Source organism: Aedes albopictus, chromosome 2 (genome assembly GCF_035046485.1).
Source record: "Aedes albopictus strain Foshan chromosome 2, AalbF5, whole genome shotgun sequence".
NCBI lineage: Eukaryota > Metazoa > Arthropoda > Insecta > Diptera > Culicidae > Aedes > Aedes albopictus.
The window spans coordinates 121,037,267-121,937,946 of record NC_085137.1 but is presented as its reverse complement, the minus strand read 5'-3'; the positions used below and the strand labels follow the sequence as shown (position 1 = coordinate 121,937,946).

Genomic DNA, 900,680 nt, shown 5'->3' with positions numbered 1-900,680 from the left:
TTTTTTTCTGCTTGTACAAAAACGGCCCTTTTCAGGGCCACCGAACGTATTCACCAAAGAGTTGAAGGGTCAATTTTCTGCCACACAAACCAGCAGCGAGAGTGCGTGCACGTCTGCGTTGGCGCTGTTTGATTTTATGTATGCAACACGCCAGACAATGTTCACTATAGTCATCTCCATTTGTAATGCCACGCTGCCATCAATCGAGCGCTGGAACGTTCCAGGCTGAACACAATAACGAAACAGATCAACGTAATCCAGTTTAGATTACGACTGAACACCATAACGAAACAAATCCAACGTAATCCAGGCTAGGTTATGATTGGTTTTACAAATTTACAAGCCAAATGTCCAGTAAAGCCGGCAAACTTTTCCAAACGAATGAAACCGTTTCAATCATGTGCATGCTTCCCTACCCGGGACTTCAATGGCGTACGAGCATCGTTCGTGGCTGTACCGCATTGGAGGCAACGTGCATCTCGATCACGGATTTCAAAGCAGCATATCAATCCGCCTCGGTGCAGCATGTATGAATCGGTCCGTACATATGGTTAAATTGGACCGCAACAAAAAAAAAAAAAAAAAAAAAGAAAAAAAAAAAAGATCAACGTACTGCCGGTGGACGCATAAATGTCCCGTGTGCAAAAACAGACAATCGGGAAAATCGCGTCCAAAGTTCGACAGCATAAATTGCCTCAACTATGAAGTATAAGTGCCGAATCGTGTCCAAACATCAACCAAATTCGACATGTTTGATTTAGAGTTTGATTGAAGTGTGACGCTCAATATTCAATAAGTTGCAAAATATCAACATTGCCAAAAATGCACATGGGACATAGTGGTTTCTGCTTGTAGTGGTGTTGCGTGTACGTACACGCTGCATTACACGAACACCACTTGAGTTACTGGTTGAAAATAGTAAACAAAGATCAGCTGTTCCCAGCAAAATCAAATGGGCATATTTTCAACCAGTAGATTTGCATTAGTGTTCGTGACACCGCGCTGCGAAACCACTATGGGACTGCTATGCTTCTACCGGCGTAGCGTAGGGTTACGTTTCTAGTTCGGTCCGGTAAGTTTTGACGTAGGACTACGGCTGTATTTTATGCCTTGCCATCCGGTAGAATTGTATTGCGACTAGCACCATGGCGTGAAATCGAATGATTGTCTACGTTGGCGACGAAAGCGACGACTCGAATTTTTGATCCGCGCTTACGCGTCTCTTTCCCGGCTTGGCATCTGCGGGAATTATTTTGCGAAAAAGTAATCAGACCGAGATAGTTGGCCATGAATTCAAATGTGCAAGTTTTGACGTAGGACTACGCCTACTTGACGAGGACGAGGACAAAGGCAGTTGTATCTGTCATCCGTTAGGATATTCCGTGCAACTCTTCAGTAAAATCAAAGCTGGTAGTCCTGAAAAGGACTGATTTGATGGTGGGATACTGTTTGGCAGTATGGCGACTGGCGATACAGCGCTGTCGCTTACTTCTTGGCGGCGGTCTTCTTTGCGGCAGCTTTCTTGGCTGGGGCGGCCTTCTTCGGCTTCGGGGTCTTCGGCTTCTTGGCGGCAGTCTTGGAAGGTTTGGTGGCCTTTTGCTTCGGGGCAGCAGCCTTCTTCACACCTCCGGCCTTCTTGGCGGCCTTTGCACCAGCAGCTTTGGCTTTCTTCGCCGCAGCTGGCTTCTTGGCTTTCTTCTCGCCAGCTGGTTTCTTGGCTTTCTTTTCGCCAGCTGGTTTCTTGGCTGCCTTCTTCTTCTCTCCGGTAGCCTTCTTGGCTTTCTTCTCACCGGCCTTCTTGGGCTTTTTCTCGCCGGCGGCTTTCTTGGCCTCAGCCTTCAGCTTGAACGATCCGGATGCGCCAGTTCCTTTGGTTTGGACAAACTTGCCCTTCTCGACGCCGTTCTTCAGGGCCTTCTTGAGGAATGGGGCCAGCTTGGCGACATCGCACTTGTAGTTGGCAGCGATGTACTTCTTGATGGCCTGCAGGGACGACCCGTTGCGCTCCTTCAGGGTTTTGATAGCAGCAACAACCATATCGTTCACTGGGGGATGAGTCGACGGCTTCTTCGGCTTGCCCTGTCCCTTGGGGGCCCTTGGCTTCTTGGCCTTGGCAGGCGAAGCAGCAGGAGCTGCGGCAGCGGCTTCAGCGGCAACTTCAGACATCTCGGTAGGTAGATTGGAGTAACACTCACTAGATAGGGTAAACGAATGAATGAAGGTAAATCTGGCAACTGCGCGGTGTTTGATAATGATGTCTGTGTTAGGGATGCAGACATGGTCGTCCACTAACCGAGTGTTCGCAAAATATTGTAAAATTTTTTGGTAACATGTTTCCAAAACGCCATTTTCCATCTACTGCGAAAAACAATCTAATCTAGCGTTTGTCCACTTGGCGAGTAAAGGAGTCTCGCCAGCGGTCTGTCATTGCTAAACCGGGTTAGCACTCGGAATACCATGGCAAAAACGTGTCTTCGCAGCACCCATCGCTCATATGGTGTGGGTTCGCTTGACAAAACAATCAATAGTCGCTATTGAAACAATGCAATCGCCCTTGTCGGTAGTGAATTACAAAAGGCCAACGATTTCTCTATTCAGCGGCATCTAAATCTAGCGCAGATTCGGTTAGGAACTGCTGCAGAATGGACCACAAAGAAAGTCCTTCCAAGTGCTAACAGGCGATGTTGAGCGCTTGGTTTAGGAGAACTTTGGACAGTACAATATAATGCAATTTCTTCCGGAAAAAAAGATACTTCAAACTACACCCGTAGGACAGTTCCGTGTAATAATGCATACTAAGTTCATGTCGGGTCATACGGCTACCAAGCATACGAACCGAAACCATCCAACGTAGCCCCCAGATAGTAGTTGGCCAGAGCCGAGCAATGCCTTTGCCCAAGTCACTAACGCCACAGTAATCCAAAATGAAAATAATGTAATTTGGTAACTGTAAGTTTGATTTGTGAACAAATGTGAACTGCCAGAGCCCAATCACCCGCCAGTATCGTGTGCACACAATCACCACGAGGATATTCACCGTGGTGCGGAACTGTCCAGTCCAGTCCAGAATAAACTATCATAACTGGGCAGAATTGCTGTCTTGTTTGCAGTACGTGCAAAGGTTTATAATAATAGCACAGCAACAATCTGGACTTCTTTCTCTTCTCCGGAACCAGGAGGATTGTCCGACCGGGACATCAACGTCACGATGATCCTGACGATGCTTTGTTAGACCCTGACCGTGGACGCTACGCATTTCCGGTGGATTTCACCTCAAACGCTTGATAGTGGCAATGGCATGCCCCAGTTGTGCTGACATTGGACCGTTGGTCGGCGATTCTATGGCCTACGTCACACGAGTCTGATAGCAACCTAAGCAACCCTCCGCGGCGTGAGAAGTATTGGAAATGCGGAAAATGCACATTTAGTTAAGGTGATACGGGACACCGTGTTAATTTTGCTATCTTCCGTCTCTTGCACCACCATTACCCCCGAAAGTTTGACGATGCAAACCTCCAGTTCCAGTGGACTGATCCAACTGAAAACTTAGTCGATTGTTCATCCCATGTAAGCATGACGCCCCGTAAAGCCTTAAGAGGAAACAGACCATCATCCTTTACCAGAAAATCAAAAGCAGGAAATCACAACCAATGGTAATGAAAATTTATCACTGAACTCTACCCAGCATCCGGATAGCAGTGAAATAATTTTCATTGACGCTTTTTGGATTTCGAGCAGGAAAACTGGTTTCCAACAATTGACGATTGCTGATGACTGAATGATGGTTGTTTGAGCGTTAAGTTATGCGACGAGCCTTATTATTATTATTATTTCAACTAGCTGCAAGCATGTCACAGTGGCAGCAGTAAATCGTCGCCATCCCTGCTTGGCACAGGGAGAGGGATGAGTCGTAGTAGTGTTACAGTCGGTTCGAGGAAATTTTCAGTATGCTTCGTAAAATGTTCAATGTTTCCCATGATTCCTATGGAAACCCCACTCCCAAGGCCGTCTGGTTGGAAAATCGATCATCTTTGCTAGAGGTGAGCACCCGAGAAACAGAACTAGCTGAACAGCAGTTTGCTAAGCCAAAGCTTGCTCAGGATTGGTTTGTTCCACTCTTGTGCAGCAAAAAATGTGTGTAGGGTACGTCCCTGAATGGGTCGTAAGTGTCGCAAGTCGGTTCGTAGGGTCATTATTTCAAAGTTAACTCTTTTTCTGGAATGGTATAGTGGCCCTGAAAAGGGCCTTTTGGTTTTGATGCGATTATTCGGTACTGGGCGTCATTTACTTGGAGCTGGTGTACTTGGTGACGGCCTTGGTGCCTTCGGAAACGGCGTGCTTGGCCAACTCTCCTGGGAGCAGAAGACGGACGGCGGTCTGAATTTCGCGAGAGGTGATAGTCGAGCGCTTGTTGTAGTGAGCCAGACGGGAGGCTTCGGCGGCAATGCGTTCGAAGATGTCGTTGACGAAGCTGTTCATGATGCTCATAGCCTTCGACGAGACGCCAGTGTCCGGGTGGACTTGCTTCAACACCTTGTAGATGTAGATAGCGTAGCTCTCCTTCCTGCGCTGCTTCTTCTTCTTCTTGTCACCCTTGACAATGTTCTTCTGGGCCTTGCCGGATTTCTTGGCGGCCTTTCCGCTGGTTTTCGGTGCCATCGTGCTACGTTGAGGTTGTTATCGATCCAAAAGGAAACTGAAACTGATGCCTACCGAGTGGAGTGGTTCTCTTTTATACCCCTAGAATAGCGAGCACTGTCCTGCCCCTTTAGTTTGTTTGTCATTTTATTCGTTTCGCTTTCCCCTCCCTGGTATGGGTACGGCGCTGTGCTACGCAGGTATAAAATAACCTCCGTTCCGTGGATTCGCCATCAGTACAGCTTACGTACGCTTTGTGAACGTATCTCCGTTAGTAAAACTCAACACTACCAACTCACAATGTCTGGCCGCGGCAAAGGAGGCAAAGTTAAGGGAAAGGCAAAGTCCCGTTCCAACCGTGCTGGATTGCAGTTCCCGGTCGGTCGTATCCACCGTCTGCTGAGGAAGGGCAACTATGCCGAGCGTGTCGGTGCCGGTGCCCCCGTCTACTTGGCTGCCGTGATGGAGTATCTGGCTGCTGAAGTCCTCGAGTTGGCAGGAAACGCTGCTCGTGACAACAAGAAAACCAGAATCATCCCCCGTCATCTGCAGTTGGCCATCCGCAACGACGAAGAATTGAACAAACTGCTGTCTGGCGTCACCATTGCCCAGGGTGGTGTCCTGCCAAACATCCAGGCTGTTCTGCTGCCCAAGAAGACCGAAAAGAAGGCCTAAATTACTTTCCGCTCGTTCGACGACCACGTGCATCAAACCAAAACCGTCCTTTTCAGGACGACAATATTCATTTCCCGTAAAGAGAGTTGTTTTGAATTTGATTACATCGGTGTAAAACACTCGTTTCTTACTCTGACTGTTAGTATGCCTCGGTCCCCGTGTACTGGGCGGTTAAACAGGAAGTACAGGAACAGAGCGAATGAGTGAGAAATGTGTGCCCATAAAGTAGAATGTTGTATACTGTGTAGACACGTGGTAACTTTCGCGTACTGCGATACAGTTTGCCACTAAAATTTATCGAAATCGACTCAGTTTGTACTGTAAGCGATGCCCATACGAATGGAGGTAAATCGTAAATCTACAGCAGCAATCGTATTGCTATCGTACCTGCAAAGGAAAAGGCTTGCCTTAACGATAGCGGGGTTTTCTTTACCTATCCGTCCGGCTGTGTTAGTTTTGAACGGACCGAAAATGTCGTTACCTGCTCGTCAGCTTCGTCTAGCTCTGGCTGCGATGGGATACAATATGGAAAAGCATAACGGGCAGACGGAAAACGGTGGCTAGGAGGGCCATGTTTGTCGTAATCGCAGCACAGTGCAGCCCTCCTACGGTACCGAATCATGCTATCGTGCCGAGATTGCGTGTCACAGGAGAAAGTTATTTACAAACAGTGCCTAGTACGGACTATAACAATAACGGACAATAACAAACGTACATATTCATCAGCATAAATGCGTCGTCGCTCTTCTTGTCCATCACACATCACAACTAACTTGACCCGTTCGTTATCATCACATCGTACAGGGGATTGTCACTGCTCATTTATTTCATATACTACCAGGGGGCTGCCACTACTCCAGCACTCCAACTCCACCAGTGGAAGGAAATTCCCGTCAACTCTTTTGGGAAAGTTGTGTAGTGGCCCTGAAAAGGGCCGTTTTTTTTAGAGCAATAAATAACGCAGAACAAATTTAAGCGCGTTCTCCACGGATGCGACGAGCCAGCTGGATGTCCTTGGGCATGATCGTGACACGCTTAGCGTGGATGGCGCACAGGTTGGTATCTTCGAACAGACCGACCAGGTAGGCCTCGCTAGCTTCCTGCAGGGCCATGACGGCCGAGCTCTGGAAGCGCAGGTCAGTCTTGAAGTCCTGAGCGATTTCACGAACCAGACGCTGGAATGGGAGCTTGCGGATCAGCAGCTCAGTGGATTTCTGGTAACGACGAATTTCACGCAGAGCGACAGTTCCTGGCCGATAACGGTGGGGCTTCTTGACTCCTCCGGTGGCTGGGGCACTCTTGCGAGCAGCCTTGGTGGCCAGCTGCTTGCGAGGAGCCTTTCCTCCGGTGGACTTACGGGCAGTTTGCTTGGTACGAGCCATCGTAGATTAGAAATCCAAACGAATACGTTGAAACGATGCGAAAGAATGAGGGTCAACTTTTGGTTGTCCTCTTTTATATGCTCGCTTCATCGCAGCGAACCAATCACAAGCCCCGAAAGAATAGGAAGAGCACGAATGGCAGGAAGAAGTAACCCCTCGCGTAGGTATAAAAGCGGCAAACATTGCGGTCGAATGGCATCAGTTTCGTTGCAACCGTAGTCGAGCACAAAAGCAAACATCCAAAATGACTGGCCGTGGCAAGGGAGGTAAAGGACTCGGAAAAGGAGGCGCCAAGCGTCATCGCAAGGTCTTGCGTGATAACATCCAGGGTATCACCAAGCCTGCCATCCGTCGTCTGGCTCGTCGTGGCGGAGTCAAGCGTATCTCCGGCCTCATCTACGAGGAAACTCGTGGTGTGCTGAAGGTGTTCCTGGAAAACGTCATCCGTGATGCCGTCACCTACACTGAACACGCCAAGCGCAAAACCGTTACCGCTATGGATGTTGTCTACGCTCTGAAGCGACAGGGACGCACTCTGTACGGTTTCGGAGGTTAAATCACATTCGTTTTTTTCTGCTTGTACAAAAACGGCCCTTTTCAGGGCCACCGAACGTATTCACCAAAGAGTTGAAGGGTCAATTTTCTGCCACACAAACCAACAGCGAGAGTGCGTACACATCTGCGTTGGCGATGTTTGATTTTATGTATGCAACACGCCAGACAATGTGCACTAGTCATCGCCATTTGTAATGCCACGCTGCCATCAATCGAGCGCTGGAACGTTCCAGGCTGAACACAATAACGAAACAGATCAACGTAATCCAGTTTAGATTACGACTGAACACCATAACGAAACAAATCCAACGTAATCCAGGTTAGGTTATGATTGGTTTTACAAATTTACAAGCTAAATGTCCAGTAAAGCCGGCAAACTTTTCCAAACGAGGGAAACCGTTTCAATCATGTGCATGCTTCCCTACCCGAGCATCGTTCGTGGCTGTACCGCATAGGAGGCAACGTGCATCTCGATCACGGATTTCAAAGCAGCATATCAATCCGCCTCGGTGCAGCATGTATGAATCGGTCCGTTCATATGGTTAAATTGGACCGCAAAAAAAAAAAGATCATATTTGAATTTTAGATGACATGAATTCAAATGTTGAAAGATCAACGCCCGGTGCCCGGTGGGCTCATAAATGTCCCATGTGCAAAAACAGACAATCGGGAAAATCGCGTCCAACGTTCGACAGCGTAAATTGCCTCAACTATGAAGTATAAGTGCCGAATCGTGTTCAAACATCAACCAAACTCGACATGTTTGATTGATTTCGAGTTTGATTGAAGTGTGACGCTCAATATTCAATAAGTTGCAAAATATCAACATTGCCAAAAATGCACATGGGACTGCTATGCTTCTACCGGCGTAGCGTAGGGCTACGTTTCTAGTTCGGTCCGGTAAGTTTTGACGTGGGACTACGGCTGTATTTTATACCTTGGCATCCGGTAGAATTGTATTGCGACTAGCACCATGGCGTGAAATCGAATGATTGTCCACGTTGGCGACGAATGCGACGAATCTAAATGTTTGATCCGCGCTTACGCGTCTCTATCCCGGCTTGGCATCTGCGGGATTTGTTTTGCGAAAAAGTAATCAGACCGAGATAGATGGCCATGAATTCAAATGTGCAAGTTTTGACGTAGGACTACGCCAACTTGACGAGGACGAACAAAGGCAGTTGTATCTGTCATCCGTTAGGATATTCCGTGCAACTCTTCAGTAAAATCAAAGCTGGTAGTCCTGAAAAGGACTGATTTGATAGTGGGATACTGTTTGGCAGTATGGCGACTGGCGATACAGCGCTGTCGCTTACTTCTTGGCGGCGGTCTTCTTTGCGGCAGCTTTCTTGGCTGGGACGGCCTTCTTCGGCTTCGGGGTCTTCGGCTTCTTGGCAGCAGTCTTGGAAGGTTTGGTGGCCTTTTGCTTCGGGGCAGCAGCCTTCTTCACACCGTACTGAAAGGTTTTTTTTTTGAAATTGTGAATTGTGGTGAGTGCTTGGGCTTAAATTATGTGCGTTGAACAGATGGCTAAACCCATTCAACGTGGGTGCTTGCCTGGAGCCCAAAGAACGTGGCTGTCCAACGCTCGGTCGTCGCTAACTGGCAAGCAGCTGTCCACCACCCACGATTCCGGGACAATTTTCCCGGCTTCTTAGAATACGGCGATTCCAGAACCGCTCCGAGGAACTGAAGCGCGTTGACGCCACGTGAAGCCATCCTTCGTTGAAAACCCGTTTGTATTAATGCACTCAAAAACGAAGAAAGAGCTCTGAAAAAGTTGGGGGATTTGGTAAAAATTTGTAAATACACGTGATAGTAGATTACCTGAGTTCCTAGTTTTTGCTCCTACACTCTTTCATAGATTAATTAATTGAACTGGAATTTTCTTTAGTTTTTCTCTATTTGCTTTGGGAAGCGTTTTAGAATTAAGGTTTTCTTTTATTTTCTCTTAATTACCTGAATTTATTCCCTTTTTTTAGTATAATAATTTCAATCATCTTCAGTAACCATCCATCTCCATCAGTGCTCGAATTTTCAGATATGAAGTGTGGTGATTTTAAATTTTTTAGATCGTATTTTCCAGCTTCGGTTTTCTGATTGGTCTTAAATTGGTTGGGTTTTGGGGAGAGTGTTAAGTGAATTTACAGTGATTAAGAACAACTGCCTGCCCTCGGAAAAGAGTCTTTGGCCGGACATAAACCAAACGGTGCTAGTGGCCCTTCTGTTGAAGGTGGCGCTTAAGTCACTAGTTATTGGTAACCAGACTCGTGGATCGCGGTGTTCGACCCGAATCTAAGCAATTAGGTTACAAGAGTTTCAACCTATTTTCAGAGTTGTTTTTAAATGTTTTTTTCCCTTCCCACACGCTGAAAAAGCGGAAAAAGATTTCTAAACTCGACGGTGCATCTTGCTCCAATGTTTTGGCACGCCTTGCTTATTTATTTGAGTGCATCCTGCCCCATTGTTGTAGTGCATTTTACCCCGAGCTATGGTGCATACTGCCTCGCCGTAATATTATTAGTCTTTACAAAAAATGTTGTTTTCAAGAGCTGAACTAGGTATATGGACTGAAATTTTGTTTTATGTAGCTTAGAACGAAAGTATTAATGAGCAAGCAATGAATGCTTGCATTAAAACAATGAAATATTGCCTTTTTATATGCATTTTTACACATCTTCCTTAACTGGTGCGTATTATCCCAGAATCCCCTACACTGCGATAGGGATAGTGGAAAACAGACGAATATAGAAGCCACCGCCCAAGAAAAAAAAAAAAACTTTTCCCTTTGATCTGCAAACAGCCCTGATAGGGATGAGTTTTAAGTATTACAGTATCTTTATTCATCCTCTTCAGTTTCATATTCACAGTTGATTTCTCTCATTTGACTGCTTATTTGTTGCATATTCTTTTGATTTTCCAAATGCTGATTCAAATGTCTCATATAGACATCCAGATCGTCTTCTTCTTCGCTGATTTCATCTTGCTGCATCGACCCATTTTGCTCCTCAAAACCGCTCTCCAGCTCACCATCCGCATCTTCTGTATCGAAATACCGCTCCTGTTCGTCCTGTTCTAAAATATCCAAATTGTCGTACTCCACGCTTTCGTCGATTTTGGAGTAATCAAATTCGCCATCTTCCCCGGATATGAACCTAGAATACATCGTACCGAGGAACTCGTCCCGAAGCAAATCCCGTTCGCCGGCTGTTAACAAGTTTACTGGGGTGGAAAATTTCTTGTTTCGGCGCTTGGCTTCCTGCTCCCGCTGGATGTTCTGCTGTCGTTCCTCTTCCTCCAAATCGAAGTTTCCCCACTGGGCTGTGGAGAATCCCGGCGAGTCCGGTGGTTTCTCTTTGAAACTGTCCTCATCGTCATCCACAGCCAAATCCTGCTGTCGTTCCTCGCTCTCCTGTTCCTTTTTCAACGATTCAGCGTTCTCTTTGTCAATTCCGCTGAACAATATCGCCACCAGGCTGTCATTTTTGCTCATGGCGGCGTCCCGCACTTTCTTCTCCTGTTCGGTCAAATACTGTCCCACCAGTTGGTCATACAACAGCGGTTCCCGTTGCATCATCTCCGTTTCGCTGAAATAGTTTCCCTCCTGGACCATTTGCTTCAAAGCGGCATATCGCCTGTTTCGAACTTCCTGTTCTCTGCCGCCGTGATGCGACTTCCTAATCTTGTCCAAATAGTACCCCACCTCGTACCGCTCGTCCGGGCTGTAACAGCTGGTTTGAGTTTCCTGTTCGAAGAAGCGCAGGTGATCCTCCTTGATGAAGCTACCGAAGCGGGCAAGGAACGTGGTGTGACTTTTATCTAGAACCTGCTTGAGGATTTGCTTCTTTTCGTCGTACGTCAGTTCGGGGTCGTTGATTTGCTGACTCTTGAAGAAGACCGTCTGATCGCGACAAATGTGGTCCATCAGATCGAATTCCGACACTATCGATTCTGGGATGGGTTGGACAGGTGGTGGATTTGGTATAAGATCTGGCGGCACTTGAGTTTGCTCCTGCATGGTTGTAATCTGGAATAAAACGTTTTCGTTAATATTATTCGATGTAATTTACAAATGCACGAACATTGTTACTTTTTTTAACAAATTTATGAAAAACACTTTTTTATCAATAAAATGTTGAATATTGATTGCAAATGCAGCTGTTTTCTAATCACACGGCTTCGTGTTTGTTTGTAAATAAAGCCTAATGCGCCGTGTTAGCCCCGTCGCCGCCACCCGTAAAAAGTGGGTTCAGCAATTAGGCCGAAAAACGCAGTAGGTCAAACCGAAACTTCAAACCAGGGAGGGTGCAGGCACGTCAAACTCGAACAAACTACGCCCTGAGACACTACGCCTACCTAACATGCATCAAGCGGGCCTTCCCAAACAACACAATGCGATTTCGCGGGCCACCCCCATCGACAAAACAAACCGATTTCCAAGCAGGATTCGACTAGGTTTCTGGTCGCGTTGCCAGTCACACTAACACACTCGCAAAAGATGAGCAGTAGGCCTACCTTGCCGCATGCGGGTCCCCTGCTTCAAACGATTAAAAATATTGCGTTCTTTAGGGGTATCCGGATTATTTCATAATCGGATTCTCTGCCCAAAAATTAATCGAAATCCAAAATTAAATGAAATTTTCCGAATTTTTGGTGTTTGGAAACTATTTTTAAAATGCATTTAAAGTTTGTTTGGCGATTTTTTTTGTTCGGACTTAACTGCCATTTTATTGATTGAACTGCCCGAACAAAACGATATCATACACCAATTTAACAGTGTATCATTTTCTGATCATACGTGTTATCGTAAACTGGATGATACGTAGATGATACGACATATCGTATTCATGATAGCAGTTATCATTTTCGGTGTTTCGATGATAGACCGAATGGGTTGTTAAGTATCGTTACCATTCAAAAATGCCATTTTTCCCGAACAATTTTTTTGTGGAATCATACATGTTATGATCGCTTTACCATCAACATTATGATACAGCGAATAATAAAAACAAAACGGAAATATTTCACCAAATCTGTTTTGCCGACTGAGAAAAAAGCTAGCACACCCCTGCGGGCATTTGCCGGGCACTGTCAAATTTGTCTACGATTACGTGAATGATTGTTTACTTTTGCGGGTTTTTTTTGTACAGTAGACGTTCGATAACTGCAACATGTTTACGTTTCAGTTAGCGAACAAAATTCGATAACTGCAACGTCAGATAGGCGTCAACAACTCATCAATTGACGTTAAATGACCGAAAAATTCATTCGAATGTTCATTTGGACCAACTTGGCGCACCATTTTGACAGATAGCGGTGCGATAACTGCAAATTTGTTGCACTTACCGGACTTGCAGTTAAAAAGCATTGCAGTTAAACCGTTTGCACCGACCGAACGTCTACTGTAATTATTCCACGAACAAATATCTTATAATATGAACGATTCCATTGATCGTATTTTTCTATGCGGGTGGCATTCTATCCACGGAAATCAAAACTGTTTTGTTAATTTAACCATCAAAACAAAGGTATTGGAATCCAATAAAATCACGTTATACTCAGTAAAATGAGCTCTTTCGATTAGGCTATAGAAAGTAGCAATACAGTAGACGCTCGATAACTGCAACATGTTTACTTTTCACTTAGCGAACGAAAATCCGATAACTGCAACGTCTGACAGTGTCAACAAACCATCAACTGACGTTAAATGAACGTGGATGAAGACTGTTCATTTAGCCCAAATGAACAGTCTTCATCCACGTTCATGGCGCACCATTTTGACATTTGGCGGTGCGATAACTGCAAATTTGTTGCACTTGCCGGACTTGCAGTTAAAAAGCATTACAGTTAAACCGTTTGCACCGACCGAACGTCTACTGTATTTTATTCATTAAACAACCCATTTGAGTTGTTAAATAAATATTGCTATAACAGACGTAACACTTGCAAGATTGTCACCGACCATGCTTTTAACGATCATTTCAAATTTTCTAGGTTGTGACTCAACAGACGCGCACATCGCGTTTGATGTTTCACACTAGCGTCTTCTGTTGAAGTTTTTGCACAATGCAGTGTATCGTGAAATATGTACCAGGCAAGGGGCGGGACAGCTGTAACCTGAGTAAATATTTTCATCAATGTTACTCAAAATTCATCAAAGTTGCTCAATTGCTCGATATTTCCATTTCTATAAAAATCTTGCTAGGCAATCCCAAGATAAAAGAAGGTCGGAATAGAAAAATTGAATTTCTCAAAAGTCATCAAAATTACTCACGTTTGCTCAGAATGCATCTGTATGCGTGCGGCATCATCAATTTACATCTGTGCTGACACACGATCACTAGTAATGGAAAGCCGTGTCAATCGTAAACAAAACAACAGGAATATCTCTTACCTCGTCTTGTCCTGATTAAAATCACCATCCGGCGGTTCATCTTCAACTCATTGCATAAAAAGGAACATTTCACGTCCCCCGCGACCTGAAAAATGTAAAATCATATCCAACTTTCAGCTCAATGAGCTGCACCGTCAAAGGCTACTTCGAATCTATCCAGCTGGTTCGCAAATCACCGTTCACTCACTTCCAATGTGGTAAGTTAACTCAATAATATCCAGTATTGTGCTCCTCTGGCAGCGCCTGATCGCTTTCTTCCTCTATGCAATATCTTCCGAACCGCAGGTGGATACCTACCGGACCTACGTCGCCTCGAAACTGTGATCCTCCGAAAAGACCCATGACGACACTGGGCGGCAGCACGAACACTTTTCCACGTACGACCGCTGTTAGTACGAAAAGGTTTACACTCTCCTCATCCAATTGTTTAATCAAACGACCGCTATTAGGAAATTATACAACATCCCCGAAGGTAGTCCACTGTTTTCAACGGTAAGTATTGCATAAATCAATATCAATCGCCTATAGTAATTTGTTTTGGTTCTTCCAGGACAGATCTGTACGCCACCTTACACATCGAAGAGGGAACTATTCCATTTGAGGAAACCGCTGGTGTCGGTAATGCATTCGTGGAATTACACATAGCGGCCGAAACCAATGTGATGAACAAATAAAGTTTCAGTTTCTCGCACGCGGAATGTTTGTGCATTCTGAAACTACTCAGGAATTGAATTTACTTCGAGAACAGCGACGATAAGGACTTCACTGATTATATCCCAGATACGGCACCGAGAACGATTCTCAATTTCGACAGACCATACGGACTTGGTCTTCCGATGAAGGTGGAATCGCTAGACACATTCCTGGAAGCGGAATGCGAATTTTCCGAGCACACAGAAGCGGAGAACGCAAAACTACAGCAGCGGAACGGCTGCAGCGACAAGTACATCCATTTCAAGGTTGGCGACAGTTTGACAAGTGGTACTATTAGCGATCTAGACGATGATGATTACACTGGTTTGGAACAGATACCACTACCAGCCGGAAGTGTTCACGTATGCAGCAGATACAATCATCAGCAGCTCCATGACGACATATCTGGAATATTCTGGCAGATCACTTTCGCCGAACGATACGCGTGTGAACGGAGAAGCTGAATCGCCATAGGTTCTGTTGTACATCTACAAGGTAGAAAACGTGGTCAGTCAGCCGGAATAATCAGATCAGGCGAAATCAGTACGGTGATCCTCGAATGGCTTATAGTGGAAGAAGTTTTAGCGATGATGTAGAAGAGGAAAAAGAAGACGTAGAAAAGGCAAAGGGTGCTGCAGCAGAGGTTCGAAAGTGATCTGTTATATTTTTCTTTTTTAAATAAACATATATTTAATGCTATCAAACTTTGAATTGCTTTGAATAACTCACACCTACACAGCATTGTGCGTCACCTAGTAACAGAGAAGACTTGGTGAACTATTTGTAATGGCAATTTCTGATTACTTTGAAGAGAATATCACAAACTATTAAATAATTCAGTTCTGCACGATCATCTGTGCAAAGCAGACGTGTTTCACATATCGCTCGGTATTGTATATCGTTTCATCTATCTCGTCGCAATGGCGGTGATCGGTCCGCGTGCCAATACCTTTAAAGTAGATTTCGCTAATTTCAAAACACGACCTTCATTCGCGGAAATCCATTCTTTTCTTTCTGAAGTGCTTGGTTTGCGCTCGGCACAGTTAGAGAGACTCCAAATGCATCATGTGCATAATTGTGCCTATGTGAAGTGCGTGGATAAAACAACTGCCGAAACTGTTGTAGAACAAAACAATGGTAAACACCACATTCAGGTTGGTGGTGTACAGTATAAAGTGCGCCTGGCTATGGACGACGAATGCATGGAAATCAAAATCCATGACTTATCTGAAAATGTTATTATGGATTCGATTGGAAATCGAAAAACTTTTTTTGAGAAAAATATTTTTGTTAATTTTGGGTTGTTTACAACTTACATCGGAAGTGACGTATATGATAGTGCATCATTGAACGCACACAGCGCACTACACCCGGTACTGAAAAAAAGTGTCGCTAGTCGAAAAGTGTCGCTAGTCAAAACGTCGCTATTCGGTTTGGTGCTGGCGCCATAATACCAACGACGAGATTGCTGCTAATCTGAAGCAGTACGGAGAAGTGCACTACGTGAAGGAGCAAGTGTGGGGTCCTGCCTTTGCTTATAAAGGCCTCTCCTCTGGCGTCCGCGTAGCTAAAATGACGTTGAAACGTCACATCAAGTCCGTGATCACTGGGCCTGATTACGAGTGTCACTTCACGGTGAAAACCAAAAAGTGACACCGGTAATAAGGACGGTGAAAGTGATTCCCCTTTGATTCACCCACAACTTTTTCACCGTGGATTCGCAATGTGTCACCGTGATCGATTTTCACCGTGAAGTGACACTCATAATAAGGGCCACTATTAATAGTTGAAACGTCACATCAAGTCCGTGATCACTGGGCCTGATTACGAGTGTCACTTCACGGTGAAAACCAAAAAGTGACACCGGTAATAAGGACGGTGAAAGTGATTCCCCTTTGATTCACCCACAACTTTTTCACCGTGGATTCGCAATGTGTCACCGTGATCGATTTTCACCGTGAAGTGACACTCATAATAAGGGCCACTATTAATAGTGAAAAGACACTGGTTACCTACAAAAACCAGCCGAAAAGTTGCATCCACTGTTTGCAGCCTCTACACTCTGGCAAATCCTGCACAGAAAATAAAAGGGCTGCAAAAAATACTTCCCAGGCGAACGGTAACAACGATCTAAACACAATAGCAGAAGCGATCGCGCCGTCTGCACCAGTTAGGCAGAACTCAATGGATCAGGATGGTACGTCACAGCAGAAAAAAGCAAACGAGAACAAGCTACAATACAAAAGGAATGTTCGTCAGTTGAGCCCAGGGGAGACAAAACCTCCGCCGGCAAAGAGAGCTGATAGGAAAACGACTGCAGAAACAACCACCGCACATGGACGTGCGTGCGATGAGGAGGAGAATGAAATGGATACAGCTAGCAGTGTGGATCTTTCTGAACCCGAACCAGCCCAAGATGATTTGGATAAATGGATTTCGTTTTTAGCAAGTGGACGAGAAAAGTGGAAAAACAAACAAAAAAGATTTGAATTAAATAAATGAATTGTAGATACACAGTTGATAAAATCAGACCTGAATGACCGTTAGGTTAAAAGGTCTTTAATAAATAATAATTAAAATTATTAAATAATTGAAAGCAAAAGTTGGTATTTTTACAGCAGAAGCGTTGTGCATCACCTAGCAATATGAGAAGACTTGATGAACCAATCTTATCGACAAAATGTGATTACTTCGAAGAGCGTATCACATACGTACATAATATACGTACATACATAAATAGTCCAAAGCAAAAGTGGTCTATATCACAAACTGCTAAATAATTGAAAGCAAAAGTGGCCTATTCTAAAATAGAAGCATTGTGCATCACCTAACAATATGAGAGGACTTGGTGAACCATTTGTAATGGCAATTTCTGATTACTTTGAGAGTATATCACAAACTACTAAAATTTATTTGAAAATTTAAAGCAAAAGTGACCTGTTTTACAGCAGAAGCATTTTGCATCACCTTGCAATATGAGAAGACTTGGTGAACCAATCTTATCGACAAAATGTGATTACTTCGAAGAGCGTATCACATACTTTTAAATAGTCCAAAGCAAAAGTGGTCTATTTCACAAACTGCTAAATAATTGAAAGCAAAAGTGGCCTATTCTAAAATAGAAGCATTGTGCATCACCTAACAATATGAGAGGACTTGGTGAACCATTTGTAATGGCAATTTCTGATTACTTTGAGAGTATATCACAAACTACTAAAATTTGTTTGAAAATTTAAAGCAAAAGTGACCTGTTTTACAGCAGAAGCATTTTGCATCACCTTGCAATATGAGAAGACTTGGTGAACCAATCTTATCGACAAAATGTGATTACTTCGAAGAGCGTATCACATACTTTTAAATAGTTCAAAGCAAAAGTGGCCTATATCACAAACTGCTAAATAATTGAAAGCAAAAGTGGCCTATTCTAAAATAGAAGCATTGTGCGTCACCTAACAATATGAGAGGACTTGGTGAACCATTTGTAATGGCAACTTCTGATTACTTTGAAGAGTATATCACAAACTACTAAATAATTGAAAGCAAAAGCGGCCTATTCTAAAATAGAAGCATTGTGCGTCACCTAACAATATGAGAGGACTTGGTGAACCATTTGTAATGGCAACTTCTGATTACTTTGAAGAGTATATCACAAACTACTAAATAATTGAAAGCAAAAGCGGCCTATTCTAAAATAGAAGCATTGTGCGTCACCTAACAATATGAGAGGACTTGGTGAACCTTGTAATGGCAATTTTTGATTACTTTGAGAGTATATCAAAAACTACTAAAATTTATTTGAAAATTTAAAGCAAAAGTGACCTGTTGTACAGAAGAAGCATTTTGCATCACCTAGCAATATGAGAAGACTTGGTGAACCAATCTTATCGACAAAATGTGATTACTTTGAAGAGCGTATCATATGCTATTGAATAATTCAAAGCAAAAGTGACCTTTTCTAAAGTAGAAGCATTGTGCGTTACTTTGAAGAGTATATCACAAAGTGTTAGATAATTGAAAGCAAAAGTGGCCTGTTTTACGGAAGAAGCATTGTGCGTTACCTAGCAATATAAAAAGGCTTGGTGAATCAATCTTATCGACTATTCCTGATTACTTTGAAGAGTGTATCACAAACTACTAAATAATTGAAAGCAAAAGTTGGCCTTTTTTACAGCAGACGCATTGTGCATCACCTAGCAATATGAGAAGACTTGGTGAACCAATCTTATCGACAAAATGTGATTACTTTGAAGAGCGTATCACATGCTATTAAATAGTTCAAAGCAAAAATGACCATTTCTAAAGTAGAAGCATCGTGCGTCACCTAGCGATATAAGAAGACTTGGTGAACCATTCGTAACGACAATTTGAAAAGTATATCACAAACTACTAAATAATTGAAAGCAAAAGTGACCTATATTAAAGCAGAAGCGTTGTTCGTCACCTAGCAATATGAGAAGACTTGGTGAGCCATACGTAACGCCAATTTCTGATTACTTTGAAAAGTATATCAAAAACTACTAAATAATTGAAAGCAACACTGGCCTGTTCTTAAATAGAAGCATTGTGACAAAGTATGAAGCAAGTGACATTTTTATGAAATTGAAATATTGTGCATCACCTAGCAATTTGAGAAGACTCGGTGAACCTTCTTGAAGACAGATTTTGAATTCTTTGTAGAATATTTCATAAACCGCAAATTTATTTAACTTTTCCTATGGATCATGCTGGGAATAGCTCGCTGACGTACTGCGTACGGTTTGGGTCAAAAATGACCCTAATGCATAAGGAGAGTTGAAGCAAAAGTGACCTATTGTGAAATAGACGTATTGTGCATCTATATAAAATTTGAGATGACTTTATGAACCATCCATAACGACAAATTCTGATTTCCTGAAAAAATATCTCAGAAATGACTACAATCATTGAAAGTAAAAGTGATTTATTTAGAAGTAGAAATATTGTGCGTTACAGGATATCACATCGCACATTTGAACCTACTTACCTTTGACTAGTTCTGTTTATATATATGTACATAATCATGAAGTGTTGGAAACGTTCGGAAACGAAGTAGGGTCTGGGACCATTTGAGAACTATTATGGACATGTTTAGCCATAACTCGGTCAAATTCATAACTATTGACTCCATTTTTTTACATATTGAGCGGTGTTCAGTATCCATTTGTGTACACAAACTATAGCCAATTGGTATAAATTTTACGAAGTTGTAGCGAAAAGTGCCCAACAAAGACCCCAAGAAATAGTCCAAGACCCTAGCTAATCTCACTTAGGATATTTTCGGATACCTTAGAACACCAAGAATCCCAAAAACACACCCCACCGCAATGTTTTTTTAATTATCAATTCACAACATTATTAATACGTATAACAATGAAAGGTACTGCATTTCTCTCCTCATATTTCCGCCAAAACGCTTTTGGATTCAAGCGTATATGATGCAGCAGATAAGGACCTGATGAGGGTTGTCTAGAATGATTCATCACAAATTGCATTAAATTGTCGGAGTGGTGAAATAATCGTAATGAAATGGTGTTCAGCCTGAATAAGATTTGGTTGGTAATAGGGTGACGTTGGGCAATTTCGGCAGCTTTGATTTCCTTGTCATGAAAGTATTTTTGTCGACCAAATTGTCCGAAACTTGACCGTATGATTCAGTTTTGTAGGGAAAATTTTGAGGAAAACTTTGAGTTCAACAGATTTTGAAAAACATCTCATAGCGAAGAGGACAAAGCTAACGAGAATAGCACAACTTTCCAAATGGGCGGACAGGCGGGGCATAATGAGGACCCTGCATTTTCACTGTTAGTTTTCAAATTTTCGAAACAAATTTTTTAATTGTAGTTTCATTAACTCAAAAATCCAACGGCATATTAATCAGAAAGATGTTTGCCTTGAGAAATTACGCAAATTTTTGAGGTGGTCATGTACTTGTTAAATTGTTGTAAGAAACAGCAAACCTAAAATAAGATTTTGGGAATTGAAATAACAACGTATATGTGTACAAAATAACAACGTAACTATAGTGGGTATCTATTTAATTTCTTGATATTTCCTGAACCAATTAAATGTATTTATAACTTTTCAAATAATTGTACAATACATACTTAAAAAATGAAATAGGTTCCAATAGGGATCAAAAATTTCGATTTTAGCGTTACTTAATAAATGGATGATGCCTTATTATTTTTTTTTAAATTTACCTAATAGCTTGAAAAATAAATATCTGGGGTAGCACAGGGCAAGATGGCCACCCGGGGCACGATGAGCATCCCTCCGTATTCTCGAGGTTTTACTATTTTTATGATGAATTTTGTCCAAACAACTTCATAATCCGTTAGAATAAAGTTCATCACATCATGTTTGTTAAACTGATAAAAGGTATTTCATAATGAACGAATTGAAAAATATTGCCAAATTAGTCAATAGCATGAAACTTTAGCATTTTCTTATAAGAAATCATCAGAATAAAATAAGGGTTTTATGTCGGAATGTTTACCTTTATTCTGGTTATCAGCCAACATTACTAGCTTACTGCAAAGCATTTTCACTTACATTAGAAAATATTTTCTGAAAACAAACATTAAAATTTATTCAAATTTAGTTATTTCACTATCGCCCAAGGGGTTGGTCATTCAGCACACTTCATTTGTGCCGTGATTTTTGAGCGTGTGCCAATATGTGCCTAAACTGTGCCGGTTGTTTTTCAGTGTGTGCCGAAGTGTGCCGAACGTGCCGGAGGTGTGCCGAATGTGCCCAGTGGAATATTTTCTTAGAATGTTTTTGCGCTAATTATAATCCTGTCAATTTTTGGCGAATGTTATTGGTCTAGTCGGTGTTTACCGACAAAATTCCACCCAGAACACTTGTCTAGAATCTGTATGAAGGGATTTTTTGCAATCGTAAGTATAATGACAGTTTGATTCCATACCGCAAAGTTGGATTTCTATGTTGTGCCCATGTGTGCCGGATTGTGCCGGCATGTGTGCCGAGATGTGCCGGCATGTGTGCCGGGCACAATGTGCCGAGTGACCAACCCCTTGCTATCGCCTGAATCTCGTGATTTTTTACCAAAATAAATTATTTTGGAGGAAGTCAGGCCCCCCTGGCCACCCCCTATTTACGTCAATGATGAGCACCCCTGATAGAAATATAGAAAATATTTTGAAATTATTGTAATTCACTCAATAGTGCCGAACATAGGTTTCCGTATCCTCTACAACTATTAGGTTGCGTAAATTTCTAAAAATATTTTTTTAAAAAATCGCATGCTTTTTTAAATAATTGTAAAAGAGAATAATTTTAGAACGTGATACCATAGCTATAAACAAGGTTAACTGTATCAATCACTGTATGGCCAATTTATTGTTTAAATATTGGGATTTAAATGAAGTGCTCGTCTTGCCCAAAGGCTGCGTTTGCTATGGGATGCGTCTGTATGAAAAAAACAACGAGATTAGTCGACGCACCAAAATCATAATTTTCAACTCGAACGTGAAATCTGTGCTGTTGTTATACACCAGTGAAACCTGGTGTGTATCAGTGAAGAACACTCAACGTCTGCAGGTCTTCATCAATAGATGCCTGCGGTATATAGTGTATTGGTTCCCTTATTAAGCATGTGGCTTCCATTTTCATCCTACGAAAAACAAGAGATTGGAGCGCTGTTTGTTTTGTTTCGTATTTTTGTATTTTTTGTTAGAAGTGAGCACCCATGTAAACACAAAGAACGGAATCAATCGGTGCCGTAATCGCTTGTTTTCGAATAGGATGAATATGGGAGCGTGAGATTACTGATGGTACACATACCCTATGTAATTCGTGCATGGTGGCCTCACAATTGCATCTCCAACGTGGAGCTCCATCGTCGATGCCATCAAAAGCCGATAGCGACAAAAATTCGGGAGCGAAAGTGGAGGTGGGTCGGCCACCTAGTCGTCCACACTCTACGCAGGGGCGGAAATGAAATCTGCAAGCAAGCGTTAGATTGGAACCCAGCAGGACATCGCAGCAGAGGCAGACCCAGAGGTTCATGGCGGCGCAGCCCAAGCGCAGCCTCAATAACGAAATCAAGCAAATCGACAGAAATTTGTCCTGGCCACAGGTTAAGGCGATGGCTGGCAATCGCCCAGGATGAAAATTTTTCAATTCGGCCCTCTGCACCACCGTGGGTGCCCAGGACTGAAAGTAAGTAGTAGCTCGTCTTGCCCCGCAGCATGAAACATAAAACATCTGTTTTGCTTAGTCAAATAAATCATTCTTATTGTGAATTTTGAACCCTGCCATGTTTATGGGTGGTAGAAAAAAAAATGTACAGGAAAAAAAACTACTGAGAGGTACTTTGGAAAATTGTGTTCACTCTCAACAAACTCAACGTGATCCTAAGGGTGCTCATCTTGCTCCGCCCTACCCTATATTATCTTAGAAATTCCTCAACTTTAGACTCCTTAGAACCCCACAGTTGGCTTTTTGTAGGTATGCTTTATCATTGACAAGAATAGTCAATTAGCATTTGATTATGTACAAAACACGGTTTGATCATTATGCCCAGGGGGCATCCATTTAGTACGTCACGCAAAATTTGGGAATTTTAGACATTGGGAATTTTCGTATAACTAATACATTGCTTGTCACACTTTCGGAACGTGACGTATTTTATGGATGTCCCCCCAAAACATGCAATATTATCAAACGTCCATCATAAACTTACCGCGTAGCTAATACTTTCCAGCGCGCTATCGAGCTGAACCTGGGCGCAGTCTCACTTACTCGACCCTTTCCAACATCGCACCAGCCTCACAGCCAACGCCGAAATGTATCGACAAAGCAATCTCAGCGCAGTCAGAAATCTCCGTTGCACTGTTGCTTCCGAACGAATCCTGATGTTGAGTAAGCTCCTTGTCCACCGGTTACTTCGGCTTGAATGTCGCCATATCGATGCCGACATAATGTGCACATAAGCCTTGACTGGCTTTTGAGGGAATGGCACCTGTGATAGCTTGGCACTTTCATCCATCGGGAAAACATCATTGAAATTGTTATTGTAAAACTCGATGTTTCTTGACGCCGGTCGCATCGAACTGTTAGCTGAATACGGCGTCATCTCCATACGTTTAACAGATCGGCCACTCTAATGGAATCCGGATTGCTTCTCGATAGCCCTGGAATAAATCAGTAAATACCTAACATTACAATACGATCAAGAATTAGAAACAATCCAAGGATCCCGCTCAACCAATGGAACTGCCGCTGAAGGCGGAGGCATCATCTCACTAGCACACTACGCAGTCGTTGTATTATTTTCAACAATTGTCGCGACAAATCCTACTGGAAAAGGACAGCCGCGCTTGCGGAATCATCGCAATTTCGTGTTTCATGAGAATATGTAAACGGGAGCAAATGCTGTTTTCCTCATGGAAATGCGTAATATTTATTTTTGTAGTTATGCTCGTTATGTTCAAGAGCTACGTCTGCGACGGAGCATCCTTCAGGATTTTATCAGTGTTTTTCATTGAATCTCCATTCTACAAATAGAATAACGCAACAAAATACTTACGGGTCGATCGTTGGGTTTGATACCCAACCTGTTTTCTGCCGACGGGATATTAATTCACACTTATTCGCCACATTCACAAAAAAATATCACGAGCGCAAGACCTGCGCCGCAGCGCGTATCGAAAACGTTTCGAGGTTTTGTTTTGACGGATGGTTGACAGACAGCCAAAATCAAGGTTATTATAAAGTAGGAAGTTAAGGTCACAAAAAATGCTCACACTTGCTCAGAGCTGCTCAGTGTTACTCTGAATTGCTCAAGATTGACGGACTTTAGCAGAGTTCCGATGCAGTGGAATTCGCGTGCGTGGGGAAATTCGGTTACGCGGAAATCACACGCGAGACACAAAGGTTTTACAATGCGAAGAAGTACAAAAGGAAACTTTATTCAACGGTTTTTGTTACAAAGGTTGCGAACACGTCTTGACGCGGTAAAAGTTCGGTTGGATTGAATAGTCTATTTTACGAGCCGATTTTATGAATGAATTTTGACAGGAGGTAGTGTCCAATAACCCGTGAAAACCAATATCATCATCAACATTGTTGTCACTTCGTAAAATGGCTCATTTCTATTCTACACCCACCGCATGGGTCGGGTTGACAGCTGTGGAGAGAATTCGAGGGGTGCGCTGATGCGGAGCTAGGTGCATTGCATCTCCACACTCCTCCTCAATGCACAGTAGCTTCGGGGTTACTGCTGCAGGCCAAGTGCTTCACTGAATTGCTTGTGCTTGGTTGGTCCCAGCGGCTTGGTCATCACGTCTGCTGTCATATTCTCAGTTGGGCAATACTCTAATTCGATGACCTTCTTGCTGACTAACTGCTGGACGAACTTCTGTCTCGTGTCGATATGCTTCGACTTCCGGCTTGCCCTCTCACATTTGACGAAGGACAAACAGCCTTGATTGTCCTCGCGGATCACTGTTGGCTGCGCTTGAGGTTGACCGAGATCGCTGAGTAGCTTCCTTAGCCAGACGGCCTCCTGGCAGGCCTCGCTCAAGGCCACATACTCGGCCTCCATGGACGAGAGCGTAACGCTGGCCTGCTTCCTACTTGCCCACGAAATTGCCGAACCGCCGAAGAAGAACACCATCCCGGACGTTGATTGCCGATCCTCCGGGTCGCCGGCCCAGTCGGCATCCGAATAGCCGTTTAACTGCTGACTTGGATCACCGCCGACCACCAGATAGTAGTCACTGGTCTGCTTCAGGTAACGTAACGTGCGCTTCGCGGCCGTCCAGTCCCGTTGAGTTGGAGCACAAAACTTTCTGCCAAGAATGGCTGCGGTGTTGGCGATATCTGGGCGAGCTACGACTGCCAGATACAGAAGACATCCGACTAGACTTCGATATTGGGTAGCATCCTCCAGAACTTCGCTCTTCTCTTCGGACTTCAGGTAGGCTTGATCCATCGGCGACCTTGTTCCTTTTGCATCCTTCATTCCGTGACTATCGACGAGCTTCTCGATGTAAGGCTGCAAACGGATCTTGAACCTTCCTTGCTCCCGCTGAACCTCCAATCCAAGGAAGTGGCATACGGGTCCCAACGATGTCAAATCGAATTCCACCTTCAAGCTCTCGAACACCTTCGCAATTTCGTTCTCCGACGCCGAAGCAAGCAACAAGTCATCGACGTAGACTAACAGGTACGCTTCACAGTCTCCTCCTCGAACGTATAGGCAGGGATCTGCCGCTGACGCCTCAAACCCAAGCTTCTCAAGGACTTCGTTCAGCCGCCGGTTCCAGCACCTTGCTGATTGCCGGAGGCCATAGATGCTTCGTCGCAATCTACACACCAACTGCTTCTGGTCTTTCTTCTCGAATCCTGGGGGTTGTCTCATAAAGATTTCCTCATCGAGCGAACCGTGAAGGTAGGCAGCCTTTACATCGAAATGGTGTACGTGGAAATTTCTGTTGGCTGCAACAGCGAGGAACGCACGCAGTGATACATGGCTAGACACTGGCGCACAGTGGGATCATTCTGAAAAAAGACGATCAAAACCTCTAAGAGCCGTTAGATGACATTTTAGCATATAGGTGTCTTTGGAAGATATGTTCAGAAAAATCTTATCTATTTTTATTCATATTCACTGTATGGTAAAACTGTAGGGTGAACCCGAGCAAAAAAAATTTTTTTCAAAATATTTTTTTAGAGGGTAGATGTCTTCAGCAAAGTTGTAGAACAAGTAATTTCAAGTATCTTTGCTGAAGACACCATATAGTTTGGACTACATTTTTTGGGAGGAAATATGAAAGTTAGAAAAACAACCTCAAAATCAGTTTTTTGGACTTTTCCATGATTATATCGTAAAATTTCAACGTGATATGCTCTACAAGTTTGTAGGTACTACTGGAATACACTATCTTGCCGAAGACACTAACTCTGTAAAATTGAAAATTGTTCCAGTAAACCAATTTTTTTGAAAATTTTTCACTATTTTCACTATTGAATATTTTTTGAATAGGCACTTTTTGGCAGCCGTGCTATCAAAACTTCAATGCTTTATCATGTCCAGAATAGACCAAAAGTGACTTAACAATCGGGTCTGATAAGGCACTTTGATTTCTGATGCTATTTTAATAGTCATTTTTTCAAAGAAAATATTCACAAATTTCATACAAATCATTTAATACAAACTGAAAACTCACGGAAACTCTTCGACATTAATATTTGTTAATAAAAATAGTATTCTTGTTGAAATAGTCTACATTTCTAACACTGTGGTTGACTTTACATTGAATACCCGGAAAAAAATATCGCTTTTTAAATTTTTTGATGAGTTTTTTATACCAATTAAAAACTGTGTTTTTTATCTTTTTTTTTATTGTAATTCCCAATGCATTTGTTTATGTTAAAATTCATACATTAATCAATCAACTAAAACAATGATAACATTTTTTTTCATTTGCTATGTTAACATTATAACTTCGGTTATAAAACTAAAAAGGCGAAAATATAATCAATGCCTCTACAAGTTTTGTTTTTCCTTATCTACGAAATCTTTCTCAAAAAGGCACAAAACCTTTTTATCTTTTCAAAAAATCGCTATAATATAAACTTAAAACTAAAGGCTCCTCCGGAAAAGTATCCATAATCGAGCCGTGATCTTGATGCGGATTTGTCAAGGAATGAACCAAGGTAATATGTCTACGTCAAAGGAATTTTGAAAATCATGAACAGGAATCGACCTAACGGATGCCCCGGATAAAAACTAACCATAGGGTGTTTGGTGAAAACCATTCCTGCACCATACAGTGTATCAGCTACAATAATGTATATTGTAATGAAATGGTTCACTGAAAGCTTCGCACATTGTAGCTACTATACATTTACATTCGATTTTTATGTAACAATATATTATACTGTTTTCCTTACGTTTAAACCATTCACTTTTCCGAAACATTATTTTTCCGTGCATTATTAATTATTTATTCAGTTTTAGATTTTTTCCGTGCTTTGTTTTGTTGATGTTTGTGACTTTTTTGATGCAAAGGAAAGGAAAGAAAAAAAAGTGAATAAGTTAAAACATCAATTTAAAAGTAAAAAGGAAATCGCGTTAAGTACTGTTCCTTTGAATTCCACTAAGAATCAAAGGAACAGTACTTAACGCGATTTTTTTTACTTACGGATATTTCCCTAACAAGCCCAGGTTAATCATCATCATTAATTTAAAGTCAATAAAATGTTTAAATAAGTAGTAAACCAGATCTCTTAAGAACTGCAGATCCAAGAGATATGGTGGACTAGGTATGTAGAGTGCGATGAGAGGAATACGATTGACGTACTTTATCGTAGAGCCATCTTTAACATATGGACTGGACTGAATACTGAAAGAAATTCTAATATAGGTTCGTCTGTGGGTTCGCTTTTTAACCTAACTTATACTTGAATCGAACTTGACAGTTTTCTCATGAGTTGTTATGTATTTCCCCGTGTATTTCAAACTTTAGTCAAACTGGAGCCTCAATATTGCAATAACGGTTGAGCACGCTGTAATGATACTTATGTACCTCGTCACCCACTTCATGCAACTACATTAGTGGTCTAATAATACTTAGCGCGCTCGGCATAGTTCCATCATGCCGCTCAAAGTGTTGCCACAAATAATGCTTAGTTTGCGAAACCCAGTTATCTGGCTGGTGGGGCATGGGAGCCTAAGCTTCAACTGTTAATGCAATCAGAGACTACTCAGACCTCGACTCAGACTTAGACGAGGGCGATCCAATATGAAGGGTTATCCAAAACGCTCTGGAGAATTTCCAAAGCGCATTCTCATAATGCTAGTATGCCTAAAATGCCATTAACAGGAGGAAAATGACAAGATAATTATAACATAACAAAAGAGAACCATTCCAAAACCATTTAATTAAATGTATAACCAGTAGTGAAACTACAATTAAAAACAATATATTTACGGTACATTTTATTTTTTGAAACCATATGTGTACCATACAATGTACGGTTTATTAAAACCCACGTATCAGTATTTATAACAATTCATTTACAATATAATGTATGGTTTTGCAAAAAAATATATATGGAGAAAAATATTTTTTTATATTGTTACGATACTTAACCACCTGTATAGTATATTGTAAAAATCTTATTTACAATTTACTGTATTGGGTTCCACATTACATTTTATTGTTTTTGTATTTTTATTTTTACAGTGGTGTCTATTGTAAAAATATGGTTTCAAATAGTACTGTTACAATACAACGTTCGGTTTTTCTACTGTATTTTTTATTCGGGGCAGTTCTTGAAAACTGGAAAAAATAAATTTTAAAGAGTATCAAACAGCATAACCAATTTCAATAAAATATCTGTGAAGAATTTCCATCATGACGTAAGATTTACAACCTAGAATATCTCTAACAGATACTGGCTATTTCAATGTGATGTAACAATGCTTCATTCGTTTTATTTTATTTTATTATATTATTTTCAACACAAAACTTGTAGAGGCATTGATTATATTTTCGCCTTTTTAGTTTTATAACCGAAGTTATAATGTTAACATAGCAAATGAAAAAAAAATGTTATCATTGTTTTAGTTGATTGATTAATGTATGAATTTTAACATAAACAAATGCATTGGGAATTACAATAAAAAAATAGATAAAAAACACAGTTTTTAATTGGTATAAAAAACTCATCAAAAAATTAAAAAAGCGATATTTTTTGTCGTATATTCAATGTAAAGTCAACCACAGTGTTAGAAATGTAGACTATTTCAACAAGAATACTATTTGGATTAACAAATATTAATGTCGAAAAGTTTTCGTGAGTTTTCAGTTTGTATTAATTGATTTGTATGAAATTTGTGAATATTTTCTTTGAAAAATGACTATTAAAATAGCATCAGAAATCAAAGTGCCTTATCAGACCCGATTGTTAAGTCACTTTTGGTCTATTCTGGACATGATGAAGCATTGAAATTTTGATAGCACGGCTGCCAAAAAGTGCCTATTCAGAAAATATTCAATAGTGAAAATAGTGAAAAAATTTCAAAAAAATTGGTTTACTGGAACAGTTTTCAATTTTACAGAGTTGGTGTCTTCGGCAAGATAGTGTATTCCAGTAGTACCTACAAACTTGTAGAACATATCACGTTGAAATTTTACGATATAATCATGGAAAAGTTCAAAAAACTGATTTTGAGGTTGTTTTTTAAACTTTCATATTTTCTCCCAAAAAATGAAGTCCAAACTATATGGTGTCTTCAGCAAAGATACTTGAAATTACTTGTTCTACAACTTTGCTGAAGACATCTACCCTCTAAAAAAATATTTTGAAAAAATATTTTTTTGCTCGGGTTCACCCTACAGTTTTACCATACAGTGAATGTGCATAAAAATAGAGAAGATTTTTCTGAACATATCTTCCAAAGACACCTATATGCTAAAATGTCATCTAACGGCTCTTATAGGTTTTGATCGTCTTTTTTCAGAATAATCCCACTGTGTGGCGCGTAGACGTCGCTGAAGTCGACTCCTTCACGCTGAGTATAGCCCTGAGCTACTACTCTGGCCTTATGCTTCACCGGTTCTCCTTTCTCGTTGCACTTCAGCCTGAAGACCCACTTGGATCCGACAACCTTCTTTCCTTTCGGCAGGGTCACCAGCTCCCAAGTTCCGTTACGCTCGTGGGCACTGAGCTCTTCCTTCATGGCGCTGCGCCACTGCGGATTCTTCATGGCTTCCCTGTAGTTGCTGGGTTCCTCGAAAGCACAGGACGCCTTTTCAACTACGCTTTCCAGAACATAATCTCCGAGTCGCAGCGGTTGCACACCGCGGGTTGAGCGAGTCGACCGCCGAACAGCTTCCTGCTCATCGCCTACAGATTCCGCATCCTCGTAGAGGTCCTCGCAATCGGACCCGTCCTTCAGCGGATCTTGATCCTCCGACGGCTCGTCCTTCTTCACGCATTCACGCTCGTTCTGCTTCGAAACCCTTCGCTGAGATCTGCAACCGTCCTTTACATTCACTGGAATCTCGACGCACGATGATCCGTTGCCCAATTCCAAGAACCGAGCGTCTCGGCTGACAGTTATCAGGTCTGTTGCGGGATCTAGGAACCGATACCCCTTGTGCTCCATGGAGTACCCGACGAACACAAGTTTTCGCGCTTTGCTGTCCAGTTTGATACGCTTTGCTGCTGGAACGTGTACCCACGCCTCACTGCCAAACACGCGCAGGTGTGACAGCTCTGGTTTCCGCCCCCACCACATTTCGTAAGGCGTCTTCCCAATCGATCTTGACAGCAGCCGATTCTGTAGATAAGTGGCTGTCAGCACTGCTTCTCCCCAGTAGCGCTTCTCTAATCCGGCGTCGATCAGCATACAGGTGGCCATCTCAGTGATCGTTCTGTTCTTGCGCTCGGCCACCCCGTTCTGTTGAGGAGAGTAGGGTGTGGTGAACTGCGCCTTAATTCCTTCTTCACGGTAAAACTTTCGCAGCTCCTTGTTATCAAATTCTCCTCCTCCATCCGAGCGAACCACGGCGGGTTTTCGGCCGAACGTATTCTCCACCCAACGCACATAGTCCTTTATGTTTGCTGCAGCCTCGGATTTGTGCTTGAGCAGGTACGTCACGGTAAAGCGACTGTAGTCGTCGATAACGTGCATAACGTAGCGGTTGCCACTCGGAGTCTCGTTCTTCATAGGACCGCAGAGATCCGTGTGCACGATGCCCAATACGCGGTTGGATTTCCGCTCGACGATCTCCGGAAACGGCGCCCTTGCCGACTTCCCCTCCAAACTGTTCAGTTCTTCTATCACTTCTGTATAATTAGTTTTTCTTCCGGAGGAACCAGGCCGACCAAAACTTCCGCGAATAAGACGTCCGGACTCCGGAACAACTCAACTTGGGGTAACAATCGTAAGGGGGGTTTTTCTTTGCAGTTGCGGAGCGATCTCGAGACACGTCTACTACGTTCGTTTGCACAGATTGAAAGAGGCCTCTGAAGGCTTGTTTATTTAAAAGTGCATTAAGCAGCAGTGCTGCCAGTTCATTTGCGGGTTACAATTGTAGTTGCTATAAAACTGAATACACGTTCACGTGTAATTAATCAAAATGTGTATGCAATATACATTAGTTCTTCCTCCTTTAAAAAAAGATTAGATTGAACAGCTATTCAACAAATAAACAAATCATTTAATAATAATCAAATTCATTATCAACTTTAGATTTCCTAATCCGTTTCGATCGCCGGGGTAGGCCAGTAGGCACTACCGATTCCGACGGAAACTTTCTTTTCCTATTCCTATGAACTCCGAATGCATCACTTGCTATTTCTCTATTACTTCTATCTGCTAATCCATCACTTTGTCCTCTATCTTCTGTATCAATGTTCCGATCTGGTAGCAGCCAGACATCGACTTCTTCCACAGGCGCTCTCCCGGGTTCGACGGTAGCCGGCATTGACCGACCAGTCTCGACCACCCGTACCGATCGTCTTGGCTGACCCGATCCATGGCCGTCCTTAACGAGCCGGATTTGTGTTGGATGCGCCGTAGTAGCCACCTCGTTTCCAACCATGATCTGTAATAAGTTTTTAGAGAACCGTTTTAAGAATGATGCTTTTATCCATTTTTCGCGTACATGTGGAATGTTATGCTTGTACCACACTATATCCCCTGGTATCAGTGCTTCTAACTGATCAGTTTGATCGGTATTTTCATTTTGACTAGCTTTTGCTTCATCATTGGGGTTATGTGGTACAAGCATTTGCTTATAGTGTTTCTTTGGGTTAACCAAATCGATCAACATTTTTGGTGTATAAGCAAACACCTTTTCAGAAGGGAAACTACCTTCCAACGTCAAGTTATTGTTTCTATAATTAAATAAAAATAAGTTTATCTGATCTTCCAACTTCAACTCTAACATTCCTGGCTCTAAAAGAAATTTCTTGAGCACATCTTTCACCGTCCTAACAAGTCGCTCCGCCTGGCCATTACTAGCAGGATTGTATGGAGGACTGTTCAATACCTTTATGCCTTGCTTTTGAAGAAAACTTTTGAATGTATGAGAGTTGAAAGGAGGACCATTGTCCGACACTATGACGTCCGGCAATCCAAAGCGAGCAAAAAACTCAATAAGTTTCGTCAAAACCTCTGAAGTGTTTGTACCTTTCCTCATCCATTCTACCTCCAACCATTTAGAGAAACTATCTACCATCAGCAAGAAAGTACGATGCTCAAAATGGAAAAAGTCGATGTGAACTCTGCTAAAAGGTCGCAAGGTAGGTATCCATTTTGAAGTTATGTTTTGCTTTGGAACGATTGCCATACTTGCACAGATGTCACAAGCAGCAACAAACTTTTCAATATTTGTGTTGATTCCAAACCAGTACACCGTTTGCCTTGCTAATCTTTTCATTTTGACGATACCAGCATGGTTGCCATGTAAAAGCTTTAGAATGTCGCCTTGTAATACCTGTGGTATTACAACCCTTTCTTGAAATAACAAGCATTCCTCAACGGCTTCCAAATCATTCCGATTCGTAAAAATATCAACAAATTGCTTGTCTATCCTTTTAGGCCAACCATTTAGCATAAAACCCATAATTTTCTGTAAACTGGTATCCTTTTTTGTTTCTTCAGCAATAGCTGAGAAATCTATAGGCAAGTTCTCCCCAAAATTGATGCTTCTTACAAATTCTTGATCATATGCACTGGGAACTGCCACCTCCAATGGGAATCGCGAACAGAAATCCGCATTGCCCATTTTTGCGGAAGGACGGTACTGTATGTCAAAGTCATATACTGATAGTTCTAAAATGTAGCGTTGTATTCTTGTCACAAATATTGAATGCTTGCCTTCTTTACCAAAAATCCCCACTAATGGTTTGTGGTCGGTAAAAACTGTAAATTTTTGACCATACAAATATTTATGGAATTTCTTAATTGTGCATACAAGTGCAAGTGCTTCTAAATGTAATATGGGGTATTTCTTCTGTGCTGCATTTAACGAAAAAGACGTGAAACAAATGGGTTTCTCAACGTCGTCCACAATATGAGCAATTACTCCACCCAAACCATAGCCAGATGCATCTGTGACTGCAACAATTGGTTTCTCAGGGTCATAGAATTCAAGAAAGTTAGTTTCAAGCAACAATTTTTTAGAATTTTCAAAGGCTTCATTGCAATTACTGTCCCATACAAATTTCACGTCGTTCTTCAATAAATTGTACAAGTAATACAACTTTGAAGACAAATTGGGAATAAATTTGTTATAATAATTGATAAGTCCTAAAAAGGACTTCAATTCAGTCACATTTGTTGGAACTTTTGCTTCCCGTATTGTTGCAATTTTGCTTGAACATGGCGTTAAACCTTTATCACTTATCATATGACCCAAATACTCCAATTCAGTTACAAAAAACTTGCATTTATCCCAGTTAATCTTGATATTTACTTTAGACAATCTGTCTAAAACTTTATAAAGTTTAGCTTTGCAATCCTTTAAGTCTTTTCCTGCAATAAGCACATCATCCAAATAGACGCAAACGTTGTCAATACCTTGCAATACTTGATCCATAACTTGCTGGAAAATAGATGCACTAGAGGAAGCCCCTTGCGGCAATCTATTGTAGGTAAAAAGTCCCTTGATTGTATTAATTACCATAAATTTCCTTGATCGCTTAGATAAAGACAGTTGTGTATATGCGCCCTCCAAATCAAGAGAACAAAAAACCTTGCATCCAGCCAAACTAGCGAAAATATCCTGAGAAACAGGTAAAGGATAAGTATTTGGAATGATGAGCTTATTAATAGAAACCTTGCAATCAATTACAAGTCGTATGTCATTATTTTTCTTCATGACAACAACTACAGGTGATGCCCACTCACTGGTTTGAATAGGAGTAATCACTTTCTCTGCTTCAAGTTTGTCCAAATATTTTAAAACTTTCTCCCTTAAACGATAAGGAACGTCGTAAGCCTTTTTAAAAATAGGAATGTCAGTTTTTAAAACCAAATCAGCTTCAAAATGTTTGATTGGCTTAGAAAAGTCCTTGACAAAAACGTCAGAAAAGTTTAGTTTGATTTCAGCTATTAGTGCTTCACTTTGGTTTACTGAAATGTTGTTCAATGGCATCAAATTACCAAAAAAGTTTCGCCAGTTGGGAAAGAATTCGTCCAACCATGGTCGACCCAGCAAAGGAATGAACTGGTAGTCACAGTCAAGCACTAAAAGCGTCAAATTAGCTGATTTACCATTATATTTAACTCTAACACCAACTTCACCAGAAACTTTTAACCTGGAACCATTTATCACAATCAATTGCTTTGAACTTTTGACTAGAGGAAGGTCAAATTTAGAAGTGAACAAACTTTTGCCCATCACTGTAACAGAAGAGCCACTGTCAACCTCCATTTGTACAGTGTTATTTTCAATAGAAACATTCAATAAACAGGGATCACTTATCTTATTAATAGAAGTAACATGCATACATTGTAAATCACCTGAATCATTGTCATCCGAATCCCAGTTACCGGATCTCAATCGGTCCAGTCGCTCGGCCAGCTGGCTCAAGCTTCCGGTGCTGCTCTCTACCTCCTGGGTTTCGACGTGGTTGACCTCGCTGTTTCTCTCGTTCTTCATCTTGTAGCACTTCCTGCGCACATGACCCCTACGCTTGCAGTAGCTACAATAGCGCTGATCTACCGGCCACTGCTCGTCACCTCGCTGTACTCTGCGATTAGATGGGCCAGCAGATGAATCTCGGTGCCTGTGCTGCTGCGTTTGGGAACCTCGCTGGAATCGAACTCGGGAATCCTGTCGACGGGAATCCTCGGCCGGCCGGATTTCTGGCCGCGCACCGAGTCGGCTTTTCACCGGGCCACGGTAACTCTGGCCTAAGTCCCTCACTCGCTGAAGAACAGCTCCTCTTCCTCCAGTCACAGGATATTGTGTATTCAGTTCAAAGTTTGATTATCCCGACTGTTTGTGAAACTGTTCAGAACAGTCGTCGAATATCGAGGGGATGCTCGATGTATTCTACAGAAACCAATTAATCAACAAATTTGTTCAACCACATCATTATTTCAAACGTATATACAGTAGACGTTCGATAAGTGCAACATGTTTACGTTCCAGCTACCGAATGAAATTCACTAACTGCAACGACTGGCAGCCGTCAAACAGTTGTCAATTGCTGTTGGACGCAGCCAAAATGCACTCAAAAACATCGCAATGCAATTGTAGTGCATCTGAAAAACATCGCAACTCTGTTGACGTTTCGTTTTTGACAGAAAGCGGTGCGATAACTGCAAAATTGTTGCACTTAACGGACTTGCAGTTAAAAAGCATTGCAGTTAAACCGTTTGCACCGAGCGAACGTCTACTGTATATAGGTCTTCAGAATAACAAACATTAGCAATTATCCTGAAAATAATATAAATTGCATTTATTAAACCTCACTTTAAAACATTTGAAACATTTATTGCGAAAAAAAATGTTTTCATAAATTTGTTGAGTGATTAACATTGCATCTGAACACCCCCCGACTTCCACGCCAAAAAGCTGGCGGCTCGGCTGCCGCCCGGATAAAAACTAACCATAGGGTGTATGGTGAAAACAATTTCTGCACCATACAGTGTACCAGCTACAATAAAGTGTATTGTGATGAAATGGTTCGCTATACTATACATTTACATTGAATTTTTTGTAACAATATATTATACTGTTTTTCTTACGTTTGAACCATTCACTTTTCCGAAACATTATTTTTCCGTGAATTTTGAAATAATTTCTGGTGTTCGATTTGAATAGGTCGTATGTTTGCTGTGATTCATATTTATTCAGTTTAACATTTTTTCCGTGCTTTGTTTTGTTGATGTTTGTGACGTTTTTGATACAAAGGAAAGATTTCATAGGAAAGAGAAAAAAGTGAATAAGTTGAAACATCAATTGAAAATCAATAACATGTTTAAATCAGTGGTAAACCAAATGTCCTATATTCTAAGAACTGCAGGTCCAAGCAGGGATCCAAGAGCTATGGCGGGCTAGGTGTGTAGAGTGCGATGAGAGAAATACGAATGTAGGCCAACCCGGAATGATGCAGGTCAGATTACCGTAAATCAGTGGATGAGTTCAACACTATTATTTCTGTATTTGCATTTAGGGGAATTTTCTCCTCTTCTCTCATGTGAACTTGCCTTCGACCACAATCGAATCAAATGCGATTGACAAACTTTATCTTTGACGTAGAGCCATCTTTAACACATGGACTGGACTGAACACTGAAATGACTTTTAATATAGGTTCGTCTGCGGGTTCGCTTTTTAACCTAACTTATACTTGAATCGAACTTGACAGTTTTCTCATGAGTTGTTATGTATTTCCGTGTATTTCAAACTTTAGTCAAACTGGAGCCTCAATATTGCAATAACGGTTAAGCACGCTGTAATGATACTTATGTACCTCGTCACCCACTTCATGCAACTACATTAGTGGTCTAATAATACTTAGCGCGCTCGGCATAGTTCCATCATGCCGCTCAAAGTGTTGCCACAAATAATGCTTAGTTTGCGAAACCCGGTTATCTGGCTGGTGGGGCATGGGAGCCTATGCTTCAACTGTTAATGCAATCAGAGACTACTCAGACCTCGACTCAGACTTTGACGTGGGCGATCCAATATATGAAGGGTTATCCAAAACGCTCTGGAGAATTCCCAAAGCGTATCTCATAATGCTAGTAAGCCTGAGATGCCATTAATAGGAGGAAAATGACAAGATAATATAACATTATATGGTTTATGTAATGTAAACCAACACAACATAACAAAAGAGAACCATTCCAAAACCATTTAATTAAATGTATAACCAATACTGAAACTACAATTAGAAACAATATATTTACGGTACATTTTATTGTTTGAAACCATATGTGTACCATACAATGTACGGTTTATTGAAACCCATGTATCAGTATTTATAACAATTCATTTACAATATAATGTATGGTTTTGCAAAAAAATATATATGGAGAAAAATATTTTTTTATATTGTTACGATACTTAACCACCCGTATAGTATATTGTAAAAATCTTATTTACAATTTACTGTATGGTGTTTACATTACATTTTATTGTTTTTGTATTTTTATTTCTACAGTAGTGTCTATTGTAAAAATATGGTTTTAAATAGTACTGTTACAATACAACGTTCGTTTTTTTCACTGTATTTTTTATTCGGGCGGCAACAGCTGACCTCAGCTGACCAGAGCGACCGGTTAGCTGTCCTTGTTCCACCAATTGAATGTTTTTGAAAACGCGTTTGCGCGCGAAATCTTTCTCGCTCATTTCTGCTGTCAAATCCGTCACCGACTGTTTCACCGACCGTTTGAAACGCCGACTGTTTCGAACGGTCGTGAACAGTTTGGAACTGGACGGTCAATATCTATCGTTCACAAAACCTACCAAGCCGACACCATCGTTGTTCGCCAAAGCTCTAGTATGAGTCGCCGCCATTTCCCAGGTAGCGATAATCTTTTCTGCTTGAGCAAGGGTCAATTTGGCACTGTCCTCAGTGAGGAGGCGATGCTTAAGATTGTTATCCGTCAAGCCAACCAGAAGACGATCCAAAATGAGTCGGTTCTTCTGGTCGCCGAACTCGCAATGCTCAGCTTGGAGCTTCAAAGTAAAAACAAAATCGCTTGCCGTTTCACCAGGTTGTTGCAGCTTTGAGCCAAAATGATAACGCTGTAGCAGAACAGAATCGGTTCTATCAAGACGTTCCTTGAGCTTTTGAACCAGCTCATCGTAAGCCACTTCATCCAAAAGTGCCTCGGTTGGATACAGCTTTTCGGCTATGCTGAACAAGTAATCCCCGCCCAGCATGAACATCTGATCTTTCTTATCATTCTCCTGTACTTTATTTACTCGGAAATGGAACGTTAAACGACGCATCCATCCCGCAAAAGATTGGCCTTTTCGGTAGGGTTCAATATTTGGAGCCACTACATACGCCATTTTGCAAAAATCTAAGCAAAAACAATAAAAAACACTAATTTTAAAAAAAATTTCAAACTTTTCACAAAAAAATATGCAAACAAATTGAACCAGTCTAATGTTCAAAACCAGATATAAAAAATTTGTTACTCACCGATCGGCTTCAATCTCACCACGATGCCACCGCCCAAAGCACCAACACGCCACCCAGCGGGATAGAAGCTGCCGCCACTCAGCGAGAAGATGGATCAAGAAGAAAAAGCGCACCAAAAATCCTTCTGGTGAAAACGAAACAGCCACTTCACGGCCACAGCAAATGGCGCCGCACGATCTTTGCAGCTGTTTAAGGATGCCTTGCCTTTTTCCGCCGCACTTGCTTCTCCGCTCAAACGGCTAACCTCTTTCGGAGACTGCTTGCTGGCACTTCGGTGGTGAAAACGTGCAGAAAATTGGCGTTCCTCCTTCTCCACTTTTGCGCCGAAAACACTTTCAGGAACCGTTTTCCTCGTCGCCACTGTTCAGTTCTTCTATCACTTCTGTATAATTAGTTTTTCTTCCGGAGGAACCAGGCCGACCAAAACTTCCGCGAATAAGACGTCCGGAACAACTCAACTTGGGGTAACAATCGTAAGGGGGGTTTTTCTTTGCAGTTGCGGAGCGATCTCGAGACACGTCTACTACGTTCGTTTGCACAGATTGAAAGAGGCCTCTGAAGGCTTGTTTATTTAAAAGTGCATTAAGCAGCAGTGCTGCCAGTTCATTTGCGGGTTACAATTGTAGTTGCTATAAAACTGAATACACGTTCACGTGTAATTAATCAAAATGTGTATGCAATATACATTACAAACATGTTTCGCAAATAAGTTTCAACCCACAGTCGCTTACCTTGATTCCGTCGACCATACCTTCCTTCAGCATCCGCTCGGTGGCAGCCCAATCGCGATGACCGAGCCGCCGATGCCACTGGTGTTGGCAGTTCTCTCGGTGCTGGCTGTCGGTTGCCTTCATTGCTGCACCAGCTACTCGGAGGTGGTACAGCCCTGCGCTGCGAAATCCGGTGACGACCGTGTCGCCGGTCGAGTCGACGATCTTGCAGTCTTCTTTGCCGAAACACACACTCATGTTCTTCTGCGCTAGTTTACTGACCGACACGAGGCTAGTCGCGAGACCCGGCACGAATTTGACGTCGCTCATATCGATCCGGACCACGTTCTCGCAGTCGTCGTACCCGTAAAGCACTCCGCGACCTTCACCGAGTATTTGCGTCTTCTGTCCGTCGGCCATCGTTATCCAGCCGCCCGCGCACTCGTTCAGTTCCGAGAAGAACGCTCTGTCACTCGTCATATGGGCACTTGCCCCACTATCAATCAGCCACGAGCCGGAATCGCCATCGACCGTAAACGCGACGTGTTTCACTTCACTGTTAGCCGTTCGCTTTTCCGGCTTCTTCTTTTCGGCCTTTTGGCCCACTCTCTTCTTTCTTCAGCTGCTCCTTGTACTTCCGGCAGTTCCGCCGGAGATGTCCGGGCATGTTGCAGAAGTGGCACTTGCGCGTTTCTTTCTTCGCTTCCGATCGCATCGCTTTTTCGTGCTTAGCACCACTCGCGCCCGAATCGTGTTCCAAACGGCGACCGTACTCATCACCCAGTTTCGCTTTCACCATTTCCAGCGTGATTTCGTCATCCGGACGACTATCCAGAGCGGACACCAAACTGTCAAACGATCGCGGGAGGCTCCGCAGGAGCATGCACACTTTTGTGTCTTTGTCGAGGGTCATCCCCGCGGCCTCCAACCCGTCGAACAAATTGTCCACTTCGAGCAAATGCTGCTCTAGATTTCCGCCCTCACTCAAGTTAATCGCGCACAGTTTCTTGAGAAGTGAAACGCGTACCGATCGCGACGTTTTCTCGTGGTAGTTCCGGAGCGCGACAAAAGCATCCCTAGCGTGCACACACTTCTTCACTAAAGGCAACTGGCTGTCCTCCAGGAGCAGCACAATTGTCGCCTTCGCTTTGCGATCGTCGTTCGCCCAATCTTCATCGCGGTCGTCTTCGTCCGGCAAATTCTCGGACACAACCCCCCACAGATTCTCACGGCACAACAACGATTCAAGTCGAATTTTCCATGTCTGCCAGTTTGTTCCGGAAAGCTTCGGAACGACAAACCGGGAATCAGACATTTCGACTAAGTACACTCGCGAGTCACTGTTCCGATGAAAATGTAAACAATCTCTTCTTTGAGGTTAGTTTTCTCGGGGCACCACTCTTCACTTTTTCATCGAGCACCGTGTGCTCGGCTATGCACTAGGGAACACCGAAAAACGGAACGCTGCTTTTCCCCTCTTCGAGCGGTGCTCGCCCGGAATCACTTCCCTTTCTTTTTCGCTTCACTTTCTTTCCTCCTCCTGGAGGAGTAATCACTCGCACTTTTCTCGTTCTGTTTCTTCTTCCTTTTCTTCGCCCTCGCTGGGGGGCAGAATCCCTTCCGATTCGATTCCGATCGGCACTTTCCGGACGGGAAGAATCAACACTCGCGGACCGACTTTTTCGCCACTGCCACTGGGGTCATAACCTGACGGACTTTAGCAGAGTTCCGATGCAGTGGAATTCGCGTGCGTGGGGAAATTCGGTTACGCGGAAATCACACGCGAGACACAAAGGTTTTACAATGCGAAAAAGTACAAAAGGAAACTTTATTCAACGGTTTTTGTTACAAAGGTTGCGAACACGTCTTGACGCGGTAAAAGTTCGGTTGGATTGAATTTCTATTCTACACCCACCGCATGGGTCGGGTTGACAGCTGTGGAGAGAATTCGAGGGGTGCGCTGATGCGGAGCTAGGTGCATTGCATCTCCACAAAGATTTGCACAAAGTTGCTCAGTGTCCCGCCCCTTGGTACCAGGTGTTGATGGTGTGAACGGTGTTTTAGGGAAAATTGTTTTAATAGTTTTACGTCTGTTTGTCGGTGTTTTTTTTTTTGTTTTTATTAATGTGTATTTTAACTTATAGCTAATTCTACACTCTTTGTCGGTGTTGCTATTTTCCACTATTATTAATAGAGCTATTTTAATTGTTTTGTTGTGGCGGCGATTCAATCGTAGCACAGATTTTCACAGCAGATCAAAACACACAGTGTATATGGGGATCAGCTTAAACTATAAATAGGTTTATTCATTATTATTTCAAATTATTTTATAATATAATATGTTCTCACAATTCACAGTGCTTCTTTCCACTCACTATTTGCTATTAATACCTTCTAGATTAACTCAATTCAATTAAAATAATACTAAATTTCAGCGAGCAATTCAATTGCTTGACCGCTTATTCAATCCACCTATTGTTTACAAGTTCTGTCACTTCGCTTAGGGTAACCATCCGTAGTTACCGCGCCAACATGTTTCTTTCAATTTTTTTAATGCGTTTCAATATCTTTGCTCTGAAGAACAAATGAATATTTTTTTTTTTCCGTGGACAAAATGACAGCTCAATCGATATTTATAATGGCAGCTCGCCCCAAAGAAGAAAAAACTAAAAATCCTCTACATAGAGATGAGCGGAAGTTACATATGTCGATTCGGCAACGCTGTTTGTTTTGTTTACAACAGCTTCCAACACTTGCCATAAAGCCAGATGTTCAAACTTTTTGTGTGACTTTATTGTGATGCAAGTTGTTTTGTTTACGTTTGCTAATTATATTCGAACTTTTTTTCCCAAATTTTGAAAAAAATAACAGCGCAATCGAAGAAATCTGAAATGCATTGCAAAGAATAGCGCGAATCAAATCGGCAGAAGTGAATCAAATAGCAGCAATGAAAGTTTTTTCGAGAAGAGCAGCGACAAAATTTACATATGCCATCAATTTCTCGATAGTAAAAATAAATACTTGTAATACGTTTATTGTCGATTGCAATACCTTTCAAACAACGCCTTCCTACAAACGATAAACATGTTCATTTGGCTCACACTTTGACAGTTCTCTTTGCTCGATTGGCTCACAATAACCGCCTCCGCACGTCTCTATAATGTAGGATTAAGTGTAGGATTACTAGAAAAAACATTCCCAAAGAAATTTCAAAAGAGTTTTAAAACTAACAAAAAAAAACATTTCCGGGGCATCAAAATCGAGATGAAAATGATGATATACAATATACGTTCGTTCGGTGCAAACGGTTCAACTCTTGGTTTAACTGCAATGCTTTTTAACTTTCCAGGACGCGCGCCATCAAGCAACCTAAACTGCACCGCGCTCTCGCTGTATACGACGAGCGAGGTTTTTTAGTAGTGTTGTAAATACTTTTTACAACAGCGCGCGTGCTGAAGGGTTAACTGCAAGTTCGACAAGTGCAACGAATTTGCAGTTATCGCACCACCAAATGTCAAAATGGTGTGCCATGTTAGCCCAAATGAACAGTCGGATGAAGTTCACGTTCATTTAACGTCAGTTGATGGTTTGTTGACACTGTCAAGCATTGCAGTTATCGAATTTTCATTCCCTAAGTGAAACGTAAACATGTTGCAGTTATCGAACGTCTACTGTATTATACTTCAATTTATTATCGGATGGAGATTCCTATTATAAAATAATCTGGGTACCCTTAAAGGACTCAATTATGTTATACTCAAGGGCTAGACACTTATTAGCATAATGAGTATATTAGAAGTATATTAGTATATTTGCGGTATATTAATGCATTAATGTAAAGTAATCGTACTGGCTGAAATCAAGGCTGTGACAGATGAATAAAAAAACAAACATTGTTTACCGAAAAAATCGGCCGCAGAGTTTGCTACGAGGCACTATTCTACTTCAGTATATTATAATATACTAAGGCAAGAATTATACGTGTCTGGTCCCTTGGTTATACTACTGTTGTACTATAGGTAAGTGCAGGCTCCATCGTGGATGCGTGAGTGTGCTGTATAACATGTATTTTTTTATTTATTGCTTTTTTGACCATTTTTTTATTCTTTCCCAGACAGTGATGGAGCAACGAATGGATGCATAATATGAACTGGTGCGCTCACGCCTTCGACATGCTTATATCAATAACATTGAGTGACAGTAGAGACATTAAGGGCCCATTTTCGTTTGATCAACACATTTTGGGGCCATTATAACAAAAGAGATGTTGACAACAATGCCTGCCACTGGGCTGGGTGCGCTCATGGATTGAAGAAAATCACATCAAGCGATAAATGATACAGAATACAAACAATCCAAGATAGCCGTTATTTTTGCAAAAGCATGATGCCTAATATTGCTGTGTTCGTTAAAGATGCAAACGGTGTCCAAATGCGCTTCAAACGCGGTAACAGGCAACTTAGCAATCATAGTCAAAACCACCGCCAATCTTGGATTCAAAAGCTCCCGCTGACATCGAGTTAAAATCTTACCGCATTTGGAGCTCCTGCATTCGTTATTTGCATTCTAAATGCATACACTGAAAGACGACTTGCGGTTGAAATTACTATTCTGAGGGTCAGTTTAAATACACAACGCCCCTAAATTTGTGTAGACTGATTTTCGTTTCAATTCAACAGAATTATGTTTACCGTCTACCCTCGTTGGTTTGACCGCATCTAATCTGAACACTTTTTAATTTGACCCCCTCTAATCTGCACATCGTTCAAACTAAAAATTATTCTAACGTCATTCTGCTCATGGAACGGGGTGAAACGGAACGCAGAATCAAAACAAAACAGCAAAAACGGTTACCATCAGTGTGTTTTTCGATGTCCACAGGGTTACTAGAAGTTCAAATTAAAAATGAACCCCGTTGGTTTGCATGAGGTGTCGTTCAAACCAACGGGGGTAGACGGTACAATTTTACCATGGACTCGATTTACAATTTAAAAAGTTTCTGTTGGCAGCCGGATTCGAACTAAGAACCTTGAGATCAGCAGGCTCGCACGCGCTCGCACGCTACCACTAGGCTATCGAACCGGTTGATGTGAGGAGAAACCGGAGAAACAAAACGCACACAAGAAGCGTTGGTGGGTCGATGATCACGTTTTGCCATGGTAAATTTGAAAACATTTTTATGCTGATCATTACCGCAAGCCGTCGTTCAGTGTACAGCAATACTAAATAGTAATAATTTTCTTAAAAAGTAAACGATTTTTCCCCTCCCCTGTTGGGGAAATTAAGCCACTGCGTCCAATAAGTTGAACTTGTGTGGCATGAAGTACGATCAACGATCAACGATCAAATCTGACTACACTGAAATAAATTTTGTTGTGGAAACTACCGATTCCATAGTAAAATTACTAACCGTACCTATGATTTTCAACCGACAACAATTTCCAGTTAATTCCACTAAAATACTGTCAACTTAACTAGCAGTGCAGTTAACATTACCAAAAATAATCTTAATTTAACAAATGAGCATTGTATTTTAACCATACTGTGTTGTAAAATGCATGTCCAGGAAAAATTAACAATGTTTTGTTGTTGAGACGACTACGCTTTTAGTTGAATTTACTACAATGCATTCCCGCATAGAGAAATACAGTATGTATTACAGTCCACACAGTATGTCTCCTTTATCTGTTACTGTTACTGTACCACAGACAGTTGCTTTTCTGTTGAAACTATGAAACTCGAAGCATTCGATCATAAAGAACGGTTTATGTAACCCATTTCAAGTTGTAACAGCATATCATATTGTGCAAAAATGGTCAAATAATATACGAGTGAAAACTAGAAAGGCATGGTGGCAATATACAATGACCTTTTCTCAAACGGTTTGTGATTACTTTTGCGCAACACACATGTGTATTTCACTGTATGTCACTTAAATTCGACAGTTTGCCAAATAGTAGCTTTCATTGGTATCTGTGCCGATTGAACTTTGCAGCTTTCAATTTTGTAGAAAAGAAAAACAAATTCTTTCGCCCGCGAGCTGAGTAACGACAATCTGAAAATTGCCTCAGTAAATGGTTTCAAGCTTGGTTTCAAGCGCATGGAGTGGTGTGGAGTTTTCTGGATGAAACAAAGGTAAGTTTTCCGTAACTCCTAAATTTGTTTTTTGTGCCATATTTCATCGAATGTTAATTATTTTGCAGAGTTCCTGAACTTGTGTGTCCCTCTTCGAATGGTTCTCCAAAAGGTAGGAGAGAAGAATGCGTCCTGCTGCGAGCGAGAATTATGTGTCCCGTGAGACTTAAAATCTGCTTCTACCGGAGGAATGCCCACAATAAGTTTTAATCACCGTTTCCAGGATGGAACACTGCGCAAGTCGGAGAATTCCAGCAGACATCGACACCACAACCCATCTCATCCGATCGGAATGACCCGATATCAAGCCCGATTTGCAGGTTGCGCTGCTCGGTAGGACGCGTGAAAGCTTAAACATCTTGCAGATGCATTCGAGGAGAAATATTTAGTGAATAAAAAAATATTTGATTAACGCATAACCATCTTTTTATTTTGAAACAGTTTAAATATAGCTCAACTGTATGCGATAAGCTTAAAATACCTTGGAAGACCATAAACCAATAATAACACATACATTGTCCGTTTATCTTCCAGATGTATTATTAAACTGATCTCTAACCATTTGCTATGCAGTGGATTGTCTCAAAAACTGGATAGTATATTGACCGTATCCTCTACTGTATTGCGAAAAATTTGTTCGAGAAAACGGGCGATTTTTTATGGTAACCTATCTTAACCGCCTATTCCACATACTGTAATTTGGCGGCTCACCATTTGTCAAACTGGCAAATATGTACATGGAATGGTTATCTTACTGTTATGTCGGATAGTCTGGGAAATAGTTAAATGTCAATTACTAATAGTTATCTACAGTACCAGAAACATTGCATTTACTGTTAGCGATTATGCGGGTTGTAATTTCAAGCATATTTCAGTTACCTTAACAGATTTTATTGTCGGTTGAGAATCATAGGTACGGTTAGTAATTTTACTATGGAATCGGTAGTTTCCACAACAAAATTTATTTCAGTGTATACATGTCAATGGTTGCTACTCCGTTATTGATCTGAGCTGGTTCCAATTGCACTGAGATCCAGATGAATAAGGGCTGGGACACTCTACTTATTCTCAAAGTGTAATTTAAGCAGCTCATACATTTAGGATCAATAACGGCGCCGGCCACGTCCTTATAGTCAGTTGGGAAGGGAAAGGAATGTTAGAGTGTGCTGGTTGTTGCTACTAAAAACCGAGATCACCTCTGCATCCCCACAATCAGCACGGACTGGGGTATTTGTTAGATGGAAAGGATGGGAGATCTGGGAGTCACCGTTGGGTCGGTGATGCGATCCATGGATTGGGGGTTATTTATAGTGTTCGTAAGGTGATACATTGTGTGGTGAATAAGGTGAATAAGGTCAAGCGGCACAGCACGCTTTGGTTGCATAACTTGTAGGCGTTATATACTCTGTACTGTGAGTGGAAGATGGAAGGGAGGGAAACGACTTTTTTCCAATTCGTTTCTGGTTCTAGCGATGGCAATGAACATATGAATATACATGAGTTGAATATGTAGAGAAGAGAGAGAGAGAAAGTGGACAGAAAGATACAAAGTAGGATGAAAGGGACGGGCCAGAGATTGAACCCATGACCTTCTGCATATGAATCAGAAGCGGTAGCCACTAGACCACCAAGCCCGTCAAGTTGAACTTTTGTGGTATGAAGTAAACGATTAATAGCAGCTGTAAGTGAAACAAACCTCTGCTAGGTGAGTAAAGTGGAAATAAATAATTAAATGAAAAAAATGATGCCGATACCTTCAATTTTCCCAGAATAGAATAACTATAATATGCATGCAACAACACGAAAAGAAGAATCCATTCTTGATAAAGAAGACAGAAATTTTGACCCAAATTTAGGAATGTGTTGGTCTTGTTATCTTCTTGAAAGAAATAAAAAATCGCTGTTAGGTGGTCAATACTTTGGCAGTAGCGCACATTCATCAAAATTTCTGCATTAACATGTCTAAAGGGTCTAACTCGTTTTGTAAACAAACATTGTTTCTGTCGCTGTAGGGTCTATCTCGATCCACCCACGCATCTGGGGGCCGTTATCAGAAAGAGCGAAGTTAGATCTTTCTGATAACGGGCCCCAGATGCGTGGGTGGATCGAGATAGACCCTACAGCGACAGAAACAATGTATGTTTACAAAACGAGTTAGACCCTTTAGACATGTTGATGCAGATTTGATCACAAATTAATTTCGTCCTATATCAGTAGGTCGAGTGAACCGAACCCCCGGCTGACAGTTTGTGCGGCGAATCTGTCAGCTTGACAGCGAGAAAAGTCACAACAAACACCCCCGCACAGCTCTTTCGCAAAACACCTTGTTCCATCGTTGTGCTGGTGTGCGTGTGTTACCATTCGTTTGTATGACCAATCCCGCAAGCAAAACTACTTGGTGAGCGTTTCCATACACAAACTCAATACTCCGCCGCGTTCGCTTTCGAGGGCCTATTTATCGCGTTATTTTTTTCTTGAATGAAAAACCTCACGCTGGTGGCAGCAAATCGACGACGCGATTACGTATATGCTGTTGGCTTGCAGCAAGTGCGGAAAAAAGTCCATCATCGATCGCGACTGGAACGAAAAGAGGCACTTCAACGACTGCTGCTGCTCCTAGCGGCGGGCGGCGCCAAAGCGATGCAGAACCAAACAACATATCCGTTTCCCGCGGTCCCGAATCCGGCGGTTAACGAAAGATACCGTCGCAAGTATCGGCGGCTCAAGCGAATGATGAAAAATCTAGTCTTCGTAAGTAGCGTGGGTTTTCTGTGATGTTTGGTTATTTAGTTTGAAGACCGGATCGATTGGAGAGTTTTATGTTTTTGAATTTCTAGGAAAACGCTGCCCTTTGTGATCACGTTGCCCAGATCCAGGAGAACATCCTGTTGGTGAAGGAGGAACGACGGTATCTGCTGAAGAAGTTGCTGGAGCATGAGAACGATATGGAAACGCAGATGGGAAGGCCGTGTAGCAAACTAAACGAATTGATAGCCAATAGTTTACCTCCAAAACGACAGTACAAAAAGCGAGCGGTTCCGGATGGCAGTGGAGCCGATTCGACGACGACTAAAACCAAGGGCCAGTCGAAAAAAGGGCGGGCCAGTGCGGATAAGAATAATACAAAGAAAAACGTTCAGCTGAACCAATCAGGCCATCCTACTTATCCGATGACGGTGGCCGGTTTCACTATCTACAACCTGGGTGAAATTGTCCCTGATCGACCGGGATACAACACGGAATATACAATTTACCCAGTGGGATACACTGTTACTCGACCGTTCGGCCACTTGAAAGACCCGCTAAAGAAATGCATTTACACCTGTCGTGTTCTGGACAACGGTGACGCTCCGCGGTTCGAAATCATCCCGGAAAATGACCTCGAGCTAACGATATCGGGCAGTTCCACTGATGCCTGCCATGCCACCCTGCTTCAATGCATAAACGCTTCCCTGGACTGTCGCAGTATTGACGGTGGGACGGGCCCCTCCGGCGATTGGTTCTTCGGATTGGCCCATCCAACGATCGGCAGTCTACTGCAGAGTTTCCCTAGCTCGAAACGGTGCCCTAACTACAAGGGAATCAAGAAGGAGCACTTTGCACACATGGTGGACAAGGCGAACGATCCGACGCTCAACTACGAGGCCCTGCAGCGGCACATAACGATCGCGGCGTATCACACGATGCCGGAGATCAAGGAGGAACCCCCGGACGAACTGTTGGACCACTCGGATGGGAATTCGTTTAGTTTGCCCTAATCGGACCGCGTGCGAATCGTGGAGCTAACTTGAAATCTCTAGATGGATGTGTGTTTCGAGTGTGAGTGAGTATATTGTAATAAAGTAAAGGGACAAATTTTATGAAAATTAAAACGATAAAAACGGAATCAATGTTTTCAACATTTTGCAAACGAATTTAGTTTGGGTTTTTTTTTCAGTCGCTCGAAAGAACTTCTCTGTCCAACTAATAGAACACTGCAACGAGTTTTATCGAATATTTGTGATAATTTTAGTATTTTGATGTGAATTGATCGTATCTGCATTAGTATGGGACACGCTTGTATGGAAAAAATAAATCCTCGCTCCAGTCGACTTTTTAGATCCCATTTAGGTCCCATATGAACTGTACAAAATTTCAGTGCAATCGGTGAAACTATAATTTAGCGCAAGCGGTTCAAAGTTTACATAGAATTTACTATGCGAAAAGTTACACTTTCAAACAAAAAATCCTAGAGGTCGCCCCTTATCTCCTTAATTCAAATCGATCGACGCTTCTTGTAGCAAAATCGTTTATGAAACTTTCCTTCGAAGACCGCAAAACAATTGGATGCTTTTGGAAGAAGTTATTGATTTATTACCGATTAGTGATTCGACGAACGGCTTTTTGTTTTGTTTTATCAGCAGCACTGTAGCTGCTGCCTTGGCTGCTGTTGTTTCTGGGGGTGGTGATGCCACCCGCCACCCCATGCAGCAACGGTAGCAGCAGTGCTGCTGATAAAACAAAACAAAAAGCCGTTCGTTGGATCACTATTCGGTAAGAAATCAATAACTTTTTCCACAAGCATCCAATTGTTTTGCGGTCTTCGAAGGAAACTTTCATAAATGATTTTGCTACAAGAAGCGTCGATCGATTTGAATTAAGGAGACAAGGGGCGACCTCTGGGAATTTTTATCTGAAAGTGTAACTTTTCCCATAGTAAATCCTACGAAAACTTTGAACCGCTTGCGCTAAATTATAGTTTCACCGATTGCGCTGAAATTTTGCACAGTTCATATGAGACCTAAATGGAATCGAAAAAGTCACCTGGAGCGAGAATTTGATGCTTGTCCCATACTAATCTGCATCCCTGGGCTTGGTTTATATCTTCCAGGAGTGCTTCTTGTTATCGAAGTTGATGAGGTGTTCTAGGTGAGATAAGATGAGAGTCACCACCCTTACATGAGCGGAAAGCGTGCTAACGTGGGTCTAGTTTGCTGTTGGTTTCGAGCTCTGCGATGAAACGCCGATTGATCTGTCCCAGAGACGATTGAACAACTCCAGTAAGGCAATTTTCGAGGATATGGGTAAACGCTGTAACACAGACAAATGTAACATTAGGTTGCTAGCGTTGCCTTCACCGGTTGAAAAGTCTCCTTTGCGTCCACAGCAGTTGTTCTAGCAGTTGTTGAGAAGTCCACATTGTACTGCCTATGAAGATGTGGTCGTTGACATTGTACATAGCTATTGGAGTCTGCTTTGTGTTGCCTTCGAAACTTGTCAGGGTAGTTGGAGTCAGATGATTTACTCTCGTGGGTCAGACATACTCGATCGTGAGGTTGAGCAATCCACTTCCAGTTTCTTGCCTTGAAGTCTGTTATATTTGTTCCATACTTAACTTGCTAAACTTGTGGGATTGATGCTTTTGTCACGAAATCTTACCAACTTTTCAGCTTTGCGTCGTTGATGATCTTACGAGATCATGCATGAGCTTTCTGGAGCTGTTTCAGTGCATGGTTTATTTTTGGATCTGCACAGCTTAACCGCTTAACAGCACGTAACCGTTTACGTCGTTGCTCAACCGCTAATATGACTTCTTCATTCCACCATGCAACTGATTTGAGTCCGCATTTGCCCGACCTTTTTGCAAGGAGATTTCTGGGAGAATCGAGTTGTTTGTAAGGTCTTCGAAAAGTTCCTAATTGGCCTTTGCGTAGACTCTTTTTGATCGGTAGCCCGGATCCCTTGAGGCATTCAGTAGATTGATTAACATCGGACAATGGCTCAGTCCGTCAGGATGTTCTTGTTGAACTTTGCTGCTACCTGCTACCGACCAAGAGCAATATTATCGAAACTATTCCTATTCCGGTTCCTCTAACGGTGCTGCCATAGTGCCGCTTCAAAGTGAGAGTGAGAGTGCGCGTCCAAAGGATTTTCGTGGATTTGCTGTTGTTGATATTCTTTTTTGCGGCTTCGCACACGCGCACTCCCACTCTCACGCGTAACTATAACGGCACCCTAATACAGCGAAAAAAATTGTTCAATTAGTGTACTCGAAAACGCAGTTGGCCAAAGACTGGACAGTTGACATCCCTAGAGATGGCTCTGTAAAATACAATTTTGTTTGACGACATGACTCCAAACTATTTCGGTATTGTTTGTACTGAGAAGCAGCGCAGGTGTCAATCTGAAGCTTTACCCAACACTCCGATACCGGAATAGCTGGTTCAGGACCAATGAAGTCATGTAATGCTTCAGTGTGAGCTTACTCATCGGCCAATACATTTTTAACAATGGAAGAATGACCAGTGAACAGCGTTTGCTGAAATCAGCTATTCAATTTGAGTTCGACAAGTGATAACTAACTTCAATCTAGAGTTGGCTGAAGCAAGTTTTTGTTTAGGTAGGGTATCGGGATGCTTCGTTGGCACAGCCCCCTCGTTCGGCCTATCTCAATGTAAACCAAAAACTCAAACAAACACACATAACTGGATATCGGAAAAGCTATGCGCCAAACAACTGTAACATTTCGTTTCAATTTTAGCACTTTGGAGCATTAAAATTGAATGAAAATGTCACTTTGTTTAACTTTTGTAGACGCCATGATTCTTCGGCTTAGTGTGTAGTCTATACACATGATCATAAATGGCATGATTCTAGAACATTTCGAATTGATTTTTCAATAACTGAGCATTTGATGCGACGGTTAAAGACGCTATTTTGAACTTGTGTATTTGTTTTCAACAAATAATAACTATTTTACAAATTGAATGTGGGCCGAATATTGAGGACATTTTTTTCACTATGTACCCAAATCTTGGCCCATCAGTAAAGTGACGTCAAAAACAACGATAAAAAGGCTTCAGACTCTAGTTTAATTTAAAAACACTTCACTAATACTTTACTTTTGCAAAAGAAAATAAAAAATGAATAACTCTTTTAAAGAAAAACTAGAAAGGACGAGCAAATTCCTTTTAATTCTACTACTGTGCTTATCTTCGGACAGATAGGCCTATTTCGTCTGTGACTTACAGACTTCTTCAGTGTCAAGTGCTCGACTGACACTGACACTGAAGAAGTCTGTAAGTCACAGACGAAATAGGCCTATCTGTCCGAAGATAAGCACAGTAGTAGAATTAAAAGGAATTTGCTCGTCCTTTCTAGTTTTTCTTTAAAAGAGTTATTCATTTTTTATTTTCTTTTGCAAAAGTAAAGTATTAGTGAAGTGTTTTTAAATTAAACTAGAGTCTGAAGTAACAAGTTCTACTAAAAGCTCTAAAGTAATAGTAAAGGATAAAAAGGCGTCAACAACATTTCTTGCGTAAGAACCAGAAAGAACGAACAGGAAGAAAGCTTTTGTGTACGGTGACTGTAAAAACATAACACAATAATAGGTTTGCGTTGTTTTCGTTACTACATTAAGAAAGAACTTTAGTTAAAGTGATTTATTTGTAGTTTTTTTAAAATTTGGCTCCGAAAATGTAATTTAAAAGTAAGATTGGTGAACAAACAGAGATAATACTTCAGCAGAAATATTGGAAAAATAAGATAATAAGTGGTTCTAGTGCATGGAAAGCAATAGGCCAACGTTGTATCCACTAATAGGCCAATTTTTGTACCATAGACCAACGTTGCATACCATCGCATCGAATCTTTTCAGCTTAATTAAGTAAATTCTTGAAAATTTACGTAAGTTTACTTCCAATTGAAGAAAGATGCATTGCCTAGAGTGTGTAATAGAGTCAACATATTATTTCTAGTGCTATTAATTCATGAGTTATGGTCAAAATCGTAAAGGCGGCTTGCAAATTAGGCCAAGGAATGGTACACATACCCTATTTCTTTTTATTTGTGAATTTTATCTTAAGGAGAAACTAGAAGCGTTTCCTCATTTTTTCGGGTTTTGATTTTTTTATTAAATAACGAAGCAATATTTTCAAAATCGGTTTTCGTACACATGAGTATGGATCGAGTTATCTTCCGAATTGTTTTCGTGGTGGAAAATGTTTTCCATTTTTGCAGAAATATTTTTTTTTGTTCAATTTTGTTCCAAAACGGTCTCGCAAAAACGAAAAACATTTTCTACCAGGAAAAAAAAAATCAGGAGATACCTTGATCCATACTCTACATGTTTACGAAAACCGATTTCGAAAATACAGGTAATCTTCGATATATCGAAGCACAAAAAAAACGAAATAACTCATGCTTTTTATTATTAATTTAGTGAATGATCACCGAAATCATCAATTGGGGTTAATTTCACGTCGAACTCATCAACACTAGCATGAAAAATATTAGATTTCTTTCTGCTTCGATATAACGTACAAAGAGAAAAAATATTTGTACGTTATATCGAAGATTACACCTGTATTGCTTCATTATTTTATAAAAAAAACCTAGTTAATCCACCTAGCGGTGCTGGCGCCTTTCTCGTTCCTTCAAAAACCCATTTCAACAATACTCTAGTGACATGTTAATGAATACAGTTTCTTATCGATTTTGGCAACACGAGGTGAATTTTATGTTGCCAAAATGGGGTGTTGCCAAGATCACGTAAAAAATGTGATTTTACAACTTTTGCGTTATTTTGACTTATATTATCAATATGGACTATTCACAAGCTACAAAACGCTCCCCTTAGGTGACGTTCATAAATCACTTCATGATTTAAAAAATTGTCGTTTTCCAAAACTTAATGAATTTATATATATTTTGTTTATTAGAGGTTAAGCTAAAACATGTATTTAAGATGATTTTGCGATAAAAATGTTTGTCAAAAATTTGTAGGGTAGGGCGGGGCAAGATGAGCACCCTAAGGATCACGTTGAGTTTATTGAAAGTTAACGCAATTTTTCAAACTACCTCTCAATAGTTCTTTTCTATATCATGTTTTCTATCACCCATAAACATGGAAGGGTTCAAAATTCACAATAAGGATGATTTATTTGACTAAACAAAAAAGATGTTTTATGGTCAGTTCGAACATGCTACGGGGCAAGACGAGCACCCCTACGGGGCAAGAAGAGCACTTCATTGAAATCCCAATATTTTAACTATAAATTGGCCATACAGTGATTGATATAGTGAACCTTGTTTATAGCTATAGTATCACGTACTAAAATTATTATTTTTTTTTGATTATTGAAAAAAAATGCGGTTTTATAATACTTTATACAAAATGACCCGAAAAACAATAAACGATTATTAAGTTGCTTATTTTTAGAAATTTACGCAACCAAATAGTTGCAGAGGTTACGGAAACCTATGTTCGGCACTATTGAGTGGATTCCAATAATTTCAAAATATTTTCTATATTCCCCTCAGGGGTGCTCATCTTGCCCCACTATAGGTAAATAACTAAAATTGAATAAATTTTAATGTTAGTTTTTAGAAAATATTTTCTAATATAAATTAAAATGCTTTGCAGTAAGCTAGTTATGTTGGCTGATAACAAAAATTATGATAAAAATTTGATTCTGACATAAAAACCTTATTATATACTGATGATTTCTTATAAGAAAATGCTAAAAATCCATGCTATTGACTAATTTGACGATATTTTTCAATTCGTTCATTATGAAGTACCTTATATTAGGTTTACAAACAGGATAAACATTATTCTAACGGATTATGAACTTGTTTGGGCAAAATTCATCATAAAAGTAGTAAAACAGAGGGGTGCTCATCTTGCCCCGGGTGGCCATCTTGCCCCGTCCTACCCTATTGCCAAAATCGGGTGTTGCCCAAATCGGTAAAAAAAAATGTTGCCAAAATCGGACAGAAATTGTTGTCAAAATCGGGAAGAAAATGTTGCCAAAAACGGGTTTTGCCAAAATCGGGAGTAGACAAAAACGTGTGTTGCCAAAATGGGTAAGAAACTGTATCGCAGGTTTAACAAAAATCCATTTTATAGCACCAGAAATCATATCGTTTATATGACTTTTGATGTTTGAGCCTCCAAATCTTAAGAAAAAACCCGCTTGAATTTTGAGCCGAAATCTTGGATTTTAGACCGCCATCATGGAAATTCCGGTCGCCATTTTTGGGCTCCGAACATCTTCCCCATACCAAATATACCCATGCTGCATGGGTTTAGGGTCTTAAACTCCATTATACAACCGCCATCTTGAATGTTGAGCCGCCATCTTGGATTTTAGACTGCCATCTTGGATATTCTGACTGCCATTTTTGGACTCCGGACATCTTCCCCATACCAAATATACCCATTTTGCATGGTTTTTGGGTCATAAACTACAGCCGCCATCTTGGATTTAAGACCGCCGTCTTGGATATTCTGACCGCTATTTTTGGACTCCGGAAATCTTCCCCATACCAAATATACCCACATTGCATGGTTTAGGGCCTAAAACTCCTTTAAACGCCGCCATATTGAATTTTGAGCCGCCATCTTGGATTTTAGACCGCCATCTTGGATATTCTGGTCGCCACGTTTGGACTCCGGACATCTTCTCCATACCAAGTACAGTATTGTTCCGATTTTACCACGCCCTTTTTTAAAAATAGTTACAAAATCTTAACGTATTTCAACGTTGCAAAACGCGCCTTCAACATTCATCTTGAAGACGAGGGGAAACATTTACTTTCAAATGTAACAGCAAATGAATGAAAAATGCCGTGATAAAATCGGAACATTACTGTATACCCATATTGCACATCTTCTCCATACCAAATATACTCATATTGCATGGTTTGGGGCCTAAAACTCCATTAAAGAGCCGCCATCTTGAATTTGGAGCTGCCATCTTGCATATTTGACCACCATCTTGGATATTCTGGTGACCATTTTTTAGTTCCAGGCATCTTCCATATATACTCCATATATACCATATATACTCATATTGCCTGGTTTTAGGACCAACATTTTCAATTCGTTTGGATTTTAGACCGCCATCTTGGATATTCTGGTCGCCATCTTAAATATTGGGCCGATATTGGGGTTTTTCTGGTCTCCAGTATTAATTTCCGCACAAAATTCGTCAACCATGCTAAAGGTTACAAAAATCGGCGCAGCTTGATGTGTCGCATGATGGGGCTTGGTTCAGTTTTATATATGACCAGTTCCACCGGTGCTGGTCCGTATCACTAAAATGGCCATAACTCCGGAACGCCTTGACCGATCCTAACCATTTTCAATAGCAAACAATGCGTAAAAATTCCGGTTCGATTCGTGCTAAAATCCGTAAAATCGGTCAATGGGAAGTGCCTTTAAAGTGAGTGACCTTTTTTGTTTACACAGCCATACATACACACATACAGACATCATCTCAATTCGTCGAGCTGAATTGATTGGTGACTTGATCCTCCGAGCCTTCTATCGAAAATTCGTTTTTTGAGTGAACATATAGCCTTTCAGTACACTTTGGTGTACGAGAAAGGCAAAAAATCAAAAACCAAATAATGAGGAAATGGATCCAGTTTCGCCTTAATGCTGAATTCTTCACACAACTGAAGTATACTCATGTAACCTTATCTCACCAGACAGCAGCTGCTTAACCTTCTAGAATGGAGCAACTAGTGTAACGATATGATGTCGTCTGAAATACTTCTCTCTACATGACCTGATGTATATGTACTCTTCCCGGGAAATGGATTTCGTGGAAAATGTCCTATATGTGGAGATTGGTAGGAATGTTAGTTTACAGAAAGCGGCATATTAGCGAGATGAATAATACGGTATCCACGAGATATGGCTGCATCTGTTCCAGCAGATGGTACATCAATTGTGGAAGCACATAGATCTCTAGTAGTCAGCTCAGAGATAAACGTAAGAGCGATTGCCTTTTTGGCAAGCGCACATGTTCGAGGCATGACATGCGAGTTTGCTATTTTGTTCTGCATTATCCAAGGCCTAGTTTAGAGGTTTCCACGCAACTTAGTTTCTGGCTAGTTACATTCCAGCAGGTTTATTTTATAATAACTGTTGTGGCTATATTAGCCCATCTCTTTCTCAGCGCCTACAACTATAAATGCAATGATGTCCTACGAAAAGTTTTCGAAATATCAATCTACCATTAATACTAGGCCGCTAACAGCCGGCATTCTTTCAATTCTATTGCCCAAAACCACTCCCACTAATCTCAAAGAAATCTTCTTGTATTTCCTTTCTAGAGAGGAAAAAGCAGTCTGATCGTTTCCGTTATCATTTTTTTTTATATAAAACACATAATTCTTAAAAATCGCCTTAAGTTTGTCTTGTTTAGCTGGTCTGGTTACGCTGCTTGCTCGCTAACACATCTACTTACCACCTAATGTTACAAGCGTCAAACGGAAAAAAATATTTATTTTATATCCTATGTGTACCCTAAAGAACTCGAAAAACATTCCTAATGCGGAACCACAACAGAGAAATAAAGAGAAAAAAAAAACGCCTCACAACTGAAACCGAAACTGAGCACCATTATTGATTTGATTATTTTCTTCGACGACCGCACAATTCTACTGTAAGTTACAAACTTCTTGATTTTTGTTCAATATATGGGAGCGGAGAGTGTCGTCGAGGTTGTGTATAACCTATTAAGGTCCGCTTCGAAGTGTGCCTCCACTATCTGACTGATACCATGCTAGTAGCTTTTATAATGTTCGTTTGATCAGTTCCGTTCTACTAATATGTAGTGACGGGGGGCTGTGCAGTTCCGATTGTATCGCCAAAACAAAGGCGGTTCTATCATATTTTTTATTCTGTTACTTTCGACGAAATTGTTATCATTAGATTTGAGTTGGTTGCATGTCGTGTTCTGGAAAACTTTTTACCAAGTATGCAAAAGGTTTTGTATAGTCGGATCAGAGAAAATGCAAAGGCATAACAAATACAATATCGTTTAATACCTCGACTCGAGTTGAGACAATTACGAGACACTGAAGACGACCTTACAGTTGAGGTCGAAATACGTATCTGCCAAAGGAAGCAAATTCTGAGTGGAATTTAAAAGAACAGTACTTAACGCGATTTTCACAGAAAGAAGTTGATAGTAGGTAATTACTGAGGCACAAAACAGTATGAAACAAAATGATATGCGGAAATTTTACGAAACTATCAATGGCGAGCTGAGAAAAACAGTGCCATCTACCGTCATGATCCCGTCAATGATTGTGAAGGAAATAAAAAAATAGAATTTGATTTACTATAATAAACAACGCGTTTAACGTGGAGTGGCTGGAGAGGAGCATGGGGTGATGTTCATATTTTGACTGCTCCTTTGAAACCGGAATTTGTATGGATTTGTCCAGGGCGGAAACTAGTTTTATTAAGCCGAAATATAAAAAAAAACTAAAAAACTTTTGCGGGTTTTACCGGGTTTTTTCGTCCTTTTTCGGCTTGTTAAAACTAGTGTCGTTTTGACATTGACACCACTTTAAATCAAAGGCACTCTCGTTTAACGTTATCAAGTTTGACAAATTTAGATATATTCAATTTGAAATATAAGAACACTGGAAAATTGCTAAATATCATACTGTGATATTCGCATAAAGGGCCATATGAATCCGACTAAACTTCGTAAAACGTTGTCCAGAAAAAAAAAACATCACACAACCTATGTAGAACTCCCATCCGTAACCCTATAGTCGTGTAAGTAAATATGTAACAGTGGTCCTAACTTACCTTCGATAGCTACGATTCAGCAGCGACTGCTGCTGTTGAGGGCCACCGCTCATGACCGAACCCACGGTCGAACCCCCACCAACGGAACCCATGCCGGACGACGGCGCCGGTGACGCGTGCCGGTGCTGTCGATGGTGGTGGTGATGGTGCTGCTGCTGTTGCTGTTGGCGCATTTTCTGATGTTGGTTCAGCTGGAAATTTAGCGATGGCGTGCCACTGCCAGATAGCGGTGGGGTCATACCGCGCATCACGCCGAGACCTCCCGGGCTACCACTGATCGGAGTAGACAGGGCCGCCTTGCCCAGCTTTGTCCGGCTGCTGAACATGGCATTGGTGATGGCCACCACTAGGGAGAACAGCTTCAACGGCGTCTCGCTGGAATGAATTGATTGGGATGGTTATCATTTTTGCCTTATCAAATTTTACGGTACTCCATTGAGCAACCATATCTTTTCAAAAGTAGTTTACTCATTGGTTGGATAATGAGCGATAAAACTGCTTTTGAGTTTCAGAAAAACGATGATGGTTTCTTGTTCCGACTTTTCGAACCCTCGAACCCTCTAAGCAGAATACCTACCCTCTTCGAATGAGTGTAATCAGTTTCGTAGTCGAAATACGCGTATCTGTCAAAGGATAAGCAACATAGGGTGGAATTAAAAGGTACGAAACTGATTACACTCATTCGAAGATGATGGTTTGTTTTTAGGAGAATACTTACCACACGGACACTTTTGGAGTGGCCTCGTTTGCGCTGAGTATGAACAGAGGAAACAGAACCGAAAACACACAACCGCTGATGACGAGTGAGTTGGGCAGTTCGGAGAGGATGGCCAACGGGAGCCCAAACCCGATGAAGAACGGCCAGTTCGTTTCGATGTAGGTTAGGCGTTTGTGCAGCTCCCAGCCCATGTTGAACCACTTGTACTCGAAGGCGTACAGCGAGCAGAGCAGGCTCATGTGCACAATGTAGAGCACACTGCACGCGAACGGCACCGGTATGGGCAGATACTTGACGACGGTGCTCTGCACCAGGAACAGGATCTGAATCAGCAGACTGATGAGCGTGTCGGCGATCAGTTTGCTGATGCTGGGGATCAGTTGGGGGCGGCCCTTGCGAAACTTGTACGCCGAGTCGGCAATGTCCTGGAACCAGAGGCTGTTGACGATCTTGCTGAGCAGGAACAGCGGCGCGACCCAGAAGCTGTGGAACATCAACGAAAGGGACGGTTTCATCCAGCCCCAGATGGTGGCCACGGTTCCCGAGTTGGAGAAGAGATAGGACAGGCAGAAGTTCAGCCCGGGCAGGATGCCGTACTCGAACAGCAAGATGCTCAGCATGAAGACTCCTCCGTTCAGCAGGCAGCACTGCAGAACGCGATGCAGGACTTTGGATTCCCTGAAAATAAGAAAGAAGAAAGTTGTTAAGTCATGATTTATACTAATTTAAGGAAAATTATGTGAAGCACGCTATTGAAGGAATGTTCACTGTTTTGATCAAATTGTTGTGCAAAATTTTCAGAATTCGCCACAATTCTAAAAAAAATATTTGAGCTTATCTGAATATTGATCTTTAAATCTCACTAGGACATTTAGCATAGACCTTCTAAAAATTCTTCCAAGGTCATTATATATATTTTTTATAGATAGGACCATACTGATATTATTAGTAAACTTCTTCTTCTCTGTGGCTCTACGTTCCCACTGGAATCACTCTTACCTATTCTGTGGCGCAGTTGGTTAACGCGCCCTATCTAGCGAATTTATGGAGACGCGGGTTCAAACCCCACCAGAACTGGAAGTGGATTTTTTTACGCAATTTTTCCACCATTTTGTCCATTTTCCAACACAAAGTTGTACCTATGAACTACAGTCATTACGTATGTATGTCTAAAGATAAATAGTTCAGCATGTCCAGTGCTTGAAAAGGCGAGGCGTTTATGCAGAAGGAAGCCCAAGAGGTATTCCAGAAGGAAGTCCAGGAGGAATCTCCGAAGATAGTCCAGGAAGAACCACCGGAGAAATTCTAGGAGGAAACATTACAGGATATCCAGGCGAAATCCCCGAAGGATTTTCAAGAGGAATCTTTGATAGAATTTTCAGAAGAAAAATTCCAGGGAGATTTCCAGGGAGAATCTCTCTAGGAAGGGGGAAAAATCTTCAGGAGTCTTCAGGAGTCCCCGTGAGAAGTTCCTAGAGAAATTCCAGAATAACATTGTTACATAATAAACTTGAGTTTCACTATCTTGAAATCTTGTAATAAATCTGGCAGCACGGATATGGAATAAAAGCAAGTGCGAACGTGTTCGGATGCGATCCGAAACTATAACGATAATTCCTGAAGGAACTTTCGTAGAAATTCCTGAAGAATCTTCTGGAGAAATGTCTGATGTAACTGCTGGAGACATTCGTGAATCATCCTGGAAAAATCTCCGAAAAGGCTCCAGGAGCGATCCCTGGAAGAATCCCTGACAAAATCCCTGATCCCTTTTTCGAGTAATCCCCCCAATGAACTCCTGGGGAAATCTTATTTAGACCTGAACTAATCCTAGAATGAAGTACTGTAGGGAATACCTGAAGAAACTTCCGGGGAATCCTTGAATTTTACTGCAGGTATCCTTGAATTCTCATGTAAAAATCTCTGCAGGAAATCTTGGAGAGATCCTTGAATGAACTACTGAAGAGATTTCTGAAGAAACTGCTCGAGGAATCCCTGTGTTAATTCAGGAGGAGTCCCTGAAAAAACATCTGCCCAAATCCCTAAAACTCCTGAAGGAATCTCTGAAGGAACTTCTCGAGGAATCCCCTAAGGAACTCCTGGAGAAATCTTAGAAGGAACTTCTGGACTATCAATGAATGAACTTCTGTAAGAAATTCTGAAGAAATTTCTGGGTGAATTCTCCCTGATGAAACTTCTGGTTCCCTGAATTCTGCTGGAGGTATCCTTGGATTCTCCTGTAAGAATCTCTGCAAGAAATCCTTGAGAGATCCCCAAATTGACTGCTGGAAAGATCTCTGGTTGAACTTCTGAATGAATACCTGAAGGAATTCAGGAGTAATTCCTGAAGAAACACCTACCTGAATTCACCTGGAGGAATCTGTGAAGGAACTCCTGGACAAATTTATAAAGGACCTTCTGTAGGAGTTCTTGAAGGATCTTCCAGAGGAATTCCTGATGGATCTCCAGGAGGCATCCCTGAAGTCTCTTGAAAGAATCTCAACGACTTTCTGGGAGAATATCTAGGGGAACCTGTGTTGGAATCCTTGAAGCCTAGCTGGAGGCATCCCTGAGTTCTCCTGGAACTACTGGGGAGATCCTTGACGGAACTCCTGCAGAGTTTTCTGAAGGAACTTCTGGAGCAATCCCTAAAAACTACTATACTGCAGGAATCCTCGAAGAACCTCCTGGATCAATCCCTGGACGAATTTCTGTAGGAAGACTTGAAGAAACTCCTAGCGAAATGACTAAACGAACTTATGGAAGAATAACTGAAAAATGTCCATGAGGCATTCCGAAAGAATTCTAAGAAGTATTCCCGATGGAATTTTAAGTGGGATCCTTGAAGATATTCCAGGAGGGAAACTTCTGCAGGAATTACTGAAGGAATTTCTGTGGTAATCCCAGAAGGAACTCCTGGGGTAATTCCTGAACGAACTCCTCTAGGAACCCTTGAGGGAACTCCTGGGGTGATTCTAGAAGGAACTCCTAGAAAGATCAGTAAAGGAACGCCAGGACAAATCCCTGATTGCAATTCTAGAGGAATTCTTCAAAGAAATCCTAGAGAAATCTCTGAAAGAACTCCTTGACTAATTCATAAAAGAACTCCTGCCTGAACTTCAGAAAGAATCCCTGAGGAACTCCTAGACTAATCTCTGAAGGACCTTATATGGGAATCTTCGGGGTGAATCACTGATGGAAGCATCTCTGAATCCTTCTGAAAGAACCTCTGAAGAAACTGCTGGAGTAATCCCCGAAGGAACTCCCGTCGGAATTCCTGAGAGATCTTCTGAAAAACACTCTGATATAGGAGTTTTCCATGGAGAGATCCATGAAGAAACGCCAGGAGGAATCCCTGATTGGAATTCTAGAGGAATTCCTGAAGGAAATCCTGCAGGTATCTCTGAAATAACTCCTTTTCTAATTCGTAAAAGAACTCCTGCCGGAATTCCCGAAGCAGCTTCAGAAGGAATCTCTGAGAAGCTACAAAAGGAATCCCCGAGGAACTCTCAGACTAATCTCTGAAGGACTTCGTATGTGGATCCCATTAGGATCTTCCGGATGAATCACTGATGGATCACCAAAAGGCATCCTTGAATCCTCCTGAAAGAACCTCTGAAGAAACTGCTGGAGTAATTCCCGAATGAACTCCTGTCGGAATTCCTGGAAGATCTTCTGAAAAACACTAATAAAACTTCTAGAGAGATCCATAAAGAAACGCCAGGAGAAATCCCTCATTGGAATTCGAGAGGAATTTTTAATAGAAATCCTGTAGGAATCTCTGGAAGAACTCCTTGACTAATTTGTAGAAGAACTCCTACCGAAATCCCTGAAGTAATTTCAGAAGAGAGAAACTTAAAAAGGGATCTCTGAGCAACTCCTTGACTAATCTCTGAACTCTGAAGGACCTCGTATGGGAATCCCTGAAGGATCTTCCGGATGAATCCGGATGGATCTCCAGGAGGTATCCCTGAATCCTCCTGAAAGAACCTCTGTAGGAACTCCTGAAGTAATCCCCGATCTTCTAAGGTCCGTAACGCTCGGCCAAACTCCCCCCCCCTCTCTCTCTTTGGCGTTACGTAATTTGTAAACGGCGCCTAACATAACATTCTAAAAGCAACAGTCACGCTGTTGAATTTTGTACAATACGTTGAAATAGTCTTTGGATAGAACTCATAAAATCCACATGAGTTATCTTAAATACTGATTAATGATTCATAACTCGTGACCCCAATATTCTGCTAGGACCTGGGGTCGGACTGGTCTACTATGATTATGTAGAATGGTTTTTCAACCATGTTAGGCCTACTGAGCATACATCGCAAGGTTATTAATAACGTCAATAAATTTCAGCATTCCCACACATAAACACTAAACATCCCAGAATGCCAAATGGCTTGTATCCAACAGTAGAACTAAAATCTCAAATTTTGCCAAAAGCACGTCCTGTGTGATTCAGAGGCGACGCAAAAAGCAGAAGTCTCATTCATAAATAAAAATGATACGCACTCTTTCCTCTTGACGTTGTCTTTGTTGTTTACACCCATCAGCTTCGTTGTGGTCGCAGCCTGCTGCTGTTGGTGCTGCTGATGGGCAACTGCTGCTGCTGCGGGCGTCGGAGTGGACAGACTTTCCTTGGTCGCTCGGCCCGGTTTCGACTGCTGCTGCTGGGCCTTCCGGTTGGCTTCCCTATCTAGGTAGAAAACTACGGCTATTCCCTTAATGCTATCTAATATACCGAGTAATATTGCAGTCCCTATGTTCTGAAATGAAGAATGACGACGAAAGGTTTCGGGGATTATGGGAACCAGATCCGCAAAATTATCACCTTTCCAATACTCACATATAAGCTGTCCATTGTGGGAACGAAATTTGCATGTAAATAATTAACTAGGAAGGTAAGGAGAACATAAAATTTTGCAATTTTGTTACGACGAAAGAAAGGGTGTTGATTTTCTCTTATGTGGTTGTTTCTCTACTGCTTTTGCTTCGGCAAGTTACACACAAAAACACGTCTCATCCTCCGAAAATATCTATGAAACCGTGAACGCAGCTATCTCTTGGACCAAACGTAAACTGCGGTCAGTATTGTGTTGAATGGGTTGAATGGGTCTCGAAGAGATATTTGGAGCAGACCACGCAAAGCTTGAACACTCCAAATCATCTGTTTTTATAAACTTGCTCCAATTTCGGCGGTGTGGACTACACTCCAGTACCGTAAACAAAGAACTGCTCGACAAATTGAGCAACTCAATGTCAGCTGGCTGGCATCATCATCGTCATCGCGTCCTCCTCCCATCATCATCGCAGTGTGACAGTCTGACAAACGTCAGCTTTTGTTATTGATCTCCGCGAAGCATCAGCGAGCTGTTTTGGTTTTTCTTTGCAAGTGATGTTTTCGTGAAAAAAGTGCAGATTTATCCGTACATTTCGAACCAATTCCCCGTAAAAATGGTAATTTACGGCGTCTATATTGTGAGCAAATCGGGCGGATTGATATTCAACCTGGATCACAACGTGCCCAAGATTGAAGCGGAGCGGACGTTCAGCTACCCGTTGGAAATCAACTTGGAGTACGAACCGAAGAAAGTTTCGGTCGTTTTTGGGCAAAAGGACGGCATAAATGGTAAGAATGGTTCAGGGAGGTAGATTCATACTTCATAGCTACAGGTACTTGTAATTCATATAATTCTAAAAAAAGCAATGGAAAACTGCACCAATCAAACCATGGTTGAGATCGTCGCTTTAAATTTCAAACGATGACCCATCTTCGGTTACCAACCCGAGTACAAAACACCAAAAGAGTACTGATGAATTATATGATACTCGTTATGGTTGATCAATATATTTTCGATTAAAATGCAAGTATTTATCTCAAAAATTGAATGTATTCACAAGAGTATTAGGGAGTAGTTAACGTGATATGGTAAATTCAAACTTGATTACATCAACACGAAACAAATTATTAGATTCTTTTTAGGTTTGCAAGCCCGTAGCACCGAAAACTATATGCTGAAATATTGTCAATCGTACAGTAAATGGCAAATGATGTTTTCGCGTCATTTCCCTAGAAACCATTTCTCGAAATGAATAATTTCTTTTTTTCTTGAGTAGCATTCAAGGGGCACATACGCCTAATGACCTGTATTTAATCTTCCCATCCTCGTTTCTTTCCAGTTGGTCATGTGCTGGTAAGCGTGAACGGCATCGTTGCCAACGGTTCCGTGCTGGAAGATGGACGCGACGTCAAGGAGATAATCGAGAGCAAAGAAAACTATCCGCTGACACTGAAATTTAGCCGCCCAAAGATGACCACCAACGAGAAGATCTTCCTGGCCAGTATGTTCTATCCGTTGTTTGCCATCGCCAGTCAGCTGAGTCCAGAGCCCAAAAGCAGCGGTATCGAGGTGCTGGAAGCAGATACATTCCGGCTGCATTGCTTCCAAACCTTGACGGGCGTAAAGTTTATGGTAGTTGCTGAATGCCTTCAGATGGGTATGGATGTTCTGTTGAAGAGAATCTATGAACTGTACGCGGATTTTGTTCTGAAAAATCCTTTTTACTCTCTGGAAATGCCCATACGGTGTGAGTTGTTCGATACAAACTTGCAAGCTCTGCTAGAACAGGTAGAAAAAGGTGGTATTGCTAGTATTTAAAGCCAATAAACTTATAATTTATCTGGAAATTCGCGTAGTACAAGCGTTAATGGGAAAGAAAATCATTCAATATTAAGATTTAAGGCTGCAAGATTTTCAGTTCAGAAAAATTTCAGTAAATTTGAACTTTGTTTAACACATCTCGCGTTCTGGGTCCTAAGAGCATAATTGCATAGATCATTTTCTCTTCAAGTTTTTTACGTTAACTTATATTCATTCGCACTGCATTTCATTTAATATACGTGGTTGCCGTTCCATAACCTTCTATTTTTCAGACCAGGGGAAATGGCACTTCATTGGTAAATGGAAAAACTCACATCTATCCGTTGATATTCGTCTCCAATCGCTGCTAACCCAGAAGCGATTAGACGCGGTTAACGACGTATAACAGCGAATAAATGCGGACTTTTCCGGTAAGTTAAATAATTTCATTTGTCCTGGTTCAAATTTTTGATATATTTAATGCATGCTATCATAAATATGCTTCTGCTTCACAGTATCGTTTATTTTTGATACATTTTATTTACAATACCGCAAATAATCGGACTAACAATAAAACTGGTAAAAATCGATAAACTGTACGATAATTGTTAGCGTGGTTCAAAAAATCGTTTTTGCTCCACACCGCTTATTCGATTAGTAATCAGATTCTATGCCTTCTCCCAAAATTTGAGCTCATTTGGTTGAAAATTGAGACTGCACAAGCCCTTCAAAGTTTGTATGGGAATTGTTATGAGAAAACGATGTTTTTCATTCAATCGACCGTAGTATTTCGCCAAGTGTCCTAGAGCGTTTGTTGACCCTTGCTACGACTAGGCTACCCTATCAGCTACAACATTGCTGAAGACTGCATTCAAATCGCATGCCTCATCAATTAGTTACCGATTTTTATCCAGAATCTAAATCTTTACTCATGATGGTTAAACTAGGTACTCGGTGGGCATCACTGCATTTTGCAGTGAAACATAGTGTCGTGACCGCTGCGACTATTCTTACAGCCACAACACCGACCGCAGAGAGGAGACTCTTTAAAACCTCTCTGTGGTGGACTGCTGTGTACTGCAAATGTCATTGCTGCTGCCTTTTGGTGCGTCCGTTCGTATCCACTATCGTCTATCAACAGAATTGAATCTACGATGCGCAGCTCTTTTTGTATGTTCGCTTTTGTTGTCCATTCTAGCTTTCCACTGAGTCGGCCAATCAGAAGGCGATATTTTTCGCTTCAATCATTCTCTTCTCTGTCTCTATTACTGGGGTCGCTTGTGGCGTTGAAGTTGAAAATACTGGTAGCATGATGGTACCGTCGTATGTGGTTCAGCCGTAACTTTGCCGATGAGTCCAATCAACTGGAATATTGTAATTACGATTAGAAGAAAGATTTTCAACGAGTTTTCAACAGCTTACCAGAAACTATTCCTGCAAATCCTTGGGAAAAAGCCGCCTGCCCGCACAGCGTGGTAGCTTCTGTCTGTGTTCCTCAAGGTGTTCCTAAATAATTCCTTCAAAATTATCACTGAGATGCTCGCTGCTTAACGTCCGGTCCTTCCACTCACTCTGAAATGAAAACATATTATGTAATATAATAATATTCAGGAAAATATCAATTATTTAATATTTACCCGCACAATTTTCGGCAACTCAGCTAGCCGTCCATCTTGAAAAAAGGAAGAATAACAACAAAATTCACTGGCGGCGTGTGTTCATGAACGACTATTTGAAATTATGTGTGAAACTTTATGGATTTTTACTATAAGGAATGACACATGAAACTGTATCAATCCCACCAACAAAATTTATGTGTGGCGGTTATAAACGTCGGAATGAACTCAGTCCATCAGATATGTGTTTTCACACATAAATAAAATCATTGGATTTTTTATAGTGTACATTCCCTCTCATCCCTACTCTCTAGTTTTCAATTTCGCATGTTTTTACGAGCATAACAACTCGCCAGTTTGCTTTAATTTCCAGCAAGTCTGTGTTTCCGCCAGACTGCTTCTTTTCCACAGAAGCAAAACTGTCCTTTTACTCGCCAGTTTACTTCAATTTCCAGCAAGTCTGCTATTTTTCTACTAGCGCAAAACTGTCCTTTTACTCGCCAGTTTGCTTTAATTTTCAGCAAGTCTGTCCTTCCGCCAGACTGCTATTTTTCTACTAGCGCAAAACTGTCCTTTTACTCGCCAGTTTGCTTTAATTTCCAGCAAGTCTGTCCTTCCGCCAGACTGCTTCTTTTCAACAGAAGCAAAACTGTCCTTTCTGTCGCCAGTTTGCTTTACTTTCCAGCAAGTCTGTCCTTCCGCCAGACTGCTTCTTTTCAACAGAAGCAAAACTGTCCTTTTACTCGCCAGTTTGCTTTAATTTCCAGCAAGTCTGTCCTTCCGCCAGACTGCTTCTTTTCAACAGAAGAAAAACTGTCCTTTCACTCGCCAGTTTGCTTTAATTTCCAGCAAGTCTGTCCTTCCGCCAGACTGCTTCTTTTCAACAGAAGCAAAACTGTCCTTTCAGTCGCCAGTTTGCTTTAATTTCCAGCAAGTCTGTCCTTCCGCCAGACTGCTATTTTTCTAGTAGCGCAAAACTGTTCTTTTACTCGCCAGTTTGCTTTAATTTCCAGCAAGTCTGTCCTTCCGCCAGACTGCTTCTTTTCAACAGAAGCAAAACTGTCCTTTCACTCGCCAGTTTGCTTTAATTTCCAGCAAGTCTGTCCTTCTGCCAGACTGCTTCTTTTCAACAGAAGCAAAACTGTCCTTTTACTCGCCAGTTTGTTTTAATTTCCAGCAAGTCTGTCCTTCCGCCAGACTGCTTCTTTTCAACAGAAGCAAAACTGTCCTTTTACTCGCCAGTTTGCTTTAATTTCCAGCAAGTCTGTCCTTCCGCCAGACTGCTTCTTTTCAACAGAAGCAAAACTGTCCTTTCACTCGCCAGTTTGCTTTAATTTCCAGCAAGTCTGTCCTTCCGCCAGACTGCTTCTTTTCAACAGAAGCAAAACTGTCCTTTCACTCGCCAGTTTGCTTTAATTTCCAGCAAGTCTGTCCTTCTGCCAGACTGCTTCTTTTCAACAGAAGCAAAACTGTCCTTTTACTCGCCAGTTTGCTTTAATTTCCAGCAAGTCTGTCCTTCCGCCAGACTGCTTCTTTTCAACAGAAGCAAAACTGTCCTTTTACTCGCCAGTTTGCTTTAATTTCCAACAAGTCTGTCCTTCCACCAGACTGCTATTTTTCTACTAGCGCAAAACTGTTCTTTTACTCGCCAGTTTGCTTTAATTTCCAGCAAGTCTGTCCTTCCACCAGACTGCTTCTTTTCAACAGAAGCAAAACTGTCCTTTTATTCGCCAGTTTGTTTTAATTTTCAGCAAGTCTGTCCTTCCGCCAGACTGCTTCTTTTCAACAGAAGCAAAACTGTCCTTTCACTCGCCAGTTTGCTTTAATTTCCAGCAAGTCTGTCCTTCCGCCAGACTGCTATTTTTCTACACTCAGAATAAATAACACATTAAATTTAAAAGTTCTGCACTTAGATCGTGACCAATTGCTTTTGCACTTGAAAAATGTGTGCAGCACTATCAAATTTTTGTCGATTCAATCATGATAGAATTTAAGTGCGGCACTTTTGGTTTTTAATCGTTCAGCGCATACTTTACATTGGAAAGAATAATAAAGCTATTTACACGTGGGATTGACTTTAAAATAGAAATAAATGCCAAATTTGAATAATCAGTAATCGCGCTGCACAGAAAAAAATGTTGTGTAATATTACATCTGAACTGCTGCAACCCGATTAATACGTCGGTTGCATGAATATTACACAGGAGGATGTACACATAAGAACAAAAGATTTTACATCAAAACAATGTAATCGTACATAGGAATCGTGATTACATCGATTATTTAGTACATCGGAATGAATTACATCGGGCGGGTTGCATTTATTTTTTGCTGTGTGGTTTTATTTGTTAAACAAATCAATGCTAAAGCTATTATTGGGGAAGAACATAAAGTGCCTCGTCGTGCGCTCCGCCAGTTCCTTCAGCGGTTGGGATAATCGTCTCGTGATTCACTATGGGGCCGTCTCGGTGGCCGGATGGTTGTGTTGGCATGACGGAACTTGCGTTGGCGATCACCAGGGATGAACTCACAGACTGTAATCCGGTCATGCAATCCGTTCCAGTCTTAACTCCAGATGGATGTTCAAGAAAACCTCTGTTCTTTCGCGTTCTTCTTTCATTGTGGTTCTGAAGCGATGGATTCCAATTCTGAAAAATAAATTAACCACTGTTTTAATCACTTAACATTATAATGAACGCAATATGTTATAATTACCTCTGAAAACTTCCGATTTTCCGATTATTGAATCAACAACACGTTTTCGAGCAAAACATTCACGCGCCATTGTGTTGTTTCTTATGGTCATTCTATCTTTTAAATTTTATGTACGCAAGATTGTGTGCCCAAGTAACACAGAAAACATCTTCAGAAATAAAAATTGCACAAGATGTATTATAATTGTACTATTGGTTGATCAGATAACTTCTTATGTTATTCAAAAGTTGTAAATTAGTCAGTCAAAAACAAACAGAATGAAATTTTAATTTGTCCTAATTACGTATGGAATGTGTTGAATCTCCATTTAAATATCATCGTTTTAACATGAAATAAAATTGGATTTGCTCACGATATCAATCTTAATTTAAGCGGTAAGCGGTTCAAGTTGACTTGCCTGACCGACCTCTACTAAGATCAAGCACCAGCTGAGTTTTTGAGAAGAACTAACTAGAACTAGAACACTTTCTTCTAAATTTCTAGGTTCACACGACGTTTATCGTAAGCCCTCTTTTGATAGATGACGATCTCTTCCCAAACACAACATTCACAGACTGACGTCAAAACAGCAGCATCTTTGGTGCACCAACACTAAACTTATGAACATAAAATCATAAAGTGTAGCACTGTGTTTGCTATCCTGGTCCTATTTTTTGGAGCAATACTGCAGTGCAAAGCCTGCATTCTGGCCGCCGTGGAAATGTGAGCTTCTTCCACACGGTTCTGTCTAGGCGCCACCGTGAATACCGGCACTGCTTATGATTGCTGACGGATGATGCAACTCCCTGCAGGTGGATATCTTACCTGGATCCTGTCTCACAGATTCGGCATGCTGCGTCGGATATATTTTCAGCCTCCCGGAATCTCGAGAAAACTACAATCCGCGCGGTCAAGAACGTGAGCAACACGATTATTAGTGAAAATATTTTGACATTTGACAGCTACCTTTGTCAAAAGATTAGCTGTAAATAAGTTATTTCGGTGTCGTAATTACCTTTATAATAACAAAAATATGAATGAAGTTTCAGTATGTTGAAAATACGCTATCCAGATGTATTTTTACCGTTTACTACAAATGGATCCACAAATTTATGTCGAGTTGTTCGTGGGATGTAATTTTTGCGTAAATTCAACTTATTTACAACCTGTGCATAAGATGTGAAGAAATTTTCTGCGCCGCGTTAATGTTCCACCAAAAACATTAGTCAGATGACAGAGCTGGCCAAAAGTATGAAGACAAATCAAAATTTGATATAAATAGACAATCTTATTTCTCTTCTTTTATTTATAATTCTAAAACAATATTTTCCTTAGTTTTAAAATACATCAATCTTACTTGTGGCATAACCAGAACAGTGCTTTTGATCAAATTATAATCATCGTTCAAAATTGAATATTAGTAAGTAATATTTTTGAACGATACTGTAATTCTCCTGAAAAGCTGCCATACAAGCTGCCATATTGCTTTTCGAGTGGTTTTGAAAACAAATTCTCGAAATTTCAATATTTATAGTGACATTTTTTAGTTCGGCTGTGAGGCGGTTCAATTTTTATGAAGTAAAACCAAAAGTTTCACCACAGACAAACAGACGTAACACCTTGAATGATTTTCATGGAAATCCATCGCCCAGTTCACACTACCATCACCTGGTGGAAAAGTTGCACGAATCACTGTGTTGTGCAATATCGTCAACAGAAAGCGCTAGTGTGAAACGTCAAACGCATTGAAAAACGATGCGCGCGCCTCTGGTTGTGAAAGCCACAACTATGATAATTTAAAATGATCGTTAAAAGCGTGGTCGATGGAAATTTCGCAAGTGTTACGTCTGTTTGTCTGTGGTTTCACCATAAATCTAGCAGCGCAGGCGAAACAAAACTAGTGCCCCTGAGTATAACCCATTTCATATTTTTTTTTCCAAATAGTTTATTAGCTATTATACCCGAACATAATCATCTTGACATTGAAATCATTTTTCAGCTTGACAAGTCATGTAATGTTTTTTTTGTTGCTAGTTCTTACATACAGTACCTTTTCATGTAGTCCGTTTGGCACTGTGTATGATTGGTGGGAATCTAAAGTTATAATACCGTCATATAGCTTAGTTCAAACTAATGCCCATGACATGTAGTATAACAGTATTCTGCCAGCTGTATTACTTGAAAATTGCCATATTACAACAAGTTAAAGAGGATGTATTATATAAGTATTTGCAGCTTGTCATTTACTACAATCAACTTTATTACAACTAATTATCATTCAAGAGATAACTATGTTAGCACTATAAGTGTATTAGGATACATCTTCTATAACTTATAAGATGTTGTATAAGCCGCCATTTTTTGCGCTGTTTTGATTATATAAGTGTTCTATATTAAGTAAATAATGCAAGAAAAATACAGCAGAACTAGTATGAAATGTGAAATTTTAACACTTATACAGGGTGTTAGGTTCCTGAGTGCAAACTTTTTAAAGGGTGATAGAGGACCAGAAATGGTGAAAAAAATTGTTCTACACATATGGTCCCCATGTTTTTGACTCTTATTGCCTTAACTGGCTATAACTTGAAAATGGTCAAACTTATCGTAGTTTTTCTACCCTTATTCGAAAGATTATTGAATTTTCTATCAAATGGCATCTTTGAATCGATTGGTTTAGTTAAATAACTAAGTTTTCAAGAGCAAATTGCTCAAAAGCAGTGTGTTTTAATTTGTTTTTGTCAATTATCTTTGAAAAATGCGTAACAATTCAAAATTCTTTCCTTGGTAAAGTTGTGGCCCCTGTTCCACTCTACAATTCGTTCTTTGACATCAAACTTCTATCTCTTATCGTTTTCATGCAATTTTGATTTAAACGTCGTATTTCAGACCATAAATTTGCAATCGTCATGGTAAGCACTTTTTTGCGCACTGTGCCGCACATTTAAATCAAAATTGCAAGAAAACAATTAGAGTTAGAAGTTTGGCGTCAAAGAACGAATTGTAGAGTGGAACAGGGGCCACAACTTTGCCAAGGAAAGAATTTTAATTTATTACGCATGTTTCAAAGATAATTGACATAAACAAATTAAAACACACTATTTTTAGCTATTTTGCTCTAGAAAACTTAGTTATTTAACTAAACCAATCGATTCAAAGATGCCATTTGATAGAAAATTCAATAATCTTTCGAATAAGGGTAAAAAAACTGCGATAAGTTTGACCATTTTAAAGTTATAGCCAGTTAAGGCAATAAGCGTCAAAAACATGGGGAGTTCAATAACTACGTAACGGTTGAGATTTGACCATATGCGTAGAACAATTTTCTTCACCATTTATGGTCCTCTATCACCCTTTAAAAAGTTTGCACTCAGGAACCTAACACCCTGTATAACAAGTTGTGTTACTTGGGTGTTATGCTGCTACACTTGAAATGTATTTCAGTGATATTGACGATCTTGCGCCAAATACGACGCACAGGCAAACAAAATTGTCCCACCACAAAATACACTGAAAGGAGCCTTGCAGTAATGACAAGCACAAAAATGTTTTTAAATTTACCATGGCAAAACATCGGCCCACCATCGCTTCTTGTGTGCGTTTTGTTTCTTCTCACATCAACCGGTTCGATAGCTGAGTGGTAGCGTGCGAGCCTGGTGATGTCAAGATTCTTGGTTCGAATCCGGTTGCCAACAGAAACTTTTTTTAATTGAAAATCGAGTCCATGGTAAAATTGAAAACATAATTCTGTTGAGTTAAAACGAAACTCAGTCTGCACAAATTTAGTGGCGTTGTGCATTTAAATTGACCCTCAGAATAGTAATTTTCACCACAAGCCGCCGTTCAGTGTATGCACACCGGTTTCAGCTTACATTGGTTGATGTCGCCGCTACAGTTTTCCAGTAACGGAGCGTTATTTTGGGGTGGTGTTTCGACTAATCGGTTTGTTTATGCACTATTTCCTTTGTTGTTGGATATGTGAACATTGTGCTGTCAAAGATTGAACATTTGCACGATCGTCGCAAAATCCTTGCAAAGCTCAATAATAAAAATTATTTATCTTACTTATAGTTTTTATTACTTGCACATAAACGGGCGATTCTCTCTCTCGCCGGCAATCTATGTGGTTAGTCAATTAATTTGAGTGTACTGACCTCGCAGTAATTGGGTTTTTAAATTAAGAAATATGTAATGATTTATTGATTTTATACGAAAGAGCACCTTTTTCTGAACTACCATGATTTTTTTCAGATTTTTAAAACTTCATTTTGGTACCTAAAATCGCTTTCGAAGAGAATTTTCGAAATCACCTTTTGACAGCTGGCCAACTGCTTGACAGCTCCGCCCAGTACAAAATGCGACGAGGGGTGATTCGACAAATCGCTCCCATACAAACTTCAAACTGATTTTTAAATAGGTTCCCGGGCACCAAAATTCATGAAAATTTGGATTTCGGCTCAGTTTTGCATGCAGATTCTGAATATGGAATTATCTCAACACCACTAAAGAAGCCAATATTCAAACATAGAGGTTGCTGATGATTGAAACCTGTCTCTTTCTAGCTCACATATGTTTTCATCAGAAAACAGTTTTTTGATGAAAACATGTGAGCTAGAAAGAGACAGATTTCAATCATCAGTAACCTAACTGTTTCCTGATGAAAACATATGTGAGCTAGAAAGAGACAAATTTCAATCATCAGCAACCTCTATAGTGGTTTCGCAGCACGGTGTCACGAACACTAATGCAAATCTACTGGTTGAAAATATACCCATTTGATTTTGCTGGGAACAGCTGATCTTTGTTTACTATTTTCAACCAGTAACTCAAGTGGTGTTCGTGTAATGCAGCGTGTACGTACACGCAACACTACTAAAAGCAGAAACCACTATGATGCGAGTCGTAACTTCTCACCCCAGAGTTCCCTATAAGTACTCGAAAAATCATCGTCTACGAAAATCATCTTTCGTCATTTCTGCATCGGACTAGCAGTCATCACTGATTACGTCAAAATCCCATCAACATCAACAAAGAGCTGCCGGAAAGTTGAGCTACGAACGAGCAGAAGAGGAAGAAAAAACATGGTAGTCGCCATTACGGGAAAACGTCGAAAGTGCAGAAGCACAGTCCAGTTCGGTTCGGGTAATTCGTTTGGATTTTTCACGTTGTAACCGTGCGGAAAATGCGTCTTTTCGGGTGAAATTCGTCGGACCGTGTCACGGTGATTCGTTTGCGGATTGGTACGGTTGGGAATCGGTCCATTTCGGGGCCCAAATCGGTCAGTGAAAATCGGGTGCTCGGGGTTTTTTTTATTTTCTCGGATTGCCGTCTCTCTGTGTGTTGGCCTCCTCGGCCTCGGTTGCGTGTGGAGTGGTGGATTGGTCGCGGATGGTGAGGGAGAGTGTTCTTTTTTTTTGCTTTGCCTGTGTTCGTGTCTACCTTTTGGTGTTCAAATCCTGATCATTATCATCGTCATCGGAAAGGAGAAAAGGCCTCCTGCGCTGCATCAGGAACAATGAACCGGTGTGGATCGAGACTTGACCGCAACAGGATCAGAAGACCATATTGGTGCCACTTGGATTAGGGATCTAAATCGGTTTGGTCTAGGCATTGTACACTAGCCTATACTTTGCTAGTCATCGTCATCGGCATAAAGTTTGCTGAAACCTTGTATGTGTCGTTTGTGGTATACCTCTTGCACTTCCCCACTTTCGTGTGCTGCTTCTTTTTCGGGCTCCCAGACGGGGTCAGACGGCGACTCTCAATCGTTGGAATCGCCTTGAACATCGACGTTTTCTTTCGAGGCAGGGCTGGTAGCGATCAGGCGACAAAATAATACTGATTTTAGTGACTTAAATTATCACAGTTGCTAAATAGTGACCTCAAAATTCAGCACCAAATTGAATTTATGTGCTACACCATTTGGTGAAGGATTCCCTCATAAATCAATGCATAGGGTAACCAATATAATTTTGACCCTCTATATTTTGGACCGCCTAGGTTGTATTGACAAGATTTGCACAGATTTCATAAAAAGATGACAAAAACTTTTAGATTGATTCGCAAGCTAAGATTAATCTGTACGGGCACCAAACAGGTCCTCATAGAATAATTGGTTGAATATTCCCGTTTTTCGTATGGCGTATTTAAATGATAATATGCCCTTAACGAACTTTTACGCATAGTATACTGCCGTGAATCGCATATCTGTCCCATTTGCATAGGAAATCCAGCAAAGATGGGACTGATATGCGATTCACGGCAGTATAAGAACTTGTAAAACAATTTTTTGTATGAAACTTTTCATAAATATAAAAAATCCTATTTCTTGTTTCTCAACTGGTAGAACCTTAAGAGTAATCTCAGGAGAAAATCTTGAAGGATTTTCCGGAGAAACCTCAGTAGACATTCCTAGACACTAGAAAGATCCCAAGATAAATTGCTAGACATATTTTGAGAAATACTCTTGGTATTCCTGCAGAAATGCTGCAAATTTCTGCTGGGATTCCTCCATGGATTTCTCCAAAGATTTCTCCAGCTATTGCTTCGATGTTTCCTATAGGGATTTCTTCATCTATTTCTCTAGGCCTAGGATTACCTATTAAGTAGGTCCTACTTATCTAGATTACCGGGAGAATTGTTTCAGAAGAACCTACCGGGAATTCTTCAAAAAAATCTCACTAGGATTTTTCAAGCTTTTCCAGATGGTATTTCTGCAGTTATTGCTCTTAGGCGTTCTCCAGGAATTTCTAGAGGATTCCCACCACGAATTCCTGCAGAAATCTCAGCACCATTCCAGGAGCAATTAAAACATAAAATCTCAAATTTGAAAAGAATTTCCAATAAGAATAAGACGAGAAATTCCAGGAAGAATCCTTGGAGGAATTCTGACGGATTCCCTGGTTAAAAAAAAACTTTAGGTGAATTTCTGGAGGAATCTATATATAAGTTACAACATAAATTGCTGAACGATTCCCATCATCTTAACCAGAATAATTGAAGGGATCCCAGCATGATTTTCTAGAGATAATCTTAATTCCTGGACGGATTCCTGAAGGAACTGAAGGATAAATCCACGGAGAAATGCCAGAAGGAACTCTTGGAGCAATCCTCTTAGAATTTCTGCACAAATGTCTGATGGGGTTATGCTAGAAACTCTTGCTCTGAGATTGTTTTAAGGGTTCCTCCATCCATGAGATTGTTTATATATTTCTATGATTCCTCCATCGGTTCCAATGGAAATTCTTCTTGTGATTTCTCCATGGATTTCTCTTGGAACATCAGCATAAATGTCTGCTAGGATTCGTTCAGATATTTGTACTTAAATTTATCCAGGAACTCGTGCCAGAATTTCTCAAACAATTTCAGCTGGAATTTCTTCTGTAATTTCTTCTGGGATTCCTCCAAGTATTCCTGAAGGATTCCCAGCATTAATTACCTGGAAAAACTTAAAAAGACTTCCAAGTGAATTCTAGTATAAATACTTAGCTATACTGGAGCAATCTAAGTAAGAATTCCTTAAGTGGACTTCCAGCAGGTATTACTGGATTAATTCCAAGAAAACAAATCTACAATTACTGATTCTTACTTTTCAGGGATAGTACAAGGCCACGCGGACAATGCGAATAATGGCTTAATTGGGAATAATGTATTTTCCGGAATTGAAGGGACATTTTCTTCGGGGTGGCTGACGAGTCGGAGTGGATTGGAGTTTCCGTTTAATATAACTGTCAGAATAAAAAAATCGGACGCTCTTTTTTTCTCTGACTCGCTTGTCATTTTGTGAAACATTGTATTTTTTTTGGTTTTGGAGGGTACCGTGCCATGCCCTAATACCGTGACCTTAAGAATGCTCTTCACTTCAAAGAGCCCTGTAAAAATCAATTATTCGTGATTCTTGATTTTTCAAACGCTATATTATTGGTTATTCTGTATATTACGTATAATAAATATAATTAATAATATTCCAAATGTTTAAACCATTGTTAAAAACAAAATGGTAAAACATAGCATTGTGCCTAATACCGTGTATGTGTCCCGCGTACATTGGTGGTCCTTTGAATCATCACTATATCAAACATACTAAGTTCATACTTAAAAGAATCTGTGCGTTAAACGTTGCCTAGAGGTTTGTACAATTGATTCATAAAGTAAAAAAGTATCAATAATATTTTCAGCTTGCAGTTTTAGCCGAAACACGGTATTTGGAACACAAAAGGAACCATGCCCTAATACCGTGTATTGGTACTTCGCACTCACATTTTGTGAATATTTTTAATAGCTTGTTTTTGTAAATATGTGCCAAATTTATTACGCCTAACTTAAGAAGGTTTAATATGCTAATGATTGAATTAGTTACTTAGTTAAAAAAATAATACACTTAGTAAAATATTTGAGTTTTTTGTCAAATACACGGTATTAGGAGGCACACGGTATTAGGGCATGGCACGGTACGCGTTTCACTATTACGCCTTAAAATTATTTTGCATCCCAATAGTACCAACACCCATGGCGTTTGTTTGCTCAGCAAAGACTATTCAGCCATTATCCCTCCTTATCATAGGCTTTGTGGACTGACTTGCGCTCTCATTGTCTTACCAAATGCTGCAAAATGAAAATGATATAACCTACCAAATAACGTACCGTTTCTCAATTGGCGCTAATTCTGGGTTACGAGGCAAGTGCTGTAACAAAACAGCAGTGAGTGATTTCGTAGTTTATTTTGGAGTTATTATTGAAAAAAATGAAATTTTTCAACGTTGTACGTTATATCGAAGCAAAATGTACGTTATACGAAATTCACTATATCGAGGGAACGTTATATTAGGTTATGATTAGGTACCTGTAGTACCATCATGTTACCTGGGAATTTATCTTCAGAAATTCCTCTACTAAAGGGCTGTTTGCAGTTCAAAAGGAAAAAGAATTTTTCGGCCTATCTTGATGCATGGGAAATTCCTTGCCTGAATCGCCCAAGAAACTGTTTTTCTTCGATCGTAGTACGCAGCTACAAAGAAATGACAATTCAAATGGCAGCCTCTGTAGAAAGTTTCTTCCAGGAATCAGTCAAGAAATTTCTTGAGCGGTTCCTTTTGAACTCGAAACTGCGCTTAAATAGAAATTTGGAAATTAGGCTTTCAGGAAGTTATCTAGGAATTTATTTTAAAAAATTGACAAAGGATTCCTCAGAATATTTCTCCGAGGATTTTATTAGATAAAGGCTGTTTGCAGATCAGAAGGAATTTCTCAGCCTACCTTGATGCATGGGAAATTCCTTGCCGGAATCGCTCAAGAACCGGAGTTTTCTTCGATCGCAGTACGCAATTGCGAAGAAATGACAGTTCAAACCTGGGCAGTCACTGACGAAAGTTTCTGCCAGGAATCGGTCAAGAAGTTTCTTGAACGATTCCTTTCGAACATGAAACTAGGCTTTAAACGCAAATAGTTTCCTTATGAAATTGCTGCAGATATTCTTTCAAATAATCATTCAGGATTAAATTTGGGAATTTTCTCCTAGGATTTCATACTTCTATTTCTCAATACAGGTATTCTTCGATATAACGTACCCTCGATATAGCGAATTCGATATAACGTACATTTTGCTTCGATATAACGTACAACATTGAAAAGAAAATATTTTTCCCACGAATAACCCTTAGATAAACAACGAAATCACTCAAATCAATGTTTTGTTGTAGCATTAGCCTTGTTACCCAGAATTAGCAAAATTAGGGGGAAAATTGTGTGTACGTTATATCGAAGCAATATATACGTTACAGTAGACGTTCGATAACTGCAATATGTTTACGTTTCACTTAGCGAACGAAATTCGGTAACTGCAACGACTGACAGATGTCAACAAGTTGTCAAACGACAAAAAATAACCGTGAACGTGATCCGACTGTTCATTTGGGCTAACATGGCGCACCATTTTGACGTTTGGCGGTGCGATAACTGCAAATTTGTTGCACTTACCGGACTTGCAGTTAAAAAGCATTGCAGTTAAACCGTTTGCACCGACCGAACGTCTACTGTATATCGAAGCATAAAAATCGAAATGACTTTTTCGTCAAAACTCAAGTTTTTCATTATTGGTTTTGTGAATTTCACCGAAATCATTATTTGAGATTAATTTCACGTCGGATACATCAAAACTAGCATAAAAAATATTACATTTTCTCTGCTTCGATATAACGCACACTTCGATATAACGTACAAAGAGAAAACTTGTTTGTACGTTATATCGAAGAGTACCTGTACTTATTAGCGTGGGACACCAAAAGACATTTTACTCCTGTACACTTTTTGAGTTCCATTTTTTTCCCATAACAACTGTGCAAAATTTCAGATCGATCGGAGAATCTATATTTTAGCGCCAGCCATTTTAAGTTTTCATACGATTTAGTATGGGGAAAATCACTTTTTCAAAGAAAAATCGCCACAGGTTGCCCCTTGACCCCTAAAATTAAATCGATGGTTGATTTCTGTTGAAAATTTTACGAGGAACCAACCCTCCGAAGATCGCAAAGCGTTCTGAGCCATGTGGAAAAAGTTATTGACTGAAAACCGAATGGCATGCAAACGCTGTTTAACATGTAAGGAATAACAATAAATAATAAAATCTCGTTATTTTATCGATCGGGTGAGGCCTAATAACTTTTTCCACGAACGTCGCATCGATTTGCTGTCTTCGGAGGTCAGATTCCTAGTAAAGTGTTCTACAGAAATCATTCGTCGACTTATTTTTAGGGATCTATGGGTGACTCCTAGCGATTTTTCTTTGCAGGAGTAAAATTTCCCCACAGTAAATCGTATGAAAAACTAAGAATGGCGGGCGCTAAAATATAGTTTTTCCGATCGATCTGAAATTTTACACAGTTGATATGGGACCAAAGTGGAACTCAAAAAGTATACAGGAACTTGGGTTTTTCCATTTTTTGTATTTTCCCATATAAACCGTGTACCAGGCTAATACTTATATTTAACATTTTTTTCCAGGGTTTCTCTTGAAAAATCTTCAATGATTTTCTTAAGGAATTTTCCAGAGTTTTCTTCAGAAATTCGGATAGAAACTTCTGCAAAAATACATTTAATGAATTACGTAGAAACCTTTCGATTAATTTCCTTAGTAATTCCTCCATGAATTCCTAAAGGAAATCCTGGAGAGATTCCGTTTGAAATCCCTCCAGGGATTCCTTCACAAATACCTTCGAGAATTCCTCAGAAATTCTTCCAGGGATATTTTTAATAAATAATATTTTTTCAGAAAGGAATCTATAGCCTTTAGAAAAAACTCTAACATCGCTTATAAAATCTTCCATTGATTCCTTTCGAAATTATTCCGTGCTCACGAGAGGTTGTTCCGTAGATGTCTGCTGGAATCCCTCTAGGAAAACTTTCATGATGTTTCTCGTGAATTCCTCTAGAAAATCATATACATACTTGGAATTCCGTCAAAAATTTCTCCAGATATTCCGTTATAAAATCAGCCATTGATTTCATCCAAAATTTCTCCAAATGTTTCTTATCAGAGCTTTTCATGAGAATTCTTTCAGAAATTGCTCCAGGGATGTCTTGATAAAAAGTTCTAGGGATTTTGTTTATAATTATACTAACCGTGACTTGATAAATAGTGTTGTTTTCGCAGCGGCTGGCGGAAGATTAACTAGGGTGATGGGAGGATTCCAGAGTGTGAACGAACCATGGCTGGATATTGGGGGATTCCGGAAGAACTGCGCTATGAATTCCATTGGAAATTCTATCTGAAATGTCTGCCGGATTGTCATCAGGTATTTTTCCGGATATTCCTGCATGAATCACTCCAGAGATTCGTGAATCAGTGATTTCAGCATGATTTTCCATAGATTCCAAAAATCTCATATTGGCTAATGATCACTGATTGTTTTTACAGATCTCCTGGAAAATAGTTTGATTAAACTTCAGAAAAATCCTTTGGTAAAGTTATAGGAAAATTCTGGTAAAACCAATTGAAGTAATCACCGAAAATTGGTAAAATAGATCGTTTGAGGATTCCTGAAATTCTCTGAAATTCAATTGAGGGTTTTTGAAAATAAAAACCAAGAAAAGAAAAAAAAAAATACTATAGGATTGTAATCTGTAAAAAATCATTTCTAATTATTGTGCGGGTCTAAGTGATATTTTTAAATACAAAATGTGTTCGTACGTAAATTCTTATAATAGAAATAGATAAAATAATCTGAGAGCATGATTTTAGTTCCCAATGCAACTTACTAGAGTTACATAATGCCTATGAAGCTACTCAAATGGGTTGCTTTATGAACATTACGTAACATTTTCATAAATACAACTAATCCCAGAACCGGTGAGAAATACTGAGTTATTCTGATACCGAATTGAATTGTACAAAACAGAAATGCATCAATTTTATTTTCTCACATAAACCCTCATATCTGCTCAGATTTGCAAAAATAACGATTTTTTGAAAATAGTGACCTTAGTGACTTTTTCGAAAGTCACTAAAAATCGATTCGCTACCAGGCCTGTGTCCAGGTTACACGTCTTCTGCGACTGCTGCGAGTGCGGAGCGCTTGCTGGCCAGATTGCTTCGATTGTTCAAATTTTCAAACACAGGTAATCATCATCATCATCATCAGTTGAAGCGCAGTGTAGGAAGCAGGGTGGAAGTCTCTGCCTACTACACTGAACGAAACTCCCCGCCCAAGACCGACTGAGAGGCGATACGATCACGCCCCTTAACGACACTCGGTCGGAAACCGTATGGTCCACCGACCGAATGATGTCATCTTAAAATCGGATGACAACGATATGGAAATAGAATGTCGACCATATGGTCGAGCAACTTTGTTTTTTAGCGATTGATAACAATAATGTCACCGCTATCTTTTTCAAAAAATATGTGCTTAGTGGCCAGGGTACCCTTGCGGGCACCCTCTTCAAAAATTATGACATGTCCAGAATAGGACATGCGAAGCAAAATCGTCAATGTCCCAGGTGTCACGATCAAGGAACTTGTTACGCTATCGATGAATAAATTCGATGCATCTGTGTGGCCTTCGCTCTGCAACTAATATTCATTCACATAGCGTGCGTCGACTCATACGCGAATAGGATGATCGTCATCCGCTTTTTGGGATGATTGCCGTATGACTGATTCGTCATTCGAAAACACGATTTTGGTAATTTGGACTGGATGGTCGGACAAATCAGTCGATTTCGGGATGGGGTTTTCGTTCAGTGTACGCGTGTGTGTGGTGCACTCTGCGCTACAGAGAGTTTGAACTCTATGCCCGTCGGGTGTTGATATTGTTTTCATTCACGGACGGTGACGACGACAACGAAGGCGAGCGAAATCGTAATAATCCACTTAATTGGCATGCTAAAATAAACTAAATTCGACCCGGTTTGTGAGTTCTAATAATGCCAGCCAATCGGGTCAATCGAAATCGGGGCCGGGAAAGTATACGAGCTATTGCTACGAGCTGGATGGATCGGTTCGGTTCTGTGTCGTACAAGAGCGGAAGTGCCGTTCTAATTTATGGGACTAATCATTTAATGACGTTGCGTTTGTGGGAGTTAGTTGAAGATTTTTTCTATCTAATCTTTCTATATTTTCTTGTTCTTCTTTTTTTTACCTTAATAGGGTGGGGCGGGGCAAGATGGGTCACCTAAGGATGCATCACCATAACTTTGTAAATACAAATCGTATTGGTTTGTATTCGTCCGCTACTCTTCAATACACTAGTTAGCTATGCTAAAAGTCGATAAAAAGATCATTAAACACAAAATATGATGTTAAACAAGCAGTTTTAAAAAGTGATCGATTTTGCGCCGTGAAAAAAGGGCGGGGCAAGATGGGTCACTTTAGGTAATTCACATTTTCTCAACGAAAAACGTCAAAATATAAGAGTTGTTCCGCATTCATATATGCTCCATATCCATACTGAGTAAACAAGAGCTACTAGTAAACATTTTATAAATTTATTTGGAATATAAAAAACTTTACGATTCGAGTGGTCCTCAGGCGACTTGAAAATCGATGTTTTCACTAAAAAATTATCATAATTTTATATTATAATTTTAAGCGTTCATTCCGCTTGATTGAAGTCAGTTATAAGATAGTCTTGTAATAAAAAATAAATAACTTTTGAATGCTCAAAAAATACGTTCAAAATTGAAGGTGACCCATCTTGCCCCGCGGCCGTTTATATGGAGATTATATGGGATGCATCGCATAAGAAAAATGGCTTAAAACCATTTTAATTTTCATTTCCAATGAGAGTGAATAATTTTTCAATCAATGGCCCAAACTTTTGTATATTAATGCTGGTCATCTAACAAAATTATTAACATAATCAAAACATGAGTAATGCGCCCGAAAATGGCACTGACCCATCTTGCCCCGCCCCACCCTACATTTTTTTGTGAAAATTCATATGTTTAAACTGTCCTAAAAGACATAGGCATAAGCAAAATAAAACAAAGGAAACGTAATGAAAACAAAAGCTCAACCGTTGAACTTGTTGATGTTTTTAGCTCGAAAATCTATACGCAATTTTCATTGTTTTCACTTAAAAGTTTTCCTCGAATTATATAAACGATATTTTAAGTTAGAAAAAAGTACATTTAATTGATTTTTGTTAGGAAACAACATCCTTGATCTAGGGTTGTTCTAAGTGTTCACAACTGTCCTGAAATTCAGTCCTTCAAATCTATAGGAGTCTGTGCTGAAATATTCATTTCGTCATATCTAAATTCAATCACCTACAGCTCATTTTAGAAGCTGAACCTGAGAAAATGGTATATGAAAAACTTGTGTGGCTAGACCAGTTCTGCAAGGAAGTCACGGAAAAAACGACATTTTTCGAATATTTAAGGTAAATGTCACGGACTACCTTCGAAAAATGCAAATGATAGGGTAACCAATATAATTTGGACCCCCATATATTTTGGACCCCCTGAGTCGTATTATCACAACTTACACAGGTTTAATGATGAGATGACGGAAATTTTTTGAATCATTCGCTAAATAAGATTGCTCTGCACGGGCAGCAATCATTTCCTCACTGGAAATATCCTTATTTGCTTTGAAATGCATTTTCGCTAATCTCGTCATCCGTGCGAGTGTCGCATCATGTTTACAAAAAGAGAATGCGGTGCTGAGAAAACTTGCAGATGTAAACAAAAACGTTTACCATTCTAGCGCATTAAATTCGCAAAGTTAGTCTAATCAGCCTTTGTCAATCAAGTAATTAGGATGTGATCCAGCATATTCAAGCGGGAAATTCTTCTAAAATAGTTTCAAACGAGTTTAAACACCGGGTGCAAATATATACTGAAGAGGGTCCAAAATATATTGGGGTGTCCAAAACAGTGAAAACTGATGCTTCAAAAATCAGTTATTTTCATCATTTTTTCAGCCAGAAATGACCTTGTGGGTTTTTTTAACGAATAGTGGAGGCTTTTACGAACATACTAACATCATCATTATGTGTAAATACCCTCTGAATCTGTTTGATTTTGTCTTAAATTCAAACTAATGTCCTCTAGGGGTTCAAAATTCTACCGTTACCCTATTCACGGTGAATATCATTTGGCATTTTTCAAAGGTAGTCCGTGACATTTACCTTAAGGCGAAACTGGAAGCATTTTCTCATTTTTTTGGTTTTTGATTTTTTATTATATAACGAAGCAATATTTTCAAAATCGGTTTTCGTGCACATGTAGAGTATGGACCAGGGTATCTTTGAATTTTTTACGCGGTAGAAATTATTTTTCGTTTTTGCAGAAACCATTTTTTAGTGAAATTTTGTTCAAAAATGGTTTCTGCAAAAACGAAAAACATTTTATGCCGCGTAAAAATTTCAGAAGATACCCTGATCCATACTCTACATGTGCACGAAAACCGATTTTGAAAATATTGCTTCGTTATTTAATAAAAAATCAAAAACCAAAATACAGGTCGGACTCGATTATCCGGAGTATTGATTTTTATTTCACTCCGGATAATCGAATTCTCCGGATAATCGAATCACGAAAAAAAATTAATTTTAATTTAAAAAGTATATGTTTTTGCTATTTCATGTGCATGAAGCTGTGACGTTGCCAGAAATTTAAATTAGGGGACGTCCATAAATTACGTAACACATTTTTTCTTTCCTCCTAGTTATACTGCTTTAATGAGACCTCTGAAGTTTTCGTATTGGTCATCACACAATGTTGAATTCCTCTTCTCCTCGTAAAGCATGATGTAAGTTATAGGCGTTCCTTTAGAATACTGTATACAGTGGGATCTTGATTGTATTTTAGGCTGACAAAATTGACATAGTTTTTTTTGTGAATTTTGAACTCCATAAAAAGGTTCTTATTCTATCAAAGGAAACAATACAGTTTAAGGGGAATATGGAAGGGATGTGGTTTATGTTAATTTTTGTCAGTTCTGATGAACGAGAAAAAAATGTAATGAATAGGGCTGTAGTATTAGAAATGTACTTTTGCTATTTATAGCGGAACAATTTTTCTTATCATTTTTGTTGGCATGATATGCCTCCTGCAACACAGTTTTTTCGAAGCTCATAATAATTGGCTTCTTCAACGATGTTGAGATAATCCGATATTCTGAATCTGCACGTCAAACAGAGCCAAAAATCAAAATCAATACATTTTTATAGGTGAAGTGGAACAGGTGTAGACAGCTTGAATCATAAACATCACAAAAACATTTCCCATTTCAGATCAACGAGTGGATCAGTTTTCGTTGCCTTTCCGGGTTATATTACAAAGTATTCTAACCCAGAGCTTCTGCACTAAGTCTATGATACACACGTAGCACTAAGAGCGGTGATGTCAATTCCGCAAAAACACGCTTAATACGAAAACGATCACAATCTTTAAAAGGAATACTTGTAGAAATCTCTAAAAGAATTTCTTGATTTGCCCCTGGAAAAACCACTGGAGAAATCTTTAGAGAAGTTTGAAAGAAGTTTCTGAATTACTACGAGAATTACTGTAATTCATAGAAGGTTTCTGTAAAAAATTCTTGAAAAATCCCCAGAGGAATCCATGGACAACATCCTGAAGGTCTATTCCTGAGCAGGAACGAATTAGATATCATACTAAGACAAGGTATTGAGTCATCGACAAAAATACTTCAACGAGTTATTAGTTTGGTATTGAGGACTGCTTGAGGTTTTATTGAATTATAGAACACGCACCATTTATTGATTTAGGTTTTGCATATCTCAGTTAATATTCTACATCTATTCTTTCCTGCTCGGGTATATAGCAGTTCCTGGAGAAATCCCTAAAAATATCCTGAGGAATATATGTCAGAAACTCTGCAGAAATCCAAGGAAAAGGAGCTCCTGGAATAATTCGTGGAGAAACTCCAGCATTACTTTTGGGACTTTCTCCCTAAAGGACTTCTTATGCTCCACGAACAGAACATTCTGAAGGAACTCAAAAAAAAAATCCTTGGAGAATTCTTTCCAAGAACCGCAAGAATAATTCTTAGGAAATTTAAAGAGAAAACCCTGGTGGTATTGTAGGTAAAGAAAGGTAGAAAGGAAGAATCTGCAGTAGTAATTCCTAAAGAAATCCCAGGCGGACTGAAGGATTCCATACGGAATTCTTGGAGGAATACCAATTGATACCAAGAGGAATTCATCATCTTATTTGATTGCTTCCAACTGCTGGATGTTTGTATCGGGAATTCATCATTGAAAAAATCTCTGGAGGTTTTTTCCATTAAAATTCTAGAGGAATCCCAGCAGTAATATCCGAAGGAATCTCTACAGGCATTATTTGGGAAATTCCTGGATTGACGTCTGTTACCGTAAACTATATTTTGAAAACAGTCGCATAGTCAGCATTTTTTTAGCTGAAACGTAATTTTAAATGGTTTGGCCATTTTCAAATATAGCTTGAGATTTGTTTGTTACGTAATTTGTATATGATTCCAAAATATATCAACTGATATTAAGATTGATTGTAAAACGGTATACCGAATGTAAAACACTTTTTCTTGTTGAAAAAAAATGCAACACAATCGAATCAGAAAATCGATAATATCTGTAGAAAACGCAATCGAGGCCTCCCAAAATCGGGTCAGCACAGTATTATAATATTGAACGATTTTGAATTTCTGCATTAAAGATCAAAAAAAAAAAATCTCAATAAAAAATACTCCGGATAATCGAGTCTAAAACTCCGGATAATCGAACCCCGGATAATCGAGTCTCCGGATAATCGAGTCTCCGGATAATCGAGTCCGACCTGTATGAGGAAATGCTTCCAGTTTCGCCTTAAATATAAATTAAATCTAAACACGTAACAGTAATCATATCCGATGTATAGATTAACGTTGTTTATTCAGTTGCGGTTGCTAGACCTACTTATAGTCAGATGCGTATTGCCATATTCTTTTGGGGCAGTCGCCCAAACTGTCCTAAAGTTTAGTCCTTGGACTGTGAGGTTTTCCCTAGAAATCCTCTACATAGAGATGAGCGGAAGTTACATATGTCGATTCGGCAACGCTGTTCGTTTTGTTTACAACAGCTTCCAACACTTGCCACAAAGCTAGATGTTCAAACTTTTTTGCGTGACTTTGTTGTAGTGTAAGTTGTTTTGTTTACGTTTGCTAATTATATTCAAACTTTTTACCCAAATTTTGAAAAAGATAACAGCGCAATCGAAGAAATCTGCAATGCATTGCAAAGAATAGCGCGAATTAAATCGGCAGAAGTGAATCAAGCAGCTGAAATGAAAGTTTTTTCGAGAAGAGCACTGACAAATGTTTCTTCATGAGCATAAGCTTTTGATAGCAGAATTAATCAAATATTATCTTCTTACTAAATTTACATATGCCATCAAATTCTCGATAATAAAAATAAATATTTGTAATATGTTTATTGTCGATTGCAAGACCGTTCAAACAACGCCTTCCTACAAACGATAAACATGTTCATTTGGCTTACACTTTGACAGTTCTCTCTGCTCGATGGGGCCGGATCACAACGTCCGAGGCCATACAGTCCTGGACATTAGGTCGCGTTTTTTGCGCAATAGCGTCCAAAAGTTTGGATGCGTCATAATATCCTATGTGCCTTCTTTCCTTGGACTTCGTGTCGTATCTGCAAGTTCGGACGTTATGCCCCGAAAAAAAAGCGCCATAAAGTCCTGGGACTTTATGGCCTCGGACGTTATGATACTGCGCCCTGCTCGATTGGCTCACAATGGCCGCCTCCGCATATCTCTATAATGTAGGATTACTAGTTTTCCCCTAATTTCAAAAATAAGTTAATGCCATATGATCCTACATGGGCTTCAAAGTTCGTTATCGATAATATGATCAAACTCTCTATATATTGAAAATACAAAGTTGTTACCTCTGATCTATGTTGTGTTTGGTGTCAGGGGAATCCGTCGAAGCTCATTGGGTTAAATTAAGTTAGGTCAAGTTCAAGTTGGGTCCAGATAAGGGAAATTTACACATCAAACAATACCTAACTATTTGTAAATACAAATGTATAGAGCTATTTTTATCATTGTTGGCACACTGCAGTTTTCTTGAAGTTCGATTAAGTTTTTTTTTATGAACCCAGAATTGAACCATTTGAGCAGACTCGTGATTCGTGGATCAAAGGATCCCAACGCATTGCCCTAATAAAAATGTATTCTACACTGTTGATTGGATGAATGATTGTATCATTCCATGTATCATGTTATGATCAAGGTGATAGCCGTTTGGGTATTTTGTTTACAGCATTTCCTCGAATACTCTCCCTAACCATCTACTCTAGCTGAATCAATTCAGCAAATAGTGTCAGAGAATACTGTTGCCAATCCACCAACTAAGCACAACCCGGAAACATTCTAATGCTCTTGTTGATGTTCCTTTTGAAAATAGTAGTTGCGGAAAAGACCGTCAATTGAAACGGATTCAAGACTATGCATAGTGGAATAATGAATGTTATCAATATCACAGAATTCAACTTCAGCAACGCATCGGGATTGCTTTCTTCGTTATCAACAACATATGAACTGGAGTGATATGTTAACGTAAGTTACCCACAAAACTGCAAAAGTGAAGTGTTTTTATCCTCCCAAGAGTGGAATAATCATCTGAAGCAACAACTTGTCAGTGAAATACAGAAATCTACAACGTAGTGAAAGCAAATAATTGACGAATCGTCGTCACCCTCGTCCTAACAAAGAGAAGACACGCGGCGCGGGTGGTGAAAAATTCGAGCAGATTTCCCCATTCTACACCATCGTCGCCGCCACGACACAACACCAGTAGTCTTGCTGCACCGATTTGGTTGCTGGTTGGGGTGGAGAGGACAGGAGGTTCAGCTATAGTTGAATCTCCCTGCGGGCCGCCGAACCAGGCGTCGTCGTCGTCGTTGTCGTTTGTGGAAAATTTGCTGCCAAAATGAGCCGAATGGCGCAGAAAAAGGAAGGCAAAATGCGGATTCGGGCTTTCCCGGTAAGTGTTTGTGATCTCATATGATGATTAGAGTTTAGTTTTTGCTTGTGTAAGGTTGATGGCTTTACGTTTCATGGGATGAGGGATCTGAGCGACCAACGGGATAAGAAATGATAGCTAAAACAATGGGTTCACATATTGGCCAGAGCATAACATTGATAATCCTGACAATCCGAGAACGCTGCCTAAAATGGGAACGATTACCCTAGGTACACAAAGAGCGCTGTAATTGATGATGAAGCGGAAGAGCATTGAACCGATTACGGTTCTCAAGGTCGTGCTGTTGTATGATGTGGGTGGAGGTGGATTCATTCATGTGAACCTTAACCAAGGTTGCATGGATAAAAGTGGCAAGGAAGGAAATAATGTGGACCTTTGCACGTGTTCACTGGTTTGACTGGTTTGAGCCGTATTATCCATTAAACTGGACTAGGTCAACAAGGTCAAATTTTCGATTCCTCTTAGCGGCCAAAACAAATGTCCAAAATTTGGATGCGATTGATCGTGTTCCCGTATTCTGCATATACACTCCCGTTCAAAAGTTTGGGGTCACCCCCTCAAAAACATGTCATTTTTTTAGGCCCATATCTCCGCCAATTTGCGTCCGATTTCAAAACCCTAGGTTTCATTCAAAAGATAATAAGTCAAAGAAACTTTAAACATGATTTAAAAGAAACTTTTTCAAAAAGTTTTGTATGTAAACTTAACCCAAAGTTGCCAAATTTTCTAAAAAATCAATATAAACTTACGGCAGTGTCGCTGGAAGTTGGGTCGACCAAATTTTAAGATGAGAGTGGTAATATAACCCATTTTCTATTAGCTTTCAAATGCTTTTTACAGAACTTAGCTAAAAAATCTAGAAAAAAAGTTATTAAGTAAATTAATCCTTGATGTCATCGACCAAAAGTTTGGGGTCACCCCTCAATATGATGTATCGGCCAAAAGTTTGGGGTCACTTTCGTAAAACATGGAAAAGTGATTTGGTGATATCTTCGTCATCTATAGTTCAATTTTAATTATTTTTGGCTCATTTCAAAGATAATTAAATAAATTTACATTTGATGTCTTCAACTTAACGTATTTAACGATTTTTGTATATAAAAATGTTATGTAAAGTTAGCACATTTTACCACGCTTCAAAAAATGAGGCAACTTTACGTTAAGTTTTAGTATGTAAATTTCAACAAATATGTGTGGTTCAATGTCTATGCAGTAAGTATCATTCATTTTGTTTCAAATAAGCCAAGAAGAATTAAAATTGAATGAAAGATGACAAAGATATCAACAAATCACTTTTCCATGTTTTACGATAGTGACCCCAAATACATCATATTGAGGGGTGACCCCAAACTTTTGGTCGATGACACCAAGGATTAATTCACTTAATAACTTTTTTTCTAGATTTTTTAGCTAAGTTCTGTAAAAAGCAGTTGAAAGCTAATAGAAAATGGGTCATATTACCGCTTTAATCTTAAAATTTGGTCGACCCAACTTCCAGCGACACTGCCGTAAGTTTATATTGATTTTTTAGAAAATTTGGCAACTTTGGGTTAAGTTTACATACAAAATTTTTTGAAAAAGTTTCTTTTAAATCATGTTCAAAGTTTCTTTGACTTATTATCTTTTGAATGAAACCTAGGGTTTTGAAATCGGACGCAAATTGGCGGAGATATGGGCCTAAAAAAATGACATGTTTTTGAGGGGCTGACCCCAAACTTTTGAACGGGAGTGTACATACATTTTTATGCTCAACATCACATAAGACATAATCAACAATAGTACGACATAATACTCGGCTGCCGCTCAACATCCTCGGTCACGCCCAATGCTCGCCAAGTCGCGCTCCATCTGGTCCGCCCATCGTGCTCTTTGCGCTCCACGCCTTCTTGTAGTCTTGTACCAACCAGATCAGTAGCGTACACCAGCTTCGCAGGGTTGTTATTTGACATTCTTGCAACATGCCTTGCCCACCGTATCCTTCCGGCTCATTGAAGTGCTGCGTCAATCTTCCGATCACCTACCTATTGGAACTTGATCAGCAGGATTGTATTCTGCAGAAAGGAAAAATAGGTTCAATGATATAACAGTTCTTAGTTCATTCGATGTTGCTTCTATAAGAGCATGATAACGAGTGAACTCACTACTTTTTTTTTTTTTTTTTTTTGACTTAAATTCATTTTTATTTAACCATTTCTTGTTTGTTACATAGAGTTTTACATTGTAAGTGCTTCAACGATCCTTGTTTTTCATTCTTTGTTTTGTTTGTATAGCGAGTTGCTGTTTTATGTGTGCCTAAGAGCAGTTTTACAATAGGTACGTTCGGTACATTTTTGTGTTTTCTTTTTCCTATATCTATAACCTAATCCTAACTTAAAAACTACTTACATTGGGGGTGGGTATATGTTCCTAATGGACTCAAATTCGGATACAATCGCCTTTTGCCTGTGTCGTTCATTGATTGTGGACAATCTTTGGTCGATAATAGCATGGTTCGCCAGTCGATGGACTACTACGGAGCTACTGCTTTTATACCTGTCATCCATAGATCGCTGCGTACTATGATTGAATTTTCAATTCATGGCATTCTGCGTTGTCGATGACTCCAACACTCCTCCTCAACTTGAGCTTGCCACGGAGAGTCTTGCTGTTCCTCCTCAACGTACTAAACCGCACAATTGGGTTCTTTAGGGGTATCCAGATTATTGCATAATCGGAATCTCCGCCCAAAAATTAGTCGAAATCCAAAATTTCAACTTTCAACGGCAACTATTTTTAAAATGCATTTAAAGTTTGTATGGGGATTTTTTTTGTTCGGTGCGAACTGTCACTTTATCGATTGAACTGTCATTCTATCCACGGAAATTAAAACTGTTTTGTTTATTTAACCATCAAAATAAAGAAATCAAAACGCAATAAAATCACGTTATACTCAGAAAAATGAGCTCTTTCGATTAGGCTAAAGAAAAAAGGCAATATTTAATTCACTAAACAACCTAATTGTCTTAAAGCGTCAATCCGAGCTATTGGAACTAGTTTGGTCAGCAAGTCCGCTAGCATCTTCATTTTCTCAGTAGGATAGTGAATGAACTTCACAATACCAGTCTGCTGTAGAACCTTCGTAAACTGGTATCTTGTATCAATGTGCTTGGAGCAATCGCCCACCGTATTGTTTTTTTTTTTTTTCATATGTTCGAATCCAACATATGCAAGCAACTTTGGTTATCCTCAAATATAAAGATTTCTGTTTGATCTTCTCCCAGGCAGAGATGATAAATGATGAAGATTGCAGCTGAGCAGACACAAACCAAAACAAACATACTCGTGAACAACAGGGGTCCGAGAATACTCGCACTTCTTTATTCGTGAGTTAACGAAGCTGGCAAGCACTCGCTGGATTTGCTATTATAACCACAATAAAATGCACTTCCCGCACCTCCACTATTTCGAATAAAAACTCATGAGTGTTTCTGTTTTTGTTTTGCTTCTTACTCACGAAGCAGGCGGGTGCGAAGGAACTCACACACTGTTTACTCTCGGAATCGTGAGTAATACCCCAGTACGCATCGGTCCACAAATATCCGTTTCAGCTCAATTACGTTCGCCAGACTTCGTAACTTTGAATCATTTCTGTATCAAACGCTACACCGACAATAACTTGGATTTCATGTCCGGCACAAACAAAAAATCGTCCAAATTAATAACTCGGCGGTTTCCGTTGTCATCCAGCACAACCAACGGCCTAATCCACGGCCTTTGGATCTTGTCTTCATCCCGTTGGTCACCCAAACGTCTTCTTGTGAGTTTCAGTCCAACTTCTCTAAGAACCCACGTCGGTTAGCGATGTGACACGTTGCTCCGGAATCGAGTATCCATTGACTGTCTGGCTTCGTCGAACTTCCGGATAAAAACGGCCAATTCTCCAGCACTCCACTCCACGATGTTCATTCGAAACAGCATTGGTTTTCTTCCGTTTTGAAACCTTCGGCTTTAATTTCTTCGGCTTTCCATCGATCCGGTTCTTTCGCTTCTGCCATTCATTTATCAAATTACCTTTCACTAAGTTCAGGATGAGGTTTTCGTACTCTTCTGGTAAGCTGCTAAACAGTAACGTTGTTGGGAGAGCGACATCTGTCTCTTTATCTATGGGCGGCAAGAGGAACGAGGAGAGAGAAACAACAGAGCACATCCTCTGCTATTGCAGTGCACTCACCCAACGTAGGTTCAAAGTTCCCAGCAAGCCCTTTTTAGGGCCTGCTGACATATGGATCTTATCTCCCAAGGACGTGGTTGGCTTTATAAAGCTAGTCTCGCCAGAATAGGAGAGTCACATACTGTAACTCAGGATCAGATGGTCTTGAGTTCAGTCGATACCAAGGTATCTCAGTGACAAACATGTTACTGAGATAACTTGCGTATCTCACAGCAATTGTTCTAAAATTTGGACGCAGTGATCTTCACCCGACAAACGAGAGAAATAAGAAAAATGGGCGGCAATGTAAGAGAGACACTTGACCATATGTTTGCATTATACAGTTCACTGTAGAAGTTCGTGATTACGCGAATACCGAAAGTACCCGGATCGATTCTCAGGTTAAGTCGGCGGTAGTGAATCCACTGCATAATCAGTCCGTCGTGGTTTACCTCGTTCTACAATCGCAACAAGCCACTGGTCGTCCAATACTTTCTCCGACGCCAAATCGTTCATTTTCTCAAAAAGTTCGGAAAGCTTTGCGATGTGGACATCCATGTCACCATGCTTCTCCAGACGCAACTGACAAATCTTCCGCATCATCAATCCGCATCCTTTATCATCAACGGCCAATCCGATCGTTACAAACGCAAGTTCGTCAATGTTCTTCCATCGATATCAGCACAAAGAAACTGATGTCACTATCCGCACGCTTCCTATCGAACACCTTTTCAACGGTTGATTCGTTGAGTTATCAATTCAATGCACAGAGTCTGCGTTGTCCATCATTCTGACACTCATGTCCATCCCTCAGAAGGCTCCTGTCCTAATTCCTGTATATTTTGGTTCACTGCACGAAGCCGTTGCGTGATGCTCTGAGCTTCTGATAGAACGTGTTTCTTGAGAATGATACAAAAGGCCCAGTTCCTCTCACTCCGCTTCTTCCACGCGGCCTTTTTTCTCCCAAGAGACAGGTTTGCTTGTCGAATGAGACAGGTTGGTTCAGTTTCTGTTTGTATCGTTCCACATTCCACCGGGTTCAATGCTGTAGCATAACCGCCCGCACTGCATTCTTCTCCTTAAAATTTGCTCTGCACTCCTTGTCGAACCATTCGTTCCGTCGCTCCCATTCCACGTACCCGACTACCCGGACTACATCGAGCTCACCCTTATCTGGCATAGCTGGCTCGTGATTCTGCGCATATACTGAGGCACCATCCGGTTGCTTCAGTCGCTCAAGGTTGTATCAAGGCAGTCGCCGGACCCAGACATTGTTGATGAGGGAAAGTTCTGGGCGCAGTTTGACCATGACCAGGCAGTGGTCGGAGTCGGTGTTAGCGCCACGTCCGTCAAGCAGAACGTGATTAATTTGCGAATCTGTTTGCTGTGGTGATCTCCAGATGTAACGACAAGGGTAAGGGAGGCTGTATTAAAAGGTTCCGTAGCACCATGTTCTTGGAGCCGGTCAAATCGATGAGTCGTTGATGTTTTTATTCATCAGCTGGTGGGTGCTTTGATATCGTCAGTCTGAATCCCTCCTCCTGGATTACCTGAGTGAGGTCCAAAGTCTTTTATGATGATCTTGACGTTGTGACTTGGGCTGCGGTCATCTTAGAGAACAGACACTCAGCTTTGCAAAAGCATCCCTCCCTCCCCTGTCAACCTACGATAAAAGTTTCCAACGGGGTCGGATACCCGATTTTCCCTAAGGGTTGCTCGCAGCCCGGCAGGTGGCACGCGGAGGTAGGTATAGGAGTTGCTGGGCAGAGACTAATGATCGCAATGGGATCAGTATTACGCGAATTACAGATAATGTTTTGAGATCTAAACGCTGTGGTCGTTAGTAGTCTTCCTGAGCGTATCTGTGTTGCCGGCAATCCGTCGATCGACTTCTTGCGACGGCAATCTATACTTTGTCAACAATCTCAAAGATCCGCTAGTTGCAAGTTTACTTTGATCTAGCTCAGTTTTGACGTTTATTCTTGTCAAAACTGCCAAACGAAGCCCCCATTTGCTCTTACAGATTCGATAAATTAGACTAGTTTTAAGCAAAGTTAAAAGTGAGCAGGACCTGGACCACAACAGAGGTTCTCATAATTGTGTATGGTCACTGAAAAACATTAAACGTGGCAGTAGCAGTAGTAGGAGGTGGGAGTGAAAAAGCGTCCAAAGGCAAACTAATCTGGAATGTCTCAGAAACGCTTGGTCGCTAAGGTCCCTTTGCATGAATCGCACCCAATTTGGAATTCAATTTTCAGCAAGTTTCCATCAATCTATGTAACAGAAAACCAGTCTCAGTTTATAATGCAACCATTAATTTTTTGCATTTTCCAGATGACAATGGACGAAAAATACGTCGAGTCCATCTGGTCGCTGCTGAAGAATGCCATCCAGGAGATTCAGAAGAAGAACAACTCGGGCCTGTCGTTCGAGGAGCTGTACCGCAATGCGTACACCATGGTGCTGCACAAGCATGGCGAGCGGCTGTACACCGGCCTCAAAGATGTCGTCACGCAGCATCTGGAGACGAAGGTCCGGGACGAGGTGCTCCGCAGCTTCAATTGTAACTTTCTGCAGACGCTGAACCAATCGTGGAACGATCACCAGACGTCGATGGTGATGATCCGGGATATTCTGATGTACATGGACCGGGTGTACGTGCAACAAAACGACGTGGACAACGTGTACAATCTGGGACTGATTATCTTCCGTGATCAGGTAAGAATTGCGGGGATGTTGCAACTGTTGTAGCAAAATTTGTCGCGAATTTATCTGCCGAGACGCGGATTTTGCGGGTCCTTTAAATTTGGTCATCAGTACTTAATACAGAATTTCACCATTTTCGCAGGTTGTCCGATATGGTCGGATTCGCGATCACATGCGAGAGACCCTGTTGAACATGGTAATGTGCGAGCGAAAGGGCGAAGCGATTGATCACATTGCGATCAAGAATGCCTGCCAAATGTTGATGGTACTTGGCATTAACAGCCGGTGGGTGTATGAGGAAGATTTCGAGCGGCCCTTCCTGACGCAGTCGGCAGCGTTCTACAAGCTGGAATCTCAGAAATTCCTCTCGGAAAACAGTGCCAGCGTGTACATCCGGAGGGTTGAGGCACGCATCACTGAGGAAGCCGAACGGGCCAAGCTGTATTTGGACGAGAGCACCGAATGTCGGATTGTGGAGGTCGTAGAGGACGAGTTGATTAAGAAACACATGCGCACGATCGTCGAAATGGAAAACTCCGGCGTGGTGTATATGCTGAAGAATACCAAAACGGAAGATTTGGCCTGCATGTACAAGCTGTTCTCCCGGGTGAACGGTGGACTGAAAACGATTGCCGATTGCGTGTCGCAGCACCTGCGTTCGATGGGCAAGAATTTGGTGAAAGAGGAAGACAGCGGAACCAACCCGATTACGTTTGTTCAAAACCTGCTGGATTTGAAGGATCGCTTCGACCATTTCCTGCACCACTCGTTCAACAATGACAAAATCTTCAAGAACATGATTTCGTCCGATTTTGAACACTTCCTCAATCTGAACAACAAATCGCCGGAGTATTTGTCGCTGTTCATTGACGATAAGCTGAAAAAGGGATGCAAAGGAGTAAGAAGTGTTCCAATACTGGCACTGTTTAGTTTTGGTGATTCAACGTTATCTTTTTTGTATTTCAGATGTCAGAACAAGAAATCGAAACGATATTGGATAAAACAATGGTACTCTTCAGATATTTACTAGAGAAGGACGTGTTCGAACGTTACTACAAGGCACATCTAGCGAAACGGCTGCTACTGAACAAGTCGGTCAGCGATGATTCGGAAAAGAACATGATATCTAAATTAAAGGTAAGGAATTCTTTGATCGATGTTTAATACCTAGTTTTTTCATCACCACTCTTTGCAGACTGAATGCGGTTGTCAATTTACCTCAAAATTGGAAGGCATGTTCAAGGATATGTCGGTATCTAACACGGTGATGGAAGAGTTCAAGAACCACATTAGCAATGATCCCTCCGCGCTGGATGGAGTCGAGCTGTCGGTTCGAATTCTCACCACTGGCTTTTGGCCAACGCAGGTCAGTTGGTGTGATGTTGTTAAAAAAAATATTCTCTCTAATTTTCATTTACTTGGAATTCCAGTCTGCAACGCCAAATTGTAACATACCGCTGGCGCCCCGGCGAGCTTTCGAAACGTTCAAACGTTTCTATCTGGCAAAGCATTCGGGACGGCAGTTGACGCTACAACCACAACTTGGTAAGTGTTTCAATTGGGCAGCATTTGGGCGTTGATTTTTTTTTATCTGTATTAACGAGATTTTTAGCCATAGGCTGGGCGTTCAATTTTTTTTCAATCATTTGACTAGAAATCAAGAAAAGATCAACTTAATTCGCTTTAACATGACAGCAGTGATGTTATGTCAAACACACAAGGCTACGGTGGCGGTATCTGTTCATTTGATAGAGGCCGTTTTAGTGATCTTAGTATGATTCATTCAAACATATTCCCATCGTCATGAGCAATCCAGTGGCGCTTCGTAACCTCAGTTTTCACCAGTTCAATGACCCAATCACGTACAATTCCAAAGAATACAGTCTAAATCTCAACAAAAACATTTGAAAAGGGCGTAAGAACTATTGTCTCTCGTAAGTTTATTTCCAATTATTCATGAAATCTTTTGCTAGTATCAGCTAGATTTGGAATTTCTTCAAAAATACCTCATTAAATGCCTCCCAGGATTTCTCACAGGAGGTTGGCTTTCTACTTTTTAGAATTGTTACTTGTTTTGTGGCGGAGTTGGTTAACGCGCCCTGTCTAGCGAACTTGGGGAGACGTGGGTTCAAACCCCACCAGAACTACGTGGATTTTTTCGCAATTTTTCCACTCAATTTGTCCATTTTTCAACACATGTTGTGTTTATTATTGTGTTTTTTAACTTTCATCCTTAGTTCAACACAATTCTACAGGAGTTTCAGCCGGAATATATCCTAAATCAAATGTTCTCGCGGAATTTCTTCAAGTTTCTCCTGAGATTTCTCTCGGATTTCTCTCAGATGATTCTTTCCGTTGTTGGCCCTGAGATGTTTTTTCCCAGAGTGTCTTTTGAGATTTCTGCATTTCTCCATAAAATTCTTACCGTGTTTTTTTTACAGATTTTTTCAGGTTTTTCCTCGTAGTTGTTTAATGTTTAGTGATCCACCTGGTATTTTTTTCTACTTATTTTTTCGGCATTATTCTCAAAGGAATAATTCGATTTTTTTTTTGAAATCCCAACCGGGAAATTATGGATGCTCTTTTATGTTGCTTCAAAAGTTGCTCCCAGAGTTCTTGCAGGAGTTTTTTTCTCGCAATGTCTCTTGGCATAACTTGCAAAATTCCTTGTAAAAACTCCCGGAGAAACATCGGAAGGAATCCAGGAGAAATCATGCGAGAAACTTGGCCAAAGATCGAGAAATCTTTAGACGAATTTTGAAAGAAATTCTGAGTGAAAGTGGGACATCAGTAAAAAGTTTTGGGAGGAAATAGATACCTCTAAGAGAAATCCTTGGAGGAATTCCTGCGAGGATAACTAACTGCTGTTTAAACTGGACTGCTCTTTAACAGGGCGCTCGATAACTGGGCCAAAGTCAAGTTAAAAAGCAGATGCCTGTCAAAAATGAACGAAATATAACCTCACATTTTGCAAATTGATAAACAAAACACAATATAACAACAGCTTCCGCCTCCGGAAGATCAGTCATAGCCCAGTTATCGAGTGAAGAACTTCTGCAATCACCATGCAACATCCCGAGAGAAACATGGAAAATTATCCCGGACAAACACTAAGAGAAATTCCTGAAAGAACTTTGGATGAGTTTTGGAAGGATCTCCGAGAGGCAGCGAGCAACGCTGGAAGCACATCGGGAAAAGCTCTTAAAAATAACGTAAGAATACTGGAATAAACTCGAAAGGAACTTTTTATGAGAGAAAATAGGTAAAAAAATCCTAGATGGGAACTTCGAAAAACTGGAGAAAGCCAGAAGAAAAAAAAAAACTCAGGATAACCACCAAGAAAAAAAAATCTTCAATAGTAGGGAGAACTCGTGGGAAGAGTTCTGTAGAGGAATTGCAAAATAATTTGAAGAAGGAATTGCGATTGAAATTCAAAGGAAGAATCTTGAAAATGAATTAGTTGAAGAATCATGGTTAGAATTTCGAGAGAAATCCACAAAGGAATTTCGGGATGAATTCTGGATAGATTTCCAATCGACAAAACAAATTTTTGGAGGAACTCCCTATTTTCAAGAGTTTTTTGAAGGCATTCATCGGTATTGCCAAGTTGTTGGTATTCAAAATAGTTGATTTGCTATCGTAATTTTCAGATTTACATTTCGAAATCGCAACATTACTACACTACTAGCATAGAGAACACACATCCAAGGCCAGTTTCAAATGCATTTTTTGAATTGCAGTGTTTAAGGACAAACGTCTAAAAATCCCGCTCCAACAGTGCATTAAAACTTCAGAACTTCTAGACATATTCATTAACCGATCTTTGTTTTATTTTCAAAGCAGTTTATAAAAAAAATGTTCTTGGAAAAATTTAGCTATTAGGTAGGTGGATTTTTTTGGTGAAATTTTGCGCATAGTTTTAACAAAAAATGTGGGTTTATTTTTTAATTTAATAACTGTGGAAATGGTCATAGAACACTAAGCTGAGAAAAGAGGCTTTGTCCCAGAGGGTGTCTTGCTCTAAGAAAAAGAAGAAGATGGGCAGAAAATTACTACCTATGATCGCATATCAGTCCCATATTTGCTGGGTTTCCTATTCATATGGGACAGTTATGCGATCATAGGCAGATTAGGGCGATTCTATAACATTCCCCAGAAAACCATTCCCCAGAAAACCAATCCCCAGAATTCCATTCCCCAGAATGTACCATTCCCCAGAAAACCATTTCCCAGAAACCCATTCCCCAGAATGTACCATTTCCCAGAAATCCATTCCCCAGAATGTACCATTCCCCAGAATTCCATTCCCCAGAATGTACCATTCCCCAGAAAAAAATAAAACTATTGCTTTAATTCTGAATGGTTTATATTAATAGCTAAAAATCAAATATTTATTCGTAAATAATTACCGGAAGAAACATCCTGCCAAAAATTCTTATTTGACAAGAAAGACTTCGGAAATAAGCATGATTTGCCTTTACAATTTAGGCTATTGGTATAATTATTGGCATCGCAACTACATACTTACTTTTTCAACATACATTTTTCCTTCTTTTCTGCATAGGCTGTTCTTTCGAATTGTACTTTTCAGTAAATTATCGGCATCAGAACTTTTTACATTTTCTACGTAGTTTTTTCCTTCTTTTCTGCATAGGCTATTCTTTCAAGTTACACTATTCAGGTCATTATCGGCACCACAAGCACAGGTGTTTAGAAATTTAGAAAAAATATGAAATAAATATAACAGCAATTTTAACACCGGTGAAGGCTGTAATGCCCATAATTTCCCGAAAAGTGCAATTCGAAAGAACAGCCTATGCAAAAAAGAAGAGAGAATCAATGTTAAAAAAGTAAGCAGTTGCAATGCCGATAATTTCTTGAAAAGTGCTACTGGAAAGAACAGCCTATGCAAAAGAAGGGAAAATTTTTGATAAACATATAAGCAGTTGTAATGCCAACAATTCTTATAACGACTCAAACATTTTTTTTAACGAAGAAGGAAACGTAACACTCTGATAATTTCCATCGTACATCGATTTAACGGTTTATTTGAAAATTTGAGAGTTGACCAACTGCCAATTCGCGGCGCTCGCATAGTTTTTGTTTGAGTTTGACGTTTGCTCACTACTGCCACCTAGTTGATGATTGGCCAAATTCAGTCCTTTTAGAATTAAGCGAACCTATTTCCGAGACTAAAATTTAAATCGAAAAATGTTCGAAGTGTTACGTCTGTTTGTCTGTGGTGACATTGTTTTCCTTGCGGCATTCAAAAACCCAACACTGTTCCTTTTTTTTAAACAAGCTTTTTTTTTAGAATTAAGGCAATTGGTACAATTATTGGAATTATAACTGCTTTCATTTTCAACATAGACTTTTCCTTCTTTGCTGCATAGGCTGTTCTTTCGAATTGCACTTTTCAGGAAATTATCGGCATCACAACTGCTTACTTTTTCAACATAGATTTTCCCTTCTTTTCTACATAGGCTGTTCTTTCGAGTTACAATGTTTAGGCTAGTTACAATCGGCACAAGCACAGGTGTTTAGAAATTTGAAAAAAAAAATAATAATAAATATAACAGCAATTTAACACCGGTGGTTGTAATAATGCCCATAATTTCCTGAAAAGTGCAATTCGAAAGAACAGCCTATGTAGAAAAGAAGGGAGAATCTATGTTGAAAATGTAAGCAGTTATAATTAAAAATTTTTTACTAATTGCCTTAATTTTAAGAAGAATATTGTTTAAAAAGAAGGAACATTGTTGGGTTTTTGAATGCCAAAAGGAAAACAATGATACTTTTTCCCTTCTGTTGGCATTCAAACTGCTTATATGTTCACTTTTTCTATTCCATTCCATAGTATTGGAATAATGATGAAAGCCCTTCTCATACCGCATGAATGAAAAGCCTTTGAAGCGAATAATTAGGAACAGCCATTGGGATGGATCCCTCCAACCGTTTGCAAAGAAAAACGTGGTCAGTTGAGTCTTAAGTATCTTGTACACTGAACAACATCAGAAGAATATGCGTTTTCTCTGTAAATTTTGCACATCACTTTTAAAACGTTATTCATCGTAAAACAAGTGCTGCACAATTTTCACAAATCTGTCAAAAACAAAACATTTTATAGCAACGCAACTAACAGTTTGTGAACTTTCAAGATAGGTTTAAAGATCAACATGCAACTGTGTACAATGGTAATTCAAACGTTTACTATTGTAGAATATTTTTATGGATATGTATGTATGTATACATTTTTACCTTAATTTGTTTCATATACCGTACAAGAAATAGATATTTGCTCGTAATAACACTATAATGTTAAAATCCTTGCCTTTAATACTTATGACACACATGTGATACAAGAATCACTGTACAATTGCGCTTGAAATGAGTTAGAATTTTCTTGACACTGCGTACCGTTGTACAGGAATAATACTCGTATCACATGTCTGTCCGGGGTATAACATATCATTTTGATCAACATTTTACTGTTTGTGTATCGAATTAAACTTTTTAGCAGAGTATATTAAGCTTTTCTGGGGAATGATACATTCTTGGGAATGGATTTCTGGGGAACGGATTTCTGGGAAATGGTACATTCTGGGGAATGGTACATTCTGGGAAATGGTTTTCTGGGGAATGGAATTCTGGGGATTGGTATTCTGGGGAATAGTTTTCTGGGGAATGTTATAGAATCGATTAGGGCCCATATAGCCGAGGCGGTAAACGCACGGGTATTCAGCATGACCATGCTGAGGGTGACGGGTTCGATTCCCGGTCGGTCCAGGATCTTTTCGTAAAGGAAATTTCCTTGACTTCCTTGGGCATAGAGTATCTTCGTGCCTGCCACACGATATACGCATGCAAAATGGTCATTGGCAGAGGAAGCTCTCAGTTAATAACTGTGGAAGTGCTCATAGCTGAGAAGCAGGCTTGGTCCCAGGAGGACGTTACGCCAAGAAGAGGAGAGAGAGAGAGAGAGGAGGGCAGAAAATTCAAGCATTCACACTAGTTGAATAGGTAGACTTGAGGTTCGAGAATCGCCACAGAGCAATACCACAACTAGGTCTGCCCCTGCCTCTACCTGTAATCATGTACTTCATCTTGATCGAGTTCATTGTCAACGTCGAGCCTATCTTCGTACAGCCTATCTCCACTACTCTACGATTAACGCATATCCGAACACTTGATTTTGATCCATCCGCTGTTGCACGTATCAGCCTAATTAGTTTTACCGGAAAACTTTATTCTGACATTATCTCCCACCTTCTCTATCAACTATAGGTACCGTTTACATGAACGCAGAATTCTACGGAGTCAAAGCCGACAAGGAACCCGTGGAAGGCGGATGCAGTAGTACTGCTACCGTAGCCGGTTCGTCCGCTCCATCCATGTCCCTCGGTGCTCCTAGAAAGCACGTGCTACAGCTCTCCACCTACCAGGTAATTTCGGAAGAAACATTCTCCCCTTTCGCTAGTCATTAAAAAACGTTCCCATTGCGCCCGCAGATGTGCGTTCTGATGTTGTTCAATAACCGCGAACGCCTGACGTACGACGAGATCCAGCAGGAAACGGACATCCCAGGAAAGGACCTGATCCGGGCGTTGCAGTCACTGTCGATGGGTAAACAACAGCAGCGGTTGCTCGTGCGGACGCCCAAGTCCAAGGACATCGAACCGACGAATGTGTTCTACGTGAACGATGCCTTCGTGTCGAAATTCCACAAGTAAGGGATCGCCGATGAAATGTTTTTTATTGGAAAAATTCTAAACTTCTGAACCATTCTATTGCAGGGTGAAAATTCAAACCGTGGCCGCCAAGGGCGAATCGGAACCAGAGCGAAAGGAAACCCGCAGCAAGGTAGATGAAGACCGAAAGCACGAGATCGAAGCGGCGATTGTGAGAATAATGAAAGCGCGAAAGAAGATGGCTGTAAGTATACATTTTTAACATGCATAACCTGCATATTTGAATGAAATTCATGCCAGCACAGCCTCATGCAACTAATAACTATGTGCTATCAAGTGATGAGTGCAGTGTTTGTTTAAGAATCTCCAAGAGCTCCCTTGAGTATAGGCCATCGGATCTTCAAGCGTAATTAGTCTGAAACGTCTTGAATTCCTTCGGAAACCGCCTGAAATGTTTATGAAACACTTTTAAACGCCTCTGAAATTTCCTCTTCCACTTCATCTGAAGCAGTGATCCAAATTGTATTTTTAAAACCTTAGCACCCCTTGAGCCCCCTTCAAAACCTCCTGTAACGTCCGTGAGAACTTTGGCAATCCCGCAATGTACCTCTGTTTCCCGTTGTAAATCCTCTGGAACTTGCTGAAACCCCATCGGACCCCCTGTAATTGTAGCCCCCTGAGACCCTGCTAAACCTCCGTAAACGCCCCTGTAATACCTCTAAAACTAGCTGAAAATCATCTGAAACTACCTTAAAAACAAACGAACCCATAACCCCCGGACCTCCTGTAATTCACCTGAACGAGACCCTCCGAAACCCCCAAAAATGCTCCGGTTACGCCTTTGAAACTAGATGAAAATCTTCTGAAACTTCCTGAAATAACGCCGAAACCCTCTCAGACCTCCTGTAACGCATCTGAACGAAACACTGTTACGAGACACTCCGAAACCCCTGAGTGAGCTTCTGTAATGCCTGCGTAACCCTCTAAAATCCTCCGCATCTGACTCTCTTAAACCCCCATAAACGCCCTTGTAACGCCTCTGAAACTTCTTGAAATATCGCCAAAATCCCCTTGGACCTCATGTATCGCAATTGAATAAGACCCTCCGAAACCCTCAAGAACGCTCCTGTAACGCCTGTGGAATCCCATGAAAATCATCTAAAACTTCCTGAAATGCCAGTGAGAATCCTCTAAGAAGCCCTCGTACCCCCTATAACGCACCTGAGTCCCTCCTCAACCCCCGAGAACGCTCCTGTTCTACAACTGCATCTTTATCCTGATATATCCTGTAATTCATACCGGAATTTATTCAGGGGCTGTTCCCAAGATTCTTCCTAGGATTCTTCAGGCATTTCAGTGATTTTACCTGGAATTCTTCCAGGATTTCTTCCATGATGGATCCCTTGGAAATGGGACTCCTCCACGGCTTTATTCTGGGATTTTCCATGCCATCGTGCTGAGATTATTTTAGATATCTTTCCCGGAATCCATCCTAAATTCTTCCAGAGATTCGTCCAAGAATTCCTCCTGGAATAACTACCGGATTTCCATCGGGAGTCCCGGGTTTTCTGCAGAGATTCTTTCCAAGATTTTTCTAGTTATCTCTTGAGACATTTTTCCAATGATTTCTTCGCAGATTCCTCTCGGGATTGTTCCTGCGAAACCTACCGCTATTCCTCGACATTCCTCCTGCTATTCCTTCCGAGATTCCTTCAGACATTCTTCCTGGTATTTCTTCAGAATTCCAGGGATGCCTTCTGAGATTTCTCCAGAAATTCCGCCCATAAACCATTTCAGTATTCCTGCGGAATTCTTTCAAGGATTGTTTATTCAGATTTCCTTCAGGGATTTTCCCAGAGATTCCTAACGAGATACTACCTGAGATTGTGCGCGTAATCCCTACAGAGATTCGTCCCGGAATTCCACCACGGATATCTCACAAGAATCCTCCCAGGAGATTGTGCGCGTAATTCCTACAGAAATTCATTCAGGCGCTCCTTCGAAGTTTCTACATGAATTCCTTCAGGGTTTTCACCTGGGGCCCTTCCCGAGATTTTTTATCCTGGGATTCATCTACTGATTCTGTTAGAATTTCTCGCAGGGCTCTGAAAAGATTCTACAGCAACTTCTTCAGTGATTCTTCAAGGGATTTCTACTGCTATTCTTTTGGGATACTTCCCGGTGTTACTCCAGGGATTTTTTTTCCTGGATTTTTTGTGTGATTTCTCCAAGGATTTATTCCGGAATTTTCCCAAAAATTTCTCCCAAAATATCTACGAGGATTCCCCCAGAGATTCCTCTCGGGATCCATCCCAAGATCTCCGAGATTCCTTCAGGGATTTCCCTCTGATTACTCCAGAGATTCCTTTCTGGATTCCTCCACAGTATCATCTGAGTATTCGGCCCAGGATTCCTCTAGGGATTACTCATAGGATTCCTTACTTCAATTTCATGATTGGGTTCTGGGGTTCCAAGGATTCTTCACAAAATTTCTCGCGATTATTTCTCGGAATTTCTTCTGGGATTTCTACAGGGATTTATTCTCCAGGGATGCCTCCTGAGATTTCTCCAGAGATTATGCCTAAAATCCATTGTAGAATTCATGCAAGAATTCTTCAAGGATTATTTTTGCAGAATTTCTTCAGGGATTCCTTCAGAGATTTCTTCCGTACTTTCTTGGGATTGTTCATGGGATTCCTTCAGGGATTCATTCAGGCATTCATTTAGGGGTTCCTACAGAGATTTCTGTAGGGATTCCTCGAAGGGATTTTTTGTGGCATCGTTCCGCGGCATGCCCAAGGATTTATCCAGTGATTCCTCCCGGAATCCCTCTAGGAATTCCTACATGAATTTTTTGTCCAGGAATTTCTCCAAAGATTCTTCCACCGGGATTTTTTTTTCCGTGATTGCTCCTTGGATTCTATCTGAATTTCTTCCAGGGATTCTTTCCAGGATTTTTTATGATTTTTTTTAAAGGTTTATTCCGGATTTTTTTTTCAGGGATTCTCTTTAAAATTTCTTCATGTTTTTTTTTCCGGAGATTCTTACCGAAATCCATCCCAGCAATTCTCTGAGATTCCTTCAGGAATTATTTTTCTGATTTTTTCTACGGATTGCTTCAGAGAATCTACCCAAAATTCCTCCTAACATTCCATCTGAGATTCGTCCCGGAATTCCTCCACGGTTTTCTCACAAGAATCCTCCCAGGATTCTTCCTGAGATTTCTTCCTGGATTCCTCTCTTTTACTTTTTACTTAGTATTCCTTCTTCCTATTACTTTTTTATTTGGTATTCCTTAGGGGATTCTTCCAAGGATTCTTTGAAAGATTCCTCCCGGTTTCCGGGATTTCTTGGAGTTTGATGCAACAAATAGAGTGAAGAATCGGAGAAGCTAACATTATAAAATAAAGAGTTGAATCCATATTGCCTCAAAATTCATCTTGTGCGCAATGATTTCCCGATTTCATACATTTCTTTCTCTTTCACAGCACAATCTACTGGTGTCGGATGTGACCACACAATTGAAGAGCCGGTTCATGCCCTCGCCGGTGATCATCAAGAAGAGAATAGAGGGACTGATCGAGCGCGAGTATCTGGCACGGACGCCAGAGGACAGAAAGGTTTATGTGTATTTAGCTTAAAATTTCAAGCCCAAAAAAACAGAATGGTGGATTGCAATTAGCGACATTTACCGGAACGCGTTGCGAGACACACGTACACGTACACGTACACACACACACACACACCCCACACACTCATGCAACGGTCACTCATTCATCTACGACTCAAAAACGCCACATCCCAAAACTCCGGTAGTCAAGCTGTTCGTTTTTCGTATCCACTCAACACTCATCACTACTTAGGAAGTGCGTCAATGTGAATAAATGCGGATGCCAAGATCGCAGTGAGAACATCAAGTTCCAGTTTTCCTCCAATATGTCTCGCTCATTTACGCCGTTTCGTGTAATTTTTCCCTCTAGTAATTTTCAATTGGTTTCTCTAATTACTAGCCGAGATTTTTTTTTGTTTTTGACGTAGGACTACGCGTCTTTGTTTTTTTTTATTCATTTTCTGTACAGTATGAAAACGCTTGTCGTGTGATCGATTTTGTATTAGCATTTACTCTTTCCCCATTACATAACTGCAATTCTTTAGAATTTGCTTGCCTGCTATTGTTGGAAACAAGCCAGATGGCGAGGAAGAATTGGGAAAATTACAACGTAACGCGCCAAACTATTAATGACGAATCTTCAAGCAGTAAACTAAATACCACTTACTCTAGAGCAAGACCCTACTAGAGTTGAAAATCCCCGGAAGTGGCTAAACACTTTTAATAATAAATGAAATAAAGGAAACATTTTTGGAATAAGACATCTAAGAACAGCAGATGCGAGACGAAGAGTGCATATTATATAGTAATTAAAGTAATTTAATAATTAAATTTGAAAAAAAAATATTAATAAATATAGAGATTAGAGAGAGCAAAATCGATGCGGAAAATGAGGCTGCTATTGTTAGTAATTGAGGAATCCGAAATGTCCTGCCTTATTTATGTTATAGTTTATTGCATTGCTAACTGGACTGCGACAAAGTGAGTGTGAATATAGATTCGGATCACTACTTAGTCGCTGTATGCGTGCGCTCAAAACTTTCGACAGTTATCACCACGCGTCGAATTCGAACGCCGCGACTCAACATTGAGCAGCTGCGTAACGTAGAAGTGGCTCAAGACTACGCGCAGCAGTTAGCAGTGGCCCTACCAACGGAAGAGCAGCTTGGCGCAGCTACACTTGAAGATGGCTGGAGGGACATCCGATCCGCCATAGGTAGTACCTCGGCTACAGCACTAGGCTTCGCGACTCCGAATCACAGAAACGACTGGTACGACGGCGAATGTGAACAGTTGAAAAACGAGAAGAAAAGAAAAGAAATGGAGCATGGGCGAGAATGCTGCAACACCGTACGAGAGCGAATGAGGCACGTTACAAACAGGAACAGGCAGAACTCAGTCTTCCGGATGAAGAAGCGCCAGCAGAAAGAACGAGATCGAGAAGCGATGGAAGAGCTGTACCGCGCTAAGGACACACGAAAGTTCTACGAGAAGCTGAACCGCTCGCGCAGAGGCTTTGTGCCACAAGCCGACATGTGCCGAGATAATCACGGGAATATTCTCACGAGCGAGCGTGAGGTGGTCGAGAGGTGGCGGCAGCATTACGATGAGCACCTCAATGGCGACGTTGCAAGTACCGAAGGTGGCGTGGTAACAGATCTAGGAGTATGTGCACAGGACGAAAGACTTCCGGCCCCTGAGAGATCGTAGCAAGCCATGCTCGCGGGCGGACGTCAAAAATTTGCTTCCGTCGTGTTTTTTTTTTTTTTTTTCGTATAGTTTGAAAATTGTGACTATAAGAAAAAGTGAATATTGAAGATTTTTATATAGTGAAAATAAAAAGAGCGCTACTAAAGCATGAAGGTGATCCATTGGAAAGAAAATTAATGAAGAAAGTGTGGGTCTGATTTGTGCCGTGAAGGATTAACCTCCGCGGAATTTCCCTGCAAAACCAATTGCGGCAGTTTGACGGGTGATCGATTGCGTGTAATTACGATGAAACTTTTCCAGAATGCGAAATGATTGAAATTGGTTAGAAAAATTAAAAATATAGTAAGATAAAGTGGGGATGTTGTACCGAAGTAGAAGGTGACGTTTTTGAACCAACAAAGCTTTGCGGTGACGTTGGTGTGCAGTCAAGACTGTGAAGCTTGCATGCCGAGAGAGCGCATCATGGAAAAATCGAGGCGTGGATACGATCGTCCGACGAAATAGAACTTGGTGAGATCCTTCTGATTTACTTTCTGTATATTATATTGTTAAATGATCATATATGTTTGGAATGCGTATTCGCTATTTTTACCATCTTATCATCTATCGGAAGCCGTTTCAGTTCTGGACGCTTTCTAAGTTGATGATAGGAATTAGGGCCGTTTTCCTCATCTCCGCTTAACTCGTGAACTTGGTTCATCCATATAGTTAAACCAAGTTCAATGTCCAAGTATAGGTGAAGAAATTGCCCCTTAAATATAAAAATGCTTGCAAGGACTTGGCCAGGTGTGTGGAGATAAGCGGGTCTATGCTATTGTAGACAGTGGCGAAATCTGCAATGGTAATTGATATGCTTATCTTTGCAACTCCATCCACGATTTGTGCAAGTGTTCATGCTATGCTATGCTATGCTATGCTAACTGGACTGCGACAAAGTGCGGAATCTCAAATAAAAGTGCGATATTGCATCAAATCGTTCCGGTGTCTTCACCGCACTTATTCATCACGAGCTAATGAATAAGTGCGGTGAAGACACCGGAACGATCTGGCGCAAAATCGCACTTGAGATTCCGCACTTCATCGTCGCACTTATAACCGCGCAATGCGCAATATAAAATATTGTGCCAACATGGCTCGTAAGAAGTTCATAACAGTTTATTTTAATTGGCGAGTTTATTTGATGACATTTGAGAAGTGTATTTTAAGGGCATCAGAACTTCAAATGCACAAATCTCAAGGAGTACTCTTCAAAAAATAGTAGGGGGATTCACTTAACAGCGTAAACTGATTAAACTGATTAAACGTCGCGATCACCAAGGCAATCTTCGATTATTTCATTCGCAAAATCATGAAACATTTCAAATAAGCCGAAAATCATGGCTTACGCAGCAATTTAAACTGTTAAGTGAGTACCCCTAGTGTTTTGTTTTTCTTTTATTCTTGCTCACTTGTAATTTGCTTAAAATGAAAAGATCCCGGGGCCTGATTCATTTGTTTGTGGGGTTTGTGCGCTCAAAATCGTACAGGTGCAAAAGTCGGCCATTGTGGCGGCCATCAAGGGATTCTAACAAGTTTGTCCATAATACCTAACAACACTTTTGCAGTAAGGTATGTGCAAATACTAGATGTAAGTTGCATGGTTGATCTACTTTTCACCGAACGTCATTTCCCCGAATTTTAAACGAGCTTGGTGGTCTAGAGGCTATCGCTTCTGATCCATATGCAAAAGGTCCTTGGTTCAATCCCTGGATCGTCCCTTTCCTCCTACTTTGTATCTCTCTATCTACTTTCTCTATTCTCTCCTATGTACACTACCCGCCATAAATATGGAATCGCATATTGCAACACTCATACTGAATATTGCAGCACCCAAAAAAGTTTGGCATCACCCTAAAATGTGATTATTTCAGGTCTTTGAGGCACAAATCATTTATGACCCCCCTAATTCTCTTTCAAAATGCAACTCGTACCCACAACCTAATTGGTTCTAGGTTTATTCTATTTTTCCTCCTTATTTTGGGTGATGCCAAACTTTTTGGGTGCTGCAATACTGAGTATTGCAACGATTCCATATTATTGGCGGGTAGTGTACATAAAAAAACTCATACCTGCATATAGCCATCGCTAGAACCAGAAACAGATTGAAGAAAAAGGCGTTTCCCTTCCTTCCAACTTTTAAGCACAGTGTAAATCTATCATATAACGCCTATAAGTTGCTCAAACGAATCTGCGATATGGAGTACCACGACGGCGACAACATCGAAGAACACTTGATGGAGTTCGAGGATTTGTTCGAGAAGCTGGCCAATGCCGGTACAAAGCTGGACGAAGACCTCCAAGTGGTTCTAGTGTTTCGAAGTTTGCCAAGTTCGTTCGATGCACTGACGACGACTCTAGAAAACGAGCCGATGATGAGCTGACCCTGCAGCTAGTGAAGGGGAAGATCATTAACGAAGTGCTTAAGCGGCGGGAACCATCGGCAGTGGATTCGGTTGTTCTGAAAGCGGACGATAAGAAGAAAAGTGTGGTGTGTTTTTTCTGTGAGAAGCCCGGCCATAAGAAGAAGAACTGCATCTTGTGGCAGCGGCAGAAGAAAGAAGAAGGTGCCAGTAGCTCAGAAGCGAGTGGGCATCGTGAACAGACGAAAGTGTCGAAAAAGCAAGCGAAGGCAAAACTTGCCAAGTCGGAATAGGAAGTTTTTACGTTTCTTGCCAGTGAGTGCGCGACGAAAGAGTGGATTGTCGATTCCGGCGCGAGTTCGCATATGTGCGCGAATCGGAAGTATTTCGTGTCGTTGAGTGAACCGCGGCAGGACACTCCGAAATCCGTAACAGTTGCCGACGGTAAACGGGCGGTAGTGAAAGGCGTCGGATCGTGTAAATTTTCTTGCGTCGGAGGCGGTGGTGACGAAAAGCAGATTTCGCTCAGTGAAGTACTATTCGTTCCGGAGCTCGACATGAATCTCGTGTCGGTAGGCAGGCTCGTTCAGAAGGGAGCGAGAGTCATCTTCGACAAGAACGGCTGCACGATCGCGAACGGCGACAGGATTGCTGCTGTTGCACCGTCGAGCAAGGGCCTCTACTATCTCCAAATGGTGGAACGAGCGAATGCGGTTTCGGGGCAGTGCCATGCAAAGGACTGCATACACGAGTGGCATCGGAAGCTGGGACACCGTGAACCTCAAGCTATTCTGGATCTGGATCGTAAAGGTTTGGCAACCGGAATCAAGGTACGTAACTGCTCAGTTAAAATTACTTGTGAACCCTGCTTGGAAGGGAAGATGGCAAGGCTGCCATTCCCCAAGAAGTCAAAGCGGAAGTCGAAGGCAGTGTTGGATTTGATCCACACTGACTTGTGCGGGCCGATGAATACGGCTACACCTGGTAGTCGTCGATTGCTTCCTATCGCTAATCGATGACTACAGCCGCTATACCACTCTGTACATTCTGAAGAGGAAGTCGGACACGGTGGATGCTATCCGGGACTTCGTGCGTCTGGTGAAAACGCAGTTCGGAAGGCCTCCGAAGATCATTAGATCGGATCAAGGAGGAGAGTATCGCAGCGCAGAGTTGGTTAAATTTCTCAAGCAGGAGGGTATTCAGCAGCAGTTCACGACAGCATACACGCCGCAGCAAAACGGAGTCGCGGAGCGGAAGAACCGTTCGCTCGTGGAAATGGCTCGGTACATGATCATTGAGTCACGATCGCACTATCGGTACTAGGCCGAGGCGGTTAACACGGCAAACTGTCTGCAGAATATGCTGCCAACGAAGCCGGTACAGCAGACGCCCTACGAGATTTGGTACGGGACGAAGCCGGACATGAGCATGCTTCAGGTGTTCGGTTCAGAGGCGTACGTGTTCATCCCGAAGGAGAAGCGGACGAAGCTGCAGTCGAAGGCGCGGAAAATGACTTTCGTTGGGTATTCCCAGCAACATAAAGCGTGGCGTTTCATTGACTTGAAGACAAACGAAGTCGTTTTCAGTCGTGATGCTCGTTTCTTGCAGTCGGGTGAGAAGGTTGAAGATGCGGTCGCTGAGGATTTCTTCGAGCTGCCGGCAAGGCCAACTGGCAATGTGGAGCAGGAAGAGTCGGACGGGTCCGATGAAGAAACCAAGGTTGCAACCATTCATTTGCAAAAATTTACATTCATTTGCTATTATCTCAGTTTAGAAGCATGCTATCGAAAAACAATGTATGGATGAATTGAACCTTGTAGTTTTATCTGAAAGTTCGCCGAATAGCATTAGGGTCGCACACGCATACCAAAGTCGTGAGTGAGCTGTGAAGGCAACTTTCCACAGCGTGAATGGACTTTGGAATGCGTGTGCGACCCAATGTTATTCGGAAAACTTTCGGATAATACTACAAGGTTAAATTCATCCATACATTGTTTTTCGATAGCATGCTTCTGAACTGAGATAATAGCAAATGAATGTAAATTTTTGCAAATGAATGGTTGCAACCTTGGAAGAAACCGATGAATCAGATTGTGGTCCGGACGAAGATAGCGATGAAGAAGAATTTCGTGGTTTCGATGAAGAGTCTTGCGAGAATTTGGTTCGTGACTTCGACGATCCAGCAGACCAAAGTGTGTATGAAGATGCCAGTGGAAGTGAAGAATCTTGCCGAGATGAGAATATCATTCCTATCCAGGAGGAGTCGAACCATTTTCAGGAGGAGCAACTCGCAGGTACACCTCGTCGGTCAGCAAGGTCGTAGTTATCATGAGGCGGTGAGTGGTCCTGAGAGTGATCACTGGAAGGCAGCCATGAACGACGAGCTGAAGTCGCTGCGGGATTGCAAGGCTTGGGAGTGCCGCCAGGTGCCAGGTGCCGCCAGGAAGCAAGACGATCGGATGCCGCTGGATCTAGAAGAAGAAACAGTATGAGCAAGGTAAAATAATACGGTATATACAATAAAAACTCTGTACATTTCTTATGTGAGGTCAATTCTGGAATATTGCAGCGTTGTCTGGTCCCCTTTCAGAATAACGCATATCGACAGGATAGAATCAGTACAAAAACAATTCCTATTATATGCTCTTCGGAAACTAGGTTGGACAGTATTTCCTCTTCCATCATATGAAGCACGCTGCATGCTTATAAACATTCAGACATTAAAAGAGCGTCGTGAGATCGCCATGATCTCATTTGTAAATGATATTATTTCGCAACGAATTAACTCATCTGAAATTTTATCTAAATTCAATTTCTATGCGCCTACACGGCGTCTTCGTAGTCGAACACCTTTTAAAACTTGTTATAATCGGACGGATTACGCTAAATTTGGACCAATTAATCAAATGATGTCAATCTATAATGAACATTGCGAAATGATTGACTTTACAATGTCTCGGCATAATCTGAAATAATATTTCAATAATAACAGAAATAGACACGCATAGTTTGACCGAACTACTTTTTAGACCCCTATAAAAAAAATAAAATGCATTAATAAGAAATAGAAAACAAAATTTATGTATATGTTTATGTCTATGTACTAGTCTACGTTGGATTGACGAAATAAAGAAATAATAATATAAAGCTAGATTAGTCCCTGGCCAAGTTCGCAGGGGTTGACGGTATTAAAGTGAAGGAGTTTCATGTTGATTATTGTAATGTAGTGTTCTTTAGTGAAACATATCACCTTTTTTACACTTTAATGCGCCTCCAACGGTTCATCACGAACCGGCTGCTGCAGATGGAGTATGGCTGCTGATCATATGCATCAGACATGCTCGATAAACAGGAGGAACCGCCAGGGCTCAGTAGAGTCTATTCCCAAGCAATAGTTCCAAATCGGTTGGATTTGAGAAGGTTTTGATGATTGTTACAAATCCTAATAAAAGTTTTATAGGATGTGTGACTGGCTTTGGAACCTGTTACAGCCAGCTGACTTCAAAATGTTGTTTGGGCTCTATTTCCTACGTTTCTCGGTTGATTTTGATAAGTAATTTAGTAGTATCATAGTCGCTTTTTTGGATTTTTACAATGTTAGGTACTTGATTATATTTTCTTTAAATTGAAATCAACCGAAAAATTAATAGTGGGAAGGAGATTTGCAGCACTTAATTGTGCTGATAGATTCGATGCTAACGTGCGAACACTTAAACGCATTGCGTTTGACGTGACAGTTTGGACAAAAAACTGACTGCTTTTTATTACCTGAACAACGTTACTTTTGTATGACTAGGTTGACATTTCTAGGCCACGCATGAAAAAATGACATGGTTTATCTTGGTAGGACCGATAGGACAGAACGAATTTGAATATTTTTCATAGTATTTGTAGGGGGATGAATACATAATAGTTGACAAGCAATTTTTGTTTTATTACAATCAACTGACCAACTTGGCGTATTTTTGTTTATCTCTTAGATGGTGTTATGACACCAACAGAAAAAAATATCAGAAGTTCAGTTACATGTTTATGTGGGTTTTGGACCGATGACAATTTAAGGACACAAGAGATGAACACAGAGGAGTAGAAATCATGAAAACAATTTGACACAGAATCGACTATATTTTAACATACGGGTTCGACTGATTCGATGAATCTATCTAGAAGTATCTAGAAGACAATTGACGCTAAGATTGGAAAAAAGCTTGCAGTTGGGACTAGACTACAATAGTGGCCGATAGGAAACAATAATAGAGTTAATAAACTATAGAGGAAGAATGTCGCTGGCGTCGCTGCCGAAACATCTCTTGCTGGCGGAGATAGGCCGGGCTATAAGTGTCAAAGCGAAAAAGTACACGGAGAAATCAAACTACCTAATTTTTGGGTCGATTTTACTCAAAGCTGAGTATATCGAATAAACTAGTTACCCAAAATTAGGTTGTTTTCCCTCTTTCCCTCACCGATGTTGTCAAAAACAAACAGAGATGCATCTACCCAACGGGGGTCCTTGAGCCCAATAAGCCAATTTTGGGTAAATGCAGGTTTACTAAAATTTGGGTTGAATGAGGGGGGGTCTTGGGTTGAATTTACCTACTCTTGAGTAAATGTTTTTGCTGGAGGTGAAGGCAATTTACCTAGTGTGAGTTTAATCGATTTACTCAAATTTGGCTTATTGGGCCGAACTATGGGATTGCGTCAAAAGAACTTTATTTTGGGTAGTTTGGCGGTTCCGTGTATGCAGTTTGACAGATAGATACCCGACATGTTTGCGAGCGAGAACAAAGGGAACATCAGCGACATTCGTCCTCTATAGTTTATTAACTCTATTGAAACAATGCACTTAGACAGCATTATTATTCATTTTTTTTTAATTTACCCGTAGGCTTTTCGCTGGTTGACAGTACAGTATTTAGCTGTGTACGAAGATACGGATTAGTTGGTGTACAGATGACAGGGTTCTCACGGGCAGTGCTTCAAGCGAGGCTTACATAACAACTGACAATAAAGAAACCTATTTTCCTTGACTTTCAACGACATTCAGCATATTTCCAATAAAACTACACTTCAATGTAGCAAAGACTAAAGCTGCTATGATAGAACAGATCAGAATGACTTAATTGACTATTACCTTGGAGGTTGAATAACTGACAAATTGACAAGAACCTAACTAATTACATGGACCATGCTACAAAAAAACAATTGACAAAAAGAAAAAAAAAGGGGAAACTTTTATTAAAACTTTTTTTGTTCAACGCAGGCCAAAACAGTGTCGACTTGGGCCACACATGCCTACGTACTTCTGTGTGTTGAAACAAAAATAGAGGCTCCTAGAAGCAAATGTAGGGAAAGGGTGCGGTGTAGAACATAAGCACAGTGTTGCTACCGCCGTAATCACTTTGAAAAAAAAAAAAATAATAATATAAAGCTAGATTAGTGGCGCAAGGTTTCACACAACGGTACGGCCTGGATTACGACGAGGTGTTCGCCCCCGTCGCGAAGCAAGTGACGCTTCGTACTCTGTTGACCGTCGCCGGGCGAGACGGAATGAAGGTAAGGCACGTTGATGTGAAGACGGCATATTTGAATGGCGATTTGAAGGAGACCATCTACATGCGGGCACCACCTGGACTAGGAGTTGGAAGTGACAAGGTTTGTCGGTTGCGCAAAAGCGTCTACGGGTTGAAGCAATCAGCCAGGATTTGGAACGAGAAGCTGAAAAATGTTCTGACGCGACTCGGATTCAAGCAGGCGGAAGCTGATCCGTACCTGTTTGTGCGGAAGAAGAGCGATAGCACAGTGTATATCCTCGTCTATGTGGATGATATGCTGGTCGTCACCTCCAATGACAAGGAATACGACGGGATTGTGAAGGCTTTGGTTACGGAGTTCCAAATAACAACACTTGGCGAGGTGAAGCATTTTTTGGGGATAAGAGTGACGAAAGAAGGTGACGCCTACTGCTTGGACCAAAAGGCATACATCGACAAGCTGGTTGAACAGTTTGGACTTGCGGATGCAAAGGTATCAAGAATTCCTATGGACGTCGGATATCTACAGCAAAAGGAGGAGTTGAAGAGTCTACCAAACAATGACAAGTTCCAGAGCCTCGTCGGTGGTTTGCTGTATCTATCAGTGGATACCCGGCCAGACATCGCTATAAGTACGTCGGTTCTTGGGAGGCAGGTGAGCAAACTAACGAATGCGGATTGGACGGAAGCGAAAAGGGTTCTGCGCTACCTGAAGGCGCCAAGCGAGCTGAAGCTGGTATTAGGAGCCGGTAAAGAAGAACTTCAGGGATACGCGGACGCAGACTGGGCCGGAAATGTTAAGGACCGGAAATCGAATTCGGGCTACCTGTTTCGCTTGGGTGGTGGCTTGATTTCGTGGTATGCCAGAAAGCAAGCGTGCGTGGCACTTTCATCGACCGAAGCGGAGTACATTTCGTTAGCTGAAGGTTGCCGGGAGCTGCTCTGGATCAAAAAGTTAATGAAGGACTTCGGGGAGCCTGTACAGAAACCAGTGCAGATCTTCGAAGACAACCAAAGTTGCATCAAGATGTTGGACGAGAACGCAGGACTGAAGCGATCCAAGCACGTGGACACCAAATATCACTTCGTGAAGGATTTGGCAGAATCACGCAACATAAATGTGACATATTGCCCATCGGCGGACATGTTGGCGGACATACTAACAAAACCGCTGAACAGGGTGAAGCTGGAGAACATACGCGGGAGGATTGGTCTACGATTTCAGCGCGATGAGGAGGAGTGATGGCAGCACTGTGCCATTGAGCATCATTGTGCCATTGAGCATCATGCATGCATCGAATACGCAATCGACAGTGTGAATCGACCATTAGTGTAACGCAATGGGGCATGAATGAAGAGGGAAAAGGAGATGAATAAAGATCACACCAGTTTATTACCTCGACCTGTAAAAACGTGTTTTACTGCTTTCTCTGCTATTTTCCATCCAATATAAATGTACGACTCGTACTGAAAAAAATAACTTTTTTGCCATTACGTTGTGAAAAATAGGACATTTCAATTGTCTGAAGTATGTTGAAATGGCCTACTTTTCACCACTGATGCAACTGTGCCGAAAAGTACTACTTTTCGGCACTCTTAAGAGTGCTGAAAAGTAGCACTTTTCGGCACCTTTGGCCTAACGTACTTTTCACTTGCTGCCGCGCCTCCCGTAGGTTCAGCTACTACCTCTACATCCACTGATCTGCTGGAATCTGGATCTAGACGATTTCAATCTCGATTCAAATTGCAAACCAGGTGTAGAGGCTCTTGCTGAATCGACTATTTCTTACCCCTCCACAAAACTGTTTGACGCTGCCCGGGAGCTTGAACATTGCATTGTTGACAACTACTACATCACAGCCTACCTGATCGAACAAAAACCTACGCTGGCAAGCATGGATGCTCGCACATGGTTCCTTCTGATACATGTTTGTGCAGCTAGAAAAGGTCATATTCACCCTTATTCGGCGCGGCGTGTGAGGTGATGCGACAATTCTCACCTCGTCGTCGCATGACTCTTGTCACCCGATTCCGGTTGTCGACGCGAGTGAGGTGAGAGGTTCACTTTTGCTGCAACTGAGAGAATGAACGTAAACAAACATCTTGTTCATCTGAAGAACTGTCAGACTGGCGTGTTACGAGGTGTTACGTGAAAGCTTTCGGATTATGGCGTATCTGAAGAATGTTATTTTTAATGCTTTTTTAATATTGTCAGATTTCACCATTTTTCGAATAAAATATGTAAGAAATTAACTTGTATATACACGTTTTTTTTATTCTCAATAAAAAAAAGTATTTTATATGGATTTTTGGCGGATTTTATTCGCATTTCTGAAAACACCAATTGATCGAACATTTGGCCCTTATCGCAGTTGCCACCTGTAAATTCGTACTTCCAAACATCAAACAGGCGGATTTGTTTTGGGGAAATATTTTTTTGCTAATATCTTAAAACTAATTAATTAGTTTTGTGGTGTATTTTGTGCAATGAGTTGCTTCGAATTCTGGTTCAGTGATGACGAGATCGAGGAAGAAGAGGAACATTTAGATTTTGTTCGTCTCGAACGTCGAAGATTGCGGGATATGAGTAACCCGTTGGAGATACCGGAAGATTCGTAAGTATTTTTATGGTAACAAATTTGTTCCATACATTAACATGGGAAGCTTTTCCACTTTCAGGTTCATATCATACTTTCGAGTAACAAAGGATTTGTTCAGATATTTGATGGACAACGTGGGAAACAAATTAGGAGGATCTGTAAAATCCTCATCCGTTCCACCGATGCTCAGATTAACAGCAGCGTTGAGGTTCTTTGCGGAAGGAAGTTACCAAAAGGGAGTTGGTAACGACTTGTTCGCAGGGATGGCTCAGCCAACGCTTTCGAAAGCATTGTCATCTGTTATTGAAGCTTTTGAGGTCGAAATTTGTCCGGTGGCAATACAGTTCCCCACATCAGAAGCAGAGAAAGATGAAATTAAACGCAGTTTCTATGAAAAAACCGGTTTCCCTGGTGTAATCGGGTGCGTCGATGGCACACATGTCAAGATCTTCAAACCCATTAGCCACATCCAACACCTGTATTACAACAGGAAAGGGTTCCATAGCTTGAACGTCATGCTGGTAAGTGTTAAATGCATGAATTATACCTAGAAAATGTGTTAATATATCTGCTTATATGTTTTTAGGTTTGTGATCATCGGCAGTTTATTCGATATGTCGATGCCAACAGCCCTGGTGCCAATCACGATTCATTCATATGGAACAACAACGAATTAGATGCTGTTTTGAATCAAAATTATCGAAATGGAGAAACCAACACATGGCTTTTAGGTGAGTTACAAAGGTTTAGCAAAGTGTGAATATGGATGCAAATATAACAGGTTCCTTAGACACATCTCATTTAGCCGGTTCCTGTACAACGATTGAACCGTACGATTTACAGCACTAAGAAGAAATAAGGAAACAAATTCATGAGACCATTTAATCAGACAAGACCTATTTTGGGCACTTTCCACTATAATTCAGCCAAATCCACACCAACTGACGTGCATTTTCGTACACAACTAGATGTATATGTTATGAAATTAACTTAGGATTTTCCATATCCACACATGTCTATGCTATATCATTAATCAATAGCATTTACTATTCTTATCAAGATTCTTATCAATTGCAGGTGATGCAGGATATCCTCTAAAACCGTATTTAATTACACCATTTCGGTCATCTGCAAATCTACCGAACTCCTCGAGGCAAACAAAGTTCAATGAAATTCATTCAAAAACCAGAAATATAATCGAGAGGACTATCGGAGTAATGAAGAATGTGTTCCGATGCATATTGGCAGCACGTCAATTACACTATAAACCTGAAAAAGCAGCAAGAATTGTAAATGTGTGCTGTGCGTTGCATAATTTGAGGAAAAAGTTCAATGTACCCGAAGACAACATACAATGGGAAGAGCCGGACGACAATGAAGTGTTGGATCCTCCATATGAAGGCGAACCAGATGCATCAGCAAATGAAATAAGAGAAGAAATAATGTATTCTATCACGTAAATTTACAATTAACTTGTATGTATTTATAATAAGTGAAAATAAATCTTAAATACATATATGGATACATTGATTTTTTTTTAATTATTTTTTTTATGTTTTTATTAGTGTGTATTTTAACTAAAAGCTAATTCTACACTACTTCCACAGAGAACAGACGTCTCTTCGCTTTCTGCCTTGTGTAAAACTTTGTAACGGTCATATCAGAGTATGTGGCTATGCTCCCGTTGCGCGGCGCTAGCATCCCATCACTTACATTGTTGTGTTGTCAAATTTGTTTCCAGTGCTCGCCGTTTTTGGCCGTTTGGCACTCGTGTCGCTTTGCGGGCTAGTGTATTTTAACGATGAACACTGCCATCGTGGGGTCAAATCGACTTTATATGTGGGGCAGTCTCCGTTGGTGGCGTTGAGGTACACTTAAATCCTTTACACACGATTTCGACGTATTTTTGTTCGAGCTTAAACGTCTGTTCTCTGTGCTACTTCCTTGTTAATTGTGATATTCACTTAATATGTATACGAAAATTTTCAACGGTCTGTCAAACCAACTAAGGGTGAATAAGAATTATGTGGTGCGGGGGCATTTGGGAAGAGGGTCCTGTAACTAAGAATTGCTTCAAAATTTTGTCCAGGGATTTTTCGAGAATTCCTTCAGAGGTTCTTTTTTATTCTTGATTTTCTCCAGCGATTTTTTCGGGGATTTCTCCACGGATACCCTCAGAAAGTTCTCCAGGGATCCCATCAGGAATATTTCTAGTGATACCTTCGCGAATTCCTCAAAGGATTCCTTCAGCGTTCTTGTTAGAGATTTCTTGGAAAATTTCGGTATAGTATAGGAGAACGAGATTCCGAGAAACATTCCAATATTTTTTTCTTAAGCTCCTCTAAGGATTTCGTCGAGAATTCCTCCAAATAAATACATTTTCTATATGAATTCTAGCAGATCTTGTCAAAGAATAATCAGAGAAACTCTAGCGGGAATAGGGTCTCTGCTAGTAGCACGCATGTCCTATAAAGCATTATGTGACTCTTATAAGACTAAATTTGGTCATATAGTTGTATCGATTCATAAACACATGTGTGCTACTAGGAAGAAATTCTTGCGGAATTCTCAGAGGAATTCTAGCAGAATTTCTAGAGGAATTCTAGAAAAATTCCCAGCGGTAATCTAGCAGAATTCTAGCTCAGAGGCATTCTGGGGAAATTCTAACGGAATTCCCAGAGAAATTATAGCGAAATGCCTGGAAAAAAAATTCTTGCAGAATTACCAGGGGAATTCTAGCAGAATTCCGAGGGGAATTCTAGTGGAATTCCCAGTGGAATTCTAGCGAAACTCTAACGGAATCATCAGAGAAATTCAAGTGGAATTGCCAGAGGAATTCTAGCGAATTTCTCAGAGGAATTTTAGCGGGATTCCCAGAAGGATTATAGTGGAATTCCCAGAACAATTCTAGTCGAATTCCAAGAAGAATTCTAACGAAACTCTCAGATGAATTCTAGCAGAATTCTCAGAGGAATTCTAGCGAAATTTCTAGAGCATTTCTTGCATAAAAGTGCTCAGGAGTTTCTCCGGGAATTCCTCCAGGAGTTCCTCTAGGATTCCTGGAATTCCTCAAGTTGTTCCTCCAGGATTCCTGAAATTCACGGAAATTCTTGCAGGAGTTCCTCCGGGAATTTTTTAAAGAGTTCCTGAAATTCCTCCAGAAGTTTCTTATGAATTTCTCCGCAAATTCCTACAGGAGTTTCTCTGGGAATTCCTACAGGAGTTCCTAAGAGGATTCTTCCTGACATTCTTCCAGGAGTTCCACCGGGAATAAGGAGTTCCTTCGGGAATTCTTTCAGGAATTCCTCCGAGAATTCCTTCGGGAATTCCTCCAAAATTTCTCCAAAACTTCTCCGGGAATTCCCAAAGAAAATTCCGTCAGGAGTTCTTCCGGGAACTATTCCAAGAATTTCTCCGAGAATTCTGTCAGGAATTTCATTAAATATTCTTCCAGTAGTTCCACCGGAAATTCTTTCAGGAGTTTCTCCGTGATTCAGTAATTTCTCCAAAAATTCCTGTAGAAAAAAATCCTGAGGAACTCCTGGAAGAGTTGCCGAAAAAAATCCTGGAAGAATTCTTTGAGGAGCTCCTGGAAGAATTTCCGGAGATATTCCTGGTAGAATCCTCGGACAAACTCCTGCAATAATTCCTAGAGAAACTCCTGGAAGAATTCTTGGAGGAATTCTTAGAAGAAATCTCGCAGGAACTTATGGATTATCCCTGCAGGAACTTCTGTAAAAGTTCCCGAAGAAACTTCTGCGGTATTCTTTGAAGTAACTCCTGGAAGGATTCCTAGAGGCATTATTGGAAGAACTCTTGGATTAATTTCCGGAAGAACTCATGAAGAAACCCCCTCCTGAAGGTGCTCCTTAAAGAATTCTCATAGAAACTCCCGCAAGAATCTCCACAGGAATTCCTAAAAAAAACTCCCGGAGGAAGACCTGCAAGAGTTCTTAGAGGAACTCCTGGAAGATTTTTTGGAGCAACTCCTGGAAGAATTATTGGAGGAAGGCCTGAAAGAAATCCCGGAGATATTCCTTCAACAATTCCCGAGAAAACTCCTCAGAAATCACCAAAGGAAATCCTGGAAAAATTACCGGAGCGACTCTCGGAGGAATTACTGGAGGAACTCCTGCAGAATTCCTGGAGGTAATCCTTCAGAAACCTCCGGGAGATCTCCTGGAGAAACCCCTGAAATCATTCTTGGAATTCTTGGAGTAACTACTGGAAGAATTCTTGGAGATATTCTTGGAAGAATTCTCGGGGAAACTTCTGCAGTGTTAATTCCCGGAGGAATTCCTGAAGGAACTCCTAGAACAATTCCCGGAGGAGTTCCCGTAGCAACTCCCGCAAGAATTCCCGGAGGAACTTCTGGAGAAATTCCTGGAAAAACTTCCTGGAGGAATGTTCGGAAAATTTATGAATTTTCCCGGAAGAATTCCTAGAGGAATTCCCCGACAAACTCCTGCAGGAATTTCCGGAGGAACTCCTGCAGTAATTTCCAGGAATCCTGGAGAAATCCTCCAGGATACCTGGAGAATTCTTGTAGGAACTCCTGGATGAATTCCCGGAGAAACTTTTTTAGGAACTCCCGGAGAAACTCGTGGTGGAATTTCCGGAGAAACTCTTGCATTACCGAAGAACTCCTTGAAAATTCCTGGACAAACTCACAGTAATAACAGTGTTAAAAAAAGGATTCTGGAGGTTTTTTTAATTCCCGAAGAAATCCATAAAAGAGTCCCTGTTGGAATTCATAAAAAAGAGGGAGAAAATAAAAGAAAAATGCCTGAAGAAATTTAGGGAGCAATTCTTAAACAAACATCAAAAAGCTATTCTCGTAGGAATTTTCGAGAAATCCGTAAAAAACTTTCGAATAAATCCCTGGATGAATTTCCAATGGAGCTCAAAGCGTCTTTAAAGTATGTTTCGACGAATATCTGGACTAATTCATGATAGAATATGTGGAAGAATTCCCTACAGAATCCTGGGAGTTCAAGAAAGAGTTGGAAATTTCCCCAAAATTCTATGTATTCTTAATAAGCAAGACAGCAATTTTACAACCGTCTCTTCTGTCGGTGAAAGAACCTTCAATGAGTTTGGTCCACCACCAAACTTCTCGTTTGTTGTGGGCCAGCTTGTTTTTTTTTTTTACCTTTAATTTGAAGTCAGTCCAAACCTTGAAATAAAGAATCAGTTTATTATATTTAAATAAATTATCATTTTTTTTTTAATTTGCCTTCTGCCAATCTTTGACTGAGCGAGTCGGAGGTCCCAGGCTATTGAGTTCGACGGACTCAATAATTTGCCAAGAGTACTAAGAGAACCCAAATCGGTTGAGAAACGGCTGAGATTTTTTTTACGATACATTTTGTCAAAAATCTCTCAAAAAGTTACTCCCAAGTACATTTGGATCTCAGTAACCAAATGTCCAATCGAAAAAAAAAATCATGGACGTTCTACTAGAATATTGTAGCTTTGCTTTCCATCGGTTGATAGACGACAAAAAATATTAACATACATTTTCAAAAATCTCTTGAAAAGTTACAAAAAATACAACTTATTACTCCCAAGAACTTCTTCTTCTTTTTCTTCTTTATGGCTTGACGTTCGCGTTGGAACTAGGCCTGCCTCTCTTCAACTTAGTGTTCTTAAAGCACTTCCTCTCTCTCTCTCTCTCTCTTCTTGGCGTAACGTCCTCACTGGGACAAAGCCTGCTTCTCAGCTTAGTGTTCTATGAGCACTTCCACAGTTATTAACTGAGAGCTTCCTCTGCCAATGACCATTTTGCATGTGTATATCGTGTGGCAGGCACGAAGATACTCTATGCCCAAGGAAGTCAAGGAAATTTCCTTTACGAAAAGATCCTGGACCGACCGGGAATCGAACCCGTCACCCTCAGCATGGTCATGCTGAATACCCGTGCGTTTACCGCCTCGGCTATATGGGCCCTAAAGCACTTCCACAGTTTATAATTAAAGGGCTTTCTTTGCCTGATATTGCATGAATTTGTACATTGTGTTGCAAGTACTCTATGTCAAAAATCTCTCAAAAACTTAAATTGTATAGTACTTGTAGGAACTCTTCGAAAGATATCTGTCGGCGTCGGTGGTGTAGTGGTAAGCGTGGTTGCCTCTCACCCCAGTCGGTCGGGGTTCAATTCCCGTCGACGCCGATGGGATTTTCTGAGACATAAAATCCGTAATCACGCCTTCCATCGGATAGGAAGTAAAGTAGTAGGTCCCGGCCCATGTGTTGATGGGTTCGATATGTAGGGTCCTCAGGTGTGGGGGCTGTCTCCCTGGGGGCGTCGAAATTTAAGGCTTAGCTCCTAGACCCAGCCGACGTAAAACACAACTGGCTTCGAACGGTGATAGTTGGCCAGAAAAAAGAAAAGAATATCTCGGTAACCAAATGTCCAATCGAAATAAAACTCAATAGCGCTCTACTAGGATGTAGCTTTCATTTTGTACTAAGACAACCCAAATCGGTTGACAGACGACTTGACTTTTTTTTTTACTCGGATCGAATGTCGGTTCTCCAAGTGGTTTTTACACCCTTCTTAGGGGCGTAAGAAAAGTAAAAGGATTAACACAACCAGGAGAGTTCCACGGAGCGGTTCGGGAACGTAAATTGGAGGAATTATATGAAGGATCTCTGGTGGAGCTGGAGAAGTCCTTCTAAAATTTTCCGTAATCGATTCTAAAAGGGTTTTTTTTATCTAAGATTGTTTTTCTGATATAAGTATTACCTTCGTTCTTGCTATATTTTCATCTTTTTCTCAAGATCTCCATCTCTGTGCGTTTTTTTCATGTAGTATTAAATAATTTTGCCAACAGTATTATTCCTTATATTTCATAAAATTGTGTATTTTTGAAAGAAAAACATAACAAATGCGAGTTCCTTACTTCTTTCGATACTGACGCTCTAGGATGTCAAGTTTCTTCTTCTTATACTGCAGCAGTTCTATTTTGTACTCCAGGTCAGCTTTCCTGTCCTTTTCCTTCTGCAACAAGTATTCCTTCCGATTTTTTACCTCTTCCTCCCGAAGCTTACACATTTTACGTGCGTATCGCGCACAGTCTCCAGTATGCTCGACAATCTTCTGCATGCATTTTGTTTGCTCCATCAATAGCTCGTGTCGAACATCCCGAGTATTTGACTGCTTCCGCCTGTTGCCGAAATTGCCTGTTGCCGCAAGGTACTTGATAGTAGCGGGGATCCGGGCGGTGAAGGATGCAAACTTGGTTGGCTGACAAGCGGAGAAGCCGATGGCGGTGGACGACGAGGTAGACCAAATGCTGATCCTGTAGTATTACTTAAGTAAATTTATTGTTCTAAATAAAGGAAAAAAAAGCTTACCGGAATGGTTTACCGTTTTGTCCAGAGAAAGCATTTCCACAACTGCCTCCTCGCATGGCGACAGCACTTTCATATTGTTGGGTCCACCTCCAGTCGCATTGACCTCCCGTTTGTTGTGGGCCAGTTTATGTTTGACTTTCAGCTTGTAGTCGGTCCAAACCTTTAAATAAGAAATAATCAACTTAAATCACACATACCTTCAGAGACTTTATAACACAAACCTTTTGCCAATCCTTCACCGTTCGGATCGGGGGACCCAGGCTGTTTAATCCGGCAGCTAACTCCTTCCAAACTGAAACGAAAGCATCTTGGCTTACTCCAGATGCTTCACTGAATTTTAGGCCCTTTGCCACCGTCGGATGCGCTTCCATCCTGCTTACCAGATGCTCAAACTGTTTGCGATTGGTCACGCGTACACTAAAATACACGATTTTCATGAAAAATAATCTTACTCAGGCATTAAAGAAATAAAACACTTACCGTTTCACCTCCATTTTTGCGTTGTTTGAACGCTCTCGACTCCTTCTGAGGTAGCGACAATTCTCACGCGAAAACGTCACCCGTGCGCGACATTTGTCGATACAAGTCGACTGTCGGAATGCGGTGAGAGTTCATTGGTGTTCACTCACATCGACTCTTGTCACCGCTTTCGCCTACGGGAATCGCGTGACACATACGACTCGACTTTTGTCACGTCACACGCCGAGCAGAATAAACGTGATTGAATGGGTATTTTTCGTAATGGCAAAAAATTTTGTATGCAACTCGTTGCAAAACTCGATTTTTTCAGCACTCGTCGTATTTATCCAACTCGGCAAGCCTCGTTGGATAAATGTACGACTCGTGCTGAAAAAATCATCATTTTGCAACTTGTTGCATAAATAACTATTTCAACTTGTTACATAAACTATTATGCAATGCTTTTTTCATTATACAATTCATTTGGGTTGCATAATGTTCATAATGCAATTGAAATGAGTTGCATTATGAACATTATGCAACTATTTTTCATTATGCATAACTCATTTCAGAGCTAGAAACTAGAAACAATAATACTGAATTTCATAATGCGTTTTTATGCAATCCTTGCACTTTTGCCTGCGCAGGCTGCAGCCTCTCGAGGTTTGATATAATTTTGCAATTTTATTTGACTCATTGTTTCACGAACCATTTATATTACATCTCCACAGAGCATCTCCTCATTCGGGTTCCGTTCACGGCGATCGTCTCGGATGCTGCGTGCGCCACAAACACCACCACGTGCACGCGGTTTCACACTCGCGCGCGTATCGCGATTCCGCGCGCGGAGATGTGGTGAGGGTGTTCGCACATCGCGCACATCAAACCGTCATCGTCATAAAAGATGTAATTGTGCCTTGAACGTAAACAAAGTAACCAGTGATTTTGTGCTGCTGCAGTCTGCTCCAATTTTGTCGTCCCGAGCGAAAGACCTGTCAAAAGTGTCTTTTTTATTCTGTCTGCGTAGCTCCTCTGGATGTCCCGATGGATTCTGGACTGGGTAGCTCCTCGGTTGAAGATGTGGCCATTGCCGCTCCGGAGCAGCAGCCAGGCGGAGAAGCACCACAGCAGCAGCAGCAGCAAGCCCTAGGCTGCTGCCAGACGGCGGCGGCGGAGGGTGGCGATTGTGCGAAATGCGGCGAAACTCGTTTGCTGGACGTCGGCCTGGTGGAGGAACTGAACTTGGTGTTCGAGCGACGTCTTCGGATCGTGGAGGAACACGGGAACGACAGTCACATCAAGGTGAGTACAGAACCGACTGAAGCGTGGCATGCATAGGTTCCCGCCTGCAGCATCCAAGGTCGCTGGAGCGCGACGAGACGCAACAGGTGGCACGCGTGCCTGATGGGCTGCGTTTATTCGCGTCCGTCGGATAGCGCAAAGGACCTTGAATGGGATGCAATAATAATAACAATTAAAAGGCAAATTCATATAAACAACGCATGGCTGTCGTATGACATTACATACCTATACATCGGAATTCAACAAGGTGCTGTGCATAAATTTGGCTTTTTCTTCATTAATTTGTTATCTGTTTGTTATTTATGTTATCATTGTTTTTCTGTTTTAGTTTATTTTTGTTCAAACATAAACAACGAAAAGCATATTTTTTTCTGTTTCTTTAATCTTTAATGTATGTGCCTTGTTGATTATTCATTTTTTTTTTTTTATGTCTTTATTTATGAGATTTTCAGCCCAAGGCTGGTTCATCTCAGGATTATTCATTTTCTTTTCATTAAACTATTTTAACCTTTCTAAATATGTTTTGATAAACACGGTCCGCGATTTTCAGTTGACAAAATTAATTGTTCGACGTCTTTTAGCACATCTTTTTTTACTGTAGAATACATTCCAAAAGTAAAAATATGGAGTTTGTTATGAAATTTAATTGTTTTTTAATGTCTTTTAGCACATCTTGGTTGCACAGTTCAATTGATTTCTGACTGTGACGCCGTCAAGAGGTTGGTACCACATTTGTGTTCGCATTTTTGGATTTTTTTTTGTTGAACGCAAGAATGACACATATTACAGTTCCAGTACCCGGTGTCGCCGCCAGTAATAGAGTTAAGAAACTATAGAGGACGAATGTCGCTGCTGTTCCCTTTGTTCTCGTTCGGAAACATGTCGGGTATCTATATGTCAAACTGCATACTTTTTCGCTTTGACACTTATAGCCCGGCCTATCTCCGCCAGCAAGAGATGTTTCGGCAGCGACGCCAGCGACATTCGTCCTCTATAGTTTATTAACTCTATTCCGCCAGTAGCTACTTTGGTCTCCGGTTAGGGAGATCTTGTTCGCCTGGGCTTTCGACCTTTGCAACCAGAAGCTACTTTGTTCTCCGGTTAGGGAGACCGTTTCACTACTGATTGTGAAGTTTCTTCAAGCTACTTTTTTCTCCGGTTAGGGAGAGAAGTTTTCACTTGGTGAGAAACTGTTTCAAAAATAACCTTATCCGGTTTCGGATTAGTGAGAACACTTTGGAATGATCTTTGAACTTCAACTTTATTTACAATTCTTACGGTGTGTATCTTAATTCTACGTGCTGCATTATTGATGTTTAATAGTTAGGTTTACAAGTTGTCAAAAACGAAATTTTCATATCCCTTTCAGGACCTGGGATTTACAAAATATGTCATAAATCTAATAGAAAAGGGGCTTGGACTTGTTTGTCGCTGAATAGGTTGATATTTTATTTATTTCCTCTTATGTGCTATGTCCCTCTCGAATCTGGGATTTTCGATATTTTTTATCTGTTTTCGTGTTTCCTAACTTCAGAACCGAAGAGGCTTATTAGTTAAGGCAAGGTTTTAAGTATAGAATTGTGAAACATTTGTACGAATATTAATCTAGTTCCTATCTAGCACACGGGGTGAAAAGAGATGAAATCTTAAGCGATCTGCTATTCCTAAGCCACATGTGGGCGTGTTTTTCCTAGCTCGAGTGCATCTGCATATGCACGCTTAGTCCTATTTCAAGTGGTGCAATAAAGTTATGTAATCGGAGGTCCTTATTTTGCGCTCTACTTTTTATTTCATTTTCTCATTTTGGTATCGACATCGACCATGCTTCGATGGACCGTCGGGAAATTGGTTTCTATGGCTGGTTTTTTTTATTATTGATTACTCGCGGCGATACCCGGATTGACGCTTTAAAATATTCTAAATTTTAAGACATTCTTCCAGGAATGATTGAATTCCTCCAGGAAAGTAATTTCGATATCCTAACAAAAAAGGATATGTTTACTTCCTTCCGGAAGGCATTTCTCCTCGAGTTCATCTTCACAGATTCCTATAAAAGTTTCGTCTAGAATACTTTTAGGAAAATCTACAGGATTTTTTCCAATCAATCACTCGCCAAGAAGTTCCTCTAGAATTCTTCTAGATTACCTTGTACCATGCCGCTTGTTTATCTTTTGGAATTCGATAAGATTTTTATAGAAGTTCTGCCCCTTATGATTTCTTCAGAAATTCTCGGATCAACCTAGAAGTCTCTTTTGAAATTTATCCTGGAGTTTGTTTGGGGATCCCTTCAACTATTCCACCAGGAATTGAAATTTATTACCCTTTCTTATGCATTATGTTGGCAACAGCTCGCTAACGTAGTGTACGGTTTGTGTCTAGCATGGCCCTAATGCACAAGGTGATCAAAGGAAATCATTCTGGGATTAAACCTAGACATCCTGCTGAAATTCATCATAGAGTAGCTTTGGAGATTCACCAAGATTTTACTTTTGAAATATAGGAGTTTCTCCGTTTCTTCAGAATTTCCTGTGGGAATTCTTTTAAGATTACTTTCTGAAATCCCTCCAGAAAATTTTTCTCCAGTGGTTCTTTCTGGGGTTCCTCCAGAATTTCTTTCTGAGATTCCTTCAACATTTTTTTCTAGAAGTTCATCAGAAGTTCTTTCTTGGATTCTTTAAAGAGTTTCTTATGATATTTGTCCCTGAAATGCCCTCCATTCAAAAATTTCTTTGAAGGATTCCTACAGGACTTTGTTTTGGTATTTATGCGCAGTAGAAACACCTACTGGAACTTTTACTATGAATACTTCCAAGAGATTTTCCAAGAAGATTTTATCTTTCATCTTTGTTATTTTCCATGATTGCTAGATGAACCAGCCTTGGGCTGAAAATCTTGTTAATAAAGATAATATAATAATGATGATTCTCCCGGATTTCTTACTGCGTTTCCTGGGAATCTCCCAGAAGTTTAATCTAATAATCTTCCAGGAATTATTCCTCAAACCCTCCAGAAGTTTCTTCAGGAAGTCCTCCTGATATTGTGTATAGAAATCTCCGGAGAGTTAGTCCTGAGAATCCTCCAGAAGTTCCTAGTGGGAAACCTTGAGAAATTCCATCTAGGAATCCTGTATAAGTTCATTCAAGAAATTATCCAACTGTTCCTCGAGATATACCTTCAGAATTGAAGGGGTTTCTTTTGGATTTTTGAGAATCCTTCAAGAGTTGCTGGAGAAATCCCCAGATTGTTTTTCAAGATCCAAGACTCTTAATTTCTTAAAGACTTAACTCCTAATTCACCTAAAGGAACTTCTGAATTATTTCCTGACGATTTCTCAGAAGAAATCCATTAAGGATTCTGAAGGAATACAAGGTAGAATTGCTAGTAGGAATTACTGAAGAAAACCAAGATTGCATTTATGGTGCAATCCAAGGACGAAATCCTGGATAAAATTCTATAGAAATCTCCAGTTAGCCTAGTGAATATAGAAATCTCGGTCGGGAAAATTTGGACAGGGTATCAAGGATGACAAGAGAGAACTCTGGTAGAAATTTGAAGTCCGTCGGAAAGAAATAGCTACCAGGAGAAAAGAATTCAGCACATCGCGTAATTTCAAGAAAATCGCGAAAAAAAACCGCGTGAAATTTATTTCACTTAAGTTTTGTAAAACAGATTGTAGTGTAAAAATGCAGGCAATGACAGGCAAAAAAAGCCCTAAACTGTTTAAGTTCTCGAAGAACACTTGAAGAGGTAGGCCAAGTTCCAGTTGGTTCGAAGAGCCGTAAAGAAGAAGAAGAAGAAGAAGAATGGAGAAGACAGATCTGCAGAAAGAAGTTCTTGGAGAAATACCCAGATGGACATCCTGGAGCAATCCCCGGAAGGCACACCAATTAGGGTGCCCTAATCGAGTCCGTCCTTTGATGGTTTTATGTGCACATCCCATCTATTATTAATCTATCATGATTAGCTATAGCTTAGTATAGTATACTTATGTTACACTTGGAAAATGATCGAGCCATTTTACAAAACGATAAAATTGTTGATGATGATATTGAAATTCACGTGTAACCTCCTGTCATTTCCTGTCAGGTGTTTATTAATTAAATTGGCAAGGTTTAGTTTTTCTAATGGACTATTGGTTTAATTTTTGTCATGTTCAAATAAGAAGTAAAATTATGCGAGAGAGAAAGCATGAATTAAAATGATTTACAGCTGAATTTGAAATGGGTTGAAAGCTACTGTAGCATATCCGTCTTCTTTGTCATCATTGGTGGTTGCTTCAAATTCACTCATGAATGCATTGCCTCAAGATTAATGTTAAACTATGAATAACTCGTGTTCGACGGAACAAATTTGACAAAAACTTTAGTGTTGACAAAAACGGAATGAAATGTTGACGAAATCGGATAGTGACAAAAACGGTTAGTGATAAAAACGAATAGTGACAAAAACGGAACATACCTGTATCTGAATCCTGGAATTTCTTCAGGTGTTCCTTCTTGGTTTACCCCAAATGTGCCTTATTAAATTTCTTTTGGAGTTTCTTCGGGGATTTTTTAAAGAAATTCCAATAGGAACTAAAATTTATTAAGAAAATCATTCGAGATTTTATTCAAGACATCCTCTTGAAATTCATCAAAGAGTTGCTTTTGAGATTTTCCTCCCGAAATTTCTGAAAGATTCTTCAGAATTTCCTACGGGAATTCTTCCAAGATTATTTTCAGAAATCCCTCCAGAAATTATTTCTGGTGTACCTTCTGGTATACAAAAGTGACCCAGTTTCTTCTAAGATTCCTTCAATAGTTTTCTAGGATTTCATTAGGAGCTCTTTCTGCGATTCTTTAACCCGGGAGCGGTCTCGTCGTGTACTGAGTACACGCACCATAAAAAAAAAATGCACGCATGTGGTACACAGTGTGAGCGCGGCGTTGCTGCAGGTAGTCAAAGACGCGACTGCTCGAAGAGTTAAAGAGTTTCGCCTGTTTTTTTTTGGGAAATCCTTCTGTGGCTTCGTGGCCGTGCGGCTAGTGTTACCAAGCATTTATTTGCACCGTGCTGGGGAGTGCGGGTTCGATTCCCGCCGCAGCTGTCAGGAAAAGTTTTCGGCTGTGCCACTGGGCGTTGCATGCTTGTCCGTTGTCTAGTGTCTTGCTTCCTTCAAAGATCAAATAGCTCACTGGAAGTATTGAACGTGTCCGTGTCTTTTGTGGGACTCTAATTTCTTCAAGAGGTTTGCGTAGAGCAGGAGTCCTTTTCTGGCATTTGTGCGCAGCACATCCTTCATTTGTCTTTGGAATTTCTCCAAGATTCTTACTGCGTTCTTTTCAAGAGTTCCTTGTGGCAATCCTTCAGGAGTTTATCCTAGGAATCCTCTAGTAGTTGCTTTTGATAGTCCTTCAAGAATTACTGCTGCAAATCCCCCAGAAGTTCCTTCTGAGAACCCTCCTAGTAATCCTTTTAGAAATGTTCCGGGGTTTATTGCTGGAAATCCTCCAGAAGTTCCTTCTAGAAATCCTGCAGATTTTTTTCAAGAAATAATCTTTTAAGAGTTCCTTGTGAATAACCTTCAGAATTGACGGAATTTCTTTGGCAGCTTCTTCTGAGTATGCTTTAGGTGTTCCTGGTAAAATCCCTAGATCGAGTTCCTTGATCCTAGACTTTCTAAAGAAACTTATTCCTAGCAGATTAAACTCCTAAATCCTCAATCCTAAAGAAATTTCTAAAGTATTTGCTGGAGAAATCCTCAGAAGAAATCCAATAAGAAGGCATACAGGCAGAATCCACAGAAGGCATACAGGGTGGAATCTCTAGCAGAAAGTATTGGAGAAATCAAACATCGCAGTTTTGGACTAATCGGAATCCCGGATAAAAAATTTGTAAAAATTCCAGTGGGTCGGGATTTCTAGACTTCTCGGGTATAGTGTAATATTAATAATATTAATCCGTACTTCCTTTTTCAGGCATTTCCTCGTTATTGTTTCCAAAATTCCTGGCTGTGATCGTCCTTGGATTTTTCTCAGGAATTTTCCCAGAATTCCCTGTGTGTCCCAGGCTTTTTTGGGTGTCCCTTTTGGGATTTCTCCAATAAATACTTCAGGAGTTCTGGCCCTGAGATTCTGAAGCGAACTTTAGCTTAAACAACTGTTGTTCAGCTATAGTATACTTCTGTTTCTTGGGTAGTTGTTCCTATAACAGTTCTCCGAATACCATAACCATGAAAGCCATTACTCCGAATTCCAATACCCCGAATGACGTTACCCAGAATAGCTCTTTTCCCCGAATACCATTACTCCGAATAGCCCATTTCCCTGAATGTGATTTCCCCGAAGATGATATTACCCCGAACAATATTTTCCAATACAGTCATGACTCGCTGGTTGGGGGCTTAAGGTTCAACTCACAATTTATGTGTATTGGTGAAAGCGTCAACTGACTCTACAGAGAGTAAACAAACACTTCTGCAAGCAGATGAGCAGAGGAGGCAGGTTCGTTAGTGCATTTCACTTGTCTCTTTCCCATCTTCAACTTGTTTATCACGCTGTGCATATGACGCAAGAAATATGCCCTTATAGGCAATGGGAGAATAAAAGAAACAGCAAATCAAGATATGCCACACCATGTATGTGCACTACATGGAAGTAAATACCGCGCCAGTTGGAAAGTGAACAACGATTTTGTGCAGTTTTCGCGATTGGGTGGCTATCGTTGCGAACTTTTTCGTGATATAGTGAATATTTTTCCATTTGTGAAGCCGGTGAAACATTTTACACTGCGATTTTGGAAGTAATTACGTTTCGAGAGGCATTTAAAAATTGAGACTGTTCCTGGTAAGATAGTGCTAGTGAAATGGTGCAAGCTGGTGTGCGTTGGGGGCGGAATTTGGAAAGATAGCGCACAATTTATAAAATAGCAGTTTTGCAGTGAAATATTGTGAAAATATTGTGCTTTTTTGTCTCATTGAAAAGGTAAGTGTCCTGAGCCAGCGTTGAAGCAAATTTTAAAATAACTCGATATCACATAGTGGTGAAAATTCGGGTATTTCTTCATCTTCAATTAAAAACTCACACATATGAGAAAATTTTGTAAGCATGTGTCAGAAAATCCAAAGTCATTTCATCCTTAATAGTTGGGTGGCTTTTTAGTTGGGGCTCCGTTAGTTGAGCTGTCAGCCAACTAAAAAGCACCTGGATATGTCATAATTCAATGTCAAACTGAAAATGACAACCAATCTGTAATTCCGAGGGGCGAGCTTATGAGTTTTTGGTTTCTTAAACTTTACTGGTAATCGAGAAGAATTTCTATTTCATAAAACAAACAATATGTACAATTACTGCAAAATGCAAAACGTCGGCAGTCTTTATTTTGTCGATCATTGAAAGCGTTTTGTGCTTGCATTTTGGTCCGGGTGGTTTCATAAACATCTGTATTTTAACTTCACCGACTAAAAATGGATGAAAATAATTATTTCTCGCATTGGTCATATATGTTCTTGCAAAACGTATCAGTTTTGCTCTAAACGTAAAACAAATTGAAAAAATTTACTTTTTACATGATTAAACATGATTAAAAAAAACAATGCGTACGCCCCTTGTGCTGCTGTCACTTCACCCAACTAGCGAATCGAATTCATTGGTTGGGAGGAGGTTGTGGCTCAACGAGCGGGTTCCGACTGTAGTTATTGTCAAAGTAAACTTATGTCTGTGGAAAAATAGTTTCAATTTTCATCAGAGACTAGCTGTCCCGGGAAACGTCGTACTGCCTGCTGACTGTGTTTTTTTATGTTCGGCTTCATAGAAAAGTACCGCTCAAAACGGAATTTCAGAATTTCCCGTTTTACTTGACTTCCCGGACTTTTTTTTCAATTAATTTTTCGTACGAACACGTCGGAGCCCTGCACGAATGCAACAGTGAAAGAATTAAGTATATCTGTTGACTCGTTCCCAAGTCTATTCGTGACATACAAACACCATTCCATGTTTCGGGGTAATAGATTTAGGGGAAGTGTTACAGGACCCTGGATTGATCTCTCATGCTCTCGCCGTTCTGCGTGCTCGCCGATAGCATTCCGTTATGCCTTCGGTCGATGCAAAATCGCAGACATTAGTTCAGAAGTAGAGGGTTAGGGGGCAAGATGGCCACCCTAAGCTTAGGCCTCGAAAGAGCAGTAACTATAATGAAATTATGTCTAATTAGCAATCATCCGCTTCATTTCATATCTTTTCTACCCTGTTAACAGAGGGTGCTGCGGCCCGATGATCCCCCTGACCATGTGACTCCATGAAACACCCCCGAAAACCACCTAAAATCTCCTGAGACTCTCTGTAGTTTTCCTAAAATCCCCTGAAATCTTCCTGAGAACCCACAAAACACCTCTAACACCCTCTTAAACGCCCCCGAAACCACCTGAGACCCCTGAAACAATCCTGAAACTCCCTGAGGCTAACCCTTTGACTCTCTTTACTCCTGGAACCCCCTAGAACCCTTTGAAATGTCCCTGATGCCTCTGAGATTATCTGAAACGTCCCTAAAAATCTTCTGAAACTATTTGAAACCCCTGAAATTAACAATGATAACAATGACTATATGTACACTGAACTATTACAGATTGAACTCTACGAGGACTGGATCAAACAGTTGAGGCTGGTTAATTTGGATCTGGTGGGAGCCATAAAAGAAGTACAGGACACTTGCAGGGCTCGCTTAGAGCTAATGACGGCAAATTATAAGAAAAACTTAGCACGCCTCGGACCGCAGACACTTCAACGGTTGGAAAATGATAGAAACAGTCTGCTGGAGGTGATACGAAGAGCATGCCACACCGGCAAGTGGGACATTAGTGGAATAAAACTTTACGACGTTACTTTGGATCAACTTTTCGGCAAGAAGGCTGACACTGGCGGCCAAGCTCCAATCAGTACGGGGACATCTGAAGTTCCAACAATCTCGGTAAACTTAGAAGTATCATCAAATTGTCAGCTAGAAAACCCACAAGTGGATGATTTACTCCGGCAACTGGAATTAAAAGAAAAGTATGAATATTGTGCGATATGGTTGGAATTGAACTAGACAATAATCATTATCCATTGCAGACAAATAAAGCACCTAGAGCAAATACTCCAAGAACATCTACCAACGATAGGTAGCAGTGCCGATGAATCTAACTCGGATCCTCGCTTCGATGGCTGTGACGTTACTAATCCACCATTACTGGAGAAATTACGGCAAATGATAGAACGTAAGGATCAAGAGCTGCAAAGCCAGTCGAGGCAAATTGTCGATCTATGCGAGGAAATCAAGGGCCTGAAAACCAAAATCGAAGAAATGGATCTGTTTTCACAGGTATGAGACATTGTTGCGCTCTGGTCCATTTAGAGTCCACGTTCGAAGAGACTGAAGACCAGGTCCTTATCAATTTCATCAATTTCTCCTCTTTCGTTTAGTTGGATTCCGAAATGTCGCAATCACTGACCGACATCAAAATGGAAGATACGGATGCATCAAATAGAAAACTGTTGCAGCAACTGCAAAATATTTCACGTGTAAAATCCGAGCAACTGGAAACTGTCGTTGAAGAAAATGAAAAACTTTGGAAGGAAATTGGAGAACTAAAAAGCAAATTCAATCAACAGGTAGGATGTGGGATTATTGAGGAAAGGGATCCTCTATGGGACACTTTCCGCTATAAATCAGTCAAATTCATAACAATTGTCTCGGCTAGATGTTGTACGTATCGCAATTTTGACAGACAAATGAGTTAATTGGCTGAGTTATGACGGGAAGTGCCCAAATGGTACCACACAGCTAAATTAATCCTGATCCTTGAAATTATTTCACTCATACACCTTTCATCTATACATGTGATCCTCAAACGCAGTCGAATCGCGATAATGAGTCACTGATCAATGAAATCAAAGATCATTACGATAAAAATTGTCGGCTGCAGCAAAAGCTCAATGATACTGAATGGTTGCTACGGGATGCCACCTCTGCTGTGGCCCATCGGAAGAAAGTAATCGACACTTTGCGGCGGGATAATGCAGAGTTGAAAAAGGTATCGTGTCGGTTTTTCTCTGTGTTTTAACTTGGTGTTGGATATATGTCATTTCTTGTGTTGTTCGCTAGCTTACTAATACAGGGTTTTTGTATTGTCGACAGCTATTGAAGTATTCGGTGCGGTTCAACAATATGCATGCGAGTGGAGATACTGGAAGCATCTCCGGTGTTTCCAGTAGAAAAGAGAGCGATTCTGTGTCTTGTGATAGTAAAGTGCGAGTCAAGAAAAGGTTGAGCAAGAACGAAGTCATTGGTGATCAGTAGAACTTAAAATTTGTGTCATTGTTTACCTCAGTTGAAATATATTATCAATGTGTTTATTTTGCTACATTCGAGTTGTTTCTACATTTAGAGAAGTTACTGACACGCATTCGTTAACAATGGTTTATAACCAATATTTCTAATCTCTGTCATGATAATACATGCGTTATAACGAGCAACATAACACCTGAATCTGTTGTTTTGGACTCCCAGGAGTCAGTTAAAATTTTAGCAAAAAAGATTAAGTTTAAGACGGCGATCAATGAGCATGATTTTTTTAAGACACTACACCGTTTTCAACCAGAGTTTGTGCAAATTGAACAAGCACTAACATTAGACAACGGACATCACACGAAACACCCAGTGGCCCAGTGGAGAATTTTCCGTTTGACGAAAAGTTTTTCCCGACTGGAGCGGGAATCGAACCCACCCTCCGAGGCTTACGAAACGACTAGATGACTGACGACCCTAGCCGCACGGCCTCGAAGCCCACATATTTATATGGGGAAACTTTGTCAAACGTATGCAGAATCAACAAATTTCCGATTTCCGCTGCTAGGTGGCGTGTAAGCATTCAAACAATGTCATAATCGATATCGATAACTGTATGCCGAATAGTTTTGTTGAAGATCGCAAAGTGATCTGACACCTGTGAAAAAAGTTATACCCAAGACAAAGTTAGACGAATCTTTGCTAATATTTGATTTAATCGTATGGTAGCTCCAGTGAGGATTACCCTGGGCAAAGGCACAAGCTTGTGATCAGCTTGATTGCTGTCAGGTCTCTGGGCTTAAATGTATCTAGAAAGATACACACTCGTGGTGCCAACAAGAACCGATAGTTTTCGTGATCAAACGAAGCGTCACGATATTTTTTTGTTGTTTTTGATTTCTAATTGCAAGAAGGAAGTTGATACACAATTTTCCCTTATATTTCTGAAATTATTAACAACGGTTCACTGAAAATTAAACACCATACCGTCAATCATGTCCATTTTGTGTGAAAAAACGCAAAGATAAATAACGATGACCATTCAATTACCAACACATTTTTTCACAGCTCAATACGCGAAATCAATCTCCCACCTTTTGTAATCCTTAAGGCCACGCAAACTTAAAGGCTAAAGAGGTTGCAATGCGTACTCCCATGTTCCACGATCTATTGTGGACGATGTGAGTTCTTGGACTTGCATTGTAGACTTGGCCCCATGACCCCCTTGTGCACCAATAAAATAAAATAAACTCGTATGGTGGCTCCAGTGAGGATTGTTTTGGACAACAAATCAATCTGATCAAACCAATGTGATAGATTGCATCTCTTGCCCCATTCTACCCTATTTCACAGTACGCATTATATTGAGTCAACGAATGTCACGCAGCTCGCGATATGCGGAATAACCTAGATTTGATTGTTTTCGACCTCTTTAATAAATAAATAATAATAATTGTTTTCGACGTTATCTTCCCCAGGTTAATGAATGGTCCATTTTGTTTTTTTTTCTACGCGTGAATAGCATCATTAAGGTTTGATCTACAACAATAGTCCATTTTACGAGCAGATTTTATGAATGAAAATTTGACAGAAGCTCGCGTCCAAACACGTGAAAACCGATATCATCATCAACACTGTTGTCGTTTCGTAAAATGGCTCATACCGAAAAATGTATTGATTGAATGCTCACAGTGCTACCTAGCAGCAAAAATCGAAAACTTGACGTTTCTGCATACGCTTAGCGAAGTTCAAGCCAATCGACAAAAAAGATATATCCAAGTTCAAGCTCGTTGAGCGCTTGAGATTTAATCGATTTCACTAAAATTTTGACCTTTACTTGAATGTCCGACATTACTACATGTTCAATTCTTTTTTCTCAAACTACCGTATTGTAAACCATTTCCCACTTCCCTTTACAGTCCCTAGCGATGCCGTCGGGCCCCGGACTTCTGCGATCGGTTTCGCACCCCAGCATGGATACCGCTTCAACGTGTTCGTCCGAGTCGGTTACCTCGTTCGGTAGTGCCCACTCGGATTCCTCCTCGGCTACGATAAGGATGCATATGTACGAATCCAACCCGGATCGGTTGCCGGCAGTCGGGATCGAAAAATCACCAGACTCGGAACAGGTTCAGCGACTTCGAACCGAGCTGGCCAACGTTAGCGAACAGTTGCACATGTTTCAGCAGACCAAGCGAGCTCAGGATGATATCGTTGCCGAGCAGTGCGCCCGGTTGGATGCGAGTGAAGCCGAACTGAAAGTTCTGGTACAGTATTGGAGCGGACATTTAGTTTTGGTCAGAGTCTGATCGTTTTTTTTATTGGTGTTTAGTGTTGATGTGTTTAGGAAACAGGTGAGGGTACAATTCCTAAAGCGAACCCTATACGAGTGTCAATACTTTCAATTAAATGACATGAGTGTGAAAAAAAATCCTACAAAAAGTACTAACATCGATGAAGTATTCATGCTTATGTAGGGTCCGCCTAAAGCAAAAATTGAGATAATTTACTGAAACATTCTCTATAGACTTAGGAAATAAGGATCAGAATTCGGCCAACCATGTAACGATCGCAGAGCGCCTATTTTTTATGATTTATGCGGCGATTTCACCAACGTTTTGAATATAGATGAAGTGACACGCATTTCATCCGACGCGCAAAGAAAGTCTTCTTGACCTATCACTGGGATCAAATTCACTATCATTCGATTGCTTGTCCACATGGTAGTGAAAACTTGCCTATTATAACCACCATCAAACATACTAATGAAAGGTCAGATCAGCCGATTCAGGTTCCTTTTGATCTCACTAGGAGTATCGATTGGCAAAAATATGCAGCAACGGTATCCTTTGGAATCGAATAGTTCAATCCCCTCCCACCTTTGGACGAGTATCGATTCCTGTCTGAACTGATTTACAATAGTGCATTAGAATCACAAAAAACAACGCGTTCCAAGTGCAACTTTCAAAAGAAGACCAGCCACACTATTTAGGCTGGGATGATTGCACCCAGTTGTATCATAAAAAATCTGATGCTTTCAAAGCTTTTCGTAGACATAGTACTCCAGATCTTTACACGAGCTCGAAAGACAGTTGAAGAACCAGCTGAAAGCGAAAAAGCGTAGTTATTGGTGACATTTCATTGAAGGTGTCTCAAGAGAAACAGCGCTTCGGAGAGTGGCTCGCAACATGCGAAACCGCCCATATTCTAATGAGAGTGGCGAATACTGCTGCAGTCGCTGGATATTCAACTTCGTAAAAACGTCTGCCCAGACTCCGAGAGGTAGACCGCTCTCTTACTCAAGAGACGACTTTTTGGACAGACCATACAAAAGACCACAAAAAGACGAATACTAGAATTGTTTAACTCATTCATGGAGACGACCTGTTCAACTCATTCATGGAGAACAATATCGTTCCGCAGACATGTCAGAAATAGAGACATGTCAAAGTAATAGATATTCAAATACCTGGTAAACCAGCGTTTGACCATAAGTCATACCGCTCAATTGATATGTTTATCATGTTTAAGGAAATTGTTAGAAAAAAATGATCCTATCGCGAGTCGCGACTCGAACATTGGGTCAACCCGAATAACTTGCTTTCAAATACACAATTCGGGTTTTGCAATGGTAAATCACCAGACGATAATCGTTGTCTAGCGTTGCCTTCATCAAATATTCAGCTGGTCTTTGCGGAAAAGTAGCAATTGGATTCAGTTTTCTTGGACATTAAGGGCGCTTTTGATTCAATGAATAGGAATATTGGAAAACTCCACAATAGTAGACTACCAGGAATTTTAAATAATTTCATGTAAAATTTGTTGTCAGAAAATCATATGAGCTTCAACCTCGTACAACTGACAACTTCCAGAGTTAGCTACATGGGCCCACCCCAAGGTTTATGCTTAAGTCCCTTGCTTTATAATTTATACCGGAAAGACATTGATAGTTGTTTGGAAGGACAATGTACGCTAAGACAATTTGCAGATGATGGTGTGGTTTCTTTAAACGTGATTGAGCCCCAAATAAATGAACTGATAAAAAATGATCAGATTTCCGAAAAAAAAAATCTAACTTATGCGTCTTACGAGACTTTTTGTGAGACTTATATCATTGGGCTAAACGTAATATGTAACTGAAAGTATTACATTACTCTAAGAGAAGCTAAACTACGAGCTAAACCTTATATCGCATTTATAATTACACCTACTGGAAGTTAAGTAGTTGAACATCATTTTCCGCTTCCAGTAGCTAAGGTAAGATAAGGTTGAAATAGGAAATGAACCTAATTAGCCTGTGTATGCTGGCAAAATTCTTTTGTTCTTTGACTTTTACTGTGAGCTCTGTTTTGGTGCTGTCCTACTCACTCTCACAGGAATTTTGAACACAGTGTTCGCAGTTAAAGTCAAAATCTCACAGCATGCAGAGGCTAATAGTGTTCTTGAATGCAACTTAGTTTTTAACCTTGTGGAAGCCCTAGATCCTAGAATTTCTCTTGGATACAGAGATTGACGATGGTTTCTGATATGATGCTGGTGTGTTCGATAGAATTACTCATATGAATGTAAAGCTTCTATCTCTTTCAGGAATTTTCCCCTAAAAATCTCGAAATTCCTGCAGGGCTTTCTCCCAGAGCTCCTCCAGGAGTTCTTTCTGCGATTCCTCCAGAGGTCTCTTCGGGGATCTCTTCCGGGATTCTTGAAAGGATTTTTACAGGAATTCCTCCAGTAATCCCATGATTACTACAAAATCGTCTCCCAGGATTTCTCCCGGGACTTCTATTGAGATCATTGCAGAGCTCCTTCTAGTATTCCTTCCGGGATTCCATCAATGATTCATTCAAGTATCCTGCCGAAACTACTTTAGGGGTTCCAACCAGCAGCATTATTTCAAGAAACCTTTAAGTATCCTACAAGTATTCCCAGGGAACGGGGTTTTCCCTGGGTTCGGGATCCCTCAAAAGACTATTTTTCGGATCAAATCACTAACTCCTCCCAGGATACTTTCAAGGGTATCCCGAAGGGAATCCACAGAAATAAGATCTAAAGATTCCTCCCGGGGTTCTTCCACGAATTATTGCATAAACTTCTCGGAAATTCTTCGAAGTTCCTTCATTGAATTGCCCCAGCGTTTCTTCTTGGGTTTCTTTCGAGATTCCTTCAAAAATAATTTTCGGAATTTTCCCAGGGATTCTTCCGATGTCTTTTCAAGGTTTTATACTGAGTTTCTTCCAGGATTCCTCTAAAGATTCTTCTTAAAATTCCCGGTTTCGTCCAGAGATTTTCGCAGGATGTGCTCTTGTTACGAGATTTCCAGGATTCCCTAGGAACCCATCATAGATTATTTCTAGAATTTTTACACTAGGAGATTCCTTCCAGGAAAGATTCCTCCCCGGATTCCATTATTTTTGAAATTCTTCCCGCGGTTCCAGAGAATATTTTCAGGATTCCTGCAGAGTTTACAATCTAGATTCCTAAAAAGATTCTTCCAGCGATTACTTCGGAAATTCCTGCAGAGTTTTTACCCGGGATTCCTCCAATAATTTCCCATCGGTTTCCCTATATAATTTTTCATCGGTTTCCCTATTCTCAAAATTCCTCTGGGAATTCCTTCCTGAATTTCCTACAGGTTTTTGTTCGGAATTCATTTAGATAGTCTCACGGCATCATCAACAATGTACGATACCGGCGACCGCCACGGTACAACCTAGAGCGACTGAACCAACCTGATGTCGCCTCAGCATACGCGCAGAATCTCGAGGCCGCGTTGCCAGACGAGGGCGAGCTCGTCCTCTAGAGGACTGCTGGGATACAGTGAAAGCAGCCATCAACGACGCAGCCGAGAGCACCGTCGGGTACGTGGAACGGAATCGACGGAACGAATGGTTCGACGAAGAGTGCAGAACGGTTTTGGAGGAGAAGAATGCAGCGAGGGCGGTAATGCTGCAGCAAGGGACTCGACAGAACGTGGACAGGCACGGGAGCCCACGGCAACGGAGGAAACGACGACGCCAGTGCAGCGGAGGACGGAAATGAACCAACTCCCACGCTGAGGGAAGTTAAGGATGCCATTCACCAGCTCAAAACCAACAAAGCAGCTGGTAAGGATGGTATCGCAGCTGAACTCATCAAGATGGGCCCAGAAAAGTTGGCCACCTGTCTGCATCGGCTGATAGTCAGGATCTGGGAAACCGAACAGCTACCGGAGGAGTGGAAGGAAGGGGTAATCTGCCCCATTCACAAGAAAGGCGACCATTTGGAATGTGAGAACTTCAGGGCGATCACTATTTTGAATGCTGCCTACAAAGTGCTATCCCAGATCATCTTCCGTCGTCTGTTATCTAAAATAAATGAGTTCGTGGGAAGTTATCAAGCCGGCTTCATCGACGGCCGGTCGACAACGGACCAGATTCTTTTTCGGATATCAAACTAAAAAAATAGTATGTAACTATAATAGTTATTTATGTGACGAGTTGCAAAACGTTGATTTTTTCAGCACGAGTCGGACATTTATCCAACGAGGCTTGCCGAGTTGGGTAAATACGAAAAGTGCTGAAAATATCGAGTTTTGCAACGAGTTCCATACAAAATTTTATGCAATGATTTTTTCATAATGCAACCTGTGGTGATATGGAAGCTAGAATGTACATCATAGCAACCAGGGAATGGAGGACGTGAGCATTGCAACTGGAGCTGTCAAGAAGAATACTTCAACTAGCATTTAACTGATTTCAAGAATTAAATATCGTTTTAAGAAACTCAACATTTCTAATCAATTAATTAGTTATTTACCACATAATTGGCGACGAGCGGACCCTGAAGCGAACCTGAACGCAGTTTTTGGAAGTTGTGAGGTAATCTATTCAACAAAAAAAAAACACGAAGCCTTCACGGACAACCAACTGGTTGATCCGGTGAGGGCATGACTAATAAAGTCCCTCACGGACAACCAGCTGGTTGGTCCGGTGGGGGCATGACTAATAAAGTCCCTCACGAACAACCAGCTGGTTGGTCCGGTGAGGGCATGACCAATAAAGTCCTTCACGGACAACCAGCTGGTTGGTCCGGTGAGGGCACGATACAATCGGGGACTTGAATAGCCATTCTTCAAATTGACCGAAATGATAAATGATAATGCGGATCCTTATGAAAATGTTATATTTTAGGTATAACCAATGGAAGATCAACTCTTAAAACTGCCACCCTTCGAATGCAAAACCATTCCTCTGTCTGAAATCAGGCAGAAGTGGCACGACTACAAAAAGCAGTTTGAGTATGTGGCCAGCGCTATTGGAAAGAAGAAGAAAAAGAAACTGAAGAGCATTTTCCTGGCGGTTGGCGGCCGACAGCTTCAAAAAGTGTACGAGAGCCTACCCGCAAACGAAAACCAGATCGATGATGACTTCGAATCAACCATCAAAAGGCTGGACGAATATTTCGCACCCAAACAACACGATACCTTCGAGAGGTACTCTTTTTGGTCGCTGATTCCTCTGCAGGACGAAACCCTCGATAAATTTCTCCTTCGCGCCAAGACTCATGCCTCAAAGTGTCGATTCGGCTCAACAGATCAAGAGAGCCAGGATGCCGCAGTAATCGATAAAATCGTAATGCCAGCTCCCCCGATCTACGCAGGAAAATTCTAGAAAAATCAACAATCGATCTGGACAGTCTGACCAAGCTTGTAAATTCACACCTGTGGGTTCAACAGCAAGTACGCGAGTTGGGACAATGTGGTAATCCGTCAAGAAGCGTAACGGTTCCTCATCGTAATAGTGACTCGCCTGTCTACGGAATCATGAACAAGCCAGAGCATCGTTGGCCGAATAAGCCTTCAAACCGACCGGAGTATCGCGAAGCTAACGAAACACATTACTTTCAAGAAAATCGTTTCCAGAGACAGAGGGAGTGTTCCAAATGTGGAGGCAAACAACACCGATTCAACGAAGACTGTCCCGCAAAAACTCTTCAGTGTCGAAATTGCAGAGTTTATGGTCATTTCGCAAGAATGTGCCAAAAACCCTCCTACAAGCGAAAATTTGAGTCAAGTAACACACAACGAGGTTCGATTCCTGCGAAGAAGTTCAAAGTCAATGCAGTGGAAGAAAATCAATCATCAGCAGTTGAGCAGCCAGAAGCAAGAAGCGATTCGTTTATATTCGCGATAAGCGACAACCACGATGAGCTTGTATGGTGCAAGGTCGGAGACGTAATAATCGAAATGATGATTGATTCTGGATCGAAATACAACATTATCGGTGAATCAACATGGACGTATCTGCAGAACAAAGGAGCGAACTGTGAGGACATTAAGCAGTCAGACAAGAGCCTGTCAGCCTACGCCCAGAATAGAGAATTGAAAATCCTGTGTACCTTTTCTGCTCGGATAATGGTTATCGATTCTGGAAGTAGCACGAATATTACCGCTTGTTTCTACGTAGTGAAAGGTGGTGAGCAAAATCTTCTGGGACGCGAAACAGCGAAGCAACTTGGTGTACTTTTGATCGGGCTTCCCAGTGTCATCAACTCAGGTGCAGTTCAACAAGTGTCCGAATGCGCAGAGAAGTTTCCTAAGGAAGATAAAGCTCAACCATACAGCACCATATTGGCCTCAGGCGAACGGAGAAGTTGAGCGCCAAAACAGCTCTCTTTTGAAGCGCCTCAAGATCAGCCATGCTCTCCATCGGAACTGGAAAACAGACCTTCTTGAATACTTGATGATGTACAACACCACACCCCACTCAACGACGGGAAAAACGCCAACCGAATTACTCAGTAGGAAAACAATTCGCTCGAAAATTCCATCCATCAGCGACATCGAGACTGCGCCGCCCAAGGATGGTGAAGCTCAAGACCGGGATACAATCATGAAGTACAAAGGGAAATTAAATGAGGATTCTCGTCGACATGCTCAAGTTTCAGAAATCAATGAAGGAGATTTGGTGTTGCTGCAAAACCTTCTTCCAGGACACAAACTATCAACGACTTTCAGCCCAATAGAATATGTGGTGTTGAGCAAAATAGGTAATCGCGTCAAAGTCAGAGATCCAATTTCGGGCAACACATACGAAAGAAATTCCGCACATGTCAAAAAGATAACCAACTCGACGAAGGAAACCAACGACTTTGCAGCATCTTCTGGAAGTATAATCGATCCGTTGTTAACATCAAATCCATCTACGAGCCCATCAGATCTTCGACCACCTAGGACAGTTCAAAGACCGTTTTGGCAGAAGGATTATGTTGCTCATGTATCATCCGATAAATCACCCTAAAGGAAGGGAGATGTGGTGATATGGAAGCTAGAATGTACATCATAGCAACCAGGGAATGGAGGACGTGAGCATTGCAACTGGAGCTGTCAAGAAGAATACTTCAACTAGCATTTAACTGATTTCAAGAATTAAATATCGTTTTAAGAAACTCAACATTTCTAATCAATTAATTAGTTATTTACCACACAACCCATTTGAGTTGCATAATGTTCATAATGCAACTCAAATGAGTTGCATTATGAACATTATACAACTATTTTTCATTACGCAACTCATATCATTTGCATAATAAACCAGTTCGGAAAAGCTGGCTATTATAATAACAAAGTAAGTTAGGGTATCGCGCCACTTGGGCAGTAGCTTCTATATTCGTCTGTTTTCCACTATAACTCAGTCAATTTTGAACCAATTGACTTGAAATGTTGTACACGGGTAGATACTATGCCTATCTCACCACATTCCAAAAGTTGTGTCAATTGGTTCAAATTTGACTGAGTTATAGTGGAAAACAGACGAATATAGAAGCCACCGCCCAAGTAGTGCGATTCCCTATATAAAATAGAAATTATGATACTGAATTGCATAAAATAATTAAAATCTAGACTATACATTCGAAAAAAAACGAAGAACAATTGAACAGAAATCTGACCAAAACACCTACCAAGTAACATTATTCGTAGATATTTTAATTAAACAAAATGCTTCTAGCGCAAAGATTACGAGAACAACGAACGAAAGTTGTTCCACATTCGAGCGGAGATTAAGAGACTGATTGCCGAAATCAACGATAACTTGAAAGGGCAACTGAAACCACCGAGCAGTATAGAGGAATTCTTTTCCCAACAAGATTTAAATGACCATAGTCCTGATCGAGGCGAGGAAACATTTGTACTTAATTTGCTCAAACAATATCTGACGACTATTGTGAAAAGGTACAACACAATTACGGAGGAACGCCACGATTTGTGTCGGGTAGTTGACGATGCAAAACAACAGATCAATGGTGAGCGATAGGTTTGCAGTCGTCAGAATACTTTTATCATTCAACTTCTGTCTGTGTAATTTCCATTTTAGACCTGCAGCAGGAAAAAGACCACTGCGAGTATCGTATCTCGCAACTAGAGTGTGAACTACGAGTGGCGGCCAGCCAGGCATCGATCGATACCATTGGGAAAGAGACTTCAATCGATTCCGACATCATGTCGGTGGACAACGACATAGTGAGTCATCCCGGGAAGCCAATGGCAGCCTGATTTTTGGGCGCTCAGAGAAGGGTAGTACCTTGAGTTTAATCTGAAAACATGATATAAAAATAATGAAAATCTTTACCCTAGGATGCTTTAACCATGTAGTGCTGTTATCTCTTATCGTTTATATTGAGTTATTGATCGCATTCAGATTAAACAATAGGACTTACACAGCGTAACAAAAATTAACTTTTTGTCTGTCTCAAGAGCAAACTTATGTGTCTCCGAAGGATTTTGGGCCGCTGAATCCGAATCCGGGCTCAGATTTGCTCCAACACGTCACAATTTTGAGCTATACCTCAATTTATAGGGCGAAATATGCTATTTTGGGTTTTTTTTGACTGCAAGCCATTAAGCAAGGAAATATTTTTTTAAGCAATCAAAAGGATAATTGGTCAATTAACATCTAAATTAACGACTTATGCAAAATATTTCGTTTTACCAAATCGAATTTGATAGCTAAGCGATTTATGTTAGGTACGACATTTCCCATACAAGTCACCCTCCAAAAGTTGCATGCAAGTTTTCATACTAACATAAAATGCCTAAAACTATCAAATTTGATTAGGTAAAACGAAATATTTTGCATGAGTCGTTAATTTAGATGTTAATTGACCAATTAACCTTTTGATTGTTTAAAAAAAATATTTCCTTGCTTAATGGCTTGCAGTCAAAAATGCCCAAAATCGCATATTTTGCCCTATAAATTGAGGTATAGCTCAAAATTGTGACGTGTTGGAGCAAATCTGAGCCCGGATTCAAATTCAGCGGCCCAAAATCCTTCGGAGACACATAAGTTTGCTCTTGAGACAAAAAAAAGTTGCGCTGTGTTATCTTTTCTTTTAGTGCCTGGATATATTTCTACTCAAACTACTAATCGACAACGATCATGAAATTTATTTTGTTTTGTTCCCCAGCTACAGGCCAGCGAGACTCTGAGCGCCCAACGGATACGAATGCAAACCGTCCTGCGGGACATTTCAGCGGAAATCGCCTATCTGGTATGGTTGATTGTTTACTCTCACATCTCACTTTTCTTAATCATCGCGTTCCGTTTCGCCGGCCGCTTTATTCTTGGCGGGTTCAAAGTAGTTGCTCTCGAAAACCTGTTTATCCCAAATTTATCGCACGCGTAAACTATCTGTTGGATTCTGATCGATTCGTAAATAAACATTATCTGGTAGTTTTGGTAAAACCACGACAGTGGCGGAAAGTGAGTGCCTCACTTCCATTTCGTTAAAGATAGATATAGAACGTGCCTCCCGTCGAGTTGGGACGACGTGAGCGATCAGTGTTAGACATCCGACTTGAGCTTGTGCACGCGACGCCGACGCAACAGCATGTCTAACCCACTTAAGCGGTTTTTTGGATTTGTATATAGGGACATGCCTACGGTGGATTCTAAAAATAACTTCACAACTTTTCACGAGATGCATATGCCTAGAAAGTGTTGCATTTTCTCCATGCCGGTGCGTCTATAGAGTATACTCTGCGACGGACAGGAGCATCGTAAACGCACCCGAGATTGACTACTATTTTTGTACATGTCTAACTACCTTCACAATATTGCGCGCGTTCGCCTTCAACGCTAGTGTTGAAACATGAAGTAATGGAAGGAATGCATGTACAATTATTGGACATGATGCACTTCCGTTGCAACAAAACGGTCAAGAATCGTTTTGCTTTCTGCTTCTGCTGGTGGACCACTCGTCAGTAATGATCGTTTTCTCATAGCCTAAGAGGCACGGCTCCGAAAGTTATTTTTAAAAGTTCTAGATGCAGGCCTGGGAGCAAGTTACTTTTTAGTTACTTAGTCACTATTTTCGGGCCAGTCACTATAAAGTCCCGAATTAAAGGCTGTCAAACTAAAATAAGTTTTTTCTAGACATACGAAGTGCCTGAAGCTCATAGTCACAATATCATATGTGTTGTATTGTGGGAAAATTGCGAAAAGATCCACGTAGTTCTGGTGGGGGTTTAACTCACGTGTCTCCAAGTTCGTTAGACAGGGCGCCTTAACCAACTCCGCCACAGAACAAAATAACGATTCTGTGAAGTAGAAAGCCAACCTGAATCCAACGCCCACCTCACCTAACGTTATTTCCTCGCAATCACCATCTCATTCGGTCTTTAGATGTCCACTTCTAACACTATCTGAGCGTGCCTACGAACAATAGTGAGAGCATGTTATTTTTATTCATGGTCGAGACTGTTTCGAGGGTTCTCCACTGATACATACCAGGTTTCACTGTCGTACAGCAACACAGATTTCTTAACTGACTATTTTTCGATACACTTCTTAAACTCACAAAGGCAATCCTCGCCTTCTTCATCCGTGCACTTATGTCGATATTGGTGCCACATCGCGCGCCATTTGGCTACCAAGATATTGGAAGCTTTCAACGTTCTCTGCTACTTGCCCAGCTACCGTGATGCTGGAAAACGAGCGCCGTTAAGCTAGGAGAGCAACGTCATTAGCCAGTTCCAAATAATTTAGGTGCTCCATGGTAATGGGCTGCACCAGCAACCAACGATTTGGTTCACGATCGATTGCACCTACCAGGATGTTGTTGATTACGAAGAGGAACAGTAGCGGTGATAGTACATATACATTAGTGTGGGTCATCGGAACCGTTTTCTCAGATCAAAGCTTTTTCGGTTCCGTTTCGGGTCCTGAGTATCCGTGCAAAATTTGAGCACGATCGGTTGCGTCTACACTTTGCGCATTGCAATTGAAATTTGTATGGGATTTTGTATGGGAAAACATATTTTTTTGCATTTTAGCCATAAGATGAAAAAGTTTGTCTGAAACTTTTTAAACGATACTGTAAAATGATAGCCCAGGATGTTCTGAAAAACTTTGCTGAAGACCGCAAAGCGATTTGATGCTTGTGAAAATAGTTATAACCAACGAACCGCATGCATGTGTTTATGTTTTAACATGTAAAGGAATAACAATAGCAACAAAATCATATTGTTTCGCCAAGCAATGCCAACGCTATAACTTTTTTCATAAGCATCACATCACTTCGCGGTCTTCGACAAAGTTTTTTAGGACACACTAGGCTATGTTTTCACTTTATCGGTTACACGGTTTTAGAAAAATTCGAGCTTGTTATGAGAGTAATGCAAAAAAGTGTGTTTTCTCATGTAAAATCCCATACAATCTTCAAACGCGATGCGCAAAACGTAGACGTAACCGATCGTACCCAAATTTTGCACACTTATATGGGTCCAGAAATGGGATCAAAAAAGCTTTGATCTGATGGAATACCATTGATTTTTTCATTTTTCCATATAAACGATGACCCACTCTAATATACATCCTTGCCTCACTCCAGCAACGACCCGGATGGGATCGGACAAGATACCGTTGTGCAGTACTCTGCACGAAAATGGTCCGTTCTGTGCTTGAATGAGGCCGATGATTTTCTCAGGGACACCCTTGCGCCTGAGACTCCCTACATGTTTTCGTGATTGAGACGGTCGAAAGCTTGTTCGTAATCAATGAACACCAGGTAGAGAGACTCTTGGAATTCATTGATTTGCTCCAGAATGATACGCAGCGTGACAATATGGTTGGTCCATACAGGATCGTCCGGTACGTAATCCTGCTTGCTGTAATCGGAGAGTTGCGTCAATCTTCTCCTGTATCCGGTTAAGGATCACTTTGCAGAGAGGACTTTGAGAACGATACACAGTAACATGATACCCCGTCAATTACAGTTAGGTCACCCTTTTTGCATACCTTTGCTAAGGCCTGAAGTACACAGGGCCAAATATTTGCCAAGGAAAGAAATCAAGAAACAACATCAGTTTGACACTAATAAAAATTCGATCGATGTAAACAAGATGGCCAGCTTTGAGCATCTCGGTTGATATGCGATCGACCTCCGGGCCCTGTTCGATTTCATGCTATGGATGGCTGATAGTATCTTCTGTAATGCTTCGGTGTTGACACACACGGTAAAAATTCTGCACGCTAGATGTAAGGGAAAAATCCTTTAACTATTCAATGTCGTAATCAACATGATCAGAAGTGCTTTTCCTTTGAGATCGCAATGCTGTCAGTGTTGATTTGAGGACCAAAACAAACCCATCAGAGAAATCAACAGAAAATCCCTTCGATTTGCACTACTGTAAAAAGCAATACGATCCAAAGTGAAAAGTTGTTGATTTGGTAATGACTGTTTTGGGCATGAAAGTAAATATAGATGACAGGCGGTAGAAAGTGCTTCGCTTCGATTCGCACCTCTATAACAGATGTGAAGCAGTGTAGTGGTAAAATAGTTGATCGTGACTCTAAAGGTCCTGGTATCGAATCTGGGTGCGGCTGTACATATTTTTTTTAATTTTTGTTTTGAAATCAAAACATTGTCAACAACGAATTGATGTGAAGTTACATTAAAATTGAAGAGGCATTGGATGTTCTTTGTCAAATGATATGTAATTGATAACAAACCGATTGAACAGTAGTGCGAATTCAAGAGCCAATCAGTTTATATCACAGTGCAGATTTTTTACCGTGCAGTAATGCGTCGAACTCTTGGCGGTTCGTGCTGATATGTTGGTGACATGGCCGGCACTTGGAAAAAAAATGCCAAAGTGCTCGAACCAGCGTTCCAGCTGGTCAGCCAGGCAGTGTTGCGAATACTCACTTGCGAAAAGTTATACTCACTTGCTTATATCTCAGTCCAGAAGCATGCTATCAAAAAATGATGTTTGAAGGGATTTTAGATTGTAGTTTAATCTAAAAGTTTGCCGAATAAAGTAAAGGTCGCAGACGCATACCAAAATCGTGAGAGAGCTGTGAGCACAATGAGAGTATAAATTACACGAATTTTGCTCACCTCGTACTCACAGCTCACTCACAACTTTGGTATGCGTCTGCGACCTTTACTTTATTCGGCAAACTTTTAGATTAAACTACAATCTAAAAGCCCTTCAAACATCATCTTTTGATAGCATACTTCTGGACTGAGATAGAAGCAAGTGAGTATCACTCTTGCAAGTGAGTATTCGCAACACTGCAGCCAGGTCGGTCAATGGCTGCCCAGACGTGTCTTTCACGGGCATCGCTGCATTCATCTTAGTCCCACTGAGGCGGCGTGAGGAGACGAATGTCGCAGGTATTTACGGCTTTCTCGCCTTCGTCGGCTAGGGAGTCCGCCCACGCTGTTTTGTCCCGTCTACATGAGCGTTTCACTTCCTTCTCGAGAGCCGAATAGCGCTGACGGGTTAAGCCCAGAGAAACAGACGTAACACCTAGAACAAATTATATTAAAAATCATCATCACAAAATCGTAATCGCCCATGCCGTGTTTGGGTAAGCTACCACTAGATGGCGGAAGTGAGCAAACGTCAAATAGGAAGAAAAACAATACCGAATATTGAATCAACCGTTAAAATGTAAGCGATGGGAAGCGAGTAGAGTGTGACGTCTGTTTCTCTGTGGATTAAGGTTTTGGCTCCTCGTGTTTTCGCTCGCTATATCGCGGCTTTAGCGTTCCTTCGCTTCTCTATCTTCTTCCAGGTGGCATCTGTGATCCGCTGCTTTTTCTGAGTGCGTAGTTCACCCAAATTACTCTCGCCGTTGTCAATCAAGACGATCTTGTTGGCGCTCTATTGATTTTCTACGCTTCCACGAAAGCAATGTCTGCGCTACATTTGTTTCCCACATCAAACAGGCACTGTATCCATTTTTGTCTGATGCAGATGTGGTCGATTTGGTTTTCCGTCATGGGATCCCATGTCATGGGATCATGTCATGGGAAACCCGTGTCACTTTGTGCATTGGTCGACGGGGAAAAAGCGTTCTCCCAATCACCGTGTTCTTGTTGCCACAAAACTTTGCAAATTGTTCTCCATTTACGCTCATTTCTACAAGACCATGGCGTCCCATGACATGCTCTGCTCATAGTTCGAGTTGTTGGAAGCAACCTTTGCGTTGAAGTCGCCCATGAGGTTTTTGATATCACCTTTTGGTATGTTATACACGACAGTATTCAGTTGGCTGTAAAAGTTCTCTTTGTTTTGCATTTTGGCAGCATCGGTTGGCGCGTAACATTGGATCATGGTAAGGTTTCAAATCCTTATTCTGAATCTGGCTCAATTGCGTGTTCACCTCGTAGGCCAGAGTTTAGCTGAATTTTACCCGATGCCAATCTGTGTTCCCCAAAATTCGACCAACGGATTGCTAGGATCTCAAATTCATACGGCATGCCTCATTGTCAAGCTGTGCCAGTTTACCCTGCTGGACTAGGGTTCATACATTCCAAGTTTCAATTCTTGTCCGTAGTTTCGCTAGAAGTCGTTGCCGTTAATTCAGTTTCAGCAATCTTACTTTTTCTTTCATTTTCGGTTTCTGTAACGTTTTTTGAGTTTCGAGAACAGTTTGCCCATAACTGCATAACAGTCACATTCGACAAAAGTAGGCATAGGAGAAAATGGAGTTTAAAGTTTGCAACATGTGCTAGTATGGAGACGAAACGAAATTTCAAAAATTTGTTAATAATTTAAAATTGATCCTTTTGCAATGAAATTTTCTACAGCTCTTCTTGTATGCTGAACAAATATTAAAAAAAAAAAATAATCACACCAAAATATGATTGATATCACGCTTTGACACTAGTGTCTATTTCCAGTGTGACTGTTATGCGGTTACATTTATAAATTTTAGCTAATGAGACAAAACGACTTGGTATTTGTTTCACATTTTGCAGAACAAACTTATAAAGTCCATTTGGGTGGATGAAAGTACTGATGAATGGGAGATGATCGCCGGTATTAACTCAATATTGGCAAAAAATGCAAATGTTACAATTATGCAGTTATGGGCAGAGTATTCGAGCAGCATTCCTTACTCAGCCGTTGGATGCCAGAACAGACGCTGTTTGAGCCGCACCTCCTTGGTGAACAGACGCTCGGGTCATACCTCCTCAATCTAGCTCAGTGTTTCCCAAACTTGTTGGAGAAATCGCCCTCTTGGAGCTTGGGAAAAATATTTTCGCTCCCCTATTAATGTTTCTATAGTACAAGGCTGATACTGTGCTAAGCTGAAGCCGGAAGGATTCGTTATTGACATATTCATTATCATTGAAAGCAGTTTTCTTGTTCAAAAATGAAATCTCCGTAGCGAAAATTTATTCACTGAATTGTGGGTACAAACATTTGCTTTCCGAGCGAGAAAACTGCTTTCGTATTTTCGAAGATGATGATTATTTGAATGACGAATCCTTCAACATTAAAAGCCCATTATTTGACGCTATACTGTGGCAAAACCAGTAGTGGCAGTAATGTATTGATCTAAAATAGTATCGCTCTGATTTTCATTGCATGGTTTTGTAAACGCATCGATTTTTTTTTTTGCATTTGAATAAACTATTTTGTACCCTATTGATCGTTCTTACATAAATTTTGAAATGATGTTTGTGCTATATTTTTGAAGGTCTCAGGCCATTCGGTTGAAGGCCATGGGGCCAAATGGTCATTGGGTCTTTTTTTGCCGTTACGTCCCCACTGAGACACAGTATGCTTTTCAGCTTAGTTTCTATAAGCACTTCCACTGTTATTAACTGAGAGCTTCCTTTGCCAATGACCATTTTCCATTTGTATGAACTTTTCCTTCTTTGTAACATAGGCTGTTCTTTCTTGTATTATTGTTAAAATAGTTTTTTACAATAATAGTTGAAGAAGATGATAACAACACATCCGTTTACAGATAACTGCTAAATATCTATTAGTCCTGATGACAATTCAGCCTAATGTCCATTCCGCCTAATGACCTTCGGCCTAATGACCCAGCATCATTCTTGAACAGTTGTTCATTAAGCAAAATAGAACGATCTGTGAACACTTATGATCATTCGATATCTTTAACGAGATGTTCTATCAGTGTTCTAAAAAGAATGGTTTTCAACCCCGATGTCAATTTCAAACATTGTTTCAATTGTTTGACGAAAATATCTTTCATGCAAAAAGCAAAAATTGTAGTCAGTTTTTCTCAGTAAAGAAAAGCTTGTGATCCAAACTGACAAGCTTCGTATGGAATGGAGCACTTCCTATGTTTTAATTATATTATTAAATAAGTAGACATGCAGCAGTCATTTGCAGCAGTTTTGAGGGAATTTAACAATGAATTTCTGGAAAGTTTTCAAACTTACTCTTAGTAATGCAAAGTTTGGAATTCATCCAGTAAGCTTCTCTGAAATATCTTCAAAGTATTATGACGAACTTCATCCGAAAAGTGTTCTGTAATTCGTCTGAAACTTCATGTTTTTGGTTGAAGATTTCATGAAGACATCTACCAATGAATTAAAAATAAAACTTTCTCGTTAAGTCAAGAAACCTATCTCCTTACATAATTTTGATGAAAATCAATCAAGAATGTTTGCCATAAAAGTTTTTTGATGTATGTTTGTTAGATTTCCAGAAACCATAGAATTTGCTTTGGAAATTCATGTAGTAGTCTCACTACTCTCACTTTACTTGTTTTCTAGGAATTTTTGCAAAAAGAGTCCACATGAACACCAAAAATTCTGTAAAATTAAGTCGAATTCTAAGTATGAAGCATTATTTCAATAATCCCAGAAACAAAACATCTAAAAATGTCAGAGGGTTTCATTATTCAGTTAACATTCTGGACCCGTGTAAACTATTTATATTTTCCAATCATTCGAAAAATCGCCCCCCTTGTTAGTATTTTCGCCCCCCAATTTTGGTTTTTCAAATTTTCGCCCCCTTTGGTATGATTTTCGCCCCCTAGGGGGCGATTTGGGAATCACTATTCTAGCTGAAGTCAGTATAGGACAACAGTGCCCATGTTGCACTATCGGCTAAGTACAGAACTTTTAGCTGACGGTCTTTGACATCCATTGACCCATGGAAGCATGGTGCAGTAATAGCAAAAAATCTGTATTAAGTCATCTGTTTTCGCAGTTTTCAAGTAATTTGTCTCCGCTACTAGCCCTGTATATGGTGAGCTTCTTAGTTAGAGGTAAAACGTGAGACTCCCCTTTGAAGCAAATCCAATTTTCCCACTTTCGTTTGCTTTCAAACAAATACATCAGTCAGAAGCATCAACACCAGTCAAGCTGTATTTGATTTGGTGTTTGTATCCCATCATCCACCGTCAATGTTTGGACTTTATTGGGCAACGTTTTTCTTTTTCCCAGAACAGACCTAGGAGAGTCCGCCAAGAACATTTATCACCGTGTCGGCGGCGGCGGCCGGCGATCCACTCAATTCGACGCAGCTGCCCAGCCCATACCTACAGCTCCATACGAGCTGTCTGGCGCGTGTCTCTTTGTTGAATCGCATGGCGAGCAAGCTAGAGGGGATAAGATGTGAACTGCAGTTTTTTTTTTACCAAAAATAAACACAGTTCTCTCGGTTTCGTTTTATTCGTATGGAACGGTGTAATAGAACCAAAACATTTTTCAACTGTACTTTGTTCTTCATAATATTGAGGGCTTCATTGAGATCCTCGGTAGGCGTAGATATTCCAATTATTGAGAGAAATTTAGTATGTTGAGGGTAAACAGGGTGAATTGAAAATTAATATACGAATTGCTATTGGGCAACTAGTAGACTTGTACTTCAAAGATTTTTTCAAACACTCCCGGATCACCCAAAACGCCCTGGAGTATCGAACTTTGCTCACCACAAGAGTTCATTTATTTTGTTCATTAAGTATAACGAGCAGAATTTAATTGATAACACCTTGAAAAACATATTGCTGCAATGTTCTAGACTTCCTACAACGCTCTGAAGTCCTCTGGAATCTCTGAAGTAAGGCCTGTACTAGTAATCGGTTGTAAAAACTTTTCGGCATGTCTGAGCTGATCCCGTGGGATTCACATATACAAGTCTATGCATGAGAGACCAAATCCTAGTCCTCAATCCTAAACATTCTAAAGTTAAGACTTTCGAATCTACTTTATAAACCTCGGTATTATTCTTATCAAAAGTTCAAAATTAATTATCAATAGCATATAATACTTTCATGTACATGTGAACGATGTTCTATCCAAGCTATTCTGAAGTTAAGATGTATGATCGAGATCATCATGAAACTACGGACAAAGACAGGCAGACGTAAAACATGTAGCAAATTATAGTAAAACAACAACTAAGACTGCTACTACGAGTAGGCTGGAGTTAGAAGCGGCCTTTTGACACACACTATTTTACCTAAGAATATTTATAAGTATTTAATTTTGTGTTTAATTTTCACTAACATCTCAGATTTTTATACCGTCTCAGTTGTCCGTTTCTCCACTGTTGTTCGTTTATCCCGGGTACTCATCCCAACACCTAAAGCAATTGTGCAACGCCAGGGAAAACCTCTTCGCTCTATGGTCGGTCGTCTACACACTTCGCGCACGCTACTTATGTATATTTCCCAATTCAACTCTCTGAGATGATGAGTGAGATGCGCGTTTAGTTTCCCCATGTCGGTCGAACCGTGCGCGTCGCGTCGCGATTTCGTATAGTTTAAACTGCGGTACTAACATATTTCGGGAAAAACAGGGAAGAAGCAACTACAAAGTTTTTTTTTTGGGATTTCCCAACTACCCAACTACCAACTACTCACAAATCGCAAACAGTTCAACAATGGGCATTTTCCAGATAGGAAAGAATCTGTCAAGCGATTCCCTAAGCTCGCTGTCGGAGCTCGATGCTGCGCCGTTGTATCTGTTGATAGCCGATCTGAAGAAGGAGATCGAATCCAAGGATCAGGTTCTGTCGGGACGCCAGCGGTACATTGGTCAGTTGGAGCAAGAGGTGATGGTCCACCAGAAGGAGCTGCATCGGCTTAAGCTGCGCGAGGAAAAGGTGGATGCCGATCGACTGAACTACGAGAAAAGGGTAAGTGGGGAAAAGTTTGACGGTCGGTTTGTCGTGTTTGGATATATACTGATGTGAGGCACGAGTCAGTAATGATCGTCGTAAAAAGACGCTGGCAGATGAATTAATGAGTTCGTTTCATATTACTTATATTTGTGATATACATCGATTCCCTTTGTTTTTGTGTCAGTTTGTTCACGATTGTTTCGGATTATGATCCAAATAATCAAACCAAAAAAAAACAAACCTAAATAACTGACAAACATCAACAAGCCGGAAACATTAGGGGTATTCACTGAACAGTGTAAACCGCCGATTAAAGATTATTCTGATTAATCATCGTGATCCCCAAGGCAATCTTTGATTATTTCATTCGCAATTTCATGAAATATTTCAAATAGCAGAAAATCATGGCTTACGCAACAATTTACACTGTTTAGTAAGTCCCCTTATTGAAAATAGTTGGACAATTTTAGCTTGATGAAAAATTCAGCTCATTGTTATTAAGGTTTACATGTGAAAAACTGTTGCTCTTGTCAATTAATTGGATTATAATTTCCAATTTTATTGTTTAATTTGCAAAAAAAAAAAAACGTTTTGGTTACAACCTTGGTTACAACCAAGTTGCCTTGAAATTGGGTCAAACTGGGTTCCAATATAGAAGACCGCTGTGTGCGCTGGAATCGAACCGTGTTTTGGAGACCAAAAGTTCTGCTGGAATTTGGAAGATTCATGTGATTTAGAGTGTGTTTGTGAATATCGGAAAAAGAAAAAAAAAACTAGTGAGTCAGTTTGAATGCATTGCTTGGGGGGCACAATAGTGCGTGTGGTTTTCCAATTCCAGTTTTTGACCAAAACATGAATAATTAAAAAAATAATAGTGTGAGCGTCCCAAAATGTATGAGTTTCCCCGTCTCGATGCGAACTGGTTGATTACGATCGTAACCAGGTGATCCTTCAGGCAAATATTCAGATATTTTTCCAAGAGCCCTAAATGAGATTTCTCCTGGAGTTCCTCAAAAAATTATGGTTGAAACCTTGAAAATTTCTTCAGGAATATTTCCAAGAATTTCTTCAGGAAGGCCTCCGATAATTGCTCCAGTAAATGCTTTGCAGATTCCTACGGTAATTCCTTTAAAAGTTCATTATGGAATCATGCATTTCTACAAAAAATCCTTCAGAAATTTCTCCACTTATTCCCTGGCCAAGTTCGCAGGGGTTGACGGTAATAAAGTGAAGTTTCATTTTAATTATTGTAATGTAGTGTTCTTTAGTGAAACATATCATCTTTTTAACACTTTAATGCGCCTCCAACGGTGCATCAAGAACCGGCTGCTGCAGATGGAGTATCCACTTATCCGCGAGCGGTAATGGCGGCGGCGGGCACAAATAACCGATTCGAATTTTGACATTTCTTGGGGATCGCAATCGGTTGGCGCCACCAAACGGTTGGCGAAGGGGTGAGGAGAAGAATGAAACTGTTTTGACTTTCCCCCAAGAAACGTCAAAATCCAAACCGGTTGGATATGCCCGCCGCCGCCATTACCGCTCGCGGATAAGTGGTATCCTAATCATATGCATCAGATATGCTCGATAAACACGGAGGAACCGCCGGGGCTCATGAGAGTCTATTCCCAAGCAATAGTACCAAGTCGGTTGGATTTGAGAAGATTTTGATGATCGTTACAAATCCTAATAAAATCACTATAGAATTTGTGACAGGTTTTGGAACCTTTTACAGTCAGCTGACTTCAAAATGTTGTTTGAGCTTTCTTTACTATTTTGATTAGTAATTTATTAATGTCATAGTCGCTTTTTCGAATTTTTAAAATGTTACTTTTTCATATTTTCCTTAAATAAAGCAATTAAAATCAACCGAAGAATTAATAGTGGGAAGGAGATTAACAGCACTTAATTGTGCTGATAGATTCGAAGCTAACGTGCGAACACTTAAACGCATTGTTGACGTCAATGCGTTCGACGTGACATTTTGGACAAAAAACTGACTGCTTTTTATCAGCTGAACAAAATTACTTGTGTATGACTAGGTTGACATTTATAGGCCACGCTTGAAAAATGACATGGTTTATCGAGGTAGGACCGATAGGACAATTGAACGAACTTGAATATTTTCATAATAGGGTAATTTTCCAATTGTTGCACGGCTAAAAACTCGCCTATTGTTGCGCACTCATTGATATTATTATGAGGTGTGCAACAATTGGCCATTTTTTAGCTTTGCAACAATTGGAAAATTACCCTACTTGTGCAATCTTTATTATGTTAAAATGTGGCTGACAAACTTGGCGTATTTTTGTTTATCTAAGATGGTATTATGACACCAACAGAAAAAGAGAAAAATATCAGAAGTTCAGTAACATGTTTCTGTGGGTTTTGGACCGATTACAATTTAAGAACACAAGAGATGAACACAGAGAAGTAGAAAACGATTAGCGAAATCAAGAAAACAATTTGACACAGGATCGACTATATTTGAACATACGTTCGACTAGGTATGCGGAGTGCGAGAGTAAGTCTCGGCTTCAAATAAAAATAATACGCTCTCACTTGTAGTTGTTGGGCACAAACGAGGCTGTGTTGTGGATTGACATCTAAGCCGAAAGAGAGATAGATGGTTCTTGAAAAAGTGAATGTTCATGGTGAGGGCTCGGGTTCAGTTTGGCTTTCTATTCCGCAGAATTATCACCTGTTCTGTGGCTTAGTTGGTTAAAGCACCGGTCTAGCGAATACGGGGTCGTGGGTTCGAATCCCACCAGAACGCGATTTTTTTCAAAAATTCATCCCTCAATTTGTCAATTAGCAACATTCTGTGTCTTCTAACTACAAGTTTTTCTGTATGTTTATGACATACCAGCTAACCTGGTAAATGCCAGTAAAGGGCAACATGTAGCAGTGTACCCTACCTTTGCGTCATCGGCGCAGTTGGTCGTGGAGCGTGCGACCGTGCCGAGCTCTCGACGCATACTGAATTAGACACCAGCAAACAGACTGCTTGGTGGCTAGGTATGCGGAGTGCGAGAGTAAGTCTCGGCTTCAAATAAAAATAATACGCTCTCACTTGTAGTTGTTGGGCACAAACGAGGCTGTGTTGTGGATTGACATCTAAGCCGAAAGAGAGATAGATGGTTCTTGAAAAAGTGAATGTTCATGGTGAGGGCTCGGGTTCAGTTTGGCTTTCTATTCCGCAGAATTATCACCTGTTCTGTGGCTTAGTTGGTTAAAGCACCGGTCTAGCGAATACGGGGTCGTGGGTTCGAATCCCACCAGAACGCGATTTTTTTTCAAAAATTCATCCCTCAATTTGTCAATTAGCAACATTCTGTGTCTTCTAACTACAAGTTTTTCTGTACGTTCGACAATATTTTAACATACGAGGTTCGACTGATTCGATAAAAAAAACAAACATACTACAACTGACATAACGAGGAAGAAAACATATTGAACCTTACCACAAAATCAAACAAGAAGACAAATACAAACCGTGTGACCATAACACTACATAGGCAAATCCTGACTGACTGACCAATTGAAAACTTTCCAATCTTCTACCGTAACTTTCTGAGTCAGTTTGCAACAGTGTCTTAATGGATATCATTTTCCGCGTACGGCTGGTAAACTACTTCTGAAAGATTACGTACTCTTTTCTATCTTCGGGTCTAGTGTAGAGGTTTCAACTCTATTCAGAGTGCAGCTAGAAACCTAGCAAAAAAAAAAAGAAATTTCTCCACTTATTCATCTAATGAATCCTTCAGGAATTCCTCCGCGTTTATTTTTCAGGAATTACTCCTTAATATCTTCGAAGAATTTCACCAATAATTCCTTCAGAAATACCACAAGGATTTGTTCAAAAATTATTCTATGCATTCCTATACTAAAGGAATTCAATATGAATTTTCTCCTTCAGAATATCTCCAGAGATTCCATCAAGGACTTCTTTAGGGAATTCTCACAAAATTCCGCCAAGGAATTCCTCCAAGTATTCTCTGAAGAACTACATACTCCCATGATTTTTTCTCGTAAATATTACATCAAACTTTTTAAATATTCTAATGATTCATTCAAAATTGACTTTAACATACCTTCGTGGATCTGTTTAAATATTATTCTCTAAGTATTCAATCAAGAATCCAAGAATTAATTACAAGAATTCCCTCACAAAGTTTCCTCAGAAATGTCTCGAAAGTTTCTACAGAAATACCTCCGTCAACAAATCAATACAAAATACATGTTTTCTCCCAAGAACTCCCCAAAATTTTACTTTAGACAAGGCAACTTCGCTCCGGAAACTTCTTGAAGGATTATTTCAGGAACTCCTTCAAGGAGTTTCTGTGAAATTCCTCCACGGATTCCTTCAGGAACTGCAACAATTATTTATTCAAGAACCTCTCCAAGAATTCCTTCAGAAATTCCTTCAAAAATTACGTCAGGTATTGCTCTATGCATTCTTCGGCATTCCCTGAAAGGATTTCTTTTAGAGTATTTGGTTTACCAATCGGGGGAAGACAAAATCGAGGGCTGACAAAATTGGGTCACCACTGCGTTAAATGATGGTCCTAATTCTGCGCAGACATTTTTACGAAATGTTTTAACATTGTAATTGGTGGACACACATTAGACAAATACCATCATAGTTTCAAACATAATGTTTTGCAGCTGGAAAACGAGGTCTGTGAAAATGGGCATGTCGACTTATGGAGAGAAAATCTAGCAAAGCTAACCGTACACAGTGTAAACAGTTGGTACCCAGCGATTGACCAGAACAATGGAATTTGTACAGAGAACCAACAAATAGTGCCTGAACCATTCTCATTGTGCATTCCAGCAGATACCTAGAAACAGTACCATATTTATCACCCATCACCTATCTATTCGGTTCTAGCGATTGCTAGACCCACTTTCAAGCTGCGGCGGCTCATTTGCTGCGTGAAAAGAATGTAATCTGTACATCACTTTTACGACGCGACTGATGTGCAGCGAAAATGATGTGATATCACAAGATTTTTTTTACTGTGCACCCCATACAATAGTAACCCGAGAGGTGAAAAAATCTAATGGATAGCATGTTCAGTTATTACTGATTGAATTACTGAAGAACAAAAACTGATACTGGTTTGATTGATATTGATAAAAAATCATAAATACATAATATCAAAATCATGTATGGAGAAATGCTCAGTAATAGCTTGTTAAGATTTTACAAGATCAAAACAATTGCAGACAAGATTTGTCGATCTTTTTCTTGAAAAATAAAAGAAAAAATGCCAACATCCAGCATCGAATCTACGACCTTAGGATTCACAGGCGGCGATGCTTACCACTGAACTGCGGCTCACTGTTGTGAATATCATGGCAACAAGAGCATGAGGTTCTTCGTTTCCCCAGCTCAGAAAGGGGCACATGGCATTTCACTAACATTGAGCCATCTCTATGCACAGCAAATAATTTTGTAATATCCATGCGCGTAATTTTTGGCGATGTATCCATTTTTGAACGTAATATCATTCGGTCACATCGTTTTCCAACATTTATCGCACTCACCATGTACATTAGGCCTGTAAACCTTTTCATAAATGTTCACTGATTCTCAAGTCCACCCCCATATTTTGATTGGCATCCTAAAAGAAGTAACTGGTCAAAATTTCAGCCAAATCCATTGAAATTAAGAGGTGCATCAAATCAATTTTGTGTTTTTCGACTATTTTTGAACTTCAAAAAATCAGAACTATACTAAAACTTGTCAAAACTTAATTCTTTCGGCAGAAATTGAAAGCTATACTTGTTTGCTACAACATGTGCCAATAAAATTGAAGGAAACATGTGTAATTATCACATTTGTAATCAGAAAAACTTTAAAAATCGATTTTTTGAAAGATTTTGTTCTGGAACACCCTAATATACGTAATAAGTTTGATATTTTAAAACGGCATCATATTCTCTCATGTTTTTGGTTATTTGCTTCTTTGACACCAATGCTGTAGGAGTTGAGCAAAAAATATTAAAATTCAGGAAAGCCAAATGTGGCCTAAAAACTAGCTTTTTGGAGGCAATCACGCTGTGGCGCGAAATTTGTCAACAAACCACTGGCGCTGGAAAGTGTCAACAAACCTTTTCCAGTAGATGCCTAGAAGCAGTATCATATTTATCATCCACCTTCCAACTCGGTGAAATAGCCGAGAGCAAACGGATGTGCCTCACAATCAACGTATCCATGTTCGAATCCATGCCAATATTTACTGTGACTATACGTATCTCATTGCGTTCCAAAAATTGTGTCAATTGGTTCAGAATTGGCAGAGTTATAGCAGAAAAGTGCTTAAAATTGGACCCCTGCCAAGATGGTTCCACTTCCCTATATAAGACGATTTTTTGGTAAATTTTTTTTGTTGCGAAATCGGTAAAAAAAATGTTGCTAAAATCGGGTGTTGCCAAATTCGGGAGTAGACAAAAACGGATGTTGCCAAAATCGGTAAGAAACTGTATAACTATTTATTTCAGTGCAAGCGGTTCATACTTTCCATAAGATTTGCAATGGGAAACGTTGCACTTACAGAATGGGAGTAGAATTATACATGACTTCCTGCAATTAGAAATCTCCAAGGGGAATGACATATCATTTTCTAACCGGAAAATCCGCATTCATTCGTTTCTAACCGTCGCTAACCGCTGCTAACTGAGCAGCAGTTAGACGTGGTTGACGACGGTTAGCAACGGATAAATGCGGATTTTCCGGTTAGCAAAGGAAGTGCCATTCTCCCTGGAAATCTCTAACTTATCGTCTTTCACCCCATTCCACCCAGTTTCTACAGACCAAATTTCACGATCAAAATAATGTTGGACCTGAAAAGTGGATTTTAGAGGTGTTCGTTACAACGAAGAATCGATCACCGTGCGCCATCTGTTCGTGAGGAGTCGAAGTTATGCCCGAATACATCAACCCGTGAAATCCCTCGTCCGTCAAACCTCGATGGCCGAAGGAAGAGGTATAACGCAAAATCGCATAGAAGTTTCGGGAAGTTTCGGCGACTTCCGACGGTATCGGCTATAAATACTGAATGTGACAGATGGAAAAGGTCTTTTTTATTCGATCTGCCAACGAGACGTCAAAGTTGTTAGTTGTTGTGAAAATTTAGTTACTAGTTAAGAGAAATTGAACTGAAGAAATAAAAGTGAAATTAATTAAGTGAAATATAGTGTAGAAGGAAGAAATAAAGTTAATTTAAGAGAGAAATACAGTGATTTAAGAACTTACCTGCGGTGTTGTGTAGTGCATGCTGAAAAAACCTGAAAGAAGAGAAGTGGAAGGAAACAAGATACTTACCTGCTATAGGGCTAGCCGTGAAACCTGAAAGGAAAAACGTAAGAAAGTTCCGCTGCGAACCGCTACTATCACCATTGGTCCTTCGAACCGGATGTGCGTTGAACTCCGTGCATCCACCCGTACGTTCATCTGGGAGTCGCCATCTTTCCTATTCTGGATTCACGTGTCTGGAGCAGATAGACACCACCCTGCCGAAGCTGCACTCACCTGTTGCCCCGCATCGTTGATGAAATTTGATTCGTTCAAGGCATAAAATTGCCTTCTCAAAGGTAATTAACATTCCAATCTCTATACTCTCTCGCGTTTTGTGCTTCCTGGTCTGTCGCTTCCAGATTCACAATGTCTACGGAACGTCGTCTGAAAGGCTTCAAGACCCGCCAAAAAAGCCTGCTGGCATCGTTCAGCCAAATTAAGGAGTTCATGGACAATTACGAGGAAGAGACCGATGCATGCCAAGTACCGGTCCGACTAGAGCATCTTGTGACGTTGTGGAACGACTTCAACTTGGTGCAAGCGGAGCTAGAGACGCTGGACGAAAGCGACGTCGACGATCAACTCAAAACGCGCATGGAATTTGAGAGCAACTATTTCAAGGTCAAAGGTTTCCTACTGTCGGTGAATAAAAACCCTACGCCGCCGCTGACACCTACGTCTTCTCATTCAACTGCGCATGTCCCTGCTACGTCTTCTCACGTCCGGCTTCCCGACGTGAAACTGCCGGTGTTCAGCGGAAACCTCGATAGTTGGATGAACTTTCACGATTTGTTTGTCTCGTTGGTACATACGTCGCACGAACTGTCTAATATACAGAAGTTCTATTACCTCCGCTCTTCGCTCTCCGGAGACGCATTGAAATTGATTCAAACGATTGCCATAACGGCGAACAACTACATAGTTGCCTGGAGCCTCCTGGAAAACCACTATCAGAACCCAGCGCGATTGAAGAAATCCTACGTGGACTCACTGTTCGAGTTCCCATCGCTAAAGCGGGAATCAGCGACAGAGCTGCGATCTCTCGTCGAAAAGTTTGAAGCAAACGTTAAAGTGCTCAAGCAGCTTGGTGAAAAAACGGAATTCTGGGACGTCATTCTCATCAGAATGCTCAGCATCAGGCTAGATCCAACAACAAGACGAGACTGGGAGGAGTTTTCTTCGACACAGGCTGCGATATCCTTCCAGAATCTTACTTCTTTCATACAACGACGTGTTACTGTTCTCGAAACGATCGGGAAACCTATTGAAAGCCCAGGATTCAGCGTGAAGAAACCCTCACAGCGCCCGGTTGCCAGCCACGGAGCTTTCCAGTCCGGTTCCCGAAAGTGTATCGTCTGCAACGACCATCATCCACTGTACCAGTGCGCAACATTCGCTAAACTCATCCCCGAAGATAAGGAGAAGGAAGTTCGTCAGCACCAATTGTGTCGGAATTGCTTGAGGAGAGGTCATCAGGCACGCGATTGCTCGTCTACGAGCACTTGCCGACACTGCCGAGGTCGTCATCATTCTTTGCTCTGCAGTAACGTACACCCGAACTCAACCAGCCCAAAACCGACAGACAATGCTCAGATGAAGCAACAAACAACTAAGCCTTCCGTTGAACAACCGTCTGTGTCGCTATCAGCGACTCTCGACAGCTCTCCATGTCTTGCAGCGACCAGAAACCATCGTAAGAGCGTCCTCCTTGCGACTGCGATCATCAAACTTATTGACGACAACGGGACGGAACATCTAGCTCGAGCGCTACTCGACTCCGGCAGCGAATGCTGTTTTATGACTCAATCGTTTTCGCAGCTTGTCAAAGGTCATCGTCAGAAAATGTGGTGCCCTGTTGTCGGAATAGGTCAATCAACTACCGAAGCTCGCTACAAACTGCGCTCTACAATCTGCTCCCGTGTGTGTCACTACTCCGCTTCGTTAGACTTCCTAATTCTACCGAGGGTTACCATCGATCTCCCATCAGCCTCTTTAAACGCCTCTTCCTGGGAAATTCCGCCTGGAATTGAACTTGCCGATCCGTCTTTCCATCAATCCAGCAAAATTGATGTAATCTTAGGAGCTGAGGTCTTTTTCGACATATTTAAGTTCGCAGGCAGAATCAATCTGGGTGATGATCAACCAACCCTGATCAATTCTGTTCTTGGATGGGTGGTCTCAGGCAAAGGAGAAACTTCTCCATCAGCGAAACCGGTTGTAGCTAACTTAGCTACCATCAGCGATCTTCATCAACTCATGGAACGATTTTGGTCTCTCGAGAACGACACTACATCCTCTTGCTACTCTGTCGAGGAAGCGGCTTGTGAGAACCACTTTCAACAGAATGTTTCTCGAACTTCGGAAGGCCGGTACTGTGTTCGTCTGCCAGTGAAAGAGGATATTTTCACCAAACTAGCTGATAATCGACGCACTGCAATTCGACGTTTTCACATGCTGGAATCCCGACTCGATCGTGACGTCATCCTGAAACAACAATATAACAGCTTTATGGACGAATATGAATTTCTGGGCCACATGCAACAAGTATTCGACCATGAGACTCCACCAGCACCCTGCTACTACCTACCTCATCACGCTGTAGTGCGTGAGGAAAGCACTACAACAAAATTACGCGTGGTGTTCGATGCATCATGCAAAACACCCGGAGGCCCATCATTGAACGATGCCCTGATGGTTGGCCCCATTGTACAGCAAGACCTCCGCTCGATAGTAATGCGGTCTAGGACGCGGCCGATTATGCTAATAGCCGATATCAAGCAAATGTACAGGCAAATTCTTGTGGACGAAAGAGACACCCCTCTTCAGCGGATAATATGGAGACCCGCACCAGATGCACCACTGCATACATTTGAGCTTAAGACGGTGACGTATGGCACGGCCAGTGCCCCGTACTTGGCAACCAGAGTACTGCAGCAACTAGCCAGCGACGAGAATGACAACTTTCCCGAAGCTGCCGAGGTGCTAATCAACGATTTTTATGTCGACGACCTTTTTTCCGGAGCCAGGACAGTGCAAGAAGCAATCCAGCTAAGAACTCAACTCGATGCACTGCTACGCAAGGGAGGCTTCGAACTTCGTAAATGGGCGTCAAATGTTCCTGCTGTACTCGAAGATGTCTCACCAGAAAATTGTGCTCTCCAGCCTTCCGTGGATTTGAACAGAGATCAGTGCCTCAAAGCTCTTGGCCTTCACTGGGAGCCATCGACAGACTACCTGCGGTACCAAATCAACCTTTCTGATCCTGCAGATCAACCTTTGACGAAACGGCGAGCACTTTCGCAAATCGCACGGCTGTTTGACCCACTTGGATTGGTGGGCCCAGTAGTCACTTCAGCAAAACTGTTTATGCAGAGCCTATGGACATTGAAGGACGACGTTGGAAACCGCTGGGGCTGGGATCAGGAGCTGCCCTTAGCCTCTCGTAAATATTGGCAAACATACCATTCGGAATTGAACCTTCTAAACGATCTTCGAATAGAGCGCTGTATCTTGGTCGAAGACGCAACATCAATTCAACTGCATCTATTCTCCGACGCATCCGAACTAGCTTACGGCGCATGTGCTTACCTGCGTTCTACCAACGCCACCGGAGTGACAAGAGTTGCGCTTTTGACGGCTAAATCGAAGGTTGCCCCATTAAAGCGGCAGAGCATTCCGCGCCTAGAGCTGTGCGGTGCCCTGCTTGCGGCGGAACTCTATGAGAAAGTCATTGCATCGCTTCAGCTTCGACCTGAAACCTTCTTCTGGGTGGATTCTACAACAGTGATTAGCTGGTTAAAATCCGTTCCATCGGCCTGGACAACGTTTGTTGCAAATCGGGTTTCAAAGATACAACTGGCAACGGAGAACTGCAAATGGAATCATGTCCCAGGTCAACAAAATCCTGCTGATCTCATCTCACGGGGTACGTCAGCGGAATCGCTTCTTCAGAGCAAAATATGGTGGACCGGCCCAACCTGGCTTCAGCACGACATGGATTCCTGGCCAACGCAGCCACTCATCGGTAATCGCAACATCGAAGTTCTCCACGAAATGCGAAAATCCGCAGTTACAGCTCTTACCGCAGCAAACAACCCCTCCTTCATCGATGACCTGGTCAGCAGATTCTCCTCGTTCCGGCGCTTAACGCGCGCCATCGCTTACTGTCTGCGGTTTGCTCGGAACTGCAAGCTGAAGGAACCCAATCGCCCCTGCACCGAAACACTGACTTACGAGGAAACGGAAGCGGCAGAATTAATGCTAGTTTCGCTGGTACAGCAACAAGAATTCAACAGCGAGTGGAAGTTACTGCAACAAGGAAAACCTGTCTCAACTAAGTCGCGGCTTCGATGGTTTCACCCCTTCTTGTCCGATGACAAAGTGATCCGGATTGGAGGCCGACTGAATCAGGCGAAACTACCCTATAACACACGGCACCAAATTCTTCTTCCTGGAAAACACCGTTTGTCGATGCTCCTGGCGCAATATTTTCACGAAAAACATCTCCATGCATCACCACAACTCCTACTATGCCTTCTTCGAACTCGGTATTGGCTCATAGGGGCCAGAGATGTCGCCAAAAGGACAGTGCACTCATGCGTTCCCTGCTTCCGAGCGCGACCCAAATCGCTCGAACAATTCATGGGTCAATTACCATCTCCCCGGGTCAACATGGCACGACCGTTTGCAATTACCGGCGTAGATTATTGGGGACCAATATCTATTCAACCATCGCACCGACGAGCCTCACCCAGAAAGGCGTACGTGGCGGTTTTTGTGTGCTTCTGCACTAAAGCCGTCCACTTGGAATTGGTATGCGACCTAACAACAGCGAAGTTTATCCAGGCACTACGTCGATTCGTGTCCCGCCGGGGTCTGTGTTACGAAATATACAGTGACAACGGCAGAAACTTCGTGGGAGCCGCGAATGAGCTGAGAAATTTAATACGCACCAAGGAACACCAACAAGCACTAGCTGAGGAATGCACTGAAAACGGGATACGGTGGCATTTCAATCCTCCTAAAGCGTCACATTTCGGTGGCCTTTGGGAGGCAGCAATATTTTCCGCCCAGAAACACTTCAATCGTATCGTAGGACCGCACAGACTTGCCTATGATGATATGGAGACACTTCTTTCTCAAATAGAGAGTTGCCTTAACTCAAGGCCAATTGCACCACTGAGCGACGATCCATCGGATTGTGATCCGTTAACACCAGGGCACTTTCTGGTTGGCACGGCGCTGAAAGCTGTTCCTCAAGCGGATTTCTCGTCGATTCCATACAACCGGTTGCGGTATTGGCAGCACACTCAGAAACTCCTCCAAGATGTATGGACACGGTGGCAACTGGAATACGTCTCGACACTGCAACAACGAACAAAATGGTACAAATCGCCAGTCATCATCGAAAAGGATCGCCTGGTTCTACTGAAGGATGAGGATGCACCACCGATGAGCTGGAGAACCGGACGAATAATCGAACTACACCCGGGCGCCGATGGGATTACGAGGGTGGTAACTCTGCGAACAGCGAATGGTACTTTCACTCGACCGGTGTCAAAAATTTCGCTGCTGCCCATCGAACCACTTTCGGGCACTATTGCTTCCAGCACTGGGACTGCTTCCTCCGACGAAATCTCCAGCAGCAACTAACGTTCCAAAAGAAAGGCCTGAAATGTAAAATACAAGGCATTTTTTTGGAATGGACGAGGTGAGAACCTGTCCTAAATAACAATTTTTCTCAATTTGGTCTACCGGGTCTTCTGTTTTTGTTTATTTACAAGCTGCTGCAACGATCAACCGAATGACGTTTACGACTTGACAGCTGGAGGCTTTTCATCGATTTTGCTGAAAGGTTGGCGAATGCAAATCGACGACGTATCAGAAATTGACATTCCTGAAGGGGCCAGCATGTTCGTTACAACGAAGAATCGATCACCGTGCGCCATCTGTTCGTGAGGAGTCGAAGTTATGCCCGAATACATCACCCCGTGAAATCCCTCGTCCGTCAAACCTCGATGGCCGAAGGAAGAGGTATAACGCAAAATCGCATAGAAGTTTCGGGAAGTTTCGGCGACTTCCGACGGTATCGGCTATAAATACTGAATGTGACAGATGGAAAAGGTCTTTTTTATTCGATCTGCCAACGAGACGTCAAAGTTGTTAGTTGTTGTGAAAATTTAGTTACTAGTTAAGAGAAATTGAACTGAAGAAATAAAAGTGAAATTAATTAAGTGAAATATAGTGTAGAAGGAAGAAATAAAGTTAATTTAAGAGAGAAATACAGTGATTTAAGAACTTACCTGCGGTGTTGTGTAGTGCATGCTGAAAAAACCTGAAAGAAGAGAAGTGGAAGGAAACAAGATACTTACCTGCTATAGGGCTAGCCGTGAAACCTGAAAGGAAAAACGTAAGAAAGTTCCGCTGCGAACCGCTACTATCACCAAGAGGTTTAGTGTCTTTGAAGAAGTTTTTTGGTATGTTGAGGCCTGTCCATAAACTAAGTAGACTCTTAGGGTCGATTTGTTCATCCTGGCTTAGGCGTTAAGCCAGGATTAACTATATGGGTAAGCCTGGCTTACGAGTTAAGCCGAGGTGAAGAAATCAACCCTTACGGCCGATTTCTTCACCTTGGCTTAACTCGTAAGCCAGGCTTACCCATATAGTTAAACCTGGCTTAATGCCTAAGCCAGGGTGAAGAAATCGCCCCTTAGGGCCAATTTCTTCACCTCGGCTTAACCGGTAAGCCAGGCTTACCTATACAGTTAAACCTGGCTTAACGCTTAAGCCAGGGTGAAGTCGCCCCTTAGGGGGATAAAAGAAAACATTTACGTGCATGTGGGCATGTGGCCGATGTGCTTTGCAGTAATGATTGGAGAGCTAAATGTATTAGCAATGGCAAACAGTTCCGTAAAAATCAGATCTTCAAGTCATCTGATATGGTTACACTGGTCATGCTACTGCCTAGTATATCGAACATTTGTCGAAGTCATTTATGTGTCGGAAAAATATAATTCCAAGTTGGTGAGAATATTATAAACTGAGGGAGGGTGATAGGCCCAGTCAGACCCCTGAATGGGCAATGTGGGTTAGTGTGTGGGAATGCCATTGCAGGTTTGTAATATTCTCCGAGGCTTCCGAAATCCAACAGGGCGCGAAATCCGGGTTGCGGACAGAAGAAAAGGGATATTTTTGTACTGTAATCAGCCAATGTGATATTATCTTCTATGGTGTTGTAGTGCGAACAGGGTATGAAAAACGGATCACGCCGAAAAACAAACGCTTTGTCCTAAGCGGTGCATGTTGGTAACAAAGGCGCTCCGCAACACCCGAGCAGAAGGGAATAGCAACAGCATAATAAAATGTGTTATTTTGGAAAAATAACTGAGTAGCGGAAAGAGTTATTATCATGTTATTTACATAACATATACTGTTATAAACTTGTCTGTCATAAGCGGCAAAATAACAAATATTATAACACAAAAATGTTCCTGGAAGACCTGTTTAATAACATGTTTTGTTAGTTTCAATAACAACTTAATAACAGCGCATTTTGAAAATATTTCAATAACAAATTTTGTTATGAATACGTTATTGATAACAATCTGAAAACAAAATTTGCTTTTGTTGCTCTGTTGCGGATAGGAACTCCTCCAAAGTTCCATATGCATTCAATGGGGTAAGCAACAATAGGATCTATTGTTAAATGTTTCATTCATAATTGGGACGCTATTGTTGTCGCAAGCGATTTCTTATCGAAAACAGAGAGAAACAATAGTTCTCGTTTATTTTCCAAACAACTTACGATGAAAAACTACCGTCGTTTTGAAACCCTTTATTAGGTGGTTCATTGTTTATAAGATTAATTAACATTATTACCTCATTGATTGACACATTTATCCTAGTTAATCTAAGTGGGCTCGATGCAGTGAAATCAATAAAAATAAAATGTCTACAAATAATCAATGGAGTTCTTGATGACTTATTTTTTTACATTTTTGTCGAAAATGTGTTGTTCGTCGTTGAATTCCACCAGTTGATCCAAAATGTTTCATAAAATGGCTAACACAAGGCTAACACTCTATTACACTCTCTACTTTCGTATTCATACCTAACTGAAACTGGGACAGGGATCGTAGCAAGCTACGCGTGCGCGTGGACGTTTTTCGATTTTCCTGTCACGGCTTTTTCTTCTACATCCGTAAAATTTCGATTCAGAAATAAGAGTTTCGCGTTAGAATTGTTTGTAATTAATATGTGTTAAATTTATTTTTCATTGAAACTTAGTGAGTTCCATGCAGATTCTCGGCCGGCACGAGTGCATTAGTTTCCTCCTGGTAAACTGCATCTCCGGTAGTGCCGAAATCGTTCGAGCTAGTTTCGTGAAAACTCTCGGACAGCGCGAGTGTATTACTTCCCGGCAGATTGCATCCCCGGTGGTGCCGAAATCGTTCGCGCTTTTGTACCTCGAGCTAGTTTTGTGAAAACTCTTGGTCGGCGCGAGTGTGTTAGTTTCCTCCCAGCAGATTGCAATCTCGCTGATGCCAAAATCCATTTTTTGATGGTATTTGTCGAATAACTTCAGTTCCTGTAGGAAAAGAAATATTGTGTGCTTTGGACGGTGATGTGCAACCAGATAATTTGGTGAGTTCGTTCCGATGTGGAACAGATTTTTTAGTACCATTACCACTCATAAGTTGTAGAGTATGATTGCCAAAAGTAATGTCACGCTTTCAAGTTCATCGTTTTCGAAAACAAGCGATTACGGCACCGATTTATTCCGCTCTTTTTGTTTTCATGCGTGCTCACTTCTAACAAAAAATACAAAAATAGAAGACGAAACAAGCAGTGTTTTTACTGGGATAAAATTGGCAGCCGCATAAGAGAACCAATGCCCTATATAATTTCAAAGTAACCCTGTCGCATAACTTAACCATAATGAATTACAGCCCATTCCCGTACCAAAATCCCATCTCCTATCTATTTACGAGGGCGTCGGTGAGTCGCTGGCATCTCGATAAATAGGTATCTTCCATTCCCTATCCCTTTCCATCCACAAAACGTATTTCTTATCGTTTCAGAGAGCGAGTAATGGCGCTTAAGCCTAGGCTTGTTAGCCAGGACACATGGTCCAAATGCCTGTGCCCCATCCCGGAAGCAAAAAGGCCCATGGAGTGACAAATTTCTTAGCTATGTCACTCCCAACGTTGGTGTTAAAAAATCACTTACTCTCACATCAACACATCTACATGATCAACTCAAATACACTTACACAATCTGAATCTTGCCGCATCACTCGCTTATAGTGAATCCCCAATCAACCCATTCCAAATATCCAACTCCTTGACACCTATGGGGGCGCCGGTGAGTCGCTGGCCTTTCATAAAGTAGGTGTCATATCATCACATCCTTTCCTTCCCTCGTAACGGAGAAGATGGGCGTGGCCGGCAATGGAAGTTTTCGTGTCTTTTTTACTTCAACCTCTGATTGGATAGCTGTTCCTTCCCAAATAGCATTCCATAAGCAACTAGAATAGGAGTATTAAAGTTTTAACATGACAACTTTCAGTATGCAATCTACGAATTACTCCGTTACCACGCAACGCACGCAACGCAACGCATACCTAACTGAAACTGGGACAAAAAAAAACAGGTATACTTTTAAAAGTGCTTATAAAATAAAAGGCTGATAAGTTGGCACTGTAACGTAATGTCAGTAAGAAGAGGAACTGATGACAAAATAATATTTTCTCTTACAGTTCCTCACGGAATGCTGTGAACAACGAAAATCTCGAATGGTGTAGTTTTGATTGCAAAGCTAGTTATGTTGTAATATTAATGATCAAATATTTGTACTAGTCTCAATGACACAATAATAACTGAACTTGTGCTACAACAAAACATGTTAATGAAATGTAATTTAAAGAAAATATACCAAGAGCATGATCATAACAAAATAAGATTGCCCAACAGAACATGTTATGGAACGGTGATGACTTAATAAGTTAATAATAACATACCGAGATATAAAAACAGGTTTTGTGATTATGTTGTTATTATTTTGATATTTTCCCCTGTCGGGTAGGAGTGTCCGTTTGTTATAATTGGCAAAATAAACAATCGGGCGCTTTTGATTTCTGTGACTTGCTTGGCATGTTGTGGATTATTGTTTTCTTTTGGTTTTGGAAGGTATGCGATTCACTATTGAGCCTTAAAATTATTTTGCATCTGAATAGCATTGATACACTGAAGTTTTTTTTTACGCGGTTTTTTTTTACGCGGTTTTTTTTTACGCGGTTTTTTTTACGCGGTCCGTCCTAAAAAAAAACCGCGTTATTTCAAGACCCGTCGTAAAAAAAAACCGCGTTATTTCAAAAACCGTCGTAAAAAAAATCCGCGTTTTTTCAAAAACACGCGTAAAATAGTCAGCACCACATCTAACGTGACTTGACTTTTTTTACGACGTTTTTTGAAATAACGCGGTTTTTTTTTACGACGGGTCTTGAAATAACGCGGTTTTTTTTTACGACGGGTCTTGAAATAACGCGGTTTTTTTTTACGCGGTTTTTTTTTACGCGGGACCATTACCGTCGTAAAAAAAAACTTCAGTGTATTGTCAAGAGTGTACCAACACCTTAATTCCACACCAAAATACACTTTTCCTATCCCATCGCGTTTATGTAGTCAGCAAAGACTATTCAGCCATTACCCCTCCTTATCATCGGCTTTCGACTGACTTGCGCTCTCATTGCCCCACCAAATGCTGCAAAATGAAAATAAAAAAAAAATGAAAAAAGCAAAAACTTTCATTTTATTTTTCATATTTCTCTATTAGCTATTACAGTACCTTTGGTAAGGGTCTCCAAGGATATTCAAACTTTGACTGTCAATTATTGATTATTAATTTGGGTAAGATTGAGCTACTCTACATGAAGTTGGAGCGATTTTAGTAAAATGCTTTTTCAGATTACTCCCAGTTATCCAAATACGAAGCCGCTACACCTGATAAACTTATCATAGTAAAAATTGGTCAAAAATAAATTTACATTCATTTTACATGCAGATATCAAATTTGCAACGGGCCTTGCACGATCACGATGGCACGATTTCGGCGCTCAAAGAGCACAACCACGAGCTCCAACAGCATCTGGAAGATATGAAAGACACTGTGAGTATATTCTACTTTTGGGAAGGTTGATTGTTAAAAATAGATTTACTCAACAACGATGTGGCTGCACTTTTCCGAAGTTCCGAGGAGGGAGAATTGTAAACGAACAATGTATCGAAATTCTTGCGTATAGTAATCTAAATGAGCCATTTCGTTGAGTGATTGTGATTGTCAGACCCATCGGCGCACTAATAAACCAGAAGATAATCCATTTGCCTTTATTCTCTGTTCTCGGATCAACGACGACGATGCTGTGGTGCGGTGGTGGTGCGCAACAGCTGCAAACCTACAAGGAAAGCATCCGGCGGTTAGGCGAGGAAAAGGCGAGCTTGGAGGAAGAGGTAAGTGAACTGCGTTGGTGTGTTTTCCTGCTTCTTTTTTTTCCCTCGAGCCTCGAGGAGCGAGTGATGCCATGCATTTTCATTTCCACCAAAGCCGGTTGGCGGGTTAGGCGGGAATTTCCTTTCATGTGAAAATTGCGATGTGGCGCACGAGTTTACCGGGCTGGGTTTGACTTGCGCGCGGATGTCGTCAGTGTCAGTCATTATTTGACTGCAGAATTTTTATTACGGCATTCAAACAGATGATGATGGTGGTTTTGAGGTGGGGGTTGACAGTTTATTTTTTTCGGTTTGGTGACCTTTCCACAATAGTAGAACGAAGCTCATTTATTGAATGAAAATAAAAAAGGAAAACATACACAGCAAAAAAATCTTGTGATAGGGTTTTTGACCCCATTCTTGGCAGTACAGGTAAAGAAAATGGTGTATAACCTAAATTCACATTAAAACGACCATTTTCGTTCACTTCTTCCATCTGAATCAGATACCATAACTTTTTTCAACATTAAAAAAGTACCTATGTTTTGATGAATTTTCAAGCATTAATATATTGTTGATAATCGCTCAAAATTTCATTCAATTCGGTTCACTGGTCTCCGAGATTTGAGAGTACAAAAATTGATAGTCTTTAAAATAGTGTTTCACCAGAATGGTTATAACTTTGCGAAAGATTAACCAATCGAGCTCAAATTTGTACCACTGATGCACATATAATAGGTTGACAAACGGTCAAAATTTGAGAATATTTGATGCACTCTATGAAAAGTTACAGCATGTTGAACTTTTGTTAAAGATAAAAAGTTGCCTATCCCAAACATTTTGGCCATCCCCTGTATTTGTGAATAATATTCTAAAAAAAAGTTCATGGAGTATTTTCGAGAATGTTCATGGAAGGTTTTCTAGATGGATGCTTTGAGAAAAATCTGGAGGAATCTCTATTGAAGAAATCTTAGGAAATTCGTAAATGAATTTCTGGAACAACCTATGCAAGATATTTTGAATCCATGCAAAATTTGGAAGCTATTCGTGCAAGACTTTTTAAGGAATTCTCGAAAATTTTTCTAAATGTCATTCTAAAGTCTAAAGGAATCCCTAGATGATTTTGTAAAAAAACATTTTTGACTGAATTTCTTTAAGATTTCCTGGATGATTTTTGAAGCAAATCTACGATCTGTTTCCAAATAATCTCCTTAAGAATCCCTGGAAGATTTTTTTACGGAACTCGTGAAAGATTTTTTAAATGAATCCTGGGATGGATCTCTGCAAGGGTCCATGAAAGAATTATCAAAAAATCCGTGGATTTTTTTTAAAGTAATCCTTGGAGAAATTTGTAAAGAAATCTCTGGAGGAAAATCTGGAGATATTTTTGAAGAATGTATTAGTCGAATTTATAATAAAAGTCATGAGAAATTTTCTGAAAGAATCCCTCGAAAAAATTGTGAAGGAACCTCCAGGGTAGTTTCTATAGGGATCACTGCAGAAAATTCTCGAATGGATCTCACTTTTTTTTAAGAGTCAAGAGGAATTTCTAGATAAATTTCAGGAGGTTTTTCTGATAGAAATTCCGATTAAAAAAAATCTCTGGAGTAAAAGCAAACCCCGCAGAAATTTTTGGAATAAATCTTCCCCGATCCCCTTTGAGAGAATGCTTAAAGGAGTTTCCGAATGATTTATTCGAGAAAATAATCTAAAAAAAGAAATCTCTTAAGGATTTTCTGAAGAAATCTCTGGAAGAATTTACAAAAAAATCAAACACAACTCTTTCTGAAACTTCTGAAAAAATCCCTAATGGAATTTCTGGCGAAATTGGAAGTTGCTGTAGGAACTATTGGTGAAATCATTTTAACCTTCCGTAACTCGCGCGGTTGACTACCTGCGTCAGCACCACGCTAATGCTGAGTACAAAAAGCGAGATTTTTTCAACGTGTTGTACAAAATACAACAGCGCGATCGCTCGTGGGTTAAGAATATCCAAAGTAACCACACTTCAAGTTTTTAAAAGGAAGTTTTGAAACATTTTCTGAAAAATTGTTTCTAAAGGCATCGCTGAAAGTTTTATTAATGGAATTTCTGGAGAAATTTCTGATTAAATGTCTAACGAAACCTCTGAAGGAATCTCTGATCGCATTTTTGTAAGAATTTCTTTAGGAATTTCTGCTCAAATTCATGAATATATTTTGGAAAAAAGTGAAGGAATGTCAGAACTAAATCATGAAAGATGCTTTGAAAGAAATGTTTGTGAAATTTATAGAATGAAAGGAATTGCTGAACAAATCTCTGAAGTAAATTTCCAAATGAATCCATGGAAGATTTTTTAAAAGAATCTGTAAATGATTTTTTGGCCAAATACTCGGACAAGCTGCCGCAAACAAAAATAAAAAGATGTTTTAGAAGAATTTCTGAAGAAATTTCAGGTAGATTTATTTAAGAAACCTTCAAAAGATTCTCCAAACAAATGCCTAGAGAAATTTATAAACAAATAACTAAAGGAGTTTCTGAAGTAATTCCTGGGCGAATTTCTCAAACAATCTCTGAAATGATTTGTGAAAAATCATGGAGGAATCGGTTAAGCAATGCTTGCCAGATTTCGTTAAATAATTCTTTGTGACTCTTCTGAAGGAACACATGCAAGAATTTCTGAAATATTCTATAAAATGATGATTTGATGTGGGAAGTTTTATTCGGAGACCGTCGTTATAAAATTGAAAATTTTGCGTTCACTTAATTTTATTGAACACCTCGGAATTGCAACAAAAGGCGACCGAGCAGATAGCGGTACAAACCAACACTACTCATACAGAAAGATCGTTCGGAAAATACAGCACAACCAGTAACCACGCTCTATCAAGTACTTGTCACGAATCTCTAAATTTCCGAAGGAGCTCCTTACGGAATTTCAGATGGGATCCCTGGAGGAATTTATGCAGCAATACATAAAGAAATTCCAGGGTAAATAAATCCTCGGAGACATTTTCAAAGGAATTCCTGAATGAATTTCTGAACTTTTTCAATTTTTTGGGACATTTATGTAACAAAGATATTGTGTATGTCCATTGCTCAAAATATTGGCTTTTGAATCAACCATACATAGTTTTGGAGACGAAAGATTTCGATGGTAACAAAATAGCTAGATAGTAGTTTATCGTTATTTAGCGAGAATTACTAATATATGCCAAAAATCTCTGCGTTTGCACAAATTCATGCGGATGTCAGAGTGTTGGTGGGATATGGTTGGCAATGGGTTCGCACATTGGTGCGTAGATGCCAGGCGAAAGGTCATAGATTAGTGTATTTATTACTCTGAAGGTATTGCGACACAGTTCGTTTGATTGCATAAACTCGTAGGCGTTACATGATAGATTGACACTGTGATAGGAAAGTTCGAAGAAAGAGAAACGGCTTATTCAACCCATTTCTGTTTCAGCGATGGCTATGAACATGCACTATGAACAATATACATGAGTTGTGTATGAGGGCCCGCTTGGCAAAGTGAGGCAAAATATTGAGATTTCATTATTGATATTATTACTTTACATGTATTGGAAAAACGACAATAAAGTTTATCCTCACTTTACCTAGGGTATAACTTTTTTCACAGACGTTGGATCACTTTGCGGTCTTCAACAAAGTTCTTTGGCATATAGACACCTACAATAATACCAAAGGGTTTGATTATTGAACGCTTACAGCGCCACCTAGCGACAAAATTCGAAAACTTAAAATTTCTGCATACATTTGGCCAAGTTTTCCCATACAAACTTCAAGCATTTTGAGCGCCCCCCTAGGCTCAACCGATTTTGCTCAAATTTTGAACGTAGCTTCTGGGAGTCCAAAACAACTGATTGAGGAGGTAAGACTTGGCATTTTTCGAGATTTTTGTTTTTCATATAAGTGTGGGCCACCTTAATGAGGGGGTTAGAAGCAAAGGGGTGTAAGTGAAAAAAAAAAAAAACTTTCGAGTTAATGAGTTTTAAAGTTTTTTACCAATTTTTCATCCCTCACAAAATGTATAGAATTTCAAAATCGACCCAGTTTTCTACGATTTATTGGAATTTTTCTAATCAATAACCTTAAAAAGTTTCTAAAAGCTTGAAATCTGAAGAATTTTTTATATACTCAGTTCAAAACCGACAAAATGGTCACTTACACCCCTTTATGGTTCTGGGCCGCTGATATGTACAGAAGAGAGAGAGAAAGTATATAGAAAGGAGGAAAGGGACGGACCAGAGATTGAACCCAGGACCTTCTGCATACGAATCAGAAGCGATAGCCACTAGACCCACTAGGGGGTCTCCAGTTAGCCTTGTGGATAAGGCTTTAGATCGCCAATCCGGAGACGGCAGGTTCGATTCCCGTTCTGGTCGGGAACTTTTCTCGACCTCTCTGGGCATAGTATATCATTGTCCTTGCTTCACAATATACAAATTCATGCAATGACTGTCAAAGAAAGCCCTTCAATTAATAACTCTGGAAGTGCTCAAAGAATACTAAGTTGAAGATAAGGGCAGGCCAATTCCAGTGGGAACGTAGAGCCACAAAGAAGAAGAAGAAGAAGAAGAAGCCACTAGACCACCAAGCCCGTTTAAGAAATATATTCTCCTTGCTAGGTAGATTAATCCGTTTTATTTTTCTTTCGTTTATTCTCCGTTCAGTGTAAAAATCAGCTCATCACCATCTCCAATCTGCGCACTGCGTTGGAGGAAACAAAACGCAACGGCAGCTCTTCAGTGAGTTTAGCCCCCGCGCTGGGAGGAGGGGATCTGACCAGCTCCTACCACCATCATTTGGCGGCGGCGGCGGCGTCAGCGGGTCCCAACTCTGGCCAATACTTTCAACCACAGCATCACTACCACACCAGCAATAATCATAACACTATCAGTAGCAATAATACCAGCAGCAATAACAGCAGTGGGACTACGTCCTACTGGAGTGCCTTTTGGCGTGCGATGCATGATTCCTGAGTTTTTTTTTAATTCAAACTTTTGTTGATTGTTTGTACCCAGTTCCTGATAGTTTCGAACCAGATGTTGCCGTTATTATTTATTTAAAAACTATTTTTATTTATACCTAAATTGAACTTTGAATCTCTGACAACGAATAGGCTAATATTTTGCCACTTTTTTTTTAAATAATCATAAGAAAATATAATTTTAATGTGTTTCGCTAACCATGTGCCTCTGTTTCCGACACTGTAAAATAAGTTAAATGCTTAGTTTAAGTTAGTATTCAAAATTACTTACATTAGTAAGATCCTGTTGAAGAGATTTTACTTGTGTAGAATAAAAGTATGTTTATTGAAAACGTCGTTTTTTGTTATGTCAGTGTTAGATTTTGCTTGTCCTACTAACACCATTAATTCTGGTAAGTTTAATCAACAATTGAAAATTATAGGAATAAAATAACTTTCAATCAATCAAATTGCTTTACACTACTTCAAAATTTCCCCTTCTAGGTGACCAACTTGCAGGAAGTTATTGAGTCATTACACTCAGAGGTAGCTCTGCTAGGAGAACAACTGAATCAGTCGTTTCGAGAGGTAAGTTTGTTGATTTCACATCACTACTAAGACATATTCCGTTGATTGCACCAATTTTTGTTTTCGTTTCCAGAACCTCAGCAAAGACAACGAATTGGATCACTATCGTGACTCCAACCTGCAGCTGCGTTGCCAAATAACCGACCTAACGCGCGATATGCACGATCTGAAGGACATTGCCATGCTGGTGGACGTCAGGCGAGAGGTAAGTGTGGCCACCCGGGGTGGGCGGATGTGTGAAATTTGTGTCATCGTGAAATAAATTCTTTCCGACACCGTTTTGATTTGGTTTATATGTACCCCGATGTTGCCGTAGTGGCGAATTTCTGTGCATAATGATGTATTGCTGGTCTGGTAGGGGAAACTGGAAAAACATGGTTCCGCTTCATTCCATTATCTGATGTGATGTGATCATATATAATCTTGACTTTGTTCACTTAAATGCTTTGTTCGTTTAATTCTCAATTTAAATAAAAATCCTCAATCCAGAATTCGAGAAAGTTATACAGAAACTTAAATTCATTACGAACATTTATTTACAATCTATTTTTAATACTTACTTTACGCTACTTTGAAATACTATTACTATGTTGAGATGGTTTGTTTGAAGGCTTACCTTACCTTACCGGTCAGGCTAAGGCCGGGGTGGCCACTGCTGTACATAGTAGCCGCCTCCATTCCACTCGGTCCATGGCTGTTTGTCTCCAGTTCCGCACTCTGCGTAGGGTCCGCAGATCGTCCTCCACTTGGTCGACCCACCTAGCTCGCTGCGCTCCACGTCTTCTTGTACCGGTCGGATGACTCTCGAGAACCATTTTAGTCGGGTTGCTATCCGACATCCTGATGACGTGACCCGCCCACCGTAGCCTCCCGATTTTCGCGGTATGGACGATGGTTGGTTCTCCCAGCAGCTGATGCAGCTCGTGGTTCATTCGCCTTCTCCAGGTCCCGTCTTCCACCTGCACTCCGCCGTAGATGGTACGCAACACCTTCCGTTCGAAAACTCCAAGGGCGCGTTGGTCCTCTGCACGTAGGGTCCATGTTTCGTGCCCATAGAGGACGACCGGTCTAATCAACGTTTTGTAGATGGTTAACTTCGTGTTACGGCGAACTTTATTCGATCGTAGAGTTCTGCGGAGTCCAAAGTAGGCACGATTTCCTGCCACAATGCGCCTCTGAATTTCTCTGCTGGTGTCGTTGTCGTCGGTCACCAGTGAGCCCAAGTACACGAATTCTTCAACCGCCTCGATTTCATCACCGTCGATATGAATTCGGGGTGGCGGGCGCGGTGATTCCTCCCTGGAGCCCTTTGCCATCATGTACTTTGTCTTCGACACATTAATGACTAATCCGATTCGCCTGGCTTCACTCTTTAGTCGGATGTACGTTTCCGCCATCGTCTCAAATTTACGAGCAATAATATCAATATCATCGGCGAAACCAAGCAGCTGAACGGACCTCGTGAAAATCGTCCCACTCGTGTTTATCCCCGCTCTTCTTATTACACCCTCCAAAGCAATGTTGAACAGCAAGCACGAAAGACCATCACCTTGCCGTAACCCTCTGCGAGATTCGAAGGGACTCGAGAGTGTCCCTGATACTCGAACTACGCACATCACTCGATCCATCGTCGCCTTGATCAACCGTATCAGTTTATCCGGGAATCCGTATTCGTGCATAATCTGCCATAGCTGTTCTCGATCGATTGTATCATACGCCGACTTGAAATCGATGAACAAGTGATGTGTGGGCACGTTGTATTGGCGGCATTTCTGCAACACCTGGCGGATGGCGAACATCTGGTCCGTTGTAGCGCGTTCACCCATGAATCCAGCCTGATATTGCCCCACGAACTCTCTTGCAATCGGTGATAGACGGCGGCATAAAATTTGGGAGAGTATCTTGTAGGCAGCGCTCAGTAGTGTGATCGCGCGGTAGTTTCCGCAATCCAACTTGTCGCCCTTTTTGTAGATGGGACACACGATACCTTCCATCCATTCCTCCGGTAATACTTCCTCCTCCCAAATCTTGGTAATGACCCAGTGTAGTGCTCTCACCAGTGCTTCTCCACCGTATTTTAGAAGCTCGCTTGGTAGTTGATCTGCTCCAGCGGCTTTGTTGTTTTTCAACCGGCCAACCTCCTCTTCAATCTCTTGAAGGTCAGGGGCCGGAAGTCTTTCGTCCTGTGCACATACTCCTAGATCTGTTACCACGCCACCTTCGGTACTTGCAACGTCGCTATTGAGGTGCTCATCGTAATGCTGCCGCCACCTCTCGACCACCTCACGCTCGCTCGTGAGAATATTCCCGTGATTATCTCGGCACATGTCGGCTTGTGGCACAAAGCCTCTGCGCGAGCGGTTCAGCTTCTCGTAGAACTTTCGTGTGTCCTTAGCGCGGTACAGCTCTTCCATCGCTTCACGATCTCGTTCTTCCTGCTGGCGCCTCTTCATCCGGAAGACTGAGTTCTGCCTGTTCCGCGCCTGTTTGTAACGTGCCTCATTCGCTCTCGTACGGTGTTGCAGCATTCTCGCCCATGCTGCATTCTTCTCGTTTTTCAACTGTTCACATTCGCCGTCGTACCAGTCGTTTCTGTGATTCGGAGTCGCGAAGCCTAGTGCTGTAGCCGAGGTACTACCTATGGCGGATCGGATGTCCCTCCAGCCATCTTCAAGTGTAGCTGCGCCAAGCTGCTCTTCCGTTGGTAGGGCCACTGCTAACTGCTGAGCGTAGTCTTGAACCACCTCCACGTTACGAAGTTGCTCGATGTTGAGCCGCGGCGTTCGACTTCGACGCGTGGTGATAACTGTCGAAAGTTTTGAGCGCATGCATACAGCGACTAAGTAGTGATCCGAATCTATATTCGCACTGCGGTATGTGCGGACGTTGGTTATATCCGAGAAGAATTTACCGTCGATTAGAACGTGGTCGATTTGGTTTTCTGTTTGGTGGTCGGGTGATCTCCAGGTGGCTTTGTGGATATCTTTGCGGGGGAAGAAGGTGCTTCGGACTACCATACCACGGGAGGCTGCAAAGTTTACGCATCGCTGGCCGTTATCATTCGATACGGCGTGCAGGCTGTTTCGCCCGATTACCGGTCTGTACATTTCCTCCCTTCCTACCTGCGCGTTCATGTCGCCGACAACGATTTTCACGTCACGCGGCGAGCAACCATCGTATGTTTGCTCTAACTGCGCGTAGAACGCTTCTTTCTCGTCATCGGGTCTCCCTTCGTGTGGGCAGTGGACGTTGATGATGCTGTAGTTGAAGAAACGGCCCTTAACTCTCAACATGCACATCCTTGCGTTGATCGGCTGCCACCCGATCACACGTTGTCGCATCTTGCCCAACACTATAAATCCTGTTCCCAGTTCATTAGTGGTGCCACAGCTTTGGTAGAAGGTAGCCGCTCGATGCCCGCTTTTCCACACTTTCTGTCCAGTCCAACAAAGTTCCTGCAACGCCACGATGTCGAAGTTGCGGGGATGTAGTTCGTCGTAGATTATCCTGTCACATCCTGCGAAACCTAGTGACTTGCAATTCCATGTTCCAAGTTTCCAATCGTAGTCCTTATTTCGTCGCGTGGGTCTTTGCCGATTGTATCGAGTCGTATTTTCTCCTATGTTATTCGCAATGGGGATTTTTACGGGTGGCTTATTGGGCCTACGCCAACACTCCTGTCTCGCCGGAGGGCCATCGTGCCAGTTCTGTTTAACGTCCCAACCAACACTGGGACGACCACGCTGATGGGGCTACCACCTTGGATCTAGCTGGGCGTGGTGCAGCGTTTCTTACTCAGCCGCTGGATGCCAGAACAGACGCTGTTTGAGCCGCACCTCCTTGGTGAACAGACACTCGGATCGTACCTCCTCAATCTAGCTGAAGTCAGAAGGACAACAGTGCCCAGGCTGCACTACCAGCTAAGCACACAACTCTTAGCTGGCGGTCTTTCCCAGACAACCAGTAATCGTATAAGATGTTACATAGGATGATAAAGTGGAGGCCATATGCATGCATGCCTCCATTTAGGCGCATGTTAAATATACGCATAACGTCTCCACTTTAACATCTTATGCAACATCTTATACGATCACTGGTTGACTGGGTTGTCATCGCTTGACCCGTGGAAGCATGAGGTAGGAACTTGTGAGGACCAGAGCTATATTGGACGCTCTCCTTATCGACTCACCGTTTTGCAGCCTTTGTTTGAAGGCTAGTTATGAAGGCTAGTTATGTGAATCAATAGAGCGACATCTAGATTTCCGTTCTCTCCATCAACTCTACAGCCAATCGCTACGCTAACAAATACATTCGCGAAAATGCATTGATGCGATGAAAATTTGCACTATGCTCTCACTTACAAATCCGAGCAAAACAACGCACGTTACCAGTCACTCCAACGTAGAAATTATGTCACTCACTGCTAGAGGGCTGCTATCCAGTAGAGCCCGGATGAAGGTCAATTGGTTAAGTAATGTTGCATGGAGCTAGAAGTGAGACGTAGAACAAAAATTCAAGCAGTCAAAACTTCGTGATTCAAAAAGAAGAGACAATCGCTACTGTTGTTGTTGATACTACCTTGCACGAGGGTTAGCTTGAGTTTCTTTAGCGTGTTTCGATTCTGTTTTGATGAACGACGTTTGCTATTCAAAGTGAGGGTCAGAGTGAGTGTCGTGAGATATAAACCAAGTAGTGCAATTCCATACTCTGATCAAGAGTACATATTTACTAATTTTTCTATGTTTTCATTGGTTCTAGTTAAAATTTTTGTTTTTGTTTCTGTCCTGCTTTTAGCTTCAAACTCTAATTTAGAGTTTAGTTTTTACTTTTTCTTCTTCTTCTTCTTCTTTATGGATCGACGTTCGTTTTGCAATTTAGCCTGCCTCTCTTCAACTTAGTGTTCTAAGAGCACTTCCACAGTTATTAATTGAAGGGCTTTTTTTGTCTGCCATTGTATGAATTTGTACATTGTGTGGCAAGTACAATGATACTTTATGCCCAGGGAATCGAGAAAATTTTCCCGACCGGAACGGGAATCGAACCCGGCATCTCCGGATCGGCGATCCATAACCACTAGGCTAACTGGAAATGGTTCAGATGTTGGTTCATTTTCGACCGTCTTGATTAATATTTTGCACAAAATAGGCCATAACTCAGGAACAGAGAAAAACCATATCTTGACAGATTTTACAGATTATAGCTAATGTAATTCCCTTCCAAAAATATTTATTTTTAGAATTTTTCCGGACTTCGAAAATAGTTTTTTTTTCCGATTTTTTCAACCGATTTTCCTGAACAGTGAAAAATTTTGTGGAAAACAATTTTTCATTTTATTTTTTTTAATTGCTGAGAAAATTTGCTTACGATTTCACAAAAAACATTGTAAAGGGTGATACGGTCAAAATTTGGTCACACAATTGGTTTCATAACTTGATACTGCGTACACCAAAACAGCTGATTTTTGGACCAGTAATGGTACATTATATGTAGCTTATACCATAAAATTTTCATCAAAATCGGTTTAGTATGTGCGGAGATATTGTGAATCCTGAAAACTGCAATTTTAAAATGTTGTACAAGGAGGATTAAAAAATAAGAACACATTTTTACTCTTTTATTTATAGAGCCACAAATACTGAACCAATTTCAATGAAAATTTTTCTGTATGTAGAGTATACATATCAAAATGTTGTGTAAAAATTTCATTCAATTTGATCCAGCCATTACAAAGTTATATTTGTTAAGGTGGTCAAATTTTGTCAAATTTTGTCAAGTCAAGCCAAATTTTGGTCACACATTTTTTTTCATAACTTTAGACTGCGTACACCAAAACAGCTGATTTTTGGATCAGTAATGGTCCATTATATGTAGCTTGTACCATAAAATTTTCATCAAAATCGGTCCAGTATTTGCGGAGATATTGTTGAACCCTGAGATCTGCAATTTTATTTTATTTTTTTCACAAATAAGAACACATTTTTACTGTTTTATTTATAGAGCCAGAAATACTTAACCGATTTCAATGAAAATTTTTCTGTATGTGAAGTATGCATATCAAAATGTTGTGTAAAAATTTCATTCAGTTTGATCGAGCCGTTACAAAGTTATATTTGCTTAAGTGGCACCCGGTCAGTTTTTTTCATATTCAAACTGCTACAACTTTGAAAGTATTCATACAAAATAGCTCAAAATTTTACTGCGAACGTATTTTCATAATAGTATTATACTGTAAAATTTTGATAAAAATCGGAGCAGTATTGGTTGTTCTATAATCAAAATTGTGCTTTACTGACCTTGAATTTCCGAAAATTTACTATGGAGCGCCTTTGTACAAAATTTTAAAAAGGTAGGTCGATGGTTTCATCTATATATCAACCAATACTTAATCGATTTTGATGAAAATTTTATGGTATAAGCTACATATAATGTAGCATTACTGGTCCAAAAATTAGCTGTTTTGGTGTACGCAGCCTAAAGTTATGAAAAAAATTGTGTGACCAAATTTTGACCGTATCCCTCTTTATCTACGATGCTTCGTTCTTAACTCATATAGCACATCTGGAAAATTTACACAAAATTGGCCATAACTCAGGAACGGAGAAAAACCACTTCTTGAAAATTTCACAGAATATAGTAATTTGTACGATAATAAAAAAAAACCACACATGTTAAACACGTACAAAAAGTTACTTTGAAATAAAACAACTTGATTTTTCTTTGTTCAGAAGAATATAACGAAGTCTTGGGGATCAAGTAATTTGTCTTTACCCTATTCTGAAAGGAATAGTAAGTGAGAGCTTGGTCTGATGTCGTGTTGTTTATTGAAAGCTCACAGCTCTACCTACCTAATAGTATCTAATAATATTGGAGTGCAGTCGAATGGATTGAAATGTCTTTGTCTGTTGGTTTGGTTTATTAAGTTGGTGTAGGGATGGATGAAGTACTCCTATTCCTTTTTGGCTGATGTGACAAATAATAGAATATTCAGCACTGCATGATTGAAAAAGTTTGAACATATTTATATCGATTACACAGCAGGATTTTTCTCCTTCTCTTATACTCAAAAATGCTGTTGCAGTAAACGGTTTGATCTAAAAACACTTTTCTATAACGTTACACAGCAAAAAAAGCAAGCTATCGAACAAATTTAGCAATGACCTATCGAACTTAGCTGATCCAATATCATCATCTATCACAACAGTTTGCTAGGTTATAGAACATAACTGGGTCAATGTCCCTCTACCTGTAGTGCTCAATGTCAAAAGGATTCTTTCGAAAGACAAAACGCATTTGTTGATGCTATCGCTTAACACCTTTCCACATTTGTCGCTACCAGCAACTAGGAAAAGTTCCGTACATAGGTAGGCACCTTGATTCACACACCTTTCACGCACTATCTAGGCTGTTTTGTTGTTTCACAACTAACGAGGGAAACCATGGACGTATCCTCTCACCTATCATGGTGTCAGCCATCGTCAGCCAAGTGCTAGTTCAAAGTTCCGCTGGCTGACGGTGGCGGCGGCAGCGCCTTTTAGCACCTGTCTGGTGATGATGGTGAGGTCTAGCTGTTGTACACACGGAAAAGTTCAAACTTGTTACACGCGATTCGCGCGCGCCCAGCACATCCTCAACCTCAAGGATAAAGGAAGTGGGCCCCGAGAATACAATTGTAGGCAAACCTGGCAAAGTCGACGGAAGAACACGGTCGAGAGAAAACGGCCACCAGTAACAACAGGAACAGACAGCAGCAAACCACTTTGGAACGGCGGCGACCACGTTTTTCCGTTGAACACGTGGGGAGGGACACCACTTTCGAAAAGAATTCTACGGTCTTTCTTTTAACATTCGCGGAATGAGAAACTTTCGAGTTGGGTCGAATATGTTTATTCGATAAAATCCGAAATACAACTGAACTCGCATTCTAAATGATCTGCTTTATAACTAACAATTGCGCAAACACGATCGGCACGGCACCGATCGGAAGAGAACTCAACCTATCTACTCTCTGAGTTCATTTAGCTCATCATAGTGGGTAACAGAGAGGATTTCTATTGCATGTGACTCAAAAAGAGTGGTCTAATTACAATTCAAATATTAGGTTGTAAACATATTTAACAATTGTGTTTGCCAACATGCCGGGCCCCGTTGAAAGCCCGCTTTCAACAAAACACCAAGCGTCTCCATGCTCAGTGGGTGGTAGGTTGCTGGGGGGAGGGATCCTCGATGGGAAGTGGACACACTTCGGTGATTGCTCGTCGGTAGCTCCCGTGTGCAGTTCGAACCTGAACTACACGAACGTGTCCATCCTTACCGGGGAATACCTCTTCGATCCGACCGAGATTCCAGCGCATCGGAGGTGCGTTATCATCTCTGAGGAGCACCAACGTTCCTACCTCGATGTCCGGATGGACAGTTGGCCACTTCTTGCGGTCCTGTAATTGAGCCACGTAATCTCGCGACCAAGCTTTCCAGAAATGCTGGAGGTTTCGTTGCATTTTCTGGAACGAATTGAGACGATTAATGGGAGTATTGCATAAATCGGGCTCGGGAAGAGAGCAAAGTGGCTCTCCCACGAGCAAGTGCCCTGGCGTCAAGGCAACGACGTCTCCGGGGTCCGACGACATCGGACATAGTGGGCGAGAGTTCATTATTCCCTCGATCTGAATGATCAGGGTGTTGAAGTCGTCCGTGTTGAGTACCGTATCCTTCATGACACGGTAGAGGTGGTACTTGAAGGTCTTGACGGAAGCCTCCCAGAGGCCGCCGCAGTGGGGTGAACGGGCTGGATTAAAGTGGAAGGTAATTCCAGCTTCTGCACAAAACGAGTGAAGTTCACGCGATCGGTGCATCGCGTCGAATTGCTTCCGATTCTCTTCGAGCATACGATTTGCGCCGACGAACGTTCGTGCGTTGTCGCAGTATATATCGGAGACACGACCGCGACGACCGACGAGGCGCTTTAATGCGTTCACGAACGCGTCGGACGTGAGGTTGTACACCATGTCGATGTGTACCGCTTTCGACGACATACATACGAAAATCGCGACATGTATCTTGACCGACGGACCGCGACGATTCGGAATCGAAACCGAAAACGGCCCACAATAATCGACGCCACAGTGGGTGAACGCGCGCGACGGCGTAACTCGCACTGCAGGTAATGGTCCCATGATTTGAGAGACATTTCTTGGACGGCAGCGAAAGCAGGTAATGCACTCCCGAACAGCTTTTTTGGCAAGATCGCGGCCTCGCACTGGCCAGTAGCGCTGGCGCAACGTCGACAAGAGAAGTTGTGGTCCAGCATGTAACATTCGGAGGTGCGTTGCTCTCACGATGAGCGTTGTTAGGTGGGCCTTTTGGGGCAATACCAATGGGTGTTTGGTATCGTAAGGAATATCGAGATGCTGCAGCCGACCAGTTATGCGCAACAACCCATTCGAATCTAAGAACGGGCAGAGGGTTTTTAGAGGAGATTTGAACGAAAATGCTTTACGGATAGTCCCCTTGTACTTCTTGAGGAATTCGATTTCCGCCGAAAAAAAGACCTGCTGCGTTTGCCTGACGAGCTCCATCAGCGCGTGTTCCAGTTCCATATGCGAAAGTGGACCAAATTTGCGCCTTTCAGGTGGTTTAGTGCGGCAGTTATTAGCAAACCGCCGCAGCCATGCGACTATGCGTTGCAGATGGGAGAGCGATGAATGCTGTTCGATGAGATCAATCGTATCATGGTGAGCGACTACGACTGAAACGACCTGTTTGGATTCGGTTTTCCGAGCTTCTTGATGTAGTGGTGATAGTTTGATGCAGTTCTCCGGCCAAGTATCCGAATTTTGCCGAAGGTAGGGGGGACCGTGCCACCAGAGCGAATCTTCCATCAAGAGCGACGGAGAGACTCCCCTCGAGATCTTGTCCGCAGGGTTCAGCTCAGTCGGGACGTGCCGCCACATACTTCCTCCTGTCAGCCGATGAATTTCGGCAATCCGATTCGAAACGAATACCTTCCACGGCGTAGAAGACGAAGCTATCCAATGAAGAACGATCGACGAATCGGTCCAAAATGTAACCGGGAAAGCCAGCTTCGTCGAATCCAAGACGAAATCGGCCAATTGAGCGCCGAGAACTGCCGCACACAATTCGAGACGAGGAATAGACAAATTACGAAGTGGACTGATACGCGACTTCGCTATCATCAGGTTGCATTGCTGTTCCCCAGTAGAGCTTATAGATTTGACGTACATGCAGCAGCCGTACGCATGTTCGGAAGCGTCTGAAAAGACGTGAAATTCTACGGCTCGGTAGTCTTCGATGAGAATGCGACGTGGAATTCGAAGCGAAGATAGCGTTGCAATCTCGTTGCGGAACTGGATCCACCACTCTTGATATTTCTCCGGCAAAACGTCGTCCCAGCTGAAGTTTTCGAACCACGGTGCTTGCAAAAAGATTTTTGCACCTACGATGGATGCCCCGACTAATCCCATCGGGTCGAAAAGGCGTGACATCTCAGAAAGAACCAAACGCTTTGTGATTGGCTCAGAAGACGTGAGATCGGGAACGTTGAAGCTAAATTCATCTGACTGTGGGTGCCAATGAAGTCCTAGAGCTTTCACCGAATCAGATTGGCTGATATCGAGTTCTGTTCGAGCATCCCGAAGCGATTCCGGAATTTGGGAGAGCACAGTGGGACTATTGCTGCTCCATTTTCGCATGTTGAATCCACCTGAACGTAGCAGCTCGATTAGCTGATGGTTCGTTTCTACCAAGCGTTGCTCGTTGTCATCCCCCGAAAAGTAATCATCAACGTAGAAACATTTTCCAACCTTTGGAGCAGCGAGAGGGTATTTGTCGGCTTCGTCCTCGGCGAGCTGATTGAGAACGCGTGTAGCGAGATACGGTGCAGGGGCAGTCCCGTATGTCACCGTTTTCAGCCGATAGGTCTTCAATTCCTCGGCTGGATTCTCCCGAAACAGGATCAGTTGCAGCAAAGAGTCATCCGGATGAACCCACACTTGCCGGTACATTTTCTCGGCATCCGCACTCACCGCAAAACGAGAAATGCGAAAGTTGACGAGTGTAGCGATGAGGGGCGGTTGAACGGTGGGACCAACATAGCAGAGATCGTTCAGCGAAATGTTGTTGCTGCCGCGACACGAAGCGTCGAATACCACGCGTGTCTTCGTGGTGGTGCTGTCGGGCCGCTGAATTGCGTGGTGAGGAAGATAGAAGTGCGGGGTGGACGGAGATAAATCAGGCTTGATTTCCTCCATGTGCCCCAACGATAGGTACTCATCCATGAACTTAGAGTACTCTGCGTGTAGTTGTGGGTCAGACGACAGCTTCCTCTCGATTGCCGAAAACCGCCGCTCGGCGATTCTGAACGACTCTCCCAACGAGTCAAGCATCTCCCCACGAATCGGCAAACGAACCACGTACCGACCGTCAGAAGCTCTATAGTGTGTCTTTCGGAAATGATTCTCGCAGTATAGCTCCTCCAACGAGAGCGCCTTTCCCTTCTCAAAACTCTCCACCTCCCAAAACTTGTGAACCATCGACTCCAGGTTGTCGATCGATGACACGTTGCAGACGACGGAGGGGGCGCATGGTTGTTCAGCTTCACCGGCGACAACATAACCGAAAACTGTTTTGCGAAGCACTGGCAAGCCTTTGCCAACGGAGATTTGATCGTTCTCCAGAATCGAGAAGAAGTTTTTGATACCGATGATGAGGTCGATATCATGCGCAATGTTGAATTTAGGATCAGCAAGGGGAAGGTGGCGAGGAATGACCCACTTCGAAATGTCAACAGTTGCAGTGGGTAGGACTCTAGTCAATGTGGGCAAAATTAGAAATTCCATGCTACTAGTGTACGAACCGTAGCGCGACGATACAGTAATGATCGTTTTGTGCTTCACTTGTTTGACTGTTTTACTGATGCCGTACACATCGATATTGGCTGGTGTGCGTTTCGAGCAAAGCCGTTGAGCGAGAGATTGGGTTACGAAATTGGCTTCGGATGCACAATCCAGCAAGGCGCGAGCGAGAATATGAGTGCCATCCACGTGTTGGACTTTCACGTAGGCAGTAAGCATGAACACTGACGAGATACATGCTTTCGATACGAAAGAGTGATTGGGTGTGACGGTTTGGCAGTTCGTCACTTGCGAGGAGCTATAAGCTAAGCTTGACGGTATAACCGGGGGAACCGGCGACGAAACGGACGATAACGAACGATTGGTTGGCCTATCCGACGGCGACGAGGCCGATCCCGTAACCCGAGGGACCCCGTGACATTGATCGACAATGCACGGCACCGACGACGGCGATTCGACGACCGTGGCCGATTGTGGGGATTGCTGACATTGGCCAACCTGTGCTGCCACAGATTTATCGTGGGTCTCTGTATTGCTGGCAGACTGCGAATTCAAATGCAAAAGTGTGTGGTGACGTTTATTGCAGGTCCTACACGAACCAGCTGAGCAATTTTTCATCATGTGAGACGATTTTAGGCAATTCAGACAAAGTCCTTGCCGTTTAGCCAACTCGAAGCGCTTTTGAGGCGTTAGCTTCCTAAATTCATCGCACTGCGATAGGGTGTGCGATTGCTTACACAAACTGCACTTTTGAGTGCTGTCATTGTTGGCTGAGTGGTACAACGAGGTTTTCGACCGAGTGGGTTTGGACTCATGCTTCGGTTCGGATTTACTCGCAGATGGCGAAGGTTGGGAGAGCGTAATTGACTGCAAAATGCGAGAACGTTTTTGGATGAAGGCAACCAGGTCAGCATACACTGGCCGCACATTCTCCTGGAGCTGATTCTCCCACTCCTTTTGCGTCAACGGGTCAAGTTTGCTGCTGAGCAGTTCAACTAGGAACGAATTCCAATGCTCTCTGGGATCTTCTAATTTATTGAGCACGCTCACGTGCTTGTCGAACTCGTCCGCAAGGTTGCACAGCGCAGACGAAGACTCTTTGCGCAGAGATGGAGTGGACATTAATGCCGAAAAATGTTGCTTGATGAGGAAGTTTTTGTTGTCGAACCGCTTTTTTAGCAAGTCCCACGCAATCGCATAGTTTGCTGCGGAGACTGCGAGAGATTGCACGAGTCGCAAAGCATCACCTTTCAGTACAGTTTTCAAATACTGAAATTTCTGTACCGCCGAAAGTTGGCCATTAGTGTGGATGAGAGTGGTGAAAAGGTCGTGAAAATTCATCCACTCATCGTAATCTCCACTGAACTCCGGAATTTTAAGTTCAGGGAGGCGAACAAAAGGAGCATGTGCAGGCGGAGCACCAGGTGAACCGGGCCGCCTTTCAGCTCTTTCATCAAAGACCGCAAGTTTGGTGGCTAATGAGCCTTTCAATTCAAAGTATTGCGTTTCGAAATCAATGCGTTCTTCAGCAAGTTCCTCCGAAAGCTCGTCCTCAAGTTCAATTTCTGCCTGCACCTCATTGAACTTCTCCCACAGGCTATCTAACGTCTCAAGCCGAAACTTGAGTTGAGGAAAATCACGGTCGAACACAAAATTCTCATCGTATTCCTTGATCAACTTAGCGGAACCGATGATATTGTTCCTTTTCAGGAGGAGCTTCTTAGTTTTCTTACACTGTCGAAGCACCATTTTGGAACAATGAGACCCACAATGGGCGCGATAACAATAAAACGCACGAGAACAATTTATTGATCGAAAATAAAATGGCGGTCCACTCACCTTTTGTCTCCAGTGCGTTACCTGGGCTCACTTGGCTTGACCTGCGTCCTTTGCTCGCTTGGTGATTTTCCGTGCTCTTGCAGACGTCCAGGTCGAGAACAGCTACCGATGCAGCTAGTAATCCGGCTGAAGATCCGTGGGGTGGTACAACAGCGGCGAAAATTTCCAAAATGGAGCCCGCTATTGTTCGAGAACAATCCACGCTATCCTCTTACGCCGGCCGATAACGATGACGGGGACCTGGCAGTCCCGGGTTTCGGCACCAAAAATGTAGGCAAACCTGGCAAAGTCGACGGAAGAACACGGTCGAGAGAAAACGGCCACCAGTAACAACAGGAACAGACAGCAGCAAACCACTTTGGAACGGCGGCGACCACGTTTTTCCGTTGAACACGTGGGGAGGGACACCACTTTCGAAAAGAATTCTACGGTCTTTCTTTTAACATTCGCGGAATGAGAAACTTTCGAGTTGGGTCGAATATGTTTATTCGATAAAATCCGAAATACAACTGAACTCGCATTCTAAATGATCTGCTTTATAACTAACAATTGCGCAAACACGATCGGCACGGCACCGATCGGAAGAGAACTCAACCTATCTACTCTCTGAGTTCATTTAGCTCATCATAGTGGGTAACAGAGAGGATTTCTATTGCATGTGACTCAAAAAGAGTGGTCTAATTACAATTCAAATATTAGGTTGTAAACATATTTAACAATTGTGTTTGCCAACAACAATTATTATTATATGCCTTCTGGGGCGGGTACGTTGGGGAGGGGTGGTGATAGTGAGTGGGTGTGGGAATTAGGTCGGCGACGATGACTCGGGAATTGATTGGTTTCTTTCAACACGTGACTGAACGAAACCCTCGCGGTAGTGCAATAATGGCCCTAATTAGTGTTTGGTGAAAGGCGATCGAATCGAATTAGGTGTAAATTATGCGATTTATGGAGCGGTTTGATCGAATTGCGAAAATGTTCAAAGATTTTTTTTTTAAATTACGCGAAAAAACATCTCTGAGAAGCATCAGTGTATTTAGAACTTTTGTGAGAAATAGCTATTAAGCTAAAAGAAAGTTTAGAAGAAGTTTAAGAAGAGTTAGTGGCTAGGAGATTCAAAGGAGGTTATCCTGAGTTTCAAAAAGGTTTTAAGGGAGCTTCAGGAGGCGTAAGGGGTTCAGAGGAGCTTGGTTACTCAAGTAACGTTTTTGGGGGTTTCGGAAGGTCTCAGGTGCGTTATAAGGGGTCCGAGGGAGTTTCAGGGGGTTTTCGGAGGCATTCAGGAAACTTCAGAGGATTTTTAGCGGACTATTAGGCGTATTAGGGGATTCTGAATGGTCTCATGAGCGTTACAGGAGGTTTTGAAGACTTCAAGGGGCCTACTGTTATGGAAATACATTTCGGATCACTGCTCTCAGGTGAGCTTTAGGGAGACTTCAGAGGCGTTCTTAACCATTTCAAAAACGTTTCATGGCGGATTCAGAAGGGATTCAAGCAAACTACATTCTCAATTTCTTGGGCGACCATAAGTTCTTTTTAATACTTATAACAAGATCTTAATGATTCTTGGGTAATTCCTTCTTTCATCAATCGTGAATTCTTTGAATGATACTATCAATTTGCAAATTCCTATATCCGGAACCTGTACTAGTTAGCTTTGCATGGACCCCCCTTTGTTCGCAGACAGAATTTTTGAAAGTCTCGTGAGGCATTTAGCAAGGATTTGTGGTACACCTGAAAAACCCCTGGTCCAGTTAATCGAAGACAACACTAAACACAGGAAGAATAATTTGAGCAACAAATACATAAATCCATAAATGGGAATATGTGCATGTTTTGACCCAGTACAGAATACACTTTTGAAAAAAAAAAAAACAATTGTAAAAATGGTGTTAGCCCTTCATAGGTCATCATCACGAATAATAAAGAGTTGTTAATTATCACTGAACGATAGAAAGCATGCATGTTCTCTATGAAGAAAGACGTTTCAGGTTGTTTCAGGATGTTTTAGATGGTTTCAGTAGGTTTCAGGGGGCTTCCAGATGTTTTCAGGGGGCGTTCCAGGGAGTTCGAAAAGGTTTCAGGTGCTGTCAGAGAGTTTCATGGGGCTTCAAGAGGTTTTAAATAGCGTTTCAGGAGCATTCCACGGATTTTTGTGGGAATGCAGTCTAAGGGGAATACAGATTCGTTTATGAGGTTCTTAGTGTGGCTCATGGAACTGAAATTGTGAGTGTTTATGACTTTCATAATGAGGTTACTTTTTTTTTTTATTCTTCAATCACTTAACCTAATCTATTCAGCTCTATTGTCCACTAGGGCACTGCGTGAGCGATTCCAATTGGAAGCTGTACATAGGTACACTTTGTACAGCACCTAAATGTATTCTATTTTAATTGTACTATATCGAACTGGTTCCTGTTGCGCTGCTTTCACTTTCTACCCTATCATAGTAGAATGATGAGCACGAGAATGTTGATGTGTGGCTGTTGGATGTTCCTGTTTCCAGTCCGATTGAGGATCCATTTTGGGTTGCCGTTCGCCGACGTCCAAGTATCCGGGTTCATTTGAGCCATGGGCTCAGAAGAGGGTCAGTGTCAGCTGCTCTCAGGGGGAAAGAGCAACTGACGAAAGTGCCGGGGCTGGGATCGAACCCATGACCATCTGCTTATGAAGCAAACGTGTAGCCACTACGCCACGGGCCCCGGCTAGAGGTTACTTTTGACCTAACTTAAAATTGTTAACATTGGAGAAAGTTATAGCGATAAGATTATTTTTCTAATGATGCACAAAATGTGCCTAAACTTCAAGATCCCTTCAAAACAGCCATTAAAGTTCAGTTATTTTGCCTCAAATTGTTACTTGAAAGGAAGTGACAAAATATCCGATAGTAAATTGAAAATAGTTATAGGATGCAGGTTAAAATGAAACCAATTTACTAAGAATCCATATAATAAATTAAATTGCTTCAACTGTTTTGGAAGCTTTATACAATGAGCAGAATGCTCAAAATTTTATTGCATTCGGTTCATTGATTCCGGAGATAGAGTTCAAAGTTGGCTATCGGATAATTCCGTCTTTTACTAAAATATTTTTAATTTCATGTAGAATAGCCCGATCTTTCACTAATTTAAACCATCGCACATTGGGCAAAATCAAGCCCAAAGGTGGAAAAAATTAATAACTTTCTTAATACAAGACACTATGTGACCATCAATGGCTTATTCGAAAGCAAATTTTTTCAAGAATTGGTTGGTGGATGATTCATGTACGGGCAACTTCTCTGAAGCGAGTTATAGAGCCCGTTTTACCCCCTCAAATTTGTGAATTTCTGTTATTTTACGGCACTTGTTATGATTTAATGATTTTTTCGCTGGGATACCATCGCCCCACTCCCATTGAGTAACGTTACATACAAAAAGTTATTAAATTGTTGGAATTTTAGGGTGTTATGGGGTCAATTATGCAATGGTATATTTTCAAGGTAGAAATTCATTTTTTTATTTTTATTTATGATTTTTTACGTGACAATAACAAAATAAATGATCGAACACTCATGGTTTATTCCAAAAGAAACCATTTTTGGCGAGTTTGATCTCAAATTATTGATTATATTTAAGTTTTCCCGCATACAAATATGAGTAGTTCCCATCCTTATGCCACCGATTCCAAACATTTCCAAACGATGAGCCATTGCTTATATACTCCAAAAATATCCTAAATGTTGTTTGCGCTTAGCCCCATAGACGGGAGGTGACGGCAGCATATAGTTATAGAGCTTAGTTTACCCAAACTCCCCTATAAACTTATTTTTTATTGATGATGATTAACCTGGGCTTGTTAGGGGAATATATGTAAATAAAAAGAAAATCGCGTTAAGTACTGTTCCTTTGAATTCCACTAAGAATTTGCATCCTTTGACAGATACGTATTTCGACCTCAACTGTAAGGTCGTCTTCAGTGTCTTGTACTTGACTCGAGTCAAGTCAGTCAAGTACAGACACTGAAGACGACCTTACAGTTGAGGTCGAAATACGTATCTGTCAAAGGATGCAAATTCTTAGTGGAATTCAAAGGAACACTACTTAACGCGATTTTCTTTTTTTATTTATTTTTTATTGTTTTTAAATTAAAACAACTTTAACTTGAAACTTCCAGGCATGATATGAGTTAATATTGATGAAGAGCTAACCAGTAATATCACTGCATCCTATGAAATTTGAAAATTTAGGGTACAATGGGGTTGAATGAAAAAAAAAAACAATCAAAAAGCTTGAATGACCATATAAGTTGACAAATAAGTATAAACTTTGTGCTAAAATAGAGGTAGAAAAATATAAGATGTTGAGGACCCACATTGAATATTTTTTTAGAACTACACCATAGACTTCCATTTTTCGTGAAATCATATTTATTATATTGAAACTTGACTGTCAATTACAATTTTTTTAGAACTATAAAATTGTGAGACGTTAACGGGTTAATGGGGAAGCTGAACTTTTTGGCTACATTGGTAACACAAATAGGTATTCTTCTTCTTCTTCTTCTTCTTCTTCTTCTTCTTCTTCTTCTTATATTTCTTCTTTATGGCTAGACGTTCTGTTACTGGAACTTGGCCTTGGAAGGTAGAAGATAACATATTTTTCAGTTTTCTATCTGACCGAAGCATAGAATATCCAACTTCATTGTTATGGCTTATAAAATCATGACTGGCAAGACACAGGCAAAATTGTACAAATTTAAAACGCTAGTTGTGAAGATATTCTTAGACAAAATATTATATTATATTAGGATGGAAATATGGTTGTACCTGTCTTAAAATGGGCGGATATCCTGGAAAACCTCTGCAAAATAGGAAAACTAGTTTTGACCAAAAGTTGCACTTTTTACATGATTTTCATATTAAATAGAATTTATCCCAATATAGATGTGCCTCCCCCTTCAAGTTTTCGCATTTTTGACCATCCATAGCCTAGTGCACAAGGTTGCTAGTAATTGGAACTGTATTATAGTACACCTTCACTAGTAGTGGTATGGTTACCAGACGCTAGCATGGAAAATCACGTGCAATTTCCCGCCCTTTGTTTCGTGAAGGCATGCACGAATGCGACGACGAGTACAACCTACAGAGAGGGGCTCTAGTATTTTGATGACGACGCGGCGAAGGGTTTATGTTGACGAACACTCGTCGTCGTTCTGAAACGAACGAACTTTCTTCTTTCCGTTTGATGGAATTGCGATACATGAATGACGACGATGAATCAAACACTGCTGGTGCTATGCAGTGTCAGTAATGGGGCGGAAAACAATGTGTGAAAATTCCGACCATTGCAAACGTCGTCGCTAGATGGATTTCGGTTCCTAGTTGGTTGATGAAAAAGAAGGATTTCAGTTCGGTTTGAGCGGTACTGGAAAATAGGTTGTCGGTCGGGAAATTGTTCTAAATCTCGAGAAATCAGTAGTTTGACTTTTTCACGGTAGTTTGACCGAAAATCGCAGAAGAAAGTGTGAACAACTGGATATTTAAATGATGGAACGGTGTGTTACAGTTCAAAAATTAAGAATTATACACTAAGTTCATTAAATCTGCGGGTTTCAGCAAAGTTTGTGGATTAGTATTGATTTTTTCCAATTCTGCATATGCAAAGTGAGCCATCCAATTAGGTTTAGTGTTCAACGGGTGATTTTCATCGACGGATAATGGATAATGAGGAAAAATGCTGGCAAATTGATGGAATGGAAACAGAAATGCAATAAAACAGGACGAGCAAGAAAGGTTCATTGAATTAGTTACTGTGGGTCGTTTATATTTATAGTTTGTGTTGTCTACTCGCAGAAGCGACCTGGCGGACTGTTGATATTGTCTAGTCGATTGTTTTATGTACTGCTTTGGCGATACTATCAGTTCAATACCACGTATTTATGTCTAAATTATGTGCTGACGTTGCTACGATCACTCTGTTTTCCACATTATAGTGAAACGCGTGGGGGTAATTTATTGGAAAAGTTTTACGCTAAATGTGATTATTGTGAGACCTGATTTGGTGGATGATTGGTAATCATTTGTGCAATTTTAAAGACGTATCTTCCGTTTGTTACGCTCCTGTGTTAAAGCTTGTTTGTTGTTAGCTAATAATTGCTCGTAATGGATATGTTTCAAGGTTGAAACATGCTTAATGGATTTTATCGTAATCATTTTCTCGATCGAAGCTAAAATGCTCGCAATTGAATTATATTGAGTTCGATGGAATATTAACAATTCCGAATAAAAACCGGTGGTACATATCTGGCTATTCCAATAGATACTAGTAAGCTCTTGAAAACCCTGTGGTTTCAAGAACTTTTTCATAGATTAAGGTTTTCTTCAAAGATTTGTTGAGAGATCTGATAGGAAATATATCCAGAACTCGATCCAAAATTCCTCTAAGGCTTTCTTCTGAAATTTCATCAAGTGTTGTTCCTTGAATTCCTTCCGGGATTTCTTTTTGGATATTTACCCCAATTGCTTCTTCAAATTCTTACGCAGTTTCTTACAGAATTTGTTCCGCCATTCTCCCAGGAGTTCTTCCTTGAATTTATTTAGAGATGTTTCCTGGCAGTTTGCCGGATTTTCTTTTCGTATTCCTTCAGTAGTGCCTCCCAATATTTCTTTAGATTTTTTCCTGGATTTGCACTCGGAGCTTCTTCTTGGATTTTCCAATTTCTTTCCGGGATTTCTAAGAGTTTTTCTTGCGATTTCTACTAGAATTTCTCCTAGGGTTTCTGCAGTAGTTTTTCACTGGGTTTTGCAAAAGTACCTACATTTCATCCAGAGGTTTTGGAATCCTTTCGGAGATCCAAACAGAAATCTTCCAGGATGCCAAGATTCGTTCAAGCATTTCTCTTAAGTTTTTTAACAGTTTCGCTCGGAATTGTTACGAGACCTCTGTAGAAGTTTAAATAGTTATGGGAATTTTCTTGGTTTATGTAGTCACTGACAGAAACGTACACAATTTTTCTTCAATAGAAAATCTTTTGCAAAACTTCATTCAGGAATTTCTTCCAAAGAATTTTCCTGGATTTCTCTTAGAGTTCCTCGCGGGATTGCTTCTGTTGCTTTTCGAGGAATTTCTATCACAGGTTTCGGCAGGAATTCTCATAATATTTCCACCCGAGGTTACACCCAGAAGTTTTTCTGAGATGTTTCAGTTTTTCTACACATTCCTTCCGAAGTGCTTCTTGTTGTTTCTCCTATAGCTACTCTCGAAGTTTTTCTTTGAATGAAATCACAGGATGCATGAGAATAAACTGAATGAACCCCGGAGGAAACCTTGGAAGAAAGCCCAGAATAAGTCCGGAAAACCTCTGATAAGTTCCGGGAGAAACTCCGAAAGAAATTTCAGATGAAACTTCAAGAGAAATTCCACGAAAAACTTTCATAAATATCTCGAAGGGAACTCTTGTAGAAATTATGGGAGAAACTCTAGATCAGCCCTTATCAAACTTCTTCACTGACGGGTGTATTTCTTATAGGGCTGGTGGGTCGCAACCCATAGTTTGAGAAAGGTGGATCTCAGATTCAGATAGTACAGTAGGCACTCTGCGAGAAATTTTATGAGAAACCCTGGGAGTTTGGAAGAAATCTCGACAAATTGTGCTTTCGTAATTGTAGGAAAAATCATTCTCCTGATTTTTGGAATATTTTTGAGCCCTCATACGTTTCAGTATTTTGTTTTGGCCCTTCTAAATGTATAAAAAAATAAATAAGTTTATAAAAAATACCTACCTATATGTTTTTTTATATTTTTAAAAATCATCCATGTAATATTATAGAAATTTATCCAGAGTGCCATGAGTTTCCTTCAAAAATTACTCCATGGATATTTCAAAAATCTCTCATTAGATTCTTTTTAGATTTTTTTTCCCAGATTTCTTTTATAAAATAAAAAGTTCAGAATTAGTTCAGTAGTTTCTTTTAACATCTTCCAAAATTTCCTTCCAAAATTATTTCAAGGATTTCTCAAGATGATCCTTGAAAAAAATCCTATGATATTTTTCCAGGGATTCATAAAATTATTTCGTCAAACATTCCTTCAGAAATTCTTCCAGCGATTCTTTTAGAAACTTCCTCAGAGATTCTTTTAGAACATCTTTTTGGATTCTTTCCAAAATTGCATTATGGACATCTACGGAAATTACTTCAGTAATTAATTCATGAAATCTTTCACGGGATCTAAAAAAATATATCGGAAGGAAGTCCTGGGGATATTGCTCAAAGCTTTGCTTGAGATATGCTCTTCAATTTTTTTCACAAAGAATTCGTCGAGGAAGTTTTCCATGCATTCCTTCTGAAACTTCTCCTGGAACTACTTCTACTAGAGTGTCCGTTGGAAAATCCTTCTGAAGGTATCCGAAGTTAATCCAGGGATTTCTTCAGAATATTCTCCACACAGGTTTTACACTTCTTTGTTATTGAGATTCAACCTTATGCTGATTCATCTCCGCATTCAGAAGTTCTATCAAAGATTGCTACTCTCGAAGTTTCTCGCGAGATTCCATCAGGATTCCTTCCGATGTTTCTTTGAAAGAAATCACAGGATCCGTGTGGGAAGAAGTCTTGGAAGAACGCCCAGAATAAGTTCGGCAAACCTTTGAGACCCGGTTCAGACATTCTTTTAGCCAGCATTTTTTTTTTCAGATCATATTGCAGTCTTCAGGAATTTGTACAGGTATTTTATCCAAACTGCTCCAGAAATTTCCAAGGGAATTTCTTCAAGGATCCCATTGGAAATATCCGTAGGATTGTCTCCAGGAATTAGTTCAGAGATTCGTTCAGTAAATTCTGCAAGAATCAACCAGAGCTTTTTGCATTATTACTTTTAATGATTTTAGCAAGAATTTCTCCAGAGATTCCTGCAGAAGTTAATGCAAATTTCTTTCCATCATATCCTCCATTATATGTATAGGATTTTTTCCACGAATTCTTAAATTTATTGAAATATTTCCTAGGAATTTCTACAGTAATCCCATTGGAAATTCAAGAGATTTTTCGATTTCCTCCAGGAATTTCCAAGGAAATCTTTCAAAAACTCTATTGAAGGATTTCTCCAGGAACTTTTCTATAGTTTTTCAATAAATTTTAATAATTGAATTCAAGCATTTATTCAGGAATTCGTACTGAGATCCTTCAGGAGTTTGCCTGGGATTCCTTCGAAAACACCTTTAGGGATTTTTACAGGAATTAGACTTTCTTTCTTAGATTCCATCAAGGATTATTTAGAATTAGAATAACTTCTTCCATGGATTCCTTTTGATTTTTTTTTTCAAAGATCAACCAGAGTAGTATCACCAGAGATTCTTCCAGTATTTTAGGGATTTATTCTATAATTTCAGCAAGGGATTTCTTCGAAAGCTTTTCCATGGATTTTTTTTTCATGAAATTCTCCGTTTTAAAGTCCTGCAGGAATTCCTCCCGTACACGAATTCTTTGAGATTCCTTCAAAGTTTCTTCCATAGATTTTTTCAGCAGTTCAAAAAAGACTCGGACACCGTCTTCTGCCAGAGGCTGTACAGACTGAACGAAACTTAACACTATACAGAGCCTGCACCAGTGAAAACGGAGAAGAAACTATTCTCATGAAAAGTTTCATCGCCTGGAGCAGGAATCGAACCCTCACCCCCTCATCATGCGACTACGAGGCTCCCTTGAAATTTGAAGATTCCCCTTCTTTAAAAAAATCTGGAAGGATTCCTGAGCTAAAATCTCTGAAGCAATTTTTGAAGTTATCTCTGGAGGAATTTCTTAAATAATCCTTGGGGGAATACCTGGAGGATTTCCCTGAGATATCCCTCAAAAAATTTAATGAGAAACTTCTTGGAGGAGTTCTAGAAATAATGCCAAGTAAAAACTCCTGAAAGAGTTCCTGAAGAATTTTGTGAAGTAGTTTCCGAGGAAAATTTCTTGAAGAGATTTCTAACGGACACCTTCTAGGAGTTTCTGAAGGAATCTCTGGCGAAATTTCTCAAGCAATCCTTGAAAGAACTCTCGGATATGCCTCAGAAGAAATGTTTGTTGGTTTGTACAACTTTTTTTTTTATCTGTATTAACGAGATTTTTAGCCCTAGGCTAGTTCATCTCGGGACCCACGCTTTACTTCCCTTCCGAAGGAAGAACTCACATTTAGTGAGTTTGTCGGGAGTGGGATTCGATCCCAGGTCCTCGGTGTGATAGTCAAGTGTTCTAACCATCACACCAGGTCCGCTCCACTTTGTACAACTTCTGAGATATGAGTGGAAGTCCTGCTGAAATTTTTGATAACCAAAGTCCTGGGGGAATTCTTTAAGAAAATATAGAAGAAATTTCTGAAAAAAAAGAGTTTTTGAGGCAATCTCCAAAAAATACCTTGAAGAACTGAAGAACATTCTCCAGGTATACCTAGAATAATTTCTTGAAAACATCCCTGAGAAGTGCCAAGGAAAAAATCTCTGGAAAAGCTCCTGAAGATTCACCAATAAAATGTTTGAACGAATTCCTGAAAAAAGGTCTGAATAAATTCTCAAAAGAGTTTATGAAGCAGTGCTTAGAAGACTTCCTAGAGAGAAAAATAAAATCACTCAAAATCACTGAAATCTGGAGAAACTTTTTAAGAAATCTCTGAAAGAACTTTTAGTTCTAGAAGAATCTCTTGAGAATTCTAGGACAAATGCCTGAGGAAATCTCTGGAGTACTTCTTGATGGAGTTATTTCCTGGAGAAAATCCAGCAAGAATTTCTGAAAATAAATCTGAAGGCATTCATGGAGGAATTCATGCAAGAAACTCCTGAAAAAATCTGTAAAGAACACGGAGACAAATTACGTTCGTTTGAAACAAAAATATTCATGTTTAATCGATAAACTGATAAAATATTTAAAACTAAAATTTAAATTTTTAAAACTATCTTACTCACATATTGATTTCTATAATAACCATTGAGGAGCCCCCCGTTCCGCGGTCGAGAACATAAACAAAACTCACAAGTTCCTGCTGCAAAAAAGTCAAGTTTCAACAGAAACTTTCACGAAATCCCGCTGTTTTCGAGAGCGTATGTTATTTACATGATGTTGACATTGGAAAAGCCACGCGGGAGGTGGATTTTACCAGCGAAGGAAATGACTTTATAAATTTAATGGGAAAACAAATATGGGTCGTATGAATAAAAACCTGGTAGTAAAAATTTATACAGAAATTTCGTTATAAGGATTTTTTACAGAAATTCTATCAGGGCTTCTTCCTGAAAGTTCTTTAGAAATACCTCCTGGAATGTCTACCAGGATTTCTTATAAAATTCCTTCCGCATGTTTGACGCTATTTTTTCTTGGTATTCATTTTTCCCTTTTTTTCGGAAAGGTAGTATTTCCGCATTCCTTCCAGGATTCCTGAATTCCAACCGATTTCTCCTGGAGTTTTTCACGGGGATACTATTTCTTCCCGGAGTTCCTCCAGTGTTTTGTTCAAAGAAATCTTCCTGGGATTTCTACCAGAATTTATCCCGAATAGTCTATAAGAATTTTTATCGGGATAAATCGTAGAATTTCTTTCGGCATTCCTCATGGATATATAACACGATTCCTTCCGGTGTTCCTCTTGGGACTTCCCCAGAATTTCTTTCGGAGTTGCTAAAGGAGTTAATCCTGGGGTTTCTACTAAAGTTCCTCCAAGGCAGGGTTTTCATGAATTTATTGCAAGAGTTCCTCAAAAGATTTTTTTCATTTTTTTCCTGTAATATATTCAAACAATTGCTTTGGGCTTTCTTCAAGATGTTTTTTCTGGTCTCCTACAGGAATTTCTTAAAAGTTTTAGCGAGGTTTATTTTGAATTAGGGTCTTGGACCATTTGGGCAGGAGCACCTATTTTGGGCACTTGCTGCTATAACTCAGTCAATTTTTAACCGATGGACTTGATTTTTGAAACACGATCAGCTAGGCACAGTATCTAGCCATGTACAAAAATTCATGTCAATCGGTTTGAAATTGACTGAGTTGTAGCAGCAAGTGCCCAAAATAGGTGCTCCTGCCCAAATGGTCCCAGACCCTATTACCTGAGATTTCTCTCGGAGTATCTCCTGGAACTTCTTTCAGAAGATTTCTTCCGATGTTGGTCATGAGATGTCTCTCAGAGGTTTTTCTTAATTTACCCTGGAGTTTCTCCTAAGATTATTTTCCCGAGTGCCTTCTGGGATTTTCACTGGAATTATTGCTGATATTTCTCATTGAATTCTTTTCTTGCATTCTTTCAGAGCTAGGCTGTTCCTTGCAGTTGTACCGGATTTCTTGCAGTGATCCACCTGAGATTTTTTTTTACAGATATTCTCTGCATTATTCCCAAAATTCTTCTCGGAATCTTTACCAGAAATTGTCCCAAGATGCTGGATACTCCTTTAGAGATTTCTCCCAAAGTTATTGCAGAGATTCTTCTACGGGTTTTTTTTCGGAATGTCTCCTGCGATAACTTGCGAAATAGGGGTGGTGGGGGTAAAGTGGACAGGTGGGGTAAAATGGACAGGGTACAGTTTCATGGCTTTTATTGTTTTTCAAAATGTTTCAACGATTGAAGCTTATGCCTAAGCATGAATCATTATACTTTTGCTGATCTTGAACATTAAAATTAAATAAACCACTTCAAGATGACAAAAACTTAAAAAAAAACCCGAGAAAAATCGGAAATGATGTAAAATCTGCTTATAATTGCTAAGGTTTTCTCGTAAGTTAGTTTCAAATTATAACAAGTTTTACACCCTAACCCAATAAAGTCCACGTAGAAGAATATATTTGACCGAAAAAAAAATAAAGTTTTGTAAAAAAAAGTTTTGGAAATAATTTTAACAAAATCAGACCGTGGGGGTAAAATGGACAATCGGTTCAAATTTCACCAAAATTTCATATTTTTTTTTTGCAAACTTCAGAATCATCAGCCGCTATACCTATCGTGCGATAGTTGAAGTAAAAAGTTATAAAAAAATATTTTATATCAACAAAATATAATTTTCATCCAAAACAGTGCTTGTTTTTTACACTATGTTTACAATAATTATTTAAGTGTGTTTCAAAGTTTGTTTTACAAGTTTGAAAACAACAAAATAAAGGTATCGTATGAAATTTGATAGTTTGTATTTAAAAACATAGAAACAATATGCTGTTATATAATTTTTAAAGACTTGTTCAATTTACCCCATCGATTGTCCATTTTACCCCCACCAATTTTTTTCACGCTATTTAAATGCACGATTTGGTGAAGAAAATAATCAAAGAAAACAATATTTTTTAAAGGCAACCCCTTACAAGATTTTTAGAGTATATCATTACCTTCCATGTTACTCGGAAAAGCGAATGGTTTTTGCCGCATTTCCGCGGGAAACGACCAAAATGCTTAGGTTGTCCACTTTACCCTCACCACCCCTACCTTTTAGGAAATTCTTGGAGAAATATTCGAGGGAATTCAAATAAAATTTTGCGAGAAACACCACAAAGTGTTGTTGAAGAAATCTCGACAGGAGCTTCAGGAAAAACCTGAGAAAAAATTGAGTCATCTCGAAAAAAAGTTCTAAGGGCCGATTTCTTCACCCTGGCTTAGGCGTTAAGCCAGGTTTAACTGTATGGGTAAGCTTGGCTTACGCGTTAAGCCGAGGTGAAGAAATCGGCCCTAAGTAATAGTAATCCCGAGTAGAAATATTAAGGACATCCAAGGAGGAATTCTGAAAGCCTCATGGAATCCTGAAAGCAGCTACGGACGAAGTTCCGCGAGGAAAACATTGGAAATATCGGAAAACTATCGGTAAAAATCCCGACATAAACTATTGGATAGCTATCCCGGGAAACCACCAAAAAGACACGGACACTGGCTTCAACCGGCGGCTGTACCGATTGAACGAAACTTAACACGGATAAAAAGCTATTCTCGTGAAAAATTTCATCGCTCGGAGCGTGAATCGAATTCTCATCCATCCGGATTCTAACCACATGGCTACGAGGCTTAACCAATGAAATTCTTGAAGAAACTTTGAATAGTTTTGGATGGATATTCAGGAGGAATCCAACGAGAATCTCTGGAAGTGTATCGGAAAACCTTTGCAGGTTTTTTGAAACCTGCTGAACTCAGAGTTGGCATCAAATCCTTCCCAACCAAGCTGAATATGATCAAGTTTCAGGCATTTTGGCCGGCATAAATCCCTCATGACGAAGAGAACAAAACCTGCCGATGATACCCTATGTCACCCTTTATAATTTTTAGAAATTAGGGTTATTTTTTTTTTTTTTTGTAAACTTTCAAAAGTTCATCTGGAAAAACCTGGAAAACTCAGGGAATTATTTTGAATTATGAGTAGACACCCTGTTCTAACATAACCTGTCAGAAGATGCATGTTTGTCTCAAACATGGATTGCGTTCGTTTCAAATGTGACGCTCGATTTGCTCCAAACACTTTTATTTGTGTGGCCTGAACAAATTGGCAATTTTTTTGAATTTACCTCAAATATTTTTGAATTTACCATGTTTTTTTTCTGCGTGTTTGAGAAATTTCTCAAGAAATTCCTGAAGAAATCCCAAGCAAAATTGTTGGAGGATTTTTTCAACGAATCCCTGGAGGAACTTTTTGAAAGCATCATATGGACAGTAGGTCAGAAATGCAAATTGCTGCTAGACTTATTCTTTTTAGGATATATAATAATTGTGTTTAACCGATCTATAATATTTCAAAAATGTTTACCAGAAAAGTTGTTCGGAATATATATTTCTTAGAAGTGTAGCATGATATTGGTGAAAATCAATTGTCATAGTCATGTAAAATCCGTGACATTTAACAGCACTGCATAGCAGTACTGGAAAATGCATCGAATGTTTAAGAATGCAATTTACTAACTTGATGTCGCAAGCTCCTCACGAGTGTTAATATTTTTTAAACTTATTCCATTTCGACGAATTCTCACTTGCTTCCTTTCCACCAACCTACAGTTAATTAAATTATATAACTTCCAATCATGCAACACCGGAAGTATGCAGCACTTCCGTGATAAAACTTCCTCCACTCGGAAAACTTTCGACCCTTCTCACCTGCGAGGCGAGGTTGCACCACACGTGTGGTTTTTATGAAAAGAACAACTCATAGCTGAAGTTTTTCCCTGTCAGGATTGCTTTCCAGAAGTCACGAAAGCATAGGAAACATTTTCAAGTGTTATTTTTCCTTCTCTGCTTACAACTCTGCTTGCAGCTGGAAGAGCAGAAACAGCGGCACCTGACGCAGATCAAAAATGAAATGAGCGGCCTGCAGTCGCAGATGGCCGAGCTGAAGAACGAGATCGATTCCCGGCAGCGCGACTGCAGCTACTTGACCTACTTCCGGGACAAGTGTGCCGAATTGGTAAGTTTGGATTTGGAAGGGCTCCGCTTGTTGAAGTGGGTCAGGTGACAATGTAGAGCTTTTATTTGACCATTCAGGAAATGGAACACCAACAGGAGTTGCAACGGATGCGTAGCGATATCGAGGCGTTGAGTGCGCAGTTAGTGGACAGCAAGGAGACGGTGAGAGGTTTAGGAAGGTTGTTTTAGAAATGCAGCTAAAGCGTAGATATTGACCTTTCAGAGCATACAACATGAGCAATTGATGCGGGAATCAAACACCTTGCAGAACACGATACTGGAGTTGAGCAATCAGAATGAAATTCTCCAGAAAGCGATTCAGTCCTATCAAGACGAGGTGGAACAATTGCAGCAGGAACTTAGTACATCAAAATTCCAGGTAAGTTAAAAAGGTGTAATTGTTCGAGTCAGTTATAGGATTTAGTGAGTTTATTTTGTGTCAATGGAACAGTTCACAAATTTGAACCAAGAGTTGGAAACCCAAAAAGCGTTGTGCAGTGAGAAGGATAGCAAAATTATAAGTATAAACTCCGAGCGGGAGAAGTTACAGGGTGATCTCAATCTACACAAACGCATGTGCAAATGTGGATTCAACACCAATTTAAAAGAAAGGGTAAGGATCTTCGATCAATCTAGTCACGAGAGCATCGAGTTTCAATATCACAGTTTCATTTTTAGTCGAAGACACCGGTATCACATTCACTGCAGAAGCAGGTTGTACAAAAGACGTTAGAGGCAACGAAGGCCGCCGATGCGTTGAAACAACGGACAGCGGATTTCAAGAAGCTGGAGAATCAGTACGTCGAAGAGAGGATACGACTTACGGAACAAACGACGGAGCTGTTTACACAGGTGCGTATTGTTGGTGGAATGGTTTGTTCAAGCTTTCCGTATCATTGCAGCGTGTGAAGATATTGTTGAAGGCAAAGTCATTATTGATGTGATCCTCTGTCTTTGCGGACCAAAATCGAATTTTGAAAAGATACTGCGGACAGCAAGTCATTCAAGAGTATATTTTCAACAAATTTCAAGAATCAACACAAAATCCATCAGTTTGATTTTTTGAAAATATTGAAGAGCAAAAATCTAAACAAACTGGAGTTATCAGGAGATTTTATTTCACTGGGAAAAATCATGAAAATTGTAGGGAATTAAAAACAGGGTTTTCAAGACCGTATTAATTTAATTTTGGTTTTGTAGTTCTTGGTCTTAATGTTGAGCAAATTAATACAGATCAGTTACTAGTTGAGTCAATTAATAAGCAATAGCGACGCTGGAATAATATAGCAGGCGTGCTCAACCTTTTGCAGCCGCGGGCCACAGGTGACACTCTATACCAGTCGAACGGCCAAACATTGGAATTCGATGATGAAAACATGTTTTTTAATTTTTCTGAGCTGACCACTGGTTTCAACCCGAAAGAAATTTCATAATTCTAAAGATGAAAATGAAACTTGTGTTACAACACTTTTCAGAATTCTAATATATTCAATAAACACCGAAATTCCATTAGATTTTGGTGCTTATTCCATATATGATTTTTTTTTTTTGTAGAATATTGGAGTTCGTGTTAGTATTAAGAAAGATGCAATGGCGTTCATGAAGCAGAATTCTTCACTAAATCTTAAAAATTTATCTATTTTGTTCCACAGCTTGCTGAAATGCGTCAAAAATAAATCTCCGAATGCTCCTAGAATTATGATTGATTTGGGTTTATTTATTTTAAAAGTTACTCGAAGTTCATGTTTGAATATTTTTATTTATTAATCTTATTTCTCAAAATTTCACAAAAACTATCACATTGACATTATCTAATTCTTTCTTGAAATTTGTAAATTGAAAGAAATGTTTAAATATTTATAAATTTAGAGATTTTCTGAAAAGTATATCGAAAAATTTATTTAAAAATATCTTGGAACTTCTCGTGGATTTTGAGAAATTTCAGAATGATTTATAGGGATTTCAGGGTTCTCGGAAGAAATTCCGAAAAAATCCGGGAGATACTGTTCTGGAAATACTTGGTCATTTTTTAAAGTTTCTCTTGCGTAATTTCTTAGGAAGTCAATGAAGAAAAATCTGAAGACATGATTTTCTGAGCAATGTGTGCAAGTATTTGTAGCCGATTTAGAATATATATTTTGAGAGGAATTTCCAAAAGTATTGCTAGCAGGGGAATGAAGAGTATCTTGCCAAATCCCCGAAGTTTAAGCGAAATTCTGAAAGTTTAGGCAACTTTTTAGAGAAATTGTATGCCATTCTGTTTTTTTTCTGGAATAGCTTCCTGGTAGAAGTGCTTAATATAAAGTATATGGAGTACAAGGATTTTTTTTCGCCGATAAATACAAAATAAATATTTTCAAAAGTTAAGTGACAATTTTGTCGCTCCTCAAAATAAAATATGGTTTTGTTATTTTCATTCTAGATTAAGGAAAATGTCGATCCAATGACCAGCAAGTTTATCATCCTAGGACCTAGCTAGGGGGTTGCTTGAAGATTAATTAAAAAATTAAAAAGAAAACATTTTCTTCAAAATCTTCTTAACAGAAGAATAGAAGTTCCGCTAGCGACTCCTTCACAAATTTCATCGAAGATTCCTCCAGTTATTTTTTCAATGATTCCTCAATAGGTTTTTGCTGGAAATTCTCCGGAGGTTACTTCGAATATTCATTTTGAAATTCCTCTATTCTGTCCTTTATCGGTTTCTTGAAAAATTCAGATTTCTTTTTTGTAGGAATGCTTTCTGTTGGAGACTTCAGAAATTTATCTGTATATTGCTCCAGTGTTCGTTTCAGAAACTTCTCCGGGAATTGTCTCAGGAATTTGTTCAAATTTTTTTCTAGAAAATTCTTAAGATTTTTTTCTTTCAATTCCTTCAGAGTGTTTTTCAGAAGATTCTCAGATATCCCTCCAGGGGGGATATGTGGAGATATTTCTTCTGGGATTCTTTCAGATTTTTTCCGGGGACCCTTCAGAAAACCCTTAAGAGAATCGTTCAGGAGTTCACTTCAGAATTTATTTCGTGGCGTTTTTATATATCCAGAAATACCTCAAGATTTTTTTTCTTGAAATTACTGCAGATTTTTTAGTTTTCCATGCATTCTTTGAAAGATTCCTTCTGAAAATTCAATTCTTCCAGTTTTGTTTTAAATTTCTGCTGCTTAGTTTTCCTCCGAAAACTCCTGAAGAGATTCTTTTTGAAATTTCTCCAAACATTGTGCAAGAATTCCTCCAGAAGTATCTCCATGAGTTCTTCCAAGGTTTGCTTCAAAATATCCTCCCGGAATCCCTTGAGAAATTTATTGAGATATTCACTTCATTCCTGTACCTCCACCTGCAATTTTTGCTTGGATTCCTGCAGAATTTGTTTCAAAAATTCCTAATTGCTCCGAGGTTGAATTAAGAAATTTCTCAAGAGTGTTATTTTTTCTTCATTTTCTCAAAAAAATTTTTTATAAAAATCTCCTAGGATTTTTTTCCAGAGCTATCTCAAGGAGTTCCTCCAGGTATTCCCCAGGAATTCTTCCAGGAGCTTCTCCTTATGAGAATTTTGTTCAAGAATCTATTCAAGATATTTTCTTAAAATTTCTTAAAAAAACCTTTAAGAATTCTTCTCCATTCTCCATTATTTTTATGTGATTTTATAAAGTACTCTGCAAAAATCTGTGGAGGTGGAGGAATATCTGAAAGAGTTCCTGCGGGATTCTCTGAAGAATTTTCAGAAAATATTCTTGAAGGAACCACATGGGAAATTTCAAAAAGAAACCTTCCAGAAATTTCTTCAGTAACCCATTGACAAAATTTTCCATGGGATTCATGAAGGAACCCTTGGTAGAATTTCTGAAAGAATTTCTGATGACATTCATGAAGAAATCCATTAACTGCTAAATAAGCTCTGGAGATGTTTCTTAAGAATTCCCGAAGAAGTTTTAGAATACATCCATAGAGAAATTTCCAAAAGTAAACTTGGAATATTTTCTGAATAAATCTTTTTAGTTTATGCAGACAGGGCTGACAGGGCCCATATAGCCGAGGCGGTAAACGCACGGGTATTCAGCATGACCATGCTGAGGGTGACGGGTTCGATTCCCGGTCGGTCCAGGATCTTTTCGTAAAGGAAATTTCCTTGACTTCCTTGATGAGATATGTATATACACTACCCGTCATAAGTACGGACTCACAAAAAGTATTGCAACAATATTGCATCACCCTGACTCACCTCGATATCTCCAAAACCTTAGGACTTACAAAGATGCTGTCTTCAGGAAAATTATTCAGAAGACCAAGAGCAATAACTTTTCTGAAGACGGCATTTTTGTAGGTGTTCTGGTTTTAGAGATATCGAGGTGAGTCAGGGTGATGCAATATTGTTGCAATACTTTTTGTGAGTCCGTACTTATGACGGGTAGTGTATAAAGTATGTCAGTGTGTGTTGTGTATGTTTTGTTATACATTTGTTTGAAAAACAATCATAATCATGATTAATAAGCATTTATAAAATACTAGCTGTCCCGGCAAACTTTGTCTTGCCAAGCTGTGATGGTTTGACAATTGTTGAGGTCATTGCGGCACAGCACTCTAGATTGGTTTCATTTCGATCATGTTGATTTTCTTCCCAGTTCATCAAAAACCAGTACTTTATTAATGTTTTTACTTTCTTAGTTGATTTTTGTAATTTTTATTCGGGCGCTAGTTTCGAATACACTTTTATTTGATAATAAATATTTTCTTTCATTTTTTGCATTTACACAAAAGAGTGAAAAATGTTACTTCGGGTTCGCCGGTCGAGAAAAAATCCGGGCGCCGACAAGTGAGTCGCGTTCAGTGTATTTCTGTGTGGAATAGACTAAAGGTTTCTGCTCCCTAGTGGAGTGGAGACGCGCGATAGAATTTTCTTTTTGGCTAGTTCTTGCGTCGAAAAGTGGTCGGTTGTTAACGGCGGTTTGTGTATATTGATCCATTGTCAAATCATATCACCAACCATAGGTGACTCCCGGACTGACAATGTACCTTACCCTACTAACAAAAAATTCCTTCCTGAGACAAACGTGGAGATGCAGCGATTCGCGGTCTTTTTAACAACGTTTGTCTTACTAACATTCCCTTCCATCCTCGATGACCGTAAGGACGTGGCCGGCGCCGTTATTGACCTTATTAAAGTTGAGAGCTCTCGTCCTGTGTACATTGAGAATAGTAAGCTAGTCCCAAGCCCTATTCATTGGTTCCTTGTGCAATTTCGATTGCTCTGGTCAATCACGGAGTAGCAACTACGAATTGTGCGGTCATCTATGCTCATGCTCATGCTCATGCTCATTTTTGTAATTTTTATTCCTTATAAACACAGCCACCATGAATACGAATCTAACCCTGCATAAGTCATCCTGATCTGTTCACCCGTTCGTGAGTTTTGTTGCCTCAAAGGAATTTCAAACTCATTTATATATATATAGAAGATGCAAAAATTTACCTGATTACTCCTGAAATAAAATGTGGATTAGCAACAAGACATTAAAAAAACACATCAAATCTCGATCCTGGAATGTCTGCTCACAACTGATCGGCCACTTTAGGCATGAAGGTGATCTACCCACGTTACGGGGCCGAGCCATTTTAGAAGGTCTTCTATAGAAATTCGATGGTAAATTTATGGAAGAATAAGAAGCATCCCTAGAAAAATATTCTGAAGGTATATTTGGAAGATTTTCGAAAGAAATCTCTAGAGAGATTTCGGTAAGAATTCTGAACTCTTGATTTTTGCTTTCTGAAAGAATCTCCGGAAAAAATCTGGAATAATGCATGGACGAGTTCCATAAGAATGGAAGGCTTTCTAGTTGAATTCTTGGTGAAGTTTCTGTTGGTTCCTCTAGAGGAATTTCTGAAATTCTGAAGGAGTACTTGAAGAAATCTATGATCATTTTTTGCAGTATTCCGTTGAAAAACTTTTGAAAGAAATCTGAAGGATTTCTAAAAGAATTCTTGAAAAATAACATTGTATTTTATTAATCCTCTAATACCCATATTTTTCGTCATCTCAAATCGATTTAAACATCTTTTAGAAAGGGATTCTTTTTAATTCGCGATTTTGTCTGTTTTTGTAGTAGAATAACTAGCCACAGAATGTCAATGTCGCGAGCGTTCGTGTGACCAACATCTAGTTTGCCACGCCCTTACAGCGTCAGTACCGGTCCTACAAGTGTCAAACCATTTTTTATAGCCAAAACAAAACATTCACAACAACATGTGCATTTAAAAATAATGGATAAATACATCTGAGGTACGAAATAAAATTAATTAATTTATTGGCTACAGCGCCATTAGCGATCTAATTTCTCATACATCTACTGTTTTTGTCCTTGTTTTTTTTTTAATTTTTTTAATTTTTATTTTTGGACATCCCTACACTTTCATATTTTCCTGGAAGCTCATTTGGGATATCATTTTTTTTAAAAGATGAAAACATTTTGAAATTCTATGATTTATGTTAATATTTTTATACTATTTTTTTCGTGGAAAATTTGTTTTCCGTTTAATTACCCTAAACTTTTTAACTATAATAAAATGTTTGGGAATTTTTTTAATATGTTTATTGTTGCGGTTCAATACAAAAGAAACAATGACATCTGAAAGGTAACCAAACATCAATTTTTCTATGATTTGAAAAAAAAAATGAAACAATAAACCAAAAATATAAAAGTTTCGATTGACCAAGAAAGAAAAAGAAAATACAAGAATACTCAAACTATACCTTATCTTTGGGGATTTCAGGAGTGGTTCAGGAAGTTTCATAGATTTTTTTTATAAGGTAATGTGTATTTTATTTTAATTTGAAGCTAACTCAACACTTGTCTTCAAGATTTCAGGGGGTCTCAGAAGGTTTCAGAAGGTTGCAGATGAATTTTTAGATGCGTTGGAAGTTTCAGAGGCACAGAACTTCAAAGTTTTAGGACTTCAATGGCATTTTAGGGGGCCTAAGAGGGGGCCTTGAGAGACGTGTAAGTAGGCTCCGGGGCTTTTTTTGGGGTTTCAGGGAGCTTCACGAGAGCGTTTGAATTTTTTTTTTTTATTGTTTCAGAGTTTTTCCGGGGTGTTTCAATGACGTTTCAGGGGGTTTAAAGGGGTTATGTATGTAGGTAGAGGCGTTTCAGGAGTTCTAGGGTAGCTTCAGGGTATCTCAGGGGATTTCAGAGGTATCAGAGCTTTTCAGTTGCTTCAAGGAATTCCAGGGGATTTTCAGGTCCGGTCCTAGAGCTCTGAATCTTTTTGAAATGACCTTGGCTTGATGGCTCTAAACCTCTAAATACAAATCCGGAACCCCTCTCACGGGAACTTGGTCTGTCTCTCTCCAACTTAGTGTTCTTAGAGCACGGTGTGTTTATAGAGCAACTTTAAAACAAAAAAATAAGTAAGTCTAAAATTTTGCCTAATGATACTTTGGGCCATTCCCTTCAATTTGCTGGGTCGGAGGAAAACATCCATCGGGGGGTCTAGAACAAAAAATTTTTTTTGAAGGTTTTTTATGCAAAAACTGATAAAAACGCATATTGTAAATTATTGCATCTCCTACAAATAGTCACAACTTTTTTGTCTTTGAAGATAGAACCATAAAAATTTCAGGTGTTTCGAAGTAGTATGCGTAGATGACTGTGTGAAAATTTCTTTGAAATATGTTGAATGGTTTTCAAATAATACCAAAACTATCAAACGCATTCTAAAATACTAAGCTTAGTAGCAAAAGTCCAACAAAATATCTATATATCTATATATATAAAAATGCAGTGGCATACGTGGGACCGCGCATAACTTGCGAACGGGTGGTCCGATTTGGGTCGTCTAGGTTTTGTTCTGTTAGTTTTCACCCAAGGAAGGTTTATGAGGCCTAAAACATGGGAAAATTGAGAGTTTTTGAAAATCGGGTTTTCATACATTTTAAACGGGGACTTGGGCGCTTGGCTAGGGACTTGAAACTTCAAAAAATGCAGTAGGCAAGACAAAGTTTGCCGGGTACAGCTAGTTTTTTATATAATAATACATGAAAAATATTTAATTCTAAGCACCTTGAGTCATTATGATGGCGGTACTGTGAAAACTTGTTTTTCAAATGATGAACAGATACATAGTCAAATACATGAATGGAAAACACACACACTGCCATTATGTAGCTTTTCATTGAAGTATTAATTATTTATTTCAAGAGCGTGGTTTTGCGTATACATGTTTATTGTTTCCATTTTTTAATAATTAAGGTCTTATATAAATATCAAATTGCAAGCGAAAAGCTTTACGGGAGCGTGGCCCAATAATTTGTATTACAAAAAAAAAAACTGTTTGCTATTTTTTCGAAAGATATAGGGTATTGGTTCCCTTATTAAGCATGTGGCTCCCATTTTCATCCCACGAAAAACAAAGGATTGAAGCGCTGTTTGTTTTGTTTCTTATTTTTGTATTTTTTGTTAGAAGTGAGCACCCATGAAAATAAAAAGAACGGAGTCAATCGGTGCCGTAATCGCTTGTTTTCGAATAGGATGAAAATGGGAGCATGAGATTACTGATGGCACACCCTAGTTTTATGTTGAAAATATTCTACTAGTAAACATCGCCATAACAATGATCAATCACTCTTCCTCATGCTTGGAGGTTTTAAATTACACAGAAAATATGTTTTAAACATCATATTCAAATCGATAAGACTACCTAAGTCATTGTTATCGAATTGTTTTTCCTAGGCTTTATGCTGAACAGCCTATTTTCATGCTTAATGTAGAAACATTTTCAATAAGTACTCCGTTCTTTCAACTATTCTTTCAGTACTTATTATCAGTTATTTGTCAATGAATGGTGGCATAAGCAATAAGCATCATATTGCTATTAAATTCAAAGACAAACTTAAGTTTAGGTCTAACAGCTATGTCATATATCGTGGAATAATCCGGAAACTATTTTTAGTACCGTAAAGTTGCCCTTGATCGAATATTGCCCAACTGAATTCAGTTCTCGTTATTGTGTTCTTCAATCCAGACAGGGTTTTAATGTAGACTCATACCCACAACTTCAATGTTATTATGTGGTCTTTAACAAGTTTAACTTGTTTTTATTGTTCGACTAAGGTGAAATTCTATTTAATTTTGAGCTTGTAAACATTAGTTTCAAAATTATTTAGTTTCTGTACTTTTTCCTCAAAACAGAGATGTTTCCCAATCCAAGAGTGCTTTACCTGGCTTACCAATTGACATTTAAATATTTTTTTGAGGAAGGCCGACATGCTCAGCATTCATGATAATTGTGTTTATTATAGGATTCGTAATAGAGGCATACTTGTACTTGTGAACATAAACATACACGCAAAACCACGTCCTTGAAATAAATAATTAATACTTTATTGAAAAGCTACATAATGGCAGTGTGTGTGTTTTCCTTTTATGTATTTGACAACGTATCTGTTCATCATTTGAAAAACAAGTTTTCACAGTACCGCCATCATAATGACTCAAGGTGCTTAGAATTAAATATTTTTCATGTATTATTATATAAAAAATATATAGCTATATTGTTGGACTTTTGCTACTAAGCTTAAATAGTATTTTAAAATGCGTTTGATAGTTTTGGTATTATTTGAAAACCATTCAACATATTTCAAAGAAATTTTCACACAGTCATCTACGCATACTACTTCTAAACGCCCGAAATTTTTATGATTCTATCTTCAGAGACAAAAAAGTTGTGACTATTTGTAGGAGATGCAATAATTTACAATATGCGCTTTTAACAGTTTTTGCATAAAAAAACCTTCAAAAAAAATTTTGTTCTAGACCCCCCGATGGATAATTTCCACCGACCCAGCAAATTGAAGGGAATGGCCCAAAGTATCATTGGGCAAAATTTCAGACTTACTTATTTTTTTATTATAAAGTTGTTCTACACAACACACCGTGAGAGCACTTCCACGTGGCCACAGTTATTAATTGGAGGCCTTTATTTGCCAGCCATTGCATGATTTGGTATATTGTGAGGCAAGCACAATGATACACTATGCCCAGGAAGTCGAACCGATTTTCCTGACCGGAACGGGAATCGAACCCACCGTCTCCGGATTGGCGATCCATAGCCTTTAACCCATGCTTTAACCACTAGGCTAACTGGAGACAAAAAATCACCTACGTAAAACTCTCTTTAAACCCTTTGGAGTTTCTTTAAACAGTCCCTGAAACCCTATAGAACCCCCTCATTTCAGGCTCCCCGTTAACTTCTGGAAATCATCTTGACCAAGGGGGTAGACAGCTTTGCTCAGAGCAAGCTTTTGTTGATCGAGCAACTGTGAGTTGCTCCCTGTTGCTTCCATTTGCTCAAACATTTTGCGCTGATCAAAGTAGTCAGACGTATGCCCAAACATTCAACCCGTCAAACTTGGTTGGATCCGAAGTCTTAGGCCTGAGCCGTAAAGTCTAATATGATGTGACTTGTGAGTGAGAAACGGGAGCTCTGCTATGTCACGACATTCTTCAAACCGCGGTTCAAATTCATAATGACCAAGAGCTACGTGCCAGTAGGTCGGTTCCAGAGGCACGTTCTCCTACGTATCTCAAGGTCAGTTTTCTGGCGCCCGGCATTTCCCGGACTCACAGAAACATGCAAGAAACTCTTGTGAAAATTTGTGGGCTTCGAAGTTAGCGGTTGTCATTGAACCGTTTCGTAAGCTTCGAAGTGTGGGTTCGAATTCCCTGCTCCAGTCAGTGGAAACTTTTAGTCAAATGAAAAATTCTCCACTGGACCACTAGGCGTTTCGTGTGTTGTCCGTTGTTCCACGTCGGTGATCGTTCAGTCTGTGCAACCTGGCTGGTTATTCTAATGTGCAACCTCTGGTTGAAGACGGTGTAGTGTCTTTTTAACTCCTAGCCAGTTACAGGCTGGGTACTGCATATTGCAGACACTCTTTTCTCACACCTGTAGTTGAATTCCGTTGCACGATTTCTTAGAAGAATAAACCACCATAAAGAACATCTTTTTTTCCCTTGTGCCGGATTTGGTCCACAGAATTTCTGAATTCATTATATTTTACAACATTTAAATAAAAAGTAAACACAAAGAAACATCGATGAGGTATCCTGATATCCTGCTAGCGGTACGGATATTTTTCGCTGCATAAACAAACAAATCCGCTGGTTGCTATGTACAGCTAACGCTGTGTGTAACTCTGAGCAAAGCGAGTTGCTCAGAGTTACTCAAAAGCTACTCATGATCAGTCTCGAGAGCAAAAGCTGTCTTCCCCCTTGATCTTGACCCCATCTCAAACCATCAATAAAGAACCCTGTACTTGCGAAATAAGTTCCCTCGTTTGAAGCACTGACTTAATTTATGCACAACATGCCCTCCTTTTATGCGTTGTTTAATTAAATGCCTGGATAAAACCGGGCTCCGATATAGTTCTTTAAAGCCTATTTTAGTATTTGAACTCCTTTATACACTTGATATGAGCATAGCACCGCCCAAATGCTATAAAACTAAGCGGGAAATCTGACCAGAGCATCTTGGCATTATACAGAATGAAGTGGCCTATCAATCTTTTTGGCCTTTGGTTTCCTCATACCAGCTTGAATAACTCGCCTCCAGGGCGTTTTGGGATTCGTTCCCTATATTCATTATGTAGCAGAAATGCATTAGAAAGTAAACTCTCTTAGCCTTCAAATATGAAGCATGATACTGGGTTGCATGGAACATATTTCGAGAAAAATGAACATGCTATATTTTTTTCTGCAGATTGGAAAATTGAAAGGTAAAAACTCAAACCTAGAGCAAAGTCTTTTCCACAAGGAAGAAATGATCGAGCGGTTGCGGCAGAACTTACACGAGGTTAGCGAGCGTCTAGTGGCCAAATCCGAAATTGCCCAATCCATGGAAGCCAAAAACACTAGGTATTTTAAGTCGTTTTTTTAAGTTATAAAATTACTATAAGGCACCTTTTGTTTTTCTTCCAAGTCTATCCCAAGCGTGGGACAAGTACCGAGAAGATTCCACTGCCCGTGAGAAGAAACTGGTCGAAGAACTGAACAGCATCAAACGCAACTCGCAGAACCAGCGCAACCAACTGCAACAGTGCGAACATCAGCTGGCGTGGCACCGAGAAGAGCTGGAAAAACTTCGAGGGAAAACCGAAACGCTGCTGAAAGAGGTACTGAGGCGTAGGTTGACGCAATGAAACTGGACATTACTCGACTTTGTTGTATTTTTAGAGGGATTCGCTGAGACAAGACGCGGAAGATTTAGGTAATAAACTCTCCGGGTTTGCTGGCAAGGAAAGTGCGTATTGCGAGCTTCTGAAGAAGCTTCAGGACGATTTCTCACAGAAGACGGGTCGATTGGCGGTAATGCAATGCAAACTACTCGCATCTATCAAATTTCAGTTATCTATAATTCCATTTCCAGGAAGTGGAAGACAACTATCGCAAGCTCAGCCACGCCTATCAAAATCTGAAAACCTTCAACGAGGATCTTACCAAGCAGTATCAGACTGCGCGGAACCATTTGGAAAACTACAAGGAACTGGTAGAATTTAAGCGTCAAACTATCAACACTGTCAAACTGGCACGAAAATGCGCCGAAGAGTCTCGTCAACGGGAGCGGGACTACGAGCAGAAGGTTGCTGAACAGAAACGAATCATCACCCAGCAGCAGGAGGACTTGGTAAAGTTGATGGATAAGATGCAGGATTATCACAGGGATTCGTTGATTCTGAACCGGCGGTTGCAAGACTACCAACAGACGTACGACGACGGTCGAAGGTGATTACGTTTCGAAATTTACCGTATTTTGCTATAATGGTGGCTCACAATCTCAATAAAGATGATGTTCCAGTTTTGTGTGAGATTTTTTATTCCGTTTCGTTTGTTCTGAATTTTAGAAACTTAAGCACCTCACTTCATCAGACGTTCTATCCATCAGAGGCAAACAAGTTGATTCGCTCTAGTAGTGATCCAAATTGCAAAGAGGTGTGTATTGGCAGGGTGTCGGTTTAAACATTCGGTTATTTTACTGCGTGCTCCACTTTGATTCCTTGTAGAGTGACGACTTACTTCGGAGGTTACAGTACACCAAGGATCGAATACACCGGACGAGAGAGTTTTGGTACCGAGGGATCAAAGAGATCATGCCACCAAGAAGGGATGAATCGTAGGCCATAGAAAGACAGAAAATGGTGGTGTTTGATTTCGGAAAACGCATTTTAGGGACCGTACTTTTTCAAATGCATTTGTAGAAACTAGCTGAAGTCGATTTTTTCGATGAATATCCGTACAATTTGTATTATATTTTGATATATTAGTTATTCCGTATTTTATACTGTATAAACACTGTTTTTCTTATTAAGTTGTTAATTGTTTCACTAGGATCCGAAAGTCAAGAATCACTACTAACGAAGGTCTGAAAAACAAATATGTACTCTTAATCGTCCCTCTGGGATTCCTTCAGGAAATCCTCTTGGAATTTCTGCGACAGTTTCATCTAGTATTCCAACAGGAGTTCATTTAGGGGTTTTTGTTAGAGTTCCTGATGGAAATCAACCATGATTTCATTCTTGGATTCCTCTAAGAGCATCTACAGAGGGTGGTCAAAATGTTTGGGATAGGCAACTTTTTTTCTCTCACAAAAAAGTTCAACATGATGTAACTTTTCATAGAGTGCATCAAAAATTCTCAAATTTTGACTGTTTGTCAACCTATTTTATGTGCATTATTGGTATAAATTTGAGCTCGATTGGTTAAACTTTCGCGAAACTAGAACCGTTTTCGTAGAACACTATTTTTTAGACATCTTATTTTTGAACTGTCATATGACAAAAGTCTTTTGTCATGAGTTAGCAACTCTATGTTGACTACCGAAGGAATTCAGGAATTTTAACTCACCCTGCTACATCAAACCATCAGGTAGATAATTCCCTCCCGGAATGATTCTGCAGTCATAGGTAATCCTTGCGCTGATGGTGGGTACACTATTATCATCATCATCATCATCTTATTTTTGAACTGTCATATTTCGGAAACTAGTGAATTGTTTTGAATGAAAATTTGAACGTTTATCAACAACATGTAAATGCTTTAAAAGTTATTAAAACATAGGTATTGCTGTGTGCATTCGAAATGCAAATATCAAATGCGGGAGCACCAAATGCGGTAAGATTTTCTAAAAAGTAACCCGATGTCAGTGGGAGCTTTTGAATCCTAGGCTGGCGGTGGTTTTGACTATGGTTGCTAAGTTGCCTTTGGTAACACTGTGTTACCACGTTTGGAGCGCATTTGGGCACCGTTTGCATCCTGATCGCACACAGAAATACTTTCTGAACATTGAAAAAAAATTATCATAGATTGACACTTTCGGAATCTTTTTCGAAAATAGTTATTTATGTAACGAGTTGCAAAAAGTTGATTTTTTCAGCACGAGTCGTACATTTATCCAACGAGGCTTGCCGAGTTGGATAAATACGAAGAGTGCTGAAAAATCGAGTTTTTCAACGAGTTCCATACAAAATTTTATGCAATGATTTTTTTCATAATGCAACTCATTTGAGTTGCATAATGTTCATAATGCAACTCAAATCAGTTGCATTATGAACATTATATAACTATTTTTCATTATGTAACTCATTTCAGTTGCATAATGAACCAGTTCGAAAAAATCGGCCATTATGATACCAAAATGAGTTAGATAAAATACAAATTATGATACTGAATTGCATAGAATGTATTTTTTTACATTAATGCCATTAAATTTTAGTTTCGATATCCAAAGATTTTCTTCTTCTGTTCTCAAGATATCTCTAATAAGATATATTAGAGCCTATTTGGATTAAAGGAAGAACACATGTAATAATTTTTGTGTTGTATTGTAAATTTGACTTATTTTCCTCTATATGGGTGAAAATTTCAAACCGATATAACTTTATTCGTCGTGAAAAGTTACAGCATGTTGAACTTTTTTGCTTATTTTTCTTCTTGGCATAACGTCCGAACTATAGTCTAGTCTTGTCTACACATATACAGTCATTTATTGAAAGAATTCTTGAAAATGATAGAATCGACTATTCCTATCATTTTTCTTGTCATTTTTAATGCTTCGGAGATTGGAGATGCATTACAAGCATTAAAGTTGCCAGGCCTAATGTGTTAGAACGCTACATTCTACAAAACAATTACAAGTCGGACACGATTGTCCGGAGTCGGGTTTTGAAGCTTCACAAGCGTACACTCCCGTTCAAAAGTTTGGGGTCACCCCCTCAAAAACATGTCATTTTTTTAGACCCATATCTCCGCCAATTTGCGTCCGATTTCAAAACCCTAGGTTTCATTCAAAAGATAATAAGTCAAAGAAACTTTGAACATGATTTAAAAGAAACTTTTTCAAAAAAATTTGTATGTAAACTTAACCCAAAGTTGCCAAATTTTCTAAAAAATGAATATAAACTAACGGCAGTGTCGCTGGAAGTTGGGTCGACCAAATTTTAAGATGAGAGCGGTAATATGACCCATTTTCTATTAGCTTTCAACTGCTTTTTACAGAACTTAGCTAAAAAATCTAGAAAAAAAGTTATTAAGTAAATTAATCCTTGATGTCATCGGCCAAAAGTTTGGGGTCACTATCGTAAAACATGGAAAAGTGATTTGTTGATATCTTTGTCATCTTTCATTCAATTTTAATTCTTCTTGGCTTATTTGAAACAAAATGAATGATACTTACTGCATAGACGTTGAACCACACATATTTGTTGAAATTTACATACTAAAACTTAACGTAAAGTTGCCTCATTTTTTGAAGCGTGGTAAAATGTGCTAACTTTACATAACATTTTTATATACAAAAATCGTTCAATACGTTAAGTTGAAGACATCAAACGTAAATTTAGTTAATTATCTTTGAAATGAGCCAAAAATAATTAAAATTGAACTATAGTTGACGAAGATATCACCAAATCACTTTTCCATGTTTTACGAAAGTGACCCCAAACTTTTGGCCGATACATCATATTGAGGGGTGACCCCAAACTTTTGGTCGATGACATCAAGGATTAATTTACTTAATAACTTTTTTTCTAGATTTTTTAGCTAAGTTCTGTAAAAAGCAGTTGAAAGCTAATAGAAAATGGGTCATATTACCGCTCTCATCTTAAAATTTGGTCGACCCAACTTCCAGCAACACTGCCGTAAGTTTATATTCATTTTTTAGAAAATTTGGCAACTTTGGGTTGAGTTTACATACAAAATTTTTTGAAAAAGTTTCTTTTAAATCATGTTCAAAGTTTCTTTGACTTATTATCTTTTGAATGAAACCTAGGGTTTTGAAATCGGACGCAAATTGGCGGAGATATGGGCCTAAAAAAATGACATGTTTTTGAGGGGGTGACCCCAAACTTTTGAACGGGAGTGTATATCTCGGGAACGTTATGTCGCATGAAGCTGAAATTTTAATATTTTGTCAAGCTAACTTTGCTCAGCAACCAGCAATAATTTCAGCTTTGTACATCATTCCGTTTGCCAGATACAGTGATAGACATTCGTTTAGCCGAGACCAAAAAAAATTCAGAAAAGTGTCAGGAAGCTCATACAAAAGATTTTATGATAACACTTTTTTATCGTAGTAATAGTATATCTAGTAGGTACTGTTTTATAAAAATGTGATGCATCACACTTACATATATACTGAAACAAAAACGAGGGTAAAAACCCTTCAAATGTATTTTTTTGCCTAGACATTCGTTTAGCCGAGGTAAATGAAAAATTGGTTTTCAATAGATTTTTTTGCAATTTCGTGAGTATATTTCGAGGATTTACCCCAAGGCATTTAGTTTATGACGTGTTAGCAAGATAATTGACCTTGAAAGTTCATTTATTTGTGAAATTCAGAGAAATATTATAAAAAATGTCCCGATAAGGAGAAGCGATGATAAACAAATTTATTTAAGAAAAATGATTTCTGTAAACACTAGACCTCTTCATAAAAAAAACAAATTTCCTGGAATTCAACCAGTCATCCCCACATCTGAATTCTAATGCTAAAACAAACTTCTGGTCGAATTTTCAGCTAAATTGGTGAAGTTTTCGAGGTGCCTCAGGTCAAAAATGTGTTTTTTTGGTTATTTTTTACCTTTAAAAAATTCCCATGAAGGCTAGAAACCATATAAATTATCGCGGCCGCCAGTAAATGAAAGATTTTTCTATTCCTTACATTTTTTGTGAACATTATGTGCTGATCGGAGAATGTTTTGATCATATTTATCCGATTTTTAGTCATGCAAGTACCCTAAAAAGTAACATTTTCCAACAGTTTTTGTTCTACGAAATTCAAACACACAACTTTTATTAAAAGTACCAAATCATTAAATGATTACCCACATTTTTCTGAACAATATTGCCATACATCATTTTCTTATCCGATCTACGAAAAAAAATCACAAAAATCGAAAAGTAGAAGCTTTCCTGAGTTTTTTGATATTTGGGGTTGACGCAACTGTCGGCAAAAAGAATAATCAAACATAGTAGCTTTGCTTTTTCTTGATGATTGCGATGATTGATCATTGATTCAAGTGACAGGTAGGCACAACAAAACATTGCTTTAACAAAAGTGACGTATAATGTGTCACAGTAGAATGTTAGGATTGGCTCAGATGGTAAGGCTATGGACTGGCAAACCAAAGGTTCAGAGTTTGAGTATCGTTATTTTTACTAAACATTCAAACGTAAGCTAGACTAGCAGTTTTGAAAATACGGCACAGATTTTTTTTTGAAATGTTCAAAATATTGCACAAAATGTCATGAAAAAAATAAAGTAAATATTGGGTTTTGGTTGGTTAAACCTTAAAATGATAAAAGCTTAACCTTAAACCTTAAAATTGATAAAAGCTATAATAAGTAGTTCTGCATTGAAATAAAGACGTGCCCTAATGCCTGTGGAGTATACCTGTTTGATACTAGCATTACTAAATAAGTTAGAAGATTGCTAAGTGAAAGAACTGCAAGAAATGTCAGAATTTTTGTACCCTGTTTATTTAAAAGCAGATGTTCATACAAAAATTCAAGATGCGGTCAAACAATTGGCTTATTTCATTCAATCTGAGGAAATACAGGGGATAGACAAAATGATCGGGACAGGCAAAATTTTTCCTCCTCAAAAAATATTCAAATAGCTGTAACTTTTAGAAAAGTGTATCAAATATTCTCAAATTTTTACTGTAAGTGGATCAACTAGTTGTGTATCAGTGGACAAAAATTTGGAAAAGATCGAGCTATTCTGCACGAAGTTATAAAAATTCTAGAAAAAGGTATATTTATCCGATAGCCAACTTTGAGCTGTTATATCTCCGGATTCAATGAACCGAAGGCAATGAAATTTTGTCCATTCATGATTTATATAATGAGCTCTGAAAAACGTTTGACTCAACTTGAAATTATGAACAAGTGAAAAAGTTATAGCGATTTCATTAATTTTATGATTTTTTTTTTAAATTGGTCTATTAATATGCATCCTATTACTTTTTCAATGAATTGCCGCCTATGTTGTTTCTTTCCATCAAAACATAGGGAATCGTGCCACTTGGGTGGTGGCTTCTATTTTCGTCTGTTTTCCGCTATAACTCAGTCAAATTTGAACCAATTGACACAATTTTTGGAATGCAGTAAGATAGGTATAGTATCTACCCGTGTACAACATTTCAAGTCAATTGGTTCAAAATTGACTGAGTTATAGTGGAAAACATACGAATATAGAAGCCACCGCCCAAGTGGCGCGATACCCTATCTGTATTCAAGACAATTGGAGGGAATTTAAATGAACTTTAATTAGCATCTTGAATTTTGGAACGATGTTGAAATTTATGAAAATTTGGTGTTTTATTAGAAAAATAATTTATTCGTTATAATTTTCTTCCATGTTAAGATTTGTAAGTTATATCAAAAGTTTTTCAAAGCACATTATCCCTCCAATACCCAATCCCGCCTTTAGACGGGGTCTAGTTTGGACATTTTTGTAATTTTTGTTTCGTGGAAAATCATTTTTTTATATTTTTGGCTGATATTTAGGACTGTTCTGTATATCTCAAAATAATTTTTGGTGTATTTTAAAGCGTATTTACATTTTTTTTAAATCTCATTGAAAAATTGATATTTTAGTCACCTTTTGGAAGTCATTGTTTATTTTGTATTGAATCGCTACAATTAACATATTTTAAATTTTTCCCAAATCATTCTATCCTTGTTTAATAGTTTAAGGGAATCGAATACACTCTTAAATTATTTTCCTTAAAATTACACGGAAAATAAAATTGTCTGTGAAAAAAATTTAAAATAATAATATTTCAACAATTATCATGAAATATCAAAATGTTTTCATCTCAAAAAATCCGTTCCCCAAATTGGCTTTCAGGAAAAATATAAAAGTGTGGGGATGTTCAAAAATAAAAATTAGAAAAATCAAAAACTGAAATTCACGAAATCGAGAATTAAAAAGAATCATCTTCCCAAACATGTTCAAATCTATTTTAGATGACGAAAAATGATATTTAGATCAAAATCAAAAAATTGTGTATTAGAGGGTTATATAAGTCATAAATGGTCAAAATTTCATTGCATTCGGTTCATTGAATCGGGAAATATAACAGCTCAAAGTTGGCTACCGGATAATTATACGATTATAGCTTTTTCTAGAATCTTTATAACTTCGTGCAGAATAGTCCGACGTTTTCTAAATTTTGTCCACTGATACAAAACTAGTTGATCAACTTACAGTGAAAATTTGATGCACTTTTCGAAAAGTTATAGTTATTTGAATTTTTTTTGAGAATGGAAAATTTTGCCTGTCCCGATCATTTTGTCTATCCCCTGTATCTTGGGATCAAGTGAAACAAATCAAATCAATTTTTGAACTCCTTTTGATTCCCTTTTGGTTCTTAAACAATGTCACCATATTTCATTAACACAATCAAGACAAAAACTCGTTTTAATTGATTTTTACTTTGTTTGTATTTTTGGGAAGTTCTTTTGTAACATTTTAGAAAAAAATATCAAAAAATTCAAATTTCACCAAATAGTAAATCGTAAATAACTCTAATACGGATAGAAAAAACGCCATGCAGTCTTCGAAAAAGTTTTTCTCCATACAATTTCCTATCTTTTTATGGAAATTGTTATAAATTAGCATTAGGTTGAGATACTTTTTATAATGGGTAAAATGCATAGTATATCAAAAAATGACAAATTTTAGTAAATAGAAAAATTAAGTACATATCAAAAAGTTAGCTGCAAAATGTGTCGTTAATTGTTTTTCCAAAGTAGTTTGGATCTATATAAAGCTGTCAAAAATATAAAAATGGTGGGTATTGCCAATTTTTGTACGGTAAAAAATATGTCTATGAATTTTTTTTACGAAAAATTGCCATTTTTTAAAAATTTCGCCGGCGCGAGCTCTAAACGTCATTTCTGAAAGTTGCCGTCATAGAAAAGTTTGTTTCTAATACTTTTAGACAAACCCTTAGCTATCATTTGCAGGGTGAGCCCCATTTGCAATTTTGGGACACCCTATTTTCCAATCTCTCAAGAGTCTACGTAGTTTATGAAAAGGACCTAATGGTACGCAATTTATGAATAATACCTTGGCTCATACAAATGGAAAAGAGCTCATACACAACGAGAAAGAAATTAGTTTGGAATATAGAACTACCTTTGTCCCCTGCAGAAGCCGTGCAAGCCAGAGAAATTTAATCTTTTCCACAGAACTTTTTTTCGAGACGTTACAACGCAAACTTCAACTAGGCGAAACTCAGGCGTCATTGGACCGATTTACTTTCTTTTAGTCTCACTTGAAAGATATTCTGGAGTACAAAGACCTTACAAAAATGCATATTTGAAACTTTTTCCAAATTTGAATAAATTTCATAAAGGTTGATTTTCCGTGACGTTACAACGCTTAAAAAACCTATACTTTGACCAGCCATACCTCAGAGTTGTAAAGTATTTCAATGGGACACGTTCGGTGTAGTACTAGATTTGTAGTAATGAGCTGAATTTTACTATGGTGAGAAGGTCAATTCTCCATTTCTGCAATGAAATGGTGCAAAAAGCGTGGGCATTATGATTCTTTGCCTAATTTGATGCTGTTTGAGCAGAACTTTGGATAACTACCTTGTCTATGTTGCAAGAAATGGAGAAAACAACAACACTGTTGCCTTTGGATCTTTGGATATCAAAAATAAAATTTTTTGACATCGATGTAAAAAAAATACATTTTTTCGAAAAACATTTAAAAAGTGTCTATCCATCATAATTTTTTTCAACGTTTAAAAAGTACCCATGTTTTAAATGATTTTCAAGCAATAATATATTGTGGATAAAAGTTCAAAATTTCATTCAATTCGGTTCACTGGTCTCCGAGATATGACAGCTCAAAAATTAGTAGCCTAAAAAATAGTAGGGGGATTCACTTAACAGCGTAAACTGCTTATTGAAGTTTATTCTGATTAAACGTCGCGATCCCCAAGGCAATCTTTGATTATTTCATTCGCAATTTCATGAAACATTTCAAGTAACAGGAAATCATGGCTTACGCAGTCATTTAAACTGTTTAGTGAATCCCCTTAGTGTTTTACCTGAACGGTTATAACTTCGCGAAAGATTAACCAATCGAGCTCAAATTTGTACCAATATTGTACTGTACAATTTGTACATATAGCACAGCGCAACATTTTTTTGTCTCAAGACCAAACTTATATGTCTCTGAAGGATTTTGGGCCGCTGAATCCGAATCCGGGCTCAGATTTGCTCTAACATGTCACAATTTTGAGCTATACCTCAATTTATAGGGCAAAATATGCGATTTTGGGCTTTTTTGTCTGCAAGCCATTAAGCATGGACATATTTTTTTTAAGCAATCAAAAGGTTAATTGATCAGTTAACATCTAAATTAACGACTCATGCAAAATATTTCGTTTTACCTAATCTAGTTTGATAAATTTAAGCATTTTATGTTAGTATGAAAACTTGCATGCAACTTTTGGAAGGTGACTTGTATGGGAAATATCGTACCTAACATAAATCGCTTAAAACTATCAAATTCAATTTGGTAAAACGAAATTTTTTGCATGAGTCGCTAATTTAGATGTTAATTGACCAATTAACCTTTTGATTGATTAAAAAAAATATTTCCATGCTTAATTACTTGCTGTCAAAAAAGTCCAAAATCGCATATTTTGCCCTATAAATTGAGGTATAGCTTAAAATTGTGACGTGTTGGAGCAAATCTGAGCCCGGATTCGGATTCAGGGGCCCAAAATCTGTCAGAGACACATAAGTTTGCTCTTGAGACAGACCAAGAGTTAATTTTTGTACGCTGTGTAATTGACAAACAGTCAAAATTTGAGAATATTTGATGCACTCTATGAAAAGTTACTGCATGTTGAACTTTTTTGCGAGAGAAAAAAAGTTGCCTATCCCAAACATTTCGCCAATCCCCTGTATCTTGACACACTATACTTACATACTGTTACCAATACTTCCTATTTGGTGGACAATTTAATTCAGAGTTGACTCACCAGGTGGTGCAAAGATAGCTTCAAAGATTACATATGAATAAGACTTTTGAACCACATTACTAAAGTGTAATATACATTGGCTACGTTGAAATATTCGAAGTTGTTGTCTCCGGTAGAATGAATCATATGAGTGTATTTTTGAAATTTATTAATTCCTGATCTGAAATAATATCACTAGGTAGATGGCGCTTCTTAACAATAAATTTATTTCGCCAAAATCACAGTCCAACGAATAGATATAATTTGAGTGTTTTTTACAAATATTTTCGTCTGGCTAAGCGTTGCCAGATAATGTTCCGTTTTTATCAACTTGGTCCGCGATTTTCAGTTGACAAAAACGGATTAGTGATAAAAACGGAATAATTTTCTTTGACAAAATATTTTGCCACATTTTAATATGAATTGGAAGTTTGACTGCAGAACACATTACAAAAGTAAAAATATGCAGTTTACTATAAAATTTAATTGTTTTTTAATGTGTTTTAGCACATTTTGCTTGAACAGTTCAAATATCATTTTTTTTTGACTGTGACACCGACAGAAGGTTTTCATCACATTTGTGACCACATTTTTGGAAATCTATTTTCGTTGAACGCAAGAATGACACATATTACAGTTCCAGTACCCGGATCGACGTTTTAAAATATGACACACTTCCAGGAATGATTAATCTCCAGGAACGTAATTTCGGTATACAAACAGAAAGGATATGTTCACTTCCTTCCGGAAGGCATTTCTCGACGAGTATCATCTTCACAGATTCCTGTAAATGTTTCGTCTAGGATAACTTTAGGACATCTGCAGGAATTTCTCTAAGCAATCACTTGTAACTTCTCCAGAATATTGGATTCCACAAGTTCCTCCATAATTCTTCTAGGTTACCTTGTACCATGCCGATTGTTTATCTTTTGGAATTCGATAAGAATTTTTAAAGAAAAGAGGTTCTGCCCCTTACGATTTCTTCAGAAATTTCTCCTCGGATCAACCTAGTTGTCTTTTTGTAAATTTCTAATGGAGTTTATTTGGGGATCCCTTCAAATATTTTACCAGGAATTAGAATTTATCAACCTTCTTTATGCATTATGTTGGGAACAGCTCGCTGACGTTGTGTACGGTGTGTACGGATCTAGAATGACCCTAATGCACAAGGTGGGCTAAGAAAATCATTCTGGGATTTAACCTGTTGAAATTCATCCAAGAGTTGCTCTGGAGATTCACCAGGATTTTACTTTTGAAATACAGATCGGACTCTATTATCCGGAGTCGGGTTTTGGCGCTTCCCAAAAATATATCTTGCAAAAGCGGTATGCTGAAAGAAGCTGAAATATTGACTGATTACCTATCAATGTTGCCTTGATAAAATGTCCATATTTCAGCTTTTTAGAGCATTCGATTCCCCAGATATGTGTTTGAAAAGCATCAGATCCCGGCTCCGGATAATCGAGTCCGACCTGTATAAGAGTTTCTCCATTTCTTTAGAATTTCCTACGTGAATTCTTTTAGGATTACTTTCTGAAACCCCTCCAGAAAATATTTCTCCTAAGGTTTTTTCTGGGGTTCCACCAGAATTTCTTTTTGTGATTCCTTCAACAGTTTGTCTAGAATTTCATCAGAAGTTTTTTCTTTGATTATTTAAAGAGTTTCTTAAAATATTTTTCCCTGGAATGTTCCACATCCAAAAAATTTTTTAAAGGATTCCCACATAACTTTGTTTTGTTACTTATGTGTAGTAGAAACATCTACACCTATTGGAACTTTTATTAGGAATACTTTCCAGAGATTTTCCAAGAGGATTCCATCTTTCATCTTTGTTATTTCCCCATGACTACTAGATGAGTCAGCCTTGGGCTGCAAATCTCGTAAATAAAGATAAAATAACAATAATTCTCCCCGATTTCTTACTGCGTTTACTGGGAATGTCCCAGAAGTGTCTAGTAATCTTCCAGAAATTCTTTCCTCTATTTCTAAAAAAGTTTCTTCAGGGAGGCCTTTTGATGTTCTGTATAGAAATCTCGGGGGAATTATTCCTGAGAATCCTTAAGAAGTTCCTTGTGGGAATTCCAATTGTTCCTCAACAGATACTTTCAGAACTGACGGGATTTCTTTAGGATGTTTTTGGGAATCGTTAGTTTCTCTGGGAACCCTTCAGGAGTTGCTGGAGAGATCCCCAGGTTGTTTTCCACTATCCTAGGCTCCTCTTTCCTAGAGAAATTTATTTCTAAAAGACTAATTCACCCAAAAGGAACTTCTGAATTATTTCCTGGCCATTTCTCAGAAGAAATCCATAAAGAAACTGGAGGAATAGAGGTAGAATCGATAGTAGGAACTACTAAAGAAAATCAAGGAAAACAAGTGACATCTCCGATAGAAATTTTGACCCCATCGGAAAGAAATAGCGTCCAGGAGAGAAGAATTCTGCACATCGCGTAATTTCAAGAAAATCGTAAAAAATCGCGTGAAATTTATTTCACTTAAAAAGTCTTGTAGAAAAGATTGTAGTGTAAAAATTCAGGCAGCCTTAAACTGCTAAATTTCTCGAATAACACTTGAAGAGGCGGGCCAAGTTCCGGTTGGTACGTAGAGCTGTAAAAATGAAGAAGAAGAAGTAGAAGAAGGATCTTCAGATGGAAGTTCTTGGAGGAATACCCAGATGGCCATCCTGGAGCAATCCCCGGACACCAATTATGATAATGAAAAAAAAAAGAAAAAATGTTCGATTATCCAGGGTGATTTTTTCCTATTGCCGGATAGTTGAGTCCGTCCTTTAATGGTTTTATATGCACATCCCATCTATTATTGACCTATAATGATTAGCTACTTATGTAACACTTGGAAAATGATTGAGCAATTTTACAAAACGAAATAATTGTTGATGATGATATTGTTATTCACGTGTTACCTCCTGCCACCTCCTGTCAGATTTTCATTAATTAAATTGGTCCGGTTTAACTTTTCTTTTTACTATTGGCTTATTTTTTCTCATGTTCAAATAAGAAGTAAAATAATTTTACTTATTATGCGTGAGAGAAGGTATGAATTAACATTAATTACAACTGAATTTGAAATGTGGCGTATACGTCTTCTACATCATCATTGGTGGTTACTTCAAATTCATTCATGGATGCATTTCCATAAGATTAATGTTGAAGTATAAACAACTTGTGTTTGAGGAAACAAATTTGACAAAAACTTTAGTGTTGACAAAAACGGAATAAAATGTTGACGAAATCGGATAGTGACAAAAACGGAACATACCTGTAGTTATAAGTGATAGATTCTCCTACCAGGTTGCGATAATCTTGACCCAATGAAAAGATACAAAGTCGAAAATTATTACGAGCAGCTTATCTAAAAAAAACTTGGTTCGAAATAACCTCACTTGACCCCTTTCACGTTTTCTTCTAGTTTTTTTTTCAACAAATTTCTCCAGGGACTAGGAATTTCTTAAGGATTCCCTCTGGATGCCTTCAAGGATGTTCCAGTAATTGCTTAAAGCGTTCTACAGAATTACAACCAATAATTTCATCGATTATTGCTTCAGAGATTCCCATGCGGATACCTATAGAGATATCTGAAACAACACGGTTACCCAAAGTTTTGCTCAAACAGTATCAAATTAAGCAAGGAATTATAATACCCACGCATTTTGAACCATTTTAATGCAGAAACGGAGAATTAACTTTCTCATCATACAAAAATTCAGCTCATTACTACAAATCTGGTACTTCACCGATCTTGACCTATTCATCCAGGAATTTCATTAAGTATTCCTCCCGAGATTTCTCCAACAATTCTTCTCGGAATTCTTTCAGTAATTCCTTCAGGAAGTCATCCAGAAGTTCACACCCGGAAATGTCTCCCTCGATTCCTTCCCTGGGATTCCTACGGGATTTCTCCACACGTTAAAACCGCTCAGCACCTAAAGTGTGTAAGCCCTACTCCTAAGTGCATTTTTATAATTATTCTGCGTTAATTTTCTTGTTTTTTTTTATTCTTTCAATCATTGAGCTTGATATACCTAGCCCATAGTACCTGCTTCACTACTCGAAAGCACACTAAGCAAGAAAAACTGCATTTGTTGTGTTCTTCCTCTGATTGCTCGAGTTTATAAAAGCTCTCGTCTCTAAAGCGTTAGAGCAGCTCCCCAATTCTCTCTCGCATTTAGCGCTCCAACAACCCAAGCTGGGCGCATGAACGGGACCGCCTGATACCACCCGGCCCGATGGGTGAAAACGAGATCGCACCAAAACAAATCTGCTCGAACCGCACTCGGGTTGCGGGCGGGTGGCGGCTCTCCCGGAAAAGCTTTTCCCACTTTCGGCGCGCGCGAGAGCGCGCACACGAAGAGAGAGCGCGAAGGAAAATGCGTTCCACTCTCTCCGAGTGTGTTTGTGGACTGCGTTCGACCAACTCGATCCGACGACTTGAACGAAACTGCTGGAGCTGGGGCCGATGTTGGGATCCACCGGGCGTTCAGTGTTCGGTGAACGTTCGTGCGGTGCGCGCTTATTGGCTGACGAGATTTTTATAGTTCGTTTGGGGATTGCATACCTATACGTTTCACGCTCGCTTGTGGTGCGTATCGCGCGGGTGTTATTTTGCGAAAATTGGTGACGGTTTTTCCTGGAGTGCTATCGGGGTAGTGTTTGGGAATTTTGCATGCGGCGTTCCTGGATGCACTGTGAAAAATATGTTGGTGCTTTAATTCTTTCTATCGAAATATGTTGATTGAAAGCGTAACAAAGTGAGATTTTTGGCATGATGCGAGTGAAGTTAGATACCTGACCAATATCTAGCCAAAGAAAATGATAGAAGTGAAGTGAAAGCGCGTTATAATAGTAGTTTTTCGTAAAACTTGTTTCCTCAAGTGACAGTGGATTGCAGTGGATAGTGAAAATTTCCGCAATTGCGTGTGTTGAGTTTCCCAGTTGCGGCGAATACAAAAATCGTGAAGAGAAGGGCATGTTACAGTTCTAGTGAAAAGTATTGGATTACGCCCAGCTCAGCAATCATCATTGTCCGAAACAATTATTTTTGTTTATATCACTGACCAAAACCGCGATATCCTGCGATTGTATGTGAGAATTCTCTTGTTGCGGTCCAAGCTCTTCCAAAGCGAAAATTGAAGAGTCGTGTTTGGTGACCTTGCAATCTCCAAATACTATTGTGCAAGGTTTAGCATGTGCCAGATGGGAGAGAAATGTAACCAGCGTGTGAAATAAAGGAAGAATGTTCAGCTGTGTTGGTTTGGGCTCGGAGAATCGATAACCCTATAGTGCTAGTGAAGCAAAGCTTCCACCGTGTTTACCTGATAAATACAAAGCAGTAGTGCACCACGTGAAAAGAGAAGTTTGCGGTTCTTGTAGAGCTAGGCCTGCTTAGTGAATACTGGTGGATGTCAGCGAAGTGTCAAACGAAGAATAGTCGATACGTTAGTTGTGATTGTTGAAAACAGTGACCAAATTAGTGTCGTCGTCGGTACCTGATCTTGAATGCCTCATCTTGTCAACGCATCTCTTGTAGCAGATAGTACAGCTGGAGACGAGTGAAATTTGCTTTCGTTCGTCGCCGTCGTCACGAGATAAGAAGATTGTTCCGGGTGTTTATTTTTGATACGGGGTGGCCGATTTGATACAGTACAAAAGCGAAGTGAAGAAGAGACTATTTTTGTGTGTAGTGTTGTTGTGTGATTCATAGTGTCGTACGAGATTTTCTGCAATCGATTGCCCCATTCCCAATACACGATGAGTGGTTCATCTTCCAACAAAGTGCATTATTCAGTGTACAGCTTAAATCCAGAAGAAGAGCTTTAGAGATAACGTTTCTACGGTGGTGCGACCAAAGTCCTTCCAGGAACGGGATCATGGCCGAAGAATCGAAACGCCAGATTCCGGTGTGTCCACCGTTGCCGAAAGATTTGGTTATGGCTAGTAGCAAGCTGCGACCGCCACCCGCCAAGGTGGTGCCGGAACAGCAAGAAGATTCGAGTGATGGTGGTGACCTTCTGGTGGTTCGATACGAAACCACTGGCGGTTCACTGTCGAGCGGGGGAGACTCCAACACGGCGGTGTCCGTTTCGTTGGAGCACATTCTGAAGACGTTCAATGCGCCGATCTCCGAGGATCAGGCCTGGGCGTTGATCTACCAGGCCACACGCATGTACAAAGCCCGGCTGCTGGAGACCGGCTGTCGGTTGCGCGATCTGCGGCTGCCGGTCAAGACGAAACACCTGAACGTGCACAAGGACGGAAGCTGCTTCGTTACGGTCGGCGATGAAGGTTAGTGAGACTTTTCTTTGATGAATGAGTTTTTTGTCAGTTGGTTTAAACTTTCGTGAATAACTTTAGATGCCATTTAAGATAAAAAAAAAATGCCAAGATGATAAAACAATTACAAAAGAAACACTTTTCCACGATACGGGATGAATGACCCATAAAAGGTTAAAATCCTTGGTAATAAACAAACAAACAAACAAACAACTTTTTCACGATAATGAAAGTATTACTTAAATTTCAAGTACCACTAGATTTTAGAATTATGCTTGAGATTTTTTTTTTCAGAGAGAAGTTATCTATTTTATGTTTGTTTTAGGATTTCACAGAATTCTTAGCTATGAAATCCTAAAACAAACATAAAATAGATAACTTCTCTCTGAAAAAAAAAATCTCGAAAAATTTCAGAATGAAGCCCGAGAACATTCTCTAAGAGTATAATCTCAGTTCTTAATAAAGTTTTGAGCAAATTTTTGCTTCAGTCTTTGTAAAATTCTGATGGGATTCCGATAAAATTTCTGGTTGATTTGTTAATTGAATGGCTTGGGAAAATTCTTGGCGTAACTCCTGAAGGAAGTCATTGTGAAAACTACTTAAATCTGGAGGAGCCCTTTTTTTTAAAATTCCGCTAGAATGCCTGAAAAATCACTAAATTCGTAAAACGCTTATTGCAATGCTCACTGAAGTATTTGTTACAGTTAAAAAGGTCGCTGAATGGTTCTAGAAGGAACATATTCTGATGGTATTCCTCGAAACATGCCTAGACTAAGTGGAGTTTACAAAATTCAGAATCCCTCTACGGCGTCATTGTTTGGACCGAGATTTGGCTCGAGAACGTGTATTCTCAGCCCAGTTGTTTTCGAAACAATCGAAATAGAACCAAACGAAATGATCGTTTGGAGCAATTATTTTCAACATGAAAATGTCGGTCCAAATTCTGTAATTCGGGGACTACAACTCACTTTTAGATGATGGAATGGCTTCAATAGATGCTATGAAATCGAACATGTCTGCAGCCTGCTCTTCCTTGCTGGATGGATTCTGTCTTCATGGTTTAACACAGATCAATCATGTATTGTCAATTTTCCCCCTTATCTAACGCAACGATTTGAATCTGTCGCGGGTCAAACCATTGCCAGAGTCGTCGCCAGCAAATCAGCAGACGCGAACCTGACGTTTCTCCGATCTCACTAACACAAACAGCAGCAGAGGTGGTGCTTGATTCGTCGGGACGATTCTGAAAAGCCGATTGGAAGTTCGCAACGCGTTTTGTTATGAAAGCAACACACAATAGCTTATTGTTACGGTGGACTACTCGATCGCGTGCGCTAGCAAACGAGCCTCGTAAAGTTGTACGAAGTTCGGAGCGATCATCTAACCATTGACTACTCTCCACCAAGCTCACCTAGCGTTGCAAGTCTTTATAAAATTGAGTCAATCTGTTCGGTTCGAAGACATTGCCGATCTTTTGGGGTTGGATTTTCAGCATGCTGCTGACTACTTAGCTTGAAGCGCAGTGATTCAAGCAATTGACTGGAGTTTCTTTGAAACATCGAATTGCATCGACAGTACAGTAGAATTCTTCAACGAAACAGTAAACCGGCTTGGTTCCACTGCCACCTAAGCAATCTAAAAATATTAAGAACAACAGCTCTCGTGTTCGTTCATTGGAGCAACTGACAACTGATCAAAATGCCTACGCTAATGACGAGAAATACGTCTCGAAACACTCACAACTTTCCACCAGGGTGTGATGACTTCACGTTTTCGATTCCCGCATCTTGTGCCAATGTTTAGGGAACCCAAATGTTTTGACAATGGGGGAACCCGATTGATGCTGGCTACAAACAATCCTATTGGGTGGAAATAGGGATATCATATACGTGCAACTTTCACAAACGATCCATATATCGCAGGGGTGTAAGTTGACTGTCAACTGGGAACAAATTTCGCCTACCCTCTATCATGTTTTAGAACAAGTAAAAAGACGTAACGATCAAACAAGAAAAGATCACTTTTCGATTGCAAAACTGAATTTAATACCGTTTTATCATGATAAAAGCAACTCAGTATGTGATTTGAACATAAAGATGGTTATATTCAGCATATTAGATTGAAAAATTTCATTCCGAAAAAATCAGTGTTCTGTTTTCACCATTATGAAATATAAGCCTCTGCAATTGGACAATTGATAATATTCTACTCAACGTGTCCAGATGGCATTCAGTCAGGTCTGATTGTAAAATGTGATGAAGCTTCCATCCATCCTCAGACGCCATGCTCTTCAACGACTCTTTTCAGTAGAGCAAATTTCATACTATGTACTTAGAAAACCAGGTAACAATTTGATGGTGTACAAACGTTTTTGAAAGTATTCAAAAACAGTTTTCATTTGAACAAAAGCTGAGTAGAAGTAGCTCCTAAACATCTAATATTGGTATTTTTTCAACCTTTAGCTGATTTGAGGTTCATTGAAAGGCTGATTTAAGGTTTAAATAATAGGCGTTCAATTAGCAATCAATCAAATTTATTTATTGTGGTTAAAATGAAAAAAAAAAACACTTTCGTAAGTTTTTTTTTACCATTTACAGTTTTCTGTTTCCAGAAGAGATGCTTAGGAATGTATAAACTTATCTATGGAAAAACTGGGAATTGAACTCGGACCTCCAGATTCATAGTCACTCACGTTAGCACCTACACCACACGCAATTGTATACATATCCTCGAAAAGGTGAGCATTACATGTTGTGTCTAAATTACCAAGCTAAAAAGTTGTACTAAGCCTGTATTGAGGCTGAAGAAGCTTTGTGGCCTCTAGAAAAACATTTCAGCTGTCAGCTGTCAAAAACTGGTTGATTAAAAGTTGAACAACAGATAATCTATTCTGCTTGTTGTTGTATGTTGATGAAGCTGAATACGCAGATGCATAATATTCTATCCAACTACTCAACGAACATTTTGGCTGTATAAGAGTTAAAAAATAAATTATTATTAATCATACTTCAGCTTAAGAAACTGTTATTCAGCTACTTCTGTTGCATGGGTAGATGATATTCAGCCATCAGATCTTAAAGCTTTCTTTGACAGAGTATATCACGGCATTCTACTAGCTAGACTGCAGAAAATCGGTATGTAATCGCCCTTTATCTGCTAGTTTAGTTTAAATCTCACCAATCGTGCACTATGTGTTGGAATTAGATTCGCTCAATCTGCAGTTTTCACCAACCACTTCAACGATCCACTTCACTTGTTCACTTATTTATTCAATATCGGAGTAATCTTGCGGACCAATTGCTTTTCATCATTTTTTATAAATGAAGTTGAAATGCTGCTTCCAACTGGAATTGGCTTGTGGAGACGATGTTAAGATCTGTTCACCAAAATAACCCTCGAGAGATCGCGCAGTTGTATTCTGCACAAGACGTTGAAAAAATATCGCTGGTGGTGGCCAATCACGCGACTTACGGAAGGTTGAAGAAGTCGTCATTGATATAATCGTTATCATTCAAATTGTGAAAGAAGGTTTCTTGTTCAGAACTGAAATATTAGCAATGAGAATATATTAATTATGTTTCACTAGATTGTTCTTTTGACCAACTTTGTCAATGACGATGCTCTTCTATCTGCCTCAGATCGCAAGGTAGAGAAGTCTAAAACTTAACTTAACAACAAGCACTCCCATCCAAACAAGATGGAAAATCAGGACATATCATGTATTTTTTTTTTGGAAATCAGCGAAACTCATCGGATTTGTTAAGAAATTTTGGCCAAAATTAATCCAAAATCAAGACATGTCCTGCCAAATCAGGACGGATGGTAACCCTTAGCACAACCTGACGGGAAAATCGTCAACTAATTGGAGAATCACCTTAACGTTCTTGTCTTTCTGAACAACTTTGCCGAAGAAGACATTTTTTTTTATCTGTTTTGAATCCCGATGCAGGAAAATTTTAAAATTTTACTTGACAACCTACGCCACCTGGCGATGAAATAATCAACTAATAAAGAAATCACTTTATTGTTTTTGTTTTTCTGAACAATGTTGTCGTCGAAGACGATGTTTTCCTATCTGCTTTGGATCCCGAGGTTAAATTTTATTGATGACTGATTAAGCGCATATTAAGCCTTAAATCAGCCATCCAATGAACCTCAAATCAAAATTAGACGTTTAGGAGCTGATTAAAGGATTGTACCTCTTGTGCTCAGCTTTTGTTCAAATGAAGGCTGATTTAAAATGGTTGGAGGAACGTTTGTACAGCATCAAATGCGCCCAATTCGGAGAACTCCCATAAGCTCTGGAATTCCTTCAACGTGGATTTCCATGACACCCCGAAATCAACCTAGTAGCAAGAGTCTCTCTACCAATACCAAAATGCTAACAGCTTTTAAAAAGGTTTAGTTTAATTGGATAATGACATGATGGGCAACACTATATCGGAAGAGATCTCGGTATTTCCAAGATGCTTTTCAACGCTGGTTGTGCAAGCACTAGAATAGATTAGAATAGAATAGAATGACGTGATGGGCAACACTTGATACCAATAATGTGACTTCATTGTAATTTCGTAGGGTGCTCAAGCTTCTTTCAATATTAAGCCGTGATTTCCAAAATCTCGAATTTGATTGATTATGCCTCGCTCATCGGAACCCGATTTCAAGGATGTTGAAATAGACACCCTTTTCCTCCTATCGAATCTGTTTCGATTCACTTGGTATCGTGCCATAATATGGGTGTGTAGGTACTTCATTTGCTTCCTCTATGCTTGTAACGCATGGTTAACCCAAAAGGAATCGCCAAAGTACAACACCTAAAAATCGTTCGCTTCCTTTCGATCGTTTGTTTTCTTTGCTTCAATGCCTATTTCTTGCTGATGCTATCGGTTTTGTAGATATTCCCTGTAGCCCTACATGTTGTATTACGTAGCGAACATAGTAGGTACGATTGATCGTCCTCCGTCCGTACCGCATACCTACTCCATTTCCCTACTTATCTGATGTTGTTTTCTGACTTTCGTTGGCCTTTTCGTTCTTGTTCGGAACTCACCCAACGATGGGGTCCAATTATTGGACCTTGAAGATGACCCAACGAACTTAGAACTCGCAGTCGGAATCAAGCTGGATTAGAATTTAACCTGGCTGGAGTTTACTTTCCTCTGGCATGGAGTTGTGTTGAACGGTGCATTTGTGGGGCTTAATCACTTCCTTCAATTATGGGTCTTCCACTGCGGTGTGACTGACAGAGACAGACCCTCTAGTAGACAGACTGGTTTCAAAGGTGCTTGCTCATCTTCAAGAAGCAGCACACGATAGCAATGTGTCTGACATTGCTCTTCGGTACAGTGTTGGTCATTAGAGTTATCGCATTTGCTTTGACTGCTTTTTTCTTGACTCTCTTTTTTTTTGGGAAGGTGGTTTGTATTACGATGCGGGAGAAGATGATTGAAAGTTATGAAAGGGGTTCATCATGGTCGGAGCACTACTCCACGCTGTTATAATAATACCTTTTCCTTCAGATCTATCGGCACCTCCCTACATACAGTAGTGATTTTGTGGAGAAGTAATTAACAGCTGCCTCTGTTGGATTTGCTGTAAAAACTGTACTCTTGTTGCTCTTGTTTTTCATTCTTATTCTTAAAAAGAGAAACAACTACCCAGAACACAGAAGAAACCAGGTCGAATAAACGACAGCAAACAGAATAATGAGAGCCTCGCCCACTCTTCCTCCACTAACAAACAGGAAAACTTCTTCACCGCAAACAAAACCGAACAAAATCGGCCTGTCGTTGACACCCTAATGCAACACTTCCGCTTTCGGTGTCAAATCTTGGGCTACAAATCTCCCACAAAATGCCACCATCATCAGTAGTTAGGTAGGTAGGTAGATTTTACCCGCACCGCCGCCACCGTCCCATTCAAAATACAATCGTAAACAAATGAAGACATAAATCTGGCACTCTGCATCGGGGACCGGCCTTCGTATTCTCCGGCCTCTTCTGTTCGGGTTGGTTAAAAATGTTACCGCTATTAACTTGGTGCACGAATTGCATGATCATATAATGTAGGAAGGTACCGTAATTTCGGGTGATGTTGGCTATTTTTGATGATATCAATTTCTACAAGAGTTAGTTGTTCATGAGATTTTTGGGAATGAATCGTGAGTTTTATTAAAAATTAGTAGAATATGCTTATCATACTATTACTTCATTACATAGTCATAGTAGTATTGCCGGGGTCCGTGGCGCAAGTGGACACACACAGATAAAAATAATAAGATTGACACGTCATGTAAACTTCATTTTAGTCATGTAAACTTAGTGTTATGATGGTTTACATGATATATCATGTAAATTTGTGTTATATGTCATGTAAACTCTCAGAGTCATGCTGAATTACATGACTTATAATGGAAGTTTACATGATATTTCATGAACTTTACATGATATGTCATGTAAACTTCTATGATATCCCACGCTCCTATCATGTGCATCATATACCACAGAATTTTACACTCTTTTTTCGATCTGTGCACGTTTACTTCATAAGCAGATAATCATGGATTCGAACCCAGCCCGGCACTTTAGTCAGTTGCTATTTCCTCCTGAGAGCAGCTGACACTGACTCTCTTCTGGACTCATAGCTCAAACGGACCCGGATACTTGGAGACGAACGGCATCTCATAAATAGATCACCAATCGGACTGGAAAAAGGAACAGCCACACATCAACATCCTTGTGCTCATCATTCTACCATGATAGGGTAGAAAGTTGAAGCAGCGCGAAAAACAACCAGTTCGATATAGTAGAATAATGCAATACATTTAGGCGCTGTACAAAAGTGGGGGTGCAACTGCCATTTGGAATCGCTCACGTAGTGCCCTAGTGGACAAAAGAGCTGTAAATTATGTTAGGTGGTTAAGAATAATAAAATAGTCATTGTAAAATTGGTTTTATCTGTTATAATCAAATTAACATTAAAATTTGGTAGATTTTATTGTATTATTATTGACAAGAGTAGAGAAAATTAGGACAAAACCTTTGAAAATAGAAGACATTACCACTTGGAAAATATTTGTCTTTTGTTTCGGTGTGAAGAATTAGCACACAAAAAATAAAAAAAAATAAAAAAAAAATCTTTTGTTTCTTTCTATTTTCTTTTCTATCTTTTTTCTGGGGTTTTCTGCCATAGGTAGGTTTATCCCGGGTCACAAGATAGCCAGACAAGCCTAAATGGCTCGCCTAAAAAAAACAAACTACAGAACTATTCCTTATTAGCTAACGTACGAAGTATCGGAGTAATTTAACAGAACTGTAAGAAAACAGAGAAATACAAATTAAAAGCGTTGCGGAGTGAACCTGGTGTAATGGTTAGAGCACATGTCGATAACGTCGAGGATCTGGGATCGAATACCATTTCCGGCAAATTCGCTAAGAATGTGGGTTCTTTCTACGGAAGAAAGGTGGAACCGTGGGTCCTCAGATAAAATATGCTATGCTAAAATAGCTTATGGTTAAAAATCTGCAAATTTCACCCAACGTAAAAAAAATCGTATAAATTTTTATTTTATTTCACTAAATTTCATATCAAAGAGTTTCTTGTATGGAATGTTGAATACAAGCAAATAATAAACATATCAAGAATGCCTACTCCGCTTCCGCTCGGGAAGACAATACCGCAGCGCTATCTGCGGATGAAAGTTCAATCTTCATGCGGAATTATGTGTTACTGATTGTATGGGATACAAAAAACATACGCACACCGCCTTCTCGTATGACCATTCACGAATACTAACACAGAGAGCACGATAACAGATGGCACTCTTTCTATTTTTATTCTTTGATACAAACTTCATACTGAGAGCGTGCTGTGAACTTATAAACGTATGGAAAAATGTGTGCGATATTACGTGATCCTTTTGTTACAGGTTAAATGCTGTACCATTTTTTAACTTTGTACACGGAAAATGAAATTACTCAAATTTAGGTATTTTTCACCCAACTCCCGAGTTCCGTGTGGGAAGCCAAATTTGAATGGCATAGTACCTAAATTTGATTATCCGCACCAAACTGCTAAAGTAGGTAAGTTTTACTTAAAAATGGGTTAAACAACTTAAAAATACGTTTATTTAATCCTCCTCCTCAGCGAGCTGCTGCCAACGTGATGCATGAGGAAGGTTAAACAAACGTCGAACATTTTGTTGAATAATTTTTACTCAAATTTAAGCTCTCGTCCAACAACTTAAATGTTAAGTAAAATTCACTTAGTGGTCAGTTCAAAATTTACCTATTTCTTCAGTTCACTGTGTTTACTCGATTTTGAGTTTAAAAATACATATTTTTGGGCTTTTTATTTACACCTGTAGGTTGTACAGGATTTTTAATTTCAGTATTTCTCAAACCATGGGGTTTGCGAGCTGATTTTTTGGTGCGTCGCGAAGGTTAGGGCGTAAATATAGAAATAATTGTCTTCTCTACCATATTCCGAATTCTATTGTTACCCCTTTTCGTAAGTTACAAGTATTTTTTTCTTTTTTAATTCTAAACCACTTAACCTATTTTACAGCTCTTTTGTCCACTAGGGCATTACGTGAGCGATTCCAATTGGCGACTGCACTTACACTTTGTACAGCGCCTAAATGTATTCTATTATATTCTTATTCTACTATATCGAACTGGTTTGCCTTTGTGCTGCTTTCACTTTTCTACCCTGTCCTTGGTAGAATGATGAGCACGATGATGAAATGATGTGTGGCTGTTGTTCATTTTCCAGTCCGATTGGGGGTCGTCCATTATTGGTTGCCGTTCACCGATATCCAACTATCCGGGTCCGTTTGAGCTATGAGAGCTCAGAAGAAGGTGAAGTGCCAGCCGCTCTCGGGGGGAAGAGTAACTGACGAAGTGCCGGGGCTGGGATCGAACCCATGACCATCCGCTTAGGAAGCGAACGTGTAGCCACTGCGCCACGAGCCCCGGCAAGTTACAAGTATTCTCATAGAGAAACGTCAGAATTATTTTTAGATATTTTTTTCCTTAATCTATTCAATTTTTCACATTATAAGTCTTTGTCCGGAGTATTTTAAACCTCCTTGGATGTTAAGTTAGGCACATCACGATGGAGTAGTGCATGTTTAGCGAGCCTGTCTGGGTCATATTGGCCCCAACATATTACTAGAATTAAATATCGAAATTATTGTCTGTGCAATCGATTCTAGAACTTCTAGAAAATAAAATATTAGTTTTCTTGATTGGATATGCATAAAAGTTTTTGCTGTAGATTGCATTTAAGACTGCATTTGCAAAAATATGATTCCAAGATCAGCAGTGAAAACTTTAGAAAAATTCCAAAACACCGAAACTTAGCTAAAAACTAAGAATTACAAAATTGCTAATAAAGAATCTATAGGAATTTCAACTTTATTCTAATCATAACATGTCTTAAAGAACCCCTCAAATCTGTGTACTTTTATAGTATTGAATAGAGCCGAAGTGGGTAAATTTGTATTAGAAACTTACCAATAAGCAGTTCACTCAAACTGTGTTCTTGGATATTTATCCTTGTATTTAACGGATCTTTATCGAACGTAAACAACGCAGTAAATTTCAAACTAAACTCTAAAAATAAGTTTAACGTAACATTGGCTTATCATTATCTTTGATTGGATATTGCCATAAATAATATTATTTTTCAATAAAATCGATGGCATGTTTTTTATTTCAAAATTAATTCAAAATTTCTGAAATGATTTATGTTATGGTGGGTCGCCTAATTGTATAATAATTGAAAGTGAGCCGTAAGTTATAAAAGTTTAAGAATCCCTTGTAGGCATTTGGACATATTTAAGACGTTTGTATATCTTCAAAAAACGTATGCATCTTCTCCAAGATTTTTTTGAAAAATGTTTTCAGGAGTTACTATGAACCAACGATTAGAGATTTCCTTTATTTAAATATTTTAAATTTGTTTTAATTTATATTTATCTAATTAACAGGCTACATTTGAGGCCCCAATAATGATTTTACTTAAATCTAACTGCTGATATTCTTCAATACCTTCATGATACACTATAACGGCGGAATACATTGTGCTGAATTTCAGTAGTAATTTATTACTATTTTGGCAAAGTTTCTACCATGAACTTTTCAAGAACAATGTTGAAAATATCGTACAGAACTGTCTTGCACTTCAAAAATATTGTCACCCTGTTTTCTGGGGTTAATGTTTGAAGAAATTTTATTTTATTTGAAACCTGATTTGATGTAGAAATATCTGAATACCAAAAAGTATTAAAGGAAACATTTTTTGACAAAGAAAACATAATTAAAGTGAATTTGGACATATATGTTCTCTTGAGAAAGTCCTTATGATATTGTATAGAGCTCTTTGGAGAAATTAATTTTAAGATTTTAATGAAATGAAGATGCATTTGAAAATCCAATAATCTTATTTTAGACATATTTGGGAACATTGCATCCTTCAGCAATCGCTTCAAATGTTGCTTCGTTGCGTTTGCGAGTTTTTTAAAATTATTGCATCGGTATCGATACAAGCTGAAATAAATTCTTCCATGCGCTGAATTTTTTTCACGGAATCAATGACCTTCATGTAGTAAAAACTTGAAGCATTTGAAGGCAGAATGCATTTAATTGACATCTAAGAGCCGAAGGAGAGATACAAGGCAAAAAAATCTTGTGATATCACATCATTTTTGTTGCACATCAGTCGCGTCGTAAAAATGATGTACAAATTACATCCGTTCCATGCAGCAAATTAGCCGCCGCAGCTTGAAAGTGGGTCTAGCAATCGATAGAACCGGATCGATAGGGGAATCATATATAAGTAAAATATTGGCATGGATTCGTACACGGATTGTGAGGCATATTCCTTACCTCTCGGCTATTTCACCGAGTTGGAAAGTGAATGATAAACATGGTACTTGTGAGGGAGTGTTCAACCTAGAGGAAGCGAAGGATTTCCTCTTTATTGCCGTCGAGCAGATACAGAATTTCCGTACCTCAAAAACTCTCACGACAATAACCATCAAGGTCAGTGGCCTCCTCCAAAAGGGACTGGCTACCCGAAGAGCTTCACTGATTGTTCCCTGATGGGTTAATCCTCCTCCAAAAGGGACTGGTTACCCGAAGAGGGTTAAGGTTGAACTTCTCTTCCAAAAGGGACTGGTTACCCGAAGAGAATTAGGTGGTTTCGGATATTTCAAAACAAAGAGTCTGACTTGACTCGTACTAGAATCTACCGCGAATCCTTTATTCGTGAAACGGGGTCCCCTTATATACCCTCGTCCAGACATCTCCAGACATTTTCGCACCCTCTTTTTAACATGTTTTTTCCTGATCCTGTGGAAAACTATTCCATTTGTATATGTGCCGTCCAGAAAGTATGCTCATCCTTTTCACATCATTAATTTGCCATGATCGATCGAGATCCTATCTTGCATACATATAATCTTGCTATAAACCTTCCAAGCAAATCTTGCTTACAGTTAATTTAGCCGAGTTGAGAATCTTTTCAGCAATTAAGCCTCTGCAATAGATTAGAGTTTTCCTGGATTAACTCTTGGTGGTGAGCATGGATAGTTGCATACAATTGTAATCCTAGCGGAGCTTGTCTGGTTTAATAGGGTTTCACAATATTGCTTAATCATAGTGCTTATGTATAAGGGGCTGTCCATAAACCACGTGGTCAATTTTTTGGGACTTTCCAACCCCCCCTCCCCGCGTGGTCACCAGTCCATACATTTTTTTTTTATTTGTCCATACAAAATGGTCATTAGCCGAACCCCCCCCCCCCTTCATGACCACGTGGTTTATGGACAGCCCCTAAGTGGCAAGTCTTTATCTGAGTGCGCAATATCAAATCCGATCGCATAATTCATCTCACGCATGCGTATTACCGGAGATGCCTATATACAGTATCGGACAATAAAAATGCACCAAAGCCGTTTTCCCATACAAAATAGTCAACTTTAGACTGCCATATCTCAGTTATTTCTCAACCGATTGTTTTCATTTTTCTGTGACGAACTACAAAACATTTCAATTTTTAAAAACTATTGAAAAAGTTCGGCGATAACAAATGACGCAATAGTTACAGACGGTTATATTTTGACAATAAAAATGCACCAAAACAAAAAATCTTTTAGCAAAAAATGTAGAAGTCAAATCATGTTGGTGTTTCCAGTAAAGTTAATCGTTTTCACTTAAGAAATATATTTGTCGAAGACACCATAATGATATGACGTAACATTTTTTTCTATAAAATTTTATGTCTTGGTGCATATTTATTGTCAAAATTCAACCTATCTGTAACTTTTGTATCAATAGTTATTACCGAACTTTTTCAATAGTTTTCAAAAATTGAAGTGTTTTGTAGTTCGTCACAGAAAATGAAAACAATCGGTTGAGCAATAACTGAGATATGGCAATCTAAAGTTGACTATTTTGTATGGGAAAACGACTTTGGTGCATTTTTATTGTCCGATACTGTACATGAGTCGATCTTATTTCTGTACTACCACACATCTAGAATTCTTGCATCATATGGATCATGAATGAACTTGAATATGAAAACGTTTTCATTCAATACAACTTGATCATTCATTCCCTATAATATTCTGAATGTATGCGTTCTGCGTATCATACGCTTAAGGGCGGACGGGGCGGTCGGGTAAATATCCGCCATTGCTCTGTTGCTACTAAGATGGTGATCTCAGATTCTACTTCATATTTTGCAACAAAAACCTATCATTGTGTATGCTCACTTGTACTGCACATGCTGATTGTTTTTCATCATCTTCAGTGCAATAGAACTCGAGATTACCATCATCAAAATCGCGAGGCAAATTGTTAGAAAGAGAGGCAAGATAGGAAAAATAACACGGCGTCCCGTTTCACCTTAACCTTCCTTAGTCCCTAAAAAAAAGTTACAAATAAGACCCTGGGGTCATTTTTGACCCCAAACTTTGGACAGCTCTCAAAAATCAGTGGCTTCACCGATTTTGGATCTCTTTGGCTCAAATGAAAGGGGCACAAGTCTAGTTTTCAAAACCACCGGAGAAATCCGGATTCGGCCACTGTGGCAACCGGGAACCTGCTTCAACTGAAAAATGCCGCTTTTGAGACCCTAACTTTGGCAAGCTATAACTTTGCAACCAAACAAGTAATCAGGACCGTCCAAGGGTCGTTGGAAAGGTATTCACGTGGACTTTGATTATAGACATTAATATTGGCTAATTATTGACAACCGGTTCCGGGAATCCGGAACATCCGAAATTTTAGTTTTCATCATTGCTATGTGCTTGAAAATCCACAAATGTATTCCCTTTATGCATTCTATTGCATTACTTCTCTGCACGCTTCACTGAAATGAGGCACATATTGTTTAAGACCATTTTTGAAGGGTTCTGGGCAGGTGTGGTCAATGCGGAACGGGTTACAGGGACTGCGGAAGGTGGTCAATTGGGTAACGGCAATGAACTTCGTATAGTTTTCGCTCCAAAACCCGGCGCCACTGCAACCTTCGTGGATTTTCATATCTGTTGTTCTTGTGATACACAAAGAGATTGATAGTCATATTCTTCTTCTTCTTCTTGGCATAACATCCCTACTGGAAAAAAATCCTGCTTCTCAGCATAAACGTTTTATGTGCACTTCTACTAGTATATACTGAAAGTTTTCTCTGCCAATCATTAGTTTGCATATGTATATCTTATGGCAGGCACGAAGATACTATATGCGCATGAGAGTAAGAGTAATTTCCCTTACGAAAAGTTCCTAGGCCAACCGTAAATCGAGCCCGTCACCCTCAGCATGGTCATGCTGAATGCCTTCGGGGCCAGCTATGGTTATAGGGGCCCCAAATGAATAGTCATATTGGTTCCACGTGGTCACCGGAGTGGCCACCGGAGAAACCCATATTGTATTGCTCTCGGATTATTACAACAAATGTAGGCTTTGACAGCTAAATTTAAATCATTTAAATTTATAATTTGTAATGTTCTGGTATAAAAATGAACAAATGGTGATCTCAATCTTGTCTTGCAATTTTCGACTGTGAAGATTACAAATTGGGTTTCAAACGTTGGAGCCAATAAAATAAATTTGTAGGCCAATTTATTATGCAAGCCAGACCAAAGTTCGTTCAAAGATCAAAGATTATCTCGATCTTTCTAGGCCATGGTCACCAGAGAAACCGTTTTACAGCATAAGTAGACATTTAGCAGCTGACCTCATATTGTGTTCACACTTGAGGTGCAAAGTGTGAGAAACCAATCTGTTATTTGGTTCTTTGTGATCAAAAAATTGATTATAAAATGATTCCTAACTTTAGAAAATGAAGTTTTTCGTGCTTTAGGAATAGAAGTTGTACTGAGAATTACTCCAAAAGCTTCACCGGGAATTCCTCCAGAAGATGCACTGAGAATTTTTGTAGGAGTCAAACCGGGTATCTCTCCTTGAGGGATTCACCGATAAATCATCTAATATTTCCCGGACAATCTATTGAAGGAATTGTCGGGTCGATCTCCTTCGGAACTTATGGAAAATTTATGGCAACAATTCCGAAGGAAATCTTGAAGGAATTTTCGGACGACCACCCGAAGAAATATCCTGAGAGACTACTGAACGAAATTCTAGAGATCTACTGAAGAACTTTCTGCTATAAAGAAACCCTAGAAAAATTAGGGTGGAACTCTTGGGACAATTCCTGTGGAAGTCCCTAACTTCTTCTTCTTCTCTTCTTTATGGCTCGACGTCCCCACTAGGACTTGGCCTGCCTCGCTTCAACTTAGTGTTCTTTGCGTACTTCCACAGTTATTAATTGAAGGGCTTTCTTTACCTGCCATTGCATGAATTTGTATATTGTGAGGCAAGTACAATGATACACCATGCCCAGGGAGTCGAGAAAATTTTCCCGACCGGAATGGGAATCGAACCCGCCGTCTCCGGATTGGCGATCCATAGCCTTAACCACTAGGCTAACTGGAGATCCAGTCCCTAACATTTTTGCTGTATAAGAGCTTAAAGAGCATTCGTCCAAAGGCGTTTGTTCTATAAGCTGCTATGCAGCTACTTTTGTTAGTATGGTTAGTAGTGTAACGCCTGTTATTTTTTTTTACAGAATTTCCCGGTAAAGCTCCTTGATGATTTTCGATAGAAAATCTTAGAAGGGTTCCCGATGAAAATCCCAAAAAAAATCGAATAAAAGTCTTTGAAGAATTCCATGTAGAGCATCCATAGAAACTATAAACCAGAAACATTGGGCATTTAGTGGCACTTTTAGAGGATTTCTCGGTGAAACTCCTCTGGATGGACCTACTATAAATTCTAGAGGAATATCCGGTGTAACTATTGTAAATTCAAGAGAAATTTCAGGAGGAGCTAAACAGCAAAACTCTTGGAAGCTAATGGATCTCTCAGAAAAAAAAAATCCGGTTAAACTTCTTAACAAATTTACAGTGAAAATCTAAGAAAAATTAGAGTGGAACTCTAAATTTTCACACAAGAAAATGCGTCACGGAGGGGTGGGGAGGGTACGAAAATTAAGATTTATGTATTACGTAATAAATTGATGCTGCCTAGATGCATTTCCAAAGGAACTCCTAGTAGACTTTCCGCTGAATTTTCTGCGGAAATTTTAAAGCACTATATAGTGAAACAGGAATGTACGGTGAAACTTCTAAAGCAATTACTTAGAGAAATTTTGAGTGGAGTTCCTAGAGGATTTTCAAAAGGTATTTTGAAGAGAAATTTCCACAAGTATTCTCGGCGGTACTCCTGTTAGGCAAGTATCTCATGTGAATTAAACTTTCAAAGGAATTCCTGACAGAATTTCTCTAGGAATTAAAAGTTTATCTCCTAGTTAAAATTTGCGGTGGAACACATAGAGAAGTACCCGTATAAACGATAACCATAAGATTTGCTTAATCACCCATTCGGGATACAGTTCGAACAGTATGCGATATTGTTGAACCGTCTACATTACGGTCCGTGTATTGTGTTGGTTTATCAGGGTATTTTGAGGAATTCTTGGGGAAATTCTCTTTGGAACTTTTAGAACGATTTCTGAAGAGATTTTCGGTGGAATTTCGAGAAAAATTCCCAGAAGAATTCCCGATAAAACTCTTGCCAGATTTCCCGATGGAACTTCAAGAAATAATCGATGCAACTCCTAGAGAAATTCTCTTTGGAACTCCTTGACGAATCCCTAGTGGATTTCCTAGAGGGATTCTTGCTGTATCTCCTAGAAGAATTTCTGGTCGAAATCTTAGAGGAGTTCCAGTGAATATACTTAAGGAATTCACGGTGTATTTGCTGGACGGATTCAAGGTGGATCAACTACTACTAATTCTGGATATTAGCGGAGGGGGTCCCACAAGTATTCACAGAGGATCTTCGAGTGAAACTTCCTCTGTAGCTGGAAGTACTTCCGTTGAAACTTTGAGCAGAATTGCCAGTGAAACTCTGACAGGAGCTTCTAGAGGAATTCCCAGTGGATCTACCAAAGACATAATTGGTGGAAGTAGAAAAAAAATAGTGGAAGTCCTAGAGAAAGTCTATTTGGAACTCCTAAGAGAATTCGTAACGGAACTCCTTGAGGCATTTCGGAAACAGTTCTTAGTTCAAAAAAATACTAATGGCGAGAGAATTTCGGGGCAACCTCTAGACGTTATGGAGAAAACCCTTAGATATATTTTCAATTTTTCGAGATATCCTCGATTGAGTAAAAAATAGCACACATGTTTGCCAAAGTTCCTCAAATTACGAAAAGTTACAAAACTAAGTTTAGTAACCTTGTACTACAAAATAACTTCGATACTAAGCTTCGTTTGAATACACATTTGCTTGTTATCGAAATAGTTTTAGATGAGTACTAAGCAATTTTGTTGAAGAAATGCGTAAAATGCTGAGCACCATTGATCTAGAGGAATTTCTGCAGGAGCCCCTGAGGGCACTTCTAGACGAATAATCGGTGGAGCCTCGTGAGAAATTTTTGTTTTATCTCCGTGAAGGAAATGCTGCCGGAATGCTAAGTGAAACTCCTATAGCAATAATCGTGGGAGCTCCCGAAGGATTTTTTTCACCGGAGATGAAAAAGGCCGCTGAAATAGAGCAATTTTCAACAATCCTTCCTCCAACAGGTATAAAACCTCCTCATTTCTTCATCTTTGTATTTTATAATTTGCAATAAAAATTTTTGAGTTCATTTCCAATGAGAGTGCACTCATTGATAGTTAGATTACTGCATCTACAATAATTGTTGTTGTGAGTGTACTAGCAAAAATTTACAAAACTATACATTTATTAGTAAAGAAACGTGATCATATTTGCAACACCAAAAGTAATTCCTAGTGGAAGTCCTGGTAAAATTCTAGGTGGAACTGCCTCATGAATTTCGGGTATTTTCATTTTGGAATCTCCAGTTTTTATGGAATCTCTCGAATATTATCATACACCCGGAACTGATTATGTTATGCTATGTTGTCGTTATTCTGCAGAATGACGTAAGTGACTATGACAATTTTGGCTCCTTTTTAGTTATTCACCTAACAATCTATCGGTCATTATTTTACTTTTCTTTCGTAGATGCAACCGAATGCGTGATAATGTTAGCACCATCGTAGCTCTAACTCACATCCTCACATCATAGTCAGTGTCAGTCTAAATTCAACCACCTACAGCACATTTTAGAAGATGATCCCGAGAATATCGTATATTCTAACATGTGCGGCTAGACCAGTCCAGTGTGTTTGCAGGTGATACGGGAACCCTATTTGTACGATGGTGCAAACATTATCACGCATCGGTAGATAATGACTAAATCTTGCATCATAATCTGGCATAAATATTATAGTTTTATTATTTTACGAGACATAGGTATACAAGAAAGCCAAAATTTTGAATAGCGCTCACGACTGTATGGTGAGCTTCCGAATGCCTACTTTTGTTGCAGAAAATTGAAGTAACACAATTGGGGTTTTTCCAGAGGTCACTCCAGTGGCCTAAAAAGATCGAGATCATCATTTGTTCATTTCTATGCCTGAAACTTTTGCCAGTCTTGGTAAGGTGGTATGAAAACTACCAACCAAGCCGATCTGTTTAAAAGCACAGGTCACACGGCAGAAGTTTCACGCATTCGATGTATTCGTTCAATACATGGCCTACTTGCCTAATTTCACCTTCTATAAAAATTTTCACACTTGTTCGCTACCTAGCGAATTCTATCATATCTATCATTTCATTATCCACTTTGATCTCTACTCCCTTATACTATGAGTAGAAAGAGACCGATATAGCCACAAAATCATCAAGTTACCAGAACATTACAGTTACGATAAAAAATAAAAGTTGAGCCGTCAAAAGCCTACATTTATTGTAATAATCTGAAAGTAATACAATATGGATTTCTCCGGTGGCCACTCCGGTGACCACGTGGAACCAATATGACTTTTCATTTGGGGCCCCTATAACCATAGCTGGCCCCGAAGGCATTCAGCATGACCATGCTGAGGGTGACGGGCTCGATTTACGGTTGGCCTAGGAACTTTTCGTAAGGGAAATTACTCTTACTCTCATGCGCATATAGTATCTTCGTGCCTGCCATAAGATATACATATGCAAACTAATGATTGGCAGAGAAAACTTTCAGTATATACTAGTAGAAGTGCATATAAAACGTTTATGCTGAGAAGCAGGATTTTTTTTCCAGTAGGGATGTTATGCCAAGAAGAAGAAGAAGAATATGACTATCAATCTCTTTGTGTATCACAAGAACAACAGATATGAAAATCCACGAAGGTTGCACCATGTGGCGCCGGGTTTTGGAGCGAAAACTATACGAAGTTCATTGTCATTACCCAATTGACCACCTTCCGCAGTCCCTGTAACCCGTTCCGCATTGACCACACCTGCCCAGAACCCTTCAAAAATGGTCTTAAACAATATGTGCCTCATTTCAGTGAAGCGTGCAGAGAAGTAATGCAATAGAATGCATAAAGGGAATACATTTGTGGATTTTCAAGCACATAGCAATGATGAAAACTAAAATTTCGGATGTTCCGGATTCCCGGAACCGGTTGTCAATAATTAGTCAACATTAATGTCTATAATCAAAGTCCACGTGAATACCTTTCCAACAACCCTTGGACGGTCCTGATTACTTGTTTGGTTGCAAAGTTATAGCTTGCCAAAGTTAGGGTCTCAAAAGCGGCATTTTTCAGTTGAAGCAGGTTCCCGGTGGCCACAGTGGCCGAATCCGGATTTCTCCGGTGGTTTTGAAAACTAGACTTGTGCCCCTTTCATTTGAGCCAAAGAGATCCAAAATCGGTCAAGCCACTGATTTTTGCGAGCTGTCCAAAGTTTGGGGTCAAAAATGACCCCAGGGTCTTATTTGTAACTTTTTTTATGGGAGCGCCCCTAGGGGTCATTCAATGCTTTTGATTTTTGGGAAAGGTTTATTTCCGCGAAAAAATAATTGTCAGAAAATTTCAGATTGCTAGGATTCGTTAAACAAAAGGTACAGAGAATTGAAATTTGAAAAAGGTCAAAAAAGACCCCAAGACCTTACTAAGGTTAATAATTGACATTGACATTGATCTTGCGCTAGAGCTCCATTGCCAAGCATAACCGTAGTAAGGGAAGTGGAACGCAAATGATTTGTTTATAAATATGCGCTGGACTAATCGTTTACTATGCGCGGTTTGCTCCGCGCAGGATCATGTGTTTATCCAAAACAGTCCCTTCCATAACGCTACGCGATCAAAGCATAATGGTGATAACGTTTGGTGGAACGTTGGCTCGTTTCCAATCGATTCAGATTGATTTTTGCACATTGGAATTTACACCGGTCTACATGAATTTGTGACCAACGCGATTCATCAAACGTTATTTTTACAATTTTTATGTTCCTTATTATTCGAATATATTGTGCTTACAATAGATAAATGAGACTTTGACCAAACTATCGACGTGGCGACAGTACTGCTTCTACGTTTCTGCTGAAACGTGTTTGTTGACACTTTCCGGTGCCAACTAAAGTGTACAAGTAGTGTACAAGTGAGTGAGATTATTGTTGGAAAACGATGAAACCGATTGAAATTACGTTCGAAATTGGTTACATCGCCAGAACTTACGCGCCTGGAAATTACAAAAATATTTGCTTTGTATAGTTGTGAAAAACGGACCTAGTTAAGGTGGCGCTTCGAATCTAGTTTGGCTATCTATTCCGCAGTATCGTTTTGTGGCTTTGTTGCGTAAAGCACCGGACTAGCGATACGGAGTCGTGGGTTTGAAACCCACCGGAACAAGACGTATTTTTCACGAATTTTTCTCTCAATTTGGCAATTAAACGCACTGAGCCTACAAATACTACAAGTTTTTACATCTGTTTCAGTCATATTAGCCGACTGATATTGCCAGAAAAGGGCAATAAATTCATTGTTAGACATCTTTGAGAAGGCCCAGCAAGATCTTCACCTTTAATAATGGCTTCTTCCGATAATGTATTTGATGGACTTGCAAGCATTGCTATTTTTTATAAAAACAATCAGAAATGTGTCTGAAGTATTACAATGATTTATTGGTGTATTACACAGTAAAACCGCTCAGCACTAAAATGTGTAAGCCCTACTCATAAGTGCATAATTTCCAGACCACACAAAAATGTGTTACAGTTACACATTCTCAAAAACAGCTCGTACACTCGTCTAGATGCGAAAGTTTTCCAAGGTCACTAGTAAACCTAGCTAGATTGATGTACAAAATTGTTTGTGAATTTAACGATTTTGCGGACACAGGAGCTGATTTTGTGAATGTGCAAGGGTTACACATTTTTGGTGTAGTCTGGAAATTATCCACTTTAGTGCTGAGCGGCGTTAGCGTGTAAGAAAAAAATCTACAGCTCAAGTGGGGTTTGAACTTATGGCCTTTCTATGCTAGACAGGCTTACCATGACCAACTAAGCTACTGAGCCAATAAATGTCACGATTTTTTAGTTATAATAAGGAAATTTCAAATCTTATCGATCATGCATTATCTTCCCCTGCGTATCAGAAGAAAATATATATATATATATATATATATATATATATATATATATATATATATATATATATATATAGTTATTCTATCAAAAATATCTTTATGGCATCGTTAGACATGGTTAGACATCGTAGATTTTCCATGTATGTCGAAATTGGATAAACAAATAGAAATCAAAGGAGTTTGTGTAGTAGCTTCACCAGAAATTTTTAAAAATTTTAGTGAAACCTTTTTTTTTTCTTTCATACACTGTAGCTAGCAATCGGTCCATGAATTATCCCATGATATATTTTTTATTAACCCTCTAACCCAACACCGTCTTATAGCAGAGTATAGTTTGAGCATTTTTTTTTCCTGTTCAAGAATATCTTTTATACTTTTTATTTCGTGTAAACATATCTATAGATATTTTACGACGATGTCTGCTCATTAACGACAATGGTACTCCCTATTTTTTTCAGTTTTTTCAGAGCAATTTTAAGTAGAATTTAGCACTAAATCTTCAAGCTAAAATTCTAAATTTGACCATATAAGAGAGAAAGCAGTTTTAGGATTCTTGTAGTGCAAATTTCTGGAAAAAAATTGGTGACATTGCTGAATAGTTTCTAACGAGATTATTGAAAGAAAAAAATCTTACATACACGCTAAAACTGCTCAGCACTAAAATGTGTAAGACCTACTCATAAGTGCATAATTTCCAGACCACACAAAAATGTGTAGCAGTTACACATTCTCAAAAAACAGCTCGTACACTCTTCTAGATGCGAAATGTTGATTTTTTTTTGTTTTCCAAGGTCACTAGTAATCCTACCTAGATAGGCGTACAAAATTTTTTGCGATTTTAACAATTTTGCGGACACTGGAGCTGATTTTGTAAATGTGCAAGGGTTACACATTTTTGGTGTAGTCTGGAAATTATGCACTTTAGTGCTGAGCGGCGTTAGCGTGTATATTGGCGACATATAATAGCAAAAAATAGCACAGAAATTTGATTAACCTGCCTGAGACAAAGAGGTTTGCTTAAATTGATTAATGAATTTTATAAAAAATGATGCGAACTGGAGCTGACTTCTGGGCTAATTTCTCAGCAAAATCTTTAAATAATAAAAGTGCAAATAATCGGTGCATAAATTTGCGCATTAAAAATACTACCAGACCCATACGTTTCGCCATGGGGTGAGGGTTCGATTCCCACTGCAACCAGGGGAAACTTCTCCGCTTTAGCTCGGAGTTTGCTGATGTTGCTCGTTACCATATGCTAGTTTTTGTTCAGTCTATGACACATTCCACCGTGACGGTACAACGTTTTAACGCCTTTTTGTTCCGATTTTTCACTATTACTCGTAAATTCGACCGTAAACCCTCAAATATTATTGCATATTCGGATTCCTTGTAAAATTTTCAATAAGTATGATCTGATGAACAGTTAGTTTTCATTGGAAAAGTATGTTAAAAATGGGAATTAGTAGTGTTGGGGCGTGTGGTACGTTCGGAACTAAATACCATATTGAGAGCAGCTTATTTTTCCAGCAGCTTCAATAACTGCAATTTTATTAGAGATTAATTAATTCATTTGTATATCTATATATAAAACAATATTACATTGTAGTATCAGTTCCGGACAAGTCACCCAACAACAGCACACAATTGGTCGGGGTTCTGCTAAACCGAACCAAAGACCATTTTTTGAAAAATTGAGTTTTCTTAACCATAAGATGAAGAATATGATGATCTTCTTTCCGTGTAAAAATCCAGTAATTTTGATAGCTCTTCGTGGAGTAAACTCAAAATTTCTGTTTGGCAGAACATACAAAAAATAAAATTGCATGCAACCAGAGTGAACTATAAACCATTCCATAGAATCAGCGAAGTATTTTAGTTTTGCTCCAAATGATGAACATTTCTATTTTTCCTCATCGCTGTCAGATTTCTAACTTCTAACCGACTCATAGTAACTATCTGTGAGAGAATTTAACACGTAATTAAAAATACGCGTGTTGGAGGATCCAATTATGTTTCGATGGCGTTGATCGCCATTTTTCCAAATCACATTCAGCCAGACCGAACCAAATTCACTGCATTAAAAAATCAATTTATTCTCAACAATACAAAAATGAAATGGTTTTGAATACATGCGTTATGTCGATACACCTCATACTGATTATTTAACCCTGGATCCGTCATTGATCAACAAGGTTAATAAGAATAATAAAGCTTAAAAAAACCAAACACTTAGTTCACTTTGGCTGATTGAAAAATGGCGTTTTCACTGAAACCATCCTTGAGAAGAATGTTTGAAACTTGATTCAGACGTAACGACTGACCTTCAGCTAGTTAAAATTACCTAGAGGTAACGCGCTTGGTTATCACTTAAATGATCCAAGTTCGATTCTCTTTCATATTTTAGAAAACTTTTTTGTACTCAGTTCACTTTGGCAGAACATTTTCATGGTTTTCTTCGACAAGCATAAATTTGAAGCACACAAATTACTCCACTTGCATATCTCAGGATCTCAGAACATGCACGGACATCATTTGGCATAATCACTCTTGCTCTGTGCCTGCACAATACACATGCACCGTCTATGGGAAGATTAAAAAATTACGTCCATCGTTTTTCGAGATTTCTAGACCCCCCTCCCCCCTCTGTCACGCAGTTTCCCTATACCCAATACACGTGCTGTCACACTTTTCTAGACCCCCCCCCCCCTCCCCCAAATGTTGGACTAATTTTTGAACGTTCCCTATAAAATAAAAACATGGGTGGGAAGGGCTGAGCTGGGAGAGCTTCCGCCATTTACATTTCACACTATTTTGAGGCCTCTGTGCTACCATACTACGCGTCCTCTCTGATTCATGTAAAGGATTGTGAGTGATATCGATTTCAACTTCATAGACACTGAAAAATCGAGATATTTTTAGCACATTTCGACTGGCTTTCTCTGAAACAAAGAAACACAGTCAGCCACACTGAACTATAAACCATATTCCAATGTTTTTGTTCAGCCAGAGTGAACTGAGTGCAAAGTACTGAGAAATTAAATGTTATTATATCAATGATTTTAAATAATTTACATGTATTATTCATCTCTGATGGTTAACAAAGGATTGTGTGCGAAAAAGTTTCAAATAATCTTAGCTGTTGTTTATTTCTGAGTGGTTGAACTTTAAGCTCAATTATCTCGGAATAAACTTTTTGGCGCTTAGTTCGGTTTAGCAGAACCCCGGCCAATTCGTAGTTGTTCCACCTATCGCGAACTAAAATGCACTGCTCTACGTTCTCTACATCCAATAGGCAGCTACTGCGTTGTACATCGTTCTTGCTTCAGGGTTGCCAGTTCCACAGAGCCTAACGAATAGGAACTATTCGCAACAAGTAGCGTGACGTTACAACGTTCTAATTCCCATTTTAAACATAGTTTTCGAATGAAAAATGACTGTTCAACAGATTAAACTTATTGAAAATTTTACAAGGAATCCGAATATGCTAAAATATTTGAGGGTTTACGGTCAAATTTACGAGTTATAGTGAAAAATCGGATCAAAAAGGTGACAAAACGTTGTAACGTCACGGCAGAATGTGTCCTATACATCTTATGGTTGAAGACGGTGAGGTGTACTGTTTTTGATTGGAAGAAGTTTTGCTATGTTTTTTTTCATATATTTTACGGAACACGCTTCTTTGCAATCGTTATTTCAAAAATTACAGAAATCTTTGTAACAACATAAAACCACCTGTTATAATTTTGGCGTTAGAATCTAGTAGAAGACATGTACAAATACTGAAGGGAGTAAACTGCTTATTCATTGTTTTTCATACTAAATAATTATCTGTAGAGGTATTTCAGCTTGTAATCTTTTGTTTGATCTCCTCTGTTTTGTAAAAATATTTGTATGAAATTTATTACGAAAAATTGTATTTTTTCAAAAATTTCGCCGGGGCGACCTCTAAACGGCATTTCTGAAAGTTGCCGTCATACAAAAGTTTATTTCTAACACTCTTAGCTATCATTTGCAGGGTGAGCGCCCAAGCTTTTCGATCATGTGCAATTTTGGGAAAACCTACTATTTACTGAATATTTATAATAACTTGAAATTCAGCCAAGGGCTGAAAGTCTCTCTAATAAAGACAAATCAATCAATCAACTTGAAATTCAGTCGGTGAAAATATTGAAAAACTTTTAAGTAAAGCCTTTTAAAATATTGCAGAACTCCCATTTCAAGAAAACCTCAAAAACTTTGAATGTGGGTTTTGGAATTTGATATTTTTTATTAAATACTAGCTGTCCCGGCAAACCTCGTACTGCCGCCTTCTGTGTTTTTTTTTTGGAATGCAGCTCTGTAGAAAATGCCCCGCAAAATGGAATTTCGAACTTTCTCATTTTCGGTGCGTTCCCGGTCGATATTCCCAATTATTTTTTCATACAAACACGTCGGAGTCATGCACGAATGAAACACTGAAAAAATGGTGTGGATACGTTGGCCCGTTTTCGAGCCTATTCGTGACATACAAACACCATTCCATTTTTATTTATGTATATAGATAGATTCGGAATTATTCCAAACTCAAGAAAAACCACAATTTCTCAAAATGATAGTTATGCGGTAATTTACAAAACTATTATAATAGTGCCCTGTTAAAATCTGAAAACAATTGGTGTTCTAGAAGTTGAGATTCAGGGCTACTTGAGCATTTTGTATGAAACTTAGCCAATGCGTTCTTTTTACTGGGCCCTGTACTTTAGATCAATTACACCCCAGTTTACAGTCAGCAAATCAAGTGATTCGGAAACGATCGCACAAGAGCGTTTCGGAGCTCGGATTATAACATCCGAGATTGTTCGGGGTTGGTGTCTAAGCCGGCCACAAGCCGTGGCATTCAATCAAGAGCCTGGGCCGCACGCATAATCACGTCCAGCCAGCGCGGCAGCATCCGAACCGAATCGTGAAACAAACCGCGCGCAACCGGACTGTCTGTGCGATGGGAGAGGGACAGCCAGCCTCGCAAGCGCATCCGATCGCATTTCGTCCGTTGTTTTGATGAGTGAAAAGTGTGTAATTTCGAAAATTTTGAGGTTACCCCATCACACCCAAATGGGTGCTGTACTGCTATTATTTTGTCGAGTACACACGCCTGCTTCTTAATTTTCTCGATCGGCGGCGGCCACACCAGCAACTTCAAGTTTACCTACATCGTGAGAGCTCAGCATCATTTTCCCATTCCGCCCACTACTGCTGCTGGCAGGTACTACACGCTATTGGCGGGTGCGGGCGGATTTAAAGTTGTATTATGTCACTACTTGCTCTAGCTCTAGCTCTAGCTCTAGCGACGAAGAGTTACGTCCACGTCCAGAGATAACGACCTACAAATGGTCATCTCATCAAAGAAGCGAGTGAGACCACTTGTCTGTGTAATGTGGATAACGAGCACCAAACAAGAGGAGGTGCAAAGCCGATGCTTCCGAGTTTCCGCTCGACTTCTCCGAGGGAAGTTATGGCATCTGATTATCGATAGTGCGGCGCTGATGGTGACTGGGAGCCGTTGTGCAGGTTCGATTTGTGTTTTTGTTGTTGAACAAAGGGTACTTCCGTTAAGGGGATTTTTATGCATTATTACCGAATAAGGTTTAAAAGTCACATGATTTGTAGGCCAGCACATAGTTTTTTGATTGCAAAATCCACAACAAAAGGTATCTGAAAAAAGTGAACTGCTTTACCGTGTTTTACACAAAATTTCTACCAGAAGCGCAATACCCAAAATGTTTCGTGCTGCGAGTTGAACTGTGCAAGGGTAAAAGCAGATCACAAGTCTCTTGATTAACGTATGTGAGGTGATTGAAAGGTGGAAGCAGTAATTTGATGAGTACCTGAACGGCATGGAAGGCTTGGTTACGAGGGACCCTCTCATACGCTAAGTATATTGAAGATGCCATCTATCAGCAGCTCAAAAACAAGAAAGCAGTTTAATCAAAACAAAAAGTGTGCAACAAGTGGTCTGGACAAATGAAAGAAATGCTGTTCGACAGTGTATCAGTAGATTAGCTCCGTCAGAGTAAGAGGCAATTAAAACATGTTTAGTTTTCACACAAGAATAATGTATAACTCGAGCTTATAACCTATACAGGATAAATTTTGAGTGAACGATTCACTGGAAACCGCAAAATGCCCTATCGAATAGTTTGCAACACACGTAACCGCTCTTGTATGTAATCAGTAAAACAGTTTACCTGTTCAACTTGTCAATCCTTATCACGCCCGATTTACAACTCTTTATCATTGGGTAAATACAACTGCTGATCTATTCACAGCCAGCTGTTTGTAAGTAGTTTCCTATAGTTGCTGTTTATCAACTACGTGATTCATTTTTTCTACTTCAATGCCACCGATCAATCGTGGTTGTTGATAAATCAAAACTACACATATTCTTAATTTGGAAGCCATAAATCATTGCTTATATTACTAAATTTTCGGTGAGATTATTGAGGACCTGTCGATAAAGTATATGCCACTTGATAGCCAAGCTACGTGTCAGGGTATTCCACCGTTTCGAATGTCCCTTATTTTTTGATTAGGAAATGGTCCAGATTAGATACATCGTTCAACACCCACTCGCCATTTGGCAGCAATGAAGTCATCGCTGCAATTCAACCCCTCTGCACGTTGTAAACGATCTCCATCACTTTTAATGGCCCATATCACCGCATTGCCATTATTAACATTATTAATGCCAAACCACAAGCATGGGCTATTTCAAAACTCGGTGATGAGCAAATAGTCGTCATAATGGCTCGAGAAAGAACTTATCAAATTTCAAGCGTATCAATGTACATACGCATCACATTGCTACAACGTGGTTCCGAGCAAACATTGCTCCCTTTCGGATTGAAGTTCAAATTACAGCCCACATCCTCCATAGTCGGAACGTGTGGCGGTAATTAATGTTTTACACATACAACAGGGGAATCCCACTTGGAGCAGGCAACGGCGAAATGATTTTGCGACCATTGCATCCCATAACAAGTTTATGTTGAAGCAAAATAAAGTTTCATCAAGATTTAAATTGGCAAATTGTTTTTTTTGGGTCACTAGAAATTGTGTAAAAAAAAGTAATATAATAATATGTGACGAGTGTAGACAGTGCTGTCTAGATAGTTCTAAATCAACGCTTTGCGTTTTCATTGGAAGTTGAATATATTAGAAGTTTTGCTTTCACGTAATCCACTTTTGTACAATAGTTCTTTTGTACTGGAATTCAGAAAATAAGATAATTTTAAGATCTTAAAGAAGCCAATTATGGGCATTTTATATCTAAAAAATTTAAACGTTCTGTTCTGGAATTGTGGATGCAATTTGAACTTTTTCACCCTTTTCTTTATCACAACTTTGAACGACATTTTTTTGAGTGAATGTTATGGGCAAAATTTTTCAAAATCAACATACGCTCAGTTTACCAGTTATGGTTATAGTACCTCACATTCGCCAAGTCGATTTTCATCCTTTAATGATGCAAATCAATAAGAAAAAAATATATACAACAGATCACGTTCACAAAAGATGGTTGCAATCATTCAAACTTCACAATTTGCTTAAAATTTAATTATTTAATAATGATAGAATTAAATCATTTTCCTTAAAATGTCGGCTTCATTGCACCCAATTAAGCCATAATGTACCAGTTATGGCTAATCCCATAAGGAATGCATGTTAATAGTGTGAAGTGGAACCGAAATAAGAAATTGTGTCCATAACTGGTACAGGAATCCTATCATTGGCCCACGCCGTAATACATACTAAAAGTAGTTTTGGACCCATTTCTATATTTACCTGTAAAGTTTGGAAACTAATCAATCATTTGACATATCGATGAGATTCGATGATCTTCTTCTTATTTTTCTAGAAATAGTTTTTCTTAGGTAGTGCGATATCTGGTACAGGCATCCTATATCATTTCATATGTTTATCCCTAGCTGCATGTTTTAGTCAAATAGATTAGAAGAGGTTCTTAAAACTATCATATAACTAAATATAATAAAAGGTATTTGGTTTTAGGAAGGTAATTAAAACCTCTACAAAACTACTTGGCCATCCAAATGTTACTGGAGAATCATTAGGTCTCCGATGGTTGGGTTGCCGTAATGTGGTTTCAATCATATTATAAAAACTATTAGGATAGCGAACCACTTGAGCAGCGGCCGGTATTTTGGGCACTCTTCGCTATAACTCAGTCAATTCCAAACCAATTGACTAGAAATTTTGTACACGGTTAGATACTATCTCATCGCGTTCGAAAAATTGTGTCAATTGGTTCAGAATTGGCTGAGTTATAGCAGAAAAGTGCCCAAAATGGGACCCCTTCCGAGATGGTTCCACTCAGTCTTGCGAATAATCGCGACCATCGCGAGACAATCACTTGAACCGCTTTCTGGAGCAGTGATGGAAAAAAGTGAGGAATGCAGCTGAGTAGACACAAACGCAAAGCTATTCTACTCGTGAACAACAGAAGCCAGAATATATTCGCACTTCCTTCACTCGCGAGCTAACGAAGCTGGTCGCACTCGTGATTGATTCGCGAAGCAGCTCTGAACATTTTTCAATTTTGTGAAAAACGATTTTACTCGGCCGACAGATTAACTTTTCAGGAACAATAAAGCACAAAACACTACTATCTGATGAGTAATTACTTGTTTTGCTATTAAAATCGCACTAAAATGCAATTCCCGCATCTCCACTTGTTCTTCGCGAGTAAAAAATCATGAGTGTTTTTGTTTTTGTTCTGCTTCATACTCGTGAAGCAAGCGGGTGCGAATAAACTCACACACGGCTTACTCTCGGCACCGTGAGTGAACCGTTTGTTGCTTTCACACTCGCGAGTTGATTCACGATGAGAGTGTTTCCATCTCTGTTCTGGAGTCACCCTTCCAAAGCAAAGGTTATACGAACCAGCTAGCGTGTCACGCCTGGAATGACAAACATGTTGTGGTTTCCACCCTTCGCAGCTTTGCAGCGATAGCAGTTGCTGAGTATGCTTCAGGCGGGTTGCGAGATCCTAGGTTGCGAGACAATCAATCTCTCTGAGCAACGATGCATAACGGGCGAAGTGAGAGCGTTTGCGGTAACCAGGGCGAACCAATGAGAGTATATTACAGGTGGGGAAGAAGAAGAGATGGCTATGTATTAGTAAGCAAAGAAAAATGTAAACACAAATAGTGACGTCACTATTTGACACGCGTTCTTATGGGAGCACGCTTTGCATGTAGTAGTGACATGTTTTGCACCAGATACGGATCTCACGCACACGAAGTATCTTCTTCCCCACCTGTAATATACTCTCATTGAGGGCGAACTGCGTGGTGCGCTCTATGTGTGCGTTTAAACTGAGCTATGCAAAACGAATAGGATTTATGACGTAGTATCGTGCTTGTGATAATACACATGCATAGTTTTACATGCTGTTGCGCGTGCATCTGCTTGAGGCGACGGAGAGAGTCATGACACTCACATGAGCCGTATCCAAGTCAGGATGGTTGAAGCAAAACAAGGGTGACCGGGTGACTTTGATGGGATTCTGTCTTTTCTGGTGTTAGCGACTGTAGAGAGAGCGAATCAGAAACCGCAGAAACAGGGTGATACAAGTTTGGTGTTTAACAGTTTTTTTGTGACTTGTACGCTGATGCTTCGCGACACTGGTTCCACTTCCCTATTATTCATAATTACAGGTCGGACTCGATTATCCGGAGTGGAATACGGATGCTTCTCAAACATATATCTAGGGAACGGAATAATTCATACACTCTTAAAAAATTAGGAATTTACACGTGACGTAAACCATCAACGTACGTAAACATTCTATGACTGAATGGCAAATTTGACTCAATTTTACATTCATCATGTAAGCTCGAGTTGACTGCACATAATGTCAACAAACCTATCTGATCAGGTAGGTAGAACCAGTTTCACATTTATCATCTAACTTCCAACTCGGTGATACAGCCGAGAGGTATAGTGATTGCCTTTCAATCAGAAGATCCGTGTTCGAATCCAGGTCAACATTTTACGATGTATTTTACTTTCATGTTTTATCTGGCGATTCAGTTCTAGCGATTGCTAGCTCGACTTTATTTGTTCTAGAAGACGTAAATTTGAGTGAAACGGGCCGCTCCTTTTATGTGCATCCAAGTGAACTTAAATTTACATGATTTTTTCTAAGAGTGTAAAGCTGAAATTTTGACATTTTGTCAAGCCAACTTTGATTAGTGATCAGTCAAAATTTCAGCTTCTCACAAAACTCCGTTTGCGAGATACTATTTTGGGAAACGCCAGAACTCGACTCCGGATAATCGAGTCTGACCTGTATTTGTTTTCGCTTGTCTCGAGTTCGTTGAAAACCAGTGGTGCTCTAGAGCAACCTTGGGAAGCAGAAAGATTCTAAAACACTGATGACCAGATTTTTATGATTTTGTACAGCTGTACATATAGAACATTCATGTAGTCAACCTTCTATGACAAAAACCAAAAAAAGTCAGTCCAACGAAAAAAAAAACGATCATTAGTCCCCTTTCCATTCGCCACTCGATTCTTTCTCCTCATTTGGAAGTTTTTATTTTTATTTTTTTGGGAATTTTTGATTCCCCTCCACGCAAATGAGCAACACCAAATGAACGTCGTTGAGGGTCAGTGCATTCTATGAATAAATTTGAGCCTCATCCAGACGAGAGGTACTGCGCTGGCTGACGGTTAGGTGCGTTAACTATACGGCAGAGGAGGTCCGTCCAACAGCCAGGCCAGCAGCAGGTGACAGACAGTTGGAGTGAAAATGGAAAAAAAAGGGGCGAAAGAACGAAAATCCGAAACAGAACGACGACGGTCGTCGATTGGTACTAATAATCACAGACTGTGAAATGTAGAGTGAGACCTCACAGAACAGCGCTAACAGACGGACAGGCAGACAGGAAGAAGGGCGAGGACGTTGACCGCGTTTTTGGATATGACTTAATTTGAATTGAATTTTAAATGTGGGACTTCATTTTGGGACAGGTGCGTCCATGGTCGGAGCGAAAGATCCAGGCGAGATCTAACATAGAATCTGAATTGAATGATTGGATGTTTGCGAATCCTATGTATGTAGCTTAGCCATGACAAAATATACATTTAAGTTTGACAAAGTTTGAAGAAACTTTGAAATTTATCGGAAGATTCAAACTTCTGGAAGTTTATTTCGATAGATTGATGATCTGAAGAAGTCTTAATTGTCGGTTCAGCAAGAAAATCTTCAAGAGATAAGTTTAAATATATCTAAATAATGAATAAGTACCAAAAAAAATAAAATTAGTATTCCATCAGAATTGACTAGTGTGTGAGATCACTACGCTCTACTATGTTACAGTAACTATGACATTTACATCAGATGAAACCTAACTATGCATTAAGGACAAACGTCTTGAAGTTGAAATCCCACTTCAACAGTGCTTTAAACGCATACATCTCAAGAAGCAAGCTTCACACAACAGTGTGTTTCATTCTTCTGTTCTTGCTCACTCGTAATAAGCTCAAAATAAGAAGATCAGGTGTGCTGGTTTTGTTAACGAAAAGATTTGTGTCCTCGAAATCGTGCGTAGGTGCCAAAGTCGGCCATTGTGGTGGACATATTGGGATTCTAACAAGTCTGTCCTTAAGTTACCAAACTTTTCTCGCTTATGTGAGTGTGTACGTATACTTCAACGAGTTTATTTATGAATTTATGCGAGTCTATTTATACACCAATGCGTGATGAACTGACATAATAAAACAAAATACCAAGTTAGTACCTAACATTAGAATATCGTTTGTATGTAAAATATTGGTCGCACTAAGCATCAACATGTATCCGGCTGTGACGTAATTTAGTAAGAATAGGATGAGATTCGTATATTTTTTCAAAATGTTTCGGTGCTATCATGCCCTATGGTAAGTTGGTTTGCATGCTTATACACGCAAAAAAAATGAGGCTTGTTTAAAACAATAATACGCATGATTGATTTTCAAACCGTGAATTTACTTACAAGTTATATTTTTTAGATCCTACTTTGAGTTTATCGGTCAAAACAATCAAATCTCATCATTCCATATAACGTTAAAAACTTCATTTGTTTCAACAAAATGGGGGCCACAAACATGACCCGGAAGCACTCACAGGTCTTTAAAATCCTTACCCGAACATCGCCACAACGAAAAAAGTGTAGCAAATCCATCACTCCAAGTGCAGATTTGGCCGTGATGGATAACGCACAGGTACTCAAGTCAGCATTCGCAAAAAGTTGGTCGGTTTCTTTGTCTTTTTTATTCGTTCTCCTTTTCATCTGCTCACCGAGTGTCTAAAAATAGATTTCCGAGTTGCCGTCACCAACACAATCACATTCCGGCTTTGATAGTGGCAAAAGTGCTGTTGTTTAAAACAATCAGTTATTTCATGTTGAAACTACAAAATCTCTGTTTGTTTTAACTAACTAGAAATCAGTTTGTCGCTATAGCAATGTGCGATGAAAATTGTACATTTATGCGACGAAATAATGTGACTTAAAATAATACTTTTCTACAATGAATTGCATACATCCTTATGCGACTGCTTGCTGTTTGAGTAGTGTAATTAAATTATAGTTGAATGAAGCAAGTTCAGACCTGCTTCAACTACCAGCCGGGCAATTCAGGAATACATTTTGGTCCTACAATTTGAGAATGTTTCTATAAAGGCTGCTTAGAACGCTTATGTGAACTTTCAAGTTCGTATTGCTTCTTGAAAATGAGGAAATGCTACTGTCGATTCAATGAAAAACGTTGTTTTTCTCGTTGTAATAGCTTGTGCAGTCTCAATTTTCCATCAAATGAACTCAAATTTTGAAAGAAGGCATAGAATCTGGTCACGAATTGAATAAGCGGTATGGAGCAAAAACGATTTTTTGAACTACACTAGTTGGTATGGGTAATTCATAACAAAATATTCAAAAAGTGAACAAATTATTATATTAAATATCAGTCCATATATGAAACTGATGTTTTGTGGCTTCTCAGTCTTGACAAAATCAAAACATTGTTATTTTATTTTGTTCGACGTTTCGGTCTGTTTGGGACCTTCTTCAGGGACTCAGTGACAGTGTTCTTGTCCAGTGTAGTTCGGCAGAACCTGTAACTGTCGCATGGATTGAGTTTTCCCGCACAATCGCAGCCAAATCAGACGCCATATCGGCTCCGATTGTGCCGGAAACTCGATCCACGCGACAGTTACAGGTTCTGCCAAACCACATTGCATGAGCATTGAAAAACGACCGCCTTTCTATCCAACAAAACAAAAAAAAAGTAAAAAGATGATTAACCTTCAGAATGTAGTGATCTTTTGCAATCAAGTGAAAATAGTGTACCTATTCTCACATAAATTTCTTCTAATTTCCAGTTGCTCACAAACTATACTTCGTAGAGAAATTGCTTAACAGCCATTCTCAATGGATAATTTTTGGGTTAACCAAACATCATTCAAGCACGCTCGTCGCTCGTCGCTCGTCGTTGTTGTCTTCTTCGTCACCGACGTCATTCCGGACTGTTTGCTCTAGTCTGTGGCTGAACTTACAACACACATTCCAGCAGAGCAACGCAGCGCCAGAAGATTACAATAACACCCAGAGAGCAGCCATCAGAGTTCACCTACTAATCCCCAATCTAGCTCTCGGCCGGCCCGAACGATCCCGTGTCTAATTAAAGACCAGGCACGTCACGTCGCCTTGTAGCTGATCGTGCTTCTATAGCTGCTCCCAAATTAAAAACACCATTCTCCCATGATGCGGTACATCAACAACTTGGGGCTTTTATGTCGGAGTTCCTGTCTCCAATGCGCGCTCGAGTGGCGCTGCTGTTGTGCGCAAATCACTCTACCATGAATTACACCGCCGCGCCGCGGTGACCATGATGACGACGACGACGATGACGACCACGCATACGCATGTCTGATTTTCTTATCAAGCGTCTAATTAAATCACAAATTCAGCTAGTCAGACCATCCAGCCAGCGCAGACAAAAGACGAGTGATTTTTAATGGGGGAATAGAAGCAGTCAACCGAAAAATCCCCACGAGGATGTTGACTGGGTTAGACAGTGTAGTGCGCCGCTAAAATACACATTGAAATTGCGAAATTTTGAATGTAAAATTGTACCGATGGAAATTGCCCTCTTATCACCAACTGGAAGAGGAGACCTTTAGCTTTCATTTGGTTTCTGACTTAGAGATACTGATTTTTTCGATATCATTTTTCGTCACGGACACCGTGGACAGTTTGGTCCTTCAATTGTCCCAACAGCGGGGAATAAAAAACAATCGTTAATATTCTCAGGTTATCATTCTTCCAGCGACTGGGACACTTATTCTGAATAAGTTCTTTCTTCTTTCCAAGAAAGAGTTTTTATTGTTTTATAAACCCTTTTTAATAGTATTGGTTTTTTTCGAACTCTTTTTCTTTTCCTAAAATGTTAGTCCTTTCAACGTTTAGAACATTTACCTTAAGGTTATTGATCGGCTTTATAGAAATTGAATGTCACAAATGTCTTTTCGGCCAAACGTACTATCGACCAAATTTCAATCGACCGAACGTCTTTCAATCAAATAATATTCTACCCTTTAGTACTAGGCCAATGTACATGGCTTTAGTACATTTGGTCGAATGTACGGTTTTGACGAAAGGACATTTGGTCGAAAGTACGTTTGGATGAAAGGACATTCGGTCGAATGGACATTTGCGTTGAAAAGTTATTTAATTACGTTGTACATATTACCACGGAGGTTGTTCATATTGAAAATTGTTTTGTAGATGCAGTGTGCATCGAATATTTTTCCCTCTTTTGAATATAGTCTGTTTTTCCTGTGACATATTTGTGCTGTGAATGGATATAACAGCTAAGCATTTTTGATGACAGATTTTTTTTCTTCTTTTGAACGTAGGTTGTTTTTTATATTTCCCTATTTGTACTATATTTGTATGTTACAGCTGATGTCTTTGTATTGTATTAGGGTAGGTAATTGCGGCTTCTGAAGTGGTGAAAATGTTGACCAATGTTTTCTCCCACATTGAGATAATTTACTTCGGTAAAATCTCATTTTCATGTTAGTCCGGGTATTAACTTGTTGTAAAATGGTAAAAAGTTTATGTTTGCAACAAATTTCAGTGAAAAATCGATGCTCAACAATTATTTTAATCTTAATTTGAACCATCGTAATCATGATTTGAACCAATTTTAATCCAGATTTTAACTACTGGCGGCAGCAGCTCAAATAGCTCACACAACATCCAAATTTATGCTAAACACTCGAAAATCTCATGGATCTGATCATTCTGATAACTATTTTTCATTTGCCTTGTAATCTGAACTCAGAATGTTCGGAATTGTTCAGGAATTTGGAAACTAAATTTGGAATGCTTCATCCCCCAAGAGTAAACAAAGCAACCACTAACGCAGTTTGTTGGCCAACACTGGAAGCTTGTCCGCTTTCACTTGTTCAAGTAAAGACTACAAATGGTTCAAATCGAAACTTCTAAATGGTTCAAATTATGATTACAATTTGACTAGTTCAAATGATGATTTCTTACCCTAGAAATATTTCCTTCTTTGAAACATAAGTACACGGTAAACAATCTGCACGCTGATATAAACTGATTGACACTTGGATTCGCTCTACTGTTCAATCATTCGATATCAATTGAATATCAGTTGAATTCGAACATCTAATGCCTCTTCAATATTAAAGGAACTTCACTCAAATTCGTTGTTAAAAATGTTTTGATTTCAAAACAAGAACTAAAAAAAGTGTGCCCCCGCACCCAGATTCGATACCACGACCTAAGAGTCATGATCATCTGATCTACCACTACACGACTTCACATCTGTTAGAGAGGTGCGAATTGAAGCAAAACAATTTCTAGCACCTGTCATCTACAGTGATAGACATTCGTTTAGCCGAGGCTAAACAAATTTCAAAAAAGTGCCAGGAAACTCATACAAAAGATTTTATGATAAAACTTTTTTATCGTAGTGGTAGTATATCTAGTACTGTTTTATAAAAATGTGATACATCACATATACACTGAAACAAAAACGAGGGTAAAAACCCTTCAAATGTCATTTTTTGCCTAGACATTCGTTTAGCCGAATTGTACAATTTGTAGAATTCCATAATAAAAAACTATCAAATTTTGAAAAATATCCAACAAAGTCATTTTGTATGGTGATCTGCATTATAGACCGAATTGTAAATCATGAATTAGATAGTTTTTGGAAGTGTTGCCATATTAATTTTGCATGCATCTCATATAAATATGTCATAATATTTAAAATGTTTCTCAATTGAGATTTGATGTAGTTATTTGTATCGGAAGTGTTTCAAAAGAATCTAATGAAAGTTTCATGACCAAAGCAGGTTGAAATTTTGCGAAAAACAACGTTTTTAACAGAAAAAATAACACAAACCATCAAAAAATCACGTATTTAGGTATTGTTTTGATGAAATATGATGGTTTCACTTGCATAAATCACAGCGTTTACTACTATTACGTCTTCTAATAGCTCCTAATATCTTCTAGACTGTATTCTGGCTGAAATAATATACATTGGACGGCTCATATTTGGAGAAATGGCACCGAAAGTATTCAAATTTCTAGCATAAACTACTTGTTTCATAATTTAGGCATTCTTTTCAAATAAATCATGTTAATAATGAATGTGACTCACAACTAAGACTAATTTATAATATATTGCTTCAGATTGAATGAAATAAGCCAATTATTTAAATAAATCTTGCATTTTTTATGAGCATCTGCTTTTGAATAAACAGGGTACACAAAATCTGACACTTCTTGCAGTTCCTTCACTTTGCAGTCTTCTAACTCAATTAGTAATGGTAGTATCAAACAGGTATACTCCACAGGTATTAGGGCACGTATTTATTTCAATGCAGAACTATTTATTTTAGCTTTTATCAATCCCTTTTTAAAGCTTAACCAACCAAAAACCAATATACTTATTTTTTTCATGACATTTTATGCAATAATTTTAACATTTCTGACAATAATTCTGTGCCATATTTTCAAAACTGCTAATCTAGCTTACGTTTGAGTGTTTACAGAAATCAGTTTTCTTAAATAATTTTTTTTATCGTCGCTTCTCCTTATCGGGACATTTTTTATAATATTTCTCTGAATTTCACAAATGAATAAACTTTTAAGTCAAATATCTTGCTAACACGTCATAAACTAAATGCCTTGGAGTATATTCTCGAAATATACTCACGAAATTGCAAACAATCTATTGAAAACCAATTTTTCATTTACCTCGGCTAAACGAATGTCTAGGCAAAAAATAAAATTTGAAGGGTTTTTACCCTCGGTTTTGTTTCAGTGCATATGTAAGTTTAATGTATCACATTTTTATAATACTGTACTAGATATACTATTACTACGATAAAAAAGTTTTATCATAAAATCTTGTGTATGAGTTTTCTGACACTTTTTTGTTCTCGGCTAAACGAATGTCTATCACTGTATATCTAATTTCAGGCCCAAAGCAGTCATAATCAAATCAACAGCTTGACAAGTGATTTTCAGTTGATTTCTCCAGTTGGTTTGTTTTGGTTCTCAAGTCAACACCTACAGCATTGCGAATTCAAAATAAAAGCTTTCTGATCATGTTGATTGGGATGTTGAATAGTTGAAGAATTTTTCCCTTGAATTGAGCGTGCAGATATTTTACCGTGTGGGCTCATTTAGATGCTCCTTTTTTTCTAACCACTTAACCTTATTTACAGCCCTTTTGTCCACTAGGGCACTTGATGAGCGATTCTAATTGGCAGCTGCACTTCCACTTTTGTACAGCGCCTAAATGTATTCTATTCTAATTCTACTATATCAAACTTTGCCTTTGCGAAGCCTTTGCGCTGCTGCCACTTTTCTACCCTGTCCATGGTAGAATGACAGACACGAGGTTGTTCATTAGTATGGGACACGCTTGTATGGAAAAAATAAATCCTCGCTCCAGTCGACTTTTTAGATGCCATTTAGGTCCCATATGAACTGTACAAAATTTCAGTGCAATCGGTGAAACTATAATTTAGCGCAAGCGGCTCAAAGTTTGCATAGGATTTACTATGGGAAAAGCTACACTTTCAAACAAAAAATCCCAGAGGTCGCCCTTTGTCCCCTTAATTCAAATCGATCAACGTTTCTTGTAGAAAAACCATTTATGAAACTTTCCTTCGAAGACCGCAAAACGATTGGATGCTTGTGGAAAAAGTTATTGATTTATTACCGATTAGTGATCCAACGAACGGCTTTTTGTTTTGATTTATCAGCAGCACTGCTGAGGCATCACCACCCCCACAAACAGCAGCAACCAAAGCAGCAGCTACAGTGCTGCTAATAAAACAAAACAAAAAGCTGTTCGTTGGATCACTAATCGGTAGTAAATCAATAACTTTTTCCACAAGCTTCCAATCGATTTGCGGTCTTCGAAGGAAAGTTTCATAAATGATTTTACTACAAGAAGCGTTGATCGATTTTAATTAAGGAGACAAGGGGCGACCTCTGGGAATTTTTATCTGAAAGTGTAACTTTTCTCATAGTAAATCCCATGAAAACTTTAAACCACTTGCGCTAAATTATAGTTTCATCGATTGCGCTGAAATTTTGCCCAGTTCATACGGGGCCTAAATGGAATCAAAAAAGTCGACTGGAGCGAGAGTTTGATGTTTGTCCCATACTATTGTTCATGTGTGACTGTTGGTTGTTCTTTTTCCAGTCCTATTATGCGCTGCCGTTCGCCAATGTCCAGGTATCCGGGTTCCGTTAGAGTATGGGCTCAGAAGAGGGTCAGTGTCAGCTGTTCTCAGGGGGAAAGAGCAACTGACGAAAGTGCCGAGGCTAGGATCGAACCCATGACCATCTGCTTATAAAGCAAACGTGTAGCCACTTACGCTGCGGGCCCTGGCACTACAGAAGTTTTTATCCAAGGCGTTTTATTTCAGGATTCCCCCATAAATTTCCCATGGCATCCCTTAAGAAACTCCTCCTGGCCTTCTCTATGAGTTCCAGCCGGATTCATCAAGCATTTCTTACTACGGTTCTTCCAGCAATTCCTCCTAGGTTTCCTCCAGAAGTTTATACTGTAATACGGTCAGAAATTCTTCGGGGGATCCTTCTACGGATTGCTCCTGGGACTCCTACAACAACTCTTGCTGGGATTATTAAAGGCACTATTGCTAGGATTCTTCCAGAAGTTCCTTTGGTGTTTCCTCCAGAAATATTATCCTGGGATCATTGGCGTAGCCAACTTTTCCTATTTTTGCTTACTCTCACGAGAAACAGGGGGAAGAGGAGGCACTGGCTTTTTCTTTCATCCCACTTTTACTCGTCTTTATGAAGGAGAATGAATGAGAAAAAAAAACGGAAAAACTGGCGACGACAATGCTTGGAATTCCTCCCAAAAAATGATCATGGGATTTATCCAGGAACTCCAATTGACCTTCATCCAGGAACTCCAGCTAGGAATCCACAAGCGTTTCCTGCTGTGATCATTTCAGCAATTCCTCCTAGCAATCCTCAATAAATTCTTGTTGTGATACCTTCAGGAACCCTTTTAGGGATTTCTCCTGACATTCTTGCTGGCAATCTTCCGGAAATGTCTGTGGTGATTCATCCAGGGATTATTCTAAACACTCATCCAGGAATTCCTCCAATGGTTTTATCCATGGGTTACTCTAGAACAGTGATCCTCAGCCTAACTGTCTTTGCGGGCCAAAATTGAGTTTTGGAAAGAGGCTGCGGGCCGCAAGTAATTCAAGAGTTTTTTTTTCAACAATTTTCAAAATTCAACACAAAATCTATTTGTTTGTTTTCAAATATTGGACACGTGCAAAGAACTAAACAATCTGAAGTTATCAAGAGATTTTATTTCAAAAATCCTAAAAATCTTAGGGAGTAAAATACAGGGTTTTCAAGACCGTAAAATTTAGGTTTTGCAGTTTTTGGTATTAATAATGTTGAGCAAATGTAGTTTCTTACTGCAGCTTATAGATATCCTGAGAAGTATTGGAACCTTTTATTTAAAAAAAATAATCTTAAAGTTTTTTGTGAATTAATAAAGTTTTTTGTGAATTCTCGTGAATTTTGAGAAATTTTAAAATGATGTGCAGGGATTTCAGGGTTTTTATAGAAGAAATTCCAAAAAACTGCCTGGAGATACTGTTGTTAAAATCCTTGATATTTTTTAAAGTTTTTCTTGCGTAATTTCTTACGAATCAAATGAAGAAAAAATTGCAGACATGATTTACTGAGCATTGTGTACAAGTATTTGTAGCCGATTCAAATAGTTATTTTGAGAGAGATTTCCAAAAGTATTGCGAGAAGAATGAAGAGAATATTGTCCAATCCCTGAAGCTTCAAGCGAAATTCCGAAAGTTCGAGCAACTCTTTCTTTTAAGAGAAATCGTAGGCAAAAATTTTTGGAATGGTTTCATGGTAGAAGAACTGAATGTAAAGTATATCGAAATCAAGGATTTTTTTTTCGCCGATAATAATAAAATGTAAATAATTTAAATTTTAGTTTCGTAAAATTAAACAAATTATTAATGACAAGTTCTGCCTCAAGTCCAAAACTTATGGCAGGGATCCAATTTAGCCTATATTCATTATTTGAGCGATACACACCGTCCGAATATTTTCGGAACAAAATTCAAAAAAGTATTCTTTTACAGTTTGTTAGACTTTAAAAATCTTACTTCTTTCGAAAAACTCTACATGATATTGGCAAAATTCCAGTAGTTAATATTCATGAATGTTTTAAAATAGGGTGAAATTTTTGATTTTGTTTATGGACTCTATGAGTGGGCCATTTTCTAATACATTTCAAAATCAGTTCGCGGGCCGCACAAAACGTGGTCGAGGGCCGCATGCGGCCCGCGGGCCGCAGTTTGGTGACCACTGCTCTAGAAATTCCTCATGCAATTCCTTTTGGAACTCTTCTTGACGTTCGTCCTGGAATCCCAGCCGAAGGAATCCCAATAGACTTGAAAGGAATCTCTAAAAGAATTTATGGAAATTGCATAGTTGGGATTTCTAGAGAAATCCTAGGAAATATTACTAGAGCAATCTCTAGTGAAATCCCATCAAGAGTGTTGGTCATTGAAAAAGATGCTCGGCGGTGACATTTCACACTGGGGAGCGTGGTGTTATCAATATTTAAATGCTAATGTCACTTGAAACTCACGACTTTTAGCAGCACTAGTTACGGAAATATTGATGTTCCAATTCATCTGCGTGGCACGAGAATTGACAACTTTTGTACAAGTAGGGCAAATCCCAAAGGTTCGACACTTTGTAGTGACACCTTTCACTGGGCAGTTGTCCGTAGCCTAAGAAACATCATCACAAAACCTGCATTGCCCATCCATGTGCCAACGTTTAGTTCCATGGTTCCATTCGTGGCACACTCTTAGAAAAAATCATGTAAATTTAAGTTCACTTGGATGCACATAAAAGGAGCGGCCCGTTTGACACACATTTACGTCTTCCATCACAAATAAAGTCGAGCTAGCAATCGCTAAAACCGAATCAACAGATGAAACATATGGAAGTAAAATAATGAACTGGATTCGAACACTGGTCCGCTGATTGACAGGCACGGACTATACCTCTCGGCTATATCACCGAGTTGTAGGGCAAGTGATAAATGTAAAACTGTTTCTACCTACCTGGTCAGATAGGCTTGTTGACATCTTGTGCAATCAACTCGAACTTACATGATGGATGTAAATTTGAGTCAAATGTGCCAGTCAGTCATGAAATGTTTACGTACGTTGATGGTTTACGTCACGTGTAAATTCCTAATTTTTTAAGAGTGCAGTTGCTGCACAAAGCCGAGCTATGCAAATTTCTCTCAAAATTTGCATCGCTTTTCCCAAATATTACGAATTATTTAGCTTTAGCATGAGTAGAGGGAAGTTCCTGGCACAAATTTCGCAAATGGTGGAGATCGTGCCTCTGATGCCGACCGATTATACACTCTTAAAAAATTAGGAATTTACACGTGACGTAAACCATCAACGTACGTAAACATTCTATGACTGAATGGCAAATTTGACTCAATTTTACATTCATCATGTAAGCTCGAGTTGACTGCACATAATGTCAACAAACCTATCTGATCAGGTAGGTAGAACCAGTTTCACATTTATCATCTAACTTCCAACTCGGTGATACAGCCGAGAGGTATAGTGATTGCCTTTCAATCAGAAGATCCGTGTTCGAATCCAGGTCAACATTTTACGATGTATTTTACTTTCATGTTTTATCTGGCGATTCAGTTCTAGCGATTGCTAGCTCGACTTTATTTGTTCTAGAAGACGTAAATTTGAGTGAAACGGGCCGCTCCTTTTATGTGCATCCAAGTGAACTTAAATTTACATGATTTTTTCTAAGAGTGTAGGGCATTGTAGAGTGTGATTCGTAAGATGCGATCTTCCAATTTTGCTCTACATTTCCGCGACTCAAACTGTTACGGTATGGATGACATGTGTTGTGGTGGATGTTCGCTTCACCACAACTCGACCACAAATCGCTTCCGGTCGACGCGATGAAGTTGCATTTGTTTGTTATTTCATATGTATGCCTACTTCGTAAAAATGTTGGATTTATTAAGTTTCGCTGTGCGCGATTAAGTCTCTTTCTCACATCATTAGCAAAACCAAATTACCTTCTCGAGAAGAGCGCTCGGTGTCGGCGCTCAGTGCTCACTCACAAATGCCTTCGGCCACCACACACATGGGTACTCGGTACTGAAAATTGGAAAAGGGGTGCTAGATGATGATGATTGCACCCGCTGCTGCCGGTAGGGAAAAACACTCACCTCTCACCTTTCACGCGAGCAATTTCTACTCGTTGTTGTTGGCACCTTAATCGACATTTGCTAAATAAGTCTTTGTTTGCTAATGCTAAAATTTCCCTTCCTTCCGTTTTTCGATTCCACTAGTCACCGTGCAGAAACACACATATGTGGTGAGGTGACTGAGGGTGATGATGACGTTAGCTACCCGATAGGTGATGATGATGAGGAAGATGACAGCAAAGGGGTGAAAATTTGCCGAAATTGGCTCCATCGCCGCCAACACGCAAAAGAAGAGTTTAATTTTCATCGTCGGTCATCGACGCCGGCTTTTTTTTCTGAAATTGTGGAAATTTGAGGTTTGCGAGATTGATGACATACAGGATGTGGCTAATATGTTGAAATTTTGTGATAGTGCAATTTGCACTTTTTTTTTAGCGATAGTGATGTTACATCTTGATTTCGCAAATCGAGTTGACTGTTTTTACTAAATTTGATAAAAATAACATTACACATTGATTCGGAAACTTTTGTTTCAGACTCGTTGACCCGATTCTAAACAGTGCAAAATATTGCGCAGAAATATCCGGTCACGACACCCAACTGACCTTGACAGTGAAACTCATCCGGTTTTCTATTCAATGAGAGTCGACTTATCCCATCCAGCAACGTGTCACCTCTGCTGTTGCTGTCAATTAGCATGCAAATGTTGCAACAAGTGTCACACTGTCTGGCAAAAACGCAAAGTCAGCATCAGCGACAGACAACTGGATGAAACGATGACACTGACTGTACCACTGCTGCAGTAGCTTGCCATTTTCCCCGAGAATCGACTGTTTTCTAGCTTTCCGGAGTTGTGATTTACTCGAAAACAGTAGGGCGAGCATAGCAAAAATGCAGCACAACAACCTGAAATGTTCAGTCGTGGAACAGCACCGAGCAAAAACAGTGCAAATCTCGTTGAGCTTTGAGCTGACAGAGACTAGAGAACAGGAGAGCGGAGATTCATCAACCGTTTGTCACAGTTTGTGGCCCCGTACGTGGGATGAACGGTCGTCGACGACGACAACGGACGACGGATGCAGACAATTGGAAAGCAGGTGGAAATAATTTCATTTTTATGCTAATGCATAGCTTCCACCACCGCAATAGCATCGCACTGTCACTGACTGGCTCAATGAGTGACTGACGACTTTATGTAAGCCAGTGATTTTCAACCCGTAGATTTCAGAGACATTTGCATCTAAATTTGTAAATGTATTTTTGGTAAAATTCGAATATTAATTTTTGATTAAACTCATGATGCACACCACAAATATAGGTCATTTTCATTGAAAAATGTATTTTTCAAGAGGACTAATGACCTCAAAATAGAACAACGCGAGAAGGAAGATTCACTCAAATATGCATCGCTCATAAGGCTGAAAGGTAGAAACTGCAAAAGGCTGAATGCATCAAAAGGCTGAAATAACATGAGGCTGAAATAGTGATTCGACTAGTTTTCGAACAGCACCAGCCTGAGGGAATAATGCTAAGGACCACCCCAATACACACTATCATCCTCTGGTTCTTGGTTGACCAAACTAAGTCATTTTTTTGTGCTTGGGAAGCATCATTCGTCTCTTCTCTAAGCTCAGTTTCAAAACTAAGATCCATATAGACGATGCGATAAGCGCAAGGGTAATCAGCAAGATTATGCTGAGAATGGCGCGTTTCATTCACGTTTGAGCCAGAAACTTTTCATTGAATTGACTTCTTTGGGCATTATGTATATTGGTGCCTGTTATAAGCTGAGAAGCTGGCTTTATCTCAGTTGGGGCGTGACACCAAGAGAAGTAAGAAGTGTTATAACTTATTTATATTTTCAGCCTTTTGTAATTTCAGCCTCATGTTACAGTTTCTTCATTTCAGCCTTTTATGCATTCAGCCTTTTGATATTCAGCCTTATGTTACCATTCCGTCATAACCTAGTCAACACACGATCGTATATGATGTTGAATAGTATGCAAAAGTGGAGGCGATATACGCATTCGGGTAAATGGAAACATGTACGCATATGGCCTCCCCTTTAGCATCCTATTCAACATCATATAGGACTTCGTGTTAGCTGGGAAGTCTTCACGACTATTCGTCCTTCGTCCAATTGTCTAAAATGTTTGGTATTATATAAGTTATTACATACATTATTGCGGAAATATGAGTAGATACATTTCTAATAGCCTTTTTCATCTTGGCGAACGTCTCATCAGAAAGAATGCCTGCTTCTCAGCTTAGTATCATATTCCTACTTCCACAGGTATACTGAAAGCATGCTCTGCCAATGACCACATTACTTTTGTATACAGTGTGACAGGCCTAAAGATACTCTACGCCAGGAAGTCAAGATAAATTCTATAAAAAAAGTTCCCGGATTGACCGGAAGTCGAACCTGTCACCTTCAGCATGATCGGTGGGTTTATTACTTCGGCTAATTGCAAAGCAAAAATATCCGTACACATCGTAGTTGCTACTCCGTGATTCACCAGAACAATCGAAGTTGCACAGAGATCCAATGAACGGTGCTTGGGACTAGCTACACACTCTCAATGTTCACAATTCGTGAGTTCAATATTTTAAAGTCAAAAACGGCGCCGGCCACGTCCTTACGGTCATCGGGAAAGGGGAAGGACAACCGTTGTTACTAAAAACCGTGGAATCCACAGCATCCCCACAGTTGTCTTGGGAAGGAGTATTTATTAGTAGGGTAGGGCAAGGTGTGGATCTTGGAGCCACCTTTGGTAGGTGATATGATGCACTAGTTATATGGAAATACACGATACGGTCTTCATTCTGATTATAATTTAAGGGTAAGGGTAATGCACATACGTCAACGATCGTTCTACATTAAACGCGTCACCGCATTGATCGTTGATACTACCGTGAAAACCGACTCTCCCACGAAAGTTTTTGCGCGCTTCTGATTCCGCATTCAATATTTGCGTCCCCATTTTCCTACAGAGAAAACCGACCGACTCACGGAAATAGTCGCGCGTTTCCCACAGTATTGAACTTAGAGTATACGGAGAATAAACTTTCAAGCATAGATAGCCATTTTCGAATTATGTATTTTACTAAGAGTAGTCCCATGTGTTACCTGTGATCGACAGCCGTTGAGGTAATTAAGCCAATTATTTTAAATTTGCTCAATGATTGTTGTGAACTGCAATCCCTTTCTTCTAACATTTTTATCGCTTCAATATTAGGCCTGCACCAGAACTACAAAATTAATTTGCAGATATTACATACTCTAGGAGTCCTCATGAAAACGTATTGGTGAAATTACCCCAACTTCTTCTAGTATGTAAAGAAAAAAAAAAAAACTCGGAATGATCTCACCCAGCTCCATGTCGTCGGATGACCGCAACCCAACCTTAACTCTTTCAATTTTCTGCAATACTGTTTGCTACCAAGTGTGCATCCATTTTTATCACTTCACGAGGAAGGACAATGTGCACCTACCCCAAACACGTGTCACTTTTCACTTTTTCCTTGGAGCAATGCAACGCGACCGAGATTTTCATCGCAACTGTCACAAACACGCGTCACTTTTCGTTTTTTCCGCCGAACAATGCAACCCGATCGACATCCCCATCGCAACTGCCCCAAAAACGCGTCATTTTTCACTTTTTCCTTCGAACAATCGGTTGATCATTTCGGAAAAATTTGATCTTATTTTGCTAACATTCGAATATACACAAGAACATGTTTATGTAGAACAAGATTTTCATATATGTTGGGTTGGCTATGAGGTTCAGTTTGTGGAGAAAGGGAGAGGAAGCCAAATTTGAAAGGAATTTGAGCTGGCGGGGATTTATTTTCAAAGGTTCTCTCGGAGAAACAATCATGGCTGCTCAGCTCAGCCAGTTTTGGCATTTGAGACAACCTTACATATATAAAATTCATGTATTCATGTAGAAGAGAGAAAAGTAGATAGAAAGATACAAAGTAGGAATCAGATGCGGTAGCCACCAGATCACCAAGCCAGTTAAACAAACAAGACCAATCTTAAACGCAGTAACTTGTTAAATCCATGCAAATGTACATTAGAACCATTTATGCTCCCTTTTGGTTTCAGACCTTTTCGGAGCTAGCATAAAAACTAAAATAGAAGAAGAGAGAGCCTGATAGAGCTTATTTCGTCTTGGATCATTCTAGAGATGCTTGTGATCAGATTCTTGTCGTCTTTCCAGGGTTTCGCAAAATTAATCTTTTAAAATTTTCACAAGATTCTTATCCAAAATCGCGTTCTCAACCTTCCGAAACATTTATCTGGCAAACGGTGTGCTGTAGTAAGTTGAAGTGTTAACATTTTGTCAAACCATCGCGCCTCCGAATAACCGAGTGCGACCTATACTTGCGTTTTTATTTAAAAAAATCGTGCAAGACCACTAAGATGAAATGCTGGATTAGACGGTATTTGATTGAATAGTTGCTGGCAAATTTGGAAACACAATCATTCAATGAGTTAACGCGGATAAACTGACAAACGCAAATGCAAATTGTAACAAGCACAAGGACGATAGACAATTTTTCCCTTGAAAAAGCCCAAAACCCATGGCCGAAACGTCGGGTAGAATAAAATAAATGGTCATAAGTTAAGACTGAGATAGCTTTTTTATGGTTCGACTAAACAATCGTTCTTTAGTGGATGAAAGCACCTTTACGGACTTGGAAGACGTTTGTAGCGAACTGAATCGCTGAAATTCCAGCTTCAACCGTTGCTTCGTGTTGGCTACACGTCTTCGGGAAAGACCGCAGATATGATATCCCGTGGAGTTTTCGTTGAAGAGCTGATCAGCAGCGAGCTGTGGAAACACGGTCCCCCGTGGTTACGTGAAGATAAATCTTCACAAATCTTCTCAATGTAGTTGGATTCTGCTTTCATTTTTGCCACAATGCCCGTTACAAACAGCGACGAAATTTCAGCAGTATACTCTCCGTTGGCGAACTTCATCATGCCAGGACAGCCCTGGTCCAACTCGTTCAAGCTGAAACGTTTCCCGATCATGGCAGCGCCTGGAGAAGGATTCATAGTGTCCAGCAAATCGTCTCTTCGCCTGCTAAGCCCATTTCTTGACGCTGATGGGCTGATCCGTGTCGGTGGCCGGTTGCGATTAGCTAACACACTCTACGACGTGAAGCACCAAATCGTTCTCCCCGGATTTCATCCGTTTACTCGCCTTCTACTGGAATTCCACCATCGCAAGCTAGATAATGGTGGGATTCGGATGACTCTCGCAGTCGTCCGCAACGAATTTTGGTCACTGAACGGTCGGAATGCTGGTTGGAGTGCTATTCGAAGTTGTTACGAGTACACTACCGCTCTAAGCATATCTGTACCATGTTGTTTTTCTACGCATACTGTCCCACTGCTCTAACTTAAATTCTATCTTAAAATCAATGCCAGAAAGAAGTTTTACGTTATCGTGCAATATTTATTTGTGACGCAAAATGAAAAAAAAAAATATCAAATTAACTTCAAATGGATCTGTACCTGAGAAAAACACGGCAAGAATGCAAAACAACATGGGACAGATATGATTAGAAGGGCAGTACAGTAGAGCGAACCCGCAGCCGATACAACAATCGATCTGCCAGCTTGCCGAATCATCGCAAATGAAGCCTTTGTCTGCACAGGGGTTGATCATTGTGGTTCCGTCTTTCTTAACCCAAGGTAATGGTTGCGCAGTAAGTCACAGTGACTTCTGTGCAACCCTTACATGCGCTGCTGTGACTGTGCGGCTCCAAAAAGCCACATCTGCGTTTTCGTCTGCTTGAGTACAACAAAGGCAGTTCACATCGAGTTCGTCAGCGATCTGAGTACTGCCGCTTTTCTAATGGCTCTCGACCGTTTTGTCTGAAGACGAAACAAGCCTCAGCATTTGTACTCCGTCAACGCTACACATTTCATCGGCGCGAAAAATTCACTGCACAAAGTGTATCAAATTCTTCAACCCGAATCCGATAGCAACAAAATCAGCAAGCATCTCGCCTCGCCGAAGAAAACATCCAGTGACATCTTATTCCCCACGTGCCCCCAACTTTAGCGGTCTATGGGAGGCTGCCGTAAACATGGCCAAAGCCTATCTGGTCGGTTAACTCGGATTATCAGTGCTGTCCTTCGAGGATCTAATGACGGCTCTAATCAGAATCGAAGGAAGTGTGAACTCCCGCCCACTTCTTCCACTTTTCAGGGATCCTAACGATCTGGGAACTCTCACACCCGCACATTTACTCGTGCTGAACATGATCCGCCCGCACCCCGAATTCGATATAAGGATCGTACCGCTGAATCGGCTCGACCAGTATGAGCAGCTCCAGAAGTACTCTCAAAACTTCCGGTACAGGTGACGAAACGAAAACTTGAAGGAGTTAAACCAGCAGTAATGTACCGACCCGAAGCGCTACCAGGGCAACGTTGGTGAAGGGTGAATTCCTTGGTCCTGCTCGCTGGCTGCTAGCCCGTGTTATGGAGACGAACCCTGGCTCAGATGTTGTGACCCGTGTTGTAACCCTCCGAACGTCATCCGGGATTCTGAAGAGAGCTCCCATGTGTGAAGTTGTGCCCGTTGAAGACAGACTGGTCCTGAAAAATGCGCCCTAAGAAGTTTTAATATTCCAATTCTGTGTTCCTGGCTGAGAGCACGTAGCCCAAAGACCCAACAATGATTTTGGAGCTGTTTTCCAATTGGAATATCTGTGATATGCAGAGTATAGATAACCTCGTCCCAATAGTCACCTGGGGAGTTGCAAGTTGCCCATCATAGTATTTTTTCAGGCATTTTCTCTAGAAATCAGTCATCAGTATTCCTGCTAGGCTTGTATTTTGCGTGACATTTACATTCCCTGCTCCCAACAAACCCTCCATATGCCGATCCTCTCAGTTTGTCGAATTGAGCAAATGTCTATATACAGTACAGCGTACAGCGTACATTAGGGCAGTTCAGACTTTAAACATATCAAAAATTCAAAGCTCCCATATGTTCATTACAATCCTTGGTGCAAAACTAGAGTCCTGTCCAATTTTCAGCCATTTTGGTGGTGATTTAATGGTGGCCCAAAAGCAAAATAGGTTTATATGAGAATTACTATGGAAAATTTTCGAAAAAGGTTCTCCGCACTGCAGAGCATTACCACATGGATAAAGTCATAGGGTCAAAGCCGAATTGAATTCATCAGATCTCAATGATGAATGTTGCGGAAGACCGGAACATATTTCGACAATCGGATAAAAAGTTATTAAACAAATTCTCACTCGCATGCGTATCTTTAAACAAGATGTCCAGCAAGGTGTGCAAGAAGCTAACACGCATACTATGATTGCGTGTCAAGCGTGTCGGTCGAGCTGCGGTCTTCTGTTCAAGCATGCATAGATGAATATTGATTAATAACTTCTGTCTCGTGAGTCGAAACGAGTTGCGGTTCACTCATCATTGAGGTCTGAAGAATTCAATTTGACTTTGACCCTATGACTTCATCCATGTGTTAATGCTCTACAGCGCGGAGAACCTTTTTTGAAAATTCTCCATAGTAATTCCCATATAAACCTATTTTGCTTTTGGGCCACCATTAAATCATCACCAAAATGGCTGAAAATTTGACAGGACTCTAGTTTTGCACCAAGGATTGTGATGAACATATGGGAGCTTTGAATTTCTGACATGTTTAAAGTCTGAACTGCCCTAGCGTACATACACTCCCGTTCAAAAGTTTGGGGTCACCCCCTCAAAAACATATCATTTTTTTAGGCCCATATCTCCGCCAATTTGCGTCCGATTTCAAAACCCTAGGTTTCATTCAAAAGATAATAAGTCAAAGAAACTTTGAACATGATTTAAAAGAAACTTTTTCAAAAAAAAAAAAATTGTATGTAAACTTAACCCTAAGTTGCCAAATTTTCTAAAAAATAAATATAAACTTACGGCAGTGTCGCTGGAAGTTGGGTCGACCAAATTTTAAGATGAGAGCGGTAATATGACCCATTTTCTATTAGCTTTCAACTGCTTTTTACAGAACTTAGCTAAAAAATGTAGAAAACAAGTTATTAAGTAAATTAATCCTTGATGTCATCGACCAAAAATTTGGGGTCACCCCTCAATATGATGTATCGGCCAAAAGTTTGGGGTCACTATCGTAAAACATGGAAAAGTGATTTGGTGATATCTTCGTCATCTATAGTTCAATTTTAATTATTTTTGGCTCATTTCAAAGATAATTAACTAAATTTACGTGTGATGTCTTCAACTTAACGTATTTAACGATTTTTGTACATAAAAATGTTATGTAAATTTAGCACATTTTACCACGCTTCAAAAAATGAGGCAACTTTACGTTAAGTTTTAGTATGTAAATTTCAACAAATATGTGTGGTTCAATGTCTATGCAGTAAGTATCATTCATTTTGTTTCAAATGAGCCAAGAAGAATTAAAATTGAATGAAAGATGACGAAGATATCAACAAATCCGTTTTCCATGTTTTACGATACTGACCCCAAACTTTTGGCCGATACAGCATATTGAGGGGTGACCCCAAACTTTTGGTCGATGACATCGCTTGGACTCCAGCGCTGTGTTTGGTTCCCTCCACACCATCTGTCTTCCCAAACCCAAACAGGTTGATTTTCGTCTCATCGCTGAAAAGAACTATGTCCCAGAACTCCTTTGGCTTGGAAACATACTCTTTGGCAAACTCGAGTCGCTTTTTGATATTTGCTTTAGAAAGCAATGGCTTCTTCCGGGTATCTCGTCCTCCCAGATTATGTCGGTGTGCCACGCGCCGAACCGTATCCGTACTAACAGGCCTTCCGATGTTGTCAGCAACCTCAGCAGTCAATTTCGGAATGCTTGTTCTAGAATTATTTCGTATTCTTCGGACGATTACCCGCTCATCACCAGCCGTCAGGATTCGCTTCCATCCTCTACCGCTGCGGGTTTTCAATGTATCCTCATACTTCCACTTGTTAACTAGGGTAATTGTTCCCATCGTTGTGGTAGTACCTAATGTTGCGGTAATGGCAATTGAGCACTTTATCGACTGAAATGTTACCAACAGATATTTTTAATTAATGTATTGTGCTTAAATTATGAGATTGCACCATTTGTTTGCTTAAGATTTGCCCAAAAACCTATTAAAAAAAAATATTTTCCTAAATGTGTTTGCTGCTGTGTTCCTATTGTTGCGGTAGTGTTCCTAATGTTGCGGTATCCCATATGATTTCAATGGGATACCGCAACAATAGGAACAAAATACCGCAACATTAGGAACACATACCGCAACATTAGGAACACAATGTTCTTTCAGATAAAAACGAATAAAATGCTCATAACAAACTCAAAGTGGCAATATTTCGTTATTTTCTCGTAGATAAAGGATAGATTTTATTATTTTCAACTCAATCCATGTAAAAAGTTTGCTTGGGGCGATACAATTGTGGTTTAAGCATGAACCCAGTGCTTAACTCCTCCATGATCGGATCAATTACCCTATTTTCTGTACCGTTGAATGTGTTCTTCCGACTCCGGCTATTTGGGGCTGTCCATAAACCACGTGGCCATTTTTTTTGGGACTTTTCAACCTACCCCCCCCCCCCCCCCGTGGTCATTAGTCCATACATTTTTTTTTATTTGTCTATACAAAATGGTCATTGGCCGTACCCCCCCTAATGACCACGTGGTTTATGGACAGCCCCTTTCCCGCAACGACTTTTCCCGGCAACACAAACTAATTATTTGAGTACGCGTAGTAATGTCCGTTTCTTTTCTTTCATGTGCCATTCTGAAGAAAACCACAACCAGTTTGCGAATTAAACTTGATTTGTTTACATACGCGGCAGCTTGGAACTGGTGACAAGAACACTGTAAACACAAACTACGCAAATTTTATACAGCACTATGCATTAGAGTGAAATATTGCAGACACGCTTAAGGAGGTGTACGCTCAATTTTGCCTATGTAAAAAAAAGAAAAATTTGTATATTTTTTCCAACTATAATTTTGCCCAAAAAGTTTTGTAAATTATAAGTATACACGTTGTTAGATTATTAAAATGCTTGTATAATTCCATACTAAAATCCTGAACATTGATGCAAATTCTATCGAAAACACTGCCTCTATTGAACTTCTCATGGGCGTACGCTCAATTTTGCTATTGACTGTATGTGTGCCTTCTGTTTACCGATTTGAGTTCTCTTGCGCGTTGCGTTGCGTTGCGTTGCGTGGTAACGGAGTAATTCGTAGATTGCATACTGAAAGTTGTCATGTTAAAACTTAAATACTCCTATTCTAATTGCTTATGGAATGCTATTTGGGAAGGAACAGCTATCCAATCAGAGATTGAAGTAAAAAAGACATGAGAACTTCCATTGCCGGCCACGCCCATCTTCTCCGTTACGAGGATAGGAAAGGATGTGATGATATGACACCTACTTTATGAAAGGCCAGCGACTCACCGGCGCCCCCATAGGTGTCAAGGAGTTGGATATTCGGGATGGGTTGATTTGGGATTCACTATAAGCGAGTGATACGACAAGATTTTGTGAGTGTATTTGAGTAGTATATGTAGATGTGTTGGAGTGATTGAAAGTGTTTTAGTATATTTAAACAACAACGTTGGGAGTGACATAGCTAAGAAATGTTGTCACTCCATGGGCCTTTCTGATTCCGGGATGGGGCACAGGCATTTACACTGTGTCCTGGCTAACAAGCCTAGGCTTAAGCGCCATTGCTCGCTCTCTGAAACGATAAAAAATACGTTTTGCAGATGGGAAGGGATAGTAGAGAAGGGATGATATCTATTTATCGAGATGCCAGCGACTCACCGACGCCCTCGTAAATAGAAAGGAGATGGGATTTTGGAACGGGATTTTTACATATACAATAATCAGAACAATCTTACCAAGTATCTGCTTTAAAGGATCAACCTGTGGATATAGCATATTTTTTTCGAAATATGTAACTGCAACACGATTGGCAATTCAGGTGGGCACACTGTATACTTTCGACGGTCATACGACAAGGCAACACACTCAACGTCATTTCACGTCCACTTCTCGATGCTTGCTACACCACGCCACTGTCCAGTCCATGCGTTCGCACACCCACACGATCAAGGATTACATTTAATCGATATGCCTCACACATTTTTCTTTGTTGTACACCGTATCATCGCAAGACCTCAAATCAAAGTTCCAATCAAATGCTCTGCTGATTTTCTCTAGCATTCTCGGCCTTTCCGCAATAACCAAAACTCACTTTTTCTTCGTTGATCTCATTTCCGAACACAGACAAGTTTCTATCTATTTTTTCTTATTTTGCGAAATTGCTGGCACTGTTGATACTCTTCACACTAGTTAATTTCTACGGCAAACTCTCAATGAGCTCGTCCCAAGGCACTTTCCACCTGTAGAATTCCGTCCGGACGTGTAAAAGAGGCGTCGTCCCGGCAATCCTCTTAGAATCATCAGCCAATGGAGTAATGAAGTGTATCGGCAATTTGTTAGCTTAGAGAAATTCTCTTCTCAGTGGAAACCACTATAATCACTACATTTCAATAATAATTCACTAAAATAGCAGCGAAATCGAAACTTTTTTTCGAATCTCAAATTTACGGATAAGAGAAAAACCGTGACAGAAAAAAAAAACACGTCCTCGCGCACGCGTAGCTTGCTGCGATCGATTTGAGTTCTCTTATCACAAAGTCAAAACTACAGCTTGCTAGTATTATAAGAATATGTTTGAATTTTAAAGTTATGAAATGAGTGTGACAAAATATACCAATACTTCATGTTAGGATCATTTGAAGAAACACTAAAAAAAATCAAAACTCGGTAAGCAAAACGTTGCGAACCGCTATCGTAGACACACAGGTGGTACACGAATCGCGTGCGTCGCTGCGGTTTCTCTGGAAAAGAGATGATGGGACAATTTGTGAATACATAGGGTGCGGGCACCGGTTTTGGCCAGTCTAAAGGAAATCATTTTTATAAAAATAACCAATAATCCTATGAAAACAACCAATGCGTCAAATGAAAGGTTTCAATCTATATTTTGAAGGAAAAATGCAGAAATCAAGCCAATACTAGATTTTTGTGTTAAAAGTGGCACTGGCCAAAATAGAAGCTCTGCCGCAGTTTTGGCCATATTATTAAGTTTGGTTTCTATTTTGGCCAATCCCGTGTATTTCTTATGATAGTGGCCAAATTAGAAGCACCCTGGCCAAAATAGATATATATGAGCAGATTTTTTAAGGAAATATATTTTTTTCTTCCAGTTTTTAATCAAAATGTGTGGTTTTTACAGCTGTAATCATCATATTGTATTAGAATCTACTAGTAAAAATTAAATTTACGCCGATTTAGATCGCAACAGGCTCAATACCGCACTATGGCCAAAACTCCGGACTGGCCAAAACTGAAGTTTCTACCCTATACATACTTAATTGCGCTCTGCTCCGGGAGGATGATCCACAGTGGCTGCTGCTAATGCCACCGCACCACCACCGGTTGATGCCCAGTCTGTCAGACAGCCACTATACTGTCGCTGTCAAAGCACGCTGATCATCACGGTGAGTGGTTTCTGCAGCCATCATGAGTCATGTAGGTACCTCTGTACCTACTGTAGTACATCACAGTCAGTGGCTGTGAATTGTGCAGCACCACCGATGGCATTATGGGTTATGCCTATGCGCGTCGCTCAACAAGTACCAACTACCTGGTAGGTAATGGTTCGATTCAAATGAGTGGTTTCATAATTGAACAAAACATGTGATCATCGTCTTCATTTTTACGTTTCTTTAAGCGGGGTAAAAGTGCGCGTAATGGGTGGTATATTGCAAGCCACATTGTTTTCGGAGAAATGTCGTACACACACGTGCTGCTATTGGACCGGAGATGTACTATTATGCCTGAAAGGTGCACTTTGTGCGTCGTCGGAAATCGCCAACGATGCGTACCTGTAACAATAGTGGAAAATTTGAGAACCATCCGGTGAATGCTTTGAACTACTTTTTACGTGTAATGTCAATCTCTAAAAACAAAACTGTTTCATACAAATTTTCTTCTAACAAAAAGTCAATCTCAATTGTCACCCATTTTCCATCATCAGTACCGTTTTGTCATACAGCAACTTGAACGCAACCCAGCAAACAGTTTCGTAGAACCCGGCGTTCACAGTTAGACGACGATCATTCACCCCGAAAAAAAAAACATATCTAAGAACCCGTTTGAATGTCGGCCGGCACCCCATCCATGCACGCTATGACTAATTCGCATATCTGCGACACATATGATTTTAATAGCTACCTCTCTCTAGCGGCGGATCCCTTCGTTCCTCACGCTATCCAACCATCCGCGAAATGAATGAAGGCTGTATATGACACCCAAAGCGAATAAGGTGATTTTTTTCTTCTCTGATTTTCGTAGCAAAAAAAAAAAACGGCGATGAGATCCCGCTATAAAGCTGATGATGTCGATGATCGAATTTTGGAGGGGGGCCCAAGTCTTCTGGTGGCTGTCGCCACTTTATCACAGACAGAACTGCGGGAAAGATCTTAGGGGTCTTTGGGGTGATTTGAATATCCATTGGAAAACTGAAGGATATTGCTTAAACTTTCGTTCATATAGCGATCGTAGATTGTTTCAACTTTATCAAACGATTTTACTGAACGCCGAGCGGACTCAGATGTCTAGTAAATGTGGGATAGAGAGAAAATGGTAAAGTAAGAGTGATGTGGGATTCAGTTTGGATGTTTATTCTGCAGAATATTTACCTGTTCTGTGGCTTAGCTGTTTAAAGAACCGGTCTACCTTACACGGAGTCGTGAGTTCAAATCCCTCTTGGGTGTTTTTTTTATAACAAATTTTCATATCAATTTTACAATCAACCAAGTTTTCTATTATTAGTTTTCGTATTTTTGAGCATACAGTTTATGTTTCAAAAGAGATATTCAGAAAACAATTCCTCGAACTTGTCTTTCAGGATTATGATGTTTTTATTGTTTCAAATGTTACATCATTATTTGGAAACACACTAGTCCACATTCAGACAATGAAAGCTTCATGGACCACATCACCCTTCTTCTTCTTCTTTTATGGCTCTACGTCCGCACTGGGCTGGGACTTGGCCTGCCCTGTTTCAACTTAGTGTTCTTAGAGCACTTCCACAGTTATCAATTGAAGGGCTTTATTTGCCTTCCATTGCATGAATCTGTATATTGTAAGGCAAGTACAATGATACACTATGCCCGCCCAGGGAGTCGAGAAAATTTTCCCGACCGGAACGGGAATCGAACCCGCCGTCTCCGGATATGCGATCCATAGCCTTAACCACTAGGCTAACTAGAGACCCACATCACCCTACAGTCCCCCAATCTGAGCGGTACCTGCAACATGTTCGTTCATCAGCGATCGCTCAGTCGTCGTAAAAATGTCATCAACAATCATAAATGTAGCGTGAATCCGCGCGGAATTCGACAAGATCAGATGCGAGAGCAGAGCGATCGTGCCGGATAACACGCGGGTTTTTCATTCGATCATCGCTGGACAACTGCGTTATGTTGCGAGGTTATTATCTAGTTCTATTTTAGGGAGATCACCAAGATAATTTCGTGAGCAGTCCGTTCGTTCGTTCGTCGAACTGCGATGACTGATGCTTATCTGTATGTGAACAGTTTGCATAAAAAAGAGATAAGAAGCCAAGGAGAGGGCGAGATAGTGTAGCAAATATTTTGCCATTTTACAGCGTTTCGGGATATTAACAGCAACATGGATTAGCAAACATGGTCGTTAAATATTTTTTGGAAACTCTAACACTCCAGGGCGCTGCGTAGTGCTGCGTTAACCGATAAATACCCAGGACGAGCTTCTTTAGGTAGGAATGCAATGTCTTCTTTGTTTTCAAATATTCTACTCTGTTTTCACTGATCTAAACAATGTAATGTAATGTAAGCAATGTGTTTCTACTCATTGTAACCTGTTAAAGTTTTCATTCCAGAACTATTCTAGCGACTCCAAAGTACTACGAAGTTTGTGTCAGAAATTCAGTGTACTTAACCTAAAGTGACCAGACATATTTTGCACTGATGCGGGACAGTTTTACATAACTGAAATTGTAAGTTTTTCAGTGGTTCAGAGATCTTATTTAAAAAAAAACCTAATAATATCAAAATACAGGCTGCAAGCGTAACTAATAGTTAAAAGTTAAAATAATTGTTAAATTTTTGAAAAAATGCTGCAATTTTTAAACTTGATTGGCATGTTCATCCAAAATAGACAATCCAAAACAAAGTCCCGAGATAAAAGAAATCACAATGCAAGACAACGAATATACATTTTAAACAATAAGTTTCAAATTCAAAGCGTAAAAAAACAATAAAGATATTAAAACATATTATGCCTCTGCATAGTTTTTAAGGATGTTTTAAGAACTAGCTTGTTATATTCCCAACATGGCCGTCACAATGGCTGACTCTCGTACCTATTCACGATTTCAGGCACCCCAATCTTGTGAAAAACAAAGCCAGCTCTTCTTATTTAAAGCGTTTTTCAAGTCAACAAGGGTAAAACAAAACTTATACAGTCGTCAGACGTTTACTTTTTGAGATTTGTGCATGTTGAACTGGGATTCCAAGTCGTTTGTCCTAAAAATGTTAGTTAGAAAGTTTATGGTTAACATTCCTCTAAAGATATTTTTTGATATTATTTTAGAGGTCCTTGTGAAAAAAAATTAAAACTTTTTTGGTTTTCTTGAAATATATCTCTAAACATTTCAAGAGAATTCTTTCGGCATGCCTAAATATCGTTTCTTAAAAAAATACTGAAGAAAAGTTAGGAAAGTGTTTTTGGTAAAATTGTAAATTCTATAGAAATCCCTTGATCATTTCTTAGAACCCCCTGGACCATCTGTTGACGAGAATACTGGAAACCTTAAAAATGCGTAAAAATCCCTAAAATCCGTAAAAAGAATAGCTAGTGAAAACTTTGAAAAAAAATCTTGAAGATTCTTTTCAGGCATTCCTATACAATAACTGAGGGAGTTCTCGAAAAAAAAAACTATAGAAAACAAGCAAAATCCTATTTTGCTTAAGAAAATCTTCAAAGAACTGTAGCAAATACATTTTAAAAATTTCAACAATGTCCCTCGAAAATTTTTCTTAAACTTTACTATTTTTTTCAGTATTTCACTGGAAGATTCGTATCTAATGCAATTCCACTTTGTTCATTGGTATTTTTCAGGCATTACTCAAAAATTTCTCAAAATAATCTTTCAAGAATTTATTTAGATTATCCAACTAAAATTCATGCTCGCTTTAAAATATCTACTATTTTTTCACGAATCTAGCGGCCTTTGGCATGCTTCTCTTGTGATTTTATCAGAAGGGATCTGTATTACTCAAAGAACGCCCTGTGGCTTGCTACAGTGTGGGTGTAGGTATGTATCGATTCTCTGGGAATACTTTAAGAAATATATTAAAAAAAAGGAACGAAAGTTTTGGAAAAAAAGTTTTTTAATTCACTTGCAGAGAGCTTACAAGAATCAAGCAATATACGTGAAGAATGAGCTTAAAGTTTAAAATCTACGAACTAAACAAAAAAAAAATCAAGAAAAGGAACCACGTCGTTTAATAAATAATAAGTTGATTTTTTTTACAATATTCGTATTAAGATTTTTCTGAAGTTTGCGTTGAAGAAAAACAGAAGCATATTAGTCAGAAACATCTGTCACGTAAAAAAGTAATTTAGCGATCATTGAAATCCGGGACATTTCCGGGACACTTTACAATGCGGGACTACTAGCTTGAATCCGGGACTGTCCCGCACAATCCGGTACGTCTGGTCACTTTAACTTAACCAAATTTTACCGATTAAAGGTCGCGAACATAATCTACAATACTCTATAAACTTTAAAGCACCATTGAAAAAGCTTGGTACATGAATTGGGTGATATATCAGGTATCAGTAGGTCGGCTCCAGAGGCACGTTCTCCTCCATTTGGAAAATTTGAGCCATCGCCATGAACACGAGCTTATTCATCATTTACCTGACGGAGAAGGGAAGGAAAAAGGATATGACAGGAGAAAGGACAGGTAAGGGAATAGGATCGTCATACACGCAAAAGCGTACTACAGTGGGTTCACATAGCGTCCTGAAAAGGACACTGTAATAACGCATAAGCGCGTACCACAATGGGTTCAAACAGCGCCCTGAGAAGGGCACTGTGATAACGCATAAAGCGTAAAGAGAGCCTACAGCTTTTTACCACAGCGAGTTAAGAACAACAGATCGTCCTGAAGATTTAGATTTCTGAAGCCAGTTTCACTTAACCCTCTAATACCCATCCCGCCTTTAGACGGGATATAGTTTGAGCATTTTTGCAATTTTTGTTTAGTGGAAAATAATTTTTTTTTATATTTTTGGCTGATAGCACTGTTCTGTATATCTCAAGATGGTTTTAGTGTATTTTAAAGCGTATTTACATTTTTTAAAAATCATTGAAAAATTGATGTTTTGGTCACCTTTTAGAAGTCATTGATTATTTTGTATTGAATCGCTACAATTAACAAATTTTAAATTCTTCCAAAATCTTTCTATCCTTGTTTATTAGTTTAAGGGAATCGAATACACTCTTAAATTATTTTCCTTAAAATTACACGGAAAATAAAATTCTCTGTGAAAAAATTTAAAATAATAATATTTCAACAATAATCATAAAATCTCAAAATGTTTTCATCTCAAAAAATTCGTTCCCCAACTTGGCTTCCAGGAAAAATATAAAAGTGTGGGGATGTTCAAAAATAAAAATTAGAAAAATCAAAAACTGAAATTCACGAAATCGAGAATTGAAAAGAATCATCTTCCAAAACATGTTACAATCGATTTTAGATGACGAAAAATGATAATAGATCATAATTAAAAAAATGGGTATTAGAGGGTTAATTGTACCGAATATTTCTGGAATATAGTCTATGCTACGCATACACTTTTGATCAGACACCTCCCCCACACCCCTAAATGTCAACGTGGCTTATGAACAGTCCAAAACCATTTTCATATAGTTTGAGATTTCCCAAAAATACTATAAATTACAAATTATAAAAAAATACAAAAAATATTGACACTTTTGGGGCATCTCATGTCTAGTGTACAGGTCCATCATCCGAAATACTTTGGATTTAACAGTTTTCACTGTTAAACCCAACAAAAATAGTTTAGTTGAAATCCCCGGAGGAACCATTATTGTTACCATCTCTTGTCAGTAGAAACAACAACACACCTAGTCCGACTCTCACCATTATCGAGCAGACGAAGATGCTCAGGTGTCGCTAATGCTACTTTATTTTGCGCTCACACATTGAGATAGTAAAATAACAAGAAGGTGCCAACTTTTTTCTTGTACGAAATACAGGTTATATGGAAGCTCTGATCTCGATTTTCAATGTAACCAGGGATGACAGAAGATTTTTGGAAAAAAAAATCTGTTCTTCTTCAGGTGACACCTGAAGCAAAATTTCTTCATTTTCAATAAGACGTTATACAAGGTTTAACTGCCTGTGCCTGTGGAAGCATATCTGTCCCATGTAATTTTTTGGTAACATTGAGATTTGGTAGCATATGAAATTGTTGCAAACATGCAACGCCGATTTGTCACAGCTGAGCAGCCATTCCAAGAATAGACTTGAAAATAATATATCCGATATTGCTCCGATATTGCCCAAATTCGGTAGGAATGATCTTTACCAAAAATAATTTGACTTGTCCTTTTTGGTTTCGACATTAGGGTGGCCACTTTGGAAAACGACATTTTTCATTTTGTTAAATTTCCAAACCGCCATAACTTTTGAACGAATATACCGATTTTTCACGAATTGAAAGATTATAAGTGGTAGATTTTGGGAAAAATATCGTTAGTTAAAGTTAGTTTGTTAGTAAGTTAAAGTTAGTAAACTTAATAATGCAAAAACTATCAAAATATCAAAGTATCAGATTTTATGATTTATGACTATATTATTTATTTTTTTAACTTAAGTTTAACTAATTTTACATAACATATAAAAAAATTGAAAATGTTTTTTAAGAATTTTTTATTTATTTTTATTAGTATATAGCAATGGGCTACTGAGTGAACTTTAGTTAGTTAAAAAATACCAGCAAATTTGCCTAGTGCAAAGTGATAATCTTCCATGAATTCTTTCAGATATTCCTTCAGAAGTTTCTTCTGATTTCCTCAATAAATTCCTTCTGATTTTCCCATGGAAGTTTCTCTTCAAATTCTTCCTAGAGTTCCTTATGAGATTCATTCGGAAGATCCTTCTAGAAATCCTCTAGGAGTGCCTTCAGAGATTGATCTGAGAGTTCTTTCTAAGATTTTTCCAGAGGTTCCTTCGGGAGCCTAGGAGTTTCTACTGAAATTGTTCGCCAGTTTCGCCTGGTGTTCCTCCAGAAATTATTTCTAAGAAGTTTGTTCTTGGATTTGTCAAGAAGTTCATTTTAGGATTTCCTTTCCAGTAGTTGGGAATTCTTCAAAAGTTTCTTCTGTAATTTTTCAAGGAGTTTTTTCTGAGATTCATCTAGGAGTTTATTAGTCTTTCTTGGGTTCCTCCAGATGCTTCTTCTAGGATTCCCTCAAGAGTTACTTCACGGAGACCTCTAAAGATCCTTCTGGGTTTTTCCAAGATTTTACTCCCGGAACTATTCCTCCTGATGTTCCCTCTGGAGTTCTTCTTTTTAGGATTTCTTCAAGTCTTTTGGGATTTTTCAAGGACTTTCTTCTGAGATTTCTCATCTGGAAAACTCCGAGATTTCTCCAGGAGTTCCTTCCGGAATTCTTTTAGGATTTCCTTCCTAGATCTCTCGAGGAGTTTTTTTTTTCTGTGATTCCTCAAGAAGTTCCTTCTGAGATGTCTTCAAGAGTTCTTTTTTAGATTGATCCAGGAGATGTTTTCTGGATTTCGCCAAGAATTTCTTGTGGGATTTTTTCATTGACTCTTACCGGGATTCCTCAAGGAACTTCTTCTAGAATTCCTTCGTGAATTTCTCCCATACTTTCTTCTAGGGTTTCTTCTGGATTTTCTTCGGCGATTACACCAGTTTCTTGTATGATCCCTTCAGAAATTTCACCCTGGATTTTCCCCAGATTTCTTCCAGAAGTTTTTTTTCGGAAATGCTTAGGATGTTCCTTCTTGGCATTCTTAAGAAATTCCAGAAATTCTTTCTTGGTTTCATCCAGGAAAAACGTCTTGGGAGATTCTTGAGAAAAAAATATTCCGGAATTCTTTTGGAAACTCCTTCCGGGATTACATTCAACAACATTTTTTTTTATGGAATTCTTCCAGCAGTTTTGTATTCCTCTAGATGATCATTCTGGATTTCCTTCTAAACTCCTTCTGGGATTACATTTCTCCAGGAATTCCTTCATGAGTGTTACAAAGAAGAGGTATTGTTAGCTTGATGATAAAATATGGGAATGTATTTTAACTCAATTTGGCTGATGTCACCACGACTATAGTAGAGCTGAGCGTTATGGCCCTTACACATAATTTAGGACTTACATACATAATTTAAAGCATTATGGAGGAAGGAGAGGGTTTAAAAATGACGATTTGGGCGTTACGTAAAAATGGATGCTGCTTTATATGACCACGTTTGCTGAGACTGAATTTCACTCCCCGCTTTTATTTAAACAAACACTCGTACGAATAATTCCACGTCCACGAAACAGCTCTTCTCGCGTCGTTATGTATGCTTCCGAAAATCGACTTGCAGGCAGTGCATGTGTATTAGGGAGGCTCACCCTAATAGTAAAATGTGATACAACGTGCTTAACAACCATTTTTGTCCGTGTAGCTGCCGGCTTAGAATAGCACTACGGACCCCCTGTTCCGGGGGTAAAAGTCCACCAAACAGGTAACCCCAATCCAAGGTGTCAGGCGACTCTGAGGGATGAATGGTTGAGGGGGTTTAAAACATGCTCGATTATTAACGGAGCCCGTAGCGTGGGTAGATTACCTTTTTGTGTTGCGTTGCGGCGAAAGATCTACCAAACCGAACCCAAGTCCTAACTGCATCCAACTTTGGAACAGCCTATTTTACTAATAAGGAAAAACTTTGGTCCTTGGTAGGGACTAGGGTTCCGATGCATGGTCAATATCGGTATCATTTCTTGACTTTTTCGTTAAGGGATCCGATTTTGACTGAAAAAGGAGCGTGTTAAAAGCGGAACCTATCGATCAGAATCCTTCCTTGCGATTAAGTCGAAAATGACTACTGTAACAAAACCGAATACTTTATAACTTATCAATGGTGATAAAGTAATACGACTTGCGCTATACAAAGGACACGGGGTATGCTACAATAGATCAACTATTGGTCGCAGTGGTTATGTCCCGAACAGAGAGAAAAAAATAACAACCCTTTTGGGCTATCATCATGATCAAACAGGGAATGATAACACCATTGACCCTACCAGCAGTGTATCATACATTTTTATTAGAACACACTTATATGAAAAAGGTTTTATAAATTGAACACTCACTGCGCCACCTAGCGGCTAAAACCGAAAACATAAGATTTCTGTATTCATTTCGTCTAGTTTTTCCATACAAGATGCAAGCTCGTTGAGCGCTCCTTAAGGCTTAACCGATTTCGCTCAAATATTAAATGAAGCTTCGAATAGCCTAAAACGACTGATTCAGGAGGTGAGACTTGACATTTTTTAAATTTTATGATTTTCATATAAGCCTGAGCCATCCTTATGTAGATATGCCAGTACACAATGTAAAGCGAACTGGGTATGATGGCAAGAGCATATGCCTTTCACGACTAAATAGAACTTGGGATAAAATTGTCACGTCCGAAAAAGCAATTAATGCAGATTATGTAAAAAAAAAACAATGGCTCTACAAAAACTTGTCACAGTGCACTGTAGCCACTAGATGACTCCCCAAGGAACATCAGAGGAATAATTGCTGAGTCAGGTATACACAATAGATCATTCTATTGAGAAACTGCTTGCACGATGCAAAGAGACCAACAAACAAGAAAGTTATAGCGTTATCTTGCCAATGCAATGTCTTCATATTTGTTAAGACAGCTGCAGTATAAACAGCGGAATATTCCAATCACTCGAAGAATCGTCAATAACCCAAGCTACTTATCGAACACTCTAAGCCGGCATCCTCTTTCTCAAGATGTGTCATAAGGTTTTCTCAAGCTCCCCTCAGATGCCAACCATTTTCCCCAAATATGCAATCTATTTTTAAGCGCTGCGCCACCGTACGAATGCACTTCTCTTCCACACCGTTGTTTGGTTTGCATTGCATCCCACGACCGGCGATAGCCAAAACAAATTTATGTTCTGTCGATCGGTCCATCATGGTTCGGTCTATTCCCCACCGACCGACAAATCCGAAACAAAACCATACGCACTGGATCTGGATCACGGCATGCACGGACGGTGGTGGTGCGTGCGGTTGGCTTTGTTTTCGGAGTTTTGTTGTTTAACAGTCAGCACTCAACAGCCGGTGCCATCAATCTTGTCACTCAAATTCCTGAAGCGCCAATATTAGGATTTTGGACTGCAATGCAATCAACGAACACTGCATATATGCAGCGTGCAGCGGCTGGCGCAGAGATGGGACCCGTGACGTGACGGATAGAAGCTCTAATTTTAGCGGAAAGAAGAGATCGCGAAGATCTGGGCCAACGACATCTCCAAATTGAGGCGAGTGGAGCTCCAATCCAAATCCAAGTGTGGGCAATGCTTTTCTTTGAGGGGAAAATGCATAACACAGTCGTGAGGACCTATTACGACACCACCTTCTGTTGTCGTCGTTGTCGCGTAGTGCTCTACGCTGTGGGGTATCTTCGCGGTTGATAGCGTTTTGAGTGCGGTACGGGTTTTGGTCAGGGTTGAAGCTGTTCAAGCAGAGCCATCAGTTGTATGGTGGCTCAGGGTAGTCCTTGGCGGACGCACTATTTGGCCACTATCTTTGTCCTGTTTTATAACAGTGACAAAACCAGCGTTTATTATACCAAACTGATCGAGCATTGACTTTTGTAGACGTATCAAAACGTACCTACGTAGGGAAGTGGAACCATCTCGGCAGGGGTCCTATTTTGGGCACTTTTCTGCTAAAATTCAGCCAATTCTGAACCAAATGACACAATTTTTGGAACGCGATGAGATACGTATAGTTTTTAGCCGTGTACAAAATTTCAAGTCAATTGGTTTGGAAGAGTTGCCAAAATACCGGCCACTGCTCAAGTGGTTCGAAACCCTACCTAGGTCATCGATGGTTCAATGTCTCATATCGACCTCGTCTCCAGCCAAATTGATTCAACCCTGGCCCAACTTGTAGTGGATCACATTACAAAAGCATCTCATGTAAACAGATTTCAACGATGATCGTTTTCGTCTCCACACCCACCGTAAGTAAAATTACCCTATTAATTATCGATCGGGGTGGTGGTGGAATATATGCTGCTGTCATTACCACCACGTTGACGGGCAGGCGGTAATGATGAGTGAGCCCACCGCTTGTTGATAGACATTGCATTGCTCTCTCGAAGAAGCCGAAATTTTTCTTTTGAACGCTGATGGAAAGCACAAAAAATTGGGCATACCTAGTGGCCCAGAGCGGAACGCCGCCGCTGCGCCGCCTCGTAACGATTCCATAACCGATCCGACGAACTGCCAGGCCAGCAGCAGTTGGTTCGGTAGCGTAACCAGTTCATCAGATGGTTTAGTTTTGATCAATTTGCAAACCTGCAAACCGCCAAAGCTAACGAATGCAATGGAAGATGAAGGTAGTGCTCGATCAAATCGAATCGGATCGGATGAAATGCGCACAAGATATCGCGGGAAAATCCCGTATTTCGTAACGGAAACTATTCGTGCCGCCGCCGCCACTGACTGCCACTAAAACAATGTTTTAGCGCCGTCCCGTCATCGGCGTTGTCGGTACAGGTAGTTGATCTGATGAGCGAATCGCATCAAGTATCTCCCCATTATCTACCTTGATAATGAAACGTGCAAGGTTCGAATTGGAGTGCGCTACTTTCCTGAGTGGAAGCCTTTCTGTCGAGTTCTTGGGAAATGGGGTACAGGAGTGCGTTGAGGTCATACTTCGGTAGGACGAACAGCATGACTGAGATTAATTTGGCGCATCGAGTTAAGTGGACTAGACTGTTGACCTTTCAGATGATTAATAAAATATATTTCACCGTATTTGCTATATCTGATCGCTTTTTGATATACGTGGACGTTAACTCGTACTTAACCCATATCCACCCAGTATCCTATTTATAGGACAGAATCGCGAACGCCCAACGTCCTATTTATAGCATAGTGCTTTTGAAGCCAATATCTTGAGAATTACACAATATTTCAGCATACTGTTATTCAAAATATCAATACTTTTACATGCTGAAAAAGAAACTTGTGGATTGGCTCACTAGATGACGCAATCGTTGCTGCAAAAGCTACATTTGGCCTCAATTTACGCATCCAATTTCATATGTTAAGTAAATTTGTTTTCCTGTTTTCTTAACCATGGATTAACATTTGATGTTGGTGTCTTCGGTTATTCATACGGATGTGAATCTTTCTTTCAAATGTGTAATCTTTTTTTAACAAACCCTCTCACTACACTGCGAAATATTTTTGCTGGTAATCAGCAAACTTTGTTGATTTTTTTTGTTTGCTGATTTCAATCAGCAAATCCTTTGCTGATTTTTTGCGCGCTGGAAGCATTTCAAAAAATTTGGTATACGTTGTTGTAGTGAAAAACTTCCTCGAATCCACCATACTGCTAAACGGCAAGGTTAACCCTTCAGCGCGCGCGCTGTTGTAAAAAGTACAACACTACCAAAAAACCTCGCTTTTCGTATACAGCGCGAGCGCGGTGCAGTTTCGGTTGTTTGATGGCGCGCGCGCTGGAAGGTTAAATCAGCAATTGTGCCATATAGCAGTTGGATTCTTTGCGTGCAATATAAGAAATCTTTTAAACATCATTTCGTAAAAACACTGCTTCTCGAGAATGGCTTGGCGGATCTTCGTGAAATTTTGTTGGTAGTTACACAACCCCTAAAGCTCCGTGGTCAACCTTTTCCTTTTTTGATATCGTGCATTTAGCGAAATAACGATCGAAAAACCTCGAAATTTTTCGATTTTTCAAAATTTTAAATCAATCCCCCTCCTCTCTCCTAGGCGGGGGAGGGTCAAAACTTCAGATTTTTGAGTTTCTAGTCGGGAGCAATCGGAAAAGGTGAAATTTAGAGCTGGGCAGAACAAAAGTTGATTTTTTGTCGGACCGTGTAACCATTACCCGGGTAGAGGCAAAGAACAAACCAAAAACAAAATAATAACAAGTTTGCCATCATATCTCATTTTACCATTTACATGTTATTTATGAATAACACTAAATAACTCTCTAAGAACAAAAAAAGATATCATTGCACAATTTGTTATTTCTAAGATATAATTGAATAAAAATAAATAACTGAATAAGGGCAAAATATGCAATCATGACAAAATAAGTTCTTCTAAATATCCCAAGTAAAATAACGTCTCAATGGCATACTTTGCAATCATAACTTATTTTATTTTTGTATTTTGTCAGAGAGAATAACATGAGAAGATCAAATATTCTTATTAAAAATAAATAGCTAAATGGCAAAACTTGTTATTGGTTTGTTGGGAATAAGAGCTAAAAGAACAAAAACAATAACTGACTGTGTACCGGAAAATAACTCAATAATTACTAATTTTGTTATTATAAGATCAAACCAAGGACAAAACATTTGTGAACTTAAAACACAGTTTTTGTTCCCAATCAGAGGAACAAAATTTACAATTATGATGATCTTTTTTGAAATAACTTTTTTGTACTTACTTTGTTCTCAATAACTCCATAATAACTGATTTAATTATTTTACATTTCAAAATATTTTGTCCTTGGTTTGTTCTTATAATGATAAAATTAGTTATTATTGAGTTATTTTCCGGTGCAATTTCAGTTATTACTTTTGTTCTTTTCAGAAGAGATATAAATATGGCGTCTTCAACAAAACCGTTCTAGTTTTAAAAGCCTTGCTTTCTCCAAGGATTCGACCAATCTCCAAGGAATCCTGAACGGATTCATTACAGGATCCTGGATTGTCTGGAATTTCTCTCAGTATTTCATCTCAAGATTCTTCCAGGGATCCGTTCAAGTATGCTTCTAATGATTCCGTCAGGTCTTCCTTCTGAAAATTTTTGAGGATTTTTCCTTTATATTTTTTTTATTGATTTCTTCTGAGCTTCCTTTATGATTTCTCCCTATTATCCTCCCAGGATTTCATCATTCATTTGTACCGGGTTTCCTTTAGGAATTCCTCCTTAAATTTATATATGGACTCTTTTAAGATTTTTTTTCTGGAATTTCTTTAGAGCTTTATCCCGGGAATCCTTCCAGCTTTGCATCATTGATTTGTTCTGGGATTCCTCTAGGGATTCACTTCTTTAAAAAGACAAGACAAAAGACAATACACCGTCTTCAGCCACAGGCTGCACAGACTGAACACATTACTTACACTAGACAACGGACAACACACAGAACACCCAGTGGCCCAGTGATGATTCGTTTGACGATAAGTTTCTACCGACTGGAACGGGAATCGAACCCACACTCCGAGGCTAACGATACGCCTAGACGACTGCCGCCGCTAACCGCACGGCCTCGAAGCCCACTTAGGATGTTAGGCTTACCGCATCACGATGGTGTATTGCATGTTCAGCGTGTCTATGTGAGTCATAGAGTTAAGGTATTCCTACCGAGAATCATTCAGGAATTCTTCCAGGATATTTTCAGGGATTCAAAGAATTCTTCCGGGATTTCTTCATTGATTCATTTAATTCCTTTGGATATTTTTCTTAAGATCTCGTCGAAGATTTCTCCTGAGTTTCCGTCAAGCGTTCTTCCAGGAATTCCATCAGGGATTCCTAGCTGGATTTCTTCAGAGACTCTTCCAAGGATTTCCAAGGATCCATTAATTTTTCCTAAAATTCTTTCATGGATAGAGTTTCAGCCTTTCTTCCTGGGTTTTCTTCAAAAATATCCCCTAGCATTATTTGCTGGATTTAAACATTGATCCTTCTACGGGTTTCTTTAGGGATTGCTTCTAAAATTCCTTCAGGGATTATTTCAAAATTATGTCAATAATTCCTCCAAGAATTATTTCTGGAATTCAGTTAGCAATTCTTTCCGGGATTCCTTCATTGATTCCTTTCAGAATTCTTTTTAGGGATTTCTCTCGGGCTTCCTTCGGGGATTCCTTTCAGAATTCCTTCATTGGTTTCTGCCAGGTTTCCTTTAAAGATTCCTCCCGAGTTTAGTTCAGAGATTCTTTCGAGTATTCTTCCCGGGATTTATTAAGGGTTTTTGTTTCGGAATTCCTTCTGAGATGTTTTCATTGATTTTTTTCAGGATAGCTTCTGTCATTATTTCAAGTATTCCTCCAAAATAATATTTATAGGAATATTTTGGATTCATATGGGATCACTTAATTGATTTTGCGAGGGTTTTTTTTCGGAATTCAGGCTAGTATTTTTTGGGGTTCCTCATCAGACTCTTTTGATTAATCACTCAGGGATTCTTTCAGGAGTTCCTCAGGGATTTCTCCAGGGATTTCTACCTTATTTTTTTATTCTTTTAGGGGTGCCTCCAGGATGCTTCCAGAGATCTTTCCTGGGATTCCTCCAGGATATTCAGATGGAGTCCTTTTAATATGCTTCTTAGGATTACTCCCATTTTTTTTTGTTTTTTTTTTCAGAGAATTTAGTCGGGGTTCTTTCCTTGAGTCCTTCTGAATCTTGTATAAATAATTTATGGGATTCCTTTACAGATTCTCAATCTCGAGATTGTTTCAGATATTATTTCAAGGATTCCTTAAGATAATCGTTCATTGATTTCTCCGGGGATTTCTCATGTGATTTCTTCCGGCATTCTTTCAGGCTTTCCTCCAGAAATCCATCTAGGGATTCTTTCAGAGATTTCTTCCGCGATTTCTTCATTGCTTTTTCACGGGATTCCGCGACTTTGGCCAGGATTCTTTCAGGGATTTTTTCCGAAATGATTTGAGGGAATTTATTTGAGATTTTTTTAATGATTTCAAGACCTACAATTGAAAAAGCTGCATCAACATTTCGTAAATAAACATGTTTTTGTCGACTTAGGGATTTCTGGGTTCCACCCACGCACATCAATATCATTACCAGAGACTTGTTCAACTTCACTATCTGTTTATGATATTGAGATGTGTGTGTTTGTGGATCCCAAAAGGCGACAGAAACATGTTTGTTTACAAAATATTGATGCAGATGCGGCCTTTTCAATTGTTGGTATTGGTTTCTTCTGAAATTCTACTGGGATTTCATCATGAATTCCTCTTGGTATTCTTTCCTAGCTTACTCCTGGGATTCCTTCCGGGATTTTTTAGATAGTTATCCAGGAATCACTCAGAGACTACTCTTGGGATTCTTTCAGGAATTAATCCTGGAATCTTTCATGGACTGCTCCCGGAATTCCTCTAGGGATTTTCCCCCTTTATTTTTTCAGGGATTTCAACATAGATTCCTTCCACGAATCGTTCTGTAATTCCTTCCAAGGTTCATTGCGAGAGTCTAGCTGGAATTTTGCCTGAGAATTTCTCCCAGAAATTTCTCCCAGGATTTCTTTTCTGAATTCTGCGGCTAATATTCTCAGAATTTCTGCGAGAATTACTCCATATAAAAATACTAAATGTGTGTGGGAAAGGAGTGGGAAGCGACTCTAGTGTATGCTACAGGGGAAGGAAAAAGTAAAAACAATCGACGAAAAAATACATCGTCATTCATAGATTCTACCTTCTGAAAAGATCCTTAACACACCGGGAATCGAACCCAGACCTGAGCGTCTTACTGAATAAAAGGAGGGTGGAAGCCTAAGAGAAACATATGATACATTTTGAAGATATTAAGGCGCATTGTTCATTTTATATTATTTTTTTAATAAGTTCATCATCTCACTTACTCGCTTAGAATGTAACGGTAGTTTAAAAGTTGTGCTAAAATAGAGCTTGGGAAACTCCAGATGGTCGGCGTTAAGATGCTTGATCAAGAATTACACTAGCTACATGGCTCTTCTATCCGATTAGCAAAATGTTACAATTACTGAGAATTATAGCAAAATTTCATTTTGATTGATCTGCGAAAATCGATAATAGTGTGCAGTCAGACTGGACTAGATGCTTGGTATCAGGAGAATTAAAAAAAAACACATGGTTTAGATGAAATCCAATAACCAAAATAATTCTTCAACAAAATGTGTTTCAGAATAGGATGACTCCTAAACGTATTTTCTAATGATTATGGATCAATTTAACACGTGAAAGTTAACTTTATTCTGTTAACTATCGTTTTTTTACAGATCATCGTATTGAAGCACTTGGCATGCAGACAGAGCGGACCACTAGTCTTTGAGAAAAACTTGTTGAAATTACCTATTCTCCGTAATTCTATCTACCCTCTACCCTCGTTGGTTTGACCGCATCTAATCTGAAGACTTTTTGATTTGACCCCCGCTTATTTGCACATCGTTCTAGCTAGAAATGGTCCAAACGTCATTCTGCTCATGGAACACAGTTAGAAAAAAGCACCGACTTCGGTAATGTTTTACCGAAATCTCAACCGTTAAGTTTATTTTACAGGAAAAAATCGGTAAAGGTAGCAACTTTTACCGAACTTCCTTAGAGTTTGACAGATAAACGATAACATTTTACCGAAATTTGGTAAATTTTCTGCAGAATTTCTTTAAAAAACCATTACCGAACGCTCAGCGGTTGAGATTTCGGTAAAACTTACCGAACGCGATTAGCTGTGAACGGGGTGAAATGGAATGCATAATCAAACCAAAACAGCAAAAAGGGTTACCATCAGTGTGTTTTTCGATGCACACAGGGTTATCATTATTAAAAATGAACCACGATGGTTTGCATGAGATGTCGTTCAAACTAACGGGGGTAGACGGTATATCAACATATGTTTTTATATAAGCTGTTGAGTATCTTCTTGAAATGCACCATTACCCGTTTGATGGAGAATTTCATTTGACTAGTAATTTTGGAATTGGTTCACTCTATCTGAACGAATATTTGAAAAACGCTAGTCCACTGAAAAAAAAAAATGTGAACTGTGTAACTACAATATTCCAAAATCTTACCAAACCATAAAAATACGTTCATAATTTGTTAGCCGTTACATGTTCCAGCCAAGAGTTCTTCAAAAGGTTATTTGTTGACCACAATTTTTGTGACATTGAACTGTTGTACTTGGTCCACTCTGACTGAACATAGAAATTGAAATTATCTTCAGTGTAATAATGAACATTTCAAATTTCTAACTTTCTGTTCACTTATACAACAGTTCTGTTAATGTTATCCTTTTTGTGCATTAATATTTCATCTAATATGTAAGAACTTGGCTGCGTAGTCTAGCTGGTTGCATGTCTTTCAAAAATCGTTCAGTCAGAGTGGACTAAGTACAATCAACTACTTAGCAATCGTTCGGATTTAAGCTTTATTTTTATGTTTTTCGCGATCAATACAGACTGATGCTTTAATGCAGGGGTGCTCAAACTTTTTCAGCTTGCGACCCACTAAATCTTCTACTGAATCATTTCTGCATCTTCACACTAGTTGCAGCAAGTAATCATGAATGATCACCAGACAGTTTGCTTCACAAGCCAACCGACCGATGAGGAACAGCATTCGCAGTTGGTTCGGGTGTTCTTCGCTCCCTTTGCGTGTTCCTTCGTAGTGATTGCTGGCGCTGATAACTGGTCGTGTTTGTCATATTTACTCAGATTCAAGCACTGAAGCAGAGTCAGCAAATCTGACGGCCGAACACACATTCTGGGTCGACTGTGGATGAATTCGTTTGGAAGATTCATTACTGCGAATCGATTCAATGAATCTCTTCGGATTCAATCAGCTGAACGCGGAGGATACAATTCAAGATTGATGATTGATATCTCGACCAACATAATTCCTTGCGAAATTTCTCGATTAATTTTTCACTGATTTTCTCTTTCGGAACCTAGTAGGCACTCTTCTAATAACTCATATCGGGATCTCCACTTGGATGCATCTTGAGTTTCCTCCAGTTTCCTTCAGGGATTCAAGGTTTGATGAGCCCAGAATTCCTCCGGGATACAGCTAGGATATGTGGGGGTGTTTTCAAGGATATTTCAGGAGCCCGCTGAGATTTCTCTTGGTGTTTTCGTCAGCGATGCCTCGGAAATTTTATCCAAGAAAATCCCTCCAGGAGCATGCTGGAAAAACATGTAATTAAAGGCATGAAATGTTGCTAGTTGAAAAATGGAGAGATGAAATTTGTGAAAAAAATGGCATTCTGGTGGGATTCGAACCCACGACTCCGTATTCGCTAGGCCGGTGCTCTAACCAAATAAGTCACAGAACAGGTAGGTAATGATTCCGCGGAATAGAAAGCCGAGGTGACTCCGGAGCCATATCGCGAGCAGTCCTTTTTCATGGCGCAGTTGATTGTCAAAGCGTGCGACCATGCTGCGCTCTCGACGCATGCTAATTAGACACCAGCAAAACAAATTGCTTGATGGGTGGCTAGTAAGGTGGCCCACACTTATATGAAAAACAAAAATTTCGAAAAATGCCAAGTCTTACCTCTTAAATCAGTTGTTTTGGACTCCCAGAAGCTACGTTCAAAATTTGAGAAAAATCGTTTGAGCCTAAGGGGGCGCTCAAAACGCTTGAAGTTTGTATGAGAAAACTTGGCCAAATGTATGCAGAAATTTTAAGTTTTCGAATTTTGCCGCTAAGTGGCGCTGTAAGCGTTCAATAATCAAACCATTTATTATTATATGCCAAACAACTTTGTCGAAGACCGCAAAGTGATCCAACGTCTGTGAAAAAAGTTATACCCTAGGTGAAGTGAGTATAAACTTCATTGTTGTTTTTCTAATACATGTAAAGGAATAATATCAATAATGAAATCTCAATACTGCCGTTCTACGACCAATTGTCCCATGTTATATGGGAATCCCATATAACATGGGACAACTATGCGTAGAACGGCAGAATACACCCGATTCTTTTTTGCACGGGGGATGCGTACCGTGCAAAAAAAGTTTTTGGTTCAAAATTCGAAAAACCGTGCAAAAAAAGTAATATGATTTCTCGACAAATCATGCAAAAATAAGAGTTTAATTTTTTTTTTGTATGGAAATTTTTTTTTGCACGGCCGTACAAAAAAAAAATCCGTGCAAATTAGGAATCGGGTGTACTTTGCCTTACTTTGCCTAGGGTATAACTTTTTTTCACAGCCGACGGATCACTTCGCGATCTTCAACAGAGTTGTTGGTTTGATTATTGAACGCTTACAGCGCCACCTAGCTCCAGAAGTCGAAAACGAAAAAATTCTGCATACATTTGGCCAAGTTTTCCCCAAACTTTAAGCGTTTTGAGCGCCCCCTTACGCTAAAACGATTTTGCTCAAATTTTGAACGTAGCTTCTGGTAGTCCAATACAACTGATTTAGGAGGTAAGACTTGGCATTTTTCGAAATTTTTGTTTTGCATATAAGTGTGGGCCACTAGTGGCTAGGTATGCGGAGTGCGAGAGTCAGTCTTGGCTTCATAAAAACAATTCGCTCTCACTTTCAGTGTGTTGTGAATTGGCATCTCATCTGAAATAGAAATGGGTTGGTGAAAAAAGAATGTTCACGGAGTCAGTTTGGATTTCTAATCCGCAGAATCATTACCTGTTCTGTGGCTTAGTTGATTAAAGCGCCGGTCTAGTGAATACGGAGTCGTGAGTTCAAATCCCACCAGAACGCGATGTTGTTTTAAATTTTTATTTTTATGAGGCCTTCCTCTGCCAATGACCCTTTTGCATGTATATAACGTGTGGCAGATACGAAGATACTCTATGCCCAAGTAAGTTAAGGAAATTTAAATTTACTCTACCAAAAGTTCCTAGACCGACCGGGAATCGAACCAGACACTCCCAGCATGGTCATGCTGGATATCCACGCCTTTACGCCTTTACAGCTGTGGCTATATGAGTCCCTGATTAGGATATAGGAACTTTTAAGACCTCAAATACCATTCCAAGATTCATATGAGTTAAACCAGGTAATTCTATTCTGAGTGGAGTTCAGAACTTCATTTATATACTTGCAACAGTAGACTTTTCTGTTTCATTGAATAATGTTACATAATCTTGTTTATTGAATTTCTTGCACAACAAAAATCTATGAATTGGTAACACTAGTTTACAAAATAAAACGAAAGTCGTGAACTTCTATCAACGACCAAAATTTTTGAAGTACAATTTAGTGCTGACTTTGAAACCGCGCTTCAAAAAATTTTAAGCAGAGCAGTTTTTGAGTTTTAGCTCAATATCGAGTTTTACAATTTTGTTAAATATAGAATTTACTAAAATTTAAATATTTTGCGTTTTGTACAACCAATTTCAAATCTTTTTCCATAAAGCTGAATACAATACCATTCGATCATCTGAATGCAGGTTTTGCGTCAGATTGATGAAATTCAAGATATTGGCGAGTTTTTGGGACGATATCCTTAATTTTTAGCAAAATTTCCAAAAATATATGAAGAAATGTATTTTTTTCAATAAGAAAAAAAACAATCTAAAAATTCTTTCTCAACGTTTATTTGACATATGATATGTAGGCGAGTTGCAGTAAAAAATTCAGCTCAATAGGAGCATTGATTATGGAGAATGAGATGTGTGAAGTGAGCGACTTTGCTTAAAAATAGAACAAAAATCGATTTCAAATTATCAACCTTGTATGGAAAGTCGAAAAAATTTCCGCTCTACTGTAATTTTTTTCCTTCACGTTTTCAAACTCAGGGCATGATTCTACACCAAAAATGATCATCAGCTTACCGAGTTCAAAAATGCTGTAAACTAGAGTAATCCAACATGTTCATGCTTTTGTGGTCCAACTAAGAACATAACTTTAGCTTTGGTCTATGCTCTAGTAAGCTCTACTAAACAAAGGCATAGATAAATCAACAAGTGATTAACTAGATGGACGGGCATATAGGTGACGCTTTTTATGAGCACTTTTTTTTAACTCCAAGTAACCTTTACGAATTACCGAGAGTGTTCCCAGAAATAAAAAAAAAACGCCCATTTACGTTTACCTTTCTCATCAGCACCAAGTGCGTCATCATCCCCGATCATCACCACCGTCGGTCGTCAGCCGCATAGATCGTGCCAGTGCGATTTGCTTGCGTGCGATCTTTTCGCGTGCCTAATGGAATTGAGAACACTGCTGTTTGCGATCAGTATCATCCCGTCGAACCTGCCTTGTTCCAGTGTTGTCCAGCAGCGGTCTTTTTTTTTGGGGACAATGACACGCGCGGGATCACCAGGCTCAGCCGACCGTGGCAATGACAAATGACCCTCTCTTGATCTTGACAGAAGGGTAGACAGAGGGAGAGCATGGCTGATTTGTTAATGGCACTTTCGCGACTTTCAGCAGCTTAGTCGTCGCCGTCGCCGTCGCCGCCGCCGCCACCAAGGCGATGGGGATGATGATTTCAGCACTACAACACAGAGCTGTGACCACGGAAGATGATCTAGCCGCATCAGAGATCGGTGATGGTCGGCGATCGTAAAATGAAGTTCTAACGATGACCGCTCACGGCTGACGTTTTCTTTCAGCGGTTGATGGGACTACGGGTACCGTAGACTGGGGACAAGTTGGCTACGAGTGAGAATTCAGAGCTATAGAGTCCGAGTCAATAATAGGCCAATACCGCAACCACTACTGATTGCTACTAGAAACCGAGAAACCCCTGGAGCTCCACAGTTGTCTCGGGAAGGAGTATTTCTTAGTAAGGAAAACTAAAGCGTTGATCTAGGAGACACCTAAATATATTGCTAGATAATGATTTGAGATCTTGATTTTTGGAGTAGGAAGTCGATGCTCACAAGAAGAGCTAGCCCTTGGCTAAAAATCTCGTAAATAAAGAAAATAGAAACGTTTTATTCCCAACGAGCAGTGCTACCCGAGTAACCAATTCGCCCCCAATTCACGGTTTACTCACTGAATGGATGGGTCGAAAGGTGTGAACGGTTTTGTGGAACAAACTTGAACAAACGGAAGTTCATCACGACGGCGACCGGCGGCGGTGGCTTGAAGAGTAGGTACGCGGGGGTGAGGGTGCCGAATTAGCTGTGCAAATCAAGCTCACTTTTAAGTGTTTATGTAATTGCTTCGGAGGAAATGATCATCATCATTGTTTATCAGCTTTCGAAAATCATGTAAATTATGAGCAGTTAGTTGAAGCGCCAAAGTGGCCACCGACCGCGCCGAGCCGTGCCGCCTTCACCATCGCCGCCGCCGGTGCCACTTTGTAGCGCATGGGAAACTAAACTCGCGGAATGGGGGTCGGTCGGCCCGATCCATGGATGGAGAGGATTAGATGGAAAACTATGGCCTGATGCTGAAGCTTCTTTTCAACGCAAATTTTGCATTGTTTTCCGTGTTTCAATGTATACGGTCAATGGGGTGAGAGGGAATGTTATCATTTGCTCAGAGTGTGAGACGGGGCATGGGACACAGTAAATTTGATCGTATCATCGGCTATTTTAGGCATAACAATTTTGGTTCCCGTGTATGATTCTCTGTAATGGACGAATCTGTAAATACTTTCATTTAACTTTGAAAGTTTCGTCCAGACGATCATCTTTTGGGCTTGGAAATTTTCTCGCTTTCCCATCGTCGCTTTGTCGCGGTTGCAGCATAAAAAATGACAAATTGATAACTTTTACAAGAAACAAAAAAATCGCTGAATGACTCTGATCGTGAGGATATAGAATTTGATACAGGCCCGAATAAAAACACAAAATGCAAAACAGGCTAATTGTAACAGTATTTCTTGGAACCATACTTTATCATACCATAGTATCAAGATTATTCAAAAAACTTTTTCATGCATTTTTTTTTGCAAAACCTCAGTGGATTGTACCTAATATACCGTAGATTTCAAGATTTTTAAGGGGTGAGCTTTATCCGTCACGCCAGGTCTTAAATATTGTAAGGTACCCCGGGGCAAGTGAGAATCCGGGGCAAGTGAGACCTACAGCTATTATTTTTATTATTATCTATTTTTAAGGCAAACGTTCTTCGTGGAAAACATAGGTACCACACCAACAGATACTTTGAATACAAAAATTGTTATTGTTTCCAGCATAAAGAGACCATATATGTTATTGTTGTCCATATATCATTTTCAATTCACTAAGTGAGATTAACGTACTCTACTACATTCGTCGTTTAAAAAAAGAATAACAAATAAAGTCAAACTTTTCCAGTTTCAGGATAATATTTGGAGTGCTTGCAAATTATTTCAAGCGAAAAAGAGGTTACTTATTTTCATTTATTACCTTTAGTTAACTGCTCTCACTTACCCCAGTGCATTTCAGCATCTGGGGCAAGTGAGACCTATGAGAGTAAACAAACGCAATTTCATAGTATGATCTAACTTTTTTCAGTTTAAGTCGAAATTTACACAAAACTGAAGTGAAAATCGGCGTCTTACATAATCAGGCGTTGAAATATACTTAATTACTTCTATTTTGATGATGAAGCTATTATTTAAATTGGTGAAGTCTCGGATAAAACTTTTTTTTTTCGAAACCATCTATTTTTCACATGTTTGTCTATTATTCCATTATTTTTTCGTTTTTCATTGCAAAATAAGTTTTTCTGAGTGTTAAGGAACCGTCTATAATGTATAAAAAAAATAGTAAAACGACCTATTCAAATTTCATGATTAAAAAAATCTTAAAAAATCTTTAATGGTCGTAAAATTATGTAACGGAAAACATAACATCTGTAAATCTTGAAAAATCTTTTGGTGAGATTCATCATCTATGTAATATGAAAAGCTAGTTTCGAAATCTTCCGTCATTTAACTTTATGGCGCTTTTTGTGTAAAAAAAATCAATTGGTTTTGCACGAGCTGCTAGAGTTAAATCAATTTTTTCTCTCAGTAATTCGTTATTATATGTGTCACGTAATTTATGCACGGTACCACAAAACTCTTCCAACACAAATTTCTGAACAAAGTTATTCGTATGAGATATTTATACATATGCTACCTTACCAGCAGCAACTATATTAAGTCATATGTACAAAAATTCCGAATAGGTCCCACTTGCCCCGTGAAACGGAGTATACAAAGATCTGCTACACTTTTCTTTATATACATGAAACATAGAATTTAAAAATTTTGAAACAGTTTTAATGCCCGTTAATATGAAAAAATATACAAACAATGTCTTTTAGAAACTTTGAAATTACAAAATTATTTATGTTTAGAATTTTTTGGCATGACAAAATCAAACTAGCACTTTTTTAGGTCCCACTTGCCCCGGGGTACCTTACCTTCTCAAGGTTTAATAAGTTTCCAATATCTGATGCAATCAGAACAATAGCTGGAATTTAGGCTTCCGTGACCTACTGGTCAAATAACTGGGTTCAGCTAACTAGGCATGCTGTGTGGCAACACTATGAGTGGCAGGTTGGATGTTTTTCCGAGCGCGCTTAAGCAATGTAAGACAATGAAAGCTTTACGGGGCGTCATTAGAAGAATCAATCATAGCTCTTAAACTTTGCAGATGCAAATCTCAGGTTCTAGTGCATGAAAAGATTTAAAAGATTGTTCATTGGCTAATATACATTGAACAATTGATTAAACTTGCAGTTAGATCACTGGAACTTGAGATTTGAATTTCCACAGTTGCGAGAAGAACGGATGAAAGATAATAACAACAACTAAGTGTCCTGTATCACCTCAATGTAGCTCCCGTAGTCTCGTATCGGTTCAAACACCTACTGGTGGTAATTAGTTATTTGGTGGACTCTGCTCGAATTCTACGAATGCCTTCTTTGTTGGACCGATATCATGATTTGTATATGGCTCTTTCAAGTTTTGCCTTGATTGTGCCGAAACTTTGCTGTCACTGGTCGAAGTCTTGAGGTCTGGTGAAACCAATACGTGTATTCAAAATTATTTCTGAAATTTTGAAGATTTTTCCGGTTCGGATATTGAAGATTCTGCATAATTTTCATTGAAAAAAAAGCTTAAATTTTCTGAATGTTATTGGTTTTTTTTTTCAGACGATCATGAGCTCTTGAAGTTTGTGGCTGATCATATACCATATGGACAGACAAATCGTGATTTTTGGCCCCTCTCTCTTCTTATGGACAAGTGTAAACTTTTATTTGACCCCTGCCCTAATGTGCAAGTGGCAAAACTATTAGGGAAGAGTGACACAAAGTTTATTTGTTCAGAGAATAATTTATTCTTTGAAACCAATGGCTTATATATAATTTAAAGTGTCAATTTCTCGATTTTTGGTTAGGCTAACCAAGCCAAGTGGAAATTACAACGTTTGATTGCTCTGACATTCATACACGCAACATCTCTGATCTGTTGCGTGTATGAATTTGGAATATGTACCAATATCGTTGGAATATTAGCCTTGCTTCATTTTGATACTCTAGACTTCTTCTTGTTACGAATACCTAATGATTCAAAATTTTAATAATATTTAAGAAAAATTCCGAAAAAGTTTTAAAATTCTTAAAAAGTTTAAAAAACCTGGAAGGATTTTTTGGGGGACTATCTGATGGAATTCTTAGAAAAATCTCGGGAACAATCTCTCGAAAAATATTGCCGGGATTCCTACCTGAAGGAATCCAAGGAGAATCCCGCGAGAAATCTCTGATGGTATACCAGGAGAAAACAATCATTGGAAGAATTTCGAGTAATATTCTGGAAAAAGACCATGAGGCAACTCCTGCAGTAGTCTCGAGAATCCTAGTTCAAATCCTGGAATTAATCATTCCACATATCTCTGGAGGAATGCTGGGATGTATTTGGTTGAATAGCCCTTCAAGGAATACCGGACAAAAGTTCCAGATGAATCTACCGGAGCAATGTCTGGAGGCATCCCAGGAGGTATATCTAATGGAATCTAAGAACGAAACCTAGCAGTAATTCCGGAAGAAATCTCTGCAATTCACTCAGGAATTCGGCGAGAAATATTTTAAGGAACTCCTGAAGAAGTCCTCGGAACAATCTTGGAATGAATATACTGAGCAATCTCGTGAAGAAGCAGAAAGATGTCTAGTATATGTTATCAGAAGATCAAGAAGTCACTTTGAAATTTCCTTTTCCCTTCCTAATCTCGTCTGCAGGGGCGTTTTCAGCAGGCATTTCTGGAGAAATCCTAGAAAGGGTAACTGAAAGAGTCTTAATAGAAGTTTATGCGGGAATTACAGAAAAAAAACCTTAGAAAAAGCCTTCAGAGACTTCTTTAACATGACCTGAAAAAATCTCATGAGGTATTTCTGGGGGAAATCCAAGAAAGAATCCCAGAGAAATCCCAGCAGGAATAGCTAGAAGAATTCCAGTAGAAATTTCTGGATGTATCAACGAAGGAATCATCGGAAAAAATATCTGAAAATATTTCTAAAAAATGCTTAGGAAATAACTGGAAAAACTCAGGGTACCTTTGGCCCCAAGACCCTTAAAATTTGAAAAAAAATTCTTACATTTTTTTAAACACTTAAACACAATTTGGTTATTTCAACATATTTATTCCTAAAAACTGTAACTCAATATTTTGAAAACAAAAATAAATTTTAAATCTTCCAACTGTTACAAAAGTTATGATTTTTTGGAATTTTTGTTTTTTTTTAAAAAACTTATATTTCTTTGACCACATTATCTTAAAATTGGTCATCCAAATGATTAAATAGAAAACATACGGGTCGATTTATTTTAGATGAAAGTCAACCCCACCAATGACAAACATGAGCTTTAAGCTTTTTTTTTCCAAAAAACATCTTCACCAAATTATTGAAGAGTTCAATTTTTTTGTTTTGAAAAACGTAATCTTGATATAACGTAACGAAAATACAGTTACTTTATGTCGAGGAAATGACTGAATATACATTTGTGAGAAGTTTTGGATAGGGTGACGATGGATTTTATCGACAGATTTGTTCTCTTCGTCATGAGAGGTTTTTGTCGGCCAAATTTCCTGACACTCGGTCGTATAATTCACCAAGGTTGGGAAGGATTTGAGGCCAACTCTGAGTTCAATAGCTTTCGAAAAACCCTCCATGACAAAGAGGGTTTGTGCCGAATATCACAATTTCCCCTACATAGTTCGCTGAATTATGTAAGAATAAGAAAACGCCACTTCATGAGCAAATCCTGAAGTAAACTGTTCACCATCGCGTCCAATATAGTGTGTGTTTCAAAATAAATAAAATATAGCTTTTGACATGGCGTAGATGTTTTTATTTAATACTTTGTCTTGCCTACTGCGTTTTATGACGTTTCAAGTTTCTAGGCAAGACCAAATCTCCGGTCAAAATGTATTGAAGATCGATTTGCAAAAACTCTCAGTTTTTCCATGTTTTATGCCTCATAAACCTTCCTTGGGTGGAAACTAACAGAACAAAACTAAGACGACCAAAATCGGACCTTCCGATCGCAAGTTATGCGCAGTCCCACGTATGCCACTGCATTTATATATATATATATATATATATATATATATATATATATATATATATATATATATATATATATATATATATATATATATATATATAGATTTTTGTTTAAAAACTATCTCAAGTTGGAACATTTTCAAAAAAAAAAAAATTAACTAAAAATTAATAAATAAAAAATAAACTTAAGGCTGGCGATATAGAGTTTTTCAAATTTTCAGATGTGTTCAGATGCAGTAATATAATAAGGGGATTCGCCAAACAGCGTAAATTGCTGCGCAAGCCATGGTTTTCTGCTATTTGAAATGTTTCAAGAAATGGCGAATGAACGAGCTCCAGCCTCAGAGTGGTGCCGAAAAGGTCTGCCTAAGGCTAGAGGATACACTGGAACGGTACCAAGATATAATTATTCACTGGATTTTTGGGTATTTTCATAAACTGAAAAATGTAGCAGATTTGTTTAGAGTTTCTTTTGAATATTCACAATCTTCATAATGGGAAATTTTCGACATTTTCTAATTTGGTTTTGTTTTGTTTTTTTTTTATTATTATTAGCTACCTACCTTTTTTGTTTTCTACAGAATAAGTGAAGAAGTTTTTCGTTTTTTTTAAATATTAAATTCTATCGATATTTGTTCTGAAAACTTTGACTACATTCTCACTAGGAAATGTATTAAGTTTATTGCATCTATTTAAAAATCTAGTTATTCAAATCATGTTCTTCCTGTCACGCATTTCTAATTTTTTATTATTTATTTTTTATTTTTTATTCACCCAACCTAGCTAACTAACTTATGGTCATGAGAGTCCATTTGGGCAATAGGTTAGACTTCCGCACTTACACTTTTGTACAGCATTCTGGTATTCTTCAATTTTAACCACAGAAATTCTTCACACGATATGTTGAACCCATTTGTAGCGTGGTTCAACTATTCAGCGTAAACCATCATTTGTTTTTTTAGTTTTGTGCTCTTGAAAATTCTTTTGGGAGACTCCTTGTCAAGCATTTATACTGGCGCGCCACATTACTTATTGTCTTTTGAAGGCTTATTGTATCTTTTTTCTAAAAGTTTATTTTTGGAATTTCGAAAAAGTCGCTTCGCATGTTTTCCTTTTCTAAAAGTTTGATGAAACGTCTTCCAATTTTTTCTCCGTAAATTTCTCCGAGTTTTTTGCCGTGCGCTATTTTTTTTCAATAATGTCTATACAAACTGTTTTAAAAAATAATGACATTCCGAGATCATAAATGGGTGACAAAACGCCGTCAGACAAAATGTCGAAAGGATAAAACGTTGAAAAGTGAAAGAATGGGTTCCCCTTAAAAATAGAGAACTCACCTTTTGCTTATATTACTTGTTATCGACGATTTGTTCCTAAGCCTACCTCCTCAATATGATGTACATATCAGCCAAAATAAAAAAAAAGAAAAGAAAATGTCGTTTAAGTCAAATGCCACACAGATTTGGACTGTTCCATGTCCAAGCTAGTTTCGTTTTCCAATTAGATAGTCCATATTTTTTACAATGCCCCAAGCCAATACAAAGCCAACGCCAGTCAGTATCATCCGCAATTTGGTTGATGTTGTTACTGCCATTATATTTCAGTGCATTCGCACACATGAAGAAGAGGTACAACCAACCACCCAACCAACAAACGACTATCATGGAGATCTCTGTTTTGCCCTCGTCTCATTTCAATCGAGGGGTTTTTATTGGTAATCAGAAACAAACTGACTCGTTTTTCTCGTTGGTGGCTAGGTACGGAGAAGATGCCATTCGCCGAAGGGTTCGTATGGATTGCCATTGTTTTTGGATAAGAAAGGGAGAAAAACAAACTAAGTATGCAGTAAGTAGATCGTGCACTTCCTTGTGCAATGTTTTACAACCTGTGAATCAACAAAGGGTCAACGGGTTTTCCTTCATTATGCCACAAGAGATGCAGACAAATCTAGCAAAACCAGTTGGTAGAAATTTAGAAAAAAACAACCTGGCGCCTTTCGAAACCCCGAGGGTACAGAACACACCCAGCTATTCGACTAGAGTCAGAGTCGTCTCTGAACGCCGCCGCCCCGCAGCCCGGGGCCAATTAACCTTATAGCTGCACTGCATGCAGTGCAGAATGAATCTAAAATAATAGCGGCATTCCAAGACCCATGAAGTACCGCCGCGCATTACCGCTCTGCGGAAGGTACCATTTTTACCAGTGCTTCGATTCCACCAAGAGCTGATCGAACTGGAGCGCTTTAGAAGCGCTGCGCGCAAAAGTTCTAGGTCATGCTTGCCTAAGCCCGACGCGACGCGACGCTGCGCTAGAACCACCGACCGAGTGCAGCAAACCACCACTTGTGCATTGTTTATGACGAGAACGATTCGCTTTCCAACCACCACCGACCAACAACTACAGTACCCGTAGCTAACAGGCGCTTCTTCCTCTACTTTGGGCCAACCCGAACCCAGCTAGCATTGAATGAAACTGTAAAACTCTACGAGCAGCTAGCTGCAGCCGGTGCAGCAGGTTGTTATTTTGTGAATCACCGATGTGATTCGATGTTGACCACGGTTTGGCGTGAGAGCGAATAGTTACAATTTTTCATGCTGCAGTAAGCATAACAAGATTTTCCGTGTTCTTAGCTTAGCTGTACTGTGGAGGGCAGTTACCTAACTACAATTTCTACTGAGAAGCATGTTTCTTCCGAACGGTGCTACGTTGCGTTGCATGCAGTAATATAATGCATTTGCTTGTTTTTAGATGCACTTAAATCATAAGAACTTTCAGTTGAGGATCATGATTCTGATCAGTGAGAACTGAACTTGTAGAAATGTATATCAGCCATAGCAATTCTAAGTGTATCACCTGAAGAAAGCTACATCATATTCTCGAGATTGAGGTCTATAACCTTGTCACGCCATATTCGGAGCGATTCGTAAACTGACAACACGTGCCTCTGCAGCTTGGAGGACTAGAAGCACGCGGCTAGCGAATTGGAAGTTGTATCAATTGAGGGTTTCAGCAAAATTTTGCTGAATTTTGCCGAGCTGAAGGTTTCAGCAAAATTTTCGCTGAAATTCAGCAAAATTTTGCTGATTTGTTCAGCAAACTCTGCTGATCACCAGTAACGTTTTGCTGAAATTCAGCAAACTTTGCTGAAAAATCAGCAAAAAAAAATTGCTGGACCGTTCAGCTCGGCAAAATTCAGCAAAATATTGCTGAAAGGGTTTGGTGTGTGGGTTCGATTCTCACCAGAGCGCATAGATTTCGTTTTGCGATTGAAATATGTTGTGTACATGAATGTCAAAGCTTTTGAAACATTGTAATTTACGACAATTCCGTAGAAAATTTTTAGGTACTTCCTTTAGGAATTTTCCCTTCAATTTGCCTGGTAATTCGTTTGCATTTTTTAGGGAATTTGTTTGGTGATTCCTCGAGCAGAACCTTATACTGAAAGGCGGCTTACGGTAATGACCAGCATAAAAATGTTTTCAAATTACCACGGCAAAACGTGATCATTGACCCACAAACACTGCTCGTGTGCGTTTTGTTTCCTCCCATATCAACCGATTGATTAGATAGCCGAGTGGTAACGTGCGAGCCTGGTGATTTCACGGTCCTTGGTTCAAATTCGGCTGGCAACACGTTTTTTTTTTAATTTGTAAATTGGGTTCATGGTATAATTGAAAATATTAATCTGTTGAATTGATACGAAACTCAGTCTGTACAATATTAGTGGCGTTGTGTATTTATTGTTACTATTTGCAGAATAGTAATTTCAACCGCACGCCATATTTCAGTGTACACGCAGAAAAATGGCGCTTGTTTAAAACAATAAAACGCATGGTTGATTTTCAAACTGAGAATTTACTTATTCCAATATTATATATAATTGTTTTCATTTAGAGTTTATCGATAAATACAACCGATTACCATCATTTCATAGAATGTCAAAAATTTCATTTGTTTCAACAAAATAAAAACCATAAACATGGTCCGAAAGCACTCACACATCTATAAAATGCTTACCCGAAACATCACCACAACGAAGAAGGTGCATTCTCCTCCCCATCCGCTTACCGACGGTCTCAAAATAGATTTCCGAGCTGCCGCAGTTGCTACCGTCACCAACACAATCACATTCCGGGTTTGTTAGTGGCAAAAGTGCAGTCGTTTGAATCAATCCATTATTTCATGTTGAAAATACCATATCTCTGTTTGTTTTAACAAACTGTCAAAAATTTCAACAAATGAAAATATTTGTATTATCAAACAATAGAACAGTTCAGTTTAAACTAGAAATCAGTTTGTCGCTATAGTAAACTGTAAAATTGGTTGATTTGAACTAGAATTTAATTGTGTTTACAATTTATTTTTCTGCGTGTAGGAATGAATCCTGTAGTAGACATTCAATCAGTAATGATTTTGCAAATTTATGTGGAAATTTATTTTGAAAAGTTTTCGACAATTCCTTTGAAACCTCTTAGGCAATCTATTTAGGAATTACTATGGAAATTCTGTCGAAAAATTTTGTTTTGAGAATTTCTCGAGAATTTTTTATAATTGATTCAAAAATTCTTTTGGTATTTATTTTGAACACTTCTTTGGAAATTCTGCAAAATTTCTGGGCATTTTCTCGTAATTCTTTGGAATATTTTTCGGCAATTCCTCAAACATTTCCTCAGCACTTGGTTTGTTAATATCTTCTGTAATTCCTTTGAGAATGATTTGCACAGTTTCTTCGTGAATTATTCAGTGATGTGTTTAGAGCAGTTTTTTGGAATCTTCGGCAATTCTTTTTGAACTTTATCACAATTTGGGAAATTTATCACTATTCCATTGCTATTTCTCAGATTTTTTCGGAAACTTCTTCGGTCATTATTTCGGAAACTTTTTCAGTAGTTCCTTCAGTAACACTCATTACAACTTCTTTGTGGATTCGGTAAATTTCATTTGAGCGTTTTTTTGGAAATTCTTTCAGGATTCTTTGAACAATTACTTCAGAAATTGATTAGGAAATTCCTTCGGCAATTTATTTATGCCTTCTTGTGGATTTTTTCAAAGTTCATCCCAATTTTTAGGCCTACCTTTGGCATTTCCAATAGGAAATTTGTTCGGCAATTTGTTCGGGAACTCTTTTGAGATTTCTTTTTCTTTATTTCATGCAAAATTCCTTCTGTAACATCTTTTTCGAATTTTTCCAGGGAGTTTTTTTTGAAAATCTTTTCAACAGTTTCATTGAGAATTTCTTTGTTTAGAAATTTCATTTTCAAATTCATATGGCAGTATTCTTTTAGAAATCGCATTATTTTTGTTAATTTTCTTAAATTTCTTTATTTTTAAAGAAATTGTCGGAATAATTTTCAATAAATATTTTGGCGAGGAAAATATGGAAGGATTTTCTAATATAGTTGCCTAAGAAATTATCAGAGGAGTTGCGGAACAGTTTTCTAAAAAAAAATGAAACAAAATTAAAACGGTATTACGGAAAGGTTAGCAATAAATTACGGAAAGGCTGCAAAAAATTCAAAAGAATTGTCGAACCGCCTTGTCTAGCTAACTTGGAGTGTCGTGGGTTTGAACTCCAGCAGAACTATGTATTTTTTTTTGCAATTTTTCCATTTCAACTTGTCCACATTTTTGCCTGTGAGCTTCAGGCTTTACATATGTCTAACATGCCATTTCGGTTGGTTAATCAAAAAAAAAAATAAAAACAATAACATTCTTGAACGCTGTTGTACATAGGCCACTCTCAGAGAGTGTTAAAAACGGACCGAAGAAAACGGCGAGTTAGAAGAGCGTAGATTGAGGTGGACGTTGGATCAGAATAGTTACCTGCTCTGTGGCGAAGTTGGCTAAAAGCCCTGTCAAGTGAGATTAGAGAGTCGTGGGTTCAAATCCCACCAGAACTACTTCTCATCCTATTTTTTCAGCCTATTTTGTGCCTATGAATTTCAGGCTATAGGCGTCTATCATACCATTTCAGTAAATTATCCGAAAAATAACAATATTTGTGTCAAAAAAATTGCCCACATGCCCGGTCGTTGTGCAGTGCGGACCACTGTGATGGAAGAGACGATCGTCAATGGTAAATTATGGGCTATGAGCGGTGATCCCAAGTTACCATTAGCACTATATTTCGGTTTTTTGGCCTGCTAGGGCTATTAAACGGCCAATGCAGAGCAGGTAAGTTCTACACTAGCACTGTATTGGCATCTTAGGTGAATAATAGTGCCATATGGTTACTTGGGATGACTGCAATACGAAAATCCGTCCTGGGTCTCCACACTCAGATGACGCGGATGTTTCGTCGTGTCCCCTGATGATGAGCGTCCCCCTGTCGTAACGTCATTTGAGAGGAGTCAGACTGCCGTCTCTTATCATTACCAGGGTCCCGATGATGATGTTGGACTTCATGTGGATGCTATCGAAAGGTGATTTTTGTACATGTTTTTTTTCGGCCTCGGAGTCGTCTTTGGTACAGCTAAAACAACATATATTTTCTATCCCCGACGACGTTTCGATAGTTTGTGTCATCTTTCTCATGGGTTCTATTTTAAAATTACCCTTCTTATGCGCCTATTTGGCTCTTGGCTGAAATCTGGACAGATATTCCGAGGTCCAGCGATTCCAGAGTTGCCGAAGGAACCGATTGAATGGCCTGGTTTTGCGGTAGTAGACAAGGCTACATAGTCCTACACGCCAGTGCAAAAGAACTTCGTACTTAGTATGACAGCGGTAACGGAAGCAGTTTATGTACGAATGACGGTTCGTATTGTCAGGTTCCGGGCTCGTAACGGGCAGAACTTCTTCCGAAGAAAAACGATCGGATGTTCAATGCTCAGGGATTGAAGCAATACGAAGCCGTCGATCAGCTCGCAGAGCACCCTGATTACCTTGAAAGACCTTATATTCGACAACGGCTTCACTTAAGTCCGGATTGTCACAATTGTCCGGAAATTGCTAACGAAGTGGTTTATTCTTGGAAAGCTTCTCGCTGTGTGATTCAGATAAGTCCGAAAGTCTTTAAACATTCGAAACGACAGTGTGTGTGGTTAGTTTGATTGGAATTGGATTGGAATATCCGAATCCTTGCAACTATTTCAAAGTAGTACAACATACGATAACTGCAGGGAAAATATTGGATATGGTGGACTGGTTTTGATTGAGAGAGCAACTTGTCGTACTTCATGGTTTACCGGGGGAAAGTCTTCGTTGGATCTGTGGCCAAGTGCAGGCCAGGATCATTATGGTTTGGACAACCAGTCTGGACCGTGCCACCACGAGTTGGTGGACTTCATTTGTACGGAGTATATTCCTCGAGAAAGTATGTAAGGCTGGGTTTTGAAATTCAGCAATGTGAGCCTCTGAAACCCGCTTGGCCACAAAGGTTTACCGCTGAGATGAAGTAGTTAGCGGCCAGCTAATGGAAGACGATGGCGATGGTAGAATCCATCCAGAAGAACGTTTGTTTGGGGTTTGAAACTAATGGAACTGGAGCAGATGGGCCAACTGCAACGCCATCAGTTTCTGCTCCCGAGAATCCGCTTGGTGAGCCAGTTTTAGAGGAGCCAGTATGTAGAGACAGACCTTGTAGATCTTCAACGAGGCATTCCAGAATCTATGGGTTAGAGTGGATGCTGGTTCTGCAGCACATTGTCCAGAAATTAGGCTCATCTCTTTTTATGTGTGTTCAGACACCAGTAGATGGATTTTGGCTTGGGCTTTTTCCGGCCCGACAAGTCCTACAAGTCAAGCAGCTTAGCTGCATTAAAAAAAGCAATCCGTTTGGTGATAATCGGAGACTTGTCTGCCATTTCAATCCAAGCGTTTTTCTCGGAAGGAAGGCTTCCAGATCGAGTACTGTTACTTCGTTACGTATCTCGGATGAAAAGTGTTCAAAAAGTGTAGGTTAGTTCGTTAATCTCTTTCAAAGACAAAATTCAGCTGATTGAAGAAGACCTAACAGCTAACAGCAGAACCGCAGTCTTTCAGAGTACTTCGTTTACGCCGGCTGGGAGGTCATCCATATAGAAATCCTGGGAAGCTGCTAAGGTAGTAGCTTGTGGGTGATTTGCCTCTGCTGTTTTGGTGGATTCGTACTTCGTACAAACATCTGGTAGTACGATAAGGCGCACAAGATGTTCCGCATGTAACTAAATATTAAAAATTGGTAGGTGCGGACGGAGAATTCCACCAAACGATCTCCAGCAGGTAACGATCAGACGTAAAGTTCAAGACTTATCAGTACATTTTCCGCCACTATCGCCGTATCGAGACATCCGGAACAGCAACGTGATGACCACCAAATCATTTTGGACTACCTATAGAGACCACCATGAGCCGACACGTTGAAGAGTGTCGTGCTCCGATAGAGGCATCGAAGACTTGATTTGATACACAGACTTCTGGTCTTCTGACATAATAGGAAATGAATACGAATGAGCGTTGATATCCAAGACTGCTATATGTGTTGCATCCTCCATATGATGCAGGTGATGGTACTTCTCGACGAAGTCCGAATATGGCCGCTTCAGATGCGGATAGCTGTTCAAGCACCGCTCCAAAGCGAGGAATACCTTGGTGGCAATTTCGTAAGAGTCTCCTAGAGTTAGAAGGACTGCTGACAATACGGAAGTTGAACTACAAAGTGTCTTCGACGGACGGACTGCTACTGGTTTGACACAATTCAAGCTCTCAGAAGCGTGACAACTGGTCCTCGCACAGTTCCACAGTCATCAAGTTCATCTGTCTGTCATGAGTCCAGCGAAGCACGAGATCAAATAGTAGAATAGTTTTCGGTGTAGTTACAATCATTATGGTCTACTTTAATACAATCAAAACCATATTCATTAAACCTTGAAAAATGTGTTCAATGTAACCATTAGCACGATATTTAGCCTTTTTGGGCTTATAGGGCTATTGTACGGTCAATATAGAGAAAAGCAGAAGAGGGCTCTAGATTCTACAGCAATTCCTTGAATAATTCTTTTAAGAACTCTTCTAACGATTCTTTTGGAAAATTTACCAAGGATGCTTTCAGGATTTTTTCCATAAATTTCGTCAAAAAATCCTTCATGTATTCTTCCGGGTAAGGCTCTAAGGAATCCTTTAGCAATTCCTTCGAGATTATTTCAGGCATTCCTTCAGAATTCCTCCATTGATTCTAAATTCTAATGCCCCGAGTATTTTATTAAAAATTATTGTAAGAATTGCTTATACATACTAAAGAAATGGAATTGAATATGAATGTACCCCTTCAGAATTTCTCCATTGCAGATTTCTTCTAGACTCTTTCTCGTAAATTTGCAACTATTACACCAATAACACTAGTTTACAGCATTTTTGAACTCGGTAAGCTGATGATCATTTTTGGTGTAGAATCATGCCCTGAGTTCGAAAACGCGAAGGAAAAAAATTACAGTAGAGCGGAAAATTTTTCGACTTTCCATACAACGTTGATGATTTGGAATCGATTTTTGTTCTATTTTCAAGCAAAGTGGCTCACTTCAAACATCTCATTCTTCGTAATCAATGCTCCGATTGAGCTGAAATTTTTACTGTAACTCGCCTACATATGATATGTCAAATAAACGTCGAGAAAGAATTTTTAAGTTGTTTTTTTTCTTATTGAAAAAAATACATTTCTTCAAAAAAATTTGGGGATTTTGCTAAAATTTAAGAAGATCGTCCCCAAAACTCGCCAATATCTTGAATTTCATCAATCTGACGCAAAACCTGTATTCAGATGATCGAATGGTATTGTATTCAGATTTTTATTTATGGAAAAAGATTTAAAATTGGTTGAACAAAACGCAATATATTTGAATTTTAGTAAATTACATATTTTGAAAAGTTACAAAATTCGATATTGAGGTAAAACTCAAAAACTGTTCTACTTTAAATTTTTTGAAGGTCGGTTTCGAAATCAGCACTAAATTGTGCTTCAAAAATTTTGGTCGTTGACAGAAGTTCACGAATTTCGTTTTATTTTGTAAACTTGTGTAATTAGTTCTTAAATCTCAGACAGTATATCACATGCCATTATTTACTTTTCCAAATTTATTATTATTTTCCTACATTAATTAACGCGCTTTTCTGTTTCTCCCCCATTTCAGGTAAGCATCGTTCACAATCACTTATCTCGGGGCAAAGACTGACGTGAAGTCGCCGTCTTTTGCTGAATTTCACAAATTTTGCACGCGCATGTGCGCCCGTAAGTACTTCGCCAAACACCAGTTCACTTCGACTTGTGGTGGGAGCTGATATCAACGTATGGTATATCCGATAGTGATATCGTGCCTGTCTGCCAACCAGCCTGCATCAGCAGTAGGTACAACCCTCGACGTCTGTCATATGTCGCGGCTCTCATCGCCGGGGTACAACAGAACCACAGCTGTGCTCTATACATCCTATGCCTCGTTCATTGGTTAGCTATGGCCAACCAACAGGTGGCTCCCCCCAGCGCCAGCGTAGTGGTTAGCGCTTGGTGTGATCAATGCGGATATGCTTGTTCAACATAGCTTACGACGAGTCGTTTCTATTTGTTTTTGCGGACCGGCAACGGCCGGCGGCGGAACGACGACGACGACGACGCGACGACCGATGGTTTTCGCCTGCCTCAGCTATCGACAGGATTGATTCGATCGTGAATCGATAGTATTGCCCCGGCGCCGCCACCACTGCATGCTCTTGACAATCAGTCAGTGTGAACGGAGGTAAACCATGCTGTGCTCACTCACCCGCGCGTTTGCAATGGTCAAGGATTTTGCTTGACCGTTGTTGGTGTTGTGTCTGTTCGGTGTGCTGGGTAGAAAACTTGAGGGTTGGAATGGGTGAAATATGAACTTTTTGATTGGCGTACAAATTGCATTTTTATTTCAAATCTTTCCACGAGTTGACGTAATTTTAACCATCAAAAGCCGATTGAATGCCGATCTAAAGCCAATTTAAAGCCATTTCCAAGCCAATTCAAAGCCAATTCAAAGCCAATTCAAAGCCAATTCAAAGCCAATCCAAAGTCAATCCAAAGCCAATCTTAGGCCAATCTTTAGCCAATCCAATGCCAATCCAATGTCTATCCAAAGCCAATCAAAAGCTAATTCAAAGCCAATAAAATGCCAATCCAAAGCAAATTCAAAGTCAATTAAAAGCCAATCATATGCCTATTCAAGGCCAATCCTGAGCAAGGCAAAAACCAATCCTAGGCCAACCCAAAGCCAATCCAGAGCTAATCCAAAGCCGATCCAAATCCAATCCAAAGCCAATCCAAAACCAATCCAAAGCCAATCAAAAGCCAATCTAAAGCCAATCGAAAGCCTATCCAGAGCCAATCGAAAGCCAATCCAAAGCCAATCCAGAGCCAATTGAAAGCCAATCCAAAGCCAATTCAAAGTCAATTAAAAGCCAATCATATGCTAGTCAAGGCCAATCTAAAGCCAATCCAGAGCCAATCCAAAGCCAATTCAAAGTCAATCTAAAGTCAATCCAAAGCCAATCCATAGCCAATCCAAAGCAAGTCCAAAGCCAATCCAGAGCCAACCCAAAGCCAATTCAAAGTGACTCCAATGCCAATCGACCAACCGAATGTCAATCCAATGCCAATTCAAAGCCAATCCAAAGCCAATCCTAGGCCAATTCAAAGCCAGTCCAAAACCAATTCAATGCCAGCCCAAAACCAATCTAAAGCCAAACCTAAGTCAATCCAAAGTCAATTCAAATTTAATTCAAAGCCAATCCAATAGCAATCCTCAACCAAACCAAAGCCAATAAATAACCAAACTGAAGCTTATCGAAAGCCAATCGAAACTAAAGACAATCGAAAGCCAGTTTTAAAACCAATTCAGAGCCAATCTAAAACCTACCCAGAGTTATTCCAAAGTAATCTGAACCATTTTAAAGCTAATCCAAAGCCAATCCAATACCAAAAAGAATTAATCCAGTCAAAAGTAAAAAAAAAACCTAACTAAAAAAACTGGAAATATTTCCAATTTGAATTGAATAAATAATGGGAAACACATTATGTTACATTCTTCAGACATTTTTCGCTAATATTAAAATTAAACTTAAAAATTTCCGCATAAACATTTCCTTCTGCAGATTCCTAGCTTCGTTTGTATAAACTACACCGAATTTCGCACCTCGATCCCAGAAAAAGAAATTTACGCCGAAAAAACACCCGCCGGCAGCAGGTCAATTAACCGAGTGCCGATGATATGTGTTTGTGCGAATGTTGTTGTTTATCGAACCGAATGGCCTGTCTGCCGGTCTGCTTTGGCCCGACGTGATGTGTGAACTCCAGCTGGTTTTGGCTGCTTGGCGCTCTGGACCAATAATAAAAAAAACTCGAGATTAGAGACCCCTCAGGAGATTATTTTGAACTAGACTGGGGAAGTTGGAGGGAGTCGATTATAAGAAGGTTAAGGCACCACACACCCCGGTAGCAGCAGACTCGGTGTGGTGTGGTGGTTTTGCCATGGCCGAGTTTTTTGGACGAAAGCCTCCGGCGGATTTGGGGATGCGCTGCCGGCTGCCGGCTACAGACCAGTTAGACGAGATAAATTTCTGCGGAAAAAAGTGATCATGTTGTTTTGGGCCTTCTCATTTAGCATTGGGGCGCTCTGGGAGATGATTTTATAAGGGTTCAGCTTTAATCCGTGTTTGTTACACCTGTTTTTTTTTCGGGAGCATTACGAGATGCTTCTTCTGTAGCGGAGCTTTCAACAGTATTATTAATGTGATAGAAAAAAAAATATGGAGTTGCGTTTACATAATCCGTTAATGCATTCAAGATAAAGATCAATTGAATTAACTGTTCTTCATCGAATGCTAATTTAATTCTCTTGAACTATGTTTAATCAAGTTTCCTTTTCGATACTGGTTTTGGCGTATGAATTTAATTAGTTGATTCGATATCAGTTGATTGATCTTGCATTCTTACGCATTCCAAAACCTTTGACGTCGTTTTTCAGCTGAAATCAAATTTACCCTGAACATAATTTTAATTATGTTGAAAACCAATCCGAAGACAATCCAAAGCCAATTCAAAGTTAATTAAAAGTCAATTGGAAGCTAATTCAAATCCAATTGAAAGCCAACCCAAAGCCAATCCAAGACCAAGTAAAACTAATCCAAAACCAATCCAAAGCCAATCCAAAGCCAATTCAAAGTCAATCCAAAACCAATCCAAAGCCAATCCACAGCTACGTCAAAGCCAATCCTAAACCAACAAAAAAAAACCAACCCTAAGCCATTCCAAAGCCAATCCAAAGCCAATCCAAAGCCAATCCAAAGCTAATCCTAAGCCAATCCAAAGCCATTCCAAATCAATTCAAAACCAAACTGAAACCAAACTAAAGCCAATTCAAAGCCAATCCAAAGCCAATTCAAAGCCAGTCCAAATCAATTCAAAGCTAAACCAAAGACAAACCAAGGCTAATCCAAAGCTATTCCAAATCAATTCAAAGACAAACCAAAACCAAACCAAAACTAATCCAAAGCCAATCAAAACCAAATCAAAAGTCAATCAAAAGTCAATCTAAAACCAATCAAAAGCCAATCCAAAGCCAATCCAAAGCCAATCCAAAGCCAATCCAAAGCCAATCCAAAGCCTATCCATAACCAATCCATAGCCAATCCAAAGCTAATCCAAAGCCAATCCAAAGCCAATCCAAAGCCTATCCATAACCAATCCATAGCCAATCCAAAGCCAATCGAAAGTCAATCCAAAATCAACCCAAAGTCAATCCAATGCTAACATAAAGCTAATCTAAAGCCAATCCAAAGCTTATCCAAAAGCAATCCAAATCCAACCCAAAGCCAATCCAAAGCTAACATAAAGCTAATCTAGAACCAATCCAGAACCAATCAGAAGCCAATTCAAAAGCCAATCCAAAGCCAATCCAAAGCCAGTCCAAAGCCAATCCAAAGACAACCCAAAGCCAATCCAAAGCCAATTCAAAGTCAATCCAAAGCCAATCCAAAGCCAATCCAAAGCCAATCCAAAGCCAATCCAAAGCCAATCCAAAGCCAATCCAAAGCCAATCCAAAACCAATCCAAATCCAATCCAAAGCCAATCCAACGCAAACCCAAAGCAAATCCAAAGCCAATGCAAAGCCTATACAAAGCAAATCCAAAGCCAATTCAAAGCCAATCCAAAGCCAATCCAAAGTCAATTCAAAGCTTATCGTAAGCCAATCCAAAGCCAATCCGAGGCCAAGTAAAGCTAATCCAAAACCATTCGGAAGGTAATCCAGAGCCAATCCAAAGACGATTTTCAATAAATCCAATGCCAGAAACAAAGCCTTTTCAATGCCATTCGAATCCCAATTGTAATCTTATTTAAGGCGAAGAAAATGAAATCTTTTCATCATCTATTTTTCTATCAAGCAACGTTTTCCAGATTTTAGCATCTTTAGTTTTTCAGTTTGTTACCCCCTGATTAACCAGATTTCTCCCCAGCAAATATTTGGCAGAAAATGAACCCCTCTAGTCAGCAGAGGCCATGTGACTAATTTCTTAATTTTCATCTGGAGCAACATTATTGGGGTCCCAACGCTCTATGACGACGGTTCGTCATAGGTTTCACGCGTGATTGTTTCGCATTTTTCATATTCACAGGGCAACAACACTCCAGCTCCAGCAGGGCTTTCTCCTTCCAATTTCTTGTTCGGGCCCACTGCTCGGTGATGGCGGTAATGAGAAGATCTACAACGATGCCATTTTCCCAGTTTCTATCATAGTGCTCCAACTAAGCTACCTAGACCGGAGTATGTCTAGTACCTATGGTTTTTTTTTGTCTTCTGTTATGATTTATCCGAGCGTTTTTGTTGAATGGTTGGAACCTAAAATGATTCCACTTTGGGGTCTTTCTTTGGGGCGTCTGAGATGTTGGCGTTTTTGTGATCCTAGGGAGCAAGTTCATTGACGTTGGTGTTTCATGGGTTTGAAAAGGTTAAGCATTTATCGTTTCTTTACCAGATGGTGGGGAACTGATCGCTCGAAGGTGGTCTTCTTTGTTGCTTTATTGACGATGTAATTGAGTGATTGCATGAAATATTACACCGGAATTGCAAACTTGAATTTCATCATTTTTTCAAGAAACATTTTTAAGCCTAATTAGTTTTGAAGAGGTGCTGAGAGCCGTCACCAAGGCCAAATGGTTTTATTTCGGTTTTCTGTTGATTTTATTGAATATCTGAGACCACTTGACCAAACTTTTTCCCAAGTAACATTTTTAAGCAAAACAGCATCGAAGAGGTCCTTAAACACATTACTAGTCCCAAATTAAACCATTTAGTTTTATGATAGTTCTTAGAACCTCTTATAAACCATTTGGACTTGAAATCATTGTTAGAAGGGTTTCCATCCAAAATTAGTATGATTGTTTGCAGCTCCAAAATTTCCTACCTTAAAATGACCGCCACAAATGGAAATGACCTACACGTAATTCCATCCAATAATGCAATAATGGGTTGCCCATCTTCTCCGGAGGAAGGAAGGGTTCATGAATCTTTTTGTCGGTCGAGAAAACAAAAAGAAACGAAAGCGAAAGGGATCCAACACCACCCCCCGAAACTGTAAAGCTGAGACGTTCAAATCTGACGATGACGACAACGATGACGAGATGCGACGCAGCTTGGCGTGAGCACCGTTTCACTTCGTCAAATTATTAATTAACGATTGGGGGGAGACCCATAGACACGCAGTCCCAGACCTTGAGAAAAAGGTGTCTGAAATGCCATATTGCCACCAACGGTACCTCCAACACCACCACTCAGTCGAAACTGAGTCTGAGTAGATTCGAGTCGGCAGCTTTGTTTCACCCGGCGGCGGGGAGGCGGAGAATTTGATTGTGTTTTGTTAGGAAGAAAGCGCGAAAATGTTAGGGTTCGTCTATGAATCTAGAGTTGTTTTTGAAGGAGTCGAGGGAAAAGGGTGGATGATGCTATGCAACATAAAGGGTGAAATGGTTGTTGGCTTCCATTGTGAAAAGGTCAGTCATCTTGGGGGGAAGAGTGTGAAATTCGGGTGTCAGAGCTTTCTAATCATTGCCAGCTTCCAAAATGGAGATTAGTCATGATTTATGGCTTGGTCTTAAAAGCTGGGATGTTTCAGACAAACTTATTAAAAACATGTCGTTGATAACAATCCTAATTATGTTAACCCTAAAAGGGATACCTGGGGTCCATTGGACCCCAGGCGCCTTTCAGAGCTCGTCTTTGATGGAACACACTCAGCGAGGTGACGAAACTGAGGCCATGAAGGTATTCCTTTTAGGGTTAATCCAAATACAATCTCAATCCAATTCACTTTCTATTGACATCAACTTAAATTTTACTTGAATCTTACTCCAACCTTACCCAAATCTTACTCCAATTTCACTCTAATTATTTTCAAATCCCCCACTGTTAAATCCCACTCCAGCCCTTCTAGTTCAACATCAATCTCAATTTTATTTTAATTCTACTTCAATTGTTATCTCACTACAATCCCGCTCCAACTCCACGCCAACTAAATTAAGATTCCATTTCAATCCTTGTTTAACCCTTATCCAAACTTTATGGAGCTCTTTATCAAATTTGAATCCCATTCCAATATAAATGTACAACCAAAGGTCCCCCACACTTACTAATATCTCGAATTTTGTTCCAACTCCACTCTAATCCTAATACATTAATGGCACCATAATCTCAATCCAATCCTTCTCTTGATAAACTCCAATTTTATTCTACATAAATCTCACTTCAGTTCTACTCCAATCCCACTATAATTCTACTGCAATACCATTTCTACACATAACATAAGTGGAACTCCATGGTCAGAGCGAAGGAAAAAGTTGTATCCTTTTCCAGCACGCGAAACTGTTATATCTTTCATAAAAGGCGTCGAACTGTCACTTATTTTGGTAAACAAAAAAACATCTGATCCAACCAGTATTCCAGTTTTGGCAAAGAATACAGGAACGAAGATTGGCATCTGAGATATGCGCAAAACTAGCTGCTGGAAATCCACTTATTCATGTTGTCATAGATTCATTGAAATCTTCGAAATAACACATCCACGTTCCACAAATCGATCTCCCTTTATATTTAAAGCCATAAAACGTACTTTCGACTTGAGTTTACAAAGTTTATTACAATTTATGCCCAATTTTAGATCTCCACGTGCTGCCAGTCTAGATCTATGAGGTCTTTGTTTTACTTCACAGCAATGAAAAATGGTATACATGCTGAAAAATAGTATGGCAATAATGCTATACACTGAATTCTTTTTTTACACGACTTTTTTACGCGATTTTATTTTGCACGACTTTTTTTACGCGATTTTCTCGAAGTTACGCGACTTTTTTTTACGCGATTTTGGTCATTTGCGGAGGGCAAATCGCGTAAAAAAAAATTCCTTTGGATTTTTTTTGCGTGAATTCTCGAAGTTACGCGAACTTTTTTTACACGATCTTTTTTTGCGCGAACGCATCCATCGCGTAAAAACAGAATTTAGTGTAATGCATTTGACATTTCGATGCCCTGTATACCAGCGTACGAACTCGGAAAGGCAATAACTTTTTGAGCCAGAGTTCCACTTATGTTATGTGATTTCTATATCACATGATTCTTACTTGAATCTCTATTTCGTCCTATTTCTATTCTGCTTCAATCCCATTTCAATCTGATTCAATTCCACTACCGAAATGCTTCTCCTCCTCCTCTTCTCCTCTTCTTGGCGTAACGTCCTCATTGGGACAAAGCCTGCTTCTCAGCTTAGTGTTCTATGAGCACTTCCACAGTTATTAACTGAGAGCTTCCTCTGCCAATGACCATTTTGCATGCGTATATCGTGTGGCAGGCACGAAGATACTCTATGCCCAAGGAAGTCAAGGAAATTTTCTTTACGAAAAGATCCTGGACCGACCGGGAATCGAACCCGTCACCCTCAGCATGGTCATGCTGAATACCCGTGCGTTTACCGCCTCGGCTATATGGGCCCTCCAAAATGCTTCTCCTATTTTATTCTAATTCTTTTTCAATCCTTCAAACTTAAATCTCCACTCCAATTCAGTTCAGTTCAACATCTAAAGCACTAAAATCCCACTCCAACGCATTTTTAATTCTTTTTCAATCCTTCCACAATTCCTACCACAATTCCACTGCAATCCCTCTCCAATCCCACTCTATTCACACTCCTACCAAGCTCCATTCCCATTCCGAATCCACTAGAATTTTGCTTTAATCATCTCTAGTTCTATTCCATCTCCATTTCAGTGCAACTTTTACTAATATCTAATTCCACTCAAATTCTACTTCTATTCCCCTCCAATTTCACTTCAGCTCCAATCCAACTCCAATCTTATGCTACAAAAGTTCAGCTACGCATTGGCTGAATTTCCCCTATACAAAAAAAAAAAACTCCAATTCTTTTCTACCTTAATTTACTTTACCAGTTATTCTAATTATTTTGCTTCTTCTCATATTCTCTGCAATCCCGTTTCAATCCCAGTCTAATTCTACGCCAATCCCAATATCATTCCAAATCCTACTTCAATCTGAATACAACTTTAATCCGTTACTATTCAACATCCATCGGATCTTATTGTAGTGCCACTCTAATCCTACTTCGAATCAATTCCAGTTCTATTCTTATCTCACTGTAATCTAATACCAATTCCACTTCAATCATATTTGAAGCCCACATCGTTTTATTTGTATGTTTTCTCAAATCATACTTACACTGGAATCTCATTCAAACTCCACGGAAATCCTACTCCAGGTCACAAACACGTTTGAATTCTACTTCAATCGTACTCCTGTCATGCTCCAATTCTACAAACTAGCTCCAACCCAACTCCATTTCAACTCCAATCCCACTCTAATACAATTCTGCTGTCACCAAAATTCTGATCCAATTATTATTGAAATCGCTCCCTTTTCTACTTCAATCGCAAACCAGATTCAGTCCAATTGTGCTTCTTTGCAGTTTTCCTCCAATTATACGCTAATCACATTTCGGTCTCATTCTAATTCAATTTCAATTCTACTCTAATCTCGTTATTTTTTTTTTCAATTTCGCTCCAATATAACTAAAATCCTACTCCAATGTAATTCTCATGTGACAAAAATCCAATTCCGATGTAACTGTGTGAAATTACGTTACAAATTTGTTTACTGTGTACCCTAATCCAGCTTTAATCCCACACCAATCCTGTCTCACGCCAATTCCTTTAAAACACACTTCCACTCCAATACCTTTAATTCAACTCCAACTCCACTTCAATCATATTCAAATCCCACTCCATTTCAGTTATAACTCTACTCCAATCACAATTTAATTAAACTGCAATTTTACTCCAACTTCACATAAATCCTACTCCAATACCACTCTACTCCCATCCTACTTCCGTCTCACTTTAATTTAATACACTAGCTCCAATCCAAGCCAACTCTATTCCAATTACAATCCCACTATCCAAATCCCTGTTTTACTCCCATTTCTCTTTAACCTCATTTTAGTATTTCTCTAATTTAATTTCTATCCTACTCTGATCCTGCTTCATTTTTTTTTTCAGTTCTACTCCAAGCATGCATAAATCGCATTCCAAACCAATTCCACGAATCTGGGCTTTCAACATGAGATGGAGTTTCCATCCGGACTTCTAGGCTTTCATTTGGCCCTACATCTGGAATCGGGACTTCATTAGGAGTATGGGCTTTCATCTGTAATCTGCGCTTCCATCATGGGTCTGGACTTTCATCAGGAAACTGGGCTTTTATCACGAATGTAGGCTTCCATCTGGAATCTGGGATTCTATCGCGAATGTGGCTTTCCTCCTGAAGTTTGTTATGTTTGTTATGTATGGAATTTATTCTGTAATTCTTTCCGGAATTCCTTGTGGATTTTTTCCCTGAATTCATCTTGGATTTTTTCCTGGAACTTATCTTTGAACACCTCCTAGAATTCCTCATTGAATTTCTCCTGGCATTTCCCTTGCAATTTTTCCCCAGGAACACCTCGTGGATTTTCCTGGAATTCCTCTTGGATTTTTCCAGGAATTCATCTTGGAACTTCTCCTGGAATTCCTCATCGAATTTCTACTGGAATTTTTCTTGGAATTTCACCTGGAACAAGTTGTGAAATTTCTCCTAGAATTTCTTCGCGGAATTTCTCCAGGAATTTTTCATAGAATTCCTCGTGGATAGTGTTCTGGAGCTCTTCCGGAAATTCTTGCTGGAGCTCCTCCTGGAATTCCTTCTGACAATTGCACCTCGAATTCCTCCTAGAATTTCAACTAGGATTTCTCATGTGACTCCTTTTGTATTTTGCCAGTAATTTCTCTTAGAATTCTCCTGGAATTCATCGTTGAATTTCTCCTGAAATATCTCATGGATTTTTCCTGGAACTCATCGTGGAATTTCTCCTTGAATATCTCGTGTAACTTCTACTGGTGTTCTACACCTTCATTACGAATCGGGCCTTCTATCATGAATCAATACTTTCATTAGCAATTTGAGCTTCCGTCAAGGATCCAGATTAGGAATTTAGGCTTCCATCTAGTATCTGGGCTTCCACATGGAAATTTTTATGAGAAGATTATTTCATAAGCTTTAACCGTTAATTTTTTGAATGCATTTTTTTTCGTTTTTGAGTTATGGCCAATTTGGTTGAAAAATGTCCAAATGTATCATATAAGCCTTTTCTTTGAAAAAATATAACTCAAGAACAAAGCTTCGTAGAAACATGAAGTAGATGAAAATGCCCACGAAATTTTCCACCGTTATGAAAATATAAAAAAACCGAATCCGCGGAAAATTTAAAAAATATATTTTTTAAAAGGTAATTTTATAAGCTTCGATCGCTGAAATTTTTGGAATGCACTTTTTTTTCTTTCTTGAGTTATGGTCAATTTTGTGAAAAATAACCATGTACGCATATATTATATGGTCATTTTTCACATAATTGACCATAACACAAGAACGAAAAACAAGTGCATTCCAAAAATTTCAGCCAATAAAGCTTATGAAACAACCTTCTCAAAAATGTTTTCAAAATTTCCCGCGAGTGTGGGCATAGTTTTTTCGGCTTTTCTTTATGAATTTCCACAACGGTGAAAATCTTTGTGGAAAACTTTTTCCTTTTCATATTTTTTTTTGATTGCTGAGAAAATTTGCTCTCATTTTCTAAAAAAAAACTTTGTTTCTACGATGCTTCGTTCTTGAGTTATGATTTTTCAAAGAAAAAGTTTATATGACGCATTTGGACATTTTTTAACCAAATTGGCCATAACTCAAAAACTAAAAAAAGTGCATTCCAAAAAGTTCAGCGTTTAAAGCTTATGAAATAACCTTCTCAAAAATATTTTTTGAATTTTTTTTACGAGTTCGGACATTGTTCTCCGGCTTTTCTTTACGAATTTTTTCAACTGTGGAAAGTTTTGTGGAAAACTTTGTCCAGTTCATATTTTTTGAGATTTCTGAGAAAATTTGCTATAATTTCCTAAAAAAAAACTTTGTTTCTATGATGCTTCGCTCTTGAGTTATAATTTTTAAAAGTAAGTAGAGTCTTGTACCATTTGGGCAGATGTACCTATTTTGGGCACTTGCCGCTATAACTAAGGCAATTTCAAACCAATTGACTTGAAATTTTGTATAGAGTTAGGCACGTACAGTATCTAACTCTGGGCAAAAATTCAAGTCAATCGGTTTGAAATTGACTTAGTTATAGCGGCAAGTGCCCAAAATAGGTACATCTGCCCAAATGGTACAAGACTCTAGTGTCAGAGGAAAACAAATAATTTCCACCTGAGTTTTCTGGGAAAATAGGCGACCCTGAATTTTTCTCAATTTTTTTGTTCATATACACTCCCGTTCAAAAGTTTGGGGTCACCCCCTCAAAAACATGTAATTTTTTTAGGCTCATATCTCCGCCAATTTGCGTCCGATTTCAAAACCCTAGGTTTCATTCAAAAGATAATAAGTCAAAGGAACTTTGAACATGATTTAAAAGAAACTTTTTCAAAAAATTTTGTATGTAAACTTAACCCAAAGTTGCCAAATTTTCTAAAAAATGAATATAAACTTACGGCAGTGTCGCTGGAAGTTGGGTCGACCAAATTTTAAGATGAGAGCGGTAATATGACCCATTTTTTATTAGCTTTCAACTGCTTTTTACAAAACTTAGCTAAAAAATCTAGAAAAAAAGTTATTAAGTAAAATAATACTTGATGTCATCGACCAAAAGTTTGGGGTCACCCCTCAATATGATGTATCGGCCAAAAGTTTGGGGTCACTATCGTAAAACATGGAAAAGTGATTTGTTGATATCTTTGTCATCTTTCATTCAATTTTAATTCTTCTTGGCTTATTTGAAACAAACTGAATGATACTTACTGCATAGACATTGAACCACACATATTTGTTGAAATTTACATACTAAAACTTAACGTAAAGTTGCCTCATTTTTTGAAGCGTGGTAAAATGTGCTAACTTAACATAACATTTTTATATACAAAAATCGTTAAATACGTTAAGTTGAAGACATCAAACGTAAATTTAGTTAATTATCTTTGAAATGAGCCAAAAATAATTAAAATTGAACTATAGATGACCAAAATATCACCAAATCACTTTTCCATGTTTTACGATAGTGACCCCAAACTTTTGGCCGATACATCATATTGAGGGGTGACCCCAAACTTTTGGTCGATGACATCAAGTATTATTTTACTTAATAACTTTTTTTCTAGATTTTTTAGCTAAGTTCTGTAAAAAGCAGTTGAAAGCTAATAAAAAATGGGTCATATTACCGCTCTCATCCTAAAATTTCGTCGACCCAACTTCCAGCGACACTGCCGTAAGTTTATATTCATTTTCTAGAAAATTTGGCAACTTTGAGTTAAGTTTACATACAAAATTTTAGGAAAAATTTTCTTTTAAATCATGTTCAAAGTTTCTTTGACTTATTATCTTTTGAATGAAACATAGAGTTTTGAATTCGGACGCAAATTGGCGGAGATATGGGCCTAAAAAAATGACATGTTTTTGAGGGGGTGACCCCAAACTTTTGAACGGGAGTGTATCTATGAGCCCTGCCTGTGGAAAAAGTTTCATGAAAGTCTGGGCTCAATCCCGTACGGTAATAAAAAAAATGCCCTGCAATGAAACTTCGCATGGCATGAATCATACTCTAATTTGACTCCCATTTCACCCCAATTTCATTTGAATTCTACTGCAATCCTACTCCAATCCTACTCTAATCGCACTCTTGCCTATTCTACTTCCAATTGAATCCAATCAAACTTCCTTCATCTACAATCCTTATCTCTTATGCTGCTCTGGTCTCAGAGTTCTGTTTCCATTCTTCTTTAAAACCCCATTCTTATGCAACTACAAGGTCAACTTTACTTCTGATGCAATTTCTACTCCAATTTTTATCCCAGTCCTTTCCAATGCAACTTCAATGCCACTCCGATACTATTGAAATACACCTGAATCCCACTCCTCTTCGGTTCTACTCAAATTCTATTCCAAGCTGAGGTCAATGTATAATTAAAGTGGGCCTGGAGTACAATTTCGGTAGAACCAAAGTAGGATTTTAGAGGGATTTTGATAAATTTACCGCAATATACCGTTCCGCTTTAACTTCACATAAATCCTACTCCAATTTCAATCCAAATCCATTACATCCTTCTTCTGTATTCTACTCCAATCTTATTCCAATCTCACTTCAACCTTTCCAATTGCATTTGATTCGACTTCTTCAATCTGCATTCCCTATCCAAAGCTACTCTGTTCTACTTTAAAACGCACTTCAATTCTAATGCAATTCATACTAAAATTTCTGTCACAACTCTTCCCAATGCAACTTCAAATCCACTTAAACACTATACTCAAATCCCACTTTAAACCCAATCTAATTATTTCTACATTCTATTCATTATAAATTTTGAAAACAATGAATTTTATATTACCTCATGCTTAATCTTATCGTAGAAGAAGTGGACAACCTCCTAAGAAAACTGTTTCAGCTTTCAATCAACGTAATGATTCAAACATACAAAAAAAACGCCAATCTTTTCACTTTATCAACAAATTCAAACAACTAAGCACGTACCACTTTTAATGCTTAACATCACATCCATTCAAATGAGTTAGCCGTCACAAGTCAGAATTCATCAACATTCAACAAGTGCCCACTCTTTATGTTTAATGTTATTGCTATTCCCATCAGCACACATTGCAGCAACGTAATGAGCGCCGCTATTGACCGATGATGTACCTATCCCGCGGTTCGTGCTTTGCATAATTTCGAAAAATCGACTGCAGCCCTCTGGTTGTTCCAGACTAGCCGTCGCCATTCGCCGCCGTGGCATTATTCGTTGTTCCTTGTTGTGGAATCACGTGACTTTCGCAATTACGTTGATTTTCCGCAGTGTCGAACATTTTCCCCTGTTTCACAAATTCCACTGCAAAACATTTCGTGTCCCTAATTTGCATTCGGAACAGCCTAAAAACAATATGACAGTGTTATCACCGGCACCGCTGGCGCTGGCTGGATTTCCAGTGCGGCGTGAGTTCATCGGAACCAGCTGTCCCAGCGGCGCAAGGTTTTACCCCGACCAGTTTTCCCACACGAAAGTCGGAAAATCGATAATCGGATAGGTTATGTCGTTTCTATTTTAAGCTCCAGACGACATCCGCGCGGGTGACGTCATCGAGTTTTCCTCGCAGTTTCCTGTTCCGCTGCACGCTGCTGCTGTTTCACCGGTCGGTAGGGGTGTTCTCTCACGCTCCTAGAAATCTCATTTCTCGATTCTTTCTCGTCTTCGTTCGCCAGACGTCATCAATTCAATGCGTCGCGGTCGCCGAAAAAACTCTCTATCTCCGTAGCCGAAGGGGAAAATGACGAGTCTGCGCCTTGGTCTGATGCGCTGTTGCTTGATGGTCACAGGAAGTGTGCTGTTTGCATCCTGTTGGTACAACAGCTGCTGTCCCTAGATATGTTGGTATGCCTACTTTTGAGTTAGCTTTCCAAGTGCGGTCATAGAACAACCAATGTAAATCAACGTAATAGTTCGTAGTGTCATTTTTTTTTTAAATTATTCATTCACGAAATGTTATTTTTTTTATCTGTATTAACGAGATTTTTAGCCCAAGGCTAGTTCATCTCGGGACCCACGCTTTACTTTCCTTCCGAAGGAAGAACTCACATTTTGTGAGTTTTGTCGGGAGTGGGATTCGATCCCAGGTCCTCGACGTGATAGTCAAGTGTTCTAACGATCACGCTCCACGAAAACGAAATATTATTGAAGAATTTATTCATTATTCTTATTAATTTATTTGTCTACACTCAAACCTCCATTTAGGTAAGATCCATTTAGGTAAAATCTATTTAGGTCCCTCCATTTAGGTAACGTTACCTAAATAGAATTTGGTTGTGTTCAGATCAGTTGGAGTACTTAAGATTAGGTATAAGGTTGGTTTACGGGAAAGAAGTAGCGTGGGGAAATGTGGGGGGAGGGGAGGGGGATGCAATGTTGAGATATGCCCCCTAAACACTTCCCCCCCCCCCCTTCCATGCAGTGTTGAAAAGTGTCAATATCCAGCGTCATTTACAGCTGACATTGAGATAAGCAACCATCCTCCCATCATTCAATTGATATCAGCTCCAGCATTGATGACGTCAAACCCGACATCAACCTATCATTCACCTGTTGTTATTTTGGCCACCAAACCCAACATAGACCCAACAGTTGTTCGATGTTGGTCCAACAATGGCCCAACATACGATAAAAATTGACCCGACTTTGACCCAACATTCTAATTTTTTTTCAGTCTGGCGGAATTTTGCAGGGTTTTTCGTGTTTCGTGCCCTGCTAGTCATTTGAATGAAAATTCTGATCTAAGACCCTCCAAAACCCCCGAAAACGCCCCTGCAACCCCTCCCCTCCTGAAACCCATCCCCCCTGAAACTCTTTGAAAGGCATCTGAAACTCCGCATGACCTCCTTTAAATTTCCTAGAAACTCTCCCTTCTTAAACTTTTTGGAAACCTTGTACTCCATTTAGGTAATAAACTGAATCCATTTAGGTAATGAATCCATTTAGGTAAAAATTCTATTTAGGCAGTCCCGACTCATTACCTAAATGGAGGTTTTAGTGTATTACAACATTTTCACCACAAAATCAGTCCTTCAAAAATTCCTTCGAGAATCCAGGGCATTTATTTCCTACAAAAATTTTATGAGATCCTAGTATAATCTGTTAAATTTTCTGGTTTTTCATCAGTGATTAATTCAAGATAAGTTTTAAATTTTTTTCAAAAAAATAAAATCTTACTAGACACTTCTAGGAATTTGTTTAATGATTCATTCAATGTTTTAATGTTACTTTGAAAATTTCGAAATTCTTCCAGGAAATCTACAAAAAAAAGTGTTCAAGCATTCCTCAAGAAATTTTTCTAAATAATACAACGGATCCAATAACATCTTCAGAAATTTAACCATGGATTTCCTGCATAATTTCTCCAAGGATGACAGAAAAACCTGCGTGAATTTCTCTAGGGAATTTCCTTCAATAATTTTGCTAGCTATCCTGCATTTTTTTCGGAGTATTTTTTAGATACTCGTCTCGTCTGATCTAAAAATATTTTTTTTTCTCCAAACACCTCTTAACATTCCTTCTGTGATTCTTCTAGGAATGCATTCAGGGACTTTTCAAGGATTCCTTTAGAAATTTGCTCTCGGTGGAAACTGAATCAGACACCAACAAGCAAACTGCTTGGTGGCTAGGTATGCGGAGTGCGAAAATTAATCTCGGCTTCATAAAACAATTCGCTCGTGTTGTGGATTGGCATCTAAGCCGAAAGCCAGATGGGTTTGTGAAAAAGGAGTGTTCACGGTGTGGCAGTTTGGCGTTCTATTCCGCAGAATCGTTACTTGTTATGTGGTTCAGTTGGTTAAAACACCGGTCTAGCGAATTCGGAGACGTTGGTTCAAACACCACCAGAACGCGACTTTTTCACAAATTTCTACCCCCAATTTGTCAGAAATTCCAAATTTTTCGGGAATTTCTAAAGGGATTTTACCAGGGATTTACCTGGATATGTTTACACGAACGTCAATTAGTGGGGAATGCTTAAAAACGTAAATTAGTTTCTTTGAAAATCTCTATCAATCGTGGTATTTATTCTAGTAATCACAGAAAAATTGAATTTGTCCAGGTATTTTTTTGTGTTTCTTCAAGTCACAGTCACAGGAGGTTTTCCAAGATGCCAGTGCAGAGGTTATTCTAATAGCTTTCCCGGAGCGTTTCAGAAACTTTGATAGCAGACTCTCTTGGGAACTGATGAATATTAATTCTTTTTAAAAGGCAAACGAATCTTCAAATGAATCTATTCAGCGAGATCTTAGGAAGTTTGTCTTTCAGTTGGTCGGCGTTAAGTCAGACCAGACCATCCTTTTTTCAATGATTTCGAGAAAATGTCCTGCAAACACTTGTAATATCAAATCCCTAGCATTATTTTCAGGAATACTGTTATTCTTTTATGTAATGACACATCTGAATCAAAATAACGCCGAAAAGTTCAGGTTTAACGAATTCCTCAGCTTATCTTTACCTGCTCGAAAAATCGCGTAGTTCACTCTAACTGAACGCCGACCAGTTGATCTAAGGATTCCTACTCTTGGAGATCCCGGCAGCCTCAAAGCTTTTCAGCATTTTATCTAGGATTGTCTCGAGGAACGACTTCCAAAACTTGTTGCACGGGTTTCTCTCGGAATTCTAACCTTAAAAATTTCTGGAATCGTTCTCTTTGATTGTTTTAGAAAAGTCATCAGAGATACTTGCCACAATTTATCAATAAATTGATCCGTAGATTCCTCGACGAGCACATTTGGGAATCGCTAAAAGTATTCATTGCCCCGTGTCGAAACTTAATGGTTTAATCCATTGCAAGGCACGTTAATACGATGTTGAACTGGGAACTAAAAGTATTCATCATGCAGTTCATACAGGGACTTTTTTATGAAAATATTTGAAAGCTCTTGAAGAAAACCTTAGATTTTTTTTTAACTTGTTTGTTTTTTTAATTTGTTTAGAAGCTTTCATAGTTACTCTAGAAATTTCCCAGGAATTTATTTCCATTTTTTTGCTTAAAAAATCAAAGCATTACATTTTTGAGAATTTATTTAGTATGTCTTCTTAAAACTCCCGGAGTACTTTTCTGAATTCACCCTAGATTCCTCGTGGGAGTCCTTCTAAATTTCCTTTCCAAACTCATTCTGGAACTCCAGAAGAAATTCGTCCGAGATTTTTTTTCTTGAATTGAATTACCTGGAATTCCAGCTGGAAGTTCATAATTGAATTCCCTCTTCCTAGAATTATTCTAGAAAATTCTCATGGAATTACTATTGGACTAGAATCCCGGTTACTCCTTCGGAAATATATAGCTCATGGAATTTCTCTTAGAATTTCCTTTAAAATTCATCCTTGAACTCACCTTGGATTTACCCTTAGAACTTCTCTTGCAATTTTGCAGGAATTTCTTTTGGAATTCCTTGAGGAATTCCTCTTGGAATTCCTTGTGTATTTTTTGTAAATTTTATTTGATTGATAATGTCTACTCTAATTCTTGGGATTTCTTTTGGGTTTTTTTTTCTGGAATTCATTTTGAATTTTTTTGGGGTTTCTTTTTCAAATTCATTCTTGAATTCCTGCCGTAATTTCTCCAAAAATTCTTTCTGGAATTTCTCCTGAAACTCCTCCTGAAGATTTTCTCGGCATTTTTTATGTGGATTTTATTTTGGAATTCCTTTAGGATTTTCTGCTCTAATTTCTGGAATTAGTGTTGGATTTTATATTTTTTTTTAATTTCTTTTAAAATTTCTTTTGAAATTCCTGGTTAAACTTTTCCTGAAATTCTTGCTCGAATTTCTCCTAAAATTTCTCGTGGAATTACTCCTATAGTTCTTCCTGAAATTTCTCTTGAAATTCGACCTGAAATTTCTCAAGAAATTTGTCCCGGAGCTCTTCATGAAATTCCTCCTGAAATTTCTCATGAAATTCCTCCTGAAATTTCACATGAAATTCCTCCTGGAATTCCTCATGATTTTTTTTTCCTGGATTTCCTTTCACATAATAATCCTCCTGGAGTTTGTCTAAAGGGCGTCCATGGTGAAATTAGCACACAGAAAATATTGTATAACTTTTGATTGCGTTCGCCAAAATAGCCAATTTTTTGACCATGAATAGTATATTATGTGTAGCTAATACCATAAAATTTTCACATTAATATCGGTTGAGCATTGGCGGAAATATTGTCGATATCAATACTACCGGGAATTCCTCCTGAAAATCCTCCTGTAATTTCTCCTAAAATTACTCTTGGAATTTTTAACGATATTCCTCCTGCAAGTTCTCATGAAATTTCTCCTGCATATCTCCTTATATTCCTCCACAAATTTCTCGTAAAATTTCTTATGAAATTACTTTTGGAGTTTCTTACGAAATTCCTTCTGCATTTTCTCATGAAATTCCTCCTGGAATCTCTTATGAAATCCCTCCTGGAATTTCTCATGAAATTTCTCCTGGAGTTTCCCCTGAAGTTGTTCCTAGAATTTCTGCTGAAATAGTTCCCGACATTGCTCTTCTGATATTGTTCCTTGATTTTATCTTAAAATTCCCCCTGGGTTTCCTCCTAATATTGCTCGTGGAATTTCTCATGAAAATCCTCCTAGAATTTCTCTTGAAATTCCTCCTGAATTTTTTCCTGAAATTCCTGCAGGAATATGTTCTTGAATACCTCCTGGAATTTTTCCCTCAATTCCTTCTGGAATTCCTCCTGAAATTCCTTCTGGAGTTCCTCCTGAAATTCCTCCTGGAATTTCTCGTAAAATTCCTCCAAGAATTTCTCGTGAAATTCCTCCTGAAATTCCCCTTGGAATTTCTCCTGAAATTCCTCCTGTATGTTTTTCTCAAATTCCTTTTGAAACTCTTCTGAAATTCTTCCTGGAATTTCTCCCTAAATTACTCTTGGCATTTTTCCTGAAATTTCTCCTGGAATTTCTCTTGTAATGCCTCCTATAATTTTTCCTGGAATTTCTTTTGGAATTCCCCTTGGCAATTCTCCTGAAATTCCTTCTTTAATTTCTCCTGAAATTCCTCCTGGAATTTCTCTTGTAATTCCTCCTGGAATTTCTCCTATAATTGCTCCTGGAATTTCTCCTGAAATTCCTCCTGGAATTTCTCCTGAAACTCTACTTGAAATTTCTCCTGAAATACCTGCACGAATTAAGCCTGAAATTCTTTCTGGAATTTCTTCTGAAATTGCTCCTGAAATTTCCCCTGGAAGTCCTCTTGGAATTTCTCCTACACTCTTGTAAATGTCCCGTGGAATTTTTCCTGGAATTTACCCTGAAATCGCTCCTGGAATTTCTCCTGGGATTTCTCCTGAAATCCCTCCTGGATTTTTTACTGAAACTCCCCTGGAGTTTTTTTTTGAAATTTCCCTTCGAATTCCTCCTGAAATTCCTCCTGGAATTTCTCCAGAATCTTCTGAAATTTCTCCTGAAATTGCTCCTAGAACTTTCACTGAAATTGCTCCTGAAATTTCTCTTGAAATTCCACCTGGAATTTCTCCTGAAATTCCTCCTGGGATTTCTCCTGACATGTCTCTTAGAATTTCTCCTGAAACCCCTCCTGGAGTTTTACTGAAATTCCACTGGAATTTCTTTTGAAATTCCTCTTCGAATTTCTCCCGGAATTCCTCCTCGGATTTCTCCTGGAATTCCTCCTAGAATTTCTCCTGAAATCCCTTCTGAAATTTCTCCTGAAACTTTTACTGAAATTGCTCCTGAAATTTCTCTTGAAATGCCTCCTGGAATTTCTCCTGAAATTCTTCCTGAAATTTCTCCTGAAATTCTTCCTGAAATTTCTCCTGAAATTCTTCCTGAAATTTCTCCTGAAATTCCTCCTGAAAGTCCTCTTAGAATATCTCCTGCAATTTCTCCTGGAATTCCTCCTGAATTCTTGAAATTTCTCCTAAAATTCCTCTTTAAATTCCTCCTGAAATTTCTCTTGGAATTCCTCCAGAAATTCCTCCTGGAATTTTTCCCGAAATTTCTCATGTAATTTGCCCTGAAATTGCTGCTGAAATTTCTCTTGGAATTTCTCCTGGAATTTTCCCTGAAACTTCTCCTGGAATTTGCTCTGAAATTTCGCCCGGAATTTCTACTGAAATTCCTCCTGAAATTTCTCTTGGAATTTCTCCTGCAATCCCTCTTGGAATTTTTCCTGAAAATGCTCCTGGAGCTTCTCTCAACATTGCTCCTTGAATTTATCCTGAAATTCCCCCAGGATTTCCTCTCTATATTGCTCGTATAATTTCTCATGAAATTCTTCCTGAAAATTTCCCTGAAATTTTCCTTGAAAGTTCCTCCTGGAAGCCCTTCCGGAAGTCTGTTTAGAATTACTCCTGATTTAAGTGTAGAATTAGCATTTAAGTTAAAATACACGTTAATAAAAATGAAAAAAAAGGCTTCTGATTTTTTTTCTATATTTCCTTCTGGAATTTTCCCTGGAGTTCTTTTGTAAATTATCTTGCAATTCTTCATGAAATTTTTATTGAATTTTTCTTTTAACTTCTCCTGAAGTTCAACCTGGTAAACTTCCTGGATTTCCTCTTTTTTGTCTTTTTATATTATGTTGCAAAAACTTTTTACCATACCCTGACATTGGACTTGAACTAATGTACACACGTGTGCAACGTACGTCGGATTTTTTTTATTTTTCCTTCTATTTCTCAAACCAGATTTCTCTTCCGGAGATCTAAGCCCGAGCCGTGGAGAAGAAAATGCAAACTGTAATTAAAACTGCCAAGCCCATCCCATACAATACAATGGCCTTGATGAGGTTAAAGCTACTCGCCCAAAATAAAAAAATCCCAACTTTAATCACATGTCTTGCAACTACTCATCTTGGGGCATTACCGGATCGGATCGTCGTCCATTCCAGCTCGGGCACGGAGTAACAATATCATTTCGACAATTCGCGTACTTTAATGGTCATATATGCGTTTTTCAGTTCATTAAACCTGGGTTCTTCCTTTGAATGAGAGAGAGACCATCAGCCGAACGACGAAGGCCAAGGCCGTTTTCACTCTAATTAATGACCATCAGTACCTACTGGCTGGTTGCACTACCGCTGAAGTTTACGTAGCTTACACTAGCAGTATAAATATGATCCGTTGTTGCTGGCGCTCCGCTACAACTTATGCTGGGTACTAACACATTTTACCGCTGTCCGCTGCCCGCTGTCTGTGGTGTGATTAATTTGGAATGCGTTTTTCTGCCGTTTTTCGTGTTCGATTTGGGTAATGTCCAGCAGCCGGGACCATAAAAGTGTCGATTTATTTGGGTCGACAATCTCATTTCCAGCAATTTTCACTCCGCAGCCGATTGGACGGATGGACAGGTGGCCTAGGTAGTGGTTGCAGCGAACAGACAAGCATTTGGATTGGTGGTTGGTCAGTTCCACTGCTTGATGGAACGGAACAAGACTCGGTTGTCGTTGGGTAGACGACGACGTGACGGAATCCAAGCCCAAACGATAGATTTGATCGTGCCATATCAATCAACTTTATTACAATACGGGACGGCATGCGTGTAACGTTAGCTTGGAAGGGTTTTTTTTTTTGTGGTAAAAGTATGCCATCCAGTACCTATACCTAGCAGTATTTTCCTAGATTAATTTGGGTCCATTAATAGCAGACCTTACTTGCTGGCTTTTTCATGGTCATTAATCTTGATTGAATGGCGGAGTGACATATATTTTACGCTTTTCGATGGCCCAGATTTAATTTGTCGTTATTCATGTATTGTGTTGGTACGAAGGATGCCATATACACAGATTTACATATCTGTATTATACTGATTTCCGAGTATCCGAAATCCTCCGGGAATTTATCCAGGAATTTCTCCAGGAATTTTTCCAGGAATATCTACGGGAATGTCTTCGGGAATTCCTCTGGGAATTTCTTCAGGAAAACTTCCGGTTTTTATCAAGATAATCCTCCGGAATTTTTCAAGCAATCTGTTCAGGAAGTCTTCCGTGATTTTGTTTTCTCAGAAGACCCTCTGAGAATTTGTCCACGAATTCGTCTGGGAATTACTCTAGGAATTCCTCCGGTAATTTATCCTGGAATTGCTCCGGGAATTTCTTTAGGAATGTCTCCGGGAATTCCTTCGAGAATTTATCCAGAAATCCACTAGGAAATCCTTCCTAAATTTCTCCTGGAATTCCACTGGTAATTCCTTTAGGACTTCTCCAAGAATTCCTCTAGGACTCCCATCAGGAATTCCTTCGGTAATTCCTCCAAGAGTTCTATCGCGAGTCTTTCCAGGAATTTCTCTTGAAATGTTTCCAGGATTTTCTCCGGGAATTTCACAGAGAATTACCCCTGTATTTTTTTTCCTGGAATGTCTCCGGGAATTTCTCAAGGAATTTCTGCGGGAATTTTTGCTAGAATTTCTCCAGAAAATCTTCCGGGAATTGTTTTGGGAATTTCTTCAGTAAATATTCAAAATCCATCAGCAACTATTCTGTAATTCCTCTGGGAATTTCTTTAGGAAATCCTCCGGGAATTCCTCCAGCAATTCCTCTGGACTTCTTCCTGGAGGATTTCCCGGAGGGTTTTTTGAGAAAAAAAAAAATCACGGAAGACTTCTGGAAAATAATCTAGGAGAAATACCCAGAGAATTTCCTTGAAAAAAAATTCGGATGTTTTGCTGAACAATTTATCGGAGGAATTCCTGGAGGAATTCCTGGAAGAATTCCTGGAAAATTTCCGGACAATTTCCTGAAGAAATTTCCGAAGCAATTCCTGGCGGATTTCCTGAAGGAATTCCCAGAGGAATTCCCGGAGACATTCCCGGAGATATTGTTTGAGGAACTCCTGGAAAAATTCTCGGAGAAATTCCCGGAAAATTTCTAGGAGGAATTCCTGAAGAAAATCCTGGATGAATTCCTGAAAAAGTTGCCGGAGAAATTAATGGAGGAATTCCCGCAGGACCTCATGAAGGAATTCCTGGGGAAATTCTCAGTGATTTTTCCGGAGGAAATCCTGGAAAAAAAATCCGGAGGAATTCCTTGAGAAACTCCCGAGGAACTCACGGAAAAATTTACGAAGGAATTCCTGGATTAATCCCTGGAGGAATTCCTGATGTGAGTCCTAGAGGAATTCCCGGAAACATTCCCATAGGAATTCCTAGAAAAATTCCCAGAAGAATTCCTGGATGAATTTCCGGTGGAATTCGTGGAAGAATCCCTGAAGGAGTTCCTGGAGGAATCCCCAGAGAAACTCCTGGAGGATTTACTGGAGGATTTCCAGGATGAATTTCTGAAGGATGTCCTTGAGGAATTCCCGGAGGTTTTCCTGGAGGAAGTTCTTGAGGAATTCCCAGAGGAGTTCATGGAGAAATTCCCGGAGGAACTCATGAAGGAATTCCCGGGGAAATTCTCAGTGATATTTCCGCAGGAAATCATGTAGAAATTCACGAAGGAACTCCTGGAAAAAATTCCAGAAGAATTCCTGGAGAAATTATCGATATAATTCCTGGAGGAATCCCTGGAGGAATTCCTGATGGGAGACATTCCCGGAAAAAAGATAAAGCAATAAAACCGATTTGTTCTAGCGTCACCCTATAAAAACTATGGGAAAATGCTCCAAATTTGGTCAAAACATTTTAAACGCTTTATCTTTTTTGTTTCAAATTTCTCATCAAGGTTGTCTAAGAACCAGTTTTAGAGCTTTAAAAAACGCAAATTTTCATGTGCTGAGAATGTTGCTACGTCATTCCGTTCAAAAGATATTGACGATTTTCTAGAAAAAATAGGCACTTTTCAAGTATTTTTCACTTGAGTTACAAAAATAACACCCCTCTAATTTTTTATATGTTTTATTACAACATTTCTTCTTTTGAATGCGGGCAAAAGATATTTTTTATGTTTGCCCCAACCGGTAATAACACCTTTTTAAAAAACTATGATTTTTTTAGAAAAATGCCTGTAACTTTTGAACCAAAAGAGATAACGACCATGAAAAATCGAAACTGAAAAAGTTAACGCCAGAAAACCGATTTTTCTTGAACCACCCAAAACTTATTCAGAAAAATACCTCTAGGTCGATCAATTTTAAAGCTACTTGAAATGTGTCTTCAGCAAACTTGCTCTGAATTGATAGATCTACAACTATTCCGAAGAATGTATATAGTTATTCTTGCAAATAAAAAAGTTTGGTTGCCAATTTCTTTGAAAATATGGACCACCCTAATTTTCATGCATATTGAAAAGAGGGCTTTATTTTTAGGAACAACTTTGAAGAAGACCATATTTGTCTAAAAAATCATTTGAAGGCGCTGCATGCATCTTTCCTCGTAAATCTGGTTCGTGGACCATTGTGCACCGTATTCGACCGCCTCGCCTACTGTCCTACCAAATGCCATTTAACTTGCTGAACAACTATGCTGAAAATAGAATACTTCTTGTTCATTAGGGTATGCATATACTAGACGGAACCTTTTGCAAATTATCAGTACCAAGGACACCAGATATGCCCTACTTTCTCTTAACTTTCGGAACAAGTTGCTGGACGTTTTCAGGTTTTTAAGATCAACATGTTTGAACGTTTTGATTGCTGGTGTCACCCAGCGTCACCATTGCCGGATAGATCCCAACTGGCCAAACAATTTTTCAGAAAATGCCATGTTTTTAGCTCATTAGAGTTTCGAGATATACGTGTTTAAATATTTTACACAAGGTGTCACATAGCGAATAAATCACGAATCAAAGACTCAACTGTCAGACAGTTTTAAGCTTGCCGAAGAACTTTGTTGAAGACGGCATCATTCTATCTTATCAGGATTCTGAGATATAGAAGTAGCGGACGATTCTCGAACTAAAGACGCCATTAACAGATAGTTCTTAGCCTGCTGAACAACTTTGCTGAAAATGGCATGCTTGTAGTTCATTAGGGTATCGAGATATACGTGTTTGAATTTTTCAGACACAAGGCGCCACCTAGCGGGTAAATCCCAAACCAAAGACTTTACTATCAGATAGTTCTGAGCTTTGCCGAAGACAGCATCATATTATCTTATCAGGTTTCTGAGATTTGAGGGTTTGAGTATTTTTGACACTGTCACCACCTAGCGGCCGAACCGCGAACCAGTTTTGAAACACCACTGTCACGTCGCACAGTGGGAAAAAATGGACCCAAAATCGCAACTTTTAGAAGCCACTGATTTGGAAAAGCATCAAATACCTATTTTATGTAAAATATGACAAGGAATCGAATGGTGGTGGTCTCATTTTGTGCAGACCACGGGAAAGGTCCCAATTCGCCCCATTTTGCCCTTTTTTGTACTATTTTAATGCAAAACATAACAAAGTAGCAAAGATAAACCTCTGCCGCCGACATATAACCCGGGAAAACGTTAAATACTGTAGTAGAGGTTGTTCTCAATTAAAGTGGAACATTTCCGTGCTGACCAGATCACTATAACGCCCCATTTTGCCCCACACTACTTATCAAATATGAAAAAACTAGTTTTATCCATGGATTTTCAAGCAGTTTTTGATGTTTCCATTCAAATCATAGCAATCATGATGCAAATATTCTTAAACAACTAGATAGAGTTGATTTCCACCACGGCAGAGCACGACTTGTGGCTTACTTTGCCCCAATTCTCCCTTATTTTCATGTTTCGGTGCTAAATTTTACCAAAAAGCTTATGAAGATCTCCGCTAACGATTTGTATCTATAAAAAAACGTTCAATACTTCAGCGAAGATGATCCACAATGAGGGTGGAACATTTTCATGTTGCCCATATCACTATAATGTCCCATTTTGCCCCATATTCCTTAAAATCTATTAAAATGAGTTTTTTTAAGTTCTCATGATGTATTCGAAGCTTCCATGCAAATCATAGCAATCATGATGCAAATACTCTTTAAAAAAACTAGATAGAGTTGTTTTTCACCATGGAAGAGCACGAGATGTGACCTATTTTTCCCCAATTCACTCTAATTTTGATGTTTCGGTGCCAAATATGTCCAGAAAGCATATGAAGATCTCCGCTGATGATCTACATCCATGAAAAACGTTCACCACGAGGGTGGAGCATTTTCAAGTTGCCCATATCACGATAATATTTCCATTTTGCCCCATATTCCTTCAAAACTATGAAAAATTAGTTTTTTCATATATTTTCAAGCTGTTTTCGAAGTTTTCATGCAATAACATGCAATTATGATGCAAATACTCTTAAATAAACTAGATAGAGTTTATTTTTACCATGGATGAGCAAGGGATGTGACCTATTTTGCCCCAATTCATTCTCAATTCATTTTCATGTTTCGTTGCCAAATTGACCAGAAAGCATATGAAGGTCTCCGTTGATGATCTACATCCATTATTATTCTAGCAAAGATAATACGCAACGAATATGGAACATTTTCATGCTGCCCATATCACAATAATGTCCTATTATACCCCATATTCTCTAAATATTGAAAAAATAGTTTTGATAGGTTTTCAAGCTGTTTCGAAGTTTCCATGCTAATTATCCCTTTTGGGACGGAGCACAAAAAAGTGAAATTTCCATACAAATTGCTCAACTTTGGCTCTCCAGAACTCTTAGACTTCCCAAAAAAACAACAATTATTTTACCTCATTTGAAAGAACTACTCTTTATCTTTCGATTTCTAGCTTTGACAACCTAGATAAATCGGAAATAAAAAATATGCGACAGATAAAACTTTTTCATGTTTTACAGTTTTTGCCCACTTTTTGTTTACCTGGTAGTGGTAAATTTTACAGACAATGTAAACAAAAGTTTGCTTACACACAATCAAGTATAAGTAATGACTGAATTATTGAAACAGTTTACATCACATACAACAAAGTATAAACCGATGAAAAAAATTTGCTAAACTGTTACCGCTCAACAGCACAATTGTGCTGGTTCGTCACGAAAGGGTTATGTCACACGCTATGTCCAAAGGGAAGTATTATGAAAATCGAATGTACCTCTAATGTTATTTCCTAGGATTGTAGTTTTGGTCCTCTAGTTTGAGAATCTGTGCGGTTTAAAATATTTCATCTTGGGTTTTTAATATTTTTGATTTTTTTCCTATTTTCCCATACAAATATCCAAAAAAGCCATTTTAAGGTCAATTTCTTCCCATATAAAAATGTATGGGAAAAAACCCAAGATAGATTATTTTAAACCACACATTTTCTGAATCTAGAGTTCCAAAAATATGGTTCTAGCGAATCAATTGTGAGGTACATTCACTTTTCATAATACTTCCTTTTGGACATAGCGTGTGTCAATCACGATTCAAATACTTTTAAGAAATGAGATAAAGTTGATCTCCACCATGTAAAAACACGGAATGTGACCTATTTTGCCCCGATTCAGTCTAATTTTCATTTCCAGACATATTCAATGCTTCTTCGAGAATCAACAGATCATGTATTTTTTGTTTAAACATATTTCTTAAATTTCATTTTAAAATGTCTGGTATATAAGATAATGTGTAAGAATTTTATACCATATTTGCAAATAATGGAAAGAAGAGGTTATCATATGATTCTTGATTAATGAAGCATGAAAATGTTTAAATTTGGCAACGAAACATGAAAATTAGAATGCATTGGGGCAAAATAGGTCACATCCCTTGCTCATCCATGGTAAAAATAAACTCTATCTAGTTTTATTTAAGAGTATTTGCATCATAATTGCATATTATTGCATGAAAACTTCGAAAACAGCTTGAAAATTTATAAAAAAAAACTAATTTTTCATAGTTTTGAAGGAATATGGGGCAAAATGGAAATATTATCATGATATGGGCAACTTGAAAATGCTCCACCCTCGTGGTGGATAATCTTTGCTAAGATATTGAACTATTTCATGGATGTAGATCATGAGCGGAGATCTTTATATGCTTTCTGGACATATTTGGCACCGAAACATCAAAATTAGTGTGAATTGGGGCAAAACAGGTCACATCTCGTGCTCTTTCATGGTGAAAAACATCTAGTTTTTTTTAAAGAGTACTAGCTGTCCCGGCAAACGTCGTACTGCCTGCCTACTGTGTTTTTTGACATGCAGCTCCATAGGGACGTCCCCGGCGAAGTCATCTGTATGGGAGCCCCCCGTTCCAGAGACCGGAGAGGTCCCGCACCAAGCTAAGAACCTTCCCCGGCCCCATAAATACCCACATACAAAATTTCACACCGATCGGTCCAGTAGTTTCCGAATCCATAGCGGTCAGACAGACAGACCGACAGACAGACAGACAGACAGACAGAAATCCATTTTTATATATATAGATGTGCATCATGATTGCTATGATTTGCATGGAAGCTTCGAATACATCATGAGAACTTAAAAAAATCTCATTTTAATAGATTTTAAGGAATATGGGGCAAAATGGGACATTATAGTGATATGGGCAACATGAAAATGTTCCACCCTCATTGTGGATCATCTTCGCTGAAATATTGAACGTTTTTTTTTACAGATACAGATCGATAGCGGAGATCTTCATATGCTTTTTGATAAAATTTAGCACCGAAACATGAAAATAAGGGAGAATTGGGGCAAAGTAAGCCACAACTCGTGCTCTGCCATGGTGGAAATCAACTCTATCCAGTTGTTTAAGAAAATTTGCATCATGATTGCTATGATTTGAATGGAAACATCAAAAACTGCTTGAAAATCCATGGATAAAACTAGTTTTTTCATATTTAATAAGTAGTGTGGGGCAAAATGGGACGTTATAGTGATCTGGTCAGCACGGAAATGTTCCACTTCAATTGAGAACAACCTCTACTATAGTATTTAACGTTTTCCCGGGTTATATGTCGGCGGCAGAGGTTTATCTTTGCTACTTTGTTATGTTGTTTGCATTAAAATAGTGCAAAAAAGGGCAAAATGGGGCGAAATGGGACCTTTCCCGTGGTCTGCACCAAACGAGACTACCACCATTCGAATCCTTGTCATTTTTTACATAGAAATAGGTATTTGATGCTTTTCCAAATCAGCGGCTTCTAAAAGTTGCGATTTTGGGTCCATTTTTTCCCACTGTGCGTCGGTTCGTCGGTGGTCATATGCCATGGGGTAAGGTGCCACTTAATGACGACATTCAAAAATGACGTTCATCATATTTCGGGCATTGTAGACTCCGCTTTCCCCCTCTGTCACACTTTTTCGTATACTCAATACCTGGAGTTTTACACTTTTACTGGCCCCCTCCCTCCTAAATGATGATCGTAATAGTTGAAATACCTACATGGAAAGCATAGGCATCAAGAACTATGCGCCTCCATATGTTTCTTAATCTTCTTGGAAACACATGGCTGATCATAAAATCACCACCTTAATCAAGCAAGAAAAACCGGAAGTTGCCAATTTTCATTAGGAAATCAAAATATTTTCCATGGGTTTGCCTGCCTGGCTTCTAGAAGGATGTTTTTGGGCCAAGTTCCCCTGCGTTGAACATTTTGCCCCCAATGGTTAATATTGCCACCACAACAAACCTTAGCGTTTCATGAACTTGAAATGCATACGTCATCAGAAACGAAAAGAGGTTTGTTCAGTACACCGAAAAAGTAAAAATGGTGCTACCTAACGTTTATTGGAGTGCAGCAGCAGCATCTCAATCGCACATTTTGTGCGCGGACAATGACGACCAAATCGACCGACCCGACAACACCTTTTCCAGTCGCCCAATCGTCGTGTGATCGACTCGGACACGCACTTGGCGTCAGTCAAATTAACCGTTATGTGTCCGACAAACTTTTTGCTTTTTTCTACACCATGCTTTTTAAATGGGCGCTGGGTACCCGGGTACCCTGTCGGCCACATAAGGGTTAAAAGCTCTCTCGTCGTGTCCGCCACACACCGACCGCACCGGCACGAATGAGTTCGTGATCGCAAACACCTTCAGTTTGTCTAGCCTAGCTGCCGCTACCTAATGCTTGCGGCTGACTAGGTCCACCAAAAAGACTACTGACTGTCATCAGCCGCTAAGTGCACTTTGGTGCGAGCACGCGGAAACATTAGAGCATGGCGGATTTAGAGGCCCAGAAGCCCCCACCATGAAATCCATTCTCAATGGGTCTCTCTGATGATCGGTCGGTGGTGGACATTGCAATAGGTGGGGTTTAAGATGACGACCGTGATACCGGTTTGATTGAGGAAATTTGACATAAGAGTTTATTTTGATCTTGTCGTTGTTCCTCGTAGATGAGATGCTTGTGTTCTGAAGATTTGATACAAATACGGCAAAGGTGTCATCTCTTCTCGGCTTCTTCGGGTAGTTTAAATCCGATTTCAAAACACACGCTGTCTAAAATAAAACTACCACTTCAATAATATTGATTTACGACTGACAGTAATACAGCTGTACGTAATCACATCCACGTTAAGACTCCGATGTTTGCGGTGAGCATCAACGGGCAGTCTTTTGACTTCGCTCTGATTCGCAGGGTTGGAAGCATTTCCATTATCAGAAATCAGTAAAAGATACGTATTTTGAGTATTACTTGAAAGAAGAACACAATTTATGCTCGAAATACACATTTATCTGTTTGAGGTTCTTGATTAGTGGAACAAATGGTAGTTATTTCGATAAATTTTTCAGATTTTATGATTCGCTACCAACCCTGGGTTTTAAAACTACTTCGAAATGATACACACTCAGCTATAAACAATGGCGCAAACCATGTGTGTATGCTGCGGCTTCACTGACTGACTGGAGGGTGGTGCAATTTTCGGCACCACACCAAACGGGTTAGTTTCAACGCGCGCACTACTGCGTCTTCGTCGCCGTCGAATGAAAAACAGTTACGTAAGGAAATCACATTTCCGTTGCTTTTGTTCCACGACGAAAAACACATTACCTTACGGCGGTGGGTAATCTTGATGTTTTTTTTTTCTTTTTGGTTAACTGCACACACTAGGTATAGGTTGGTTCCTCCTCCGCAGCGAGCGATTGCATATGCGTGACTTTGGCGTGAAATCTGCCGCTAGATGCGTCGTTGAAGCCGTCACCGCCGCTGCCGCATTGCGTTACATATGTCCCTCTACCCCAGTGACTGAATAACGGCTGCGGTAAGTGGTGCGCGGCTGCGCACCAGTCAGTCAACCTTACCAAAGTGGTAAGTCTATCCACGACACAAATTAGCAAGGCTCAATGACCCGAATCTTCAATCTCTTCACGAGGGAGGTGTTGGTGAGCGGAAGCCTGGTGCCGCGCGGTAACATCGCCAACATCAATTTAGTGCCGACGACAAATTTGCGACATTGGCAGACATTTTGGAACAAACCGGCGGAAAACTGGCGAATACCAAATCACATTAGGTATTGGTCGATCGTTTTCTATGGTGTTGATCACCGTGTTGCTTCATGGCGGGCTTGGTGGTGCTATTTCTATTGCTTTTTATCCATACGAACTTGATTCCTTAATAGCTGCAGCGTAAAGTTACCCCATCGACAAGTGTATAGTTGAGTCTTGGATGGTGTTCCTTCAGTTTCTTCGAACGATTATGGTTCCCAGACCCTCTTCCACCGCGTGCAGCCAGCGTATTCGCTATCGTCAACGAAGTGGCAGATCTTCACTTGGCAGACTGATTTTTGCAATTCTTTCTCTCGACATGCACACTACGTGACCAGCTCACTCAAATTTGCCGTACTTACTTTCCCTTAGTTGGTTGGCTTAGACCTTCCATCTACCTACTATAATTCATTTCACGAGAAACGTCATTGTCAAATGTCGCAGTAGTTCCATGTTACACACTTCACAACTTCAAACACACCCGCATCATTCAATTTTTCTGCACTAACGCCACTAGACCTGCCTCTGCCTCTACCAGCTATCATGTACTTCGTCTTATCACTCCCTCTTCCGTTATATCACTCCCTTTTCTGCCGGGTCTCCGACACCAGAGTCCAGCTTCTGGCAACATTCTTCTCATCCGTTACCTTGTGGCACTTCTCGTCGAACCAGCTGTTCCTAGGTCGTCTTTGAGTAGTGTTTATTACCTTCCGCCCTGCCGTAACTATCGCTCCGTGGACAGATTCCCAAAGAGTGTTAAGATTAACCTTCTTGTTTATTTTACTTATCCCCTCGTCCGCTCCGTTAGCTACCGTACCGTCTGCTGCAGAACGCTCGATGTTGAAACACATCGATTGTCGGTTCTTAGAGTCCGGCACGGTTGATAACCGAGCTCGAATCTTACCAACTACGAGGTAGTGATCTGAGTCAATGTTGGGACCCCTAAAAGCTCAACATTAATGATGTCCGAGAAGTGTCGGCCAGTATCTGCACTTGGACGATTTGGTTGCAAACATCGCCGTTTGGGTGTCTCTAGGTGTGCTTGCGGATTTTCTGGCGTGCAAAGTAGGTGCTACTAATGGCCATCCCGCTGGCAACAGCAAAAGTTAACTAATCTCAGGTCATTGTCGTTTGTGACGAAGTGAAAGCTCTCTGTACCGATGATTGGACGGAAATGTCCTCTCTTCCGACCTGAACGATGCAGCATCGCCAATCTTAAACATTATATTACACAATAATACTAGTTGTGTTAAAGCATAAAGGTAAACGAGAATGGAATCCAGAAAGTTTAGAGTTCAACGGTTTATACCAAGATTTCTAATCTGCAAAAGTAATTAAAACAATTTATCTTCATTGGAAGCATTAATATAAATCATTCGGCATGTTGCGTAACGCGTTCTACCTTTGATAGATGCGTGATAGCAGAACGCCTTTTCCGCAACAGGGCACGGCTAATGAAATTCTAAAAATGAATAAATTATTAAATACCTGTTCCGTCCTGCTTACAATGATAGTGGTGGTATGCCTACATGTGTGATAATCAAATGACAAGAACACCAGCATCCGCATTTGCATTAGCGCATCATAAAAATAGAACGTATAAATTCCGTGGACGTGTCCAGCCTAGTCTCAATACGAGCACGGTCGTAATAACATCAGAAAATTCCACCATCCATCAGTACAGTAGGCACTGTAACCGTTCCACAACAACTGCGGCGTGGCAGGAAGCTCCTATGAAGCCTGTCTCTGCTATGGTATATGCTCTCCGTCAGTCCGTCCGTCCGTTGGTATCAATCAATCCCGCAGGGTTCACACAAATAACAGGTTTTAGGTAAGCGCATCATCGAACCCGACGCGCCTTCTCGCACCTTAGCTCTCGGAGTTGCATTCGCGGAGGTAAAACTATTTCATCGCAGCAATTCATCCATATTTACACACATCTAACCTGTCCGCCAGGGCTCTGCTTGCGAGCGAGCTGAAGAAATAATTAACATACTTATGCAAGTGTGCGCACTCTAGAGCTATGTGTGAATGTCTATGCTACAGCACCTACTAGAGAGGCAGTGATCATGCGTGCCCTGAACCCTATAGCCTACATTCGAGATGGCCTCAAGGCCTTCAACTTATTGCTCCGGTACGCGCGCGCGCTGCTGAGTGGGACGTGGGGTGTGTCTAGCCTACAGCGCGTCTCGCTTCTCCGCCCATACACCTACTACGGCTCATATCAGCTACTCCGTAAAATCGATCGGTATCGCTACCGGGTGTCGAGTGTAATAAAATCATAATAATAATTATTAAATAAATTTATTTACAACCACCACTCAAGCACACGCACATGCCTCCGTCCGTCGTGTCTTCTTCGGCTCGACTTCGACGACGATGGATGATTATGATCCAGTTCACTCCATTGAGCGCAGAAGAATCCCACGGGGTACGTAATCAGCGCGTTGCATGCAGCATAAGTACTTTCTATATTCAAAAAGAAGGCAGACAGGGAAGTGCACCACGAAAGTGCCGACAGAAGTTGATGGACAGACAGTCGGCCAGACCAGTCCAATCCCCGTATTGTTGTTGATCGATTCTGCTGCAGCTACCACGCCGCAGCTAGGGGCTGTCCATAAACCACGTGGTCATTTTTTTGGGACTTTTCAAACCCCCCCCCCCCTCCCCCGCGTGGTCATTAGTCCATACAAAATTTTTTATTCGTCCATACAAAATGGTCATTGACCGAACCCCCCCCCCCCCCCCCTCATGACCACGTGGTTTATGGACAGCCCCCTATTATGTCACTTAACTCACGCGCCCACGACTTGCACTTGCGACTTGGTCGGGTAGATCCCCATGTAGATCATGTTTTCAGGAATTCGCGGATTCTCCTTCAACCGGCAGCCGACATGAACGGCTTCTTGGCTCTTAAGTCGTGCGCGACCTAATAAATGAAGCTCGGCTCGGCTCGCGTCGTCGTCGTGATTGATGATTGATGCTCACAGAGCTGTAGAACACTCTGAATGGGGCCAGCCAGGAAGACGACTCGACGATGCTTTGGAGTTATGTAGGCTTGATTCATCCAAACAACACTTGAATCATGCGCCTGTCAAGCTCGCGCTCGCACCCCAGACGAAAGTGTTACGAAGTCGTGCGATCACGGTGCGGTGGGTTAACACCCAAACAATGGCGAGTTGATCTGATAGATGCGCCTTCTCCAAAGAAGAGGAAACCACCATGTGTTCTCTTGGAGCGGAGGAGGGATGCTTTTGTTGTGGTTTGAATTTGATTTATGTTGATCACTTTCTTCGATGGAGCACCGTCGCGTCGTAGTGTGATAACCAGATGGTTTTGGTTGGACAGAGAAGTGCAAGAAGTGGATTCTGATGGGGTGTTTGATTGAGTGCTCGCTGCGTGAGATTGGATTGTTAGTGGGCATGTTGTGAACTCAGCAGAATGTTTTGGAATTTCTTTTTGGGCAGAAATGATGATGTGACCCTGGCGATAAGTGAGGTTCATCGTGCTTTTTTGTTGTAATTTGGACTTGAGAAAATATGTAAGAAATTTTTCTGCATGACTGTATAAGATTTGTTTTGAGCTATATGATTGAACAATTTCATTTCATTTATTTAGTATTACATCAAATTCAAGATAAAACTGAATCAACAATATTTCTCCATAATACACGGTTCGTGGCTGCCGCTCTCCATCCTCGGTCGTGCCCGATGCTCGCCAAGTCACGTACCACCTGGTCCGCCCATCGTACTCTCTGCGTTCCACGCCTTCTTGTGCCAACCGGATCAGTTGCAAACACCAGCTTTGCAGGGTTGTTGTCCGGCATTCTTGCAACATGCCCTGCCCACCGTATCCTTCCGGCTTTGGCCACCTTCTGGATGCTGGGTTCGCCGTAAAGTGCAGCGAGCTCGTGGTTCATTCTTCTCCGCCACACACCGTTCTCTTGCACACCGCCGAAGATCGTCCTTAGCACGAGTCGCTCGAAAACTCCGAGTGCTTGCAGGTCCTCCTCGAGCATGGTCCATGTCTCGTACCCGTAGAGGATTACCGGTCTTATTAGCGTTTTGTACATGGTGCATTTGGTGCGTGGGTGAATCTTTTTCGACCGCAGTTTCTTCTGGAGCCCGTAGTAGGCCCGACTTCCGCTGGTGATGCGCCTCCGAATTTCACTGCTCACGTTGTCGTCAGCCGTCAGTAAGGATCCGAGGTAGACGAATTCCTCCACCACCTCGAAAGTATCCCCGTCTATCGTAACATTACTACCCAGACGGATCCGGTCGTGTTCGGTTCCGCCTACCAGCATGTACTTTGTTTTTGAGGCATTCACCACCAGTCCGACCTTTGCTGCTTCGCGTTTCAGGCGGGTGTACAGCTCTGCCACCGTTCCAAATGTTCTGGCAATAATGTCCATGTCGTCCGCAAAGCACACAAATTGTCCGGATTTTGTGAAAATCGTTCCCCGGTTGTTGAGCCCGGCTCGTCGCATCACACATTCCAGAGCGATGTTGAAGAGTAGGCATGAGAGTCCATCACCTTGTAGCAGTCCCCGGCGAGATTCGAATGCACTGGATAGTTCAACCGAAACCCTTACGCAGTTTTGCACACCGTCCATCGTTGCTTTAATCAGTCTAGTCAGCTTCCCAGGAAAGCCGTTTTCGTCCATGATTCTCCATAGCTCTGCGCGGTCGATACTATCGTATGCCGCCTTGAAGTCGATGAACAGGTGGTGCGTTGGGACCTGGTATTCACGGCATTTCTGGAGGTTTGCCGTACGGTGAAGATCTGGTACGTTGTCGACCGGCCGTCGTTGAGGCCGGCTTGATAACTTCCCACGAAATCATTAGTTTTAGGTGACAGACGACGGAAGATGATCTGGGATAGCACTTTGTAGGCAGCATTCAAAATAGTGATCGCCCTGAAGTTCTCATATTCCAAATGGTCGCCTTTCTTGTGAATGGGGCAGATTACCCCTTCCTTCCACTCCTCCGGTAGCTGTTCGGTTTCCCAGATCCTGACTATCTGCCGATGAAGACAGGTGGCCAACTTTTCCGGACCCATCTTGATGAGTTCAGCTGCGACACCATCCATACCAGCTGCTTTAATGGTTTTGAGCTGGTGAATGGCATCCTTAACTTCTCTCAGCGTGGGAGTTGGTTCATTTCCGTCCTCCGCTGCAGTGGCGTCGTCGTTTCCTCCATTGCAGTGGTCTTCCGTGCCTACGTTCTCCACGCCATTCAGGTGCTGATCGAAGTGCTGCTTCCACCTTTCAATCACCTCACGTCCGTCCGTCAAGAGGCCTCCGTCTTTATCCCTGCATATTTCGGCTCGCAGCACGAAGCCGTTGCGGGATGCGTTGAGCTTCTGATAGAACTTCCGTGTTCCTTGGTAACGGCACAGCAGTTCGATTTCTTCACACTCCGCTTCTTCCAGGCGGCGCTTTTTCTCCCAAAAGAGACGGGTCTGCTGTTTCCGCTTCTGTTTATAACGTTCCACGTTCTGTCGGGTCCCTTGCTGCAGCATAACCGCTCGCGCTGCGTTCTTCTCCTCCAAAACCGTTCTGCACTCTTCGTCGAACCATTCGTTCCGTCGATTCCGTTCCACGTACCCGATGGTGCTCTCTGCTGCGTCGTTGATGGCTGCTTTCACTGTACTCCAGCAGTCCTCTAGAGGGGCCTCATCGAGCTCGCCCTCGTCTGGCAACGCGGCCTCGAGATTCTGCGCGTATGCTGAGGCGACATCTGGTTGTTTCAGTCGCTCTAGGTTGTACCGTGGCGGTCGCCGGTACCGTACATTGTTGATGACGGAGAGTTTTGGGCTCAGTTTGACCATCACCAGATAGTCGTCGGAGTCGATGTTGGCGCCACGATAGATCCTGACGTCGATAATGTCGGAGAAGTGCCGTGCATCAATCGTCGGTCTGAATTCCTCCTCCTGGCCTACCTGAGCGTTCAAATCTCCTATGATGATCTGGACGTCGTGGCTTGGGCAGCGATCGTACTCGTGTTCGAGCTGCTCGTAAAATGCGTCCTTGTCATCATCAGTACTTCCGAAGTGTGGTCTGTGCACGTTTATTATGCTGAAATTGAAGAATCGGCCCTTGATCCTCAACCTGCACATTCTTTCGTCGATCGGCCAACAACCGATAACGCGCCTCTGCATACCCATCACGATGAAAGCTGTTCCCAGCTCGCGTGTGTTGCCACAGCTCTGGTAGATGGTATGACTACCTCTAAACGTTCGCACCATGGATCCTGTCCAACACACCTCCTGCAGCGCTACGATGCTGAACCCGCGGTCCTTCAGTAGTTCGGCGAGTATGCGGGTGCTCCCAATGAAGTTGAGAGATCGGCAGTTCCATGTACCGAGTTTCCAATCGCAAGCCCTTTTTGTTCGCTGGGGTCGTTGCCGTTGGTCTCGGTTCGTATTATTCTGTTGCTGATTTTCCGTTACAATGGTTTTTTACGGCTGGCTCGTAGGGCCTGACACCAACGCCCTACTTTCCGGAGGACCATAGTGCACAGTTGAGCTTAGAGTCCTTCCCTGGCACTCGGACGTAGATCAGCAGCCCCTAACATGAGGATCAGACGCTGTTGTGAGCCGCTCCTCCTGGAGAACAGACGCTCAGGTTTGCCGAAGCAAACCCCCCCCCCCCTTCACTGTCAGCCTACGATCAAAGCTCCCACCGGGGTTGGTTACCCGATCTTCCCTAAGGTTGCTCATAGTTTCCGGGCGGTACCACGTGAAGGTAGGGATAGGAGTTGCTGGGCAGAGGCTAGTGGATCACAATAATGGGATCTGAATTGCGCAGTATACTCAGCCTTTACCGTGCCGCGGAGCTCTTCATATGAATAAACTGTTGTGTAGAGCACCCATAATAAACTTCTTTCAAGATTTCTTATGACTTCCTCATCGAGAATTCTACCATATTCCTCATATTTTAGATAGATGCCTTATACTATCTTGGCGTGTACTCCACTTCTTTGAATTCCAAATTTGTTGCAAATTCCATAAAAAAGGTCATTGTAATGCTTCGGAAAATTACTGACAAGATGATTGATAAATTATTTCCAGTGCTGTCATGGTATTATCAGAGCTAGTTAGTCAAGGTTCCCCAATTTTAGCGCCCCATTCACTGATTTATTCCCATGGATGAATTTCTGGAGGAATCTCTGAAGGAACCGCTTGAGCAATTCCTGAAGAAAGTGTTGAAACATTTTCTGAAAGAATCCATGGAACTACTTTTGAAGGAATTCCTGCTGAAATTTCTGGAGTTATCAAAAAGAAAAACTGAAGAAAATTCTAAATGAATTCCTGAAAAAAAATCTGAAAAAGCAGGAAATATTTTACGAATACTCTCTCTCTCTCTCTTCTTGGCGTAACGTCCTCATTGGGACAAAGCCTGCTTCTCAGCTTAGTGTTCTATGAGCACTTCCACAGTTATTAACTGAGAGCTTCCTCTACCAATGACCATTTTGCGTGCGTATATCGTGTGGCAGGCACGAAGATACTCTATGCCCAAGGAAGTCAAAGAAATTTTCTTTACGAAAAGATCCTGGATCGACCGGGAATCGAACCCGTAACCCTCAGCATGGTCATGCTGAATACCCGTGCGTTTACCGCCTCGGCTATATGGACCCTCTACGAATACATAGATAGATTTTCTGAAGAAATTCCAGGAAGAATACCCGAAGAAACACTTGGAAACCCTTAACAAAACTGCTTGAGACATTTTTGAAAAAAAAAATCTGGAGAAATCCCCATACACAAAATAAAAACAATTTTTTAATGAATTCCTGGAGGAATCCAAAAAGAAATTCTCAGAAGTATGCTTTGAGGAAATCCAGAAGAAATTTTTGAGAAAATACATATAGGAATAGTTGGCCGAATTTACAAGAATGTCTTTCAGCTTTTCTGTAAGAATCCTTTTAAGAAACTCTTAAAGACTCCGTAGAAAAAAAAAATCTGAAGAAATCCTTCGAGGAGTCTTTCTTAAGAATTCCTTGGAGCAATTTCTTGAAGAAAAATCTATGCAAGAATTTTTGAAGGGATTCTTGAAGTATATTTTAAAGGAGTTCATGCAACATTTTTGGAAGCTGTCTGTGCAAGACTTTCTAAAGAAGATTCTTGGAGATATTTTAGGAGAACATTCTTAAGTCTTAAGGATTCAATAGAAGATTTTGTGAAAGAATTTCTAACTGAATTCTTTTAGGGTATCCTGGATTATTTTTTAAAGTAAATGTACGAGAAGTTTTCAAAGGAGACCCTGATAGATTTTTTTTAAGAATCCCTGGGAGATTTTTTTTTAGAAATTCGTAAAAGTTTTTTTTTCAAATGAAGCTTATGATGGATTTCAGCAAGGATCCATGCAAGAATTATCGAAAATTCTGTGGAAGGATCCTTGGAAAAAAAATGTAAAGAAATTCGTTAAGAAATATCTGGAGATGTTTCTGAAGAAATTGTTAGTCGAATTTGTAATAAAAGCCATGGGAAATTTTCTCAAAGAGTAGTGTGCGGTAGTTCGGCAGCAGCAAAGCTTCGCGCGCTGGCTTTGCTAGATTTTTGCGATTTTTTTCTCTTCTCTCTGCGGGGCTCCAAGCTTTGCTAGATTTTTTTTTCTCTTCTCTCTACGGGGCTCCGACGACGGGACGCCAAGCAGTCAGTAGTGTGCGGTAGTTCGGCAGCAGCAAAGTTTCGCACGCTGGCTTTGCTAGATTTTTGCGATTTTTTTTCTCTTCTCTCTGCGGGGCTCCGACGACGGGACGAGTGTGCGCGCGCCGTGGTTCGAGTCGGTTCCTAATTTTTCGCTTCCCATCGGCGCTAGTTTCCAATACACTTTTAGTTGATAATAAATATTTTTTTAATTTTTTGCATTTACACAAAAGAGTGAAAAATGTTAGTTCGGGTTCGCCGGTCGAGAAAAAATCCGGGTGAGTCGCGTTCAGTGTATTTCTGTGTGGAATAGACTAAAGGTTTCTGCTCCCTAGTGGAGTGGAGACGCGCGATAGAATTTTCTTTATGGCTAGTTCTTGCGTCCAAAAGTGGTTGGTTGTTAACGGCGGTTTGTGTATATTGATCCATTGTCAAATCATATCACCAACCATAGGTGACTCCCGGACTAACAATGTACCTTACCCTACTAACAAAAAATTCCTTCCTGAGACAAACGTGGAGATGCAGCGAGTCGCGGTCTTTATAACAACGTTTGTCTTACTAACATTCCCTTCCATCCTCGATGACTGTAAGGACGTGGCCGGCGCCGTTATTGACCTTATTAAAGTTGAGAGCTCTCGACCTGTGTACATTGAGAACGGTAAGCTAGTCCCAAGCTCTATTCATTGGTTCCTTGTGCAATTTCGATTGCTCTGGTCAATCACGGAGTAGCAACTACGAATTGTGCGGTCATCTATGCTCATGCTCATGCTCATGCTCAAAGCCATGTGAAATTTTCTTTAAAAAAACCCTCGAAAAATGTGTGAATGAACCCCTATAGCAGTATAGGAATCCCTGCAGAAAATTCCCGAATAGATCTCCTTTTTTTTAGAAAAGAGTCCCAAGAATCCCAGGAAGATTTCTGACAGAAATTGTGAAATTCTGGAGGAATTTCTTGTGGAATTTTAGGAGCAATTGAAAGGAACTTTTGAAATATTTTCTGAGAAACTCCGGAATAGTTTCTGAATGATTTTTTGAAAGAATCCCTGTTGAAATTTCTGCTCAATTTCTTTTTTTTTTTAAATAGGGGAATTTCAGAAGTAAATCATACAAAGAATACGAAGAATTCTTTGTGGAATTTGTAGAATAGGAAGAATTTATAACAAATCCCTGAAGAAAAATTCCGAATAAATCCTTGGAAGATATTTTGAAAGGAACCGTGAGAGAATTTTTGTTTGAATACTCGGACAAATTTCCGAAAGAATTATTTTTAAGATTTTTTAGAAGAATTTCTGAAGAAATTTATAATAGATTTTCTAAAGGAATCTCCAATACATTTTCAAAACGAATGCCATAAGAAATTTCTGAATAAATATCCAGAGGAGTTTCTGTATTCATGGGGGAATTTCCAAACCATCTCTGAAGTGATTTGTGAAAAATCATGGAGGAATTGGCGAAGCAGTAGAATAATTCTTTGTGACACTTCTGGAGGAACACATTAAAAGTTTTTTAAATAATCTGTAACATGATGATTTTTTTTGGGAAGTTTTCTTCGAAGACTGTCGTAATAAAGTTGAAAAGAATGTAAAAAAGAAGGAGAAGGGAAAATACATAAATAGCCCAGCAAGTCGTAATCAACCAGGGATTTACATTCTTCACTACAAAATTAGTTTTATCAACAGTGACCCAGATCACTTATTATGACTCTAATAATTTCAGCGTAAAATTCCGGCCAAACTCTCTCACGAAAATTCGGTTGATGTGATCGTAAATTAAGGCACATACCTTATCAATGCCGGTGGTTTCCTTCTTTCATTCTCTCAAATTCATGTACGTAGCCCAATGTGCATTCGTGTAGAGCAGTAGGTTGCGGTTCGCTCTCTCAGGAAGAATTTATGGTCCACTGAATTAACGGGTTCGGAGTATAGAGAAAAAATGCAAACACTACTTAATCATTGCATGAAAATAAAAGTTATTTATGGGTCTAGTCGCTTGGTGGACGGTGGTTACGCTCCAATCGAGATACAATGTATGGGAAATGCTGAAAGGTGCGTGTTGAAAATTCGTTAATTTTCAGTGATAGCCACCTATCATATGCTGAATACTTGTTTCCTTCGAAAGGTGCAAGAATGATCGACTTTTACGAGCTCATTATTTCACTTTCATCGTGCGTCTTCAAACGATCGTCCGCTGATACCTTGATGGTTAGCGCGTTCAATGGGAAATATTTCCAGAGGAATTCAGGAGAGTTTTCGTGGAGTTTGGATGTATTACAGAAGCGTTTTTCGAAGGTTTCAGAGAAGTTTCAGCGAGTTTTGAAGGGGTTTAAGAGGGCCTATAATTTTCGAAAATATTTATTGGATCACTGCTCTCAGGTGAGCATCAGGGGGAACACAGAGACGTTTTGAAGCGTTTCAGGCGGTTTCAGAAGGAATTCAAGACTTTCCGGACTGATCGTGATCACGCTTGTAGATCTGATGACCTGTATTCAAGGGAATTCGTAGCAAGCGATCTGTTGATGCAAGTGCAGTGTTTGTTGCAACAATGGATAACGTCGAGACGTTTTTGCTGTCGTCTGGAGATGGAAGTTGGGAAAAACTTTCTGATTTATTTTTCTGGGTTGCCCAGGTGTGGAGAAATCTGCAGTGCCAATTGCTATATTCCTGCTTGGTTCTGTTTTTACAATTTTTACAAAAGTTGCCATACCAAGTAATGCTTGGCTATGCTCTCAGTTATCAACGTAGTGCGATCTCTTAGAATTTTGAATGATAACATGATATTATAATGAGCCAATTTGAATTTATCTCATCCCAAAGAAACTTCATGACCCACTTTCCGCAGCCCCATTCGCTCGAACTCCTAATTTGGAAGCAGTAATTGCTATCAGTAGAAATGAAGACCTTTCCCCTTTCTTACCGTACGTACACTCCCGTTCAAAAGTTTGGGGTCACCCCCTCAAAAACATGTCATTTTTTCAGGCCCATATCTCCGCCAATTTGCGTCCGATTTCAAAACCCTAGGTTTCATTCAAAAGACAATAAGTCAAAGAAACTTTGAACATGATTTAAAAGAAACTTTTTCAAAAAATTTTGTATGTAAACTTAACCCAAAGTTGCCAAATTTTCTAAAAAATGAATATAAACTTACGGCAGTGTCGCTGGAAGTTGGGTCGACCAAATTTTAAGATGAGAGCGGTATTATGACCCAATTTTTATTAGCTTTCAACTGCTTTTTACAGAACTTAGCTAAAAAATCTAGAAAAAAAGTTATTAAGTAAATTAATCCTTGATGTCATCGACCAAAAGTTTGGGGTCACCCCTCAAAATGCTGTATCGGCCAAAAGTTTGGGGTCACTATCGTAAAACATGGAAAAGTGATTTGTTGATATATTTGTCATCTTTCAATCAATTTTAATTCTTTTTGGCTTATTTGAAACAAAATGAATGATACTTACTGCATAGACATCGAACCACACATATTTGTTGAAATTTACATACTAAAACTTAACGTAAAGTTGCCTCATTTTTTGAAGCGTGGTAAAATGTGCTAACTTTACATAACATTTTTATATACAAAAATCGGTAAATACGTTAAGTTGAAGACATCAAACGTAAATTTAGTTAATTATCTTTGAAATGAGCCAAAAATAATTAAAATTGAACTTTAGATGACGAAGATATCACCAAATCACTTTTCCATGTTTTACGAAGGTGACCCCAAACTTTTGGCCGATACATCATATTGAGGGGTGACCCCAAACTTTTGGTCGATGACATCAAGGATTAATTTACTTAATAACTTTTTTTCTAGATTTTTAAGCTAAGTTCTGTAAAAAGCAGTTGAAAGCTAATAAAAATTGGGTCATATTACCGCTCTCATCTTAAAATTTGGTCGACCCAACTTCCAGCGACACTGCCGTAAGTTTATATTCATTTTTTAGAAAATTTGGCAACTTTGGGTTAAGTTTACATACAAAATTTTTTGAAAAAGTTTCTTTTAAATCATGTTCAAAGTTTCTTTGACTTATTGTCTTTTGAATGAAACCTAGGGTTTTGAAATCGGACGCAAATTGGCGGAGATATGGGCCTAAAAAAATGACATGTTTTTGAGGGGGTGACCCCAAACTTTTGAACGGGAGTGTATGTACGTACCGTCCATAATTGACTTCCCGGGAAGCCTTCTACCGCCAAAGTGCCCGAGCCCAAAATTAATTGTAATCCACTTTTACTCGACCTGCCGGAGTACGCTACCTCAATGTCCGCAGTCCATTACAGGTACAGGTAGGCTTTTCTAGGGATGTAGTACCGGTAGTACCGGTACCGAAAATACCGGTATTACCGACCATTTTTTGGTACCGAAATACCGGTACTGACTGATCCTTGGTACCGGTACTTTCGGTACCGTGAAATCTCTCCCGAAGTTGATTGATTGATTTGTCTTTATTAAAGAGACTTTCAGTCCCTGGCTGGTTCGTCTCTACCGCCCGAAGTGCTGAAATCCGGTCATTAGTATAGCCAATATGCAATGGAAATAAACAAAAACATTTAAACCCAACTACTTTGACAAACAAACATTTCATATGCAACCATTCTGCAAATCCAGGATATCTTAGTAATGATTTCAATATACGTTGAATTTTGAAAATGGATCAACTACCTTAGAATAAAACCTGTTAGATTAGGGGTTCTTGTTATTTATTCAGTTTTTAGGATCCGTTGGTAGCATCATCAAGGAAAAATCAGTTAAAACTTCTTCTGTCTTCATCTTGCAAATCTGATTTGGGTACATGTAAAGTTGTTCCTGATTTATTGTAGACTGACCAAGATACTGCCTGTGAAACTGCGCAGAAGCTTCAGCGCGCACGCCGTTGTAAAAAGTACAACACTACCAAAAAACCTCGCTCGTCGTATACAGCGCGAGCGCGGTGCAGTTTCAGCTGCTCGATGGCGCGCATCCTGAAAAATTAAAGAGAAACTGGATCCATTTTTTTTTTTCATTTCTTATTAAATAACGAGGTAATATTTTCAAAATCGGTTTTCTTACACTTGTAGAGTATGGATCAAGGTGGATCAAGGTATATCCCGATTTTTTTTCTGATGAAAAATGTTTATCGTTTTTGCAGAAACCATTTTTGAACAAAATTTTACATAAAAATGGTTTCTAGAAAAATACAATTTCCACCCAGAGAAAAAATAGAGATATCTTGATCCATACTCTACATGTGTACGAAAACCGATTTTAAGAATATTGCTTCGTTATCTAATTTAAAATCAAAAACCAAAAAAATGAGGAAATGCTTCCAGTATCGCCTTAAGAATAGATCCAAAAACAGTTTCAACAGATTTTCTGTGCAACAGGTTATTCTTCATTTTAGTGAAAAAAATTCCCAGTACCGGTATTTTACCGGTACTACCGGTACTGTAAGCTCCAGTACCGAAATACCGGTACTCACCAAAAGTGTCCGGTACTGCGACCCCTAGGCTTTTCTTTCTTCTCCTGCGAAGACTGGCCTCTGAGCTGAGCGATGCTGCACTTTGCTACGTTTCTGGATCTGATGGCCACTTTTGGACCGAGCAATAAATCAGTTTTAATGGCCACGTGAATGCGTGTGTTTGTACCAACGACGGACCAAACGCTGTGAGATCCCGCGGGAGAGTGAACGTCTTTCGTTCCATCTCACTAGAGGGTTGAAAACCGGTTCCTTCAGAAGACCTGCGCGTACAAACTCTATCAGCAGATACCATCACGGTGGTGATGGGAAGAAAGTGACGAAGCGACGATAGATGAAAACGGGAAAGTAAAGCATTCTCGGGGGAACCTCCTTACGGGATTGAGTTGCTGCTGCACCTCCTTTCAACCTACACATGGGAGCAAGTGTCCAAATTTCACCTGTTGGATTTATGTGCGGCGAGAACGAACGTCCGGGCTGCTGGATGTCTGCTGAAACTGGAACGATCCCAGCAGACGATGTGACGTTTGTGGCTTGTGCGATAGGCGTTCTCTCGGACCCTAATTAAGTGGCCCTTCTGCTGGGGATCACCCCGAGCGTACAATCAACTCTTCGCATCCGAAGGGCAAACGAGATTGAATGATTCTTTTGGAAATCTTCACGATTCAAACATTTTCGTTTGTTGATTACCGACGGCGGCAGCGACTGCCACACCTTCTGCCAAAAGGCACCCAAAGGAGTCTAGAATGAAGTTGATTTTCTCTAAATAGATGTTCGAATCGGGGGGTTTTCTGTCCAGCAGCAGGGGTAGCAGCCGAGGGCACAAGCGAGCGATGTGATGGCGGCGCATTTAAGTCGTATTAGCATATGTTTAAGATCACACGCGTGCGCCGATGGTTTCGAAAAATGGTCGTTGATGCTTGAACAGTTATGTGGCTCTATTTCTGTCTTGGGCTTGGTGATGGGCGGCATATTTCTGTGGGATTTTTTTTTGTTTGGGGAGAAATATCAATAATCGAGCCTAATCGTGTGCCATGGAGCGCGCGGATGATAGCCGTAATTTTGAACACACAGGGGCCATTTGTTTGGATTGCGGATTAACACTTGAAGGAATGATGTTATGGGATTGTTTGGAATAATTTGAAAAGAAGTAGGCAAATTGGGTCGTTTTTCGTTTTGTAAATAAAAAAAATAGTGTGGGTCATAGACGAAAAGGGACGCTGATGATTTAAAAAAAAACTGTAAGTCAGACATACGTAATACCTGAAGTTTATAGGCATAAAATGTGTCGAAACATTGACAAATTAAGTGAAAAAATTGCAAAAAAATCCACCTAGTTCTGATGGGGTTTGAACCCGCGCCTACTCAAGTTCGATAGAAAGGGCGCGTTAACCAACTTCGCCACAGAATTTGTAACGATTATGTGAAGTAGAAAGCTCACCTCACCTGAATCCAATGCTCACCTCACTACACGTTTTTCCTCGTATTTCATCATCTCCTATGGTCCTCAGATGTCCACTTCCAACCAGAGCTGAAAATGTCATTTCGACATATCAAAATTCAACCACATCCAGCTCATTTTAGAAGCTCAACTTGTGCGATATTCACCATGAATATCTTTTTCATTTTTCGAAGGAAGTCCGTGACATCTATATATATAAAAATGCAGTGGCATACGTGGGACCGCGCATAACTTGCGAACGGCTGGTCAGATTTGGGTCGTCTAAGTTTTGTTCTGTTAGTTTTCACCCAAGGAAGGTTTATGAGGCCTAATACATTGGAAAATTAGTAGTTTTTGAAAATCGGGGTTTCGTACATTTTGAACGGGGACTTGGGCTAGGGACTTGAAACGTCAAAAAACGCAGTAGGCAAGACAAAGTTTGCCGGGGACAGCTAGTTTATCTTAAATATTTGAAAAAGATTGGGTTTTCCGTAACTTAAGCCGCACAAGTTTTTCATATATCATATTCCCAGGTTGAGCTTCTAAAATGAGCTGGATGTGGTTGACTTTAGATATGTCAAAATGACATTTTCAGCACTGCTTCCAACACTTATGAGTCAGTTAGTTCAAAGTAGATGTCGCTACAGGTACAAATTCAGCAGTTTTTCCAGGATTGCTACTAAACATGCATAAGAATCTGAAATATGAGGTTTCTCCATTAACTGCCCAAAATGTCTCTATTAAATTCACCAGATTTTTTTGGGTTAACTCTATGGGAATACACTGTAATCCCCTTTTGAGGAGTTTCAGGTGACCTAAAATGTTTCTGAGCGTTTCAGGGGTATTGGGGATCTCCTGAGGCATTGAAGGTTACTTTGGGTGATTTCAGGGAGTTTTGGGTGCGCTTCTGTGGGATTCCAGGGGGTTTTAGTGTGGTGTCCGGTTTGTTTTAGATAGATTAAAACTTTTAGATGTTTTTAGAAGTTGAAAGGGCGTTTCAGAAAAAATGAACGACCATCAGAATACGGCTCTTAAAAATGCTCCTAATACTCTCTAAAGCCATGGGACTCTTTGAAGCACGCTTGAAACGCATTAAACTTCTTCAAATCCCCTGAAACCCCTTGAAACTATCTGAAATGCCTTTGAAGCTCCCTGGAATTTACTGAAACAGCCTGAAATCTCTCCGAAACCCGGCTCAAACACTCCGAAACGCCTTTTTAATGCCCTTGTGCATTAGGGCAAATTTTGTGATTTTGAGCAGTTCCCTACGTGATGCATTAGGAAGCGTAAAACTCTCTGAAACCCTTTGAAACCCCCTTAAATACCTTCGAATCCCTATGAACCCAATGAAAATTCGTGACACCCCTGAGACATCGTGAATCATCCCTAGAATCCGCATGAACCCCCAATGAAACGCCCCAAAACCCGATAAGTTCCTCCGAATTGTCTATAAAACCCCATGGAACGCCCCTAAATGCGCATGGGACCCTCTGACACGCCTCTTGATACTCCATAACCCCCTGAAACACCCTTGCAAATACCTGGAACCTGCAGAGACTCCCTGAATTGCGCTTGAAACGCCCGTAAAACCGCTCTGAAACTTCAAGAGACATCTGAAGACATTCTGAAACGCTCCTGAAAATCCCTTAAAACCTTCTTAAACATCTCAAAAACTACCAGAACCCCCCTGAAACTCCCTAAATCTCTTAATGCCCCTGAGACCCCTTGGAATTCACCTAAAAACTAAATAAAACCCTCTGAAACATCCATGAAATTCTCCTAAAACTCTCTGAGCCCCTTTGGAAAGTTGCTCATGCCCCTGAGATCCCCTGAAACGACCGGCATCTCTTTGAAAACACGTACAACTCCTAAAGCCCCCTGAAACTTCTTGATACCCCCGTGTAAGTTCCATGAAACCCCGGAAACCCTTTAGAACCCGTTTAAAATCCTCCATGAGACCCTCTCTTGTGTTGAAATTCATTGAAATGCCACTGAAACTTATTGAGGTTCATTGAAACCACCGAAAATCCCTTGAAAACTCGTGAAACTCCTAAAGCTCCCTGAAGTCTCGTTGAAACCCCTTTGGAACCTTCTGAGTTCCCTGGAAATTCTTAATACACCCTCGTATGTTCTAAGAAACTCTAGAAACTCTTTTGAAACCTTCTGAAACTCCTTTAAATCATCTCGAAACCCTATTTGATCTAATTAAGACCTCTTTTTATTCTCCCCGGGTACTGTAGTTATAATTACCGTCCTTTTTCCACACTCTTTGGCAAACTACAGATACCAAATATTATTCTCTCTATTATGAGAGCACCAAATAGTGCATAAATTGTTTCTGCGTAAAAATGATATCCCATAAGGAGGTTTTAGTCTATTTATTCCTTGAGTCGATTGTCTCAAATGTCCAACTTTTGCAGGTCTGATAATAAGGGCCTCCTCCAGGAATTTCCTCATAGAAAATGCAAGATATTCCCTGAGAGATTATTCTCGTAAAACGTCCAAGATGTCCTCTAGGAATTTTAAATAAAAACTTTTCCCGAGTTCCAATAATTATTTTGAAAATTCTCACTCACCAGAAACCATTTTATGAAATTAATTGTGAAAATTTAAAAAATATAAATAAAATCCGGCTTTTGTCAACAGTTTGAGAACGAATTGTTTTTTTTTTTAAATTTCCGCATTACATTTTTTACAAAAGTTCTGATGAGATTTATTTTTTATTTTGTTTTAATCATGAGAGGTTGCTTACAGGAACACCGTGAATCGTGGTTCTCCAAGATTTTTTTTTCTGAATATCTTCGAAGGGTTCCACACCAAAAATGTCACATTCTTCAGTTTTCTCCGGTTCGTCAAGTTCTTCCCGATCAGTTAGTGTAGACTAGAGTAGACTATACATTCTGCCGGCTTTTCTATAAACTATTTATGGAAATAAAAAACTTCTTGAAAGTTTTTTTTAATTATTTAAAAAATCTGAAAATCTCAGCAGCTTTTTTGTTCTTTTAGATTTTTTCCTATTAATTCTACTAAAATTTCAAATAAAATGTTTTTAATTATGGTTTCAGCATAAATATCCTCAATGATAAAAGTATTTTTTTTTCAGAAAACTCTAAAACCATGTCTTTTTTACTCTATACATTTATATTGCAAAGTGATTATTTGAGAAAAATAATTTTTAAAACAAATACTGCTATTGTTTTGAACATTTTCACCTAGTATTCAACTTTTTGCAGCTGCTCCAAAATAGAATCTATATTTTGCTACAACGAAATTGATCATAATTGTAGTTCACTGTTAAATTTTCAGCTCTATCGGTCATAGGAGAACAAAGTTATAGCATGTCAAAGTTGATTATTTTGTATGAAAATTGGCATTCACTTCTATTTTCATAAAAACAGCTGTACAATCGTCTAAAATTGATGTTTTTGCCAGCATTTAGATGTAATTGTAGGTTTTGTATTAAGGACAGGCTCATTAAAATCCCAAGATGGTTGCCACAATGACCGAGTTTTACACATACGCGTGATTTTGAATGCACAAATCTCATAAATAACTAAACCAGCGCACCAGATTTTCTTATTTCAAGGTTTTTGCAAGTAAGCAATAAAATATAGCATGAAGGTTGGTTCTTGAGATTTTTGCTTTTGAGGTTCTGATGCAATGTTGAACAGGGATGCAAAGACGTTCGTTATTAAATCGCAACATCTTACATATTTAACAAATTCCCCCAATCATTCTATCATACTAAAAGAGATTTCATAAAAAATCGTAATACGTCAACAATAAATACAAAGTGCTTAAATTGTTTCCGCCTCAAAAAAAAAAAAAATAGTTTCAATAAAAAAATATAAAAGGGATGTTCAAAAATTAAAATTAAAAATTGAAACCAAAATTAATAAAATCGCGAATATAAAAGAAATGGCGTCAAAAAAAAAATAATCGTTTTTTGATGACGAGAAATGATATTTGGACCAAAAAATTGGGCATAAGAGGCTCAATCCTTTTATTTTAACTTCATTTCTGCTCTTTCAGTGGATTTTTTTATGACTGTACGGGCTTGGGACGAAGGGTCTCAGATTTTCGTGAAGATTTTTCCACAGGCAGGGCTCATGGATATACGAACAAAAAAAAAAAAATGAAAAAAAATTCAGGGTCGCCTATTTTTGCGAGAAACTTAGGTGGAAATTTATTGTTTTCCTCTGACACTACTTACTTTGAAAAATTAGGGTAAAAGCTCCCTTAGTGGAGGTAGTACCAATAGTGGTGGTAGTGGCAAAATAGCACTATTTTGACCAAAAAGCTTGCAAATGGCATTTTTAATAGATGCATCATACCTAATTAATAACATTAATTCAATTGTGTGGATTTGGCGGAAAACCTATTTTAAATAATTATTTTCCTTAACTTTTTTGCTCCTTTGCACCTATAGTGGTAGTGGTGTTCCTATAGTGGTGGGTCCCATAAGAATTCAATAGGATGCGCCACTATAGGAACCAATGTTAAATTTTACCTCCATAATAGGAACCATGTACCTATAGATGGTGCAAGTGCTTTTTTAGCAAAAACTGAAATAAACAATGGTTTTTACATTTTTCTTAGCGAATTTAAGTGAAAAACTATCGATTAACGTTTTCAGACTTTTTATTTTGTGGTATTATAAATTTTATTCAATTATTTTAGTACAAGGAGCTACTAATTGCACCACTATTGGTACATTTACCCTATAACTCAAGAGTGAAGCATCGTAGAAACAAAGTTTGTTCAGAAAAAGAAAGCAAATTTTTTCAGGAAAAAAAATGAACTGGAAAAAGTTTTCCACAACATTTGCCACAGTTGAGAAAATTCGTAAAGAAAAGCTGGAAAAACTATGCCCGAACTCGTGGAAAATTTTCGAGAAAATACTTTTGAGAAGGTTATTTTAAAAGCTTCAATCGCTGAAACTTTTGTAATGCCCTTTTTTCGTTTTTTGAGTTATGGCCAATTTTTAAAAAATGTCCAAGTGTGCCATAAAAGCCTTTTATTTAAAAAATCATAACTCAAGAACGAAGCATCGCAGAAACAAAGTTTTTTTTTAATGAAAACAGAAGTAAATTTTCTCAGGAATTCAAAAACAAATATTAAGTGGAAAAAGTTTTCCACAAAATTTTCCACCGTTGAGAAAATTAAAAATGAAAAGCCGGAAAAACTATGTCCAAGCTCGTGGAAAATTTTCCAAAAAATATTTTTGAGAAGGTAATTTCATAAGCTTTGATCGCTGAAGTTTTTGGAATGCACTTAATTTTCATTCTTGAATTGTGGCAAATTTTGTGAAAAATGATCATATAATATAGCCTTACATGGTTATTTTTACAAAATTGGCCACAACCCAGTAACGAAAAAAAAGTACATTCCAAAAAATTGAACGCTGAAATGAAGCTTATAAAATTACCTTACCTGACAATTTTCCGCGAGTTCGGGCATAGTTTGTCCGGCTTTTCTGTATGAATTTTTCCAGTTCATATTTTTTTGGATTCCTTGGAAAATTTGCTTTCATTAAAAAAAAAACCTTTGTTTTTACGATGTCTCGTTTCTGAGTTATGATTTTTCAAAGTAAGTAGTGTCAGGGGAAAACGGAAAAAAATCCCCCTGAGTTTTCTGGGAAAATAGGGGACCCTGAATTTTTCTCAGTTTTTTTTGTTCATATATTCATGCGCCCTGCATGTGGAAAAAGTTTCATGAAAATCTCGGTAAATCGGCCCAATTTGTGCGATAATAAAAAAAAGCCCTACAGTGATTGGTCAAAGAAATCCAACGATTTAATTTAGAGTTTCTACGAGGTCTCCAGTAAGAATCTTTTAATGATCTCTGTAATGTATTTCTGCAGAAATTTCTTCTAGGACCCTGCCAAAGATTATTCCAAACCATTTGCAGTAATAGTGTAGAGTAAGCTTTGGTTTAAATGCAAGATAGACTGATTAATAAAAACTAAATATTTTCAATAAATCATAATTTTTGAATCAGTACCATCAGCAAATATTGCTGTATAAGAGTGGATTGAACAAATCTTAAGCAAACTTAAGCTTAAGAAACTGTTGTTCAGCTACTTCTGTTTCTTGGGTAGGTTGATTTTTAATTTATTTTCTGTTTGATAGACATTGAATTATAGTTTTCAGGAGAAATATGTCCCGAGATGAACTAGCCAAGGGTCAAAAATCTCGTTAATACAGACAACACAACAGGAGAAATATGTTGAAAGGGTCAAATTGTGTTAAGGTGCAACGAATATGTTCAAATATTTGTATTTTTTCACGTTTTCATGGTCATGGATCCGAAGGGGTATCCTGTGTTATATTTTCATCAGAAAATTCAGAAAACTTGGCGTAACCTATAAAAAAATCCAAGATATATGTTTTTTAGTTATTGAGGTATACTTTTTTTAAATACACACTCTAACAGTATCTTATGTTGTAAATCCTTATCAAACTATGCATTGTATTTCATTTTTGAGTGATTTCCGGTGTTTTTCGTAACCAATCCTTTATAAGGATTCAAAATATAATAAAATTGAAAAAAGTATTTATTATGGAAAAATATTACTTCTATTTTCAAAAAAAAAAAAACATATCTCAAAAACTAGAAAACATAGGGACCGAGTGTCATTAATAAGCTCACGCTCCCAAATTCATCCTATCCAAAAACAAGTGATTACGGCACCGATTGATGCCGTTCTTTTTGTTATCATGCGTGCTTACTTCTAACAAAAAATAAAATAAAATAAAATCCTTTGTATTCAGTAGGGAAAATGGGAGCCACATGCTTAACAGGGGAACCACCCAAGTAACAATCTGTATTCTATTTGGTTTTATTTGTTTTTATGATAGTTTTATCGGAACATTGCATATTCTAGTTGATTTTATCAGAGTTTCAGCTGAGCACAACTATTCTTCGTCAATATGTGGTTTTAAAAACACCTTCAAGAATACTTGAGGTACAGTTCATAAAGCCATAAACACAACAAGAACTGTTGAACTTATTTTCAGTTTTATAAGGATCTTGTAGTTATCTTCAATCATCCGTTCTTGAACAAGAGCAACTGTTCTCGCATGAGAACAGTTTGGTACATGAAAAATACAAGAAAAAACTCAAGCATCAGATTTTGATTCTCATCGTTCCATTATTGCTGCCAATCAAGAACACCTACCTGGAACCCAACAGCGACGCGGTGCAGTGCCAAGTTCCTCCGGTTGCAGCATCCGAAATAAGGTGGATTTGGTCATCCAGGACGTCGATTCCCGTGCAATCAGGGTTTCATCGATCATCAAAATCAACAACTACTTACCTGTTGGAAATGCTGACCGGAGGAATTAGGCACTGCACCGCATCAAGACCGGTTATCCAAAAAGGTCTGCCTGGTTGGCAACGGTACCGGGCTGGAAATTAAATTCATCGGACGAGATTCGCAAAATCCACCGCGGTGTGATAATTTATTGTTTGTTTACAATTTGGCTTACATGATTTAAGACGTTCTCGGTGGAGTTTGCATAAACCTACATCAAGAACGTTATAAACCTGAGCACTCTTTAGTAAAACTTCTTACCCTTGCATAAGATGAAATAAATTTAAGACGTTCTTGATGGAGGCCAACCAGAATGCATTGAGAACGTTACAAATCCTAGTATTCTTGAGTTATGCTTTTAGCTCTGGCATGAGTTGAAAGAAATTTAAGACGATCTTATGGTGATGTTGATTAAAACCATCGATGAAGGACCGACCACCGGCCTAGATTTCAATGGAAGCCATGTTGAGAAAAATCATGAGCAATGTTCCCATGACCAGAAATAATATTTTTGAATATTTTATTAGTGCGTTATAATGGAAGCGCGTTGCATTTTTTGGAAGTATCTTGCAACATATATACGATGAATTTTGCTTGGCATTTGGCATCCTTGTTACACCACGGAAATATTTCCAATTTGTGTAATAAATTAATCCCGATTACAATAATGTGTCATTTTCATTGTGTTTTTAATTTCAATTTAATTCACCAAACTTTTCTGTCGACATAAAAGCTGCATCAGCAACAACCCCGACAAATTTATTATCGTTTTATCGTGCACTTGAAGAATTCTAGAAGGAGAGCGCAATTCGCCTTGAGGACAACTTGGGAAGTACAACAAGTTTTAAGAGAAATTTAAAAACAACTCTCCAAGAGCATCTTAGGATGGGCCTCTTTGGTCTTATGGCGGGTTTATGGTTGTGTTGATGTCGTTTTGCAGAGCAATTTGGTTTATGCATGGTTTTAAAGAACAGGTGTTGAAGAATACTTCAAAAGCATTATAAATTTAATTTTGTTACTTGGGGCAATACTCTACATTTCAAAATCTTGATATTTTACCTCGAATTTTCGGATTTTTTGACGAAAATTTATAAACAGTGCACCTTTTTGGTCCCGAGAATGTAAAAAAAGTGAAAAAACTTATATTTGTATATGTTTGATGCAACTTAGCCAAATTTGACCCTTTCAGCGTATATTTCCTAATGCATAGGTTCCCAAACTTTCCGGTGCGCGACCCCCTTTGGCCAGCAGAAGTACTATTCGCGACCAACCATAGAAATTCTCTCCGTTGCTGTCTGTTACAGTAAAATATTCCGACTGTCCTTCGCGACCCTCTGGCTGAAGTTCGGCGACACCCCTGGGGGGTCGTAACCCACAGTTCGGGAAACCATGTCCTAATGCATTACTACAATTCAATTAATTGAAAAAAGAAATTTAAAATCTGCTAACTGATTCCAAAGTAATGATTTTTTTTAAACATTTGGTTTTTGAAAAATTTTGAATTTTGTACCGTATTGGTCTCCTTAATGTCGAATAAAAAATACGGGTCGAATTATGTATTTTTGATGAAATTCGGAGATCCACTATATCGATTTTCTTTGAAATTGCTGTTATAGTGAATTATAATTATTGTAAAACTGTTTTAATTCCGTTTATGTAAATGAGAATTAGATTTGGTTCTAAGTGAGAAGTCTTTCCATTTTTATAAAAGTTCTGGTCATTGGGGAACCCAGTGTCAAGTAGTCAGTACAAGTCATCTATTTCCTTGTATGTCGAAATTTCAATTATATTATGCCTTTCTGTTGATTAACCCATATTCCTACTGGCTTCCCACTCAAAAACAAAAATACAATTTCATTGATCAGACCCACCGTTGCGGATCGCATGGCCAACCGAAGTTGCTTTCAACGCCACCACCGGTCGGTTGTTGTGCAGCCGAAATGGACGACATGCATGCAACACTTATTTTATTAGCCCTTCTGCAATAAAACTCCACGGTTTGGGGAAAGTTCCTTGGACAATTCGGCGCGGCGGTCTGTGGCTTGGCTTATTTCTTCCTCCTTTCTGTCTGGAACCCACCGGCCCATGCACCGTGTCCGTGTGTAGGTACTTTCTCAAGAATGCGGTTGCAATTTTGGGCCTCCTGCCTGGCCTGGCTGGCTGCCGAAAGAAGGCAATCGCGTGAGATTAATTACATAAAAATGATCGAAATTTATTTGCATTGCGGTCTGATGGCGAGGCGATGACGACCAACCAAAATGCAACAACGGCGCATCGTATTTCGGTCGGTCGAAATGGTCCGTTTTAAGTGCCGCGTTTTAGTTTTAGTATCGATTGGTGCAATTACAATTTTATTGGTCCCCACCGTCATCGTACTTCACCTCTAGATGTCTACTCTTCTTACATATATGGCGCAGGTTAGCTGACTGCCTGCCTGCGTGGCGGTGAATGGCGCTGGATACGTTCCAATCCCTGTGCGGTTGGAATTGGCTGAATGGTTGTTGGTAATTATTAATTTATGTATTCCGATCGTTTTTTTTGCATTTAAGTAACTTCGCAGTGGCAAATGTGAGTCGATTGGTCGTGTAAAGGGTTACGTCGGTGCAGAGCATCGAAGTCCCTCCATCCCGTTACTGCCGATGCTGTCTGCTGCGGTTGCTGAAGAATGCTAGTGGGACACTGGGCGAGATAAAAATAGCACCACTTTTGGAGCCTATGGAGACATACATAATTTTAGTTTGAGCTTGGATCTTGAATCAACGACTGTAATGACTTTTACAGTTCTTTAACATCAGCTACACTGATACAAACAATCAACAATCAATTGGAAAACTGCTTGGGAATAACAAGCACTTTTAGTGTATGAGTGTTGATGATTTTCTGTTTTAGATCAGAATGACGCTTGTTATGAGAGCCATGCAAGCGCGAGTGTGGAATGCGGAATCAGATTAGCTTGAGAATTTTCGAATGGCAGACAATTTTCAGGTAAGAGTGATGGGGGTGCGAGTGAAAAATCCGGGATCAGAATCGCGCTACAATAACACTGTTCGACAAAAAAAAACTTTTGCCGTGATCAGAGACTCCATTAGTAGGGCATAAAAGCGCATGGAAAATGTAGAAAAATGCCATTTTCAAATTTGTTGGAGCACCCCTAGAAACTTTTTGAGATAAGTTTGAATTTTATTCATTTTTGGAGGTTCGACAAGAGCTTTAGAAATCATCATAAACACATTTGAAATACAATATCTTTGAAATGCAGTTTTGTACACCGCTGAAATTTTCACAGATCTGAGAAGTAACTTTGATAAATAACTACTCAAAATTTTAGCCTATTACACCATTCCATTTCAACAACACATATCCAGGAAAATCAAATATAACTTATATAATACAAATCCTTGAAATTTTCCCTTAATTCAATCACAAAAAGCAAGCCCCTATCCTTATCTAATCATAACAAAATATCTATTTTACTTTGATTTGACCTCGAAATGCTACACTTATGATCTAAATAATTTAATTCAAATTTTCGAGAAGAAAATCCGGTCGGTTTTTCAAATTACTTAGGTGGTAAGCCTGTGTAAAAATAAAAATAAAATCTAATACATTTATATTTTGCGATCAGTACAAAAAACACGTTCCAGTGGTTTCGTGGGTTGTCTATATTCACTTAATGTTTCGAAGAACCTCCTAGCCATACCAAGGTGGTTAAATTGATAACTTTATTGAATAAAACAAACCTATTTCAATACTATGAATTGAAGCTGGCATTGCGCAGAAAAATGGTTTAAGTTCACGACTGTTCAAAACAATACAACCCTAAAAAAATGCAAGCCAAAAATGAGAACATTCTCCATTTACTATTAGTAATCGTACAAGTACTGTTGTTTTCATCACATTTTAGTTAGTTTCACAATAAAGAATGTGTATGTTGGGGCATTACCATTGAAGACACTTTTATGAAATTAGTTGAATTTGTCATGTAGTAAAATATTTCCAATCCTAATTTCAGGCTCAATAATGTCCTCCACGATTGTAAAATTGCTTTATAAGTTCCAGCGGCATAGGGTCTGGAACCATTAGGGCAGAATCACCTATTTTGGGCACTTGTGTCTATAACTCAGTCAATTTAGAACCGATTGACTTGATTTTTGAGACACGATCAGATACGCAACGCATAGTACCTAGCTATGTGCAACAATTCAAGTCAATCGGTTTGGAATTGACTGGTCCTAGACTCTATTTGTTAATATAGTGTAAAATACTATCTATCCAGAAGAGACGAACCAGCCAAGGGCTGAAAGTCTCTTTGATAAAGACAAATCAATCAATCAATATTTATCCAGAAGCACAAAGGCGAGTTAATATAATTTATTTAGTCCAAATAGTCCAAATTTGTTTCAATACAGAGGTCGTTGGAATTTGAATATATATTCCGCATCGTATTTAAACTTTTAGGAACATGGAACTGCTTGATATCCAACAGGTCAAGCAATCTGGAACGGTTACTTAGATACACACCAAATCATTGGAAAGCATTCTCATCCATATGCGATATATGGATATTAAAATTTGGGCACGACTCGAAATTCGATCAAAACAAAATACTTCCTTGAATTAAATGGACGAAGTGTATTTTGCCTGAATTGTGATCCTAATCCATCGCATTCAAAATTACAGTTTATTGGTATTTAAACATGATTATGAGAGTAACATTTGATGTCAAATGTTACAATAAACTTTGTTCATTTTCATAAGCGACAAAAAAGTTTTTGAAAACTGCAATTAGAACATTAAATTTATTGGGAATTTTTTTTCCTTAAAACACACATGTGGATCCTTTGTAATCATATCCTAAAATTTCTCGTGTAGCTTTCTAGAATCATGCTTAGTTAAACCAGATGTTTGAAATACAATTTTCATCTTCTTCAGTCAGAGACTGAAAAATACATTAACACTAGAAAACGGATGTCACATCTAGTGATCTAGTGGAGAACTTTTAAAGAAACGTTTTCTCCTAATGGAGCGGAAATCCATCCAATATTCCGAGGCGTTCGAAGTATCCGAAAGACTGATGCTGCACGGCATTAACGCATAGAAGTTTTTGAAATGGATATGAACATGGACGTGCTTTATGGGATTAGATTAAAAAAAAAAACTAAAAGATTTTCACTATATAAGTCAAAGTTAAGCCTTCGCGGATATGTATCAATGAAATGGAATGTCATAATAGGTTGAAATTTTGACTAGTTATTTATTAAAGTTGCTTCTCAGATCTGTGAAAATTTCAGTGGTGTACAAAACTGCATTTCAAAGATATTGTATTTCAAATGTGTTTATGATGATTTCTAAAGTTCTTGTCAAACCTCCAAAAATGAATAAAATTCAAACTTATCTCAAAAAGTTTCTAGGGGTGCTCCAACAAATTTGAAAATGGCATTTTTCTACATTTTCCATGCGCTTTTATGCCCTACGAATGGAGTCTCTGATCACGGCAAAAGTTTTTTTTTTGTCGAACAGTGTAATCGTAGATCAGTCGGTTTCCACGGTAGGGCGATGGAAACGCGAGCACGAAATCCGGGATCAGTGGTCATCGTGATCAAATAAATCATAATCGTGATGAAGACCGCGACGTGTATTTCCATATAACTAGTGGATCATATCACCTAACAGAGGTGGCTCCTAGATCCACACCTTACCCTACCCTACTAACCACCATTCCTTCCCGTGACAACTGTGGGGATGCTGTGGATTCCACGGTTTCTAGTAGCAACGGTTGTCGAACTAACATTCCTTCCCTTTCCTGATGACCGTAAGGACGTGGCCAGCGCCGTTATTGACTTTAAATAGCTGAACTCTCGAATTGTGCACATTGAGAATGGTTAGCTAGTCCCAAGCTTTCACATTCATTGGCTCTCTGTGCAACTTCGATTGTTCTGGTCAATCACGGAGTAGCAACTACGATGTGTACGGTTATCTTTGCTTTGCTTTGCTTTTTAGGTCAGAATGACGCTTGTTACGTCAGATTACGGATCTCTGTAGGAAATGGGCAGTAATTTGCCTTTGTGCTTATTTGCAAAATATCAAGAAACCCATTTTGATACAAAAACTATTTCTCTGACTATAAGTCCATCCACGCTGGTGGTACCCATTCCGTAGAATATCAGCCAAGCAGCCATTAAGCTGGGGGCATATCGACTATTCTAAGAATGTGCCATTGGAACGCACCTTAAATGAGCTGCCTCCAAGATCGTGCAAGTGGAAAAATGAGGACTTGCCGCCAACCAACCAACCAGTCAACCATTCAGCAGCAGCCGACTAAGGCTGACTGGCATATATGCGACAAGGGTGGAAGGCCGTGACAGAATGGCGACTGACGACTGGCTATGTACCTACTCATGCGCCGAGAAGAGTGAGAAAACAATTGAATTGTCGCAATTAATTTGACGGCGATGTCGATACCGTGGAATGGTAATTGATTCTCGGCTTTTCTGGAGGGCGGTGTTTGGATTGTCAGAGTGTAGGTTGACAACAGTAACTGTACAAGCTACTTTGAATATTAGAATTTCCTAAGATTAGGTTTTCTAGATTTAATCTCATAGTTTTGTTTGTTTTATTAGCTAAGCATGTATTGTTCTTCGTAATTATTCAAAGTTTGGAATTTGAGACTTCATTTTCAACAAAATAAATGTCAAGATCAATTTGCTCATATTTTGAAGCTATTTCTAAAGTAATCCCGTAGGAATGATTCAAAATGAAGGTTTTATGTCTGAGATGAACCAGCCTCGGGCTGAAAATCTCATAAATAAAGGCATAAAAAAAGGTTTTGTGTAATACAAAAAAAAATCTGAATGACTAGAAATCTAAAAACTTTTTTCTGCCAGCTTTATATACATTCCCGTTCAAAAGTTTGGGGTCACCCCCTCAAAAACATGTCATTTTTTTAGGCCCATATCTCCGCCAATTTGCGTCCGATTTCAAAACCCTAGGTTTCATTCAAAAGATAATAAGTCAAAGAAACTTTGAACATGATTTAAAAGAAACTTTTTCAAAAAAAATTGTATGTAAACTTAACCCAACGTTGCCAAATTTTCTATAAAATGAATATAAACTTACGGCAGTGTCGCTGGAAGTTGGGTCGACTAAATTTTAAGATGAGAGCGGTAATATGACCCATTTTCTATTAGCTTTCAACTGCTTTTTACAGAACTTAGCTAAAAACTCTAGAAAAAAAGTTATTAAGTAAATTAATTTTTGATGTCATCGACCAAAAGTTTGGGGTCACCCCTCAAAATGCTGTATCGGCCAAAAGTTGGAAAAACATGGAAAAGTGATTTGTTGATACCTTTGTCATCATCCATTCAATTTTAATTCTTCTTGGCTTATTTGAAACAAAATGAATGATACTTACTGCATAGACATTGAACCACACATATTTTTTTGAAATTTACATACTAAAACTTAACGTAAAGTTGCCTCATTTTTTGAAGCGTGGTAAAATGTGCTAACTTTACATAACATTTTTATATACAAAAATCGTTAAATCCGTTAAGTTTAAGACATCAAACGTAAATTTAGTTAATTATCTTTGAAATGAGCCAAAAATAATTAAAATTGAACTATAGATGACGAAGATATCACCAAATCACTTTTCCATACATAAAAAGAAAATCGCGTTAAGTACTGTTCCTTTGAATTCCACTAAGAATTTGCATCCTTTGACAGATACGTATTTCGACCTCAACTGTAAGGTCGTCTTCAGTGTCTTGTACTTGGCTCGACTGCTTGACACTGAAGACGACCTTAAAGTTGAGGTCGAAATACGTATCTGTCAAAGGATGCAAATTCTTAGTGGAATTCAAAGGAACAATACTTAACGCGATTTTCTTTTTATTTACAGATATTCCCCTAACAAGCCCAGGTTAATCATCATCACTTTTCCATGTTTTACGATAATGACCCCAAACTTTTGGCCGATACATCATATTGAGGGGTGACCCCAAACTTTTGGTCGATGACATCAAGGATTAATTTACTTAATAACTTTTTTTTCTAGATTTTTTAGCTAAGTTCTGTAAAAAGCAGTTGGAAGCTAATAGAAAATGGGTCATATTACCGCTCTCATCTTAAAATTTGGTCGACCCAACTTCCAGCGACACTGTCGTAAGTTTATATTCATTTTTTAGAAAATTTGGCAACTTTGGGTTAAGTTTACATACAATTTTTTTTGAAAAAGTTTCTTTTAAATCATGTTCAAAGTTTCTTTGACTTATTATCTTTTGAATGAAACCTAGGGTTTTGAAATCGGACGCAAATTGGCGGAGATATGGACCTAAAAAAATGACATGTTTTTGAGGGGGTGACCCCAAACTTTTGAACGGGAGTGTATACCACGAAAATAATATTATTAGCAAGTCTATATGACATGCACAGCTATCACAATCAATTATCACATTCATGATGATACATTTAATTATCACTATATGGAAAGTAAACCATGCGTTCTCTCGTTCTCACATTGCAAGTATAAATTGCAATATCATGTTAATAAGAAAAATCAGATCCCAATGATACAGTTAAATGCAAACAATGATCTCATCTCCCTCTGGAAACCCCCATTTGATTGAAACAACAATCTGTTTAACATCAGTTTCTTTTGTTTTCCTATTTACAGACAAAGACCAGTGCGTGGCGTCTTCCCAGAAAAAGGTAAGTTTGCAACTGGCTGTGACAGCATTGTTAATTAGTAAATCATGTACATGCAGCAGCGGTGGAATCGCGGCCTTTCAAGTGCCGCCCTTGGAGCGGTTTGGTTAGCTGATGAATGTAATGTTTAAAAATTCGACACACTTAATTGGATTATTTCGTAGAAGTGCGTAGAATGTGCAGTTTTCAACGGCTCATAAAATATTTCAAATTATTCTAATAAAAAAAAGAAAAAAAAAATATAAAGGAATGTTTGCCACGGGGTCTTAAATAAATGTGTTCAAATTTTTAGTGGGATTAAAGGTGAAGCTCCTAGAAAAATCATTGGAATATTTTTTTAAATGGTTCATCCATAGACATGTTTCTTTTTGTTTTAAATATTTCCAGGTGAATTTTAAAAGTTTTATTTCTCCTATTTTATTCACTTGCATGATGTGTTCTTCGGATTTTTTTTTTTTTTTTTTTTTCCTTCTAAACCATTGGGGGATAAATCTGCTCATCAGACACCCTAACAGGAAGGTTAGGGTAGTGTGGGGTTAAGGCCGTCTTCTACAATGCCGGTAGAAGCCAGGACTACTCTCTCCTCGACCCACTAAAACACATTCCTATGGTCGTCAAACCCTACGTCTCTCCGGAACCACCAAGAAGGTATTGCTTCAGAGAGGGGCTAGTGCATATCGCACCCTCAAGGTTAGCTGCCGTAGCCTAGCAGCAACGAACATCGATGACTCGCACTGGAGAGTCCATCACGATAGCATGCTGGCGCTTAGCCAGTTTCCCGAGTGGTCCTCGCCACTCCCTTTGTCCTTGGAAGGCGGGCATTTGCAACGATCTTAGAGTAAACCTCTCCAGGATAGATTGCCAAAGACATTTTACAGGAATGTCATTTTTGAATTCTTCCAGATTTTTTGCCAGATATGTTGCCACCTAGCATTTACAAAATTCTAAAGATAAGATATTCTTTACAAAATTCATCCAAATTTTTTTTTGGATTCGTTGAAAAAAAAAAACATAATCTGGGAGATTCCGTCCTCAGTTCTGCAAAAAGTTGTGCCAAAATTTCCTGTAAAAGATTTCTCTAGTCATCGATTCCAGAGATTCTGGGAAATTTATCTCAAGTTTAATTTTTCTCTTTTATGTGTTCTGGAATTTCGGAATGACACAAGTTCCAGTAGATGCTTTTGCATTTTGAGGTAGAACTATTGGCAATTTGCAGATGTTTCAGAAGCTTCTGTACTCTTTTTTAGATTATTTCATTATTTCGTTTTGTTTCTTGTCAAAGGAAAAAAGGCTTCGTGGTCGCGCGGCTAGTGTGCTGAGAAGCGTGGGTTCGATTCCCGCCGCAGCTGTCAGGAAAAGTTTTCGGCTGTGCTACTGGGCGTTGCATGTCCGTTATCTAGTGTCGTGCTACCTTCAAATGGCGATTAGCTCACTGGAAGCATTGAACGTGTCCGTGTCTAAAAAAAGGGTGCTAACAAGTAGAATATTTGGTAAAATAAAAAAAAATCAGAAATTTTTTAGAAGACTGGATGACGTCTTGTTTCCATTGACGATTGAAAACATTATTATGTTCTTTATCTTAACATTTCAATGAAAATGATGGGCCCTACTCAAAAAAGTTTTAAACCATTCCGGAAGACTTTGATGGTTCCTTTTCATTTAAATTTTTATTCTTAATAAAAAATTCAGAATATTCCAGAAGGTTGAAGGACGTTCTAGAATCTAGATGATATTTCACTCCCAAAATGTCATTATAATTATTTATTTTGATTGCTTCATTGAAAATTTTCAGAAGAATTATTGTTGAAATTGCAAATAAATACTTGGACAAATGGGTAATGGTACTTATAGAGTAATTCTGTCAACATTTTTTTTTACCTGTATTAACGAGATTTTTAGCCCTAGGCTCGGGACCCACGCTTTACTTCCCTTCCGAAGGAAGAACTCACATCTTGCGAGTTTCTCGGGAGTGTGATTCGATCCCAGGTCCTCGGAGTGATGTTGGGGACATAGTACCACTGCGACCATTAATTTGATCTGTCCTCGGAGTGATAGTCAAGTTTTTTTTTGGTTTGTATTTCTGTGTGTTTTAACTAAAGCTAATTCTACACTTAGATAGTCAAGTGTTCTAACCATCACACCAGGTCCGCTCCTTCTGTCAACATTATTTTTTGGAATTCGTGCATAAATACTTGTTCAAATTTTATCAGAACTGCATACGTAGCTTCTTTTGTACCTAACCGTATTTGCAAATTGATCCATGAACTAGGTTAGGGACTTGTTTCAAAATTGCTGAAAATAATCCTCTGAGAATCATGCCAAAACTCTCCCGATGGATTTTTCCAAAAATATCAACAGTAATTCCTCCTAAGAATTCTTTCAGTATTTGGTTGGATACTTTTCGATAATTATATATGAATTTTCAAGAAATGGGCCATGGATTTAAAGACAATTTTTATTTTTTTTTAAATTATTTTTTTTGGAAAAACTGAGAAAGTAACCTTATGTATTTAACTGTTATCAATTCAGATCCCGTGAGGAGTTCAGTAGGTTCTCCTGGTGCTAGCTGATCCAACGGGACTAGCCACGTTTTAAAGAATTTTAGTGTGTTTAGTATTTAGTGAGTTATCTTCTGATTATGCTATGAAATATTTAAAAAAAAAACCTGAAAATGTTGCTTCTTTACGTGAAGATTCTTTCAGAATTCTTTCAGATTTCTGAACTATTTCTACTGTCTTCTCAGAAATTCCTTATATACTATTGCGTTTTTTTTCTGCAAATATTTCTTTCAGGAATTTATAAATCTTTCTTTGAATTTAATTAGAATCAAATTCGCCATTTCTTTGTAGTCATAAATTGACCCCGAAATATGTTTAGGAACTTATTTCAAAGCTGTTGAATAGAATGGGAGTTCTTATCATACCAAAAAAGCTTATCAATTGCTGTTTCCTGGAGTTCCTTGTTCGGAAAACTTTCTAATAGTTCCAGAATTTTCAGGTAATTCGTCATAGATTCATTAAAGATTTCTTTATTATTTTTTTTTTAAATTTAATTACCCTTAGAACACTGATAATCAGGGGATTCACTAAACACGTAAACCGATTGAACTGATCAAATTCAATTACATTTCATTCACCATTTTATGAAACATTTAAATAATCAGATAATCATGGCTTACGCAATTATTCTATTTCACAAGCAATTACTATAGGGAAATATCAAAGCAGATCCCGGGAGGAGTTCTGTTGGAATAATCTCCAGGTACTGGCTGACCCAGCGTGCCTGGTTATGTTTAAAAGAATGCTGCATCGTTGCTGATTGTGTTTAACATATGAACGAAATTGAGAAATTCACACAAATAGAAAAATATAAAATAAACCATTGCGTTTATTCTGGAAAAATCGTGAGTTTTTATCAATTTTTATTATGGAATATTTCAAAGATTCTTGAAAATTCTGTTTTCTGAAATTCCACAATTGTTTCTAATGTTCTTAGAATATGTTGAATTGTTCACCTTTTTGAGAGTTATGTTAAATATAAAAAAACAGAAACGAGAATTTAGAACATTCCAGAAAACAGAGATGCATTTTGAACGCTCATGATCTGTGAGCGTGCCAAAATTGTTCCCTTAAAGCTCTCAAGATCATGTATAAAATTATGAACACAATCTAGATTACTAGATTGAACACAGATCGGTGTTCAGAATTGACAGGTCAGATGTGTTTGGTTTGGATTGGGAAATTGGAAGTAGGAGTTTTCTATCGACAAAAAAGCAACATTGGAATGCTTCCGAGTCCTTAGCTATCGTTAGGTATTCCTTTCTCATTACACAAAACCGAAATGAGCTCTTCGATTCCATTCCAACAAAATCATGACGTGTTCTCACTAGCCCGGTTGGGACCATCAGATACGCGGAAGTCGTGCAGTAAAAACCACGCCATAATACGTTGAATACAAGTAGATGTCCGAGCTTAGCCGGGTGTACGAAGAAGAGCCCTTTTATTCGATACTTTTGGTGGAACAGTCAAGTCTCCGTCGCGTTGGTTGTCCCCACAGTAGTGTAGGGCCCACGCATTATACTTCAGTTGCTCGGATGTCTTCCATATAGATAACTAAACTCACAGCTTTTTACATTCAATACCTTGAACCACCATTTAATTGACTATTAAAAAAATTGACTAATCATTTAATTTTCACTTCGAAATCCCAGTTTTCAATTTAGCACTAGGTCTAACATTTGCAGGAAGAATAGCTGTATGTGTCGGTAGCAATTTGTTGCTTTAGTTGCTACTAGCTACGAAGAGCACTGTGATCAGGCGCCTCAAATGTTTGAACATGAACACGGCTCACGTGAGCACAGCTTTTGAACAGAACATGAACAGAACGCGTTCAAATGCATCTCTGCAGAAAATCTCTCTTCCTCATAATTCGAGAAAAATCAAGAAAGTAAGCGTTTGGCTTCTTGACATCTTCGTTAGATCTGGAAGTTTTCAGATTATTGGGGCCGATTCTTTGTCTTACGGTTCCAGAAATTGTATTTCAAAACTTATCACCACATTCAAGAAGATAATCTTTTAACATTATTTTCTTCCAAAAATTCTCCACAATGTTTCAGAACATTGCAGAAGGTTAGATTTTCTGTACTTCTACTGAAGAATCCAGATATAATCAAATGTTTTTTTAGAACTTAGTCTCGCAGATACAAATACTCCTGACTACATAAGCAACTTAAACATTTCAGAAAATTACTCGGTTTGAATTGTTTATACATTTACTAGTGAGTTTATAAAGATGCTTTGTAGGATAAATTTTTGAAAATACTAGAATGCTTCAGATGATTCTTTGTTTCCTCCCCATATAACTTCTCCTTATTCCCAAAATTTCTAGGAATGATATGTTTTTAAGCATAAATTGTAAAATTGTAAGTCATTCAAGGATCTTCTTGAATATTACAAAATTTTGTTGCTTATGTATTTTTAGCTTGAAGTTTAAGTATATAAATGAATTCACCTTGAAGGTAGATTTTTCCATAATATTTATGCTTAGTTTCGAAACATGCTGGAAAATTTGTATAGTGGTAAATCAGCCAAAGGTTGAAAGTCTTCAATAAAGTTATTAATACCCCGGGAAGATTGTTCTTCGTCATTCTCCTTTTCCAAAACATTCAGTCATGCTGCAGAGTTAGTGTCTTGTTGGTATTTTTGATTGAATCCAAAAAAAAAAAAAATTGGAAAATATTCTAAATCTTCTGTACTAAAAGTTCTATTTTCACATATGTTTGTAACATGCCCAATGATTTTTTTCTGAAAAAAGGGAATAATAAAACTACATTCAAACCTCCATATAAATAGAATTAAGTTTTATAATTTCTTCATTAGTACCTCCATGAAACTAACATTATTCAGTGGGAACTTGATCGTATTCAAAGCAACTGTGAAAATTTAGAGGCGTCGTTCAAGTAAACAGCATCTTTCGAGAGTCTGTTCAAAAGTTTCGCAGAACTCTCTATTGGTCTATTCTGAACTTGGAACTCATGATCCCCTTAAATCTCTGAAACTTTTCTTGAAACTCCAAAAATCCTTCTTGAACTCCCATAAAGTCTTACGGGAATCATATGAATCTCCTATTAAACTTCCCTGAAACTCTTCTGGAGTTCCCTAGAACCTTCTAAAATTTTCATAAGGGCCTTTGAAGACCACTGAACCTCTCTGAAACGTCCTTAAATCCCGATACTCTCCGAAGCCCACACGAAACCTCCTGAAACCTGTAGGAAATTCCTTTAACACCCTCCTGAGAGCCTTTCAAGGCTCTGAAAACCAATAAAATCACCATGAATCTCTCTAAAATCCCTTAAAGTTTACCTGAAACTCCCTGGAACCTTCTAAAGCCCCTGGAAACCTCTAAGAAATGTTTATGGAAGTTTCTGAAACATTCTTCGATATTATACTTACCTTACCGATCAGGCTAAGGCCGGCGTGGCCTCTGGTGTACATAGTAGCCGTCTCCATTCCACTCGGTCCATGGCTGTTTGTCTCCAGTTCCGCACTCTGCGTAGGGTCCGCAGATCGTCCTCCACTTGGTCGACCCACCTAGCTCGCTGCGCACCACGTCTTCTTGTACCGGTCGGATGACTCTCGAGAACCATTTTAGTTGGGTTGCTATCCGACATCCTGATGACGTGACCCGCCCACCGTAGCCTCCTGATTTTCGCGGTATGGACGATAGTTGGTTCTCTCAGCAGCTGATGCAGCTCGTGGTGAATTCGCCTTCCATCTGCACTCCGCCGTAGATGGTACGCAAAACCTTCCGTTCGAAAACACTAAGGGTGCGTTGGTCCTCTGCACGTAGGGTCCATGTTACGTGCCCATTGAGGACGACCGGTATTCAGTGGGAACTTGATCGTATTCAATGCAGTTGGAAAAATTCAAAGGCGTCGAAAAGTAAAAAGGATCTTGTATTGGTCATACTATGCTCGGAACTCTTGATCCTCCAAAATCTCTGAAACTTTTCTTGAAACTCCAAAAAAACTTCTTTAACTCCCATAAAGTCTTACGGGAATCATATGAATCTCCTCTAAAACTTTCCTGAAGCTCTTCTGGAATTCTCTGGAACCTCCTAAAAATTTAAAAAGGGCCTCTGATGACCACTGAACCTCTCTGAAACTCTTTCTTATAAATACACCTAACAGAAGGTACCATCGTTGGGGATGACAATGGGTCAGAGGGTCGAGATTAGGTCAAAACATTATCTGAAATATCTCATCAAGTATTGCGAATATCGAATCAAAAATTTTATGGTGGCATCCTCGTAGTTTCCAGCAGTTCTTGTCAAAAAATAGGTTTCTAGAGCAAATAGTTATTTCTTGAAAAATGCCATTTTTAAGGCTCGATGAAACCTCACACTTTGTTTTATTTAGGTGGATTGATACGTTTTAGAATCTCAAACTCATATCCATCATATAATACATTATTGGTAAGTAGTACCTTGACCAGAATTTTAATAACTTGTTTTATTGTCAATGCGGAACAAATTCAGTCCCCTTGACCCATTCTCGCCCCCTCGAAGGGGTGAGAATGGGCCAATTTTCATACACTTGTAGTTTTAAGGAAAGTTGACGAACTCCAAATATTTTTTCATTATTTGTGCATGCATTATTAAGAATCACATTCTTGTGATCAAAGGAATTTTTAATGCAAGAAGCAAAACTTATTGAACAAAGAATGTGGAAATATGCATTTTTGACCCATTCTCACCCCCCCCCAACCGACGGTACCACAATTCATTCACGAATTTATCCAAAATGTTTTGAGTATTTTTAAAAATTGGTAAATGTGGTTGTGTTACAACAAATAATAACATGAAATCTCTTTGAAACTTACGCAGAACATGCATACTATTATAGCAGCTTACACTACCACGATTGGTTAACTTCACTGGATAACTATATATTCATGCGATGTGCGATAATCGATACTGTTACTTGTTCTGTTTCGAAAAGCCATGTTCATTCTATTGAAAAGAAATTCATTTGTTCTGCCCTGCTACACTTCCAAACCCCTCCGTTAACTGAACTTCAGTAACTGACCCCCTCGAACGCCACCACGGTTCTTCCGATTAATGCATCCTGTAAACAACAACGGTTAATCCACTCGATGTACCATCAGACTTGGCTATTGAGCGACTTACCCTTGAGGCTACACATTTCAGTCGGTGGTCCGCGTTACAATATCTAATGGTCGTGTCCAACAACAACAACGTTGGAAGTCGCGTCGTTTATCTGTGCATCTTCTCAACCAATCGATGCCGACCCAGCACTACCACGGTAACATGGAAAAGGAATAGATAGCCGGAGCAAGCAGAACATGAGTTATCCGCGCACATCGCGGAATCGGCACTGAAAAATAGTTTCGCTTTCCACGGTCGACGACGCCCGCCGATGCGATGGGGGCGAGCTGGTGTCGTTGTCAGTTTGAGCATTGATGTTGACAGCGGCCAAGGCGGCGGCATTCGAGCATTGATGTCCGTGTCCACGTCCATGTCCGCCGGGATGGTCGGTCTCATTCTCTGCTCAATACTCATTGCGCCGCTGCCGACAGACGGGAGGTCATGTTGAACGTTTTGCGATTTATGGTACCTGATTGGCAGCAGAGGAACTCTGATTTTCATCGGAGAAGAACGGATCGACACACGGCCATTGCATTTGCAGCGCATTCATAGCTTCGGGTAGATCTAATGTGGCGGTCGGATGACTTGTGAAGTTGGTAAAACTTTTGTTCCCACAATTCTGTTTGGATGCCTCGGGCGGGGCATCAATTGAAGATAAGCAAGTGATTGCATTAGATGGATTCTTTGCACGATAAAAGGTACATTGAGGAGGATGTCCAGTTGATATTAATTCATGTTTCGTAAGGTGTAGATAATGTACAAGTTTATTGAAATATTGTCATGTAAATTTTTACATATTGTATTGAACTGCTGTAAATGGCATTCGGTAATATAATTTTTGCAATTTCTCATCGTAATAGGCTGTTTTACCTCACGCAAATCTGACAGGAAAAGGCCTACTTTCCCACACCAAATTAACAGTGCTGTAATGGTTCATTACAGCACTGATTTGAGTTGCGTAATGAAGCATTACAGCACTGTTTTCAGTTTTGGTCAACTTCTTGATGTTTTCTGAACGCAGTTTTGAAAAATTGTGACAACCGCACAGTATAACCTGTTATGATCAGATTTTCTTGAACATGGCTATGAACATCAGTGTGCAGTTTGATGAAAAAGTTTTGTTTAAAACTATCCTCAAGGGTAATTTATGAAATTGCAAAAAACGTTTTACGCAACTCGGTGCAGAACTCGATTTTTCCAGCACTCGTCGTAGTTATCGTACGACTCGTGCTGTAAAAATCGTTATTCTGCACCTTGTTGCGTAAACTACTATTTTAATGTTTTTGTTCAAATATTCTTCATCAAGATAAAATTCTCAGAACGAAAGGGCATCAATATCAAATTCCACCGACTGAAACGACTCCAGCTATCTTCTACACGATTTTGCATCACGAACACGTCTGTCACTAACTTGGGGGGTTTTCGGCCTTGCAGTCTCCGGTGCAATCAAAACGATATATATTTTCGATGCCCGACGTTTCGATGGACTATGCCATCTTTTTCAAGGGTTCTATTTAAACAAATTGGACGTAGTACATATTAAAGACAAACAGAAAAACTACAAAGGTGAACACAACTTACAGAAATATCGTTCTTCGTCTGGTGGTATGAATTGCACATGAATTTTAGTCAAATTTTGGACGGACTTCATCAATTTCCTACAATTTTACAAACAATGATAGAAATAAACAATTTTACATAACATTTAAGACATTACTAACTATTTTTGTCAGGAAAAACAGGGAAGTTTTGTATGGCGGGTCACTACTCTGATCGTCACTATGTTATTCTAATTTTAAACCGTCAATTTGATTCTAGTCAGAAATTTGTTTGAATGTTGCGTACAAGTTCTGTGGGTTTTAGTTTCCTATTGGGTGTCATTGTCGTTAGTGTTAGTGATGTCAGTTATTTGCCTATCTACGTGGTTTGTTTTGGTTCTTGTCTTTAGTGTGTGTAGTATTCCTGCATATATCATACTTAAGCTGTCGCAGTCGCTTCGTTTGTTTACCGTCCTGTCTGTGTTAATAATGTGGCACACTTCTAGAACGGGGAGAGCAGAGAAACGTCGATGGCAGTCGAGTATCTCCGTTCTGTCCAAATCGAAACGATGTTTGTTGTCGGCCGAATGCAGCAAGAGAGCTGTTCTCTCTTTTAGTCGGCCGAGTTCATAGCTGTTGTAGTTGTCGTCGTTGTTGTTGTTTTCGATGTCATTCATTAGTCTGTCTAATTTGGTCATGTCGCTTCTGTGGTGTCCTATTCGTTTCTTCAGCGTGGTGGTGGTTAGTCCAACGTAGCTTGCATCACAATCTCCGCAGGGTATCTTGTAGATGACGTTGTTACGTTGGTCTTTTGGTATTGGATCCTTGGTCTGGGTAAACAAACTCTTGATGGTGTGTTCGTTCCTCATCGCCGTCATGATATTAGGGAAGTCAGTTTTGAATGTTTTTGTCAGTCTATTTGTTAGGTTTGGAACGAACACCATAGGTTTGTACATGACTTCCTCATTTGTACTGCTACGTCTATCCGCTACATCTCTGCGCTGATTTATGAGGCGATGTCGGAGTGGTCGGGGATAGTGGTTTATTTTTAGATGGTTGTCAATGATCGCATCAACCTCTGATTGAGACAAATTAGTGCTCAATTTCCTGACTCGCTTTATAAAGTTCGAGACCATGTTCATCTTCATGTGAAGTGGATGACTCGACAAATAATCTAAAAAGCGACCGGATGCCATTGGTTTACAATACCATTCGGTTTTTATTGACTGATCGGGAAGTCTGACCAGAACCATATCCAAAAACGGCAGCCTTCCGTTTTGCTCTACTTCATGAGTGAACTGTATGTTGGGATTGTAGCTGTTGAAAACATTCAGCACTTCCAGCACCTTATCTAGCGGTAATGCTAAGATTAGGTCGTCCACGTACTTCTTTATGACCGGCGTTGGAAAATTGATCTTGGCCATAACATTTGTCATCAACATTTCCATGACCATATCTGCGACGGTGGGAGATAATGGGTTACCCATCGCTGTACCCGAAATTTGTTTGTAGTACTTCCCTCGGTAGGAGAAGTAACTACACTCGATACAGAAGATCGTAATCTCTATAAACAGATCAAGATTTATGTCTGTATGTTGTTTGATCTCCCCCCAGCATTCTATTATTGTGTGCGTGACCAGCTCCCGAGGAATGCATGTAAACAGAGAGACAACGTCAAAAGACACGAGCACGTATCTCTCTGGCAAACGAACAGTGTTGATATACTCACAAAAAACGAACGAGTCTGTAATGTTGTACACACTGTTGATGGACGCTTGCAGAATGCGACCGACGTATTTCGAGAGCATGTAGGATGGTGCACCAATATTCGGAACCACGGGTCGGAGAGGTAGGTTGGTTTTGTGTACAATGACACCCAATAGGAAACTAAAACCCACAGAACTTGTACGCAACATTCAAACAAATTTCTGACTAGAATCAAATTGACGGTTTAAAATTAGAATAACATAGTGACGATCAGAGTAGTGACCCGCCATACAAAACTTCCCTGTTTTTCCTGACAAAAATAGTTAGTAATGTCTTAAATGTTATGTAAAATTGTTTATTTCTATCATTGTTTGTAAAATTGTAGGAAATTGATGAAGTCCGTCCAAAATTTGACTAAAATTCATGTGCAATTCATACCACCAGACGAAGAACGATATTTCTGTAAGTTGTGTTCACCTTTGTAGTTTTTCTGTTTGTCTTTAATATGTACTACGTCCAATTTGTTTAAATAGAACCCTTGAAAAAGATGGCATAGTCCATCGAAACGTCGGGCATCGAAAATATATATCGTTTTGATTGCACCGGAGACTGCAAGGCCGAAAACCCCCCAAGTACAAAATTACCAGTCGATAGCATCCACAAGTCTGTCACTAATTACATACATTTGCTCAAAACAAAAGAAAATTACAACTTTTTACAGTATCATTTCTCTGTCCCCGGTCGCCATCAGGATAATTCAATACAGAAAATTACTACTCTCAACTGAGTTAAAGTTGAAACGTGCAATTAAAAACCATAAATAAGCTATCCAACGAGATACCTGGCAAATTAACGACACCCATCCCTGCCATTACAAAATTCAGCTGGCGAATTTTTGCATTTCCGATCCCATGGTATGCACCTCCCGAGGATAAAGTGCGCTAATGGCACGTAATAATAATAGCGTATATGCGACTTATGTACTGATGTCATTTAGGCAGATGTATTGATGCTAACCAAAAAAGCAATCGTTCTGTATGATTCGATTTCTACCAGAAGTTGCACGACACAGAATCAACAGTTTTCGTTTGACTGTTATAACTTGTAATCAAGAATAATAAAATATCATAGGATATTCTTGATAGAAGGAATTTTTTCCCTACCCTGTTGGAGAAATTAAGCCACTGCGTCCAGGAAGCTGAACTTTTGTGGAAGGAACTTAAGGATTAGTCATTTAGTGATAGACATATTTTTTGACCTCAGCCACATCGCCAGTGTTAAAATTTCTAAACTCTTTGCAGATTTTTTTTTGTTTGTGTTCGGCTTTGCTAGGCCATTTTTTCCACAGCTTGAAACATAGGTAGACTTTAGCCAGCCTCACGTCCTCCTCCTTTCAAGTCTACGTAGCTTATGGATGGATCCTTCCGTGATTCCTAGGTATTCGTCTTGAAATCGGAAACTAGATAAATAATCTTGCGTATTTTTCTCGAGGAATTTCTGGAGATTTTTTTAAGGCTTGGAGGAATGTCTGGAGGGACTCCTCAAGGAATTTCTCGAGGATTTTTTGACGAATTTCTGAAGAATCCATCAGCACAACAGTCTGGCGCTTGACAAACTGTTTAGTTATCCTTAAAAAATGTGGGGTGAATAAGTAAAAAGTATTTGAAACCTTTCAAAGCTAATGACAAATTGCAAACCGAGCGTCGGAATCGAATCCTTGACCGATCTACGAGAAAAATGAACCTCAAACAAAAAAGTCAAGACTGATACCGACAGGTGGAACATGAATTAAAAATAAAACTGAAAACTAATTATTGTCTACTGGAAGACACATGGTTTAGCTCTCATTGGACAGACAGTATCAAGCTGTCCAGTTATTCGTTAATTCAAAAACTTTTTTAAACAATTTAAGTGACATTTTTTTGCATTTGAACAATGTAGTAATGAGCTGGATTTTTGTATGACAAGATGACAAATTTTCCGTTTCTGCAATGAAATGGAGAAAAAAAAAACGTGAGTATTTTTTTTTTTTTTTTTTTTTAAAAAGACACGGACACGTTCAATGCTTCCAGTGAGCTATTTGCTCTTTGAAGGAAGCACGACACTAGACAACGGACTAGCATGCAACGCCCAGTGGCACAGCCGAAAACTTTTCCTGACAGCTGCGGCGGGAATCGAACCCACGCTCCTTAGCACGATGCGACTAAAGGCTTGGTGACCTTAGCCGCACGACCACGAAGCCACACATGATTTTTTGCCCAATTTTGGATAACTGTGCTGCTGAAGAGGCAAGAAATGAAGTATTCATTAACACAGCTCTCCAAAGTTTTGATCAAACAGCATCACATTAGGCAAAAAATCATACATAACACAGGCTTTTTGTTTCACTCCATTACTGTAAAGGAGAATCCCTCAACCGATTTCGTCATATTTCCTAAAATATTGAAAGATAAATTTTCATATATGCTCCAGAAATTCCTAAAGCAATATAAAACGTTTTCCACGGAGTCCGTGAAAGAATTGAGGTTTGACTTCACCTATTTAAATCGAATCCCAGAAATTTTGAACCATTTTCTGAAGGAACTCTTGCACAAAATTCATGCGGAATTTTTCGAATATGTTCGGTCCAAATTTCTTTAAAGAAATATGGTTGAGCTTTTCTACATGAATTAAACATGTAATTTAGGGCAGAGTTTCTGCAAAGCTTCAATGATTTCTAAAGGAATTTGTCGAAGAAATTTGTGGAGAAGTCCTTATACAATATTATACGAGAATTATGAAAGTTGTGCTTGTACTAATCCGCTTGAAATTCGCTTGGAGTTTCCATCAACAACAGGAGGCTCATAGATAATTTCAGAGGCCTTCGGAGTTAACATTCAGATAACATTATAATTTTTCATTATTCAATGAACTTTCCCCTGAACCCAGCGATAGCGTTAGAAATATTATCAAAATAGTTATTTATGCAACAAGTTCCAAAATGATGATTTTTTCAGCACGAGTCGTACATTTATCCAACGAGGCTTGCCGAGTTGGATAAATACGATGAGTGCTGAAAAAATCGAGTTTTGCAACGAGTTGCATACAAAGTTTTTTGTAATTACGAAAAACACCAATTCAGTGCGATCTTTTCTAGCTACACAAACATGTATCAGTAGGAACCACGTGCGCGTGCTCATGCTTATCGGCGTAGTTTTTTGTTTGATCAGGTAGGCTCTGGTGTAGTAGGCGTCACCAATGATCGAGCTCTCGTTGTCAAACAGTTGTGCGTGGGCAAGAGCAAAAGCAGATACAACTCTAGCTCTACACTTGATTTGTAGTTCGAATCCGAATTAAAATCGTCCTGATTCGGATTCGAGCTACTCAGTAGATGTAGAGGCAGTGGCTGAATCTACGGAAGGCATGGTGGTAAGTAAAAAGTGCGTACGAGCAAAAGTGCCGAAAAGTGCTACTTTTCAGCACTCTTAAGAGTGCCGAAAAGTAGTACTTTTCGGCACACTTACATTAGGAGTGAAAAGTAGGCCATTTCAGTATACTTCAGCCAACTGAAATGTTCAACTTTTCACAACGTAATTATAAAAATTTCTTTAAATGCAGCTTCAAGCTCTACGCCAAATTGCTCAAGCGGGTCTCTGCAATGAATTTTGGCTATTTTTTTTTGGTTTTAATACAATGGTCTAGCTAGAATTTCTAATTATCATGCAACTATCTAAAGGGTCTTCAGTTAGTCCAGTGGTTAAGGCTATAGATCGCCAATCCGGAGATGGCGGGTACGATTCCCGTTCCGGTCGGGAAAATTTTCTCGACTCCCATAGTGTGACTCGGGCATAGTGTATCATTGTACTTGCCACACAATGTACAAATTCATGCAATGGCAGGCAAAGAAAGCCCTTCAATTAATAACTGTGGAAGTGCTCAAAGAACACTAAGTTGAAGTGAAGCAGGCCAAGTTCCTGTGGGGACGTAGAGCTATACAGAAGAAGAAGAACAAGATCTAAATAATTGTGCTTAGAGGATAAAACTCCATAAATGTCGAACAAAATTGTGCCTTTTTCTAGTTAGGCCGTTACAATTATTTATTTCACTTTTTGTCCCACTACTCGTTGACTAGTTGAGGGGGGGGATAAAAATAATAAAGCATTTAATTTGAAAAATATTAAAAACTCATCGGATTTATTAAAGAATTTTGAACAAGACCCGAAATTTTGATAAATATTTTTTCATCTGCCCCCTCAAAATGCAAAATCCAGCCAAAAATTTTTGAAGGGGGGGAGACAAAAAGTCAAAATAAAATTTGTATCAGCCTTAGAAACATTGGAAAAATATTAATTTGATTAGTTTCATTCCTTAGTACTATTAAAATTGGCTGAAATATCGATCGATATCTTTTCAAATATCTCTCAATATATAAGTGACTGATAAATGAGAAGTAGACAACATTTTTATGGTAGTATAACAGTTTGGTTACGTTTATATATAAAAAAATGCATTACCTTACTAAACTGTACATTTCCGACCTGCAGACCTTAAAGATCTTAGTTCCAGAATAGTTTGGACGATCTAGATCACTAAGTGAATGTTGCAAAGTTATAATCGAGTTGCTTGTAATATTGAAAGGTGTAGTAGTCATCAGCGCTAATGAATTCCATGTACAGAGCGAACAAAAATGATGTAGATCTTTAAAAAAATCTATTCCAGAGTAGTTTTTTGTTTGTAGTTTGGATGACCTAGATCTCACAACTCATGTACCATAAAAATCCTTCGAAAAGGGCTTTCTTATTTTCGGCTTCTATCAAAAGCGGAGAGAGAGTACATTGGAAAGTGGTACAATGCACTATTTAGCACAACTGTTACCTTTGGAAATAAAAAAGTTCAGAGGGAAATTGTTTGGAAGCATAGAAAATATTGCATTTTTTACCAAAAGAAGATATCCTCAACTGAAGCCCCCGTGGACTACTATTCTTAAACTCCCTTAAATCATCTGAGACGCCTTAAAAAGTCTTAAAATCATTTAAGCTCCATAGAACTCTCGCCAGTTCCCCTGAAGCCCCCTGAAATGCCTTGAAAGACCTTTAATTCATGCAAAACCTTCATACCCCAGGAACTTTTCTAAAACCACAAGAAACCATTTTGAAACCCCCGGGATCCCCCTTGAACCCTCTGAATTGCCCTGAAACCACCCTCAAATCCTCTGAAATCTCCAAGGACCCACCTGAAACCCCTCGTAAATCGCTTTGAAAACATTCGTGAACCGCTTGAGACTTTCCGAAACCTCTCTTCCCAACAAACATATTTGCTGTACAAGAGTGGAACAAACAACTCTTAAGCAAACTTTAGCTTAAGAAACTGTTATTCAGCTAGTTCTGTTACATGGGTTATACCCCTGGGCTTGTGGACTTCCCTTGAACACCAAAAAAACACTTTGAAACCTCTTGTGAACCACAATGAACATCTCTTACATACCTGGAAACTTCAATGAAACCCCTTGAAACCCCCTTAAGAATCACAGAAACCTCATGGAGACCTCTGAAACGTTTCAAAACGCATTGAAACGTCATGAAACTCCTCTAAAATCGTTTTGAAACACATTAAAACACTATTGAAATTCCCTGAATCTCCTGAACTTCTGGTAACCCCATTGAAGCCCCCTGAAAGGCAGACATACTTTGAAACATCCTTTGAACCTCCCGAAACGCTATTGTTGGGGGGTGGAAATCTTTCTTCGGCACGGCTACACGAAAATTGAAAGCAGCTTTTTGTTGGAGCAGCTTCAACGCTGGTATTTAGATTTTTTATTTACACATTTTTCTTGAAATTAATTCTAATTAACTTACATTTTGGTATGTAAAGTTAATTTAGATTATCCAATCATGTATAATACTGTTCTATTTTCTTTCCCAATCGTACTAGTGTTGCCAGTTTCACATCGAAACATCACCACAACAACCATGAAAAGCCTTGAAACCCCGCTGGAATCCTCTGAAACTTCCCTGTATCCCTCCTTATCATGAAATACATTTAGATAATGCGGACCTGGTGTGGTAGTTAAAACACAAGACTATCACGCCGAGGTCCTGGGATCGAATCTCACTCCCAACATACTCACAAAATATGAGTTCTTCCTTCGGAAGGGAAATGAAGCATGGGTCCCGAGATGAACTAGCCAAGGGTTTAAAATCTCGTTAATACAGACAAAAAAAAATAATTGAATAATAACAACTAAGTTAAATAATCTTCTCGTGCACTCCATACTCATTACCTAAATGGAGAGATTCTAGCTCACTAAACTTTTAAGGACGCATGCATCATTTGGGCCTCGCTAATATCACAGAGAACAGACTTCCAAGCTAGAAAAATAAATCTCTTGGTAATAGCCATCGCTAGAACTGGAAACGAATTAAAAGAAAATCCCTTCCTTCCAACTTTCACAGCACAGTGTGAATCTATCATATAACGCCAACATGTTATGCAATCAAGCGAACTATTTCGCTTCACAGTAATCTTCACATAATCTATCACTTTACGCCTGGCATCAACGCATCGCTACGTAAACCCCTATGTCAAAATAAATAATTCCCAACAACATTCCGACATCTGCATGACCTTGTGCAGGCCTGTTGGCAACACGCGATTGCAATGATCATTTCGCTCCTCATTCCTACATTGACCTGAAACCTGACGTAGCAGACGCCATTGTCGCCCAAAATTAGACGATCATCAGTACTCATCAATGCTGAAAATGTCATTTCAACATACACATCTAAATTCAACCACCTACAGCTCATTTTAGAAACTGAACCTGAGGATGTGGTATATGAAAAACTTTTGTGTCTAGTTCAGTTTTACAAGAAAGTCACGGAAAATCGCTCTTTTTTGAATATTTAAGGTAAATATCACGGACTATTTTCGAAAAATGCTAATTAATATTCATTTTTCAGCACTGGTACTCTTACACTGAAGACGTTTGTTGGTCCCAAGCTGCTATCTCATTGGTTCCTTGTGTGAGTGCAGCCAAAAGTACAGCTTAACTGTATATTTTTTTTGGCCAGAATGCTTAGTGTTAACCAGTAATTCTTTTAAAGCAAAAACTAAGAATAAGTTCGATTTTCGTAAGTTTTCGTTATACTTGTTAAAAAAAATGCCTCTTAGACTAGCTACAACTGATGTCCATGCCCCATAGTTCTGAAGTTGTTGCTTATTCCTAAACCAAACGTGTAACTATGAAGGCACAAGAAATACACTACCACCGCTAGGCAAATTAATTTGGGATTTTATGGGCCTGGCTTGATATCATATTTTATTGATTTAGGGTTAGTAGAGTGTTTTATTAGTGGAATAGACAAATATTGCGAAACACTAGTCAAGCAAGACAGTATGTCCCATTCCGAAGTGGTGAAATTTTTTGAGTCAACTGCATTTAAAAATGTACTTCGCAAACCGAAACATTGTAGATGTCGGTTTTTCCATACGTAAATACAAAACCCTTAACCGTGAAACCCACTTCAGCGAAATGTCAACTTCGGTTGGCATACAACTTTTTTCAAGTAGAGCCCGTACAAGTTTCCATCATAAGCCCATAAGAAGCGCCTGTCTGCGTGTGTACCTACTGTGGCATAGGGTCCCAGTAGGTACTTTCTGTTTGCGATCCAATGCCATCACGTCTAACCTATTAACACGTTTCACGAATGCACGCGGCATGTTTCGCCTTCCCCTCGCGCGTGCTGGATGGCCGCGGCGGCGGCGGCGGTTTCCGATCAATATTCCCATGAAGGTAAACACTCTTTACCTACATCTGTCTATCCGCGCTGCTTGTGGTAGGCCCCACTGACTGCCTGTGCTGCATGCATGCACAAGATCCGAAGCAGCGGCGGCGATCCAACCAAGATGCACCCCATAAATGTCGGCTTGTTGCAATAACTGCGAAGCACCCCAGCTACTCATAAAAAATAGCAAACACCATCGTCGGTCGTCGTCGTTGTCCTCGTCTTTGTTGGTTGTCGCTTTCTTCCACTGACTGACCCTGAACATATTGGGCATACCTGTGTGGTGGTACGGTATGGGTCCCAAGCAGAAGACGATGGTTCCGCCGATGGGTCTATGCTCGGTTGATGTTCCCTAGCAGCGTATTGGGATCCTCCGTGTCAGAGGCTCGATCGCACCGAAGCGATATCTATTGGTGCGCGCCCGGTCCCGCGCGAGTATCTCTATGATGGCCATACGTCATAAATTCAGGTCATACGAGAGGGAGAACTTTCGATCCGTTCCCACGCCCTCACAAAAGGGGGAGAGACGCGCGTGCTTAGACCCAATGTGCCCGAGCAGAAATAAAAGAGAAAACATATTTTTCACCTATCACTTTTATGTGTCGTGAGGCACTCACTATTAGGGTCCCATATTGCGGGAGGTATACATAAATGATGCATCGATGGAATTTTTCTAGGCAGCACCACTGGAAGGTTGAGGAGGGCTGGTAGGTAGCCGAAGAAGAAATTTGGCCGTCGGGCTGGGTGGCGGTTTGATGGGCGGGAAACTGTGTGAACTATTTCAAACCTTTCACGACGTAAAGGTGGCGTTAATTGGGATCGTTGCAGGAAATGGGTTGAAAGTGAAGGTGATTGGCCGAGTGGGTATTCATAAACAAGGTTGATCAAACTTTGGGCATCTCACATCTCAAAGGTCAATAAACTTCTCATCCTGAGATTTTCGTTGCCTCGTGTACTTCCATATATATATATATATATATATATATATATATATATATATCTGTTTATTTTTTTAAATTTGTTCGTTGTTTTAAAACGTAGTTCTTGCACATTCATTCAAGATCACCAGCATTTACACACTGCAGTATTATTTTTTTGACCAAAACAGTTGTGTCATTGGTTCCTTGTGTGAGTGCAGTTAATCTGGTGGAACTAGAGTAGTAACTATGGGCGTTCAATCAAGCTGAATCAATCGAACTAAAACTGAAGTTGTTCAAATCTCGTCATATAAGTTGGTATGTAAACAGGCCTGGTATTAAGCCACTCATTTGTGACTGGATTTCATAAATCATCAATTTGCATCAACACATGAAAACTTTTCCTGGAGCGGATCTAGTGTAAAACACGTGACTATTACGCCGAGGACCTGGGATCGAATCCCACTCCCAACAAACTCGCAAAATGGGAGTTCTTCCTTCGAAAGGGAAGTAAAGCGTGGGTCCCGAAGCGAACTAGCCTAGGGCTAAAAATCTCGTTTATACAGATAAAAATAATTTTTTCTCTATCCAACTTTTGAAAAGGGCATATGAAAAAAACCTTGCCTTATTCTTATAAATTACAACTCAAAAACGGGTATAGTTAATTAAAGCAAAGTGTCTTGAGTATACCAAAGTGGCGAATCCTTATCGTTTTGATCTCTTGCTCGATTGGAATTATAAGGATGTCAGCAAATCGGTTGTTCCAATTTTAACGTTTCTCCTTTTTGTTCTCTAGCCTCGTTAGTTTGAAGGACTTTAAGAAAAAAAAAAATACACTGAGAGTAATATTCATCGTGGATCTATGTTAGATGTCATATAATTTAAACTTTTTTAAACACCTTACCCTTCGATTTGTTTTATTATTAGAAAGCCGACTTTCAACCTCAAAATTTTCTAAGTGGCCTAGCTTGGTCGATGTTTTTGTAATAGATTCTAAGTAATGTTTTAAACATCGAACTGTACTCAAGTTACATCGAAATAAAAAAATACAAAAATGTATGACAATCGGAGTTGCACTATATCATTAGAATATTTTCGACAAAAACCTAAAAAAGAGAATAACACTTTACATTTTTAGTGTTATTCTTTTTTTTAGGTTTTTTGTCGAAAATATTCTAATGGTATAGTGCAACTCCGATTGTCGTGATACTTGGAGGGTTTGTAGTTCATCGAAAATAATTAGATCCGTAAGAATGACCAATTTTCAGATAGGATGTTCCAAAAAATCAAGGTTTTTCAAAACCAAAAATTTTCGAAGAAGCAACATTATGTTAAAATGCAAAAAAATATGCACATATATTAGTTTTTCCCCGTTTTCATGGTCTCGGGACCAAAAGGGTACGCTGGTTTTATATTTTTATCAGAAAATTGAGGTAGTTTGACGTAACTAATAAAAAAATCAGAGATGCATGTTTTTTAGTTTTGATATATGATTTGGTGAACTACAAACCCACCAAGTTGCACAACAATCGGAGGTGCCCTTTATCGTTTTTCTGTATTTTTTGATCGTCCGTCGCAATGGTCTTTTTTTCATCTATTTTTTTCAAATTTCTTCAAAAATCGATGAAAAATATAAAATTCAAGAAAAATAGTTAGAATCATTTAACAATCTAATGCGACTTGACAAATGTAAAGCCTGAAAGTAAGCTTTCCACAGAAAAAAAATCTTGCGTAACTTCAAGAAATTACTCAAAAATCCAAAGAATTTTTTTAAGCGGTTTTCCCTCAGAAAATGGCCAATATTTCATAAAAATATTGTGAAAAAAGCAACGTCAACAATATATACTAAATTACTTTTTACACGTTTCTTGTAAAACATAATGTAGTGTGTACCGTCATACGAAGTTGATTAATGGAACAAAAAGCCAGGACAACACAAGTTTTATGTAACTTTACCAGAAATTTCTTCCAAGTATTTTTTTGTAAGAAATAATTTTAAGGCCAAGGTCCCACAAAAAGTATTCTCATATTATCTCTTAAAACTCTTCTGGATTATCTGTAAGACTTATCCACAATAATTCTGATAAAAAATGAAGCAAAGTTTAGATAAATATTATAAATTAGGTTTTTTTAAATTGTCTTTGAAGTCATTTCTCCGCATTCTGTAGATAACTGTTCTTAATTTTGATTAATGTGTTTCGAAAAATAATTATATCAGGCATCACTAAACTTTACCAGTCCTGTTATTAGAAAACCTAGAATAGTTCATGAAGCGTCTCATACCTGAAAGGTTCTCTCAAATAAAATATAATATTTTGTAAATTATTTTTTTTTGTTGGAAGACTTTTTAAATGTTGAATGCATAATATTCGAATTTTCTCTCTAAATATACTTTTAGCGATTTTTTTTTCAAAATTTCAAGGAATTTATGTTTATTAGTTCATTTCAAAATTCTCTTCAAAAAACCTTTCCTGTTTGGTTAATTTAACCACTCCAGTGGTACACTAACTGTCATCTCAGGGTGTCGACCCAAATTTGAAAATCAAATTCCCTGAATTTTTAGTCTATTTCACTAAAAATTCCAGGTCATGTAAATCGAAGCTTAATTGAAATTCTCTGAATTACCGAGGTGTTTTGTAGGAGAAGATAAATTAAAAAAAAGTAAAATAAAGTGCACCAGATTTTTTCCAAGAAATTTGATCAAATTTAGAAAAAAAAAAAACAAATTCTTTTAAATTCTATTTAACATGGCGAAACTTTTACGGGAATATTGACAGCTTTTCTTCAAAATTCTTCTATCATGAGCTGGAAATACACAGCGCAACATTTTTTTTTGTCTCAAGAGCAAACTTATGTGTCTCGGACAGATTTTGGGCCGCTGAATCGGAATCGGGGCTCAGATTTGCTCCAGCACGTCACAATTTTGAGCAATACTTCAATTTATAGGGCAAAATATGCGATTTTGGGCTTTTTCGACTGCAAGCCATAAGCATGGAAATATATTTTTTAAGCAATCATAGGCATGCAAAATATTTCGATTAACCAAATCAAATTCGATAGATTTAGGAGTAATCTTAGATTCTAAACTTAATTTCAATGACCACTACAATACCATTATACATAGGGCAAATAATATGCTTGGCTTCATAAAACGCTTTAGCTTTAATTTTGACGACCCCTACACAATAAAAACATTATATGTTGCCTATGTTAGGTCTATTCTGGAATATTGTAACATTGTGTGGTCCCCATTTCAAAGTAAGCATATCGATCGAATAGAATCAGTACAAAAGCAATTTCTATTATATGCTCTTCGAAAATTAGGTTGGACTACATTTCCTCTTCCATCTTATGAAGCGCGCTGTAGGCTTATCAATATTCAAACACTGAAACAGCGTCGTGAAACTGCAATGGTTTTATTTGTTAACGACATCGTTTCGCAGCGAATTGATTCAACTGAAATCTTATCAAAATTAAACTTTTACATACCCTCATGGCCATTGCGAAATCGACACTTGTTTAAAACTACCCATAGTCGCACAAACTATGCCAAAAATGAACCTTTGAATCAAATCATGAACATTTATAATCAACACTGTGAAACTATTGACTTGACTATGTCGCGGCATAATGTAATGAAATATTTTAACACTATAAGAAATAACATCAGTAGTAATACTTAAAATATTTTAAAAGCACAAATTATACACACATCCACCAGCATACACTATTTATATATTTTCTTATATGTATTTTATCAACAATATGTACTCTAGCTTTAAGAAATGAAACAAAAACTGTATGTATATGTACTAGTCTACGTTGTTTGACGAAACTGAATAAATAAATTTTATACCAGTATGTAAACTTGCATGCAACTTTTGAAGAGTGACTTGTTTGGGATATATCGTACCTAACATACATCGCTTAAATCTATTCAATTCAATTTGGTAAAACGAAATATTTGCATGAGTCGTTAATTTAGATTTTAATTAACCAATTTATCCTTTCATTGATTATAAATATATTTCCATGTTTAATAGCTTGCAGTCAAAACAGCCCAAAATTGCATATTTTGCCCTATAAATTGAGGTATAACTCAACATTGTGACGTGCTAGAGCAAATCTGAGCCCGGATTCGGATTCAGCTGCCCAAAATCTGTCAGAGACACAGTTTTATTTATTTATTTATTTAATTTATATGACTTAAGTCTACGTGAATATTTAAACTAAAAACTATAGCAAACTGGAATTTGACACTTTTCTCTTAAAACATCTAGAACTTTCACCAAAAACAATTACTCATCGAGTAACGAAAAGGTTCGAACGCACGCAGTTAATGTCTCGTAGAAGCCGTAGGCTGTTCTGTGAAATTCAGTAAACAACAAAGCCGAAGGCCTTAGTTGCCTCTCCATAGCTCGGAAGTTGATTCGTGACAGAAGAGAGGGTGCATCCATTTCGCCGTAAAGCAACTTCACAATGAACGTAGATTGCTGGATGTTTCGACGTCGCTGCAACGAATCGAGTCCAAGAAGCCGACATCTCTCAATATATGGCGGGAGATTTTGTGGATCACGCCAAGGCAAATTCCGCAGTGCAACCCTTATGAATCTGCGCTGGATGCGTTCTATCCTGATGTTCCACGAAAGCTGATAAGGTGTCCATATAATAGAGGCGTTTTCAAGTATGGGACGTACCAGAGCACAATAGAGAGCTTTAAGGCAGTGATGTGTTTGCTCTTGAGACAGACCAATAGACCAATTAACAATTCTGTTGAAATAAAGCATCAAAATTGCTACTACGCAGCTCCGGAAAGTTCGCTGGGGGGTCTACAACAATACTAACAAACTCCTATATTATTATTTTTCTTCAAATTTCAACAGATTTATTTTTCAACTATGCTTTAAAAGCGCCATCAATAACTATTGAAAATTCGTACGAATTTTCTTGTTAAATGCAGCCTGATATTTCAGATCTCACTTTGAATGAAAATCTGTGGATTCCTAAACAAAAATACAAGATTTTTAGAAGATTATGTTCCGAACTTTTTCCTCTTGAAGGAAATTTAGAAGATTGGTAGTCCTTGAAATAACTGAAACTTTTCAAGTGCTTCTCAAAACTGGATTTTCATAATTTTCAAATTTCAAGAACGTAATTCTCTGAGGTTTTTAAAGGAAGTAGACACATTGTCAGCATTTTCGAAAGCTGAGAAACCTGTTTTACCGAAACGTTACAAATCCAAAATAAAGTAAAGTTGTGTCATTTCCTTTCAAGTGGAGTCAGTATATATCTGACACTGAGGTGATAGTCGAAATACGTGTATCTGTCAAAGGATAAGCAAAAGAGGGCGGAATTAAATGGTACAATAACTTATTACGTACTTATTTGAATTTTGAATTGCAAAAATAAATCCACGAGCACCGGTTGGAATCGAACCCACGACTACCAATTTAATAGGCTGGCGCTTCTTTCCTCCAAGCTACGGAGCCATTTCGCCATCTCCATCCCCTGGAGGCATAAAACTTAGTTCGATCCCACTATCGTGCATAGTTTGCTTCTTTTCACAATCCAACCCAAGTAACAATCTTGATTCTATTTGGTGGCCAGGCTGCATTGAGAATGGTATAAATCCAAGTATTCTTGAGTTATGCTCTTAGCTCTGGCATAAGTTGAAAGAAATTTAAGACGATCATATGGTGATGTTGATTAAAACCATCGATAATGGACCGACCACCGGCCTAGATTTCAATGGAATCCATGTTGAGAAAACTCATGAACAATCTTCTCATGACCAGGAATAATATTTTTAAATATTTTATTAGTGCATTATACAGTGCGAGAAATAAGTATAAAGACAGAGCCGTTTTCCATACAAAATAATCATGTTTAGGGATCAAAATCTCTTTTTCTAGCGATTCGATTGTTATGGAATTTTGTCTGCCACCTTAAAATAACTAGAATTTTGGATAGAAATATAAATCATCATCCATGAAAACGTTTATATCGACTTTTCAGATTCAAATAAATATAAAGACACATTTTTATATGGAAATAAGTGTCTTTATATTTATTTGAATTTGAAAAGTCGATATAAACGTTTTCATGGATGATGATTAATATTTCTAGCCAAAATTCTAGTTATTTTAAGGTTGCAAACAAAATTCCATAACAATCGAATCGCTAGAAAAAGAGATTTTGATCCCTAAACATGATTATTTTGTATGCAAAACGGCTCTGTCTTAATACTTATTTCTAGCACTGTAATGGAAGCGCGTTGCAATTTTTGGAAATATCTTGCAACATATTTACGACGAATTTTGCTTGGCATTTGGTATCCTTGTTACACCACGGAAATATTTCCAATTGGTGTAAAAAAAATAATCTCGATTACAATAGTGTGTCATTTTCTTTGTGTGTGTTTTTTTTTTAAATTTAATTCACCAAACTTTTCTGTCGAAATGAAAGCTGCATCAGCAACAACACTGATAAATTTATTATGGTTTTATCCTGCACTTGAAGAATTCTACAAGAAGAGAGCAATTCGTCTTGAGAGTCTTGGAAAGTACAACAAGTTTTAATAGAAATTTAAAAACAACCCACCAAGAGTATCTTAGGATGGGCCGCTTTGGTCTTATGGCGGGTTTATGGTTTTTTTCTTCCTGTGTTGGGGACATGATACCACTGCGACCATTTATTTGATCTATTGTGGTGTGATCCTCTTTGTTTTTGCCGTACTGGAAGTGTTGGTCCCTATTTAGAAGGGATTATCCTCCCAGTAGTTGGCGTGTGTCCCAATCAGGTACTATATTTCTAATGAAATTCAGCACCCTTTTGGGATTGCAGACCCATATTTCCCACGGTGCCAACAGGCCCTTATCAAGGTATTGGCAGCGCTTACGATAAAGCGCAGCACATTCGCACAGTAAATGCTCAGAGCTTTCGCTCTCTAATTTGCAAAACCGGCACTTATCATCTTGCACTCTCCCAATTGTTTTGAGGTGAGATTTACAAGGACAGTGACCTGTAATTAACCCAGTAAAAGTACTTAAATCATGTTTATTCAGGTTTATTAACCTTAATGTTCTATTAGCATCCGGAAATATGAATCGTTTCGATTGACGACAATCCGGTGTACCAGCCCAGGTAAGTTTCACTTTTTCCCTTTCTAAGTTCTTTAATTCCATTTTAAGGGCACAAGGGGCTATTCCGAAGAATGGCTCGGGCCCAGTAAACTGAGTGGATGACCCAATTTTAGCTAACTGATCAGCTTTTTCATTTCCTTCTATTCCGCAATGACCAGGAACCCAATAAAGATTGACCTTATTGCGACAGGACAATTGCTGCAGCAGCTTGGTACATTCCCACACTAGACTTGACGTATATACTTTGGACTTCAACGCACTTAGCGCTGCTTTACTATCTGAACAAATACAAATGTTTGCATTTCTGTAGCGCCTTTTGAGACAGATGTCGGCACATTCCAAAATTGCATAAATTTCAGCTTGGAAAACTGTTGGCCAGGTTCCCAATGGTAATGACAGATTAACTCCAGGGCCAAATACTCCCGCCCCTACCATGTTATCCTGTTTTGACCCATCTGTGAAGAAAATTGTAGAGCCAGGTCGAAAGTGTGGTTCTCCTATTTCCCAATCCTGACGAGTCACATCAGGAACATAGAATAGATGATCGAAAAAGTTACGTTTCAACATATAATCTTCATTCATTGAGTATATTGGATTTATTTTGAAAGTTTTTAATATGCTCATATGTCCCTTTAGATCACTTTCAGTGAATCTACAGGACCTTCTTAGCCTCAGAGCACTTTTAACCGCATCCATTTATGGGTTTATGGTTGAGTTGATGTCGTTTTGCAGAGAAATTTGGTTTATGCATGGTTTAAAAAAACAGATGTTGAAGAATACTTCAAAAGCATTATAAAATTAATTTTGTTACTTGGGAAATCTCCTTTGGATGGGATTAGATGAGCATCACTCACATATCTCTAATATACACAGCACATGTACAGGGGATGGCCAAAATGTTTGGGATAGGCAACTTTTTTTTTCTCTCACAAAAAGTTCAACATGCTATAACTTTCCATAGAGTGCATCAAAAATCTCAAATTTTGACTGTTTGTCGACCTATTATATGTGCATCATTGGTACAAATTTGGGCTCGATTGCTTAATCTTTCGCAAAGTTAGAACCATTCGGGTAAAACAATATTTTTTAGACAACTCATTTTTGAACAGTCATATCTCGAAAACCAGCGAACCGAATTGAATGAAATTTTGAACGTACACTAACAATATACAAATGCTTCTAAACTATTAAAACATAAATACTTTTTGAACGTTGAAAAAAGTTATCATGAACAGACACTTTTTGGATTTTTCTCGAAAAAATGTATTTCTTTATGTCATTGTCAATAAATTTTAGTGTTGATGTCCAAAGATTTTCCACTTCTGTTCTCAAGTTATCTTTAATCAGATACATGGGGTGGGCAAAATGTTTGGGATAGGCAACTTTTTTTCTCCCACAAAAAAATCAAAATGCTGTAACTTTTCATAGAGTGCATCAAAAAATCTTAAATTTTGACTGCTTATCAACCTGTTATATGTGCATGATTGGTACAAAATTGGGCTCGATTGAATAATTTTTCGCGAAGTTAGAACCGTTCGGGTAAAACACTATTTTTTAGACAACTCATTTTTGAGCTGTCATATCTCGAAAACCAGAGCACCGAATTGAATGAATTTTTTAACGTTTATGAACAATATATTGATGCTTAACACAACGTTATAAAATGTTATATTTTCTCACGACGAATTAAGTTATACCGGGTTGAAATTTTTATCAATATAGAGGAAAATAAGTCAAATTTATAATACCATACAAAAATTGCTAAATGTGTTCTTTCTTCAATCTAAATAGGCTCTAATATATCTGATTAGAGATAACTTGAGAACAGAAGTGGAAAATCTTTGGACATCAACACTAAAATTTATTGACATTGACGTAAAAAAATTATCTTTTTTCGAGAAAAATCCAAAAAGTGTCAATCCATGATAACTTTTTTCAACGTTCAAAAACTATCTATGTTTTAATAGTTTGTGAAGCATCTGTATATTATTGGTGTACGTTCAAAATTTCATTCAATTCGGTTCACTGGTTTCCGAGATATGATAGCTCAAAAATGAGTTGTCTAAAAAATAGTGTTTCACCCGAACGGTTATAACTTTGCGAAAGTTTAATCAATCGAGCACAAATTTGTACCAGTGATGCACATATAATAGGTTGATAAACAGTTAAAGTTTGAGATTTTTTGATGCACTCTACGAAAAGTTATAGCATGTTGCATTTTTTTGTGAGAGAAACAAAGTTGCCTATCCCAAACATTTTGGCCATCCCCTGTATATTAGAGCCAATTTAGCTTAAAGGAGGAATACATTTTGTAATTTTTGTGTGGTATTGTAAATTTGACTAATTTTCCTCAATATGGGTAAACATTTCAACCCGGTATAACTTAATTCGCCGTGAAAAAATATTACATTTTATAACGTTGTATTAGGTATCAATATATTGTTGATAAACGTTAAAAAATTCACTCAATTCGGTTCATTGGTTTTCGAGATATGACAGCTCAAAACTGAGTTTGATGCACACTATGAAAAGTTACAGCATGTTCATTTTTTTGTGGAAGTAAAAAAGTTGCCTATCCAAAACATTTTGGCCATCCCCTGTATATCAAAGCAAGGAAGGAATTATTTTTGAATTGTCTTCCGACGGCTCACTGAATTGTCATACCGATAAGTAATTGGAAGGCAGTGCCCGAAGCTTACGACAACCTAAAAATAATTCCTCTCCCGTTTTGACATGCACGGGCACAACAGAGATTTGTTAGTTCAAATCTCAATCTGTTATGTGCATGAATGTCAAAGAATTTCCAACATTTTTTTTCGAGCTTTACATAGTAATCTGTTAGCTCTTCCGCCGCAAAAAAGTGGGACAAAAAATAATAATCAAATGAAACAAGCTCACTTATTTTCATCAATCCATACGTCCACGGGGTAAAATGCAATTGCCAAGGCACAGTTTCAAAAATTGAGTTGATTTTTTACATTCTACATTCTACAAATTCATCCAATAATGAACGTCTCAACGAATTATAGAGAAACTCGCAATGGACATCACCCGGAAAAGTCCTTAAAAAACGGATGCATAAATATGTATGTGCAATTTCCTAAAAATATGACTAGAATTTATTTTGAGAAAATTTCTAGAAGATTCATAAAAGAATTCTCAGCAGAAATTATAGTTTTTACTACACATTCGGAAAATAATCGTGAAAGTGAAGAAAATGTGTTACAATTGGTGGCACGAAATGCCATTGCTGTGAGTGCATTATTTGGCGTAGAAATGAAAAGAAATCAGGTCCGTGGATGCGATCATGTATTTTTCATGTATTATAAGTATAACAGTTTACTAAATATCTTTTCAATATTCGCTTTCTTTACCATCCTTTCACCTAGCTGTTTTAAGTGTAAACACTTTCTAAGTTGATAAAAGGACTTATAAAATAGATCTTGCAGGAACATGAACAGACGTAAAGCTGAGAGAGATAAGTTAACCACTGCTTGTTTGTACTATTAATTTTATAATGCAGTAAGACTTTTCAAACTCTTTGAGCCAAGCATAGATTAGGCGGTACTGTTCAACTGTCCTCACTCATAATGCACATTTCAAAATCAATCCCAAAAACCGCCATCCGTTAATTTATCCTGTAACCCTAGCGGGCATCCGTGCGCGAACTTTGCACGTTGATCGTTAAACGATAACCGCAGCTGCTGGGGAGAGCACACAGCCACGATTCCATTACGGTGTAGCTCGCGCTCCGCGTAATGCCCTCTTCTGTTGTTGTTGCTGCTGCTGTTGTAAACATCTATACGGCCAGCCCCCAGCCACCAGTCAGTGAAAAGCGAAACTGCCTTACAACACCCGACATAAACGGTTCGGTAAATAGCCGTGGGAAATTTCGTTACGCCGCGCCGTTTGAAACTTTGGCCCGATGACGGCGATGCGATGGCTGACCATTTGCAATTGGAATTGGCAGATAATGTCTCCACGAGCGTCGTCATTCGATGAAAATTTACAGGCGGTCCAGTCGTCCAGACTCCATCAGCAGGGCTCTCTTCAGTTCAGTTGATCCCGCCGAGCGCGAACGCGAGCGCCAGAAGCTAATGCGCCCCGGTAATAGATTCAATCGGTTTCATGCGCCTTCTTTATTACAATTCGGGGGGATCCGGAGGCTGTATCGTCGACGCGGTTGCTATTTAACTGGGGAAACACGGGGAGCTGCGCGTGGAACGTGAAAAAGTAAAATCAGTAAAATCGAAAGTGCACGAATTTAATTGTCGTGATCAATTAAAATTCAACACAAAAGTATAGAGGTGGGTTTCCACAGCAGCTCCACAGTGGGACGCCACCGGCTTGACGGAGGAAATGTTTTCAATCAGTTTGGTTCCACCGATTGTGAGTGTTTATCATTCCAAAACAGAAGTGAAACAAATTGTTTTCGTCGGTTAGTTGAACTATTTTGACAATTTGAGAATCAGCGAGTAAACAGATAAAATAAGATAATAGAAGTAGTAGTTTTTGAAGAAGTAGCATAAGTAGAAGAAGTAGAAGAAGTAGAAGAAGTAGAAGAAGTAGAAGATGTAGAAGAAGTAGAAGAAGTAGAAGAAGTAGAAGAAGTAGAAGAAGTAGAAGAAGTAGAAGAAGTAGAAGAAGTAGAAGAAGTAGAAGAAGTAGAAGAAGTAGAAGAAGTAGAACAAGTAGAAGAAGTAGAAGAAAAAGAAGAAGTAGAAGAAGAAGAAGATGTAGAAGAAGTAGAAGAATTAGAAGAAGTAGAAGGAGTGGAAGAAGTAGAAGAATTAGAAGAATAAGAAGATGTAGAAGAAGTAGAAGGGCTGCAAAACGGTGAGTCGATAAGGAGAGCGTCCAATATAGCTCTGGTCCTCACAAGTTCCTACCTCATGCTTCCACGGGTCAAGCGATGACAAAGACCGCCAGCTAAGAGTTGTGTGCTTAGCTGGTAGTGCAGCCTGGGCACTGTTGTCCTTCTGACTTCAGCTAGATTGAGGAGGTACGATCCGAGTGTCTGTTCACCAAGGAGGTGCGGCTCAAACAGCGTCTGTTCTGGCATTCAGCGGCTGAGTAAGAAACGCTGCACCACGCCCAGCTAGATCCAAGGTGGTAGCCCCATCAGCGTGGTCGTCCCAGTGTTGGTTGGGACGTTAAACAGAACTGGTACGATGGCCCTCCGGCGAGACAGGAGTGTTGGCGTAGGCCCAATAAGCCACCCGTAAAAATCCCCATTGCGCATAACATAGGAGAAAGTACGACTCGATACAATCGGCAAAGACCCACGCGACGAAATAAGGACTACGATTGGAAACTTGGAACATGGAATTGCAAGTCACTAGGTTTCGCAGGATGTGACAGGATAATCTACGACGAACTACATCCCCGCAACTTCGACATCGTGGCATTGCAGGAACTTTGTTGGACTGGACAGAAAGTGTGGAAAAGCGGGCATCGAGCGGCTACCTTCTACCAAAGCTGTGGCACCACCAATGAACTGGGAACAGGATTTATAGTGTTGGGCAAGATGCGACAACGTGTGATCGGGTGGCAGCCGATCAATGCGAGGATGTGCATGTTGAGAGTTAAGGGCCGTTTCTTCAACTACAGCATCATCAACGTCCACTGCCCACACGAAGGGAGACCCGATGACGAGAAAGAAGCGTTCTACGCGCAGTTAGAGCAAACATACGATGGTTGCTCGCCGCGTGACGTGAAAATCGTTGTCGGCGACATGAACGCGCAGGTAGGAAGGGAGGAAATGTACAGACCGGTAATCGGGCGAAACAGCACGCCGTATCGAATGATAACGGCCAGCGATGCGTTAACTTTGCAGCCTCCCGTGGTATGGTAGTTCGAAGCACCTTCATCCCCCGCAAAGATATCCACAAAGCCACCTGGAGATCACCCGACCATCAAACAGAAAACCAAATCGACCACGTTCTAATCGACGGTAAATTCTTCTCGGATATAACCAATGTCCGCACATACCGCAGTGCGAATATAGATTCGGATCACTACTTAGTCGCTGTATGCATGCGCTCAAAACTTTCGACAGTTATCACCACGCGTCGAAGTCGAACGCCGCGGCTCAACATCGAGCAACTTCGTAACGTAGAAGTGGCTCAAGACTACGCGCAGCAGTTAGCAGTGGCCCTACCAACGGAAGAGCAGCTTGGCGCAGCTACACTTGAAGATGGCTGGAGGGACATCCGATCCGCCATAGGTAGTACCTCGGCTACAGCACTAGGCTTCGCGACTCCGAATCACAGAAACGACTGGTACGACGGCGAATGTGAACAGTTGAAAAACGAGAAGAATGCAGCATGGGCGAGAATGCTGCAACACCGTATGAGAGCGAATGAGGCACGTTACAAACAGGCGCGGAACAGGCAGAACTCAGTCTTCCGGATGAAGAAGCGCCAGCAGGAAGAACGAGATCGCGAAGCGATGGAAGAGCTGTACCGCGCTAAGGACACACGAAAGTTCTACGAGAAGCTGAACCGCTTGCGCAGAGGCTTTGTGTCACAAGCCGACATGTGCCGAGATAATCACGGGAATATTCTCACGAGCGAGCGTGAGGTGGTCGAGAGGTGGCGGCAGCATTACGATGAGCACCTCAATGGCGACGTTGCAAGTACCGAAGGTGGCGTGGTAACAGATCTAGGAGTATGTGCACAGGACGAAAGACTCCCGGCCCCTGACCTTCAAGAGATTGAGGAGGAGGTTGGCCGGTTGAAAAACAACAAAGCCGCTGGAGCAGATCAACTACCAAGCGAGCTTCTAAAATACGGTGGAGAAGCACTGGTGAGAGCACTACACTGGGTCATTACCAAGATTTGGGAGGAGGAAGTATTACCGGAGGAATGGATGGAAGGTATCGTGTGTCCCATCTACAAAAAGGGCGACAAGTTGGATTGCGGGAACTACCGCGCGATCACACTACTAAGCGCTGCCTACAAGATACTCTCTCAAATTTTATGCCGCCGTCTATCACCGATTGCAAGAGAGTTCGTGGGGCAATATCAGGCTGGATTTATGGGTGAACGCGCTACAACGGACCAGATGTTCGCCATCCGCCAGGTGTTGCAGAAATGCCGCGAATACAACGTGCCCACACATCACTTGTTCATCGATTTCAAATCGGCGTATGATACAATCGATCGAGAACAGCTATGGCAGATTATGCACGAATACGGATTCCCGGATAAACTGATACGGTTGATCAAGGCGACGATGGATCGAGTGATGTGCGTAGTTCGAGTATCAGGGACACTCTCGAGTCCCTTCGAATCTCGCAGAGGGTTACGGCAAGGTGATGGTCTTTCGTGCTTGCTGTTCAACATTGCTTTGGAGGGTGTAATAAGAAGAGCGGGGATAAACACGAGTGGGACGATTTTCACGAGGTCCGTTCAGCTGCTTGGTTTCGCCGATGATATTGATATTATTGCTCGTAAATTTGAGACGATGGCGGAAACGTACATCCGACTAAAGAGTGAAGTCAGGCGAATCGGATTAGTCATTAATGTGTCGAAGACAAAGTACATGATGGCAAAGGGCTCCAGGGAGGAATCACCGCGCCCGCCCCCCCGAATTCATATCGACGGTGATGAAATCGAGGCGGTTGAAGAATTCGTGTACTTAGGCTCACTAATGACCGACGACAACGACACCAGCAGAGAAATTCAGAGGCGCATTGTGGCAGGAAATCGTGCCTACTTTGGACTCCGCAGAACTCTACGATCGAATAAAGTTCGCCGTAACACGAAGTTAACCATCTACAAAACGTTGATTAGACCGGTCGTCCTCTATGGGCACGAAACATGGACCCTACGTGCAGAGGACCAACGCGCCCTTGGAGTTTTCGAACGGAAGGTGTTGCGTACCATCTACGGCGGAGTGCAGATGGAAGACGGGACTTGGAGAAGGCGAATGAACCACGAGCTGCATCAGCTGCTGGGAGAACCAACCATCGTCCATACCGCGAAAATCTGGAGGCTACGGTGGGCGGGTCACGTCATCAGGATGTCGGATAGCAACCCGACTAAAATGGTTCTCGAGAGTCATCCGACCGGTATAAGAAGACGTGGAGCGAAGCGAGCTAGGTGGGTCGACCAAGTGGAGGACGATCTGCGGACCCTACGCAGAGTGCGGAACTGGAGACAAACAGTCATGGACCGAGTGGAATGGAGGCGGCTACTATGTACAGCAGAGGCCACCCCGGCCTTAGCCTGACCTGTAAGGTAAGGTAAGTAGAAGAAGTAGAAGAAGTAGAAGAAGTAGAAGAAATAGAAGAAGTAGAAGAAGTAGAAGAAGTAGAAGAAGTAGAAGAAGTAGAAGAAGTAGAGGAAATAGAGGAAGTAGAAGAAGTAGAAGAAATAGAAGAAGTAGAAGAAGTATAAGAAGTAGACCTTTCTCCTGAAATCAGGCTAGAACGCTTAGAGCTTTAGTAATCTTTAATAAGAGCTTTCAATCACTATGAACTTCAGTTCCTCAGACATCATTCGCAAAGAAACAATTTTGCAAAACACAATTGCACTGTTCAGATTACTCTGTGTTGCCAAAAACTCTCCCAATCGCCCACATCATAGTCTCATGGTCACGAACCAAGCTCATTCACAAATACCGTAGATGGGAATTTCACAGGTGATGTCGCTCCGGTAATTACCACGCGAAAAGAATCCCCCAAAAAGGGGGCATCGATCGAACAACGCAAACATCCACCCTTTGGCACCGTCTTGTCCCTCGGTCTAAGTGAAATAGAAAGTACCACCTTTCCGCACGTCTTCGTGTCGTACAAAGGTACATAGCCATACCGATGGGCAATTCCAGCCCATCTGAATGGGGGAAAATTTGCCCGATTGAAGAGACCCACCGCCAAACCCCCGCGCGATCGAATAGCGCTGAAAATTGTGTCATCAGTAAGCGTGCATCTCTTGCTTGGCGTTTTCCTTCGGCGTGTTTTCACCAGCAAACAGATTCATTTTCCTTCGCGAGTCCGCGCGATGTCGTCGCCGTGGAACGCGCGAATGGCATTTATTGGCCGCCCGACCGACGATGCAATGGCTTTGGCTGACTGTCGTCGTCGTCATCGTCCCTTATATAGAGCCAAAAGGGAGATTGAAGCGATTTAATGAATTCTACTCGATTTCTCCGCAGAGCAGAAGGGAGGAGGAGCAGGGGAAGCAGCTCTTCTAAACTGATCTCACGAGCACCCGGTCAAAAGATATGGCTAATTGCTGGAGGTGAAAATTCAATTGATAGCAGCGTAAATAAATATCGGTAGGTACGCCTTCTGCAGCACTGAGAAAGTGGCTCGTTTGAAACTGAAAGGCAGCCGCTGCCACCATTGCATTGCATTGCTTCTGGGTGACATCTGTGTGGCGAAATGAATAATTGCAAACCGTATCGATTTCGGTCTCTCAGCTGTTGAGGTTTGTTACCCCAGTCTGTGTGGTTGGTAGGATCCACACGCCGACAATTTATGGTCAGCACGATTCGCTGCGAGCGAGGGCTTTGAGAGCCTGGCGTAAACATGGCGACGTCTACGGTTGTTTCGGCTTGGTTGATCATCTTAAAATTTTTAACGATTTCACCCCAAAGGGCTCTGCGTTGCATTTACCACCGGGTTGCAATTGTGGTATACTAGAGCGAGGTAATAAATTGAGCGTGAACCGATCCGTGTTTGTCCGGGCGATTGTCTTAGAGAGCGGAAGATTTAGGTTAGAGATTAAATGGGGTACAATTGCATGCGGCACTTGTACTTTTGAAGTAAATCAAATAGAGATTGGCAGAAGAATATCAGTTAAGTTGATGAGCAAATGGATAAATCATGCTTACATCCAGTGTTAGATCATATCGACTTTGAAATCAATTGTAAATTACAATTTTAAACCTTTTTAAATAATAATAGTTTTTTTATGGCAAACATAATGATGGCAATTTTTATCCTTTCAATACAAAGAAAGTGGAGATAGACCTGATGTACCCACCCACCCACTCTCCTATCGAAGTTTTTTTTTAAGTTTCACAACACATTATCATAAAGCCAGTTATGTTAACCTTATGTTCCTCTCAAACTACTGAGGTATACAGGAGCTCATCCATCACAAGTAACATAATTAAGTCAAGTACACTTGATGAGGTTATAAACACCCTCTTAAAGCCAAAATAAAATGATCTTGATTTTATGACGGTTCTCGAACATTCATTTTATTTAATTTATTTAGTACATATTACATCAAATTCAATATAAAACTGAATCAACAATATTTCTCCATAATACACGGTTCGTGGCTGCCGTTCTCCATCCTTGGTCACGCTCAATGCTCCCCAAGTCACGCTCCACCTGAACCGCCCATCGTGCTCTCTGCGTTCCACACCTTCTTGTGCCAACGGGATCTGTCGAATCTGTCCAATTTTGCAAGGTCGTTGTCCGGCATTCTGGCAACATGCCCTGCCCATCGTATCCTTCCGACTTTGGCGAACTTCTGGATGCTGGGTTCGTCGTAAAGTGCAACGAGCTCGTGGTTCACCCTTCTCCGCCAAACACCGTTCTCCTGCACACCGCCGAATATCGTCCTTAGCACGCGTCGCTGGTAAACTCCAAGTGCTTGCAGGTCCTCCTCGAGCATGGTCCATGTCTCGTGTCCGTAGAGGACCACCGGTTTTATAAGCGTTTTGTACAAGATGCACTTGGTGCGTGGGTGAATCTTTTTAGACCGCAGCTTCTTCTGGAGCCCGAATTCCGTTGATGATGCGCCTTCGAATTTCACGACTCACGTTGTTGTCAGTCGTCATTAAGGATCCGAGGTAGACGAATTCCTCCACCACCTAGAAGGTATCTTCGTCTATCGTAACATTACTACCCAGACGGATTCGGTCGTGTTTGGTTTCGCCTACCAGCATGTATTTAGTTTTTAAGGCATTCACCGCCAGTCCGACCTTTGCTGCTTCGCATTTCAGGCAGGTGTACAGCTCTGCAACCGTTCCAAATTTTCTTGCGATAATATCCATGTTGTCCGCAAAGCACACAAATTGACCGGATTTTGTGAAAATCGTTCCCGGCTGTTATTGAGGTCGGTTCGTCGCATCACACATTCTAGAGCGATGTTGAAGAGTAGTTGAGAGTATGTTGAGAGTCCATCACCTTATCGTAGTCCCCGGCGAGATTCGAATGAACTAGATAGTTCAACCGAAACCCTTACGCAGTTTTGCACACCGTCCATCGTTGCTTTAATCAGTCTAGTCGGCTTCCCAGGAAAGCCGTTTTCGTCCATGATTCTCCATAGCTCTGCGCGATCGATACTGTCGTATGCCGCTTTGAAGTCGATGAACAGGTGATGCGTTTGGACCTGGTATTCACGGCATTTCTGGAGGAATTGCCGTACGGTGAAGATCTGGTCCATTGTCGACCGGCCGTTTTAGGTGACAGACGACGGAAGATGACCTGGAATAGCACTTTGTAGGCAGCATTCAAAATAGTGATCGCCCTGAAGTTCTCACATTCCAAATGGTCGCCTTTCTTGTGAATGGGGCAGATTATCCCTTCCTTCCATTCCTCCGGTCGCTGTTTGGTTTCCCAGATCCTGACTATCAGCCGGTGCAGACAGGTGGCCAACTTTTCTGGTTGATGACGGAAAGTTTTGGGCGCAGTTTGACCATGACCAGATAGTGGTCGGAGTCGATGTTGGCGCCACGATAGGTCCTGACGTCGATAATATCGGAGAAGTGACGTCCGTCAATCAGAACGTGATCGATTTGAGATTCCGTCTGCTGTAGTGATCTCCAAGTACCTATAACGATAAGGGAGGCTGTGTTGGAAAAAGGTGTTACGTATGGCCATACTTTTGGAGATGGCGAAATCAATGAGTCGTTTTCGTTCGTCTGCTGATGAGCGCTGAACTTATCAATCGTCGGTCTGAATTCCTCCTACTGGCCTACTTGAGCGTTTAAATCTCCTATGATGATATTGACGTCGTGGCTTGGGCAGCGATCGTATTCGCGTTCGAGTTGCGCGTAAAATGCGTCCTTGTCATCATCAGTACTTCCGGAGTGTGGGCTGTGCACATTTATTATGCTGAAGTTGAAGAATAGGCCCTTGATCCTCAACCTGCACATTTTTTCGTCGATCGGCCACCAACCGATCACGCGCTTCTGCATATCACCCATCACGATGAAAGCTGTTCCCAGCTCGCGTGTATTGCCACAGCTCTGATAGATGGTATGATTATCTCTAAACGTTCGCACCATGGATCGTGTCCAACACACCTCCTGCAGCGCTACGATGCCATATTTACCCGCGGTTATTCAATAGATCTGCGAGTATGCGGGTGCCCCCAATGAAGTTCCACGGTACTGACCGAGTTTCCAATCGAAAAGATGTGCTTTAGAATGGGCGAGTCAACATCCTAGGAAGAGCATCCAACATAGTTCTGATCCTACTCTGGCGTCTATGTCATGCTTTTTTGGGTAACGCTTAGATGACCAAAATGTCCCAGTAAACACACCAGGGATAACATGTGTGTTTACTGGGACATTTTGGTCATCTAAGCGTTACCCAAAAAAGCATGACATAGACGCCAGAGTAGGATCAGAGCTATGTTGCATACGATGTTGAATAGGATGCTAAAGTGGAGCTAATATGTGTACACTTTACTCGCGTTTGAATGGAAGCATGTACGCATATGGTCTCAACTTCAGCATCCTATTCAACATCATATAAGATTTTGTGTTAGCTTGGGTAGTCCACGTGGTTAATGAATGACCTCTTGCTGGGATAGTTACATGAATTTATGCTGAGGATTATGCGGTTTCAGCTGGGATTGCTTCAGGAGGGCTATGGAGAATCATGGACGAAAACGGCTTTCCTGGGAAGCTGACTAGACTGATTAAAGCAACGATGGACGGTGTGCAAAACTGCGTAAGGGTTTCGGGTGAACTATCCAGTTCATTCGTATCTCGCCGGGGACTGCGACAAGGTGACGGACTCTCATGTCTACTCTTCAACATCGCGCTGGAAGGTGTGATGCGACGAGCCGGGCTCAACAGCCGGGGAACGATTTTCACAAAATCCGGTCAATTTGTGTGCTTTGCGGACGACATGGACATTATCGCTAGAACATTTGGAACGGTGGCAGAACTGTACACCCGCCTGAAACGCGAAGCAGCAAAGGTCGGACTGGTGGTGAATGCCTCAAAAACAAAGTACATGCTGGTAGGCGGAACCGAAAACGACCGGATCCGTCTGGGTAGTAATGTTACGATAGACGGGGATACTTTCGAGGTGGTGGAGGAATTCGTCTACCTCGGATCCTTACTGACGGCTGACAACAACGTGAGCCGAGAAATTCGGAGGCGCATCATCAGCGGAAGTCGGGCCTACTACGGGCTCCAGAAGAAACTGCGGTCGAAAAAGATTCACCCACGCACCAAATGCACCATGTACAAAACGCTAATAAGACCGGTGATCCTCTACGGGCACGAGACATGGACCATGCTCGAGGAGGACCTACAAGCACTCGGAGTTTTCGAGCGACGCGTGCTAAGAACGATCTTCGGCGGTGTGCAGGAGAACGGTATGTGGCGGAGAAGGATGAACCACGAGCTCGCTGCACTTTACGGCGAACCCAGCATCCAGAAGGTGGCCAAAGCCGGAAGGATACGGTGGGCAGGGCATGTTGCAAGAATGCCGGACAATAACCCTGCAAAGCTGGTGTTTGCAACTGATCCGGTTGGCACAAGAAGGCGTGGAGCGCAGAGAGCACGATGGGCGGACCAGGTGGAGCGTGACTTGGCGAGCATTGGGCGCGACCGAGGATGGAGAGCGGCAGCCACAAACCGAGTATTGTGGCGTACTATTGTTGATTATGTCTTGTCTTAATGATGTTGAACAAATAAATGTATGTATGCTTCAGGAGTTGCTGTTGGTATTCTTTCAGGATTTCTCCGACCGAAAGCTTTTAGGATTTCGTAGTGGTATTCTCCAATTCTTGCTGCGATTCCTCCAGGAATTTCTGCTGATGTTTCGGGAAGTCATCCGAAAACTATTCCGGAGATTTTAATAAGAGTCCCTTCAGATATATCTCTTAGATTTTTTCCAGGCATTCATGATTTTTCCCAGCAATTTCCACGGGAACTCCAAGGGATGTATCCAGAATTTTCCTTGAGGATTTCTCCAATGGAATAGAATTACTCCGTGAATTGATCCAGGAATTTATCTTGGGGTTGTTCTAGCTAGGGATTCTTCTTAGCATGCCTTCAGGAAATCCTGCTGAGACTCCTCCAGAGATTCTACTGGGGATTCAACCAGAGATTTCTCCGGGGATTCCTCTGGAGATTTATTCAAAACAAGTTTATGGGTGTCTACAGTTATTTTTCTAGAAGCAAATCAACCAATTTATAGCAGGGAAATCATTCAGGATTGCTCAATAGATTTCCTTATAGGACTTTTTCTTTGAATTTCTCTGAGGTTCCCCTCTGCATTTCTCCAGGATTTCCTCGGGGTATTCCTACAAGAATACCTCTTACTATTGATTGAGGACTTTGTCTCGTGATTTCTTCCAGGTAGTAGATCTCCTATATATCTTGCTAATCATTATCCTGGAATTTATGCTAGAATGTCTCGACTCTCGAGCCATTTGCTTTGCGATATCTCCGGGAATTGCTCCAAATTTTCCCAGAAATACTAGGAAGCATTGTTAGCAGTTTAATTTTTCAGTAGCATGATTGATCTTATTTTGTGAATATTTTCCTAATTTGAATGTGCATTTTTAGGGCTCTTCTATCACTCAGGAGGAATATAGCCCCAGCAACCGTAGTGGTTACTTCAGATCATTTCTGGCGGCAAATAACTGCAAGACAGGCAAACTGGTCCCTAGCACGGATATCAAATGCAGCCGTTTTGCATTAAAACCCGGTTCGGGGTGGCCATATTAGGATTAGTTTTCCTAGACAAAATCAAGCTATGATTACAGAACAAGTACTGTTAAAGAATGCATTCAGTCAAACAAAACACTATTATAGGATTAACTGATGGATCAAAACAAATAGGTGAAAGTTAGTCATCCTGTGGTAGTAAATTGTTATCCCTTTGGGTATAACTGGGCACTTCTATGTTTTATGTTGGAAGTATGAATTCATTCTGTTAAGTTTAATTGCATTTGTAATGTTCTACTTAGTACACAGCGAAACAAAAATTAACTATTGGTCTGTTTCAAGAGCAAACTTATGTGTTTCCGACGTATTTTGGGCCGCTGAATCCGAATCCGGACTCAGATTTGCTCCAACATGTCATAGTTTTGAGCTACATCTCTATTTGTAGGGTAAAAAATACGATGCTGGGCTTTTTTGACTGCAAGCCATTAAGCATGGAAATATTTTCTTAACATCCGAAGGAAATTTTGATTGTAAAAAAAAGCAAACTATGTGCATTAGTTGAATTGAATTCAACAGTAGAATTGAGGGAGATGAGAGAGACACTCAATTAGCTGCGTAGCTTGGGAGAATAAGAAGCGCTCGTCTAGCGAAGGAGTAGTGGGTTCGATTCCCATCGGAGCACTTTTTTTTTCATAGAGCATGTGTGCAAGTTTGGTATATGTACATAAACGTTTTCAAGTTGCTGCCTGCCTAAGTAAAAACAAGAAACTGTGAGTTAGCAAGTACATATTGAATTCAGCATACCTCAGTTTTCTTATGTTATAGTTCTCTTGCTTATGTTTCGACCTACTTTAAAAACGTAGTTTTCTTCACAATGTTTGAACGTTTCTAATACTATTCGATTATCACTCAATAAAAAAATCCCTGTTTATCGCTTAATCGTTTAACCATTCATACTATTTTATGACATGAACCCATCTTCAAACCATCGTAAAAACCTTTCGCCCGATGCTATCAACACCAGCAATATCAGCCCCGTGGGCTACGCACCATCAATCACCTCTGCGCCTTCTGCGTCGTCCATTTCTGCGAAGACAGAAGCCAGCCCGAAATTAGTCCACTTTCATCTTCTACTTGGTATATTTGATGTGCGTTGACTGCAAAGACGACCACTAGGTACGACGTACACCGTAAACCCGTATCGGGAAGGATGTGGGAAGTTTTGCACCTGCAGGGCTGATTGGCGTGTGCTGCTGCTGCCGCCGAGGTGGTACATTGCCACTTAATACCAATCGATTTACATGCCCAGATTAATATGCTGAGCGGAGCGGATAGATGGATTACCACCAGGCTAGGCTGGTGTATATTATCTTCCAAAAGTCACCCTGCGGGAAATGATGAGATGTGGGTTTCCGAGCGATCGAAAGCATGCTAAATTTGCACTAAGATGCGTTAAATTCAAGGGTAGTAACAGCACAAAAGTCTATAATTTTCCAATTGCAGCTGTTTATGTTGAGCTGGAGCCGGAGCTGGACTTTACTTGGGTTGCTCCGGGATGATTGTAAGTATGCTTTCAAGTGGATTGAAAGTTTGAAACAACCATAATTAAGTGGGAGCAAACGGAAGATAATAACAATGCTTCAAGCTTAGTAAGTGAAATGGTTATTTTGTGAGTACATTAGGTTCGTGATGGTATACAAAATCGACTGTTTTATTCCATTTATTATTATGATCCTGTTTCTAGTATAAGCGAATGTCACATTTTAAGACCCATATCTTGACATTGTATACTTTAAAAGACTATGTTCTAAAAAATCACTCAACAAATAATGAGTATCTTTGGATTGTGTCCTCTGAAATGGCAAATATTTAATGTTCTATGGAGTGTTCCTCTTGTCCGTCGTTACCCAAATATTATGGCGCTGAACATTCTTTTTGAAAACAGCAACATTGTGTATACTATTAAACATTACACCTATACTATAATATACCACCTACAGTAGTGCTACCAGTTAGAGCTGATTGCTAATTGATCTCCTATAATTGACGTTATACAATTAATCTACTGAAATTGACCTACTACCTACCAGGGATTACTTCAGAATTTCCTCTGGGTATTTTTTCAGACATTTCTCTAGGGATGCGTTTGAAGAATCAATTGAAGATTCCTTTAGAAAGTCTACCAAAAATTTCTTCAGAAGTTCGTCTGAAATATCTTCTTGAAAATTCTTTCGAAAATTTCCCTGAGTATTCAGCCAAAAATTATCTCACGGATTCTTTTAAAACATCTTCCATTAATTCATTCAGATAATTTCTCCAGGGATTTGTTTAGAATTTCCTCGTATTGTAAAAATTTTACAATTAATTCTTTCTTGGCATCTTGCATGATTTTCTTCTGAAATTACTCCATTTTTTTTTCAAAAAAATATTCATGAATTTGAGTAGGACTTCTTTCGAAAATTCGTTCAGAGATTTCTTCAAAAATTTCTTCAGCCTATTCCAAAGTTTTTTTCAGAAAATGTTTCAAAAGTTTCTTTAGACTTATAGTAGATCCCCAATCAACCCTTTCCAAATAGCCAACTTCTTGACACCTATGGGGGTGTCGGTAAGTCGCTGACCTCTTGTAAAGTAGGTGCCATATCATCACATCCTTTCCTATCCTCGTAACGGAGAAGATGGGCGTGGCCGGCAGTGGAAGTTTTCATGTCTTTTTAACTTCAACCTCTAATTGGATAGCTGTTCCTCCCCAAATAGCATTCCATAAGCAATTAGAATAGGAGTATTGAAGTTTTAACATGACACCTTCAGTATGCAATCTACGAATTATTAAAAAAATATTAAAAAAAAACAAAAAAAAATACTCTGGTACAACGCAACGCAACGCAAAATGTTTCAAAAGTCTCTTTAGAAAATTGTACTGGGGTAACTTTGGAAATGCTTCCAATAGTTGCACCTGAAATTCCCACAGCAACTTCCAATTTCTCCAGAAATTGCTCTAGGGATACCTCCAGAAGGTTCACAAAGAGTTGTGTATGAGTTACTGCAGAAAATCCTTCACGGATTTCTTTAGAAAATCTTTCAGCGGGACTTTTCGAGACTTTTCAAGTTTTTTTTTCCAAAAAATCCTTCGGAAATTCTTTTAAGCGTTCTCTCAAACGATCTTCCAAGATTTTTTTCTAAAACTTTCTCCGAGGTTTGTTTTACAAATTGCTCCAGCGATTTTTTTTTGAAAATCTTTTTTTTTTTGTTTCTGTGTATTTTAACTTAGGTGAATTCTACACTTTTTTTTGAATATCTGAATTTCTGCAGAGAACCTACCTGGGCTTTACTTTTTCCAAAAAAAAAAAATTCAAAAAATTGTGAGATCCATTCGCGAATTTTCTGCAGGGATTCCTGAAGGAACTGCCCAAGGGATTCACTATTTTTTCGAGAGATTCTTTCAGAAAATCTTTTCAAAAAATCTTGCATACATTTTTCCAGAAATTCAACTACTTTTTTTCAGATTTGTTTTCAAAGAATTAATTTAGAAGACCTTTCGTAAACTTTCTCAAAAATACTTCTTGGATTTTTTAAAGAAAATGATTTACGGATACATTAATCTTCCAATGTTTTTTTCCTAAACTTTCTCCGCGGTTTGCCTTACAAATTGCTCCAGCGATTTTTTTGAAAATCTTTTTTTTTTGTTTCTGTGTATTTTAACTTAGGCGAATTCTACACTTTTTTTTGAATATCTGAATTTCTGCAGAAAATCTCCCTATAATTTCTTTTTTCAATAAAATTTAAATAAATTGTGAGATCCATTCGCGAATTTTCTGCAGGGATTCCTGAAGAAACTGCCCAAGGGATTCCTTCATTATTTTTCCAGGAGATGTTTTCAGAAAATCTCTTCAAAAAATCTTGCATAAATTGTTCCAGACATTAATCTACGATTTTCTTCAGATTGTTTTCGAAGAATTCATCTAGAAAACCATTCATAAACTTTCTAAAAAATACTCCTTGGATTTTAAAAAAATGATTCACGGATACATTAACCTTCTAAGATTTGTTTCCAAAACTTTTTCCGAGGTTTGCTATAAAAATTGCTCCAGCGATTTTTTTGAAAATCTTTTTTTTTTGTTTCTGTGTATTTTAACTTAGGTGAATTCTACACTTTTTTTTTTGAAAATTGAATTTCTGCAGAAATTTTCCCTGGGATTTCTTTTTATTTTCAAAAAAATTTTCAGAAAATTGCGAGATCTATTCGCGAATTTTCTGCAGAGATCACTAAAGAAACTGCCCAAAGGATCCCTTCACTATTTTTCCGAGAGATTCTTTCAGAAAATCTTTTCAAAAAGTCTTGCATAAATTGTTCCAGATATTCATCTACGATTTGCTTCAGATTGTTTTCAAAGAATTCTTCTAGAAAACCTTTTATAAACTTTCTCAAAAATACTCTTTGGTTTTTTTTAGAAAACGATTCACGGATACATAAATCTTCCAAGGATTTTTTCCTAAACTTTCCCCTAGATTTGCTTTAGAAATTGCTCCAGCGATTTATTTTGAAAATCTTTTTTTTGTTTCTGTGTATTTTAACTTAGAAGAATTCTACACTTTTTTTTTGAAAATCTGAATTTCTGCAGAAAATCCCCCTAGGATTTATTTTTTCAATACAATTTCAAAAAAATGTGAGATCTATTCGCGAATTTTCTGCAGGGATCCCTAAAGAATCTGCCCAAGGGATTACTTCACTATTTTTCCGAGAGATGCTGCCAGAAAAATCTCTTCTATAAATCTTGCATAAATTGTTCCAGAAATTCATCAACGATTTTCTTCAGATTTTTTTCAAAGAATTCATCTAGAAAACCATTTATAAACTTTCTCAAAAATACTCCTTGGATTTTTTTTAGAAAATGATTCACGGATACATTATTAATCAAAAATTCAAAAGTTTTTGAAAAAAATTCTCAGAAGCTTTCTAAAGAATTTTATCCAAGGATTGGTTAACAGATTCACCAAAAGATCATTAAGGAAATCCCCAAAATTTCTTCACATTCCTTAAGATATTCCTTCAAGACATTTGTCTTCCAGAAATTGCTCTAAAGATTCCTTAAGAAAGTCTGAGAAAATCCTCCAAGGATTCCGTCAGAAAGTTTTTTACAGATTATTTCAGAGATTCTTTCGAGAACTCTACGGAAAGGCTGGAAGACACTCTTGCAGAGATTCCTGTAGAAATTCACACAGAAATTTCATCAGAAATTTCGCTGGGTATTTTCTTGTTTCTTGCTTTTTGAAGGTGAGGATTTTTTTTATTACTGTTTGGGTTTGTGCCGAAGGGCCTAAGATTTTCATGAAACTTTTTCCACAAAATTGGCCATAACTCAGGAAAGAAAAAAGTGTATTCCAAAAATTTCAGCGATCAATGCTTATAAAATCACCTTCTCAAAATTTTTTTTTTTTTTAATTTTCCGCGAATTCGGGCATAGTTTTTTCGATTTTATTTTACGAATTTTCTCAACGGTAAAAAAATTTGTGAATATTTTTTTTCAGTCATTATTTTTTTATTTCTGAGAAAATTTGTTTTCATTTTCATAAAAAAAAACTTTGCTACGATGCTTCGTTCTTGAGTTATGCTTTAAAAAAAAAGGCATATATGGCACATTTGGACATTTTTCAACAAAATTGGTCATAACTCTAAAACGATAAAAAAATGCATTCCAAAAACTTTTTTGAAAATTTTCTTAAAGTTCGGGCATAGTTTTTCCGGCTTTTCTTTACGAATTTTCTCAACTGTGGAAAATTTTATGGAAAACTTTTTCCAGTTCATATTTTTTTATTGGGTTTCTAAAAAGAATTGCTCTCATTTCTTAAAAAAAAATTGTATCTACGATGCTTCGTTCTTGATTTATGATTCATCAAAGTTAGTAGTGTCAGAGGGAAACGAAAAAATTCTACCTCAGTTTTCCAGGAAAATAGGCGACCCTGAATTTTTCTCAATTTTTTTTATTCATATGTCCATGGCAGGGCTCATGGAAAAAGTTTCTGAGGCTGTGAAAAAAGAGGCTGTGGAAAAAGTTTCATGAAAATCTGAGACCCTTCGGCCCAATTTGTACGATAATAAAAAAAATCCCCGTGTGTTTTATGAGCCAACAAAGCGGGCTACCTTTTCACAGATGATATTCGCCAACGTCTCTGGAGGAGACTGTGTAGATTGACGATCAGTCGGATATACGGTCCAAAAAGCCATTCCTAACGCCATCGTCACGAACTTATCGGTCGGTGGCACGCGCCATTCACCCAACTTTTGTACGCAAATCAGGTACGTCGCGTGGTCCTCATCGATCGTCGTCGTGATGTCCAATATCGAAGCACGAGCGCTCGGACGGAGATAAACATCAGCCGATTAAGGAAAGTTTGAAGAAATTGCATGCGCCGCCACCACCACCGTATTTGACGCGCGCTGACTGTTTTCGACGGATGGAAGCGGAAAATTCAAGGCTCTTCCTCCGCACCGGTGCGGTGGTCGTGAACGTGCAGATCTCGGGAGGAACCACGGTCAAGGTGAAAATTTCACTTTCTATTTGCTGGGGCGCATGTGCGAGCGAATCTGGGCTTCGCAATCGAATGAAATCGAAATTGACTGACTTGCGGTGATACTAGGTAGCTAGCAACTCGAAGGGAAATAGGTGATTGAGTTTGGCGAGTGGGCAGGATTTGACAGATTTCAGTTGGTCGGTCAGCCATAGTTCATCGACTTCTTCCATATTCACGAAGGAAACGCAAATTGATCCAATCCAAACCCATCCATTTGAAGCGTCAAATTTCACATCGCCACAAATAAACGACTTCTTCTCTTCGGTTTTCAACAAAACCCATCAGTCAAATTACCATCCTCGAGCGGTTTCTGCTCTAGTTTTTCGCTTCTATCATTGCTGGCTGGGCGGGCAGGGTCGATCGTGTCTTCATGGAACCAATTACCGACCACGCTTGAAAGGTGAAATTCCACAAGCTCATATCAAACATTTGGCACCAGTAGCAGGCATGCACAGTGCGACAAGCGAGGGTAATTTTCAGTTAGGGAAACATCTTTGTGGTTTAAACATAGCTCTATTCGTTTCACACAACTTTGTAGGTATACATCAAACTTCTAAGTTTTTTTTTGTTAAAAGTATGGAACGAGCTCACCATTTTTTTTTTAATAATGACCTGCAAGTTCCTTTTCGAATAGTCTACTTGTGTGTTTTAGGATATGACTACCGTATTTCAACTGAATCTTAAACGACGATTCTAATAAAATACTAAGAGAGACTTATTGAAGATACTACGAGATTTTTAAAAATGCTGAGCTCGTTCCATATTTTATAGTAAAAATGAATTTCAAGTATTACAGCAAATTGATTTCCCACTGTGCAAAGGTTCAACAGCACCTATCCATCAGACGGTGTGGTGGTGCGCCTGCCTCAGAGCAATAGAAACAAATCGAGGTCATCCCTCTCCAAATTGCACCTATTTCAATCGATCCCCGGGCGGCAGTGGTGGTGGTGGCTGACCCGCGCGTGATCATTAAAATGTCAAGAATTTTGAAATCAATTTTCATACCGACGCGACGCGACGCCACGGCATTCCCTTTCGTTTGTACCTCAATCAAATCGCGCGGTCTCCTGCAAAGAAATGGGAGAAACAGTTTGGAGGATGGAAGGAAGATGAAAGTTGAAGATTTTTTCCGCTCGTGCCAATCGTTCAGCACAACACGGGGTGGGACTTGCACGGGAAGGTACCTATCTCATCGGTACCGGGTAATTGGAGAAAATCATGCATAATTATATTTATTTCCATTGCAGCTATCGGCGAAGGTAACTTGACTTGGCTCCTCATCTATGCAGTTGTGATGACGAGCAAAGGGCCCTTCTCTTTGTTGGGAGTCACAATTCCCTTCGTCGTCGTTGTCCCATAGAGTCTGAAATGGGTCACTGCCACACAAGACCTTCCACCACACCACGGTACGGTTGGTGTGGTTTAGGGAGGCTGAGACCCCGAAAAAAGCTCATTTTTTCTGATTTTCTCATTCAATAATCGTAAACAATAAATCAATAAATCTACGGAATACAATCACTTCATCAGGGGCACCGGATCGTAGTCGATGACGAAGTCGTACGAGCGACGAAGGCTTGGCATTCGTCGTCAAGCCATGCGAGCATTTCTTTTCCCTTCAACCTCATTCAAATTGGCCTTAGAAACTCATCGGAGCACCGGTGATCCGTTCCATCGCATAGTGGCATTAGTGGGGGTCAAAATTCGCCAAAGAAAAAAAAATTTGAATGAACATTTAAACTTTCAGATGCTTTGGAATTTCTTTTGACGTTCATGAATTATTTGCTGATATTTGTATTGAAATGTGTATTTTTTTTTAATTTTTACTCATGATATTGTACTCTGGGTGCTACTAAAGTTTTCTGGTTTATCAACAGTTTTCCCGGACTCACAGAATCCAAATTTTAGTGGTTCCAAAATACACTTTTCGTAGATCCGTGCAGTGTTACAGAAGTCAGATAAAACCATTTAAAGTTTTAGGCAAAAAATTAAATATTTCACGATACCAAAAAAAAAAAAAAAATCTTTATCTACGACTAAAAATTTTGATGTACTGTTACGTGATGGTTTCGATACCGTGCTTCAAATATTTTGAGTAGAACAGATTTTAAGTTTCACTTGAAAATCGAGTTCTGCAGTTTTAAAAATTGTGGAATTTACTGGAGTTTAAATATCTTGCGTATCAGTCAGTAAATTTTCGATCTTTTTTGCATGAATATTTCTATAATTATGATTAAAATATGTTTCAGCCATGTGAACACAGTTCTGTGTCGAATTGATAAAATATGACATATTGGTGAGTAGTTAGGACGACTTTTCGAAAATTTAGCAAAATAAAAAAAAATAAAATTAAAAGATTTTCATTTTTTTTTATTTTTATGAAAAAAAACAAAACTTTTTTCTCAACGTACGTTAATATAAGATGTTAGGAAGTAACAATACAAAAATCTGCTCCAACAGAGCAATGGTTACGAATTTTCAAATTGAACGATTCTATGCTTGTACGGAAAGTCGAAAAAAAAAAACGTTCCACTATAATATTTGAATTTAGAGCATGATTCCATACTAAAAATGATTATTAGCATGCCAAGTTTATAAATGCTGCATACTTGTGAACTCCGAAGCTTTATTTATATATTTTTTTGTATTGTGCCTTTGTTACAAAATTTTTTAATATAACGATACATTTGAAATAGTTGAAATAGATTTGCACAAGGCAACAAAGTTTTTTTTAACAATTGTTGGTGGTTGTTGTCTTTTTAGTAAGTATCGGTTTTCATGTTTATACCACCAAAACTTCAGGCTTACAAATCTCAAGAAGCAAGCTTCAAACAACAGTGCACTTTTTTATTTTCCTCTTGCTCACTTGTAAAATGCTAAGAACAAAAAGATCAGGTGCGCTGGTTTTGCGTGTATTGTGTGATTAGGTGCCAAAGTCGGTCATTGTGGCGGTCATTTTGGGATTCTAATAGGTCTGTCCTTAAATTACCAATGTACAATGTACTGATTATCAAATATTCGATTTTCTGATAATTTTTTTGAATGAAATACCTAATTCGAGTAATGTGTAGCGGACCTGGTGTGATGGTTAGAACACTTGACTATCACGCCGAGGACCTGGGTACGAATCCCACTCCCGACAAACTCGCAAAATGTGAGTTCTTCCTTCGGAAGGGAAGTAAAGCGTGGGTCCCGAGATGAACTAGCCTATGGCTAAAAATCTCGTTAATACAGATAAAATAAAATCGAGAAATCAAGTATTTAAGAGTTTTATTAAAGATAAAAAAATGAAGAAATTTTTTATTTTTATTACATTGGAGACTTTTTTGAGATATTTAAGAAATTCTTCAGAAATTCGTCCCCCCCATTTCTTCAGAAATGCATTTAAGGATTATCCTAAAAATTCCTCTGCAGACTCCTCCTCCGAAATTTCGTAACAGATTATTTTAGAAAATATTATTGCATGAATTGCTTAAGGCGAAACTGGAAGCATTTCCCCATTTTTTTTTTGGTTTTTGATTTTTTATAAAATAACGAAGCAATATTTACAAAAAAATTTCCACCAGAAATTCCTCTGCAGACTCTTCCTCCGAAATTTTGTAACAGATTATTTTAGAAAATATTATTGCATGAATTGCTTAAGGCGAAACTGGAAGCATTTCCTCATTTTTTTTTTGGTTTTTGATTTTTTATAAAATTACGAAGCAATATTTTCAAAATCGGTTTTCGGCCCATGTAGAGTATTGAACAAAGTATCTCCTGATTTTTTTTCCAGGTGGAAAATGTTTTGCCTTTCTCGTACACTAAGTGTACTGGAAAGGCTATATGTTCACTCCAAAAACGACTTTTTGATAGAAAGCTCGGAGGGTCAAATCACATATACCAATCAACTCAGTTCGACGAATTGAGCAAATGTCTGTATGTGTGTATGTATGTGTATGTGTGTATGTGTGTGTGTATGTGTGTATGTATGTCTGTGTACAAAAAGGTCACATCACTTTTTTGAACTAAACCTCAACCGATTTTAATGACCGATGGTTCATTCGACGCGGAATGTGGCCCCATTGTTTCCTATTGAAAATGGTTCGGATCGGTCCAGCCGTTCCGGAGTTATGGCCATTTAGGTATTCCGGACCGGTACCCCAGGAAGGGGCCAGATATGAAAATACTACAAACTCATCCATGCGACACATCAAACTACGGCATTTTCGATAACTTGATGAACGGTAAGCAGAAAAATGGTCTCAGACCATATATGAACCGGTAGTGTCCCGGAGCCGGTTCCGGGTGTCCCACCGGAAGTGGCCAAACATAAAAGTGCACTAAACCCATGCATGGGGCATATCAAACCGCAGCTTTTTCGATACCCTGATGAACAGTAAGAAGGAATACATTCTCAGACCATATCAGAACCGGTTGTACTCCGGAACCGGTTCCAGATGTCCCGTTGGAGGTGGCCAAGTATAAAAGTTAACCAAACCCATGCATGCGACATATCAAATAGTGGCTTTTTTGACATCCTGATGAAAGGTAAGCAGGAAAATATTCTCAGACCATATTTGAACCGGTTGTGTTCCGGGACCGGTTCCGGGTGTCCCGCCGGAAGTGGCCAAATATAAAATTGAACTAAAACCATGCATGTTACATATCATATCGCGGCTTTTTCGATAACCTGATGAACAGTATGCAGGAAAGCATTCTCAAAACATATCGGAACCAGTAGTATTCCGAAACCGGTTCCAGATGTCCCGCCAGAGGTGGCCAAGTTTCAAAGTTAACCAAACCCATACATGCGACATATCAAATAGTGGCTTTTTTGATATCCTGATAAACAGTCAGCAGGAAAATATTCTCAGACCATATGTATCTGAACCGGTAGTGATCCGGAACCGGTTCCGGGTGTCTCGCCGGAAATGGCCAAACAAAAAAGTGAACCAAACCCATGAGACAAATCAAATCGCAGATTCTTAGGTAGCTTGATTTGGCAAAAAAAAAAGTTTCCGGCCATATTTGGAACAACCGGTAGTATTCCTCACCGATTAAGGGTGCCCCATCGGAAGTGGTCAAATGTAAAGGAGAACCAACCCCATAAATAGCTGTTTTGGTAACCTGATGAACGGTTAACAAGAGAAACAATCATAGACCACACTTTGGAAAACCAATACTGTGCCGAAACCGGTTCCAGGTGCTCCGCCGGAAGTGGTCAAATGGAGAACGGAACCAAACGCATGCACACCGCGCATTAAATATTGGCTTTTTAGATGTCGCGCAGAACGGTCAGCAAGAAAAGTCTCAGGCCACTTTAAAACTACCGGTAGTGTAATGGAACCACTTTCGAGTGTCTCGTCGGAACTGGCGAAATGCACAAATAAGTGTTTGACAGTACATCAAATAGCAGCTTTTTTGAATACACGATGATCGATTCGTAAGAACATAGCCACAGACCATATTTTAGACAACCGGTAGTGTCCCGAAACCAGTTCTGGGTGTCCCACTGGAAGTGGTCAAATGTAAAAGTGATCTATACCCACCCATGCATGAGATAAATCAAATCGTGTTTTTTTTTGGGTAACCTAATGAACGTAAGCAATGAAATAGTCTCAGACTATATTTAGGAGACCCGGTGTGCTCCGGAACCTGTTTCGGTACCGCATTGAAAGTAACCAAATGTACCATGCAACATATTACATCACGGCTTTTTGAATAACCCGAGGAACGGTTAACTAGAAAATAGGCTCACACCACATTACAGACTACCACAGGTAGGGTTGCACAACCAGCGTTTGGTGCTTCGCCGGAACTACGAAAGTAAATAAAACCAATGCAAGCGATAAATATGTGTAAGAGAACAAAATCTTACAAATTAAACCCACATACAAACAGACGTCGCACTATACTCACTACCTATCGCTCTTGTTTTCAACGGTCAATAAGATACAGCCCAAATGTTCAGAAAAAAAAATGTGATCTGAGATTGTGTAAAGAGTTATAGCTTAGCTTGTTAGTATCGTCTTGATATTGATCAGCCTCCAGTGTTAGTGAAGGTGCTCAACAAAGTGCTCAAGCAGTCATCTGAGAAGTTTGATATTTTTCAGCCCTGCTTATACGTTGAACATAATGTCGGACTATGTGCAATCAATAAGTTTTAAGTCAATTCAAAGATGTCTTATAAAATGCTTGCTTTTCTATATCCGAATATTTTGGATTCAGAAACACTTTGACTTACGTTGCCGGAAAGATTGTGAGAACATGTTCGACGAGAAAGGCACTATCACCACTAGGTGAATTAATTTGGGTTTTTCGTTTTTGTAGAAACCATTTTTTGTGAAATTTTGTTTAAAACTGCTTGAATTTCTTTAGAAATGCTTAAGATTTTTTCCTCTAAATTTTTTTCTCAAAAATTTCTTTAGTATATTTTTATAGACAACCTCAGAAATTTCCCTCCCTTCAGAAATTTGTATGAGAATTCGATCAAGAAATGGTCCACGGATTCATTCTCAAATGCTTTCAGCATTTCCTTCAGAAAGTCAAAAAGATCAGAATTCCTCAGGAAGTTTTTCCAAGAATTTCTTATGAAAAACCACAAATCCACAAATTCCTTCAGAAATTCCTCCAAAATTTCCCACAGATTTTTTCCAGGAATTCCATTTGAAATTTCTCTGAAGATTCATTCAAAATTCTTCATGAGATTACCTCATAAATTTGTCTAAGGATCCTCTAAGAAGGGAATTTTCACGGGTGTTTCTCTAGAAAGTCCACCAGAGATATTTTTCGGGAATTGCACAAGGTATTCCTGTTGCGCTGAGATAGAAAGGGTTGTCTGCGTGGACGCGATCCATATTGTTCGAATGAAAGATGTGACGAGGGAAAACACGCCAACGACAGTGTCAACACTGGGCGCTGACATATTGGTTTTTGGATTGATATGAATGAGCTATTGTGATTGCTATCAATGCTAAAACTCTTGTTGCAATAGAAAAGTTACTGATATTCGGAATTAAAAACTAATGAGAATTTAGTATATTAAACCTGAAAATTAATTTGTATTTGAGCTGGAAGTAGTAAGTAAATGCGTTACATAATATTAAGGTTACTATATGCAATACTCTCCATAGGCAAGGAGTTGTTGAACGTGAAGTAAATGCTATACGGATTAATTAGCATACTTGATCTACTACCGTAAGTTGTTGTAGCTTTGTAATGGTCACTGAATTCTAACCGAACGATGCATTGTTTAGGGTTAACGTTGTAGGGAAATAGGATGTTCGTGGGATGAGTTGCCAGGTTGAAAACTAAATCTGTAAGTAAAATTAACACAGACATCCGTAATGTACTTAATGGAATATATTTTTAGTTTTGAGTGTGCCGATCAACATTACTTCAAAAACGGTTTTCAATATGCTGCCCCGAACTCCACCCAACATATTCCATTGAAAACTCTCGCAGAAATGCTTCCAAGTAATTTGTCAGAGTTTCACCCAGAAAATACTGCAGAGATATTCCAGTAATTCCAACGTTTTTGCTTTCAGTGGTTCTTCCAGAGATTTCTGTAGGAGTTCATACACACATTCCTTCAAGATTTTCCCCATGTATTTACCAGAGATATTTCCGGCATTTGCTCTAAGCATAACTCTAAGAATTTTTTCACGAATTCTTTGTGAAATTTGTTTTGAAATGATTTTTAGGAATTTCTACAGACATATCTCAAGAGTTTTCTTTTCTAGAGATCTCTGCAGGAGCTATTCAGGCGTTTCTCCAGGTATGCCAACAGGAATTATCTCGAAAATACATCCCCAGATTGCTCCAGGAATACTTCCTGAAAATCCTCGATTAATTTAAAAAATGGATTTCTCTAGAATTTTCATGCAAAATCTGTATAAATAAAAATGGAATGGTGTTTGTATGTCACGAATAGGCTTGGGAACGGGGCAACGGATCTACACCATTCTTTCAGTGTTGCATTCGTTTAGGGCTCCGACGTGCTCGTGCGAAAAAAAAAAACAGGGAAAATCGACCGGGAACGCACCGAAATCGAGAAAGTTTGAAATGCCATTTTGCGGGCCATTTTTCTACAAAGCTGTATGCCAAAAAACACAGTAGGCAGGCAGTACGACGTTTGCCGGGACAGCTAGTACTTGATAAATTTTTATAGGTATTCCATCTTCAAGTTCAGAGTACTCCTTCAACACCTTTTCTGAGATTTCTTCAGATATTCCTCTAGAGATGTATTCAAATATACTCGCTGGGATTTATACAGGGGTTCTACTGGAGATTTCTTCGGGAATTCCATCAGGGACTTCTTTAAAATATCTCCAAAAACTTTCTCAGAATTTTAGGGATTTTTTAGGAGTTTCGGCAAGGGATTTGTTCAAAAGTTGTCACATGGATTTTTCAGAAATTTGTCCTAAAATGCCTTAAAAACCTCTCAAAGATTCCATCCGTAATTTGTTCAAGGGTTCATCCTGTAGTTTCCTGGAAAATTTCTTCAGAGATTCCTTCCGAAATTCCTACATGCATTTTTTTCAGAAATTTCACCTAGGGTCCCGTCAGAAATATTGCCTGGGATTCCTGTAGGAGTGGTTTCAGATATTCCTTTTGGGCGTTTTTCAGAAGTTCTTTTGAAATAACACATAAAATACTGCAAAAATTCTTGAACGAACCTCTGAAGAAATGATTGAAAGCAACACATACAGAATTGTCTGAAGGAGAAGCCTGAAGAAACATCTTTAGATACCTTCCTTTCCCAAAAAAAACATGAGACACTTCTGGAGGAACTCTGGAAGCAATTCCAAGGGAAACTTGCTTTGGAAAATTCAGGGGGAATTCCTGGAGAAATCCATAGAGGATTTTTTTAAACTATTGTCTTTTTTTTTGCAGATATTGCAAACAAAGGTTTAAGCAGAATTTGTAAAGACATTTCTTAAAAAAAAATTGTGATGACTCCCTGGAAATTGATCCCCTTTTAAAATAATCCTAGGAAGAGTTCTTAGAGATACATCTATAGGAATTTTTAGAAGAAGTTATTACACAAGCTTTGAAGGAAGTAGTCTTCAAACACCCGTAAATTTTTGAAGTAAATCCTAAAAAATAAAAAACGGGGAGGAATTCATCAGAGATCCACTTAAGAAATTTCTGAAATAAATGATTTTTTTACAGGAATTTTTGAATATGTACCTGGATGAGCAGGAGAACCCTCTGCAGATATTCAAACTTGAAATGTCAAAGAATAGATTTCGGAGCAATTTGTGCAGATATGGTTGAGATGATCTTTGAAGAATTTCCAGAAGCATATCCAATGATAATCACCGGGGCCTGTAGCGTAGTGGCTACACGTTAACTTCATAAGTGGATGGTCATGGGTTCAATCCCAGCCCCAGCAATTGCAATTTTTCGTCAGTTGCTCTTCCCCCCGAGAGCAGCTAACACCTGACCCTCTTCTGAGCATATGCTCTAACAGACCCGGAAACTTGGATACATAGGCTAACGGCAACTTATAATGGACCCCCAATCGGACTGGAAATGGAACCAAGAGCCTCACAGCAACATCGTGTTCATCATTCTACCATGAGCAGGGTAGGAAAGTGATAGCAGCGCAAAGGCTGAATTTGTGGATTTGAAATAGACTACATTTAGGCGCTGTACAAAAAGTGTAAGTGCAGCCGCCAATTAGAATCGCTCACGCAGTGCCCTAGTGGACAAAAGAGCTGTTAATCAATAGGTTAAGTGGTTGAAGAACAACAAAAAAAGTATATTATCTCCAATGATGCTTCAGAATCCTGGAAAGGAAAGGGCTGAAGAGATCATAAGCAATCCCTGGAGGAACTTCTGGAAACACCCCTGGTGGAATATCCAGAAGATTTTTTTGAGAATTTTCATGAGAAATATATCTGAATAAATGCCTGAGATAATTCCTCAATATATGGAATAATTCCTAATGGAACTTCCAACAATAGTTTGCGAAAAAGTTTCATTGAAATTTATGAATTTCAAAAACCGGCCCTTAGAGAAATTCCTTTAAAAAATCTCATGAAGAATATTCAAATCTCTGCGATGAAATTTCTTCTGAAATTGCATCTATTGAAGAAATCTTAGGAAGAATGCCCGTAGAAACCTCTGAAGGTAGAGGAATTTTTGAATAAATTTTTAGAAGAACTACTGGAGAAATCTCGAATAAAAACTCCTGCACAAATTCTTTCAGACATGTTTGTAGATAAACACATACGAGAGTTTTAAGCAATTCTTGAATGAATTTTCTTAACCTTCCAGGAAGCGCGCCATCAAGCAACCGAAACTGCACCGCGCTCTCGCTGTATACGACGAGCGAGGATTTTTAATAGTGTTGTACTTTTTACAACAGTGCGCGTGCTAAAGGTTTAAGAATCTCTGAATAAATTCCAAGAATTTCTGGAAAAAATATGAACTTTTATTAGAAAGACGAACCTTTTGAAAAATTTCTTGAGAAACTGATTAAGAAGACTCAAGGACATTTTTTGAAGGAACTCCTAAAACAATCTCTGGAGAAATTTTCAAAGAAATGGTCAAGAATGCATTTCAAAGGGATACCGTGATTTCGGGTGAAATTGATCAGTGGGATGAAATTGATCGATGTGAGGATCATTTTTATTTGTTAAAAATAACGCTTCAAACTTAAAACAATTTTTAAAAAAATGTCCATCATCTGGCTCAAGAGTTATTGATTGATGAGTTTACATATTTTACAGCCAACTAGACACATATTTCTATATAAAATTCAATATTTTCCAAAACTTCGTGTTAGGCGAACTTCAAAGACACTTTCAAACTTTTGTTAACGTAGCTGTATCGCACATGTAAAGAATAGTCGAATTTTTGTTTCTAGCTGCGAAGTATTCGTTAAACCCGATTTCGTCATCGAAAGCTCTATAAATATTGAAATTTATGCATTAAATTGTACTTTTCTGGAAGTTACAACATATTGAGTATGGAAATTGCATGCTTTCAGGCGTTTTCTTAAGATTTATTAAACTTTAAACTAAATAAATAAAAATTTAGTAAACTTGTAAAAGTTTTGCATAGCTTTTCGCATTCCGGGGAGGTTAGTTTAGGTGGAAACAATATTTGATCAATTTCACCCCGAAAGTAATTGTTTTTGATTTTTCATTTCAAATGATATTTTTTTGCAATAAAATTATTTGCAGTAAAATTTTGAACCTATATGACTGATGAAAACCATGGTCGTACTTGTTTTAAAGCATTGAATTTAACCATATCGATAAGTATTTAAAAACTATTCGCCAAAAACTGCAAAAAGTGATCAATTGCACCCGAAATCACAGTACCTGGAGGAATCTTTGGAGACATTCTTGCTGCAATTCTTCCTTGGAAATCCTGCGATAATTTTCGTTCTATAATAATTCCGGAAATCTATTTAGTAATTCTGAAAGAATACATCCCAGAAGAATTATCGGAGGGATCTGTAGAAGAATTCTTGCTCAACTTATAAGAGGAATTTCTGTAAAAATTCCCCTTCCGCGACAATTGCAGAAAAAAAATCTGGAAAAATAATTCATGGAGAAGCTTGCCCGGATCAATTGATATATAGGCGCAATATTAAAGTTTTTTCCATGGAGGCGTACCAGTAAATTTTTAAACGTTAGTGACCAGCTCTGATTTCACCACGCAAAACTGATTGTGACCCACTAGTTAGAGAGTTACTGGCAATTCTGAATTGATTTTGGAATCATTAAGCTTTTACCAAAATGATAATAGTTGGTGAAATTTCTAAAATGCCCAATGTGGTTCTGAGAGGAACAAGTTTGTGTTGAAGCTTTCAAGAATTTTGGTTCAATTTATTCAGTTGAAGCAAATTTTCAAAATTATATAAATAAGATTTTTCTGGAATTTTCTATAAAAAATATTAGAACCCTTGAATTTCAATAAAAGTTTGAAGTCTAATTCTCAGCTGGAAGTTTTGCATTTGCATTGTTTTTTTCGGCTCTAGCCTTACTTAAAAAAAAAACAAATTAAAAAAAAACATTCATAATATTAAAAAAAAAAAACTATTGCGGCAGCATTTCATAAATTTATCATTGCTGTTATGGAATCGAGTTGGAACGCATTTAAAATATTTGAACATTGTTTTTGTTTTTTTTTTCTGTAAACTTTCAATATTTTTATTGATATTTTTACGTTTTTACCCAAAGTGCAGTAAGTTATATCATAAAAAAATCTTTCGATATTTGATTGCAAGTTATACGATTTTCATAAAATTGGGTCAAAAAAGTATCTGAAAGCGTATTTCAACAATTTTTAGATATCCACCTTTTTCAATTATAGCTTTTCTGTCCATCATTTCTCCATCTTGATACACAATGAACTGAATTCGAAAGCTGTTATAATATATCAATTAAATCACTTAAAAATACAAAATAAGAATTGACCAAAAACTCTTGAGAAAACAGATTTTAATTTTAGTTTTTTTTTTCAATTTGAATAACTTTTTTTCAACGTATATTTACGTTCTGCAAAGAGTCCAACGAATTGCCGAATAGGGTATTGTACCTTTACTTATCATATACGCTTCCTTTTTCATCCTATTTAAAACAAAAGATCGATGTCCTCTTTGTTTTGTTCCTTATTTTTGTATTTGTTGTTAAAGTGAGCACGAATGATAACAAAAAGAACGAAATCAAACGGTGTGTCACTGATTTGTTTTTGAATTGGTTGAATTTAAAAGTGTTAGATTACTAATGGCAAGGTAATGTGTATTGCCGAAGAAAGCACATCAATTGGACAAACCATTCCTGAGATACAAGTATTTTGTTTAAATTTTTAATGATATTTCGCAAAGGCCCTTCATAATGTAACGTGAAAAATTGTGATGAGTTGGATCCCCGGTTGGTTTAATAACTTTAATAATGGAAATATTCTTGACTTCCTTGAGAATAGAGTATCTTCGTGTCTGCCATACGATAGACATATGCAAAATACAGTAACTTTGTTTAAAATCTTGCGTTTAAAACTATCGAAGCCGACTGAACTTGACGACAGTTCGAGAGAGTTTGATTATGAGGGGAGTATTGTAACCATTAAAATAATAAATGTATGTTCTGAAAACACAAAGGCTGTCGATAGCCTGGTCGATAGCTTGAACTTTGTCTAGTGTTGCCAGTATTTTCGGTAAGATTTTCTAGTTGCCAGTTGTTAGGTTTTTCTTTTTCCCAGACTGTAATCGACTCTAATGTAAATGGCTATGGCTTCAGAGGCAGCATTAAGGTAATAAAATAGATAGTTGGCATGTCACGCCCTTAAAAGAATATCCAACTTACGGAAAGTTATCTTCTGAATCTAGCCACTTTTAGGAACAAACAACTCATGTTTTTGACTATTGCATTGCAGAAAACTCTGAAAAATATTCTGGTAAAATATTCATCAAAATTTTGTTTGACTATGATCTCCTATCTAAACAACGAAATCCACTGTGCATCTCACCCATTGTCGATCTCTGCTTTATGGCTTCCTTTCTTCAAACTCCACTTTCAAGCGCGCGAGCAAGCCCTTCGATGCCGTTGGCGGAACACTTCTGATTTCGGAAGATTTTGTGCGGTGAAAAATCAATCGCAAGCCACCATACACAATACCCTGCGCCTCTCCTAGACAGAGAGAGAGAGAAAGAAAAAAAAACTCGCGATACAATCTCCAACCTTCATCATCGCTTCATAACTTCATGGCGTCGTCGTCGTCGTCAATCGTGGTCGTGGTCGTTTGACGGTCGGAAATTGAGGGCCAAGGTCTGTGCGACCCGTAGCCACACTAACCCAGTGACGGATTTTTTTTGTGATCGTTGCTCATTTGAATACGGTGCGCGGACGGATGAAATATTGGAAGAAATTTCTTCCACCATCATCCATGGGATCCCATTGATGGGCGTTTCTTTTACGAGCAATAAGGTTATTAATGTTTACAAACACAAAACACTGCTCACGGTCGGTGGTCGATTGCTCGTGATCGTCGTCGGTGGAGGCTGAGTCTGAGCTCTGGAGATCGTAAAAAACGAGCCTCTTTTCAGGTGACAGCAAATTGAGGTGTTTGTATTCGTTGGCACACACAGGAAATGCCACCCCTCCCGAACTGCCTGCGGTCGTCGATTCGTGATCGCGGACGCATTAGCTTGACAGCCCTCTCGAGCCCTTGAGCCATCCAGCTTACTAACTGACACAAACGACGTGGATATTATTATTGATGAGTTTTCTGTTGGCGTTGATGGAGCTTTGGGGAGGTATGCGAATATAAAATCGACGAAACGATTGGTTTGGACTTAATAGGCCCAAAATGGGATGCTCCCCGGATGGGTGACGCGCGTAGAAGACTTTCCTGAATGCCTGATGGGATTTAGGGTTTCAGACATAATAGTGTCCATTCTGGTGCTATATTGGCTTAGAGATTTTCACTTTCGGGGATTTTCTGATTGAAGCGCTAAGAAGAAATTTGTTGAAAATTTATTACTACAAACAGGGAAATACTGTTGGGCTTGGATCAAATAGGTTATTCGTCAACTTGAGTAACTGCATCAATGGTAATGACATGGAAATAAAACGATAGCTTAGAACATTCTCAAACCCCATGTCTGTAAAATTCGTCTTATCAAACTGCATCGTTTCAAAGAAAGTATGAAGTTATCGGTTGTCTCTGGTTTCACAATGGTTTCAGCCAATCACAAAAAGGAAGACAAATATGACTCATCGATTCTTAAAATGCCCAACGAAATCCCGCTAGTCATCCCAGCTTTGAAAAGAATCCACTTCTGTAGGTCTCCAATCAGCTGATCTAATTTTGACGAGGCACGTAATTAGCAAACTGCCATCGATTGGGGATGGTAACATAAGGCTGAATTTCAAAAGGCTGAATGCACATAAGGCTGAATACAAAAGGCTGAAACTATGGATATGTAACAAAAGGCTGAAATTACAAAAGGCTGAAATAACAAAAGGCTGAAAACATGGATTTCAGGCCTGAAATGTCACTTAGCCGAATGGGTTATAATAATTTTAATTCTTAGGAGGATTACTAGTTGTACTAGTTACAATAATATTACAATATTACTAGTTGTCCCATGTACAGCCTAGTTGAACGGTTAAATTATGATCTATGCATATTCCTCGAAAGAACAGCCTATCTAAAAAAGCAGGAAAAATCTCTGATGGGAGAGTAAGTATTGTGGCCGCAAATAGTACAGTGTAACGACTAAGTGGAAAGGTTTGATGATAATATCTCCATACTAATAACTCTCCCATGATAGATTTTTTCTTTTTTTTTAAATAGACTGTTCTTTTGTGGTATATGCATATATTCAGTGCTGGCATTCTTACCAATGTGTTAAATGCAGCGAGCTTCTGCGTGCGCATATTCCTAAAAAACGATTTATCAGAGATTCCTCCTTCTTTTGAACATAGGCTGTTCTTACTGTGTTTGGATGTTATAGCTGCAGCATTTTTTTTCTCAAAGATGTTGCTTTTTTTTTAATGTTGAAAGAACAATAATTTAAATTCAGGTGTTGAAGCTGCTTACTTTTAACCAGAGGTTTCTCCTTCTTTTAAACATAGGCTATTCTTTCAAATAGTATTGTATTCGAACTGAACGCGAGCCAAAAATGAACTGCACACTTTAAATTTTTTGGACGACAAAGAATTGAACTTGCCTGTCAGAGCTTTTGCTGCTTAAGAACATCATTTGGCTCTGAGTTCATATGCGCTTATCTTCATCATTAAATCCTATTCTTTCCTAGGACTAGGACCTTGTGCCGCATCTCCATGTTTGGACGTTATTACGTTACGTCACGGAAAAATTCACATTGGTACGGAATTGTGGTCTCGGATATTGAAATACAGCTCTAGGCATTCGTTTTTTTCGAAACACACGATAGTCGGGCTTGTTCACTCTCTCTCGAATTAGTTCAAAAGATTGCTAAAATTTACGAAAAAATGGCGCAAATATGACCATTTTAGTTTCACAGATACCAGGGTAACATGTTAGTCAGCATGTAACGGGTGCAGTTCTTTCCATTAGTTTATGCCGCGTTCAATTTGCATGTTCAAATATATTTAATCGCAGTGTGCCGAGTATGAACTTCAACGCAAATTGATCGCGTTCACACTGCACTGTGGTGCTGCAATTCGGTTCTGAACTTCTATGCGCACAACATTACTTGACATATATGGGAAATAGTTTCTGTCGGCGCGAATAAAGCGGTATAGTCCCCGGAGTTCTGGAAAACCCGAAAATTTCCTACACTAATACATTATTGGGCTGAGGAGGGGTGAAGTATAAGAAAGTTTTTATTTCCTGTCATGGTTCCTTGAGAAACCTTATCAGGAATGGCCAATTGATGGATTGACGACCAGAATCTATTCGTTGCCGCTAACTCCGTCACTGTATTGTATTAAATTATATGATTGGAAATTTGGATTTTCCAAAACCCGTGTTGACCGGACTGGTACGCTCAGATATGATTCCAATAGCAGAGGAGTTTCTGAATCTAATGAGCTCCAAATGTTTGAAATCTGTGGAAGCATGGTGGAGATATAGCCATTTCAGTTTCGCGGATCCCACGGTACCCTGCTGGCGATCAATTTGAAGCGCGTACGCGTTAGAAATTTTGAACTGAATAAAGTTCAAACATTTTTGAGTAATAGTTACAATTGTTTGCATCTAAGACTCATTCAACCTAGTTTCCGTGTTATACAAAATACTTCAAACGAGTGGAAATGAAATGTTGGCGATTTTTTTTTGTCAATTTGAGTTTGGTATTTGTGGAGTATTAGCCGATATGATACTGAATAAAGTACATTAACATAGACATTATGATAACGAAATCCATAATATTATGATCCACTCGAATGTCTTTTCATCAGCTAGAGCCTTAGATCACGGGACCAGAAGTTCATTCGATAAATAGTCCAATCGACTAAATGTCATATACATCCTCTTCCGTAAAATGGGTTTTGACCGAATGTTCATTTGACCAAATGTCCGTTCGACCAAATTTCCAAAGATTCTTTTATTTCCTATGATCAATTCAAGTCGAGTCGAATGTTTTTCAAAGATCAATAGATTAGCCATTAATGTTCAAAATTTCATTTCATTCGATTCTCTACAGCTTTCAAAACTTTTCAGCCTTTTGATACCTTTCAGCCTTTTGATACTTTCAGCCTTTTGATCATTCAGCCTTATGTATTTCAGCCTTTTGATCATTCAGCCTTATGTGATTCAGCCTTTTGTACGTAACCCATCGATTGGTACCTACCCTCCTCCCTCCGGCTGGTTGTTTGCAATCTCGAGCGGTACTATGACTTGCTTGCGTGAGGCTTGTCTCGTGCTTTTTATTGTGGCATTTCTTCCGTAGGGGAGACTGGTGCCCAATAAATGATGTCTTTACATATTTCAAGAACGAGGAAAAAACAAAACTTGTGGTTCCAACTTTGACGAGGCATTTCTCGGCCGTTTTTCAACCGATTTCAAAACTTTTTTTTTGCGATGGAACCGGACAGGTTTCAAAAACAGCGTCCATTTTTATGATTTTAAAATAGATGCGTCTACCCAAAGTTAAACGAATTTTAAAGATGACCTATCAGTGATTTCCACACACCATCACAGTCAGTCCAGTTCTGATGGAGCAAGGAAAGTGACGGTGACTCAATAGAGCGCACGCTGACTTGGATCGCAGTCGGCCTATCAAAATCAGCGATTTGATAACTATTGACAGTGACAGAGTGCAGCTCTGCTCATATAATGGCCTTGAAAAACTTTTGACAAAATTTGAATTTATCAATAAGAAAAAAGTAACAGTGATTTCATTTTTTTATGATTTTTTAGGAAATTGGTCTAATTTTAATATGCTTCCCATTAATTTTCAATGTATTGCTGATTATTTATTTACTTCCTGTCAAAACCTATTCATATTGAAGTCAATAATAGGGAATTCAAATAAACTATAATTACCATCTCGAATTTTGATGCGATGTTGACATTTTCGAGAATTCGGTGTTACATCAGACAATTAATCTGAACGCCCTATGTTGCTTATCCTTTGACAGATACGCGTATTTCGACTACCACTTGTAATCTTCCTCAGTGTCACTCAGAAATGTTACTGGTGTTGCTTCAGAAATTTCTCCAAATATTCTCTAGTTCTTCCAGATATTCTTTCAAGCATTCACTTTTTTTGGTTCCTGCAGGATTTACTTCAAAAGTTTCTCCAGACTTCAGGGATTTTTGTGTACTCTTCAGAACTTGTTTAAGAATTTCTCCAGAGGTGTATCTTTAGGAGATCTGCTAGGAATTCCTACATAAACCCCTTCTAGAATTTAATCAATACTTTTCCAATAAGATCTGCAGATACTTCCGCAGACAGTTTTAAAAGATTCTTCCAGAAATGCCTCCACGGATTTCTAAAAGAATTTATTCATAAATTTCTCAAGCTTTTTTCCTTGCAATTACTTTCAGATTTCTTACAGAACTTTCTCATGATTTTTTTCCAGGCCTTCAGGAGATGTCTTAAGGAGTTTCTTCAACTTTTCTCTCAAGAGACGAACCAGCCAAGGGCTGAAAGTCTCTTAAATAAAGACAAATCAATCAATCAATCAACTTTTCTCTCAGGCATTCAATCAGGAGTTTCTACAGAAAATAAAAAAAAAAATCTGGGAATCTCCTTTCACGTACCGTGCTTGAGGAATCAGATACCAAACGATACTTGAAAGGAAACTATTTAAAGTATGCTTTATCTAACTATTAAACATCTGATTAATTTAGACCCGGAAATCAATTTGACCTCGGTTTACGGGACCACCAGGAGTTTTTTTTTTAAAAGGAATTCCTTTAGACATTTCTTTATTGCAGAAAAATACGAAACTTGATAAAAAATTCCAAGGAATTTTTGGAGAAACCCTTGGAGAAATCGGAAAAATTTTAAAGGAAATTTCAAGAGCAATTTCTAAAGAACATTTGAAGTAAACTCTTGCTGAAATTCCTGGAAAAATCCTTAAAGGAATTGCCGAAAGAATACGAAGAAGTAATTCTGAAATAATCCCTGAAGAAATTTCAGAAGAAATTTCTAGTAGAATCCCTGTAGAAATCTCTGGAAATACTGTTCAATGAATCTCTAGATAAACAACTGAAAAAACCTCAAACAAAATTCATAAAAGAATCACAGAATTTTCGAAAAAAATGTTGAGAAAAATCTGGAAAAATTCTTAGAGAAACCCGTGGTGGATTTCTCAAAAAAGTTTATTTAAAATTCACTATTTTCACATTCTCTTCTCGTCGACAAACTATGTTTATCATACCCCCCCCCCCCCCTCAATATTCAGGGATCGGACCAAAATTTGTGTGCCAACCTAACCACGCTCAGAATGTAACTTTTCTGGGGCTTTCCCAAAAGATTCATAAAAGATTCGTAATTTTGCTATTTTTGTTACAAGTTGTTTTATGTTCCAAAAGCTTACTGCAGAAACAATCCAGATTTCACAAAACTTAAGACTTTTTTAATATTTTAGAAAAGCCATATTTAGAACAGTGGCTTCTAAAATATTTAAAAAAGTGTGAAGTTTTGTTTTTATACCTGAGGAAAAAATAAATAAATTTTATCTTCGATTAGCCATGGATGGCAAATTTGTGACCGAATTACAGTCAGAACTTTAGAGGGATTGTCTGAAGAAACTGGAGTACCGTAAACCGGGGTCAAATTGATCTTCGGGTCGAAATTGATCACACGTTTTTCGGTTAGATTCAGCATATTTTAAATAATTTCCTTTCAAGTATTGTGCAGTTGGGAACCGATACTACACGATATTTACATGGAAACTATTTGAAGCATACTTTATCTAATGGAAAACCGTCTGATCAATTTCGACCTGGAGATCAATTTGACCCCGGTTTTCGGTATTCCACGATGAAGCTTTAGGAATAATTACCTCTCCTTTGGAAACGTTGCTAAAATTTGTTGGAAAATTCCCAATCTTTGGAAGTTTACTGTCCAAAATTGGAGATCTTTCAAAGTATTGCAAGATAAATAGCTGAATTCAGAATTCTTTTGGGAATTGTTGAATGCTACAGTTGTTGATATTCTCTTCTAGAAGGATTCCTTACAGATGTGGATGATGATTTTCCTGTGATGATCCCTGTAGGATTTTTAGTTTATGTTTTTTTTCGAATGATTTTTTTTTCAATATTTTTACGAAAAGCCACGATTATAAGACTAGAAATACACATTCAGAAAATAAATATCCTCAATAAAATGTGTAGAAAATGTGTTTTAAGAAATTTGCAGTGTCCTTGCTGAAGTTGTTTAATCATCTATTTTTGCCTTTCTCGTACACTATGTGTACTGGAAAGGATATATGTTCACTCCAAAAATGACTTTTTGATAGAAGGCCCGGAGGCTCGAACCACATATACCAATCAACTCAGCTCGACGAATTGAGGTGATGTCTGTGTGTGTGTATGTGTGTGTGTGTGAGTATGGCCATTTAGGTGTTCCGGACCGGTACTCCAGGAAGGGGCCAGATATGAAAATGCTACACAACCATGCATGCGACACATCAGATCGCGGCTTTTTTGATAACCTGATGAACGGTAAGCAGAAATCGTCTCAGGCTATATCTGAACCAGTAGTATTCCGGAATCGGTTCCGGATGTCCCGCCGGAAGGGGAAAAATGTAAAAGTGAGCCAAATCCAGGCATGCGACACGTCAAATAGCGGCTTTTTCGATAATCTGATGAACAGTTAGCAGGAAAATAGCCTTAGATCCAGCAAAGACTACCGATAGTGTTCCGGAACCGGTTCCGGGTACCGCGCAGGAAGTGGCCAAATATAAATTTGAACCAAACACTTGTCCAATCCCATGCATGCGACACATCAAATAGCGGCTCTTTAGATAACCTGATGAACGGTTAGCAATATGGATTCAGACCATATTTAGGAAAACCAGTAGTATTCCGGAACCGGTTCCGTGTGTCCTGCCAAAAGTGGTCAAATGTAGATGGGAACCAAACCTACACCAAACCAAACCGACACATTAAATAGCAGCTTTTTCGAAGAACAGTAAGCAGGAAAATAGTTTTTGATCACAGCAGAGACTACCGGTAGTGTCCCAGAACCGGTTCCGGATGTCCCGCCAGAAGTGGTCAAATCAAGGGTCAAATATAAAAGTGAACCAAGTCGTAGACCAAACTCATACATGCGACACATCAAACCGCGGCTTTTTCGATAACCTGATGAACGGTAAGCAGGAAATTAGCCTTAGATCACAGCAGGGACTACCGGTAGTGTTCCGGAACCGGTTCCAGGTGTCCCGCCGGAACTGGCCGAACATAAAAGTCAACCAAACTCATACATGCGACACATCAAACCGCGGCTTTTTCGATAACCTGATGAACGGTAAGCAGGAAATTAGCCTTAGATCACAGCAGGGACTACCGGTAGTGTTCCGGAACCGGTTCCAGGTGTCCCGCCGGAACTGGCCGAACATAAAAGTCAACCAAACCCATGCATGCGACACATCAAACCGCGGGTTTTTCGATAACCTGATGGACGGTTTACAAGAAAATAGACTCAGATCACATTAGAGACAACCGGTAGTGTTCCACACTCCGTTGTATATGTCCCGCCAGAATGATCATAATGTAAAATTAATCAAATCCAAGCATGCACATCAATTCGCGGCTTTTTAGAAAACCTATTGAACAGTTAGCAAGAAACTCGTCTCAGACCATACTTGAGACAATAGGTATAATCTTGGAACCGGTTCCTGGTATCTCACAGGAAGTAGTAAAAAACAGTGAAAACAATCAATGCAAGCGATAAATATGTGTAAGAGAACAAATTCATATCAAAACTGAAACAGACTCATCAAATCACACTTATGCAAAGTCCTAAGGTGTAAATATACAGTTACATGGGAAAATTGAAATTTAATCGCATCAATCTCGAACAAAGTTTATCAATCCCCTTTTTTTATCTAAAATTACTGCACAAAATTTGGATACGACTGGTTGCTTCTCGCGCTATGTGATATGGTTCAAATTTGAATTAAATTCAGTATGAAAAATTTTACTTGCTTCCATTTTTTTTGGTAAAGTTTTATGAATCTAGTAACCAATGATAATAAAATATAGCCTAAAGTGTACAGAAAAAACTTTATCAAAGACTGTGAAGTGATTTTGGGTTGTGAAATAAGTTATGTTTTAGCTTGTTTTAATCGTCTTGACATTGATCGGCCTCCAGTTATAGTAAAGATGATCAAGCAGTCAACTAAGGGGTCTGATATTTTTAAGCTCTGCCAATACATTGAACATAACGTAGGAATGTGCCATCAATAAGCTTCCCAACTCGATGATGGCTTGGATAAAATTCTTACTTTTATAAATAAAGTATTCACAGGATTCAGGACTAAGACTTACGTTGACGGAAAGATCATGAGTACATATTGGACGAGAAAGGCAATCTGGGGTATTAATCCGGGTTTTATTTTGATATAAACATATTTCGTCATCTAAAGTTGATATAATTATGTTTTAAAAGACACTACAGCGTTTGCTACACCGTCTTCAACAAATAGTTGCACAGACTGAACGATCACAAACATGAGACAACGGACAACACACCCAGTGTGGTCCTGTGGAGAATTTTTCGTTTGACGAAAAAGTTTCACCCACTGTGGTGGGAATTGAACACACTTTGAGGCTGACGAAACGGCCACACAACTGACGCCCCTAACTGCATGGCAACGGAGCCCACAAAGTTTTGGACGACCATTATTTTTTGTTCGTGATTGTGTGAATTTCGTTTTTTTTTATTTTTAAATTTTATTTCTGAACATCCTAACACTTGTATATATTTTCTTAAAGCCCCTTTGGATTACCAATTTACAACAATATTTTGAGATTTTGTAATTATTTTTAAAATAATGTGATTTTTAAAATTTCCCCATTGATAATTTTATTGTCCGTGTAGCTTAAAACAAAATAGTTTCAGAGTATATTGGATTACATTCATCTCTTTTGCGATGAAAGATTGATTGAAGAAAAATTTAAAATAAGTATTTTTTGCGATTTACATAATAGAAAGAAACAATGACATCTAAAAGGTGTCCAAAACATCAACTTTTTGATGATTTTTCAAAAAAGCAAAAAAACTGTGAAACTGTTTTCTTATATGCAAAACAATCTTAACTTTCACCCAAAAATATAAAAGTTTTAATGCAAAGCAAGAAAAATTACAAAATGCTGAAAGAAAAGGCGGCAAAGAAAGGGCTTTTCGTAATTCTTGCAAAAAGCGTAGGACCCTTGCGCACAAATATTCTTTCAACATTCAACAAACTTACACTTATATACAAGACAGCCGGGGCCCGTGGCGTAGTTGGTCACACGTTCGCTTCATATGCGGATGGTCATGGGTTTGATTCCCAGCCCCGGCACTTGCAATTTTTCGTCAGTTGCTCTTCCCCTGAGAGCGGCTGGCACTGACCCTCTTCTGAGCCCCGTGGCTCAAATGAACCCGAATACCTGGACATCGGCGAACTGCTACTCATAATGGACCCCCAATCGGACTGGAAAGGAACAACGGCCATCCATCATCCTTGTGCTCATCCTTCTACCATGTATAGACTAGAAAAGTGAAAGCAGCAGAAAGGCAACCAGTTCGATAAAGTAGAATAGAATATACATCTAGGCGCTGTACAAAGTGTAAGTGCAGCTGTCAATTGAAATCACTCACGTAGTGCCCTAGTGGACAATAGAGCTGTAATTAGGTTAAGTGATTAACCCTCTAATACCCAAATTTTTTATCTAGATTTAAATATCATTTTTTGTCATCTAAAATCGATTTAAACTTGTTTTGGAAGATGATTCTTTTTAATTCTCGATTTTGTAAATTTCAGTTTTTGATTTTTCTAATTTTTATTTTTGAACATCCCCACACTTTTATATTTTTCCTGGAAGCCAATTTGAGGAACGGATTTTTTGAGATGAAAACATTTTGAGATTTTATGATTATTGTTGAAATATTATTATTTTAAATTTTTTTCACAGAAAATTTTATTTTCCGTGTAATTTTATGGAAAATAATTTTAGAGTGTATTCGATTCCCTTAAACTATTAAACAAGGACAGTATGATTTGGGAAAAATTTAAAATATGTTAATTGTGGCGATACAATACAAAATAAACAATGACTTCTAAAAGGTGACTTAAACATCATATTTTCAATGATTTAAAAAAAATGTAAATATTCTTTAAAAAACACCAAAAACCATTTTGAGACATACAGAACAGTCCTAAATATTTGCCAAAAATAAAAAAAAAATGATTTTCCACGACACAAAAATTACAAAAATGCTCAAACTATACCCCGTCTAAAGGCGGGATTGGGTAGTAGACGGTTAAGAATAAAAAAAATATACAAGATAAACAAAAACCGTATAAAAGAACAATAATGTAATTCAATTCAAACTAGATGATGGTTTGATTTTAAATAGAATTCAACTAGATTTTTTGCTTGAACAGTAGCCGCTGAACACAGCTCGGTTAACTTACTCTTCAATCATATATTCATGTTAGCTGTTTGTTGTGTTTGCTTCTTGCCAATCATTGACAAAATAGTATTTGGTAGAAACAACAGTCAGAAACAAAGTTTGTAAGTTGTTGTTTTCGATAGTTTTGTAGCTCTGAAGTAATTGCTGTCAAATTCAGAACAACTATTTTTCAGGGTGGAAGATAACTTATTGCCTCAAACGTTAGTGATTTCTGTGCAAATGTTTGATTTACTCGTATGGTGGCTCTAGTGAGGATTCTTCAGTTCAACAAATCAATTTAATCACAGCAATGTCACAGATTCCATCTCTTTCCCCATTCTACCCTACTCCGCATTATATCGGTTCAACGAACGTCACGCAGCCCGCGATATGCGGCACCCAGATTTGGTTGATTTTGCCATTATCTTCCCCAGATTGATGATTGACCCATTTTGTGCTCGCCGCCCGACGGCGGCACCGTATGAAGGCATACATACCTACTATAAGGTGTGTATAGAATGAATTGTCTTCGCATCATTATCGGTGGAACTAAACGTGGAAAGAAAGCCCTGGAACAGCAACACCAACGATGCGGGGCAAGGTGCAAACTAATAATATAATGGACGTCATTGTTTGCTCTGCTGATACGCAGTTTTTCGCTACATCTCACGCTATGATTTGGCGAGCGAAATCGCGTGGATGTGTCAATCAACTCACGGGAGATGTTGGTTTTGGGAACCGATTTTTATTTTTGAAGGAATGCTACTGGCGTAAGTGTTTATATGAAGAAATGATTCACAGAATTTGTGCTGATTTGTAATGAAATAAAGATGCATTGTTGACAATTTAGCCTTTCTCTATTGTTAACAACAATTGTCAAAATTATCGTACCTAATCAAGTGCTTTCTTCCAAGAAGTCATAGAGTAGAAGCAACCTTTTTAAAAAAAAATCAGGATCGCTACCACCTTTGCAGGAATCTCCAAGATATTGGAGGAATTCAGGCACACTAAACTAGCCTGTTTGCCAGGGCTTGTTTTGCCAGGGAATTCCGCTTGCACCGTGAAAAATACGTTCGTGAGTCATCATATTTTAACCTTTGGATCCACTTCTTCCAAAAGTTAATTGCATCGCAACCGTTCATCAATCCGTCTTCTAATTGACAGGAACTATCCATCTTGTGATTGATTTCTTGTGCACGGAGCACCCCCATCTCCTTGGGATGCAACCTTCATTGAACAATCTGAACTGACGCTGATCCGCAAATGATCGCCCCTCCTAGGTAAAAGTAGACTTCCCCTCGTAGGTCCGCGGAGGATTTGCATTCAAACCATTTGCCCGTCACCTACAAGCATAGATTTCAACGCATCCTCCTCAGCATGCTGCAAACCCATCGCCCTGGGGGATCAATGAGCTGACCGCACTGCGCTCTCACCGTGCCGTGATGGTGAGCTCAAAGCATCTTTCGTTTATTGATACAAAATGATCGCGCAAGACTATGGCAATGGCATTGCACATCGTCCATCCAGCCAGGGCGGCATGGCGATGACGTTGTGTGAATCTAGAAGCAATAAATTAACTTCAACTTAACCTGTCAGGAGCTTGGCGGATCGGTCGGATCGGCCTCGCCGCCAAGGCGGTTCGCCAGCTAGATGTGTCTCCTTCGCAAACGATTCGTCTTCTTCTGGTAGATCCCGCTGGCAACATGATCTTACTCCGTCGCCACCACTACCCACCATGTCCGGCCGGACGGACAGACAGGAGAATGCTTTTAATCAAATAAATTACAAGTTTCGCATCTGTTGATTGGTGATTGGTTGCTTGCATGGGTGTAGTTATAGATAGCAATTGCTGTTTGAAGATGGTGCTCACTAGACTTTGTGGTGGCTTCGTCGATCGGTGGCGGCCAGCGGGCGTCTGAAGCAGATTCGTCAAGATGTAGACGGACGGGGAGGGATGCAAAGGGACGATGCAGGAAACCGGGAATGTGATTTGCTCGACAAGTGAAAGCTACCATAAATCCTGCTGATTAGCGAGTGGCGGCGGCGGATGCTAAAGGGGTGGGCTTATCGATTACTGATCGGACGTTGATTGGAAAATCTAGTGACAGAATTGGCGATATGGATTTCTTTTTATTGAGATTGTTATTTTGTGTAAAATTTACGATAATCACAATCTGTTTTGTTTTACTAATAATTAACGATGTTTGATCTTCAATTAATAATTCTCTGATTTTTATCATTTCAGGTTTGTACTCGATGAGACAATGTTAAAGAAGACCAATAAAAGGTACTGTAGAAAATAATCAAAATAAACTAGGCATTTCAGGCATTATACTAGGCAACGAGCATTCGTTGCCTGTAAATTTGATAAGTAAGAGTTTACCAAAGTACACTTTTCTGGTTCCATTTTGATGAGTTTAGTAGCGATATTATCTTTATCTCCTGCTTCCGGAATGCTGGCTTTCTCAGTCTTGGGTTAATCAAAATGGCTAGTTTTGCTTTTCCCGACGTTTCGGCTTCTTATTAAACCTTTTTCAAGGAATAACTACAAAGATAGATCAAATTAATAAAAAAAACTGGGACACTTTGTTAATTATCAACGACATGCACTACACTAGACTGAGCAATGATCAACGGTGAATTTGAAGATGGTGGGATGAATAGTTAAAAGCTTTTCGACTATGTCTTTTGTTGACATAGAACTAATGTACAAAATTGTAAGTCCAATTCCATAAGAGCTATTTCTGTATTTTATATTCAATGTAATTGATAGGTATACAAGAAGATCCCTCTCAAAAATCCGGCAATACCTTATGTAACGAGGAACGGTTCACAGCGTAGGAAAATAATTTCCTATAGTGCGATTAGTTTTTTTTTATTTGTCCTATCTTCGTAGTTACCCCTTGAAATAGGCTTAATAATAAGCCGAAACGTTGAAAAAAAAAACTAGCCGTTTTGATTTATCCAAGACTAAAAAACCAGGATTCCGGAATCAATATATTCCAGTCGTACTCATCCAGCACTTATCTTCTGCTTTGTAGTTACTGAGCTGGTGGTCTACATCCTCATTCACCGTGGAAGTTGGTTCAGATTCGTTTCACTGACGAAGTCATTTTCTCCATTTCCTCGATTCCTCGAGTCTCTATGCCGTTCAGCCCGAGCAAAGGAAAAAATCTCAATAATAGCAAATTATGATATGGAGATCAGAAAGTGATATTTGTTTGTTTGGGATAAGAGATAAATAAACTGAAAATAACATCTCAAATTTACTCCTGGAATATCGTCCTCATAGCACATTTAGCTCTTGATAAGATCTAACCAATACCAGTGAGCTATTTGATTGATCTTCAAATATCAAATTTTGCTATTGGTCAGAAGGTTCAAGAATAAATTTTTGATATTATTTCCAGTACTTTTCCCAGGGGTGGAAAGCATCACGCGCTTGACGTGATTTTTGGTTCACATGGAACACGTGCTCGCGATAACCCAAAAAGCGAGAGCGGTTATCGTTTTGCCGGAGCAACACAAAACAAATGTCGAAAGAGCCGGATCGCAGTTGGTTCACCAGAAGGATCACAATCTTCTCGCACTTCCTTCGTTGGCTTTCTTTGCCTCCAAAAGTAATTATTTCAGTATTTTATGATTATACTGGACAGATACCATTCCAGTAAATCATATCGATGAAAAAGTTTACCAAAATTTGATTTCATTACAGAAATATTTGCCGCGAACCTTCAAAACACATCGTACCATAATAGTTTGCGATGCGTTGGCATTTTTTTTTTGGTTCGCGTACGCACACGTTCGTGATCAATTTCCACCACTGCCTTAACCTCTTATCTGAATTAAACCAATATCACGTTTTGATCGTCAGTACTTGACCTCTACCCGGGAGATGCTTGTTAAAGTGCTGTTTTCACCCTTCAATCACCCCACGTTCATCCGTCAAGATATCTATATAGTCCCGTCCTAACCCTAACTAATTTTGACTTGCTTCATGAATTTCTGATAGAACGTCCGTGGTTCGTAAGAACGGCACAGTAGTTCCACTTCCTTATACTCCACTTCCTTATACTCCACTTCAGGAGTGCTTTTTTTTACACCCAAATGGGGCAGTTCTACCACCCCCATTCTGTTTCTATCGTGTCACGTTCTGCAGGTTTCATGCTGTAGCATTAGCAACCGCGCTATGTTCTTCTAGTCCGGAAACGTTCTCCGCTTCACAGCGAATCAATTGTTCCGTCGATTGAATTCCTCGTCATTGACAGCTGCTTCGACTGTATTCAACAGTCCTCTAAAGCGCTTTCAAATTGCTTCATTCCTCGAGGTAGTCGTCAGTACCGTACATTATTAACCGCAGAAAATTTTGTGCATTTTTTTTTCTCTGTTCTGGACAAAATCACTGCATCCAATATTTGATCTTTTGTGGTATATCCTGTGTCATTTGTATAGTGCATGTCGTGTTACTTCATCACTATTGAAAAGTTATAAAGTATTCGGTTTTGTTACAGTAATCATTTTTAACTTAATCGCAAGAAAGGATTCTGATTGATAGATTCCGCTTCTAACATGCTCCTTTTTCAGTCAAAATCGGATCTTTTAACGAAAAAGGCAATCATTGATGCTGTCATTGACCATGCATCGGAGCCCTACCCAACTAACATTTTTGCTGTATAAGAGTTTATAAGAGCTTCTTTCCAAGAGCGTTTGCTTCATAAGCTTTTATGCAGCTACTTTTGTTAGTAGGGTAGTGCTTACTGCCTCAAACCATTAAACACCGACTAAAAGATTAGGAATACAAACCCATTTTTCTTTGTTTTTATGTCCATCTCGGCCAGAACCAGACCGGTACCTATCACTTTTACCCACATATTAAATGTAATTAGGACCAAAGTTTTTCCTTCAATTACTAAAATATGCTGCGTCATAGTTGGAAGCAGTTAGAACTATAGTTCGTGTTGGAACATCTTTCACCGTAACGCAAGCCACAAAGGTGATCTATCCACGCTACATCTGAAACACGTAGATGAACTTCTAAGAAAATACTTATGAAAACTTCCTGAATTGATGGAAGCATTCTGAGAAACCGATGAAATTGTAATTTTAAAATAATAAACCAATTTCAAGTTAGTCAATCTTCATTCAAACAGGTCAAATTGCACAAATGATTTAGCGATACATCCACTGATTTTAAAGAAAATTCCCCAAACAAGCTTCTAATAATTTTATCACAAAATTCTAGAAATCTTTAAGAATTTCTGGCAGAGCACCCATTTAGAATTTTTTGTAGATGTTTTTGTTGGATGATTACCCAGAATTTTGTGATAAAATTATTAGAAGCTTTTTTGGAGAATCTTCTTTAAAATCAGTGGATGTAACGCTAAATCGTTTGTGCAATTTGACCTGTTTGAATGAAGATTGATTAACTTGAAAATGGTTTATCCAGGCTCTACCCCATTTGGCATAATACCGTTTAGCATAAATCCATTTGGCATAAAGGCCATTTGGCATAACACGAAGAACATCCTTCTTGGTAAGAATGTGCATAATACTTGTTATACCAAATAGCCATTATGCCAAATGGCCGTTATGCCAAATGGCCTTTATGCAAAAATGCCTTTGTGTCAAATGGTGTTATGCAAACGGCATGATGTTCAATGACATTATGCCAAATGGGGTAGAGTCTTTTTTCCAGTCTTGACAAAATTCAAAAACAGCCATTTATTGAATTGCTGAGGAAATTTGGCATCGATTTCACCAAAAAAAAGTTTATTCTACGATGCATAGTTTTTGAGATATAAATTTTTGAAGTATGGGATGTTTTAGAACATTTTGAAAAATCGTGAAATGTCATCTAGCGTTTTCCGGAAAAATAGTCATGGTGATTTTTTTTGAATTACATATATGATCATATAGGTAAAATGTTTTTCGTTTTTGCAGAAACCATTTTTGAACAAAATTTCACTAAAAAATGGTTTATGCAAAAACGAAAAACATTTTCTGCAGCGTAAAAAATTCAGAAGATACCCTGATTCATACTCTACATGTGCACGAAAACCGATTTTTAAAATATTGCTTCGTTATTTAATAAAAAATCAAAAACCGAAAAAATGAGAAAATGCTTCCAGTTTCGCCTTAAACGTCGCTATCATCAAGGCAATCTTTGATTATTTCATTCGCTAAATCATGAAACATATTAAACGTCGCTATCATCAAGGCAATCTTTGATTATTTCATTCGCTAAATCATGAAACATTTCAAATAAGCAGAAAATCACGGCTTACACAGCAATTTAATCTATTTAGTGAGTATACCCCTATTATCTAACCTAGGAGGATCAATAAACCGTATTTCACAGATTCCTAGATGCACTACACTTCTGCTGATCCCAAACGCGGAGCAGGTCCACCTAGGTCTAGCTAATTATGCTATAATTTGTCCAATTGTAGTTCGATTTCTGATTTTGATATCAACACTACACATGCGGTCACGATATAGTTTTGTGATCAGTCAGCTATTTGTCATTGCCTATCAATTGCTCTGTCATCTAGCTTCGATCTACACCATATCACTATGAACCGTTGGCAAGGTTGCCAAAAGTTGGGCTGCGTCGCTAACAGCTGCATTCAAATCGCATGCCTCATCGATTAGCTATCGATTTTTGTCCAGAATCGAAGTCTTTACTCTTGATGATTAAACTAAGGACTGTATCGGAAATTAACTATATATGTTCAAAACATCCTAAAAAATAATTTATTCAAGTTATAAATAATTTTATTTTTGGAGGTACTATATAAATCCTCAGAAAAAGGAATGGCACTTTTGCTTTTGTAAAAATAATTATTTTACATGGTCATCAATCTCAAAGTTTAAACGCATGATCTTGAAATTTTGGACACCTCTTAAAAATTTGAAATTGCGGAAAAAATGGAAATTTTTTTGATTTTGTAAAATATATTAGCGCAAATATATTCTTTCCCAGATTGCGCATAATATAGGTAAAAAAAATTTTTCAAGAAAAAATTCGATTCCATTTTAGCGCAATTCTTAAAAATGAAAAAAGGTCATTTTTCAGGGACCCTATTTTTTGATGCTCATTCAAAGCACGATTACGCAAATAAAAAATACATCAAATTGATGATTCATTTTTTTTTAATTGGAAATGTTTTTAAACTTAACGACGAGGTAGCTTTAGTAGAGAATGGAATTGTATAACCTTTGAAGATATTTAAAACAGACTGTCAAAGTTCGACAAAAAATTAGTGTTTTTTTAGGATAGGTCATTTTTTAAATGTTGAGGGTTTTTCGATCATAAATATTTTTTTTTATGTTGGTGTTCGGTGATATGTTATGTGTACATAACTGCTAACAATAATTAATATTTTTTGGATTTTTCGCCGTACAAGTTTTATTCGCTACAGGGTCTGAAACGCTGAAAAATCTTTAAAAAACAACAATTTGTCCAAAACTTTTATTTGTGAGATGTATTCATTCTACAATATTTTCAATAATGCTAAACATTTTTCAATTTTTTTCAGGATGTTCTAAACTTGACTGTATTGTGAAGATTTGATAGAAGAACCGAAATGATAAGACCAAACATGCTTCGAGATAGAGCATCCTGAATGTTTATAGTTAATTTCCGATACACTCCTTATTCGGTGGGCATTTTGCAGTCAAACATAGTAGTCATGATTTCAGTGTGCTATCTTTGGCGCCATATTCAGCAATGTTGCCTGCTGGGAAGCTGGAGGATCACTGTTAAAGTTTGTACAGTTCGATACAAATCGATAACTATTTAATGAGGCGTCCGATTTGAATGCGGTCTTCGGCAAAGTTGTAGCTGATAGAGTAGCCTAGGATCGCCAAGAGTCAACTAACCCTCTAGGCAGGTTAGTTGGGGAAATGCTACTGTCGATTCAATGAAAAACATCGTTTTCCCATAGTTATTCCCATACAAACTTTGATGAGCTACAGAAAAAAAAGCAATTAAAGCTTTTAAGGACAGACTTGATAGCATCCCAAAATGGCCGCCACAATGGCCAACTTTGGACACAAATCTCTTCGTAAACAAAACCAGCATACTGGAGCTTCTCATTTTAAGCTTATTACAAGTGAGCAAGAAAAGAATAATAAAACGCTCTGTTGTTTGAAGCTTGCTTCTTGAGATTTGTGCGTCTGAAGTTCTGATACACTGTTGAACCGGGATCCCAGTAAACATTTTGGGATGTATAATTTGGGTTATACATCACCATATAGAAACCAATTCACTCGTATAAAGTGCACGAATCTGCTATATACGCACCAAAGTGGAGGCCATATACACACTTGTGGCGACAATTCACGATTTCTCATAATCAGTAATACGATGTCCATTTCATCGATGAAAAAGGATCATAAACGACTTTCGGTCATTATCAATACGATGTTTCAAACAAGGTTTCAAACTATCGATCAAAAAAAAAAATAACAACCAGACTCGAACACAGAACCTTGAGATCCTGAATCTGATACCATACCTCTGCTCTAAATAGCTTTTCTTAAAGTGACTTCGCATTATCGCCAATATAAACTTAAGCTTCATGCTGTCAAAGCAAAAGCCACTTTTCCATATATGCTAGTATGAAGCCTGAGTGGCAATTCTTCTAAGTCCTTACGATTCCGTTTAATATTCATTTGCCCTGATATATCATATATTGTGATCTGTCAGTTTATACAACTTCGAGCGAATTACAATTGGCAGTATTTACGGCCAACATTGTTTACAACATTCACATCGCGCACTCGTCGTCGTCGTCGCCGTCGCGGAAAGTGTTCTCAAAATTATTTCGTTTATCACCTAGTTGTACTCGATTGAAACCCAGCGTTATGGTGAAATAAATGCTTGTGCTTAAATCAGTACTTCGTTTGACGTTCATCGATTACAAAAAAAGGCAATGGATGGGTCGCGAATCCCGGCACAACGCCTCGTGCAAGCCGCGATGAGAACGTCATTTGGATTAGGTGCAAAGTGAAAATCTGCTGCTGAAGAATTTCAAGACGTTCAGTGTCGATTCGGAGCAAGTTCAAACGATTAATCGAGTGAAATGGGTATACCCGCATATTTCCGAGTCGATCCACAGTTCATACCGCGATTCAACTGCAGTTTATTGGCAACAACGAAAAGGGGACGTGGGCAATCCACTGTTAAAAAGTGTGTCTAGTGTTGATACCGTGTGATAAGGGTTGAAGCAGTGAGATGAAAGATGAATAATTTTGGGGAGGGTTTGCCGCTCTTCCCCCAGTTGCAGACTTTACAAATAGTAAGTACTGGCCTTGTAATAAAAATAAAATTCACAATGCCACGATCATTTGGTAGCGGGTGAAAGGGTCAGCAGCGTTTGGGTGACAATTTCACTGTGATTTCTTTGGATGTGTTATATATCCATTCGTTCAAACCATATGAAAGTGATTTCAAATTTCATTATTTACGGCTTGTTGTGATGTTAATTTTGGACGTCATAAATCAATCGCAATGATGATTTATATACAACTTGTTTTATCGTTTTTGCTATGAGATTCAGCATGTTTAACGATTATGATTTTATATCCAAGAATATGCGATTTCACATGGCTATATTTATACTACATATGGTTTACTGGGATGTCAAGACGTTTGTCCTTAAATCTATTTGTCATAAACAGTGAATGCGAATACAAAATGGTCAACTGAAAGATAACCTCTTAGCTAGAGTTTCATAATAGAGCATTAAGCTTAGAATGTTCTGTCCCATTTTCATGTATACCAATTCCACAGATGATTATTATTTCATTAAATGCAAATGAGCTATAAAAGGGATCATTTATGGTCCAATTATTTACAGTTTTCTAGGGTAGCCAACTCGATTCCGATGCGTGTAGCGGTATTCGCCGATGAGGTCAACTTTTTCTCCGTTTGATCTTCATCGGATCTACTCATTTTTTTTTCGTCCGCTCGGTCTCAGTCTATACGCAAATAGACAGCTCAAGGTCTCCCCCCTAGAAATAGTGCAGCACAGGCGCCAGCCAATGCAACAGAGTGGATGGAAGCAGCGGTGGTGTCCGAATTAATGAGTGAACTAGTTTAGATGAGCGCGTGTCTGGACTCGTCAGACAGACACGGTTGTTTGAGGATCCAATTAATCCAAAAGCGCGCGCGGCCGCTAGGTAATTGAAACTCAGGGTGCCTATACAGCCCGAAAAAACATGGCCCTCTCATTCACAGTTTGGTCTTGAAAACTAATGGAAGGGTATGCTGTGAGCGTGACCGTGTGATTTTGTCAAATTTGAAGTTCGCAGTTTTTCCTACGGAAGCCATCATGGGACAGACCTTGAGAGGCATTAAACCGTTAAATCCAAAATTACTCGCCTTCGAATGGGCAAAACTGTCTGCAAATGGTGATTAAAAATTGCCAATGAGCTCATATCCTGCTGACGCGCGAGTTTTGAAATGACTGAGATGTAGGTAAGCTTGATTACGATTTGTTCTCTGCAAATATTGACTGGTCCATAGCTAATAGCAATCACACCCTTAATCTAATCAATTAAGTTAATTCCGCTTAAGAACCTCGAAAACATTGATACTGTACAAGAGAAATCAAACAAGAATCTACAGCAGGAGGAGGAGGTGGCATAATCAAAGTTGAGTAAAAAATTAAGGCCGAAGGACTAAACATCGAAATGACAAACGAAATAAATAAATAATTAAATTTGTTAAATATAATAAAACATATAACACAAAGAACGTACAAATATAATATTTATAACACATTTAACAATTATTCTGTCTTATAATTGTAACAAATATTTATACCCGTAACAAGGGTTCAGAATTAATTACACCACTCTCTCATCGCAGTATTTGGGAACATCGTGTCCAAGACAACTTCTAGTGGACGAGAACATTGCACAGAAAAAAAAGGAAAAATTAGGTAACCTTAGTCACGGTTGCGAGCGCCACTTTTCCCGGTGCGACCAGCATGGTATGTAGGTGGTTCGTTCGAATGGGGGCACGGTTTTCTCAGGCACAGTTTCACGTTGACCTTTCGCAAAAATTGACCCCCTCTGGGATGTTGGGCATGGGTTTGTGCGAGGGGGGATCGATTTGTTACACCGCCCGATCGGGTGACGTTTGTTGCAAACTGTGTTTGGTTCAGTCAATCGACTGTGGGTTTCGTCAGGTCTGACCAGTGAAAACAACAGAGTAATTGCTTAATAAATCATGAGCTGAACAGACTGGATAATTCATGTTTGCAACAAGTGATTTACATATTGTTGTCAAGTCTCGTGAAATTGTAGAATAGATGTTTTTAAGAGTTTCTTCCACAGACAAGGGGTTACGCAATTTTTGCAGCAATAATTTGAAGCTACTAAGTTAATCTCCGAGCTTTGAAGCTAATAAGTCAATTTTCGAGCAGGAAGTGAGATGGCTTTAGGTTTGTGAGTCAATGCAAAGAATGACTGTTAATTTATAAAAATCTAGTATTGATTAGTTGACTTCTTCTTCACCAACATTTGTTTCAAATGTTTGTATTCACTCAGATAGTAAAGAAGCACTTAAAGTATTGTGTCTATCATGTCCAGTAAGTCTTATGAAAAGTTAATAGACAATATCAGATCAGTCGGGATATCCTAGGTCATCCAAACTGCTCTTGAGCAGTGCTGAAAATTTCATTTCGTCATATTTAAATTCAACCACCTACAGCTCATTTTAGAAGCTGAACCTGAGAATATGGTATATGAAAAACTTGTGCGGCTAGACTAGTTCTGCAAGAAAGTCATGGAAAAACCTCCATTTTTTGAATATTTAAGGTGAATGTCACGGACTACCTTTGAAAAATGCCAAATGATATTCACCGTGAATATCATTGGCATTTTTCGAAGGTAGTCCGTGACATTTACCTTAAATATTCAAAAATTAGCGTTTTTTCCGTGACTTTCTTGCAGAACTAGTCTAGCCGCACAAGTTTTTCATATACCATATCCTCAGGTTCAGCATCTAAAATGAGCTGTAAGTGGTTGAATTTAGATATGACGAAATGAAATTTTCAGCACTGCTCTTGAGTTTAGATCCTTAAGTCTACGGGTGTAACGGTAACTTTTTTTTAGAAGCTTCGATTTGTAACCTGTCATGCCCAGTAAGTCTTCTGAAAATTACAGTAGTTGTTTTTATCAATTAAGCTTCATAACACTAAGGAAGCCCATAATATCCCAAAAATATATAACAACGTTTATTGTTCCTCTAACTGCTGTGGTAAGTACAGTGGATTATGTAACACTACTTAACGTAGTGGCAAAGGCTATTATCACTAGAGTATACCTGAAGCTATGGTCTCCGGTGTAGTGTTGTTGATCTGGAATGTCACAAAACGATCATGAAATGACTCATGATATGCCAGGGGGACTGCAGTTTAAAGTTAATTGTAAGAACAACTACTGTTTCTATCAAGAGCTAAGCTTCAGGATAGTTTAAATGACCCTCAATGTCCCAAAGGTTCATAATAATATATAGTAGACTTCAGATTGATCCAGTCACCGCGATTGATTATGAATCATCACTCAGTATGTCAGATATAGCTGAGGTTACGAGTGTAGACTTGAAGTTCTGAACTCAAAGATAGTTTGGCTGACCTGGAACATTCCCATAGTGTATCTTAATGATATTTGAGATTTCAAGAGCATTTCGGGTCTCAGCAGATTGAGCTATGCTATTATTTATGGCGAAAACACATAAAGTTTTTCATGTAGAATTGAAGCACTTCATCATAGAACAGTTGTGACGAACCTGAATGTCCCAAAGGTTTATTATAAAAAAGTAGACTTCAGATTGGTCCAGTAACTGCGGATATGCAACGTTACTCGGTATAGCAGATATGGCTGTTGCAACGAGTGTAGACCTGAAGTCCTGAACTCCAAAGTAGTTTGGCTGACCCGGAATATCCCTGTAGTGTCTCTAAATGACGTTTGAGATTTCAAGAGATTCGCTGATCCCAGCGGATTATGCAATACTATTATTTATGGCGCAAACACAAAGTTATTCTTGTAGAATTGAAGGACTTCATTATAGAACAGTTTGGACGACCCTGAATGTCTCAAAGGTTTTAATAAGCTAGCAGACTTCAGATGGCTCCAGTAACTGTGGTCGATTATGCAACGTTACTCAGTATAACATATATGGCTACTGTTACGAGTGTAGACCTGAAGTTCTGAACTCCAAGGTAGTTTGGCTGACCTGGAATATCCCTATAGTGTCATGTTATGCAATGCTTTTATTTGTAGCGAAAACACATAACATTATTCTTGTAGATAAAAAGAAAATCGTGTTTAGTCGAGTCTAGCACAAGACACTGAAGACGACCTTACAGTTGAGGTCGAAATACGTATCTGTCAAAGGATGCAAATTCTTAGTTGAATTCAAAGGAACAGTACTTAACACGATTTTCTTTTTACTTACAGATATTCCCCTAACAAGCCCAGGTTTATCATCATATTCTTGTAGATTTAGGACAGTTTGGAACACCTAGAACATTCCAGAATATAGAACACCTTTTGATATTCTTTATGAAGACTAAATGAATACATATAAACGTAACCCACATCTAAAGTCAGCTTTTAGACCAACTGGTATGTCAATTTTTCGTTTTTCCAAATTTCATGGTGTTCAGTATGTTCTAGGTTATCAATGAAGGCCCAAATAGAAATATTCCTATTTTTCCCTAATAGAGGGCTAAATTTGCAACAACTTTGCCGAGGACACTATTCTGTTTTATTGATTAGGTGAATTTTACAGCCGTTTCTATGTTGGGGTCATATATGACACCTTCGGCTCCAAAGGGTTAAATGCGATGGTTGTACCAAGGAAACTCAGTAAACTTGTAGAGTTCTAGGTCACTGTGGCATTGAAGGGAATGAAATGGCAGACGAGCTTAGTTGAAGTGGTTCCAATTCACAGTTTTTAAAAGACACTACACCGTCTTCAACCAGAGGTTGCACAGACTGAACAATCATTAACCGTTATGTGGCCGGCAAACTTTTTGCTTTTTTCTACACCGTGTATTTTAAATGGGTGCTGGGTACCCGGGTACCCTGCTGGCCACATAAGGGTAAACATTAGGCAACGGACAACACGGAACACCCAGTGGACCAGTGAAGGATTTTTCGTTTGACAAAAAGTTCCCTCCGACTGGAGCGGGAATCGAACCCTCACTCCGTGCCACTCACAATACGCCTAAACGACTGACGCCGCTAACCGCACGGCCACGAAGCCCACAGTTGTTTGAAAAATTTATAAATAATGTCTATGTTTGGTTGCCATAATAACGACACATTGCGCACCCATTTCAAGGTATGCGGTAAAACGTTTTATTTGAATTCCTCAATAAAATAATAGCATGAAATGAGCTCACCAATTCATATATGTATCCATCCGTTGCTTGATAGCTAGACGAACACCGGACCATAGCTTGGCCGCCAAACTCTTTTATACTCAATTGATGCACTGTAGTTAATTCTTATATCTAGTTCCAATAATCGTATAAACTAGTCGATTCTAGATGAGCCTGTGAGCTCGTTCCATGCTACTTTGGCATCAATTATTATTATTTCTTTATTAATAATTAGTGAGGCTTTCAGCCACAGGCTGGTATACCTCCTCGCTTTGGCATCAATTTTTCTTTCAACTCAATATGATTTCCGTAAGTTTTTCTTCCGATTAACAAGCGTATCAAAGTGAGTGCATGAAAAAAAAAACGAATTCCTTGGGTTCAGTTTTGCTGTGGTGCCTTTGACTGGAATTATCAAACACTTGAAAGCACTAAAGCAGCTACATTTTCTAATATTTTCCACTAGCAACTAATAAGTAAATTATCGAAGTTGTTCTCCATTAATATGTTTAGGTACCGCTACACCAAACACCATTCTAAAAGCAACAAAGTAATTGATTTGCGGCTTGGGTGGTTATGACTGCATAGTCGACAAACAAAACAAACGACACATATGCGAATTACATCATGGTGTACCCTTCCATGACCAGGACCAGAGCACTGCCGAAGGCAGTGGTTGTGGTGTTATGCATTTTTAAGGTGAATATATGACGAAGCCACACCTAAAATTTTCAAGAGCACAATTCTGTAGAACCAAATGTCGGTTTGCGCTGAAAAGTTGATCGATTGGTTACCCGCTGGTGATGACCAATCGATCAACTTTTCAGCGCAAACCGACATTCGGTTCTTCAGATTTGTGCTCTTGAAAATTTTAGGTGTGGCTTCGTCATATATTCACCTTAATACTGCATAAATTTTCTATTCTCTGTCGTCTGGTTGTGGCAGAGTCTTTTGTTTTAGTTTCTGTTGTTGGTTGAGGTGAGTACTGAGTGACACAGAGAGATACACAAAAAAATGAAGGAATCGCTAACAATCGACCCCGACCAGAAAACGATGACAATTTTTTTTTGTTTCTAGTGATATGCTATTTTACTATTTTTAATCATTTATTGTTATAAAATTTCTAGTATTCATGAAGTTGAAAGAAACAGACTGGTACAGAAATGTTAAAAAGTCATTTTGTATTTAAGAAGACTAACAATGAAATTGCCAAAATTCTGTTCGTAACAATTACATTTACTTGAACTTCCTCTTACTAAAATGCAATGGTGAAGCAGATCTGGTATGAACATTTACCGGTTTAGCTGTATTTGGATCGAATATTTATGACTGATTTCAAAAAATATTTTCAGTTCGGGATTCATTCGCTCAGCTGGTAATACGAAGCCAAGTCAGAAAGGAGTTACCGTTCCTAGAAAAGGAAGTCACCTCAGTCAGCAGGCGGCAGCTCCCAGATCACACCAAAGATAACAAAGCATTCGAGTTGGTTGAGGTCTCGCTGGTGGCTGGTGGGGTTCCACGTTTCAGAGCATTCAGCTGTTTGTTTAGAGTTGCTTGGTTGGTGACACAAGTGCACCACACCACAAAGTGTCTGGCGTACCTGTGGAACTCGGTGACAATTTTGGCGCCTCCAGTGCTGTGCTTTGCCCTTTGTAGCTAGTCTGTTTCAGTTTTTTCTTGTTTGTATTGTGCCATGGAACATGAAAAAATCGTGCTACGGACTACGAACTATACGCGGCCACATGGTGGCAAGCAAAAGGGTAAGGGTAGATCCCAAGCGCCAGCCAAGCATCCGTTGCAACGGGTGCATTGAATTGATATTGATCCAAAGGTTTTGCCTATTTTTTACTGGGTCACTAGTGTCGCAAAGAAAACGCGGCGAATGAGTCACTCACGGTAGAATGTCGTGTTTCGTCATTCCATGTGGTGGACTGTGACCAAGCTAATTGATGAACCGATACGGATAAGAGTTCAATTTAATTGGCAACGACGCCCCGATGACGATGGATTGTTTCGGCAACTGGTTGGCTATCACGGGACTGACTTTACTGTTCGTATCTCCAATCAATAGATAAAAGTGACATCGTCTGTCAATGTTAGCTTTCGTGATAAAAAAATGTTATCAAATCGTGCGTAGAAAAATACGTCTTTGATGTTCTGTAATGAAATGGCGAAATTAGAGTGTGGTATTTTCCCTGACTAAAACGCCGATCCAACTAAACCGACATTTGGTGGTTATTGGCAGGGATAGGGTGCGACTCAAAACTCTTTGCGTGCCGCACACTCTGCTACGAGACAGCACAACAAACTAGAAGGAGACGAGTACGCGCAATCGGTTGTGTGTTGCTCGCTTACTTTGCCGCGCGCTGGAGCTCTCCTGTCTCTCACGCTCTGTCGTATGCACTCTCTCGGTGCTTGTCTCCGTGCTTTGCACTTAGCTTGATACTACGCATGATTGGAAAAATTTCGAATCAAACGACCCATCACTTGTCAGCCCTTGACAAGCTTAACAACTTTGCCGAAAACACAAACTCTTCAATTAATTTATTAATTGATTTTTTCTGTTTGGAGACAAGCACAGTCCCAAGCACCGCGCATTACTCCTTGCGCCGTAGAGCTAGTGCTGCGATTGTCTCTCGCACAATTACGAAAGCTCTCACTCATACGTCTCTTGTCTCTCGGCAAAACGGGAGACGAGCACTTGCGATTGTGTGAAACACACGCTTTTTTCGCACCGCACGGTGCATGCCGCCAATCCCTGGTTATTGGTATGTTATTGAAAAAATAGACAAATTTAAACGAAAAAAAATCATGCGAAAAAAATCTACGTAGTTATGGTGGGAGTTGAACCCTGACTTACAAATTAAGTAGACAGGATGCGTTAACCAACTACACCACAGATCACAGACAACAATTGTATGTTCATATCCCATTCGGGAATAGTCACATAAGGCTGAATCTCAAAAGGTTGAATGCACAAAAGGTTGAAAATTGAAAAGGCTGACAATACGAAAATATATAAATAAATTATAGCACTTCTTGCTTTTCTCGGTGTTACGCCTCAACTGAGATAAAGCCTGCTTTTCAGCTTATCTTGTAACAGGCACAAAGATATTCAATGACGAAGGAAGTCAAGGAAATTCACATAGTAAAAAGTTCCTACCCCGAAAGCGAGTCGAACGCGTCACCCTCAGCATGGCCTTACTGATTATAAAAGATTATATAATTGCTTTCCGCATTGGCTATATGGGCCTTGGTTTTGGAAATGAGTTTAGTAAAGAGGCTAATAATGCATACCAATGAACACAAGAAGGTACTGATAATATTTATATGGTAAATTTTTCCTTCTTTAAGCACGAGCTATTCTTTCAAGTCATCTTGTTTTGAAGATTAATGTCATTACAGCTGCTAACACTATCATCAGAGATTTTCCCTTCTTTGAAATATATGCTATTCTTTTGAGAAATACTATCAGTAATGTAGGCGTTATAGAATGCATAGCATTATGACCAGTCGTAAGACTTTCCAATTCAGAACATAGTGAACATGTTCTATCAAAATGGCTTAGTTTGGCCAACTATGAACTAGGGGACGATTTGTGCATCAAACGTGAATCTCAAGCAAAACCAATGCAAATTCCACGGCAGGGTAATTGACCAACAGGCAAATTTTGAAATAGACCGTAAAATGAGTGTATAATGAGAATAATTAAAATGTTGTATCTGTTTGTCTGAGTTGTATTGAGGTGGTCTTTATTAATTTATTCCTTTAGGCTGGTGCCGTTTGAAAACTAGCCGAGTCACTATTCTAGCCCTATTTTATTTCAGCCTTTTGATGCATTCAGCCTTTTGTAGTTTCAGCCTTTTGTGATTCAGCCTTTTGTACGTAACCCCCCATTCGTGACGCACCAGCACAATCATGCGAAGTAAACTATTTCAAAAATTGAGTTACTTTGAGTTGCTTATACTTACAAGATTGCAAACAAACTTTTGTTTCACCGCGGTAGGTATAGATCAAAATCGAAGGATAATGAATAGTTTTTTTCAATGGTGGAGAAAAAGTGGTATTTTTGTGCGCTGTCCGATATCCACATGTCTATGTTGCCCTTTACTGGCATGTCCCAGAATTGCTGGTACCTCGAAACGCGTCGAAACGTTCATAAAAAAAACTTGAAAATTAGAAGACAGAAAGTTGATTGATTGCAAATTGAGAGCAGAAATAGTAAACAACGAAATTCGAACCCACGAATCCGTATTCGCTAGACCGATGCATTAACCGTTTAAGTCACTGAACAGGTAACAAGAAATAGAAAGCCAAACTGACTGCGCAATTCCATCTAACTTAAATAAACACCGGCAACACATACGGCACACAAAAAAAATGTAATTAAAATTCAGCGAGAAATCATGCACATAAAGGGAATGCTAGAGTTGATGCATATTTACATGAGATATCATGTAAAATTACGTTACGTTCTTGTAAATTTCCGCTGATAGTCGCGTAACCGGTTGGTGTCCATGATGATTTACGCGATGGTTGTCGGAAATTCACACGATGGTGATGTAATTTTACATTATATCTCATGTAAAAGTGCACTAACTCTAGCATTCCCTTTATGTGCATGATTTCTCGCTAAATTTTAATTACATATTTTTTCTGTGCAGAGTGCGAGAGAAAGTCTCGGTACTATAAAAGCCATTTGTTCTCACTTGTAGTTGGAAGGCACAACCACGAGCGTGTTGAAAGGTGGGCATCTAGTTAAGCCCAAAGAGAGAGGTAGAATTATGAAAACGAAGTGTACATGGTGTGTGCTCGGACTCAGTTTGACTTTGTATTCCATAAAATCTTTACCCGTTCTGTGGCTTAGTATGTTAAACCGACGGTCTATGCGAATTCGGAGTCGTGGATTCAAATCCCACCAGAATGCGTTTTTTTTCGATTTTTTAAATTTATAAATAGATCAACATTATGTGTTTTCTAATTGTTCTGTTTTTCCATGTGACTGTCAGATATCCAGTGTGAAGCTTCACCGGAATGTATGCCAAGATTTGCATTTAAAATTCCATGAGCATTTTCAGAGAATTTTCACATAATTGGTCTGAAAATTCTTAAAATATAAACTTCGATATATAGTTTTAGGCTCTGCTTGAATTACCTGCAAGTATTCCGGTAGTTGCACTATGCATTCTTCTTGAGTTTTCAGAAGCTTTAAGAAAATGGTTCTAAATATTATGTGAGAATTTCTAAACATGGATTACGACACGCATTTTTTTGCCTTTCTCGTACACTAAGTGTACTGGAAAGATTATATGTTCACTCAAAAAACGATTTTTCGAAAAAAAGGCTCGGAGGATCAAGTCGCATATACCAATCGACTCAGTTAGATGATTTGAGATGATGTCTGTATGTGTGTATGTATGTATGTCTGCGACCAAAATAAGTTCACTCACTTTTAGGACACTTCCCATTGGCCGATTTTTCGGATTATAGCTCGAATCGAACCGGAGTTTCATCGAATTATTTGTTATTTAAAATGGTCCAGATCGGTCAAGGCGTTCCAGAGTTATGGCCATTTCAGTGATCCGGACCAGCACCGGTAGAACTGGCCGGATATAATACTGTAGCAAGCCCCATCATGCGACACATAAAACTGCGGCGATTTTTGTAACCTTTAGCATGGTTGACACATTTTGTGCGGAAATCAACTCTGGAGACCCTAACTTTCACGATGTCGGTCCAAAATTCAATATGGCAGCCTAATATTCAAGATGGCGGCTTTAAATTCAAGACGGTGGCTTTTATGGTGACAGCTCTAAAATCATTGAATATGGGTATATTTGGCATGGAGTTAAGGCCTGGACTCCAAAAATGGTGACCAGTATATCCAAGATGGCAGCCTAAAATTCAAGACGTCCGTCTAAAATCTAAGATGGTGGCTCCAAATTCAAGATGGGGTCTGTTTAATGGAGTTTTAGGCTCTAAAACAATGAATAATGGGTCGATAAATCAGTAAATAATGGGTATATTTGGTATGGGGAAGAAGTCTGAATTCCAAAAATGGCGACCAGCATAAACATGATGGTGGCCTAACATTGAATTGGCGGCTGCATTTTCGAGATGGCGGCTGTTCAATTGAGTTTTGGGGTAATGGGGAAGATGTCCGTAGTTCAAAAATGGCGACTAGAATATCCAAGATAGCGCCCGATCAGCTACACTCACACAAAGAATCAATGAGACTATCCGTCGGGGACTAGCAGGCATCTTCAGTGTGTGAGCGTTGGTGATCTCCTATTTTTAGGCGACAATGGCGCCTGCCACGTCAGGTTGCTGGTCAATGTGGGGAAGGGGAAGGAAGTGATGGTTGCAATCGTTTGTATTAACAGCAGACAGAATATACCTCTGCGTCTGCACAAACTCATGCAGATTATCAGATAGATTGATAATGTGCTGTGAACGTTGGATGGAAGGGAAACGGCTTTTCAACCGTTTCTGGTTCTAGCGATGGCTACGAACATATAGCATATGACATATGAATTGTATATATAGAGAAGAGAGTACAGAGAGAGTGGATAGAAAGATACAAAGAGAAGGAAAGAGACGGGCCAGGGATTAAACCCAGGACCTTCTGCACATAAATCAGAAGCGGTAGCCATTAAACCACCAAGTCCATCGGTCCAATATCCAAGATGGCGTCTGTTTATTAGAGTTTTAGGCTCTAAAACCATTCAATATGGGTATACCTAGTACAGGTCGGACTCGATTATCCGGAGCCAAGTTCTAGTACTTCCCAAAATAATATCTCGTCAGCGGAATCCTGTGAGAAACTGAAATTTTGACTGATCAATAATCAAAGTTGGCTTGACAAAATGTCTCAGCTTTATAGATCATTTCGCTGCCAAGAGATATATTTGAGAAGCATCAGAATCCAACTCCAGATAATCGAGTCCCACCTGTATGGGGAAAAATTCTGGAGTCCAAAAATGGTGACCAGAATTTTTAGAATGGTGAACTTAAATCCAAAATGGCGGCTCAAAATTCAAGGTTGCGGCTTTTTTTAGGAGTTCAAGGCCCAAACATCAAAAGCCAAATGAACGATAAACATGAAATGAAATGGATTTTTGTTAAGCGTATGAAAGAGCGATATTTATCAACATGTCACTTGAGTTTTGTTGAAATTGGTTTTCATAGGCACGAGAAAGGCGCCATCACCGCTAGGTGGAATAATTAGTGTTTTTTTTTTTATTTTAAAATCTCCTCCTTCCTACCTAGGTCACCCTTTTTAAATGCGACGCCTTGAGGAAATCCCCTCGAATTTATTTTAGAAATTCCTTCTAAATTATTTCAGAGATTTCTCCAAAAATGCCTTCCAAAATGTGTTCCGAAATTCCTTCAAAATTTTTTTCTGGGATTTCTTTTCCATTCATTTTATCTGGAACTCCTTTAGGAATTCCTTTCAGTATTTAGGGACGGATTAATTTAATGATACCTTCACTAGTGTTTTCACGTATATGGGAAGGATGATGTTTGATAGTATGGTGAGTCAAGTATTATGTTTGGAAAACATGCTATCAAAATTAGGTAAAATGCCACGGTCATCAATAGATACTCCCTTACGAAATCAAAGAAATCCGCTGTTGATCTAGTTGATTCTAGGTTTATCCACTAGGTGGTGCTAGTGAGTCTTAGACATATCAAATTTCTGTATCTTGAACATCAGACCTTATGGAAGAATTACGTTTTCGGTCAATAAGGATATCAAGGCAATCTGATTTTTAAACATTAGTTTCAAAGATCAAGGTCCATACAAATTTTAAATTTTTTGTATGAACGAGAACAAACAGGGTTGGGGTGGGGCTTGGTTTTGGTTTTAAAATCTCCCAAAAAATGACCACGTGGTTTATGGACAGCCTCTTGCCTCTTGCTCAAGTACAAATGTTACGCTAAGAAGAAAAAGAAAAAGAAGAATAGGATAAATGAGAAGAAGAAAACAGGAAGAGCAGGAGAAGTTACTGATGTGTGAACTATTTGCCTTGTTTACCTGCATCATATATCCAATTTAGATTCTTTTCATAGGATTTTTCCCGGGATTTTTCTTAGAATACCTAGCAAGATTCATCTCATAATTCCTGATGAGAATGCTACCAGGATTCTTCCAAATATTCATCCTGGGATTCGTCTCATTGTTTTTCTTAAAATTTCATTCTCTCCTGGGATTTCTAAATAGATTTCTCCAAAGACTCTAATCCTGTTTGTTCCGGGATTTATATTCATTTCTTCCGAAGTCCCTCGAAACATTCATCCCGGTATTTCACTCCTGCATAGGGAATCCTCCATAGGGATTTCTCTATTTATTAGGGTTTTTATCCCGGGATTCATACAGGGACTTTTCCCTGGATTTTCCCAAGAATTCCTTCTGGGGTTTCTTCAGGGATTCCTAACAAGATTTATTATGGGTTTCCTCCCCAAATTTCATTCCGGGATACCTCCCGAGGTACTTTCATGGATTCCGGCAGGAATTCTTCCAGAAATTTCACCATGAATTCCTTCAGGATTCTTCGGAGAATGCCTTCTGGAATTTCTACCGGGAGTTATTCTACGAATGGCTCTCAGGATTTTTCAGTAATTCTTTACGAGATTTCTCGAGGAAATTCTCTCAGTCTTCAATCAGAGATTTTTTCCAGAATTCTCTCAGAGATTTCTATCAGGATTAATCAGGGATTTTCCCGGGACTTGTTGTGGGACTCCTCTCGGGGTTCTTTCAGGAACCCCGTCAAGGATTCCTTTCGGTATTTATTCATGGATTTCATCAGGGATTTCTTCACGTAGGAGGGAAAGAGAGCAATTGATAGTGTGATAACGAACCAAGTATTAGCTTCAGTAAAAGGCTACAAAGGGACAGAAAAATATAAAAAAATAGTTAAAAGTAATACGCCATTTATGGATGATCCCCCATAAAAATAAAGCAATCTGATGATGAACTAGTTAAGTCTAGCTTTATCCGCTAGGTTGCGGCGCTAGTGAGTCTAAGACGTTTTGAAATTTCTGTATCTGGCACTACAGACCTATTTTTTTTTATCTTTATTAGACTACTTTCAGCCCTCGGCTGGTTCGTCTCTATACAGACCTTATAGAAAAACTTCGTCTTTGACAAAGTTGATCAGGACATCAATGGATATTTAACCTACCGTAACTCGCGCGGTTGGCTACCACCACCAGCGAGCTTTTTTCAACGTGTTGTACAAAATACAACAGCGCGACTACTACTGAAGGGTTAATTATGAAAAATTATTTCTAGGCTTACTCGCTAGGTAGCGCTAGTGAGTCTTAGAAGTTCTAAATCTTTGTATCTCGAGAATCAGACTATATAGAAGAGTCTTGTCTTCAACAAAGTTGATCAGGACATTGAAGGCCATCCCATTCTGAAGTAGTTGATTCTAGATGTTTTTCGTTCTACATAGTAGAATTTCTTTTTTGGAAAAGTTGATCAGGTCATCAAGAGCTATCCGATAATGTGTTAATTGACTCTGGATTTATCCGCTAGATGATGGTAGTGAATCGTAGATATTTGAGGATTTCTGCATCTCGAAAACGCGACTGTATAGAACGAAATTCGTATTTAGCAAAGTTGACCAGGACGTCGAAGTCTTTCCGAAGATGAACTAGCAGAATCTAAGTTTATCAGCTTGGTGGCTCTAGTAAATCTTAAAAATTCAAAATTTCTGCAAACAATTGAATGGGAATCTGCGAACAATATGGGATGTGGATTGTGGGTCATATACCAGCTGGCTCTGAGTAGGGCTTGTCAAGTATTCTGGACCTTCGTTGGATTTCTGCTCTACAGAAGCAGAGTAGATGTAGAGATGTTTTGCTCTGCTCATTGTAGAAACTGAAGTTTAAATAATGAAGCACATCTATCTTTTGTAAATGCAATCTGCAGAGACAGGGGTCAGTTATTGGACCGGTATGAAATCTAAGATCCATTTTATTGAGACCTACTAGATATTGAGACTGTTTGGGGAAACTGCCTTTTACGAACGATTAATGTGTTTGAAAATGAATGTCTATTTAAATAAATTTAAAACTTGCATTTCCTATATTCCATGATTTAAAGTTTAGCAGAACTGAAGAACTCATCAAGATCCGGTATTCTCACGTATTTATCCATTAGGTCAACTTGATCGTGGCTCTTCATACTTGTTCAGCTCGTTCAAAATTTTCCAATCCAAATTTGGTTGCTACATCGTAACAACAAACAAATCGTATTTCACATCGTGTTTGCAATGCAGCAGCATATAAAGGTTGGCGTTAGCATCAAATACCACCACACCATAAAACACATGTTCCAATAATTTGCTTTTCACAGCTCCTTTCCAGTAATGCGCAATTTTCAAAGCTCCATATATTTCGAAAGTAAAAGTGCTCTGCGCCACCATCTGACCACCGCTCCGTACTTCACCCAAACTAGAGCACGTGCGTCTCTCTCCCATCATCATCGTTGATCCGACCAACAACAACTTGGTATGGCATCGCAATCACTCACCAAACTGAGATGTTGTTGAAGAAGTTGCTGCTACGGCTACCGTCTCTCGGTATTGCAGTGCAGCAGCAGCAGCAACGTCCGTCCCGATGTAAATCGATCTTCATTCTCTGCGATCTTCACGGATGGATTCGTTCGTCTGACTCGGCTGCAGTGCGGTCCGCAATCCACCGACTCGACCCGCCGACCGCACATTGAAGGTGAAAGGAGATTGGATGGAATATGGAAGGCACAGATGACCGACGACTGCCAAACGATACCAGAAGTAACATTTTCATCGGCTGCACCATTGAGCTGGATGCACCAGATGTAGACGGAATTTGAAAGTGACAGTCTCCCATCACTCACTCTAGATCCGACGACAGAGCAGTGGTGCCCGGTGGTGGTTGTTGTCTGTTGTCGATGGCGCTGGAACGAGAGTCCGCTGGATGTTGTCTCAATTATGGATCACCCCGTCGGTAAACAGTTTCACGCCATTGTAGATTGAGGTAATCCAATAGCTGAGGATCTTCATGCCAAGAAGTTCAGGAAAGTGGGGGGCTAGGAGGACTTGAGTCATTTAAATTAATTCAATTGTGAAATTGGTTTAAAGTGCAGACAATCTCCCCATTTGGGGTGCCGTTGATCAGACGGGTGAGACGAAGTGGATGCTCCATGCCCCCGGGGTACACTCATTTGTAAATTAGCTCTGTTGATTGGAGAGTTAGCCTGCTTTCGAAGCTAATGGGCTAATGGAAGGGCGAAGTTTAACACGGAAGGTGCAATCGTTGGATGTGTTGTTTGTGTTACTACCACAGCCCCCATATTCGATGGCACAAAACAACAGCACTAACAGATGTAACTTGAGGGCAGCTTTTTATGCAACAATCAACGTGAGGGAGCTCAAGCTCGGTGAGGCATGTAATCGATAAACGCGCGCTCGATGCGCCGGAATGTAAATTAGGCAGTGTTTGGCCGCGCGGAAACAATTAGGGCACTTCCTATGATGGGCGATTCTGTAACATTTGCGATACATACTGCCTGCTCAATCGCATGTGAACAACCATCTTCTTCGCGTAAGTATTACGCCACTTTGCGCCATGCCAAGTGTAACCAGCGGAAAAGTGACGATAATAGTGTATCAACACTCTTTCCTCCTGCGTGTTACTGCAGCTTGGAAGTCGATAAAACATTAATAATCACGCAGTTATAAATTTGCACGAATTGCGCCACATTTATCCGTCCGGTCCGGTACGGGGGTTCCTCGGCCATAGGTGTGCACGGTGGGTTGATTTGTGTTCATTTGGCTATGCAATTGAGGGTCAGTCTATTCAGCAGTCGAGTTCAAATTATTCAGTTGTAGGTGAATATTAGAGGTTTGGTTCCCTCTTACAACTGGTAGTAACTGCTTGTGAAATGCACTAGTTAAAGTTGTTATTGTTCCATAAACCAGCTCTTCATAAAAGAAGTTCAAAAGGAGTTGTCGAGGATCGGTGTATCGATTTATCTGTTCTGTGAGAGCTGTGGCTTATACCCCAGTCTCAAACGCTTGGCGAGAAGCTGTATCCGAAAGGCTGGGGATTGAAGCCATGATCACTCGCTTACAAAGCGAAAGTATATTCTCAAAGCTACGGTGTTAACTCTCGGATCGTTTTGTATTCTTTTTTATTTTGACGTCAATTACGACAAAAATACTTGAGGATGGGAATGGTACCATGGTCACTAAAATATCTAACAATATAAGCTCATCCATACATCGAACGATTTTCAAAACTTTATTTTCAGTCAACTGCAAATTTATATACCACTCATGTTGCACAAGCAAAACTGTTGATTTTAAACAGCAAACTGTTGAAAAATTGAGAAATTGAACCCATCTTTTATCAAGTTATTCACATTTGAGAAATATTTGGTGGGGTTCGGCGCCAAATGCATCACTGCACATGGCTGCTGCTGCTATGATGCATTTGTCTAAGTTATTGGTGCTTGGTGACCTTGTGGTTTACGATTGGGGCTTGATGATATTTTGTCGATTATCATTGAAATGAGTTGAGTTGTAGTCTACGTTATGTTTGACGAAATAAATAAATAAATTAAGTTTGAGTGATTGACATCGTAATGCACGGTTAGATCACGTGGAAACCACGATCAGCAGAGAGGCAAATGCTGCTGAGATTCAGGAGAAAAGCCTGGATGAAAATTCGGTTAATCTTCGATTGAGATTCTAGCGAAAAGCCTGTGTGTTTTTTTAGAAGAGAGAACTTCGATCGGATTCTGCTGGAAAAATAGATGAATTGAAATGGTGGCTCCAATGAGGAGCTTATGCATATCAGAAGGCCGGCTCCAGAGGCACGTTATCCTCCATTAAAGCTTATGCACATGCTCTGTACTAGTTGAAACGTTATGCTAAGTAGAGAAAAGGACACATTCTGCTGAGGATTTGTCCAATAATGCTTTCCTGCAAATTTCATTTTTCATGTGATGAAGTTGTTCCAAGAATCCAAATTTCTTCCAAGTTCGTTCAGAAATTATTTTCCGAATTTTAGGGAGATGATCTAACACTCTTCTTTTTTAGAGAGCATTGAAGACTCTTCATAAAGTTTTATGATTAATCATGAAGGTATTTAAAAAAAAAATATAATTATTTTACGGAACTTCAAAAAACTTTTAGAAATTTTCCAATCATAGATTTTAGTAGAAGTTTTATTAAACTTTCGTAGACAAATTTTTGCCTGACTTTTCCAAGCAATCTAGAATTAAATAAACCTACCAAAGCATTTGGAATTATTACTAGATTCATTTACATCACAATTTCACCGGGGTCATCGCCAAGCTGTATGAGGTACAAATAACATGCTGATTTACGTAGTTTACGTCATACGGTTTATGTCAGATTCATCTACAAACACGTTTTATCACTTTTTCCTGAAACTCTTAAGACTTTCTTGAAACTCTCCTGAGCCGCCTTGAAAACCCGCTGAAAACAACTCCGAGATTCCCATAGGCTTCTCCTAAACTTTACTGAAGCCCTATGTAGCTCCTTAAAATCCCTTGACATCTCCTTAAATTCACTTAAACGCATTGAAAACCCTCAGAAATCTCCTTGAGATTTCTTAGACCGAAGCCCCCGGAATCCTCGTGGAACTAAAACGCTTCGAAATGTATTGAAACTCGTCAGAAACCACCATGAGCCCGGACTGAAATCTACTGGAGCAGTTTGAAATTCTAGAAACTCCCCTGAGATCTCTAGTAGACATCTCATAAACGCTAGTGTTACGTGAAACATGTTGCGGGAACCCCTGTGCACTGTGTGGTTGTGTTTGTCAACCTTTGGTTGTTTTCTGTTTTGCCCCCGTGCTGTCAATATGTATAGATCAATGAATAGATGATCAAAATACAGAGCAGCACGCTCGCAGAGGATCAAATTTATGTAAAACACCGATGTTGTAAGTGTTTATTTTATATGATTTGTGACACTTAGGCTAATTAAATTCATAAATTACAGCTTTACAGCATAGGCTGAACCAACCGTGTGTTCTCATTGCTTTGCAAGAAGATCGGTTGCCCAAAGCTGATGTTTATAACATCTAGTGAAGCCCTTTGAAACCTCACGGAACGCCTTCACACTTGAAGAGAAAAACGTCAGAAAATCCAATGCGATCTCGACAGTCTTACCCTAATTCTACTTAGGTTCCCTGAGACTTCGTGACACCATCTGAAACCCACGGAAACGCCTTGAAATCACTTGAAACCCTTTGAGAACCCCGTAGATTTCATTTGTACTTTACTGATGCCCTCTAAAATTCCATGAAACCTCTCGAAATGTCTTACACCACATTTAAACGCCTCAGAATCTGTTCCGGCGATCTCATTTCACTTATCTCTACTGAAGCCCCCTAAAATTCCCTTGAAATCCATGAAACGCTTCGAAACGCCTTTGCCACTCTTCTGGTGCTTTCATCAGAAGCGGCGAAACGTCTTGGAACACCGAGGAACCGATTTTTTTTTTATTTTGATCTTTTGTTCGGTGAATGTTTTTTATTCGTAATTTTGTGAGGTTTGCTGCACTTTCATATTTTTCTGAAGTCTATTTGGGTTCCCGATTGCTTGAGACGAAAAAAATTTGAAATTGTTTGATTATTGTTGAAATATTTATATTTTTTTCATGTCAAATTTTATTTTCCTTGTAACTTTCAAGGGGCATAATTTAAAGAGTATTTAACTTCAAATAGAATGATTGCGAAAAAAGTTGAAATATGCAAATAGTTGTGATTTCATGCCAAAAAAATGGCATTTTGTAAAGAACTAGTTATTAAAATTCACGAATAAAAAAAAAACAATGACATTTGGAAACGAAAAGCCAAAACATAAATTTTTCGATGAGTTTAAGAAATAGAAAAATACCTTATACGAAACCAAAAAACATTTTAAAATAAGCATAAAAGTACCAATTTCAAGCCAAAACTAGAAAAGATTTATGTTTCCTGGAAAGAAATAAAAATACAAAAATTATTAATCATGTTGTAGCGTAAAAGAACCATCTACATAGTATGCGAATGAAAATTGATCATGATTGTACAAAATGCTTAAAACCACGTCTGTTTATTTTTCATCCACAGTTAAAAGTAATGCATCGATTTTTATGAAATTTGGCACAAATAATAAACATACACCAAAGAGTTCTCAGTCAATTATTTGGCCAATTTTACCAATTCATTACAGAGCTACTGACGTACTTCTGTGTCCCGATTATTGCGGATACAGACTTTAATTTATTAATTTTATATTTTTTAGAGACTTATTATACCTATTATAAAAAAAATATAGAAAATATCAGCGCTCACAAAACATAGTAAGATAGTTGCATCGCAGAGGTTCAAATAGAGTTTGTTTTTAATTCACTGATTCACTGGATAAGAAGGATTTTCGAAAAATGAATGAATTCCAGGAGTGTGTTTCTAAAAGTGATATCGAACAAAATGCCGAACAAAGCACAGAGGAAAATTTTAGAAAAATTCTGTCTAAATTTCTGAACTATAGTGTGAACTATAGAGTAGAATAACTTCCATAAGAAACATTGCAAGAAATTCTACGACAACATAGAGAATTGGACATCACGTGCGGCCCGCGGGCCGCACTTTGGTGACCGCGGACCTAGAACAAAGCACCTTGACGAAGGCTAAATGAATGCATATGAACGTGACCCATATCAAAATTCCGCTTTAAGAACAACTGGTATGTCCATTATTTCGTTTCTCCAAACTCCATGGTGTTCAGGATGCTCTTGTCTAGGTTGTCAATAAAGTAACAAATACAAATATTCCTATTTTTCTTTAATCCTCTAATACCCAACCTGTGTTACCTAAGTTGTTCAAAAATAAAACTTGCCTAGTGATGTTCAAAAATAAAACTTCTTCTTCTTCTTCTTTGGGGCTCTACGTCTGCACTGGGACTTGGCGGCTTGCCTCGCTTTAATTTAGTGTTTATTGAACACTTCCACTGTTTCTAGTTGAAAGGCTTTCTTTGCCTGCCATTGCATGAATTTGTATATTGTGAGGCGAGTACAATGCCATTCGGGATGGCGATCCATAGCCTTAATCACCAACTGGTGTCCCCGAGCACAATGGGATAAAAGGTGAAAAAATTGAGCTAAGAATTAATTAAAATATATTTAAAAAGTTTTATAAAAACAAATTGGGTCGATGCGCAGATTTAATAGATAATATGTCTGCAAAAATTCAATGGTGCTACTGCTATTTTAATATGGCCTATTTTGGAAGATTTTTGTTAGTTCGTTTGACTAAGTTACTCTGCACTGTGCACCGTCTGATTTGTTTGTTTTGAATGGATGGTTGAGAAGGTGATTAGAGCGGGAGCCAAGCTTATTTTTGTAATCTCTAGCAACTTTCACATTAAATGGTGGCTCCAGGGAGGAGATGAGGAACATGCTTTGTCCTATTTAGGACGTTATGAAGAGGGCAAATTCAATGGGATTAAGTTGTTTCAATAATGAATCCTGGGATCCCTGTAGATTTCTCCTTAACTCTGCTGAAGCCTCATGTGGTACCCTAAAATCCTTTGAAGCCTCCTTGTATCCACTGAAATGCCTTGAAACTGCTCCGATATGCCCCATCGAGATTCCGTAGACTTCTCTTATACTTTACTGAAGCCCACTGAATCCTCCTGGAATCCACTGAAACCTTTTGATGTGCATTGAAATCCCTCAGAAAACCACTATGAGACCCCCGTAGACTGGTATCCAGATTGTGAGTACAGTGTAGTGATACATTTTTGTAAACATTGATTGTATTTGAATTTGAAAACTGCGTATGTGTTTATTTGAAAAAACGATGATGGTTTGTTTTTCACTAAGGTCTCTAAGAAGTCGATATTGAAATAATCGTCATAATTGAAAATTTGATTGCAGTTCCCTCGTCAAATCTACAAATTTTGCAGTAGATTTTAGGAGGAGAATGCATTACACAGAATACATTTTCAATGCAAACACGTAGGTTTCGACCGACTTCTTCAAACTTAAACCCTAAAGCTTCCCTGGAACCCTCTGAATTTTCCTGACACCCCATTCACTGAAATGCCTTCAAATGCTTCGAAACGCCATCTACTGAAGCCTTCTTTAACCCTTTGGAGCCGGAGGGGTCAATATGACCCCGGCAATGAAACCAAGCATAACAAACGTACTCGAGGGCAGCGAGGTTGCGGCAGCAGTGGCGAAACTATCCGGCTCCAAAGGGACCCTTGAATCCTCCCAAAACCTCTTTAAAACCATTGAAACACCTTAAAACGTCGTGAGACCCGTCAGAAATTCCCTGTGACTGCCTTATAAAGCTTTTCTCAAAGCCTTTTGAAGCTCTTTTAAACTAATTGAAATCCCTTGTAATACCCTGAAATCAACCTGAGCATCTTGAAACCCTTCATAAAATCCCCCTGAAATTCCTACTAGACATTCCGTATATTCTACTGAAGCCCCCTGAAACCTTACAGTACGTATTTAAACACCTTGATCTGGTCTAAATATTTCCAGAAGTTGCATGGAACATGTACTACTTAATGGGTCATGTTTTTTTTTGGGAGATCCGGCCGATTTGTTTGTTTCACGATTGAAATCACTATTGTGGGTTGACATTCGTACCTGAATCATAAACTTTTTTTCTCGGCCCTCAAGTACGTTCCCTGTGTACACCAATGCCAAACCAGAATCGAATCAACCACTTTATGGGCGATAAAATTGCTCATCGATGTGTGACGCTCCGGCGCAGCGGCGTTAATCGTTTACCACTGAAGATGCTCTTTTTTTCTCACACTTCTGTATAATCCGTATATCCGTCCATGTGTGACCAGACCACACGATCGAGACTTATTGGAGGCGTCCTCCGAAGAGAAGCCAACAAGCCCTACCCGCAGCTCAACACTGCGCTGTTGTTGATGCTCAATGGCTGCGCAGGCTAGTTGAGATTAAAATCGAAAGTGGATAATTGCACTCATCTCGCACACCGCACGAAGAAGGCGGAGGCATCCAGCTGTCATACAGTACAAACCGACACACTACTGGCTGCCTGCCAGGCGCAATTTTCACGCAAAGTCGCGCACGCGCCATGTAATCGATGAAGTAAGCCGCTCCGCTCTTGGGATGGGGCGATGGGGGAAGTACTTGGCGGCGGGAATGGCAACCCGACGACGAGATGTGATGCAATCCGGTACCACCAGACGATTATGCAAAGAGCATAGCCCAAAACGGAACACATCGGAGAGCACCTCTAAATATCGGACGTTGGTGGCGGGTACCCTTGGATTCGCGACTTGAAATGGACCTTTGTGCAGCTGCAGCTCGAATCTCCCCAAATAGGTTCCACGGCGGCAAAGGTTAGTTCAAGACCGGCGGCATTGACATTTGTGCTCTAGACACGGTGCTATTTTCACCAAATGCAACCTCAGAGAAATCTAGTTCTGTCAATCAAATCGGAATCAAGCTCAACATCAAGGCCGAGCGTGAACGCGCAGCCGGGTGACTTATGCTCGATCGCGTACTTCACCTTTCGCGTCTAATAATATAAGTAATTTACCTCTTTACTTACACAGTCGCAATCGGTGGAAACGGCAAAAAACCCGCAAAGGAAACGAGACAGTCCTAAAAAGGGAGCGAAATCAGGCCCACAAAAGTCAGTAGTTGGTTAGTTGGATCGGGAGATAAAAATCTCTCGAAACGTTAAGTGTCCCATTAAGGTACCGTTAAGGTGAACCTTGAAGGAAGGGAGCGACCATGGCAGGGCATTGAATGTTCCGTTTGCGGGTTTTTGTGCGGACAATTGACTCATTACTGTAATGACATTCAAGGGCACAGTTGGGCTTGGCAGGGTACCTACAGATTAGAGGTGCGCTATGGTCACTACAAGGTTGATGGTTGTTTGGTTAACTTAATTAATCCATCTTCATTGGAAACTGGTATGCTGCACTTAACGACATATTTCTACACCTACAGTATGCGGCAGGAAAAAATGCGAAAGTGTTTTTCAACTTCAAACCTCATTTTCGTCCATTTGACAATAACCAATCTATGTTTCAACGTTCCATGATCTATAATAGGCTAGTTTTCTGAAAAGTTAATTAAAAAATTTCCCATTTTGGTCACTAACCTTTACAGGGCGGCGCCTGAAGATGAAGACAACCAGAATTTTCAAACCGCAGAAAATCGTACAGGTCGCTAAATTTCGCATCTGACAAAACAAAATTTTTGATTTTCTCTACACTATCATCAAATATATGTACTTTTTTCATCTGGTATGTAAAACTACATGGCTCTGGATCAGTGTGGTCTGGTTGTTCGTCGAATTTGAGCTAATTTTGTTACTGTTATAGTCATTTTGTTTAATGACCATTGGGCGCGCAGTTTATTGATATCCGCTTATTAGGCCTACATTATCACATGTTAAACAACAAATAAGTTCATTTTTATTTTTCAGTGCTAGAATATAGACATTGACTGATACACTGTCATGAAAAAATAGTCATACATATCCCATATTTAGCGTGTAATAGTGCCTTGAACTTTTCGCATTTTTTCCTGCCGCACCCTGTAAGTCTTACACTGAGCTCTGAGTACGCCAGTTTATACCTGGCATGTTGGTTTCAGTAACCGATAACCTAGTTTTCTAGCTTGATATTTCGATAGATACATCGTAGCTTCATTGCAGTGTCAAAAGCATAGTAAAACAGTAGCTTCGTCGGTGTTGGACGATGTTCCTTCAGTTTTTTTATTCTAAACGTTTAGGGTTTCCAGGCCTTTTCAACCCAGGGCAGCCAATACCTTTGCGGCCCTCCACGAAGCACAGTGGCGGGCCTCCATACAAAGGCCGGACAAAACCTCAAATGTTAACCGAAATGGCTAAAATTCACAGGTTATGATGATTTTGGTGCCCTAAACCTATTTCTGAATGGAACTTTTCTTATATTTTGATTTTACTATATTAGGGTGATTCAAAATTTTGAAATCTGCGTGTAAAAAGTTAGCTAACACGATGCGTTTTTTTGAACGTAGATTTTGATCAACCTTTTGATTTGAGGGTTCTTATATCATGTATCTGCATTGAAATTATCCATAATTGTGTATTTTTTGCTGTTATGGTGGTCCAAAATCTTAAAACTACATAAATCATTAGAAAAATTCGATTACCTATGCTTTCTGCCAATGGATCAATTCAGATATACTCTATTCTCAAGGACCCTCTATAGACCACGTGACGTTTTACGGAGGGTACACGGAGGTGAATTAACGATTTTAAATGGGTTCAAATAGTCTCTTATAGTAAACTGCGTATAATTTGAACTGCTTTTTTATAAATCTCGTTTCAACGACTTCATATATACTCTTCTGAGTTAAGGTTGTACATGTTGTAATGTACATTGAGCTCTGTTATCACTTGACGAAGCAATAAAAATAACCATATATATAAAGAATTGGAAAGACATATTCGCAATATTGAAGAGTATCAGTAGGTCGGCTCCAGAGGCACGTTAACGAATTCTCCTCCATTTGGGAAATTAGTTCCATATTGAAGGGAGTTGTTGATAATTGATCATAAGAGATCGGTAATCATATTGATAAACAGTTAATATTTTCAAAATTTATATCACTCTATGTGTCGTTCAGTAGAAATGTGTTCTAAGAAAATGCGAGAATAACATACAATAAAACTTCAAGTTTTTGAAAAAAAAATCGAGAAAAATAATCAAAGATGGCCTTGGTGATGGCCATGTTTACGTAAAAAAATGTTTAACGCTGAGGATTGCGGACTGAAATTTGACAGCAGCCAGGCTGCTGCCAAACCTCCAAAATGATCAGAGTGTGCCTGGATACAAGTTTGGTTTGCTTAGTCACGCTAAAACAAGTGAAACATTTAATGACACACAAACTTTGCCGTCAGATACGAAAACGTTTTAAACGTTTTATCTGTGAAAAATAATATGTGAAACTTGCCTAAAATTTGTAAATTATTCTTCCAAGCTCATAATGACAAAGTCAGCTGAATATACGTTTTATTGTAGCTTTTGCTGTAATCGATATGTTTGAGCCTTGGTTTAAACGTTGTGTGAAGTAGTTTATGCGTGCACTTCGAAATTGATCTCCATAGAGATAAGAAACTTTACAACGGGGAGCACTGGAAGAAAGAGTACGTGCTCAAACTGAATGACCAAAAAAGTTGAGTCCGCATCCCTCAGGTTTAACGTAGCGTTTTACGCCGTTTAGTTAATTCCTTTCATATTTAATAGATGACTACTGCTTTAAACTGTAGCGATGATTTGTGACACTATTCGATAGAAGCTCGTGAAGAGATTGCTTCCAAGCTTTTTGAGTAATTCTAACGATTAAGATGAATCGAAAAATCGGTCAGTTTAAGAAAATCAACGAGCAATTGTTTGAAGTTATTGTTACATGTTTTTCACGATTGTTCTTAGCCTTTATTTTTAGGGATCAAAGAGTTAGTGGTCTTTAATAATGCGGGATGAAGGTAGCGTCTAAGTAAATAAAGGCTGGAAAATTCTTAGTCATCACTCCCCTTCTCTACAGCTCACTTTTTTTAACCAGGGCACCCACCTTCTTGTGTTTTTCTGTCAAAAAAAATAAATAAAATAAAAAAAATAAAACAAATTTAAAAAAAATGTTAGAGCTATGGCCATCCTGTTATCAAACAACCCCACCCTCTTCCCTTATAAACCACTTGACTTAGTGAAATTATTTTACTAGAATGAGGATTACACTATATTGTTTGTAATCTGAAGTCAATTTGAATTATTTTAAAATTAAATATAAACTTCAAACTATATCACTTCCTCCACAACCATGCGGCTCCATTGTGACATCATAGAAAAAAAAATTTTCGCGCTTAGCGCAAAAATGCGCAAACAGTGACCTATGTAGCCAAAAACTAGACAAAATTGCACGTCAGATCCGGGATACGGTGTTGTTTTCTGATGTTTCCTAAACAAGTACTGGATCTCTTCAATACGAAGTTTTTCTCCAAAATTTCATGAAAGACATAATTTTTGCAAGTTGTAGAAACATAATAATTTTGTGATTGAATTCCAAACAAACCCTGAAAATGCATGGTCATTCATACCCAAAAACACCAATAATATTGTCACATTATCCAAATCTTCCTAAGTTTTACAACGAGGTCATGAAGAAAGCTCATAAAATAAAGACAATAAACCCCTATAAACCCTAGTAAAGTACAACATAAAACCACAACTTTGAAAAAATCTACAAGACTCAATTTCTGACCAAATGACTTGAAAATTTGAAGTTTTCTTAGTTGAAGTATCTATAATGGAAGAAAAATATTAGAAAAATAAAAAATTGAAGTTGATTTTTGAGGTTTTGTCCGGCTTCCGGCCACTGTGCGAAGTTGTCATCCCTTAGACTCAACGAGCTTGAAGTTTGTATGGGTAAAATCTGTCAAATCCATGCAGAAAAGGCAGGCTTTTGTCGCCAGGCGGTTCTGTAAGCGATCAATAAATTAACACTTTTTATTTGAAGATAGGTTACTATATGTCAATTCACTTTGTCGCAGACCGCAAAGTGATCTGACGCTCGCGAAAAAAGTTATATCCTCACCAGGCCGTGAAACATCAAGAATTGCTATTTTGCATACAAACTTCAGAGGCACAAATCTGACGAACGAAGCATCGAACCAAGCCGAACTTGTTTATCTTAGCTTTACTCACTCGCAAAATAAGGCAGCTTTTCCAAATCGAGAGCATTTGTTTACGAACTTTCAAGATTAGTGCTCTTGAAACGTGAGTAGGAGAACAAGTCGGCTATTGTGGCAGCCATATTTGTGTTCTCTGATGTTTCTCCTTAAGAAATGCCGAATTTTCTGTTAGCATCTTTTGTGTGAAAGACGGCTTGAGTAGGTGAGTGAGTGAATTGATTCTTTCTTGTCCATTTACTCGTTCGTCTGACGAAAACCTTTAACAAAAAAATGATATACCTGCAAACTTCTCAATAAAAAAACAAGTTCCAAGAGTCTCGGGCCGAAACCTCGGTAAAGTCTAGTTTGTGTTGACACATAAGTTAGTAAGTTGATGAATGAGTTTTTTTTCTCCGTGATTAGGATCAGTATTTGAGTTGATGAGTTAGTAGTAAGTTAATCAGCTGGAAAATGTGTGGGTTGGTGAGTGAACTGATAAGTGAGTGAATTGATATTGACGTAAATTAGTGAGTGAGAGTTGGTCAATGAGTGATTTGAGAAGTGAATGAAGTAACTAGTAAGAGAGTTGGTGAGTGAATAAATTGAAACATAAGGAATCGAGTGATTAAAATAAAGATTTAGTGATTTTGCGAGTGAGTGAGTAAGTTGATATGCGAGTAACTTGATGAGTGCATCGCTCATCAACTAACTCACTAATTAACTTATTAACTCACTACATTACTCACTAACTCACTTATCTACCTCACATTTACTCACTAAATCATTAGTTCACGCGCTCATTAGCTCACTCGCCTGCTAGCTCGCTTATCAACTCATTCACTAACCAATATGCCAACGCACAACTAACCCAAGTAACAATTTGATGTTGATTAAGCGCTTCTGTAGCTTGTGCAAATCAGCCTTCATTTGAACAAAAGCTGTGCAAAAGAACTGTAATCGTTTGTTCAGCTCTTAAACATCCAATTTTGGTGATTTTATTCAGCCATAAGTTGATTTAAGCTCTCCGGGTGGCTGAATTAAGGTTGAAGAAGCGCTTATATCCATAATGGGCATAATTTATTATTCTATTTATAGAACAGATAAGGATCAGATTAAGCATTGGAGACGCTTAATCATCTTTAATTCAGCATTTAATCATCGCTTATGCAGCACTAACAAAAAAAAATGAAACTTGTCCCACAGAGTTCTAGCCAGAATTACCATTAGGCTCTTGTAGGCGTAGATGTAGGAAACAGTTCGTAGTGGCTGAAAGGGAAATACATATTTTTTAATATAATTGAGAATCGAACTTGGATGCTTTAATTTATAGTCACTTACCTTAGCATCTGCTCCACCTGGAATGGTACGGGCATAGTGATTCGTGGGAGAACAAGTTATATACTGTCATGTCTGATTAAAGGTTGAACGGCTTTGAACAAAGGCTGTGCTAAGGTTGAATAAGCGATTAAGTGCTGGATATGAACGCATACATTAGCTGTCAAAACATCATTGTTTTGTTTACAGTTCAGTGCTTCTCGATTTTGATAATCATGAATCTCTGGCGAAGTCACGCAAAATGAATAAAAATACAGGTAAATATCCTTAAAATACTACTATGGCGTGGATAGATACATATTCTCTTATCTATTTTTAGGGAACGCTGGCAGTTTCGACGTGAAAAACCTACATCTCTTTCGTCATCTCGGTATTGGTGTTTTATAACCCGTAAGAGATCTTTTAATGCTTAATGCCTAATATTATGATCGATTGACAATTTCTACGCTTTTCTTGTTAGTTCATTGTTGAAGTTTGATGAAGGGCCGAGTACTTCTGACAAATAATCGATTTCCTCTTCCGACGACTCATCAAGTTGCGCATCACGAACCACCACCTTCGCTGCCCAGGGAACTGGAACCTGCCGATTCTCTTTCCCCTTGTAGTTGTTTAACACTAGGGATATCATTGATGCCTAACAATTATTCAAAAAAAAAAAAATAATCAAGCGATTCTGTATCATATGCATATTCCGTGCAAGTTGCTTTTCGATATGGTGGCTTCTGCTGCAGTTATGAAATCCTGCGTTCGATGCTCGGAGAGGAATAACACTTTTTCACATTCCTCTTGTATTTTTTTTTTGGTGGTACTGAGTGCCAGTTCTGTTGTTTTTATTATATTTGTGTTTTTAATGCTAAACCTTCAATATTAAAGATAAGCTGAATAAAAAAATGTAGAGAAGATGGATAATCTTCTATTGAGAATCATATTCAGCATACGATGATAGGCTGTACAAGAGATACGTTATACACTCAACAAGCTACTATTCAACTTGATATTCAGCTTCCAGCTTATTCAGCTATTGGCACCATTAACCAACCATTGTTCAGCTATGATTCTCACTATTCAGCTATCATTGTTACTTGGGAACTCACTATATCATGCACTCACCAGCTCTCCAATCCACACACTTACTCACCAACTCACTCATTAACCTTCCGTAACTCGTGCGATTGGGGTCTCCAGTTAGCCTAGGTTAAGGTTATGGATCGCCAATCCGGAGACGGCGGGTTCGATTCTCGTTCCGGTCGGGAAAATTTTCTCGACTCCCTGAGCATAGTGTATCATTGTACTTGCCTCACAATATACAAATTCATGCAATGGCAGGCAAAGAAAGCCCTTCAATTAATAAATGAGGAAATGCTCAAAGAACACTAAGTTGAAGCGAGGCCGGCCAAGTCCCAGTGGGGATGTCGAGTCATAAAGAAGAAGAAAAAGAACTCGCGTGATTAGCCGCCATCGCCAGCACTTCGCTAATGATAAGTATAAAAAGCGAATTTTCATTGAGCCCATTAGTATCAGTGCGTAGGTTTACGGTATAGGGGGTCTTATATGACACATCTCTAGTTTTAGTAAAGATGCTGTTTTGTGTGTGCTGCTCATGATTTGCGGATTGTTTACATCGAACCGATATCTGTGGACGAGGAGTCTTTGCAGCTTGTTGAGTGAGGCTCACTCACTCACTTAATCACTAACTTACTAACGCCCATATAGTCACAGCTGTAAAGGCGTGTCCAGCATGACCATGCCGAGGGTGACGGGTTCGATTCCTCGTCGGTCCAGAAGCTTTTCGTTGAGGAAATTTTCTTGACTCCTTTGGGCAAAGAGTATCTTCGTGCTTGTCACACGAAATAAATACACATGATAAATGGTCATTGGCAGAGGAAGTTCTCTGCTCATAGAACACTGACGCTGAGCAGCAGGCTTTGTCTCAGTGGGAACGTTACGCCAAGAAGCAAAAGAACTTTCTTAATCACTTTTTCACTTGCTCATTTTCACATTAACTTACTAATTCTCTATACCGCTCACTTATCCATTAATTCACTCGCTACATTACTCACTAACTCGCTATATCTTCCACGTACTCACTCATTTACTTACCAACATGACCCAACTTAATCACGCTTTCTCACTAACTCACTCACTCGCTCACTTATTAGCTTTCTACATCGCACATTCATTAACTAACTCACTAATTACTAGCTTACCCATTTTTCTCACTAACACTCTCACCCACTAACTCTTTACCTCACTCATTTACGGACTAGTTACTTCACTCACCCACTCAAAAACTTAGCGAGTTTCTATATAAAGGCATTTATGAATTTACTCACTCAGTCGCTGATACACAAATTCACTCATTCCCTAATTCATTTTTTGACTCATTCGGTAACTCACTTACTAACTAACTCACTAAATAATACACTCACTCCCTATCAAGAGATCTCACATACTTATTAACCCGCCAACTCACTGGCTCATTCACTGACGCACTAACTCATATACACCTACTAACCATTTCACTTATTCTCCAACGAACACACTCAAATTCACAAGGTTTATCTTTGCTCTAAAGTCTAACTTTCTTGGTCTGTCTCACTGTCTCACTCACTAACTCACTCAATCTTGGGGCAGCTCCTACTCATCCATTCACTAATTTACTAACCTTCTTACAAATCATTCAGATCATAAAACGCCATCACAGTGCAACGAAGAAATCTTTCTCTGTGGTTGTTAACTACGATGTTTCGTATACAGAAAATCGACGCACACATTTGCGTTAAAAGAAATATTTGGAGAAATATCTTTGAAAATTCCTAAAGAAATTTTCCAAGAATCCATGAGAATATTCTAAAAAGACTGCTAGGAGGTACCCCGAAAGGATGCCTAGAGCATTGCTTAATGGAATTCTTGGAGGAATTTCAAAAGAAATCCTCATAGGAGTTCCTGATGGAATCCGTGGAGGAACTCCTCAGGAAGTCTTTGGAAGAGTTCCTAAAATAATCCTAGAAAAAGTTGCCGAAGCCACTGGAGGCATTCAAAAAAGTACACTTTGAGGGGAATTTATGGAGGTGTTCCTAAAGTTCCCTGAGGGTAATATCTAAATCAATCAAGTTCAAGAACTTCTAAAGCAATTGACATTACGTCCCAACTGGGACAAAGCCAATTTCTCAGCTTGCGTGTCATTAGCAATTCCACAGGTATGTATTAACCAAGAGCATTATTTTCTAATGACTATTTTGTATTTATATATCAAGGTGGAAATTCTTCAGCAACCTTTGAGAAATTTCTGAGAGTACTCTGCGAGCAATTTTTTTTATTGGTTCATTAAGATATACTTAAAGAATTCATTACAAGAGATTTCTGAAATTAAAAAAAAATGTAATAGTTGCAAATTTACGAGAAAGAATCCTTGGAGGAATTTCTGAAGGGTTCGTTGGAGGAATTTGTTAAGAATTGCTCAAAGAAATTCTTTAGGAATCTTAGGAGGAACTCTCAAGGGAGAAATGTATAGAAAATAATGTATTAACAAATCATGGGGCATGAGAAATTCATGAGGAATCCCTGGAAAAAATCGCAGAGAAATTGTTGAAAGATTCCTTAGAGGATTGATACCTCGAAGAATACGTAAAGAAAATCTCTTAAAAAGTTTTTGCGGGAATCCTTGGAAAATTTTTGGAAAGAATCATTAAAAGAATTCCTAAAAAAATCCTAGAAGTATTTCTAGTAGGTGGCCTCCCCACAAAATCCTTTGAGAAATTGTTGAAGAAATATCCAACCACAATTTCTAGAGCAACTACAGGAGAAATATCTTCTAGAACTTTTGGACAAGTATTTGAATATTTGCCTGGAGGATCACCAGTGAGAATATATGTAGCAATAGCCGAGAAGCCTCTGGGATAGATCTCTGGAAGAATTCCTAGTGAAATTCCTGGAAGAACTGCCAGAATAATTCTTTTAATATCTTCAGAAGTAATTCCGGAAAGTACTCCATAGCTATGTATTGTATGTAAAAAGACAACCTCTAAGACACGTACAAAATCCTATATTTAAAATGTAAACGCCACGCTATTTCTTAAGGTCCCATTAGACGTGACAAGTATTTGTCCAAACAAGCCCAACAAATGACCAAGACAACGTGAATCATAGCAACCTTGGATAAATGTCGGACTTCAATGGCAAATATTTGGCATAATGGGGATTGTAACATAAGGCTGAATTTCAAAAGGCTGAATGCACAAAAGGCTGAATACGAAAGGCTGAAATCAAGAAAGTGTGACATAAGGCTGAATTAACAAAAGGCTGAAAATTTAAAAGGTTGAAAATACGAAAATGCATAGATAAGTTGGAGCACTTCTTCCTTTTATTGGAGTAACGCCCGAACTAAGATAGAGCTTGCTTCTCAGCTTTGGCATATCGGCACGAAGATACTCAATGCCAAAGGGAGTCAAGAAAATTTTCATAATGAAAAGTTCTTGGTCCGAACGCGAATCGTACGCGTTTCAAGGTTACGCGGGCCCTAGTTTCAGAACTGAACGTATAGTGAAAAGGCTAATGGTGCAAACCAACGAACGCAAAAAGGATCTGATAATAATATCCATATCGTTAATTTATTCTTCTTTAAACATGAGCTATTATTTCGGGTCATGTTATTTTGGAGATTGTTGTCATTACGGCTGCTAAAACAATAACATCAGAGATTTTCCCTTCTTTGAAATATATGCTATTCTTTTGAAAAATACTGCCTTAGTAATGTTTGCATTCAATAAGCCATAGCATTATGGCCAGTCACCTTTCCGATTCAGAACATAGTAACTGAAGTATGTTCCTTTAAAATGGCTTAGTTTGGCCAACCATGAACTAGGGACGGTAGGACCATAAACTAACTTGAAGACCTGAAAGTACCGAAGAAAACCATTGAGTTTTGTGTGTCCAATAGCATACAATAATATTCATTACCTTGTAGTTCTTCCGCGTAATTTGCATTTGTGTAAATTATTTTTAGTGTGTTACATTATGACGCAGCTGGTAGGATGAACAATCGTCAAGCTCAAGCAAAACCTATGCGAGTGCCATGGCTGGGTAATCGACTAACAAGCAAATATTCAAATAGATGTAAAATCAATGAATGTATGTAATTATTCCCTATTATAATGATCTGTTTGTCTAAGCTGTTAGTGTTGAGTCTAGCCTTTAGGCTGGTGCGTTTAAAAACTAGTCGAATCACTATTTCAGCCTTATGTTATTTCAGCCTTTTGGTGCATTCAGCCTTTTGTTTTTTCAGCCTTTCGTGTTTTAGCCTTTTGTTATTTCAGCCTTTCGTAATTCAGCCTTTTGTACGTAACCCGGCATAATGACAACCCTACTGGAAAATTGTAACAAAAATGTAACATAATCCTAACAAACCATGGTATTTATAACTCATTGTAATATAATCATGTTCAACATCCTATTTCAAAATACTATTTTCAAAATAAAAAAAATACTATAACTCAATTATATCACATTATGTTATAAATGTTGTTTAATAAATTATTGTATTATAATTAAGTTTCGAGTCTTCGATATTTGAAAATTTATTTTACAAAACTGTATCAAATTTCGATAGAAACTAATAATCATAAGACTAAAATTCATATCACATTTTGTTATAATTTTGATATATTTATAACAAAATAGATTGAAAACATGATTAGACCAGAGTGCATTTTGTTACAATTTTAGTTATTTTAACATCATCTTGCATCTAGTTTATAACATAATAAGTTATATAAAAATATTATAACATCATAACACAACTAGATATAATTTTCTAGTCAGGAAACAATCTAATGGCACTTTTACAACGTTCTCGACAAGTTCGCTGTAGTTCCGAACTTTTCAGGACGTCAGAATAATGAAATTTAACATATCAAAAAGATGTTGATATAAAAATGATCGAATCATTCTAATCACACTTTAATTTATTGTAACTAACTTTGTTATAATTATGACATAATATAAACTTGTTTTTAGGTCAATTCCAACTAATATATAATAAAATATAACGAATTTTGATATAGCTATTAACCATTGATATAATTTTGTTATGTTTTTGTTATGCCCTCCTGATCGGGAAAACTATAAAAACTCAATTTATTGCAGCATTTTGCCAAAAGAAAGAAAAAACGTGTTGAAACTTTAATCTCGTCTTTCGCAGTCTAATGCTGATATACGACTGGGAAGCCAAGCCAGCTTTAGAAGCAAAACAACTTACGTTTAATGAGTTGCAAAGCGTTTAATTATTTCACTCGGTTGTCTTTCTTTTTCCATCAAGCGAATCAACCCCATCGCTAAAATTTAAATTCGCTCAATCGCCCATCAAACAAACGATTGACCTCCCCCACATTGCGATTCGTTTCTGATGGTAAGGTAGCATCTCCATTGTTGTGTTACGTAGACAGGCATTCACAAGTCCACCTCGGTCGGACCCTACGGTTGCGGTTCGCTACTTTCTTGTTTCCTTCCACTTATCCTGCCGTTTCGATCTTTATGGTTCCGTGAACCAGCGACGACGGTGACGGTATGCCTCACCGTGTTACGAAGGAAAATAGCAGACGTTTGAGACTTATACCTACCGGCTGGTAGGTATGGTGATGGTGAAATGACAACAAATTTGCGCAACATTGGACTCTGATGAAAACATCCCCAAAGGGCCTACGATCGTAGACCTGAGTTCACTTTCGGAAGCAAATGGAATCACTGACATCATCGGTCCCATCACGTTCCTCGGTGTGAAGTGATACCGTGCCTATGTCGAGTAGCTAACTCGAGCCAAGTAGCATAAGCATCAAGTGATTTCAACGGGCAGATAGGCTATGAAGCGAAACTGTTTGGTGATCGTTGTTTTACGGCAAACCACGCAAAGATGTGCCCATTGGTGATAGTGAAAGGCTTGACAGAGGGCAGCACTTGTCATGATGACAAGTAGGTACCTAGTGTGCAGAGGTATTTTCGTTCATTAAGTGTTTTGAGCTGATGACCGGGGCCGATAGGATTGATTACGATTGGGAATGTGAGCTTCCTAATGGATTGCGCCCACTGGGATAGCGGATGTGCGTGATTGATGAAGATGTTTGACGAAGTGATACTGGTTTTGTGTACAAATGTTGAGGGTACACTTTTTTGATATTATTTTCAGATATTTTATCAGCTTAAATAATTATATTATGATCAATGATCATCAGTATTCACTCTTCCTTGGGTAAAAACTCAGTTTTGATTCAACAATCAACTCGTTGATCATTCTGGAAACCGATCGCCTTTCCATCCGGCGATCCGGTTGACCTGATCGACGCTGTGCAAGCTGAACCACCACCGGGCAGAAATCATGTGACCGTGAACTTCGAAACTCGAATCGACCGTCAACGTTCCTACTGCCACCCAACAACAACATTCACGGAAATTAAAAGGCCATTCCCCTCTCGCGATGTTTGCTGCTCTGCATATGCTTCCCATTCCAATTAAGTTTCCAGTCCCCAGTGTAGAAAGACTGCGCGGTGATGATGACGAACGGATATACGGTCACCCTTCAACACACAACTGGCCGCTCTTGCACGCCCCATCCGTAGAAAGAAGTTAGTGATCCGTCTCTGGTTGGATATATTGGACAGGCAATTGCTGACCGCCACGCTGTGTTTCATCAACCTCTACAAATGATGATTATATCATCCTGTCCATTGCAGTCTGGATGAAAGCAAAGGGTACTAATCACTCATCGTATCATTATTTACTTGCCTCTTGTTGTCCACTAGTTTTAGTATTAATGTTAATATTGAATTTGTTGAAATTTTCGTTGTTATATATTTGCAAGGAATTCAACATTATTTTATTGATTTCTTCTGAAACATACAATATGGAGTTCCAAAATTAGAATAACAACCGTTATTACTTTCAAAATACAAAATACAATCTCAAATTCGTCGCTATAAGTGAGATGCGTAAAGAAAACACACACATCGATCTAAACAATTGCGAATCGAACATGTACTGCAAACATGGGAGACGGACAGAAAGTAAAACAAAACTGGATTGTAATTTCAAACCAGGTTGTTCGAATGTTCGTTGACATGCTATAGCTGAAGGGAGAGCTGGTTGGTTCCCGATCACCAACCAACCATCAGAGGAAGTTCACTTTCGTTTGGGAACACAGAGCAACAACGAAAACAGATGGGTTGTTTCCGTTTATAGTTTTTTTGTGGTAAAATGTATGAGAAATTTTTATTTGGATCAATTATTCTGGCTCCTTTTCGGATGCTTCTTTGCCTTACAATATTGTGATAGGATATAGTCTGTTGCTTCGCTTGGTGTTCTACGAATACTTCCTCTGGTTGAATACTTACAGATTTTTTTTACTACAAACCCACTGAATTTAGCCTCTTCACTGTTTGAAGGTTACGTAACAAAAATAAAAACATCCTAATTACACGCTCTATATCTTACATGTTAAAATTTCAAATAAAAAAAGCTTGAAGACTCGTGGCAAAACAAAACAATAAAATAATGCAATAATGTGCCGGTCGGATAAACTTATGTGACTACACAGCGTAGCCAAGTTGCTTCAATTATGTAGTTCACAGAGGAGGAGAATCTCTTGAACAACTACCAAGAGCAAAAGAGATGTTATCGAACGCGGTCGCGGTCGGCCGGCAAAGCAAATGGGCATTATTGCACAACGAAGAAGGTTTCCTGCATTCGCGTTCTTAGGTAGATCATCGATTTCCGTGCCACACCCTTTAACGATGAAGTGGGTTTCGCAACATAAAGTAAGACCACCGGAAGGGCTGATGGAAAAACTGGGAGCGCAACCATTGATGCGCATTAGATGATATGTTAGATATGTATGTAGTTAGAATGGAACGTTCATGTGCGTGCAAACTTTTTTGTATACTCTATCTTATTCTTGTTTTACACCGTGATGTCCCAACTGGGATGGATCCTGCTTTGTAAACTTCAAGATTATGAAGATAGCACCGGATGAGATCGCAATTAAATGCAGGAGATTTGGTTCATCCGTATCTGTACAGCTTGATGCAGCTCGCGTCTCAAACAATAAAATCATAAGAAAGCGATAGAACCTCTCAAGAAAGTGGAAACCACACACAGGATGGTGAAGCGATGATTACTCCCCACCCAGCAGGGGCTTGGCACTTTGAGTTTCCGTTCGCTTGATGTCGTCGGTTTGTGTGCTTTTGTTGTTGAACAAGGTTCAGTTCACAGTGATGTAATTGAGTTGTTTGTCGTTCTACAACTGGAGCATATAATTCTCAGCGTGGGGGTTAATCGAGTTCTTTTTCGCTCAACTTAGAAAGGTTCAGGATGAAACTCTAACAGTACGATACAGTCGATTTGGATGCAGTTCTAAGTAGTTAATAGTAAACTTGAATAAACATCAAGATTTTCAAGAATGATTTTTTTTAGTATAACCTAGTATCCGAAGCCCGATGATAGTATGAAAGAAACCCGATCAGATTTCAACAATGAAAATATACAGTCCTTTTGTTTCTCTCACAAAAAAGTTCAACATACTGTGACTTTTCATAGAGTGCATAAAAAATTCTCAAGTTTTGACTGTTTGTCTACCTATTATATGTGCATCATTAGTACAAATTTGAGCTCGATTGGTTAATCTTTCGCGAAGCCAGAACCGTACTCGTAAAACACTATTTTTCCGACAACTAATTTTTGAGCTGTCATATCTCGGAGATCAGTGAACCAAATTGAATGTAATTTTGAACGTTTATCAACAATATATTATTGCTTGAAAACACTTCAAAACATAGGTACTTTTCAAACGTTGAAAAAAGTTATGATGGATTAAAACTTTTAGGATCTTTCTAGAAAAAATGTCAATTTTTCACATCTTTGTCATTCAATTTTATTTTTGATATCCAAAGATTTTCTATTTTTCTTAAATATCTATAATAAGATTTATTAGAGCCCATTTAGATTAAAGGAAGAACACATTTAGTATTTTTGGTGCGGTATTGTAAATTTGACTCGTTTTCCTCTATATGGGTGAAAAAGTAAAATCATCACAACTTTTTTCAATGTTTTAAAAGTACCTATGTTTTGAAGTATTTTCAAGCATTAATATATTGTTGATCATCGCTCAAAATTTCATTCAATTCGGTTCATTGGTCTCCGAGATATGACAGCTCAAAAATTAGTTGTTTGTTTGTTTGTTTATTTTCGACACTGTACACCAGAAGGTGCATTCATGTCGTTAAGTCTAGAAAATCCATTTCATTAACAATTCATAGGTCTTCTACAATTGTTGGTATAACCCTGTATCTCGCAGAAATTTCAAAATCTTATTAATACCATTTTCTTCGTTATCCAATGCGTCTCTTAAACTCGTTGTTCCAATATCGTTATCCTGTCGTTCTCTTTCGTATTTTCTACAATTTAAAATCATGTGTTTTACATCCAGAATTGTTCCACAGCATTCGCAGGTGGGAGGGGGTTCCTTTTTTAGTAGGAACGTGTGGGTTAGCCGCGTATGTCCAATCCGCAGCCTTGTTAGTACTCAAAATGTTGCTAATTGGCAAATTGAGAGATGAAATTTGTGAAAAAATCACGTTCTGGTGGGAGTTTAAAAAGTACCTATGTTTTGATGAATTTTCAAGCATTAGATTAATATATTGTTTATAATCGCTCAAAATTTCATTCAATTTAGTTCACTGGTCTCCGAGATATGACAGCTCAAAAATTAGTTGTCTAAAAAACAGTATTTTACAAGAACGGCTCTAGCTTCACGAAAGATTAATCAATCGAGTTGAAAATTATACCAATGATGCACATATAATAGTTTAACAAACAGTCAAAATTTGAGAATTTTCGATGCAGTGTATGAAAAGTTACAGCATATTGAACATTTTTGTGAGAGAAAACAATGTTGCCTATCCCAAACATTTTGGCCACCCCCTGTAATGGCTTATGCACAGAGGGCAGTCATCCAAGCTAGAACAAGTTCTCTTTTTTCGCAATGTGGAAAGATTCAAATCAAAATATGTTGAAAATATTTGTGTCAGTCAGTAGTTTTATATCTACCATCGAATTCAACATAAGCTACATCTGAAGATCTTTTAACGTTTATTATTGACTGAGCGATTAACAATTCTACCGCCAAGACCATGAGCAATAAACATAACATTTTTATATTTTTCTGCACTTTCCTTAACTCATGAGATAAGACGTTGAAAAAGGACGAGGTGTACTACTGTCCCAGAACAATTCCCAGAGGAATTCCTGAGGTAATATCTTGAGTGTTTCCCTGAATAATCCGTAGAGCAGGAGTTTTCAGACCTTTTGGCTCGTGGTGCACTTTTTTGACATAAATCTCTACGCGGTGCACCTGGTCATTACGTATTGTCAAATAAATGCAATTTCAAATTTGCCAAAAATCTGTCGTATTTTTCAAACCACTTATCCCAGGTGCATACACTCGCCCTTAAAATCCTCCCCCCTTCCACTAATGTGTTGTGATTTCGACACTGACTTGCATTTTGTTTTCATTACTTATTGGTGTTTAGAACGAGTGACACATTGGTTCGCCTTTGAATATTGTCTTGCTGGGGATACTTTTGGAAATTTTCGGGCAAGATCCTGTGTTTGAGGTCTTGAGTAAATTCAGTGTTAAATTTCAATATTAGTGATGAGTTTTTATCCCATTCCAAATGAGAACATCGGAGAAGTCCTGCGTTGCCCCCTGACTAGTATGATTTTTGATGGACGTTTACCAAGGCCATTACTAGATTTTTTGGAGAAATCTATGGCAAAATTCCTGCAAGATCCTTGAGCGATTAGTTTTCAGAACATTGGTACAATTCTTACAAGATTCCTTAGCAATCACAAACACGTATTCAGTGAATCAAAACACAGCCAATAGTGCTTTCAAAGTCGTAGTTTTTGATTTCTTCTATTTTTTTTATTGAATTTTGAAGGTCAAAAATACCGCTAAGTGTTTCATGACTGTGTACCTACGGTACATTGTTGGGTTACTTTTGAATGAATTACTGGATGCATTCATGGTGGAGTCCTAGAATAAATACACGGAGAAATCTCTGGATTGATCCTTGGTTAAATTTCTGGAAGATTTCCTTGTGAAATTTTTGGAGGAACCCTTAAAAAAACCTCTAGAAATAGATGGAGTCCCTGGAGGAATTTTCCGTAGGCACCCTTGCAGAGACCTTTAGAGAGATTCTTCGAGAAATTGCCATGGAAATCTATATAGGGAACTCTTGAAAAATCCTTGTAGGAATCACGTTATTCAACGATCAACGATCAATCAAAACGATCAAATCTGACTATACATGTCAATAGTTGCTACTCCGTGATTGATCTGAGCTGGTACCAATTGCACTGAGATCCAAATGAATAAGGGCTGGGACACTCCACTTATTCTCAAAGTGCAATTCTAGCAGCTCATACATTTTGGATCAATAACGGCGCCGGCCACGTCCTTATAGTCAGTTGGAAAGGGAGAGGAATGTTAGAGTGTGCTGGTTGTTGCTACTAAAGACCGAGATCACCTCTGCATCCCCACAACCAGCACGGACTGGGGTATTTGTTAGACGGAAAGGATGGAAGATCTGGGAGTCACCGTTGGGTCGGTAATGCGATCCATGGATAGGGGGTTATTTATAGTGTTCATAAGATGATAGATTGTGTGGTGAATAAGGTCAAGCGGCACAGCATGCTTTGGTTGCATAACTTGTAGGCGTTATATACACTGTGCTGTGAGTGGAAGTTGGAAGGGAGGGAAACGACTTTTTTACAATTCGTTTCTGGTTCTAGCAATGGCTATGAACATATGAATATACATGAGTTGTATATGTAGAGAAGAGAGAGAGAGAGAGGAAGTGGATAGAAAGATACAAAGTAGGATGAAAGGGACGGGCCAGGGATTGAACCCATGACCTTCTGCATACGAATCAGAAGCGGTAGCCACTAGACCACCAAGCCCGTCCCTTGTAGGAATCACGTTATTCATTGGAGAAATTCCTGAAAGAGTTAATCTAAAAGAATCCCTTTTGAAATTTCTGGAGAAATACCTGGAGATATTTCAAGAGGAATCCTTGGAAAACTCACTTGTGGAATTCTTGGAAAATACCTTGAAGAACGAAAGCGGACTAACTGGTCGATTTTTACTAAATAAAGACATTTTTTAGTAACCTGATACGATATTGGCTTTAAAGATTGAATAGGGTTAGGAGTTGAAAGAGTTTAAACATGGTAATTAACAAACGTGGTAATTTTCAAACATAACTCGAAGTTTGTCACATGACGTGATTTGCATATGGCGCCTAAAGGCATCAATTGAAAAAAAAATACTATTGGAGTAATTCGCCAATTGTTGAACTTTCAGTACTTTAAGTACTATTTCTTTATTTTCATTTGTTTTCCGTGTATAATTCCGCAGAAGTAAAAAGTTACCCAGTGAACGTCTAGGTCTAGTCTTCTCTTATACTTTTCATTAAATGAAAATAGAACATTTGTAACGAATGTCTGTAACCCAAATGTTTATTTATTTATTTATTTATGTTAATAATCCATCCGACAAAAGTCTACATGAATAAGTTAGTTGGTAAAAAAACAAGAAACAATACAATAAAACTTAACGAATTAAATATTACATCTTCATCTTTTTCTTCGGAGTGCATTGCGTAGCTGGTTTGAACTTCTGCCAAACTCAAACACGGATTCTACCTCCAAAAACGCCCAAATCATCGCTGTCAGTGGCGCATGGTAACCATAGGCAGTACGATGGTACCTGATTTGCAGCAACGAAGAATTCCGTAACCACCTTTGATGAACTCGGAAGTCCAATTGCGCAAGTATTTCCGGGCAATCTACTTCACCATTCAGGAGCTTCGCTACAAATGTTGCCTGTTGTATCGTCCTCCTACGCTCCAAAGAATCTAAATCTAATAGTAGGCATCTGTCCAAATATGGTGGCAAATTCGTCGGATCTCACCAGGGAAGATATCGCAAAGCCATTCTCAGAAATCGCTTATGTACCCGTTCAAGTCGAAGAATCCACGTGACTTCATATGGACACCAGATAACAGATGCATTCTCAAGTATTGGCCGTACAAGCGAGCAGTAAAGCGACTTTAGGCAATGCGGGTCAGTAAAACCCTCTGCAATTTTTGAAATAAATCCAAGTTGTCGATTCGCTTTAGAAATTATCTCTTGATAGTGTAGACGGAAGTCCAGCTTTGGATCAAGAAGGACGCCCAGATCTTTGACCCTGTCAACTCTCTGCAGCGAGACGCCATCAATGTTGTAATCAAATACGATTGGGTTCTTGATACGATGAAACGTCATTACCACACATTTTGAAATACTGATGGTAAGCTTGTTCCGGCAACACCACTCGACGAACAGGTCCAATAGACGTTGCAATTGATGATAATCCTCCAGAGTTGATACAACAATATAAAGCTTCAGGTCATCTGCTTACACAAGTTTACATCTTGCTCCCAATAAGGCAGCAACATCATTGAAAAACAGAATGAAGAGCAAGGGACCCAAATTGCTCCCCTGAGGCACACCTGATGTACTGGAAAACGGCTCCGAAACACAGGAATCAAGTTGAAGGCGTAGAGTTCTATCAGACAGGTATGACTGCAACCAGGCTTTAACTGTCGACGATGCTCCCAGACGAGATAGCTTGCACAAGAGAATTTTGTGATCAATTTTGTCAAAAGCTGCTTTGAGGTCAGTATATATGACATCAACCTGTGCGTTGTGCTCCATTGCAGTTATGCAAGTTTGTGTAAAGTCCAACAAATTAGAAACTACCGATCTGCCAGGCATAAAACCGTCGAGTCGAGTCAAGTACAAGACACTGAAGACGACCTTACAGTTGAGGTCGAAATACGTATCTGTCAAAGGATGCAAATTCTTAGTGGAATTCAAAGGAACCGTACTTAACCCGATTTTCTTTTTATTTATTTTTCATAAAACCGTGTTGATCTGAGGAGATGTCACTCCAGAGCAGGCTAATACAGCTTGACTAATGATTATCTCAAAGAGCTTAGAAGCTGCAGAAAGACTTGTTATTCCTCGATAGTTATGAACATCTCGACGATCACCGGTTTTGAATACGGGAAACATATACGACTGCTTCCACAAAGTTGGAAATTTACCCTGGTTGAAAGACCGAGTGAATACCACCGCAAGAGGTTTAGCCAAAGCAGCAGCGCAGTGCCGAAGTATCGCAGCAGGAATGCAATCCGGACCAGGTGTGAAGGAGTTTTTCAGCTTCCTCGATGCAGCAATTATCATCTCTTCGTATACCACAAACGTAGTCAGATTTATGGAGTCCTACGGTACATCACTTGCTGCAGACTCCGCTTCCTGGTCGCTAGTTCCACTCTGTTCGAAGACTGATGCGAAGTGTTCTGCAAATAACTCACATGCTTCCGCAGTACTGGTTGCCTCACCAAGTCGCACATTAGAAGGAGTACTAGAGTTTTTCCTTTTGCTGTTCACGAAACTCCAGAAGCTGCTTGGGTTGCGCCGCAAGTTCCACTGCACTCTGAGAACATGCGATTTATACAATGAACTGTTGAGTCTACAATAGACTGTACACGCATGTTTGAAGTTCCGCTTATTGTCGGCTGTTAAATGTTAAAGCTAGCTCATCCTAATATTGACCGATTCTCACTTATTGTTGAACGGTGCACTCCCTTGGAATTGAAAATTATTTGTTAGAAATGTGTCAGATTTTCATTTTTATGTTTCAAGTTCCAGTGGTGTTTCAGAGAGGATCCCAGAGGTTCCTTGGGACATCCAAGGAACCCCCGGGATGTTTTAAAGGATTTTCAAGGCTCTCAGAGGAAAATATATGCTCTCAAGGAAGCTTCTGGTAGTTTTTAGAAATGGTTTAAGCAAGCAATGCCCCTTAAAACCCCCTTGATTCCCCTGGAACCATCTGAAGCCCATAGAAGTCCTTGAAACGCCAATAACACTTCCTGGAACAATCCTGAGTCGCCCCTGGAGTCCCATGTAATCCTCCGAAAATCCCTGAAACGATCCTGAAACCCATTGAAAACCTATGGAACGCTCTTAAAGCTCTCTGAAACCCCTTTAAAACCGCTGAAAACCGTATGAATGCCTTTGAATGCTTCTGTAAGCTCCTACCTAAAACGCTCAGAAAAGTCCTCTAAACACACATGGAACGAAGCTGAAATTCTCTGAGATCTCCTGGAGTCCTCTGCAACAACCTTGAAAGCCCCATCCCGAAACGCTCGTGAAAGCACATGAGGCCCATCCCCTGAAACTTCCTGGGACAACGTCCCTGAAACCTTCTGAAGCCCCCTGAAACATCCCTAGAACGCACCTGAAACTCCTTGAAATCCCCAGAAACTCGCTGGAACACTCTCGAAACGCTCCTGGAACCCCCTACCTCCAAAACTTCTAGGAACACCCCGGGAATGCTGCTTAGATCCTTAGGAATGCCCCTGAAACGCCCTGAAACCCTTTGGAGCTCTAATAAACCCCCGGAGACCTCTTGGAACGCCCTTGACAGCCTCTAGAACACCTCTGACATCCCCTGAAACACCCCTGGAACCCTTTTAAACCTTAAATTTAAACCTCTGAATCGTTTTCCCGACAAACTTACAAAAAAGTTGCATGCTGTGATTCGACGGATTCGACCTATTCAAATCAAACGCTAGAAATGTTCCTTAGTAATCATAATCATCTATATTCATTGCTTCTCACTAGCCCGTCTATAAGTACACAAGGGATGGGTTTTGGGATTTAAATGCCGATTTTTCATACACTAGGCGCCCCTTCTCCCATTGCCAAAATTAGGAAAAACCCTTCCCTTGTCACCTTTTCTGTGCACGAGCCTGGCTCCTCAGGCCGTAGACTTGGAGTCGAATCCCAAATCTCGATCTAAGGAATCTCCCCCATTTGGTATGACACTAGGGTAATTGTTCCCATCGTTGCGGTAGTACCTATTGTTGCGGTAATGGCAATTGAGCACTTTTTTGACTGAAATGTTACCAAAAGGTATTTTTAATAGATGTATGGTGCTTAAATTATGAGATTGCACCATTTGTTTGCTTAAGATTTGCCCAAAAACCTATTTTAAAAAAATATTTTCATTAATGTGTTTGCTGCTGTGTTCCTATTGTTGCGGTAGTGTTCCTAATGTTGCGGTATCCCATAAGATTTCAATGGGATACCGCAACAATAGGAACAAAATACCGCAACATTAGGAACACATACCGCAACATTAGGAACACAATGATCTTTCAGATAAAAACGAATAAAATGCTCATAACAACATCAAAGTGGCAATCTTTCGTTATTTTCCCGTAGATTAAGGATGGATTTTATTATTTTAAATTCAATCCATGTAAAAAGTTTGCTTGGGGCGATACAATTGTGGTTTAAACATGAACCCAGCGCTTAACTCCTCCATGATCGGATCAATTACCCTATTTGGCATAACACTAAAAACAAACATTTTGAAACGAAATTATTCTTTCAGAAGTACGAGTTTTTAGTGTAGAATAGAATAAAAATTCATGCTTTTTTATTTTATACTGTTGGTCCTGAAACATCCTGCAGGAGATAAATCTCATCAATTTTGGGCTAAATAAACAATCTGTTAATAGGTGCAAGCAAATCTCATCATTGGATAAAGTCGTGGATTTCTTTCCTAGCGTTTTCAGTTCGGCAATCGCTCTCACATCAATCGTTCAGAAGGTAAACTTTAGTAATTTTTAACTTCCATTTGAGTGTTCTTCCCACGAAACCTGAAACTCTCAATCTCTCTCATCAGTCACTAAAATCGAACCGAAATTACCAATCGATCAGCTGTGTCTGTGTGGTGTGGTTGGGTAGCGGAAATTGCTTTCCGATCGAATCTCACCACCCAACCCAACCCGAACATGTTTCGGGGTTTCCTCTTTAGCCTGATTTATGTCTGCTCCGTTTTATTTTTACTTTTTATTATTTCTCATGTTACTTTCATTCGGTTTCAGTCTGAGTGGTGGTGCTGCTGATGCTATGGTGAAAAGCAAAAGTGATCACCGACAAAAAAACAGGGAATTTGGAAGTAAATGGCAACAACAACACCATCATCATCACGTGTATGTAAATTGCCCCTCGTATGAACCCGATTTTGCACTGCAAATAGGGTAATTGGCCGAATGTTATGCTTAATTGTATAATTAAATTGCGAAGGACATAATTAAAAACGTAAATTGTGTAACATTTAATTATGAAGACACATAATTCAATTTTTTTTTTCTGGCTTGATTCATAATTGATTGAATTAATCAATTTCATTTAACAAGCGTTTTAAATATGTATTTGATTGGGTTTTTGCTTAATTTATTGAAAATATCTTATGCATTTGATGAAATTTAGTTGATTTTACGTTTTTAGTTAGATTAATGAAATTTTAAATTTCGTTTGTTGAATTAAAAAAAATGAATACTTAAAATTGATTATTATTATATCTTTATTATAGAGACTTTTAGTCCAGGCTGTCTCTCAAATACGTGAAATGTACAGATTACAACAAGCACTACATATTTCATGCAATTTCTAAATCATTCAAAATCATCGAAGTTTTAAATACTCTATGCAACTATTTATATGTTTTTTTGTTGTTGTTGTATATATAATTAATTTTCCTAGTATGCCCAAAACAGTAGTGCTGCAATATGTCCACGAAAGACACATTCACCCTAGAAAAATATCGATCCCATCCCATCTGGTTCAGACCGCGATCGATCAGATCAGACAAACGGTCAGCCGATGATGTTTTGGTTAGGTCGTGATCCTCTCCCATCCGCCGTTCATCCATCCAGCCAGCCAGCCAGCCAGCCAGTCGCAAATCTTGGTCGAGTTCAATGAAATGATTCACTGACCCATTGAGCAGCGACAGAAGGAGAGACCCCTTTTTTTTTCTGGTGTTGTGGTATTTGAAACGTGTTTTGACGATGGGTGTTGATGGGTGTGGTTCAGATTTATGCTTCCCGTTGCTGCCGCCGCCGAATGGGAAACGTGTGCTTCATTAGGTGCTGCTGCTGGTTTGAGCGTTGTGCCAATCGTGCAGAGGGCAGGCAAGCGCTTTGAGCAAATCGGTCGATCGATCCATCGATCGAACGATCATCGGCTGACTGACTGTGGATGTGATTGACATTAAGCTTCGGGATAATGTAGTATTTGCGAGCGTGTTTCGTGGAATCAAGAAATGTAAAATGTATGATTAGTGGAGCGATGCGGCGAGCGTGCTTATTGAGGTGGAAACAATGTTGCAAATACAGATAATTAAAAGGCATTCGTAGAAAATGAAGTTTATCATGATTCACGCCACTTTCGATGGTTACCCAATTTCTAATATCGAATATCCTCTCGTTTTTTACAGATCCTGCGCAAACTTGGGATTGTAGTTTACAACGCACTTGACTACAACCTGCCCTCCAACGAGTTCTGCCCTATATCCCATGAACTGGATGAGTTGATCGACTACATGACAGCTGAAGGTAACCGTCTCAAAATTCTGAATAAGTCTTAACAGCAAAGCGTAAATTGGTAAACGTAAGATTCTATAAGTAACACCCTTGCCTATGACTTCTCAACTATCTGCTTTTTCTTTCTTCTGTCTTCTATCTTCTATCTACTATCTTTTATCTTCCATTTTTTATCTTTTATCTTTTATCTTCTATGTTCCTATCTTCATATCTTCCTATCTTTCTACCTTCCTATCTTCCTATCTTCCCACCTTCCTATCTTCATATCTTCCTATCTTCCTATCTTCCTATCTTCCTATCTTCCTATCTTCCTATCTTCCTATCTTCCTATCTTCCTATCTTCCTATCTTCCTATCTTCCTATCTTCCTATCATCCTATCTTCCTATCTTCCTATCTTCCTATCTTCCTATCTTCCTATCTTCCTATCTTCCTATCTTCCTATCTTCCTATCTTCCTATCTTATATCATCTCTTGTTCATCTTTTATACTCCATTCTATATCTTCTACATTTAACTTCTTTGTATTCTTTAATAAGTATTTGAAGATCACATATACGTAAATAAAGTATTGTTTACGCCAATCTCCAAGCAAATAGAATAGACGTAATCAAAAGTAGTTACATTGCAAAAGTTACGACAGTGATCCATCCGAGTCATCCTACAAAAAAAAAAGTTATAGATGCGGAAATTATACCATCCACCACCTAGCATCACTAACCGAGTAAACAGCTTCTTTCGAAATGAACTTTCCCATGATGCGAGCTACAACCGTGCGGACTAGCCCATATAAAATCATCTCAATAATAATAGGAAAAAACATTTCTCCATGAAAAACACCATCGCTTTAGCCCTCAACACCATTCCGACCCGAGAGCACAAAAGACCTCATACCAGAGGGCCAATCATCCACCGATCATCATCTGATTCAATTGAGAACGTGATTGCTTTATCTGGGCGAACCTGACGACCCAACCTGTGACGACTTGGTTGCGATGCGACTCCCTAAGCTCATCGCACACTGAAGAATCGGTCGGTATTGGTCTCAATACACTAGCATCGCCGTGGTCCGCATGGAAAGTGAAGCAAACCAACAACACAAAGGTGCATTGTGTACTGCACTGCTAGCCGTAGCCCACAACAACAGTGCTGCAGAGCTATGCGGCGCGGGAACAATGTAGCAATTCGAAGGGAATCCACACCTTCTCTGCACATCACTCTGCAGAAGAATTATTATGGATTCAATGCAAAAATATGATTACCTTCTTTCTGACACGTGAACCTCTTCGAGCGCGCAGTGCACAAACAAACATATCACAGAGAGGCGGTGCACTACACAGGGAAAGTCGATATTCTATCCGTGGTGAGGCAGGGTGTATTGTACTTTTGACGTAAAATGGCCTAATGTTGGCCTCAACTAAATATTTGTAGAAAGACGCGTCTTCAGTTAGGAACTATACAGACTGAAACATAACACACTAGACAAGGGACACACGAATCATGTACCAGTGGATACGGAGAAGAAACTATTCTCACGACAACTTTCATTGCCCGGAGCGGGAATCGAACCCTCCCCCCATAGCATGGTGTGATTAGAAGCTTGGTGACCCTAACCGTAGGGCTACGAGGTTCCATAAATTATGAGAGTTCCAGAGGAAAAAACGAAAACAAAATGTTAGCCATTTTCAACAGAGGGATCGTTTTATCCCTTTCTCCTCAAACCGTCCCAATGTCATCATCTTGAGACGCCTTGTCGCCTTGTCATCTACGAACAACGACAACAATAAAGATTGAACCAACTCCAACAGTACCATGGTACCATGGTACACCATGGTGCGTTGGGTGTGATCTTCAATCCTAGCGATCTCCCAGATGCCACAACCTTCTTTCTTCTCGGGATGAGAGAGATAAATTATGATGTCTTCATTTTTTTTATTTCCAGGCGCGAATAATGCCGACGAATCATTTCGATGATGTGGTAATAATGGAACCCATTGAATCTGAAATATAGGTCATGGTGACAGTTGTGGTGGTCAGAACAGTTGTTTTTTTTTTTCAATGGAAATTCACCCATAGCCATAGCGAGGTTCCACTCCACCATTACCAAGCTCTCATATTAGCGCCCTACAAACATTCACCTAAGTTTCACTTCAAAATCTCCACGAATTTCTCCAAATTTCCATAGAAATCTGTTTGGAAAAATGGAACATTCACATTTATATTTTTAATAAAGTGATTTATACATTATACATAATACATTATACATGAAATTTTGAGATTTTACAGGGGGTGTCCAAAATGTTTGGGATAGGCAACTTTTTTTCTCTCACAAAAAAATTTAACCAGGCTGTTACTTTTCATAGAGTGCATCAAAATTTTCAAATTTTGACTGTTTGTCGCATCATTGGTACAAATTTGAGCTCGATTGGGTAATCTTTCGCGAAGCCAAAACCATTCTCGTAAAACACTATTTTTTAGATAACTATTTTTTTAACTGTCATATCTCGGACACCAGCGAACCGAATTGAATGAAATTTTGAACGTTTATCAACGAAAATTCATCAAAACAAAGGTACTGTTCAAACGTTGAAAAAAATTATGAAGGATTGATAAAATTTGAGAATTTTTGATGCAATCTATGAAAAGTAACAGCATGTTGAACTTTTTTGTGAGAGAAAAAAAGTTGCCTATCCCAAACATTTTGGCCTGTATGTCATAAGCTTTCAGAAACATTTGACATAACCTAAAATTGTCAACACGGAAGGAAATTATACCGTTTAGATATTGAAAAAGTAATGGAAAGCATATTAAAATTAGACCAGTTTACTAAAAAAAAATCATGAATTAGATGTTATCACTGTTATTTTTTTTTTTTCTTATTTCAAGTTTAGTCATTTTTTTTTTTCAAAGCTCATTATATGAGTCATAAACGCTCAAATTTTCATTTCACTTCGGTTCATTGAATCCAGAGATATAACAGTTCAATGTTGGCTGTCGGATAATTATGACTTTTTCTAAAATCTTTCAAACTTCAAGAAGAATAGCCCGATATTTCCCAAATTTTGACCATTGATAATTTAGATTTATTATGCACTTTCAAAAAATTACAGCTCTTTTACCATTTTATGAAAAGTGAAATTTTTGCCTGTCCCGGTCATTTTGTCTATCCCCTGTAATTTCAATTCATCCAAAAACCCTATCCGTCGACTTATTTTTTTAATAGATTTCCAGCCTAAACATTTGCCAAGTACCCCGGGATGATCAAATACTTCATACTATTTTATCTCTATTATTTATTTATGGACACATCACATCAACAGGCAAACAACAGCCCCAATGATGTTTAACCTAATCCTAGACTTATTTCTAATGTCTATTTTTAACAATAACTTTGTCATACTTAAAGGTAGAATTACACAAGTCAAGATTACATAAAACTCAATACAAAAAAAAAAAATACTACACAGCAATTAAACACATCTAACGGGAACTGCTAAAATATCTGGAAAAAGTTCGGCGGAGAATGCGGCGAGGGGTATTAAAGTCAAAATAGGAGGCTACCCGGTTGAAGACCCTTTGGATGCCAACTACGGCTCCATACATGCTATAGTTTGACCGTCTAAGTGGCAAGTGAAGCAGGAGGTTGTTGCGTAGTGCTCTAGGAGCAGCGTACAAATTAATTTGTTCCAAAATAGTTGGGCAGTCAATACGACCTTGCAGAGCGTCCGCTATGAATAGGGCTCTGGCTGTATTGCGTCTTACATGTAAGGGTTCTAGGTCAATAAGTTGGCAACGATTTTCATAGCTAGGGAGACGGAAGGGATTTCTCCACGGTAGCCTTTGGAGCGCAAAACGTAAAAACCGTCTTTGCACGGATTCAATCCTCTCGACACCGTTATTGTAGGATGGACTCCAAACTTCGGAGCAGTATTCCAAAATAGAACGCGACAGGGAACAGTATAATGCTTTGAGACAGTATACGTCAGTGAAATTTTTAGCTGTCCTAAAGATGAATCCGAGAATTCGTGAAGCCTTGCTTACAACATATGAGACATGGTGTTTGAATGTTAAGCTTGTATCTAATATCACTCCCAGATCCTTCACGTAATCCACTCGTCCTATTTCGGAACCAGAAAGATAATAGTTGAATCGTATCGGTCTTTTCTTCCTCGAAAAAGTTATTACCGAGCACTTTGCAGGGTTAACAATCATTCGGTTGACAGAGCACCAATCCGTAAAACATTGAACCTGTTGCTGGAGAAGATTGCAATCATCGAAAGATCGAATTTCTAGGAAGAGCTTGAGGTCATCTGCATACGACAAACGTGGAACCTTGATTGCCTGATGCACATCGTTGAAAAAAAGCAGAAAAATTAGAGGTCCCAAATGACTGCCTTGTGGAATCCCTGACGTAGACAAAAACGAAGGTGATACACAATCTCCGATGACTACTTTCAATTTTCGATTTGTCCAATAAGACTGAAACCATTGCAATAAATTTCCGCCGATTCCTAATCTGTCCAGTTTTGCGATCGCTATTCGGTGGTTTATCAAATCAAAAGCGGCTGTTAAATCGGTGTAAATCACATCAGTTTGAGTGTGGCGAACCATACTGTCCGTAATGTAGGTTGTAAGACACAGCAGATTAGACGTAGTCGACCGTCCCGGTGTGAAACCATGTTGATCTCCGCTGAGTAGCTGCTTGCAGTGGGCCCTAAGGGGTTCCATGATCACCAGCTCAAACAATTTTGAGACCGCACTTAAAGATGTAATGCCGCGATAATTGTCGATATCTCTTCTGTCGCCCTTCTTGTACACCGGGAACATATGCGCACACTTCCAGCAGGATGGGAAAACGCCATTGCGCAGTGAGGATCGAAAAATTAAAAGAAGTGGAGTAACCAACAAGTCTATATGCCTCTTCAAAAGCACTGATGGAAATCCGTCAGGTCCAGGGTTATAAGATGTCTTCAGCTGAGATGAGGCCCTGATAATCATAGCTACATCGATATCAATAACTCCTAATGATTGACTCGACTGAGAGACGTTGCTAGCTGCGAGTTCGATTTGATCCGCCGTTAACTCTTCGTTTGCAAATACGTTTGCAAATTTTTCGGAAAACAGTGAGCAGATTTCACGAGGCGTCGTACCGGCGATTCCATTGAACGTCATAGAAGATGGCAGTCCGGATTCTTTGCGCTGCTCATTTACATACTTCCAGAAACGTTTAGGATTAGACTTTAAATCACGCTGGACATTCTGCTGGTATATAGTAAAGCATTGCTGGTTGGCTCGTTTATACTCATGATTGAGTCTGTAATAAAAGTTTCTAAGCGGAAGTGTGCGATACTTAACGAACCGACGCAGGGCAGCTCTTTTAATTGTCTTCAGTCGACGCAGTGAAGCCGTGTGCCAAGATGGTCCAGGTTGTCGATCGATAGTTTTCTTCGGGATGTGTCTGTCGATCACGTACGACAAGACGTTAGAAAACGTTTGAGCTGCGGTATCGGCATCGTTGAGATCCAGAATATTATCCCATTCGAGCGAGGATAACAAGTTGGAAATACTGCGGTGGTCAGCTCTACGGAAATCGTACGATAAGGTTCGTTCCGAACTGGTGAAGTCGTGATCGGTAACGCGCATAATCGAAAGAAGTAACGGAGGATGATGGGCTACCATTTTTACGAGCGGTGAAGGAGCTAACATTACAGGAGCAGTTGAATTCAAATCGCTGACAAAACATAGGTCAAGGTGGCGGTTGTTCTCGTTAGCAACAGCATTGATTTGCAATAACGTTGCTGAGTTGTAGCTGTCGAGAAGCTTGACTGCTCCGGCGTGGAAAGTAGAGAGACTGGTATCGGGGTAGAGGAAGCCTTTGTTGGATGATATCCACGAGACATTTGGCAGGTTAAAATCACCAAACACGATAATTTCATCCACCGCACTGGTAGTTTCAAGAACATCTTGTACTGATTTACAGTGAGCCTCAATATAGTCTAATTCACGTGTGCGATCCGGTGGAATATACAATGCACACAAAAACAACTTGCGATCTTCGAGTTGAATTATCGTCCAAACCTGCTCAAGACATTCCCAAGCACTATTTTCTAAGGCTTTAGATTTCAACTCACTATTAACGGCAACCAGAACACCACCCCCAGTGGACTTACGACTATTCTTGCAGCTGCGATCACAACGAAACACTTCATAATCGGAGCCAAATACTTGACTTGAAAGAGTGTCATCATTCAGCCAAGTTTCCACGAAAACCACGATATCGTAACAGCGATCAGAGAGTGCTAGATGATAGTTTCCAATGGAAGAATTCATACCTCCCAGGTTCTGGTAATAAACCAGCAAATTATCGGTGCGCCGGGGAAGAGCACCTCGAGATGTGGAACAAGCAGGGGCTGCGACATCCGACGGTGGCACACAATTTGAATGAGGTGGGCTGGAAGCATAAAACACTTCAGGGCGGGTATTATTCGACGTGTTGTTGGACTTGCCTGCACATGGATTTTGGAAGACCTCGTTCCCAATCCCAAACACAGGACCGGGACGGCTGCTGGTCGCTGGCTGGAGTGGCTCGACTGTGTTGGGCGGGTAAGAGGCTTCCACGAGGCTGAGGGCAGGCATGCGTCCCGGTGACACAAGCGAGGTAGTCTGTTGTTGATCGGCTGATGGTGGTTTGCTAGAAGCGGCAAGCATTTTAGGGCAGGTATTGTTCGGACTATGAATGAACTTGCCTGCACATTGATGCTGGAAGACCTCATTCCCAATCCCAAACACAGGACCGGGACGGCTGCTGGTCGCTGGCTGGAGTGGCTCGACTGCGTTGGGCGGGTAAGAGGCTTCCACAAAGCTGAGGGCAGGCATGCGTCCCGGTGACAAAAGCGAGGTAGTCTGTTGTTGATCGGCGGCTGACGGTGGTTTGCTAGAAGCGGCAAGCATTTCAGGGCAAGAATTGTTCGTTATGTCAATGAACTTGCCTGTACATGGATTTTGGAAGACCTCCTCCCCAATCCCAAACACAGGACCGGGACGGCTGCTGGTCGCTGGCTGGAATGGCTCGACTGTGTTGGGCGGGTGGGACGCTTCCACAAGGCTGAGGACAGGCGTGCGTCCCGGTTTTCGGATTGAAGCAGCTTGCTGATGATCGGCTGACGATAGGATAGAGGCTTCTTCGATCCTAACATGAAGGGAGCTTCTCGGATTACAGCAAGTTGATGAAGTACGACTGAAAGTAATAGGTGGTACAGCGGACGAAGTTCTCGGACGATTAAAGTACTTGCCTGTAGTAGGATTTCGGAAGGCCCCATCTTCCAACTCACACGCAGGACCGGGACGGCTGAAGGTCGCTGGCAGGAAGGGCGCGACTGCGGTGAGAGGAATAGGGGCTTCCTTATTGCTTGTGGCAAGTATGCGTCCCGGGATGTCTGGGATGATTGTATTAGTCGAGTCTACGAAGTGTCCATTGAGGCTTGCGGCAAGTGTGCTTTCCAGTGTAGAACGCAGATGAATTAGAGGGTTCCTTACTCCATTGAAACAACTTCCTCCATTGGAAGGTTCGGTGGAACGTCGGATGTAACAACAGGTATTGGTCGCCAAAAATCCTCTCCCGACCTATTATTGAACTCCCGGTAGAGAATGCCTTTAGGCCACGTAGAGGTTGAAAGTGCCTTGGATTTCAAATCCATTCTCATCCCAATTTTAAAAGAGACAAAAGACAGAGTGCTAATGTCTCTTCCTTTCGCCACAAGCCTTGTGACTTGTATGTCATCAGCACCAAGGCGCTTTTTTGCAAAGGCGCAGATTTGATCAGCCGAAACGTCTTTTGCAATTCGTGACAAATACAACCAGAATTTGGGTTGCACTGGAGGGACTGTAGCGATCACATTTGATGGAGAAGGCGTGCTTCCAGTTCCAAGTAAAAGAGGAGGCTGCTGCTTCGGGATTGACTCTTTAACAGTACTGAATAATCTTCGACCCCTAGTGGTCTGTGGATCGAAGCCGACGCGTTTGGATGATTTTGGAGTACACGAGCTAGAGTTGATTAGCTTAGCAAAATTTGTTCTGATTTCGGCTTTCAACTCAACCATAATCTCCGATTTCAAGCTTTGCATCATGTCAGTATTAAGTGCTTGATTCTGGCCGGTTTCGTAGACAGCACGCACGGTGTTCCTGAAGCACACTTCTTTCATTAAGGCTGTACAGGACGGACAAAGCCAGTGAAATTGTTCATTATTCATCATTTCTTCGAGCGCATCTGCATGTATTCCAGAGCATCTTAGGTGAAAAATAGCCTTGCAAAAACCACGGCACTCGACTTTAAAATCATCAATTTCACCAGCACAGGAATGGCAAACAAGTGACATTTTTCCAGGTATTTTCGCTTGCTGCAGATGTGGTGTCCAAATTTTAACGCGAACAGCTTTTTATTGCGTTGAGTAACTTGTGTAGAAACTTGCACGAAAGTAGGAGCTTCTAACTATTGCCGAGAGATGGCGCTGCGCTCGAAAAAAAAAATGCGTGGGTAGGTTGTGAAGGGTCCAATTTACAATCACTTCACAAAAATAATCTCCACACTAAGGCACAAATTGCACAACACCGAAATAAACTTTAATAACACCGTGAAATGCGAGTCAAAAAGTATAAAAAGATCGACGAATCACGAATTTTTGACACAACAGAATCGGTAAAAAACGCGAATTTAATTTATGCTATATAAACACGATTGTAAACAAGCCAGTGTAGCCAGACTTTTTTTTTATTTTTCATTGATTTTTCAAACTGGCAATAGATAAGTAGTTTACGCCACAAGGTGCAGAATGACGATTTTTACAGCACGAGTCGTACATTTTAATTACGACGAGTGCTGGAAAAATCGAGTTCTGCACCGAGTTGCGTACGTTTTTTGCCATTTCATAAATTACCCTTGAGGATAGTTTTCAACAAAAGTTTATAATCAAACTGCACACAGATGTTCATAACCAATGTTTTAGAAAATCTGATCATAACAGGTTATACTGTGCAGTTGTCACCATTTTTCAAAACTGCACCCAGAAAGCATCAAGAAGTCGACCAAAACTGAAAACAGTGCTGTAATGGTTCATTACGCAACGCAAATCAGTGCTGTAATGAACCATTACAGCACTATTAATTTGATGTGGGAAAGTAGGTCTTTTCCTGTCAGATTGGCGTAAGGTAAAACAGCCTATTACGATGAGAAATGGCAAAAATTAATTTTACGAACTTTTTATTTTTATTTTTAAAAATGTTCCTTAGTACGTACAAGTTTTAATAAACAAACGACAAATAAAAAAAAATAAAAAATAAATGAACTTTGGTTATTGTTAATCGAGACTGTTTAAAATTCACGTATCTGAGAAATAAATGGCCCTCTTTGTGATAAACTGCAAAACAGTTTTTACAAATCTTAAATAACACTTCGCAATGCTCCATATATATTGTTTTTTTTAAATATTAAGTTCGCTGTAATTTAAGTATGGTTAGATATTGGACAAAATTATGTATATTTTTGATTGGAACCTGTACGTGTAATCTATTTTTAATGTACATAATTTCAAAAATTGTTTGCTATTGGGGATTTATTTATTACCGTACGGGTTATGGCCGATGGGTCTCAGATTTTCATGAAACTATTTCCACAGGCAGGGCTCAAGGATATATGAACAAAAAAAAAAATGAAAAAAATCAGGTTCGCCTATTTTCCTTGAAAACTCAGGTGGATTTTTTTTTGTTTTACCCTGACACTACTGAGTTTGAAAAATCATTACTCAAGAACAAAGCAAATGAAAGCAAATTTTCTCAGGAACCCAAAAAAATGTCGTGGAAAAATTTCTCCACAAAATTTTCCACCGTTGAGAAAATTCATAAAGAAAAGCCGGAAAAACTATACCTGAACTCGCGGAAAGTATTTAAAAAAATATTTTTTAAAATTATTTTTTTATTAGCTTCGATTGCTGAAATTTTTGGAATGCACTTTTTTTCGTTCCTGAGCTATGGCCAATTTTGTGAAAATGACCATATGATATAAGCTTACATGGTCATTTTTCACAAAATTGGCCATAACTCAAGAAAGAAAAATAAGTGCATTTTCAATTTTTTTTTAATTTTCCACTAGTTTGGGTCTAGTTTTCCGGCTTTTCTTTATGAATTTTCACAACGATGAAAAATTTTGTGGAAAACTTTCTCCGCTTCATATTTTTTATTTATTTCTGAGAAAATTTGCTTTTATTTTCAAGAAAAAAAAACCTTTGTTTCTACGATGCTTCATTCTTGAGCTATGATTTTTCAAAGAAAGGGCTTGTATGGCACATTTGGACATTTTTAGACAAAATTGGCCATAACTCAAAAACGAATAAAGTGCATTCCAAACATTTCAGCGATTAAAGCTTATAAAATAACTTTCCTAAAATATTTTTTTTTAAATTTCCTCGAGTGTGGCCATAGTTTTTCCAGCTTTTCTTTACGAATTTTTTCAACTGTGGAATTTTTTTTACAGTTTATATTTTTTTTGGATTTCTGAGAAAATTTGCTTTTATTTTCTTAGACAAACTTTGTTACTACGATGCTTTGTTCTTGAGTTATGATTTTTCAAAGTAAGTAGTATCAAGGGAAAACAAAAAAATCCACCTGAGTTTTCTAGCAAAAAAGGCGACCCTGAATTAATCTATTTTTTTTTGTACGATAATTAGAAAAAATCTCCTATTGCTTGTTTTGAAAATACATTGACAGTGCGTAGCTAGTCCCAAGAACCATTCATTGGTTCTCTGTGAAACTTCGATTGTTCTGGTCAATCACGAAATAGCAGCACCGATGTGTACAATTATCTTTGCTTTGCTTAGATTTGTTATTGCTCGTTTTTAAAATAGTTGGAAGCATTTGACCATTGGTAAATTTTGTGGCTGGAAAAAAAAACATCTAAGGGTTTTTGGGAATTGCACTATAGGACATCTCAAATAGATCTGCGATGAATTTACTCCTAGTGTATTTTTATTTATCTAAAAGTTCTTCAAATATCCTCAAACATCTTCGAAGACATCATTTCAATCCAACAAACCGTTTGAAAGTTATAGATTTTGAATAAGAAAATTAGGTATTTCACATACGCCTTTTACAAAAGCAAGGAGAGGAAAAATGGTTATGAGTTGATTCAAAAATAATGAAGCGGGTTTCTTAGTTAGTGATCCAATGCTATGCGTTGGATGGTGTAATTTCTGCATCTCTAATTTTTTTTATAGGATGATATGAGCGATCACTGTCGTAACTTTTGCTATGTAATTACTTTTGATTTCGTTTTACATAGGTAGAAGATAGAAGGGATAGAAGAGATGGAAGAGATAGAAGAGATAGAAGAGGTAGGAGAAATAGAAATAATTCCGAACTTTTTCGAGTATTGTTGTTTTTTTTTCTTAGATGTCAAAGTTTACGTTCACAATTCAAAAACAGGTCTTGGTCACTTATACTCTCATATGATTTGCCTTAAATATTTCCGAAAACAGTTCATTAATTGAACAAACCGTTTCTGAGCTACACTTATTTTTTTGAATTTTTTAAAGATTTTTTTGGTTTACGCCCCCAAAGTAACACTGCAGTAAAAATGATAGATTTATGGTGCAAATTGTTCGTATTAGTGATTAAATATATTATGCAAAATTAATACGATAAATGAAAAAAATAATATTAAAGAAAAAAATTGTGAAAAAGATCAAGGGTGCGAGATAGAAAATCCGAAGGATTCATTCGAATTTGAGAGTATCAATTTGTTGACGTCAGGCACGCGATATTGGAGATAAGCACTGCCGCTGGAAGGTGGCAACACCTTTTCCTCTCTGGAGCCACCATATATTGACATCAGGGCACTTACACTCCGTGTGGTGTTCTTGTCGACTGCCGCACATTGTAGTAAATCACATCAAAACCTGATCATAAGTGGAAAAACTCAAAATGAAGTAATTGGGTTTTCCGTTGTGTTTTTGCCAAGTGTAGTTATCGTGTAATCGTTTGACAGCTAAGCAGTGTACACATGTTTTGTTTACGCTTATCAGAAGAGGTTAAGTGAAGCTGAAGTTTAGCCGTTTTCTTTGATATAACTCACAGCGCGTGCTAGTTTTGACCCTACAAAGTGAATGAAATTGATAGTCAATCAATTCAACAATGCAGTTTGTTAAAGAAGGTTAATGTTGTTATTCTGTTAATTTGAAACCCAAACAAATTGACGTTGAATTTACATACAATATATGAAAATATTGAAAAAAAATGTTTGATGGAATCCTTTACCGTACATTCAAAATGAAATAAGTTGATTTTCCGGCTGTTTCCGGAAAATATGCGTTTAGTGTATGATACAACTATTGTTCCTCTTTCAAATGCAGAAAGAAAACCTTCCGGATGTTTCCGATTTCAAAAGTTGCAACACTTTGAAAAAATCGTGATAATTGTATTATTATATGATATTATTTGCCTTAAAACACTATTTGGCCCTCTGAACGTATTTTTGCTGAAAACTAGAACTCAACAGCTTTCAAGCAAAAAAAAGAAGTTTAAAATCGGTCAACTGGTTCAAAAGTTGTGATTTTTTGAAAAAAATTAGTTTCGAAAAATCTTGACTTTTACAATAATAAAATTGGTCACCCTAATGACGAAATAAAAAAATACGAAAACTATGAAATACGTTTCATTACTAATTTGGGTTGCATTTGGGTTGTGAAAATGCGTCAAAATAATTTTGATCAGTTTTGATGTACTAGGTGCTCCACTGTATGCCGCGACGATAAGTTGACGACGATGACGATGATGGCAACCACACCACAGTAGTTGCACGGTACCGTTGCGAAGGTAGACGGTATTCGATTCCGCGTGTGCCGATCAACAGGCAAGAGAAACGCACTGAATGAACTGTCAACGACCGAAACTACTTACTGATACTCGGAGGATTGAGTGGTAGTTAATTAAAATCGATTGGTCCAAATCGAATGTGGGAGCGATCAACTGGCCTTCCTAGATCCGGTCAAATTCTTTCGCATTCGAAGACGTGACTTAGTCGGATGAGGAAAAGTTGATCGCAATGCATTTATATTGTTTCTAGACTCATGCCAAAGTTACTCGCATTCGGAATCGTAGCGTACCAGAGTGAGAAAATAAATGCTTGCCCAGACTTGAATCGGCGTCAAACTGGCCTTTTCAGACTCTTGCCAAGGTTACTCGCATTCGGAACCGTAGCGTGCCAGAGTGGAAAAAGTTTGATCGATTCAGTGCAGACTGCTCGAATCTAAGAAACAGGTAGCTCTTTTCAAAGACTTAAGTTTTTCCAATCAAGCTCCAGTCAACTCCTTTCGCATTCGAAGGCTTGGGTAATAGGAGGGATTAGAAAAAGATTAAGCTTCTAAAAGTGCTTGGTAGCGAAGGATTTCGAGTAGCAAATAAGTGAGCGTTCTGGTGCTTATGACGTACAAGGCAAAACTGCTACCGTCTTAATTGTTCGATCGCCTTTTATACTCTCGTCCAGACATTATTCGCACCCTCCTTTTACATGTTTTCCCTGATTCCTACGTAAAGCATATTAATTATATGTGTATCGTCCAGAAACTGTGTTCACCCTCTTCACATCATTAATTTACTCATGATTCATCAAAATTCTAACTTGTATACATACAATCCTGCAATGAATCTTTCAAACAAGTTTTGCTAACAAATAATTAATCCCTGATCAAAACCTTTTCTGGTACTACGACCATTGCAATACATTGGGGTTGTGTTCTTGGCTTTACGTAAGTTGTGAGCATAGATAATGGATTACAAGTTTATATCCTATCGGTGCATGTCTGGGGCTAACAATTACAAATGACGTAGCAATGGCGTCACAATATATCGTAATTATATATAACACAGCGCAACATTTTTTGTCTCACGAGCAAACTTATGTGTCTCTGACAGATTTTGGGCTGCTGAATCCGAATCCGGGATCAAATTTGCCCGCATATTTTACCCTATAAATTGAGGTATAGCTCAAAATTGTGACGTGCTGGAGCAAATCTGAGCCCGGATTCGAATTCAGCGACCCAAAATCTGCCAGAGACACATAAGTTTGCTCTTGAGACAGACCAAAAGGTAATTTTTGTTACGCTGTGTAATGCTTATGTGTAAGTGGTTAGTTCTATCCGATTGCGCAACACTAAATCCGATGGTGAAATTCCATATCGCGCTTGCGCATTTACGGTGTGAAACCGTGAATATACTTGAATGTGATATCGTTTCTAATTAGCACGATTCATCCCCATGTATGCTATGAGAATGCCTTCCGGGCTAATCGATTACTACGCACGCGCAGTTTGTTCCGTTCTTGCGATCCTCGATGTTGCGCTATTGTAGCATTTCGTAGACAACGTTGTGTGAAAGATGGCTCGTTTCCAATTCGATGGTTTTCATGAATATGTTACCAACATGATTCACAAAACGTTACCTTTACAATTATTATACCAGCTTTTACGATAGATTATCATAAGCGATTTGCTTAATGCTAGATGTAAGGAATGATTAGAATTAGTGTGCTATAGTTGTTGGAAATTAATGTACTTCACGCGTCGCGTTCGTAACACAATTTGATATACATATCTAATCCTGCTCAGCTCTTGGGTAATGTTTTAAATTTCATTCTTGAAATGTGCACAGATAGGGTATGTGTGCCAGCAGTAATCTCATGTTCCCATATTCATCCTATTCGAAAACAAGCGATTGCGGCACCGATTGATTCCGTTCTTTTTGTTTTCATGGGTGCTCACTCCTAACAAAAAATACAAAAATAAGAAACTAAATAAACAGCACTTCAATCCTTTGTTTTTCGTGAGATGAAAATGGGAGCCACATGCTTAATAAGGGAACGAATACCCTACATATTAAATGCAAATGTGTTAAACAATTATTGTTCATTTAATTATGAAACGAAAATCTTTTTGCGCCACTTCTGAGAGCATTGAACAGACTGTCATATGCAAATCATCAACCTCGCTCCAAATTCTGGGTGCAGTCTTGGTAACAGCCAGTCTGTCAGGAAAACGAATCACCCCATAGAATCCATCGAAACATTCATACATCATCCAGTTTGGTACATGCAACGAACGGAACAAGTTGCAAACACCGTGCACCATTCAAGTAGGTATATACGTAGGGTCTTGTACCATTTGGGCAGGCGTACCTATTTTGGGCACTTGTCGCTTTAACTAAGTCAATTTTAAACCGATTGATTTGAAATTTTGCCCAGAGTTAGGCAAGTACAGTATCTAACTCTGTACACAAATTCAAATCAATCGGTTTGAAATTGATTTAGTTATAGCGACAAGTGCCCAAAATAGGGACACCTGCCCAAATGGTACAACACCCCATTACGACCTAAACTTTATGAGGTTTGAAATTGAATCAAATATTCTTACCCACCACCCTGGCGTTGGTTGAAGATCGTTGCAGTTCAACCGGGTGGTGGGTGTTAGCAGCTCTTTTCCCATCATATTTTACGTCACTATGTAACTACTAGCTCATGCGAGAAGAGCGAAAAATACGAAAATATGAGCATTTGCTGATATGACACTGCTGACTGACTCTGACTGGCAGCAACGACGGTATTCGATGCGGAAGATAGATTGGGTCTTGTCAATCAAGTCTCGCAGCTCTTCCGTGCGTAAACGATGATTATCTATCACCAGAGTGTAGTTATGCCACAGCACCGCAATGAGTAGGAAGATATGCGACTAAGTTTTTTTTTTCAACTGCGCATGCTGAATGTTATGTCAATCTTATGAGTTATTGATGGTTTTACATTACTTAAGTCGCTTTTGCAATTAACGAGAAAGCAACAAGGGGGTTTGCTGGCAAATGCAATGGTCGTTTCCTTCCCCGCTGAGAATGAGCTGGCTGGTATACACGTCACGCGTATAGTGTAAGAATTTGTGGGCCAGAACACCACTGGAGCATGTAATCAAGTCACGAATAAAACCATTGAGTTATAAGCAGAACAGTTTGTTTGGCGGTGCAAAATGAATATATTTGCACGGAAGGTTCAGATTATGTGTAGTGGTTTATAAATATGAGTTGGAGGAGATTTCCAGTACCACGCCAATAACTTTTCGGTTGATACTGATCCTCTTCCGTGCCGGGAAATGGAAATTGCCACTCGATAACGAAAAGCGTATAGGGCTTCCCATTCACACAGCATACAAAATCAGGACATTTCATGTTCATTAAGAAATTTTGGCCAAAATTAGTCCTAAATCAGGACATGTCCTGCTAAATCAGAACGGTTACCCTAGGATGGGCACCCTTGGAGGTAACCCTAAAAGCGTAGTGATTCTTTGAACTCTCACTGGGCTTAAGTTGTAAAAACGTTATTAATTATTTATTCAAATTATTACTCTAACAATGGCTCTACCCCATTAGGCATAGCGGCCGTTTGGCATAACAATGATAAGGAAGTGTCCTAAAACAAGGATTGGGCACTTGACTTAATGTCGTTGTGATTATTATCTCCTTACCGTTCTATATCTCCAACATATCTTGACGTGCACTTTTGATAACTAATCTATTATGACTAACTAAAACGATTCAACCAACGACCGTCGGTGGAGCATTCGGAGTGAATTATCAAGTATAAAATAAGCACCCATTTGCGCGCACAACCCAAGCACCCACTTCAACCATAAAACCCAGTTCGATACATAATGGCAATCAGACGTGGCTGGCTGCACCCACCAAATTCTCGCAACACTACAGGCATACTGTGGTGTAGATAGGCAAATCTAGTCGAATACAGACAGTAGGAGAGAGCACTTATGCGCTAAAGGTGAATTCCTGTCAGATCTCGGTTCTGGCACGACGACGACGACGAGCGGCTGCTCATGGCACAAATAATGTGGAGATTTATGGAACCGCTAGAGTCTGTCAGATTCGGTCCCGTGCAAGTTGGCATCCGTCGCTGCTGTAGCCGCAGCTACAGGCAGCATTAGGTCTACATTTCACGAACTCACATGGAGTCTCGGAGGATAGACGTCAGTGGTGGTGCTACTGGCTGCAACTACTACGGAAATGTGGGGCAAAAGTTCGAAGTTGGGTAAAAAATATAAAAAAATAAAAAAATAATTTATTATTGATCTATTATGGTCATCTGGTCAAATTGAAAACATTGCGTATTTTTTTTATTCACAACTATCTGACCCGGCAAACGTCGTACTGCCTGCTGGTATGTTTTAATGCACAGCTCCATAGGGACGTCCCACGCAACTTCATGTGTATGGGAGTCCCCCTTTCCAGAGATGGGAGGGGTTTCACACCGAGCTAAGAACCTTCCCCGGTCCCAAAAGTACTCACATACCAAATTTCACGCCGATCGGGTCAGTAGTTTCCGAATCCATAAGGGTCAGACAGACAGACACACAGAAAACCATTTTTATATATACAGAAGATTTCTGGCTCTTATTTTTTTTTCTTATATATTGTTTAACGAAGCTCATTATGGGCTACACGATGAATAAAAAATCTGTAAAATTCAAGGCTCAGAAGAAGGACCCAAAGGGACCCAAACGTCGGATAAGATAAAATAGCAGTATTTTTATTTTTGCCAAGACTGGAAAACTATCCTCCTAGAGTATACCTTCTGGGACACCCTATAAACCAAAGGTGGTCAGCGTTTTGTGCATTTATGCATACCATTTGATTTAAAATCAATAAAACGAGATATGTTACAAGTTCATGAAATTAATCCAACTTGGTGTTGTGGCCTAGTAAGGTTTGAGTGCCGTTTCCAATTTCATCCTATTTGAAAACAAGCAAATACGGCTCCGATTAATTTCGTTCTTTTTGTTTTCATGCGTGCTCACTTCTAACGAAAAATACATAACATAGAAAGAAAACAAACAATTTGATGATTGGTTGATATTGTGCTATTGAAAAAAAAAACAAAAAAAAATGGGACAGCCATCTCATCGCTCCCGACAGCGTATGGGAAGTGTTCTCAAAACCGATTGAAAATATTTGTATACATTTTCATAATGATATGAGTGCATAATATTGAAAAAAAAAGAAAAATATTTTTTCCATTTGTAATTATTAATGAAAAAATACAGGGGGTGGCAAAAATGTTTGGGATAGGCAACTTTTTTTTTCTCACGAAAAAGTTAAACATACTGTAACTGTTCATAGAATGCATCAAAAATTCTCAAACTTTGACTGTTTGTCAACCTATTACATATATGTGCATTAGCGTGGGACACCGAACACAAAAAGACATTCTACTCCTGTATACTTTTTGAGTTCTATCAACTGTGCAAAATTTCAGCTCGATCGGAGAAACTATATTTTAGCGCCAGCCATTCTAACTTTTCATACGATTCACTATAGGGAGAATCACTTTTTCAAATAAAAATCGCCACAGGGTGTCCCTTAACCCCTAAAAATAAATCGATGAATGATTGCTGTTGAAAATTTCCCGAGAAACCAACCCTCCAAAGACCGCAAAGTGATCTAAGACATGTGGAAAAAGTTATTGACTGAAAACCATGCCATTCGCCAACGCGGTTTAACACGTAAGGAATAACAATAAATAATAAAATCTCGTCATTTCATCGATCGGATTAGGCTTAATAACTTTTTTCACGAACGTCGCATCAATTTGTGGTCTTTGGAGGTCTGATTTCTCGTGAAGTTTTCTACAGAAATCATTCATCGACTTATTTTTAGGGTTGTAGGGGCGACTCCTAGCGGTTTTTCTTTGTAGAAGTAAAATTTCACCATAGTATGAAAAACTAAGAATAGCGGGCGCTAAAATATAGTTTTACCGATCAATCTGAAATTTTGCACAGTTGATATGGGGCCAAAGTGGAACTCAAACAGTATATTGGATTAGATTTTTTATTTTTTTTTTGTATTTTCCCATCTTAACCGTGTACCAGGCTAATGTGCATCATTGGTACAAATTTGAGCCCGATTGGTTAATCTTTCGCGAAGCTAGGACCGTTTTTGTAAAACACTATTTTTCAAACAGTTTATTTTTAAACTGTCATATCTCAGAAACCAGTGAACTGAATTGAATGAAATTTTGAACGTTTATCACCAATATATTAGTGCTAAACAAAATATTGAAACATAGGAACTTTTGAAACATATCAAAAGGTTCTCATGGATTGACTTTATTCGTCGTGAGAAAATATATCATTCTATAATGTCGGATGAAGTATCAATATATTTATTGTTGATAAACGTTCAAAATTTCAATCGATTCGGTTCACGTGTTTCGGATATGTGGCTGTTCAAAAATTGGTTGTCTTAAAAATAGTACTTTGCGAGAACGGTTCTAGCTACGCGAAAGATTCACCAAATTTGAACCAGTGATGTACATATAAAAGGTAGACAAACAGTCAAAATTTGAGAATTTTTGATGCAGTTTATTAATAGTTACAGCATGTTGATTTTTTTTTGAGAGAGAAAAAAGTTGCCTATACCCCTGTAATTAGAAACTCGACTTTAAAAACTGCTAACACGGAGACTGTTTCAACTACACAGGAGGTTGTTACCAATTTTATCCTAATCGGACTACGTGATTAATTTTGAATAATTTTGAAAACAATCTGGAATTAGAAAAAAAGATAGTTTTACCAAAAAATTATGAATGTTTACAAATATCATTTAAAATTAGACCTTCATTAGGTTAAGTTTTGATTTACGAACACGCAGTGGACAATCAATCGGTTTCGTGGCCGAGCGGTTAGTGACGTCAGTCGTTTAGGTTTCATTCAATTGTTAGGTAACGCAAAATTTTACAATTCTAGACCCCCTCCCTCCCCCTTTAACGTAAAGTAATATTTGAACGAATTCAAGGTGTCTCCTACCTTCGGAGTTTGGGTTCGATTCCCGCCTCAGTCAGGGAAAACTTTTTATCAAATGGAAAATTATCCATTGAGGCACTGGGTGTTTTTTATATGTATTGTCCGTTGCAGAATGTGAGTAATGTACAATCTGTAGATGGCGCATGGTTGAAGACGGTGTAATTGTTTTTTTTTTTTCAATTATGGGAGTTATCTCCAAAGTACCTTCATCCTTTGGTTATCTTTTTAAACTCATGACAACATTTATGTGCTCCCCTGATTTATGTTCTATTATATTTCACATTATTTAAATAAAATACCACAATGATATTGACTGTAAAAATACTTTCTACTTAAAGTAACATACAATGTTTACCAACATACAATGAGCTCCGCTGTTGTGTTTTGTTAATGAAACTCCTTAAGGCTTTACGGGTCGTTAGCAGAATCATCAATCATTGCTCTCAAACTTTGAAGATGCAAATCTCGAGTTGAACTGCATGAAATTGCCTAAAATTTCGATCACTTGTATCGACCATCGACAAAGTTTTCAGTAAGATCAATCCACTGGAACTGGAGATTTGCATCATCAAAGTTTCGAGAGAACTGATCATGAACGAGACGGAAAATAGCAACATTAACAGGGTGTCCCGTATCACATTAAGACATTTTTATCTTACCCCAAGATCAATTTTCGGCTGTAATTTATAGTAGATTTAGATTTTCTATTAAATTTTAAAGGTACTGACGAAGGTTAAAAAAAAATCAATGGATAAAATATTTGAAATAATGTTTAGAGCTACTTGAAATTTATGATTGGTTTTGTGGAATATTGCAAAGAATGCTACTGGAAATGCTGGAGAAATAATCGTTGGAATTTTATAGCCCAATTTGAAAAATATCTTCCAAGCATTTCGCCGGTTCTGTAAGCTCAGTCTGATTGATTGTATGACACCGTATTCCGTGCAATGGCTGAACTCGATTGAAATTTCATCACGTAAGGTTTTACCCATAAGAGTTTTTTGATTCATTATGGAATAACATCAGAAAGGCGGAATTATCGTGATTCTTGAATCAGTTTTTATATTAACTCATGTCAAATCAACCATCTTTAGTTGAAGACTCTGACAGAATTGTCAGAAAAGAAGTAAGTGAACTTCCATAGATTTATGGTACGATTTCATATTGAATTCGTGAAGGAATTCCAATAGAGGGCACATTAAAGAATTGCAGGCGTAGTTATTAGAGGGTTTCCTTGTGCATTTCTTTTTTTTTTTTTTATGAATTCTTGAAGAAATCGATGAATCTTTCGAGCCCCTCAAGCAGAGAACATTTTTGCTGAATTTCTCAAAAGTAAACATTTTTCTAATTTATCAATCGTATGAAATTATAAATGAAACATTTAGAGTAAACGCTCCCTTAGTGGAGGTAGTACCAATAGTGGTGGTTGTGGCAATTTAGCACCATTTAAAGCCTGTATCCGCAATAATCGGGACACAGATGTACGGCTCTAGCTCTGTAATGAATCGGTAAAATTGGCCAAATAATTGACTGAATACTCTTTGGTGTATGTTTATTGTTTGTGCCAAACTTCATAAAAATCGATGCATTATTTTTGACTGTGGATGAAAAACAAACAGACGTGGCACAATCATGGCCAATTTTCATTCACATAATAGATGGATCTTTAACGCTACAGCTCAAAGTTCTGTGATGATAATTATGAAATTTCGTTAGCAGTTTTGATACTTATAGAGACACTTTCTTGCAAAATTTCATCAACTTTGATCAATTGGTTTGAAAGCTACTGGTGTTGACAAGGGTGAGTGTTAGTGAAAATGTTTCGTGTTTTTCATGTGCGATGTTTGCCTATGCATAACTTTTGAATTTCTCTGCCAATTTTCATGAAATTTTCACAGAAGGTAACTGGTTATATGTTTATTATGCCTGCAAAATTTGATGATTATTGGTATAGTACTTTCCATAGTACTATCGAAACAATAAAGGGTGCTGACTAATTGCTGTCCGAGGGACTAAAATCACGTTCAGTCCCAATGCATGTTTCGACTATAAAATTATTGGTAATGCATCGATTTTTTTGAAATTTTGCCCATGCAACAAATGTAGATTTAGAGGTTTGTGTACAAAATTTCAGCCATTTCCTTTGCCAAATTCAAAAGTTACAGTGCTGATAAGCAAAACTAGGGTCTGTACAAAATTCAATGGCGTACATTCTACTCTCTCATTGCTACAACAAAAAGTACTGCACCGATTCACATGAAATTATGTAGGTGGAAGGAACACATCTTAAGATGTTATTAGGCCAAATTTGAGCAGTTTTAATGTATCTATTGCAGAGTTACAGTTGTATTTCTGTGTCCCGATTATTGCGGATACAGGCTTTATACCATAAAGCTCGCAAATTACATTTTTATTAGATGCATTATACTTAATTGATGATATTAATTCAGTTTTGTGTTCAGGATTTGTCGAAAATATATTTAAAACGATTATTTTCCTTAAATTTTTTGCTCCTTTGCACCTATTGTGGTGGTAGTGTTCCTATAGTGGTGGGTCCCATAAGATTTCAATGGGATGCACTACTATAGGAATCGAAGTTAAATTGTACCACCATAATAGGAGCCGTGTACCTATTGTTAATGCAAGTGATTAATTAGGGAAAACCTAAATAAACGATGGTTTTTCTATTTTTCCTAGCGAGTTTAAGTGAAAGACTACCGATAAACGTTTTCAGACTTCATATTTTGTGGTATATTATAATTTTTATTCAATTATTTCACTACAAGGAGGTACTAATAGCACCACTTGGTACGTTTACCCTGTGACTTTAGTGGTTTGTTTGGATCGGAATTTCGGATCAACAAACGATTTAAAAAATCAGCTGTTTTACGTTGGGCAGATCAAACTGTTAGTAATCAATTTTAATGTTTCGTCAAATCTTACAATTTAACACTTTCTTAATTCGCATGAATACACTTACAATTTTAGTTTGTCTTTCTTCCTCTAAACGGCTTTCCTTATACCTTCCTTTTCAGGCGACGCAATCACCTATTGAAATGTTACATTTGTATCTTTGTCCATATCAATAACAAATATAAGAAAATTAAACTTACGTATTTTGTCCTCACTAAATTCAGTTTGGACCACTGTGTAGACGATCTCGTCCTCGTTGTGCGTATCCGATATATGTTATATCAATATTCTGCTTACAGCCACTTTATTTATCTCTTACAAATCATTTATCTGATTTCTCAGTTTGCTGTCCAGTATGTCTTGTCCCGCTGGAGCTCAATCTCGTCAGATCACTAAATCTATTCCCGATGTTCGGAAAATACTACGGATTACAATTTTCTTACCATGCGATCTAATGGTTCATAAGTATTGCTTCTTACTATGTTTGCATGTGATCGTTAGACCAAACCTCTCGTCTACTAATTATTCGACAAAACATCGAAAGCGAGTAATCTAAGCAAATAGTGAGTTTTTTTATTCTTTCAAAAGAAACCCATTCTTTTTTCACTTTCCGACCCTTTATCCTTTTAACGTTTTGCCCCTTTCGACGTTTTGTCACCCATCCTTGCTAGGGTGCCAACAAGTGTGAAGTTGCAGTAGGCATGAAAGCCATACAAGAACAATACACCAAAATGCGTAAATCTATTGCCTAACGTCCCCGAAGTAGAACCGGTTAGTTGATTATTATATACTAAATTAAATTAAATGCTAAATTTTTGACAGAGGTTCCAGAGGACAGAATTCCAAACCTGAGACAGGCTCGAATTTCACCCATTAATTTTTCCAGAGAGTTTGTACTGTACAGTGTGATGCATTCGGTCTAAGTCAGTGATATTCCAAAGTATCAAAATCGCCATTCAATCAAGATTTGGTATTGAGGCCCGCCAGATCTTCGACTCTAGTGGTAACCCAACCGTCCTGGTCGACCTAGTGAGCGATCTGGGACTGTTTCGTGTCGCCGTCCCGTCTGATGCGTTGACCGGGTCCAAGAGGCCCTGGAACTGCGCAACAACGTCAAGGCCAATTGGCAAGGCAAAGGCATCTTGAAGGCCATCGAGAACATCAACAAGATCATCGCTCCGGCCATGCTAAGCTCCAGACTGTGCGCCACCTAGCAAAAGAAGCTCAACTTAATGATGCTGATATTGGACGACACCGAGAACAAGCATATTTCGGTGTTTTGCTGGTCGTCTGCAAGGCTGGTGCTGCTAAGAAGGGAATTCTACTATAAATACAAGTACATCGCCGAATTGGCCGGAAACGGAGACATCATCCTGCCGGTGCCGGCGATCAACGTCAGCAACGGCGGTAGCCATGCCGGTAACAAGCTGGTCACGGGTGCTTCGTCCTTCACCGAGGACAAGAAGATGGGCTCGGAGGTTTACCACTCCGTGGCCAGATTCGGTCGCCTTCAGTATTCTAGAGAACGAGGAAGCCCTGAACCTAAGCTATTGCCAAGGCTGGCCACAGCGGTAAGGTCTATATCGGTATGGATCTGGCTGTGACCAAATTCCTCAAGGTCTCAAGGACGGCTAGCACGATCTGGACTTCAAGAACCCAAACTCAGGCAAGAACGCCTGGTTGTCCCTGGCTGCACTGGAGGTAATGTGATGCACCAGGGCTTCATCAAGGACTTCTCCATCGTCAGTATTGAAAATCCCTTCGACTAGTACCTCTAGGATGCCTGGACAAAGATGACTGTCAAGACTAGCATTAAGATTGTCGGGGATGATTCGACTGTGACCAACCCCAAGCGCATTGTAGCTGCCATTGAGAAGAAGGGCTGCAATTTCTTGCTGAAGATTGACCAGATGTCATGGTCGAATCATCCGATCATCAAGTTGATTATGAAATAACTCTTTTAATTACAACCGACTTTTCGCGCTTTTATTCATTCATCGTTAACGAACGTTAACCAAACTATTATTAACCTAAAGCACGTGGTGAAGATATAAAGACGTATGGTCGTTCTAAAACAGTTCTGGTTAACTTTTGTAATAAGAAAAAAAAAAAACATTCAAAACTTAGATCAACTGACCCCCGTTTACTCTACATTGAACTGATTTAATTTAGTTTTCATGTTATACTTGATTGAACTGCACCAACAGCCAACCAACCAACTCAGCTTAATGCGGCCGTAATTGATGGCCGTTAGAGATCGTACCAAGTTGATGGAGTTGAAGGTCACCCACCCGTCCGTCAGTAGCGGTTCAACAAATTCCATAAAATGCTCTAATGCACCTGCGGGAATGTGTACCAGTACCTATGCTGATCAACTGCTGAGCTGCTAAGCTATGAACTTTCAGCCAAAGCATGCATTCTCCAATGATGAATTCAATGGAGCATACTGTTCAGTGTTCGTTCAGCGTAGGGTACCGAGGGAGGTCCACTTTTCGAAATTAGCATATTCGAATAATGGAGTTGACCGCGCGCACGATGGAGTCACGATCTCCGGTGGCCTTTATCTCGCATATTCACGCCTCTCCACGTTTCCCCGGGGGTACTTCTCGGCACTGCGGAGAAGTGGAGGCGTACCACTTAGGGGGACCAGCTGTTTGAACTGCAAAAAATCTCTGACTAATTGCAATCATAAACCTGTTAACTACCGTTCGGCCGCAACACTCGCGCCCCTCAGTAGTTAGTCAGTGCACCATCCTATCGCACTACACCGGGCCGGCCAATAGCTGTTTTCCAGAAGTCACGATTTTGGCCGCTCGCGTACGAGCATAAAGTTGGGAGGAGAAATCCTCTTTGGAGATCGGCTGGATCTGTGTGGTCCGTCGTCGGGGACAATTTCTATCTGTTTTATGAAAAGAAAAACATGCAGCTTCCGCACATATCTCGGTCCGGGAATCTGTGCACCACCAGCAAGGGGAGCATTTATTACCTGTCATAAATAGTGCTGTTGTAGGAGTCGTTGTTTAACTATTCACCGCTTCCCATGTTTTTCGTGCCGCGAATGACCGGAGGCGAAGGGAGTCAACGTTTTCTTCGTTATTTTAAAAGTTGAACTTGAAAAGCAGCCCTGTTGTCTCGGGTACATGGTTCAGACGTTTGGATGTCCTATTGTCCATCTCCCGCGAATCGCGTTGTAACGCAAAATCGATGTTTATTTTATTGAGCTGTTTGTTATCAAGGATCTTCTATCGGCCTCACGTGTTTCCTATTGAATGAATAGAGAAGCACTGGAATGGTACGAACATTTCCTTTTTTGTTTCGTACCTACATGAATGTTGAATTGTCGATTGAATCCCAATCAGGACAATCTGTTGTGCCAAACGCAGACTGAAAATCTTGTTCACAATTAGAGGTGTGCGCCGCCGCGCCACGCCGGCGCCGCCGCCGATGTTCGGTTCACGCCGCCGCCGCCGATTATTTTTCGGCACGCCGCCACTTACGCCGCCAGCACGTGATTTATTTCATTACAATATTTCAAGCACTGGAGTCATCTACATACATAGCATTTGTAAGGTCGTTTTCAGCGGTGGTCCATTTTTGTTGGTCCAAATTTATAACAGTTCTAAAAAAGTGAAAGAGTTTGTCCTTCGAATTAAAACGAGTTTACAAAGATACCGGGGGCTCCTGAAGATGGCTCTACCCCATTTGGCATAATGTCATTCGGCATAACGCCGTTTGGTATAATGCCATTTGGCATAAAGGCCGTTTGGCATAATGGCCATTTGGCATAATGCCGTTTGGCATAATACGAAGAACAGCCTTCTTGGTAAGATTGTGCATACTCATTGTTATGCCAAATGGCCGTTATGCCAAATGGCTTTTATGCCAAATGGCATTATGCCAAACGGCGTCATGCCAAATGGCATTATGCCAAATGGGGTAGAGCCCTGAAGATAACTGATGGCTGAAAAAAGAATCTTGTTATTCCGAACAATGAAGAAAATTCTGGTGATTCTGAAAAAAAAATGTTGTTGTCGTGTTCATCGCCAGAAGAGATGAAATTTCTCCAATAACTATTTTCAGGATTCTTCCAGCAGTTTCGCCAAGCATTCCGCTAAGAGTTCCTCCGTGAACTCTAGAAGGTGCTTCGGGAAATCCGAGGGTTTCCTCCGAGACATCCTCTAGGTGTTTCTTCGGGCATTGCTACAGAAGTTTCACTGAGACTTTTTGTAGTACTTCCTCTAGAAACTCCTCTAAGAGTTACTCCGGGTATTCTTTTAGGAGATCCTCCAGGAATTCATCTAGAAGTCAAGAAGTTTTTCCTTGGAATTCCTTTAGGAGATCATCCGGCAATTCCTCTAGGACAGAGGGACGAATGACCGCTAGGTTAAAGTCCCTCTTCAAAACCAAATGCACACACTATTCCTCTAGGAGCACCTTCGGGAATTCCTCCACGAGTTCTTCAACGAGTTCATCCGGCAATTTTTTAACGAATTTCTACGGGAATTCTTTTAAGAGTTCATAGAAATTGCACTGGAAATACCAGAAGTTTCCTCCGATAATTCCTCTAGAAGTTTCTCTTGCAATTCCTCTAGGAGTTCTTCCGGCAAGTTCTGTAGCAGTTCCATCTGGAATTCTTCCAGGAGTTTCTTTAAGAGTTCGTCCGGAAATTCTTCCAGAAGTTTCTCCGAACATTCATCTAGAAGTTCCTGTGGGTATTTCTCTAGGGTTTCCTCTATGAATTCTTCCGGGAATTCCTTCCCTTCCGAGCTCCTTCGGGACTTCGGGGATTCCTCACAAATTTTTCCCGAGAATTACATCAAGAGTTCCACCGTGATATTCTCTAAAAGTTTTTCGGGGAATTCTTCTAGAAGTGCTTCCGAGAGTTCGAATATCTTCGGAAACACCTTTACGAGTTTCACCGGGAAGAAGTTCCCCAGGCAATTTCACTACGAGTTGCTATATAAGTTTTTCTAGAACTTTCACTGGGTATGCCAGGAGATTCCTTCGAGAAGTCCTTTAAGAATTTCCCCGAACGTTCCTCTCTAGGAGTTCTCCCAGGAATTTCTCTAGAATTATCTGAGTTCATCCGGAAATTTCTCTACGAGTTCTTCCGGGAATTTCTTCACAAATTTCATGGGAATTCTTCTAGGAGTTCCATCGGGAGTTGCTTAAGAAATCCGGCTGGGAATTCCTCAAAAAAATCTTCCGGGAAATCCATTAAGAGTTCATCCGAGAACTCATCTATGAATACCGCTGGTAATTTCTCTACGAGTTCCTCCTTGAATTGCTTTTCGAAATTCTTCGGCAATTTCTCTACGAGTTCCTCCGAAAATTCCTCCGAAAGTTCCGCTGGCAATTACTTTACTAGTTGCTCTAAAAATATTTATGGGAGTTGCACAAGGAATTCCCGGAATTTCCTCTGAGAAACGTTCCTCTAAGAGATCATCAGGGAATTCTTTTAGATGCTCTTTTGGAAATTTGTTTAGAAGTTCATCCGGGAATTCCTCTAGGTGTAAATAGAGGAATGCTTCTACGAGTTCCTCCGGGTTTTCCTTAAATAGTTTATTCGTAAATTCCCCTAGAAATTCCACCGGGAATTCCTCTAGAATTAGAAGGTCATTCCGGATAATTTTTTGGACAGCTGATTCACCATAACAATTATTAAAAAAAAAATTCAAAAAACATGTGAAAATAAAAAAAATAACTAAACCGTAACTTTAAACATGTCATTTCATCTTCAAAATTATGAGTTACTAAAAAATAAAACACTGATATTGATTGACGGAATTACAAAAAATTAAAAATTACGCCGCCGCCGACAGATATCAAATCGGCGCACACCTCTATTCACAATTGTTTTAAACTATGAATCTCTTCCCTTATTCCAGACAATGACGATGAAGGAATCGAGCACGATTCCGAAGAACCGGTAACGGACGAGGATGAGGCTGTCGTGTCGGATCACATAGAGGAGGACGAGGATGAGGAGGAGCAGGAGCAGGATAAGGATCGCCGACACCATCACCATCAGTGCAATGGCAGTTGTGATGGTGGAGGAGGAGGAGGAAGTGATGCCAATCATCATCACCATCATCATCACCACCACCACCACCATCACCATCATTCAGATAGCAGTAAGCGGAGATCGCATCCCGATACCAAAGAACTGGATCACGTGCTGGCGGTGAGTGCTGAACTATTATATTTATATTATTGCGTTTCAATCGTTATAAATATCAAGCTTGATTGCTTTTCTGTAATTTGCCCAAAAAGGCTGTGTAGAGAGTCGTTATTGGATATATTGTGGTTAATATGATCATAATAAAGACTGTTTTGAAATCTTGAATGATCACTGTTCTGATCAAAAATTTCCATCACACTTGGTCGAAGTCAGTTCAACTTCATTGAAGCAATTTCCACGACAATCGCTTTTGTCATCATTATTGCTGTAAGTAAAGTCGTTTTGGAAATTAATCGACTCATTCTCTTGCTCCGAATACGACTATTTTTGGGCATTCGCTGTGCTCCGCAAAAGAATCCCCATCAAATCAATTTCGAACCGCAATCATGCATTCCACAGTTCCACTACCATTTAAGGAACATTTCGATTTCCGCTCCGAGCGGTTCTCCAGCAGATCGAAACTTTACGACAAGACACTTTCATGCATAGATCGTTTCTTCTCGATTCTTTTCCGTGTCTTTCTCGCTCATTGTGTGCAACTCGACAAGTCCCAATAGGGCAGGGCAGCCATTCATAGCCAGCCGCGAAGCAGATTCCGATAATTTGATTACAGTGAACCGTGTCCATCGCGTCGTCGTCGTCGATGGTCCCAAAGAAAGAACACAAATCGCAAATGGGGGGGATTACAACTGGCTGGTGGTCACGGTTCTTTTCATGGTTCATCTAACAGTCGACTATGGAACAATCATTTCTGGCCACACTAGAAGCACATTGGTCAAAAAGTTGAACTTTTTTTTATTAAAATGAATCAAATTTATCATATTCAGACGAAACGTCATTATTCTTGCAATTGTCGTTGAGTAGTTCTTGCTGAGCAAAAAAGACGGTTTTCCTGCCCACCTATCGGAATTCTACTCTCTGACCCATCATTCGTCAGGTACCAGACTTGTTTGGAATCCACTGCAATTCTTCCTGCTGAGCCTCCAGGGAGATCTCGAGATGATGTGAACATCCACCACATACCGTTAAAGAAAGCGAAAATATTGGCACTGAGGCTTTGGGCTCCAGACCCGTGGGACCTCTTAATGTGAGGTTCCACCGAACCGGGATAGGCAAATCAAAACAAAAAATTGCGGCGAGTGATAAACATGCTGTTAACGGACGAACGGGTCGATGGTATCGGGGTCTTCACTTTTTGAGGGACCGCACCACACCGCACTGACACTAATGAGTTGTTGGTAAAATGATGGAAGTGTGTGGTGATAGCGAAAGTTGTTCGGCGTCCTGTCACAACACATGACGATGCCGTATGTTTTGTGGTATTGCTTGCTGAAACGTCTCTTCTCATTGAACCACTTCATTGATGATGAGGTTAGGAGTGTGAAAAATTTGAATTAAATTCACACATATTGTGAAGGGGTCAACCGGTAACTGTGACTTTAGTTTAGTAGGCTAATGAAGTTGTTAAAGAGGGTTGCCAGTTTCTTCGTTTGGTCGTAAACCACAATGTCAGGTCGGTTGATATGAATGAGGACGTCCGAAACGATCTAGCGATCCCAGTACAACTTTATGTAACTATTTTCCAGAGCCGAGTCAGGCTGGTACTTGTGGTAGGGTATAAATCTGTCGATCAAGTTGTGCTTTAAAGCAAGTTTTTGGAGCACAATCTTCTCAACTTCGTTGTGTCGATCGAGGCAAGGTGATCCAGCTAATACTAAACAGCCAGCAAGGTTATATGGTAGCAAACCAGAACCGAGTTATTGTGACAAAGAACTATCGGCAGTACATATTGCATGTAGACGTGACAGACCGCTGCGCTGTAGGAAGTGCATTTCAGTACGAGAAACGATCGATCACATGTAACCATGTGAACTCGATCGTTTCTCGTACTGAATTGCGCTTCCTACAGCGCAGCGGTCTGTAACGTCTACATGCAATATGTACTGCCGATAGTTCTTTGTCACAATAACTCGCGGTTCTGGTTTGCTACCATGTAACCTTCTGCCTCCGTGAAGAGGTCATCCTGCAGCAGCCACACGTTCAACCCCGCTTTATCGATGTACTCAAGCTCCAGTTGATGGGGGTGCGTCCAACGCAACTCCTTCTCCCACTTTTCAGCTGATAGCCGCTGATTGGCGTTGCAGTTTTTTTTGGGAATCTAAAACACTGGAACCAAACGGACTCAATCTATACCAAAACTACCCCATGAGATTTTTGATTTTAGTAAAGCCATCTTGCCCAGGAAACCTTGATCGATTGAACCCTTGAAAAAGGTTCCATACGGACCGAAACGTCAGGAAAAAACATAAACTATTGTTTTCGTTTGCCCAAAAAGACGGTAACGCCGATATTCCGAAGCAAAATCATCCCAGTCGTAACTCAACCAAGCATAGTTGTATTGGTTGAATGCTCTACCAAGGGGTTCATTGCAAGGCATAACCATAGAAAACTAAAGAATCGCCTTGGAACATCCCTCCCTTGATGTCGAGAGTTCTGGACCGCAACAAAACTGTTCCGTCGGTAATGTTTAACCCTAGTAGGATGTTGGGGTCAATATGGCCCAGACAGGCACGCTGAACGTGCACTACGCCATCGTGGTGAGAAAATCCTAACATCTTAGGAGGGTTAAGGACGTGCTCCATATCTCCATCGCCTTTTTTTTTTTTTCAAATTCTTCATTTTGTAGGCCCATACGCCCAATAGCTTAACGGGGCTGAATTATCTATTAACATTTTTCGTTAGACGATTTGGTATCACAGCCCTGTGATTCCATCCCCATCAGTTACTCCATCCTCCTCATCGAGGTTACTCCAAGTTACTCACTGAGTAATCAGCTCTAGTGGTCAACTAAGAACAAAACTCTCAGTACGATCACCCTCGCAAATATTAGAAAACAAAACACGTGCTTCCATACATATAAGCAAATAGTTTCTCAGTAAAATTTGGAATTGTTTCCGCCCTGGATACAAGAAAATCGTTTTGGTGGTTTTCGATGTTTTTGCGCCCTGCACGTCCATCCACAGAAAAGGCGACAAAGAAGAGATTTTTCGTTTTTTTGTAAAAAAGTGGAGGGGCGCCTACTGTATGAAACTTAGATAATGGAAAGAGTTAACTCCCCAAATTGCTCTCTTGGGTATGAGAAGGGTGTCATCTTATAGAGGAACTTATGTAAACCCGTTGATCTCAAAGTTGGCTTCAAATCTTACTCAACGGAATTATACGACTATGTCTCATGCAATTTGTACTGCAAAAACCTGTCATGACTAGGAGAAAAATTCTGCTGATCACTATATGTAAAAATTACTGTAATATTGGATGTTTTTCTTGCACTCTCCTAAATATTAAAATTATCTCCTGTGTGGTTTTTTATATGCACATTCACGAATTTACGGAAAATTGCCCTAATCTTTAACGCCCCAGAAGGTATAAAAAGAGCTCTTTTATGGAATAATTAATTTGGAATTTTCTTTAACTTTTCATGGTATAAAAATATCATCTTTTTGGTTAAATCGATATTGTTGCGTCCACAAAAGAAACACTTCCATCCGTTAAATTAAATTTATGATTGCGCTGCTCGCAAGTAGGTTAAAACTCAACTTCAACTCGGATTTCAACAAAAAGCAGGGGAGTTTCTTAGAAATAGGGAAAGGGATTTCTTCAGGAATTTATTTAAGAATTACCCTACAAATTTCTCCAGAAATTTATCCTCTACGGGATCTGTAAAAAACCTATCAAAGTTACATTCGGAAATTTTATCGAGAGATTTCTTCTGTTTTTCGTGTCTTCAGAAAATCTTCCAGAGTTTTTTTTTGAGAAATTCTAACATAAATGTCTTCAGAGATTTCTCTGACAAATTCTGCATTCTGCATTCTACCATTGATTCCCCAAGAAAATGTTTACTTTTCTTTAGAATTTTCTAAGGAACTCTTCCTGGATTCTTTTCGATATTGCTTCATAGAACCCTTTCGGAAAGTCTTCCACGAATTTATTTGAAAATTCTTCCAAACATATTCCATGCATCGCTTCAAAATATCCTCTAGAATTGCCATCGGAATTTTTGTTAGAGGATCTTCCAAAACTTTTCCCAAAAAATCCTCTAAAAGCTTCCATGTGTTTTCTTAAACAATCCTTCATAGCTTTTTATCAGGAATCCGTACAATAAATCTGTCAAGAAATCATCCATGGATTTTTTTCAGAAATGCATTCAGCGATTGTTTAACAAAATCAAAGATTCCTCCATAATGTTAAGAATTCCAACACAGATTTGTTCAGGAAATGTTCTGGGGATTCCATTGAAAATTTCTACATGAATTTATTCAGAAATTTTCGCTGGGATTCTTCCAGAAAATCCTGCAGGAGTTCAAACCGAGATTCCTACAAGATCTCTTCCAGATATTTCTCGATGTATTACTTTTCCGGCTTTTTATTCACGCGCCATTTGTTTTAACGATAACTCCAACAATTTTTTTAGGAAAATTATTTGAAAATGTTTGAAGAAAAACGTAAAAAAAATGTTTAAATTTCTACGGAAGGAAGAAAGAAGGAGTTTCTTTTAAACTTCTTCCAATGCGTTTTTTTAATTCTTCTAAAAATCTTTGCAAATCCTACAGAGATTGCTACAGAAATTGTTCCCAAAGGTTCTCCAAGAGTTATTTGACAAATTTCTTCAGTGATATGTGTAGAAATTCCTGCAGTGACTTTTTTTTTAGAAATTTCTTCTCGATTCCATAAGAAGCATTTCTTGTGATGTCTTTAGAGATCCCAGAGTTTCTTCACATATTTCTGCAGTGGTTTTCAGAAATTATTCAAAAACTTCCACATAATTTCTGAAGAATTTCCCGGGAGGATAGTCTTAAGTAATCCCTGAAAAAAAAACTCTGAGATACCTTTAGAAACTCCTAGACGGAACTTTTGAAAAATTTTAGACGCATTCGTAAAAAAAAAACAATCCCGGTTGCGATTTCGGAAGCCATTATCCAGAGAGCAATTCCTGGAAGAATACTCAGCATAATACGTAGAAGAATATGTGAAGAAAAACAGCTTGAAGTAATCCCATCATTCTCTGAAAAAAAAATATTAGAGACTTGTGTACAGGGATGCCAGATTATTTTATCAACAAATCTGTATCAATACAGATTTTTCTGTATCGCCGTATTTGAGGATATATTAGACACCGAGAGTCCTAGATTTCAATAGAAACTAACAAAAGAGTACTACTGTTTGACGGTATTTAATTTTTACTGGTATTGATTTTTCTAAAACATGTGTGAAAATGTACAAATTTTCATAAATTCTTTAAAGATCAAGCAGCATTTTACTAAGTTTTCATTAAATGTATTGAAAATAACATTAAATTTTATGTATTCTGGAGAAATCTGTCTCACATTTAAAAAATCTATATTTTTCTGTACTCTGTATCTTGTCTGTATAGGTCAAAAATCTGTATAATACAGAAAAATATGTATATCTGGCATCTCTGCTTGTGTAGGACCTCTGCAAATATTTCCAAGGAAAAGTGATTGAGAAGCCTCTATAGAGATTCTTGGGAAAATCCGCAGGGAAAATTCAGAAGGGATCTTAAAAAGAATGTTTGCAGAAATCACAGGCAATGGTGATGGAGGAATTCTTAAAGAAATCCTTAATTAAATTTCGAGGATTTTCTGATGGAATCATTGGAAGCAGATACCTCTGAAGAAATGTCTCATACAATTTCTGAAACACAATAATCATGAGGAACTGAAGAACTTAATAACCCTTTGCAAGTATTCATAGAAAGAAAAAAATGCTCATAAATTTCATAGAAAACGCTAAGGAATAAATTTTCGAGTAAAATTTCTACAGAAAGTTTTGAGAAAATCTTAAAAAAAAAATGATGGAGAATCCCCGAAGGAAGGTCTGAATAAATCCAAAGCAATGCCTGCAGGAACTCATGAAGGAACTATTGGAGAGATCTTTGAAGGAACATGCAAAGAATCGCTTGAGAATTTGCAAAAGGAATTTCCATTTAAATGACCGGGAATAAATGGAATAATACCTGAAGAAACCTCTAAAGAAATTTAAGCAATGATTTCTGAAATTTCTGAAAAAAAACGAATCTTTGTGAAATAATGTCTTCTAGAACTTAGAATTTAGAATTTGGAGTTTTGCCTGCAGAAACTCCTAGATTCCTAGAAGAATTACTTGAGATTTTTTTGAGGATACCCACAAAAAAGTTTCTAGAAAAATCCGGACAATATTTCTGGAGGAATGCCATCAGAATTGTTCAAAGAAATTCATGAAAGATTACAAACATGTACTTATGCAGCAATCTTGGAATGAATTTCATTCTATGATTACAGATGCATTTTAAAGGGATACTAAGAGGAATCTTAAGAAATCCTGCGAGGTTCTTCTTTCTGTAAACATTCCAGATTACTTTTGATGAATCTTCGAAGAAACTCCAAAAGAATTTCTGACGGTGTCCCTGGAAGTAATCCTCCAGATTTTTTTTTTTTTTTTTTTGAAAATTTAAGAAGAATTCTTGCGAATATCAGAAAAGGGATTTCAGCATGAATGTTATGTTCGCTATAATTACAGAAAAACTTCCTGAAATACTAATGCGTGGAAGGTTTACCCGGAATTTTTCATTATAAGGCACAATAGTGGAGTCACTTCCTTGGGGAGTACCAGAATAGGGGGCGCTGAAATTTGGAAACCTTGAGTAACTAGTTCTGATTTTACTATGACAACACTGATCCCTATCGCTTATTGCATTAGTCTGCAGTAATGTAGTTTCTTGACGAGGTACGATTGCGGTACTGAGTCGAAGGTGACACCTTCAAAAATTTCCCATGGAATTCCATCGACATCCGGCGGAATTCCGATAGCGATTGCAGAGATTGTCCCAAGAAATGGTTCAGGAATTCTTCTCACGATTCCTTAAGAAATTCTTACAGATATTTCTACAGAAATGCATAGCAGAATTCCTCCAGGAATTTCCCCATAGCTTCCTTCAATATTCCATCATGGATTCCTCCTGAGATTCTTTCAGGAATTTCTCTTAAGATTTCACCAGATATTCCTCCAGAAATTTCTCCTGGAATATCTATAGAGGTTCCCTCAGTGATTGTTCCAGGGCTTTTTTAAGGATTCCTTCATAAATTTATCCAGGTATTCCCAAAGAAATTTCATCAGAGATACTTTGAGGTTTTTTTTTATAGGTATTCAGAGATTTATTCTGGGATTTCTCCATTATTCCACTAGAGATTGCTCCAATAATTCCATTTAGAATCATTAAAAGCATTTTCGCATGAATTTCTTCCAGGAATTGTGTCAGAAAATTAAACCAGAGATTATTTAAAAAATATTCGAAGAATTTTTTCACAATTTTCTTCAAAAACTCTTTTAGAAGTTCATCCAAGGATGCCTACAATAATTCGTCCAATGACTGCAGATATGGATCCTTTACATTTTTCCAGGGATTCCTACAGCATGTCCTTCAGGAATTTGTTTCAAACACCATCTTAGGGTTTATTAAAGAGTTTCTCATTAGATTACTTCCGACATCTCTCCTGGGGTTTCTTCGGAAATTTTCACAGTTTTTCCTCCAAGAATTTCTCCAGGAATTTACTCGGGAATTCCAAATGGGATTCTTTAAAGAACAGCTCCACCTGGCATTATTTTAAAATTTCCTTCAACAATTCTTCCAGGAACGCTTCTTGGGATTTCTTTAGGAATTCCTTCTGGAATTATTTTAGGAACTCCTTCAGGAATTCATCCAGGAATTTCTTCAGGAATTGAGATTTCCACTTGAGATTGCTTCAGAGATTCTTTCTAAGATCTTCCAGAATTCCTCCAGAGACTTCCTCAGGAACTCTCACAGGGATTCTTCAAAAAGTTCCAGCACGAACTCTTCGGGGGATTTCTTCAGGATTTTTTTTTTCTAAAATTTCTTCAGCGACTTCTTCAGGAATTATTTTTGAGATTCCTCCAGGAATGGTTTCAGAAATTCCGTCAAGGACTCCTCCAGAAATTCCCCCAGATGTCATTACGGCAATTCCCCCAGGAATTCTTCAAGGAATCATACCAGAGATAGTTCCAGAGATTCTTTCAGGAAATCATCTAGCAATTTCTCCAGGAATTGCCCCAGTGATTCTTCAAGGATTTCCAGGGAGTCATCCAGAATATTCTCCAGGGATTCCTTCTATGATTTCTCTAGGACTTACCCCTGGCATTCCTCCAGGAATTCCTATAGGTATTCTTCCAGGAATGCAGGAATTCAGGGATTTTTCCAGGCATGCCTTCAGAGATTCCTCCAAGAATTCCTATAGGGATTCCGCTTGCGATTTCTCCTAGAATTACTCCAGGCATTGCACCAGGTATTATTCCAGGAGTTCTTCCAGAGATTCCTTCAGTAATTCCTACAGGGATTTCTCTGGTGACTCCTCCAGAGATTCCTCAATGAACTCCTCCAGAGATTGCTTCAGGCATTCCTCCATGGATTCCTCGAGGAACCCCTTCAAGGGTTCCTTCTGAAATTCCTTCCTCTTGTGATTCCTTCATCAATTCCTCTCGGGATATCTTCAAAAAAATATTCAGGTATTCCTGCATAAAATTTCAAAAATGCTTTTGCATGGATGCACCCAATAATTTATTCAGAGCTGCCTCCAGGAAATCCTGCGTGTTTTTATAAAGACAATTACACTGTCTTCGACCTTGCGGCCTCTACAGACTGAACATTACAAACATTTGACAACGGACAACACATATTACACCCAGTGGTCCAGTGGAGAATTTTCCGTTTGACGAAAAGTTTTCCCCGACTGGAGTGGAAATCGAACCCACACTCCGAGGCTTACGAGACACCTAAACGACTGACGCCGCTTACCGCTCGGCCACGAAGCCTATAAGGCTTTTTAATCCGACAAGGATTGCATACATGAGGTAGGAAATTCTTCATAAGGTCATCCTGAAATAATTCCTCAATTTTCTCCAAGAGATTCTTTAGGAATTCATCCACGTATTTGTTCAGAAATTCATCCATGAATTCCTTCAAGTATACCTCCTGCAGCTCCAGGAATTCTTTCAGAAATCAGTCATGCATTTTTTCCAGGACTATATACTAAGATTTTTTCCTACAAGAATAAGTTATCCATGGATTTCGCCAGAAACTTCTCCAGGTTTGAGGGTACAATGATATATATATTGCCTTTAACTGGCATTTGCCAGATTTGCTGGTATGTCTGAAACATACTGGAAAAACTTGTAATTTGAACTCGTCATTTGTGAAAAAAAATCGCGTTCTGATGGGATTCAAACCCACGACTCCGTATCCCCTAGACCGGTGCTTTAACCAACTAAGCCACAGAACATGTAACGATTCTGCGGAAAAGAAAGTCAAACTGACTCCAAAGTCATACCATGATCAATTCGCTTTGATATCATACTCATTTTATGGTTTCACATTTGCCAGCAAACAATAGACATTTGAGATTCATTGACGTATTGACTCAACAACTGACTCCGTAGACATCAACTTCCGCAACCAGTGAATTTGAACCAGAATTATTGGATCGAGTTGCGCCAGCTCAGTAATAACCTACGGCATTGTTTGTCCAGCGATTTAACCAACCGAAAAAGGGCAGAATATCCCACAATCAATAACAGTCCCAGAGCCAGACAATAAAGGCAAACAAACGTGGTTTCGATTACGCCATCAACTGAGCAGAGCCGCATCATCGTCGTCGGTCGGCGTAACATGGTCCGCGCGCGGTCTGCTAAATGATCGGGCGGTGAAAGCTAAACGTCCGCATATACCTACCTAAAATGAAATTATTTCGTGATGGGAACCGTTTCTTTCCGCCAATAAGTCTTTAAATGCAGCGGCGCGAGCTGTGTGCAATTTATCACCTATAATGAACCGATTCGACTACGACGACGGGACGGACGAGTTGAAGCCGTCGTCAATTCCACGCTCGGAGATGAATGAACCATTAGCTCCGAGGTCTCAAGTTCCTCGATTGACTTCAAACTGACTACCATTGCATTGGTGGTGTTTAACACGGCTTTAATTGTTAGGAAGGGGGACCGTTACATTTTTCCCATAATCATCCTCGGGGCCATTCTAATTGCGCCGTCTTAGACATCTCGTGACGCGAAAATAGCCATCTCCGGTTCATGGAATTAACGTGTCTTAAACGTGTGTGTTGGGGAGGTCGTTTACTATGGCCGGATCTCGAAATTAGTTATAAGAGCCGTCCAATTCTGCTCGTTCTTCCCAGGGTTGACGTTCTTTCCATCGTGGGCTTTGATTTTGAAGGAAGACAATACGCGCTGATTGAAATAAATACCGGAAATATCTTAGAGCAGAACGAAATTGATTGCCGTATTGGGACGGCTAAGCTTCCATCAAGAACGAAGATTCCAATCCATATCATCACAAGAAAGGTTTTTACTTTTATTGCTGGACGGAAGATGTGAAAGTCATCATTGGTTGGTAGAGGGATCCATTGATAGGGAAAACGTCATTGAAGCCAAGCGAGATTTTGACGTTTTTCATAATGAGGGTCACAATAGTCATGCAATGATTGCGCATCAGAATTGTATGTGTATACTACTTGGGATATTCTGATAAAAAATATATAGTTTTAATAGTAATATATGAAACGAGCTCACCACATTGATATAGAAAAAACGACTGCACAGGTACAGCCTACTATCTCATACTTATGAGACGTTCAAATTACATGCACAGTACACGTTAGGACAGAATAGAAGGAAAAAAGATAGATAGAAACGAGCTCACCAATATTTCTCCGAAATCGCTAGTTCGTGTGCCTATCGTTGCTTAAGGTGATCTCAATAGAAACACCAGTCATTGTCCTCAAACTTCGAATGTGCACATCTCAGATTTAACAACATGAAAAATGATCATTTGCTTGATTAGCATTGGCGTAGCTAGGATTTTTTTCTGGAGGGGGCCCAGGGGGGGGGGGTCCTGACCTAAAATGATTTTACAGTGGGATGGGCACCCGATATGTGGATATGCAAATCGGCATTACAATTTTGAGGAATCGAAATAACTGTTTTAGATTTGTTCCTAGTTTCGTAAACTAAAGGAGTATAAACATTCTTGGATTTGTCTTGGGATATCTTTAGTGGTTCCTCCTCTTCAGAAATTTCTCCAGAGATCCTTCAATGTATTTCTGCAGGTATTATTTCAGAGATTCCTACAAGGATTTCTCCATGTATTCCTTTCAGAATTCCGCTAGAGATTGCTCTAATAATTCCATCTGGAATGGTTTGAAGTATTTTTGCAAGAATGTATTGAAAAAAAAAATGTTTCAGAAAATTTTACTAGAGATTATTTAAAAATAACCCAGGAATTACTAGAAAAAATTGTACAAAAAATGCCATAGTGGTACATACAAGTCTTCCTTCAATAACTCGTCCAAAAATTACTGCAGACACGGATTTTTTTCAGATTTTTTTTATCCAGGGACTCCCACAGAAATTCTTTCAGGAATTCGCTAAAAAAGTTCTCCTGAGATTTTCTAAGGAATTCCTCATGGGATTACTTCCGGGATTCCTCATGGGGTTCTTCATAAATTCTTTCAAGAATTCCTCCAGGGATCCACCTGCAAATTCCTTCTGTAATCTTTCAGAAACAACTTTCGGGATTAATAAAAAAAATACGCCTGTAAGAACTCTTTTTGGAATTCCTTCAGGATTCCCTCAGGAATTTCAGCGATTTCTTTAGTACTGCGATTTTCTCAGAAACTCCTCCTGGAATTCCCTCGAAAATTGATCTTTGTATTTCTCTTGCAATTCTTCCTGGGATTCCTCCAGGACTTCCTCCAGAATTTCTCTGAGAATTGCTCTAAAAGTTAATACAAAAATTTGTCCAGGAATTCCCCCAGGAACGCCTCCCGGAGTTAATCCGGGAATTATTCCAAGGATTCCTCCAGAATCTCCTGTATCAATTCCTCCTGAGATTCCTCTAAAAATTTCTTCAAAGATTTCTTCAGAAATCCTCCAGGAAATCTTCCAGGGATTCCTTATTTCCCCAGATTTTTTTCCCGGAATTTATCCTGGATTTATTCCAGGCATTCTTTCATCCTGGCATTTATCCGGAGACTCCTCCAAGTAATTCCACCAAAAATGAAATTCAATTTTTTTTGCAGGAAATTCTCCAGGGTTTCCTTCAGAAAGTTATTCAGGAAGTTTTCCAGGGATTCATCCGGAAATTCTTCCAGAAATTGTACCAGGAATATACAAGGAATTCCTTCAGGGATTCCTCTAAGGATTCTTCCAGAGATTCCTTCAGGAATTCCTCCGATGATTCCTCCATTACTTCCTCCAAGACTTCCTCCCGAATTCCTCCAGAAATGCATCTGGAAATTCCTCCTGGGATTCCTCCAGAAATTCCTCTAAGAATTCCTGTAGGAATTTCTTCAGAAATTTCTCCAGAAATTCCTTCCAGAATTTCTCTAGTGATTCCTCCAGGAATTCTGCCAGGGATAATTCAAAGAAATTTCCCCATGAATTTCTCTAGAGATTTATCCAGGAATTTCTTCTGGGCTTCCGACAGAAATTTGTCCAGAAGTTGCTCCAGGTATTTCTCCTGAGGTTTCTTCAGAAATTTCCTCAGGGATTCCTTCAGAGATTTTTCCAAGAATTCCCTAAGGGATCCTTGCAAGAATTTCTCTAGCAATTTCTCTAAGAACTCGTCCAGGAATTCCTCAATATGTTTCTTCAACATTACCCCGGGAATTCCTTCAGAAATTCCTCCAGATATTGATCCAGGAGTTCTTCCTGGAATTTCTCCAGAAATTACTACCGTAATTTCTCCAGGAAATCCACCAGGGGTTCCTTCAGAAATTCTCCCAGAAATTCCTCCCGGAGTTTATCCAGCAGTTACCTCAAGAATTCCTCCAGGGATTCCTGCATAAATGTCTCCTGAGATTCCTCTAAGAATTCCTTCAAGGATTTCTTCAGGAATCCTCCAGGAAATCCTCCAGGGATTCCTTCAGAAATTCCCCCAGAAATTTCTCCCGGAATTTATCTAGAATTATATCCAGGCATTTATCCAGGGACTCCTCCAGGAATTCCACCAAGAATTTCATCAAGAATTACTCCAGGTATTTCTTCAGGCATTCTTCCATGAATTTGTTAAGGAATTGGTCCAGCAATTCCTCCGAAAATTCTTCCGCGGTTTACTCCAGGAATTTCTCCTCTAAGAATTCCTCCAGTAATTATTTCAAGGATATTTCCTCAAGAATTCCTCAAGGCATTTTCCCACGAATTCTTTCTTGGTTTCCGACAGGAATTTGTCCAGAAGTTCTTCCAGGTATTTCTCCTGAGGTTGCTCCAAAAATTGGCTTCAGGGATGCCTCCATAGATTTTTCCAAGCATTTCCCCAGAGATTATTCCAATAGTTTCTCTAGAAATGTCACTAAGGTTACCTCCAGGAATTCCTCAAGAGATTTCTTAAGAATTACCCCAGAAACACTTTCAGGAATGTCTCCAGGGATTCCTTCAGAATTTACTACCGTGACTTCTCAAGGAATTTCTCCAGGAAATCCTTAAAAAAATCCCTCAGAAATTCCTCCCGAGATTTATCCAGGAATTATTCCAGGTATTCCTCCAGGCGTTCCTCCAGGATTTCATCCAAGCATTTCTTCAGGAACTCCTCCAGGAGTTCCACCAAGCATTCTTTCTGAGGTTTCTCCAAAAATTGCGTCAGGGATTCCTCCAGGGATTTTCAAAAGAATTCCCCCGTGGATTCTTCCAAGAATTGCTCTAGAAATTTCAAAAGGTTTCTTCTGAAATTTCTCCACGGAGTCATCCTAGAATTCCTCTAGGGAATCCTCCAGAAACTCATCCAGGGATTTTTTTCAGGATTTCATCTAGGGTTTGCTCCTCCAGGGAATCTGCCAAGAATAAGATTATCCAGTATTTCCTGCAGAGATTCCTCTAGTAATTGCATCAGGGATTTCTCCAAGAATTCCTCTAGGGATACCTCCAAGAATGTCCAGAAATTCGTCCAAGGGTCCATCCAGAAATTTTTCTAGGAATTCTTACACAGATTACTGGAGCGGTTTCTCCAGATTTTTTCCAGGGATTCCTCCCTTAATTGTTCTTAGGATTCCCCCAGGGATTCCTACAGTGTTAACTCCAGGCATTTCTGCAGGAATTCCATGAGGATTTCCTCTAAGGATTTCTCCAGGAAATCTTCCAGGGATTGCTCCGGGAATTCCTGTGATTCTTTCAGAAATTCCTCTCGGGATCTTTTCAAAAATTTATTCAGGGCTTCGTATATAAATTTCAGTAACCCGTCAATCATGTTTTCAGGGATTCACCCAAGAGTTTTTTCCAGGATTACCTGAAGATTTTTTTTGAATTATTTGGAGGATTCCTAGAGGAATTCCTCCAGCGATTTGTATTGAAATTCTATTATAAAATCTTAGAGGGATACAAGAGCCAGAAAATTCTTCAAGAAGTCATCCAGTATTCTTTCAAAATTATCTCCGACCAATCTTTAAGAAGTCCACAGATTTATTCAGCAATCCATCCATGAATTTCTTCAAGAATACCCCTTACAGTTCCTCCAAAGTAGTAAATCCTGTGATTTTTTCGGGAATATATCTTGTGATTCTTACACAGTCACTGTGACTTACTTGGAACTTATACATAAGTACTTACATGCTAGAATTGCTTTTGAAATTACTGAAGAAATGAGGAATTCACCCAGAGAAGATTCTTTTGGAATTCTTCCAGGAACTGTCCAGGAATTCCTTCAGGTGATCTTCCGCAAATACCTCCAAGAAATTCTTCAAGAATTTCTCTATGGATCCACTGCAGAAATTCTTACAAGGACATCTCGAGGATTTCCTCCAGTGATACTTTCAAGGCTTTTAGAAGAATACCTTCAAAAAACCTTCCAAGGAACCTTCCAGGAAATCGTCAATTGACATTTATATGAGATTATTTTCTGTGATCATTTGCAATATAGGAAAGGGTGGCTCAAACATATACTTATGCAAAAAAAAACACATCTCAAAAAGTTCGATGAGCATCCTTTTCAGTTCGTTCTAATTTCAGCTCAAATTTTCAGCTCAATTTATTAACAATTGGACTTGTCTGATGTTTGTATGGGAGTTTATTTGGAAAAACCAGAAATTGTTCACCGCTGATTTGTGTATAATAGGCGAGGTTTTTTTCAACGTAATGAACAAAATACAACAGCGTAACTGGCGTAACGTAAATTTGGCCATCCCAGACCCCCCCCCCCCCCTCCCCCCTCGTAGACTTTTATCCATACAAAAATTTTGAAATTTGTATGGAGCGTAGACTTTGGCAAGAACCCTCCCCCCCCCCCTCTCCCTCCCCCCAAAAAGTCTACGTGGTTTATGAACGGTCTCTTAGTGGATTGTTCCAAAGTGGAATTTTATAACAAGTGTCACGTCCCCTCTTTATGTTAAAATCGTCAAACATACAACAATAATTCAATATTCCAGTGAAATACGCATTTGAAAATCTGCATCGATGTTGCCTATAATGGACCCCACCGGGGTCCACTATAGTATTATTTACGAATATCTTGGCGCCTATAGTGGACCCCCCATTCGATTTCCATGTTAGCTGTCACGCTGCCGACGGAGCTTATAGTGGCCCCTCCTGAATGTGCCTATAGTGGACCCTTTTGAGTGTTTACATTCAGTAAATAGTTGAAATAATCGATTTTTTGGCCTTTGGGCAATTTGTTTGCCAGGAACTGCTGTGGAGCAATGTAATTGGTGTTGCCTGGAATCAGTTTATTTGGGTATTTATATTTGGGTTTTTCTGTAGGGGGTCCACTATAGGCGCAGGGTCCACTACTAGCACACAACCCCTACTCGATACCCAAGAAAGTCAAGGTAATTTATAGTTACCGGCTAGAAATCGCCATCAGCATGGTTTTAATGAATGCACTCGCGTTTACGCTTCATTTATATGGGCACTTTATTATGTGACATCTATTTTCTCAAGGGTCCAAAAACTTCTGCTGAATTCCATTTCAAATTCTAACAGATTTTTTTAACATGATACATGAATTCTTCCTTGTGGCATTTAACAAAATTTGGAGTAATGCTGCTAGAAATGTAAGAAGTTCTTTGGACAATTTCTTTGAAATTTCTTAAGATTTCATTTCTCTGTGATTTAAAAAAGAAGTCGTACAAAGCATAGCTATTTATATAATTCTGGTTCATATTTCTGTTATTATATTTCCAAACAAAACAAACAGAGTCAATTACATAGACCATTTTGGACTATGATCTTGTAGAGTGTGACAAGTTGAGGATAGTCTCATAAATATAACTATCAATTTGGATTATGCTGAATCAACGTCTATTATAGATCTATGCTTGTCATTAAGACAGTGATTTTCAGATTTTTTTTTCTAATTTCCATATATAATATCATGAAAATTTTCTGGGGGGGGGGGGGGGGGGGCTGGCTCCCCTCTAGCTACGCCAATGTTGATTAGATGCAATGATCGATCGACTAAATTTTCATACAGATCAGTTTATTGGAAATTGAGATTTGAGTCTCCGAAGCTTCGAGACGAATGCAATAACACGGTCTCCCGTATTCTCTCAATAATACAAACATGTCACGAAGGATGCGATAAAAGGTCACCTCCCCCCCTTTCCCAAGACCATAAAATGATTCCAAATTCCAAGCCTAATTTTTGTGCAATGTCTTAAGAAACGGCTGCATAGTCCAGGCGGAATTCAGAAGCTGATTTCGCTCATCACTTAGCGACTTAGTTAAAATCACCAACAAAGCCGCTTAGGTATGACAAAACAAATTGATTCGGTTTTCTCGAAACCGAGTTTGGCGGAGCTTTATCCATCGCTTCCTCCGAACAAAGAGCCCCAGCCCCAGTTGGGGAATCCGATCGACTTCGCTTGAAATTAACATACCTAGCTATTTCGGCACTGCACTTCTGTGAAGCGGAGTTTCACGGAGACGTGAAAGATGATCCGCTCCTCATCATCACCATCCGAAGGCGCAAGGGGCCCAACATAGGTCGACCTTGATCTGATATTCACACCTCTCTTCGGAACGACGAACGGGTTGTTGTTGGCCCACACACTCGAAAAATCGATCAGTAGGTAATGGCATGACAGCTGGAGCTGCTGCAACAATTCCTCTTCGCGCCTGACACAGCAATTAGGGTTCGCTCGCGCCCTCCTGAGCCGCTGGCAGCTAATCTGCCGTGTTGTTACGTGTGAGGTGACGATGAGTGTGTGCAACTCGGTGTCGGTCCGTCGGTGGGTTGGATAGGCAGTGGACAACACTAACCGGTTCTTGCAGTCTTTGGCCCAAAGGGCGGGTGGTCGTGAAGTGTGTCTGTTTTCGGTGATAATGGCGCTAATTTACGATGGGCAACAAACAAGGTTTCGGTGAGCATTTATTAAACGGGTTTGTCGTTCGATATATGCAAAAGCGGTGGGATGATTGTTGGTTTGTCAGGAGGAGCATCAAAGCATTTGTTATGATATCCTTCTGTTGCGAACGTTTATGTTTTGTGAGAAGGTTTTGTTTAAAAAAGCATTGAAATGTGAGCATAGAAGCCCATTTGTCCGCTCTTGCTGTAATTTTTTTTTATTGGTCTCTGTGTTATTTTGTTTGAGATTCAATATTAATGAGATTTTGTTGTTAATATGTGTTATTCTACTTCTGTTTGCTGTTATCTCTAATACTTGCTTTATTCATTGATTTTAATTTGTAATAATCCGTTTTACTTAATTTTTCTCGAAAAAAATAAATGAAGGTGCCGTCAGCGAATCCACTGTTTTTTTTACCTAATCATTTATTTGAGGCTCATGCGCCAACAGGCATAAAGGAGCCAAATTATATTATTTTTTTTACATAATCCACTGTTAATGATAGTATAGCATTCATCTTTCAATCACCTTATATTAAGGGTTGAAGCTCTCAGTTAATAACTGTAGAACACTAAGCTGAAAAGCAGGAATTTGCCGAGTAAAGATGAACGCTAAGAATAGGAAAGAGGAGAGGAGTTGTCTACATATACCACTGGAAACCCCAATTTTATATGTCGTTTCTGAGATACGGAAAACATACGGGTGTATAGCTCTGCCAGCATTCCAAATGTTCTGGCGATAATGTCCACGTCGTCCGCAAAGCACACAAATTGACCAGATTTTATGAAAATCGTACCCTGGCTGTTGAGTCCGGCTCGTCGCATCACACCTTCCAGAGCGATGTTGAAGAGAAAGCATGATAGTCCACCACCTTGTCGCAATCCCCGGCGTGATTCGAGTGAACTGCAGAGTTCACCCGAAACCATTACGCAGTTTTGCACACCGTCCATCGTTGCTTTAATCAGTCTAGTCAGCTTCCCAGTCAAGCCGTTTTCATCCATGATTATCCATAGCTTTGTGCAGTCGACACTGTTATATTGGGACCTGGTATTCACAGCATTGTTGGAGGATTTGCCGTACGGTGAAGATCTGGTCCGTTGTCGACCGGCCGTCGATGAAGCCGGCTTGAAAACTTCCCACGAACTTATTCGTTTTAGGTGACAGATGACGGAAGATGAACTGGGTTAGCACTTTGTAGTCAGCATTCAAAACGGTGATCGCTCAGCAGTTCTCACATTCCAAATGGTCGCCTTTCTTGTGAATGGGGCAGATAACCCCTTCCTTTCACACCTCCGGTAGCTGTTCGGTTTCTCAGATCCTAACTATCAACCCATGCAGACAGGTGGCCAACTTTTCTGGACCCATATTGATGAGTTCAGCTGAGGTACCATCCTTACCAGCTGCTTTGTTGGTTTTGAGCTGGCGAAAGGCATCATTAACTACCCTCAGCATGGGAGCTGGCTCATTTTCATCCTCTGCTGCATTGGCGTAGCCGTTACTTCCGTTGTCGTGTTCTTCCGTCCCTACGTTCTACACGCCATTCAGGTGCTCTTCGAAGTGATGCTTGCACCTTTCGATCCCTCATGTCCGTCCGTCCTTATTCCTGCATATTTTGACTTGCGGCACGAAGCCACTGCGAGATGCGTTGAGCTTCTGGTATAACTTCCGTGTTTCTTGGGAACGGCACAGCAAGTCCGTTTCCTCACACTCCACTTCTTCCAGGCGGCGCTTTTTCCTCCGAAAGAGATGGGTCTGCTGTTTCCACGTTCTGCCGGGTTTCTTGCTGCAGCAATACCGCCCGTGCTGCGTTCTTCTCCTCCAAAATAGCTTTGCATTAGTCGTCGAACAGTTTGTTTCGTCGACTCCTTTCCACGTACCCGATGATGGTGTCGGCTGCATCGTTGATGGCTGCTTTTACTGTTCTCCAGCAGTTATCTATAGAGTAGCCACAACGAGCTCGCCCTCGTTCGGCAACGCTGCCTCGAGATTGTGCGCGTATGCTGAAGCGACATCTGGTTGCTTTAAACGCTCTAGATTGTACCGTGGCGGTCGCCGGTACTGTACATTGTTGATGACGGAAAGTTTTGGGCACAGTAGTGGTCGGAGTCGATGTTAGCGCCACGATAGGTCCTGACGTCGATAATGTCGGAGAAGTGCCGTCCGTCAATTAGAACGTGATCGATTTGCAATTCCGTGTGCTGATGCTGTGGTGATCTCCAGGTGTAACGATAAAGGAGGCTGTGTTAGACAAGAGTACAACGTATGGCCATGTTTTTGGAGGCGGTTTTATCAATGAGTTGTAGGTAGGCCATTTTCGTTCGTCAGCTGGTGAGCGATGAACTTTCCAATCGTCCTGAATTTATCCTCCTGGCGTATCTGAGCGTTTCATAGCTCGACGTCGTGGCTTGGGCAGCGGTCGTTCTCTTGTTCGAGCTGCGCGTAAAATGCGTCTTTATCATCATCCGTGCTTCCGGAATGAGGGTTGTACACTTGGTTGTACACGTGTATTTTGCTGAAGTTTTAGAGTCGGACCTTGATCTTCAACCTGCACATTCTTTCGTCGATCGGCCGCCAACTGATCAGCATAGATCCTGACCAGTAACACTTGCTTGCACAACGTTTCCACAATCCTCTGCAGCATCACGGGAGAGCGTTCCGGTGGTGCAGATGTGCCTTTCGTTATGCACATGACTACCCAGTTGCATTGGCGTATCTAGGATTTTTTCCTAGGGGGTGCCCAGGGGGTGCCAGTTTTATTGATTTTTCAGTCACTAAAGCCGATCCATCTGACTTGTAAAATTTTGCAAAACAGCCACTAGATAAATATGAACTATTTAAAATGTCAATTGGACTAATGTTGTATTTTTGAGATTTTAAAACTCAGTACATCTTGGAAACTACTAAATCTTCACAAAATCAAGGGCAATACAGGAGATTTGTATTTTTGTTAAAAACTTCACGTTCACCACAACAACCTCTGAATTTTACGGCATGCAAACAATCACTTGTATACAAAAATAACTTCCCAAAACAGTTACTATTAACATTTATAGTGACATTATTTTTGTTTTATAAGTTAAACACTACATCAACATGAACATATTTTCACAGAGCAATTGTGAGTATGATTCTTAAAAACTACCAAGTATTCACAATATATGTAAAATACAAGCAATTTATAGTTCCTCAGATAATTTACCCAGCAATTTATTTGGAAAATGTTTTGAAACTTGTTATAAAATTTAGGTTCCTTTTGGAAATCCCTCAGTAATTCCCTTTGTATTAGAAATTTCTTCGACAGCTTCATTGGATCCTCTTCGGACGTTTGAAACTTGTCTGCACATCCTTAAAAAAAATCATCGGTAATTACAAAAAAAAAACTTCTTACACAATTCGATTGGGAATTTAAGTGGCTTATTTTTAAATTTTCATTAGCAAATCCTCCGGATTTTTTTCCTTTGGCAACCGCTTTTCCTCTAATTATGTCAGCAATTTTATTGGAATTTCATTTGGGATCTCCAGCATTTCCTTCAGCAATTTCTTTGGGAGTTCTTTCAGTAGTGTGTTTTGTTATTTATTCGGCAATGACTCTGGGAACTTCCTCGAAAATTTCTTAGGAAATGTCTTCGTCAACTCTTTCTGTATTTTTTTCTGGATTATCAACGATACTATCTTTTAAAATTTCTGTACCTTTGTCATTCCATATTTCTTTGAAAATTTCTTTCAGGAATTCCTTTGGAAACTCCTTCGGTAATTATTTTATAATTCTTTAATTTCTTTGAAATTTATTAGACATATTCTTCGGAATTTCTTCAGTAATAAATTAACGAATTCCTGTAACAGTTTCTTTCGGAATATCTTCGACAATTCCGATGGAACTTGCTTCGGAAATTACACTTCCGGCAAAATTTTGGAGACTTTTATAATTATTACTTTGGGATTTTTTTCTGTAATTTCTTGGTAAATTCCCCCGATAAATTTCTTAGAATTTTCCATCGGGAATCTCTTTGCATGAAAAAATCTTCGTCATTTCTTTCGATCATTTCTTTGAAATTTGCAAAATAATCAAATTCGTTTTATTCTTTCCATGATTTATCCAACAATTTATTTAAAAAGTTTCCTCGCATGATCTTTGGACACCAGTTCCTCAGGAAACTCCTCACGTAATTCTTCGGGAATTCCTTACAAAAGTTCTGCATATTCTTTGGAAATCCCTTCGTAAATTTCTTTGTGAATACTTTTAATGGAAATTTCTTCGGCAACTCTTATATAACATGTTTTATCATTTTTTTTTTCGGGATAGGATGTGGCCAACTTCTTTGAAAATCTTTTACAAATTCATCAGGATTTTTTTGAATTTTATATATTTTTTTATACTTTCATCATGAATTCCTTTGGTAATTTTTACAGGAATTTCTGTGCATACCCCATTGGAAACTATTATTAAGGTAAAAGCTCCTTTGAGTGATTTCCATTGGAAATAAAGAAGGTAATTTTTATAGAAATTAATATGGAAATTCATTAGGAAATTTTAAGGATTTTTTTTGAGAACTTCTTTGAGGTTCCTTTGAGAATTTCTTCGATAAATCGATGATTTATAAATTTCTTCAGATATTCTTTTGAAAATCACTATTCCTTTGTAAATTTATTTAGTTCAATTCATATTTTTTGAAATTCCAAAGGAATTATCTGAAAACTTTCCAAAAGAATTGTCTGAGAAAATTTGGAAAGGAATCACAGTGCAGGAAGAACTCCAGATGAATATGCTGAAATAATTGTGGAAAAATCCATAAAGTAACTATCTGAGGATTTTTTCAATTAATGGCCTGAAGAGTTTCCAGAGAAATGGCCAAACAAGCTTCCTATAAAAGTTTTGAAGAAGATTAGAAGGATATTTCCCAAAAGCAAATATTAATGGAATTTTCAAAGGAAGTTCTGAATACCGAAGTTATTCACAATGGGATCGTTATAGGAAACCTCGATGATATAGCCAAATTTTTCAACTAAACTTTCGAATGAATTTCTAAAGGAAAAACCGGCAAAATTTATAAACAAATTGCTAAAGCAGGGAATTTGCAAAAAAAAAGGCCAATTCACTTGGCAAATTGCAAAAGGAAATGCCGAATAATTTAAGGGGAGTCGTCGTTGAAGTTACGAAACAAATTTCCAATGAAACCGTTGATCAAATTTCAATAAAACTACCACAGAAGTTTTTTTAAAAAAATATCAAGCAAGACGAAAGATTAAAAAAAACTGACAAACAAACATCGAATGAATGAACAGACATTCTCAAATTAAATGACGATGGAGTTTTAAATTTCCGCTTTAGAAAATCCGAAAATATTTCTCAGAAAATATTTGCAAAATTTCCCAAGAGAATTCACGAGTAATTTTCGAAAACATTACAAAGCAATTTTCAAAAAATGTTCACATGAATAATTAAAACAACTCCAAAATAAATTTCCGACAAAGTTTTCAAATGTTTTACTGAAGGAAACACCGAATGAATTCTCAAAGAAGTTTACAATGGTTAAAACATTTGCTCACCCTTTATCTAAAAAAATGCTGATTCTGATAAAAAAAAAAACAAAATATTGATATGAACGTTCATCACCATCATTAATGGATCATCATATATCTTGTTTCGTATTCTGTAAATAATACCATTTTATCTGTGTTACGACAATCGAATAATGTCTAGTTTGAACCAAAGATACAACACTTCTGTACTATACGTAATATTGTGATTTTTTTTCAGTTTCTGTTATGCATAATTCTCATAATTGTTCTGGCAAATTTATGTATGTGTGCAACTAATAAAACAAAAAGGTTATCGCTATCAACGTTGTGTTCGATCCGACAATACTAACTTCTGAATAAACGTCGTTTTTATTAATATTTTGTTGTTTCCACAGTCCATACATCTCACAACTGCTTTGGAAAAGTGTTTTTATGGACCTTCGAATATTTTCAAGCAATAAACAATGGGGTTTTCGGTATGAATGTTGAGTTCGAACCGAAAATATCAAAATATTTTTTAAAACAACAAAATCTTTATTTATTTACTTGTGCTCTAAAGGAATAACTTAAATGTAACAAAATAACGGAGTTGATTCAATTCGATACGAACTCGCTGTACTGTGTGTAATTTTATGAATATTTTTCAGTTTTCAGAGTTCATACTTTTAACAATTGTTATGGAAAATTGTTCACATGTAGGTACACATGATTGTTTTCAAGCTATAAAACAAATGGGGGTTGCGATATGTCAAGTTAGAGCTAAAACTACACATTTCCTGTATTATACGCGATTTTGTGAATATTGTATAGTCTTTGAATAGACCATCTCCATCACAAGTAACATATTGATGATCAATTTATCTTATGTAAAGGTTTTGTGAACCGTCATAAAACCATCTACTTTTTATTTTGGTTTAATGATGGCTCTAAGAACCTCTTCTAGTTTCTTTGACTAAAAAATGCTACTTGACCATGTATTTCAGTGTGATATTTCTGCTCTATAAATTCTAAATTTGTATGAGTGACACATCACGTCGGAAATAACCCCCACAACCATTTAAGAAATTTACTAAACAGCTTCATTTGCTGCGTAAATTCCCGATTTTCTGCTATTTGAAATGTTTCATAAAATTGCGAATGAAATAATTAAAGACTGCCTTGGTAATCGCGACGTTTAATCATGACAATATTTAATCAGTTGTTTACGCTGATTAGTGAATCCCCTTACTGTGTTGTTAAGTACTTGCTAAGAGTTTTTTTTTTCAAAAATAATATATAGCATATCGGTTACAAAATTATGCATATAGCAAACACATTATACATATATGTTAATTACCGCGAAATCATAACTGTAACGATTGATTATTTAAAATTAAAATTTTATACCACACTTCAATTCTCCAAAAGATATTGTTTCACTCATCGTTGCTCTAAACAAAATAGGTCTCTTGATTGCTCTTACTGTTGAAGTATCAAAAAGTGAATTTGGTAAAGGATTAATCGCGGGAGTAGCTTAAATTTTGTCAAATGCGCCATTAATAAATATTTGAATTATCGTTTGCAGTTTTCAATTTTGGATGAATGTCAAGGAAAAATTCTAGGGGGTGCCAAATATATCCCCCCCTAGCTACGCCAATGCCCAGTTGGCATCTCCCCAGGGGGTTGTGTCGGCCATCTGACAGAGATCAACGAAGCACGTCCGCTTACGCGCCTTGGTCTCTTTGATCAATGCCAATTTTGCCGCCCTGTATGTCATCTCTCGCTCCGCTCTCAACTCATCGATCCGGGCTCTTTGCATCCTTTGCCTTGCCCTACGGCAAGTTGTGCGGAGCTCCGCAATTTCTTGACAACACCAGTATACTGGTCTTCGTCCATTCCTGGGTACGGATCGTCTCGGCATTGCCGTGTCACACGCTCGTGTCAGGGTACCAACTAGAACTAGACCGTCGCTAGACAGGTACTCGGTGTTCTGCTCCATGAGCAGTCGCTCTACAAATGCCGGCTAATCGAAGCTCGAGGTTAGCCATCCTCGGTGAGTGTCGGTTATCCTCGACTGCTGCCGTCTACCGCCATATTCGATGCTGTATCGAATCGCCAGGTGATCACTATGTGTATACCTTTTGTCAACTCTTTAGTCTGAGCTAGAGTTAAGACCCGGGCTCCAGAAGGTCACATCAATGATGGACTCCGCACCGTTCCTGCTATATGTGCTTGTACTGCCGACATTCGCAACCTCAACGTTTAGTCCCGTCATAGCCTCGAGTAGAGCCCAACCTCTCTCGTTCGTAGAGCGACTCCCAACTCGACCGCCCACGCGTTAAAGTCCCCACCGATGACCAGGGGACTCAGTCCTACTAGTGCGCTTGCCAGTGAGTCTAGCATGGACGAGAACTGGGTGGGGCATAGCAACTGCAGTAGTAGACCCCGTCGATCTTCGCAATTGCGAAGCCCTTACACGTCATGGAGATTATCTCCTGGACTGGGTACCGACCGGTCGTACAGATCGCCGCTTTCTTAGCCTATCCGCTACCCAGTTCCCGTTATTTGGGGGGTGTATGCGATATGGGTCCGAAAGTAGTGCGATGTCTGTACTCGACTCCGAGGCGGATTGCTGCGCGGCTTCACAGTGATTCAAGTCCAACTGTGTGACCTGCGTAATTTTCGGCCGTTCTGTCCTTTCATGCTTGGGCACTTAAGCCCACCCGTCCCGTGGCCTTCGTTCGCCTTGCAAATCAGACACTTTGGTGTCGATTTGCACTCCCTGGCGAAGTGGCCTTCTACTCCGCATCTTCTGCAGAGTTTACTCCCGTCCAGATGCGCTTGGCGCGTCCACATTACACTGCTGCTTAAGGACAGCAGAGAGCTCCTCCGCGATCTCCTCCAAGTTCTTACAGTGGAGAGTCGCCTCCGGCGTCAGAGCCCTCACCTGTACCTTCTCTCCTAGCACTTCCTGTGCTAGTACCGTGTAACAGGAGCCCTTGTTGATGGCATCCTTCCTGAGCACTAGCATCATCTCCCCTGTTCTAGTGTGCCGGATGCTTTTGACATCCGCGCCTAGCTCCGAGAGACGATTCTCGCCACGCATAGCCCGCATCACAACTGCGTAGTTATTCCCCTCTGTTTTGAGGACCAGCGCATCGCCCAAGTGCCGGAGCTGGGACCGAACCCATGACCATCCGCTTATGAAGCGAACGAAGAACCTCCTTTAGAGACATTTTCTTTACTTGAAAAATAACTAATTAATCACGATGGGTTGAATGCAATTAGCACTTCATTATTCGAGTCTCTACTCATCGATAAAATATCCACCCTAAACTAACTTCGGCACATCTTAATTTTATTCGAGTTTTGAACTCAAGTGCGCTCTATTACACATTTTCATGGTCAAGGTTCCCAGTAAACTAAACAGACTTATACCACCATGCCGTGTTTTTAACCGATTCCGAACTTGTCAAATACCCAATTTAGGTAGCGTGCTCATAAGCTCAATCATGTTGTCAGGTAAGCGGCTACAAAACAGCCGTTTCCGCCCGCCACATAGCCACTGCTGCCTATTTAGCTAAAAGATTGCGTGCCACGGGCGGCCCGACAGTGTGACAAGCGTCCGACAAACAAACCTCAATCAATCGAGCCGCGCGGGTCTTATGACAGTTATTAATTTACCATACCATATATTCGTAAATCCAAAACAATTGAAATGACATCAACAGTTGAAAATAGTCTCTGAATGCACGCACATGACACACCACCAATTGTAGATCTTTCGTCGCTGCTAGTCAGTGGTGGGTGGTCTTTCTGGATAGAGGCGCCGCCATTGGCAGCCAAGAGCAAGACAATGCCCGCCTGGACCCGGTAATAACCATATGCATACACAGCTTGAATCGATTGAAAAATGAGGAAATGAGTCAATTTCTTAGCATTTTTCCCACAACAAAAGACACCGAAATGGTAGGCGCTCCCCTTCCAATTAGAGGGAAAACCAAGCAACTATCGGCGTTGACCTTGATGGTCTATAATTGGTGGTCGTCCGGAGTTCCAACCCACAGGGCACAATTTACAGAATTAATTGATTTATTTTTAACCGGGAGGCTTGAAACCGGATGACTAAAAGAAATTTGATGAATACCCGTCCCGATGCGATGCGATGGTTGATTTATGACCACTTTCAGCGGGGCATTTGGCTTTGGGATATTGATGACCCACTGAAAACCTTCCGACGATGATGGCCAAACTGCCGCCAGGCAACATCCAAGATGTTACGGAACTGAAACTGAAAATTGGAAGCATATGGAGCTGTTGATAAGATTGCACGCCGAAAACGAATGGATCCCCCTGATCGAAAATGATCGTTTCCCATGGTCATGGAAAATCGCTAATAATAGAAAACAGATCACCGGGCCTCTTCCCATGTGTGTTTCTTGCTTTGAACGCGCCTGTAATTTATAGCATCCATATGGACTCACACGGCGAGGAAGATGCATTTCTGCGCGGGAAAAATGTGAACGGTTCCTCAATTCATACAGCCCTCGGGGTTTGGTGTTCATGGCTTTCAAATGGAAGATAGTGCGAAAGCACTGTCAGAATTTCACTCTCTTTGCGTTGAAAGTGAAACTTCTACCACGTGCACTGCTTCGTATCGATTGGGTAGCATAAACCGAATTTTCATTTCGCTATAAAGGCATATGAAGGGGAGACATGAGTAAAATGTTCTAGAACCTAAGTTCTAAGAATCTTCCAGGTTGTGCTTCTATGAGATGAATAACAAAATTAGCTTCTGAATTTGCTTAACAATTTTTAAAAGAAGTATTTTCTAGGAAATATCGTAAGTGTTTTTTGAGAATTACCTAGAAAACATTGTTGTCTTTTTCTAAAAACTTGCTGAGGAAATCCGCCCGTACAGGATGCCCTGCTGGAATTTGGCGGGAATTATAAGAGGGAACTCTCCAGAACTTGTTTTCTCCAACTTCAATGATGATGCATTTTATACTAATCCCACTACCAGTTCCAACCAGTCTGAAAATTCCAGAAAAGAGTGATAATTGCCCCCACCACACTGGCTAGCCAGCCAGCGGGAAATCCGTTCGTCCATCACTCAACCCGCGTGTATCGTTTCATCTTGAAAACATTGCTGTTGCGAACAAGCTACAAGGAACAACTCCGAAAGATCGCGCTCCATCCATATTTTGGTTTTACTGCGATACATTGTAGTCAAAATTTGGCCGGATTTTGTTTATGGTCTCATTGCGGAAGCTGCGCTATGCGGGGAAAGTGAACAACAGCTTAATTATTTTGGTTTCGGTTTCATTGGTCGTCGGTTTTATTGGGTTCATCACTGACCACCACTGACTGTTCCCAGTAAAACAATCAAGCACGTGGACAGGTGCTAAAATGGTGCGTGGTTTGTGTGGGAAGTTCAAGAGAATTTGAAGTTCAGCTCATCTCACGAAAGTGTAGAATTAGCCTACACATAAAAAAAATAAAAAAATCATCTCACGAAGTAGACGCGACATTTTTCAATTAAAATGATATTTTGCTCATATGTGAGCTTCTATCTGAAAATGTTTTTATGTTATTTGTTTTGCAAAATTCTTCACCTAACTTTTTAAAAGAACCTAATATTATTCTTCAAAAAATTATAACTCGAAATCAATTTGTTGGTTTGAATTGATGTCTTCGATAATGTTTGGGAATATTTGGAGGACTTTTAGAAAAAAAAAAAATACACTAAGAGTAATATTCATCGCGGATCTATGCTAGATGACATATTATAAAAAACCCAGATTAATCCACCTAGTGGTGATAGTGCCTTTCTCGTCAAACATGTACCCATGATCTTTCCTTGGTTGGGATATGACTGGGATTATTTTGCTTCAGAATGTTGGCTTCAGCCTTTTGGGGGAATCGAAAAAACTAGTTTATGATTTTTTCCGACGTTTCGATCTGTATGGGACCTTTTCAAGGTTTCAATCGGTCAAGGTTTCCTAGTCATGATGGCCTTGCCTAACTTAAAAATGTCATACGAAAGTTTTGGTATTTATTGAGTCCGTTCGGTTTGAAACCGTCGTGATGTGGACAATCTCCTACCTATAGGGCGGTTTAGAATTCGGTCCCTCTTTTTGGAATCTTCTACTATTGTTTGTTTAGCTAGATCAGTGATTCCCAAAGTGGGCGATATCAAAGGGGGCGAAAATTTTAAAATTAGAAATTGGGGGGCAAAAAATCCAACAAGGGGGCGATTCTCCAAAAAACCATTTCATTTAGAGTGATTTCAGGTATTTTTTGACAATTTGGTCTCTTCATCAAGAGTAGTTTTTGTCATTAGAATTGTCCGAACCTTGGTCGAATAATTCAGCTCGATTGGGAAAATTTTTATGTCAATTTTGGATTCAACAGGCTTAATATATCATCCCATGACGAATAGAACACAGTTCCCAATAAGGTACACCGGGGCAAGTTGAAACGGGTGGGTCAAGATGAAACAAGAAATTTTGAAATAGATTTCAAAACAATTTGGAAATTCTTTCTTCGCTAAAAGATTTGTTACGGGTATAAATATTTGTTACAATTATAAGACAGAATAATTGTTTAAAGTGTCAAAAGTTTATTATTTATGCGTTCTTTGTGATGTATGTTTTTTTTACCTTGTACATATTCCCGTAATTTTAATGCCCATTTGTAGGATTCTGGAAAAAAAGGCCCATGAGATGAAATCCTACTTTGATTGCCAACTTTCAGCCCATTTCTGGCAGCGGTCAAGTACTAGAGATGTGAACCTTTCCCTGCCACGGACTTCAAGTTGTTGATCTGAAGTATCGAACCCCGAAACGGGAGGCCCGATTAGGATTAGTTTTCCTAGACAAAACCAAGCTATGAACACAGCATCAAATGCTGTGAACTAAAAGGCAAACTGCCAAACAAATTACAATTCCAGGATGACTGATGGACCCACATCAATACATGAAACCTCGTCATCCTGTGATCGGAAGATGTTATCCATCTGGATAACAGGGCACATTTATGTTATGTGTTGTGTTGTGTAAACTTGCGATGTTTTTTTTTGTTTGTGCATTTGTAAGGTTCTATGTGTATCGTGAATAATTAATAATTAAACTTCTTTTATTTTTTTGTAACAGATCGCTTGAATCAAAAACTATGTGATACGGCAATCAAACTGTTTATCATCATTGGAAAACATAATGTTAACCCGCTGTTTCATCTTGCCCCACCCGTTTCAACTTGCCCCGGTGTACCTTAAATAGAATAAGTTCCCCTTCAAGGGGTTATAATTGTTTATAGAAAAATTCACTTTGAAAATCAAATCTCAACCAAAATCCAATTATTTCGGAGAATTTGATCATGTTCTTTTTTTGAGTCATCAGTCATTCAGTGGAAGCTCTTCAGTTCTCTTCTAAAATAACAATTTTGGTTTTTCTTTTTTTGGAAACACAGCCACGGTTTAAAATTGCGAACTGTCAAATAACATCTGATTTAAAATAATAAATCTACTTAAAACATGTTTGAAATTTTAACTTTTATGTAGTGAGGAAGCATGTTACACTTTTGTTATCTGATATTTTTTTGAAAATGAAGTAATTATGGAAATTTGCAACAAAATGATTTTATAGATTCTTTATGTATCAAGAAATACGAAACTTGTCTGTCCTTGATTTGTCTCAGGTGTGAATTCAAAACGCGATTTTTTTTCTTAAAGCTTTCATATATTTCAGGATATTGGAAAACTATGAAAGTATTTTGATTTTACCAGAGTTTTTCAAGCTTCATGTATTCTGAGATTTTGTGATAGAATTTTAAGCAAAATTCGGAACTTAATGATTTTATTTCAGGTTTGATTTTACAAATTTCTCGCTATTCGAAGTTGATATTCAAGATGACATTTTACGCCTACATATTTGATAAAATTGCTGATATTTGCCACTCTACTTGAAAGGTTTTTGTTTTGTTATTTGGCATATTTATTACAGATTATTTAAATTTTCGGTAAAGTTTCAATCTTTGCCGAACTTTTGAAGTTTTTGTCAGCAAAACCAAGACGACTTACACAGCTGAATCCCTACTTTCAATCTCCTTTCTTCGATATTTGAAAATAATTATATTGAGTTACATTTTCTTAAAATTCTCCAAAAATGTAAATATAATATAAAGTTATTTAGTCACTATTCTGTTTTATAAATCATAGACTGAAAGTTGTATGAAAATGTAATAAAATTTGTTGGCGCGTCAAAACATTTTCAAAAAATCAAAAAAAAAAATACAGTGAAAATAGGAAAATTTTGTTCCAGTAACCTACGAAATTTGTACGATTGAACGACAGAATTTGTAGATTTTAATACAATTCCAAAATTTTGAATATTATTTAAAAAAATGCAAACTTAGGGGGGCGAAAATATTTTTCAACAGCTTCAAGGGGGCGATTGCTCCGACAAGTTTGGGAACCATTGAGCTAGATTCTGTGCTAGGGTCATCATTCCGAAGCATGATCTTTCCGTCGACGTAATGCGAACTGTTCCTGAATCCTGAGAATGCCTTATTTAGAAAAGCAATAATTTTAATAAAATTAGGAAATTTATTTGTTGAACATATTCCGACGTTACGTTAAACGTATAGACTGGGCTGAAAAATATCAGAATTTGCAGTTGACTGCTTGAGCACCTTCACTATCACTGAAGACCGATCAACATGAAGACGATAATTACAAGCTAGAATATAACGTCTTTCACAATCACAGATGACTTTACGGCAGGCCTGCTCAACCTTTCGTGGCCGCGGGCCACAAGTGATACTCCATACCAGTCGACGGGCCAGACATTAAATTTCGACATCAAATTTCGAAAGCACGAATGCAACAGTGAAATTTTGTACATCCGATTACCCGTTCTCACGGCAAATCACAACACTGACATCATTTGGGTCATAAAAATGTGAGCAAGAATTCTTGATTTTTTGCAAAAATCACCCTGAATACTTTTTTTTTCTGAATTTTGCCGAACTGCAGGTTGTAGCAAACAATTTGCTGAAATTCAGCAAACTTCCCTGATTCGTTCAGTAAACTCTGCTGTCCAGCAGCAACGTTTTTCTGAAATTCAGTAAATTTTGCTGAAATTCTGCTTCAAATTTGGCTGTACCATTTTTTTTTCAATTTTTAAATTTATGTATTTAAATTTTTTAATCTTTGAAAATTTTTAACAAAACACTACCTATTTCGAGTTTATTTTTAATATTAAGTTTTATTTAAATTTCAATCCTTGGGCCAAGTTTCATTCATCGATTCCGCGGGCCGTATGTTGGACAGCCCTGCTTTACGGTCTTCGACATAGTTTTTTCTTCACACTTTAGGCTATATTTTATTATCATAGGTTACAAAATTCATGTAAAATTTGACAAAAAATGCAAGCTAGTGAAATTACCCATACTAAATCCCATAAGAAAATTCCCAGTAGTTTTAGACGGAAAAGAGGATTGAAAAATCTTTCTCCGGGGATGATGCGATAATTTTCTCATATAACGTTGACCTATCCTACTGTATATTTTTACACCTCAGTGATTTGATGAGATTGCTTTAGTACAGATAAACAGACATATCATTTGAGGGGGTTAGAAGCAAAGGGGTGTAAGTGACAAAAACCTACTTTCGAGTAAATGAGGTTTAAAGTTTTTGACCAATTTTTCATCCCATATAAAATGTATGGAGTTTCAAAATCAATCCAAATTTCTCTGATTTATTGTAATTTTTCCAATCATCGTAGAAACAATCTTAAAAATTTCCTGAAAGCTTGAAATCTGAAGCTCAAAATCGACAAAATGGTCACTTACACCCCTCTGATTCTGGGCCCCTCATTTGTAACATATTGCTATTATATTCATCGTTACGAAAAAATAATCGCCGAATGCTAATCAGGTTGCGTTTCACTGCGGCTTGATGTTGGTAGTGAGTAGACGTCAAACGAGCAACAACGATTAATATTTGTTTCAACCGTTGAAAACAAGGACGATGGAGAGTGAGTAGAGTAAGACGTCTGTATGTATGTGGCCTTAGTTCAGTCAAGATTTTGTTTTCTTACACATATTTATCGCTTGCATTGACTTTGTTCATTTTTGAAGTTCCTGCGAAGCACCCAATGCTGGTTTTGCATCACTATCGGTAGCCTCTAATGTGGTCTGAGCCTATTTTCTTGCTAATCGTTCCTCATGGTTTAAAAAAAGACCGCGGTTCGATGTGTCGCATGCATAGGTTTGGTACTTTTTGGCATTTGGCCACTTCCGGCTGGACACCCTAGATCGGTCCTGGAACACTATCGGTAGCCTTTATCCGAAGATCTTTATCGTTGTGGTCTGAGCCTATTTTCTGACTAATCGTTCATCACGTTATTTAAAAAGCCGCTGTTTAATGTGCCACAGGCATGGGTTTTGATATCTACTACATTTGACCACTTCCAGCGGGACACCCGGAACCGGTTCCGGAACTCTATCGGTTGATTCAAATATGATCTGAAACTATTCTCTTTTATTAACCGTTTATCAGGTTGCCTGAAGAGCTTGCGATTCGATGCGTCGTATGTAAGGGGTTGGTTAACTTTTATACTTGGCTATTTCCGGCGTGACATCTGGAACCGGTTCAGTAACACTACCGGTTTCGATATGGTCTGAGAATGTTTCCCTGCCCACTGTTCATCAGGCTATCGAAAAAGCCGCTGTTTGTTGTATCGCATGCATGGGTATGGTTCACTTTCATATTTAGCCACTTCCGGCGGAACATCCAGAACCGGTTCTGGCACACTACCGGTTCAGATACGGTCCGAGAATAATTTCCTGACTACTGTTCATCAGGCTATCGAAAAAGCCGCTGTTTGATGTATTGCATGCATGGGTTTGGTTCACTTTCATATTTGGCCACTTCCGGCGGGTCACCCGGAACCGGTTCCGGAACACTACCGGTTCAGATATGGCCCGAGACTATTTTCCTGTTTACCGTTCATCATGTTTTCGAAAGTGCCGCATGAATGGGTTTGTAGCGTTTTCATATCTGGCCCCTTCCTGGTGTTCCGCTAAATGGCCATAACTCCGGAACGGCTGGACCGATCCGAAACATTTTCAATAGGAAACAATGGGACCAGATTCCGCGTCGAATGAACCATTGGTCATTAAAATCGGTTGAGGTTTACTGCCAAAAAGTGATATGAGTTTTTCTTGTACACACACATACACACACACATACATACACACACACAGACATCACCTCAATTCGTCGAGCTGAGTTGATTGGTATATGTGACTCGACCCTCCGGTCCTTCTATCAAAAAGTCACTTTTGGAGTGAACATATAGCCTTTCCAGTACACTTAGTGTACGATAGATAGGCAAAACATCTAAAAACCTAACCCTTCGAAGATTTTTATTATTTTCTGTTGAAAGCTAACTTCTAGTCTAGTGTGTGCTAAGCGAAGTCTAGTGTTTTTACCCTAATACTTTATTTTTACCGACAGTACCGACTGAAGACTGCCCGGTCAATGAAACCGATGAAGCACTCATACGCTAATACGCTAAGTCTTGAGTGCTCTGTCCCAACGCTCATACACCATCACCATAGCTTGGGTCCCTTCACATTGCTCACTTCCGGGCAATGAGAAAGCGGACTCACTGATTCAGGTGGGTGCTAGCGAAGGCATATTAAAAAATGTTACACCAATGTAAAAAACATACAAATGATTTCGGCTTAGCGGCGCCCGAGCGTACCAAATGAACGAAAAGTTAAAAAAAAGTAAGCGCATACCTATGAATTTCATAAGTTAATTTGACTGAGTCTGACTGACTCAGTCCTGTGTAAGCTCAGTCAGTGGTTTCAATGAAATTTAAACTCATATTTTTTTATGAAATTTTGAGCGAACTTTGACGAACAACTGGGGCAGGACTTCAAGGTGCCACTATACACCCTACCGTTAATTTCTGACGATATTGATTGCACAAAAACCCAGATTAATCCACCTAGTGGTGATAGTGCCTTTCTCGTCGAATATGTACTCATGAACTTTTCGTCGACGTTAACCAAAATGTTCCTGAATCCTGAAAACACTTCATATAGAAAAGCAACAATTTTAACAAAGCCATCATCGATTTGGGAAACTTATTGATGATATATATTCCGATGTAATGTTCAACAGCAAAACAGACCGGAAAAATATCAGACCTCTCAGTTGACTGCTTGACCACCTTAAGGTGAATATATAACGAAGACACACTTCGAATTTTCAAAAGCACAAATCTGAAGAACCGAGAGTTGGTTTGCCCTGAAAAGTTGATCGATTGGTCACCACCAGCAGGTCACCAATCGATCAACTTTTCAGCGCAATCCATCTTTTGGTTCCTCAGATTTGTGCTCTTAAACATTCGAGGTGTGGCTTCGTTATATATTCACCTTAACCCTAGTCGCGTATTGGGGTCATTTTGACTCCATTCCATGCACTACGGCAGCAGGGTGAGCGTCAGCTAATGCATGAAGAAGGTTAACTTTATTCACAATCACAGATCACTTTGTGATCTTCGCCAATGTTTATTTCAGCACACTTTAGGTTATATTTTATTATCATTGGTAACATGATTCATGTAAAATTTGACCTTCCTACGAGAAAAATGCATTCAAATTCTTGAATTTCATTTCCATTCAAATTTCAATCGCAATAAGAAAAGTGAGGGCTCAACCAGCCGCACCCAAATTGTGAGCAGTAATCTTAGAAGCATAAGGAGATTGAAGATTGGAAAACTGTATAAGGTGATGATGCGAATAATAGTTATTTATGTAACGAGTTGCAAAATGATGATTTTTACAGCACGAGTTGTACATTTATCCAACGAGGCTTGCCGAGTTGGATAAATACGACGAGTGCTGTAAAAATCGAGTTTTGCAACGAGTTGCATACACATTTTTTTGCAATGAAAGTATAAAATCATTAGAATATGATCGTTTCCATCAATATCATTGTGCTTCGCGATGGTTGAATGGGAACGGCCACGTGCTCTATCGTGCTAGACACAAAATTTAGATCAAGCAAGCCGTGCTATAACCGTCACAGTTTTTCAAGCTCTAGCCGTGGAAACTGAGGTCAGACTGAGGTTGACAATCAAACAATTGCATTATGATTCATAATGCAATCGAAATGAGTTGCATTATGAACCATAATGCAATTGTTTGGTATCGTACGGAAAAGTAGGCCGTTACCTTAACGAAAAGGCAAGTATAAAATAAAACATTATAGTTCCGAGTTGCAAAAATTATATTTTTTTTTTCATAAAACGTTGATCCAGCCTACTATACATTTGCACCGCAGGTGTGATTTGAAGAGATCGCTTTGGTCACGATTTTGTTCTCTTGCATATATAATCTCATAATCTTACCCAACGTCTACATGAAATCAAAAAAGCCACAGTTTGATTTATAGCTTTGACATTTATTTTGTTCACCTTAATTCCGCAATTTGATGTGCAGCTTGCATGGGTTTTGTTAAAATTTTGCGTTTGACCACTTCCGGCGGGACACTTGCAATCGATTCCGGTTGTCTCAAATATGGTCTAAGACTATGTTTTTGTCAACTGTTCATCGGGTTACCTGAAAAGCCGGAATTTAATGTGAGCTGAGGCTACTTTCTTGCTAACCGTTCGGCAAATTTTTGAAAAAGCCGCGATTTTATGTATGCGCATGCCATTTTGGTTCTCTTCTATTAAATCACTTCCGATGGAACACCCGCAACCGATTCCGAAATATTATTACAAGTTCTAGATGTGGCCTAAGACTACTTTCAGATTATCAAAAACGCCGCTATGGTTTAGTTCCTTTCTATATTTTACCACTTCCGACGCGTTACTCGTCTTGTCACCAGTTCTGGAACACTACCGGTTCTCCCAAATATGGTCTGAGATTATTTGTTGATTAACCGTTTATCTTGTTACTGAATAAGTCATTGATATGTCGCATGTATTGCTTCTCTTTTACATTTGACCATTTCTGGTGGGACACCCGTAATCGGTTCCGTAACACACTGATATGGCTTGCGTCTATTTTCTTCAACGGTTCACCATGTTACCTAAAAAGTCGTGATTTGAGCTATCGCATGCATGGGTTTGGTGTCACTTCCGGCCCGGAACCGGTTGCGGAACACTACCGATAGTTACTTAAATAGTCTGAGCCTATTTGCTAGCTAAAGTTTATTAGGTTATCAAAAAGCCATGGGTTTGGTTCAATTTTATATTTAGCCGCTTTCGGAGGGAAACCCGGAACTAGCTTCGGCACTACTGACAGTTCATAATGTGGTCTTAGGATACTTCCTCAATAACCGGTCATCAAGTTGTCGAAAAGCCGTAATTTGATGTGCCGTATGCAAAAGTTTTGTCAACTTTTATATACGGCCACTTTCGGCGGAACACCCGTAACCGGTTCCGAAGCACTACCGGTTCAGATATGGTCTGAGACTGTTTTCTTGCTAACTGCTCATCAGGTTATCAAAAATGCCGCAGTTTGATGTGTCGCATGCATGGATTTGGTTCACTTTCATATTTGGCCACTTCCGGCGGGAGACCCGGAACCGGTTCCGGAACACTACCGGCTTAGATATGGTCTGAGGCTATTTTCTGGCTAACTGTTCATCAGGTTATCCAAAATGCTGCAGTTTGATGTGTCGCATGTATGTGTTTGTTACATTTTTATGTATGGCTCCTTCCGAGGGTACTGGTCCGGAACACGTAAATGGCCATAACTCCGGAACGGCTGGACCGATCCGAACCATTTTCAATAGGAAACAATGGGACCAGATTCCGCGTCGAATGAACCATCGGTCATTAAAATCGGTTGAGGTTTACTGCCAAAAAGTGATGTGAGTTTTTTTGTACACATACACACATACACACATACATACACACACACAGACATCACCTCAATTCGTCGAGCTGAGTTGATTGGTATATGTGACTCGACCCTCCGGGCCTTCTATCAAAAAGTCATTTTTGGAGTGAACATATAGCCTTTCCAGTACACTTAGTGTACGAGATAGGCAAAACATCTAAAAACGTAACCCTTCGAAGATTTTTATTATTTTCTGTTGAAAGCTAACTTCTAGTCTAGTATGTGCTAAGCGAAGTCTAGTGTTTTTACCCTAATACTTTATTTTTACCGACAGTTTAAGCTCTCTGAAGACTGCCCGGTCAATGAAACCGATGAAGCACTCATACGCACATACGCAAAGTCTTGAGTGCTCTGTCCCAACGCTCATACACCATCACCATAGCTTGGGTCCCTTCACATTGCTCAATTCCGGGCAATGAGAAAGCGGACTCACTGATTCAGGTGGGTGCTAGCGAAGGTATATTAAAAAATGTTACACCAATGTAAAAAACGTACAAATGCTTTCGGCTTAGCTACGCCTATGTGGCGCTCGAGCCTCCCAAATAAACGAATAAGTTAAAAAAATAAGAGCATATGAATTTCTCAAGTTAATTTGACTGAGTGTACAGCAGTGCTGTGTAAGCTCAGTCAGTGGTTTTAATGAAATTTAAACTCATATTTTTGATCAAAGTTAGAGCGAACTTTGGCTAACAGCTAGGGCAGGACTTCAAGATGCCACTATGCACGCTACCGTTAATTTCTGACGATATTTACTGCTCAAAAAGTGTTTCTAAAGTGTGTATGAGGAAGATTTTTTTATGGAATTTCCCTTAAAACTTCAAAAGTAGTTCATAATGTCATCTTTGGTAAAATTAACAGTCTTTCAAAGAAGAAGTGGAATTTCTCGATCAAAAAAAAACGATCAAATCTGACTATAAGGTATGCACACAGCAAAATCTAGCCATCGCATTTTGGATAGAAATTTTACAATTTTCAACGAATCGTGGCAACCTATGGCGCAAATGAAAGCTTATTGTGTAAGGAATCGAAAAATATTTACTTCGGTAGATATTTTGACATTGTGTTTGAAATAGAGTCAAGAGAACAAGAAATACTCGGAAAGTTTTTGCACAAACGAGCTGAAAATCTGACAATGTACATTGAAACGACCGTCCCCGCAGACTTAAGTTAACTTTCAAGTATTCGGTTCTATACATCATTACAACGTGGAAAGGTTGCAGATTAACTTAAGACCAAGAAATAATAGAAGTTTGGCAAGAAATACATAGTTTGGTCAACAATATGAATTTGTGGTTTGAAAAATCGAACTTTCCAAAATACATGTACAACAAATCATCTTTTTCACTACGGGAAATGTCGGAAAAAATGGCTGGCACCCCTTATTCAAAAGCTTAGATATTGTGTATTGATTTGGATTGATTTTTGTGTCCTGCTTATGGTGGAGAATCCTTGTGTTTGTTTGCAGAAAACTATGTGGAAATTTCACCGCATTTTTCCAAAAAACGTAATATCTCATACACCTCAAACTCAACCCAATTGAAAAATATTGAGTAACCGTGAATTGGAACCTTTAAAAAATGTTAAGAAAGGCAGCTTTTATCAAAAAATAAGATTGATTTTGACACAAAGGTGGTAAAAATTTCTTGGCAAGCGATCGAAGGTACTGTGCAAAATTTTACGGAAGAACTCAAGCGCAAAGCTCGAGATGGCAGGTATAATAAGGCAAATAAACAATGTCTTGATGTTGATTTAAAGTAAATTAATGCTTTTTTACGATGAATTGCTTTTGATTAGGGAATCAGTTAGAATGCATTATCACTGCCTGATTTTCGTTGGCTAGATTTTGCTGTGCGCATACCTTACATGTCAATGGTTGCTCCTCCGTGATTGATCTGAGCTGGTAACAATTGCACTGAGATCCAAATGCATAAGGGCTGGGACACTCCACTTATTCTCAAAGTGCAATTTAAGCAGCTCATACATTTTGGATCAATAACGGCGCCGGCCACGTCCTTATAGTCAGTTGGGAAGGGAAAGGAATGTTAGAGTGTACATTCTAGGTTTAATCACCGCATGACTTTATCATAATTGAATTTTATTGGCTTTTCTCGGTGAACTTAATACTACTCAAAGAAGGAGGGAGTAACGAAAGTAATGAAAGAAACGGTGGATAGAATCGCAAGTGTGCGACGAGAGAAATTGAATAGAAGTTGAAAATTAACAGAGGGCCATAATTGAACAACACAATCACAACGACGACCCCTTTGCCTAACGTTCTCGTGTTGAACGGCTAGGTACTAGTAGTTTGATGATGACTACTAGCCCTAGACAGGCAAAAAGATCGTGGTTGTGATCTGTTAAATGTTGTTCGGCTTTGCTTTCGGTTCTATCGATCTGTGACACTTGTTCAGAGATTCATATCGAGCGAAATAGTATGAAATGAAACTTATAATAGTTATTTATGTGACGAGTTGCAAAAAGTTGATTTTTTCAGCACGAGTCGTATATTTATCCAACGAGGCTTGCCGAGTTGGATAAATACGAAAAGTGCTGAAAAAATCGAGTTTTGCAACGAGTAACATACAACATTTTATGCAATGATTTTTTTCATTATACAACCCATTTGAGTTGCATAATGTTCATAATGCAACTCAAATGAGTTGCATAATGAACATTATGCAATTATTCTTCATTATGCAACTCATTTCAGTTGCATAATGAACTAGTTCGGAAAAAATGACCATTATGATACCGAAATGAGTTATATAAAATTGAAATTATGATATTGAATTGCATAAAATATATTTCAAAATTTTCAAAACAAATGTAGCTAGAATTATAAAGACAAACATCATGTACATCTGCAGGATTTACCAAATCAGTTTTACCAGAATTTATTAGCATGGCTCTGTAGAGAAAAAGAGAATTCCAATACATCATGAAGCTAGTCAACTGCAAGATGAAACTGCATTGTTTCTAGTTTTCTAGTGATGTTCTATGGCAATTCTTGGCATAAATATTTAACCCTAAAAGGGATACCTGGGGTCCATTGGACCCCAGGTGCCTTTCAGAGCTCGTCTTTGATGGAACACACTCAGCGAGGTGACGAAACTGAGGCCATGAAGGTATCCGTTTTAGGGTTAAACAAGCAGGATCAATTACACTAGTTTTGAACTCGGTAAGCTGATGATCATTTTTGGTGTAGAATCATGCCCTGAATTTGAAAACGCGAAAGAAAAAAAAATACAGTAGAGCGGAAATTTTTTCGACTTTCCATACAAGATGATTTGAAATCGATTTTTGTTCAATTTGCAAGCAAAGTCGCTCACTTCCCGAGCAGAAGGGAATAACAACAGCATAAGAATATGTGTTATTTTGCCAAAATAACTGAATAATGAAATCAGTTATTTTCATGTTATTAACATTTTGTAATTTTGTAATTTATTTAAGTAAGTACGATAGCCTGCTAGTTACAAAACTTTTGCTCAGGTCAAGGAACAAACTATGTTATAAACTTGGCTGTCATAAGCGGCAAAATAACAAAAATCATAACAAAAAAATACTCCTGGAAGACCAATTTAATAACATGTTTTGTTAGTTTCGATAACAACATAATAACAATAAATTTGGAAAATATTCCAATAACAAAAGGTGTTATTTTGAAGTTATTGGTAACTATCCGAAAGCAAAATTAGTTATAATATCAAACTAATAACAAAGTAAGTAATAGAGTGCTAGGGTATTGCACCATTTGGACAGGTGTGCCTATTTTGGTCACTTGCCGCTATAACTAAATCAATTTTATACCTAAGTAATCTGCACACGATGAGTTACGTGCAAAAACCCTACACTAAAATTCAAATCAATTGATTCACTTAGTTATAGCATCAAGTGCCCAAAATAGATATACCTGCCCAAATGGTACAAAACTCTATATGAATATCAAAACAAGCGTTTAGAATATATCAATAATCGTTTTTAGTTATTATATAAAACTAATTGAAAATTCCACTTAAACCCTTTGCATCACCCCTAAATATCGACCGAAATCGCTCATTTTTGCACAGCTCACTTATTTCGACCAGAAAATTTATTTCCACTTGGGAAATTATATCCTGAAGAGGTTTTTCAAAATTAGCCCCACGCTAATGTACGCATGTGGGTCACTCAAACCTGACGAAATTTAAAAAAAAAGTATGATTCTAAGTAGTTTTGATGAACTACAAACTCATCAAGCAGAACAATATTCTGAGGTTCACTATATCGAATTTCTATGGAATAGCTACGAATATACGTATATAAAGGAATATAAAACAGGTCATAATTATTATAGTGTTTATAAAATAATAAGCTGAAAAGCTCGTTCAGTCCCAAATAGAGGAACTAATTAGATGATATGCTGTTAACAATGTAAATCTGGTATAATAATAACTAAATTTGTTCCATAACAAAACATATTATTAAAATATTATTTTATGGGTGTATATCAATAGCTTGATCATAACAAAATAAGATTGCCAAACAAAAAATGTTATGGAAAAGTAATGCCTTGATAAGTTAATAACAACAAAACAAGATATAAAAACAGATTATGTGATTTGATAGTTATTAGTTTGATATTCCCCTCTGCTCGGGTTGAAACATCTAATTCTCCGTAATCAATGCTCCGATTAAGCTAAAATTTTTACTGTAACTCGCCTACACATGATACGTCAAATAAACGTTGAGAAAGAATTTTTAAATTTTTCTTATTGGAAAAAATACATCTCTTCAAAAAATTTTGGGAATTTTGCTTAAATTTAATAAGATCGTCCCTAAAACTCGCCAATATCTTGAATTTCATCAATCTGGCGCGAATCGTGTATTCAGATGATCAAATGGTATTGTATTCAGCTTTTAATTTATGGAAAAAGATTTAAAATTGGTTGAACAAAACGCAAGATATTTTAATTTTAGTAAATTACATATTTTGAAAAGTTGCAAATCTCTATATTGAGCTAGAACGCAAAAACTGTTCTACTTAAAATTTTTTGAAAGTCGGTTTCGAAATCAGCACTAAATTGTGCTTCAAAAATTTTGGTCGTTGATAGAAGTTCACGACTTTCGTTTTATTTTGTAAACTTGTGTTATTAAACTCCAACGGTTATTTCTTTAAAAATGCTTGGAAATACTGATTGAAAATGCCCTGAAGAAATCTTCCTGAACTAACTTTGCAAAACGTTTTGGTAAAATCCTTTTGAAATTTTCTGGATGATATTCCTGAAGATGCTTTTAACTTCATCATTGATGATCCAAAGTTTTTAGAGTTGGTTCGTAAAAAACTCAACTGACTTATTACTAATAAGAGATGGCATATCACCGCAGCGATTCACTGGGGTGTCAGTTTAACGACCCCACTGAGGATGCAAGCATTTTTCACCACACCGAGAAGCCAGTTTCTGTCGTCTAAGTGCGCGTGAGATCCGGAGCCGTTTGCCTTGGATCTGGTGTGGCTCACTCTTTCGCGCGCGTCGCTATCACGCACTCCAGCAGTCACTGAATCCGCTCCACGGTGGGACTCTGGGGTGAGAACACTCCAGCGTTTTACTGCAGCGCAAACACTGAGGGGCTATCCATAAACCACGTGATCATGGGGGAGGTTCGGCCAATGACAATTTTGTATGGACAAATTAAAAACTTTGTATGGACAAATGACCACGCGGGGGGGTTGAAAGGCCCAAAAAATGATCACGTGGTTTATGGACAGCCCCTGAGTGAAGATTCACTCGGTTGGGCACTGGGGTGATTTTGTACACATTCGCTGGAGAGAATTCTCAAGCGCTCTCACTACACTGTATTGTAGTCTAACCGATTCGTTCAACTGAATCGAGCTAACCGATTCGTTCAACTGAATCTCAGTAGCGAATCCACATATTTAAAAGAGACGGGCTTCTATTGAGATCAACAGCGTGAGAGGTGGCAAGCCATTTTTTGGGGTTTTCACATATTTTTATGTTTTGCCCTGTGAATGACATTACACAATAGTTCTGAGTTTTTACCGTCAACAATTTTACATGACCACGTGACTACAGCTTCATCATAAAAAATCAGAAAACTCTTCGCTTAAGGCATATCTGATACATCAAAAATACCTTCAAGGTGAGAGTGCAGAAATACATTTTTAAAATTTTCATGTACTCATCACCTAAATGGAAGCAGTATATTACTTAAATGGATTTGAAGTTTAAGCGAAACTGGAAGCATTTCCTCATTTTTCAGTTTTTGATTTTTTTTTTTTTTAATAACGAAGCAATATTTTCAAAAATGGTTTTCGTACACGTGTATGGATCAATGTATCTTCTGTTTTTTTTCGTGAGGATAAAGTTTTCCATTTTGCTGGGGCCCGTGGCGTAGTTGGTCACACGTTTGCTTCATATGCGGATGGTCATGGGTTTGATTCCCAGACCCGGCACTTGCAATTTTTCGTCAGTTGCTCTTCCCCCGAGAGCGGCTGGCACTGACCCTCTGAGCCCCATGGCCTGGACATCGGCAAACTGCTACTCATAATGGACCCTCAATCGGACTGGAAAGGAACAACGGTTATCTATCACCTTGTGCTGATCATTCTACCATGTATTGAGTAGAGAAGTGAAAGCAGCAGAAAGACAACCAGCTCGATAAAGAAGAATAGAATATACATCTAGACGCTGTACACAATGTAAGTGCAGCCGTCAATTGAAATCGCTCACGTAGTGCCCTAGTGGACAATAGAGCTGTAAATTAGGTTAAGTGATTAAGAATAAAAAAAAAAGTTTTCCATTTTTCTAAAACCATTTTTTTTGTGAAATTTTGTTCAAAAAAGGTTTCTGCGAAAACCGAAAAAAAATTTCCACCACGAAAAAAAAAATCAGAAGATACCTTGATCCATCTTCTACATGTGTACGAAAACCGATTTTGAAAATATTGCTTCGTTATTTAATAAAAAATCAAAAACCAAAAAGTGAGGAAATGCTTCCAGTTTCGCCTTAAAGGTTGAAGTTAAGGGTAAGTCAGTGGTTAGGTTTTTTTTAAGTGATGACATGCGCAGTTTTGAAAGGATTACCTCTGAATTTCAGAAGCGTTCCAGTACGTTTCTAAGGGTATTAGTTGGTTTGAAAGGGGTTCTCGGGAGTTTCAGTGATTCTCAAGATTTTCAGTGGGCTTTTATGGCACAGATGAGGGTTTCAAGGGCTTTCAATGGTGCTCCTGGGTGTTTCATAAGGGGTTCCTGGGATATGGGAAATGTTTTTGGGAATCTCATAGAGGTTTGGGAGAGATTTGAAGTAATTTCAGGAGTTTCAGGCGATTTCCCGATGGTATCAGGGTGTTTCATGAAAAATTGTATTGTTTCAAGGCGTTTCAAGGATTTTCAGTGGGGATCAGAAGTTTCCAGGGTGTTTTAGAGAAGTTTTTGGGAGTCCGGGGGTTTTTATAGGGTCTTCAAGGCGTTTTAGAAGGTTCCAAGTGGTTTCAGCGAGCTTCAGAGAGCCTCCCACGGGTTCCAGAGAACTTCTTGAGGATCTCGGGAAGAGGTTTGGAGGGGTCTTAAGGCGTTTTAGTGGGCTTCATGGGGTTTCTGGGGGTTTCAGTAGAATTTAAGAAAAGTTTCCGAAGGTCTCGATATAATTCGTTTTACAGATTTCCAGGCGTTCCTGAAAATTTTCAGGGAAGCATCCAGGGGCCTCATATGGGTTTCAAGGATAAATTGATGTAATATATGAGCGAGACCCGTTCTCAAGAGAGGGGTTTTAGTTAATCCCCTCCCATTACTGAAGTTCCATGTACTAGGCACTCCTCCACCTTTTGCCGAAATTACGAAAAATCCCTCCCTTGCCGCATTTTCTGCGCACGGGCCACTCATATGGACCTATGTGAGTATAAACCGTATTCGTAATACAGTGAGAGAGAACTAGTTACGCTTGTAGATTTCTTGACTCATACTCAAAAGAGTTCTTGGAGACCCTAAACTGAAATCCTTCTTAAGCCTTTGTCTTAGTTGAAGAGAGATCAATATTTATCTGTAGTTATGTCGCTTTTTTCCTCCGAAATCAGAAGAATCATCAATGATTTGATCAAATGGAGCTGCAATTTGCACTGTGGTTTTAACATAATTATCACACAATTTCAGTTTGACTTTCCATTCGGTTTAAACAGCTTTTCAAAACATTATGGTCAGAAAAAAACAGCTTTTCCACAATTTGCGATTGGCGAAACTTATCGTATTCAGTGTTCAATTTGCTTCAGTTAATTTACTCAACAAACCAACCAAATAACCAATTTTCAAAACAAAATTGATCCTCGTAAAACGATTCGCCATTCAGTTAAACCCACATCTCAACAACCATCACAGGGCTGGTTCATTCAGCAAAGCGTCTGGTTTTGTCAGATTGCGTTGAATACAGCCACCGCTTCATAAGTCACAGCGATTCCAAATTTAACTGCCGCGAGCCGTACCGCCACTGGGAGTTGGCTAGCTGCCTGGATCAAGCGCATGATTATGCAAATTGTTCAAATTACCCCGGATGGTTAAAATCGGCTTAAATTGGCTACCGTCTTTCGATTTTGTTGGGGGAAGCCAGCTGACAAAATCCACCGAACAAATTTTCACTCACACGCTTCTCGTCGGTGATTTTAAGCAGATTCCCCCCGGGTCCATAAATGGCGGTAAAATACCTCGATTTGGCCGCAAATGTCCGTCGCAACCAAACAAAACAATCCAATCGAAAATCCGATTTACAGCTGACGCGCCACCGTTAGTGCCACTGTTGGCTGACTATGCTACCGCCGCTTCTTATGGTTAACTACCGGACCAGGAGGAGCTCCGATCATTAAGATTCGAGCTTCTGTTTGGGCAATGTGGAGGAGCTTTACAACTTCACGCATTTAACCATGACTTTTCATTCGTTCGATGGATTTTCCCCATGATCGAAGTTCCCCCTGCTATCAATAAAAAGTGCACGGATTTTATGGCCGCGATGATGACGTCGGCCGAGTCGACCCTATCGACCCAGCCAGCCAGCAGATGGTTGAAATCAGATGGTTGGCTCCTCGACAAAGCAATAACACCGCCGCACAGCCGCGTTTTAGTGCGGTAAGCGAAAGGGAAGCGATCGGATAGTTGTCTGTATGGAATTGACCTTTTTATAGGGTCAGATGCTTTCGGAAAGATGTAAGAGGTTTCGTAAGGCTTGTTTTGAAGCCATAAGTGGCAGAAGATTGTGCATTCAGGTAGTTTGTGACCGTGAAATTGTCAAGAGCATGTACTTACTTAGAATTGATCAAGTTCAATCGAAAAGTTTGTGATCATTTCTAGGGGTTCTCAATTTAAAATTAAAAAATAGTTTAAAGCGGTGAATAACGAGCCTAGTTGGATTAATGTACGACTTGTGCTGTAAAAACCTTCATTTTGCAACTCGTTACATAAATAACTATTACGATGAAAATATTGTTTTCTAATCCTCCGTATACGCATCCTAATCGATGAAGTTGGAAATCTCTGTCCCCTTCAACTTTCAAATCGGTAACCTTTCGGAAAGACAATCGTCTCAATTTATCTTGAAAGTAAGTGTCTACAACAGTGACTGATATAATCATAAGTATTACTGCCGCCGTCAACAAATCTATAGCCGACTGGTCGGTGTTCGTTTTGGAGACCAGACCAACTGACATCTTCACGAACAGCTGTCCCCATCCAACTGGTGTGGGTTTCGATGGCCCTTGGCTGGATGCCACTTTGGATATCGAACCACAATGAAGTGCACTCAACAACGAATATAACAACAGTCTGGCAGCAATACACGAGCCGCATTCTGTCATCATTTGCTTTGGATGGAGCAAAGACAATGCCGTGAGATTAATGTCTATTACTTGTATAGAATTCTTTAGTCAATAAATTCAGCACCCTGACATTCTGTGTCGTGGGAAGTTACGACTTGCAAGCTCATTCAGTCATCTTGTCAAAGTTTGTGATCATTTCTAGGGGTTCTCAATTTAAAATTAAAAAATAGTTTAAAGCGGTGAATAACGAGCCTAGTTGGATTAATGTACGACTTGTGCTGTAAAAACCTTCATTTTGCAACTCGTTACATAAATAACTATTACGATGAAAATATTGTTTTCTAATCCTCCGTATACGCATCCTAATCGATGAAGTTGGAAATCTCTGTCCCCTTCAACTTTCAAATCGGTAACCTTTCGGAAAGACAATCGTCTCAATTTATCTTGAAAGTAAGTGTCTACAACAGTGACTGATATAATCATAAGTATTACTGCCGCCGTCAACAAATCTATAGCCGACTGGTCGGTGTTCGTTTTGGAGACCAGACCAACTGACATCTTCACGAACAGCTGTCCCCATCCAACTGGTGTGGGTTTCGATGGCCCTTGGCTGGATGCCACTTTGGATATCGAACCACAATGAAGTGCACTCAACAACGAATATAACAACAGTCTGGCAGCAATACACGAGCCGCATTCTGTCATCATTTGCTTTGGATGGAGCAAAGACAATGCCGTGAGATTAATGTCTATTACTTGTATAGAATTCTTTAGTCAATAAATTCAGCACCCTGACATTCTGTGTCGTGGGAAGTTACGACTTGCAAGCTCATTCAGTCATCTTTCGACTGATATTTGTTTTGGCCGTTGATCAAATTTCCACCCATTCAAACTGGTTGCACAACTGCTTTCCGTGTCACAATAATGCAGCCTCAATCCGATCCGATGAGCTTCATTCCGGCGCGGCACCACCAGCGGGTGGAAGCTTTGCTCGTGACCCAGTGAACGTGACACATTTCACAACCCACTACTCGAACCAGAGCGAGACCCTTTTTCTCCGGCACCCGCAACATGTCACCACACCGGCGCGGCGCGACATGGCGACCGTGATGATGTGTGTCGAAAATCTCTCTAATCCGATTGCACTGCCCGCCATCCCGCGCAAAACAAAAGAAGTTATTCAACTAAGGGCACCGAAAGCTCAAACAAATTTTCATGGCACTATACGCTGCGGCAGCCCAAGCTCCATCAGCTGCTTTGGCTACTGCCGCGACTTTGAGTCAGTCACGATTCACTGGTCCTGACCTGACTAAGACGACGATCGAAGCCATTCCAATCAGCGGCAATAACCATATCAATAACAGTATCACTCTAACATGCACTTAAATCACCTCCGAACGACAACAACTATCGACGCCTCTCGTGTCAGATGAAGTGGGTCCCTGCCTTGTCGATTTGGTTTTGGGTTGAATGTAAGGATAGGTCGGGGAGACGTTTGGATGAGCATTAATGGCCTGAACTGATCGGCTGAACGGCTACGGTTGTTCAAATAATGTTCAGGGTGAAGAAGATTCAGTTCAAGTACTACTTAGAAGGATTGTAAATTAGAATAAAAGTATCAAATTTGAATGTTACATGACAACAGTGATGGATTGCAGTTAAGTGTCATATACAAGAGAAAAGGATGTTTCAGAATACACATTACATGTTCGATCTCCTACGAAGCTGATAAGTATTTTCATTTTTATGATAAAGTGCTTTGAGACGAGTAAATATTTGTTTATAGCAACAGTGTATTGGGTACGTGCACCGGTTCTGGCCAGTCTAAGGAATACATTTTTTTAATAACGAATAAATCTATGAAAACTACCAATATGCTAAATAAAAAGTTTCAATGTATAAACACATAAGTGACCCGATTTTGTCAGCCCCTTTCCGGAACACATTTTTTGCTTCCGTCGAAAATTTAAACCGATAGAGTAGAAGCTTCAGTATTGGCCAGCCCGGAGTTTTGGCCATAGTGCGATATTCAGCCTGTAACGATCTAAATTGGCATAAACTTATTTTTTACTAGTAGATTCTTATATAAAAATATGATTGCAGCTGTTAAAACCATACATTTTGATTAAAAACTGGAAGAAAAAAATAATTTTCCTTAAAAAATCAGCTCCCATATATGTATTTATTTTGGCCAGGGTGCTTCTAATTTGGCCACTCCCATAAGAAATACACGTGATTGGCCAAAATAGAAACCAAAGCTGAGAATATGGCCAAAACTGCGGCAAGGCTTCTATTTTGGCCAGTGCCACTTTTAATACAAAAATCAAGTATTAGCTTGATTTCTGCATTTTTCTAATAACGTATAGATCGAGACCTTTCATTTAACACATTGGTAGTTTTCATTGGATTATTGGTTATTTTTTTTTAATGATTTCCCTTAGACTGGCCAAAACCGGTGCCCGCACCCTATTCACACTATTTATATCTGTATGTTCTGCCTTTCAGCAGTAGTTTGATGATTATCTTAAATGAATTGATCAAAGTTCGACCGTTAGATAATGAGAGCAAAATGTGCGTCACAAAATGGGTCTGACAAAATCAGGTCCCTACTGTATAGGGTCTTGTACCATTTGGACAGGTGTACCTATTTTGGGCACTTGCCGCTATAACAAAATCAATTTCAAACCGATTGATTTGAAATTTTGTTTTGAGTTAGGCACGTACAGTATCTAACTCTGAACAAAAATTCAAATTAATCGGTTTGAAATTGACTTAGTTATAGCGACAAGTGCCCAAAATAGGTACACCTGCCCAAATGGTACAATACCCTACATATATAAATGAAGGGAAAATTCAGAAATGTAGCTAATACTAACATCGATCGAAAATGTTGCGTCGCTGATGACACGAAAACTACACAATCCTCAAAACTGAATTTAAGAAATTGCTGTTACAAAATCAGGTTTTCTAGGAAGTTAATAATGAATGTCAAGTTCGGTCCTCAGTTACAAGAACCGGGAGGAAGTTCTTGACGCTCTCCATTCTGAGAGATAGATTTGCAATATTGAAACATCGAAAATAGTCGAGGTTTTTCATTCATCATTCCGGGTAATTGCACGATGTTAAAAAACCTTAATTAACCCACCTAGCGATGATGGCGCCTTTCTCGTGCCTTCGAAACCCCATTTTAACAAAAATCAAGCGATATGTTGATGAATATCGCACATTCATACGTTAAACAAAATTCCGTTTTATGGCGCCAGAAATCATAACTTTTATCTGGATTAAGATGTTTAATGAGGCTTAAACTCTTTAAAAAAGCTGCTATTTTGTATTTTGAGCCGCCATTTTGGATTCAAGTCCGTTATCTTGGAAATTTTGGACGCCAGTTTTGAACTCCAGACTTCTTTCTCATACCAAATATATCCATATTGCATGATTTCAGAGCCTAAAACTCTATCAAACAGCCGCCATCTCGAACTTAGAGCCGCCATCTTGGATTTTAGACCGCCATATTGGATATTCTGTTCGTCATTTCTGGAGTCCAGACGCCTTCTTCGAACCAAATACATATACTCATACTGCATGATGTTAGAGTGTAAGATTCCATTAAACAGCCGCCATATTGAATTTTGGGTCGTCATATTTGATTTTAATCCGCCATTTTGGATATTCTGGTCGTTTTTTTTGGACTTTGGACATCTTCCTTATTTCAAATATATCCATCTTGCATGACTTTAAAACCTAAAACTCCATTAACCAGCCGTCATCTTGAATATTGAATCGCTATGTTGGATGTTAGACCGCCATCTTGGATATTCTGGTCATCATTTTTGGACTCCGGACATCTTCCCCATACACAAAGAATCCATATACCATGGTTTTGGAGCCTTAAACTCTATTAAACAACCGCCATTTGAAACCGTCATCTTGGATTTTAGACCGCCATAATGGATATGCTGGTCGTCATTTTTAACTCCACCCAAGCAACCAAAAGTTCGGATAAAATAGCATGTTTGGGCTTAATCAGCTATTCGAAGGAAGATGAATAGCATTCTATTCAGCTCACTTTTTAAGTAGTTAACCGAACTTGAGTTCACAAAAAGTACACTTGTGTTGCTGAAAGGAACGCTATTCAGCTTAAAAATAAACTTCGAAAAAATGAAAAAATGTGTTTAGTCCTCAAAAGTAATTTATTATTAAGAAACATTAGTTCATGTGGAATCCAAATTGATCAATACCTTGAAATAATTTTTGATGTTTTCTACTTACTGAGATTTGAACTCGGGTTCTCCTCGTTGAAAGTCGGTGCTTAACCACTACTCCATGTATGTGTTGTTAGGCACTGTGGGATTTTACTCAATGTGCTGATATCATATAGTAGAGCTCATTCAGGTTCGCGTGTGAACTTTCCCTGAACTTGGAATACTTTTTGAAGTCGAAAGTTCAAAAGAAGTTCACGTGAAACTTCTTGTGAACTTACACAGTTTGACATTTTCAATTTGTTGTGGTTCGCAGTGCAAAGCAATAAATTAGGGCCAGTGCATCGACTTTAAGAAAAGATTATAAGTTTTCAGCGTGGTATCCAGTGACTACGATTGCGACGATTACCGGCGCGCTGCAGCGACAAGTGAGACGGGTGTGAAAGCATCCAACAAAGCTGGAAAATTTTTGTGCGCAGCCGAAAAACCCCCGGCGGAATCCTGGGGGGAACAGTTGTTCGCTGCGGGGGCACACAATACGGATCCTTTGCATTGATTACAAGTAAGTACGTTGAAATATTAGAGTGGAACAAAGTGTACTTGTGAAATCAACACAAGCTATGCTGCTGGGCTCGATTTCCGAGTGATTTAATTGAATGAGAACTTCTCCCCGGCCCCGCTGTCGCCGAAGTTCAAGTGAAGTTCACTTTTGGTACGGTTAATATTCATCCGAACTTTGAGTAGTAAGTTCAAAACAAGTTCGAAACAAGTTCGTAACGGATGATTTCAAGTTGTTGGAATATGTCCAAATGAACTATATTTGAGTTTTAAAGGCACGCACAAGTTCAACATGAGTTCGGTTAATATTTGATTGAACTCTGTTTTAAAGTTCAACATAAGTTCTTTTCGAACCTTTTTTCGACTTTAATGTCGTTTTTAAGAGAAGTCAAAAGCTTGTACATGTACTTCCAAGTTCATAAACAATACAAGAGTAACTTTTTAGAGAATTAAGTTCGACGAAACCGGAATTGAACCAAACTTGAACTTCTGAGTTCGTTCTTCAAGTGGAATTCGAACTTTTGGTTGCTTGGGCAGACATCCTCTTAATACCAAATACATCCATATTACATGTTTTTTCAGCCAAAAATTCAATTTAATAACCACCATATTGACCCACCCGCCATCTAGGATTTGAGACATCTTGTATGTATATTGTGGTCGCTATTTTTAGGCTCTGGTCATCTTCCCCGTTCCAAATATATCCATATTGCAAGAACCCTATCTTAAATTTTGAGCCTCCATCTTGAATATTACGCCGCCATCTTGAATATGAGGCCGCCATTTTGAATTTTGGGCCGAAATTATATGATTTATGGTCTCCAGTGTTGATTTTCTCAAAAAGTCCGTCAACCATGCTAAAGGTTACACAAATCGGCGCAGTCAGATGTGTCGCTTGGTTCAGTTTGGGGCTAGGTTCAGTTTTATATACAGCCAGTTCAACCGGTGCTGATCTGGATCACTAAAATGGCCATAACTCCGGAACGCATTGACCGATCCGGACCATTTTTAATAGCAAACAAAACGGTAAAATTCCAGTTCGACTCGTGCTTTAATCCAAAGAATCGACCAATGGAAAGTGTCTTAAAAGTGAGTGACCTTTTTTGTACACTGACATACATACACATACATACACACACATACACACAGCCGCAGTGAGCAACAAATCACAGTGCAGGTAACGCAGCTGAACCTGAACCACTGTGATGCGGCTCAGCAACTGCTTTGTCAGGCGGTTTCTGAGTGGGAGACGGATATCGCCATCATTTCGGACCCATACCGAGTACCCGCCGGCAACGGCAACTGGGCCTCGGATGGGACCAGGAAAATGGCGGCGATATGGACGACGGGTAAATACCCCGTGCAGGAGTTGGTGTCTACTACCTATGAGGGCTTCGTGGTCGCCAAAGTAAACGGGGTCTTCTTCTGTAGCTGCTATGCGCCTCCGCGGTGGCCGATCGAGCGGTTCACGCAAATGCTGGACCGCTTAACGATCGTGCTAACAGGGCGAAGGCCGGTGGTAATAGCGGGTGACTTTAATGCCTGGGCTGTGGAATGGGGAAGCCGTTTCACGAACCAGCGGGGTCAGATCCTGCTAGAAACACTGGCCATCTTAGATGTCGACTTGGCTAACGTCGGTACCAAGAGTACCTATAGTCGAAACGGAGCGGAGTCAATTATTGACGTGACCTTTTGTAGTCCTGGCCTAACAAGTAGTTCGAACTGGAGAGTAGATGATGGCTACACTCACAGCGACCACCTGGCGGTTCGCTACAGTATCGACTACAACAACAGCAGACAGCGGATAGAAGAAGAGGCGGCTAGGCCAAGGCCAAGCCCTCGTAGGTGGAAGACATCATACTTCGACGAAGAGGTATTTAGGGAAGCGCTCCGCCGTGAGCGAAACTTACTCGGTTTAGACGGCGACGAGCTGGTAGCGGTGCTCTCACGTGCGTGTGATGCGACCATGCCTAGGAGAGTCCACCCTAGAAATGGGAGGCCACCGGCTTACTGGTGGACCGACGCGATTGCGGACCTGCGCCGCGCCTGCCTACGGGCTAGGCGGCGGATGCAGCGAGCACGATCAGAGGAAGAGCGAAACGAACGGCGGGTGGTGTTCGCCGCTGCAAAAGCCGCGCTCAAGACCGAAATAAGAGCAAGCAAGAAGGCCTGCTTTGAGGGTCTCTGTCAGAGTGCCAATACGAACCCGTGGGGTGATGCCTACAGGATCGTTATGGCCAAGACGAGAGGTGTGATGGCTCCTACAGAGCAATCTCCAGAGATGTTGGAGGGGATCATTGGAGGACTTTTTCCGCGTCATGATCCTAGTCCTTGGCCTCCTTTCGTAGGACAGCCGGGGACTGGGGCTGGCGATGAGGAAATGGTCACCGATGTGGAACTTGCGGGGATAGCTAAGTCCCTTAGCGTAGGTAAGGCCCCAGGTCCGGACGGAGTTCCGAACCTGGCCTTAAAAGTAGCTATTGCAGAAGCTCCCGAGATGTTCAGGTCTGCTATGCAGAAATGCCTGGACGAGGAAGTTTTCCCAGAAGCTTGGAAGAGGCAGAGCCTGGTACTATTGCCAAAGGCGGGGAAACCACCCGGAGACCCGTCGGCATATAGACCAATATGCTTGATTGACACGGCGAGGAAGGTGCTCGAAAAGATCATCCTCAATAGAATGTTGAAGTTCACTGAGGGCGTAAATGGTCTCTCGAGCAACCAGTATGGCTTCCGGAAGGGGAGGTCCACCGTAGACGCTATCTTGTCGGTTACAAAAACCGCCGAGAAAGCACTCGAGCCCAAGAGGAGGGGAATTCGCTTTTGCGGGGTAGTGACTCTGGATGTTAGGAATGCATTTAATAGCGCCAGTTGGGCTGCTATTGCCGATGCGCTCTTGCGTCTGGGGATACCAGAGTACTTGTACAAGATTCTCGGAAGCTACTTCCAGAATCGCGTACTAGTTTACGACACGGAGGTGGGTCGGAAGTGCTTTCACATAACCTCAGGAGTCCCGCAAGGTTCCATCCTGGGTCCGGTGTTATGGAATGTCATGTACGACGAGGTGTTGAAGTTAGAGTACCCAGTGGGAGTGGTGATTGTCGGATTTGCCGACGATATTACGCTCGAAGTCTACGGTGAAACGATCGAGGAGGTGAAGTTGACTACCGACCACTCGATCAAGGTTGTGGAGGCGTGGATGCGGTCCAGAAAACTGGAGCTGGCTCACCACAAGACAGAGGTGACGGTTGTTAACAACATGCAGTCGGCGCAGCAGACGGAGATCAGTGTAGGAGAGTGCACTATCCTGTCGAAGCGCTCTGTCAAGCACTTGGGCGTGATGATCGACGATAAGCTTACCTTCGGTAGCCACGTCGATTATGCCTGTAAAAGAGCCTCCACAGCTATTGCGGCACTGTCCCGGATGATGTCCAATAGCTCAGCGGTGTACGCCAGTAAGCGCAAGCTTCTGGCTAGTGTTGCTACGTCCATACTTAGGTATGGCGGCCCGGCGTGGGGTACCGCGCTAAGTACTGAATGCTACCGACGGAAGCTGGAAAGTACTTACAGGCTTATGTGTCTGAGGGTTGCAAGCGCGTACCGTACCGTGTCACACGACGCTCTCTGTGTCATTACTGGTATGGTGCCCATCAGCATTCTTATCAGTGAGGATATGGAGTGCTTCGAAATGCGCGGCACAAGAGGCATACGCAAGACTGTCAGGATGGCCTCTATGGTCAAATGGCAGCGCGCGTGGGACAGTTCCACCAAAGGAAGGTGGACCCATAGGTTGATACCGAGGGTAGATAGTTGGATTAATAGGCGCCATGGGGAAGTTTCATTCCACCTGACACAGGTCCTTACAGGTCATGGTTGCTTCCGACAGTATCTACACCGTTTCGGGCATGCGGATTCTCCCGAATGCCCAGTGTGCAATGGTTTAGAGGAAACGGCGGAACACGTTTTGTTCGTGTGCCCGCGTTTTCGCACAATGCGTGACCGCATGCTTGCCACATGCGGGGAGGACACAACTCCGGACAACTTGGTCCAGAGAATGTGTAGGGATGAGATTAGCTGGAATGCCGTTTCAACGGCTATCACCCATATCGTCTGGGAGCTACAAAGGAGGTGGCGCGTGGACTCGGAGAATGGCTAGTCCAGATGCAGTACAAGAGGTGGTCCAGGGGTTCGAAGTCGGCTTCGTAGGTCATACCGGTGCCCTGCGGTCGAGATCGACCCTTACAGCGATTAAGTGGCCGCGGAGAGGAAGTCCCGGTAGCGGTGCTGTCGTGGCGTCAGTCTACTGGGTTGGATCTGAGCCCGCGGTTGGAAAGGGGTCCCCGGCAAGGGTCGGGGTAGGTGAGACCCTGCTGTCTGCAACCTACGGATGCAGCTGATAAGGCCTGAAGGGTAGTGATACCCTTGCCTTCAGCAGGTCAGATCGGGTTGCATGTGGGCATCAGTTCTTGATGTCCGCTCAGCAGTAGGGCGCGGGCGGGGTTGACCCTGCCCGCCTTCCGAGGACAAAGGGAGTGGCGAGGACCACTCGGGAAACTGGCTAAGCGCCAGCATGCTATCGTGATGGACTCTCCAGTGCGAGTCATCGATGTTCGTTGCTGCTAGGCTACGGCAGCTAACCTTGAGGGTGCGATATGCACTAGCCCCTCTCTGAAGCAATACCTTCTTGGTGGTTCCGGAGAGACGTAGGGTTTGGCGACCATAGGAATGTGTTTTAGTGGGTCGAGGAGAGAGTAGTCCTGGCTTCTACCGGCATTGTAGAAGACGGCCTCATCCCCACACTACCCTAACCTTCCTGTTAGGGTGTCTGATGAGCAGATTTATCCCCCTATGGTTTAGAGAAAAAAAAAAAAAAAAACACATACACACACATTCATACACACATACAGACATCACATCCCGGGCAGAGTTCAAGTACTGACGATCAAAATGTGATATTGGTTTGTTTGAGTTAAGAGGTAAAAGTACTGAAAATAATAACAAAATATGATATTTGAAGATTAATCATATTTTGATCAAAGCTCACTGCTATTGGCTAGATCTTACCAAGAGCTAAATGTGCTATGATGATGATGTTCCAGGAGTAAAATTGAGATATTATTTTCAGTACTTTTACCTCTTATCTCAAACAAACAAATATCACTTTTTGTTCTCCATATCAAAATATGCTATTATTGAACTTTTTTCCTCTGCTCGGGATACGACAACGAATTGAGGTCGATCTGAGTTGACTGGTATGTGTGACTTGATCCTCCGAGCCTTCTATCGAAAATTCGTTTGTTGAGTCAACATATAACCTTTCAGTACAATTTGATGTACGAGAAAAGGACAGATGTACCACGGAGCTTTAGTGGTTGTGCAGCTATTTCAAATTGCACGCGAAACGGTGATTTTACGAAATGATGTTTTAATGATTTCAGCGTGTTTCAGGGGTGTTTCAAGAGTGTTCAAGTTGTGTTCAAGGAGATTTCAGGGGCGTTCCCGGGGTTTTCAAAGAGTTTCAGGAGCAGAGTTCCATTTTCAGAGAGATTAAGGGGTTTTCCAGGGATTTGAAGGATGTTACAAAGCCGTTTCATGTGATTTTAGGGGTATTCCTGAGGTTTTAATTGAGTTTCAGCGGTATTCAAGGGGTTTTGAGGGCGTTACAGAGTACGTAGTTCTAGGGAGTTGCAAAGTCGTTCGAGGAGCTTTCATTTAGTTTCAGAGGCCTCCACTTAACCGAACAGAAATGTCTTCGGAACACTCCTGAAGTTCTCTGAAAAGCCTTGGTACTCCTGTAGAACATACGTGAAACCACCTTTGAAGCTCCTAGGAACTCCCGGAAACCCCTCAAAAACTCTTCTGAACTTCCATGAAACTTTAAAATTATATACATATTTGAAATGGACAAAATTTAGCCGTCGGTGTGAAGTGAACCATTAAACAATTAGCGACAATCGGTCAACTTTAGAATGAGTGATTCCTAGGAGTTTCCGCGGTGACCATTAAAAGTTGTTTCCTTTAGACTAATAGGGTACATTAGGTCGCTTTGGAAAACAAGTTCTAGTTAGTATTCGCTGTCCGGATTTTTCCGGGAATTCCGCCAGAGATTTATACCTAAACTCTCTCTTTTGGATTTTTTTTCAAGGAGTTTGTTCGATGCTTTCTACCATTTCTGAGATACCTGTAAGATATAGTCTTTAACTCTAGTTGTGAAAGACGGACACGGTTAAGGTGACACTTCGTATCCAGTCTGACTTTTTATCCCGCAGAATCGTAACTTGTTTTGTGGCTCAGTTGATTGAAGCGCTGAACTAATGATTTGAAGCTGTATGTGCAAATCCCTCCAGAATCAAGTATTTTTTTTCACTAATCCGTCTTTAGATTTGTCAATTGAATGCACATTGTGATTCTAAAAGCAGAAAGTTCTACGTCTACTTAAGACATAATTTCAAACAACTGATATATTTAGAAATAGGCAATTATTTAGTTGTCTTTGAAGTAATCTTTCAGGATTCTTCGAGGAGTTCTTTCTTAGATGCTTTCAAAGAATCCTGGAAACATATTTCTAAAACAGCTTCGTATTTTCTTAAGAAGATTTTTCTGCGTTTTCACAGAAGATCGTCTTGAAAACCCTTGTGGAATTGTTCTGGAAAATCTACCAATAGTTTTTCCGGGGATGCTCTAGGAATTTCTTTGAGATTTTCATTAGAACTTTATCCAATAAAATGCTTCATGGATTTTTTATGAGTTTTTGAACCCTCAAAAACTACTTCTGATATTACTCAGGGAGTTTCCTTTCCTGGGTTAACCCAGAAGTTCTTCCTGGTATTTCTTCTAAAGTTAATGTGGAATTCCAGCAGAAGTTCCTTTTGGGATTCTTCGAAGAGTTCCTTCTTCCAGCATTCTTTCAGAAAGCTTATCCAGGATTTTTATTTCCGGAAGTTTCCTCTGGGGCTTATGTAAAAGTTTCTTCTGGGATTCCAGCCGGAGTTTTTTTTCTTGAATTCCTGCAGAAGTTCCTTCAGGAATTTTTCCATGATTTCGGCATTGGATGTCTCTATGAGCTTCTGCCGAAATGATCCTTGGGATTCCCAAGGATTATCTTCTGGAAGTCCTCCAGGAGTTCATATTGCAAGTTATCCAAGGGTTCCTTCTGCAAATCTTTCAGGAATTCCTACCTGAGCTTCCTGATGGAAATCATCCAGTCGTTCTTTACAGGCACCTTTCGGGAGTTTCTTCTTAAAATCTTTCAGAAGCTCTTTATTGAAAAAGTTCCTCCTGGAATACCTACATGAGTTCCTTGTGAGAATATAACAGAATTTCCTTCTGATATTTCTCCGGGAGTTTTCTCTGGGGTTCATCCAGAAGTTCTTCCTGGTACTCCTACAAAAGTTTTTCTGGGACTAAATGAGACTTCCTTCTGAGGTTTTTCCGAAGCATCCCTTCTTCCAGCATTACTTTCTTTCTTCCAGCGTTATTTAACCAAAATTCTTTCAAAAAACTCTGCTAGGACTCATTCAGGATTTTTTTCTTCTTGGATTTATGCAGAAGCTTGCTCTGGAATTCCTGCCGAAGTTTGTAGATTTCTGCTTCTGCTGGATTTCTCCAGAATAATCGTTGGAATACTTCAGGATTGCTAACTGGGTTTCCCTCAAGCGTTTCGTCTAGAATTTCTTCAGAAGTCCCGCCTGAAAATCATCCTGTAGTACTTTATAGGTGCTTTCTAGGTTTCTTCTATAAATGTTTCAGGAGTTTTTTCTTAGAATCCTCTATTTTAAATCCAACTAACAATCACTCATTTAACCCTTATGTGGCCGGCAGGGTACCCGGGTACCCAGCACCCATTTAAAATACACGGTGTAGAAAAAAGCAAAAAGTTTGCCGGCCACATAACGGTTAACAAGCATCTGTTTGACGCATTAATTCAGCTTGATGCTTAATAACATTTGAATAATTTTCAGGGACAACTTTTGTTCGGGTTTGTTCACAAAAATTTGGAGAAAATTTAAAGTAATATGTTGTGTATCACCTGAACTGTTTGTTGTTAAAAGCATTTAACAAATGTATAATAAAGCTGTTATCCAGCTTCAGCAAAAATGATCAAACATTATTACAATAACTTCAGCCTAAGGCTTAACATCTGGCATACAGTCGCAAAAGCGCACATTCCTAGAACATCCACTGAACAAGAAAAGCGAATACATCTGGCAACACAAAATGCTTCGCTCTCGAAAAGCTCTCTAAGAGCGCTCAGATACTTCCACGACATCTGAAATCCATTGTTCCGATCATTCTCGTTTGCTGATTCTTCTGAACGGAGGCAAGAGCCGGAGTCTGTCCACAAATCGCCGGAAAATCATCCTCACCACAAAAAAAAACCCAAAAGGAAAAGCCATCAGTGGGGTTGGATGCTTCATGCTTTTCAAATACGTGAGGCTGGAATGATCGCAAAACACCGTGAATCTTGATCCTTCGACGTACCCGCGAAACTTTTCAATGGCTCGAATAACAGCTAGGCACTCTCGCTCTGTAACCGAATATTTTCTTTCCGAGGGGGAAAGCTTTTGCGAGAAATAAGCGATTGCTCTTTCATTTCCATCGTAGTCTTGGGAAAGAACGGCTCCCAACGCAACATCGCTAGCATCGCAAGATATTGAGAAGGGCTTCGTGTAGTCTGGAGTGCTAAGGACGGGTGCGGTACATAGAAGTTGTTTCAGTGTGTTAAACGCGACTTCGCAGGTCTCATTCCAACGAAATTTGATCTTCGTTTTCGTCAGCTCTGTGAGAGGAGCTGCAACTTTGATCATTGATTGTGAGACCCGCTGCTTGAAGTCTTCTGGCTACTTCCTGTAGAAGACGAATATGTTCCTCGAAGTCATTGGTGGCGATTATAAGGTCATCCAGGTACACGAATACCTTTGGTTCGAGGTCGATGAAGATGTGGTTCATTACTCTGGACAATGCCTGACTTGCGGTGGACAAGCCAAACGGAACCACTTTGAACTGATAGTGTCCTCTCTGCGGTATCGTGAAAGCTGTTTTTTGCTTGGAATCTGGATGCAGCGGAATTTGCCAAAAGGCGGCTTCTAGATCGATCGAGCTCAGAAATTTGGAACCACTCAAATTGTTCATGATCGATGCAATATGAGGAATCGGGTATGCTTCCTGGACGATGACGCTGTTTAGTTTTCTTGCGTCCAAACACAATCTCATCGAACCATCCTTCTTTTTTACAGCCACAACGGGATTATTCCAGGGACAACAAATTGCTTCCTCTATCACTCCCATTTTAAGCATACGATCTACTTCTTTGTTTAGGTCATCCAGAACAAATTTTGAAATCGGATAGTACTTCTGCTTGAATGGAATCGCTGAGCCTGTGTCGATCTTGTGGTGATATAGATGAGTCCGTCCTAATCGGTTTGTTTTCCGAGAAGAGGGAAACATCTTGATTGTGTCAGCCAGAACGCTTTTCTGGCTCTCGGAAAGAGACTTGATTACCGATACGTCACAGTTAGCTGACAGTTCTATACCGCATATGTTTATCTTAACGCCGAAAAGATTCCAGAAGTTCATTCCTAGAATCAGGATATCTGGCATGGATTCGATGCAGACCATAGGGAGCGTGGCCTTTTTGTCGTTATATTCCACAGGAACTAATGCATAGAACGATACTGCATGCTTGGCGTTGTCAGCGGTTCTTATTGTTCCTTGAGCTGGATACTTGGTTAGTCCCAGCTCGTCAATGATCTGCGTCAGGTTTCCACCTAGAAGGCTGCATGTAGCACCACTGTCCAACAATCCTCTATGCTTTCTTCCTATGATGCTGATGTCTGCGTAAGGTCGATTGTCCCCGGATGATATGTCGAAAACGATTGATGAGATGTTGCGGAAGTGTGGAATGCTGTTTAACGAAGGGATTTTATTTGTTGTGCACGGAGATTCCATTCCCTTCATTTTCGGAACCCCGCACTTGCGTTTCCCTGTGCAGAGCTCATCATCGTATCTGGGAGTGCTTGGCTCATCCTGGCATGACAGTCACTGCAGTTTCGAGACGTAAATCCTTTTTTGCCACACCTGTAGCAAAATAGATACGTTTTTGGATTACGGCAAGCTGTGAATGCATGACCTGACTGTTCGCATTGCCAACATGTCATGGAGAAGGGTTTTCTAGTTGTTTCGAGCGCTGTACCACCTTGGTTCCATGACCCTTGGGACCGTACTGCATTGACTTGTTCCTCTGGTTGCTCGACCGTTACTAGTGCATTCGTTTCTGCTTGCTCGTAAGTTTGATTCGCATCTTCCAGCATTAAGCATGCTTGTGGATTTACATCGAGCTCTTCTTCATCGATCACATTCACTTGTTGGATCCTGTTTGGTTGTAGGGGAGTACGATTCCATAAAGAACTGTTAGCTCCAGGTCGCGATATGCGAGAGTAGGTTGGGGTACCTCTATTGGGCTCTGCCAAAGCCGTACGTGGAATAAGCGAAGTTTTATTCTTCTGGGAAAACATCTTAGCATGATCATAATCCTTGCATACCTCCACCAGATCTGCTACTGTATATGCTCGAGAAGCAGAAGCTACAGCCGCAAATTCCGTATTTAAGTTGGATTTTAGGATGAAGAATTGGTCTTGTGGCGTCAACGGTGGTTCCACAACTTCGAAAAGGGCAAGCAAGTCCAGATAATACTTCGAGAATGTCTCTTCGAGGCCCTGGTACCTCCAATAGAGGTCCCGCTTGATGAGCTGCGAGAAATTTGGAGGCAGAAATTCCGCTTTTATCTGCTTTTTGAATAGCGTCCAGTTATTGAAGTGGTTGTAGTTCCTGGTATACCATTCTAGAGCACGTCCTCGCAAGAGATGCTTGATTCCTCGAATTAATGAGTATTCGTCCACGTCTTCTGTGTCTGCATAAGTTTTCACCCGATTGAGGAACACAGCCAGCTCCATGATGTTCTGATTACCGCCATACGAAAAAGGCCACTTGTGTACAGGCTGCGTGAATCGCTGTCTGTTGATTGGTGTTGATCTCCCGCTGCTGTGTCCAGGTTGCTCTTGTCTCCCATCAAACTGCTGTCTGTTGTTCAAAAGATACCTTATAATTTCATCTCTTACATCCATCGGCGGTTGTTGCTGAGGCTGATCCGGAACTCTTTCCAAGCTTGGCTTAGGGGCTGGTAAGGGAGGAACTGCATACTGCTGCTGCTGTGGGATCTGGAGAACAGGTACTTCTCTGTTGCTTTTGGGCGATGAAGTCGGAGGTGGAATGCCATTCTGTAATTGCTGATGTTCCACAACTTTTGGTATGGTTCCTGTCCTAGTTGGTGATATGTTCGGTAGATTGAGAGGGATTATTCCTTTAGTTTGATGGTCCGCTGCTTGTGTTGGGATATTCACACTTGACTGAAGATGGGAATTCTTCAAGCGATCCAACTCTTCTTCTTGTCCCGGCAGAATATCTTCCCGGGATAGTTCCGGAGGTGAAACGTTTGTTAGACTCTGGAGATATTGAGCTATTTGGCTTAGAGAGTCGTTGATTACCTTCTCCGCCTCGTGAACATACGGTGCAAAGTTTCGATCCTTTATCAGCGAGATTCTGGCACGGTAGTGATAGTACTTAGATTGACACTGTTGAAGTTCTGCTACATCTTGATTGTTGAAAGCTCGCAGAAGGGAGGACCCTAGTCGTTGAAGTTTCTGCTGACAGTAGTAGATGTTTGCTGAATCCGCTATGAAGTGTGTTGCTGAAGCAGGGCATTCCAGTTCGACGTACTCCTGCCTCATGAGCGCCCTGAGTTGATCCACTTTCCTTTTCCTAGTGAGCTTCTTAGGTTCTGGCACTCGACGTAGCTCCAACTCGTAGTTCAACTCCTCATCCGAAAGGTCCTTCACATCCATGTTCACTGCACTGACTCACTTTAGACTCACTCACTTTTCGCAAACTAATTGACTATCGAATTGTTGCGCGATTGACCGAAAATCATTAATAAAAAATAATAATCAAAACTCGTAGGTTTTTCTGTTGGGCGCCAATGTTACAATTTCCTCTTCATGAGCTAGGACTGAAGAAAAAATGGTCCAAATCTACACTCCACTCGCTAAATTCTAAATAGCCGAGCCACGCAATTGGGTGGACGAGCGCTATGGTTTCTTTGGTTTGTGCCCGGCTATGGCGCTCTGTTCGTTTTTAAGCTTCTCGCCCAGCCAATAGGGGAACGGAGGCATCAACAAATGATAAGCATATGTAGCGAAACATCTTCATATATTATTCGCATTACTGGAAGGACTTACAGCTACCCTACCTTAATCTGTCACCTACTCCTTTTGTCGCTATTGCTGCTCACTGTTGATCGCGCGGCTGGTGCCGCCGGTGTATCTGGAACGCCGATGCAGATGATGCTGGGGCCCCGCAGTTGCAGGATCTGAAGCTTGCGACGATTATTCTGATAGCGCTCTTCTCTGAAGGCGCCTTATTCGATGGCACACTGTAGGTGCATTTTCACATTTGGCACAATAACATTCCTATTGGATTCACACTGGCGATCTAGTACTGCATTCTCAAACATGCATGTCGCCAACCCTTAAATCACCCGACGATTCACCTTCTGTCTTCGAGATCCATTTATGGAGAATTCTGTCGAAGCAGTAGCTGTTACAATTAGCCAATAACCTCTACGTAGCTCCTAGCATAAGACTAGAGATTAAGCAAATAAAAGTAAACAAAGCTTACGAAATTTTCGTGAATGTTATTCACGAAAATTTCGTTTATCGTCGTATGAAGTTGTATTACAATAACTTCAGCCTAAGGCTTAACATCTGGCATACAGTCGCAAAAGCGCACATTCCTAGAACATCCACTGAACAAGAAAAGCGAATACATCTGGCAACACAAAATGCTTCGCTCTCGAAAAGCTCTCTAAGAGCGCTCAGATACTTCCACGACATCTGAAATCCATTGTTCCGATCATTCTCGTTTGCTGATTCTTCTGAACGGAGGCAAGAGCCGGAGTCTGTCCACAAATCGCCGGAAAATCATCCTCACCACAAAAAAAAACCCAAAAGGAAATATCGTCAGCGTGCACATCAACGATCGGAGACGAGAAGAAACATCACAACTCCATCGTCGAAGGTAACTTCAAAGTGACGCCATTGTAACGAGAAGATTTCTAAAGATTTTACCTTCATAGAAACCCGAAAAGGTGTACCGCTTAACTGAGCGATTCTTCAATCGGACACGACAGTCTCGGCGAACAGGCTCATCAGCCCTGTAAAGGTAAAATATCTCCCAAATGTTCATGCTGAACATATCAATCTTAGAACCCAATAATTCCCGCAGGAATACAGCATCGAGAGGCTAAACGCAAAATCTGCAACCCGATCATCACCCCACCCCGTTCGACAAAAGGCCCTCCAGAGAGGTATTACATGGATGTCACTTTTTCCCTATTGGAAACCTAACCTAATAGCACGATCATTCTTATTAGGGCCTTTTTATTGGACACCTACCACGCTGCCGCAACCGCAAGCGAACGTCGAGGGCCACCACACGACGTCGCCTGTTCCCCACACAAGTGTCCAAGGGAAGCTCATCGACGCGGAGTAAGATTAGTGTGCGTAGTAGTGCTGCAGGTGTGTGCACTCGCAGGAGAGAGAAGGACGCCCTCCACTCACACCACACCATCATCGACGGACACCACATCGACGGCGTCGAGTCACAGTGAAGAACGATCGTCGGTATTGGAATAGTCGCGTACGTCCGAGTGTTGAGGCCGAATTAAGAGCGCGTGTGTCGTACAAACAGCAACAGGGAAAGTGCGGAGTGATCGCGTGTGTGCAGCCCCAGGCAGTGTCAACAAGCAAGAAAGCTTGTTTGTCGTAGAAGAAGGTGAATCGTCGGGTGATTTAAGGGTTGGCGACATGCATGTTTGAGAATGCAGTACTAGATCGCCAGTGTGAATCCAATAGGAATGTTATTGTGCCAAATGTGAAAATGCACCTACAGTGTGCCATCGAATAAGGCGCCTTCAGAGAAGAGCGCTATCAGAATAATCGTCGCAAGCTTCAGATCCTGCAACTGCGGGGCCCCAGCATCATCTGCATCGGCGTTCCAGATACACCGGCGGCACCAGCCGCGCGATCAACAGTGAGCAGCAATAGCGACAAAAGGAGTAGGTGACAGATTAAGGTAGGGTAGCTGTAAGTCCTTCCAGTAATGCGAATAATATATGAAGATGTTTCGCTACATATGCTTATCATTTGTTGATGCCTCCGTTCCCCTATTGGCTGGGCGAGAAGCTTAAAAACGAACAGAGCGCCATAGCCGGGCACAAACCAAAGAAACCATAGCGCTCGTCCACCCAATTGCGTGGCTCGGCTATTTAGAATTTAGCGAGTGGAGTGTAGATTTGGACCATTTTTTCTTCAGTCCTAGCTCATGAAGAGGAAATTGTAACAACATAAGGCCGGAACAAATATCAATTTCTTCTTTTGTCACTTTGCTCGTAAACTCGTCAAGGGGGATATGGTAAATAATAAATATATTTTATAAAAAAATTGCCCTAAGAATTAGGCAAAATCATCAATCTCTTCGGATTTGTTAAGAAATTTTTTCGGCGACTCTTATTTCATTTTAGAATTATGAAATTTTTTGAAAAATGTATTTGTGTCCTCCCTTAAAATGTCGAATTCCGACCAAAATTTTCCGAGGGGAGTAAGAGAAAATTGTGTCAGCCTAAAATGAAAAAAAAAAAATCCACGAGAGCTTATGATTGGTATTTAATGCTATGAACAACTATGATGTAATAATAACTACACATAAATTTACCTAAATCAAGACTCGAACTCGAGACCCCCGTCGATTGCCAGTCGCATGCCTTTCTATTTGCGCCATCCTAGAGACGATGTATCCAAGCACTCAAATCAAACATAAACTTCCCTTGGTTTAATAATGATCAAACTTCCACTCAGCAGGGGTGAATCCCCAAGTAACAGAACTAGCTGAACAATGGTTTCTTAAGCTAAAGTTTTCTTAAGAGTGGTTTGTTAAACTCTTGTACAGCAAAAATGTTTGTTGGGTCAGCACTACACACAACAAATTAGTTCAGCTGCTGTTTAGTAAAAAACACGTGTTTTTCATTCTGTACGCTAAGTCGAAGTATGATGAAAGGAAAGAGCTTTTTCTACTTGTGAAAAACACATTTTTCAGATACATGTGCTTATTTGTAGATAAGCTTAACAAGAAGCAGAAAAAGGTTTTGTTAAACTATTTTATAAAGGAATAACTGCAAGTCAAATAGAAAAACTATGAAACTCTTGAATAGCATTTTAAGTTATCATTGTAATACCGATACGAAAGGTTGAATATTGGCTAATTTTCCAATTCAAAATTTAAAAAAAACCTTTGTACAGTAATGTGTGCAGTATAATTTTATATCAGCTATAATTACTATTATAAAGCAACAATTCAGCATGCATGCTTGTTTGCGACTTGTGATTGTTAGTTGGGAAGTGTTTTCTGAAATTTCTACAGCAATTCCTTGTGGGAATCCAACAGAAGTTCGTTTTGAAATTCCTCCAAAAGCTTCCACTGGGATTTACCCTTAAGTTCTTTCTGTGATTCCATCAGAAGCTCTTTCCAGGTTTCTTTGAAGCGTTGGTTCTTCCAGTATTGTATCAGGAAACCCTTCCAGGACTCATCCAGGATTTTATTCGAAAGTTCCTTTAACGACTTGCGCAGGAGTTTCTTCTGGAATTCCAGCAGAAGAATTTTTTTTTATTTCTCCAGGATTTCTTTCTGCAATTCATCCATGAGCTTCTGCTGGATTTCTTCCAGAATAATCCTTGGAAATTTCCAGAGTTATCTACTGAATTTCCACTAAAACTTTCTTCTGAGAATCCTCCAGGAGTTCATTTTGAGTAGTCCACAGGAGTTCTTTCTAGGAATTTTCCAGGACTTTCTTCTGATAATCATCCATGAGTTTCTTCTGGAAGTTCCTTCTGTTTGCGTTTTTCTCCTCTGATCTCCATCTGAAAGTCTCCCAGGAGTACTTTCTCGGAATCCTTCATAAATTTCCACTGAATATCCTCTATGTGTTGCTTGTTCGAACCCAACAGAGGTTCCTTTTAGGAAGCTTTCAGGAGTTCTTTCTAAAAATCCTCCAGGAATTCCTTCTGCTTAAGAGCAGAGAAACAAAATTTGAGAAACCCTTGAGACTAGAGCGCTTAACACCGTTTCCGTAGTATATCCAACATCAACACTTAATCGAATTACCACATGAAAGGCCGACATCAGCCTCAACAACTTAATATTCAACATTTACGGCCAATCCCCTCAGCAAGCCCTATTACCGGCAGCGCCATATCGACATTTCACCTGACGTCAAGTATGGTAATTAATCAAAACTGCCTCGCCTATCGCTGGCTGGTTGCGGCGTCGTGGTCGATTGGTCATCGTTTCGTTGGTGAATGGCATGTGCCAAGAATATCGCGCCGTTTCAAAGACCTTAGAGGCGGCACTCGCCGAATGGTATGCGGAACACGTTGGGGTATTTATATTATAATCGATAGCGGTTAGAAGTAATTCGCCATCGTAATCTAGATGATTTGAAATTAAGATGAATTGTATTTTTTACTTGTTGTGACATGAGCTATCGTTAGCTGCTACCTACAACCAGCATTCTAAGAAGTTGTTTCAATACACAGGTTAACTGTGAAGTCCTGATTGGCCGGAGCCAGATTTCCTCGAAAAAAAAATGTGAAAGGATCTGATCCCCCGTAGCCCAAAGGCATAAATTACTCAAATTGGTTTCCCGCCGCAGAAAAAGATAACCACGCGGGATGCAATCAGCTCACGGTAAGGTCACATCAACAATAATTTTGCACCCGAAGAAACACAAACTGAATGGTGGTTGAAGTAAGTACCTAAGGTATGCCAAGGTCTTCGGCACCAGCCAGCCAGCGACATTCAATTCAGCACGACATGATGGAACCGTATTGTTTCGCACACTGCTGCTGTTGCTGCTCTGGCACTCCGAGATGAAAGTGCATGAGATAAGCCCAGTTGTACCCAGCTCTCATGTTGCTCACGGTCGGTGTGTGGACCTGCCAGAGGCAAAAGTTCATTAAATCATAAACGTGCAATCACTACGGGGCCATCGACGACGACGACGACGGCGACAACCGAGCAACGACAGCCACAGTATGCGCGGGAAATAAAACCCGGTTGGGTGTGCTTTATGTGGAAATTTTTTATCTGATCTGACGAGCTCTGGTTGTTCGAGTGAACTTGAAACTGCACATTAAACTAGCTCGGCAGAGAAAAGGTACACGAAATGGGCCTAATGACTGTGATTGTTTTCTAATTTAAATGGTAATACGATGCCGTAAAGGGGCATGAACTTGGAATTTTTGCATTGTTTTTGTAGGAGTCTCGCAGTAAACCTCAATGTTGCCATTCACCATCTTGGGCGAGTATCTAAAACAAATCATATGCCTGAATCCCAACGGGGAGATCCATTTATATGCCACCATGAACATTTTACGAGATCATTTCTTTAAAAATCCCTTTGGAAACCGTTGTCGTCTCTTGGGTATGATTTTGTTCTTCAACAAACCACCGCTCACGTACGCACAATTTATCTACGTTTTTCACATGTCACTACACAGCTGATATAAAAATCCAGTCACTCGCACGGTGGATCGTTTTTTCTTCTTTTCCCTTCCCATTCATTTTAATTGGCCCCATCAGAGAGCGGAGGCACAGTGCCCCGCGGTATAAACATTTTACGAGCGCACTAATCTGTCAATTTCCACACATTCATTGTCGCCAGCAGTAAATCTGAGAGCTCCATGCGGTAGATTTCAATCTGTATGGTGGCGTTCCCTCCCGGACCAGAAATGCTGTTAACTGCTGGCTGCTTCAAGAGTTTTCACTAAGGTTCCGCACCTCCACGTGGTGTCATCGTCGACGGTTAATCGAAGAAGTCTTGATGATCGGTCGGTAGTACTGAATTCCTACCGTATATCAATCCCACGAGGTAAATTGAGGTGGAAAATAAAAATTCACTTTGATGATTTTATCTGTGTTTATGACCTTTTGACGTATGTTAGCTGTACAGTGTACAGTGTACACTCAATCCTGTTTTTACACGACTTTTTTACGCGATATTCTCAAACTTACGCGTTATGTACACGCACAGTTCAGCGAGAAATCATGCACATAAAGGGAATTCTAAAGTTAGCGCACTTTTACATGAGATATAATGTAAAATTGCATTACCATCGTGTAAATTTCCGCCAACCATCGCGTAAACCATCATGGACACCAACCGATTACGCGACTATTAGCGGAAATTTACACGAACGTAACGTATTTTTACATGATATCTCATGTAAATATGCACTAACTCTAGCATTCCCTTTATGTGCATAATTTTTCGCTGAATTTGACATGAATATTTTTTTCTGTGTGATATTGGTCATTTGCGGAGGGCAAATCGCGTAAAAAAAATCTCCCTTGTATTTTTTTGCGCGTTTTCTCGAAGTTAAGGAATTTTTTTTACACAAACTTTTTTTGCGCGGACGCATCCATCGCGTAAAAACAGAATTGAGTGTATACTGTATCTTGCAAACGCGAGGAGTGAAATCGTTTGTTTAATTTTTGAGGAGCACAGTAAAGATGCTCGACAGAACTCCTCCGGGATTCCTCCTCTGGAACTCCTCTGGAACTCCTCTGGGATTCCTCTCTGGAACTACTCTCTGGAACTCCTCCAGGATTCCTCTCTGGAACTCCTCCAGGATTCCTCTCCGGAACTCCTCCGGGATTCCTCTCTGGAACTCCTCCGGAACTCCTCCGGGATTCCTCCCTAGAACTTCTCCTGGATTCCTCCCTAGAACTCCTCCGGGATTCCTCCTTGGAACTCCTCCGGGATTCCTCCTTGGAACTCCTCCGGGATTCTTCCCTGGAACTCCTCCAGGATTCCTCCCTGGAACTTCTCCGGGATTCCTCCCTAGAACTTCTCCGGGATTCCTCCTTGGAACTCCTCCGGGATTCCTCCCTGGAACTCCTCCGGGATTCCTCCCTGGAACTCCTCCGGGATTCCTCCCTGGAACTCCTACGGGATTCCTCCCTGGAACTCCTCCGGGATTCCTCCCTGGAACTCCTCCGGGATTCCTCCCTGGAACTCCTCCGGGATTCCTCCCTGGAACTCCTCCGGGATTCCTCCCTGGAACTCCTCCGGGATTCCTCCCTGGAACTCCTCCGGGATTCCTCCCTGGAACTCCTCCGGGATTCCTCCCTGGAACTCCTCCGGGATTCCTCCCTGGAACTCCTTCGGGATTCCTCCCTGGAACTCCTTCGGGATTCCTCCCTGGAACTCCTTCGGGATTCCTCCCTGGAACTCCTCCGGGATTCCTCACTGGAACTCCTCTGGGATTCTTCCCTGGAACTCCTCCGGGATTCCTCCCTGGAGCTTCTCCGGGATTCATCCCTGGAACTTATTTAGGGTTCTTTGCTGGAACACCTCCAGGATTTCTTCCTGGAACTCCTTCGGGATTCCTCCCTGGAACTCCTCCGGGATTCCTCCCTGAAACTAGTCCGGGATTCCTCCCTGGAAATCCTTCGGGATTCCTCCCTGGAACTCCTTCGGGATTCCTCCCTGGAACTCCTTCGGGATTCCTCCCTGGAACTCCTCGGGGATTCCTCCCTGGAACTCCTCCGGGATTCCTCCCTCGAACTCCTCCGGGATTCCTCGCTGGAACTCCTCCGGGATTCCTCCTTGGAACTCCTCCGGGATTCCTCCTAGGAACTCCTCCGGGATTCCTCCTTGGAACTCGTCCGGGATTCCTCCCTGGAACTCCTCCGGGATTCCTCCTTGGAACTCCTCCGGGATTCCTCCCTGGAACTCCTCCGCGATTCCTCCTGAAGGAAATCTTAAGGGAAACCTGCTAGGAACTCCTGGAATGGACTCCATGAGGAGTCTAGGTAAGAACTACTAGAGAAATCTCGAAAAAAAAAAACTGCTGGTAAAATCCAGGAAGGAACTGGGAGGAATACTGGATGAACTCCTGGGAGGAATTTACAGAGCAATTCCAGAAGGAATTCGTGGAGAAATTCCTGGATGTATTCCAAAAGAGATCCTTTGAAAATTTTCAAAGGAATCCGAGAGAATTGCCTGAAGGATTTCCTAGCAGAATTTGATATGACCTGACATGATAATTTTAACTATTTACATATTATCCTGGTGAAATTTCTTCCGGATAGTGTGAATTGAAAGTTGGTTCAAGAAGTGAATCTGGCGAAGTGAAAATTGAACGGCAATAATAAACAACACGGCTAGCTGCTGATTTGATGTGGCTGCCTTCGCCGAACGTAAAACGACAAAAATAGTCAACTCGTGGGTGAAATCGGAACTTGAAATTTAGTGTAATCATTCGGTTTCCGGTGCTAAAGAGGCTGGTTATCGATAGTGTACATCTTTTTGCTTCCATCTAATGAGGCATTGATCAAGGTATGTCAGAATATCTGTAATGATTGGCTATTTTTTGGTCTGATGTGACGGGAACTAGCGCATATGACGGACTTTTACCCTAGTAGGAGTTTATATGAGGGCTTCTCTTGCAGGAATTCCTTTTGGGTTTCCAACACCAGAGATTCTGGTAAAAGAAATTTCTTCTGGTAACTCTTTAGCAGGCATTCCTTCTGAGCTTCCTCTAGTAAGAATTCCATTGAGAATATTTTCAGTAATGATTCTAGGATGTCTTTCAGTTTATTTTTTTTCGTGTATATCTTCAGGAATGTCTTTAAAAATTCCTCCATAAGTTTCACAGGGAATTCCTCCAGGAGTTTTGTTTTTGCAATTCATCCACGAGGTCTGCAAGAGTTGGTTCGGGAATCTCACAGCAGTTCCTTCGGGCATTCCTCTAGTAGTTCTTTTCGATGTTACTTCAATGTATCTTCAAGAATTATTCTAGGAGTTCCTACGGGAAATCTTGCAGGTGTTCCTCCCGATTTTTTCCAGGAATTCTTCAGGAACTCTGCTGGGAGTTTCACCTGGAAACCATGTAGGAGTTACTTTGGGAATTCCTCCAGCAGATTTTGTTTCCTGAATTTCCTGAACCTTTTTTCCTGCAGATAAATCTTTCGGAAATCACTCCACGGTTTTATTCCTTCAAAAAATTCTACGAAGTTTCTTAAGTAGTTCCTATGGGAATTCTTTCAGAAAATCCTTAGGAATTCTCCTAGCAGTACCTTTTTAAATCACTTCAGTAGTTTATTCATGGATTTATCTAGAAGTTCCTACATTTTTATTCCAAAATTCCTTCGATATATTCTTCAGGAGTGTTTTGTTTTTTGAAGTCTTCAACGAAGTGTCTAAAGAAATCTTTCAGAAATCTCTTATAAATTCCTCCAGAAACACCTTGAGAATGTTTCCAGAAGGAGAACTTTTCTAGTAGGAGCTTCTTAGGATATCGCTCTACGAATACCTTCTGTTCTTTTTTTTTCCTAAAATTATTTTCGGGAATCTCTCCAGCATTTATTTGAGAAATCCTATAGAAATTACTGTTGGAGTTAATCCTGGAGTTCGTTCGGAATTTTTTCAGGAGTTTCTGCGGGTATTCCTCCAGTAGTTCTTTTGGAAGTCACTTTTAACGTGGTGGCTTCGTGGTCGTGCGGCTAGTGTCACCAAGCATTTAGTCGCATCGTGCTAGGAGCGCGGGTTCGATTCCCGCCGCAGCTGTCAGGAAAAGTTTTCGGTTGCGCCACTGGGCGTTGCATGCTAGTCCGTTGTCTAGTGTCGTGCTTTATTCAAAGAGCGAATTGCTCACTGGAAGTACTAAACGTGTCCGTGTCTTTTTTTTAACGTATCTTCAAGAATTATTCTAGTACCCAGCAAACATTTTGGTATGTATAATTTGTGTTATACACTACGATATAAGAACCTTTTTCATCGTATAAACTGCACAAAACTGCTATATACGTACCAAAGTGGAGGCCATATACATACTTCTGACGACATTTGGCGATTTCATATGATCATCATTACGATGTCCCAAATAATCGATCGAAAGAATGAAATACGACTTCGGGTGATATGTAATACGATGTCCGAAATTAGCTATAAAAAAAAATGACACCTAGCCTAGAACACGGCACCTCGAGATTGTGAGTCTAAGCCCATACCATTGTACTGACTGATCTGCCTTGAGAAGAGCGCAAATTTTGCCCAATATAAACTTACGTTTTCTAAACCACCCATAAAACATGCCTTTGCCAGTCTTCCTACATGAATGCTGATATGAGGATTGGGTTGCATTTTTTTTCCTAAGTCATTGCGATTCCATTTATTACAATGCTGTACTGATATATAGCATACCTTATGATGAGTTGTCAATTTATATACAACTCGTAGCCAGTTGGATTTGCACTCATTACGACATGTTTTGTTTACAACATTAGTCCCGCATCGAGTGTACGTTTCGACGACGTCGTTGTCGTCGTCGTCATCGTCGTCGCGGGAAAAACTTACTGCTCATGTAGGAATAATTGAGAGACAAATGTCTTCATTCGCTAACTATGAACACTCCCAAAGATTGCCCGAATACCATTATTGGTTGACAGAATGTTCCAGTCCCAAAACAAAATCAGCGGCCAGGCGGTGATGAGCAAGGCAAGTGGGATGCTTTTTTAATTTTGCATCCAACACCACCCAATCACCTCGTCGCGGTGCCGAAATTCATTAAGTCGTTACGATTCCCAACCAAACCTCACTAACATTATATATGTCTTGTAAGCGTAGGCAAACAGCGACGACTTCAATTAGCGCTATTTATGACTTGCTCTATACACAACAAACTTACTACAAAACAAATCGCAGCAGCGATTTATATACAATTGGGCTTGACATTTTTATCACAAGATTCAACGGTTTTTACGATTTCGATTTCTGATCGCGAGATACACGATTTTGAATGCACTTCCCATTACGATCTGTGGTTTACTGGGTAGTTTCTACGAGAAATTTTGCATTTCCCAGAAATTCTTCGAAAACTCTGTTAGGAGTTTCTTCGGCAATTCTTCTAGGAGTTCCTTTGGGAATTCCTCCAGATTTTTTTTTGTGAAAATTCCGCCAGGAGTTTATTTTAATCGCTCTGTGAATTTCCTTAATCTTATTTTTTTTTCTACAGATAAATCTTTCGGAAAGCACTCCATGGTTTTTTAAAGAAATTCCTCCAGAAGTTCCAAAAAGATTTTTTCCAGGAATTTCTACGAAGTATTTCCTTCAGGAATTCTTTCAGGACATCTCTAGGAATTCCCCTAGGTTTGCCTTCACTCTTGTAGTTCGTTCACGGATTCCTCCAGGAGTTCCTACATTTCTTTTTCCCAAAATTCCTTCGGAAAACTCTGCAGTAATGTCTTTTATTTTTTTGAATTCTCCAACAAAGTCTCTAGGAAGACCTTCCTGAATACTCTTATAAATTCCTGTAGAAACACCTTGAGAATATTCCCAGGAGTTTTTTTTTAATTTCTCCGGGGAGTTTTTTCGAATATAGCTTCTCGAGTTTCTTCTAAAATTTTCCCAAAAATTTCTTCGGGAATTTCTCCAGTATTTATTTGGAGAATCCTATTGAAATTTCAAAGAGACGAACCGGCAAAGGGCTGGAAGTCTCTATAATAAAGATGAATCAATGAATCAATCAATTCTTTTTCAAAAATCGTAATCCTTCAGGATTGTCTTCTTCTTTTTTTTGGGAATTCCAGTAGTTTTTTTTGGAAGTCACTTGTAATGTATCTTCAATAATTCCTCCAAAAATTCTTTCTGTAAATCTTGCAGGAGTTACTTCGATAATGTATCAAAAAAAAAAAGACATCGAAAACCCCCTAGAGTTTTTTTTTTAGCACACTCCCTAAAATTTTAAAGGAATTTTCCAGGAATTCCTTCGGAAAATCATTTTTCTGGGAAATTTCCCTGGTAATTTCACCGAGAGTTCTGCCAGGAATTCCCCCAAGATTTTCTGAGACAGTTCTTTCAAAAGGCTCCGGGTCATTTGACCGATCGCCATTTGGCCGAATGCCGTTTGGCCGAACGCCATTTGGCCGAAAGGGTCATTTGACCGAATGCCGTTTGGCCGAAAAAGGAATGATTAACTTTAGTGACCATGCACCCGTTCCCAGCCTCACTATAACTTGATAAAACAGCCTATGAGCCAAAGAAGGAAAAATCTTTGATTAAATATAGACAGTTTGAATGCCAACTAATCCCTGAATAACAAAACTAGAAAGAATAGCCTATTATTAAAAGAAGGAAATATTTCTGATGACTGAATGTCGAAAACTTCTTCTGAATTATTTTGATCACGATTCGGCCAAACTTCATTCGGCCAAATGACCCATTCGGCCAGATGGCGTTGGGCCAAATGGCGTTCGGCCAAACGGCATTCGGCCAAATGGCCGGACACCCTTTCAAAATGTGTCTCCGGGAAGTTCTCCAGAACTTCCTGCATTAGTTTACTCTAGAATTCATCCAGGATTTTTTCTAGGAGCTCCTTCAGGAATTTCTCCACGGTAAACTCGTTCGGTAATTCCTCATGGATATCGGGTATTGTACCATTTGGGCGGGTGTACCTATTTTGATCACTTGCCGTTATAACTAAGTCAATTTCAAACCGATTCATTTGAAATTTTGTATAGAGTTAGATACTGTACGTGCCTAACTCTATACAAAATTTCAAATCAATCCGTTTGAAATTGACTTAGTTATAGCGGCAAGTGCCCAAAATAGATACACCTGCCCAAACAGTACAAGACCCTCCTTCGTAAATTTAATCAGGAGTTTTTTCAGGATTTTCTCATGAAGTTCTTTAGGTATTGTTTCTAGAAATTTCTTCGGGAACTTATCTGATATTTTTTCCAAGATTTTGTTCCGCGGATCTTTCAGGGATTTCTTTGGAAAACTCTCCTGAACTTCTTAGCGGAGTTCCGTTGAGAATTCAACTAAACAGAGTTCCAACGATGCATCCGAAAATTCTTCTTAGATTTCCCAGGGTAATTGCTTCTGGAGTTCCTTCGGAAACTTCCCCAGAACTTGTTCCAGGTGATCCTTTGTGGTTCCCTCTGGACTTCTCTCAATAGTTCCATATAAAATTCCCCCAGGAATTCCTTCGTGTATTCCTCCAGTGGTCCTTCTGGCATTCCTCCAATACTTCCTTCAAGCATTCCACTTGGAGTTCCTCCGGGCATTGCCCCAAGTGTTCCTTCGGGCATGAATAAATTTCCAAAAGAATTTCCAGAGGAAGTGCCGATCGTAATCCTGGAGGAATTCCCAATAAATCTCGTTTGGGAATACCCGATGAAACTCCTGGGAGATTTCTCAATGGAATTTTTAGGAAAATCTTGATAGAACGCAATCTTGAAGAATACTCAATTTGGCTACCTGAAAGAATTCCCTAATGGGACTCTTGCAGTAGTTCTCGAAGAAGGACCTGGTGATTGTTAAGGAACTGAGGATACTTCTTAGTAAGCATCGGAAAAAGCTCTTAAAAATATTCATATAGAAACTCTTGAAAGAATCTATAAAAAAAACTACTGGAGTGATATCCAGTGCCACTTCTGGTTGAATCCTAGATAGAAATCTGGAACAATGCCTGAAGAAACTCCTGGAGAAATTTCCAATGAAACTTCTGGAAGAATCCCCAATAGAACAACAGGAGAAATTGAAAAATTAACATCTAGAAAAAAAAAATTACAAATATTTGAGAAGTTTTTAATCGGGTGGTGATCGGACGCGATTTGTAGTTAAGCGCCGTTGGACTTCTCTTCTTCATTTAATTTGAAGCTAGATGCTGAAAAATCATAAAGAAAATTTTGAAGGAACGATAAAAGAAATTCCCGTAAGAAAGCTAAGAAACTCTCGAAGAAACTCTTGCCAAGAATTCATCAAGGAATTCCAGGAGAAATTCTCAATGCAATCACTGGAGAAATTCCCAAAGGAGTTCTGAGAAAAATTACCGATCGGCATTCCTGAAGAACACTCGATGAATCTTCTGAAGGAACCCCAAATGGATCTTCTGGAAAGATTCCCTAATAACGGAATAAGGATTTATTGTCGGAGGATCTCCTGGAGGAAATTTCCAAAGAAACTCTTGAAAAAGTCCCGAATTATCGAAGATACTTTTTAACCAAATTAATTTAACATGGAACTCTTAGAGTGAATCCTGAAGATTTTTTTGGAGAGTTATAAAAAACTCTTTGAGAAATTCACAGTGGAGAAGTCCCAAATAATATCCCAAATCCCAAATGGTGAAATCCACGAATACAAAGTTGGGAATTTCTGCTAAAATATCTCAGAATGGGTTCTGCTGGAATCCAAGAGCGAAGCAAACCATTCAATGGTAAGTTTTTTTTGTATCTTTATTAACGAGATTTTTAGCCCTAGGCTAGTTCATCTCGTCAATGCACTATGGGGCGGCTCCATACAAACAGGTGGCCAAAAATATTTTCACGTCAATTTTATAATGTCTTGCTCCTATTCGTAGGGTTTATGCCTGAAAAAATATGAAAAACGTTTTGAACATGTTGTTTTAACACGACGTTTCAGAAGCAAAGTGAAGAGACCGCTTTTTTTCATTCAGACCGGTCGCGTCGTCGTCGTCGTCAATTTGAATGTGCACATCGTCGTACCCGTGTATAGTTGTAGCGTTTCAGTGTGATTTCGGAGAAGAGGCCTGTTAGTGGAAGATGCTGCAGCACATACGCACTGGACACTTCGAAGGATGTTTATTGGTGAGCTCTTTCCATTAAATCATAATAATTAATGCTACAGGATGTATAAAATTCTGCTCTGGTTTTTGTGTATTTATCTAACTAATATTGAAAAGTTCGTCACGTCATGTGTCGGCGCTAGTTTTCAATGCACATTCAGTTGATAATGAATATTTTTCTTTTATTTTTCGCATTTACACACAAATTTAAATGGTTCGTCATCTTCGGTGTCGACATTTGTAATACTTTAGTCAAAATGAATAAATGTTTTGACTCAAGTAAAGGTTGCATGAATCAAATCACTTACCAAAGTGAATCCAAATCATGTGACTCTCCCCTCCCTACTAACAAAAACTCCTTCCCGTGACAGTCGTGGAGAAGATGAGGTGATCTCGGTCTCTAGTAGCAACGTACGTCACACTAACATTCCTTTCCTTCCTCGATGACCGTAAGGACGTGGCCGGCGCCGTTATTGACTAATAAAGTCTGGAATTCTCGAACTGTGCACATTGAGAGCGGTAGCTACTCCCAAGCTCCGTTTGTTGGTTCCTTGTGCAATTTCGATTGTTCTGGTCAATCACGGAGTAGCAACTACGAATTGTACGGTCATCTATGCTCATGCATGCTCATGCTCATGTTGTTTTAACACGACGTTTCAAACAACATACAATTATAAGGGCATTGCATACTTTTAGGCGTTTAAGGTTTTCTGTTCCTTTTTACAAAACGTACTCCAATTCGTACACACGCTTCGCTAAGAGATCCAAGACCAGATTTAGACTTCACTATGATTGATCTACCGAGAAAAACGGACATGACGACCAAATGTTTCCTCAGAGGTATTTAATGGCCAATAGAAAGATTTTATACAGCAATATCTCAATCATCGCCGACAACTTGATTGGAATTGCAGAATAGCAGCTAGTAGCAGCCAAATTTGATTTCAATGTCTCCCAGGGATCCTAAACAAATACATAGAAGTAGTCCCGAAGCGAAACTTTGCGAAACTTTTTTTGTATAGAACGGTTTGTATAAAGAAAATTTGATTTTTTTTTGATGTGGTATCATTTAATAGTTTTACAATCAATATTTCTACGTCTGATACGTCTTTCGAAAGGTTTGTAAGTAAGCTTTTAGGAACTACTTTAAAAGAATGACATTTTTCATTTAAGCCAAAGATATGTAAAGTTGAACATTTTATTCGTTTTACCAAAACTTGGCAATGGTCTCATTCTGCTACCAATATCTCGATAAGTATAGGGATTAGCAAACTCATATTCTAGAGTTTACTGGTCCAAGTGGTCTACTTTCAACTACTGAAGCTAAATCTCAAATTGAATAAAGTCAATTTTCGATTTTTGGCCACCTGAATCCCCTTAGTGCAATGGTAAGTTTGTGGAACCACCAACGATAGAAATTTCAAAGTCTCCGCATATAATCTATGATTCACCGCAGCGACTGCTGAAAACTTTGCTAATTGGGCTCCGGCTACAGAAATTCAATTCCGATTGCGATTACTTAAGATGCCAGTACACAGTTGTTAACTTCATTGATGGGAAAAATCTGCAAATGTCACTTGCAGAGATTTACTTAATTCGAGGAATTTGACCTTGATAGCGAAACAATGTTCTTCATTTTCCAGAGTAGTGAGCTCCTCTAGCAACTGACTGTCTCCATAAAAAGTAAATTATTTCAGATGAAGCATGTGGGTTGACTGTGCCATCGTCAAAAATAATGGAACAATTACGATCACTTTCTGTTATACAACCAGAAGACTTTATGTACCGGAGCGGCGGGGGTCGACAAACGTACATGAACCCAAATCCTAATTTACCTTTCAATCTTTAAGCTCATTTGTCTTCCAAAATGATTCACCCTCAACTTACTTTTGGTTTCATCGTGATTGTTTCTACGCGGAACCGGCTCAATAAACACTCAACAACTACTTTTAGTTACGCGCGCGCGTGCGCCATGTAGTCATATTTTCTCGCAAAATGGAACCATCTGTTGTAAAATGGAAGCAAATAAATCATAACACCTCCAACACACTTTGGGAATCTGAAGTGGATTCCGTCCGCCCGTCCGGCCATCCGGTCGGTTTATTGACGGTCGCAATCATAAGTACGTCTACCACCATTATTCCGGTGAAGTTGGTTGCTGGTTATTTATTGGAGTCTGTTTAGGATCGGATCCAAATTTGTCTGCGGTTCGGGGTGTGCAGGAGGAGATGCTTTTGCTGAGATTGCTGTACCTAGGTATGAACAACTTTTTTGAATAGGTAGGTAGGCTTTCAACACCCAGCCAAGCCGCCCCCCCGGTTCCTACAGTTGAGCGTGGTGATTCGGTTATGATGGTTTGTTTACTACCGGAATTACTATTGCAACCACTAAACGAAGGTAAGAGACTGATGTGTAGTGTAGGTACAATGCTGCTGATTGAGATGTCAATGTGAAGTGAAGTGCTTTTTCACGGTTGATTTCGAGTTGTTCATGCGCGAGTTGTGAACGTGTGGAATTTGTGAAGGGTTGTAATTAATGCAAGTCAGTGGGTTTTCAGTTGGATATTTGCTGGGAAGTGGAATAACGATGGGCACACTTGACAAACGATGAGAATGCAATCGAACAAGTTATGATTTAGTTCCGGAAGAGGCAAGACACCAAACTTGCTTTGAAGAATTTCAACGTTATGTTGCTGGTAATCAGAACGAGTTGCTCATTGAGAACTGCAGCAAAGTATTTACTGAAAACTTAGTGCAGTATACCTAACATAAATGTTTTATACCTCATATTCACAAGCTCGCACGTTTCCTTTAAGTGAAGTAAGATCGCCTCCTATTTAGCATAACTTGAATGCACAATAAAACGGTTCTCCAAGATCATTCGCACGCTTGTTCCGCACATGGTGACATATCTCCAATCTCCGTGTTCCCGTTACGTAGAGACCCCCTCGTAACAAACGGAGAGTTTATGTAATTCTATAAACCTCTTGCTTACTTTTGTCACCGCTGCCATGCCATCCTCATCATCTCGTTGTTGGCCAGCAGAAGATTTCCCGCACAACTCGATGCAAGAAGTTGAAAAGACGCATATCGCATTTGTGTGCAGTTATGTGGCGGCTGTTACATCAGCATGACAACCTTTTTGTGCCCTTGTCCCACTGGGTAAAAAGTTGATGTTTCCGCCAACAAACAAAGGGAAACACAAAACATTGAAAGCCTTCCAGCCATCCAGCTAAACCAGTTGAATCCCGGACGGACAACGCCGTCGGGGACGACGGATAAAAGTGCTCACCTATGCAGCTCATCTTCTTTCGAGATGGTTGGCAGCTACAGTACCTTCTGCAGTGCGAACAATGGCTATCGCGTTTCGTTTATCGCAACTTAACTATCGAAAGAGATTTTTCAGCGTGATTCCAGTAACGAGCCAACAAGCTAAGTAAGAGTTGTATCAATTCTTCTCTCGTTAATCACTTGACAAAGGGTTTCGCTATATGATGGGGCTTGTTTCAATGTGCTTTGCTAAATGAGGGAAATGTCTTTTATTTGTAACCATAAATATTTAATCTTTTGAGTTTCGGCTCCGCGAAGCGCAGTACGCCTTTGAGCATCAAAAAGATTATGGTAAAAATGCCAGGACATGTTCAAAATTGATCTAAAACTCGGAGAATATGAGTAAATACGCAAGAAAGTAAGGCCTAGTTGTGTACATTCCTTGTTTTCGTCGTCCTTTGAATTGGATGACCAGCCCATTGGAGTCTGCCGTATTAATGCACTGTTTAATTTCTTATTGCATAAATTGCTCTTCATTACTTCAAATCTAATTTTCCCATTCTTTTCTTTTTTCATCCTTTTCCATTTCAGTTTTGCTCGTCACGTGTTTCGCCCTCGAAACCGGAGGACCACTACCGGGCCGTGTGCCGTGCGTTGGCCACCGAAACCCTAGAGTTAAGAACGTTCCTACAGCGGGTGTGCCAGGGCGATGCCGAAGTGCTCCGGCTCAAGGCCCAGGCGGAAACGTCGGGCAAGGTGCTGGAGAAGATCCACTTCAACGACTGGGTGAGTACCACTTGTGGGGTCGATTTTATTTTGATACAATGTGCATGTACAAAAGGTGGGCGCGGCGCAATGCAATGGGCGGAATTACCAAACGTCACTCACTCGCACATTGATAAAGATCCTCTTGGGGCGGTACCGACTTATTAAATATGTTTGACCAATTAAACGCCCATTAAATGTTTATATTGAAGCTCTATATCAATGAAACGCTGTCGTCAGTCGTCATCATCGTCTTCGTCGTTGTCAATTCAATAAAAAATTTTACCTCGATGAGTTGATACTGCTAATCTCTCCCTTCTACGAAGAAAGTTTTGGGGGTGAGTATCCGTTTCTGTGTACGGAGAGACAAATCCATATAAAAATCAGCGTGGTATGGTTCATGCAATAGGAATCCTAAATTTAGAATGTAATTTTCACTCACTATACCTTAGATTTGCAGCGGTTATTCAAGTCTACACAATTATAAAATGTTTGATCTTATCACCTGTAACAAAAAAAACTCCATCATATCGCACACATTATTTCATCAGTTTATAAATTTACAGCTTGCTCTTAGTATGAAGCTCGCATTCCATGAGACAAGAATTTCTTCAATGTAAAAATCAGTACAATAGCAGAGACATTTTTTGCTGTGTACATACACAATTAAAAAATGTTACAGCATATAACCTCTAGCAAAGGGACTCCGTCATATCACACACATTTTCTGTTTAAAAAATTACAGCTTGTTCTCAGTATGAAACATGTATTCAACATTACATACAATAAATTCTCTAATGTGAAATTCAGCGAAGTAAAATAAAAATTTGTATGCAAAATTTATTACGTCAGGTATAATATTCAGAAATTTTTGCTGTGTGTTAGAACTCTAACCGATTACTTGACCAATCTAATACATATGACGATAATGTAATTTTGCATGACATGCAATTTACATTCACGCTAAACTTAATTCACACGGCGCACTTAATCATAGGTTCTAAAAGATGAAGTTTTAAGATTGTCAAAAATGACGGGAGTATTGATGCACGTTAAAATGATTTGGCCACAAGTCAATTCTAATAGTTTGTTGAACTAATATATACATATCGGAGTCACGATCTGGTTTCTGGCGAAATAAGTCTCTGGTTGATAGCAAAATTTCAGTTGAATATCTGGCGAGACCCTGAGAACCTCTGTGTTTTGATCCCTAAAAGACTGCTATGATTTTTTTTGTTAAATATTCATTTTGAAAGATTTCTAGAGAGTTTAAAATTTAAAAAAAAAATATTTCAAATAGTTCTGTTTACAGACCTTGAAAATACCTCTTGAAATATCCCAGAAATTCCCAGAAAAATAGTAACATAGATCCAGCATGATTTGTAATGAATTATTTTAAAGGGGAATAACATGTACCTTGAAAATAATGGTCATATTCCTTTTGAATTTCTTAAACGAAAATTTAAAATATGTTCCAACATTCATTCTTAGATTTTCGGTAATGAGGATATCCTTGATAGATTGATTTTTTTTCTATCCAATGAGTTCTTTGGCATTCTTTGGAAATTCATTAAAGATTTGATTGTACACTTCACATTGCTCTCAGTCATTCAGGTTGTTGGTCGATTCAATAATTGAGTATTTTTCATCAAATTCATTCAGAACTGTCGCGGTGCACTGAGCAAGGCTTCTCGATGCACCAAGTGCTCCGCGGTGCACGATCTGAAAACCCCTGTTCTAATTCATATTTACGGTAAGTGTAGTTTCCAGAATTACATTTTGCGTACACATATTAATATTTTTCATCAATTTAGCAGAAATATAAACAAAATAAAAATTCAATATCATCTGAATTACATCTAAGCGAGGTGAATATGCTCAAATTTACTCTGGGTGGGGTTTTTAACGATCAATGATACATTTGTTTTTAAGGGCCCATATAGCCGAGGCGGTAAAGGCACGGGTATTCAGCATGACCATGCTGAGGGTGACGGGTTCGATTCCCGGTCGGTCCAGGATCTTTTCGTAAAGGAAATTTCCTTGACTTCCTTGGGCATAGAGTATCTTCGTGCCTGCCACACGATATACACATGCAAAATGGTCATTGGCAGAGGAAGCTCTCAGTTAATAACTGTGGAAGTGCTCATAGAACACTAAGCTGAGAAGCAGGCTTTGTCCCAGTGAGGACGTTATGCCAAGAAGAGAGGAGAGGATACATTTGTTTTATTATTTGGCACTCACATTTCGTTAACAGCAATGTGTAATGAGGGCATATATATTCAATTTTAGTCGTAGTGTGGAAATAGCGCAGTCATTTTTTTTTCATAAAAAGCGTTTGATACTGAAATGTTGTTTCTCAAATTTTGTGAGGGGGGTTTGCTTTTACACAATTTTTTCACTTCAAAACTTTCACGAACATTTTGGGTTAAAATCTGACTAGTAGGAGTGTTCTGGAATTTCAGAAATATTTGCAATTGAAAGCAGAAGCCGTAAAAGCAGGCCTTCCCAACCTTTCGAGATCGCAAGCCGCAGGTTAGACGCCCTTTCAGATGGTGGGCTAGAAATTCAAATTTGGTAATCGGTAAATTTTAATTCCATAAGAAATCTGCCTTTGATCAGTCAAATAGCATCATTGTAGGAAAAAAAAGAAGAATACTCGAAAAATTATCATCTTTGCGTTTTATGTACGTACATTTCCATGACAAATTTGTTCCCAGCCAACAAATTGATTCACATAACCATGCTACAACTGTTCTAAGTGAACTCTTATCCGTCCAAAACACATTGTATAAGATGCACCAAATATGCTCTATTCGCACAAATTTGGAGGCCATATACGTACATTTTGAGAAAACCACTTTGAGTTATACAATTTCAGGTGAATTCATTTGGCATGTAATATAACTTCGTATTATAACTTTGCTTGGCAATATATATAATTTCATTTTGGCTTGTTCAAATAAAAAACAAGTTTTCAAGCCTCGATTTTTCAACCTGCAGCTTATTAAGCAGATACCCTACCACTGTGTCAATCACCGACTGTTGGAGGATGTGAAATTTAAGCAATTATAAACAATTAGAAGGTTGGTCTGATTGGCTACATGTACCAGTATTGGGTGATAAAACTGTGCATTCAAACCCAGCCAAACAAATTGGTTGATGTTACTCTGTCGCAACCCAGTAATGCGGATATTTATTCGATCAAAAAAAATGTTTAAAATGCACAGATTTGCTCTATCCGTAAAAATTAAGGAGGTCATACGTGCATATTAACAACATCATTTTGAAAAATATAATTCTAGGCGAATTCATTCGGAGTATTATATAATTTCAAATATAACTTGGTTTGAGCCTTTATATGATTTCGTTTTCACAAACAATAAAACAACAACAAGTCGTGTCCGACTCTTGTTAAAAAGTGTGAATATTAGTAAAAAAAGTGATAAAAATACAAGCAAAGTATGAAATATATTTTGTTTTTTTTTCGTAAATCCTTTAATTATGCTGACGTCAAGCTGTGCAGCAGAAACTGATTGCAAAACCGTTCAGGGAACGTGAGAAAAATCCTCTAGAACAGCGCACCTGGTGATCCGCGATAAGGCTGGAATGGTATTTGCAAAGGCTGCTCTGGAGCTGCCAGTAGAACATTCAGGTAGGTGAATGTAATGAACTCGCCTGCATCTGCACTTATGTGATTTAAACGATGCGCCTAGTGAAATAGTCTTTATTTTCATCATCCACTGGCTCTCCAATTACATCCCCTTGCCGTATAATTTCATTTTTACAAATATGAACCCATATATAATCTCGCATTAGAGATTACAATAGAGTCGCAACAAATGCATTTGAAGTTGTTGAAGAATGTCAAGTTGAAGTTGTATAAATGTTAACGCAAAGTTGAAGTTACTAATGCTGCCAAATGGAATCCGATGAAATTGTGAGATTCTTATACGATTCCACCTAATTTGATATTGCACCTTATATAATTCTAACTTATTTTGTTCATTAATGTAACTTAAGACTAACATCGTTATACGACTACTGGTTTGCTGGGTTATGTTTATGTGGTTAATTTTCGGTTTCTTTAAATTTTGTGTTTTATTCTGAATTTCTTGTCGAGTCCTGTTATTAAAATTAACTGGAATATTTCAATGTTTCGTATGTGTTTATTAGTTTTTCCAGATGTTGTATATTCTGAAATAAACTTCTGAAGCTCTACACTTATATTTTCAGATCTCATGTTTATTTCGGATGCTCGTAAACTTGACACATTTTTAATTATGAATTTCAAATAACTCAACGTACATATGTACAGATGGGTAAATTATTGGTTAAATTGGAAAAGAAATCCACGGCTCAGGTGAGATTTGAACTCACGACCCTTATTGGCTAGACAAGTGTTTTACCAACTAAGCTACCGAGCCAATTAATGACCCGGCAACTTAGTTGTCATAAGGTTCAATTCTAATCTCATCGATCTATATCATCTTCTCCTAAACCCCAAATATAACCAACGTTAAGTTATTTGAAATTCATAATATTAGCGAAAATTTGCACTTTGAGTGAGTCGTTTTCGAGCATCTACCTCTACGTAGTTATCCGTCGTATCAAACAGAATGCGAACGACGCGTTTGATCGCTTTCCAGGTAGCAATTGTTCTTCCTCTACAAGTGGTTGGGGAAGCGGTGCCTGTACGATGGGCAAACAGTTTCAAACAATAAACAAATCGCTTTCGCTCTTCGTAATGTACAACAGAGATGGTTATAGGGTATCGCGCCACTTGGGCGGTGGCTTCTATATTCGTCTGTTTTCCACTATAACTCAGTCAATTTTGAACCAATTGACTTGAAATGTTGTACACGGGTAGATACTATACCTATCTCACCACATTCCAAAAGTTGTGTCAATTGGTTCAAATTTGACTGAGTCATAGTGGAAAATAGACGAATATAGAAGCCACTGCCCAAGTGGCGCGATTCCCTATTTGCGGTTTAGAGGAAGATGATATAGATCGATGAGATTACAGTCGACTCTCCACATGTCGATGTTCTACATCTCGATATCTCTCCCTATCTCGATGGTTTGGTCGGTCCCTTCAATCTGCATACATTTTATCTTTCTATATGTCGATATTTCCTTATCTCGATATCTCTCTATCTCGATGTGATCTCGTTCGTTTTTGTTCAAGATTTTCTCTCCATATGTCGATATGCCCGTTTTTACAGGTTGCTAGATCTAGTTTCTTAGGTGCAAAACATTCTGTGAATGTGAAGTGACATCTGTTTGTTGACGGGTTTTCCTAGTTACGCACGATTTTTCAATCTAGTGTGCATTACAAAATTGTTCTTGAGTTCGATCTCTCCCTATCTCGATGGTCCCTTCACTATCGAGATATACAGAGTCAACTGTATAATTGAACCTTATGTCAACTAAGTTGCCGGGTCATTAATTGGTTCGGTAGCTTAGTTGGTAAAGCAATGGTCTAGCGAATATTTGAAATTCATAATTGACCACACGGATTGGTATTATCGAAAATTTGCACTTTGAGTGAGTCACGTTTTTAAATTATTTATTTTTTTATTTTTTCATTTATTTTTTTTATTTATTTTTTAATATCGCCGTTGAAAAACATAAATTTGTCTTTGAATTCCTGTTGAAATCTAGAAGCTACTACTATAATATCGAAACTTTGAAATGTTAGCTAGGATTAACCCTCTAATACCCAAATTTTTGATTTTGATCTAAATATCATTTTTCGTCATCTAAAATCGATTTAAACAAGTTTTGGAATATGATTCTTTTTAATTCTCGATTTCATGAATTTCAGTTTTTGATTTTTCTAATTTTTATTTTTGAACATCCCCACACTTTTATATTTTTCCTGGAAGCCAATTTGGGGAACGGATTTTTTGAGATATATATAAATTTAAGATGGCGGCCGAAATCAATATGGCCGACCAAACTTTTTATAACTGCAAAGAGTACCTCTATCTTTTCTCTTTTCAACAACATTTAGTTTTCAAGTGGTGTCTGGCGAAACTTTCGAGTTATAACGGTTTAAATGAGCCAACAATTGACCAAAATCGGGGGGTCCGCCAAAATGCTTGTGGCTCTAACTAACGGGGGGTTCACCAATTTGATTAACCAAATGCATTTTCCTTACTTTTTTGGGGAGGACTTTCAGAAAATCGCCACCTTAAACATTTTTGAAGACATGGTGTAAATAGTGTGACGGTCTCAGCGAGAGTTACCCATTTGTAGGAAAACTAGTAGGTAGATACCGGAGGAATTGTCTGGTGGGGTTTTTTAGCAGATTTCTTGGAGGCACAGATGTCTCTTTCAGAAATATTCTCATAAGGTAAATCACCAATTATTGTACACCTCACAAGAATAGCATTTCGTGTGCAACAATTGGCGAGTTTTTAAGCCATGCAACAAGTGGCAACTTATCCTACTAGTTGACACAAGTTTGCGAAGAAATCCAAAGACTAGGACAGGAATTTCTGGTAGTAACTCTATCGAATGCCATCAATAATTGATGGTATTTATGGCTTATTTATGGAAATTTTTGATTTTTTTCAATTTTGACTACCGTCAAGGCGCCATTCACCGTGGGGGCTCCATTCACCGTGTGCCTTCGAATATTTTTTCATTATTTCCATATTATGATTGAATGATATGACAAATTCCCTTCAATTGCACCAATACAACACTAATGTATTGTTACCATGTCAAAACGCTCATTAAAAACATTTAAAAGTATCATTTTGACACTAAACTGCGTTTACATGAAGCGGGTTTCTGCTCGTTCACTGCATTCATAGTGAAAAATCGAAAACTGCGCTAAGGTGATTTAAGCGATAAACTAAATGTAGTAACGTTTTTATTCCACCAAGAAGCAATTAAATTCACATATCAGGTATGTATTTTGCATTACCGAAGTAAGTTTAACAAGAAAGTACGATTACTCGTACTTTTTAATTGAAACAAAAAGGCACGGTAAATGGGTACCCTAAAAATCAATGGTCTCCATTCACCGTGCCCCATATTGTCCCATATATCTAGAAAAAATCGAAAATTTAAACATTCGTTTTTCTAATAAAATCTTGCAAGTTATTACTTGAAATGCATTTAAATGAAGAAAATTCCCTTGGCTGGGTTGTTTTGATCATTTTTAAACAAAGTAGAATAAAATTTCTCATACACGGTGAATGGGTCCCTACTACCATGGTGACCTACCACGGAATTAGGCGACCCTACTACCCTTTACTAATTGTACTATATCACCAAATTTTGTGAAAAATTTTCTACTTCTGTGGATATTGCTTCAATTTTAACCTATAATAAAGGCAATTAAAAGCGGCACCAACAATGTTTATGAGACTGGTGTCAAATGACAGCCCTTATTTGCCCCGAATCCTTTTAAATCCACGGTGAATGGTGCCTTGACGGTAATTGAATTTTTGAAAATTTTGATAAATTCGTGATTGCTAATTTTGGAAAATATGCCAGTTAATCTTCTCAGAGGATATATGGCAGCGCACATAACATATCCTGGACGATTTTTTTAAATGTAAGCAAGTTTTAAATAAGGAAATATGTTAAGGAAAAAAAAACTTTACGACAAATATATATTCTTCGAGAAGGAGTTTCGCCATCGTTGATATATTTTTTGAAGAACTTCCTAGAAAACTGTTTTGGTAAACTTTTGAAATCATATAATAAGACCTTCTGATGAACATTCTAGTTCTAGTTCTATCTGATAATATCGTATTTTCATATCAAATCTGTTTAAGTATTCTTGAAGAATTTGCTGATGAAGTTCACGAAAGAATTTTGGTCAACATCCAGAACTTCCTGATACAATCGTATTTTAAAAATAGTTCTGGAGAAGTTCCTCATAAATTCTTGCAGGAATTTTTGGAAACATTATAGAAAATTCGGAATTGACTTTTGGTAGAATTTTGAAAATATCTTCTTGATTGTTGCAAGGAACTCGTCAATAATCCTTTATTAGAAATTTCTACTTTTTCATGAAATAGGGGTAAAAAACAGATGATTTAAGCACCGATTGTTTCATATTTTTTGTTATCATGCATATGGTCACTACTAACAAAATATGCAAAAAATAGCGCTTTTAAGCTCTGTTTTCGATAGGATAAAAATGGAAGCATTTTGCTTAAGATGGGTTTCGCTCCCCTAAATCACACGTTTCAAGATTTTTGATGAACATTTTCACAAAAAAAAGTATGTAAGGGCCCCCCTCTAGGTTCCCCAATAAGTTCAGCCTTTACCAAACAAACATTTCCATTCTTCTTCCTTCTCTTCTTCTTCTTCTTTTTGTTCTTCTTCTTCTGTATGGCTCTACGTTCCCACTGGAACTTCGCCTAGCCCTTTTCAACTTAGTGTTCTTTGAGCACTTCCACAGTTATTGATTGAAGGGCTTTCTTTGCCTGTCATTGCATGAATTTCTATATTGTGAGGGAAGCACAATGATATGCTATGCCCAGGGAGTCGAGAAAATTTTCCCCACCGGAACGGGAATCGAACCCGCCGTCTCCGGATTGGCAATCCATACCCTTAACCACTACGCTAACTGGAGACCCGAACAAACAAACACTCTCATCAGATTTTTTTTTATAATTTAAGTATGCAGTATTTCTGCTGAAAATTTCGCTGCTTTTATTTGCCTGAATTTCGACCGTATAATCCTCCACATTTCAAGGAAGTCCGGAAAACGATAACACCAAATTATTTTTTCTTCTGTCTGTATGTGAGCTTTTAAATTCTACTTAATTTACTGAGTTTTTTTAGTATCTGTATGGTCCCTGAAAAAAAAAACTAAAAAAGCCTAAATTTGATGAAAAAACGAAAGAACTAACTTAAGATTTACTGCAATACAGTCGAACAAAACGGGCGCCTAACATTTTGAGATTGCCGGATCTTATATTGAAATAGTATGTAGTTAACCAACTCCAATAGAAAACGTCCGCGCATTTCAAAAATAGTAATCACACAAGTGATAAATTAATCGCTACCTTCAGTGACGCGGCCCGAGATAATGCCCGGTTGTCTTAAAACAAGTCGACCTACGAACGATGATAGACTCTCAATTCCATCCGCAGCAGCAATAGCAGCGGGTAATTCCAGTAGCACACACGTTTACTGCCCACAGCTTGGAGCTCTCCTAAAAAAGTCGATCTGGGTGCGGTTAGTAGCTATCCAGCTAGTAGCTATGTGGTGCAATTCCACTCAGTGTCTTTCTCCTAATAACCACCACCGGTAGCAGCTCTAGCCAGAGGCAGCTCAGCACTACCCTAGTGTCTACCCCGATAAACACGAGTCAGACTTCTGCAGGCACCCCATATGAGAGTGCGCCGGAGTGGAGCTGTCCGACCACATGAAGTTTTAAGTTTTTACAAGCATACACTGGGCAATCGTACCCATAAACTAGAGGCGCCTCTCAAACGATAGGGAGGATTATGCGCCACCGCTACCATCACTGCCTCCACCGCTAGTAGGTTAGACTAGCTCTAGCTCTAGGTAAAAGTGACAGTTTTCAGCGAACTTAATTGCATGTTATTAGGGATTAAGCTAGTTTTGCACGATCGTTTCGAGTTGTAACACACATGGCATGGTATGGCATGACAAGACATTTGGAGCTGAGCTAATTGCGATACGAAACGAGAGCAAATCGGTTGCTAATTTGGAGAATGGCACTTACGGACTAGAATTGACCGGGTGATTTTGAAAAGTGGCATTCGGTATCGGTATAGTAGGTGCAACTTCGTGTGGTTCGGTAAACATAGTTGAGAAAGCCACATCTATGTGTGTCTCGTTGAACGTTGCCCTTGCAAGGCCATACGTAGGAATTTCATGCGCCAAAAACTTGGTGATCAGTCATTCAGTTCAGATACATTTCCCATGCCCTAGAAATGCCACATCTTTGACCTGATCTAACGCACAGTAGTGGTTACATGTTATAACACATTTGGCTGAGAGTCCAAATGGCACGTGAAACAATCTTGCTCATACAATACCAAACTGAAAATCAGACTTAGTCCCAGTGGAGACGTTACGCCATGAAAAAGAAGATATCCTTTCGCCGTGCATACTGACTCGACAGTATTTAATAAAGTTTTACAAATATTATAGATAATAACTTGTCTACCTGCTCATCGAAAGATACACTTAAGTTGCGTCCATACAATGGAATAATTCAATGCCATCCTAGAGCAATTTATATCCAGCTCACTGCAACCATTCAAAATGCACATTTAAATGTTAGTGGTTCATATTTTCACCTTACTGGTTCAAAAAACCGCAGTCGAAACGGGCGCCTAATTAAGACCGCTGCGCCGCCACAGAGAAGTCTTGGCGGAAGACGCGTGCGGCGCATGTCCGGCTCAAGGTACACAGCTGTACAAAGCGCATCATCACGTCGTCATCCATTAAGCGGATATAAATGGTTCAACATTCGTCGAAATGCACCGTAAACAAACAACTCGTTTCGATAGTGCGACTCATAAAGCACGGAACTTAAGAAGGCGGTTGGTCTGCTTTTAGCTGGGACGATTAAAATTCGGTAGCGGTTGCCGAATAAGCATTAATCCTATAACAACCCAGTAAACGGTAGCTAGCTCGAAAGAGATCTGAAATTAAGCTTGCAGCCGATGAAAACAATGAAAAATGACCGGCTAAAGTTTTGATTTAGCGACGTGATCAAAGCGTGGGTTAAATGACTGCTCGCGTGTACTGTTTGGTAATCTTGTATACGGTATACAGGGGATACTCAAAATAACTGGGACAGGTAAAATTTTCACTTTTCAAAAAATGTTCAACTCGCTGTAACTTTTCGAAAAGGGCATCAAATATTCTCAAATTTTTACTGTAAGTTCATCAACTAGTTGTGTATCAGTGGTTCAAATTTGGAAAATATCGGGCTATTCTACACGAAGAAATAAAGGTTCTAGAAAAAGGTATAATTATTCGATAGCCAACTTTGAGCTGTTATATCTCCGGATTAAATTAACCGAATGCAATAAAATTTTGATCATTTATGAGTCATATAATGAGCTATTAAAAACATTTGACTAAACTTAAAATTCTTCACACGAAAGAAAATTATAACGATTAGATAATTTTTCTAATATAACACCAATTTATCCAAAACTTCATCATCGTTTCAAAATTCGAGATAGTAATTATAGTTCATTTAAATTCCCTCTAATTGACTTCAATATGAAAATGTTTTGAAAGAAAGTAACTAAATAACCGGCATTAAATTGAAAAAGTAATGGGATGCATATGAAAAATAGATAAATTTACTAAAAAAACATAGAATAAATGAAATCTCTATAACTTTTTTTCTTGTTCATAATTTCAAATTAAGTCAACTGTTTTTCAAAGTTCATTATATTAGTCATAAATGAACAAAATTTCATTGTATTCGGTTCATTGAATCCGGAGATATAACAGCTCAAAGTTGGCTGTCGGATAAATATACCTTTTTCTAGAATCTTTCTAACTTCGTGTAGAATGCCCGGGTAGAGGTGAATATCATAATCATATCTCAAAACGATCAAATTTTGATGTCATATCTTAATATGATATTGATAAGATATTCAAAAAGTTGTCAAATATCTGCTCAGTATCTCATCGTGATATGATTTCAAAATTAGTACTTAATTTGATCTTTGGAAAGCCTTGTGCAATCCGCTGTATAAATGCCGAAATTTCTCAACATTGCACATGAAAACTATTTCAGTTTTCAACTTTCATTGTGCGCCGTCCCCAAATAACATAACGCTTCAGGAGATAGGGGTTTAATAAATTAAGTAACGCTTCAGGGGAATAGGGAATACAGCTAAGCGTTACGACCCATACAAAAAAGTTGGAGTTATCATACAAAAACACATTATGGCGGCCGCCAGATCCTAATGAGCCGACCATCGAGTTCAAATATGTCGAATTTAGCGTTACGTAATAAATAGATGTTCCCTTATGTCCACCACAAATTTTACAAACGATCACTGGGACAAAAAGGAAGTACAAGTTGCCTTCATTTTCAATAAGCGGGTTTATAGATGTGGGTTGCGGATCACCAGCCAATTTGGGAGCTTTATCGATCCGCTAAGCAAAAAATAACCATTTCGAAAAACGGACCATTTGATTCTGGATTCAACAAATTGCGTAGTGATTCTGCTTCGGGTATACGAACAGACGACAGTCGTGACGACTACGATCTTCCAAAGCTTTTCTGGGCGACAGTTCACAATAGGGCACGTTCAGTGAAGTACTAGATTTTTAACTGATTGTTTATGGCTAGAAGGTGAATTCTCTGTTTTTTGCAACGAAATTATGCAAAAAGCGTGGGTATTATGATATAATGGAGAAAACAATAACACAGTTGCTCAAACTGCATTAAATTAGGCAAGGAATGATGATAGCCACGCGTCTTGAGTAACTTCATTGCAGAAATGGAGAATTTATCTTCTCACCATACAAAAATTCAGCTCATTACACAAATTTAGTACTTCACTGAATGCGTCCTATTGGTGAAAATTCGTCCTGTTCTAGGCGCAAAATAAACCAAACATGTTTCTACATATGTCGTTTTTAAAGTGTGGATCACTAGCCTTGTTAACAATTCAGATAATAGGCATAATATCTGAAATCATCTAGAGAAAAGTACTCTTAGTTTAGGAAAATATGAAATTCCCAATCGAGCCTTAATTCATTTTTATTTTCCATACTATCGCTCCAGTTTGCAAATTTTGGGTGGAAACTGTATAAATAATCTGCAATAGAACATTTATCATTGGAAAATCTGAAAAATACAGCCTAAGATCAAAATTAGCTCTTCACATTTCCATCTGCAACATCCAGAAATCGAAAGATCTGAAAATTACTGCTCAAGATCAAAATCAGTTCTTTTGCACATTCATCCATAACATCCGAAAATTGTAAGATCTGACAACTACTATTCAAGATCAAAATTAGTTCTTTCACACACTCATCTACAACATGGCTGGACCAAACCAACACAGCTACCATGAGCCGCAAATACCCTGGAAAACGTAGAACTTGATGCTCTTGTTGTCTTCTATTTTCAGATATGGGTCGTAGTGCAGTGGTAATGCCACTGCTCATAAATCACAAGGTCATAAGTTCGATTCTGGTCGCGGCCATTTTTATATTTTTTACTCTAATCCATCTGTCAGATCATTTTATGATATTGGTTTGATGTGCTACAGCTCAGATCTCCCCAGATATTAGTCTGATCTTATAATATCAAAATGAGATATTATTATGTTCTTCCCCACACTAATTTTTGATCTTATTTTTGATCTTTTATCTCTTATGTCAAACATACCAATAGCTAATTATGATCTTGAGTACTTCACTAAGGAATATCAAATGATGATATTGTTCTGATTTTTACTTCTACTCGGGTGGCCCGATCTTTTCCAAATTTGAACCACTGATACACAACTAGTTGATGAACTTACAGTAGAAATTTGAGAATATTTGATGCCCTTTTTGAAAAGTTACAGCGGTTTGAATATTTTTTGAAAAGTGAAATTTTTACCTGTCCCAGTTATTTTGAGTATCCCCTGTATACGGCCTTGCAAGGGCAGTCTTAAGGAGTGTATCGTAAAGTAGTTGAAAATGTTTACAATAGCCTTAACAATAGTTTAATACAACTTTTAAGTAATTTTATTTTTGGAGATACTGTATAAATCATTGAAAAAAGAAATGGCTTTTATGATTTCCTAAAAATGTTCTCTTAACTGGGGTTTTAACCTAAATTACTGAACACACATTTTTAAATTTTTGCACAACTTCTTAAAAACTGAAATTGCGAAAAAAGTTCGATAATGTTCGAAAATTGTTTAATTTTTTGTGCAAATATAATAAGGCGAAGAATCTTCATGATATAGGCATTTTTTTTTTCAAGTAAAACCTCCACTGCATTTAAGCGCAATTCTTAAAAATGAAATAAGGCCATTTTTGAGGAACACCTTTTTCCTATGCTGCTCCAAATCATGTTTACGCAAATAAAAAATACATAAAATGAAAAATTTGAATTTTCCAAAATAGAGGATGTTTTTGCCTTTCTCGTACACTAAGTGTACTGGAAAGGCTATATGTTCACTCCAAAAATGACTTTTTGATAGAAGGCCCGGAGGGTCGAGTCACATATACCAATCGACTCAGCTCGACGAATTGAGGTGATGTCTGTGTGTGTGTATGTGTGTGTGTGTGTATGTGTGTGTACAAAAAACTCACATCACTTTTTGGCAGTAAACCTCAACCGATTTTAATGACCGACGGTTCATTCGACGCGGCATATAGTCCCATTGTTTCCTATTGAAAATGGTTCGGATCGGTCCAGCCGTTCCGGAGTTATGGCCATTTAGGTGTTCCGGATCGGTACCTCTAGGAGGGACCAGACATGAAAATGCAACAAACCCATGCATACTTACCTTACCGGTCAGGCTAAGGCCGGGGTGGCCTCTGCTGTACATAGTACCCGCCTCCATTCCACTCGGTCCATGGATGTTTGTCTCCAGTTCCGCACTCTGCGTAGGGTCCGCAGATCGTCCTCCACTTGGTCGACCCACCTAGCTCGCTGCGCTCCACGTCTTCTTGTACCGGTCGGATGACTCTCGAGAACCATTTTAGTCGGGTTGCTATCCGACATCCTGATGACGTGACCCGCCCACCGTAGCCTCCCGATTTTCGCGGTATGGACGATGGTTGGTTCTCCCAGCAGCTGATGCAGCTCGTGGTTCATTCGCCTTCTCCAAGTCCCGTCTTCCATCTGCACTCCGCCGTAGATGGTACGCAACACCTTCCGTTCGAAAACTCCAAGGGCGCGTTGGTCCTCTGCACGTAGGGTCCATGTTTCGTGCCCATAGAGGACGACCGGTCTAATCAACGTTTTGTAGATGGTTAACTTCGTGTTACGGCGAACTTTATTCGATCGTAGAGTTCTGCGGAGTCCAAAGTAAGCACGATTTCCTGCCACAATGCGCCTCTGAATTTCTCTGCTGGTGTCGTTGTCGTCGGTCACCAGTGAGCCCAAGTACACGAATTCTTCAACCGCCTCGATTTCATCACCGTCGATATGAATTCGGGGTGGCGGGCGCGGTGATTCCTCCCTGGAGCCCTTTGCCATCATGTACTTTGTCTTCGACACATTAATGACTAATCCGATTCGCCTGGCTTCCCTCTTTAGTCGGATGTACGTTTCCGCCATCGTCTCAAATTTACGAGCAACAATATCAATATCATCGGCGAAACCAAGCAGCTGAACGGATTCGTCGCGTGGGTCTTTGCCGATTGTATCGAGTCGTATTTTCTCCTATGTTATTCGCAATGGGGATTTTTACGGGTGGCTTATTGGGCCTACGCCAACACTCCTGTCTCGCCGGAGGGCCATCGTGCCAGTTCTGTTTAACGTCCCAACCAACACTGGGACGACCACGCTGATGGGGCTACCACCTTGGATCTAGCTGGGCGTGGTGCAGCGTTTCTTACTCAGCCGCTGGATGCCAGAACAGACGCTGTTTGAGCCGCACCTCCTTGGTGAACAGACACTCGGATCGTACCTCCTCAATCTAGCTGAAGTCAGAAGGACAACAGTGCCCAGGCTGCGCTACCAGCTAAGCACACAACTCTTAGCTGGCGGTCTTTGTCATCGTTTGACCCGTGGAAGCATGAGGTAGGAACTTGTGAGGACCAGAGCTATATTGGACGCTCTCCTTATCGACTCACCGTTTTGCAGCCCAACAGCCCAACAGTGTTTCCAACACAGTCATGTGCGGCATGGGTGTTAACCAAAAATGAGAGTTTTTATTTTAGAGAGATTTTCAAGTTATAGCCAGTTTGAGACAAGCAAAGTAAAAAACATCTAAAGTTAATTACTACTAAAAATGTGTAGGCCGAACACATTTTTGAGCATAGCCGTTTTTGCGTGATGGTCAAACTTATCGTAGCTTTTTAACCCTCATTCGAAAGTTTATTTATTTTCTATCAAAAACAGATCTTTTAATATAATGGTTTAGTTAAATATCTTCGTTTTCTACAGAATTTAAGCACGAAAATCTTGTTTTGCCTTTCTCGTGCACCGAAGTGTACTGAAAAGCTATATGCTCACTATATGGCTATATGGTGTCTCAAAATTCAAGATGGCGACAAAAACTTCAAGACGGCAGCTGTTTAATGGATGTTTACGCTGATTACGTATCTGATATGGGGAAGAAGTCTTGAATTTTCAAGCTGCTGGGCATAAATCCTAATTGGCGACTCAAAATTCAAGATTGCGGCTGTTGTTTAAGAGTTCAAGGCTCAAAAATCAAAAACCAGATAAATGATATGATCTCTGATGCCATGAAATGGATTTCTGTTGAACGTATGAAAGTACGATATTCATCAACATGTCACTTGAGTTGTGTTGAAATGTGTTTTCGAAGGCACGAGAAAGGCACCATCACCGCTAGGTGGATTAATTAGGGTTTTTATTTTATGGACGAGTAAGTTAGAGCAAAAAATGGAATTTTATAACCTTTTAAGATATTAAAATCAGAGCTTCAAAGTTTGACCAAAATATACACGTTTTTTAGAATGGACAATTTTGCAAGGTACACCAGGGCAAGTTGAAACGGGTGGGGCAAGATGAAACAGCGGGATAACATGATGTTTTCTAATGATGATAAACAGTTTGATCGTCATAACACAATGTTTTTGATTCAAACAATCTTTTAGCGAAGGAAAAATTTCCAAATTGTATTGAAATCTATTTCAAAACATCGTGTTTGATCTTGCCCCACCCGTTTCAACTTGCCCCGGTGTACCTTAGCTATAAGAGATTTTTCTATCGAAAATATGAATTTTGAATGTCGCTGTTGAATGATATGTTATGTGTACATAACTGTTAATAAGCATAAATATTTTCCAGATTTTTTATCGTGAAAATTTTATTCACTACAGATTTTTCAAATGTTGAAAAATCTTAACAAAATTGCATTTTGTGCATTTTGTGAAGTGTATTCATTTAACCATATTTTCAATAAGGTACACCGGGGCAAGTTGAAACGGGTGGGGCAAGATGAAACAGCGGGTTAACATGATGTTATCCAATGATGGTAAACAGCTTGAACGCCATAACACATAGTTTTAGATTCAAACAATCTTTTAACGAAAGAAAAATTTAGAATTTGTATTGAAATCTATTTCAAAACTTCGTGTTCCATCTTGCCCCACCCGTTTCAACTTGCCCCGGTGTACCTTATATTGTGAAGATTTCATAGAAGAACCGAAATGAAAAGACCAACCCTGCTTCGAGATAGAGTATCCTGAACATTTTCAACTACTTTCCGATACACTCCTTACAGCAGGCGTTACTGGAGAGGGCGCCTTGTGGCAATGCATCATCATAATCTAAGAAACCGTTCGTATACGGTATCAGTACATCGATTCCGAAGCCACATTCTCCTGCTTTTGGAAATTCTTGCCTTCGCCAAGAACACGCTCATCTTCTCCCAGACAACCTATATAATTAATAGCGCAATATGACTAGAAGCGATATCTTATGTTATGTACGGTGTACACTATAGCAACGTTGCAACGTAATCTAGCATCTTTATGCAACTTAATAATATTACAGAAAAACAAACAATTATTGTTACCTCAATATTGAACTAATGACTTCTCGATTATCGAGGCTAGTTTCCACTTCGTACGTACTGTGCAAAAAGATAGGACAAGTAATGTTCAAGTAATGATGCCGCTTCAAAATTACTTGAGCGGTTCGCAGATGGTTAGTAAGGAAAAAAGTTTAACGCCAGTAACGCTTTCCGTGCAAATCAAATGAAGCTGTCACTTTTCCATGCGGAAAAATAGTCCGTGCTATTATTCCGTAAGGAAAAGTCACATTACTCCCCATATAGATCAGTTCTGAAAATTACTTTCGGAAAAAGGAGGAATTTTACTTGAGCGCTCTACGTGGGAACAGGAAACTTAGTTTTACACCCAACACTACTTATGAAATAAACAGATTAATTACCAAGCGATTTTCGACTGATATCAGAACGTTGGAGCCAAGATAACGCATTCGTAGGCCAACTTATTAAGACTGCAAGCCCGGATAATGTAAATCCAGAATTATTACCATGACATTCACTCACCTCAGTTTTTGCTGGAATTCATTTGGTTTACTTGCGCTGCACTGAGAAAAACTTCTACTTTGGTCTTACTCAGAAATCGAAAAATCCTTTGTTTTCTTACTATCGGGCCATCTGGAGTAAAAAAACGACAAAGCATGATTTCCCGCAAAGTTTTTTTTATTCTTAACCACTTACCCTATTTTACAGCTATTTTGTCCACTGAGCGATTCCGATTGGCGACTGCACTTACACTTTGTACAGCGCCTAAATGTATTCCATTTTATTCTTATTCTACTATATCGAACTGGTTTGACGTTTGTGCTGCTTTCACTTTTTTACCCTGCCCTTGGTAGAATGATGAGCACGATGATGAAATGATGTGTGGCTGTTGTTCCTTTTCCAGTCCGATTGCGGGTTACATGCGTTACATGCGGTTACATGGTTACTGCGCCGTACATATATACGATTGTGATTTTATACGATGTACAGCATGTATCCTTATGCACCTCCTGTTTGTCAGGGTATTCATCATCTACACGAGAGAGAGGACAAAGAATGTGGAATAGCATGGGGAAAAGAAGATGTAGTGGAATAGGATCAGCACTAACGCATAAGTGTATCACAATGGGTTCAAACAGCGCCCTGAAAATGGCATTCGCAATACCTAGACAACCAGGAGTCGCCTAAGGATGTACGAATTACATCGTATAAAGTACTGTCTTAAGTCAATATCATATATATGTATGGCAGTTAGACAATTTTTATCGTATATGATGTTATTGTTGTAACTTATTGCGATGTACGATGACGAAGGGTATTATCGGCAGGTTTGTTCGCTTCGTCATGGGGGGTTTTTGTGGGCCGAATTGCCTGAAATTTGGGCATATAACTCAACTTGGTTGGGAAGGATTTGAGGCCAACTCTGAGACCAACAGGTTTCAATAAACCCCCTTGACGAAAAGAACAAAACTGCCGAGAATACGTAAGTTCCCCAATATAGTGCAGTGAACGTGTATAAGTTTGTTCAAAATGGAAAAAATGGTGTGACGTTATGAAGTTCTTCCAGTTCTGAACGTCACCGTCACGTGGCGCTAGCTACTTACTGTTCAACATTCAAGACATTCAAGCGATCAACGGCAAAGTTGTTTAGGGCTCTGAGCACTTCCAGGTGATCGAAAACTTTTATTCTGTGTTGGGTATTATCGTCACCTCGACCATTGTTCTAATCTTTTGTGCCAAAAACTTCGAATTTCACCACCACTTTGTGCTAGTGTTAAAGTAACTCCAAGCTCGAGCTTGGTGAGATATGCAAATGAGATTCTTGCTAGAAATGGATTTCTCTGAGACTCACTCCCAACGATTCCTCTGAAAATTTCTCTAGTTATTCCTATGGAAATTCTGCACGAGATTCATTCTAAAATTCCTACAGGGAATTCCTCCAAGGTTTGTCTTAGGATTTTTTAAGGATTTATTCAGGAATTTTTTTGATTTTTTATCGTATATTCTTCCAGAGATTTCTTTTGGAATTTCTTCTGAAATTTATTCACTTATTCCTCTAGTGATTCCTTCGGGAATTTATCCACGTTTTCATTATGGAATGTCTTCAGGAATTCATCCGGAAATTCTTCGAGTGATTCCTACAGGAACTCCTGAAAATATTCCTCAGGAAATTCCTCCTCCATGGACTCCTCTGAAGAATCCTTCGAGAATCCCTCTGAAGATTCGTTTGAGAATTCCTTCAGAGATTCCTTTGAAAATTCCACTGAGGATTTCTTTTAGAATCCCACCATCGCGATCGTGAATTTCTGCAGTCGTTTTTTCGGTAATTCCTCTCGGAAACCCTTAAGCGATTCCTCCGGAAACCCTTAAGCGATTCCTCCAGATACCTTTGGTGATTCCGTTTGGATCCCTTGAATTTTTTTTTTTTGCAAATTCTTTCATGGATTTTCGCAGGAATTCATCCAGGGATTCCTTTTGGATTTTCTACAGGGATTCCTTCAGCTTTTTCTCATGGATTTCTTGAGGAAGTCCTTTAATCTGGTATATCTCCAGAGATTCCATCGGGAGTTTCTAAGAGGGATTTTCGAATTTCTCTAGAGACCCATTTGTAGATTTTTTCATCAACCCATCTTAAAGCGCTTTCTTTCCCCAAGGGTTTTTTCGGAGCTGGAATATTTCAGCGATTTCATTTTTAAACACTCCAGAGATTCCTTCTGCGATTCATCTACGATTTTGTTCAGTGATTCCTTATAGAACTCCTCCATTGAATATTTAGGAAAATTCTTCAGGGATACTTTCGGAATGTAAGGTACACCGGGGCAAGTTGAAACGGGTGGTGCAAGATGAAACAGTGGGTTAACATGATGTTTTCGAATGATAATAAACAGTTTCATCGCCATAACGCATAGATTTTGATTCAAACAATCTTTTAACGATGGATAAATTACCAAATTGTATTGAAATCTGTTTCAAAACTTCTTGTTTCATCTTGCCCCACCCGTTTCAACTTGCCCCGGTGTACCTTACTTTATGGATTCTTTTAAGGATTTCACTATGCATTCCTATTGATAATTTGGCAGGAATTGCTACGGAGATTCTATCTGGATTTCATTCGCGAAGCTCTCGAAAGGTTCTTTCAGAAATTTATGCAGTGATTCATTCGGACGTTCTTTTCAGAGAAACGCACGTTCGCTATATTAGCGGATGGTAATAGGTTCGATTCTCTGCCCCATATTCTTGATTTCAAGTGTGAAATTAGAGCCAGAAACTTCTTGTAATATCTGCATGAAAGTTTTCTTTAAGATTCACTTAAATTTGTGTGAATCATCATTATGAGAATATCGTCAAGAAATGTTTACATGTTTCAGGAGATAAAAGTTCATCAGATATACGAGGCTTCAACAATAAACTGAAACATTCATTCTACCTAAATTGAATCTTCGGGAATTTTTCTTGAGACATACGGAAAGTATTTTTGTAAATGTTCTAGGGCAGGGGCTTTCAGATCGTGCACCGCGGTGCACTTAGTGATTGAGACCAAATTAAAAAGGAATCTACCCGAGCAGAAGGGAATAACAACAGCCTAAGGAGCTGTGTTATTTGGGCAAAATAACTGAATAATAAAATCGATTATTTTCAAGTTATTACCATAACACATTGTGTTATGAACTTGTTTGTCATAAGCGGCAAAATAACAAATTCCATAACAAAAAATGTTCCTGGAAAACCATTTCAATAACTTGTTTTGTTAGTTTCAATAACAACTTAATAACAGTGGATTTGGAAAATATTTCCATAACCAATTTTGATATTAATATGTTATTGATAGTAATCGGAGAGCAGAATTTGCTATGATATCAAACTCGTCACTAAATAAGTTATTTTATTTAGGCCGATGCAAATATTATTCTTTTATGTCCGAGACCTCTTGTCAGGTACGGGGGGGGGGGTCAAAAATAAATAAGGAACAAACAAAAAAAAATTTTAAAAATTTCAAAATTATAAACACAATCGAAATAGTTATTTATGTTACGAGTTGCGAAAAGTTGATTTCTTCAGCACGAGTCGTACATTTATCCAACGAGGCTTGCTGACTCTGACGTAAGAAATATTTTCAAATGATCGAAGAATACTATATTCAGCTTTTAATTCATTCTAAGAGATTTGAAGTAGAGTGTCCATTTCCCGGCCAATTTTCGTGTCCCGGGATTCGGGACAAAATACTTAGCTAATCCCGGGAAATCCCGGGATCCCGGGATTTTTTAAAATTTCAATAAAACCCAGAAAATTGATTTGTTTAGCTTTTGTGCAGTTGAACTATTCATTTTTATAGTTATGGTTATTTCTGTATCCATCACAAGAAGTATTATAAAATGTCTATACAATGTACTGCACTACTACTTGATGTACAAATGTCAATAACGAAATACATATAATAGTATCAACGTTATGTTCGCCAAGAACAGTCTGTTTTCAACTATTTAGTAATTAATTTATTGCAAGTAATTTTCTACCGATATCTAATAGTTTAAGAGAAATAATTATCATAATCTGTATTATATCGCTACGGAAGATGTTTGTATTGTTGATATGTATCGTAAAATTCGCTCTTCAATATAACTTTAGAGTACCTTTTGAACTCTTAGTTTCCGAATATTTCAATACAAAAGCTTGGACTGCTTTTGCAATTGCGGTTTTCCATAATTTTAAAACTTTTGTACTTGTTATTGAGATTCATTAATTCTCTTCTGAAAAATTCAAATTATTTACATAATATAGTAAAAGTTTGGTCTCAGATTTCCAAAATTACAATATAATATGGTATGTGGGCTATGTCCAGTTTGTTCTTGCTGCTACTGAATAAACCAATAAACAGAAAAAGATGAATGAAAAGCATAACATGATACCAAGTTTATCATGAATGATTGATTTTTTTTTCAAGTATGACCTAGTGTCCAAAGCCCGATGGTGGTGTGTGAGAAAATCGCTCATATTTCGAAAGTGAAAATGGCCACATAAAGTTTTTGCCTTGATATTTGGCAGTTTCATCTACATATTGTCTTCATCCCGAGATTCCCGGGATTGTCGGGATTTCTGAAATGATATCCCGGGATTCGGGAAATCCCGAAATCACTCAAATCCCGGGAATTCTTGTCCCGGGAAGGACACTCTAATTTGAAGTCGCAAGATAATCGAGCTTTAGTAATTTCTATAATATCAAATACGACGAGCTTCGATTTTCACCTGTAATTTAAATACGTTCGACTTTAATTGTCGGAGCAAGGTTTTGAAACCAACACGGGTGTTAGGAAAAGTTTGATCGTTGATAGCAATTTGTGACTTTTGTTTTGGTTTTTTTAGCGTAGATACTGAAGAATTTTTAGAATGCTCAACAGTTTTGCAGAAAATTTTTGGGATATTGGAAATATTGTATAGATTATTACAACTTTTCTGGAAATTTTGTTTTAATTCCTCCGTTTTCCCTGGATTCTAGAATTATGTCGAATATTCCTCCTGGATTGTACAAGGATTCTGCCAAAAATTTTGCTATTACTTCTCCTGAACTTCCTCTGATGATTCCTACAGGACTTTCACTAGAAATGTTTGCAATATTTTTTTCTAAAATTCCTCTATTTATTTCTTTAAGGATTCCGTCAAAAACTCCTTTGGTGTTTGTCAAGTTACTTTGTCATAAAATTCTTCCAGAAATTCGTCGACAGATTTGATCTTAACTTTTCAATAAAACTTCGAAGTGCTTATCCGAAAATTATTTAAGGAATTCTTAAAAGGAGTCGTTCAGAAATTTCCTTCTAACCTGAATACAAAAATAAAATAACACAAAGGGATAGGTCATAATCGTCGAATTGTTGCTCTGATTTCAAAATTTGTTACTGTTGTATTATTGCTGATAAGTTGATCAATAGTACAGCAAAACATGTTATTTAAATATAATTTAGTTAATGTATATCAATAGCTTGATTATAACAAAATGAGATTATCCAACAAAATTAGTTATGGAAAAGCTATGCCTTGATAATTTAATAATAACAAAACAAGATATAAAAACAGGTTATGTGATTTCGTAGTTATTAACTTGGTATTCTCCTCTGCTCGGGTAGCAAAACCCTACTAGGCATTCACAAAGAATGATGCTTCAAATGTCTCCATGGAAGTAGTTTGTCAAAAGTTTGTCATGGATTTCCAACGCACAAAACATACTACAAGGAGTATATCTTGAGCATCTTCACTAAAATTTATCAGAAGCATTCCAGCTCAGGGTGGTGCTTTTAATCCAGTCCACAGAATCGTAACATATTCTGTGGCTTAGTTAGTTATAGCGCCGAACTAGCGATACTGTGTCGTGTGTTTGAATCCCACCTAGACAAGCGGTAATTTTTTCACAAATTTAACGCTCAGTTTGTGAATTAAACACACTTTGCCTTCAAATGATTCAAGTTTGTACGTCTATATTAGACATACTGGCCGACTGGTATAGCCGGAAAAGGGTAATAAATTAATTGTTATGCAATTCAGTATACCTGCGGTTTTACGAAGAAGGTATCTAGCAATAAATCAGTTTACCAAGAATTCTACTGAATACGTGTTTGTGATGTCTAACAAATCTAGTAAGAAATGTACCAAAGTTCTGAAAATGTATCTCTCAAGGATCTTGCAGGGATTGGGTCATAGATTTCTCCAAAAACCTAGTGAACGCCCATCAAAAACATACTAGAACATGGTCAACGCAGGACTTTTACGATTTTCTCATTTGGAAAATGCCAAAAACTTATTACTAATGTTACAGAAATTTTACACTGAATCTGCTCAAGACCTCGCTTAGCATTCCGGAGAATAGCACATAATAACCAGGTGCACCGCGTAGAGATTGATTTCCTAAAATTGCACCGCGAGCCAAAAGGTCTGAAAATCCCTGTTCTAGGAGAATACTCTACAAGTGCTCCTGAAAGGATCCTTGAACAAGATTAATCTTAAGAGTCAGTTCGTATTTCTGAAGGAATCCCCGAACCTTTTCTTCAAAAATCCGTTGGTGCTTTTTTAAAAAAATCAAGGTATTATTAAACAAATTACTGGATGGATTCTTGCAAATTCCTTGACAAACTCTTGGAACTCCTGTACAAATTGCTAATATATACCAAAAGAATTTAATAGTGGTATTGAATTTTATGAAAGTATTTCAAAAAAAAGGAGGAACTCCTGTATAACAATTGGAATTCCGAAACAAAAAATGTCTTCAAAATGTTTAATATAACTCTCGAGGAATCCTTATGAAACTTCATGACATGAAGTAGGAAGAAATTGATGGACATATCCGCAAACAAAATCGCTGGAACTTGCTCTCACTGGGAGGACGAGTAACTATTTCGCAAATTCCACTCCAATTTGTCCATTTCTCACTAACGCCAGTATTTATAAAATCTAGCTTTTGGAATTAAGTGAAACTTCCACTCGGCTGGTTAAGCCGCAAAAATCGATAATTGATTGAAAAAATTGATTATAGCTAATGGTATCTTCTTCTTCGTATACTTCTTCTTGCCGTAGCATCCCAGCTGGGACAACGCCTGCATCTTAGCTAAATGCTTTGTGGCCATTTCCACCGTTATTAACTGAGAGCTTGTTCTTCCAATAAACATTTTGCATTTATATATCTTTTGCAGACACGAAGATACTTTACACCCAAGAAAGTCAAGGAAAATTCTATTAGGTCAATTTCCAAGACCCTTCCATCACCCCCCGCATGGGCTTGCTGAATACCCACGCACTGATCTCTGCAACTATATAGGTCCTGATTAGGGGCTGTCCATTAATTACGTAAGGTTTTATGGGGGGAGGGGGGGTTTGAGAAATCTTACGCGCCATACAAAAAAAATGGTTTGTCATACACAAAATCTTACAAGGGGGGGAGGGGGTGTCAAAAATCGTAAAAATTCCCTTACGTAATTAATGGACAGCCCCTAGCTGTAATATATTTTAATAATTGTGAGCCAATTTTGAAACGTTCCTTCAGGTACCGAAAACTGCTGCTGTGATAGCTGTTGACTGAAGGCTATATGTAGCAATACCATCTGAAAATTGAAAGTTTGTATACCTCCAATACTATCGCCTCTCGAACTTGAACCTTCTGAAGCTATCAGACTGCTTTTACGGTTCACCAAAATCGCAATTCTCCAATTTTCCAAAACCAAAAAAGAGCATAAAACGAACTTCAACATCCAAAGAAACTGGCCCATATTCGCACAATACCGACACCGACGACAGAGACAATCGTTGGTCCATTTCGATCTTAATTCAATGCGTCTCGTCGTCTGTCGTATGGTAGACCAAGAAGATGAAAGGAAAACAAAACGAGAACCTAAATTGCTCGGCGACGAACGTCGTCGGGTCGCTCGTTGATGGGTGGTGGAGGAGGTTCGTCGCTTCGATCGACGCATTGGCCCAGCATTGCAAGCAACGACGCGACGTCGCGCCGGTTCCCCCGCTCAACATGATTGACAGTTTTGTCAGCCGTTGATGTCTTTTGTTTCGAAACATTTAAATTACAAGTTGCTGTGCGCGATTCTCTTTCGCGGTGGGATTCGGACTGTCGTTGCGACGACTCTTGGTGGACCAGTTGCTTATGCATAGAAGGGTATGCATTACTTTTGGTGGTGGGTATGTATGCACTAATGGCTGGGCTTCAGTTTTGAAAAAGAAGTAGTCACTTGAAAGAATGGATCGGGGGCCCACTTACTTAACTGCAATGAGTGAAGGCACGAGAGACGCTTTTGACGTTTGTACGAATGTCGAATGTCGAAATACACCACCATCTCCGGTGTTTCGGGGTCTTAGAATTTTAGGTTCACAAAGGTGTATAGTAATGTGGTGCTCCAATTTCAAATGAACTGTTTATACTGCGTACGGAAAGGCGGACTACACGGGAATAGACGATGCATTGCAAAATGTGAGAAACCATAGATCTATCAATAATGTACTCCCAGCATGTATCCAACGGTGATGATGACTTGACGACAGTCTGGTTGCATATCTGCAACAGGAAAAATGTCCACATTTAATCAGCTTACGATTCCTGCGTGCATACCATTCAGACAATCAGCGTACACAAACCCTTTTCCCGGCTCCTTGAACAAACAATCCTGCGTTGTCTCTCGGTTATCAGCTCTACTGCTACTGTCACGCCAATGCCAGTGAAAGTTGGGTATATGTGCACCATTCAGGTCTCAGTTACGCAGCCAATCTTTTGAGAGTACATACACTCGAATGCAGTTAAAGACTGCTCGAAAAGGTGGAACATTTAAAGCCCAAAAGCACACAGTAGTAATTAAAGGATTTTGCGTTTGCTGAAATGCAATCGTCAAAACAATCCACTGTGGTATATTAGGTGGTCAAAAATCGGGAAAGTCACTTTCTCAGACTTATATTTCTTAATGTCAATTCAACAGCTAACACATTAACCGAGGATTTCCAAAAATATACAAAATTTAATAACATCAAAGTAGAAAATCACAGCAAAACGAATTTTCCACAAGCAATGGAAGGACCCTTCAAACAATTAAATTTACCTACTCTATAGGGAAGTGGAACCATCTCGGTAGGGCTCCTATTTTGGGCACTTTTCTGCTATAACTCACTGAATTCTGAATCAATTGACACAATTTTTGGAACGCGGTGAGAGACGTATGGTGTGTAACCGGGTACACAATTTCAAGTCAATTGGTTTGGAATTGACTGAGTTATAGCGAAGAGTGCCTAAAATACCGGTCACTGCCCAAGTGGCTCGTTACCCTATAATGATCGAACCTTTATTACAAATAAGGTAAAATACGAAGGCATCAAACATACATTTTTGGTCGGCAGATTGTATGAAAGCCATCCACAGTGCAATCCCGAGTACACTCGTCGTCACAAAAACCCGCATCCGGATTTTTTTTTCCTGTAGCTGCCTTACGTTGACAAGTTGCTCCTGTCAGGTTACGCGCAGGTTAACTTTCATTCCACGGAGATTGCAGCAGGTCAGTAAGCATCGTTGATTGGGTGCCTTTAATTGAAAATGCAACTGAAAAAAAAAAAATTTTTCCAGTGCAGTTGAAAATCGCGTTTAGGTGGTTTCCCGAACAGAAAAACATAAATTTTAAAAGAAATTGAAAAAAAATCTGTATGAAGAAAGATCCCCATCAATAATAGGGATCGCTTCATACTTCACAGAAACCATTGAATCAGCTCAAAACCATCACGCAACAATAATACAGGTATATGTAGGGAATCGCGCCACTTGGGCGGTGGCTTCTATATTCGTCTGTTTTCCACTATAACTCAGTCAAATTTGAACCAATTGACACAACTTTTGGAAAGTGGTGAGATAGGTATAGTATCGACCCGTGTACAACATTTCAAGTCAATTAGTTCAAAATTGACTGAGTTATAGTGGAAAACAGACGAATATAGAAGCCACCGCCCAAGTGGCGCGATACCCTACCTCAATTTAGTCGACATTTCCGTTTTTGCTTTATTTTTATTTAAATTTTATTTTTATTTAAATTGTATACCAAAATGTGCCAAAACATAGGGGAAATTACCTATTCTCGGCCGTTTTGTTCTCTTCGTCTTTGGGGTTTTTTTGAAACCTATTGAACTCAAAGTTGGTTTCAAATCCTTCCCAACTAAGCTGAATTATATGGCCAAGTTTCAGGCAATTTGGCTGACAAAAACCCCCCATGACGAAGAGAACAAACCTGCCGATAATACCCATTGTCACCCTATACAAACTGCATGAAAATTGAGTTTTCGATAAAAAAAAGCTCGGAGTTTTTGGCATATATTAGTAATTTCCGCTAAGTAACAAATAAACCACTATCTCGCTATTTTGTTACGATCGAAATCTTTTGCCCAAAACTATGTATGGTTGATTGAAAAGCCAATATTTTGAGCAATGGATATACACAATAACGTTATTTGCATAAATGTCCCAAAATGACAAAAATCAGAAATTCACTCAGGCATTCCTTTAAAAAACTCTCTGAGGATTTATTTATCTTGGAATTTCTTCATATTGAATAAATTCATAAATTCCGCCAGGGATGTCATCTGAAATTCCTCAAGGAGTTCGGAAATTTAGAGATTCTTGACAAGCACTTGACAGAGCGTGGTTAGGGCCTGTCCATAAACTACGTAGGGGGGGAGGGGGGTGGGGTCTGGCCAAAGTCTACGCCCCATACAAATTTCGAAAATTTTGTATGAACAAAAGTCTACGGAGGGGGAGGGGGGGGTGTCTAAGATGGCCCAGAATGAGTCTACGTAGTTTATGGACAGCGCCTTACTGGGTGTGCTATATTTGCCGAACGATCTTTCTGTATGAGTAGTGTAGTCTGCTTGGTCGCATTTTGTTACAATTCTGAGGTGTTTAATAAAATTAAGTGAACCCAGAATCATGTTACAGAATATTTAAGAAAATCTTCTATGTGTTCCTCCAGAAGAGTCATAAAGAATTATTTAACGAAATTTGGCAATTACAGCTTCAAATTTTCACAAATCATTTCAGAGATTTTTTTTCAGAAATTCGTTCAGGGATTACTTCAGAAATTCCACTAGTTATTTATTTATCAATTTATCTAGGCATTCATTTGCAGAATCTTTTAAAGATTTCTTTGGAAAATCTTCAGAAATTCTTGTAAAACATCTTCCTATTTTTGTTTGCGGGAACTTGTCGAGTATTCGGCCAGAAAATCCCTTACGGATTCCTTCTAAAAATATTCCATGGATTTATTTGGAAAATTTTCTTCAAAGATTTGTTAAGAAATTCTTTTTATTCTATAAATTTTACAAAGAATTCTTTCAAAGCATCGTTACTTTTGAAATTCCTCCACTTTTTTTTTTTTCAAAAAAAGAGTTGCAATTCCTCTAAGGATTCTTACACAAATGCGTTCTGAGATTGTTTCAGGAATATCTTTAGACATTTATTCAGAAATTTCTCCAGAGATTCCGTAAATAAAAATTTCTGCGATGCCTTCATAAACTATTTTTTCAGAAAATGTTATAAAAGCTCCTTCAAAAATATGAACTGGGGTTACTTTGGCGCTGTCCATGAACTACGTAGTCTCATTTTTGGCCATCTTAGAACCCCCCCTCTTCCCTCGTAGACTTTTTTTTCATACAAAATTTTCGAAATTTGTATAGAGCGTAGACTTTGACCAGACAACCCCCCCCCCCGTCCCCCCTAGGAGTCTACGTAGTTTATGGACAGGATCTTTGGGAAATCTTCCAAGGATTTCATCAAAAAAAACCTACAGCAATTTCTACCGAAATTCCACTAGTGATTTCTCCAGAAGTTTCAGAAAGAATTGTGTATGGTTTTTTGTAGAAGTTCTTCCAGGGATTTCTTTAGAACATCCTTCAGATATTTACCTTTTTTCGAGACTTCTCCAGATTTTTTCCGAACAATCCAACGGAAATTTCTTTAAGCATTCTCTCAAACGATCCCCTGGGATTTATTTCAAATCTTTCTCCGGGGTTTGCTTTAGTAATTGCTCTCGAGAGTTTTTTTTTCTAATCTGAATTTCTGTCACAAAAACTTCCTGGGATTTCTCTAGAAATTCCTCCAGGGACTCTTTAAAAAATGTGAGATCCATTCAGGAATTTTCTCCAGGGATTTCTGTAGAAACTACCCTGGGGGTTCTTTCAGGAAATCTCCCGTTTATTGTAAATTCAACTAGTAATTTCTACAAAAATATCTCCAGATTATCCTCCAGAGATTTCTTTCCAAATTTATCCATTACTTAAAAAAAAAAAACTTCCACAGATTTTTCGATAATTCTGTCATGGACCCAAGCTGAAATCCGTCCAAGGGTTCCTTTGAAAAATCTTTTAAGAGTTCCTGACAAAATCTTTGGAAAACTGCTCACAGATTTACTTCGAAAATTCATGCAGGAAATCCAAAAGAAATTCAGTCAGATTTTTTTTTTCCAAAATCTTCTATAGATTCCTTTAGATTTTAGAATGTCATTTCGAATGTTCTCCAAGTATTCCTTAAGAAAGTCTTGCAAGGATTGGATAGCTTCCAAAAATGTTGCATGGTTTCTAAAAATCTTGCATAGATTATCCCAGAAATTCAGCTATGAATTTCTTCAGATTGCTTCAATAGAAATTCCTTCAGATATTTTTCAGAACCTATTCATCTAGAAACCTTTCATGAAGTTTAAAAAAAATCAATGAAATTTGAGAATATGATTCAAATTTTGGAGAAAATTTGAGTTTCCGATTCTCAATGTATCAGAATCAGAAACTTAAAACTTCTTCAAAATTTTCTCTGAAGCTTTCTAAGGAACTGTCTCCAAGGATTGCTTTAGGAATTCTGCAAGAGATTATTAAGGAAATTCCTTAAATTCCATTAGATATTGCTTCAAGACATTTTTCTTCCAGAAATTGCTCCAAGGATTTCATAAGAAAGTCATAGGAAATCCTTCAGGGATTACTTCAGAAATTTTTCTACAACTTTTGCAGACTTCTACAGAGGATTGCCATGGAAAGGCTAGAAGACACTCTTGCAGAGATTCCTGCAGAAATTCCGCCGGGTATTCCTCTATATACTTTATTCGAAATTCCTCCAGGATTTCTTTCGAGCGTACCTCTAATGGGGTTCTCATGGAATTCATTAAAAAAAATGTTTAAGATTTTTATTTTGAGGATTCCTCCAAGATTTTTTTTTCAAAAATATCTTAAGAGGCTTTGTTGGTTATTTCACCAGGAGTTTCCAGGTATTTTAAAAATTCCTTCTGAAACTTCTTCAGAAATACTTTCGAAATTATCTTTAGATACTTGTTCAATGTTACTAGAATTATTTCAGAAATTTCGACAACGATTTCTTTGAAAGTTGTTCCATGGATTCTTTTAAAAGTTGTTCCAGCAGTTGCTCAAGAAAGATTCCTCCACTATATTACTAACAAAATCTTTCGAGGTTATGTCACATATGTACAAGTTGAGTATTAACGCCGTGCCTTCTCTGTCGATTGTTTTTGTGTGTCTCTCTGTGACAGTCTGTGTAATCAAATATCAAAAAAATATATTCAAAAAAACTTAACAAGAATATTTACAGCAATAAGACATGCATTGGTACGTATATATCGACGATTGAGTAATTGTGTTGCTCATCTGTTTTATCACACTAATCGGGTTCGTACCCGATCTCCTCTTATCGTTGGTCCCATTCCGTCGTGATTGTTTGGTTTTCGGCTATTTTGCTGAGCATATCAACACGTTGAAACCATCAGATGTGATGGTCACCAAAAGATTTCCGTACGCAAGTCGCATTTTCAGCGCAGCGAAATCGTCTTGTTTACTTTTTTTGCCTCTACGTCACAGCAAATCGCCATATACATGGCATGGAGTTGTAAGTTGATTTTCTTGTTTGTTTGTTTGTTTCCTCTGTATTTTTGTGCTGCCCAAAATGTAACGCGCGGAACGCCAAGCCGGACGACCTCAGGATTTGGCAGGCACTACAAGTAAGGAAAACTGTCAGAGCGATGTGTTTTCAGTTCAGCTGTTTTTTTCTCTTCGTTCATTTGATCGTCGCTTCTGTATTTACTTTGTTTGATGCCATTTTCCTTCTTTTTTTGTTTGCACACGTATCAACTTTGAGCACGTTCCAATTTCCTCTTCACATGTTTTTTCTTGCTTATTTTCTGGCCCTAGTTTTATATTGCGTAATTTATGCATGCAGGCAGACACATGTCAAGTGAACACATGTACGGTCAATTAAAGGTATAATCAAGTTCCGTTTGTTTACTTTTTTGTGTCGGTTTTACTTTCTTCAGCTAGCTGATACAAAACCATTTGGTTTCGTTTTTGCAACTAAGATAAAATACTAAACACCGAAAATTAAATCTTTCTCTAAAATGATAAGCTCTGGTTACCAAACTTACACTCCCGATCAAAAGTTTGGGGTCACCCCCTCAAAAACATGTCATATTTTTAGGCCCATATCTCCGCCAATTTGTGTCCGATTTCAAAAACCTAGGTTTCATTCAAAAGATAATAAGTCAAAGAAACTTTGAACATGATTTAAAAGAAACTTTTTCAAAATTTTTTGTATGTGAACTTAACCCAAAGTTGTCAAATTTTCTAAAAAATGAAAATAAACCTACGGTAGTGTCGCTGGAAATTGGGTCAGCCAAATGTTAAGATGAAAGTAGTAATATAACCCATTTCCTATTAGCTTTCAACTGCTTTTTACAGAACTTAGCTAAAAAATCTAGAAATAAAAGTTATTAAGTAAATTAACTCTTCATGTCATCGACCAAAAGTTTGGGGTCACTTCCGTGAAACATGAAAAAGTGATTTGATGATGTTTTCGTCATGTATAGTTCATTTTTAATTCTTTTTGGCTCATATCAAAGATATTTAACTAAATTTACGCTTGATGGCTTTAACTTAACGTAATTAACGATTTTTGCATATAAAAATGTTCTGAAAAATTAACACATTTCATCACATTTCAAAAAATGAGGCAACTTTACGTTAAGTTTTAGTATGTAAATTTCAACAAATATGTGTTGTTCAATGTCTATGCAGTAAGTATCATTCATTTTGTTTCAAATAAGCCAAGAAGAATTAAAATTGAATGAAAGATGACAAAGATATCAACAAATCACTTTTCTATGTTTTACGATAGTGACCCCAAACTTTTGGCCGATACATCATTTTGAGGGGTGACCCCAAACTTTTGGTCGATGACACCAAGGATTAATTTACTTAATTACTTTTTTTCTAGGTTTTTTAGCTAAGTTCTGTAAAAAGCAGTTTAAAGCTAATAGAAAATGGGTTATATTACCGCTCTCATCTTGAAATTTGGTCGACCCAATTTCCAGCGACACTGCCGTAAGTTTATATTCATTTTTTAGAAAATTTGACAGCTTTAAGTTAAGTTTACATACAATTTTTTTTGAAAAAGTTTCTTTTAAATCATGTTTAAAGTTTCTTTGACTTATTATCTTTAGAATGAGACCTAGGGTTTTGAAATCGGACGCAAATTGGCGAAGATATGGGCCTAACAAAATGACATGTTTTTGAGGGGGTGACCCCAAACTTTTGATCGGGAGTGTACATGCTTGTGGCCAATTTCACATCTCATTACATTCTTGAATATGGTATCAGTTAGAGTTAGTTCATCTTCAAAACTGGTAGTTCCCATAGGAATTATCTTGAATAAGACGGGCCTAACAGTCTAGATATTATCGTTTCCGATTCATATGATTCATTCCCTAGTCCGTTCCTTTTTCTTTTTTGTATATTTCTATCTAGTTTCTTGCTGTTCTGTATAGATACAGCTCATATATATTTATACATCCATAATAGGGTGCCAATGGAATGTATGGGAAAAATTTGACCATCGAATTTCAAAAACGGGTAGTGCTCAAAAGTTTCGTCTCCTCAAAAAAAGTCCCCATGCAAAATTTCAGCTCAATCGGACTTCGCTAAGGGGTGGCCCAAAGCCGTCAAAGTTTGGCTGTTTTGAAACACGAAAAATATCCCAAGGTAGGGATACATGAAAATTTCGAAATCGAAAATTTTTTTTTGATGCCAAATGCCTTAAAAGTGCATGAAACGTCGAGATCTGGTGTTATCTCAAAAAAATTTTTTTGGAAAAAAATGACTTTTTGGACTTGGAAAATTTTTGAGTTGGGAGAGTGAAATGAATTTGAAATGGAAGATTTGAATTAAGTTGCTCAAATATTCAAAGCAATAGTACTGGAACATGTCTTATATCATCATTGGCAACTGCTAGCATATTATATATCATATATCGTTGGGGTGGTTCACTTATTTTGCATTAGGGTGGTCCTTTTTTGGTGGAAAAATTTAAAAAATACAAAATAAAAAATTTAAAAAATAAAATTTAAAAAATCTCTTATATATCTGTAAGTCATTTTCAATGTTGGATATATATATAATATTTCATTAAGGTGGCTCATTTATTTTTAATTAGGGTGGTTCTTTGAGATGGAAATTAAGAACAAAAAATATTTCCAGAAAATTTACCAGTCATATTTTTGTATAGTTTAAAACCATGATGCTTAATTGGCATGTAACACTTTGTTGGGATATTCCTAGACCAACATGTGGAAAGGGCGTAACAACCATTGCGAATTTCTGCTTCTCCTGTCCCTCCCGGGCGTATCCTCAATTATTCATGAAACCTTTTATTTTCTTTTTTAAATTTTGATTTTTTTTGGTGCTTCGCTTATTTTGCATAAGGGTGGTCCTATTTGTAGAAAAATAAATAAATAAAACGATAATAGTATTTGTATTTGTATTGTATTTTCCGTTAGGGTTGTTTTTTTTGGAAATTAAGATCAAAAAATACTTCCAGAAAATTCAACCAGGTAATATTTTTCGTATAGCTTCAAGCCATGATTTCCTGCAAATTTATCGGTGACTTATCTATAATGGGATATTCTCTAATTATTATCTCTCCTTTCGTTCTATTTCATTAATCACGGCATCAATATAGTGATAAAAACCGATTTCTATCTACAGAATTAAATATTGTGGTACGGACTACCAAAGAGATTTATTTACTAGAGAGGTTCATCTCATTGTAAGATTTTGAAAAGTTTTGTGAGACTAAATTCGAAAATTCTAGTAAACATTTATTCAGCAGTTTCTATGAGGAAGAAGAGCTTAGTTTGAATAGTAAAACTGTTTGTTGAACCCCTAAGATGGGGAAGTTTTTCATTATGCGGTATTTGCAGATATACAGTGGTTTTTCGGTTTTATCACGGTCAAAAAAAAATTTTACCGTGATATAAACGAAACCGTGAATTTAGCGAAACGAGAAATAAATGTAAATTTTTTACCCAAAATCGTTCAGCTGCAAAATTTATAAGTCGTAGCTTAAATTTTTTACTGTTTTGGTGGACTGGACAATACTGTATTGATTTTATATTGATTTCGGAATGTTTGGAAACAAGTGTGATAAAAACGAAATGAAAATCGTGATATAATCGAACAGAAAACCGTGAATTTGGGCGAGTAGTGATTAAAACGACTAGTGATAAAACCGAAACGCCACTGTAATTTACTTTTGCAATGGTCATGGCCAAGCATGCCCGTACTGAGCGGATGAAATTTATGCTCTTTTGATTTACACCACCAAAATTATCGTATTCATGCAATCTTCCTATCTTAACTGATAGAAGGATGTTGGAATAATTTAAATGTCTTTTCGAACTGTCAAAAAACCTCAACGCAGTTCCGCACGGAGCGTTAAAATTCATCCGAGTAAAATTCTCTCCGTGTGATCAGTGTGGTACTGCGGTGCGGTTTTTTGACAGTTCGAAAAGACATTTAAATTATTTCAATATCCTTCTATCAGTTAAGATAGGAAGATTTTTTTTTAAATACGATGAATTCGGTGGTGTAAATCAATAGAGCATAATTTTCATACGCTCAGTGCGAACAAGCCTGGTCGTAGTAAAAGGGACGTAACGAAAGAGTGGGAACGGTTTCGTGATATTTACTAAAATCATGCTGATAGGTTTTTGGTACATTACATCGAATATATGTTCCTAAATTACATCTGATTTTTTTTTTTGAACTTTTATTTTCATTTTCTTTTTTGAGGAATGTGTAATATCAGTTTCCAATAAGAAGGATTCCGGAAGAGAGAGAGCACATAACACAGCGAAACAAAAATTAAATTTTGATCTGTCTCAAAGGCAAACTTATGTGTCTCTGACAGTTTTTGAATCGCTGAATCCGAATCCGGGCTCAGATTTGCTCCAGCACGTCAGGGTTTTGAGCTATACCTCAATTTATAGGGCAAAATATGTGATTTTGGGCTTTTTACTGCAAGCTATCAAGTATGGAAATTATGTTTTAAAGCAATCAAAGTGTAAATTGGTCGATTAACATCCAAACTAACGATTTATGCCAAATATTTCGTTTTATCAAATCACATTTCATAGTTTGTCATCGTGTGTTTAAATCCAACGTTAAATTTATTCTATGTTTTTGTTCATCCCATTCGGTATGCTATATGGTAATCTTGTAGCTAAGGTATATTTTGTTTAGATAGATAGAAAGCAACCTACTGTTGTTCTTTCCCCAGCAACGTTACTGTGTTTTCAGAAATGAAGCAGCCCAAGGCCAAGAATCTTTTTAGAAAATATAAACAAAAAACTTTTGTTGCACACTATCATCGCCTATCAAGCTGTCATAATTTGGATACGTTTAAAATCAGTTTATTATTTCTTATTTTAAACCATAATAAAAAATGTGGTCCAACATTTGTGTTGCGGAACAACCATTACAAACGCTCACTTTTCTCGTCCATTCTGGGCATATCTCAATATATTATGCAAACTTTTCCAATTAACAGATAGAGGAGAGTCAGCTCTCTCTGTTACTGGTAAAAAAAATCCAGGGACATGAGAAGCAGAAATTCGCAATGGTTGTTACGCCCTTTCCACATGTTGGTCTAGGAATATCCCAACAAAGTGTTACATAAAGGATCATGGTTTTAAACTATACAACAATATGACTGGTAGGGTATCGCGCCACTTGGGCGGTGGCTTCTATATTCGTCTGTTTTCCACTATAACTCAGTCAATTTTGAACCAATTGACTTGAAATGTTGTACACGGGTAGATATATAGGTATGATATCTCACCACATTCCAAAAAGTCATTTTTTTTCCAAAAAAATTTTTTTGAGATAACACCAGATCTCGACGTTTCATGCACTTTTAAGGCATTTGGCATCAAAAAAAAATTTTCGATTTCGAAATTTTCATGTATCCCTACCTTGGGATATTTTTCGTGTTTCAAAACTGCCAAACTTTGTTACATAAAGGATCATGGTTTTAAACTATACAAAAATATGACTGGTAGGGTATCGCGCCACTTGGGCGGTGGCTTCTATATTCGTCTGTTTTCCACTATAACTCAGTCAATTTTGAACCAATTGACTTGAAATGTTGTACAGGGGTAGATATCATACCTATCTCACCACATTCCAACTTCAAAAAGTCCAAAAAGTCATTTTTTTTTCCAAAAAAATTTTTTTGAGATAACACCAGATCTCGACGTTCCATGCACTTTTAAGGCATTTGGCATCAAAAAAAAAATTTTGATTTCGAAAGGGAATTGGGATATTTTTCGTGTTCCAAAACAGCCAAACTTTGACGGCTTTGGGCCACCCCTTAGCGAAGTCCGATTGAGCTGAAATTTTGCATGGGGACTTTTTTTGAGGAGACGAAACTTTTAAGCACTACCCGTTTTTGAAATTCGAAAATTCGATTTTCATTGGCACCCTAATCCATAACCATATCTAGAACCAGCAACGGGTTGGAAAAACTTTTCCTTCCAACTTCCGCAAAACAGCGAAAATCTACCATTTCACGCCAACAAGCGAACTGTATCGCATCATCTTCAAAGTAATCAAAACAATCTATTTCCTATGTAACGTTTGGCATGCATGCACCATCGTCAACCCTCTGCCATACAGTGACGCAGAGGACTCAATGGACAATCATCACTTTCTTCCCCTTTCCCACATTGAACTGAAACCTGACGTAGCAGGCACCATTCTCTCATCAAAAAGAACACCAACACTCACATATTACAGATACCTGTTAATCTCAAGCAAGTATCTCGATGGTTTCCTGTGTGAGTGTAGTTATTCTGGGTGAAATTGAGTACTACGATTAGAGAATGGTGTTCTACGAAATTTGATCCATGTACTCCAAATACCTTGCCCTTCATAAAACCTCTTCAACGAACACTTCGCGAATTACCTGGAAAAAGCTATCCAAAAATTATCCGGGATTTATTCCGAAGATTCTTTTCAGTTTTCCTTTCTACATTCAAGACCTCTTCGAGAGCTATATTTTAGTTCAAGGTTAGGTAATATGGATTATGATTACTTTTTCTCTGTAGAATCGAAAGGGTTGAGATTTGTCCATACGTTTTGGTAATGATTGTTACTATCCTTATCATTCTTGTGTTATAATTCCACTAAATTTCCCCTGAGGATAGTAACAACCGTTATCCAAACGTAGGGACGCATCTCACCCGTTTTCGTTCTACAGAATCAAGGACTGATAAGCCGAATTCCTTAACCTAGAACACAGATCCAACAGTGCAACTCTCGCACATCCCTCTAATGTTACGTTTTAGATTATCTCGAGACTGCTTTCATGTAATGCTTTTTTCAGGTGGTCTTAGATGTTTCGGAATAAGTTAATGTTGTTTAAGCAGTGGCGCGAGCAGTGGGTAGGACAGGTAGGACATGTCCTACCCACTAAATATGTGGATAGGACAGTCCATGTATTGCTCTACCCATGATTTTTCAAGGAAACACAAAAAAAAATATCAATAAATAGATACAATGAAATATTCTCCTCTACAATTGATAATTTGGAGAAAACTTTTGTATCGGACAATATTTAAAGAAAAAAATCGACTGTGCCGTCAAACGTCATAATTGTTTTAGCATTCCGTTATTGAATGTGAAATTTTGCATAGAAATTCCATGAAATATTTGTCCAGGAATACCGCAGTGAACTCCTCATTGAAGCTCATGAAGATATAGCATTCATGTAGGAATAGGTATTATATAAGAAACAACAAGTTTCTTTTGGCTTTCTTGAACATATCCTTTCACGGTTTTCACCATTTTTTTTTTACATATGATATTTCCTGCCTGAATAATCACTGGAAGCTCTGAAGAAATCCTTGAAGAGATTCTGTTTATAATTCCGGAGGAATTTCTAGAGGAGTCTTTGAAAATCTGTGAATGATTTCGTGAAAGGACTCTCGGAGAAATTTCTGTATGATTTTCCTTTTAATTCTCTTAGAATGAATTCAAAACTGAATATAGTATTTTTCGATCATTTAAAGCAGTGATGCTCAGCACTTTCCGCATTTTTTCATAACATTTGATTAGAAATCAACAAAAACTGAAAAGATGTTTTACAGATTTATGCATAATCCAAAGCTTGGCGTTGTAGCTATCTATTTATGTAAAAATACTTTTGTTTTATTGACAATCTTTTGAGATTTGCCTGATTGAGCGAAAAATTCGGTGCGGCCCGCGGGCCGGCAGACGAAAAATCTGCCGCATCTTAAACAGAATCATAACACAAACGCATATTTAATAGGTCATTAATCGATAGGGTAGCGAACCACTTGGGCAGCGACCGGTATTTTGGGCACTCTTCGCTATAACTCAGTCAATTCCAAATCAATTGACTTCAAATTTTGTACACGGCTATATACTATACGTATCTCATCGCGTTCCAAAAATTATGTCAATTGGCTCAGAATTGGGCAGAGAAGTGCCCAAAATAGGACCCCTGCCGAGATGGTTCCACTTCCCTATCAGATGGTAATGACACGACATTTCGATTGGATTTCCCTGTCGAAGAATCATTCTGCGACGAGAATCCGTAGCTGGGGTGGTGACAAAAACCAACACCGACCGTGGTCCAGTTACAGTTATTATGCAAATTCGAATACATCTGAACTCCGTTGATAAACCCAGCACGGACCTGCCGATTGTTGATGCAGATTTTGTTTATCGAAACCTAGCGCGAAAAAAGAAACTGTGCCAATATTGTCGGCTGTCAGTTCCGGTCCGATGGTTAATAAATAAAGCTATTGCCGTTCGCTCGCCTGTGGCTTCCCATCTCGGCTAGATTAGTTCTCAAAGCCAGCCGTGACTTGGGAGGAGCCTCTAAAGAAGGTAATATCCAGCGATTCTTTCCAGGCGATATTGTTTATTCATGTGCCTATATAGTTTGCTCTTTGGTTCACATCTCCGCCGCCCGGTCGGTGCGGCGGTGCATAGCAATGAACAGCTCCAACAAATCGGGGTAAACATAGCGGTAATTTTTGACTGGAAGTGCTCACAGATTAGCCGTAGCGTACCCCGGAGCATCCAACATCCATCTGCTGCTGTAGAAGGACTGGCTGTGACGATGATGTGGATGAACGACAACCGCGGTGACGATGAGGACAATAAATCACAACGCCTCACCAATAATCGGACGGAACGCGATGTTCTTAAATGGAGCCCCGATGGTGCCGCCGCTGCCGCCGCACACCGCTACTGACTTGGAGTCGGAAAAGGTTTAAAACGCGCCCGTGGGTTCGTCGCTTTGTGTACCTATTACGTAAGCTCACCTCAGAGGGAAACCTCAGTGCTTGCTTGCGCAGACGACGACGATGGTGTTGTTTGCTCCGGGCAATCTGTGAACTAACTGTAACTCTTCTAGTAAGTAAATGAGAATTTTCAGTCGTAAATCGAAACGATTTACCCGAGTTTACACCAGCAATTATGACCGGGACGGGTGAATGTGCGATCGAATGTACGGATTGTCGCGTCCAAGAGATGATGTGCACGGTAAAAAATTTGCACTGTGATATGAAAGGATTGGCACTTGAATTCGCACTACTGTTTAATCAGTTTGTTATCAATTAAATATCATTCGAAAAAGAACATCCATTGCCTCTTCCATTTTAATTGAACTTCACTTCAATTCGTTGTTGACAATGTTTTGAATACGAAACTAGAATTAAAAAAAATGCTCACCGCACCCAGATTCGATACCAGGACCTTGAGATTCACGATCATCTTTTTTTACCACTACACTCAGCCAAATAACCTTAAGATTTCCATAAGGCCCAACTTATGAAACGGCCTTTAAATAATTCATAATGATTCGGATGAATTTCATAAGGTCACTCTATGACGTAAAATCGTCTCGCAGCTTGGCTTTTATTGATGTTTAGCAACATGGTATTCTCAAGCGTCGGTAGCCGTGTGGATAAAACACGGGCTCGGTGATCCCGACGTTCATGGATCGAATCCAGTCTGCATCATTTTAAGATTTTTTTGTTCTTTTCATAAGTTTATCTTATGAAATTTGTCATAGCAAGCACGATCAATTTTCATAAGGTATTCTTATGTCATCCATAAGAATTAGTTATGGCAAATTTTCATAAGGTATTTCGATGAATTTCGCTAGTTTTTTTCGCTGAGTGTACACTACTTCACACCTGTTAGAGAGGTTTGATTCGAAGCGAAACATTTTCTACCACCTGTCATTTATATTTCCTTTCATACCCAAAACAGTCATTATCAAATCAATAGCTTTTCACTTTTGATCGTATTGCTTTGTACATTAGTGCAAATTGAAGTGATTTTAGTTGATTTCTCCGGTAAGTTTGTTTTGGTCCTCAAATCAACACTGGCAGCATTGCGATTTCAAAAGAAAAGCCTTTCTGATCATGCTGATTGGGATGTTGAATAGTTAAGGGATTTTTCCCTTACATTGAGCGTGCAGAATTTTTAGCGTGTGTGTCCAATCCAATGGGTTTGGTGAATTACTGGTTGTCTGGTGTCAATGGAAAATAATTAGAGTGGTAGATACAAAACTTTTCCTTCTTAAATAGTTTTCAATTAAAAATCTAAATAGGTTATACTTTTATTTATTTAAAATCACATTTAAGATAAGACATAATCAACATAACTGCGCTGCTCTTCATCTTCGATGACGCCCGAAGCTCGCCAGATCACGCTTCACCTGTTTTGCCCATCGCCTGGTTTGCAGAGTTGTTGTCCGGCATTCTTGTAACAAACCCTGTCCACCGTGTCCTTCGAGCAATGCCCAGCTTCTTTCTTGGTTCATTCTTTGAACCATATGTATATTGCGATATTGTTTTAAATCCTGAATTTCAAAATATAACATCTATACCGACAACAGATAACTCTGGCAGAATAACAAAGCATAGCATTTAAAAAAAAAGTCATGGATAGAGTGGTAAAGATTAAATTATCCATTGCTACTGTCTGCAGTAACATAGACTCACTATTCTTTGCACTACCTACTTTGCAAGCTCTTGCTAGTATTTTTATTTTAAGAGCCCTATCATCAACCCATAAAGCACTCATGACATGAAATTGCTGCCAATAGATTAATAATAAATATAGAGAAACGTTCAAACGTTCAGTCGTAGAACACTATATTCATAAAGAATAAATTAGAAATACCTCACCACCTTATCTAAGCAACGGCTTCTTCCCTGTTCTGAGCCAATAATGTGCTCGCGACAAAACTCATTTACCACAAACTGCGTGACAAATAGGGTCTGGGACCATTTGGGCAGGATTTTGACTTGGTTTTTGAGACACGATCAGATACGTCCAGTATCTAGCCATTTCCAAAAATTCAAGTCAATCAGTTTGAAATTGACTGAGTTATAGTAGCAAGTGCCCAAAATAGGTGCGCCTGCCCAAATGGTCGCAGACCCTAGTCTAAAGGCGAAAATGAAAGCATTTCCTCATTTTTTGTTTTTTTTTTATTTTTTATAAAAAATATTGCTTCGTTATATTTTCAAAATCGGTTTTCGTACATATGTAGAGTATAGATCAAGGTATTTCCTGATTTTTTCCAGGTAGAAAACGTTTTTCGTTTTAGCAGAAACCATTTTTTTGTGAAATTTTGTTTAAAAATGGTTTCTGCAAAAACTAAAATCATTTTCCATCTGGAAAAAAAATCAAGAGATACCTTGATCCATACTCAACATGTGCACCAAAACCGATTTTGAAAATATTGCTTCATTATTTTATAAAAAAAATAAAAAACCAAAAAGTGAGGAAATGGATCCAGTTCCGCCTTAACTTTTCGCTCCCTGTTTACTCTCCACGCTGAACAATGCAAAGATCGGCTGAAATCTTTCGAAGCTATAGCTCTTCATAAGCTCGTTGTTTACTTTACGCGCTGAGAAAAACCTTGCGAAAGAGTCTTCCGAAACTAGACACTCAAACGCTCACTGTTTACCATTTGCTCCGAACAGTGCACTTCTGGCAGAGAACCTCCATCTGCAATTAACCCTTCTATAGCGTAGCGATACATTATCAATGTTGTGTATTGAAAATCATAGAAGATCAAAAGACTTCACATCGGGATAGTCTAGATCAGTGATCAGCGGCACGCTGGCCGCAACCACAGCACAATTTAGAAGATCTCATGATTCCTAAAATAATGACTTCAATCAAAATTTCATAAATTTCTGGAGAAGACTTTTTAATTTTACTCAAGGCATTCAACCAAGACTTCAATTCTAAGTCCTCTATAAATCATTGCCAAACTATCCTTTCTTAAACGGCTACAAATACATGCATAACTGAAAAACATCTCTGAATGTTTTTAATCCTAAGAAATTACACAGAAAATGAACTAAAAATCCGTTAAAGAAATTCTTCAATAATATTTCTAGGAAGTTTTTCGGAAACTTTCCCAATCCTTAAATCCCACTTGCAAATCATTCAGAGACTTTTTCAAAAAATCCTCAACTCTTCAATTCACTGAAATCACCAAAAAACATTCCCAAAAACTTTCTTAAGTTTAAGATTTTGCAGGAAGTTCTATAGCTACTGTTAGAAATTCTCTTTTCTAGGATTCCCTCTTTTTTCATGTAGCAATCATCCCGAATCCTAAAATATTGTTGAGAATAAATTCTTGAATGGCTTGTAGTCTCAATTTAAAATTCCATTTGACCCTGCAAAGATGGTTTGGTGTAGATCGTCCAAACTGCTATAAGGGCCCCTATACCCACAGCTATAAAGGCTGTAAAGGGTGTTTGGTATGACCATGTTGAGGGTGACGGGTTCGATTCTCGGTCGGTCCAGGAACTTTGCGTAAAGGTAATTTCGTAGTTCCTTGGGCATAGAGTATCATTGTGCCTTCCACCCAAAATATGCATGCAAAGTAGGTAATCATTTGCAGATGACCATTTAGGTAAAAACTGTGGACGTTCTCATAGAACACTACCCAGGCAACTAATAAGCATTTAAAAAAGCCGTATTTCAGCATTATATCTACTTTCCGCCTGGTTACTACTTTATCTAAGCAGTTCAACTGATAAACTGTTCTCAATTAGGAACTGAAATGCTACTGAAAAGCTGCTACGAAGCATTTAAAAAGCACGATTTTTTAGGGCTTTGATATCCCAAAATGGAATGGCTAGTAAGATAGGTTATGTAATACAACAGCAAATGATAAAAACAGCTACTGTAACGTTTGTAGATGACAATGCGTTCAAGGCGAGTTAAATTTGGAGCGGGAGTAAGTCAAAAGGAATTGAAGAACTCCTTTGAGTATACTGTACATTGGATCCACAAGCCTAACTAGCAATTAGAATAGGAGTATTGAAGTTTTACCATGACAACTTTCAGTATGCAATCTACGAATTACTCCGTATCCACGTAACGCAACACTTTAGATCTACAAGCCTAACTACCAATCATTTGAAGCACTATGATCGAAGTTCATGCTCACATAGCCCCAATAATTGTTTAGGGTCTTCAAGAACTCCTTGGAGTATTCGTCATGGAATCCATAAGCGTAGCCAGTGATTTCTCGATGTATTGCGAATACGATTTATTCCTACACCCTGAAATCCACTCAAACGCTTTCAAATCCCTTAGAAAACCCCCGTAGACTTCTCTTAAACTCTACTGAACCTGCCTTGAACCTACAACCCCCTGATATGTGCTGACACGTCTCGAAACGCCCAGAAAACGCTCATGAAGCCCACTGAGATCTATGACTTTTCTTAAACTCTACTGAAGGTTCCAGAGTGTCTCGGGGGAATTCAAAATGCTTTCAGGGAGTTTTAGCGGCGTTTCAGGAGCATTCGAAAGCGTCTGCACGAATGATAGATGATTTCACGAGGTTTCAAAGTCATTTCAAGGAGTTTAAGGCGCCCCCTGAAGTCCTCTGAAACGGCCTCAAAAATGCTAGGCTTCTGGGATTTCAGAGGATTTTAATGCAGTCCCAGAAGAAGTGATTCTTAGGGTTTCGAAGAGATGTAGGGGCGTTACAGGGGCTTCCTTGAGGTTCCAAGGGCGCTACGCGCGGTTCTCCGGGGTTTTCAGGGCAATACAGACGCTTTTCTGGGGCAAAAGGTTATTGCAACCATAACAAATTGCAAACGCTCCATAGAATATCAAAAAACGCTCCATAAAGAATGAACATATGTTCCATGAAAATGTGCAATGTTACCCATAAATAATTGAAAACGTTCCATACTTTATAAAATATGTACCGGTAAAACAAAAAAATCTCATTAAAAGGGAAATTTTGCACCAATAAATAATACTGAAACGCTCCATAATAAAATTCAAATGCTCCATAGAAAAATGAAAATGCACCATAAAAAATTAAAATTTACCCATAGAAAATTGAATATTGCTCCATATAAAAATTAAATTGCACCATAAAAAAATGAAATTGCACCATAGAAAATCGACAATTGCTCCATAAGTATTATCAAACTGCACCGCATAAAATGCAATTTGCTCCATAAAAAATTGAAAATTCTCCATAACTTTAAATATTTGCACCACTAAAGCAGTGCAATGCACTGCAATGTGAAGCAATTCAGCCCTGTCGGATTAAATTATGAAAATATGCTATCTATGGAAGATTTTCAATTTTTCATGGAGCAATTCATGTTTTCTGTGGTGCAGTTTGATAATACTTATAGAGAATTCTTTTATTCTATATGGTGCAATTTCAATTTTTTATGGTGCAATTTAATTTTTCTATGGAGCGATATTCAATTTTCTATGGGTACAATTTTAATTATTTATGGAGCATTTGCATTTATCTATGGAGCATTTGTATTTTATTATGGAGCATTTCAGTATTATTGATTGGTGCAAAAGTTCACTTTTAATGAGAAAATTTTATGTTTTACCGGTACATTTTTTATAAAGTATAGAACGTTTTCAATTATTTATGGGTAACATGGAACATATGTTCATTCTTTATGGAGCGCTTTTTGATTTTCCATGGAGCGTTTCGATTTATTTATGGGTGCAATAAATAGGCTGCCTTTTTCTGGGGCTTCCATGGGGCATTCTGGATGGCATCGGAGAATATTCAGCAGAATAGAGGGAGTTTCTAAGGTGTTTTTATCGGTTATGGAGGACTTCAGATGCGTTACAAGAAGTTTGACTGGGTTTCAGGGGGTTTCGGAGGCATATCAGAGGGGTTCATAGAGTCAGCGAGGCTTTCGGTGATTTTCAGGTAGTTGTAGGGACGATTTCGGAGCTGTCAGAGAGTTTCAAGGGCGTTATGAGGGGTCTGAGTAGGGGTGCCATATAAACAGATTTATCACACAGCAAATAGTTTTGTAATATCTAGGCGCGTAATTTCTGGCGATGTATCCATTTTTGGATGTAATGTCTGCCGATTACATCGTTTTCCAACAATTATCACGCTTACCATGTACACCCCGGTTGGCAACGGAAAGCGTCGATAAACCCGTTTCAGCAGATACCTAGAAGCAGTATCATATGTATCATACACATTCTAACTCGGTGAAATGGCCGAGAGGTAAGGGCAGGGCCGTATTTAAGGGGGGCCGGGGGGGCCAGGGCCCCGGGCCCCCACATTTTAGGGGGTTCCGGGTCATTTGGCCGAACGCCATTTGGCCGAATGCCGTTTGGCCGAATGTCATTTGGCCGAAAGGGTCATTTGGCCGAACGCCATTTGGCCGAATGCCATTTGGCCGAAAAAGGATGATGAAGTTAAGTGATCTTGCCACTGTTGCCTATATCAGTTTAGCTCGAAAGAACAGCCTTTGATTCAAAGAAGGAAAAATCTCTGACAAAAATAGTCCCAGTTTCAACGCCAACTAATCCCTTGATGGTAAAACTTGAAAGAATAGCCTATGATTAAAAGAAGGAAATATTTCTGATGATCATATTGGCAGCTAGAATGTTATCCAGAGTTTGCCCACGCCTCCAAAACCTTTTGATAATAATTCGGCCAAACGGCATTCGGCCAAACGACCCTTTCGGCCAAATGGCATTCGGCCAAATGGCGTTCGGCCAAACGACATTCGGCCAAACGGCATTCGGCCAAATGGCCGGACACCATTTTAGGGGCCCCCACAAAAACCTTTTCGCTTGCTAAACATTAACAAAAACAAATAAAAGCATATTTGCTCATGGCATTTGTACCTCCGAGGGGCCTCCACATCCGCTCTGGCCCCGGGCCCCCACAATCCTTAACCCGGGCCTGGGTAAGGAATATGTCTCACAATCAACGGACAGTGTACAAAACCATGCCAATATTTTACTTATATATGATTCATCTATAGATCCGATTCTAGCGATTGTTAGACCCACTTTGATTCTGTAGCGGCTAATTTACTGCGTGAAAAGTATGTAATTGTTACATCACTTTTACGACGCGACTGATGTACAGCGAAACTGATGTGATATCACAAGAATCTTTTTGCTGTGCAGTATTATACAGTTTTCTGAGCATCCGTACAGACTACGTTTTATATGGAATACAGATTTTTAACAAGAGGGGTTGATATTTGTTTATGAGATACAGATTTCTTACCCAGATTTTGTATGTGATACAGATTGATTAAAAATAATCATCCGGCATCCCTGACTCTGAGATGGTTCCGGGTTGTTATAGTGGGCTTTGAAGGAGCTTCAGAGGGAGGCTTTGGGGGGGGGGGGGGGATTAAAGGGGCATTTTGGGATGTTTTGGAGGGTCTCTGGACCTTTATAGGGGTTTTCAATTTCAGAGGATTTTGTTTGGGTATTGGGGGTTACAGAGGGTTTCAAGTATGCTACAGGATGTTAAGAGGGCTTCAGGGATGGTCAGAGCTCCCTTTGCAACGCTCTGTAGGCCCCTGACGCGTCCTTGAGACCTTTTTCAAAACCCCCGATAACGTCGTGAAACCCTCTGTAATACATTTGAATCCAGCTGAAAATCCTCTGAAACCCTTTGAAATACCTTCGAGAGCAATTTGAAATCCCTTCAAATCCTCTAAAACGCCACTTTAACACCCCTTAAACCATCCTTACCACCACGCACCCCCTCCCATCCCAACATAGCGCCTCTGAAACACCCCAGAATCAGAATACCCTGAGAAACTACCAGTATCGTCTTCCAAATCTTTTTAAAACTCCCTAGAACGCTTCCGAAACTCGATCTGTCTTAAGCCTCTGATTGTATATTATACAATGTATAAGAACCAAGTAGGGTCTATCGGGGTTGCGATAACGTGTCCAAAGAAAGGGAAGAAGAGGAAAGCCCTTATTAGGGTATACTTGTTGCGCTTTTTCCAAATACTCCAATAAGTCGTATGGCTAAGGATTCAGCCTCACACAGTTTCAGCAGAATCTACATAACTGCTTGAATTGTTTCCCACAACTGATCTACGTTTTCCAACCTCTGACGTCGGCATGACTCATCGATCCCACGCCGGCGCCGCCGCATTCAACGTCAACGTCCCTTTAGGTAAAGGGTCACCAACCTGCCTCCGAAATCAACCTTTGCGCACTTCATACAGGGCACCTCAGGAGGGCAGCAATTGCCCCACGAACCAATTGAGTAATCAACCAAAAAGGCGGCATGCCTCATTTTTTGCCCTCCAATCAATAAATCACATTCTGCAATCGCACTAAGCTGAATGCCTGCCAGTGCCTGCCTGCGCAAGAATGGTTCGTCAACAGGGTCATAAATCTGCACATGATTTATCTACTCACCCGTCGTCGCCATATCCATCGTCGTGAGATCAATTCATTTCGGTTCTTGCAGCAACCTAAAGTAGATGGTAGGTGCTCGCACTAGATCCAAACTGTGGATCTAGCACACCACCCGCGCCTCAAGCTGCATATGTAACGAGGGCGCACGCGGATTCAGGTCCAGATCCGTTCTCCTTTCGAATCGTTTGAAATTTAGAGCTCGCAGATCGCAGATCGCGCAGATCGTAGCGAGACCCCACAATGCGATGATGAAAAAGGGCTCGCTCATGTTAGATGATGATCATTCATCGTTAGTTGTTGTTTTGCCAGACTTTGAGAGTAGATGAGTTTGGATTTCGTAATCTTATGATAGAAAAAGGTTTTGGAGTCGATCCACATTGCGGCTGGATGACGTGGATATGACCTAAACCAAATTGAATCAATTTTAAGCAACAAACTCTGTTGAGCATGGATTGGAATAATATGCAGAGGGCTTAAGCAACTGGCAATGGTGAAGCGTGACACAAGGCAGCGTCAATAAAGTTGTAGATGGCCAATTAGTAGAACCACCAACATGGCGACTTTATCTACCTTATTGATGGTTTTACTGCAGCACTGAGCGTATTATAAAGCTCCACCTATGTAAGTCATGGGAGTTAATCTCCAAGGTTTCCAACAGTTTGAGGTTCCAAGATCATCTTTCAACACGTGAAGCTTGCACCTTTTCGGTCGTCCGAGAAGTAATCGACATCAACTGATTTCTTGATTTTTATTAGTTTTCCACCTTTTTCTTTTTATAATCGCACTTTATGACCAGCCCACTGTGGTCTGCTTTATTCTATATGTTTCACAATAACTGCATACATTTGCATGGTTCTCATTAAAGTTCACATTAAATGTATTTCATATAGCATGTAACCTTTATGTATCTATTATATGTACTCAATGTGACCTACATACAGTGATTGAAATGGCCTACCTAATGACATTTAGTGCAAACATATAATAAATTCAAGCAAACATCAAGTCAATCGTAAATCTTGCATCTTCATCATTCCGGCGTCAATACTTTCTGCCATGAAACGGGTCCAAACAGCTAAACCTTGAAAACATAATTTTATCCCACCACAATTAGTCACCATTGACGAAGAAGTTGTCCTACTTTCTGGATGTTCCTGGACCAGGTTATGGGACCACACGTGGCGCCCCTCTTGGGAGACCAAACAGCTAACGCACATAATAGTAACTCGTTACTCCAGCTCACGTACCCAGACAGTGGAGATGCACCACCGAAAGAAGATAGAAAGGCACGTTTTTCTTAATTGGTAATTTCGTTGAGCACGCAGCTCGCCCGGGAAGATTCACCGCAACTCGTCGATGTGTTTGCATGATTTAATTAACATTTCTAGAGTGCGCACGCGGGCAATAGCTATTTTTTGCCTTCCGTTCGTTCCTTTTTATGTGTCTCTACAGTGCCGTTTATTTATGCTCTCAGTTACTTGAACTCTCCAGATACCTGGCCGACGAACGTTGCGCTGCGTTGCTGCTAAGGTACCCTCTTTAGAGGTTTGCGTTTTTTGTGTGGCACTTGCTTGTTACTTCGCTTAATTTATTTCGTTTACATTCTTTCTGCAAGTCAGGAGAAATTTCGCTCTCTTGTCCCAACCCCAAAGACAGTGTTTTCCTCTTTCAGCTACCCACAGCACAGGTCGTAAACTGAGCCTGCTGCTAATGACCCTTTCTCTCGTCGCGACTCGCGACGGGACGGGACGGGAAGGCTTTCCTTGCGCGGCAAAACTGACCGTTTTTCTCCTGCTTTTATTTCCAGGCTCGCTTTTGGATGCAAGTGGTAGACGAACTGCGGCGGGGAGTAAGGCTGAAAAAGATCAACTTCTCCCGAACGCCGATCGAGTACGAACTGACGCCATACGAAATCCTGATGGAGGACATCCGGTCCCGGTGAGTAGTGCTTAAATTAAGTTTTTTTTTCTTTCGACTTTATACTTATTGGATCTATCGAGATAAAAAAAAAATCTATCTATTTAATGATCAGAAAAAAAATCTAAGGCGGTCATAGGTATTCTAAATATTATTATATACTTACACCCAGACATGTCCAAACACAGCACTGCACGAGGAGTCGATGCTCAAACACACCACCGTGGGTGCCAAACCACCACCTAGCTCTCGTGTTTCAAAACGAACACGCAGCGTGCCTGGCTCAACACCGGTGTCGGTGGCGGTGCTCAGGCACTGGCACGGTGTTTTGCGCTTCGGGTAACACGGAGCCCGAGTGTTTCCGATTATGCAAATCACTCGTGCGAGTTCAAACGCTCGGTGCCGTTCATTCGCTAGCACCAGTTGCAAATGCTGTTGGTCGATGACGAGAGTGAAGTACTTGGCGGCTCCTTTTGTGTCTTTCTCGTCCCTTCTGACTCAGTGGCTCTGATGCAGCCAAGCTACCACACACTGTGGCCGAGCTCACTGCTTTGGTGTTTTATACAATCGGAAACACTCGGCCTCCGTGTCCAACCAAAACTGAAACACGGAGCCGAAACTGAGGCTCGAGTTATAACACCGACACGAGTGTTTCGTCAGTCGCACTGCGTGTTCATCAGGGGAAGCAGAACGAAGGTGGTGATATGAACACACACGGTGGTGTGTTTACGGGCAAACACGCCACCGGTGCGGCACGGTTTGGTGTTTTGACCATGTCTGCTTACACCGTGTCCAATAAGTTCTCATACAAAATCAAATTGAATTCATTTCACATCTGTAATTAGGATTATCAAAGTAAATATATTTATTGAAAGGCAAACTAAGTAGCACTGGTCAAATGCAGCATATGTTTTGGAATTAACTGTCCTTTATCCTTTTCTGCTGATCGCTTATTGCGTTGCGTTGCGTTGCGTGGTAACGGAGTAATTCGTAGATTGCATACTGAAAGTTGTCATGTTAAAACTTTAATACCCCTATTCTAATTGCTTATGGAATGCTATTTGGGAGGGAATAGCTATCCAATTGGAGGTTGAAGTAAAAAGACATGAAAACTTCCATTGCCGGCCACGCCCATCTTCTCCGTTACGAGGATAGGAAAGGATGTGATGATATGACACCTACTTTACAAGAGGTCAGCGACTCACCGACACTCCCATAGGTGTCAAGGAGTTGGACATTTGGAATGGGGTGATTTGGGAATCACTATAAGCGAGTGATGCGACAAAATTTAGATTGTGTAAGTGTAAATTATTTAGATGTGTTGGAGTGAGTGAAATTGTTTTAGTATATTTAAACTCCAACGTTGGGAGTGACATAGCTAAGAAATTTTGTCACTCCATGGGCCTTTTTGTTTCCGGGATGGGGCACAGGCATTTACACTGTGTCCTGGCTAAAAAGCCTAGGTTTAAGCGCCATTGCTCGCTCTCTGAAACGATAAGAAACACGTTATGTGGATGGGAAAGGATAGTAGGGAAGGAATAACTATTTATCGAGATGCCAGCGACTCACCGACGCGCTCGTAAATAGAAAGGAGATGGGATTTTGGTACGGGAATGGTCTGGAATACGGTATGCATATTTAAAGTTGATTCGTGTGTTTAAGTTCTTAGGGTGAGTAGAAGCAACATCCGGAGCTTACAATTTGTGGTTTGCTCACAAGATCGGAAACTTACCAAAAGAGATGAGCTACACTCATATTGAATACCATTTCAAACCTTTGCTGTTCCCATGTTTGATCGAATCTTCGACAATCCTCCGCGGGATGTGGAGAAAAACTAAGTAGCAGTTTCAGCTTCACCTGCGGCTGAAGATCCGGAAAACACTATTTGATGTTCCGCAGCACTTGTTCAGCTGTGATATGATAGAACCGCTAATCCACGAATCGTTCAATGTTCCAAGCTTTATTGTGTAGCCACAGTGATATTTATGTGGCTATCCCGTACGTTTACCACAATAGATCAAATATTGGTCGCAGTGGTTTATGTTCCGAACAGAGAAAAAAAATCCCGTACGTTCGCCATCTTGAATAAAAACTGACTGCCAGTTTCATTTTCTCAATCATCTTTTTCATAAGAAACTGCGACAGGAACGACTTATAATTTTCCTGACAGACTGCTTCTTCATTCTTCTGCAGTCAATCCGATTCGCGGAAAAGGCACCACATACAGCACAGAATTATTTTCTTCTTGCTCTTTTCTCCATGGCCTCCGATGGGCGCACCGCAAACTTTTCGCGTGTTCTTCTCCTGAATTACTAGCACAAACTAGTACACGACGAGTTCTAAAATCTTCTCAATTCGCTTTCAGCAGGATCCTGTTACAAACACATCAAATCACGCTTTTCCAAACACTTTTCACACAATCCATTTCAAATTTTATCAGCCAGATTGACAAATCCGCGAAAAAAAAACAATACGCCACCGAAAATTCAAGATTCTGCCGCTCACGCGCAATGATTGCATCCAATCCTTTTCTGCTGATCGCTTGTGTGGCGTAAGTCCATTTCAGCTGGCACGCACGCCATTTCTTTAGTATTTCGTCACATTTTAACGAATAATGGTTTAAAGTTGAAACAAAATAGGTTCCTGTCCTCACAATTGCTAGTACAAACTATGGCCAAAAGAGAAAAAAATATGAGACTCTGTATTGGTGGAGTACGAAGCCATTTTATTTTGTGCAAAATAAAACGTAAATCAAACCAAAATGTCCATTTACATGTTTTAATGAGATTTGTTGTGTTAAAGAAGCATGGCTGCATCATATCTTGTTGATTCACAACATTCTCACTTCTAAAACGTACTTGTATCCCTATTGTGGTAAATTTTGTCCAAAATTTACGTTTTATGATGTTTTTCTTTAATATAACGAACATTTTCAAGGAAATCCCCTCAAGTGAAGCTTACTAGCAAATTTCTTACCATATCATCACCAAAATTGTAATGTTTCAGCTTTAGTATATCCATTTGGTACAATACTTGGGATATAAACTCAGAATTTAACCTTATGGACTCTATTTAGCTTCCCTAAAATGATCAACTTTTCGGACGTTTTTCTTGCGTGCCGGAGCAAACGGATTTCAGAAAACGGGAGTATACTGCTAGGCTTATAAAAACAAATATAAAGTATTGTTATTCTAAACCGTATGCTTTATTTAACCAGTATTATGTGGCCCTTCAATACATGCATTCATTTTGGAAATATGAAACACGGATGTGAAATACAATTATATTTTCTAAATTTGTATTTTGTATGAGAACTTATTGGACACGGTGTAATAGGGTCTCCATTTAGCCTCCTAATAGGGTCTCCATTTAGCCTCCTAATATACGAATGGCCATTCTTTAGAAAACCGATGTAGTGAATCTCTAAATGTGCGTTTGAAGCTGACTCCATTATAAAATATTAAATCAGTATGTATGTTTTATTTTGTCATTGGCGGATACAGTAAAGAGAAACAAGAGTACAGCATGTAGACCATAATGGTTTCAATTCTTGTAGTCCAATAATTTGGAGAGCGTAGAACGTCCCATAAATGTACTCAAAGCATTATAGTAGTGCACTAAGGCTTCATCAGAAACACAAACTACATTTCATGAACATGCTCTACGATCAAAGCATGATTTAGTAAGAAGATATTGCAGACCAAACTACAAAGAGTATTAGAAGCACTTAGCAATTTTATGGAATGTTCAACTACTACGGAGTTGAGTTGCTCGTAATATTTCGAGGTCTAGAGGCCATCAACGTGATTAAGTTTCTCGAACAGAGTGAACAGAAATGATGGTAGGCCCAGTATATCATAGAAAATAAACTCCAGAGTAGTTTGGATGACCTAGATATCTCAATGCACGAACCATGGATTCTAGCGGTGCATTGAGGCTTTTTAAGTACCGTCGACTATTCTCCATCGTGTATAAAATTTGGCTTAGTATACTGGATTAGTAACACAAACGTCGGAGTACTTTGAAGGTCTAAGCTTTCTATTATTTGAAATTTTGGAGGAACTCCTGAGGGAATGTTCCGAAAATATTGGCAACGGTAAATAAGTCCAGATATTTATACGATTCTAAAACATTATTCATCCATAGGCCGAACAGTTGTGTAAATCCATTAGATATACTTGGGCTTTAGACCAAAGGTTCGCCGGCATTGCTCGAAGACCATACAAGCTTTCTTGATCCTGAACTCAATATGAGGTGCCCAGAGAAGCTTTGAATCAATAATAACTCCAACATAATTTACCTGTTCAGTCACATCCATTTCGGAATCTAAGAGACGCAAAGGTCGAACGCCATTGCGGTTTTGCCTTTCCGTAAAAAGAACAATTTCGGATTAACCGAATAGCTACATATATTGATGATACCAACCCTCAACTACCTGAAGGGCGTTTTTTATCAGGTCGAAAAGGGTGGTGATACACATACCAACTAACAATGCTAGTTAGTCGTTGGCAAAACCATAAGTAGGAAAACCGTTATTATTGAGTTGCCTCAATGGCGTATCTGCTACGAGATTCCACAAAAGCGGTGACAAGACTCCCCTTTGGGGGCATCCACAAACACTCAATTCCCTAATCCCTGCTAGACGCAATGTCGAGAAGCGATATCGGTTTTTGAGCATTTGATGAATCCAATTGGAAATCATTGGAGATATACCATGACTCCGTGCGGCTTCCCATATGGCATCGAAAGGCACATTGTCAAAGGCACCCTCGATATCTAAGAAAACACCCAAACAAGATTGCTTTTGAGCGAACGCTTTCTCGTTATCGTAAACAACCTTGTGTAAAAGAGTCACAGTGGACTTACCAGATTTGTAGGCATGTTAAAGAGGCACGTTGACCAGATGAACATCACGGATGTGACGATCCACAATGCGTTCTAAGCATTTCAGAAGAAAAGATGTCAAACTGATACGTCTAAAACTCTTTTCTTCTTCATACGACGCACGACCCAGTTTCGGAATGAACTTCACAGTAATATCTCGCCAAGATTTGGGAATATACCCTGTAGCAAAACTGCAAACAAGTATTATTTTCAAAACATGTTTGAAACAATCAAATCCCTTCTAAAGCAAAATAGGATAAATCCCATCTGCTCCAGGAGATTTGAAAGGAGCAAAGTTATTAAGTGCCCACTCAATCGATTCTATAGTTACAATACTCCGAGCCGAGGCCAGGGAATCATAACTACAAGAAAAGACATCAGGTTCATCCGAAGATGTAATATCCACACATCCAGAGAAGTATGTGTTGAATAGGCATTCCAGAACTTCCTCATCAGAGGAAGTCAGATCGCCATCTGGCAAACGAAGTTCGTTCACTCGGCAAAGATTTTGTTTAACCGACTGGCTTCACTCAAACTGGAAACATTTGTACAAAGGTTTTTTCAGCCGGATCGTTCAGCAGTCCGGAGAGCTTTCCTATAGGCCTTGCGAGTCGACCTGAAAGCCTCCAAACCAGCCGAACGTCGTCTGTTCCAACTCTTTCTACATTGTTTCTACTGAGTTTCGCCAGATCAGAGTTCCATCAAGGGGTTCCTCTTGTGATCTTCACAGACCGTAGAGGGCATGCTTCTTCAAAAGCTTCCATGATGATGGTCGTTGTAGCATCAACGGCATCATCTAAATCACTTAGAGTGTCAATGGATGGTGAGTATCCATGAAATTTGGCCGCAATCAAATCAGTTTGTGGACCGGGGATTCCTGAAACGCAATGTTTACGAAGTAACATTTAAATGTTCAAAAAATATGTCGCGATGGTAGGATAAAGATCCTTCATCTGACACATGCCAATTGGTCAGCTCGTGACTAATTCTACAAGAACAAAGCGTTATGTCTAACACTTCCTCTCTAGCAGATAACATGAAGGTTGGGCGGTTGCCTATGTCAAGTAATCCAAGATCTGTACTACTTAAGTACTCCATCAAACTGGAGCCTCTCCAGTTTGATGTCTGAGCTGCCCCAAATGATATGGGGAGCATTAGCATCACTGCCAACAATTAGCGGAAGGCCTTTTGAAGTACAGTATGCGCTGACTTGTTTAAAAGCATCCGTAGGGTATGGTTCATCATGCGGTAAATAAATCGAACAATAGACGTATTTCCTGTTGAGATTTCCAATAGATATATCAGTTGTGATAGCACATGCATCTCTGGTGGTAAGTTCAGTGATGAGTGTAACAACTATTGCGTTGTTGACAAGCACACAGGCTCGAGGCATCACACGCGAGTTTGCCATTTCATGTTTACTGCTTCGTTTGCGATTAGTTTTTTATTAGACCCCCTAGCCATTCATTCCTATGCACGATAAGCATAAAGCCGCATCACACCATGAACTAGGGATCACCTGTTGGTGGACTCTTACAACCGGAACAGGCGGTCCGTAGTGTTATTCTTAGCCAATTGAGACATCGCTACCGACACTACACAGCTATCTAGGCTGATCGAGAAAAGAAGCTAATATCGATGATCAACTTCATACGGGCTCGAACAGCCACTAGAGGCGCCTAGTATATTGAATTATGGTAAAAGGAGGGAATCAATCCACAAAACCCTTCGCTTGGGTACGGACTAAGGTGAATTTCTCAGCAACGCAATGGTTAGTCAGTTTTCTCAGGCTCCAGACGTGACTTAGATGACTTCACCAAACCGATCACGTTTTGTTACCACAATGAAGCTTTACTATAAACCACATTCCAAATAAACGCTGAACAAAACATATGTAAGATCAAACAACCCTAATTAACCACCATTTGAGCCCTGACCCTGGACAAATAGAAAAATCAAACGGAGTGTACTCGCCCTCTGACCATAAATCAAAGTTGGTCATTTGGTAGAGCACCAACTCGTGCTGGACTACCACTAAATATCGGATTCTCGTAAACGGTATTCGTACCTAGGATTCAGGCAAGCCGCTCATCGGACTCAGCTGGGCTGCATCACGCCATGCAGTCACGTTTCGAGGTCAAACATGTTTGTACGCTCATCATCTATTATTAGCACTTTTTTCCAAAATCGAACTGAACACTTGTACGTACACTGAGTACCTGTACGATCATGATCTTACCCGCTGCCTAGCAGGGTGTCCCATCCCATCGCACCTAATCAACTGCTTCACGCGTAGCAGCTACTACTGTTCAAACAGAACCCGGCAATGTTTATACACGCATTTACTTCACACCTTTCTCAAATCCATACCTATTTATTCCAATTTCTTTGTTTTTTCTTCTCCCCCAATTTCCAGAAAGTACAATCTGCGCAAAGTAATGGTAGACGGTGACATACCGCCGAAAGTGAAGAAAGATGCACACGCCGTTATTCTGGAGTTTATCCGATCTCGACCACCGTTACGGAAGGTAAGTTCAGTTAAAATACGATCAATTCACTGTTCTCTATTAAAAAACATTTAAAATGGAATTAACCTTGAAAGACGTTGAGAACCGTTTTAGTTTCTCTACCAATTTCTTAAATGTTACCGATTTACATCAACAATTTTGCCAGTTCTTAACACAAACTTACTGTGTTTCTCGTAGTTTTGTTGGGGTTTGAACGCGAAGTCTGAAGTTCGAAGGCACAAATAGGATAAATTGAAACGGAAAAATTGCAAGAAAAACTTTGTGTAATTCTGGTGGGAATTGAACCCATGATCCCCACTCCCCTAAACAGAATGCGTTAGCCAACTCAACCAGAGACCAGGTAACGATTCTGCATGAAAAGTGGAGGTTGACATTCGGTTTGGTGCTTTACTCCACAGAATCATCACCTATTATGTTGTGTAGTTGGTTAACGCACCCATTCTAGGGAATTGGGGGTCATAGGTTTAAATCCCACCAAAACTACACGAATTTGATTTGCTTTTTTTTTCGTTTCAATCTATCCATTTTCAGCACATTTGTGATTTTCAACTTCGGACTTTCTCTCTCTTATTGGCGTAACGTCATCATTGGGACAAAGCCTGCTTCTCAGCTTAGTGTTCTATGAGCACTTCCACAGTTATTAACTGAGAGCTTCCTCTGCCAATGACCATTTTGCATGCGTATATCGTGTGGCAGGCACAAAGATACTCTATGCCCAAGGAAATCAAGGAAATTTCCTTTATGAAAAGATCCTGGACCGACCGGGAATCGAACCCGTCACCCTCTTCGGACTTTACGAATGTCTAAAATTTCCTTTCAGTTGATAATCGGAAAACCAACAACATTCGGTTTGTTAAGTTGAATATTTGAATAGAACTTTTCCTGCATGCTGAAATCGTTAAGAGCATCTTCGCCAACTATGCAATCACCCATCACATTAAAGTTACTTAGTGGCAGCGGATCAATTAGAGATTTCACGGTTGCGATTTAATGACTTCCCCTTAATATTTGTTTGCTGCTACGAACGGGTCTCGTTATAGAACAGCCAAGGTCAAAGTCACTCAAGTTGACCAAAATTATGGTTTTTCAGTTCAAGTTGCGACCAGTGACGAGTTGTTTGCTCCAAATTATTATCTTATCACATCTTGAATGCCACAAACAATTCAAGCTGATTACAACGACATTGTTTTCCGTGTTCTTGTTTGACAGTTATAGATTATGCTAGACTTGAGAGAATTAGAATCGGTGCCACTTCCTATATTCGATCATTCGGACCTAAAACATGATTACTAATCGTCTCTTAACGTCCCCCTTTCGCAGGCCTCCGAGCGAAAGCTCGCACCGCAACCTCTGAAACGGGTGGCTTGCCCCCGGGAGCAACTGCTCGATTCGATCCGAAAGGGACGAGTGCTGAAACCGGTGCATCCTAAGCTAAAAACAAGACGTAAGTACACCCCACTGCCGCTATCTCTTGCATTATCGAACTCCTACCTTGCTGTGGTGGCAATGCGCAGTGGAATTTCCCTTCCATTGCAACGTGCATGCTGCAGCTACAACTGCAACAATCTGCAACGAACGGTTTCCGCCTTCCGATCTTCTTCGCTCGACGAAATGCCACACATTCTATTATTTATTCTCGTGTAATATTTGCCATCATTATCGCCATTAATAAGCAAGTGACCGCCGAACCGAGTTCGTTTAAAGTCCCGGCCATCGCATCGCTTGCTTATTCCGGTAGCGTTTGCTCCGTCGATTGACATCAAGATTTATTATCGTGTTTTAGTAATGCCGAAAAACATAGACGATTCTGCGTATGACGATTACTGTTGGGAAATTTTCCGATTGGTTTTGAAGAAATTACTTGTAACTTTATGAAGTTCAAAAAATAATTAAATAGTTTTTCCGGACATCTTCATACATACAGTGTCGGACAAAACAATAAGACCACCGATACTATTTCATACAAAATTGCAAAGTTCGATGATATGGTATGTACTCGGTTTCTATTAAACGGATTTGGCTGAAAATTGATTTGTATTAATTTGATTGAGTTCTGTTCACTACTTCCAATGTTACAGATATACGGCGCGACAAAACAAAAACACCTGATTTTTATGGTGCTTATTTGTGGTCAATTCAATAAAAGTGTCCCCAAAATTTAATGCCATTCTTACTAGCTTATCAACCATCAAGCATCATAAAGTCTCATATTGAAAGTGGTCATAATATTTTGTCGTTTTATATATCTGTAACTTTCGATGTAGTGAACAGAACTAAATCAATTAAATACAAATGAAAATTCTCATAACTCCATGGCAACTGTCAAAATTTCAGCCAAATCGGTTCACTAAAAACCGAGTATCACACCGTCAAATTTGGCCATTTTGTATGAAACATGGCTGGTGGTCATATTGTTTTGTCCTTCACTGTACATAAAACTTGGTGAGTTCATTCCATCAAACTTTAAAAGTGTGTACTACATAAACAACAATTTGGACGACCGCATCACAAAAAATCGACTCACAACAGTTCCACTGTACTGCTATTACTGTAGCGCAAAAGCTAAATAATTTATAAGCGAGCAGGTTGTCAGACGGTGGCGCCTCCTCCCGGACAAAACCTTTTCAGAAGAGGTTACGCCAACGGTAGCTGGATGGTGCGCGCGCGCGTGTGCTCGAGCACTCGGCCACGGATGGACGGTGCATGTTGAAGATACATATTGTTGGAAGGTTGGACCGAAGAAAAGGGATGTGCGTGCGTGACTAGACTTGATTTACCGAAAGTGACTCTCGCTGGTGTTCAGCCGCAATCCGGTCTTCAATGTGTCTTCTTTGAGTTGAATAATATTGAACATACGAACGTCACGAACTACGTGGTGCACTTGCTGGGCTATTGTCAAAGAAAGTGCATAAGTGCTCATGGCAGGAAGTCGAAATTTACGGCCATACAAAAACACAATTAACCTTCCGTAACTCGCGCGGTTGACTACCTACGTCAGCACCACGCTAATGCTGAGTACAAAAAGCGAGATTTTTTCTACGTGTTGTACAAAATACAACAGCGCGATCGCTCGAGGGTTAAAAAACAAATATTTTGTATTTGATATCAGGTACCAATAATAACGCTTGGGAAGGCAGATTAACTCACTAACCAATTTAAAACAGGTTTCTCCACTGAACTTTTTCGGGCCCAACTTGATGAGTTCAGCTACGAAACTATCCTTTACCTACTGTTTTGGTGACTTAAAGTTAGTGAATGACTTACAATCCGTTATCGTGGGAGTTCATTCATTTCCAGTCCTCTGATGCACTGATGCAGTTTTTTCCTCCATTGTCTTGGTCTTCCGTGATTACGATCGCCGTGACGTTCAAGTGTTCATCGAAGTACTGTTTCCACCATTCAATAACGTCATGTCTATCCGAGATGATACTTGCCTCCTTTCCCTGGCTCGCGACACAAATCCGTTGTGGGATGCGTTAAGTTCTTGGTAGAACTGCGTTTCTGTGCACTCCGCTTGAATTTGAAATCATTGGGACTGTGGGGTGTGAATATAGTTTACTGTTATTCCCCTTGCATGTGCGTCCCCTAGCAAGCATCAGTGACAGCGAGCACAATGACGACGGTACCAGTATGAAGCTGCCTTATTGAGGAGAGGAGCTTTGGCGGAACAAGTCGCCTTCACCGTGTGGTTCCGGATTATGCCAAGTGATTCTACTGTAGTTTTCTAAGATGGCGGGATACGGATTAATTCAGTGAGTTACGCAATATTCACAGGGACAAATTCAGAGGAATACACGAGAAATTTAAAAAATAGCCGAAAAAAATCTTCATGCTAATGACTTATTTGACTGGATAATAGTTTGATTTGTTGATTTTTCGGCCGAAAAATCTACAAAAACAATCTTCATGTTTTCTGCATTGTATTAGTGACAAGAAAGTGTTGAATAAACTAATTACAGAAACATTCATAGTGCTCCCGGCCAGAGCCGGAGCGTGGTCCCATGGCGCCCTTGGCAAGCATCCAGATTGGCGCCCCACGACAACTAAACATTGGTAATTTGCAAAAAAAACGTGGTTATTTATTTTCTTTTTTGGATTTTTGTGTTTCGATTATTCTCTTAGAGTATTTTCCTCTTAATGGAAATTCCGACATCCTCAAATAATCTTTATTAGAAATTTTCTACGATTAATTCAATTAATTTAACCAGAATTTTCCATTAACTTTAGGAAAGGTTTCTTCTAAAGTTTAATCAAATTATTTCCCAAAAAATCTGTAAAAAAAATGTACAGCAAATATAAGACGAATTATGGACATAATGAAATACCAGGAGAAAATCCTGAAGGCCGCGGCCCCCCCCTGACCGATCAACTATATTCTAACTTAACCGAAAAACTTAGATGATCAGAGCTGTTTTTGACTAGTAAAAATAAAATTCTCCTGCATCCTCGTATTAAATAATTTTTTTTAATGTATGCAGGAATTCCTTCGGAAATTCTTGGAGGAAAACCTTTGAAAATTCCTAAGGGTATTCCTTCGGAAATACCTGGAGGAATTCCTTTAGAAATTCCTGAAGGAATTCCATCCAAAATTCCTGGAGGAATCCCTTCGCAAATTCCTGGAAGAATTCCATCGGAAATTCCTGAAGGAATTCCTTCGGAAATTCCTGGATCAATTCCTTCGGGAATTCCTTGGGCAGTTCCTTGGGAAAATCTTGGATGAATACCTTCGGAGATTCCTGGAGGAATTCTTTCAGAAATCCATAGAGAAATTCGTGAGGAAATCCTTAGGTGAATTCCTTGCGAAATTCCTGGACAAAATAATTCCAAACTTCCTGGAAGAATGCTTTTGGAAATTCCTGGAGGAATTGCTTCGGAAATGGCTGGACGAATGTCATTGAAAATTCCTGGAGGAATTCCTTCGGAAAGTCGTGGAGGATTTTTTTCGGAAATACTTTTTGGATTTTTTTGGAAATTCTTGCAGGAATTCCTTCGGAAATTCCTAGCGGAATTCCTGGAGGAATTCCTTCGGAAATTCCAGGAGGAATTCCGTCGGAAATTCCTGTAGGAATTCTTTCAGAAATTTCGGGAGGAATTTCTTCGGAAATTGCTGGACGAATTCCTTTGGAATTCCTAGAGGAATTCCTTTAGGAATTCCTGGAGGAATTCTTTCGGAAATTCCGGGATGAATCCCTTCGGAAATTGCTGGGCGAATTTCATTGGCAATTCCAGGAGGAATTCCTTCGGAAATTCCTGCAATAATTTCTTCGGCAATTACTGGACGGCAATTCTTTTTAGATTTTTCTGGAAATTCCTGGAGAATTACTGTCGGATATTCCTAGCAGAATTGCTTCGGAAAATCCTGAAGGAATTCTTTCGGAAATTCCGGGAGGAATTCCTTTGGAAATTCCATTAGGAATTCCTTTAAAAATTCCTGGAGGAATTCTTTCAGAAATTTCGGCAGGAATTCCTTCGGAAATTGCTGGACGAATTCCTTTGGAGATTCCCGGAGGAATTCATTCGGAAATTCCAGGAGAAAATCCTTTAGGAATTCCTGGAGGAATTCTTTCGGAAATTCCTGAAGGAATTCCATCGGAAATTGCTGGAGGAATTCCATTGGAAATTCCTGGAGGAATTCCTTCCAAAATTCTTGGAGGAATCCCTTCGCAAAATCCTGAAGAATTCCTTCTGAAATTTCTGGAGAAATTCCATCGGAAATTCGTGAAGGACTTCGTTCGGAAATTACTGGAGGAATTCCATCGAAAATTCCTTGGCGAGGTTCTTCGAAAAATCTTAGATGAATACTTTCGGAAATTTCTGGAGGAATTCTTTCAGAAATTCCAGGAGGAATTCCTTCGGAAATTGCTGGACGAATTCCTTTGGAGATTTCTGGAGGAATTCATTCGGAAATTTCAGAATGAATTTCTTTAGGAATTCCTGGAGGAATTCTTTCGGAAATTCCGGGAGGAATTGCTTCGGAAATTCCGGGAGGAATTGCTTCGGAAATTCCGGGAGGAATTGCTTCGGAAATTCCTGAAGCAATTCCATCAAAAAATCCTGGAGGAATTCCTTAAAAAAATTCAGAATTCTTGGAGAAATCCATTTGCAAATTCCTGGAAGGAATTCCTTCGGAAATTCCTGAAGGAATTCGTTCGAAAAATCCTGAAGGAATTCGTTCGGAAAATCCTGAAAGAATTCCTTCGGAAATTCCTTGGGAAGTTCCCTCGAAAAAATTTGGATGAATACCTCCGGAAATTTCTGGAGGAATTCTTTCAGAAATCTATAGAGAAATTCCTGAAAAAATCCTTGGATGAATTCCTTAGGACATTCCTGGAAAAAAAATCATTCTAAATTTCTTAGAGGAATGCTTTTTATGATTCCTGAAGGAATTCCTTCGGAAACTACTGGACGAATTCCTTTGGAAATTCCAGGAAGAATTGCTTCGGAAATTACTGGAATAATTTCTTCGAAAATTACTGGAAGAATTCCTTAGGAAATTCCTGGGGGTATTCCTTCGGAAATTCCTGTAGAATTTTTTTTGGAAAGTCTTTTTGGATTTTATTTTTGGAAATTGCAAGAGGAATTCCCTCGAAAATTCATGGAGGAATTTCTTTACAAATTTCGTTAGGAATTCCTTCAAAAATTCCTGGAGGAATTCTTTCGGAAATTCCGGGAGGAATTCCTTCGGAAATTGCTAGACGAATTCGTTTGAAGATTCATGGAAATTCCTGCAGGAATTCTTTCGGAATTTCTTCGGAGATTCCTGGAGAAATCCCTCCGGAATCTCTTGGATGCATTCCTTCTGAAATTCGTGGAGCAATTATTTCGGAAATTCCTGGAGGAATTCCTTCGGAAATTTTTGGAGAAATTTCTTAAAAATTCCCGGAGGAATTCCATTGGAAATTCCTGGAGGAATTCCTTTGGAAATTCCTTCGGAAATTCCTGGAGAAACTCTTTTGGAAATTCCTGAAGGATTTTTTTTTGGAAATTCCAGGAGAAATTCCTTCAGAAATTCCAGGAGAAATTCTGTCGGCAATTCCTGGAGAAATTCCTTTGGAAATTTCCAAAGGAATTTCTCCATGAATTTCCGATGTAATTCCACCAGGAATTTTGCGAAGGAATTCCTTCAGGATTTTCCGAATGAATTCCTCCATGTATTTACGAGAGAATTCCTCCAGGAATTTCCGTGGCGATTCCTCCAGGAATTTCGGAGGGAAATCTTCCAGGAACTTCCGGAGAAATTCCTCCAGGAAATTTTGGAAAAATTCCTCTACAAATTTCTGGAGGAATTACTCTGGGAATTTCCGGAGGAATTCCTCCAGGGATTTCCAAAGGAATTCTTCCAGGAATTTTCAAGGGAATTCCTCTTGGAATTTTCAAAGAATTTCCTCCTGGAATTTCTGAAGCAATTCCTTCATGAATATCCGAAGAAATCCCTCCATGAATTTCCGAAGGAATTCCTCCAGAAATTTTCCGACGGGATTCCTCTCCGAATTTCCGAAGAAATTCCTCGAGGAATTTCTGGAGGAATTCCTCCAAGAATTTCCGAAGAAATTCTTCTAGGAATTTTCAAAGGAATTCCTCTTGGAATTTTTAAAGGATGTCCTCCTGGAATTTCCGAAGGAATTCTTCCATGAATGTCCGAAGGAATTCTTCCATGAATTTCCGAATGAATTCCTCCTGGAATTTTGCGAAGGAATTTCTAAAGAATTTTCCGAAGGAATTCTTACATGAATTTCCAAAGGAATTGCCCCAGAAATTTTCCGACGGAATCCCTCCATGAATTTTCGAAGAAATTCCTCGAGGAATTTCCGGAGGAATTCCTCCAGGAAATACCGAAGGAATTTCTCCATGAATTTCCGAAGGAATTCCTCCGGGAATTTTGCGAAAGAATTCATTCACGAATTTCTGAAGAAATTCCTCCACGAATTTTCGAAGGAATTCCTCCAGGAATTTCCTGAGAAATTCCTCCATGAATTTCCGGATGAATTTCTTCAGAAATTTCCGGAGGAGATCCTCCAGGAATTTCCGAAGGAGATCCTCCAGGAATTTTCGAAGAAATTCCTTCAGCAATTTCCGAAGGAATTCCTCCTGGAATTTCCGAAGGAAGTCCTTCATAAATTTCCGAAGGAATTCCTTCAGGATTTTCCGAAGGAAATCTTCCAGCAATTTCCGAAGCAATTCCTCCTGAAATTTCCGAGGGAATTCCTGCAGTAATTTCCGGTGGAATTCCTCCAGGGATTTTCAAAGGAATTTCACCTGGAATTTTCAAAGGAGTTCCTACCGGAATTTCCGAAGGAATTCTTTCATGAATGTCCGAAGGAATTCCACCAGGAATTTTCGAAAGAATTTCTCCAAGAATTCCTTCACGAATTTCCGAAGGAGTTCCTCCATAAATTTCAGAAGGAATTCCTCCAGGACTTTTGCCAAGGTATCGCTCAAGGATTCTCTGAAGGAATTTCTCCATGAATTACCGAAGGAATTCCTCCAGAAATTTCAGGAATGAATTTCTCCAGGTATTTCCGAAGAAATAACTCCAGGAATTTCCGAAGAAATTCCTTAAGAAATTCCCGAAGGAAATCTTCCACTATTTCTCGAAGGAATTCCTCCAAGAATTTCCGAGGGAATTCCTCCAGGATTTTCCCGAAGAATTCCTCCATGAGTTTCCGGAGGAGCTTGTCCAGGAATTTCCGTAGGATTTCCTCCAGGAATTTTCAAAGGAATTTCTCCTGGAATTTTCAAAGGATTTTCTCCTGAATTTCCGAAGGAATTCCTCTACAAATTTCCAAAGAACCCCCTCTCGGAATTTCCAAAGAAATTTCTTATGGATTTGCTTTGAAATACCTCCAAAAATTTCCGAATGAATTCCTCCAAAAACTTTTGACGGTTGTTCTCAAAAAATTTCCTTAGGATTTTCTTACATAATCCCCAAACGTGTTTCTGAAGGAATGTTTGAAGAAGTTTCTCAAGTTTTCGTAGGAGCTTCGCAATACATTTTTGAAGAAATTTCTTGAGGAATTTCCGAAGAAACTTCTCAAGGATCTTTCGCTGGAATTCCTTGAGGAATTTCGTAAAGATTTATAAAAAAAAACCGAAAAAATTCCTCAACGAACTTATCAAACAATTTCTCACAAAATTTCCGAAGGTATTCCATAAGACATTTCAGACATATGTCAAAAAAAAATCCAAACGAACTCCTTTAACAATTTCCGAATTTTCCTTATCAATGCTTTTTTAAAGGAGCTCTTCAAAGAATTTCCGAATGAGTTCCTCTAGGAAATAAAAAAATCACAAAAAGTATTTCTTCAGGAATTTCCGAAATATTTTTTCAAGGAAGTTTTGAAAGATTTTTAAAGAAATTCCTTATGGAATTTCAGAAGGGATATCTCAAGAGACTTTTAGTGACTTTTTTTCAATATTTTCGAATGAATTGCTTCAGGAATTTGGGAAGGAATTCTCACAGAAATTTTCGGATGAATTCCTTTAAGAATTTTTGAAGGCATTCCTCAAGGAATTTTCGTAAGAATTCCTCACGAAAACTCCGAAGGAGTTCCTCAAGGAATATTCTAAATCTATTTCAAACAAATTCCTCAAGGAATTCCCGAACAATCTTCTAAAGGAAATCGTAGAAGAACTCTCGAAGGAATGTCTTATGGAATTTCTCAAGGAGCTTTAGAAATGAAGGAATTCCTCAAGAAATTTCTGAAGAATTTGTCAAGGAATTTCAGGTGGAATTCCTCATGTATTTTCGAAATACATTCCTGAAATTATTGTTTAATTGAATCCTTTAAAAATTTCCGAATGCATTCCTCTAGCAACTTCCAAAGATATTCCTCCAAGAATTTCCGAAGCAATTCCTTTAGAAATTTTCAAAGATTTTTTTCCCGTAATTCCGAAGGAATTCATTACAGGATTTTTCGAAGAAATTTCTCCAAAAATTTCTTAGGGTATTCCTCAAGGAAAGGAATCTTAGTTTGATTGGAATTTTTGAAAGAATTCCCGGAGAAATTCTTAAAGTATTTTCTGGAGCTTCTCAAACGGATTTCTGGTGGAATTAAGAATGATATTTGTAAAGAATTACTGGGGAAATTCTCAAAAGAATGCGTGGTGAAATTCGTAATAAAACTTCTGGAGGAATTATTGAAGAAATTTCTGAAGGTATTCCCAACGGAATTACTGCAAGTTTTCCGAAGGTAATTTCTTCTGGAATATCTACATTAAAATGACCTTGAAAAATATTAAAGAAATTTCTGGAGAAACTGCTGGATAAATTCAAATTCATGATGGCATTTGTTAAGAAATTCCTGAAGCAATATCTTGAGGAATTCCGCAGGATTATAATCATATATGATTCTTCTATTGAACCATTCCTGTTAATCACCCATATTTCATACTTCACTTTTATTTTTTTATTTTTAATGATGAAGTATTCGAACTCCTTGTTACTGCAAAGTGGTGTTCAGTGTAAGGGTGCTCGCCCCCCCCCCTGGCCAAAAAGCTGGCTACGCCCTTGATGGCAGAGTTTTTCATGGAATACCTGGGAAAATTTCTGAAAGAATTCAAAATTTATGATTTTTTGGGAAAATCTATAGGGGTGTAAAGTTTCCTAGAGGAATTATAGCAGAAATTTATGGAGCAATCTCTAATGAACATGGAACAATTTTGGGAGGAATAAATGGCAGATTTTCTAAGTGATATGAGAAATTTCTTCTTCCTAAAGGAAAACTGGTTGAATTTCTAAAATTATGTAGAGATGACTTTCTAAAAAAACTTGAAAGAATTCCTGAAGGAATTCTCAGAGGCATTTATGAAGGAAAAGCTGGAGGAGTTTCTATACCAATCCATGGCAGATCATTAATCATAATCCGTAACCCTTACAGATATTTTTGCAGGAATCTTAAAAAATCTGAGGGAAATTTTGGAAAGTTTCTAAAGAAATTAGTTGAAGATTTTCCAGGATGATCCCAAGAAAAAGTAGTGAAATAAATATTGAGAAATAGAAGTATCAACCCATAGAAGAATTTTTGAAGGCATCAGTGGAAGAATTCCTAAAGGTATCCTTGAAGAAAATAATTTCTGAAATATTTTTGAAAGAATATCTGCAGAAGTTTGCAGAAGTTGTTGGATGTTAATTCATTGAGGATGGAAATTTGAGAATAAAGTTAAAATAATGGTTTTAGAAATATTTTATTCCGCAAAGAATTTCTCAAAAGTGTCGATAAAAACAGATCAGAAATTCCCATGTAATTTTTTGCAAAAATATAGCTAATTGATTTGAGTATTTTTGGCATAAATATCTACTCTACATGATTTGTTTCGGCATTTGCATATGACTATGAGAGAAGTACAACCTTTTACAAAAATCCATACAAGGTGTCAAGAGGTTTTCTAAAAATCCCTCACAAAACACAGGTTCAATGTCATAATTTTCTACCAAATTTTCTTTGCTGTGGAACATACATTCTCAATAGACGTCCGTCCTAAACGATAAGTCAGGAATGAACATTACCGCGGCGGTGGTTATAGACATGGTTACATACAGGGGATAGACAAAATGATCGGGACAGGCAAAATTTTCACTTTACAAAAAATGTTCAACTAGCTGTAACTTTTCGAAAAGTGCATCGAATATTCTCAAATTTTTACTGTAAGTTCTTCAACTAGTTGTGTATCAGTGGACAAAATTTGGAAAAGATCGGACAATTCTTCACGAAGTTATAAAGATTTTTGAAAAAGATAAAATTATCCGATAGCCAACTTTGAGCTGTTATACCTCCGGATTCAATAAACCGATTGCAATGAAATTTTGACCATTCATGACTTATATAATGAACTCTGGAAAACATTTGACTTAACTTGAAATTTTTATTTTTTGAGAATATTTGATGCACTTTTCGAATAGTTACAGCTAATTAAACATTTTTTGAAAAGTGAAAATTTTGCCTGTCCCGATCATTTTGTCTATCCCCTGTATTTGTTTCTTTTTATCGTATTTTTAACAATAACGAAAAAAAATGCATAAATATATCGACAAAGTTTAGGATGCAAAGTGTTTTGAAAACTCTGCAACTGCGATGCTCTGAGAATCCTCCAATTAGAAGAGTGATGTTATAAAACATTATTTATTTTTGTTTTCAAAGTATTTAATAAGCATAAAAGTCTATAGGGCCCATAAAGCCGAGGCGGTAAACGCACGGGTATTCAGCATGACCATGCTGAGGGTGACGGGTTCGATTCCCGGTCGGTTCAGGATCTTTTCGTAAAGGAAATTTCCTTGACTTCCTTGGGCATAGAGTATCTTCGTGCCTGCCACACGATATACACATGCAAAATGGTCATTGGCAGAGGAAGCTCTCAGTTAAAAACTGCGGAAGTGCTCATAGAACACTAAGCTGAGAAGCAGGCTTTGTCCCAGTGAGGACGTTACGCCAAGAAGAGGAGAGGAGAAACCACTGAGATTTGCAACACCAATGCATTGTATTATGTGCTCCATGAGACGCACTGCCCCCACTCGCATAACAGTCCCATTTGCAAAAAGTAGGAATTGAGAAAACGGCATTTGAAGTTTGAAAACTTGTTTCCATATAAAACTTTGAAAAATCGCCAAAATTTGAAAAATATTTCGATCATCTCGAAACTTTCACAGATTGCTTTGCACATGAATATATAACTGTAATAGTAGTTTACGCAACAAGGTGCAGAATGACGATTTTTACAGCACGAGTCGTAAATTTATCCAACGAGGCTTGCCGAGTTGGATAATTACGACGAGTGCTGTAAAAATCGAGTTCTGCACCGAGTTGCGTACAACGTTTTTTGCAAGTTCATAAATTACCGCTTGAGGATAGTTTTTAACAAAAGTTTTGCATCAAACTGCACACTGATGATCATAGTTATGTTTAAGAAAATCTGATCATAGCAGGTTATACTGTGCAGTTGTCACAGTTTTTCAAAACTGCGTCCAGAAAGCATCAAGAAGTTGATCAAAACTGAAAACAGTGCTGTAATGGTTCATTACGCAACGCAAATCAGTGCTGTAATGAACCATTACAACACTGATAGTTTGGTGTGGGAAAGTAGGCCTTTTCCTGTCTGATTTGCGTGAGGTAAAACAGTCTATTACGATGAGAAATTGCAAAAAAAATATTACAATCACCACAAAGTTGTTCAGTTTTGTGTTCCGTAACACAAAAATCCATGATGGGACTGTTATGCGGGTACTTTTGATATGGGACGCTCATAACTTGGTATTTTTTTCACACATTGACATAAAAATTCGTAATTTTTATTGTTGTTTTTGGAAGTACATCAAAAATGATGACTATTCATAACGTTAACTCAAAAGTGATGAAAAGTCAAATGGGACTGTTATGCGAGTGGGGGCAGCGCAGAATCTTCAGAGTCTTGGTTTATTACCTAAAAGACCAGTCGGTATCAATCATGTCCAAGCAATCTCTCAATAGAAGCCAAATAAAGCAATGTATCAAGTGAGCTTTCCACAGCTGTCGAACCTAGTTTCTATTGACCCCTACAGCAACAACATTGGTGCTACTAACCACATGCGAACATATGTACGTGTACGATCGAAGCTATAATACAATTTATTAAATTAATAACGAACTGTCAACTGCTTTCGTTATGATTAATTTGTTCAACGCCCGCCTATGTGCAGTGGATCGGATTTCTTCCCAACATCGCCCAAACCGCCCGCCGTCCAGACAGACCGGGAACCTGTTAGTCTCGACGAAACAAGCAATTTAGCATTGCTCCAGAAGGAACCCCCAGGCGCTACGGGCGGCGAGTTGAACAAGTCCCTGGCAAAACCCGTTTCGCATAAATCTATCCTGGTTGCTGTTTGTACAAAGCAATCGATGGGATCGAACTTGATAGTTCTCCTCCCGCACCGTAGTCCCAGACTCGGATTGGAAACGGGAAGGAACCCAGCTGGACGACAGGCACTAGGCAATAAACGTCCGATAGTATTAGCTGCAATTATTAATGCTTTCGTCTTGCTGGATGGCTGTGACGGCAGGCGATCGCCCAACGACGACGCCGTAGATCTCCTGAACCGAGAGCGATTTGTGCACTTACCTGTGGTTCAGGTGTAAGGTTTTCATGATCATAATTATGAGAAATCCTACGCTTCTCTCGGTCTTCTGAGAAATCTCAAACGACAAAATTGCCAAACCACATTCTACTCGAGTTGCTCGCAGCTCGCAGACCGGCTTTTCCTTTCGTTCGTTCGGGTGACAAATTGTACTTGCGTGCGTATGTCGCCCGGAGGCGACCCAGGTGACCAATAATGCACCGCACAAACAACATTCCACACGCAACGCAACGCCACGCCAAGAAGGTGGAAATTCATGGAGAGGAATCTGGCCATTTATCGTCACTTTCACTTTCCACGATGAAACGATTTTTCGCAGCCGCAGTGCTGGGGTCCCTACTACAGTATGCGGCAGGAAAAAATGCGAAAGTGTTTTTCAACTTCAAACCTCATTTTCGTCCATGTGACATTAACCAATCTATGTTTCAACGTTCCATGATCTATAATAGGCTAGTTTTCTGAAAAGTTAATTAAAAAAAATCCCATTTTGGTCACTAACCTTTACAAGGCGGCGCCTGAAGATGAGGACAACCAGAATTTTCAAACCGCAGAAAATCGCACAGGTCGCTAAATTTCGCATCTGATAAAACAAAATTTTTGATTTTCTCTACAATATCATCAAATATATGTACTTATTTAATCTGCTATGTGAAACTACATGGCTCTGGATCGGTGTGGTCTGGTTGTTCATCGAATTTGAGCTAATTTTGTTACTGTTATAGTTATTTTGTTTAATGACCATTGGGCGCGCAGTTTATTGATATCCGCTAATTAGGCCTACATTATCACATGTTAAACATCAAATGTGTTCATTTTTATTTTTCAGTGCTAGAATATAGACATTGACTGATACACTGTCATGAAAAAATAGTCATATATATCCCATATTTAGCGTGTAATAGTGCCTTGAACTTTTCGCATTTTTTCCTGCCGCACCCTGTAAAGTCGGGCCTCCATCGTCGTCGTCATCGTTGCTGGGAAAACTGCTTTACATATTTCTCGTATTGCGCCTTGGTTGGATCTGAAAGACGAACCCCCCCCCCCCCCCCCCCAGCTGAAGAAGAAGGGTGACACAACTAATACTCGTGGTTACACGCGGCGTACGTGAGAAAAGCAAAACCTGTGCGTGAACAATTAAAATCGTTTCTCTCATTAGACGCACGGGATCATTTATCACTTAAAATTAAATTAATTCGAGTTTATGAATGTGGAAGGAAAACTTTCTTTGGTTAAATCTTTCGCTTCGTAGAATTGCGTAGGTGTGAAGATAATTTTATACATTAACTATTCACCTGAATTGGCAAGATTATGCCTTTAATAATTGACTGCTCAATTAGTGCTCTTTATCAAAGGTGATTCATATACAGATTTATCTGTAAAATACATATTTTTGCGCTTTGTATTGAATACACATATTTGGGCTTGTCTAGTCTAGTCTAGTCTAGTCTAGTCTAGTCTAGTCTAGTCTAGTCTAGTCTAGTCTAGTCTAGTCTAGTCTAGTCTAGTCTAGTCTAGTCTAGTCTAGTCTAGTCTAGTCTAGTCTAGTCTAGTCTAGTCTAGTCTAGTCTAGTCTAGTCTAGTCTAGTCTAGTCTAGTCTAGTCTAGTCTAGTCTAGTCTAGTCTAGTCTAGTCTAGTCTAGTCTAGTCTAGTCTAGTCTAGTCTAGTCTAGTCTAGTCTAGTCTAGTCTAGTCTAGTCTAGTCTAGTCTAGTCTAGTCTAGTCTAGTCTAGTCTAGTCTAGTCTAGTCTAGTCTAGTCTAGTCTAGTCTAGTCTAGTCTAGTCTAGTCTAGTCTAGTCTAGTCTAGTCTAGTCTAGTCTAGTCTAGTCTAGTCTAGTCTAGTCTAGTCTAGTCTAGTCTAGTCTAGTCTAGTCTAGTCTAGTCTAGTCTAGTCTAGTCTAGTCTAGTCTAGTCTAGTCTAGTCTAGTCTAGTCTAGTCTAGTCTAGTCTAGTCTAGTCTAGTCTAGTCTAGTCTAGTCTAGTCTAGTCTAGTCTAGTCTAGTCTAGTCTAGTCTAGTCTAGTCTAGTCTAGTCTAGTCTAGTCTAGTCTAGTCTAGTCTAGTCTAGTCTAGTCTAGTCTAGTCTAGTCTAGTCTAGTCTAGTCTAGTCTAGTCTAGTCTAGTCTAGTCTAGTCTAGTCTAGTCTAGTCTAGTCTAGTCTAGTCTAGTCTAGTCTAGTCTAGTCTAGTCTAGTCTAGTCTAGTCTAGTCTAGTCTAGTCTAGTCTAGTCTAGTCTAGTCTAGTCTAGTCTAGTCTAGTCTAGTCTAGTCTAGTCTAGTCTAGTCTTTTTACCGGCTTTTCGGGCCCGTATGAAGTTGATCACCAATATTAACTTCTTTTCCCGATCAGCCTAGATAGCTGTGTAGTGTCGGTAGCGGTTAGTTCAACTGGCTAAGAATAGCACTACGGACCGCCTGTTCCAGTGGTAGGAATCCACTAATCAGGTGACCCCTAATTCATGGTGTTATGCGGCTTTACGCTTACCGTGCCTAGGAATGAATGGCTAGGGGGGTCTAATAAAAACCTAACCGCAAACGGAGCCTGTGGAGTACCAGGGCACCCTCCACAGTATTTGCCCTTACTGTGCTAACCGGAGCAATAGCGCGGTGGACCTTGTGTTTCTCTGAGACAATCAGCTGCCCTTCTTCAATCTCATACTTGAGGCTGAATAAGAGCGGGATTATGAAGATGTTATTAATTAGTTTAGATTTTCACCTATATGATTTCGCATTATGCGTTTTACACAGTGTATTCTGTGCATCCTCGCCTTTGGCGCACTCTAATCGATACCGATCTGGCTTTATTGTTGCTGTTCTTTTTTGTGCTGTGATTGTTAAGAGTTTAATCTTGCCTAGTTTGGGTAGTGGCTACGGTAAGGATAGCTCAGATCAATCTTCAGCACAAAAGAACAGCAACGATCAATCTTTGTAGACTTATGCAAAATGGTACAGCCCAAGTGGCGTTAGTCCAAGAACCTTACTTTCGTAAGGGGAATTTCTATTTAGGAAACCTTGTGAATCCGGTGTTTGCTACTTTCAGTAAAAATGAAAGGCAAACTCACGTGTCATGCCTCGAGCATGTGTGCTTGTCAACAACGCAATCGTTGCTACACTCATCTCTGAACTAACTACCAGAGATGTATGTGCTATCACAATAGATGTATCTGTTGGAAACCTCAACAGGAAATACGTTTATTGTTCGGTTTATTTACCGCATGATGAACCATCCCCTACGGATGCTTTCAAGCAAGTCATTGCATACTGCACTTCAAAAGGCCTTCCGCTAATTGTTGGTAGTGATGCTAATGCTAACCATTTAATCTGGGGCAGCTCAGACATCAATTTGAGAGGCTCCAGTTTGATGGAGTACTTAAGTAGTACAGATCTTGCATTACTTAACATAGGCAACCGCCCAACGTTCATGGTATCTGGTAGAGAGGAAGTGTTAGACATAACGCTTTGCTCTAGCAGAATTAGTCATGAGCTGACCAATTGGCATGTGTCAGATGAAGAATCTTTATCTGACCATCGTTACATCTGGTTTGAACATGTGAATGTTACTTCGCAAACTTTGCGTTTCAGGAATCCCCGGTCAACCAACTGGGATCTCTTTACCGATTTGGTTGCAGCCAAATTTCATGGATACTCCCCATCAATTGACACTCCAAGTGATTTAGATGATGCCGTTGATACTACAACGGCCTTCATCATGGAAGCTTTTGAAGAAGCCTGCCCTCTGCGGTCTGTGAAGATCACAAGAGGAACCCCTTGGTGGAACTCCGATCTGGCGAAGCTCAGGAAACAATGTAGAAAGAGTTGGAACAGACGACGTTCGGCTGGATCGGAGGCTTTCAGGTCGGCTCGCAAGGCCTACCAGAAAGCTCTTCGGTCTGCTGAACGATCCGGCTGGAAAAACCTTTGTACAAATGTTTCCAGTCTGAGTGAAGCCAGTCGATTGAACAAAATCCTTGCAAAATCTAAGGATTTTCAAGTGAACGAACTTCGTTTGCCAAATGGTGATTTCACTTCCTCTGATGAGGAAGTTTTAGAATGTTTATTCAGTACACACTTCCCCGGATGTGTGGATATTACATCTTCGGATGAACCTGATGTCTTTTCTTGTAGTTATGATTCTTTAGCTTCGGCTCGGAGTATCATAACTTTAGAATCGATTGAATGGGCACTTAATAGCTTTGCTCCTTTCAAATCTCCTGGGGCAGATGGGATTTATCCTATTTTGCTTCAGAAGGGATTTGATCATTTCAAACATGTTTTGAAACAACTACTTGTTTGCAGTTTTGCTACAGGGTATATTCCCAAATTCTGGCGGGATATTACTGTGAAGTTTATTCCGAAAGTGGGTCGCGCGTCGTATGAAGAAGCAAAGAGCTTCAGACCTATCAGTTTGACCTCTTTTCTTCTGAAATGCTTAGAACGCATAGTCGATCATCACATCCGTGATGTTCATCTGGCCAATGTGCCTCTTCATGTGAACCAACATGCTTACCAATCTGGAAAGTCCACTGTGACTCTTTTACACAAAGTTGTTTACGATATCGAGAAGGCATTCGCTCAAAAGCAATCCTGCTTGGGTGTTTTCTTAGATATCGAGGGTGCCTTTGACAACGTGCCTTTCGATGCCATATTGGAAGCCGCACGGGGTCATGGTATATCTCCAATGATTTCCAATTGGATTCACCAAATGCTCAAAAACCGACATCTCTTCTCGACATTGCGTCAAGCGGCGATTAGGAAATTGAGTGTTTGTGGATGCCCCCAAGGGGGAGTCTTATCACCACTTTTATGGAATCTCGTAGCAGATACGCTATTGAGGCAACTCAATAATAGCGGTTTTCCTACTTATGGTTTTGCCGACGACTACTTAACATTGTTAGTCGGTATGTGCATCAGCACCCTTTTCGACCTGATGCAAAACGCTCTTCAGGTAGTTGAGGGTTGGTGTCGCCAATATGGCCTTTCGGTAAATCCGAGTAAAACATCTATTGTTCTTTTCACGGAAAAGCGAAACCGTAATGGTGTTCGAACTTTACGTCTCTTTGATTCTGAAATCAATGTGACTGAACAGGTAAGGTACGTTGGAGTCATTCTTGATTCCAAGCTTTCCTGGACACCTCATGTTGAGTTCAGAATCAAGAAAGCTTGTATGGCCTTCGGGCAATGCCGGCGAACCTTTGGTACAACTTGGGGTCTAAAACCCAAGTATATCAAATGGATCTACACAACTGTTGTTCGGCCAATATTGGCCTATGGATGTCTTGTGTGGTGGCAAAAGGGCGAAGTGAGAACGGAACGGTCCAATCAAAGTTAGGCCATCTCCAAAGGATGTGCTTAATGGCGATGTCTGGAGCGTTCTCTTCAACTCCCACGGCAGCGCTCGAAGTTCTCTTTGACGTTGCCCCACTACACATTCATCTCAAACAAGAAGCACTTTCTTGCACTTACCGTCTATGGGTACTCGGTTTACTAGAGGAAACTCCTGTGAACCGCAGTTCAACACACACCTCGTTGTTTCCACTTTTGGTGAATTGGGACAAAGTTGTCCTTGCTCCAAGTGATCTTACAATTGCTTGTAATTTTCCATATAGGACATTTTCCACGAAATTCCCTTCCCGGGAAGAGTGGACATCTGGTTATCTGGAGAGAAGTATTTCAGACGGCATCGTATGTTACACTGATGGCTCCCTTCTCGAAGGTCGAGCAGGTGCTGGTGTTTATTCTCGTGAGCTAAGGCTGTATCAGTCTTATTCACTTGGTAGACACTGCACCGTTTTTCAGGCCGAAATCTTTGCTCTTATGTGCGGAGTGCAATCAGCACTTCAGCAGCACGTAATGGGCAAAGTAATATACTTCTGTTCAGATAGCCAGGCTGCTATTAAAGCACTTGCTTCGGCCAACTCCAGGTCGAAGATAGTTATCGCTTGTCGAACTCAAATTGAGGAGCTGAATTCAGCAAACGCTGTTCACCTTGTATGGGTACCTGGCCATTCTTCCATCGCTGGAAATGAATTGGCTGATGAGTTAGCTCGCACTGGAGCATCACATGACTTCATTGGCCCTGAGCCAGCTATTCCGGTATCCAAGTGTTGGGTGAAGCTTCAGATTGACACCTGGGCTGCCACTCAGCACAAACAATACTGGAATAGTTTGGAGTCATGTCGTCAAACAAAATTGTATTGTACTGAGCCATCTCTAGGGGTGGCAAAGTATCTAACAAATCTGTCAAAGCAGAATTGCAGCATGCTGGTCAAAGCATTGACTGGCCACTGCCGACTCAGTTATCACATGGCGAATATTCAGCAAGCTGATTCATTTGCATGTGATAGCTGTGAATCCGATTATGGAACTTCGTATCATTTAATATGTAACTGTCCAGCTTTTGCGCAATTGCGTTTCCGAGTACTCGGGAAACACTTATTAAGTGAAACTGACTTCAGAAACCTGAATCTTCAGGACGTTCTGTTGTTCTTGACCCGCTGTGGTAAAGAGCTATAGGCTCTTTACGCTTTATGCATTATCACAGTGCCCTTCTCAGGGCGCTGTTCGAACCCATTGTGGCACGCTTATGCGTTATTACAGTGCCCTTTTCAGGACGCTATGTGAACCCATTGTGGTACGCTTTTGCGAGTATGACGATCCTATTCCCTTACCTGTCCTTACCCATGTCCTATCCTTTTTCCTTCCCTTCTCCGTCAGGTAAATGATGAATAGGCTCGTGTTCATGGCGATGGCGTGCCTCTAGAGCCGACCTACTGATACCTGATACCTAGTCTAGTCTAGTCTAGTCTAGTCTAGTCTAGTCTAGTCTAGTCTAGTCTAGTCTAGTCTAGTCTAGTCTAGTCTAGTCTAGTCTAGTCTAGTCTAGTCTAGTCTAGTCTAGTCTAGTCTAGTCTAGTCTAGTCTAGTCTAGTCTAGTCTAGTCTAGTCTAGTCTAGTCTAGTCTAGTCTAGTCTAGTCTAGTCTAGTCTAGTCTAGTCTAGTCTAGTCTAGTCTAGTCTAGTCTAGTCTAGTCTAGTCTAGTCTAGTCTAGTCTAGTCTAGTCTAGTCTAGTCTAGTCTAGTCTAGTCTAGTCTAGTCTAGTCTAGTCTAGTCTAGTCTAGTCTAGTCTAGTCTAGTCTAGTCTAGTCTAGTCTAGTCTAGTCTAGTCTAGTCTAGTCTAGTCTAGTCTAGTCTAGTCTAGTCTAGTCTAGTCTAGTCTAGTCTAGTCTAGTCTAGTCTAGTCTAGTCTAGTCTAGTCTAGTCTAGTCTAGTCTAGTCTAGTCTAGTCTAGTCTAGTCTAGTCTAGTCTAGTCTAGTCTAGTCTAGTCTAGTCTAGTCTAGTCTAGTCTAGTCTAGTCTAGTCTAGTCTAGTCTAGTCTAGTCTAGTCTAGTCTAGTCTAGTCTAGTCTAGTCTAGTCTAGTCTAGTCTAGTCTAGTCTAGTCTAGTCTAGTCTAGTCTAGTCTAGTCTAGTCTAGTCTAGTCTAGTCTAGTCTAGTCTAGTCTAGTCTAGTCTAGTCTAGTCTAGTCTAGTCTAGTCTAGTCTAGTCTAGTCTAGTCTAGTCTAGTCTAGTCTAGTCTAGTCTAGTCTAGTCTAGTCTAGTCTAGTCTAGTCTAGTCTAGTCTAGTCTAGTCTAGTCTAGTCTAGCCTGTTCTAGTCTAGTCTAGTCTAGTCTAGTCTAGTCTAGTCTAGTCTAGTCTAGTCTAGTCTAGCCTGTTCTAGTCTAGTCTAGTCTAGTCTAGTCTAGTCTAGTCTAGTCTAGTCTAGTCTAGTCTAGTCTAGTCTAGTCTAGTCTAGTCTAGTCTAGTCTAGTCTAGTCTAGTCTAGTCTAGTCTAGTCTAGTCTAGTCTAGTCTAGTCTAGTCTAGTCTAGTCTAGTCTAGTCTAGTCTAGTCTAGTCTAGTCTAGTCTAGTCTAGTCTAGCCTGTTCTAGTCTAGTCTAGTCTAGTCTAGTCTAGTCTAGTCTAGTCTAGTCTAGTCTAGTCTAGCCTGTTCTAGTCTAGTCTAGTCTAGTCTAGTCTAGTCTAGTCTAGTCTAGTCTAGCCTGTTCTAGTCTAGTCTAGTCTAGTCTAGTCTAGTCTAGTCTAGTCTAGTCTAGTCTAGTCTAGCCTGTTCTAGTCTAGTCTAGTCTAGTCTAGTCTAGTCTAGTCTAGTCTAGTCTAGTCTAGTCTAGCCTGTTCTAGTCTAGTCTAGTCTAGTCTAGTCTAGTCTAGTCTAGTCTAGTCTAGTCTAGTCTAGCCTGTTCTAGTCTAGTCTAGTCTAGTCTAGTCTAGTCTAGTCTAGTCTAGTCTAGTCTAGTCTAGCCTGTTCTAGTCTAGTCTAGTCTAGTCTAGTCTAGTCTAGTCTAGTCTAGTCTAGTCTAGTCTAGCCTGTTCTAGTCTAGTCTAGTCTAGTCTAGTCTAGTCTAGTCTAGTCTAGTCTAGTCTAGTCTAGCCTGTTCTAGTCTAGTCTAGTCTAGTCTAGTCTAGTCTAGTCTAGTCTAGTCTAGTCTAGTCTAGCCTGTTCTAGTCTAGTCTAGTCTAGTCTAGTCTAGTCTAGTCTAGTCTAGTCTAGTCTAGTCTAGCCTGTTCTAGTCTAGTCTAGTCTAGTCTAGTCTAGTCTAGTCTAGTCTAGTCTAGTCTAGTCTAGCCTGTTCTAGTCTAGTCTAGTCTAGTCTAGTCTAGTCTAGTCTAGTCTAGTCTAGTCTAGTCTAGCCTGTTCTAGTCTAGTCTAGTCTAGTCTAGTCTAGTCTAGTCTAGTCTAGTCTAGCCTGTTCTAGTCTAGTCTAGTCTAGTCTAGTCTAGTCTAGTCTAGTCTAGTCTAGCCTGTTCTAGTCTAGTCTAGTCTAGTCTAGTCTAGTCTAGTCTAGTCTAGTCTAGCCTGTTCTAGTCTAGTCTAGTCTAGTCTAGTCTAGTCTAGTCTAGTCTAGTCTAGCCTGTTCTAGTCTAGTCTAGTCTAGTCTAGTCTAGTCTAGTCTAGTCTAGTCTAGCCTGTTCTAGTCTAGTCTAGTCTAGTCTAGTCTAGTCTAGTCTAGTCTAGTCTAGTCTAGTCTAGCCTGTTCTAGTCTAGTCTAGTCTAGTCTAGTCTAGTCTAGTCTAGTCTAGTCTAGTCTAGTCTAGTCTAGTCTAGTCTAGTCTAGTCTAGTCTAGTCTAGCCTGTTCTAGTCTAGTCTAGTCTAGTCTAGTCTAGTCTAGTCTAGTCTAGTCTAGTCTAGTCTAGTCTAGTCTAGTCTAGTCTAGCCTGTTCTAGTCTAGTCTAGTCTAGTCTAGTCTAGTCTAGTCTAGTCTAGCCTGTTCTAGTCTAGTCTAGTCTAGTCTAGTCTAGTCTAGTCTAGTCTAGTCTAGTCTAGTCTAGCCTGTTCTAGTCTAGTCTAGTCTAGTCTAGTCTAGTCTAGTCTAGTCTAGTCTAGTCTAGTCTAGTCTAGTCTAGTCTAGTCTAGTCTAGCCTGTTCTAGTCTAGTCTAGTCTAGTCTAGTCTAGTCTAGTCTAGTCTAGTCTAGTCTAGCCTGTTCTAGTCTAGTCTAGTCTAGTCTAGTCTAGTCTAGTCTAGTCTAGTCTAGTCTAGTCTAGTCTAGTCTAGTCTAGTCTAGTCTAGTCTAGTCTAGTCTAGTCTAGTCTAGTCTTGCCTGTTCTAGTCTAGTCTAGTCTAGTCTAGTCTAGTCTAGTCTAGTCTAGTCTAGTCTAGTCTAGTCTAGTCTAGTCTAGTCTAGCCTGTTCTAGTCTAGTCTAGTCTAGTCTAGTCTAGTCTAGTCTAGTCTAGTTTAGTCTAGTCTAGTCTAGCCTGTTCTAGTCTAGTCTAGTCTAGTCTAGTCTAGTCTAGTCTAGTCTAGTCTAGTCTAGCCTGTTCTAGTCTAGTCTAGTCTAGTCTAGTCTAGTCTAGCCTGTTCTAGTCTAGTCTAGTCTAGTCTAGTCTAGTCTAGTCTAGTCTAGTCTAGTCTAGTCTAGCCTGTTCTAGTCTAGTCTTGTCTAGTCTAGTCTAGTCTAGTCTAGTCTAGTCTAGTCTAATTATGAGTCTACACATACTAGCTTACCTTGTCGCCGACCTCTACCTGGTTCCCTGCTGAATATTGTTTTCGCTATTCTTTCTTCCGACATTAGCACTACGTCTCCATCACACTGCAGTCTGCAGTTCACGGGAAACGTCATTGTTACATGTCACAAGTGGTCTAAGATAAACATATTCTTCAACAACTTCAAACACATCCCCATCAATTCAGTGTAAAATTAGCTTAGAGTAAAATACTAAAAAAATAATATAAAAATATATCCCCATCAATAACTAACTCAGCACAAACACTGTCTTGGTAGAGTTTATCGTCAAGCCTATCCTCGCTGCCCTACGATTGATGCCGATGAGATCAATATCGTCCGAAAGCCAAGAGCATGTGTGACCATGTGATGATAATGCCATTCCTCTGCACGCCAGACCTCCTAATCACTCCTTCGAGTGCAATGTTGTTCAATCCATCCAAGGTCACATACGAGGTAGACACTTCGTCTGCGATCCGAATACTTGATTTCGATCCATCCAGCGTTGCGTGTATCACTCTAATTAGTTTCGCCGGAAAACCATGTTCTGACGTTAAGTGTCAGAGCTCATTTCTTTTTCCTAAATCGTACGCTCCTTTAAAACCAATGAGCAGACGGTGAGTCTGAAAGTTATATTTCCGAAATTAATTTAGGATCATCCGCAGGCTAAACATTTGATCCGTCGTTGATCGCCCCTCACGAAAACCAGCCTGGTATTCGCCGACGAAGGACTCCTCAAGAGGTCAGCTTGCACATAATATTTAGTATAGTCTAAAGCGGTCAGGCCAACTAGGGGTTATTGAATGGAGACATCTCGTACCAACGGCTCAGTTTTATAAAAAGCAAAGTACGCGAAAATCGATGTGAGTGACGTTGCTAAGTAGGTTAATGTCACTCCTTGGCCCTTGCCTTCCTGGGATGGAAGTAAGTTTAAATATGATTGATTGATTTAATATTTTGGTTTATTTGCGCTACCCTAGATGGTACCATAACTGGATATACTTAAAGATACAATCATACGAATTTATCTGAATACTTGTGACCTACTACTGCCTCGTGCTACTACCCTTAATCTACTACTCGCATGACCCCTTCCATCATCTTCGCCATTCTCATTATCACAGCCTCACCTCATACATTTTACTCTCTTTTGTTTCTGTTTGCATTTTGTAGGCGTCGCTTCCATGCTTTCCATCGTTTTCCCAATGTCGTCACCGCATCATGTCATCAGCATCTGTAAGTAGCGGCGTCTGTGTTGTCCGTCCTTCGTCCGTTGTATACGTTGTACTTGTCTTTCGCCCTTATGTTTTGTGAAAAACATCTTCACATGTGGAAATGGTGCACCTGTGAATAATTTCCTCTCTCAAGCACGTTGTTTGCTGGTTCCGGCGCGGTGACGATCCGCCCAGCATCAACGAACGGAGGAGGAGGCATGTTTTGCGAGGCGTTTTCGCATTCATGACCCATTTTGCCCCATTATTTGATGTTTGTTTGTTCTTCATCCATCTGCCCTGTCTGTTCAGTCAACCACTGTGTGTGTTTGTGCCTTACTGACCTTGTTGCGTAATTTATGGAAGCATGGCGTGGCGGCTGATGTTGATGCTCTGGGTCCGATGCTGATGTGTTCTCATTCCAATGGAGCTTCTCAAAAGGGAAATTCTCTCAAACTGGGGTACGTTACACAGAAACAAAGCCACCCGAAAGGCCAAGCCCACATGATCCGTAATTCACGGGTTACCTATTTCCAGGGCATCGCATCGCTCAGCGATTCTATGGTTGGTGTTGTATCATAAATTTTCCATGGCACCATTCATACCCAGGTAACCAATAAGCATTTAAATAAGCTGTATTTCAGCTATAAAACTGCATTATATCTGCTTGCTGCTGTATCATAGCAGTTCGACTGCTGAATTGCCCTGTATTAGCAATTCAAATGCTGCCTAAAATCTGACAGCTGTTGTGTAGCATTTAAAATGCACGATATTTTTTGGATAACAAGCATTCTAACTGCTACTTTTAGGCCATAAAACTGCTAAGAGAGATGAGCGATGTTAAAACTGTTACACATTTCAACATTGCCACGACTGTAGGATCCATTACCATTCAGATGTCCTATCATTTACTGGTAGCAACGAAGCAAATCAATGAGAGAACAAACGTTTTTCAAATAAATCCCATGGAATAAGGAACCAATCATGCCATCGTGTATTATGTGAATGTTTTGATTATCAGCACTTGTCCGAGTCGTTGTCCGGGCACAACAAAATACCTGCCGGTGTGGTACTGAAGCTTTTAATAGATCAAAAAATCAACGCACATTATCTGATCATTTATAGCTCATCCTGTAGCGCGGTCCAGCATCATCATCAGCCAGAAGATTGTGGGATCGAATCCCAATTTCAGCGGGAACAGCAGAAAACAACTGAAAAAAAAACAACTGCAAAAATAAACAACAGTCCCAAAGTCGCACAGGAGAGTGTGAGTAAAAATAGAAAGGGAAGAATATGAAGCGACTGAAATGCGCAGGGGAAAATATTTTTGTTTATGTTCGATTTTTTGGGGATAGGAAAGATAAGCATTTACTCAGCCGTATATTGGGCCAAAACCTGCTTTTAATTAGCAGTTATGGCGCATATACGGCATATTAGCATTTAATGATCTGCAGTAAAAGCGCATATAGTGCTAAATAAAAGCAATTTTAACTGCTTATTGGTTACCTGGGTACTGTCTTTGGCAAGGTCTTTACTGGGAAAGATTCAATGATGAACGATGCCATAGGGCCCTTAAACCTACACCTTTGGATTGAACGTTTTTTGTTCCATTCAAAAGGGGAATCAGTATTGAGTGGGCTGATGGGGTGAAATGACCCAACAGACCATTTTCTTCATATACATCATTCTACTACTTAATGTGTAGCTTTGCTAATTGAATGGCTTTAAAGACAATAACTTTAAATTGATCTTAGAAATAGTTTTAGAGATAGTTCACCATCCTGCTTACACAGTTAGGCTTGTCTAATGCACATCTTACTCCGCTTTCTCCCAGCAATTCCCAATCACCTGCTGTTTACCGCAACCAATTGATCACATTGTTGTCGTCGACCATCGCATCGGTACCGCGCCACAGCTACAAAGAACAATCATTTAGCTACCGTTCACAAGTTTGCTTTTCTTTCTCTTAAATACCCACCAAACCGACAATCTAAAGGAAGCAATCCGCTTTCAAAGATGCGCAACGGATGCTACTCTTTGACTAGCAGTTTTTCACGTTCCGGCAAGTTATGGCACACAGAGAAGTTCACAACAAGCAAACATCTACCTCTACCTCCAGCTCAATGCTCAATTGCCTGCCACCACCATCATCAGAGAGGAAAGCATAGCTATAGCTATAGATATATATATCTGATGCGATGCGATGACTCGTAATCATCGTCTCGTAACCGCCAACAGAAGAAGCTGCACAAAAAGATTAATTAATGCCTCGGCTTCCAACTTTCTTGTGGATATGAGCTATTCTACCTTCGGCGCACGTTACATCCTCTCATCGTCGTCGTCGTCAATGAACTGCGGCGGGCGAGTGATAGGTACGCGATGCGATGGTTGGCCGAGCGGCGTAACTTACAAGTGCAAAATAAATAAATACTTGCTGGGCATACCTCCGTCGGAGGGTTATGCTTGCCATTTCTTTAGCCTCAACAACACAATTGGAGTTGGGAACATATCTTCCCATTGCAGGTCTACTCGTAGACATTCATATAGTGAGCGCGCGCGCAAACACACTGATCGTGGTGAGATTAAGTAGGAACGATTGTTCAAGATGCTGTGAATTTTAAGCACATATCACCATCCATAGAGATGGATCTGTATGAACTTTATGCATAATGAAATATATACAATAGGTAAGTTTAGGGAAAAGACATTTAATTGAACGCGCAGCTTTTCAACAATACCATACATACTAAGAAAAGGCTAGATTCAAATCTCGGTACCGTCCAGAAACTCTTCGTAATTGAAATGTTATTTACTTCACTACATACAGGGGATAGACAAATTGATCGGTACAGACAAAATGTTCACTAAAAAACAATTTTATAAACAATTCTCAAATTTGCACTGTGAGTTCAGTTATTTCAAACGATTTTCTAAGCTAATTATATAAGTAATGAATGCTTAAAATTTCATTGCATTCTAAAAATTCCACCAGAGGTTTCTCATGAAGTTCCTCTAGGTGTTCATCCAGCTATTGCTTAGTGTTCATTTAGACCTTACTTCAGGGATTTTTTTTTATATTTTTTTCCGATAATGCTTCAGAAATTTCTCTCAGTAATTCCTGCATGAATTATTCCAGAATCTATTGCTTGACATTTTTAAAAGAATTCATCACGAAATCTATATATATAAAAATGGATTTCCGTCTGTCTGTCTGTCTGTCTGTCTGTCTGTCTGTCTGTCTGACCGCTATGCATTCGGAAACTACTGAACCGATCGGTGTGAAATTTTGTATGAGGGTATGTTTTAGGCCGGGGAAGGTTCTTAGCTTGGTGAGACCTCTCCGGTCCCTGGAACGGGGGGGCTCCCATGCAGATGAGTTTTCGGGGCACTTCTCTAAGGAGCTGTGTGTCAAAAAACACAGTAGGCAGGCAGTACGACGATTGCCGACAGCAATCAAAAATGTGCAATAAACATTTCAAAAGTGATTCATTTTTTAAAACTAAAGGCACACGAAATGTAGAGGGAAACTCGCTTTTGACCCCGGGAGAATCTTGACGCTCCAGAAGGAAACGTTACTAGGCCCCAAGCAGTTGGTCTGAGCCGCGGCCGCTTTCGGGGTGGGCACAGAAGGCTTCTAATGCACCCGGGCCCCAGGGCGTTGTAAGTGTGGGGAAGTTTTCGGATGTGGGTGGTCCTGAAAAGTGGTTAAATTCGCTTAGTACGTACCTATTTTATTTCTATCTACTCTACAACAGGGGGGTAATGCAACGTGACAGGTATCGTAGGTGGTAGCGTCGTAGCATCGAGTGGTGTCCAGTAACTGGCACCACGTAGAACTTAACGGTCCGGCGAAGACGATGCTGGACTCCTCTGGACTCGAGACAGAATTCATGATCTGGTGCTGTAGGTCGGACTTCTGGACAGCACGAGGCATGGATTCTTGCAGACAAACTATTTGCTGAAAGCCCAGAATACAACGGGACTCCAGACGAACTTCAGGTGGCCAATTATTTCACGTAGCTGGAATACAAGAGTGGTAAAGGCTTCTGGTACAAAACCTTTCGGGATTATTTTAAAAATGACTCCAATCACTCTGCTTGGGATTCCTCCAGAAATTTCTTCGGGAATTGTTCCAGGATTACTCTATGAATTCCTTGAGGGATTCGTCTTAAAATTCCTACAGGGATTCGTCCAGGAGTTCCGTTATAAAGTCCGCTAGAAATTCCTCCAGGTATTCCCCTAGATATACCTCAAGCAATTCCTCTAGAGATTACACCAGGGAATCATCCAGGAACTTCTCCAGGAATTTTTTCAGGGAATTGACAAAGAATTCCTCCAGGGAGTCTTCCATAAAATTCAACAGTGATTCTTCAAGAAAACCCTCCAGAAATTCCTTTAAGAATTCCTCTCAGGAGTTCCTTAGAAGATAGAACAAGGAATTTCTCAAGAGATTTCCCCAGAAATTCTCTCAGGCGTGTCTACTGGAATTCCTTCAGAAGCTTCTCCAGGCATTCCTACAGGAGTTCCTCTAGGGATTTCTCTTGGAATTCCTCCACAAATTCTTCAAAGAATTCCTCCAGGAATTCTTTCAGAAATACCTCCAGGCATTCCTCCAGGGATTTATATGGGGATTTCTCCAGGGATTCCAGCCATTCCTTCTGGATTTAATTCTGGGACTTCTCCAGGAATGCTTTTGAGAATTTCACGAGGAATTACCCCAAGAATTCCTGCAGATATTAACTCAGGAATTCCTGCAGAATTTACCTCAGGAACTCTGTATTTCATCCAGGCATTTCTTGCAGGATTACCACCAAGAATACCTCCAGGAATCACCCCAAGAATTGATCCAGGAATTGATCCAGAAAATCCTCCAGGGATTCCTTTTTGAAATTCTTTCAAGATTTTCTTAATTAATTCCTTCAGGATTTTTTCGGGAATTCTTCCAGGGTTTCCTAGAGGAGTTTTTCCGGAAATTTCTCCTCCAGGTATTGCTCCAAGGGTTATTTCAGAGATTTCACCAGGGATCCCTCCAGAAATCACACCAGCATTTCCTCCAGGAATTCCATCAGGAATAGGCCCAGGTATCTACCAGAAATTCCTACAGGGATCCCTCTAAAGATTCTTCCAGAGATTCCTCCAGGAATTCCTTCGATAATTCCTCCAATAATTCATCCAGATGTTCTTCTAAGATTTTTTCATGGAGTCCCTCCAAACATTCCTCTGGAAATTGCTAATGGAATTTCTGCAGGGATTCGTCCAGGAAGTCCTCCTGGAGATTTCTCGAGGATTCCTCGAGGAATTCCTCCAGGTATTTCTCTAGAGATGAGAGACGAACCAGCCGAGGGCTGTAAGTCTCTTTAATAATGATAAAAAAAAATCTCTAGAGATACCTTATGAAATTCCTGTAGAAATTCCACTAGGTATTCCTCGAGGAATTTCTCCAGAAATTCTTTATAGGATTTCTCCAGGGATTCTACCTGAAAGTTTTCCAACGATTCTTCAAGAAAATCTTCCAAAAATCCCTCCAGGAGTTTATCTGAAGATTTCTCGAGGAATTTCTCTTGATATTCGTCCAGGAATTCGCACAGGCATGTCTCCAGGCATTCCTTCAGGAGCTTCTCTAGGGAATTCTCTAGGGATCGCTCTAGGAATTCCTTTAGGAATAACTCCAGGCATTCCTCCAGGAATTCCTCCAGGGATTTTCATAGGGATTTTCAAAGGGATTCCCCCAGAGATTCATCCAGGAATTTCTTCAGCATTTGATTTCGGGACTCCTCCAGGAATACCTTTATGAATTCCACCAGGATTTGCCCTAGAAATTACCCAAGGAACTCCTGCAGAAATTACCTCAGGAATTCTTGCAGAATTTAATGCAATAATTCGTTCAGAAATTACAACAGCAATTTATTCAAGAAATCATCCTCCCGGAGTTTATACACGCATTATTCCAAGAATCCAGGGATTCCACCAGGAATTTGTTTAAGGGATAACTCCAGTAATTCCACCAGGTTTTACCAGTAATTTACCAGTAATATCTCGAGGAATTTACCAGGAATACCTTCAGGGATTTTACTAAAGATTCTTCCTCCAGTAATTCATCCAGATATTTATCCAAGAATTCGTGGAATTACTCCAGAAATACCTCTGGGAATTTCTCTAAGAATTTATTACTCGCACTATCTGTCTGTCTGTTTGTCTGTCTGTCTGTCTGACCCTTATGCATTCGGAAACTACTTATCCGATCGGTGTAAAAATTTTGTAGGTAGATATTTTTGGGCCGGGGAAGATTCTTAGCTTAGTGTAAGACCTCTGCAGTTTCCGGAACGGGAGGTTCCCATACAGACAACTTTCAAGTCACACTGTTCAATTTTCTTTACGCATAAACTGCTAAAATGCACAACATACCTAAATGTTTCCTTCTTTTTATCGAAGGTTTTTCTTTCAAGTGGCGCTGTTGTGTAGTTTATAGCAGTTGAGCTGTAAATTCTATGGTCGAGTGGTCCGTTTAAGTTACATTGATAAAAAGTTGGTTAGCAACCAAACCACCAAACAGCATTCTTTATCTGAGACAAATGTTCCATTTGGATAACGTGCCTCTGGAGCCGGGTTTCCGATGTTTATACAAATGAGTTTACATACTCTTTGGAGCCATACAACTAAAAAATTTGTCTTCATGGTGGGTGGCTATGTTCATTGTAGAACAAGTAAAGAAAATAAACAAAAACATTAGAAAAAAACTGTGCAAGAGCAACAATTAAAATGGGCAATACAAGGTTTGCCGGGTCAGTTAGTCCTTCTATAAATACCTGCAGAGGGTTTTCCTGTTCTCTCAGGTATTCTATCAAAGATTCTTTAAACAAATATTTTTTCATTAATTTATTAAAAATCTCTAAAAAATTCAGGATTTTTAAGAAATGTTATAAGAAATCATTCTAAGGATTCCTTCAGAGATATCTCCAGGCTTCTAAGGATTCCTTCAGAAATTCATCCAGGAATCCTTCAGATTTTTTTTTATGTATTGATACAAATATTCCATCATTACCAGTGTTTCCAGTTTCTTTAGAATTTTCTGCAGAGATTCAATTTCCTGAATATCAGAAGAAACCCGAGCGAATATTTCGGAAAGAATCTCTGAATGATTTTTTAAAGAAATCTTTAGTAAATTTTCCTGGTAAGAAATACCTGGACAAAATCCTCAGAATTCTTAGAAAAGTGCATCAAGCAACCTTCATACCAAATTTCTGAAGCAATATATTTCCGAAGGAATGTAAATGCTGGAGAAACTTCTGGGGAAATACATGCAGAAATATTTGGAGGAAATCCCAAAGGAACAGGAACCTCTGTATGAACTTCCGGAGGAATCTCTGGAGGCTTTCCTGTAGAATTTTCTGGATGAATCCCTGTAGAAAAGTTCCTGGATACATTCTGGTAAAAATTTTCAATTAAATTCTTAGAGCAATTCTTGAACAAATTTCTGGTGGGCTTCCAGAAGATATGCCTGTACGAATTTCTGTATGAACCCGAGCAGAAGGGAATAACAACAGCATAAGGAGCTGTGTTATTTGGGCAAAATAACTGAATAATAAAATTGATTATTTTTAAGTTATTACCATAACATATTGTGTTATAAACTTGTCTGTCATAAGCGGCAAAATAACAAATTCCATAACAAAAAAAATGCTCTCGGAAAACCATTTCAATAACTTGTTTTGTTAGTTTCAATAACAACTTAATAACAGTGAATTCGGAATAATTTCAATAACAAATTTTGATATTAATATGTTATTGATAATAATCGGAGAGCAGAATTTGCTATGATATCAAACTTGTTACTAAATAAGTTATAATACTTATTATATAAAATTATTCGCTTTGTCTCACAAACCCGCCAATAACATGAGGTTCATCACTCTGACGTAAGAAATATTTTCAAATGATCGAAAAGTACTATATTCAGCTTTTAATCCATTCTAAGAGATTTGAAGTCGCAAGATAGTCGAACGTTAGTTATTTCTATATTATCAAATACGACGAGCTTCGATTTCCACCTGTAATTTATATACTGTTATACATACTTTAATTGTTTTCGGAGCACGTGTGACCTTTGTTTTTTTTTTCAGCATATAAACTGAAGAATTTTTAGAATGCTCAACAGTTTTGCAGAAAATTTTTGGGATATTGGAAATATTGTACAGATCATTAAAATTTTCCTGGAGAGATTGTTTTAATTCCTCCGATTTTTCCCTGGATTCAAGAGTTATGTCGAATATTCCTCCTGGATTCTACAAGAATTCCTCCAAAAATTTTGCTATAATTTCTCCTGAACTTCCTCTGATGATTCCTACAGGACTTTCACCAGAAATTTTTGCAATACTTTTTTTTCTAAAATTTCTCCATTTATTTCTCTAAGGACTCCATCAAAAACTCCTTTCATGTTTATCAAATGACTTTGTCATAAATTTCTTCCAAAAATTTGTCGACAGATTTGGTCATAAACTTTTTCATAAATGACTCCAAAAATCTCAAAGAAATTTCTCCGAGAGTTCTTTGACGAAATCTTTCATGGATTTTCAAAGACTCCTCTAGAAATTCTTCCAGAATCCTGCATAGAATCCCTTCAAGGGTTTCTTCAGAATTTCCTGTGATCATTAGTCCTGAAGTTCATCTTAAGATTCCTCTGAAAATTTCTTTGAGGAATTCACCATGAGTTTTTCCAAAGGATTCTCCAGGAGTTTTTCAAAAGATTCTGCCAAGAATCCTAATAATTGCTCAGAAGAATTAACTTCGGAATTTTTAAGAAAATTGTGCCAGTAGTTCTCTTGAAGACTTCTCCAGGGATTTATCGAAAGGTTCCTCCAGAACTTCCAAGTGCTTAACCGAAAATTATTTAAGGAATTCTTAAAAGGAGTCGTTCAGGAATTTCCTTTTTAACTTAATACATAAATGGAACAACACTAAGGGACAGATCATAATTGTCGAATTGTTGCTGTGATTTCAAAACTTGTTACTGTTGTGCTATTGCTGATAAGTTGATCAATAGTACAACAATAACTAAACTTGTACTTCAACAAAACATGTTATGTAAATGTAATTTGATTAATGTATATCAATAGCATGATTATAACAAAATGAGATTGTCCAACAATATTTGTTATGGAAAAGCTATGCCTTGATAATTTAATACAGTAATGTTCCGATTTTATCACGCCCTTCGCGCGTCAGTCTTTTATTTTTCATTAATTTTCTGTTACATTTTAGAGCAAGTGTTTCCCCTCTTCTTCAAGATGAATGTTGAAAGCGTGTTTTGCAACGTTAAAAATATTAATAATGCGTTTAGATTTTGTACAATATTTGAAAGCATTTTTGAAAAGGGGCGTGATAAAATCGGAACAATACTGTAATAACAAAACAAGATATAAAAACACGTTATGTGATTACGTAGTTATTAACTTGCTATTCTCCTCTGCTCGGGAATCTCTGGATGATTTTTCGAAGAAACCACTAGATGAGTTTATGAAAGAATTTTTGTTATAATTTCTGAATCACTGTGGAAGTTCGTGAAGTAATCCCTCGATAAATCTCCGAAACGAAAAAAAAAGTCCTAAAATAATTTCTGGGGTAATTCCTGGCAGAATTCTAGGAGAAATCCAATTTCAGTTTTATAGATATCCTGAAAAGGCCGACATATCCATGCTGGTTCTATGAAGCAAAATGTTTCATGATAAATTTTGATGTGAGTGAGATATTCCAGGTTCTTTATTTTCATCCGGAACTTCAGGTCAACCAATCATGTACAGTGAGTTCAGCCCTCTTTGTGCATTAGGTTTTGCGTATCTGGGGGTTTTGAGAAAATTCTGATTGGATTTGAGATAAGAATGTTGTGATACTCTGAAGGGATTTATGGAGTAATCCCTGAAGGATTTATTTTCCAAACAACTCCGGAAACCGCAAAATTGAAATCGTTCCGAAAATTCTCATAGAATCTACTAGCAATTTTAATTATGATTACGGAATAACTCAAGATTCTTCCAAAAGTTCCTCCCGAGAATCCTCCTCCTCAAGGAATTCAATCCGAGATTATTCCAGAAATTACTTTCGAGATCTTTCTGAGATTCATTTCAAGGATTCCTCCATTTTTTTTTTCTGGGATACACAGAATTCTTCTCTTCATAGAAATATTGGTAAGGGGCCGTACACAAATTACGTCACGCTTTTAGGGGGGAGGGAGGTTTTTGCAGACCGTGACGACCCATACAATTTTTTTTAAGGTTTCATACAAAAAGTGTGACATAGGGGGGAGGGGGGTTAAAAATGGTCGAATTTTGCGTGACATAATTTGTGTATCACCCCTAAACTATTTGTGAAAATCCAGATGAGGAATGCTGGATGATTTCTTTAATAAAGTGTTGGAGGAATTTCTGAAGTTAGTTCTGTAAGAATTCATTAAAATGTAGGAATTCAATAAAAAGAAAACCTCTATTTTTTATCTCTTCCTAACCTGGAGTAATATCATAAGTAATTCCATTTAAAAATACCTAAACAACTTCCGTGATAAACTCTTGGAGGATTCCAGAATCGACTTCCTCAGGAATTCAAGACTAATCTGCAGAACTTGCAGAAGAAGCATATGGAGAAAACTTAAAAGGAATTTCCTCTATAAACCCAACCCCTTCCAGAATTCCCCCAAAATTCCCCCAGGAGGATTTCTTCAAGGATTGTTTGAAGGATTCATCCTGAAAATCCTTCCTGGATTCCTCTAGGTGTTTCTTTTGTGGTTGTTCTAGTAGTTCCTAATGGGATTTCTCAAGTAGTTTCGTTAGGGATCCCCTAAGGAGTTCCTCATGAGATTCCTTTTTTCCTGTTTGTTCTCTGATATTCTGGGAGTTCCTTTAGTATTTCTTTCACGAGTTCCTCCCAAATTTCCTTCTGAGATTCTTCGAGGAGTTTCTTTTGGAATTCTTCCAAGACACCTTTTTGGAATTCCTTAAAGAGGTCCTGTGTTGATTTCTTTTGAGGATTCCTTTTTATGAGATTTACCCAGAAGCCCTTTCTGAATAATCTTCGGGAGTTTTTCAACGATTTCTCCTGGACTTCTTTCTGGGTGGCTCCAGGAGAAAATTCATTTCTAAGATTAACCAGGAGTTCCTTCTAGGATCCCTCCAGGAGTTACTTCAGGTTCACTAGTTCATCCCGGGATGCCTTCTGAGATTTCTCTAGCAATTCTTTCTTAGATTCGTCCAGTGTTTTCCTCTGTGATTAATCCACGAGCCCCATCTAGGATTGCTCAATGAGTTCTTTCTGGGTACCCTTCTTGAACTATTCTAGGCGTTCCTTCTAGAATTCATTTAGAAGTTTGGGATTTCTGCCGAAAATGATTTCAGTATAACACCTGGAAATTCTTCTTTCGGGTTGCCACCACCAGGACGCCTTTAAAACATTTTTCTTGGAGGGCTTTCTTCGGTTCTTCCCACAAAACCTTCTGGGGTTCCCGGGAAATTTGAACCGATATTCCTTCAAGAATTTCTTAGAAGATTCCTTGAGACATGGAATTGTCTCGAAAGTATTATACAAACATTACGACAGTTACAATTTTCTCGCGTCGAAGTTTTGGTCCTGGTTTGGAGCGGGAAAATTGTAGATGTAGATAGTTAAAGGTTTGTATAAAACTGCCGAGCCAATATAATTAATATGCCAGCAGTTAAAGAATTCTTTCGGGATTTTTTCAGGAAGTTTTTCTGAAATTCTTTCTGGATTCCTCCAAGAATTCTATCTGAGATTCATCGAAGAGGTCCTTTTGGGATTTCTCTAGGCATTCATTCTGCGAACACCCTAGAAATTTCATTGGAATCTCAGAATTCCACAATCAAATCATAAACTAATGAAAATAATCATAAACAAATCATAACAAATCATAAACTAATAAACTTCCGATATTCCTTCATAGATTTCTCAGGAGAATGCTTCCGGTATTCTTAAAAGTATTCCTTTCGGGATTTATTTAGAAAATCCTCAATTTCTTCAGGGATTTCTTGCCTTCAGATTTCAGGACTTCTTCTTTGATTTTTGCCGAGATTTAAAAAAATATATTCGGCATTATTCTTAGGATTTCAGAGTTTTCCCTCTGGATTCCTTTAGGAATCTCATCAGGGTTTTTCCTACGAATTATTGCCGAGATTGCGTTAGGTATTCCTCCAGAACTCTCCTCCCAAGCAACGCACATGTCATATAAGAATTGCGGCAGCGCAAGTTTTGGTTGTATAGAAGTTAATTTGACGCTATTTTAACACAATGCTGAAATTACGTAAAAATAACTTCTATACAACCAAAACTTGCGCTGCCTTAAATCTTATTTGACATGTGTGTTGCTTGGGCCTTGGATTTTCCCGGGATTTCTTTACGCATTCGACTCGGGCTTCCTTCTGGGTTTCCCTCCAGTATTCCTTCCGGGAGTCCCCCAGGATTTTTTCAGGAATTTCTCCCGGGATTACTTCAAGAATTTCTTGCGGCATTCCTTTTTTTTGATTTCTCCATTAACTTCTCTCAGGTTTCCTCTAAAGATTCCTCCAGCGATTGATTCAGGGATTCTTTCAAGGATTCTTCCCGGGATTTCCACCTGAATTCCTTCTGATATTCCTTCATTGATTTATTCTCGGATTCCTTTTGGCATTTTTAGGATATTACTTCTGAGATTAATTAAAGGATTCCTGCTGGATTCAGAAATTTCTTCCGTAATTACTTCCTTGATTTTAAGGGTCTTCTTTAGGAATTTATTCCGATATTCCTCAGGGATAACTATATAGGTTTTTTTAAATATTCCTTCCAGGATCTTTTCAAGAATTCCACCTAGGCGTTTAAAGGATTTATCACACAACTTCTGTTCAAGCTAAAGTCAGTTTTGGTTTCTACTCCGCACAATCTTTATTTATTCTGTGGCTTAGTTGGTTTAAGCGCCGGTCTAGCAAATACGGAGTCGTGAGATCGAATCCCATCAAAACGCGATTTTTTTCACATATGAATTTGTCTATTAGCAACATTCTGTGCGTTTTAATTACAAGTTATTCCAGTATGTTTCAGACATACCTGCAAATCTTGTAAATGCCAGTAAAGAGCAATATACCATTGTAATCTAGCTGGCGTCGCATCGGTGCAGTTGGTCGTCAAGCGTGCAACCGTGCTGAGCTCCCGACGTATACTAAATTAGACACCAGCAAACAGACTGCCTGGTGGCTAGGCATGCGGAGTGCAAGAGTAAATCGTGACTTCAAAAAAAGAAAAAACAATTCGCTCTCACTTATTATTAGTCGGCACAAATGCTAGTGTGTTGTAAATTGGCATCTATGCCAGAGGATTGTGCAAAAATGAGTGTTCATGGTGGGTGCTCGGAGACAGTTTGGCTTCCTATTCCACAGAATCGTTACTTGTTCTGTGGCTTAGTTGGATAAAGTACCAGTCTTGCGAAAACGGAGTCGTGCGTTCGAATCCCACCAGAACGCGATTTCTTTTTTTCACAAATTCCTCTCTCAATTTGTGAATTAGCAATATTCTATGCCTTTTAATAACAAGTTATTCCAGTACGTTTCAGATGGAATGTAATCTGATAAATGCCAGTAAAGGACAATACATATCATTTGTTCTAACCAGGATTTCTCTCGGGATTTCTGCCAAGATTCCTTCAGCATTTTTCCTGGGTTATCTCCCGGGATTCCTTCAGTCTTTCCGAAATTCCTTCAGGAATTACTGCCATGATTGCTCCATTGAGCATTCCAGAGATTCTTTCATCAAATCTTACACGGTTACCTTTAGAGATTCCTCCCGAGATTCCTTCAGGAATCCTTTCAAAGATTCTCCTAGGATTTCTTTAGGGGTTTTCTTGGGATTCTTTTATGGATTTCCCCGGGAAACCTTCCGGCATTCTTTCAGGTATTCATCCGAGAATCTTTTGGGGAATTCCCTGGGTTTCTTTCAGGGAATCTTTCAGAGATTTCTTCCGCAATTCCCAGATTTTCTTCAGTAATATCACTCAGAATTCCTTTCGAGGTTCTTTTAGGGCATTCTTTAGCAATTCTTTTAATGATTTCCCTAAGAACTTTTTCGGAATTTCTCCAGGAATTTCTTAATGGATCTCTCTCGAGATTCCTTCCTAGATTCCTCCAGGATTCTCTAAGAGACTTTGCTTGGGATTTTTAGGGACTACTTCTGATTTTTTTTTTCATTAATTGCACGCGAGATTTTTATCTGGATTGTTTCATGAATTCCTCTCGGGATTCTTTTACAGGATTTCTGCGGATTTGCTTTAGGCATTTCTCCCCTGATTTCTCTCAGAATTCTTCCTGATTCCTCCAAATAATATTCCATGGATTCTACCAATTCCTGCAATTCCCACACAGATAAAATAATTAGATTTACACGTCATGTAAACTTCAGTTTAGTCATGTAAACTTAATGTTATGATTGTTCACATGATATATCATGTAAATTTATGTTATATGTCATGTAATTACACAAAGTCATGCTGAATTACATGACATATAATGGGAGTTTACATAATATTTTATGACTTTTACATGATATGTAATGTAAACTTCTGTGATATCCCTCGCTCCAATCATGTGCATCATATGTAACAGAATTTTACACTCTTTTTTCGATCTGTGCAGTAAAATTAAATTTTTAGACATCATGTAGGAATGCCGTTAAATGAGGATAAAGGGAATCAAATGATGATGCATTCGCTCGCCCTATGTAGATAGCATAGATTACTGCACCTGCGTGTTCATGAGGTTGGTGCAATGTTAGGTGGGACGAATCATTGTAGCATACACAGAAAAAAATATGTAATTAAAATTCAGCGAGAAACCATGCACATAAAGGGAATGCTAGAGTTAGTGTACTTTTACATGAGTTTTAATGTAAAATTACAGTACCATCGTGTGAATTTCCGCCAACCATCGCGTAAACCATCGTGGACTCCAACCGATTACGCGACTACTAGCGGAAATTTACACGAGCGTAACGTAATTCTACATGATATCTCATGTAAATATGCACTAACTCTAGCATTCCCTTTATGTGCATGATTTTTCGCTGAATTTTACATGATTTTTTTTTCTGTGTAGCTTCAAAAAGTCTGTTTTCAACTCAAATTGTCGGTATTTATTTATATGGACTTCATGTGACAACTGTAGTTCTGATAAAAAAAAAATAAACTTGAACCTGTGATTGCTACATCTAAATAAAAGACTGACTCGTTTCATCCGATTTCTACTTTCCAGCTGATCAAGAACCTTGCTCGAATCAAGACTTCAATTTCACCACTTCACGCTTGTTGCGTATCCTCCTCACCATCTGTGTGAACACAAGAAAATACCTAGAAGACTGGAATCACTCGTAGCTATCCATTTTCCCGAATGGGGTAAAAATGTTTCGCTCCACTCGATTTAAAATTATTCAAATGGAATAAATTAGAGTTCACTTGTATTTTGCTGCAACAGCACGCCGTAACTCTTTAGCTTATAAAGAATCCACGTTCTTTACGTAATTGTTCGTACTGATATACCTTTCAGGAAGGCATCTCAAAACACACTGCTTTTTTATTCCAAATGCTCTTCCTGGATGAATTGTTTGCCTTCATGAGTTACCTAGTTATTCTTGTTCGTACTTCTTCACCGTTCAGCAGCAAAAACAATCAATTACGACAACCTATCGCGGGATTTTTCTCTCCCAAAGCCAAGAAACAGCATTCGTATACGTTAGGTATATCACATTCACCGGAGCTCGGTCCATGGTGCATTGATGGAAATTGAATTTCTATGTTTCTATCCATTCCTTATCGCAGTCAGTGTTGGCCTTTGCCGCCGCCAGTCACCACCTTCTCTTATAAATCAGCACGATCGTCTCTGGGTCAGTAGGTACCTACATAGGCACACAACGCTGGCTGTTGCTACTATATGGCAGCTTCTATGGTAGGGGGATGTGGTCAATAGTGAGACCCGAGCAGAAAGGCATACCTTACAAATACCATGCGAAGAGCAACCTGTGCTCTAATACCTAAAATTGTTATTGCTGCGTTATTCTACGAAATGTTATGAAAACATCACAATAACAGTTGGAGGTATTTGAGCAGAGTTTGGTATTGATGTAGTATTTGTTGGTATTAGCAATGAAAATTAGCGAAGAACAAGATTTGCTATTACATCATGAAGTCATCGAACAAATGAAACATTTTATAACAAGAAATGTTACTAACTTGTTATTCAATAACTTCGGGATACCAAATACAGCACTTGAAACTTTAGGTATGCATTCATTATTGAAATAACAAGACTTGTTATTTTGTAGGTATTATTTATACAAACATTTTGGTATTCGTTTTTGTTATTTTGCTTTTTATTACCACCTAATGAAGGGTATATCAAGGTATGGTAGTATTTAAGATAAATACCTTGACATGTTATTCACATGTTATTTTCTTCTGCTCGGGGATAGCTTCTAGATAGATTCTTTTTTTTTAGATCTACGTTTCCTCTGAACTATAACCGGCATCTCCAGGATGGACCACATACAAACAGTTTCTAATGAAATTGTGATGAAGAGTGATAAAATAAGATTCATATGTTTGCAAAATTTGCTACTATTTTACCCATGTTTTATTTTTTTGTTCCCACTAGGGGTCCCGTTGTTAACCACGATCCCTTATGTGATATCTGTTTCCAACGTGATGGTGTCGGTCGTAACTGGGGACCCCCAGAGTTACCTCGACAAGAAATTGCTTGTGATGCCTATTAGGCCTTATGGGAAAAAATCTGCTTCTGGATCTTGGTGTCGGAAAAATTTGCTCTACAATTACGTAATTGCAAACGGAAGACGACAAATAGGTTTTCTGTTGTTTGATGTCGCGCTTGAACTAAACTGGCACTCATTACACACGCTATTAGAAGAAACCGACACAAATTGCTGGCTGGCACTCGTGAAATAAATGCGCTCAAATGGGTAACCTAATGGCCTGGCTCGGAATGGTTCCTCATCCGGGAGTGTCTCTCAGTCGGATGTTTTTCATTTAAATTTTAAAAGATTTTTTCTTCCTTCAACTTCACACATTAATTGACCGAAGTTCTTCGTCGAACGACATTCGAAAGGAAATGTAGATGAACCATGAAAGTTGTTGGGTGATTTGCATACTAAACCAGCTTTTCAACGGGAAGTCAAGTTTTATGACATAACAAAAATACCTGATTGCGGCTCAAGTTCAAGACCAAACGCCCAAAAGACATCTGCCAAAATTGGTTCAATAACCTCACTTGGAGAAGAAAAAAGCTGTCATTTCCTTTCCGTTTTTATTACCTACCGTGCCTCGACAACACGCAGCCAAGCCGACAGCAACAACGCAACAACGGCACACCAGCTAATAACAATATTCATAATTTACTGTTTTACACACCGAAGGTACACAAGGTGCCCGTCGGCGTCGGTCGGAATGTGCGGAGTGAGCTGTGCCAAATCGTCACGCGACTAGCAGAGCATATTTCTGAAATCTCGGATTTTTGCCAACTCACCTCCCCCAGAAACTAACAACCACCACTCCAGGACCATCAGCAGAAGCCCCAATCAGCGCACCTTGCAGTCGGTTAGTCTGTCGCTGGGTTGGATTGAAGTGAAAAGGCGAGCGGTTCCGCTCTCTTGAGAAAGCATAAAGAATACGGCTTAATTACCGCGCGCGGTACGAGGTCCAAAACCATCATCGCGCCGCATCGCATGCATGTTCGACATCTTTGTCATCGCATCGTCGTTATTCTTCGGGGGTCCAGGGTGAGCTGGGTTGTGTACCACACAGCACCTACTTATGGAGTGGTGGGGCCCAGATAGCAGATCTCTTGATTATAATATGTACAAATACCCACACTCACACGTCCGAGAAGAACTTGGGAACGCTTGGGTGGAAAGCCATTCATGATTTTGATATGGGCTATAATGTAGCGAATATTATGTTCCGTCTTTCGGGGGCACCCAAGGTGTGCTCTAATAAATATACTGATTTCGGTAGGCCGAGGCCGAGGTTGCAGGGCAATACTAACCGTAGTCAGTAGCCAAACTATGAGGTTCTATCCCTAAACCTAGTGTGTCTCTATCCTCAGGGCCGGATTTAGGGAGGAGCCAGGCGAGACATGGTCCCGGGCCATACAAAATCTCACTTCACAAACAAAAATATGTAACAAGAAAAAAAGAGCAAGAAAAATCTATTGATCTGAATTTCACTTAACGGAACATCTAACTGTCTGCTCGCAAGGTGTGTATGTGATACGTTGTAGTTTTAATTGGTTGCAGTCTTACCTATAAAGTCTCAAGCTTCTTTCGAAATTTGCAACCATTTGTCAATTGAAATAGTCAATTTTGGGCAAAAGATTTTCTATCGCAAATCCTGGAAAAAAATCTTCATCTCAATCAAGAAAATCGATAATTCTTAAACTTCTTTGTAGAGTAGAATGTTCGTGTTTACTTCTGTCAAAAGCTCTTGAAGTGAAGATATTTTCTCGGAGTTCTTAGAAGAATTGCATTTCTATTGAAATATAGAAAATTTTTAAAGAAATTGAACTCCAGAGCTGCTCAAACATTTCCAGAGGAGCTTAAACAATTATTTTAGACGGATAATTTTGGAAAATTTTGATCCAAATACCTTTTGAAAATATGGTCGAGTTCTTCGAATGTTGCTGAAAAATTGTGTTTATCATAGTGAACTCCAGAAAAAAATCCATAGATTCCTTGTGAAAATTCACATAAAATGCGGATAAATCCAATCACATTTAAAGGGAACTTGGTTTAGATTTTTTTGTATTATAAATATCAGCCAAAATTTCTCCCGGGATTTTCGCCAAACATTTTCTAGTAATTTTACAGGAAATTATTAGAAATTTAGTCAAATATTCTATCAGGAACTCATCCGGGATGCCCGCTACAATTTCTTCAGCAATTTCTTTCAGAACATTCGTAAACAATAGCATTTTGGATTTTCTATTTCTCCAAGTTTTCCATGTTTCACCAGCACGTGAATCTAGAATTTCGTTATTTTTTTTATAAGGAAACCTGGGAAATTCCTTGCTGTCGTGTTTAAAATGTTAATGCTCAAGTTCAAAAAACTTGGTATTTGACCAGCAACTCCCCCAGAGATTACTCCAAGGATTCCGCTAAAAATTATCTTTAAAGCTTCCGTAAAACGATACGATTGCTCTACAAATTTTACTAAGTTTCTTGATGTTTTCTGCTATAAAATGCTTTTAACCCTCGAGCGATCGCGCTGTTGTATTTTGTACAACACGTTGAAAAAATCTCGCTTTTTGTACTCAGCATTAGCGTGGTGCTGACGCAGGTAGTCAACCGCGCGAGTTACGGAAGGTTAAAAATTCTCCACAGACTCTGCCATGAATTCCGACTGAATCTATAAGTTGCATGTCTCGAGCATATTCGCGAAAAGCGTTTTTATAATTTCTTTAATCATCGTTTTGGGACTAGAATTTCAAATCTGAAATGAATGAACTAAGTGGGTAGTCATTTTCTTCAGCTCCGCCAATTGACCTACATTCGAGTTCTTCCACAATGACCACAGTACTTTGTGCAAGAATTATTACCTTTTTCGATTTTCTACCATTCAATAGGAACAAAAATATCGATTGAGCCTCAAATAAATGAACTGGTTAAAAAAAAAAGAACAAAAATATATCGTCTCGAAAGAGGGCCCCGACACCCTCTGTTGATTGCTTGTAATCCATTTCTTTCATTACTTTTTTTTTTCATTCTGGGTATTAGGATCACTGCGACCATTGTTTTGACCTATTGTGACATATTCCCCATTTTTGTTTAGCTTTGTCTGGATAACGTACCACTATCAGGAATGGCCGTCATCGATTGACATAAAGCATTTCCCCAGCACGGCACTACACTTCGGATGTAGTGCACTACCGTACTGGGATTTGTTCTCCACATTTCAAAAGATTCAAGTAGCCCCTTATTGAAGAACCTTATTCTTTGATTAATAAATGCCGGACAATGGCATAACAAGTGTTCCGAGTCGTCCTTTTCTGTGTTGCAAAAACGACACAGATCATTTTGAAGCATTCCGATTAGCTTCAAATGATATAGGCTCGGACAATGACCTGTTATAAGACCAGTATACTTACTCATATCTTTCTTGGAGAGTTCCAATATTTTGCGAGTCATTTTAACGTTTGGATTAATGAAACGTTTCGCCTGCCTCGCTATTGAAGTGTTTTTCCAATTGGCATCCACTTTTAATAATTCCCATACCTTCAGCTCCATTTTAAGAGATGCAGTAGAAGGCCCACAAAACGGTTCTGGTCCTATAAATTGGTGTGACGATCCGAGCCTAGCTAACATATCTGCTCTTTCGTTACCTTCAATTCCGCAGTGACCAGGAACCCAGTATAGATTGACTTGATTACGACAAGACAGTTTTTGAAGTGATTGGACACATTCCCAAACATGTTTAGATGTACATGTCGCCGAGTTTAGAGCATTCAGAGCTGCTTAACTGTCTGGCATAATACAAATAAATATTTGAATGCCTGTAATTTCTGCGCAGGCATATAACAACACATTCCAGAATTGCTTGAATTTCAACTTGAAAAACAGTTGGCCACTTGCCCATCGGAATCGATAGATCTACACCCGGGCCAGTCACTCCACTTGATCGTTCAATCTTGAACCATCTGTATAGAAAACTAAGGACTGTTCATTAAAGAAAGTGGACATCTGTTTACCAATATTTTAGAGTTAAAACTAAACAAAAAATTGTGAACTTTTGATCAGTGTGTAAAAACATTGTTCACTTCGGCAACACATTCAAAGAAAACGAAAAAAGTGAGAAATTTTGAGCGATGGGTTGGATTAGCTTAGCGACTAGCAGATAAATTCTGCACAAATGGTGTTCCAAAAAGTTGTCGTTTTGAGAATTGTGTACTAGTATCACTTCCGGTACCGCAATTTTTCAACGCTGAGCAGGGGACAGATGTGCTGGATGAGTAGGGTACATCAGAACCGAAAAATTTGGAAAAAGTTTTAGGTGTGGCAAGCCAATTGTTCATGCGGCTTAAACAGTACTTCGTATTTCACAACAGGAACAATCAACGGTGAAAATAACATAAAGGAATGCATTAAAAACGACTTCTACCCATGTATCGAAAACATACGGATCCTCCATTGTTTTGGCCGGATCTGGCATCCGCTCATTACGTTTCTTCTACACTAGAGATGCTCAAGACGGAAAAAGTCGATTTTGTCGAAAAATGGCAAAATCCACTAAACTTCCCTGAACTGCGTCCTGTGAAAAGATACTGGACAATAATAAGGCGGCATCTCAAGAAAGATGGAAGAGAAGCAAGCTCTGTTGATTGCTTCAAGAAAATTTGGTCTGCGGCACAACGAAATGTTACGAAGAAAGTTGTGCAGAATCTAATGGGAGGTATCAAGAGGAAAGTCCAAGCGTTCTTCAGAAATGTGATGTAAATGTTCAAACTCACGTGAATTCGGCCACATGTATGTTGATTGTATTAAATTAAAAATAAACTTATGAATTTGTTCGAAAATAAATATTTTCTATTGAAAAACAGGTGTCCACTTTCTTTAATGAACAGTCCTTATTGATCCGGATCGAAGGTTCGGTCCACCCGATCTCCATAGTTCACGATCAACGTCAACCACTTGATATGGACGATGAAAATTGTATTTTTTCGCCATCCAATCTTCATTATTCAAAATCAAGGGATTAACATTAAATGTTCTCAGAATGCTGAGATGACCTACACGATCACCAGCCAAGAGGTTCACAGATCTTTCAATCCTTAGAGCACTCTTTTTAGCTTCTAATTGCACAAATTGATGTAATGGAAGTAAGTGAAGCAATTGCACCAGCAATTGAAAAAAAATGCTTATCTCTGTAGCTTTTCTAGCTACTTTAATGCACCTTTTTCCCTAGTCTTAGGTCACCATACCAATGAAGCGTAGGTAATCCTGGGTCTCACAATTGCCAAATAAATCCATCGGATCATTTTTGGCTTTAGTCCCCATTGCCTACCAAAAGATCTTTTACTTATCCATAGAGCATTTGTCGCTTTTTTAATTGCATGCTCCAAATGATTATTCCAGTTTAGTTTGCTGTCAAGCAATACGCCTAGATATTTGACCGTATCTGAAAGTTCCAAAATAGTTCCTTTCAATCTTAGAGTTCCAATTGAGTAGTTTCTCTTTCGTGTAAATGGTACGATAGTAGTTTTAGAAGGATTTATATTTAGTCCTTCCCTATTGCATCATAAAGAGACTAAATTTAAAGCACTTTGCATTCTGCAGGTGGTGATAGAATCATATTTACCACGGACTAGTATGACAATATCATCAGCGAAGCCAATTACCTCGAATCCTTGAGATTCCAAATTTTTGAGAAGATCTTTTTTTTATCTGTATTAACGAGATTTTTAGCCCTTGGCTAGTTCATCTCGGGACCCACGCTTTACTTCCCTTCCGAAGGAAGAACTCACATCTTGCGAGTTTGTCGGGAGTGAGATTCGATCCCAGGTCCTCGGCGTGATAGTCAAGTGTTCTAACCATCACACCAGGTCCGCTCCGCACATCAACTATTAATGACCACAGTAGAGGTGCCTCCCTGTGGCTGTGGACACCCTTTTACTGCTCTAACAGGAGCTTCCAAGGTTTGCCGATATTTCTCTGTTTGATAACTTTTCACTAATCCAATCAATAATGCAATTGTCGAAGTTACGTTTCTTCATTGCAGATATCATTGAATTATGAGACGAATTGTCAAATGCTCCTTCAATGTCAAGGAAAGCTACAAGTAAAATTTCTTTTGATTCCAAAGACCTTTCTAATTTTGTAACAACTTCATGTAGTGCAGTTACTGATGATTTGCCTTCCTGATACGCAAACTGAAATTTGCTTAAAGGAATTTTGGCTGTATATGATGATTTAATATGTTCATCAATAATTTTTTCCATCGTTTTCAGTAAGACTGACGATAAGCTAATCGGCCTGAAGGATTTTGGTGATGTTCTATCCTGTTTATTAGCCTTCGAGATAAAAGTAACGCTAACTTTTCGCCACTCTTCTGGAATATAGCGTAATAATAAACTTGCTTTAAGTAGTTCCGTCAAAATGGGTGTTAATATCGTCTTTCCCTTCTGCAGTAGTACAGGATAAATGCCGTCCCTACCAGAAGATTTGAAGGGATCAAAGGTGCTGATCGCCCATTCAACTTTCTTTTCAGTAAAAATTTGTTTGGCCAAAGCACCCGCATCTGTCCTGGACCTTTCTAACACAGTTGAATCATCATTTGATGTTCAATGTTTTCACACGTATGCCTCCAGTGTATCCTTTTTGATCTCCTTATTTCTTTATTGTAGACTTTTTGTACTGGGCCCACTGTTGTGTTCGCTAAGCCCAGTTGAAAAGCTTTCTGGTTTTTTTACGAAGTTTCTGTAACTTGTTGTTCCACCACGGCACATCTCTACTTGTAGATCGTTCTTTAGTGGCGCAACTTTGATTAAAAGCATATCTAATAATATTTGAAAATTGTTTAGAACTTTCTTCATGTTCTTCACGGGTATTTGTATTAATTGCTAACGTGTTTGCTTTTGCCGCTAGCTGTGTATTATACAACTCCCAGTTTGTTTTTCTGGGATCTGTAATGGTTTGTATCAGTTGTTGCCCAGTCTCAAATTCAAACAATTTGCTTGTGATCAGACAAAGATATTTCGTCTGATACATGCCAATTTTTGATTTTATCTGAGATAGTTGGACTACATAGCGATAAGTCGAGAACTTCCTCTCTAATTGCATTTATAAATATTGGGACATCATCTCTATTGCATATATCAATTTCATTTTTTGTAATATATTCTAGAAGGCACTCACCTCTACTATTGATGTCCTTACTGGCCCATACAGTATGATGAGCATTTGCGTCGCATCCAATTATAAATGCTTTATTTCCCGTGAGTTGTTGGCACCTCTAGCACTACTGCGACGATGTCCTTTGTTATGAATTCTGTAATTGGAATTATTTTTACCTTTTCACTTACTAAAATTGCAGTTCCTGGTATTGCCTGCCCTTCATCGTAAATCAACTTAGGCGCTGTCCATAAACTACGTAGACTTTTTTTGGGCCATCTTGACCCCCCTCCCCCTTGTAGACCTTTGTCCATACAAAACATTCGAAATTTGTATGGAGCGTAGACTTTGGCCAGACTCCCCCCTCCCCCCCTAAGAGTCTACGTAGTTTATGGACAGGCCCTTACCAGAATTTGAAGGAATGCCCAGAATCCTACTTTTATTCGCCCATGGCTCCTGGATGAAAGCAACATCCAGTTTGCTCTGCGTGAACCTTTTACAAAGTATGACAGTTGCTCCCTTTGCCTGGCGAAGGTTCACTTGTACGATTTTCATTTTGTTAGTGTTGATTTTGGGGTTTTCCACCGCTTTCCTGGGGATTTAACTCTGCCCCAACGTTGGTTACGCGGTTCCCTTTATTTGATTTTTTTGCTCCTTGGATTTTCAGGTTTCTGTATCCTAGTGCTTTATCTTTATTTGTCGACGTGTTATTGTTCTTCAAACCGTCGACTGTACTTGTAGTGTGGCCTGGCCAGAGCTTTTGATATTTGTTTTTGTGCTCTTAACACCACGCGGACCTGGGATTCGTTCAATTTGATCTATGATCATCTTGCTATCACCAGGGCTTTTGTGGGTCTTTAGAGTATCACAATCGTCCTTTCGCTCTGGTCTTTCACTACCATCTGCTTCGTTCTTCTTTTGGTATTTTCTCCTTAAGTTAGCATATCCAAATTTTAAGTCTATGTTGAAGTCGTTTTTTATGATGGAGTTCAAGGTAGTAAAAACTAGTTGTACGAGTTGGTTTTTTTTATGCTACGTTGGAGTATCCTCCACGCATCAACTGCCAACCCATCGTTTTGGCTTTCCAAAAGAGTGAAAATTTCTTCGTTGCTGTCTTCTGCACTCCATGGGAAAAAGCCATTAAGTATTCCACCGCCAAAAGTTCTGCCCCTGCCCAGGGAGTTATCGAAGGAACAATGATTTTTAACCAGTTTGCTGTTTCTGGATTTTTGCAGACTATGATTAAATAGCCAGACTTGAGCACACAATTGCCAAACTTTGGCTTGAGTTTCTCTTTTCGTTGTCCTGCCACCTTCATTAATATTTCATTTTGAATGGCATTCAATTGGTCTGTTGAGAGCTCTATTTTGGAATAACCTTTTGAGAGCACCCCTAGCTTCACAAAGTTTCCCGGTATGATGGGTTGGTCTTTCCCTCAGTCCCTTTTTGAGGTATTGGTAATTTTGAACGAACCGCATCAATCCGATGTTGCACAGAGCTGCTTTTCACCTGGGACTTATGAGCACCCCCGTTGTTACGCGCAGTTTTAGCTGGTATTGGATTCCCGCTTGTGTTTGATCCATTCAAATCCACGTTTCTTTGGCGTTTTGACGTATCATTAGGTGAAGGTGGAATCACCACCAAGCGACGAGCTTCCTGTCGGCTATATCCACTCTCCATTAGCCTTTTGAAGCGTTTTTGAGCCGCTCCACTTAGTTTTATACGAGTTGTCTCCTTAGTTTCACGTGAAGGGGCATTTGAATGCCCTTCAGACTTTTGGGAGACCAGTATTGATGGTGGAGATTATAACAAGGTCACATTGATTCCGTCTTCATAATCGTCGTCGTGTGAGTCTTACCTTTATCCAACGAGGCATGCCGAGTGTGTACATTCTTCTCAATACTGGGAATGGAGGCCCCCAATCACAATTTTTCAACAATGTCAGTACATATTGGCGGTTTCCAATGATGAAAGAATATTGTAATTACATGGTAACCTAGCTGATATATAATCATTTCATTTAGTGAAACGCTGTTTTAAGATAGTGTTCCACTTTTCAGCCATGAGCTGTCGGTTTTTTTTTTCATAGTTTCACTAATAATTTATCCATCTATACATATTAGACTGGGTCAACAAAGTCGATTTTTCGATTTCTTTTTATCGTCCAAAACAAATGTGCAAAAATGGAAAGCGATTGGTTGCGTCCCCGTAATACGTATTGCGATTGAAATTTGTATGGAAAAACGTGCTTTTTTGCAGTTTTCTCCTATATGGATCTTTTTTTCGTCTGAAACGATCTAACTAATGACGTTGAAGTATGGCCTAGGATATGCCGAAAACCTTTGCCGAAGACCGCAAAGTGATCCGACACTTGTGAAAAAAGTTATAACGTACAGATTGCCCGGTGGTGCTTAACATTTAACATGTAAAGGATTATCATCTATAATAAAATTTTAATTTTTGGCCAAAGTTACCAAGCAAATAACTTTTTTCACAAGCATCGGATCACTTTGCGGTCTCCAGCAAAGTTTTTCGGCATATTCTAGGCTATATTTTAACGTTATCAGTTACATGGTATTAGACAAAATAATTCAACTTATGAATAAAATGCAAAAAAGTACGTTTTTCCATACAAATTTCAATTGCAATGCGGAATACGGGGACGCAAACAATCGCTTCCAAATTATGCACAGTTGTTTTGGCCACCAATACAGATTGAAAAAGCTTTGTTCCGGGTTGTTGCGATCAAGTTTAAAGTTTCTCCAGTTGACCCACTCTAGTACATAGGTACGTTAAGTTGATTGAAAAATCAATAATTGACCACAATGCCGAATACTTTGCACTTAAGTCAACGTTTTCATGCCTAGGGTATACTAAATTGACACTTATCGTTCCCCTTAGCAAGAACTCCACCAATATAGATTACTACTGAACGTCGGTCCACGACAGTATCCAATGGGCTTCCCAAAAAATGGGAACAGAATGTGTAAAAATAATGTCCTAATTAACTCTTGAAGTTTTCAGGTCAACCCACATGAACACTATCTTAATTTTGGAGCAAGATCATAATCAACCATGTCTACCTACTGGGATCAGTTCCAGTCCACGTGGCTGCCGTACCCTTGGTTGGTCGATAAATTGGGATTAAGGTAGGTAGCAAACATGGGTCCGAACATCTGAACCGATCACCGTGACACTGACCGTCATCCGCGCGTCCTTTCGATGTAGGTTCAGGTGGGACGCATTCCAGACAAATTAACCCAACAGCGAGACCATTTTGCTACGGACGTGAGTAAACTTCTGTCAAAACATCATCATCATCATCGCATTAGGTCTCGAGTCGTGGGGAAATCAAACCATAACAAAAAGCAGTGATACCCACGCATTTGATCCAGTTAGCGCACCCAGGTGGTTGGTAGGCAGTCCCCAACTTCGGGGAATCATCTCCCGCTTGATATTGATCTTCAACTTGGAGATCTCTTTCCGCTTAGTCTGTCAGTCGTCTTACCTGTAACTGTAGGCCTTGCTGTAGGCTCATTGGTGGCAAACCTATTTGGGCGCGCTGGCTGCTGCGAGAAGAATGAGATGCTTTATTACGGCATCATTAGTGCCGGTGTTTATGATAATGACATTGTCACGTTGTTTTTGTCTCGGTTGGATGCTTGAATGGGTGGGAGAGGTGACTGCAGAGGGGAAGAAAAATAACTATGGAAATCATGTTGACAGTGAATTCGAAGTGGCATTTTGACCCACTGACTGACTGAAGGGAGCCCCGATGCCTCATGGGGAAAATGAAGAGATGGAAACAGCATCTCTCCGATTGGTGAAGCAAATTAGGGTATAGCCGTTTTTGATCATAGTTTTGTATGAAGGCGGGTGGTGCACGCGCGTGACATTGGTAATCATGTACTCTTGGAATCGTATGCTCCTAATTCTGTTTTACGGATAGAGTGGATTTGTAGATGAATCTTCCCTCCGATTCCCTCAGCAAATTTTGCCATTCAAACATTCTATTTTAATGGTAAAATTTGCCGTGCATTTCGTTCTTCTCGGGTTGGCACATTTCCGTCCTCTGCTGCACTGGTGAGGCTGCGCCGCCATGAGCCTCTTGGTCTGCCTCTGCTGCGATGTCCTGCTGGGTTCCAGTCTAACGCTTGTTTGCAGATTTCGTTTCCGCTCCTGCGTAGAGTGTGGCCGATCCACCTCCACTTTCGCTCACGAATTTCTGTCGCTATGGGCTTTTGGTGCCATCGATGATGGAGATCCAATTGTGGTGGCCACGAATTATATACCGCAGGCATCTATTGATGAGGACCTGCTGTCGTTGAGTGTTCTTCACTGATACACACCAGGTTTCACTGGCGTATAGTAGCACAGATTTCACGTTCGAGTAAAAAATTCGGATTTTGGTGCGTCGACTGATCTGGTTGTTTTTCCATATATTTCTTAAACTCGCAAAAGCAGCCCTCGCCTTCTTGATCCGTGCACCTATGTCGATCTTGGCGCCGCTATCGGCCGCTGGAATCCGCTGATTGCCCAGCTACCGTAAAGCTGGAAGGGTTGACCGTGTTTACATCCAACGTTTGGTCTTGTTGACGTTGTTGGTTAGACCTGCCGCTGAGGAGCGATTGGCAAGATTATCGAGCTTGCTCTGCATTATCAGAACGCCGTTGAGCTAGGAGAGCAACGTCATCAGCCAGTTTGAAGTCATTTAGGTGCTCCATGGTAATGGGCTGCCAAAGCAATCCACGATTTGGTTCACGGTCAATCGCACCTACCAGGAACTCGTCGATTATGATGAGCAACAGTAGCGGTGATAGTATACATCCTTGCCTCACTCCAGCAACGACCCGGATGAGATCGGACAAAAAACCGTTGTGCAGTATTCTGCACGAAAATGCTCTGTACTGTGCTTCCTTCAGGCTGACGATTTTCTCAGGGAGACCCTTGTGCCTGAGGGCTTCCCACATGTTTCCGTGAATGAGACGGTCGAAAGCTTTTTCGTAATCAATGAACACCACGTAGAGAGAGAAACTCTTGGTATTCATTGATTTGCTCCAGGATGATACGGAGAGTGACAATATTGTCCTTACAGGATCGTCCAGCACGGAATCCTGCTTGCTGCCGTCGGAGAGTTGCGTCAATCTTCTCCTGTATCCGGCTTAGGATCACTTTGCAGAGAACTTTGAGAACGATACACAGTAATATCATGCCCCGCCAATTATCGCATACAGTCAGGTTACCCTTTTTGGATACCTTTACTAATACGCCTTGCATCGCCGGAAATGTCTCGGTTTCTCATATATTGTAGAATAATTGATGCAGTAGTTGTGCGGATACTACGGGATCAGCTTTGAGCATCTCAGCTGATACGCGAACGACCCCTGGGGCCCTGTTCGATTTTATGCTACGGATGGCTGTTTCTATCTCCTGCACTGATGGAGCTTCGGTGTTGACACAGGTAATGCGTCGAACCCTTGGCGAATCATGCTGAGGTGTTGATGGCGTGGCCGACACTTGAAAAAGGTTTTCAAAGTACTCGAACCGAAGTTTCAACTGGTCAGCCGGGTTGGTCAGTAATTGTCCAGACGTGTCTTTCTCGGGCATCGTAGCATTCATCTTAGTCCCACTAAGGCGACATGAAACATCGTAATGAGACGGATGTCGCCGGTGTTTGCGGCTTCCTCGCCTTTATCGGCTAGGGAGTACGCCCACGTTCTTTTGTCCCGTCTACATGAGCGTTTCACTTCCTTCTCGAGAATTGAATAGCGCTGACGGGCTACGGCTTTGGCTCCTCGTGTTTTCATTCGCTCTATCGCGGCTTCCTCCTCCAGGTATCATCTGTGATCCACTGCTTTCTCCGGGTGCGTAGCTCACCCAAGTTATTCTCGCCGGTGGTGATGAAGGCGTTATTGATGGCGCTTCATTGATCTTCTACGCTTCCACCTTCTGGAATATCCGCAGCATGGCTCTCTAGCTCCTCGACGAAGAACCTTTTCACCGCAGCGTCTTCCAGTGGGCGTGGGTTGAACCGGCGCCCGATTTTCTCCTCCTGTCGATGGATCCTAGCAATGTACAGTCGGATCTCGCCGATTAGGAGATGATGGTCGGACGCAATGTTGGCGCTTTGTTTATTCCGCACATCAAGAAGGCTCCGCCTCAATTTAAGGCTGATGCAGATGTGGTCGACTTGATGATGACCATGACGTCCCATGACTCATAGTTCATAGCTCATAGTCCGAATTGTCGGAACCAACCTTCGCGTTGAAGTCGCCCTAGAGAATCTTGATATAACCTTTCGGAATCTTGTCCTCGACAGCATTCAGTTGACTGCAAAAGTTCTCTTTGTCTTGCAATTCGGAAGCATCGGTTGGCGCGTAACATTGGATCATGGGAAGGTTTCGAACCCGTGTTCTGAATCTGGCTACAATTATCCTCTCATTAATAGGTTCCCACTTTATGAACGCAGCGTTGGTGTGAGAGCTGAGCAGGAAACGAACTCCACGGTGGCGAGAAGCGTGTTCACTTCGTAGGCCAGAGTATAGCAGAATTTGACCCGACTCCAATCTGTGTTCTCCATAGTTTGGCCAATGGACTTCGCTCAGTCCTAGTATCTCAAGCTTCATACGGCATGCCTGATTGGCTAGTTGTACCAGTTTATCTTGCTGAGCTAGGGTTAGTACATTCCAAGTTCCAATTCTTGTCCGTTGTTTCGAGCTAAAAGTCGTTGCCGTTGAATCAGTTCGTAATCTTTCATTTTCAGTTTCTCTAACAGTTTTTGGGTTTCGGAAACAGTAGGTTGTTGGCCTAAGGTCCCCTATCCACCGTGGTGGGGCTGCCTCCTTAGGTATAGCTTCCGGTGGAGGAGCATTTCATACTCAGCCATTGGATGTCAGAACAGACGCTGTTTGAGCCACATCTCCTTGGTAAACAGACGCTCGAGACGTACCTCCTCAATCTAGTTGAAGTCAGAAGGACAGGCTGCACTACCAGCTAAGCAACTCTTAGCTGGCGGTCTTTGTCATCGCTTGACCCGTGGAAGCATGAGGTAGGAACTTGTGAGGATCAGAGCTATGTTGGCTGCTCTTCATATCGACTCACCGTTTACATCAGTGTCAGCCGACACCATCCTTAACAGCTGCTTTGTTGGTTTTGAGCTGGTGAGCGACATCCTTAATATCCCTCAGCGTAGGAGTTGGCTCATTTCCGTCTTCTGCTGCACTGGTGTAGTCGTTTCCTCCGTTTCCATGGTCTGCCGAGCTTACGCTCTCCACACCATTCAGGTGCTCATCGAGGTGCTGCTTCTGCTTTCCATAACCGCACGTCCGTCCGCCTGTACCGTACCAAATTTCAAAATGTCTAAGATTCACTAACACTTCCAAGTAGATAAATTCAAAATTATCCTGTTTATCAGTGGATAGCTCTTGATGTCTTTATCACCTTTGCCGAAGACACAACTCTTTTATGTAGACTGATCCTCAAGATGCAGAAATCGAAAATCTCCAAGACTCACTAGCACCACTTAGGCGCCGTCCACAAATTACGTAACGCTCTAGGGGGAGGGGGGAGTACGGCCGCGCGTTACGGCCCATACAAAATTTTTAGGGTTTTCATACAAAAAATCGTTACGGAGGGGGGAGGGGGGGTCGAAAAATGTCAATTTTAGCGTTACGTAATAAATGGATGCTGCCTTAGTAGATTTTTCTTGATTATTCTTCCTCTTGGGCTAAAGTCCCAACTGGGACCAAGCCTATTTCTCAGCTTCTATAAGTACTTCCACAGTTATTACCTAAGAGCTTGCTCCGCCAATGACCATTTTGTGAATGGGTGACAAAACGTCGAAAGACAAAACGTCGAATGCCAAAACGTCGAATGCCAAAACGTCGAAAGGACAAAACGTCAAAGGGACAAAACGTCGAAAGGACAAAACGTCGAAAAGTGTGTAAGTGCGCAGTTCAGAGTGTTTTTTTTTTAGATTTTATGTGAATTTAAATCGATCCTGTTGGTATCCTGAGAGGGGTGGCGATACAGTAGATCCACCAAGATGCCAGGATGATGAACTGATTAACTGGGATTCACGAACATTGTCTCGTTATCTCGGGACACTACCCGAGCGCTAAAGGTCTGTGACTCATTTTGCACTCTATGTTGTTTCAGATCAGAGTTGAAACCACCAGCTGAGTGAAGATTATTATGAGGATACTTAACATTGTTGTATTAGTACCATATCCTGTGAATATCGGACGAATTGCAGCGAAGGACAACTATTTTAGGCACAATTTTGATTCTGAATGAGGAAGGCATTCCCTTCCATCCCTTACGTTAGAATGAAAAGTACCGGCAAGTCGTGCCGTAAACCAATCGCCCGATAATCCCCATCACCACCCTAAAAGTGCCAGAGATTCGGCCGACGATAGCTATAGCCCGCCATCGTAGCCACGCTGAAGGAAGTTGTGACGTGATGCTGAAAAATTGGAGTAGGTGCCACTGACAGTGTGCCACTCGCTGCATTTGAACGCGTTGAATTTGCGTTGAAGTTCAAATACGGCACACTGCGATCAAACATATTTGAACATTGTTCAGTTCAAAATTTGGAACGCGCAGAATGCCAACATGGTACCCTGGTACCTGGTAAACTGAAATGGTCATGTTTTTGCCATTTTTCACCAATTCTTGCAATCTCATCGCATGCAATCGATCACCATGGATTGCGGAAAATCCGGATTTTGGTGCAGAATCTTAATGCCCGATGCCACAATGTCCCACTTCATTGTGGTGCATATTTTCGCGCAACAACGCATGTATGCAGATGCGTCACAAAGTCCTATTTTAAATAGAGCAGAACCATGGTCAGGTCATGACGGACATAGGGTTTGATGGCACATCCAAGCTCAGTTCATTTTTGGCTCGCGTTCTGTTCAAATACAACACTGGGTGTCAGTAGAAGAGACACCGAAAAAGTTAGCAATGGTTCTGAATGGATAAAGACAGTGCTAATATTCCCTACCCGCGAAGAACTGGTCAAGACACATGCCGACCCTAAGGTGTTGTTTCAGGGAGTCTCAGGAAGGCTCCCCTGTAAACTAGTTGGCTGGTATAAGTGAAAGTGAAATGAGTTTCCGTAAAAAGAATAAAGAATTCACTATTTGCTCATTTTCGACGTTTTGTCCTTTCGACGTTTTGTCCCTTTCGACGTTTTGGCATTCGACTTTTTGGCATTCGACGTTTTGGCATTCGACGTTTTGTCTTTCGACGTTTTGTCTTTCGACGTTTTGTCCCTAAGCCCCATTTTGTATGTGTGGCAGGTAAAAGATACGCAATGTCAAAGAGTAAATTTAGAAGTTCATTCAAAAACTACACCAATTCTTACTTCATAACTTTTGAGATGCTGAACGGTAACTGAAAGGTGATGACCCATAGGTGATAAAACACAAGATGTCAACTTTCCCTAAAAACTTCTTCTCGACAATGTGGCAACAATGTTGTGTGCTTTCTCGCCGGCTCGCAATTTCCTACCGCCATTTCCCATCTTGTGCCGACACGAATAACCACCATGTCTGATCCGCGTGACCTGGTCCCGTTTGGTTGATCGCTTCTTAAGAGACCTCTGTACCGAGACGGGACCTGTTGCGCACAGCATAATGGGTAAAACTGCCAGACACGGTATTGATGGTGCCCTTGTCCCACCTTGATCCTCCCATATCCATTATCATACTCACTGAAGCATGCGATTGTCACATTTTTACATCCTTCCATCTTCCCCTACAAAGCCTGGCAAGCAACATAATTTAGGTAAGCACCTCCGACACGCATCCATCGAATATCGCATCGCAATGGTGTGAATTCGCGGTCATCCGCCGCACTGGGCCGCACCGAACCAATCCAATCCATCCAAGAATATCCCCTTGGGCTGGTAATTAACGCCACTCTTAAGATCACTTTTTCATGCGCCTATAAACCTTCGAGCGAACCACTCTGACACAGTTTCTTGGCAGTACCCGTCGTGCACTTTATGCAGATTGCAGACTGCAAATGGCATGACCGAGCGATTTTTCTTCGCGAGCTGCTGCAGCTGATCTTTTGACAGTCATTAATTCTGCACGGTTGGTTGTGGTGCTGTAGTTAGGTATAAAGGATCCGCGCGAGGTGCACTTGCACTTGAACCGTTTCGTCGTCCCATTCCTCGACGCGGTATACGATACGGTCGAAGAAAGGAAAAACCACGGATTGGCAGACACACTTGGAAAATCAACCTCACCGCGGCGGGACGGTTGGACTTTGGGGGGATCGTTCCGTGCTTCGGAGGCGGGGAGATTTCTGGGTCAACGGAACAGGTCTGCCGCCGTCCCGAGCAGGAGAAAATAGCTGAGGAATAACAAACTCAGGTATGGAAAACCCAACACCTACAACCTGAATGAGTTATTAATTAGCCCTGCATAAGAGGTAAAATACCTCAAATAATAACTGGAGTGTATTCTGTGCATAACTAGTGAATAATGACATCAGGTATTGCAATACCTAAATAATAATTGGCGATTTTTCCATACAAATAGCGATTTTTCCATAATTGAATAATACCTCCAGCAGTCCTCAATACCAAACCAATAACTCGTTGAGGTATTTCATCAATACCTACAAAATACCAAAATAAGTTATTTTCAATACCTGGATAACCGACCAATACCTTGTCTTGGTATGATACCTGACTTTGGTATGCTCCAGTTATGTGGCAGTTATTCATTCCTGCTCGGGGTGCATCCAAAGCAAAAGAGAAGTACCCACAGCTCAATGCAATCAATGCAGCAGCGTAGCGCAGGTAGACATGGCTGGTGCATAACAAGACAGCAGCCGACAACGACGACGACGACGACGACGGCGACGGCGGAACATGTCTGTCTGTGCGATTGTAGGTACCTGAACCTGATGGTTGATGCCCAGCGGCAGTATGTGATGCATTGATTGAACATGAGTGAAATTTCCTCTTTTTTTTTTTTGAGGGTAACTTTTTCCGAAGTAATTGACATGACCGCAGTATGGGGGCACTTGGAAGTACTGGAAATGATTTGTTGGATGGTAAAATGGAAAATGGCAGAGAAATATGATTCAGATGAAAGTATCAATTTTCACTTTACCAAAATACTGTTTTGGGAGTTTCTTTTTCTTCTTCTTTTTCATCCGCCTCGGCTTATTGGTTTTCTTTTTCTTCTTTTCTCCTTGTTTTTTCGTCTTCCTCGTCTTCGCCGCCGCCTTTTTCTTCTCCTTTTTCTTCTTCTTCTTTTTCTTCTTGTGTCTGCATTCTGCACTCATACTGTGTCTCTTCTACTTAGGATTCTCTGAGTACTTCCATAGTTATTAATTGAAAGCCTTTCCAAACCGAAACGGAAATACATAGTACTCACCGTCTCCAGATTGGCGATCCAAAACCTTATCCACTAGTCTGTCTGGAGACTATCTGTGAGTAAGATTTCTTAAATCTTTTGAATATATGAAGCCGCCCCCATACCACTGTTTGTTTTCTGATCACTCCCGACAAGACTGAATATGGCTGCCCTCACGTCAATGTTTACTTTCCGACGAGGAATCTTCTAAATCTAGCCGCGCTCTTGCTACTGCTTGTTTTTATGCGTGAACAACACACTGACTGCAACCCAAGTAACAATGAATGCTGAACTGTGAGAGTATTAGCTGAACATTGGCTGGATAATGGTGTTTGTGGTTGAACATAATGACAGCTGAATATTGGTCTGAAGTATGGCTTGTTCAACGTCTTCATTGAGCGAAATAGATGGTTGAATGTCTAGTTGAATAGAATATTATTCATCCTTGTAACCAGCTTTGAAACATACACCAACGTGCAGAATTAATCATCTGTTGTTCAACTAATCAAATAATTTTTGACAGCTGACCCAAGCAATGTTTTCGTGAAGTCCAATTTATTTGATTACTGACTAAGCGCAAATTAAGCCCTGAATTAGCCTTTCAATGAACCTCAAATCAGCTAAAGGATGAATAAAATCACCAAAATTAGATGTTTGGGAGCTGAATAAAGGAGTGTAGAATTAGCATTTAAATTTAAATAAGTTAAAATACACATTAATAAAAACCAAAAAAAAAACTGAATAAAGGATTGTACATCTTGTGCTCAGCTTTTATTCAAATAAAGCCTGCTTTAGAAAAGTTAGAAAATCGTTTATACAGCATCAAATTGTTACCTGGAAAGGAATCTTCTTATTCTAGTCACTGTTTCTGTTTCGCATCGAATAAATCACTCTCGGACAGGAATCATCTGAATCTAGCAACGCTCACGCTACTATTTACTTTCCGCGTTGAACATCTCACTCCCAGTGAAAAATCTTCTGAATCTAGCCGTGCTTACGCGACAGTTAACATTTCGCGTCTAACATCACAATTATAGCAAGGAATCTGTTGAGTTTAACCGCGCTCACGCCATTTTTGTACTTTCGCGTTGAACAATTCACTCTCGGCAAGAAGTCTTGCGAATCTAGTCGCACTCATGCCACTTTTTACTTTTCGCGTCGAATTACTTACTCCCAGCAAGGAATCTTCTGGAACTAGCCGAACTTACTGTTTACTTCCCGCGTCGAATAGTTCACTGTCGAATCTATTCTGTCGAATCTTCTGAATATAGCCGCGTACATACCATTTTTGTTTACATTTTTCACTGAACAACTTATTTTCGGCTAGTAAAGCTCACGCCACTGTTCATTTTCCGTGTCAAACAAATCATTCTCACTCCATTCACTTCAATATCATTCCAAGGGCTGAAAGTCTCTGAAGTTAAGAAAAATCAATCAATCAATATCATTTTTAAGCATTTTGTAGAAGATTTTCCAACTTTAAACTTAGGATCTGCGAGAGACTCGCCTTTGTCGAAACGCACCGTGAGATCACCTGAAAAATGATCTATTTGACACATTCTACCGTGATGTTACAACGTTTTGACGCATTCGTAGCAAGATTTTCCGCTATAACTCATGAAAACGATTGTAAACCTCAAAATATTTTTTCATATTCGGATTTCTTGTAAAATTTCTGATATATTTGACCTATTGAACATTTAGTTTGCATTAGAAAAACGTGTTTAAAATGCGTATTTGTAGCGTTACGTTACAACGCGCTAGAATCCAACCGTCTCTACCGCGCTACCAACATCTTAAAAAATCTGCTCGGATTTTTAGGATATTCTAAATTTTTGTTCTACCATTGAAATTTATTGGTTGGTTCTTCAATTCAATGAAATAAAACATATAAATTTCGGATTTGTTTTTGGATAATCGACTTTTATATTTCGTGACGTTACAACGCCCGTTAAGTTTCAAACAGGGTTCTGCTCTCGTTGTAACGTCACGAAAATTCACATCATGTTAGAATCAGAATAATCAGCCAAATCTGCCCGAATTTGTGATTATGTTATTGCATTATCTTCACTGCTTCAAGGGGAACTTTATACTATTGAAAATCCGTTTTGTGATAAATGGCTCGGAGGGCCAAGTTATTGCTATCAGTAGTATGAATATTCCTTCATAAAGGTTAGTGACAACGACACCCATCTTCGGTTTAGTACCACCAATATTCTTCTAATTTTGTCCCAAAGACTAGCGCGCTGAGATCCATTACTTCACACCGCCAGATATTTAGATTTTTCAGCATATAACTAGCATCACGCTATCGAGATAAACATTTTTTCAACAATCTATGTAATGGCATCTATTCAAGTGAAAATGCTTTAATTTGTTTACGAGAATTTATTGAATCAAAAGCATACCAGACGATCTACATACCACTTAGGACCCTAAGATCAACTTCTGTGATCTCAGAGACAAATATACCTAACAGTGATAAAAAATCTTAATTACTTAGAGAGTTGGTGTCTTTGGAAAATTTGTTTGATAAATAAAGCTAATTTACCATTTGACGTAAGATTTTGCCACAGGCCGATGATGTGTATTAAAATAATAATTATCTGACACATTTTATCATTGAATATACTAGAATTCCAAGTAAATCGAGGGTTCCAAATAGAATTTTATTTTTCATACATATAATATGTGTGTAATCCTCGAAGGATCAAGTCTCCCCATATCAATATTGTATATACTAAGCTAATTTACCTAAAGCATGTTTATAAAAATCTTAGTTGGATAAATAAGATTGATAGTACTTTATTTCAACTATGTGCTGTGGACACGATTTGATTCATTTTTCACAAAGTTTTTGAGACTTTTAGGAATATTTTAAAAGATTTCTGAAGGACTGAAAACAAACTGTCAGTCGTTAAAAAAAATAGTGGAATGGACAATTTGTCCAGACGTAGTTTTGGAAAAAAATATGTTAGAAGAAAACTGTTTTTGAATCCAAGAAAACATGGGGGAACAACTCTCCCCAGGGATCAAGTCTCCTCAGTCTCCCCTGTATTTCAAGATCCTTATTATTTAGACAGTTGGTGTCCCCGACAAAGTTGTTTTGCTGGTCAAGAACTTTCAATTGATGGGCCGTATGATTTCAAATCCTTCCACTAGGAGGCGGTAGAGAGTATACACATTTTTAGTTTCGTTTATCTCTGGATCCTGAATAATTAGTAATATTGTTGCTTCAGTAAAGTTGTTTGGTAGATCAAAAACTTTCAGTTTAATAGCCGTTTGGTTTTGATTTCTGCCGCACCGTGGTGCTAGTTGCAAATTTACAAAAGCATACCAATTTTATTAATTATCTTGAAAACATTCAACAAGCCGTAACTTAAAAAAATACCAAGAATTTTCAAATTTTGACTGATAGTTTCTCATCTTGTTATCTGTAAATGCTAAATACAAATTTGGACTTGGTTGGTTAGCTCTACACGGAGATGGAGTGCTTCAAGCAGAATACATCTTTTTGACTGTTGTTTTATTAACTCTTGTATCTTGGGACCAAGTGGAACAAATCAAATCAATATTTGTCCATTTATGAGTAATATGTTGGTCTTTAATTGCCATTTGATTTGAATACAATAAGTCCAAAGTGAAAAAAGTTCCAGCTTGTAAAATACTTTTTGAGACATTCCAATCATTTACCAGCTTTTGCAAAATGGAAACTAGCGTCTTCTAGTGACGAAATCTCGCATCAAATGGTTAATCCACTGAAAGTCCTCGACTCACCAAATTTTGCCGAAGAAACCATCTTTCCAAGTAATCGGGGTCCTGAGATACATGAAATTTGGAATTTGTAAGTTCTCTGCCGCCGCTTTTTTGTGGAATTTTAAACCATACTATCCATCAAATGTAAGTCTTTGACCAACCTAACAACTTTGCTGAAAACACCAACTCTCGAAGTTATCAATTCCCTGAGATATACGAGATGGTAATTTTGTCAGTGTTTCGTCTGTTTGGCTCTGATATCATAAAAATGATTGGTTTGAGTGGCATTTTTACAAGATCGCAGTACAATTACAATTCAAACCTTTTTTGGAATTTGTATAGAGCGTAGATTTTGGCCAAACATCGCCTCCCTCTCTGTCCTTCAAGAGTCTACGTAGTTTATGAAAGGGACTTAATAGAACGTAATTTATGAATGATACCTTGAAAAAGGGCTCATACACAACGAGAAAGAAATTGGTTTGGAATATAGAACTACCTTTGTCCACTGCAGAAGCCGTCCAAACCAGAGAAATTTGGTCTTTTCCACAGAACTTTTTTTCGTGACGTTACAACGCAAACTTCAACCAGGTGAAACTCAGGCATCAGTGAACCGATTTCCTTTGTTTTAATCTCATTTGAAAGATATTCTGGAGTACAAAGACCATACAAAATTTCAAATTTGAAACTTGTTCCGAATTTGAATAAATTTCATATAGGTTGATTTTCCGTGACGTTACAACACTTTAAAAACCTATACTTTGACCAGCCATACCTCAGAGTTGTAAAGTATTACAATTAAAATTCTTTGTACGCTAAACAATCTACATACATTTATCTGATAATCATGGAAGACTTTTGAAAAATCAGTGCATTGGTGTTAAAAATACGGCAGCTTTGATGAAAAGTGTGTCTAAATACCTTAAAATCACGATTTTATTGTTCATCTTAACCGTCGTTCAATAAATATGTATTGTTACATTAATATCATGTTGAATACATTTTTGGACGACAAGAGTAGTGTAGAATGTTATAAAAATGTGAAATATGCCAAATTTCAACTTTGAAAATTTAGTATTGATGATACGGGGCCCGTAGAATGTGTCATTTCCTGAAAAAAATCGATGAACAGAATCGATCACTGCAGAAACGCCCGTATGATACTAAGCGCGAGAACTGAAATCCGGTGTTCACAAAGTGATCACTGTATAATGCATAGGATCAAAATCACTCTTAACACACGGGTTTCCTCCTGGAATTCATTCAGTTCTGCGGGATCCTTTCAAGGAGTTTCTTCGAGCATAGTTCTAGGAGTTCCTTTTAGAGTTTTTCCCAGAAGCTTCTCCGGAAATCCTTATGAAAATTGTTACAGACGATCCTCCAGGAATTCGTGCACATGTTCTTCGGGGAATGTTCCTAAAACTCCAAAAACTGAGAAATTAAAAAGAAATCTTCCAAGGACTAGCTTGAAAGCTCCTTCAAAAATATGTCCCACAAAATTAAAAAAAAAAAAGAGCTTTTCTACTCCTAAACTTTCTTTGGGAATTGTCCCAGGAGTTCTTGAATTCTTCCAAAAATCACTCCAAGAATTTATTCAGGTGATGTTCGTAAAATTATTTTAGAAGTTTCCGGAAATTCCTTTTATGTTTTAAAAATTCTAACTTACCCAATATTGAAAATGGGTATTCTCCACAAAAAAAATGTTCACAACCAAATATTCTCCTGAAGCTTTTGTAGAGCTCTTCCAGTACCTTCGTCAAGAACAAAATACTTGAGTTCCTCCAGAGATACCAGGAACAAATCCTTCAAAACTTTCTTTAGAATTTTCCTAGATTCTCTTAAACGATTTTCCCAAAGTATTTTTTGCAGGGATTTCTACAGGTCCTTTCCCAGAGATTTTTTTTCTAGGTTTTTAAGAAAAAATTCAACAAGCATTTCTGTGAAGACCAGATTCTAAAGAAACCTCAAGGACTTGCTTCTGGTTTTGCTTTTCAACTGGTTTCTACAGGTGTTAATCGAAACTTGACTTGACGAAAAATGACTCCAGGGATTTCTCTGGGGTGTTAAGCAAAGATTCTCCAGGATATTTCTTGAAGGATATCTATATAAAATTATCAAGGGGCTACTTCACGACCATCTAAAAAGATTCGGTTTACTCAAGATTTTTTTCGAAAATAGGGCATTTGCTGGCCTTGTTTAGTGTGCCTAACAGACCCTTTGTTATGAGAATCGCGTTACGAAACGTTCCACAGCAAAATCAAATGGGTCGGTTGGGCACACTAAACAAAGCCTGCAAGTGCCCTATTCTTGTAGTGGCACCAATTTTACCAACATCTACAACTCTTTAACATAGCCCTCCTAGTGGTTAAAAAGAGTTGCTTCAGAAGAAGAAATTACATTACAGAAACAATTTCTCTTTAGATTTTTTTAAGAGCTTCATCAAGGGTTGCGTTAGATTAAGAAATTCTTTCAAGTATTTCCGAAAGAACGATTCAGAAGATCTTATGAAAACTATTCCCGTTCATACTCAAAAAAGTTGTTTATTTAATTTTTGAGAGTTTTCTGGGAACACCTTTTCCAAGCAGAGTAATGTCTTTTCGATTTCTTTGGCATATTCTCAAGGAACGTTCAGGGATTGCTTCAAAATTACCAGGAACTAGATGTTGGGAACAGAAGCAGAGACGATGATGAGAACGGCAGTATGAATTCTATTGGAGCTATTGAAGCCATCACAAATGATCCAAAGAAAAATCTCCGTCCAAACAATGTTCAAATCGATTTCAAGATTACAAAAAATAACATTTATATTTAAATCTTAAAGTTGAGTATTTACCACAGAATTTTTAAAAATTGATCGAAACCAATCAGCAATGGAATAATTACTTGGAACCTCATGAAGTTCTTACTCTGAATTTCAAAACAAGTTTTCAATCCGGAGTGAGCCAATTTGTAATAAAGCCGATTTTATAAACTTTTCAGAAGTTTTTCTCAAACCCCTGATTTTTTTTTTCAGAAAAGAAACCAACAATTCCATCAGCTCCCTACTGCTATTTTAAGTGTTTTTTTTTTTCAATTAAACCATACAAAATGCACTTCAACAGACGTTTATATTTTGTTATGATCTACAGTAGTTATACTCAGGTTCTCCAAAGATCATCAGATTATTTCATGACTATTTAACTTGATAATAGCTCGAAATTCATAAATTCATAATTTTATAATATTGGTTTACTGGAACTATTTTCAAAATGGATGTTAATCCCCTAATACCCATTTTTTTATTTTACCTAAAAAGAATGTTTCGTTATCTTAAATCGACTGTCAAATGTTTTGGAATTTTGTGAATTTTTAATTTTGATTTTACTAATTTTTATGTTTAAACATTCCTACACTTTTATATTTTTCCTGGAAGCCTTTGTGAGCTACCATTTTTTTTAAGACGTAAATATTTCGAGATTTTATGATTGTTGTTGAAATATTTGTATTGAACTTTTTATGACAAATTTTATTTTCTGTGTAACTTTGAGGAAAATAATTTTAGTGAGTATTCAACTCCCTTGAAATCTTAAGCTATGGTAGAATAATTGGGGAAAAATTTAAAATATGTTAATTGTTGCAATTTAATGCTAAAGCAACAATGATATCGTAAAGGTAACCCAGATATCAGCTTTACAATGACTTTAAAAAAAATGTAAATACGCTTTAACCCTCTAATACCGAACCCCGCTTTTAGATGGAGTATAGTTTGAGCATTTTTGATTTTTTTTTCTTGCCTCAGCAATCAAAACTTTAATATTTTAGCTGATATTAAGGACTGTTCTGTGTATCTCAAAATGGTGTTTGGTGTCTTTCAAAGCGTAATAGCATGTTTTAAAAATCATTGAAAATTGATGGTTTGGTCACCTTTTAGATGTCATTGTTTATTTTGCATTTAATCGCAACAATTAATGTATTTTAAAACTTTCCTCAATCATTCTATTATAGCAAGGGTCGATTTCCTAATCTTGGCTTAACAGGTAAGCCAGGCTTACCAATATAGTTAAACCTGCTGGAGTGAAGAAATCGCCAATAAAAGGATTTAAGGGAGTTGAGCACATACTAAAATGATTTTCCTAAAAGTTACACGGAAAATAAAGTTTTCCATAATAAAAATATTTTAAAAACAATCATAAAATCTCAAAATGTTTTCGTCATTAAAAATCAGTTTACCAAATAGGCTTCCAGGAAAAGTATTAAGGTCAGACTTGTTAGAATCCCAAAATGGCCGCCACAATGGTCGACTTTGGCACCTACTCACGATTTCGAGGGCACAAATCTTTCCGTAAACAAAACCAGCGCACCTGATCTTCTTATTTTAAGCTTGTCACGAGTGAGCAAGAACAGAATAATGAAATGCACTGTTGGGTGAAGCTTGCTTCTTGAGATTTATTGCGTTTGAAGTTCTGATGCACTGTTGAAGCGGGATTTCAAGACGTTTGTCCTTGAAGTGTATAAAATAAAGTGTATAAATGAAGCGAAATGAAAATTATAAAAATCAACAACCAAAATTCACAAAATCGAGAATTTAAAAGAATCATCTTCCAAAACATTTTTTTTTTAATTTTTAACTGGAGCTCATTCTACACTTCACCCTTCCAAATCATATCTGAATCGATTTAAGACGACGAGAAATGGTATTTAGACCAATTCCAAAATAAAACAGCTCTGAGTTTTATTTTTCAAAGCTTTAAACAAAATGCCTAGTTCTAAAACTTGTAGAAATTGGATAAATTTGGCATTCAAGCCAAAAGATCAAAATAAATGTTTGAATAATTTTTATTTATTTACATAACCTTTCGATATTTTGGAGGTTTTGAAAGTATTCAATATGGGTAATTCTCGCTGAGACCGGCCCACTATTTACACCTTGTCTTCAAAAATGTTTAAGGTGCCGATTTTCTGAAAGCCCTCGCCTAAAAAGTAAGAAAAATGCATTTGGTTACTCAAATTGATGGACCCCCTGTTAGTTAGAGCCACAACATTTTTTGCAGACCCCTCGGTTTTGGTCAAATGATGGCTCACTTAAACCGTTATAATTCGAAAGTTTCTCCTAAAACCACCTCAAAACGAATTGTTGTTGAAAAGAGGAAAGATAGAGCTACTATTTACAATAATAAAAAGTTGTGTCGGCCATATTGATTTTGGCCGCCATCTTGGATTTTTATACCAAAACGTTGTTTTCACCATGAGGGCAACCACCGATTTTCAAAATTTTTGCATCAATTGAAAGCTGAGACATCTATACATAACATATCAAAAAAATTAGAGATGTCTTTTTTTCTTATTAAAAGTTATCTGTAGTTTTGTAAATTAAGCCACGTTTTCCCCATACATTTCCATGCGCACCGGCAACGACATGCAACAGCATCCGAGTTTACGCCTGCATGTATACACAAAGGCGCGTGCCGCAAAATTTGGCCAAATCGGAGGTTCGTTTCCGTTTTTGCCTGTTTCTCAATGATGCGGACATTGTTTTTGTAACTTTTTTTTAGTGTTTTGAAAAGCTTAAACCTTCAGCTTTCCATTAGTGGGTTCAGAATTTTAATTCGTGTTCGTAAACACTGCGAAATAACGCTGCATTTATGTAAACGGTCGGCATCGGGCCCAGTGCGCAAAAGTGGCATAATTTACGAAACGGCAGATAACTTTTGAAAGTAGAAAAAGACATCTCTAATTTTTTTTATATGTTTTGTATAAATGTCCCAGCTTTCAATTGATGCAAAAATTTTGAAAATCGGTGGTTGCCCTCATGGTGAAAACAATGTTTTGGTATAAAAATCCAAGATGGCGGCCAAAATCGATATGGCCGACATAACTTTTTATTATTGTAAATAGTAGCTCTATCTTTCCTCTTTTCAACAACAATTCGTTTTGAGGTAGTTGTTGGAGAAACTTTCGAGCAATAACGGTTTAAACGAGCCACCATTTGACCAAAATCGAGGGGTCTGCAAAAATTGATGTGGCTCTAACTAACGGGGGGGTCCATCAATTTGAGTAACCAAATGCATTTTTCTTACTTTTTAGGCGAGGGCTTTCAGAAAATCGGCACCTTAAACATTTTTGAAGACAAGGTGTAAACAGGGTTGGTCAATTCTCGCTCTAGCCCTTGAAAAGTGCAAATTTAGTGCGGTATAGATAAGTGTGGCTTGACGCTCTTTGATTTCAGAGAGAAAAATATCTCTTTACTAAAAAGTGAAACCGCGAAAAAGAGCGTAGTGCACCGCGTTTTTCCCACGAAAAGAGTAGTTTATTTATCCACACTACCTCTTCTTGCTCGGTTGTGTGGGAAGTGTGAACGAATGCATGTTGCCATGGCATCCACACAAGCTCGAATACGAGACTCACGATGAAAATCTGATTTGCTACAGCAAACTGTCAATGCAGCTGACGATTCAATCCTTTAAACGAATTTCTAGCATGTAAATTGTTAAGGTATCATCTCAGATCATCATACCAAGCAGTGATGTACGGAGATTCTACTGGGCTGTATTGTAGAAGAAGTTGTCATCAGGCCGCGCTGGTGTTGGAGCCAGGCGCTAGGCCCGGTTGAGCAGCAACCGTGTTTAGTAAGAATTCCGTCAGTGCCCTGAATGGAGATAACACTATTGTACACCGTGCCCTGGAACGAACTCGTCAAGGCCCCACGTCATTTATTGATCTGTATGAATGAAATAATTCATTAAAGTCGCGCTTCCTTAGCTCGGGTTTTGGGTTCTCCAAATTACTCCAATCCTAGCTCCAGTCTCAATCATTCGCATACATTCATGCAAACCTGTGACGACCTGGAGCTGCCCGAAAACTAGGAAGGGATACACAGCTTACACTATACACTGGGCTGGTACCGTGCTAAGACCTAGTCGACCCCAAGACATCGACCTTATTCCAATCATAACCAAGTTCTTGTCCATGCCGTTCCGTGAGTCCATGATGTGGACTGACTTGGATGAGCCTCGATCAGACCGGAATGGAATCGATGCTTTGGGCCCTTTCATCAGTCACTATGGGTTTGACAAGGATTCTAACCAGGGCTACCGATTTTAAAGTAGAGTGTAGTACTTCCAAAAGCTGTTTTTTCTTGTTCAAGCGTACCGTTGCTTGATTGCTCTTTACTGGAAAAGCGTAAGAGAATGTGCTACACTTTCTCGCGGGTGAGATTTCACAAAAGAGCATTGTGAAGTGAGAGCGATGATTGGTAGAGCGAATCAGATCAAGCAAGCTGTGGGTGCTGTGTGAAAAGAATTCACTACTCTTTGAATTCTCCTCAGAGTTTACCAACCCTGGGTGTAAATAGTGGGCCGGTCTCAGCGAGAATTACCCATATGCGGCATGATTATTTCAAACAGCAATGTACTACAATATCAAAAAAATAATTAGAAAACAAATGAAAACATATTTTTTTAAATAAACAGTAGTTTGATATGCCTTTTTCCCAATTCGTAAAAATTGGAAACTTACGTATTATACAATGGGTTCAAAGAAACAAAAATATGAGGTTATTTTTTTTTCAAAATTTTGCTTATAGGGCCCTTTTTTTATAGAGTTTGCCCCAAGCCTCCCGAAGCTTAGATCCTACACTGCGTATAATATATACCTCCAACCTTTTACTCGTTTCACAATTATTGATCAATAGCTGACCTTTTTCGAAAAATCTCCTTGTTTCAACAAACAAAAATTCTTCCGAAAATGGAACTGCCAACTCCAGCATAAGCTATTTATTGTCCTAAAGGTGTCAGAACACGGTCACGTTAGCAGGTTATTCGTATTCCTTGTTGTGAACTATATTGAATGTCGTTCGTTGTATAACCTAAATACCATCAGTTGATTCATTTTCAAAATGTAGATCAGCCAATTTTTATTGCTTATCAATCACAAACTGTCTATGTTTCAGCAATTTTAGTGGACTCGAATTTAAGTCATTTAGGTGTCTAGTGCTGTTTTGAATCGTGCATGTTATTGGCTACATCATAAACATGTTTTTAATTTAGGTTGAAGTTTATTGCTAACCTTTGCAGTTTGGGCAAATCAGATTTTTTTTCGCATAGAACACATTCTTCAACAATTTAATACGATTTAAAATTCTTTATCGTAAAACTTCAGACCGTTAAGCCTTAACACAAACAAACCTCTCTCCGGAGCTCTAGAGTCAAAGAATACGAACCGACAACCAGCCAGTCCCAATCGAATGATAATAAACACGCTCATTATAATTCCAATAGTGATCCCAACCTGGGTGATGCTTTCCCCTACCAAGTTGGCCACCTCTTATTTAATTTAATTATCAACACAGTCCCAGTCGAGAGAGACCGTTCAGTCCAGTCAGTGTCTGGAAGAAGGATCATAAAAATGGACTCCACGAGAACTGTGGCCCACCACCATCGCATCGCGTCGCGTCGTCGTCGCGTTCGTATCAATTAGTGATAAAAGGCTTGGTGCGTGCGTCCGTCCGTCCGTTCCCCTCCTGTGCCAGAAATGGGTTCATATATCAAAACAAAATGTATCGAAAGTTGGCTAAATTTTACGATCTGATGCCCTGTTTATGGGTGGTATGGCGGGCGAAGATCTCCGAAAAGATAAATGACCGTGCATGGAAGATTCTTTTGCGATTCCTGTGGATGACTATCTGTTGGGTTATCTAATAAACTTGTCTTTAACCCCGAGCAGAAGGGAATAACAACAGCATAAGAAAATGTGTTATTTTACCAAAATAACTGAGTAATGAAATCAGTTGTTTTTATGTTATTAACATACCAAATTATGTTATAAACTTGGCTGTCATAAGCGGCAAAATAACAAAAATCGTAACAAAAAATGTTTCTGGAAGACCAATTCAATAACATGTTTTGTTAGTTTCGATAACAACATAATAACAATATATTTTGAAAATATTTCAATAACAAAAGCTGTTATTTTCAAGTTATTGATAACAATCCGAAAGCAAAATTAGTTATGATTTCAAACTAATAAAGTAATAGGGTAGGGTCTTGTACCATTTTGGCAGGTGTACATATTTTGGGCACTTGCCGCTATAACTAAATTAATTTTATACCTAATTGGCACACAATGTGTTACGTACATTATCTAGCCCTCTATATCAAAATTCAAATAAATTGGCTTGAAATTGACTTTGTTATAGCATCAAGTGCCCTAAATAGATACATCTGCCCAAATGGTACAAGACCCAATATGAATATCAAAACAAGCGTTTAGAACATATAAAAAATCATTGCTAGCTATGTATTAGACACATTCTACTGTGACGTTACAACGTTTTGATGCCTTTTGTTCAGATTTTTCACTATAACTCGTAAATTCGACCGTAAACCATTAAATATTTTTGCATATTCGGACTCGTAATGAGTAGCGTGAGTCGTTACAATGTTGTAACGACACGCTACTCATTACCATTTTCAACATACTTTTCCAATGAAAACTAACTGTTCAACAGATTAAACTTATTGGAAATTTTACAAAGAATCCGAATATGCAAACATATTTGAAGGTTTACGGTCGAATTTACGAATTATAAAATTAATTGAAAATTTCAATTTAATCCTTTGCGTCATTTTTGCACAGCCCACTTAATTCAACCAGTAGATCATTTTCCACTTGGGAAATTATACATTTTTTTTTCAAATTAGTCCCACCCCAATGTATGCTTTGTGTGGGGCACTCAACCCTAATGTAATGACGAAATTTGTCACAATAGATCTAAAAACTGGTTCACTATATTGAATTTCTATGGAATAGCTACTACGTATAATAAAAACTTAAAAAGAAACATAAAACAGGTCATAATTATTATAGTGTCTCGTTCAGTCCCAATTAGAGTAACTGTAGATGATATGCTGGTAACAATGTAAATCTAGAATGATTTGTTTTCAATCCAAAACTTGTTATTGTTGTGCTATTGTTTATTAATTTTTTGTACACTCTCAATGGTATAATAATAACTAAATTTGTTCCATAACAAAACAAGTTATTAAAATATTATTTTATGGGTGTATATCAATAGCTTGATCATAACAAAATAAGATTGTCAAACAAAACATGTTATGCAAAAGTAATGCTTTGATAAGTTAATAATAACAAAACAAGATATAAAAACAGATTGTGTGATTTGATAGTTATTAGTTTGATATTCCCCTCTGCTCGGGACGGTTACTTCATCTCTTTTCCATACCACATCGCATCGGTGCGAAATGAGTTGAATAAATTATCCATTACGTTTGCGAACCTAAGATTCCCACTACGCGAATGGCATAATGGAAGAAACTTGATCAAATGGATGGGAGTCTAGTTTTAGTTTTAACGTTCATCGTATTTGAGTTAATGTGAGTTTGCATTTCCGGAATATTGAAAATCTGAGCTTCTGGTGTTCCTCCCCTTCTTGTATCAACCGTATCTGTGAACATCCATTTTGCAGGTTGTTGTCCGGCATTCTTGCAACATGCCTTGCCTATCGCGTCCTTCCGACTTTGGCCACCTTCTGGATGCCGAGTTCATCGTAGATTGCACGGAGCTCTTGACTATCCTAAAATTGTACTGTTTTGATAAACACGAAGAATGCACCACCGCGCTACGCCGCCGCCGCCGACACTTTTTGTCCGACGCCGACCGAGGTATCAGCGGCGCACCATACGGCGCTGTTTGTTACGACGCCGATTCATTTTTTTTTGCGCCGGTGATCAGTGCACGAACAAAATTATGATATAATATATTACATGAAGTTGAGATAAAAAAATAAGAGCTTGACTACAATAATTGATTTCTAGCCATCAAATTTCTTATCTGTAAATATAGCGAAAAGAAAATCGATGATTCATATTCGGTTACTTTTGCAGTTTTAGGCACTAGTAAAAAATCTAGCAGATCACCATGAGATTATCCAATAAGTTTTAATGGAATTCGGCTCCGTTATGCCTGTTGGCGCATGAGCCTTAAATAAATGATTAAGTAAAAAAAGAGACTATCCAATAATGTATTGCATTTTGGAAATAATAATAATAATAATAAGAGAATATCAATTAAAAAAAACTCAATCACTAAAGTTATGCCAATTTGAAGTCTGGTCATTGGAATTATGGTCAGTCTATTTTTTTTTCTTCTTTCTATTGTTTCAGACAAACTCTGCAGAATACTATTATTAAGAACTTCTGAAGAAGTTCTAGTAGAATATCAGGGTGACTATTCAAATACGATACACATAGAACTCGTTTTTTATGTTTCATTTCATTCATTATTCATCATTCATTATTCATCATTCATTATTCATCATTCACATCTCTCCAGAAGTTTCTTCAGGTATTCTTCCAGAATGATTTAGTGATGTCTCCAAGAGGTCCACCAGGGATTGCTCCTGAAAATTCTTCAGGGATGCTTCCAGGAGTTTCATCATTGATTTTTTGTTTCAGATGATCTCACAGGAAGACCTCAAGGAAACTTCTACCTTCAGGAAAAACTCCAGGTTTTCCTTCAAAAGTTATTCAAGGAGGATTCAGGGATGCCTCCTAGAGATACATCTGAGATTCATCCAGAAGATCCTTCAGGGATTCCCATAAGAGATTCGTCCGAGAGTAAGGGGATCCTTCTGAAGTACCTTCAGGAAATTCTAAAGAAGTTTTTTAGAAGCTAATCCGGGAGTTTCTTCAGGTTTTATCAGGGGTTCCTATAGAAATTCCTTCTAGCATCCCTCTTGAATTTCCTTCGGGGTTCCTCTTGAAACTACTTCGTGACAATTTAACAAAAATTCTTTCAGGAGTTCTTCCAAGGATTGCTCCAGAAGTTCCGCGGTGATCTCTTCAGGAGTTCCTTCAGGGATCTCTTTAATAGCTCTAGGTGGATTCAGGTATGCCTCCAGGAAATCCATCAAGAATTCCGTTTCTTCAAAAAAAAATCCTGCTGGAGGTCTTTAGAAGTTAGTCTAAGAGTTCCTTCTAAAGTTCCTCTAGAACTTCCTACAGAAGTTCTTACAGAAATATGTCCAGGAGTTCTTTCAGAGTTTCTGGGATTCTGGCAGATGTTTCTTCAGAGATTCCTCTTGATTTTTTTCAGGAATTCCTCCAGAAGTTCCTTCAGAAATCTCTCCAGGAGTTCCTTTAGAAAACCATATAAAAGGATCCAACGATACCTGCAGGAAAATTCAGAAATCTCCCAGGAATTTATGCAGGGATTCCTATATAAGAGCTTTTTCTATGATTCCTTCAGGATATCGTTAGGGGATTCTTCCAGAAATTCTTCCGGGGATCGCTCCTGGGATTTTTTTTTTTTTTCAGATTGTAGGTTGAGAGTGAGAGATTTTTCTAGTAAGACTCACGGATGGCTCCAGAATTTACAGCAAAGACTTCTCCAGAAGCACTTTCGAGAATTCCTACAAGTTTTCCTTCATGGAAACTTGTAGGATTTCCTTCAATAATTTCCGTAGGATTATACAGCCATTCCATAGAAAAACGATATAGTGCAAAAACTTCTTTTGTTTTGTTTGAAAGCTATTGAATTGTAGTTTTCAGGAAAAAAAAACGTTAAAGGGGCTTAAATGTAAAGAGTACTATAAAATATGCAAATATATTAGTTTTTTTACGTTTTCATGGTCTCGGGACCAAAGAGGAACCCTGGTTTTATATTTTTATCAGAAAATTCAGGAAATTTGGCGTAACATATCAAAAAATCAGAAATGTATGTTGTTTTGTTTTTGAGATATGATTTTTTGAATATAGAGAGTCACATATTTTAGTACTAGCTACTCTAAAGTTGCTTAAAATTGCAAATTCTCATAAAACTATGCATAGTATCGCTTTTTAAAGTGATTCTTGGTGGTTTTGGTATCCATAATATTATAACTAATCAAAATATAATCAAATTTAAAAAAATGTCTTGTATGGGAAAATTTGACCTTTTATTTTCAAAAAAATATATCTCAAAAATTAAAAAACACAAATCTCTGATTTTTTTTATATGTTACGCTAAATTTCCTGAATTTCCTGAAAACTAAAAATCAATAGCTTTCAAACAAAAAAAAAGAAGTTTGAAATCAACTGGTCAACTGGTTTAAAAGTTACGATTTTTTGAAAATTTTTAGTTTTGAAAAACTTTGATTTTTTGGACCACCTCATATGAAAATTGGTCACCCTAATGACGAAATAAAAAAATACGGGTCTTTTTTATTCCGAAGAACTACAAGCCCACCAAGTTTCACGACAATCGGAGATGCACTACATATATCGTTTTTCTATGGAATGGCTGTATAATTAGGCATATCTCCAGGATATCTTTCTGGAATTCCTCCAGGATTTTTAGGTGATACCTCCTGCAAACCCTCCCCCTACCCGGAAAGATTCCCTTTAGGAGATTCCGATAAAAATCCTTCGAGGATTCCGCCTGGAAATCTTTCGGAGATTCCTACCGTAATTCCTTCGGGAATTCCCACTAGAATTCCTCCTGTGATTTCTTCGGAGATTTGTCCTGGACTTCCTTCGAATACCTTCCGGAATTCCTTCGGTAATTCCTCCTACAATAGGGTATCGCGCCACTTGGGCGGTGGCTTCTATTTTCGCCTGTTTTCCGCTATAACTCAGTCAAATTTGAACCAATTGACACAGTTTTTGGAATGCGATGAGATAGGTATAGTATCTACCCGTGTACAATATTTCAAGTCAATTGGTTCAAAATTGACTGAGTTGTAGTGGAAAACAGACGAATATAGAAGCCACCGCCCGTGTGGCGCAATACCCTACATTATAAAATTTCTCCTGGGTTTCCTTTGGGGTTTCCTTCTGGAATTCCTTCTGAGATTTCTTCTGATCTTCCTCTTGAAATTCCGTTGGGGTTTCCTCTTGAAAATCCTTCGAATATTTTACTTGAAAATCCTTTGGAGATTCCTCCCAAAATTCCTTCAGGGGTTCCCCTTGGGGCTCCTGCAGAGATTTCTCCTGTAATTTCTTCGGGAATTTCTCTTGGAATTACTCCTGGAATTCCGTCGGGTATTTCTTTTGGATTTTCTTCAGGCATTCGTCCTGGACTTTCTCCTGCGATTCCTTCGGAAATTCCTTCGGAGATTCCTCCAAGAATTGCGTCGAAGAATCCTGGAAATCCTTCGGAATTTGCTCCTTGAATCCTTTCGGGGATTCTATTTGGAATTCCTTCGGGGATTCCTGCTATAGTTCATTCGGGAATTTCTGCTGGACTTTCTTCGAGGACTCCTCCTGATTTTTTTTCGGGGATTCCTCCTGACATTACGTCGGGAATTCCTCCTGGCATTTCTTCTGAGATTTCTTCTGGATTGCCTTCGGAGTGTCCTCTTGGAATTCCTTTGGTGATACCCCTTCGAATTTCTTCGGAGATTTCTCCTAGAATTCCTTCGTAGATCACTCATGGAATTCCTCCTGGGGTTTATTCTGGAGTTCCTTCAGTGATTCATCCAAGAATTGCTTAGATATTTTTTTCTAGAATTCCTACAGGGATTCCTCTTGGAATGTCTTCGGTGAACCCTCTGGATATTTTCGTTGAATTCTCTAAGAAATCCTTTAAATATTCTTTCTGGAATTCTTTTGGAGATTCATGCTGGAATTTCTTTGGGGATTACTGCTGCAATTCCTTTGAAATTTGTGCTGGAATTCTTTTGGGATTACCTCTTGAAATTCCTGTGGTAATTGCTCCTAGAATTATTTCAGAGGCTACTAATAGAATTTCTGCGAGGATTCCTCCTGAAATTCATTCGGGGATTTCTCTTGAAACTCCTTCAGAAATTCCTCATGGGATTACTCCAGAATTCCGTCGAAAATTCCCCCTGGAATTCGGGGATTCTTCCTATAGTTCCTTCAGGATTCCTTCTTGATTTTTTTCGGGGAGTTTTCCTGGACTACCTATTGGGATTCCTCTTGAATTTCCTTCGGAGTTTCCTCTTGCAAAACCTTCGAGGATTCCGCTGGGAATTCCTTCGGAGATTACTCCCGAAATTTCATCGGTGTTTTCCCCTGGGATTCCTGCAGGGATTTATCCTGTTATTTCTTAGGAGATTCCTGCTAGACTTCCTTCGGAGATTCCTCCTGGAATCGCTTCGAGAATTTCTCCTGGAATTCCTTCGAAGATTCTTCCAAGAGTTCTTTCGGAGTTTTTTTGAAATTCTTTCGGGGATTCCTCCTAGAATTCATTCGAGGATTTCTCCTGAAATTCCTTCGTCGATTCTTCGCGCAATTTTTTCGAGAATTCTTTCTGGATTTCCTTCGGGAATTCCATCAAAAATTCCTTTGGGGATTCCTTCTGATATTCCGTCGGAGATTCCTCCTGGGACACCTTCGATTTCCTCTTGGAATACCTTTGGTGATTCCTCTACGAATTTCTTCGGAGATTCCTCCTAGAATTATTTCGGGATCCCTCACGCAATTTTTCCAGGGGTTCCTCTTAGAATTCCCTTGGGGATTCTTCCTAGAATTCCTTCAGGGTTTTCTTCCTGGAATTCTTTCGAAGATTCCTCGTGAAATTCTTTCGGCATTTTTTTCTAGCATTCCCACTGGAATTCTTTTGAGGCTTACTGTTGGAAGTTTTTGGAGATTCCCGTTTGAATTTCTTTGGAATTTCACCTGGATATTTTTCGTTGATTCCTTCTAGAAATTTTTAGGAGATTCCTTCTGGAATTCCTTTAGAATTTCCCGCTGATGCTTTCGGGAATTCCTTTTGTTTTTCATTTGGGGATTCCTGTTTGCGTTTATTTGAGGAATCCTCCTAAAAAATCTTCGGGGATTCTCCCAAGATTTCCTTCTGAAATTCCTCGGAAAATACATTCAGGAATTTCTTCAAAAGTTTCTGCAGGGATCTCTCTAGGAGAGATTCTTGAACCACCAGAGATTCCTGCAGAAGTTCCTTCAGGGTTTCATACAGCAGTTACTGAAGAGAGTTTCTTTAAAGCTCTTGGAATTCCTTTTGAGATTCGTCCCTGAAATAATTCGGGGATTCCTTAGTTTTAATAGTGCGACTTTTTTATCTAATTTGATAGCTTATGAAGGCTCTAAGAAAAACAAAACAAAAACTGTTGCAACATCGATAGTTTATTGCCTTTCATTTGCAATGGAGTAATGCAACATGAAGTGCACTAAGGAGACGAATAATGTCACAGTAGATCTAATACCTGGTCGCAGTGACGGAATAGAACAGAAACAAATATGGTTGGTATTCATTAAAAACTATAATTTATGTCATCGATGATCATGAAAAAGCTCATACTACAAATTCTAGAGCGTTATGACAACTTCTTTGCTTTGCCAATGTTCAAATTTTGGTCACGCCGCCACCGAGCAAAATATAAACGGCGCACAGGTCCACCTCTCAGAAGGTTCACGCAGCATCTCTACGCATGTCTCCTAGTACTCATCAATACTGAGATTTTCATTCATAAAAGTTTTATTGTCAAACTGAATTCAACAACAGCTACAAGCTGCTCAATCTAAGCCAATCATCATTTTCTATGCCAATCTAACATGTAGAAACCAGTTTTTTATGTCCAGGAATTAAATCGTTTAACATACCTCCACGTACCTATCAGGAATCACCATCTTATTGAGGAAAAGCAAAACAGCACATTTTTTCGTTCATTCACATACCTAGCTGGAGAATCTCATCCGGTCGGTTTGGTGCTGGTGTGCGGAAATCAACCAGTAGGTACGCCGTCGTCGGCACTTCTAATCATACAGAGTAAAGTGAGTGGCAACAACGCAACAACAATTCCCATCAATCCCATCGCGCAACAAAAAGCACCACACATAACAAGACGCGCACACATATCTTCCACTCGCGCATTCAGCCTCCCCGGTAAGCGCTTAGAAGCTCTGGTAGACGAGAGAGTTACATACAATCGCAAGTCGCCGCTGCGCTGCTCGCGGTTACGGTTGACATAAAATTGTGCGACGGGATGTCTAGCTGCTAGATGTGACGCGCGCACCCGCGATCCAGTTTTCCAGCTCTAGCTGATGACGGCTAGACGACGACGACGACGACGAGACAACAACGTCCGTCCGGAGCGGACCATTTATGCTTCAATCAATCAAGTGCCACACAACAGTCAACCTAGTTGATGCTCTCTATCGCTCTCTGTTACTGGAGTAGGTCTAGGGCAGTGGTTTTTTAATTTTTTATCCAGGCTTATCGTAGATTTTGAATACTGGAAGAACTTCGAATACTTTTCAAGAATTTTAGAAAATGTAACAAGAAACTTTCAGCATTTTACCAGATCGGCTGAAACCAGGAAGCACTTCAGCATAAGGATTTCCCCGGACCAGTTGGGAACCACTGACCGACGCTGTCGTCACCATCTCGGCACAAACTGCCCCCAACATCGAGAGTGCCGCTACTACCGTGCGCTGCTACTTTTCATGCCAGTACAGAATAGAAGGCTCATTAAAATTACGCAATTTTCGAGATCTGGAGATTTCCCGCATACCGACTCCCTCCCACGAATGTCAACCAACGCTTTGCAACAGAGTTGCGCGGAACGCATTTCTATAGAATGTTGTAGAGAAGCCCCGAGAAGAAACGCGATTATGAAACTGTAGTCACGCTGTCTGGTTAGGTGGTGCACGCTGGTTGGTGACTGATGGATGACGCGACCGACGTGTCGTCAGACTTCGGACGTTGACGGACCACAACAAGTGGTGACAACAATAGCGGGCGGCCCTGTGGAAGCAATTAGGCGGGGCTTCCGAAGGGATCATAATCGATGATTAAGCTCGAATTTGCGTAGGGAACATCTTAATTTGTTCGCTGATAATCTCCAGTTACCATAGTGAGAAAGGTCTCACGTATGCATTTTGGACTTTTATAATAAAGTGAGAAAATATTAGACCTGTTACATCTGTTGAGATTCCATGAGTTGCGAGTACCCTGATTGGTTAAGTAACGATGCTGTTGTTAACATCAAAGAAACAGTTTTGACTTTGACTTAAATGTTCGAAACCCAAGCTTGACCATGGGCTGAATCTTTATATTGTAGAGATAATACTAATAACTAAAAAAGCTTAAAGACTCAGTTTTACATTCTTAAACGTTTCGGCAAAGTTATTATGGACATCCATCACTTGCAGCTGGTGGACATAATGGTTTGAGATTTTCCATTTAGCAAGATATATCTCACGGTGTCAAAATTTCGATTATTATCGAACATTCATGTACCTCGGATTTTTCTTCGAAAATAATTAGTATTTGGGCTATATATTCAAAATCGGAAAACAAGAAAATATTTCATCGGCAAAATTTTTTCCATACATTTTGTATGGGACGTTTTTTGGGCTAAAATAGTAATTATTCATTTTTAGTATGGAAAATAGCCAAAAACTCATCTAACTCAAATTTTCCCCGATAGAATATTTTCAAACTTTGAATTTATATATTAAAGCCGAAATTCTAACATTCTATGAAGAAAAATCCAAGGTACATGAAAGTTCGATAATAATCTAAATTTTGACACCGTGTATTTTGAAACTCAAGCCAGCTGGAAGGGCACTCCAAGATGGTGAAGAGAATTGTTGAAAATTTCTTCACTGCCCAAGCCTATTGAGTGTAGATAGAAGCCCGGTGAAAGTATTATTAGAATTAGAAAAAAAAAATGTGTGGCAGCATTATTCCAAATTCTGAGCTCCTTTACCAAGTGCATTTTTTTCACACAGGTTTTGATAAATTCCTTCGAGAATTACTCTAAGATGTTCTTCGAAAATTGTTTTAAAAAATTCCAAAAATACCTACAGATATTCTTTCGAGAATTCTTCATAAACTGATCTAGAGATTTCAAAGTGAATTCCTTTGGAGATTCGTCAGAAACTTGTTTGGATACTTTTTTTAAGTTTTCTTTTCGAGCACTCTTAGTATTTTTAAAAGATTTTGCCAGGAACTCCTGTAGGAAGGAGTGTGAGAGTATTTTTTTCTAAAATTTCTCTGTGTATTCTTTTGGGAATCCTTCAAGAGAACCTTCAATAGATTTCGTTATGAATTCTTGTTTAGATTTTCTGACGAGATCCTCCAGACATTTTTCGATGACTGTTGTACAGTACTATAATATATAAGGTACCCCGGGGCAAGTGAGAATCCGGGGCAAGTGAGACCTACAGCTATTATTGTTTTTATTTTTTATTTTTCAGGCAAACATTCTTCATGGAAAACATAGGTATCACACCAACGGATACTTTGAATTCAAAAATTGTTATTGTTCTCACCATAAATGGACCATATATGTTATTGTTGTTCATATGTAATTTTCAATTCACTAAGTGAGATTTACGTACTCTACTACATTCGTCGTTTAAAAATAGAATAACAAATAAAGTTAAACTTTTTCAGTTTCAAGATCATGTTTGGAGTACATGCAAATTATTTTAAGCGAAAAAACTTCGATTTATTTTCATTCATTACCTTTAGTTAGCTGCTCTCATTTGCCCAAGTGCATTTCAGCATCTGGGGCAAGTGAGACCTATGAGAGTAAACAAACACAATTCCATAGTTTGATCTCGTTTTCTTCAGTCAAAGTCGAAATTCACACATAAGTGAAGTAAAAATCGGCGCCTTAAGTAATCAATCGTTAAATTATACTTAATTACTGTTATACTGATGATGAAGCTATTATTTAAAACGCGTCTTGGGTAGAACATGTTTTTTTTTTTGTTTCAAAACCATCTATTTTTCATATTTTTGTCTAAGCAAATCTAATGTTTTTTTTTTAATTTTTCGCTGCATAATGAGTGTTAAGCAACCAGCCATAAAGTATGAAGAAGTTGGAAAGCGGCTCATTCAAAGTTCATGATTTAAAAATCTTTTTTTAATGATCGTAAAATTATGTAAGGGAAAACATAACATCTGTAAATCTTGAAAAATCTTTTGGGGAGAATAATTAATTACGTAATATGAAAAGCATGTTTGGAAATCTTCCAGCATTTATCTTTATGGCACTTTTTGTATAAAAAAATCTATTTGTTTTGCACGAGCTGCTAGAATAAAATCAGTTTTTTTCTCAGTGATTCGTTATTATATGTGTTACGTAATTTATGCACGATACCACAAACTCTTCCAACATAAATCGCTAAACATCAGTATCAGTAGGTCAGCTCCAGAGGCACGTTGTCCTTCATTTGGAAAATTTGTGCCATTAGACCATTTGTACAAAAAATCCGAATAGGTCCCACTTGCCCCGTGATACGGACTAAATGAAGATCTGCTCCACTTTTCAGTATATGCGTAATATATAGAATGGAAACATTTTGAAACAATTTTAATGCCCGTTAATAAGAAGAAATATACCAACATTGTCTTTAAGAACCATTGGAATAATATAATTATTTATGTTTAGAATTTTCTAGCATGGCAAAACCAAACTAGCATTTTTTTAGGTCCCACTTGCCCCGGGGTACCTTAATTTCTTTCCGGAGTACATCCAAGAAGTTTGTTTGTGATTTATATGACACATTCTACCGTGACGTTACAACGTTTTGACGCCTTTTTAGGCACATTTTGCACTATACAACGTTGTAACGTCACGCCACTAATTAGCTTCTTTAGCGGTGTTGAGATAATCTCATATTCTGAATCTGCATGCCAAACTGAGCCGAAATCCAAATTTTCATGGATTTTGGTGCCCGGGAACCTATTCAAAAATCAATTTGAAGTTTGTATGGGAGCGATTTGTCAAATCACCCCTCGTCGCATTTTGTACTGGGCGCAGCTGTCAAAAGGTGATTTCAAAAAATCTCTTTGCAATTGAGTTTAGGTACCAAAATAAAGTTCTAAAAATCGGAAAAAAATCATAGTGGCTCAGAAAAAGGTGCTCTTTCATATAAAAACAAAAAATCAATACATTTTTCAAAATTTAAGAACCCAATTCCCATTTCAACATACTTTCCCAATGAAAACTAACTGTTCAACAGATTAAACTTATTAGAAATTTTACAAGGAATCCGAATATGCAAAAAATATTTGAGGGTTTACGGTCAAATTTACGAGTTATAGTGAAAAATGTGCCCAAAAAGGCATCAAAACGTTGTAACGTCACGGTAGAATGTGTCATATACAATTGTTTTAGGAATTCATACAGCCAATAGGGCAGTTCATAAGGGCTTTCGTACATTACAGGCCTTTTTTTAGCTTTTTACGAATTCCTACAAAAGTTCATCCAAGGATTCATTGAAGTAAGGTACCCCGGGGCAAGTGAGACCTACAGCTATTATTTTTATTATTATCTATTTTTAAGGCAAACGTTCTTCGTGAAAAACATAGGTACCACAACAACAAATACTTTGAATACAATAATAGTTATTGTTTCCACCATAAAGGAACCATATATGTAATTGTTGATCATATATCATTTTCAATTCAATGAGTGAGATTAACGTACTCTACTACATTCGTCGTTTAAACATAGAATAATAAATAAAGTCAAACTTTTTCGGTTTCAGGATAATATTTGGAGTACTTGCAAAATATTTCAAGCGAAAAAGATGTAATTTATTTTCATTTATTACCTTTAATTAACTGCTTTCACTTACCCCAGTGCATTTTAGCATCTGGGGCAAGTGAGACCTATGAGAATGAACAAACACAATTTCATAGTTTGATCTCGCTTTCTTCAGCTTAAGTCGAAATTTACACAAAAGTGAAGTAAAAATCGGTGTCTTAAGTAATCGATCGTTAAATTATACTTAATTACTTCTCTTTTGATGATAAAGTTATTGCTTAATTTGGTGATGTCCTGGCTAAAACATATTTTTATTAGAAAGAATCCATTTTTAAAATTTTCGTCTATTACTCTATCATTTTTTGGTTTTTCGCCGAAAAAATTAGTTTTTCTGAGTGATGAGGAACCGTCCATGAAGAATCAAAAAATAGGAAAATGACCTATTCAAACTTCACGATTTAAAAAATCTTTATTTGATGATCGTAAAATTATGTAAGGGAAAACATTACATCTGTAAATCTTGAAAAATCTTTTGGTGAGATTCATAAACTATATCTTATGAAAAGAGGGTTTGAAATCTTCCTTCATTTAACTTTATGGCGCTTTTTGTGTAAAAAAAATCAATTGGTTTTGCACGAGCTGCTAGAGTTTAACCAACTTTTTCTCTTAGTAATTCGTTATTATATGTGTTACGTAATTTATGCACGGTACCACAAAACTCTTCCAACACAAATCTCTGAATATAATTAATCGTATGAGGTATTTATACTAATGCTACCTTACAAGCAGCAACTATATTAAGCCATATGTACAAACATTCCGAATAGGTCCCACTTGCCCCGTGAAACGCAGTAAATGAAAATCTGCTGCACTCTTTATATCCATGATATATAGAATTTAAAAAATTTTAAACAGTTTAAATGCCCGTTAATATGAAGAAATATACCAACAATGTCTTTACAAACCATTGAAATTATAAAATTATGTATGTTTAGATTTTTTTTGGCAGGACAAAATCAAACTAGCACTTTTTTAGGTCCCACTTGCCCCGGGGTACCTTATTCTTTCTTTCTTTTGTTATACAGATTTCACCAGGATTTTTTTCTTTTTTTTCAACATTTCCTCGTTTTCCTTCTTTTTTTCTTCTTCTTCTTCTTCTACTTGTTATTCTTAACGGCTTGACGTTTGCATTAGAACTTGGCCTGCCTCTCTTCAACTAAGTATTCTTTGAGCACTTCCACAGTTATTAATTGAAGGACATTCTTTGCCTGCAAATTGCATGAAGTAGGCAAGTACAATGATACACTATGCCCCGAGAGTTGAGAAAATTTTCCCGACCGGATCGGGAATCGAACCCGCCGTCTCCGGATTGGCGATCCATAGTCTTAACCACTGTGTTAACTGGAGACTGGAGACTTTTTCTGGTATGCCGTTGGTAACTACGACAAAAATCGATGCATCATCTAGAAATTCTCTCGAAAACTCTTCCAAATTTGTTGTAGAAAACTTATGATGAAGTTTTGGAGATGAAATAGCCTCGGGCTGAAAATCTCCCTAATAAAGCTAATAATAATAATAACTTATGAAGTAATTCCATCGATAGATGAGCAGGGGTTTTCAGATCGTCCACCGTAGTGCACTTGGACTTCTCCTTATGAGTTTTCCAGTAACCCTACGAGGGTACCATCTAATCTTGTCAGATTTGTGTCAGTTCTAGAAAAAAAAATATCTCGGAACCTTCAGAAATCAAGGAATTGTTATGAGGAAATGTCTACAAAATGATACATCACACATCCCAAGTACCATAAACTGGGGTTTAGTTGATCAGTGGGGTAAACCTGATCACTCAATTACCCGCGGATATTGATTTTCGAGGAAGCAACAATTATATTTTAGCCATTCGCAATCCAATGACGTAACATTAAAATGAAATGGTAACTTCCTTGAAAGTCGATATCCGTGGGTAATTCAGTGATCAGGTTCAACCCACTGATCAACTACACTCCAGTTTACGGTAACACGTTTTAGTTAAATAGACTAGAAGAGGCTCCAAGACTAGAAGAGGATCTAATCCATCATAAAACCAGAATAAAAGGTATTAGTTTTTATGACGTTTCTCAAAACCTCTTCAAGATTAATTGGTCATCAAAATGTTACTTGGGATATGCCGGCATATGCCGTTATCAGAGCAGGGCCTCGCCAAGTTTATTGCCAGTTCAACTGTATATTGTTTTGTGAGTATATCACCAAAGATCTGCTCAAAATTCTTTAACTTTTCTAATCTCGTCTGTAGAGCCGTAGCGTAGCCCCACGGCACCCTTGACAAGCATCTAGTTTGACGCTCCACAACAATTGGCTTCTTTAGCGTTGTTGAGATAATTCCATATTCTGAACCTGCATGCCAAACTGAGCCGAAATCCAAATTTTCATGAATTTTGGTGCCCGGGAACCTGTTTAAAAATCAATTTGAAGTTTGTATGGGAGTGATTTGTCGAATCACCCCTCGTCGCATTTTGTACTGGGTGTAGCTGTCAAACAGTTACCCAGCTGTCAAAAGGTGATTTAGGAAAATCTCTTTGAAATTAATTTTAGGTACCAAAATAACGTTCTAAAAATCTGCAAAAAATCATGGTGGCTCAGGAAAAGGTGCTCTTTCGTATAAAATCTAAAAATCGATACATTTTTCTTAATTTAAAAACCCAATTAGACATTACAATTTTCAAATAACTCAACGTACAGATGTACAGAATGTACAGATGGGCAAATAATCGATAAAATTGGGAAAAAACCCACAGCTCGTATGAGATTTGAACTCACGACCCTAGACAAGTGAAACGGTGAAGTCGTCCGCGTAATTATTCAAAATTTATTTCTCTTGTACGAGTATAACTCATTTTGAATGTCAAGAATAACACTTAGACTCGCACTATAAAAAGAAATGATATTTCAGAATTCTTACATAAATGATGCATAAATTTCTTCAGGAATTCTAACAGTATTTTTTAATATTTTTTTTTGTTCTACCTAACTTTGTATTGAGAAACACTTAATTGAATTTCAGGGGTTTTCAGGAATCCTCAAACGATTTGTTTTACCGATTTCTGGTCATAGGTTCAATTGGTTTTAGCAGCATTTTTCAATAACTTTACCAAAGGTTTTTTCAGAAGTTTGATGAAAAAACTTTTAGTAATCATTGGACGAACCATGGACATGAAGGAATATCTGGAGGAATCCCTGAAGGATTCTCTATATGAGTTTTTGTTGGAATCTCTGGGAAAATTTCTGCTGGAATCACTCAATTAAATTATGCAGGAATTTCTGTAGTAATACCTAATGAAAATCTTGGAACAATTTAAGCAAGAATTCCACATCCCAAGCAACAGCCATGTCATATAAGAGTTACGGCGGTGCAAGTTTTGGTTGTATAGAAGTTAAACGGACATAATTCTAACACAATTAACTTCCATACGTCAAATAACCTTCTATACAAGCATAACTTTCGCTGCCGTAACTCTTATATGACGTGTGTGTTGCTTGGGATAGAAATTAGAGCAATTTATGCAGAAATTCTCGAATGCCCGTAATATTTTGTAGAAGATCACTGGAAGAAATCCTAAAAAAAATATTCGGTAGAATTTTTGAAGGAATCTCTAAAATTGTACCTCTGGAGAATCAAAAATAAAACTAAAATGTTTCTAGAGGATTTTCTGAAGGAATCCATGAAAAACTTTCAAAACAAACCTTTCCAGAAATTTTGGATGAAGCCAATAGCAGGTTTTGAAATGGAGAAATTTCTGAATGATGGCATTTTTTTTATCATCGTACAAATTGGGCCGAAGGGTCTTAGATTTTCATGAAAATTTTTCCATAGGCTGGCCTCATGAATATATGAGCCAAAAAAATTGGGAAAAATTCAGGGTCACCTATTTTCCCGGAAAACTCGGGTGGAGATTTTTTGTTTACCCCGGACACTACTTACTTTGAAAAATCATAACTGAAGAACGAAGCATCATAGAAACAAAATTTTTTAATGAAAATGAAAGCATTTTTTTTTCAGAAACCAAAAAAAAAATATGAACTGGAAAAAGTTTTCCACAAAATTTTTCACAGTTGAGAAAATTTGTAATGAAAAGCCGGAAAAACAATGTTCGAACTAGTGTAAAATTTTCAAAAAAAATATTTTTGAGAAGGTCATTTCATAAGCCTTAATCGCTGAAATTTTTGGAATGCACTTTTTTTCGTTTTTGAGTTATGGCCAATTTTGCTGAAAAATGTCCAAATAAATCATATAAGTCTTTTCTTTGAAAAAATATAACTTAAGAACAAAAAATCGTAGAAACAAAGTTTTTAAAGCAAATTTTCTCAGGAATAAAAAAAAAATAAGTATGAAGTAGAAAAAGTTTTCAACATAATTTTCCACCATTGAGACAATTCAAAAAAAAAAAAGCCGGGAAAACTATTCCCGAACTCGCGGAAAATTTTCAAAAAAATGTATTTGAGAAGGAAATTTCATAAGCTTTGATCGCTGAAATTTTTGGAATGGACTTTTTTTTCTTTTTTGAGTTATCTATGGTCAATTTTGTGAAAAATAACCATGTACGCATATATTAGATGGTCATTTTTCACATAATTGGCCATAACTCAAGAAAGAAAAACAAGTCCATCCCAAAAATTTCAGCCATCAAAGCTTTTGAAACTAAGGACTGTTCAATTTATAAAACGGACAACTTGTTTGTGTGATATCTTTTTTTATTTTCCAATAAAATGATTATCAGTTTTTTTGCATAACTTTCTATAACTATTCTCAAATGTAGAAAAAATATAACATTCAGCAAAATGTTCTTTATTATGTAACTGAAGCGGTTTTCGTAAAACAGCAATAAAAAACCATTCTCAAAATTGGACATAACTTTCCACATAATAAACATGCACATTTTCATGATGTATTTAATGTATTGGAATCTTATACTATTCTACTAAAGGTAAAGCTCAATAGTTGATTAGTAATAATGCACCGAGCAGCCTCCAGCTTGATATAGCAAGTTGCCTTGTTTACAAAGAAATTATTAAAAAATATTTATTTAAGTCCTGTGACGCAATAGCACAACGGATTCGGCTAAAACTTTGTCCAGAGTAGAAGAATATTGCTTTCTGAATGATGCAGAAGAAAAAAAATTACTTTAATTGAATTATTCATCAAAAATAATCCATAAACAATCGGATGTAATTTTTTTTATTTCCAACATCATTGTTACGTAAAATTTGCATTAGGTTGCATTGTTATTTAAAAGAACCTTCACAGAACGAAACTGTTTTGATTACTGTGCCTGTAATGACTCACAGTAACCAAATCAGCAATGCTATTAAGAAGCAGTTTTCTGCATTTGAAACCACATTATCCCTACTTTCGACTGGATGTATAAAAAAATGTTTATTGAACATGTTCATGCCCTTTTTGCTTTACAATTGAATTTCAATAAAAAAAAATGAATCTCACTTGAGACTTTAATATTTCAACAACTAATTTTCCAATTGAGTTTAAACTTCGCCAGAATGTTTATTGCTCATGCTTCTGCAGCATGGCACATACTTTTCTGATATTGAAAACGATATACCATATGTGAACAGTAATGTTATATAAATTTTCAATTTGCAGCAATAGTAAAATTCATCTCATTTAACATCTGGCCGATTTTCTATGAAATAAAACTATTTTTATTCGATTCAAAAATCATTACAATAATGAAAGATGATGTTCTGAACAACGGAGCAAGGGTTGTTAAATTTGAACTACGCGTCTTCTTTTTATAGCCTTGTAAAGTTGTCCGTTTTATAAATTGAACAGTCCTTACCTTCTCAAAAATATGTTTTCGAAAATTTCCCGCGGGTTCGGGCATAGTTTTTTCGGCTTTTTTTTATGAATTTCCTCAATGGTGAAAAATTTTGTGGAAAACTTTCTCCTTTTCATATTTTTTTTTTTTGATTCCTGAGAAAATTTGCTTTCATTTTCATTAAAAAAAACTTTGTTTCTACGATGCTTCGTTCTTGAGTTATGATTTTTCAATGTAAATAAGTAGTGTCAGAGGAAAACAGTTTAATAAATCATTTTTTTGCAATTTCTCATCGTAATAGGCTGGTTTACCTCACGCAAATCTGACAGGAAAAGGCCTAATTTCCCACACCAAGTATACAGTGCTGTAATGGTTCATTACAGCACTGATTTGCGTTGCGTAATGAACCATTACAGTACTGTTTTCAGTTTTGATCAACTTCTTGATGCTTATTGGATGCAGTTTTGGAAAATTGTGACAACTGCACAGTATAACCTGCTATGATCAGATTCTCTTAAACAAAGCTGTGAACATCAGTGTTCAGTTTGATGGAAAAGTTTTGTTAAAAACTAACCTCAAGCGGTAATTTATGAAATTGCAAAAAACGTTGTACGCAACTCAGTGCAGAACTCGATTTTTACAGCACTCGTCGTTGGATAAATGTACGGCTCGTGCTGTAAAAATCTTCATTCTGCACCTTGTTGCGTAAACTACTAATTTTGCACTCCAGGATTTTTCCAGTAAGGTGAAATAGAGCGAGAGTGGGGTAAAACAAGCACGATACACTGATTTCCAACTTCGTGCGGCAAATGACACCTTCCTTATCTGGAACCGTAGGATTTTTTTTCAGTTTGTATAAAAATTCATTCAAATCCATCCACTCCGAGCAGAGATATTGAATTTATTCGCGTTTTATACCTATTTTTTCCATTGTGCATCGGTTTGGGTCAATCCCACAGTGGCAACCATATCTAGTTAAACTAAGTTGAGCTAGTTCGATTTTGTTTTTTTTTTTATTGTGAAGTTGCTTGAACTTCCTCTAGATTCTTTTAGGAAATTTCTTAATGTATTTATGCAGAAGTTCCATCACATCAACATAAGAAGCATTATGCATGCTCGGCTCATACTGATGACAGTTTGTTGAAAGTACTCTGCATTGCGCAAGATTTTATCTTGTCAAACTGATCAGCAAGTCTTCTGAGAAAAGATTTAAATTCAATGCAATCGATGGCGATGACGCTGACGATGATGATGATGATATGACTAAAACCCACCGTTTTACTCCTCGTTTATGTCGTCGAAATCAAACTAGATACACAAAACCCATGGCATGTTGCTTGGGTTTTACTGATGCTATCTACTGCTGCACCATTAGGAAAAGTTACGATTGTGACAAGGTTAAGTGCCCCCGTCCGACGACGGTGCAGTGGATAACGTTCGCAATCCCTTTATGTTGCTATCTAGAGGACCGCCAACAAATCGCTTTTTTCCATTCAATTAGAAGATCAGCGATAAAATTCGTATTCAACCAACTAACTGACCTACCATAAACGGGAAACCAACCAAGATAAGGCGGGCGAACAGAGATAAACGCTCTAAATGCACCAATTACTTGGATGCCCATATCTAACCCACATAACAACCGAACTTGATCCGAAGCAGCAGCGGCGGCGGCGGCGGCGGCGGTGGCAAAAATCGAAAGTGCAACAACCGCATGGCCACCTGATTGACCTGAAAAGCCACCTGCCAGACGACATTCGCTGTCTCTCTTCACTCCATGCTTCTCCATCCATGGTTTTGTGGTGCACGGTGGCGGCAGCACAGCGCAACCCACCCACACACAACATCAACTACATCTCGCTCGATTGCGCACTTGCAGTTTCAATTTACACATTCTCTTTTTTACGCCTACCAGAAGCTCCGAAGCACCCGAAGTTTGGTGAGTGCTACTGGAGCCAGAGCTGCTGGAAAAAATAATCAGGTTTTTTCCTTCCTCTTTCCGAACTCTTGACGCCCATGAGTCACACAAGCTTCCACGATCCGAACGTACCGCAGAAAAAGTGCATTCTATCGTTTGCATAGAGATATGATTAACATTGGTGTAGCTATGGGGTGGAGGTTATAGGGTGGGGCTAATTAAAAAAAAATCTCTCATGGATTTGATTTCCAAAGTGGAAAGTGATCTACTAGTCGAAATAAGTGAGCTGTGAAAAAATGAGCGATTTCAGTTGATATTTTGGGGTGGTGCAAAAGGTTTAAGTGGAATTTGTGCTAGAGCAAACATTCAAAAAACATTTCTTTAATTTTCAAACATAGTTTTTCAGTTTCTTAAATAAATAAAAATGACCTATTTTAGTATTTTTTAGGTTGCAATATTGCAATTTTTAAGTCAAATCACCGATCACTTAATTTTTTTATTCGTAAATTTTAACTTAGCTAATTCTTCACCTCACCGATCACCGATTTAGTCTAGAGAAAAGTTATGTTTGAAAATTATTTTGAAATATTTTTTGAATGTTTGCTCTAGCATAGATTCAGTTTTTAAATCAATGAACAGGCGGTAAGTCTGCTAGTTGTGTTCTGAAATTGATTTAAGATTATTCACATGGTGGTGTCCGGCCATTTGATCGAATGCTGCTTGGCCGAGTGCCATCTAAAAGCAAATTAATCGATAAGTTAAAATTCATCTTGAAATTCCTCTAAATATTTTTAAATGAATTCTGTAAAGGATTTTTTTTTCTGGTAATTCTTGACAGCGATTTTTCAAAATATTTCTTCTGTTTATAAGATTCTAAGGTATTCCTGTCCTGATTGCTTCATGTTTTTTGTATTAATCCTTGCAGGGATTTTTTCAGCAGTTCTTGTTGGAATTCCTCCATAAATACTTTCCATGATTCCTGCATTCCCTTTGACGCTCTTCCAAAACTTATCCCGAAGTTTATTTCAAGATTTCTACAGATGTTTTCCCAGGATGATTTCATTATTTATCAAATAGTGTGGTATATTTCTGCTGGAATCTCTCCTTTCGGTGATTTCTCCTAGAGATCTTTACAAGATTTTAACAGAAGTTTTACTCGGGATTCCTTCCAGGGGTTTTCACAGTACCCTTATTCTCTTATAAATTCTTTAAGAAATTATCGTGAGCTTTCTACTAGAGTTTTTAGATTTTCGAAAAGAGTAATCCTTCTGAGATTTACTGTACGGTATAGATCCCACCGACATACCTTTCAGATTTTCTCCAGGATTTTTTCATGGGATCCTGCAGGAGCTCTCGACGAGGTTTGTTCTCACATTCCGAGATTTTCCCAGAGTCCTTCAGGGAATTTCTCCTAGGTTTTCTCCGGCGCAGTATCTTAACGTCCGAGGCCATTATGTCCCAGGTATTTATGGCACATTTTTCTGTGGCATAACGTCCGAACATACAGATACGCCACAAAGTCCAAGGAAAGAAGGCACATAAGATTTTATGACGCATCCATACTTTTGGACTTATTTTGCAGTATGGCCTCGGATGCTGTGATCCAATCCCGTTTTATCCATGAATTTTCTGTAGGATTTCTCCCAAGGTTTATCTTAGGAATTCTTCAGGGGTTGCTCTCAAAATATTTTCCTAAGGTTGTTTCAGAAATTCTGCTGTAATCTCTCCCGTCATGGTTTCTCTCAGATGATTTTCGGAGACTCCTTCCGGCGTTACTCCCGGGATTTTTCAATGAGTTCTTCATATCTTGTACCGACTTCTCGAACCCTCTAAGCAGAATACCCTCTATGAATGAGTGTAATCAGTTTTGTACCTTTTAATTCCGCCCTATGTTGCTTATCCTTTGACAGATACGCGTATTTCGACTAACACTTGTAATCTTCCTCAGTGTCAGTTATTACAAAACTGATTACACTCATTCATAGAGTTCTTCATAGCATTTCTCTCTGCCCAGTTTTCAACAAGAGCTTATATCTTGAGTTTTTGCAGGAATTTTAGCGATATTTCATCCAGAGATTTTTCCAGTATTGCTCTCAGAGTGAGGTTTCTCCTAGGTGTTTTTGCAGTGATCTGAAATTTATCTAAGAGATTTTCTAAGACAATTTTCCCAAAATAATTTTCGGAATTCTTGCCGGAATTGGAGTTTCTTGTGAAACGCTTTCGTAGATAAACTCTTGGATAAAAACCGGAAGGAATCCCATGTTTAACTCAGGGAAGAAATATTGAAGAAACGCCAAGAATAACTTTGGAAGAATTCCTGATAGAACTAGAAAAATCTCGGAAAAGTGGGTGTAATGGGAATAATCCCGGGAGAAACAATAGAAAAATTCAAGGTGTAATCTGAGAGAAATTGTGGGAATTGCTATGGAAGGTATCCTGCAAGAAATTCTAAGTGAAAAAACGGAAAATCCACTGGATGAAATCCCTGAAAAACCGCAGGAGAACTAATGGAAAGCTATTCCGAAAAATCACCAAGAGAAATCTCTGTTGAAATATTGGAAAAAAATTTCAAGGACTTACTTAGGAATCATGCAGAGCAACCTAGGAGCCTAATAAAATCCAGGAATGAACTCTGACAGAGATCTCGGAGGAACGTCTCGGAAAATGCCGGAATCAGCACTGTAAAATACCAGAAAATCTTCTAAGCCATATCCTGTGACAAAATGCAACCAAAATTTTAGTTTAAACTTCAAAGCAATTACTGCAGTGTAGAATTAGCATCTAAGTTAAAATACACAAAAATAAAAACTAAAAAAAAAGCTCCGGGCAAAATACCTGGTAAACCTCTGGGAAATGCTGGGAGGAACTCCTACAGAAATCCAATTAAAACCTCCTGCCAAATTCCTGGTAAAAAGTCTAGAGGCAATTCTCAAACGAAATTCCGAAAAAAAATCCTGAACAAACTATGGGAGCAGCTGCCACCCGGGAAATTATCTCTATGGAATCTCGGTAAAAAAAAATCTGAAAAATCCAGAAAGAGACTCTGGCATACCAATGGAAAATTATGGGAAGATTTTTGTAAAAAAAAATCGCAAAAGAAATAGCTGTTGAAATTCAAGGAAGAATCCTGGATAAAGCAATTCCAGAGGAATACCGAAACGTATTCTGGATAGATTTTCTATCAAATCAGACAAATCGCTGATGGAAATCACAATCCATGAAAAAGTTCTTTAGATCACAGGTGCAATGTACTAACATTCATCAGAATAGCCAGGTTCCGTCAGTGTGATTCATAATTCCTATTCCTATTCTCATAAGTTTCTGGGTTTTTATCGGAATCCCTACATTACTATACCACTAGTAATAACATCTGGAGCTAACTACTCAAAACTTGCAGAAAATACTACTTTGATTCATACTGAACACTTTGTCTGCAGGTTGTTCGAAAATTGTAGTGTAGTAAATTAGCTTTATTCATAGAGAATGTCCAGCTCAACGCACGAATTCATTCAATTTAAATGAAATTCTGCTCTTTTATGAGCTTCTATCTGAAAATGTTTTTCATATTATTTTTGCAACATTCTTCATCTATCTTTTGGAAAGGGCGTATAAAAAACTTAATAATCTCCTAAAAACATATAATTCGAAAAATTGCAGAAAAAATACACTGAGAGTAATATTCATTGCGGGTCTATGATGTCATATAATTTCCCTTTTCCAAAAACCTTACCCTTCGATTTTTTAATTATTATTTTTTCTGTAGAAAGCTCCAAATGCCAAGTAGCCTAAGATAGTCAAATGCTTCTAACTATGCATATTTTGGAGAGGAATAATTGAAATTTTGATAACAAAAAACTGTAAAACAGTTAAAAAATCTTGAATAACATTTCACAAAGTCTCATACAATTTTCTTATTTTTTTTTAAATTGTTCCATTACAGCAGTAATGAATGACGTAGCATTTTTGGCAGTTTTTTGTCGCCCCCTCCCCCCTCGTAGAATATTTTGAGGCAAAATGAATACCATCCTGGGCTACTTGGCCAACTTAAGGGCTAGAAGTCAGCTTTCTACAAAAAAAAGAAATATAACGTTTTTAGAAAATTGAAATTATATGACATTTAACATAGATCCGCGATGAATATCACTCTCAGTGTATTTTTCCTAAAAGTCCTTCACATATCTTCAAACATCTTCGATGACATCATTTCAATTCAACAAACGGTTTTCAAATTTTAATTTTTAAAGGAGAAAATTAGGTATTATTTATTTATTTATTTCGTCAAATATAACGTAGACTACATTTTCACTTTCAGGACTCTTTTAAAAAGTTAGTTGGGCAAAAATGGTTATGTGTTAATGCAAATGTAAATGAAGTACGAAATCCAACGCATGAATAAAATCACATTGAAAAATATCGAGTAAAAAATGGCAATTTTTTTGTGCTTTGGGCTGGAAATGCTCCTTACGAACATCAGTAGGTCAGCTTCAGAGGCACGTTCTCCTCCCTTTGGGAAATTTGTGCCATACGAACATGTTCCACAAGTCCATATGAACATGTTCCACAAGTATAGTATTTACTACCAAGAATAGTATTCTTCTTTTAATCCATACCCGTACGCCAATTTCAGAAGGATAATCCCTATCTATTTACCACACTCTAGTCTGATTCCTATTGTACATATGAGGCCACTAAATCATCACGTGGGAAATCGTTGATTGATACATCTGATTACATGCAGGTCCGACTCGGGTTGGTCGGGGCTCACCTTTATCTTATTCCGTCGCTCTAAAAACCGCGCCGAAGGCGTTGTACTTGGGTGGATCCGAGACAGAACGTTCCAACGCTTTAGAAGTAGGTTTCACTCCACGATTCTTTATTCGTTCAATTGTCCATAATTTAACATGCACTAGACTACTAAACTGATCCTTTCATGCAGACTTTATAAATTTCTGGGTTTTATTCGTAAGCTGTTCTGTTCACATCGGTGGTCGGCTTATAAGCTTATTTATAGCTTTTCGCTGTTTTTCAGTTCATATGGGGCATTCTTGGGCTGATACTCAGCCGCTAGATTCCAGAACAGACGCTGTTTGAGCTGCACCTCCCTGGTGGACAGAACCTCGGTACGTACCTCCAGTGCCCAGGCTGTACTACAAGCTAAGCGCACAACTCTAAAGTTGTTAGTACACAGGGTCAAATATTTGTCCAAAAAGAAACCAATGCTCGAACATCTTGTTTGAATGAGTGTAATCTGTTTCGTACCTTTTAATTTCGCCCTATGTTGCTTATCCTCTGACAGAGGACATACACTCATTCGAAGAGGGTATTCTGCTTAGAGGGTTCGAAAAGTCGGTACAAGATCTTGTTTGACTCGATCGAATTTTCATTAGTGTCAAACTGATATTGTTTCTTGCGGTTTTTCCTTGTCAAATATTTGACCCTGTGTACTACAGGCCTTATCTAGTGGTCGTTTGAGCAAGAAATGGGAATGCTCGCCCTTTTCAGATTGCCGACTCACCATTTTACAACCAAAACTGAATTATTGTTAACCCATATAGGCTAAGTACCAGTTATGGCTATAGTACCTCAAATTCTCCATATTTGATTTTCAACCTTAGCAATACAAATCAACAAGAAAAAAAATCGTGAACAACAGATCACGATCACAAAAGATGGTTGCAATCATTCAAACTTCACAATTTGCTCAAATTATGAGAGAGAAAAATATTTTGTCTTAACTTTTTGGCTACTTTGTACCATATTTCGCCATAGTTACTCGGGTAGAGCTTAATGGCAAAATAATGGCAAATTTTACCATTAAAACAGAATGTTTGAATGGCAAAATGTGTTATTTGTTTGTTTGAAATAAGAGTTAAAATAACAAAAATAATAACAAAATTTTGGTAGCAGAAAAACTTAAAAATAACTTATTTTGCCATTATAATAACAAAGTAATGGTAAAGCATGCGAATTAAATTGAAGAACAAAATAAGTTATTATTGAGATATTGATAACAAAATAAGACCCAAATTAATTGTTATCGGTAAATAACAAAATATGACATTCTTGAGTTATTGATAACAGAATAAGAACAAATTTAGCTGTTTATGCGGCGATCAAAATAATGATAGGTTTAGTTGTTCAAATTCAATTTTAAATAATGGTAGATTCAGTTATTATTTCAAAGTAGCAGAAGGAAGGTAAAATGAGCTATTTCTTTTTTTTCTTCAATAAAATATCCCGGGCAGAAAAGAATTACAAAACAATTGCAAGTTTTACTATTCAAAAAGAATTACTGAATGTTAAAATTTGCCATTGGTTTGTTTGAAATAAGTGACAAAAGGGCAAAAATAATAACTGACATTGTTCTATGAAATAACTGAAGAATGTCAAATTTTGGCATTATAATGGAAAACCAAGAACAAAAAAAATTATGGTTGAGAATTGTAAAATATACCATTATTGGCTTATTGAAAACAGTATAATTTTTGTTATTGATGTGTTATTTAGCATTATTCATGAATAACATATCAATGGCAAGATTTTTATGATTGTATATTTTGCTATTGATTTGCCATTTTAAGTTTTTCATAATAACAGAAGAATGGCAAAACGAGATATGATGGCAAAACCAGTAATTATTTTGTCCGTTGTTTGCCATAAGCCTCTACCCGGGTATGGCTAATCCCATAAGAAATGCATGTAAATAGTGCGAAGTGGAACACAAATTAACAAATGTATCCATAACTAGTACAGGGTTCCTATCATTGGCACACGCCGTAATGAATACTAAAACTAGTTTTGGACCCGTTTCTATATTTTTCCTGTAGCATATGAAAACTAATCAACCATTTGACATATCGATGACATTCGTCGGTCTTCTTCTTTTTTTTTGCAGAAACAGTTTTCCTTAGGTAGTGCGATAACTGGTACAGGTACCCTACAACCATTCCAGCTACGTCCATGACGATTGATTCAGTGGCTTGCTGTTGCTTCTCAACCCTTGTCTCTCTAGGTTTTGTGAATGAGGGGTGCTTTCCACCAACGCCAGCCAGCCATCCATTGTCAGAACAAGATACCCTAAACATGATTGTTGCTCTTGTCATATCGTCATCGCTATGGTGAAGCATTTTGTCTGTTGGTTTTGCCATCAGCACAGAAGCACATACGATTGCGCGCGGGGGCATTGACATACATCGCTTCCAATCATGTGTGCGAATGTTGTTGAGCAAAGTTAACCTCATTTCCCTGTGGCTCCCCGCTGACATCAACAGGGTTGACTGGAACTCAGTGGACCCTCAATCCAAGACTAGTTCTTACCGATTATACCGTATGAGCAAATTGGTGCAGAACAGAGCTGTCTACCCTAAAGATTCAACTGCAAACCAGCATTGACCACAACTTCGCCCGAACGAACAGATCATTTTTCTCCAGTTGCGCTAATAGTTTGATGCTAGCGGTTCTGTAGATACAGTTTATGTCCGTTCACCACCCGGTTGTCTACCACGCATTCTAGAATCGGTACACAATAACACGTTTATGCCCTACCGTGCCGGGTTGTTCCCAGTATGTGCAACATGCATATGAAAGGCAGATATGGAGGTATGTCATCGATTGCTAAAAGCATGAATGAACTTGGAATGGAAGCGTATATGAGTGCAGCTGCGTCAAATGCGAGTTGGGTTAGGCTTGTACTTATGTGCCTATGAAAAACTTGGATTTTTATGGGTTCAGCTGCACTGCCGTCACAGTAGTGACGGACGAGTACATTGCACTTTTGCAACTTAGGACACATTGAGCAAATTCTTAGTAGACCATCAAGCAGGAAAGAATTGAATTTGATCATAAACTCACTGTTATAAAACGTTTGAAACATCAAAAAATTAAGAGTATGGGACCTTGAGAAATGTTATTCAAGATTTTTTTACTGTTTTACCACAGTCTGTGGTTTTAAGTTTTTATCAAAAAAGGGACAGTTATTTCTCAAATATGTGATTTTTAGACCATCTCGAATAATATTTAACAAGGTTAATTTTTTTTGCATTTTTTTAATTTGCTGTAATTTATGTATAGCTTAAGTTAGGAAAAAAATATGCATGGTTTTTTTCATTGGAACCTGTTCGTAAAATCTATTTTTGATGTAAAAAAAAATCCAAAACTTTTTTCTTTTGCTGAGCTATTTGGTAAATTTTGAGGCTGAAATTCAGCTTTCTTGTTTTTTTTTTTTTTTTTGTTTTTTTTTTTTTAAAGACACTACACCGTCTTCAACCAGAGGTTGTACAGACTGAACAAGCACTAACATATGACAACGGACAACACACATCCCAAGTAACACACATGTTATATAAAAGTTACGACAGCGCAAGTTTTGGTTGTATAGAAGTTTATTTTACGTTATTTCAACACAATGTTAGAATTACGTAAAATAAACTTCTATACAACCAAAACTTGCGCTGTCGTAACTCCATTATAACATGTGTGTTGCTTGGGATAACACCCAGTGGCCCAGTGGAGAATTTTCCGTTTGACGAAAAGTTTTCCCCGACTGGAGCGGGAATCGAACCCACACTCCGAGACTTACGAAACGTCTAGATGACTGACGCCTCTAGCCGCACGGCCACGAAGCCCACTGTTATTGAAAAATTGAAATCATATGACACATGGTATGACATCTTTATGTTAAGTGAATACAACCATCTGTATATTTTTTCTAAAAGTCCTTCAAATCTCCTCAAATATCTTCGAAGACATTATTTCAATCCAACAAACCATTTTCGAAGAAGAAGATTAGTTTCTTTTCATACGCTCTTTTCAAAAATAAAGCAAAGATTATTGCAAAACAAATAGCATGAAAAACCTTTTCAGACAGAAGAAGCTCATACATGAGCAAAATTTCGCGTCTCCATGATGCGGGCGTTGAGCTGGAAATGCTCTATTAAAAAACCAACAGATTTCATTGAAATTAATCATCTAATGTAATAAATTTTATTTTTTTCTAAATTCATTTATTCATTGCTGCACAAAACAAAACGTAAATCAGATGTGTATCAAATAAGCTTCACATTTATTTTCTTTTTTTTTATTTTGCGTTCGATTCATAGCATACCACTGACTGCTAACCAATGCTAGCTTACCCCGGCGCGAAAGCTTCACAAAGCTTCACTCAGCCAGCGCAAGCTTAATTCACTTTTAGACGAACATGTAGAATCGACGAATCGGAATACGACGACGCAAGCGAGTGAAATCATCGCGCTTTTTCCGTTGATCGACTCAAGTACGCGCGTGTATTTGCGCGCCTTGTGAAAGCCACGCGTTTACATCGCAGACGTTTGAGCAAAAGTTTATGCTTTGCGATGAAAGCTTTGAAGTTTTTTTTTGTTTTCTGTTCTTCGAACGGCAATACATTTGCAAACCGATTCCATAGAGTCAAGCCAAGCTTTGTTCATTTAGCTCTTGGGCTTGAAAATGTTGTTTTTAGTTTGGCTAAAAGCTTGGTAAGTAGGATGTACGCACAATAAATAAAATAAAATGTAAAAAAAAAAATCTTATGGATTATTTAGCATCGCCAATGTTTCGGATCGGCTATTGGACCATCTTTAGGGCTCGATACATAAATCAACAAGTCACGAATTTTGTATAATTTTGAAACCGGCTTATTGGAAAAGGTCACACTTTCTGGTACACTACAGTGGTACAAATTCGTTTAAACACACTTAATTTTTAAACGGTAAATTTTACTTGTAGGTCATCTGTGTTTTATTGGTACATATTTTGATAGACACTCACTTAATATAATTTTTGCACGAGTAACATAGAATTTATTTCAATTCGTTTTATTTTTATCACGGAATAACTATCTTATTTTTGGAGGAAAATTCGTTTAAACGCACTTTTTTTGTTTTTTACACAATTGTTATTGGCAAATTATTACACATTTCTTTATATCACTACGCATTTCTACAAGTACTATTACTAGTAATACTTAGAGCGCTATTATCAAAAATTGTAATATTCAGCAACATAAAGAGAGTGTTTTGATAAGTATGTTCGTTTAAACGTATTTGCACCACTGTATTGGGCCATTCGTTCCGGTTGGGTTTGAGAAATCCCTAGCGAGCCGCAGATTACCGCCTCTATGAGTTGATATTTAAATTCATTCTACAAGTATGACTTTTTGGCAAACTGTGTTCAAATAAAAAAAAAAACATGTAAAAAACTAACTATAAAAAAATCAAAGCTTTTCAATAATTTTCATACATTTTATTGCTTGTTATTAAAGTTATACCAATGTTTTTTTTTCTTCGCCTTTCACCTTCCCATTTACTTTTTCAGTACATTTCCTAAATCGAACGAATAAAATAAACAATATGATCTTTTTCACATTTGTGGAACAGTGCAGTAACTTCTCAATTGTTTTCTTTTATTTCTATTTTATTTCCCACTGGCATTCTCTTGAAACAATACTCAAAAGCATCAACAGGTTGTCAACAAGCTTGGCTTTTCGGTATTTATTTGCGTGCAGTCCACTACCCTTTCTCGAGTAATCTCATTAGGTAATGCAACAGAAACGGAGTCAAACTATAGCGGAAGCTTACATACATAAACATATGTAAACCTTAGAGTCGTTCTAGAGGGCATCTATTGCACAGTTTCAGTAATTTAGCAAAGAAGCTAGTATGAGTAAAGTAACTGTTTATGTTTCTGTTAACGAGTAATTCTCGCCGAGACCGGCCCACTTTTTACACCTTATCTTCAAAAATGTTTAAGGTGGCGATTTTTTGAAAGTCCTCGCTAAAAAAGTAAGGAAACCCCGACTAGAAAAATCTATCAAGTTTATAACACATTGTGTCATGATGTTATAAAAATCTTCTATAACTTATTATGGTATAAACTAGGTGCAGGATGATGTTTAAATAACTAAAATTCTAACAAAAAGTATACCGGTCTAATTGAAATAATAACCTATTTTGCTATGATCTGATCAATATTATAACAAAATGTGATATAAGTTTAAGCTTGAAGAAAACTAGTTCCTATCATATTTTGATACAGTTGTACAAAACGAATTTCTGAATGTCAAGTAATTGAAACTAAATTATTTCACAATGAGTTATTAAACAACATATATAACATAATATGATATAATTGAGATATAATATGTTTAAACCCCAAAGAGATTAATACTTGATTATATCACAATGACTTATAAATATCAGGGTTTGTTATAATAATGTTATATTTTTATTAGAACCTTCTAGTCGGGAATGCATTTGGTTAATCAAATTGATGGACCCCTCATTAGTTAAAGCCACAACCATTTGTGCAGACCCCTCGATTTTGGTCAAATGGTGGCTTATTTAAACTGTTATAACTCGAAAGTTTCACCTAAAACCACCTCAAAACGAAATGTTGTTAAAAAGATGAAAGATAGAGCTACTATTTACAATTATAAAAAATGTGTCGGCCATATTCCGACCGCCTTCTTGGATTTTTATTCCAAAACTTTTTTACACCATGATGGCAACCACCGATTTTCAAATTTTTTGCATCAATTGAAAGCTGAGACATTTATACATAACATATTAAAAAATTAGAGATGTCTTTTTCTTCTTTCAAAAGTTATTTGCAGTTTCCCATACAAGTCCCATACAAATTTCGTTCGCAATGCGGAATACGGGGGCGCAACCAATCGCACACCAAATTGTGCTCACTAAAAGTAATTGAAAAAGCTTCTTTCCAAAAAATCGATCTTGTTGACCCAATCTACTATCTACATGTACCTTAAAAATGGACGAGAACTGGTCCTTAAAATGAATTAATAATCTATATATATAAAAATGCAGTGGCATACGTGGGACCGCGCATAACTTGCGAACGGAAGGTCAGATTTTGATCGTCTTAGTTTTGTTCTGTTAGTTTTCACCCAAAGAAGGTTTATGAGGCAAAAAACATGGAAAAAATGAGAGTTTTTGAAAATCGATCTTCCATACATTTTGTGACCGGGGACTTGGTCTTGAATAGAAACTTGAAACTTCAAAAAACGCAGTAGGCAAGACAAAGTTTGCCGGGTACAGCTAGTAATCAATAAAATGGAATTGTGTTTTTAAATCATGACTTAGCTCGATAACGGGCAAACGGATTTAGACAATTGATCCACTGTTGCATTCTTGGATGGCTACGACATCCCGGTCACTTTTCTTAATTTGTTTACCAATCAATAACGGGAAAATAATTTCAACATTTTTTTTTTTAAATTAGGAATAAGAAAACGTTCGCTATAGACTGACCAGAATTGAAACACCGAAACTTCATGTGTTTGGTACAATACCGATAATTTTACATACACGCAGGCACCTTTATTTTGATGCGGCGAATGTCTGAAAATGTTTCTACAGCGATGCACATCAATAGTTAAAATATACTAGAGGTTTTCGACTGGAAATGGTTTGCTATGGAGACACTGGATTTCTCAGTCTAGGTAATCCACACGATTTAATTTGCATTGCCCGACGTCTCGGCCTGATTTATTTGGCTTTTTTCAAGGGTAAAGCTGTCTATCGTTTTTTGTTGCGACCCTTCCAAAAGGTCAAATAAATCAGGCCGAAAAAGCCGGGCAATGCAAATTTAATCGTTCGGAATCCCTAGACTGAGAAAGCCGGAATCTCAGTACATAGTTTAAAAATACATTTCAGTTTCAATTTTATGTATGGGGATCGACTGTGATTGTGGTTATGTTACGGGTATTTTCGGCTTTCAGTCTTCGCGTAATCATAAACGGATTTATGCTCTACACCTGACGTTTCGGCTACATGTATTGAGCCTTTTTCGAAGGATCTACAAATGGACAATTTAGTACAACATTTAACAACATAGTTTACAAAATCTTACAGATAATCACTCCGTTCAATCGTGAGTTATAATGTGTTGAACATAGTCGCACGTCATCCATTCACTATAACGAGATACAAGATTATATTCGGAAACCAGTTTGTGGAGGAGGTATATCGTCGCTCACGTGGTTGAGTTCGATCGTTGGCGCAATTTTTAAATCTACCGACTATGTTCAACACATTATAACTCACGATTGAACGGAGTGATTATCTGTAAGATTTTGTAAACTATGTTGTTAAATGTTGTACTAAATTGTCCATTTGTAGATCCTTCGAAAAAGGCTCAATACATGTAGCCGAAACGTCAGGTGTAGAGCATAAATCCGTTTATGATTACGCGAAGACTGAAAGCCGAAAATACCCGTTTCAATTTTATATTTGGAAAGTACTAATTAAGCTTTGTTTTTTCTCTCTTTCTAGGTAAGTAACAATTCTTGCAATTAATGGGACCAATATCGTGTGAGTAAGTAGATCTATTTCGATGATTGCGATTGAGCTCTAGACCGAGGTAGCCAACTTGGGCAAGGTTTTCAACTACGGGTATTTAAAAAACGGATGATACACTTTTTACGCTAAGTCGGGTAAGAGAGCCATTGGTAATCTTACACTCTCAAATTCATTAAATTAGAAACAAACGATTACGTCATTACGGATTATTCTTTTAGTTTTGATTAGTGCTCAAATTAAAAAAATAGTTTGAGTGTATATTCGGAAATTTATTCAGGGTTTTCTTCAAAAATTCATCTGAATGGTTTCTCAAAAATTTCTCTAAGGATGCTTTCCAAAATTCTTTCGTTGAGTTTTCAGAAAATCTTAAAAAAAAAACCTTTAGCAACTACTGCAGAAATTCTTCCAAGAATTCTTTCAAAAATTTCCACAGAAATTACTTCACGGATTTTTTCAAAAACTTCATCAATTTGGATTTTTGCAGACATTTATCTAGGAATGTGCAGATGTTTCTGTGCAGCGGACCTAGTGTGATGGTTAGAACACTTGACTATCGCGCCGAGGACCTGGGATCGAATCCCACTCCCGACAAACTCACAAACTGTGTGCTATTCCTTCGGAAGGGAAGTTTAGCATGGGTCCCGAGATGAACTAGCCTGAATATTTCAGAAAAAAAACGCACATTTCTTCAGAAATTCCTCGCGGTATTCCTTCAGAAATTTTTCTAGATTTCTCCGAAATTTTCTAGAACGATTTCGTTATGAAACCTTGCATTATTTTCCGATAAAATTCTTTCATCGATTTCTTCTTCAGAAATTTCTCCAGAGAGGCTTTCACGAAGATTTTCAGAGATTTCTTCCACTAGGGGTTCCTGCCGAAATTTCTCAAAGAAATCAATTAGAAAATCTTCCATGAATTCCTAAAGAACTGCATACAGGACTTCCACTGATTGTTCCAGAAGTTGTTTCAGGATTTCTATCAAAACATTCTCCAGGAGTTCCTTCTGAAATAGTGATTCTTTCGAATCTTTTCTAAACAGTTTCTTTTAGATTCCTTAAAAATGAAAGAAAAATCGGTTTCTATAGAAGTTCATGTAGGGGCCTCTTCTGGAATTCATACAGGTATTCACGAAACTCTTCCATGAACTCCTCCAGATTCTATTGGAAATTCCCGAAGGAATGTGTCCTGGAATTTCAGCGATTCCTCGATAATTACAATCAGTAGATTCAGTAGGATTTGGTCGTATAATTTCTGTATAAATTCAAAAAGAGATCCCTTTAGAAATTCTTCCAGATATTCATCTATGTATTTCATCTGAAGTTCATTCAGCTCCCAGGATGGCTTTTGATTTTTTTTTCAGAAATTCATTTGAAAAATTCTCCCGAAATATTTCCTAGGAATTACTACAGGCATTCCACAAGAAATTTCTCAAGAGACGGATGTGCGACAGTTCAATTGTTGAATCTATGTTCTAGGTTAGGGAATTCGATTCATCAGTCCTTGGTTCTCTAGTATGAAACTGTTGAGATTCGTCCCTACGTTTCAAATTGGAGTAAATCATATCAAAACCTGATCATAAGTGGAACAACTCAAAATGATGTTAATGGGTTTTCCGTTGTGTTTTTGCCAAGTGTAGTTATCGTGTAATCGTTTGACAGCTAAGCAGTGTCCAAATGTTTTGTTTACGCTCATCAGAAGAGGTTTAGTGAAGCTGAATTTTAGCCGTTTTCTTTGATATAACTCACAGCGCGTGCAAGTTTTGACCGTACAAAGTGAATAAAATTGATAGTCAATCAATTCAACGATGCAGTTGGTTAAAGAAGGTAAATGTTGTTATTCTGTTAATTTGAAACCCAAACAAATTGACGTTAGGTTTATATACAATATATGAAAATATTGAAAAAAAATTGATGGAATTCTTTACCGTACATTCAAAATGAAATAAGTTGATTTTCCGGCTGTTTCCGGGAAATCTTCTTTCAGTGTATGATAAAACTATTGTTCCTCTTTCAAATGCAGAAATAAAACCTTCCGGATGTTTCCGATTTCAAAAGTTGCTACGCTTTGAAAATATCGTGATAATTATATTATTATACGATATTATTTGCCCAAAAACACTATTTGGCCCTCTGATTTTTGCTGAAAACAAGAATTCAACAGCTTTCAAGCAAAAAAAGTAGAAGTTTTAAATCGGTCAAGTGGTTCAAAAACTGTGATTTTTTGAAAAAAATTAGTTTCGAAAAATCTTGATTTTTACAATCATAAAATTGGTCACCCTAAATGACGTAACAAAAAAATACGGGTCTAATTATTTTCGATAAACTACAAAACAACCAAGTATCACGATGTTCGGAGACACACTATATCGATTTTCTATGGAATGGTTGTATTATTTAAAAAAAATGTTGTTGAAGTTGGTTAGATTGGTTGTTTCTCACTGCTAGGTGAATTTATTGTTATAAAATTTATTGAAAACTATGAAATACGTTTCATTACTGATTTGAATTGTATTTGGGTTGCGAAAATACGTTGAAATAATTTTGACCAGTTTTGATGTACTAGGTGCTCCACTGTGTGACGGGGTAAAATTTAAACATTTTTGTATTTTTTTCTGATTACCCAGCATTTATATTTTTGGCTAATACTTTATAAGGAAACATGCTGGAAAAACTAAATACGGCTAATACCTATGAGAAAGAGAGATGCGTTTGTGGAAAAACGGAGTGTTCATAGTGTGGCTTCGGAGTCAGTTTGGCTTTTTATTTCGCAGAATCGTTACATGTTATGTGGCTTAATTGGTTAAAGCGCTGGTCTAGCGAATACGGATTCGTGGGTTCAAATCCCACCAAAAGCCAAATTTTTCACAGATTCCATCTCTCAATGTGTCAGTTAGAAACATTTGGTGCTCTCTAAATACAAATCTTCTTTTGATAAATATTAATAAATCCTAAAGCTTTAGGCGATGCCATCAACTGTTGTGAAAATGAATAAATTCAAAATAATGCACATATATGTGAGGTTGATTACGAAACACGCAAAAGTGGCTTTTTGAACCACTTTCCCCATCAAAAGAAAAGAGCGAAAATTCCCAACCAGGAGAGCCGAGGCGCCGAGCGAGGGCTGCCTGCAGAAATGGTTGTCGATGACGTCCGCAACCGTTGCGTTGCGTGGTTGTATATTGACCCTTCCGACAGCCAGCCAGCCCTCTATGCCTCTATGCTTGCTTGGCTTTTAGCCCGCTAACGATGATGATGATGATGATGCCAATGACGACAACAATGATGGTATTTCTGTATAATCTATTGCTTTCCGCTTGGTTCCGTGGTCCGGCGCGCGGCGCGTTGTGGTCGCTCCCAAACACCAGCAGCATTACCATGGCTCGCGTGGGTCTCTCCGGTCTTCAGGCTCAGTCCAAGATTGTAGTGCGATTGAAGCGAACGTACCTATGTTTCTTGTCGAAGGTTCGGGGAGCGCGTGCCGTGTATGCGGGTAATTTTCTGGCGCCTCTCGTTGGCATTGACCGTTGCTGGGCTCGCGGTGTGGATTCTTCCGGCTGCTGTTGCTGATTGACGCAGCTTATCCAATATCGCGGCAAAAGGTTTGCGATTATTGCGCTCCTGTGCGCATACGTAGTGGGTTTGATAACGGCGATGAGTGAATAATATTCAATTCGAACCGTGCAGTGTGATTGCTTGTGCCTCGTTGTGAAGAAGACGCATCTAAGTGTGTTGTAATACCTTGCCAGAAGCAAAAGGATAGAAATGCTAATGGAAAATCGATGCTTTCTACAGTAGTGGGAAAATAGAAGCAGAGAGTGATAAGTACGTACAAAGTTGGTTCTTCGGTAGCCCGTCGTGGGGGTGAACACTACCGGTAGTGGGCGTTCCAACAGAGAATTGATACATATTTAGATCTCGATCGAAATGGATTACATAAATCTGAACTCGAAACTGCGTCAGCTGGCACTGGGAATGGAAGGTAAGTGCCCATATGTATACACGACTGAAACATTGACCTTGATTCAACCCATTAAAACTCATTCGGTATTTATGGAGCATAAATAGCAGACATGCTTCTAGTGAATGTCAATCCTCCACAGTCCACACTATATTGCCTTTTCAATTCTGGCGAGGTGAAAACGTCGCTTTTATGCAGACGTATGTTATGTGTAGCTGCAGCACTATTTGTAGCCGTCAGCAAAGATGCTATTTATAAATCGGTTGCAACGAGCGGTCGAGTTGAGCGACTTATGACAAGTTTGCATATACCTACTCATATATGTGTGTAGAAAGCGCGAGGAATGGGTTGATTCTGATGATGGGTAGGAAACGTCTGTCTTTCACATGAGTGACTTGACTATTCTGCTATGTAACGGAATATATTGTATTTACCATGCAGTAGTTGATATGTTGGTGTGTAGACTGTGCTTTGAATGGCGATTTAAATCAGGGTGGTTCGATTGGGATTGGCTCTTTATTATGGGGATTTTCAGCCCGAGGCTGGTTCATCCCCGAAACCTTGGGTAATAATTATAAATAGGAACATTAATTTTATTTTACCGTCGATGGGGGTGACAATGGGTCTGGGGGGTGAGATTGGGTCAAAACGGAGAAACATAAAATTTGAAATAGCTCATCAACTATCGCTAATTTATATAGAAAACTTTAAATTATTTCAAAGAGGAGATGTTTTTACACGTCATGATGCAGAATAAGATGTTTAGCAATAATCGTTTTTTGCTAAATTTGTGGCTAAACTTATATAATGAAACTACTAGTAAATCACTCTGAAAAAAATTCTCTTTCGTAATGTTTAACACAAGTACCTAACCATAAATTTTCTTATAAGTGATTGGCTATAGGTATTACCTGGTTGATGAAATGAAAAAAGCGGGATGTCATTGCTCTTTTTATTGAAAAATTCAATATTTTTGACCCTATGTCTAAATATTAAGAATGGGGGTGAGATTGGGTCAAGCAAGTTATCGAGTGCACATAACCTCACTAAAAATTCAACTTGTTATCCAGTCCCCATTTGACGTTAGAGTGGTGCCATGTTTACCGTATCTTCATAAAAGCACGCTTCTTTCGAAAATATGTCGAGAAGTGTCAAAGGAGTGTGTTAATACGATTAGTGCCAAAAATCATTTATAACAATACAGCCATGCGTTTGGACAGCTCCTCTTATCATCAGCTAATCTTTAGAGTAATGCAATATCGTTAGCTCACAAAATATACTTAATAGCGTTCCTCTATCTCGAGATGGAGTGATTTGCTTTAGCAATATAGAGGCCAATGATCATGTACATAAAAGTTTATAACGGAGGGTTTGGTTAAACATTTCTTATGCAGTATACTAAAACTATCATGTTTTTTACAATAAATCTTTCAATGCGCCCTCCCTCATTGTAATCACCCCTCCTCTCATGGAGGTTGAAACTCTAAATGAGGATGATTATGATGGCTAAAAATGGCGATACAGCATACAAACGTTATTTTATCAAATTTCAACAATTTTATCGGTTGTATTAGGCCTTTTAGGTGGATTAATCATCTTTTAAAATTACATAAATATTTATTCGTTATGATAACATTGTGTTTTAAGTAGGTTTACTAGATATGGTCAATAAAATTAACTTTTATTCTCAGATAGCCGATTTCGAATACTTTGACCCATTCTCACCCCCTCCAAGGGGTGAGATTGGGTCAATTTTCAATCATTTGTAGTTTAGTAAGCAATTCATATAACGTGATACTTTCTTGCAAAACTATCATTACCACATAGAAGAGTATACATACCAAATAAAAAGTTATTCCGATTTCATTTTTATTTGTTATTTAACAAACAATCTTTGAGTATCCTTTTTTGACCAATTCTCACCCCCAACGACGGTATCTAAATTTTACCACATCCAACTCATTTTAGAAGCTCAACCTGAGAATATGTACGGCTAGAACAGTTCTATAAGAAAGTCACGGGAAAACTGCTCTTTTTTAATATTTAAGGTAAATGTCACGGACTACCTTCGAAAAATGCCAATTGATATTCACCATTTCAAATTAAAAGAATTTTCTGGTAGAAATTTCAAAAAAAAAAGTTGCACGAACATCAGGAGGGAGTTTCTGTAGGAACTTCGGGGTGATTTCTCCATACATTTACGCTGTGATTCCTCCAAAAATCACTTCAAATTTTCTTGCAGTTGTTCCTCCAGGAAATTCTGCAGAGATTCCTCCAGAAATTCTTGTTGAGATGGCTTCTAAAATGTACCCATAAAATACTTGTAAGACTCCTCTAGAAGTTTCTGCTGGGATTCATCCCCAAATAGCTCCTGTGGTTCCTCCAGTGATTTTCTTATCATTCCTGTAGGAGTTCCTCCAGAAATTCTAGCAGTGATTTCACCAGACATACCTCACGGTGTCAAAATTTTGATTATTATCGAACTTTCATGTACCTCGGAGTTTTCTTCATAGAGTGTTAGAATTTCGGCTATAATGTATAAATGTAAAATTTGAAAATATTCTATCGGGGAAAATTTGAGTTAGCTGAGTTTTTATCTATTTTCCATACTAAAAATCAATAATTACTATTTTAGCCCAAAAAAAGTCCCATACAAAATGTGTGGAAAAATTTTCGCCGATGAAATATTTTCTAGTTTTCTGATTATGAATATATAGCCCAAATACTAATCATTTCCGAAGAAAAATCCGAGGTCCATGAATGTTCAATCATTTTGACGCCGTGTACCTCTGTGATTACATAAGAGAATTCCACGGAGAAATCCATAAAGGAATCACAGGAGGATTTTTAAAAAATTCTCGCTGTAGTTCCACCCATGATTCCTTCAGGAATTCTTATACATATTCGTTATAGAATGCATGCTGGAATTCTTTTAGAAGTTTTTCTTGTGATTCCTCAAAAAGTTTCTCAATGAAATATTACTGGAGGAACTTCAGGAACTTCTGGAATTTCTAGAGAGAAAGAATGAACCAGCCTCGGGCTGAATTTCCCCATTATAAAAAGTCAATATTAATAACTAGCTGTCCCGACAAACATTGTTCTGCCTGCCTACTGTGTTTTTTTGGCATGCAGCTGTGTACATAAATGCTCCGCCAAATGAAATTTAAAACATTCTATTTTTCGGTGCGTTTCCGGTCGATTTTTTCAATTATTTTTTCGTACGAACACGTCGGAGCCCTTCACGAATGAACACTGAAAAAATGGTGCCGATCCGTTGGGCCGTTCCCAAGCCTATTCGTGACATACAAACACCGTTGCATTTTTATTTATATAGATAATAAATTTCTGGAGGAAACGCTCCAAAAATGATTGCCGCAATTACTCCAGATGTCCATCCAAGGTTACGTTCTGGGGTTGCTCCAGAAAATCGTTTTCAAGGTCCTCCAGGCTTGTTGGGATTCCTCCAAAAATCTCTCCAGGGATTTTTCCATGGATTTCTTCATAAATTCCTTCAAAAAACTTATTCTAAGACTGAGACTCCTGGGAGTTCACCAAAAACTAGCACAGAAACATCTTCTAAATTACTTCTAGAAATTCTGCTTGTGACTCCACAAGGGATTTTTCCGTGGAATCTTCCCAGAATTCCTGTTCCTCCAAATACGCCTGCTGGGATTCTTCTATGTCTACAGGGGTTTTCCCAATAATTCCCCCATACGTTACTGCTGAGACTCCATTATGAATTTCTTCAAGGATTTCTCCAGGAATGCTGGGATTTTTCAAGCATCCAATTTTAGTTTATTCATCAATTTTCAACCGGTTTTCAATCTTTTTTTATCTCACAAATAAAATTTCGAATAAACTTGTAAAATTTTAAAGTCACATAAAATTGGGTGTTTCCAGATTTTTTTTTCTTCTTTATACAAAAAAAATAACGAAAATTCAACTTTGAGGCAATTGCGCCACATCTAAATCTCAATATTTTTGGGTCAAACACAGAAGTTTCTCTTTTTATGTCATTTGAATCAAAAACAGCTTACAAATTCCAGATTTCGACAACATTTCAAAAGTAAGCCGCAGCCTATTGTTTATTTGCAAATTTGCGTAAAATGTCCTCTGGATTTCAGAAAACTATTAAAAACATCTTGTAAATGATACTAGCGAGAAATATGTGCTCATATTTGAAAACTCAGCTGAAGTTTGATTCTGTTTCTTATGAATTATATGAGGGAGCCTAAATTTTAAACATTATGAACTAACACTTTGAAATCCTCTAAGAAAATGAGTATTTGTACAATTACCACGAGTTTTTTTTTAAATTGACTATTCAAATATTGAGAAAAAATATAAAATAAATTAGAATGAAATATGGAAGTTTATTTTCCGATTTTTTTTTTTGCGCCCTCGCATCACTGTGACCTAGTGTGATGCTTAAAGCCCGTGACTATTACGCCGAGGACCTGGGATCGAAATCCACTCTCCACATACTCATAAAATGGGAGTTCTTTCTTCTGAAGGGAATTATAGCTGTGTGTCCCGAGATGAACTAGTACCGAGTTAAAAATCTAAAAAAAAAACACAAAAAAAACTAAAGAAAAAAGTCCTAAAAATGTATCATAAATGCATTCGCCTAGAAATTCCTCCATAGATTCATGCAGAAGTTCCTAATTGAATTCCTCCAGAAATATTCCCAGTGATTACTCTAGATATTTCTTCAAGAATATTCCTCCAAAGATGTTTTAACATTCTCTCAGTGATTCCTCCAGAAATTACTACTGGTGTTCTTCTGGTTATTATTATCTAGATTCCTCCTAGAATGCCTGCTAGTATTATTCCAGAAGTTCTCAGTATAATTCCTCTAGAAATAGCTCATGATATTACACCAAAAATACCTCTTGTGATTTCTTTAGTGATTGCTCCAAAATTCTTCAAAAATTCCTTCAGTTTTTCCACCAGAAATGCCTACTGGAATCCTTTATGTCGTGCCTGCTAGAAAGTTTTTTTTTTCTAGGAATCGTTGCTGAAAGTGCTCAAGATATCATGACTCTAGGACTCCTTCAGGAATTATTACTAGGATGCTACCAAAAATACCTCCTATAATTTCTACAGGGATCTCTTCAACGATTCCTCCCAAGTAACACACTTGTCACAGAAGAGTCACGGCAGCGCAGATTTTCGTTGCACAGAATTAACAGTGACTTACTTCTAACTAACTCACAGTGACTTCTGCGCAACCAAAACCTGGGTTGTCGTGACTCTTCGGCGCAAGTGTGGTATTACTTGGACTGAGAAATTATTCAAAGAATTTGTCCTGTGGTTCCTACCGAAACTGCTGCCCAGATTATTTTAGTTATTCCTACTAGGATCAGTGGTGTCATCGAGGTTACTCCAAGTTACTCACTGAGTAACCAGCCATTAGAACCCTCCAATTCTCAGAAATAATTCATAGGAGATTTACGGAGGACCTTGCAAGTAAGTCTAGAGTAAAAATGCTTGAGAAAAGATTTCTGGAAAAAATGGTAGAGATATTTCCGAAAAAATCTACTAATAAATGTCGCAGACAAAAGTAGGTAGAATTCTGGAAGAAATCCCTCAATACATTTCTGAGGGATTATTGGAGGATTTTCTAAAGGGTTCCTTGGAAGAACTCCTAGAAGAACCCCTGACGAAATTCGCAGAAAAATTTCTTATACAATTTCTAAAACAATTTGTACACAAAATCCCAAAATCCCCGAAGAAATTATCCGGAAGAATCCCTAAATTAAGGTCTGAATAAATCCAAAGCAATGCCTGGAGGAATACTGAAGGAACTATTGGAGTAATCCCTGGAGGAACTTCCAGAAAAATCTCTAGAAAATTGTCTTAAACAATTTCCTAATAAATGCCCCTCTTAAGGGGTCTCAGAAGGAATTTCGGACGAAATTTCTAAAGAATGCTGTGGACCAGATTCAAGATGAATCTTTTGAAAAATTTCTTGAGAAACTCCTGAATAAGTGCAAAGGAAAATTTTTGGGAGAGTTCCTGAAAGCATCATTGGAGGATTCCCTGGAAAAATAATTCCGATGAAATCCGTGAACAGGAATGCATTTTGAAGGGATGCTAATAGGAATCTTTAGGGGAATTCTTCTGTTCCTTTTAATTCCACTAAGAATTTGCATCCTTTGACAGATACGTATTTCGACCTCAACTGTAAGGTCGTCTTCAGTGTCTTGTACTTGACTCGACTCAAGTCGACTCAAGTCGAGTCCAGTACAAGACACTGAAGACGACCTTACAGTTGAGGTCGAAATACGTATCTGTGAAAGGACGCAAATTCTTAGTGGAATTAAAAGGAACAGTACTTAACGCGATTTTCTTTTTATTTACAGATATTCCCCTAACAAGCCCAGGTTAATCATCATCAACGAGGAATTCTTGCCAAACTCATTCTTGTTTCTGTAAACATTGCAGAATTTTTTTTTTTTTCAAAGGTGATAATCCCGCAGAATTTTCTAGAAATTTTAAAAATAATTCTTGCAAAACCTTTGAAAGGATAGCAAGAATGTCCCTTCCACGAAAATTTTAGAGTAAAATCGGTAAATAATAATGCATGGAGAGGTCTTCCCTGAATAATTTTTAATTATGCGTAAAAATGAAGACGTTTCCTTGGAGCTACCATTATAGAGGGCGCTGAAAGTTGGAAATTTTGAGTAACCAGCTCTGATTTTACCATGACAGCACTGTCATTCCTCCAGAAATTCCGGCTGGAATGAAACTCTTTCTGTTATTTTTCCAGAAGTATCTCAAAGGATGGCTTAGGGAGCTCCTGCAGAGATTTTTCTAGGATTTTTTTTTTCAAAGATTCTTCCGAAAACTCTTGGAATCTTGGATTTTTTCAAGAGTTCATGATAGGATTACTTGGGATCTTGGAATTCTTCCAAGGATATCTGCTGGGATTCCTTCTTTTTTTTTCAGTAATTCCTGCATATTTTTCCAAGAACTCCTCCAAAGATTCCTCTCGGAATTTCTGTAATCTTACTAAAGATTTCTACGGGGTTTCCTTCAGGAAATCCATTAAGGATTTATCCAGGAATGTCTCTAGAGATTGCTTCAGAAATTCTTGGGATTTCTTCGAAGGTTCAGCCGGGGATTCCTCAAATAATTCCTCCTGGGATTTATCAACACATTTTACTAGCGATTATCTCCAGGGGCTTTTGCTTTTCATTAGTACCAATAATACGATTTTGAGCAGTATAATATTGCCTATAATAATCGTTTAACTGGCTCAAATGAATAGGAAGCCCAGAAAGACCGGACTGATATGTGATTACAGGCAGTATATGCTGTTCTTCTTCTGTTCGAGTAATATTGTTCTTCTTCAGTTCGAGTAATATAGATCTCGTTCAAATTTTCATACGAGAGAACATCACCTAGGAAATGTACCCTTATTTATCCTATGTTCATCTTCGGGCAACACCTTGCAAGACTCAATTATTTTCCAATTCCAATACTTTTGCATACTGGCAACACTGGCTGGTAGTTGACCTCTTTAAATCTTGAACTGGTCTTACTGTCCCCATCCAGTTTATCGCTAAGGAAGTCGCGTATAAATCCCATTCAAAAAAAATCATCCTGTGCTTACCAAATGATTCACTTGCGCTATCTCAAGTGGTTATTACGATAGGCTCCACCCATAATAAACTGAGCTATTATTAAAAGTGTCAACATTCGATTATCACACGCATGCTGTTATCGCAAATTTCCGAAATATAGACACTTAAGAAAATCAATCAAGCTTACCGTTATCTGACGCATTACTAATTGGAGCTACTCTGGCTATGCCTGCCATGCACAGTAGATTAGCTTAATCGCCCGCCTAATTGGGCTCAGTTATTTTTCAGAGCAACAAAGAAAGTGATCTATTAGCTCTATTAAATCTATTATATCCAAGCGACACAAACGAATCACTTCATTCAGACGATCCCCGGATTGATCGGCCGATCCGGACGGAAAAAATATACAATTCCACTGCCCATTAAATCCGCTCCATGAAATTACCTGAATTCTCCATCATTTGACGACGACGAGGAAGCCCAATCTCATCACGAAATTGTTCAAATTAATAGATCGAATCGTGGCGCTGAGTGGTCGGCCATTCGTGAGAGAATTAGCAGACCAGGTATGAAAAACAATGGCAAAATGGGCCCTCGGGGGGCACTGCGCTGCCGCGTTGTCGCGTTGTCGGCATGACTCGACTGGGCCATGAAAATGACTCGATTTCAATGAGCTGGTGCTTGTGGCTGTGGGTAAATTCTTGTGGTCATGTCGTCCGTCCGTCGTAGATTACCCATTACCCAGGGGCGGCGCGGCCGCGGCAGTGGGAAATCTTTGTCCATTCTCGAGCTGTTAGGTACCGACTGCGAAATCGTTTAACAAAAATGCTTTGAGCTTCGTTCTTGCGTCCATGCATTGTCTGTAAGCAGCAGCGATGGTGTCGACAGATCGGAAAGAATGGAACAGAGGCACTCTATTCGGAGGCCGGAATGTTGTGAAAACCATGTGACGGGAAGTTTTTGTTCACAACTTGGAGTTGTGCAACGAGCAGTTCTTAGTTAACTCCGCTCAAAACAGATCGAGTTATTATGCAGACCTAGCAATAAGCTATACGGCTAAGTCAAATGTAGGTGGTTAATTTTCGGTTGATGGAGTGATACCGAGTGAAACACCCCCATTTCAGCCGAAGATCTCTGCACTCCGATGATGGCACGACGACGACGCGACGCAGCATCTTCTTTTGGAAACGCTATCTGCCTTGTTGTTTATTTGTACTGGCTGTTGCAGGTTGTTCGGGAAAGTGAAAGGGCTTCGAGGTTGGAATTTTTGTGCATATTTAATGGGTTTGTGTGGTTTCCATCGCCACCATCTAATCTCATCATCACCATCATCAACATCATCATTATATTATTGGAGAGCTCACATGGCGTTTTTCGATCTTGTCTTGTCGACTGACAGTGACTGTTTGCAGTCAAAACTTAAGTAATAGGTTCACGTAATCGAATTTGTTTAGCCTATCGGAGATTTTGGCATGCCATGGCTAAAATCAGTGATTGACGTACATACTTATTTACGGATGCTGAACTGCATAACGTATCAACATAGGTTTTCAAATGATATGACTGCCTACAGAAATCAAAACTTGGGCAGATTTCAACGTTCTTCAGTTCAACAGGAAGGCGTAAAGTTCTTTGCCGGAGATAGTTGAGTTGCAAGTCTCAGTTTATTCAAAGATAAATTTAAGTTTCCACGATTTTCTTGGACTTAAGGTTCCTACCATAATGCCAAGATGTTACAAGCAAGACTAATGTGGATTATTGCAACCATCTTTGAAAATGTTCACAGTTACTCTGACTCAATGGCACAATGTCCAGTTACCTACATCTGAAAACCTGATACAAACAATTATCGTCATCTGTCTATCCCAGATAAATTCCTCGGTACCAAGACAATCCAGTTCAAAGCGCACGACCAAGCATATCCATCAAAGCCCCACAGTCTGGTTGTTTGTCATAGTCGCGTGCGCCGATGGTCACTCCCGCCACCTAAAGTCATGCCCCTAGGTAGTGTGAATGTAGGTAAACCAAGCGGCTATCGGAAGAATTTCGCAAATTAAACGGCTAGCGCTGACCCATCGACTTGAAGCCTGAACTGGTGATCACGCGGGCGATGCTGGGAAGCTGAGAGTTCGAAACGACTTGGTACTTTCACTTTTTAATCCGTCTGAGCTAACTGTTGGGACAGGAACTTGATCTTGCACTGACTGATGCCCGATGATGATGATGGGGAGTGTCAAGTGGTACGCCATGTTTTCGCGATTAGGTTGACTATGTTGCTATTTCGGACGGTTATACATATTTGGTGGTGAACTGTTTCAGGTCACGTTGTTGAAGAGACAAGTGGCTGGAGATTTGATAAACTTCTTTCAAGATACGTCAATCAGTTTGTGGATATTGAAACATTTGTTGAATCGTTTTCCAAAGTATAGCATAGCATAACCACATGCCCAAATAGTAGATGGAGTTGCAAAGAAGTTGAATCCATATTTTCATAAATGTTGCTATTATCTACAATAACATAGATCCACTTAACTCCACACACCTAGCCAAGCCCTGGCAAGCATTTTTATTTTATAAGTCCTTTCATAAGTTGATATAAAGCGCCCAGACCTGGGAACGCTTCCGATGTATGGAAGGATATTTACTTGCCAGAACAGTGGAAACGATAATTTCAAAAACGTATTTTTGAAAACTTAAAAATTCTTCGGAAAAAGTTTCAAACATAATTTCGAACACTTTGAAGTTCACTTAGAATCAGTAATGATTTTGGAATTTGTTCGTCGATTGTTTTGTGACTTTCTATAGTCTTTTAATCGGTAATTTATCTAGAACTCCTTCATAAAATTCTTTGGCAAATTTATTCAAGTATTGTATCCAAAACTTCCTCAAAAATTATTTCGGAATGTTTTAATGAGAATTTTTTCGATATTCCCATTGAAATTTTCTATGGATATTTCGTTGCGATTTTTTTGGATATTTCAACAGCGATTCCTTAAAAACTATTTGGTACTAAATATCTTTGGATTTCTTCAGTCATTTCTTTGGGAATTCCTTTAGAATTTTCTTCGAGTATTTCTTCAATCCCTGAAGAAACTTCTTCTGCATTTTTTTTACATCTTCAAAAAACTTTGTTTTTTTTTTTGATAATTTCATTGAAAGCATTTTCCGCAACTCCTCCATTTGTAAAACTTGCAGGAAACTACACTGCAAATTTTGTTTGCTGGTATTCAGCAAACTTTGCTGATTTTTTGTGCTGATTTCATTCAGTGTTACGAATTTACTGAATACAGCAATTATTTTTCAACTTGCTGAACCATCCGGCAATTTTGACAGTTGATCAGCAACGTTGTGCTGAAATCCAGCAAAAATTTTGCTGAAATTCAGAAATTTATTATGCAGAGTTTTTTTAGTGCTGGAAGCGTATCGAAAAATTTGGTGTGTATATTGGTAATTTCTCTCACATTTCCTTCAACATATTCTTTGTGAATTGCTATCTTTTAGAGATTTTTCTACTTTTGGGAATTATGAATTTCACATTTGAAATAATAAAGGAATTTGAAAAATAACTCTAGTTTACAAAATAAAATGAAAGTCGTGAACTTCTGTCAACGACCAAAGTTTTTGAAGCACAATTTAGCGCTGATTTCGAAACCGACCTTCAAAAACTGTTTTTGAATTTTAGCTCAATATCGAGTTTCACAACTTTTTAAAATATAGAATTTCCTCAAATTCAAATATCTTGCGTTTTGTTCAACCAATTTTTAATCTTTTTCCAAAAATTAAACGCTGAATATAATACATTTCGATCATCTGAATGCAGGTTTTGCGTCAGCTTGAAGAAATTCAAGTTATTGGCGAGTTTTTGGGACGAAAAAATGATCATCAGCTTACCGAGTTCAAAAATGCTGTAAACTGGTGTAATAACAGAAGTACTTTTTAAAAGAAGGGCGATTACCAAAAGAGTTGCAAAAAAATGAAATGGAATTCTCAAATCAATTTCCGAAGGAATTGAGCTTGAGCTTGAGCTTGAGCTTGAGCTTTATTGACCGCCCGCAGTTGCAACTCCAGTATCGCCAGACCAGCTACACTCACACAAGGAACCAATGAGATAGCTGCTTGGGACTAACAGGCCATCTTCAGTGTGTGAGCGTTGGTGGTCTTGTATTTTTAGGCGACAATGGCGCCTGCTGCGTCAGGTTGCAGGTCAATGGGGAAGGGTAGGGAAGTGATGATTGCAATCGCTTGCCCACATCAGGCCGTTGAGTCCTCTGCGCCTGCACAAGGTCATGCGGATGTTGGTGTGTTGGTGGGAAATGTTTATTTTTGGCACATGGATCATGCATTGGTGCAAGGGTGCCAGGCGTAAAGCGATAGAATGTGTGAAGATTACTATGAAGCGGCACAGTCCGCTTGGTTGCATAACTTGTAGGCGTTATATGATAGATTGACACTGTGCTGTAATGAAAGTTGGAAGGAAGGGAAACGGCTTTTTTTTTTTTTAATCCGTTTCTGGTTCTAGCGATCGCTACGAACGAATATACATGAGATGTATATGTAGGAGAGAGAGAGTGAGAGAGAAAGTAGATAGAAAGATTCAAAGTAGGAGGAAAGGGACGAGCCAGGGATTGAACCCAGGACCTTCTGCATATGAATCAGAAGCGGTAGCCACTAGACCACCAAGCTCGTCTCACTCAAATCAATTTCCGAAGGAATTGTGGAAAAAATAAAAAAAAACTGCATGAGATTTTTTCAAAGAAATTATCGAAAGAATTTTCATGGACATTGCTTTGAAATTTCCGTGAAAATTGCTCAGGATTTTTTATAAATAACATTCTAGACATTTCCCCGAGGGGCTAATTAAAACAGTAGCCGAAGAAGTTTACAAAGAAAACGTTCAAGGATTTTGTATGCGAATGACCAAAGGAATTTTGGAAAAATTGTGAAAGCATTCGCAAAGAAATTGGCCGAATAAATTACCAAAAGAAATGCCGAAACAGATTACAGAGAAGTTGCCAACAAATCTTTTTTCAGACGTTTTCAAAGAATCTCTCAAAGAATATGCGAGAATATGCCGTGGGAAATCCCAAAAAATTGCTTAAGGAATTTCCAATAGATTTACATATCGATTTTCCGAAAATATTTTGATTTTTTTTCAGCAATTTGTTTGAGATTTTCTTTTGCTAAAAGGGTACCAAAAAGAGTGTTCCAAAAATTTCAATAGAAACTGTTCAAGGAATTTGTACGAGAACTACCAAATGCATTTTTGAAAAATTGTGAATGAATTTCCAAAAAAAAATGGCCGTATTGATTCCTTAAAGAAATGCCAAAAAATGTTTCCAGAGTAGTTGCCGACGAAATTTCTTTAGAGTTTTCCAAAAAAACTCTCAAAGAATATGCAAGCTTATGCCGAAGGAATTCCCAAAGAAATTCTCAAAAGAACAGCTTGAGGAATTTCCAATAGATTCACAGAACAATTTTTCGAAGACAATTCCAGAGAAATTTCTCAAATTGCTAAAAGAATTACTGCAGCAATTTTCACAGAAACAGCTGAAGGGACGTCCAAAGAAATTTCCAATGGTTTTTCCAAATTAATAATTGAAGAAGTGCCTGAAACTCTTCTAGAAGTTTTTGAAACAAGTACTAAAGAATTTACAAAAAAAAACATTCTCAAAGATATTGTCATAGTAATACCTAAGAATTTCATACTGATTATTTCACGAATAAATTATTTGAAGATGTCTTATTCTGGTCAATGCTAGTTTATTCTAAAATTTATTTGAGAATTCTTTGCGCAGTTCATTAGCGAATTTCTTCGGTGTTGAATTTGTTATTTTTTTCGGCAATATATTTAGAAACTTAGTTAGTTGGTATGGTGAAAAATCATATGATTATTTTTTTGGGAATTCGTTTCGTAACTTTTTTAATAGTTCTTCTGGCATTCGTGAATTTCTCCAGTAATGATATTGAAACTTTTTTCTTCAATTCTTTTGGGAATGTCTTTAGATTTTTCTAAATTATTTTGTACACCTTTATCAATTTTGCTAGCAGTTTTCTGGCAATTCTTTTAGATATTTCTTAGACAATCCAATCGCAAATTATGTCGGCAAGTTTTTATGAGATTTTTTCAAAATTTGTTCAGAAATTTCTTTGGTCATTTAAACAGCTATTCTTCTTGAATTACTAGTATTTTCTTTGGAGTTTTGTTCCGCCATTTCTTTGGGAATACCTACGGAATTTTTTATGGAAATGATTTCGGCTATTTCTTCGTAAAGTCCATCGGCTTCTTCTTATAAATATATGTATATCGATATATATTTTATGTATTTTCAAAAAATTCACAGGAAGCATTTTTTGCAACACCTTTGGAACACCTTGGTTGGTCCAGGAACGTTTTGTAATGGAAATTTCCTTGATTTAATTGAACATTCCCAGAGTATCTTCGTGTCTGCCACATACAAAATGGCCGTTGGCAGAGGAAGCTCTCATTATCTGTGGAAATACTCAATAAATAATTAGCTAAGAAGTAGGCTTTGTCCCAGTGAGGATATTACGCCAAGAAGAAGAAATAGCCGACGAAATTTATTTAGAAGTTTCCTAAGGAATTCAAAAAATATAGCGAAGGGATTTTAAAAGAAGTTTCCAAAAGAATTACTTGAGAAATAACAAACAGCATCACAAAACATTTTTTTTCTGGATACAATGCAAAAAAAAATTTCAAAAAAGAATCCGTAAAGGAATTGCTGACGAAATTTCAAAACCATATCACTAAAAGAATGACGGAGGGAAGAGAGTTGCCTGTGGCAAAAAATGCTGATAAAATTCAAGAAATTTTTCATGCAAGTTTCAAATATATTTCCAAAAATATTCTCAAAATTGTATTACTGTTAAATTTACGAATATATCGGCTAAACAATTCTCATAAAAATTACTGTCAAAATTACTGATGGAATTTTCAAAGAAGTTGCCAAAAGATTCTTCAAAGAAATTACCAAACGAATTTTAAATAACATTGAGGAATTACCAAACGAATTTTGAATAAATTTAGAGATGAGATTATCGGAAAAATTTTCAAAGATATTCCCATAGACATTGCCAAATTAATTCCCAAACTCAATCCCAGTGAAATTTTTGGAAAAATTCATAAAAATAATCCAAAGGATTTAAAAAAAAATACCAAAAGAATTGCTAAAGCAATTTTTGATAAAAATGCTTGTGAAATTCCCAAACTGATTGGTAAGATAACTCCAGAAAAATGAAATTCTAAAGATTTATCAATGGGATTTCTAAAATCATTGCCAAACAATTTTCTGTAGAAATTGTTGAAGCTGTTTCCAAAGGAGTTTACGCCGAACTTTCCATAGTAAGTAGCAATAGAATTTCCAAAAGTTTTGCTGAAAAGCACATTAAAAAATTTCGAAGAAGTTTCTAAAGAAGTTGCCGATGAATTCTCAATGTTTGCTTCCCGTGCCGAAAAACGCATTTTCAAACTAGTTGTGAACATGCTTGCTGTTTACTTTTCTCACCGAACATCAAACTTCCATACCGGCAAGGAATCTTCCAAATTAGGCCGCACATATACTCACTGTTTACTTTTGTCACTTGTCGAACATCACATTCCAAAGATTGATAAAGCTATAAAAACTACAGTTCTATGAGCACACATATTCAGCTGGGTCTTCCGGGTACCGTAGAATGGGGCATCTCTGAAGTGGAAACATAGTAAAGCGCAAGTTACGCACAGTCTGAAATAAACTTGTCCCTAAAAAACGGTCAATCACAAAGAAGCAACTACGAAACACACTCCAGCAATCACTGTTATCTATCGTTTGAGAGCAATCAAACCACAGATTTCGAGGTTTTCCCAGAAATCAATGTTATTTAATCTTTTGGGTTGGTTCATTCAGTAACTTTTTGATGGTTTGTTATCATTATTGCTAATACCGACCATCAGTTTCTCATCGTTTTTTCCTGTTTCTAGTAGGTTACCGCACATTTGACTCACACATGACTCTGTGTCATTCTACAAACACGTAGAACAATAAATACCGAGATGATAACAGTTGCGAACTTCTAACAACACCGATACTGTGTAATTTTCTTGGAGAGCGTGTGTCTGCGGTAAACACAGAAGTTCCACTTTGCTGACAAATGTCAAACAAAGAATCTGCTGTCTTCTAAGTGGACCCCTACCAGTTACATCCGCCCGAGATTGATCATACTTCGGAAATTTATATGGTGGGTACTCCCGCCGGTAATTGATCTGCTTTATCTGGACACGGCGGAAACACAATCACAACCCGCGTGAGGTAAAAGCTTCTGATAACTGAAGTGAATTCAGTTCTTCGATAAGAAGACTGGTATCTGTTCTTTGCAAAGATGATATAAAGGAAACCCTGTGCAGCGTGATGTTCCAGTGTTCAGTTTGGGGCGTGAAATGAAAGTGTTAGGTGGTGTAGTGGTGATCCTGTTGGTGGGTTCAGCGGTAGCCTTAGCCGCTCGATTTCCTGGCTATGTAGCAGCTGCAGAAGGCGAGAACGCCACCACACCAGCATGGAATTGGACGACTCCGGATTTGAATGAAACAACTCCTGCATGGAACTGGACAACTCCAGACTTGAACGGTACGACACCAAACTGGAATTGGACTACTCCTGAATTCAATGGAACAACTCCGGATTATAACTGGACTACCCCGAATTGGAATTGGACAACCCCCGAGTTTAACGGAACAACTCCGGATTCGAACTGGACAACTCCTAACTGGAATTGGACAACTCCCGATTTCAATGGAACAACTCCCGAATGGAATTGGACTACTCCCAACTGGAATTGGACAACTCCTGATTTCAACGGAACAACTCCGGATTATAATTGGACTACTCCTAACTGGAATTGGACAACTCCTGAATTCAATGGTACAACTCCAGATTATAACTGGACTACTCCTAACTGGAATTGGACGACTCCGGATTTAAACTGGACTACTCCTAACTGGAATTGGACAACTCCCGATTTCAATGGAACAACTCCTGAATGGAATTGGACTACTCCTAACTGGAATTGGACGACACCCGAATTCAATGGAACAACTCCAGATTATAATTGGACTACTCCTAACTGGAATTGGACGACACCAGACTATAACTGGACTACTCCTAACTGGAATTGGACAACTCCCGATTTCAATGGAACAACCCCTGAATGGAATTGGACTACTCCTAACTGGAATTGGACTACTCCCGAGTTCAATGGAACAACTCCGGATTATAATTGGACTACTCCTAACTGGAATTGGACAACTCCTGATTTCAATGGAACAACTCCCGAATGGAATTGGACAACTCCCGATCTCAACGCTAGCACTCCCAACTGGAACTGGACTACTCCGGAGTTCAACGTCAGTACACCAAACTGGAACTGGACCACTCCGGATTTCAACGAAACGACCCCCTCTTGGAACTGGACCATCCCGGATTCCAACTGGACGGGACCTTCCACGACTACGGCGGAACCATCCAACTGGACGACACCCATCAATCCGACCGGATCGACACCTAACTTCAGTACACCCGAGACCGGCCGATTTGTGACATCGAAGTGGATCCTACGAGAGCTTGAGAGCAATGATCGGGCAAGAGAAGCCGTACCAATAGTCCGCCGAACTAGAACGACCAGAAAAATCAAACGTCCAATTTTGGCGTAAGTTGGATGAATTCTGGATCGAATTAAGGAAATTTGGAATGTAACATAGAATTTTTAAAAAGTGAAACAAGTGTTGTACAGTTTTATTCGAGGTTTAAGAAAAAAATAAGATAAGAACTACCAGAAAAATCTGGTTGGATGCTAGTCCGGTTGAGGAAACTTGGGATGTAACATAAGGTTTAAAAAAAGTGAAACAAGTGTTGTACTGGTTTATCCGAGGCATTTAGTAAATTATAAGGATTTCCATATAGAAACACGTGTTTTTTAAATTACTATGTCATTAACTATAGGGCAATAGAGAAATTTGGTTTTATTCCTCTATCTTCTTCGATTTAGAGCGACGTGTCCCAGCCCATCTAGGTATACATCAAAAACTATCTCGTAGTTCGTCATACTCTATTCTACAGTTTCAAGAAAAATATGTCAAATTTCTTTTTGGGCGATTCTTCCTAATTTACTCACCGGCTTTAAACAATCCAATTCAAGCTCTACTTCTCCATTCACACACTGCAGATCCGGCCTGTTTTTGCCTCTATCTGCAACCGCCAACTACTTAACCTTGGTAAGGTTGGTCAGTCGTTGTAGTCTTCCGCTCCATATGACCAATGAAGTCAATGTCCTATATGCCAGCGATGAAACAGCGCCACCATGCGTATAACAGATCTTTTTTTCGCACCTTCAAGTGGTTGGTTGACAAGTGGGTGATTAGAAATTCAATTCTGAAGTGCATGGCGCTTGGCTTCAATCGTTTCGAAGGAACCTGTTGACAATGAGGAGCCATTCATAATCTACGAAGACCATAATTTGACAATTTCAGATCTACCTCCTTCTCGTAGACTTCCATTCAAAAATTTTAAAATTTGTATGGACTGTAGACTTTGGCCAGACAACCGCCTACCTCACCGAAAATCTATGTGGTTAATGAACGGCCCATATGATATTCTGGAATTAAAATTTGTTTACTTGTAAATTGTACAAATTTTTGAAATGTACTTTTTTCTCGTTACTGAGTTATGGTCAATTATGTGAAAATGACCATGTAAGCCTATATTATATGGACATTTTTCACAAAATTTGCCATAACTCAGGAACGAAAATTAAGTGCATTTCAAAAATTTCAGCGATCAAAGCTTATGAAATTACCTTCTCAAAAAATGTTTTTATTTTAATTTTCCACGAGTTCGGACATAGTTTTTACGGCTTTTCTTTATGAATTTTCTCAACGGTGAAAAATTTTGTGGAAAACTTTTTCCATTTCATATTTTTTTCATTTTTCATGCTTTCATTTTCATTAAAAAAAATTTTTCTACGATGCTTCGTTCTTGAGTTATGATTTTTCAAAGAAAAGGCTTTTATGGCACATTTGGACATTTTTAATCAAAATTGGCCATAACTCAAAAACGAAAAAAAAGTGCATTCCAAAAATTTCAGCGATTAAAGCTTATGAAATAACCTTCTCAAGAAAATGTTTCGAAAATTTTCCACGAGTTCGGGCATAGTTTTCCGGCTTTTCTTTATGAATTTTCTCAACTTTTCCCAGTTCATTTTTTTTATTTCTACGAAAATTTGCTTTCATTTTCATAAAAAAAAACTTTGTTTCTACGATGCTTCGTTCTTGAGTTATGATTTTTCATAGTAAGTAGTGTAAGGGGAAAACAAAAAAAAAATCCACCTGAGTTTTCCGGGAATATAGGCGACCCTGAATTTTCCTCATTTTTTTTTGTTCATATATTCATGAGCCCTGCCTATGGAAAAAGTTTCATGAAAATCTGAAACCCTTCGGCCTAATTTGTATGATAATAAAAAAAATGCCCTCTAGTTAATTCCCAAAGGAATTTTATTGTGTGCGATTCCAGTCACTTGTTGAGTTTTATATTTCAGGATTGATGATTTTGTTCAGTAATTCTTAGATACAAAATGTTTCTTTGCCACCACTCTGGTCTTTCATTGAAAGATGATGAATGAATGAAATTAACCGGAGCATTATGGGAAAACTATTTGAAGAGTCCTTTTTGAGCCAACAATTCAGAAAAATAATTTATAAATAATTTTTTGAAGGAATAGAAGGATTTTCCAAAGCAGCTACCAAAGAAAAGTCCAAATAAAAAATCTAAGAAATTTTCAAAGAATATGAGTTTCTTGTTGATATATTGGCTTCAGTAGTTGTAGAAAAAATTTCCAAAGAAATAACTGAAGGAGTTGACAAAAGAATTGCCGAAAGAAGTTGCTGAAGGAAGCCCCTAAGGAGTTGCCGAAGGAAATCTTTAAGTAATTTCCGGATCAATTCCCAAATGATTTGCGAAAGAATGTCAGAAGAAGTGCCTAACTAAACCCCCAAAAAATCACTGAAAGAAAATTCAAAGAATGACCATAGAAATTCTCATTAATTAAAAAAAATAAACCCACAAAGCAAAAGGGATTCCCAAAACCATTACAAAAGGAATTCTCAAAGAAATTACCAATCAAATTCTGAAAAGAAATTACGGGTCGATTCCCAAGCCAGTTTTTGAATGAATTTACCAAGAAATTGCCAAATAAATACCCAAAACAATTTCAGAGAAGTTCAGAAGAAAAAAATACAAAGGTACTGACAGATAAATTACAAATAATTTTCCGGGAAAAATTTCGAAGCAATCCTAAATGAAATTTCTTCCAGAGGAAATGACGAAAGAATTTCCACTGGAGTTGCCTAATAAATATCCAAGGGATGTGTTAACGAAGTTCTCAAAACAATTGACGAAGATATTTACAACGGAAAAGCGGAAAGAATCCAAAGCCAACACACGATCGCATATGATGTAGAATAGGATGCTAAAGTGGAGGCGATATGCGTACACTTTACACACGGTCAAATTGGAGCATGTACGCATATCCACTTAAGCATCCTATTCTACACCATATACGGCTTCGTGTTGACTGGGTCCTTACAGCCATCACTGAAAGAATTTTCAAAGTGAATGCCGAAGCACATAAAAAAATCGAAGAAATCCCAGATGAATAACAAGTAATTTTCGGAGTGAAATGTCGAAGTCTTTGTCGAACAAATTCACAAAGGGAATGACAAAACCATTTCAATAGGAGTTGCCTTATCATTTTTCAAGAGATTTGACAACGAAGTTCTCAAAAGAGTTGCCGATGAAATTTAAGAAGAAATTGCAGAAAGAACCCACGAAAGCATTTTAAAGGGATTCCCAAAGTTAAAGCCGAAGGACATAAGAAATTGCCAAAAGAATCGCATAATCAGTTCTTAAAAGCAATTTCCAAAGGAATTCAAAAAGAAGTTGTTGAAAAAATTATAGCATTTCTAAAGGATTTTTTAAAGAAATTTCCGAAGAGATTTTGAAACGATATGCCGAAATAAGAATTGTCTCCATAATTGCCGAAAAAAAATTAAAAAAAAGTCAAAATATGTTTCCAAGAATCTCCAAGAATTGGCGAAGCATTTCCCACAGGAATGAGATAAAGAAATTCTAGAAGTAATTGTTTCAGAGTTTCCGAAAGAAGGCCAGACTATTTTTTAGTATTGGATTGAAATTATTTACGTCAATGAGGATTGGTAAAATTCTTATACTTTGCCTAGTGCATTGGGGTGAAAATTTTCAATAGATCAAGTCGGTTTTCGAACATTCCAAGTAGAGTTGTATGTATGAAAAATATTGAATTGTTATGGCATTCTAAATATTTCAATAATAACACAGCGCAACATTTTTTTGTCTCAAGAGCAGACTTATGTGTCTCTGACAGATTTTGGGTCGCTGAATCTGAATCCGGGCTCAGATTTGCTCCAGCACGTCACAATTTTGAGCTGTACCTAATATGCGATTTTGGGTTGTTTTTTTTACTGCAAACCATTAAGCATGGAAATATTTTTTTAAGCAATCAAAAGGTGAATTGGTCAATTAACATCTAAACTAGCGACTCATGCTAAATATTTCGTTTTACCAAATCAAATTTGATAGATTTAAGCATTTTATGTTAGCATGTAAACTTGCATGCAACTTTTGGAAGGTGACTTGTATGGGAAATATCGTACCCAACATAAATCGCTTAAAACTATCAAATTCGATTTGGAAATTTATATATTTTGCATGAGTCGATAATTTGGATGTTAATTGACCAATTTACCCTTTGATTGCCTAAAAATAATATTTCCATGCTTAATGGAAAATGGCATATTTTGCCCTATAAATTAAGGTATAGCTCACAATTGTGACGTGCTGGAGCAAAACTGAGCCCGGATTTGAATTTAGCGACTCAAAATCTGTTAGAGACAGAGACAACATAAGTTTGCTCTTGAGACAGACCAAAAGTCAATTTTTGTTACGCTGTGTAATAGAATAATAATGTCCATTAATGCGGATTCGTTATCAAAGTACATAAAGGGTGCATTTTGCACCACGGAAAGTAGTGTATAACTTTTGATTACATGCATAAAAATGGTTGATTTTTCAACCAGCAACAGTTTATTACGTGCAGATGGTGCCATTAAAATTTCATCAAAATCTGTCCAGTATTGATGGAGATATCTCTGACACGAAAAAAATTGGTTTCGATGATCTTGTACAAACAAAGAATAAAAATAACAAATATTTTACATATATGTTACGCTTGAGTCAGAAATACTGGAACGATAATAATGATTTTTTTTTTCTGTAGGTAGCATATTGTTTTAAAATTTCATTCGATTTGGTCAAACGGATAAAAAAAATGTGGTCGTACACTCCCGTTCAAAAGTTTGGGGTCACCCCCTCAAAAACATGTCATTTTTTTAGGCCCATACCTCCGCAAATTTGTGTCCGATTTCAAAACCCTAGGTTTCATTCAAAAGATAATAAATCAAAGAAACTTTGAGCATGATTTAAAAGAAACTTTTTCAAAAAAATTTGTATGTAAACTTAACCCAAAGTTGCCAAATTTTCTAAAAAATGAATATAAACTTACGGCAGTGTCGCTGGAAGTTGGGTCAACCAAATTTTAAGACGAGAGCGGTAATATGACCCATTTTCTATTAGCTTTCAACTGCTTTTTACAGAACTTAGCTAAAAAATCTAGAAAAAAAGTTATTAAGTAAATTAATCCTTGATGTCATCGATCAAAAGTTTGGGGTCACCCCTCAATATGATGTATCGGCCAAAAGTTTGGGGTCACTTTCGTAAAACATGGAAAAGTGATTTGTTGATATCTTTGTCATCTTTCATTCAAATTTAATTCTTCTTGGCTTATTTGAAACAAAATGAATGATACTTACTGCATAGACATTGAAGCACACATATTTGTTGAAATTTACATACTAAAACTTAACGTAAAGTTGCCTCATTTTTTGAAGCGTGGTAAAATGTGCTAACTTTACATAACATTTTTATATACAAAAATCGTTAAATACGTTAAGTTGAAGACATCAAACGTAAATTTAGTTAATTATCTTTGAAATGAGCCAAAAACAATTAAAATTGAACTATAGATGACGAAGATATCACCAAATCACTTTTCCATGTTTTACGAAAGTGGCCCCAAACTTTTGGCTGATACATCATATTGAGGAGTGACCCCAAACTTTTGGTCGATGGCATCAAGGATTAATTAACTTAAGGCTAAAATATAAACGACTCATAGAAAAGTGATCATTTTCCATACCAATATCAGAAATTGCCAATAAAGAAGTAAGGGTGGGAGCAATTATAAACTATAAAATTTCCATAAACAAATCAAAAAGTGCAAAAATAAATCAAAATTTCCCATAAATAATTGATTTTCGAGCAATAAAAAATGTCGGAATTTCCACAAATAATTCAAAAATTGCAATAAATAACTACATTTTTTCCACCAAAAAAGTTTAAATTTTCTATAAATAAATCTGATTTTTCCATAAATAATTTAAAAATTCCCAATTGAAAAACACCAAAAATGCAATTGAAAATTTAGCAATAAATACGAAACAATGAGTAAAGTAAAAGTTTCAGCCAAGCCATGCGGCGAAGCCGCATAGAGGATTGAGGAACTGAGGCGGCAGAAGGCCGCCGAAGTTTCCGAAATCCGACGCGCCGTAACTGCGTCGATTCGGATCTAGGCAATCCACAGATCCAAGAATTTGCCCGGTAGAATGCGAACAGAGATGTTATACCTTTTTAAAGTCCGACGAGCGTTAGCGAGTTCGGACAGCAAGCGATTGTCTGTTAAATTGCACACAAAGTTTCAGTCTTTGTATCATAATAGTTATGTGATGTAGTATGTTCGAAATTTTTTGTTGGAAATAAATTAGTTTTTTATTGCAATTGTTGATTTGTTTGTGGAAATTCTGGCATTTTTTATTGCTCAAAAATCAATTATTTATGGGAAGTTTTGATTTATTTATGCGCTTTTTTATTTGTTTATGGAACTTTTATAGTTTATTATTGCTTCCACCCCTATTTATTTATTGGCAATTTTCGAATTATTTATGGAAAGTTTTTAGTTTATTATGGGGCGTTTAATTGGCTGCCTTAACTTAATAACTTTTTTTTTCTAGATTTTTTAGCTAAGTTCTGTAAAAAGCAGTTGAAAGCTAATAGAAAATGGGTCATATTACCGCTCTCATCTTAAAATTTGGTCGACCTTACTTCCAGCGGCACTGCCGTAAGTTTATATTCATTTTTTAGAAAATTTGGCAACTTTGGGTTAAGTTTACATACAAAATTTTTTGAAAAAGTTTCTTTTAAATCATGTTCAAAGTTTCTTTGACTTATTATTTTTTTGAATGAAACCTAGGGTTTTGAAATCGGACGCAAATTGGCGGAGATATGGGCCTAAAAAAATGACATGTTTTTGAGGGGGTGACCCCAAACTTTTGAACGGGAGTGTATATGTAGCCAAAAGTCTCAATATGCAAAAATGTTTTATTTTATTGTGACATTCAAAGTTTTCTAACTTTGAAAGTGTTGAGCCAAAATGACTCAAAATTTGATTGAAAGCATGTTATTATATTTAGTTAACACTGTCCAATTTGATTGAGAATCGCAGCAGTTTTAACAGTTTTATAGTCGAAATAGTGCAAACGGACCTTAAAATTGTTGAGAAGTGCCTAAAATTTACTCTGAAGCGGATTGAATTTTGAATTACATAAAAAAAGTACTTAACCGATTTCGATGAAATTTCGACCACTCATTATTTGTTATGTTGAAAACTTATAGTTAAAGTTTTAGACGTTTTGACACATTAACAGTCAAGTAAAAGCCTGAACCATTTTCAGAATGAGTGTACAAGATCCTAAAAATCTAATATTGTCGCGTAGGAGATTTCTCCGCTTATACTTTAGATGAAATTAGTATGAAATCATCTACACATAATATACTGCTTCTGGTTAAAATATCAGTAATTTTGATGCATGCAATCAAAAGTTATGCACTGTTTTCCGTGGTGCAATTTGGATCGGGAAACCCTTTACCGTCTTACATGTAACTATGTATTAATGTGGAAGGAAAATAAGCCTATTTTTTATAAATATCATTGGATTCTTATCCTGGTACATACCACCCTTTTATCCTCGCACTCACGCATACAAACACTCCAGTTTAACATTGACATTTCCCTCACCCCAGTCTCGACTGGACAGAAGTCCACGTGCATTATGCGCCGGCGTTCCCATGGCTGCCCGTTATAGGCTTGCAACCGAATGCAACTTGCTTGCTCTCAGCGACACTTCGTTGCTTTCACCCGCCGCCACATACTTTCCACACCGTGTGTTTGTACACTTCAACGTTTAACATGCTTTTGTTTTGTTTTTGCGACTCTCTTTCGTGTTTCGCTGGATGATACAAATCGTGAGAGTGAGCGAAATCCATTTGCAACATGAAATTCAGAGCCTCACGCGCCTCGACTTTACCACGCACCACCCCCTGCTTGTAGGAAACATGGCCGGGGTTCTGCTAAACCGAACTAAGCGCCAAAAACTTTATTCCGAGATAATTAAGCTTAAAGTTCAAGCACTCCCAAATAAACAACAGCTAAGATTATTTGAAACTTTTCCACACACACGTAACTTACAAGCCTTTATTAATCATCAGAAACGAAGAAAACATGTAAATTGTTTGAAATCATTGATATAATTACATTTAATTTTTCAGTACTTCGCACTCAGTTCACTCTGGCTGAGCAAAAACATTGGAATATGGTTTATAGTTCAGTGTGGCTGACTGTGTTTCTTTGTTTCATAGAAAACCATTCGGATTGTGAAAAAAAAAATCGATTTTTCATCGTCTATCGATATCACTCACAATTCTTTAATGAATCAGAGGGGACGCGTATATTATGGTAGCATGGAGGTTTCAAAATAGTTTGAAATATGAATGGCGGAAGCCCTCCCAGCTCAGCCGTTCCAACCTAAGTTTTTTTTTATAAGCGGGGCATGTGCAGGTACAGAGCAAGAGTGATTATGTAAAATGATGTCCTTGCATGTCCTGAGGTCCTGAGATGTGAAAATGGAGCAATTTGTGTACTTCAAATTTATATTGGTCGAAGAAAACCATGAAAATGATCTGCCAAAGTGAACTAAGACAAAAAAAAATCGAAAATATTAAAGAGATTTGAACTTGGGTCCTTTGAGTGATAACCAAGCACGTTACCTCTAGGTCATTTTACTTAGCTGAAGGTCAGTCGTTAAGTCTGAATCAAGTTCTAAACATTCTTTTCTAGCATGGTTTTCGTGAAAATGCCATTTTTCGATCAGCCAAAGCGAACCAAGTGTTTAACTTTTTTCAAGCTTTATTATTCTTATTAGCCTTGTTGTTCAATGACGGCTTCTGTGTTAAATTATCAGTATGAAGTGTGTCGACATAATGCAGGTATTTAAAACCAGTTGATTTTTGTATTGTTGAGAATAAATAAATTCCAAAATGCAGTGGATTTGGTTCGGTCTGGCTGAATGTGATTTGGAAAAATGGCGATCAGCGCCATCGAAACATAATTGTATCCTCCAACATCCGTATTTCTAATAACGTGTTCAACTCTCCCACAGATTGTTACTATGAGTCAGTTGGAAGTTAGAAATTTGACGGCGATGAGCATAACTTGAAATGTTCTTCATCTGGACCAACACTAAAACATTTCGCTGATTCTATGGAATGGTTTACAGTTCACTCTGGTTGGATGCATTTTAATTTTTTGTGTGTTCTGCCAAACAGAAATTTTGAATTTTCTCCACGAAGAGCTGTCAGAATTACTGCATTTTTACACGGAAGGAGGATCATCAATTTCTTCATCCAATGGTAAAGAAAACTCAATTTTTCAAAAAATGGTCTTTGGTTCGGTTTAGCAGAACCCCGACCACATGTGATTTTAACAACTTTGTGGCGGTGCACTCCGACTGGCACCCGTTCCCGGTCTCTGCTGGCGCTGCTGGGAGGAAAACCAACAGACGAAAAGCGCCGACTCCCTGCGCTGGAGATATGGCGGCGATGGATGCTCTCCCTCTCGTGAAACCCATGTCATGTGCAAGCTCGAGCGAGTGTCAAACACTGGCCGCGACCGCGCGAGTTCAGTCTACAGAGAACGCTACTCGCGAACGGTACAACCCGACGACGGACGAAAGGTTCCCACACTGAATGGGACAGGCGCGCGCCCGCGATTTTCCACCCTCCACCATATTGAACACAATCGGATTTTTCGGGGTTGGATAGTGCAGTGAGACTGACAGGGCGGTGTCGGGTGGTGTGTTGAGTGTTTTGGACTGCAGTCAAATTGGAAAATTGAGCTTCCATCGCTAATTACACATATCCGAGGGAAAAGTGATCCGCCGAAGGTAATCCAGTTGACGGACGGTGGACAAAAGGCTGCGCTTCGAAGTTGTGAACAATATGTTTTCGTCTGGGCTAGGAGCAGAAAGCATCCTTGTTGGAGTGTGGTGTGATTGCTACATAGGAAGGCAGAAAGGAAAACTTCGCTTTGGGAATCGATTTTCTCGTTGCTTCCTCGCGTCCGAGATCAGTGTTTCGGAAGAGAAGAGATGCAGTGAATCAAGAAATTGACTGTACGGTGTTTTTGCACCAAATGTTTGTGTTCTGTATTTGCTTTTTAGAAATGAACTTGGTCTTATTCAAAAGGAAATAAGTAAAAAAAAATAAGACAATATATTTTCCAAAAATGTTTGCATGAAATCTTAATCTAAAGTTATTTTCCAAAGTATAAATTTAAACTTAAGGCCGTATCGCTGGATATTGGATAAGCCAAATTTTCAGATGAGAGTTGTAACTGAAAGTATCAGTAATCATTGTGCTTGCCTCACAATATATAAATTCATTCAATGGCAGGCAATGAAAGCCCTTCAATTAATAACTGTGGAAGTGCTCAAAGAACACTAAGTTAAAGCGAGGCAGGCCAAGTCCCACGGGGACGTAGAACCGTAAAGAAGAAGAAGAAGTTACAAATTTCATTTAGGTTGGAGCACTAGAATCAAATGTTGAGCACACAGTAGCGTGAGCCCTCCATGAGAACAAGACAAAGCATGAAACTTTAAAAGCGATTATCTCGAAATGGTGTTATTAAAAAGTGCCGTTACGTAGATCACGATATCTTAAAAAAACTGGTTGACCTACAGGGGGTGGCCAAAATGTTTGAGATAGGCATTTTTTTTCTCTCACAAAAAAGTTCAACATGCTATAACTTTTCATAGAGTGCATCAACAAATCTCAAATTTAGACTGTTTGTCAACCTATTATATGTGCATCATTAGTACAAATTTGGGCTTGATTGATTAATGTTTCGCAAAGTTAGAACCGTTCGGCTAAAATACTATTTTTTAGACAACACATTTTTGAATCGTCAAATCTCGGAAACCAGTGAACCGAATTGAATGAAATTTTAAACGTACAACAGCAATATGTATATGTTTCTCAAACTCTTAAAACATAGGTACTTTTTAAACGTTGAAAAAAGTTATCATGGATTGACACTTTTTGGATTTTTCTCGAAAAAATGTGATGTTTTTACATCAATGTCAATAAATTTTAGTGTTGATATCCAGAGATTTTGTTCTCAAGTTATCTCTAATCAGATATATTAGAGCCTATTTTGATTGAAGAAAGAACACATTTAGAAATTTTTGTGTGGTATTGTAAATTTGACTTATTTTCCTATATATGGGTAAACATTTCAATCCGGTATAACTTAATCCGCCGTGAGAAAATATTACATTTTTTAACGTCGTATTAAGTATCAATTTATTGTTGATAAACGTTTAAAAAATCATTTAATTCGGTTCGCTGGTTTCCGATATATGACGATTCAAAAACGAGTTGTCTAAATAATAGTGATTTATCCGAACGGTTCTCACTTCGCGAAAAGTTAATCAATCGAGCCCAAATTTGTACCAATGATGCACATAGGTTGATAAACAGTCAAAATTTGAGATTTTTTGATGCACTCTATGAAAAGTTACAGCATGTTGAATTTTTTTGTGGAAGAAAAAAAGTTGCCTATCCCAAACATTTTGGCCATCCCCTGTATTTTTTTTAATAATTCGTATTCCAAAACCTCTTGTGATATTTTTGAAAAAAAAACATCCTAGTAGAAATTATAAACAATTTTTGAAAGGAATTCCTGGAGGAATCGATAGAGAAATTCCTAGAGGTACGCTTGGAGGAAATCCTGGAGAAATTTCTGAGAAATACTACCAGAAATACTCGGCTGAATTTCTGATGAAATCTCTATGTGAATTTCTGCAGGAATCTCTGCATAGTCTTTCCATAAAACCCTGTGAAGAATCTCTCAAAGAATCTGTAGGAAAAACTCTCAAGGAAGGATTTCTTCATATACCCTTCAAGCAATTTCTGGAAGAGAAATGTCTGAAAGAAATATCTAAAGGAATGTGAAGGAATCGTGGGATTTTTCTTAATGTTCTCTTGTAAAATTTCTAAAGCAATCATTGCATTGGATAAAATTCTTTAGAAAGCTTCTGAGAAAAAAATTTAAGAAGTTCTGAGTTTCCGATTCTTAATGTATCCATGAATCATTTTCTAAAAACAATGAATAGAGCATTTTTCAGAAGATTCATGTAAGGTTTTCTAGATGAAGGCTTTGGAAAAAATCTAGAGGAATCTATGAAAAAAAAATCTGAAGGAGTTCGTAAATGAATCTCTGGAATAATATATGCAAGATTCTTTGAAAGGAATTCTTGAAGCATTTTCTAAAGGAATCCATGAAAGAGTTTCTGAGAGATATCTTTTTTTCAGGAACTCGTGAAAGAATTTTTAAATGCATCCTAGAATGGATCAGCAAGGATCAATGAAAGAATTACCGGAAAATCTGTGGAAGTTTTTTCAAAGTTACACTTGGGGAAAATTATAAAGAAATCGCTGGAGGAAAATCTGGAGATATTTCTGAAGAAATTACTAGAAGAATTTATAATAAAAACCATGGGAGACTTACTGAAAGTATTCCTCGACAAATTTGTGAGTTTCCATAGGCATCCCTGCACAAAATTTCAGAATGGATCTCACATTAAAAAAAAGAGTCGCTGGTGGAATTTCTAAAGAAATCCCAGGAAGTTTTTTTCTGACAGAAATTCAAATTATCAAAAAAAAAGATCCTGGAGCATAAAGTTTTGAAATACATCCTTGGAAGATCGTTTTAGAGAATGCGTAAAGGAATTTAAAAAAAATAAATCTAGAAAAGTCCCGAAAAAAATAGGGTAAATCTCTGAGGGATTTTCTGGAGAAATCCCTGAAGGAACTATTTCAGAAGCTCAAACACAACTTTTCAACTTCTGGAGGAATCCGTAGTGGAATTTCTGGAGAAATTGGAAGTTGCTGTGGGAATTTCTGGTGAAATCCTTGGAAGAATTTCCAAAGTAACCCCAAAACATCTTTTAAAAGGATTTTTTGAAGCATTTTCTGGAAAACTCTGGATTAGTTTCTGATAGCATTGCTGAAAGTTTATTAAAAGAATCCCTGGAGAAATTTCTGAATAAATGTCTAAAGAAATTTCTGGGGGAATCTCTAAACGATTTTTTATTTTGAAATCCCTGGAAGAATTGAAAAAATGGAGCAATTTTTGGAAGAAAATCATGCAAGATGCTTTGAAAGAATCTTTGTGGAATTTGTAGAAAAGGAGGAATTTCTCAACAAATCCCTGGAGAAAATTTACCAAGAGTCAGAGATTAGTGACAAATATTTGTGCTTTGGTTCGAATGGGAAGGAGGCAATCCTCATAACAGCGTTCTAGGACTATACCACCTACGAATTTGTGCGACTCACCTTATGTTCATGCTAAGGTGCCGACCAGAGTGGACGCGTCACGCGGCGCGACGCGGAAATATGCACGCAAAGGAATAACAATCAATAATAAGGAGCTGTCAGATCGTATGAGAAATCCGCGTCGCGTCACGTGACGCGTCCACTCTGGCAGGGTATGAAGAAAATTTCCGAATCATGGAATATTTTTGAGAGAATCCGTGAGGAAACTTTAGATCGAATACTCGGATAAATATTCAAAAGATTTTTTTTAAAGATCTTTAGAAGAATTTCTGAAGAAAGTTTAGGTAGATTTTCTAAAGGAATCTCCAGTGAATCGAAATTCAACCATCGCGCAACAATAATGACAATGTCGCAACCTGTATTTGTTGCGACAATCGACCCAATGCGACATAAGTTTGCCCCAACTTAAAAATAATAGGATTAACATCATGCATCACGAGTTTAGAGATTTTTAAGCCTTGCATTGCGATTTTCGAACGGTAACTTCGAGTAACATTGCAATTCTGCTTAAGATCTATCATCAAACAGCTCCGACTTTAGATAAGTAATAATTGATTATTCACAAGTTGAAAAGTACGCAACAAATTCAGCTTCCGTTTTGTCTGCAACAAAAATTTTCGAGATCATGTCATTATCTGTTACCAGTAGGGATAAAGAGTAATTGTCGCGTCTACTTTGTTGCTTGTTTTGTGCCTTTTTTTGTCTGACAATTCTCTTCACTGGGAATCTCCAATAGATTCTCCAAACGAATGCCTAGAGAAAATACTGAATATCCAGAGGTATTTCTGAAGTAATCCCTGGGCGAATTTCTCAAACAATCTCTGAAATAATTTTGAGAAAAATCATCGAGGAATTGGTGAAGCAATTCATATCAGATTTCGTAAAAGAAGTCTTTGTGCCATTTCTGGAGAAACAGATGGAAGATTTTCTGAAATAATCTGTAACATGATGATTTGATTTGGGACGGTTTCATCGGAGACCGTCGTAATAAAGTTGAAAATTCTGGATTCACTTACTTACACCGCAGAATTACAACAAAAGATGACCTAGCTGATAGCGGTACAAACCTACACTACCCGTACAGAAAGACCGTTCGACAAATACAGCAAAACCAGTAATCACACTCTATCAAGTGCGTGTCACGAACCTCTCCATTTCAGAAGGAACCCCTTGAAGAATTTCAGAAGTGATCACTGGAGGTATTTCTGAAGCAGTTCGTAAAGAAAAAAATTTGAAGCAATTCGTAAAGAATTTCCAGGGTAAATAAATCATCGGAGACATTTTCAAAGGAATCCTTGAATGAATTTTTGAACTTTTTGATTTTTTTGGGACATTTATGGAAATACCGCACGCTATGTCTGAACTAGAAGATTATAAAAATTGAATGTACATCGGGTTTCTTTCCACAGAATATCAGAATTCATGCTATATTATCATATGCAGAAACTTTTAAAATATTTCATCGAGGAAATTTTGATTTTTTCATCTTTTTAACTGTTTTTCATACAAATTTGCATAAAATTCTTGATTTCGGCCAATTTCTCTCCCATACAAAATGTATGGAAAAATTTTCACCGATAGAATATTTTTAAACCTTCTGCAAATGAAAATATAGGTTGAATACTGATGTTCTGCGGAAAAAAATCCGATGTACATTCATTTTTTATAATCTGCTGGTTCAGACATAGCGTGTACCGTTATTGTGTATATGCATTGCTCAAAATATTGGCTTTTGAATCAACCATATATATTTTTAGAGACAAAATTGTAGTCGCCACTCATTGATAGGGGAACGGGAGGATGGGTGGATGGTCGGTTATAGTGAAACTTGTGGGAGAACTACGTCGGAATAACCGGAGCAATAAATGCCCACATTATCTGGAAGAATTACTTACGGAATTTCAGATTTATTGAGAAATTCGATGAGATTTTGTTATTTTAGGTAGAAAATGTTTGGGTGAATGAAATTATAATATGTCAAAATTATTTCCATTGTTCAAAACTCAGTTCTATTATCAGATGAATTTCTATCCAAAATCTGTGAAAATTTTGTGATGAACTTCTAACGATTTTTGATGAGATATTTCCAGCTATATTTTTGAGAAGAACTTTTCATGAATCAGTGGAAAAGACACAAACTTTATTATTTGCATATTCTTGTATGCTAAAGCCTGTATCCGCAATAATCGGGACACAGAAGTACGGCTGTAGCTCTGTAATGAATCGTAAAATTGGCTAAATAATTGACTGAGAACTCTCTGGTGTATGTTTATAATTTGTGCCAAATTTCATAAAAATCGATGCATTACTTTTAAACGTGGATGAAAAACAAATAGACGTGGTTTCAAGCATTCTGTACAATCATGACCATTTTTCAATCGCATAACAGATAGTTCTTTTACGCTACAGTTCAAAGTTCTGTGATCATAATAATGAAATTTCGTCATCAGTTATTATACCTTTAGAGACACTTTCTTGCAAAATTTCATCAACTTTGATCAATTGATTTGAAAGCTACTGATGTTGATAGGCGTGAGTGTTAGTGAATATTTTTCGTGTTTTTCATGTGCGATGTTAGCCTATTCTCTCTCTCTCTCTCTCTCTTCTTGGCGTAACGTCCCCACTGGGACAAAGCCTGCTTCTCAGCTTAGTGTTCAATGAGCACTTCCACAGTTTTTAACTGAGAGCTTCCTCTGCCAATGACCATTTTGCATGTGTATATCGTGTGGCAGGCACGAAGATACTCTATGCCCAAGGAAGTCAAGGAAATTTCCTTTACGAAAAGATCCTGGACCGACCGGGAATCGAACCCGTCACCCTCAGCATGGTCATTCTGAATACCCGTGCGTTTACCGCCTCGGCTATATGGGCCCCTTCATAACTATTCATAACTTTTGAATTTCTCTGCCAATTTTCATGAAATTTTCACCGAAGGTAGTTGATTATGTATTTATTATGCCTGCAAAATTTGATGATTATTGGTATAGTACTTTCCACAGTACAGTCGAAACAATTAAGGGTGCTAACTAATTGCTGTCTGAGGGGCTAAAATCACGTTCAGTCCCAATACATCTTTCGACTATAAACAAGTTGATAGTGCATCGATTTTTTAGGAATTATGCCTTTGCAACACATGTAGATTGAGATGTTTGTGTTCAAAATTTCAACCAATTCCTTGGCCAAATTCAAAAGTTACAGCGCTGACAAGCAAAACAAGGGGCTGTACAAAATTCAATGGCGCACATTCGACTCTTTCATTGCTACAACAAAAAGTACTGCACCGATTCACAAGAAATTTTGCAGGTAAAATGAACACATCTTAAGATGTTATTAGGCCAAATTTGATCAATTTTAATATGTCTATTGCAGAGTTACAGCTGTATTCCTGTGTCCCGATTATTGCGGATACAGGCTTTATTAAAATAATTTCTGACGAAATTTCTGCTGCAATTTCCAATTTCTGGCTCAATTTATCGAGAAAAAATCAACACAATTACAGTTTATGGAGTTACTTCTGGCGGAATCCGTGAGCTGAGCTTTGATGAATTCATTCTAAGATGCTCATTTCTACCGGAACTATGTAAACAATTTTAGGGAAACATGTAAAGGTTTTGTTTTCAATATTTCCAAAATAAATATTAAAGCAGTTTACCAGAACTAGCTGCTAGATTCACATTGAAAATTTTAGAATTTTTAATGCACTTTTCGGAAAATTACAGCCAGTTAACCATTTTATGAAAAGTGAAAATTTTGCTAGTCCCGATCATTTCTATCTCTGGTACCTTCCGAGTTTATTTTGCGCAAATTTTAACACTAAATTATTTTAAAATTTATGTTTCGCCAAAAATGTTTTAAAATATCCTTCAAAGTTTTTACAAGTATTGCAATAAATTCATCTGAAAAATGCTCATTTCATTTTATCTGCCACACGCAGTTGAGAAGTAGTAGAATTTCAAGTTAAACTAACTGTACTGCCAGAAATCGGCCAAGTAATTTCTTGACCGATTTCTCTTGAGCGTGGCCTCAATGTCATATTTTTGTAGAAAGAAGTTTTAAACGGCATGGATCTGATTTAAGTTCGCTTGAAGAGATGTGGTCAACTTGTATTGCGTTGCATTCGGCTTCAGATATTCCAACTCATTGATTTTTACAGTGGAACGGTAAAAGCCAACCAACAACATGGGATCAAATCTACGACTCTGTCTTTCGAAAAAAATGCAGTAATGTGCCAAAAGATGAACTTATTGCCCAGGATTAAAATCTCGTTAATAGAAAAGATAAAAACTATAGAATGTCATTTATTAAAAACTGATTAGCTTTGATACAACGTATTTGATAACGTTTAAGACATCTTCAAAGAGAAATTCTTCAAAATCTTTAAAGTTAGCGTTGCAATATTACGAAGCCACAGCGTCTTAAGAGTACGTTGTAGAAAGTATAATGAAAATTTTAGAAATAAGTCAAATTCCCTCAAAGATTTCAAGGACAAACGTCAATTGCAGAAACATTTCAATGAATTTAACAGTAAAAATTCACTGAAAACTAAAACGAAATAATGTTTTGCTTGAACTTTCGCTACCCACTAGAAATCAGCCCGCGTCTCATAGTATGAGAAATGCTGTTCTCAGATATGTTTTGGTCTTTTTTGTAAAAAAAAAAAACATAAAACAATAAAAAAAACAACTGGAATGACTATCTATTTTTTTTTTTTTTTTTAAATTCGATGTAACTTAAGTATGGTTGGATGTAAGAAAAAAATTTGCATATGGTTTTTTTTATTATTATTACATATTGGAACCTGTTCGTAGAATCTGTTTTTGATATAAAAATCTCAAAAATTGTTTTGAAAATCGAATAAAAATGAAAATTTGAGAAACAATAGTTAGATGCATTTGACCATCCTGGTCCACTTGGAAAAGTTTGAGGCTGGAAGTCAGCTTTCTAAAGAAAAATATTTTAAAAATCGAAGGGTAAGGTTTTTGGGAAATTAAAATTTTATGACATACATATAACATAGATCCAGGAATAAGAAGCGCCCGTCTAGCAAACCAGAAGTCGTGGGTTTTATTCACATCGAATCACGTGGATTCTTTTTCGCAATATTTTCAATTCGTCCATCGAGTACGTGTGTCTGCTGTGTACATAAATGTCGAAGTGTTTCAACACAGTACATTATTTATTCAGGTTTTGTTTTTTTTTTTTTTTTGCAAAAAGATGGACAAGACTAAGGATCTACAAAATTTAGAGATTAGTGGATTGGTGAAATTTACTTCGTCATATGCGCTAATCTCCGTCATATCAGGCGGAAAATAGTCAATAATTACAGATATTCCCACTTATCTTTGCCATTGGCTATTCAGATAGAAGCAAAAGGATGTGGACTATCAATATACAGCCACTTGAAATTAAATAATTACGTGAAATTTTATATTTCAATTTCACTTCACGAGATGAAAGTTTGCGTACGACGAAGGCAACTACAATAAAGCAGCAGCTAACCGATTGTATCTTCGTCACTGTTCAATTTGAATAAAGATTTCATAAACGTATAGATTAGTGATAAGTCCTAGTTTTTACTGAAAATGAGTAAGTGTATGGTTATTTTTTTGATTCACTGTATCTACGTCAGATACTACACGCTGACGACGATGACGACGACAAGATGAGAGATGTAGCATCCGTGCATTTGAATACATAGTATGCAATTTTTCGAGAGGTGTTCATTAATTACATTACGCAATTCAAGTTGGCCATTCACTTTTCAGCTCTGAAAGTGTTTTGATGCGCATTTTTTTAGACTAAACTCGCTACGTAATTAATCAATGCCACCCTACGCAAGCAATGACGTAGGCAAACTAGCAGCTGTTGTAGATATGTCTACCGTTCCCACCTTGATGTCCTGCTGGCGAGGAATAAGGAAGTTTTCCGTTATAATAACACGGTTGTAGTGGTGAAACCTCCTTTCTTGAGCGCCATGTGGGTGGACGGACTAGGTTCAACACGGAAGGGTGACTAATGAAACCGGGTTCAACCGGGAAGTGAGTTTTACCATCCGCCCCAACCCATGTGGGGGGTTGCTTTTTTGGGGTTGTTGTTTGCATGTACATGCTCCGGTTGGATCCTCAACTGGATCAGATGATTCATCGTTTTTTTTTAATGTGCGATAGCAATGCAGAGTGAAGTTTGGGTATAATCACGGTGATTAAGGCCACTAACAATAATTGTCTTTTGTCCGCAGGTTTGGGGGTGATTTATGGCGGTTTGAATAATTTGCGTAATTTAATGACCAATTTTAAATTAAATGTAGTGAAGCGTTGCTTCTTACTTTTGGTAGCTAATGAAATAAACTTCAAATGCTGCTGTATAGCTTTAACGAACTACGTGAAAAAGTTGGTTGAAATAGAATGGTTGAAGCGCATGCTTCTCACGTCGTGGACCAGAGATCAAATCACACTGTCAACAAATTCGAAAATCTTCTTTCATGGCTTTTAGTTCCTATTCGAAACACTGCCATATGCGCTTGTACTTCAACAATTCCTATAGCTTATCCCACCCTCCTGTTACTCATGCTTGAGGCGACCATTACCCGAACAGCAGCTATCGCCATCAACGTGGTCCTTGCTGCCACACGATAGCACCCATCCTTTACGGAAAAGCAAACAAAATTTGATCCCTTGATGATATCATCATATACTTTGCTCACCCGCCATACAACCTAGCACTCAATCCTGGATGCATTCTGCTCCTTTCGCGGAAGCTTGTCGGAAGCATACTCGTGTCGCTCCAGCTGGTCAGGACGCCGTCGTGTAATCAGTCGTTATTCTACCCCCATCAGGGCACCACTTGTGAAATTGGATTACTAATTTAAATTACGTTCTGCGAAAAGTGCTAGTGAAAGAAGAAAATGTGCCTCCCGAGCGGGAAATTGACCTAGAAAAAAGAGTGAAGACGCAAGCGGTAAAAGAAAAAAAAATCCTGTGAAATGCGACCAATTAGCCCACCCATGATGCCGCTCCACGCCGGGCGTAACGATGTTTAAGTGAATCGAATCGAAGCCAAACTATGCATTCGAAGCGTGAAATTACACAAACAACCCCCAAGCAAGTGAAGGTTCAAGCAATAAGCATAGTCAAGTGGTGGTAAGGTGAATCCATACAAAACCGCTCCGGAAATGTTCGTGCCCGGTTCCCATCCGGAGTCACCGGACGGCCCTTGCGTGGACGCAGCCCGGGATGTGGCGTACTGTCCACCGGACCGTCAACATCAGGCAGCCCCACCACCATCAGCGGTTCGGGGTGGTACCATCGCAGCCCTGGTCACCCGGCAGTCACGTGGTGTCCCGAAGGCGGCTCCCCGGACGCAGCCACCAACGCCCAAACCGAGATCAGGTATTCTGTCAATTTGTGAGTGCGTTTTCCATTATATCTACAAAATTGAAACCGTCCATGTGCTCAACGCTACATATGGGGCCGTTCATAAACCACGTAGACTTTTTGGGGGGAGGGGGGGGTCTGGCCAAAGTCTACGCTCCATACAAATTTCAAAATTTTTGTATGGACAAAAGTCTACGAGGGGGGAGGGGGGGTCTGATATTGCCAAATTTTGGTCTACGTGGTTTATGAACAGCCCCTATAGCTCTAGCTGATGGCTCTCTATGTATGCTACGAAATGGGGTGCTCTTGGTTTGCATCCATCTCCCGCTTTATGTTTCTCCACATATTTGCATGTTTGATGTACTAGTTAGGATGTGTGCTAGGCCATCCCTGTTTTTGTTTTCGAAATTTTGGAAACCAAATAAATGGAATAATGTAAAAGTGATCTTTTATCAACAGCTATTCTCAATGCTTTGTAGAATAAATTTACTAAAATTATATTAAAAGTCAAACAATTATTTTATTTTGATATTTATGAAACAAGACTCTGATAAAATATGATCATGACTATCATATAGTAGAATTTCTTGAAATAGTGCATAAAACTAAGAACTTCAAAAAATTGTAAGATCACTAAATGCCTATTAGTTGTAAACTCTAAAAATGTGAAGATATTATTTTTTTTATTTGATTTTTTGTCCTTGAAGGCCCTTCATTAAAAAAAATGTGCTCCTTTTTGCTCCATGCATTAAAATACTTTATATTTATATTTTCTTGCCAAAACGACCGTTTTGTAACATTGAATTCCTCATATCTCCAATTATCACTGAGATAGGGACAGCCTAATGTGTTCTCCAGCTTTCTATTCACTTCCACAACGGAGTACTGTTTATCCTGATTGATTGGATTCTGTTGGGGATTGAGTTGTCGCCGGAATCAATTTACTACCGTCTGATGGGCGGGTATGCCCCTAAGGAGTTTAATACGCCGAAGCTATTCGATTTGGATACGATACGTTCTTATATGTAAAATGTAGGCACTGAAAGTAAGTTTTTGTAAATCAATCTGAAAAGATATTCAAATAAAAACTGTCGTACATTTTTCTAGAGCCAGCACAAATGGGAACTCATATTTCTAAAATGCTTTATATTTGAGGCTAATGTTGCACGGAACTTCACAGTATACTGACTCTAAGAAATTTACCGAATACTAACAGTATGCATTGAGCCGCATTGCTGTATGCATACATTTTATGACATATTATGGTTTAGTGTGGGCTTTACTAAATGAGGCATTTTGGCGTACAAAATTGTATTTTCCCTCAACTGCCATTCTACGAATAAATGTTCCATGTTCTACTGGTAATTTTATGTTGAAGAGACAGCTGTACGTAGGACGTTAATGTATTTAAAAGAGACATTCTTTATAAACAAATTGTATAATATTTGAATTTTCGTTTATCAAATGATTCAGGTCTGATTCACTTCATGTTCAAGTGATTTAAGGCTCATTCACTTCAGATTAAAGTGATTCAGGTCTGAGTCATTGTAATCCAAGGGATTCATCTGATTTAGTTCATATTCAAGTCTGATTCACTTCACATTCAAGCGATTCAAATCTGATTCACTTGATATTCATGATATTCAAGTGATTCAGGTTTGACTCACTTCATGATCAAGTGATTCAACCCTGGTTCACTTTATATTCAAATAATTCAGGTCTGATTCACTTCATGTTCATATTCAAGAGAATCAGGTCTGATTAACTTGATATTCAAGTTATTCAAATCTGGTTCACTTCATGTTCAAGTGATTCAAGCCTGGTTCACTTAATATTCAAGTGATTCAGGTCTGATTCACTTCATATTCAAGTGATTCAGGTCCGATTTATTTCATGTTCAAGTAATTCAGGTTCCATTCACTTCATATTCAAGTGATTGAGATCTGACTCTCTTCATATTTAAGTAATTTAGTCTGATTCATTTTATGTATTAATGATTCAGGTCTGAGCCATTTTAATCCAGTGATTCAGGTCTGATTCACTTCATTTTCAAGTGATTCAGGTCTGATTCAGTTGATATTCAAGTAATTTAGGCCTGATTCACTTGATAATCACTTCAATCACTGATTCACTCCTTATTCAAGTGATTCAGGTCTGATTCACTTGATATTCATGGGGGGTTTTTTGAACCCTGTAAGTCTAAGAGTTGGCCTAAAATCCTTCCCAACCAAGCTGAGTTATATGCCAAAATTTCAGGCAATTCGGCCCACAAAAACCCCCTATGACGAAGAGAACAAACCTGCCGATAATAGCCATCGTCACCCTACTTCATAACGAAGCGGTTCAGAACTGACTCACTTCATATTCAAGTGATTCCGGCCTCATTCGCTTTATATTCTAGTGATTCAGGTCTGATTCACTTCATAAACTGCTTTTCATTGGCAAATGCTCATTTTTTCATGAGGCAGAATTGTGAACCAAACTGCTTGTAATTATGAAGTCCATGATTTTCCGAACAACTTTGCCGAATACTTGAACTGTCTATCACATCAGGATCACGAGATGAAAATAAGAATAACAAACAAAATTGCTTGTCATTATGATATCCATAACCTTTTGAACAACTTTGCCGAATACTTGAACTTTCTATCTCATCAGGATCACGAGATAGAACTAGTAAGAAGTGCACATTTTTCCATGCTCACTAGCGTCACCTAGCGGCAGAATTGCAAACCAAACTGCTTGTCATAAAGATGTCCTTGATTTTCCGAACAACTTTGCCTAAGACTTGAGCTTTTGATCTCATCAGGATCACGAGATAGAACTAGTTAAAATGCTCATATTTCTAGGCTCACTAGCGTCATCTAGCGGCAGCGTTTCGAAACAAACTGCTTGTCATCAAGATGTCCTTGACCTTCCGAATAACTTTGCCGAAGACTTGAACTTTCTATCTCATCAGGATCACGAGATAAAACTAGTAAAAAATGCTTATTTTCCTATGCTCACAAGCGTCGCCTAGCGGCAGAATTGCGAAACAAACTGCTTATCGTTATGATGCTCAAGATCTTCCGAACAACTTTGCCGAAAAGTTGAACTTTCTATCTCATCAGGATCATGCGATAAATCTAGTTGAAAATGCTAATTTTCCGTGCTCGCTAGCGTCACCTAGCGGCAGAATTGCGAATCAAACTGCTTGCCATTGTGATGCCAACGACCTTCCGTACAACTTTACTGAAGACTGTACCTTTGCATATTATCAGGATTTCGAGATATAGCAGCACAAATTTAGCTGTTTTCAGATTTGGGGGCTGATGCAATATTCAACTGAGTGTTGCAATACTTTTTAAGTGAGTCCGTACTTATGACGGGTAGTGTATGTTTTTCTCTTTTGGTTTGACTAAAAGTGTTTATTAAAACTTAAATACTTGAAAAACTTCTATCGAAATCGTTACAGAAACCCACAGGAAGTGTTGAAAACGTCATTTTGACATAACTAAATTCAACTATCTACAGCTCATTTTAGAAGCTGAACCTGAGAGTGTGAAATATAAAAAACTTGTGTGGCTAGATCGGTTCTATATTTACACTTAATTTAAAAAAAATGGGTTTCCGTGACTTTCTTGCAGAACTGATCTAGCCGTACAAGTTTTTCATATACATAAGTGACCCGATTTTGTCAGCCCCTTTTCGGAACACATTTTTTGCTCGCTTCAAAAACTTAAACAGTTTTTCAATTTTTTTTATCCCTCTATGTTCTGCATCTCAGCTGTAGTTTGATGATAAATATAAATATTTTAAATTGCTTAAAATGTGACCGTAAGATAATAAGAGCAAAAAGTTTGTCGCAAAATGGGGCTGACAAAATCGAGTCCTTACTGTACCATGTTCTCAGGTTCAGCTTCTAAAATGAGCTGTAGGTGCTTGAATTAAGATAGTTTGAAATAACAGTTTCAGCACTGCCCACAGGGCGTTATTAGATAAACACCTGTCAGACGCGTTAATAAAGATAATAATAATTACCTACCAGATAAAATCACAGAAAAAACATACCAAAGGCTAGAGAATTCGTGAAAAAAAAATTTTTTTTTGAAGTAAATACGCATAACTTTGCGTAGCTTGCACTACATAAAATGCCATAAAATAACTTTTAGAAATTCTTAAGTAATGCTTGAAATATTCCAGTGAGACACTCTAGAAAAAGATCTTTATATAGAAATCCTTCAGGGAGAAAACCTGAACGAAACACTAAAACACATACCAGGCAATCTCTGGGAAAATTCTCGAAAAACAATGTTCACTTCCTAGAGTTTCTTTAATCAGGAGAAGAAGAATTTACCATTGTCCCTCCAACATTTTCTTCCGAAAGTTAGTCTGATATTCCTTGCTGGGTTGTGAAGGGGTTTTTCAAGATTTTTTCAAGTAATTTATTTTGAAATGCACCCCCAAGGCTTTCTCCAAAGTTTTCACTAGCACTTCTTGCAATGACTTTTATGAGTTCTTCATAAGTATTCTCCAAAATTTTCTAATCAGTTTTCCGGTAGTTTCCCGAAAATGATCCGACGGATCACCTTGAAAATTCCAATTGGTAATTTGGGCAGAGCCTTATCGAAACTCCTCTAACAACTTCTGATGGATGAAATTTTTAGGGAAACTTGTATTTTTCGAAATTCGATTTTTTTTTCGAAATTTTTGTTATTTACACATTATATTCCTTATGGAGATATTCGATAAATCGTCGCAAAATGTCTTCAGATGAATATTTTATGGTTTCCTCCAAATCACTACTTACTTTGAAAAATCATAACTCGAGAACGAAGCATCGTAGAAATTTTCGTTCCTGAGTTATGGCAAGTTTTGTGAAAAATGACCATATAATATAGGCTCATATGGGCATTTTCACATAATTGACCATAACTCAGTAACGAGAAAAAAGAACATTCCAAAAATTTCAGCGATCAAAGTTTATAAAATTACATTTCCAAAAATATTTTTTTGAAAATTTTCCACTAGTTCGGACATAGTTTTTCCGGCTTTTCTTTATGAATTTTCTCATATTTTTTTGGATTCCTGAGAAAATTTGCTTTCATTTTCATTAAAAAACTTTGTTTCTACGACGCTTCGTTCTTGAGTTATGATTTTTCAAAGAAAAGGCTTTTATGGCACATTTGGACATTTTTCAACAAAATTAGCCATAACTCAAAAACGAAAAAAATGCATTCCAAAAATTTCAGCGATTAAATTATGAAATAACCTTCTCAAAAATATTTTTTTGAAAATTTTCCACTAGTTCCGGCATAGTTTTTTCGGCTTTTCTTGGCGAATTTTCCCAACTGTGGAAAATTTTGTGAAAAACTTTTCCAGTTCATATTTTTTTTTTGGATTTCTGAGAAAACTTGCTTTCATTTTCTAAAAAAAACTTTGTTTCTACGATGCTCCGTTCTTGAGTTATGATTTTTCAAAGTAAGTAGTGTCAGGGGAAAACAAAAAATTTCCACCTGAGTTTTCCGGGAAAATAGGTGACCCTGAGTTTTCCTCAATTTTTTTTTTGTTCATATATCCATGAGCCCTGCCTGTGGAAAAAGTTTCATAAAAATCTGAGACCCTTCGGCCCAGTTTGTACGATAATAAAAAAATGCCCTTTGTTACTTTAATTTTTGTTCAAAAGAAACGTTAAATAAATTCATTTCAGCGACATTTAATAGTTGGTTGTTTTCAACTCCGTTTCGTTATGTTTCCGTTATTGTTCAGTTCCTTCGTTTTGTATAGTAGATTTGATGCGTTTAGGGATTTCATTTCAGCCATCGGCCGTTCGAGAAAGCCCTTGTGATGGGAGTCGTCAAAATGGTCGGGCAAACATTGAAATGAACCGGTGGTCTCTCGTTCGCGAGAGTGGCGCAAAAGCCACCGAGTTTTGTACACCTCTCGAGAAAGTTAGCGAACGATTACAAAAAATTGAAAAAGAAAAGTTCCAATAAGTACTAGACTTTCTTATACCGTACATTACATTTGCTGACACTCAGAATTTCACATTGAAGCGGAGCTCTATGGGATCTTGCTGGAGTACAGCTAAAGCAGGAAGGGACTGTTCATTTATTACGATTTTCTTGCGGAAGATTTCCACAATTATTTTATAAGCCCTATACAAATGGAACAGTGAATGAGTTGTGTAGATCCGTTTATCCGTTATTAAGCCAAATCGTAACATATAATTATGGAGCGTGTGGTCGTTAAGGATGAGTGAGAGTAAAAGGAGAATTCCAGAAGGGTGTCAGAAGCGTTTGAGGGGTTTTCGGCGGGTTTCAAGGTAATAACAACAGGCTTTCAGAACAGTTTTAGAGGGCTTCATGTAGGTTCCAAGGAGTTCTGGATATTCTTTGGGAACGTTTCAAGCGAGTTTAGGAAAACTTTTAAAGCAGCTTCAGAGGATTTCATGAAAGTTTGAGGTGCATTTCAGGGGGTTCCAATGGGTTGGTGACTCCAGTTCTGGAAATAATTGGAAACCTTTCCAAAAAGAAAGGATTCGTTGCATTTTCGGGGTCGTTCCAGGGGCCCTACTGGGGGTAAAGGGGTTCAAGATACATTACATGGGGGTTTACAAGGGTTTCGGGGGTTTTCGAAGGCATTTATGTGGGTTTCAAAGGAGTTTTTAGCGGAATTCGGGGGCGTTACAGATGGTCTCACTAGGTTTCAGAGGGTTTTGTGGGAAACTAAAGGAAAATTCAATGACGTTTCAGAGGGCTAAAGAATATTTCAGTGGACCCTGAATATCCCTCAAAACTTTTATGATCCTGAAACCTGCTCTGAAAACCAATATCCCCATTTTCTCTTCTCTTTCTGATTCTCGGGTTATCAGCATGTCGCTTTCACAGTTTTCGAAAACACTGGAACACCAGATCTACATCACAAAACTGTAATTTCATACTCCTATTATCTTTATTATTGTTACAATCATATGATGCCTTATGCTACATTCAAGGCAAACAACATTTTTGCATCGAATGTAGTGTGTGACGGTAGTATGCAGCTTAAGCCATGACGGTAAAAGCATACAACGATAGCGAAAAAAACATACTGTACGGCTCAATGTCAGGGAGTCTCAAAAGGTTTTGAAGGTTTGTCAGAGGATTTCAAACAGATTTTAGAGAGGTGTGAGAGAGTTTTCAGAGACGTCCCATGGAGTATTGGGGATATTTCAGAAAGTTCTTAGGGACGTTCGAGTGTGTTTCAGGTGGATCCGGAGGTTACAGGTAGATTTTAAGGGGCTCCGGAGCTTGAAACCCCCAAGAAACTCCTCAAACGCCCGTGGAACCTTCGATACTGCCTGGAAACCCCTTTGATTCCTCCTGACACAACTAAGATCCTTTTGGATCCAGCTCCCCCCTTTGCACACCTCTGAAATTCCTTAAAACACCCTTGATAGTCTCTGAAACCCCACTTTATCATCTGAAAACTCTTTAAAGATCCTCCTGAAACTCTCTTAAATATTCCTGAACCTCCTAGAAAACCTAAAACGTTCTGAAACACTCCTCAAAGCCCCTGAAACTGCCTGCAACGCCCACAAAATTATTGTGAATCTTCCTTTTTGAAATTGCCAAAAAATCTAAAAAAACGCCCTTCATCAGACTTCTGAGAAAATTAACACCAAGTGCTTGAGCCTCGCATTGTTCACAACCAACTTCGATCAATCATCGAGTAAATCATGCAAGCAACTAAAACTTCTGAAACATTCTGATAAAACTTTGATACTCTTGGAACTTCTCTGAATCATCCCTGAAACCTCCTTCAAATTATCCTGAAAATTACTTGCAAACCCTCTTGAAACCACTTGATAATTCCTTAAATGCTTTGAAGCCCTTGAAACTCCCTTGAAACTCCCTTGAAACCCTCCCCTTAAAAAACCTTGAACACCCCTATAAATCTTTGAAACGCCTCAAAACAACTGAAAATCCCTTGAAATTCACTGGAAAGCTCCCTAAAGTCCCCGGAAAATACGTTCGATCTCCCAGGAATGTCTTAATACGCCTTCAAACTCCCTTAGACCATCCATAAACACCCGGCAACCCTTCTCAAACTGTCACGTAAATTTAAAATGAGCAGGGTACGAAAAACGGATCACGCCGAAAAACAAACGCTTTGTCCTAAGCGGTGCATGTTGGTAACAAAGGCGCTCCGCAACAAACGCATGTCAGGCGATGAGAGCAATAAAACAAACATCGCTTGTCGTGCGTGTGCTGATATTTCGGCATTTCTGCTGAAATTTTCGACCCACATTATCGAATTCATAAGCATTTGGACGAAATAAGACTCTTGCAAACCTCAGAATTGAGTTTTAGTTGTAAAACAATGCGAGAATCACGATGTGAATAGAACGAGACAAATATTCCTACCGTTTTTGTTGTGAACAAATTCGGGAGCGATTTTGTCATTATCTGTTAACGAAAAAACAAAGCGTTGTTGCTGTGCCTTCTTTTTTGCCTATTTTTCACTTGCGATGGCATATTCTGCGTACACTGAAAATGAGAAATCTTATAAACAACAAATTTAATCCGATAATTTAAAACTTCGGCTACCGAAGTGAACCGTTTAACAACTAATATAAATCGGGTAACACAAGAATGAGCTTACTTAAGCAATTGAATGGCTGGATTCAGATGTTCAGTGGATATTTTTCAACTACCGTAGAATAATCAACGGAAAAACAATTGAAATCAAATATACTACTACTAAATAGTAATTCCAGTACAATTGGTGAACTGCCCTTTTACAAGATCTAGGTTATGCATATCAGCATGAAATTCATGAAATTTTAATACAGAATCAGTATCGACAATAATTGAATCTTCTATTGGTATACATAGTGACGCTACATAATCAATGATATTTGTTGACATTGAACGGATGTCAATTGACGGATCAATAGGAAGCAATCAGTGAAGTACTAGATTGAAAGTAGTGAGCTGGATTTTTGTATGGTGAGATGATCAATTCTCCGTTTCTGCAAAGAAATGCTGCAAACAGCGTGGGTTATATGATTTCTTGTCTAATTTGATGCTGTTTGAGCAAAACTTTGGGTAACTGTGTTGTTGAAGTTGCAAGAAATAAATAATACAACAACACAGTTACCCAAACTTTTGCTCAAACAGCATCAAATTAGGCAAGAAATCATATAACCCACGCTGTTTGCAGCATTTCTTTGCAGAAACGGAGAATTGATCATCTCACCATACAAAAATCCAGCTCACTACTTTCAATCTAGTACTTCACTGATTGCTTCCTATTGACAGACATTATAAGAGACTATCGGGATATTCTCTAGATCTAGTTCGTACAAACAACTCAAACATGTACCACTTGAAATTCCCGTAACATTAACTCTACTGACTATGTAGAACTACGCTAGCTACCGTAACGGCTGTAGATGTCAAGGACTGAACTCCAGGGCACTTGAAACTCTCAGACGTCCAAGTATGTCCCAGTATCTTATACCATTGTCAATTGTTGCCATCAGAGAGGTGGAAAGCGTGGTTGAACGGTTGATAATCTAACGTTAATCAGTGTAGAGAAAATGACTATTGTTACACTTGTAGACCTGGAATTTTGAGCTCCTTCGATTCAGAGATGTTTCAAAGTGGCCTTTAAGACCAGAACTGCATATCCACAATGATAACTATTGTAGATTGAACAGTAAGCTGTGACTCACCACTTAACACCTAAGTTTCCATCTGCTTTTAGCACCATTCAAACAACTGTGCAAAGAACCCGTCTGGAGATACCGCAAAACCGCAAATTAACCGCTCTCTTTACAGCTCCTCAATTACATTTCATTGTCAAATGCTCCGTTCAAGTAAGCCGACGGAACCACATCAACGCTTTTGTAGCAATAAAACAAAAACCATACCCAAACAGTTTCACCTTCGGTGCAAAACGACTCACCGCATTTTCGCACTATAGGTATAGGTTCACAAAAAAATGTACCCGACTCACAGTAGCAAAGACGCAATCGACTTCATGGTCTTTTGGTTCAATGGGCTCCACCAATATGCTTTGTTCCGTTGTCAACCCACCGTGCCAGATCTGACAAGTGCCGTCGCAAGTTCAAGTAACCATACCTATAGATACTTGTGCCGTCCGTTGCAACGCAGCCGAGCGATATGGTGGCGCCACCAAGGTCACCATCGGAAACAGAACCTTCCAACAACAGATAGAGTGCGAAAACAATAGACCGTTATTTATCCGACTGAACTTGACACAGCACAGCAGCAGCCAGCGGAGGTTCGACTTCTTGGCAAGTGCTGCCTTATTCCAATTGTATCGCGACGCGTCGTCGACACCCGTGTGTACCTCCTATTCAGAAAGTCGGAAAAGTGGGTTTGTTCTTGCCCCTTTATTTGCTGCTCGTGGCGCGGCAAAACGTCTTTCATATGTGTTATTTTTTTGGGAATAAGGTTACATACGTTTAGCACCTTACCACCATACCTAGTACGAATTAGTTTATGGAAGTTTATGGCTTTGATCCGGTTCTCGTTCATTTGCGACGGTTTGTAACCTTTTGGCATTATCCCATCGTAGCCGATTGTAGGTTGGTACATATGGTAGGGTACTGCGCGTAAAGGTGTCGCCTGCCTTCCGTCAATGTAACTTGCTGGTCGGGTGGTGGACTCACGTCGAGTCGAGCTGCACTCGGGTGTGGCGAAACCGTCCAAGCGAAACCATGTAAATCGTGGGAAGCCTGAGGGTCTTTTCCGAAATAAAGCGTTTCCGTTGGGGTAGGACAGCTAAGCGACCTGAAGTGCACAATTTGTAAGATAGTGTGGAACAGTAGTGGCTTGGAATTGATGTTATAATGGGCCATTGGTTGGACTTTTGGATGGTGAATTCGCGCTTACGGATTGACGATTGATCAGTCTACTGCTTGTTTGAATAGCTCTTCGGATGTTGTGAAACGGTACGTTCGTAATAAACCCCTAGCTGAGTTTCGTTCAGGTTATGCCATTCATTCGACTAATTTAGCTATATAACACCGAACTTGTGATCAGTAGATGATGTGATACTTTTGTTGTAAATATCATTAAAATTTACGTTTTCAATAATCCAAATATAATTTTGATAGTGTTGTACCACATTTTAGAGAAACCTTTGAGGAAATCTGTAGATACATTCTTAGACTATGACACTATAATTGAGCATTTCTAGCCAAAAACACGACAAATTTGGCATTTTGACTCCATATTTTTCAATTTGAATGATATTTTGTTGATGTGCAGGATTTCGTAAATCATTTATTTTTACATCATCACATTTTTTTATCTGTATTAACGAAATTTTTAGCCCTAGGCTCATTCATCTCGGGACCCACGCTTTAGCTCCCTTCCGAAGGAAGTACTCACATTTTTGTGAGTTTGTCGGGAGTGGGATTCGATCCCAGGTCCTTGGCGTGATAGCCACGTGTTTTAACCATCACACCAGGTCCACTCCACACATCAACACATAACCATTTTCCTCACCAAACTTTTGAAAAAGACGTTTGAAAAATATGTAATTTTCTTCTTTAAAAAGTTATAACTTAAAAACTTTTTTTGGATTGAAATCATGTCTTAAAAGATGTTTGAGAATATTTGAAAGGCTTATAGGAAAAAAATACAATTAGAGTAATTGTCATCACAGATTTATGTTAGATGTCATATAATTTCGATTTGTCAAAAACCTTACCTTTCGATTATTTTTTTTATTATTTTTCTGTAGAAAGCTCACAATACCTTGTGAAATCCCAACTAATAATCGCAAGTCGCAAACAAGTATGGATGCTGAATTGTTTCATTATAATAGTAATGATAGCTGAACTGAAATTATGTTGTACTCATTACTGTACAAATGCTTTTTCAATTGAAAAAGTAGCCAATGTTCAACCTTTCGTATCGTAACAAAGATAATTTAAAACACTTTTCAAGCGTTTTATAGGATTTTTATTCGACTTGCAATCTTTACACAATAGTTTTACAAGACCTTTTACTGCTTCTTGTTGAGTTAATGTAAAAATTAGCGCATGTATCTGTACAATATGGTTTTCACAAGTCAAATAAGTGCATTCGTTTCATCATACTTCGACTCAGAGTACGGGATGAAAACACGTGTTTTTTACTGAACAGCAGCTGAATTGTTGTTGTGTTGTTCAGTTGTTCACCATAATTCAGTGCCAATTCACCACTGCTGAACAGGAGTCGAAGTGTGATCATTATAAAGCCACGGGAAGTTTATGTTTTGATTTGAGTACTTTACTTAGTTCATCATCTATAGGATGGTGCAGATAGAAGGGCATGCGGATGGCGATGGACGGGCCTCGAGTTCGAATCTAGATTTAGGAAAATTTATATGCAGTTATTATTTCACAATATTTGTTTACTACATAAGTGCCAATTGTAAACTCTCGTGAAAATTGAAAAAAATGCTTTTTATATATTTTCAATCATTTTTGTTAAAGCTGATTAATAGCGAACGAAGGTTGTGCCTGAAAATTATTCAAATATTATACTGAATAATTTGTCGTAAAGGTGCTTGTAAAATGAGTATTGTTAGTTGGGATGTGATTCGAGATTTTTTCAACTGCTTAAGCTTAAGCTCAATGTGAGTGTTTTACGCTAAGACGTTCTCAGCAATCTAAATACACAAGGATCTTATATTGCTATACGATAGAGTTGTTCTATTTATTTCTACGCCATTGGTTTCAATTTTCTTTCTGAATCTATTGCTCCCAAGGAGATGCCATAAAATTTCCCATTTCACCAGTACTCACGTGAACGCGAGACGACGTTTCATGCAAGCAACCAAGCCAGCATAAGTCCTCCGCCCTGTCCTAATAGCAGCAGAAAAACGGACGCCACGAAAGAACCATTACCGTGGTAAACCTTATTCATGGCGCTGCTGCTGGTGCTGGCCAAGTACACATTACCATTCCCCGATACTCCACCTAATAGCGCAAAGCTCGAGAGTCGAGATGCTATCAAGATGGGCTTCTAGCTCCCGCGCCCATCCAAACTGACCTAAATCTGTCAAATAAAAATAAACTTGGACCACGGCACGAGAGAAATCCATAACCAGCGACACGAAATGGTGCGGTAGGAGGAGGGTGGCAAACGCCATTAGGACACCATACCGTACTTTTTTCTTCCTAGCCCAATGATCCTCGCCGAAGCACCAAACCAACCAGGATGCATAAAGTTTACTTTGGCGCGGAACCAACACGCGAGGCTGGAGAGACAGCACCGTATATTCATTTTTAAGTGATGCTTTCCTAGAAGAGCAATAGTGCTCGCTGCTAGGAGCCGAAATATTCGAGCAATAAAATTCAACGAGAAGTGTCTTCTTCTTTTCGAGGTAGAACGACCCTAACTGGGGTGAAGCGTGCTTCTCAGTTTAGTGTACTGAATCTGAACACTTCCGCAAAATTTTTGTTATTTGGCTTTTTAAAGCCAAGGTTGTTTCGCTTCGAAGCTTCAAGTTTAGCTACTGGCAATTAGTTGAGGGAGACACCAAAAAAAACCTTAATTTCTCCAGGAAGACTTGAATAAAACGTTTGCTCGTTATAAAGTACGGACTCGCTTCAATTCGAAATGTAATTTCATCGTATCCTTTTCTCATTTCCTACATGGTATCATGATTTGCACGTAAATTGCTACGCCCCGAAGCAGAAGCGCAGACACTGTCGGAACATAAACCAAATCAAATATTTATCATTCATACGAAAGAAGGTAAGGACTGAAGTCTGCCTCATGTGATGCTGCATCAAAGAGTAAAAAGACCGAAAATTTCCACATGGTCTGATCACGTGTCGTCCCGTCCGGGTATCGAGTTTTCTCGACATAACACTCGGTTCAGTACGTGAACTGTCTGTCTACTGTGGGGAAGAGCAACCAGAGTCTCAGAAAAAGCAGAATGACTACGGTCACGAAATTTGTTTACTTATTTATTTTGAGTTTATTTTATTGCCCAAAAAAGCTCACAGACGCAGGAGAAGGCGGCAACACTCGGAGATTGTTTACTAAGATTCTTTCTCCAAATAAGCGGTGGTGGACGGTGGTCAACATGAGATTGTGTAACGAACCAATAAATACAAGCATCCTAACTGCAGTTCGTTGACGTTTGGAGAGTATCGTTTGTCGTATTTTCCAATCATCATCAATTTGAAAGATGACCCTGCTGATGTTGATAGAGCGAATCGGTCTCAAGAGGATGTTTTTGATTGTTGGAGTCGAGATGTCGACAACAAGATACGATTGGGAAAATTGATAACAAAAAATCAAGTTGAACATCTTGTCAAATCAATTGCAACATTTATAATTAATTGGGAGATTCATGTTGCATAAATTAAAAAGAACAAAAACACGGGCGCGTTCAATGCTTCCAGTGAGCTATACTATTTGAAGGAAGTACGACACTAGACAACGAGCTAGCATGTGACGCCCAGAGGTACGGCCGAAATTTTTTTTAATGCATTTCAAAAAGATTTCCTAACTTAGAAGGATCAAGTCGCATGTACCAATCAATCAACTCAGTTCGATGAATTGAGATGATATCTGTATGTGTGTATGTATGAATGTCTGTGCGCAAAACAAGTTCACTCACTTAAGGCATTTGCCATTGACCTATTTTACAGATTTTAGCACGAATCGAACCGAAATTAGACCACATTGCTTGCTATAAAAATGCTCTGGATCGGTCAAAGCGTTCCGGATTTATGGCCATTTTAGTGATCCGGACCAGCTCCAGTACCCCCAGCACCCCATCATGCGACTCATCAAATAACGCCGATTTTTATGGCCTTAAGCATGGTTGACGAATTTTGTGTGGAAATCATCAATAGAAACTAAAAAATCCACGATGCTGCCCCAAAATTCAAGATGACTACCTAAATTCCAAGATGGCGGCCCATAATTAAATAGACGGCTGTTTAAGAATTGTTAGGCTCTAAAGTCATGCAATATGGGTATATTATGCATGAGACAGATGTTCGGAGACCAAAATGAGGACAAGAATATCCAAGATGGTGGCCCACAATTTACGATGGCGGCTGTAAAGGCTTTAAAACTATGCAATATGGATATATTGGGTATGAAGAAGATGCCCAGAGTCCAGAAATGACGGCTCAAAATGCCGACCCTAATTCAATTCAAGATGGCTGCTGATTAAAGAAGCAATTGCTATTGCACACATATTGCATTGTGTGTATTTGATATGGTGAAGATGTCCAAAATCCAAAAGAGGGAACCAGAATATTCAAGATAGTGACCCAAAATCAAAGTTGGCCAAAATCAAAATTCAACGTGGTGGCTGTTTTAAGTAGTTTAAGATTCAAAAACCATGCAATATGAAAATTCATAGTGTGGCTTTGTCATATATTACCTTACCTTAAAATTGCATATCATTTCCTTCGGTAATATTTTTTTAGATTAATGATTACATAATTCACGTGAAAACGAGTGCTTTTAAGAAAAATTTAACAATGAAATAACTTTTTTTAAGTTTAGATTTCGTTATACTTCATCCAGTATTTAAGTGGAACTTATCTGAAGTAAACTTAAATAGTACTGTTTATTTTTGTGAAGTCATTTTGATGACATTTTTGATGTATTTTTGATTAAATTTTCGATTTTAAGAAAAAAAAAATATTCCAGTTAATTTTTTCGCTTCCCCCAAAACTAATCTAACTCAGAAATTAACTAGCTTTTTTCTTCAGCTAGGCTGCGTGTACCAGTTATCGCCATAGTGGTTCCCTATTTATATTATATGAGATATTTCAAAATTTTGCATCATTTCAAGAGTTTTAATGACAAGATACTTTTAAATTAATGCTACTAAAACTTTCATAATAGGACAATAGCTTCAAAACTTTCTAAATTCCCACTATGGCCAAATAGGGAACCACTATGGCGATAACTGGTACACTTACCCTAGTTAATTTCTGTGTTGAGTCTTATGTTAACTAATTCTTAATTGAATTTCCAAGGAGTTTTTTTTTATTTGTATGTTCCCCTAGGACTCATTTATCTGAATATTCATCCCGAAGATTCTCCAGAATTCTTGTTTCAACTTGTCTGGGTTAAATTCCAAAATTGTCAAGATGTTTTCCTACATTTTCCCATGTGTTCTTAAAGTGCTTCTAACCAATTATGTTCTAGGAATTGGGAATTCTGGGAGTCCCTAGCGAAGTTCCTCCATTTTTTTTAACACTTTTTAGCAGTTTCTTCAGATTCTTCAATGATTCCCACAAAAATGCATTCAAGGATTTCAAAATCGTTGTAGTAGTTTCTTCAAGAATCACAAGAAGATCCTCGAAGCAGCTTTTTAGGGTTGCCTTCAAAGAGTTTATACAGAAGCTTCGCCAAGATTTTCTCCTTCTAAAGTTCCCCAAGAGTTCTCGAAAAGTTTGTTCAGTAGTTTTCTTAGGAATTTCGCAAATAGTTTAGTTTCAAATCCTCTAAACAATCTAAGGCAAGTCAAAAGATTCCTAAAAAAATGTTTTTTTTTTGATACTTGAGTTTTATAGGAATTACAACCAGAGGTTCCATTAGATTTTTTTCTAGGATCCTCTCAAAAACTTAATTAAAAATTCCTCAAGATGTGCATCCACAATTTTCACAGGAAATGTCATCTTTTTCTCCACGAATTTCAAAAAAGGTTCTGCAGGAAATCTTTCAAAATATATCTTTAGAAAATCCATCAGGGGTTACACTAGAAGTTGTTGTAGAAACTTTTTCAAGAGTTGTAGTGCTTCAAAATATGCCAGTAAATCCTGGCGAAGTTCCTTCGGCAGTTCTAGACGTCTCTGTAAGAACTCCCAAGAGGATTTTATAGGAATTTTTTAAACAATTGCTCCTGCAGCTCCCTTAGTTTTCTTTTTTTAAGTTTGTCCAAGAATTCCTCCAAAAACTTCCGCGGGTGTTTTTTTTTTAAATAATCCGATAGGGTGCTGGCACCGGTTTTAGCCAGTCTAAGGGAAATCATTTTTACAAAAATAACCAACATGAAAACTTCCAATGTGTCAAATGAAAGGTTTCAATTTATACTTTATAGGAAAAATGCAGAAATCGACATATACTTGATTATCGCATTCAGTGTCGCGAAGCATCAGCGTACAAGTCACAAAGAAGCTGATAAACACCAAACTTGTATCACCCTGTCTCTGCGGTTTCTGATTCGCTCTCTCTACAGTCGCAAACACCAGAAAAAACAGATTCCCATCAAAGTCACCCGGTCACCCTTGTTTTGCTACAATCATCCTGACTTGGATACGGCTCATGTGAGTGTCATGACTCTCTCCGTCACCTCAAGCAGATGCACGCGCAACAGCATGTAAAACTATGCATGTGTATTATCACAAGCACGATACTACGTCATAAATCCTATTCGTTTTGCATAGCTCAGTTTAAACGCACACATTGAGCGCACCACGCAGTTCGCCCTGGCTATGGCAAACGCTTTCACTTCGCCCGTTATGCATCGTTGCTCAGAGAGATTGATTCTCTCGCAACCCGCCTGAAGCCTACTCAGCAACTGCTATCGCTGCAAAGCTGCGAAGGGTGGTAACCACAACATGTTTGTCATTCCAGTCGTGACATGCTAGCTGGTTCGTATCACCTTGGGAAGGGTGACTCCAGAAAGCGGTTTAAGTAATTGTCTAGCGATGGTCGCGATTATTCGCAAGACTGATCGCATTAAAAGTAACACTGGCCAAAATTAGAAGCACTGCGTCAGTTTTGGCCATATTCTCAACTTTAATTTCTATGTTTGGCCAATCACGTGTATTTCTTATGGGAGTGGTCACATTTGACATGTGGGAGCTAATTGTCTAGAGATTTATTTTTTCTTGCATTTTTAATTATAATTAGATTTACAGCTTAAATAATCATATTATATTAGGATCTAGTAGTAAAAAATATGTTTTTGCTGGTTTAGATCGCAACAGGCTCAATAACGCACTATGGCCAAAATACCCGACTGGTCAAAACTGATGCTTCTACCCTATTATTTTTATTTTATTATTTTTTGCATTTCTTCATTTTATGTCATATTGTGAATTCAATAATAGTGAATATTATTTTCAATACTTCAATCTAACATTTACTAACTAAATTATTCCTGAAGAATCCTTAATATGCTTTGATATCATCAATAAATATTACCTTCAGTATATAGGTATTACCTTCAGAAATTTTTCCACAATAATATAAAAACAAATTATAAAAATTAAAAATATATATATATATATATACTGAATCATTTCTCTAGAAGAACTTCGCAAAAAACTCAAATAAAATACTGAAGAAACGCCAATATGATTTTTTAAGAAACATATAAAAATCTTTAAGAAAGTAATGGAGAAATTTTCTAGAGAAGTCCCTCAAAGTATCTCTTAGGAGAATTCAAAAAACAATTTCTCCAATGAAAACCAAGAAATTAATGTGTTAACTCTGAAATGATTCCTGAAAGAACTTCTCGAGGATTTGCTGAGTGGACTCTTAGAGAAATTTCCCAAGGGACTACCAGAAAAATTCCAGAAGGAACTTCTGAAGTAATTCCTGCAGCTCCTAGAGAAATTGTTGCAGTAGCTTTTGAAGGAACTCACGAAGGAATACTTGCAGGAAGTTTTTGAAGTACGCAAAAAAAATCTCAAATTTCGTGAATTTGAGCAGACATGGCCGGTAAACGGAAATAAAAACAACTAGCTTCTAGAGGTATATCTGCAGAGTATTCTGGATGAGTTTTTAGTAAAAGGGACTTCTGCAAGATTTTTTTTAAGAATTTCGTGGAAGATTTATAGAAGACACCAGTCTTCTATGGATTTTCTAAGGGAACTACTGGAGCAACTGCTAAGGGCACTTCTTCAGAAATTTCTGATTAAATTTTCTTTACAATTCGTGCAACTTCTAAAACATTTCTTGGAGAACTCATGAAGGAATTCCTGAAGTAAATGCTCAATGAATTCATGGAGTCATTTGTAGAACAGTATACAGCAACTCTTACTTTCACCTCACCATACCTCACACCTTCTAAACATCAAGTATGAAGAAACCACTACGTCCATAAAAAAACGAAAAATGAAATAGTTATTCCTTTTCTATAGTTTCTTTGAAAAATATATGAAAAGTGTTATTAAGGTGCATCAATTTCTTCTTTTTTTGGTTTTTAGATTTTTTTTTACTGAAAAAAAAATATCCGGAGATTCCTTGATCCTTCCCCTACATGTGTATGATAACCGATTTTGAAAATATTGCTCCGTTGTTCAGTAAAAAAAATCAAAAACAAAAAAAATGAGGAGATGCTTACAGTTTTGCCTTAAGTTGTTCCTTTCATCTAGTTTTTCCACTAAATTTGTTCGTCTTCTATTCATAAGCTTCGTTCTTTCTTTTTTATTTTTTTAATATTTCCAATATTCATCCACAAGCGAGCTTTTAGATTTTTGCTGGTTGTTTTGTATTTTTATTTTTTATTTCCGACTCAGTATTGATCCCAACCTGCTTTATTTCTTAATTTCTATCATTTGTTTCTTAATCATCGTTTTACTCTCTACATTTTACTTACATTATTTTTTACCTAACCATTTTTAATGACTAATCATGTGACGATCTCAAAATCATTATTAAAAAATTTGTTTTTTTTTTATTTTTATTTTTTTGTAAACTTTAACTTAAGTTTATATATCCTACGTTGTAGTGAACCAATTTCAAATCTTCTGTTATGTATATACAGCTTAATCTTTAAGCTTATCATCCTTCCTGTTATTGGCGAGCTTATGGGACAATCTTTTTAAATTTCTGACAAATTTCCAAAAACTGTGGAAATATGATTTTTTTTTTCAATTGGAAAAATAGAATCTCAAATATAAGGTTTAACCCTCTAATACCCAAATTTTTGATTTTGATCTAAATATCATTTTTCTTCATCTAAAATCGATTTCAACATGTTTTGGAAGATGACTCTTTTTAATTCTCGATTTCGTGAATTTCAGTTTTTGATTTTTCTAATTTTTGTTTCTGAACATCCCCACACTTTTATATTTTTCCTGGAAGCCAATTTGGGGAACGGATTTTTTCTGCTATTCTGCTATTATCAACGCATCCCCTGGCTTTCGCCCATCTGCGTTGTCTTTTCACTAGGCAATACGTCTACCAATTGATGTTTATGGGCTTGCCGGACCAAGTCATGTAGCTAAGCCAAACACCCCACCTACAACTGTTGGGTAGGCACCATTGTCCCGCCCACTGGTCTTTTACAGCTAGTTGTAGGTGCATGTGTGCGTGTAAGTATTGGAGTGTGTGTGTCAGTGTTGGTGTATTGTAGGCGCCAACTCGTTCTAATCCACTCTGATAGCTAACACCCTATTGAACCATTACCCTTAAATTTGGCAATCTATGAAATAGAATGAGTTAAACGCCTGTAGAAAACAGTCAGTTAAATCAAACAAGGAATATTAGTATTAAAGCGAAGATACAACGAAGCAACGCCCCGAACCTCGAGAGCACAAACCCCAAGAACCAAATGACAGGCAGCGCCGATAAGTCGATCGACTGGCCACCATCAGTGAATAACCAATCGAGTAAACCCCCCAGCACAAACTGCCACCAGCTCTCCCGACCTGCGCCCAACAAATCCGAGGCACAGCCCAGCCTTAGCTTCACCTTAAAACCAAAATCTAGATTACAGAGCACAATACTTCCCAAGTAACCACACAGCTCGAGCCGCAAATCACGCACAACACGGCACAAATAAGACAAACACTACCACGCCCGTACAACCGAACCCGACCTAGAGTAGAGAAGGGTCTCTTTCCACTCCAACCCGGACTCAACTGCACCCACAGGGCAGCGCACCTCACCCACACCGCACTCATTCATGCATCACTGTCCGAGCCGCACGGTCACCTGGGTTGAGTCTATCTGCATGACCTCGCCCAACCCGTAACGCAGAGTTTAAATCCCTCTCTTGCATTACAAAGTACTCCCTCTTCCCAAAAATCTGTGCGTGGTATAAATGAGATCTTAAGGCTGAAGAAATCGTCACCAATACAACCGCCAACACTGAGCACTCAATGATGTCGGCCTTATCAACGACGACCCCCTCAGTCCCAAACCCAATTATCCCACACTACCCAAGTAACCACCCTGCTGAAGCCGTAAGCACCACACGCACAAAGCACACACACACCGACACGCACCACCCCACACAAACCACCAAGGCCGAACAAAAGCGGAAAGCGGTGCCACCACTGCTGAATCACGAGTTTTTCAGTATAATTCAGCAATCGTAGATCCATTCTTCGACCCTACTCAGCCCTAACGGTCCATAGCAATGCCTGTCAATATATGCGCCTCACACATGCAACCCCTACACCCTAACAGTATGGTCACTTGGGTATCCCTGGGTTTTGACATGATGGTCAGGGATCACAGCCATCAAAACGTTCCACACTTTATCAGGGCTTACGACCTGTAGACATGATGATTTCTCAAAAGTTTCAAGCTCTTTCGGACCTTCCGCTATTGGAGACCATCATGGCTAGCGGTGTTAATTTGGGGAACGGATTTTTTGAGATGAAAACATTTTGAGATTTTATGATTATTGTTGAAATATTATTATTTTGAATTTTTTTTCAGAGAAAATTTTATTTTCCGTGTAATTTTGAGGAAAATAATTTTAGAGTGTAGTCGATTCCCTTAAACTATTAAACAAGGGTAGAATGATTTGGGAAAAATTTAAAATATGTTAATTGTAGCGATTCAATACAAAATAAACAATGACTTTCAGAAGCTGACTAAAACATCAATTTTTCAATGATTTTTAAAAAATGTGAATTCGCTTTAAAATACATCAAAAACCATTTTGAGATATACAAAACAGTCCTAAATATCAGCCAAAAATATAAAAAAATTGGTTTTCCACGAAACAAAAATTACAAAAATGCTCAAACTATACCCCGTCTAGAGGCGGGATTGGGTATTAGAGGGTTAACCATGTGCTCAAAAGGGGATCAATTGTGGCCCATTTTTGAAAAATACATCATAAGACATGCCTCCATAAAAACACAGTTTTGAAAACTTTAACAATAACTTAAAGTCCTTCTGTTGTGCATAAACTTGCAATAGATGTTTACCTTCCATTCTGTACGAAAAACGGATCAAGTTTTGTGTTTTTCTTGAAGTTACAGACAAATTAAGAAAAAGGGATCAAGTCTCCCCAGTCACCCCTAAATGTTCTTCACTAATTTGTTAAATCAAAACGCATCAAAACATCATAGTGCATCCAAACCAATCCTTGAAACTGTCACAATAAACAACGCTCTATTTAGCGTGTTCGTCGTACTCTTGAGAAACTTGCATAACTTTGCGCAACTGTCATTCCACCATTTCACAAAGCTCCCCCTCAAATAGCCCCAAAGCCCACTCGAAGCCAAATGAGTTCACTGCCAACGGAAATTATCGCATTTGTCACCTCAAAACAACAAAAGCCCCTCCGAAGGGTTTTTGATGGACGGACATCAACCGAAAATGTGCATACACCCATTACGAAACTTAAACGCTGCGCCTCAAGCCAAGCTCAGCCCGGGGCCAGTGGCACAAATTAATTGACACGTCCGCCCGTCCATCTATCTGACGTGAATTTGGATGGGCTCCCACACGAGCCGTTGGCGGAGCGAAAGAAAAAAAAATGCCCAAAATCGAAACTATTTCGGAACGGAATTTATACGTTTATCTGTTGCCGCTGCCGGCGCTGGTGTTTTAGGTGCCTCCACGTTGTGTCGTGTGGCTACGAACGATCCACAGTGCTTTCAGTGGCGTAAGGTTTTCGAGATAAAACAAAGTATGGCAAGAAGTCATGTGTATAGAATCTCTCAGTTGAGGTTGAATGAAAAAAACTAACTGTTCGAAACAAATTTTCCGAATGGAAATCAAAATCACAAAAATAAAGGAAATTTTTATTGTTATAAAACTCTGAAATAAGGCCGTTACAAATATTTATTTCACTTTTTGTCCAACCACTCTTTGGCTGGTCATAAAAGGCGATAAAAGTAATAAAGCATTTAATCTGAAAAATATTAAAAACTCATCAGATTTGTTAAAGAATTTTTAGCAAAACCCGAAATTTTGATAAATATTTTTTATCTGCCCCCTCAAAATGAAAAATCATGCCAAAAAAATTGTGAAGGGGGGGGGGGGTAAACAAAAAGTGAAAAAAATAATATTTGCTCCAAAATATATGAAAATTTTGAAAACCTATTATAAAAATACTGTAATGATAAAACAATGCGTCATCAACAACATGCAAAGCAAAGTTTGTACTTTTTTATGAGAAACAACACACTTTTGATGGAACAGTTGCAAATTTTATACTACACATTCTGCATTTTATAGCCGCATAAAACAATCTGTCGCTTCCAATATTCATTAGAGGTGGCATAATCGGGAAACCGTGCACTACCGGTCGCTCGTTCGCTCGCTCGCTCGCAGCGTGCCTATTTGCAAGCAATATCAGATTTGAATTTTAATCCAATTAATTAACAAAACCCCCGTTTCCGTTTCCCCTTTTCCGTTTACTTGCAGTTTTACCAACCGCCACACAAGTAGATAGCGTAAAGAAATCATGTGATGAAATAGGAACTAGTAGCAGCAGCGGCAGCAGTAGCAGTAGTACCAGCAGTAGTCACCATCATCACCATCATCAGCACCACCAGAGCACAACAAACGCCAGCAGTGCAGCATCGGTGTCAGCAGCAACATCAACGGCTGCGAGCAACAACAGTGCAGCGTCGGTGGCGGCGGCCAGAGCTTCGGCCATATCCGCTGCCATGTACGGCAATTCGCCCCGAAACACCCTAAGACTGATACCGGTGGACTTTTCGCTGTTTGAGGTGAGTTGTTATGGCCATTGTTGGGCTTATTTGTTCAGTAACTGTTCAGTAGAATGCTGCTTACTTTTGAAAGGCTGTTAAAAAGTCTTAGCCTCAACTATAAGTCTAGTTTGCTGATCTAGATTCAAATCACATAAAAAATAATATTCCAAGCTACAGCAAAAAAAAAAAATTTAGATTAAAGATGTCGCAAGCATCTCAAAGATGGATTCTCGAGTAATATGTAATTAAATTTTGTTGAACGGACTTTTTTTCAAAACCACGTAAAATATGAAGTATATGTGATTTTTCTTTTTATATCCAGTACTCGGAAAAAAATACAACGTAGGAAGCAATGCAAAACTTGTTCGAGGTAGGCGCCATTTCGAATTATCCGGAGGGAATAGTATCGACTGAGGGAATCTGGCAATGATATGTTGGCGGCGTAGCAGTCTTTTCACAAATCAAAAACTAATTTGTTTCTATGTCCGACGTTTCGATATGTTTAACATCTTTTTCAAGGATTCTATGATTATTACACATTTAAACATTAACGTTATGTGGTCAAGGAAATTTTACAAAACTTACAGAAACTTTAGCTTTTTTGTCAGGTGGCTCTAGTTGCTGAGCAGTAGTCACAGAACATACAAACATCCGAACAAAAATCTTCCTACAAACATAATTAAAAACAATCATCATTAATATAAGGTCACAATCTTCTAAAATTATAACAATTACCGACACAAAGCACTTAATTAACAAACACGTATTATACTATTATCTTTTTCGTCGCAAAAATAATTTGGCCAACAGTCGTTTTGGTCTTACTTTACTGAACCTTATATTAATGATGATTGTTTTTAATGATGTTTTTTGTTCGGATGTTTGTATGTTCTGTGACTACTGCTCAGCAACTAGAGCCACCTGACAAAAAAGCTAAAGTTTCTGTAAGTTTTGTAAAATTTCCTTGACCACATAACGTTAATGTTTAAATTTGTAATAATTATAGAATCCTTGAAAAAGATGTTAAATATATCGAAACGTCGGACATAGAAACAAATTAGTTTTTGATTTGTGAAAAGACTGCTACGCCGCCAACATATCATTGCAATGCAAAACTTTAGACGGCATTCATGATTTTTGACCAGGAGCTACAACTGTGTTCATAAAAATAGCAGTGAAAGCCAATTTTCATACAAAATAGCCAACTTTGACATTATGTATCTTTGTTCTCTAATGACTGATTGAGCCAAAAAATTGAATAATATGTAAAAATGTTCAAAATAATAGCAGTATTTGCTTTTTTTTGTTCAGCAATTAATTAAATAATTCTAACTTGTAACCTAGACAAGTGTTGTCTGAATAGCGTGCGAAATTATTTTTTTCTTATTCATGGTGGAGCGGAAATTCAATTTGTCTACACTGCTATTATTTTGAAACTTTTTTACAGGTGTTCCGAAAAAATAGAAATCTCGCTATAACAAAATCGACCGGATTTGTAGTTCACTGTCAAACTTTTAAGTCAATCGGTCATAGGAGAACAAAGTTACAGCATGTCAAAATTGGCTTTTTGTATGAAAATTGGCTTTCACTGCTATTTTTATGAACACAGCTGTATGTATTTTATGTAGCTACTACAAAAATTTAGGCGTATAGTGAGTATCATGAAGTGAGGGTTCGATTCCCGCTCCAATCGGAGGAAACTTTTCGTCAAACGAAAAATCCTCCATTGATCCACTGTGTGTTCCGTGTTGTCCGTTGTCTAATGTTGTTGATTGTTCAGTCCTTCTTTCATTCTTTCTTCGGTTTCTCGGGACTGCTCCAGGAGTTTCTTCTGGAGTTCCCAGGGTATTTCTTATGATACTTCTAGAGGTTTATTTGGGACTCCTTGCGAAAGTTTCCTCTGTGACTCTCCCAGGAATTTCTTCTGAGATTTCTAAACAAGTTCCATCTGAGATTTTTCCAGGAAGTCCACCCAGAATTGGAAGTAAACCCAGAAGGTTAAAGAGGAGCTGGAGGCACTGATCCCTACACCTAAGTTTGTTGCTGAACAAAAGGTCTGACAATTAGATATGATTTGATGCTGAGAGTCTCCCCTAGATGCGCACCACACTTTAGGAATTGGTTAAGAAATTCGCCCTTACCGATCTCAAACACTCCATCAATCTACATACTGCATAACTCCCTTCTGGAGCTGCATGCACAATATGGTGCAAATTTGTGTGGCTGAACAACATATTGCGACATTTGCACCCATTTAGACTCGGCCGAAATTCATTATCATCACAGTCGAATTTCGCACACGACTGCGCAGAGGCTGGTATACACAAGTTCGGTTGAGTTCATGACAGGGACGTCGGATGCACAACAGGTAAACAAAATAAGTTTGATTAGTGAGAAACTTCGCTGGGGAATGATGATTCAGTGGATTCTCAAATTATCACAGTAGTCTAAACATTAATGAGAAACCCAATATATAAAAAAATATAATAAGCAAGATTTTTCCTCTATCAAAGCCGATCATTTTTACCTTGCCTAAGCCTACCATAATCACCTTACTTCCACAACACAACTGAAAAAACCTTGGCAAGAATAGATAGATTCCCGCGCGCAACGTGCCTGCTTTGCAGTTAACCGAGAACTGGTGATCGAATGCGATCCAACTGCTGATCTGTGTTGCAGAGCTGAGGTGTGGGGATTCTCTTAGGGTGCTGATAAGAGCAGACGGACAGTAGAGAGTGAGACCTTAGAGAAAGGGAACTTGCATGAAGGTTTCTGATACAGCACAGCAAATAATTTTGTAATATCCAGGCGCGTAATTTTTGACGCTGTAACCAATTTCGAACGTAATTTCAATCAGTTACCTCGTTTTCCATCAATTATCACACTCACCATGTTCACCCTGGTTGGCACCGGAAAGTGTCAACAAACCCATTCCAGCAGATACCTATAGGTTCTATAGAAGCAGTATCATATTTATCATCTGCCTTCTAACTCGGTGAAAAAGCCGAGGGGTAAGGGATACGGCTCACAATCAACGGATCAGTGTACGAATCCACGCCAATATTTTACTTATATATGATTCATTCATCGATCCGGTTCTAGCGATTGCTAGACCCACTTTTAGGCTGCGGCGGCTTATTAGCTTCGTGGGAATGATGTAATTTGTACATCATTTTTACGACGCGACTGATGTGCAGCGAAAATAATGTGATATCACAAGAATTTTTTTTGCTGTGAGGTTAATTGTAGCTCTCGCGACTCGCGAGGCCGTTGGCTGTGAGAAGGTTACAAGTTCTCTAACGAATTCCTTCCATTGTTGTTTCTGGGATTCATCAAGGATTTTTTCATGAGACTACACCAGTAGTTCCTTCTGGAACGTGTGGAATTTTTTCAAGAACCTCTTCCGCGGCATTGGGAACTCCTTCTGGGTTTCCTCTGGAAACTCCTTCCGAGAATCCTTCAAAAACTTCTCCCGGTGCTTTTACAAGAACATGTTCTGTGATTTCTCCAGGAACTTCTTCCAGAATTCTTTCAGAAACTGCTTGAAGAACTCCTTCCGGGAGTCCTCCTGGAGTTCCTCTGGGGATTCGTCCTCGCATTCTATATAAGATTTCTCAAGAACATCGGGATTACTCCAGGAACTTCTTTCAGGATTCTTTGAGAAACTCTTTCCAGAAACTTTTACGAGATTGAAACAGGTAACCCCAATCCAAGGTGTCAGGCGACCCGTGCTGAGGGATGAATCGTTGAGGGGGTTTCAAAGATGCTCGATCTTCAACGGAGCCCGTTGCGTGTGTAGATCACCATTTTGGGTTGCGTTACGGTGAAAGATCTACCAAACCGAACCCTAGTCCTAACTGTTTCCAACTATAGAAGAGCATATTTTAATAATTACAGGAAAATTTGTGGTTACTATTCATACCTAGATCAGAAGGCTGGCTCCAGAGGCACGTTATCCTCCATTTGGGACATTTTTACCCATTTGTGGGACATTCATACCTTGGTAAAAGTGATAGGTCTCGGTTTAATTCTGACCGAGAACATCTTGAAACAAGGAAAAATGTGCTAGTATTCCTAATATTTTATTCGGAGTTCACTGGTTTGAGGCAGTGAGGCCGAGGGTTCCTATGCATGGTCAATATCGGTATCACATCCTGACTTTTTCGTCAAGGGATCCGATCTTGACTAAAAAGGAGCGTATTAAAAGCGGAACCAATCAATCAAAATCCTTCCTTGCGGTTAAGTTGAAATTTACTACTGTACCAAAACCGAATACTTTATAACTTCTCAATAATGATAAAGTAATACGTCATTCCCTATACAAAGGACAAGGGTTATATCACAAAAGATCAAATATTGGTCGCAGTGGTTAATGCCCAGAAAACAGAGAATACAATATGTTGTCCAGCGTTTTTCCAAATCTTTTCCTAGGAATTCTCCAAGAATGCAACCATAAAAAATCTCCAGAATGTCTTACATGTATTTTTCAGCATTTTCAGAAATTTCACTTTACCAATCAGGTTAATTTTCTACGACACTCACAATCTACATAGACAATTAATTATTACAAGATTCTGTTAAACTTGACTACAAAATTACGATGATGATTAACCTGGGCTTGTTAGGGTTCTTAGTGGAATTCAAAGGAACCGTACTTAACCCGATTTTCTTTTATTTACAAAATTACACCAAATGTTTCTCCAAAGTTTCCAGCAGACGTTTTTTTTTCTACCAATTCCACAAAACAGATTTCAGAATCAATTGGTCGGCGTTAAGTCAGAGAGGACCATGTGTCTTTTACCTAATTTCTAGAAAAAACGACTTTGAAGGTTGCAACTCTATAAGTTTTGAGTTTTTCAACAAATGTTCATGAATTTTTGCCATAAAACTTAATAACTTAATAATAATATGTGTTCCATCATTAATCTCACGCTCCCATATTCATCCTATTCGAAAACAAGCGATTACGGCACCGATTGATTCCGATCTTTTTGTTTTCATGGGTGCTCACTTCTAACAAAAAATACAAAAATAAGAAACAAAACAAACAGCGCTTCAATCCTTTGTTTTTCGTAGGATGAAAATGGGAGCCACATGCTTAAGAAGGGAACCAATACCCTATTCATCAAAGCATCGCTCTGTATTGATCGCGAAAAAACGTAAAAAACTTGGAATTGGAACCGAGAAATTGCTAAGTAATTGATTGTACTTAGTCCACTCTGACTGAACGGTTTTTGGAAATTGTACAACCAACTACAGTTTACACTCAAGTTTGTACATATTTAATGAAAAAAAATGCACAAGTAGGACAAAAGTTAATAGGATTGATGTATAATGTGCGTAGGAAGTTTGAAATTTGATATTTCTGTTATTACACTATTGATTACCATTTTCAATTTTTATGTTCAGTCAGAGTGGACCAAGTACAACAGTTCAATATCACATGAAGGGAAGTTAATTATTGAGCTTCTTAACTTGAACATTTAATAGTTTACAACTTTTGAACGTATTTTCATAGTTCGGTACGTTTTTGAAATATTGTAGTTACACAGTTCACAATAATTTATTCAGAGGACTGGCGTTTTTCAAAAATTCGTTCAGACAGAGTGAACCAAGTACACAATTCTTAAATAACCGGTAAAATCAATTTCTAATTTTCGCAATGTTGTTACTTGGTCCCCTCTGACTTAACGCCGACCACTTAGAAGCTCCAATGTCTATTTCAAAAATCTTGCCATGATTTGGTGCTTTTTCGAACCTCTGCATTACTTTATGAGTTCCGTACAAAATTTCTAAACGTTTGCATTTGAAAACCCCTTTCGCAAAATCCGCGCTGTTGATTAACAAAACGCAAATTCCGCGCAAACCTGTAACAAAGGTTCCATCAGCGCTTTGCTAAAGAATTTGCTATGAACTCTTCTTGATTTTCTCGGGTCTCTGCCAAAATCATAATAGCTCTAATACAATGATCACTAAGGTACGGCTTTTTTCACAAGTTGTTGAAACCTGAAATTCGTATGCTCTTTCGGATTCAATCACATAAAAAGAGAAACCTCTGAGCTTGAACCAAAAATATGGAGATTTCAAGGTGGCATAAACGCCTCAAAGTTTAATTTTTGAAAGTAATTTCACTTTATCAGTTTTCAATCGATTTTCAATGTTCGTGGATGAATATCTTTAAAATTGATTTTTGAATAAACTTGTGAAACTTTTTTTTTTCTTTCAGCGTACTTTTGCCCAAAAATGTAGGGAAAAAACTGTTTCAACAAGAATTAATGAGTTACCCTCGCTGATACCGGTCCACTATTTACGCCTTGTCTCCAAAAATGGATAAAGTTGCAATTTTTTGAAAGTCCTCACCGAAAAAGTAAAGAAAATGCAATTGGTTGGTTAAACTGATAGAACCCTCGTGCCAGAAGTTACTCAAATTTCAAAAACCGTTCAAAAACACGTTTTTACGAGAAAAATGAGAATTTCAACTAAAATATTGATTGTTTTCATGCATAGTTTCCGCTTTAACCGAAAAGTTTTTTTTTTTTCAAAATAATAATATGAAAGTTTAACATTTAAATTTTTAGAGTAATTTCAAAATGGAAGGAAAAAACTTATTGAGGAAAACCTTCTAATGTATTCCATTTATCTAGTTTATCAAACATATGAAATTAATATTTGAAACATTAATGGCTTTATCGGTCATTGTCTACTCAATGAGCAAGGGGGTAGAATGTAAAGGTGGTAATGTGTACCATAACCCTAAATATGATGCTTAATATCTAATTTTGAAAAAAACTGCCAAAAAAAATTCTCAAACTTTTATTTAACATGAAAAATATCAAGTTTTTAGGCGTGTTCTGGCAGTTTTTAGTTGAAAATATCATACGAATTAGTGGTATAGCGGCTACCGCTGCTGATTCATATGCAGAAGGTCCTGGCTCGTCCCTTTTCTCCACTTTGTATTTTTCTATCGACTTTCTCCATACTCTCTTCTCTAAATATACATCTCATGTTTAAACGTATGTTCATAGCTATCGCTAGAACTAGAAACGGATTCAAAGAAAAAGCCGTTTTACTTCCTTCCAACTTTTACAGCTCAGTGTTAATCTACATTACGCCAGTTATGCAGTCAAGCATACTGTGTCGCTTCACAATAATCCTCCCACAATCTATCACCACGCACAAATGCGTGAACCCTTATGTTAAAAATAAACATTTCTTAACAACACTCCGACATCCGCATGACTTTGCGCAGACGCAGAAGACTCAACGAGTGATTGTACTCTTCATTTCCCCACGGCATCCTCTTATTGACCCGCAAGCAGACGTAGCAGGCGCCATTATCACTTTAAATAGAAGATCAACAATACTCTCACACTGAAGATGCCTATTGATCCCAAGCAGCTATCTCATTGGTTCCTTGTGTGAGTGTAGCTGGTCTGGCGATACTGGAGTAGCAACTACGTGTGGTCAATCAATTTTCATTTTCGATTTTTCTTTTCAAAAATACAAATTTCGATAAATTTGGAATTTAGAAATCCACTGACAAAGTGAGAGATGAGATTTTGTGAATAAATCGCGTTCTGGTGGGATTCGAACCCACGACTCCGTATTCGCTATACCGGCGCATTAACTCTTTGGAGCCTGATAATTGCGCCACTGCTGCCGCAACCTCGCGAGTCTCGAATGCGTTTGTTTCTTTACCGGGGTTATATTGACCCCTCCGGTTCCAACACAAGTAAGAATTCTGCGAAAAAAAATAGGAATTTAGTTCTAAATTTAGAAGAATTTTCGGAATTCTTGGGTTTGGTTTTACATAGCAAACTTACGACTTAATCAAAAAAAAAATCCAGAATTGTTCAAATATTTTCTGAAGAACTCTGGAAAGAATTTTATTCGAATTATTTTTAAGAGTTTCGTTTCATATTTCCTTATAGTTGCCATATAAAGTTTATTTTTGAATAAATATGTAGCGAGTATGGCAAATTCTTGAGCAAATCCGTTGAAATTTCTGAAGAAACTCGGGGAGAACAACAAACCTTGAAAAAATCAGATATTAAAAAAAAAATCCGTAAAAAAATGCTTAGAGGTTCGTCCGCTATTTCCGTCAAAGATTTTCTAGTAATTTCTCAGAAAATTCAGTGAGAAACAAGATCAGAAACTCATCATAGATTTCTGTTGAAATTTCTTCTTCTATTAGAATTTTTGATAAAACTATTGAATTTTCATTGCTTAAAACCATACATTGGTGTTTTTTTTTATTCTACAATGACCTAACCTAATTTAAATCTCTTTTGTTTACTGGGGCACTGCGTGAGCGATTCTAATTGGCGGCTGAACTTACAATTTGTACAGCGCTGCTATCACTTTTCTACCATGCCCATGGGTAGAATGATGAGCACGAGGATGCTGATGTGTGGCTCTTGTGCCTTCTCCAGTCCGATTGGGGGTCCATTATGAGTTGCCGTTAGCCGATATCCAAGTTTCCGGGTCCGTTAGAGCATATGCTCAGCTCAGGTGTCAGGGGTCAGGTGTCAGCTGCTCTCGGGGGCAGGGATCCTGATTTCCACTTTTCATCTTCTTCCACATTAGAAGACAGTCAGCAGCGAACGGTTGTCGCTGTTCGTGTGTATGCTTGTCAGCGACGACAGCAAACTCCGGCGAACGGTGGGAAGCCACACTTGGAAATTACTCATTCGTCCACATTCGCATCGCAAGCGAATGCGATTCGTGAGTGATGCGATTGATATTGTGCATACGAATTTTTGATGTTTTCGAATTATTTTCTTTGCTAATCTAGCATTTCAGCAACAATACAGTAAAAATGTATGCATTACATGCAGAAATTCTTTTCTACTTATGATAATAGCCGCTTCGATCGCTCACCAGCATTCTTCACTATTCGCCATTCATTCATTCGCTTGCGATCCAAACTGCGACGAATGGCAACGAATATTCATGTCAAGCAGCTGGCTCATCGCTTTCTACTGGTGATGGGGTTGCGTGTTTGATCACGACGATCCGTTTGCTGCATCTTCTCGATTCGCTTCAGCAAAGAGGAATGAATATGAATGGAGTGAGGCGAATATACCGATCCTTGCTCGGGGGGAAGAGCAACTGACGAAAAATTGCAAGTGGCGGGGGTGGGATCGTACCCATGACCATCCACTTATGAAGTGAACGTGTAGCCACTACGCTACGGGCCCCGGCTTATATTGGTGTTTCACCTGAAGTTTTATTGAAAACTTTTTCGGAATGTCGTCAAAACATTCCTAGCAGTAGATATATCCGCGTAGCAGTAGATATATTTTCCGCGTGCAAATAACTTTCATTGTTGTCCATCTATGGTTCTCTTAAGTCAAAGCATGACTTCGCTTAGGTCATCACATTTTCCTAGGAATAATTGAGCGAGACCTTTCTATTGACACATGATAGAATATGAGTTTATGTAGTGCACAGAGGTTCCACATAGGTAAAACATGTGATTACTAAGTAAAAAGAAAATCGCATTAAGTACTGTTCCTTTGAATTCCACTAAGAATTTGTATCTTTTGACAGATACGTATTTCGACCTTTACAATAAGGTCGTCTTCAGTGTCTTGTACTTGACAAAGGAACAGTACTTAACGCAATTTTCTTTTTACTTACAGATATTCCCCTAACAAGCCCAGGTTAATCATCATCATGTGATTACTGTTTATCTACAGCTCAATGAACTCAAGGCCTGACTTCAACCAGGCCATCTTGGGTACTCAGGAATCTAGTCGATGCTTTTATTTACTCCTGATCGATGAAGTATTGGTTTCTGAAGCTAATCGTTGTTTTCTGCATGCAAATAGGTTTAATTGTAGTCCATCTACGGTACTCTGTAGTCAAGGCATGACTTCAATCAGATCGTCCAAAATTTCTACAGTTCGTTGTTATCACAAACATTATACAGATGCTCATGTATTGGTGTAAATAAGAGCGATAAAAAAAATTGAAAATAATCCTTGGTGATTATTTCGAGTGTTCATGTTTTGTAAGGAAGATTCGGACAATCCATCAAGATATTCAGAAAATATGCACAGTACTACACGGACAACACATGTTCTACAGATGTCTCCGATTATCTATGGGGTCACTAAGGAAATAATATCTCGTGTTTAATTTCATTTGAAAACAACAAACGCAAACGTAGACTTGGATGGTTCAGCAATGTTGAATATCTCAAGAATTCAAAAGAAACCTATCGGAAAATATCAAATTCGAACATGTATAGCAACATCAACTATCATTAGGAAACGGAATGTGCAAACTCCCATTGAAATACTTCGTTAAGAAGAAAGTTATGGGGGTGCAAATCGTACTTGGCCTTTTTTTTGCCCGACTTGACCCAGTGACCCACTGGCCTTACTCCGTCCAGAAGTCTAAGCAAATGTTGATCCCGTATATTTTCAAAACTACAGTGTTGTACGAGTTTGTGTTCAAAATTTGTTTAACTTCTGTTGAGAAATGGGCTGTTGGCGATTTTTTGAACTTTTATGTTTTACCTGGGGTCAAACGGGTTAATTGGGAAACGGGTTAAACATTGGTGAGAATTTCCGTCCCACACACAGCGAAATTCAGTATAATTCTTTTAAAGAATTCAACCAGTTTTTTTAGGAATTGCTTCTGCTATTTATTATGAAAGTTTAACCAAGAAGTTTTGCAAAAATTCAAAAATTTTCAGTTTCAATGTTTTGAGATTCTGCATTCCGAACATTTTGTCGCTGAGTCGTGAGTTCTAAGTTTACTAAATCGTTTTTTTTTTGTCCCATTGGGAAATAAACCGTAGAACTAGTTGCTGAACCATCCGATAACAAGATAGAAATGAAGCATTAATGCTCCGCTGTTACTTTCTATCTGCAATTGCTCACACCTCTTCTATACTCGTCGATTAAATACCCTTAAGCTCCACGATTCATCTCACCCGGTCCATCTAAGATAAGGGAAAATTAGTGCTTTAGTTTCTCACACTACATTATGGACTAAAGCAATGGACCATACCGTTTACTAGGTATCTCTTTTCGGTAGTCTGTATTGACTATAATACCGACGTGTTAGCCGAGCGAAGAAAACCAAAACTAGACCAACATCAAACCGTAGGTACATCGACAACGACGAGAGTTTGTGTTAATTGGCGATTAACTTGAAGCACCCACCATCATCATCTACAGACAACAGCAACGCTTTTGCTCTACAATTAAGTAAAACGTCAAACCGACACCCAACCGACGAACGACGACGCCAGACGGTGGTGCGATCTGTTCGGACATCATTTCACCTTGTACCACCGTCTACCTAGCCGGCTATGGATGTTTCAAATCCGATTCAATTATCCGGAGTTGTTTTACAACGGAGAACAATGTAACCTAAGTATCTACCTAGCTGGAGAAGAAAGAGAAAAAAAAAACGGGGGAAATTACAACTTCATATAGATTTCTAGTTTTCCCATTTTGCTATGCAAGGGGGTTGCCACCACTTCGTCATCACGTCCGCTTGGAAAGGTGTTGACTAGTGTAAAAGAACTACTACAATTTGTTTCCCTTGGGGTCTAAAGGAACGTGATCGTGATTTACATACATCAAATTCTGTTTGAATGGACATTTTGGGCTTGATAGGACTCCTACTTGAGAATTGGTCAGTAATCGAGCTATCTTAAAAAAATCTGGTTAATGCTGAAATTGTACCCATTTTATAATTTTGGAAAACTCTTTTCTACAAAACAGTTTTAAAAGAATTCCTGGCGAATTGATTAAGGAATTCATGATGGCACAGTAGAAAAATTACCGGTAATGTTTGCTTATTAGTGGGATTATCGTAGGGGTTTTAGAAACTTTTGACGAAATTCTTTGAACATTTCTAGAGTATTCAATACACTCTAAACACTTGGCAAAATTACCTCGATTAAATCACGACCAACTAAAAAATGTGTTTCCTGAAACATCGAGACCACCACGCTTAAGTTGTTGCGTTTTTCTCATCGCACTGTAAAATCTGAAACAACATCTCCACATTATGTAGGTATTGCAACCATTCCCAGCAACTTCTGTTGAACGTTCTCTTCTTGGGCAACGAAAACAACGAGAGCACTAAGCATCCACCCCCCGACGACCGACTAGAATGCGTGACCGAAACATTTCCCAAGCTAAAGCAAAAGCAATGCGGGGAGCAAAGCTGCCCTTCTCTTTTCAACGGAGCTTATTGCTTCAGCATTACCAACCATCATAATCTATCTCTGCCGCCCGCCCACTTAATGGTAAAACAGCTTCTACGTAACCCATTTTCCGAGGTTAATACCCGAGCAGGAGAAAATAGCTGAACAATACGAAACTCAGGTATGGAAAACCGAATACCTACAACCTGAATGAGGTATTAAGAAGCCCTGCATAAGAGGTAAAATACCTAAAATAATAACTGGTTTATATTCTGGGCATAACAAGTGAATAATGACCTCAGGTATGGCAATACCAAAATAATAATCGGCGACTTTTCCATACAAATAGCGATTTTTCCATAATTGAATAATACCTCAAGCAGTCCTGAACACCAAACCAATAACTCGTTAAGGTATTTTATCAATACCTACAAAATACCAAAATAAGTTATTTTCAATACCTGGGTAACCGACCAATACCTTGTTTTGGTATGATACCAGACTTTGGTATGCTGCAGTTATATGGCAGTTATTCGTTCCTGCTCGGGTACCAATCCAATTTGAATCAACCGCAAATTTATCAAGCTGATTGAATGCCTCGCGACCGAAATCACATGCTCGTGATTTGAATCTTGAACGAACGTTGAAATTCTTGAACATAATTAAGCTTTTACAACCATCATAAGTACCTATAGGTACCTACTTGAACTTCGATATTTTAACTCGCTGATATGATTCTCTCGTTTCGCTCTTCTAGGACGACGATTTCATAATCGAAACAGCGCCAAATGGTGACCACACGCTTAACGGTAGCAGCCGGTCCAGTGGTGGCAACGGAGGAGGTGGTGGTCGATATGCCACTCTTGCCATCACCGGCAAACGGAGCTCGATGGCGACATCCAGTGGGACGGCGACAGCCGGCAGTACAAATCAGCATCAGCAGCACATCAATAACGAAAACAACCAGAACAACATCAACACCGTACTGCGGCGGACAAGTAAGTGGTTTGAACTTTTGTTACCATCAAAAACTAGGAATCCCAAAACGATTCAACATCTCTAATCTCGTCATTTTTGTCTAATCTCGTTCTCTCGATCGATTGATGATCGTTCTAACTGCTTTCAAAAACTGGACATTACCACCCTAAAACCCATGCTATAGAGAATATCATTACACACGACGAGTACCATAGGTTCTGTGATAAAGCACTCGAAAGTAAATATTAGCCTTTTAGTCTTTCATCTTTGAATAATGCACGGTTTTTCGTTTTCTTTGGCACCACGGTCTTGCTGTTTCGATTGCTGCACAGTGCACTTCTAGAGTTATGCCACGTTCAGACTATGGAGCTTTGAAATATTGTAATGAATATTAAGGGGAAAGCTGTTTAAATAGCCATAGTCAATGGTTTTCTCAGTCCTCGAATCAAGAACGATTTGTATCTACATTTCCGACGTTTCGGTCTGGGGATTTGGCCTATTTCAAGGGTCGTTGTGTCTACCGTCTATCGCTTCTGTTTTTTTTGCATAAGGGATGCTCTTCTGGGTTTCGTCGGGAATATAGATAACAATCGTTTTTTATTCGAAGACTGAGAAAGCCATTTGCCCTTTCCATCAAGTTTCCAGTCGTAAAACACCATACTAGCCATCCCAAGTAACAATAATACTTTTGTGGCAATCCTGAAGTAATTTCTAAGATAGAATAATAAAACTTAGCAATAAAGCTCTTTGTTCTGCAAATCTGAGATAAAATAGGCATAAAACATCCATAAGACTAATCTGGCACACTCTTCAGGAGATCTTCAAAGCTGCTTTTGAAGACTGCTTTGAAACTATTTGTATTTATGTACTTGCACTGATAATTGATTATAAGAACTTCATGAAACTTTAACAAGAATAGCTTGAGGCATGTTGATCTTTTAGCTGTCTTTCTCAAAAGTGTCAACAGTGCATAATAAATGAAATCTTTTACCTAAGCACTATGCAGATGCAAACAAGTTTTGTTTCATGGATGAAATGTCAATTGAACTGCAAATTAATTTTCATCAAATTGAAATGACTAAAGCATTAAAATTGCCTGACAGATCATTGATGACAGGGAATCAAAATTGTCCGTGCCATACCCACTTTTTTGTTGATATGCCGCCCAAAACATACGAAAATAACAAAGCGCCCCAAAAATAATATCAATCATTAATATACGAAGACATAAATTTCCTATAAAAACAAAAGGCTACGCCACTTTTTCAATTCTATCTAAACATGGCTGCCGTTCCATGCGAACAAAACTCATGCAGCCGACATCAATTGTTATTACTTTTAATCCAAAGCCCCTCAAAACAATGATGGAACCAAGTCACCTTGCATGAAAACTACAGCCTTTATTGAAGATTGTTTTTACTAGTTATGATCTTAAGGTAGATTTGTTCGTCTTAAATGAAACTTTTTCGTTTTATTCAAGAGTAACAACCTTTGACAATTGTTTGTTTACGTTTTCGATGCTAGAAATTTGTCTCTGTACATTTCGCGGTGTTTCGCGTCAATATTTGCCAATTCTATTTTGTTTCCCTGTATTTTTGCAATTAATAATGAAGTGCAGCTTACTAAAATTACGCTATTTGGCATCAGCTTGAGCAGGGTCACAGTAAGTACCCATTTCATTTTCGATTCGCACAGCTGTGGCCTGTGTCAGGAACTGGTTGAAGGCAGGACGACAGCAGCCAACTACTCGCATTTTTGATTGGCCGTAAAATCATTATTTGGTTGACAAGATTACTTTTTAGCACAAGAATGGCTAAATTATCAGTGAGCAAACATGTTTATGTGTTTATATTTGCATGGAAACGCGGTTTTTCAACCAATTTGTTACATTCATTATTTGGATTGAAAAAATAGTTCGTTGTCTTATTATTATTTCGCATAGTTCTTGTTCCAGAGTAATGGCTCTACCTCAAGAATAGAAGGCTTCAAGAAGTTTTTAAAGGAGGATTAGTCAGATGAAATGCACTTGAATAAACTTTCAATAAAATATGTTGATGTTATGTGTTGAAAATAACTTCAAATACACCTTAAAACTTATTATAAGATTTAATGCTCTTGTAAATTCAGTTGTTTTATGCGCGAATTTCAAAATTAACTTTTAAAACCGCAAACGAACGAAGCTTGTTTTCTCTTGATAAAAACAACTACAAATGTTCCATGAATTAGTCATGCTGTGATAAAGCTTCCATAAAAATAATCAAATCGAAAAGGAATTGAAATTGTTACTTGGGATAAGCTTTGTATAAAATTCTGTAGTCTGATCGTCGCACGCTTACATTATCTCATCTTCATTCTTCCATACTTCGATCCTTCGATATCAACCACTCATCGTAAAGCATTTCACCAATCACGTTAGATGTACTTACTCTACGAGCAATAACTGAAGGCATTTATCCCAGCTGAAATTGTTTTAATCCCAGCAAGAATTCCTGAAGAAATCATTGCAATTTCTACTGTAATTTCAAAACAAATTCCCAACCCAAGTCAAGTAGACTAGAAGAAGTTTTTAGAACCATCATAAAATCAAAATTAGAATGTTTTAGGTTTTATAATGGTTTCAAAACCCTCTACAAAACTAGTTGACAATTAAAATGTCGGAGCGGACCTGGTGTGGTGGTTAGAACACAAGACTATCACAAGGACCTGGGATCGAATCCCACTCCCGACATACTCACAAAAAAGTGGGTTCTTCCTTCGGAAGGCAAGTGAAGCGTGGGTCCCGAGATGAACTAGCCTAGGGTTAAAAATCTCGTTAATACAGACAAAAAAAATTAAAATGTTACTTTGGAAGGGAAATCTCTGGAGAAATCACAAGATGAATTTCGAATAGTTGGATGAATTACGGAAAGGATTTGTTTAGGACTCCTTGCAGAAATCACTGGAGCAATCTCAGCCAGAATTTCAAGAGAATCGGGCATTTGTGGGGGAATTCTTCCATGAGTAGTACTGATTGAGTACCTATTGGCTTTTCTCTGTGGATTTCTCCAAGAGTTCCTTCAGGATTCCCTCTTGAAATGCGCACTGGGATTCCTGCAAAAGTTCCTGCCGTGATTCAAAAATTCCTCTGGGATTTCCTCACGAAATTTTTGTTGAGTGAGATTCCTCCAATTGTTCTTTATGAAATTCGTCCAGCAATTCTTGCTGTAGCTTTACTATAGATTCCTCCATAAATTCACCCAGAGATTTTTATTCCTCCAAGGTTTTCTTCCGAATTTCTCTAGTGATTATTCCAGGAATTCCACTTCGTATTCTTACAGGAAATCCTCTTCAGATTCCTTTGAGAATTTCTGTGAATATTGCTTCTGGAATACTTCTGGATTGTCAAGTAACAATGACAGCTGAATAATTCAACGGCTAGAATTTTTAAAATCAAGCTTAATGTAGCTGCTTATTTATCTGTTGTACAGTGATAATGTTTGTTGGGATTTTTCCAGGAATTTGTGAGTGGAATCCCCCAAGTAATCTTGTTGGGATTCCTTAAGCAATTCCTGCCGAAAATAATCTACAAATTCCTGGAGAATTCCTATCCCAAGTAACAATGATAGCTGAATAACAACCTATTCAGCTAAATAAGTGGTTTATTCATCTATTGTACGACAAGAATATTTTTTGGGAAGAGCAATAATTGCAAAATTACTACCATCTGAAAATGCTTGAAAAATTCCAGCAATAATGCATGAAGAAATCTTGGTAGAAGTTGCTGAAGAATTTCTGGCGGTATTCTTAGAGGAATTCCTAGAGAGAAATCCTTTAAAAAAAATCCTGGCTGAATCGTCGGGGCCATTTCTGGAGGAATCCCTGCAAAAAACAAACTCATTCAAAAATTCCATCAGGCATTCCTGGAGGAATTCCAAGTAGATTTCTCAAAAGATTTCTCCATTCAATTTCTCTTAGAATTCCTCTAGGGATGCCTGCTGGGGTTCCTCCACAATTTCCTCCTGGAATTTCTCAAGCGAGTCCTCTTGAAGTTCTACCATCCTGCTATGATTCCTTCAGCGATTTCTAGAAAGATTTCTCTAGAAACTCCTTGTGGAAAACATCCAATAATTTCTGCTAGAACTTCTTCAGGAATCCCTACTACAATTTCTTCGGGAATTCTTTCTGAGTTTTGTCAAGCATTTTCAGCAGACAAACCTCTAAATATTGCTGTGGAGAGTAATCTAGGAATTCCTTAAGCATTATCTGCAAGTACTAACGGGTGGTCACTAAATAACGGGAATGCTTTGAATGTGCTCTTAAAAATATATGATCTTTAAAAATGGCAATCTGAATTTAACTATCATAAAGGTTTAACAATGTACGTCCATGGAAAATATAAAATTTAAGAAAGTTGAACGTAGTAATTTGTACAGTATTTTTTTGCAGTGATGTTGGAGCAACTGCTTTGTACGACTTTTCAGAGTTTACTTTCACGCATTTTCTGCGTCTGTGAAATCGTTGGTCAAAATAAATGGTTTCTCAGCTACCTTTAGCATCTACACACTCAAACAGTAATAAGAAAAAATGGGGATACTGACTTGTTTTTTTTTTTTTGCTTTGGTTGTAGCCTTTTCCCGGAAATGACATTTATAGAAATTTCCAAAAAATGTTATTTTTCTGTATCACCAAAATGTGTCGATGTAATTTGTGCACTGCGGTTCATTGTTGAACTTTTTTTGTGCTATTTTTTTTATAACGAACCATTTACATGTTGTTCAATGTGTAAATGTGATTTGATGTAAATATTTGTTATTTAACAAGGCATTCTATTGATTTATCCAGCCCATGTCACAAAAGAAGATTTTATTATGTGAAATGATATCATGCTTATTGGTTTTGCTAGTTTTCCTCTATTTCCTTCAGGATCTGTTTCTTGGGATGCCGAAATGTGGAATTCATTCAAAACCGGTCGGGTTCTAGTTTTATAATGGTTTACTATTAACTTTTTTTACGGTTGTTTTGAGCAATCAGTAGAGCCGTCCAAGGCGTTTTGGTAGTGCTTCCTGTTTCAATGTCGTTTTCTGCAGAACAGAATAAGTTGACACAAAATAAAAAATACGCTGACTTTGTGGATAGATAGACGATGGTTTTGTCTAAAAAATGTTTACTCTATGGACGCTTCTATTGTTTTTAATCAGCTGCTAAAAGCATTCCCGTTATTTAGTGGCCACCCGTTACAGGGGAAACCCAGAAACAAAAAAAAATCCACGAGAATTTCCACCGAAAATGTCCAGACTAGAGAAACCCCAGTTGCAGTCCTGGAGAAATCCCAGCATTAGCAGTAGCTTAGATAATCTTAAGAGAATTCTGAGTAGGAATATCACGTTTCTGAAGAATTCCACGAATAAATTTCAGCATTGCTGGAGGAATCCCAGCAAGATTTTTTAGTGGTGATCCCAGAAGAGTCTTGGACGAATCCGTGCAGAAATTTCTTGAGAAATCCCAAGAGGAATTCCTGGAGGAATCCTTGGAAAAACCTCTGAAGGAACTTAAGGAGAATTTTCTGGAGAAATCCCTGCAGAAATACCTTGAGGTTTGTCAGGGAGAATTTCCCGGAGAATCCTATCAGATATTTCTGGAGGATTTCTGAAAATATCCTTGGACTGAAGGTCTTCTTCTTCTTTATTATGGCTCGACGTCCCAACAGGGACTTGGCCTGCCTCGCTTCAACTTAGTGTTCTTTGAGCACTTCCACAGTTATTAATTGAATGGCTTTCTTTGCCTGCCATTTCTTGAATTTGTATATTGTGAAGCAAGTACAATGATACACTATGCCCAGAGGAGAGTCGAGAAATTTTTTTTCCGACTGGAACGGGTATCGAACCCGCCGGCTCTGGATTGGCGATCCTTAGCCTTAACCACTAGGCTAACTGGACTGAAGGTATCCGCGATAAAATCCTCAAAGGAACTATGCGAGAATTTTCGGAAAAAAAATCTGAAGGTATTCATACAGAAATTCTTGGATGAAACCCTGGACGAATCCATAGGGGAACTTCATGCGGTCTCTCTGACGGAATACCAGGAGAAATTCCTGGAGGAATCCTTGAAGGTTTTTTTTTCTCTGCAATCCCGGCAGGAATTTCTAGAGAATCCCATCAGGCATTCTGAGAGAAATATGCCGGATGGGATTTATCTGAAATTTCTTGTTGCTTCAAAGGTTTTTCTCAGGATTCCTGTACATATCCTTCCTGTTATTCCTCCAACGTTTCCTACGGAGATTTCTCCAGGATTCCTGTAGTAATTCCTCTGATTACTCCAGAGATTTCATCAAGAAATCCTTTAAGAATTTCAAAATTTTCTAAAAAGTATCATAAATCTATACAAAAGTTTTTATAATAAAAGTTGGTTATCGTAGTGACAGCATAACTAACACAGGGACTATGTATGACTAGGTGACGATTTTTTCAAGGTTTGAGGAATTTTTTGTCTGAATTCTCAAGTAATTTTTAATTATCTAATAATAAACTTTTAATCGAAAAAGATTAAAAAATATTATTGTAGCGCAATAAAATTAGAAATAATTGGGTTTAGCTAAACGAATGTCTGCCAATGTATAAGTTTCTTCAGAGGTTTCTATTGATGTTTTTTCAGGGATTCCGGTTTCTTCAGAGATTTCTCCAAGACTTCCTTCAGAAATTCCTCCAAGGCTTCGTCCAGGGATTTATCTTGGAGTTCTATCAAGGATTGCTCTATAATAATTTCTCCAGAACTCCATTTAGTGAATCCCCCAGAAATTCGTATTACTTCAAGAGTTTTTTTTTGGTATTCTTCCAGGACTAGCTTCAGGAATTCTCCAAGGGAAGATATTCCTCCAGCAGTCTCCTATGGGATCACACCAAAATTTCTCTAGGGATGTAATCATGTATTTCTCCAGAAGTTCCTTCAGAAACACCACCAGGAGGTCCTTCAGAGATTCTTCCAAAGGTTAGTTCGAGAAGTTTCTCCAAGAGTTCCTTTAGAAGTTGCTTCGTAGATACTTGTAGAAGTTTTATCAGGGATACCTTGAGGGATTTCTCCGGGGTCTTCAGAGATTCACCCAAGACTTCCGTCGGGAATTCCTCCAAGAGTTGCTTCAGGTATTTCTCCTGCAGTTGTGTCAGTGATTCCTCCGGAAGTTAATTCAGGAACTCATTCTGGGGATTCTTCTTGGATTTCTTCAGTAGTTTTTTCATGGATTCTTCAGAAGATCTTTCAGGAATGTATATAAGAGGATTTCCGCGGCTTTCTTTAGAGGAAATCAGGAGTTCCTTCAGAGATTCATCTAGAGCTCCATCTAGGCATTACTCCAGATTTTTTTTTTCTGATCATATTTCAAGAATTCCTTCAGGAAACCCTCAATGGTTGCTACAAGGATTCTAACAAGAGATTCTTCAGAGATTCCCATAGGAACTCTTTCAGAGATTACTCCTATTGCTTCAGGGTTAACTTCAGAGTTAACTTTAAGAGTTCCTTCAGGGATTCCTCCAGGAGTTCTTTCAGAATTCTTTTCAGGGTTTGCATCAAGAATTCGTTAAGGAATTCGTTCCGGGTTTTCTTCAAGGATTCATTCACGAATTTCTCCAAGAGTTTGCTAAGGGAGTCTTTTAGAAGCATACAGATCGAAAAAAGAGTGTAAAATTCTGTGACATATGATGCACATGATTGGAGCGTGGGATATCATAGAAGTTTACATGACATATCATGTAAAGTTCATGAAATATCATGTAAACTTCCATTATATGTCATGTAATTCAGCATGACTCTGAGAGTTTATATGACATATAACACAAATTTGCATGATATATCATGTAAACCATCATAACACTAAGTTTACATGACTAAAATGAAGTTTACATGACATGTAAATCTCATTATTTTAACTGTGTATACTCAGTGATTACTCTACACAGCCAACACAAAGTCGTAATTGATGTAAAATAAGATGCTAAAGTGGAGGCCATATGCGTACATGCTTCCATTTAACCGCGTGTAAAGTGTACCTATATCGCCTCCACTTTAGCATCCTATTCAACAGCATATGCGATCGTGTGTTTGCTGGGTATTAGTTTTGTTAGAAATTTCTCCAGAAGTTTCCCTAGAATTCCTTTAGGGAAGTCCATCTGGGATTTGTTTAGGATTATAATGTCTCTTGGAGTTTCGTGGAGTTCATTCCGAGATTTTTTTTCTAGAATTCCTCCAGGAAAATTTTCAGAGTTCTCTCTAGGAGTATCTTCGGGGATTCCTCCTGGAGTTCTTTTAGAGATTTTCAGTAGTTCCTTCTTCCGCGATTCCTCTAGGCGTCGCTTCTTTCATGGATTCTTACTTTATATTCTTACTAGATTCTTACTTGATTCCTTCATGGATTTATTCTAGAATTTCTCCAGAAATTTCTCTAGGGATATAATTATGTATTTAGCCTGAAGTACCTTCTGACATTCCACCAGAAGTCCCTTCGGAGACTCTTCCAGAAGTTTGTCCAAGAATTCCTTTACGAGTTGCTTCAGAGAAAATTGTAGATGTTTCATCAGGGATACCTATAGGAAATCCATTATGGATACCTACGGGGGCTTCAGAAATTCCTCCAAGACTTCCTTTAGGGATTCCTACATGAGTTCTTTCATGTATTTTTCCTGGAGTAATATCAGTGATTCCTCCAGAAGTTCCTTCAGGGACTCATTCTGGAGATTCTCCAGAAATTCCTCCAGAAGTTTCTTCGGGGTTTCCTTTAGGACTTCTTTCTGAGATGCATTTAAGGGAAACAGATTCCTTTAACCCTTTGGAGACGGATGGGTCACATTAGCACAGCCGTGAAAAAACGACCTTTATCAACGTGTTCTAGACCAGCGACGTTGCATCCAGAAAAACAAAAAAGCCGTCTCCAAAGATTTAAGAGAATTTTCGCGGCTTGCTGTAGAGAGTTTCATGAGAGATTCCTTCAGAAGTTGCTTCAGAGATGCCTCCATGGCTCCATTTAGTATATAATCCAGGAGCTCCTTCAGGGATTCTTCTAGAACTCTGTCCAGGTATTACTCCAAGAGGTTTTTAGATCATATTTCAGGAGTTCATTCAGGGAACCCTCAAGGGTTGCTACCTCAAGGGTTCTAACAAAAGTTTCTTCAGAGATTCCCATAGGAACTCTTTCAGATATTACTCTTATTGCTTCAAGGTTAGCTTTGCATAGGACTACCTTCAGGGCAGGGATGCCATATATACAGATTTATCTGTATTATACAGATTTTTGAGCATCCGTACAGATTTTATTTTATATGAAATACAGATTTTTGAGATAGAGGGGCTATTTTATTTTTATGGGATACAGATTTTTCACCAACATTTTGTATGGGATACAGATTTTTGAAAAGTGCGATACAGATTTTTCAAAAAATCATCTGGCATCCCTGCTTTAGGGGTCCTGCAGGAGTTTTTTTTTTCAGGAGTCCTTCGAGGATTATACTTCACGAGTTCGTTAAGAAATTCGTTTGTGTGTTTTTTCCAAGGATTCATTCAAGAATTCCTCCAAGAGTTTTCTAAAGAAGTCTTTTAGGAGTACCTTCAGGGATCACTCTATGAGTTCTGTCAGGTATTTGCCCAGAAGTTTCTTCAGGGATTCCTCTAAGGAGGTCCTGCTGGGATTTCTTCTGGATAATATTTGTTGCGATGTAAATCAGCCGTTCTACCCCCGCGCAAACAGTGAAATTAGTCATATTCTGTTAGCTTTACTGCAGGGGATAACAAGAAAACAAGTAGGCAGTAGCGACAGTATCGAGTGCATTGATCATAAGTCGATCACAGTAAGTTTGTTACAATTTACAATGGAAGGAAAATAGAACCAGGTTGTACCGAAGCCGATAATTATTGTTGCCAAGTGGCGGATATATTACTGAAGAATTGTAGGTGTTTTTTAATGAAATATGAACAATGAAGTAAACCAAACTATTTTAGTGTGCTTCATCTGCTCAAAGAACTCCAGCAACAATAATCAAGGCTTTCTCTAGGAGTTCCTCGAAAGGTCTTATTTCAGGAGTTCATTCCGAGATTTTTAAACAAGCAGTTGTTTTCTAGGATCCCTGCAGGAGTTCCAATAGAGATTTTTCCAATAGTTCCTTCTTCTGGGATTACTCCAGGAGTTCTTTCGGTGATTCCCCCAGGAGTTCCATACATATTTTTTTTCCGGATTTCATTCACGGATGCTTCCAGTACTTCTTCCAGTAACTTCCCCAGAAGTTCTTTGGTGGGGCTCTTGGAGGAGTTTGTTCACGAATTCCTCAAAATGTTCAGGGATTCCTTTGGAAGTTCCT

At 39.1% G+C, this 900,680-nt stretch overlaps 12 protein-coding genes, 2 long non-coding RNA genes and 2 pseudogenes across 18 annotated transcripts; 11 read left to right on the top strand and 5 right to left on the bottom strand.

Annotated features, from left to right (window-relative positions):
* Positions 1 to 1,408: 1,408 nt before the first annotated feature.
* On the bottom strand, positions 1,409 to 2,166 carry LOC134287717 (histone H1-like). Its single transcript, XM_062850309.1, has one exon. The coding sequence runs from the start codon at positions 2,164 to 2,166 to the stop codon at positions 1,486 to 1,488; it is 681 nt and encodes a 226-aa protein (XP_062706293.1). The 3' UTR covers positions 1,409 to 1,485.
* A 2,695-nt stretch (positions 2,167 to 4,861) lies between these two features.
* Positions 4,862 to 5,380, top strand: LOC115253798 (histone H2A). The gene has a single exon (XM_029853116.2). The coding sequence runs from the start codon at positions 4,939 to 4,941 to the stop codon at positions 5,311 to 5,313; it is 375 nt and encodes a 124-aa protein (XP_029708976.1). The 5' UTR covers positions 4,862 to 4,938; the 3' UTR covers positions 5,314 to 5,380.
* Positions 5,381 to 6,939: 1,559 nt separating this feature from the next.
* On the top strand, positions 6,940 to 7,251 carry LOC109397470 (histone H4). Its single transcript, XM_029852573.2, has one exon. It carries the CDS (start codon positions 6,940 to 6,942, stop codon positions 7,249 to 7,251), a length of 312 nt encoding a protein of 103 aa, XP_029708433.1.
* Positions 7,252 to 10,037: 2,786 nt separating this feature from the next.
* LOC109424512 (coiled-coil domain-containing protein 97) lies at positions 10,038 to 11,437 on the bottom strand. Its single transcript, XM_029853117.2, has 2 exons — positions 11,341 to 11,437; positions 10,038 to 11,277 (listed from the first exon to the last, which is right to left on the bottom strand). The coding sequence occupies exon 2, from the start codon at positions 11,266 to 11,268 to the stop codon at positions 10,090 to 10,092; it is 1,179 nt and encodes a 392-aa protein (XP_029708977.1). The 5' UTR covers positions 11,269 to 11,277; positions 11,341 to 11,437; the 3' UTR covers positions 10,038 to 10,089.
* Positions 11,438 to 47,619: 36,182 nt separating this feature from the next.
* LOC115253470 (transforming growth factor beta regulator 1) lies at positions 47,620 to 49,244 on the top strand. The gene is made up of 2 exons (XM_029853118.2): positions 47,620 to 48,109; positions 48,196 to 49,244. Exons 1-2 carry the CDS (start codon positions 47,837 to 47,839, stop codon positions 49,114 to 49,116), a joined length of 1,194 nt encoding a protein of 397 aa, XP_029708978.1. The 5' UTR covers positions 47,620 to 47,836; the 3' UTR covers positions 49,117 to 49,244.
* An 8,183-nt stretch (positions 49,245 to 57,427) lies between these two features.
* LOC115255185 (etoposide-induced protein 2.4 homolog) lies at positions 57,428 to 64,731 on the bottom strand. The gene is made up of 4 exons (XM_029853119.2): positions 64,514 to 64,731; positions 64,180 to 64,433; positions 59,674 to 60,351; positions 57,428 to 59,330 (listed from the first exon to the last, which is right to left on the bottom strand). The coding sequence occupies exons 1-4, from the start codon at positions 64,526 to 64,528 to the stop codon at positions 58,952 to 58,954; spliced, it is 1,326 nt and encodes a 441-aa protein (XP_029708979.2). The 5' UTR covers positions 64,529 to 64,731; the 3' UTR covers positions 57,428 to 58,951.
* Positions 64,732 to 64,994: 263 nt separating this feature from the next.
* On the top strand, positions 64,995 to 66,355 carry LOC115254896 (trafficking protein particle complex subunit 4). The gene is made up of 2 exons (XM_029852578.2): positions 64,995 to 65,296; positions 65,848 to 66,355. The coding sequence occupies exons 1-2, from the start codon at positions 65,122 to 65,124 to the stop codon at positions 66,324 to 66,326; spliced, it is 654 nt and encodes a 217-aa protein (XP_029708438.1). The 5' UTR covers positions 64,995 to 65,121; the 3' UTR covers positions 66,327 to 66,355.
* A 9,342-nt stretch (positions 66,356 to 75,697) lies between these two features.
* On the top strand, positions 75,698 to 110,187 carry LOC115255198 (cullin-3-like). 2 transcript variants are annotated; one of them, XM_029853140.2, is made up of 11 exons: positions 75,698 to 75,893; positions 90,522 to 91,100; positions 97,624 to 98,007; positions 98,138 to 98,893; positions 98,962 to 99,132; positions 99,191 to 99,361; positions 99,426 to 99,540; positions 105,280 to 105,437; positions 105,504 to 105,721; positions 105,789 to 105,927; positions 109,172 to 110,187. In XM_029853140.2, the coding sequence occupies exons 2-11, from the start codon at positions 91,047 to 91,049 to the stop codon at positions 109,322 to 109,324; spliced, it is 2,319 nt and encodes a 772-aa protein (XP_029709000.1). In that variant the 5' UTR covers positions 75,698 to 75,893; positions 90,522 to 91,046; the 3' UTR covers positions 109,325 to 110,187. The 2 variants fall into 2 exon arrangements, with proteins under 2 accessions (XP_029709000.1, XP_062706288.1); XM_062850304.1 differs by lacking the exons at positions 75,698 to 75,893; positions 90,522 to 91,100 and adding an exon at positions 97,310 to 97,566.
* A 3,580-nt stretch (positions 110,188 to 113,767) lies between these two features.
* On the top strand, positions 113,768 to 114,725 carry LOC134286188 (uncharacterized). Its single transcript, XM_062847765.1, has 2 exons — positions 113,768 to 114,232; positions 114,456 to 114,725. Exons 1-2 carry the CDS (start codon positions 113,768 to 113,770, stop codon positions 114,723 to 114,725), a joined length of 735 nt encoding a protein of 244 aa, XP_062703749.1.
* A 6,508-nt stretch (positions 114,726 to 121,233) lies between these two features.
* LOC115266654 (putative nuclease HARBI1) lies at positions 121,234 to 123,837 on the top strand. Its single transcript, XM_062855054.1, has 4 exons — positions 121,234 to 121,548; positions 121,613 to 122,054; positions 122,120 to 122,264; positions 122,611 to 123,837. Exons 1-4 carry the CDS (start codon positions 121,421 to 121,423, stop codon positions 122,991 to 122,993), a joined length of 1,098 nt encoding a protein of 365 aa, XP_062711038.1. The 5' UTR covers positions 121,234 to 121,420; the 3' UTR covers positions 122,994 to 123,837.
* A 4,517-nt stretch (positions 123,838 to 128,354) lies between these two features.
* LOC115254893 (uncharacterized) lies at positions 128,355 to 129,609 on the bottom strand (annotated as a pseudogene).
* A 560-nt stretch (positions 129,610 to 130,169) lies between these two features.
* On the top strand, positions 130,170 to 229,108 carry LOC115255186 (myosin heavy chain, cardiac muscle isoform-like). Its single transcript, XM_029853121.2, has 26 exons — positions 130,170 to 130,653; positions 139,255 to 139,679; positions 139,740 to 139,989; positions 140,091 to 140,279; positions 140,525 to 140,701; positions 142,875 to 143,222; positions 150,939 to 151,233; positions 151,305 to 151,450; positions 152,395 to 152,478; positions 162,107 to 162,346; positions 180,699 to 180,803; positions 181,082 to 181,144; positions 185,797 to 185,871; positions 186,597 to 186,680; positions 186,754 to 186,885; positions 215,606 to 215,755; positions 215,833 to 215,916; positions 215,978 to 216,133; positions 216,206 to 216,367; positions 216,433 to 216,606; positions 227,503 to 227,657; positions 227,722 to 227,914; positions 227,976 to 228,107; positions 228,169 to 228,524; positions 228,644 to 228,731; positions 228,803 to 229,108. Exons 1-26 carry the CDS (start codon positions 130,396 to 130,398, stop codon positions 228,914 to 228,916), a joined length of 4,635 nt encoding a protein of 1,544 aa, XP_029708981.2. The 5' UTR covers positions 130,170 to 130,395; the 3' UTR covers positions 228,917 to 229,108.
* A 13,537-nt stretch (positions 229,109 to 242,645) lies between these two features.
* Positions 242,646 to 890,752, top strand: LOC109397492 (protein spire). 3 transcript variants are annotated; one of them, XM_062850305.1, is made up of 13 exons: positions 242,646 to 244,587; positions 403,075 to 403,109; positions 533,724 to 533,841; positions 562,520 to 562,815; positions 645,825 to 646,019; positions 678,148 to 678,180; positions 697,074 to 697,204; positions 704,484 to 704,595; positions 705,916 to 706,039; positions 729,871 to 729,933; positions 876,925 to 877,232; positions 890,144 to 890,384; positions 890,549 to 890,752. In XM_062850305.1, exons 1-13 carry the CDS (start codon positions 244,173 to 244,175, stop codon positions 890,611 to 890,613), a joined length of 2,136 nt encoding a protein of 711 aa, XP_062706289.1. In that variant the 5' UTR covers positions 242,646 to 244,172; the 3' UTR covers positions 890,614 to 890,752. The 3 variants fall into 3 exon arrangements, with proteins under 3 accessions (XP_062706289.1, XP_062706290.1, XP_062706291.1); XM_062850306.1 differs by lacking the exon at positions 678,148 to 678,180 and having other exon boundaries at positions 242,649 to 244,587; positions 890,549 to 890,750; XM_062850307.1 differs by lacking the exon at positions 729,871 to 729,933 and having other exon boundaries at positions 242,650 to 244,587; positions 890,549 to 890,750.
* Positions 557,363 to 558,586, top strand: LOC115255580 (enolase-like; annotated as a pseudogene).
* LOC134289053 (uncharacterized) lies at positions 627,833 to 629,614 on the top strand. Of its 2 annotated transcripts, XR_009998235.1 has the most exons (4): positions 627,833 to 628,336; positions 628,395 to 628,480; positions 628,544 to 628,625; positions 628,692 to 629,614. It is a non-coding gene; the product is annotated as an uncharacterized LOC134289053 (long non-coding RNA). The 2 variants fall into 2 exon arrangements; XR_009998234.1 differs by having other exon boundaries at positions 628,544 to 629,614.
* On the bottom strand, positions 810,882 to 811,208 carry LOC134289052 (uncharacterized). Its single transcript, XR_009998233.1, has 2 exons — positions 811,168 to 811,208; positions 810,882 to 811,104 (listed from the first exon to the last, which is right to left on the bottom strand). It is a non-coding gene; the product is annotated as an uncharacterized LOC134289052 (long non-coding RNA).
* Positions 890,753 to 900,680: the final 9,928 nt, after the last annotated feature.

Coding starts and splice junctions, on each gene's coding strand:
- LOC115253470 (XM_029853118.2), top strand. CDS start 47,837: ATGAAAAACCTCACGCTGGTGGCAGCAAATCGACGACGCGATTACGTA. Junction 48,110..48,195: donor TGATGAAAAATCTAGTCTTC/GTAAGTAGCGTG, acceptor TTGAATTTCTAG/GAAAACGCTGCCCTTTGTGA.
- LOC115254896 (XM_029852578.2), top strand. CDS start 65,122: ATGGTAATTTACGGCGTCTATATTGTGAGCAAATCGGGCGGATTGATA. Junction 65,297..65,847: donor GCAAAAGGACGGCATAAATG/GTAAGAATGGTT, acceptor GTTTCTTTCCAG/TTGGTCATGTGCTGGTAAGC.
- LOC115255185 (XM_029853119.2), bottom strand. Junction 60,352..64,179: donor GACAACGTCAAGAGGAAAGA/GTGCGTATCATT, acceptor TCTTATTTTCAG/GGAATCCAAAGTCCTGCATC. Junction 59,331..59,673: donor ACTCCAAAAGTGTCCGTGTG/GTAAGTATTCTC, acceptor AATTCATTCCAG/CGAGACGCCGTTGAAGCTGT.
- LOC115266654 (XM_062855054.1), top strand. CDS start 121,421: ATGAGTTGCTTCGAATTCTGGTTCAGTGATGACGAGATCGAGGAAGAA. Junction 121,549..121,612: donor TTGGAGATACCGGAAGATTC/GTAAGTATTTTT, acceptor TTCCACTTTCAG/GTTCATATCATACTTTCGAG. Junction 122,265..122,610: donor AACCAACACATGGCTTTTAG/GTGAGTTACAAA, acceptor TATCAATTGCAG/GTGATGCAGGATATCCTCTA.
- LOC115255198 (XM_062850304.1), top strand. CDS start 97,477: ATGTCTCAGAAACGCTTGGTCGCTAAGGTCCCTTTGCATGAATCGCAC. Junction 98,008..98,137: donor TGATTATCTTCCGTGATCAG/GTAAGAATTGCG, acceptor CCATTTTCGCAG/GTTGTCCGATATGGTCGGAT. Junction 105,722..105,788: donor TTCGTGTCGAAATTCCACAA/GTAAGGGATCGC, acceptor ATTCTATTGCAG/GGTGAAAATTCAAACCGTGG.
- LOC109397470 (XM_029852573.2), top strand. CDS start 6,940: ATGACTGGCCGTGGCAAGGGAGGTAAAGGACTCGGAAAAGGAGGCGCC.
- LOC109424512 (XM_029853117.2), bottom strand. CDS start 11,268: ATGCAGGAGCAAACTCAAGTGCCGCCAGATCTTATACCAAATCCACCA.
- LOC134287717 (XM_062850309.1), bottom strand. CDS start 2,166: ATGTCTGAAGTTGCCGCTGAAGCCGCTGCCGCAGCTCCTGCTGCTTCG.
- LOC109397492 (XM_062850305.1), top strand. CDS start 244,173: ATGGCCGAAGAATCGAAACGCCAGATTCCGGTGTGTCCACCGTTGCCG. Junction 533,842..562,519: donor CGACTACATGACAGCTGAAG/GTAACCGTCTCA, acceptor CCCTTATTCCAG/ACAATGACGATGAAGGAATC. Junction 646,020..678,147: donor AGATCCACTTCAACGACTGG/GTGAGTACCACT, acceptor CGGAACGCCAAG/CCGGACGACCTCAGGATTTG.
- LOC115255186 (XM_029853121.2), top strand. CDS start 130,396: ATGGATTCTGGACTGGGTAGCTCCTCGGTTGAAGATGTGGCCATTGCC. Junction 139,680..139,739: donor CAACTGGAATTAAAAGAAAA/GTATGAATATTG, acceptor TATCCATTGCAG/ACAAATAAAGCACCTAGAGC. Junction 216,368..216,432: donor ACACCAATTTAAAAGAAAGG/GTAAGGATCTTC, acceptor TTTCATTTTTAG/TCGAAGACACCGGTATCACA.
- LOC115253798 (XM_029853116.2), top strand. CDS start 4,939: ATGTCTGGCCGCGGCAAAGGAGGCAAAGTTAAGGGAAAGGCAAAGTCC.
- LOC134286188 (XM_062847765.1), top strand. CDS start 113,768: ATGTGCGCGAATCGGAAGTATTTCGTGTCGTTGAGTGAACCGCGGCAG. Junction 114,233..114,455: donor GTTTGGCAACCGGAATCAAG/GTACGTAACTGC, acceptor TACATTCTGAAG/AGGAAGTCGGACACGGTGGA.